Source organism: Nycticebus coucang, chromosome 5 (genome assembly GCF_027406575.1).
Source record: "Nycticebus coucang isolate mNycCou1 chromosome 5, mNycCou1.pri, whole genome shotgun sequence".
Classification (NCBI taxonomy): domain Eukaryota; kingdom Metazoa; phylum Chordata; class Mammalia; order Primates; family Lorisidae; genus Nycticebus; species Nycticebus coucang.
In genome coordinates this window covers 82,489,625-83,338,775 of record NC_069784.1, presented here as the reverse complement: position 1 = coordinate 83,338,775, position 849,151 = coordinate 82,489,625, and the positions used below count along the sequence as shown (strand labels likewise).

Here is an 849,151-nt window from a genome sequence, read left to right as displayed (position 1 = left end):
AAGTCTCTCCTGCCTAACTCTTCCAAGCAGAACTTTTCACTCCACCCCTCCTTTGTGAAACCAGTGACTCAGGAACACATTTTTGTTATCAGATTTTCACATGCATTGAAATTATTTGTTTACATTTCTTTTTTTGTTTGTTTTTTGTTTTTTGAGATAGAGTCTTACTATGTTGCCCTCGGTAGAGTGCCTTGGTCTCACAGCTCACATCAAACTCTTGGGCTTAAGCGATTCTCTTGCCTCAGCCTCCCAAGTAGCTGGGAGTACAGGCACCCGACACACTTCCGGCTATTTGTTTGTTGCGGTTGTCATTGTTGTTTAGCAGGTGCAGGCCGGGCTCGAACCTGCCAGCTTCCTGTGTATGTGGCCAGCGCCCTACTCACTGAGCTATGGGAGCTGAGCCTGTTTGTTTACATTTCTGTGTCTCCTATTAGCCTGAGAAAAACTTAAGAACATTTCTCATTTGTCTTTATATTTTTAAGACACAAATGTCCATTTAATTGAAATAATCAAATGAATGGATATACTAATTCATTGAGACACCTAGAACGTTTCAGGCACAGATCTTTTAAGCTATATACTTCATAAGAACAAAGGTTACATGTATCTTTTTCATGATTATACTCCCAAAGACTAGCACAGTATATGGCACAAAGTAGAAACTTAATAGACATTTGTTATATGACTTTTTCAAGAAATTAAAACTCTGCATAGGCGAATAAAACACAGTACCTGAGATTAATCTAGTGAGGGAGACACTTGAGCAGACACATATAATAAAACTTGGTCAGTGTTCTAACCAAAATGTTTCAGTCATTTTCCAGTCACTGCAAAAACAGATCCATTCAATCTTTCGTAAGTAGTAAATCAATTTATCAAGTGATATCAGGTAGTTTGTAGAGTATCCAAGAGACCCAAAGAGCCAGACTTTGAAGCCCAAGCACTCTCAGCCACCCCAGAAAGCTGATTTGGCAAACACCACTCTTACCATCTCTCAGCACCATGGCTGTATGCCAGCAACTCTGCCACTGGCCACCCCAAGAATCACCCCAAGCAGCCTGTTCACTCTGACCTTACCAGAAGATTAGTCTCCTGCCTCACCCCCCAGAATACATATTGCTCACTTCCGGGGATGAAAAGCAGTTCTATGCAGGTACCTCTGACAGGAAGAGCCCCAGTCATTTAACTGTTTCCTAGCTACAAGGGAAATTTGTGTTTTTTCAGTTCTAGTTCAGAGAGATGGAATTCATGTGGCTAAAGGTTCGGCAGACATAGCATAAATATTCAAAATAGGCCAGGCAGCCAAAAGTGTGAATGATGACCACCACCAAAGGAAAAGACTTAGGGCTACGGGTACACGGAAGAAATGACTAACTCTGCCTGGATGGCTCAAGGAAGTGATCAGCAGGGAGGTGACAGGTTTATGAATTGTAGCTAATGAATAAGACTTTACCAGAGGGAGAAGAGAGGACACACAGTCCAGGAAGAGTAAACAACTTAAGCCAAGGCCCAGGATTGTGAAAGGGCATGAGTTGGTGGAGAATAAATTAGAAGGTCAGTGAAGCTGAAGGAAAGAGGATTGTGGAGGGCAGAGTGGCAGAAGATGACTTTGGTAAAATCAGGTGGGGCTGGATTAATAAGTACTTGGTAAGTCATACATTTTAAGGAGTTTGAACTTAGTTTTGTAGGCAGTACAGACTCAGCTTACATCATTAAGTAGAAGAGTGATGTGAACAAACTTGAGTTTTATGAAGAGTGTCCTGGAAGGAGTAGAGTGGGGAGAAACTAGCAAGTTGAAGCTATTTGAGGGAGGTTAAGCAGGAAGCCAGTTGAGAGGTGATGGGTTAACATAGCAAAGCAGTGGGATGGGGATGAAGAAGAGGGCTTGGAGACAACATACCTGTGGGAGATGGAATCATTAGGACTTACAGAGAATAAGACGAAGGAGTCAGATATAACGATGAGCTGGGGTTTCCAGAAGAGGTAAATAGATATTTCATTAAAAGTATAAATATAGGAGAATTATCAGGATCCCCGGGCATGAAAACTGTAACCTCAATGTGACTTTGAGTGCCACTGACTTATGTTGTTTTCCACTGTCAAGGTCCCGCAAAATTGGTTTTAAATATATTGAGACTTGGAGGCTATGGGGGCAGAGATGTAAAAATCCATTGAAAAATATGGCTATGGAGGTCACAGGGCATGGCTAAATGATTTGGACGTCATCATTGAGTTGGTGAGAGATGACACCATGAAATTAGATGAGATCACCTAGCACACATGTGTACTATAAGGATGGAAGAGGAGCAAAAATAAAACCACAGGTAACACTAGCATTGAGGTGTCTTTCAGGTACCAGAGAAGCTGTAACAGAGGCCAGACAGAGCTGCTGAAAAGGCAGGAAGACTTCTGGGGTGGAGTCCAGTCCTGTGACCACAGTCATATGATTTCTATCATTGAGGTTTTGCTCCGGCTGAGTCCTATCTCTGAAATGCCTTTTTTACTCCCCTTTCTCTACCCAGCCATCTGAGGTCCATTCCAAGGTTCTCTCGTTTTCTAAGAGGTCAACTCTCTCCATCCTATGCCACTTTTTTTCTTTCTCTAATGTTCTGTTAGACTTTTTGTCTGGATTTAATTTAACACTGTGGTACGTTGTAAATATGCCCACAATAATGTTCCCATTAAGAAACAGAGTTTATTTTCTTACTCCTTAAATCTAGGTTAACCATGAGACTTATTTTGGAAAATGAAGCATCAGTAAATGTAATCCAAGCAGAACTTGAGAAGCATTTCCTCTTTGCTTTCCTTGGAATCTTACTGCCATATGAACATGCCTATAGTAGGCTGATGGATGATAAGAGATGCAGGCCAAGTCCCCCTCATCAGCCACAGTCAACAGAGCCCACTGTCAGATAGGAGAGTGAGGCCATCTGGGACCAGCCAGCCCCTAGATGAGCCACAAACTAGTCCTAGACACACAAAAGTACCCGCTGAGACTTTCCTAGGCTAGAACTGCCCAAAAGAATCATAGGTTACAACTACATGGTGCTATTTTAAGGCTCTGGTTTTCTTTGTCTAAACATATTTGTATTTTTTAAAGCAATGCTCTAACATAAAGTTAATAAACAGCCAACTCAATTTTGAACACCTTGTATCATAACCTCAGAGATGTACAATGAATAGAGGCAATGGAGAACTTTGAGTTACCACACAAAAATTCAATTATGTTCAAACCATTGAATAAGAAAATGCTTCTTTGCCCAAATTTGTTATAAAGTGTTTGCCTGGGTTAGGTGAATTAAAAACCCATTTTTAAATCATTTCAATAGATGAAATAGTGAATTTTTGAACTGGTCTTAATGTGATAAGTATTTTTATAGTACTTCTGTGATTTATTAGAAAGATAGTGTTCAAGTGAGCCACTAAACCTTGAGGTGGTTTGTTATGCTGCAATAGACAATAGAAAAGGAATACAGATGCCAGAGGATTAAACTCTGTTCTCTTCTACTGTATCATTAAGGTCAAGTCATAGTACCGAAGTCTCCAAAGTACAAATAAGATGTACTTTGCAAGTCAATTGTTTGAAACATAGAATACAGTGTTTCATAGAAACAGAAGTATGTAGTGGCTCCTTTGACCAGTTCCATGGACTAGTGACTAGTGACTCCATTGACTAGTTCATAGGAGTCTCTTTAACCTATGATGGAGCCCGAACACCTGATGTACAGTGAAAGGCCCTGGAACATAATTTTCTTTTTTTTTTTTTTTGGTTTTTGGCCGGGGCTGGGTTTGAACCCGCCACCTCCAGCATATGGGACCGACGCCCTACTCCTTGAGCCACAGGCGCCGCCCATGGAACATAATTTTCTTATAAATACTACTGACTTGGTGGGTTTGCCTAAAGACATGCCACTGCTGTTTGTAAAACTATTTCTGTGAAATGATATGTCATGTGGTAAGAAAGGAATTCGGTAAGACCAGGAACCCTTTCTCCTTGCTCACTTGCCATCAGTCAGGACCAGAAGAACTGAGGTGCTAGGACCATGGAGGACCCACATTCACATTTAATTCCCTTTTCCTCAACCCGAGGGTCTCTCTTATGATTTAGAACCTCAGAGATGGGGACCAGCCAGACTCTAGATCCCAAGATCACCAGATTTAGAATGTCAGTTAGCTGGATCCTCTTTCATTGACACTTTTCTCCCACAAATGTGCTATTTTGGAAAAATTCAAACATGCAGACAAGGTGCAAAATAGAATAATGAAGGAGATTCTGCTTCTGGTCATAATAAAATAGCTGGAATGGGACTTATCCTTCACCATAAACAACTACAAAAAAATAAGTAAAAGAAAAAGCCCTTTCATATAGGGAGGAAACGGAAAGCATGGGACATTAATCTGAAAAACAAATGAGGCAGGTACAACAATTGCCCTTGCTTTGTGCCTTTCTGAAAAGTATTCTCAGAAGACCAAAGCTGTCTTGTTTAGTTGATTATACAGAGGTTGAATTTTGAGGAGGCTGAACTGGCTGGATTTTGTGGGGCAAAGAATTGTGGAAGGAGCTACATAGAATCCCCCCACCCCCAAATCAGGAAAATGTGCACAAAGGGTCCCTTGAGTCTGTTGCAGAATACCAGTCTCTGCAAGTATGAGAAGAAACCCCTTAAGAAAGGGCAAAAGGCAAATAGCAGCCCATCGGCTGAATAATTCCCAGAGCTCACTCAAGACTGGGAGATGCTCAGATTCTGACCAGAGGAATGAGTCTTTACTGAACACTCAGGAATTCAACGGAGATTGCAGAAGTGTCTCGCATTAGTAAGAAAGGCTAATCTGGGGAGGAGGAGAGCAAGATGGCGGCTGAGTAACAGCTTCCTTGCATCTGGGCACCGTGAGTCTGGGGAGATAAGACTCCAGGCATCTCCGGCTGGTGGGATCTGCCTATCATCACCTCTGTGAGGATACAGGGAGTCAGCGAGAGACTTCTGGACCCCAAGAGGAGGACTAAAACAGTGGAAAACTGGCAAGTGGTCACATGTGTTCAATTGGTCTAAACCCGCCCGCAACTGTAAGTTCAGTAGCAGTGAGACTGCAAACCGGAAAGGCCTTACCTGTGAACTGTTTTGGTGTCTTTGGACTTGACACTCAGTTGAACTGCCTTGGGGAGAGCCTGAACGGGAGTGCGGAGAACTTTGGCCATTGTCTAGGGCCCCAGTCTGAGCCGCTGAGCCAGAGGGAGCTAATAGTGTTTGGCTGTGGGCCACAGGGAGCCATTGTGAGTGATCTGCCCCGGCAAGCTCTGCCCTCAGGGTGGCAGAGCTAGAATCGGGTGGGAACTGGTAACCTGGTGACTGAATAGCTTAAGGATGGGCTCTGAGCCGCCTTGCAGCCCTAACCCTCAGGGGCAGAGTGAGACTGGTTTTGGCACACTGGGTAAGTGGATAGCCACTTCAGCAGTGATTCCAGTGACAAGCACTTTCCTGGGAAAGCTTCTGCTCAGCAAGTTTACAAGTTCAAAGTGCCTTTTAAGTGGGCTGAAGTGAGATTTAGGGTGTCTACCTGCTGGGGTTTGAGAAATCAGCAGCCTCCAATCGTATCAGAACTGTGATTAACATCTCATACCCCAGAAGACCACATGTTGCACAGACAATATTCAACAACATATACATACTGCTTTGTTTTCGGGGCTTTTTTTTGTTTGGTTGTTTTTTTTGTTTATTTTGATGTTGTTGATGTTATTTTGTTTTTTAATTTCAACCTTTTCCATACAGATCTTTTTTCTTTCTCAATTTTTCTACTTTAATGATAATTTCCCATTGCTACCTTTTTCAATAACTAGAACTTCATTTTTGCTAGTGTTTTTACCACTACTATTTGGTTTTTCACCGAATTTTATCCCTTAATGTTTTCTCTTTGCTTGTTTTGGTTTGATTTATAGCATTTTTGTCTTTCCTCTCTACTTGGTGGAGGTGGGGTACTGTGTCTGATCAGGTTAGCGAAGAGCTGCTGACCTCAAGGGAACCACCCAACTGGACAGTCCCAGAAGGTGGAGTTTTTTTGAGGTTGTGTCAAAGTACCCTACTGTACACCTATATTGCTCTGTCTTCCTCTTTCTGTGCCTCTCTTCTTTTTGTCAATATTCCTTTTACCCACCCCCTCTCCTTTCTCTATTTTTTTTTCTTTTCCTTGGTCCTCCTTTCTTTCAGCCCTTTCTTGCTCTTCAACCTTCTCAACTTTCTGGTCCTGTATCAAAAGGACACATTGAACCCTTAGTCCACAGGCATGAGAACTTAAAGAGCAAGAGGAAGTGAAAGGAAAATTAGGGCAAGGAAACAGATAAAAGAAATCACTCATGAGGAAGAATCAGCAGAAAACTCTAGGCAACAGGAAGAACCAGTCCAGAATAACCCTGCCAAGGGACCATGAGGTAGCTACTGCAGAGGATTCCACCTATAAAGAAATGTTAGGAATGACAGAAAGGGAATTTAGAATGCACATGATGAAAACAATGAAAGAAATGATGGAAACAATGAAGGAAACTGCTAATAAAGTGGAAAATAGCCAAAAGGAAATCCAAAAACAGAATCAAATAAGAGATGAACGATATGAAGATTATAAAAAGGATATAGCAGAGCTGAAGGAAATGAAACAGTCAACTAGGGAACTTAAAGATGCAATGGAAAGTATCAGCAACAGGTTAGACCATGCAGAAGAAAGAATTTCAGAGGTAGAAGACAAAGTTCTTGAGATAACTCAGATAGTAAAAGAGGCAGAAAAGAAGAGAGAGAAAGCAGAACGTTCACTGTCAGAATCATGGGACTTCATGAAGCGTTCCAACATACGAGTTATAGGAATCCCAGAAGGGGAAGAAGAATGCCCCAGAGGAATGGAAGCCATACTAGAGAATATTATAAAAGAAAATTTCCCAAATATCACCAAAGATTCTGACACACTGCTTTCAGAGGGATATCGGACCCCAGGTCGCCTCAACTCTAACTGAGCTTCTCCAAGACACATTGTGATGAACCTGTCCAAAGTCAAGACAAAAGAAAAGATTCTGCAAGCTGCCAGGAGTAAGCGCCAGTTGACTTACAGGGGCAAATCCATCAGAGTGACCGCAGACTTCTCTAATGAAACTTTCCAAGCAAGAAGACAATGGTCATCTACCTTTAATCTACTTAAACAGAACAATCTCCAGCCCAGAATAGGGTACCCTGCTAAGCTAAGCTTCAAAATTGACGGAGAAATCAAATCATTTACGGATATACAAACATTGAGGAAATTCGCCACAACAAGACCAGCTCTACAGGAAATACTTCAACCTGTTCTGCACACTGACCACCACAATGGATCAGCAGCAAAGTAAGAACTCAGAAATTAAAGGACAGAACCTAACCTCCACACTGATGCAAAAGATAAAACTAAGCAATGGACTCTCACCAAATAAGACGAACAGAATACTACCACACTTATCAATTATCTCAATAAATGTTAATGGCTTGAATTCCCCACTGAAGAGACATAGATTGGCTGACTGGATTAAAAAACACAAGCCATCCATTTGCTGTCTGCAAGAAACACACCTGGCTTCAAAAGACAAATTAAAGCTCCGAGTCAAGGGTTGGAAGACAATTTTTCAGGCAAATGGAATCCAGAAGAAAAGAGGAGTTGCAATCTTATTTTCAGATTCATGTGGATTTAAAGCAACTAAAGTCAAAAAAGACAAAGATGGTCACTTTATATTGGTCAAGGGAAAAATACAACAAGAAGATGTTTCAATTCTAAATATTTATGCACCCAATTTAAATGCTCCAAGTTTCTTGAAACGGACCTTACTCAGTCTGAGCAATATGATATCTGATAATACCATAATAACAGGGGACTTTAATGCTCCTCTTACAGAGCTGGACAGATCCTCTAAACAGAAATTAAACAAAGATATAAGAGATCTAAATGAGACCCTAGAACAACTGTGCTTGATAGACGCATATAGAACACTCCATCCCAAAGATAAAGAATATACATTCTTCTCATCACCCCATGGAACATTCTCCAAAATTGATTATATCCTGGGACACAAAACAAATATTAACAGAATCAAAAGAATTCAAATTTTACCTTGTATCTTCTCAGACCATAAGGCACTAAAGGTGGAACTCAACTCTAACAAAAACGTTCGACCCCACCCCAAGGCATGGAAATTAAACAATCTTCTGTTGAATAACAGATGGGTGCAGGAAGAAATAAAACAGGAAATCATTAACTTCCTTGAGCATAACAACAATGAAGACACAAGCTACCAAAACCTGTGGGATACTGCAAAAGCAGTTTTGAGAGGGAAATTCATCGCTTTAGATGCCTACATTCGAAAAACAGAAAGAGAGCGCATCAGCAATCTCACAAGCCATCTTATGGAATTGGAAAAAGAAGAGCAATCTAAGCCTAAACTCATTAGAAGAAAAGAAATATCCAAAATCAAATCAGAGATCAATGAAATTGAAAACAAAAGAATCATTCAGAAAATTAATGAAACAAGGAGTTAGTTTTTTTAAAAAATAAATAAAATATATAAACCATTGGCCAGAGTAACTAGAAATAGAAAAGTAAAATCTCTAGTAACCTCAATCAGAAATGACAAAGGGGAAATAACAACTGATCCCACAGAGATACAACAGATCATCTCTGAATACTACCAGAAACTCTATGCCCAGAAATTAGACAATGTGAAGGAAATGGATCAATATTTGGAATCACACCCTCTCCATAGACTTAGCCAGGAAGAAATAGAGCTCCTGAACAGACCAATTTCAAGCACTGAGATCAAAGAAACAATAAAAAATCTTCCAACCAAAAAATGCCCTGGTCCAGATGGCTTCACACCAGAATTCTATCAAACCTTCAAGGAAGAGCTTATTCCTATACTGCAGAAATTATCCCAAAAAATTGAGGAAGAAGGAACCTTCCCCAACACATTCTATGAAGCAAACATCACCCTGATACCAAAATCAGGAAAAGACCCAACCAAAAAGGAGAATTTCAGACCAATCTCACTCATGAATATAGAAGGAAAAATTCTCAACAAAATCCTAGCCAATAGATTACAGCTTATCATCAAAAAAGTCATTCATCATGATCAAGTAGCTTTCATCCCAGGGATGCAAGGCTGGTTTAACATATGCAAGTCCATAAACGTTATCCACTATATTAACAGAGGCAAAAATAGAGATCACATGATCCTCTCAATAGATGTAGAAAAAGCATTTGATAAAATCCAGCATCCTTTTCTAATTAGAACACTGAAGAGTATAGGCATAGGTGGCACATTTCTAAAACTGATTGAAGCTATCTATGACAAACCCACAGCTAATATTTTACTGAATGGAGTAAAACTGAAAGGTTTTCCTCTTAGAACTGGAACCAGACAAGGTTGTCCTCTGTCACCTTTACTATTCAACATAGTGCTGGAAGTTCTAGCCAATACGATTAGGCAAGACAAGGAAATAAAGGGAATCCAAATGGGAGCAGAGGAGGTCAAACTCTCCCTCTTTGCTAACGACATGTTCTTATACTTAGAGAACCTCAAAGACTCAACCACAAGACTCCGAGAAGTCATCAAAAAATACAGTAATGTTTCAGGATATAAAATCAATGTCCACAAGTCAGTAGCCTTTATACACGAATAACAGTCAAGATGAGAAGCTAATTAAGGACACAACTCCCTTCACCATAGTTTCAAAGAAAATGAAATACCTAGGAATACACCTAACGAAGGAGGTGAAGGACCTCTATAAAGAAAACTATGAACTCCTCAGAAAGGAAATAGCAGAGGATATTAACAAATGGAAGAACATACCATGCTCATGGATGGGAAGAATCAACATTGTTAAAATGTCTATACTTCCCAAAGCAATCTACCTATTCAATGCCATTCCTATCAAAATACCAACATCGTACTTTCAAGATTTGGAGAAAATGATTCTGCGTTTTGTATAGAACCGGAAAAAACCCCGTATAGCTAAGGCAGTTCTTAGTAATAAAAATAAAGCTGGGGGCATCAGATTTTAGTCTGTACCACAAAGCCATAGTGGTCAAGACAGCATGGTACTGGCACAAAAACAGAGACATAGACACTTGGAATCGAATTGAAAACCAAGAAATGAAATTAACATCTTACAACCACCTAATCTTTGATAAACCAAACAAGAACATACCTTGGGGGAAAGACTCCCTATTCAATAAATGGTGTTGGGAGAACTGGATGTCTACATGTAAAAGACTGAAACTGGACCCACACCTTTCTCCACTCACAAAACTTGATTCAAAATGGATAAAGGACTTAAATTTAAGGCATGAAACAATAAAAATCCTCAAAGAAAGCATAGGAAAAAACACTGGAAGATATCGGCCTAGGGAAAGACTTCATGAAGAAGACTGCCTTGGCAATTGCAAGAACAACAAAAATAAGCAAATGGGACTTCATTAAACTGAAAAGCTTCTGTACAGCTAAGGAGACAATAACCAAAGCAAAGAGACAACCTACACAACGGGAAAGGATATTTGCATATTTTCAATCAGACAAAAGCTTGATAACTAGGATCTATGGAGATCTCAAATTAATCCACATGAAAAAAGCTAACAATCCCATATATCAATGGGCAAGAGACATGAATAGAACCTCCTCTAAAGATGACAGGTGAATGGCTAATAAACACATGAAAAAATGTTCATCATCTCTATATATTAGAGAAATGCAAATCAAAACAACCCTGAGATATCATCTAACCCTAGTAAGAATGGCCCACATCACAAAATCTCAAAACTGCAGATGCTGGTGTGGATGTGGAGAGAAGGGAACACTTTTACACTGCTGGTGGGACTGCAAACTAGTACAACCTTTCTGGAAGGAAGTATGGAGAAACCTCAAAGCACTCAACCTAGACCTCCCATTTGATCCTGCAGTCCCATTACTGGGCATCTACCCAGAAGGAAAAAAATCCTTTTATCATAAGGACACTTGTACTAGACTGTTTATTGCAGCTCAATTTACAATCGCCAAAATGTGGAAACAGCCTAAATGCCCACCAACCCAGGAATGGATTAACAAGTTGTGGTATATGTATACCATGGAATACTATTCAGTTATTTAAAAAAATGGAGACTTTACATCCTTCGTATTAACCTGGATGGAAGTGGAAGACATTATTCTTAGTAAAGCATCACAAGAATGGAGAAGCATGAATCCTATGTACTCAATTTTGATATGAGGTCAATTAATGACAATTAAGGTTATGGGGGGGAAGCAGAAAGAGGGATGGAGGGTGGGGGGTGGGGCCTTGGTGTGTGTCACACTTTATGGGGGCAAGACGTGATTGCAAGAGGGACTTTACCTAACAATTGCAATCAGTGTAACCTGGCTTATTGTACCTTCAATGAATCCTCAACAATAAAAAAAAAAAAAAGGAAAAAAAAAAACAGTAGTAAGCACATGACCTTTTGACACACACACACAAAAAAATAAAGATACAGATATAAAAGAAAAGAAAAGAAAGAAGAAAGAAAGAGAGGGAAAGAGAGAGATAGAAAAAAATTATAGAAACAATGGCAAAATTTTTCCAAATTTCATAAATAGTATAATACACTGTTTCCCCGAAAATAAGACAGTGTCTTATATTAAGGTGTGCTCCCAAAGATGTGCTAGGTCTTATTTTCAGGGGATGTCTTATCTTTCCTGTGAGTAGGTCTTATTTTCGGAGGGTGTCTTATTTTCAGGGAAACAGGGTAGTATAAATCCACAGAACTGGAAAACACCGTGAATCCTAAGTAAAAAGAATACTAATGGAAATGTCATAATAATTTTTCTGAAAACTAGTGATAAAAAGGAAAATCTTAAAGCCAGTGGTTAAAAGACATGTTGTGGATGGGGGATAAAAGATATGAGTGAATACTGTTGTTTGTTTTTTAGTCACAAGCTAGAAGAAAATGGAATATCTTTAATGTGCTAAAAAAAAAAAAAGGCAACCTAAATCCAGTAAAAATATTCTTTGAAAATGAAGACAAAAACAAAGATGCAATAAGACAAAATCCAAGAGAAAGCACCACCAGTAGACTGCACTACAAGAAATAGAAATGTTAAAGAAAGATCTTCCGCTACAGGAAAGTGGTATCAGGCAGAGACTTGGATCACTGTGAAAGAATGAAAAGTGCTACAAATGGCAAATGCAGACAGTCCCTGACTCAGGATGGTTCAGCTTAATGATTTTCTGACTTAATGATGATGCAGAAGTGATATGCGTTTAGTAGCAATGGTACTTCAAGTACTCATATGACCATTCTGGTTTTCACTTTCAGTACAATATTCCACAAATTGCATGAGATATTTAGCACTTTATTGCACAATAGGCTTTAGATGATTGTCCCTAATTGTAGGCTCATGTAAGCATGCTGAGAATGTTTAAGATAGGCTATGCTGTGCAAGTTAGGTGTATTAAATGCATTTTCAACTTATTATGGCTTATCAGGACATAAACCCATCATAAGTTGAGCCACATGTGTATATGGCTAACTACAAAAGACTTTTTTCTCTTGCTTGTAATCCTAGCACTCTGGGGTCCCAGGTGGGAGGATGACTTAAGGTCAAGAGTTTGAGATCAGCCTGAACAAAGCAAGATCCTATCTCTACTAAAAATAGAAAAACTAGCCAGGTGTGGTAGTGTGTGCATATCATCCCAGCTAGTAAGGAGACTGAGGCAGGAGGATCGCCTGAGCCCAAGAGTTTGAGGTTACTGTGAGCTACGATGATGTCACAGCACTCTACTCAGGGCAACAGAGTCAGGAGACTCTGTCTCAAAAAAAAAAAAAAAAAAGAATGACAGTAGTTTCTCAGCCCCCATGGGAATTAGTTCGAGAACCCCTTGGGATATCAAAATCTGAAGATGCTCAAGTTCTTGATATGAAATGATGTAACATTTGCACATAACCTACACAAACCTTCCTGTATACTTTAGTCTCTAGATTACTTATAATACCTAAAGCAATGTAAGTTCTGTACAAATAGTTGGTGTACTGTAATTGTTTAGGGAATAATCACAAGGAGAAAAAAATCCACGTATGTTCAATACAGACCCAACCATTTATATTTCCCCCTTGACTATTTGTAAGTTATGGTTAGTTGAATCCACAGGTGCAGGACCCAGGAATATGAGGGCTGGCTATGTGTCCATCACCTTCTTATCTGCACAATAAAAGAAAAACTCTTGGCTCGTTCTCATCTCTGTGGAATTTCAGGTCGGCCACTTTTTTGTGTGAACGTTTCCAAGTCAGGTGCCCATTTGTATTTATTTTTACTCTTGATTTTTTTGTGCGTCACACAAAAAGACCACCTTCCCTAGGAGACTGTTTCATAAGGGTATAGATTGCTTTTCCCTAAACCCAAATGTATTCCCAGAACTAAGTAAGTGCTTGATACATATAATAGGTGTTTCATGAATATTTGTGGAATGAATGAATAGAGTATTTTAGTTGGGGGAGTGTCTGCCTCTCTTTCATATCTCTGCATTTCATTGAATTGAGCCCTCAATCAGAGTAAAATAGATCTTCGTTAACCAAAGGAATATTCAGCGCCATAGATGGAAATGGGCTTTGACTGCTCCTTTGGCACTTTCCTTGGACATCTAAGGAGCAGAAGGAACTATAGGGAATATTGGATGTGATCTTCAATTCACTACTCTGATACGCAGGAGTTTGGTAATTGTGGGGACCTTGGTGACAATAGGAGAATTAATTTTTCACACTTTTCACAGACCCACACAGAACTCTAGTTTATTATGTACTAAGGGTCAAACCTGTATTAAATACTTTATGGGCATTTAGACTTTTATTTTTTAAAGTCCGTTTTATTGAGGCATACTTGGCTCAGTAAAATTCATGCTTTTTATGTGAATGTAAATGTACAATTCTGTGCATTTTGGCAAGCTCACAGTCTTGTAACTGCCATAACAATCATGATTAGAACATTTCCATCATTTCCATCATCGCCCCCAAGTCTCTGTATGTCCCCTTGCATGTATTATTTAATTCTCTAAAGTATGTTAGTGAGTATCCCTATTTGTTATTCCCCTTTCTGGAGAAGAAAAATAGAGACTAAGAACAGTTGAGTAACTTATTGAGTGTTACATATTAAAGGGCAGAGCGTGGACTCCAACCAATATCTGCCTGACTCCATATCCCATGAATGAAGTATTTCACCCTGCCAAGCTTATTTTGTATTGCTGTATTCCATCTGTCCAACATTGAACTTCCCATTTTGTTGCATAATGAAATGGCTGGGGAGCTGTAACAATGAGAGAATTTTTTTGTTTTCAAAAATGCTAGGGTAAATGAATTACTAGATAGATTATAGGTCAAATTAGAGGTGTATATTCTCTATATCACACAATAGTAAAAGAAAATAAGTATAGAGGATGCTAACAAAATGTATACACAATTTAAGAAAGGAAAAAACTGTATTAAAATTGTAATATTCGGTATATACTGATAACAGAAGATGACTACAAGTCACATTGAGCACCCCTTGTCATGGCGGAAGTCAATGTAACTTGAGTATTACAAATTTAATACAGTTTTTTCCTTTCTTAAAATGTCTATGCATTTTTTGGCACCCTCTGTATATAGTTCACTGACACGGCAGTAAATATTTCAGTAGCTTGTGAGTTTTAACTTCACTTCACAACCAAGAAACCCATTAGTCTCTTGAAACCAGAAAAATCCTGGATGAAATATGGGAATTGGTGGTTGCCTGACATGTCAGACACAGGTGGTCCCTGTCCTTGGGCTGCATACCACTGAGTTTTAAATATAAAACCACATTATGGCTTTATTTAGAATCTGCCACGATGGTGGCCTTAACTGGCCCCTGGCTCTGTTTTTTTCTCCCTGATTTCCAAAACCATCTCAACCAACTGTTGCTGAAAGAGCCAGCGTAAGCCAGAGGGTCAGCCTTACAGAGCTAACTGATCACAACCTTGCTTGAAAGCCTCTCTGCTGTTTCAGGCTGTAGGAAATAACTAATCATGTTAGTTAACACCCAACACCTAGTCTGTTTTAGAAATATGTGTTAACGATTCTTAAAACATGTATTTTATTAAGGAAGTTGTTAACACGAAGACCAGAAAAACATTTTCATTATACAACTGAAAGTCAAATGTGTTGCTCTGAGCTAATCATGTGTCCATATTTCACACACTTCTTTTTACCTAGATGTTTGTTTGTAGTTGCATAATTTAATTGTCCTCTTGTTTATATTCAATCAAACCTCTATGGCCCCTATTAATGCTATTATTACAAATATAATTGCCATTGACCAACTTGGAGTCCTAGAAAACAGGTGCTAAACCTTTACTCCTTGTTTTTCTTCTCATTTTCTTCATATAATTAATATTAATGCTTTAGCAAACTTAAGAATGCCTAGAGAGAGAGATTCAAGGGTTAAGTATAGACAGTGCTTCCTGCATGAATGAGGCCTATGTACATAGTTTAGGATTTTTCAGTATGCCAACAATGTTTTAGAATGACCCTATGTCATTCTTATTTTAGTATATTATTGCTGCAAATTTATCTTCCAAAGGCAATTTTTTTTTAACGCTGTACGGGTGATCAAAAGCCATGTATGTTGAATAAAGCAGATGATTCAACATATTTTTTTTCCAAAGGCAAGGGAATAATTAGCTATATTTACAAAGTAATGTAAATTGCTTCTCATGTGTGTTTAACTGGCTTCAAAAGCAGTTGACAGAGTTTTGTTGATGTAATTTTGTTTGAGTAATTACATTATTGTTCAACAAGTGAATAGTCTTCCAGAGTTTAAACTCTGAAGAACAACATATTTTATGTTCTATTATGTTAATTTAAAAATAAATCAGCTAACTTTGTAGTGATAGGTTAATTAACTTAATGGTATCACTATAGAGTTAATTTAAGGTTTCCATTCAAGGGATTCATTTTAAGTATAAAGAGAATTTACTGGCAATTGGGAGATAACACTGCAATTTTTAATAAAATACTTCTTTTAGTCGATCAATATGGATTGTTCAGAGTATGGCTAAGTGCTATGTGGGTCCTAAAATATCCTTTCAGAGTTTAAAATTTAGTTGGGCACATAATACTGATAAATACTAATTCGAGGATAAAGTTGTTACTTTTATGTGAATTTTTTCGTTAACATTAGTTTACTAATCTAATACATAAAAATAACAATAAATTTTATTTTTGTCTCTTTTCTTGGCCGTACCTTAGCCCACTGTTCCTCCTCCTCTATTCCTGGCTTGGCCTAAATAGCTAATGAGGACACCACCCAGACCCGATTTACCAACACAAATTGCTTGGATGAGGTCCTGTCATGAAACTAAGACATGATCCATCTGCATACCATACAGGTTGAGCACTGCCAACCCAGAGTCAACTGAGAACATAATTTAATTCTCCCAGGCGTGTGAGCAAAAGAGAGGACATAATTATTATATGAAGAAATGAAATAACTATCTTCCTTCTCATCTGTGATACTTATTAAGTTGAAGGAATTAAATGTGACTGGGTTATGTATTCATATTTTCCCTGTTCTGAAAAAGAATTTGAGGCTGATGAGTGAAATATAAGTAACACACAAGCAATCAATGGGCTGTGGGGGTTGATTTTCCTACTCAGAACAATATAATTATCATGTCATACACTGTAGTAATGGCATAATAAAGGGAGTTTAAGTGTTTAAGCAGCTAGTTTCAAATTCTGCTTTATTTCGTAGTCATGGGTAATTTATACATGGATAATCTAGTCCAGTGGTTCTCAACCTTCCTAATGCTGCAACCCTTGAATACAGTTGAACCGCTGATCAAGTCCATTAGGTACTACATGTATTATGTAGAAGTCCAAAGGGAATTAATCAATTCAATTCAAAACTTGTATAATTTATTTTCTCCTACTGAATTGACATCGGCGATGATGTAGACATCATCTAAATTACGGAATGCTAGATTCAAGCCCATAGTACCGGAGTGTCATTTTTAAAAGTAGAATTAAATGAGGATGTAGCAGACATAGTTTGTCCAGCCAAAATTCATTTCCACTTCTTCAAAATGATGTAGAAAAGTAGACCCCAAAATTGAGAGTCCAGATTTGACAGAATCCTGTCATTCCTAAAAACATTCTGAGCCTTGTTTCAGTCTGAGAAGGCTGGAGTGTCAAGAACAGTGTCTTTCTGTTTCTGTGCCAAGGTTCTTGCTCCTGGGATAGAGCATGTATTACAAATATTTAACCTTTTGAACAGAGATCTGTGCCTTGTGTGTAGGGGGTACTCAATATCCTTGCTCTCCCAGGAAGTTTAGTACGTAGGCAGTGTTTTTGTTGGAATCTTTTCTAGTCAGGCTGGATATTAACAAGACATTCCCCTATTATAGAAGGGATCCTGTGGGTAGCTGTAATTCCCTTAACTTCTTTGCCAATGCAGTCCCAAATACATGGGGGCTATCCATAAAGCCTGGGGGTAAAATAGTCCAGGCAAGTGGGGACATAATATGTGTGCCAGGGTCAGTCGGTTCAAAAGCAAAGATAGGCTCCGTGCCAGCCACATACACTGACAGTGGTGGTTCGAACCTGGCCCTGGCCAGCTAATCAACTGCAACAAAAAATAGCCAGGCGTTGTGGCGGGGGCCTGTAGTCCCAGCTACTTGGGAGGCTGAGGCAAGAGAATTGCTTAAGCCCAAGAGTTGGAGATTACTGGGAGCTGTGACACCATAGCACTCTTCTGAGGGAGACAAAGTGAGACTCTGTCTTAAAAAAAAAAAAAAAGCAAAGGTAAATTAAGAATCTGGGTGTAGGGGTATACCAAAGAAAGCATCCTTTAGGTCTAATACTGTGAACCAATTGGCATGCTCAGGGACTTGGGTCAGTGTGGTATAGGGGTCTATTGGGTAAACTGGGACCACTGCCTCATTGACTGCCCTCAGGTCCTGGACAAATCTATGTTCTGCTCTCAGCTTCTTTATTCCCGATGGGGTTGCCATGTGGCAGGACCACAACAACCCGCCTTTCAAAAATTAGTTGTCAGGGATTTGTCACCCTGTTGGGCCTCAGATCTTAAAAGATATTGTTTCTTCCATGGGTAACTAAGATGAGGTTTTAAAGTAACCTGGAGTGGGGGCACATTGACAGCTCTATCAGGAACTTCTATATCCCAAATACATGGGTCTACTTGAGAAGCAATATCCAATTTACTTTTTAAAAATACTTAATGAAAAATATAACATAATCAAAACTTTTAAAATAAATACAGTCACAATCCACTCCAGTAATTCATTTAAGTCATACTGACTATAGACTATGAAAAATAAATTCAGAAGTGTAATTACTTTAAAATACACTACTTCCACTTATTTATATTTAAATATATAAATATTGACAAAAGTGGAAGTATATACCATATATATGTATATATTCTATACATAAATATAAAATTCTATAGTGGAAGCAGAAATTCTCTCCAAAAACATTATCTCCTTAAAATCTTAAAGTGCATATTAGAGCCAGAGGCAATATTTGACATATAAAATTGCAGCACAGGCCTATCAAATTTGGCATTTCACAGGTACAATTCAACGACTAAGGTAAAGAATAACTGTACAGTGCCTAGACATTTCAGTAAATTATTTTCTTTAATGCAGAATGATTGATACATATTCTACAAGGGGCAGTGAGGTTAGTAATTCTATGTTTGTCCTAACATAATTTTCAAAATTGTGCAATAATACAAACAACTTTGTTAAGGCCATGTTTTATTTGATGATTAATGGACAAAAGGCAATGTAATTTATTTTCAACTATTTTCTTGAAAGTCTGTGCTCATAAAAATCATAAAAAGTTGGAAAGACCATTAAATCACTGAAACTTTAAATATATTTTACACAATCTTGTTTGTACAAAAATGCAAGTTAAATATAAACATAAAGCAATCATGATCATTTATGCAAATCTGTTTTATGCGATCATCAGTAATATATAAAAGTTTTTCAGTTCTGTTATTTGTGAAAAGATCAATACCAGATTGAATTACTATCTATTGGCCAAGGGCCCTAAAAAGCTTACTTTAGCATGAATCTTTTACCTGGTTAAGTGTGTTTCCTAAGTTGAGATCACCTAAACACTGGAAAATAAAGAAAAAAATGAAAGGGCGGTATGTCCATAAACCAACAAATAATTTGGCTGTGACGTATCATAAAACACAAAGCAATCCCACAGATTGTACAATAAACATCACGTCTCACACACACAGTGTATCCATGCATGCATACTCCCGTACACAGACACAGGGTGCACGCCACACACCCAGTCACACAGCCTAATGCAGTGCTGCGTCCAGTTGGCTGCTCAGCTGTGCATTTTTTCTCACCTTATCAAATGAGTAGGTCTTTGTCACCTTCCCGTTCTTGAAGACTGTGTGGAGAAGGTCATGACCATATTCTTCAAGGTCACCTTTTCCTTCCTCATAGTGCTGGTGTCCTATGTAAAGACAATCGGCCCTTTTTGGACCTTTTGTTGGGATCAGCAACTGGGTCCTTGAAGACATTAATCCCAAGGTCATTGGTTACAACCTACTTACACTTGAAGGAATAATTCAAGAGATCTCTTGGAAACTTCCGTAGCAAAGCTCCACCGGAGCCAAAAGAAACATTTTCAATGTTCCACTTTTTCTGCTTCATGCCTCCTACAATCTCTTGTAAGGTATTAATATCTACTCCGTCTCCTTGAATAACTCTAAGATAAGGTGTAGCCCCTTGAGTTTTCAGTAATAGGAAACTTCTTACCTAAAGTATCCAAATTCTTAAATACTGTGTCAAGAGAGTTTCAGAATCAGGTCTGATTATTAGTGGTGTCTCTGTACTTCTTGATACTATTAAATGTCTTAGATCTTCACCCATATTTTCTCACAGGCATTATAAATGTCATAGCTATCGCTGACCACAGATATAGGCACTGATGAAATCTGTGTTACTATATGGTCAGAAACATCTTTTTCATGGTCTTTCCCCCAAGCTGTTATGTACTGTGTTCTGCTGCTGGAATAGAGTAGCCTAGAACAGGATCTTTCGTTCCATCATATTTTTTAATTAGAGCAATTCCTGCTACTATATCTGTTCCTTTGAAGTTAACCAGAGGAGCAGATGCCCCTACGCCAGCAGTCTCTTGGGAAGAGACTCCTCTGTAGCCGAAATCACGTAACTTGTATTCCAGTCCATATAAGTTACCAGAAGTTTCTAACAAATATTTGGCCAATATTTTCTTCTGCTCTCTAGAATTGGTGGCCACTGTAATTGGATACCAGGACTGAACAAGAATAGTCTCTATCCAATTTGTAAGCCAGTAACACTCTGGATCTGTATTTTCCACTGTGAAAAGAACATTTCCTCTGGGAATGACAGAGCCCCCATGAACAGCTTTTATTTCTATTGGAAGATGTCCATGATATTTCTCAAGAATGTAGTTCCATCCCTTTTCATTAAAGACATCATCTTGGGAATGATCTTTGTAGACCTCTTTGGCTTCTTGGATTTTCTCTTTGGTCACTACTTGATCTTTTAAGTACTTATTACGAATGTACTGCAACCCATAAAATACTGTGTCCTTGTATTTCACTTTCCTTAGTTTGGAAATTTCTGCCTTCTTGTCATGGCATTCAAAGTAGGAATAAACCTTGCTTGGGTTGGGTGGGTATTGTTTGTAGTGAGCAACCTTGTAGGAGTAGGTGGCCAGGTGGATGTTGAAATTGGCTTCTGCCACAGCATTCTCTCAGGCTGGAGTGCAGGGGCCACGTGCAGCCAACTCCCCAGCGCGGCTGAGAGGAAGGAGAAAAATTGAGAGGTCTCTTCTTTATCTACACTAAGGCAGGTACAGAGAGCCAGAAGGAGTTTCCTCCCTGGCCTGTTCCTCTTTCAATTTCACCAAATTGAAGTGTGGCCTGTAATTGAGACAATAAATCTCTCCCCGCAAAGACATAAGTAAGAACCAGGGGTAAGTAAGAGCCTCTGGGGAAATGTATGGTTCCCCGTGGTGCAAGCAAGAGGGTAAGTAAATCTCCTGATTTCTGGCTGATTGTGGATCCCCATTACTGTACAGACACAGAAGGACAGTGGCCCTGAGAAATGGGTCAGTACAGAGGAAGTAGCTCCTGTATCCAATAAGGACTCAGTATTCTTGATTCTGCCACATCAAGGCTTACTGGAGGCTTCTGTGGAGATGATAGGTGCCCAGCAGGAGCTAGGGGGCCGCAGGCTCCACCACCCCACCCCACCCCCGCCATCAAGGGTTCAGGCAGCCTACCTTTGGAGCTCCCTTTGGAGCTTGGGGCCACCAATTTTGCAATGGCCCATCTGTGTGTATTAGGCACACCGATTCAGGCCCAAGGATCAAGCGAGTTGGGGGCTAGCCTCTGGGTATCCCAGATGCCACTGACCTGGCAACATTTCTCTGGGAGGTAACACAGAGGGAGCAGGGAACTTAAACAGCTGCCAATAGTTTGGCCTTTGGGACATTCCCCTGCCTCATCTGTCCTTATTATTGTCAATTCCAAAGGCTATGTCTTAAAAGTTGACTCGTGGTGGGGAGGCGGAGCAAGATGGCAGCCGAGTAACAGCTTCCTTGCATCTGAGCACCGTGAGTCTGGGGAGATAGGACTCCAGGCATCTCTGGCTGCTGGGATCTGCCTATCATCACCCCTGAGAGGATACAGGGAGTCAGTGAGAGACTTCTGGACCCCAAGAGGAGGACTAAAACAGTGGAAAACCGGCAAGTGGTTGCGTGTGTTCAATCCGTCTAAACCCGCCTGCAACTGTAAGTTCAGTAGCAGCGAGGCTGCAAACCAGAAAGGCCTTACCTGTGAACTGTTTTGGTGCCTTTGGACTTGGCACTCAGCTGAACTGCCTTGGGGAGAGCCTGAACGGGAGTGCAGAGAACTTTGGCCTTTGTCTAGGGCCCCAGTCTGAGCTGCTGAGCCAGACGGAGCTAATAGTGTTTGGCTCTGGGTCACAGGCAGCCATTGTGAGCGATCTGCCCCGGCAAGCTCCACCCTCAGGGTGGCAGAGCTAGAATCCGGTGGGAGCTGGTAACCCAGCGACCAAGTAGCCTAAGGGCGGGGTCTGAGCCGCTTTGCAGCCCTAACTCTCAGGGGCAGAGGGAGACCAGTTTTGGCACACAGGGTGAGTGGATAGCCACTTCAGCAGTGATTCCAGCAACAAGCACTTCCCTGGGAAAGCTTCTGCTCAGCAAGTGAACAAGCTCAAAGTGCCTTTTAAGTGGGCTGAAGAGAGAATTAGGGTGTCTACCTGCTGGGGATTGAGAAACTAGCAGCCTCCAGTCGTATCAGAACTGTGATTAACATCTCATACCCCAGAAGACCACGTGTTGCCCAGATAATATTCAATAACATATACATACTGTTTTGTTTTTGGTTGTGTTTTTTTTTGTTTTTTTTTTTTGGGTTTGGTTGTTTTTTTTTTGTTTATTTTGATGTTGTTGTTGTTTTGTTTTTTAAGTTCAACCTTTTCCATACAGATCCTTTTACTTTCTCAATTTTTCTAGTTTAATTATAATTTCCCATTGCTGCCTATTTCAATAATTAGAACTTCATTTTTGTTAGTGTTTCTACCGCTATTATTTGGTTTTCCACCCAATTTTATCCCGTAAAGTTTTCTGTTTGCTTGTTTTGGTTTGATTTATAGCATTTTTGTCTTTCCTCTCTACTTGGTGGAGGTGGGGTACTGTGTCTGATCAGGTTAGCAAAGAGCTGCTGACCTCAAGGGAACCACCCAACTGGGCACCCCCAGAAGGTGTTTTTTTTTTTTTTAAGGTTGTATCAAAGTACCCTGCTGTACACCTATATTGCTCTGTCTCCCTCTTTCTGTGCCTCTCTTCTTTTTGTCAATATTCCTTTTACCCACCCCCTCTCCTTTCTCTATTTTTCTTTTTTTTTTTCTTAACACTCAGTCCTCCTTTCTTTCATCCCTTTTTTGCTCTTCAACCTTCTCACCCTTCTGGTCCTGTAACCCTTAGTCCACAGGCACGAGAACTTAAAGGGCAAGAGGAAGTGAAAGGAAAATTAGGGCAAGGAAACAGATAAAAGAAATCACTCATGAGGAAGAATCAGCAGAAAACTCCAGGCAACAGGAAGAACCAGTCCAGAACAACGCCACCAAGGGACAATGAGGTAGGTACTGCAGAGGATTCCACCTATACAGAAATGTTAGGAATGACAGAAAGGGAATTTAGAATACACATGTTGAAAACAATGAAAGAAATGATGGAAACAATGAAGGAAACTGCTAATAAAGTGGAAAATAACAGAAAGGAAATTCAAAAACAGAATCAAATAAGAGATGAACGATATGAAGAATATAAAAAGGGTATAGCAGAGCTGAAGGAAATGAAACAGTCAATTAGGGAACTTAAAGATGCAATGGAAAGTATCAGCAACAGGTTAGACCATGCAGAAGAAAGAATTTCAGAGGTAGAAGACAAAGTTTTTGAGATAACTCAGATAGTAAAAGAGGCAGAAAAGAAGAGAGAGAAAGCAGAACGTTCACTGTCAGAATTATGGGACTTTATGAAGCGTTCCAACATACGAGTTATAGGAATTCCAGAAGGGGAAGAAGAATGCCCCAGAGGAATGGAAGACATACTAGAGAATATTATAAAAGAAAATTTCCCAAATATCACCAAAGATTCTGACACACTGCTTTCAGAGGGATATCGGACCCCAGGTCGCCTCAACTCTAACCGAGCTTCTCCAAGACACATTGTGATGAACCTGTCCAAAGTCAAGACAAAAGAAAAGATTCTGCAAGCTGCCAGGAGTAAGCGCCAGTTGACCTACAGGGGCAAATCCATCAGAGTGACCGCAGACTTCTCTAATGAAACTTTCCAAGCAAGAAGACAATGGTCATCTACCTTTAATCTACTTAAACAGAACAATTTCCAGCCCAGAATTCTGTACCCTGCTAAGCTAAGCTTCAAAATTGACGGAGAAATCAAATCATTTACGGATATACAAACATTGAGGAAATTCGCCACAACAAGACCAGCTCTACAGGAAATACTTCAACCTGTTCTACACACTGACCACCACAATGGATCAGCAGCAAAGTAAGAACTCAGAAATTAAAGGACAGAACCTAACCTCCACACTGATGCAAAAGATAAAACTAAGAAATGGACTCTCACCAAATAAGACGAATAGAATACTACCACACTTATCAATTATCTCCATAAATGTTAATGGCTTGAATTCCCCACTGAAGAGACATAGATTGGCTGACTGGATTAAAAAACACAAGCCATCCATTTGCTGTCTGCAAGAAACACACCTGGCTTCAAAAGACAAATTCAAGCTCCGAGTCAAGGGTTGGAAGATAATTTTTCAGGCAAATGGAATTCAGAAGAAAAGAGGAGTTGCAATCTTATTTTCAGATACATGTGGATTTAAAGCAACTAAAGTCAAAAAAGACAAAGATGGTCACTTTATATTGGTCAAGGGAAAAATACAACAAGAAGACATTTCAATTCTAAATATTTATGCACCCAATTTAAATGCTCCCAGATTCTTGAAACAGACCTTACTCAGTCTGAGCAATATGATATCTGATAATACCATCATAACAGGGGACTTTAACACTCCTCTTACACAGCTGGACAGATCCTCTAAACAGAAATTAAACAAAGATATAAGAGATTTAAATGAGACCCTAGAACAACTGTGCTTGATAGACGCATATAGAACACTCCATCCCAAAGATAAAGAATATACATTCTTCTCATCACTCCATGGAACATTCTCCAAAATTGATCATATCCTGGGACACAAAACAAATATCAACAGAATCAAAAGAATTGAAATTTTACCTTGTATCTTCTCAGACCATAAGTCACTAAAGGTGGAACTCAACTCTAACAAAAATGCTCGACCCCCCCCCCAAAGGCATGGAAATTAAACAATCTTCTGTTGAATAACAGATGGGTGCAGGAAGAAATAAAACAGGAAATCATTAACTTCCTTGAGCATAACAACAATGAAGACACAAGCTACCAAAACCTGTGGGATACTGCAAAAGCAGTTTTGAAAGGGAAATTCATTGCTTTAGATGCCTACATTCGAAAAACAGAAAGAGAGCACATCAACAATCTCACAAGAGATCTTATGGAATTGGAAAAAGAAGAACAATCTAAGCCTAAACTCAGTAGAAGAAAAGAAATATCCAAAATCAAATCAGAGATCAATGAAATTGAAAACAAAAGAATCATTCAGAAAATTAATGAAACAAGAAGTTGGTTTTTTGAAAAAATAAATAAAATATATAAACCATTGGCCAGACTAATGAGGAATAGAAAAGTAAAATCTCTAGTAACCTCAATCAGAAATGATAAAGGGGAAATAACAACTGATCCCACAGAGATACAACAGATCATCTCTGAATACTACCAGAAACTCTATGCCCAGAAATTTGACAATGTGAAAGAAATGGATCAATATTTGGAATCACACCCTCTCCCTAGACTCAGCCAGGAAGAAATAGAGCTTCTGAACAGACCAATTTCAAGCACTGAGATCAAAGAAATAATAAAAAATCTTCCAACTAAAAAATGCCCTGGTCCAGATGGCTTCACACCAGAATTCTATCAAACCTTCAAGGAAGAGCTTATTCCTGTACTGCAGAAATTATTCCAAAAAATTGAGGAAGAAGGAATCTTCCCCAACACATTCTATGAAGCAAACATCACCCTGATACCAAAACCAGGAAAAGACCCAAACAAAAAGGAGAATTTCAGACCAATCTCACTCATGAATATAGATGCAAAAATGCTCAACAAAATCCTAGCCAGTAGATTACAGCTTATCATCAAAAAAGTCATTCATCATGATCAAGTAGGCTTCATCCCAGGGATGCAAGGCTGGTTTAACATACGCAAGTCTATAAACGTTATCCGCCATATTAACAGAGGCAAAGATAAAGATCACATGATCCTCTCAATAGATGTAGAAAAAGCATTTGATAAAATCCAGCATCCTTTTCTAATTAGAACACTGAAGAGTATAGGCATAGGTGGCACATTTCTAAAACTGATTGAAGCTATCTATGACAAACCCACAGCCAATATTTTACTGAATGGAGTAAAACTGAAAGCTTTTCCTCTTAGAACTGGAACCAGACAAGGTTGTCCTCTGTCACCTTTACTATTCAAAATAGTGCTGGAAGTTCTAGCCAATACAATTAGGCAAGACAAGGAAATAAAGGGAATCCAAATGGGAGCAGAGGAGGTCAAACTCTCCCTCTTTGCTGACGACATGATCTTATACTTAGAGAACCCCAAAGACTCAACCACAAGACTCCTAGAAGTCATCAGAAAATACAGTAATGTTTCAGGATATAAAATCAATGTCCACAAGTCAGTAGCGTTTGTGTACACCAATAACAGTCAAGATGAGAAGCTAATTAAGGACACAACTCCCTTCACCATAGTTTCAAAGAAAATGAAATACCTAGGAATATACCTAATGAAGGAGGTGAAGGACCTCTATAAAGAAGAAAATGAAATACCTAGGAATATACCTAACGAAGGAGGTGAAGGACCTCTATAAAGAAAACTATGAAATCCTCAGAAAGGAAATAGCAGAGGATATTAATAAATGGAAGAACATACCATGCTCATGGATGGGAAGAATCAACATTGTTAAAATGTCTATACTTCCCAAAGCAATCTACCTATTCAATGCCATTCCTATCAAAATACCAACATCGTACTTTCAAGATTTGGAAAAAATGATTCTGCGTTTTGTATGGAACCGGAAAAAACCCCGTATAGCTAAGGCAGTACTCTGTAACAAAAATAAAGCTGGGGGCATCAGCATACCAGATTTTAGTCTGTACTACAAAGCCATAGTGCTCAAGACAGCATGGTACTGGCACAAAAACAGATACATAGACACTTGGAATCGAATTGAAAACCAAGAAATGAAACTAACATTTTACAACCACCTAATCTTTGATAAACCAAACAAGAACATATCTTGGGGGAAAGACTCCTTATTCAATAAATGGTGTTGGGAGAACTGGATGTCTACATGTAAAAGACTGAAACTGGACCCACACCTTTCCCACTCACAAAAATTGATTCAAGATGGATAAAGGACTTAAATTTAAGGCATGAAACAATAAAAATCCTCCAAGAAAGCATAGGAAAAATACTGGAAGATATTGGCCTGGGGAAAGACTTCATGAAGAAGACTGCCAAGGCAATTGCAAGAACAACAAAAATAAACAAATGGGACTTCATTAAACTGAAAAGCTTCTGTACAGCTAAGGAGACAATAACCAAAGCAAAGAGACAACCTACACAATGGGAAAGGATATTTGCATATTTTCAATCAGACAAAAGCCTGATAACTAGGATCTATAGAGAACTCAAATTAATCCACATGAAAAAAGCCAACAATCCCATATATCAATGGGCAAGAGACATGAATAGAACTTTCTCTAAAGACGACAGACGAATGGCTAACAAACACATGAAAAAATGTTCATCATCTCTATATATTAGAGAAATGCAAATCAAAACAACCCTGAGATATCATCTAACCCCAGTGAGAATGGCCCACATCACAAAATCTCAAAACTGCAGATGCTGGCGTGGATGTGGACAGAAGGGAACACTTTTACACTGCTGGTGGGACTGCAAACTAGTACAACCTTTCTGGAAGGAAGTATGGAGAAACCTCAAAGCACTCAACCTAGACCTCCCATTTGATCCTGCAATCCCATTACTGGGCATCTACCCAGAAGGAAAAAAATCCTTTTATCATAAGGACACTTGTACTAGACTGTTCATTGCAGCTCAATTTACCATTGCCAAAATGTGGAAACAGCCTAAATGCCCACCAACCCAGGAATGGATTAACAAGCTGTGGTATATGTATACCATGGAATACTATTTAGCCATTAAAAAAATGGAGACTTTACATCCTTCATATTAACCTGGATGGACATGGAAGACTTTATTCTTAGTAAAGCATCACAAGAATGGAGAAGCATGAATCCTATGTACTCAATTTTGATATGAGGACAATTAATGACAATTGTGGTTATGGGGGGGAAGCAGAAAGAGGGAAGGAAGGAGGGGGTGGGGCCTTGTTGTGTGTCACACTTTATGGGGGCAAGACATGATTGCAAGAGGGACTTTACCTAACAATTGCAATCAGTGTAACCTGGCTTATTGTATCCTCAATGAATCCCCAACAATAAAAAAAAAAAAGAAAAAAAAAAAAGTTGACTCGTGGTGGTTTGAGAACCCATAGCTGCCTTTTTTCACTTTTTCCTGATGTCAAGGGCAGACTGGGAAGTAAAATGCACACCCGGATGAGCCCACCCCTCCGGGGAGTCTGGGTCTGTGTTAATACTTGTACATCTCCTGAGTGCCTCTAGCAACCTGCCATGGGACAGAGCGGGATTTTCATCCCTCCTTTGAGTCACTTCCCTCACCTTGTCCTAATTAACTGGCTTACCCACACATTTTTTCATACCTTCTCTCAAACAAGAAGGTATCCAAGAGGGACAATACCTGAGAAAAGTAAGTCTAAAAAACCTGAAAATTTCTCAGAGAAGCCCAAGGACACATCTGCAGGATCCTCCCCATGGTAACCAAGCTCATAAGAATTTGTAGAACTGAGCTTCCTGGGTCCTTAAAGCTAACACTCGCTGCTTGCTCCTGCTTCGGTAAACCCGCACATGATTTGGCTCCTCCAATGAGAAATAATATGCTGAGTCCTTTGTCTGTCTACTTATGAGTCCAATGCAAGGACACGGACAGAACAGATCCGGGAGCTCGGCCATTTTAGATTTTAATCTTCGGTGGCTCTGCCGGCTAAAATAAATTTCCTTCCCCTTTAATCTTTGGTGAGTGTCTATTGGTTTCAATTCCCAACGCCATGTGGTTTCTGTGCTCAGGACCTGTGCAATTCCACTGAGGGTCCAGATCTGGAACAGCATCTCCCCAGCATGATAAATAGCCTGACCCTGCTTTCGAGTGCTCCCCCACCCCCATCGGCATGTTCACCGGCACTGCCTAGAATTCTTTGTTTCTCTTCTACTGTATAGCAGGTGGGCAATAAGATTTATAAGTCATGCCAAGTCAAGTCAAAAGGTAGGGACAGCTTAGCAAATTTCTTAATAAAACTCCCTGGATCCTCTAAAAACCAGCCAAATCTTTCTTTGCATAAAGCAAGATCAGACATAGAAAAAGGCCCAGGTACTTTCCTCTTCCTCCAGCCCCTTCCCACAATGGACACAGGTTTAATTTTAGAGAATGATATGGGGCCTCACTCCCAGTGGAACTAGAAGGGATTGCTTCTTTAGACAGCAGAGGACATAGATTGGGACTGGTTGGATAAGGAAGAGGGTGTCTGATGCCCCCAGAGTGGAGTCCTATCCTGGAAAACTGGCAGAACCAGCCTCAGAGTCAGGAGACTGAAGGCTGGAAAGGTGGGTGACCACAGGTCATCTGGGGGGAGCAGCCAGGAAAGCATCATCATGATGTCTTGTACAGTTTTTTGGTGCCTAGAGTAATATAAGCCAGACACACCCTATAATTATTTCTCAAATGTGGATCTTGGTAGAGGGCCATAAAAGCCTGTTGCTGGGAACTTCTCCCCATTTTCCCTCTCTTTTATAGATAAGTATAATTGTAAAATCGTGTTATATTTCAAAGAACCATTCTTGGGCCACATTTCCTGGTCTCCCCTTTTGTACTGGTTCCAGGCAGTATTGCAATAGAAAATAAGCTTCTTCCTCTTTAGACCTTCTAGCTTCAATTAATCCCAGTTGTTGAAGAGGTACCCTAGAGGGGAATCCCTCAGAATCTCTGCAGATGACCCTATATCTGACCAGGGTATTGAGCTGACATAGGGGTTCTCCAAAGCCAAGCAAAAAAACTGTTGTTTCTCATATTCCCACCTTCCCCTTTTCTCTAAGGAAGTGAATAATGTGATTGTTGCTAACTCCTGCAGAGAGGCACAGGTTGAGTTATAAGGGTATGATGAAGGTGAATTATGATATATATGTGAGCAGAAGAATGGTGACTGTCTCCACTAGTAAAGGGGGTACTACAAAAAAAGGTGTTTAACAAGCAAAGTACAGGTAGGCGACTGTAGCTCAGTGGGTAGGGTGCCAGCCACATATACCCAGGCTGGCGGATTGGAACCCAGCCCAGGCCTGCTACACAACAATGACAACTGCAACCAAAAAAAAAAAAAAAAATTAGCAGGGCATTGTGGAGGACACCTGTAGTTCCAGATACTTGGGAGGCTAAGGCAAGAGAATTGCTTAAGCCTGTGAGTTTGAGGTTACTATGAGCTGTGACGCCACAGTTACTCCACCTAGGGCCACATAGTGAGACACCGTCTCAAAAAAAAAAACCCAAAACAAAAAACAAGCAAAGTATAGAAGGAGAGGTGAAAACAAGATGACCAAAATCAGGATCTTCAGAGCGGATAGAGCAATCAGGCCCAGAGGAGCAACTATACTACTCCAAATTCCATAGAAGGCAAAGAGAAAGTTTCTGGGAATCAACCGACAAGCAGGGCTCCAGTACTAAAAGCCAAAGGACCCAGAAAATCTGGTGGGGGAAAATGATGGCCAACCGTGATTCCCGAAGGCACCCACCCTAAGAGAAATTGGCATCACAGACAACGTGGGGACTGTTTAGCAGGGACTCACCCTCCCATTCAAACCTAGGGCCATTTCTGAGAGTTGACATGACATTTATAAACTGTCCTGGCTCGGAGCAGGAGTTTTTTTTAAGTGCTAATGCACTATAACTGGTTTCAAAGTGCGCAGTGAGGGTAGCCTTAGGTCTGTTTTTTCTTTTTTGTCTCCATCTTGGTTTCAACTGGTTTTGACTGGTTTCTCCATCTTTTGTTTTATCAGAAATCTTGATTCGAGGCTTATGACTATTTCGTAAGGCCTGCCGGTTCCCATCTGAAAATACTTTATTTCCTACTCTGTTTTCCAGATAGAGATAGTCATTTGACACAATTTTCACCAGTGAGAGGTGGGTGGATGTCCTGGGCCAGGGAAGTTGCCTTGTTAAATGAAATAGTAAACCTTTGAGAGGTCAAAAATCTTTGTGAATCCTTCAATAGCTTAGTTGGTAGAATAGAGGACTGTAGTGAAAAAGTCTTTGGCCTCCATCCTTACTGTCTTTTCTTTTTCCCTTCTGACACGTAGATGTTATGCTAAAGGAGACATTTTACGGTTCAGAGGATTATGGGACAGGAAGATAAAAGCATCCTGGGACAATGATATCATCAGGGAGCCACTACCTAAGCCCTAGACTTCTTGTAATGGGAAAAAATACATCTCTGTTTTGGTTGAGTGTTCTGCCAAGTATGGTCAAATTATATAGACTATAAAAGTCTATATATAGACTTTTACCCGAAGTGAGTGCCAGAAAATGGTAGCTATTACATGTAATTTGGTAGATAGAAAATACATTAAGAAACTTTTAATTAATAAATAAATTAACATGAAGACACATGACGGGGTCTAATAGGAGAGAAGTAAAAACAATGATAATATTCATTGTAATTATTGTAAGCAATTTTTTGAGAGCGTACCATACACCAGGCACTGTGCACATAAATATACACATGTAAATTATATGCATATTTATATTATGCATATATATAATGTACAGCACATGTATAAACAATAACATGTTTATGTATGTTACATATAAGATACATATAATTTATTATTATAATAACACAATGGGTAGCAACTATTGTTATCCCTATTTTGCAGGCAAGAAAGGTTAAATCAGCCAGGCACAGGGGCTCATACCTGTAATCCTAGCACTCTGGGAAGCCAAGGTGGGTGGATTGCTTGAGCTCAGGAGTTCAAGACCAGCCTGAACAAGAGTGAGAACCCAACTCTACTAAAAATAGAAAAATTAGCCTGGCATTGTGGTGGACATCTGTAGTCCCAGCGCCTCAGGAGGTTGAGGCAGGAAGATAGCTCAAGCCCAGGAGTTTGAGGTTGCACATGAGCTATGATGATGCCACTGCACTCTAGCCAGGGCAACAAAGCAAGATTCATCACCAAAGGGGAAAAAAAAGGTTAAATAATTTCTCCAAGGTTACATGGTTAATTGATGGGAGGGCAAGGCGTCATAGCATTACACAGTGCTTCTTTAACCTTCTGTCCTGCCACAACCGCTTCATACCCAGTTGAGAAGATCTTGCTCAATGTGAAAAGACAAGATAGGAATTTGTTTTCATCTAGGAATAAATAGGCAAGGAGTAGTAGCCAAGTAGAGTTGCCCAAAGAGGAGTAGAGGAAGAGGAAAGAGCTTTCAAAACAACATCCTGCTTTCTGAATAAAGGATCAAATTAAGATATGTAGGCCAAAAAACAGGCAGGAGCACCTGATGAACAGGTTTATCTATTAATTCCTAAATAGCTAGTATGTGAGTGTCGGTAACTATAGAGAAATCTAGAAAGGAAGAGTGGTGGTCTGAAAAAGGACAGAAGATGCAAAGATCAGATCTTCTTTTCTTTTTTTTTTAATTTTATTTATGTATTTATTTATTATTAAATAATAGCTGTGTACATTAATGCAATCATGGGGCACCATACACTGGTTTTATAGACCGTTTGACACATTATCATCACACTGGTTAACATAGCAGTCCTGGCATTTTCTTAGTTATTGTGTTAAGACATTTATATTCTACATTTACTAAGTTTCACATGTACCCTTGTAAGATGCACTGCAGGTGTAATCCCACCAATTACCCTCCCTCTGCCCATCCTCTCTCCCTCCCTCCCCTCCCTCTCCTCCTCCTATTCTTAGGTTGTAACTGGGTTATAGCTTTCATGTGAAAGCCATAAATTAGTTTCATAGTAGGGCTGAGTACATTGGATACTTTTTCTTCCATTCTTGAGATACTTTACTAAGAAGAATATGTTCCAGCTCCATCCATGTAAACATGACAGAGGTAAAGTCTCCATCTTTCTTTAAGGCTGCATAATATTCCATGGTGTACATATACCACAATTTATTAATCCATTCGTGGATTGAGGGGCACTTGGGCTTTTTCCATGACTTAGCAATTATGAATCGGGCTGCAATAAACATTCTGGTACAAATATCTTTGTTACAATGTGATTTTTGGTCTTCTGGGTATATACCTAGTAGAGGAATTATAGGATTGAATGGCAGATCTAATTTTGATCTCTAAGTGTTCTCCAAACATCTTTCTAAAAGGAATGTATTAATTTGCATTCCCACCAGCAGTGTAGAAGTGTTCTCTTTTCTCCATATCCACGCCAACATCTCTGGTCTTGGGATTTTGTGATATGGGCTAATCTTACTGGAGTTAGATGATATCTCAAAGTAGTTTTGATTTGCATTTCTCTTATGATTAAAGACGATGAGCATTTTTTCATATGTCTGCAGGCCATGTGCCTGTCTTCTTCAGAGAAGTTTTTCTTCAAGTTCCTTGCCCAGCCTGCGATGGGATCACTTGTTCTTTTCTTGCTTATATGTTTGAGTTCTCTGTGGATTCTGGTTATTAAACCTTTGTCGGAGATATAACCTGCAAATATCTTCTCCCATTCTGAGGGCTGTTTGCTTGCTTTACTTACTGTGTTCTTGGCTGTGCAGAAGCTTTTTAGTTTGATCAGGTCCCAGTCGTGTATTTTTGAAGCTGCTTCAATTGCCCCGGGGGTCCTCCTCATAAAATACTCGCCCAGACCGATTTCTTCAAGAGTTTTCCCTGCACTCTCTTCTAGTATTTTTATAGTTTCATGTCTTAAGTTTAAATCTTTAATCCAATGAGAGTCTATCTTAGTTAATGGTGAAAGGTGTGGGTCCAGTTTCAGTCTTCTGCAGGTTGCCAGCCAGTTCACCCAGCACCATTTGTTAAATAGGGAATCTTTTCCCCACTGTATGTTTTTAATTGGCTTGTCAAAGATCAAATGATGGTAAGTAGCTGGGTTCATCTCTTGGTTTTCTTTTCTGTTCCATACATCTACCTCTCTGTTTTGGTGCCAGTACCAGGCTGTTTTGATCACTATCGATTTATAGTATAGTCTGAGGTCCAGTAGCATGATTCCTCCTGCTTTGTTTTTATTTCTGAGTAACATCTTGGCTATTTGAGTTTTTTTCTGATTCCATATAAAACAAAGTATTATTTTTTTCAAGATCTTTAAAGTATGACAGTGGAGCTTTAATAGGGATTGCAATAAAATTGTATATTGCTTTGGGTAGTATGGACATTTTAACAATGTTGATTCTTCCCAGCCATGACCATGGTATGTTTTTCCATTTATTAACATTTTCAGCTATTTCTTTTCTTAGAGTTTCATAGTTCTCTTTATAGAGATCTTTCACGTCTTTTGTTAGATAAACTCCCAAATATTTCATCTTCTTTGGCACTACTGTGAATGGAATAGAGTCCTTAACTGTTTTTTCAGCTTGACTATTGTTGGTATATATAAATGCTACTGATTTATGATGTTGATTTTGTAACCTGAGACGCTGCTGTATTCCTTGATCACTTCTAAAAGTTTTGTAGTAGAGTCCCTAGTGTTTTCCAGATATACTGTCATATCATCTGCGAAGAGTGAAAGTTTGATCTCTTCTGACCCTATGTGGATACCCTTGATCACCTTTTCTTCCCTAATTGCGGTGGCTAAAACTTTCATTACAATATTAAAGAGTAGTGGAGACAATGGGCAGCCTTGTCTGGTTCCTGATCTGAGTGGAAATGATTTCAATTTAATTCCATTCAATACAATATTGGCTGTGGGTTTGCTATAGATGGCCTCTATCAGTTTAAGAAATGTCCCTTCTATACCAATTTTCTTAAGTGTTCTGACCATGAAGGGATGCTGGATATTATCAAAAGCTTTTTCTGCATCAATTGAGAGAATCATATGGTCTTTGTTTTTTAATTTGTTTATGTGCTGAATTATACTTATAGATTTACGTATATTGAACCATCCTTGAGACCCTGGGATAAAACAGACTTGGTCATGGTGTATAATTTGTTTGACATGCTGCTGGATTCTGTTTGTTAGGATCTTGTTGAATATTTTTGCATCTATATTCATTAGTGATATTGGTCTATAATTTTCTTTTCTTGTTGGGTCTTTTCCTGGTTTGGGGATCAGGGTGATGTTTGCTTCATAGAACATGTTGGGTAGTCTTCCTTCTTTTTCTATATTTTGGAACAGGTTGAGTAATATAGGTACTAGTTCCTCTTTAAAGGTTTGGTAGAATTCTGACGTGAAGCCATCTGGTCCCGGGCTTTTCTTTTTAGGGAGATTTTATATGGTTGATGCTATTTCAGAACTTGATATGGGCCTGTTCAACATTTCCACCTGATTCTGGCTAAGTCTTGGAAGGTGATGTGCTTCCAAGTATTGGTCAATTTCCTTCAGATTTTCCTATTTCTGAGAATAAAGTTTCTTGTAATATTCATTAAGGATTTTTTGAATTTCTGAGGAATCTGTTGTTATTTCGTCTTCGTCATTTCTGGTTGATGAGATTAGAGATTTTAGTCTTTTTTCCTGGTTATGTTAGCCAAAGGTTTATCTATTTTATTGACCTTTTCAAAAAATCAACTTTTTGATTTATTGATCTGTTGTATAATTCTTTTGTTTTCAATTTCATTTAATTCTGCTCTAATTTTGGTTATTTATTTTTTTCTACTGGGTTTGGGGTTGGAATGTTCTTCCTTTTCCAGTTGCTTGAGATGTCCCATTAAGTTGTTAACTTCCTCTCATTCCGTTCTCTTGAGGAAGGCTTGCGGTGCTATAAATTTCCCTCTTAGGACTGCCTTTGTGGTATCCCAGAGTTTCTGATAATTCAGGTCTTCATTGTCATTTTGTTCCAAAAATTTGGCAATTTCCTTCTTAATCTCATCTCTGACCCAGCTATCATTCAGCATAAGATTATTTAACTTCCATGTTTTTATATGAGTATGCAGATTCCTGTTGTTACTGAGTTCAACTTTTATTCCATGGTGGTCCGAGAAGATGCAAGGAATAATTTCTACTCCTTTAAATTTACTGAGGTTAGACTTGTGACCTAAGATGTGATTGATTTTGGAGTATGTTCTGTGTGCTGATGAGAAGTATGTGTATTCAGTTTTGTTGGGATGAAATGTTCTGTAGATGTCTGCTAAATCCAAATGTTGGATGGTTAGGTTTAAATCTAAAATTTTTTTGCTCAGCTTCTTCCCCCCCCCCTTTTTTTTATTGTTGGGGATTCATTGAGGGTACAATAAGCCAGTTACACTAATTGCAATTGTTAGGTAAAGTCCCTCTTGCAATCATGTCTTGCCCCCATAAAGTGTGACACACACTAAGGCCCCACCCCCTCCCTCCATCCCTCTTTCTGCTTCCCCCCCCATAACCTTAATTGTCATTAATTGTCCTCATATCAAGATTGAATACATAGGATTCATGCTTCTCCATTCTTGTGATGCTTTACTAAGAATAATGTCTTCCACATCCATCCAGGTTAATACGAAGGATGTAAAGTCTCCATTTTTTTTAATGGCTGAATAGTATTCTATGGTATACATATACCACAGCTTGTTAATCCATTCCTGGGTTGGTGGGCATTTAGGCTGTTTCCACATTTTGGCGATTGTAAATTGAGCTGCAATGAACAGTCTAGTACAAGTGTCCTTATGATAAAAGGATTTTTTTCCTTCTGGGTAGATGCCCAGTAATGGGATTGCAGGATCAAATGGGAGGTCTAGCTTGAGTGCTTTGAGGTTTCTCCATACTTCCTTCCAGAAAGGTTGTACTAGTTTGCAGTCCCACCAGCAGTGTAAAAGTGTTCCCTTCTGTCCACATCCACGCCAGCATCTGCAGTTTTGAGATTTTGTGATGTGGGCCATTCTCACTGGGGTTAGATGATATCTCAGGGTTGTTTTGATTTGCATTTCTCTAATATATAGAGATGATGAACATTTTTTCATGTGTTTGGTAGCCATTCGTCTGTCGTCTTTAGAGAAAGTTCTATTCATGTCTCTTGCCCATTGATATATGGGATTGTTGGCTTTTTTCATGTGGATTAATTTGAGTTCTCTATAGATCCTAATTATCAAGCTTTTGTCTGATTGAAAATATGCAAATATCCTTTCCCATTGTGTAGGTTGTCTCTTTGCTTTGGTTATTGTCTCCTTAGCTGTACAGAAGCTTTTCAGTTTAATGAAGTCCCATTTATTTATTTTTTTTGTTGTTGCAATTGCCATGGCAGTCTTCTTCATGAAGTCTTTCCCTAGGCCAATATCTTCCAGTGTTTTTCCTATGCTATTTCCTTCCAGTGTTTTTCCTATGCTATTTCCTATTTTTATTGTTTCATGCCTTAAATTTAAGTCCTTTATCCATCTTGAATCAATTTTTGTGAGTGGGGAATGGTGTGGGTCCAGTTTCAGTCTTTTACATGTAGACATCCAGTTCTCCCAACACCATTTATTGAATAGGGAGTCTTTCCCCCAAGGTAAGTTCTTGTTTGGTTTATTGAAGATTAGGTGGTTGTAAGATGTTAGTTTCATTTCTTGGTTTTCAATTCGATTCCAAGTGTCTATGTCTCTGTTTTTGTGCCAGTACCATGCTGTCTTGAGCACTATGGCTTTGTAGTACAGACTAAAATCTGGTATGCTGATGCCCCCAGCTTTATTTTTATTGCTAAGAACTGCCTTGGCTATACGGGGTTTTTTCCAGTTCCATACAAAACACAGAATCATTTTTTCCAAATCTTGAAAGTACGATGTAGGTACTTTGATAGGAATGGCATTGAATAGGTAGATTGTTTTTGGAAGTATAGACATTTTAACAATGTTGATTCTTCCCATCCATGAGCATGGTATGTTCTTCCATTTGTTAATATCCTCTGCTATTTCCTTTCTGAGGAGTTCATAGTTTTCTTTATAGAGGTCCTTCACCTCCTTCGTTAGGTATATTCCTAGGTATTTCATTTTCTTTGAAACTATGGTGAAGGGAGTTGTGTCCTTAATTAGCTTCTCATCTTGACTGTTATTGGTGTATACAAAGGCTACTGACTTGTGGACATTGATTTTATATCCTGAAACATTACTGTATTTTTTGATGACTTCTAGGAGTCTTGTGGTTGAGTCTTTGGGGTTCTCTAAGTATAAGATCATGTCGTCAGCAAAGAGGGAGAGTTTAACCTCCTCTGCTCCCATTTGGATTCCCTTTCTTTCCTTGTCTTGCCTAATTGTATTGGCTAGAACTTCTAGCACTATGTTGAATAGTAAAGGTGACAGAGGACAACCTTGTCTGGTTCCAGTTCTAAGAGGAAAAGCTTTCAGTTTTACTCCATTCAGTAAAATATTGTTTGCTCAGCTTCTTATTGGACGATCTATCCAACACTGCCAAAGGAGTGTTGAAATCTCTGACTATTATGGAGCTGGAGGAAATCAAATTGTTCATGTCTGTTAGAGTTTCTCTTATAAATTGAGGCACATTCTGGTTGGGTGCATAAATATTAATAATTGAAATCTCATCATATTCAGTATTACTCTTAACAAATATGAAGTGACCATTCTTATTCTTCCTTACTTTTGTTGGTTTAAGCCTATTGTGTCTGCAAATAGAATATTGCAACACCTGCTTTTTTCTGATTATCATTTGCCCGAAATATGGATGACCATCCTTTCACCCTGAGTCTATATTTGTCTTTTGAGGTAAGATGTGACTCTTGTATGCAGCAAATATCTGGCCTGAGTTTTTGTATCCAGTCAGCTAACCTGTGCCTCTTTAGAGGACAGTTAAGCCGTTCACATTAATGGAGAATATTGATAAGTCTGGTAAAATTTTGGGTATTGAGTTTTTCGAAAGTCCAGTGGACATTTTTAATCCTTTCGCCAAGATCAGATCTTCTTGATCACAAATCCCAGTTTATAATATTGGGCTTTATTTACTCATGTATATGTATTTGTTAATTAAAGTGTGATGGTGGCTGGGAGATCACACTTCACAGACCATGAGCGGGAGTAATCGGCCAGGGACCCAACAGCTGCACTCTGAGATCCGCGCTTCCCAGGAGCCTCTCCTGGCCAACTACTGAGCATAGCAGAGACTTTGGCTTGAGGATTCCTCAAAATTTCTTCCTGCACCTTCCGTAGACTGCGCTGGCTTCCAACCACTCATCCTTTGCCTTCTCATTCACTTCGCTGACTGTTGGCTCTCCCAGTGCCTTCTGGCTCCCTTGCATTTTCTCTTGATAACATCTTTGCAAGTTTAATCCCATCTTGGTTTCTGCTTCTGGGAGGACCCAAGCAATAAAAGAGATAAATAGCTCCTTATGAAAATGCCCCCAGTTCAGATTTCTTTCTCAAATCTAAATCTCTTTAGCTGTTACCATAAAATTCCACGGGAATTCTTCACAGGTAATATCCTCATTCCCCCTTTCAATAAACTTTATATTTAGACTAGTTTTAGGTTTATAGCAAATTTGAACAGAAGGTACAGAAATTTCCCATGTTCTCTGCCCCAACATATGCAAAGTCTCCCACATTAACATTGCCCACCAGAGGGTATGTTGGTTACAATCAATGAACCTACACTTACACATTTTTACCACCCAGTGTCCCTAGTTTACATCAGGGTTCGTTTTTGGTGTGGTACGGTCTATAGGTTTGGATAAATTTGTAATGACATATGTTCACCATGCTAGTGTCATACAGACACCACCCTAAGAATCCTCTGTGCTCTGACTCCCCACTCCTGGCAACCGCTGATCTTTATAGTTTTGCCTTCTCCACAATGTCATGCAGTTGGGATCGCACGGTGTGTAGCCTTTCCAGACTATCTTTCTTCATTTAGTAATATGCACTTTAGTTTCCTTAAATGTCTTTTTATGACTTGAAGGCTAATTGTTCTTTTTAGCACTGAATAACATTTCATCGTCCAAACGTGTCCAAGTTAGTTTATCCATTCACCGATGGAAACATCTCTTGGTTGCTTCCAATTTTGGCATTTATGAATAAAGCTTCAACAAACATTCATATGGATGCAAGTTTTCAACTCCTTGTGTATATACCAAGGAGCATGATTTCTGGGTAATACAGGAAGGCTGTGTTTAGTTCTGTAAGAAACTACCCAGCTGTCCTTCAAAATGGCTTTGGCTCTAGGCAGTGCCTGTGGCACAAAGGAGTAGGGTGCCAGCCCCATATACTGGAGGTGGTGGGTTCAAATCCGGCCCCTGCCAAAAACTGCAAAAACAAAACAACAACAAAAAATAAAATGGCTTTGGCTCCACATTCACACAGGCCTTTCGTGTTGTCGGTGGGTAAGCTCCTTTTCGTGTAACTTGATCTTGCTTAATGGCATGAATACTAAAAACCTCAGTTCCCCTCACAAATCCACTCCCGCAACCCAGTCAGTCAGGGAGGTCCACTGGTTATACCTCTCGGATATTTCTCCTTTCCATCTCACCACCATGCAATTTCTTATTGTTTCCCAGGTGGCTGTAGTAGTTTTTCCAGCTGCTCCCATTGCCTCAAAAGACATTGCTGTCAAAATACCCTTTACACTAAGTTGACAGAAACCTTCCAAACCACACATCGGAACACATCACATCCTTAATTGACACCCTTCAATGTGGGTACAGCAGCAATGTAGAACCATTTTAACATGACCAACTGGAAGAAATCAATTCTACATCAGGACTCCACACACGCATACTTATTCAGGACATGCACGTGTCTGCCTGACATGCATAACTAAAGTAAAAGTTTTATAAAACAAACTTACCCTTGCTATTTATGATGCACTGTAATATTTTCCATTTTATTGTAGTCTATCCTATTCTGTTCTATAAAATTTTATTTCATGCAAGAAATAATTGCAAACTACCAAATTTACCTACAATCCAGTAACAGATAATAATTAATAGTTTGAGAAACCCTAGAGGTCTAGAGGATGAAGGTCAAATTCCTTACCTTGGTTTCCGATCCTTTTGCTCATATAAGCTCAGACAATAATTCTGGCTTCGTTTATCTCACCAGTGTACAGCCACTGACTGCCCATTATGTATCAGGCACCATGTGGGGACTTAAACAGTGAGTAAAGGCTGAGAGCCAACCCGAGAAGAGGGTACAGTATTTTGTGGGACATAGAGAAGTAAAAGTCTATTACCAGGCTCGGCACCTGTACCTCAGTGGTTAGGGTGCTGGCCACATACACCGAGGCTGGCAGATTCAAGCCTGGCCCAGGCCTGCTAAGCAACAATGACAACTGCAACAAAAAATTAGCTGTATTGTGGTGGGTGCCTGTAGCCTCAGCTACTTAGGAGGCTGAGGCAAGAGAATTGCTTAAGCCCGAGATTTTGAGGCTGCTGTGAGCTGTAACGCCACAGCACTCTAGCAAGGGTGACATAGTGAGACTCTGTCTCAAAAAAAAAAAAAAAAGTCTATTATCAAATGAAGGTAAAGACTGTCAAGGCAGCACATGGGCAGGGGGAGCAGGGTGCTATACTTAGGCTATTCTTAGGCAGAGTAGAGAAGTCTTCCCACAGGAAAGGGACCTTTAAACAGACACCTAACAGATAAATAGGAGTTAATCAGGAAAAAGAAATGGTGATATGTAGTATCCCAGGCAAAGGAAATATTTCCTCAGTTGGAGGCAAGGGAGGGCGTGACCTTTCTAAAGAGTGAAAAGTGATTCAGTGTGGCTGGAGGCATGAAGCTCAGGAGGCATAGGGCGGGAGATGAAGAGGGAGGGGTAGAATGCCCTGTGGATGATGCTGAGAGCCACACTTGCTCTTTCAGGCCAGGGGCTTTCTGATTGCATTGCATGGATCCCAGGGGCTCTGCAGAAGAGCCCTGGGGACTGCAGGGAGAGGTAGAGAGGAAGGTTAAGCTGGTCCTGCTCTCCTTAAGGGCCTTCAGCCTGGGGAGCAGCGGCACAATCATCTTGGCATTTTATAGAGAGCATCCTGGGGCAAGTGTGCAAAATAGATTGGAGGAAGACCACACTGACAGTTGTCCCAAGCCAGAAAAGGGGCAGGAAGAGAGGACAGGCATGGACAGAATTTAGAGTCAGGAGAAAGAAAGACAGCACTAGGACTTGAATTCTGAACAGGTCCTCATCCTTTATACTCTTGCCTTTGCATATTCTGTTCCTTGTGGCTAGAGCAGGGGTTCCTGATCTTGTTTATTTATCCCGCTTTGTTTTGTTTTGTTTTGTTTTCCAGTGCACCCCTGATGTCTGGTGAATCTAGGGAGCCTTTCTTAGAATATTGCATTTAAATGCATCCACGTATACATTATTGCATAAAACTCATTATATTAATACAGTCATCAAAATACAGGAAAACAAGTTTGTGTTATATTTTTTATTAATGCACAAAATAATAAGGTGTCACAGTGGGCCTAATAACCACTATAATGTCGAAGTAATGATGAGTGTAAATATTTCAAGGATCTGAATCCACCGAGTTGACTGTATCTGTGTTTCTATCAGTGACAAGTTACAAGTATTGCTCCCACTACTCCAGTTTGTGGCCTGAATTTATAGTGGAAGGAAATGCTCAATTTCAAACTGAAGGTTCATGAAAGTAAAGATGAAATTACTTTCCCATCCAAATTCTTCAAACCCGTGCAGTGGAACTATGGATCCCTTGGTTAGAGCCCCTGGCGTAAAAGCCCTTTCCTTCCTTGTCTATCTGCTGTGATCTATTCACCCCCTAAGGTTTCTCTTCTGTGTTACTGCTACTTATTCTTTAAGGTAGATTCTGATGCAAGTTGCATATAGTTTTATTACAACCTGTTGGGGACTTTTGCAGTAATCTATCTGTCAGTTCTCTCCCCACTGGAATGTGAGTTTCTTGCAGGTAGAAATTATTTCTGATGCATCTTACTGAGTGTCCCAAGTACCTTGCACGATATTACACAGAAAAGCCTATTGAATGAACACAGTGTTCTGTGAGAACATTAGTCATTTTATAATTTTCTGGGGAAGGGAGAGGGGTTTAGGAAATGAGACGTTACGTATCTTTCAGTAATGTATATATTTCAAGTTATGGTTAGTGGATGAAAAAGAATGTTAGAAAAACTCCCTAGAATGAGGCAGTCAACAAAATAAAAGAGCATAACTGGTAGCTGGTATAAACGCAGCAAGCAGAACATGAAAGAAGAATCTTGTTTAAAAAGGATAGATTTAATTTTGCCTTTTCCTCTCATGGCAATTCAACCAAGATTAACTGGTTTGTTTTTTTTACAGTTTTTGGCTGGGGCCAGGTTTAAACCCCCTACCTCCGGTATATGGGGCCGGCAGTCTACTCCTTGAGCCACAGGCACCACCCAAGATGAACGTGTTTTTTATGAAGAAGTTTAGATCAGAGGCCAAGAAGCAGTCTTGGATTCCTAAGAGGTGAAGTCGGGCTGCCTGAAGGCTGGTTTTTTAGTCTCTGAATGGTTAGAAACAGGCGAGTTTAACACAAAGCCCTTCTCTGGCAGGTTCATCTAATTTTATATTTTTGAGTAGGAATGCTTTGTAAGGAGGACCTCCCAAATTGAGCACAGAGGGACTCCAGTTAGAATATTAGCGAAATGTTACAGAATAATGCCTGTCCATACTTTGCATGTGCTTATTAAGTCAATGGTGTATATGCGATGAAGTTTTCTTAACCTCCTGACATAAAGTATCTTACACTTGCAGAATAAAATACAGTCACAGCACCCCAAGAATGAACCTGACAATTGGTTTCATCCCAGCCTTTCATCGTTCTTTATTTCTTTCCCTTAATACCTAAACCCTTCCCTTCTCTCTAGCTGCTTTATCATGCCGGTATCTTACAGCCTATGGTAATAAATGAATCTGAGAACATGATAATGGTTGTAGAGTGTTTCTGTTCTGTAGTTTAGAGAACGTGAAAAGTAAACCATGGCATGTTTGTGGTAGCAATTCCATCAAAGGAGAAAGTTAATGAGGTAAGGGCTGGCGTAACTCAGATCCAGGAGGTCAGAGTATGAAATGATAATGATTATAAAACAGGCTTTTGAAAAATTCCGCAGTATCCCACCCCAGACTTTTTAAAACGTAAACTGAATTTCTCAATTGAAAAAAAAATAGATATTTTAAACCATATTCTTGTCTCAAAGAGAGCCTTTAGGAACATACTATCTTGGCCAATCCTGACAATTAGTGTGGGTGGGTAAATTACTTTACAAAAAGACCCTCAGCATAATAGTTGTTGATAAGGGTCCATTACATTCTAAGTATATTTTAAAGTAAAAAAGAGAAACCATCTAATTATTCTGCTCTGTAATTAAATATAAATTGCATTTTTAAATATTTTATTTTATTTAAAAAACACATCACACCCTGAAAAGATATGGAGGAAACTTAAAATGATACATAGGTGCCAAGTAAAAAAAGTCTATTTGAAAAAGTTACATACAATATGATTCCAATTATGTGACATTCTGGAAAAAGTAAAACTATGGAGACAGTGAAATGATCAGTGGCTGCCAGGGGTTGTTGGGGACAAAGGGATGAACAGATAGAGCACAGAGGATTCTTGGGGTAGGGAAACAATTTTGTATGATACCACATGTAGGTATGTGTCATTGTACATTTGTCAGAAGCTATGGGAGGTGCAAGTCCATGAGTGAACACGAATTGTAATCTATGGACTTTGCTGACGATGTGTTAGTGCAGGTTCATTGATTGTAATAAATATACCACTGTGGTGCAGAATATCAACAGTGGGGATGGTTGTGTGTATGTGGGGAAGGGTGTAGAAGGTATAGGAAACATTATGTACTCCTTGTTCCATTTTTCTGTGAACCTAAAACTGCTCTTAAAAAGGAACATATTGCCCTTTCAAGTTTAGCATATAATAACTTAAAAGTATGAATTATATTTTTGAAAAAGAATCCATGAAACTGTGGGTGTAGACACATATAACTTATAATCCGTGTATAATACGGTTGACCATTAAAAAAAACCATAAGAAATGCTTTGTTAAAGAAAAGTGTCATTTTACTGTGAAAAGTGTAGATGAAAAAAACCCTCCAAAAACTTTAATGAGATATAAAAATGAAATAAATTACTATGATGCTGTAGTTTTCTTTTTTTTAAAAAAGGTGTCATTTTAGTCATGACTTTTGCCTTTCTGGACTTCTGCGACATTTTCCCCTTGACCACTCCCACCTTGCTTTGTTGCTAAACCTCTTGTGTAATGCTCTGTTTCCTGGTCCAGCTTCTAAGGGGAAACTGTGACTTAGACTGCTGTGTATTCCCTACCTCCCCGGGGAGAGGGCATTTCCAGCAGAATGAATAGGCACAGAAGTATAAGACTAAGCTCAGTGAGAGACCAGGGAGCCAGACAGATGATAGGAGGTGAAGCTGGAAAACTAGATTTGAGTTAGTTCTGGATTTTTTATCTGAAAGCAAAGAAAATTTGTTTTTTGTAGACAGAGGATGGGCATAATCAGAACTGCGCTGATTATGATTATTACCAATTGTTCTGGTTGTAGGGTGTAAAATGGATCGGCGTGGAGCAGGAGAGCGACAGAAGCTTAATGAGGGACATAAAAACAACAGCTTCCGTTTGTAGTGAGCTCGCTGTGTGCCAAGCACTGCGATAAGTGTTTTAGGTGCATCATTCTACTTAATCTTCACAAGTCCATGAGGCAGGAGCTATCATTATCTTTAATGTTACCTAGAGGAAAATGGAAAAGGCTTGGAGAAGTTACTTAAGAGCCAGGTTCTTGGGCATGTGACCTGTTCAATTGCGGCAGTCCTGACATTTCTTTAATGCTCTGTTGTTGCTATCTTGAAACTCTTAATTGTTAAATGAAGGGCCCTCGTTTTCATTTTGCACTGGGCATCACAAATTACATAGCCAGTGCTGATCTAATAGTTTGCCTATGGCCTTGCAGGGAATGGATTTTGGAGCAGGGATTTAAGAGTTATGTCCCCAACCACTCAGCTACGCTGCACTAGTCCATGATCCAAGAAGGAGAGGGGTTGGATTAGAAAGAGATTATCAGTCAGTACTAACAATGTTTAGGTTTTGTTTTTCAAATTAAAATAATTTTGTTACTAAAACTTTTTTAGGATTTCACAAGATCTTTTGAAACAGCTAGAGCTTTGCTATTGTGAAACACCTTCTGCTATATCATTAAGAGTTCTGTCAACTGGCCTGCCTGGCTGGGTCGACTCTGACACCTAGTGTCAACAACATGTTATTGCAAGAATTTATTTTGTTTTAGGAATCAAGCTGCTTTTGGTTTATTCGTTTTCTTGTTTGTTTTTTTAACCTACCCTTAAGTTTTATACTTTCCAAATTACTTCTTTCTGTACTCATGGAAAAAACAGATGGAAAAACTGCCTGACTGGTTTGTCCTAATTTTTAATGAGAGATTTTAATAGAAAAAAATTCGTATGAGAACAAATAATCTGATTCAAAGATATTTTTAGAATAATATTGATTTACAGGATGAAAAATTAGAACTCAAATACATAATAGTTATGAATGTATATGTATCTCTAAAGAAAATTTGGCATATTGCTTTAAATGATGCCTATAGAATCCATCTGTGTAGGTAAAGAGTATTCATATCACTTAGAATCACACAGAGTCTTACAACAATATTTTTATAAAATTGCACATTTTATCTTTAGCAGTGATAGAATTACCTATGGTATTCAGAAAATTATTCAAAATTATGAATTTAAAATATATACGGAGCTATTGTAGGTTTGGTTTCAAACCATCACAGTAAAGTAAGTCACACAGATGATTATACTACCCTGCAGTCTAGTAAATGTGTAATAGGTCTATATACAAAATAGTACATATCTCTCTCTCTCTTTTTTTTTTTTTTGGCTGAGTACAGAGAACTTTATTGATGGTACATGACAAGCTGGGACTCCCCAGTCCCCTCCTGTTCTTGAGGGGGTCTGGTGTGGAAACTGTATAGAGGGGAGACTCTCAGTAAGGTGGGGGACTGAGTAGGCAGGGGCACCCCAGCAGCTGAGGGCCTCTCTCTTTCTCTCGTGCTCTGGCTGGGGCTGGTGGTCCAGGAGCTCTTACTCCTTGGAGGTCATGTGGGCCATAAGATCCACCACCCTGTTGCTGTAGCCAAATTCATTGTCATACCAGGCAATGAGTTTGACAAAGTGGTCGTTGAGAGCAATGCCAGCCCCAGCATCAAAGGTGGAAGAATGGGTGTCACTGTTGAAGTCAGAGGAGATGACCTGGTGCTCGGTGTAACCCAGGATGCCCTTAAGGGGCCCTCCAATGCCTGAGTCACCACTTTTTTGATATCATCGTATTTGGTAGCCTTCTCCAGATGGCAGGTGAGATCCACGACTAACATGTTGGCAGTGGGGACATGGAAGGCCATGCCAGTGAGCTTCCCATCCACCTCAGGGCTGACCTTGCTCATAGCCTTTGCTGCACCAGTTGAGACAGGGATGATATTCTGGAGAGCCCCTTGGCTATCACGCCACATCATCCCAGAGGGGCCATCCACAGTCTTCTGGGTGGCAGTGATGGCATGGACTGTGGTCATGAGTCCCTCCACACTGCTGAAGTTGTCATGGATGACCTTGGACAATGGGGCTAAGCAATTGTTGGTTCAGGAGGCATTGCTAACAATGGTGAGGTTGTTTTCATACTTCTTGTGGTTCACATCACAAACATGGGGACATCAGCAGAAGGGGCAGAGATGATGACTCTTTTGGCACCCCCCTGTAGGTGAGCCACAGACTTCTCCATCATGGTAAAGACACCAGTGAACTCCACAACATAGTCAGCACCTGTGTCACCCCATTTGATTTTTGTGGGATCTCGCTCCTGGAAGATGGTTATGAGATTTCCATTGAGGACAAGCTTCCCGTTCTCAGCCTTGACTGTGGAATTTGCCATGGGTGGAATCATACCAGAACATGACCATGTAGTTGGGATCAATGAACAGGTCACTGATGGCGACAATATCCACTTTGCCAGAGTTAAAAGCAGCCCTGATGACCAGGCACCCATTATGGCCAAAGCCATTTATTCCAACCTTCACTTTCACCATAGTGCCTCAGGGATGCAGCTGGCACTGCACGAGAAGATGTGGCTGTCTGATGAACGGGAAGACCAGAGAGCCAATAGTACATAACTCAACTGAAAATACTTTATTGCTAAAAATGCTAATGATCACTTTAGCCTTCGGTGAGTTGTAATCTTTTCCCTGGTGAAAGGTCTTGTCTTGAGGTTAATGGCTGCTGATTATGGCGGTGGTTACTGAAGGCTGGGGTATCTGTGGCAATTTCTTAAAACAAGATAATGAAGTTTGTTACATTGGTTTACTCCTCCTTTCAAGAAAGATTTCTCTATAGCATGAGATGCTGTTTGATAGCATTTTACCTGCTATAGAACTTCTTTCAAAATTGGAGTCAATCCTCTCAACATCTACCGCTGTTTTAGCAACTAAGCTTATGAAATATTCTAAATCCTTTATTGTCATTTCAATAATGTTTACAGCTTTTTCATCAGGATTAGATTACCTCTCAAGAAACCAACTTCCTTTGCTCCATAGGAGGCAACTCCTCATCCATTCAAGTTTTATCATGAGATTCTAGCAATCCAGTTATATCATCAGGCTCCATGTCCAATTCTTGTTCTTTCACTATTTCCCATGATAGCTGCAAGGACTTCCTCTATTGAAGTCTTGAAACCCTCAAAATCATCCATGAGGTTGGAAACCAACTTCTTCCAAACTCCTGTTAATGATATTTGCCATCCTTGTGTGAATTGGATATTCTTAATGGCATCTTGAATGGTGAATCCTTTTCAGAGGTTTTCAATTTACTTAAACCCAGATCCATCAGCAGAATCTCTGACTATGTTAGCCATAGCCTGTGAAATGTATTTCTTAAACATAAGATTCGAAAGTCAAAACTACTTCTAGATCCACAGGCTACAAAATGGATGTTGTGTTAGCAGGCATTAAGATAGCATTTATCTCTTTCTGTATCTCTGTCAGAGCTCTTAGGCAACCAGGAGCATTATCAACAAGCAAGAATCTTTTGAAGGGAATCTTCTTTTTTTCTGAGCAGTAGGTCTCAACAGTAGGCTTAAACTATTCAGTAAACCATATTACAAACAGATGTGCTGTCATCTAGGCTGTGTTGTTCTATCTATAGAACATAGGCATAGTAGATTTAGCATAATTTTTAAGGGCTTTAGGATTTTCAAAATGAACATTGGCTTCAACTTACAATTACCAGCTTCGGGTGGCGCCTGTGGCTCAGTGAGTAGGCGCCAGCCCCATATACTAAGGGTGGCAGGTTCAAACCTGACCCTGGCCAAACTGCAACAACAAAAAAAGCCAGGCGTTGTGGCAGGCACCTGTAGTCCCAGCTACTTAGGAGGCTGAGGCAAGAGAATCACCTAAGCCCAGGAGTTGGAGGTTGCTGTGAACTGTGATGCCATGGCACTCTACTGAGGGCAACAAAGTGAGACTCTGTCTCAAATAAATAAATGAATAAATAAATAAATAAAATTACCAGCTTCCTTAGCCCCTAACAAGAGAGTCAGCCTGTTTTTTTGAAGCTTTGATACCTGGCATTGAATTCTCCTCTTTAGCTATGAAAGTCCTAGATGGATGGCATCTTTGCCCAATAGAAGGCTGTTTCATCTATATTGAAAATGTGTTGCCACCTTGATCACTGATCTTAGCTAGAGCTTCTGGATAAATTGATGCAATTTCTCCATCAGCAATTGCTCCTTTACCTTGCACTTTTTTGTTAGGAGGCAGCTTCTTTCCTTGTATCACATGAACCTACTCCTGCTAGCTTCACACTTTTCTTCAGCAGCTCCCTCATCCCTCTCAGTCTTCACAGAATTCAAGAGACTTAGGGTCTTTCTCTGAGTTAGGCTTTAGTTTAAAGGAATATGGTGGCTTGTTTAATCTTCTATCCAGACCACTCAAACTTTCTCCGTACCAGCAATATGGCTGATTTGCTTTCTTACCATTCGTTTGTTCACTGGAGTAGCACTTTTAATTTTTTTCAAGAACTTTCCCTTTGCATTCAGAACTTGGCTAACCATTTGGCACAAGAGGCCTAGCTATCCACTTAGCTCATCTTTTGACATGCCTTCTTCATTAAGGTTAGTCATTTCTAGCTTTGTGATTTAAAGTGACAGACATGTGACTCTTTCACTTGAATACTCATAGGCCATTGACCTAATATTTCAATATTTTTGTGTCTCAGGCCATAAGAAGCCCTAAGGAGAGGGAGAGAGATGGGGGAATGGCTGTATGGTACAGCAGTCAGAACGCACACATTTGTTCTTGTAATTAAACCTGGAGTCTTATGTAAGCATGGCTGTGGCATCCCCAAACAAATCCAATAGTAACATCAATGGCCAGTGCTTACAGATTGCCATAACAGATATAATAATAATAATGATAAAAGGGTGAAATATTTAGAGAATTACCAAAATGTGACACAGAGACGGTTGGTGCCAATAGACTTTCTGGGCGTAGAGCTGCCACAACCTTTAACTTGTAAAAAACCTATCTGTGAAGCCCAATGAGGTAAAGTGCAATAAAATGTAAGTCCGACCATCTTCATGTGTGTATATAAATTTGGAGATGCCGTCACTGTTGCTTACGAGCTATTTTCACTTTAGGAAGCACATAGTAATGTTAGCTCAAGAAATGCCTCAATGACTGAATGAAGACTTGACATAATCAGTTAAGTAATCATTACCTAGCTGAAAAGAGTCTCTCTGTCCCACTCCTGGACTGATTTTAGAATGCCAATTCAGCAGACACAAATAGGATTCTTGTGATTGTTGAGCATTAAAATTCTCAAAATAATGTTTTGATTCTCCAAATGTTTTCTTACTTTGTAGGAGAAAATACTGTAAAATGATACTTTCCCCAAGCATGTATTCTTATACTTGTTTAAAAGTAATCTCAGAATCAATCACAAATATGATCATAATCACAATCAAATGTATGTTAAATTATTAAGTGAAACACTGGCTGGTTCTTTTGATCTTTCATTCACCAACATTGACATCTATGTGCAGAGAACTGAGGGAGGTAGCACTTTAGAAATACAAAATGCCATATGTGTGTGCTAAGCTTCTATGCCTCTGGTGTTCAGATAGATAAGTGATAGTAAGAATATGGTGTAAATTGGAGAGAGCATGCTGAAAGAGAACACTTGCCACTCTGCTCTAGTTCATGGTTGCCATGTAGGCATGTGAACCCAGGGTTGTTAGATTTGTGGTTAAGCCAGAAACCTTTTGTGTGTGTGTGTGCAATGTTACCATTAAAAAATTTTTTTTGATACCTGTGGAAATGGAAAAGAATACAAAATAATTTTTTTTTAGTTTTGAAAACATTTGAAAGAGTTTATATCTATCACTCTTGCTAACTGACAAAGGCTGAGTATGTGTAACCCTTGTGTTCTTTTTCATAGATAAATTGTGGCCACAAAAGATGTCAAGGTAGGTGAGGGTTAATTACTTCTCAATCATCCGTATATGAGGTCTGAATGAAAATCAGTCTTACACCAAATTCTGATGCACATAGAGATATTTATTAAACAGAACAGTTACTACAACTTGCTCTGTTGATGTATTTGGTGATACTCCAGTTCTCAGCCCTTTCAGGTGCTCTCCCTATCTCCTTGCAAAAAAGATTTACTCAAGGCAGATGTAGCACACTGATAAAGCTAAATTCTATAATCCCATAGAATTACAGTAGAAGACATAAGAAAACTGAGACTTTACAGATTCCTACGCTTTGTTCCTGCGAGAGTGGCAGGAATCTCTAAAATGCTTTAGTCAATCCACATTTTTAAATTTTGCTAATTTCATGAATTAGATTTTACTTTTAATATTTATTATACTTTCTAAAGTTGCTCTGTGCATTTATTATTAGCTATTATTAATGCAGAAAGAGGACAAAAAGCCCACAGACCCTCTACACAGTTGCACAAGATGCATTTCAGGGGGAAAAAGTGACTGAGATGGATCAACGGTGTCCTAGGATCTTGGAGGATGCGTTCCTGGGAGAGGCGGACCTCTAATTTCTAACAGAGAGGGTCTCATTCCTGGAGGGTGCATGTGAGCTGGGGGAAGCACAGTTAGTGGGCCCATGGGAGCCATAATACCTGGAGGTTGTGTTGCTCTGTCTACAAGTGGGAGTGGGGTCCTCAGTCCTGGTGGATACTTGATGGGGGCTCCAGCCATTCTGGCAGCAGCTCTCCAGTGCCTTTTCCTTCTGGGTTCATTACCTGCTGGGATGGTTCCCTAAAACTTCTTGGACCTGGAATGCTAATTAAGCAGGAGCCTGTGGAATTGGGATACAAGTTCCTCTGTCAGCTTCCCTACCAACTCCAAGGCCACCTGCAGCTCCAGCAAGTGGTACCTACGCAATGCCAGTATGTTTTGGGAGGGGTAGGGCCTCCACAGTCATGGATATCAAGTTCTTTCCACGCAGCAACACTGGACCCCAAACCCACTTTTCTTCACACCTTGGCTGCTTCACATTCTTTGGCTTAACCTTCCCAAACTCCTCACAGTCGCAGAGGATCAAGTTCATATGCCCGTCAAAAGCCTTAAAGATTCCAGTGAAGACTGGGGCATTTTGCAGGATACATCTCATTCTATAGTAAATGAGTGGCAGCGTCTTGTTGTTTGTCCCTGCAGTCACAATTGCTGTTCCCCCAAATCTGATGTCTACAGTAAATTTTGTGATCTTTAAGATCTAAGAGAAGTCTATAGATAAAGGTACAATGCAGGTGTGGCCACATGGTGCGGCCTTAGGGCACAGAAGAGCTATAAGATATTTGAAACTATTGGAATTTGAAGCGCAAGGCAAGGAGTATAGGGAAAGGAGGCTAGAAGAAATCAGTCATAACAGGCCTTGTTAAAAAATCTGAAATTGGTCCAGAGAAAAATCACTAAAAAGCATGAATTAGAAGAGTGATGTGGAGTAGATCTCAGAAAATGTACCCCGGTTGAAATAAAATGAAAAATAGATGGTCCCAAGGACAAGTGAACCAAGACTGGAGTCAGGGAGTCCCAGGTAGGAAACTATCCTAAACATTTAGATGAGAAGTGGTGAAGGTTAAGGGAAGGATTTTAGTGTGATAGGAGAACACTAGGCTGAAGGAAGAATTGCGTAGTGAAGAAAATCTAAGAGACAGAATAATTGGTTGGAGCACGTTCAGTGGAGCTTTAATAAAAGAATTAAATTTGGCTTAACTCATCCTCTGAAACCAGCAGAACAGAGACAAAAGAGAGCAGATAGGACCTTGGGTCAGGAAGTAATGGCATGGAAGAGTTCATGGGGATAGAAGAGAGATGTTAGCTTATAGAAAAGCAGATTTAAATAAGTATAGAGTAAAGAAAGTTATGATTCCACTGGTTTGAGTTTTACAAGTTGTGAGGCATACAAAAACAAAAGTCAGACTTTACAATTGTGAACTATTATAATGAAAAGGAAAGAAGAAGAGCTCATATTATTAACAAAGACTTCTCTGGAATCTCTGCTTTGAAACCAGAATTTTGGAGGACTTGTGTATTTGACTTTTGTTGAAATCAAGACATTATAAACAAATTCACACAAGTCAATCAGCTGCTTGAGCATTACCCAAAATGAACAGAGGCTTAGGAGAAAATGGTAAGGCCAACCAAAAAGAACTCTTTAAAAGTTATCTTCATAGGAAAAAAATTTAAAAAGATGCAGTACCACTGACTGAATGAGAAGGCAGACTGTTGATAAATAGATAGGACAGAGAACAAACCTGGAATCCTTCTTATTTCCAAATTTTGCTCAAGAAGCATAACCATCAGATGAGGATGAGTACAAAAGCTATTTAATAGGAACATTGATAACCATATACCCGTGACCATGTCCAGAGGAAAGATATGGGACGTGAGGAAAGGCTGCAAGAACTGACACTGTTTATGCATAAGTGGGTGATAGGGTACAAAATTTCACATCAGAAATGCTGTCTGTTAGAAGAGGAGTTAGATATTTCTTTTTGTAGATTGTACATGGAGGAGGAAAAGGGAGGGACAAGGGGTAAAAGGAAGAAAACATGGTCAAAGCAGAACAGTCGCAGGAAGTTTTAGCTGCTATTGTTCTTCATACATAGCTTCCTGCCCCCCAACACTACACTGAATAAATTTTCCAACATACATGAAAGTTGAAAGAATTTTTTATTGTATGCCTATTTATGGTGAACTCACCACCTAGATTCTACCATTACATTTTATTGTACTTGGTTAACCATTCATTTATCCATCTATCCATCCCTCAATCCATTTTATCTTTTTGGATACATTTTAATGTTAATAACATTTACTATTTTTGTGTACCATCTCAACCCAGAAGCTTTCTTATGAAGGCTAATGGCTATTTTCTGGTGATATTGTAGTTGTGATTTCTGCATTGGGTAAGTAAGGTGCTGGGGCATTTGAACTTTTCTGACTGCTCCCTTACTAAGAAGTGTATTTCTCATTTTTATCTGGTGTACACTACATACATACTGAAATAAAAATTTCAGGAACCAATATTTATCCATGTGAGCTAAAAATAAAATCCTAAGCCTCTAACTGATTGAACACAGCCTCTCCAGGCCAAAGGGACCCTAGAGAAACCTGAAAAACTGACTTCTTAGCCATAATGGGGATGGGAGGTCAGACACTTCTCATTATACCCCCTCCTTTTGAGGTGTAGACACAACTGACCAGCATGATGGTAAAATAGATATCATGAGACTGACCGAACAGACTCTGTGGAAATAAGATACCAAATTATAAATAGGACTTAAGGTCATACCAGACAAGTGTTAAGTCATGCACCCCTACACTTAAAAATAAACAACTTTTTGACTGCTGTAATATTTTTCTTTTTCTCCAGCAGCTAAGCATGCACTGGCCGTGGCCTTGAGATGAGCAATATTAAAACAATATACAGCTCAGCACCAGACTGTAACTCCCTCCATATGGTTTGTGTAATGGGGGGCAGGGAGTTACAGTCTGGTGGTGAGCTGCATATTGTTCAACTTTGTCACAATTGTTAAATTTTGATTAGACAAGAGTGACATCAGTAACTCTTCTCTTGGTAAGACCCCTAACCAGAGACTGGGTCTAGCCACTTTTACACGGCCTTCATACTTGAGCTCCACAGTGTCCTGAAAAGAACTTTGATGTATAGGACCTAATTGTATTACATTTAAATGTTAATTTTCCACCCCAAATTGAAAATAGGTTGCATGTTACATGCATGTTGTTCATGTATGCAGCAGGACCACCTTCATGAATATACTAGGTCCTCCAGTAAATCCATTTAGCATAAATCCTTGCCCCACTCCTTCCTCCTTCCAATTGTCTACCAGAAGCTCCCCTTTTTAGCCTGATAGAACAGCAACCTTCCAGGCTATACCCGTATAGAAGAAATAAAGCTCTTCCAGATTTATAGGTTGTGTGATTTTAAAGTTGACACCCTTTGTATGTGTGAAATATGCTGATATTTTCTATTTTATTTCACTTTAAAAGATGCTAGTCATGATCTACTAACTTGATTTGACCATCCACAGATGAATTGAAATTCATCATTTGAAAATCATTGTACTAGTCAACTTCCAAAAAGATTTTTATTTTAAAAAGAATCCTGTGGCGACTACTAGAGTTTTTCTTATCTTCTCAATTCTCAAGAACCTGTTTTGAGTCTCAGCAGTACTTAGGATATATGGCATCAGGGCATGTATTATTAAAAGAAAAAACATCAAATGGTAAGATTTCTGGATGACCCAGTTTAAACGTTCTTTAGGAGTAAGTTTACCAATTATTTTCACAAGCAGGAAGATATAGATATAAACTCATATACAGTAGTGTTCTGTTAAATTAGGCTGTTGATGTCTGCCATAGTTTCAACAAAGTCAAGAAGAGGATCAAATGAGACAATTGATGTAAAAGCACTTGGGAAACTAATGTTTTATTGATACTGTTATGTGATACCAGGAAGAGGGGGTTGTTGTGATCAAGCTCTAGGGAGGCAGTGTTTCAGTATTTTTAAAACTCTTTGTTCTTATACAACGGTTACATTAACCTCTCAAAGCACCAATCAGTACGCCTTGAAGAGAGACTCCCCTATGACCTCCTTGGGTTCCAGTCCCCACATTCGACCGCTCCGCTCTGTCGGCGCATGCTCAAGAGATGCTCCGGCCTCCTCGCAGGGTTGGGCGGAACGCGGAGGGCGGAGGGCGGAGTTCAGGCCACGTGGGGTCTCGTGACGTCATCTCCGGGCGCCGACGGTGACTGGACTTGTGGTGGGCTTCCAGGGCTCCGCGGCGCTGCGGGTTGCATTCGCTGCATACCGGAGGGCGGAAGTGCAGGAGGGCTCGGCTCCGACCTCCGCGCCGGTGTTTTCTGCGGCTGCGCGGGCTCTTGGGAGTCCTGCTCCCGCGCCTCTGCAGGACAGTGTGTCAGGCAGGCAGCTTGCCCCGCCGCCCCACAGGTCCCGGAGCGGGGGATCTGAGCGTCTCCACTGGTGCAGAAGCCGGAGCGGGTGCCGGCGCTTCGGGTAGGGTGTGTATATATGTGTGTGTGTGTGTTTGTGTGTGTGTGTGTCCCAGTGTGAGGAAGTGCCTGGAGGAGGAGGGTTGGGGAGAGGCCAGGTAGGTGTGGTAAGAAGGAGGGTGAGTAGCTGGCTAGAGCAGCGCCCGCTGGGTTGCGACGGCGGTGAAGGTGGTTCCTCCGGGCAGAGGTGGGTGAGGTGGATGAGGTGGGGTTGGCGAAACGCCTCCCCTGGAGTCCTTGGGTCGGCTGGAGGGTGTGGCCTGTGCGGTCTCTCGGGGAATGTCTGTTCCTTACTAAGATAGGAAACAGAATCGAATCGCAGACTCTAGAGTTCAGTTCAGGACTTGCATTTTTTTGTGCAACAGTTATTTAAGCCACAATTATTATACAGGGCAGTTCGATTCTATCCGAAGTCGGTGGGTATTTCCTCCAATTTATCTTCTTCTGGCATTCCTTGTCATGTTAACAATGATATTTAATGCTAATAATGTCATGTTGTGTTGGCAAAACACTTTCACATACTTTAGCTATACTTCGGATTATTCTTAAATCCTACCTGAACTTGAGGAACCTAGGAAAAAGGGTTGGTTTTAGATTTTTCTGGGGCGTGAGGCGATCCAGCATGTTTTCATTAATCAGAACCTAGAGACTTATCAGACAGCAGCTGAACATCCAAGGCCTTCTAAGAATTCACTTGTTAAATCTCTGAGACCTTGAAACTGTGAGTATTTGGCTCTGAACTGAACTATTTGTAAATTCCATAGAGGGAGTTTTTGGTTGAATTTTTGGTTTTGGTTGAATAACTCTAGTCAGCCAATGGCCATTTGAAAATAAGAAAGTTGGGCTGAGGGTAGTACTTGTGAGGAATTTTACACTAGAGTTAAACATGTGCTTTGATCTTCAAAGATATGCTACTTAAACTTGGGAGAAATGAACAGAATGGGACTATAGATACAGGATTTCAGAATAATGCACACACTTCAAGTGTGGGTTCATTTCGTTAATTTCTAGGCACTGGACAAATAGTATACAAAAGAAGGAACAGTGAACAAAACAATAAAAATCTCTACCATCATGAAGTTCATTGTAGGGTTGGGAGAGAAGACATTAATGCAAAAATTAAAGTACTTTCATCCCTGGCCCTTGGTGTCCTGGGGAATAGATTCTAGGACCTCTTTAGGTTTATAATCCTCAAATACTCAACTCCTTGATATAAAAAGAGGTAGTATTTGCATATAACCTCCATACATTCTTCTGTATACTTTAACTTATCACTAGATTATTTCAACTACCTAACACAGTGTAAACAGCTGTAGTATTATTGTATTGTTTAGGGAATAATGACAAGGGAAGAAGTCTAGTACATGTTTAGTACAGACTTCCTCCTCCCCAGGTATTTTCCATTGTTAACAGAACAGTTGAAAAAGAATCATCACATTAAGAGAGACTTTATTTCTGAGAGCAGTTTGCAAACCAGCCAGATGTGCTCACAGGAGAACACAGGGAGGGGTCATCCATTATAGGAAAAGGTTCCCACTCTGGTTCACTATATAAATGAGGGATGCAAATGTGTTTAGTTCTGATTGGTTGAGGTTAAGATTGATTGTAGGTCTAGGTGATGAAATAGGACTTCCTGTGAGCTCTGGGGCGCAGGAACAGACAAGTTTGAAAGTCCCAAAGTTACGCTTTCTTCAGGAAGCAAAGAGTGCACGTGTGACCTTTAGTCAGCCAGTGGTCACTTGGCTCCATTTTGAATTTAGGCCCAGTTAGCCACACAGGATCCATCCTGAAGGATTGGCTCTTTCAAAGTTCACATCATCCCTGGTTGATTGAATTCAAAGATGCAGAATTCATGGTAATGGAGGGAAGATTGTGTATATAAGGTGGTGAAAAGTTCCAGAGAGAAAAAAGTAAAGCAATGAAGGAGAATGGGCAATGCTGGTGGTGTGGGTAGGAGATGGCAGTGATGGCCATAGAAAAGTTGGTATTCGAGCAGAGACCCAAAGATAATAAAGAAGGATGCCATGCTCTGAGGCAGGAGCATAGCTTCTAGTTTGGCTGGCAAAGAATGAGAAAGGGAGAGAAGTAGTAGATACTTAGGTGGGAGTGGGACCAGGTGATTTAGGGATTTATAGAATTTTATAAGAACTTGAGTTTTTTGAGATGGGATTTGCTTTGAATAAGGTATGGAGAAAATTTACCTAACTCACATTTTGAAAGGATCTGTCCAATTGCCATGTTGACTGTGCAGCAGGGGCAGAAATAATTAGAGCTTTAGTAAGCCATTGCATTTATCTAGGTTAATTTAGGTCAGGTGACTTGGATTAGGGTATTAATAGTGGAGGCGATGTGAAATGACCAGATTTTAGACTTGTTTTCAAGCCAGAGCAGTTAGGTGGAAGAAGAGTCAATCAAGATGACTCCAGGGTTTATGGCCTCAACAACTAAAGAATAGCACTGTCGCTTTGTGAAATGGGAAAGACCACAGAGTAATATAACAGGAGGAGGTAATATCTGCAGTCATTTTTGGTTTTGCACATGTTAAATGTCAATATGTAGTGGTATATAGGAAATCAGTTCAGACGAGAAGACTGGACTGGAGGTAAGAAAGTGGGAGTTATAAATGTATAAATGGTATTTAAAGCCTGGAGAGAGATCTCCAAGGGTGTGGTTCAAGGACTGAGACCTGGGGCATTTCAATGTTTAGAGGGACAGACCTCTTACAAAATTATTACAAAATGCTTCCTTCACCCCCCACTGGCTGGGGCTGTTCAGGAAAACCTGTTGAGAGTCACTGATCCATAGTAACAGGGTAGAAGGAACTAGAAAGCAAGATCTTTAGGCTGAGAGAGGATGAAAGGAGACATGAAAATTTGAGGGAGGAGAGATATGGAATAGTGATGTGGGAAAGTGGATGAATAAATGGGCTAGGGAAATGTAGGAACACGAGACAGTACTTAGGGCCCAGTTTTCAGGTTTGTGTTCATTAATTTAAAGGGAGACCAGCCAGTATAGCTTATTATTTTTAGACATATTTACTCTAGTAAGTATTTGATATTTCTGGGTAGTTGAGGATTGTGTCAACAAAAATACCTTCAGGTAGTAGGTTAGTCTTTCTTGGTATGTAGTGTGAAATATACTGTGCCATTTGCTGAATGACTGATTGGTTAATTGGATGTTGTTGTTTGGCATCTACTCTGCCCTAGGCCCTGAATTAAATGCAGGAAAAAGAACAGTCAAGAATAGCCCCTGCACTCAGGAATTTTACTTCTAGTAGATTGCATCATGGATTGGGATTTCTATGGATTTAAACCATTGCCTTCAAATTGGATGGATGACGGTGATGGTGTCGTGTATATAGGAGAGTGGCATTCTTTCTAAAATAACAAAATTTGCTGAGTTTAACAGCATGACTGTATTGGTATGGAAGAGAGTTTAGGTGGAAAATTTCTTAAGTAGCTGGGTTTATATATTTTCTCCATCATTTAACAAAAATTCCATAGCCTACTATGTGCTAATTATGGTAATACTGGGAATGAGAAGATAAATGTGACTCAGTATCTGCTGTGAAGGAACTCTCAGTTCAATGTGGGGAGAGACAAGAGGCAGATAAGATAAACAGATAACTGTAATACTGGTAGTATGTGTTATTAATTAAAGGAATAATTAGACTGGAGACTGCTTAGGGCAGTGGTTCTCAACCTTCCCAATGCCGTGACCCTTTAATACAGTTCCTCACATTGTGGTGACCCCTGACCATAAAATTATTTTCCGATAGAGGAGCAGTGTCTCGGTTCCTAAGACCATCGGAAATATGTGTTTTCCGATGGTCTTAGGTGACCCCTGTGAAAGGGTCATTCGACCCCCAAAGGGCTCGCAACCCACAGGTTGAGACCCGCTGGCTTAGGGGAAAGCTTCCCAAGGAGCTGCTGATAAGCTAAGTCTTACAAGATTAAGAGTAGCCAAGAGAGAATTAAAGAGTTGGCCAAAAGAGGAAGGAAAAGGTGTTCAAGCAGAGGGACCGTGGAAACTGGTGAAGCCATATATTAAATGCATATACCATTTATTTATAAAACCCCTAACAGCCCTGTGAAAGTTAGAATTGTCTTCATTTCACAAACGTGAGGTTCAGAGAGGATGGGTTTGTTGTCTATGTATACATAACTAATAGGTGGAAGTCAGGTTTAAACCCAGCTCAGTCTGATTTCAAAGCCCCTTGATTACCTTGTATTGCCTGTTGTCAGTGTTTAAATCTACCTTGTCATTATCTTTATCCCTCTATCATTTTTCCTTGGAAATCTCATCTGTCACTCACCAGTTCACTGACTCTGTAGGTCAGGTGCTCATTACTGTATGCCTTAGTTTCTGAAATTCACTTCCTGGTAGCTTCTCTGATTTGAGGCTCTCTTTCAGTGTACTGCTACCAGGAAATTGTTTTTGTTTCACTATTATAAAACTTTATAGGCTCTCTAGGCCTGGTTTATGAAATTGAGAGCCCCCATAGTCTTCTGTTTGGCATGTTTCATGATCCTGTCTCATTTTACATTTACAGATTGACATTAAAGAAATAATAATTGCTTGCCTTTCTTAGCACTTATGCATCCATTACGATATCAAACACTTTATAGATTTTTTTCCTCAGAACAACCTTGTGACTTGGTTATTATCAATTATATTTGTAGGTAAAGAAATTGAGGCCTAGTGATGTAAGCCTAGGCTCACATGTTATATTTAAACATATTGTGATGTCAGCTTTTTCATTATCTGCTACTCCTCCCAACCCCAAATTTCCTAAAAGGTTGGTACATTTGTTGTTCCTGCCCACTTCCTGCCTTTATTGATGCTATTTTGCCCTATCAGAATATTTGCCTATCCATATTTATCCTTTCTTTAAGTTCCACATCTTCTAAAATTCTTCTTTGAACACTGTAGAATATATTAACATTCAGTTCCCACTCTATACCCCCTTTTGAAAACTCTCACAAAGTAATAGTTATACCATAGACATAAGGATGTTTTGGAGTTGGAAGGACATTGACAGTCAGTATGGTATGATGCAAAGTATATGAGATTGGAAATCTGGGTAAGAATGTAACTTCTCATTTTGGCTCTGCCATTTATTAGCTACAAGGTTTTAGAAAAATCATCTTAATATCTTCATCTCAAATTCATCATTTGAAAAATGGGAATATGTAGGCTTGGGTATGTGAAGTATGAGGTAATGTGAAATATGTAATGTTCCTAAAGTTACTTGATTTATATAATCTGCTGTTATCTAATTTTTATTATTTAATCTGATCTGCTCACCTCATTTTTTAGTCAGGATTCTGTTTGGTTCTGTGAATTTGTATCATGTACTGTTTTTCCAACAAATTCAAATTTGGCAAATATTTTTTGAGCATCTGCTATATTCTAGACACTGTTCCAAGTGTCAGAGGTGTAAAGATGAATGAAATATCCTTTCCCCCAGAGAATGCATTACAGTGTACTGGAGGAGACATGCCAGTAACTGTCATTATTATAAATTATAAGTGCTGTAGTAGAGGAAAAGTAAAAGTTCTTGAGGAAAAAGGAGGATTCTGACTCATCATACATAGAAGGTTATTTTCAGCTGTGTCCTAAAAGATTTTGAAGTTTGAAGATGAGATGGAGAAGGTTGCTTTGGGGTAAAGGAACTACCAGCCTGAGTGAAGGCATGAAAATGACACAAAAGGACAGAGTATGTTTAGTAAATTTGGAGATTATTATACCTCTGGGCAATGACTGAGATTTTTTTAAAGACCATTATTATTGTTATTATTTTTTATTCCCCAGCACCTGCCACAGAGCTAGGCATATCAGATGAATAAATATTTGACTCTATTAAATATTATTGGCAGTATTCAATGCAAAATTTCTATCTATTGTTTTCCTTTATTATTCTAATTACTATAAACAGGAATTGTATGTTACAGAACGTTATATAATGCTTTTGATTATTCCTTGTTCTTTTCTTCTTTTTTTTTTTTTTTATTGTTGGGGATTCATTGAGGGTACAATAAGCCAGTTACACTGATTGCAATTGTTAGGTAAAGTCCCTCTTGCAATCATGTCTTGCCCCCATAAAGTGTGACACACACTAAGGCCCCACCCCCCACCCTCCATCCCTTTTTCTGCTTCCCCCCCCATAACCTTAATTAATTATCATTAATTGTCCTCATATCAAGATTGAGTACATAGGATTCATGCTTCTCCATTCTTGTGATGCTTTACTAAGAATAATGTCTTCCACGTCCATCCAGGTTAATACGAAGGATGTAAAGTCTCCATTTTTTTTAATGGCTGAATAGTATTCCATGGTATACATATACCACAGCTTGTTAATCCATTCCTGGGTTGGTGGGCATTTAGGCTCTTTCCACATTTTGGCAATTGTAAATTGAGCTGCAATAAATAGTCTAGTACAAGTGTCCTTATGATAAAAGGATTTTTTTCCTTCTGGGTAGATGCCCAGTAATGCGATTGCAGGATCGAATGGGAGGTCTAGGTTGAGTGCTTTGAGGTTTCTCCATACTTCCTTCCAGAAAGGTTGTACTAGTTTGCAGTCCCACCAGCAGTGTAAAAGTGTTCCCTTCTGTCCACATCCACGCCAGCATCTGCAGTTTTGAGATTTTGTGATGTGGGCCATTCTCACTGGGGTTAGATGATATCTCAGGGTTGTTTTGATTTGCATTTCTCTAATATATAGAGATGATGAACATTTTTTCATGTGTTTGTTAGCCATTCGTCTGTCGTCTTTAGAGAAAGTTCTATTCATGTCTCTTGCCCATTGATATACGGGATTGTTGGCTTTTTTCATGTGGATTAATTTGAGTTCTGTATAGATCCTGGTTATCAAGCTTTTGTCTGATTGAAAATATGCAAATATCCTTTCCTATTGTGTGGGTTGTCTCTTTGCTTTGGTTATTGTGTCCTTAGCTGTACAGAAGCTTTTCAGTTTAATGAAGTCCCATTTGTTTACTTTTGTTGTTGCAATTGCCATGGCAGTCTTCTTCATGAAGTCTTCCCCCAGGCCAATATCTTCCAGTGTTTTTCCTATGCTTTCCTTGAGGATTTTTATTGTTTCATGCCTTAAATTTAAGTCCTTTATCCATCTTGAGTCAATTTTTGTGAGTGGGGAAAGGTGTGGGTCCAGTTTCAGTCTTTTACATGTAGACATCCAGTTCTCCCAACACCATTTATTGAATAGGGAGTCTTTCCCCCACGGTAAGTTCTTGTTTGGTTTATCAAAGATTAGGTGGTTGTAAGATGTTAGTTTCATTTCTTGGTGTTCAATTCGATTCCAAGTGTCTATGTCTCTGTTTTTGTGCCAGTACCATGCTGTCTTGACCACTATGGCTTTGTAGTACAGACTACAATCTGGTATGCTGATGCCCCCAGCTTTATTTTTGTTACTAAGAACTGCCTTAGCTATACGGGGTTTTTTCTGGTTCCATACAAAACGCAGAATCATTTTTTCCAAATCTTGAAAGTACGATGTAGGTACTTGGATAGGAATGGCATTGAATAGGTAGATTGCTTTGGGAAGTATAGACATTTTAACAATGTTGATTCTTCCAATCCATGAGCATGGTATGTTCTTCCATTTGTTAATATCCTCTGCTATTTCCTTTCTGAGGAGTTCATAGTTTTCTTTATAGAGGTCCTTCACCTCCTTCGTTAGGTATATTCCTAGGTATTTCATTTTCTTTGAAACTATGGTGAAGGGAGTTGTGTCCTTAATTAGCTTCTCATCTTGACTGTTATTGGTGTACACAAACGCTACTGACTTGTGGACATTGATTTTATATCCTGAAACATTACTGTATTTTCTGATGACTTCTAGGAGTCTTGTGGTTGAGTCTTTGGGGTTCTCTAAGTATAAGATCATGTCGTCAGCAAAGAGGGAGAGTTTGACCTCCTCTGCTCCCATTTGGATTCCCTTTATTTCCTTGTCTTGCCTAATTGTATTGGCTAGAACTTCCAGCACTATTTTGAATAGTAAAGGTGACAGAGGACAACCTTGTCTGGTTCCAGTTCTAAGAGGAAAAGCTTTCAGTTTTACTCCATTCAGTAAAATATTGGCTGTGGGTTTGTCATAGATAGCTTCAATCAGTTTTAGAAATGTGCCACCTATGCCTATACTCTTCAGTGTTCTAATTAGAAAAGGATGCTGGATTTTATCAAATGCTTTTTCTGCATCTATTGAGAGGATCATGTGATCTTTATTTTTGCCTCTGTTAATATGGTGGATAACGTTTATTGACTTGCGTATGTTAAACCAGGCTTGCATCCCTGGGATGAAGCCTACTTGATCATGATGAATGACTTTTTTGATGATAAGCTGTAATCTATTAGCTAGGATTTTGTTGAGAATTTTTGCATCTATATTCATGAGTGAGATTGGTCTGAAATTCTCCTTTTTGTTTGGGTCTTTTCCTGGTTTTGGTATCAGGGTGATGTTTGCTTCATAGAATGTGTTGGGGAAGATTCCTTCTTCCTCAGTTTTTTGGAATAATTTCTGCAGTACAGGAATAAGCTCTTCCTTGAAGGTTTGATAGAATTCTGGAGTGAAGCCATCTGGACCAGGGCATTTTTTAGTTGGAAGCTTTTTTATTGTTTCTTTGATCTCAGTGCTTGAAATTGGTCTGTTCAGGAGGTCTATTTCTTCCTGGCTAAGTCTAGGGAGAGGGTGTGATTCCAAATATTGATCCATTTCCTTCACTTTGTCAAATTTCTGGGCATAGAGTTTCTGGTAGTATTCAGAGATGATCTCTTGTATCTCTGTGGGATCAGTTCTTATTTCCCCTTTATCGTTTCTGATTGAGGTTACTAGAGATTTTACTTTTCTATTTCTAGTTAGTCTGGCCAATGGTTTATCTATTTTATTTATTTTTTCAAAAAACCAACTCCTTGTTTCATTAATTTTCTGAATGATTCTTTTGTTTTCAATTTCATTGATCTCTGATTTGATTTTGGATATTTCTTTTCTTCTACTGAGTTTAGGCTTAGATTGTTCTTCTTTTTCCAATTCCGTAAGATCTCTTGTGAGATTGTTGATGTGCTCTCTTTCTGTTTTTCGAATGTAGGCATCTAAAGCGATGAATTTTCCTCTCAAAACTGCTTTTGCAGTATCCCAGAGGTTTTGGTAGCTTGTGTCTTCATTGTTGTTATGCTCAAGGAAGTTAATGATTTCCTGTTTGATTTCTTCCTTCACCCATCTGTTATTCAACAGAAGATTGTTTAATTTCCATGCCTTTGTGTGGGGTGGAGCATTTTTGTTATAGTTGAGTTCCACCTTTAGTGCCTTATGGTCTGAGAAGATACAAGGTAAAATTTCAATTCTTTTGAGTCTGTTGATATTTGTTTTGTGTCCCAGGATATGATCAATTTTGGAGAATGTTCCATGGGGTGATGAGAAGAATGTATATTCTTTGTCTTTGGGGTGGAGTGTTCTATATGCGTCTATCAAGCATAGTTGGTCTAAGGTCTCATTTAAATCTCTTATATCTTTGTTTAATTTCTGTTTAGAGGATCTGTCCAGCTCTGTAAGAGGTGTGTTAAAGTCCCCTGTTATGATGGTATTATCAGATATCATATTGCTCAGACTGAGTAAGGTCTGCTTCAAGAATCTGGGAGCATTTCAATTGGGTGCATAAATATTTATAATTGAAATGTCTTCTTGTTGTATTTTTCCCTTGACCAATATAAAGTGACCATCTTTGTCTTTTTTGACTTTAGTTGCTTTAAATCCACATGTATCTGAAAATAAGATTGCAACTCCTCTTTTCTTCTGAATGCCATTTGCCTGAAAAATTGTCTTCCAACCCTTGACTCGGAGCTTTAATTTGTCTTTTGAAGCCAGGTGTGTTTCTTGCAGACAGCAAATGGATGGCTTGTGTTTTTTAATCCAGTCAGCCAATCTATGTCTCTTCAGTGGGGAATTCAAGCCATTAACATTTATGGAGATAATTGATAAGTGTGGTAGTATTCTATTCGTCTTATTTGGTGAGAGTCCATTGCTTAGTTTTATCTTTTGCATCAGTGTGGAGGTTAGGTTCTGTCCTTTGATTTCTGAGTTCTTACTTTGCTGCTGATCCATTGTGGTGGTCAGTGTGCAGAACAGGTTGAAGTATTTCCTGTAGAGCTGGTCTTGTTGTGGCGAATTCCCTCAATGTTTGTATATCCGTAAATGATTTGATTTCTCCGTCAATTTTGAACCTTAGCTTAGCAGGGTACAGAATTCTGGGCTGAAAATTGTTCTGTTTAAGTAGATTAAAGGTAGATGACCATTGTCTTCTTGCTTGGAAAGTTTCATTAGAGAAGTCTGTGGTCACTCTGATGGATTTGCCCCTGTAGGTCAACTGGCACTTACTCCTGGCAGCTTGCAGAATCTTTTCTTTTGTCTTGACTTTGGACAGGTTCATCACAATGTGTCTTGGAGAAGCTCGGTTAGAGTTGAGGCGACCTGGGGTCCGATATCCCTCTGAAAGCAGTGTGTCAGAATCTTTGGTGATGTTTGGGAAATTTTCTTTTATAATATTCTCTAGTATGGCTTCCATTCCTCTGGGGCATTCTTCTTCCCCTTCTGGAATTCCTATAACTCGTATGTTGGAATGCTTCATAAAGTCCCATAATTCTGACAGTGAACGTTCTGCTTTCTCTCTCTTCTTTTCTGCCTCTTTTACTATCTGAGTTATTTCAAAAACTTTGTCTTCTACCTCTGAAATTCTTTCTTCTGCATGGTCTAACCTGTTGCTGATACTTTCCATTGCATCTTTAAGTTCCGTGATTGACTGTTTCGTTTCCTTCAGCTCTGCTATATCCTTTTTATATTCTTCATATCGTTCATCTCTGATTTGATTCTGTTTTTGGATTTCCTTTTGGTTATTTTCCACTTTATTAGCAGTTTCCTTCATTGTTTCCATCATTTCTTTCATTGTTTTCAACATGTGTATTCTAAATTCCCTTTCTGTCATTCCTAACATTTCTGTATAGGTGGAATCCTCTGCAGTAGCTACGTCATGGTCCCTTGGCGGGGTTGTTCTGGACTGGTTCTTCATGTTGCATGGAGTTTTCTGCTGATTCTTCCTCATGAGTGATTTCTTTTATCTGTTTCCTTGCCCTAATTTTCCTTTCACTTCCTCTTGCTCTTTAAGTTCTTGTGCCTGTGGACTAAGGGTTACAGGACCAGAAGGGTGAGAAGGTTGAGGAGCAAAAAAGGGATGAAAGAAAGGAAGACCGAGTGATAAGAAAAAAAAGAAAGATAGAGAAAGGAGAGGGGGTGGGGATAAGGAATATTGACAAAAAGAAGAGAGGTACAGAAAGAGGGAGACAGAGCAATATAGGTGTACAGTAGGGTACTTTGACACAACCTTAAAAAACTCCACCTTCTGGGAGTGCCCAGTTGGGTGGTTCCCTTGAGGTCAGCAGCTCTTTGCTAACCTGATCAGACACAGTACCCCACCTCCACCAAGTAGAGAGGAAAGACAAAAATGCTATAAATCAAAGCAAAACAAGCAAACAGAAAACTTTACGGGGATACAATGGGGTGAAAAACCAAATGATAGCGGTAGAAACACTAGCAAAAATGAAGTTGTAGTTATTAAAAAAGGCAGCAATGGGAAATTATAATTAAACTAGAAAAGTTGAGAAAGAAGAAGGGATCTGTATGGAAAAGATTGAAATTAAAAAACAAAAGAACATCAACAACGTCAAAATAAACAAACAAAAAAACAACAAAACAAAAAAAAAAGAAAAAAATACACAACCAAAAACAAAGCAGTTTGTATATGTTGTTGAATATTGTCTGGGCAACATGTGGTCTTCTGGGGTATGAGCTGTTAGTCACAGTTCTGATACGACTGGAGGCTGCTGATTTCTCAAACCCCAGCAGGTAGACACCCTAAATCTCTCTTCAGCCCACTTAAAAGGCAGTTTGAACTTGTAAACTTGCTGAGCAGAAGCTTTCCCAGCTTTCTCGCTGGAATCACTGCTGAAGTGGCTATCCGCTTACCCAGTGTGCTAAAACCGGTCTCACTCTGCCCCTGAGGGTTAGGGCTGCAAGGCGGCTCAGACCCCACCCTTAGGCTACTTGGTTGCTGGGTTACAAGCTCCCACCGTTTCTAGCTCTGCGACCCTGAGGGCGGAGCTTGCCGGGGCAGATCACTGACAATGGTTCCGTGTGACCCACCGCCAAACACTATTAGCTTCGTCTGGCTCAGCGGCTCAGACTGGGGCCCTAGACAATGGCCAAAGTTCTCCGCACTCCCGCTCAGGCCTTCCCCAGGGCAGTTCAACTCAGTGCCAAGCCCAAGGACATCAAAACAGTTCACAGGTAAGGCCTTTCTGGTTTGCAGTCTCGCTGCTACTGAAGTTACAGTTGTGGGCGGGTTTAGATGGATTGAACACACGCGACCACTTGCCGGTTTTCCACTGTTTTAGTCCTCCTCTTGGGGTCCAGAAGTCTCTCGCTGACTCCCTGTATCCTCATAGGAGTGATGATAGGCAGTTCCCACCAGCCAGAGATGCTGGAATCCTATCTCCCCAGACTCACGGTGCCCAGATGCAAGGAAGCTGTTACTCGGCTGCCATCTTGCTCCGCCTCTCCTTGTTCTTTTCAATGATTATTGAAACATGTTTTTTTTTTGGTTCTATAAATTATAATGGTAGATAACCTTTATAGTACATATTATATAATCACCACTTTTCAAGAGCTTTACATGTATTCATTCATTTAATTCTTACATCTAATGTGGTAAGTGCTTTTTCTTATTTTACAGATGAAAAATCTGAGATACAGAGAATTTAATTGACTTATTTGAGGTCACATAGTAAATGGAGGAGGTAGATTTTAGATTGTGGTAGTCTGGTTCCATATTTTACATTTTTAACCTCTACATAATAGTGCCTCTCAAGAGTTAAATTTTGTTTTCCTGCCTCTTTAAAGAAGGATTATTGCAAACGTAATTTTAATTTTTACCCATTTATTACCAATTTTGCTTACACATTTTTAAGGTTAAGTATATTTACTAGAGATGTGCTTTCTTACAAAAACCACTAGAGGTAAACATTTATTAACATTGAAAGATTAACATTTTAATGTTCTATAAATTTAGGTCTGAATATTTTGAGAGAGCAAAGTAGCCTTATTTGCAGTTTTTATAAATCTGTTTCAGCGTCTGTTTGTTTTATACCTTTAGCACCTTGGCTCTGTTAATGGTAGGGGGGAACAATCTCTGTAAAATAATTTAAAGCAGTTTATTCTGAGCCAGATAAACCACTCTGGCGGTTTTGGAACACAAGACTTCAAAACCAAAGCCTGTAGTTTACAGATTTGAGGTGTTCTCCTTTCCCCGTAAGTCTACATTTGTATCACTTGGGGGGAGGGACTCTCAGAAACAACAAAGAAGAGAGCATTAACTGTATGTTTTTACTCTTTTTATTTTTTGAGACAGTCTCACTTCGTTGCCCTCGGTAGAGTGCTGTGGTGTCATAGCTCACAGCACCCTTAAATCCTTGGGCTTAAGTGATTCTCTTGCCTCAGCCTCCCAAGTAGCTGGGAGTACAGGTGCCTGCCATAATGCCCGGCTATTTTTTCTGTTGCAGTTGTCACTGTTGTTTTAGCTGGCCCAGACCAGGTTTGAACCCTCCAACCTCGGTGTATGTAACAGGTATCCTACCCACTGAGCTATGGGCACTGCCCAGGAATGTTTTTACTCTTAACACATGGAAGGGAGAAGCAGAAGAGAATTCTACAGAAAGAGGATGGTCAAGTGTTCTCATCTAGCAGGCTAGAGGGAAGAGAAGGGAGCCACAGTCAAATGCTTGATATTTTGGTGTATGGTGATCCCGGCCTATTAATAAACACAACTCTAATGGCGTCCTGGAATCTGACCAATCAGATTCTTATTCTTTCTTGAGAGAAGGGCAGGGCTTGGAGAGGAAGTCAGGATGCCTTTCCTTACGTGGCCACACACACCTTAATTTTGAATTGTCTTGGTTATTTTCTTCCTGCTTCTTCTAAGGAGAAAGCCATCCACTGTGGCAATATTGACAATGTCTTTTCAATTTTAAATTTGTAATTAAATTTTCTTTTCTTAAAGTCTCTTCGTTGAAGAGCTCTTTGCCTCAAATTGTTCTCTCTTCATGAGCAAGAGGGCAATCTCAGTTGTAGCTATTGATGAATTGGATGTATGATGGTTATAAAAACCACTGCTTACCACTGTATATCAGATTCAGTTTTAGATTTATTTATTTGTCATAATACAGATTTTATTTATCCCTGTCACTAGTAAATTAATTAATTAATTTTTTGGAGACAGAGTCTCACTTTGTTGCCCCAGGCTGGAGTGCTATGATGTCAGAGCTCACAGCAACCTCAGCCTCCTGGGCTCAAGTGATCCTCTTGCCTTAGCCTCCCGAGTAGCTGGGACTACAGACACCCACCACAATGCCTGGCTAATATTTCTATTTTTAGTGGAGATGGGGTCTCATTCTCACTGAGGCTGGTTTTGAACTCCTAAGCTCAAGCAGTCTGGTCCCTTTGGTCCCCCAGAATGCTAGGATTAGAAGCGTGAGCCACCACACCCGGCCAGTAAATTTATTTTTAAAACAGCTAACTATTAATGTAATCGGGAAGTCATGAAGTCTGTCCTGTTTTTCAGTGAGTTAATTTTGTCTGATTTGTAAACTTGGAGCTTTTCTGCTGAGTGCAGAAACTCATTTGTCATTTAAATTTGAAGGCTATCAGTGTGGAACTGTATGGGGTTTACGTGGTTGTGTCTTTTGCTTAAAATAGTCCCTTTTATGTATATATATTAATAAAAGTTAAAACATTAGAAAGAGCACTGGGCTCAGTTTAAGTATCAGAGTTCTTATCCTGATTTGACTGTTGCCTAGTACTTTTACTTTGGGCAGATGTTTCCCACTTCTTTCTGTTCATTTACTTGTACACCAGGGGTCCTCAAACTATGGCCTGTGGGCCACATGAGGCGGTGTGATTGTATTTGTTCCCATTGTGTTTTTTTACTTCAAAATATGTGTATAGTGTGCGTAGGAATTTGTTCATAGTTTTTTTTTATTAAACTATAATCCGGCCCTCCAACCGTCTGAGGGACAGTGAACTGGCCCCCTGTTTAAAAAGTTTGAGGACCCCTGCATATTGTATCTACCCAGTAGATATCTACATGACATTGCGTTTACATGGTAGATATCTACATGGCATCGTGTCTACATGGTAGATATCTACATGGCATCGCGTCTGCATGGTAGATACCTACATGGCATCGCGTCTGCACGATAGATACCTACATGGCATCGCGTCTGCATGGTAGCTACCTACATGGCATCGCGTCTGCACTGTAGCTACCTACATGGCATCGCGTCTGCACGGTAGATATCTACATGGCATCGCGTCTGCACGGTAGATATCTACATGACATTGTATCTACAGGTAAATAAACAGGAAAAGGTGGGAAACATTCAACTTTTTCTCCCTTGACTAGTTTATGGCAGTACATGGCATTGGTCCGTGAAGAGAAAAGAAATGAAACAAGCTTGAATAATTCAGTGTTAATTGATATTTGGCTAAATTCATATGGTTATTTAGAATGTTTTGACAGGACACATTATGATAAATTATAAATTAGCTGCCTATGAAAGATGGGAAATATTATTTAGATAAGTAAAGTGGCTCTTAGAATCTGGGTGCTGTCTATTGAGTTACTCTAAGCATGTATTGTCAACAGTATTTATTTCAGCATTTACTCAGGTAATATGTTGTGGTGGTATTTAATCATAGAATGTTAGCATTGGAAAACACTTGGATATTACAGATGTTAAAAGCCTTGTCCCAGAATATTTCAGCTTGCAGATTTAGTCCTATATTTGGGATTCAGGGAATATTCTAATAGTTCGGAGTAGAAGCATTTACTATTTCATTGGGGCAGAGGACTGTGAGCTTCTTTTGCAGAGTGGGTAGATTTCAGTAGGCAAGAGAAGAGCATACCAGCCAGGGGGAATGGTAGTCCAGTTCTTTTGAAGTGAATGATCTTTATGGCATTAATTTTTTTCCTATAATCTTTTGTTTTGTGGCAGGCGCATTCATATTTATAAGGATCTGCCTAATGCTCTTTATTTTATTTTCAGTTTGGCTTTGGTTGAAAAGAATTTAGCCTGCATGTACTGTTTTATCTACTGGAAGAATGACAGATGACAAAGATGTGCTTCGAGATGTGTGGTTTGGACGAATTCCAACTTGCTTCACTCTGTATCAGGATGAGATTACTGAAAGGGAAGCAGAACCATACTATGTAAGTATGTTGTTGGATATTAAATTTTGTCCATTTTTGTAAAGTTCTAAGAACTGAGAGATTGTTAGCCAACATTTTATATACAACTAATCCATGCTAATTTTGGGGGGGAAAAAAGAAAGAAAACACAAATAAGCAAAAAAGAGGGAAATAAAAATCATATCTAACCCTACCACCCAGAGGACAGAACCACTGTTGACACATTGACTTCGTTTCTCTTATGCATATATGCACATATAATATATGGTATGAAATTGTAAACTGTTCTGTTTTTTAATAGGAAGCTATCTTGAAAGTAATAGGTTCAGATTGTATTCTTTTGTATTTAGATGGTTCTATGCAACTACATATATGAACAAAATATTTATTTATTTATTTATTTGAGACAGAGTCTCACTTTGTTGCTCTTGGTAGAGTGCCTTGGCATCATAAGTCCCAGCAACCTCCAACTCTTAGGCTCAAGCAATTCTCTTGCCTCAGCTTCTAGAGTAGCTGGGACTGTAGGCATGCACCACAATGTTCGGCTATTTTTAGAGACGGGTCTTGCTCTTGCTCAGGCTGATCTCGAACTCCAGAGCTCAAGCTGTCCACCCGCATTGGCCTCCCAGACTACTGGGATTACAGGTGTGAGCCCCTGCGGCCTGCCCTAAACAGCTGATTTTCTTCTGTTTTTTTTTTTTTTTTTTTTTTGAGACAGAGTCTCACTGTGTTGACCTCAGTAGAATACCTGGCATCACAGCACACAGCAACCTCAAACTCTTGGGCTCAAGTGATTCTCTTATCTCAGCCTCCAGATTAGCTGGGACTATAGGCACCCACCACAATGCTCAGCTTTTTTTTTTTTTAGAGATGGGGTCTTGCTGTTGCTTGGGCTGGTCTCAAACTCCTGAGCTCAGGCAGTCCATCTGCCTCAGCCTCTGAGAGTGCTGGAATTACAGGTCTGAGCCAGCACACCAGGGCTGGAACAAAGTATTTTTATAGCTCAATGAATATATGTACACATGGACGTACACACATATACACACATGCATATGTTCACTGAGCTTAAAATAATATCTATTATAAATAGTTGCACCTAGACTTGTAGGTTTGAGTTAGTGGATTATCTGTTCTAAAAATGAGTTTCATGTATCTTCTGATTTTAGTGTACTTGTTTTCCTTTGCTCAGTGTATCTATAATCAGAGTATTCTTCCTGTTTATTGAATGGCTCCTAATAGGCAAAGATATTCTCAGTTGTTCTAGTTTTTTCTTTTTGTGTCTCAGGTACATACACTATTGTTTACCTGGAGAGGTTATGGAAAAGTGGAAATGTGTTTGTGATGATGGGCTATTTCTTTCACTTTAATGAAGTTTGTCCTTGTTTTCTCCGTTTCTGAGGGCAGCACTGCTCCTCAGCCTGCTCCCGTTATGGGAAGTCATACTTCTGGAGGAAACTACTTGAGCGTGTTAACTCAACTCCCTTTTTGGGTATAGAAACTGTTTTTTTTCCCCCCTCTATGCATCCTCAGCATCTGTCCTAGGCTGTGTATGTAGCGGAGCCTAAGTATATGAAAACCTCCCAGGCTCATGTTGTGATTTTATTGAAATCATCTATTTGGGTTTTCTTACTAGGAATGATAATTTTAGAAAAGTAGAGCAGTCTTGTTAGTAGAACTCAGACTTAGATACGTTTGTGTAATATCACCTTTGCAGATCTCTATAGTTTTCTGTCTTTTGGAAATTTTTCACAGTTAAAAACAGAGTGTGATCATGGTTTATTTTTAGAAGAATTTCATTTGTTAGAGGTATTTTTTTCTGTTCTTCTTTAGCATGGGTTAGGATACCATTTACGTTGTTTCCAAACAAGTTTTTGCTGTTCTAATTAAAACTTTTAACTTTGGCTGGCCTTCTATAATAATAGTATTTAAACAAAAGAATGTTGTGTATAGTTCGTCAAATTTGCAACGACTGAGAAATAAATAATTTAAGTCTATTTTTAAATCAGACTCGGATGTTTGACATACTTCATATAGTTTGAAAAATTTCAAGTAAAGAGTATAGTTATTTTTTCTTTATATGTGAATCTGTCTAAATATGAAAAGACTGTTGTGAGAACTAGGCTGTAAGGACTGTAAGTTGTTTTCTTGTTTCTAATCAAATTGAAAATGGCAAAAGTACTGAGGTAACTATAGGAGGAAGAGAATTGTTTTGTCATATAGGTAATTTTTTTCCCTTGAATTCTTCCTAATTCTTTATCCAAAGAATATCTTACATTGCCATGATTTGTGATTTTGAATATTGGGTGACAAGTATATAATAAATATTAAAGCTGGAGTTTAAAACCTTATAGCACAATCCAAATTTTGCTCTTTAAATACAAACGTACTTCAGTGTAAGTCAGCATATACAGGGAGAAAATATGCTAAAGCCTCAGTGATGATTAGTCTGGTTAGCATTTTAGTGCTAGTGTAGTTATGGTTTAGATATGTCTCAGTTGTCAATTAAGCTTGAAAATATTTTTAATATTAATGTTAAATATATTCATGTTTATTTCTGTATTTTGATTTGATTCCTATTTATAAATCATTTAGTCTATAATCCTGTAAGTATGCCATTGAGAATTGTTTCATTTTGCAGGGAATATTAGGAAGGAAATTTAGAAACTAGGTTACTTGTTCATTTTTATTTCTGTTACATTCATTTAAACTGTTGCTTTTCATTTAGATAATCCAACATAAAAACACACATACTAATTTTCATTAATATCTTCGTGACTTGTCACTAGAGAAAATTACACAATTAGACATCAGTCTTGTTGGACCCTCAATATTATCCCAGCAGTCCTTTTATGTTTTCTTAGTCAGCTGTCTCTGCTCTTTTCCACTCTATTTCTCTTAGCCCTGACTTCATCCTTCACTCTTTTTTTTTTTTTTTTTGAGACAGTCTCACTTTGTCGCCCTTGGTAGAGTGCTGTGGCAGCGCAGCTCACAGCAACCTCACACTCTTGGGCTTAAGCGATTCTCTTGCCTCAGCCTCCCAACTAGCTGGGACTACAGGTGCCCACCACAATGCTGAGCTATTTTTTTGTTGTAGTCATTGTTGTTTGGCAGGCCTGGGCTGGATTTGACCCCACCTGCTCCAGTGTAAGTGGCTGGCACCCTAGCTGCTGAGTTACAGGCACTGAGTTGTTATCCTTCTCAGTGGTGAATTCACTTCTACTTCACAAAGGAAATAGAAACCATCTGATAGGACCTCCCTTAATTTTCTGCCACCAAATCTGCAAAACACATCTTCATTCACACACAGTTACTTCTTCCTTCCTGTTCAAATGAAGAAGTGTTCTTCCTCCTAGGCTTCTCAGGAAGCTGGTTGTATCTGATCTTCTCCCACCTCTAACTCTGCCATCTCTGTTTATTTTACTTTCAACTTCTTATCTATAGGCTCCTTCACAGCATTTATGTTGTCATAAACCCTTCCTATCCTAAAACAGCAGTTCTCTGCCTGTCTCTCAGCTTCTTGCTTTTCCTATACAACCAGACTTTTTAAAAAGGTTTGTACTGCAACCTCGTACCACTTAGTTCTCTGTAATCATATTTTCATAGTATTCCAACAAAACCATTTGTGCCAAAGTCATTCATGATGTCTTTTTTCCAAACTTGTAGTCTGTTTTTGAATTTTCAGTTGTTTGATCTCTCAGCCGTACGCGTTACTTCTGTCCGTTTTCTCCATCTTGTGGCAGTCTCCTGTCTTGCTCTGCAGTGCCTCCTACTCTTGGTTTTGCTTCTGCCTCTCTGTTTTTCTTTTTGGGGTCTCATTTGCTAGTTCTTTAATGTTGACATTTCTTCGGGCTTTGCCTTCTTTTTTAACTTCATGTCCCCCCCGCTGGAGTTCTCATCCATTTTTGTCAAGCATTTATATTTTGACAACTCCCAAGTGTTTTTCTCCTGAACTCCAGACCTGGAGCTGGAAATTCTCAGATGTCTTGAAGGAATTCAAACTGTATGTATTTGAAATTGGACTTTCCCCGCAGAAAATTTAGTCATCTGCCATTATTCCCTGTCTATTTTGCTAAGTAGATCTATCATCCAAATAATTAATTTTATCAGAAACCTGGGACTCATCCTTTGATGCTTCCTTCTCTTGTATCTGTGATATTTGATCAGTCACTTAGTTCAGATGATTTAAATCTCAGTATCTCTGAGACTTCTCTGATTGCCTTTGTCCCCGCTGCTGCTCTGGACCATCGTCTGAAAACTGATCAATTGCATAGTGGTAACTAGTTTCCCCACTTTCATTTTTCTCTTCTCTCCATTTTCTAGTCTTTAGTTGGAGTGATCTTTTCAAAACATGTATCTAATCTTGTCATCTGCTTGTCTGAAATCTTTAATAGATTTTCATCATCTTTAGCATGCTTAATGTGGTTTACAAGGTTCTCCATGAGGTGGCCTGGCTTCCTTAGTACTGTTTTGTCCCAACTCTCCGTGTGTGTCATATTCAGCTTCTTACAGTTTTCTCAAATATGCCAGTCTTTGCCTCTCTGTATTCACTCCATGCCTTTTACCTTGCAGCGTCCTCTGTCTGAAATGGGCAGAAATATGCCCCACACCGACACACACCCAAACATGCATACCCACCCAAGTTTAGTTTGCTCCTTTTTGTCTTTTGACTCTCGCCTTAAAATGAACTTCCTGTGAAGGTGTGGATGAGCATCAGCCATAGGTTAAATTCCTTTCCTACTTGATTTTGCACCATTTTTAATTCCTTCTTGCCTTAGTTACATTTGTGCCTGTGTGTGTGGGTCTTTGTTCTGTCCAAGCTGCAGGCTCTGTGAGGGAGGACTCTAACACAGCCAGCGCTGTGTCCTCACTGCCTCTCTGCTGCCTTCCACATTGGAGTAGATCAGAATTCTAGTATGTTGTGCATCTGGTTTTGTCTTATCATAAGTAAGTCTCTAATATTTTTTCAGATTAATATACGGATACAAACAATTAGGTTACATTGTTTACATCTGTTAGGTAAAGTCTAAGTTGTAGTTGAGGCCTTTACTTGGGGAGGAAGGAGGAAGTTTGATAAGCTCTCACCTTATGGGTACAACGTAAGTAAGTTTATAACTGAAAATTGTTAAACAGGATAAGATATGGTATGAAGAAATAAAAATTATGGGCATCTTCTGTAAGAAACATGAGTATTCCATGTCATTGTATAAAACATGTATCCCTTAGAAGTTATATAGATAAAAATAAATCACTTGTGTCATGCTCACTGAGTATTTTATGTCAGTGCTAAATGAGGAGTAAGCGACAGATAGAATACATTGTAGCTGACAACATCCCCAAACAGGGTTAGTCATAGTCATATTAAAAGAGCTTGAAGAACATTGAAGACATTATGCTAAGAGAAATAACTCAGGCACAAAAAGATAAATATTGTATGGTTCCACTTTACATGAAGTACCTAAAATAGTTAAATTCATAGAGATAGAAAGGAAAATGGTGGCTACCAGTAGCTGGGGAAAGGGGGCAATGGGAAGTAATTGTTTAATGTGTAGAGTTTCCATTTGAGATGACAAAAATGGTCTATCGATGGATAGTTCATAGCACAGTAGAACAACCCAAGGGACCATAACAAACTGGTTAACATACAGAGGTGGTCAACATAAGGTCAACGTAAGGATCTAGCACTACTGTACTGATAAGTACATGTAGTGCCTGTCTGGTCTATGAAAATTAGGTCAACTTCAGAAGGTGATCAATGTAGGGAGGTGGTCAACTATGAAGGTTCTGTTGTATTTGAACACTTAGAAATGGTTAAAATGGTAAATTTTATGCTAGGTATGTTTTATCACTTTTTAAAAAAGAACTTACAAAATTGAGTAAAACAGTTTGGAGGTAAAAGGCAGGATGATGTCTTTTCATTTATCTCCTGGTCGTTTTTACCTTCTTACTTATTTCCTAAATAAATTGCACACATCTGTCTGTACTCTGGAGTAGTCATTCTTAAATCTTAGAGTTATTTCTTAGTGTTACTATGGATGTTATGCTAACTGTAGATTACTCAGACAAGCCAATATGAAACAAGATTGCAAACTACATTTCAATGTGGATTCTGCTTTAAGAATGAGTACTCTTTTTTAATTTTTGTCTCTGCCCATTTAACCTTCGGTATCTCTGATTTACTGAACAACTATTTACTGTGTGCTTTCTGTAAAGCAGGTACTATTTTGGGCAGTGGGAATCTAGCATTGAACAAAATAGGCAAAAATTCCTGTTTAAATGAAGAAGAAATTCCTATCTCTAGCAACTTTGATTGAAACCTAAGTGTGTAATGCAATGCTATACAAAATCAGAGCTGATATCTATACTCGTTCACGGTGTATCTTCCTTCTTACCATCTCCATGGGTTAGTATTATTCTCTACAGAATAGATTACTATATAGTGCCTGATAGTCACTTTAAATTAAAGTGATGGATTTATTCATATAGACCTTATTAGACTAATAGATTATATTTATTTTTCAAAAATGACTAATTTATGGCCCTATTTTGATTTCTTAGAGAATTCCATGTCACATCTGTATTCTGTCATTTCTGAAAGAGTTCACTGAATCTATTCTCTGCCATTTATTTAATAGCATATGATTTTGGCAGGTTATTTAAATAAACTGATTTGGTAATACTTTTTGCAAAAAAACTAACCACTTTTCAGTGCCTTTCCTTATTCATAGTAAGCATTAGTTCCTTTTACTTTTTTCACTAATTACAGTTATTTCTTATAAAAGAAGAACTTACCTTCTGTTCCGCATTGGAGCATGCCAACACCTCTTTTCCCATATGTATCTTGTAGCCCCCAGGACCACTGTCATGTTTTCCTACCTAGTTAGGGGCTGTTGTCTTAGACTTCTATGATTACATATCAGTTCCTTTAACCAGAATTTTTCTCTTTGTGTCTGTCTCCCCCGCCCCCATGTATATATATGTATGCATGTGCCAGGTCGGTAGCTGTACTTGATCTACTGATCAAGGAACATCACCTTGAATAAGCGGCATGAAAGATAGTGCATTTACACTTATAAGAGCAGCCAAAAGACAGTAACAAAGCAGTTTTACCAGCACAAGCTGAAGCTTAGAAAAACAAAGGCTTGGCTAGAGTATCTACTGCAAAGGAGGATAAACATGAGTTTGAGCCAATTGTCTCCTTTTATATACTTGTAGATTCTTTATATAAATTTTAAACAGTTTTCTGAAATGCTTTCCTATATTCTTTCTGGGTACTTTTTCTGGGGAAAAAACATTGACCAGGTCCTTCATGCTTTTTAAGTCAAAGCTTTATCTAGCCCAGCATTCTTTCCTACCCTTTACAACACAATGGGCCAGTTTAGAATCTTGATAGGTAGTCAAAGTGTACATTAGGACTGAGCTGGTTTTCTTCTCAGGACAATTATTAACTCAGGGAAGTCATTTTAATTTTTAAATTGCATTTGAAAGAACTAATAAGTATTCTAACTAATATGACATCTAATTATATCATTTTTTTTAATAAGTGTTATAGAAAGATTGTAGGTAGGCTTGTATTAATTTTCTAGGCGTTTATCTTGTAAGCTGTGCTTAAAGTAATAACCCTTAAGAAATATTAAAACATCTTTATCTTTAGCCTTTGCTTTTCCATAAACAGCATTTGACTTTATGTGAAATATTCAAAGTAATGCAAAGAACATGGCTGTTTTTTCTTAAAATTCAAAAACCTACTTAGTATATGTTTTGGAAAAAACTAGTAAATAAATATGGTTTTACAAATTTTCATTTCAGTTGCTTTTGCCAAGAGTAAGTTATTTGACGTTGGTAACTGACAAAGTGAAAAAGCACTTTCAGAAGGTTATGAGACAAGAAGACGTTAGTGAGATATGGTTTGAATATGAAGGCACACCACTGAAATGGTGAGTGAATTTTTCTGCATTATTAAGCATTAAATATATGCTAGATGCTAGCTCTAAAAAGGTATAGTGCCCTGTAAAACTGTTAAAAAAGTTCTATAAGGAAAGAAATCACTAGTTAAGCTCATATAATAAATGAAGTTTAAACCATTATCAGAATATTTTATTGGAAATATTTCTTCCTTCTGTTTGGATGCATGGATGACTGGATAGATTCATATATTCTCAGCAATATATTTTTATGTGGTACAGTAAGGGTATATTTGGTTATGAGGTTTTTCCAGGATATGTTTTAAACCCCCCTTCTATAAATCATCTCAGTGATACTATTCAATTTTATTTATCTTTCCAAAATGCTTGTAACAGATTATATATACATACGATTACTAAGGTGTCCTTGTTGTTTATGGTATTAGTGGTCAACTAATACCATAAACAAATCTTGACCAGATTTGGTTTAGAATATTTAAAATGTATTGATTTCCTTTTTACGTGAAAAATAATTTTTTTAAAATATTTTAAGCCCAAAATGGATTTATTGGAAGCGTACTGAGGCAGTGCACACAATCAAAGGGAAAAAGGCGAAAATCAAAGGGGCACTGCAGATTTCAGGGATGAGAATTGTGAACACAAGTACAATTGACAAGCATTTTCTCTCCTCTCATTTTTTAAAAATTTTAGCTCTTCATATTTTTCATATTACTAATAAATTTCAAAAATAATTTTGATATGAAAGCATTTTTAAGAAGGGTATTGAAAATAAATCCTAAATCTGGGCTTATCCAAGTATAGGTGATTTTTCTTGTGCTTCCTCTATTGTTGGGATTTTTGTTCATTGTGCTTGCAAAAATATTTAATGAAATCATAGAAGTTAGAGAAGAATATTAAGAAATAATTCAGCATGTGCTGGGATGATGGTGTTGAAATGCTGCTATTTAAATGCAGCTGAATGAAAAGAATGTAGGCTAAGATTAGATTTAAACGAAATGTAAAAAATATAAATAGGTTAAAAATGAACTTGCTCTTTGAATCTGGGAATATTGAAATGGAGAGTTATTTAATGAGACTTAGGGCAAATAAAAGAAAGTGAGTTAAGTGTTTAATAAATGCAGCTGATGTGAATGTAAGGACTGCTTTTTAGCACAGAGGGAACTTTTGGAACTCATTTTATGCTGATGAGATCATAAGAGTGAGTAGATTTTTCTGAGTGGTTTAGAAATATACAAGACTGGCTCAGTCCAGTGGTTATGGCTCCAGCCACATACACCGAGGCTGGTGGGTTTGAACGCAGCCTGGGCCAGCTAAACAAGGATGACAACTGCAACAAAAAATAGCCAGCGTTGTGGTGGGTGCCTGTAGTCCCAGCTACTTAGGAGGCGGAGGCAAGAGAATCGCTTAAGTCCGGGAGTTTGAGGTTGCTGTGAGCTGTGACGCTACAGCACTCTATTGAGGGCGACATAGTAAGACTGTCTCAAAAAAAAGAAAGAAAGAAAGAAATATATAAGATTGTATTTTGTATCGAGTTATGGGTCAAGGTTCTGGGAAGGGATGACAAAGGTGTCTTGTAATGGCACTCTTTATTAAAATCAAACCTGTACTGTGCTTCGTGATTATGTATCAGACTCCTTATAACTCTTTAATAGTTCTAGATCTCAGGCTGTATAGATAAGGCAGTGCTCTCTGTTTCTTCTTATTTCTCAGAAGAATTGAAGGTTTTGGAATGGGAAGATGGCTTAAAAGATGTGTAAAAGGAGCAAAAATCAAGAGATGCGAAGGAAAGGAAGGAGGAAAGATTGGGGGCAATAGCAGTAGGCCGTACACATGCTGTGCATTCAACAGTTCTGTCTGTATTGTGTTATTTACATTGCTTTATGTCTTATAGATTATCATAAGAGTTTGTGCGACTAACAGGGCTTTTCAATTTCATTGTAAAGCAGAGTTTCTTAATAGGGTCACTATTGACATTTTGAATCCAATAATTCTTTGAATCCAGTAATACCAAAGGAAAAGATGCATCAAAAGTCATTAGATAATGAACTTGCAGCATGTTGTAACTATAAAAGTACTGTCACACATAATAAGTTAACACCCCAAACTAAAATGAAGACTCCTGAATGTAATTACCTTCACATAAACTCTCTAAAAGGGTAAAGAAGTTCGCTCTTTAGACAATTCATAAAACGTGGAAGAAAGAACATAAATTGATATTCCTTTTCCCTTTATAATCTTGGGGAAATTTAGCAGCAGCTCTGTTCTGTGCCCGTAAGTACCAGCAGCACTCCCTCTAGTCTTGCTATCAAAAATGTTTCCAAATGTCCCTGAATAGAGGCAGAACTGCCTCCAACAGAGAAACTCTGGAAAATGTGAGAATCTTTAATTTAGCTTGTAGAGGGAGTGCTTGTTAAGTCATCATCTTTTGGTTGCTGTTTTATTCTATCTGGTGTGGTGGTTATGCTTGTACTTGATATGGCTTATAGTTTATAGATTTGTATTCTAGATATGATGTCAGTGAATACTGTTTGGACCCCTTTCTCTTTGTTAGTGTAGAACAATGATTTTGCCTTAAATTTACCATGTTCTTACTTTGCTAGTATTTATCCCTTTGGGAGGTCTTTTATTAAAGAGTGAAATTCTTTTAGAGAGCTTATGTGAAGGTAATTATATTCAAGTGTCTTCATTTTAGTTTTGGGGGTGTTAACTTATTGCGCGTGACAGTACTTTTATAGTTACAACATGCTGCAAGTTCATTATCTAATGACTTTCGATGCATCTTTTCCTTTGGTATTCTTCGGTATTCCATATAAATGAAGAATGAGTAACTTCTAGAAGCATAAATGTAACTGACACTGTCTGGGCTAAGTCTTGATCCTTTCTCTTTTTGTGCTTCTAACATAGCAATTTTCTCCTAAGTTAAAAAAACTTGAAATAGGTTATCAATATAAGAATCTACCTGGCATTTAAGCAGTGGGTTTTGTAGGATGGTATAATCGTATGAACTCCAGACAGTGCAGGAAAGCAGCTACCACTGCAACTTTGGAAGAAGGCATGGACTTCTGAAGCCACGATGCAAGTGTCTTAGGAGTAGAGGAGCATTTATGTGAGTGGATAGATGTATGACAATGTCTTTCTTATATTTGATTCTTTGGAGTTTTAAGTAAATTCAAGCAGGGAAAGAAATCAAATACCAGTTTTGACAATTCATAAAAGATGGAAGAAAACATAAATTGATATTCTTTTTCCCTTTATAATCTTGTTGCTGGCTCTGTCCCATATTAATTAATTAAGCTTGTCTTTATATATGAGGTGACAGTACTCTCAGAGGTAAGAAAAAACAAACTGAAATCCTAGACAAATCATGACCTTTATCATGCTCTGATGATAAAATATGACTCTGCCTTCCTTTTGGGAGGATGTAGAGTAAGAATGTTTGAGCTTTGTCTTTTAAAATAAATGTTGGTTTTAAGGATTTTTACGATAGAGTGTATACAGTCAAATTAGCAGTAGTAGGTAATAGCAGAATGGAATATTCTTAAAATAGGTTGTGTTTTCCCTCTACTGTTAATTCTTTCTTACTATTCTTGTTTTTCTACTTGGTTAAAAGACCCTCTGTGAGAAAGAAAAAAATGATCTCAGACATATAATTTCCATGGAGTAAACTTTATCTTTTTTGGAGTATGGTTTGAGAAAGGCCTTTTTTTTTTTTTTAGTTATTGCCACAGTCAAGATAACAGAATACAGTAGAACCTCTACATCTGACCACCTTCCTACATTGGCCACCTTAAGTTGACCTAATTTTTATGGACTGGACGTGCACCACATGTCCATATCAGTACAGTAGGCCTAGTTCCTTATGTGGACCACCTCCGTATGCTGATCAGTCTTTCACAGTTCCTTGTGGGAGGGGGGGAGTCACCTTACAGAGGTTCTGCACAAGGGTGCCCAGCCTTTTTTCTTTTTTGCCACACTTTGGAAGAATAAGAGTTGTCCGGGGCCACACATTAAATATGCAGACACTGAGGAAAGCCAATTAGCAGAAAAAAGTTCCATGCATGCTTTTTGTGGCATCTGACAACACAGATAAGCAAAAAAAGTCCTCATAAAACCAGCAGGTAGCCTGTGGACCACTGGTTGGACACTCCTCTACTGTATTTCTGTTACCCCACAAATTGCCTGATGCTCCTTTACAGTCAGTCCCCTCATGCTCCCTCTAATTCCTGGCAATTACTGATTGCGTTTCTATCCCTAGTAGTTCTGTTTTTCCAGAATGCCATTTAAATGGAATCGTGTACACAGGTACAGCCTTTTGTGTTTGCGCCTGACACATGTGCTATAGCACCTGTCAGTGTTGTCTTTCTTTTCTTGATGAATTAGTGGCCCATTGTATGTATGTATTTGTTCATTAAATGATGGACATTGGATTGTTTCCATTTTAGGGCTGTTATGAAAAAAGCGCTATAAACATTTGCCTACAGGTCTTTGTGTGCCAAACCATATATATTTTAAAAGAGAAAAATTGTTGCTGTGTGTTCACTGTTAGAATATGGAAATGTGACGATTATTATGTTCTGCAACCTTGTCAAAATCAGTTATTAGTCCTTGGTGTTCTCAGTTTTAGGAGGAATAAATTAGTCGTTCACAGCTACGTGTGCTCTTAGCTGTAGGCTTTTTGTAGATGCTTTTTTATCAAGTTGAGGTCATTTTTCTGCCTAACTTGGTGAGAGTTTCTTCTAAAATCATTAATTAGGTGTTAGATATTGTCAAATGCTTTTTCTGTACTATTATAATTAATGTGATAGTGTTTCCTTCTTTAGTAGCTTGTTGCTATGTGGATTTTTGATGTTGTACCAGTCTTGCCTTTAATTACATTTGGTCATGGTGTGTAATTAATTTTATACATAGTTGGATTCAGTTTGCTAATATTTTGTTGAGGATTTTTGTGTCTTAATTAATGAATGAGGTTGTGGTTTTCTATTTTTGCACCATCTTTGTCTGATTTGGTGTTATGGTAATTCCAGCCTTATAAAATGGGTTGAGAAGTGTTTGTCTTCTAGTATTTTCTGGAAAAGATTGTGTAAAAATGCTATTAATTTTTTAAATGGTAGATATCAACAGCGAAACCACCTGGGCCTGGAGATTTCTTTTTTGGAAGGTTGTTAATTAAAAATTCAATTTTTTTGGTATGTATAGGTCTGTTTGGCTTTTGCATCTTGATTGAGTATTGGTAGTTAAGAGTTTTTGAGGAATTAGTTCATTTCTTCTAGTTGTTGGATTTATGAACATGAAGTTGTTTGCAGTATTTCCTTATTATCTTTGAAGGACTGCAGGGTCTGTAGTAATAGCCCCTATGTCATTCTTGATATTGGCGATTTATACTCTTCTCTGTTTTTTTCCACTTCAGTAGAGATTTGTCAATTTATTTATTTGTTCCTTTATTTCTGAATAATCAACTTTTTATTTAATTGATATTCCTCTATTTTTTTATTTTTTATTTTATTGATTCTATTCATAATTGATTTCCTTCTGCTTGCTTTGGATTTATTTTGCTTTTCCCCCCTAATTTCTTGGAAGTAGGAACTTAGGTTATTTTTTAATTTTATTTTTATTATTTTTTTATTAAATCATAGCGGTATACATTAATCTAATCATGGGGTACAATGTGCTGGTTTTATATAAAATTTGAAATATTTTCATCAAACTGGTTAACATAGCCTTTACGGCATTTTCTTAGTTACTGTGTTAAGACATTTATATTCTACACCTAGTAAATTTCACATGTACCCTTGTAAGATGCACTGTAGGTATGGTCCCACCAATAACCCTCCCTCCACCCATCTTCTTCCCTTCCCTCCCCTCCCTCTCCCCTTTCCCCAAATTTTTGGGCTATAATTGGGTTATAGCTTTCATATGAAAGCTATAAATTGGTTTCATAGTAGGGCTTACAGGCATCCTCAAACTTTTTAAACGGGGGGCCAATTCACTGTCCCTCAGACCTTTGGAGGGCCGGACTATAGTTTAAAAAAAAAAAAAAACAAACTATGAACAAATTCCTATGGACACTACACATATCTTATTTTGAAGTAAAAAAAACAAAAAAAGAACAAGTACAATCACACCACCTCATGTGGCCCACGGGCCGCAGTTTGAGGACCTCGGCTTAGTACATTGAATACTTTTTCTTCCATTCTTGAGACACTTTGCTAAGAATATGTTCCAGCTCCATCCATGTAAACATGGAACTTAGGTTATTGATTTGAGATCTTACCTTTGTAAGATTTTAATGGTGATAAAATATACATAAACATGAAATTTACCATATTAATCATTTTAAGTTACTATTTAGAGGTGTTAATTACATTTACAATATTCCATAACCAATTTCCACAACTCTTTAGACTTCCTTTGTTTTTAAATGTAAGCATTTACTGTCATAATTTCTGTTTTAGCAGTGCTTTAGTACATCCCACAAATTTCGATGTGTTGTGGTTTTGTTTTCATTCAGATCTATGTGTTTGTTTGTTTGTTTGTGGGGGTTTTTTTGGACAGTCTCACTGTCTTGCCCCGGGTGGAATGCCATGGCGTTATAGCTCACAGCAACCTCAAACTCTAGGGCTTAAGCGAGCCTCTTGCCTCACTCAGCCTCCCAAGTAACTGGGACTATAGGCTCCCTGCCATGTTTTTAGGGCCAGGGTCTCATTTTTGCTCAGTCTGGTCTTGAACTCATGAGGTAAAGTCATCCACTCTCCTCCACCTTCCAGATGCTGAGATTACAGGTGTGAGCCAACGTGCCCAGTGGATCTATGTATTTTTTAAAAATTTTCTTTTGAACCCTTGGATTTTTTAGAATCATGTTGTTTAATTTTCACATTTAGAGGTTTTTCTGTTGTCTTTCTGTTACTGATTTCTAGTTTGATTCTATTGTGGTCAAGAACCCACTGTAATTATGAGTCTCTTAAATTTGTTGGTATTTATCTGTCACTTTTGATCTCCTCATCCTCTAGCCTCTAGGTTCTCATCTTGCCTTCTGAACATGACTTACATTTCCTACTTTGAGTTCAGGCCCATCTCATTTCTCACATGAATTATTTCACAGCCTCTCAATCTGTCTACTTTTATTTTCAGTTTACCTTTTCCAGGACATAAGTGATCTTTCTGAAATGCAGATCTAACATTGTTACTCTCCTTCTTAAGAACCATTCCCTCATTTCTAGTCATCTGCAGTACAATAAAGCCAAACGTGTTAGCATGATGTGTACATAAGGTCGTCCATGTGCCCTCTCTTTATATTTATTGTTACCATAACTATTTAAATACCCATGTGGGGTATTTGAGCAGGAGCTTTGTGCCTTCTTCAGCAGGACATAAAAAATGCTAAATAAATGTCTATTCAGTGAATGGATGAATGATTAACCTCTTTTATTTCAAAAACTGAGGCCCAAATCATTGAAATAACTTGTCATAAAAGCAAGTAGGATGGACCCAGGTTCTGAGAGTCTTGCTTCAGACTTCCTTCCACCCACCTAACATTCTATTTTAAAATCATCCCCTCATTCTTTCTGTTCTAATTGCTTATGTTAATTTGTCCAAATTAGAATAGAAAAATATTTAAGAACAGTGGTGTACTCATAATGAATGCTCAGTAAATATGTTGTTGTTTTGTAGACAGCTTCCAAGGAGATAGTATCTGTTTAGAGCTTTATCCTCTGTAGTCCTGTGTGTCTTCAATGTTTAAAAATTTCGTGGGAAAAGGAAAATGCTGATCTAATTTAAAAATGTAAGCATCTCTTTTTTTGACTGATTTTTAGTCAGCAGAGGGTGCTCTAACCTTGCATTTTAAGAGGTGAAGTTTCTTGCTAACTCAAGTGTTCACAGTTGAGTTATCATTTTTATGTTGGAGTTATTTTAAGAGAACAGTTCTTAGTCCTTCTAAAGGATACTTTGTTAGTAAACCCTAATTTTGATTAAAAATCTTTTCTACCTTTTATGCATAAAAGGTAGAAAAAGCTTCTGTTTTGTCAACTATTAAAAAAAACTCTAATGGGAAATTTTTATGTGTGTGAATTGTCTTATTTTTAAGATGAGTTGTGAAAGAAAAAAGTTAAAACTACTTTTTGAATTGGAAAAAATAGTCCCGAGCAGCAGAATGTTGTTTTGGTCTATATGGACCGCATTTATGACAGTGGTTCCTGAGATTATATTCCATATTATTACTGTCTCCGTTTTATGTTTAAATGTGTTTAGGTAACACATAAACTTGTCATTATGTTACAGTTGCCTGCAGTATTCAGTACAATGACATGAACAGATGTGTAGTGTTAGAGCAATGCCATGTAGGCTAGGTGTCCAGTAGGTATACCATCTACATTTCTGTATGTATATTCTGTGGTGTTTGCACAATGAGCGAAATTGCCTCATGACACATTTCTCAGAACATACCCCCATCGTTCAGTGATGCATGGCTGTACCGATGTTGATCTTAAACACAGACATGATAGAATGACTCGGAATTTAATACTGTGCGTGATTTCAAAAGTAATTTTTAACAAAATGCTTTAGCGAAAAATTGTGTACAATTGTTCTTTTAAAAACGTATGATTAACATTTTAATCATAAATACTGCGCAGATTCAGATTCTTCTCTTTTATTTTCAGTCTTGTTCTTTTTTTTTTTTGAGACAGAGCCTCAAGCTGTTGCCCTGGGTAGAGTGCTGTGGCATTGTAGCTCATGGCAACCTCAAACTCCTGGGCTCAAGCGAGTCTCCTGTCTCCGCCTCCCAAATATCTGAGACTACAGGCGCCCGCCACAATGCCCAGCTATTTTTTTTGGTTACAGCTGTCATTGTTGTTTGGCGGGCCCAGGCTGGATTTGAACCCGCCAGCTCAGGTGTATGTGGCTGGTACCTTAGCCGCTTGAGCCACAGATGCTGAGCCTATTTTCAGTCTTGTTTTAAGGTTGTGAATTTCTGGAATTTTATGTATTATTCTGTAAACTAAGTTTTTGAAATGTGGTTTATATGACATTTTATACCTGTCATATCCCTTGGATTATTTTTGTACTTCTCATACATAATAATAGGCTTAGAAAGCTGTGAATCACATTCCTATACTATGTTTGTGTTGTTTGTATCACATACAGAGTGGGACACAATTGATATAATCAAATTACTTTGGTTTGCATTTGTGGTTGGACCCTTTTTTATTCAATGAAATGAAATCCTGTTTCCAGTGAATTATTAAGATTGCAGATTTCTGAATAGGAGCCATTTCTTTCAGGAAAATGAATTTGAGGAATAGTTCTGCAGTGTGGGAAAAATCCTTTCAATGCTAATCTTAGAGTATTTGTACTGGTTTGCTTTGCTATCTGAATGCAGATGTTTAGACTAGAATGATCTCTCTTTTGAGAGTATCCATTATTGATGCACCATGTGCCAAATGTGTAATATGTTAGTAGTAATGATAGGATATAGAAGAAAGAAATTAAGCAAAAAAATATTAAAATACAGTAATTTTGAGAATCGAATCTGGAAAAGACTAGAGCAATGTAAAAAAGAAAAAGAACAAAATGTGAAAGTAGACCAACACTAAGTATTCTGGTGGTCATTTTTGTAGGGCAATAGATCGAGCTTTTAGCTAGTTGGCTCTTACTGTAGGATATACAGTCAGCCCTCTGTATCTGTGTGTTCTGCATCTATGGATTCAACCAACCACTGATCAAAAATGTTGGGGAAAGAAACAATGATGATACAATAAAAATAATACAAATAAAAATCCAGTATAGTATAACAACTATTTACATAGCTTTTACATTGTGTTAGGTATTATTAAGTAATCTAGAGATAATTTAAAGTATATAGGAGGATGTGCATAGGTTATATGCAAACACTGCCATTTTATATCAAGGATTGACTATAGACTTTGATATCCAAAGGAGTCCTGGAACCAGTTCCCCAAGGTTAATGATTGTATTTCAGGTTGAAATCCTTACCACTTCCTTTCTATTAAATTTAGGTTAGATGGCAAGAGTAGCAACGTAATTGCTAAACGGTTACATTTACTTATAGTTATGGCTTATGTGGTTTCTATTTTGTGGGTTAGGAGCCTTCTGACAAAACTATATAGAATTAACTTTTTATTGTCAAGCAAATCAGTATGTTTTAAATCCTTGATGTATGTCAGATTATAGTGTAAGAGAAATTCAGTACCTTTGATTTTTGCCAGTTCTGTTTTCTTTTATATTTTCTTGAATATTAATAGATTCATTAGAAATAAGCAATCTGGGAACCAGCTAATTCAGACAGCATATTTGTTTAGAATTAATATTCTTACATCAAAATAATTCTGACAAATGTCTGCATTGAGCCACACATAATGTATAGAAATAAGTAAATGTTTGTTTTGTCACGAAGTTTTTCTGCTTTAGTTTTATTTTTAAATATCATTACAGGATAATTGTTATGTCATTTAGAATGTTTTCATGTTACTACTTTATATGTATTAAATTTAAATATCATTTAGGGAACCATACATTTACATTTTCTCCTGATCTTTAGTATACCAGGAGAAAAAGTTAATCATCATTTATCATTCAGGACCAATGAACTTTCAAAAAAAAAAAATATATATATATATTTTAAGTCACTTTGTAAATAATGTAGAGAAGTTAAATATAGGAATATTGCATAATCACTTTACTAGAATTTTTAATAAGCATTTAAATACAGCAAATTCAGATTTTCATTCCATATTTTCTTGGTTTTGAAGGTACTAAAATGGGCAACATCCTCTGAATGCAACCAACTGCTGATCTGTTGTCATGCATTCCCATAGGCCCTGGAGAGGTTCTAGTTTATTGTCATTCTAGCACTTCTTGTACCTGATAACTGTACTTGAAGAAAATTTAAAAACCTTTGATAGCTCATGATTCTGTTGCAAAATATTGATTTTACATTAGTATGCACCAATTGGAATGATCAGTTCCAATTTTTTTTTACATCATCTAATTCCTTCCAGTCATCTTTTTATATAAATCTGCCTTTGCCTTTTATAGGTAAATTGTGGTCTGAAAATGGCATAAAAGAATACTGCCATATATCCTTTCAATTAAAATGGACTGGTCTAGGTTTTGTCATAAAATATCGTGTGATGAAGTCCTTTCTTTTGAATGATTAAGCTGATAAGAATACCATCTTTTTGTTCTTAAAAGTATATTATTCTTCTATTCTTGAGTTCTATAAAATTTATCTAGGATATCAGCATCTAAAGATGATGCAATATCTGTACAGTCAATTTCACTGTTGTCCTAAAGCCTAGAGTAAGTACTGCTATCTTTTGTGTTTATCTTCTGATTGGTCTAATAATTGTGAAACATCTTTGTTAATTTTTTTCTCTTTGCCATTGTAGGTAGAAAGTGAAAAATTTAGAATTTTCAACTGTGTTTATTAATGCTAGCTAAAAGCAGGCTCCAAAGATGGGGTCTGCATTCTTACTTTACACTTTTTGAAAGATGTTGCAGTACTTAAGGCAACACAGTAAGAAATGAAAGAAGGATATATTCTTATGTCATCTTTCCAGACATCCCATTATTCTTTAAAATTCTTGTTATTCTAGTCCTTTTTAGTATAATTGGGAATAATTGATGAATAATGATAAAATAATTTCTAGAATGATGAAATAGCAAAATGTTTAAAGATATAAAACACAAAATCACTAAGATACTAAAATAATGTATCTTAAATTTATAAAAGGGTCCTATGCAGCCATATGGCAATTATTAAAATAATTTTCATCTTTTTTTTTTTTCTTTGAGACTAAGTCTTTTGTTCTGTTGCCTGGACTAGAGTCCAGTGGTTGTCATCATAGCTCAGTGCAGCCTCAAAATGCTGGGCTAAAAGGATCCCTAGCTTCTGCCTTCTTAGTAGGTGTGACTAGAGGTACATGCCACCATGCCTGGCTGCTTTTGTAGAGACAGCATCTTGCTGTGTTGCTCAAATTGGTCTCAAAGTTCTGGTCTCAAGCCCTCCTCCCACCTTGGCCTCCCAAAATGCTAGGATTACAGGTGTGAGACAGCACGTCCAATTTAGCATTGAGTACATTGGATACGTTTGTTTCCATTCTTATGATACTTTACTAAGAAGAATCTGTTTCACCTCCATCCAGGTAAACACAAAAGATGTAAAGTCTCCATCTTTTCTATGGCTGAATAACATGGTATATATACACCACAGTTTGTTAATCCATTAATGGGTTGATGGGCTCTTGGGTTGCTTCTACGTGTTGGCAGTTGTGAATTGAGCAGCAATAAACATTCTAGGACAGATGTCCTTGTAGTAAAATGATTTTTTCTTCTGGGTATATACCTGGTAATGGTATTGCTGGATCAAATGGAAGGTCCACTTTTAGTTCTTTGAGAATTCTCCATTCTTCTTTCCATAGAGCAGTGGTTCTCAACCTTCCTAATGCCGTGGCCCATTAATACAGTTCCAGTGGGTTGCGACCCACAGGTTGAGAACCACTGTCATAGAGGTTGTATTAGTTTGCAATGACACCAGCAATGCAAAAGTGTTCCCTTTTCTCCACAACCACACCAGCCATTTGCAGATTTGGGATTTTGTGGTGTGGGCTAATGTCATTGGAGTTAGGAGATATCTCAGAGTGATTTTGATTTGTGTTTCTGTGATGATTAGGGAAGATGAACACATTAAAATAGTTGGAACTGCTCAGAAAAGAAACTCAGAACCTAAAATTGGGTATTTATGTTGTACTGAGGGTTAAATATTCTGTGGATCTTTACTGATTTATGCATTCAACAGCTATTATTTACATTGAGATTCTGTATACTTATAGTTTTCTTTCTCTGCTGATTTATTCTTTTTTAATTATTTTTATTTATTTATCTTTTTTTTATTGTTGGGGATTCATTGAGGGTACAAGAAACAAGGTTACACTGATTGCATTTGTAAAGTCCCTCTTACAATTGTGTCTTGCCCCCAAAAGGTGTGTCACACACCAAGATCCCAACTCCGTCCCTCCTTCCCTCTCTCTGCTGTTCATTTCCCCCACCTCTCCCTCCTTCTCTCTCCCTCTGCTCTCCCCTTTCCACACCCCTACCGTGTCATTGTCATTAATTGTCCTCATACCAAAATTGAGTACATAGGATTCATGCTTTTCCATTCTTGTGATGCTTTACTAGGAATAATGTGTTCCACTTCCATCCAGGTTAATACAAAGGCTGAATAGTATTCCATAGTGTACATATATCACAGCTTGTTAATCCATTCCTGGGTTGGTGGACGTTTAGGCTGTTTCCACATTTTGGCAATTGTAAATTGAGCTGCAATAAACAGTCCAGTTCAAGTGTCCGTGTGATAAAAGGATTTTTTTCCTTTTGGGTAGATAGATGCTTAGTAATGGGATTGCAGGATCAAATGGGATGTCTAGCTTGAGTTCTTTGAGGGTTCTCCATACTTCCTCCCAAAAAGGTTGTATCAGTCCCACCAGCAGTGTAAAAGTGTTCCCTTCTCTCCACATCCATGCCAGCATCTGTAGTTTTGAGATTTTGTGATATGGGCCATTCTCGCTGGGGTTAGATGGTATCTCAGGGTGATTTTGATTTTCATTTCTCTAATAACAAGGGGTCATGAGCATTTTTTTTATGTGTTTGTCAGCCATTTGTCTGTCTTCTTTAGAGAAGGTTCTATTCATGTCTCTTGCCCATTGATATATGAGACTGTTGGCTTTTTTCATGTGGATTAATTTGAGTTCTCTATAGATCCTAGTTATCAAGCTTTTGTCTGATTCAAAGTATGCAAATATCCTTTCCCATTGTGTAGGTTGTCTCTTTGCTTTGGTTGTTGTCTCCTTAGCTGTACGGAAGCTTTTCAGTTTGATGAAGTCCCATTTGTTTATTTTTGTTGTTGTTGCAATTGCCATAGCAGTCTTCTTCATGAAGTCTTTCCCCAGGCCAATATCTTCCAGTGTTTTTCCTATGCTTTCTTTGAGGATTTTTTATTGTTTCATGCCTTAAATTTAAGTCCTTTATCCATCTTGAATCAATTTTTGTGAGTGGAGAAAGGTGTGGGTCCAGTTTCAGTCTTTTACATGTGGATATCCAGTTCTTCCAGCACCATTTGTTGAATAGGGAGACTTTCCCCCACGGTATGTTCTTGTTTGGTTTATGGAAGATTAGGTGGTTGTAAGATGTTAGTTTCATTTCCTGGTTTTCTATTTGATTCCAAATGTCTTTGTCTCTATTTTTGTGCCAGTACCATGCTGTCTTGACCACTATTGCTTTGTAGTACAGCCTAAAATCTGGTATGCTGATGCCCCCAGCTTTGTTTTTATTACTAAGAACTGCCTTAGCTATATGGGTTTTTTTTCTGGTTCCATACAAAACCCAGAATCATATTTTCCAAGTCTTGAAAGTATGATGTTGGTATTTTAATAGGGATGGCATTGAATAGGTAGATTGCTTTGGGAAGTATAGACATTTTAACAACGTTGATTCTTCCCAGCCATGAGCATGGTATGTTCTTTCATTTGTTAATATCCTCTGCTATTTCTTTTCTTAGGATTTCATAGTTTTCTTTATAGAGGTCCTTCACCTCCTTCGTTAGGTATATTCCTAGGTATTTCATTTTCTTTGAAGCTATGGTGCAGGGAGTTGTGTCCTTAATTAACCTCTCATCTTGGCTGTTACTGGTATATACAAAGGCACTGACTTGTGGACATTGAGTTTATATCCTGAGACATTAGGATATGTATTTTTTTTTATGACTTCCAGGAGTCTTGTGGTTGACTCTTTGGGGTTCTCTAAGTATAAGATCATATCGTCAGCAAAGAGGGAGAGTTTAACTCCTCTGCTCCCATTTGGATGCCCTTTATTTCCCTGTCTTGCCTAATTGTGTTGGCTAGAACTTCCAGCACTATGTTGAATAGTAATGGTGACAGAGGACAACCTTGTCTGGTTCCAGTTCTGAGAGGAAAAGCTTTCAGTTTTACTCCATTCAGTAAAATATTAGCTGTGGGCTTGTCATAGATAGCTTCAATCAGTTTCAGAAATGTGCCACCTATCCCTATACTCTTCAGTGTTCTAATTAGAAAAGGATGCTGGATTTCATTGAATGATTTTATGGCATTTGTTGAGAGGATCATACGGTCTTTGTTTTTACTTTTGTTAATTCGGTGAATAATGTTTATGGACTTGCATATGTTAAACCACCCTTGCATCCCTGGCATGAAGCCTACTTGATCATGATGTATGACTTTTTAAATGATAAGCTGGAGTCTATTGGCTAGGATTTTGTTGAGAATTGTTGCATCTATATTCATTAATGAAATTGTTTCGAAATTCTCCTTTTTAGTTGGGTCTTTTCCTGGTTTTGGTATCAGGGTATGTTTCCTTCATAGAACATATTGGGAAAGATTCCTTCCTCCTCAATTTTTTGGAATAATTTCTGCAGTACGGGAATAAGGTCTTCTTTGATGATTTGATAGAATTCTGGTGTGAACCATCCAGACCAGCATTTTTTTGTTGGAAAATTTTTATTGTTTCTTTGATCTCAGTGCTTGAAATTGGTCTATTCAGGAGCTCTATTTCTTCCTGGCTAAGTCTAGGGAGTGGGTGTGATTCCAAATATTGATCCATTTCCTTCACATTGTCAAATTTCTGGGCATAGAGTTTCTGGTAGTATTCAGAGATGATCTCTTGTATCTCTGTGGCATCAGTTGTTATTTCCCCTTTATCATTTCTGATTGAGGTTACTAGAGATTTTACTTTCCTATTTCTAGTTAGTTTGGCCAAAGATTTATCTATTTTATTTTTTCAAAAAACCAACTCCTTGTTTCATTAATTTTCTGAATATTCGTTTGTTTTCAGTTTCATTAATCTCTGATTTAATTTTGGATATTTCTTTTCTTCTGCTGGGTTTAGGCTTAGATTGTTCTTCTTTTTCCAATTCCATAAGATGGCTTGTAAGTTTGTTGATGTGCTCTCTTTCTGTTTTTCGAATGTAGGCATCTAAAGTGATAAATTTTCCTCTCAAAACTACTTTTGCGGGCGGCGCCTGTGGCTCAGTGAGTTGGGCGCCGGCCCCATATGCCGAGGGTGGTGGGTTCAAACCCAGCCCCGGCCAAACTGCAACCAAAAAAATAGCCGGGCGTTGTGGCGGGCGCCTGTAGTCCCAGCTGCTCGGGAGGCTGAGGCAAGAGAATCGTGTAAGCCCAAGAGTTAGAGGTTGCTGTGAGCCGTGTGACGCCACGGCACTCTACCTGAGGGCGGTACAGTGAGACTCTGTCTCTACAAAAAAAAAAAAAAAACTACTTTTGCAGTATCCCACAGGTTTTGGTAGCTTGTGTCTTCATTGTTGTTATGCTAAAGGAAGTTAATGATTTCCTGTTTTATTTCTTCCTGCACCCATCTGTCATTCAACAGAAGGTTGTTTAATTTCCATGCCTTTGTGTGGGGTCGAACGTTTTTGTTAGAGTTGAGTTCCACCTTTAGTGCCTTATGGTCTGAGAAGATACAGGGTAAAATTTCAGTTCTTTTGATTCTGTTGTTATTTGTTTTGTGTCCCAGGATATGATCAATTTTTGAGAATGTTCCATGGGGTGATGAGAAGAATGTATATTCTTTATCTTTGGGATGGAGTGTTCTATATGTGTCTATCAAGCAAAGTTGTTCTAGGGTCTCATTTAAATCTCTTATATCTCTGTTTAATTTCTGTTTAGAGGATCTGTCCAGCTTTGTAAGAGGAGTGTTAAAGTCCCCTGTTATTATGGTATTATCAGATATCATATTGCTCAGACTGAGTAAGGTCTGTTTCAAGAATCTGGGAGCATTTAAGTTGGCTACATAAATATTTAGAATTGAAATGTCTTCTTGTTGTATTTTTCCCTTAACTAATATAAAGTGACCATCTTTGTCTTTTTTGACTTTAGTTGCTTTAAATCCACATGTATGTGAAAATAAGATTGTAACCCCTCTTCTTCTAAATTCCATTTGCCTGAAAAATTGTCTTCCAACCCTTAACTCGGAGTTTTAATTTGTCTTTTGAAGGTAAGTGTTTTTCCTGCAGACAGCAAATGGATGTCTTGTGGTTTTTAATCCAATCAGCCAGTCTGTGCCTCTTCAGTGGGGAATTCAAGCCATTAACATTTATTGAGATAATTGATAAGTGTGATAGTATTCTATTCATCTTAGTTTGTTTGAGTCCCTTGCTTAGTTTTTATCTTTTGCATCATTGTGGAAGTTAGGTTCTGTCCTTTAATTTCTGAGTCTTACTTTGCTGTTGATCCCTTGTGATGGTCAGTGTGTAGAACAGGTTGAAGTATTTCCTGTAGAGCTGGTCTTGTTGTGGCGAATTTCCTCAATGTTTGCATATCAGTAAATGATTTGATTTCTCTGTCAATTTTAAAGCTTAGCTTAGCAGGATATAGAATTCTGGGCTGGAAATTGTTCTGTTTAAGTAGATTGAAGGTAGATGACATTGTCTTCTTGCTTGGAAAGTTTCATTAGAGAAGTCTGCGGTCACTCTGATGGATTTGCCCCTGTAGGTCAACTGGCGCTTACTCCTGGCAGCTTGCAGAATCTTTTCTTTTGTCTTGACTTTGGACAGGTTCATCACAATGTGTCTTGGAGAAGCTCGGTGAGAGTTGAGGCAACCTGGGGTCCGATATCCCTCTGAAAGGAGTGTGTCAGAATCTTTGGTGACATTTGGGAAATTTTCGTTTATAATATTCTCTAGTATGGCTCCATTCCCCTGGGGCATTCTTCTTCCCCTTCTGGGATACCTATAACTCACATGTTGGAATGCTTCATAAAGTCCCATAATTCTGTCAGTGAATGTTCTGCTTTCTCTTTCTTCTTTTCTGCCTCTTTAACTATCTGAGTTATTTCAAGAGCTTTGTCCTCTACTGCTGAGATTCTTTCTTCTGCATGGTCTAATCTGTTGTTGATACTTTCTATTGCATCTTTAAGTTCCCTAATTGACTGCTTCAGTCCCTTCAGCTCTGCTATATCCTTTCTATATTCTTCATATCATTCATCTCTTATTTGATTCTGTTTTTGGATTTCCTTTTGGTTATTTTCCACTTTATCAGCAGTTTCCTTCATTATTTCTATCATTTCCTTTATTGTTTCCATCATCTGCATTCTGAATTCCCTTTCTGTCATTTCTACCATTTCTTTATAGGTGGAATCCTCTGCAGTAGCTACCTCACGGTCCCTTGAGGGGGTTGCTCTGGACTGGTTTTTCTTGTTGCCAGGATTTTTCTGCCGATTCTTCCTCATAAGTGTTTTCTTTTATCCTAATTTTCCTTTCACTTCCTCTTGCTCTTTAAGTTACCGTGCCTCTGGCCTAGGGTTTCGATGAGTCTTTTTGGTACAGGACCAGAAGGACGAGAACATTGAAGAGCAAGAAGGGAAAAACGATTAAAAAAAGAAAAAGAAAGAAAAAAGAGAAAGGAGAGGCCCGTGATTAAAAGGGAATATTGATAAAAAGAAGAGAGGCGACTTCGAGACAAGATGGCGGACTGAAGCCAGCTTTCAACAAAGGCTCCCGTCCAGAAGGAGAGTTAAGGGACAGGAATTTAGTAAGTATCCTGGTGGACTTGAGCCTCACCAAGAGAGAAGGCTGAAGAACGCACATCAACACCGCTGAGGCAAGTTGTGATCACAAGGACGCAAACAAAAGGTACAAAATCCACCACCAAGCGGACGGGAGTCCCCCTCCCCCATGAGACCAGCTCTAGAGCCCCATAATTGAACAAGCGGGCAGAAATTAAAGGACCTCCCACTACACTCCACGGGAGAGACCTTCTAAAAACTGGACCTACCTCCCCTACAGGGGTGCCGTGGCGTCCTCCTGCCGGACATAGGGCTGAATAAAACTTTGGGAATCCTTTGCCGGCAACCCTGAATCCCCGGCGCTCCCCTCCCGCCCACTGAGGTCTGGAGGCCTGTCCCCCAGGACTTCGGATCCTTGGGTGATTTCTCAAGGGGAGTGGACAGTCCCCTTGAGTGCGACTGGTCAGCATTGACTCTGAGGCGCGCCGAGTGAGGAGAGGGCACCGGGCTGAGGGGGAGTCACGCCTCGCAGCACTTCCCTGCGGTGCAGTGCACCAACCCTCCCCGGGCATACGGGGCCCAAGACTGAATCAGACTCTGGCCTCCCCGCTGAGAGCTGAGAACCCCTACTCTCACTCGGGGTCTGAGGGCCTATCCCCCAGGAGTTCGGCTCCTTGGGTGATTTCTCGAGGGGAGTGCACAGTGCCTGAGCTGCGTCAGGTCAGCGCTGACTCTGGGACACGTGAGCGAGGAGAGGGCACTCTGCTGAGGGGAAATCAAGCCTTGGCGGCACTTCCCTGCGGTGCAGTGCAGGAGCCCTCCCCGGACCGTAGTATTGCGTGAAACTGAATGAAACTCTAGCTTCCCCCCGTCCCACTCCCAATCGGGGTCTGGGGGCCCATCCCCCAAGAGTTCTGATTCTTGGGGGATCTCTTAAGGGGTGTGGACCCAGCACAAACTGCGGCCGCTCAGTGCTGACTCTGGGGCGCGGGACAGAGGAGAAAAGGGTCGCCTGAGTGCCCACACCAGAGCAGCAGTTCCCTGGAGGTAGATCAACAGCCGTTTTTTCTTTAACGGCAGAACGCTCACTTCTGGATATTCTGAGGCCACACCCCCTGTCTCCCTGGGCAACCAGAGGAGGCCACCGGTGACACGGCTCACAAACCCGGAAGCCTCCAGGGCGGGGCCGACCCAGAGAGGTGTTCAGACGCAATTCCCCAGCGGCAAAGATGTTTGAACTCAAAACAGCCCGTCTCCTGTAGGCGACGACAGGAACAGAGACTGAACCTCACAAAGTTGTCTGTTCTGTTCTGTTCTGTTAGCAGCATGCATCAGGGACGGGGCTAAGCCTGAGTGAACACCTCCTTCCCATCACCTGCATCAAACACTCAAAGATGTCAGGCCCCATCTCCTCCTGCTAGATAGCGGCAATCTGCGGGGGCCTGGCAGACTTCCTTGCGATTCAGGCAGGTGCAAACCCCTGGAGTGTCTGTTCACTGCAGGCAACTGGGTTAGCCATCTGCAGAGATACCAGTGACTGGGTCCGACGGAGGGGCAAAGTGGGGAAGGAGACGTCAACCTTCCCAGACTGCTCTGTTTGCTGGGTGGCTCCTCCTGACTCCACGCTGCACTGGGGTGAGCTGTGTCAGAGGAGTCACCAGGCCCCTGTGATCCAGTTCCCAGAGACCTCTTGAACCCTTCCACCTGAGACAAGTGCCGATTGAGACAGCTGATTCGGACCTTTTGAACTGGGCTAATAGACTGAGGACTCTTCAGGCGGTGCCCTGGGTGTGCGATTGTAGGAAGGTTTTATTCTCCTTTTCCAACTGGGGCCAGAGGTGGGCAGGCGGGGTGACTTAATTGCTGATTTTTCCACACAGCTGAGACTTCAAGCCAGAGTAGAAGTTGCAATAGGATCGAACAGAAACCAGCTGAAAACAAGACAGAACCACTTTGCTCCACCACACCAGACAGGGCCCCAGTTTCTCAGGCCACAACACTGTACGGGCCCTCGATAAAACCCCAGGGGAAAAACCAAAGGGAGTAAACCATGGGGCGGAATCAGCGGAAAAACTCTGGTAACATGAATAACCAGAATAGATCAACCCCCCCAAGAAAAGATACAGCAGATGTGATTGAAGATCCCATTCATAAACAACTGGCTGAGATGTCAGAAGTCGAATTCAGAATTTGGTTTGCAGACAAGATTAATAAAATGGAATTAGGAATTCGAGGAGAAATTCAAAAATTGTCTCAAGAATTTAACGAATTTAAAGACAAAACCACCAAAGACTTAGACACACTGAAACAAGAACTTACAGCCCTCAAAGATATGAAAAATACAGTAGAATCCCTCAGTAGCAGAATGGAGCAAGCAGAAGAAAGGATTTCTGACATTGAAGATAAAGTCTTCGAACGCTCCCAATCTCTCAAAGAGGAAGAGAAATGGAGAGCAAAAACGGATCACTCACTCAGAGAGCTCTCAGATAATTCGAAAAAAAGCAACATAAGGGTTATAGGAATTTCGGAGAATGATGAAGTAGCTGCCAAGGACACAGAGGCCCTTCTACATGAAATTATGAAAGAAAATTTTCCAGACATGCCTAGAGAATCTGAAATTCAGATAGCAGACAGCTTCAGAACCCCAGCACGATTCAACCCCAATAAGCCATCTCCCAGACATATCATAATTAGCTTCACTAAAGTTAACATGAAAGAGAAGATTCTCAAAGCAGCCCGGTGAAAGAAAACTATAACGTACAAAGGTAAGAATATTAGAATAACTGCAGATCTCTCTGCTGAAACTTTTCAAGCCAGAAGAGGCTGGTCATCAACTTTTAATCAGGAGATTAAGCAAAAAAACTTTCAACCCAGGATCTTGTATCCAGCTAAACTGAGTTTCATCTATGATGGAGAAATTAAATACTTCAATGACATTCATATGTTGAAAAAATTTGCCATAAGTAAACCAGCTCTTCAGGATGTTCTCAGACCTATCCTCCACAATGACCAACCCAATCCTATACCACAAAAGTAAACTCACTCAGAAACTTCGGATCAAACTCCAACTTCCACACTGGCGAAAGGATTAAAAATGTCCACTGGACCTTTGAAAAACTCGATACCCAAAATTCCACCAGACTTATCAATACTCTCCATCAATGTGAATGGCTTAAACTGTCCTCTAAAGAGGCATAGGTTAGCTGACTGGATACAAAAACTCAAGCCAGATATTTGTTGCATACAAGAGTCACATCTCAACTTAAAAGACAAATACAGACTCAGGGTGAAAGGATGGTCATCCATATTTCAGGCAAATGGTAATCAGAAAAAAGCAGGTGTTGCAATTTTATTTGCAGATACAGTAGGCTTTAAACCATCAAAAGTAAGGAAGGACAACAATGGTCACTTCATATTTGTTAAGGGTAATACTCAATATGATGAGATCTCAATTATTAATATCTATGCACCCAACCAGAATGCACCTCAATTTATAAGAGAAACTCTAACAGACATGAGTAACTTGATTTCGTCCAGCTCCATAATCGTTGGAGATTTCAACACTCCCTTGGCAGTGTTGGATCGATCCTCCAGAAAGAAGCTGAGCAAAGAAATCTTAGATTTAAACCTAACCATACAATATTTAGATTTAGCAGACATCTACAGAACATTTCATCCCAACAAAACTGAATACACATACTTCTCATCAGCCCACGGAACTTACTCCAAAATTGATCACATTTTAGGTCACAAGTCTAACCTCAGTAAATTTAAAGGAATAGAAATTATTCCATGCATCTTCTCGGACCATCATGGAATAAAACTTGAATTGAGTAACAACAGGAATCTGCATACCCATACAAAAACATGGAAGTTAAATAACCTTATGCTGAATGATAGCTGGGTCAGAGATGAGATTAAGAAAGAAATCACCAATTTTTTGGAACAAAATGACAATGAAGACACAAGCTATCAGAACCTCTGGGACACTGCAAAGGCAGTTCTAAGAGGGAAATTTATAGCACTGCTAGCCTTCCTCAAGAGAACGGAAAGAGAGGAAGTTAACAACTTAATGGGACATCTCACGCAACTGGAAAAGGAAGAACATTCCAACCCCAAACCCAGTAGAAGAAAAGAAATAACCAAAATTAGAGCAGAATTAAATGAAATTGAAAACAAAAGAATAATACAACAGATCAATAAATCAAAAAGCTGGTTTTTTGAAAAGGTCAATAAAATAGATAAACCTCTGTCCAACCTAATCAGGAAAAAAAGAGTAAAATCTCTAATATCATCAATCAGAAACAACAAAGACGAAATAACCACAGACTCATCAGAAATCCAAAAAATCCTTAATGAATATTACAAGAAACTTTATTCTCAGAAATATGAAAATCTGAAGGAAATAGACCGATACTTGGAAGCACGCCACCTTCCAAGACTTAACCAGAATCAAGTGGAAATGTTGAACAGACCCATATCAAGTTCAGAAATAGCATCAACTATACAAAACCTCCCTAAAAAGAAAAGCCCGGGACCAGATGGTTTCACGTCAGAATTCTACCAAACCTTTAAAGAGGAATTAGTACCTATATTACTCAACCTGTTCCAAAATGTAGAAAAAGAAGGAAGACTACCCAACACGTTCTATGAAGCAAACATCACCCTGATCCCCAAACCAGGAAAAGACCCAACAAGAAAAGAAAATTATAGACCAATATCACTAATGAATATAGATGCAAAAATATTCAACAAGATCCTAACAAACAGAATCCAACAACACATCAAACAAATTATACATCATGACCAAGTTGGTTTTATCCCAGGGTCTCAAGGCTGGTTCAATATACGTAAATCTATAAATGTAATTCAGCACATAAACAAATTAAAAAACAAAGACCATATGATTCTCTCAATTGATGCAGAAAAAGCTTTTGATAATATCCAGCATCCCTTCATGATCAGAACACTCAAGAAAATTGGTCTAGAAGGGACTTTTCTTAAACTGATAGAGGCTATCTACAGCAAACCCACAGCCAATATCATATTGAATGGAGTTAAATTGGAATCATTTCCACTCAGATCAGGAACCAGACAAGGCTGCCCATTGTCTCCATTGCTTTTCAACATTGTAATGGAAGTTTTAGCCACCGCAATTAGGGAAGAAAAGGCCATCAAGGGTATCCATATAGGGTCAGAAGAGATCAAACTCTCACTCTTCGCAGATGATATGATTGTGTATCTGGAAAACACTAGGGACTCTACTACAAAACTCCTAGAAGTGATCAAGGAATACAGCAGCGTCTCAGGTTACAAAATCAACATTCATAAATCGGTAGCCTTTATATACACCAACAACAGTCAAATTGAAAAAGCAGTTAAGGACTCTATCCCATTCACAGTAGTGCCAAAGAAGATGAAATATTTGGGAATTTACCTAACAAAAGACGTGAAAGATCTCTATAAAGAGAACTATGAAACTCTTAAGAAAAGAAATAGCTGAAAATGTTAACAAATGGAAAAACATACCATGCTCATGGCTAGGAAGAATCAACATTATCAAAATGTCCATACTACCCAAAGCAATATATAATTTCAACGCACTCCCTATTAAAGCTCCACTGTCATATTTTAAAGATCTTGAAAAAACATTACTTCGTTTTATATGGAATCAGAAAAAACCTCGAATAGCCAAGACATTACTCAGAAATAAAAACAAAACAGGAGGAATCACACTACCAGACCTCAGACTTTACTACAAATCGATAGTGATCAAAACAGCATGGTATTGGCACAAAAACAGAGAAGTAGATATCTGGAATAGAATAGAGAACCAAGAGATGAATCCAGCTACTTACCGCTATTTGATTTTTGACAAGCCAATTAAAAACATTCAGTGGGGAAAAGATTCCCTATTTAACAAATGGTGCTGGGTGAACTGGCTGGCAACCTGCAGAAGACTGAAATTGGACCCACACCTTTCACCATTAACTAAGATAGACTCTCATTGGATTAAAGATTTAAGCTTAAGACATGAAACTATAAAAATACTAGAGGAGAATGCAGGGAAAACCCTTGAAGAAATTGGTCTGGGTGAGTATTTCATGAGGAGAACCCCCCGGGCAATTGAAGCAGCTTCAAAAATACACTACTGGGACTTGATCAAACTAAAAAGCTTCTGCACAGCTAAGAACACAGTAAGCAGAGCAAGCAGACAGCCCTCAGAATGGGAGAAGATATTTGCAGGGTATAACTCTGACAAAGGTTTAATAACCAGAATCCACAGAGAACTCAAACGCATCAGCAAGAAAAAAACAAGGGATCCCATCGCAGGCTGGGCAAGGGATTTGAAGAGAAACTTCTCTGAAGAAGACAGGCGCACGGCCTTCAGACATATGAAAAAATGCTCATCATCTTTAATCATCAGAGAAATGCAAATCAAAACTACTTTGAGATATCATCTAACTCCAATGAGACTAGCCTATATCACAAAATCTCAAGACCAGAGATGTTGGCGTGGATGCGGAGAAAAGGGAACACTTCTGCACTGCTGGTGGGAATGCAAATTAATACATTCCTTTTGGAAAGATATATGGAGAACACTCAGAGATCTAAAAATAGATCTGCCATTCAATCCTGTAATTCCTCTGCTGGGCATATACCCAGAAGACCAAAAATCACAACATAACAAAGATATTTGTACCAGAATGTTTATTGCAGCCCAATTCATAATAGCTAAGTCATGGAAAAAGCCCAAGTGCCCATCGATCCACGAATGGATTAATAAATTGTGGTATATGTATACCATGGAATACTATGCAGCCTTAAAGAAAGATGGAGACTTTACCTCTTTCATGTTTACATGGATGGAGCTGGAACATATTCTTCTTAGTAAAGTATCCCAAGAATGGAAGAAAAAATACCCAATGTACACAGCCCTACTATGAAACTAATTTGGGACTCTCACATGAAAGCTATAACCCAGCTACAACTTAACAATAGGGGGAAGTGGGAAAGGGGGGGGTGGGTAGAGGGAGGGGAATTGGTGGGATCACACCTGTGGTGCATATTACAGGGGTATTTGCGAAACTTGGTAAATGTAGAATGTAAATGTTTTGGCACAGTAACTGAGATAACGCCGTAAAGGCTATGTTAACCACTGTGATAAAAATGTGTCAAATGGTTTATGAAGTGAGTGTATGATGCCCCATAATCATATCATTGTATACAGTTATGATTTAATAAAAAAATTACAAAAAAAAAAATAAAAAGAAGAGAGGCACAGAAAGAGGGAGACAGGCGCAATATAGGTGTACAGTAGGGTACTTTGACCCAACCTTAAAAACCCCTAATGTCTGGGGGTGTCAGGTTGGGTGGTTCCCTTGAGGTCAGCAACTCTTTGCCAGCCTGTTCAGACACCTCCCACCTCCACCAAGTAGAGAGGAAAGACAAAAATGTTATAAATCAAACCAAAACAAAGAGAAAACTTTACAGGATAAAATTGGGGGAATAACTAAATAATAGAGGTAGAAACACTGGTAAAATGAAGTTCTAATTGTTAAAGAAGGCAACAATGGAAAATTATATTTAAACAAGAAAAATGAAGAAAGAAAAGAAAGAATTAAAGAAAAATCTAGAGGGAAAATGGTGAAATTAAAAAAAAAGTAAAAAGCAGTGGATATATCTTACTGTATATTGTCTGGGCAACAGGTGATCTTCTGGGGTATGAGATGCTAATCACAATGCTGATACAGCTGTATGAGATGGAGACTGGAGGCCTCTGCTGATTTCTCAAATCCCTCAAGGTGATGAACCTAAATCTCTCCTCAGCCTGCTTAAAAGGCTCTTTAAACTGTTAACTTTGGCTACGCAAAAGCTTTCCCAGGAAAGCACTTGTCACTGGGATCGCTCCTGAAGTGGCTCCCCGCTTACTCAGTGTGCCAAAACCCGTCTCACTCTGTGCCCCTGAGGGCCAAGGCTGTAAGGTGTCTCAGTCCCCACCATTAGGCTGCTCAATCACTAGATTACTCGCCCAAGGTCTCCCACCCTCCTTGCTCTGCAACCTTGAGGGTGGAGTTTGCCGGGGCAATTCTCCCACAATGGTTGTGCATGGCCCCCAGCCCTATTAGCTCCGTCCAGCTCAGCTGCGCAGTCCGGGGCCCTAGACAATGCTTAAAGTCCTCCACACTCTCACCCAGGTTCTCCCAAGGTAGTTCAACTGAGTGCCAAGTCCAAAACAAAACAAAACAAAACAGCTCACAGGTAAGGCCTTTCCAGTTTGCAATCTCACTGCTGCTATACTTACACCTGCCAGTGGGATTAGACCAAACGAACACATGCAACCACTTGCCAGTTCTCCACTGCTTTTGTCCTCCTCATGGGGTCCAGAAGTCCCTCGCTGACTGCCTGTGTCCCCAAAGGGATATTTCTGAGCAGAACTCACCAGCCAGAGATGTCTGGAGTCTTTTCTCCCCCGTCTCATGGTGCCCATTTGCAAGGAAGTTATTACTCAGCTGCCATCTTGCTCATCCCCCGAAATCTCTATCTATTTATCTTTTTGTTATTGTTGTTGTAGTTTTCCTTGTTGTTTAGCAGGCCCAGGCTGGGTTCGAACCTGCTAGCCCTGGTGTATTTGCTGGCACCCTAACCACTGAGCTATAGGTACCGAGCCTTTGCTGATTTATTCTTTTTTTTTTTTTTTGAGACAGAGTCTCAAGCTGTCACCCTGGGTAGAGTGCCCTGGGCATCACAGCTCATAGAGCAACCTCAAACTCTTGGGCCCAAGCGATTCTCTTGCCTTAGCCTCCCAAGTAGCTAGGACTACAAGCGCCTGCTGCAACGCCCGGTTATTTTTTTGTTGCTGTTTTCATTATTGTTTGGCAGGCCCAGGCTGGATTCGAACCTGCCAGCTCCCATGTATGTGGCTAGCATCCTAGCTGCTGAGCTACAGGCTCCGAGCCATGATAATTTATTCTTATGTGATATAGTCTTTGTCCTATTCGGTTCCAATTGTGTTTTTAAATTTTATTTTAAAATTTATTTTATGTGACATTATAGATTGCTTTGAGATATGATATTTGATTCAACTTTAGAATTTGCTTGCAATTCCATTTGTGAATGGCAGGGAGTATGTGAAATACTGGATTGCTAGTTATTTTATGTGGTAGCAAGTATATCTTAGAATGTAATAGATCACCTTTTAAATTTGCTTTAAAGGAATTCTGTATAGTTTGCAGTGCTATTTAAAATTTGGAAGGCATGTATGCTCTGTCATTTGATGTTTTGTCTTTATGAATGCCTAGTAGATCAAATCTTGTTTAGTAAGTACCCACATTCCTTCTTAATCTAGTTGCAGATACCTAAGAAAGACATTCTAACCAATAGACTAGAGACTTTAAAATGTCTGTTCTATAAAAGTACAAGACGTTATTTAGCGTGTGTGTAATTTCTGTACTTCAGAAAGATGAGAGTTGGATAGATCTGTAATTTATAGTGCAGTATATATTTAAAACATTTTTATTCTAATTTTTGGCTGAGGCTAGAGTTTTCCTAGTTCTAAAAACTAGGTATTTTCTGGTTATGAAGGATTAATGTTGGATGCTGACTTTTGATTAGAGAGAAATTTAAGGGTTATTAATAAGCGATATAATACATACAAGACTGAAAGTACCCCACTGTTTTATTTTTACTAAGGGTATTCATCTGAGTTCATTCTAACGAAATACATGATCTCTACTAACCTGTGACTTTCCATAATTATATAGAAATAAGCAAACTTAAATAATATTAACCAATATTTGAATCTTGGTCAGAGTTACTCATTCGAGAGAAATTAGATATATTTTCAAATTTTGCCCCTCTAAAATCTAGATGGAGATTATATAGATAAAAATAGAGCTGGGGCGATGCCTGTGGCTCAAAGGAGTGGGGCACCGGCCCCATATGCCAGAGGTGGTGGGTTCAAACCCAGCCCCGGCCAAAAACTGTAAAAAAAAAAGAAAAGAGAAACAGAGCTGTATGTAACACGAAGTAGTCCTCTTTTTGCCTTTGCTGGGATTACAGGTTGAGGCCTCTCAAATCTAAAAATTCACAATTCAAAATGTCCCAAACTTTTTGTATGCCAACACAATACTCAGAGGAAATGCTTGTTGGAGCATTTCAGATTTCTGGATTTAAGGTACTTAAGCAGTAGGTATATAATCAAATATTTCAAAATCTGGAAAAACTCAAAATTTTAAAATATTTCTGGTGCCAAGCATTTTGGATAAGGTATGCTCAACCTGTTATTATTTAATTCTGATTTACTAAATAAAGCTGTCTTACTTTATGTTCTTTAAAAGGATGACTTAAAAAATAAAGTTTGTCCATTGAAATCTCAAGGTTTGAATTAGTCATGTTTGTTGATTACTAAGTAATTTATTTCACTATGAGTAGTGGTTATATTAGGAAATGTTCTCTTATTTAGAAAGTCAAACTTATTTTTAAAAGATTCTTCAGAATTAAGTTTCAGAAGAATATTGAATGGATTGGGAAAACATTGGCGTTATACTATTATTTTAAAAAAGCATGTTATAGTACAGTTAGTAAAGGTTATTCTCATTCTATATTTAGATATGTATGCATAGGAAGAACACCAGAAATTGATATGCTATAGTGTTAGTAGTAACCACAGATTGGGGGATTTGAATGCTTTTTAGGTACTTGTCTTTGTTCTTACAATTTTTAAAAATTTTAACTTGTATTAAAAATCAAACATATTTAGATAAACTGTAAAAAAGTGACTACCCATTATAAATGGGGTGATAATTAGATACTGTAGTACTGTGATATTAAGAGTGCATATAGCTAATGGAGAATGTCTTCGCACAATGTCATTGTATATTTTGAAGAATGAAATGGTTGGAAGAAAACCACCTGAGGCCAGGTGCTGTGGCTCACGCATTACTAATCCCAGCACTCTGGGAGGCCGAGGTGGGTGGATTGCCTGAGCTCACGAGGTCGAGATCAGCCTGAGCTATAGTGAGACCCTGTCTCTAAAAATAGCTAGGCATTGTGGCAGGCTCCTGTAGTCCCAGCTAGTCCCAACTACTTGGGCAAGAGCATCACTTGAGTCCAAGAGTCTGAGGTTGCTGTGAGCTATGACATGACAACTCTACCTGGGGGTGACAAAGTGAGACTCTGTCTCATAAAAAGAAAAAAAGAAAACCACCTGATACCTTCTGACCCCTAATGTATGTCCTTTTAGGCCCAGAGATGTAACTGTATAAAATGTTACTTCCTGTGACTTCTGATTAAAGCCCTGACATTTGGTGTTAAAACATATGCTGGAAATTTATTTTGGATTTGCAGTTATAACTTTACATATTTATTCTCTCTTAAAATATACTCTTTCATTTTTAGGCATTATCCAATTGGTTTGCTATTTGATCTTCTTGCATCAAGTTCACCTCTTCCTTGGAACATCACAGTACATTTTAAGGTATAGTTAAATAGCATTTCCCATTTGTACCAGTTGTGATACTTAACAAATAGACTTAGTATAGAATTTTTTGTTAAAGTAATTTTTTTCCAATGACACTTTTTTAGTTTCTAAGCATCCATTAGTGTTTGTCTATAAAATAACTTTCATTTTATTTCTAATTCTTGGCAGAAACATTTAAACTTTTAATATGTAAACGACTGAATGCACTATATTTAAAATAGTTTTGAAAATTGATGTTAATTTTTATAGGTCGAAATAAAAATCCTGGGTATAGATGTGGGCATGCGAGTACAGAAGGGGGACCACCTAGTACTGATGGGCAACTCTAAGGCTATTTTGATTGAATTAAGGGATAGGAGATGGAAGTCCAAAGATTTGATCTACCTCTGTAAGAAAGACCAGGCAAATTTAGTGTGACCTTATTTTGTCTCAGTGTGTTTTAAAATGCTGGTCCTTTATTTCCCTAGTCACCTTACTTTTATTCTGTCCCTCACTCCCAATTCATAAATACCATTGAGGGATTGAAATGCTTCTATTAGTTGATCACCAGTAGTGAGTCTCAAATAGTAGTTACTAGTGGGAGAGAGGCATGTAGAGTTTGAAAAAGTCACTTAGGTGTCTGATTTTCATTCCCATTAGGTATACCCATTCAGAGTTATTCTCCAAGTTACCGCAGCTCATTCATGATTCATAGGATGCTTTTCCTTCCCGTTTTACTGAAATTGAGTGTGTAGGTTATTAGAGTTTATTTCCAGGTAGATTTGCACTAATGTGCTTTGCTTGTACTATGTTATTATAGATCTTAGTTGCTACAGAAATGTAAAGCTTAAGCGCATGGTTCAGATATTCATGAGTTTTGGTTACCATGGTACACACAAAGCAAGAAATTCTTGTACATATAACAATTTAAGTTTAGAGTGGTGTGAAGATAAAAACTATCGCAAACATCCTAAATGTAGCGGCTTCATATTGCCTAACAAGTCTTTTCTGTTAATTTTGGAAAATAATAAAATACTTCTAATAATTAGATTATTTTTGTGTGAGAGAGAAATATACTGTGAAAGAGTTTGAAATCTTGTTTAAAATATATCATAGCTGTCCATTTATTTATTCAATTCATTTGACAGATATTGAGATCCTTCTGTGTACCAGCCAGGTACTGTCCTGGGATACATGAGTAAATGGCACAAAGACATTCAAATACTCAGAGTCTTTGTCCTACCTACACTACATAATAAGCCCTCTGTAATTATTGATTAAATGTGTAAATGGTCTATAATGATAGGGAAGACTAAGGATTATTTTGGTTGATATCATACTTTGGATCTCAAAGTGATCTGTGGACCACTGAGGGTTCCTAAAACCCTCTCAGTGGATCTATCAGGTCAAATTATTTCCATGATAATACTGAGAAGTTATTTGCCCTTCCCACTGTGTTAATATTTGCATTGATTTACAAAAACAACAGGTTAAAAATTGAACACCTAAGCGTAGTTCAAAGCAGTTGCATTCTTCACAACTATTTTACTAGAACCAGTAAAAAGAATACTGGTTCATTTAAGCCTGTTCTGGTTGAAGCAGTACAAATTATTAATAATCTTGCCTCACAAGCATGTGTCTTTTTAAAATCCTGTGTGATGAAATGGGAAGTACACACAAAGCACTTCTGTTGCATTCAGTAGTATGGTTGTCCTGTGGAAAAGCATTTGTGTTACTATTTTGTTGCCAGCTGACCTAGCCACTTTTTTCGTGGAACATTATTATTTTACTTGAAGGAATGATTGACAAACCGTGGTTGTTCGTATTTAGGTACTTGTCAGATGTTTTCTGAAAATGAGTGTAGTGAATTTCTCACTGCAAGGAAAACAACCCGTAGTATTTGTTGCCACTGATAAAATTTGAACTGTTAAGTGAAAATGAGAATTCTGGATCACGTGTATCTGCCACTGATCTTGATAGCTTTGTTATTCTTAAATAAGTTTCTGATGAGATTGGTGGTCATTTTAACATATAAAAACATTTAACATACAAAACATCAACATTTTGATTGATTATAATGAAAGTAGCTAAACATATGTGATTCTTTAAAAAATGTCATATAATGAAAGGTATTAACATTTGGAGATCTTTGTAACTCAGTGAATAAATGAGCAATGAGGATTTAAAAGTTAATGGTAATTGTCTGTAGAACCAAAAGGTTTTAAGGATGAATCAGAAAATTTATGTTTTTGTAGAGATTTTTTTGTAGTTCTTGGATTCTCGGAGAGAAATACGATGTAATTGTAGAGTGTTAGATGTTTTACAACATGTAGATTTGGATATTTACTTTGCTTTCTTTCTCTATTCACCAAACCAGTGAAAATGGTATCTTTTAAGGCTTTTTCTAATTAGTTTTAAGGGCATTTTTGAGCTTTATACTTGGTTGCCCTATTGAGGAAATTATCTCATTTCTCCCAGTTTTTTTAGATTGAAAAAAAATTCAAGCCTATGTTAGAACGGTCGATTGTGGTCCATATATACCTTTTACCTGGGTTTGCCACTTTTTCTTTTTTTCTGAGGCACAGTCTCACTCTGTTGCCCAGGCTAGAGTGCCATGGCATGAGCCTAGCTCACAGCAACCTCAAACTTCTGGGGTAAAGTGATCCTCCTGCTTCAGCCTCCCATGGAGTAGCTGGACGTGCCTACTTCAATGCCTGGCTAGTTATTCTATTTTTAATAGAGATGGGGGTTTCTGCTCAGCCTGGTCTCAAATTCTTGAGCTCAAGGGATCCTTCTGCCTTGGCCTTCCAGGATGCTAGGATTACAGTACCCTGTGCCTGGCCTGATTTGCCACTTAAAATTTTGCTGCCTTTGTTTTATTTCTCTTTGTGTTTCTTTTATTTTCCTTTGATTTTTTTCGTTAATTCTATAGGTATACTACTTGCAAAAGTACATCATAATCAAAAGGTTGCCTATAATGTGTGGAATTTTTAAAAAGGGAATTAGTAGTTTGATTCAAAAATTTAGTGACATCAGGTGAAAACAGTGGGCAGTTCTATTGCATATCCTAAATAAAAGTTTGTTTCATAGACCAAACAAATCCAGTGATACCTTGGTATTTTTCTTGTTTTCTCTTCTAGTAACCTGGTACTGATTTGTTGCATTTTGGGTTTGATAAGAGCAGGCATTTTAATTTTCAATTTAAACAGCAATTGTCAGGATTAAGAAGAGCTCACATTTGTTGAGCAGCATAGCATTGGCATTAAGATAAGTGTTTATATGCCAAACTCTTGCTGAATGCCAGGAACAAGACAAGTTAGATGTTTGGGTCTAGCCACCATGTCTTTTATACTGTGCCTGAAAAGTCTTGCCATTTGGTCCTGACTATTCTTTGAGTATGCTTGTGTGAATGACCAATCCTCTTTTCTGATAGACAAGTTCATTCTTGCTAGGCCAAGAACCACTATGTTTCTTTGAAGGAATTTATCATATCCCTGTTTCTGTGGGTCAGGAGTCTGGGTGTGGCTTACCTGGATCTTCTACTTAGGACCTCACAAGGCTATAGTCAAGGTGTTGGCCAGGTTGTGTTCTTATCTCGAAGCTTGACTAAGGAAGAATCTACTTCCAGGGTCACTCAGGTTGCTGGCAGAATCCATTTCCTTGTGATTGTAGGATTGAGGACCCTATCATCTGTTGGGTATCGGTGTCAGTAACACTCAGAATCTAAAGACTGCTTGAAGTTCCTTGTCACATGAACTCTCCCAACATGGCTGCTTACTTCAAGTCAATAGAGTCTAGAGGTAGTCTGGTCATAAGACAGAATCTTATATAACATGACTTAATCACATCACCTTTCCCACATTCTTTTGGTTAGAAGCAAGTCACGGGTTCTGCCCACACTCAAATGGGAAGGGATTATAGGAAGATGTGAACAACAGGTGGTAGAGATCATGGACAGTCATACAGACTTAGAACTTTATGAAATAAGGCTTGTTTAGTCGTTCATTTATTCATCAAATATTTATTGAACTGCTTTTAGCTGTGACAGAGTTACTGGTATTAGATTTTTACTCCAGCCATAAACAGCTATAAACAAGAAAAAATACATAAAGCCGGGCAGTTTTCAGCACTGATCATTGGAAAGAAAGGAAAGAAATGAGGGGAGCCCCGTGTTTACCCCTTCTTTGTGCTCTGGGACAATTTCTTGGTTGTGGCATAGGGAGTAGAACTCATGCAGAAAAAACGAAGTTCTGCTCAGTGGAGGCTGTAGATTGGCATTCTGGGCTGCAGAAGTAGCTAGAACCTGCAAGGCTGAAAAGGGGGAGCCAAAGAATATGTGTACGTTCTCCAAGGGTCCTTGGCCGAGGGCCGGGGTGCACGTGCCTGAGGTGTCCTCCACAAGGCCTCCCACAAAGTGGATGTTATGGAGTCAAGAGTAGAAAAGCCACTGGAAGTCTTACTATGCTAAGAATTAGTGTATTCCAGCCCATTCACGGTGGAGAGACATCTAATTAACACACTGGGCAGCTAATCTGCAATCCCAGAAAAGCCATTTTTTGGGGAAAGCAGGAATTATACCTCAGAGTGTGAGATGGCAAACCATGGCCTATGTACCAAATAAATCTGGCCTATTGACTCTTTGCATGGTCCGTGATATAAGGTTAGTTTTTACATTATTAATTGGTTGAAAAAATTTTTTTAATAATATTTTGTGATATATGAAAATCATGTGAAATACAAATTCTGGTGTCTATAAATAAAGTTGCATTGAAATGTAGCCATCTGTGGAAACTCATATATTTAATATATATTGTCTCTGGCTGCTTTTGGGTTGTAACAGCAGAGTTGAGTACATGCAATAGAGACTATACAAACTGCACAGTCTAAAATAATTACTGTCTAATCCTTTACAGAAAGTTTGCCAACCCTTCTTATAGAGTAAAGATTGCTCTGAAGATGCCTTTTTAGGATTAAGGAGAGCTGCCAGTGGCTCGGCGCCTGTAGCTCAAGCGTCTAAGGCACTAGACACATACATCAGAGCTGACGGATTCAAATCCAGCCCGGGCTGCCAAACGACGACAACTACAACCAAAAAATAGCCAGGCGTTATGGCGGGTGCCCGTAGTCCCAGCTACTTGGGAGGCTGAGGCAAGAGAATTGCTTAAGCTCAGGAGTTGGAGGTTGCTGTGAACTGTGATGTCACAGCACTTTATTTAGGACAACAGCTTGAGGCTCTGTCTCCAAAAAAAAAAAAAAAAAAAAATGGAGAGCTGCCAGTAAGTTTAACTTCTGGGCAGAACAAAACTCAGCACCTTAAAGGAAGACAGTATAATCTGGAATCCTTACAACATATTCACAATATGTTGCAATTCCTGGACTTGCGAATATAAACAGGAAAATGTGGTCCATATCAAGTAAAAAAAAAAAAACCTTTTTACTCTCAAAAGAAATTACAATAACTCATATCTTAGTATTAGCAAGAAATGAATTAAAAGCAACTATTACAGATTCAGTGACTTAAAGGGAAAAAAGTCACAGAGTTATAGAACTGCACAGAATAATATCTAGATGAAAAATTTACTACATCGGCATAACAGCAAAATGAAGATCACAGAAGAAAGGTTGTTTGAACTTAAAGACATCTAAAAATTATTCAGTGGCAAACACAGAGACAGAAATTGAGGAAGAGAAAACACAGAGCCTCTGGGTTAATATCAAGTGGTCTAAATACATGTAAATGGCATTCAAGAAGGAAAAGAGAGAATGGGTCAGAAGAAGTATTTTGGAAAAAAAAATGGCTGGACTCCTCAATTTGTAAGTTATAATAATCAAGACTATGGGGTACCTACAGAATAGGAGAAAATATTTGCAAATCTGTAGTATCTAGTAGGAATCTATTTACAGAATAACTCAATACAAGGCAAATAACCCAATTAAAATTGGTCAAATTATTTGAATAAACATTTCTCTGAAAAAGATATTTAAGTGGCCATAAACACATGAAAAGATGCTTAGCATAATTAGTCATTAGGGAAATTAAAAAAAAAAAAAAACAGGAGTTACTCTTTCACGCGCAGTAGATTTATTATAATCAGAAAGAGGGACATTAATGCACATTGAAGAGGGTGTACATTAATTAGAACTTTCATACATTGCAGATAAAAATGTAAAATGGTGCACCCTCTTTAGAATACAATCTAGCATGTCCTCAAATGATTCAACATAAGACTTCTTAAGCGTTCCCCAGTAATTTCACTCCTAGTAATAATGTTCCCAAGACAACTGAAAATGTGTGTCTGCACAAAAACTTCTCCATGAATGTTCGCAGCAGCATTATTGAAAATAGACAAAAATGGCAACAGCCCAAATGCCCATCAATTGATGAACAGGTAAATGAAATACTACACATACACACAAGGGAGTGTAACTCAGTCATGAAAAGGAATGAATCACTGATATATGCTATAACCTTGAAAATATGTTAGGTATAAAAAGGAAAACACAAAAGATTGCATATTGTTTAATTCATTTATATGAATTAAATGAATAACTTATGCCAGTAAATTTGACACATGGGCAAATTATATAAAAACACAATTTACCAAAACTGACTGAAAAAGAAATAACAGAAGTGAACAGCCCCTTAATCTATATGGAAATTGGATTTATAATTTTAAAAACCTTACAAAGTAAAACTCCTTGTACAAATAGTTCATTGGTAAAATCTATAAAATATTTAAGAAATAACAAATGGTAATTTTTACAAATTTTTTTTAGAAAAGAGCAAGGGAGGGAACACTTCACAACTTCTTTTAGAGGTCTGAATAACTCTTATGCTAAAACCTGTTAAAGACATTGAAAGAAAATTGCAACCAGTATCTTTCATGAATATGGATAAAAAAGTTCAACATAATACTAGCAAATTGAATCTGACAATATATTAAAAAAAAACAGTACATACGATGACAGAGTTCAGGTTATCTCGGGAATGTAAGATTGAGTCAAAATTCAAATATCAATCAATGTAATTTACTGCATTGAGAAATAAAAATAGAAAAATCATGTAATAAAATCAGTAGATACAGAAAAAACTATTGACAGAATTCAGAACTGATTTTTCTTCAAAACCCTTGGCAAGCTTAGGAAAAGAAAGAAATTTCCTCAATTTGACAAACGGTATGTATGAAAGGCTCCAGCTCAAGTCATGCTACATGGTGGTTGATTGAATATTCTACCCTGAGATCAGGAAAAGGGCAAGGGTGTCTACTTGTTTAGGCAGTTTTTCTGTGATACAACATATGTGTTCTTAATAAACATTGTGCTGTTAAAAATTGTGCAATAAAACCCCCAGGATGTATGGAGAAAAGGATTACTTTATGGGGAAAAGGGTTAGGAACACAACATCCACAAACTTGCAGTGAGAAATGAAAAGATGGGAAACTAGTAAAAACCACAACAGAGCGGTTGAGGAATACAAAAATACTATAAGTTTGCTTGTGGAAACGGGCATTCATAGAGTTGTAGTTTGTCACTTGTGAAGTGGTTGGAAGGAGGGTTATTTGAAATCAGACAGAAAATTACAAGACCTGATGTGAGTGAGTGTAGCGCATAACATACGACCTGAAGTAGCTGATCTGTTTCTGAGGTGTGTGCATGTATGCATGGTGTGTTTTTCTATGTAAATTGGCTTAGCTGGGTGCAGTTTCTTGTTCACCTGGTGTTTTGTGGGTGGTGTCTTCATATATAAATAAAATTCTCATTGTGCTCAGCTTGTTTCCTTTTGCTCTGGAACAAATGCAAAAGACTTGAACAGTTTTCAGAACATATGTGAATTTACAAATAAGACCATGAAAAGGTACTTAACATCTTCAGTCATCAGGGAAATGTAAATTAAAACCACAATGAGATACTACTTTACACTCGGTAAAATAACTAAAATGAAAAAGACTGACAGTACAAAGTTTAAGGACATGGAGTAACCAGAACTTTCATACATTGCTGATGGGAGTTTAAAATTGTATTACCATTTTGAGAAACAGTTTGGCAGTTATTAAGTAAACATATACTTAACTGACTCTATGACCCAGCATTTTTATTTCCCAGCTTCTTTTTATTTCCAAGAATGATGAAAACATGTCTATAAAGAGATTTATATGTTAGTATTCATAGCAGCTTTTAAAATAATAGCCCATATCTGAAAACAATCCCATGTCTATTAAGTTTTTGGGTAAGCAGATTGTGTTGTATTCATTCAATGGCATACTACTCAGCAACAAAAAACTAAACTACTGGATACCAGCAATAGCATGAGTGAATCTCAAAGTCATTATGCTAAGTGAAAGATACTAGGTTACACAACACTACATACTGTATGATTCTGTTTATATGAGATTTTATTACAGGCAAAATGAATCTCTGGTCTTAGACGTCCTATAAGTGATTGCTTGGGATGGGAACATGGAACCGATTCAAAGAGCTCAAAGGAACCTTGAGAAGTGATGGCAATATTCTGTACCCTATTTGGGCTGACAATGTCAAACTCACCTAACTGTACTCTTCAAATTTCTGCATTTCATTGTATGTGGGTCATAGCTGGATAAATTTGACTTATTAAAACAAGTTTATCGAGAGAGGTGAGGAAAAGTTATGTCCCCATACCATGCTTTTCACATTGCTCTGTTGTCTTAATAGAATACTTTGAGCTTGCAATATTACTAACAGGTTGAAAGAGGTCCCTTCTGCCCCAGCTTGTAAATCGTTTTAGTTTAGTGTTTTCATTTATCTCTAATATGTCTGGACACATTCTAAATAGTCTGGATTAATATTTAATTAAAGGACATAAGTAATAATATTTAAGTGAACCTTTTAAATAGTTTATCAGACATCTTGGAAAAGATTAATGAAAACAAGTAATCGTGGTTATCAAACTTGCCATCCTTATTTGCGAGAATTTGTTTTGACTGAAAGATATATATTTATATGTGACTGTTGATTTAAAATGTGATCAATCAAGCTTCTGTTTGTAAGTTGATTGTGAAATTAAAAAAAAATATTTCCCATTGGCACCCCAAACTAATCATGGAAAGAGGAGTATTTTATGAGTAGAAGCTGAAGGGCTTTGGTCCAGACATCTGTCATTTTCTTTGTTGCACAATTATTTCAATTACTTTGGCTGTCTAAGCAAGTCTCTCCTTTTTCTATTACTGTTCTCTGCTGTTTCCTCTGGGTTTGCATCATTGAGGAGTTTACCTTCTCCTAGACAGGTAGAACATTCTCTGTGCAAGTGTAGGTATATAAAATGTTTTGCACTATCTCAATATACCTCTCTTTTGCTTTAAGGACTAGCTATTAATACTTGTAATTGTCAGTTGTTAGTTCTAGGTTTAAACGTTTGTTCAGCTTAGGAACCTGCAAAGCAGTGACTCCTAGTTACAGGAGTCTTTGAGATTAGTAGCCTAGGCTGAAGTAAAAGCCACACCCAAAAAGATATTTTTCTTCAGACTTCTCAGAGATATCTTAACTCCTTTGTTCGTAATCAGCTTATATACAATTTTTAGAAATTCTGATAGTGCTTACATTTAATAAGCAAAAAATTCAAACTGCTTAAAAAGAATATTTTTTGAAATAATGAATGTTATATTTTCATCTGGTTATTCATAACCAAACTGTAGATAGTCAGTAGCATAGAGATTTATACAATATCTGAAAATCTATCTTAAACTTTATTTTTTTAATTGACAAATAAAAATTATATATATTTATTATTTATATTACAATATGATGTTTTGAAATTGAAAAGCCATTTTAAATTTGTAGATTAGTTATACCAAAGTTAAAATTTTCTAGAAATAGTTGTATTCTATATTTATAAAACCTTGGAGCTTACCTCTTTTTGGGTGGTGGGGAGGAATACAGTGTCTCACTCTGTTGCCCCGGTTGGAGTACAATGGTAAGATCATAGCACATGTAGCCTCCCAACTCCTGGGTTCAAGTGATCCTCCTGCCTCAGTCTTCCTTGTAGCTAGGACCACAGATGTACACTACCATGCCCAGCTTACTTTTGAAAAAAATTGTCTTATAGTAACAGGGTCTTGTTGTGTTGCCAATGCCGTTCTTGAATCCTGGTCTCAAATGATCCTCCTGCCTCAGCCTCTCAGAGTGCTCAGATTACAGGCATGAGCCACTGTGCCCAGCTGAAAACATCTCTTTTTTAATTCAGTGAACTTTTATATTTTAGAGATTGATTTATAGACCTGAAATAAAAAAATAGTTGGATATAGCAATAACCATCATAATACGAATCCCCCTGAACATAATGGGATAGGTGTGTATGCAGTATGTACCTAGAAGTCTCAGTGTGGTACAGGCAAAGCAAATGCAGCTGAGTGGGAAGTTGATCAGGCAGTGACCCTCTCTCTGCAGGCTATATCATTCATCTCCTCTCCCATCTTTCAGTTCTGTCTTTCCCTCTTATATTTTCTCTTTACCATTTTATATTTTACGAAATTTTATATTTTCTCATATTCTATGCCCATGTGCTTGTGTCTGAAAACATCCACCTCAACTCTTACGGATCGCTAGATTAAGAGCATCACAATTTGAATGTGATTGGGTCAGCTTGGATTAGATGTTCACTTCCACTCCAGGCCACTGGCCAGTGGATAGTTATGTAGCTGATCAGTGTTTCCTCAGCAGAAACTATGGGCTTAGATTCTAAGAGAATAGAGGAGGCCTGAGAAATACAGGCAGAGGAAATCTGTCCTCTTGATTATTTGCATTTTAGAAATCTATTTTAGGGAATATTGATAAGTGGCCTGGTGCCCTCTCTTTTGGTAGGAAGGTACCTGCTTTCTTTTCATTCTCTGTATCAAAGCTTTACGACATTGATAACAGAATGTCGTTTATGAATTCTACAGCTTCATTCAGTAAGCTAAATAAATGCTAGAGTTTGCTGTTATTTATTAGCCCTGTTTCTCAGTAAAGGATATATAGAAAATAAATTTGTAAAATGATGAAATACTGAGTATCTGAAATATTTAGGTCTTACGGGGAAAGTGATATCGTACAGTGGTTAAGAGCTTTGTGACAGATACCTTAAATCCTAGTACCTCTACTGCTTGCAATCTGTATGACACTCTAGGCTTCAGCCTTTCCCTAAGCTTTAGGTTTTTTCTTTTGTAAAATAGGAATAATAATGTTTGCCTCCAGGGTTATTGTGAGGATTAAGTTGGATAATCCTATAAAAAGTCTCAGTACAGTGTTCATCACATACTAAGTGTTCAGTGTTAATCTTCCTTTTTTCAGTGAAGGGTACATTAGTCATCTCATTTACGTATCTGCTTATTTGTCCAAATGATCTTTGCTGAAGCTGCCTAAAAGATTTAGTAAAGTTATAGAATATAAATACAGATATTTCACCTTAAAGGCTCCTTTTTAACAGTTTTATTGAGATCTAACTGATTTATAGTACACTGTATATATTCAAAGTATACACTTTTGGAAGTTTATGCTGCAATTTTTATATTCATTTACCTATTGATATTTAACTTGTTTCCTGTTTGAGGCTGTTACAAATAAAACTGTTGTGAACATTCAGGTACTAGTATTTGTATGCTTTCATTTCTTTTAGGCGAATATCTAGTTGTGGGATAACTAGGTAGCTTAGTGTTTACCCTTTTCAGAACTGACCAAACTGTTTTCCAAAGTGGTGGTACCATTTTAGATTTCCATCAGCAGTGTGTGAGTTTCATTCTACATCTTTCCCAACAATTTGTACAGTCTGTTCAAAAGCTATTTTTATAATTATTACCCTTTAATGCCTTTTTTTATGTTTTTAAGTTAATTTAAAAAGTATTTAGAGTTATTGCACTAGTAGAGATGGTTTAATAAAAATATTGGATAAGTATAAAAAATATTGAAAAAATATTTCTCCCTTAAGAAGCTAATTTTGTAATGTGTGTGCCTCTTTTATATGTGTATTTTTTTTTTCCTTTGATAGAGTTTTCCTGAAAAGGACCTTCTGCACTGTCCATCTAAGGATGTAATTGAAGCTCATTTTATGTCCTGTATGAAAGAAGCTGATGCTTTAAAGCATAAAAGTCAAGTAATCAATGAAATGCAGAAGAAAGATCACAAACAGCTCTGGATGGGATTACAAAATGGTAATTATAGCAGGGCTTAATTTTAGAATATCACATTATAAAATATGATACAGCCTAACCCTTGAGTCACTGATACATTTTAGAATAAGTGGCACAAATTTAAATTCTAGTCTCCTCGCCCAGATTTTCACAGGGATGCTGCTTTTAGTCATCCCTTACATTATTCCCATCCAGTGTCCCCCTGTTCATGGATTCCCTAGCATTAGACTGACCACTTAGTCCCTGTATATAACATATGGTATAGAAACGTTGTGTTTAGCTTCTGAAGAAAGTACCGTTAATTCCCGGGTTGGGTCCTTATTCCTCAGCCCTGACCCTTCTGGCTGATAGCCATGTGTATATACCAAGGTACCTCCACTTGGCCAGGGATTAAACACCAGCTTCTGCTTTCTCAAGATGGTAGATGTGCTTTGTGTTTCTGTTCTCTTTCTCTTTGCTGTGGTTTAGTAAATACCCCTGAGGAGAACATAGTGCTCATCTATGTATTCACCATCTTTTGGAGATCATGGCTGCTTAATCTTGCCTGCATTAGTTGCTCTTCAGCACTGTCAGACAGTTTGATACACAGACAGTCCTTGCTTTACATGGTTCCAGCGTGCATGAATTTTACTTACCGTGGTTTAGTTAAAACCAGTCCCTCAACTGTATGGTTTAAATTTCAGTTACCATGATATACACATAGTAAGTGTAAATAATTAACTTGAGGCTGGACACAGTGGCTCATACCTGTAATCCTAGTACTCTGTGAGGCCAAAGCGGGAGGATCACTTGAGGCCAGGCTTTTGACACCAGCTTGAGCAGCAGAGCAAGATCTCCATTTCTACAAAAAGTGGAAATACTAGTTGGGTGTGGTAGTGTGCACCTATGGGTCCAGTTACATAGAAGGCTAAGGCTCAAGAATTGCTTGAGCCAAGGAGTTTGGGGTTGCCATGCAACAGAGTGAGACTGCCTCTAAAAAAAAAAGTGACAAAATAATTACGCAAAATATGAACTTTATCACTAGTTCTTTAGTCTAGGAATCTTTGTATTACAACATGATGTGCTCATGTTCAGTGACAAATTATGTCACTTTTCAGCGTCTGTGAGTGGGTGGTCTCCCTCCATTTCACTCGCAGACAGCGCGTATAAACACGCTGTGTTGTATTGTCTTCCTGCTTCCAGCGATAAGCCCAGGTAAAGGCTTTATAGAAATGGATAATTAAAAAAGGGAATTGGAGAAGAAAGATGAAAATGCAACGAAGAAACAGCAGTAATGTTAGAAGTGGGTGGAGTGATAGAAGAAATAGCTGACTTTGAGATGCTGACATGGTTGCCCTTGGACGGACTAGATAAGCAGCCAGAGGAACTTACTGAGGGTGAATGTTATTGATGTAAGTAAGGAACGTCGTTGTGGCAAAAAAGATGATGATGTCCCAGAGGAAGTGATGCTATTACAAACAACAAAAACAACTCTTCATATTAAAGGAACTTTCAGAGATATTTTATGATATTAAAAGCATAAATAATAAAATGTTAGAAGTTAGTTAAAACATAGAAAGAAGTACTGATTTCACCAAGGTGTGAAAGAAAGATACTTGCCCATACGATATACGTCAAGAAAAAAAGGACTCTTCACACTATACTGAAGTTTTTACAAAGAAATAAGACACTTTAATTCTGTGTCTTAAGTACATTTAAATTACAGTGTACTAAATAATAGTTTTATTTACTTTTTATTTTCCAGTATACATTTATAACCAACAGTAAGAATTTTTAATGTTTTGGCAAAACTTTTGAAAGACTTCAGTCATCATAATTTTCACTATTAATTATTAAGATCATTTTGCAGTTTCAGCTTGCTTGGTCGCTTTTCCATTCCCATGCTACCAAGCAAAACAAGGGCGTGTCCTGTGTTTATGTCTGGGAAGTTAATCTAATAGAAGTTGTTTCATGGCAATGACTAGAATAAACTAAAATACGACTCCCAGCTCCCATAATTTAACAAAAATGTGGTCCAGTTTTAGGCTATATTATTACCACGTCAAAGTGATATTTTGTATATTTCTTTTTATTAAAATTTTTATTGTGCAGAATTCAGGGCATTGTGTCCTCAGTTTTACTGTAATTGCATTTTCTCAGTTTTTTTTTCTTTCTTTCTTTTTTTTTTCTTTTGAGACAGAGTCTCACTGTGTCGCCCTTAGTAGAGTACCCTGTCATCACAGCTCACAGCAACCTCAAACTCTTGGGCTTAAGCGATTCTCTTGCCTCAGCCTCCCAACTAGCTGGGACTATAGGCACCCTCCACAACAGTTGGCTATTTTTGTTTTGTTGTTGTTGTAGTTGTCATTGTTGTTTGGCAGGCCTGGGATGGATTCGAACCTGCCAGCTCCTGTGTATGTGGCTGGCGCCCTAGCTGCTGAGGTATAGGCACCGAGCCTCATTTTTTATTTCTTTGTTTAAAATTTCTTAGAATTGACCTAGGTTACGTTAAATGGAATCTCCTTAGTTTCATGTTTATACACATGGTACACATATTTATCAACTAGATTGTAAGCTTTGCAAAGGCAGGCACTAGGCCTTTTACCTCGTTTATATTTATGAGTATAGAAATTCTTCCTAAATGATTAAAATAATTTACAGCTTCTTAAGGTGTACTGCCTTTCTTCTTGTGGCTATTTGAATATAAAGTATTATTTTAGGAGGTTTGTGAATAAGAAGATAGCTCACATGTAAAAAGATGGAGATCATGTAAAAAGAGAAAGGATTTGAGAATAATTTGATTTCATAAATTGATTTGTAGATATTCTTGAAATCTTGTTAATGGATGAGCCTGCTAAAAAGAACTCAGAGATTCAGCAGAAGAGTCTAAAAATGGTTGAAATGTTTCAGCTGTAGCATTGGAGGATTGAGAATGGAGGATGATGGTTAAGAGTTATGAATAGAACCAAGGCCTGGTTTTTAGTCGCAGCTGTACTAGCTGTCCTTAGGTCAAGTCACTCAACCCCTTGGAACTTCAGTTTCTTGATCTATAAAGCAAGAGATTAAATGTCAGGTTGCTTTATATGTGCCTGTAGAGGCTTTAATGAAACACTGATACAGTTTATATGAAAGAGTTTGGAAGGAAATAGAGCTGTTCAGATGAAACAGAATTATTGAGAAGTCACTTTGAGACTGTAGGACAGGATTGGCAGATATGGTCAACTCGCTCTTTTTGTAAGTAAAGATTTACTGGAACCCAGCCATACTCATTCTTTTATGTGTTGTCTGTGGCTGCCTTCATGCTACAATAACAGAGTTAAATACTTGTGACACACAAGCCTAATATATTTATTAACTGGCCCTTTAATAAAATGCTTGTCAACCCATAAAAGGTTGACCAAGCTTGATGTTTGTCATTGACCTAAATCTTAACTCAAAGTGTCACACATTTGGAACTGGGTATGACTTAATGTATCAGACTTAGTTTAGTAACTCTCTTCATTCCTATTTTTTATGCATAAATTTTCTTTTTTCTATTTTTGCCTTAGCACATAGTCTTTCTTGAGTATGTGACTATAGTAAAGTCATCTTCATTACATTATATTTTACTTTAAAGAGGAGTTTGATTAACTCTAACTTAATGGTGTTTGTATTTCATTTTTATTTTTAGTCCTAAATTTTTCTGTAGTTATTATGCTTGGTTTTATTTGTGATGGCTGTGATAAAGCGTACACTACTAAAAGTCCTATGGGAAGTATGTTATGGATTCTGGAGTCCTCAGTACTTTATGTTTGTTGAAAATTAAAATATTCACTTAGGAGATCTTCACTTGAGTAAATGTTGCTTATAGAAAATATATTTTGGAGTGAAATATCAATGTTAATTAGATTAGGGTAAATTGGTGAAAGATGAGTATTGTCCATTCTGTTCCTTATGTCTGGAATGCTTTTTTTCCTCCTTTTTTGTCTATTTAACTACTAGTAACATTTTATTGCTCATTTCTATTGTTACCTTCTATATGAAGCCAGCCTTTTTATTCTTTTGGTTCAGCAGACATTTACTGAACACTTCTAACACTGACACTAGCTAGGAGCGCTGATGGAGCAAACGTGGCCCCTGTCTTCACAGAGCTCACAGAGAGACAGGGCTATTAATGTTTGTGTGCTGTCACGGCTCCTTGTCCATTTATATGCATTCTTTGCTCTTGATTTTATCCCACGCTGGTAGAGTATATTGTTTGTGTGTTCTGCTAGCATATACATTCTCCTGGTTGGAGTATATCTTTTTGTATCTCCAATGCCTACTGTGGTCTTAGGCAGACAGTAGAAGAGAATAAATATTAACTAGATGTATTTTGTTCCCTTCTAATACTACCAGCAAATAATATTAGCAGCTTTTCACATATAGTTTAAATATTGGTATAAAGTAGAGGAAATGCCTTGTTTGAATTTATTTATGGAAATGGATTTTATGTTTAGGAATTTTTTCTTCTAAAAGAAGTTTCTATCAATTTGTGAAGTCAAAAGTATTTCACCTTTTGTAGACTAATGTTAAATTTGTCTAAGTTGAGACATGGTAAATGTATTTCATTTAGAACCACACCTGTAGATCATAACAGCTCAATAACCATTTAAACAATTTTTGAATACTTTCAAATGCAAATTAAAATTTCCCAGATCTTTGTGAAAGAGAAATAAGAAAAGCTTATGAAACCAAGAAAACTCAAATTAAGACATACTGTGCCTTTCAGTGTCTTTTATGGGTTTTCATTTTAGATATAAAAATATTTAACTGGTCTGTGAAACAAAGTAAGACCACAAAAAAGAAAAAGTAGCATTTTTATTTATGAGACACTTGTCACTACTTGTGCAGTCTGTTTTCTATTTAATGTCAAGCAGTTTAAAGCTAGAGATTTGCAGAAATCTCTAAAAATATTTATAACATGTGACTTAGTTTTCAACTTTGCTTTTCTGAATATATATTAAATTCTAAAAAAAGGCAGGTTTGACTGCTAAATATGTGAAAAATGTGTATTACTTTTGAAGTATAGTTAGGCTTTTTCAGCTAATTAATTATTTAGAGAAATTTATTATTTGCTAATGTGCCATTTTAACTTAAAACTGGTTTCTAAGAGGAATTAATGACTAGCTAATGGTGATTTCATAACAAGTCACAACATTTAGGAAATACTTTTGTCTAGTAGGTAACTTAAAAGATAAATGTAATAGTTCCAGCTTTGGAGGTTTATGTGATAGAAACATGTAGGTTGTAATTGCATTGCCTTGTTTTTATTAGTGGTGTCTAGTAGACTAAGCATTGGACTGAGAGGGAGCGCTCGGCCTGATCTGTTACGGCCCTATCTCTTACCAGTTTTGTGATCGTGGCAGAGCTCATGTGCTTGTAAACTTTACAAGACTCAAATTCAAGGGCTATAAAGCAGTAGTCACATATACTTTAACTCTGTAGTCACATATACTTTAATTCTGTGATAGTATTTTTGGGTTGATTTCAGAATGACTTCCTAGATAAGTAATCATTGTTGTTCAGTCTCCCTCTCCCCTCTCTTCTCTCTTCCTTCTCTTTTTAGGGAAGACTTAGGGAAAAGGTAATAGGTAACTTTCCAGAAATAACTTGGTAACCTAGACTACTGAAACAGAGACAAAGGTTTTTTAGTTTAGTACAGCCACTACTACATATCTATGTATCTTAAAGCTATGATTTTTTCTACAGTGTCAGGTACTGTTTTTATTGAAAATAGCATAGGAGGAGATTCCTAAGTGGAACTGTCAATAGGAAGTATAAGTACTCCTTCCTCTTAAGCCTTTTATCTCAATGAAAGGTTGATATTGGGTAAGCTTCCTTTTTTAAAGTCTTTCTTTAGCAAAATTCGGATTTTACCAGTCTTGAGAATACTAAGATTACATTGCATGACGAAGGGCAGAGAAAATAGTACAGTGAATCGCTATATACCAAGATGAAGGAACGGATCTGTACTAGGCTCAGAAGCAGAGAGTTAACTAAGTTCTGGGAGGTGAAAGAAGGCCATTCTGATTAGAGTGTGGTCATCAATCTTGAGAGTAGCAATAAGGTAAACTGCAAGTTAGACAGAGACTGTTCAGGCTCTACATGTAGACCATTTTAGAGATACTGAACTTAATACCTGAGGAATGGGGTGTGATTATAGGAGGCCAGTGAAAGATTTTAAATAAGACTGTAACAGTGTCAGATTTTCCTTTTGAAGACATTCCTGTGGGTGCAGTATGGATAATGAATTAGAAAGAAGTAAATTAGGATTTAGAAGACCAAGTAGCAGTCTTTGCCAGTAGTCAGATGAGAGGTGGCAATTGTCCAGATTATAATGGTGGCTTAAGTGCACAGATTTGGAAAATATTTGAGGTGGAGAACTGTGGGCACTTAGTATTTGGTTGAAAATGGTGAGTAATAGAATGAGAAGTTGATTCCCAGGTCTTTGAGAAACTATTGAGTGTGCCTACCTGTACTCTCATTCAGCTTATATGTTGTTAAGAAATCTTTTTTATATTGATACATCTAAATTTTTACTAATCACTGGCTTACTTTCTAAATATTCAAAAACATATTCTAAATTTTGCTAGAAATGAAGTCAGGCTTATCAGTTGATAAGATCCATTAGTATTTTTACATGCCTGTCTCCTGACCTTAGGCACCTCTCCCATGTTCCCTTGGTTTAGATGATGGACATTGGTTTTGTAATTCTTTCAGTTCTTTCAGTGTCCTCTAAAGTAATCCCTGTTTATCTGAAGACTTCATTAATTTAAAGCAATATATCTACCAAAGCAGGTATCTCTGCATCTGTGGAAGGATTATTTTTACTTTAATTGTTTATTGTTACCCTTTCCTCTTAGAAGACCATTTTGTTGTTGGAGAAGATGGAAGCTAAAAAGAAGTTGAATAGTTGACTTTTCCATCTTCCCCAGTAATGTGTTCTTTCTTTGCCAGATTATAAAACTCATTTTGTTTTCCTTACTGGTTTTTGCAAGCTTCAGCTCATGCTTAGTGTTGGCCATCTTGCCAGTCTTCTCTGGCATATTCCTGTTATAACTTGGTTCATCTTTCATGGGTGTTCTTTTAATGTTAATTAGTTGAACAGGTGGTTAGTGAATGCTACTGTGTGATTTGTGCTTTAGGTACTAGAGACATAGCAGTGAACAAATCAGGCAGAAATTCCTACCCTTATGCAGCCTAAATTTTAGTGGAGGAAGCATACAATAAGTATGTCTATATACACACACATACATGTAAAATACCTATATGTCCTGTGATGACAAGTGCCATGAGAGAAAAAGCAAGGAAAGATGAGAAAGGACTGTGTTGGGAGAAGGTGTTACCATTTTAAAAAAGTACAGTTGGGGGAGTGCTTGCTGATTAATGACATGAAATGAAGACCTAAAGCAGTTTAAGGGATCATGTGTTTATCTGCCGTTAAGAGCTTCCTACGCAAAGGGAACAGCAAAGCAAAAGCCCTGAGCTGGGAATAGGCCAGCACTTTCAGAGAACGTAATCCTACACATAGCCTTTAAAAATGTAGATAGCATAGGTTTTTCTCTTATGATATCCTTCTCTTCTAATGTACTTGTCATATTTTTCCTCTAGCTGCTGAGGCCAATCCGCAGTATTAGCCAACTGTTTTTTTGTTTTTTTGTTTTTTTTACAAAAAGCATTCTGTGTAGCATAAATGACACTTATCTAGATCTAGTTCTTTTCATAAACCTTGCAGAACATAAAGCATTCTTTTGGCAGTGGTTTTATTCTGTTTTCAATTAGCAATAAAAGGGCAGCACCTGTGGCTCAAAGGAGTAAGGCACTGGCCCCATATGCCAGAGGTGGCAGGTTCAAACCTGGCCTCAGCCAAAAACTGAAAAAAAAAAAAAAAAAGAATCAATTAACAATAAAAGAGACTTGGCTGAACATCACTGGCTATGGTACACCACTGGGCAGAGCTTGTCTTTACACTATTTTGAAATCTTTGGATGAGAGGGAGCTACTTACGTTAGAGATGAGCATGAGAATAGCATCTTTCCAGAACATAAAAGAGTTTGATTTTTTTAGTCCATTCTGACTACTACAACAAAAATAACCTCACCTGGGGGATTTATACAACAAACATTTTTCACAGTTCTAAAAGCTGGGGAGTCAAGATGTGGGCATATTCTGTGCCTGATGAGGGCCCAGCATAAATCTGATATAGTGACCAAGGGTGGGTTGAGATGAGCTTGAAGAGATGGGAAAAAACAAAATTATATAGAGCCATAGGTGAAGGAAAAAGAATTTGGATTTTAAGCTGTTGGAGAATTTTTAGGTAGGGGAATGTCGAGATACAGAGTATCATGTAAGAACACTCTGCCTAATGAATGTAGAAGGAAATAGGAGTTGTGAGTGAAGTAGAGAGGCTCTGGTAGTCCAAGTATAGACATAAGGTGATGTTCAGGGTGGTGATTGTAGAGGCAGAGCAATCAGTAAGCTTGGGGGTTATTTTGGAGGTAGTATTGACAGAACCTGTTGTGAGGCTAGGTCAGGGGTAGGGAACCTGCAGCCTCCAGGCCACACATGGCCCTCCAGATCCCCAAGAGCAGCCCCTCAATTGAATTTTACAGAACAACTCCTTTTAATAAAGGTATTTGTTCTGTGAAGTTTGGATTCAGTCGAAAGGCCACGCTCAAGGATCCAGAAGGCCACATGTGGCTCTGAATCCACAGGTACCTGCTAGAGGTTGCGGTGAAAGAAAGGAAAGAGTTACTCCTAGGTTCTGACTTGGGCAGCTACATAAATAATAGCTTTCGACTGAGCCATGTGATACTAGGTAGAGAAGGTATATGGGGTGGGAGACAAAACCTATCTGAGAGGTCATCTTTAAAGCTGAAGGTCTGAGATGTCTATGAGACATTTATGTGGCCGTGTACCGAGTCAGATATTTCCAGAATTCAATATTACGTGCATGTATAACAGTAGGTGGAAAAGACTTTTAATTTAGCATTTAATGCTACAGCTTCTGATTTCATACTCTGCTTACTTTCACAATTAGTGCCATCTTTTTTGTTTAGTTTCAAGGATGTGACTGTTAATGTGTCCCAATGATACCAGGCAATGAAATGTGGAGCAAATGGAGTTATCTCACTCACTCTGGATGTTTGGCAATTCTGTTTCCATTAACTATGGTGTGCTTCCTTTCTACATAAAGCTAAGCTAATTAAGTCTTTTTTTTTTCCCCCCGCCTGCAATACTTTTTTTGCAGAAAGGTGAGTAAGTTCAGTCTGAAACTATGTGTGTGGCATTAAAGAATCTACAACTCTGAGAAAGTTGCTTGAAGCAAATTTGTAACCTGCTTGAGCATTCAATTAAGTTTTACTGTGGAACAAACAAGCATTTTATTATATATGTTACATGTCTTAAATCAATCTCTCGGTGTTCTACTTTGTGTAATTAAGAATAGGGGTGTGAATTTTTAAAAGTTTATGCATTTGCTTTTAATATAAAGCTATAAAAATAGTTTGCAGAGCTTCTGGAGAAAGATTGTTCATGAAATTACATGATTTAAATGAATTAAATACATTTTGTAATAATTTGGATCATAGCCTCTTGCAGCTCTTTGGGTAGACTTGGCAGTGAACATCATGGATAATAAAACTTGGTGAAAACATTTAGACAGTTATTTCACAATAACACTACAGATTATACTAACATAGGTTTGTTGGCAGGACTCCATTAATAACATTGACTGGTCATATGTCTCAGAGTTCATGAGTGATAGGGAATACATTTCTGCATATGGCGTTCAGTTGATATATGTATAAATCTATACTGTGGTTAGTAATTGAAAATACTTTTACCGAATGTTTAGTTTTACAGGGATACAAAATTTTGATTTATAATGTTCTAAAATAAGATTCGAAATCATCTAGAGTAAAATGATTATTTCATCATGTCTTTTATATTTTTGAAATTCGTGCCTTCTAAGTTACTTTTATTTTTTTTAAGTCATATACACATAGATCATGAATACATTTATGCATATGTGGGGTACAATGTGTTGTTTTTTTAATACAATCTGATGTGCTTACATCAAACCAATCAACATAGCTTTCACCTCATTTACTTGATTATTGTGTTAAGACATTTATGTTCTACACTTGACAGATTTGACTCGTACCCTTGCAATATGCTCCATAGATGTGGTCCCACCTTTTACCCTCCCTCTATCAAACCTCTCCCCTCCCCTCCCTTCCCACTCCACTTCTCTCCTTCATCCTGGGCTATAGTTGTGTTCTACCTTTCATAAGAAAGTGAGAGTAAATATAAGTTGGTTTCATAGAAGTACTGAGTACATTGGATACTTTTTCCTCCATTCTTTCGATACTTTACTCAGTTCCAGGTCCCTCCATGTAAACATAAAAGAGATAAAGGCTCCATCTTTTTTAAGGCTATATACTATTCCATGGCATACATATACTACAATTTATTAATCCATTCATGGGTTGATGGGCACTTGGGCTTCTTCCATGACTTGGCTATTGTGAATTGAGCTGCAATGAGTAATCTGGTGCAAATATCTTTTTTGCAAAGTAAGTTTTCATCTTTTGGATATACTCCTAATAGAGGAATTGCAGGATCCAATGGCAGGTCAATTTTTAGATCCCTGCGTGTTCTCCAAACTTCTTTCCACTTTTATTTATTTATTTTTTATAAGTTTCAGCTAAGGGAAGGTATAAGAAGTCTTTCCCTGATTAATCTTTAACACTGCAGAGAGGAAGTACACACAAATATCTCTCTAATCAGTGGTTCTCACTCTTAGAGTCATGACCTGTCATTACTAAATGATTCCTCTTTCCTCTTAAAAAATTTACACCAGGCTCAGCGCCTGTGGCTCAAGCTGCTAAGGTGCCAGCCACATACACCTGAGCTGGCAGGTTCGAATCCAGCCTGGGCCTGCCAAACAACAATGACGGCTGCAACCAAAAAACAGCTGAGAGTTGTGGTGGGCGCCTGTAGTCCCAGCTACGTGGGAGGTGGAGGCAGGAGAATCACGTGAGCCCAGGAGGTTGAGGTTGCCGTGAGCAGTGATGCTACAGCACTCTACCCAGGGTGACAGCTTGAGGCTCTGTCTCAAAAAAAAAATTACACCAAACAATTCACCCATAGGCATGTACACACAGTTTTATATAGTTTAAACATTTTTCAAGTAAAATTTTTGTTTCAAAACTTTATAGGAACTTACCCTAGATGTACTTTTCTAATGCTCTTTGTTTTGTCCATTAGCTCCTCACTTCTGTCTAGATCATTGTTTCTCAGAAATAGGACAGAATCATTATCATTACCGGGGACTGGGTGAGAAATGGGCCCTGGACTAACTGGGGTAGAAACTCTCGTATCAACAAGCCTTCCAGGGGATGGTCCCGCTAAAGTTTGAGGACCACTGCTATGGAGCAGGTTTCTCACCCTCTGTGCTATAACATTTTGGAACAGATAATTATTTGATCGGGGGAAGGGGGTCTGTACTATACTGTGCATTGTGTGATCTTTAGCAGGCACTCTTGGCCTCTACCCACTAGATGCGAGTAGCACACTGCCCCCTCCACCACACCTCATCTCTAGTCATGACAATGAAAAAATATCTTCAGACATTGCCAAACATCCCCTCAGGAATAGTCATCCCAGTTGAGAACCATGGCTCTAGAGAAAGCTGATATAAAGTTAATGGCTAAAGTTGCTTCTGATTTAAAGTAGCAGTGAGTACTTACTCAATACCTTTAACTCAGTCCAAGTTCTTATGTGAGCACTTTACAGTTTATATAAATTAACACTGTCATCACAACAGCTGTATAAGATGTGTTTTAAAGTCCTAAGCCTGGGCCATCCTACTTAACGAAGTTTCTCATCTGTTCCAGCAGCTGAACTTTTGAGAAGTAGTATGTCCAGTTTTAATGACTCATTTGGCTGTATTTGGAATTGTATCCTTTTTTAAACAAAAGAAATTTGACATGTGAACAAATAAACTGTTACTTTAATCACTTACCGCTTATGTAAACGTATTATAAACTTAATCATAGTTCTAGATGATGGTGACTATTTTAATTTTGCTGAGATGACTATTAAATGACAAATGAATCAGCAGTATGCTGTCGTTGCAGTGAGACTAATTCTACTTACTTTTTTTTTTCTTTTTGAGAGAGAGAGTCTCACTTTATCACCCTTGGTAGAGTGCTGTGACATCACAGCTCACAGCAACCTCAAATTCTTGGGCTTAAAAGTGATTCTCTTGCCTTAGCCTCCCAGGTAGCTGGGACTGCAGGCACCCATCACAATGCCCAGCTATTTTTTTGTTGTAGTTGTCATTGTTGTTTCGAACCCACCAGTCTCGGTGTATGTGGCTGGGGCCGTAACCACTGAGCTATGGGCACTGAGCCTCTACTTACATTTTTGAAGTAACATAAGTTCTATGTATTTTTCTTTTATGTCCTTTCATCTCCTTCTCCAGCTCACTTGATCTAGTTCTACATGTCTTAACACTTATTTCTCTGTTTTTTACTTCTCGTTTAAACTTGCCTGGTCTCTTCCATTTCTTCATTTTCTTTACAGGGCATGGATGGCCAGATACACGTTTTAGCTCAGCAATCAATAATTAATGCTAATAATGTGTTATTCATTCCTAGCCTCATGTGCTTTTACACAAAGGCCTAGAAATTACTTGTATTGAGAATTTCAGAATTTTAAGCTCTAATACCCAACTCCTATGACATTCTGCGTATTTCATCTCTTTCTGTGTAGACCAGTCCTGATTAGTGGCTATGGTGGTAATGAATTCTGACTGTTAAAATTCTGTTCATTAATGATGTTGTTTCCTAAACCAAAGAAATCAATGTAGTTCTATAGCAGTGCTAGTTTCTTGTTACTCATCACATGTATTTTCTCTTCTAATTTGGAAACTATAAAATATTGAGAAATCCTTTTATGTGAAAAACTATCTATGCCAGTATGTTAATTAGCATTTAGAGAATCACAGGATTTTTACCCAAACACTAGAAAAGATAAACAGCCAATAAAAAAAGCACAAAATAAACAAGTTCATCTGAGATGCTGTGTGTTCAGGTCCTGATTATCATCTTCAAAGTGGCTTTCTAGTGAAGAAGCACTTCCTATTATCAAATTTTAATAACTTCATTCTCATTTTATGATTAGGATTCTTGGACATACTGATTGAATTTTTGTGCGTTATAGACATGTTATATATTTCACGTATTGCTCAGAATTACTGACTGTATTTAAAACAATACTGTTTAGTGCAACATAAGCTAATTGTAGAAAATGATAAAGTATCATTTGTAAATTCTGGGTGAGATATATTATTTTTTGAGATATGTATATAGTTTTAAGAACCAACTTCATTTTGCAATGAATGAGCTGTTATAACAAGTAATATTGTAGAAAATGCTACTCAGACAATCCTAGTAGCTAAAAATTGAACAGTGATTGAATTTTTAGTTTTCTCATCATTGTCCTTGCCTTTTTAAAAGGTAGTTCTTGAGTCAGTGTTTTCAGTTGATTGTCACAGTGCATTTCTCCTTATACTCATTGAAAAATTATACCTTAATGAACATGTCGAAACAAGTAATATTTATTTCTGCAGCAACAGCTACTAGTAGTTGTCACATTTTGTCATCTGTAAATACTAGATGAGATTTGTTAGATTACTATACATGATGCTGCCATAAATTTTGAGGCATGGAGTCAAGGAATTTTTGATAATAACATGTTATTTATTAATAGTTTTCCAGATCATAGTAGTTTGGGTTTTTTTTTTGGAGTCAGTCTCATTATGTCGCCCTCAGTAGAGTGCTATGGCATCACAGCTCACAGCAACCTCAAACTCTTGGGCTTAAATGATTCTCTCGCCTCAGCCTCCCAAGTAGCTGGGAGTATAGGCGCCCGCTACAACACCCAGCTATTTTTTGTTGCAGTTGTCATTGTTGTTTAGCAGGCTCGGGCTGGGTTCAAACCCGCCACCCAAGGTGCATCTGGCCGGTGCCCTTAACCACTGAGCTTTGGGCACCGAGCCAGATCATAATAGTTTTAATGATCATAATTCATTATTGAATTGACCAGATAGATATTGAGTTTTAACAAACAAGCAGTGTTTTATTTATAGACATGTAACTGAAAATTTTCTGTGGTACAGTAGCACCCACTAGCAGCTACTGGTCTGATGACTTTTGGGTAAATGTGCTTTGAGCCACAATTTTCACCTGTCTAAAATGAGGAGAGCTATGTCAGTAAGTTGTGTAGGGGGAAAAAATAATATAAAACTACAGTTTTTAAAATGGTGAAATTCTGTGCAGGTGTATAATTTATTAATAAAAGTGACCACTCTGGTCCTATTGTAATGAAAACCCACAGGTTTTCCCTGTTTCTTACTCTAGCATCATTTCCGTGCTATTTTGGAAGGCAGCTATGCTCACCACTACACCACCAGTGCTGTTATTTTAATACCACTTTGACCAGCCTAAACTTCCAATATGCTTTTTACTTAAGCATCTGTTCTTTGATCATCTCTGCCATTTCAGGAGTTGGGGAGGACTTGAGCCAAAGAATTGATAAAGCTTATTGGAAATTGTGACAGTTTTAGGTGTCACTTTGGCCTTCCCCACTTACATATTATGTGAAAAACCTGATGTGTGCTTCTTTGATTTTGCTTTTTGTTTTTTTAATTCTCTGCAGCTCCTAGTATTCAGTTAAGTGCATAATAGGGGAAGAGTTTGGTAGATTTCACCCTACAAAATAAAAACTAGTTTGAACACAGTGTTCCTTCTGTTGTTTGAATTGAACTGCAGATTCATGATATGAATTATTTGCAAATTGGGACAAAACAGGTTTGAAAAAGAACAAAACTTACCTGGAGTTTTTCACATTTATAAAATTCCTGTGATATGCAGGCCTAGGAACTTCTTTATGCATTATCTCATTGATAGAATTATATAAAAATTACACAAATATTACCATCTTTGGAAATGAATTTATAAAACTATTAAGATGTGGGACCAGAATTTGAACCTAGATCTCTGATTCCAAAGTATATGTATAGGCAAATGCAAAATAATGTTTCAGCAATGAGCCACATATACGCTGGTACCATAAAAATATAATGGAATTGAAAAATTCCAATTGCCTAGGAACCTCTTAGCTGTCGTAATGCAATAAATTACTCATGTGTTTGTGTTTGCAGTTCTAAACAAACCTACTGCCTTGCCAGTCATATGAAAGTCCAGCAATACAGTTATTTATGATACATAATACTTGATAACAAAATACTGTGTTACTGGTTTATTTATTTACTGTGCTTTGTTAATTATTAATTTGAGTGTATTCCTTCTGCTTATATGTTTAAAAAAAGTTAACTGTAAAATGGCTTCAGGTAGGTCCTTCAGGAGGTATCCCAGAAGAAGGCACATTAGGCAATGACAGGCCCATTGTATTGTTGCCCATAAAGACCTAGTGCAGTGGTTCTCAACCTGTGGGTCGCGACCCCGTTGTAACAATGAAAATATATTGCACCATTAAGAAGGTTGAGAACCACTAACCTAGTGGGATGAGATGTGGAGGTGGAAGACAATGATATTTGTGATCCTGACCCTGTGTAGGCCTAGGCTAATGTGTGAGTTAGTTTTAAGCAAGAAAGTTTAAAGAGAAAAAAAATACATAAAAAAGAATAAGAATAAGCATATTATAGAATAAGAATGTAAAGAAGGTAAATTGTTTACCTGTGTACAGTAGTGTGGTTTGTGTTTAAAGCTGTGTTATTGTAAGAGTCAAAAAGTTAAAAATTAAAATGTTTATGAAGTAAAAACATTATGAGCTAATGTTAATTTATAATTAAAGAAAGAAAAATAGTTTTTTATAAATTTCGTGTAACCTAAGCATGCAATGTTTACCAAGTCTACAGTAGTGTGCATTCGTGTCCTAGGCCTTCACATTCACTCGCTGACTCACCTGGGCAACTTGCAGTCCTGTTAGCTCCATTCGTGTTAAGGGTCCTATACAAGTGTACCATTTTTTATCTTTTATACTATATTTTTACTGTGCCTTTTCTATGGTTAAATACATAAATATTTACCATTTTGTTACATTTTCCTACATATTCGGTACAGTAACATGCCATACAGGTCTGTAGCCCAGGAACAATAGGCTATATGTACCGTGTAGCCTGAGTGTGTAGTAGGCTATACCATCTAGGTTTGTGTTAGTATGCTCTTTGAGGTTGACACAATGACAAAATTGCCAATGACACATTTCTCAGACTATATCTTAGTTGTTAAGTAATGTGTGACTGTATTTTTCATTACATCTGGAGGTTGTTAACTCTGGCAGAATATTAGAGTCATCTGGGGAGCTTTCAAACCATACAATTGCCATGGAATTCGGGTAATTGATCTGGGGTGGGTCCTGCACAATAGTATTTTTTTTAAAAGCTCCTCAGGTGATCCTGCTGGGCAGCTAAAGTTGAGATGCCTTATAAACTGCATCTCCAGCTTCAGTGTTTTCCAGTTTACATTTTTTCACTAGAAGAATGAAGGATTTGATTTGTATCAGAATAAAGAAAGAATAACCTATATAATAAACATTGCAAAGATTACAGTAAAACTAATCTTTTCTTCTGTAGGGCTTTCAAAAATTAAGATTTTCATTTTTGTCTTATGAATATGGAGTGCTTTCTGAGTGAAGTGAAAATGAACTTGATTACTTGTTTGCTCTCTGAATCCAGGAAAATGATAAACAAATTTAGGCCAAGAGGAAGAACATTTTCTCAGTTTACAGTAGTTTGTAAAAGCAGATTATTGATTATAAATCTATATATGATTTAAACGAGAATACATTTAATTAGTCCTGGCCTACCACTGTGCTAAACTCTATAAATCTCTTTTTTGACAAGCAACCTACTTTAAAGATTTTTTTTTTTTGATCAAGGGAAGATGGAAATATGATTAAAGATAATTCTTTTAAAGTTTTAAACAGGAGCACATAGAACAATAGAATAAGTTGACTTTTTATATTATAAAAGTTTTAAATTTTGGATCTTTGTTATCTAGTTTTAAATAAATTTGAAATAAACTTCTTAAGTGATCAGAATACAGCAATTGAATCTTGCCTGCTTAAAAATAAAGGCATTTATTGGGATTGACTCTTGGAATGCATTTAAAGATGTTGTAACTTGCAGTTATGGTTCATTGGTGGGCGATGTTGAAATTAAAGTTTATAGTATGCTTTTTTTCAATATTTAGTAAGATTAGTTTCCTTAAAATTTCCAGCAATAGGTTTTATCATTTACTGAGTTTTCATAGGTAACTAGCTAGTTTTTACTGGCAGCAATTATAAACCTATGGGTAATAAAGTGTAACAGTTGTGAGCCTTTTACCTTCCCAGATTAACAAGCAACCTTGTTTGTTTCCCTTATCATGCCATTGTGCTGATCTCTTCTTTTCTAACTCTTTTCTCAAGATAATGTCTTGCTATATTGCCCAGCCTGACTTTAAACTTCTGGGCTTACACACACCCCTGCCTCAATTTCCCTAGTAGCTCAGACTATAAACATACCCCATTGTACCCAGCTATTCCCCTTATTTTTTAGAAGTGTTAGAAGGAGTGGGAAAGGAATGATTATCTAGGCCTTAAGAGTAGTAGAGTTAGAGGCTGGATGCCATGGTTCTTGCCTATAATCCTAGCACTTTGGGAGGCCAAGATGGGCAGATTGCTTGAGCTCAGGAGTTCAAGACCAGCCTGAGCAAGAGTGAGACCCCATCTCTAGAACTGCCCGGCATTGTGGCGGGCACCTATAGTCCCAGAGAGTTGGGAGGCTGAGACCAGAGAATCACTTGAGCCTAGGAGTTTGAGGTTGCTGTGAGCTATGACGCCATGGCACTCTACTGAGGGCAACATAGTGAGACTGTGTCTCAAAAAAAAAAAAAGCAGTAGAGATAGAACTCAGGCTGGCCTGCCAAGACTGGAGGACTCTTCAGGTGTTGGCCTGGATGTTCTTGGACCAGCATTCCTGTTCTGACCACTATTTCCAGGCAGAGCTAGAGATGACTGCAGTTGAAATTAATGGACAGTAAATGGCAACTAAATTGTAGCCACAAAGTGAGGCTGTTAGAATTTTATATGGTAGTTGAAAGGGTTGGGGGAAGCAAAAAGGGGCAGGAAAACTGCATTTGATGGTGTAAAGTATTGGAGCTGGGTGGCGTGGTGCTCTTATTCTTCCCACAATGGCTAGCAAAGGCCACTCAATTGCCTGACTCCAGTAGTTAGCGTTCATGTAGAATTTGATGTGAGTGGTGCAGACTCTCTGGCCCTGAGCCAGTGAATACTCTAGCAGTCCTGTGGTGAAGGCCCTTTTCCATATTGGTCCTGACACGTCTTACCTTGTGGAATCTAGCTCAGTGTCTTCTCTCGTTGAATCTGAGGCAGCCTCAAATATAATAGCAAACACTTTAGCACTTAATTTGCTGCAGGCATGGTTTGAGCATTTTGCAGCTTTTAACTCATTATTCCTTTCAATAGCTTTATGAATATGTACTATTATTGTCTTCACTTTATAGATGAAGTTTTTTTTTGTTTGTTTGTTTCTTTGGCTGGGGCTGGGTTTGAACCTGCCACCTCCGGCGTATGGGATCAGCGCCCTACTCCTTGAGCCACAGGCGCCGCCCTATAGATGAAGTTTTAAATGTACCTTGTGCAGACTCACAGTTATTAAATGGCAAAGCAAGGAAACAAATCCATCCAGCATAGCTCCAGTGTTGGCTTTTCCCACTATGTCGTGCTTTATTTGGAATCCTTCTTTTTCTTGTACCCATTTGCCCAAGTTAGCCGTTCATTTAGTTACTTCATCATTGACAAACCTTCATTGAGTATGTACTGTGTGCATTGAACTTTCTAGGGTTAAAGATATAGAAAATAAACTCCTTGCTTTCGTGAAACTTACATTTTAGTTGTAGGAAAGAAATAATACATAAAACTACACATGTAAATGAGGTAGTTTCAAATAATATTAAGTGCTTGGAAGAAAGTTCCCCACAATGTTAGAGGGAATGATTGGAGAGTGGGGCTTCTTCGGCTAGGATGGTGAGGAAATCTCCTCTGAGGAGGCAGCGCTGTGTTGGAGACATGGATGACGAGAAGGAAGCAGCGATGTGAAGGTTAGAAAGGTGGGCATTCCACCTGCTAAAACTATGAGAGGGGAACAAGCTTGGCATTTCCTAGGGACAGGAAAGAGAAATAGTGAGATTTGGAGCTTAATAAGCGAGGTAGTAACTAATCAGATAGTGAGGTAGACAGTGTGATCTCAGGAATGCAGGAGCGGCAACATTCCTATGGAGTGGGAAGACGTGTTTCATTACTGACATAATTTATGGTTGCCTGCGTGCAGTTCGGGCAGAGAGCATTCTGTCTCAGTTGCAGGCAATAACGAGTACAGTGGGTTACATTTTTGTTTATAAAAAATGATTCTAATATTTGAAATAATGATATTGTTAAAATGCATCGCAAAACATTATTCTTTATGGCCTGTTAGAGAAATGTGTGAAAATTTATTCATTACCGATGTTATGTTTAAAAAGAGCATTCTGCCATGGAAGTCTTCTTCATAAGATCTTTCCTCAGGCTGATATCTTCAAGTGTCTTCCCCACACTTTCTTTGAGGATTTTTATTGATTCGTGCCTTAGATTTAGATCTTTTATCCATCTTGAATCAGTTTTAGCGAGTGGAGAAAGGTGCGGGTCCATGTTCAGTCTTTTACACATGGTTATCCAGTTCTCCCAGCACCAATTATTGAATAGGGAGTCTTTGCCCCAGTGAATGTTCTTGTTTGGTTTATCAAAGGTGAGGTGGCTGTAAGATTTTAGTTTCATCTCAGGGTGTTCTATTCAATTCCAGATGTCTATGTCTCTATTTTTGTGCCAATACTGGGCTATTTTGATCACTGTAGCCTTGTAGTACAACCTAAAGTTTGGTAGGCTAATGCCCAGGTTTGTTTTTATTATTAAGAATTTCTTTAGCTATACAGGGTTTTTTCTGTTTCCACATAAAATGTAGATTGCTTTGGGAAGTATACACATTTTAACAATGTTGATTCTTCCCAGCCATGAGCATGGTATGTTCTTCCATTTGTTACTATCTTCTGCTATTTCTTTTCTTAGGATTTTCATAGTTTTCTTTACAGAGGTCCTTCACCTCTTTTGTTATGTATATTCCTGGGTATTTCATTTTCTTTGAAGCTACTGAGAAGCAAATTATGTCCTTGATTAGTTCTCATCTTGGCTGTTATTGGCATATATACAAAGGGATGGCAATTGCAACAACAAAAGTAAACAAATGGAACTTAATTAAACTGAAAGCTTCTGTACAGCTAAGGAGACAGCAACCAAAGCAAATAGACAACCATCAGAATGGGAAAAGATATCTATATACTATGAATCAGACAAAAGCTTGATAACTACAGAAAACTCAAATTATGCAACAAAACAAAAGCCAATAACCCCTTATATAAATGGGCAAATGAGATGAATAGAACTTACTCTAAAGAAGACAGATGAATGGCTGACAAGCATATGAAAAAATACTCATCGTCCCTAATTATCAGAGAAATACAAATAAAGACCACCCTGAGATATCACCTAACCCCAGTGAGAATGGCCCACATCACAAAGACTCAAAGCTGCACATGCTGGCATGGTTATGGAAAGAAGGGAACACTTACATTGCTGGTGGGACTGCAAACTAATACAACTCTTTTGAAAGGAAGTATGGAGAAACCTTAAAGAACTCAAACTAGACCTCCCATTTGATCCTGCAATCCCATTACTGGACATCTACCCAGAAGAAAAATGATCATTTTACTATAAGGACATTTGCACTAGACTGTTTAATTGCAGCTCAGTTTACAATTGCCAAATTGTGGAAACAACCTAAATGCCTACCAACCCAGGAATGGGTTAACAAGCTGTGGTATATGTATACCGTAGAATACTATACGGCCACAAAAGGATGGTGACTTTACATCTTTTATATTAATTTGGATGGAGTTGAAATATATTCTTAAGCATCACAAGAATGGAGAAGCGAGAATCCAGTATACTCAATTCTGATATGAGGACAATTGATGCTAGCACTTGGTAGGGAGAGGGGTATTGGAAGAAGGGAGGGAATGTGGGGCCATGGTATATGACACATCTCTTGGGGGCAGGACACTATTAATAGAGGGACTTCACTCAGCAAACACAAGCAGTATAACCTGGCTCATTGTACCTTCAATGATTCCCCAACAATAAAAAAAAACCCAGAAGTGTAAAAATGGCCATTAAAAAAAAAAAGAGAGCATTCTGGATGCTGTGGAGGAGATAAACATGGAAGGACAATGGCCAAGTGGGAGGTTGTTGCAGTGTTTGAAGTGAGAAAGGATAGTGATTTAGATGAAAATGGTAGCATGAATACAGAGAGAAATAATTGATTGCATTATATATTACTGTTATTTTTTTTTGAGATAGAGTCTCACTTTGTCACCCTCAGTAGAGTGCCATGGTGTCACAGCTCACAGCAACCTCCAACTCGTGCGCTTAAGTGATTCTCTTGCTTCAGCCTCCCAAGTAGCTGGGACTACAGATGCCCACCACAATGTCCAGCTATTTTTTGTTACAGTTGCCACTGCTGTTTTAGCTGGCCAGGGCTGGGTTCAAACTGGCCACCCTCAGTATATGGGGCCAGGGCCCTACCCACTGAGCCACAGGTGCTGCCTATATAACTGTTCTTAAGACCAGTTTTCCAAGACTGTAGCACTTATTTTGTAGGGCAAATGAGTAAATGTCTTCTCTCAGTTTATTTTCAGGCAGTAGTAGTCAAAGTCAAAATTCTCCCAGGTTCCAGGTTTTATTTTTGATTTAAATGACAGATTTCCCGGGTGTACTTCTACTGCCAAGATGCGTGTTCAGGATTTAGGATTAGCCTCCCCTGGACTGGCATCCTCAGCTGCAGAGGCCAGCCTACTGGGCCTGCCTCCTTCAGTGTTCAAGATGAAATCCTTTTAAAGGCTACTTCACTTCAGTGAGGACCTTCCCCATCAGAGGACTTCCCCCTCTCAGTAACTTAAAACCTTAAACTGTAGAGCACAAGTCTTTTCTGTCTCATATATAAATGTTAGGTGTGGTTCTGTTGAGTAGTATCCAAGCACTGATGCATGTGCTGAAGAGAATGCTCCCTGCTTCTAGTCCAGTCCAACTGCCCTATTATGATAGGATTCTCTTTTTTTTTTTTTGCGGTTTTTGGCCGGGGCTGGGTTTGAACCCGCCACCTCTGGCATATGGGGCCGGCTCCCTTAACCCTTTGAGCCACAGGCGCCGCCCATGATAGGATTCTCTTAATTTGACCTGACTGAAATGAGTTTGAATATAAAGGTCACTCAACGCCTGCTTTTGGCAGTCTACCAATAATTGCTACTCTTTCCTCTTTTCCCTCCTATTTTGTCTTACAAAGATGTTTAACATATTATCTGAAGAAATTAATTCAAATAAGTCTATATTTGGATATAAGCCTCTGATTAAAATAGTACATATATTATGTGACCACCTGTAGTACTGATTTGAATAATACTATTGTTACAAAATTTTGTGGAGGGTTTCTTTTTGTACTGATTTTTAGCCATTTTCTTTTTTCTTCAAAGTAAAGCTTAGAGTCTATCTTTTGGTGCTGTCACAGCCTGACATTTATTCGGGGTGCTATGACTCTATTCTGTTTGGCATCGTAAGTGTTAAAGACCAGGAGCTAGATAGCATATACATGTGGAGATCATCTCACCCCTTTCCTGTTGTTGGAAGGTCTCAGCTTCCTGAACTGAGCCTGCTGTCTCTGTACTTGCCCTCCATGTCTTGGACAAGGGGCTTTCAGTGTACCTGTGCAGGTGGATGGTAGTGGTGGTGGAATTTTAGACACATTATCTGTGGCATAAGAATGTAAAATAATTTGCTGGGAGTTCTTACTTCCCATAAAACTTAAGTAGAAGAATAGATAAATCCTTTCTTGCTGTTTTTCCATGTGAGTAACAAAAAATACAAAATTAAGCAACTTTATGTCTTATGTATGTTATTTAGGGAGATATGAAATTTAAAAATAAATTCTGGATGTTTTAAAAATTTCCAGCATGAACATGTAATTCAGTAGAGCGTAAGGAAAATCTGGTGGCTGTCAGGGTTTTGAGGAATTGTTTTTAATCTCTTACTTTTTAGATGGGCTGAATGTTTCTATTGAACCGTTCTTTAATTCTATGATCTTGATTTGGTAGCCTTCTTAAACAAGTGTTAGGTTTTAAAAACCAACTTCATAGTCATATTGCCAACTGTTTTTGCAAGAAGTGTATGTTACCTTCCTTTCTCCCATTGTATGAATAAACTAAGTGACTGCTAGCTTTGATTTATTCCTACTTATTTATTTCTTTTTCTTTTTTTTTTAGAGACAGAGTCTCAATTTGTCACCCTTGGTAGAGTGCCGTGGTGTCACAACTCAGAGCAACCTCCAGCTCTTGGGCTTAGGCGATTCTCCTGCTTCAGCCTCCCAAGTAGCTGGGACTACAGGCACCCGCCACAACGCCTGGCTATTTTGTTGTTGTTGCATTTTGGCCAGGGTGGGGTTCGAACCCACCACCCTCGGTGTATGAGGCTGGCGCCCTACTCACTGAGCCACAGGCACCACCTACTCAGTTCTTTTTGTTTTGTTTTAGCATTAGCACCAAGTAAATTTGAAAGTTGTTTACGTTGACATACATTTATCTACCATTACAGTTTATAAAATAAGGAGCCGGAGACCATTATGCTTTTGTTTCTTATAAGTGCTGTTCTCCATGGCTGATAAATCACTAATTTTATGACTTAATTATTATTAATAGCATAGTTCTAATATTTAGACTAATACTCAGAAACAGGTCAGTATTCATTATTTGATTCATTAGTACTTAGGGAGATAGTAGAGGGTCCTTTCTTTTAATTACTGACTAGAGTATAGAATGAGGTCCTAATATTACAAAATCTAATCTGAAAAAACACTTGGTTTATACATTCAATCCTAGCACTGATTTTCTTATATTTCTGTTTTTTATTGTTCTTGTTAATAATTTTGAAATACAAACATTAGTTTCTTTTTGGCTGGTGTATTTTTACTTACTGCTGAGAAAATTTCCTTTTTGTATTCTTATGAGATTAAAAACTAATGTTAATACAGATCTTTTATTGTGTCTTTTTTTCTTTTAAACATAGTTATATCTGTCTGGGTCCATTCAGGAGATAAAAACCACAGAGTGGTTAAACAGGGTAAGTTTTATAGAGAGAATCATTAAATCTGATAAAGAGTGACTGTAAGACATAAGAAAAACCACATGTGGTACCCTGGGACTGAGGGAGGAAGGCCAAACTTATGAGAGACCCCTTCCCCAAGGCCAGGGTTTAGACCTTGTTGGAGAAGTTCTGTGTTTTGCCCAGCCTGGAGTTGGTCTGCAGACCATGGACAGTCGTGGCAATCTGGAGTGCAGGTGATGGGTAACCTTTGTATGGTGTGGGAAACTGCGGATGAACAGCCTGTGTGGGCCAGCAGAGGAAACTGAGGTGTTGATAAAGACAAGGGGCTTTTGGTGTACCTGTGCAGGCGGGATTCTATACTTTAGAGTGCTGGATTCTGTGTTGAGAGGTCAAGCCAAGGCTGCAAGGTTGCTAAAGAGACTTGCTGTCTGTGTACATGCCTGGGGCAGGATTCCACCTGATACCTTCACCCTCATACCTCTGATCCACCATGCCATAGAAACCTCCAAAGAGCCTTTGTCTTGCAGTCTCCTTTCAGCACCATCTGCTGAGAAATCTTAAAGTGGTTCTCACAGCAGTCCTCACTGCTTAAAGGACTGGGGTCAGTATGGCAGTGCACATTTTGAAGGGTGAATTTGGAACTAGGAGTCATTAAATTGATAACTGGCACAATAATGTTCCTTTTTCCAGTTTACCTTTTTGCTATACAGGTATATAAAAACTTTTTGCTAATTACCTTTCTGTAGTTTGCATTTCTTGTGTTTGTTCTCCTTCCTTGAGCCCTGTTGACATTTTGAGTCAGTTACTTTAGGGAGCTGTCCTATGCATTATAGCATGTTTAAAAGTTATGACAACCAAAATGTCTCTGGAAAGTACCAAATACCTCTGGGGAATAAAATCTACCTGGGCTGAGAACCACCGTTTTAATCCATGTTTTCTTCTCTGTTAGAACCAGTATAAATCTCTTATTTAATAAAGATTTGCTTGTGTTTTTAAACAGGTTTATTTTAATACAGAGGAAATCAATCTTCAAACAATTAAAAAAATTATTTTTAGATGAGGCATTAGAAACTAACTTCTTTTTCATCTATACATGAATTAAGTCTGGATTTTTAATAATTTTTGTTTCTAGGTTTTTTTTGCTATTTAGTTGCAGATAGGATTAGAACTAAAAATGTTTTAATGGATGCTGTTTTCATTGTGTTCTATTACATTCAGTCTTTGACTCAAGAGCTTGTACTATGCATGCACCACACTAGGTGCTTAAGATTTAATGAGGCAGTGAGTAAAATTTTAAGTGTACACAAAGACTCATCTTAGGTAGCTGTCACATTCTTGCTTGATACTTGATGGTAAAAAAATACTTTTTAAATAGAAGAGTAATTGCTTCATGTATAAAAACTATTACTTCTCAGCCTTTTGGCTAAGATCAAGTATGTATAAAAACAATATCAAAGTAGCTACTGTGAGCATTAAGGTAAAATTTTGTTAAGTGCATGTGTTGCAACAGTTGTGGACTTTGAATCTGAAGACCAAGATTCTGCTCTTGGTTCTTGATTAACCACATAACAACTTGGGCCATAGTTAATCATCTGTGAAAGTGTATTAGATTAACTGGATCCAAAATTCCCTGTCCTACCAGTTCTAACATAGTATGAGTCTTCCAAATTGGAGTTGAAGATAGGAGTAAGGAAGGCCAAAAGCTTGTCACAGTCTTCTAGGACTGGGGGTACATAAAGAAACAATTAAATTTTTATTTTTTTTATAGTGTAAGGTTAGGCTGGTTTAAGCAGAATCAGTAGATTACCAGTAAGTTGGATTGGGACAAGTCTAGTAGTAGAGAATGAGCTTTTAATCCCAAAATGAACTGAAATTCTGGATCTACTTACTAGCTTTAATGAGATTTGATTCTGCTAACAATTTCTGAGTATAAAAAATATGAAGGTAGGACTGTAGGTAAGTTAAAAAGGATTTGCTTGCTGGTGTGGTGGCATGCGTTCATTGATAGTCCTACCTACCTGGGAGGGTTGTTGGAACCCACAAGTTTAAGAGCAGCCTGGACCACATAAGAAGACCAGGTTTCAATCAATCAATCAATCAATCAATCAATAAATGGAATTGCTTAATAATGTGGGAGAAAATATTTGTAAATCACATATCAGATAAGGACCTTGTATCCAGAATTTATAAAGAACTCTTAAAACCCAACAATAAAAAAAAACCCAGTTTTGGCTTGATAGATATTTTCTGGAGAAGATGTACAAATGGCCAGAAAGCACGTGAGAAGGTGCTCAGCACGATTAGTCAATGGGGAAATGCAGATTAAAAACACAGTGAGATACCACTCTGTGTCCACTAGGCTGGTTATAATAAAGTGACCGACAGTAACAAGTATCAGCAAGGATGGAAATGTAAAGTAATACAGTCTCTTGAGAAAACAGTTCTGTATTTTCTCGGAATATAGTTACTATATATCAGTTAAACAAAGTTACCTTAAGACCCAGTAATTGCACTAAGTACATACCCAAGAGAATCAAAAACTTACATCCACACAAAAATTTGTGCACATTATTTATTATTTAATTTTTGTACCATTATTTAGAATGTAGAAACAAATCACCTGACAGATAACCAAAATCTGATAACACCATATGAAAGAACTTTATTCAGCCAGAGAAGCAAATTAAGTTCTGATGCGTACTATAGCTTGGATGAATCTTGAAAATATTATGCCAAGTGGAAAAATGAGGCAGATGTAAAAGACAACATATAGTATGATTCCGCTTTCGTGAGATGTTCAGAACAGGCAAACCATAGAGGTAGAAGAGATTTCTGATGATTTCCAGGGGCAGGGGGAAGAGATGAATGGGTGTGGCTATTAATAGTTAAAGGTGTTTGGGGGATAATGAAAATGTTTTGAACTCTGACTATACTAAAAACCGTTGAATTATGTACTTTAAAAAGGTGAATTTTGTGGTGTGCAAATTGTTCTCTCAATAATTTTTAATTAAACTTGAAAAATTTATGAAGGAGTTTATTCAGTCTGAGATTAGTCTTTACTGGCAATTCATAAGTGTCAATTCCATATTTCTTTCAAACCCTTTCCTATAGTTTTATTCCCTTTGTTTCTTTTCACAAGTTCTGGTTAACATTTAGGTTATTTGAAGCTGTGTCTTTATAGGTTAGCAGAAGGTGTAGGATCAGGAGAGTCAAGTCATCCATTCCTTACATGGTGTTTTATGCCTTGATAACACAAGTAGTCATGGGGGGTAGTCAGTTAGGGTTCCCTTATAAGGAAAAACTGTCAATATGAACATCTAGAAAGAGGAAATAATATGTAGAAAAATTAATTTTATTTCGTTGTTTTTTTTTTTTGAGACAGAGTATCACTATGTTGCCCTTGGTACAGTGCTGTGGCATCACAGCTCACAGCAACCTCCAACTCTTGGGCTTAAGCGAGTCTCTTGCCTCAGCCTCCCAAGTAGCTGGGACTACAGGCGCCAGCCACAATGTCCGGCTATTTCTTTGTTGCAGTTGTCATTGTTTAGCTGGCTTGGGCCGGGTTTGAACCCGCCACCTTGGGTGCATGTGGCTAGCACTGTAACCACTGTGCCAAGGGCACTGAGTCTAATTCTATTTCTTGTTTTATGTTTAGTTATGAGAAGATAAGTTTAAGAAAAAAATTGCTATATAAGTGATATCCTTTCAGAAATTGCTGGGAGCATGTTTAAAACTTTCATTTTGTTGTGCGAGTTATTTCATTATGATGTTCTTTTTTAATAACAATTTATGTCATTACAGATAGATTTGACCAGTTTTGGGCCATCAATCGGAAACTCATGGAATATCCTGCAGAAGAAAATGGATTCCGTTATATTCCCTTTAGAATATATCAGGTAGGAAGTAACATCTTAAAAACTGTCCATTTGTGAAAGCCTTCTGTCTTCTTGAAGCATTCGAGTCCAAAACTCTAACCGAGCACTGTTAGGGTTTTTTAGATCTGTGTCTTGGTGGTGGTCAGATCAGAGACTGTACTGAAATATTTAGCTCATGTAGTTGATGCTCATTATTTGTAGAGTTTGTATTGGCAGATTCACTTACTAACTCAAATTTATTTGTAACTCCAGAGTCAGTACTTGGAACACTTTTGTGGTCATGACAGACACATGCAGAGCAGTGAAACATTTGATTCGCCAGCTGTGCATGTTCCCAGCACAGACTAAACAAAACGATGCTCTACCTTGTTTCAGCTGTCGTACTGTAAACAAGTGTTCTCTTCATAGTCTGTTTAGTGCCTTATCTTTCACATTTTTGTACTTTTTGTTAGTGATTATGCTGTTTAAGATGGATCCCAAGCATATGCTGATGTGCTGTTTTTAAACAGAAATGCAAATCAAAGTTAGGTTTTGATTGGTTGGTAGACATGTGATTGATGCTCACAGAAACATGACCCCCTGTTTCCACTAGGAGCAGTGGCTCAGTGTTCATTCAGCATTTGCAGCAACTGTATACAGCATAACTACTGCAAATAACAAGAACCGACTATATTTATTTGTTTCAGGTAGTGAGTCCTCAGTGTTGTACAACAAAGTAGACACAGTACGCTCTCAAGTCTTTCTTACAGCACACTTGTATGAGGTAAAGAAACTTCATGTTCTGTAGAGTCCTTTAAAAACCTATGTGCTTGGCATATGGCAAATATTAAATATTTGTTGAATGAATAATATTTTTGGAAGCAAGTTTCTTATAATCATGAAATGGCATTTAACGACAAGAATTGGAAACATAATTTCACAGGTATAGACTCTAATCTACTAGGATTTCCACTCAAGCTTAAAAGCTTTTGTAGCCATTTTCAGTATCCCACAATCTTTACTAATAGTTACAGCCATAGTTATTTTTAAAGCTTTTATAGAACTATCACATATCTGTGTGTTCAAAGAGGAAAACAAATTATATAATTAAAGATAAGCTAACAAACAAAAATCTCAGTGTACTGAAGGAACAAAGAGTATTTTTTTGATTTAGTGATGCAGGTGTAATTTTCAAGTGGTTCATATTTTTCCTGAAAGGAAGGTTATGTTTATGTTGTGTGTTTGTGGTCTTGAAAAGTGCCTTGCATGTGAATTTTTGTTAATTCCTTAAATCATTTATCATTTATTAATTTTATTTTCATTATATTTTTATTGTGAGCTCCATAGTAACATACTATAAAACATTTCCACAGCCAAGTAAAATATAATATCTTACTTAAAGAATGTAGTTGCATAAAATATACCACAGACTCAGAAGACATTTCCAAAAGAAGAGTTCCCAAGTGGTTTTGCTATGTGTACCTCTCAGCACTTCCCTGGTTACGTTCTGGCAAATGTGTTTAACTAAACTGTGGTTTTTTAATTGTAACACTAAGCTCCTATAGCAAAAGTGTATTATACTTATTGCATAATTATTACAGTCAGAATAATGAATAGTACAGGTAGGTATACAGAGGAAGGGTTTTCTTTTTTTAATTTATCATTCTGTTCCAGCAGGAAACTGTCAGATTATCCTATGCTTCTTTATTGTGGTATCATAATACAGAAGGATTCAGAGAGATAGGGAGGAAGAGAGGGAAAGAAGATAAAAGAGAGAATGGTTTTTATAATAAAGTTCTATAATTAGATAGAAAGTGGTAAGGTAGAGAGTTCTCAAAATTTGGCTGACAAAACCTGGCTGCTACATGGGACTCTTACAAGGGCAGAGCCTCCTGCCTGATCATCCTTGTGTCAGGGGAGTTGGGTGGTTTTTCCTTAAATAGAAAGAGTCAAAGAGCCCGACCGAGGACTTTTTGGTTCTCAGTTTAACTACTTAACTTTCCTTTTGGTTCTTAATTGAATTTGATTATATTAGAAGTGAAATATGTAAGTGAATATAAAAATTAAGGAGTCTTAGTTTTTGCTAATTTGTCATTTCCCGGTTTTTCCCAGTTCCCTATTTTGTATTTTTGAATATTCAGTTCATGCCTTAACCAAAGGAGGCTGTATCTCTACTTTCCATTTTTCTAGTTATATGGTATAAAAGTATCATCAGATTTCTGTTGCTGACTTCTTTAGATCTGATTAGTTTGTATGGTTTTGTTATTCTGTGTAATTATAGTTTTTATTTATGCAGCATTTTAGTTAATTAGCATCTTTTATTTTTTAAACGTATTATTTTTAAATATACTTTTTGAGACTTTAACTTAGTAAGTAAATTTAAAACCTAAAAATCAGAGTTTATTAATAGGTAAATGAATGGCATGATTTTTACTAAAATATTTATTTTATCTTGCAGAATCCTAGAATAGAATAGATTCTCTATATAGCAAGGGGGAGATAAAAGGGTTTTAATCATGCTTGAGTGAAGCCAGTTTTATCTTGTTCAAGCCATCTTAGGGCAAAGGAATCATCTGATTTTACATGTGAGGAATCTGAAGCTCAGGGATTTTAAGTCACTTGCTTGGGATGACACAAATGAAAAATGGAAAAACCAGAATCCAGACCTAGTTCTCATTTATGAAAAAATATGATTTGGGGGCTCTGCACCTATAGCTCAGTGAGTAGGGCTCCGGCCACATAATGAGGCCGACGGGTTTGAGCCCAGCCTGCTAAACACCAATGACAACTGAAACCAAAAAATAGCCAGGCATTGTGGTCGGTGCCTGTAGTCCCAGCTACTTGAGAGGCTGAGGCAAGAGAAGTGCTTAAGCCCAAGAGTTGGAGGTTGCTGTGAGCTGTGACGTCATAGCACTCTACCGAGAGTGACATAGTGAGACTCTGTCTCAAAAAAAAAAAAAAAAATATTTTTGTTTATGAATTTACAGATTTTTCAGAACATAATTGTCACAAAAATGAAGTCCAGCATCACAAAATGAACAGATAGGAACCTAGAAAGCCTGTGATTGATAGTGTTCTTTAAAGACTGACTTTCATAAGAATTGTTATCAGAGTATTTCTTTTTCATCTGTAATTCGTTTATCATGAGCTCAAAATGAGTATAAAAAAACCAAGTGACAGAATTTTAGTGGTAAAAGTTAAATTGGTCCAAATGCTGTCTAGAGAGTCATAGACCAAAATGTGTCATTTCTGTCATTTACATAACAGTTTAGTTTGGTGTGTTGAGTTTCAGGTTTGTGTTCCTGAAATCCAGGTGCTTCATATTAGCTATTGTTCTAGAGATGAGGTTAATGGCAGGAAGTGTTTCAGAAATGTAACCAAAATCTTATTTAGAATAGCACACATAAACAGATGGTGATTGATGAAGGTATTCGTCAAAAAGATTTGGGAAAAAAACGTCTGAGGTTTTTAGGCACTGGTCTTTATATTGTAGAGTAAAAATCAGGAACATCATTTTCTCTTTTTTAAGAAGCAATGGATTTATAAATGTTATCCTGCCATTATTGTACTTTGGGTAAAAAAAAAAAAATTTGTCTCATTCATTCATTCAGCAAGTTCATTTACTCAAATATTCTTGTGCCTTGTCCTCTACTGTGCACAGGATATACAAGTGGTGATCAGTAATTATACAATATCCCTTAGCGAGTTTATAGTCTGAAGGTAGAAAGAAACTAATTGACTAAGTATGCAAACAAATATAAAATTGGAGCCATGATTATGGTGAAGAGGTACATACTGCAATAAAAACATAATGCCAGGCAGCGCCTGTCGCTCAGTGGGTAGGGCGCCAGTCCCATATACCAAGGTTAACGGGTTTGAACCCGGCCCCAGTCAAACTGCGACAAAAAAATAGCCGGGCATTGCGGCAGGTGCCTGTAGTCCCAGCTACTCCGGAGGCTGAGGCAAGAGAATCGCCTAAGCCCAGGAGTTGGAGGTTGTTGTGAGCTGTGACGCCACAGCACTCTACCGAGGGTGATAAAGTGAGACTCTGTCTCTACAAAAAAAAAAAAAAAAGGCCTAATGCCTTTTCCTTGTACAAGTTTGGAAGGTCAGAGAAGGCTGCCCTGAGGAAGTGTTGCATCCCCAAAGATCTAACAGATGGATTTAAGGTAGGCAGAGGGTCATGAGAAGAGCTTTGTGACTGTTGAGGACAGCTTGTTTTGTCTTGAGCACAAAGAGATGACCATGCATTAAGACTGTGAAGGTAAGGGTCAGACCATATTAAGGAGTTTCTTTTTATCCTTAAAAAAATGGGAAGTCCTCAGGGATTTTTAATAATATGAATATTCATTCATATTTATTCAACAAAGATCACTTAATCTCTTGCTTTGTTCTTTGTGTTTTTCTTTCATCCTTTTTTCTTTTTTTTTTTTCTGAGACATTCTCATTCTTTTTGCCCCAGGTTAGAGTCAGTCTAGCTTACAGCAACCTCAAACTCCTAGATTCAAACCGTCTTCCTGCCGCAGCCTACCAAGCAGGGACTACAGGCACCTGCCACAATGCCTGGCTGATTTTTCTATTTTTAGTAGAGATGGGGTCTCGCTCTTGCTCAGGCTGGTCTCAAACTCCTGAGCTCAAGGCATCATTTTGCCTTGGCCTCCCAGAATGCTTGGATTGCAGGTGTGAGCCACCTTGCCCAGCCTTACATGAGGCTAGTTAATTTAAATAAATTTAGAGAATCTTCTTTTAAAAAATCTAAAGATGTTATTTTTAATTTAAATGAAAACATGAAGCTGATAAACAGTGCTAGTTTGCTAATAGAATTAAAATCCTTCCACCAGGTACAGTGGCTCACACCTGTAATCCTAGCACTCTGGAAGGCCCAGATGGGTGGATTGTCTGAACTCATGAGTTTGAGAGCAGCCTGAGCCAGAGTGAGATCTCGCCTCTAAAAATAGCCAAGCGTTGTGGCAGGAGCCTTTAGTCCTAGCTACTGGGAAGGCTGAGGCAAGAGGATCGCTTGAGCCCAAGAGTTTGAGCTTGCTGTGAACTATAATGCCATGCTACTCTACTGGGGGCAATAAAGTGAGAATCTGTCTCAAAAAAAAAAAAAATTAAAATCATTCCTACTTGTCTTTAGAAGAAGTTTGTCAGTTATATGATAGTAAAATAAAGTAGAATTTGAACTTAGTTTTGTTCCCTTCCATAATCCTCAGAACTCTGCTCCCTTTTCCATTTATTTATTTCATTAAAGCTCCATTAGTATTTTAATTCTTCGGGGAGCTTTACTAGCCATTTTACTTAAGCAAATCTGTTTAACTTCTATTGTAATGCGCTAAAAATACTTGAGAATCTAGTGACTTATGAGTTTGTGGGGAGAAAGAATACATTTTTTTTTAAAGTGGAAACTAGGATGTCAGGAATTAACTTGGCACTTCCTAAAACGAAGAAGGAGCCAACTTTTAGACTCTGTTTCCAGATGTGAGTTATGAATTTTGAAAAGTGAGGACAATAGAAATGTGTGGCAAATTATGGCCATGTTTGTTAAGATTTCTCCCTCCAGGGTCGTGGCAATATTGGTGAGAAAATGACAATTCTCCTCTTCTGTCGTCATCGTCCACTTTAGTAGATATCTTGCAATAATATCTTAATATCTAACAGAAAGCCAGGCACCAAGAAGAGGGACTTGTTTAGTTAACTGAATATTACTGCTTTTCACTTAGTCTTTTAGTCATTTCAAAAAGGTACACTGCATAGTTTATAACATTTTGAATTTTGCAGAAATAGTATCTTTAGCAGAACAAACTTTCTACAAATATTCTCTGTTCCGTAGCTAAATATACGTTACTTTATTTTTGTTATTTATGGTGCCTTTTCTTTTTAAACAAATATTTAAAATCTTTGATATGGTAAAATATATATAATATATAATTTACTATTTTAACCATTTTTAAGTGTACAGTTCAACAGCATCATTTACCTTCACATTGTACATTCATTCTCCAAAACTCTTTTTGTCTTGCAAAACTGAAACTCTATACCTATTAAACAGCAATATTGGTGAGAAAATGACAATTCTCCTCTTCTCTTTTTCTCTATTCTAGTTTTTCTCTGTCTGAGTTTGATTACTCTGAGAACATTATAACAGACAAATCATACACTGTCTTTTTGTGATAGGTTTGTTTTATGTAGTGTAATGTCCTCATTGTTCATCTGTGTTGTATCATGTGTCACGATGTCCTTCCTTTTAAAGGCCTAATAATATTCCATTGTATGTATCCAATGTATACACTACATTTTACTTATTCCTACTTGAGTTGCTTCCACATTTTGGCTATTATAAACTGTGAACATAAGTGTATTAATCCATGAATAAGCAGGATGTCTGTGTGTTGGGGGGAAGGAGAGAGAGAGAGAGATTGATTTAAGACATTGACTTACATTTATAGAGGCTTGGTGGGTCAAAGATCTGGTGCGGTAGGTTGGAGGAGACTCAAGGAATATTTGCAGCTGAGGTCAAAGATAGTCTGTTGGCTGAATTCCTTCTTGCTCAAACTGATTAGATAGGCTGACTCATATTACAGAGGGTAATCCACTTTACTCAGAGTTCATCGATTTAAATGTTAATCCTATCCAAAAATCACCTACACAGAAATATTCAGGAAAATTTCAGCCCTGCCAAGTCACGTTTAAAATTAAACATCATAGTACTTGCTTCAGCAGCAGATATACTAAATTTGGAATGGTATAGGAAAGATTAGCAAGGATAACATGCAAATTCATGAACCATTCCACATTTTTTAAAAAGTTAACTGTGATAATGGGCGCACTAATATCTCTTTGAGACCCTGCTTACAGTTCTTTTGAGTATTTGCCCAGAAATGGAATTTCTGCATCGTATGATAATTGTAGCTGCATGACTTTATATTCCCACCCACTCTGCACAAAGGCTTTCTGCTTTTCTACATCTCCATCAACAGTTATTTCCTATTTGTTTTGTGTATTAGCCATCCTAATGGTTGTAGGATATAATCACCAGTGAATAATGGTGCTTAGTATCTTTTCATGTATTTGTTGTATATCTTCTTTGGAGAAATAGCAATCTATTCAAGTCCTTTACCCGTTTTTGAATCAAGTTTGGGGGTTTCATTGTGGAGTTGTAGGACCTAGTTTATTCTCTTTAATGGAGATCACATTCAATCTGTGGATGCACTGTAATGTGTTCATTATTCCCTGAGTTTTCTTTTTGTTTCTGGTTTTTACCATATAAACAGTACAGCAGTAAACAGTATTTCATATATATTCTTTTAGATATGGAATAGGTTCCCCAAAATGGGATTTGGGATCAAAAGGTAGAGATTCAAATAAAATAAATTTGCTAGGTTGCTTTTCAAAAATGTATCAATTTAAATTTCCACCAACAGTATATGAGGGTATGTTTCTCACCTACATCTCTATTAGCAGTAGGGCATTGTAACTCTCACTTTCAGCAGTAGTATCAGTATTAAAGAGATACATCATTTCTACTTCAGTTAATATTTCTCTCATACTCAGTGAGTTTATCTATTTGCCTTATACTCAGTGAGTAATCTATTTGCCTTTTTGGCCATTTGGATTTCTTTTTTTTTGTAAATTGCCTTGTATTTTATTTTGCTTGTTTTTCTTCTGTTATTTTCATTTTATAAAATGTTAATTTTTATAGGTATTAACCTTTTTCTGTCTATCACATTACAACAAAATTATAGCTGTACAATTTATATGCTATCTTTATATGAGAAAAAATTTTAAAGTATTATATACCAGATATGCCTTTCTTTTTCTAATGAGTACGTGAACTCCTTTCGTTGTTAAGAAGACCCTTTCCCACAGTATGTTGTGTGAGATAGGTTCCTGCTTTATTTGCTTCCAGATGATAACTGTCAAAAAGTTGCACAACATTAGATCACCACTCTCTAAATTTTAAAACATTTTCGTCATTCCCCAAAGAAACCCCATATCCCTCAACAGTGACCCTATCCCTCCTCTCCTGACCCCTGGCAGCTACTGTTCTCCTTTGTCTCTGGATTTGCTATAATGGAATTTCATGTAAATAAAATCATATATGTCCTTTCACATCCGCCTTCTTTCACTTGGCGTAATATTTTCAAGATTTGTCCATGTTGTAGCATGTATCAGTATGTCATTCTTCTTATAGCTGAATAGCATTCTGATGAATGGATATACCTTTTGTTTATTCATTCATTAGTAGATGAGCATCAGGTGGTTTCCATTTTTTAGCTATTATGAATGACACTGCTATGAACATTTGTGTACAAGTTTTTGGGTGTTTTTCCAGTTCTCCTTTGTATATACCTCAGAGTGGAATTAGTGGATCATATGGTAACTTTGTATAACCTTTTGAGCAGCTGTCAAACTCTTTTCCTAAGTTGCTGTGTCATCTTACATTCTTATTTTCCTAAGTTGCTGTGTCATCTTACATTCTTACCAGCAGTGCATGTGAATGAGGGCTCCACTTACCCCTACTCCATATCCCTCCCAACGTTTGTTACTGTGCATCATTTTGATTATAGTTATTCTAAGGACGTGTGAAAAGTTATCACACTGTGATTTTGCTGTGCATTTCCTTAATAACTGATGATATATATTGAGCACCTTTTTTAGTTTTCTTTTTTCTTTTTTTTTTTTTATTGTTGGTGATTCATTGAGGGTACAATAAGCCAGGTTACACTGATTGCAATTGTTAGGTAAAGTCCCTCTTGCAATCATGTCTTGCCCCCATAAAGTGTGACACACAGCAAGGCCCCATGATTTTTTTTTTTTTTCTTTTTAAGAGGTGGAGTCTTACTCTGTTACCTAGGACTGATGTGATCATAACTCACTGCAACCTCAGACTCCTGGGCTCAAGTGATCCTCCTGCCTCAGCCTTCCAAATAGCTGGGACTATGGGCATGTGCCATCATGCCTGGCTAATTTTTTTTTTTTTTTTAAGAAATGGGGTCTTGCTGTATTGTCCAGACTAGTTTCAAACTCTCAGTCTCAAGAAATTCTTCTGCCTTGGCCTCCCAAAAGTGCTGGGATTATAGGTGTGAGCCACCACACCTATCTTAAGCATCTTTTTTTCTCTTGCTTACTGGCCATTTATATATTATCTTAGGGGAAACATCTCGTTAAATTTTTCAATTGGGTTGTCTTTTCTTTGTTTATTTGAAAGTATTCTTTATATAATCTGGATACTACATATAGACACATACTAGATATATGCTTTACAATTTTTTTTTACATTCTGTCTTTTCACTTGGTGATGTCCTTTGGAGCACAAAAATTTTTAATTTTTGTAAAATTCGGTTCATTTTTCCTTGGTTATTGATATTCTTGTATTGTCATTTCTGAGAAACTATTACCTAATCTAAGATAATAAAGACTTACGTTTTCTTCTAAAGTTATACGATTTTAGTACTTCCATTTAAGTCGTTAATCTATTTTGGGTTGCTTTTTGTATATGGATAAGGTAGGAATCTGTCTTTATTGCTTTGCATGTGATATTCCAATTCTCATGGCACAATTTGTTAAAAAGCCTTATCTTTCCCTTATAAATTTGCTTGGTACCCTTGTTGAAAATTGCCAGTAAGTATATGGGCTTATATGTAGATTATCTGTTCTATTTAATTGATCTATATGTCTTTGCTTATGTCAAATCCACCTGTCTTGAATCTTTAGGTTTGTAGTAAGTTTTAACATTGAGAAATATGACTCCTTCATCTTTTTCCTTTATAAAGATTATTTTGTCTTTTCCGAATTCCTTGTATTTCCATATGAGTGTTAGGATCAGCTTTTCAGTTTCTGTAAAATAGTAAGCTGACATTTCAATAGTCATTGTATTGAATATGTGGATTAATTGGGGGAATATTGTTATCTTAATGAATATTAAGTTCATCAGTTGTTGAACACATGGTTTCTTTCCATTTATTTCGGTCATCTTTACTTGGGTTCAACAATGTTTTACAGTTTTTAGTATATAAGTCTTAAACTTCTTTTATTAAATTTATTCCTAAGTTTTTTTCTTTTTGATGCTATGAAATGAATTTGGTTTTTATTATGTAGCATTTTTGGATTGTTCATTGCTAGTGTATATAAATAATACTGATTTTTGCATATTGATCACGTGTCCCGCAACTTTGGTGAACTCATTCCTTAGAATACTTAGATCATATTGTTGCAAATACAGTTCTACTTCATTTTCAATCCGAATGCCTTTTTTTTCCCTAATGTCTCTGGCTAGAACTTCTAATACAGCATCAAAATGGAAGTGGCAAAAGCAGATGTTATTGTCATATCCCTGATCTTAGAGAGAATTCTTTTATCATTAAGTATGATGCTAGCTCTAAGTAAGTTTTTGATAGATATGCTTTATCACACTGAGTTCTCTTCCATTCTTAGTTTTTTTCTTTCTTTTTTTTAATCATGAAAGCATATTAAAGTGAATGCTTTTCTGTGTCTGATCAAATGATCATATGGTTTTTTTCCCCCTCTATTCTGTTATTATGGTGCATTGATCCATTTTTCTTTTTTGAACTCATCTTGGATTCTTGAGATAGATCCATTTGGCCATAGAACCCTTTGATATGTTGCTGGGTTTGGTGTGCTCGTTTTGTTTGAGGATTTTCATTCCTTCATGAATATAAGGAATATTGGTCTCCAGTATTCTTTTGTTTTGGTATTTTTGTTTGGTTTTGCCATTAACTGTTGAGCTCCTAAAGCCATTTTTTTATTTCAATTCTTGCACTTTTTAACTCCAGAATTTTTGTTTGGTACTTTTTTGTAAATTGTATTTCTTTATCTCTATAATTTCTACCTCTATTTTATGAAAGGCTTTTCTTATACTTTCCTTTAATTCTTTAGACATGGTTTTCTTTAGTTCTTTGTATATATTTAAAATAGCTCTCTTAAGTCTTTGTATAGTAAGTCTGGCTTCTGGTTGTACTTAGGAATGCTTCGTGTTGCTTTTTTCCTGACTGTATGGCCCATACTTTCTTGTTCCTTTGCATTTCTTACGCTGTTTTCATTGAAAGCTGAACATTTCCTATGATATATAACCCTTCCCAAGGTTGGTTTTTGTGGTTGTTACTGCTGTTGTCTGTTTAGTTCCTTTTCTGAACTAATTCTTTGTTGTGTGTAGTCGCCGAAGTCCCTGCTTGGTTAGTTTAGTGATTATCTACTGATTAGAAGAGATTTTCTTAAATGCCTAAAACCAGTATGTCTCCCAGCCTTTTCTGAGGGGCTGTGTGTGAATGTCGGCCATGCCTTCAATGCTCACACAAGCAATTTACAACTCTATTTTACTTTCTTATACAGAGCCTCGAGGTTTGCAGTAGGTAAGAGTTTTAGGGCCTTCACAGATGTTTTTCTGAGTATGTGCACAACTCTATACATGTGTCTGGGCTTCTAGATTACTAGGAATATCTTGGAACTTTAAAGGGCCCCCTTGGATTTCTTCTCATTTCCCAGGTCTTTCTTTTAATATTTTGGTTAGCTTGTTCTTTGCCTTAGCTGTTATTGCTACCTCAGTGAAGCTATGCTGTTTTCATGGTTGCCACTGATTTTTTTCCATGAACACTCCTGAGAATAAGGTTGTTTGCCCTGAGTGAGCTCTGAGTTGGGTCAAATAAGGTGGGGTGTTCTAGGGAAATGACAGATCAAATATTGACAGTTTTCTGAGAATGGAGCTTTGAAAGAGCTCCAGCCCCATTTTGATCTTTCCAGTGGCTGCTAGGCTGCTGTGATGCAGGCTGTTGACTTTTTTTTCTTTTTTGAGACAGAATCTCACTTTGTCACCCTCAGTAGAATGCCATGGTGTCACAGCTCATAGCAACCTCAAACTCAAGGGCTCAAGCAATTCTCTTGCCTCAGCCTCCTGAGTAGCTGGGACTACAGGTGACCACAACAACCCCTAGCTATTTTTTAGAGACGGGGTCTCACTCTTGTAAGCTCAGGCAATCTACTTGCCTCAGCCTCCCAAGTGTTGAGATGAACTCTGTTTTAAAAAATTTCTTTCTACCTTTTTCTGTGACAAATGTAACTTTGGAAAATTAGAGCATACAAGCTGGAAGAATTTTCCAATTTAAACCCCTAATTATGGGAATCAGACAATTTGCACAAAACTGACTTGCCCAGTATTCAATTGGATATTTAATACCAGAGCCAGGAATAGAACTTGGGTCTTGAATCTTTAGCCTAGTTCTTTTTCTACACCAAATATTGTATCATAATATAATACAGACACATATGTATGAACTACTTTTTTAATAGTGTACCATGGTTCTGTTAAAGTATATGTAGTTTCTCTTAAGTAATAAACTGTGAATTTCTCAGGGACAAGGATTGTTTCATGTCTTTATATTTATAGGTGATTCTCAGAGACTATTTCTCGCTATAATGAGTGAATGAATAATAATAATTTGCTTTAGTATTAATATTTTAATGTAACCTTGAATCGTATTTTCTATTTACACTCATCTTTTAAAAGAAATAGGTAAATCAAGGCCTGTAGGGGGCAGCCCAACACAGCAAGTTTTGGTTGCCCTTTCTAAATAAAATACCTGCTACCCTCTAAGATCTTTAACTTAAATTGCTTCCTATGTGGATTTTTGAAAAATGAAAACAATTATTAATTTTCAGTTCATTTTGGCAAGTACATTTTGAACTTTTTTTTTTGGTGCATACCTGATGACCTGAATGGGAACTATTTAATGCAGATAATTGACCATTTTGATGAAAACAAACATTATTTATTAGAGCTTTTTAAATTTTTGCTTTATTTATTAATTTCAAAATAAGACAGATAATTTTATGGCAAATTTTATTCCTCATTCGTAGCTGGAGAAATACAAAGTTAATGGTGTTATCCCAAACTATAATACTAAAGTTATTAAATAAAGTAAACATTTTCTCATTACTAATTTGTTGTACTAAGCTAGGCCATTGTTTCATTTGATATTTTTGAGATTAAGAAATATTGCTACTAATTAAAGCAAACTGTAGGCAAATAATAATAATAGCCTTAACATTTTTGAGTACTTCACTGAATGTCAGATACTGCTTCCTGCCTTTAACCTATTTTCTTCTACTAGAGAAAAATGCATGAACAGAAAGTAAAAATGTTAATATCCTCCCTTTAGTGTGAAGAGCCTGAAATAGCTAGTATGCTGGGGCTTTTTTCCCTTTTACTTGTGTAAAGTTCTTTTCTCTGATTATCAATAAAGTTTTAGTGATCAGATTAAAGAAGGAACTTTCAAATTTAGTAGAAGAATGAACTCATTCCCTGTGCTTATGCATATAGTAATACGGGATGATTTTAGAAGCCAAAAGAGGTGATACCTCATTTTAAAAGATTGTGAATGGGTTTTAATTATTTCAATAAAAATGTTTTTTTAAGCTCTTTATTCGAAGAAATTCTTGTATACTATAAGATGCTTAGTATTTTTTATGCTAGTGTGGTCTAAGACATGTAAAAATTGACTTTATAGTCTTACTGTTTTCTTATTTTCACCTTTTGATAATTTCACTTCTCCTTAATATGTCTTTGAGAATATGAATAGATATAGTAAAAATGAGTTAGACTTCTATTGGTCAGTTTTGAAATTTGATAACATGTTAAATACAAGAGGACTTCAAATGTTGTAACTGTTGAAAATAGAACTATTCTATAGCTAGTCAATAGTATTTATATCACAGAAGTAAGATCTTAATGTAAAACTCTTAGAAGAAATATTTTAAAATTAAGGTCACTCCCTGGTTTATGTTACTATTTATCTTTTTAATACCTCAGATTATACTTAATATTACAGAGTTTCTTGGAAGAATTGTCACTCTGGTAATACATGCCAGATGTAACCTATACAGTTAGTCAGAGGCTGCTTTAATGATTGACTTCACTTGTTCCATTTCTCACTGACTGAGATGGGGTTTACTTTCTCAGTTTACTGCTGGCCTAATGCCATCTTTGCAGATGAAAACCTAAACTTAGTCCTTGTCCAGAGAATGTTCATTCCTTCATGCTTACTACTCAAAAAGATCTCTAAGGCCCCAGTTGGTTTCTTTGTGTCACTACCATATTTTTCTTTCAGTCACAGAGAATGCCAACATTGAGAATGATGCTACTTAATCTGATCATTCATTCTGCCAACAACTTCATGTAAAAAATTCTGCTTAATCACTTACCTATTCCAATAGTGAAAACTGTCTTCTCATTTTTTTTTTCGTTCTTCTCATAAATGATTTTCATATAACATGCCAGAGCACTCAACACCTGTTAGAACAGGATTACTAGGCTTTGATTCTTAGTAGTGGTTCCTTCTTTGGGTAAATATGAGAGTTGCTTTTTGGTCTAATTACTCATACTTTTAAAATAACTGCTTGCAAATAATTTCAAGTAGGTAATATACAGGGTAATCACTGCAGGAATATTATAAGGAAAAATCAATTTAAAAATACAAAGACTAGTATCCAATTCTTTATTTCTGACTTGAGCTTGAACAGTTTTGTTTGACATTTCATATCAGAGTATCATACCCTGATGAAATATGTGCCTCAGTTCTTGGGTAATACCTGTTTTTTTATTTTACTTTTAATTTTCAAGGTTTCGTAGGATTTTATATAACTTTTGTTTTGTGATCCTTGCGGATTGTTTGTAATAATAAGTACCAAGGAGATGATGTAAGTACAGAGACATTGATAGATAATACTGATGTGAACATTGATTTATTGATATTACATATAGAAACAGGTATTGATAGGTACATACTTGAAACTCCTAAAATATTTAGGTAGGTAAGTTGCTTCTTTTGCATTTGATTATGATATATTAAAATGTTAGTTCTCTGTTAAGAAATATAATCTAGTATATCATTCAATGGTATTATCTGACTTTGATGCCTTATGAGCATTTTAGAAAATATATTCTGTTCTGAACAGTATGTATTTCTCAACAGTCTTCTTTAATAAAAGTTATCAATATAAAGGAGGGTCAATGTTGGTGCAAAGAGCCACTGTTTGAGTGTATTGCGTAGAGGGGATAGAGAGACAGGTCTCTATCAATGAAATGATGAGTTTGATTATAATTAAGTTCAATGAGATTGGAATACATATTTGGAAGCCATGTTTGAGTGGACCATATGTCTACCTTGGGTGTGATCTTTTCATGAAAGTTACCATTTGTATGTTGTAACATAATTATGTGCATAACATAATTTAATTAAAATTGTACTAGTTGTGAAATTATGTGAATTAGTAAGCTCAGAGTTTCAAATGATTATTGAATTCACTGAAGAGTGATTTATATATAGTTGTTCACCAATATCCATCCATGAAGAATTTATTCCAAGATTTCCCTTGGATACCAAAATTCATAGATGCTTGAGTCCTTTATGTAAAATGACAGTTATTTGCCTATAACCTATGCACATGCTCCTGTAATCCTAGATTACATATAATAACCTAGCACAATGTAAATGCTATGTCAATAGTTACAATACTATGTTTAGGGAATAATGACCAAAAAAGTCTACACATGTTCAGTACAGTCACAGAATTTTTTCCAAACATTTTTGATTCATAGTTGGTTGAATCCACAGATGGAGAAACCATGGATATGGAGGGCTGACTGTATTAGATATGTGGCTAAGTTAATAATGTGCATGAAATTTTGAGAAGCTAAACTAATGTATGTTACTGAATTTCATTTAACTGTGCTTTGTGTCATATTAAACTTGTTTTCATAATGTTTGTATATAGAAATTACATAATGAAATGTAGAAAATCAAAATGTATTTTAAGAAATAGCATGTTTTCAATGCTAAAGACCCAGAAATCTTACTACCCAGTAAGTAGTACTTAACTGTTAACATTTTGTCCATATTTGTCAATGTGTAGATAAGAACTGGATTAATTTATATATACAAAGGAAAGAATTTATTCTGCTGTTTAATATATAAAAAAGAAGTAAAATACTTCAACAGGTCTTTCTGTCCTCTTTTTCTTCTTTTTTTCCCCTTCCTTTTTCTTTTTTCTGCATGTTTTTGTCCCACCTTTCCTCCCTCGCAGAATCCTCCTTTTTCTGCCTCACTAATCTGAAAAGTGTTTTTACTACATAGTAAAAGCATTTCCTATTTTAATTAAACTTTTGAAGTTTACTTTTAAAAGCAGAGCTTTACTAAAGGAAAAATGCCTCGATTAGCTTACATTTAAAATCCTTTTTATCGTGATGAGGGTAATTATCTGTTACTTCTAAGAAGTAAGCCATAGCTAATTTCTGACTCTGAGTACATGTTTAAAGTAACTTAGAATCAGCTTGGGACAGTTCTGACGTCTGCTTATGTAATGCAACATCTATACTCTTCACTGGGTGTTCATTTTAGCTACAGATGCTTCATATAAAACAGGGTAGAGTAGCTTTCAAAAGGATCTACACATCAAAGTGTAACTTGAACTCTGGTTTTTACATTGGTTGAGGAGTGCTTAAAGTAGGAGAACTAACAAATTTGCTTTTTCCCCTAACACATTATCATTTTAGAGTTTTTAATACTTTCGACATCTTTTGTAAACCATACCATGTATAATTGAATAGTTTTATTACTTTGGAATGTTTCAACAACATTCACGTTAAATATTATAGTTCATTTTTTGTGTAGTAAGGAAAGTTTTACTTAACTGTGTTAATTCTGAGGAATGATGATGCCACTTTTGAAGCCTTTACAATTATTTTAATAAAGTACCATGTGTAAAGTTGGAACACCATACTCTTCCATTCATCTCTGTAGTTTGATAATTATTCATGAGGCCAATTTTATCATCTTTTAAAGCTTGGTTCCTAAGAGGGCTTTAAAATAAGTGCAGTGATTATAGCTTTCAGCTACGGTGTATATCCTCTTTTGTTAGTGAATTCTTTGAAACAGAGCCTCTTACTCAAACCCTGACCACAGTCTCTTTTCCATTTCTCAGATGGATAAACTCACTTAAATTACACTAGTCTTTGATGTATACTGTCCTCTTAGAACCCTTTTAAAAAATCATCACTTCAGTGTACTAAATAACAAAATGTTTATACTAGTTTTAAAATAAAACGTCCATTTTAGAAAAGAAAGCTATAATTTGACTTGCTTAATTTGTGGCACTGGATTATATTATCTCAAAATAAAAATTAGAATACATCAGTCTACTTTGTGTATAGGCAGTCCCCTCCCTGTTCATATATTGTATCCTCAAAATACGAATGTTTTTGTGGGGATACGTACTTAACTTATAAATAATAGTTAACTTCCCAGGATAGGCCACATAAATAATAGTGAAATCCAAATATGATATCAGTTTTGTAAATCCTAACCTACATTTATAGCTTTGTTCTTTTGTTGTGCCAGATTCTAACTCAAGGATCTGCAAGAGAAAGAATTCTGAGAGTTTCTCCTCCCCATTCCAGTCACAGCAGTACGGTGGGAGTCAGCTAGGAAGGAAGAAGATGGAAGCGTTCTTGGCTACCCCAGAGGTCTCTGGGAGGCTCAGAAACAGTAGACATAGTGAGTCCACAGTCTGGGTAATAGCTTTTCAATAAGGATGTTTATAATGTCCCAGACACTGTATTTGGTATTTCCATTTCATATTACCTTTTAATGATGAAATTAGTATGTATTTTAGTAAAGCCTTTTGTTTTCAAGCATCCAGAAGATGAGTATTAAATGAGTTTTGGTAACCAATTAAGGCAGTTATTTAAATCCCTCAAATAACTTAAAATTGCTATGATGGTGTACAACTTTTTAAAGATAGTAACCTATGATTTTTCTAAATTGATTATGGTAGGAATGTATCTTTGATCCTTTTTATTTGGGGCTCTTGACCCTCCTTTAAATGTTTTTAAAATTTATTTCGGAATGCATTTATTGTTTTTAAAAACTTACACACAAAACAAGCACATGGTATTATACATAGCCGTAAATCTGAGCCGTCACCCCAGCAGGACTCTCCCTTACCACCTATATGAGGAGTTTTTAAAAAATAAGTAACAGCTTTATTAAAGTATAATTCCAATATCATAGAGATACAGGGTGATATAATTCCAATATCATAGAGATAAAGGGTGATATAATTCCAGTATCACCCTTTTATTTATTCATTCTTTTGGAGAGGGGTCTCACTTGTTGCCCAGACTGGGTACAGTGGCTATTCACGGGTACAATCATAGTACAGTATAGCCTGGAGCTCCTGGGCTTAGTGATCCCGCTGCCTCAGCTTCTCAAGGAGATAGAACTACAGGTGAACACCACCACACCCAGCTCAGGTCACCCTTTGACAGCATACTATTCAGTGATTTTTAAAATAGTCACAGAGTTGTGCAACTATTAAACTGTGAAATTCCAGAATATTTTCATTTCTCTCCCTTCCTCCTCCCTCGAGCCCCTGAAAACTATTGATTGATTTTTTTTGTCCCCACATATTTGCCTATTTCAGATATTTTATGTAATTAGGATTATATAATATATGGCCTTTTGTGTCTGGCTTCTTTTACTGCATATTTTCAAGGTTCATTCGATCAGTACATCATTCTTTTTATGGCCCTGTAATATTCCCTTGTGTGCAATATCCTGTTTTGCTTATCCATTCATAAATTGATAGACATTGGGTTGTCTCCACCTTTTGGCTATTATGAAGAAATGCTGCAATAAACATCTATTTATAAATTTTTTGGTGGGTATAATATTTTCAGTTATCTTTTCATGTGTTTAACTAGCCATTTGTGTGTCATCTTAGAGGAAATGAATGTTTTCAAATCCTTTGCTCATTTTTAAATTCTTTTATATATATATATATATATATATATATATATATATAGTTGTAAGAATTCTCTGTCTATTGTGAACACTGGTCCCTCCCTATCAGATATATGGTTTGCAGATATTTTTTCCCATTTTGTGTGGTTTCTTTTCATTTTCTTGATGATGTCTTTGAAAAACAGAAGCTTTAAATTCTGATAAAGTCAGTTTGTCTCTTTTTTCTTTAGTTGCTGTTGCTTTGGAGATGTCGTATCTACAAAACCATTTCCTAATCTAAGGCCACAAAGATTTCCTTTTATGTTTCCTTTGTAGAGTTTTATTGTTTTGCTGCACTGTTTTTTTTTTTTTCATAGTAATCAAGTAGTGTGGTTTTTAAATTTCTCAATCAAAATATATAAGCAGTGATATCTATAAACTGTCACTTGCCTTTATTTGCTACTTCTAAAAACTTCACAAGAATAAACACTCTCAAGTTAAAAGTTTAGTATTCTCTGTAAAACCCCCAGAACATGCACAGAGAGGTGAGGGGAGGCGAGGCTCTGGGTAGTGCTTCACTAATTCCTAGTCAGGTTTAAAATCACTTTTCTCCTGGGTAAGAGACTTGACTGGGCATCAAGAGAACAGAATTTCACTTTTAAAGTATTCACAGCAGCTTTTACCCAGACATTTTTTCTTTTACCCAGACTTTGATTTCTTTATTTGTACTAATTAAAAGTACTTAATTATTTTATAGAAGCATGCCATATAGATAGAACATGTTCACATACAAAAGTACTGTTTGATTCCTTAGAAGAAAATAGTTAATTAATTATATTGGTCTTGTATTAGACTTTTTGTGTGGCTTTGTATAAAATTAGGTAAGATTTTTAAAGCAAAATTTAAACTATAATTCCCTTGGTATGATTTTGAAATCTTTTGGGAAAAATTTTAGAAGAACTAACATAATTATTACTACAAAATGTCAATCCCAGTACTTTTATATGAAATTTTTCTTTGGCCAGTCCACTAGTGATTCCACAAAAAAATTTAAAACCAATATAATTTGTTCTATAAATGAGTTTATAAACAGCATCAATATGATCCTAATCTTTTAAAATTAACATTCATCTTTATTTTTTCCTCACTCAGAGAGAACAGAAATCCAGGAGGTCTCCTACACACCTTTTAGTCCTTCACATCCCACCACATCTTTAAGTTATGCCAGTGCAGCCTCCTGGATTTCATCACAGTTTCTCTCCAATAATCTGCAACCATCTGGGACCAGGCCTTTGGTGTCTCCAGCCTGGATGATTCCTACCTGGTATCCCTTCTCCAGGACTACCTCTCCAATCCACACCCCATCAGATGGATCTATAAATCGATCCCAATCTTCAGGTCGGGAAGTAGTGCTTCCCTATTACACACGTTACTCAGTCACAGGGTGTGAGGAGGACACAGACTGTCGCCTGTCTTGAAGAAAATTTGCCACAACTTTTTATATGACAGGATATATTTGGCATTGTCTAGACAAAATTATAATATAACTATTTAAATAAGACAAAACATAAACTTCAAACCAGATTGTGGCTATAATTCTGATGGATGCTTTCATTTAATCATGGTGTTAATTAAGACACTTCTGCTTTGGGGATTAACTGTCCCTGACTATGATAATGACAGCTTTTCAAATGTTAATTATTATTTTTTAGTGTTGTCAGGAATATTAACAGTGGGCTTCAGACTCTCATAGCATAACTATAGAAGTGCTTATTTTCAGTCTCCTATTTCCCTGCCTAAGGGATAAGAGTGGTGAAGTGGCAGGGACTCCTACCCACCTATCCTCCCCCTGCCCCACTTCACACCACCAAAAGACTGTTTACTGCAAAAGTTTAAAAGCATTCATTTGGAAATTGTCTGTTCTTTTTATTTAATGAGGTATTGTAATGGTGTATATTCTTAAGGTAATTTTAATATGAGACGTCTTTAGAAAAATGTGATATAGAATTTGACATGCATGAATGTATATTAAGCTGAATGTGCCTGTGGCACTTTGATGCATATGTCGTGTGTCCTTGTTGGTAATGTCTGGCAGCATATCCTGTGTAAACCCCTGTTTTCTTTTTATTTGTGGCACATAATATTCATTCTAATTAACAAGACTTCAAAGGAAACCAGAGGTTGAATACCAATTATTTTTCATTCTCTCTGTAATTGGTTCTTTAACAACTATAACTATTACCTTTCTTTGGTTCCACATTTAATGACAGTTTAAAAGAAAAAAATGAAAAGAGCTCATTATTAAGCACTTGTTAATTATCTTATATATCTCATTTAATTATCACAGCAATTGTTCAAAGATACAAATTTCTTCCATTTTTCAAATTCAGAAACAGACTTCCAAAGGTTGATGTTTCTTGCTCTAGATACACAGTTAAGTTAGGTTGGGAGTCCAACCAAGCCTTTGTTAATTCCACTGCATTTGACATCCAAGTTCCCCCCTTGATGGCCCATAGCTCACTTTTCTCTTCTTGTCCACTTATTTCTCACAAATACCATTATATTCCAGTTGCCCTCTGCATACTGAAATGACAGTATCTCTTTCTCTATTTTAAAAAATATTATCTATTTCAAGTTGGAAACTTGAAGGCCTTCTACAGTCCTTCCTTTGTTTTCATCTTCTTTTGAAACTCTGTACGGCATTAATAAAATATTTTACAGTCTGTCGTAATGAGCATATTTTACTTTGTTCCTACTGATACATCTTCAACTCTTAGAAAATGAAATTATATAACCTATTTGACAAAATGTTATAGCATTAAACTTTGGTTCAGATTTTGCCATTTTCTCTCATAGCACTTTGTACCTATTTGTTATCACTTAACACTGTATTAGTTATTTTCTTATGTTCGTTACTCATCTTTGTATCACCAAGCACAATGATATCCTAGTAAATGCACACTAAATCTTTAATGAATGGAGATTTCTGGCATAATTCATCCCTGCCTTCTTGTCATTAGTCAAAGGTCCTGGACCTGGGTACTACTATTAGGGTAACTCCGTCCAAGCTGTTTGTTTGTCTGTTAGTTTTTGTGTTGTTATAATTATGCTGTTGTTGTAAGCATTCTCAAAGATTTTCTTAAACATAGGCAGGGATTAAAAACAATATTCTTTATTGCAATTTACTTGTTTTGTATCATTTACTTATTTAGTGCCTGTTAGCATTACTAATGGGATTTCAGCAGCTACATGATTCTCTACTACTGTATTGTATTGTGGGGTTTTTTACTAAGGATCTATAAGAAAAATTTTAGGTATTCATTGTCACTTTTTCACTAATGAAGTTTTACTACTGTTTAACCTTTTCAAAAATAGTAAATTTGGTTTATTGTTTTAAAATCATTGTCAAGTGAAAATATACTGATTCAGAGGCCCCAATAATTGCCATGGGGGTTTTAATTTTAGAAGGTAGCTTTTGTGTATAGATGATCATACTTAGGGTTATTTGTGTTTTATTGGAGTTGGTCATTGTAAAACCTGCTTTTTTCCTACTGCCTTTCAGTTCAATTTGTGCTGCTTTTTTATATAGTAATTTTTTTGTAAAAAAGAAAACGAGTAATTTTGTATACTTCTTGATATTTCTATAGCCATCCCTTTCCTAGATTTAATTCTTAACATATACTATATAGTACTGTTTACACAGTTAAACAAATCTAATTATTTTCTTTATATAAATAAACACTTACTTCCAATTAATAGTTTTAGTGTGGCTGATTTTTTTTAAACACCTGCAAATCTAATAGGTAAAATCCTGATACACTTAAGCAACCCTTGTAAGTAAAATGTGTTTTACTGAAAATGTAGTAAATCACCATCTTAATTCAAAGGACTTAAAAAGAAAGTGTATCACAGAATAGCTGATGATATCAAAACTTCTTGTTACGCCTTGAACAATATAACATGTATGAACTATCAATGTAATATTTCTTTCGTCAGCCCACCCAAGGAGACTAGAATTTCCATCTGAGGCTCACTGGAACAGAGTATGCTGTGGATTCACTTCACAGTGGTTCAAGTCATTGGGAGATCCTAAACCTGAATACTATTACTAGAATAATTCTGTCTAAGTTCTGTTTTAATAAACTAAGCCCCTTCTCATCATTGGTTTCTGCGTGCTATGTCAGTAGGAGACCCCCCCAAAAAAAACCCTCATTCCTGTTCACCTTTTATTTATGGCATTTTTTTGTTTTACAGTTCAGCACATCATGCATCTGTTAAGTTTCACTCCTGGTTTTCTGTTCTTCTTCTTTATAACTTTTTTATCACTGTTTTAATGAATAAAATCTCCTTTTACTCTAATGGGATTCTTCCTCCTCTTTATGGCCCTTGACTCCATAGATAGTCAGCCAGCTATATATTCTTCTTGCTATAAATTGTCGTTTATAACAAACCAACATTTCCGATTCATATTTTATGTTAATACTGTGTGTGAGGTCTGACGGTGAGGTTTGCAAACTCATCCTAGAAGAAGTGCTACTCACCTCATTGCTGAATGTTAGTATGGTCACCTTTGAAGTACTCCTCTTGGGAAGCTATGCACTGATGCCAGTGCCAGTCCACCCTTCAGAGCACTTTTGGAACTCTTTTTTTCTGGAATGACCATTAGAGCTATTACCCCACGGATCACAAAAACACACAATAACGATAATGAACACCACTCAGCAAGACACTGCCACACATCAACATAAACACAGCTGTGATACACTGATATACCAAGGTTATGAAACCTTACCAAGTTGTTTGTACAGTGCTGTCAGCATTAGTGCACAGTGGCAAGTTTGCAGACTTAGTTGTCACACCTTGTAGGACATGGCTCTGGTGGTTGGTCCAGAAAAAGAGTTCCGGAATTGCTTTGAAGGGTGGACTAGGTGCTGGTATCCTTGATATAGACCTTCCTATATGACCAAAAAAAAGTAGCACTGGTGCAAACATAGAAACAGAGTTGACTTCAAGATTAGTATTATATATGTTTTTATGATAATCCTTGTTTTATGACTCAATACAAAATACATATTAGTATTCAGTAAAGTTCTGTTGAGTGTCAAGTCACATTTATTAAGGAACAATTAGAGCACTTACTTACTGAGCTTTTACTGTGTGCCTCGGCCTTGTTCTAAATGTTTTACCTGAGTTAACTGTATAATCCTTACAAAACACCTTTGAGGTACATACTGTTAACACCTTCCTTTTGCAGATGAAACAACTAAGGCACAAGGAGGTTTAAGGACTCGCCTAGGGTCACACAGGTACTGACTGACAGAGCTGGGATTTTGAACTGTAAATTGAACCTAATCAATCAAAGCCACAGCTAGAACCTGTGTCTTCTGACTGACTTCAAATACCACACTCTTACCCCTGTTTCATGCTTTATATATGATATAAAGATATGATGGGTCTGTTTTGAAAATAGTTAAGTTTGTGACCATGAGATGTCAAATGTAGATTCTAAAGTGGTTTCTCACCGTAACTCCTGTTATCAATAGCAACTTAGACTATATTCATTTACTTGGCGATTTTTAATTCTGATACATTTCTTATAAGATTTTAAAATAGTAATAATTACTTTTGCTCTGTTACAGTATATATTTTCTGTCTTTTAAAGATCTCAGATACTATATACATTCCTTTCCTTTTGAACTTTGGTTGTGTGCTGGCTTTTTCAGCCAGGGTAGAGGAAGCATTTTATCAGAATCACCTAAGGGATGATTTTCCTTCTACCTGAGTCTTCAGTTTTCACCTTTCTCCACTCATTCTTAGTTGAGGATCACTGTCCAGCTGAGCAGTGGTTTTGGTTTCTTTAGATTGTCACTGACATGAAGCTCAAAGAGCAACTGTTCCTGATACGAATTTTTTATGATCTTCTGATGTGCTGGAGTAGGAAAAAGGTTGAAAGTCAGTGCTGTAAATCAGTGCTTCTCAAACTTTCAATGTGACTCTCTTAGAGATCTTGTTGAACTACGGATATTTGTTCAGAAATTTCCAGGTGTGGCCTGAGAATCTGCTTTTTTAATAAGATCCAGGTGAAAATCCAGGATGCTGCAGGACCTCAGAGCACATTTTGATTAGCAAAACTCTAGACTAGTTGTTTGGGGTTATCTTTTAAGTGTACTACAATATCACACCAGGAAATTACCATTGATCTCCAAAAACCTTATCCAGATTTCCTTAGTTTTACATACCCTGTGCGTGTGTTTGCATGTGTGTTTAGTTCTGTACATCTTTATCATATAAGTAAATTCAAATTATAGACCAGTTCTAATGCAGGGATCTCTTAGACTACCTTTTATAGCCATGGCCATCCATCTCACTTCCTTTTCTCCATAACCTTGGGCAACCACTAATTTGTTCTCCATTTCTAAAATGTCATTTCACTAGTATTCTGTCAGTGTAATCATACAGTATATAACTTTTTGAGATTGATGTTTTTCATGCAATATAATTTCCTTAAAATCCACGCATGTTATTGCATGTACCAATAGTTTCTTTCCCTTTTTTGCTGAGTAGTATTCCATGGTATGGTTGTGCCACAGTTAGTTTAAGCATTCACCCGTTTCAACTAGTAACACTGGGATTGCTTTGTTTTTTACTATTAAGCATATGTACATGTAAAAAGGCTGCTATGAACATTTGTGAACAGATTTTTTTGAGAGCATACGTTCTCCTTTCTCTGGGAATGCTCAAGAATACATTGCTAGGGTATATGGTTTAGTTTAGTAAGAAGAAGCCATATTCTTTTCCTTAGGGTCTGTACCATTTTACATTTGACTGGGGCCGGGTTTGAACCCGCCACCTCCAATATATGGGGCTGGCGCCCCGGTACCATTTTACATTTGTACCAGCAATCTATGAGTGACCTAGTTTCTCCACATGCTCACCAGCATTTGGTGTTACCACTGATTTTTATTTTAGATATTTTGGAGGTATGTAGTGATACCACATTATGGTTTTAATTTGCATTATCTTTATGACTAATAATATATGGACTATCTTTTCATGTGATTATTTGTCATCTGTTTATCTTCTTTGATTAAAAAACGATAATATTTTTGTGCCTTTCTGATTAGATTCTTTGTTCTTTTTTTAAAATTTCAACTGTCTATAAAGACAGAAGACTTTTGTTGGAAATGTGGTTTGCAAATAGTTTCTCTCCATCTATGTCTTCTTTCTTTTCACAGGATTTTTTTCCAGAGTAAAAGGTTTTTTTTTTTTTTTCCTTTATTTTGATGAAGTTAATTAGTATTTCCTTTTATGGGTCATGCTTTTGGTGTTAAGGTCTAGCTTAGTTTTGAATGTAGTCCGAAAGTGACTTTGCCTCATTTCTCCTTGCCATATAAACATTTAAACATAAGCGTCTGAATTTCATGATTCTAGACTTTTTTAGCATATAGACAAGTGAACTTAGAGAAAATGAATTGAAACTAAGAGGAAATAAAACCTGAGTCTACTAAATTTGGATAATACTAAGTTAAAATATGTATGACTATGTTATAAAACTGTGTAGTCCTAGTGGTAGTGTGAGTTTTAAGTTACAAATTTCTTTATGCCAGGATTATGCTGTGCATTTTTTTATCTCAAAAACTCTACAGTATAGATACTATCCCCATTTATACACATGCATATGTGTGTACATATGTATGTTATTATTCTGGATTTACAATTGAGGTTCAGAGAAATTAGTTAATTGTCCCCATGGTCCCATAATAAATGACAAAACCACAACTTAACAGCAGTTATTTCTGGCGTCAAATCCTATTCTCCTTTAACAGCTGCCTTGCATGTTTTGTTGCAGTATCTGCCTTGTGCAACTCCGAAGACTCAAACCTGACTTTGGTTTTGACATGGTTGTGCCCTTTACCCTCACAGTCCATACATTATCTGACTTTCAGCTTTTTATAGTAAGCTAGTATTTTTTTTTTATCAACATTAGTGTTAATATTGGTTAACCTACTTGTCTGTAATTGAAATCAGACTTTTTCTTTGCATTTCATTTCTTGAATTTAAATTTGAAATATGATTAGATAGGAATTCAAGATACAGTTCTAACACAAAGCATTTATGAGAATTTAAGTTTTACTCTTCAACTATTTAAGTAAATATATTAAATTCACTAAAATTTCACAAATTTAGCTTATAATTTCTTAAAAATTTGGTTCTCCTGCTTTTGTTCAGTGTATCGTTAAGATAAATCAATATTCTAACTTTTCCATGTAGGAAAAAATTATAGTTGTGTTGGTGCAGGTGTGTGAGTAGAGAAGGGCTGGGAGCAGCCAGCCAATAGCACCTCAATTTTGCATTCCATTTGGTGTATTTAAGAAATGACTAAAATCTGTACTTGTAAAAGTAACAAGGAGAATTTCAAAGATGACTTTACCCAGTCATGTTATTTTTCATGAGAGTAATGCTGTTTCTTGGAAGTTACTGAAATAGTTTGCGTATTATATTTACATACCTATATTTACAAATAGATCAAGTATTTTGCTCTCTTCTCATTGTAGTGGCATTCTTGTCTGTCAGCCTAAGATACAGATTGCCGTGGATATTGTTAGTCTGATTTCATGTTACTAAATCACAGCTTATAGAATTCCTATATGTCTTGGTATAATTTAATCTTTCTGCAGAACTCCTGCCTAAGGTTAATGAAGTCCGTTGAGAAAATTGCAGGAATCTGTCGTCCATTCCTGTTACCCTTAAGTATCTCTGGAGAATATTGAATGCATGATCTGTCTGTGGAGGGCTTTTGTTTTCAGAGTATTGTCTCAGTCCGTTCACGCTGCTATAACAAAATACTTCAGACTGAGTAGTCTGTTAACAACAGAAATGTACTTCTCGCAGTCTGGAGGCCAGGAAGGGAAAGGTCAAGACTCTAGCAGATTGGATGTCTGATGAGGGCTGCTCTCTGCTTCAAAGATGGCGCCTGTTGCTGCATCTTTACTTGATTCAAGCAGAAAAAGCCTTACAAGCTCCCTGGGGCCTGTTTTTCAAGGGCACCAATTCAGATCACGAGGGCTTTGCACTCATGACCTAATTACCTATCAAAGGCCCCATCTCTTAGCAACACCATGAAGGCGATCAGGTTTCAGCATGAATTCTGGAAGGATGCAAACATTCAGACCATGGCAGTAACTAACTAAATTATGCATTTTCTATGATCCCTTACTTAGATACTTAATTGCTATTTGCTATCATACTAAATTTTTAAGAGAAGAACATCAAGTTTTTAAAGGCTCTCCATAATAAACATTAAATAGGAAATGTTCATTAAATTTTTGGTTGGGATATTTTGGGTTTTCGTCTTTAAAATAAGGTTTTTGTTATATGAGAAACAGCAATTTGCTGAGGGGTTTCTTGGTTACCATTTTACAGAATTTAGTTACAAAATGCATTAATAATACTTAGGGGCTTCTCCCTACTAAGCAAATACCACATTATAAAAGTTTATAGAATATGTACCTTTATAAAACTTTCTGAGATTTGGGGAAAAGTGGAAATGAGAGGCACAGAAATAACAGGGCATTTTTCCAATAGTGTGCTTAGACGAGATTTATATTGTTTTAATATGTATTTAACTGTGGTTGGCATTACAATTTTCAGGTAATTATTGCTAAGCCATCTCACAATTCTTTTGCTAATTAACATATAAATGAAATCTCTAACTTGCAAAGATGTCTTTGATTTTGTCACTTTCAGGTCAGACTATGAGAGGTACATAGGAGAGACAGTCTTATCCCCCCTTTTCCACTGCTGCAGTCCCAGTTGTCATCATGTACCCTTGCTTTATTCCTTCGGCCTCTCACTAGTCATCTGATTTTACCTCTTAACCAAGTCATCATACAAGCACTGCCTCCCATTAGCCTTCATCAACATCACTCCCTTTGCTGAAAAGTTTTAAGAGCTTCTTAATGGCCTGGAAGGTAGAAAGCTCTAAGTAGGTGTGGCTATTTTGAATTATTTGTACAGTCCTCTATTCGTTTCTTTCTTCCTCTGAACTCCCCTAACCCTTGTTGTCTTTACGTATTTAATCACTTGACTGTGCATGATACTGTTCTTGGTTTCAACTTGTGTGAAAAAGTATGAGATTCTTAAATGGAACGATATAGATCATATTCTTTTTTAAAATCCTTAAAGCTCACTGATGTTCACAGCTATGAATTAACAATAAAAAATAAAATAACATAAATAATAAAAAATACTAAAATCCCTAAAGCTTTCAATTAATGAAGTGAATTGAATTATATTAATATATATTATTTTGCCAAGATTTTAATTATTTTCTACAGTTTATTTTCATACTTGCCATAGGCACTCAATTATATTATTGGAGTACATTTTAAAAATTTATTATGTATCTGCTGAATACGCAGTATAGAGAAGTAGGAAAGGCAGCTCACAGGCTTGCTTACACTTTCATTATTTTTTTATATTTTAGTTTATGTTAGCATTTAAAACCTGATTTTTTAATTTTTTTTTTTTTTTTTGCCAGGGCTGGGTTTGAACCCACCACCTTTGGCATCTGGGGCCGGTGCCCTACCCTTTGAGCCATAGGCACCACCCCCCTAAAATTTTTTTAACCAAATCTGTAGCAGTTATGTCAAAGATGTTGAAGTGTACACATCTGTGATTTAAAAAAAAAAATTATCCTTAATGGCTGTTTGAAATCATATTCTTATAAAATATAAGACAATATTCTTATAAGTTTTTATGATTTTTCATTTCAGAAAGCTTATAATTAAAACTTAACATTGTGAAATAATACTTAAGAGCGAGAGAGAAGGAAATGTATTTTATTTTCTTTGGTATTTATTTACTTTGTGCTTGGCACAGTTCCTCATATATTGCCACAATGAACTTAAGAGATATCGAATGTCCTAAATTATTATTAAAGGTAAAGGAAATTGGGTGCGAGATCATGCAGCACGTGAACAGTAGTGCTGCTGTCATCATGAAGCCTTCATCATCACTGAGACTGTTCAGGAAAATGAAACAGTATTGAGAGTGGATAAAACAATGGCATTATTAGCAATATATATATATATATATAACAACAGTGGTACTGGTAAAAAAATTTGTAAGAGCAAATGGCTGCATCTACTATTTTGGAAAGTTCCACCCTATAGAAAAGTTAAAATAAGGCTGAGACAGAGGATTGCTTGAGGTCAGGAGTTGGAAGCTACAATAATCTATGCAGCTACCACTACACTCTACCCAGGGCAACAGAATAAGACTCCATCTCAAAAAAAATGTTTTTAAGTTAAAATAATAAAACTAAGATCATATATTCTCTATCTATATCCACCAGTATAACATTTTTCTATATTTGCTCACTCTCTTTCTACACACGCACACACACACACATATGCTTCTTTTTTTTTTTTTTTTTTTAGCATTTGAAGGTAAGTTTCAGACATACTGGCACTTTCATACTTGAGCATAAATTTGTTAAAAAAATAAGGACTGTCCTTATAACCATTATAATACCTAAGAAATTTTAGTTTAACTCAATAACATTATCGCATGTCCATTTCGTATTTCCCTGTTATCGCAAAACTGTCTTTTATGCCTGAATTTTTTATTTACTTTCTCCAATCCAGTATTTAGCTGGGATTTATTTATTTTTTTAATGTCTTTGACTTTTTTTGAAGAATCGTGGCCAGTTTTCTTTAGACTTTCCCCACATTCTGACTTTGTTTGATTGTTCCCTAAGGATTAGAATTACCTGAATTTATCATATTAAACATTTTTCACAGTGATAGCACATCTGTGCTGTTGTGTACTTATAATCACACCATATCAGAAATCATCTAATGCCAACATATAATTTGTGATCTATTTATTTGTAATTGGCAGCCATGACTTAATTGCCTGAATTATTTTTTCATTTTTCAAATAGACAACAACTGAACGTCCTTTCATTCAGAAGCTGTTTCGTCCTGTGGCTGCAGATGGACAGTTGCATACATTAGGAGACCTCCTCAGAGAAGTCTGTCCTTCTGCTGTTGCTCCTGAAGGTAACTAATCCAGCAACCTTAAAACATTCCTTTTATTTCCTGTTCTAAACCCTTTATTACTATGGTAAAGTAAGCATTTTGCATTTATAAATAACATTTTATTTTAGAAAGATATTTTCATTATCTTTGATGGGAAAAATCTTTTGAAAAAGAAATATTGAATATTTAACATATTATTTTATAAACTATTGACCCTGGGTCGTGCCTGTGGCTCAAAGGACTAGGGCACTGGCCCCATATGCCAGAGTTGGTGGGTTCAAACCCAGCCCTGGCCAAAAAAAATAAATAAATAAAACAAAAACTGCATAAACTATTAACCCTAATGAAAGAAGGAATTGACTCTCTTTAGCAAAATAAAACAGTCTTAATTACCCTCTTACCACATCTCTTGTTTCTTGGATTTTTACTCTATAAAATTCATTTCGGGTAAATATTATTTTAATCTTACACTTTGTTTCTTAATCATAAAGAAGTCAGAGATGGTAAAATGATTTTCTTTGATAGTTGAACTTTGAAAATACTAATAGTGGAAAACTATTTTATTTGAATTTTCTGCTGTTTTCTACTTGGATCTTCTTCACTCAACATTGTTCCTTTAGGCTTTGACATTTTATAAGTCCGTTCAAGAACTTGGCCTGTTTGATGGTCCTCTGTTTGTTTCTTAGGTTAAAATTGTTTTCCTGTGGGCAAAGGAAAAGTATAAAAACTGCTGAAGTCAGTTCTGTTTTTCTTCATTGCAACATTCAGAGCACAATAAAAGAAAACATGCTCAGAATATCATAGGTTACAGTTACGACTTTTGACACACACGTGTATATACACTCAGCCCTCTATTCTGTATTAATGGGTTCCACATACACGGATTCAGCTAACTGAAGAGCAAAAATATGGGGGCAAAAGGAATGGTTGTATCTGTACTGGAGATATATATAGACTTTTTTTCCCTTGTCATTAGTCCCTAAACAATACAGCATAACAAGTTACATGCAAATATTGTACCATTTTATGTTAGAAGATTTAACATCCATGGGTGTTAGTATCTGCAGGGTTCCTGGAAGCAGTCCCCCACAGAGGGACAGCTCCATGTGTGGTTGTCTGTGTAAAATGTCCTGCTGCTTCTCCCCTGATCTTTGCCCTGTTATTTAATGACTTGACTCTCAGCCCTATTATTGACTATTAAACTGTAGGGGAAATTTTCAGTGGCATATTACTATGTGCAATAATATATTATATAGACTTCCATTTGTTATACATAGTAAAAAATTTTAGACTTACAACTTTAAATCCTTGATGGAGGTAAGGCATTAATAAATAAGAAAGTAATACTTTAATAGATAATCCTGTTTTTCTTATGAATATATTCAAAGTTGGAGGATTGCAGGATTACTTGCATGATTTGTAATTACACCACACAGTTAGAGAAGCATGCTAGGGCTAAGGAAATGGTTTGCATAAAAAGTAGAATTAGAAGCAGCAGGTCTGGGGTTAATGTTGACATTCCAACCTGGATGACTTAACAAAGACTATGGAGCTCAAAATCTGTCTCATTTGGTCTTGCTATACTGGCATTCCTGTTTGTAAGTAGCACTTTTAGAATGAACAGAGGTTCAATAGGAAGCGAGAAGAGGGGCATCTAAAATGCCTTCAGAAATGCCTTCAGAACAGAAGGAATCGAAGGAACAGACCATTGGCCACTACCCATATTTTTTATTTGTTTGAGGTTGGAAATAAGTTTTTATAAAGTCTTAATATATCATTTATCTTCACTGAACTTTACTAGATTGTATAGCCCAACTTTCTGATGATGTCTTACACGTGTCGTCCTATCTCTAGTGTTGGGGAAATATTTGCTGAACATTCCAATTATTGAGTTCTGTCTCTGAATCATCATTACCCTGAAGCATATTTCTTACAATCATTAAATCATGGAATAATTAACATTAAATCAGTTAACATACTGTCTTAAAATTCTAATTCATTTTTACTGCTGTGTAATTTTAGTTTTCTATAAGAATTTCAGTTAAATAACATTTGACAATCCAGTGATATTTGTAGAGTTTTGTAACCATCACCACAATGGAACATTTCCATCACCTCAGAGTGTTCACTTGTACTTATTTGCAGCTCATCTCTGATCCCACTGCCAGTCGTAAACAACTACTGGTCTGCTTTTGGTATCTGTAATTTCCCTTTTTGGATATTCCACATAAGTAAAATTATGCAACACATTGTCTTTTGCAACTGGTGTTTTCACTTAGCATGATGGTTTTGTGTTTCATCCACATTGTAGTATCCTTAGTTTGTTCCTTTTTAATAGGTGAATAATGTTCCATTGCGTGGATATATCACATTTTGTTTATCCTTTTTCCAATTGGTGGGCATTTGGATTGTTTCCAGCTTTTCACTTATCTGAATAGTACTGGTATGAACATTTGCATGAGTCTTTCTGCGAATATATGGTTTCATTTTTCCTGGCTAGATTCCTAGGAGTAGAAACGTATGTGAAGGAACTCAGTAAAAAGTCTCTCTCCCAACTCCTCCTCTGTAAAGGCATGTATTGCTGTTTTTGTATGTATCTTTTGAGATAGTTAAGTGAACTTTTATTTTTGAACTGAAGTTACCGAAATTTTGGGGAATTCCCAGTAACTTTAATCAGGGAATAATTACCGTTCCAGTTCATTTTCTCTATGTTGTAAGGATGCTTGTTTTTAATCTATTTAATGTTTATTTTCATTGTATTCTTGAGGATTTTGTGATATAATGTAAATTAGACCATTTTTTTCACTTGAAGTGTAATGAAGGGGCTAATAATGTTTGTTGCTGGTAGAGATGAGACCTATAAGCCTCACGCCTGTCCACGGCACATTGACTTTCAATTATTCGTTTCTCTGGGCTTGATTCTTCTTGCTTTTTGTGTACTTTGTAGTAGTAAAGAACACTGGAAAAATATTGTCTTAGTACATTTATGTTTCTATAAAGGAATACCTGAGTCTGGGTAATTTAATAAAGAAAAAAGGTTTCATTGGCTCAGGGTACTGTTGGCTGGAAAAGCCTCAGGCTGCTTCCATTTGTGGCAGAAGGCAAAGGGGAGCTGCTGTGTATAGAGGTTGCCTGTGGGGAGCAGTGGGGGAGTTGCCAAATTCTTGAACAGCCAGCTCTCATGGGGACTAACAGATCAAGAACTCACTCAGTCCCCCTCTCCCTATTAACCTATTCATGAGCCCCCCATGGGCACACACTTCCATTAGGCTTTATCTCTGCCACTGGGAATCAAATTTCTACATAGGGTAGGGGGCAACTACCAGAGCAAAACCATAGCAAATGCTTTTATCAATTAAGAGGAATTGAAATTCAGGCTAAAGTTTAATATTCAACTTTATTACACTTTCCAAGTTATGACATTCTACTTTAAAAAATAGGTTGTTTTAAATTGACTTATTTTTGTAAGATCTTTAATTATTGAAAAAGTGACAATGAAACTGAAAAACTCAAAAGAAAAATCTTCATAATGATCTGCCCGCTAACCAGCAGCGTTTGTCCCATACACGGGTTGATTCATATTTGCTAGTGCCAGCTCTCTCTTTATATACATCGTTAAAGAATTATTTAACTGTAGAATCTTTGAGTTAATTTAGTTCTGTTTCTTAATTTTTAGGTGATTTACCAAAGGTCTCTTAATTACTTAATTGCAGAAGTAGGGATAGAACTCCCGTGTCCTTCTCCTGGTCTGTTGGTTTTTCCACTTTACTACTAGGCTAGCGTTCGTTTCACCTTCTTCTCTTTTTGTTTTTCTTTTCTTGTGTGTAATCACCTACATGTTGTTGTCTCCATATTTCCTGGTATGATTGTAGGAACCTGAGCTTCCACTGTTTTTATTTTGTTCATCTCGTTACTTTGGTGTTCCTGGGTGTAATTCTGGCCCTTCTTGCTGAAGTTGTTGAAATGATGGCTGTGAACATCAAGCTGTAAATGAACAGTGGTCACACACTTTGAGCTGACAGCCTCTATCAGAACAGTACACACAGGATTATCATTTCCATGGGTCTGCTTGAGAGTGGCACCAAACTTGTGAGGCTGTTTATTTTTTAAAGACTCTTTTGTTCTCCTAAATTTATAGTCAGCCCTACCTATATATCCTTTCCTGGAGAACACACAGTGTGATTTCCCTTTTATTTTTTTGAACAGTGGGGCAGTGAGATGGCCATATAATTTTAACCCACAAACCTGCCTCTTAAGTGATGTCACATGGTATAGGTGAGTACTTTTGTGTGACAAACTTCTTCCCCACCCCCCAACTGTCAAATGGGGAGATATACACTTCATTGAAATGACATAAATAAATAGTACCTATGCTTTTGTGGCATTTTTGTTGTTAACCTTTCATACCAAGAAGAGGCTACATCTCTCACTCTCTAACACCAATTATCTTTTCTTATTGTCTTTTTGTTTGTTTGTTTGTTTGTGTTTTAGAGACATGGTCCCACTCTGTCACCCAGGTTGGAGTGTAGTGCCATGATCACAGCTCACTGAAACCTCAAGCTCTGGGACCCAAGCAATCCTCCTACCTAAGCCTCCCAAGTATCTGGGACTTCAGGTGCACAACACCAACCCCAGCTACTTTTAAAATGTTTTGTAGAAACAGGGTCTCACTATGTTGCGCAGCTGATCTTATGCAATCCTCAGCCTTGGCCTGTCAAATTGCTGGGATTGTAGATGTGAGCCACTGTGCCCTGTTACCTTTTCTTTAGAAAAATTTTTATCTTTGCCTCTCCCTTTTGTCACCTTATATCAGGAGATAACTGTCATTCTAAAGTCTGTGGTGAGTACCCAAAACAGCAAGTCACTGTTTCAGTAAACTGTTAATGTCTGGTTAAAGACACCTGTAGGATTGTCCGATGGAAAGCATTTTGACACACCTATTCTCAACTTAAGGTGAAAGCGAAAGAATTTAATATTGGGTGTGTATGGATAAGAACTGGCTGTCATCACATGATAAAAAGAGAAAGTACTTCATAAAAATTACGTGGCACCATTGTCTACTCCCTACAACAAGTGATTCAGGCACAAAGGAATTTTGTCTTATTTCATCATATGAAAGTAGATGTACTGTTTATGAAGACGTGCTTTAGGTCACTGTTCTCATGGAGTAACTAATGATGAGCTGTTTTGTGTGTTTCTTTCTTTCCTTTTTTTTTTTTTTTCTTATTTTTGGTAAGTGGCTGGGGAAGTTAGTCAAGTTAGAGGTAACAGGAAATGACCAAAGGTGAGCTCAGGTAAATTGTTTTTGTGGTTTCAGCTGTAGTTAACGTGACTCAGAGATCTAAGCTTCTGTACCAGACCTGAAGTGAAATACTTTTTACTTTGATACTCTTGCCTTTGCCCAGTCACCTCATTTCCCAGTCTTTGAGAGTGTGTCGATTAGCCCTCTGTAAGAATTGGGCTGTTCCTGTCCCGAATTCATATTGGATAGTGAACAAAAAGAGCGCATGGGTAAAGAAAGGCTTACCTGCTGTTGCAAATCAGTAAAGGTTCTCTGTATCTCTCCCATCACCAAACATTAATACAACCCCATAGCCACTTGCCATTTCCCGATTCCATTTCTGCCCTGCGGCCTGAGAATTTATTTACTTCTTGATATCCCTTCCAACTACCCTTTAAACCCAACTACCCGTCTGGTTTCCACTTCATGTTATAGACTTCGTCATTTATCAGTCACTTTCTTTGCATTCTATTATGTTCTGACATTGAGGAAACTGAAGTATATAAGGCACAGTCCAATAGGTGGGGACAGAAAGGTGTACAGTTGGTTTTATATGGTAACGGACATATGTAAAGAATATTAGGAAACACCTAAAGTTGCTATCTTAGCTACTCTGAAGGAGAGAGTGGAGGCTAAGCTAAGGCTTAAATAAAAAATGAACAGAGATTAGTCGAAAAAAAGCATTCAGGTTACATATGCTACATGTTCACTGTAGAATCCCTCACCAGCTACCCAAGGGCTGGTTGTTCCGGGTACTGTGTGATCTAAGATGTTAATCTGTTTTCTGAGGAAGTAGTTACACTTTTCCATCTTTCCCGTCGCATGAAGTTTTCAGTGAAATCAAGAGTGTTAGAGAGGCACTGAAGAAGTGAGTGCTGATGCTGATTTAGTATTTGCCTTGATGAGTTAGTACATTGAAAGATAATTTTAACAAGTGAGTCTGGGAAATTAGAATACCCCATTTAGATGGTCTAACTTAAAAATTATATTGCTGGCTTGGTGCCCATAGTTGGGTGGTTAGGGCACAAGTCACATACACTGAGGCTGGCAGCTGGCAGGTTCAAACCCGGCCCGGACCTGCTAAACAACAATGACAACTACAACAACAACAACAACAACAAAAATAGCCAGGCATTGTGGCGGACGCCTGTAGTCCCCGCTGCTTGGGAGACTGAGGCAAGAGAATTGCTTAAGCCCAAGAGTTCAAGGTTGCTGTGAGCTGTGACAGCACTGCACTCTACCGAGAGCGACATAGTGAGACACTGTCTCAAAAAAGAAAAATTTTTTTTAAATTATATTGCTTTAACTTGCTTTATGAGAAACCACAGAATAATTGTTACAAGTAAGAAAAGATAATGTAGTCACTTGTTTCTTCTTTGTTTTGTATAGATTGTGTTAATAAAATGAATTAACTAATTGTGACACATTTTTGACATAAAGCAATTAGAAAAAAAGAAACATCTAAATTTCATGCTCTCCATACAAGGCAGATTCAAGTATTTGGACAAAATGAAAACTGGTTGTAATCTCATGATTTGAGGTTTAAACCAGCAATAGTCAGATTTTGTCAACATGATGTTACTGCCTTCAGAAGAGTCAGCATTTCACCTTGCACAGAAATTTATTAAAAACTAGAATCCACCAAGCTTCATCAAATTAGGGGTTTTTGAGTAGGATGATAGAGGTTTTATAATTTCAGTAATTCTTTAGTCAGTCATTTACAATTTGAATTAGAATGAACTAGTATTCATCTGTACCTTCACACTGATTTGGGCAATCATTTAGTTTTTTTTTTGATGGATGCAGGTTTCTTATTTTATAAAATATGGATGTTTTCCTGCTACCACCTCACAAGATGAGTGTAGAGCCAAAAGTGGTTTTGTTTTTGTTTTGTTTTTTGTAGTTTTTGGCCGGGGCCAGGTTTGAACCCGCCACCTCCGGTATATGGTGCCCTACTCCTTTGAGCCACAGGCGCCTCCTACCAAAAGTGTTTTAAAGTGAACCCTCATAGTCTTGTATTTTTCCAGGATTTTACAAGTAACTTTTTGTTTGTTTGTTTGTTTCTTATAGTTCTGTTAATATTTTGCACAACTAAAAGGACTGCACTTAAAAGAAATTTACCAAGTAAAGTTTGTTGTTGATAATCCCCCTAGGCAAAGGCAAGTACTATGATGTTTGACATACTCAGAAATTCTAAGTGTGTGATGCTCTACATGTATTACAGCTGCTTATAAAGATAAAATGCTACAAATTATGATAAGAGTTTTTTATGCCATGTTTACCTTTTTAGAAATTAGCTTCTGGACATGATTAGAAATGCTGGGAGTGTGGTTCTCATAAGGAAGAAATAAACTTACTTCACTAAGGCATCTCCATAGTCACTGCCTCTTCTGCAGCCAGCTTGATTATCATCATATACTTGTGAAAATGTATTAAAACTCTGGAAGGCAAGACGTCCAAAAGTAGATCGCAACAGGTGGTTGCTATGAGTGAAAGTTTTTCATTGAGGAAAAATATAAACAGCAGATTGCACGTTATTTCCTGTTTCATTTCTTCACAAGTAACCCTGGAAGGTCCGTTTATAATTTTATGGGATGCGTGTAGGACGGGGTCACGTGATTGTAGTGGGAGCATCTTTCCTTCTTAGCCCAGCACACTCTGCTCATCATTGTTCTCTATCATGTAAATATCATTAGATATTTACTTTATGGAAGAAATGACAATGTCATTTGCAGTGGGAATTCAAAAGTTCTTCAAATGTAGCCCGTCGGAGCAAAGATCTGCTATATGCATGTTTAAACATAGTAGGATCAGTTTAAACTTGGTAATTACAATATATTTTCCTTTCTTAAATTTATCATTGTACTATCAAATTCTAAGTTTAAATGAGTCAAATTCTTTACTCTGATTGTTTCATTCTCCCCCCACCTCCATATCTTATCACAGCTCATGGGCAGTGGTGACTAATCCTGCTGATACAGAATCTCTTAATGCTTTAGTTTATGAACTTATGTCTTTGCTGAAATCAAACAAAAAGTGCTGATTATTTTCATTCACTGTTATTGGAGATGATGAGATGATTGAACCCAATAGAAGATTACATCTGATTTCCCTTCCTTAATTATTGTTCCCTACCTTAATCTCAAGAATGAATTGAATTAAGCTGACTTTCCCAAAAGTGAGGGAAACATATGCTTGCGCAACTTTCATATATACAGGGTGTCCATAAAGTTCAGGTACGATTTAAAATTAAGTATTTTTATTATATATACTTAAAATAAGTATATTTTTTCATGTATTTCATCTACAACAAGAAAATAAAAATCTCCTACCAAAATAATAACATAATGCAGACAGAAAGCAAGTTGTTTCTTTATTAAGTAATATAAGTTCAGTGGGACTTCGGTCTTACTTTATATATACAACACACACACAGTGTCCTAAAATGTATACATGTTTTAAGGAAAAAACTGTATTAAATTTGTAATACTCAAACCATGTTTGAGTTCTGCAATTACAAGAGGTGCTTAGCCTCTTGTTTCTTTTCTTTTCTTTTTTTCTTTTTTTTTTTTGAGACAGAGTCTTACTTTGTCACCCTCTGTAGAGTACTGTGATGTCACAGCTCACAGCAACCTCAAACTCTTGGGCTTAAGCGATTCTCTTGCCTCAGCCTCCCCATAGCTGGGATTACAGGCGCCCACCGGAAGGCCTGGCTATTTTTTTATTTTGCTATAGCTGTCATTGTTTAGCAGGCCTGGGCCGGTTGTGAACCCACCAGCACCAATGTATGTGGCCAGTGCCCTAACCACTGAGCTACAGGCACCAACCCAGCTTCTTGTTTCTAATCAGCATTTCTAGTCATGTCTAGAAGCTAATTTCTAAAAAGGTAAATATGGCATAAGGGTGACTTGTAGAGTCTCTTGTAGTTGTGCCTATACCTAAAAGGTGTCTGTATTTTAAATTAAACAATTAAGCTTGAACTGTTCTATACTTGATAAATATTAATGGGCCCTATTATACTCATCTATAATTTTTGGATCATAAGCAGATTTACAACATTTGAACCTATAGTTTCAAAGTTTATTAATTAATGAAGTTTAATTTCTAACTTTTACCATGGTTTTTGTTGGGTCAGGAAGCTTTAAAGCAGTTTATTTCAATGGTCTTGGAATCACTTAATATAATTTTCTTTAACTTAAATTTTGGATTATGTCCTCCACTAAGATACAAAGATTATAAGCTAAAGTCAATGAAAAAATTAACGTGGACATGTTTTGAAATTGTTTAGAATGTTGAGAGTCAAGGCTCTGGAAATATTTGAGGCAGAAATAATTAAAATATAGACAATAAAAAATGTATACATGGAAAGAGATATGTGGTATATATTAACTCGGATATTATATGTTCTGCTAAGACCTGTACTGCTAAGTGAGTATAGATCCGGAAGAAGTTAATGTAAGTATTTTTAAATGGGTTTGTATTTCTCTGATAAACAGCACTCTCCTTCTGTTTGTGATCATAGGATAAAAGCCCTGTAAGCTTGTATATGTTCATTTTTACTACTACATCATGTAGTGTGCTCTTAAGATTGAGATCTCATTCCCCAGGAAGCATTTCTGTCTAAGATTAATTGCCCTTTTAAAATCAGCGTTTGATGTATTCCTTTGCCTATATCCTGGCTTGGTTTAACCCTCTGTGACCTGACCTTGCTGACTATTACTGCCGTGGCTGACTCAGAATCCTTCAGCATGATGTATGCACTTCAGATTTCAGCCTGTGGTTTTTCATGTCGATGGATTCAATTAGTTGGCGTTTTACTAATGAACATATCAGAGGTTAAAGAATTTGTCAGGCAGGACAAAATTGTTCAGACTGGCTGTAATCAAAAAGCTTGTCTGTTTGCTTAAAACTTTCCCAGAAGTTTTAAGTGTTTTTCAGAAGTTTTACCTGCAATGTCACACATGCCATGAAAGCAAATCAAGTAGTTTTCTGCTGAATTTTAAATGTAATTGTGAAGCCACAAAGTTAAAGTGGCCATTTAAGCCGACCATTTCACCTTAGATTTCTGTTATTCCATATTTATTTGTAAGTATGAGCTTTTATTTTTTGGTTTTTTGGCCGGGGCTGGGTTTGAACCCACCACCTCTGGCGTATGGGACTGGCGCCCTACTCCTTGAGCCACAGGTGCCGCCCAAGTATGAGCTTTTAAAAATTTACTTACTTAAACTGAAATTTTCTTATTAAAGCAATTATGGATATCCCTTGACAATATACCATCCATTGTGTTAGCCTCCTTTAAATTAAAAGGGTTCAAATATTTAGCGTATTTATTAATAGTAAGAAGGAAACTAAAGCATCTCACTAAAATCTCAAATAACATGTTCAAATTGGCTTAGAAACAGGTACTAAAATCCAGTTTGGGATAGGGAAGGTTATTAGTAACCATTAGTAATAAAAATCTTTAAAAGGCAGATTCATCACATAGTGTGAGTTTTCAAGTAAATATAAATGTATAACATCAATATTTTGAAAGGATTTTTTTTTCCCTATCTGAATGTTTTCATCTTAATAAATTTAAAAAACCCTTACCTAAAGTCTGTTGAACAATATAACTAGTACATTAGGGCCCATTGGACTTATGGGTAATGTGCTCTATTGAATATGTATGTTGAGAGCCCTATTAAATTAATCCAGAGTTTTTTTAATCATACTTGAGGAATTTGATTTTTTTTTTTTTTGAGGTAAGTCTTATTCTTTTACCTAGACTGCATACAGTGGTACAATCATAGCTCGCTACAGCCTAGAATTCCTGAGCTCAAGCAGTTCTGCCTCAGCCTGCTTGAGTAGCTAGGACTATAATCATATTTCACTATGGCCAGCTATTTTTTAATTTTTAGCAAAGTCTTGCTATGTTGCCCAGGCCAGTCTCGAACTCCTGGGCTCAAGGGAACCTTCTACCTCTGCCTCCCAAAGTGCTGGAATTATAGGCAGAAGCCAGTGCTTCCAGCCTCCGAGAATTTTTTTAAATGTTATTTAATTCATATAATTCTTTAGTCTGGGGTTTTGTCTTTTTTTAATATATTCATTGAAGTCATATGCCATGCTGCATAAAAATGGGACTGAATAATTCAGAGAATATTAACATGAGGCCAAACTCTGAAAGCCTTTTGCATGCCAGTCATATAATTGAATCCATAGTTTTTATATATCTTTTGGTATATCTAGTTCTAAAAGAATTGACTTACTCTCTAACTTTGTGTGTGCAAAGAATTGTCCTTTTTATTACTAAATTGTGGCATTCTAAAAACTGGTCTTCTGTCCTCACTTTACTTTAAAGTAGTATTTTGGACAGCTGGTTTTTGTTTTTTGGGTTTTTTTAAAAAGAAGAGGAGGGAGAGTTGGAGGAAAGAATCGCTTATTTTATTGGTACCTACTGTGTCTAAGACCTGTGCTAGTCTCTGCTGGGTGTTGGCTTGGATATCCCATTTAATCCTCCATGCAACCCCAGAGATCAGAATTCTTTGTCCACAATACAAGATGAAGAAATGGAGACTAAGAAGTTTAAGTGATTTAGTAAGAATTCAAAACAAGGAAATGCTGATGATTTGAACTCTGAAGGAAGTATTTTCCTGCTTAGACATAAAAGACTCAAATACTAGACCTAGAAGATGTTGTTAGTATGTTAGTGATCCTGTACGACAGAGCAAGACATTTACAAACTGTGACTAACAGTTAAATCAGAAGCTACCTTTGGTTGTAAATGTAGGACTTGGGAGACAGTCTTGATCTCATATCAATCAAAGCTGCCCTCTCTTTACACATACATAAGTAAAATATAAAACCACATATATATGGTTTCTGCATAAAATTTTGTTTGAAGAAAAATTCTCCATCAGTGTAATCATAAGATTTATTCTAGGAAACATTTAAAAGCATACTTTACAAAAAAAAAATGATTCAGAAAGCTTTTTTTTTAATTTCCCACATGATTCAGATGGTTAGCCAGATTTGCAAACCATGAATCTATATAGACATCTTCATTTTATACAAAAGGAAACAGCCTCAAAAAGATATGAGACCTATCCAGAACCCTTCATTGCTAGAATTAGAGTTCAGGTTACCTCTCAGTTTATCTTTCAGTATTACTTTGTTAACTATCGGTACATGGTTGGCTTTCTCTTCTTCATCTTTTATATTATTGTGTATTGTTACATTCATTAAATACACCCTATATGTAGGCATCATTTTTTTTCATATATACATAACAATTTAGCATTGTTTTGACTTCGTAATTTTCATGAGTAGTTTACGCGGCTAATATAATTTTTCTCTTTATGCCTTCTTTTTTTGCTTCTAAGTGTAATTGCTGTCACTCATATAGCCAAAGTTTGCCGGAATATATATTTTTTTAAATGCAATACAATTCTAAAAATGTTCACTTAATTTTTTAAATTTTTATTTATTTTTTGTGACAAGAGTCTCACTCGGTCACCCTCAGTAGAATGCTGTGACATCATAGCTCACAGCAACCTCAAACTCTTGGGCTCAAGTGTTCCTGTTGCCTCAGGCTCTAGAGTAGCCACGACGCCCAGCTAATTTTTCTATTTTTAGTAGAGACAGGGTCTCACTTTTGCTCAGGCTGGTCTCTAACTCCTGAGCTGAGGCAATCCACCCACCTCAGCCTCCCAGAGTGCCAGGATTACAGGAGTGAGCCACCACCCCTGGCCAAAATGTTCACTTTAAAATAGATGCTAGGTTTTAAAAAGTGCTGTGTGGATATTCTACAAAATAATGAGATGCGCTCTTCAAAATTATCCAGGGTAAAGAGTTGCAGAGAAGGGCTACAAACTGTTGCAGATTAAAAGAGAGGAGAGAGACATGAAAATTATATGCAATGTGTGAATCCTTCCATGTCTGAATGTGTTAGAAACTGAATCCTCAGGGGCGGCGCCTGTGGCTCAGTGAGTAAGGCGCCGGCCCCATATGCCGAGGGTGGCGGGTTCAAACCCAGCCCCGGCCAAACCGCAACAAAAAAATAGCCGGGCGTTGTGGCGGGCGCCTGTAGTCCCAGCTGCTCGGGAGGCTGAGGCAAGAGAATCGCGTAAGCCCAAGAGTTAGAGGTTGCTGTGAGCCGTGTGACGCCACGGCTCTCTACCGAGGGCGGTACAGTGAGACTCTGTCTCTACAAAAAAAAAAAAAAGAAAGAAACTGAATCCTCAATGCAGAAGTGTTGGAAGTTGTGGGGCTTTTGAGAGCTGTCATGAGTGGTTAATGCTGGTATAAAAAGGGCTTGCAGGACTGGGTTCCATCTCCATTGCCCTTCTGCTTTCTGCCATGTAGCAATGCACCAAGAAGGCCCAGGCCAGGTGCCAGCACCTTGATCTTGGATTCCTAGCCCAGAACTGTGAGAAATAAATTGTTGTTCTTTATAAGTTACCGAGTCTCAGGTACTCTGTTTTATCAGTGCAAATGCATCAAGACACACTTGGACTAGGTCCTAGATTGAATTAAAATATATTATTGGGATAGTTGATAAATTTAAATATGCACTATATAATAGTATTATATCAATATTAATTTCAAAGTTTTGGATATCTGTATTGTGGTTATGTAAAAGAATATTTATATGCTATAAATATGAAATTATATCAGAGTCAGAGTTATAGCCTAGCAATTCCTGTTATCTGAGCACTTCAGGAGGCTGAAGTGGGAGGATCGCTTGAGCCCAGGAGTTCAGGGTTGCACTGAGCTGTGATTGATTGCAGCCCTATACCTACCCCAGCCTAGATGACAGAGCAAGACCCTGCCTCTTTAAAAAAAAAACAAAAGTTACCCCCACCCAAATACCCTGTATGAAAGAAGTTTATATAGAATTAGTTCACTTGATTACTGTCTCAATTGTTTGCCCAATTTAAAGCTTCAGACCAACTTTTTCAAAAACCTGAGTGGGAGAGATATGAAATAACATTTTTCTCCTGAGTCATTTTCTTTGTAGTGACATATTTCTCATTCCAAATATTAAGTTCTAGATTTCCATTTTGAAACACAAAGATATATTTACCGAAAACTTGGTTTACTTTAGCAGTATCAAGTATTTCCTTTCTACCGTTAGAGCAAAAAAATCTACTAAGTTTTTACTATTCTCTTTTTTTAGTCTCATTGTTACCAAAATGCCCAGCTATGCTTTGTGGTTATTTATGATAGCATGAATAAGGTCACACCACATACAATTGGCTTATCTGGGAACTTTTTAAAAACTTTTTGTTGTTTTAATAATTGAAGCAATCTTTATTGATAGAGTTCTTCTACATAGTAGGGCTAGCTATCAGAAGCTCTTCCCAAACATTAATTTTTTTTTTTATTTCAAGTTAATGTGAAAGTACAACTACATTACAGTGTTTGCCTTTGTGAGGTAGAGTCCCTCTTGTAGTGCGTCCCGTCACCCACATGGTGTGCCATATACCCTTACGTTATGCCCATCAAATGGGAGCACAGCCATCTCCCCTCCCCTTCCCACCTCCTTTGTTTCCCCTCCCCCCAACTTGAATTGAATGAGTTTTTCTCTTATGTGGGTGTGTATTAGATTGTCTTCGGGCTTCATGTTACTATTGAGCACATTGGATACTTGCTTTTCCATTCTTGAGATACTTTACAAAGAAGAATGTGCTTCAACTCCAGGTTAATACAAAAGATGTATGGCCTAGCATTCCTATTAACCGAGCACTTGATATATCTTTGTGTCTCCATCTTTTTTAATGGCTATATAGTATTCTACGGTATACACATACCACAGTTTGTTAATCCATTCCTAGGTTGGTGGGTATTTAGATTGTTTCCACATCTTGGCAATCATAAATTGTGCTTCAGCCAAACAATCTAGTGCATATGTCTTTATGATTAAATGATATTTTTTCTTCTGAGTAGATGCCCTTACAGTAATGAGACTGCAGGATCAAATGGGAGATCTAATCTGAGTTCTTTGAGGATTCTCCATACCTCTTTTCAAAGAGGCTATATTAGTTTGTAGTCCCACCAACTTTCTTTCCACATCCACGCCAGCATCTGCAACTTTGGGACTTTGTGATGCAAGCTATTCTCACTGGGTTAGGTGATATCTCAGGATGGTTTTGATTTGCATACCTCTGATGATTAAGGACAATGAGCATTTTTTTATTTGTTTGTTAGCCATTTGTCTGTCTTCCTCAGAAAAGGTTCTGTTCATGTCTCTTGCTCAGTAACAGAAGGGGTTGTTTCCAAAACATTAGTCCTCATGGTACATTCTGCCAGGAACAAAACTATCCAAGCTATGAAAATATTTATTGACGAATTAATATATAGAAGGTACTGTACTAGGCACATGGGACATGGTGATGAACAACGGAGAAACTTTAGTTCATATTTCCAAAGGGACCACTGTCCCAGTCTAAGAATCTCTCTGGTTATAATTGTGTTGTTGGTGGAAATCAGAAAACAAACAAACAAAAAATAAATACTAGTGTGTATATTGGGCAAATGTGTAGGCAGTGACAAAATACTATATTTTTTAAACTTTAAACTGTTCTGTTGAGGGATATGACAGCCCTACATTCTCTTGTTTAGTTGTCTAAGTTTAGTTAGTGATAACTTTATGTTGTAGATTAAAAGTGGCCCCAGCTCCTAAACCAGGGAATGAATGCTGCCTAGTCAGAGCTCTGATGAAGTAGTTTATTTGGTTTATTTACATAGTGAATATTGCTTATGTTCTCCAGCTTTTGTTACACAACTCATAAACTCCAACTCTCCTTTTTGTAACAGGGTTGGCTTTTGGATTGTATGCCATATTATATTGGCTCCTCCCCCCGCCACCCCCCACTTTTTTTTCTGCCTGGACATGAATGTTTGTTTGAAATAATTGCTCCCATGTTTAAATATTGTTTGGGACACAGTGTTTTGTATATTGAGCTGTGACTTGTTTCTTCTGCTTCATGGTATGCAAAGGTGATTCTGGCTTAAGGAAAAACCTTACAGATAAGGAACTTTTACTCTTATACCACTACTCTTTCAATTTTTGACTCAGTGCTAAGTAGGAGGAAGATTCTGAGAATATTAAAATATTTCAAAGAAATATATAATAAGAATATGAAGAGAACTATACTGGAAATGTTTTCAAATATTCTAAGAAAGATTTAATACAACACAACCGTGGCATTCTAGAACTTACAAAGAGTGAATCATTCCAGATAGCTGAGGGTTTATCCTTTTGAATACTAACATTTTAAAAAAATCTTCCCAAAGTATTAATACCGTGCTTTCTGTAGTAGTCTGTGTACGGCTTAATCTTCTATTTATGGTTGACTGGTACCATTACTAATTGGTACCAATCGTTGTATTAACACTGTGATCACAACTATGTGAAAAAATATGTATAGATGTAACAAAGATTGACAGAAAACTCAAACCAAGGAAAGCATGTTTCAGGTCAGTAGTGTACTATTAGGAAGTGACAGTATTTTCTGAAATTGTTTTAAACTGTGACACACAGTAGTTTGGATGTCTGTTTGGGACATTTTACTTCATTGTCTTTAGAATTGGTAGTATGTCAGGTTTTTATTTTTGGCGTTCTTCTGCGTGTACCAACTCTCTGTAGTCTTTTTGTGTCCTCTGTTGACTGTCATCTCCCAGGACTGTGCTGCCTCTAACAGGAAGTCTAAATATTTCTTTAAAAGAGTCTCTTGTTTCAGATGCCAGCCACGTCATTATCACCATACATCATCAGCCCATTTTGCCCAGACATCGGAACCTAGGGATTTGAAAGTCATTGGGAACAGAGCAGAAAAGAAGTAGGGTATTTCTCCTTCCTGGAGTTCCATGAAATTCTTGTTTCCTTGTTGTCTTCTGCCTCCAAGGAGCTGAGAGGTTTAGACATTTTGAAGAGATTATAAAGGAGACAAACCAAGAATTATGCCAAAGATTCTGGATCTATTTTTTTTTTCTTTTTATTAGAGGAGTTTAGTTTTGCTCTCTTTGTTTTCCTGTAACAACCAAGGTTATTGATACATCATACTAAAATCATGAAAAACACAAGATGAAGTATAAATTTAATTTGGAATAAAATTTGAATTCAAAAGAAAAATCTGAATTACAGCACCCTTTTAATTAACAGATGGGTATTAATAAATCTCAGTCAGGTTTCATGATTCTAAAACAGGAATCCTTGAATCAGATTCTTAGTTCCTTCTGATTAAAACTCCAAGTAATGTTCTAATAGTAACTTGAACTTTTGATATATACTTAAACTCTTAACTGAAAATCAGCCAAAGCTCTCATTTATTTTATTACACATCTTCTCAAATACTGATCTGATTCTTGATGTTCTGTTTTACACTTTTAAAATATGTTTAGACCTATTTCATATACTTGTCATTTTTAGTAACCATATAGTACAGTTTTTAATGTATAACTAAAATAACTTTTGGTCATTGGGTACAAGTGGGCTGTTTTGCTACCATAGTTTCATTAACGTCAATCTTAGGTGAGCACAGTAATTAAGAAAGAATGAATACTTTCACATAATAGCAACAGAATTTTTATCAGAATTCATTGTAACCCTCAGGTTTCTGTTTTGAATGATACATATTGCAACATTTGAACTTTCTCCATGTCCACATTTCCTGTTCAGGGGCGAAAACAGGTTTAAAATCCATTTAATATCACTAAGGATTCTCAAAAGGCAACAAATTATTTTGTCTTCCACTATTTTGACTCTTAATTGACTATTGTTGGATTTCTTTCTTGGAATAGATGGGGAAAAAAAGAACCAAGTGATGATTCATGGAATCGAGCCAATGTTGGAAACACCTCTGCAGTGGCTCAGTGAACATCTGAGCTACCCGGATAATTTTCTTCATATTAGTATCATCCCACAGCCAACAGATTGAAGGACCAACTGTGTGCCTGAAGGTCATCACCCTTAAACAGGATTCTCCAGAGCACGTCACCCTCCTGCTTCAGCCAGGGTTGGTGGAGGCGCCTGACCAGGAACACTGCACTTGCTGCGAGCAGAGCAGGCACCAGATTCCACGTCAGATAAGGCAACTGGGCTGGTCTGTCTTTGCATCACCGCTGCTTTCCTCCACTGCCGTCGGTAAACCTCAGCTGTGACATGAAAGATCCACAGGACCACTGCAAGTCTTCTGTTTTCTTGTAAAATATAATGAAGCCGAAACCTGTGGCCTATGAAGATGTGCCACTCGGTTTGTATTTCTGATTAACAAATAAACAGAGGTATTTCCTAAGGTGATGATGGTTGAACTTTAGCTTGAGAGAGTGGAAACATTGGTTTAATTTTCAAGAGAATTACACTTAAGAAAGTAAAAAAGAAATTCTGTTATCAATAACTTGCAGTAATTTTTTTTGTAATAGATTGAATTACAGTAAACCCATCTTTCCTTAATGAAAATTTCCTATGTTTACAGTCTGTCTATTGGTATGCAAACAATCTTGTAACTTTGATAATGAATAGTGAGAGATTTTTAAATAAAGCCTCTAAATATGTTTTGTCATTTAATAACATACAGTTTTGTCAGTTTTCAAGTACATTCTGCCTCACATATGGTAGATCACTTTTTACTCTGCTACCATTCTAATGGGTCGTCATTGGCAGGGGGCTGATGGAGGGCATAGGATGACACGTCTCAGGAGCTGTCATAGGATTTCTTGCTGCCAACTTTAAAATCGGTGTTCTTTACACACTAACATATACATAATGTAACTGTTTTTCTTTGTTGTTTATCATTGTAAGCCTGTCAAATCATAGTATGCCGAGCACCTGTGTGAGATAATTTTGCATTTTTGGAAAATCCCATTGTTCCCCAAGCTAGTGTTTTCCATTGGCTCCAGGTTTAATTTTTCACTATTGTCCCCTGGCAGCCAGTCTTTGAAGTCTGAAGATTACCTGTCTTCTGACTGCAGCATCTTTTCCTTAATTTTACCAAAAATAACCAGGGGTAACTGTAGTTCTTGTTCAACATAAGGAAGGTTTGTTGTTTATTACCAAGCTGCTGGGATTTTACCAGTTGAACATGTTTGTGCATTACAGTTGCTTTCTTGTGAGTTAGCTTACTGTCCACCTGTGAGTAATGGTCTTAGATTCCATAAAAAAGGAATGTGAAGGAACATTTTTCTTAAAAAATCATACAAATGTTGAAATGAGGTCCTGCTAGTGCTCACTGCTTCCTTTTCTTTTTCCTGTTGTTATTTTCACTGATGAATAGTATATTATTCGTAGAATGAGATAAAGTTGATCAAATATTCTGGCATAGAAATTATAAGGCTCAGTCAAAAAGAGTAACTCAGGGTACTGAAAAATAGTACCCTGAAAGTCAAAGAAAAATAGAAGCAAGTAGAAAGGAACTGGCCAGTGTGAATAAAATGAAAGAAAACTGCCATCTTAGTGAAAGAGGAAAAAAACTACCAATATTTGAGTTACGTAAGGATAAAAAATCCACTGACTTGTATTTTTGCAAAAGAGGTTGGTCTGAATATGATTGTTCACATTAAAAGTGTTTGTTCCTCTGTTCGCTTTGGGGATTTTCCCCCTGATGTTTTGACAGACTGAAGTGAGCTTCTGTGAGCAAAAGGATCAGAATGCCAAGGAGTGCTAAACTGTGATGAAGAAAGTGCAGTGAGGATGGTAAGCCAGAGTGGTTGCCCACAGACAGGACCAGTGTACGGTCTTTGCAGTGGGCTGAAGTGAGCTCTTGATCTTGACTTCTGGGTTTGAAAGTAAAGTTAATCAAGCCATTGCCCATTTTTACTTATTCATTATTACACCAGCATCATAACTGTATTACTCTGCTCCCAGGTAAGTGAAGTCTATGATACACCAGAAGAGGAATAAAACCAGACATTAGTGCTGGGTTAGATATCTATTTTTGTTTCTTTTTATTTGAATATTTAAATTTTATGGTTTATTAAAAAGTTAAATAAGTGTTGTGTCTGTCTTTATTTCTGAAAGTTGGGGATGAACTTTATTTAAATTTCCTATTGGTGAAATCATTACAATTTCCTGTTTTAAAAGTTTCTCAGAGAAATAAAAAGGATGAGGGATAAAGGAGAGCATGTGCACGAAAATTAGAGAGGGCTTCAACTCTTCATATGCTCATTTAACTTACCCTCGATAGATAGTGACCCTCTAGAAAATTAAAAAGAAAAAAACCTTTTTTGAGACAGAGTCTCACTTGGTCACCGTTGATAGAGTGCTGTGGCATTGTAGCTCACAGCTACTTCAAACTCCAGGGCTCAAGCTATTCTTTTGCCTCAGCCTCCCAAGTAGTTGGGACTACAGGCACCTGCCACAAAGTCCAGCTATTTTTAGAGATGCAGTCTTGCTGTGGCTCAGGCTGGTCTCAAACCTGTGGGCTCAGGCAATCTACCCTCCTCGGCCTCCCAGATTGCTGGGATTATAGGCATGAGCCACCATGCGCAGCCTAAGAAAGTTTTTTTAATTATTGGCATTATATACTAGGAAGGAATATATTCAGACTAGATAAAGTCATTGTTTTTCCTTCATAATGTTGATTTTCATTTGGATGACCTAAGCTTGACCATGGAGAGAGTTAAATTGATAAGTATCATCTAAGTGTCCAAAGCTGTTCATAATTCAACAAAATTGACCCATCCATCTTTATAGGATGATGATGTACACACCACATTCCAGTCTAAGTGTGAGGCACACCATTTAGTGGTCTAGTCTTGTTATGCTTATCCTGCTGACTGGAAACTAGGCAGGAATTGATCATTTTCTAAGAAAACATTATACAAGATGTGACATTGAGTGACAGTAGCTATTAACGGTTATCTTCACAGGGCATATTTATTGTTTTATAGACTATGTAGGGTAACATTCCGTTCCATTTATGTGGGTCATGCCAGAGGATGACAGTCTCACTTTATATTTATCATACTGTTGCTATTTGGGCCTGAGGTAAGTGGAGTTTCCTGATACATGTGCCAAGGTAGTTGAAAGGCAAGTGTAGAATCTCAAAGTCTGCTAGGAAAACCAAGTGTGGCCACAGTTAGGAATGTTTGGACCCATTCATTGTCAATCACTGGGATGGAGCCAATCAAACACTACTTGTCTCTTAAGACTTACATCATCCCCTTAAGTGTTTTCTAAATATTTATCTCCTGCTCTGAAAATATTAAAAATTACAGGGGTGGTAGGGAGGAGCAAAGAGAAAAATGCCTGTTTTCAGATGATTTGAGAGTAAATGACACTTCATAATTATAAAAATCTATCATGTAGCTTCATTTAACGAAAGGCTCTTAAATTCTCTCAAGCATGGATCATAAGTGGTGGTAGCAAAAGTCATACTACTGTGGAATCTCAGTCGGCACAATGTAGGAACCAAAAGAGTAAAAGGCCCAGTTCTTAAGTCCTTTAAGTAGTTCAGGTATATTCAGATTTTTAAACATTTAACCACTTTTATTAACCGTGGTAATGTGTTAGCGTGATAAACAGTGAGATAAGGACAAATCTGATTACAGTGCAGGGATGGCAGTGTGCTTTTGACCTGTCCATGGCGTCCTTTGAATGTGACTTTCTCTCTGTAGCTTCCCCACCTCCAAGCATAAATAAAGTACCACCAAGCTTTTTCCTTTATTTCCCCTAGTTCTTAGTGGAGTGTCTAACCAATGTATATAAATTTTTTTAAAAATTAGGGATTGCTTAATGACACCTTAAAATCAGTCTTCTATTTTTTCAGTAAAAATACCAACTGTAAAAGTAGAAAGAACCTTATCGTTCAGAAATCAGTATACAAAGTGCAGTTGGCTCTGGTGGCATTGGTGATGAGGACGTGCTTACTCAAATCAGCTACTTTCAGTAGGAATCACTGTGGACAGAGCCCCGCATCAGCTCACATTCGTTTTAGCTGCAGTGTTGACCACAGCACATAACTTGTGTTTCAACATCATTCTAATTTAGGCAGCCCTTAAAGCTGGAGCTGTTCTCACCAAGCATCTGGAGGTATTTATTAATTCTGACCTTTCATAAATGAGTAGTTTGTGTCTTCCTTCTGTTTCTAAGACTACTTCTGAAAATGAGAGCTATTTAATCCAGCGTTAGGATAAAGGAGAGCATGTGAAAGAAAATGAGCTGTAGAATCATTTTTCTTTTTTTTTTTTTTTTTTTTGGCAGTTTTTGGCCAGGGCTGGGTTTTTGAACCTGCCACCTCCGGCATATGGGGCCAGTGCCCTACTCCTTTGAGCTACAGGCGCCACCCCTAGAATCATTTTTCTTAAAGTATCACAACACGCTATTGAACTCTAGCTTGGGAAATGCTACATTAATTATCAGATCCTAATGACCCAGACAGTTCATAGTATAAATCTTATTCTTCCATTTCTGACGACTCTGGCTATTTAAAAAGAAATTTGCAAGTGTCTGACTCATCTCCAGACAAAACAGCTCTGGTCTGTTCATCCTTCCTCCAGATAATGTCCTGTTTCTTCAGTGTCACTCTTGAAATTTATTCGAGTCTGTACTGAGTATTTAGTACACGCCAAGTACTGGGCTATGTGCAGGCAGTGCAGTAGTTTAGATTTTCATGATGCCCACCTCGGTGTAGTCTAGCTGCCAAGTGCTGTAATCCGATGGACCACATCCCGAGTAAGATACAGGGTTAGTGAGAGGTCTGGGAATTAACCACAAGTTCTTTTTTATGAAGCATGCACATAAATATAAAAACTAAGGTAAGTGGTGAATGGATTGGAGAAAACCCCTTCTCAGCCCTTAGGTATGACAGTAAGTAGAAATTAAAGGTGAGTGTTTGTTCTTAGGGAGTCACCATGAAGCTAGTCAACCGAGAGAGCCATGGAGCTAAAATACAGCATTCTATGAAAATAATCACCCTGAGCCCCAAATGGAGCGCAGCTTAGGTCAAGCAGAGAGGGCTGACTTCACAGCCACCTGCAGCAGGAACTTACCATCTCTGGCTGGACACTGTACCTGTTTAAGCATGTGATGGCCTTTCTTTTTGTGTGGTCTAGTGTGTATTGTCTGAGTAAGTTATGCTGCTGAAAGTTACATCTGTGAGTTGGGTTTTGATATTCTTATTACTCAAAACTTGGGTTTTCTTTTACAGAGACAGTAACTCATTGGCTTATAAACTGTCTTTGAACCTTATTATTTTGTACAAACCTAGGGAAAAATTGCACCCCACCCCCTCCCCCAACACCAGCCTTTTTCTGAGTATGCCATCTCAGCCTCATCTCCCTGAAGAGTTTGGTCATTTGCAGAGCCTATGTTTCTGTAGCTCCTTTTGTCCTTGTTTTGAAATTCATTATCATGTAGGATGAAACGTCAGCTTATCTTGATCTGTCTGATGTGCTGTAATGATGCTAATATTCAAGTGTGAGAGAGAAAGTTCTTGCTGTTTCACCATGTCCTGACGCCAGCTTTAAAAGGTGAGGGAGCAAATCAGGTAAAAGCTAAGTTATTTTTGGACTGGATAGTGCATGAAACATTGGAGTAAAAAGAATAGAAATGCCGGATGGATTTAATTAGCAATAGTCCAACTCGGATGAATGGTGGACATCTTTCATTCTAGGCAGAACAAAACACACACATTAGTCTTAAAGAGAACGTTTTAAAACATATCTGTAATTCGTAATACATTGTTAGATTCATTTAGATTTTATTGAATTCTACATGATTAATTTGTTCATTCAAACATGTACTGAGCAAACAGGGTAATGGATCTTTTGTGAGGAACAAGACACATTCTCTGACCATAAGGAGGGAGAAGACAAAAATAACTATGCAACCTAAAACTTGGAAATTGTAATGAGAATGGTACAAATAAAGAACTGTGGGAAATAGAGCTGAGAAAACACTTTACTCTGAGCTTAGCGTGTGCCTGGCTTGGCCTCTCAGCAGCATTTGACAGTTGATCACACCCTTGTTTCGCTCTTGAAACACTTTCTTCACTGGACACCACGCCCTCCCGATTTTCCTCCTGCCTCAGCACCTTTCGTAGTTTCCTGTGATTCTTCTCTGCTTTACTCCTAAATGTTGAAGTGTCCCGGGGCTGTCTGGTTCTCTTTCTCTAGTTGCACTCAGTACATAAATTTAGCCCATGGCTTGTTATCTCCAATTTTAACTCTCCTGAGCTCCAGACTTAATACCCAGCCACCTACTTGATGTGGGTTTCCCATGTGTTAAAATGTTTTTTTAAGCAGAACTCTAGTCTTTCCCCCCCAACAACTGTACCCTTCTCCTTCTATCCCATCTCAAGAAATGGTACCCCGTCAGTGAGTCCTGATGACCCTGTCTTAAAATACCCCCAAATGCATCGCCTCACTGCCCTTGTCACTGCTCCCACGTTCACGTCTGGGCTGTCAACCCTGATCTCTCACCTGGTCTTCCCTGGTCTTCCTGCTTCTGTTCTCATTCCCCAAATGATGTCCTGGCAGTTTCTTGGTCAAAACATTTCATTGTTTTTCTATCCCATCCAAGGTGGATCTAAATTCCTCCCAGGTTCTGCTTCATCAGGGCTCGTGTGTCTGCGACTTCGTTAGATCTGCACCGGCCTCCTTGCCAGGCTTCTTGTACCTTGACTATTCAGATCCTTTCCCTCCAGGGAGACCCTGCACTGGAGACCACCTTTCCCTGGGACTTTGCCTGGCTCATTTCCTCACCCCATCCTAGCACCTGCTCACACGTCACCCTGTCCCAGAGGCGTCTCCCGACCACAGGACCTGGAGTCCTGCCCAGGCTCTCAGGTCATCTTGCTCTCTCTACGCCCGTCATCACATTCTTGCTCCTCTTCATAGCACATCTCCCTCAGAAATCATCCTTATTTGTTTATGGTTTTATGGCTAACAGTTACTAAATGTGTACAATGTCCCAGGCACTCGTCTGAATGCTTTTCAAGTGCATTTAATTTCAGACCTATATGAGATGGTTCTATTAAGCAACTTTCCCAGCATCACGAGGTAAGTGACAGAGCCAGGATTTAAACCCAGGCAGAACAAGTCATGTCCACACTCTTACCCACTTTGTACAGTTGCCTCGGCTTATTTTTGGTCTCACAACAGACCGTGAGGACAGGGACATTCTTCTCTTTATTTCTGTGCCTCTGAAAGCACTTCACACATCACAGGAGCTTATTAAATGTTTGTTGAATGAATAAGTTTCCACGATGTCTGAGTAGGTTAGGAAAAGCTTAATTGAAGAAGGGCTTTTGACCTGGAGCTTGAGGAAAGGGGGAAATGGGGGAAAGAGGGAAGAAAAGTGCGTGATGGTGTGAGCTGGATATAGAACCTCATGAACACAAGCGCAGAGGGAACGTCCAGCTGGGCTGGCACCTGAGTCACTTGTAGGGGAGAGGGGAAGATGAGACAGGAGAGGTACATTCTGACAAGATTACGGAAAGCCTTGGGTGTCAGACTAAGGAGATTTTATTTGATGTACAAAAAGAGTCATTGCATATTTTTAGTAGTTAGACCGTATGTTCAGAGCAGACTTTTAAGGTGCTGACTCTGGTGTCAGTGTGGAGACGACAGAGCAGGCTTAGAGTGGGACACTGAAGAGAGAAAGCTACTGTAGTATCGGCTAAGCCAGTAGTTTTCCAGCCTTTTTTTTTAAGCAGCAGAATGCAGGCTTTAGTAAAAGCTTTCTTAAACATCCAGTAAAACAAGTCAAAGAGGAGCTTCTCTGGTTGAAGCAGAGTGACCGGCTGGAAAGCTGGCCTGCCCCTCCTCCTGGTCGCTAGACCCATTGGTCAGGCTCTGCTGGAGGATCTCTGCTCCTCACACGATGACCGGTTGAGCGCCTCTGGCCTGGTCCTGCTGGTAATAAAGTCTGGTGAATTTCAAACCAAAAGCAGTACCCTGTTAAGAGTGAAAGGGACATTGATGAGAAAACAAGAGGAATCAACGGAATAAAGGAATAAAAAGAGGGACCTCCGCAGAAGTCAAAGGTAGTGGAGAATCTGGGAGATTGGTTACCCAGATGAGAATATAGTTGGGAAAAATAGATAGTGTGCTTAGTTGGGAACCAGGAGTAAGAACGCAGACTAGAGGTGTTAAGGTGTCTGCACGTCCTGGTCACCTGTGTGGCTGCTTTTATGATACCATGCTCCAGTCAGGTGGGGCAGACATCAAGATATTCTGAGTTGCGCTACTGAAAGGTCCTCGGTGTAGGACCATCAGCTGGTGATAGAGATCAGGGCAGTCTTCGCCCTGGAAGCGTGAGCTGGAACCAAGAGTTTGGCATGAAATTCAATCAGACATACGAAGAGGTGAATAGGCTTTCACGCCTCTCACCATCCTCTCTCCATTCACCTCTCTCCATCCTCACTACAAATTCTCTCATCCAAGCCACTAACATCTCTTACCTGTACAGCAGCCTCAGAACTGGAGTCCCTGTGTCATCCACTCCTGCACCCTCAATTCCTCTCTCCACCTGGCAGCCAGAAAACATCATTTAAAAGTTCAGGTTAGATTCACTTTTTCCTCTGCTTAAAATCTTCTTTGGTCTCCTATTGCCTTTAGGATAAAACCCTAAATCCTTACCATGATAAAAAGCTTTTCAAGATATGACTTCTTGGTGATAGTTTTTTTTTTTTTGAGACAGAGTCTCACTATGTCGCCTTCCATAGAGTGCTGTGACATCACAGCTCACAGCAACTTCAAACTCTTGGGTTCAAGCGATTCTCTTGTCTCAGCCTCCCAAGACTACAGGTGCCTGTCACAATGCCCGGTTATTTTTTTGTTGTAGTTGTCGTTGTTTAGCAGGCCAGGCTGGGTTCAAACCAGCCCTGGTGTATGTGGCCGGCGTCCTAATCATTGAGCTACAGGCACAATGTAGCTCTTTCAGAGTCTCCGAAGCACAAAGCTGTCTCTTATTACAAACTCTTGCCTCGACTGTATTTTCTCCCTGGAATCTCCCCCTTCTCCCACCAGCCCCTTTAGCTTGCTAATTCCTCCTCATCCTTTCAATGCCTTAGGACCTTGCACCTGGCCAACACATTCTTGATAGGGTTGCCAGATGTAGCAGATAAAACTACAGAAACCTAATTATAATCCAATCTCAGATAACCAAGAAATAATTTTTTAGTATAAGTAAATCCTATGCAATATTCGGGACATACGCAGACTGAAACGAATTTTAGTATGAGTCGTTCATCTCAAATGCAGTTGTAATTGGGTGTTCTGTATTTTATCTGGAAATCCTGCTTCTGAAGTGCATTTGAGTCTACCCTCCCCTAGCTTGTTGTATTAACTGCTCCATGTCTGAGTTTCCTGGTGGGCTGTAAGTTCTATGAAGACAGAATTGGGTCAACTTTATTCACCAATGCCTAACGTGCAATGGCAGGCCATAAGCCCTCGATACATATTTATTAAATGAATGAAGACAGTATGAAACAGTGAGTGTTCTAGAGATTGGCCAGGACTGCAGATACTGCCGGAGACGCTTTCTACATGGAGGTGACCTTTGAAGTGGGAGAAGGAGAGCTCGTGGCAAAGATACAGAGTAGGAGAAGAGAAGCCATTGGACCAACCTGAAGTGACGGCCCACATTTGGGGTGGCAGGAAGTGCAGGAAGGGCAGGTGCTGAAGACAAGTGTGCTAAGGCCAGAGATCACAAACTAGCCAGGGATCTAAGGGAATAACAGACACCGGGCCAGTAACTTGGGAGCGTCAAGAGAGCTAGCTGTTGGAGTCTAATAGCTGACAGGTTGCTGATGACGCTTACGAAATTTAGTCATAGAAAGAAGAAAAAGAGATCCTAGGCCAGCCGTCAGCGTGGTGAAGAGGAAATGAGTGTGCATGTTTGATAGCCGGGGGACCTTGCTCCGTGTGCTGGGGAAGGGAAGGGACTAGTGGAAAGAGAAGGATTACTCTGGGGAAATGGACAATAGAGGGTCAGAAGTAAAGAAGACAAGAAAAGAGGAAGAATATTTTACAAGTGAGGAGGAGGATGTGAATGATGATCATTGCCGTCATTTCTGATAAGTGTGGCCTGGTTTTTTTTTTGTTTTTTTTTTAAAAAGTCACACTGTTCTTATTACTACAGATTATATGCAGAGTTCACTGGACAGTGTCACTTGGATGTAAATAGTTAACGATTTCTTAGCCTAGAGATTCTCAAACTTGAAGAGGCATGGGGATTCACCCCTCGGGGCCCTTGTGTGAATGCAGATTTTGATCAATTGGGTGGAGCAGGGCCTGAGACTCAGCATTTCCAACAAACACCCAGATGATACTGTTGCTGCTGGTCTTGGATCATCCATTATTGCTTCCATGAAGCTTGTTTCCCCTCCTTTTTTAAATGACAGCTGAATGTAAGTGTTTCACATTTGGCTTAATCTTGCAGTGAAATCTATGAGAAAAAATTGAGCACCCTTTCTCCTGAAGTTAGAAGTGTGATTCATCATTGACCAAAATATCATTATGCAGCACGTGACCTTGTAATACAAATATGATTGAAATACATCTCACAAATGCATTCAAGTTTTAAATAACTCAAAATGTTTATGTGAGCCCATTGTGATGGCATGTGCCTGAATCCCAGCTAGTCAGGAAGCTGAGGTGGGAGGATGGCTTGAGCCTCAAAGTTCAAGACCAGCCTGGGCAGCATAAACCCCATCACTAAAGGAAAAATCCAATTACTTTTAAAATGCTTATGTGCATCTCAAGCATTAATTTTGTCAGTACTAAGCAACGAGTTATCTTTGGAATTTGATATATTGCTTTGGAATGTGAGAAAATAGAAAGCTGGGTAAAAGCAAAATGTGATCTTTGTAAAATACTTACCTACTGATAAGTTATTCACTTATCAGAAGACAAGAAATTACTGATCAGTTATTCACTTGAGGGATCTATTTGTTGACTCAAAGGGAATTAAAAAAGAGAGAAATCTTGGTGGCACCCATAGCTCAGTGGGTAGGGCGCTGGCCATACTGTGGCTGGCAGCTTCAAACCCAGCCGGGCCAGCTAAAACAACAATGACAACTACAACAACAAAAAAATAACCGGGCGTTGTGGTGGGTGCCTGTAGTCCCAGCTACTTGGGAGGTTGGGGCAAGAGAATCGCTTAAGCCCACGAGTTAGAGGTTGCTGTGAGCTGTGACGTCACAGCGCTCTACCCAGGGGTGACGAGTGAGACTCTGTTTCAAAAAAAAAGAAAAATATTTTCTTAAAATATTTTGTAGAAATTAGTATGATTCATTATTAATAATTTAGAGATGCCTTTCTAAATGTTTACATTGAACAAAGTAGTGCTTTTAAACAGAAAACCACAGTGCAGGCACACATCATTTACCAATGGGAGTGTGTTCTGAGAAATACGTCTTTAGTTCCATCATGAGATAGGAGTCACAGAGTGCACTTACACAAAAACTAAATGGTCAGCCTGCGATACGCCTGGACTACCAACCTGGACAGCTGCTACTGTACCTAATACTGCAGGCAACTATAACACAATGGCCTTTGTGTCTCTAAACAGACCTAATTGTGGAAAAGGTACAGTAATAATGTGGTATTAAAATCTTAATTGGACCAAGGTCATAAGTGTGGTTCATCATTGACCAAAATATCCTTATGCAGCACTTGACCCTGTAATGCAAATATGCTATGTACAAAATAAATGCAGGATTTATGTTTTAAATTAATTCTTAAGTTAGAATATATAAACCGTGATGGATGTCTTTTCTTTTCAATCTCACCATGTATTCCTGTCCCTTCATCTAAAACCTCACTGAAAGATGATATTAAAGCAAGGACTGCCAGGGTCAGTGGCCCAACCATCTGTCACGCAGCATGTGCCCGATCCCTCAGAAAGCAACAGGCTCAGAAAGAATCCGAGCATATATTTAAAAAGGATTATTATAGCCCATAGCCAAAGTTCAAGTTTTTCTTCCTCTGGAACCATTGTTTCCAATTCGTTTTTTCTAGTTTCAAGTTGGCAGTCCATATAACAAAATTCAAAAGGTTGCGAGAGTGAAGTGTGAACGTCTCTGTCTCTTTTACACCCTGTGGCTCCTTCGGAGAACTCCCCTCCTTAACCAATTTCTCATGTATTTGTCGGAGAGCTCCACGCATGCGCACACACGTACACCCACACGCGGGACAGCCACAGGCTGGCCTCACTGCTCTGTAGCGTCTCTCTTCACTTCATACAGTTGGAGATTATTTCATATTAATACACATGGTCTGCCCTTTCTTGTCAGCTGAGTAACTGGATATGATGGTTCATCATTTTTCCAAAATCTGAATTTTTTTCATGAGCAAAATTGTATGCAGGTGAATATGTCTCGTATTTAGGACCATTAAGGAGGGATGTCTGTGGATGTCCCCTCATGCCATAAGGAAAGTTTTGAAGCAGCCCCTGCTAACTCTCCCACATGAGGCCCTTCTAAACCAGAGCTAGGAGAAGATGCCATTCACTGCTGCTTGTCACCAGACCTACCCATTAATACCATCAGGATAGGCCGGGCACATCCCCAGGTGTGCCTGCCACAGTATGTCCCTGAAACCACAGACTATGAGCTAAAGGATGAAGACGCATTGTTAAAAATGGGACTGGTGGCTGAGAGCAGTGGCTCGCACCTGTAATCCTAGCACTCTGGGAGGCCGAGGCAGGAGGATCACTTGAGCTCAGGAGTTGGAGACCAGCCTGAGGAAGAGTGAGATCCCATTTCTACTAAAACTGGAAAAATTACCTGGGTGTCATGGCAGGCACCTATAGTCCCACCCACTCAGAAGGCTGAGGCAGGAGGATCGTTTTAGCCCAGGAATTTGAGGTTGCCTGTGAGCTAGGCTGACACCATGGTACTCTAGCCTGGGGCAACAGATTGAGACTCTGTCTCAAAAAAAAGATACATCAGAATATGCTTCAAAAAACTAAGTTTATGTCCTAGCACTTCCATGCTTATGGATGAACGTTAGGGCCAATGTGAACAATCTGCATGTTTGCCAGATCTCTAGTGATGCAAATATAATCCCCATGTTCAAAAATGCAAATCCAATAGGCATTTAAGAGACCTCACATAACAGAAATAGCTCTGCGGTGCAAGCAGGGCTCCCAGTAGGTACCCCTTGCCCGCTTAGTCACTCGTCCATCCAACACACATTTTAATCATTTACTAAGCTCTAGGCACAGGTCCTAGAGATATAATGATTAAAAGACAAACAAGGGCCCTGCCCTTCACGGAGCTCACACTCAGTGAGAAATATCAGACTTTCTCATTCTTGTCATCCCTTTGTCTCATACCTCCTCCCTTCCTCTCCCTCCTTCCTTCCCTCTTTTTCTCTCCTCAACCTATAAGCCCCTTGCTTTGCTCACCCTAGTATCTACTCATCTTCCCAGAGTTCTTAATTATCTTTGTGCCAAGCAGGATTGGACCTGCTTGTGAGTGCTCCACAAAACCAGCTCTTGGCAATAGGCAAAATTTTTAAAGGAAATTTTTAATTTTAGGACACTTTTTCATTCACAGAAAAGTTGCGAAGATAGTACAGAGAGTTCCCCTATCTCTCCCCCACCCCCAGCATGGCTAGCATCTCACATTACGATGGTAGATTTTTCACAGTTACTGAATTAATACCGATGCATTATTATTAACTAAAGTCCATATTTATTCTGAATTTTTTTAGTTTTCCACCTATTTCCTTCTTCTGTTCTGCAGTCCCATCTAGGAAACCACGTTGTACGTGTGGCTGTCCTGTCTCCTTAATCACTCTGTCTGTGACAGTTCCTAGTTATTTGTCATGCATTTTAGACAGATTTGAGGAGGAGGAGTCAGGTATTTTATAGACGGTCCCTCTATTTGAGTTCCTGATGCTTGTTTCATGTTACGCTGGATGTGGATTACTGGGAGGAAGACCCCAGAGGTGAAGTGCTCTTCTCGCCACATGACATTGGCAGGTACATGCTATCACGTGACATCATTGGAGGAGTAAACCTCAAAGAGCTGGCCAAGGTACTGTGTGCCAGGTGGAGTTACCTTCCTCCTCTCTCCCTGCTCTATCGTTTGGAAGCATTTACTAAGTGCAGTCCCCCCATCCCCTATAGGGTTGGCATGGGATGGAGAGAATAAAACTCTACAGGACAGGTTGAGTATCTCTAAACCAAAATGCCTGGGACTAGAGGTGTTTCAGGTTTTGGAATTTGTTTTTTTGAATATTCACACATACATAATGAGATGCCTTGGGGATGAGACCCAGGTGTAAACACAAAATTAATTTGTGTTTCATAATGCACCTTATACACGTACCCTGAAGGCCATTTCATATGATATATATATATTTTTTTTTTTTTGTAGAGACAGAGTCTCACCTTATCGCCCTCGGTAGAGTGCCGTGGCCTCACACAGCCCACAGCAACCTCCAAATCCTTGGGCTTGGGCGATTCTCTTGACTCAGCCTCCCAAGTAGCTGGGACTACAGGCGGCCGCCACAACGCCCAGCTATTTTTTTGTTGCAGTTTGGCCGGGGCTGGGTTTGAACCCGCCACCCTTGGCATATGGGGCCGGCACCCTACCCGCTGAGCCACAGGCGCCGCCCTCATATGATATTTTTTAATACTTTTGTCCGTGAAACAAAGTTTTGACTGCATTTTAACTGTGACTCATTATAAGGTCAGGTGTGGAATTTTCCACTTACAGTGACATGTTGGCATTGGCGCTCAAAAAATTTGGGGTTTTGCAATATTTTTATTTTTGGATTGAGGATAATCAACCTTGATCTATAAAAATTATCTGTCATTATTCTGTAAAGAAGATTTATCTCTTCTTCATTCATTTCTGTCAATAAGGACTGCCATGGATATTTCAAGCTTTGAGTCATAATCCGATAGTAAGTTGTGTATTTTAGCTCTGGTCACTGGGAGCTTTCAGGTTGACTCCTGTGTCCCCTTGACATGACACATCGTCTTGTGTTTTGAGTACTTTCTTAACATTCTAGCACTACTTATATATTTCTTGCCCCAGCCCAGAATAAGACATTTCTCCAAGGACCCTGGTTCATCTTATGGGGGAGGCTTTTTTTTTAAGTTCAGGCCTCACCATCACATACCCCCCCAATTGCTTACTCATTTAATGAATATTTAGATTCTAGCTTGATGCTAATCTTTGAAACAGATCCTGGATCAATGGGGAACAAAGCAAATTCTCTGCCTTCAAAAGTTAACCATGTGGTTTGTGAGAAGGACAGTGAGTGAGTCTCAACAAGGAAATATTTAATTACAGCCCTGCTATGTTCTCTGAAGAAAAGGGACGAGAGGCTGAGTTAAAAATAACCAACGCAGGGCTTGGTTTAGATCAGGTAGTTGGAGAAAGCCCCCATGAGAAGCTGACATTGGGTAGAAAGCTGGAAGATAAAAAGGAACCAGCCATGTCAAGAGCAAAGGGAAGAGTATTTTCAAACAGTAGGATAATGGGTCATAAGTAACTTTTTTTTAAAAGAAAGGAATAGAAGATACGAGAAGTATTATCTTACAAAATGTATTCCCTTTATGTCAGCGGTTCTCAACCTGTGGGTCACGACCCCTTTGTAACAATAAAAATACATCCTGCGTATCAGATATTTACATTACGATTCATAACAGTAGCAAAATTACAGCTATGAAGTAGCAACGAAAATAATTTTATGTTGGGGGTCACCACAACATGAGGAACTGTCTTAAAGGGTTGCGGCATTAGGAGGCCTTAGGAAGGTTGAGAACCACTGCTTTATGTATATGTATGTGTTGATGTATTTACTGGTTTATTACATAAAATGCATTTCTTCTTTTTATTTAAGTTCTTTTGAGAGTGTCCCTTTGTTACCCTGGCTAGAGTGCCATGGCATCATCATAGTTCACAGCAACCTGGAACTCTTGGGCTCAAGCAATCCTCTTGCCTTGGCTGGGACTACAGGCAGGCACCAGGATACCCAGTTAGTTTTTCTATGTTTAGTAGAGATGGGATCTCACTCTTGCTCAGGCTGGTCTCAAACTCCTGAGCTCAAACGTTCCACCTGCCTTGGCCTCCCAGAGGGCTAGGATTACAGCTGTGAGTCACTGTACCCGGCCTAAAATGCATTTCTTAATGAGAATTGTGGTATAATAAAGTTTGAAAGCCATTATCTTAGGTGGAAATAAGAGCCGATTAAAAGGTCTAGAAAAAAAATAAAGCTTTAACACGTTTAAGGAGCTGAAAAGAGGCGAGTGCACCTGGAGGAACAATCGTGGGATGTGAGAAGAGGGCAAAGATGGGAGGAGGCGGGCAGCGGCCGGGTGCAGCGGCCGGTGCAGCCCAGGCAGCCTCGCGGTGTCTCATTTAAGGAGGAATGGGAAGCCACTGGGAGGTCTCAAGCTGGGCAGTATTGATGTTTGAGAAGGCCATGGGGCTACTATGTGGCCGTGGAAGAGAGAGCAGTCAGTAGGAGGGCCGTTCCGTGGTCCACGCAGGGACAGTCCCTAGAATGTGCAGTTCACATTCCCTGTCAGTTCTGTCCTCCCACCGCTAGGACAGCGCCTGAGCACAGCAGACCTCCACCGCTAGGACAGCGCCTGAGCGCCCAGAGACCTCCACCACTAGGACGGCGCCTGAGCACAGCAGACCTCCACCGCTAGGACGGCGCCTGAGCACAGCAGACCTCCACCGCTAGGACGGCGCCTGAGCACAGCAGACCTCCACCGCTAGGACGGCGCCTGAGCGCCCAGAGACCTCCACCACTAGGACGGCACCTGAGCACAGCAGACCTCCACCGCTAGGATGGCGCCTGAGCGCCCAGAGACCTCCACCGCTAGGACGGCGCCTGAGCACAGCAGACCTCCACCGCTAGGATGGCGCCTGAGCGCCCAGAGACCTCCACCGCTAGGACGGCGCCTGAGCACAGCAGACCTCCACCGCTAGGACGGCGCCTGAGCACAGCAGACCTCCACCGCTAGGACGGCGCCTGAGCACAGCAGACCTCCACCGCTAGGATGGCGCCTGAGCGCCCAGAGACCTCCACCGCTAGGACGGCGCCTGAGCACAGCAGACCTCCACCGCTAGGACGGCGCCTGAGCACAGCAGACCTCCACCGCTAGGACGGCGCCTGAGCACAGCAGACCTCCACCGCTAGGACGGCGCCTGAGCACAGCAGACCTCCACCGCTAGGACGGCGCCTGAGCACAGCAGACCTCCACCGCTAGGACGGCGCCTGAGCACAGCAGACCTCCACCGCTAGGACGGCGCCTGAGCACAGCAGACCTCCACCGCTAGGACAGCGCCTGAGCGCCCAGAGACCTCCACCGCTAGGATGGCGCCTGAGGGCCGAGAGACCTCCACTTCTAGGACAGCGCCTGAGCACAGCAGACCTCCACCGCTAGGACAGCGCCTGAACACAGCAGACCTCCACCGCTAGGACAGCGCCCGAGCGCCAAGAGACCTCCACCTCTAGGACAGCGCCTGAGCGCCGAGAGACCTCCACCGCTAGGACGGCGCCTGAGCACAGCAGACCTCCACCGCTAGGATGGCGCCTGAGCGCCCAGAGACCTCCACCGCTAGGACGGCGCCTGAGCACAGCAGACTTCCACCGCTAGGACGGCGCCTGAGCACAGCAGACCTCCACCGCTAGGACGGCGCCTGAACACAGCAGACCTCCACCGCTAGGACAGCGCCCGAGCGCCAAGAGACCTCCACCTCTAGGACAGCGCCTGAGCGCCGAGAGACCTCCACCGCTAGGACAGCGCCTGATCATGGCAGACCTCCAACGTACATATTGGCCGAATGACAAAATTATATGATTTTAGCAAAGACAGAAAGAAATGGATGAGTTAAACCATTTGGAAAATGGCAAGCTTGCTGATAGATTGGGTGTGGAGAGAGCAGAGCGGGGAGGGAGCCCGGTGTGCACATCTGACCCCAGCACACTCACTGTGCTTTCTTTCTAGCTGTTGGGCTGCACAGGGGAGCTACAGGGTCCTTTGAACTGTTTAGACTGTGTTTTTACCTCCGTGCTTAGTCATATTGGCCAGAAGTGGAAATAACAGAATTTTTCAAGAGAAACCAAGATTGGGTAAATTGTAAAAACCAGTTTTTATCACAGATTTTCAAACTCATGTGACTTTCTAATCTCTGATGCCAAATCTCTGAACCTCTGGGAGAGTCAACTGCCAGCAAATAAAGACCCTCACGGTGGGCCCAAAACTGTTTGGGGTTCAGCATTCTGCCAGGGAGCTGGTGAGATAATCGTGTGTTTGGCTGTGTGCCCGTGAACTTTCCCTTTTCCATTATATTGCAAGTATAGGCAATAACCTTCTCTTGTCAATGCTGACGCCTGGGATTGCAGTGGCCTGCCTCTTTCCTGCTCATTTCCTCAGCAGCCCTCACTTGTCACTGTGGGGCACTCGGAAGAGGACTGTCCTAGACTGAGCTGAGACGGAGCTGAAACCAAAGATGCAAGATCTCAGAAAGAGAAAAACATCTCTGGAAAGTCAGGTGGGCATCAGGGATGGAAGTGCTCCATAAATGCTGATGAATTTTGAAAGATTGGCCATTTTCATCAAATGAGTTTCGTGCTATTGGTTGAGAAACCAGAGCAATAATCAGATGTTGCTGTGAGTGGCACCAGCGTTCACTCTGGTTAAGAATTTCCATAGATAGAAACTCAAACTCAAACTACCTTATGCAAACCAAGAGATTACATTAGCTCATATCCCCAGAACGCCAGTGCTTGACTCAGGATTTGCACCCTCTTTATGACACCAGCTCTGTGTCTGTTTTGCTCGTGAGCCCTGCCCCTTCTGTGCACTGGCTTCATGCTCAGGTTGGCACTTTTCTTGGTGCCACAAACGGCTGAGGGAAGTTTGGACTTTGTACCCTTTAATATGTCTTGTAGGAACGTCCCCTCAGGTATGGCAACAGAAAACTGAGGAAGCTTTTCCCCAGAAGCTCTGGCAAACACTCACAGTTATCAGCCTGAATCAAGGCATATGCCCACCCTGAGCCAATCACTGGGCCCAGTGATGGGTCCTTTGATTGGCCTAAGCGTAGGAAGGCCCGCCCCCAGGAGCTGGCTATATCCACCTGCAGGAGACAGGGGAAGACAGGGGAAGCAGTGGGAGCAGGGGGCTCCCTCAGAGTATTAATCAAATCTGGGTGCTGGGCGGTACCTGTGGCTCAAAGGAGTAGGGTGCCGGCCCCATATGCTGGAGGTGGCGGGTTCAAACCCAGTCCCGGCCAAAAGTTATAAAAAAAATAAAAAAAATCTGGGTGCTGTGACAGGAGAAGGGGAAGCGGGTGCTAGGAGGCAACCCGTTAATACTTACGACATTAACATCATTATTATTGTGATACAGGCCAAACCGGAAGTGGTGCAGATATAGATTAGAAAATTTTTGTTCAGAACTCCAGTCTGACCCACGTCTAGCTAGTCACTTAGATCTTAAAATCTCGTTTTCTTCATCTGAAAAAATGTGGATGATCATACGTCAGGGAAGGTCAAATTCATGTCCCCAAATATACATCATATAGTCAAAATATAGGGTGGTCATAAAGTTCATGTGCAACTATTTAACTTGCACACAAACTATATAGCTACCCTGTACGTAAGGTTGTATATTTGAAAAACTAAAAAATTAAGTCTGAGGTATTTATTGTTGTATTTTCTTAAAGTTCCAAATACAGTCAGTCCTGCTGAAGTCAAAACAGAGCCCATGTTTCTACCTAGCAGGTGGGAGGAAGCCTCCCCCAGCCGCCATGAGTGCTGTGCAAGTCAGGGCCCATCCCACATCCTCATGACAAGAAAGAAGTTTCACTGGTTCAGAACCAACTTCAACAGCAGGTGTTCAGGGCTGGGGTGGTGAAGTTTCAGCTCTGATTTTTCTATGAAATAGTTCAGGTTATTAAAATGTCGGCCCTATTCTCTTATTTAAAAACTGGTTTCATTTCTAATGACACAGCACCATCATGCCATTCCTTGATTTAGTCACGAGAACCAAAACTAATGTGTGGCTAGTTTCATGTCGTTTTTATAGCAGTTAGTACAGAGAACAACAGGCTCTTGTGAAAACAGATGTATCTGCTATCTATTTCTATATCTGCTGCCTGCCAGATCGAAAACTCCATTTCTGAGATGGCTTCGTCCTCTGGTTTGATCCTTGCAGGAGAATCTCCCTAGCGGACAGGAACCTGGCCAACTATTCTTCACAGTGGGAAGAATAAGAAAAAAAGAGTGCCATCTCCCAAACCTTAAGAGAATTGTAACAGGGTATCAGAAAACTTTCTTCTTTTGAGAGAGGATGGCTTTGGCATTCTTGTCTATTGTGAGCACCAGGGCAGGTCCTTTATTTGACAAAAAATTTCTAATGTCTTAAAGGCCTTGTGTTATTATGTGAGAATGTAAGTATGTATTTATTTGGTATTTCTGGAAAAAAGCATTGCCTTAATAATCATGAAGACTCTCATAATGACAAAACAGTCAATCCCTTTCCAAACGTTTTATCATCTGTAATATCTCTATAAGCAGGTTAGATAACGAATGTTTACAGATAAAGAAACAGAGACGTTGAGATTTCCATAGCTTCAGAGAAAGTTGTAGAATTTAATTAGAGGCTTGGCTAACTTCTGTGTTCAACTGCTTGATTTCTTTGTAGGTGGGTTTCCTTGTGATAAAATTTAAATAATAATCATCATAAATACCTCAGAGTGTGGTAATGAGACTACAATTCGTGTGTGTGAAGTGCGTAGAGCAGCGCCTGGCACAGCCTGCAGTCAGTACATGTGAGTTGTTGTCATTCGCATCATCTTCACCATCCATTTTTGTCAGGTGCGAGTTGAATGCCCTTGCCTCTTTCCACACAACCAGTCTCCACTCCCACCTGCCTCCTGCCAACCTCAGCTACTCACCTGATCTTTGAGCTCAAGCTGTCTTCCCATGTGTGTCTCTGACCAGACCAACAGACGGGGGCAAGCCTTTGTTTCCCGCTAGCAAGCTGGCCTCCTCTAGGACCATTTACCAGTCTTTCTTGCTGCCTTTGAATGCTAATTATGACTTGTAGGGGGCACCAATTTCTTTAAAAGGTGCTGAGTGTCATATCTAGGTAGATCCAACTCTCTCTGAAGACCCGATTTAACAGTTAGGCCTCCTGTCCTTTGCTGTCAAGTCCAGGTGTTGGAGCTTCTCAGTCCAATTTTAAATTTATCATGCAATTTGATCAACAGTCTTTAACTTACTTTCTGCATTAAAAAAAAAATGACACAGGACATTCATTGTTCAGAAAGCCTTTCTGCATTTCATTTCTTTGATTCTCTAATTCATTCTTTCAACCAATATTTCCTTACTGTGCTGATCTGAGCAGTCCCAAGGATATTGCTGCTATTTAGCGCTTTGTGCATGTTCATCTGACCCCCTCTCCGAGGTTGTGAATTTCTTGAGGCCAAAAGCCAGGGCTCCTGTTTCTCTGTATCTCCCACAAGACCACAGGCAGAGTCTGCTTGGGGATCACTCGGCGGAGCTGTGACTGCACATAGGGCCTCTCTGGTCTTTCCCCTCTGCTTAGGCCCCCTTTCTTTTCTTCTAAGAGGAGTCTCACAGGCCCTCGCTGCCTGTCAGCAAGCAGAGACACAGATGTCATGGTCAGAGGCTGCTCTGTCCTGTGTTAGAGGGTCTGAGGACTACGAACTCAGGGGTATTCTTGGACCTGACTGCCAGCACTGTCTGTTGGCAGATTACTGCCATGTCCTCAAACAAATGATTGTGCTTTCTGCCACCTCTCATGTGTCTGCCTTGGTCTAGCATCTTTTCGGCTGCCCACTGAACCTTTCATTTACCCACCTGCTCCCAGTCCCCTCCCAGGCGACCCCTGGCCTGGCCTCTCTCTGTGCCTCGGCTGTTTCTCTGGCTCAGTCCCTCTGTAGTCTCACTTTGGTTTCTGTTCCCCCTTATTCTTTTTCTTTCACTTTCCCCCACCCACCAGTCGTTTTTAACAGTGTCATCATGACTTACAGTGTGGGAACTTGGTACTCGCTGGCTCCCACATTACACAGCCGCCCCTGGATTTCATGTGACCAACATTCCTTCCTGGGCAGGAGAGAAGCTCCCCACTGCCAGATGCCAGCGCTTCCCTCTGCTCTCCGCAGGAGTCCTGCCTCCTGCCCGCTCAAGGAAGCAAGGGCAGGGCAGGAGGTGGAGGCCAGGACACAGAGAATCACCCAGTCCACGTGTCACAGTCTGTGGGGCAGCGTGAGCAGGATGCAAAGCACCTCTCAGAACAACTTGGCTCTGGGAAAGTTGAGAACTGGGAGGGTCCTCTTAAAAGAATGGTCGGGGCTGCGGGGAGGAAGTGGGCTGCCATGTGTGACTGCAAACAGGGAGGTTTCTCCTCTGACATGACTTGGCCTCTTCATCCACAGAACTCAGCTGGAACACGCAAGCCTGATGAATAACAAGGGATCCAGTCATAAACAGAAAAATCTCTTCCCTTTTTCTTCCCTCAACCTCACACACTCTGGCTTGTGCAATCTGTTCTTATGTAAAGGTTTGCAGAATTGTCCAAGTGCAGGATGGGTCTGGGGTTTCTCGGACACACCTCTCTTTCCAGAGGTCCAGCCATCAGCCAGGGCAGTGGGACCTGCAGAGCAGGAGTGGACAGGGGAGAGGGGCTTCCAGCTCAGCTTCAGAGAGCAAGAATTATTATTTCTGGCATCCAAACAAGATTTGGTTGAACACTCTCCCCGTGAGGTGGCTCCCCTTTGAAGCTGTGGACCAGGGTGGAAATTAAGCTCCTGTCTGAGAAAGGACAGGCTTCTTTTTTCCTCTTCCTGCCGACCACTCCATTTCCCGCTGGGTTGCTGCACTGACCCTGGGGCGGCAGCACTGGGGCGCTGGCTGCAGGCGGAGCAGCAGCAGCGGAGGGGGAAAGTGCTCAGCCCGGGTCTGCAGTGAGGCCTGCGGGCGGCGAGAGGGGCGCGTCCGCTGCCTGCTCTCTGCTGTCCTGTGGGAGCCGGGCTCAGGGCCAGGCTGAACCGGCTGGCTGAGGAAAGGATGCGCCGGTCTCCTGGCATCCTCTCAAGTCCCAGAAGGGAAGCCGAGCGCCCGCTTTTCAGGTGCAGGGGCTTGAAGCCCACGTGTCATGGGTTGAACGTATCCCCCCAAAACATGTGTGGAAACTACTCCCCAGTGCAGCGGTGTTGGGAAGTGGGGCCTACGAGAGATGATTAGGCCACCAGGGTTGAGCAGATTAGTGTCGCTGCTGATAGAATCACGTGTACCTGCCCAAATAGGCCGCAGGGCCCAGGAAAGGTCAGACTCACGGCCCTCCCAGGACATAGGAAGCCGTGCAGCGCTGCCCTCCCTGACCCTTTAAATCCCATCCGTCGTAACCCACGTGGGGATTCCTTTCTTGATTTCGCCCGCCCTGCATCCAGGTAAATACAGACCACATGATTTCCGCAGAACCGGGGTTCCTTTATTTCACGCCTTGGAATCATCTTTCTTCCTCGGGTCCAGAACCTTTTGACCGTGTCGCCGTTGGTTCTCATCACAGAAATGGGAGTCCGGCCCCCTGTAGCCCCTTCCTCTTTCTCCCTCTTTCCCTTCCACCGGGGCACGACACAGCACGGGGGCCCTCGCCAGACCCCAGCCTCCTGATGTCTCACTCCCAGCCCCCAGCACGTAGGCCAATACATTTATATTTATTAAAAATTAGCCAATCTGTAGTATTCTGTTGTAACAGCACAAAATGAGCTAAGGCACCGCTCATGGGTGCATCCTACAGGCAGGAAAGCAAATACAGCGATATTTTTATTCACAGATCTTTTGCATTTCCCCACATCGCCTAGTACAGGGTGGCCACAAAGTTTGTGTGCATTTTAAAAGGAACCGTTATTTTAAATTGCACATGAACTTTATGGCCACCCTGTAGATAATGCTGAGAGTGTATTTAATATTTATGGAACTTTTTGTCATTTAAATAAGGCTGACCCAAGTAAAGGGAAAAGATAATGGGAATTTTGCCAAATAGAATAAAGGAATGCAATTTTTTCAAAGAACTATTTTTGTAGAGCCTTAACTTTAGTTGGTATCAGCCAAAGTATGCCAATCTCCTGTTTCTGATTGTCTTATTTTGGAAGTAATTACCTCTTGGATAACTTTTTCAACTGATTTTTTTTTTTTTTTGAGATAGAGTGTCACTATGTCATCCTTAGTAGAGTGCCATGGTGTCACAGCTCACAGCAACCTCGGACTCTTGGACTTAAGCGATTCTCCTGCCTCAGCTTTCCAAGTAGTTGGGACTACAGGCGCACACCGCAACACCCAGCTATTTTTTTGTTGTAGTTGTCATTGTCATTTAGCAGGCCCAGGCTGCGTTTGAACTCACCAGTCCTGGTGTATGTGGCTGACACCCTGACCACTGAGCATGGGCGCCTAGCCTTCAACCAATTTTGAAAGTTCATAGAGTTGAACCTCCTGAGTGCTTTGGCCCTGGGCTTGTGGTTACAGAGATGATCCATTGAAGCACAGGAAAGAAATATTTTAAGTTCTATTTACATGTATGTTTTAATCTAAAAACAAGAAAAAAAAATTAAGCTTTACTATTGCTAATAGTAATAAATATGACCTCTATTTACTATACACATTTCTAAGTGTATATGTATAAAATTTATAAATAAATGTAAATATAATGGAGAGACAGGCTCATCCTTTTGTTTTTATCAGACTATATGACCAAAAATGTTTGGTGGAACTTCTGCTCTGGCCGATGTGGAGTGACGGAGACCAAATGTATCTTCCTGCCTGAAACAATCCTCCCGCCCTCCACCCTCTACCCTCCACACATGCGTACATTTAAAAAAAAAAAACCCAGAAACTACAGTTTTTAAGACACTAGACATCAGGCAATGAACAGAAGTGATCCTTGAGAATCAGGAAACATGAGGTGGCCCCATAATTTCCCCAGCTTACTTCATTGAGTTCACATTGCTTTATACACAGACCTACATGTCTGTGTTTAAAGAAAGTTTGGTGACCTTTTTACTGGAAAGTCAGCTCCTCGAGGTCTCAGTGGCCCCAGCTTGTTCACAGTATATCCCCAAGACCTAGCACAGAAGTTGTCCTGGGAGAGTTGCTGAACAAACGCGTTTTGAGTGAGTAGCTGAAGCTCTCCAGGGAAACCCCCGAATGATAAGATCACAGACAATGGGACACTGGAGCCTGAATGCACCTTAGGGATTAGCAGTCTGGGTTCCTCGTTATAGGAGGGCTGTGTGGAAACCACACAGCCAGGGACGTCTCGATTTTTCATATTACAGTCTTGATACTTTCATATAGTCATATGAAAAAAATGTTATATAGATGAGGACACCAAGGTCCAAAGCAGTATAGTGATTTGTCCAAAGTCACAGCCCATTAGTGGTGGAGTTGGCGGGACTATCCTTCCTTACAAGCCACCCTGGGTGAAAGCAGATCAGCAAAGCTGAACCTCACACGGCATAAGCACCTTCCTTTGAAGGCCTCATAGCTGTTGCTCTCACAAGAGGGAATGATGGAGTTCTAGAGGTGACAGTAGCATCCTCAGGAACAAAAGCACCAGGAATTATCACAAGCAAAGCCACCCAGAATGGAAGCTATGATCAGGCCCTGCTCAGTTCTAGAAGGAGGCTAAAGAACCTTTCAGGCTGACCAGAGAGACCACAGGAGGCTCATGTCGTGAGCCCCGGCCTCCCAGTGACTCCTTGCTGTGGCAGCAGTACTCAGGCTCTGGAGTGAGAAAAGCCTGTCCACTTGGAAACTCCAGAAGCCCCTGACACTGTGTCCCAGATGGCTGGACAAAAGCCCCAGGGTTGGTTCCAACTGCCCACTAGTCCCGGCTCACGTCACTTCTCTGCCAGGGTTTGTCCTGGCTGCTGCTAGGAAGTGGTTCTCCCTGGGTTTCTCCACAGTTCAAACCACTGTCTGCATCTTAAAGTCCCTGATAAATCCACTCACATCTTTCTAAGCACTTAGTTTGGGGTTAGAAGATTCTAGGACATGCCAGTGACTGCCTGATATTGTCTTAGTTTTAAGGCCCAGGGTGGGAAATGGACTTAGGCCTGCCTGAGGATTCCTGGATGTTAATGTTGGCAGCTTGTCACCAAGCCCTCATAGTAGACACACAGTGTGTGAGATGTGGGCTTCACCGGACAAAATGGATGACAAGGCTGAATGTGAATGATGACCGGAATGTGGCTTGTGGACGCTTTTTCACCCAGGAAGCTCCAGGAAAGTTCTTCTAGAAAGGAATCTATCAGGAGATCACATAGCTGAAAGGGAGTCTCCTGAACAGGAATTGTTATTTGATTTACACCTTACTTGGAAGTGAATCTCCTCCCAGCGTGGGAGGGGGTCTCTGAACATCCTGATCCAGGGTGGCCCCAAACAGGCCACCCGCACTTCCCCTGGCACTGAGTTGTTAATTCGAGTTACTGCAGAAGTGCAGAGTCCTGGAGCAGGAAAAGGCACATTCCTGGCAGCCAGGGACTGCAGAGTCTCTTGCACACACTAATTAGACTGAGCAGGGGCGGAGGGATTGTTAATCTCCATTTTATACACCAGGAGAGAAAGGCACAGAGAGGCCAGGCAAGGTGTCCTCAGTCACAGGCTGAGTCAGCAGTAAAACTGGACCGAGACCCAGCCTCGTGCCCCCCGGGCTGGCATTCCGCTCTGGCAGGGGATCTGGGGTCTGCCCAGAAACACCTCCTGCTTTATCCACCACAGCAGTTCTTTGCAGGACATTTATTTGTCTTGGGATCCTTGCCATGACACCGCTGTCTGCTCTGCCCAGACTTCTTCAGTCTCCCTCGACACCACCCCTCAAATGGCCTGCAGGCTGTTGGGCTTTACCCAGCAGAGTCCCCCCACATGCTCCAGTGCAGCCATTGAGGTGAGCCTCCCACCCTTGGCTGTGGCTGTGATGGCACCTTCCCCACACACTCTGGGTCACGTTCCTTCCTCACGCCGTCTGCTGCCCGTGCTATGGTTACCTCCACTTCGGCAGTGCCTCTGTGCACGCCCGTGCCCTGCACTCCTTGCCTGAAAAACCCTCTCCCTCCCAGACCACCCAGCCTCCTTCAGGAATCCCAGTCCCTTTTTAAGAATCCTGAGCTTTCCCTCTCGCAGATGTCTTTTTAGACTCATTGAATCAACACAGCTGCTGTGTGCTCACAAAGGTGACTTGTCCTCACCCCTCACCAAGCCTCAAATTTATATTTTAGGAGATGTGGCAGGCAGAGTTCTCAGATGGATCCGAGACCTCTGCAATCCCATTGTGTGTACCCTCTGTGAATATGATGGGCTTTATTCCCAGGAGTAGGTGACATTTTATGGCATGGTGAACTTATGAAGGAGAGGTGGACCTGACTTAGTCATTAGGACGACTTCAGTCCTGTGCCCACAGGGAACTAAATTCTATGAACAACCAGGAAGTGGATCATTTCCCCAGTGCTTCCAAATAAGAACGCAGTTGGGCCAATGCCTTGATTTCAACCTTGTGATGCCCAGAGCAGAGGACCCGCCACACTGATCTGGACAGAAGACTTACAGAACTGTGAGCCGATAAATGGGCGTTGTTTTAACCACAGAAAATTAATAGGTGAATATTTAATCACATTGCAGTTTGGAATTGTCTGTTTATCCTGGTGTCAGCATCTTGGATGAAGGGTTGCCGTGACACTTGTGTGGCCTTTCAGATTACATACTCCCAGCAAATATAGCACTGGCCACCTGGGTCACTCAGAACATGAGTCAGCAGCAAGCAGGATTTTTGGCTTGAAGGCAAAGATGAACTTGACCTTCTAGCCTGCAGGGGGCGGGGAGGGGGGCTTCTAATTAGCTAGCACACAAAGAGCCTAACATCAAGGAAGGGGAAGATGGGACGGAATGCTAGGTAAAACGTAAGAGAAGGGAAATCATATCCAATCAGTGAAAAAAACACATCACAGAAGGGATGGGTTTGACATGAATTTGGGTCTGAGTAGGGTTTTATTCCAGGGAGGAAGGTCGAGAACTTAAGAGCAAGTCAGAGAGACAGTGTGCCACTCAGCTGACAGGGTGCAGGACACTTGACAGATACACCGGGTACGATGATGTAAGGGGAAACATATCCTGGTCCACACATTAAAGCTCTTGACTGGTAGGCAGCAGTATGCTTGGGTTATTAGGTAAGGAATGAGGGGCAATGGGGAGTTTGGAGGCTGGAGCTGGACAGATCAAGGTGAACTGAGTGTGTAGGGCGGATAAAAGGCAGATAGGAGATGAACTTATGTGCTGACCATGAAGTTAGAAACAGCAGAATTAATCAGGGCCTGCTTGTCGCTCTGGCAGTGGGGACAAAAACAAGGAGACACACCCCGTGGCCAGCGGGGCACTTCAAGTGAGCAACCGACTGAGCCTGGGCATGGGCCTATGATCAGTCCCGGCCAGGCAAACATCCCAGCGTCTGCTTTCCCCGGTCATCTGTGCCAGGTGCACCGAAAAGGCAAGGGGCACTGCATCTGAGGAGGTGCCCGTACCTCCCGGAGGGAGGAGACGAGTGGCACCACGCTGCAGCCACAGGGGCTTTGGGAAAGAATGACTTTAAGTCAGTGTTTTGGTTATAGGTGGCAAATTTTAAAAAGGAAAGGATTCTGTGCATTTCTCCTCTGAACTACCAGTAAAACTTCACACACCAGTATCTGTACATAAACCTGCACGCTCACTCTCCCAGCCTTAGGCTCAGCCTGCTGACTCCAGCCCAGATGCTTCTCACAATGACAAACAGGGAGAAACAGTGATCCCTGCAAATGTTTGTTGGGTTGTTCTTGAAGACAACTTGGTAGCCATAAAGTAGTCCTTTGGGCTTCTCCTTCAGCCGGGGGTCCCCGTGGCTCCCTCCCTGGCAGACTGCAGGAGTCCTGGTTGCCACTCCCTAGCGGCGACCGTATAGGGTGGGCGGCACACAATGTTGCCTTTGTTCAACCACCAGACCAGTCAAGGGCAGACTAGGCCAACAGGGCTGTTCCCCCTGCTCCTTTGGTTCTGGGTAAGCACACATCTTCCACCCTTACTTTAAAGGCAGACAATTTGTTTTTATCATTTGCCAACACAGCTGAGGATGATTATTAATTAATCAAAAACACTGACTTTTAACTTCCCACGCTCTCTCCAGAGATGCTCCACTGACAGCTTGCATCTGGACTTCAGAGCTGTTTAGATAGAAGTGGGCACCGTGCAGCAAAGACTTGTGTTTTTCTGGTTTATTCCTTTTCAAACACAACTCTCGCTTAATCCTATTTAGCCAGTAAACTTGATTTTAAGGTGGTCTCATTTGGTGGGGTTTCTGTTGCTCTTTTTATACAGCTTCCTTTGAAACCAGAAATGCTGCGTCAGGGTTTCACAAAAAGGAAAAATAAGTTCAGAGTACATTTTCTGTTCATCAAAAGCTCAAAGCAAAGCACAGCAGCAGTAGGGCTCCAGGAGCGATGAAAGGCCATTGTCTTCCTTGGCGGCAGTCTCAGGCTCTGAAGTCCCCTCCGCACTGAATACCTAGCGGTTCCCTAGAGCAAGTTTGAAAGGCTACATTTGAAAGATCTCAACAGAGGATTACCTGATTCAGTCATCTGAGGCCGAGGCAACGGCATCCTTTTTTCCCCTTTCTGAATTGGCGCTGCTGGGCAGCCACCCTGACCCTAAGGGGAGGAAGAAGACAGCACACTCCAAGCTGAATGGCCACCCTCTGTAGTGAGACGCATTGTTCCTTGCTGCCTTCACCACTCGACAGAGGCGAGAATCAGAACTCTGACTGCTTTGGGGGCTGCACATGCTGATAAAAGATTTTAAGCAAAACCCGATTTAGGAGGAAAGCATGCTTCACTCCCATTCAGCAAGGGCCATGTCTTCAGAATCTCAAGTACCTGGAAGGGGTACATTGCCTTGTAAATGTAGCATTCCAAACTCTGGGAAAATGTGTTGGGAAGTGTGGAGGGAGCCCACAAGGCATCGGCACGCTTTGCCTCCGGTTCTCCCCCATCTTCTGGTAACACGTGCTCCCGGGATCCCCCCGGCTCTTCCTGGAAGCCCCTATGGCTGCCCAGCTAGCGCTCAAGCCACCGAGCCTTTGCTTCCTGTCTCTGTCCTCCTGCCACCTGCCTTGGCTCCCTGGTCATTAGCATCTCCACTGGAGGAGCGTGAGGGAAATAAAAGGAGACACACACTCCCTGGTCACGGTCCATTTGCCTCTGGTCAGCAGCTCTGGTAAAAAGCAGAAGAGGGACTGTAGCTCAAGCAGCTAAGGCACCAGCCACATACACCAGAGTTGGCGGGTTCGAATCCAGCCCAGGCCTGCTAAACGATGACAACTACAACCAAAAAAAAAAAAATAGCCGGGTGTTGTGGCAGGTGCCTGTAATTCCCAGCTACTTGGGAGGCTGAGGCAAGAGAATCACTTAAGGCCAGGAGTTGGAGATGGTGACAACTTGAGGTTCTATCTCAAGAAAAAAAAAAAAAAGGCAGAAGAGGAAGTGATTGGCCAAGATAAGAGTTTAGATAAGGTTTGGGGATTGTCTATTCAATTCGTTTATTTGTGGGTACCTGCCCAATGGCTTGAGGATAATGGATAGTTATCTTTATTATGTGTTTTTGCAGGAAATTAAACACGAAATTCAGCCATTTCTTTGGTGGGTGTTATGGCGGGTGCTTGTAGGCCCAGTTACTTGGGAGGCTGAGGCAAGAGGATCACCTGTACCCAAGAGTTGGAGGTTGCTGTGAGCTAGGATGCCATGGTTCTCTACCCAGAGTGCGACTGTCTCAAAAAAAAATTCAGGCATTTCTAAGAGCTGGTCAAAACAACTTGATGAGATAAAGGTAGTATAGCTGGCTACCTTATACCTTAGAGACCTAAAACTGGTGAAGCAGCTAGAAACAGTTAAATATCCACTCTGTTGTTTAACTCTCTGACGCCAGCTGTTTCTGGAAATGGAGAATTTCCTATCTCTAGTTAAGCAGGGAAAGAACTTAACCCACTCTGGGGTTAATAAATGTCCCTGGGCAGCTCCACAGTTATTCTGAATGGGTGGGAAGCAGAAAATTGAACAGATAAGTGAGGTCTTTGCTTACAAGTAATAGGAAACAATGTGACTTAATTTAAGTCAAAAAGGTCAATTTATTAGAGACCCAGCAAGTGGATCTCATGGGAACTAAGGGTGGGCAGAGAGTTGGAGGGCCTTTGAGATTCTGCTCCCATCTTCGCCTTAATAAAAAAACTCTCTATCCTCTTCAATCCTCTCATTTAAACACTAGCCCTTCCCCTGGACTCCCCTTCCCCTCTATACTCAGGGTAAAGGGAACACAGCTGACTCAGGGTCCCAAATTTCTACTTTTATAGAGCCAACCACAAAGGAACAGAGATGACGATTCTTTTTTTGGTAGAGTTTAAAATTCTCAAGAGAGCATCTGATTGGCCCCGCTTAAGTCAGGCATCTACCTGTGGCCCAATCAGCTGTGATGGGAGGGCAGGATCACGGGTGTAGACACAGCTGTGGGGTCAGAGGAAAGCCCACTCCAATGTTTATTAACCCAATGAAAGAAAAGAGACTTGGAACCTGCTCCCCTCGTGCTCATAATCTTGAGACAAAACCTACACATGTCGGGAGACGATTAAAATCATGTAGTGCCAATCATTGGAGAGAGAAAATTCTGACTAGGATGAAGTCTTGGGGAAATACCAAATGGCCCGTCTTCAGTAGAATAGATCAGGACATGGAGGATGTGTGTAAAAGGAACCACAACACAGCAGTAAAAATGAATGCGCTGCAGCTACACATTTCAGTATGGTTAAGACTCAAATGTATAATGATGCGTGAAAAAAGCAAGTCACAGAAAAATACATACCAGATGATTTTACTGAAACATGCAAAATCGGACAACATAATATTTAGGCGTGTGCATGTATGTGATACAACCATAAAGAAAAACAAGAGAATGATGGACTAAATTCATTTACGTGTGAGGTAGGGAAGAAAAATTTGGTCAAGAAGAGAGAAACACAGAACTACGCGTGGTGAGATCTGTTTCTTAAGCTGAGTGGTAGATTTGACAACATTTTTTTTATTATTGAATCTATACTTATATACTTTTTTAGCTTATATGATATAGTTTATAATTTTTGGACAAATAAATTAATGCCATTAAGCAAGGGTTCAGTCTCATGAAACCATTTCCCTGTCCTGAGTGCTGGCCAACTGTGTGTGTTCACTGGCTGGGAGGTGATAATAATTCTGTTCATCAAATGATTTCCAAATTGTTCTCAATCTTCCTAATGCTGCAATGTATTTTCATTGTTAAAAAGGGGTCATGACCCACAAGTTGAGAACCGTTGACAGTTGGGTCAGGCAGCTGTCAAGTACCCTGACAAGGAAAGTTGCCAGGGTGGCCTGTTATCACTGTGGGCAGAAGAGAGCCTGAGACATAACCATGCTTGGTGAGGGGAGAGGGTGGGTGGGTCTTCCAGCCTGAAGTCAAATTGTAGCAGTTATCCATTTCCATTCCCAGCTCAAACATCCCAACTAACTCCAGCCAAGAAAGGTAGTGAACTGCTTGGCATTTTCATCAAAACACAATTATGAAATGTTCGGCAGTTTCTTAAAAGGTTAGACATAAAACTATCATAAAACCCAGCAGTTATATCCTTACATATATATCCAAAAGAATTGAAAACAGAGATTTGAACAGATATTTGTAGATCATCATTCATAGCAGCATTATTTGCGACAGTCAAGTTAGATGCGACCCAAGTAATCATCAATAGATGAGCGTATAAACAAAAGTAGTGTATCTATCTTTACAGTGGAATATTATTCATGCATAAAAAGGAGTAAAATTCTGATGCATGCTACAACATGGATAGACCTTGAAAATATTATACTTAGTGAAATAAGACATGCAAAAGAACAGACACTGTATAATTCCACTTATATGAGGTACATAGAATAGGAAAATTCAGAAACAGAGAAAGTAGTTACATGGGTCACCAAGGGATTGGGAAAGGGGGTGTTATCGTTGAATGCATGTGGACTGTTGGGAATGATAAAAAAGTTTGGGGTACAGATAATTTGGGGGAACAGTGTTCTGTAACTACTACAGGGTAAGAATATAGAACACTGAATTGTATTTTTGCAAATGGTAAAAATGATAAGCATTATGTATATTTTAGTACAATTAAAAAGAAACACCATAACAGAGTACTTTGAAGGACACAGCTGGATGGAGGAGAATGGTACTGGGAGGAGGAAGATGAGTGCATGGCATCCTTTTCCTTTCTGAGATTTCTTCCTAAATTATCTTTGCTAATTCCCCCCGAAGTATCAAAATACCAGTTTATTTTCAGTCTGGTTCTGCAGTCTGGGAACATTATTTCCAGCAATATTTTCAGTGCAACAGAATGAGAACGTATGAGTGCCTCGTGGAGTTTAATATCATGGCGTCTCCCTGGTGGCAAGTTGGAAAGGCCCTGGGTGCAGGGCTAAGCATGTGCCTGGCTTTCCTCTGTCCTGGATGGCAGGTGGGGAGGTGGGGCCAGGGCTGACAGCTACTTCAGAGTTGGGTCGGGCGGCTGCAATCTGCATCCCCAGCTAGTGAAGGCTGCCTTCAGGCTGGGCCTGTTGTCTTCCAATGTTTCAGAGGAAGAGGAAGAAAAGGGAAAATGTATTTGATCAGGTACGTTTTCTGTTTTCTTTTACTTTGCTTAGACCAATTGTTCTCAATCTTCCTAATGACTCGATGTATTTTCATTGTTAAAAAGGGGTCGAGACCCACAGGTTGAGAACCGCTGGCTTAGACCAATCAGTTGCTTCTGACATAAAGAATGTCCTGTCTTTGTTTATACTGGCAAAGATTATCCTCAGATCCACAGAATGAGTGAGAGGAAGGTGTCGGGACTGGGTGGGTCAGGAGTTTGGGTCATAACAATGACGGCTGGAGTTGGCCGAAGCCAGAAAGGGACCCCTTATAGATTGAAAGGGACGGAGCAACCCGGCCTCATGCACATCGTGACCTCCCTGGGCACTTGCAGCTATGGCTTCTGTGGGTCCCTCCCACCATACTAATAGTATTATAAAAATCATTTTTAATATAACTTAAAATATGTCAACTTTTTTTCTCCTAGGCCAAAATTTCATTTATTTTTGTGGGCCCTAAAGATTTCTCTTTTCTTGATGTGGAGGAAAAAATTAAATTAGTTTCGTAGGCTTCTGTAAGGATCAAGGGCCCTGGGTACCAGGGTCTGTAATGGGTACATCGGCCATGGGATGTACTGGGACATACCGTTTTAGATCTCCCCCTGTACAGCTCATCCTCCTGGGATAGGAAGACTCCTTGAGGCCATCTTGTGCCCCCTCTCAGGCAAGCAGGACAGGAATCTCACCAAGGCCTCCTTGATACGGGAGGAGGACCCAAGCCGCGCCTGCTGTTTACCCCCACTCTACGTGTGAAAGGAAGTTCTCAGGATCGAGCTTTGGGCTAAAATCTGCATGCCTGTATCTTTCACCAACTGTTTCAAATTCTGCCCAACTGGAACAGCACACAGCAAGGTTTTCATCCTGGTTTTTTTTTTTTTTTTTTTGTAGAGACAGAGTCTTACTTTATGGCCCTTGGTAGAGTGCCGTGACGTCACACAGCTCACAGCAACCTCCAACTTCTGGGCTTAAGGGATTCTCTTGCCTCAGCCTCCCGAGTAGCTGGGACTGCAGGTGCCCACCACAACGCCCAGCTATTTTTTTGGTTTGCAGTTAAGCCGGGGCTGGGTTTGAACCTGCCACCCTCGATATATGGGGGCCGGGTTTGAACCCGCCACCCTCGGTATATGGGGCCGGCGCCTTACCGACTGAGCCACAGGCGCCGCCCCCCCTTTTTTTTTTTTTTTTTAGAGACAGAGTCTTACTTTATCACCCTCGGCAGAGTGCTGTGGCGTCACAGCTCACAGTAACCTCCAACTCCTGGGTTTAGGCGATTCTCTTGCCTCCAGCCTCCCAAGTAGCTGTGACTATAGTCACCTGCCACGACTCCCAGCTATTTTTTTGTTGCAGTTTGGCGGGGCTGGATTTGAACCCACCACCCTTGGTATATGGGGCCGGCGCCCTACTCACTGAGCCACAGGCGCTGCCCAGGGTTTTCATCCTTGAAAGCAACTATTACATGTCATTGTTACCCCTTAGTGCAAGTTTTCTGCTCCAGATTAAGCACCCCAAGATCTTGTGATGGAATTTGTACACCTCTCACCCTGCTGAGGGCCATTCTCCAGACCAAGGCCAGCGTCCCCCTGGATGTGATGTGATCTGACCACAACTGTTACCTCTTTGCAAGATCATCCTTCTACCAGTGTCACTTGGGAGTAGGTAGGTCACATAGCTGGCACACGCTAACCTTGCAATCAGTGAAGCCCTGGAGTTCTTTTTCTTTCTCCTCCCAGACTGAAGGCAAGCCAGTCCCTCTCCATCTCCATCAAGCTGCTGTTTTTTCAGCATAGACACATAGTGTGACTTCTTTGACTCGGCTCATGTCAAGGTCCCTACTCTGTCATCCAGGATAGAGGGGGTCCCTCTGTGCTTGCCCATCTGAGGATTTGATGGACATGCTTTTTTTGTTTTCATCCTGGAGCACCAGGGACCAAAAATTCTACTTTTCAAAGTCATTAGCAGGTTTTTTCCTATTACCAAAAGTTGAGTCTGAACCCTGAAATGGTTGAAACTGAGAAACTTCCATTTGGGGTTTCTAAATGATTTTTGCCTTCTAGGAAGAAGGAAATTAGCCATTGAAGGTTAATTTGTCCTTTTTTTCTGGAAGGAACTCCTTTGCTGACAGTTTCCTGGTTTGTTGATACATCATCAAGTGTAAGGCTAAGAGTTATGGGACAAACTTGCAGGACAGATGACCCATCCTGGCCATGCCGTGAGGGACCACTGCTTTGCTGAGGGGTAGCTAGGAGAAGATGATGATGAGGAAGGCCACTAGCAGCCTGTGGGCGGGCAAGCGCTTACCTCACTTCTTCAGCTCTGCGCCTCCCTTACACTTGGCTAGAGCTCCCAGTAGATGCTGTTGAACTGATGCCTGGCCAGGCGCAGTGGCTCACGCCTATAATCCCAGTACTTTGGGAGGCCTAGGTGGGCAGATCACCTGAGCTCACAAGTTTGAGACCAGCCTGCACTATGGCGTGACCCCATCTCTAAAAATAGCTGGACATTGGGCGGTGCCTATGGCTCAATTGGTAGGGCGCTGGCCCCATATACCGAAGGTGACGGGTTCAAGCCCGGCCCCGGCCAAACTGCAACCAAAAAATAGCCGGGTGTTGTGGCGGGCGCCTGTAGTCCCAGCTACTCGGGAGGCTGAGGCAAGAGAATCGCTTAAGCCCAGGAGTTGGAGGTTGCTGTGAGCTGTGTGAGGCCACGGCACTCTACCAAGGGCCATAAAGTGAGACTCTGTCTCTACAAAAAAAAAAAAAAATAGCTGGACATTGTGGCAGGTGCCTGTAGTTCCAGCTACTTGGGAGGCTGAGGCAAGAGAATCGCTTAAGCCCAAGAGTTAGAGGTTGCTGTGAGCTATGATGGCCTGGCACTCTACCTAGGGTGACAAAGTGATCAAAAAATACATGAATAAATACACAAACAAACTGATGCCTGTGTTTCCTGTGCTTTAAGGAAGCACCTGTTGCCTGTTCTGGAGGCACTGCAAGGAAGGGAAAACCTGGGCCGTCCAGGTTCATGAGCCATTGCTAACCGTGCACTGGCAGGGACAGAGACACTGCTGACCAACTAACATGCTTTGGGTGTGGATTCATCTCTGGGGTATTCAACCAGCCCAACGTCCCTTTACCTACATGGTTATCATCCTACCCATTTGCCTACATCTTTACTTTGCATGGATTTTTGAGGATTTCTTTTTAATTACAAAAGTAATTTGTGTTCCTTATAAGAATATAAATGAAGCAGAAGTACATTGGAAGGATTTTGTGAAATGTGATGTTAAAGTCCCATTTTAGCACATGTGCGTTTTAACTCCAGGCCTGTGTCATTTGCCAGGTCTCTTTGACAGTGAGGCTCTGGAAAGCTTAGGCGCTGACTACCTTGTGTGGGTCCTGGCTCCCAGCCCCAGGGGCTACCGCTGAGGGCCATTGCCACAAGCATCCTGAATTGCTAGAGAGGCTCAAACTAGCAGGAGAATCACATTTGCTTTTAAGTGATATTGTCACTTGGCAGTCGCATTGAGGACCAAACTTGACACTTAAGAGTGGGAATGAAAATAAAATAGCATTTAGAAGAACACTCGGTTAGTATACATGGGAAAATGTTGACTTTTAAATCCCACACATACAGTAGTAGACTCATGTATGCTTTCCCTATTCTTTTGCAAAAAGTATCTTGATTTTTCTTGGGGAACCATCTTCTGCTATTTTTTTTTTTTTTTTGAGACAGAGCCTCAAGCTGTTGCCCTGGGTAGAGTGCTGTGGTATCACGGCTCACAGCAACCTCCAAGTCCTGGGCTCAAATGATTCTCCTGCCTCCGCCTCCCAAGTAGCTGGACTACAGGCGCCCACCACAACGCCCGGCTATTTTTTTGTTGCAGCCGTCATTGTTGTTTAGCGGCCCGGGCTAGATTCAAACCCGCCAGCTCAGGTGTATGTGGCTGGCGCCTTAGCCACTTGAGCCACAGGCGCTGAGCCCATCTTCTGCCATATTAAGCCCAGTGGGCACCCCCATACCCTGCCTCCATGGGCAAGCATGCAACCTTGGCCTGGGTTCACAGTAGCCTCAGAGAAGGGCAGGGAGGCCGGGAGGCAACCACGGTCAGTTCTAGGACTTCATTCTGTGCCGTAAGGAAGGAAGGGCCCTGCACCTGCAGGGGCTGTGCCACTTGGGGAAGTCGGCCTGAGCTCAGATGGCCACGTTCACCCCACCTGCTGCCAGGCAGAGAGATGAAGAGACTCAGGGGCCAAAAACACTGTTTGCCCACAGGAATCTGGTCGTACCTGAAGCTACCTTGGAATTCTCTAAGCCACTCTGGATGGAATCTCTGTCACTGACAACCAAAAGAGGCTAGAATAAGGCTATCCTTTTAACAACTGTACTAAAAATTATGTTCCTGAAAAAACAATAATTGGCAATTGTATTTTGTTTCTTCTATGCTGAAGTTTATCAATTATCAGGCATATGGCAGTACAAGGGAGATATTTCAAATTAGGCTGTTTTGAATTATTATACAGGCAATATTTGGATATTTAAATAATGCAAGGATTTTTGTTTGTTTCTTTTTGACATAGAATCTTACTTTGTCGTCCTCAGCAGAGTCCAATGGCATCACAGCTCACAGCAACCTCAAACTCTTGGGCTCAAGTGATTCTCTTGCCTCAGCCTCCCAAGTAACATGGACTACAGATGCCCTCCACACCTCTGTTTTTACAGACAGTCTCGATCTGCTCAGGCTGGTCTCGAACTCCTGAGGTCAAGCAATCCACCCATGAGGGCCTCCCAGAGTGCTAGGATTACAGGCTTGAGCCACCGCCCAGCTGGTGTTTTTTAATACTCAAGCAAACAATTGGGCAAGGTCAACAGGAGGAAAGCTGATTGCCAGGGAATGGTTAAGGCAAGGGGAAGTTTGTCCTCAGTTCTTAAATAACACATAAGACGTTTGGGCAGTAAACTAACTATCAACTCCTTAGATCAAACAACAAAAATGAAGATGGCAAAGAAAGGAAGTGGGCATGCTGGTCACATTCGTGTGTCCTTCGCAGTTATTTGGCATCTTGTTCCTCCTTGAGTAGGGAGGCCCCAGCACCGCCATTGCTGTCTGGGTGAGAGGCTCCCCACCAGCAGGAGACTGGCTTGCACTGTGCTGCAGTGCCACACTTCACCTATCATTTTTTCTGGAATTCTTAAAGAAATGTCTCTGGGGGCTATGTGAGCAACTTTGTTGTTGTTCTTACGTTTTTGTGGACAGGTGTGACATCCAAGCCTTAAGACAGGAGGCAGGGAAATCCAAATTTTAATTGCAGGTATGATCCTGGGTCCCTGTGGGGCCCTGAAAAAGCCATTTGACCTCCTGGCCTCAGTTTCTCTGTCTGCAAAATAAGGCTCATAATCCAAACTTAGATGCCTCCTTGGGCTGCTGAGTGCATTAATTATTGTTTATGGTGCAAGTGGAAGTGGAGCTGTGTTAATTATTATTATCATTCCTGGGTCTTCCAGCTGAGTCTAAGCCAAGCCCTTCCCTTGCTTTTAGCTCCTGAGATCTGACAAGATACAGCCCAAGGCTAATCAGCAGGTTAGCCAGACCTCATCTGGGTAAGGGATGGGCCTCAAAAGGCCCTGCTCCCTGAGGCCTGGGCCCTGCGGTGTGGAGCAGCCCAGAGACCTACCCGGGGCTTTATGAGAGCCTCATTCTGACAGAGCCAGGTTCTGAAGGTGCTGCCACACTCCGGTCCTCACCTCTGTGTACCTGCCATTTAATTTACTAAGAAGTCTGGAGATCAATAAGAGGGGCTCACCCTGTCATTAGCCACGGCCCTAAATTGCAAGTTACAGGTGGCGAAGCTTCTGAAGTATTGCGATCACTCGTGAAGAAAGATGACTAATCGCTTTCTTCTGGTCACTTATTTGGCTTATGACTTTGGTTTCTACTCTCTAAGTACAATAGTTATCAGATTTCCATGCAGCTAGGGAGTGACAATTGATATATCCAGTTTCATTTAATATATTTGTGGGTTCTACAGACTCACAAGCGGCTGTAGAATTGTCCAAGCGGCTCAGTTGTATTTTTTGGCACCGTTTTAAGGTTCAAGAGACATGTGAAGGAGAGAAGCTCACCCTGCCTCACTGGTCCCTGCCTGCATCCGTGTCCCTGCTCAATGGGAGAGTGAGTTTGAGAGACTGTGTTCACCCCTTGCAGTGAGGCTCATCTCCAGGTACCTGGTGTAAGTTACACGGGCTAGTTCCAGCAGTTGGATCCTGGCTGCATGCAGACCCCTGTAGTTTAGAAAACCAACTCCAGAGTACAGCAACATTCCAGAGAGCAGGGGGAATTCCTCTTCTACCAGGGTGTGACGCCAGCTGCCCTGGCACAGGTGCAGTCGCTCCCCTGTGCTGGCTCACCTGGCAGGGAACAGGGCAGCGAGTCACCATCCTCACCCACTGAGGACAGAAGCCAGTTGTCCTAGGGCAGACTGTGCCCCTGCCTGTGTGCTTCTCCTCATTTTCAGGGAATATGCACACATCTGCTCACACTGACTTGGCGTTAACACCTCCTCCCCTCCCCACATCCCTGCCTCAGTCTGCCCCAGCCCTGCAGCCTTGGGGCAAACAGGCAGCTCCAGCCTTGCTCTTTTGTCTGCTCAGCACAGCAGGCAGACGTCGGGGTGCTGGTGAGTGCTACTTAACTAATTAATGATTGTAAAGCACTTTGAAAACATAAAGAACTAGATAAATGCCAAGTATTATTGTTATTAATGATGAGGAGGCTGTTTAGTCATCCTTGGCCCTGAACTCAGCTCACTGCCCCCACTGTGGCTGCAGGCTGATCTAGAGCTAGGATGAGAACCCTCCTCCTCCCTGCAGGCGCTGTTTCACACTGACTCAGTGACCAAGGTGAAGGGCAGGGGCCTGGAAACCTTCTCTCCGCATCTCCCACCTGCTCTCAGAGCCCTGCCTACTTTGCGGCTGTAAAGCTAACATTTACCGAAAGCCAGGCTCTGAAACTGCCTCTCTATTTCCCATTCACCTGTTTAGTAAGTTCACTGACGTTTATTGAGTTCTTGATGATGGTGATTAGATTGCTGTCCTGTCTGAGGACAGGATGGTACCCAAAGTGCAGCCCCACTTCCCATTTAGTAAAATTCCATAAGGAGGGATTCCCTTATACAGATGGTAATTATCTTTTCCCTGTTTGTAGGGCTTTTTGTTTTTCCTGAATACTTCTTTGTACATTTTACTCCTTCAGTACAGCAACTCTGCTGGCTGGGAAAGGCAGACATTATTCTCCCCATTTTACAGACAGGAAACCTGAGGCTCAGGGACATTACAGACCTTACACAAGGTCCCGGGGCATCCAGAATCTGGTGATGGGGTAGAATTCACCTCATCTTTCCTGAGCCAAGCTGAGTGGTGCCCTCTGACATGTGAGGTGACTGGACACACTGCAGGCAGCCTGCAGGATGTGCAGGGAAGTGATAAACAGCTCCTCAGTATGTTCAAGCAAAGCAAACACTTTCAGGAGTACCCTGCTTTCCGCATAGTCGTCCAACCTGGCTACCATTTAGAAATTCCCCCTGCCCTGCTTAAGGCTGTGATCCTGGACTCTGACTTTCTGTAAGATGCAAGCATCCGAAAGACTTAGAATCCATGACACAACTCCCCCTCCACAGATGACAAAACTGAGGTTGGGAGGAGTCAGCTTACTCGCCAGTGATGGTGGAGCCAGTTAAGGGTGGGTCCTGGTGCGGGGTTCTCCCTCTCTCCCACACGGCTGCTTGCTCAACAGACATCCAGAATTCAGCTTCCAGCTCTCTATCGTTAGATGGTAGGGTTTTGGGGTGGTTTCTTGTTCTTTGTACTTTTACGTATTTTCTAAAATTTCTCCTGCAACAAATTGTAGATGTAATCAGAAAAAAAAAAAAAAAAATGAGCCGGGTGCTGTGGCTCATGACTATAATCCTAGCATTCTGGGAAGTTGAGGCAGGTGGATTGCTTGAGCTCAGGAGCTCCAGACCAACCTGAAGCAAGGGCAAGACCCTGTCTCTTCTTAAAATAGAAAAAAATTAGCAGGGCATGGTGGTAGGCACCTGCCGTCCCAGCTACTTGGGAGGCTGAGGCAGGCGGATCTCTGGAGCCCAAGGTTTGAGGTTGCTGTGAGCTATGACATCACAGCACTCTACCCAAGATGACAGAGTGAGACTCTGAAAATAAATAAATAAATAAAGAAAGAAAAAAGAAAAAACCATCACTGTCATATATATATCTATAATGTGAGTATCTATGCAAGCGTGGACTAGTGCAATTCTCTGCCCTAAACACGGTGCTCTCCCTCTTGGACTGTTGGGAGGCTGTTTCTAAGAGGAAGCTCCCTTAGGGCTCAGACATGGCTGGTCATCGGCACTCATTTTAGGTCCCCAAGAGGAATATTCCAACAGCCGTAGGTCCCTAAGGAGTGGTCAAGCCTGGGAGGTGGGGGGCAGCCTCTGTGGATGGCGGGATGCTGCTGCTACAGTGAAGACAAGACTCAGAAGCCATCTCAAGGACCCTGAGGTCACACGGCGTTTCTGCTAACATCACACTCTTTACACCAAGATCTGTGGCCTAGTGCTGTGGCCTGGGGTGCTGTGAGATTTCTTTTTTTAAGTAGCATGTTTATGATGTGGTTATGTTTATGGAAGTTGCAGCTTCGAAATACATTGAAATTCAAATGTGCATCAGAAGTGCTGCCCGGCCTGGGCAAAGCCCTACAGCAGAGGGCCTCAGGCATGGCCTAGGCTCCGCCCTCTCTGGCTTTTCCCTCCTTCTTGGTTCAGAGCAGCCCCCTCCTCCGCCCCCCGAGCTGGTGGGGCCACGGCTCTGCTCACGGGGCAGAGGAGGTGGCACAGCCAGATTTGATTCTGTCCACTTATCTTTGAGGAGCTGCTTTATCCTGAAGAATTCTGGAGTGTCTGGAGGAAGCAGGGGAGAAACAACACCCAGCAGGGAGAGATGCCACCACCCTGCCGGCCCAGCCGGAGGAGTCGGACCCCCTGGGCAAATGGAGAGTAAGCCAAGCATGGTCCAGAAAAATCATACACTTTGAGATTTTCTGGCATGAGCATAACATAATTCACAGGGGCCAGTCATTAAAAAGGAAAATAAGCTTCCAAAAGTTATACTTGTCACCATCACAGACATGCCTCTCTTCCTTTCCTGACATAGCTGATGCGGATGGAGCACTTCATGTGCCAGGGACTATCACGTACAATCTCTCATTTAACCCTCATAACAACCTAGGATTTCCATTTTACAGAACAGGAAACTGATGCACAGAGAGGTTAAGAGGCTTGCCCAAGGACACACAGCTAGTACACAGCAGAATTGGAAATTGTTCCTGGCTCCTAAGCCCATGTGGTTCACTTCTCGGGTTTTTACAGATCATAATCCCATCAGAATCTTTCTGATCACATCAGCCCGTTCAGTCTGAGGGCTGAATAGAAGTGAAAATTATTCTCGGATCTCCTTTAAGCCTAAAAGAATTGCTCAAGACATGTTTGAAAGGCCAGGTACTGATGCTGCTTTCTCTCTCTTCTTTTCTTTTCCCTTCCCTTCCCTTCCTTTCTCTTCTTTCTTTTTGCATACTGAGTCACACTATCAGGGATTTCTCCCCCACAATGGTGTCCTCAATGCAAGGAAGGAAGCCCTCTAAGGAGCTTTGCTGCAGGAAGAGCAGGATGTGGGTGCGTGTCTGTGTGAGCCTGATGCCCCTGGCTCAGGAGTGAGAGAGCCGGGCTTTCTCAGCAGGTGGACAGAGGGGGTCAGCTGCTGAGAGATCCGGGCTTTCTCAGCAGGTGGACAGAGGGGGTCAGCTGCTCAGTTGCCCACAATTTGAGTACCTCAACACCGTTTCCACTTCCATCCAAATCCACTTACATACACTACTTTAGTCAGTCTGACTTCTTAAGCATAAAGGCAGACATGCTAGAAAAATGGGTTTCTGGAAGGCTTCCCACAGAGCTGAAAGGTTGTAGGTAGGCTGCTGTGCCTTTGCTTAGCTTTACTTGGCTGCACCTCCAAGGACGGACTCCTGCCCAGCCATGCATTGCTCTTGCCTGTGCTATCAGCAGAAAATGCAGCTCTGAATAAGCCACACTAAGCCTTTGGGAGTCAGCCCTGCATATTGGTCCTGTTTCATACCTGCTTTGTTGATGTGGGGCCATTTCTCTCCCCTGAAGGTGGCTCTGGTGGGGGGGGGGCGGTGATGAACAGGGAAGCTTTGAGCTGAAGGGAAGAGTCATGCTCAGAGCAGTACTGACCTGCAGAAGGCCTTTCATCTGGCCACCTCAAAGCACGATGGACAGTAATTAATCCTCACAACTCCTCTGCTTGGTAGGTCAGTATGATTGCTCGTTTTTATAGGTGGGGACACGGAGGCATGGTGCTATTAAATGACTTTCTTCAGGGAGCACAGCCCTCAAAGAGCTGGGATGGATCATGAGGTGATTCTCCTTCTGAAGTGGGGAAGGGCAGAGAGTGACATGGGCTCAGTGAGCAGAATGAAGCCCTTGTACTCTAGCCACACCCCGTCCCCCTCACACATGTTCCCCAGGACACCCTAAGTGTGGCTACTAGCAAGGGGTTTCAAGCAGAGTCTCAAAGATTCAAGAAGTCAAAGTGAGGGTGAGGAGAAGAGAAAGAAAATGAAAAGCAATAAATAGACCAAGCAGAGGTTAGAGGTTCTCTTTGACTTCCTGTAAATATAATCCGGCCCGCCACATGTGAGAGAAACCAAATGTCATGCAAAGCAGTGAAATTGTCACCCCTGGGAGGGGGGCCCTGAATCGAAAGGTCAGAACAATCCCTTCTCTAGCAAAGCTGAAGTCCAATACTATTTTTAGAAACTCCTAGAACTTGCCACCTATTTTTAGAAACTCTTAGAATTTGCCACTTTGCCAGGATCTGAGAAGTGCCAGAGAATTACAGTTCATCACCTAGAGTGCAGAATCCCATGCCCCTCCGCCTTAGCTGATGGGCTTCTCAGAAGTGTGCTCAGAACAGACGTCTGTCAAGTGAGTCACGCCTTAACACGCTGGGGCTCCTGAGAGTTGAAGGATCTGGGTGGAGAATTAAGGCAAACAGCTGGCCACTGCAGCACCTGTGTGGCTGAAGCTCAGTCTAGTGGTTTGAGTGTGAGCGTGGATATCACACAGACCCCGGCTTCCATCCTCACCTCACCTTCCACCATAGCCGCTTACCTGGGCAAGTGGCTTGACTGCTTTGAGCATCAGTTTCCTTGCCTGTTAATTAGGACTTGTCGTGGTTGTCAAGATCATACTAGTTCCCAGTAAGCATTTAGTAAATGGCAGCCACTGCTACATTTTAAGTTTTACAGACTGGTTTTTCTTTATGAAAAGTATTTCTCTTCTATCTGACTAGAACGAGTGATCCGAGCTTGATTTTGTTGGATTCTAAAACATACGGTTCCTCTGTTGGTTTGGAGTGCCTTCTAAAATCAAGTCCATGAAACGCGACTGATTTCTCTTGGTCTAGAAGGCCCTTATTAATCACTTCCCTCGGGACCAGTGCAAACCAACATGGCAACCGGTGTGGTCTCGGGCTGGGCCATGGAGTAATTGAGCCTACTCTCATGGGTTTTTAGGGGAACCAGCTTATTTTTCTTAAAATAGAAGGTCTGAAGCAATGATTGGAACTTTTCCAGTACCCTTGAGAATTTGCTGCACATTACAGCCCTCTTCCTCTCAAACATGTACACAAAGTTTATACCATCGATTCTCATTATTCACGTAGTATTAGTGGGAATACTAATTATGAGAGCAAATACTGATCCATTGCTCCCAGGAGGAACACAGGATTAAGTTCCTGGGTGCCTCAGGTCATATGTTCACCAAATGATCAATATATAACCTTGTTGTGTGTGTTTCTATTTAAAGACTCCTTATTTTATATATATCATTGATGCTTAACACAAACTCACAGCTAACAGCCCAGTATCTCCTGCCTGAATGAAACTTATCTAACCACGTATTTTCTCTGTCAGGCCCTTCGCAGCCTTCTCACACCTAGGAATATTAGACACCACTTTGGCACTGTACTTGGAAGTCACTGTGGACAGTGAAATCACTAACGAAAATCACAAAAAGCCAAAAGCACAGCATTAAATAGACTGTGAAAAGTCACTTGTGTCCAGTGTGAGAGCTGAAGCCAGACAGCCAAGCAGCGCCTTGGTCAGCCCCACCTGGGGGTGACTGGAGTTCCGTAACTTTAATCCTTTGTTGCTCTGTGCATGGTATTGCCAATGGGGGTGGGTGGGTAGGAGGCAAACGGCTGTAAATGCTCATAAATATCGATTTGGGGGTTATATATCAATTTTAGCAAGTAAGTAAATTTGCAAATATGGAATCTGTAAATAATGAGGGTTGACTGTATATGTTCTCAGCATTCAAAACTTCCAGAAGCCACGTCGATGGGAATTAGGACAGAGTGAAGTGGTTTATCTTTGGCAACTCATGGGAACCTATCTGAAACAGCAACAAGTAAAAATTTCTTTTTGTAAAGGTGTGGGTATCCTTTATTAAACATTCCTGTTATTTTTTTCCTTGATATTTTATACCTCTGGATTAGTAATTAAAAACAGTCATTTGAAAAAAATGAGCATACTATTATAAAAGCTAAGAATATTTGGTGCTTTCCTACATTTGTTGTTATCGGCCTTAGCAGTAAAATATTTATCTATCTCAAATTAATCTGATTATAACTATGTGAAAAATATACATTTGCATAAACATATTAGAAGGAAAAATAAAAAAATGAACAGTTATTGGAGGGGCAGAATATGAAATAAATTTTCCTTCACAAAATGGTCTTCAACGCTGATATTATTTGATTATAGATATAAATAAACTTAAGAAAAAATTCAACCAAAAATACATCAGGAAGCAGAAAAATGACTAATGGAAATATATTTCAACACAAGAGAATTAATAATCTTTCAGCATTTCTCCCTTGAAATTTCATCCACATTGGCAAAAAAAAAAAACAAAAAAAGATTGAGCTGCAGGATATTTTGAAGGCCATGTTATTCCTTTCCAGGGTGAATTTTAACATTCTAAGCCCTGAAGATGTTTTCGTTCCTGTAGACACATGAAGCTAAGACAGAAAATGGAAACCCATGATGCTGTAGTCAAGATGTAAACAGCAGTATAACTAGGACATCACCAGGTGGCTCTGAGAACATGTGATTGTATGAGAATTGCCAAGTCCCATGTGATTTCATGAAAATTACAAAGGAGAAGGTCCAGCGACATCACCAGCAGGAATGCAGACAAGATGGCCTGCAATAGGGAAGGGTGGACACAGGTGTGGCCCACAGCCTTTAAGAACCAAATGTGATGCAATTCATGGACCCAAGTACCTTAGTAAGATTCCCCCTGAGGGCCCCATTAAGCAGCCAACACAGGTTTTATTGTGCACCTTCTACAGAGGGAGCCCAAATGTACACAGATTTTAAGAAACATCCCTTTACAGACATTGCTAATCAAACCTTGTGTTCTCTACTGCTAAGCCCAGTCACACCCCTCAACAGGCACTACCAATCAACTGGAGGTAAAGTGTGAGAGGAAGATTATTCGCCATTGTACTATCAACAGTGGGAAGAAGTATTCAAGAGTTTTAACAAGAGACCGTCAAAATAAAACCAGACAGATTAAGAAAGATTCATCTAACCATGGTATGCAAGATAACTTGGAGGGAACTGAAACGAGTGGTCCTGAGGCCACTTAAAAGCAAATATTAATTATAGACATTTATTAGGCACCTACCATCATTTGCATCAACCTCAAAAGGTCAGGCACCGTCGCTCATACCTGTAATCCTAGCACTTTGGGAGGCTCAGGCAAGAGGATTGCTTGAGAGCAGAAATTTAAGAGCAACTTGGGAAACAGCAGAGACCCCCATCTCTGCAAAAAATAAAAAAATTAGCTGGGCATGGTAGTGTGCATCTGGAACCCCAGCAACCTGGGAGTCTAGTGCAGGAGGACTGCTTGAGTCTAGGAGTTCGAGACTGCAGTGAGTGATGATGGTACTACTGCACTCTAGCCCAGGCAACAGTGAGACTCCGAATCAAAAGAAAAAAAAAGAAAAGAAAAAAGACAGATACAATAGCACCCTTTCAGCTTTGAGTGGATAAAGAAACTGAGGCTCAAAGAAGGTATCATTTTCCAAAGGGGAGAAAACAAGAGTTAAGCCTGTCATTGGGTTCCAAATCCCTTGCTCATAAGCAACACTGATACTCCAGGTGGAAGGTGACAAGAATTTGGGGAGGGAATGGAAAGATTGGGCAGACATGAGAAACATAAAAGAAAAATAAATGGGAACTGATGACTGGCTGCATATTGGAAGGAAGGCAAGGGTAGGGTTGAAGATAATAAGGAAACATAATGTTTTGGCTTATGCACAGAAAAAAGTCTTTAAAAGTACACTCCGAACTGTTAACAGTGGTGGCTTCTGAGGAGTGGGACAGAGAGTTGTGGAAAAGGAGGGGAGACATTTTTACTTGTTACTTTATAAGTTTCTTAACTTTTCTCAGTAATTTATTAATCATTTAAAAATTAAATTCATTATTAAATGCTAAGTTTTTGTTTTGTTTTCTTTCTCGTGGACCACTGAGAGATGTCATTAACAGAATTCAGTAGATACCAAGTTTGAGCGTGGGGATAAAGATGATACAAAACTTTACAAAATAGTTACAAAATCTTCTCTCTGTGTTGATCACCTCTTTGTAAAATTTCGTAATGAATATTTTGCAAAGAAAAGTACAGTTGGCTATATTTTCCCATTTTCCTCATGCACGGTAATTTTATGAGTAACTTTTGGGGCACCCTGTACATTTGCTTTTAGACAGAATTGAGTGAGGGGATGGTGGGGAAGCCACACGGCAGTGGCCCAGGGAGTTTTAGTCCCGATTTGAGATTCAGGCATGTTTGTGGTTACAAGCACTGACTCCTTCTTTTGGGATGCAGCCAACCCAGGACGTTCTGTCTGTCACTGGATCGTCCCCACTCAACAGGTCCCTAACACAAAGAGTATCAGTGACACACTGCCAAACTTCAGCACCAGCTCAACCTGGCATGAGAGACCAGAGCAAGCTCAGAGCAAGGTGGGCCCATCCTCACCCTGGGCATATTGCTTCTATTCATTCACTTGCATGCCTCCGGCTGGTCCTAGGATGACGATTGGCAAGGGAAAGCAGAGAAAGCCCTCTATCTCCCACATCCCTCAGCCTTGGACACTCCTTATGGGGGTGCCTGACCTCTCTGTGCCCTATATGGGCATTGTCTCATGTCTGTTTGCCTCAGAGTAATGGGGTTATGAGCAATAGCTAATAAAAGGAGCTATTTGACAACTAGCAGTTTACATAATCACAACCATAACAAAAATAGCAATAATAATAATATGTCCAGGAAAAACAATAGTTCTCTGAAAATTTGAGAGTATATTCCTGAGGCAGGAAAGATGCCCCCATAATCATCTTACTCAAGATGCTGTTTAATAGAAGGTAATAACCAGAAATGAAACCATCAACATAATGTATGCCATGTCATAAAAAATAATTGTTGGATCGACCAGGCTCCCTGGAGCGAGGCTTCCTGGGGCCTGCTCCTTCCCTGCCAGCCACAGACTTTGTTTCTCCCAGTCAGGCACCTGTCTTCAGTGTGTGGCCTTTCAGAATCAGAGCAGAGGGAGACCAGTAAGTGACACGTACCGCCCCAGCTCCCGGAAGCTTTGACCTGCTGGAGTGGGCCTTTCCTCCCCAGATGCACACATGTCCTCCTCTTTGTTTACCACATATGTGGCTTCCAAACAGTCTGGTCTGGGGTGGTCAAGTCACTAACACGGCCTGGGAGGGTGGGCCTCTGTGCAGGACCCTCAGCACTGCAAACTTGAGAGCCTCTATGGGCTCCTAAGAAGTGGGTCATGTGGCCATTTTCTAGCCCCCGTGCTTAGTCAAGTTTGATTTCTTCAGAAATTGGCGTGAAAACAGACAGCTAGCTAAACGCAGCAGCCAAATGAGTCACACCCTGCCAGGCCTGCACCACGTGGCATCTGGACAGTTTACAGCCTGGCATTCGACCTGCAGTTTCTCTGTGCCCCTGGTTAACGCCTCATGACCCTGGAACTTTACTTTCATTTTAAAAGGTGTAGTTCTAAAGCTTCGTTTCACACTTGTGACCTCTGACAGGGAAATTCCTCCTAAGCAGCAGAAAAGGCAAATCCTGTGGTCACTGGGCATGATGCAGCACTTTTACCTGTGTCAGGATCCCTGTGAAATTTGGGGAGATCCCAGTTCCCTGCCCTGCCCTACTCAGAGTCTCCAGGCTGATTCATTTCAGTGACAGAGAGTGGGGATCAGGCAGCCACCCTTGGTTACACATCCCTTTGTCACATTTAATCACTTCAAATCATCTGACACAATTTGGATTGTTCCAGAGTGTTATGTCAAATGTTCTTTACTGAAGCTGAAGGGATGACCGGGTTCCCTGGGGAGGCCTCCCAGCCGGAGAGGGGACCGTGGGGGGCTCTGGCCCCAGGTGGGCTTGCGTCACAGCGCCACCCTCTTCGTTGTGGAGTGGTATTCATTCCCGTCTCTCAGGCAAGTCTGTCTCTGGTGCTGCTGGAGGATCCTTCCTTCCTTGGCAAGCCTGGCAGGGCAAGCGGGATCCCCTGTCAGGCAGCTGTACTCAGCATCCCTCTTACCAGATTCCCGTGTAGCTGGGTCCCTCTCACCTGCTCTTTCCTCTTCCTCCCTGGCCTCTGCCTGAGCTACCACTTCTCTTCCTTGACTACCGAGAGTCCCGAAAGCAAGACTTAGCTTCACCAAATCTCACAGAAACAGAATCTCAGATGCTTTCCCTCTTTTCCTGGTTCTGCTCCAACTCTTCCTTCACTGCTGAGCCTTCTCTACAAGAAGAGCATTTATCCCACGTAGCAGATACCAGGAGCTGCAGGGAGGGGGCGTTTTCCCCTTGCTTCCCCAAACTGAATCCTTGTGGGTATTGCCGGGAAGGGGCCTCCTTGGGTAGCGGGCCCACGGGAGTTCCCAGCTACGTGATACACCAGTGTCTTCCCAGAGGCTCTCACCCTGTACTGTCATCTAGAGCAGCTGGTAGCCACACTTGTCATTCCGCTTCAAACTAAAATCTAAAATATACACTAGATTTCTAAAACTTAGAACAACAACAGAAAGCATCTCAAGTATGTCAATAATTTTTTGGTTTTTTGAGACAGGGTCTTACTCTGTCATCCTGACTGGAGCAGAGTGGCACAATCACAGCTCACTGCAACCTTGGACTCCTGGGCTCGAATTATCCTCTCCTTTTGTCATCCCAAGTAGCTGGTACCGTAGGCATGCACCATCACGCCCAGCTAATTTGTCTTATTTTTTTGTACAGATGGGGGTCTCACTATGTTATCCAGCCTGGTCTCAAACTCCTGGCCTCAAGTAATCCACTCTAACCTCCCAAAAGCACTAGGATAACAGGCATGGCGTCATTAAGTTTTATATTGATTGTATGTTGAAATAATAATATTTGGGATATATTAGGTAAAATAAAATGTATTTTTAAGACTACTTGCCCTATTTCTTTCTTTCTTTCTTTCTTTTTTTTTTGTCACCCTCAGTAGAGTGCTGTGGCACCACAGCTCACAGCAACCTCCAACTCTTGGGCTTAAGCGATTCTGTTGCCTCAGCCTCCCGAGTAGCTGGGACTACAGGCGCCCACCACAATGCCCAGCTATTTTTTCTTGCAGTTACCACTGCTGTTTTAACTGGCTGGGGTCAGGTTTGAACCCACCACCCTCGGTATATGGGGCCCCTACCCACTGAGCCACAGGCGCCGCCCACCCTTTCTTTTTAGTTCTTTTAATGTGACTACTAGAAAACTTGAAGTTCCATCTGTGGCTCTTATTACATTCTGTTGGGCAGCCTGGTCTGGAGTGAGACACCAGCCATTACCTCACAAGGTTCCAGGGTAAAGTGCCATCTCTCAGCCTTTATGAAAGTGCTCTGGAAGGTGGCCTTAAGGCTGATCCCTCAAGCAGTGATTTCTATCCACCCGATGAAGATGGGATTGAAGGAGAAAAGTTTAAAAAACTTCTTCCTACCTGCCTGATTAGCTGGTATGATAGCTCCCTGGGCACTATGTTCTTTTAGGCTTTAATCGCTATCAGTGTGGCAATCCCAAGACATGTATTTATTACTGTTGCTATTATTAGGACCCATGTTAATAATAAACATTACCATTTATAAAGCCAAACCAAGTAAAATATTCCACAAGAAAGAGACGCACATCCATGAACTCGGGCACTGGAGTGTATGTTTCTGGGAATTAAACAGCACGTTGATATCCTGATGGAGTTATGTAACTGTGGGAGGAGGCGGTGTTTTCCTGGGCTCCAAGTGGGTGTGCTGGACACACACGCATGTTGTAAAGATTGCTCTGCCTCTTTGTTACCCCACTTCCTGGCTGTATTGAGAACAGCTCTGGTGATGTTATGACTTCCAGTGATAAAATGGCTGAAAACCCACCTGTGTGGCTCATGACTGTGCCAGCTACTCGAGAGAGTCGGGTGGGAGCTCCAGATCTCAGCCTTTGCTCCTGGAGTCGCCTCCTGCAGGCCCCTCTGTTCTCAGACCACTCTGTCTCCTCTCGCTCAGCCTCACGGCATGTTCCTCTTCCTGAAACGCGGATGGCTCTTGTGACTGCCCTGATTAGAAACTGTCAGTGAATGTCCGTTGTCTGAAGGATAGATCCTAAACTCCCAGGGACTCGAGGACCTTGTTAGGCTGTCCCCTGGTTCCTTCTCTCACTTCATTTCCTGCCCCTGCCCAGAGTCCAGCCTGTTCTTTCCACAGACATAGGTTGGAGGCTGACAACACGTCCTGCACTGGACTGGGCCTTGCAGGTGCACGCAGACACCGATGCCACCCTCTGGAGCCTCTTGTGTAGTGGGGGAGTATGACAGAAATCATGGAAACTGCAGTGGGTACAAAAGCCTTTGGTCTCCACCTAGGGAGATGCTCCTTGATGACAGAGGCATGTCACCTCCTCCCCCAGAGGACCCAGCACACAGCCTGAGGTGGGCGCCCAGGGAATTGCTGGCAGGGATTATTGGTGACAAAGTATTAGATGTGGTGGGATCTTCCAAGCCAACTGGTGCCTAGCAGTTCAGGGCTTAGGGGTGCCAGGCGAGGAAAGGCTGCAGGACCATGCCCAGTCCTCAGCCACTGCAGGCTTCTGCCTTGGACTCTGACTGACACCAACACCATGGAGGACGCAGTGTCCTGCCGGCTCAGGTGCTTACATCACAACATGTAATGTAACTTGGTAGGGGGCTTTGGCTGAGCAGCGGGACCCCCCCCAAACACAGGGAGGGCACTAAAAGGGGCTCATGGCGGCCCCCCAGCCCCCCAATTGTCTGGCTCTGACACCACCAGGAAGGGGCTTGATTGGTAGCACATCCCCAGGCGGAGTGTGGCTGTGGAGAGTCCCGCCCTCTGTGACAGCCCAGGAGCCTGGGAAGCAGGAACCCAGGTGACTCCCTCTGCTTGTCCAACCCAGCATTTTCTGGACACCCAGATCAGCTGAGTTTCCTGCTGGCTGCTGTGACAGATTGCACTGGTTGTGAACATGGATCTTTTGAAGTCATAACTAGAATTTACTTCATTAAGCTGGACTCTCTGGGTCATCGGCAGTTTTTTAGGAGAGGCACCACGCTACCTGCCTGAATCCCCCAGAGATTCCTGTGCCTCCTCCCAAGTCTTTGAGACCAGGTTCTCTCTGGTGAGATGGGGAAATCTGCACCCTGTCTAAGCTTCCCAAGGAACTTCTGTGCAGACTCATGCATGAGAAGCTGATGTGTCCAGCAGGCCCTGCCCTCCCCTCCTCCCTCTTTTTTTTTTTTTTTAATTAAAACATAGCTATGTACATTAATGCGATCATGGGGCACCATACACTGGTTTTATAGACTGTTTGACACATTTTCATCACACTGGTTAGCAGAGCCTTCCTGGCATTTTCTTAGTTATTGTGTTAAGACATTTACATTCTACATTTACTAAGTTTCACATGTACCCTTGTAAGATGCACCGCAGGTGTAATCCCACCAATCACCCTCCCTCTGCCCACCTCCCCCCTCCTTCCCCTCCCTTTCCCCCTTCCCCCCATTCTTAGGTTATAACTGGGTTATAGCTTTCATATGAAAGCCATAAACTAGTTTTATAGCAGGGCTGAGTACATTGGATACTTTTTCTTCCATTCTTGAGATACTTTACTAAGAAGAATATGTTCCAGCTCCATCCATGTAAACATGAAAGAGGTAAAGTCTCCATCTTTCTTTAAGGCTGCATAATATTCCATGGTGTACATATACCACAATTTATTAATCCATTTGTGGATGGATGGGCACTTGGGTTTTTTCCATGACTTAGCAATTGTGAATTGGGCTGCAATAAACATTCTGGTACAAATATCTTTGTTATGATGTGATTTTTGGTCTGCAAATCAAAATACTTTGAGATATCATCTAACTCCAGTAAGATTAGCTCATATCACAAAATCCCAAGACCAGAGATGTTGGTGTGGATATGGAGAAAAGGGAACACTTCTACACTGCTGGTGGGAATGCAAATTAATACATTCCTTTTGGAAAGATGTTTGGAGAACACTTAGAGATCTAAAAATAGATCTGCCATTCAATCCTATAATTCCTCTACTATGCAAATACCCAGAAGACCCTCTTTTTTCTCTCCCTGTCACTCTTGCTTCCCAACTGCCCCGGAGCTGGCGGTTGCCCATCCCTGTTCTTCAGAGCTATTGTCTGCCATCAAAACTGCCCACCCGCTGTCACCCCAAACCTCCAGAGTTGTTGGTGGGAGTCCCACTTCTGGAAAAGACCAATGCTGGGAGAGGTGGATTCAACTGGAGCAGGGTACTTTGGCTTAAAAAACCAAAATTCTTGTTGTCCTTACTTTTCCTAATTAGAAAATGAAACATTTTTAAATTAGAAAAGGTCAACTTAAAATTTTCAAACATGAATAAAAGAGAAAAACAAAAATCTACCCCAAGCTGACAGTATAGATACATAATTAATATATGAATGAACTGCCCTAAAATCTTTCTGCTTTTCATACATTTTGTGACTAGGGTGTCTGTTTTACCAGTATGAGCTACAAAAATGTTCACACTTCTTTTAAGGTTAAAATTATTAAGATTTAGGGCGGCGCCTGTGGCTCAGCTGGTAGGGCACCGGCCCCAAATGCCGAGGGTGGCGGGTTCAAACTCAGCCCTGGCCAAACTGCAACAAAAAAATAGCCGGGCGTTGTGGCGGGCGCCTGTAGTCCCAGCTACTTGGGAGGCTGAGTCAAGAGAATCGCCTAAGCCCAAGTATTTGGAGGTTGCTGTGAGCTGTGTGATGCCACGGCACTCTAACAAGGGCGATAAGGTGAGACTCTGTCTCTACAAAAAAAAAAAAAATTATTAAGATTTGAACCCTCACCCATCCACACATGAATGGATTAATAAACTTGGTATATGTACACCATGGAATTCTACTCAGCCATAAAAAAGATGGAGACTTTACATCTTTTGTATCAACCTGTTTGGAGTTGAAGAACATTCTCCTTAGTAACGTATCACAAGAATGGAAAAGCAAATATCTAGTGTACTCAATATCAATATGAAAACAGTAGATGAATAAATACATGCCCACACAAGAGAAAAACTCAATTTAATTCAAGTTGGGGGGCAGGGAGGAGAAGGGAAAGGGGAGGAGGGAGAGGGATTGGTGAGCTCTCACCTAACAGGGGTGTGTGGCACACCTCCTGGGGGATGGGCACAACTACAACTTGGTCTCCACCAAATGCCAACAATGCAACCTAATCATCTGTACTATATTATTAATTGGAAATAATAAAAAAAAAAGAAGCAAAGATGGATGTACTAACAACCTCAGGGGATTTTGCTTTTTCTCTTTCTTGTAATAAATGTATCGCAGGGTTGATTATCTATACCAGATAAAATCAGAGGAAACATGTTATGATCTTTAAAATGACAGAGGACTCCAAAGACCTTCTGTTTATGTCATATTAATATTTATAATTTTAAAATTAAAACCTAAAACTTTTAGTATTTATAAATTAACTCATTTAAAAATAACACCAATAAGGCATTATGTTATCATCAGTGATATATTTTGTGAAAAATAATAACGTTTTCCAAAATGTAATAAAGAATGCAGTAAAATGGGAAAAAAAAGGTTTGAGCCCTCATCCTCCCTGCGTCTATCCTTTTTCCCCAGGATCTCTTCTCTTGATAATTTTAAGAACCAAGAGGCTTTCTCAGTCCAAACACTGTTGCTGTGGTCTTGGTGCTAGATACAGAGCTACTGGGATGTGTTGTCTCTGTCTGTGGTCCCCTGGGTTTTATTTATGTATTTATTTATTTATTTTAATTAATTAATTAATTAATTAATTAAGAGATAGAGCCTCACTTTGTTGCCTTTGGTAGAGTGCTGGGGCCTCATAGCTCACAGCAACCTCAAACTCCTGCTTAGGCTCAAGCAATCCTCTTACCTCAGCCTCCCAAGTAGCTGGGATTACAAATGGCTGCCACAACGCCCAGCTATTTTTTGGAGATGGGGTCGAGATCTTGCTCAGGCTGGTTTTCAACTCTGGAGCTCAGGAGATTCACCCACCTCTGTCTCTCAAAGTGCTAGGATGGCAGGTGTGAACTACTGCAGCTGGCTGGTCCCATTGATTTTAAAAAGTAACCTCTCTCACTCTTCTGGAACTAAAGCCAGACATGCCCCTGTGAGGGTGGCGGTCCTCACAGCCCACCTCTGGGAAGCCAGTAACTCCACACTAAGTCAAGTGCCTTCAGTGACACATGACTTTCAGATGACACACACAGAGACACCATCACTACCGCCGTCTTTCACCACGAGACTCATGCCAGGGCAAGGTGGATTTCTGAGGCCGGCTACAGTTTGTACAGGTGAACTTTCTCCTAGACAGGGCAGGCCCAAGTCTACATGGCCAGCTCAGACTCCTTGTTCGTGGTGAGTTCTCATGGCCAGAGGTAGGGCAGGAGTGGGGCAGAATTCTAGAATGCTTTTTTATCAGCTGACCTCAGGTTCACATCAGTCCATCAGAGACATTCTTATTATATTGAACCTCAACAAATAATCTTCAAGAGCTCAATCTCTTTCCTCTGGCAATTCTGATAATATATCCACCTCTGGTGTTAGAGCTTCCCCAAAACACATAGAGAGGAACCACCTTTGTCAAGCCAGAAAAGAATGTGTCCTGAGACACTTTTTTGATAGACCATAACTAAGAAATTCCACACAAAGGATTCTGTCTGAGACAACGGGGTGGTTTTCACAGCTGAAGACTATTGAAGGTCACCTTATCTCAACTAAAAAGCAAAAAATAAAGTAAAGCTCTCCTGGTTCCTATAGTCTCTTAATTGAATTCTAGAATATTTTCTCCCTGCTAAAACATGATGTAGATTTAAGCTATTAAAAAAAAAAAAAGGGTAAAAAGGGCTCTCTACCTTATCTCATCTATGACTCTCAAATCCCACTAACTGGTAACAATAATGTTTCAAATATAAAATTTTCCTAAGACAGCCTCTTAAATTAAATACTAACCAGGGCTACTGCAGAACAACCCTGGGAATCTGGCTTTCCCACCTCACATTCCCCTGTTCCCTTTCTCCCTTCAGGGCCCTTCCTGTCCATCCCAGGGTACAGGGGTGCTAGGCTGGCCCTCCCAAATCTTCTGTTCTAGAACAAAATCATTTGATAAAAACCAGCTTACTCTGAGATAAAATCAACTGGTTTTTTTTATTATTATTAAATCATAGCTGTGTACATTAATGCAGTCATGGGGTACAATGTGCTGGTTTTATATACAATTTGACACATTTTCATCACACTGGTTAACATAGCCTTCCTGGCATTTTCTTAGTTATTGTGTTAAGACATTTATATTCTACATTTAGTAAGTTTCACATGTACCCTTGTAAGATGCACCGTAGGTGTGGTCCGTTGTAAAATCAACTGTCAACAAGGTTTTAGGAATTGTAGTAATGCTCCTCAGCAGTAGCATTTGTATTTTAAGAGAGAATGAGAGAGAAAGACAGACAGAGAGAGGGGGAGAGAGAGAGAAGGGTCACGAGTGTGATAGCACCAAGAATTAATCACTAACAATGGGGTTCAGCATCTTTCTAATCAGCCATCATAGTTTGATGCCTGGCTGCTCTGTTCTGCTGGATGCCAGGCCCAGACATTCCCAGCTCACTGGAAAATTAAAGCAGAAGTTTAATGTGGGTGCTAGTACTGTTTAAGAAGGGCAAAATATTGATTATAGTTGAAGCTGGGCAATGGATCTGTGGAAATTCATCATGCTGCTGCTTCTATGTTTGCAAATGCTTGCAGGTGTTCATAACAGGAAGTCGAAAAAGGCTCTTTAACCAAAATTCAGGGTAGTGATTATGTTGGAATTTTAAATTTGTAGAGATTGTTAAGAATGAGTAATAAGACTCAGCTGAATTTGAAATGTGTGGCTTCATTTGGTCAGTTCATAACTGACAGGTTCATTTCCGGATAAAGGAATAAATAAATCATTGCATAAAAATGTGCCACAAATCCAGTTCCTTTCTCTCTAAGAAAATAATATTTTTATACTATAGGAAGTAAAGTACTATTTCTCTCTCTCTCTCATTCTTTCTTAAACTATTGAAGCAAAAAAAGAGGGGGATCTTCGTACACAGTCCAGGCACTTCAAGGAGATTACCAGACTTTCTGTGTAGGCAAAATAACAACAAATATAAAAATTTCCTAAAACAGCCTCTTAAAGGAAATACTTGCAGGCCTGAAATACTCACAGTCCCAGGCTGACTCCAGCTCCTGCCAGAATTAGTGACGACACCTGCACTGGCAGAAATGCAGGGTGGCCTGGGACAGTCACCCATGCCTTACAGACTCACCAAGTTAAGGCTAATTATTGTTTCCTAATCTGAGAACCTGTCACTCGATGATATAAAATTATGGTCATCGGAACCCAGTTTAATAGATGACAGTGTGCCCTATCTCTAGGATAACTTATATGCAAATACACAAAGTAAAACTCAGCCATGCAGAAATCTTAGGGAATGAGTCGTTTTTATTCTTGGTGTTACTGATCCCCTTCCACCATTACATAAAGGAATTATTTTTAAAAACTGTGAACCTGGGCAGCGCCTGTGGCTCAGTGAGTAGGGCGCCGGCCCCATAGGCCAAGGGTGGCGGGTTCAAACCCGGCCCCGGCCAAACTGCAACAAAAAAATAGCCGGGCGTTGTGGCGGGCGCCTGTAGTCCCAGCTGCTCGGGAGGCTGAGGCAAGAGAATAGTGTAAGCCCAAGAGTTAGAGGTTGCTGTGAGCCGTGTGACGCCACGGCACTCTACCCGAGGGTGGTATAGTGAGACTCTGTCTCTACAAAAATAAGTAAATAAATAAAAACCGTGAACCTCTTTACTGCGTTACAGTTGATGGCCTGTCCTTGTCTTGGTGACTTCAGGACATGATGAGGAACAGAGTTACTGTCCTTGACATCGTCTTCTGCACTGAACGGTTGCAGTGAGGCCTTTGCAAAGCTCTTGTTCCAGCTGCTGAGTATCAGCTGCCTCTGCCGCCCACTCAGGGCACTGGTTTCCAGCTTCTTTCCTCTGGCTCTGCCTTTTGATATATTGTTTTTCTAGTCTTCCCTGGACTGGAAAGCCGATTCCTGGCCCTTATGGAATGGTGTATAACGTAATAAAAGGAAACGGTCTAGATGACTCGGAATAAGGGGCCCGGTTAACCAGTGGGTCAGAGGTGAGTGTTCTGACAGGAGAAGTCGCATCATCAAAATTACATATATCACTCTGGTAAGTAGGACATTTCTGTGTTGTGATGTGAACTCTGTGTTGCTTTTCTTATTTATCAGCACTGTCAGACGTCACCACGGTAAACAATGGCCAGACTCAATTAGAGAGTCACATTATTGAAGGATGTTAATATCCATGACACAAATGACATAGATGAATTACTTTTAAATGTAAGGATGTGTGTGTTTATGTTTACTGGTGATGAGACAGCGGAGTGAGAGAGGAGAGCAAGGCGGAGTAGAATTACAGGCCAGGCCATCTCCTCGGTGAAATGGGTCAAGGCAGTGGTTTTGGAGGACCGTAGGAGTCAGTGTTCACAGAGCAACCGGTGAGCGCCAACACTCTCTCCTGGACGACGAGAAGAAAGAGCCAGAACTGAAGATTGATTTTGGATCAGAATAAGAGTTAAATCTCCCCTCTTAGATAATTCCTTCTGTTTCAAAGAAAGAGGGAGAGAAAAAGAAAGAGTACAGTAAATGCAAATAGTTTTACGGTATAATAATTTTTTTACTTATTAGAATTTTTAAAAATGACTAAATAATCATTTACTACTAACAGTTTTACTAAATCATAGAAGAGAGAAGATGGAGAAGGAAGAAGGAAGCCATGGGGATACTTTGTAGCTATTTGTGTCTGTTTATAAAATAACCATGGCCTTAAACCATGGTTTCAGGGCACTGGTTTCCAGCTTCTTTCCTCTGGCTCTGCCTTTTGATATATTGTTTTTCTAGTCTTCCCTGGCCCTTATGGAATGGTGTATAACGTAATCTCGGAATAAGGGGCCCGGTTAACCAGTGGGTCTAATACTGGTGGCAACCATAGTCTGTCCCCATGTAAGTAAAAATACAGAAAAAAATAAAGGAAGAGGGAAAAGATAATGAAAACAGACGTGGGAGTAGAACCAACGAGAAAGGGTTTCAAATGTGACTTAAGTAAGAACTCGGCCCCTTCCGAGGTATTTCTTAACATGTCCAGAGAAGTCCTGGAAAGAAAGCATAAGAAATGAAAGTAATTGTTTTCAGGGCAAAGGCAAGGGCTCTTGGAGGTCTCAGTGAGCTTGGTTGACCTTTTCTTTGGTTTTATGATCTCCTGAAATGCAAACTCACGGCAAAGAAGTGCAGTCTCGAGTTAAGTAAACACCAATTTGATAAATGAAAGGACAAAGCCCGAAGATGTGGCATAATTAATTCAGTGATGCAGTTTCCCCCACCCCAACTGTTGGTTGAGTCATTTCCAAAGACAGACTGCAAAACCCTGGAGCTGTGGCTGGCAATGAATGAGGATGATTAGCTTAGGTGCCAACGCTTTTTATTCATCAAGACCTGGGGCACTGGACAACTTTCGAAGTATTCGCTGAAAACCAGAAACAGTCAAGAAAAGTGAAGAAATAAGAAGGTCCCTCTCTTCTACACAGGGATGGGGCACCTTATCCCTTCTACTAAGCTCCTGGGCTGTCAAAACAGGAACAAACAAGATGGTTGGTTTTCCTTGTAAACATTCCACTCCAGACAAATATCTCAATTGGTTAAGCAGTCGGATGATCCGTTTTGACTCATGCTGCCTTGGTGGCGGAAATCCCACTGAAAACACCAGGAGGAGTGAGAGGAGACTAAATTAGCTCAGGTGTCTGTGGAGATGGGTGGGAAGAGACAGTGACTCATAGCAGGACTAAGATAGGCTGGTTCTTGTCTTTATGAACTCCCAGGATTCCAGAGTCCATTTTAAAAGAGGAAGTTCATTTTATTAAATAGAAAGTGAACTGTGTCCAAGCCGCAGGGACTGGGGAGACTCCGAGCGAGATGCTGGATCTCGGCACCTGGCGGGTGAGGCAGCTGCCAACCAGCCAGTGGGTCCTGATGCCTGGAGACCTCACTTGGTCACACAGACCAGGAGACTCTCATGAATAGCGAAGAGAGAAATGCTATCAACTTGGGGAGAGCTTTGGCCTTTATTACGTTTTCAAAAACATGGTTCAATTACTAAGGGTTTCTTTTCTACATAAAAAGAGACAAAGGTTATTAATTTTTCTTACTTCTTTACTCCTATCATATGGTTTCCAGATCTGAGACTGTAGGGCGGTTTCATGTAACCCCTTAGCAACACAGATTCATATAAGATATATTTTGTTGTGGAGTTTTTTTTTTTTTTTTGAGACAGTTTTACTTCGTCACCCTCCGTAGAGTGCTGTGCCATGACAGCTTACAGCAACCTCCAAATCTTGGGCTTAAGTGAATCTCTTGCCTCACCCTCCCAAGTAGCTGGGACTACAGGCGTCCGCCACAACGCCCGACTATATTTTGGTTGAAGTTGTCATCGTTGTTTGGCAGGCCCAGGCTGGATTCAAACCCACCAGCTCTGGGTGTATGTGGCTGGCGCCCTAGCCACTGAGCTATAGGCGCTGAGCCTGGTGTGGAGGGTTTTGATGCTGAAGCTTCTAGGTCGGACCTGATCCATGGTGGGGAAGTTTGGGTACTGTGAAGGCTCCCTATCCTGGCCGTTTGCTATATGAGCCCCCACCTTCTCTCTAGTAGGAGAGGGAACCACCTGCTTCCCCTACCCCACCCTCAAACCTGTCTCAGCATCCTGGCCTAAGGGAAGCCTAAGCCTGGCTTGTTCAGCTTGCCCTGACAATGTTTAATCAGTTTTGGAAAATCAGTTTTGATGCCCTTAGCATCAGGCCTATGAAAATCCAAGGGGACTATGGATTTTCTATGTGGTGGTGGTGTAAAAAGAGAACTGGATGCAGAGGTAGAAGGCCAAGGGTGTAGTCCCAGCTTCACACCTGCTGTCTGACGGGTCTGTGGCCAGGTCACTTTTCCCTATGAGTCCGACTGTAAGATGAGGAAGTTGGGGAAAATCTCCATGATCTCTCCTACTTCTGAGATTCTGCTGGTCTATGGGGTGCTGTCATCAGTGGTAACAAAAAGCTGCCAGACCCTCTGGGAGAACTTAGAACCCTCCCACACACCTTTTTTTTTGAGACAGATTTTTACTCTGCCATGGATAAAGCGTCACGTTGTCATAGCTCACAGCAACCTCAAACTCTTGGGCTCAAGTGATCCTCTTGCATCAGTCTCCTGAGTAGCTGGGACTACAGGTGCCCAGTTATTTTTTTCTGTTTTTTAGTGGAGATGGGGTCTTGCTTTTGCTCAAGATGGTCTCAAACTCCTAAGCTCAGGTGATCCACCCACTTTGGCTTCCCAGAGAGAGTGCTAGGATTATAGCCACTGTGCCTGGCCTTAGACAGGAGTCAGGGGTACCCAGTCTCCTTCTTGGCCACATGTGTCCAGGTGATAGAGAATACCCATGAGCATGGCAGCCAGCAGAGGTTCTCAGGGAAGGGAGAATGTTCCAGCTGGCGCTCCTGTGTTCCCCGTGTCTCCTCCCTTTTGAATAATCATGTTGAAATGATGACCTAAAACTCCACACCATGTAGTATTAGGTTATCAAAACTCCTGTCCCACTCTACACGTTGGAAACACTGGACTGGAACAAACACAAAGGCAACAGGGCAGCTAGCTGCCACCTCCTCCTCCAGCAGAACTATCTCAAATCCTTTTGCAGAGAATTCGCTCCATTCTTCAGACTTTGCTGAGAAAAGTTCTCTATTTGTGTGATGTTTACAAGCCCTTGATGTTGAGAACCTGCCAGAGGAATAGGACACAGTTGAAATATTATTTTAAAATTGGATTATATATGTACCCGGTGCAAAATTCAAAACACACAAAAGGATATTCAAGGTGAAGTGAGTCTTCCTTCCACTCCACACCCAGCCTGTTGTCCTTTCCCTAGAGGCAGCCACTTTTTGCAGATTGTTGTATAGTTATTCAAAGATATTCAATGCATTCTTTTTTTTATTTATTTTTATTTTTTATTAAATCATAGCTGTGTACATTAATGTGATCATGGGGCACTATACCCTGGTTTCATAGACCATTTATTCAATGCATTCTTAAGACCTTCCATATATGTTCCTATTTTTTTTTCTTTTTACAAATGGTAGCACCATACACACGGCTACACACTTGCGATTTTTTTCTGTTAAAGCTATATTTTGGAGCTCTTTCGTTTTAGTACCTGTGGCACTACCCCATTCTTCTTTAATAGCTGTACCATAGTTCATTATACAGGGTGTCCATAAAGTCTGTGTGTGATTTAAACCCGTGTGCAAAATTGCACATGAACTTTATGGACACCCTATACAGAGGATCATAATCTGTTTAAGCAGTCTTCTGCTAATGGACATTTGGATGTTTTCCAAAATGTTGTTGTCACAAACAATGCTGTAGCAAGTATCCTCGTACAGACAACACTGTCTTCTCATGCCCTGCCTTGAGTGGTTAGTGTTATTTTTGAGTGTGAATGCCTGGCTTCTCAATTAGATGGTAACTGTCCATAGACCAGGCATAGACAGCTGACCCTGTAGGTCCCCTGTGGGGACCAATCCAAAATGTGGCATTATGTACATCGTTTGGGTTTCCTAACCTTTAGATGAATGAATTAAAGCTCCCAACTTTACCAGAGATACTTTAGAGAGAAGCAAATGGTTATTTCAAAGGTTACATGACTTTCCTAAATCACAGAGAACCAGTAAAGAAAACACCAATAAAATAAAGTAAAATAAAATAAAAATAATAAAATAGAAGCAGATAATTGAGATAATATTTCAAATGCGGAGCATTTTCCCCACATTTACCCACAGGTAGAAAAGATAACTCCATGGGCCTGCCCAGCAGGAAGAGTAAACAAGTCCTCTGGAACCTTGGGAGGGACGCAGGTGTCTCTAGCTATTGAGATTCCATTTAGCAAATGTTGACTCCAGTTCACAAAACAATGTCCCAGTGACCTGGAAAAATTAAGCATCACCCAAAGGGCCTGACTGGTCAGTAGGGAGACATTCCCTCCCGTGAAGGAATCTGGTTCAGTTCAGAGGGAGGTAAAAGCAGAGAAGGAAGAGAAGGAGGAGGTGGAGGAAAGACGCCCCCTGACTGCGCGACAGCTCCGGAGGAAACCAGGAAAAGAGGGGACAAGCAGAGGGCTTTCCTTGTCCCTCATCAGCTGTCATCAGTGATACATGAGGAGAATGCCTCTTTGTTAACAAACAAGGAAGGTGTTGTTATCACGAGGCTTAATGGACACTCATTATAACCTGGTAGCACAAAATGTGTGGTCCGATTGGTTGATCTCAAAACAATTATGTCGACATCTCAATACAGCTTTGGAGTTTCGCAATGTATTACCCCTTCAAAACAGGAATGGTTTTCCATACACTGAAGTGCTGTCTTCATCTTTACAAAACTTTTCTAAGGTTTCCAAGACCCCCCACTTGACCACATTTGTTGGAGGTAATCTCCTCTGCCTTCCAGGGACAGGGAAGAGCGCTGGAGCGCTTGCATGCTTTGCTCTTTCTCTTTCTTCTCTAGACCCATTTGGTCTAGAAAGAATATCCCAATTCACCCTTGTACCTACAGCTTACCCGATAAAAGCCTTGTCATTAGGTTTTTACGGGTTGGAAAACAACAAGCCGGCTACACAACACCGGGGAATAGGAAGTGTGGCTGCCACCTGGCTGCAGGAGGAATTTGAAAAGCACAATTATCCAAGGTGGCAGCCTGATGAAGGGATGGAGGTTGACACTCCTAAGCTTGAGTAAAGTGCCCTGGAATCTGAGTGGCTATTGAAATTGTCCACATTTCAAGTTCCTGCCTCACCCCAAAGTGCTGGCAGCTCCCTCATAACAAGGCCCACTTGGGCACCTGCAGCCTGACCCACAGGGCAGAGAGCCACGTGCTGAGTCATCCTTTCCTTCCAAATGTCTGAGCCAATAGCTACAGGGCAACACTACCAGTTTTCCTTTGCCATCATGACAAAAGTAAAATACCAGGCAGTGCTGCAAGGGCATATCCCCAGCTAATCTTTCAACAAGACTTTTTAATGTTAATACACCTTTATTAAAATGAGCAACAAACTTTACATTCATTGGTTTGTAGAAATGGACTCAGAGGTCATCTGGTTTAACGACTACATTTTACAGATGTGGAAACAGATACAGAGAGGTTACATGTCTTCCTAAAGTCACTTAGCAGGCTAAACCAGGTGTAATCCCAGATCTCTTAATCCCCCCACTCCCCCAAGGACAGCACTCTTTTCATTTCATGACACCAACACACCCTCCCCCCACCCCAGTATTGCTATCATTCCAGGAGCGCTTCCTTTGGAAGTAAAATAATAGCAGGCCTAAAATGATTTTGTGCTTCCTTATGAGATGCTAAGATGGTTGAAGCAAAACCTAAGACATCTCAGTAGAGAGTGTTTTATATCATGTTTTTAAAAAGATTTAGAACTTAAATAAATAAATAAAAAGATTTAGAGCTTTATTTGTTCATGTCTTATTCAGAAACTAATGTTTCTGAAGATTTACACAGAAATGATAGTATAGTACTATTTCAAGGAACCAGACACCTCCTAAACTGTCACTAATTTATAACAATCCAAATTTATAACAATCCAAATTTTTGCGGGACATAGCCAGGCTTAACAATGCTTTTTGCCAATATTATGTTCTAGGATTGTCCTGTGGGGGGTTAGTACAAATATAACAAGTGGAATATAGAATTTTCTATTAGATGTCTCAACTCAAATATAGTCAGAATGTACACTGTTCTTACTTAAATAACGTTTTTGGACCAAAGGTGGAAATACGCAAATGATATGAAACCAGCACATTGTACCCCTTGATTGCACTAATGTACACAGCTATGATTCAACAATAAAAAAAAAAAAACAGGCCAGCAATGTTAATCAAATTGCCCATTGTTCTTTCCTTCCTGAGGTAAATAATTCTCTGAGGTCACGGTCCTGGCTTTGTTCATACCTGACGCTCACCACCAGCCCAACCGCATTTAAAGTACAAGAGGCAGGCAACACATGTTCATTGGATGAGTTAATAAAGATGCTGGACTTTCATTATTATGATGACACACCCACAACTTAAGATGCAAAAAATAAATTTAAGAATCTCAGGATTCATGTATTGGATCGAACCTGAGGAAAACATTTTAAAAAAAGAACAGGAGGAAGGATTTTCTAAGCATTTTTTACTTGGGAGAAATGGTCAAAAGAACTGAAGACTGTGGAATTACATTTAGTGAATCCTCCACAAACCCTCAAACTCGACAGCTAGTACATAATAAGGAGAGGTTTCAGAATCTGCTTAAAACTCATCTTTTTTAAGGATCTGTGATTTTGTGGACTAAGGCTGCCCTGCCGAGGTGGAGAAAGCGGTGACCTCCACACAGGGAGGCCGCCGGCCTGGTCCTAGTTACCAATTGTATGAAGTTAAGCAATGTTTGTGGAATATTTTCCACGAGCCTTGGATTAAGTTTTTTTTTTCTGCCTTATCTCACTTTTTTAAGCTCTCAGGGGCCGTGTTTGCTGGTAAAATGAGGATAGTAAATTTACCTCAGAGACTATTTGTGAGGATAAAATGAACTAATGACGGTAGCAGGCCACAGTAACTTACACAGTAGAAATCAAACGTGAAGGATTATTTTCATAATTATTGTTGTATTACAGAAACATCAAAAGCACTATTTAAGGTTCATTTTTACTTTCTATTTCTTCTACTGGAAGGATGCCATTTTCAATGAATACTATAGAGAAAAAATAGACATGACTCATGAATCATATGTTCTTTGGAACCTTAATCTCTTGTTCTCTGCATTTATCTCATGCGGGAAATGAACCAAAGAAGGAAGAATCAAGGCAAGGATGAAAGAACACAAAAAGTCACTCTACGAGCACCCGGCTAGTTTCCAGAAGGCTCGTCTGCAAATAGTATAGTCAGATTCTTTAGTGTGTTTTAAAGGGTCTGTTAGGATTATTGGAACGTGATTTGCAATCTGTTCCTGAATTTTATTTCCCTAGCATTTTTATTCTCTCAGGAGTCTCAGAGTAAGAAGGACATTGTAAAAGCCTGGAAGCTTTGTTTTGGGCGGGTCTCTGGTCTATTGAAAAACAAGCCGACTTCGTTCAGGACCTTGAAGCTTGACAGTGTCATTTACAGAATGACACAGTCGCGCTGTAAATGACCAGGGACATTCCAGAGTTCATGACTGTTGTGTAACAACAACACTTCAAGGGTGGCTGCAGGCAGGAGGCACAACACGCCCAGAGTGTGTGGTGAATGTGGAGGAACCACTCCCCCAGGAATGTGGCATTGCTCAAAGGCAGCCAGCCTTCCTCTCCATCCCACTGGCCTGGACAGACTGGAGAAACCACTCTATTTTGAGAGAATGACAAATTGATTGTGCTGATTGGGTGAGAGTACTTACCTGCCTCCCACTTTGGCTCTAAGGACGACCTGCAGGGAAGATTTGTTTAGCAGCCACTTGTATGAGGAAGTGTCGTGGAACAACAGAGTCCAAACAACTTGTTACCAAAGAAAGAGGGCTTCACCTGAGCCTGGACTAGAAAAAAAGGCAAGGGTCCTTCTCCTCCCCACGCTCCTACATCCACCAAGTTGCTGGCGAGGACATTCCATTCTCCTGAGAGAAAGGAGGAGACAATATGGCAGCTCTAAATTACATGTGCAACAGCCCAGGAGGCTGGTAAACATTTAAGGCCTTGATTGTTATTTTCATTCCTGACTCATTTGGTGGTACAAATAACAACTTCATAAACTGCTGAGGCCCAGCTGGAGTGCTGAGGACATGCATTTGAGACCATGATCCACAGTGAGTGATGAATATTCATAACAGAGTGAACCTGACTTGCTCCCCAAGCAGGTCGGCTGGGGTGTGAACTTAAACCAGGCCTTGGTATGGAAATCAAGTCTCTAGACTTAACTGAAGAAAAGCGCTCATGATTAGTAGCAAGATCAAGAAATGTTGCTACACAGGAGCTGAGGAGGAAGGGCAATAGGGAACTGTTGTTTAATGGGTGTAGAGTTTCAGTTTTGCAAGATGAAAAAGCTCTAGAGACCTGCAGCACAACACTGCATGTAGCTAGCATTACTGTCCAGTATGCTTGAAAATGGCTAAGATGCTAAATTTTATGTTATATTATTCCTACTGCAATAAAACAAGAAAAAGAAAAAAGTGTCAGTACATAGTCTGCTCTAAAACAGCTCAAAATCCTTAGCTGTGTTCACACTTTATATTGACAATCCATGATGAGGTAATTTCTGTGCTGAGGAGGCAGGTATAAGCCTTTCTCAGGCTACACTGTGGCCACCGTTTGGGCTTCCCAGAAGCTATTGAAGTAAATGTTTTCTTCCCTTTGTTTATTGATCCATTCCGCCATCACCCCATTCCGCTATCACCCCAAGATAATCAGGGGACTACCAAAAAGAGATGCTTTGCTGCTCTGAGGATGGGTGAGTCCAGCAGGGTGGGAACATTGTCTAGGCCAGACAGAAGGCTTAATGATCTCTCTTCTCCCTCCTCACCCCTACCTTCTCCTGGCCCCCAACACCCTCTACCCCTACAGGCACCATTGAAAGGGACTTTCCCTCTTTAACCACCAGGGTCTCCAGTGGTGAGCAAAGATGATGACAAAAGACATGATGTGGTTTCTGCTCAGTTAGAAGCACAAGAAAAACTTTCAAACAGCTCTTAGAAGGGAGAAAAACCCAAGTACGGAAGGAAGTCTATGAACCTGCAGCACAGACTTTACCCTGCCCCTTTTTTTCTTTTTTTTTTTATCTTTCAGAAATATATGCCTTTCTTTTGGAAAAGCCCACCAAGTGCTCGGTGGCCCTGAGCAGAACTCAGAAATGGAGTTGAGAGTCCTCACTAGCAAATGTTCATTTTCATCCTCCCACTTTGAAACGCTCATCTCTCTGATGTGAAAAGATTCAGACCTGAACGTAAAAGACACTTCTTTCATTTTTAAGTTATATATGTACAGCTAGTTTTAGAGATTCCTTCCTTCTGCCTTTTTCTTTCTTTTCAGCCAGTCCTTTTAAGAGCACATAATTCTTCAGGCGATAGATGAGCAATAATATATTATGCTATTATATTCAAGTGGGAGGAAGGGTTGAAACAGCTGTAATCTATCTAAGATGAGCTGAATGGTTTGCTTTGGATAATGTAATTTTCAGTCTGGAATCCACGTGTAGGTTAAAACTTGAGGAGACAAAAATGACCAATTTGAAGCAATCTGACTATAAATCTTCCAGGGTTTCTGTTGGTTGCAAAGCTGTATAACAGGTGGGCACACCGAAAGCCTTCAAATAATTCTTAGAGGAACCAGTCGTGCCTTTTGGGATTACACTGGGAACAAAAAGATAGAATGGACTGCTCTTTCTCAACTTTCATCTCTCCCTCCAGGTACGTGGGTTAACTATATTTGGACAATATTTAAAACAGAGAACATACTTCCTTACACTTAGAAACAACATGTTTTTTTAAATGTGCCCTTGAAACATAAAATATGTCCATTTATATATCTCCTTTCCTTTGTAGAAAACACATGACTTTCATACTCTAAAGTGGAATGAACTTTAAAGCCAGTTTATCCAAAATAGCCTCTGAATTTGTGCAATTGCTTGGTGCCTTCTGCGTGGGGATCACTGTGCCCATCAGCTGCAGGAGCCAGGTCTCTGGAGCATGCTCCAATGGGGTGGAGTTGGCTCTGTGCCTCAGTTTCCTCTTCGGGGCCCTGTTGATGAGAGGCTGATACTTGTGTAGAATTGCCTTCAGCAGGCTGACACCCACACTCCTGCTAACACACAGGAAATGCCATCTTACTCTGGCACTTTGCAGGGGGGCTGGCCACCCCTAGAGAAAGGGAAGCCTTTTGGTGAAAGGGGTGGGTGGAAAGAGCCAGCTTCTGAGACACGAATGGTTGTGTGGAGTTAGAAGTGAGATGGATTCAGAATAATGGTGGGACGTAGTAGGCCATAGTTTTCCAAGACTCCAATCTCCTCCTTCCTTACTGAAACATCTGTAGAGCTAGTCAAGCTCCTTACAAGGCACAAGACAGTAATTTAACGCTATAAAACCCTGTTGGTTTGGCAAGCCTTCCTTAGGTACAAACAATACCTGTGATTCCTCTGGGTTCTGCCCAGCTAGGCAATAGGAGCACTGTCTAAACTGTCCAGGGTCAGAAAGTGGGCATTTGGTTCCCAGTTCCAGCACAAACTTGTTAGGGGGGCTTGGGCAGACCTCTTGACCTTCCAAGCCTTGATTTTCCTTTTCCTGGGAAGGGGAAAATCCAACCCTATCTACCTCCTTCATGGAAAAACTCAAGGAGGAAATCCTGTTGCTTTAAACCCTCCCATCAGCACTAGCCCAGGTCCCTCCTGCAGAACAGCAAGAGCAGATGGTCAGGTCTGTTTGGGGTTGTGAGGAGCCCTCAACCCCTTTGGCCAGATGTTTGTTAGAATTGGGTCTCATTCTTTACACACCCAGCTGTGTGCACGGGTCAGCTGCTACATGGGTCATCCTGGGCAGGGCCCCGGGGACTGGTCCCCCCTACCCACCCAGTCCCGGAGCAGTGGAGGGCTACCTGCCTCTCTGAGTCTGTCATGGAGATGAGGGTGTGATCAGGGAGGAGAGTGCATGCCCAGGAAGTGCAAGAAAGCATCCCACACAAATTGTCTTGGGAGTCTCTCCTGCTTTTTGTTAAGCAGATATGAAAACCTCACTGCCCACAGGCGGTTCTGATGGAAAGGTGGGTTCTGCAGTCAGAAGGAGGAGAGCCAGCCTGCAGCTCTGGAACTGGCCTGCGCCATTTGGTACCAGCCATTGTACAGGGAGCTGGACCTGCCTTCCGGAAGGTGACTGAGCTCCTGCGCTCACATCTTCCTGGAGGCCGGGCAGGGCAGGGCCGCACCGGTAGAACCTGTCCACTTCCCAGCGCTCCCCGAGCTTCCTCACGCACGCAGAGGGCGGAGGGAGGCAGCTGTGACCCGCATCTCATTGGCTACACCCAGGCCCTGATGTGTTCTTGGCTCTTAGCACAGAAGACACTTGTCCAAGGGCCACCATGTCCCCGTGGGGGCACACCACCAGGAATGGCAAACAGCACTGGGTTTTCAGATAAAGGCAGAGGCAGGCGGGGGCTGCCCTTTCTGCCCGTGGTTTCTGTGTCCTGTGATATCACTACCTTGTAGTGTCAGCAGGTTGGAGAGAGACGAGGCAGTTTTTTTGGGTTCAAGGCGGTAAGCTGGCTCGCAGGCATCTGTGCTGAGGGTAATCACAGTGAAACTGAACACTCAAGCAGAGAGCAGCGGCCGCCCACGGGCACCCCGCGCCCCAACTGCTGCCGTGCAGGGGGGCGTAGCCGCTGCGCGGTTGGCTCCGGCTTCCACCAGCTCGTGATTCAGTAATAACTGGAAGCACAATGGCTTCTTCACTCACTATTTTTTAACGGTTTATTCATAAAGCAATTTTTCACTTTTCACTTATTTTCAGCCCCTTTCACATCTATCTATTCACAGTTTCTGGGTCTTGGCTTGACTCCTCCCTCTCTCCTTCTCCCCTCTCACTGTAATTTTTCTTCATTCCCTTTTTAAAACTTGGAACCATTAAAGCAGTATCGGGGTGCCTCAATTGCTTTGCTGAGATGTTTCCTTTCAACATCTTCTTGGGTTCTTTTCGCTGGGCTCTGGTGATCTTTTGGAGCTGCCATATTTTTGCCCCCCTTTCCTTTTAGGGGCAATGAACTTAAATCTTAAGCAGTCATCTTACAAATAGGCCTTTGCTTAAAAAAAAAAAGAAAGAAAGAAAAGAGAAAAAAGGATGAAGAAAAAACAAAACCCCCCACTAACCTAAACCTCCTAGAATTCACGGTCCTGAAGTCAAGCAGAGGGTTGATTTAAGTGCAACCCATTATTTCCAATAAAAGACTCTTGATTCCTTTCTGATGAGGGTATTAATTCCTGAGGAAAGTGCTTGGTTCTCACAAATTAACGGGACCTCTGTGAGCCCACTCTCTTTTGCCAGAAGAAGCCACAACAGTTGTTTCTACGCAGGTTCACTCCTATTTCCATTTTCGCTGACATCTGCTCTCTAAATTGCAAATATCTGCCTATAGCGACAGAGTTCCAAGGGAAATGAACCAAAAGGATATAAGAGGAAACAACGGAGTCTTAGCCTATTAGGAGATGTAATACTTCCAAAAAATCAGGAATATAATCCAGGAAATGACCCTTTCATTTTAAGGGTGAGGAAACTGAGGCCCAGGGAGGCTCCAGAACGTCCTTGAGAGCACACAGTTGACCAAGGGCTGGACCAGGACTAGACCTCAACTTCTAAATCCTGCTTCGCTGTGAAGGCGGGAGCTGGAATCTCAATTCCCAGTGTACTTTTCAGACTCTGGCCCTGAGAGGCATGGAAGGTAAAGTGGCCCGGTCAGTGATCTCAGTGGGTTGGCCTCCCAGCAAATCACTATCAGGTTACTCGCACTTGAACTGGAGAGACAAGAAAGGCTTACATGGATGGGGACGAGGGTTTGACTCACTTCCTGTGCCTGTGTGGATGGGAAGTACACTCACGGGAAGTACTGCTGGTGGCTAAGAAAAGGCAGAGGAGGCCCCTTCTCTTCTTGGGTGAAACCTGCACTGAAGGGCTTCTAGCCTGGAGTTGCTCGGCAGAGGGCCAAGTGCAATGCTAGGCCAAAGTGGTGCGTGTCTCCTTCACCACGCCTTTTCAGAATCCCTGGGAACTCAATTATGGAATAGTTCTTACAATACTTCACAAAATAGCACAGGTCGTTTCATGATATCATAGGCTCTTTCTCAGAACTAGACAGGCTCTCTAGACCTGTTTCTATATGGCATTTCCTGGGAGGCCTCAGGAATGTTAAAGAAACTTAAGCTCTCTACCAAGCCTTGTATCTTTCTTGTCTCAGGTACATGATCCTTCCTAAGGTTGACAGAAACCTTTGCATTGTAGGCCCAAGAAGGGCTTGCAGGAGCAGCTTGTGCATCCTGCGTTTTCAAACAAACCGACTCCTCTTTCACCCTGTAAGGAAGGAGTCTATTGTATTACAAACCCTAAGTGCAGGCATCAGTCTTGGTGATTTAAATCTAAGTCCCTTCTGCTGTGGGTTAATTTCATTTCCTTTGTCCTCCTCCTCAGCTGCATTGGAGAATACCTGGCTGCCAGCACCCACAGGCGAGACCTCCAGACATCTAAGGTTGAGGAATTTTGCCACAATTCCATGAGAAGAACCCCCTTTTATTAACGCACTGAGGAATTTCTTACCAAAATAAGCTATTGGTACTTATCTGTCACTTCTCCTTTCTTTCTTGATGGGGGTAGGGAAAAACCACAAGATGACTGTGTTTATTTATGCTGAATAAAACCTTCTATCTTAAATTCAGAGAAAAAGAGGTATGTACACGGCTAACTCTGGTCCCTTGCTTGTCAAACCTGGAAGGAAGAGCAGATCAAGAGAGGGTTGGTTATAGTTACAGTATTCTGTGAAATTGGGCAATGGAGAGTACATATTTGCATAAACCCTTTGTGGAATCTTGTTGCATTTTTGTTTGAATTACACTATTATAGTTATATGGAGATTAAAATCAGTTCTCTCTTATTTAAGGAGATGCTGTCAACAGCACTTTGAGCAAATGAACTTGGAGGTTATGAGGACTTGAAGCTTGAAAAAAAATGTTAGGGAGGCTTATCCATAGGTCCCCAAATATTTCTTTTAGCCACTGTATACCCAGAAGTGGGCTCCAAAGAATTAGCCAGTGCTCATAATGATGTGATTTCTTCTGTCTGGAAGCTGGTGATGAAATTCTAAGTTATGGACAAAGAACTCTATGATCTCTTGAGGGAAATAGAAGTGTCTTCCAGATTGGCTCAGTGACTACATTCTAACTGTTCTCCTATTCATCAATGCTTTTAGCTGACGGTAGTACAACCTTTTTTTCTAGACAAAATTATTCTAGAGGCCTGGTGTATGTGAGAAATCCTCTGCCTTGTGCCTTTAATGACTTTCATTCTCTCAGGCTCTCCTTTTAGAGAAGGCATCAAACCCTTTTCACCCCCCACACACACAGCCCCACAGACATGAAGAAATAATCTCACTTATACCAGTTTACAGACCCTAAGTTGAATTTATTTCTCCTAAGGAAAAAGTATCTACAAATATATTGGTTCTGTATTTCTGTACATTATGTCACAGGAAGGAATTGAATCCATCATTTCTGCACAGAGCTGTTATTTTGTCAAGGAAACACCAGAAAAAAGGTGACTTGTTGTCTTTCTCTGTCAAGACAAACAGCTTCACGAAGCCTCTGTCCAGCAGTCTGGACTCTGGCTGGGTGGACTTGGACTTGGGCTCATTAGAGATTGTTATCTTTGCATGTGATATTTCATTAAGCAGCCAAGTCCACAAGTGTCCCCAACCTATGCAACTCTCAAGAAAAAAAAGACATGACTTGCCAAGGAACTATAATTCATGGTAGTAACTGTTACACTCTAGATCTTACTGAACTTTGTTTTGAAAAATTATTACCGGGTGGTGCCTGTGGCTCAAGGAGTAGGGCGCTGGTCCCATATGCCGGAGGTGGCGGGTTCAAACCTAGCCCCGGCCAAAAAACAAACAAACAAAAAAAAAAAAACAAGAAAGTTAAATTGGGCGGCGCCTGTGGCTCAGTCGGTGGGGCCGAGGGTGAGGGTTCAAACCCAGCCCCAGCCAAACTGCAACCAAAAAATAGCTGGGCGTTGTGGCGGGCGCCTGTAGTCCCAGCTACTCAGGAGGCTGAGGCAAGAGAATTGCTTAAGCCCAGGAGTTGGAGGTTGCTGTGAGCTGTGTGAGGCCATGGCACTCTATCGAGGGCCATAAAGTGAGACTCTGTCTCTACAACAAAAAAAAAAAAAAAAGAAAAATTATTACCACAATGGTTCTGTAGAATTTAGGAGTATAACCAGCACCATTTGGCAAGTTTATGACAAAAGGGTTCTGGTTTTCTTAACTCCACAGTTACATGTTGGTAGCATTTCAAATCCTTGGCACAGATGTTTAAATGAATTTAAAGAACATTAAAAATAAAACATAACATCCAGTAGTTTTGAATGTCCAAATGTAAGGAGAATTATTTTCTTAATATGCAGCTAGGATGGGCATGAAACCATAAACCTAATAATGTATAAAATGGGAAGCATGAAAATCATTTGCAAAGGGTTTTTTTTTTAGATTTTTTATTTTCCACTAAGGGTGCCATCACTTTTCTAGAAGCATCCTCTTACTTATACCTACCCAGTGAGACTCAAATTTCTCTGCTTTTTCTCTGGAGACAGGTTAAGTTTCTAGAGTACCAATGGATAAGCTAGTAGCCTTCTTCTCACCATATGGGGCCGTGTGGCCGTGCCACTGTAATCCCTAGGTTTCACACTAACTGTCCCGGTTCTGGCAAAATAGCTTTCTGGAATTTTTTTTTATATGCACAAGTTAAAGGGAAGGCGGGAAATGGGATATGGGGCATTCCCCATGGCCTCTCAGTGTTAGCTACTGAAGCAAGACTGACATCACCAATGGGCAAAATGTTCTTGCACCCAACTTCCTTGGGCACCTTACCCATAGTGGACAGAGTCTCTTCACACACACACAACTGGGACCAGCTGGGAAGGCATTTCTAGAATTGATCGGAGTCTTCTTTACCCCTTCACCACCCCCATCCGTCAACAAAATAAAACAGTCTAACAAAAGCAAACAAATCTTCCCCCACTTATTTGCTAATGCTTGAAATGCTTTTGTAAAGAGAACACTTTTATAGTTCAAATTAAAGAAAAATCTTATACTGCTGAGTTATGAGAGATAACGTATCAATGATGTTATGTCCCTCACAAGGACAGTCCCTGAGGGAGGTGGGGGAGAGCATGATGTCATGGTGCCTGCTGGCAACACAACACGGGTGGGGATGAGGGTGGAGGGGGAAGAGGTGACTTGTGCCCTGGCACCTTGTAGAGTGGATAAGATGTTTTTTGTTGGCCCTTCACTCAAGACATTAGACAGCATCGGTAAAGCATGAACATTTATATTTAATTTACATTTTGACAATTTGCACATAAATAACAATGTAAACCAGTATGTAAACATAAGATAGTTTGTTGTTCTAGCAAAGTAAAAAGCCAATAACTTTGGTCAGTTTTAACTTTGAGTAGAAGACAAAAATAAAACCACTGTTGATTGTGGGCTCAACATTCACATGTAAGAAGCCAAAAAGGGAAAAATGATGGTGAAAGAAGTCTTCATACAAATTCTCAAACACAGTGTAAGAGAACACAAAAGGAGAAAAACAACAAATGAGTAGTTGGGAATAAACAGTATTTGGTGTCAGTGTTGGTGGGACGCTTTGGTTTCTCTCTCATTAGGAACTGATGATCAAACACTGATACCTAAAAATCTGTCAGTCTCGCTAGTTACAGATCAGTAAGGCTCTCAGGTTTTCCCTGGATGATTCAAATCTGTTCTCTTCTGCAGGTGCATATCAATTGACATGAATAAAATGTCAAGTACAGTTATAACAGATCAGATGGTGATGTATCAGTATTTAGGAAGGAGGGAGAGGAAGAGAGCCAAGTCACAGTGGTAAAGGAATAAGGGAATTTTTCTTTCTGTGACTTGGGTGTGACCACGTAATCATAATGTGGCAGAGCAAAACCATAGCCAGATCTTAGATGGTCCTTAATAATAAAAAACAATGCCTCTCTTTCTCCCTGGTTGTTAATGTGGTCCCCACCTTTGCACCAAGGTTTTAGGGTCTCTTACAATAGGCAAGGAGTACCCAAGCATACCGATGTGATTGTGAAGTCATCAAGTATTACGCAAAGTCTCAGAGAAGTTTGTTTTGTTTTGTTTTCTGGGTATTTTTTTTCTGCCCTTAGGAAAAGTAGGTTCTTTTACATGGCTTGGCTCACAATGTAAGTGGTTATAAATATATTATATATATACATGGCATAGTGGTATAAATAGATTTATAAATATACATCATTCTTTGCTACACCTTAAATGCCAACATGTAATCTTTGGGCTTAGCAGAGTAAAAGACAGAATAACACGCAGTCTATCTTTCCACAGCACACTTACTGGGTTGCTCCTCTAGAGGAGCAAATCATTAGATAAGACATCATTTCCTGCACTACTGCACATACTCAATGAGGTAATTGTTGTTAAACAACTTTGCAATGCCCTTTCAACTTCAATTAAATTAACCATAAAATGTAAAAACACAAATACTGAGAAAATCTGAGTTTTACAGAAAAAAATACAATTGATGTGTTGGGGATAGGAATGTTCATTACCTGCTTTTACCCCAAGATGACCAGAATACCCGTTTTTTAAATTTGCTTTTAAAGTGTGGCCTGAGCCTGTCTACCTCAAATCCTTCTTGGTAGAGCACCAGGTTTGTGCAATTTTGACATTATAAAAACAAAAACCAACAACGAAACAACAGCCAGATTCAAGCCCACAGACCTCACACGTACAGAACCACTGTGCCTCGGGAAGGCTCCCACAGTGGTTGCAAACATGGCATTTTGTCTTCTTCACATTTTCAGCTAACACATTTGGATGCAAAAGTCACGCGGCTACTCTGATGGTCACAGGACTTTGGGGGTTGGTGAGAGGACCCTGCTCTTTTGGAGAAGGACAGGTGGGCAAAGCCTTCCTGTCGCCTTTCTGGTAAAATGGCGGCTGGGGGAAAAATGAACTATCAACAAAAATATTCAAGATTCCCTTTCCTGTTACAATGCTGGTCAAATGATACATATGATCCTATTAATTAACACATCAACTGTCTAACTTTGGCAATACCAAAACCTCATTTTCAAACCATTATTATAGAGAGAGGGTGACTGAAGTCGTGTATTCATTTACCAAAACTTAGGTACTTCGACAGATGTGCGGAAATTATCTACAAAGAATGGCCACAGAATGAAAATACAACAATTTATACTCAAATTACAAGGAATCTTTCCAGTCATTGTAAACTTTTTTAATTATTGCTTTTCGAATGATAAACTGTATAATAAATTAGGAAGGATTACCATTGAAAAAACAATTATGGCTAGGCAACAGTCTTAGTAATGAGAAGGCTATGCAAACATATCCATACAAATATTCAAAATACACAGCTTAAAATATAGACATGGGTGTAAATAAGTATATATAATATGTATATATGTATATATATATATATATAGTCTTTGCCTTGTTCATGCCCTGAGATTTCAGTAACTTTGGAGTTCCTTCTTTAATTCCAGAGAGGTGAGGGGAAACCACGTGTTGTCAGGAGAGCTTTGCAGAACTGGAATTAGGTATGAGCAATTTGCTACAGGCACCCTGACTCGCCAAGTCATAACTTAAGAAACAAAACACTTGTCTGAAAAATCTTAAGGATCCATTGGTTCTACTGTTTCTTGTTTGACCTTTACAGGTACCAGAGGTAGTGGGTTGCTGGAAGGCAGCTTCGTGAAGGACAGGTCTGATGACTCATAAAGGCTGCACCCCGAGGAGAGGAGTCCATTCCCCAGGTTTCTTTGCAAAGATACTTTCAGACCAGTTTCTTCTTTCTCTTTTCTGACCACGGCCAGAATTTCTTTCTCCACCACAGAGGTGACATTGATGTCGTCCTCTACGTCATCCAGCCGGTCGGCATTGTCGCTGATGTCAAACTTCTCGATTTCTTCGTTGATTCGAGTCAGGTCCTCCGAGGTCAGCCCCGTGGCAGGGGCCACAGGGCAGTTCCCCTTCAGGTGGACCTTGAGGCTGCAGAGATGGATGTAGCTCTTGTGGCACTGGGCACACTTGTGGGGCCGTTCCCGGGTGTGTAGACGCTTGTGCAATTTCAGGTGCACAAACTGGGTGAACTTGGCAGGGCACACCTTGCACTGGTAAGGTTTCTCTCCAGAGTGGAGTCGCAGGTGGGTCTTGAGATTGCTGGTGCTGCTAAATCGCTTGTGGCAGACCTACAAGGGAGGGGAGGGACAGGGCAGAGCAGGGAGACAGGAAGACCAGAAGATTAAGAGTTGCTGACGGGAGGGAACAGGCTCACAGGCTGAGGCCCAACAACCTGGGAGGTGAAAAGCCTCCCCGTGGCACCCAAGGTGTGGTATTAAGCAAACCTCAGGGATGTGGGCTGCACCTGAGGAGGTGTTTATTTCCCCATCATTTTTCCACCCACTGGAAACTGGCTGTGTCCAGTTCTGTGTCTCTGCTTGTCAGCAGATAGAGAGCACCGGGAGGTCCACAGTGCCATCAGCCTGTGCCAAGGCTGAATTCCTATCGGTTTAAACTATAGGCTTACAGGCTACGTGACAGGGGAGGGCAGCTCCACGGACACTGAAAGGTCAAAAGTTCTACCCAGAAAATACTGCCCACCTGGCATTCATGTGGCTTTTCTCCCGTGTGTACCAGGTAGTGTTTCTGCAGGTGGGCGAGCTGAGTAAAGCCCTTGTTGCAAGTCTGGCATTTGAAAGGCCGTTCTCCGCTGTGCACTCTCAGGTGGACCTGGGAAGAAGGCACACGGTGTTAGCTCTGCTCTCGAGTCAGCTCTGAGACCTGACGTTTCTGCTCAAAGACTAGGGTGTTGAGGATGCAAACATCTAAAGAGAGGCATCAAGACAAAGTCTTCAACGGAACAAATCAACCCTAGTGTTTTCAGAATGTTTTGTTTTGCTTGATCTCAAAGGACAAAAACCACAGGCTGGCAGGGACATTAAACTGATCTTCTAAACTGCACGTTTTCTTATTCAGAAGAAACTCGAGAGGGAAAGCGACCTATCCAAAGACACCGAGCTAGGCAGTGGCCAAAGCAAAGTAGAATGGGCGCTTAATTCTTCCCACTCGAGTCTCATACCGATGCGAATGCACTTTATAACCTGAGGAAAGGGACCTGAGAGTACCCGCCGGCACGCTGCGCTCTCCCGGTCTCTCTCGGCCTACCCTACCTTCAGATTGGAGAGCTGGCCGAACGTCTTGGCGCAAACGTTGCATTCATACTTGATCTTGCCGTTCTGCTTCTTTAGTGGGTAGGGAAGCGTCTTGTAGCCGGTCATGTTTCTCTTGCTTTTCAGGAGATTCACGGCTTCGTCGCCGCCGGGGGCTGCCATCCCCGCTGAGGTAGCTTTGGGCTGCACCATGTGCTCCGCCGTGGCGGCCGTGCCCGCCGTGGGAGACCCGCTCGTGGGGCTGCAGGCTTTGTCCTTCATGGGGGCGGCGGCCCCGGCGAGGGAGAAGGCGCTGTGCGGCGCGGGGACCAGCACCTCCCGGGGGTGCTCCGGCTGCAGCAGCCTCCGGGCCCCGTCCGAGGGCAGCGAGCTGGGGAGGGAGGCTGGGCTGAGCACGGGGTGCGGCAGGCCGCCCGCGCCCAGGAGGTTACTGTAGACCGGGCACAGCCTCTGGAAGAGGCTGAAGTTGTTGATGCCGTTCACGCTGCTCACCGCGCCCAGGCTGTTACAATTCATGCCGTAGGGGGGCAAGAGGAACTTGGGGTAGTGAGCGTTGTACGAGGGGATGAAAGCTGGCGGGAGGTGGGGCAGGGGCGCGTATCCAGGGTAGGAGCCTAGACCCTCCGGGCCGTAGGGCGCGTTCAAGTAAGCGTAAGCGTCCCGGGGGTCGTGTGCGCCCGGAGCCGCGGGGGACACGGTGTTCCCGGGGCTGCCGTGGGGGCTGGAGCTTTTGAGGCTTTGGTCGGGGCTGCTTCTTGCGGAGGACGGGAGGGAGGCTTGGGTGATGTAGGTTGGTCTCTCCATCCGGTAGGGCAGGGAAGCTTTCAAAAAGTCTTCGGGCAGAGGGGCCCGGATGGGGTAGACAACCCGAGGGTAGAAGGGCATTTCGGGGCTCCCAGTTTTTCTGAAGTCGATCATGTCCTTTTCCGACGTGAGGGGTGAAATGTTGGAAGCATAGAAGTCCTTTCCCTTGGAGGGGTTGGAGTCCAGTTTGAGGATCTCTTTCACGCTATACTCTCTCTTCTGGACAGTCTTTGGGCCAAGTTCATTTTTCTCAGTGCCCTGTAGCTTTGGATTGCTCTGCGTTTGTGCTGAAAAAAAAGAAAAGGAAGGGCGATTACTCAGAGGGCTGGAGCAAAATGCTAAGTTGTTCGCACTTCTTGACAAACTGTGAGCACCAGCTGCAACGCCAGTGCCAACATCTGGCCCAACGCCCTCTCCTTCTGGAGGGCTCTGGGCCACTGGCTCCACAGTGCCTCAGTTCCCCCTCAGCTGCACACAACCACGCAGCATCAACAGAAACAACAGTACCATTTAGATGATTTTGTTTTCATCAGTACAGACTTCATGATGGTGAAGTGCTATTTGCGCTGGAATAAGAGAGCTTGCATTAAAAAGGGGTGGAAAGCTCCTGGGGTGAGGGATTCTCACAGGGTGATAAAGTCAGGGTGATGTTCATGGTTTACCTGAAGGAAATCAGCACGCCCAACGCGTGAGATGTGTGCTAACTCATTTCGAGTAATAAATAGTCATCAGTTTTCACATCGATTAATACGAATTTGATAAAAATCCTGTTCAAACTGCCCAGGCCAAGGAGGTGAGCCATGTGGACGCCAGCCCTGACCCACAAATTTGTAGACAAACAGCAGGAACATTTCACCAAGGCTCTGTTTCTGGTCTAACCAGGCTCCTAGCAGTGCTGGCCCCTGGAATCACAAGGCGTGACAGTCACCTCTGCCAAACCACAATAGGTACTTCCCAAGCCAGTTCAATTACTTAGAGCACCAAAGAAAACAGAGGAAGCTAAGAGGAAAGCATTTATTCCCAAAGACGGCGTATTATTACTTGGAAAATTTACTATTTAAGCACATCAGCAATGAGGTCAGTCCCAGCCTCTCTCTGCTACTGCCAGCCGTCCTTCCCAAAGGCTCAAAATAAATGATGTATTTGGGAAAACGTTGAGTCTGAGCAGGGAAAACCGAAAACTCCCTACTCAGCTTTCCCTGGAAACCAAAAGTAAAACCTGTGATACTCAGTCTGATCTCTGGTTATCGGAGAGCAATCATCTTGCCAGGACATTTGTCCTGGGGTAGGCTGAAGGCATTAGCTGTGGGTGCAGGGAGGGGCCTGCAGAGCTGGTGGAGCGCTTGGCCTCAGCACTAGGAGACCTGGCAGGTTGGGATCACGCTGAAGGCTTTGCACAAGTATCCTTCATCGTCTGCTTGACTTAAAAATGTCCTTGCTTGACTTAATTGAGAAAGAACTCCAGGCTCACTATCTGATAGGTGTAGAAATGAACCCTGTGAAATTCCAGAACTGAACCCTTCAAATCCATTCTCTAGGCTGACAGGCTTGAGGGATTCGATTCCAGGTTGAGAGCCCCTCAGAGAATGTTATCTCCTGTGGCCTGTTATCAGTTACTCTCCGGGGAGCCAGAAGCCCCAGAATAAACACAGGGAACAACACTATCAGGGAGAATGCTGATCAGGGGGCAGTGATGGAAGGCTTGTGGAGAGAGAGGGATTTCTGAAGCCACTAAAGCAAAATAAATATCTCCTTATCAGGCCAATATCGGTCTTTCAGTGAGGCCCAGCAGGCAGGAAGTTCAAATTGTCACTTTTGTTTTTTAGAAGCTGAAATGGTAAAGGAAGAGAGAGAGAACTTAGCTAGAAAAACTGATAGGCAAGGCATCTCACAGCCCTGGGAAGGAATTTTATGGAGATGGAAAAGAGCGATTTGGAACATCCATACAGGCTCAAATTAATAATGATTTTTTTTAAAAAAGAATGCCCACCTAATAAAATAAAAATATAGAAACTTTACTGTCATAACTTTGTGCCCTTTTTATGTGGCAAATGACACCTAAGTCTCACCATTTTCCCAGTGGCTTCAATACTCTCTTGGTTCCAAAACTCAACAAACTAAAGTTGCAAGCATAGCTCTTTAAGTCCAGCCATAGCACCGCCCTCACATTTAGCCAGGTAAACATTCCTCTTAAGCACCCTAATATAATTGATTACTGTACTAATACAAAGGTAATGATTGGGCCAACAGACAATAAGGTCAGAATTTTAAATTTCTAAGCAAAATAACTTAGCATACTGCCCAATATATAGTAAGTAAATCCATAATAAATGTTTGCCATTTCTAATGCCCTCAGAAAAACAGAGTTACATTGTCATCTTCTAAAAGAATGTCCAGAGCAAAACATTAGTCTCCCTGAGATGTTTTACAGGGGGGAAATTATAAAACCTGTATCTAGTACAGGTACATTTTAAAAATCATCCTTCAGCAGCTGAGTAATCAGAGGAGCTGGTGTCATTTCTGACTCTCCACTTCAGCAGCAGCTTGAGTTAACATGAAAAAGAAAATCAAGATCTGTTTTTGTTCTTAAATCTTAAATGGCAGTAGGCGGACAGAGTCATTTCAAGAGTGAACTGCTTCTAAAGCCTCTGAATGGCTTAATTATGCCGACTCACATTTTCGATCTATAATAAGAACCCCAAGACTACAAGAAAGAACCTAGAAGTTCTGCAGTAGGCAAAACAAAGTCTGTTTTCAACTGAAACTGAGAAAGCACATTAACATTTAGAAGTCTATAATTTGGTCAACTGTTTTCTAGATGGGTTAGTTAGATAGATAGGAAAAAAAATACCCCCAAAATGGGGAGGGAAAGGGATTAACTATTAGTTCTTTTACTCTGTTTGTTTGTTTTGTTTTTAGAAAAATGCCAGTTTGTGATTTCTGGCTACTTACTTTTCTTCGGTTTGTTTCAAATCCCTTCTATTCATTGAACCATCACTGCCACTTGAACCCTCACAGAGATGCTGGCAAGGAAACCCACCAGAACTCATTTGGAGACACAATCTACCTCTTAGGCCTGATGAAACAGTAGAAATTTTCCTGATCAGAGTCTCAATCGTCAGCTGCCACACCCAAGGCAACTGGTACTGGTTTCACAATCCGCAGCAAGAGTCTTGTTTCAAAGGGACTGGTTATGTATTGTTAACTCTCCTTTACTATGAATATTGAACAATGAAAGGGTACTGAACATGGTGAACCACCATTTAGAAAACATGCTGCACAAATAAAAGGGGATAGTTGAGGGAAAAGAGGGGATAGTTGAGGGAAAAAAAGGTGTCATTTCGTAGTACACAAGAAAGTTGCTTCTGAACAGAAAAAATAAACACTTGAATCTTAAAAGACTGAGATATGGGGCAAAGTCTTTCCTTGGGGAATGAAAACACCAGGCCTTAAAAACTTTTCTTTGACTGCCACAGAGTAGGGAAAGCACATGAAAAAGTTTCTTCTTGGTTGGTGCAAAGTCACTGGGGTGGGTCACCTCACAGGGACTAAGTTTAAAGAACAACAAAAATCAAAGACTTGCTCCGAGTCTGTGAATGAGTAAACTCAAGTATTGTAAGGAGCCCCTCTAAAGGAAGCTGCTCGCTATGCTGAGGCAGTTAGGACCGAGTATAGCATCTTCCCATGAGAGGCCCAGCTGGAATGGAGGTTCCAGGAAAGTGTGACTGTGCCAAGTGTCTTTCACTACCAGGCTCTAGGCCTGGGGAGTGCACGGATGCCTGTGGGGATGCTGGGCCCTGGGGACACAAAAGAGTCTCAGGGAGGGCCAAAGAAGAGAGAGATCAGGGGAAAGAACTGCGACCTTCGGTCACAACTTGAATATACCCGTATCACACTCAAACTAGAAGCCAGTTTGTCTCCCACGATTCCAAGATCTTTTCCTAAAGTTCACGGGTGCACTGTGAACACAACTCTTAAAATAGGACCCAAAGGGGAGGTCCTGAAACTTTACATGTATAGATGCCCCAGATTTTTTAGCAAACTGCAAATGTAGTCTTGAGATCTTCAGAGAGATCAAGTAAAGTGTGGAACGAATTCCCAACAGCTGTACAGTTAGATTATAAATTACTAAAATACCCTGTTTCCCCGAAAATAAGTTTATTTTAAGGTGTCCTCCCAAAGATGCGCTAGGTCTTATTTTCAGGGGACGTCTTATCTTTCCTGTAAGTAGATCTTATTTTCGGAGGATGTCTTACTTTCGGGAAAACAGGGTAAGTATTTGGTTTGTTAATTGGTCTTAAATTTGAAGTCAAAATTCTAACTTATGTTAAAATTCTTATTTATTCCAAATATCACAAAGGGAGACAATGTGAACTAAAACAATTTAGCTTTCAGTTAAAGAAAATGGACAACATATTACCATTACCAAACAGTGAACATAGGTAAAGGGCACATAGGAATTCTTAAAATGTTTCCTTGAAACTTGAAATGCTATCAAAACAAGTTACAAAAATTTCAGCATTTAGTTTTAAATTTTATTTGAATAAAAAGGAGCTAATTTTAAAAAGCGCTATAAAATTGAGCAGTGTAACTAAGCACACGTAACCACAGTCACAACAGAGGTTAGAATTTCATGGTAATTTTTTTTTTCACAGTAATCCCTAGGGAATGACTAAAATGAAATAGCCCTTTGTAAAAAGAGGTTATGACAGCAGTTTTAACCAAATAAAAAAAGTGAAAGCGTATAAACCTAAGGAACTGAGAATCTGTTAAGATAAAGTGATAGGTGACTACTATAATACTGATCAGGAGATCAGATAATTAGTTTACCATAAGGAAGGAAGCTAAGATAATGAAATCTTTAGGATTATTCATTTAGAGTAATATTTAAGAAATTATAATTTTCTAGCAACAATTACATATTCCACATTACACCATAACTTTATATTCAAATGCACATTCCTACAATATTTCAGTGAGTATTTTAAACACAAAGAAAATGCCACAGACACGGGGGCTATGCCCCGCAGACTCAGCATCTCTGGACCAATCCCTGTTATACTCCCAACCACTCCCTGTTGGATAAATTAGAAGTGGACATATATTTCTTTCTGTAACTTTCTGAATCAAACACTCAAAAGTAGGTCTTAGTATATACATATATATATATAGAGAGAGTGATCAAGTTTCATAATAGAGAATAGAGATTTAAAAAAAATGTTTTTCCTCTTCCTAGTCCCTAGTTTTAGCCTCCTACTTGGGCCAACAGATGATGAAGCCATATAATTAAACAACATGTCATTAGCCCATAGGGGCAGAACTGACATTACTGGCATTTTTAGTTTTTTATTCTGTAATCCACTTACTGAGACTCATCATTGTCAGCTCTCCAGGATAAGGGTAGTGAAGCCTCTCTGCAAAGTCCCGACAATACCACACAAGAAGTTCCTGGTTGGCAGGGATGGGCTTAATGGTGTAGAAGTAGATGTTCATGCCGTTCTGACACGCAGCCAGGTTTTGCTCCCGGGCAGAGTGCGCTGGGTTCACATACCGCATCCAGTTGCTCTTCTCCTCATTAAAGCCATCTATGAAGTGGTGAAGCTCCCCTCTGGAATAGATCTGTCCAAAAGAGAAGACAGACAGGTAAGAGGAAGTCAGCCCCAAAGCCATGAAAAGCTTCCCCGCACTTCTCAGAATAAACACAGCCTGTCCTGTGTGTGATTTCTGATCCCCTATTGCCTAGTTAGCAAGAGAATCCAATCAGTTTCACCGGAGTGGTTTGAAATCAGCAGAAACAGGGGTGGAAACAGGTAAGGCACACTCTGTCAGTTACCTTTTCCATTTCAGCTTTATTGTCTTTTTCCCGTTCGGGAAAGATAACAGAAGAACGAAACACAAATTTTCATTTAAGGAGCTGCCTCAAACCGATTAAACCACCACCGAGTACTACTTTGGCTACAGCAGTGAATGGCAAATGGGCGATGCTACTAACTTTAGTTCCGATGATGATAACTTTTAGTGCTTTGAGTCACTGGGTAGAAGACCAAGGCGACTGACTACGTCAAACTGAAGTCTCTCAACCTTTTCTACGGCCTCTGTACTTGCCATTTCCTACACCCCCGCCCAAGTCTTAAACTATGCAAACATCCTCCACCCCCAACCCTTCAAGTCCTACAGTAACACTTGCTCTTAGGAATACTTGGAACCTTGCCTTTTTGTGGAAACACTGGGTGGGGCAAAGGTGAACTTCACCTGCCATAACAAAGTGAACACCGGGACGGCAGCCAGAATTGACAGTCTACTGAGCAGTCACTTTTCCTTATGATAAAAACATGTTCAGCCTTGTGTTTTTCTTGCAAGCCAGAGGGAGGAGAGAACGCTCTTATCTGTGAGCAGGTTGGCTGAAACACCACACTCACAGCCACAGGCGTGCGCTTTTGGAAAAGAACAGGAAGAAAGCGTGTTCTTCCTTAAAGGCAACGCGTAATGAAGAATTCAGATTTGAAGTCTGTCCTGAGAGTAACACTAATTCTGATTAACAGATGCATTCAGGCCACTTGGTAAAAAAGCAGAGTAAAAGAAAGAATAGGAAAAAATTAAAACATATACTCTTCCTGAAACTACTTAGTAACCAACTCGTTATCCGTTCCATGGAAGTTTCTCTCTCCCTCTTTTAGAAGGCAGCCTCTTTTAAGAGCTTCAGACTTTAAGGATGTCCTTCTACATACAATACCTGGTTATCTGAAACGTGTACTCTCCAGGTAGTAAGGGCACCCTGTTGCTGGCTCAGATTTTGCTCTAAGACGACAGCAAGTCATTGCTTTATTCTAACTCACATACGGACTACGTTAGTCTATACATCCTTTCCATGTATGTTCACACGTTATCAGAAATAAAAAAGGGAACTCTGTCCCTTTAACACGGGCAGTAAACACCAGAATCACTTTCTTTTAAGAGCAACTTCCTGTAAATTGTGAAGGGGGAAATACATGTGGCTTCATCAAAGCAGCTTGTGAGAGCTTTTGCGGTGTGTTTTGTTAAGAGAAAATGGAACAAGGCTGGGTGAATTCTGCTATCAAGAGGGGTTTTCAAGTTTGTTTACTCTGATGTGCAAACTTCCAGGAACACGGGGTTCCATTGCTCTTGCACTCTTTGCCGGGCGGAAACTGCTTTCTAAAGCTACGGGTATGTTGATTCCAGTCAGTCTTCCACGGACTACAGTTTACTGTATCCTCATTTAAAAACAGAAATGTCGATGCCATGAAGTCACACACGCACACCCACAAGAAAATAAAATAATGCATACGTACAATGAACACTGTTCCCTACCACCTCACTGCGCTTCCATATACTATCTAGAAGATTAAAAATGTGCTGACTCACAGTACAGTTACAAGAAATGTCACTGCTTTCTCAACTTGAACACCCCTTCTCTTCTTCGTGTAATTTGCATGAAACTTTTTCTTTCCTCACAACAGATGTTCATATCCCTGCCAGCAAAATCAGGATGCTTTTAACAACACGTGGAGAGTTATCTCCTATAATAATATCCTTTGACTATGAAAGAGTGATTCAAATAAATCCTCCCAAGGAAAGCCTTTCAGTTACTCATGCTGGATCTCAAAAACAAACAGGGAAATGGGGCAGTGAGGGGAGATTCTGAGGTATTTCTTGCCTTTTTACAAAATGTCCATTCAAGATGTATGTTGGACTGTCCTAATTCAGACCTTTGATTCCAAGAATTATACACCTCTGTAGCTTACTTTTGAGAAGGATTTATTGGCAATAAAGGCAAAAATGCATTTATGTTTTCTCTATTGCAAGTCATGTGGTGAATTATATATATTTATTTATTTTATTTTATTTTTTGAGACAGAGCCTCAAGCTGTCCCCCTGGGTAGAGTGCGTGGCATCACAGCTCACAGCAACCTCCAACTCCTGGACTTAAGTGATTCACTTGCCTCAGCCTCCCAAGTAGCTGGGACTATAGGCACCGATCACAACACCCGGCTTTTTTTTTTTTTTTTGGTTGTAGTTGCCATTGTTTGGCAGGCCCGGGTGGATTCGAACCTGTCAGCTCTGGTGTATGTGGCTGGTGCCTTAGCTGCTTGAGCTACAGGTGCTGAGCTGTGGTGAATATATTTTAAACATAGTGGTTAGTAAATAAAAATTTTGAGCACACAATTCTTAGTGAATCTATAACTGCTCTCTGCTTGGGTAATAGTAAAATACATTTTAAGAACACAAAACTTATTGGATTAAAAAAAATATTCCTTCGAAATAGCTTCTGAGTGGTTCACTAAGACAAGTCTTTTATGATACTTGTCCAAAGGATATAACTAGGCAAAAATACCAACCAAAGCAAGCATAATACAGTTTTTGTTGCTGCCAGACAGCAACAAAAAGAATTTAAATAAGTAGGCATTAAAATATTTACTAAATTTAAGTAAGCGTATGATCATTTTCTAATTGAGGAAATTGTATATCCCAGAGACGCCTTTGGGAAGGGGGAAAGCAGTTGACTTTTCTCTGTTCACTGTTTACTCAATGATTCCATCTAATTAGTACACATCTGGGGTCCTCTCTAATGCTGATATTCCAAAGGAAATGGTACTGGACAGACCTTTTGGGTCGCTGTTACAGGAAAGCTTATTATCTCACATGACTGTAAGCATTTCCCTAATACTGTCAAAGGTGCAAGTTTCATGGTGTGGATGCATTTAAACAGGACCGGTCCTCTGGTCCTCACCCATTGCCCAGCCCCCTCTTCCACCCATCCTTCTCTAATGGCACTTACTTTCGAGATAATTCACTTGTGATAACTCTTCCATTCACTTAAAGTTAACTCAGCAAGAAATCAAGAAGAGGTGAAATCTAAGGCTTGGTGACTCATTACTACTTCCTTGCAGAGAAATGCAAATGAATCTACCTACCCTTAAAGCAAGCAGCAAACTGTTTCCTTTCATCACAAAGTTCTAAATCAAGATTCACATGTAATTCATAGCTCCATCACTCACCACCTACATGCTATATTTCCAGGGCCAAGTATTTAACAGGTTCCATACCATTTGCTCAGAATTCCCTGTGTCCATGGGGACCCTGGACACTTTTGTTGATTAAGCCTCAGTATTTCTCAGCACAGGTAGAAAAAGGAAGTGACCCAGCTCTTCTAGCTCCATTTCCCCCCCAATACTTAATGAATCTGGAAAAATTTTCTTACTTACCCGCCAAAAGTATTTCCTGTTGGCATTCTTGGGAACTGTATCATTGGTGTAGATTTCACCTATTAGGGGTCCAAAACGCGTTCCCTTTGGTATATATTCTTTACTCACCACTCCAATAACCTAAGATGGTACAATATAGAGGGAGCAATTACTTTAACTGTAAAATGTTAACCAATCTTTTTATTTCAACAAATTGAACTGTCAGGTGGTAATACAACCAATAATAAAAAAAATTGATATGGAGAACATATATTAATGGTGCCTACATAATTAACAGCCAGTTCTATCTTAGGGGAGGACGACCTTTTAAAGTCTAAGATCATAAGCAAATACTCAACCAAGCATTCAAATATTGAGGGTCCTTTATATTTATAATTAATTTTTATGCTAGAAGAATAGAGGAAAACCATTCTGTTTTAAAATCAGAATAGGGTACTGCAAAGTTAAAGAGTCAGGATTAGACCAGTGGTTCTCAACCTGGTCTAATACAGTTACACTTTACCCTTTAATACAGTTCCTGTGGGTCGCGACCCACAGGTTGAGAACTGCTGGATTAGACCATGTCAGCCTGTTCTCAGTTTCCTGATTCTCCTTCTCCCTCAAACCAAAAACACAGTGTGCCGGAGGGGAGTAAAGCAGTCTTAACCTCAGAAACCAAAATAATGCTCTTTGGTTGTTCCACAGTGGCCTAAGAACCAGAAACCAAATGCATTATGTTTTTTTTATTCCAGGTTTTTTTTTTTTTTTTAATAGCTTGTAAGTTCTCTTCAACAGGAGAAGACCTTTCAAGTGTCCTCATTGTCCTCTAGCATTTCCCCCTCCACAGTGGTCAAAAGTCCTCCTCTGAAGTGGCATTTATACTAAGGAGACCTGTGGGGACGAGGATCTAAGGAAATGTACCTTTTCAGTTGAGCTGCATCACATGTTTTGACTCTGTAGGGCCTTGCTAAAGAAACACTCTAATTATTGCCAATTCCTTTTTAATCAGAATGTCTTTTGTTGAGGGGAGTAAAAAAAAAAAAAAATCACCAACTATGAATCAGGAAATAATTCATCACTATTCAAAAGAATTCCTCTGTGACCTGTCCTGTATAATATTTTGCAGTTGCAATTATGTTTTGATTTTTATTCTCTGGCTTCCCCATTTTTATTTTCTTCTCATTAAAAAAAGCCTACCTACCTGTGGCTCAGTGAGTAGGGCACCGGCCCCATATGCCGAGGGTGGCAGGTTCAGGCCCAGCCCCGGCCAAACTGCAACAAAAAAATAGCCGGGCGTTGTGGCGGGCGCCTGTAGTCCCAGCTGCTTGGGAGGCTGAGGCAAGAGAATCGCGTAAGCCCAAGAGTTAGAGGTTGCTGTGAGCTGTGTGACGCCACGGCACTCTACCCAAGGGCGGTACAGTGAGACTCTGTCTCTACCAAAAAAAAAAAAAAAAAAGCCTACAAATAACTTACTGAATTCCTTACTGCAATGGACCAAGGAGGCCAGGAGAGGTAAGACATATTTCTTTTCCAGGTTTTATAATCCTTGGTGGCTCGTGTGTAATTGTGTACTTGAAACGATAGACCCAAATGTGTGAATCAATCCATGTTTACAGACTGTTCACAGTGGAATCTAAGATTCTGGTGATTACATTAATATATACCAGTTAAATCTCATCAAGAATTGAAGCCTCTGTGTAAATGGATATGGAATAGAAGCACATCTATATGGTTATGATAGACTAATCTTTTCACATGTAAGTTTCTTATCTGCAAATTTTTTTTCTAAAACAATTTAGTATTCAATATACAAGTCCATGGAGCCTACTCAGACTGAAAAGAGAAAAAAAGAAAATTTCCTACACCTAACACAAGTTGAAACAAGAGTGTTATTTTTGGTTCTTTATGAATTTCTGTCAGAGAGCTGAAAAAAGCAGATGTTCATTTCATCCTCCTCCTCTGCCTTCATTTACATCTATCTGCCCTTTTAATAACAGTTCATAATTATTGGTATTGGTTGGCAGCACAACAATTGGGGACAGGGTATCTCAGAGTAGCCTTGAGATAAAAATATATATTTACAGCTTAAGTAGACTTGCTTACTCAGAGGCTTATTGTGAACTTAATTAATTTGGAAAATTCCTGGAATTAACTTGTATGACATGCAAATCATTTGACATTCATATTTGAGTAGTTATTCTATAATATTAAAGTGATAGACAAGAAAAACAAATAATGCCATTTGTTTGTGAGCCAATAATTAGCAGTTGATATTTTCAACATATCCACTTCACAGCAGCAATTTTAAGAAAGGCACTCAACTGGTTCATCAACTTTGTTTTAAATTATAGTCTCTTGCAGACAGTGTCTTGGGAGTCGGAGCTGGATTACCAACATGTAGCATTACATGGAGGTCATGGGTTTTTCTTCCAAATTGCCATTCTTATACAGAATGGGCCTCTTGGTTTTCAGCAATCAATCTTACACTAAGAAAACAACATTTTCTTGTGGCCGAAAAGGAGTCATTAGAATCTTGTTCCTACAAAGGAATTTAGGGAAGGCCTCAGCCACACAACCCCTGCCTATTTGAGCACAACTCTGGACTAGGCAGTGGGAAGTCAGTATTAGAAGTAGTTCTTGGGTGTCTTTATCTTTACAAATGCAATTCAATGAAGAAGAAATGAGAACAACTGAAAACAAGAGGCGGGTTTGTGGTAGAAGAGAGGTCTATGAAAATTCTTAAGTCTCAGGCAAATAAAAGAGCCTTAATATTAGATTATTTTTAGGAATGGGACAGAGCCCTAATATTTTAAATTCCTATTAGATAACACAGCCATAGGGTCCATGTAAATACAAACTTACAGACAATAAAGACACAAAGTCATAGAAATTCAAATTCGGAAGGATTCCTGTAGCTTATACACCTATATTCATTCAAAGTCCAGCACTAAGATACGTAATTAAATCCATGTCAGAGACATTATTCAGAGAGAACATAAAAGCTGAAAACTCTAAGATAATGGTACTTGTGGAGGTAACTTTGGGGGGCGGGGGTGAATAGGCACCAGTGTTGTTTTTAATGGGGAGTGAAAAACCTTGCCAGAATTCTCCCTCTGGTCCTGGAAAGCTGCAGATGTGGGATCTCAGCCAACCTGTCTCCCTGACCCATCCCGTACAACATGCTTAAACATCATTTACAGCAGAGCCAGGCGTATGCCTTAAACTTCACAACACTAAAAGCATTAATAATGTGTTCACCTAATTCAGGAAGGAAACTTCATTGGAACTGACCAGGGTCCTAAAGAATTACCGCTGGGGACAGGCTGCTGTGTGCCTTCCATAAACCTACTAGTTGGAGGTGACTGGGCTTCAGTATGTCCCTGCTTCACCTATACCCACAGGACATCCCTCTGCCGCTGGGGCAGATCTGTCACTGCCTGTGGCCTCAGTTACAGAACACACCTGGATGTCCACAGCTTCCAGACAAAAAACAGGGCTTCTTTTCAATTTTACCAAACAGAGGAGATTTTACAGCTTGGGACAGGTAAAGATGGAGTGTTGAATGAAATTCTGATAGCAAAGATAATATAGGTCTGGGATTTTTTTTGTGTGTGTCTTGTTTTTTATAAAAGCAAATCCCTCCTTTAGAGATTATGTAAACACATAGAATAGTGGGTATTAAGCAGAAAAAATGTGGTCTGCGCAACCCCACCCCACGTTAAACTAAGATCATTTTAATTACCAACTATTTCTTTTCCCTCCTCAAACCCCACCCCATAAAAACAACTCATTTGATTAAAATTCTGCTTTGACTTTAAGAGTATTTGCACTGGGAGGCCTAGAATTCAGCAGTAGACCAAACCTTCAGCCTGTAATTCACCCCATTTTTTAAAAGAGTGAAGTAAATGAAGGCGTTTTTGGAATGTTTTCTCCTTCATTATGTTTATATTAAAGGAAACACGGTAATGCCTTGGTACATCATCTCCCAAATAAAAGGCAGCAGGAAAAGGGAATTGCATGTTATGGTGAGATACTTTTTTACAGATGGCTTCAGTTAATAATGGACTTCAATCAAAGTGGACACTGAGTCGGATGTTTATCAGCACACGACTTTGGGCGGTCACACTGACCGTGCCACAGTGCCTCTGGAGTGCAAGCAACCGCAACTGAGGACAGAAATTCTACAGGCTACTGCGTTTAAAATATAAATGTTTAAATTTATTTTTTTTCTGTAGTCAGGTAGTTATGAAAGATTATTTCAGGAGGACCGGGGGAAAATCCCCATAAAAGAATAACTCATCAGTTTAAAAAATCTTCAAAGTTTTGAATAGTATGTCTCTATCTGATTTTAGTTCTGGAAATAGGAAGTAAGAATCGCCTCATTAAAGGTGCAGAATGATTCTAAACCAAAGCTAAAAATGAAGGTCAAGATCAGAAATATAGTTTGTATGTTTTGTTTTTAAACCAAAAAGGTGCTGACACATAGCACAAATTCATAATGAAAAATGGTCTTGCTAAAAAAAATTCCCCAGTATGTCAGCACGATAGTACATAATGTAACATCTTTTGCTATTTAAATGAAAACATTTAAAGACGGGCAACATAAATCAGTCAGATAAAAACTACATGCAAAAAGGCTTTTTTCTTATTTCAACAGCTCCTGGGACATAAAACTAACTGAATAATGTTAATGATAATGTAAACATTTCATCAGTCCTCAGCCCTAGAACTGGTTTGCAGCTATTATACCCTCAATGATTCAATTCTACCATCTTCCGTCACCACCCAAAGGGAGCTGTCCTTTCCAAAAGTTCAAAAACAAAGGATAGAAAGACAGAAAAATAGGTACAAACTCCAGGGCAAAGCTTAAGATAGGATGACATTCAAATATATTTCCTAGTTGCTTTTATGATTAAAAACTGAACATGTACTAGCCAAGTATTATAGTTCAATGAAGTATAGTTCAATAAAGAAGAGAAGAAAAACCTGACTTTCTAGGTTAATTTTGAAGGCCCTCTTTAGTAACATACACACTGTCTGATTTTTGGTTGCTTAACATATTAAAATAAGGAGTTATTTTTTAGGGGGAGAAAATTGCTTAAAAAAGGATCAGTCTGAAATATGTTAAGACGATAAATAAAACCACAGTGACACCAAGAGGGGCCAGTGTAGCATAATCTACAAGCACTTGTTGGAGAAGTCAGGAAGAACTTTGCTCCAAGTCCGGGTCTGGTTTTACCTAAACGCCTTTGGGTAAGTGACTATCTTTTCTGAACTTTGAACTAACTGATCTAAGAGCATTACTTGACTTAGCTATGATTTTAAGTAGAATGACGGAAATTGAAAAACTTAAGCTAAGAGCTGAACTGAGGACAAGAGGACACTGATTCCAAGGGCCACATTTTCAGGGACTTGCTAGTGAGAAGAGCATTCCTTTCAGAAAGAGTTATAATGAAGGCCAACCTCTGCGGTTAGATTTTTTTGGTATTGTTCAGGCACAACTACAATTTAAATTTTGCTTTTTATACAATCTGCTTCTATTCTCCCAGCTGTGGCAGGAAGAAAAAAGATTGAGGAGAATCGCTCTATTTAATTCTAGACAGCTGTGTCTCCCCCTTACCAAAAACATTGGACTCAGACACACAAACAGGAAAGAGACAAAGTATTTCCCAAACGAGCTCCCAGATTCCTTCAAATACTATTCTCCTTAAGGAGAGGGGAAAGTGAATTGACATGGCTGTAATGAACAGTCCCAGTAGCAAATACTGGATTCCTACAGCAAATGATCGCCTTTTCACTACTTTCCACAGGCAGTAATAGAATTGACAGTGCTCTGTGGCACCAATGGTAGTGGGAATTCCGCCGAGGGGTCAGTTCATTCAACTCAACCCAGCAATAGACTAGTGAGACCAATTGTAGTAGCCAAATTCTCAAAATAAGAGGTGGCTCTGCAAGTTATTTCACAGCTAAACATCATGCCTAGGTATAATCTTCATGTACAAAGGTAAACACAAATCAATTGCTCATTCTAAGTTTGGGTTTTCAGCCCCTTTGAAACAACAAAGAGCGTACCCACTTCAGAGGCCTATGAGGAACTGGCCTACCACCCCAGCCAGAGCCCAGGAGCTGCCACAGATAAACAGTGGTTAGCTCTGAAGTCATCCGGGCAGAGGACACTTTACCGTGACCCTCTTCTCAGTTTATATACCAGCACTTCACTTCATAAACATGTCAAAGTTTTGAGAATAATTTTAGAAACCCAGCTAATAAAGCTGGCTCGTTAAAAAGAATAAAGCTGTCTAATTACCGAAGGGAGACAAAAGAAACATTTAAAAAAATTTTTTTTTCTAAGAAAAAGTTTTCTCCCTACTGTACAACAGCAAGACTAGGGCCAGTCTCAAGGCTCCCTGACAATTTTATCCACCCCATGGTGCCGGCTTTTCCAAGACATGTCAATTTGCCAAAAGATTTAACTGTTTACTAATTAGTATGGAACAGTTGAAGGCAGGAGGAAATGAGAAGCAACTGACTTAGGGAAAGGGAAAGCCGAGAAAGAAAAGAATGGAGGATCAACTATTTACTGATACTTACAGATTCCCAGAGATTCTCAACAGATCCCGGAGGCCTCAAGGGCAAGTAGAGAGATTTGGCACCAGGTGCCAGTCTTCATCAGCAATAAACCAGAGGCTTACCTCTTTGTTGTTCGTGGCATATTTGAAAAGCAGATTCCTTGGTAAGGATGCTTCTGCCTGAACCGAAGTCCCTCCATCAGAGCCAGAATCCCAGGGGTGGTCGTTGACAATGTAGGTACACTTCTCTTCAAACTCAGCCTCTGTCCACAGAGTCATATCCGCATCCTCCATGTCCATTTTCATGGTCCCCTCTGTCCCCTCTGCCAACCCTTGAGACCTCACAGCACTGGAGCTACACTGGGGGGCAGCCTGGAAGAGAAGGGAAAGGCCTTTAATCCCCATTGTCCTGCCTGGTTCCTGCGGCTCCCAGCTCCCTCCGAGAGGCTATGACTAATACAGAGTCGGAAGACTTTAAAAGCAGATGCAGAGTGCTTGGTACAGTTGAGTAACAGCCAAAAGGCCGTATAAAGTAAATTGCCTTGAAGAAGCAAAATTTTTAAATGCTACTCTTAGTAAAAGAAAAAAAAAATAAAAAGAACGTGGCAACTTCAAGGGGTGGGGGGAGCACTTCTGAACAATCCCTGGCTTTACCTCTCACAGCAGAAAAATGTTGTGAGCAAACAGTCCTGTGTCCCAGAACGCCTGGGGTCATGGCCGTCAGACCCTCAGCACTGTGGAAAAGCTGCCTCAGAAAAGTGTCACAAACAAGGAGAGGAAGAGGAAGGAGCTCTGTCTGCCTCTGAATGAAGCTAAAAATGGAAAGCGCGTGTGCTGCAGGAGCGGAACCCAGCCTGCCTTTTCCAAATGGGGAAGACTGAACTTTCCCACCAGCTCCCAACGCAAAACAACTTTCAAAACAACGGCCTCCCCCCTCTGCTGCAGGCTCTTTCATCCTCACATGAAGACTGAAAAGAGCTGCATCCTGCCAGCATCTGAGCTACAGTCCGTCAGAAATCATTTGGACCACAGGAAAGAAGGAAAAATGGGTGAAGGGGGAAAAGACCCTGCAGTTTCTTTTGACTTACGGGCATCTCACACCAAACTGAAAAAGCAAAAATAAAACGTAAAACACTGTTCAATAAAATTCCCTGGAGAGAAATCCTTTAGGAGCCCTCAGCTACAAATAGCACTTTCCATTTAAATCTGAAAGTGTCTGAATTCCCAGAAGTCACTGATGTACTACAATTTACTGTAACTAAAGTTGTAACAGATAGAGAAGACTCAGAGAATAATAAGCTCTGCTTCCACGTGTAACTGATAAGCCTATTCCAGAAAATTCTGCCTCTCATTCAGAAAAACTGTTTTCTAAAGGCAAAAAGGGAAACAGCTTTTGCAGTGCTTCTCAAATAGACATGTTTGATAAAAATTAGGTGTCCAGTATCATTTCCACGTAAAAATGAGTCTTTGTGAAAATGTAAACATAACACTCTCTGGAGGTCCTTCCAGGGAGCTTTCACACTTCCCACTTCTCTAAATGAGATGCTCTTTTGTAAAAAAAGGTCGGATGCAAAGTTGTCTTTCTCTCAGGTGTGATTTAAACAAGCTCGCTTATTTTTATGAAGTTCCAACATGTAGAGTCATGATGCCGTATACAATGTTAAAATAAAATTGAGAACTCAAGCCAGCCCGGTATAGTTACTCTGAAGGGTGTGAGCAGGAACCACCACCGAAATTTCAGTGAATTGACAATTACATCTAGAACTGAAAGAGTTAATGATTCATAAGGAAAAAAGTCTTATAAATGTTTGACAGTGCTAAGTGCACTAAAGCAGAAGCATTTCTCGCTTCTATTGCGACTGTTAAAAAGAAAAAGAAGAGAAGGAAAAGTTTTCAGATCAATTTCAGAATAAAATCAAGTTCCTTACCAAGGTCGTATCCACACGGTTTTCCAAGCAAAAATCCAACATCTGAAATAAGTCTTGCTCATCTCTACCCAGTCCCCATTCCCCCGCGTCCCCGGGCCGGGCTGAGCAGCTCTGGCTGGCGCACCCCCGCGGTCCCCGCTTCTCTGCCGATGTCTCCGGGCGCCGCGTCCCGCGCTCGCGTACAGGTGCCGCGCGCTGCGCTCGCCTCTGCGCAACACTGGAGGGCCGAGTGTCGCGGCGGCACGACCCGACCGCGCTCTTTCCCCTCCCTGCAGATTTCATTAGCCACTCAACCGCCCGAAGTGGGGCGTGGCCACACCTGCCAGCCGGGCCCAGGGCTTTCCCCTAGATCCGAGCCGCCGAGAGCTTCCTCTGTCCCCTGTGAATTTCAACATTTACTTGGAATCTTCTCACTTCCCTTTGAAGCCGCTGAACCCCACGCTGACTCGGGCTGTATTGTATTCTAAATACACCAGAGCGCCCTCCTTCCTGACGCCGCAGAAAGCAGGGGGCGGGCATGCCTTAAATAAATGAAAACTTGAAAACGCGTTGTCGTTCCTCAGCTCAAATCCCTAAATTACAGCACACACAAACCTTACGTGAAAAGAGTAAGTTCAATTGTTTTTGCATCTAACGTGAATACCATGGAGCTGTCTGGTCCTCAAGCTGTAGCCTATGAAATATACGTCCCCCCCCCCCCGCACCCGCCCCTCAAAATGCGTTAAGAGTCCATTTCTCTTGCTGACTGAAAGATACTCAAATTTGGCAGGACTAACTTTCCTCTCTGCACATACGTATTTAGTAAACAGGGAAATAGGAAAAAGTTATAATCCTATAGATTAATTTTTGTTTTTCTTTTTCCTTTCCTACCAAAAGCCACAGGCAAACTTTCCAGGAGCGTAAGTAAAATGTGGAGCATTAATGGCTTCGCAGTTAAGGGGGGCATTGAACTGGTGCCTGCGAGTGGATAGCAGTCGGAGGCAGTAATTAGTGGGCTTGTTCTGAGCCCTGGCCGGCTTTTCCTCCAGCCCCAGTCAGTCCTCTGTTGAAGGAAGGACATCCTGTGATGATGGCATACAATGTCCTGTTTGTTTATTATTAGGAGCGTGGACCTTGCATTCCTGCTTCTCATTACAAAACAAACCAGATGCTTTACTTCCTTCAATGGTCTTGTGCCTTCAGCAAGGAGCCCTTTAACTCGGAGAAACAATGATGCAAAGGGTCCGTTGGTAACAAACACCCCATTTCAATGACTCTTTAGATCCCTGAAATACAAGTCTTCCACTTCGCCTGCTTGCCTCACCACATAGGTCTTTTTTTTTTTTTAAATAATTATCTTTTTCTACCTTATGCTTCAATGTCTTTTCTAACATTTTAAATACACGTGTGCACACACATTCCTCCCCCCCCACGCACACACACACCCACATACACACACCCAGTCTCAACCTAATGATACCAACTTAGTCATACAATGAAGTGGACATTTGAGTATTTGTTTACAGGAAGAAATTAAATAAAGCAAAACAAAAGCTCAACTCCATCCCCAAAATATGTCTGTTTATATTTAAAAATTCTTTTCCTTCTTTTAGAAAGTTTCTAGAATTTTTCGGTGGGGGAGGAGAGGACATAACTTTTATGTATAAAAGGCTTCTACACTCCCTCTAGCACAGATCGATTCCATTCCCACTAGGGGACATAGGTGGCACACACTCCCTGCTCATGGCTGGGTCCACCTGTTGTTGCTATGTTATACCAGAGGGGACGCTAGCGCCTAGAGGAAACGGGACTTTTTTAGGATGCAGCTATGCTGGGGTATAAAACTGAATGAACAATTCCTAGGAGTTCTCAGAAAGATCCAAGATGATAATTAAACAAGAGAAATCCAGCCTCCTTGAGAGGGTTTATTAACTGATGCTGAGTCAGCGCCACAATGGACAGAAAAACAATGTAGTCATACCAAGGCCGGCCTGCTGTTCAAACAGTCTCACTTGCAGATGTTACAGAGTATTTCACTTCCCTTTTAGAATCAGACTCTGCTCTTGGGCCTCATAGACCATCCTGCAAGCACTGGTGAGTCAGCCATGATGAAGTAAGGGAATTGGAAAAGAGTTTGATATTTGAGGTAGGAAGAGGGCTATTTTAAGCCAAATATTTGCTTAAATGACTGGAAGATGCCAGTGAATCAACTCACTGTTAATTAATATCAGCCTGCACTCACCTTCAGAGGTGGTGAAATGGGCTTGAGTCTAAGGAGGACGCAAACTTCAAATACCAGTGTGGGGCTCAGCCAGGCAACCCTAGAATTAGTTCCAGGTGTGCAGCTGAGCTGGACAAGGCCACGGGTGGAACTTCAGGAAAGTAAATGTTGAGATACAGAGTGTTGGAATATGAAGTCCTTCAAATGTTTGTTCTTGTCTCAAAGTGATAAGAGAAGAACCTCCAAACCAACTCTGGTCAAGGGTAGGCAATAATATAGTTTAAAAAGGAAGACACAAAAAAGGAAGGAATAAAAGAAAAGACCTGTTCATATCGTAATATTAGGAAAAGACCTGTTCATATTGTCACATTAGCTATTGTCAGGCACAAAACAGTCAAGGAGGAAGACAAGGGACTGATTTCTGAACTTCACTCTGTCCCCCATGAGGCCCGAGCAGTGCTCACTTTTAATGCTGACTAAAGCTGGCACTGGCAGCAGCACAGCTGTGCAGAGAGCTATCTGAGGCTGCCCCTGTCTGGAATCACTGTCTCAGAAAAATGTTTCTTTCTAAGTAATGACTTGGTGGATTTTTAGTCACTCTATTATAATTTCCCTCCCTGTTATAATGTCAGAAAGAACCTCAGTTATCTTTATTAATCAGCATTTCTCAGGCAGAATTCTCACAATAAGAGTGTTCACACTGCAGCAGAGCATGACTGATCCAAGCAGCTCTGTTCTCAGAAATTCTCATCAGTTCCCTTTGATGGCAACCTCACAGCAGCTCAACAAGCCCATATTAATTTGGTTTCAGCTACTGGGCCAGTTTTTTCTCTACCAGTCTTTGGATGGTTAGAAAACGAAATGATTCTATAAGGGAAAGGACTGCCGTACAACAAAGGGAAATGAAATGCCCAATCTGGTAGACCTGAGTTCCACTTAAGGAAAAAAAAACTTTTTTTCCCCAAGGAAAATAAAAAATGGGATGAAATGTACGCAAGAAGAAGCATGTTTTCATTTTCTAATTCAACTCCTGCTATACCCAAACAAGGTCAATGACAGGCTAACCACATCAAGAGAATGCCCCCCCACCCTCTTCTCCCCACTCCCTACCCACCCACCCACCCTCACGCCCCACACCCATTTCCCACTTCCTGTAAGTTAGGCATCTTGATGCTGGTAAACATTTGGGGACCAACTGTAAGCCTGAGCCTGAAAGAGGGGGCTCTTAGGCTTTGAAGCCCTCCCACATGTCTCAGAGCCAGGCAGAGAATGAGAAGGACACTTGCTTTTTAAACTTTAATAGTCTTTTCAACTCTAATCACTGGGCTTGGCTTTCTGGCTGCCTTCCTTTTATAAAGTCGGACAAGAAGAGCAAGTACGTGTGCATGAGTGAGAGGGAGTCTATGAATGACACATGTGATGTGACAATTCAGCGTGTGTGTCACTGGTAGGAGATGTGTATGATATGTTTCAGTGATGTGTCAAATCAATTTAAAAATAGTATAAGCTTCCTTCTCATGACACAGCTCACCTCCCCAAAACTTTCGACCAACATATTCAGGGCCTAAACTTTGGGATGGTGATCTTCGGGGCTGTTGGATGTTTTGAAATGAGGTCAGTGTTTTGACTTTCTACATAAGGGAAACAAAAATTAAGGAAACTGAAGAACCAAGGCAGAGGTCCCTTCCATCCCTAAGAAGGCAGATATGATAAGTGCCACCCAGAGGACTTTATAAAACCCACATGATGTCTGAGGCCACAGAGTATCTACAGAGTCATTATGCCTACGGATCTTTTATAGCCCACCCTTCAGATAGATAGTTGCATCATTATCTAATCACTTAGAGATTTTTTAATTACTCATTTAATACAATATCCATCAATTAGATAAGTAACAATTGCAATAGTAATCATTTCCATATGATTTGTGGGGAGGTAACCAAAGTGGGTCTCCAATATTTGATTTCCTCCCAATTACATTTTGATAATAGTGAATACTCAGACATGAGAGGGAGTTTAATTTCTGAAAAGTCTGAGGGTAAGGACAGGGGACTGAAGATCATTTCTGAGCCCAGAAGACATTGCCTAACCTTCTATTTGAGGGGAGACAGGAATAAACCTAAACTGACTAACAGAGGGCAAAGCACTAGTTATTTGCAAGGGTGAAAGAGAGCAACAGGAAAGGCATTCGTTCATTCTGAAACTCTTTCTCTTTTCTCTTCTCTTCGTGGGGGGAGAGGAAGAGCGGCTTCCACACACGCGGGAAAGCAAGGTCCTGGGCCTGGTACTTGCTCCTTTCACCTTGCAGTGGTAGGAAAGGTCGAACTGGAGGAGGGGAGGACTTGAGGTGCAAATAGAAAAAAATGGAAGATCAGAGATAGGATGGTTTCCTAGAGGAAGATTAAAGAGGGGCAGTTGGCTTTCAAGTAAAGGAGAAAGGAGGCTGGGAAGGGGCAGCAGAAACCCTAGGGCCAGCACCAGTGTACAGGGAGCAGTTCCCACAGAGCAGGAAAAAAGGCCCCCAGCTATGCCTGCCACAGCACTTCCCTGAAACCTCCAACTATGAGCCAAAGGATGAAGATGCTTTGTTAAAAATGGCACTGATGGCCCAAAGTGGTGGCTCACGCTTGTAATTCTAGCACTCTGGGAGGCTGAGGCAGGAGAAGCACTTGAACCCAAGAGTTTGAGGTTGCTGTGAGCAGCTAGGCTGACGCCATGGCACTCTATCCAGTGAAACTCTGTTTCAAAAACAGAAAAAGTGATTGACAATTTCTAAGGGAAGATTCAAGACTATAAAAGCTTGATTTTTACGGGCCAGGGTGAGTTAGGAGAGAAGAGACAGAATTATAAGGATTAATAATGAAATCATTTGACTCCCTCCCCCATTCTGCTCCAAAGAGGAGTTAGTATTCAAGCTGAGTTGAGGACCACAGCTCCAGTCCAACACTTCATTTTCCTGCTGAGGAAACTGAGGACTAAAAGCCAGGAAGTAGAAATGGCATTTCTCTCAGCCTTCCTTTTGGGAAGGCTGTAAATCTGGAGATGCCAGCCTATAGACAGACCTGCTGCTCCAAAAGTAAACCCTCCCAAGGCCCAGAGTTTGGTACCAGACCCTTAGATATTACTATTATTATTATTATTACTATGTTTGAGTCACAATCTCACTTGGTCACCCTCAGTAGAGTACCATGACATCACAGTTCACAGCAACCTCAAACTCTTGGGCTCAAGGATCCTCTTGCCTCAGCCTCCCAAGTAACTAGGACTACAGGTGCCCAGAGATTGGTATGGGACCCTTAGATATTACTATTATTATTTTTGAGTCACAGTCTCACTTGGTCACCCTCAGTAGAGCACTAGGACATCACAGCTCACAGCAACCTCAAACTCTTGGGCTCAAGGGATACTGTTGCCTCTGCCTCCCAAGTAGCTGGAACTACAGGCACCCTCCACAACATCTGGTTAGTTTTAGAGACAGGGTCTCACTCTTGCTCAAGCTGGTCTTGGAATGCTGAGCTCAAGCAGTCCACCTGCCTCAGCTTCTCAGAGTGCTAGGATTAAAGGCATGAGCCACTGCGCCCTGCCCCCTCAGATATTGTTCAGCACCAACTGGGCCCAAGGTACAGGTGCGCTTGGAAAGGTGGAGGGAGGGGTACACCTATTGTAGAACCTTTTAAATGTTCAACTAGTAGTGATGTCAAAACAAATTTGACCCACCTAATTTAGTGCCTGGGTTTGGAGGAAGGCGACAGCCCCTAAAATGCCTCCTTCTCCACCTGAGGCTTGGAGAGGTAAAGGAGGAAAAGAAAAGGCAGGGGCAATACAATAACAAACCTCATTTTGTAGACACCTTATCTTTTGAAAAACTCTCTAATGTTGACTAGGATAAGCTGGGAGGCCTTTTAACAGGAAGATAGTGTGGAGATTCTGAAGCCATCAGCCCCTGCTTATCTGGTCTCTATCTACAGCCCATTGTTTTCTCTCAAGACACACTGGGGGAAGCAGAGCAGAGAAGTTAATGTTCAATAGACATCTTCCCCCTGAAGGGGTATCTCCGGGGACTGAGGGCAACACTGCATTACCCTAGAATGGGACCAATCATAGAGAAAGCATCTCTGGGTTTTCCAGGCAGACTCCCCAACAGCTCCTTTTAAAAGAACAGGCACTGTCTTTAGGAGAGATAATCCCACAATGGAGGTCCATTAAAAGTATTAGGATGTAGACTGCCACTACGATCCTCGGGAGGAGAGCTCTGTCCTGACAATAGACAATTAAAGCTGATAAATCCAAGCTACTTGTTGCTGTTCTAATTCCTCCTAATTGTATGCTACTTGTCCCCGGCCCCCACATTCAGGGATGAAGCCAGCTACTCTAATCTCCAAAGTAACTGACCTACTTCCTATAGGATCTTTTCAGCATTCTTTTCTCCCCATCTGGACCTTTTTTCCTCTTTTACTTCTCCCTTCTTACTCATAGATTGAGGGGAAGAGAAGGATGTGGGGGGCTGAGGGGTCTGTGGAACAGAAGGCTGCATCCAAATCAATAATTCAGGGGCCTCCGACAGCTCACTAATCTGTAACAGCTAATCACGCTCATGAGTGCGCATCGGCAATTACACTGAAGTTTGCATTAGGCTCAACAAGTGGCACAGGGCACACTTAGGACCCAACTGCTAGATCACTGCTAGCTGCCAAGTCTGCATGTGTTTCTGTGTGCCGAGTACACGCCTCGGTGATTCTATTTGTAGCTGACATCTCACTAATTACAGTGCCACCATCAGCTATGCAGAGGAAAGCCTTCCTTCTACCCAACTCCCCAAAGGATGTAATTCTATCTGAACAGCAGAGCTTTAAATGCCAGTTTGGTGCCTGAGTGCATGTGCGTGCTCTCCTTCCAGAACCTTCTAGAATCCATGAAAGGAGCAAAATCAATTTTGCACTGCAATCTTGGCTCCTGGGGTATATTTCTAATAATGCTAAAATATCTTTATAGAGACACCTCTTCTAACTCTTCCTACTCAGTGGCCTAAACAGTATATAACAATCTGCCCTAAAAAAATACAGCTTTGGAATTAAGAGTTAATTCCAACAATTAAAAATCACATGCTATTGTGTTTTTTTTCCCCCCATGAAATCCTTGCATTTCAGATATACATACTAAAATATTTGCAGATGAAATTATATGCTTTTTGGCATTTGCAATCATCAGGGGTAGGGTTGGGGTGTAGATGAAACAACGCAGGGTCTTAGGTTGGTAAATCTTTAATTGGGTATGGGTACATTATGCTATTCTCTTTAGGTTTTTAATATAATAAGAAGTCTTTAAAATAAAGCTTTACATTCCAGAGACCCCCCCCCCCAATGACCCACTCAAGGCCTTCATGCTGCTTAACTCAAGTTGATCACCTTTTTGTTGAGGTGAATGAATTGAGAAGCACTGATATTACACAAGGAGGGCGCCTGCGGGCTCCCCACTCAACCCCGTCAGAAGCAGCCAACCCGGGGATTGCAATCATTTGGAAGGACATGACTTTTCAGTGCTCTACAAATGTAAGGCACTTTCGGCACCCTTTTAGGACAGTCTCAACCAATAGGTTTAATTTTGCCTTTCTGATAAAATTGAAAATTGTTTCATTTGATTCAATTTTACAGTGATCCTCTCAAGAAATCATCAAGAGTTCATTTGGGGTTGAAAACTTACTTGCCACAAGAGGTAAAACTCCTCATAGCCATTTGCATCCGTCCCTGAGCCCTACACCATCCTCTAGACAGAGGGACAATGGCCAAAAAATCGCAGATAGCTCACTTTTCCTCTACAGTAGTCTGAGCAAGCTGCTGGCAGCACCCAGCAGGGGCTCAGCTGATAAGCTGTGTCAAACTCAAACCATTTGTCAGCTCCAAAGTGAGGAGGACAAGCTGAAAGACAGGCTCAGGAAGTAGATTTATCTGCAGCAACACATTAACAAGTATAAATACCAGTGAAAAAAGTAAACACATTTACTCAGCAGGAAAGAACTTGCCACAGGTACCTCACTGCTTAACGCAGAGTTCTCCCAAAGCTCTCCCCTCATCAGACAAGTGCCACCAATTCATCTTGACTTTCTGCCCGGAATCTATTCAAACAAATCAATGATTTATTTCCTTACTGACCTCCATTTCATTAACAACTAGTTTACATTCATATGAATAGGTTCTGCCGGACTCAAAGAAAATGTTTCTCTGGTGACACGTTCCTCTATTCTTTAGAAGACAAAAGGTTTTCCAAAATGCCATTACAAACCAACACATAGCCTGTGAAATTATTCTTCAAATTATCATGCATTTTAGATTTATACATTCATTTACATAATTGGGGGCATTCTTGGAAACAGCTTAAATTTCAGAAGTCCCAACAAGCAAAGCTACAGTACAGAAGTCTATATATAGTACTGGGTTGTTGAAGTACAGAGTAATACTCTAGAGGTGCTGGTCATGGTAACAGAGCCAGCCATGACCCAGACACCTGGCATCCAGGTCAGGTTGTGCCTTGGGGGCCCTACGCTCCATTCTCTCAAGTAGAACTTTTTTTTTTTTTTTGCGGTTTTTGGCTGGGGCCAGGGCCGGGTTTGAACCCGCCACCTCTGGCATAGGGGGCCGGCGCCCTACTCCTTTGAGCCCCAGGCACCGCCCCACAACTAGAACTTTTGCTTATGCTCTGCCAGTGAACCTACACTACTGAACGGGATGTGTCTCTGTGGCCTTCTATCTACCAGGCTATGAGCAATCATGGGCTTCTCTGAAAACCCAGCCCTTACCACAGTGCCTGGCATGTGTTAGATGATTGATCAGTGTGTGTTCAATGAATGGCTTGAAAAAGGTTCTCAGGTCCCACCTGTGAATGAGACATTGCACTGGGCTCTGAACAAAGAGAATGTATACTAGAAAGAGAAAGTATACTGCTCCTCAGCCCTTGTTTATAGAACTTAAAAATACTCCAGAGCAGAAGCCACAGGCATAAAATGTGCCTGTTTATGGGGGAAGTAAAGAACCTACCTTTGACAACAGCACTTGAAAATAAGTTCATCAAATGTGATAGATTTCCAAGCGAAAGTGACTTACTTCTTGGGTGTGTCTTTGTCTGTCTGCACACTCTGACCCTGGACTTCCTCCTAAAATGTCTTCATGCAGTGTTAGGGCCGTGCTCCCCTTCACAGCCACTCCACCCCACAGTAATTAGGGTTAACTAGAGCAATTAACAAAACAAACTCATTGCTGCTTAGTGGGCTGATAATTCTGATTGCAAAATTGTTCTAGGATGTGCAGCACAGTTTAAAACAAAGATAAATAAGTTATGCAACCTTTTTTGCATATAATCCATTTGTTTGCGTGTGGAAAACAGGAGTTCCATGTCTTAAATAATGCAGTCTAAATTCATATTACATTTTGCTAGGCATTTGCCTCTCTCATATATTAATTCAGGGGGGTGAATGTATGGGGGTGGGGGAACGGCATTTGCCTCTCTCATATATTAATTCAGGGGGGTTAATGTAGGGGGGTGGGGGAACGGTATTCCTACAGCAAAACAAACAGTAGCTTCTGAGAGCCAGGGAAGAGACAGCAGAACCAGGGGCATTTTATGATTAATGAAAGGCTTATGTAAAGAATTGTTTCTCTTTTGGATTTCTCAGGAAGCCATTGCTACTAATTATTAATGTTTTTGTTCTGAATGACACAGATCACTGGAGGTAAAATCAGGTGAAGAGTCAGAGCTCAAACCATGGCTAACGTATTGCTTCAACTCCTAGAAATCTAATTTAGTACAGAAAAATGAGGACTTTTGAAAATTGTTTGCTTTGGCAATGAAGCCACTCATGGTTAATAGTAAGCTGTCCTTGCTTTCAAAATATGACTCAATTTATAAAAATATGGCTTTAGAGAAAATGAGTAAATTTGAACGCTGAGACCAGGCACTGTGGCTCATACCTATAATCCTAGCACTCTGGAAGGCTGAGGCAGGTGGACTGCTTAACAGCCAGAGAACAGCCTGAGCAAGAGCGAGACCCCCATCTCAAAAACAAAACAAAACAAAGCAAAAAAAAAAAAATCTGTTGCTATATTAGAAAATATTTATAATACAAATCAAGTTCTGTTATGGTGGTCAAAAATAACTTTTTTTCCCCAGTTTGGTTGGTAATCAATGTGATTAATACATTTTTATCTGAAGCAATTGGGACCAACAGTTTTTATATAAACAGGTCAATTAGAGACTCCTAAGAATGACAAATATTAACCTTAAAGACTGTACACTATTTGAAACTTGTAATACATTTCAATAAATGTCAATTTGTCTAACTTTGACAAAGGACCAAGGTCCTCTGGCTGAGAATGAACCTCTTCCTATTCACAATCCATAGTTTCTTTACAGCATAAACCCTCCCATAATGCATTGTCTTTTAGTACAAGTAAGCTGAGTGCAAAATTGTCCTGTAGTTATTATCCTACACTCCCCAATAATTTATAGTTGTTTCACCCACACTTACTTAAATGATAGGATTTTCAACCAGGATTTATCAAGTCTTTTCAAAGATTTCTCCTTGGTTATAATGGAAGCCACTCTTAATACTCAAATTTCATTGGTTTATATCACATTTGATCAATTATTAATTACAACTATTATTATCAAATTTTGGAACAAATAAAAATAATTCTTGATAAGTGTGCAATTCAGAAAACATACAAACCCAGGAATATTGTATGAAAACATACAACTCATCATGGCTAGAAAGTCAGTGTGTTAGACAGAGGGCATTAAAAAATACTACGAGTTGGTTACATAGAGGTTGTTGTTTTTTTTTTTTTTGGCTGGGGGAAGGCTTGAACCCACCACCCCAGTATACTAGTCCGGTGCCCTACTCCCTGAGCCACAGGTGCTGCCCAACATAGAGGTTATTTAAGAACATTTCTAGGGGCCAACCTTGGTGGCTCATGCCTGTAATCCTAGCAGGTGTGGAAGGAGGCTGAGGCGGGTGGATTGCTTGAGCTCAGGGGTTTAAGACCAGCCTGAGCAAGAGTAGATCCTGCCTCTGGGCAGCACGAGACCCTGTCTTAAAAAAAGTTAATTAAATTACTCTTTTATAATAAATACACAAGTAGTCAGTGATCATGGTAAAATTTCTATAAATAAGGAAGAAATGAACATTTCCTAAAATATCACGGCCGAGATATAACCCCGGCAGGTAATGGTGGCAGTGGTACTAATAGACAAAGTCTCCCAAGGTAAACTGTGCCCATCAGATTCTTAAGAATTCAATACGAGAAGCAAAGACTACTGGCACACTGTGGTGGTCTTGGAGCTCAGGGGCTCTGATCATAAATGTATCAGGTCTGGTGACCATACTGAGCTGATGAAAAATGAACAGATAGAGAAAACTAACTGAAAGAGATGGGACCAAAAAAACCCCTCAAAACGAATCCCTTGAATGAGGGGGAGAATAATCATGGTTCTTGATTTCTGGCCCCTCACTTAGGACGCCAGGAGGTGACTCTATTGCATTTGCCTTTAGATGTCCATGTGATTATCTGGTGTGCCCTATTCATAAATCCACAACAAAAGGTTTCATGCCTGAGATGGTTTCAGTGGATTTGTTATTCCTTACTTCCAAACGAATTTCAAGAAAACAACCACTGTTTTATTTTTGTTTTGAGACAGATAGAATCTCAATTCCATTGCCCTCAGTAGAGTGCTGTACTGTAATAGCTCACAGCAACCTCAAACCCTTGGGCTTGAACGATCCTCTTGCTCAGTCTCCAGAGTAGCTGGAATTACAGGCATGCGCCACAAGGCAGGACTAGTTTTTCTGTTTTTAGTAGAGGCAGAGTCCTGCTCTTGCTCAGGCTGGTCTCCAACTCCTGAGCTCAAGCAATCTACCTGTCTTGGCCTCCCAGAGTACTAGGATTACAGGCATGAGCCACTGTGCCCGCAGAAAACAACCACTGTTAACCATTCAGTGCAGATTCTTTCATCTTAGGATCATTTTTTAAATGGAATCATACTATAAATAGTGTCTTTTATTTTTTTTTTTGAGACAGAGTTTTAAGCTGTTGTCCTGGGTAGAGTGCCGTTGTGTCATAGCTCACTGCAACCTCAAACTTCTTGGGCTCAAATGATTTTCTTGCCTTAGCCTCTCAATTAGCTGGGACTACAGGCACCTGCCAAAATGCCTGGCTATCATTTTGTTGCAGTTGTCAGTGTTGTTTTAGCTGGCCCGGGCTGGGTTTGAACCCACCAGCCTCGGCGATTGTGGCCGGCGCCCTACCCACTGAGCTACGGGCGCTGCCCATACAAATAGTGTTTTATAACTCACTTTCCCCTTTACTGCTATGAACATCTTCCTATTCTGCATCATTTTTAATAGCTACAGAGTATTACAAAGCTCACATACCATATTCTACTTAATGATCAAACATATGCTATTGATGTATTTTAAAACTATTATAGAGAATGCTGTGAGCAATTGGCAATTTGAGTGGGAAGTTTCTAAGTTTTTAGCCCATGGAAAACTATATTCCCTAGAAATATTATCTGATTTGTTAATTTCACAGAGGGAAAAACTGACTCTCAGATAAAGTAATTTTCTTTTGGTTACCCACTTACAAGTAGAGGCTCACAATATCTTATCTGCAATTCTCACAGCCAAAAGCTCTGGAAATTGAAAGTTGTTTGACTCCGTATTCCCACTTCAACTCTTACCACTAAGATTTGGCAATGGCCTTATAATTACTTTCTTCATTTCAAGTTTTACTCCTTTGTAATTTGCATCACCCCCACTGTCACCAGAATTATCCCTGTGAATCACAGTCCTTCCCCTCTCTAAACCCTACACACTTCCCCATCCAGGCTAGCCTGAGACTGTAGTCTTTGTCCCAAGTAGTGAGAATTTTTATGTTGTTTTCTGCTACAGAAACACTAATCTTTGAATAAGACCATGGCACTGAGGGTATATGCATTAGTATTACTTTCCTAAAATCTGAAAAATTCTGAATCCAAAGTCCCATCTAGCTCCCAAGAGATGCAGGTGGGGACCTGGGACTAGGGCCAGGGCTAGAGCCAGGCCTGCTCCTCAGCTGGACACTGAGCCTGCAATTTCATGTGCAGTGACTGCTCACGGCCCCAGTAAACACACTTCTATTTCAGTTACTAAGTTTATTTACTTATTTCTCCTTTTACTCAAATTAAAAAATACAATTACAAATAGGAAAGGCAAGGCAATTACAAGTCATGCCAGCACTTTGGGAGGTCGACACAGGAGGATCACTTGAGCCCATGAGTTCAAGTCCAACCTAAGCAATGTACCCCGTTTCCCTGAAAATAAGACATCCTCCGAAAATAAGACCCACTTATAGGAAAGATAAGACGTCCCCTGAAAATAAGACCTAGCGCATCTTTGGGAGCACACCTTAAAATAAGACACTGTCTTATTTTGGGGGAAACAGGGTAGTAAGACCCCATCTCTACACACACAAAAAAAATTAGCTGGGCATGGTGGTGCAGAACTGTAGTCTTAGCTACTAGGGAGACTGAGGCAGGAGGATCCTTTTACCCCAGGAATCAGAGGTTACAGTGGGCTTTGATAGTACCACTGTACTCCAGCCAGGGCAACAGAGGAAGACTCTGCCTCCAAAATAAATAAATGAATAAACAAATAAATAAATAAAACAACGTGTAAACAATAAAATACTTAGGAACAAATTATCTAGGGAAAATAATAAATAAAAATAATAGTTCCTTAACACTGTGTAGCTGACTGGACAACATGGACAATATAAAATGGTGTAATCATTTTAAGAATGTTTTTTAAATTGATGAAATAATATAATACACCATGACATAATACTGCCCTTAATACCTGCAATCAAAAGGAAATAGATACTCTGGGTTTAGAAGGGTACATTTACACACAGGCACACAAATTCATTTCTTACTGGGATTTTGCTCATCTTGCTCCTGTCGCCACATGGCGACAAGAACAGCCAGCAGCCGGTTCACACCTCCTCTTCTACTCTTTTCTAACATCGCTACTTCCCCTCCCCCAGCCCACCAGAGTCAAATCTGTACACAACACAAGCCATGTCTTCCGGGGAAGCTCAAAGGCCTGCTGACATAAGGTTCCCTTCAAAGCGCCCCTGGAAGTCTGTGTGGGATGAGAAGTATTGAAACCATCCTCTTTCCAGAGAAGAGCTAAATCCACCCCACCATGTTTCTGTTCTCATTTCCCCAGCTCACAGCACAAATGGTTGGAAGGTTATCCTGCAGCTCCCCCACGCAGGCAGCACCACAGACAGCAGAAGCCACACACACATCTGGGCACAGCCTCCCGTGGGACAGGCCGAAATCCCATTATCCTTGTGTTTTATGAGAGCCGGATCACAGAGAAAAGACCAAGCGTGGGACTAAGTAATCGTAGGAAGGAAGAGCTCTCTTGTTCTCTCTCTTTTCTTTCCTTCTCTTTCTCTCTCTTCTCCACTTTTATAACCAAAAATAGGACAGTGGTGCTGGGACAGTATGTGATACCTTCGCCTCAGGTGAGGACACCCAATCCTGAGCTGAACTTCAGCATACCGAGATGGAGGAAGGTGGCAATCCCAGACATTAACGCATTTATAATCTGGAGTTCTGCTGAAAACTCATGTATTTTCATCTCAAAATAGCCCTGCAGAATAATTTCCAGGTTCAACTACTTGTTGCTTTCTTTTAGAAATATGGACTCACTCCTCACTTCTCTTCTCTTTTCCTGTCCTCAGAGAAATAATTAAGAAGTTGAAGGTTATCTTTTCTCCAGAATGGGTAACGAAGATCAATGACCATGACTTGGTGTGGACAAAAGTACAAAAGCCTGGCTGAGGGCAGCAGATACTAGAACACACTGAGGGTAGGTCATTTAAACATGTCCTCCCAAAGCTTTCAGAAGGCTGCAAACTTTCCTGCACAGTGGAATGGCCTGGGGAGCTTTAAGATACAGGCAGTCCTTGAGATATAAACATCTGACAGATGTGAGCCTTGCACTTACAAACGGAGGCTATTACAGGTAATAGGTAAATGTACCTGTTACACCTTACATAAAAATTCAACTTAAGAACTAGCCTGATGTCCAGCTGGCAACTCAAACCAATTAAATCAGAATGCTGGGGTGGGAGCCCACTACTTTTTAAAGCTTCTCAGGTGATTCCAATGTGCTGCCAAGTTTAGGAACTACTAAATCAGATAATCAGATGCTAAACTTTCAGATAATATCTACACTTAAAATATACCCTAACTCCCCTCCCCCAAAGAAAATGTGCCCAGGTTGTGGAACATCCACAGGAATGGTAGCTGCATATATGGCTTGGATTGATACCACGTAACAGACCATCTGCCACTGAGATTAATAAAGAAATGGGGTAGGGGGCGCCTGTGGCTCAGTGAGCAGGGCGCTGGCCCCATATACCGAGGGTGGTGGGTTCAAACCCGGCCCCGGCCAAACTGCAACAAAATAATAGTCCGGCATTGTGGCGGGCGCCTATAGTCCCAGCTACTCGGGAGGCTGAAGGCAAGAGAATCACCTAGCCCAAGAGCTGGAGGTTGCAGTGTGACACCATGGCACTCCACCGAGGGCAACAAAGTGAGATTCTGTCTCTATTAAAAAAAAGAAAGAAAGAAACAACAGGCCAGGACATTAGTTCTGCGTCTCAGAGAGGTTACACTTAGGCTGGTTTAGGTCTATGGTCACAGATGGTGCCCTTTATTCTGGTTATAGGTGAATACTGTAGCTTGGAAAGGAAAACACTACTCAGAATGTAGATGAGTAAACACCAATGCAATATCCAGGACCAGAACATCAACACAAAATTTTAGGGTCTACTGAATGTGGGTCAGTGTCACCACCTTCATGTATTAATTTTTTATTGGATCTATATACCGTTCTTATCAAAGTGTATTCTGATCATTCTCTGAATTAGAATGAGAATGGATGGCATGACAAGATGTATTCTTAAAGTAGACCATTCAAACATATTATAAATCACGATTGTTCAAAGAACCAGTCTGGAAGATTGCCTTAAGAATAAATATTTGAGGGGCGGTGCCTGTGGCTCAGTCGGTAAGGCGCTGGCCCCATATACTGAGGGTGGCGGGTTCAAACCCGGCCCCGGCTGAACTGCAACCAAAAAATAGCCGGGCGTTGTGGCGGGCGCCTGTAGTCCCAGCTACTCGGGAGGCTGAGGCAAGAGAATCGCTTCAGCCCAGGAGTTGGAGGTTGCTGTGAGCTGTGTGATGCCACGGCACTCTACCGAGGGCCATAAAGTGAGACTCTGTCTCAAAAAAAAAAAAGAATAAATATTTGAAAGTAGCAAATATTTGGTGTAAGGCATGGTGCCTACCATACAGTCAAAACCCAACAAATTTGCCAAGCAAACAAAAGATAGAAGTCTCATGTCATAGAGTAATTATTCACATACTAATAATGACACTAATTTTTTAAATTTTTTTAGAGACATTAGTCTCACTTTGTCACCCTCAGTAGAGTGCTGTGGTGTCACAGCTCACAGCAACCTTCAGCTCTTGGGCTTAGGCAATTCTCTTGCCTCAGCCTCCCGAATAGCTGGGACTACAGGCACCCGCCACAATGCCCGGCTATTTTTTCGTTGTTGTTGCAGTTTGGCCAGGGCGGGGTCCAAACCTACCACCCTCGGTATATGGGGCTGGCACTCTACTCACTGAGCCACAGGCGCTGCCCCATGACACTAATATTTACAACAAAGAAAAGCATAAAAAGATGAAATTTTAAGCTAAATTTTCTATGTATTTATAAACTATATTTTGTTGGAATAACTTTTCTGAAAAGAAATTTAGCCATATATACCAACAGTTTTAAAGATTCATAGTCTTTGTCTGAATAATTATGGTTATGGGAATATATCTAGAGAAAGATAATTTGAGCAAAGGCATATAAGCATACTAATTATAATGTTATGTATATTACAATAAACTGAAAGCAGACTAAATATAGAAATTGCTAAATGGATTATGATATTGAGTATTATTCAGCCATTAAAAAAAGCTTTTAAATAAATGTGATATGAAAGAATGCTATGTTGGCTCGACACCTGTAGCTCAGCGGCTAGGGTGTCAGCCACATACCTTGAAGCTGACGGGTTTGAACCCAGCCAGGGCCTGCCAAACAACCACAATGACAATTACAACCAAAAAATAGCAGGGTGTTGTGGCAGGTGCCTGTAGTCCCAGCTCCTTGGGAGGCTAAGGCAAGAGAATCTCTTGAGCCTAAGAGTTGGAGGTTGCTGTGAGCTGTGACACCACGGCACTCTACTGAGGGTGATATAATGAGACTCTGTCTCAAAAAAAAAAAGAATGCTATGTTAAATCACTGGATAAAAAAAGCAGATGCAAAAATGTACTGTAATTCCATTTGTATTTTTTCTTACAAGTACTAAGATTGTATATCGCCTTTTATATAAGAGAAAAACATCTAAAACAATTGGCAGAGGATAGCTAAATGTTGATTCCCACTTCTATTCCTCTAATTAGTCTTAATGAAGTCAGCAGTTTAGCAGTTGTCATAAATTTCAATTAACTATAATCCCCATCTGACACAAACCCACTGGTCCATATGCTGGGTCTCTCAGTTGACCAAATGTTAACAGCCTTTGAAAATTGATTTAGCTTAAAAAACATGCAACAGACACAAAATGACAGCCACCTAGGAAATCTCAAAAGGTAATCATCAAAAACAAATTGAGGGAGACGAGGCGGATAAGGAAAGGGAAGAATTGCATTAAATCTATTTTCTAATTTTTCTCCTTCCTTCTAGCACAAATTAATCCAATCACAGCCCATAAATAGCTTAGAGAAAAACTTGAAGAGGAAAAAGCCCACATAGGGTGTTGGAGGCCAACTCCTCATTTCCCATTCTCCTTACTGAGGTGACTCCTTTCGGTGAAATCAGGCAACTAGTTACGAGTGTAGCACACAAGAGTTCATTTTTTATCCAGCAGAAATATTTAGCTTGGCGGTCTGCCAGGGAATGCTGGAAGAAAGGACTAAATTAGGGGATTTACCTTCCACGTGTTTGGCACGTGTCATTTAGAGAATCTGAGAAGCTCCCCTCTTTCTCCACGGTATCTGAGCAGTGGAGGAGGCAGCCAGACCACAGCGAAAGTAACGCAACTCCTCCTCGGAGTAAGATACCACGACCTCTGAATTGGCAGAGTATTTTCCTTTCTTCCCATGACTGACACAGCTATGAAAGGCCATTCTAGCTATCTAATACTGTTGGAAGGAGAAAGCCCTTCACATTTCCCCTAAATTCGAAAGATGCTTTCATTTTTAAACTCTTTCTTATTTTTTGAGACAGAGTCTCACTTTGTTGCCGTCACAGCAACCTCCAACTCTTGAGCATAAGCGATTTTCTTGCCTCAGCCTCCCACGTGGCTGGGGTACAGGTGCCTGCAACAACGCCCAGCTAGTTTTTCTATTTTTAGTAGAGGTGGGGTCTTGCTCTTGCTCGGACTAGTCTCCAGCCCCTGAACTCAGGCAATCCACCCACCTCGGCCTCCCAGAGTGCTGGGATTACAGGCATGAGACACTGAGAACTACCCATTTGAATCATTTTTTTAGTGTACAACTCAGTGTATTCATGACATTCACACAGTTATGTAACCATCACCACTATTTCCAAAACTTTTCTTTACTGAACAGAAGCTCTGATTGGATTAAGCAGTGACTGCCACTCTTTTTTCCTTCCCCACCCCTAGCTCTGGTAACCTCTACTTTTGGTCTTTGTGATTCTGCCTTTTCCAGATAACCAAACAAGTGAATCGCGTAGTATTTGAACTTTTGAGTCTTTCTTATTTCACTTAGCTGCATGTTTTCCTCCGCATGTAGCATGTGTAGCACTCCGCTCCTTATTGTGGCTAAGTTTTCATTGTGAAGACTGTATAGCCACACCACATCTTGGGTATCCGTCCTTCTGTTGAGGAACCTTTGGGCTGCGCCCACCTTCGGCTACTGTGAATAGTGCTGCTATGAACATTCAGAGTCCCTGTCATCCATTCTTCTGGATATATATCTAGGAGTTAAGTAGAATTGTTGGGCCCTATGGTAATTCTTTGTTTAGCTTTTTGAGAAAGCAAACTCATACTTTTTTTTTTTGTGACAGAGTCTTACTTTGTCACTCTTTTTTTTGGCCGGAGCTAGGTTTGAACCCGCCACCTCCGGCATATGGGACCGGTGCCCTACTTCTTGAGCCACAGGCGCCGCCCTCATACGTTTTTTAACACAGATACTACATTTATAGGAATTTATTCTAGTGAAGCAACTGGATGCAACTAGAGAATGATCCCCCTGGGCGGTGCCTGTGGCTCAGTCGGTAGGGCTATACCGAGGGTGGCAGGTTCAAACCCGGCCCCGGCTGAACTGCAAACCAAACAATAGCTGGGCGTTGTGGCCGGCGCCTGTGGTCCCAGCTACTCGGGAGGCTGAGGCAAGAGAATCGCTTAAGCCCAGGAGTTGGAGGTTGCTGTGAGCTGTGTGATGCCATGGCACTCTACCGAGGGTGATAAAGTGAGACTCTGTTTCCACAAAAAAAAAAAAAAAAAGAGAATGATCCCGGTCCTTCTGTTGAGGAACCTTTGGGCTGCGTCCACCTTCAGTTACTGTGAATAGTGCTGCTATGAACATTCAGAGTCCCTGTCATCCATTCTTCTGGATATATATCCAGGAGTTAAGTAGAATTGTTGGGCCCTATGGTAATTCTGTGCTTAGCTTTTTGAGAAAGCAAACTCATCCCCTTAAAGCAGCAAACTCATCTCCCTAAAGCAGCGGTTCTCAACCTGTGGGTCGTGACCCCTTTATCACAATGAAAATACATCCTGCATATCGGATATTTACATTACGATTCATAACAGTAGCAAAATTACAGTTATGAAGTAGCAATGAAAATAATTTCATGGTTGCGGGTCACCACAACATGAGGAACTGTATTAAAGGGTCGCGGCCTTAGGAGTCCTTAGGAAGGTTAAGAACCATTGCCCTAAAGTTTTGACCATAGCACTTGTTTATAATATTGAAGAGTTGGAAATAAGCCAAATGATTAATAGTACAGAATCGGTTAAATGTATTATTTACACAAGCAAATTCTATGAGGCCATTTGGAATAGTGGTTGAGGGAACTGGCTCTGAGGTCAGGCTGCCTGGCTCTTCTGTCCACGTGCTGTCTGACTTAGGCAGGTTCATTACCTCCTCTACTTTTCTTGTTCATCAGCAAAATGGATAATAAGAGTACTAAGCTCACTGGGAGGTTGTGAAGACTAAGCTCAACACACACGAAGTGTCTGGAAAAGGGCCTGGCACACAGAATGGGCTTAAAAAATGTCCCCAGACATGGTTCAATAGTTTACAATAAGCATCTTCTAATTTTATAATAAGTGACAATGTGGATATGCAATAATGGAGAAAAATACTTGGATTCATAACTGACATTAATTACTATCTTTGGTAGAAAATGTGTGTGCGTATCCATAGGAAAAAAAGATTAGACATGTACACACAAAATATTAATAATCAATTATAACTAGGTGGTAGAATAACTATTGATTTTTTTCTGTATTTTTTCAAATATTTAAATATGAATATTACTTTTATAATTAGAAAAACAAAAATTAGAAAGGGGAGGAGCAGAAGAATGCTGCTTTTTGAAAACCCACCCATCATCTTTTTAATTTGAATTCCTAAATTTAAACACATTTTCTTGTACTGTCTTCTGATAGGCTGGAGTCTGAAGTCCAGCCCTCTTTGAGGGAGAATCATGAAGCAGAAAATTCTCCTTCACAAAACTGCCTACTTGATTCAAATCTTATTTAAAAAAAAAATCTTCATTAAAATCTGTTAATCGTCTTTGCGTAAAGTTGTAAGTCTGACTTGACCGAGCCCTCCTCACAGGTCCCGCCTGCCTTCTGACAGAATCAGCTCACTCCTGTCCCCCAGCATGATGAATTAAATGTATGACAGTTATGACAGGTGAGGAGGACACGAAGGGGCTTAACCAGCAGGGATAAGATAAAGCCCCCATTTAAGAACAAAGCCCCCACCAAAGCTTGCCCATTAATGACCACGCACAGAATCTCTTTATTTGTCCTGTTTGGAAGGAGCAAGTGGAAAGCACAGACAATGGGTGGTTAGGCAGGACGGCTGTTTCTCCAAGAGCCTCCCAACTAACAAATTGAAAATCTTTGATTTTCTGCTAAACACATCTGAAAGACAGGCTCAGCTTCCATGGACAAGGGCGAGGCTGGCTTTCAATGTTGTATTAATACAATAGACTTAAATTTACAGCTGGACTAAGTGGAATTACTGTATATAAACCATAATATCTATCTGCAGGGATCCAGTTAAGCCCTAGAGAGACAAGTCCAGCAGGACAAATCCAAGGAATTTTGGAAGTCAATCCATTAGGATTATGGGGCAGCCCCCTGATTTTGGAAGTCATAGTCTCAATCTACGAAAGCAGTTGAAGTCTCAATCTTCTTTTATCCTAACCTCTTAACTGAAGGCCTATTGACCCAGTTTTTTATTTCAAATAAACTGATAAATTACAGATGACATTATAATCATTTTCTATATTAATACAACATTATCGGGCAGGCAGCCTAGTCATGTATTAACTTTTGTTCAGTTAATTAAAAACATACCTTTAAAAACTATTTATAGACCCAAAGTGTAGCCTTTTAAATATGTAATTGTAGTAACTTGAACATTACTACTGATATGTGTTAACGATACACATAAGAAAAAGTGAATTGTTGTTTACAATTTCCTCCTTCAAGACTTTTAGCCACTGTTCATTTCAGCTTATTAACAATACAAGGCCTTGTAAAAGAAGTTTAAATTATAAATTAGTCTCTGAAACGTACTGTTGCCTGGGGCCTAGCTCTTATGGATTGGTTTGTGTGGGGTGGGTGCATACAGAGTAGGTACTCAAGAAATAACTTGTTGAATAACTAATACGAGACTGAGCTGGGTACGCTGGTGCTCACCTATAGTCCCAGCTACATGGGAGGCTGAGTCAGGAAGATCACATGAGGCCAAGCCCAGTGGTCTGGCATCTGGGCAATACAGAAAGACCCCGTATCTTAAAAAAATAATAAAGTAAATTGACAAGAAGAAATATATGTTCAATAAATAATACATAAAGTCAACAAAAAACTTTAAGCCACAGACATCTTTCAGCCATCGAGACAACTTCAGGTACCCTGAAGATCAGAATGAACTGGTCAACATGAGTCCTCAGCATTCCAGTTGTGTGCAAGGTTAGGCACCTGGACAACAGCTGTAGCTGTAGCTGGTCCTACTGATGGTTGGGAAGACTAAGCGCAAGGGCTTCATCTCTCTTCTACATATGAGGAAGCAGTAACCTAGTCATGCAACTGTCTCAAGTTCAGGAAACAATTCAGTGAGCAGGGTAAGGACATTACTCAGAGCAGCAAGGCTCTAAAGCAGTGATTTTCAACCAGTTTGTCATGAGAGGATCTTAGGTGTGCTGAGAACATTTTTAAAGATCATCAATTAAATCTGATCCAATGGTAGTGGACCAGTTTAGTGTCACTAAAAGTTGGTATTCAACCCCCCACTGCTAAATTGGACTGGCTTTTTAAATAAATAAATACATAAATAAATAAAGGAATAAAAGAATAAAATGATTTTAAAAATCATCAATTAAATTATTTTTGAAAGAAGTGCAAAGCACAGTAAGTATGTTCTTTTCTTTACTCTTTTTTTTTGAGCAACATAATGAAGGTGTGCTGTGGAAGTTTAACTGTAGGTGCAAGTGTGCCGTGAGATAAAACAGAGATTGAAACACACGGTTCTCCAGGTTCTTTCCAGGGTTCTCTGCTGTTCCTCTGGTCCCACCCCCCAAGGAAAGTCTCCCGATCAATGCTAGTTTTAATTCAGCATCATGAGAACTTTGGCTGAGTATGCACTCTTTCCTTCTTGCTGAGGAGAACCAGCCCTGGAAATGACCCAACTTATGCCTACACTGCCAGGAAAATCAGAGAGGATTTCCCTATTCCTGGAGGTGGAGATAAAGTGAGGCTGCCTGCATGCTTTCAGAAACACACACTTGTTCTTGCACTGCTTTTTCTCCCATTTTGTGCCAGGAGTATATTTAATCTGGCAGTTTTCAAAATATCAGGTTCAAGTCACCTGGCAAATCTTTAAGTCTCTGTACTTGGATCCATTGCAAAAATATCCACCTGTGTTTTAAACAGCCCAACAGTTTCCCTGCTAAGCACTCGCTAAGGATCAGAGCGATCACTGTTGCCGCCCTGTGAACAGGCCTGGATTTTGTCTGTCCACAGCTCAACACCCAGAGAGGATGTTTTGCAGAAGAGCCAAACAGACATTGAGGCAAACTGCTTTTGGGCCTTATCTGAATGACAATACTTAACTTTCACCACCTGGGCCCGGCCTGGCAGAGGAAGCAGTCACACTCAATTACTGTATTTCTCTTAGACAACTACTGTTGAATCCTACCTCCAGCTGAAATGAACCGGTGGAAAACTCTATGCTATTTTTAGAAAGGACAGTAATTTCCCCCTTTCATCTCTGAGAAATGTCATTCCTCTTGCAGTCAGGTCCATCCCAGATGCTGGATTAAAATTTTAATATTAAGGCCTTGTTTTCCCTTCGCAGGATGAGGGAGCTTTGAACTTTCTGAGACAGTTTCAAATTCACAGCTACCCTCTTCTGTGCTCTGTTAAAACATGGACGTAAACAGAATACAGGCTGAATCCCCCACCAGCTGCACTGAAGAAGGGAAATTTACTTTAAATAAGACCAGTACACAAGGGAGAAATGAACCAAAACAACACTGAGGGAGCCTGTTGACACATTTTTCCTTCTGCCCGACTTCTCCACTGTTCTCATCATTCCATCTTTTAAATATCAAGCTACCAAATGATTTGATCATGAATTGATTTGGCATGTGGTAAATTTAAAATGCAATTTCTAGAACTGACTTATAAACATTTTGAGGATTGATCATAATACATTTCTTTCATATTTTTTCAACTTTTTTGAAATTATTTTTCAAAACCAGGAATTACTAAATTGCCTCACTAATAAAAGGAGGTGCCTTAGAGAAAATATGTCTCACACAGGCAGACAGTGGCATCTAATTCTTAAATACCTGAAAATGAGAAGGAAACTCATGCCTGACAGGTCAGTCATTCATGCTTTGGGTTTAAAATATGATTGTTCATTCCTTGGGGTGAGGGGGTGTAAGGGGAAGAAACATTAGACAGGATACAGATTAAGATCATGAAAGCTCTACTTGTGAAACTAACTTTAGATCATACAAGTTGATGCCAGTATCATCTGCTCCGTAGCTAAGCTATGAAAAACTCAGAGTGCAAAGACTTGGTGTCCAAGGCGGGCTTTGAAAACCCAAGCATGTTATTTCCCTTGGTACTTTTTTGCCATTCGAAGACTGATCTGGAAAGGAGGCTTTGGGTTGGTTTACATTGACCTTCGCCTGACCTGGAGGTAGAAGTTTTAAGAGCTGAGCAGTGGTCATAGTCAGGAAGCCCCAAGAAAACAACATGAGGAAAGCAGTGCATTTGCAGGGACCCAAGAATCACCCCACCCTTCTCATTGTAGATAGAGGGCGTCCCCTTCGCCCTTTGAGGGGAAGGGAATTCATCCATCTTCATTTAGACTCTTGGGGAGGGAGGTGGAATGAGAGGGGACTGCTATTTCCTTTGAGTCTTAAAAACAGAAACCAGCAGTAATTATTCATTTCTACCCTCAGTACCCCGCCCCCACCCCCCCACCCCCAAATCCTCCCAGAAGCAACCAGGGAAGAACCAACATTCTCTGAGCATATCAGAGACGCTCCTATTTGGCAGCTAACCATTGCTAGCGAGCAGCAGCAAGATTCAGTCACAAACTAAGATTCAAAAAGGTGTGTGTGTGTTGGGGTGGGGGGTGATTATATTGTAAAATGTTTCGACAACTTTTCAAAACCTTTCCTATACAAGAATAACCCCTGCTACAGCAATCTGTTATGGAAATATTTCACTCTGGGAAAGGGCCAGGTGCAGTCATGTTTTTTAAATATGTTGTCGTCCTGCTACAATTACTTAGTGAGATTCTGCTACCTTCACACTCGCGGCAGTAAACCGCAGAGCCAGCCAGCACACTGGACGTGTATCTCAAATTATTCGGTATAAATCAGTGGAAAAAACAGCTTCAAGACATGAATCTTTATGTTATGTATTAGCCTCTCGAAGGGTTTACCCATTTTCCTACCCTCTGAGAAGAAAAATAAAGATTTTTAGTTTTCTACAGGACAAAGAAATAGAAAATTACTCTTGGTACTCAGATTTTAAGAATAAAAGGCTTTATGTATTGCACGTGATAAAGATGCGTCCCCATTTATATAGTAAAAATATGTTTTCAAGATTGAATAGGCACTTCCAAATTTGAAACCATCAAGAACTTCTATAAATATCCTAAAAGAATTATAAAAACAAGGTGTGTAGACAATGGAGGCTAAGAGAGTTTAAAAATTTCAATAGATACATTCCACTTGCTCCCCAACATAGAAGAAGTGTTCACAACTTCCCTACCAGTCAGTGGTTTCTCCTGGCATTTTTCTGCTATTTTCATCTTTGTCAGTCTAATAGATAAAAACGGACTGGTGTCATTAGCTTTAGATTAGGATAAATCTTCTCTTGACTGTATCTTATAATTGTGCTTTAAAGCCTGTCTACTTTACTTCTAGGCCTCCTACACAGGTCTATATTCTAACTCCATTCTCTAAAGTAGAAACTGATCATGTATGGGCCAAAGTGAAATTTGCTTCTTGGATACCATGAAAGTCTCAAAATGCCTTTAAAACGCATGAAGACCTCTGCCCCTAATTAGCTGAAAGTTTTAAGCTCATCACTCAATGTCTCTGAGCCTCTATTTCCTTATTAAGACTGTCAACTCAAATAGGAAAGGGCTTGTCCTTATTCCACAGTACTTGTTGCTTGGGTATAAGAGCCAAACTTGTTGGGGGTGGTCAAAATGAAGCAGAGGAACTCGGAATCTAAATGCATACTTGAAAACATATTTGAAGTAACACTGAGCCATGAGACATAGTTATCATGCCCTGTTCAGATGAATTCAGCCAGATGGCACGCTAGGGACACTTGGCTGGGGTGGTAGCTGCTGACCCAGGTGTTGAAGGACGAGGTGGATCTGAAGTGGAGATTAGTGAAACTATTTAACTGGTCTGGCTATATCCCAGGACATCGCTTGAAAACCAGAAAGAGAAGCAGGAAATGTGACATTGGAGTTGAAGTTCTCCTTGCTTCTCTGACTGCTGCCAGGTCATTTTTCCCCACTCCAACCCCCGTTCTTTTGGAGGACATGACATCAAGTATTAGCTTCATCCCTGTGCGTGGCCGTCGTTCCCAATGGAAGACTTTCACACCTGGCCCACTGTTTTCCTCTCTACTGGTATTTTTGTTACATTGCCTTCATCGGATTTTTTTGTCTACCCTGTCTTCCCTCCCAGCCACCCACTCCAGTCCATGTAATGGTCATAGCACTGAAGCACACTTCCTCTAAAGCTTCCAGCTCTGCCTCCAGCTCTTCACTGTTCCCAGTGTGCTTTTACCACCCTCGCTCCAAAAATTCTTCAAAATACACATGCGTGGGGTCCTCTAATCAATGACCAACTGCTCTACTTTTTCACTAGTCAATATTTACCACTTGTTCTCACTTCCCTTATCACCCACCTTCAAGTCTATTTTGCCTCCTCCCTGGTACGTAATTTTCTATTACTTGGTTCCTTCTCTTTCATGCTCATCCAGTCCCTGGTAGTCAGTGAGTTGTCTCTATCTACAGCTTCCATTTCCTCTCATCCCCATTTCTCTCCAGCCCACTGCAATCAAGCTTTCTCTCTCACAATTACACTGAAATGCCTCCACATGTTCACCAGTAATTTCCATCTTGCCGGTGAACCGGCAATTCTCTGTTCTCATCTGGCTTATCTCGGAGCAGCTCTCGACACGACTGTGCTCTCCTTGAGAACATTCTTCACTTGACTTCAGACCCCTCCATTCTCCCGTTTTCCTCTTGCTTCGCAGGCCACTGCTTCTAGTCGCCTTTGCTGGATCCTTGTCTTGCTCCTTGAGAAGACAGAGTGATCTGGAGCTCAGCTACCTCCATTAATGCTTAGACTTAAATAACCACCAACATTAAATACTTGCTGGCAACTCCTGACTGGAGACTGATCAATCTCCAGTCTGGAAATTTCCCCTGAGCTAATAGGTCCCCACTTAACACCTTCATTTGGACATTTTATGGACATGTCAGTCTTAACAATCCCATGCAGAATTGATTCTCTCTTCCCAAACCTGGCCTCTCCATGCCTTCCAATCTCAGTGAGTGATACCTCCATTGTCAAGATCAAACTGGAAGCCATCGGTCCAGATGGTTCCCTGTATTTCTTTAGCCCACATCCAACCATTCAGCAATTCCTACTGGCTTTACTGGTCAACTGTATCCCAACTCCTCCAACCATACCTCACCTTCTCTCCCACTGTCATCCTAGCCCAAGACACTATGGCTTCTTGCCTGGAATGCTGGATGAGTGGGTCTGCTAACTGGTCTTCCCCTCCCACTCCTGTGCCCTACTGTCTAATCCTCACCCACCATTCAGAGATCTTGAAAGCATCAAGCAGATGATAAAACTTGCCAAGGGCTTTCCATCATCCTCAGAATGCAATTTAAACTCCCTCCTTACCATGGTGTATAAACAAGACCTTCCATGTTCTCCCACTCCTTTCACTCCCCAGCTGTTTCTCCAGCACCCAGACACACTGGCTTCTGCGTGTTTTTGTTTTATTGTTTTCTATTTCCTTAACAGTCAAGCTCATTTCTACCTTTGAATCTGTACTACTCCTCTACCAGACCTTACACTGCTTATTTACTCCTTTCGTTAGAGACCTTGCTTATCTATCTTGATCTAGGCCATCATGCCCGATCTCTTTACACTGTTTTAATTCCACTATCCTCATCACTATCTCTTATCAATATCTGAAATCATATTAATAAATGTGCTTGTTTATAGATTTATCAGTCTCTCCTACTAGAATGTCATCCCCACTGGGGTTATAAATGTCCAGTGTTGTTTTACTGTGGTATCTTCAGCACTTAGACTCATGCTTGCTTCGTGCAGGCACACAAAAAACATTTGGATAGATGGAGACTTTGAATGATGTAAGTATAAACTTGGTTTATCATTCATGAGTGATGGTGGTACACAGTGATTTCTTGAACCAGGCACTGATGTTAAGGAAGATGAAGTAAAAGAACTATGTTGGCTTCTTGTAAAAGAACACCAAAGTGAAGTCACCTGGAGGCCAGGATCAGTTACTCTGAGGCTGCAATGGACTGCGTGTCTGTGTGCTCCCCCAATTCATAGGTTGAAATCCTAGCTCTCACTGTGACGGTATCTGGGAGGTGATTAGGCAATGAATGTAGAGCCCTCATGAATGGAATCAGTGTGTCCTGTGAAAGAGGCCCTGTTCCTGCCACATGAGGGGGCCACAAGCAGTGGCAGTCTGCAGCCCGGAAGAGAGCCCTCACCAGGACCCAAACATACTGGACACTGACCGTGGATTTCCCTGCCTTCAGAACAATGAGAAATACATTTCTGTTATTTCTAAGCCATACAGCCCCTGGTACTTTGTTACAGCAGCTCAAACTGACTCAGATGAAGGCTGTTCCAAAAGTCACGTGGGAGTTGACAGAAACATTTGCCAAATATTGACGCAGGAGGGTATGTCATGTATGGAAGGGCCAAGGAAGGAAAGAGCCCCAAAGCATTTCAAGACTGTAAACCTACACAACCAAGAGGTGTGCCTTGTCCAGATGGGAAAGTTAGGAGGAAGGGCACAGGGTTGAGAGAGGAAGACTAAAAATTAATTTGCATCGTGTTTTATCTCCCTTTAACAGCAAAGGTTGAACTATGATTTTCAGAATATATCTCTCCTTATTTTCTTTCTTACCTATGCTCGTACAATTAAAAAAATGAATTATATAAAGTTTCTGGCACTTTTTCTTAGAGAACAAAGGGTATAGTTTTATATAGAGAAAGGACAGAGGGATTATTATATCATTTTAAAAGATGATTGGGAGTTCTGCTAGAAATCCTGTCATTCCGAAAGATTTAAAATGGCCCTTTGACATGCTTTCCTTTGGAACCGTGAATTTAACATTCTCTGCATATGTATAAAAGTAATGTTGATTTATTGAAAAGAAGATCAATATTATGCAAAAAACCAATAAATTATTCTACAAATTCAGGAGAAGAAAATATATAACCTCTCAACATGTATATTCCTATCAACTCCATTTACTGTGCATTCCAAACCACCGTTGCATTTCACCAACAAGTACGGTGAAAAATTAAGGCCCTCTGCCTCCTCTCAGGGTGTATATGAGAAAGCTTGATATATGTGAGTACATCGGGCAGGTGTATGAGGCAAAAGCCTTCTTTTCACCTTTCTAAAGAAATACACTCACATTTGAACTTAAACATGCTTTTCCCTAAACCACTTATAAAAATTCTTGAGGTTCTTAACCTTACTGGGAAAGAAAACCTCAGATGACTATAAAGTAAATGTACAGCATATCCTCAATATCACGGCCATCTTCAAGCAATTTCTCACACTTATAATGCATTTATTTTATATGAAGCAGATGCATGTCTTTGGGGCAAACCATACCTTTATACTTATGCGGTGAAAGTCCTTTCTAATTAAGACAGGAAATATATATTTTCATGTCTAGTTCTAAGGATAAAATCCTAGCGAGCACAAGCAGCTGTTGGCAGTTTTTTTCTGATGAACTTTTTTCTGGCTATTCTAAACGTGCCCTGCTGAATTTATATTTCCTGAGTACTTTTAAATCCACCCTCTGAAAGTAAAAGCCACACCCACCATCCCTGCCTTCTCCCCCACTAGGGCCTTGCCTACCTTGGGCACCTTTAAAATAACAAACAAACAGTGCAGCAGCTTCCAAAACTTGTCCAGCACAGAGCAGGCTGAAGGTGATCTGGAGGAGGGTGAAGTGAAAAGCCTCAAATGAGGAGTCGGTCAAAGAGAAGGCTGGGGGTTGAGTGCAGAAGAGAATGTCAGGGAATTTATTTTAAAAAGTCATTCTTCTTTAAGTGCTTTGTATTATAGCTCAAATTGCAATAAAGACAAATATGGTCCCACCCTTTAATTAAAAAGCACAAGTAGTTCCTTTACTGACCACAACAAAGGGCAAATAGACTCACATCTATTTCCTTCATTGGAGCTTTCCTTGCTGTTTCTGAGTGAGCTGATTGTGGCTGATACAACAGGGTTTGGGTCTAAAGGCATTAAAAAGCCCAAGCTAGTTAATACACATCAGGGCAGATTAGATATGGTATTCGATGTGTGGGACAGTTTTTCCACCCTTAGTTAGAATTCATATTCCTACTAATTACATTTTAGAAACTGCCCATTGGTTCAAGTTAAATCACTGGCCCAGGGAGGTGGCGAGAGGTGAGGAGGCCACAAAACCGTCCCAATTTTCTGAGGTCCATAGGTCCCAGTCTAACTCTCTGTGCTTCCTCCATTTCAGCACTGAGGGCTTCTTTATTGTGTAACAGAGAAGGGCCAGTACCCTAAGCCCTGCGGGGCTGTACAACAAAGACTTGGTGATGTCTGTGCTTAAATTATGAAATAAACCGCTTTGTAGCTTCATCTGTTAAGAACTGTAGGATGGAAATTCTTTAATCTTAAATACCTCAATTTCTAACTTTATATCTGAAACAATGTGTTTTCCTTGAATAAAAAAGTTGATATTTGTTCTTTAGAATGAACCTCTCTTCTAATCCCCTCCTATCTGGACTTTTAGCCAAAAGAGTCTTATACTTAATCCACATTTACAAGTTCAGCAAAGGATGGTTGTGCCTTGAAATAGCAACAGGCACATTGGCAAGTAAAGTGTCAATAATGACTCTGAACCCTTTAAAATTCTAGTGTCAGGGACCAGGAGTTGTACACATGATTCTCCATAAACACAGCAAGAAAGTTAGTTAATAAACACCAACTAAATTTTTTCACCTGCAGCAATAAATCGTTCAATTGGTGAAATGTCCACAAGTTCTGCTCAAAACACCTTGTGAATTGTTTAATTAGCAAACTCTTGCGACACTCAACAAACATATTGGCAAGTTAGGGAGACACAAGGTCCCTTAAGTATTAACTGTGCTGATAATCTAATCTGCAAGCTTTTCAAGGGGAGGCATATTCCATTCATTTTTTTTTTTCTTACAGGTCCAGATACTCAAATGACAAACATTTTCCTTTTAAAATGTTCTAATGAGCAAATAAAACATAAGCTATGTATAGACAACTAGTTATAACAGTGATTCAGGGTGCTGATCACACAGCAGACCCCAACCAGATTAATCAAGGCCCATGTCTGTAAGAACTCAGGACACGTATGTACCCTCCTCAAGTAATGATAGCCCTTTGTTCACACAAACATAACTAAAAGGAAAAAAAAAATTCTAAAAGTTAACTCTTCTTTTTTTTTTTCTTTCATTAAACTGCAAAGTAGGGTGTTATTGTATATATATTTAAGTCCCCCCCCCCCAGTTCTACCTGCCAAAATGCTAGGACAGTTCAATTAGCAGTCTTTTTTTTTTTTTTTTTTTTGGTTTTTGGCCGGGGCTGGGTTTGAACCCGCCACCTCTGGCATATGGGACCAGAGCCCTACCCCTTTGAGCCACAGACGCCACCCAGCAGTGATTTTTTTTTTAAAAGACAGAGTCTTACTCTGTCACCCTTAGAAGAGTGCTGTGGCATCATCATATCTCACAGCAACCTCAAACTCTTGGGCTTAAGAAATCCTTTGGTGTGTGTCACAGTTTATGGGGACAAGACATGATTGCAAGAGGGACTTCACCTAACAATTGCAATCAGTGTAACCTGGCTTATTGTACCCTCAATGAATCCCCAACAATAAAAAAAAAAAAAAGAAAGAAAGAAATCCTCTTGCCCCAGCCTCCCGAGTAACTGGGACTGCAGGTACCTGACACCACACTGGCTATTTTTTTTCTGTTTTTAGTAGATATGTGATCTTGCTCTTGATCACATATCTTGAACTCCTTGTCTTGAACTCCTGAGCTGAAGCCATCCACCCACTTTGGCCTCCCACAGTGCTAGGATTATAGGCAAGAGCCATTGTGTCTGGCCAATTAGTGGTGATTTTTTTTTTCTTAATTTTTTTTTTTTGTTTTGTAGAGACAGAGTCTCACTTTACCACCCTTGGTAGAGTGCCATGATGTCACAGGACTCACAGCAACCTCCAGCTCTTGGGCTTTCCCGATTCTCCTGCCTCAGCCTCCTGAGCAGTTGTGACTACAGGCGCCCGCCACAACGCCCGGCTATTTTTTGGTGATTTTTAACTATTGGACAACCTCAGGTTAGAACTCCATGGTATGTTTTGAACCATGAAGTGCTGGGTGGGAAGGCGGTATCCTTCGCGATGACCCTTTTGGCAGAGATGCCAACATCTAGTAGAGAGGAACACTCTAAGTGTGGTGAAACAACTCTTACTCCATAAATTGCTGGGGAAGATGAGACCGAACCAGGCATGCTTTGCAGGAATGATTTCTCCTCTTGGGTCAGATAATTCCAGACAGACTGTACTGAGAAGTGCTAGCTAGCTGATGAGACTCCGGTCACAGGTTCCACAGCAGTGGATCATTTGCAGGTAGTTTGTTCCTGGAGTACACATGAATTGTTAGTATTCACAGTAGTGGTATCCTGAGTCAAATGGTATGTATGGAATGTCAAAACCCTATCCTCATTTCAAATTCAAAATAATGTGCCTGCTCTGTGAAAGGAAGATTAAAAAATTTTTGCTCCTGAAGGAACACATATACACTATCGCCATAAAGATGAAAGAAATTTATAAATTTTCCTGGGATAGAAAAATTTGAAAAACATTAAATTAAGTTCCTTCCTTCTTAGAGAGAACCACTATGGTTCATTACTAGCACCATAAAAATAAGTGACTAAACTGCATGCAGCTATTTTTAGTTCTACCTGAAGAAGTAAAATGCACGTGGATTCTTATCTTCTTAACACTGATCCATTAATCCCGCCTTGATCTTCTTAGGCTGAAATGTCCCCAAGTCTCTCATACATTTGTTAGTAAAGCACACAAGAAAATATATAACATTCACTGTTTAAGTTGACGAGCTACGCTTTTTAGTTCGTCTAAATGGTCTTTTAAACATTTGACATGTCCTTTTTTTTTGGCCGGGGCTGGGTTTGAATCCGCCACCTCCGGCATATGGGACCGGCGCCCTACTCCTTGAGCCACAGGGGCCACCCAACTTGACATATTCTTGAAAGAAAAATCTGGAAGGAAAATCCTATGGTACTGAAGACACTCTCTGCCAACCCCGCCCCATTCAGAATTATTGGTAAGTGAGAGACAGAAAAACAGAAGGGAACAAGTAATGATTTGCTTTTCAATTTTAAATGAAAGTATACCAGGCCTGCACACAAAAGACTTTTAAATACTTTCAAGAAGTAGGAGGCAACTGTATCTTCCTTCGGCGTTTTACACATAACTGTTTCAGTAAACATTTTTAGAGGACCTTCTTCTTTTTTCCCCCAACTAATTTGAAATAATTACAGCTACCTTGTGACACCATCAGTCTTTGGTTAACTACTTAGCTAAGCAGTAGGCAGACTAGTGCTGCAAGCAGATGACCTATGATCCAAGCATTAAGTCTCCAAGAAAGAAAGAAACCAACACAAGGACGGTGCTGTGCCACGAAACCCCAGAGGGGCTTTTCTTCTGTAACTTTTTACAAGTAGTTCATAACCTTTGTACTCTAGACACTCATTCAAACCATCTCGCGTCTCTGTAAATGCGGGGCTGAGGATGCTCTAAGGCATGAACTTTCTACCCAAACAGAGTATTGTAAACATGGGAGGGGCGGGTGGGACTGTGCTACTGCTAAAATAAACCATAAAAAAGGACATTAACCAAGACCAGTCTATTCAGGGAGCCTCTCAATTCAGGGAACTCAATTTCGGCTTCAATCCTTTTTTGTCAAGAACTAGGTCCCAATGACAGCAATCAAACCTCCTTAGACGGTTGGCATTTTAAAGTTTTGTAAGCATCTGTAGGTTCTAATAAGTGTATTTGAAAAAAGTAAAACAATTTGGATAAAATGGAATGGAATATTTATGTATTTAGGAGTCTGGGTCTAGTTTAACTATATTTTCTCTTTTTTATACCATCAATAAAACATAGGGGGAAAAATAACACACAAAGGGGAGAATGTTATTCTCCAAAGATTATTTATTCCTTAACGTTTCTGCTTTATTCTAGATGGGTTGTTGTCATTTTCACCCGAGTTTTAGTTTTCACTAAGAGATATTACTTCCCTCAGATTCAAAAAAGGGTATGACAAGAAATTCTGATTAAGTGATTTGCAACACTCTTGTTCTTCCTTGGGGAGAGGGAGTGAGCTGAGAAGAAAGGAGTGGGTGAGGCCAAGCTCCCTGACCACGCTCCTAGAACTGGTGTAAATAAAATCTTTAGGCAAGGCAGGCCAGGAAGCTGAGTCCAGTTTACCTAAACTGAATGGTAATTTTAAAAAAAGGAACCAATTCATTCTAAAATTAAAATTTTACTCAAAAAAAAAAAAAAAGAATTACTACTTTAAGGAGTGAATGTGTGGATAATAAAAATATTTTATAATTTTTAAGTTTCAGTGACCTCTGAATGTTGACCATGGATTTTTAAAGAGACATATTTTTACACTCCTGGTTGAGAAATATTTGGCTATAAATCTGCCACCCTACTAATTGCTTCATCAAGTAGTAATGTCAAAGAAACAGTCGGTCTTCCAACAAAGGATCCAAAATAACTGTTGAATTGTGCTTGATATTTTACTAGGCCACAGTCTGACGAGGTAAAATATAAATTATTAACATTAAGGAGATATTTTTTAAATTGTTAGCTAAATATAAAATTAGTGAAGCATAAAAAATACTAAAGGCATTGCCAGAAATTCAAGAAGACCATGCCTTTAACACGTGCCTTGCCTTTAATGGGATATGGAAAATCTTCCACAGAGTTCCATAGAGTTAAAAAAAAAAAAAAAACTTACCAAAATATTCTTGTTGTGTCTTCATCATGATAACCTCCTAATGACTAGACCAAATTTTTATAGGTTTCCTTTAGTATATCTTAAAATAAATACTAATATGTCTTTGAATAACATTTGTAATTATTTTTTATTATGGCAAAATATGCATAACTTAAAACTTAACCATTTTAACAACTTTTAAGTGTACAATTCAGTGGCACAAAGTACATTCACACTATTGGGTAACTATCATTATTACCCTTCTCCAGAATTTTTTCAACATTGCCTAACCTATTACACAATAACTCCCTATTCATTCCTCCCTATCCCTAATCCCTGGTAACTTCTGTTAATACTTTCCGTCTCTATGAACTTGATTGTTCCAATTTTCTCATTTAAGTGGAATCACACAATTTTTGTCTTCTCGTGTTTCTTTCTCTTAGCTTCATGTTAATTTTTAAATGTGAGTTATCGTTATCCAACTTACATGTGGAAAAAGAAAGAAAACAAACTTGTCACCCAGAGATCACACAGGCAGCACCATTCCCCAAGTAGGTAAAACCATCACAGGCCATCCACTCACCTTTTCAAAAGTAATTTTGCCTTCTATTAAGAAAATTCAGGTTCAGCATCATTTTACCCTTCAAGGGTTCAGACTTCAGAATCTTCCTAGCCAAGTCATGTTATGGTCTACTTTTGCCCCTCTTTCTTCCAGACGGAAACGAAAGTTATGCCAGCTATCCTGGAAGCAAGCCTTTGCTGCACCACACACCTGTTCAGACAAACGGGTCACTTAAACAAGCAAAATAACAGCTGAGAAAGTCAGGTCAGCTACCCTGTGATCTTAAGGACATTTACAGAAGCGTCCTCCTTCTCTGCCTTCTTTATTTGAAAATAGCAGTTTAAGTAACATGATTCCTTCCCTTCCTGTTTGAAGAGACAGTGAAAGCCCTCCCGCTGTGAGTCCACTCTCTTAGTCTGGGGAAAGAGGCCTCCTCAATCCTCCAGCTTAGTACCTAAGCCTGGGTCTAAGGGGGAAGGAAAACCCATCCCACTGTGGTTATGTTTGCTTAAGGAGCCAGGGCCAGCTCAAACAGTTAACAATTAACCAGGACCATATTACATATCACATATTCTTGTTACCGTGATTTCCTCTCCTAGGTATAACTAGGGAAACATTCTGGCTTTCTGATTCTCATATTTCTCTTCAGTTGGGTCTAATGCTCTGAATGAAAAAAAATACTGAATGGATAATATCATGGACTTACAACAGGTGAAACCTGACTTTTCTAGAAATATATATATTTTTGTAAACTGAGGAAACACTACAGGTATAGCGGCAAAACCAACCAGTCAGGCCTAAAGATTTTGTGGGACTATCTTTTCCAGATATTTTTATAAATTGCTTTCTAAGTGCAACATCACTATATTACAAATAAAAAAGTAAACGATTCTTTAAGGAAATGAATTTTCAAACAATTTTCCTTCACTTGTACCTTCTATATAGTGTTTTTCTCAGTTCCTTAGGCGTGAGGATATTGGTTTGCTTTATTTGACCTCGAGGAAGAAGAAGAATGAATGGCCAAAATCCACCTAAGTGTTGACCGCTACAGAATGTCTTTAGCACACAGAACCAGCAAGTTCACGGAGAACCTTCTGTGGAGAGGGAAATTTTCTTTTGCCAGGTGAGATGGATGAAAGTGGCATGCCCAGAAAACTGACAGTTCAAGAATATATATTCTTTTGACATAATCTCATCTGCTTTTTTTTTTTTTAAAGAGACAGAGTCTCACTTTGTTGCCCTCAGTAGAGTACCATGGCGTCACAGCTCATAGCAACCTTCAACTTCTGGGCTTAGGCAGTTCTCTTGCCTCAGCCTCCTGAGCAGCTAGGACTACAGGCGCCTGCCACAATGCCCAGCTATTTTTTTGTTGCAGTTTGGCTGGGGCCGGGTTTGAACCCTCTACCCTCGGTATATGTGGCCGGCACCCTACTCACTGAGCCACAGGCACTGCCCTCATTTGCTTTTTTTTTTGCAGTTTTTGGCCTGCGCTAGGTTTGAACCTGCCACCTCCAGCTTATGGGGCCAGCACCCTACCCCTTTGAGCCACAGGCACCGCCCCTTCATCTGTTTTTTTTAAAGAATGAAGAAGTAAATGTTAAAATCCTTAACACTTTGCACGCAAAAGTACTACAAACAACTCTGGTTAAAGTCAAAACTAAACAAAAGCCCAGTCCTATGTGTAATCCTTCTGGTTCAGATTTTCATTTTAGTTTTAGTATAGCTCTTCTGATGCTCTCTTCAAACCACACAGTTTCAGAATTCCATAGAGAGCCTTAGAGATAATGCAGAGATACTACAGTAAACAGCCACTGGTTATGTTTTTTCCTGTCTTACACCTACTGAAATCTTAGAGGAACCCTAACAAATAGAATAGATAAAAGCAGAAACCTGGTCGTGGTGGCAGCCTGAGGATCCCATGTCTGAGAACCTCTGTCCAGTGCTCCAACTCCTCATCTCACAGAAGTAGACACAGAGGCCCCGTCAGATTAGATGTCTTCCCCTCATACATATCACACCAGCATCAGACTAGCATTTGAGTTCCTTACCCGGTGCCATCTCCTATACTCCTCTCCACAAAATTTTAAGTTTGAACGTTCAACTAATTTATTTTGTATTTGTAGGAAAACTAAAGGAGTGGTAGACAGATTAGTGTGTGAGGGAACATGTGTATTTGAAATCCTTGACCCAAATTCAGGGTTTCAAGGCCAACAAGACAAGAAATAAAGAGAAGTGAAAAATCAAGAGAACGGGGACCCATTGAATTCAACAATAAAGGCAGCAATCATCCTTCTTTCCTATATTCATTTGCTCAGTGGACCATTATTACAGCCATGGTGCTATGATAAGAGAAATGGACTCAGGTACCTTGTGGCTTTGTTTTGTTTCAGGGCACAAGATTCCGGTATGTCATAGTACAAGCATGTGTGCCTGTGTGCAGTTCAGGGAACAATATGATGGATGACACAGAAGCAGCTCAGGAGAGGCAGGGAGGAGAGGAGAGAGCAGCAGGGCAGGGTGATGGAGAAGGCGTGATCTGAGCTGAGCCTCAGATGGCATCCCACAGCTGCAGCTGGACAAGCAAAGGTGGAAGGGAAGGGAAGAGCAGGTGCCTTCCTCCCATCCACACGGGCCAAACGGAAGGGCTTCCAGAACAGAGGGAAGCAAAGTGACTTTGGAAGTGTTTGTTCACTAAAGGGATGTGTGCAAAGCACATCTATACCGATGGAAGTGTACACAATTAGGTTAGCCACCTGAGGGCTTTTGGTAAAAGGAAGCTACAGTTTTCAACATTTGTTGTCAAGCTCTTCTATTACAGAACTAATGAAGGCGACACAGTGGGCTCTGGGGACTGCAAGTAGCTCTCACACAGTCTTTCTCTCTCTCACGTTCTCTCTTTCTGCCCCACCCCATATTCACCCGCCCTCATTTCTCTGCGGCCTCTAAAAGTGCACATACAAAGTTGCAAAGCATTTTCCTCATATTGCGGGAAATGAGCTGAAAAATACTAAGGAATGGAAAGGTTAAATCTGAAGCAAGACAAAAGTAACAAAAAGGAACACAAAAGAAAAAAAAAAAAGTCTTCCACCTTTGTGAACCTTCGTGTTCCATAAAACACATTTCTCTCCTGATAAGACCCTGCGCTGACCAGGCAACCACACTTTACTGCAGTTTCACTAACTGAACTCAGCTGCCTTTCTCAAGGATATCAATGCAACCAGAAAAGCCATAAAATTGTGAAATTGTGAGAAAAGGGGGCTAAGTCAAACACGGGCAGCCCGATCAGTACAGGTGTGGGCAGAAACAACTTGCTGACTCCATGATAACAAAATGTCGTCAGCTTTGAGCTGCCTGTGTCCAGCCCATCTCCACACACACACACTGCAGCTTCTAGAAATGTTGCTTTTGAGAGGTACAGAGCCTGGGCCATCAGAAGTCCAGAAAAGGGAGAAGAATTTTCCCCAATTCCATTCATTCATACCAAATAAAATAGAAACAAAGGCATAATACTCATTTATCAATTACCGCCAATTTAAACATTGCTGGCACAAGCTGCTTAAAAAGTACTGAATCTGAGTTTCACAGGTAAGAAAAAGACCCTACCTCTGCTTTGAATCTACTCATTAAAATGTCCCAGACTTTGAGGACTGTGCCAGTCTTCTGCATTTTAGCTTTGAGGAAACTGAGGGTCAGAGGATGGGATTTGCTCCCACTTGGCAAACAATAGCAAAAACTGACATCTATCTAGGGTTCTCAACTCCTAGCTCTTAGCTCTTTCATTGACCAGAAGTGGTTTCCTCATTAATCTTCAAAATTTTACTGAAAGCCCTCAGAAATCGTATTGCTTTGGTGCAGCCATTATGAGATATCATAACAAAATATGACTTTGAAGATAAGGATTACAGAAGAGGGCATTGCATGGAGACCCTAACACATGTTTTCTCCTTGTTAAGGCCTATTAACTTTTTTTTTTTTATTCTCTTTTCTTTTTTGGCTGGGGCTGGGTTTGAACTCGCCACCTCTGGCATATGGGACCGGCGCCCTACTCCTTGAGCCACAGGCGCCGCCCAAGGCCTATTAACTTTTTACAAAAAGATTTACCTTTCTACATCCTCCTCTTGTGTGATTAGCTGAGCCACATACAGTGAAAAGGAGATGTGCAGTTTCCAATTTATATTTTTACCAAATATGTACTCATGTGCCTGTCCATGCTTCTGTGCTAAAAAAGCAAAAACAAAAACAAACGAACAAATTAATTATTTATTTCACTGTTATCAAAAATTAAAGACATTCCATAAACTTACTTGCTAAGCTGTGACTTTAAACGAGGGGAACATCACATGTAGCACTTACAATTAAGAAAACAAGCAGAGATTTCAAATTCCTCTCTTAACTTTATAGTTATCTTCTTTTTTCGTTCCTAGCATTTCTGATATAGTATTCGCAGAAAACTTAACATGGGTACAGTACAATATGCTAAAGCATTATGAAGACTCAGGGGACTTAGTTCTGTGTATTCATTTGTTAAGAAACAAGAAAATATCATATAAATCACTTCTTATGGTTATCACCCATCTCTTAAGTAAGCCTTGCTTTTTCAATTTCTAACTCAGTAAAGAAGTGATAAACACCTGCCGTGACCTTCTTAACCCTGAACTTGCTTGTCCTTCACTCCTCTTCAATTTGGTTAGACTAAGACCCCCTCCTATTGGTGATGAAAGACTCACTTTTCCCTTTATGCCGCCTCCTCGGGACCTCTGAAGGAGCTGCTCCTGGGCGAGCCTGGCAGGGCAGAGCCCGAGTGGGACAGAGACCACCATTGCTCTCACACCCTCGAGTGTGGAGCTGCAGAAGAGGCCGTGTCAACAGCCCTGTCAAAAAGATCACATGACACGGCCTTTGTCTCCCTCCTGCTGGTGTGTCAGTGGGCATGGCCAATGACTGTGGTAGGGGATTGCCAGGGGATGAAAAATGCTTCATCTGTGTTCTAGTTGTCAAAGAGGAAGACAAGCCACCTCTTCCTTGCCTTCCGCCACAGCCTAGAAAGGACCTGCCTCTCCCACCTGAATGGGGTACGCCAGAGCAACTAGGGATGCAGGAAACCAGATCTCCAGCCAGGACCCCACCGTCTTATTCCATGAAAATGAAGACAAGTTGCTTTGATCACCTTGGAGACCAACCACCTCCTTCTCTTGAAAGTTAACCCCACCTTAGCAGCTGCCTCCCCTCCCCCCAGGACCCCTTCTCCCTCTACTTGGCTTCAGTATCAGGCTAATCACTTTGATCTGACAGATTTTAATTACATTAATTAGGGCTTTTCAGAACAGGCCCGATTAGCATCCTACCAAGGATTGTTTTCTTTCTTTTTTTCCCCCTTCTTCTAAAGCAGCTCTGCTTGCATCAGGACTAATACTTTTCTTTCCTTTAACAATGGTCAGATATTTGGAGGCAATGAATGTGAAAGTGTATTTTACAATAATCTCCCTCATGAATCTTGGTGGGGAAGAACAGGTGGTGTTTGGAACATTTTTCTTAAAAGAAAAATATAAGAACATTTTTCTAGAGTCCAAACATTGGCTTGTTTAGCCTTTGCCTAGTAAACATTCTACATTTAGTTTAAGTTTTAAAAATTCAAACTCTTCCAAATCTTCCCTCACAGCTTCATCAGACTGGAGCACAAAGCGATTATTACTTCTCTGTATTATTTTGTCCATCTCATTCTATTTTATTAATTAATTAATTAATTAATTATTTGAGACAGTGTCTCGCTCTGTCACCCTGGCTAGAGTTCTGTGCTGTTACAGCTCACAGCAACCTCAAACTCCTAGTCCCAAGGGATCTTCCCACCTCAGCTTCTCCAAGTAGCTGGGACTAACAGGCACCCACCACAACGCCAGGCTAGTTTTTATATTTTTAGTAAAGATGGGGTCTCTTTCTTGCTCGGGCTGGTCTTGAACTCCTAAGCTCAGGCAATCCACCTGCCTCAGCCTCCCAAAGTGCTAGGGTTACAGGCATGAGCCGCAAGCCAGCCTTTCTCCACCTCATTTCAGAAAGAACCAATGGCAGCCACACAAAAGGCAATGGATATATCCTTTGTCCCACCACGGTTTCTTAAAAACATGAGGAGTATCAACAAGGTTTTCACTAAACATTTTTAACCACTTTCAGCCACCAATAAAAGAGAGGAGCACTGATTTCTCAGAACACTGTACAAAGATTAGCATGGCACACACTTGGCTTTGTTGAACATCTGTAACATAATTACTGCTTTATATGCTGTTTTAAATAAGCCACGATAAATGAGGTCATAGTTCCAGACACCAGGAAGAAAATCTATCAAATCAAATAAAGTTTGTTTGCTTTTTTAAACAATCTAATGTGAAACTAATTTTTTAAACCACATATCTTAAGGAAAGCAGTAAAAGTGTGGACTTGAGACCCTTAATTCACATTTTGCATTCACTGACACCCAATCTCTCCTCTGCAACTTGTTCAACAGTCACTTCTCTGGGGATTAACACTGTTATTCCCACTCACTTGAGCAATGCCACAAGGAAGGTGCTATAGGGGGATCGTTCCTGAATTGGTTGGAACTCTGTCAAGATAGCCGAGAAATCACGTTTTCTAGCCACGATAGGTTACCAGAAGGATCAAAGTAAAAATTTGTTTAAAAATCACTTAAAAAGTCTTCTACTGCCATATTTTCCATTTATAATCATCTTATCTTAAAGGGTTGTCTTAGATTTAATGTTTCCAGCCCTCTGGTTTTCTAGTCACTTTAAAGGGAAAGTAAACTTTCTACAGGTGTCTGTATAGCCACCTTTTTTCCATTTTGCAGGAAAACGCCTCAAAGAAAACAATGTCCACTGCCTTTTTCTTATCTCCTAATTCTCACTAGAAATCAAAGTGACTCTTTCCACTTTCCCCTTGCTTATCTAGGTGGATAGGATGCCCTTAGAAGAAACCTGATTTAGTAACTACCATGCCTTATCTGAGCTTAACATTCAAAAGAATAATGACGATCTATTTACCTGCAAGGGAAGTAGCAAGGAGTCTAACCTTTTATAACAGCTCTAAGTCGTTCATCCACAGAAAATTAGAAAATTCCAGGAAGCACTGGTGAAAGACTGAAGGAATTAAAGGACAGAAACAGGTGATTTGATTGGATGTCAGATACTGACCGTATTGCCGCTCCTCTCTCACCTAGATGTTCACCCTGGATACGATCTATCTCACACTTTGCAACAATGATTAACAGTTGGGTTTCCTTGGCAAAAAATACTAAGTGGTTTATTAGACACATAACAACCAAATAAGCAAACCCACATAAAATAACTTAGTGCCAAATTGTACTTAGTATTCAGTTTAATTACTTAGTTACAAAGTCAAAGTCTAAACAGTTCAAGAATGGAAAATGAAGTTAAGAGTCTTGTCAGGCAAACTCAGGGTGCTAGCAACAGAATTTAGCTGGGATAAGGAATAGAAAGAAAAAGAACAACAAAACAGAAAAGAATAAAAAGTGGTTGGTGGGAGAACTTAGAATTTTCTTCAACAGCCTCATTCTGTTCCGGACTAAAAATATTAACCTTTGAGCAATGTGAAAAAATATGATCTTTGGGGATAGAGCCTGGAAGATGCTTTATGTTATCCAGGAATAGATTCTCCAGAAAGAACAATGACAATGGAAAGTAACAGACATATAGTAACATTAATGGTAATGCCAGCCCAAAAGACCTGGGAGGGAGAGTATACAGAATTCAATAGACCAAACACTCCAGCTGGAGATCAAAAAGTTGCTAACCATCCAAACTGCAACAAAAAAAATAGCCAGGCGTTGTGGCGGGCGCCTGCAGTCCCAGCTGCTTGGGAGGCTGAGGCAAGAGTTAGCTAAGCCCAAGAGTTAGAGGTTGCTGTGAGCCGTGTGATGTCATGGCACTCTACCAAGGGGGATAAAGTAAGACTCTGTCTCTATGGAAAAAAAAAAAAAAGTTGTTAAGTGGTACCACAGGAGTCTTATTCAAGCAGACCAACTTCAGAAACTATGTTACTATTAACTCTCCTAAAATGTCATGTTGTATGAGGAGGGCTGGTGGGGGTGGGGGAAGTGAACCAATCAATGCCCATCATTAGCAGGGAGTGGTTGAACACACGGTAGTACACAGTCTACCACTGAGTGTCAGGCACACATTAGCCACAATAAGGTAGACCTGTAACAGTGGCTTTAGAAAGATTTCCGGCATCTTTTTTTTTTGCAGTTTTTGGCTAGGGCTGGGTTTGAACCCGCCACCTCCATCATATGGGGCCCACGCTCTACTCTTTTGAGCCACAGGCACCACCCTCCAGCATCCTTTCATTGATAAAAGTAAGATTTCTAATATCTGATTTTTCAAAAACAAGGGCAGAAATTCAATATATGTTTTTTTTAATTATTCCTCTGCACCTATGTGAGTATGGAAGGTGATAAAGGATATATACCATGTTGTTGACATTGAAAATGGAATGTCTACTGTTAATGCATAACTGCAAATTAATAATAATTCTTGCAACTGTAACAATAAGAAATAGACAACCTTCTGATCAATATAGTCAGGTATGTATTTTGAGAATGCCTGAGCCCACAGGATGCAGGTTTGAACTGGAAAGTAGGCTTTCCAGAAGGAAGTTGTAGGCTGCATCAGGATTCTCAATCACCAAAGTAGAACAGAAACTAGGAGTACAGTCCATCTCTTAAGCAAACTATCTGCAAGGCTTTTCAATCGTTTTACTCGTACTAGGGGCTAAAGACACCCCAGCTCGGGGGTGTGCTTGTACCTGTGTGTGTGAGCACACACCCACGTGTATTTATTCTAGAAGTGCCATGCTCTCCACTGCTCTAGTCCAGCTGGACTGCTCCTAGAAAAGAGGAGACAAATAAAGCAATTCTGCAAGACATTTAGGAAATCAACTGGGTGCTCCGATTTCTTCATTAGTGTGAAGAAAAGAACAATGAGTCCCAGCCATTAAGCCCCTCACAGTTCAAGATAAGAGTTAAGCAGATGATAATCTGTGCCTTTAGCTGGGTTTCAAGTATTTAGCTGCTTAATCATGTCTTCCTCACTGGGCAGGGCCCAAACACACAGAAAATATTTTGAATGCCTTGGTCTCAGTGATGGTAGGGGGAAGAAAGGTTTCTAGAGAGGTGTGGGGATTGTAAAGGGAGCATGGAGACAGAGAATTTACAGGGGTGGACAGGCCAGAAAATTATCTCGGGCAAACCATTTCTTAATTGCCATTCAGAAAATAGGCTAAACGCAATCTCACTAAGCCTCTATGGACTAGCTAAATGATTAAGGCAGAGATAGCAGCAAGAAATACTTACTCACAATATTACACAACAATAAACTTGTGACTAACCTATTTAATATCATTATTTCATAAAGTGTCTATTTTAACTTTTCGAAGCTAACATTTCAATGGTGTTTCATTGAACACACAAGTGGTAAAATTATACACTTGACTTTAATAATGAGGAAGACAGAGGAAGCTAATTCCAGGTGACCTATATTTCAATCCTTACAAAATAAAAATAAGTGGATTTAGAAATAGAGACTTATTTGATAAGTTGACACAATGTTTCAAAAACATTTATGAGTAACCAACATAGTAACTATAGAGGATAACCTATCTTTCCATTATCAGTGTGTTGATGGATTATACAGAAACCTAGGAAAATACATGTATTGATCTATTTCTATCTTAGGTGAAAATAAATTAGGTTTTATGAATACACAAACCAAATATAATTTTATACTTTTAGATTTAATATAATAAAATTCATATACAATAAAGGTTCTCTACTTCCATTTTTAAAGAAATATCTTACTCTTTAACCAAACCTCACTCTTCCAATATAGACTAAAAGGGAAAAAATAACTACAAGAACTCAAAAGGACTGCTTATATCATAGCTATTTATGAATCTAAGTTGTGGTCTAATTATAAAGATTGTGAACAAGAAAAAAGATAAGATATTCAAAATGTTTTAGAAATGCATACTCATACATTCTCATTTGATCTTTTCTAGCAATGGGTAATTAGGATTGACAAGTCCTATTCAAATAAGATTCCTGAAAATACATGTAAAAGAATAAAATTATATGTGTTCAAAATGGCTTTGGGGAGAGAGGTTTCTGCAAAAATGGTGGAGTAGGAAGCACCAGTGATTTGTCTCCCCACCTATATAACAATCACACTGTTAAAATTTCTCTGACAGCCGGGCATGGTGGCTCAGGCCAGTACTCCTAGGGCACTCTGGGAGGATGAAGTGAGAAGAACCATTGAGCTCAGGAGATGAGACTAGCCTGAGCAAGAGCAAAACCCTGTCTCTACTAAAAATAGAAAAATTAATAGGGCGGCACCTGTGGCTCAAAGGAGTAGGGTGCCAGTCCCATATGCCGGAGGTGGCAGGTTCAAGCCCAGCCCTGACCGAAAACCACACACAAAAAAAAAAAGAAGAAAAATTAATAGAAATATTAGCCAGGCATCATGGCAGGCACATACAGTCCCAGCTACTTGGGAGGCTGAGGTAGGAGGATCACTTGACCCCAGGAATTTGAGGTTACTGTGAACTAAGCTGATGCCAAGGCCCTTTAGCTTGGGCAACACAGTGAGTTTCTGTGAAACAAACAACAAAAACGTTTGTCTGATGTCGCTAATTTAGAGCTCTGAAGTTTATTGAAGGCATGCAACTTCTAGGAGAAGGCTTGCAAAGTAAAATGTCCTTAATGTTAGTCAATTTCAGCTCTTAGCTCAGCCATAATTACCCAGTCTCTATCACAGCCCCATGACAGAGAGCGTGTATGTATTCTTGGAGCAGCTTGCCAGGGTGGGTAATAGATTCTGTCCTCCAAATATTGTGATCTACGTTCTGTTACTTGACTGCTGCTTCTGATCATGGAAGTGCAGACCCAGAGGCAGGCGATCTTGAGGCACGCACATTCCCTCATTGTTAGAAGCTTCTCCTCCACTTGCTAAAGCAACTTCCTGGGGTTTTAAAGAACAAACACCCCTTTTCCTCTTCATTTTTTTCCTTTTCCCCTTTTGGAAGACAAACATTAAAAACTTGTACCTGCTAAAACAATTGTCTGTAAGGAATAAATAGACAGTTATCACACAACCCAGCAAAATGTGCAGGGTCAGAAAAGACCTGGCAAGACTTTAAGTTTACATCTCAGGGTAATCCTTGGCACAGAGACACTCTACAACAATAAAATACAAAATAAAACAAACCTCCCAAATAGCAAACTCTGGGGAAGAGGGGAAATTTGATTTCCAGAGTTAATCAGGTTATCTGATTCAATATTCAACTTTCAACAACAAAATCACAAGGCACACAAAGAAACAAGAAAGTATAGTAAAGTATTAAAGTGTTAAAAGAAAAAAAAAAAAGAACCAACCAAGAATCCTACATCCAAAAGAAAAAAAAATGAATCAATAAAAAGTGTTCCTGAGAAAGATGAGATGGCAGACTTACTAGATAAAGATTATAAAACAACTGTCTTAAATATGTCAAAAGAACTAAAGGAAAGCTGGGCACGACAACTCATGCGCATAATCCCAACATAGTCAGAGGCTGAGGCAGGAGGATTATGTGAAGCCGGAAGTTTGAGAACAGCCTGTGCAACAAATTGACACCTCAACTATGCAAAAAAAAAAATTGTTTTAAATAGCCAGGCAGGGTGGTACATGCTTGGGAGGTTGAGGCAGGAAGATTGTTTGAGCCCAGGAGTTCAAGGCATCAGTGAGCTATGATTGCACCATTGCAGTTCAGCTTGGGTGACAGAGTGAGACCCTGTCCAAATAACCAAACAAACAAACACAAAAACTAAAGGAAGATACAGAGAAAGTGAAAAAGGCACAAAAACAATGTATGAACAAAAATGGGAATATCAAATAGATAGAAAATCTAAAAAGAAATCAAGACATTCTATAGCTGAAAAATAGAACTGAAATGAAAAATTCATTAGAGGTATTCTGCCAGATTTGAGGCAACTTGAAGATAGAATAATGTAAGTTATTGAGTCTGAGAAAAAGAAATGAAAAAACAGCTTGAAGAAAAATAAATAAAGCGTAAGTGACCATTGGGAGATCATCAGTGGACCAACAAACTCATCATGGAAGTTCTATAAGGAGAAAAGAGAGAAAGGGGGCAGGAGGACTATTTGAGAAAATAATAGCTAAAAAACTGCCCAAATTTGATGAAAGACATACATATAAATATCTTACAAACTTGATGATTTCAAGTATGATAAACCCACACCTAGACAAATCATCTTGAAAGAAGCTGATCATTACATACAAGAAATCCTCACTAAGATCAACCACACATTTCTCATCAGAAATTTTGGAGGCAAGAAAGCAGTTGGCTAACATATTTGAAATCCTGAAAGAACAACAACAATAACAACAAAAACCCAGTCAAAAATGTATGTCTAATAAATTGTCCTTCAAAAGTGAGGGGAAATTATAACATCCAACATAAACCAAAGTTGAAGAAGTCAATAGACCTACCCTATAAGAAATGCCAAAGGGAGTCCTGAAGATTTAAGTGAAAGGACAGACTAGGTATGATGGCTCACGTGTGTAATCCTAGCACTCTAGGAGGTCAAGGTGGGAGGGTCATTTGCGCTTAGGAGTTTGAGACCAGCCTAAATAAGAATGAGACCCAGTTTCTACTAAAAATAGAAAAAATTATCCTGGTGTGATGGCACACACCTGTGGTCCCTGCTATTCAGGAGGCTGAGGCAAGAAGAACACTTGAGCCCAAGAGTTTGAGGTAGCTGTAAGCTATGATGCCACAGCATTCTACCCAGGGCACAGAGACTCTGTCAAAAAAAAAAAAAAAAAAAAAAAGAAAGAAAGAAAAGAAAGAAAGAGAGAAAAGAAAGAAGATAGAAAAGAAAATGAGAGGACATGAGATAGTAACTCAAAGCTATATGAAGAAATAAAGATCTAAAAAGAAGTAAATTTAAATATTGGGTAATTATACAAGCTAGTATTATTGTAAAATTGTTTTTAACTTCACTTTTTATTTTATACATGATTTAAGAGACTAACACATTAAAAAACAAAATTATTAGTTTGTCATTTTGGGCATGCAATATACAAAAATGTAGTTTTGTGCTATCAGTAACAGAAAGAGGTGAGACTGGAACTATAAATAAGCAGAATTTTGTATACTATTGAGTTAAGTTAGTGTAAATTCAAATGAGTGTTATAACTTTAAGATATTAAATGTGATTCCCATGGTAAATACAAAGATAATAATTCTAGAATATATACACAAGGAAATGAAAAGGAAATTAAAATCTTTCACTACAAAAAAATCAACTAAATAGTACAAGGATAGGAATGCAGGAAATAAGAGAACCCCCGCTCCCCAAAGTGCTTTCCTATCCCATGGGGCATATACAAAACAGAAAAATAATAGAAGTCCATCGTGATCAGTAGTTACCTTGAATGTAAATGGATTAAACCCTCTAATCAAAAGACAGAGATTGGCAAACCAGATTAAAAACAAAAAACAAAAAACATCATTCTAGCATGAGCTACATAGTGAGACCCCACATCTGGAAAAAACAGAACAATTAGCAGAGTGTGGTGGGTGCCCACCTGCCTGGTAGTCCCAGCTACTTGGGAGGCTGAAGCTGGAGGATTACTTAATCTCAGGAACTTCAGGTTGCAGTGAGTTATGATGACAACATTACACTCTAGCCCAGGCAACAAAACATTATGCGACTATATACAAGAAAATCATTTTAGATACAAAGACAAAAATAAGTTGAAAGTAAAAGTATGGAAAAAGATACTCCATATAAACAATAATGAAAAGAGAGCAGAGGTAGTTATACTACATTCAGGTAAAATAGATTTTAAATCTTAAAAGTTTAAGAGACAAAGAAGTGTACTATTTATTAATAGAAGGTTCAATACAACAAAGGATGTAACAGTTACAAACATTTACACACCTAACAACAGACTATCAAAATATATAAAGCAAAAATTAATAAAACTTAGATCGAAGGGAGAAACATAATTCTACAATAATAGTTGAGGACTTCAATACCCAACTCTCAAAAATGAACAGCATACCAGACAGAAGATTAATAAGGAAACAGAAGACTTGAACAACACAATAATCCAAGTAGATCTAATAGACACACACAGGATACTCTACTCAACAAGAGAATGCATTCTTCTTAAGTGTGCATAGGAAATTTTCCAAGATAGACCACATTCTGTGTTACAAATTAAGTTTCAATAGACTTAAAAAGACAGACCTCATACAAAGTATCTTCTCTGACTACAATGGAATGAACCAGGAAATTAGTAAACTTGTATAAATTAAAAACATGCTTTTTTTTTTTTTTTTAAGTTTTTGGCTGACCAGGGTTTGAACCCACCACCTCCGGAATATGGGGCCAGTGCCCTACTCCTTTGAGCCACAGGCAGTGCCCCCTAAAAATATGCTTTTTAAATAATGAATCACAGAAGAAATCAAAAGGGAACTTGGAAAACAGAGGAATGATAACAAAAGTACAACATATCAAAACTTATGGAATATGGTAAAAGCACTGGTAAGGAGGGAATTTTTATACCTATAAAGACTTACATAAAAAGAAAAAAATCTCAAGTCAGCAACCTAACTATACTACTTGAGGACTTAGGGAAAAAAGAACAAACTAAACCTGAAGCTGGAAGAGAAAAGAAGTCTTGTATGGTGAATCCAATGCAGTTCCAGTGGAAGTTGTGGAAGAGTTCATCAAAAAGTTCCCATCCTTCTCTAGAGGTTTTAAAGATGACAACATCTTTAATACTGATAAGTGCAGACTCATTTCCAAGGTGATGCATGACAGGACCCTCCTCATGAAGGGTGACAAATGTAAGAGTGGGAAAACATTCCAAATGTTTCACAGTTTTGCTTTGTGTTAGCTCAACTGGAGAGAAAATAAAGACCTTGGTGATTGGTATATTGGCAAAACCACACACATTCAAGAACCTAAAGCGCAAAGATCCTCCCATCTCTTGAAGATCAAACAAAAATTGGTCATAGGTGACTGGATCCCTACTGGAGGAGTGGGTAAGAGGTATTAACTGAGAAATGCAGAAGAAGAAATGGTCTATTTTACTGGTAATAAACAACTGTCCTGGCCATATTCAAGTGAATCATCTCACAAACATGACACTGAAATTTCTTCCTCTAACCACAACCTCAGAAATCCAACCTCTTGACCAACACATCATCAAAACATTTAAAATGCACTACCTAGCCCAGCTCCTATAGTGGGTCATTACTAAAACACAAACCTGTGATCTTCCTGTGGAAGCAACTTCAGTTGACACTCTAGCTGCTGTCTTCTGGTTCAGTTCTGCTTAGAATATAGTTCAGCTAGAAATGGTACAGAAGTGTTTGAAGAGAATTGCTTTTGTCACAACCCCAAGAGCATGATGTTTTGGCTTCATCCGATACTTCATCTCCCATGGCAAAACTCAGAGGACTAGATTTTGAAAGTTTGGTTGCAATAGATGATGTGTCAACCTATAATGAACCTGACGTAGAAGCAATTTTGCAAGTTATACTGACCAAAGTACAGACTTGCATAAAAGTCCATGAAACAGCTGATGAAGTGGAAGAAGCAAATGAGGATGACACAGAAATTGCAGAGACACCCAAAGAAGAGGATGTCAGGCATCTGACAGTCCAGTTAAAGTCATTTGCTGTGGAAAAATGCCCAGGTATGATGAGTTGTCAGTGCTGAGAGTGCTTGCTCTACTCACTTTTGTAATAATAAGAAGGAACAGAACAACTTTGACTGATTTTTCAGAAAGAATGATTAAACCAGTAAATGTATTGATTTTGTATGCTAACATATGCAGGATTTTACTATGTTTTGATTATGTATGATTTCTTATGATATTCTCTAACAAAAGTTGTGCAAAAAGTATGTAAGTATCAGTATAGTAAGCCTAGTTTCTTATGTTGCTCACCTTCATATGTTGACCAATTTGTTAACGTCCCTTGGGTGGTCAACTTATAGAAGGTCTACTATACTTATGAATTAACTTAATTAAGGAAGCAAAAGACTTGAACAATAAAAAATAATCCTGAAATAAATTAAACCAGGCTGGCTCGGTGCCTGTAGCTCAGTTATTAGGGTGCCAGCCACATATGCCGAAGCTGATGGGTTTGAGCCTGGCCCAAGCCTGCTAAACAACAATGACAACCGCAACAAAAAAAATAGCCGGGCATTGTGGCAGACGCCTGTACTTCCAGGTAATCAGGAGGCTGAGGCAAGAGACTTGCTTAAGCCCAAGAGTTTGAGGTTGCTGTGAGCTGTGATGCCATGGTACTCTACTGAGGGTGACACAGGGAGACTCTGATAGAGCCTCAAGCTGTCACCCTGGGTATTATATATCTGGTAAGGAATTATTACCCAGAATAGAGAACTCCTAAAACCCAAAACAGCAACAAAATCCAACTCAGAATAGGGAAAGTACTTTAATGGACATTTCTCCAAAAAGGATATAAAAAGGTATTGGAATTGCACAGGAGGAGATGCTCAATATCACTAATCGTTAGGGTAATGCATATCAAAACCACAGAGAAATACCACACCACACCTATAAGCATAGCTACTGTTAATCAGGAAATAACAAGTGTTGGTGAGAATGTGGAAAAATCGAAACTTTTGTGCACTGTTGGTAGGAGAGTAAAATGGTACGGCTACTATGTAAAGCAGTATGTCAGGTCTTCAAAAAATTAAAAATAGAATTACCAAATGATCCAGAAATCCCAATTCTAGGTATATACTCAAAAAAAAAATGGAAAGTGAGGTCTCCAAGAGATATGTGTATACCTACGTTCATAGCAGCATTATTCATCATAGCTAAAACATGGAAGTAACCCAAATGCCCACTGACAGATGAATTCCTAAGCAAAATGTGGTATTTAGACACAGTGGAATATTATTCAGCCTTTAATAAGGAAAGAAATTTCAACATATGCTTCCACATGAAAGAACCATGAAGACACTATCCTAAGTGAAATAAGCCAATCAGAAAATGACATATACTGGATAATTGCACTATGTAAGGTCCCAGGAGTGGTCAAAATCATAGAGCTAGAAACTAGAATGGTGGTTGCCAGGGGATAGGGGAGGGAGGAATAGGAAGTTATTGTTTACCGGAAATAGAATTTCAGTTCTATAAGATAAAAAGAGTTATGGAGATGTATGGTAGTGATGGTTGTACAATATTATAAAATATAAATGTTTTTCACAACATTGATTGAATTGCACACTTAAAAATGATGAGATAGTAAATGTTATGTTATACATATTTTATCACAAGTAAAAAATTGGCCCAGATACAGGGGCTTACACATGTTATTATAGCACTTAGGAGGCCAAAGTGGGAGGCTTGCTTAAATCCAGGAGTTAGAAACCAACCTGCGCACGAGCAAGACCCCATCTCTACAAAAAAAAAAAAAAAACAAGAAAAATTATCCAGACATGGTGGTGTGTGCCTGTAGTGCCAACAGCTAGGGAGGCTGAGGCAGGAAGATCGCTGGAGCCCATGAGTTTGAGGTTGCAGTGAGCTGTGAGGCTACTGTGCTCTACCCTGGGTAAGAGAGTAAGACCCTGTCTTGAAAAAACAAACAACGATTTTTAAACTGTAAGAAGAAAGAAAAGAAAAGAAACAACCTACATTTTAGTATCCGGCTCTACCACTCTCCAAGCCTGTCTTTCTGCATGTCTCCAGGAGAGATGATAATACAGCCCATCTCATAGAGCTTTTTGAGGATTAAATGAGAAAATGTTTAAGTCCCTTAGCACAATGCCAGACATCCAATAAATTCTTAATATTGTTACCCATTATTCATATTTACAAGTAACTTTATTGAGTGGAAGAGAACTAGGATAATCAATAATTAATAACAATTAACAAATAATAAAAAAAGGAACAGATTTTACAAGGGTACTCATTTATTCAAATTTTTCTTTAATTGGGGGTTGTCATTTAAATATGGTGTTGTGGTATTGTTTAACACACCTAGCTGCTTTACAACTTAACTTTTTAAATTGATAACGTCATAGGAAAACATGTCCATTTCTTCTCTTTTTAATAAAATCTATTTGTCTGGTTTTGTGAGAATCTATGTGTGGTTTTATGAGACCTTAGGGAAGGCATCATCTTCAACTGAGTGGCAAAATACACTAATTGCAGGGGAAATGCCTAAGGAAAAATAAATAAGATTCCTATGTCTAAGGGACACAACTCTATAGGAGGCTATTATGGTCCAAATACAAAACAAACAAACAAAAACAAAACTGGGATGGGAATCAGCAGACCAGGCTCCAACCTCAATTCTGCCTTTTTGTTTCTTATCTGTAAAATAAGAGAGCTGATCTATTTCTCCCAAAGTCCCTTTCAGCTTTAAATTCCAAAGTTCTGTATTTTTTGTGGTTGCTGCCCTGGCATCTTTCCCCACATACCACAAAAAGCTAAGCTTGGAGATAGCTGGAGCCTTGGTTTCCACCTCCAGGCCACTGCCTGGACATCAATCCCTGTTTCCCAACTGAGATCTCTAACCAATTTTCCATACCTTCAATTCTAAACCTTCATTCTCAAGACTCTGTCCTTCCATCTCAGAAAACTGAAGATCTTTCTGTTTTGCAGAAAAAATATAAACCACTAAATTACTCTCAAGTTTCTATCGCCAAAAGTTAAATTTACGAGCGTCTTCATTTCTTCCCTCTGGCTTCAATGGAAGGAATATTTAAAGGAGGCCCTGATTGGAGGGCACTTCCCCAGAAATCATCCTCACGTCCTCCCAAGTCTGGGCAGATGGTCAGCTGGGTGTTTCTCGAAGATCCTGGGACTCCCACCCTCACTGTATGCAGAAACATGCATTTATTTATCCATTTACTTTTCTGTACATTGAAGGCTGTAAGTTCCATGAGGGAAGAAATAATTTTTCTTATTTACATTTTTTTACTTTCTATGTTTTATAATATAGAAGTTATTTAATACCTACTCTCAAACTTGAAGAACAAACAGTATCCCAATAAAGTTAAACATAGTATCCAAAGTCTTGGCACCACATGGGTGTTGCTTTTAGGTTACTGACAAAGTAAAATTCCTTTTTTTATTACTACAAAGTAAATGTATACTCATTATGAAGGGAGAAAAAAGAGAGAATACAAATAAGAGCAAATCCCAACCCCCAAACTATCATTTTTAACTTAGTTGGGCAATTTTTCCAGGAGCTTTGAAATATATATTCATATTAAAATAGGTTTATTTGAGACATAAAGACCAATGAAACAGAATACAGAGTTCAGAAATAGACTCACAAATTATTTGAGCTACTGATTTTAGACAAAGATGCTAGGGCAATTCAATGGGGGAAATAGAAAGTCTTTTTCATATAAGGTACTGGACCAATTTGCTATTCCTATAGAAAAAAATTAACATTGACCTTTATCTCACACCACACATACAAATTAACTCAACATGAATCTTTGACTTCCTTAAATATAAAACCCCAAACGATGAAACTTCTATTTCAAAAATAGGAAAATAGCTGGGTGAGGTGGCTCACACCTGTAATCCTAGCACTCTGGGAGGCAGAAGCAGGAAAGTTGTTTCAGACCAGCCTGAGCAAGATTGAGACTCCCATCTCTACTAAACATCTAAAAACAGAAGAACTAGTTGGGTATTGTGGTGGGCGCACACAGTCCCAGCTACTTGAGAGGCTGAGGCAAGAGAATCTCTTGAGCACAGGAGTTTGAGGTTGCAGAGAGCTATGATGCCACAGCACTCTACACAGGGAGACAGTGAGGCTCTCAAAAATAAATGGATAAATAATAGGAAAACATTTTACAATCTTGGAAGAGTATAGAAAATGCAATTTAATTTATAGTGACAGGATACAGATCAGTGCTTGCTTGAGGATGAGAAGGGATTATAAAGAGACACAAAAAATATTTGAGGGGGCTGCTGATGGAATGTTTATTATCTTTATTGTGATTTCCCAGGTATCCGCAGATGTCAAAACTTATCAAATTATACACTTTAAATATGTGTAGTTTAGTAGGCTTCAATTATACTTTAAGGTGGAAAACAAAGCAAAAAAAGGATCATACTATTATTTTTTTAATTTAAAATGGTGAGAACACATTTTCATATTAATGCCCATATTTCTGAACCATGTTTTAGTATTCCATCACACAAACAAGCTGTGATTTATTTAACCAAGCTCTTGCTATTGGATATTCAAGTTGCTTTCAACTGTTCAGTATTGAACAGTATTTTCTCTGAGCATCCATGTATAATTTCTTCCATTATAATACCCCAGTTAGTTAATTCTGCCCTCATGAAGCAAAGGTCCAAAGTAAAATTGGGTTCCCCAGCCATGAACTTGGACTTAACTTTAGTCTTGGACTGTTGAGCTAAAAATATACACAATTGGACCAAAAGCCACAGCACCACCTCAGTGTGAGGAAAACTCAGCAGAAATCCAACCCAGAAGAAAACAGCTACGTCATCTCTAAATGCAAAGAATATGCTTAATCAGTCTTATAAGAATCATGAAAGAGGGCGGCGCCTGTGGCTCAGCGGTTAGGGTGCCGGCCCCATATACCGAGGGTGGCGGGTTCAAACCCGGCCCCAGCTGAACTGCAACCAAAAAATAGCCGGGCGTTGTGGCAGGCGCCTGTAGTCCCAGCTACTCGGGAGGCTGAGGCAAGAGAATCGCCTAAGCCCAAGGATTTGGAGGTTGCTGTGAGCTGTGTGACGCCACGGCACTCTACCGAGGGTGATAAGGTGAGACTCTGTCTCTACAAAAAAAAAAAAGGATCATGAAAGAAAAATATTTACTGTAGGTATTCGATGTGTATTTGGGATAGAAAAGGAATGCAGGAGCGCTCGTCCATGAACATCATGTGATGGGATCTCAAGTCACCTTATTGGTGCTGAGAGCTGAACCTTGCAATAAGGAAAGTGATGGAGAAGCTAAATTCACTATTTACAACCCACTCTAGAGGATCAGTTCTAACTGCCAGTAGTATGAATAGGATGAGACCCACCAGTAGGAGTTAGTGAACAGTCAAAGAAAAGCAGCCAAAGGGCCTTCGTGGTAGCTTATGTCTGTAATCCTAGCACTGAGGGAGGCTGAGGCAGGAGGATTGCTTGAACCCAAGAGTTTGAGGTTGCTGTGAGTTATGACACCAGGGCACTCTACCCAGGGCAATGGAGCGAGACTTCGTCTTAAAAAAAAAAAGAGAGAGAGAAGCAGCCTAAGGGCATTTCACCTGGCGGGAGGTCTGGAGAGAATATAAGAGTATTTTCTTTCTTTTCTCTTCTCTCTCCTCCCCCCCTTCTCCCTCCCCCTCCCTCTCCTCTTCTCTCCTCTCCCTCTCCCCAGAGTCTCCCTTTGTAGCCCTGCAACCTTTAACTCCTAGGCTCAAGGGGTCATCCCACCTTAGCCTACCCAGTAGCTGGGACTACAGGCCACCACACCAGGCTAATTTTTTCTATTTTTGGTAGAGATAGGGTCTCACTCTTGCTCAGGCTGGTCTCAAACTCCTGACCTCAAGGGATCTACTTGCCTCAGCCTCTTACAGTGCTAGAATTATAGGCATGAGCCAGGGCGCCTGGACTCTCTTTTTTTCATCTATTTATTTCTCTCTCTCTTTTTTTTTCTCTGCCTCAAAATATAGGTATTCTTTTCATTTTCAAATCTATGAAATCAAAGCCACTTAGAATAGAAGAATATAAGTTGTTCAATACCTAACCTGGTACTTTTAAGGAAAAGCCCTAAACTGCCCCACTCTGGTGCTCTCTCCCCATCCCTCCTGGTCCCCGCCACCTACTTTTCTTCCCCTGCATCTTATACTTTACAACTCTCTCTCTCTGCTGGAGCAGACCTCTCCTTTATGCCAAAACTGCCCTTTGAAGTCCGCCCTCCCATTAGGGCTTTGGTGTAGGTATTCAGACTGATCACACGCGCCCAGCAGAATTCCTGGACCATCCACATTCTGTCGTATACAGTTGTTTCATGTGGCCTGTGATTTACAGTCTTAATTAATGCTCAAAAGAAGAAGAGCACATCTTTGGTGGAGTTTTTCCCCCCTTCTTTCTACAAAACAGGACTCTAGGGGTTTCTGTGGACATTGTGCAGGATGGTTTTGCCAAATGGAATGAAGCACACTTAATACTTTTCCTTTATAACCTTTGCCATAAATCAGCTGGCACTCCGTTTGCACAAGTGCAGCGATTAATGTCGTGCCCCTCCCCCAGCACTTCCCGAATTTTAAACAAAGTAGGAATAAACTGAGGGTGAGCAGAGCCAGCGGGCCCAGTAAATCAGTTTAATGAGAACTGAACGGATCACACAGGACACGTTGTGGAAGAGTAAGGTGGGTGGTGGGGATCCAAATTTCAACAACGTGGGCGCGGTGGGGGCTGAGGGAGAGAAAAGATGGGAGTTGCGGGGGGCATGCTCAAACTCTGACACATGTCTTGGGTAAAAACAGCACATCCTACATTCTCTTTCCCATTTGCTGAAACTTAGGGCTGTGACTCGTTTAGATTTAGCGCTGTTTCCTGTCTGTGGTTTTGCTGTTCCATGTTTTCCCACAGATGGAGACTTTCCTGTCTGCTGCTTCTCAGCCGTGACTGTCTTGATAGGCGTTCATTCTTACTCTATGGCCGCCCAACCACAAACATACATCTCCGCATGCACAAATAACTCTCTAGACAAGATGGAAAAATGAACTAAGTTACAAAGTAAGAAGCTCATTATCAAGTGCCATCCATTCACGTGGGACAGCCAGACACTGCTCAAGACATCCATTCATCTACTGTTACCAACAAGGAGGAAATTCACCTCCTCCCTTCCCTCCACCGCATCAGAGAAAAACTGCACTGTTCAGTTTTCTGCTCTGAATCAAATACACAAATAAGATTCTTCCTGGATTGAAAACTATATTACAATGAAAAAGAAAACAGCCTTCTTTGAAAGAAGTTGTCCTGCGGTGCATCTTACAAGGGTACATGTGAAACTTAGTAAACGTAGAATGTAAATGTCTTAACACAATAACTAAGAAAATGCCAGGAAGGCTATGTTAACCAGTGTGATGAAAATGTGTCAAACGGTCTATAAAACCAGTGTATGGTGCCCCCTGATCGTATTAATGTACACAGCTATGATTTAATAATAAAAAAAAGAAAGAAGTTGTCTGACTACCTATTTCCTTAACATTGCTTACAAAGAAAAGCAGACCATCCTGAGTACCTCTGTTAACAGAACGCTTAGGCATTACAGGAATTGAGGGAAGATTGCTGAAGGAAATGAAGGAAAAAAAGAAATAAAAGAATGCCTTGAGAATGTTTCATTTAATTTACGAAATGCAGAAGGTCTGTTTCAAAACTTCTGAATCCTCCTGTATGCCAGATCACCAACTTTTAGTCATGTTTATTATTCTTATTATTCTCCATGACTAAACACGAGAAAGACACATTTTGTATGTTATAAGGCCAACTGACTTTGTGAGAAAACTCTGTGTAAGCAACTTATTAACTCACCAAGGAGTACCGACTTAATATTATTAGGAAGATGTATAATGATTCCGTGTCATTATAAACTCGAGATTTTAGTTAAGGAAAGATACGGATAATTCATTTTTCTTTCCTTAGGTAAGAAAGGAAAATTACACATACTCTCCTCTCACTTAAGCCTGAACATGCTAAGTAGCCACATCATCTCAGACTAAAAATGTTTCTTCTAAAAAGTAGATCGAAGATTGGAATATTCTAAATCTGCATTTTATCTGAGAAACAGTTGGAAAAGAATTCTAAAGTTGCTACAGTAGGAGAATAAACACCAATTCAATATTTTTAATCTTAAAAAATTGCCAGCATGTTAAACCTGAGTATTGTGAGTGAGTGGAAAGGTAGGGATCTTCTGTGACAGAGTCAGACCCCTTGTGTGTCTGGATTATTCTGTATTAGGGATTATGCCAACCATATGGCATAAAAGTTAATGCATTCAACAACACAAAGGAATAGAGCTCTGGGAGAGCCTAAGTTAACAATTTTGCATTTTAACATGTAGGCCTACACTCCCTTTTTCAAATTTAAGGTCTCCATCTCCATGGCCCCTCCTCTTCTTTTCTCCTTTTAAGTTCGAAAGAAGTTGATGATAAGATATTACAACTTAACCAAACACCTAAGACCTGGTGTGCTTACTTAAAAAGTCTCAATTATATATGGAATTATTTATTTTTAAATCATTAATTTGACATTTTCTTTTCTTAAAGAGGTAAAGGAAACACCCAGCAGAGAAGAGACTGTAGGATTCAGTCCATGTGCTGGATCTCAATGCAAAACTGTTTTCATCTCCATTTTTTGGTTATTGTCCTTTGTAAGCCTGGACATATTACCTAACACATTTTCTAACTGCAGGACTGATGGCTAGAAGAAAGAGGGATTTCACTGCCTCTCCTTCTGGAGCATGGCAAATAATCTCCTGAAAATACGAGCTAAGCACTGAGTCTGGTATATGGTTGTTTATAAAATCGATGTTAAACTCACATGGAAAAACCAATGCTTCCATTTGTACTCGACTGGGTAGAAAAAGACAGATTCACGTTTGGTGAGATTTAAAAAACTCCACATCTTCTTATGTCATGTCTTCTACCAAATAGATGATTGAGACTGCAGAAAATAATAGTTTGGATTTATAGTATAATGATAGCTTCAAATGTCCCATGTCTTGTACAGGAAAATCATTTTCTTTCATAGAAGAGACTTTTGAGACAAGTTTAAATTTCATCTGCAATCTGTTATCATTATCATAATATGCAAATAAGATGAGATCACTTCTCGGCCTTTTGGCTAAGATCAAGTGTAGCAAATAAGATGAGGTGTTTAAAGTATTTTTAATCCTTTGAATAAGACAATAGCAATTAGCTGGGGGGGGGAGGCGATACTACTTGCAGGGTAAAAACAATAATATAATATTGTTTGACAATTTTTTTAAAGTCATTGTTCCCTGAAACTTTGGAGAAAACTATAGGTACAAAAACTCTTGCATTTAGTTCAGGGGCCATCCTGAGATAGCCACAGGACCATGCTCCACAGGAAAAGATGACCCACAGGCACAGAGAAGATCAAACAGGCTTCAAGTATCCTTAAAAGAACATGAAGGAACTGGCTGGATTTTTTTTTTTTTTTTTGAGACAGAATCACAAGCAGTCACCCTGGGTAGAGTGCCCTGGCGTCACAGCTCACAGCAACCTCCAACTCGTGGGCATAAGTGATTCTCTAGTCTCAGCCTCTCAAGTAGCTGGGACTATAGGAGCCCACCACAACACCTGGCTATTTTTTGGTTGTAGTTGTCATTGTTGTTTGGCGGGCCTTGGCTGGATTTGAACCTGCCAGCTCTGGTGTATGTGGCTGGTGCCCTAGCCGCTTGAGCTACAGGCGCCAAGCCTGGAACTGGCTTGATTTTTTCTGGATCTTTCGTCAAGAGAAAAAGTAAAGATTGAGGTCACAGTTGAGATGTGGTAGAAAGTCAACTTAGAGTCAAGTATCAGCCCAGCAGATTTCACCAAGTGCTGGCCCTGCTCAGACATGTGGCCTGCCCAGCCCATTCCATTGTAAAACAGAGAAAGTAGCAGGCAAAGAACATCCAGCCCTGTTCTAAAGGACAGGCTCTTTTACCCAAGACATGTGGTTCCTACCCTAATGAAGACCTGAGAGTCCAGCCCACTCAAAAGAGATGATGAAAGAAGGAATTGAGCAAAATTCCTCTTCAATGAAGACATAGTAGCCACCTCCATGGCCTATTTCAGTGAAACTTCTTAGAGGAGGTGAGGGCTGATCAGACTCACTTCAAATCACTAAAATCGAAGCCACTGTATAGTCTTACTGAAGCGCCAGAATCACACAAACACTATAGAAAATACCCCATAGTAGAGGAAAAAGAAAATAAGAATAATGTCCAATGTATGTAGTAGACCAAATAACTGATGGAGAAGCAACAGAGGCTGTGCCCTCAAATCACAGCACCTCCCCCCCACCCTATCAGTCAAATGCAGATTTCTATTTAAGACAATGCTAGAGAATTTATTACTAGATATCTGAGTGCCAAAGCAGAAAATCAGAAAGGATGAAGGAAACTACTTTAATAGCGCAGGACAGGGCAGCTGGTGGTCTGTCAGTAAGAAAGAAACAGAACACGCGGTTAAGAACGCAAAAAATCACAGCACCCTAAAGCCACTGAGAACAGAGAGCAAAGACCCTGACAGTTTCCAAATCAATGCTCATGGCAATGACCTTGAACCTTTAAGGACCAGTGAAATGACGTTCAGTATTACATGTAGTGCCTGAAAGTGCAAGATCTACATGGAATCTCATATTTCCAATTCTGCCAGAACAGTGTGCTCTTTCCATAGAAATACCACTACTTTTCTGCATAGCCCATGCTTATTAAGGTCTTTTTCGCCCTATTTTATCCTTACAGTCATCTTTGGGGTGGGAGAACAGATACTGCGACTTTCATTTTAGAGATGAGAAAACTGAAACATCAGGCATAAAATGACTTTCTCAGAACCATCCATCTACTTAGTGACGATCTCATGATTGTTGGCACACACTTGAAGAAATAAACACTCCAGTTTGTGGGGGAGAAGGAAAATGGTCCGCTTGCCTTTTAATTAACTGCACAACCATCATTATGTTTTCTTAGGATCCTGCTCAAGAAAGCTTCCTGTTTGCCCCCAAGTAAAGGAGTAAGAGCCGTTAGGTTAATTCAGAGAAAACCAACCCTGTCTGGCGCTCACGAATGCAATCTGGTAAAGGGACAAACTTCAATGAAAGGGAGACTGCCAGTTTCTGCCCTGTTCCTCACCTCTGCACACACACAGTCTTTGCTGGCTTTTTTCTCCATTTTCTGCATCTTTTGCTGAAATTGGAATGGGAAGGGGGGAGGTGGCTGGGAAGGGAAATCACCCAAACATAGAAAACTGGAAGTACTTTAAAAAAAGAAAAAAAAAAAAAAACATACTGAAGAATCGATGTCAGTAACCTGAAGTCCGCTCAGTTTACATTTGGCATCAGATTATACGCTCTTGCCTACTTGATTTAATGCGCACACTTGTGTTGTTCTTTGATTATCAAAAACCAAATAAAACTATCTTTAATAAGTTATTGTTGTAAATGGCTTACTTTTTACTCTACTTACTCATGCTTTTTATAACAGCCCAATTCATACCAACATAACGAAACTCCTCAAAGGAGGTGAAGCTGGGAAAGGACGGGAAGGGGCTGGCACAGGGTGGGCTGCAGGGGGCTGCTGGGAGGTGCTCTCCGGGAACCTGCCCAAAGTCCTCTTTTTACCCATTTGGAAACTGGAATTTAAGTGGTAAGGGACATGCCCAAGTACCTAAAAACCAGCAAGCAATTAAAAAAAAAAAATCACACAGATCGGCCAGGAGCAATGGCTCTTCCTGTAATCCCATCTCCCGGGGAGGCGAAGGCAGTTAGTTTACTTGAGCTCAGGAGTATGAGACCATCCTGAGAAAAAGACCCTGTCTCTAGTAAAAATAGAAAACCTAGCCAGGCTTGTGGCAGGTGTCTGAAGACCCAGCTACTCAGGTCTGAGACAAGGGGATGGCTTGAGCTCAAGAGTTTGAGGTTGCTCTGAGCTATGATGCCACGATACTCTACCCAGGGAAAGAAAAAGAAAATCACATAAATCATAGAAAACTGGTCTGCGTGGGATGCCAAGAACATTACCTTGGAAGGTTTTATAAATTAGGGCATACCCTCCATTCTTCTTCTTCTTTGTCAAATTCACCATGAAGGATAAAAACAAAAAAGATTGTTGATGGAGCGTGCATAGAGTAACGAAGAGCACTCAAGGCCCCAGCGGTGGCTCAGGCCTGTAATCCCAGCACTCTGGGAGGCTGAGGCAGGTGGATTGCCTGAGCCAGAGTGAGATCTTTAGCCCAGTGGGCACCTATAGTCCCAGCTACTTGGGAGGCTGAGGCAAGAGAATCTCTTGAGCCAAAGATGTTGATTTGCTGTGAGCTACGACACTACAGCACTCTACTAAGGGAGAGTGCAAGAAAGTGAGACTCTGTCTCAAAAGAAAGAAAGAAAAGAGCAGTCAGGGTTTTGTAGACCTGAACTGCATCCAGATCAATCTGCATAAAGTTTGGGCAAAACTGCTTATTTAATCTCGCCAAGAGATTCTCTCAGTTTCCTCATCTGTGAAATGGGGAAGTATATTCCACCCCCTCTATCAGCTCTCTTTGTGTCAGGTAATATAAATGTAAACATAAACTTCCTAGCATACCAGAAGTACTAAGTAAAGATTGGTTCCTTCTCCCTAACTTTAATTAAGTAAAATTTTAAACAAAATATAAAAAGAGAGAGAGAGAGAAGAAAAAAAAAAAAAGGAATTAAGTAAGTCAATGATAGGGGCTGAAAAACCAGCCCCTAATATATGCAGAATATTCACATCTGACTTCTTCAACTACCCCATTCTATTTTTAGTTAGCTTCCTTTTGGCACAGAAAAATGAAAATAATTAAACTTTCAGTTCTAATTTTTTAAAAAATTGTAGGGAGAAGAAAAAAGTAATCACTCCGTATTTGTGGTTTGCCTATATTAACATATAAAAACATCCTAAGCTTTTCTTAGAATATAAAACCCCACTAAACCAATAACTTATGAAGATTCTTTGCCCTCAAGGAGGTGGAACATAAAGGGGTGAGGGGGTTCTGTAAGTGTGGGCTGGACATACTGACTTCCTCCCAAAGAGTACAGTACAGAGAGGTGGTAAAAAATTAGTAACTTCACTTGAGGAAACCTGACAAACACTACCCTAGCCATGTGATCAAGGGTCATAACAGCAATAAGTTGTGTTGATTTGTACCCTTGATGTGATGTGATGAAATGGCATTTTACTCGTGCAGTCTTGCTTCCAAAAACTCATAACCCCAGTCTATTAATTTTAAAAAAATCATGCAAATCTCAATTGAGGGACATTCTACAAAATACCTAACTAGTACTCCTCAAAAACTGTTACAGTCATGAAAAACAAGCAAAGTCAGAGAAATCATCGTGGACCAGAGTAGCCTAAGGAGAAGTGGCCTTTAGACATAATTTGGATCCTGGATACAATCTTGGAACAGAAAAGGGATATTATGTAAAAACTAAGGAAATCTAAATAAAGTATGGACTTTAGTTAATAAGAACATACCAGTATTAATGGATTAATGTAAGATGTTAATAACAGAGGAAAGTGGGGGTTACGAGAGGAATAAGGAAACTCAGTATTTCTGTAAATCGAAGCTTGTCTAGAAAGTGTTCTATTCTAAAAGCAGTATAAATCATTATATTTTAATAACTACACATTCCATTACTAGCAAACATATTTTTCCACAGTCAAATGTTTTTCATCCCAACTTTATTAAAACTAAAAAAGATATTCTGTTGAGGGTATGGCCATGATTAGAAAATCAAGTTGTGGCGGCACCTGTGTCTCAGTGAGTAAGGCGCCAGCCCCATATACCAAGGGTGGTGGGTTCGAACCTGGCCCCGGCCAAACTGCAACAAAAAATAGCCAGGCGTTGTGGCGGGCTCCTGTAGTCCCAGCTACTCAGGAGGCTGAGGTAAGAGAATTGCCTAAACCCAAGAGCTGGAGGTTGCTGTGAGCTGTGACGCCACAGAACTGTACCAAGGGTGACAAAGTGAGACTGTCCCTAAAAAAAAAAAAAAAGAAAGAAAGAAAAGAAAAGAAAATCAAGTTGTTTCATATAGACTGAACATTTCAGATGAAAATGTTGTGGTATCTGCCCAACTCTGCCTCCTGGTGATATGGCCACATACAAAACCTTCCAAGAGGTCTCATCTGTTAATTTCCTCACCAATAAATCCAAGAAGCTAGACTAGATAATTAGTACTTTTTTTTTTAACAGCTCCACAGATCCACCATATTCAATATCATTTCTCCAAGAGCCATTTTGATATTTCTAGGTTACACAATTGTTATTTCTATTCAAAATAAGGAAGAGCTTTCTCATACACATTCCCCTCACCTCTTTCCCAGTGCAGGCTTTATTTCTTATTCAAAAAGTGGGCCTGGCCTTTACTCTGCCCCTGCTTCCACCATATGATGACTGACAGAGTCAACCGTGAAGAGAAGTCACTAAATCAACATCCCTTCAGGGGCCCTTTCCAAAAAGGAAAACTCTGGCAGCTGGCCTTGAAGCCAGGGCTGTTCACACTGGTCCAAGCTGCTGCATCATCCATCATTGAGAGATGAGGGGACACTTGCCCAGGGTCAGACTGCCAAGCAACTGCGTGAACTTATCCAAAGTCTCATCACTGCTTCCTTCTGCCTATTTCTGAACTTAGTTTCTTTATTCTTACCATAGTGCCCTCCAGCACGGGTAGGGGGAAAAAGTACAGGTCACCCTCTGTGACCAGTTCACAATGGAGTCACATACACAGCCTCAGACACACATAGGGCAGGAGTGTTTTCTATTAGCCTGTGTTCATTAATATTGCCTTCTGGATGCCATGTTGTGTTTAGAGAATGGCTACATTTCTGCAGTTACTCCTATCATCTAACTATGCTTTAATTTAAAACTAATTCCAAAACAAGACTTTTACTTCAAAGCCGAACAAATACAGTTGAACCTTGAACAAGGAGGACCCCCCCCAGTCAAAAATCCACATATAACTTTTGACTCCCTCCAAACTTGATAGCCTTCTGCCGATTAGCCTTACTGCTAACACAATTAGCACGTAAATTGACTAGTATCTACCTATAGCTTATGCATGCATGGCATAACTGTTTCTCATTATTTTTAGTATTTCTAGGCTACACAATTGATCTATGAGTTTTTTCAAATTGTGGCAAATCTCCAAATTTTTTTGAACATATTTATTGGAAAAAATGTGTGTACATGGACCATTCAAGTTCAAACCATCGTTCAAGTGTCAATTTTTTTGAATTCTGTTTTGTCCTTTATGGAGTAGACTTAAAATTCATTTTCAACCTTGTGCTCAGTCATTTAACAGATATTTATTAAGTGACAAAACTAAACGCCTGCTTGATGCTCCCCGCTCCCCCCCACCCCCGCAGTATCAGGGATATAGAAATGGGTAAGATATTGGACAGGGCCTTCACTTTCAACGCAGATCCCAGTTAAGAAAGATATAAATGCAAACAATCACTGTCATAAGTATACAATGATATTAAGAAAACATTACAAGATTCTCAGACAACAGGCAGAAACAAGCCAAATGTCCATTAACAGATGAATAAACACAATGTGATATATACATACAATGGAATACTATTCAGTCATATGAAGGAATAGAATTCTGATATATGCTACAACATACATGTACCTTGAAAACTAATTCATACATTTTTCTTGAAAACATCATGCTGGGTGGTGCCTGTGGCTCAGTGAGTAGGGCGCCAGCCCCATATACTGACAACGGCGGGTTTGAACCTGGCTCTGACCAAACTGCAACAACAACAAAAGAAAATAATAAAAAAAATTAAAAAATAGCCGGGCGTTGTGGCGGGCACCTGTAGTCCCAGCTACTTGGGCGGCTGAGGTAAGAGAATCGCCTAAGCCCAAGAGCTGGAGGTTGCTGTGAGCTGTGACGCCGAGCACTCTACCAAGGGCGATGAAGTGAGACTCTGTCTCTTAAAAAAAAAAAAAAATCATGCTAAGTGAAATAAGACAGATATAAAAGAACAAATATTACATAATTCTGTTTATATGAGATACCTACAATAGCTAAATTTATCCAGAAAGAAAGTAAAACAGAGGCCCAGCTACACAGAAGGCTGAGGCAAGAGAATCGCTTAAGCCCAAGAGTTGGAGGTTGCTGTGAGTGAGCTGAGATGCCATGGCACTCTACCCAGGGCGACAGTTTGAGACTCCAAAAGGCGAGGGGGGGCGGGGAGGCGAGGGGACAGGGAGGAAGTATAACAGAAGTTACTAGGAGCTGGGGGTGGAGGAGAGTAATTGTTTAATAAATACAGATCTTCTGAGTGGGATTATGAGAAAATTCTGGAAATAGGCAGTTGTACAACATCATCAGTGAACATAAGGCTATTGAATTGCATGCTTAAAAGTGGTTAACACAGTAAACTTTGCTATGAATATTTTACCGTAATTAAAAAAAATAAATAAATCACACTCTACTCTCTCCACAAGAGAAGAAAAACACCAGAACAGGAAGTGCCAAAGATTGAAACAAGATGGCAGTTAAGAATTTGGAAAATATTCATTTTTGTTTTACATTGTTGGATGGGTAATACACACTACACAATTCAAGACAGATATAACAAGATACGCAGGGAGAAGTCACATCTCCAGTCCAGCCCTTCCTACCCACCCACATGCCCACCTGTCCATCAGAGACCACCGTACAGCTTTCTTCTTGATTCTTCCAGCTGCTTCTTTAGCAAACAGAAGCAAGTATGGTCCAATCCCTCTTATACCAAAGGTGGCATACCAGATTCATTGCTAGTCCCTTGCCCTTCATTTAAATCTTGAGGAGTATGAAATCTTTTCAATGCAAATCTCAAAACTGATGATTTTACACATTTGTACAAAGGGACACAGACATATTTTCTTTACCCAAGTATCACTTCTTAACAAATGCAGAGTTCACTTTCTAATTCATGAACAAAAATTTTTTTAAAAAAGAAAAAGAGAAAGAAAGAGAAGAAATTTTAAGAAGCATTCAGGATGGCTGCCTTGCCCTGGGGGAAAAGTTTACAATGTGTAAAGCTCGTCTTTCAAAGCAGCCTTATTTCCATAGGCAGCTAAGAGATTACCACCTTGTAAAAGAAAGGAAGAAACTCAACCTCACCACCTTTGAGTTATCCATTCCAGAAAAGGGAACACTTGGTGGGGGGGAGCCGGCCTCTAGATGACCATTGGCCAGACTTTAAGGGCAAGGCTCTGTTCTTTTAAATTTAAGGAAATTCACTGGACATCCCAGGGGACCGTACCTTGACCTCTATGAACCTATTATGTCTCCTTTTCCCCACAACCCCATCTCACAAAAAGACAAACAAAACAAGTAAAAAACCAACCCATCATCTTTCTAAACTATTTTGGTCACAATAATTTACAGCTTTGGCTATTTAAAAAAAAAGGGTGGGGGGGAGACACCTGTCACTAGAAAACCAACTGCTGCCTTTTAAGGTACTATTAAAAACACACAACACACACACATTCTGTCTTCTCAGGCTAAACACAAAATTTAGAAATCATCATTATATTTATATAGAGATTTATATTGTAGATTAGATTTATGTTATAGATTAAAGGTAGATATATGTTAAAGTAATCTGGTTTTAATTTTTTTTAAATCCTAAACACTTCAGCATTTGCATTCATCCAACTCGTTTGTTCACTATTTTCTATATGAGGACTTTTTTGAACATCTCTTACATCCTGAAACTGTCTAGACACTGGAGACACAACAGTGAACAAGGCAGACAAATGAATTCCTTGTTCTTGTTGAGTTAGCATTCTGGCTGGAGGGACAGACAATAAAAAAGTAAACAAATAGAAAACTGCATTTAGACAGTGGTCTGAGTGTGGTGGCTACTGTCTGTAACCCCAGCACTTTGGAAGGCTGAGAGGAGGATCACGCGAGGCCAGGAGTTGAGACCAGCATGGGCAACACAGTGAGACCCTGTCTCTAAAAAAAATTTAAAAATCAGCTGGGCTGGCTTGGCACCATAGCTCAGTGAGTAGGGCACCAGCCACATACACTGAAGCTGATGGGTCCGAGCCTGGCCCCGGCCTGCTAAACAATAATGACAACTGCAACAAAAAAATAGCCGGGCATTGTGGTGGGCACCTGTAGTTCCAGCTACTCAGGAGGCTGAGGCAAGAGTTTGAGATTGCTGTGAGCTGTGACACTATGGCACTCTACCGAGGGTGACATTGTGAGACTCTGTCTCAAAAACCCCCCCCCAAAACTCTGCTGGGCATGGTGATGTGCACCTTTGGTCCCAGCTGTCTCGGGAGGCTGAGGCAGGAGGATCCCTTGAGCCCATAGTTTGAAGCTGCAGTGGGCTCTGATGATGACACTCCCTCTAGCCAGGAGACAAAGTGAGGCCTCTATGAAGAGGTGACCAAACTCCATAAAGGGAAGGGGACAAAATCACAACAGGGAGGAGAATTCCATGGAGAAAGACCAACAAGTGAACAGAACCTGGAAGGTAATTGCAGAGGACAGTGTGTCTGGACGCTGGTGGGCAAGAGGACAGTGCCAGGGAGCCACTTTAGCATCCAAATCTCTACAAGGACATGTGGGACTCAGAAACTCTTGGCAGCACTAATGAAGATTTAAGAGTATTGGTTCTAGGTGAAAATGACTCTCAAGCAAAAGAGGGAACTTTAAGGAAAGGTCAGAAGGCAGTTTACAGGAAGGAAGAAATGTAAACTCAGCATGGGTAGGTGCCTATAAAATATAGATTTCTATTTTAGAAGGATTAGGGTAGCCCTTAAATAAATTTCAATGACCCCTATATAATTGTTTCTTACCTAACTACTTGATCCTTTTAGTTGTTTTCCAGAAATGTGGGATTTTCTTCAAGGTAAAGAAGCTGAGATTCTGAAGCCCCCATAACATTGCCCAATGCCCCCCAGCCCTGTGTGAGACCTGCCCCAACGCACATGGCCCCTTCCTCTAAAAGCCTACAATCTGTTAGTCTGAGAGACTGGATTTGAGGCTGCTTTTCCCATTCTTCCAATAAAATATGTCATGTTAAAAATTCCTTTCTTTGTTTTTGTGCAACAAGTTAACTAGACCTAGACCCAAACCCCATTGCAGTTTCCATAAGGTTAGGAAGGATGACGGACACACACTGCAATTATCAACAAGCTATGGTTCATGAGTAAGTGGTAAGGGGGGAAAAGAAGGACAGTGACTCCTGTGTATCTAACTTCATATTTGTTCAGTCATGTAACAAAAAAGACAAAAACACAAAAAACAAATTCCAAAACTTAAAAAAAATTATGACTTTTCTAACATACCAAAGAACGAATACTCTTTTCCTTAGAACATATCACCCTTCCGGAGTGAGAGGGCAGGCAAGAATGCCGGCTCTTGCCTGGTGCTCCTGGGGCACTGCCCACTGGGCTCCCCACATGCACACCCTGCCTGCCTCTGCCCAGGAAGGCAGGCTGCTTATAGTCAAGTGGGCAGACCCAAACAAGTTCTGGTATTCTCCCAGGTGGCTGATTGGAGTTAGGTCTCACAAAACACAAGCAAAAAAGAACCAAAGTGCATATGTGGGTTAAGACAACTCTAGTCAACATTAAGAAATTCTCATGTGGTGTCAACTTCCCTTTACACAGACTAGGCCAAAATCGGTCATCAGAGATTGCTCAGATAGTCTCACCTCTGGATCGTCTACTATAAAGAGTGACAAATTTAAGCCTTCTGTATATCATGGGGCGGTATCTATAACAATTTAATTCTTGGGCCTGCACAGTGGTTCCGGCCTTCAATTCTAGCACTCTGGGAGGCTAAGACAGGTAGATCTCCTGAGCTCAGGAGTTTGAGACCAGCCTGAGCAAGAGTGAGAACCTGTCTGTACTAAAAATAGAAAAACTAGCCAGGTGCAGTGTTAGACACCTATAGTCCCAGCTTCTAACTATAGAAGGTGTAGTGTTAGACACCTATAGTCCCTCCTTCTCAGGAGGCTGAGGCTAGAGGATTACTTGAGCCCAAAGTTCCAGCTTGCTGTGAGCTGTGATACCACCAGTACTCTCCCAGGGCAACAGAATAAGACTCTGTCTTAATAACAACAACAACAACAACAACAATAATAATAATTTGATTCTTTAAATGAAAAAGCAAAACAAATAGAACTACTCCATGATGAAAAGATAAAATGGGAGAGAAGACAACAAAGATGAAAAGTTCCACGGTTTGGTGTTAACGATGCTGGGTAGAACACAACAATAGTTTTCAGAACAGGCTCTGCAGGCTATTCCTGCTGTTACCTGTGGCTATGGCTGAAATCCTCAGATACCGGTTATGGATTAGGACATGTGCTTTGCACTGGTCTTTAAAAACTGTAGTCCTGAGCAAGTCCATATGTGTAAAGCCCTGTGAGAGGACTTCAGTACCCATAGGTTGAGCTCTAGGAGGCGCTAGGGGAGGCCTGGGGCATCACCCCACTTATTGGCCAAAATAAGTTGTGCAGTGACAAATGAACCCCCTGGCATGACAGGGCACGTGGTGACAACACAGGTCCCCAGTGTCATGCTGCAGATGGCTCAAGTGTTAGCACTTGTTAGTCTGGGGTACTTTGTGACCTTAAAACAAGAAATTAAAAAAATTTAAAAAGGAAACGTTGATGACAGAGGTAATAAGATTAGTTAATCTTAAAGTGAATTGAACCATACTGGCCAATACTTTCACGAAATGGATTGATTTGATAAAGCAAAACACAAAATGATATATAGAAATGAATTAGATGCCCAGGCTGATAGAAGGCGCCCACAGTCATCCATAGCCGAGTTCACACTGGAGATGCAATGACAGTTGAACCGATTCACTTGCTAATAAATAAATAAAATTTTAAAATGTAAATATGTAAAATAGAATGATTATGCATTTTATAATATTAAGCTATCATTTATATTTTATTTATTGAAATTCTTAGTTAGCTTTTCTTTGAAACTGGGTTCCGTCCTCAAGGGAAGATAAATCCATAAATAAAGGATCAGAAACACCTGTAGAAGAGTGCCCTGCCAGACTCCGGGGTATAATTAAAACAGTTGGCTATTTTAAATTGGACATAAACTTTATGGATACCCTGTATAAGCTAAATCAGCTTTCAGAGGGCCTAAGCTACCCTTAACATAACTTTGCAGAGAGAGAGACTGGGCACATCTTGGGACCCCAGAGCTCTTAGACTGGCCTGTTGGATTCTGCTGAGTCTGACCTGCCAGAGGGTGATTCAAATATTCAGGAGGGGCTCGGCCTCTGTAGCTCAAGTGGCTAAGGCGCCAGCCACATACATGGGAGCTGGCAGGTTCAAATCCAGCCTGGGCCTGCCAAACAATAAGGAAAACTGCAACCAAAAAATGGCTGGGCATTGTGGCAGGCGCCGGTGGTCCCAGTTACCTGGGAGGCTGAGGCAAAACAATAAGCCCAAGAGTATGAAGTTACTGTGAATTGCAATGCCACAGCACTTTACCCAGGGCAACAGCTTGAGACTCTGTCTCAAAAAAACAAAAAATTCAGGAGGAAGAAGATAATCACATCATCAAATGATCACAACACTCCCCTCCAGTTAGCTCTTTCTTTAGTCCTGGACTACATGTACCCCAATTCATTCACTCACTTCTCCTCTCCACCTTGATATAGTTTTATCCCTCTGCATGTTATGTGCAGATACACTTCTTAACCCTCCTCCTCCCTTACTAAAGCTCTGAATAGGCAGAAATTTTTGAAATGAGCAGAGTTCTAGGAAAAAAAATATAACCCTGCAGGAATGAGTTATTGTTGTGCCCAGATCTCGAAATCCCCCACAAAGATCATCAGGGAGCTGAGTCTGATGCAAAAGCAAAAGGGCCGTTTATTGCAAGTTGGAACTTGGGCTCCCGGGGACTCCGCTGCAACAGATCCGAGCCAGGAGCCCTGAGCTCTAGAGCAGGGGGTTCTTCTGGTCCCGTGCAGCGGGTGGGCGTGCACAGCTTGAAACAAAGGGGGCGCTTCTGGATTGGTTACGTGGGGGGTCCCTGATTGGTGGGCGGTTGTCTCATGATTTCAGGGAATTGCCTGGGCTTGTCTGAAAAGTAAACTTACTGAGTGAAATGGGAAACTTAACTCTTAAGATGGCGCTGGTCTGGTTCTTTCATTACCTAAAGAATGCTAAGTAAATTTATAACATTTCTAAATTTTTTCTTTAGCCAAGTGTGCTGGAATTCTCTGGACCAGAAAGAAGACAAAATAATCCTTTAATATCCATGTTAATATTTGCTACACTATAAATTGGAACTGGAATATATCTACTTTGAAGTATATGAGTAGCATTTTAAAACCTGATTGTCACATACATACTTTGAATATATTTCACTCATTTGGAATGTGTCATAGTTCCTTGGTTTAAATATCTTTTATCAAGCCAGGCCCAGTGGCCCATGCCTACAGTCCTAGCACTCTGGGAGGCCAAGGTGCATGGATAACCTGACCTCAAGAGTTCGAGACCAGCCTAAGCAAGAGCAAAACCTCATCTCTACTAAGAAAAAAAAAGAGAGAGAAAATTAAAAAAATTAGTGTCATGGTACACACCTGTATTCCCAGCTGTTCGGGAGGCTGAGGCAAGAGGATCTCTTGAACCCAAGAGGGTGAGGTTGCTATGAGCTATGATGTCACGACACTCTACCCAGGGCAACAGAGTAAGACTCTGACTCAAGAAAAAAAGAAAGAAAGAGATAAATGTCTTTTATCAAAATTAATTTATTCTGAGAAGCAAAACCAAGCCCCTCACAGCCTCTCTGCAGGGGTCTAGGAAGACGACAGCACTAAGGGAGGGGGAGACGAGTGACAGGAAGGCTTGTCACATGGCAGTTATGAACACTGCCATCAGGGACCTGTGTTCAGTCTCTGGGGTTCAGGATGGAATATGGTGTTTGGCTTTGGACCTGCCACATCTGTGTGGAGACAGTAATCTTTCATCTGGAGCTCCTAGGAGAGTGGGATTTCTCCAGCAGAGCTGGAGGAAAAGAGATTCCAGGCAGGATCTAGCAGAGGGTGCGGAAGACAAAGCCATCAGGAAAGGAAAGACAAAAGCAGCACGTGCTTCAGGCACAGCATCAGGCAAAGCCCTGGGGAAACCAGGATGAAGAAAGAGCTGCAGTCTAGTTCCGGCCTTACTTCAGGTTAGGGTCACCACCAGACACCCACAACCTCCCTCTCACTCTCAGATGTCACCTGACGGGGCCTCCTTTTCCTGCCTGCCAATCATGGCACGGAGGGGAATCTAGAAAGCAGGAACTGCTTGACTCATGTCTGTAGCCCCTGGATAGGCACTTAGTAAATATCCCATTAATGTTCATTAATGTTATTTGGGGGCAGAAGAGTGAGTTTTGAAAGATAGGGATCCAGAGCAGTTACTGAGAGGCCTTGGTGGGGGGTACTCTAGCTCTGCACATGGAGAGGATTTCCACAAGTGGGAGTCACATGAGAAATGCTGGAGCCACTTTGTAAAAGGCTTTGAAAAGAATGCAGGGTTAAGATATAAGCCATGAGATTCTAGAGATAAAAACTCAGTATAATCAAAATGGTACATTTTTGGCAGGGTGCCGTGGCTCACACCTGTAATCCCAGCACTCTGGGATGCCATGGTGGGTGGGTTGCCTGAGCTCAGGAATTCAAGACCAGTCTGAGCAAGAAAGAGACCCTGTCTCTAAAAATGGCAGGGCATTGTGGCGGGGGCCTGTAGTCCCAGTTACATGGGAGTCTGAGGCAAGAGGATCACTTGAGCCCAAGAGTTTGAGGTTGTGAGCTATGACGCCATGGCACTCTAGCAAGGGCAAACAAGTACGACTCAGTCTCAAAAAAAAAAAAAGGGAAAAAAAAGGAATGTTTTTCACTGAACCCATGTCCTCAGAGGGTATATTGTTTAATGCAGGAAACTTAGGAGGAGGGAGTGGCCCTGGGAAAGCCTGGAACTGGAGACAGTCTCTAGGAGCTGAGTTTAGGAAATTGTAAGTGTGACCAGTGTCTGAAAAAAGAATAGGTAGGCAGGCAGCCAGGTGAGCCCCAGTCAGCTAACCCTTGAGTGAGGAGGTGTGGTAGGAAGAAAGTCTTAAGGAGTAAAAAGGAAGGCAAAGTCCAAGTACTATGGGAAGCATAATTTATAACTTAGAAGTCTTAAGAAAATAAAAACATTAAAAGTACCAAGAACGTTAGTTGTGAATACAACTGTTAAACAACCGCTCATCTTTTTAGTTGCATGTAATTTAACAGATGCAGTAACTGATAATTTTATATGAATGGGCTGCTCAAATAGTATTTGTAATAAAATTTGACAGTTGCCTTTATCCCAAATGATTTTCTGATTCCACAATTCATAAAGAACATGAAGAATGGTAAAGAAGCAAACGAGAAAAACAAGAGAGAAATCACCCAGAAAGAAGAGAAATGAGGTCAGATCCAACTGTGACCAAGCTCTGGTGAAATATACCAGGACAGTGCAAATATTAAGCATGATTTTAAGTGCAGCATGTTACCATCTCTTAGTGCACCCTTTAAATTATGTGCAAGAGGCATAAACTACCACTGGGCATGAGCATTAGAGGAAAGCTTGGACTTTCTAAATTTACTAGGATACACCTGGCCCCAGGAAACACGACGATGACTCTGTCCTTCTAGTTTCACTGCCTGAGTAAGAAGTGGACCAGCAGCATCTGATGGAGAGTTAGGAGTGGCCGAGGCAGGAGATGGCCTTCACCTTGAAACACTGGAAAGAAGGAAGTAATTTCTCTATTCTGTGGCCCACTCCAACCCTGAGGTTACTTAGGTGCTGGAGTTGGAGATAACTACGGGAGGGTAAAGAGAAGGTGTCTTCTAGGTGCAAACAGATTTTTAAAAATGATGTCTGAAGTTAAATGAAGTTTTGAGAGAACCTCAAGCTTCAGTTTAATCACTTCACAAGACAAATTTATTAATCTTTCCTAATGACAAGTTTATAGGCAGGGGTCCTTTGAGGAAACAGCACTTTCCCGTGACATGTATCTCCCCTTCCTAGGAAAGCAAAGATTATGCCAAAGTCACTCATCAACTATTCCATTGTTGTCTAGAGAAGTGACCCATCCTTACCATCCACACAGGGCAAGAACAAAGAGGAGAGGCAGAAAGACACCCATCAGCCTCTGCCGAGTCTGCTACAGCACACGCCTAACAAGAGCTAGAATATACCCAGGAAGCGTTTACACACAGCAATCTAAATAAGCAGTGTGCAGCGTGCAACAGTGCAGCGTGGAAACACGGCAGCACTGTCCATGCTGGAGGACTCAGACACCTTTATGAGAAGAAAGGGGAAGCGTGAGGAAGTAAGAAGGAGTTTGGATGAGGATTGTTGTGTTTTGAATTTAAGAGGCTAGAAGGGGCTCATCTGGGGTCACAAAACCAGTTTGTGACTTACTTCAAGCCTTACTTCTTTGGATGCCAGAGAAAGAACCTCTCTGGGATTCACGGAATTATAAACCCCAAAGGAACCTCAACCCAGAAAGATATCTAACTCCAAAGTTTTATAGTTTCTAATACTAAAATTATTTAAGAAGACATGGCAAGATCATCAAAATGTAAGCAAGTATGTACTTTAGTAGGGAGGGACAGGTATTTCCTTGTTATACAATTTTTCTTCTTCCCTGTTCAATCTTCCCCCTCAAAAAATGGAGCAGAAAATTTTTCACTTTGATATGTATTTCTAGCTAAGTGTCTTAATGAAAATTCTAGTGCAGTATGTGAAAAATTGAATCTAATAGTCACGCTTCAAACCCGAATTTTCCCCAGGTTAAAATGTTTTTCATATTGACTTTACTCAAAACCAAATGCATACATCTAAGGGGTACCTGTAAACAAACAGAAATTCTACACTTCACTGATTTTGTGAATTAGAAAATTTGAACAAAATAAATTCTCTTGAAATTAAACACCTGGTTTGACGGCTTCATTAATTACAGTCCACTCTATGGAGGAAAGCCAAGGCCCGTGGCCAAGCAGACAGATTAGCCACAGTTACTCAATAAGACTATTTAGTAGAGACAAACCCTGGGAGAGAAACCTAAGAAATCCTGTGCATATCCAAACAGGCTGCCACAGTGTAAAGAAATCCTCTTAAGTCACTTTCGGCTTCATTAGCACATGAAAATAGGGTAATTGAACATTCTTCAGCCTTCCATCAAGTGCCAAAATCAATCATTCATGGAAATTAAGTTTTGATAAGAGGTGTTTAAACACTGTCAAAGACTTCTCCAACGTGTCACTCTTTCAGCCTGAAGAAGATTCCAGCCAGCACTTAACTGTATAAAAGAACTGGAGAATTAAAGGTGTCAGTTCTGTTGTCAACTTATTACATTATTTGAAGTGAACCACCAGAGGAAATTTAGCAGTGTTCATTGTTTCCATGAAAACATTTATTTTGCGGAATCGTTTCCCTTACCACAAAATATGTCATTTTTAATAGTTGTTGCTTATAAGGATACATTTTTAACCAAATACTTAAAAGGTAGTTCAGTGTTGACAATACACTTTTAATCACAATGCCAAAATGTGTATAATGAAAGTGGATATAAATTTGATTGCTATAATATTTTTAAATGCTTTAATATATTCATAATGGCATAATGTATCATACTGTTAACAGCGTCAGCATCTCCCCACTGAAAAAATTGATCTAGATTTTGTGTTTCTAAAAACTTTAAAAGCAATAATAAAAATAATCCTTAAAAGAAAAGAATGAGATGTTGGATAATAGATGACATCACTATAACCAAACCTACTCTTTTTCTTCAGGTAAGTTTTTAAACTGTCGGAAAACCAGAAAGTAAGTCACTACAAAATCACTTGGCTCTTTGGCCAAACTATATTCTTTCAGCTTGTAAATATTTGCAAAGTGTCAAGAAGTTACTCTGGTTATGCTTATCTTTGGTGCCACAAATACCAGTCTTGTAAACAGTATTAGTCAACAGTTACATTCATTATTGCCAAACAAAAGGATTCCAAACCCAAAGTCTCTGATGAAGGGTTAACAATCTGTTTCAATATTTATGTTAGCATACATGTTGCTGTCTTTTTTTCTACTTCTAATAGCTCAAATTTACCATATCCCTGTACAGACACACGGTTTCATCTCACAAGCACCTGGCAAGGTAACCCCAGCATCTGTCTATCTAGATATCAAAAACGTGGTCACAATGTGAGAGTGGAGAGGGCACGCTGCCCAGAGCCCCAAAGCCCCTTTCCCTTTTCAGGTAGGTTAGGCTCCTGGGAATGGAAACCTTTGATCTGATTATCAGCAAACACACACTCCCATATTTTGTACTCTCAGGTATAGATTTCAGAAAAGGGGGGAGCATTACCCACAAAAACAAAATGACTCTGTGCAAAACAGTCCATACGTGCTACCCAAGAAAGGCGACCCTCCACCTGACAGCCCTGAATGGACTGACCACACACCCTGCAATCAAAGCAACAGTGCTGGAATGAATATAGGCACTCCAAATTGTGCTGCTTTGAGAACCAAGTGTCCAAAGATTAGCAAGGTCTGGACCTGGGGGGGTCAAAGAATCTGTGCCTCTTTCAGATGTTTTTACAATCCAGATAAACCACCTACAAAACCTATGACTTGAATGACCGGATAGGAATAAAAAGCGCATGTGTTAGGGCGGCGCCCATAGCTCAGTGGTTAGGGCACCAGCCACATACACTGAGACTGGCGGGTTCAAACCTGGCCCTGGCCAGCTAAAACAACAATGACAACTGCAATAAAAAATAGCTGAGCATTGTGCTGGGCACCTGCAGTCCCAGCTATTTGGGAGGCTGACACAACAGAATCACTTAAGCCCAGGAGTTTGAGGTTGCTGTGAGCTGTGACGCCACAGCCCTCTACCCAGGGTGAAAGCTTGAGACTCTGTCTCAAAAAAAAAGAACCAAAAAACAAAAAAACATATCTGTTAACTGGGAGGCCTTCTTCTCAAGTGGTCAAAAGAAAAGTGAACCTATTTTGCCTAGGAGATGGTCTGGGAGTCCAAATAATCTAACTATAAGAAAAAAGGTAACAAAGATGAGAGCCAGAAGTATGTTACCAGCCCAAAATAAACACAGAAACTAAAGAAAATTTTTTTTAATGTCCAAGGATAATAATGAAGCAAGACAGAGACCAATTCCTACAAATTGGACATGCAAACTAAATGAAACTAGCAGACCTCAGGAGGGCACACTTAGCAGTGAATAAACCTACAGCCTCTGGGTGCTGGTGTTATAGTAGAGGTGTATGCCTAGGCAGAAGCCACCTCTTCTTTTCTGATCAATTCTTTCCCTTCCCTTTCCCATCCTGAGCATATTAACTAAATTATTTAAAACTTCCTGACTGTGGGAAGCATGCCACACAGGAGTCAATGTCTGATGATGGGCTGGGGAAGATCCTGGTTTATGTTTGTTGACCTGATGTAATTGTCCCTAATGCCACTTTTTACTATCAAAAGTGTCCTGCTTTGGACAATAGATTATGTGGTCACTTTATTCATAACATGCATGTCTGTATATATGATGAGTAAATGAATAAATAAATTTCCTTAATTCCAACTATATATCTGTCCTCTACATGTCTGTACAGGTATTCTCTGACTAGAAATATTTGGATCTTTATTAATTTTGACATTAACATAAAAAGAGAAAAAACAAAAATAACCACAAATACCACTGCACTATAATAAAGTAGTAAGTTCCAAACACCATAATGTGTTATCCTGTTGAATGTTTCAAAGGAGAATAGCCACTCTATTCCTTTTCTCCTGGCCATGAACAGTTGAGGGGCTTGTCCAAGTAAGGGTCAGAGCAGAAAAGGATGAGAAACTGAGAAAAATGAACACTATAAACCATATAAACCAACCAATGTACTCTCCATAGTTAGATACAGAAGCACTTAGGGCCAATCCTTGGGGAAGTACAGCATTAAATGAATTGAATACCTTAAACAACATTTCTTCTTCCAGTAGACAAATGCTTTACATAAGAAAAATATCTCAAAATATGTATGAAACAACTATGATCCAGAGTCACTTTTGATGAGGACTATCAATGGTATTTTGAAAGTTTGTATAAAGCAGAATACATTTTAAAAACCCAAGCCCTAGACATCTCTCTATCTTTTAACATTAAAATTCATTTCCAATATTAGATGCCTTAAGCATGAGAGACTCCAGAATGAATTACCACTAAAATAAAACTATGGCAATCCTATTTTAAATCATTTCCCAAATAAACTTGTTATGAAATCCCTTATTGTCACCATTATTAAGCTCCATTGTCTAACCATTTTCCTGCAATGTCAACAAGGTAAATGTTTCTAAACAATTCTCTGAAAGTTAAACATTAAATTAAAAAATTAAAATACCACCAAGAAACTTGCAATGACCTAAAGGCATTTGAAGAGTAGCAAAGGTTAGAAGGGCAGCTCTCAAATAACACCCATTGTTCTATCTCTGCTTAATGACAAAAGAAGAAAAGAAAGTGATTACCTGGCCTTACCTCTACACCTCAATTCAAATGCTACTTTAAGAGAACAAAAACCCTCAGTTTTTGCAACTCAACACGTCAGCTTAATCAAACTCTGATTTTGAGGGAACTAAATTAACTTTTCCAACTTTATTCATGCACCAAAATCCAGGACAGCCCTACTTAACAGCAGATTTGAAGTTAGTTTAGCGTCAACTACTATAATGCATTCCATGAAGATCCAAAAATTAAATAAAGAAAAAAATTAAGTGAAGTATTTCCTATTTAAAATCTATGAAAAGTTATTCATGAATAGTAGCATCCAAAAAAAAAATGTATAATGTTTTCCCAGTTTGTAAAAAGTCTGTCTCCTGACCCTAAAATCCCTGTCAAATTGCAAAACATCAAGAATAACCAAGAGAATTCTGAAGAACACAATCGGGGAACTCACACTACTAGATGCAAAAACATAAAGCAATTTACTCCAGTATAGAGGAACAAGGATAGACAGACCAGGGAAAGGAAAAGGATACAGATAAGTTATATATGAAACTGATAAGATGATGAAAGTGGCATTTTTAAGGTGTAAGGAAAGGATGAAACATTTAATAAATGTTGCCTGGATATTTAGATCTCTACTGGGGAGAAAAAAAATAGCTTGCTATCTCATAACAAACATGAAAATACACTTTAGGTAAATTAAAGACAGAGCAAAATTTTATGAAACTTTTGGAAGAACATATGAGTAAGTATACACATATCTCTGATTTCGGGATGAGGAAGAGTTTCTTAAGCAGGAGACGTGAGCACAAACTCTAAAAAGAAAATTAATACTTTTCACCATATTAAAAACAAAAATTCTGCATTTTAAAATCCGCCATAAACAATGCACAGCTAAGCCAAAGATTAGGAAGATATTTTTAAAGCAAACAAACCAATAAGAATTTGGAATCTAGAATAGACATAGAATGATAAATCAGCAACAAAAATAAATCTCCCCAAATAAAAATGAGCAAAAGATAAAAAGGAGCAATTTCCCGCAGAGGAAAGCTGGATGCCCAACAAATGATAAAAAGATGGTCATTTTCACTAGTAGTCAAAAAATGATAACTTAAAGTGAGTTACCATTTTATACCCATCTGAAGTACATATGTTTTTGAGATAGGGATCTCTCACTCTGTGACCCAGGCTGGAATGCAATTGTCCTGATCACAGCTCACTATAACTTTAAACTCCCTGGCTCAAGCAATCCTCCTGCCTCAGCCTCCCAAAGTGCTGAGAATACAGTGAGTCTCTTGTCCAACCACTAAGTGGGATAATAACTGAGCATCTGAACTGAGTGTTCCTGACCAAAACTTGCAATAGGAACTCCCATATGTAGCTAATAGCAATGTAAATAAGTGTGATCACTTTGAAAAGCAATTTTTGGCCAGGTGCAAAGGGTCATTTCTATAATTCCAGAACTTTGGTAGACCAAGGTGGAAGATGGCTTAAGGCTAGGAGTTCAAGATCAGCCTGGACAACATAATGAGACTCTCTCTACCAAAATTTAAACAAATTAGCCAGGTATGGTGGCACATGCCTATAGCCCCAGCTAACGCTGAGGTGGAGGACTGTTGAGCCCAAGAGTTGGAGGCTGCAGTGAGGCTATGATCATGACGCTATACTCCAATTCTATTTCTGTGTGGCAACTTAGAAAGAAAATTGTATCTGTGCCCGAAAAGACACATATGATAAGTTCATAGCAGGCTCTTTTGAAATAGTGAACGTTATAAAATAGGTAAATCCATAATATTATATCCATTATTGGACAACTAGAATATTGAGAATGGAATGGGCCACAACATGTACCCATGAGGATACATCTCAGAAAAACATAATATTTAGGTAAAAAGAACACATGTACGTGAAATAGTTTGATACTGTTTATGTCAGAGTTTTCATAAGCCAAACAAAAACTATAAATCAATTAAAATACAATAAACATCCAAAAAGGATGCATGGAAATAAGAGAGGGAGGGAGGGAAGAGAGATGGAAAGAGTATACAGGAGGTTTTAACTGAAAACAGGTATGTAGTTTTTTTTTTTAATGTTGTCCAGGCTGGAGTGCAGTGACTATTCACAGGCAAGTTTATTGCCAACTGCAGCCCTGAACTCCTGGCCTCAAAGGATCCTCCTCCCGCAGACTCCCAAGTAGGTGGAACTACAGACATGTGCCTATGCCTAGCTTCAAATATCATTTAATCCTAGCTCTCTGAGAGGCTGAGCCAGGAGCTCAGGAGTTTGATACCAGCCTTAGCAAGAGCAAGACCCCATCACTACTAAAAATAGGGGGAAAAAGGGACCTTGTGGCTGTTGCCTGTAGTCCAAGCTACATGGGAGGCTGAGGCAGGAGGATTGCTTGAGCCTAAGAGTTTGAGTTGCTGTGAGCTATGATGCTACAGCCCTCTACACAAGGTGACAAAGTGTGACTCTATCTCAAAAAAAAATCATTTAATCTCAGCACCCTTTATATAACTCATAAGAATACTGAGGCTCTGCAGTTGAATAACTTCAAAGGTTCCATAAATTATTGGAAAACACTGGGTCTGAGTCTGCTTCTCCCTAAGGCCCTGAGCCAGTGCCGCATCACAGAGGGCAGGGAATCAGAGGCCTGCTTGTGAGAACACAGTGACACTCAAGTCTCAGCGGACTCCGTGCAAGGCAAGTAACCCCAAAGTGCCAACACATGTAACTAAAGTCCACAGGAGGAAAGCCCTGGGCTGCACGAAAGGTTTCCTTGGACACCGAGTTTACAATAGACCGTCTGGAACAGACAGCAATATGAGCAGAGGTCATGAGAAACACCAGAAAAAGGGGACTTCCATGTGAGGAAGTATTTGGAAGCACACAGATCAGCGGTGTACTTGGGGAACCTCCTCTCTGGTTTTGAGGGCCAGTGTTCTACCTAATCACTTCTGAAAGTGCATGTCTTACTTTAGTTCAATGCCAACAAAAGAATTACGCGTCACTTTTGCATACAAACTTTGTTCTAATCAATTACAATGTGTTTTCAAAATTGTAATCAGAAAGTACATTTGTATTAACATTTAAACATCTCAATGCAAAACCATAGCCAGGCTGATTATAATAACCCAATAAAGGAAGATGGATGTTACTACCCTAGCAAAGGTAGTAAGTGATAAAAAGTTTACTTTAAATGGATTTTTTTAGATGAGGTTTCACTCTGTCATGCAGTGACCTCATCATAGCTCCCTGCAACCTCAAACTCCTGGGTTCAAAGGATCCTCCTGCTTCAGCCTCTTCAGTAGCTGGGACTACAGGCGCATACCACCACGCCTGGCTAAGTTTTCTACTTTTTTGTATGGACAAGGAAAAGTTTATTTTTGATGAAAGCTAACAGTCTTTGGGCTGACAAAGATGTCAGAAGAAGAAAGGAAGGACTGAGAAAAACCAGAATCAATGTCATTTTATTTTAAACTAAGTAGACTGGGTTCTCTCAGTCTGGCTCAGAAAGAAATTTTTTGAGACTGGCAATTATATGAGAGGTAAAATTCTAAATAAAGTAAAATTAAAACTGTCAAATGTATAAATGTATAGACAAGAACAAAGCGTATCCATTGGACTTACGGATTTATTTATAATATAAACTATCAACCAAAATGTTGTACCTTTTAGATGAATTTATGTTAGGGTCTGAAAATATTTATTATTAAATACAGAGTGTTCTAAAAAGTTTTCTTTTTTTCTGGTATGTCTCATATTTAAAATATCCTTTTCTTTAAAAAAGATGGATCTATGTTGACCAGGGTAGATTCAGGCGCTAACGATATCCTTCCAGGTAACTGGGACTACAGGTGAGTGTCACCTCATTAATAATTTTTTTCATTAAAAACATTGTTAAAGGGTTAATATTTATCTACAAACTTCTAAAATACAATACACAGGTATTTCAAGTGCGAAATACTGCGAGAGGCAGCAATGTTAATCTATAAGAAGAAACTTGTCGGAAAACCACAACCAGAAGCCAATTAGATTTGTAATACAAATACTTAAAATTCATATATTCAAACCACTTGTACTTTGTTATTGAATACATCAATGTAAAATAGGAACCAACCAATCATACAAAGTTTTCTAATAGAATATTTCTAAACACTAAGAATCAGTTTACATTTGAATTCTGCTTGAGAATACAGTTCCATTTTGCCAAGTGAATTAGTTACAAAACATTGACTCTCAAGTTGTCAGATGGGAATAAACATCACGCACAGTGATCTTTTCTTTCAGGCAATAATCCTCATTGTTAGCAAAGTTTGAAGTATTCCAGTCAAAAGAAACAAAATATTTTTCTTCTGCAATGGTAATGTTTAACACACATGCTTTTGTTCATATATTATCCACAGATTGTATTAGAATTCATAGCACCATGTTTAAAATGTCATTAGGGAAACCTCCACACATATTTTATTCAGAAACCGTTGAGAGACATTCTGCTTAGTGTACAAAGCCTTCCACGGCTTACACAAGCAACTTTGCTTATAGAACTCTTTAAAAGTTACAAGCAAATGTAGTTAAAATCTTGAAGGAAAAATTTCCTTCAAATGAAGATATATATATATTTCTGAAGGGCAAGAAACCGACATATTAAAAATTTAACTGCCAAACAATAAAACACCACTGAGATTGAAAGTATAGATTCTTTTTTTTTTTTTTTTTTGTAGTTTTTGGCCAGGGCTGGGTTTGAACCCACCACCTCGGCATATGGGGCCGACACCCTACTCCTTTGAGCCACAGGCGCCACCCTATAGATTCTTTTTTTCAATATGTCCTCCAGAAGCTGTCATCCAAATACATGTTACCAAGTCTGCAGATCTCACCTTTTATATTGTGGCAATTTCAGCTAGTTTGTAATACTTCTAAAGATTTTATAATTTTCAAGTTTCCAATTTGATCCCTTTTACAAATATGGAGTATATGAATTTTCTGAGGGCAACCTCTCCCACCTGCATCCTTTAAAATAGTTTTTTTTAAAAGAGAATTAGATGGCAGAACTTAGTCCTCAATGAGGCATCATCACCTCTAACCAATTAAAGAGACAAAACCAGACTGATTCCCAAAGATACGTATAATGAGGTTCAATCAAGTACAATTGGAGAATGTCATGAACCTTATTTCTTGTCTCCTGAATTTATCCCAAATAGTACTTCACATCATTAATTTTAAAGAAGAAGAAATGAGCCATTTTTGGGGGAAGGAATAAAATTGTACTATCAATTAAATACCCTACTATTTAAAAAGAGAGAATAAACTGAGAGAAATTATTACTTTAAATTATAATCCTGGACTACACTTTCATGTTTTCCACGATATACGAAAGGGCTCAAGAACAGTTTAGACAGCCAGGAAAAGCTACTTAGTATGAAATAAAAATACTGCTATTAAAACAATCTGCAGGAAAAGTAACATGACCGATCCTAGTACCTTATATTTATTGGTGAGGCCTTTTCTTTTGTGAACACTGAGTTTCCTGTCTTCTACTTTTATACTACCCAAGGTAGTATTTGCTCAATACACAGTTGTCATTTAAATTATATTTGTTAGTCTAGAAGATTTTTACTGCTCACAACTCCAGCCGAGGGTGGGTGGCTAGGTTGAGGCAGATAAGTGAAAATCCTATGGTCATGAAAGAGGAGCAGTAAGCCGCAGCTTTTTCAAGGCCAACTTTTGTTTTCTTATTTACTTAAATGTGGCAAACCAAAATCATGGTGATGTGATTCTGACCCAGGAGACGGTCTAGTTGGCAGAAACAACATTTAATTTGTGTCAGAAACATAAGATTCTACTCCCCCTCCGTCAAAAGAAGATGTAATTATCAGCCCTAACTACCCTCCAGAGATGTCATCACTAGAAAATGTAAAGTACTTATGGGCCTAAAGATTCAAAACATGTTGGGTGTCTTGATAGCGACTCCCAAGAAGATAGATCTCTCTTTGTAATATTTTCTCTTGGTATTTAAAAAAAATTTTTTTTAAAAACAGCCATATCATCTACTAAAGAATGATAGCTTATTCTTGCACAGAGGCTCAAGTGTATTCAAAACCAAATAGATTTCAAAAAATGACATACATTAAAATGTTGTCCAAACCATAAGATGTGTTGGTGAAGGAATGGTTGAATACTACGAAAAACTTGTTAACTTTCTGCCTCTTTCCAATGCATTGGAAACAATTTATACTACAGTGACAATCTTCAACTCTGTGCATAGAGTTTAGAAGGCATGATACCATAACAATTAAGACCTAAATACTATGAACTAAGTGTATGGTGTGCCATGATCATATTAATGTACACAGCTATGATTAAATAAAAAAAAAAAGACCTAAATATATTAGGGCACCCTACCCATTCTTCTTAATGTTGTACAATTTAGAAATAATTGATTGTTGATTAGTTTTTACTACACCAAGCAGAACCAGTGATCATTACATTTATCTGACAATTATTATAGAGAATTTGATCTTTGTGCTTACATTTCCGGGTAGGAGAAGTTTGGCAACTTTAATTCAGATTAAATGATATATGTCTAAAAACAAAAGTTAGATGAATAGCTGTTCAAGCATATTCTTTGTAACACTCAGTTTATGAGAAAAGTATGTGATCTGATCAGGACTATGTTATATTTTAAGGCTTTCACCCTGTCTTGTTGGCTTTTTGAAATCAGGAAATATATTTTAAGCAGAACTTCCTAAGATCAGAAAGAAATCAAGTTTGAAGAAAAAGGTGTTGAGGAGAGAGAGGAGAGGGGCCGTGTTCCACTGAAGGCTTTTGCAACACAGAGCAAGGAGATGATCACTACAAGATTTGGAACAAACGTTTTTCTGCGTTTTTGTACCACAATGTTTAAAAAGCATCATAGTTTAATTTCAGGCCTTATAAACTAAAGAAGTCCTTGAAAATTAATTATACTTATTACTTTCGATCAAAGTTTGTGGCTGACAACATCTGTGAGAAACTTCACTGTGCCTCCTAATGAAACAACAGTCTAGTTGATGAAAACAAAACAAAACAAAACCGTCGAACTTTACATATTCTCCCTAGGAGAAAGAGGCTCGTAGTGTGAGCAGAGGTTCTAAGTCATCTGGATGGTGTGTCTACTGCACATTTTATTATTTTTTCCCACTTACTGTGTCTTTTCTATTACATTACAGCAAAAAAAATTTTGCCTAACCAATTGTCTTCTGAAACTCTCCTCCTCTGTCCCACACGATAGTAGGTAGCTTCAGCAAGGACTCAGTAAAAAGCCTCTAAGTCAGACCTTGTCCTTCTGTCCCTCCCTTCTTGTGAAATTGTGTTATCCGTTTCTGTATACACCAAGATATTTAAAACTGTAAAAGATATTTTCTTAGAAGGCTCCGTTAAAAAAAAAGACAAGGAAAACCTTACGGAACTTCCCCCAGGGTGCCCAGACCGCTGTTTACATTGTCCAGCGGCTTGTGAAAGCGTCAGTCGGTGGTTCACCGACCTCGAAGCGAACGCAGCAACGCGGGGTAGCAGCCCTGGGCTGGCACCTGCCCAGACCCCCATCCGTCCAAGCCTAATCTATACACTTCCTACTAACAACCGAGGACCTAAAGGAAGGGAGAAGGGGAGGAGGACGAGGCTGGCCCAGAGGCTCGGATTGTCACTCGGCAGCTTCTGCGCCTGACTCATCGCTCCGGCTTCCACACTCGGGAAGTGCGCGGCCGCAGAGGATGAGGGGTGTGCTCCGTTGCGAAACGCGCGCTCTAAGCCGCTTTCGTCCCCGCCACCAAAACCAAGCCCTGGGAAAGTGGGGACGCTCGGAAGTCTGCGGAGGCTCCGGCGACACGCGCGCTGCGCTGGAGCTCGGCCCCGACGCGGGTGGCGGCAGCCGGGCGCACCTTCCCAGCGCAGCCCCACCCGCGCGCAAACGCTTTTCGTTTTCTCAACCCAGCCAACCACGGCGCGGAATCTGCTCCACGAGAACTACACTCAGGAAGCTCCTGGGAAAGACTGATGCTTGTGACCTCAGGGGAATCCCGGCAAAGGTTTCCCGGGAAAATTGTCTTTCACAACCCACGTCTCCTGGAGCCCCGCAACACTTGAGACCCAATGAGTCTAAACCCATCTCGAATCCTCCAGACCCGTTGTCCCCTGTTTTCCTCGTCCAAATGAACACAGCATGTGGACAATTCTCATACCCCTCCCGCCTTTTTTGGGTGAGCGACTTGTAAGAAAGAAGCTAGGACTCAGAGAAAAAGATGCGTAATAGAAAAGCTACCTCCGCTCTGTCCCTCGTCCCCACGCGTCTTCGAGCGGAAGCGTCGCTGCTGGGTTGCTGGGGTGTGTTTTTTATTTTAAATTACGCAATTTAGGCTAATGCAGTCCAATCGAGAGCCGCTAGTTGTGTACGTGCTGAGCTCAGTAAGTAGAATTCACTGCGGAATGTGCTTCTGCCACCACGACCCCAGGGGGTGGAGGGTGGAGAGAACCTGTCTGGAGCCCTGTCCCCTTGGGCGACTTCTTACCTCGACCCCTCGCCTCCCCCGGCGGGCTGGGTGGATGCTCTGGTCCTAGCGGCGTCCCTGTAGCTGCAGCCTGCACTGGGTCCCCAGAGCCGCGTCAGCTCTTCACGCCCCCACCCCCACCCGCCACAGTCCCAGCGCTTTTTAAAACTTTGGGCGCAGCTTTTACCGGGACTGACAGGAAATAAATGCTCCTGCTCAGGTTCAGATGACGTTCATTGCCTTGCTCCCCTCCACATTTCACAAGTTCGGAAAAGACCGAAAGCTTACATTCCCAACATAAGGTGTACCGGACTCTGCCTCTCATTGGCCCGTATAAGTTGGTGACACGGAATCCTATTCTTCAAACAAACCGTAATGATCAATCTTAACGTCCCTTCTACTATTCCATTTTAAAAGACTATAGAGTTAATGCCATTGGCAAGGTATCTTGCCAGAGCCCCCAGTCGCCACGCTTTTGCTACCCCTATCGCTGGGAGTGACCCTCTTTTGAATAAAATGCTAGCTCAGATACGTTTTGCACCCGCTACTCCATTCTTTGAAAACGTTATTTCCTAAAACAGCAAAGGTAATGTTTTAAAGACCTTCCCCAGCAGCACAGCAGCGCAGCGCAGCCTACTCCGAAGGCTTCCAGCCCGAAACCCAGCCATGTTCCAGGTGGCACCTTCTCTCCCCGCCTAGATAAACCTGGAAAGCCAGCGACTTCAACGAATGCAAACTAAGCTTTCCGGGAGAGAAGCGTCAGTGCCGCTACAACCAGGGTCTGGTTACACAAACATACCTAGGGGCAGGTTGGAGAGAGGAGGGCTTTGGAGGTGGGGGCTGCCTACCAGGAGGTGGCTTAAACCAGTTCTCTTATTGTTACCGAGTTCAGAAGAGCTCGCTTTTGTTTCCTGGAGGATACTGAGGGGTAAACCCGAGGTGCCACATTTAAGCCTTCCAGAAGTCTTTGAAAGGGCAAACCTAACCTTAAGTTAGGACTGTTGTTCTTTAAAATTAAGATACTGAATGAGACGCAGTTAGCGACTGCAGTAGCGAAAAGACGCAGAGTCGTTTTGAAACATGGTGAAAGGAGGGCTGGCGTCTGCGTGGGTCCTGCCCTGCTCTCCAGGAGCTCAGCTCCGCTCGCCGCCCCCGCAGCCGTACTGGCACAGGTGGCAACAACCCGACCCCTCGGGTCACGACGTGGGACTCAAAGGGTTCAGACTCTATCCAGTCATCTCTCTGCATTTCTGCTTTGGAGGGAGACTACTGCGGGCTCCTCCTCCCGGACCCACCTGGAGACACCCGCCTAATAGCTGCTGTCCCGCCTCTCGAGCGGGCAGCAGTGGGTGAAAGTGACGGCGTCCCCCACGAGCCCTCTGTTTAGAGATGTCCCACTCTAAATGCCCACTCTGTGGACATTTACAGGCAGGGGGACCTGAAGCGGAGGAAGGTGCGAAGTCTCCGTACGTTGAGTTTAGGAAGGTGACAGCTCAAAGGACAACCTTCATTGAAGGGGAAGAGCTGCCCAGGCGGAGGTTGGCGCGCTGCGCAGGGCTCCGCGATTGGACGGTCTGGCGTCACGTGACCAGCCCGGGCCCCGCCCCCGCCCGGCGCGGCTGCAGCCTGGCCCTGCACCCGGGGTTCTAACCTGAGCGGTAACGGCGTCTGGTTCTGAAAGGAGTTTGAGGTGGCCGGCTCAAAAGGGAGGCAGTCTAAAGAAATAAAGAGTTCCGTGTGTTACGGGGGTGGAGGGTGGGGGAACGAGGAGCAGGGGAGGTCGGGTGGGGGGTACATGGGGTCCGTTCCCCAGGAACGACGAGCTGGGGAATCAGGTGTTTCTCCCATTTACTGGATAAACCTGAGCTTGGCGGGACCACAAAATGTTTTGCGAAGTTACAGGGCCTCCAGGATCACAAATCCAGAGGTGAAAATCAGCCAGACTTCTCTCCCAGCGCTGAGGTGGAAATTTGTTTTTCAGAAGGAAGGTTGTCCATAGTTTGTTAGGTTAGCACAAGCTAAGGGCCGCCAAAGCTGGCTAGTTACCCAACCTAGGAAACAGAGCTCGTTTGAAAAACAAACTGATAATGGTTTCCATCTAACTTCTAACCTGTGCGTGACTTGACTAGAATTAGTTCAGCCAAAGTGCAGGGAGAGGGCTGCGCACTAGCTCTGGATAAGCTAGACAGTGAAACCCAGGCCCAGCCAGTGTATGTGCCTGAGCTTCCATTGACACTATCACGACGAGTTATTGTCTGAAACATAGCTCCTACCGTTCTAAGTAACTTCGCCTTAAGAAAATATTCGAGATCACTAACGTTCTTTTACTTTTGTAACGGAGTTATTTTAGATATTACACATTTTCTAGTGCCTGGCCTTGCTGGGTTCTAGGCCTAGAGCCAGCAACCTGTGAACCATGCTGACTTTTTTGCATATGGGGACCTCATAGTGCTCATCTGTAACAGGTCAGGGCAAGTTGTGACAAATAGTTGGATCTTGGAAAGAAAAAATTTGTTTTCTTTTCTAAAAAAAAAAAAAATTCTCCACCACTTGGTAGCAAAGTGACTTCTACCAAGTTGCTCAACTTTCTGAGTCCTTTTGCTGTTTTTGTTGTTCATTTTTCAAATTTGTATACTTGAAGGGTAAGAAGAAACCAGGTAAAGTGTGGATTACTGCCTAGCGTGGTCCCTGGCATAAACTAAATGCCTAATAAATTATTATGATTATTATTATTGAAGTTAGAGGCCAGGCATGGTGGCTCACACTTATTATCCTAGCACTTAGGGAGGCCGAGCTAGGAGAATTGCTTGAGGCCAGGAATCTGAGGCCAGCCTGAGCAAGAGCAAGACTGTCTCTACTAAAAATAGAACAATTAAGGGGCATTATGGTGGGTATCCATAGGCCCAACTACTTGGGAGGAAGGAGGATCATTCAGCCTAGGAGTTTGATGCTGCAGAAATCTAAGGTGACTCCTCTGTACTCTAGTCAGGTGATAGAGTGAGACACCCTGTCTCAAAAACAAAACAAAACAAACAGACAAAAACACCAAAATTAAATAAGTTACACTTCCTCTTGCTTGTAGTTGTAAGTGACATAGTTTTGTCCCTCTGCCAGGCTTTATTTTTATGTGGAGCTTTGATTAGGGAGAAGGGAAAGCTTGTAAAGCAATTTGCTTCAATCTTTTGTTGTAATAGCAACCTCCACTAACTAATTACATGTCATTTTGAAAGTATTTCCTCAAATTTGTTTGGAATATATAATATTGCCTTTGAATTTCCTTAACTTCTTCCTTATACTTTTACAAAATGAGAGGGTATGGTCTTATAACACTAGTTATTTCACAACCAAACATGGTAACTCTTTGGGGGGAAGAGATTATTATTTTCTCTAAGCAGTTAGCTGAAAATTTCCTACCAAAAGTGTAGTAGGAATAAGAATTAAATAATCAAAAATATCACTCTTTTTTGGTTATCTGGGAAAATATTATATATAGCAGATATATAAAATCCTAATTTAAAAAAATACAGGTGCTTTCCGATCCCTGCTTTTGGAAGTAAATTTGGACATTTGAAATGAAAGTTGTCTTTCCTTTAATATTAGTATAATTATTGCTAGTTGGAAAGAATATCTTTTTTTTTTTTAGACAGAGTCTCACGATGTTGCCCTGGGTAGAGGGCTAAGGCGTTACAGCTCACAGCAACCTCAAACTCTTGGGCTTAAGCGATTCTCTTGCCTCAGCCTCCCAAGTAGCTGGGACTACAGGTGCCCACCACAACGCCCGGCTATTTTTTTGTTGCAAGTTGTCATTGTTGTTTATCTGGCCCAAGCTGGGTTCAAACCCGCCAGTCTTGGTGTATGTGGCTGGCGCCATAACCACTGTGCTATGGGCGCCGAGCCTGGAAAGAGTACCTTGAGTTCCAAATTCCATTTTCCACAAATGACACTAGAATTACTTGGATCTATATGGAGCTAAACTCATCACCTCCCCTACTCTTCTCTTGCAGTCTTACTTCATTCCCTGTCCTGATCAGCCATATTACGTACCTATGTCAGTTATCAAGTCCTGTCTGACCGAACTTCTTAATTATGCCTCAGATATGTCCCTTGCATTCCTTTCTTATTTCTGCTGCCCCAGTCCAGCCCTTCCTTGTCTTCTAGCTCACTTGCGGCAGCTTCTTTCTTCATTGGAAGTCTCTGCCATTATAATTTCCTTCATATCCTTTCCTTGAGTGACTTATCTAAAAAGCACATCTGAACAGGCCACCCTTAAAGACTTCCCATGACTTACCAGATAAAAATCTAAGCTCTTCACTATAGCATTCAAAGCCTCTGAACTTCGTTCCTGCTTCACCTTTCTCGGCTTCCTGCCCTGACTTCACATTCCAGATACACTTTATTCATTCATTCTTCACTACCGTGTGCCAGCCTCTGTCCTAGGGACTTGGGATACCCCTGGGAACAAAAGTAGGATTGTTGCTCTCAGAGAACTTATATAGGGGAGAAGGGGGAACCAGTAAACAATAATCAAAATAAGTAAGCATGCTTTATAGAATGGGAGAGGGCATTTTAGATGACAAGGTCAAAATAGGCTATATTGAACAGGTAACTACTGAGCAAATTCAGAAAGGAGGTGAGCAGTGTGCTGTGTAAACAGAGGAAGAGTACCTAGGCCCAGGGAACAGCCAATGCCACGCCCTGAGGTGTGAATGTTTTTAGCACATCAAGGAGAGGAGACAAAAGAGAGCAGGGGGAGTGATAGGAGATAGGGCAGAGAGAAAATAAGCAGTTGATGGTGCTTTGGACAGCCTCTCACTAGCCATTGTAATAAGTTTGGGACTTAACTTTGCATTAAATGGAAAACTGACTACTGTGTTCACACCCTCCCCTGCAAGCCACTATGTTCAGCCCTTGTGTCTTTAATCACATCCTGCCTTCTGTTTGGATTATATCCCTCTCTCGGCCTGAATGGGAGCTCCCATAACTCCTTGTGATTATCTCTGTTACTGTATTTGCCATATTATTCAAGAGACTTAGGTCTTAAGGAAGGGTTTTAGTTTATTTGTCTCTGTATCCCCAGTGCTAAAGCAGGCTCTCAAATACTCAGTGAATAAATTATAATGACATTGGTTTGTAGAGTGACTACATATGTTGGGTGCGAATATTTATTGATTCTTAAAACAGTTCTACAAGGGGTCTTCTATTGTACCTATTTCATAGAAGAAGAAATGAGGTTAAGAGAGGTTAAGTCATTCATTTAAAGTCACACAGATATTAAGTATCTGAGCTGGATTTTAAGCTCAGATGTCTGGCCATTTGGTACCCTGCAGTCTTCTTCACTCATGAAGCTTCCTCAATAAATTGAAAGAGATGGAGGGAATTTATTTTTAGTTTTATTTCTTGCACTTGGATTAGTGCACTTATCATCTTTACTAAGTCTACTAATTTATGAAATATTTAATAAGTACCTACTGTGTGCCCAGTACTTGAAATACAATGCTGAGCAAAACAAATCTAGTCCCTTCCCTGGTGGAATTTATACTAGAATAGCAGGAAAGATCCACAATTGTACATGCAAGGCCAGTAAAGTAGAGCCATTGTTCTGAGGGGGGAAGTACAAAGTGTGGCTGAGGGAACTAGTGGTAATTCCTAACTGCAGCCTGAGAAAGACATTTGGTGAAAGCATCTTTCCTGAGAAAGATGATTTCAAGTGTCCCTAGGATACTGAAATTCAGGAAGTGGAGTTATACATCTACTACGAATGAAAGAATCCTCTATAAATTGTATAATATACTTGGTTATAAATAAAAATCCAAAGAATCTTATTCTATGCTCTTCATTTTTTTCAAGTTTGATTAATGTTAGTGCATTTCCCCCAAATCCAATTACAATCTTTATGTATAAAATAAAAAGCATAAAGTTTTTAACCTTCATTGTAAAAATTTTAGTTGATAAGTTATTTGTCCCATTCATTTGCCTGTTTTAGTAGTTAATAAATTCCCAAACTATGAAATCTGAGGGCTCATTCAAATTATTTTGTTCCATTGGAATTTGGTGGTATAAAATTGCATCATTGGCTGGAGTTTGGTAACTTATTACAGAAAGTAATGTTTTTTTATTATACTGATGGGAATGAAATTTAATGTTTGCTCACTTTTAATTACTATTCAATGGAAGACATAGCCCAGGAAACCATGAAAGCTGGTGTGACTGAGACAGGAAGAAGCCAGACTGGCGAACCAGAGTCCCATATTCAGAAAGTAGCATTTTAGTGTTTTCTAGTTGGTAGAAAATTAATAGGTTGTTCTCTACAGATTTCCCCTGTTTTTCAAGTGGGGAGATTGTATTTGCCACCATAATAACTCTAATATATGACTTGATTTGCAAAATTAAAAATTTAAGGAAATAGTTGCTCAGACAACTTGAAACTGATGGTGGTGGCAAGAGAGCAGTTGTTTTTAATAAGAAAATGATGGGAAAGATCAAAGAAGAGCAGGGATCAGGATGTGGGAGTGAGTTCTCTTTATTGTAAACTGCTTTGGAGAGAGGTGAGAGATTAAAGACGAGGAGGACCTTTACTTTTGGTTTCTCTGATGTAGCCATGGATGTTGATCACCCTTCTGGATGACTGTCAAAAAAAAGACGCGGTTAAATGGGTAATAAAAAAAAATCAATGGCCCATAAATGCTAAGTGTTTTAAGTTAAAAATTTTCTCTCTCTTTCTCTCTCTCTCAAACAAAACAAAACAAAACAAAAAACCCAACAACAAACAAAACTTTAACTATTGCAGTTATCATCTACAGCTTGTAAAACACAAATGTCTCTAATGGGGCAAGTCCACCACCCCTTGGTTGTAGAAAGAGATAGGAATATTGTGAGAATTCAAAGACTCCTGGCAAATATAAGCTTTAAGTTTTAAAAAGTGCCCCAGAGGAGGAGAAAATAAGCTGGAAAAAAATAGTCATAAAGTGCTTTTTTATGTTAAGAACAAAAAGACAGGAAATGTTTTCCCCAAATATTGTTGGATTTTCTCCATCTGGTGAAATAAAATAAGACAGATATGTTGTCCTCCACTATTACACAGACATAGCAGCAGGCCAGGTAGTGAGTAGAGAGCTGCGGCCCCAGTTGCGGTAGGAACAGCAGTATTTCCCCTTCTTCCCCTAAAAAGCAAAAGTGCAGGTGCTGCTGCTTAGAGCCCACCAGCATCCTCAGCTTCTAACACAGAAATGTCTTTGTTAATGCAATAACAGAACACAGAATGGCCATCATTATGTCTAAGGAAACCTTCCATGTTTGCTAACTTCCTTCCAAAACATTTGTGCCCTAATTACATTTTTGATGGTGGTTTGGAGAGGCCAGGACGACCCTAGGGAATTATTTCATTCTAATTCTAATTGCATCTTTCCTTTCCTCGGAGGTCTATGTCCTTTCATAGCCCCCAAACTTACTTGATCCCTTGATTAACTGTTATCCACTTGTTACTGAGAAAAACAAAAGCAAAAACAAACAAACAACAAAGTAGTGTGTGTGTTGGGGACCAAGATCCATAGCTTGCACCCACTTTTGAAGAGATTGTTGACCTCCGAAATGTTAGGAACCACTGCCCATGGTAACCAAACGAATTTCTCCACAGTTGCCAGACGTGGGTTCTTGCTGGGCTTGTGGGGTGCTGAAATGTACTGAAAATTTGGTTTAATACATTTTTACAATGATCTATGATTTCCTCCGTAACTGCCCTCGGATGTCTCCCGCAGGCTCAGGCTTCTCTGTCCAAATTGACGCGTTCTCCAGGAGCAACCTCCCCAGGGCTGACCCCGCGCGGCTGCGACCAGGGCGAGCAGAAGCCACACGCGCTGGCGGTTGGCGCCAGAGCAGGTCTGCGGATCACAGGGACCCTACGCTGTCGTCCTTGCTGACCCGTCTGCAGGAAACGCGGGCTCCATTCTTCTCAGACATCTGAGGGATGCGGTAGAGGGAAAAGGGAGCCGGTCTTGTAGAAAAAGGGCGCCTTTGCCCGGTGCGTGCGTGTAGGTGCGCGTGTGACCGCGACCCGGAGGCTCAGGTCCGGCGGGCGGGCCTTCCTCACCCCAGACTGGAGCCCGGGGGTCCAGGCAGCGGCAGGCACCGCTCCACGTCTTCGCGCCCCTCGGGGCTTGTCCAAGACAGACTGAGGCCCACAGGACTCTGCTGCCCAGGACAGGAAGCGCACGTGCGCGAGGCCTGTCCCTGCTCGGTCTGTGGTTTGGAAAAGGGGCTGGCTGGGGGGCAAGAGGGGATTCCGCGCCCTCCCCGCACACCCCTGGGGCTCTGCACGTGCTAGCGCGTGATCCTCTCCCTTCCAGAAGAGAAGCCGTGGGGTAGTTCCTGTGGCTCAAAGGGTTAGGGCGCCGACCCCATATACTGGAGGTGCTGGGTTCAAAACCAGCCCCGGCCAAAAAAAAAAAACTGAAGAAAAACAAACAGAAGAGAAGCGGTGACCGATGGCCTGGGACTCCACTGCTGTCTTCAGCTTCTTCATTCTTCGTCTAAACACCTATTCCTTACTAGCATGTGCTGGTCATGTCAAGCTTGTATGAAGACAGAACAGTGTGTGGAGGTAGGTGAGACATAAAATGCTGGGGGAGCCTGGTGGCAGGAGGGAGCGAAAGAGCCAGTTCACTGATCTAGATTACAGTTTAGTAAGGGGGTATTGGTATCTCATTTCACAGAAGGGAATACTGACACCCCGAGAGATTAAGGGCCACAGCACCTGAGAATGCAGCTGTCTAATGCCAAACTTGTCACACCAAACTTCTGCTTGCTCCCAGCTGTCTCCAGTGAAAAGGATAAACTCTGCCCAGGAGTGTGGGCAGAGATTTAACAGTGGAAACAACTCTTAACCTGGGTGCCAAGGCTGTGCGCTCTTCTCCCTCTCTTCTAATCCTGGTGAAGGGGGAAAAGTTGGAGCCCACTTCTCTTCCTCAGTCACCAGCACCTTCAACCATTCAAATTTTAAACCATCCTCCAAATTTAAAAAATGCATTCAGCCTCAACTTTTTTCCTAAACTCCATCCTCCACCTGCTTACTGGATATCTTTCTCCACTCGAATGTCTACAAAAATCCTCAAATTTCATTTGTTGGAAGCGTTGCCCCTGAACTTGCTCCATCTTCAGCATTTCCACTTTAAATTAAGATCAACATTTTTTTCCCCTCAGGACTTGATCTGGCCCCACACCCTGCCTCAGTCCTTAACTCCTTGACTCACCCTGCAGTGGAGCCCGTTGATGAATGCTGTGCTTCTGTCTTCCAAATATATCCAGAAGCTGACCATTCAGTCCCTGGCTCATCTAGGTGACTATGACAGCATCTTGATAGGTCTCCAAGATAGGAGGTTTTACCTTGCCCTCTTACAGTGCATTTCAGGCACTGCAGCCAGAGTGATCCTGATGTGTAAGGGAATTCAGAACTCCCCAGTAATCCCCCCACCCCCCAGAGTAAAAGCCCACTTGACCTCCTAGACCCCCCCACTCCATCTCTGACTTCCTCCTTGCCAGTGCCTACCCTGCTCCACCTACACTGGCCTTCCTGTTTTTCCTGCCTCAGGGCCTTTGCCCTTGCTGTCCCCTCTGCCTGGAGCACTATGACTATCCTAGTCATAGTTTGTTTCAGCTCTTTGCTGAAATGCCACCTCCTGCTGGAGGCTTTGCCTGACCACCTACTTGACATTGCCACCAGATCCCCTCGTTCCCTCCCTTTCCCTACTTTTTTCCCGTGGTATTTAATTTCTCTCAAACTAAATTTACTCCTCCCTATTAATTCTTCCCCTCAACAAGAATTTAAGTAATTCAAATGAGGGCAGGGATTTTTCTTTTTAATTGCTGTATCTCGAGTGCCTAGAATAGTGCCTGGCACACGGGAAGTACTCAATAAATATTTATTTTAATAAAATGGGGGGAGGGAATGGCTCCCTATTTACCAGCTCTATGATCCCGGACAAGCTAACTGTTCTAAAGTTCAATTTTCTTATTTGTCAAATGATGGTAGATACTACTTTCTAGGGTTAAGAACACAGAAAGTGGTAGTCATTTTTACTCACGTGTGTCTTTTGTTTATTATTTTTCAGAGACAGTGTCTCTGTCACCCAGGGTAGGATTCAGTGCAGTGGAATCAATGTGCTGCAGCCTCCAACTCTTGGCCTCAAGCAGTCCTCCCACTTCAGCCTCCCACAGTGGTGGGATTACCCAGCACTGATAGATGATCTCAATACTGTGTATGAGGCCAGATTTGTAAGTGTGCATACATGTCTTGTGCCTTACCTTTCTTATCTTTTAGAAGTCACTTGTCTATTTCTAGTGGTGCAATACAATGAAGAAAGTAGCATCCAGTTCAAATTGTTTCTCAGCTTCTGATATTTTGTGTACGCCTCAGGAGTGTGTGGTCACTGTTACTGCTGAGATGAGAGAAAACTTTGTTCCAAAGCAGGACGAAATACCACTTTTTGCTTGATATGCATCTGTATCATCACCTACCCTTCTCATCATCTTCCATGGAAAGGGTGAAGGGGAAGTTAGATTCCTTGAGAGAATGAGTTATCTCCCTTATGACTCTATTAGGAACTTTTTTTTGGTGGGTGGGGGGGTCAGGGGTTAAACTACAGAAATTTATTTTCTTACAGTTCTGGAGGCTGGAAGTCCAAGATGAAGGAGTCGGCAGGTTTGGTTTCTCCAGAGGCCTCTCCTCTGGGCTTAGAGACAGCCACCTCCTTACCATGTCTTCACATGTTTTTTTCTCTGTGTCCCCAAGTCCCTCATACTTCCTTCCAGGGAAATTCTTTTTGAAGACCTGTAAGGATGGGGCTGGAGGTGGGGAGAGGAGGAAGCACTTGGCTTAAACAACCATAGGCTGGAAGTGGTGCTAGAATTGTGCTTTCTTCCAGTTACCCAGCCCAGTTTCCTTAGGCCAGTCTTGGGAGAGAGGACTCACATGATGACAAGTTTGTGTGGGACATGATTTAGCAAGGGGAATTGGACAGTAACTCTACAGCCTCTTCCCTCTGCGTAGACCCTGGCTTCCTTCCTTACCTCTCTGTGCTCAGCTGTCCACTTTGTTTAAAATCACAACTGCCCCACACTGTGCATCCCCACTACACCCACCCCTACCCTACTCAGGTAAGCCCCCAGGACAGCAGTTTTTATTATTATGTCTCTGCTTTCTTCCCAGTTTCGAGGGCACAGACCAGCACTCACCATCCAGGCAAATTCTCATTGAATTACTAATATCAAACGGCCCCGGGCTTTCATCAAGCAATTCTCAAGTGCAAAAACACTTTAAAAGCATCATCTCACATTCTCACAACAGTCCTCTGAGGTAGGTGTTATTATAATTCCACCTTTACAGATAAAGTGAAGACCAGGGAGGTTAAGTAACTGCTTAGGGTTGCATAGAAGCCGATATGTGGCAGAGCTAAGGTCAGACTCTAGACTGTCTGGATCCAGGACCTGAGTCCCAGCCTTCTTTGGGAGGAACCTGAATCAGGCTGATTGCAAGCACAATCTGGTGCAGACCCTGAAAGGTCGAAGGGTTGAGAGGAGGCTGGAGGCTGCAGCCATCTGAACGTCCTTTCATCCCTTCCGCGGCCACTCGGTGTGGCCCCGCTGTAAACAACAGCACTGGCCTTGCTCACGACTGTCAGTCAGCCAGGAGGGTAAGCGGAGGAGCATCTTCTCGAATGCCCTACCCTTAACGTCCCTGCTGGTGCCCAGACAACTCCAATTTTCGGGGTGAGAATAGTAGCGGCCATTGGGGCGTAGGTGAGCCACCAAAAGCCCGGCAGACCGCGCCCCTGCGGGTTTCCCCCGGCCCGGCTCGGCCACCCTTCATGTCCCCGCGGAAGACCCCGACGAAGCCATCGCGTTGATGAGGAAACTCGAAAGCGGGAACTGCGAGTCGGGGAACCGAGCAGCGGGTGGCGGTGGCCGCGGGGCGCGGGGCGAACTCCTCCCGCGCAGTCCGGGGGCAGCGGGGCCGGCTCTGCGCGAGCCCCCCGGGGACGCTGGCGCGGCGCTGTCCCTGTGTCCTCCCGGCCATCGTTGTTGTGCTCAAAAAGAAGAATCAGGAAAACGACTCTGAGTGGTTCACTGGCTGAGCCGGTTTTTCCCAGTCCTTGCGGAGACCGGTCTCCGGGCCAGCCGCTCTACGACCCCGGATTTGGAGTCCCCGCCCCGGGGCCGCCAGCGTCCGGGAACCCATCTGCCGGGGGACAAAGGAGGTAGCAAACAATTTCATTGTGTGGAGTCGCCCCCTTCATAGGAGCGTTGGGTCATTTTGTCGCTTTGTGTTTTACTTTCATTCCAGGGTTACTTAAAGCGTAACAACTCATCCTGTCAGTTTCTGGGAAAATTTGGAGGTTAAAATACCTGAAAATTCTGGTAAATCCTATTCTGATGAGTCAATTAAAAAGACTTCGTTTACTCATCACCACCAGGTAGGAGCCTGCGAAAAATCAATGAAGAAACGCACTCGACCTGGAAAGTCAAAAACAAATCCTTTTGTTTCCAGTTGCAAATTAGAGTTTACATCAGTTGCCTGAAAATGTAGTGATCTGCCTTATGCAGAAGTTTGTTTCTGAGCCCGTTTTTGCTTTAGTTTTCTTTCCCAGACAAGCTGAGTGATTCATATGGAACCAAGACCAACAACAACAACAAAAAAAACAGGTGATCTGTGTTTTCGCTATTTTAGTATGGAATCTTGAATTCCTGGCTCCTTTTTTTTTAAAAGTGTGTTTATTTATTATTGCTGTTATTATTAGTTTTAGAGATAGGATCTCTCTCTGTGCAGTGGTGTGAGGAGATAGCTCCTTACAGCTTCCAGCTCCTAGACTCAGGGGACACTCTTGCCCAGAGGGCACAGGCACCATGACCAGCTAAGTTTTTAATTTTTTTGTATCAAGGTGGTCTCTCTCTGTGATGCCCAGGCTGGTCTACAACTCCTGGCCTGAGTCATTCTCCTGCTTTGGCCTCCCATAAGCCACTGTGCCCAGCCCTATTTTAAAATGGACTTTGGAGTAGAAAGTAATTGAGATGTTTGGCAACTTTGTGGTAAAATATAATACTGCACCAAGGATAAAGGCTAGAATTCAGCTCCATTTCTTGCTTCATTCTTTCCTCACTTGATGTGGCCTCTGACAAGTCCCTTCTCTGTGGGAGCCTCAGGCTCTCTCCATCAGTAATGGGCTCATCTTCACCATCTGCCTTCCTCCTGCGGGGTGTTGTCAGAGCTAATGAGATATGTGGTGAGTACTTAGATTCCCAGAGGTCCTCAAACTTTTTAAACAGGGGGCCAGTTCACTGTCCCTCAGACCGTTGGAGGGCTGGACTATAGTTTAAAAAAAAACAAACAAACTATGAACAAATTCCTATGCACACTGCACATATCTTATTTTGAAGTAAAAAAACAAAACAGGAACAAATACAATCACACTGCCTCATGTGGCCCACGGGCCGCAGTTTGAGGACCCCTGTGACTGAATGACCTTGCACAAATAAAACATGATCTCATCTCACATTCAACTTGGACTCATCTGAATAAATAGGGCTTCCCTTTATTCATTCTTTTAGTATTAAATCTTTAAATGTGGTTGGTTTTACATTTCCATGTTGGGGCATTATATATAGTTTAATACCCTGTGTAAAAGCCCTTGACAAGTTATACTACCATGTTAAGGGAGAACTTTTATTTGTTTATAGATATCAAATAACTTTTTTCATTATTTCATTCAATGTATTTATTCAATGAATGTTTATTGAAAATATACTTTTTCTGGGGACTTTGAGGAGTCCAGGCAGTGCTAACCAAGAACAATCTGTGTGTCTCTGACTTCCAGACACTACGCGAAGCACTTGGTGTGAATTATTTCATTTCACCCTCATATTGACTCTCTTTCCTTACCCTTACAGGAATGTAAGCTGAAGAGTTTCTTTTTTTTTTTTTTAAAGACAGAGTCTCACTTTGTTGCCCTCGGTAGAGTGCCATGGCATCACAGTTCATAGCTCTTGGGCTTAGGCGATTCTCTTGCCTCAGCCTCCCGAGAAGCTGGGACTACAGGCACCTGCCATAGCGCCCGGCTATTTTTTTGTTGCAGTTTGGCCGGGGCCAGGTTTGAACGCCCCACCCTCGGTATATGGGGCTGGCACCCTACTCACTTAGCCACAGGCGCCATCCTGAAGAGTTTCTGTGTGATTCAGTAAGCAAAATACTGAAGACTTTTGGGTCAGTGAAGTGACATCAGCAGAGCACCAGAATTTTGTGAGGTCACTTGCAGCAACAGCAATGAAACTTTTTGAAACCTCTGTTGGAAACTTACGGTCTTTTTTTTTTTTAAATAAGAAAGAAGGTTTTGCCAATACCGCCTTAGCAGGTATGAAATTCAGCTATCTGCAGATTTTAACATCTTAGATCAGGGCATCCTAGAGTTGAGAGGATGGATAAGACAAAATTTATGTGTAAATGAAATAGAGAACTGATTTGAAATTAGTCAAACATTCCAAAGCACAACCCCACCTTAGTCCTTCCCACCTAAACCCTCCCCCCCAAAGAAAAGAAATCCACTTAAGCTTTTACATGGTCACTACCTGGTTTTCAGAAGTTTTATAAAAGATAAAATCTTAAGAAGAATACCAACAGCACTGATTTGAACTTGTCTCAAATATTAAAGTGATGTCTAATCATGCCGAGTGTCAGTGCCTTATTGAGACTCTTTATATGGTGTGTCTGAATTATGCACTTGTGGACTTTAGACAAGAGTAGAGAAGAAGGGCAGACATGGTAGAGTCTAGCTAGTAGATAGTTTATATACACAATTTGAAAATTGGACAAATTTATATTCTTCACATAAGAAAGGGAGTCATATATTCCTATATACCCTTAGAAGGAAAGGCAAACCTTGTGGATTAGGCCTATTTTGTACGAAACATAAAGAAAGTTCTTTCATTCATTCGTGAAAATATGATCCACCAAATGACAGCTCCTAAGGTCGGACAGGAGGAGAAGCAGCAAATTCAATCAGAAAATACTGGGTTTTGTATTCTGTCTGTGGACAGTTAGGCCAGCTGCCACAGACTGCTGAGAAAGTTCGCTATTCGTACTACAGTATTATGGTATTATACATTTGCTGCATGTTGACAATGTGCTAAGTCATCAGCGTGATTAAAGCCAACACCCATATGCCTGGTCGAGAGTGTCCTAGTTTACAGTCTCCGACATACAGCCCGAACACACACACATGTAAGAGGAACAGACGTGGCTATGGAGAGCAGCAAGTGCCGAGTGACTTGGATATACAGGAATTAGTTCTGGTGCTTTCTGTGCATGAGAGAATAGAAAGTGAGGTATGCAAGTCACATAGTCAGAGAAAGTATCTTGGGAGAGTTACAGGAAACTCCTACCTCACTTACAGTTACTTAGCTGAGAAAGGATTCCTGACCAGGAGCCAGAGATGGGGATTTCAGAGTAACAGAATTACAGTACGTTAGAATTGGAAGAGTCTTCAGAAGTCAAAGTCCAATTCTTCATTTCATGAATAAAGAAACTGAGGTCCAGAGCCTCAGAGGGCTAGAGCCTTAGAGGGTTAGTTTGTAGCAGTTGTGGGATGGTAATATAGACTCTGAGGCTACGAGGTCTTCTGTGTCAAGGGATTTTTGTTGTTATATATATATTAAGTGTTTTGTTTTGTTGCACTTGTTATAGAAAATTTAAAATGTTTACAAAAGGAAGATAGTAAACTGAAGATCCATGTATATATTGTCTAGCTTTAGGCCACTCTTATTCAGTCTCTGCTTACATTTTTCCATTTATTTATTTATTTATATATTTTGAGACAGAGACTCTTGTTGTTACCCTCGGTAGAGTGCTATGGCATCACAGCTCACAGCAACCTCAAACTCTTGGGCTTAAGCAATTCTCTTGGCCTCAGCCTCCCAAATAGCTGAGACTACAGGTGCCCACCACAATGCCTGGCTATTTTTTTTGTTACAGTTGTCATTGTTGTTTAGCTGGCCCAGGTCGGGTTCGAACCTGCCGGCCTCGATGCATGTGGCCAGCTCTGTAACCCACTGCGCTAGGGACAACGAGGCTTTACTTTTATTTTTTATTGGAGTATCATCAATACTGTTTCACCAGTAAACGCTTTGGAATGCCATTCTATGTGATAAAGACTTTTTTTTTTTTTTGCAATTTTTGGCCGGGGCTGGGTTTGAACCTGCCACCTCCAGCATATGAGGCCGGCGCCCTACTCCTTTAAGCCACAGGTGCAGCCCATAAAGACTTTTCTTAAAGAACATAACTACCATGCTGAGAGAATACTTAACAAAATGAAGACCAAATCTTAATATCATCTAAAACCCACTCCTTATTCACATTTTCTCTGATAGTCTCAAAGATATCTTTCTACCATCAATTTGTTTGAATTGGCATCCAAATAAAGTCCTAATATTGCATTTGGTTGTTATGGCTTATAAGCCTCCTTTATTCTATTAAATGACCCACTGGTGTTTTTTGTTGTTGTTTAATGGCTTTCTTGGTGAAACCAGGTCATTTGTAGAAGGTGCCACATTCTGTGGCGTTGGCTGATGATGTCCCTTGTGGTGATTTTGACCCTGTTCTCCTATAGCCTGTATGTCCTGCAGCTTGGCAATCAGACCTGGAGGTTTGATTAAATATAGGATCAAAACTACTTTGAGATATCATCTAACTCCAATAAGATTAGCCCATATCACAAAATTCCAAGACCAGAGATGTTGGCGTGGATGTGGAAAAAAGGGAACACTTCTACACTGCTGGTGGGAATGCAAATTAATACATACCTTTTGGAAAGATGTTTGGAGAACACTTAGAGATCTAAAACTAGATCTGCCATTCAATCCTATAAATCCTCTACTAGGCATATACCCAGAAGACCAAAAATCACATCATAACAAAGATATTTGTACCAGAGTGTTTATTGCAGCCCAATTCATAATTGCTAAGTCATGGAAAAAGCCCAAGTGCCCATCCATCCACAAATGGATTAATAAATTGTGGTATATGTACATCATGGAATATTATGCAGCCTTAAAGAAAGATGGAGACTTTACCTCTTTCATGTTTACATGGATGGAGCTGGAACATATTCTTCTTAGTAAAGTATCTCAAGAATGGAAGAAAAAGTATCCAATGTACTCAGCCCTACTATGAAACTAATTTATGGCTTTCACATGAAAGCTATAACCCAGTTATAACCTAAGCATATGGGGAAGGGGGAGAGGGAGGAAAGGGAGGGGGAGATGGGCAGAAGGAGGGTGATTGGTGGGATTACACCTGCGGTGCACCTTACAAGGGTACATGTGAAACTTAGTAAATGTAGAATGTCAATGTCTTAACACAATAACTAAGAAAATGCCAGGACGGCTATGTTAACCAGTGTGATAAAAATGTGTCAAACAGTCTACAAAACCAGTGTATAGTGCCCCATGATCGCATTAATGTACACAGCTGTGATTTAATAAAATAAATAAATAAATAAAAAGAAAATTCTCATTGCAAAAAAAAAAAATATATATATATAGGATCAGTTTATTTAGGCAGGAATACTTCATAGAAGGTACTGTCTACTTGGTGTGGCGCCATTTCTTGAAGCACATAATATGTGGTTATCCTGATTTCATTGATGGTATTAAGATTGATCAATGGTTCAGAGAGTGTCACCTTAATCTATCAACTTCTCATCTAATGATTTCCAGATCCAATGATGAATGTTGTTAAGAAGATCTGTAATTTCCTTAAGGGTTAAAAATGGTGATTGTTTTTTCATTCCACCATTCATCTGCACTGATTAAGTAGAATAATTCATTAAAGAATTTTCTCCCATTTCTTGTCTGATTCTTTGAAGTGCTATTGTATAGGAAAGGCAGGATAAATGCTTGATGCTTTTCCTTTACTTACGAATTTTCAGAGTAATGAGTTAATCAGTGTATGCCCAAGAAACCTCCAGTGATGAGCCATGGACACGCATATATTTCATGTTTAATTCATTGCAGTTTTCCTATTTGAGACTCAGACCATCATATCTTTGTCCAGTTGAAATCCCTTAAAGTTGGCTCCTGTGTTCTTTTGATATGAACAAATTGTTCTTTGATACTTCCCTTTATTTCTGGTACAAAAAGATGTCTTAAGCTCGTCTCCTACGTTTTCTGCCTTAGACCTGGGACAGTCGTTTCTCCATAGTTCTGGATCCTTGGTGGTAAATTCTGTTTTTAGGGCATAACCTGAGCATTAAGGGCACTGCTTGCTGTTAAATTATTACTGCTTACAAGCTTTTGAACGGTAAAAGATGGGAGATATTTTTGAAAAGAAAAATTTGAGTTTCAATTTAAATTTAAAATATAGGATTTTCCCTTAACTGATTTTGTCCTTGTATCTCTTTTTTCTCATACTGAAAATCTTGGGATCCAAGGAATTAGCATAAGTAATTATTGCTTTATCCTGCAATATACCTTAATAGTTTCTAAACACCAGTAATACTATGGACAGTATTTCTAACGAATACAGTTTAACATTTATTTGCAATTCTTTGGTCTTAAATTATAACACTAAGGATTTCTAGTTAAAATGCTATGCTTTAGAATCACTTGAAATAATTTTATTTATCTGTATGGCTATCCCACTGGCTTTATATACAGTATATGCAACTAAGAAATCAAATTATGTTATTTCTATTTATTTTTAAGGACTGTTTTTTTTCTTTCTTATTTAATTTAGATTTTTAATTATGTAAAAACTACATGAAAAGACACACTCAGAGCTACCTCCCTTCCATCTCTGTTCTTTCTCAGTACCGTCTCTGTATTAGCTGTTTTAATTAGTACTCATTTATCCTTTCACCATTTCCCTTTGGGCATCTAAGTATTACATATATATGTGTTCAAAAGTTCTTTCTTACACAAAAATGTAGCATCTAATAATCTTATTTAATAATGTTATATATAATATGTATTATATATAATATTGTTTGACGACATTATCTTTGAATTATGTAGTGTTATACATAGATATTATTTTTGAATGGAAAAGCAAGAATATTATAATAGTATAACATCAAATAGATGTTATAAATATATATAACATGATGTTATAAATTATATATTTTGTTTGTTTGTTTGTTTGTTTTTTTAGAGACAGAGTCTCACTTTATCGCCTGCGGTAGAGTGCTGTGGCATCACAGCTCACAGCAACCTCCAACTCCTGGGCTTAGGTGATTCTCTCGCTTCAGCCTCCCAAGCAGCTGGGACCACAAGCACCTGCCACAACACCCATCCATCTTTGGTTGCAGTTTGGCCAGGGTCAGGTTCGATCCTGCCATTCTTGGTATATGGGGCCGGCGCCCTATCCACTGAGCCACAGGCGTCACCCTGTTTTTTTTTTTTTTTTTTTTTTGAGACAGAGTCTTACTATGTTGCCCTCAGTAGAGTGTTGTGGCGTCACAGCTCATAGCAACCTCAAACTCTTTTGCTCAAGTGATTCTCTTGCCTCAGCTTCCCAAGTAGCTGGGACTACAGGTGCCCATCACAACGCCCGGCTATTTTTTTTGGTTGGTTGTTTGTTTAGCAGGCTGGACCGGTTTGAACCCACCAGCCCTGATGCACGTGGCCAGCGCACTAACCACTGAGCAATGGGTGATGAGCCTATAGATTATATTATTACATGATATATGTGGGCTATTTGTATCATTATATAGAAGTTTTTCTCATTCTTTTTATATCTGCATAGTACACTATTCAACCAGTTTCTATTGAAAGAAATATGATTTCTTTCCATTTCTTTGCTATTACAAATAATGCCATAGTGCATAGCCCGTGAAACATAATTCATTCTTCTCTCCTTCCCTCTTTTCCGTCTTTTCTCCTCTTTCACTTTCTCTTCTTCTCCACCTCCTCCTCTTCCTGTTTCATAATCTATAGCTGAATAGATTCATAAAAAAGAGTCAAAACACAAATATATCTAAATTCTCCTCCTAGATGTCAGACCATGTTTCGTTTCCACCGGCAATGAATGAGAGTACCTGTTTTTCCTTCGGTTAACGATAGAATATGTTGTCCACACGTTGGGATTTTTGTCTGTCTAGTAGGTAGGAGATTGTGTCTCAAGGTAGTTTAAATGAACGTTTTTCTTCTTTCTAGTGTGTTTTCATATGGAGAAAGGTTTTTGAATGTTAGCAAAAGTATTCAAGTAGAGGGTGTAGAGAAAGTTCAGAGATAAAGGGAGGAGAAACACATGAATGGAAGGATGTTGCATATTTTAAATGGACTTAAGCATTGTTTTGCTTTGTGAACCTCTAAAGTGGTTTACATTAGAGTATCAGGTAATACCAGTAGAGGACAAATGCTGTTTAGAGAAATTTGGAGCTGTTCGCGTGAACTTATTTAGTGTTCTCGGTACTTATTAAAATCCTAATGCCCTGATGGATGCTTGTGTCTCCTAACACTTCCGTCCCTGGTGATTTGATTACAGTGCTTTATTCCCACTTTGCGTTTCCTGCCAACATTAGGAACTGCCAACGTCGCTTGTGTGGAGACTTGGGTGTTACCTTTGCTATCCGTTCCATTCTAGTCAACATCATGACCAGACAGGACTCTCAGCTCTCTCCAATTCTTTTCATCACTAGCTCCTGATTCAACCAGAGGAGCTCTGATTAAATATTCATAGGTGAGGCCACCATGCACTCCCTGCAAGGCAGCTGGAGGAGGTGAGTGTCTGGCATTTACAGCTTCTAAAGTAGGAGGTGTGCTCTTCTTACGCCGGGGCTCATAAGACTGGGAATTCTCCAAATACAGGAAAGCTGTAGCTGGGCATTCCAAAATAATGACCAATATCACCTATAGGACAATTCACTGTTCTTGGCACAAAAGAATCAGTGATGAATAAAACACGGCTAATCTGTTTTCAGGCTAGTCAGGGAGATAGAGTCATACAGAAATGATTTGATATGAAGATAAGATGTTCTAGGAAGTGTGATCTAATAGAGGTTTCAGAAATAGGGTAATTGATTCTGGACACGGTGATAAGAAAAGATTTCTTAATAGAAATAGAATTTGAGCTGGGACTGGAGAAAAGTATGATTTTGATGGACAAACAAGGGAGTTGGGTCAGAGCATCATGGTTTGTGGCAGGTTTATGTGGTTTATGTCCAACCTTTTTCTTTCTCTACTGCACATAGGAAGAGTAAAAGTTGTCTCAGGTTACACATTAAATATCCAAACACTAATGAGGCTCAGTGCCCGAAGCTCAGTGGGTAGGGTGCCAGCCACACACACCTAGGCTGGCTGGTTCGAGCCCGGCCTGGGCCTGCTAAACAACAGTGACAACTGCAACCAAAAAATAGCCAGGCATTGTGGCGGGCACCTGTAGTCCCAGCTACTCGGGAGGCTGAGGCAAGAGAATTGCTTCTGCCCAAGAGTTTGAGGTTGCTGTGAGCTGTGGCCCCATGGCACTCTACCGAGGGCAACACAGTTGAGTCTGTCTCAAAAACAAACAAACAAACACTAATGAAAGCTGATTACCAAAAAAAAGATGCTGCATACTTTTCATGATATCCAACGCTACCAATAAGCATGATAAGTCCTCACAAAACCAGTGGGGTCGTAAGTTGGACACCCCTGTGAACAAAGAGGAGGCGGTGTTTGATAAGCTGCTGGTCTGGAGCACAGTTCCTGGGCTGCGTGGGGAGGGTCTGTCTCCCTCCGTGGATGTGGAACTCTTGAAGAGGGGATCTGTGTCTTATTCACCTTTGAAACTCCAGTGCCAAGAGAGTCACTCTACACCCTGAACATTTTCTCAGTCAATATTGTTTACTAAATGAATTAACCCGAACATTCTTCAAGGATAGAATAGATATTTTTGCTGTAACTTGTTTTACCTTCCTAATTAAAGGGAAGAATAACAGGCTGTGTTTCATTTACTTAAAAGGCAAGCAAATCCTTGAGTGAAAAAATACTCTTTTGCTATAAAGCTTTTGGTTTTCCGTAATTGGTGTTCACCTGTAAGAATGGAGCATGTTAGAAGTTTTCCAGCATCAAACTATGTGTAAAATTCCACAGTTATAAATAAATTTCTTTTATGTCAAGAGGAAAGAATGTACTCAGAGGCATTACAGTATACTTGAACAGAGGGAAACAGATCCTCTTCTGTGTATAAGACAACTGAACCTCGTGCAGTTCTAAGTTAATTTATAAATTCTACCTGATCCTGACAAAAATATCCACAATGTTTTCATGTAGCTGCAGAAGTTAATACTAAAATTTCTACCGAAAAATAAAGATGTTAGAAAAAGATGGGAAAAAAGCAACAAGGAGGAACTAGCCCTTTCAGATAGTAAAAATGCCATAAAATCACTGTAACTGAAGTTGTGTGGTAGTAGTGCATAACACACAAACGTAAACACACAAAACAGTGGAAAGTCTAGAAATAGACCCCAGTATACATGGAAATAGTACAGGTGGCATCTCAAATCACTGGAGCAAGGAGGACTATTTTTTTTTTTAGCTTTTGGTCAGGGCTGGGTTTGAACCCGCCACCTCCAGCATATGGGGCCGGCGTCCTACTCCTTTGAGCCACAGGCACCACCCAGGACTTGTTTTTTTTTTTTTTTTTTCTTAAGTTATTGCAACAATTATAGCTACTTAGAAAAAAGAAACAAAACTAGATCCATATCTCACACCATATTCAAGAGTAAAATCCAAATGAATCTGAAATAAAAGATAAAAAATAAATCCTTACAAGTGGTACTTGTGAAATTTACTAAGTGTAGAATATAAATGTCTTAACACAACAACTAAGAAAATGCCACGAAGGCTATGTTGACCAGTTTGGTGAAAATATTTCAAATTGTGTATAGAACCAGCACATTGTACCCCATGATTGCATTAATGTACACAGTTTTTTAATAAAAAAAAGTCCTTACAACTACTTGGAAAAAAAAAAGAGTGAATGTCTTCATACCCTGGGTATAAGGAAGACTCTATAGCTCAAAATCCTGAAACAGTTACAAAATATTTTAAATCTGGCTTTTTTTCTTTTAGTATGGTAGAAAACACAATAAAGTCAAAAGACAAATGATAAATGGAAAGAAAATATTTGCAGCATGCAATGAGGAAGAGTTAATATCTCTGTTTATAAAGAACTCTTCAAAATTGAGAGAACAGGCAGGGTGCAGATCTTTTGATAAATGTGCTGTGATTATATGCAAGAAAGTCTTCATTCCTAGGAAGTCTATGCAAAAGTATTTATTCATAAAGGGGTATGATGCCTGCAATTATTCTCAAATGATTGAAATAAATAAATAAATACCCCGTTTCCCTGAAAATAAGACATCCTCCGAAAATAAGACCTACTTACAGGAAAGATAAGACGTCCCCTGAAAATAAGACCTAGCGCATCTTTGGGAGCACACCTTAAAATAAGACACATCTTATTTTCGGGGAAACAGGGTATATTGAGTGAGGAAATGATAAAGCAAGTAGAACAAAGTGTTGACAATTGGTTAATCTGAGTAAAAGTGTATAGTAGTTCTTTGGACAATTCCTACAATTTTTCTATGTGTGAAATAACAATTAAAAAAAGTGGTGGCAATATAATGCAAAGCCACCCTGGTGTAATTAATTAGGAGAGGTGGTACAATTAACCAAGGGTATCAGGCAAGCCAGTGGCACAGCATGGCCTTGGCTGGGTGACTTTGGAGCTTGATGACTTAGATGTCTCTACTGAGAAATAAGTGAGGATTGACTTCACTAAATACTAATCTGCACTTTCGTGTTGATCCTTGGTACATTAATGACTTGATAACACTGAAAATCCTCCAAACTTGGGAGAAAACCACTAGGCTAAATTCTATTGATGTGCTTTTTGGATGTAAAAATATGTTGTAAGATCAAAGGAAAACAAGCCTTTGATTTCTGGCTTGTATTAGTAAGGGCTTTCGTTTGAAGTGACAGATATTCAACTCAAACTTGCTTTATTCATCAAATATTTATTGAGTGCCTACAGTGTCCCAGCCCATTCTATCTTGGCTTGGGGTATAACAGAGAACAAAACAGGTGAGAAGTCTCCTCTCTTTGAAGCCTCCATTTTGGTTTTAAAAACAAACAAAAATATTAGGTAAAGAAAAGGGTATGTGTGTGTGATGCACGGGCTCACATAACTGGTGAATTGGTTAACTATACATATATCAGTGACATGTGGCAGCAAGCATTTATTTATTTCACGCATCCTTAGGTGGCTGGACCAGCTTGGCTGATCTCAGATTTAGGTTCCAAGGCTGGGTGTGGAATTTTGGGTCTATTCCATGTGTCTCATTTCCCTCCAACCTACAGGTGAGCTGAGGCATGTTCTCCTGGTGATGGCAAGGGCATGTTTGTGTCCCATCTGCTAATGTCCCATTGTCCAGTCAGGGCCAAGCTCCAGGTCAGGGAGTGGGGAAATAGACCCTCCTCATGGAAGTGGAGAAAACTGCCACGTCTCATGGCAAAAGTGTCGGATACAGGGAGTGGTGAAATTTGGGGCTGATGATGCCATCTGTCAGTGGCAACTTGACGGCTTTAGGCCAGCTGGATCTGCCTCTGGATTCCCCCCCTCACCCCCACTAGTCTCTGATTTTGTGTGTGTCATTGCATTGACCACATTTCCCCCCATGGCATCTCCATGGCAGGGCCCAATAAAAGAGGAGTGATATTTATTCTCTTGTTTCTATCTAGCAAGTCTCAGGGACGGACTTTGTTTTCTTTCTTTTTTTTTTTTTTTTGTCTCTGCCTGGGTTGAGGTTAGGTGTCTAACTGTTGGTCTAATATTGTGGTCAGGGGACTAGAGTGCCCTAATTGTCAAACCCTAGGCCACATGTCTACCTCTGTGGTGGGCACTGTGGTTGGTTGGGTGTACCAGAACCACATAGGGATACAGGGTGGTGGGGGTTATGTTTTCTGAAAGAAGGAGATTGCTGGGTAGACAAAACAAGGTGGCTGTCATAAAAACCCAGTATTTTGAAACTTGCTCATGTAAGACAGAGTATTTTCTCAACAAGAAAGTTAGGTAGCCTTTGACTATTTGCTGATACTTTAAGGGACTATTACCTGGAAGAAGGTTTCATATTGTTCCTTTAGAACAAGCTCTGGTCACCTGTATAAATCTGTTTCAGATAGTGTTAGTTTCTACTAACATTTAATTCATGAGGTATTCTTTTTTTTTTTTTTTTTTGGCTGGGGCTGGGTTTGAACCCACCACCTCCGGCATATGGGACCAGCACCCTACTCCTTGAGCCACAGGCGCTGCCCATTCATGAGGTATTCTAAGGGGCAATGTATTAAACCAGAAAAAATTATGGAAATTGCCCATTTTGGCCCCAATAGCAAGTTTTTTATTCTTAGGTTGACTCATGTATTGGCTTAGCAGTACCCTACGTCAGTGGCTTGTCCAAGCCTTGGCTTTGCTCTTGTGTCTGGTCCTGGGACTCAGCTAAACCCTGCCTGGTCTAAGCTGATCCCAGAGGTCTCGTGCTTCTTAACAGGGGATGACTTAAGAATGGGTCAAAATCTAGTTCTGGATAAGGAGATGGGAAGGAGTTTCTGCATGAAGTATCGTAGCTCCTAAAAAGAGGCACAGGCTATAGAGGCTCATACCCATAATCCCAGCACCTTTGGAGGCTGATATAGGCAAATCACTTGAGGCCAGGAGTTCAAGACCAGCCTGGGCAACATCACAAGATCTTGTCTCTACAGAAAATAAAATAAAAAAAAAATCAGCTGAATGTGTGTCTGTAATTCTAGCTACTAGGGAGGGTAAAGCAGGAGAATTGCTTGAGTCCGGTTTTGAGGACTGTGATTACACCACAGCACTCTAGCCTGGGCAATAGAATGAGAGTGTATTTCTAAAAGAAAAAACAGTCTTGTGATTATCATGATCTAGCTAATAGCCTGATGATGAAGTAGGAAGAAGGAAAGATCCTGGATCTGTGACCAGGTTGCTGAGCCACTGAATTTATCACTCTGGAACTGATCCTCCTCTGGACCTCTCTTACATAAGAAAATAAACCCCCTTAGAGAACAGGTTGTCTTTCATGGGGTCTTCAGTTGCTCATTGCTGAAGGCGTTCCCTGGGAACAAAGACTTGCAGTTGTCTGGAGCCTGTTTCATATTTGTATTGAAGTATGTAACAGGAGGTGAACTTAGGCAGTAAAGATGGTAACACTTACCTTTAAGTAGACTCCTACAGACACACAAAGATACGTTCCTTACCACCAAGGGTAGAACCACGCACAGTCTAACAGTACAGTAATAACTCTGACTACCTCTCTGTTCTAAGTACTTGGTTTGCCAAAACTGTCCTACCCTACCAATCTGATAAAGTTGCATGGGAGGAAAGCATTCCATTCGTTCAGAGGTTTCCTCTCTTTCTCTTTCACCCTCTCTGAAGACAAAGAGCAGTGAAGGCTGAACTGTCCGTCCTCCCCATCCCTCGGGAATCCTAAAGTTAAGGGAAGAGCATTTGTGTCTGCAAGGTGAAGTAATCCTACTGAAAAAAAGTGAGAGTTGGTGTTTTTCAGCCTATGTTATTGTTTTACTTTTCTTCAAGTTCATAGCTTTCAGCATGGCGCAGTCTTGAAGGAGTGAGCAGTTTTCTTATTTATGAGGCTGAGCTACTGTAATCACACCCTTTCTTCACTGCTATCTGTGTGGGTGGTGATGGGCCCTGGGTGCTGGCACCCTCTTGAGAGGGATGTTTGATTTGGCCGCCCTATAAAAGCCTCTTCGAATGTAGCGCAGTGGGCTGTGTCCATTTCTCTTTGGGATAAGAAGATGTGCTGGATTTTTACTCAGTGTATTGCCTGTCTCAGCAACACCCTTCAGCTTTAAAAACTAATTTAAAAGAGTTTCTTTTTCTCAAGCCTTGTCCATTTCAATACTGATGAACCACTAATAATGGGGAAGCCCCTGGTGGAGTACTAGGTTGACTTATAGTTTTCAAATGACACATTGTGTCATCATTAACATCAAGACAGCAAATTTGCTTTATTTCAAAAGTAAGGCAATTACCCTCTTTGAGAGCAAGAAGGAATTTTTACACTGCGCTGGTCAATTTCTGAACAAAGAGTGGATAGTGCCCTCAAAAGGGGAGAAGGAAGATCAGCAGAGGAGGTGGGAGGCGATCTTATTCTGGTATGGACAGCTTTTCTTTCCCAGGCATAAGACAGTCCTCACTCTCCATCCAGACCTCCAGGGAAGAAGAAGAGGGAGGGAGCATTTCAGGGTTAATTTCTCTGACTTTTAAGACATCACCAGGTCTTCTCTAATGAAACTTTCCAAGCAAGAAGACAATGGTCATCTACCTTTAATCTACTTAAACAGAAAAATTTTCAGCCCAGAATTCTGTACCCTGCTAAGCTAAGCTTCAAAATTGACGGAGAAATCCAATCATTTACGGATATACAAACATTGAGGAAATTTGCCACAAGACCAGCTCTACAGGAAATACTTCAACCTGTTCTGCACACTGACCACCACAATGGATCAGCAGCAAAGTAAGAACTCAGAAATCAAAGGACAGAAACTAACCTCCACACTGATGCAAAAGATAAAACTAAGCAATGGACTCTCACCAAATAAGACGAATAGAATACTACCACACTTATCAATTATCTCAATAAATGTTAATGGCTTGAATTCCCCACTGAAGAGACATAGATTGGCTGACTGGATTAAAAAACACAAGCCATCCATTTGCTGTCTGCAAAAAACACACCTGGCTTCAAAAGACAAATTCAAGCTCCAAGTCAAGGGTTGGAAGACAATTTTTCAGGCAAATGGAATTCAGAAGAAAAGAGGAGTTGCAATCTTATTTTCAGATACATGTGGATTTAAAGCAACTAAAGTCAAAAAAGACAAAGATGGTCACTTTATATTGGTCAAGGGAAAACTACAACAAGAAGACATTTCAATTCTAAATATTTATGCACCCAATTTAAATGCTCCCAGATTCTTGAAGCAGACCTTACTCAGTCTGAGCAATATGATATCTGATAATACCATCATAACAGGGGACTTTAACACACCTCTTACAGAGCTGGACAGATCCTCTAAACAGAAATTAAACAAAGATGTAAGAGATTTAAATGAGACCCTAGAACAATTATGCTTGATAGACGTATATAGAACACTCCACCCCAAAGATAAAGAATATACATTCTTCTCATCACCCCATGGAACATTCTCCAAAATTAATCATATCCTGGGACACAAAACAAATATCAACAGAATCAAAAGACTTGAAATTTTACCTTGTATCTTTTCAGACCATAAGGCACTAAAGGTGGAACTCAACTCTAACAAAAATGCTCAACCCCACCCAAAGGCATGGAAATTAAACAATCTTCTGTTGAATAACAGATGGGTGAAGGAAGAAATAAAACAGGAAATCATTAACTTCCTTGAGCATAACAACAATGAAGACACAAGCTACCAAAACCTGTGGGATACTGCAAAAGCAGTTTTGAGAGGAAAATTCATCGCTTTAGATGCCTACATTCGAAAAACAGAAAGAGAGCACATCAACAATCTCACAAGAGATCTTATGGAATTGGAAAAAGAAGAACAATCTAAGCCTAAACTCAGTAGAAGAAAAGAAATATCCAAAATCAAATCAGAGATCAATGAAATTGAAAACAAAAGAATCATTCAGAAAATTAATGAAACAAGGAGTTGGTTTTTTGAAAAAATAAATAAAATAGATAAACCATTGGCCAGACTAACGAGGAATAGAAAAGTAAAATCTCTAATAACCTCAATCAGAAACGATAAAGGGGAAATAACAACTGATCCCACAGAGATACAAGAGATCATCTCTGAATACTACCAGAAACTCTATGCCCAGAAATTTGACAATGTGAAGGAAATGGATCAATATTTGGAATCACACCCTCTCCCTAGACTTAGCCAGGAAGAAATAGACCTCCTGAACAGACCAATTTCAAGCACTGAGATCAAAGAAACAATAAAAAAGCTTCCAACTAAAAAATGCCCTGGTCCAGATGGCTTCACTCCAGAATTCTATCAAACCTTCAAGGAAGAGCTTATTCCTGTACTGCAGAAATTATTCCAAAAAATTGAGGAAGAAGGAATCTTTCCCAACACATTCTATGAAGCAAACATCACCCTGATACCAAAACCAGGAAAAGACCCAAGCAAAAAGGAGAATTTCAGACCAATCTCACTCATGAATATAGATGGAAAAATTCTCAACAAAATCCTAGCCAATAGATTACAGCTTATCATCAAAAAAGTCATTCATCATGATCAAGTAGGCTTCATCCCAGGGATGCAAGGCTGGTTTAACATACGCAAGTCCATAAACGTTATCCATCATATTAACAGAGGCAAAAATAAAGATCATATGATCCTCTCAATAGATTCAGAAAAAGCATTTGATAAAATCCAGCATCCTTTTCTAATTAGAACACTGAAGAGTATAGGCATAGGTGGCACATTTCTAAAACTGATTGAAGCTATCTATGACAAACCCACAGCCAATATTTTACTGAATGGAGTAAAACTGAAAGCTTTTCCTCTTAGAACTGGAACCAGACAAGGTTGTCCTCTGTCACCTTTACTATTCAACATAGTGCTGGAAGTTCTAGCCAATACAATTAGGCAAGACAAGGAAATAAAGGGAATCCAAATGGGAGCAGAGGAGGTCAAACTCTCCCTCTTTGCTGACGACATGATCTTATACTTAGAGAACCCCAGAGACTCAACCACAAGACTCCTAGAAGTCATCAAAAAATACAGTAATGTTTCAGGATATAAAATCAATGTCCACAAGTCAGTAGCCTTTGTATACACCAATAACAGTCAAGATGAGAAGCTAATTAAGGACACAACTCCCTTCACCATAGTTTCAAAGAAAATGAAATACCTAGGAATATACCTAACGAAGGAGGTGAAGGACCTCTATAAAGAAAACTATGAAATCCTCAGAAAGGAAATAGCAGAGGATATTAACAAATGGAAGAACATACCATGCTCATGGATGGGAAGAATTAACATTGTTAAAATGTCTATACTTCCCAAAGCAATCTACCTATTCAATGCCATTCCTATCAAAGTACCTACATCGTACTTTCAAGATTTGGAAAAAATGATTCTGCGTTTTGTATGGAACTGGAAAAAACCCCGTATAGCTAAGGCAGTTCTTAGTAACAAAAATAAAGCTGGGGGCATCAGCATACCAGATTTTAGTCTGTACTACAAAGCCATAGTGCTCAAGACAGCATGGTACTGGCACAAAAACAGAGACATAGACACTTGGAATCGAATTGAACACCAAGAAATGAAACTAACATCTTACAACCACCTAATCTTTGATAAACCAAACAAGAACTTACCTTGGGGGAAAGACTCCCTATTCAAGAAATGGTGTTGGGAGAACTGGATGTCTACATGTAAAAGACTGAAACTGGACCCACACCTTTCCCCACTCACAAAAATTGATTCAAGATGGATAAAGGACTTAAACTTAAGGCATGAAACAATAAAAATCCTCAAAGAAAGCATAGGAAAAACACTGGAAGATATTGGCCTGGGGGAAGACTTCATGAAGAAGACTGCCATGGCAATTGCAACAACAACAAAAATAAACAAATGGGACTTCATTAAACTGAAAAGCTTCTGTACAGCTAAGGACACAATAACCAAAGCAAAGAGACAACCTACACAATGGGAAAGGATATTTGCATATTTTCAGTCAGACAAAAGCTTGATAACCAGGATCTATAGAGAACTCAAATTAATCCACATGAAAAAAGCCAACAATCCCTTATATCAATGGGCAAGAGACATGAATAGAACTTTCTCTAAAGACGACAGACGAATGGCTAACAAACACATGAAAAAATGTTCATCATCTCTATATATTAGAGAAATGCAAATCAAAACAACCCTGAGATATCATCTAACCCCAGTGAGAATGGCCCACATCACAAAATCTCAAAACTGCAGATGCTGGCGTGGATGTGGAGAGAAGGGAACACTTTTACACTGCTGGTGGGACTGCAAATTAGTACAACCTTTCTGGAAGGAAGTATGGAGAAACCTCAAAGCACTCAACCTAGACCTCCCATTCGATCCTGCAATCCCATTACTGGCCATCTACCCAGAAGGAAAAAAATCCTTTTATCATAAGGACACTTGTACTAGACTGTTTATTGCAGCTCAATTTACCATTGCCAAAATGTGGAAACAGCCTAAATGCCCACCAACCCAGGAATGGATTAACAAGCTGTGGTATATGTATACCATGGAATACTATTCAGCCATTAAAAAAAATGGAGACTTTACATCTTTCGTATTAACCTGGATGGACGTGGAAGACATTATTCTTAGTAAAGCATCACAAAAATGGAGAAGCATGAATCCTATGTACTCAATCTTGATATGAGGACAATTAATGACAATTATGGTTATGGGGGGGAAGCAGAAAGAGGGATGGAGGGAGGAGGGTGGGGCCTTAGTGTGTGTCACACTTTATGGGGGCAAGACATGATTGCAAGAGGGACTTTACCTAACAATTGCAATCAGTGTAACTGGCTTATTGTACCCTCAATGAATCCCCAACAATAAAAAAAAAAAAAAAAAAAAAGGACATCACCAGGTCAGGGTTGTATCGACAGAAGCTGAACCACTAGGTATGATATAGGATAAGGACTCCATCGTAGGGGTTTGGTTTAAACCAGAGGTTCTCAACCTTCCTAATGCTGCAACCCTTTAATACAATTCCTCATGTTGTGGTGACCCCCAACCATAAAATTATTTTCGTTCCTACTTCATAACTGTAATTTTGCAACTGTTATGAATCGTAATGTAAATATCTGATATGCAGGATGTATTTAGGCGACCCCAGTGAAAGGGGTTGTGACCCACAGGTTGAGAACTGCTGGTTTAAACTGTGGATGTGAGGCCTGCTGTTACTGCATCTATTGCTACAGTGTGAAATCAGCAGGTCAGGGGCGGCGCCTGTGGCTCAGTTGGTAAGGCGCCGGCCCCATATACCAAGGGTGGCGGGTTCAAACCCGGCCCCGGCTGAACTGCAACCAAAAAATAGCTGGACGTTGTGGCGGGCGCCTGTAGTCCCAGCTACTTGGGAAGCTGAGGCATGAGAATCGCTTAAGCCCAGGAGTTGGAGGTTGCTGTGAGCTGTGTGATGCCACGGCACTCTACCGAGGGCCATAAAGTGAGACTCTGTCTCTACAAAAAAAAAAAAAAAAGAAATCAGCAGGTCAGGTAGAAAAAAAAAATCTTGCTTTGTTTATTGAAACAAAAATAAAAGAAACAATTATAAATCTTGACTCAAATTGGACAAAGGTAATGAATGTAACCTAAACATTTGTACGCTTGTAACATTTTGCAATAAAAAAATAAAAATTAAAAAGAAATGGAAGGAGGGACACGGCCCAAATTTTAAGGTATGTCTGTGTATGGGAGAAATGAATGGATTTAGAAATGGGGGGAATTTGGAACTATCTTTAACATACATTTTTTTCTTCCTTTAAAAAACAATATGTACATACATTACTTTTTAAAAAATATGATAAAGCACATGAAATAAAATCTAGCTGTGTCTTTTGTGAGTAAGAAGTCCCCCAGGTGATCCTGTGTATAATATCCTCATGGTAGACCCTCCTGTGCCTACTCTCAGCCCCCAGTGAATGCAGAGGTGCTAGGGGTAAAGCAAAATACTACATCAATGCTCTTAATACTCAAGTTTATATCATCATAGCCAAAAGTGTTGGGTTTTTGTTAACTTGTTATATTGTTTATTTCTTTCAGCTGCGATAGTAAGTAGAATGGCAACAGTCCTCCTGTACAAATGAGGCAGAGCATAGAGAGGGAAGCCGGGATTATCCCACAACTCTCCAGACACCTGCCATCCACTTGGCTTCTGTTGATTGTCTTTATTTTATTTATTTATTTATTTATTTTTTTTTTGAGACAGAGCCTCAAGCTGTCACCCTAGGTAGAGTGCCGTGGCATCACAGCTCATAGCAACCTCCAACTCCTGGGCTCAAGCGTCTCCGCCTCCCCAGTAGCTGGGACTACAGGCACCGGCCACGAAGCCCAGCTATTTTTTGGTTGCAGCCATCATTGTTGTTTGGTGGGCCCGGGCTGGATTCGAACCTGCCAGCTCAGGTGTATGTGGCTGGTGCCTTAGCCACTTGAGCGACGGCACCAAGCCTGTTGATTGTCTTTAATTTGAAAACATGTCTAGAAATCCTGTTGCCGGGTAGTGTGTGTATGTACACGTGCACCACTGTATTTATCTTAGGGACATCTGAAAGAAATAGGTTGGGATTCCTTCCCTCAGCCCAGCAGTCACAGAGAGTAGAATGCAAAGAACTTGTCATCAGGTAAAGCCTTCTAAAAGGCAAGTGAGGGGGGATTTTTAGATTCAAGGAACCCCCTCTCATGAGGAGCTCGCCCAGATCCCCTCTGCCAGAAGCAATTTCCCCTTTTTCTGAACTCTTAGGGACATATTGATATGTGTATTTCCTCTTGTGGTGCTTCCCTACTTGAATTATAGCTCTGTGTGTATAAGCCAGCGCTCCTTGTCGCCTACAAGATTAAAACTTCCTGTGTCCCCAAAAGTCCTCTTTACCATCACATTATCCATAGCACGCTTGCGTAGTGAACACCTGTGTTTAATACCTGCTTAGTATTTGTACAAAGAAAGAGCTTGGAAATAGGTTCTGGTTCTTTAAATAGAATGTTTTCACAGAGTAAGGAAGATCATCTGTACAAAAAAAAAGGAAAGAAAAAGAAAAATTAGCCAGGAGTGGTGGTGCACACATGTAGTCCTGGGGTGGGAGGATTGCTTAAGCCAAGGAGTTTGGTGCTGCAGTGAGCTGTGATGAAGCCACTGCACTCTAGCCTGGGTGACAGAGTGAGACTCTGTCTCAAATAATAATAATAAAAATAGTCTTCAGAGCCTTTCATTGATTTAATTTTAGCTTAGAAGGAAACAAGTAAAAGGCCATGGCTTTTAAAAAAAAAAATTTGGATTAATATGAGGGTACATATGATTAGCTTACATTTTTGCTTTTGTAAGGTGAAGTTCAAGTTGTAGGTCAGTCCTTTACTCAGGAGGTGAGCATTTGCCTCTATACTGTATCACTTAACTCTCCTCCCCACTCTTGAACTTAATTGTGTGTTTTTTTGTTTTTTTGTTTTTTTTTTTTTGTAGAGACAGAGTCTCACTTTACTGCCCTCAGTAGAGTGCCCTGGCGTCTCATACCTCACAGCAACTTCCAGCTCTTGGGCTTATGTGATTCTCTTGCCTCAGCCTCCCAAGCAGCTGAGACTACAGGCACCCGCCACAACACCTGGCTATTTTTTTGTTGCAGTTTGGCCGGAGCTGGGTTTGAACCCACGGCCCTTGGTATGTGGGGCCGGCGCCCTACTCACTGAGCCACAGGCGCCGCCCCAGAACTTAATTGTGTTTTTCTCTCATGTGGGCCTGTACTGGTTAATCTACTAGTTCCAACTTATGTTGAGTATACGGGATGCTTAAGGCGGTGAATTTGGGCTGGTGAGCACTTGATACTGTGCATGAGTGCTCGGAACACAGATGCGTAAAGATGCTGTTTAATGTCAAGAAGTCTGTCCACGTGAAAGCTAAGCAGATTCACACCCTTTAAGAAGCGAGGGTATTCCTACGTGATTTTCTTTTTTCTTTTGTAGAGACCGAGTCTCACTGTACCGCCCTCGGGTAGAGTGCCGTGGCGTCACACGGCTCACAGCAACCTCTAACTCTTGGGTTTACGAGATTCTCTTGCCTCAGCCTCCCGAGCAGCTGGGACTACAGGCACCTGCCACAACGCCCGGTTATTTTTTGGTTGCAGTTTGGCCGGGGCCGGGTTTGAACCCGCCACCCTCGGCATATGGGGCCGGCGCCCTACTCACTGAGCCACAGGCGCCGCCCCCTACGTGATTTTCTTTATGCCCGCATATCTGTGTTTCTTCTACTTCATCTCCTATTTCCTCACTCCCTAAAGTGGTATAATAAAGATAATCGCCATTTTCATTGCCAAGGGGCTTGCTATGTTCCAGAAAGGATGAGGCCTCCCTTCTCTCTTCTGCATTTCACTGCTGTGTACCTTCATTTTGGGCAATAAGGATCTTCACTTTTGTTCTCACGCTCTGCGTGTGTTTCTATTACGAGGCTGCCTCCAGAAAAGCATTACTTTCTGCAAAGTCAAGTCTGTGTCTTTCTTTTCAAAACTTCCTTCCTCCCTTTTTTGTCTCTCTTTTCCCACCCTGCATGTCCCCCTTCTGTCCCTCATATCCTCCCTTTCTTTGTCTCCTAAAAATTATCCTGTCATCATTAATACGTCCAAAAGCCACAAGCCATAAGAGGAAGCTTAGGATTCTTGGACTGCCAGGCAATGTCTTCATCTGGCCATCTGGCCTTCGATCGTTCCTTCCCAACCTGATTAAGTCCAGGTTGGTTTAAAATATGTTACAGGGCTTCAAATACTGGGTTAAGTCTAATCTAGAAATGAAAACGAGCAAGTCATACCTTCAAGGAGAAAGCAGTTATCCTTCTATACCTTGGTCTTACCTAAGACCAGAAACTTTTATGTAGAAATTTAATCAAGATTGTCAAATTATCTCCACTCTTATACCACTTAAAAAGGATAAAACAAAGTAAAAGTCACATGTCTCCGTAGGTCTTAAAATTGGCATCTAAAATTTTTAGTCATGAGCTTAAATTGTTGCAAAGAATATAATTTTATGTCTGTGTCAGTAGACACCTGTCATGGTTTCCCCGGAGAGGTTCTGCCCCAGGCCTATAGAAAGAGTGTAACTGCTTCTTGGTCAGTGCTGAAATTTTCTCCCATCTGGGTTCCTGATACTGGTTTGCTCCAGAGAATGCTTTGTTCTCAGGGTCAGGTGGGGTTGGGAAGGAACCTGAGACTTATGACTCGGGAGGGTCCTCATTCACAATTACCCTCAGTTTTATCATCTGTAGACTGGGACTAATGATGCCTCCTTTAGAGAGTTGTGAGGATGTAATACAATAGCGCGTGTGAAGTGTTCAACCCGGTGGCTGGTACCTGCTGAACACCAAATCTGAGCTGCTGCCGAGTCCTCTGTACCTCGCACTGTCTCGCATGCTCTCTGATTTTCAGGGCCTCTCACCTCTCACAATAGGTCCTTTTCTGGTTATTCACCACCAATCTCTCATGATGAGAAGGGTCACATTCTCTGTCATATCCAAACTCTGTAATTACGGGCTTGAGTGTCTCACGATCAGGCTCTGAGTTCCATGCCATATTTCACAGTGCAGCCTGTCACCCCCATTCACCTTGGTTCCCTGATGCACATGGGGAGGCCCCAGCTACTCAGTAACATGGATCCGAGTACCTACCATACGGTGGGGTGCCAAGTGCTGGGAATGAGGGACGAAAAAATGGTCTTTGGGGGTTAGCATTTCAGCTGGGAAGTGACATCTGTAAAGGGATAACTGTGACACATGTGGTAGCTGCTATGGAGGCAGCTGGATGCTCTCAGGGCCTGAGGGAAGTCATCTCAGAGGAGACACTGGGGTTGTGCCATTTAGCTGGTTTTTCTAGACTCAGGGTCTTGCATGCTGTCACTTTCTCTTGGATACTCTTATTCCTTCCGAGTCTGCCTCTTGTAAACCTTACTCAGTTTTAAGAGCTCTGGCAGACACTCGTCCAACTCCAAGACATGCCCTGCAGCTCTGGTGCTGCTCCTGACCACTCTTTTCACCTTTAATGTAGTAATAACATTACTGTGGTCTCCCTGAGGGCAGAATTTCATCTTGGTGCAAACTTTGCCCTCTGTGGGTTCTGAATGTATTGTTTTTTCCTGGAGGAGCAGGCATCTCTCAGCACCTAACTCCTACACACCCAGCACAACTTTTCTTTTTTTTTTTTTTTTTGTAGAGACAGAGTCTCACTTTATGGCCCTCGGTAGAGTGCCGTGGCCTCACGCAGCTCACAGCAACCTCCAACTCCTGGGCTTAAGTGATTCTCTTGCCTCAGCCTCCCGAGTAGCTGGGACTACAGGCGCCCGCCACAACGCCCGGCTATCAGCACAACTTTTCTAAGGTAGGCAGCAAGAGAAAAACCAACCTCGGCTGCTTGTTATAGAAAGCAGATATGTTGGAGAAAGATGTGGGTGCAACCCTTGCTGACTCTCCCCCAGGATATGGGGCAGTTGGAGGACAAAGCACTCTGCTCTGCAGGCACCTGCCTTAGGCCAGAAAAGCTGCCTTTTAGGGGTTTTGTTTCCCTTGTCTTTATAGACGGCCATTTCCTTTTCATGTAGAATCTCACTGAAGGCTGCAAGTAAATTTATTTCTAGGTACCATCCGTCTCTTTAAACATTCATTCAGAAAGTACCCTAAAAATACATGTATAGCTATATATTTGCTATTTCCCATACAACATACAAACATAAATACAGTTCCATTGCATTTCCGTAGTGTGATATAGACTAACTAGCCAAACTGAAAAAGGAAAATCACATCCAATTATTTCTCTTTAATTTTGGACTCACTTGTGCTTCTGCGTAGAAGAATATTCAACTTATTCTTCCCTTTCTCTTGTTTTACATTGTGTTTTATCTATGTATTTAAAAAATTAGTATATTTAAATCTGCCTCCTAGATTTTCTGTTACTTTGAGGATAGGAAGTGAATGGCATTCCACTGACAGATTAAAAACATTCAGTGGGGAAAAGATTCCCTATTTAACAAATGGTGCTGGGTGAACTGGCTGGCAACCTGCAGAAGACTGAAACTGGACCCACACCTTTCACCATTAACTAAGATAGATTCTCACTGGATTAAAGATTTAAACTTAAGACACGAAACTATAAAAATACTAGAAGAGAGTGCAGGGAAAACCCTTGAAGAAATTGGTCTGGGAGAATATTTATGAGGAGGACCCCCCCTGGGCAATTGAAGCAGCTTCAAAAATACACTACTGGGACCTGATCAAACTAAAAAGCTTCTGCAGAGCCAAGAACATAGTAAGTAAAGCGAGCAAACAGCCCTCAGAATGGGAGAAGATATTTGCAGGTTATGTCTCCGACAAAGGTTTAATAACCAGAATCCATAGAGAACTCAAACGTATAAGCAAGAAAAGAACAAGCGATCCCATCATAGGCTGGGCAAGGGACTTGAAGAGAAACTTCTCTGAAGAAGACAGGCGCGTGGCCTACAGGTATATGAAAAAGTGCTCATCATCTTTAATCATCAGAGAAATGCAAATCAAAACTACTTTGAGATATCATCTAACTCCAGTAAGATTAGCCTATATCACAAAATCCCAAGACCAGAGATGTTGGCATGGATGTGGAGAAAAGGGAACACTTCTACACTGCTGGTGGGAATGCAAGTTAATACATTCCTTTTGGAAAGATGTTTGGAGAACACGTAGAGATCTAAAAATAGATCTGCCATTCAATCCTATAATTCCTCTACCTAGGCATATACCCAGAAGACCAAAAATCACATCATAACAAAGATATTTGTACCAGAATGTTTATTGCAGCCCTATTCATAATTGCTAAGTCATGGAAAAAGCCCAAGTGCCCATCCATCCACAAATGGATTAATAAATTGTGGTATATGTACACCATGGAATATTATGTAGCCTTAAAGAAAGATGGAGACTTTACCTCTTTCATGTTTACATGGATGGAGCTGGAACATATTCTTCTTAGTAAAGTATCTCAAGAATGGAAGAAAAAGTATCCAATGTACTCAGCCCTACTGTGAAACTAATTTATGGCTTTCACATGAAAGCTATAACCCAGTTACAACCTAAGAATAGGGGGAAGGGGGAAAGGGATGGGAGAGAGTGGGGAGGTGGGCAGAGGGAGGGAGATTGGTGGGATTACACCTGCGGTGCATCTTACAAGTGTATATGTGAAACTTAGTAAATGGAATGTAAATGTCTTAGCACAATAACTAAGAAAATGCCAGGAAGGCTATGTTAACCAGTGTGATGAAAATGTGTCAAACTGTCTATGAAACCAGGGTATGGTGCCCCATGATCACATTAATGTACCCAGCTATGATTTAATTAAAAAAAAAAAAAAGACAGTTTGTTTATAGCTACAGATAACATATACTCCGAGATTGTCAGTCCAGGAGGATTAAGATTATAGCAGTGACAATGGGACAGGCTGTTTGCAATCAGGACACACGAAGCTTTCCTCCTGGCTGCTGGCCAGGCCAGTGTCTGGTGTTCACTGTGCCACTCTTCTCCTCTCCAGAGGTGTCACATCTGTCTCTCTTGGTGGCATAGTCATCTCCACTATTGTCCGATCTAATCCTAGGGAATCAGGTTTAGGTTACCTCTTCCCCGCCCTCCATCCACTCTGCCATCAAACAGCAATTTCTTATTTATTTATTTATTAGTTTGTTTAAGAGATGGGGTCTTGCTATGTTGTCCAGGCTGGAGTGCAGTGGCTATTCACAGGCCTGACTCTACTACTGATCAGCATGGGAGTTTAGACCTGCTCAGGTTTTGACCTAGGCCAAGTCACCCCTCCTTAGGCAACCTGGTGGTCCCTTGCTCAGGGAGGTCTCCGTATTGATGCTGAACTTAATGTGCGCACCTTATAGGCACAGTACCTTATAGGCCAGAACTCCTGGGCTCAAGCGATGCTCCCACTTCAGCCTCCTGATTACCTGGAACTACAAGTGTGTATATATCGATTCTGGTAACAATTTCTTTTAATCATTCTCAAATTCCCTCTTTTCTTTCTGTCTTTGTCCGAGTCCACGCTATTTTTTTTTTTTTGGTTGAATTTCTACAGCAGCTTTAAAGTCTTCTCCTCTCTTTATCTCTTAACTCTTTCCTTTCTAAATTTTCATTTCTTCTACTGCCAGAGTGGTTTTCCTAGAAGATACATTGGATAATGTCCCTCTGTCACTTGGGATCCTTCAGTAGTGTTCGACTGTCACCAGGATAAAGATCTTTATTGTCTGGCCCATGTCTGTTTCTCCAGAACCATCACTTGCCACCAGGTGCACGTTTGTCCTGTCCTGTGGTGTTAATTTTCATTCCCCAGATTTTCTGTCTCATGCCCTGGGCCCTTGTGCACGCTGTTCCCTTTTTGGGTGAACCCTCCGCTGCTGCCTCTGTCTCACTAAGGCTCTTTCTCCAAGATCAACTCCAAGAGTCACAGAGATTTCTCTGAAATAGATAGCTTCATGAATGTGAAATGTTTGGTTAAATTAATGGAAAATATATTCATAACTTGGAAAATAATTCCCTCCAAATCCTCCCAGAGTAATCCATTTCCTTGGAAACGACAGGCCTCTCACCCCCAGGTTACATTAGGTACCACTTAGGGGTCTGGGGCAGACGGCGTTAGATCACACTGAAGAGAACATTCTGGTGGACTCATCTGTCTCATCCATTGGTCTGTGAGTTTTTTAAGGGCTAGGGTTTGTCTTGTGTTATTCTCTGTATTCTTAGTACCCAACAAAATACCAGGAAATTTAATATCCTGGAAATATGTGAGTGAGCGCCGAGGTTAAAGGAAACAGCTCGGGCACGGATGGAGCATTCACGCGGAGGTCCTGTATTCCTTCCTCCCTTTCTCCTGCTATTTACAGAGTGAAATATCAGAAAGTTCTCTCTCCATTTTGAATTTCACTATGCTCTATCACAGCAAGAGACAGAAGGGAGTATATTAGTTTTCAGTTGCATATAACCCCAATCTCTAAATCTACTGGTTTAAAAGGTTAGTTGTGTATCGTTTTCTGTTACAGACAGTTCATAAGGAGAGCAGGTTCAAGGCTGGTGAATTCAGTGGTTCCAGCAGTGTCACCAGAGATCCAGGTTTTGTGTTTCTGTCCTGTAGTTTTCATGATGGTGGCCCATCAGGGGCAAGATGACTGCCACAGCTTCACCATCTATTTCAGGGACATGAATAAGTAGAGGCGGAAATGGGACTTTTTTTTGAGACAGACTCTCAGGGGCAAGATGACTGCCACAGCTTCACCATCTATTTCAGGGACATGAATAAGTAGAGGCGGAAATGGGAATTTTTTTTGAGACAGACTCTCACTATGTCACCCTCGGTAGAGTTCTGTGGCGTCACTGCTCACAGCAACCTCAAACTCTTGGGCTTAAGTGATTCTCCTCAGCCTCTGGAGTAGCTGGGACTATAGGCATCCACCATAATGCCTGGCTATTTTTTTTTGTAGTTGTCATTGTTGTTTGGCAGGCATGGGCCAGGTTCGAACTTGCCAGCCCCAGTGTATGTGGCCGGCGTCCTAGCCACTACAGGTGACGAGCCTGGAAATGGGATCTTATTGACAAGATGTGACTCAGTCAAATAATTCATTTCTATGAATGACAGACTACTCAAATCTGGACAGTCATGTCCTTAGGAGGAGTGTGGACACCTACACAAAACCACGGTTCAAGGGAGGAAGGGCCTGATCGGTGGGCAGTAATCTCCCAAGTTGTTTTATTATCTCCCATACATAATAATAAAAAAATTGCTTTCAATTGAGAGGCTGCGTGAAAAGCTGCCTTAATTAAGTAGATTGTTTTCAGCTTGTACCTTTTAGCGGTGAAAAAATAGCAAGAGGAAACTGAAACCAATGTGAATGTGTAGGAAAGAAAACAAATGCTACTCCCTGGAAGGAAAGTTTTGATCTTACAAACCTAGCTGCTTTTCTTCTTTAGCTTCCAAAGTCCATAAAAATGCTTCTAAGCAAAATTAACTTCCAAGTCTATAAAAATGTGATTTATCATTCACAACATGACGTTTATATTATCCTCTTTCAGTCCTGGCAAGGGAAACTGAGAGAAAGGTGTGAAGACCTCCTCGTCTTTGAAGATGACTAATCATGGAATACAGTGTGTTGTTACTCCTATTCCTGAAATCAAAGCATGCAGTTGTATTCATTCACATATAACTATCCAAAGAGCTTAAATACAATTTAAGTTATAGTTGAAATTAAATACTTAAATATGTTGCCTTGTATAATTAAATGAAAACGAATTATGAAATAGGAACTAAAGCTTGAATTTTGTTGTAAGATCGATTCTCAGGGGTGCCCAGGCAGTATCATGGGAGGTATTCTCGTATGAGTGATTATATATGCTTGTAAGAACCTGGATATGAGTTTTGCATTTCCGTATCTTAAATACTTTTTTCAAAGAAGGTGATTATAAATAAATATTATAAACTACATTGTCCTTTTCCCAAACTCATGTGCATACACATGTTCATGTATCCGGGAAGATTTTTTTGTTGTTAAAAACTAATAAAGCCAGGGCGGCACCTGTGGCTCAAAGGGGTAGGGCGCCGATCCCATATGCTGGAGGTGGTGGGTTCAAACCCAGCCCCGGCCAAAAACCATAAATAAATAAATAAGCAAAAAAAAAACTAAAACAGCCAGAGAATCTATGTCTATAGTGGTGAGACTTTAATTAAAGACAAAGCAAAGTTAATGTTTATTAGAGAGCCTGATAATTTGCCTGTAATCTATAAAAATTAAGATGTTTTCATCTTCCCTTGGTAGCCTGCAAAAAAGAAAAGTCATATTTTAAAAGAAAATGAATGGGTAGGTTCAGCACTTGTAGCTCAGTCGTGTTAGGGCACTGGCCACATACGCCAAGGCTGGCTGGTTCAAACCTGGCCCAGGCCAGCTAAACAACAATGACAACTGCAACAACAAAAAAAATAGCCAGGGGTTGTGGTGGGCGCCGGTAGTCCCAGCTACTTGGGAGGCTGAGGCAAGATAATCACTTAAGCCTAAGAGTTTGAGGTTGCTGTGAGCTGTGATGCCACAGCACTCTACCAAGGGTGACAAAGTGAGACTCTGCCTTAAAAAAAAAAAGAAAAGAAAAAAGAAAATGCATGAGTAATCCGTAGTGTGATTGATTATGTTTTGGGACAATATAATACATATAATGAATTGAAAGCCTGTGGTCATATGGAGAGATGCTGGTTACTCTGGTTCTGTGTTTTTGCAAAGCTGTGTGCTATCTTTGGCTGGTTTGAAACACAATGCCCTTTAAGAGGGCTTAGCTACTAACTGTGACTACATGTGGATTCATGGTGGGGGCACCCAATTTGTTGACTTTTGCAAGTTTTGTTGTGGGAGAAAAATGGAGGCTGGAGAGAATGATTGGCTTTTGCTTTAATTTCCTAGGTAGTTAACTCTCATGTACACATAACCTGTATTGATACAGGCTTTATCCACTAGTGAAAGAGTAAAAACCAACTCATGGATTAACCAACAAAGCAGTTAGTTGTGCTGAGAGGCTTAGGGAGGCAGCAGGCACTAGGTATGTGGCTAAAGGCTGGGGGATAGAGAAAAAACTTGAATCATTTCCCTCAAGTGGCCTGATGGGTCAGATAAGCATGTTTCCCATGAAATAATCAGGGCATGATGTAAAACAATTCGTATAAGTCCCATGGGCCTGAACAAGGGCAGTAACGAATGGTAAGAATAGGGAGGAGTAGCTGGGATTGAAAGTTTTTTTGGGATCTGAGCCCAACAGTACACTTGGTTGTAGGAGGAGACTTTTCCAAACTCGATGAAGGATTATTTCATTCTTTCTATTAGCAAAAAGATTTCTGGGAGGGAAATGCAATGATACTAAACCTGGCACTGCCTTGTTTAAAGTGTGTTGTTAAGTAGGGCTTATTTATGCTATACAGTGTACTATGTATAAAAGATCAGCCTAGGAACATAAAAATACAACAAAAGAAAGAAGTAAATCTTTGTGCTTTCATAAAGTATTGAATAAGTTTTTTACAAAAGGATTGGCTGGAGAAAATAGGATAGTTTGGTAGATTATCAAGATATACAGATAAACTATGAAGGTTGGTAGGAGTGAAGGCAAATAGCACTTTGAAAAAGCCATACTGTGTAATCAGTCTTTCCCAGGGACTCAGGAGCATTAGGCAGAAAGAAGACTTAAAAAAAAGTCCTACGGTATCCACAATGCCCAGCAATCGGGAGAAGCCGCCAGACGTGGATTCCTTTTTTTAAAGATGGAAAGCTGAAAGCTGCTGAGGTAGGATGTGCTGTAGATCCTCTCCCCACAACAGGAAGTTCAGTACAAAGAGGGACCAAAATGAAGCAGTAAGTGCCTTTTGAAAAATTAAATAATCTCGACTACTCTGTAAAAAACACTGGCACTTTGAAAGTGAACTGATTAATATTGTAGAGCCACTGAGCATGTAGGCTCGGCACCCATAGCACAGTGGTTATGGCACCAGCCACATACACCGAGGATGGCGGGGTTGAACCCAGACTGAGCCAGCTAAGCAACAATGACAACTGCAACAACAACAACAAAATAATCTGGTCTTGGGGCAGGTGCCTGCGTCCCAGCTACTTGGGAGGCTGAGGCAAAAGAATCACTTAAACCCAAGAGTTTGAGGTTGCTGTGAGCTGTGATGCTACAGCACTCCATAGTGAGACTCTGTCTCAAAAAAAAAAAAAAGTGATTTTTGGTCTTTTGGATATGCTCCTAGTAGAGGAATTGCAGGATCCAATGGCACCCAAATTATTCATTGCAGCTCAATTCGTAATAGCCAAGTCACGGAAGAAGTCCAAGTGCCCATCAACCCATGAATGGATTAATAAATTGTGGTATATGTACACCATGGAATACTATGCAGCCTTAAAAAGATGGAGACTTTACCTCTTTTATGTTTACATGGAGGAACCTGGAACATATTCTCCTGAGTAAAGTATCTCAAGAATGGAGGAAAAAGTATCCAATGTACTCAGTACTTCTTTGAAACCAACTTATATTTACTCTCACTTTCTTATGAAAGGTAGAACACAACTATAGCCCAGGATGAAGGAGAGAAATGGAGTGGGAAGGGAGGGGAGGGGAGAGGTTTGATAGAGGGAGGGTAAAAGGCGGGACCACATCTATGGAGCATATTGCAAGGGTACATCTATCAAGTGTAGAACATTAATGTCTTAACACAATAATCAAGTAAATGAGGCAAAAGCTGTATTAATTAGTTTGATGTAAGCACTCCAAATTGTATAAAAAAACCACATTGTACCCCACATATGTATAAATGTATTCATGATCTATGTGTATATGACTTAATAAAAAAAATAAAACAAAAACAAAAAACTTGTGTGTAATAGAAAAGATCTATAAAATTTAGAAAATGTATGACTCTTACCAGGGTGCTGTTAGGGAAATATTAGCCGTGGAGTTAATCTGCTGGCAGTCTAACGATGTCCTGGGCAGTGGCAGCCTGGTTTTAAATTTGGTCAGATTATCTTATCTCTTACTGTGATAGGATAAGGGATTGGCAGGCAAAAGGAAATGGTGGATTTTATTTACATTGATTTTAGCAAGAATTTTGGTTTTGTCTTTCCACGATGAAATCAAATGCAATTTGTCTGACTTTTTGCATCCATGGGTTCATGGTTCAGGACAAAATATACAATGGGCCACCTTCTTTTTACAACCATTAACGACCGCTTATGAAAATGTGCATATTTGCAGACCCGAGCTGCAAAGAGAGATAAAACCTAGTGCTTGCCCTCTAGGGTGTTTATGGAGACAGGCATGAACAAGTAACAATAAAAGGTAACATACATTGGCTTCCCTTGTGTGATAAACAGTAAAGGGCACCTTGAAGAAAAGACTTTTTTAAGATTAAAATAAAGATGCGTTATCCTTTGATACGTCTAAAAAAGATGTCGAGATAAATTACTAATGTATGCTAGAAACACAGTTGTAAAAGAAAACAATCTGTGTAAGAGTTTAAAACACCAGGCCTTGGAGGCTCCTGGGGGTGATGGCAGGACTCTCATTTTCTACTTCTCTGGAGCAGTGTTGCTCAGACTTCACTGTGTAATGAGTCACCTACGATCTTGTCAAACACAAATTCTGATTCAGCAGTTAAGGTAGCGCCTGAGAAGTCACATTTCTGACCAGGTCCCAAGAGACGCTGGTGTTGCTGGTCTGGGAATCACACTCTGAGTAGTACCAAGAGGCTAGGCCTTTTCTGAGAAACCCCATGAAATTACCAGGCAAACCTGTTACAGAAATCCGTGTTGGTTAGACTATTGAATCTTTGGACCAAAGGACCGAAGAAATTTTAAGCCAGGATACTGTTATGAAAAAGCTGAACTTCCCTGAAAGGATGAAAAAAATTACTCCCATGTTTGCAAAACAAGCAAACACGCAAAGAACCCCTCCCCCCACCCACAGCCCCAAATTGTAACAGACTGTTACAGATTCTTTGATAGCTTTATTAGGTCTGCATGTCATGGGCAGGCATTTTGCCAGAATTGAGTTAGATACAGTATAAAATTATGTCTTATGGCACAAAAAGGGGTATTTGAATTTCACTTTCTTCTCCAGAGGACTTTAAAGTAAGATAGTCACCCAGCAGGGTTGGCTCAAATAAAGCTGTCTCTAAACGCTGAGATGTTTTTAACATTCCTTGTAGGGCTCTAAAGGTAGCATTGAACCTGATTCCCACTGATAGATTCTGAGGAATAACTATTCACAGGAGCAACAGTGGGCATTGTTATTATGTTCATTGTAAATCAGTACATTAGTGCTAGGTGGGAGGATTGCTTGAGGCCAGGAGTTTGAGACCAGCCTGAGCATGAGCAAGATTCCCTTCACCACCTTACAAAGGGAAGGGAAGGGGAGGGGAGGCAACGGGAGGGGAGGGGAGGAAAGGGGAAAATTAGCCAGGTATGGTGGCAGGTACCTACCCTGTTTCCCCGAAAATAAGACAGTGTCTTATTTTAAGGTGTGCTCCCAAAGATGCACTAAGTCTTATTTTCAGGGGACGTCTTATCTTTCCTGTGAGTAGGTCTTACTTTCGGAGGATGTCTTATTTTTGGGAAAACAGGGTACATTCCCAGCTGCTTGGGAGGCTGAGGCAGGAGGATCCCTTGAGCTCAAAGAGGATCTCTGTGAGCTATGATGACACCACTTGCACTCCAGTCTGGGAATAAGACCCTGTTTCAAAAAACAAAAAATTTCAGTATCCTAAATTTTCATACTGCCTTTCTTATTTCCAAATCCATCATATCTTACCTATCTGTAGACCATTACTTCTATAAATCCTCTATAAGTCCTTATTTCTTAAAGAGAACTTATTTGAATTTTCCTTAAATGTGGTGTTCTCAGGTTTCAGCCAGATCTGTAACTATAAAGGACCTAGCAGTTCAGGGAAAGAGATTTTTCTTTTTTCTTCTTCTTTTTTTTTTTTCTCCTATTTGTCTTTGTGATAGACTCCTTTACTCAGGTTAGGAAATCATGTATAATGAAAGTTTTATTTTCCAGCTGTCTGATTAATATTAAGCTTTTATAGCGTTAAAGCTGATATTAAATAGGATTCAGCCAAGTTTTATCAGCTGACCATATGTCCATGTTTTTTTTATGGGTTTCCCCCCCCCCACAAACTTCAAAATCGTTCACAATCTTCGAGGCATTTTTTTATTCTTTTCTTTCCTGTATAGTAAAATACCCAATTAATTAATGTAGGAGTCGTGGTTTTAATCCGAAGTATGAAGGATCTTGATATTTTTGTCTGCTTTGTCCTAGGCACTGGGGATATAGCAGTAAACAAAACAAAGTCCCCATCCTCATACAATTTACATTCTGGCTGTTGGAAGACAGGCAAGCAAGTAAACCTGTGAGCATGTCAGACGGGGAGAAGCACAGCAGATGTACTGCAAAAAATGGGGATGGGAAAGTAGAGCTCTGTGTGTGTGTACTAACTTCAATTGGATGCTTGGAGAAGGTCTCACTAATAAGATGACATTTGAGCTGAGAGAGAGACAGACATTTGAATTTCAGAAAGAAAAGCCTTCTAGGCAGAGAAAAGAGCAAGTTGGCATGGGACTCCTATTGGGCACCACTTCAAACTTCTCTTCCTGTCACTTGTCCCTCCAGCCACGGCCACAGCTATCTGATGCACGGGCTTGGCTCAGCTTCACTGAGATGTAATCTGAGAGCACCTCCAGTGGGGCCTGTGTCACTGACATTCACACTCCTGACCTCAGAATTCCCTGAGGCTTCATCTGTGGGGCCCCAGTAGAAGCCCATTCAACACTCAGGCATGCAGAGCCCAGAAGTGCCAAGGGGTGCACGCCCACGGGGCCACCCCCTCCAGAAGGAAACTGCAGCCTGTAGACAAATTCAGTAGGACAATGTGGAGTTTGCAAGGAGACCTGAGGGAAAGACATTTCCCCCACTCTCCTTTCAGTGATGTTTATTTTCTGTATTCAAGGTGAACAGCGGTGCCTGTGGCTCAAGGAGTAGGGCACCGGTCCCGTATGCCAGAGGTGGCAGGTTCAAACCCAGCCCCCGCCAAAAACCATGAGAAAAAAAAAAAAAAGAATTGCAGATTTTGCAGTGATAATGATAAAAGCAGCAGCAAACTACAGAAAAAGAGGAATAAGTGTTAGTAGCAGGAGCCCTGTTGACACCTTGGTTTTCAATCAATGATTTCAAGATAAAGAGAGTAATTGAAACAATAGTATCAGGAGGTTCTGATCCTGAAGCAATTGCCAAGAATTTATTTTAAAATGTTATTTCCTTTTTAGCAGTTTCTATTCTTACTAACTTTATAAACTGACAATAGGCTAGATCTGTAGAACTGCTCATTTTACCCACTAGACAGAACTTGGGTGGAGGGTGGGGAGAGATAATCTGTTTTTTTTTAAATATGTAAGTGTGGATATTGAAATCCTTATTTAGAATTACCCGTTCCCAAACAGGACTAAGCCGGGCCCAGTCTTAACCAATACCTTCTCTGCAGGTCCACTGCAGTCTGAGGATTTTTCTGCCATCCTTTAGGTTGCTTTTTCCCCGCCTTCTCCATTCTAAGTTTACCACAGGTTAATCTCGGAAACATTTGAATACTTGACTACTTTGCTAAAAATTAGGTCCCAAATTGTCAGTTTGGATCTCATTTTGGTTGAGATGGGTCATTGAAAAACATTGGACTGGATTATCTTAGAACAGAAAGAAATTCTAAGAACATTTAAGGCAGACTTTCTAACCAAAATGCTGACGTAACTATCACATTTCTTTTTTAGTTATTATTTATTTATTTATTTATTTTTGGTTTTTGGCCGGGGCTGGGTTTGAACCCGCCACCTCTGGCATATGGGACCGGCGCCCTACTCCTTGAGCCACAGGCGCCACCCAAACTATCACATTTCTTGATCTTGAAAGTGTGTCTTTTTGGGGTGGTGCCTGTGGCTCAGTTGGTAAGGTGCCGGCCCCATATACCAAGGGTGGCGGGTTCAAACCCGGCCCCGGCTGAACTGCAACCAAAAAATAGCCGGGCGTTGTGGCAGGTGCCTGTAGTCCCAGCTACTCGGGAGGCTGAGGCAAGAGAATCGCTTAAGCTCAGGAGTTGGAGGTTGCTGTGAGCTGTGTGATGCCATGGCACTCTACCGAGGGCCATAAAGTGAGACTCTGTCTCTACAAAAAAAAAAAAAGTGTGTCTTTTTGTAGTGGATTTTTAGACATTTTATTATCTTTGGGATCAACTAAACACCCATATCATTTTCCATGTAAGTTGCCATTAACATTAGGCAGGTCCTTTTCAATTTAGATTCCTTTAACAGATTTTTTAACTGTTTGCCTTAATTTAGATTAATGCATTTTTATTTAATAATTCATTTTATTTTAATAATTAAATTAATGCGATTAATGCGTTTAATCACAATTACTTAATGAGCATTTATGACAAGGCAGGAGACACTGAGCTGTGCTCTGTGGATACAATTCTGACAGGGCAGGTAGTATTGATCCTCAGAGAGCTTATAGTCTTGCAGGAGCTATGGGCACATCAATACCCAATTACGAGACAGTAGGAGACACCCAGTATGGAAATGCTCCTGGGAATGCTTGAGAGACCCAACTAACCCATCTTAAGGGATGTGTTAGGAAAGGTTTCCCAAGGACACTGGTGTCTAAGACCCAAAGCATATGCAGGAGTAAACTTGGCATAGGGTAAGATGGATGAAGAGGGTCTAGGGGGTGCAGAGACTTTGACACTGGAGGAGAGAGTTTGCTGGTCTGAGGGCCTGAAGCTGGTGTGGTGTGTTGGCGTGCATCTTCAAGTGTGCGGGAGAGAGGGGAGCGCTAGGGTGTGTAGAAAACTAACAAAGAGTTCAGGTTTTATCCTCAGTGTCACGGTAGCTCATAAAAGTGTTTGAGAGTGGCAGTCCTGATCAGATTTTCCCTTTAGAAAGGTAACTGTGGGTATTTACCTTTCTACCAAGGAGGTAGTGAGTCTTTCTTCATTTAGTATCTAAAGAACAAACCTCTCTCCAGCCCCATCCCCGTCTCTCCTCATTCCCAGCTGCTCTGTGAACATGTCTTGCGCTCGAATTCTTCATCTGCAGACAGCACCCTCTGTCGCTCACCTGCACAACCCATTCTCCGTTTGGAGTCTTGTGTGAATGCGCCCTGCCCCTCTGACACCTGGATGCGTTCATTTTCTCACATGCTTATTCCTCAGAGTTTGGAGGTGGGCGTCAGGGATCTCCTCTGGCAGGTGCTCAGCCACATATGTCACTGCTGTCGTGGGCCACTTCCCTGCTCCATCTCCTTCATCAAGGATGTGGGCAGCAGGCTCCAGGAATGTCCCAGCACCCCACCTTTTAGCAGGTCAGCGTCCTTGTGGATGCTGCGTCCCACACCCTGGCTGGGATTGTGCCTCCTTACCTCCAACGGGCCTTTATTTCTGCTGCTTGGAGAGCCCACTGTCACTCGCCCTGGACCCTGACTTCATCCCACGCTCTCTTACTCCAAAATTACTGGTTGAAGTTGCCAATTTAACTGCTCCAAAATTACTAATTAAAATTACTAATTCAGAATGCTCAATCTCTGATTGTAGCTCTTATCTTTCCAGTTTACTTAGGGAACTACTTCCCTGCCTGTAGAACTCAAGGCGTGAACAGAATGTATGCTTCCCACAGTCTGGCGTTTTCCCAAAGAGAAGAGCCAGGCCTGAGTACAGCATGCTTATCTGTTCTTTTCAAACTTATCAATCCTGGGGAGACAGCACCAAGGATGTCACTCTAGAACAGTGATTTTCAACAAGTGTGCTATGAGAGGATCCTAGGTGTGCTGTGAACAATTTAAAAAATCCTTAATTAAATTATTTTTCAAAGAGATTCAAAGGACAGTAAGTATCTTCTTTTTTTTTACTCTTTTTTTGTGATCCACATATTTTTTTTTTTTTTTGTAGAGACAGAGTCTCACTTTATGGCCCTCGGTAGAGTGCCGTGGCGTCACACAGCTCACAGCAACCTCCAACTCCTGGGCTTAGGCGATTCTACTGCCTCAGCCTCCCCAGTAGCTGGGACTACAGGCGCCCGCCACAACGTCGGGCTATTTTTTTGTTGCAGTTTGGCCAGGGCTGGGCTTGAACCCGCCACCCTCGGCATATAGGGCCGGCGCCCTGCTCACTGAGCCACAGGCGCCGCCCGTGATCCACATAATTTTAAGTGTATTGCAGAAGTTTATCTGTAGGTTCAACTGTGCTGTGAGATTAAAAAAAAAGGTTGAAAAACACTGCTGTAGAGGTTTCTTCCATGAAAATGTGTACTACCCTTAAACGGTATGCTCAGTTTCCTGGCTTACTCGTTTTGGAATTATTACTCAGCTTTTGATAACCCAGAGAATGCCCTTCAGGAAGGGTGGCTCTCTCAAACCCACCAGGGACTGCTGATATGCAATGTAAGATTTTCCCCCAGACTGGCTCAGCGCCCATAGCATAGTGGTTATGGCACCAGCCACATACCCTGAGGGTGGCAGGTTCAAACCCAGCCCGGCCAGCTAAACTACAGTGACAAATGCAACAAAAAAATAGCTGGGTGTTGTGGTGGGTGCCTGTAGTCCCAGCTACCCCAGAGGCTGGGGCAAGAGAATCTTTTGAACCCAGAGCTTGAGGTTGCTTGCTGTGACACCATGTCACTCTACTAAGGGTGATATAGTGAGACCCTGTCTCCAAAAAAAAAAAAAAAAAAAAAAATCCTCTCCTATTATCTATCTTTTAGGAAGAAATCCAAGTTCAAAGATGAAATTCCCTACTCAGTTTGAGTTGGAACAGGTTAAAGTAGAAAGGAATTAAATCCAAAATCTATCCTCTCCCATTTCTTATTCTGCTCAGATTCAATTCATGTGTTTCTTTTTCCTAAACCAAAGTCTTCATGGCCTTCGAGGTTGTATTAATTCACCAGCAAGGCTCTCATATATCAGCCTTAGTGAAAATAAAAGAGTCCAGAGATTTAATAGGATATACAAGATTGTCACAGCAATAGCCAATACCCATAAAATTTATAAAACAGGCAAATCCTTAGCCTGAGGGCAGTTATTTCAAGCAAAATAGCGTTCCCAGAATTCAGGATCCAGATTTACCAAAGGTCATTGCACAGACTTAGTGGAAAAGTTTTCTTATTTTCAGTTGTGCCGGGATTCCTGTCTTTTAATGCCAGCTATTATTTTATGACCCATGAAATAAGCTTGATTGAGAGAAAACGTCTGTCAAGAGATAAAGTGATTGATTTTCATATGTTGGACCTACTTCACATTCCTGGTATAAATCCAATTTGGTCGTGGTGCATAATCATTTTTATATGTTGCTGGACTTGGTTGCTAGTATTTTGTTGAGGATTTTTTCATTTATAAAGAATTCGGTCTGTAGTTTCCTTTTGTTGCAATGTCCTTTATAGAGGACTAAACATCATACTTACTACAACAGCCACCAATATTATAACTCATCTGAGGAGTTACTGTTGTCTAGTTTTGGTATCAGGTAATATGAGCCTCATAGAATGATTTATAGTGTCCCCTCCTCTTCTCTTTTTGAGAAGAGTTTGTGACCAAATTGTGCTAATTTTTCTTTACACATTGGATAGAATTCACCATTGAAGCCAAATGGTGTTTTTTTGGTGGAAAGTTTTTCGATTACTAGTTCAGTCAAAATAATATGTCATATTGTTAGAATAAAAGACACAAACAGCACGATCATCTCAATAGACACAGAGAAGTATCTGATGAAACCCAACGGCCTCTTATGATAAAAACACTCAGCAGACTAGGAATGGAACGGAACTTCCTAAACCTTCAAAAAGCTCCAGAGAGTATTGTACATGGCAACAGACTCAAAAGTTTTGTCCCAAGATCAGAAACAAGAAAAGAATGTCTGCTGTTGCCATTCATGGTCACTACCCTCACGTGGACCTTCAAACTTACACCTTGTTTCTCCAGTTGGCTTGTTCTCCATTATTTGCAATTATTGTAGCTTTATGTTAAGTCATGATTTCTGGTAAAATTCTCCCTTCAAGATTGGCTTTGGTAATTCTTGATCTTTTACATTTCTCCATAAAGAAATGTATAGAAATGCTTGCCAGTAAATAAAAACAAACAAAACCCCACTAGATTTTGATTAGGATTGCATTGATTGTACAGCTGTATTAGGTGGGACTAACATCTTGAGTTTTTCAATTCTATTTATGACTTTATTTATTTAGGTCTTTAAAAATTTCTCTAAGTTATAGTTTTTCACCTATAGGTTTTATATATCTTTTGATAGATTCATTTTTAGTAATTTATTTCTTAGGTTGCTGTTATAATTACTCATTGCTTATTTAGAAATATAGTTGATTGGGCGGTGCCTGTGGCTCAAAGGGGTAGGGCGCTGGCCCCACAAGCCGGAGGTGGCGGGTTCAAACCCAGCCCTGGCCAAAAACTGCAAAAAAAAGAAATATAGTTGATTTTGTTTACATTTTATCCAATGATCTTGCTAAATTTATTTTTTAATTCTAATCACTTAATGATTCTTTTGGACTTTTAAGTACACGAGTATGTAAGTACATCAACCTTTAAATTTTTTATTTCTTTTTGTTTTCTTTCCTCATTGTGTTATCTAGGACCTCAGATATAATGTTAAATAGAAATAATGATAGCTGACATTTTTGTTTCATTATCAGTTTTAGGGACAAGCATTCAACATTTCAACATGAAGTCCAATGTTTGCTATATAATTTTTGTAGATAACTTTTATGAAATAAAGGCATTCTTTTCATTCTTAATATACTGAGTCTACTTTATTTTATTTTATTTTAAAATGTTGAACGAGTATGAAGTTTTTGAAATGCCTCTTCATCTATCCAAATCCTAATTTTTTCTTATTTTATCCACATTGGATTCAGGTTAGTATTATTTTGTTTAGAATGTCTTGCCTTTATGGTTATAAGAGATTTGACTCTGACTTTCCTTTCTTAATATGTCATTGTTTTATTATTGTATAAAGATTACAAAAGCCTTATAAAATTGATTAAGAAGCATTCTGTCCCTTTCTATTTTCTAGAAGTTTTATGAAAGAATGGTTATTTTCTCCTTAAATGCTTGGAAGAATATATGAGGCTAGAAGGTTGTTAATTGCAGATACTATTTGTTTAATACAAGAAGGACTATTTAGTTTTCCATGTTTTCTTGTGTCAGTTTTAGTTAATTGTCTTTCTCTAGGAAATTTTTTTTATTTATAAATTCACATTAACTGGCACACAATTCTTTGTGCTGTCCTCTTTCTATCTTTTTACTACCTATAAGACATATAGTGCTATCTATCATTTTTCATATGTGACATTAGTAATTTGTGTCTTTCTCTCTCTCTTTTTTACTTGATAGTCTTGCCCTGGGCTTTCAGTTTTAATAACCTTTACCAACCTTCCCAAATTTGTTTTCATTTATCCTATCTATTATATTAATATATTTTCTATCTCATTACTTTCAGCATGTGACTTTATTATTTCTTCCTTCTTCTTTGTTTGGGCTTATTTTGCCATTTTGTTTCTCTTATTTCTTGAAGTGGACACTTAAGTTATTGATGTAGTTTTTTGGGTTTTTTTTTTGAGACAGAGTCTCAAGCTGTTACCCTGGATAGAGTGATGCCACAGCACCCTCAAACTCTTGGGCTTAAGGGATTCTCTTGCTTCAGCCTCCTGAGTAACTGGGAGTACAGGTGCCTGCAGCTATGCCTGGCTATTTTTCTGTTGCAGTTGTCATTGTTGGTTAGCTGGCCTGGGCTGGTTTGAACCCACCAACTTTGGTGTATGTGGCTGGCACAGTAACCACTGTGCTACGGGTGCCCAGCCATGGGAGAGGATTTTTTTTTTTTTAAATATGGAGCATCTCTATGTTGGCTACACTTTATTATTAACATATCTTTATGTGGGAATTTAATCTTATTGTAGACTCTCTATGCTGGATAGATGTATCTGAACATAATTTGGGATGGGAAATATAGTATGAAGTGAATTTTAGCCTCAGGTATTTTAACCAATGTCCATTTTAACCCATTTAAGAGAAGTCTGGGGCTCTGGCCTGGGCCATATTTGAACCACCAGCCTTGGTGTATGTGGCTGGCACTATAACCACTGAACTACGGGCACCATCTGATTTGTAGTTTTTCTTCTTTTCTCATATATTTGTTTATATACATTTTTCTCTAAGCATGATTTTAGCTACATTCTATAGCTTATGACATGTCATCTTTCTATTATCATTAGTTCACAATATTATAAAGTTTCTACTGTGATTTTTTTCTTTGATCTTGGGATATTTTGGATGTGTATTAATACTTTTAAATACTTGCAAAATTCCTAATAATCTTATTATTAGGTTTATAATTTAATTCTAGTATAGTAGGAAGACATGTGCCTTATGATTTCAATCCTTGAAATTTTGGTGAGATGTGCTTTATGAATATCACATGACCAGTTCTGATAAATATTTCATATGCGATTGAAAAGCATTCTGCGTTGTTGTTGCAATACCTTAGATATGTTACTTAGGACAAGTTTTTAATCATGTGACATTTAGTCGTTATGTCTCCCTAGCCACCTGTGTTTTATGACATTTTCTCAAACTGTCCTTGTTTTTGATGACCTTGACATTTTTGAGAAGCATTGGTCAGGTATTTCATAGAATGTCCCTCAGTTTGGGCTTGTCTTCTATTTTTTTCATGGTCATACAGGGGTTATGGGTTTTTATAAAGAAGGGCACAGAGATAAAGTGCGCCATTCTCATCACATTAAATCAAGGATACAGGCTACCAAGATGATTTATCACTGATGATGTTAACCTTAATAATATTACTAAAGTGATGTTTTCCAGCTTTCTCCACTATAAAAGTTATTTCTCTTCCTTTCTATACTCTACTGTTTGGGGCGGCGCCTGTGGCTCAGTCGGTAAGGCGCCGGCCCCATATACCGAGGGTGGCAGGTTCAAACCCGGCCCCGGCTGAACTGCAGCCAAAAAATAGCTGGGCGTTATGGTGGGCGCCTGTAGTCCCAGCGACTCGGGAGGCTGAGGCAAGAGAATCGCTTAAGCCCAGGAGTTGGAGGTTGCTGTGAGCTGTGTGATGCCACGGCACTGTACCGAGGGCCATAAAGTGACTCTACAAAAAAAAAAGAAAAATCACTCTCCAACAACGCTCTACCAACACACAGAGAGGTCTATATATCTATACTCTACTGTTTGGAAGCAAGTCAATAAATGCAGCCTGTATCTTTGAGAGGTCTATAATTTTTAGTGCTTTCTGCCTTTCTGGCTGATTCAGTATTCAATAACCCTTTTGTTCAGGTTCTTCCTTGAGTCTAATACTGCCTCAGTGTACTGCTGTTACATTTATTTCACCAAATTTATTTGCTCTCTAGTAAAGATGAAGACAGGTCCAGATAGCCTTATAGAAGTGAAAGTCGTGAAATAAAACAAGATAGGATTTTTACAAAATATAAAATAGTATTTGAGGATTTCTTTGAATACCCAAATCTAGCTTAAATTTCATTTTAGAAATATAAATTTCTTTTTGACCCCCATAATAATTAAACCGTAAAGAGAGATATAAAAGGTCTGGGTTCCAGTTTCAATCATGCCTCTAGTTAGCCATGTGATCTTAAGAAAAATCAGCTCAACCTTTGGGTGCTCAGTTTCCTTATGTATATAGAGGAGGTATCTTGCTGGATTCTGATAGTTCTAATTTTTCAAAAGGCTCAACTTACTTTACAAAAAAGTCAAAAAAACTCTGTGTGCTAAAGTTTACCATAGCTCTGTGGATCCAATCCCCCTGTTACAAAAGCAGTTTAAGAGTTTTTCTTTTTTTCTTTTTCTGACAGTCTTCCTCTGTTACCCTGGGTAGAATACTGTGGCATCATCACAGCTCACAGCAACCTCAATCTATGGGGCTCAGGCGATCCTCTTGCCTCAGCCTCCCAAGTAGCTGGGATTACAGGCACCCACCACAAGGCCCAGCTAGATTTTCTACTTTTAGTAGAGACACGGTCTCATTCTTGCTCAGGTTGGTCTTGAACTCCTGAGCTCAAGCAATCCACCTACCTCGGCCTCCCCGAATGCCAGGACTATAGATAGGAGCCACCAAGTCTGGCCATGGATTCTTTATTTCAGCAGGCAGATTCCTCTTGTTTGGTACTAGCCAGCAGCTCCTAACTGAAGGGAAATGAGACAAAGAAAAAGCCCCAAATAGTCCCTCAACATTTTGGGAAGAAAATACTAGAAGGAAGACATGTGGGACTCCATATGGCTCTGAATAAGCAGTAATGGTAACACGGCATTCTCTCTCCGGTTTCTTCTCCACTAGAACTGCATGTCATTTGATCATCACTGTTGGAAATGAGAACATACATCTCTTGATAGAACTTATTGTATCAATTCCTCTTTAGAAGAGTCATTCATGTTTGTGGTTTGGTGAACAACAAATGAAATTTCTCACCTCAGATTTCAGAAAGCAAAAGGAATTGTTCCCAAGAAGAGCTGGTCATTTCCTTGGAGTGATTATGAAACCTGTTTGTGGTTATGGAGAATTTTCCTTCTCCAGGGGTAAATTTATGAAAACTCAAAATTTTCCAGACTTGAGAAATAATAATAGATAAATAAGAATATTGGGCATCTTCGTTGTTTTATTATTTCTACTCTTGGATATGATTCAAATTTTGGAGATGCGCCTGTGAGGGGGATGAAGGAGAGAATGAAAACTGAGGTCGGCCTGTGAGTCCAGGTGGGCTGTGTGAACACACCACACGTGGCGGCTCTTTGTAGGTGTTTTGTAGGTAGAGACACGGAGGAGAGGATTAACATCCCACTCATTTGAGATGTGCCCGTGTCTGCACTTTTCAGGTGCTTAAAAATTGAGTGCTTTATTTTATTGATGATAGTAGTCTGTGAGTGAAAACCCGAAGATAATGTGCTAGGAAGAAACCTACATTGAGTGCCTTAAAAGGGTAGTGAAATTCTTCAGCCAGCCCCTGGGAAGCCTCACATTTCAGCTTGAGGGCAGCTTGGAGTACAGGGAAAACAAGTTGAAGGGCCCCATTAGCTTGAAGGATGCCTTCCTTTACACACCCTCAATTTTCGGGCAAGGCTTTTCATGCTGTCAGGAGATTAAAAAACCAAAACAAACCCCCCAAAACTCTTTTTGAAAATGTCCTGAAGGTGACTTTCTGGCTGCTGTAGATCCCAGATTAGTCAAAGCAGCTGTTTGTTTATATTGTTCACTTATTTTGAAAACTGTTAACCTACTGTTTCCAAGATGACAAATAAGTGGATCCGAGGGTCACTTAGAATCAAATGTTAAGATTCCTAATGTCAGCACTAGGACAATTTGGGAAAGAAAAAGAATCTCTCCTCCCCTCACACCCACTACTCACATTCTGTTACTCTATAAAACCTGTTTTAAAAAGAAGCGTGGTTCAGATGGTTCAAGAGAAATACTTCATCTTCTCTCTTCCTGCCCTGTATGATTTTTTTAGGGATAAATATAATAATTTTATTGACAGCGTATAGGCAAATTAACTTTAAAAATAGGTAAACTATTTTAACCTCATTTATTTTCTACCTCCAGTTTCCGATATGGGGACCGGTCAGTCACGGATTCCCCCTTCTTCACCTGTAAACTCCCTCTTTTTCTTTTTTTTGCAGTTTTTGGCCAGGGCTGGGTTTGAACCCGCCACCGCTGGCATATGGGGCCAGTGCCCTACTCCTTTGAGCCACAAGCACCACCCTGTAAGTTCCCCCTTCACTCACCTCAAGGCTCTACACCTTTATCTTGATCTTAAACCCAAAAGCCTCGTCTTTTTCCTATAATACCACTTGGCCTATGTACAAACTAGATGCTTTTAATCTTTTGAAAACTAATTTTTTCATGTAGGTTAAAACGTTTGTTTTTTAGTCTCTTTCCATTTACTTTGTCTTCCTTTTAGCTCTATCAATCAACTGTATGTGTGTCTTGCTATGAGTAAAACTAGTAAGGAGTTAATGTGTGAAAGATTTAATGATTTTTTTTTTTCATTAAATTTTGCTTTTGAGACAGAGTCTTGCTCTGTTGTCCAGAGTGCGTGGTATGATCACAGCTCACGGTGGCCTAGAACTCCTGGGCTGACGCCTCATCCTCTCAATTAGTTGGGAATATAGGTCCCATCACCATGCTTGGCTAATTTTTCTTTCTTTCTTTCTTTTTTTTTTTTTTTAAGAGATGTTGCCCAGATTGATCTTAAAATCCTGGCCTCAAGTGATCCTCCTGCCTCAGCCTCCCAAAATGCTGGGATAGGTCTGAGCCATTGTGCCTGGCCAACAAAACTTTTCATAAAAATTTTAAACTCAGTTATTTAGTGTCTATACAGTTTATTAAAATAGAAGACCCAGAGAGGGCTTCCAGAGGCAGCTGTAGAACCCACTTCTCCTGGTGATGACTCTGGGTCACCAGTCTAGATGTCCCTTCTCTTATGGTGAATTCCCATTTAGGGCGAGATGACACTGTAACAGCCCATCAAAGAAGTACTAGTGATTTCGAACCTCTACGGGAAAAGATTGGGGTCTGGATTCTTTTCCCCCACGAAGTTCCTTATTTTTTCATATGGAGGTTACCTTCATCATCCAGTTATGACAAGACTATGCAGTGTGGGTGAAGACTTTCCCTGCCTGGCTCTGCTTATTTCCCCTGTTATTTTTCAGAGGAGTTACCCCTGAATAAACCACTTGCTCTCCTAACTGTCTCAGCAGCTACTTCCCTGGGAGAACTGACACATATACTTGCTAATTTACCAGTTCTTTTTAACCTCCTGATAACTTTGGGATGCCGATTGAGTATAAAGTCTCTCCCTTTGAAGTCTTAAGAAGCCTAGAAACCCAGTCTAATGACTCCAGTCTGGCACCCCTCCCACCGCTTTAGTCAGGGGGCTTCACAGAAATGACTCTGGCTTTCTTGTTTTTTTTTTTTGTTTGTTTGTTTTTTGAGGCAGAGTCTCACTATGTCGCCCTTGGTAGAATGCCATGGCTTCACAGCTCATAGCAACCTCAAACTCTTGGGTTTAAGCGATTCTCTTGCCTCAGCCTCCCAAGTAGCTGGGGCTACAGGCGCTACACCTGGCTATTTTTTGGTTGTAGTTGTCACTGTTGTTTGGCAGGCCCAGACTGGGTTCGAACCCACCAGCTCCGGTGTATGTGCCGGGAGCCCTAGCCTCTGAGCTATAGGCACCGAGCTTGGCTCTGGCTTTCTTAAACAGAAAAAGAATTAATGGAAAATTCACGAAACTGAGGAATGTTGCAGAGCCATGCTCAAAAAAGAAGGCTACCAGGGCATTTCTGGGGTTCTTAAAAGTAGGAGTGACTGCATGGTTTTGTGAGAGTGCCACTACTGGAATGAAGGAATGCTTCACTCACCCTCATTCTTGTCGCTCTGCTAAGAAGAGAAAGTCTTCTTGCCTTGTATTTGAGTCATGTACATGACTACCCCTTCTCTCAGAGAAGAGGGCTCAGGTCCTTGCAGAAGAATGCCATCAGGCTTGGCACCCATTGCTCAGTGGTTAGGGCCCTGGCCACATGCACCGGGACTGGTGGATGCAAACTTGGCCAGGGCCTGCTAAACAGCAATGGCAATTACAACAACAGAAAATAGCCAGGTGTTGTGGCAGGTGCCTGTAGTCCCCATTACTGGGAATCTGAGGCAAGAGAATCACTTAAACCCAAGAGTTTGAGGTTTCTGTGAGCTGTTGACACCATGGCACTCTACCGAGGTCAACATAGTGAGACTCTGACTAAAAAAAAAAAAAAAAAAGAATCCCATCAAACCTACACATAATGGGGAGGTGCAATTCCCCAAAAGAAAATAAGGTTCCTTTAAAAGAAGCAGGAATGGATGCGGGGAAACAATAAATGGTCTCCACAGTCCCTAAAGCCTCTCTTCTCTGAGTCGTCATTGATGTCCCATGTCCTGCCTGGAAACAGGGGCGCGATATATGTCCTTTCAAAGTGTTTTCTAATAAGGCTGAATGTAGGGACCTGCCCAAATAGAACCGTCTTGCCCAGGAAGGGAATGAGTGCTTATATCCCCACTGTGTCTTAACCCACGTGCTGACTTCTTTTTAGAACTCGGCCCACAGGCACCGGAGAGAATAGAGGCTGCGTTGCCCACACAGAACCTGGCAGTACCTCTCAGAGCCCTAGTTATTGGCTTTCACCATTAGACAAACCCCAGCTACTTCTCGAAACTCCTCTGGACTGTCCAGCTTGAGGAAGTCCTCACTGAAAGTCTGACTGCCCAGGTCCTTCTAAGGATCCGGTTTGTAGTCATTCCCAGGACCTTGTTGAATCCCCCAACATCTTGAGCTTGGCTGCTGAAGAGTGATGGTTTCTGGAGAGTCAGAAGGCCCCTTGGTCAATCACCAGGACTGAGCTCCAGGTAACTTTGCTAGTGGAAGGTAAACCAATCTCTTTTCTTATTGATACTGGGGCCACTTACTACACCTTATCCTATTACAAGGGTCCTTTACAACAGAGATCTCAGTGGTGGATATTGATGGCAATTTGTATCCTCACACTACTCCAGCCTTGTGGTGCTCGCTTTCCGGACACTCTTGCAGATTGTGCAAGACGGGGTTATCTGTTTTAAAAAGGGAAGATAATCGTGGGTGAGAAAGGAGCAGAGAAAAAATGTACAGCAGTAGAGCAGCACGTGACCATATCAGCTCCTGATAAGGCACTCTTATTTGCTTTGGTGTTGAAAAGGTACCTAGAATGCTGCCTGTGAGTAATCTGTTCTTGTTTTTGCTTTAAAAAACCCAGTTCTCACCCAAGGGGCCATAAAACATCCTCTTTTCCCACACATCAGGCCCAGGGCCAAAGCCCCAGACAAGACTGACACATTGACTTCACCCACGTGTCTCCTGTATGAAAATATAAACTTCTTCTAGTTAGGGTGGATACCTTCTTAGGGTGGGTCAAAGCCTTCCCCTAACAGGTGAGAAAACTCATGAAGTTTTCTCCACCCTCCTCCTCCACCACATTATTCCTAGATTCAGCCTCCCAGCTCCATTTTGAGCTTTCATTAGCCAGATCACCTCCCAAACCTCACAAGCCCTAGGAGTCTGGTGGTGCTCACATGTACCTAACAGGCCCCAATCATTAAAGAAAGTAGAACAAATGAACAACATCCTTACACATCTCACCAAATTAGTGCTCCAACACAAACAAGACGGGATCAAGCTCCTTCCATCTCTTTACTCTGCATTTGCTCTACCCTGCACAACCCCCTCTTTTCCAGCCCTTTTGAAATAACGTACAGCAGAACTATTATTCTGGGCCCTGGACCCCTCCAGACTCTATCATAGGAAACTGTTTTCCCATCCTCTAGAAAACCAAGGACGAACTTAGAAAAACAATAAACACTCCTAACCCAGCCCTCAGCAGAGAAAGTCAGAGACCAATTTGTTAGGACAACAAGTTTTCCTCAAATCTCCTTTTGAGGAAAACACAGGACTCTATTCTCTCACTGGACAGGCCCTCACACTGTTCTCTACAGCACCCTCGCCATTTGCCTCTTGGATTCCCCCCGCCCCTCACCCCAGTCTGGCTCCATGATCCCGAATAAAGCTGTGTCCTATAGAACAACTTCCAACACTGGAAATCCCCACTGGCTGCCTTTTCATTGTACTCTTTGAAGGTAGAAAGGAATTCAGTTCTTAGATGGTGGCAAATGTGAGCGGGCACCTAACAGGTGGATACTTGCTGAATGGACTTTCTTAAAGGAACCCAGAGAGCGCTGAGAATTTTCTTGCTCTCATTTGAGTCTGGTTGGTCTGTACTGAAGAGTTTGCCTTCTCCTCTCTCCCCTCCCTAAAGCACTGTACGCTGTACACGACCTCCCCAAGGATGCTAGTCCTCGTCTGGTGGAGACACATTATTTACAAAGGGTAGATGAATGAACAGAATGGCAGCACTCTCTATTTTGTTCTCACATTTTTTGAGTGAGCTGAGAAAGCTTTGCAGCCTATCCACTCATTCATTCATCCCGTAAATATTTAATACCATGGACAAAGCACTGAGGATATGACAGGGAATAAAGCAGATTAAGTCCCTGTCCTCATATAACTTATATTCCTTATGTCAGGTTGGCATGACAGGCCAAGAATAAATATAGAAATGAGATGTTTTCAGATTGATGGAAGCCCCGATGGAAGCTAGGATGGTCAGGGTTGTCTTCGGAAGGCCAGGGTGACTTGCAAAGATCTGAGGAATAGCATCCTAGGTCGGGGATCTCATCCAAGTCTCAGGCTCTGGGATAAGAAGTGCTGGAAGTATAAAAAGGCAAAAAGGAGGGTTGCTTGGCTGGAAGAGAGTAAAGGAGGGCGAGGTGGTGGGGGAGGTGCTGGAGAGGAAGCTGGGGTCAGACAGCAGGTGCCGGCTTCAGTGAGTAGGAGTGACTTGTCTGTTAGGCACAGAAGCCCCAGGGTCTAGAGCCCACGGCACTTTTAGGGATCATGAAAATGTTTTAATTTCTTTTAAAACCATAAGAAAAAAATAGTATAGTGATGATAATGAGCGTATATTATAGGTTTCACCTTAGCCTGAGAAATGTTCCCATGTCCGAAATGCTCCCAAGCCAGAATGGATGAGTGCCGATTGATGTTCAAATATTCACTGGAGCATTTAGGATTTTGCATGTGCAGATTAGGGATGCTGAACTGGTAACTGTATAGTACAAATATTTCAAAATACAAAAAAAAAAATCAGAAATCCAAAATACTTGTGGTTGCTAAGAATTTTGGATAAAGGGATACGTAACCTGCAATTCTGAATCCTGCTTGGATTATTTTCATTTTTATACCAATGTAGTCATAAAAAAGGATTTTTTTTTTTTTTTATTGTTGGGGATTCATTGAGGGTACAATAAGCCAGGTTACACTGATTGCAATTGTTAGGTAAAGTCCCTCTTGCAATCATGTCTTGCCCCCATAAAGTGTGACACACACCAAGGCCCCACCCCCCTCCCTCATTCCCTCTTTCTGTCCCCCCCCATAACCATAATTGTTATTAATTGTCCTCATATCAAAATTGAGTACATAGGATTCATGCTTCTCCATTCTTGTGATGCTTTACTAAGAATAATGTCTTCCACGTCCATCCAGGTTAATACGAAGGATGTAAAGTCTCCATTTTTTTTAATGGCTGAATAGTATTCCATGGTATACATATACCACAGCTTGTTAATCCATTCCTGGGTTGGTGGGTATTTAGGCTGTTTCCACATTTTGGCGATTGTAAATTGAGCTGCAATAAACAGTCTAGTACAAGTGTCCTTATGATAAAAGGATTTCTTTCCTTCTGGGTAGATGCCCAGTAATGGGATTGCGGGATCAAATGGGAGGTCTAGCTTGAGTGCTTTGAGGTTTCTCCATACTTCCTTCCAGAAAGGTTGTATTAGTTTGCAGTCCCACCAGCAGTGTAAAAGTGTTCCCTTCTCTCCACATCCACGCCAGCATCAGCAGTTTTGAGATTTTGTGATGTGGACCATTCTCACTGGGGTTAGATGACATCTCAGGGTTGTTTTGATTTGCATTTCTCTAATATATAGTGATGATGAACATTTTTTCATGTGTTTGTTAGCCATTCGTCTGTCGTCTTTAGAGAAAGTTCTATTCATGTCTCTTGCCCATTGATATAAGGGATTGTCGGCTTTTTTCATGTGGATTAATTTGAGTTCTCTATAGATCCTAGTTATCAAGCTTTTGTCTGAAAATATGCAAATATCCTTTCCCATTGTGTAGACTGTCTCTTTGCTTTGGTTATTGTCTCCTTAGCTGTACAGAAGCTTTTCAGTTTAATGAAGTCCCATTTGTTTATTTTTGTTGTTGTTGCAATTGCCATGGCAGTCTTCTTCATGAAGTCTTTCCCCAGGCCAATATCTTCCAGTGTTTTTCCTATGCTTTCTTGGAGGATTTTTATTGTTTCATGCCTTAAGTTTAAGTCCTTTATCCATCTTGAATCAATTTTTGTGAGTGGGGAAAGGTGTGGGTCCAGTTTCAGTCTTTTACATGTAGACATCCAGTTCTCCCAACACCATTTATTGAATAGGGAGTCTTTCCCCCAAGGTATGTTCTTGTTTGGTTTATCAAAGATTAGGTGGTTGTAAGATGTTAGTTTCATTTCTTGGTTTTCAATTCGATTCCAAGTGTCTATGTATCTGTTTTTGTGCCAGTACCATTCTGTCTTGAGCACTATGGCTTTGTAGTACAGACTAAAATCTGGTATGCTGATGCCCCCAGCTTTATTTTTGTTACAGAGAACTGCCTTAGCTATACGGGGTTTTTTCTGGTTCCATACAAAATGCAGAATCATTTTTTCCAAATCTTGAAAATACGATGTTGGTATTTTGATAGGAATGGCATTGAATAGGTAGATTGCTTTGGGAAGTATAGACATTTTAACAATGTTGATTCTTCCCGTCCATGAGCATGGTATGTTCTTCCATTTGTTAATATCCTCTGCTATTTCCTTTCTGAGGATTTCATAGTTTTCTTTATAGAGGTCCTTCACCTCCTTCATTAGGTATATTCCTAGGTATTTCATTTTCTTTGAGACAATGGTGAAGGGAGTTGTGTCCTTAATTAGCTTCTCATCTTGACTGTTATTGGTGTACACAAAGGCTACTGACTTGTGGACATTGATTTTCTATCCTGAAACATTACTGTATTTTTTGATGACTTCTAGGAGTCTTGTGGTTGAGTCTTTGGGGATAAAAAAGGATTTTTGATAGTTCCTTGAAAAGGAGGAATAGGCTGTGAAGTCAAAAGTGCCTGTGGCTCAAAAGTGCAGGAGTCTTGATGTGGCCTTGATGGTGAGGATGTGCTTTCTGTGTAGCTAATCGCCATTCAAACTGTTTTCATCCAAGTTACAGAGTTCCCTAGCCAGTGCGGGATTTTCAACTGCTGAGTTTTTCTCAGTAATTGGATTCTGTGAATAATGTCATTTAGTAACACAACTGTGGCAGCCACAATAGTATCTATGTTCTGTGCTAGCAAAGACTTTTCAAGGACCAGGACATTGCAAAGCAGTAGAGCAGACCGTGGCCACACGTCCGTCCTCTAAGCCTCAATTCCTCATAAGCCACAGATACTCTTACTTGCTTTGGTGTTGAAAAGGAACCTAGAATGCTGTCTGTGATTAATCTGTTCTTGTTTCTGTTTTGAAAAGATATTGTAAGCAATGTTATGTTCAAATACCAATAGTTTATGTTGAAAACAACTCTTTTAGTACTCACCTGAGGGTAGGAAGGGTAGGTATTATTGTGATTATATGCATTTTATAAATGAAGAAACTGACATGAAAAACTCACAGAGCTACTGACGGGCCGCACTGGGGTCATGTTGAGATCTCTTGCCTTCAAAATATATGCTTTTGATGTTACTAGAATTATTACTAATGGAGCTAAAGGTAGTATCTTGCTCCTAGTAGATGAACACCAAAACTATGCTGAAACTAATAAAATACACTACATAGTAGCTTTTGATAAAGTAAGTTTTTCAGGCTTGTGTTATTTAACAAAAATAGGAAGAAAAAGGTAGTGAGATAAGAAGCATTCACCAGTGCTTATTGAATTGATTTCATTGACCTGAATTCATCAAAATACAGTGGTGGCAGCCTAGCTCACAGCAACCTCAAACTCCTGGGCTCAAGCCATCCTCCTGCCTCAGCCTCCCAAGAAGCTGGGACTACAGGCACCTCCACAACACTCAGCTAATGTTTTCTATTTTTAATAGAGATGGGGCTCTCACTTGTGCTCAGGCTGGTCTTAAACTCCTGAGCTCAAGCAATCCATCTGCCTCGGCCTCCCAGAGTGCTAGGATTATAGGGGTGAGAGCCATGGCACCCGACTTACTACCAAAATTTAAGTAAAATCGAGAAGAATGTATAGATTGTATACTGCTGTATTCATAGCCCAACAGAGGAAAGAAACAAACTGTTTGCAGGATGTGAGTTTCTTGAGGTCTGCAGGATGTGAGATATTGAGGTCTAGTTGCCCTTTATGACTGCAGATTCCAGCATACAGCTTGGGAATGTAGGTATGCTCCATGCATATTTTTTGAATGTATCTTCAATTAAAACAAGCCCTTGAAACCTGGTGAGAAATCTAAGTTCTAGACACACAGGATACTCCCCTCCACTCATTGCTCCTTAACATTCTGTCACCTCCCTTCGCAAGCTCGTTCATCCAAGTCGTGAACTAGCCCTCTGTGATTTTTCTCCTACCCCGAGATGAGGGGAGCCTTTCATCACTGGTGTTGTGTAGGCATACCTCTGTGAAGAGATAGCCTCATTAAAGGCTAGAAAAAAGGCAAGCTGGATCACAACTGTGTACAAGGGGAGAATACCAAATTTGGCCAATTAATCTTCATGTTTCACTCCCTGTAGGCAGACCAGAAATAATGGCATCCTTGACCATCATCCTTCTGTGATGAGCTCACCTTGGCCTAGTGATCAGATTCATAAGGCTGCTCCTCAGTTTGTCAGTTCAGAAATAGTTTCATCCCCGAAAGCTTTCTTGGGGCCAAGGTAGAAGTGATAATCATCTGTAATCATTTATTGATAGACATAATTTGATAATAAGGTCATGCTGTGAAGTCAGACTAACAAGCAGGTTTTGTAGGTTCAGTTGAATTAACATATGCGATTTATGAATCATCCTTGATGGGATTTTTCCACCTCGTCCTGCCCAGTGCTCCCCAGATCTGGGTCCCAGATGCCCTTGGTGGGGCTCCTGCCGTCTTGGCCTCCCAAGTACCTTCCCCGTTGACACCCTGCCCATCTCACGATCTCCCCACTTGCCTCCTTTTGCCTCTGACTTGTCCTTCCCTCTCAGGTGGCACCTGAACACGTGTGATACATGGGACCTTTTTTCAGGGCAAATTGACAAAAATTTGTGTAAATAAAATCACTCTCCCTTCTGGACGGATTCATTGGTGGCATGTAAGCAGGACCGGAGGGAGGAAAAGGATCTCAGAAGGGTGAGTGGGGTACTTATTAGCCTACTGACACTGCAGGTCTGTGGTGGTCTCCAAGTCTCTGTGTGGATGTAACAATGATCTGGAATCAGGACCATTCAGAGGCAGAAAGAACCTCATCAAGGATGATTAATAAGTTGCATACATTAATGGTACGCTGACAAATACACAGTCTGATATTGTGTTATGAAATTTCCGGTTTCAGGAACAGAGTCTGATTATTATTTCACTTCTAAAGATAGCACTGTTATCAGTTAATTTAGCTTGGATGTTTTATGTGGAAAGAATTTCTCTGTGTGATTTTTTTAATTTATAAAATCCATTCTTGTGGGAAAAGGGGAGGACAGGGAGCTATTGTTTAATAAGTATGGAGTTTCACTTTGAGAACATGAAGAAAGTCCTGGAGATGGATGGTGATGATGGTCATATAATAATGTGAATATACTTAGATCGCTGCGCTGACCTGTACACTTAAAAATGGTTAAAATGAAGTTTTATGTCAGGTAAATTTTGCTACAATAAAATATTTTTAAAAGTCATCCTAGCTTGTGATAAGCAATATAAAATAGGGAAGTTTGCCCTTCTTTTATTATCAATTCATATTTTCATTTTTCAGAGGTAACCACAGATGTTATTTTTAAAAAAATTTGTTATACGTACATCAAATATATATGTATATTTATGTAGGACCAAATTATCATTTTAAAAAAATACATATTGTTTGGCACTGTGCCCTTATCCTTAACATATCTTGAACTTATTGTTTTCAGATCAACACCTATAGAATCTCTTCTTTCCTTTTCTAAAGTGCATATTTCTCCTATTGATGGGTATTTAACTTTATTTACAATGTAACACAACCGTATTTCAGTTAAAATGAACATCTACTTTCCTTTTCTGCTGTCTGGCTTCATGGGCCGCCACTGTCGAGTTGTTCCACGTATTCATTCACTGTGAAAGAGTTGATGAGTGTTGGTTTTGGTATTTCCTAGACAATCCTCAGCAGATACTTGTCTTCCAGTACCAGGAGGAGTTATCATTTATCTTGGTAATAAGATTGTACCACTGGTGTTGGCACAGGGGTACTCTGAGCACATAAGGTATCTTAAATTAGGTAAAAAGTAAAAAATAAAGACTGGCCTGCTTGTTTACAGACTTGGCCATTGACCCGTTTAGAGGACCTTGTACATCAACAACTCTCCACAGCAGAAGTGACTGTCCCCAGCCTTCATCAGATCCCTTAGACAAGTGGTTATAATACCTCTTCCCAGACTGGGCGCAGTGGCTCGCCCCTGTAATCCTAGCACTCTGGGAGTCCGAGATGGGTGGATTGCTTGAGCTCAGGAGTTTGAGGCCAGCCTGAGCAAGAGCCAGACCCAGTCTCTACAAAATATAGAAAAAACTTGCTGGGTTTCGTGGCAGACACCTGTAGTCCCAGCTACTTGGGAGGCTGAAACAAGAGGATTTCTTGAGCCCAAGGGTTTGAGGTTGCTGTGAGCTGTGATGGTTCCATGGCACTCTGGCTAGGGTGACAGAGTGAAACTCTTGTTTCAATAGAAAGGAAAAAAAAAAATAAAATAGAAAGAAAATTCATTTGCTGTCGCTGGTTTATGGCAAATATATTGCCCTATTTTGTTCTTTGCAACTAAACCTGCCCACATGGACGTCATGGGAAAGACAAATATAGTAAGGAAAACTCAATTGGGAAAATTCACCCTGGGGAATACATAAAAAGGAAACCATAACAATAAATCTTCTAAAATGTGAAAAATAGTAATTAAAAAAATAGGCAGCCATGGCAGGTAGGCACCCAGAGAGAATCCCAAGTGATAGACTAAGGACATCCAGAAGGTTGTAAGGATTAGATCCAAGGCTCTGTTAGGTGGGATGACTCAGATCCGAGAGTTCTCCATAACCGATTTTGTTTCCTCTTGTTTCTTTTCTTGGGAAATAAAACAAAATAGTTTCTGTAAAGGCCTCAGGTGGTACTTTGGGGATGGGGGTACCTATGGTTTTCGAAACATCGAGAACTTTATCTGTCAAAAACAAACGTGTTATTTTTAGCCGGACATTGTGGTAGGTGCCTGTAGTCCCAGCTGCTTGGGAGGCTGAGGCAAGAGAATTGCTTGAGCCCAAAAGTTTGAGGTTGCTGTGAGCTGTAACACCACAGCACTCAGGGTGACAAAGTGAGACTCTGTCTCAAAATAAATAAATAAATAAATAAAAATAAAAAAAAACCCCCAAACCCCAAATATGCTATTTCAATTTTTCTATATAAAGTATCAAGAGGTTAATACAAAAAGGCCAGTGTATTGACTGTAGGCCAAACACTGATGGCTGAACTGGGCCTCCTTCAAAATACATAGGCTCAAGTTCTAACCCTCAGTGCCTCAGAATGTGATTGTACTTGGAGGCAGCATCTTTCTAGAGGTCATGGGGTGGGCCCTAATCCAACATGACCACTGTCCATATAAGGACATTTAGAGACAGACACACATAGAGGGAAGCTGACATGAGGAGACACAGGGAGAAGGCAGCCATCCACACACCAAGGAGAGAGGCCTGGAGCAGACCCTGCCCTGGCACCCCTGAAGGAACAGCCCTATCGACACCCAGATCTCCAACTTCTGCCTTTAGAGCTGGGAGAAAATAAATTTCTGTTGTTGAAGCCCTTAGTCTGTGGTACCTTGTCAGAGCATCTCTACCTTAGAGGTGAGGAGAAAATGAGAGTTAAAACATAGAAAATGTTTTCTTGGAGAGTTAAAACATAGAAAATGGGAGTAGATAAAATAACATCCCTAAAATGTCAAAAGGCTAGTGTTGCTCTTTCCAAGGAATTTGAAACCTTAAACCCAAATTGGCCACCAAAGGAAGAGGCTGGTGGCCATTGTTTGAAATTCTAATTTGATATACCAGTGTTCCAAGGGCAAGAAAAGTCCCAAGGGAGATCATTAAGCTCATTTTCATCTCAATTCAAATGGAGTTTTATAAAACATCCTTCTGTGAAATAGACTGTTTCCTTCCGCGTCCATGGGAAGAAATTTATAATTAGAATATCCTGGGGAACTTTTGCTATTAATTGTTGCCTACCTGAAATATCAAAAAAAGAGAGTGAAACTAGATATAAAAAAAATTAATTGAAATCATTGTTGTCCCTTTGTCAGTTATAAGAAACTACAGGAATAAATGCTTTATGGCCTTGAGCACTACAAGGCCTTTATCAAACCAGGACAATAGGGGCTTCTGAAAGTATATGAACTTGAGAACTCTGCAGGGTGTGGGGAGAGCAAAGTTTGAGGTCAAGAAGACATTCAGTCCAGAGCACAAAAGTAATATATAGAACAAGACACCCCCCTCCCCCAGCGTTCAGCTCCAGGTGGTAACCTTGAAGATTTAAAAAGTAAAAAGGAACATTTTACAGGAAAATTGAATCTTCTTTTTTCTTCTTTGAAACTGTTCTCCTGAACATCAGATTTTTGAATCTCCAGAAGTCTCTTGACCTTGGTCTGATTCCTTATGCACTGGTTCGGAGGCTGGATTCTAGAAGCCGGGTGGTAGCATTTGAATTCAAACTTGATACTAGCTATGTGAGTTTGGACCAGGAACGTAACCTAGAAGCCCAATTTCTTCATCTGTACATGGAGAATATTACCATCATGTGCTAATATGGTAAAGCTGTTTAAAGTGTCGAATGAGAGATATTCTAGGTGAAGCAATCAGCATAGAACCTGTCCTACAATAAGAACTCAGAAAATATTAGCTTTTATCAATTTGTATGACAATAGTGAGGTGGGCAAGTTTGTCCCTTTGAATGGAGCCTTACGTATTTGACATAAGGAGGTTGGTGTAGTCTCTGTGGCCTGGCTGTTGATCAGCCTTACCCTGATGCTATATAGGAGATGGGGGCTTTGTTTATTTACTTACTTTTTTGGTAACATGTACTTTAATTACAGGAGTTTGATAGGGTGAATACAATAATACCAAAGTCGGGCGGCGCCTGTGGCTCAAGGAGTAAGGCACCGACCCCATATGACAGAGGTGGCAGGTTCAAACCAGGCCCTGGTCAAAAAAAAAAAAAAAACCTGCAAATTAATAATAATACCAAAGTTAGCATTGTCATGTAAATTTGTAAAACTCTGTGGGAGAAATTACATCAGCCCCCCAAAGAAGTTAAACTTAAAATAAGAAGTGGACCACTTTGATCCCCTGGTAGCTAGCACAGGACAAAATATGCAGGATGGTGCTAAGAATGGGATAGGGGCTCAGTGAGTTCTTGTGGGTTATTTGGTAGATGAGTCTAAGAGCATAAGAGTTTTATGTAGCACAGAGGGTGTCAGGGGAAACAACATTTTGTTAGTGTTCAGTGATTTTTCTAGATTTTCCAAAACTTGTATCCATGAGGGTCCCAGCAGAAAATAAATGGTTCATTCAAACTGAATACTCGGAAGAGACAATTATAAAGACAAAAATAAAGGGACAGTTAAATAGTCTTGGCAAGGTTTAGGGCAACCCTGAAGGAATTGAGCCAGCTTAGGAAGGAAAAATGGAAAAGAGCCAGACTGTTTCACTCTAGTATCTGACTAGTTTTTAGTAATGTATCTACCAGCAGACCCAAACAGGGTCCCTGTATTGTTTGTTAGCATCTCTTCTTTTTTTTTATCCTATGTTGTTTAATTCTCTTTCACATCTGAGTGATATTATGCAAGCAAGTCATTTTAATAAGCGTTGATGTAATGTAAAAATAGATCTAGACACTGTGTGGTACAGGTTGTACCAGGGATGACATCTTTCACTTTTCTGTCTCTCTGCTGCCAAGAACATAGGAAATTTAAATTTAGTGGAATTTTTTTGGTTTTGGCGATGGAGTCAGCACAATGGATAACTTGGTCATTTAAACTGATCAAGTGATTAGTAATTGCAGCCTACTCTATTTCCAAAAGGGGATCAATTTCCCTTGGGAAGTAAGGGACAGACGAAGGACTGTATGCTGGACCAGTATGCTGGGAAAACTGTAGCATGAGTAGTGCTTACTAGTTTTTTTGTAGGCAAATATTGACTTGAATTCAGTCAGTAGTATGCCCATAAATGTTCAACACTATCCCTCTGCAGAAAAAGCCTGATTCATAGAATTTGCCAATTACTGTGGTGTAAATACTACTGTCATAGCCCATTTCAAGCTGCCATGCTGAATGTGGAGTTGGGAAAAGATTTGCACAATTGCCTCTTCAGAGCTTGTAGGTGCTGATTCCAGCACATCATCGCAAATAATCCCTTGCGTCCTTCAACAGATGTCCACAGATACAAACACTGTGGGCATGTGGAATTTCTCTCTAGCTGCCCTTAGGGTCTCTGATTATTCCAAATGGTCATTCAATGACTTAAATGATCAGTGACTTCATTCATTGAAGTCTCTGAATTATTCTTAACATTATAGGCCTTGGGAAAGGATTTAGAGTCATTTATTCTGCTTTTGGGCTAGGGGCATATGGTAATTTTTTTTTTTTTTTTTTTTAGAGACAGAGTCTTACTTTGTCACCCTTGGTAGAGTGCCGTGGCATCACAGCTCACAGCAAACTCCAGCTCTTGGGCTTAGGAGATTCTTTTGCCTCAGCCTCCCAAGTAGCTGGGACTATAGGCGCCCACCACAGTGCCTGGCTATTTTTGTGTTGTTATTGTAGTTTGGCCGGGGTGGGGTTTGAACCCACCACCCTCGGTATATGGGGCTGGCGCCCTACTGACTGAGCCACAGGTGCCACCTGATATTTTTTGTTAAGATCACTGATGCTTGGGAGGCACTTGTGGCTCAGTGAGTAGGGCGCTGGCCCCATATGCCGAGGGTGGTGGGTTCAAACCCAGCCCCGGCCAAACTGCAACAAAAAAATAGCCGGGCGTTGTGGTGGGCGCCTGTAGTCCCAGCTACTCGGGAGGCTGAGGCAAGAGAATCACGTAAGCCCAAGAGCTGGAGGTTGCTGTGAGCCGTGTGATGCCACGGCACTCTACTGAGGGCAGTAAAGTAAGACTCTGTCTCTACAAAAAAAAAAAAAAGATCACCGATGCTTGTTAGAGAAGTCCAATTAAGTCATTGAATACTTATGAAAGTAGTCAAAAATGTCAGTTCGTTCTTGCACATAGATGATATGTTTTTCCTTCCTTCTTTTTCCTTTCTTTCTGTTTTACCATTTGCTGCTTTGAATAATCACCTAAAAGCATCAAGGAGATGACTTTTGAAGTCTCCTGAAGTTTTAAATCTTTTTCTCTTTCTATTATAAGGAATACTTCATCAGTGAATTTGGAAAAAAAAATGGAACATCTCATTTCCTAGTATTTAAAAATGGTTGATGTTGATTTGTGTAAATGTAGAAAATAATTTAATCATTTTTCTATAAAAATCCAGGGTAGAATATGAATTTTTTTTCTTAAGAGCATTTGATATGTTGATATTTATATCATCCTATATGGTTTCCATTTTATATACATTTCATATGTCATTATGGGCTACACTATACATTTCCATGTATTTAATAAGTATCAAACATGAGTATAATATTGAATTAGAATAAGGTTACAATAAAGTTAATACTAAAATAAGCAACAAACATCCCATTTGCTTTTAATTTTACTTAATTTGTATTTGTTTTACATTATTCACTAAAATGTGCGGAAAAGTTATAGGCATGCTGAAAATGGATCTGGACAACTTCCTGCTCATTTAGCTGTACACAGCTATTTTATTATATTTACCCAATAAATAGATTCATGCGTCCTTTATTTCCAGTACAATATTCAATTGATAACAGATCCTCAACAAAGTTAAATATGTATGTAGTTATGATGACATAGTTTTACTATGCTTTTATGAGACAGAATAAATAGTATCTCTTATTAAAAGACATACCTGGGCTATTTTTAATTGGGAAAAATTTAACTTATTTTTTAATTGACTTTCTTGTTTTAGTTTTTGACAAACACAGGCTTTAAACTTGACATGACAACTTTCCTACCCATTTGGACTGGGACTTGAGTGACAGCTAAAGTGAGGCCTTAATTGTGAACAAATAGATTAAGAAAATATATTGACTGAGTCTGGGTCTGGTGAGTCTGGTGTAGTATTAGTCTTCTGCCTTTTATGACCTTTAACGGATTCTTTTTAAGCTTTTGCTCTGCCTGGAAACATTAATCTTCTCCTCTTTGTAAACTTTTGGTATGACTGATATAAATTCATATCATCATTCTTGTTCTTTATAAAAGATCATTCTTTTTTTTTTATTAAATCATAGCTGTGTACATCAATCTGATCATGGGGCACCATATACTTGTTTCATAGAATATTTGACACATTTTCATCTCGTTAGTTGACATAGCCCTCCTGGCATTTTCCTAGTTACTTTGCCAAGACATTTACATTCCACATTTGCCAAGGCTCACATGTACCCTTCTAAGATGCACCACAGGTGTGATCCTTTCAATCCCCCTCCCTCTACCCACCTCCCCCCTCCCTCCCCACACTTTCCCCCTTCCCCCTGTTCTTAGGTTATAACTTGGTTATAGCTTTCATGTGAAGGTCCTAAGTTAGTTTCATAGTAGGGGTGAATACGTTGGATATTTTTTCTTCCATTCTTGAAACACTTTACTGAGAAGAATATGTTCCAGCTCCATCCATGTAAACATGAAAGAGGTAAAAAGATCATTCTTTATTGTGGTAGCATTAGTATAACTTTTTACGGGAACACTTTCATCTTTTCTCAGTGTTCCCTAGGCTATCACCAAAGTGGATATTTCATACTTTTTTCTTAATTTCCAATTTTCCAACTAATTCACACTATCTTTGAAGACTGTAGTGGTTTTAAAATATGTTCACAAATTATTTTATGTTCCTTCCTTAAAGAAGTGGAGCCTAATTCCCCTTTCCTGAGAATGAGATGGACATAGTGAGCCCTTTCTAATGAACAGACTATGGTGTAAGTGGCAGTGTGTCACTGCAGAGATGAGGGCATGAAAGACATCGCATTTTCCATTTTGGTCACTTGCTCAGTGTAGAAGCCAGATGTCATGGCATGAGAAAATGTACATGTGACAGGGAACTGAGACCATCAGCTAATAGCTATGAGAGGTAGCCACCTTGGAAGTGAATTCTCCAGCCCCAGTCAAACCTTCAGATGACTGCAGCTTGGGCTGACATCAGACTGCAACCTCATGACAGACACTGAGCTAGAACCAGCAATCTAAGCTGTCCCTTGCCAACTGTGAGAAACAGCAAATATTAGTTGTTTTAAATCATTAAGTTTTGGGTGATTGGTTACATAGCATTAGATAACTTACATAAAAATTTTCTTCCTTTTCAGATCATGTTGTAAAGAGACTCAGTTCTAAGTAAATAGTCCCTATTCTTTCAATTTTTCTTCATAGTACCTATGTAGCATAGTTTTTTGGTTTTCTGACAACCCTCTCCTTAGCACCTCATGTTAAAAAATGTTCTTTCAATTTTGTCTATTTATGCTTTGAATCCCATTCTTACCCAACATCTCTAAATTCTCTTCTCACATTTTCATCTTTAATCGCTTTTTCTCCTTGGCTTCAACGAGCTATAGTCTCTCCCACCATCAAAAAAAACCCTCTTAAAATATCATCTCAGCCTAATTAAAATGACTTTTATCAAAAAGATAAAAAAAAATAACATGTTGGCAAGGATGCGGAGAAAGGGGAACCCTCCTACACTGTGGGGATGTGAAGTAATTTAGCCACTATGGGCAACAGTGTGGCGGTGCCTCACAAAACTAAAAATGGAACTACCGTATGATCCAGCATCCCACTGCTGAGTTTACATCCAAAAGAAAGGAAATCACTGTGTCAAAGAGATGTCTGCACTGCCATGTTTATTGCAGCACTATTCACAATAGCCAAGATACATGTCACATCCCACCGCTGCCACCACTTGTCAGGGCCCGGGACTGACCAGGTCTCAGCCTTGCTTAACTAGGTTCTGGACGTGGACTGCTAAGCTACCTTGCTCAGGAACAACTTCTCTTAGGTACCTGAGGGCTATGTACTTCAGCAGGAGAGAAAGAGAGAGCATTAGAGAGAGTAAAGCAGTCTTAGAATACATAGATCTTAGTCTTTAGCAGAGCTTGGTAATCTTCAGCAGAGAGACGCTGCGCTGGCGTTCTGCAGGCAGGAGAGGAGACCGAGTCAGAGTAAGCGAGTCCGTGACAGAATGCGCATGCTCCTGACTGCCTTCTCCTCCAGCCTAATATAAGGCTGATCTCATGCCTCTCAACACCACAGGTGTGAAGACTGCCAATTCACCCCTGCTCTCATCTCGTGGGCTCTCATGCTTGTTAGGAGAGCTAAATCCCTCTCCATGCCCTTTCCACCAAGGTGTTCCATTATTGAGCTATACAGGTATTTCTTAGAACTGTCACTCCTCCTAGCCATAGGCTATACGGCCTGCTACAGATGTGAATCGGCCATAGCAAGTGTCCATCAGTAGATGACTGGATAAAGAAAATGCAGTACATATACACAATTTAATATCACTCTGCCATAACAGAATGAAATTCTGTCATTTGCAACAGCATGATTGAACCTAAGTGAAATAAGCCAGATACAGAAAGACAAATGTTACACGCTCTCCCTTATAGGTAAGAACTAAAAAAATTGATCTCAAGGAAGTAGAGTGTAGAATGGAGGTTACCAGAGACTGGGAAGGGTAGTGGGGGAAGAGGGAAAAAGAGGAATTTGTTAATGAATCCCAAAGTACAGTTTGACAGCAGGAATAAGATCAAGTATTCAATGGCAGGACAGGATGACTGTAGTTAACAATAATATACTGTATATTTCAAAATAATTGGAGGAGTGGATTTGGAATATTCCTAACATGAAGAAATGCTAAATGTTTGAGATGAGGGATATCCTAGTTACCCTCATTTGATCATTCAACACTGTATACTTGTATAAAAATATCACATATACCCCATACATATGTACAACTATCATATTCTCATAAAATGTTTTAAAAGATAGAAAGAAAACCAAAACTTCCTTTTGCTCCTTCTGCTTTGGGGGCTCTGGTATTTATTTGCAAAGTCCTGAAGTCTTGTCTACTCTTCTTTCGAGTCTTTTCCTGCTCATCTCTACCCCGATGGTGACATTTTCTCTTTAAGATTTACTATAGTTACCACTCTTTTTCTCATTCTATCCTTCTTGATCTTTCCAACTTTAGCCCTCAGGATCTCAAGGATCCTGGGAGTTGGCACAGATCTCAGAGATTGCTTTCAAGTTATGACATGGAGGCCACACAACTCAGCCTAGCTGGTGGCGGAACCCAGGCTCAGGTGCAGCCTGCCTCACCCTCAGCTGTGGGTTCTTCTCACACCACAACAATTTCTTGAGAATTTCTCTACCAAGTCATGCTACTGTGCCTTCGTAGTTCTCTCTTCTCTCTCCGTCTCTCTCTCTCTGTCGTTTACTATTTCTTCCCAGTCCTTCTGCTAGTTCCCTCTCCTACTGCTTCTAAAGCTTTGCTCCCTGTCCCCAGTTTTTCTTTCCTGGTGATCTCACTCACCATTTGCTAGCCATTAGATCTTACCTCAGAATTCCATCTCCAGCCCTGGTTCTGTCCTGGACTGTACCCAACACTGCTGAGTCCCTGAAGGGCAGCTGCACTGGGAGTTCCCACCGTCATCCCACGGCTAGGTGCTGCGTTTCCCCAGTTTGTCATGGGTGCCCCTTTTCCTCCTCCTTTGCAGTGGACGCTTAGAGCCATCCTGCCAGCCCCCAAGCTCCCACCTCCTCTGCTTTGCTCTTGTCCCTTTTCTCTGCCTCCCATCCCTGGGCCATCTCTTCCTCCTCCTCCTCTTTTTTTCTCCTCTTTCCTCCTCTTCTCATTCTTTTCATTTTTTATTCAATCATGACTTGTGCAAGGGACACGAGAGGGCATAGTCTAGTCCGTCTTTCATCTGGTCCTTCCTTGACTTTTCTATGGCTACAACTCTAGCAAGGACCTTGCCACCTAAGCTGGGTTCCCTGACAGTTTATTCAGTTTGTCTTTTTGTTCTCTCTCTCCCATCCATCTACAACAGTCCCCTGTCACCTGTAATTAAATGGAAAATTCCAGACCTAAATAATTCAGAAGTTTTACATTGTGCCTCATTCGAAGTAGCACCATGGAATCTTGCAGCGTCCCACCCATCCCGCCTCGGACATGCATCATTCTCTTTCCAGCTTATCCACACGGTATACACTCCCTGCCCATTAGTCACCGATGTTTTCTGCTCCTGACATCCAGTCATCAACATCTCTGTGGCTTGATGATCCAGGAACACCAGTAGCAGATAATCCTCCTTCTAATGTGTCATCAGGGTAATAGTAGCTTAGTGTTATGTCACAATGCTCACGTCACTCGCCTCCCTTCCTCTCCTCATGGACACAGCATCTCACAGCATGACAAGAAAAGTGAGTACAGTAGGGTGGCGTCTGTGGCTCAAAGGAGTAGGGTGCTGGCCCCATATGCTGGAGGTGGTGGGTTCAAACCCAGCCCTGGCCAAAAACTGCAAAAAAAAAAAAAAAAAGAAAGAATAATGAGTACAGCAAAGTACTTTGAGAGAGACCACAGTCACATAACTTTTATTATAATATATTGTTACAACTGGTCTATTTTATACTTATTGTTGTTAATCTCTTACTGTGCCTAATCTATAAATTAAACTTTATTGTAAGTATGTCCAAGCATATTTAGACAAAAGCATATTGTAGGTTATTTAGTCAGTGATATCTATAGTTTTAGGCTTCCCTTGAGGGTCTTGGATCTATCCCCTGCTTGCTTCATTGTTATTTGGGTAATATTACTCTCTACTATCCCCACATCAAGACCCAAATTCTTTATGCAGTTGGCCCACCACAGGTTTCCTATCCACAGATTTAACCAATAGCAGATTGGAAATATTTGGGAAAAAAACAATAAAAACCAACAATTCAACAATAAAAATAATATAGTATAACAAGAATTTCCACGGAATTTACATCGTCTTAGGTTTTATTAGTAATCTGGAGAGCATTTAAAGTATTCGAGAGGATGTACATAGGTTATATGCAGACACTATACCATCTTATATGGGGACTTGAGCATCTGTGGATTTGGGTCCTGCAGGGGTTCTGGAACCAGTCCCACTCAGATACTGAGAGCCACTGTAACCCATTGTAGTTCTGCCTATCCAGTTGTTTTCCTCAGGGACCCCGAGTTCCTTGCTAGGGTCCCCTATTTCTGCCCTATCTAGATATTCTCCCTGACTTAGCCTGAGTTTGGTTCCGGTTGGCTGCTTTGGGCCGAGTTGTGCCCTCTCTCTGGCCGCGAACAGAGTGGCTCCAGGGCAGTTACTATCAGCTGCTTCTCAGGATTATTGTTAAAACAGGGAACAATAAATGCCGATGGACACAAAAGGCTGCGATAAAAATGACTGACTATCAAATAAATTGTTATTTTGACATGTTTTATCTGTTTATTTGTTTTACATTCAACTGCCAGGAGTCTATCACACAAAACTGTCTTGGGGTGAAGTAGGAAGGGAAACAGGTGATATTAATGAGGAAAATTGATCATAATATTTACGTTTCCCATTACACTCTAATAGACTAACCATTGGTTAGAGTTTTGGGGGTCTTATGACTTGAGCTGAACGAGATTTACCCACATTTCACAACTCTTTTCTTTTCTTTTCCTTTCCTTTCTTTTCCTCTCCATTTCTTTCTTTCTTTTTTGAGACACAATCTTAGAGTGCCGCGGCATCCCAGCTCACAGCAACCTCAAACTCTTGGGCTTAAGTGATTCTCTTGCCTCAGCCTCCCTGTTAGCTGGGACTACAGGCACCCACCACAAGCATGTCTGTTTTCTTGTTGTAGTTGTCATTGATGTTTAGCAGGCTTAGGCCGGGTTTGACCCCACCAGTCTTGGTGTATATGGTGGGCTCCCTAATCACTCATCCACAGGCGCCAAGCCTACAACTGTTTCTTGATTCAGGATACTTGGAAGACAGTAGTTGGTGGGGACATTGGGCTGAAACCAACAAATTGTTCTTCCAGGAGGAAGGTTCCCTTATGGATGTAACAAATCTTGAAACCAAACAGGTTCAGGAGTAAGGAAGTGAGTAATTCCCTCCATGCAATGCCTTTCAACATCTTTTATCTATGATTACATCTCCTATTAGAGTTATAGATTACTGTGGTTACTGTGAAATGTAAACGCATAATAGAAGTGTGAGGATGGCAGAGATTTCTGCACATGCATACGTTGGATACAGACATGGTAACATTTTCTGGATAAATGGCTATTCGTTTTGTTTCATCTAACAGAGATAATATGGTCATTTCTGGCTTACTCATTAATTCATTTATCTAGTAAACCAATTTTTACTCGAGTACCTGCTATATTCCATGTAGGGTGCCGAGTGCTGTGGATACAGTGGTGACAAGGTTTTGACTCTTTTCTCTTAACTCACTGAGCCAACAGGCCACAAACTAAATAGAAAGATGGTATTCTCAGTTCTTTTCACTGTCAGTGGCATTGGTGGTGGCTGCACACCTCTTGTGGTGAAGGTCAGGGGAGTGGAGCTGCAATTCAAGCTGGTTGTGTAGCCTGGTTCATTAACCTGAGACTTCACCTGATGCTTTACTGTTAACATTCTTAATATTCTGCCAGCTCATTCGTTGCTGTTTACCTTAGTGCCTAGTTGTCTTACTCTGTGTCAATAGTTAAAATAATTTTTCCTCTTAATTAATAAAAGTGAATTAAGTTGGACTTCTCTGCAGTACGAGTAGAACATAAAGTGTCTGGCACACAGGAGGTGGGTGTTCAATTAATATTTGAGAGAAACAGACACAGAAAGAGTGGAGGGGAGGCAGAGCACTTGCAATTAATCAGATTTATTATTAAGAGATAAGGACTTGCCAATTCTTTTCTTTTTAATTTACCAGAAGAAATAAAACATTGAGGAAATGAAGGATAAGAAAGTAGGAAAAAAGACATCGCCCAGATTTGATGTGAATGCTTCCTGTTTATAACCACCATAGTAAATACTTGCAAAATATTACCAACTTGTACCTTAGACCAGTCTTTCTCTCTCCCTCCCTCCTTCTCTTCTTTTTTTGCTTACGTTCCTCTCTCTTTCTCTCTCTCTCTGGCTGTTTCATTGGCAAGTATTCTGTGTGGCTTTCAAAGATCACAGTGGTATCAAATCGTGCTTAAAAGACCAGGCTGCTGCAGCAGACAGCCTTGGATCCCAGGGCTGACCTCACTGCTTACTAGCAGGGAACCTTGGCAAAACATTTCTAGGCCTCCAATTCTTCAACTGTAAAATGGGAACAATAACAGTTCTTGTCTCATGGGGTTTTATGAAAGTGATGATACAGGGGCCTAACACTTCCCCTAACACTGATAATGCCTGTATGTCTGGTCTTCTCTAGCCTTTATTTCCCTCCCAGAAGACTATGCTGTAGAACTCTATATACAGTGGGCAATTTTCCACCCAAATTAAATGCATGTATAAAAATTGTATTCATTTTCATCCTTGAATAATTTAAACACAGCTGAGGCTATTTCCCCCAGGCTTTGTTGGAGCATTCTTTTTGAGATGAGATCAAATTTGGAAAATGTTGATTCCGAAGCAGAACTTTTCAGCAACTTAGAAGCAAATGATGCTGCAGGATTATAATGTGAATCCATGTTCTTCATTTAGCTTACTATCTGCTCCTACAGCCCTTCCATAATGATAAATAAATACTGTTGAATGAGTTCAGAGTTAAATTCTCAGGAATTACATTTGCAGCATTTTCTAAAGGCATCTTTGTGCCAGGTAGTAGATTCTTTCGGTGGAGATGATGGTCTACATCAGTTTGGGCATTATTTTAGGGAGCCCTGATTCACATTCTCTTTGCATCTCCAAGAACAGGAACAGACTTTTTCTCCTGTATTGGCAGTGTGCAGCCAACTCTTCTGTGAACCTTAGCATTCTTGTAGTAATTGTTCAGTCGTCTTTTCCAATTTTGTTTTGTGTATGATACATACTCATGGGAAAAAACCCAACATGGCAATTGTTACTCTCTCAATAGAAATGCTTCAAGTTGGTCAGGAGAGCAAACTGAAATGTGATCTATTTAAGTATCCCTGTATTAAAGGCATCTCAACAGGGGGGAAAAATGGTGGTTCTAGTGCTGAATGTAGTTTACTTGAGAAGTGAATATTCTGAGCCTTGTTTTCCTGGTGAAAGTGACTTTTAAATAAGGAACAAGATGCTCACCCCCCCCACCACCCCCGTCTCTCTCTCTCCTTCTCTAACCCAGTGGGATTTGCAGAGAGTCAAACAGTACGTCTATATCAGGAAGTTCTATTCTAGCTTTTACTGTGCTGAAGAAGAAAACAGCTTTCCAGATGGATTTCTGTTTATACAGCCTTTAAAATTTTTTACTTGCACCCAGTTTGTCCCATTGGCAGTACTTCCAGTCCTATTTTTCCAAGACTTGAAGCTCACAATAGTGTTTATAGGAAGAGAAGTGGCCTTTTTAGTGAGAAAAGAGAAGTTATAAAACTCCTCATTATCAAGAATAGTTTTCAAAATATAATAGATAGTACTGATGGCTCGTTAATAGGATTTTCAGCTTTGTATTATGAAAAGTTGAAGGAAATGTATAGTGAATACCCATACGCCCATTGTCTATATTCTGCAATTAGTATTTTGCTATATATACAGGGTGGCCATAAAGTTTGTGTACAATTTAAAATAGTGTGCAATTTACAATCACACACGAACATCATGGCCATCCTATACTTTATAACTGTCTATCTTACATCTAGCAACATCAATCCATATATAAGCCTATCCTATTATAATTTTTGGGGATGCATTTCAAAGTCAATTAAAGGCATCAGAAGTGATGGGCTAATTTTGAATCATGGATGATACCAATGGTATACAGTATCAGGTAGCCTTAGGTTCAGCTGCAGTTAACAACAACAACAAAAAAAACAAAAACGTATCTTAATGTGTTTTAAATGGGTTTTGTTTTTCTCTCATAAAAGGAGGCTGATGGGGAATTCAAGGCTAGTTCTAACAACATAAATGGCTTAAGAACTTTCTGTCTTTCTTGTCCACTACCTTAGCATATGGCTTTCATCTGGAAGGCCTTTCATGGCCCAAGTTGGCTGGTGGACTTCCAGCCATCTATCGTTCTTCCTAGCAGTAGGGAGGAGGAAGGGGAGAAAGGCTTCTTTGGTGACCTATCCCAGAAGAGCAAATACTTTTATAATCAACTTGTCTATCTTCAGGGGAAAAATATGGTTGTAATTTTATGGGGATCATATTATATTTATAGGTGAACTTAGGAAAAATTGACATATTTCTAATGTATGTATGTTATTGGTCAGAACGCAGTCACATTTAAAAGCTGAGAAATATTGATTATTTAAATAGCTTATTTGTTCCAGCTGTTGTCCTTTGCGAGGAGAAAATCAAATGAGCTGAGATTTCTTGACCTAGCACAACTATGTGGGCCATGAATTACTATTACAGACCTTGTAGAGGCATATAGGGTGACTCTGAATAAGTTTTCACATAATTTGAATTCAATAAAACCATAGGCCCAGTAAATTTATTGATTCTTATATTGAAGTAATATCAGGATGGTACTTGTTTATAGGTTAATCATAGTGAACTCATCAAAACACCGTGGTTGAAGGCCCAAGGACCAAATGTTCAGCCTGCACTACTCTTAGGAAACAATCCTCATGGGGAAGTGAGACTCAGGAGGTACTGGTGATGGATAGTGTTATAAAGGTGACACAAAAGAAATGTACAATATCGGGTCAACCACAACTGTGGTGCTTGATCATCCAGGTATGCCTGAGGAGCTAAATAAAATGGTTTTCCATTTTATTTGGTGATGGTAGAGGGAAGAATATGGAAGTATTTATTAATCAGTTCCTATCCCATGGGTTAAAACTTTAGCCAGGCATGGTGGCATGTGGGAGGATCACTTGAGGCCAGGAGTTTGAGGCCAGCCTAGGCAACACAGCAAGACCTCATCTCAAAATCTTCACCCCCTGGGTGTTAATTGCTCCTCTCCTGAGACTCAACGGAGGAGCTCTGGTGTGGGAGGGAAGGAGCTTGCTGAGGAGCCCTTTGGGTTACATTCATGTGAAGCTGGTGGGAGTTTGTGCAAAATCAGTCTCTATAGCAGTAGTTAAATAAATGAAAGGTGAGGCAGAGAGAATCTGATATAGGGCACAAGAGTTGTCAGACACATCCCCCAACCTTACTATTTCCTGGGTACGATAAAGTTACATTTATACATTACCAGAATCTTGCTGTATTCAGTCTTCAGCTGGCTTACTTGGGAACTCCAAGACTTTGCATAGATTTCCCCAAGTATTGAAGGAGTCCCAAAGTGTGCCTAATAAAAGCTCTAATGGTGCTTCTGACTGCAAGATTCCTGGCATCTGCCATGCTGACAGTTCTCCATCTGGCTCCAGAGCTAGAGGTCTTCACACTTTTCTTCAAGAGTTCAGCATCCTCTTGCAAAGAAGGAAGAGTGTTGGGCCTCAGGAGAATTGTGTGGCTCTGTGGAACATTACAGAACTTAGTGAGCCTGTGATTTTGAAGTACTAACCCAGTGGTCCCAGCCACTGTGCCTCCTGGTGTACTCATGGGCCTCTCGCGGAGCTGGGGGAAAGTGGTTCATGTGCCAGTCACCATACATGAAAATTGCTCACTTGTGGGCAATTTAAAATCACACACGAACTTCATGACCATCCTGTACTTTATGACTATCTATCTTACATCTGGCCACGTCAATCCATGTATCAGCCTATCCTATTATAATTTTTAGGATGCATTTCAAAGTCAGAGGCCTGCTCTGCAGGGGAGCTCAGGCTCTGAAAGGCATTCTGGCTGGCATGACTGTCAGATTACTTTATGGTTAATTTTATTTGGTGTGTGTTTGTATGTTGGGGGGTTGGCTTCTGTTTCCCCCTCATTTTGTTTTATTTCCTTTCCTCCACCACCCCACCAAGTCTCATAGATAAGTCTCCAATATCTGATTCTCAGTCAGGGACATGGCATGAAATTTGTTTCAGGATTTTCTTTGGACCCTGTGTAAATTAAGGATATAAACAGATACTTGGGTAGAGTTTGGGTATAGACTAATTCCACACACCAGAGATAAACATATCTTGGCTCTGGCTCAGTTCGGATTTAATCCCCATCACAAGTTATATATCTTATCTCTATAGTCCTAAGGACTGTACTGATCCTTCCACAGATCAAGCTGAAGAAACTCTTTTTTTTTTTTTGCAGTTTTTGGCCAGAGCTGGGTTTGAACCCACCACCTCTGGTATATGGGGCTGGCGCCTTATTCCTATGAGCCACAAGTGCCGCCCAAGAAAATCTTCATGAAATTTTTTTTTTTTTTTTTGAGACAGAGCATCATTTTGTTGCCCCTGGTAGAGGGCTGTGGTGTCAGAGCCCAAATCAACCCTCAAACTCTTAGGTTCACGCAATCTTCTTGCCTCAGCCTCCTGAGTAGCTGGGACTACAGATGCCCACCATAATGCTTGGCTATTTTTTTTTGTGTGTGTGTGTTTTTTTGGCCAGGGCTGGGTTTGAACCCGCCACCTCTGGCATATGGGACCGGCGCCCTATTCCTTGAGCCAAAGGCGCCGCCCAATGCCTGGCTATTTTTAGAGACAAGGTCTCTCTTTAGCTCAGGCTGGTCTCAAACTCCTGAGCTCAAGCAATCCACCTGCCTTGGCCTCCCAGAGTGCTAGGATTACAGGCGTGAACTACCACGCCTGGCCTTCTTTATAAATATATACAGTTGACTCTTGAACAATGTGGGCGCCAACTTCCCACACAATAGAATACCCACCTATAACTTTTGACCTCTCCCAAACTTAACTATTAATAGCCTATTATTGGCTGGAAGCCTTACCAATAACATAAATAGTTGATTAATACATATTTTAAATGTTATATGTGTTATATATTACATTCTTAAAGTAAACAAAGAAAAGAAGTTATTACTAAGAAAATCACAAGCAAGAGGAAATATACTTACTATTCATTAAGTGGAAGTGGATCACTGTAAAGGTCTCCATCCTCATCTTCCTCACCTTGAGAAGGCTGAAGAGGAGGAGGGGTCTGTCTTGCTGTCTCAGGGGAAGAAAATCTGCATGTTAGTGGACTTTTCCTGTGTAGATCCATTTTGTTCAATGGTCATTGTATTTAATTTAGAATCAAATAAGCTTTCCTTCTAAATGCAGATGATCTAAATTCAAAGAAAAAAAAAAGAAAATGTCTTTTAACTTAAAGAGAAACATGCTTACATTAAGTGAACAACCTTAAGTATGTATCAGCTAGCCTTAGTTATCTATCTCCTTGTGAACTGGGGTCTAGAGCAAGACCTCCATATTCCTACTTTGCTGCTGGAGAATTTGAGGCAGCTTCAGACATTTGAGGCAGCTAGTGAATAGTCTAGCTCAGTGGTTCTCTGACGAAATCTTACAACAGAATCTTGTGAGGATTGTTAAAACACAGCTTGCTGGAGCATACTCCTACATATTCTGAATTCTGAGAATTTTAATTTCTAACAAGTTCTCTTGTTATGATGATACTGCTGGCCCAAAGACCATACTTTGAGAACCACTGATCTAGCATATAAAAGTAATTTCAGATTAAAATCAGATGACTATTTTGGTTCTTTCCTCTAGGCCAGAGCTTGATTCATAGCTGTTTTCTCTACTGAAGATGGTGCTTAGAAGACCTGATTATTTTCAACCAGATTTTAATTATATACTTTTTGTAGTAAGTAGATAAAATACCAGAAAGCAGGTAGTGCATTCACATTCAGACTGGAAGAGAGTATTTTTTGAAAAAAATCCTAGTGCTCTGTATCAGGAGTTGGCACACTATGGTCCATGGCCTAAATCTGGCTCACTGTCTGTTTTTGTGAATAAAGTTTTATTGGAGCACAGCCATGAACATTCATTTGTATCATTGATGGCTGTTTTTGTACCACAAGATCAGAGCTAAGTTGTTGCAACATAGACTGTATGACTTGCAAAGTCCAAAACATTTACTACCTGGCTCTTTACAGAAAACATTTGCTGACCCCTGGTCTGTGTGTCTTTCATGAGCAACTCTTGGCTGATTTAGGGAAGCTTTTTTTTTTTGAAACGCAGCAGTAAGCAACATCAGTTTACTTTAGCAGATATGAAACTTGGATTCTAACCCTTTCTTCCACTCTCCCTCAGCCCTTCTCCTTCAACATGGAAAGTGACCCAATAAGTGAAATGAAACTCGGCCTGATCAGCGATATTTAGAAAGTGGAAGGTGAAAGTGTTGATGTCTGCTTGTATTTTGTCAGCCCCAGCTTCTCTGGTGGCATGTGACACGGCGAGAGTGTTCTGGTGCGCTAGCCATCTCACGTTTTCTGGGAGACTGACCTCGGTTGGATTTATGACTGTGAAGAAATGCAGTTTGGTAAAAGCCCTGCACCCTTTCCTGTGCAGCCGTTTCCTGGGGGAACTCTTCCTTCTTTCCACGGTGATAATTTCAGTTGGTTTGAGTGTCTGTTGTATATTCAATATCTGCATGTATACATTAATAAACACATATGTATATTTACAGGCATATGTTCAAAGTTGGTAAAATACACGTAAAATTTACCATCGTACCCATTTTTAAGCATACAGTTTAACCGTGTTAAGTGTACTCTCCTTGTGGTGCGGCAGCGCTCCAGAACTTTTCCATCCTACAAAAGTGAAAATCCATGCCCAGTGAACGGCCCCCTATCTCCTCCAGTCCCTGCTGCCCACCGTTCTACTTTCTGGCTCTGTGACTGTGACTATTCTAGTTACCTCCTTTAAGGGGAATAGACAGAATTGGTTGTTGTTGTTGTATGTGTGTGTGGCTGGAGTGAGGAGCGTATTCACTTACCACATGTTCTCATGGTTTGTTTATATTAAGCATATTTCAGAATTTCCTTCCTTTAAAAGGCTGAATAATGTCCCCAAATATGTATACACCACCATTTGTTTATCCGCTCATCTGCTGACAGACACTTGGGTTGTTTTTACCTTTTGGCTATTATGAATAATACTATTGTACACATGGGTGTACAAATGGCTGCTTAAGTCCCTGCTTTCAATTCTACATACCCAGAAGTGGAATTACTGGATAACCTGGTGATTCTGGTTTGACTTTTTGAGGAAGGGCATCTGTGTATTTTGATTAGACACATCCATTTTAACCTTTTCACCTTTTATCTTTCCTGATCTTATTTGTCCTCTGATGTTGCTTCAGGTGCCCAGGAAAGCTGATGCCAAGACAGGATTAAAAGGGCCAGGTATTTATTAGGGGAAATGCCTGGGAAGGATAAAGATGGGGAGGCAGGGGTGGTGAAGAGAACCTTCACCCTGCAATGCACAGCTGACCGGAGGAAAGAAAGAGGCTTTCATGGGGTGCCTCTGACTTTGGTGTGGCTCTAATAAGGTTGTGGGCAGGTAGATGGGAGGCCTTGAAGCTGCGAGTTAAGGGAGTTCCTTTTCTCTCAGGAGTGAGTCAGTGCTAGTATTGCCATCGTATTGGGGCAGCTGGAAAAAAGTGTCCTCTGCACAAAATCCACTATGGACAGCAGCCGGTGGTCACTCAGTCTGCCCACAGCAGAATAAAGTCCAAATCACCCCTGGTGCACTGCCACCCAACACCTTTTGACTTTATAGACTTTTTTCTTTCTTTCTTTTTTAGTTATTATTTATTTATTTATTTTGCAGTTTGGGGCCGGGGCTGAGTTTGAACCCGCCACCTCTGGCATATGGGGCTGGCACCCTACCCCTTTGAGCCACAGGCGCTGCCCCAATATAGACTTTTTTCTGAACTGCACACATAACATGGCTAGAATGCGCCCTCTACTTCTCTGTCATGGGCACTTTGCCCAGATGGTCCCCTTTGTCTTACATGCCTTCCCTTTTTTAGCCACCCTTTGAAACCCTATTTCCTTGAAAAGTATTTCTCCATAAATGAAATTCACAACCTCTGCCTTTGAGAGTCTAATTTATTTAGGCAACGTTATTTGACGTCAGATGCTGAATGTGAAGAAAAATACAAGGATGAATCAGGTATGGATTCTGCTCTGCAGGATTAACTTTAATAGGAAAAGTGATATTCCATAAACACTATGTTAAAAGGAGAAAGTAAGAAAAGTTATTAGAAAAGATGTGGTGGGAATTCAGAAAAGGAAAGGATGATCTTCAAATCAGAGAAATCTACAATACGACACGAGCCTTAAAAAATCAGTAGGATTTGGGTACACAGAAATGAGGGGAGGAAGGAATTTCAGATTAAAAGAATATGGGGGCACCTGCATCAATAAATATTTTATAATAGCTTCAATGACTGGGGTTTTTTAAACTATACATAGATCCATTATTGAAGTGTGAAATAAATTTAGTGATATCCTCAGCACACAAAAAGAAATAGGACACATATGTAGACTAGGTTGGAGAATGCTTAAAGTGTATGGTATGTTGTAAGAATATTCTTTTGTAAAACGTTTAGTATATATGTATATATTTCCACATATATAATGGGTCACTACGGAAATGTCTTATTTGGGTTTATTCAACAATATATAATCATGGAACGTCTCTTATGTGCTGACCACTGGGCAAAGTCCTATGGGGAAAAGGTGACATAGTCTCTGTCCTCATGGAGATTATGATCCAGTATAGTGATTCCCAAACGTTAGTAGAATCAGAAATACCTGGAAGACTTAATAAAACACAGATTGCCAGGTCTTACCTTCAGTGTTTCTCACTTACAAGGTCCGGGTGAGGTCTGAGAATTTGCATTTCTTGCACATTCCCAAGTGATACCAAAGATGCCTGCGGGGACCCATCAGACGCTGGCCTATGGGGTTGCTTAAATAAATATAAATTAATGTGCGATGGCAAATTGTGATAAGTGGTATGGAAGGGAAGAGCAAAGAACTATGAGAGAGGATAACTGGGAATCTCGTTTTTATACTGTGTCGTCAGGGAAGGTGTCTCAGAGGAAGTGGCTTTTTGGGAGCAGGAAACAGCATGCTCGATGACTCAGACAGCTTAAGGTATGAAGGAAAACAAGGGTTAAATGAGATCAGGCAGTAGGCAGGGACTGGATCACGCAGTGTCTTTAGTCCGTGGTGTTCAAATTAGGACGCACGTATTCTCAGGACACAGGATGACTTGCTGAGGGTGTGCAGCACCTGCCGTTTTGAGAGAATAACCTTTCTTATGGGCTCTCCCTGAGAGGCAGTCTTTCTAGTGGTCATTTAACTTTCCCACCTCTCTGTAAAAGAAAGGCACACTCATTGCCTAGCAAATCTTACTGGGCTATCTTGCCCCAGGATATAAAGTCACTTGGGGGACAAAACCAAGCATAACTCAAAACCTTGACTTTGGTGTTGAACAAAATGACTGACTCTAATTATGGAGTAAAAACAAAATCTGTCCTCAGGTCAACTGGCTTCCAGTTCTTCACTTTCTACAAAATTAAAGGCATCTCTAAGCTGTCAGCAGCATAGGGAATTAAAATAATTTTTGATGGTGACATAACTCTGACATTTTGGTATGTAACTAGAAAGGAGACCCTAATATATGGTACCATTGCTGTAACAAAAGTCTTTTCATTTCCTCTATTTAGGTGAATAAAACAAGGGCTGTCTTAGTACTTCCATAAATATAAACAATTAGTAAAAGAATTGACTCTGAAAACTGCCACAGTTTAGCATTAAGTACTATCAAATAATAAATATAGCAAACCCTCACTTAACATTGTCAAAAGGTTCTTGGGAACAGACTTCAAGTGAAATGATGTATGACAAAACCAGTTTTACTGAGGACCAATTGATAGAAATAAGAGTTAAGTTCTTGTGGCCTATTTCTTAAAAACATCGCCAAACTTCTAAAGACCACAAACACCCTAATATTAAGCGTTAAAGTAAATGTGAGCTCTACCTACATCTAAGAAAGATCAATAAAAACAAGAAAGATAATTATGTACCCACTTACTCCCCAACTTATGAGTTGGAAGAGCTGGTCCCAGCAGCCCAGGGGGCAAGGTGGGAACCCACCTGGACAGGAGGCCATCCCATCTCGGGGTACACTCACACACATACCCACAACTCACCTGGACTGGGACAATGCAGACATGCTGATTAATCTACAGTACACATCTTTGGGATGTGGGAGGAAATCGAATTACTTGGAAAAAACCCCATGTAGATGAAGAGAGAAGAGTGTAAACTTCACACTGACAGTGAGCCCAACTAGGAATTGATTTTTTTTTCTCAACATTATAAAGAAGCAAGGTGGAACAAAATGATATTATTGAGGACCTGCTATACCTAAATTCATTAGAATAAAAACCATGCCACTGAATGCATTAAGAGATTCTTTGTAATACAGTTTATGTCTCTAATAATCATCTCTAAAATTTGCAGTATGTTTATGTTATATTGATCAATTGTATGCTTGTAATGCATGTAATGATAACTCCAACCAGAATATTTTTTTCAACATTTATAACATCATGGCCACAGAAAAATTTTTAGAATTTCTGTCTCCCTCTTTTTATGTAAGTTTATGTGGAAATGAATATTGAATGAATAAATAAATGTAGTAGGGGCATATATACTATATAATTAAATATAAACATATATGTAGCATCTTACATATATATGCCCTGAGATATACAAACAAGATGCCAATAGGTTTCGATACCTTCATGCTGAATGGGTAGGCAGTTGGAAAGGTAGTTAAAAGGTAGTTATAATATGTTCCTTAAGTAGGAACATATTAATATCAACATATATAGCTTATAGAAGTAGCTATATATATGCTATATATATATGGGATTCTACATTTCTATATATACATACATAAATGGGATAAAGTTCTTAGGGATACAGAGGGAAGGGATTGTCTCAAAGACTGGACTAGAGGCTTGAAATGGTGGGGAGGAGGTTTCTTGAGAAGAGGGGATTAGCCTCAGGAAGGGTGGTGGTTTGGGACAAGACAGTGTGACGTCTGGGGTGTGAGGGCTTCATTTTGTTCTTGGCTCTGAGCTACTTCTAAATTTTTCACAGGCATGACTGCCTCCTTCTACTGAACCTCCCCCTCTCTTCTTTTCTCTTCTCTTCCTTCATTTTCCTCCTGTCCCCTGGATGTCAAAATAGCCCAGGTGATTATAGGACGGTGACAAACATCAGAGGATGAGATGGAGAAAGATAATTAGTTGGAGATGGTTAATTTTGTGCAGGGTCTTTCTTAGGTGGGGAGGAGAAGGTGAGGTAGTGACTTCATTGCAAAGGAAGGAAAATTATTTTTTCGCCTTTTGAGTCCTGAGGTGGACAGGGCTGGAGGTCTGGGTGCCTCGTGACAGGAGGGAGCAGCACATGGAGACCACAGTCCTATCCCTTGGATGACGACGGTATCACCATCAAGATGGGATGATTTTCTCTGCAAAGGCGGCAGCTGAAGTCACAGAAAGTGGTTTTGTGCTGAGAATCAGGAGAGGATCCCCTATATGCCCTGCCACTTTTGGTGTGCCCTTAAGAACAGCAACTAGACTCCTGATGCCCAGTTTTTTCATTTATAAAGGAAACTGTTGGCTAAAGCGATTTGTCCATTTTCTCCTTGCTCTAAAATTGGAAATAGTTTATAAATGTCCAGTAACTTTTGATTTTCTTTATCATCCCCAAAGAGAAAAATTGGAGTGAGCTTTCCATTTCATTGTTTAAGAAAGAAAGGAAGGAAAAGAAAAAGACATTTTTTCTCTTCTCTTAGAGAAACATCAAGATTACTCTGCCCTCTAATAGTTGCCTGGGTAGAATTTTCCATCTTAGTACAAAGTGGCTGGCCTCGACCTGGTTTTAACTAATTCCTTCTCTGTATTCCTCTAATTTAACAAGAGGAACTGGAAGAGTCAGGCAGTGTGTGGGAACACTGAAGAAAATAAGGAGAGTATAGAAACCACTAGAGATGGAGATAAGTTAAACATTCTGGCAAATTGTCACGGTGTATTGCTCATGTTGAATGGTTAGGCAGTTGGGAAGGTAGTTAGGAGAATGGTTTTAAATGCTTCATCTAATTGCAAGCAGCTGTCGATTAGTGGCATTTGACCAACTGTTTTTAATTCCACTCAGTAGTGATGAAGAGAATGAGACTTTTAAGGGAAACTGGCAGGGCTGTTGTGCACGCATGAAGTTGCTTACACGTTTTTTTTTAGAGGTCAGAGAGTGCAGTCACTACTAAGAGGTGCTCTCTGAAACCATGGCAGCCTCTCCTGATAATTATTTCCCTACATTTTACCAGCATTTTTTTGAGCATTTGGTGGGAGGTAAACTTCTCCATTATACAAATTCTGGAGTGATTTTGGGGAGTGACTCATTCCCCAATAGTGAGTGCATGGATGTCTCCTGCCAATTCAGAAGCAACTGTTGTTCAGTGTGGGCAGTAAATCTAGAAGGAGGGATGAGAGTGCCATTTAAGAGCATCTTTTTCGTCAGAGCATTTCATTTTTTCGAATTAAAGAACAGGAGAAAGTAAAAACATTTGAACTTGTTTCCTGTAATTGTAAAACCTGTTAGAAATTATCTAAATGGAAGGGTTTTCTGGAAGAGACAGAGTTTGGGGTAGCCCAGTTTACTCAAGCCTGAAACTTAATTTGATATAATTGCTCTTTACGTCTATACTGTATTTTCTTTTTCTTAAAAAGATTAGTAACTTTGCCTAACATTTATTTCATTTGTTTTCATTTTTTGTCATAAATTTTTAGAAATTCTTTTTATGCTTCTGAATTGCAGACTGAGGAAACCATTAACTTGACTGGAAGGGAGCCTCTTCTGAAACTGGCAAGGCCTTGTTCTGATAATAGCAGCTCAACTGGTCTGAAAATTCGTTTTTTTTGTTCTTTGTTTTTTAAAGACAACTGTTAGCAATTCCCTGGGAGAACTGGGCTAGACTTATTCAACATGCTTACTATTTATTTTATATCCTGAATTTCAGTTCCCTGATAAAGTAAATTTCCTGTGTACATGGGCAAAGATTAATTAACAAGGATCTTCTTCACAGCATTGTTGACAATAGCACAAAATTAGAAATATTCTAAATGTTTAGTTTATGGTGTTTATATAGTATATTATGCAGACATAAAAATGACATGTGTGATATAAATGACAGTCATAATGTGATAGGTGAAATATAAGGATCAAAATGAGTCATTCTAACAGAGATATCTATAGTTATCTATCTAGATTCAGATATATTTAAAATAATATGCGCATGAAAAACCAAAGTGTAAAAGAACAAAATGGAAACAGTAGTGGGATTATTCGTGAGCCTCTTACATTTTCTAAATTTCCTCTTAAGAACATATAGTACTTTTCCAATTAGGAAAAAACCCTTGTTTTACAATGTATTTCCCAACATGTCAATTTTTATATCATAAAAGATTTATCCCTGCCAAGATGAAGTCAAGGAGGAGATTCATCTCCAGGAAAGGAAAAAAAAAAAAAAAATCAAGAGGGACGGCGCTCAATAAACACCTAATTTAGTTTCTGATCTTGTGCCTGTTTGAAGCGCTCACACTTGTTTTGACTCAGCTAGATAAGTCAGCTTCTCTAAAACAGTCACAATTTCCACCAGCTGCTTTGGATGTTTGAGGTTATGTTTTTGTTTTAGTGAACTTCACTGCCTACCCCTTGAGCTAGCTTGTGAACAATTGCAAAGGAAGTCTTTGAGGCAGACTCAGAGGAAAGCTGCTAATCTCATGACATCCAGAAGGATTTGAAAAGGCAGCTCCACTGTGCTGTTTCTGTTTTTCTTCTAGGGCAGGTCTCTTGAAGTCAGAAAGATGAGCCACTTCTCAGGTTCAGTTGTTGGACAGAGAGTGTGACCACAGCTGTGCCCAGTGAGTCTCACAAGACGCCTTGGGAGGCAATGGGACGTTTGACACCAGTGATGTGACGGACCTGTGCCGGGCAGAGCTTATGAACTCTTCCTGGGTTCTGTTTCTCACAGAGTGATTCTTTCCCATGAATTCAGGGTTTGTGAGTGCTCTGACAGGAAGCTGTTTATCACTGAAAGCCACCAAAGCCGGGCTGCTGTCTTCTTTGCCCAAGACTTTTGAGACTTTCCTTTGAGTTAGGAGCCAGGGAGTTCTCGCCGCATGATATGGCAGAATTTCTGGAAACCAATTTGGGGAAGAGGAAGCTGACTTATGTGGGAGTCACCAGCTCAGTCGCCATTCTCTGGTGTACCCCCACCCCCATAATGCCTTTTCAAAGAAAACATGTCTAGTGGGAGTTGGGATTTAGTTAGAAATACTTTAGAACTGAGGGAAAATTCACATGGATTTTTGAAGCTTTCCTTTTAGTTGGGGTTAATTCCAGTGGGTTTTGCTCTCTGGCCTCTTTAAAAAAATAAAAATTCCATTCTATTTGGATACAGACTAACCAGGTAACCAGGCTCTCCTTCTCTCTAGATAAAAGTATTCTGGGTCTTTGTCACCCAGGCTGGAGTGCAGTGGGACAATCATAGCTCATTGCAGCCTCAAGCTTCTGGGATCAAGTGATCCTCCTGAGCTGGGATTACATGAGTGAGCCAGCACATGCACCTGGTCTCTTGTTATTTTTCCTTTAAAGGCTGTCTGCAAGCAGTCATTTAATTAGCACTTACTGTAAAGCCAGCTACTGTGCATGGCCACTAAGAAAACTGTTACAAAGATCACAGTTCTTACATGCAGAGAGTGCTCAGAGGAAGGGAAAAAGGCCAAGGAAGTAGTGGTGCTAAGGTGCAAGGTGCTAAGTGCTGGGCTAAACAAGTGAGTTTTTAAGAAAATTCTATTTACTAGAATTCTACAGTGACTGATAAAGCTGTTAACCTGGCAGTTCTGTCCATCTGGAGAGAAACCATTAGACCTCTTGGCTGTGTAGGCATCCAGCATTGCCGAGTGCACGTGACAGAAACTTAGTTCAAGTTATAGCACATTCTAACTTCAGGCTCTGTCAGGGGTCCTCAAACTTTTTAGGACCCCTAAAAAGGGGTCCCTCAGACTGTTGGAGGGCCGGACTATAGTTAAAAAAAACAAACTATAAACAAATTCCTATGCACACTGCACATATGTTATTTTGAAGTAAAAAAGCAAAACGGGAACAAATATAATCGCACCGCCTCATGTGGCCTGCAGGCTGCAGTTTGAGGACCCCTGAAGATGATATCACTGACTTTTCTCCAGCGTTGGTGTCATTTTCTGGCACAGTCTTTCCATCGGTTCGACAAGCCCAGAGGAAAGTAAGGGTTTCTGCCCCAACAGTTTCAACAGTCCTCTGGGACTGGTTCTCCTTAGATCACGTTGGGTCACATACCAGCTCTGTGCCCATCATTGTGGGCTAGGTGGGTGTGGCACACACTTACTGAACAAATCTAAGTTTGGGGCTCTCCCCTTTTCCCAGAGGGTGAAGGCTGCCTTACCTGGATCATAGGGACTAAGAACACAGAACAATAGTTCCTCAAGGGAAAACAAGGAGCTGCTTTCAGAAGAATGACTGCTCAAGCAGGTACTTCCACCACAAGGCCCTTCACATCCTTGTCTTGCAGTTATTTAATCCACACTGTCCTAAGCCATCAGAGGGGTTCGAGTAATCTTCAACCTCAGTACAAAAGGACTTGGATTTCTGATTTCTTATTTCCTAGAGGTTCTTTGATTCCTATGCAAGTTTTCTTACTTCCTGCCCCATAACGGGTAGGGCTTTAAGAGGAGGTTCTTACCCTACAGTGTATTGGGAGCCTATTTGTCTTGTGTTTGTAACAGCAAAAGGGATGACTCAAATTTTTAATTTAGTGGTTCTCGAGGTTGTGGTCTCCAGATCACTGACATCACCATCACCTGGAAACTTGTTAGAAATGCAAATTCTACAGCCTGATCCCAGACCTACTGAATCAGAAACTCTGGTGGAGGGACAGACCCAGACATCTGTTTTTACAGATCCTCCAGATGATTCTGATACATGCTCAAGTTTTGAAACCACTGATTTAGAGTGTAGTACAGTAAATTCTATTCTAGGAAGACTCCGAGTTCCCCCAGACCCTTCTGTTTTATATTCTGCCTCCCTAGGTACCAGGCACTAAAGGAAAGATCCATTAATTCTTGATACCCCTTGCTGGAAATGAAGAGATTACTTTGTGCTTGGAATAAGAGCTTTGCAGTGAGCTACAGCTGGGAATCCCACAGCAGGTGCCTGTTGGCCACACCTCAGGAAATGAATGTCCTGAAGATGCTGCAGCTACCAGGCTCATCCCAGACAATGGAATATTGGAAATCCTTCTGATTCACTGAGGGGATACAGTTTGACTTAGAGCTGGTGAAGTTCTCCCAATCAGTGAGTCTGCAACCCACATAATCATGTAATCATTTAATCATTCGACATATAACATGGCCACCATGGATTGGGTACTGAAATTACCCTTGCCTGTGAAATAGACATGCTTCCTGCCCATATAGAGTCCAAGTTCTAGTGGAAGATAAAGACATCTTAATTGGCATGAACAATAGAGTATGATTTGATGAGGCAAAGCAGGGTACTTGGGGAGTTCACTGTGAGGGTCAGCTAACCCTCACTGGACAGGTCAGAGAAAGTTTTGTCCAGTCTGGGACCTGCAGGATAAAGAGTTATTGTTTGGCAAAGAAAAAGAGATGGGTACGCATTGTAAGCTAAATGCTGTAGCCAAGGGAGAACTTAGTGGGTTTAAGAAACCAGAGAAAACTCAAGATGACTGAATTGTCAAGTTTAAAGGAGGCAAAGGTGAGGGATGGGAAGGTGAGGTGGGGCAAATTATACAAATCATATTAATGAGTTTGGATTTTATCCTAAGAACAAGAGGAACTCACTGAAGAATTTTAGGCAGAGGAGGTGAGATGGTTGGATTTATTTTAGAGTGAGTGCTTGAGAATGGATTGTGGGTGAAGTAGGGCAGAGTCAAGGTCACAGACAGGGAGACCAGTGAGAAGGCTGTTGTGATGGTGAAGACCAGCCATGAAAGAAGGTGGACCCTTGGGATAATGGAAGTGGGGCTGGAGAGCAGTGAATGATTTGGGACACCTCGGAGGTGGGCTGCTTGGGTGACAAGTGAGTGGCATTGCCTTTCACTGACAGGAAGCCTTAGAGGAGGCATCAGTCTAGGAGAAAGTCATGGGTTCAATTTTAGACAAGTTGAGCTTATAAAATGCCTTTAGAGGACATGCCCAGTATGCAGTTGCAATCCAGATCTGAGTGAGAGTATTTTATGGTCATTATCACATGAGTGACACTGAAGCCAGGGAACAGATGAGATCATCCAAGGACAGAGTTCACGAAGAGAGGAGGGCTTGGAGCCCCGAGGAGGTCTGCCATTAAGAAATAGGCAGGGGAAGAGAAAGCCACTGAATGATGACCAGGAGATGTAGGGGCAAAATCAGCGCATGGGCAAAATCAGCTGGGTGCTGTGGAGGGTGAGGAAAACAAGTTTCAGTGCTTTCTGGAGTAGTGATCTCACTTCTGTGCCTGACTGAGACAAGACCTGGTCATCCCTGGGGCAGTCACGCCGCGCACCCCTCCATCTGCCAGCACCCTCTGTCTATTCCAAACAGGCTCATTCACAAAGGCACTCTTCAGGAAACATCACTTTCCTGTAATTACTTTCTTAGATAAAATGGCACTTGCTGAGTCATAATTTACTTCAGGAGACCCCATCCCTGAGACACTCTCCACCTGCTGTCTCTTTCTAAGGGAAGTCAATTAGATTCCTTACATACTTTTCTCTTCTCTTCCACCTTAAGGTCGCTGCATTTCTCTGTGCCTCTGACTCTCAGCACACTTTCAGACAGGTGGTCACACAGATGTGCACCTTGCAACTGCAGGTTACCCAAATGTTGTGGTGGGGGCAGCACCTCTGCTAGTCCCTGGTTGTGTCAGCTCTCTGTGACCAGCTTGTGTCTGCAGCCTCTGTCAACTTCCCTGACTGAATTTCTTTCTTCTTAGTTCTCTCTACAGCTGGGCACTCCGGGGAGTTATTTTGGCCAGAATTAGATATGCACAGCTGATAGTTCCAGCCACACATTCTTTGGTTCACGTTGGTTCTACAAAAGCTCTTGGTGTTCTGACAATTCATTCAAGTGGAGAGCAGTTGGGATGGCGTCCCATCCAAATATTCTTTAAAAGCATTGAAAATGGTGCTATGATTTCTGTGGTCAGTTCTGTCTGTTGAAGTGAGTAGGAGGAATAAATAGTTCATGATAGATTGAGAGCCAAAATGAATATGGTTATTCATATTTTGTTTCTTAATTATCAAATCATCAATAAAATTGCTATGATATAGTAGACCTAATTATATAGCTCACTACAAGAGAAAGATGCAAGATGTCTTCAAAATCTTTCATCCCGAACTATAACATGCCATGAAGGCCAAATATCTGTCTTAGTCTAAGATGGCAAAACACTGGAGTTTATTCATGTCTTGAGGTATTACCTCCAGTCTGATAATTCTACCTCTCGGGACCCATCTTCCCTCCTAAACCTTAATCTAAGGTCTTCATTTATCCATTGGCTTTAAAAAAATCTAAATGTCTTGTTAGCAGTATCCCAAAGTCCCTAGATTTCTACTGCACTTGTTTTTCTTGTCTCCAAACACAATTCTGCTCACATTTTTCTTGTTTCCATAAACTATACTGACCTCTCACTCAGGCCTTCTGAATGTTCCTTGCCTCTGCTGTCATCTGTCCTCCTGACACCCAGCCTGTTGCTCCAGCCTTCCCCATCCTGCCACCAAATCACGCAGCCTGTTTTTCCCCCAATCCACATGTTCATTGTGGTGGGCCTGCAAACATTTCCTAAGTGCTAAGTGTCTTGCCTTCCTTGCTTTGTTGGTCTTTGAATCCCATCACATAAAGAGATATTAAGTCAATCTTAATACCTATCAAACATTATATTTCATCACAATGATTTTCTATTTTAAAACATTTCCTAGCTTCCTGTTATCTTCAGGATGAGTCCAATGTCTCTTCTAAAGGACTTCGAGGTCTTTGCACAATCTCTTTAGCTGCCCTCTGGGATAAGGTTATTCACTTTTATCTTCCTTCACTTTCCCTGCTTGTTGAAATAATTTTGAGTCTTTCTGCCATTGGACCTGTTTATTATCTAGTTTAGTTTTGTGGCAGTTATATATATTGTAGTGTGTTTGGTTGTTGATAAATATTACTAAATATGACAGAACAAGAACATGAGGATGTCCTCTAAAGATTTCTGTGGGACTAAATATTTTGATCTGGAGCTAAGGTTGCCATTGGCCCCGGAAAATGATCCTTTGCCTCATGCTGTTTCCTCACCTAAACATTTCATAGATCTTTGGGTCATTCCTTTATTCCTTCAAACACTGATTGAGCACTCTCTTCCCCAAATAATTTTTTTCTCTCTCTCAGTAGTAAAGATGTTTGAACGCACTATTTTCATGAAACACTGAGTCTAGCTTTTATTTGTTCATTTGTTTGTTTATAGTTGAGGGATTTGTCATAGATAGAAGCTGTTGATGGAGAAAAGTTGGAAATTGGTTTTGGCACCTACAGAATAATCCCTGATTTTCTATATGGTTCAAGTTACTATTGCTACATTCACGAACACCATGCCACACTGAGTTGGGCGAAGCAGTAACTATGTTAGTACACTTTTGGGTGTCAGATTCCAAAGGGGCACAGTGAGGGTGATGTGTTGGAACCTCCTCTCCCCCATGCCTGAAGCCTCAGTTGAGAAGACTAAAAGGCTGGGGGTGGCTCCCAGCTGGGGGCTGGAATTAGGTGAGAACTTGGATGAGGAGAGCTTGAGACTAGGATGGCCACCCAGAGTACTTCATGTGGCCTCTGCATGTGGTTTGGCTTCCTCATAGCAAGGCAGCCTCTAGAGAGTCACACTGACTCCTGGCCCAGGGTTCCCATCTGGGCGATTCCTGTGGATAAGACAGAACTGCCTTGTCGTCTATGACCAAGTCGTGCAGAAGCCCTTCCCATGAGAGGGAGATCCAAGCTACTCAGATTTGTTGTACAGACTCCCCTCCCCCCCCACCTCTCACTAAATCTAAAGTTGTGTTTAAAATTGCTACATATAAGAATTTAGAAATCACCTGTAGCTGCTGCCTCTGGAAACTTGACCTAGTGACCTGGTATTTTGGGAACTTCGATAGCTTACTCAGGGCAGGTAACTCAGTGTAAAACTTACCTGAAGAAGAAATGTATTATAATAATCACCCACTGATAGTTATCAAAATTCAGCCAAGCCTAGATATTTTTGAGGTTTTAAGTTTTAGGTTTTTTTTTTTAATAGAAAGTAATTTGGTAAAAGCACACTTTTGTTTTCTTTTTCTCTTCTTTAATAGGCTAGCATTGGTATTTAAGACTTTTAAAAAGTGCTTCTGGGAATTTCAACTTTGGGCAGCTGGTAGTAAGTGGGAAATGTCATTACATAAACCCCAGTTTGAGTTAAGAGGCAGGAGGTATTTTTGGAGAAGTCAGTGTCAATGTGAGGCTGTAGCCACTGACCGCCTCCAACCCATCTGGAGAGACATTTCTGTCTTCAGCAAGTAAAGCCCCCTCCCTCTGTCTGCTTTGACTGCCTCTCTGAGTTCCCCTTTTTTTTTGACCTTGAGTTTCAACTCGATGAGTTGTCAAAAGAATTGGGCTGCTGGATTCTACCTGGCAAGAGTTTCAGAGGCAGTGGCTATGACAAGGGCTGCTTTCCATGTTGACATTAGTTAAATACTCACTGAGAGCCTTCTATGTCCCCAACAGTGAGCTAGGGATAAAATTACAAAAAGTCAGCCAAACCAGACATAGTTCCTGTCCTCGTGAACCCAACATGTGGGAAGACTGAATTTGTGACTCAGCCAACCATACAGGAGAGGTGTATGAGATACTTAGAGAGCTTATGCTAAATGGGGTTGACACTGGGGGGTCAGCAAAGGTTTCCTGAGGAAGCAACAGTTGAGCTAAGAGCTGAGGGGCGAGTAGGTGTTAATTAGGAAAAGTATCCAGGCAGAATAGCCTGTAGAAGGAGCGGACAGGATGAAGCTGAAAGGACGGAGGATGAAAGCTATAACCCAGTTATAACCTAAGAAAATGGGGAAGGAGGAGAGGGAGTGGAGGGAGGGGGGTGTGTGGGCGGAGGGAGGGTGATTGGTGGGATCACACCTGTGGTGCATCTTACAAGGGTACACGTGAAACTTAGTAAATGTAGAATATAAATGTCTTAATGCAATAACTAAGAAAATGTCAGGAAGGCTATGTTAACCAGTTTGATGAAAATGTGTCAAATGGTTTATAAAACTGGTGTATGGTGCCCCATGATCACATTAATGTACACAGCTATGATTTAATAATAAAATTAAAAAAAAAAAAGAAAGGATGGAGGATGACAGAAGGCCAGAGTGAGTGGAAGGGAGAAGGAGGAGGATTAGGTTAGAATAGCGGTTCTCAACCTGTGGGTTGCGACCCCTTTGTAACAATAAAAATACATCCTGCATATCAGGTATTTACATTACAATTCATAACAGTAGCAAAATTATAGTTATGAAGTAGCAACGAAAATAATTTTATGGTTGGGGGTCACCACAACATGAGGAACTGTATTTAAAGGGTTGTGGCATTAGGAAGGTTGAGAACCACTGGATTAGAAGGTGTGGCTGGTGGGAAGGGTGAACCAGGCTACAGGAAGCCTGGAGACCATGCTATGTGTATCAGGATTCTCCAGAGTAACAGAACCACTAAGAGATATATGTGTGTGTGTGTGATATTATTAATAATGTTAATAAAATATATAATATATAAACCATTTATATGTAAAAAGAGCCAATAAGATGTACAAAATATATTGTACATCCCATATAAATACATAATTAAGAGCAAGTCTGAAGTCTGTGGGGCAGGCAGGAATTGGTGCTACAATCTTGAGGTCAAATTTCTTGTCTTTTCTTTCTTTTTTTTTTTTTAAAAATTTCTTCTTCTCTGGGAAATCTTGGTTCTTGCTCTTCAGACCTTCAGCTGATTGAAAGAGGCCCACCACATTATCAGGGTACTGTCCTTGTTACTTAGAGTTACTCCGGTTACTTAAAGTCAACTAGAAGGGGGGAGGAGGATGAGTTGGAAGGACTGAGGATGAGAGGAGGATTGTAGATATTACATGCATCTACGAAATGTCTTCAAGGTAGCACCTAGATAGCCATAGCCTCGCCAAGTTGAAACATAAAACTAAGTATCACATATGGTAAGGAGTTTTGTCTTCATCCTAAGAGTAAGAGAGAGCTCTTGATGGTTTTCCTGAAGAGATGGCATGATTAAATTTGTATTTTCCAAATGCACTTTGTGCTGTAAGCAGTTTGTTGTTGTAACCACAACCAGTGGTTCTTGTGATGGTCATAGGCGCATTAGAACATGCACGAATTCTTCCAGGAGTACTGCTTCTGTTCTTCACAGGGCCCGGGCACTGAATTGGTCCCCTGATCTTCATGGGTGTGCACCTGCATCTTGAATTACCTCTTAGGTAGCACGTATGCTGTATTTTATTTTGAGCTGACTTCCCTCTCCCTCTCCTCCCACCCCCCATCCAGACTGGAAGTTCTTTGGAGGCAGGAATCATGTGTTGTTCACCAGTGCATCCCTAGTATTAGGATTTGGGCAGTGTCTGGTACATGGTCTATATCCAGGAAGCATTTGTGATGAATAAGGCTGAACAGGGCAGGGGGCAGGGGATTAGTTCCTCCCAAAGTTCCTTATGAAGAATGAAGAAATGAAAGTCCAATCAATAGTTCTGGGCAGGAGAAAGCTAAAAATTATTATCCTTTTACCTGTATTTCTACTTTCCTTCCATTGGCATACTATATAGTTATTCTTTCATTTATTTTGCATAGGTGGCCTCTTTTAGAATATAATAATTTCTTAAATAAACCTTTTGGGGGGAATAATTTTAGATTTAGAAAAGTTGTAGAGGTAGCACAGAGAGTTCCCATCACCCAGTTCTCCTAATGTTAAATCTTATGAGACTGTGGGACATTTATCAAAACAAAGAAATTGATATAGGTACATTACTATTAACTTAACTCCAGATTATATCTGCTCTCATTATTGTCCTCTTTCTGCTCCAGGATCCAATCCCAGCTGCCACAGTGTGTCTAGTCATCATCCCCCTGGTCTCCTCTGGTCTGTGACAGTTTCTCAGTCTTTCCTTGTCTTTAATGACCTTGCCAGTCTCGAGGAGAACTGTCTAGATACCCTATCAAATGTCTTCCAGTCTGCGTTTGTCTAATATTTTCTCCTGATTAGATGGGGTTTTGAAAAAGCAGATCACAGAGGTGGAGTTTCTCATCGCATCATATGACAGGGTGCATGATAACCATTTACTGTCACTGAGGATGTTAACCTTTTCTGGTTAGAGTAGCATTTGCCAGACAACTTTCTCCACTGTAATGGTATTATTTTTCTACTTCCCTCCTGTATTCTTTGGAAGTGAGTCACTAAATTTAGCTCATCCCCACGCAGGGAGGAGAGGGAAGGGATCAGCTTTACTTCCTGGGGTAGAGAGTGTCTATATACGTTATTTAGAGTTATAATGTAAGGAATTTTTGTCTGTTCTCCCCATTTGTTAATTTAACCAGTTATTTACTTACATCAGTATGAACGTATATAGGTTTATTTTATACTTTGAGCAATTATCCAATAAGATGTTATTTATTTTGTTGCTTAAATTGTTCTGGCTTTGGTCATTGATTCCTATAACTCTTTGACACATCCTTTTGTTTTTCAAGAGCTTCCTTATTTTCTGGTACTGTAAGATGCTCCGGGTACATCTTATATTTTTCTTGCCCCAGCCTTAGAATAAGCCATTTCTCCAGGGATCCCTGGGTCCTTGTATTATAAATGATATTTAGAAACCAAGATCTAGGTGGTGGGTGTGCTCATTGCTTCTGGGGTCTCATTGCTTCCAGGCTCTGTCTGCAGACAGAGCTAACGTGTGTGTGTATTAGACATATCAACATATATGTGCAATTATCTCTGTATTTGTCCATCTGTATATATAACAAGCTAAACATGAGCTTATACTGATGTCTCTGACCATAATCCAATTATAACTTTCCTTTCTTATTTATCTGTTACTCCCTCACCAAACAGTAAGAAACCTTGCAACCACCATCCATTTAATTATTTGTTCATCACTGGTTCATAACAAAGCCACTTAAGAATTATTAACCTCTATCTCCATAAGAAACAAATTTAACAACTTGAATACCCAGTGTTTATATGTAGTTCTTTTGTTTTTAGTATAATTGCTTTTTATAAGGAAGTAATATACCAGTTGAAAACATAATCTCTAAAACTAGGTTGTTCAAATTCTGGCTCCATCACTTATTTGCTTCATAATATTGGATGAATTGCTGCCCTCAGTTTCCTCATTTGTACAATGGGGATAATGCTGGTACTTACTTCATAGGTTATTGGAGGATTGAATGAGTTCATATATATAAAGTGCTCAGAACGTTGTGTGACATATAATAAACACTGTTTAAGTGCTGTTATTAGGGAAGAAATAAAGTTTGTTTTAATTGCTACCAGAATAATGCCAGGTATATTGGGGAACTATATATTTTTGAGTACTAATGTAATCTTTAGTTAGCTTCATATAGCACTTCAGTAAAGACATTTTTATACAACATCCTCTCTTCATTTTCTTCTTTACAGCCACCTGTTTTTCTGCCTGGATTTAATTTATCATTTTTTTTTTCCATCAGCTTTTTGTCATTCAGAAAACATGCGAAGATTTAAGTGAATGTGTTAAAGACCTTAACCTCCTTGAGGTCATGAATCATAATCCTAGCTAGCTCTGGATCCCCAGATTCTAGTGCGTTTCTACAACAGTGAATGTAGGATTGAGTGGCAGTAATTGGGAGTTCAGTAGTCGGAGCCATATGTACAATTGCTGTTTTGTTTTTTTTTTTTTTCTTCTTCTATAATTAAGGCTGGTTTCTCTGTGGTTACCACTGCCTGGAAAATTGTAGATTTTTGTAAACCTTGAAATAGAGGTCGGGGGCTTCATTCAAAACATTTGTCATAATGTCCTGCCTATTGTTGTTACTAATATTGCACAGCAAGCCATCCATGGTCTCAGCCCAGTGGTAGTCAGCACTCTGGGCCGGATTGTGTATTACCAGCATGTAAATTAGGCTTCAATGAACCCAGCTGCAACCTTGTCAGCAGAGTCTCTTAAACTATTTTTCACACTTGGGGTTGAATAAAATATAATGCGTATTTCCCCCACCATTTTCCCTTTATGCTAAAAACAACAATAACCAAAAAACAAAAACAAAATACCCACATCTGCTAAAACCAGATACACATAAAGGCTAGGTGCTTTTGAAGGTAAATTAACTTCACATAAGGCTCCTCAATTTTGAATCACAAAAATATAGAATTGAACTCTACTTGATAACCGATACCTCATTCTTCAAATCATTGAAGCTATTTGATAAAATATTTTCTGCTCCTTAAAAACAGAGCAAGGAACACTTCATTTGGCAAAAATATCCAAAAGTAGAAAAATCTGAAAGTTTCCAACTGAGGGCCAAGTGCTTGCTTTCTTATTTTAATTATCTTAAGTCTTGGTATATTTCAGGATTAGCATTTGGAATTACAGCTAGTTATGAGGTGAGATAGTGGCCCAAAGGGACCCTGAGAAAAGCAGGCAACAGCTACAGCTTGCTAAAGTCAGTAGCCAGACAACTGAGGTCAAAGCAGTTGACTATATTATTTAGCAATGACCAATGAGCTACTTTCATCCATTCACTGATGATTCACTCCTTACCTACTAGAGAATCAGGCCCCATTTTCTTTAGCAACTACTGTTGAGGAATTAGCTTCTATCCTCCTCAGTCTTAGTTTATGCTTGTTTATTAGCAAAGGTGGATGATATATTTCCGCGATGTGCATTGCCTCTTAGTTGTCAGTGAAGAAAGTGATCCCAAACTCTCCTGGGCTGTTTTGCTCCCAAGTCTGATAAATCCCTTTTTTTTTCTTTTTTGTTATAGTTGAGGAGGCTGTGAAGCCCAGGGTACAATTGGTTGTTGTAATTTGAGTAAATAAAGAAGAGACCAAGTATAGGTAGCCTTCATTACTGGTTAACACCCAGATCTCCAACTGTATGGAAAACAGATTTAACTGAGCACTGACCTTGGGACGTTTAGGTAGGTGTGAGAGACCGCACGCAGCTGTGCCGCCACAGTGGTTAACCTACCACAGGGGAATTGGTGTGTGGTGGGCAGCGTTACTCACCAGGGGAAATGATTTGGCCATTCAGGGGGAATTTGTCGTAAAATAGAGCTATGTATATCATCACATTCATTGAGTTGTTCAACACACTTCATAGAACAAGAACTTTCCTGCCAAGGAGCAGGTGTCTTCACATTTTATGAGTAGGAAAATAAATTAGGTTTGCTTTAGGACTCAACATCATCTGTAATTTGCAGACCAGGCTTGTTGACCAGGTTGCTATCCGAGCTGGTTTTGAACTGACCAACCTGCTTACTTAACCCAAGAGGCCAGCAGCATCTGTTGCCCATCTAGGCAATTGTCCACAACATCATCTTAATTTCTGGCTCAGATTCTAGACTTTTTCCTGTTTTCAATGTCTATCTCTCAGCAACCTAGAGACCCAGACCTGCCCCCTGCACTCTGTACTTCATCACAGTTATCAGGCTGACCACAGCAGCTTCTGCTATCAGAGGGAGAGGAAAGTGATCTGGGCCTATTTCCCCTAGATGCAATAGTGGGAAGATTTCTCCCTTCTGAAGCCCATAACTAAATCATAGACAAGTAGCTGATAGAGAATGGCCACATCCCAGGATAATCAGAAGTGACCAATCCATAGTCAGGTGTTGGGATTCAGTTTCTCAGGTCAGGGGATAGAAGGACAGGCTTGCTTCTTGGCCAGATGGTGATTAATCAGTCCCATCCTGGCCAGACTTAGACAGCTGGGCAATACGAATCAGGACAGGGCAGAGGAAACCCACAGTCAGAAATGTAAAGTCCTAGTTATTCTCTTCCTGGGATCTGTTTGTGGTGTCTGTCCTTCCTTTCTTTACTCTGGATGTAAAGCTGAAGAGGAAAGTGGTAAGGGGTGCCAGAGAAAGAGGCTTTGGAGTCAGAAGATATGAGTTCAAAAATCACTGTGTGCCCTGGTCAGGTTTCTTAACTCCCCTTCTTTATTTCTGTAAAGATTAGAAATAACCTACGCATTGCCTGGCATGTGATAGCAGTTTGGGTATTAGTAGCTGTCAATAAAGAATGAGAAAACATTGCTTGACTAAGGATGACAGAGTGTTATGGACCACAGACTTTAATTGATCCAGTTCTGTGTCCCTGAAGTCCAGTAAGTAAAAAACAATTTCCTTTAAAATATCTTTCTGCTATTCCTAAAATTAATACACATCCAATATCAAGTCTGTAAAAATCAGAGAATTAATTCTACCATTATTACTTTGTGTATTTCCTTCCCCTATACAGGTACTTAAATAAAATTCATTTTATCCTTTAAATATGGTTTTATATCCATATTAATAGAGACTTAATAAAAAGAAAAGGCTCTTTATTAAGTCTCTTATTTTATGCAACATGAAATTACTGAAAATATTCTGTTCAATAGAACTCTGCCTCATGTGTGTGCATACCCAATACAGAAATAAATTCCTAGAAGAGTGAGAATTCTTTCTTACCCAGAATGCTGAGTTTTATAATCAAAGGAAGCACAAGACCAGAGCATCTGTTTAGTGACTGGTAAGACCAGGGAAATTGTGTGTTACCTTGACTGTCCACACAGAAAATTCCAAAAGTTTACAAAAATAGGATAATACCTGAACCTTGGGCTCAGCTGTCCTCCACTTCAACCATCATGGGTGCATGGCCAGACTTGATTCACCTGTCTCCCCATTCATCTCTCCATCCAGCACCCGAAGTCCCGGGTACCATTTAGTTTCACACCTGGCATTTTTAGGGCTGAGTCTATGTTGGCCATTGGTGTCTGCTCCACACTCACTGGTGCTGTGAGAACAAGCCCCGGTTGTAGGATCAGATATGCAGATAGGTGTTCAAGTCTAAGACCCACCACGAATTAGCTGCAACTTAGGAAAAACCCAGCCTCAGTTATTTTAGCTTGAAAAATAGAGTCAATGCTTCCTACGATGCAAGGTTAAGAGAGATGACACACACACAGCATTTACTGACCCCCCCCCCAGCAAATAGTACATTCCTTCCTTCCTTCTGACCTGTTTCCCACTCCTGAGAGGGCCTCTCTGTGACTGATGTCCTTGCCCTGTGCCCATCAGAGGTTCCGTGTGCCCAGACCTTGCCATCTCACCCCTCACAGCAGTTTCCTAGTCTCTAACTCCCTCTATGCAGGATTTAAGTTGCTCTATTCATGAGCCAAGCTTGACAGGACAGGAGATCCCTCGTCTTGCCAGTCACTAAACAGCTCACCTCTGTTCCCGGAGGTCTAGAATTACTCTTATTGCCCCAAGTCTGGTGTGTGGGATCCAGGGAGGATTCTGGATCCTTATACAATCTGTACCCACTCCCCGCCCTCACAGGATTAAACTAGTGTGGGTTTCTGGAATAGTTTACCTCCTTTTCCTGCATTGGTTTATCTCCATTTTTGAGGGATCTGGAATTGGGTCTCTTGGAGAGCTTTGGTGGTACTCATCCTGGCTTCTGAGTAACTTATAGCTTGAAAGAATCGGCCTTTACTGGGACATAATCTACTGGGGATGGGGATTGTCTACTGAGGTCTTCATGGGTTATTGGAATGAACAAAGTGGGGAGTGCACCAAGACTGAGAGTTACTGGGAGGATAAAGGGAACCAGGGCTGGGGCGGGGGTGGGCCAAGATGCAGCAGCATCAGCATTGCTCTTAGGGTTAATATTCTAGGGAAGGGACAACACGTATGAGGGAGGAGCAGGGAGCTGGGCGATGGGATTGGGGGGTGGGCAGGCACTTTGGTGAGGGCTGAGGTCAGGCCTTGACAGCCCAGGAGGCTGCTGCAGGAGGGCCTAGCTCTTTTTTCTCTCTTTCTCCACTAATCTGGCTCTTCCTTCTTTAGATATGACAAGGGAGGCCTTGCAGGTGCTACTCTGTGTGCCCAGCTCTGCACTTCCCACTAACTCAGCGGTTCTCAACCTGTGGGTCATGATCCACGGGAACTGTATTAAAGGGTTGCAGCATTAGGAAGGCTAAGAACCACTGCACTAACTGGAGCCATTACACAGCTCAGGCCCCGTGCAGCATTTAAGGAAGCATAGCAAAAGCAGGGGTTCCGCCTTTCTTTGAGAACTTTGCGAAGGTTTGAGAGTTTTCCTTACATAGTTTACAACAATTTGTTTGCATTCTCTGTCCTCTTCTCTAGTGCGTCCAAATTTTAGGAAGCCTCTCTCTTCCCTATTTCTCCCCAGATTCTCTATTGCCATTCACTTAGCCGCTGCCGTTTTGTTCCTCCATCCCCTTCCCATCATCCTCCTGCCTCCCAATCTGTTACGTACCCCTGCTCAGGCTCCACCCAGCTCAGTGCTCTTCTCTGATACCATTGACTGTTTGCTGCCAAGGAACGCAGCAGTGTGGCTTTGCTCTTTCTCTCTTCAGATAATGGGGAAGGGGGAAGAAGTCGAACAAGAAGTTTTCCCGGCTCTGTCAGCAGGAGAAGAAGACCCTTTCCGTCTGGCCTTCTGCTCACCTCTGCCCTCCTCACTTTACTTGTCCAGACAAGGAGCTTTGCCATGCCAGTTGCCCTCTCCAGGACTTGCCACCTGGGTCCATCCAGTCCCACAGTGTGGCTCTTGCCTGAGTCAAACCAATTTATGCCAAGGACGTATCCTGAAGCTCTCTGGGAGAACTTGAGGAGTTCTGGGTCCAGTCTTCTTGAGTTTTGCTATCTGGGTGTCTATCTTGATCTTTGTAACCTAAGTCCCTGTCTTTTTTTTTTTTTCATAAATAGAATCTAGTATTTTGTATTTATTTATTTATTTTTTATTGTTGCAGTTGTCATTGCTGTTTTTCAGGTGGCCGGGGCCAGGTTCAAACCCACCACCTTCAGTATAGGGGGCCGGCTCCCTACCCACTGAGCCACAGGTGCCACCATAAGTCCCTGTCTTTGGAATCAGCTTCCCCACAGCCCCTTGCTCTGAGGGTTAGGAGCCCTGCTGCAGAGTCCCAGTGGGGTCACCCAGGCTTGGTCACCACTTCCTTGCCACTACATGTGGTCCTAGGCTCCTCCCCTTAGCTGGGATCAGTCTCCTGTTTTCCTGTTGTGCTTGGATGCCAGGCACGTCCTTCTGACTGAGCTGACTGGTGCCCAGCACCTCCAGCCTGCACCTTGTCCCCTGTGCTGCCCACTGTTGTGCCCAGTTCCTCTTGGTTTGGCTCTTCCTGCTCCTGCACAGAGTTATTCCCATCTGCATTGCTGTTTTATTTTGATACCATTGGTAGCCACCGTATCTGAGGGGCCTACTTTGTGCCAGATGGTTCCCTCATATTACCTCATTTATATGCCACAAAATTCCTAAGGGACAGGCACTAAGGCTCAGAGAGGGTTAGTAACTTCCCCAGTGTATGTCCCCAAGTAATAACAGGACTGGGATTGTATTTAAAAACATATATAAGAAATGCCCAGGAAAGTAAAAGTGTACATATTTCTGGGTTCCACCAAAAGAAGTTCTAATTTTTAGGTTCGGTATAATCCGGGGATATGTATTTTTTAGCAATTGGATTGATTTTCAATCAATTGGTTCATGGATCATCCTTTGGGAACCATGCAACACACCATCCTTTCCTGAGATAAAGCTGATTATAGCCTGTGTGGATGTGATTTCTCTTATTACAATAGTGTAACTCATTTAAAAACACCTGGTTGTGTGGAACACATATGAGATGCATTTTGACTCTGCCTTCATAGACACCTGAGGGGCGTGTGTGTCTATTCAGTCACTTGGGGGAAGTTGCAGGTGTAGAAGGTATGTCCTGATAATTTGGTGACCAGGTGAGGAAACATGTCCTGGGAAAAGAAAGCTGAGGGAGATCAACAGAGAATGAAAGAGATTACTTTAAGGCATCGGTTCTTAGACTGTGGCTTGTGACCTAAAGGAACTGTATTAAAGGCTTGAGGCATTAGGAAGGTTGAGAACCATTGCTTTAAGGGATTGTGTGTTATGATGCTGCCAATGGTCTTAGGATGTTGTCAGCAAAATCCTGGAACATACCATGTTAAGAACATACCTGGAACATACCATGTTACCATACCACAACTCTGCTGTGCTTGCCTCAGCAGAGTTTCAATTTGGGTAGTTGTTGGGCTGCGGTCATGGAAGGGAGTGTTACATATGGGGTCTAGGAAGAGGCAAGCCGTGGAATAAGCTGTATTTTGCCAAGAGTGTGTTCTATTTCAGGGCAGCCAGCCTCTGTCCTTGGTATTGAGATCTGCCTTGGAGCAGATGGGCACTCCCTGGTAGTATCTCTAGCATGAGCTATCCCTAAAAACACACAGCGTCCTGTGATGGGAAGTTGAGCTCCCTAAGCAATTGATCCATAGTGGGTCTACTGGCTGGGAAAGGGAAACCCCCATGGACAAGCAGACTCAGCTCTTAGACCAGGCCAGCTAATGCATTCATTTGCATTCCACTTGCTCAGTTGCTCTCAGAGGGGTTTGGATACCATGAGCTCATGGTCTAGCTCAGCTGACTGACGTTAAGTTTCAGCGACTAAACTCTGAACCCACAGAGACTCTGTCAACTACTGACTTCATGATATTCAATTTGGAACTACAACCCAGGCTGTCTTAGCTGCCAAAAAAGAAAAAAAAAAAGAACAAAGAAAGAAAGAAAAAAAGAAAATCATTTGTCCAGGCCTTACACCGCTAGGTTAGGGACCACTATTAAGCCTCTAATTATAGGTAACCCTATTTCTTGATACTAAGAAGACTGGAGATTTTTTCTCCCATAGAGTACATGTTTGAAAAACGCTGCCACCAAATATAAAACTCAATGCAAATATGTATTTGAATGAATAAAGCAAACAACTTTGTGTATTCTAGATTGGTGGATGAATAATTGAAATTATATAATGGAAGGATTCCAGCGATGGGGAAGTGAAGGGCTGGCCAGCAAGTCAGTGGCAGAAGTGGAGCTGAGATGTTTTTCTGACTTCTCATCCAGTTCTCAGTTCAATTAAATCTCCATGATTCTGGTCGTGTCATTGTTCTGTGTCTATTTCCCCTCCATTTTGTTTCTCCAGACAGTGTCTTTGTACTACCTTGGTTTGGGTTGACTCAGACATTTCTTCATTTCAGAGATCTTGGGATTTTATTTTGCATATGGCAAAAGAGAGATTGTTATGATCTAGTGAGCTAGTGATCTCACCTGGGAGCTATCAGTAATGGACAAGTGAACAATTCCCCTTATCAATAAAAATGTTGACTGGCTTGCTTGAGGCTGATTCTCTACAGAATGGAAGGGGACTTGTGGTAGCAGCAAACCACCTGTGGTCCAACTGAGCTTTTGGAGAAATCTCTGTGGAAACATTGTGGTGATTCTGAAAGACAGTGAAATGGAAGCCCAGGCTGGGCACAGAAAGGATAAAAAGATAAGTGAGGGTCTTGGACATGAATTAGACCAAAAATCCCCTCAAAAGAAAAACCGAGACCTGATAGTTCCTTAACAGAAATTTTCTAACAAATACGTATAAATGACTCAAAATTAATATAACAATTATTCTTTTCGCAACTATTTTTTACAGTATTTATTGTGTTCTTAAAAGTTGTATATCAAATAAGAAGTTTAAATCTTCCTTTCTACAATATTGCCTGCCTGTCGGTTTGCAATGAACACGCCTTCCGAGTACAGACCCTCTCCAACCCCGGCTGCTTTGCTTCCCTTGCCATGGCACCCACCCCCGGGTCCCACCCATGGACTTGCTGGGTAGCTCTTCAAGGAAAGGGTCAACAAAGCCAACATGAATTTTGTCCCACTCTCTCTGAGTGACCTGCTTATAATGTTATATGCATCTGATTGAAAAAGTTTTCTTTTTTTTCTTGAGACAGAATTTCACTCAGTCGCCCTGGGTAGAGTGCCGTAGAGTCATAGCTCACAGCGACCTCAAACTCCCTGGCTTTAAGACTCAACCTGTGGGTCGCGACCCCTTTGTAACAATGAAAATACATCCTGAAAATACATCCTGCAATCGTATTTACATTACGATTCATAACAGTAGCAAAATTACAGTTATGAAGTAGCAATGAAAATGATTTTATGGTTGAGGGTCACCGCAACATGAGGAACTGCATTAAAGGGTTGCGGCATTAGGAAGGTTGAGAACCACAGGTTTAAGTGATCCTCCTGCCTCAGCCTCCTGATCAGCTGGGACTACAGGCGCCCACCACAACACATGGCTATTTTTAGAGATGAGGTCTCACTCTTGTTCAGGGTTCGAACTCCTGAGCTCAAGCAATCCACCCGCCTTGGCCTCCGACAGTGTTAGGATTACAGGCGTGAGCTACCGCACCCAGCCAAGATGAGGTTTTCTGGCTCAGAACACAAATAGAAATTCTGCACTAAACACAGCCCTTTATCTTTGAATTTATCCAAAAGTCTAAAATGTTCTGGCTCAAACAGATATTTACTAGAAAAGCAGTGAATTCTGGGATGTCAGGAATTGCTTTGAAGTTTCTCCTTCTGAGGAAAGGACAACTTTTTATATATCACCATGGCTTCTCCTGGGTACTTGCAGTTTGGAAAATAAGCTTACAAAGGCTTCTGCTAACAAGCCACATGCACCATGGAGTTGAAAGTCTGCATGTCTGCCCTGAAAACGTTTTGTCTGAGCAAACTACTTGGGGGTGGGGGGAGGAGATGAAGAGGTGGTTGGAGAGGAATAAACACAGCTGGTTTCAATATTAGAAGCAAAGATAGGTATTTTGCTCTTTCTTGTGGTACCTGTTTTAGGAATCAGATCAAACACGTGATGGGCAGCAGTAAGTCCCGGGCACGTGTGTGTGTGTGTCCAGCACAGGCTGGGAAGGTGGGGGGAGGCCTAGGCTGCTCTTCATCACGTGCTGTGCTAATATCATCTCCCCCCAGGCGCTCATGTCAGCACTCTTGGTTTTCACTAATTGTGAAAGTTCCTCTTTTTGCAGAAGGATCTACGTCTTCCTTGCCTTGTAAAAGAAAATCATCCAGAATTTAAACTGCAGCCATAAAACCCCCCTAGCAAACAAGAAGCAGCCTTTCTGATCTAAGTTATGGGAAAGTGGACTTTTATTGTCTATTTAAAGAAACGTGAGTCTTTGTAATGTATTAGTAATTCGAGCTTAAAAAAAGTATGATATGGACTTGATTTCATAAAAGGAGGCATTTCATTTCTGCTCCTCCATTTCTGCTCAGAAGCATCACTTCCAGTTTTTATGAAAAGTAAAAATGATTTTGGAATTGGAAATAAAATCATTTTTAGTGCAATAATTTCCACACAAATCTTAAGGGAAAGGGGAAAAAAAAAAAAAAACTAGAAGAGGGTTATCAAGTTCACCAGATAGTAAGAATTTAGTATTTATAATCAAATACAGTAAATTTTGGCCAAAGTGAACCATGCTTATAGTAGGGCAATCTCTCTGTCTTTAGTATTTCTTTATCATTTTCGATCCTATTGTACTTTTCCACTATACTTTAAAACAAAATTTTTTATTGATACTTAAGTTGTACATATTATGGGGTATGTGTGATACAAACATACAGTGTACAATGATCACATCTGGGTAACTAGTCATAAGCTTAAACATTTATCATTTCTTTGTTAGAAAGTGTTAGGAACACTTGACATTGTTTTCTCCTATCTATTTTGAAACATACCATAAATTATTGTTAACTACAGTTGCCCTTTTGCACTACCAAACACTAGATCTTATTTCTTTTTTTCAGACCAAATTTATATTTATTATATATAATATAGTGGATTTTTTTTTTTATTGTTGGGGATTCATTGAGTGTACAGTAAGCCAGGTTACACTGATTGCATTTGTTAGGTAAAGTCCCTCTTGCAATCATGTCTTGCCCCCAGAAGGTGTGGCACACACCAAGGCCCCACCCCCCTCCCTCCTTCCCTCTCTCTGTTTTTCCTTCCCCCCCATGACCTTAATTGTCATTCTTATTTCTTCCATCTAACTGTACTTCTGTCTCCATTGACTAGCGGTTCTTCCCTTCCCGGCCTCCAGTAACCACCATTCTGTTCTGTCTCCATGAGATCAGTTTTTTTCAACAACCACCAATAGTTCCATCCAGATTATTGCAAATGACAGGATTTTATTCTTTTTTGTGGCTGAATAATATTCCACTGTATATTGACCACATAACCATGATTTCTGACCCATCCATCCCTTGATGGGACATTAGGCTGATTCCATATCTTGGCTATGGTGAATGGTGCTGCAGTAAACACGAGGGTGCAGATACCTCTTTAATAGAGTGATTTCTTTGTTTTTGGATTAATGACCAGGTTGCTGGATCATATGGTGGTTCTATTTTTAATTTTTTGAGGAAACTCAATACTGTTTTCTATAATGACTGTACTACTTCATGTCCTCGCCAATAGCATACAAGCATACCCCTTTCTGCACAACCTCGCCAGCATTTGTTATTTGCTGACTTTTTGATAATTGCTATTTTCAATCAGGTGAGATGATATCTCATTATGATTTTTCCACTATACTCTTTCCTAATTAAAAAATATAGCTCCAGTATTTCAAGTGCCAAGGCTTTGCCTGTCACTGAGCCAGCTCTGAGCCTATTCACCTTCCTTCCCATTCCCCGTGTTCTCCCTGGGTAATGCCATTTGTTAAGTTTATTTTAACAATCTGACAATACTAACTATATTTGTTCAGCATCCTCTCTCCTGTACTTTTAACTTGCATGTGCAACAAGAATCTCAATTTACCATCCAACATACCCTCCTCAAAACTTCTCCCCTCGTGTTCTTCTTCTAGCACCCACCTGGGGGTCATTTGAAGTGCAATCCCTCCTCCTTCCTTACATCCTGTCATGAGTCAGCTCATCAGATTGGTGGTCAGCCAATGGACTAGTCGGCCCATCTAGTTCTCTTGTATTCTCCACTGCTACTGCCATGGTCACTGCCATGGTACAAGCCCTGGTGCCATGCTCTGACCTTGGGCAATGGCCTTCTACTTGGTCTCTCTGCTTATAGTCTGGCCTTTCTTGAATCTACTCTCTCCTCCTTAGCCAGAATGATCTTTCTAAGACAGCTTTCCAATTAAGTGACTCTGTTGGCCCCAGCATTTACTTGTCTATCTATTGAATCAGACCAGACTATAAGCAGCATGAGGCCTGGGCTTTGTCTAATCTGTTTTTCATCCAGAGCTCTCACCATAGAGCCTGTTGAACAGTAGCTAAGTATTATATTGGGGGTGTTCACTGAATAAGCCAGTGAATCCTGTGGCTGCCATGCTTCAAAGGTGAGCCCAAACGCTCCTCAACCCAGATGCCTAAAGCATGGAAGCACGTCCCCTCTTTTGTTCTCACTCATTGTGCACTGCCCTTTATAACAGCACCTTCCCCTCAGGGCTCCCCTGATGTTAACCTTACTCTGTGCAAAGCCCAGGCTGGGATGGGATGGGGGTGGGTGGACATGAGGATGTAGACAAATATGTCTTTTCTCTGGACTTTCCCCCCCACATCCCACCTTTTGAGCTGTTCTGGTTGTCCCCAGGTATCTTGGAGCTTTGCCATAAAAGCTACTAAAGCAGAAGGGTCACTGGACCTGGATTTCTAGAGCACATCGCTTATCCTGTGTCAGAGAGACTGTCTTTGGTAGAAGAACCCGAATGGCTTGATTTCCTCCAATTTGTAGCATGAACACCCACTTTGAGGAAATGATACATAAAAATTCAAATTAATGCAATAGAGACATTACAAGTGATGTTTCATGTTATGATAAGATAGTTTTCAAGGATTCTCTGTCTTTTTTAGTTATTGAAACTGTGATGCCCATCTGAAGACTGGTTGCCTCCCACTATTCAGCAGACCATCCACAAGGAGCTACCATTATAATGTGGAGTCATTCACACTGAGAAAGTCTTATGGTCTGAATATTCATGTGTCCCACAAAATTCTTATGTTGAAGTCCTAACCCTTAAGGGTCAGGTATTAGGAGGTAAGGTCTTTGAAAGTGATTACTTCATCAGGGTGGATCCCTCATGAATAGGATTAGCATCCTTATAAAAGAGGCCCACGAGAGACCTTCACCCCTTCCACCATGTGAACCAAGGAAAAGGAAATATCTATGGTCCAGAAAGTGGGCCCTCCCCAGACACAGAAGCTGCTGGCCTAGGTCTTGGACTTCCCAGCCTCTACAGCTGTGAGAAATGCATTTCTGTTGTTTAGAAACCACCAAGTCTGTGGTGTTTTGTTACTGCAGCCTGAATGGAGTAAAACAGAAAGAGTTTTCATCATACATGAATTATTTAACTGGTTCAAATGGAGAACCTACTCCTTTGGAAGTTAATTTATTAGTTTTAGCAATTATTTCTGATCTAAGACTAGGAGCTTCAAAGACTTTTTTCACATATAATGATGACTCACCAAAAGGCCCATGGTCAGAAAGGCATATGCATGGTTTTGCTCAATTTCATCACTATTTCTCCTTAGATTATCTTGAACCAGTGGCTAGGTACCCAGGCATTCACATTGCACCTTCTGGTCACTGGACTCCAGCTTATCTGAATGAAAGAGTATGGCTGGTTTCGTTCCATCTGTCAGTGACCCAGGAAGAGCTGATGCTGAGTGAAAACTGGTGACCCAGACAGCAACCACATTGATGCCTCAAGGGCCAGTACCACCAACCCTTAACCAAGGGAACCAAGTGACCACAGAACTCTGTATGATTAGGGCAAAAACTAGAAGAAAAACAAGGATAGATTAATCAGTTTCCTCTGAGAATGAACTTTGTTCTTTTTGAAAGACTCTTAAGAACTACAATTGAAATTTTGGACAGTCTGCAGTGGAAGTCACATCTGACCACCTCTAGACTTGAGAGACTGTTATTTTTGTGAAAGTCTATTTTAACCAAAGGAAATCCTGTTTCACCAGCAGCACTGGCAACAGCCCTGAGATGCACAGTCTCAGGAGTGTTGTGAGGATACAGGCTCTCTTTAATCTCAGAATAAAAATATTTGATGTTTACAAGGTGTATTAGTGTAATTGGAATGTGTCTGCCTGTCTGCCAGCCTTCCTTCCATTGTGGGACCTTGTAATTAGAGAGCATTGCGTTCATGTGGCTGCCTGTTTATCCTCTCACAGCCTCTCCTGAGCAGTCATGGCCAAGACCGTTACCCTGGGCTATTAGCTCATCCAGGCAGAGGCAGCTGCAGCCAGAACAAAGGCAAGGCCGCACTCCACTTACAATCCTCCTGAGCACTCTGGCTCAAAGTGGGAAATAAGACCAGTCCAACTCAGTGGACAATGCTTGCCTGGCACCCCAAGAAATGACCACTGAGTGCATGGAACTTTTAAAAAAGATATGGAAAATCCAAAAAGTGATTACTCTTTTCTCCCAATGAAAAGCCTGGAAAAAAAAAATACCCACCTTTGTCTCTTTGTATGTACCTAATTCCACCTTAAGTATGCAAATTATATCCCTAATGCCCCAGGACTTTCCTAGTGCCAGGAACCTCTGACAGTCACCTGAGCACGAAGAACTCACATATCCTAAACAGGCTTCTCTGCTTATTCCCACCCTCTCTTCTAACCCCAGAGATTCCAATAGTGTCAGGCTAAGTAAGAGTGGGTGCTCCAAAAATTATGTGTAAAACAAATGAATGAATCTCCCTGCAGAGGTCTCCTCCTTGATTTAGCCTGGAAGTTCCCAGCAGGTGTCTGCATGTGCTCAAGTCGGTCTGTCAAGCACAGCTGCCGTGTGACCAGTGGTCTGTTCTGATTCTCCTGCCCTGGCTCTTCTTGTGTTTTGAGGTGTGAGTTGTATCTGCTGCTGACCTCCATCACCCTTCCGGCTCCCCTTCCAGCCCTGGGGCTGTACTGCCTGCAGCTTTACCTGCTCTCTCTACTTCTCCACCTCACTGCTCTCCTCATGGGAGCCTAAACCAGCTATGGAGCTGGACAAGGAAATGTCTTCACTTCCTCCTTCACTCTCCCACTCAAGATTTAAGGATCTCTGGAACCAAAATATGTCTTTCTTGAGTCTAAAACTAAAAATGTTCTTATCTCAGGGTTTTTCGAACCTGGCTAGATAAATATTGCACACCCAAGCCCCACCTCAGATCCTTTGACCCCATGGATCTGAAGTAGAGTCTGGGCACTTGTATTTTCACAAGATTGGCAGGTGATTTTGGAGCCTGTACAGTGCTAGGAAGTACATTACTATAGTATGTAGATCAACTCATAGGCAGACACTTGGGGGTTACCAGCTTGTGCTCAGCAACGATACTTTGCTAGAAAATATAATCTTCAGGAAGGTAAGGATAGTGCCCTTTCATGTATTTGAACAGTATCCTATTTAGATAAAGATATAGTCAATTCCTCTTCAATCATCATGTCACCCTAAGTGGGGCCCTGTCCCAGGCAGCATTCCAGTGGAGGCTGAAATGGGTACAGAGAACACTGGGTCCTGCGTCTGGCCGAGCTGACTCTGAGGTGCTGGGACTCTGCTCACTGACATGACATACGTTCACTGAGTCTCTGCAGGCGTCCTCAAACTTTTTAAACAGGGGGCCAGTTCACTGTGCCTCAGACTGGACTATAGTTTTTAAAAAAAACTATGAACAAATTCCTATGCACACTGCACATATCCCATTTTGAAGTAAAAAAACAAAACGGGAACAAATACAATCACACTGCCTCATGTGGCCCGCGGGCCACAGTTTGAGGACCCCTGTTCTAGTGTATGTTTTGTGGAGTATGATGAATAATTAGATACGCACTCTTGCCCTCAGAGAGCAGAGACTCTAAGCATGGACCGTGACTCATTCTCCAGTGATGGAGTCAGTCACTGTGGCAGGCAGACAGTGGTGAGCTCTTTACTGAGCACCTGCCGGGTTCACCCCTCACGTGATGGGTGATCAACAAACAGAGCCCCTGCCCTCATGCAGCTTACGTGCTAAGGGAGGAGCAGGACAGTGAACACACAAAACACTCACCTGAAAACAGTTGTCAGGCAGGGGAGAGAAAGTGAACGTCTCATCAGAGTTCTAGATAAAGTGCTCTGGGAGTTTCGAGTAAAGATAATGCCGGTAGCAGTAGGTTTGTTCTTTAAGACAAAAACAGTAAAAATTCGAATGCTGACTAAAACACTTCGCTTAACTGATGGACTTTTTATGCAAGGAAAAAGAAAGGAAGCTGTAGGGTTAAGATCATCAGGCCGGCTGTGTTTCTGCCTCACTGCTGTGGGACATTAACATGATTTTGTGTAGAAGAGAGTCCACTGGGGAGATGGGGAAGTGACTTCGTCTTGTTCATCTTTTTGTCTCATGATTCTGAAGACTTTGTCTTCTTTAGTTTTCATATCACCCCAAGAACAGTGCCTTACACATGGTTTCTGTAACTAAAATGAATTAAAATAACTTGTCACCTGATCTGTACCCTACACCCAACAGAAGACCCAGAGGGACAAGCTACTTGACAATTACACGCATTTTCTGTTTGAAAGTTGTTTTTTTAACAACCACAAATCTGAACCCCATGTCAAAGGAACAATTCTGTGATTCATTTGGGTAACACTATCTTTCCTGGAATGAAAGGATTCCTTTTGATATAGAAATTGAAAAAGAAGAACACTCTTGTTTTGAACTTAACAGTTGACACAGCTTTGTAAACAAGAACAGTTCCAAGTCATGGGGCTAGTTGTCCAGTCTGCTATCTTATGAGAGGGTATAGTTCAGGAAATAAACAGTCTTAAGGATTGGGCAGATAAAATGTTTCCTTGGGGGCATCTCAGCCCTGCCCCAGATCCCCCACTAGTCTGTGCTCACATGTCTTAGGATGCACTTGAGTTGGCCATACCCATTCAACACACACTGGCCTTCCTTGATTTTCTTGACCAATTGCTGTTTAAAGCTTTATTCAGTTATTTTATATACATCTCAGGCTTGTAGCAGATGTTTCTTGAATATATACAAGGTATAGACAAGAGAAAATATATAATTGTCACCTAACTAAATTGTAAATGTTTGAGAGCAAGATTATCTCTTTAGTTTTCTTTAGCTAATCACTTCCCCTATTATATAGCACAAAATCCAACATCTGACATTTATTATTTCTTAGTAAATAATGATTTCTTGTTTGGGGCAAATGGTTCTTAGCAGGTATCTGAATGTTCAGAACCATAATCAGAAAACTCTATGGAAATTAAAATTCCTGGATAGTGTTTGGCATAAGTGAAAATGTTAAAGAAACGGAGAACAAAAGCCTCAAATTACAAGATATTGTGGATGCTTGTGGCTATCTTCTTATTTTTACTTTATTATTATTATTGCATTTTTCCTCCTTGGGGAAATGTGATGGCTTGCTGCTCTTTCCTTGAAAGAGAGTTCTGGATTTTTTGATACTTCCCTTTAGAAGTGAGATTGTTTTTGAATAGTACAGGCCTGAAGAAAAGTTGCAACATACTGCTTTCAACCCATCCACAAGACTGTCTTTGCACGCAAACACCCCATTGACGTCAGCAGAACTTGGGTGAAGTTCTTTTTTTTTTTCCCTCCCTTTATCACTGGGAACTACAGAGGAGAGGTGGTGGGGTGAGGGGCAGGGGCTGTCTGGATGCTTAGGAAGGGCTGACTATGACGAAATTTGGAATGTCACTGTTCTCTAATAAAATTGAGTCTTGTGCTGTTTTGCCATAGGATGAGAAAAAAATATACTCAGAGAGACATTTATTCCAGGAACTTTAAAAATTCTTGCATTATGTTTGTTAGGCTGATGGCTGTTTTATGAAGACTGGTCAGCGTTAAAAGATTAGACATTTGGTTTTGGAAAAATAGAACCGTGAGCTGAATTTATTAGACTCTTCTGAGTCTAGTCTGCATGAAGAGCTCATGTGTCCTCTGAGTCGGAGCTTCGACAGAGAAGATGGTGCATTTGTAAGCATAGCCATTTTAAATAAATGGCCAATGAGTTTCAGAAAAATCTATGGACTCAAACATTTTTGAAATACAAAATAATTCACTATTTATATTTTTTCCACCTTTCTTATTTAGTACTTTAAAACCTTCTTATTAGGCACTTCTAAAACCTCCTTTCCTACTATGCTTGAGCAAATATAATCTTTCTTTAGTAACTAGAACTGTTCTGCTTGATTAGCTATTTTTGTGGTGTATCTATGCACCTCACTCATCAAAAGTTTTTTAATCTAATTGGGGAGATATGACAGAAACACTAAGCATTTATGAGCATAAATACTCTTTGAGGTGGTTCGAAATCTCAGTTTAATCACAGTTTATAGAAGAGAGAGGTGATGGTTTTCCGTAATAGAAGAAAGCTTCATGGATGAGATGGGGCTTTTAGTGAACTTTGAAGATTTAGCGTAAGATTTATAAAATATCAAAAAGAACAGTTGATGGGAAATTTTAAAATAAATGTTGGGCTTTTTGGGGTCAGCCATGGAGTCATGTGTAGACAAAGTTTCAAGTTGAGCTCTGTCTTCTTAGATGATAGACACGTGCTTGTGAATTCTCATTAGGAAATGTTCCTTTTATTTATAGCTCCCATTTGGTTGTGATCATAAGGTTGTTACTAATACTGATAAAATTTGTGGGTACAGAAACACTTTGAAAAGAACATTTTATACATTTTTTTGGTTCTTTAGCTAATTTGAAGGGGGAACTGAACACAAAAAGGGTAACCAAATACTGTGAAACCCCTAAATCTCTTGACCTTAGACCAGGTGCCTGTGTTGAATCTTGTTGATTCTAATCATTTTCAGCTCATTTAAATTAAGTAACATGAAGACTTTTCTTACCCCTCTTCCTTCAAGTATTATAGTTTTACACAGTTAACCAATCAATGGATGAATATTTATTGAGTAGCTATTATGTACTCAGAACTTACATATCTGTGGTTAAATTTCTGCCTTATAGAGCTTAAAATATTAGTAGCAACAAATACAAGGCTGGATGTCTTAAAGTGTCAGTTAATAGTGTGATGCCGTATGGGAGGGTTGGGAGTCCAAGTCCAGGAAAGAGAGAATTTAAAGACACCTGGGGTAATGGGCGATGTGAGGAGAGGAGAAGGCCTTACAGGTGCTGGCAATGTAAGGGAGAAAGTCCTGGGGCAGGAGAACAAGGTCTGAGGTGGTGAAGGGTTTATACCTGGAAAAGTGTTTTCCAAACCATGCTCATTTTCCTCGCCTGTTCAGCACGGAGAGTCTTGAAATAAAGTTTTCTTCCACTATGGAAAACTGCCACCTTTTATTTTTCTGTTTTTGGAGACAGAGTCTCCATGGAAACTGTCCGTGTTTCTCTCTGCCTCCCCACATAGGCATTTGTACAAAGATAAAATTGCTCATTAATTCCCAGGATTACTTTTGTAGCCGATATTAAGGAATACATATCTTTACTATAATAATTGGCAGAGGGAGGGGGGAGGATGGGTGGATGGAGGGTGATTGGTGGGATTACACCTGTGGTGCATCTTACAAGGGTACATGTGAAACTTAGTAAGTGTAGAATATAAATGTCTTAATGCAATAACTAAGAAAATGCCAGGAAGGCTATGTTAACCAGTGTGATGAAAATGTGTCAAACTGTTTATAAAACCAGCCTAGGGTGCCCCATGATTGCATTAATATACACATTTAATAAAAAAAAAATAATTGGCAGAAAACTTTCGTGATGGTTAATTTTAATTTTGGATTATTTCCACTGGGAGGCTTTATTGGTAAATAACCAGACTTGTGGTTATTATTATTTTTTTAAATCTTAATGAACATTCTAAGTGAAATTCCAAAGTTAAAAGTTTCATAACTTTTCGGGAAAAAGTCAAAGTGTTCAAGACTTTTCTCCTCCAACAGACCATTTGGAAGTAAAAGTTAAAAACTAAGTATGAGAAATGCAGAAGTTATAAAGGGAACTTGAGAAGTTATTTTTAGACTATCAACAAGACACACTTTTCTTGACTGGGTCCAAGACTCACTGAAATAGTGCTCATCCAGAGCAACAATAATCAAATATAAATTATCGTTTTCAAATGGTACAGATAAAATATTTCAGATTTATCCTCTTAGGTAAAGCCTATTTTAAAGCATTTGAAGAGAAGAGGTTTTTCAAATGTTGATGTGCGTAAGCAGCACTTGGATAACAGAATGCAGATTCTGGTCTGCAGGTCCAGGGTGTGAACTGGATTCTGCACTTCTCAGAGGCTGCCTGGTGATGCTGTGGGTGCTGCCCAATGAGCTGTTCTTCGAATGGGGAGGTACTAGGGACCATCAAAATAGCCTCTGGTGCTACTGACTTAGGAATACATTGGCATTCATTTTATTATTTTTATTTAAAAAATAAGTGCAAGCCAGATGTGGTGGCTCACGCCTGTAATCCCACTACTCTGGGAGGCTGAGCCAGGGGGATTGCTTGAGCTCAGGATTGCTTGAGCCAGGGGGATTGCTTGCTCCAGCCTGAGCAAGAGTGAGACCCCATCTCTACCAAAAATATAGAGAAACTAGCTAGGCATTGTGGCAGGTGCCCATAGTCCCAGCTACTCTGGAGCCTGAGGCAGGAGGATTGCTTGAGACCAAGAGTTTGAGGTTGCTGTGAGCTATGACACCATGGCACTCTACCCAGGGTGACAGAGTGAGACTCTGTTTAAAAAAAAGTAAAAATAAATAAATAAATAAATAAAAATAAGTGCAGTGCTAGGATAAGGAGGAGCGTTTACACCGGTAGCACAACCCAGCAATGTCATCCATTCCTTAGATTACCAGACTCTGTAGAAAGCGGCAGGTGGGCAGGGACTGAGCCACTGTTCTCTCCTATATCCTGGCACAGAATAAATGCTCAGTCGATGTTTGCTGAGTAAATGAATAAATTTAGTGTTGGCCTTGGAGTGACATTTGCCTATATGCTCTTCCTCATTACACAAGCGGAAGAACCTGAAAAAGTGCACAAGTCTTCTAGTCTCAAAAGTCATCCTGGCCTTAAGGATTCACACTGAGAGATACAACTCAAACCTGGGCATCATTCAATTCACAGCACGACAAAACCACCAAGATGGAAGAGGCTCAGAAGAAAAAAAGAACCAGGTTAAATCCTACTTTCCAGAAGGGCTCTCTTTAAGTCAAAGTTCTTGCCATGTATTTAAGGTCTCCCGAGCACCTTCCCCTCTGGTTGTCATTGCCCATCTGAACTTGAGCTTCCTCGGCCTCTCCTTACTCCAACCTCTGATGCTTTCAGCCATGGCCCACCAGACACCTTGTTGTGTTCACAAACCTTTCCTCCTGCTCGCTTTGCAGGTGTGTCCCCTGTGTTCTCCCCGGGGGCGATTCTGATGCAGGTAGATGGTATGTCTTGTCATGATTCAGGCAGAATACTCACACTGACTGTAGTCTTTAGCATTCCAAGTATTTCTACTCAGCTACTTACATACCTTAGTGTAACCTTAGTACTCCACCTGGAAAATAACTTCTATTGCATCATTTTTCTGTTTTTTTTTTTTTTTTTTTCCTTCCACTCATTAGCCCTTGGCAACAAAGTACTATGGGCTACTCACGTGATTGCAAACTGTAAACAAAAAGAAGACTGGCTTTGCAGGGGCAGGACTGGATTTTGAGGAATTATGGAGATAATCCAAAATATGTTTAATTTTTTAAATATTAAAGTATAAACACAAAATGTAAAAAATCATGTAGAGAATGTGAAGACCCCCTTAAGAATACTTCAGATTGGTGGGGATTTAAAAACCCAACTGGAGAACTTCTCCAGACCTTAGGACACTATTTCTGGGCAAAAAGGGGCCTTGTGGCTTCTCCTGGTCTAGGCAATTTTACCAGGAGAAAACATTAGGGTTCAAGACAGAAGGCTTGTAAACAGTGGCATGTGTCTTGGAGAGTCTCCTCAGAAGGCCCTCTCCTGAGCCGCATGCAGTGGCTGCCGGGTTCAGAATTAGTTCAGCATTTCTGGTCCTCCTGCTATCTCTGTCTGCAAAACTAACACTTACACAAGAGCTGCTGCCTTCCACAGAGGACCAAGTAAGTTCTGCAAAGTGGTTGAAGAGGATTCCCCTAATACCAAACAAGAAACAGTTTTGATTACACCTGAGGGGTTTCTGGGCCAACTTACTAAAGTACAGGGCCTAAGTGTTAGGGCTGACCCCTTCACATGATAACTTTCTCAAGCAGACTTGCTTCTATCAGATTCCATTCTATTAGTTCCACCCTGGGCTCACCTCCCATGGGGAACAGCTCACTCAAATGACTTCCCATTAACACCAATCATTCTGTTCTATCCAATTTTCCCTTTGCTTCCTTGCCAAAAGACTCTATTCTTTAAATTGACCCAGATCTAATTTTCTTCTCCTTAGTCCTCCCCAGACTGTCATCCACCAGTGCCTCTGGTTAACTTCCTTTCAAGTCCTTTTCCTTCTCAGATGACGTGAAACTGGAGTGTAGTATTCCCTCTTTACTGCAGTCAGCCCCCTGATAGTATGAGGAGGGCTGTAATTGTAGATTGACAGCATTCAGAGTCCTAGAAACAGCTGATCCTATTTCTCCTGACTTGGATGTGCTCGCAATCATATACTGCAGAGTGCGATATTGTCTTCTGGAATGGTTGTTTGGAAACCTGGGGTCATCCTGAATGTCTCGTTATTTCCCTCTCCTCTTCCTCTCTTCATTCCTACTGCTTCTCATGTGGCTTATGAAACCATCACCGTGGTTTCCTTGTAGCCTCTGCCCACTACTGTCCCCAGGCCTGCCCCTTGGAAGTGATTTTTAAAACACTTAGAATGCCCATCCCCACCAGTCCCCACCATGAACCTTGTGCAGTGGTTGGCTGGTTCAGATAGATCTGATCTATCACTCCCAGACTTTACGTCCCTCAGGCACTCCCTAGGGACCCCAGGATGAATTCCAAACTGCTGAGCTTGGCTGACAAAGATTTCTCGGTTTGGACTCTGTTGACTTCTCATTATCATGCCTCGCCACCCCCACACCTAGTGCCCTCTGCCAAGATTGAATTGCTTTCAGTTCCCCTTATGAAAGATGCCCTTTCCCACAGCTGGTCCTCGCTTCTTACTGCCCCCTCTGCCTGCGAGGAGTCCTCCTCCCAGACTCCCGTTCCTTCTTCAGGAACTCAGCCTACACATCACTTCTTGGATAAACCTGTGTCCACCCCGTGCCTTGTCCTTGCTTCCTTTATGGCTCTCAGCATTTGGGATTGAATTGGTCTATTTGTCTTTCTCATGAAGGCCAACAACTTGAAGGCAGGCATTGTATCCAACAGTCACCTTTATGTCTCCTGTGATTCCTCGAAATTTTGGGACTTTCCAACTGCCAATTTCATGGCAAAGGAACAAGAAACCGGTCATTTTTATTTTAGTTCACAGCAGGGCACCATCTGTTGAATTACTTGATTCCATATAATAACAACTGAATTCTTCCAGGAACCATCAATTTATTTTACCTTCATCTAGGTAAGGATTAAACTACTGTGTGACACATAATGGATTTTTAATGTAGATTAGCTGGTAGATATTATTGTTAGAACTCTACCCATGGTGAATTATACAACTATCTTCAACCAAGGGACCAGCAAGCCAAGTCATGTATTTAATAATTCACTCATCTTTGGGGGGCGGAGCAAGATGGCAGCCGAGTAACAGCTTCCTTGCATCTGGGCACCGTGACTCTGGGGAGATAGGACTCCAGGCATCTCTGGCTGCTGGGATCTGCCTATCATCACCCCTGAGAGGATACAGGGAGTCAGTGAGAGACTTCTGGACCCCAAGAGGAGGACTAAAACAGTGGAAAACCGGCAAGTGGTTGCGTGTGTTCAATCCGTCTAAATCTGCCCGCAACTGTAAGTTCAGTAGCAGTGAGACTGCAAACCAGAAAGGCCTTACCTGTGAACTGTTTTGGTGTCTTTGGACTTGGCACTCAGCTGAACTGCCTTGGGGAGAGCCTGAGCGGGAGTGCGGAGAACTTTGGCCTTTGTCTAGGGCCCCAGTCTGAGCCGCTGAGCCAGACGGAGCTAATAGTGTTTGGCTCTGGGTCACAGGTGGCAGCCATTGTGAGCGATCTGCCCTGGCAAGCTCCGCCCTCAGGGTCGCAGAGCTAGAATTGGGTGGGAGCTGGTAACCCAGAGACCAAGTAGCCTAAGGGCGGGGTCTGAGCCGCCTTGCACCCTAACCCTCGGGGGCAGAGGGAGACCAGTTTTGACACACAGGGTAAGTGGATAGCCACTTCAGCAGTGATTCCAGCGACAAGCACTTCCCTGGGAAAGCTTCTGCTCAGCAAGTGAACAAGTTCAAAGTGCCTTTTAAGTGGGCTGAAGAGAGATTTAGGGTGTCTACCTGCTGGGGATTGAGAAACTAGCAGCCTCCAGTCGTATCAGAACTGTGATTAACATCTCATACCCCAGAAGACCACGTGTTGCCCAGACAATATTCAATAACATATACACACTGCTTTGTTTTTGGTTGTGCTTTTTTTTTTTTTTTTTTTGGTTTGGTTGTTTTTTTTTGTTTAATTTGATGTTGTAGATTGTTTTGTTTTTTAAGTTCAACCTTTTCCATACAGATCCTTTTTCTTTCTCAATTTTTCTAGTTTAATTATAATTTCCCATTGCTGCCTATTTTAATAATTAGAACTTCATTTTTGTTAGTGTTTCTACCGCTATTATTTGGTTTTCCACCCAATTTTATCCCGTGAAGTTTTCTGTTCGCTTGTTTTGGTTTGGTTTATAGCATTTTTGTCTTTCCTCTCTACTTGGTGGTGGGGTACTGTGTCTGATCAGGTTAGCAAAGAGCTGCTGACCTCAAGGGAACCACCCAACTGGGCACCCACAGAAGGTGGGGTTTCTTTTAAGGTTGTATCAAAGTACCCTACTGTACACCTATATTGCTCCGTCTCCCTCTTTCTGTGCCTCTCTTCTTTTTGTCAATATTCCTTTTACCCACCCCCTCTCCTTTCTCTATTTTTCTTTTTTTTTCTTATCACTCGGTCCTCCTTTCTTTCATCCCTTTTTTGCTCTTCAACCTTCTCACCCTTCTGGTCCTGTAACCCTTAGTCCACAGGCACGAGAACTTAAAGAGCAAGAGGAGGTGAAAGGAAAATTAGGGCAAGGAAACAGATAAAAGAAATCACTCATGAGGAAGAATCAGCAGAAAACTCCAGGCAACATGAAGAACCAGTCTAGAACAACCCCGCCAAGGGACCATGAGGTAGCTACTGCAGAGGATTCTACCTATACAGAAATGTTAGGAATGACAGAAAGGGAATTTAGAATACACATGTTGCAAACAATGAAAGAAATGATGGAAACAATGAAGGAAACTGCTAATAAAGTGGAAAATAACCAAAAGGAAATTCAAAAACAGAATCAAATAAGAGATGAACGATATGAAGAATATAAAAAGGATATAGCAGAGCTGAAGGAACTGAAACAGTCAATTAGGGAACTTAAAGATGCAATGGAAAGTATCAGCAACAGGTTAGACCATGCAGAAGAAAGAATTTCAGAGGTAGAAGACAAAGTTTTTGAGATAACTCAGATAGTAAAAGAGGCAGAAAAGAAGAGAGAGAAAGCAGAACGTTCACTGTCAGAATTATGGGACTTTATGAAGCATTCCAACATACGAGTTATAGGAATTCCAGAAGGGGAAGAAGAATGCCCCCGAGGAATGGAAGCCATACTAGAGAATATTATAAAAGAAAATTTCCCAAACATCACCAAAGATTCTGACACACTGCTTTCAGAGGGCTATTGGACCCCAGGTCGCCTCAACTCTAACCAAGTTTTTCCAAGACACATTGTGATGAACCTGTCCAAAGTCAAGACAAAAGAAAAGATTCTGCAAGCTGCCAGGAGTAAGTACCAGTTGACCTACAGGGGCAAATCCATCAGAGTGACAGCAGACTTCTCTAATGAAACTTTCCAAGCAAGAAGACAACGATCATCTACCTTTAATCTACTTAAACAGAACAATTTCCAGCCCAGAATTCTGTACCCTGCTAAGCTAAGCTTCAAAATTGATGGAGAAATCAAATCATTTACGGATATACAAACATTGAAGAAATTTGCCACAACAAGACCAGCCCTACAGGAAATACTTCAACCTGTTCTGCACACTGACCACCACAATGGATCAGCAGCAAAGTAAGAACTCAGAAATTAAAGGACAGAACCTAACCTCCACACTAATGCAAAAGATAAAACTAAGCAATGGACTCTCACCAAATAAGACGAATAGAATACTACCACACTTCTCAATTATCTCAATAAATGTTAATGGCTTGAATTCCCCACTGAAGAGACATAGATTGGCTGACTGGATTAAAAACCACAAGCCATCCATTTGCTGTCTGCAAGAAACACACCTGGCTTCAAAAGACAAATTAAAGCTCCGAGTCAAGGGTTAGAAGACAAATTTTCAGGCAAATGGAATTCAGAATAAAAGAGGAGTTGCAATCTTATTTTCAGATACATGTGGATTTAAAGCAACCAAAGTCAAAAAAGACAAAGATGGTCACTTTATATTGGTCAAGGGAAAAATACAACAAGAAGATGTTTCAATTCTAAATATTTATGCACCCAATTTAAATGCTCCCAGATTCTTGAAACAGACCTTACTCAGTCTGAGCAATATGATATCTGATAATACGATAATAACAGGGGACATTAACACTCCTCTTACAGAGCTGGACAGATCCTCTAAACAGAAATTAAACAAGGATATAAGAGATTTAAATGAGACCCTAGAACAACTGTGCTTGATAGACGCATATAGAACACTCCATCCCAAAGATAAAGAGTATACATTCTTCTCATCACCCCATGGAACATTCTCCAAAATTGATCATATCCTGGGACACAAAACAAATATCAACAGAATCAAAAGAATTGAAATTTTACCTTCTATCTTCTCAGACCATAAGGCACTAAAGGTGGAACTCAACTCTAACAAAAATGCTCGACCCCACCCAAAGGCATGGAAATTAAACAATCTTCTGTTGAATAACAGATGGGTGCAGGAAGAAATAAAACAGGAAATCATTAACTTCCTTGAGCATAACAACAATGAAGACACAAGCTACCAAAACCTATGGGATACTGCAAAAGCAGTTTTGAGAGGAAAATTCATTGCTTTAGATGCCTACATTCGAAAAACAGAAAGAGAGCACATCAACAATCTCACAAGAGATCTTATGGAATTGGAAAAAGAAGAACAATCTAAGCCTAAACTCAGTAGAAGAAAAGAAATATCCAAAATCAAATCAGAGATCAATGAAATTGAAAACAAAAGAATCATTCAGAACATTAATGAAACAAGGAGTTGGTTTTTTTAAAAAATAAATAAAATAGATAAACCATTGGCCAGACTAACTAGAAATAGAAAAGTAAATCTCTAGTAACCTCAATCAGAAACGATAAAGGGGAAATAACAACTGATCCCACAGAGATACAAGAGATCATCTCTGAATACTACCAGAAACTCTATGCCCAGAAATTTGACAATGTGAAAGAAATGGATCAATATTTGGAATCACACCCTCTCCCTAGACTCAGCCAGGAAGAAATAGAACTCCTGAACAGACCAATTTCAAGCACTGAGATCAAAGAAACAATAAAAAATCTTCCAACCAAAAAATGCCCTGGTCCAGATGGCTTCACTCCAGAATTCTATCAAACCTTCAAGGAAGAGCTTATTCCTGTACTGCAGAAATTATTCCAAAAAATTGAGGAAGAAGGAATCTTCCCCAACACATTCTATGAAGCAAACATCACCCTGATACCAAAACCAGGAAAAGACCCCAACAAAAAGGAGAATTTCAGACCAATCTCACTCATGAACATAGATGCAAAAATTCTCAACAAAATCCTAGCCAATAGATTACAGCTTATCATCAAAAAAGTCATTCATCATGATCAAGTAGGCTTCATCCCAGGGATGCAAGCCTGGTTTAACATACGCAAGTCCATAAACGTTATCCACCATATTAACAGAGGCAAAAATAAAGATCACATGATCCTCTCAATAGATGCAGAAAAAGCATTTGATAAAATCCAGCATCCTTTTCTAATTAGAACACTGAGGAGTATAGGTATAGGTGGCACGTTTCTTAAACTGATTGAAGCTATCTATGACAAACCCACAGCCAATATTTTACTGAATGGAGTAAAACTGAAAGCTTTTCCTCTTAGAACTGGAACCAGACAAGGTTGTCCTCTGTCACCTTTACTATTCAACATAGTGCTGGAAGTTCTAGCCAATACAATTAGGCAAGACAAGGAAATAAAGGGAATCCAAATGGGAGCAGAGGAGGTCAAACTCTCCCTCTTTGCTGACGACATGATCTTATACTTAGAGAACCCCAAAGACTCAACCACAAGACTCTTAGAAGTCATCAAAAAATACAGTAATGTTTCAGGATATAAAATCAATGTCCACAAGTCAGTAGCCTTTGTATACACCAATAACAGTCAAAATGAGAAGCTAATTAAGGACACAACTCCCTTCACCATAGTCTCAAAGAAAATGAAATACCTAGGAATATACCTAAAGAAGGAGGTGAAGGACCTCTATAAAGAAAACTGTGAAATCCTCAGAAAGGAAATAGCAGAGGATATTAACAAATGGAAGAACATACCATGCTCATGGATGGGAAGAATCAACATTGTTAAAATGTCTGTACTTCCCAAAGCAATCTACCTATTCAATGCCATTCCTATCAAAATACCAACATCGTACTTTCAAGATTTGGAGAAAATGATTCTGCGTTTTGTATGGAACCGGAAAAAACCCCGTATAGCTAAGGCAGTTCTCTGTAACAACAATAAAGCTGGGGGCATCAGCATACCAGATTTTAGTCTGTACTACAAAGCCATAGTGCTCAAGACAGCATGGTACTGGCACAAAAACAGAGACATAGACACTTGGAATCAAATTGAAAACCAAGAAATGAAACTAACATCTTACAACCACCTAATCTTCGATAAACCAAACAAGAACATACCTTGGGGGAAAGACTCCCTATTCAATAAATGGTGTTGGGAGAACTGGATGTCTACATGTAAAATACTGAAACTGGACCCACACCTTTCCCCACTCACAAAAATTGATTCAAGATGGATAAAGGACTTAAACTTAAGGCATGAAACAATAAAAATCCTCCAAGAAAGCATAGGAAAAACACTGGAAGATATTGGCCTGGGGAAAGACTTCATGAAGAAGACTGCCATGGCAATTGCAACAACAACAAAAATAAAGAAATGGGACTTCATTAAACTGAAAAGCTTCTGTACAGCTAAGGAGACAATAACCAAAGCAAAGAGACAACCTACACAATGGGAAAGGATATTTGCATATTTTCAATCAGACAAAAGCTTGATAACTAGGATCTATAGAGAACTCAAATTAATCCACATGAAAAAAGCCAACCATCCCATATATCAATGGGCAAGAGACATGAATAGAACTTTCTCTAAAGACGATAGATGAATGGCTAACAAACACATGAAAAAATGTTCATCATCTCTATATATTAGAGAAATGCAAATCAAAACAACCCTGAGATATCATCTAACCCCGGTGAGAATGGCCCACATCTCAAAAATCTCAAAACTGCAGATGCTGGCATGGATGTGGAGAGAAGGGAACACTTTTACACTGCTGGTGGGACTGCAAACTAGTACAACCTTTCTGGAATGAAGTATGGAGAAACCTCAAAGCACTCAAGCTAGACCTCCCATTTGATCCTGCATTCCCATTTCTGGGCATCTACCCAGAGGGAAAGAAATCCTTTTATCCTAAGGACACTTGTACTAGACTGTTTATTGCAGCTCAATTTACAATCGCCAAAATGTGGAAACAGCCTAAATGCCCACCAACCCAGGAATGGATTAACAGGCTGTGGTATATGTATACCATGGAATACTATTCAGCCATTAAAAAAATGGAGACTTTACAACCTTTGTATTAACCTGGATGGACATGGAAGACATTATTCTTAGTAAAGCATCACAAGAATGGAGAAGCGTGAATCCTATGTACTCAATTTTGATATGAGGACAATTAATGACAATTATGGTTATGGGGGGGGAAACAGAAAGAGGGAATGAGGGAGGGGGGTGGGGACTTGGTGTGTGTCACACTTTATGGGGGCAAGACATGATTGCAAGTGGGACTTTACCTAACAATTTCAATCAGTGTAACCTGGCTTATTGTACCCTCAATGAATCCCCGACAATAAAAAAAAAAAAAGTTTAAAAAAAAAATAATAATTGACTCATTTAAGTCTACTCTACAATTAGATTTCATGTCTATTCTTTTTTTTGAGTTTATTCTAGTCTGCTTACACAAAAGCAAAAGATACAATTTAGGAGATAAAGTCCTGAAGGATCTTTTCAAATCACAGGGTTTATTCAGGGTTAAACATGAAGAGTGAGGGTTAAACTCACTCCCCAAGACCTTAGGGACTTCAGAGAACCACTCCTAACAGAGTTGTGGGAAGTTTCTACCTGGAATTGCAAACAAGGTGAAGACAGGTTTGCTTCTTCCTTGCCTAGGAAAAGCAAGCTACCCATTCTACATCTAAATTTGAAAAGATAGCTGAGAGTTAAAACCAATAACAACAGCACTACTTTATGGGGGGAGGGGCAAAATTAGCAAAGTAAAATAGAAATTGATAACCAATTAACACTATTAAATACTGCTAAATCCAACCCCATATACAGTGTATTTCACCAAGTATTTAGATTTTAATAGCTCCAAAATGGGGTCTTACAGGGAGAACAATGACTAAATAATCATCTTTCATTCAGCAGATGTTTATTGAGCTCTTTCTCTGTGTCAGGCATTTTCCTGGGTGCTTGTTGTAAGATGGTAAGAAGATTCACATTGTTCTGCCCTCATGGTGACACCCGAGGGTGTGGAGACCCTCAACACAAGCAAGGAAAACAAGTCAACAGCAGCAGCAGCAACAACCAAACCTTCAGGTGTCATAAGAGCAGGGTTTTGTGATAGACAGGGACTAGGCGGCTCCTTCAGACTGAGCAAACAGAAAGGTCTCTCTGAAGAAGTAACAGCAAAGAGCCCATCATGTGGGGAAGAAGCCTTAGAAGGAGGAGCAGTGAGTGCAGAGGTCCCAAGTTTAGGGCCAGCCTTTTCATATCCCAGGACAGGAAGAAGGCTAGAGGCAAGGTGAAGGGGCTAGATGGGGAGAAATGGGGAGAGAGGAGATGGGGAGAATGGAACCAGATCAAGTAGGACTTTGAAGCAAGGGTTGGATTTTATTCTGAGTACAGAGGAAGCTGCTGAAGCAGAACTGACTTTTGATTTCAGTTTAAAATGGTCACTTGGCTCTCAGGTAGGGAAGGGATTATAGAGGAGTAAGTCTGGAAGGCAGGGAGGGAGCGGGTCGGTGTCCAGGCAGGGGTGTGGTGTGCGGCAATGTAAAGGGGCAGAAAGTGATGTCTGTGGCATAATTTGCAAGTAGAGTTCATAGGGTTTGTTCAGGGTTAAACGTGAAGAGTGAGGAAAAGAGAATAATTGAGGAGAAGGCTCCCAGTTGAGACCAAGGACCCTGTCCTTCTCCTCTGCATTACATAAGCACATGATAACTGAAGCCTAAATCTCCAGGGATGACACCTAGCAGCCCTTGCCCACCTCTCCATGCTGAGGGGGTCCCAGATTGGGACTTAATCTGTAGGTAACTTACTCTGGTGCTCCAACATGACTCAGTCCTTAATTAATTAATTAATTTTGACACTGAATCTCACTCTGTTATCCTTGGTAGAGTGCTGTGGCATCTTCATAGTTCACAGCAACCTGAAACTCCTGGGTTCAAGAAATCATCTTGCCTCAGCCTCCCAAGTAGCTGGGACTACAGGCATTTTCCACCATGCCTGGGTAGTTTTTTCTATTTTTAGTAGAGAGGGGGTCTCACTCTTGCTCAGGCTGAACTTGAACTCCTGAGCTCAAGAAATCTGTCAGCATCAGCCTCCCAGAGTGCTAGGATGAGAGGTGTGAGCCACCACCTTGGGCCTGATTCAGTCCCTTAAATGAAGCTCTCTTCAGGTGTCACACAAGGATTCTCTTAAAGCAGAAAGAAGGTGAAATCTTCTTTCCCATTATGAGACATGTCTAAAGTCTTCCAGTTTCTTGCTCTTCCTATTGATTGTTACGATTGTTATTTACTTTGTTTTTGCTGCAGGATGGGAGAAAAATATCTGCAATACCCATAATTAGAAGAGCTTCTATCTAGAATATATAAAAGCTTCTCTCTCTTTCTGTGTATGTGCACACACGCAAATATCAATGATAAAAGTCTACTCAATAAAAATGGAGAATGGAAGAGTTATTGCACAACAACAACAAAAAGATTATTGATGAATGCATCTAATATTGAAACATCTGGTGAATATATAAAAGGTGTTTAAACTCATTAGTAATCAGAGAATGCAATAAAGCTACCATTATACAACCACCAGAATTTTTTTTTTTTTTAACCTAGGTTTGGGAAGGAGATAAGACCAACTAGAAATCTTATATGCTGTTAGTGGAGGGTGTAAATTGGTATGATGCTTTTGGACTACAGTTTGCTATTATCTACTAAAATTAACACTTAGCACACCCTGTGACCCAGCAATTTCATTTCTATTTCCATCTCCAACAGAAATGCGTCATTTGTGCAGGAAAACGTGTAAAAAAGATGTTTAAAGTATTTTGTAAAAGACTAAAACTGGAAACAACCAAATGATCAGCAATGGAATAAATTGTGACCAATCCTGTAATGGATGAATGAACTGTTGCCACACGGAACAGTGTAACAGTGTAGATACATCTCCCCAACCATGTGGAGTGAAACAAGCCGGAAACATACATGTTGCATGTTGCATGGTTCCATTCATGTACAATTTAAACACAAACTGAACAAATCTATGGTGTTTGCAGTCAGGTTCTTTTGGGGAGGAGACAGGCAACAGTGACTGAAAGGACGTGGCAGGTGCTTCTGATGAGCTAGACTTTTTTGTTTGTTTTTAATCTAGGTGATATGGGGGGATGGTGGTTACTTCGTTATGTCACATTGAGCTCTACACTGATGATCAGTTAATTTTTCTGTACGTTTTTACACTTCAATACCACATTAGAAATTGGGACTACTTATTGAAGATTCTTTTGAAAGCAGCCATCGGTTGGAATCTTTGGTTCCCTGGGGATCTGTTTCTCAAAGGTTTGCTTTGACCCCTCTTTCCTTTATCCTGCTGTTGCACTTTGCTCGTCCCATCCACCTGTTCCGTCCATTCACACTTAGGTTTGAGGACACAGGGTCCGTGTAGAGGCCATCTGGCAGCTATGTGGTTGGGGAATTTGTTTATTTTAGATAGAAAGTGTGGGGACCATGGATGTTTCCCAAATACCAGAATGAGAACTTCACCTTGGCATCTCTGGGTCACCTCAGAAAGATCATTTTATTTCTTTAGCAAAGAATCCTACAGCTTTTCTGTGGGGACAGGGAGGGAAGGGTCTGGAGACGATGTGTGGCTGTTATCCTGAGCCTGGGGACAGCTTTGGGATGTGGGGGCCCAGCAGTTAAGTCTTCCAGATTGCGACCTTCAATTAATCTTCCTGGTGAGCCATTCTTCTCATTCTTGAGCTCTGTCACAACTTTTCACAACAGGATGCCTGCTCTCTCCTCAACTGCACCTTCTTTCCTGCAAATTCTAGATTGAGCTATCTTTTACCATTTTAATTACCACTTTTCCATCCATCTTTCAGAAACTGAAATCTCTCATGTTCGGCTAGCTCCCCTCCTGCTAGTGGTCTGTGACATTGTGGGTTTGTAACTGTCCATTTCCTTTATGTTTTATTGCATTTGGGGGAGGAAAGAGAGGCCTGTTCTCATTTGGCCATTTTGGTTAGGGCAATTCATTACTTTGTTACCTCACATATGCACAATTAAACTTTCTTTCCTGCTTTACCATGCTCTGACGCAGGTTACATCCCTAGGAGGAGTCAAGAGCACTTTGCTGCCTCTCACTTCCCTTTCCTGCTTCAACTTTTGATTTCTATCATTTCTAAATCGTCAAGGCTTATGTCATTTACATTTTTTCCTTTGATAAAATTAAGGTCTACTGTTGGTGCTCTAAAAACTTCTTCTAAAAATTAAAACCCCTAAAACAGAAAGAACTAAGTCATTTTATTGGGCCCATTTGGAAGGAAAGGAAACCCTGTAATAAAAATCTTGTTGCTCAGAATAGATGGTCTCAAGTGTCAAGGTCGGGTGGAGCTTCTCTGAGTTCTTTTCAGCTTCTTGTACTCCTTTTTGGCAATAATCAGATGGTACTGCTTTTTTATTTCCCTGTCATTTTCTTTCTTTCTTATACAAATTCTTTTTTGGGGATTGCTCTTTTACTTTACTAAGACATTCATATCGGATTCTTGGCTGATAGTGTTCTGAGTTCTTAAATGATTAAAATGCCTTTCCTGACCCTTGCTTGGTGATTTGGCAGGGCATAGATGTCTGAGATTCAAACAGACTCCCCTTAGGAAATTGATGGCGTTGCTGCTGCTTCTTTTGGCATCTAGCGAGGTAATGAGAACTCTGACGTCAGTCTGATTCTCATTCCTTGCAGTTAATCTACTCATTTTCTTTGGAAACTACTAGCTGTTTCTCTTCATCCAAAGAATTTTGAAAGTTCCCAACATTGTGTCTAGGTGTGGATCTTTTTTCATTCTTCTCAGCTCTCACAGGAGGGCCCTTGCATTCTTAGGACTTGTGAGTTTTCTCAGCCTTGTGAAACTATATTTTATTATTTCTTTTGATTATTTACTGTTACATAATCTTTCCCTTAAGCTAGAAAGGAAAACTCTAGATCTATCCTCCCATTTTTTTCTCTCATCTTTCTATCTGTTTGCATTTTTGCACTATGATAGTATCTGAATTTAAATCTGAATTACATCTGAAATTGCCCCATGTAATTTACCATCCAGTCTCTATGTGTTTTATTTATCGTATCTTTTGTTTCATGTAGCTTTGTCATGTTCTCTGCTTCTCTTTATATAAGACTTTTCTTTTCCCCCCCCTTAATGGATGTGACATATAATGTCTCTGAGAGTAGCAAATTTCTGTTTTGGTGATTACTTGAACTATCTCTGTTTCTTCTGGGGTCAGTTTTCTGTTTATTTTTATTAGTCCTTCTCTTTCTGCCACTCATTTTTTATAAATATTTGGCAAGTAATGATTGCCAATTCATATTCATAAATTGGTGAATTTACCTTTGATTAGCATAGCTATGAAGTTGGTTAGGGTTTTTTTCTTTGTCTATCTTTGATTAGAATTTTCTTTTTTGTAGAGACAGAGTTTTACTTCATTGCCCTGGTAGAGTGCTGTGCTGTCACAGCTCACAGCAACCTCCAACTCCTGGGCTTAGGCGATTCCCCTGCCTCAACCTCCCAAGTAGCTGGGACTACAGGTGCCCACCACAACGCCCGGCTATTTTTTTGTTGCAGTTTGGCCGGGGCTGGATTTGAACCTGCCACCCTTGGTATGTGGGGCCAGTGCCCTGCCCACTGAGCCACAGGCACCACCCAAGCAATTTTGAATGGAAAAGTTTTTCCCATTATATTTTCTCAATATAAAAATTGTTTAAAGTATATATGCATCTTGACAATTTAAAAAGAAAGTGTTCTCTTGCATCCAGACAATTTCCTAAACTATGTTATTACTTTTATTACATTTTCCATGTTTTTTAAAGTAAGTTTTATCATTTTCAATTCATAGTTTTTATTCTTTCTAGTTGTTTTACCTTTTACTCCTGTTTCATGTCTTATTGTTTTGATAATTAAGTGCCTGGGTTCAAGGTTCTATGCTATGTGCAATATACTTAAGCAATAATACGGAATTATAAATTGTAATAATAATTTTAGACATCGGCTACTATAATGTCAATCTTAGTTATATAATGTCTGACAACAACAGAATAAGAGAGGTGCCAACTCTTTTTCCAGACAAAGTAAAGACTGACAATTCACATTTAGTAACTCTCCACTGAATTGTTAGCTTTTGGATAGAGCTGATGTAAAAATGAGGTCATGAAAGACTTGTTTATTTTTTAAACAACTGCTACCAGAAAATTTTCTCTTGAAACCTAGGAAGATTCTAAAATGGGAATCTGGAGTGATCTTTTCTATTGTTTGCAGTTACTTATTTTCTTGAGTAGCTTCTTACAGTCTTTTCAAAATAAAAAATGTGTATATGTACAATAATTTGCCTCTACTAAATCTTCACCAGAGTTATTGGATAGATTAGATTTGTGAACCCTCTCTGCCAAATAATTATACCAAACAAAACAAAACAAACAAAAAACCCTAGCAGCAATTTAATAGGCTTAGATTTTAATGAGGCAGAATCTGATCTTTTTTATGCATAAGTAACATGTTTGATATTATATACTTAATGTCCAGGCCATGCTTTCTTTGTTCCAAACCACCATGAAGAATATCTACTGCTTATTTTATATGAGTTCTCACTACATTTATTATTATAAAATATGGAACAGATATACTTCTTGTTTGGCAGTTCTACCAACAAATATATATCCAGTCAGTCACAGTTCAAGGATTAGAATTAGTTTCCCACTTTTTCTAGTCCTAACATGAGCAATAAAAAACATGTAATTGGATTTGCTTTTCACTTTGGCTACTAAAGATTTCCAAGAAAAATCTGGAGCTCAGTTTGCATAATTGTGAGGCGCCGAGCCTGCGTGGATATGTTCTAAGTTTACCTATACTCTGCCCCTGAATTTCCAACATCACTTGTGGTTTTAAATTTTGTTCTTTGGATTGCTTTCAAGCTACTTCAAGTCCTTTGGGGGATACCAAAGGAAAAGAGAAAAGAAAAAAAGCAGAAAGAGAAAGGAATGGAAGAGAGATGGAGAAATAGAATTTATATGAAGTTTATTTCCTTTTCCGTTTTCTGAAAATGACTTTGGCCTAATGCTGGTTTGGAACAACCTCTCTCTTCTGCCACTTCCCTCTCTCTTCTTGTTCTCTTCCAACTGTATCCTGAGTCTTGCCAGCAGGGAGGTAGGCAGGCCCAACTTGTGAGTGTTTACTCACTCCAGTAAGTGTCACTGACAGTTACTGCCATGGTATTATCGTCTCCACTTTCTTTGGAGGAGAATCACTGACAGGCCCAAAGACTGGTGCGCTGTTCACACAGTCGTCCACACAGTCTGAGTGATCAAGAGAGCCCTGGTGTGAGGAGAGGAGAAAGGAAACTTGCTGCGTCAGGAACTCTCAGTTCTACTGGTGATGGGAAAGTTTCTTTACTTTTCTTTTTTTGGTTTTAGTTTGTAATTCCTCATCTATCCTCATACCCCCAACCCCCAGGCCAGGTCCACACGCATCTGTGTCACCCAGTTTAGTCTGCCCTGTGCCTTTCCCACGGGAGCCAGCCGAAGTCAGTGCCCTGTTACTCCTGCATTTGTTACTCTGCAGACAGACAGACAGGATTTTCAGACTTGCCCAAGAACCATGACACTTCTCTTCCTGTGTGTGCTTTAACCCAATTTTTTTTTTTTTTTTTTTGAGACAGAGTCTCACTCTATTGCCCTGGGTAGAGTGCCGTGGTGTCATAGCTCACAGCAAACTCAACTCTTGGGCTTGAGCAATGCTCTTGCTTCAGCCTCCTGACTAGCTGGGACTACAGTTACCAACCACAACACCTGGCTAATTTTTCTATTTTTCGTAGACAGGGTCTCCCTCTTGCTCAGGCTGGTCTCAACTCTTGAGCTCAAGCAATCAAACCGCCTCAGCCTCCTAGGGAGCCTATAGGAGGCTTATAGGTGTAAGCCATCATTCTTGGCTTCTTTTTCTTTTTTTTTAAATTATCATAAGACTGCAAAGTCATCTGCTTATTCAATAGTTCAGCAAGTGAAAGCTTTAAAATGTGATGTGAACAAATGATCCCAACATATTAATAGTTGCCTGTTATACAGGCAAACTCATCATATATGATCAATTCCTCTTATGTTTTTGCTAAAGTTTATTTCTGGTGACACTAAATCTGCCTGTGATAAATCTGTTTCTAGAATTGCCTGTAAAATTTAAAAAAAAAAAAAAGAAATGAAAAAAGTTTTGCAATTGCACGTGTGTGAGTCTCAGCTTATTGCCTGCAGGGGGGCCTTAGAGGCAGGGTGGCCTGGGGAATAGGAGACCACCTTTCTTCTCCAACCCTTGCCATGCCTAATTGACCTTATCTACAACATTTGCTGCATGGAACCCCCCTTCTCTCCCATAACTGTCAGAAGAAAAGATTAACATTGTTGTTATCTTAAGCTCATGGGCAGACTAAACCTGGAGTTGCTGTGACCCTCTGGTCTCTATAACCTTGGATGGGACATCATCCTGCAGACTTTCCACCCTGTTGTGCTGACCGGGGTACATGGACGCCAGCACTTCCTCTGGGAACATCAGGCCAAACCAGGTCTGGGCAGGTATAGGTTTGTGCCCTCAGGCAGTGGCTAGACTCACTGGTGTTGTTAGAACTTGCCAGGAGGTCAATCCTTTTAGGATGTCACCTGTTGGAGCCAGTGAGGCTGGAAAGGAAAATGGATCAGAACACTCTCATACTGCTGTCTCCCTTTGATTTTGTGCTTGTTCACAGGGCAGACCTGCCTGGCGGGTCCCAGAGGCCCAGGGGGTTTCTCAGGAAGTTCCCCGCGTGCCCCCATTGCCTTGAGTCAGCACAGTGGCTGCTGCTGACTTCTCATCTGTTTCAAGCTGCAGCTGCTTCTGTTTTCTTTGCTATAGGACTTATCCTTAATGTTAGTTCGTCATTACACAATGCTTTACTTATATTCACAATAATGTAATATCATGTTGTTCTTTTGAATAGAATGCAGATCTGGGGAGTAATGGGCTCAGCAGATGCAGGGAAACCTCTGGGTTCCCAGCAGAGGGAAGTTCAGGGCTGGGGGAGGGGATGGGTGGCCATTCTGCTTCCCCTCCCAGAAGGGGCGTGCGCATGCTCATGGGTGCATCAGGCCCGTCATAATCCTCTTTAAAGATAAGTGATATTGAGAACTTGAAGAAAGTCTGGAAAATATCAACTAGTGAAATCTAAAATGTATTTGATAGTGGTCATGTTAGTAGGGGCTGGTGTGTCACGTGGGGAAGGATCTGTTTTTAAACTTTCTTCGAGTCTGACGGCACTCTTAAGAAAGATTGTTCCACAATCTTTCTGATTAGTAAAACCGTGTTTCTTGAGCACTTGCCTCTGGAATTGTACCATGTATTTTATCAATGCACCATCAATTCGGGGGAGGTTCAAAGCAGCTTTTCCTGCATTTCCTGAGACAGTGTTAAAAAGTCAAGCTTCCCGCTCCCATGTGGCTCTCACTTTTGTCAAAAGGCCTTTTTATAGTCTGTAACTATTGAAGGTGCTGGATGGCATTTGGGTCCTGCTTTTAATCAGTAACACTTCACAATGAGTGTGTAGGACAAATAGGGTAAAGGTGTAGGTGTGGAGTTGAGGTCTGGTGCAGGCCCCCAATGCATAAAGAACTCCAAGGGTAGGGCAGAGCCTGTAGCTCAAAGGAGTAGGGCGCCAGCCCCATATGTTGGAGGTGGTGGGTTCAAACTCAGCCTGGGCCAAAAACTGCAAAAAAAAAAAAAAAAAAAAGAACTCCAAGGGTAGATGGAGGAACTACGGGGCATTCCCCCCTCTCCCCCGCCCCAGGGCCACCATGTGTGAGTAGACCCTGGTCACCAGCCACTTTGTATGTGTTGGAAGTTTGCTGGTTAACCAAGTCTCCACTCTTTTCCATATCATCTCCTTTTGGACAAAATGGCCATTTATTGGGAAGAAGTTGGCTTATGTTTCCACTAAACATAAAGAACCTTTTGAATTAATAATAGTTTCCATAGGGCCGATTACAGGCCAGGCACTGGCTGGGAGCTTTAGATGTATTGTCTCTACTTTCCACAGTGACCCGCAAAGCCAGAGCCTGTCCTCTTATTTCACAGATGGTAGGGCAAAGTCTCAGATATGCCATCAAAAGTGGCCAGTGTCGCAGGACAAGGAACCCAAGTAACAGACTCACAATCGGGGTCTGAAAGCACAGGCTGCCGTCCTCCTGCCCCAGCACCTTCTGTGTCTCCTGCAACCTCTGGCCATGGGTTTGCCGGCTAACCCAAGGAGCAAGAGAGCCTCCCTTCCAATATTTTGAATCAGAAAAGAAGACTTAGTAATATCCTCACATGGGCTAACACAAGGAAGCAATAAACAGGAACCTTGCTAAGTCAGCCAAATAAGTTAGGACTAAAGATGATGGGCTTGCTTTCCCGAAGAAATAAGATCTGGGGAGGGAAGAAAGGGACCTTAGACTAACATAGATGAAGTGGATTTGAGTATCAAACTATAGTGCACCCTGTGGGGTGATATCTTCGAAAAGGCACTTTCAATGTTTGAATTGAATGAACCATCCAGGCAGGCTTGCATAGTAAGTCCCTGCGCCTGCCTTGGGGGTACTGGCTAACACAGCTAGATGCCTGCAGGATACACAGGAAACAGAGGGAGGTGTTGAATCAATATTTGGTGAAAATGGAAAGTGAACATGCCTCACAGTGAAGGGCTGGATGGAGTGCAGAGCGCACCTGGGGAGGGCAGTGGGTGAGCGCACACATATCGCTGGAGCACATTAAGAATTCTCCAGGCCATCTCCCCAATCCAGCTGCTGCCAGTACTTGTGTACACTAATCCATAGGGAAGTGACCTGCCCTGTACACTGGCCATACTTTTGGATTCCTGAATGGGTTTGCTACAGTGGGTGACTTTTCCCGTCATCAGGTTCACCTACTTGATATAAAATCTGACCTTCGAGTTTTTTCCCTGAAGTTTCTTGATTTCTAATTTCTAATCGACTCCCTAGTGCTGGCCCCACCTGTGCTGCCTTGGGGGCAGCCCTCCCAAAGCATCTTTTGGATGCCTCGCACAGCCTTGCAGACAGATGTGGCCAGTAGTGAGGCTGGGGAGCTCACAAGGCGGCACAGCTGGGGATCGTTAGCGACAATCAAGGGGCACCATTGAAAGTCAGCAGGGCGAGAGTCTTGGTTCTGATGCTGGCCTGCCTGAGGAAGCCATCTGGACAGAGGAAATTCGCCTTAAACTTTGGCAAGAGAACTTTGTTCTGTTTGAACTTTGTTTAAAGCCCCAGAGTGGGTGAGCATTTTGTTTAAACTTTCCTTAAAAACAAAGAGTGGGAGATTCCCTGCAATTAACAACAGGAACCTTCTTCCCCTCTTAACAGATTTGATAGGAAAAACGCAAGGACTGCCCTGACACCTATTAGCATGGTTCAGTTAGCAGGATGGGAAGAAAGATAGAAGATGTGGAGTCTGCAGTCTTGGAGTGTCAAGGAAATGTAAGAAAGGTCGATCACGTAAGGCTGAGTCCTGGTTTGGGACATCTCCTATTTGGTGACTGTCCCCAGCAACAGCAGAGGGCTTCAGCCTGCATCTATTTAAATACCAGTGATTTAAAATTTTCAGCATATTTTAGATCTTTGAGGATTCTCCATACTTCCTTCTAAAAAGGTTGTATTAGTTTGCAGTCCCACCAGCAGTGCAGAAGTGTTCCCTTCTCTCCACATCCATGCCAGCATCTGCAGCTTTGGAACTTTGTGATATGGGTTAACCTTACTGGGTTTGGGTGATATCTCAGGGTGGTTTTGATTTGCATCTCTCTAATGATTAGGAATCATGAGCATTTTTTTCAAATGTTTGTTAGCCATTTGTCTGCTCAATGGTAGATGAGATTGTTTGCTCTTTTTTTTATCTTTAATTAATTTGAGTCCTTTGTAGATTCTAGTTATCGACCCTTGTCAGATTCATACCATGCAAATATCTTTTCCCACTCTGAAGGTTGTCTTTTAGACCTTCCATTTGATCCTGCAATCTCATTACTAGGCATCTACCCAGAAGACAAAGTATCATTTATCATAAGGACATTTGAACTACACTGTTTATTGTAGCTCAATTTACAATTGCCAAAATGTGGAAACAACCTAAATGCCCACCAACCAAGGAGTGGATTAACAAGCTGTCATATGTGTATACCATGGAATACTATTCAGCCGCAAAAAAGATGGAGACTTTGCATCTTTTCTATTAACCTGGATGGAGTTGAAACACATTCTTAGTAAAGTATCACAAGAATGGAAAAACAGGAATCTAATGTACTTAATACTAATATAAAGCCAGGCAGAGGTCCTCAAACTTTTTAAACAAGGGGCCAGTTCACTGTCCCTCAGATCGTTGGAGGGCTGGACTATAGTTTAAAAAAACAAACAAACTGTGAACAAATTCCTATGCACACTGCACATATCTTATTTTGAAGTAAAAAAACAAAACGGGAACAAATGTAATCACACTGCCTCATGGCCCGCGGGCCATAATTTGAGGACCCCTGATACACACCCACATAAGGGAAAAACTCAAATCAATTCAAGGTGGGGGGTGGGGGAACAAAATAGTGGGGAGAGGGGAGGACGGTGGAAGGGTGTGCTCCCACTTAATGGGCACAATGTTATGGTGTGTGGCACACCTCTTGGGGGTGAGACACAATTATAAGAGGGACTCTACTTAACAAATGCAGGCTTTGTAACCTACTTCTCTGTACGCTCAAATTAACCTGAAATAATAAAAAAAGATAAAATTTTCATCACGATTTCCTGCACTCATGATTCATCTTTGCACATGTGTTCACACAATGCTCACTGATAATTAGAACGCCACTCTGTCTGCAGGTGAGTCTCAGCTACTGCTTTTAGCCCTGGCTGTTTATTTAATGCAGTTCAAATACTGGGGATTCATAGAGGGATACTAATGAAATCACGTATTTTCTCTCTGGTAACAAAGGTTACCATTATCCCTGTGTCTGAATTACTACTATCTAGAACACACATATTTATGTTCACAGGAATATGCACCCATGGAGCCCTTATGGGAAAGGTACCTGAGAAAAACTCCAGCACCTGGAGTCCTGTACACTCAGGAGTACAGCCTGTGGCAGAAGCCTGTGGATCCACCTTGCACAAAATCAACCCCCACTGGGATCTCGGGCAACCCCTTTCCCATTCTGGGCCCCACTTCCTGTCCTTGTCCAATGTCCTGCTCCCGTGCTCAGCGGCTTCCTGGTTGTGAATAGGAGCTGGGGCAAACTGAGCCTGGTCTTCCAGGCAGTTGCACACACGGGTGCCCCCTCCCTGCCTCGGCTCCCCTGCAGCCCTTCTCTTCTGCCTGGGTAATTTCTGTTCTGGGTGAGCCATCAGGCCTCTGCTTCGTGCACCCTGTCACGGGCCTGCTTGTCCTCTGTGCTGCCATTGCTCCTTTCATTCCCTGCCTCTGTGATTAGCCCATAGGCAGGGCAGTCATCAAGTCTACCGCTGAGTCCTCTGTGCCTCATATAGTAGCTACTGTGTGGTGGTAGAGAGGATCCGGCAACTGTTTTCTGAATAAAAGAACCAACTGAGAAACAAATGCCTAATAAAAGAAAGGAGTGAACAAATGTTCCCTCATTCATAAACATTCCTAGGAGACACGTTTAGGACACTCCTATGGAAAGAAGTGCTGCCTCGTTGAAGGCCTGACAAATCTGCTAACCTGACCAGATCCACCTGATTGCCACCTGATTGCTTGCTCATGTGTTAAATGCAAAAGGTGGGAGTTCTGTGGACAGAGGTGGGTGCTGCGCAGGGTTCCTTAGCGAGCGCTGTGGGGACTGCAGATGAGAAGCACCTTCTCTCTTTTAACAGAAAAGGGGCTGAGAATAGGAGGGGTTTTCTGGAAGGCATGGAGGCCCATGGGTGGAAGACCCGGCCATGCTTCCTGGCCTAGTAGCCCTCTATCAGGAGATAGGAAGTTGGTGTTCTCCCTCCTGCCCAGTCAACACATCCTACACCTCAGGGCTGGGTGAGTGGGTACCGTTTCAGTGGGTGGTGCAGATGCCAAAATGCTTTCTAGGGATGATACAATTGGGGCTCCTGCTTCCCTCTTGACTGTTCCCCACCTAAATCTGATCTGCTTCATCCCTTAATCCTACTTTGGTGCCCAGATTGATAATTAGGTAGATCCCTAGTTAAAAAACCTTATCCATTAAATATATAAGTAATTAGTCTTTGCTGAAGAAATACATAAAAATTGATACTTATGTACTTAAAGTCCCATTTCATATGGGACTAAAACTTCATTTCAACCGTATGATTTCTTTCTTTGCTAAAAGAGTAAATTTAATTTAATTTTATTATTATTTCTTAAATTTCAGATTATTATGAGGGTACAATGTTTAGGTTACATTGTTTTCATTTCTAAGGTAACATTCAAGTTGTAGCTGAGCCCTTCGCTCAGGGGGTGTGCTGAGCACCCTCTCCTTGTGCACATGAGGTGAGACCCCACCAATTGCCTTCTCTCCTCCCTCCTCCCCTTTGCCTCCTCCCTTCTTCCCCTCGCTGGAGTGTTAAGACCAGCCAAAGCTAATTTGTCAACTTAAGAGTAAGTAAGACAAGTGTGAGCCTGTATGTGTATTCTATATGAGAAACATTTGTAAAATATTCAAATGTTCTGCTTAATAATTTGGCATCTGGAAGTCCACGCTAATAGTTTAAAATGCCAACAGCAATGTATGCATAAGGATATCCAACCCAGCACTGCTTCTGAGAGCAGAGAGCCTGGAATGATCCTATATGGACAACTTTAAAAGAAGGCCTTCTGAAAAGGAATAAAGCTAAAGAAATCTTCACAGATGTTATAAATGATCATTAGCACTGATCTGATAATTTTGCGTAAAGAGGAGTAAAAAAGGTGTGTATGCAGCATGTTTTAACTATTCCAGTCAGCATGCAGTGACAGAGGCAAATACACCCAAATGTTAACCGCGATTGGCTGAGGGGTGGGACTGTGGGTTTTCAGGCTTTTTGTCACCTTCTCCAAAATTTATGCAATAGACCCGCATTACCTTTTAATTGGTTACTTTTATCCTTAGGAGTAAATGATTACAAAACATCCTAACAGATGCTATGTTGTCAGGTTGAGCACTATGACCTTTTTTTGAAGCTGCCAGCAGCACTGAAAATTACAAATAAGATTTTTATAAACTAATATAATAAAACATCTACTTTTCAAAGTAAAGGCATTATTGCCCTGAATAATGAGTGCATGATGCTCTCGGAGCAAGCTCTTCCTCGGGATGTGTGTTTACAAAATACTATCCGAGTGGCAGTAAGCAGGGTCGGGGGCTGGTTGATAGGATGTCTTAGAGAAAGGCTGCAGTCCTCATCAATGAAAGTTTACTTCACAGTCTACATCACAAGCCCATAGGGTGGAAATAAGGTGACTTCTGTCTAGGTTTAGTTTTTCAGGGGCATTAAATGGCATAGACCTTGGTCATTATGGCCCGATCTGGGATTGCTCTGTTCTCTCGCAAACATTACTTGTGCAGAGAATAGCCAGACAATTTTAAATGAGTGGCGGCCTCCTTTGGGATGGTGAAGCTCTATAATTAAAGGTCTAGGTCCCAGCAGATTCAGTTTGATGCAATATGCTTTTTTCCTCTGAAGAGGCTGGGTCAAATGGAGGCTTTGGGTCGTGTGTGGACATGACTGTGGTCTCTGCATCCCATTGCACTCGCATTTCAGAACTACCCGTGATGCACCACACTGGCAGCCTCTTTGTGAGAGGCGGAAGATTGCCGTAAAGAAGGGAAAAGAACTCCGTGAGGGTTGGACTGTAAAATCCCCGAGTCTTCCTGTCTAGGTCAAATCCACTTATGTTTGCTTCTTTTATTTGCTTCTCTGAATTTCAAAACAGTATAGTTCTCCCACTAATCTCAACGGAATGACCAAATTTTAAGAGCAGGCAATGTGAGATGAGAAGGCGGGGCATGAGTTAAGAAAGAGTTAGGAGTAGAGGGAATAAGGAAGGAAAAAACCCTGGTGGCTCACACCTATAATCCCAGCACTCTGGGAGGCCCAGGTGGTAGATTGCTTGAACCCAGGAGTTTGAGCCCAGCCTGAGCAAAGTGAAACCCCATCTCTAAAACTAGCTGGGCATTGTGGTGGGCACTTGTAGTCCCAGCTAGTTAGGAGGCTGAGGCAAGAGGATCATTTGAGTTCAAAGGGTTTGAGGTTCGGGTGGAACCTGTGGCTCAAGGAGGAGGGTGCCAGCCCCATATACCAGGAGTGGCGGGTTCAAGCCTAGCCCTGGCGCAAACTGCAAAACAAAACAAACAAACAACAATAAAACAAAGGGTTTGAGGTTGCTGTGAGCTATGATGCCACAGCACTCTACCCAGGACAACTGAGTGAGACTTTGTCTCAAAAGAGAAAAAAAAAAAAAAGAAAACACCCTGTCTTTCCCATAATCCCTGTACTATATCCTGCAGTTCAGGAATATTCTGTCTCAACTACGATAGAGGAGATGGTATTTATTAAGCCCTGCATTAGTGCCTTATAGCATTATCTCATTGAATCCCCAGAGCCACCATTCAAATTAGGTGTTATTTTTTATACCTAATTCATAGATGAGGGAAAGGAAGTGTAGAGGGGCTAAAGTAGAGAGCAATCTCTCCCCGACCCCCAGGTCAGGATAGCAAATTATGAACCTTCTACAAAAGATCAGGTATTTCTAAGGATCATTTGAGGACCACCATACTGTACATTTGATCATAAGCATCGAAGTTCCCACTGTGTGGGATTGGAGCCTGCCCTAATCCCCAGGGTGTCTGGGCCCCAGGCATCTTCCATGCTCAGACAGTCCCGAGGCACCTGTCTTTACTTCATGATGACGTAAGCCATGCTCCAGAATGAACAAGGAAGCAAGACTACAGTTTTGCTGGGGTAGGGTAATACCCTCTGCGTGGGTCTCCTCTCCATGTTTCCAAGAATCAGTGGTAAATAATAGGAAGTTCTAGGTAAGGGGTGTCTGACTTGCACACCCACAGGCCTTATGCTGACTTTATGAGGACTTTTTTGCTTATCTATGGTGTCAGATATCAGGAAAAGTATGCACGAACCTTTTATTCATTAATCAGCTTTTGTAAGTGTTTGTGTATCTGCTGTGTGGCTCAAGACAACTCTTACTCTTCCAATGTGCTTAAAAAAAAAAAAAAAAAAGTTGAACACCCCTGACTGATGGAAGCTTTGCTTGTCACCAGCTGTGCTAGCCTCTGCAGCCTCTTGTCATTCGACTCCCACCTCTGCACATGTGGACTTCATGCGCTAGACGGAGTCTCTAGTTTCAGTGGATCCCATAGGCTTTTGGTCAAGAACAAAGTGTGGTAAGAGGATGCAGGGAATCTTCAGGAACAGAAACACCTGTTGCAGAAAGGCACCAAGGAGTTTATGGTACAGAAACGTAAAGATCTGAGAAATAATGAAGCAATGGAGAAACATCAACTCATTCAACCAAGTCAAGTTACGATTAGAAGCAACATTTTTTTTAGCATGTGATTTGGAGAGGAAATAGTTTTATTGCGCTTGGATACATTTCATCAGCATTTTTTTTCAATTGAAATGTCTCTTTAGCCAAGGAAAAGCTGGTAATGACTATTGGTAATTTATCCATTAAGGCACCTGCCTGGAAATGCAGCTTGGCTCCAGGATGGGAAACACAGACCTCTCTGGCAAACTATTCCTAAGAAAATACAGGTGGCTTATTTCATACTCTCAGTTATATTTTCTAGATTCTTCACTGATTCTCTAGCTAGTTCATAATTTAACTCACAATGATGCTTATACAGTCTTTCAGATCCTCTGCATGCTCACCAATATCCTGTTTTCCTCTTTTTGGGAGAAAACATTCCCCAGCCACTCCTGACCAATGGACCATAGCAGAATAGATGTTTCCCAATTTGGGGATGGAAGCCCTCATGATAAACCCTTCTGCCACCTCCAGGCTCTCTCTTCCCTTGCCTATGTGGCCTGGAAATGTTGAGTTAACATCATGGTGCCACAAGAAGGAAGCAGCCTGGTTCCTCTCTCACTGGTTGGAAGGGAGCTGCCCTGGAGAGCTGCAGGGCTCACCACTGACTCCACATCAGGTAGCAGCAGAGCGGATGTTTCTTCGCTCCTCCATCATCCATTTTGGAATGATTTCCTATTTTCCAAACCTACTTGGAATCTGGCCTAGTGGAGAAATTGCTGAAAACAAGAGTTTCCCTGGCATGTGGAGCTGTTTTCTAGATCCATCCAGGTTGCCTGGTGTTTGGATTTCACCCACATGGTCCTCATAATGGTCTTGTGTTTTCCTGAACACAGGGTCTTATGCCCTGGACTCTGTACCCTGCCATGAAGTAAATGATGGATGAGAGCCCCTTTGGGTGACTCCATTCCAACTGTCCAACCTAAGAGTGACTTCCCTGTATAGCTTTCTAGGACAACAACCACCTTCATGATGTTTGCTACATCTCCACACCCCTTTTATTACTTTTTACTTACTATGTAGAATTTTTCCTATAAGGTCATTCACTTTTTGCCTTAAAAATATTTAGAAGTAATGTTTTTATCACTGTTATAAATGGAAATACACTATTCCTTGCCAGAAATAGAAGGTAAAAATAAAAGTAACTATAGTTGACCTTTGAATAACATGGGTTTGAACTTTGCTGCCCTTGAGACAGCAAAGCTAACCTCTTCTCCTTGTCTCCTTCTTATCAGCCTACCCAAAGTGAAGACAATGAAGATGAAGACTTTATGATGATCTACCTCCATTTAATGAGTAGTAATATCTTTTCTCTAGCTTAATTTTTTTTTGAAACAGAGTCTTTCTCTGTCATCTTGGCTAGAGTGCAGTGGCATTATCATAGTTCACTGTAGCCTTAAACTCTTGGGCTTCAAGTAATCCTCCTGCCTCAGCCTCCCAAGCAGCTGGGACGATAGACACACACCACCATACCTGGCTAATTTTTCCGTCTTTTTTTTTTTTTTTTTATAGGGATAGAGTCTCACACCTGTTCAGGCTGGTCTTGAACTACTGGCTTCAAGTAATCCTCCTGCCTCAGCCTCCCAAAGTGCTAGGATTACAGGCATGAGCCACCACACCCAGATCTATCTTACTTTATTATAAGAATGCATTACATAAACATAAAACATACAAAAAACATAAGCATATAAGCATAAAACATACCAAATGGGGGTTCTTTATGCTATTGATAAAGCTTCCAATCAATAGTAGGCTATTAGTAACTAAGTTTGGGGGAAGTCGAAAGATAAACGCAGATTTTTGACTGTGCAAGGGATGGGCACCCCTACCCCCAACATGTTGTTCAAGAATTCTTTGTGTAGTGGAAAAAAGGGAAAGTTTATTAAACCAAACTTGTAAATCTTGACTGCTAAATGTTCTGAGGGTGAGAGCTACCTTTTCTTTGTTAACAAAAAAGGGAGAAGATCAATTGTTAGATGTTAAGGCCACCAGAGACCAAGTTGACTTTCTAATTGCTACAATCAGAAGAATGAAGAAGAATTAAGTGGGGCACCTCCAGTGGAATCTGTCTCACACGTGAGTATTAGTGACTGAGGGAGGAGAGAATCAGAGCTGTGCATCTAGACCCTCAGCTGGCCCACGAGCAGCTCCTGATGCACATACATTTAGCTTTTTCATTTCACTCTTGTCGAAACCATTGTGAAATATTATACAAAAATTGGGGGGGGGGGAATCAAGCTATCTTCTTTTTTTTTTTTTGCAGTTTTTAGCCGGGGCTGGGTTTGAACCCACCACCTGCAGCATATAGGGCCAGCGCCCTACTCCTTTGAGCCACAGGCACCACCCCAATCAAGCTATCTTTTATGTAAGATCTAAATAGTTTCTCCATGTCATACACATTTAATTTGATAGATCTTACAATAAATGAGCAGCTTTTATTATTGGAGAAAAGTTTAGGCAAAATAAAACAGTCTTCTCACTATCTTTAACTTAGTTCTCACACAAGTTTAACATAAAATAATTAGAAAACGGAGCTCTGTGGTATAATTTTTAAGAGACAGTAGTTATAATCTCTTGCTTGCTTATCCTTAATTCCTCTAGGAATTTAAAGATTGTAATGGTGATTGGTGTGTCAACTCACTACAGAAGTCCCTCAGTAAAGATTATTCTGCAAGTAATATACAAACTTATTTCCAAACCTAACTTGCCTGTTTTTTTCCAGATTTAAAGTAGAATGTTGTATTTGTTCCAAGAATTGCAGTTGATGACAAAAGGAATAGCTTTTTTTCTTCTCCAAAGTAGGAGAATTAGCTAATGTGCCTGCTCCCAGCAAGATGTAGGGGACACCAGGGGCCCAACCAACTGTGCTTGCTACCACTTGTACCCTGTGTTATTCAAAGGACGGTTCTCCCGCTGGTGGCCTTAAATGTTCACGATTGCTTAGTATTCTTTTTCTTCATTTTTGTGCTGACTGTCCCACGGACTATGAGCTCAACCATCTGGCAGCCTCAAGGTCCCTGTGGTGAGTGAAAGACTTGCAGCTTGGGAAATGATATCAGAAGGGTAAGGAGAGACCCTTGGCCTAGATGCCAGAAGGTGTGAGGACTTCTCCTCGCTCCTAGACAGGCTGGTTTCCTTCTGGGGGGCAGGTGAGCAGGGACTCAGTTTTATCATCTCAGAAAAGGAGGAATCAGGCCCAGCATGGCTGGAGATTGCTTTCTTCTATTGAGTCACATGAGTAAAATTTGATTCTACCACGTAGCATAGTTCTGCTTGATTTATTCCCATCTTTTCTCCTCAGCCCCAATATCTTCATCATCCCTTGTTAATTGTTTTATTTTGTCCTTTTTTACTGTGCATGTGGAGTGTTTCCTGACTCATCTGCTCAACAACATCCCTTCTTCCTATTTTTCCTGCTCCCTTTTCTCATCCTCTGGGTGGTATTTCCTTTCTTTTCTCCTCCATAAACACATCCACTTTCCTTCTCACCCTTCCTTAGACTGGCTCCCCACTAGCCTAATGCAAAAAGTGCCCTAACTCATTGAGGAGAGGGGAACATGGGGGCGTTTGAGGGAGCAACAACATCATTCTCTTCCCTCGTTGATTCCCTATGCCCCCGATTTCCTGGCAGCCCTCACTCCTGTGTGCCTGGTTATGTGGGCTTATAACTCATACCATGCCATCGAGTTTTAACTAAACTAGCCTTTCCTCAACAGTCAGGTGGTGCAGAAAGTTTCTTTTGCAGAAATTTTTCAGACGGCTGTACCCGCTTGTCCGGCTGGATCCTGAGCACTGCCCCTCCCTGGCCTGCATTCTTTTCTGCTATTAAGCATGTCATTAATTGTTCAGTCTGAAACAGAGAACCCTGGCACGCAGGGCGCTTCCTTCCCTGTTTTCACTTGCTAGAACAGCAGCCCATTCCATTCTCCATCTCGGCCCTCCACTGAGTCATCTTATTACACCGCCCCTTGTGTTCTTATCTCCAGATCCCATCTTGTTACATTCCCCGAGTCTGATTGCTCCAGTTGAAAGGTTTCCCCTTCCTATACAAAAAGCCAAATCCCATTTTTCTTTCAACGTCCTCCTCGCAACCTTCCGCACACTGCACTTGACATTCTCCATGAGTAGAGTGTGAAGGACAGGGCCATCCACGTTCACAGGGTTAGCGGCTCACCGCTGGGCCGGTCTTCCCCCTGGGCCCACTCCCGGCTGCTGACCGTGTGGTTGTTTCCCTGGGATGTAAACCCAACAGGTCTGGGGCGCCTGCCAGCAAGGATTTTGTTCCATGGCCTGACTGTTGGTGGTCTCCAGGAACTCAGACAGAACTTGGCGCACACAGCCTCGTACTTGGAGGGCTCTGCTCATTGCAACCAGGTGATTTCTTGCAGCTTGTACATGTACAAACTACTTTATAGGGCAGGGTCTCCTAACTCATGGAGGGAAGTCCCGTAAGTAAAAACTTATGAACACGTGCCTCCAGCGTATGTCTATTTATTTATGCATAAAATATATACATGTTCTGCTGCGCAGAAATATGATCCATTTTATAAAGCATACAGAATATATAACTTTTCATGACATGAGCTAAGACTGCAGTAAATAATGTTTCAAGCATAAGTCTTATTTAATTCAATGGTACAAAAGACCTTTTTGCTCTTACTGAGATAAATACTGTTACTAATATTTTTAATGAGAGCCGTGTGATTTAAAATGTTAATGCTGATGAGACCACCGTAGTCTTTATCTCATGGTGAATGACGAAGAGCTCTTAAAGTAGACGAGGCATTGGATTTGTTAGTTCCTTACTGTTTGTTGATCCTTATATTATTCTTTTCAATCCAAGAATAGAAAGGAAATGGAAATGTTTCAAAGGAAACATTTTGGGCCACCTGACTGTTCTGAAAAGACTAGCTTAGTTAAAACTACACTGAATGAGCTGTTAGCCCACTTAACCAGGCACACGCGAGCTGCAATACATTGAAAGCCCCTGGCTTACTGCCTACTAAGGGAATTCTACCTTGGGTACCCCTCCTGAGTTGTCACAGAGGCCATGACCTTCTGACGGATGGATAGGTTGAGGATAGGTTAAAAATAGTTGTCTATTTTTAATTGCTATTTTAAATTGCACATGAACTTTATGGCCACCCTGTATAGTAAACACTGGTGAAGTTTAGTTTGTAAAAGATTTTCTTTTATACTGAAAAACTATAAATAAAGAATTTAATGCTTTTTCCCATACCCCAGTGGGTCACTTTGGAGACTACTGATCTTGTTACTACTCTTTGACAAATCCTGGGCCTAACAACCTTCTAGGACAAATGTTCACTTCTCTGGCTGCCTTTCAGTCGTTTCCCTGGACACAAGTTTTAGGCATAGCTGTTCTCAAGGAAATGCTGACGATGGTTTTCTCAAGACCCCCAGCATCTTCTGCCCTTCCCAACCCTCCTGTTAGAAGCTCTCAGGTACAATTTAATTATACATGTTGGTTATATTTTCCCTAGCTCAATTGACTTGAATTTACCTTAGAAAATTGACGAGTGGAGAGTATTTAGTATGTGCCTGGTGCTTTATGGAGCCCATCACATGCCATCCTCAATGACCTGATTGAGGTCTGATCTGAGGCTCAGCAATGTCAAGTCATTTGTCAAAGTCCTGGTCTCTTTTACGGCAAAGTCCTCTCATGTTGATGTCTGTCAGGGATTTAGTGATGGGATAAATCTGGCTGGGCCATCATATCAGGGGCTGGCATGGGAGAATTAGTGCCCGAAAGAACAGAAGCCTCAGGTCAAGAATTTTTCCAGGGAAGCTCATCCATGCATCCATTCATCCAACAGAAAGTTTTGCCTGCTGTGATGCAGGCTTTGGGGCAGGCACTGGGGATGTAAAGGTGAAGGACACACCTAGTTAGTTGAGATGAAGACTGCTGGTGAGAGAATGGGGTATCCACTGGGGGGTATGGGTGGAGTTGAAGCCACAGAGAGAACCGTTCAAGGAGGGAGACGAAGGTCAGAAGGTCAGCGCTCGGAACAGCAGGTTGCTGGGTTGGGGTGTGTAATTTAAGATGGAAGCTATGGACAATTTTGCAGTTGGAGATCTCCCTGAATGTCCTACTGGTTCATGGTACATATCCGGGCCAGGGTCTCTAAGTGCTGGGGCAATACTTGAAGCTGTGCCTCAGGACCTGTGGTCTCCCCCATTCCCTATAACATCTCTCTTGAGCTGGAAATACATAAAATGAGTTCATGCCCTGTTGATTCACATTTGGTTGAAGTTTTATGTTCTCTAAGGTATAACAGTATCATATCAATCAGCATTATAGCTGATTAAGATGAAACCCTTGAAAACAACCATAGCTTTTTTTTTCATAATATCATTTGCTTTCTGAAAATCAGATCAATTTACATCATTTTTATACAGCATCTTTGCTAGAAAGCTAGGTTTGAGGCCTGCCCATTATAACATCTGCTTGGGGCTCCCTGGGGCCTTTTATTCCTCCCTCTTCCCCTGATGTGCAGTAGAGTCTGTAAGTTAATCATCGAAATGTCTATGTCCAAGTTTTGACAATAGCTAAAGAATTTCTGGCCTGGCGCCCATAGCTCAGGTAGTAACCAGCCACATACACAGAGGCTGGTGGGTTCAAGCCTGGCCCGGACCTGCTGAACAGCAGTGACAAATGCAACCAAAAATAGCCAGGTGTTGTGGTGGGCGCCTGTAGTACCAGCTGCTCAGGAGGCTGAGGCAAGAGAATCACTTAAGCCCAAGAGTTTGAGCTTGCTGTGAGCTGTGATGCCACCACACTCCATCAAGGGTGACATAGTGACACTCTGTCTCAAAAAAAAAAAGAAAGAAAGAATTTCTTTACAACATTAATATGACAGAGAAGTTTTCTTGTCATGACAAACTCCACACAGAGCTTCATCTGTCACATTCACCTTTGATAACTTGAGTCCAGAATAGTGCCTGGTACCTAGTAAAGGCTCAAAAAAATATTTTTTTTAAAGAATGAATAAATGTGTTTTTAAGATAGAGAAAATGTGATATGTTTTATTTTGTGCACTGTGGTTGATGTCCATTACATTTTATTCTTTAAAGAAAATATTAAGCAATTAAGGAACTGTTCACCATTTTAAGTTGAATAAAACTATGTGACTTTGGGCTTACATTTGTTTTGGTCATTGGAGATGAGTCCCTGAAGGTAAATATAATGGGCTGGAGACAGCAGAGATGCATGCCCCGGCTCTCAGACCAGGCTTAGGCAAATCCCTTTTTTGTCTACTACAAGTGTTGGATTATTTTCTTTCAAATGCTGATGGGCAGTATACGAGATGTATTGTATTAGGGACATCTTTTTCTTCATTTCTTTTTAAAATCTCTGTTTATATAAGTCTTAAATTTATATATTTATATAAGCCATAAATTTCCAGTTCATTTACATGTTAACTCATTGAAATGTGCTTTTGTGAGCATTTTTTGTTATCTAACAATCCTAACCCTTTTTACTATACCATTCCAGCATTTTCCCTTCTTTGAAACAGGAAGTTACATTTGGCCAAGGATAGATATATAAAATCAGGCAGCAAAATATTGTACTTATGCTGGATCCAAACTCCAATATTTGAGGAGGTTTTAAATTTGAGAAAATGTTGCCAAAGCTCAATATGTTACCCCTCCCCCACCCACCTACCCCCTCAGCCAACGGATGTCACAGAACCCAAAGATGATGAGGGAACAAGGACTTGGGAAGCTGTCTAGTTCTTTCTTTTGTGAGACTTCCTGGAAACTCTTTTTAAGGGAAGTGAATATATGTGCCTTCCAATGGATTTAAACTACAGATAAGACCATCAAATACTCTCAAGAATGGAAGAAAAAGTATCCAATGTACACAGCCCTACTATGAAACTAATTTATGGCTTTCACATGAAAGCTATAACCCAGTTAGAACCTAAGAATATGGGGAAGGGGAGAGGGAGGGGAGGAAGGGGGGAGGATGGGCAGAGGGAGGGTGATTGGTGGGATTACACCTGCAGTGCATCTTACAAGGGTACATGTGAAACTTAGTAAATCTAGAATATAAATGTCTTAACACAATAACTAAGAAAATGCCAGGAAGGCTATGTTAACCAGTGTGATGAAAATATGTCAAATGGTCTATGAAACCAGTGTATGGTGCCCCATGATTGCATTAATGTACACAGCTATGATTTAATTAAAAAAAAAAAAGACCATCAAATACCAGCTTTTTCCCTTTGTACTTGAATATTAGTAACTTTTTTCAACTGAGGGAAAATAGTAATATGCTATATGTGGGCTGAGCACTTGCAAGATTTTAATATTTAAAGAAATGAACACAATATATGTATTCTTTTTTTCTGGGCAGCAGCTTTCAGTCCTTAAAGTAAGGACGGTGTGATTGATAAACTATCTGTACATCTGTAAATCTCATGGTTACTATAGATACAGAATACAAATATTTTAAAAGAATACTTATATGTGGCTAATATAAACATTATATTTCTTCTCAGGGAGTTTTTTTATAAGAAAAGATAAATTATCATCTGACTATTTTTTCATCCTATTTTCTAGCAACCAAATCAGACCAAAACAAGACAACAAATGGGAGAAACTGAGACACATCTAGAAATAAATGTTCTGAACGCCAATATTCTAATTTTACAACACGCATGGCTGATTTGAAAGTATCATACACCTTGTTCAGTTGCATACAAATGTACTTAGGTCTCATACTATTCTTTGGACCTTGGTAAACACATATTTACTCCATTTGCTGTAACAAATTAGTCTAAATGCTGACCTGGCAAACAGCTGCCCTGGGTTGCATGAGAAAAATAACTCAAGAAATAAAAAAAAAATGTTATTGGTTCCTTAAATACTGGAGGTCAGGACTTTGAGAAGACAGGAAACAAAAGTCTTTGGCTTTGGGGTCTTGCCAGGAGGCCTCATCAGTTTCAGCTGTGGATAAAAGCCTCATCTAACTCCAGGTTTTTTTCTGCCTCTATGGAAGAGATCATGGATGGATTTGTTCTAAGGAAATCACTGGAAAGACTTAAGAAGATGATATTAACTCACTTCAAATGTCCTGGCTCATGTCATTCTGAGTGCATTTTGTTCTTGGTCACCTGTCGTGAACTGGGTTTCCCTCGCCTGTCATCCATTAGCTGACAAGGGTCAGATTTTCAGACTCAGACCCACAGGAAGATGAAAGGAGACTATGTTTCCAAGTCCATTTTCATGACAGAAAGTGCACTTTAGTTCCGGAACTTTTCTTGTTTGCACAGGAAGATATGGAATGGCTGTACCCCAAAATATTCAGAACTATAAACTCTCTTTTGATAATGCCAATACTTGAATAAACTAAGGTTTTGAGGCCGAGTCAGGCGGTTTTGCACTTCACCACATTTTTCTCTTCTTAGTTGGTTCAACTGAGATTCATACTCCGTTTTTGAAAGTAAAGGTGGGTCAAACATCTTAACCAAGCCTTGTCATATAGACCATGCCAAGGATGGGGCATCTCCCCCTGTGTTCAGGAAAGAGCTTTTTCTGGCTACTTTTTTCTACTGTTTCCAGAGGATGACAAAATATCTCTAATGCTGCAGCATATTTATTATGATGCAGTCAACTAGTCAGATGAATTGGTGCATAATTTCTAGAAATTTGAGTAAGTCGCTAGTTTTATTTGCCTTCCCTTGACTGGTGGCTTTTCTATCTTAGGCCCTTGATACAGAGAAATCTTGGCTCCAAGTGAAATGTAAGTGTTCCTATAGATGAGACCATTTCAGAAATGCAGTGCAGGGCACCTGGGGGCTCAAAAAAGATAATGATGGATTAATATGGCAAAAAGATGAGAGATTATTCGTGTTAGGTACAAATTAAGAAATTGCAATTTCACAAATGATGAGAGTTTCAGAAGAAATAGAACTTTCCAAATGGTGAAATTCATCCCATTCCAGGCCTCTTTCTGTTTCCCTACCCTCATCCCTACCACCAAATCACCAGAACTCCAACAGAATGTGGAAAAAGGAGCCCATGTCTGAGGCCAACTTGGTCTTGCTCAGCTTTCTCCTATATGGAACGTGGTGATTCATCGCTTTCTCTGCTGTCACACTGTCAGCATCCTCTAATCATAGCGCCATGATCACAGGACTTGTGCACATAAACAATTTCCAGGAGGTACAGAACAGCCCAGGCACTCTAAGGCATAAACACCAGTTACTCTGTAATTCATTACACTCCATCTTTTTGACATGTGCCTGAAATAATAGCTTTCTTTAAAATGTTTGAATGTGTCAGTAGAGTAGGTCCTTTCGCTGTTTTTGGTACATACATTTTTGTTTCACTAGGTCCCCTTCATTTCAGACGAAAGTCTTTGGCTGTTCTAATGAAGCCCAGTGGGTTTGCTTCTTGAAGAATATTAAGAGGATACAGTGATGAGATTTCAAATACATGCTACGTCCTCTTGTACTTTGTATTTATATATGTTTTGGAGGACTCGGGTCATTAGAGTGAGACCCTTGAAGCTGACTATACACCATTTGGCACTTAAATTTGTGCTCTTGGTTTTTTTTTACACTAGTAAATTAGGTCACTTAACTCCCACTCTCACAGGTGTCTTCAACAAACTAAGTTCTTCTAGTCAGCCTCTTTATCTACAGTCAGGAGTCAATAACTTGTAGTTGCTCTGATAAAATCAGTTTCTTTTTTTTTTTTTTGTTTTGTTTTTGGCCGGGGCTAGGTTTGAACCCGCCACCTCCAGCATATGGGACCGGCGCCCTACTTCTTGAGCCACAGGCGCTGCCCAAAATCAGTTTCTTTATTCAGTCAGTATCTATTTATTGAGTGCCTACTGTGCCAGGCATTAGAATAGGGATTGGAGAGTCATCGGTGGAGGCAACAGTTTCTTCTCTCCTGGGAGTCTCAAATCAAAAAGAAACATTTAAAACCACCCATGTCTAGTGCCTGAAGTCTCTTTCGGGTTGTTACAATAAGGGTTGACAGATTTTTACAAACTCACAGTAATACCAAACTTCAAACACAGAACAATGATCTTATTCTTTAAATGTCTGAGCTGTGTCCTCGGTGACTAAGAAATGAGAAGGCCGTATCTATGGCACACCAGTAGGCAGGTGCTGTGTTCTATGGATTCTTAGTGCTTTGAGTTGTGTTTCAAAACTAAACCAAAGTTGATAATTTCTTATACATTAATACATATTTTCAAACCTGCCTCCACGATCCCTCTAACAGTTTTGGGTAGGGATTAGTGTTGTTTCTTTTTATAAATGAAGATCCAGGCTCAGCATGTTATGTTTACTTGATTGACGCAAAATAAGTTAATTCCGTTGGTATGTAGGGTCGGGTCTAATCCTGTGATATGGCATCTTTACCCTTTTTGTGCTAATTAATGAGCATAGCAGCCGAGTGTAAGGACAGGAACGTGTTTTCATTTAGGATGACTTACAGACACTGATGTGATTTTAACTGTGCTTCCTGAATACAATGGGCATGAATCAACCTCTGATACCTTCCAGGGGAGGAGCACCCGGACGAAGAACTTTCATGTCTTTAAATATGGCTTTAAAAGTCACCCTTTTTGTAGGGAGTGTTTTCCTTGCATGCTCTGAAAATTAAAACTTGTTTTAACTATTCAGTGAAACTGTACTGTCAAAGTCTAGTTGCCCTGGGCAGATCATTCACAATGAATAATATATAAAAATGAAGAAAATGTTGACATTTACTAATAGTCAGCAACATATAAATTAAAATAATAAAATAATAATCAATAAAATAGAAAAAGTTAAAGATCAATAGTGGTCCTAATGAAATGGATCTCATTTTTTTTTTTTGGTGGAGGTTTAAATGAAGACAAACCAGTCAGGCATGGTGGCTCATGCCTATAATCCCAGAACTTTAGGAGGCTGTGGTGGGTAGATCACCTGAGCTCACAGGTTCAAGATTAGCCTGAGCCAGAGCGAGACCCCATTGTCTAAAAATAGCCAGGCACTGTGGTGGGCACCTGTAGTCTCAGCTACTTGGGAGGCTGAGGCAAGAGAATCGCTTCAGCTGCGAGTTAGAGGTTACTGTGAGCTATGATATTGGGGCACTCTACTGGGGGTGACAAAGTGAGACTCTGTCTCAAAAAAAAAAAAAAGGCAAACCCTTAGAAAAGGTTGACATTCTCAAGAGCCAGAAAACTGTCCTGCTATTTGACCCCAAAAGTCTACTTTTGGGAATCTATCCTAGGAAGTAATCCAAAATGTGGAGAAAACTACACACATGAAAAAGCGGAAATAGCATAAGTGTCCAACAATCGGGTTGTGGTAACGTATTAATATTTTATCCACTTGACAGAGTCAATGACTGTTAAAAGTGGTGATGAGGTAAAAGGATACAATGTCAGCTAAAAATGTAAAGCTAAAGTGTGTGATTACAAAGAGAACAGCAGATTCACAGGAGGAGAAGAGCTACAGGAAGCATGGCCTGATGCTAACAGGGGTTGAGGTCATGGGACTTCTTGGTGGTTTTTTTTTTTTTTCTTTTTCTATTTTCCAAAATTTCAGTCTCATTATTTATATTACCTCTATTCAAATGATCAATAAAAATAGATCTAATTGAATTGTTCTCCACAGCTGTGTAGAGGCTGACGGTGGGTTTGGGAGTGAGTGGGAGGGAAGGGTGGAGTCAGAGCTCAACCAGGTTGCAAGTGCCCCGTGAAGCTGCCACCACCACTCATGGTTAACAAAGGGGGATGTTGAGCAAAGAACTTTGTAGAAATAGTTGTTAGCATGAAGCCTAGTAAAGGTGGCCTTTATTTATCGCTTTCATCATCTGAAATAATGGGATAGTTATTTGTCTTACTTTCTTGTGGCATCGCTGTCAGTGAATTGAGGTTATTGGACATGAAGGCACTTTGTATACTCAACCCCTATACGGTATCACTTACTATTGTTTTATCAATAATAAACATTGATTTGAATCTTGGTTGGTTTCCTTATTGGAAAAATAGCAATAATAATTTCTGTCCTGCTTAACAACACAGGATTATTGTTAGAATCAAATAAAGTATGTAAATGAGGTTTGTTGACTCTTAAGTGTTACAGAAATAAAAGCCGTTATTTTTGACTACACACCTGGTTCCCGAGGCCTTGTGAATTTTGGGGTAAATGCTAAGGCTTAGCTTTACCATAATGGTGCCCATCTCAAGCTTCTGGGTTCGCACTTTGTTTGGAGAATGACAAATTTTGAAAAGGCCTTTTTTCTAGCTACTGTTGTGCCTGGATAAGAAGATCCTGTTTCTATCAGTGAAATAAGTTGTTTAAGCCAGAGATTTCATAGCCAGGGAAAGGACTTGTAATCAAGATGAGCTGCCAGAGTGTGAACGATCCCTCTGAGGACAATTGAGTTGATGGTGCAGGCTGATGAGGGAACATGATGCGACTACACTCATCTTCTGGAAACAGGGAACAACAGTTGTCACAATGTGCTAGAAAATATGGGGAACATCGCAAGCTAACCCCCATGCCAACTTTTGGATTTCCAAGATACTGCTTAATCAGAAATCCAGAGTATTCAATAGGAAAAAAAAATTAGTTTAAAATTTTTTTAATTTTAAACTAATTTTTAAAATTAGTATCCAAACGTATCACATTTTTCTAATTTCTTCCTTGAAAGACAAGTCTATAAAATAAAGCTCTCAGAAGTTCCTTTAACTACAGGAGTGGTAGGTTAGAAAGAAAAAAATGAGCATAAAAAAAAGAAAGAAAAGGTGGCCTTAAAGCTTTGGCACCAAATGCCATCGGTTCTCAAGACACAGCTCCAGTGCAGGAGTTAGTTATGCACGCAAAAATATTGATATTTGAAAACAACAGTCATAACATTGTACACAAACTAAAGAGTCCAGTGTGGAGATGTACCACAACTCACATGTGTATGTAAAGGAATCCCTTCTCAGGACTTACTAAAGTGGGCCACTTCCCCTCCTCCACAGCTCCCCGCCCGCAAACATGACCTGCAGATTCCCGGTAGGAAACTCTTTGACTCTCCAGTTTTACACGAACACAAGTTTCCTAAGAAGTCTGTTTAAAATCAAACCCAGCCACGAAAGGGAAAAAAACCTATTAACATTGACAGGAATTGGGGGAGGGAATGGAGGAAGAAGGAACTTAAACCAAAAATCTACTGTAAGGGAAGGGATATACTTGAACAGATCTCTTTTTGTGACAAAATAAGGACTCACTAGAACCAATTGTATAAAGCACAAAGTTAGCACGAATGCCTGTATCAGACAGACTCAAGCGGGGTTCAGAGCTGGGCACCAGCTCACTCTCCATGTGACTTTAACCAGCAGTCACCCAGTCAACACCGCATTTTCTTATCTGTAAATACCAAGTTAACTGATGACAAAATTGGATAACATCTCTGAGAAGCCCAGACATCACTGCATCTGATAGATTTTAATGTATTGATCAATGTGTGTATTAAAGGCATCATAGTCAAGCAGTTTGAGGGCCCCAGAGTGGTTACATTCACAAATATTTGTAAACTAAATCAATTTTGTGACTTGGATTACACTTTAGAGATTTCTACATGAGTTGGCTGTGCTGAAGGCAGCTTCTGTGTAAATTGCCATATAGCATTTGTTTTTACCTCCTATTGCGTACGCTTGTAAATTAGAATTTTTTTTGTCTTAGTTGAATACGTCTTATGTCTAATTTTAGTATTAAAAACATTTGTCGGGTGGCACCTGTGGCTCAAAGGAGTAGGGCGCTGGCCCATATGCCAGAGGTGGTGGGTCCAAACCCAGCCCCGGCCAAAAACTGCAATAAAAAAAGAAATTGTCATTCTATGTTTATTCTCATAGTTAATTTATTTCATGATAGAAGGATATCAATACCTACAGAGGTTAAATGGCTAGGACAGGTAGTAGCAGATCTCCAAATCCATTTTATTGAGACAATTTTCTTATTATTGTTGTTGTCAAAATGTCTTAACAATTCCCACACAGATGATCTCCTGTCTCTTTGTAGATGTTCACAGCATGTATCTAAGGGTAGAATTTTTGCTCTATGAGAACTCCACCATTGGATTCATATAATTTTCCAAGAAAACTCCCTTTCACTAATGTTCTACAGCAAGTAATCAAAAAACGACTTTTTTTTTCTGCAAAGAAAATTCCCTTTAGAAAAGAAGGAAGTGCACCAGGACGAAGGCAGCCCCCGAGGTCAGTGACTCAGTCTGTTCCATAAACTGTAGCTCTGAAGTCAGTTTGAAGGAGCGCCCACATTTCCAAAAAACAGATTGTAATGGCACCTAGGTGCATAGAGATCGCAACCAAGGCAATTTCCTTTAAAAAGAGAATTATGAAGTGCATGAACCCTATGGTACATGCAGGCCCAGAATACATATTTAAATGGGGAATTGCAGACCATGCTCCCCTCATCAGTGGTGAACGTCTAATCCGTGGTATGGGAGTAACTTGTGTACAGGTGCTTTTGTGATCTAGCTTGGTGAGGGAAGTGGAGACTGTGGAATGGCTGGGTGCTGTTTCCTGATCTGTAAGAGCCTCCTCGGCCCAAATGGTCTGGGTCTATGGGAGCCTTTCCTTGGACCTTTTTTCAAGACCACAGACCATAATCCATTTGGAAGCTCTGACTTAAGTGGGTTCTCTTGACGATAAGGAAGATGGGGTGAGAAGTCAAGAACTGACCTGGACAAATCCACAGCTATTACACAAAGAGCATAGTTAACAACGGGAAGATGTGTTCCCCGGGCACATCCAATCTCTCTCTCTCTCTCACACGCTCGCACACACTCTCTCTCTTTCTTTTTAATCACTATTCCTTAAACTTGCCTCTTGGTAACTTGGCCATAACACAACGTGGATGTTAGAACACTCTGTTCGAAGTTCTTGGCCAATTCTGTGGGTGTATTTTCAGAGAAGTCTTGTCAGTTTCAATTTCGCTTAGGCTGTGCTGTTTCCTGTGAATCTCCCTGCTCAGCTCACCTCTGTCGCCGCCACAGCTGTGTGCGTCTTCCCTGTGCTCAGCCTTCCAAGAGGCCGTTGTCCTGGGGCTTGGAGTCCATAGGTTCAGCCACTGCCCTAGGCACAGAACAGACAGCTGGAGGAACTGCCTAGCCACTGCCCTAGGCACAGTCTCTTCAGTTATCTTTTCAGCAGGTGAGACAAACAGTAACAAGGATGCTCCATTCTCTACCCCAAAGAAGCTGCACTTTATGGAGCAGAGCTGTTTGGCCTTGTTAGCAAAAGCAACTGAGAAAATCTTCTAGGAAAATTACATTTGGGTCTCCTTGAACTCCTGAAACAATTTCAGCATGTGTTTTTTTTTCCCCTCTCATATTTTCCATAATAGTTTCATTTGGAAATGCTCATTAGAGTGAAGAATTGTCTTGCTTTGCCAGCAAGCATGCGACCCCTTGAGAGCTAAAGCCTGCCCCTCCATGGTCATGGATTACATGGGTCCTGCTTAATGAAAGGGGCGTGTTCAGAGCATATTTTGTGGCTGGTTAGAGAATTCCGAGACCGTGATAAACTATTCCCTCTGGAGTCTAACTAAGGTCCTCCCCCACTTGACCATTTATTACCATTGTTATTTATCTGAGAAAAATAATTGATTTTATTAATTTTTATAAATTTTATAGACCCAGTGGATATATAAAAACTACCTATAAAATAGAATCTGATAATGAACTCCTCCAGTTGGCCTGTCTGTTCCTCCAGCTGCCTCTGCTGAGAAACACCCTGGGATTGGTGGATGGTGGTTTATGTCACCAACCTCTAAACATTTCAGGGTGCTGCTTTGGAAATGGCAGTCCTGTTCTGCAAAGCATTTAGGTCTCCAATCAGGTCAAATGAAATTTCCGGTCATCGTGGCTGCCACTGTACATTCTAGAGTCATCTCTTTAGTAACTTCCCATTCTTTAACCACTCCCCACCCCCCAATACCCCTACCCTGCCAATAAATCAGAAAAGATTTAAAAACTGTTTACAAATAGATATTTAAGTATCTCTTTGTAGTCTTTTAGGCAACTCTTTGAGAGGGAAATTTAGCTGAAAAACATTTGCAGTTACATGAAATAGATTTCTTTTATATGGCAAAAGAAACCATTAATGGGTCAGACTGACTTGTCTTTACGAATCTAAAAGGAAAGATATCATCTTTTTTTAAAATTTATTATTAAATCATAGCTATGTACATTAATACAATTATGGGGCACCATACACTGGTTTTATATACCATTTGACATATTTTCATCACATGGTTAACATAGCCTTCCTGGCATTTTCTTAGTTATTGTGTTATGACATTTATATTCTACGTTTAGTAAGTTTCACATGTACCCTTGTAAGATGCACCACAGGTGTGATCCCACCAATTACTCTTCCTCTACCCACCTTTCTCCTCCCTTCCCCTCCTTCTCTCCCTTCCCCCTATTCTTAGATTGTAACTGGGTTATAGCTTTCATGTGAAAGCCATAAATTAGTTTCATAGTAGGGCTGAGTACATTGGGTTCTTTTTCTTCCATTCCTGAGATACTTTACTAAGAAGAATATGTTCCAGCTCCATCCATGTAACATGAAAGAGGTAAAGTCTCCATCTTTCTTTAAGGCCACATAATATTCCACGGTGTACATATACCACAATTTATTAATCCATTAGTGGATCGAAGGGCACTTGGACTTTTTCCATGACTTAGCAATTATGAATTGGTCTGCAATAAACATTCTGGTACAAATACCTTTGTTATAATGTGATTTTTGTTCTTCTGGGTATATACCTAGTAGAGGAATTATAGGATTGAGTGGCAGGTCTATTTTTAGATCTCTAAGTGTTCTCCAAACATCTTTCCAAAAGGAATGTATTGATTTTCATTCCCACCAGAAGTGCAGAAGTGTTCCCCTTTCTCCACATCCACACCAACATCCCTGGTCTTGGGATTTTGTGATATGGGCTAATCTTACTGGAGTTAGATGGTATCTCAAGGTAGTTTTGATTTGCATTTCTCTGATGATTAAAGATGATGAGCATTTTTTCATATGTCTGTAGGCTGTGCACCTGTCTTCTTCAGAGAAGTTTCTCTTCAAGTCCCTTGCCCAGTCTGAGATGGGATCACTTGTTCTTTTCTTGCTAATACGTTTGAATTCTCTGTGGATTCTGGTTATTAAACCTTTGTTGGAGACATAACCTGCAAATATCTTCTCCCATTCTGAGGGCTGTTTGCTTGCTTTACTTACCGTGTTCTTGGCTGTGCAGAAGCTTTTTAGTTTGATCAGGTCCCAGTAGTATATTTTTGAAGCTGCTTCAATTGCCTGGGGGGTCCTTCTCATCTGCCCAGACAGATTTCTTCAAGAGTTTTCCCTGCACTTTCTTCTAGTATTTTTATAGTTTCATGCCTTAAGTTTAAATCTTTAATCCAGTGAGAATCTATCTTAGTTAATGGTGAAAGGTGTGGGTCCAGTTTCAGTCTTCTACAGGTTGCCAGCCAGTTCACCCAGCACCATTTGTTAAATAGGGAATCTTTCCTCCATTGAATGTTTTTAATTGGCTTGTCAAAGATCAAATAACGATAAGTAGCTGGGTTCATCTCTTGGTTCTCTATTCTGTTCCATACATCTACCTCTCTGTTTTTGTGCCAATATCATGCTGTTTTGATCACTATCGAGTTATAGTATAGTCTGAGGTCTGGTAGCGTGATTCCTCCTGGTTTGTTTTTATTTCTAAGTAATGTCTTGGCTATTGGAGGTTTTTTCTGATTCCATATAAAATGAAGTATTATTTTTTTAAGATCTTTAAAGTATGACAGTGGAGCTTTAATAGGGATTGCATTAAAATTGTATGTTGCTTTGGGTAGTATGGACATTTTAACAATGTTGATTCTTCCCAGCCATGAGCATGGTATGTTTTTCCATTTATTAACATTTTCAGCTATTTCTTTTCTTAGAGTTTCATGGTTTTCTTTATAGAGATCTTTCCCGTCCTTTGTTAGATAAACTCCCAAATATTTCATCTTCTTTGGCACTACTGTGAACGGAGTAGAGTCCGTAACTGTTTTTTCAGCTTGACTATTGTTAGTATACGACTGAGTTTCTTTGAGTGCTTCTCTGTTGGTGCTTCTTGGTAACATTTTTTGCTTGCTTGTTTCTATCAGACTGTTAACTTTAAGTTAAATCTAGGGAGTACCAAAGACTCAGAGAGCATGTTGCTTAGCCCAAAATCAAGGCACGTGTTCTCTGATCACGGATTTTTGTCTCTTCTAGATGCAGGAGGAAGAAATCTGGAGATATTGCTTGAAAACTTAAATTTTGGCATTGCTTAAACATTAGAATATTCTGTGTGGACAACATGGTGGGATATGGAATAAGAATTGTCCTACAAAATCCAGCATAATGGTTGTTTTTGTCCTTTTAACGATACTGCATTTATGTCCTTCTAAGTACATTATGAAATATGAAGTTCTCAAATTGTAGCATGGTGAGGATCAGACATGAGTGTAAGGGTTAGTGTACTTTTTCCACAGAAGTCCAGAGAGTAAATATTTTAGGCATTGCAGGTCACCTGCTCCCTGTCAGAACTACTGAAGGTGGCCATTGTAGCATAAAATCAGCTACAGGCAATCAGAAAATGAATGAATATAGCTGATTTCTAATAAAACTTTAAGACTGCTAAAATTTGAATTTTATATAATTTGTGTAGCCAACGTATGTGTTATAAAAATATTTTTATTCTGATTTTTTTTGTTGTTGTTCATTTAAAAATGTGAAGCCATTTTTAGCTCATGGGGTGTACCAAAACAGACCATTGGGTAGATTTGGCCTGTATACCATGGTTTGCTGACTCCTAGTATAGTGAATCCGTAAGTTGAGTATCTGATCCAAGGAGAAGACAGAAATAAGATGTCAGACACATTTCTTGGACTGACTTTCTCCCTTCAGTTATTAAATCTTATGAATATCATACTTGGTTGTGGTTTGAGTGTTTGTTCTTAGTGGGAGTAAATGAGATTCTTAGGGAGGAGATGTAAGGGAATTTATAAACAAAAATTTACTCCTAATGGTGAAACTTTAAATCTGTGAAGAGCTCAGCTCCACTGGCCATAATATGCATGTTTATGAATCATAAAAATTCAGTGTGCTATGAAAACACTTAAATCTATTCTCTTAGCAGTTTTCAAGTATACATTACTGTTAACTAAAGTCATCACATTGTATAAAAGATCTCTTGAACATACTCCTCCTCACTGAAATTCCCTATCTTTTGACCAATATCTGCCCAGTCTCCTTCCCCTCTCCCCTTTTCCCCTGCCAACCACCATAATCCTATTCGTTAAAAGGACAAAAACAACCATTATACTGGATTTTGTAGGACAATTCTTATTCTATATGTCCCACCATGTTTTGTCCACACAGAATATTCTAATGTTTAAGCAATGCCAAAATTTAAGTTTTCAACCATTCTACTCTCTGTTTCTGTGAGTTTGACCTTTTCAGATTTCACGTGTACGTGACATCATGTTGTATTTGTCTTTTTGTGCCTGGCTTATGTCGCTTAACATAATGTCTTGCAGGTTCCTCCATGTGGCTGTGACAAGACTTCTTTCCTCCTTTTTTGAGGCTGATGGGTATTTCACTGTGTATATATGCAACATTTTCATTGTCCATTCATCTGGAAGTGAATGCAGGTTGATTCCGTACACTGGCTAATGTGAATCATGCTGCCCTGAACATCAGCATCCTGATCAGCCTGATTTAGAAGTGGGATTGCTGGATCACATGGTAATTCTATTTTTTAATGGAGATAAATGATCAGTTTGTAAAGTTAAAAAAAATAACAACAGTGCTATTAGCTTCTTGATATTACTTTGGCATATGAATTTGTTATTTTAAAAGTAGATAGTAAGCCAGGCATAGTGGCTCACGCCTGTAATACCAGCACTTTGGGAAGCTGAGGCAGGAGGATTGCTTGAGCTCATGAATTCGAGAGCAGCCTGAGCTACAGCGAGACCCCATCTCTAAAAATAGTTGGGTGTTATCGTGGGCACCTGTAGTCCCAGCTACTTGGGAGGCTGAGGCAAGAGGATCATTTGAGCCCAAGAGTTTGAAGTCGCTGTGAGCTATGACTCCACAGCACTCTACCCAGGGTAACTGAGTGAGACTCTGTCTAAATAAATAAATAAATAAATGTAGATATTCACTTTTCTAATTCACTAGGATTCTGATTTTATCATTATAGGATTATAGTTTTGAAAGTTTAATTTCAGAAGCATACACGTATTTTCATAATGATAGTCAAATATACTGTCCTAAGGCGTTATTTTAAGTATCCATCAAATAGATTCAAATACAATGTTTTTCCCCAAATAAAATGAACCTGAATGGCCCATACTAGAGTGTTTATAGCACTGTCATTTGTAAGAGTCAAAACTAGAAATGATGTAAATGCTTATAAGCAATGTAATTAAAAATTAAAATGTGATATATACACAAAATAGAAAGCAATACAGCAATAAACAGGAGGGAGCTACAGCCACACACACACACAACATTGTGTGAAACAAGTCAGATAAAACAGCTCAGACTTGAAGTTTTTGAAGGATATAATCAGATTATGCTGTTAGAGGTTGAAATAATGGCTACCTTTCGGTTATTTAGGGCTGCTATTAATTTTCTGTTTCTTCATCTGGGTGCTAGTTAGAAGGGAGGTGTTCATTTTGCAACAATCCTTCCGACTGTACATTATGAAATCTGCACTTTTCTATGTGCATATTTTAGTTTCATAAGAAATTAAGAAAAACAATTAAAAAGTTTATCCTCCTGATGCTTTATCTTTGAAAATTCCCTAAGATGGGGAAATAGTGGGGACAGAGGGAAGTCTGCATTTTTCTTCAAATGGTAATCTTTGAAAACATTTTGGCTGTGACTATTTCTATAAAGGCAAAATCGTGACTCAAAAAGAAATTGCTGCTAGTGAGAATCTGGCAGGGACACAAGCTTGTCTTAGAGAGTGACTCTTCAGGAATCCCCATTTCACTGTGTCTTCACCACGTGTATATGGAGCAACCGCCTCGCGCTCTCCATCAAGTAATTCAAAGAAGCTGACAGCAGTGGTCTCTATGGATTTTTTCTTTTTTTAATCCAATGCTTCATTTGTTCCTCTTATTATTCTAACATTCCTGGTCTCCGAGGCATAGGTTGATTTTTCTTTCCTTTTTCTTTACACTCAACCTAAGATGGCAAAAACTGGCCTCTGCTCTAAGTGGCGTTCCGTTTCTAACTTCCTTCTTGGAGTCTGACTGCCCACCCTCGTTGAGATGCTGGGGAAGGAGCAGCACAGCAGGCCCCCCAGGACTCGAGGGGCGGGAGGGTGGCACAGTAATACGCTGCCCCCAGCCACGTGCAGCGGAAGACATACAGGAATCATCACAGCAATGCCACGCAATCGTGATTTTCAGAAACAGAATGTCTTTTTAGTTTTTAATATTGGCGTCTGCGTATCTGTGACTTCTGATTCATCAGAGGCACAACTTTCCGAGGAGAGCCCAGTGTCACTGGCAATCAGATTCTGCTTGGTGTTACCTCTGTAACTTCCTGGATGTTACAGTTTCTATGCACGTGCTAAGAAAATCACTTACTAAGGGTATTTTTATTTTAAAAAAATCACATTGTACTTATGCCCATTGTCTTCATGTATATGTAAATATTTTGAATATTTAAAATGTGTTAGTATCAACTGATAAAAGTTATGAAAGAGTTTCTTTCTGTTCTTTGGTCTCTCCATATGCTGCGAGACAGCGATTCTTTTCCAGGCTAAAGCATTTGCCACTCTCTGGGTTCTGCCAAAGGAGAGATTTTAAGGGATGGGAGGTTGGAAGAAGTGTCCGGTGATTAAAGGCTCTGGCTTCAGTGGGGAAGATGTTGCTGATTTTCCAAATCCTTTCATAGGGTGGTCGCGTTGATTCTAGGCGGCAGGAAAGTACTCAGTATCAGCAACCTACCCGAAAGAAAAAGGTTGAAAACAATTGATGTTAATTCCTAAGGCGAGTTTCATAATACAGGAAACATCTCTTTAGTTGTCAGGTCTCTTTTTCAGTCGACTAATTTAAATAAATGACAAACTCTGGTCCCTGTGAAAATGCCTTCTGACCTCTGCACATGGCAATGAAAAGACAAATCAGTGCCCAGATCCTGTGTCTGAGGGCAGGGACTGGCCTTGGTCCCTGACGCACAGACTGTGCAGCTCATGAGTGCCTCCAGCTCCTACCCTGACTGCGCCACTCTAAAAGGGGAGCATCTGCCCTTCTGCTTGGGTGGTGAGGGTGTGTGTATGCCTGTGTTCACCCTCCCCCTCACCTGGGCCCTGGGGACTCCTTGCATTCAGGTGTTTCAAGTCTCCAGCTAAGAAGTTAGAGACCTTCATTTCCCATGGCTAAAGAAAAAGGAGGAGAAACTTAGTTCACCGTTTTCAATATTTTCCTGCAAGGTACAGTAAGAGAAAAGAAAGAGGAGAAACATAAGAGAGGTTGCAGTCTAGGGAAGGAGAATGCAAAGGTAAAATTAGAAGCTTTCCTCCTCCAGAAAAGCATAACTTTTATCACTATTAATGTCCAACATTAAACGAGAAGGTCTAGCCGATCAGTGAAGAAACATAAATAAATTAGAGGCATCAAGATGGGAAGGAAGGAGGCAAAATTGTTCTTATTTGTGGATGATATGATCATCTAACTAAAAATGAAAGATAATCAATTATTAGAACTAATGAGAGTTCAGCAATTGGCCAAACCCAAAGAAGCACATTTACAAAAGGTGAACAAAAACCCAAATTAGTGACACGACACAGTCATTTCAAAATAATTGTATAATAATTAAGTGAAACAGCTGGAGAAAAATCATCTGGAAATAAGGTACACTTGCATTTGGCTGTTTTCTTCAGGGTCAGCATGACTAAAACTTCTGCTGACATAATTTTTAAACAGTTCAAATTCTCTTTCTGTGTCTTCTCTCCACTCTTTACTATTCCAGAAATGTCCTACGCGGAGCAGGTTTTGCTAAGCCTCCCACACATACACGAGTTTGGTTTCCACAGTCTGGGCCCTTTCCCCTTTTCAGCCTTCCTCCCTGACAAGCCATTCTTTTGTCCCTGACTTTGGATACTGATAGAGCTTGCCACTTGGTCATATTTCTTCCCAGGCAAAGTTTCTTCAGTGTGTGGTGGGTTTATTGAAAAGATTACTGGTTCTGGGGGCATGGCACAGTGACTCACGGCTGTAATCCTAGCACTCTGGGAGGTCAAGGCAGGTGGATTGCCTGAGCTCACAGGTTCGAGACCAGCTGAGCCAGAGCAAGACCCCCATCTCTAAAAAAATAGCCAGGCTCCTGTAGTCTCAGTTACTTGGGAGGCTGAGGCAGGAGGATAGCTTGAGCCCAGGAGTTTGAGGTTGCAGTCAGCTATGATGCCATGGCACTCTACTAAGGGTGACAAAGTGAGCCTCTGTCTCAAAAAAAAAAAAAAAAAAAAAAAAGATTACTGGCTCTGCACTCAGATACATATAGTAAGTTATTGAACCTCTTTGTCTCTCAGTTTTTGCATCTGTGAAATGAGAATGATTATGAGTAGGCTCAATATGATATATCTTAAGTGCCTAGTGTAGAGAACCACACCCAGTCACTCCATTCTGGCTAAGGATCATGCATAAAAAGTTTAAGTTAAGGATTTGGTTTAACTTTTCTAATGAAGATAGACTAATGGACGACAAACACATGAAAAAATGCTCAACACTTCTAATCATCAGGGAAATACAAATCAAAACCACATTGAGGTATCACCTAATCCCAGTGAGGATGGCTCCTAAAGTCTCAAAGCAACAGATGCTGGCATGGACGTGGAGAGAAAGGAACACTGTTAGTTGGACTAAAAACTAGTTCAACCTTTATAAAAACTAGCACAGAGATTCTTCAAAGAAATTAAAGTAGCCCTACCATTTGATCCTACGTATTAACCCAAAGGAAATAAAGACATTTTGTAAAACAACACTTGTTCTCAAATGTTCATAGCAGCATAATTCACAATTGCAAAGATGTGGAAACAACCTAACTGCCCATCAATTCATGTATGGTACTGTCCTACTATTCAAGCCATAAAAGATGGTGATCTAGTATCTTCTGCAACAATCTTGATGGAATTGGAAACCATTCTCCTAAGTGACGTATCACAAGAATGGAAAAGCAAATATCACAGGTACTCAGTACTAAATTGAACTAGTTGATCAGCACTTTTGTGCTTATATGGAAGCAAAACTCAGTGAACTTCAAATGGCTGGAAAAGGGAAAAAGGAGGTGGGTAAATGCCCACCCCATGGGGACACTGCACACTTTCTGGGTGAGGGGCACAATGATAACTTTGACTTAAAATATACAAAAGCAAACTGTATAACCAAAATGAATGTGCCTGCATAACATTCTGAAATTTAAAAAAAGTTAAAATGAAGTGAATGGTGTGATATAATGGTGTGATATAACAGGTCAGGCAAGTCAGAGCAAACATTTTGAAATCAAACAGTATTTATGTTCATGTTTATCTATTTTGGTGAAGTATGATACATGTAAGTAAGGTATATGAACCCTAGGCATACTGCTCAATTACTCCTTATACATATGCACTGCTCTGTCATATCATTTCTCAGTCAATTGGACCTCCAGATGCTTACGTTGTAACTTTGTATTGGAGGATAACACAGAGAAGAACACCATTCATGAACAGGCCTTGCCCTGGCACATGGCCTCTGCCCTCAAGACAGACTTGTCCTATCTTGGCCGAGTCATTATACCTGTCTCTGTCAATCCTCTGGGTAAGACTAGATCTGACATGAGATAATGTCAACAGACCAGCCGAGAAGTTCTAGAAATTGTTGTTGAAAGAAATTTTGTCAATCCAAAGCTCCAACTCAGCTACTGTGCCAGCTACTACTTTTATATGGTTTCCATTACCTGCAGGCGTCCAGTGCCGTGTTATGCTTTATCTAAGGAGGTTGAGGCTGAGTCATACTGGAAATCATTTGATGCTCTTCTCCTACGGCATGGTTTTAGAACCAAGACATTTGTATTCATTCTCTTAGCCAGCACCAAGAAAGGAGCTTTCCATTGCTGTCCAAAATTCCAGTTCTTCCCCCATAGGCCTTCGGGAGTTTCCTTTTTGGGAAAACTTAGGAGATAGAGGCTTTTGCATGTTACTTGCTATACAGAGAAATATTTGGTCAAATATCTCTCTCTTTGATTGAATTTTTAAAACCACTTATTCAGGTGGTGCCTGTAGCTCAGTGGGTAGGGCACCAGCTGCATACACTGAGGATGACGGGTTTGAACCCAGCCCGGGCCAGCTAAAACAACCATGACAACTGCAACAACAACAAAAAAAATAGCCAGGTGTTGTGGTGGGCACCTGTAGTCTCCGCTATGGGAGGCTGAAGCAAAAGAATCACTTAAGCCCAAGAGTTGGAGGTTGCTGTGAGCTGTGACACCCCAGCACTCTACCAAGGGCGACAAAATGAGACTCTGGCTCAAAAAGAAAAACAAAACAAAAACAACCTATTCATGAGGAAGTGAAAGGCTGCCTCAATCCTCAGAAAAGATTCTTATCTCCAAAATTCAGAGATAAGGTTTAATAGGGCAGAATCATTGTTTTCTGAAAAAAATTCAAATGGTCTTTCCAGCTTCAGCGCACTCCTGGTGGACGCTCTTTCATCACCACATTTCATACACAACAAAAACTCTCCTTGGATTTCTATCCTTGGAGAAGGGAACTTGAACAACTTAATTTTCAGGAAAAATTTTCTTCCACAGGTTTCGTAATGCCTCGAAATGTCCTTATTTCCAGCCTTCTTTTAGGACACACCTCCTCGTGTTCGTCACTACATGTGTTTCCTGCAGAGTTTGTCTCAGGCCTTCTTTTCTCATTCTGTACACTCTCTGAATAAGCAGTATTTATTTTTGGAGTTTTATTGATGTATAATTGATGTATATAGTTTCAATGTACACATGATAACATTTAATACATCCATATAATTTGTAAAGATCAAATTAGTACATGTAGGAAATCTATTATCTTACATATTTGTCTTTTCTTTGTCCTAGAATCATTTGAATTCTTTTCTTCTGGCTATTTTGAAGTATATAATAGATTATTGTAAACTATAGTTACGCCCTATGGATCTGTCTAATGGTAGGTCTTATTTCTTGTATCAAACTGTATATTTGTGCCCATGAATCAATCAATATGCCTGTGAATATCAATGTTATACATCCAGCTTAGATCTTTCTTCCATACCCAGAGCAACTATTATTGTTGTTGCCTCCTTGAACTTTCCATTTGTAAATTCCAAGGAACCCTAAACATGCCCATTGGGAACAGACCTCGCAGACTTTCCACACTTCTACCCCCCCCAGGCTGCTCCCCTTTCAGTGCTGTCTGTGTCTGTGAGCAGGTACTGAGTTCCCTGCCTCAGACAGTAAGGGTTCGTCCTTGACCTCGTCTGCCTTACACTTCACATCACCAAGACTTCTACATTGCCATTGCTTAAATAGCTCCTGAAATCTATCTACTTCTCCCTGGTCTAACCTACCCTCACGTCTGGCCTGCAAAACTACAATGGTCACTTTTGTCTAGCTTCCCTCCAGTTTACCACAGCAGCCAGAGTGATCTCACTGTTAACAGCAATCAACAGAATCTTTAATGTGGGTGCCTCTCACTTTCCCCGCCGCCTCCTCTGCCACGTTCATCCTGAGCCGTGAGCCCCACTGTTCTGCTTTCAACTCTTCAAAGGATCATTCTCCGTGTGCTGCAGAGGGTTTTGTACATACTTTCCTAAGTAGAGGAGGCTTTCTCTCTTTTTATTTTTAATTTTTACCCTGTCCTGCAGATGGATGAGCCCAATGTCACTTCCTTAGGGAAGTGCACCCACCTCTCCCATCTAGGTCAAGTTTCTCCATGACACATCTGTAAAGCAACTTGTTCCTTTGCTTCAAAGCACATGATTAGGATTCTCATAATATTTGTTCGTGTATGATTTTGTAGCTGAAAGTTTATCCTCTTCATCAGACTGTAAAGTCCGTAGTATTGGATGAATAGTCACTGAGCTAGATGTACAGAGGCCACTTTTACAGTGAGTGTTGTATTCAGTAGGTTTTTGATAAGCAGTTTTAAAACTGCAGTGAGTCAGCAGTGCATAATGACCCTAATTGAGGTATGGTACTGTGGTCACTGGGCAAGCTGGACTTTCTTTTTTCTTTCTTATATTTACTGCTCTGTTGAAGACAGGGAAGTGTGTCTCCCCCGAAGCTCTATCAAACAGAAACGCACAGTGAATTCTGGCAGGACAGAGACTTCAGGGAGGGGTGGCACTGGGAGAGGAGGTCATTTGCTCCTAGCTCCTGGTCTTCGATTGTGATGCCAAATTGCTTACATCCCTGCTTTTCAAGCTTTTGCAAGCATCCAAATCAGCAGGAGGGCTTGTTAAAATTCAGGATTCTGTGGCCTACCCCCAGAGTTTCTGATTCAGTAGTTGGGGGGTGCTGAGAATTTGAATTTCTAACAAGTTCCCAGGTGACGCTAAGGGTGCTGGGGTGGGGTCACACTTGGACAACCACTGTGCTAGGTCACTCTACTAATTCTCCTTGCTGGGCAGGGCCTCCCGGGCCAGCTTGTTTTAGTGACGCTCACCGTCAAGTACTCACAGAGGTGGACGCTGGGTAGGGCAGAGTGTGATTCTGTGATGACTTCATTGTCAGAGAGTTTTGAATGATGTTCATTATTTTACCAGAATCAACCCCACTGTTGGATGCTCCATATAATTAAACATGTTATTGCTCACTGCATTTCCAGGTGATTCAGGAAGCACAGTATGGGCAGCGCCTGTGGCTCGAAAAGAGTAGGGTGCCGGCCCCATATACCAGAGGTGACAGGTTCAAACCCAGCCCTGGCCAAAAACTGAAAAAAAAGAAGAAGAAGAAGAAGAAGTACAGCATGTAAGTCGAGTGTGTAAGAAAAGAAAAAGCCCAGGTGATCTGTTTGGGCCAGACAGCAGATGAGTGATGTGACAGCATCTCTCAGCAGGGGCAGGCCACCCCTTGTGGCTACAGGAAACTCCTGCAGAGACAGCCCAGCCTCTGGGAGTGAGGCCTGGGGGAAAGCTGAGTGATGAGCTCAGGTCCAAGCAGCCCTTTGCAGGGCTGGATGCCAAAAGACTTAAGAGAACACGAAGTCTGAGGTTGACGGTGTGATACCGTGCAGAGACCATTGGCTGAAGAAGGCTTTGAAGAAGACCCAGGGCTTCAGTTCTACTTTACCAATTTACTCAACATCTCTAGACTTTAATTGCTTCACCCATAAAAATGGGGTTAGTCTAGATCAAGAGTCAGCGAATTTTTTCTGTACAGGAGCAGATGATAAATATTTTAGACTTGTGGGCCGTACTGTCTCTGAGGCAACAAATAAGCTCTGCCGTTATAGTGTGAAAACACCCAAAGATACTATGTAAATGAATGGGTACAGCTACATCCCAATAAAACTTGATTTACAAATATAGATGGTTACAGAACTTGGTTTGGGGGGACTAGATGATTAGTGTTTCAACTTGTTTTTTGATCATAGACTCCTAGAACAAAAAATTACAGCATGCATGCTTCAATAGAGGTATACTAATTTGTAAATAATATGCACCATAAGGTTCTAATGTATTATGCCCATTATAAACATATCCCTAAAATAGAAGTTTAAAAAGAAATATGATAAAATAAATAAACAGATGATCTAATATTTTTTGCATAGTCTAACGGATCTTCTTGTATATTCCCTTGAGACTTTGGATACCACTCATATGTAGTTTTGAGGGCTCTTTGATGTTTTCATGTCCTCTTGTTATGTATGGCAAACCACCCAGGATATACATCTGCCAGGTGATTTTTGGCTGAATCAACTACAGAGTTAATACTAGATGATCTGTATTAACAGAGAGGAGATGCAGGCAATTAAAAATATAAGAGACTGTTAATGTGAGTTTGGAACACAGCAAGTCCCAAATCTCAGAGGCTGAAAGCCCCTCTGGCCTGGACACTCAGCTGAGTTGTGGCTGCGGTGGGGAAAGTCAGTTTGAATAGCTGTGGACAATTGCATGTTCATATGAAGAAAAGTGGTTGTGAACTTTGAGTTGTAAAAAGAACCTAAGAAATCTGTTCATTCATTCTCTGCTTGTTTCAGATCTTTGCTAGTTAGAGGCAAAGTTGGGCTTGGAACTCGCCTAAGTGCTCCAGAGGATTTTTTGTTTGTTTGTATTTCTACAGTGCCTTTTATTTTAGAACAACTCCTTTTTCAGATCATTATGAAATTTTGCTATACAGCAAAAGGTGTTCATCTCCATGGGTAGGTAAACATTTAGTTGATTGTATAGCCCAAACACATGAGCATTCCTGGAACTGGGGAAGAAATATATGTTTTGTGGTTTATTTTCTAGTATCTCTACTTTCCCTTGAACTTGAAGCAAATGGGCATCTGGGATCAGAAGGAAACACATCACTGAATCTTCAGGATGTTCTAAGAGGACACTCACTTGTCGACCTGTGGCGAATGTGATGGTGTTTGCCAAGGGAGAGGAAGGGATATTGCATTCAATATTTCCTTGTGTTCTTGTGCAAATGCTTTTATGAATTCTCCTCTTTGGAGGAAAAGGAATAGGGAGTCATTGTGTGTGGGTCAAGTTCATGAGCCATCTTCCAAGGCTTCCCATCCAACTGTGGCTGTTTCAAGACACTTGAGAAAGTTGGAGATTTAGAGTGTGGTGAAGGATTTGGCTTCAGAGTAATGCGGGGCCCTAAGTGGGTCCAGTGCCTGGGTTCCCATCCTCCCCATGGATGCAAAGAGGATTTTAAATATGGCAACTAAAGGATGCTGCAGGGAGTTTATGAGTTTTGTGTAGGGATGGGGACAGTAGTGTAGTAATTCAATAGGCAGTGGGCTCTGCCAAGGGCTTGACAAGTGGGTCGTGGGCTGAGAGTGGCTAGGATGGCTGTGGTGTGCTGGGTGGTGAGAAAGTGGTCTGGCCCACTCCCTGGCCAGTGAGTTCAGCTCGTGCCGACATAGCTGGTGTCCTGATTGTCCTAGTGTTTCTATACACATCCATATGCCAGTCTCTTCCATTTTGGATGTGCTTCTGGGCATTACCCTTTCAGAAAGGCTTTGGGGTGGAAGTCCCCAAGGGTCTGTTCCCTTCCTCTAAGTTAATATTTCCATGGTAAGAAGTACAAAAATTTTCTGTGTGGGTGGATGCCAGAAGGGCTTGTCTTTCTTCTCTCTCCACCTCCTAAAAGCTCCCCCAGCACTCCCTTATGAATAAAGATAAACATTTCCTCTCTACAAGGTCTTTTGGCACAAAAACCACCTGTGCTGTCTGATCCCACAGTCTATCTCATTGGTTCTGTCTTTGCAAAGCCCATTGTAGCAGTCACTAGCCAGCCTAACACAGGACACTCAATCTAAAGGTGAAGTTTGAAAACTGCTCATCTCCCACTCCCTTTCTTTTATATCATCTAGAGATTTTTTTTTTTTTTCACTCAGTGGTTCTTTCATACATCTCTGTGGCTAGTTTTGCTTTGAGTGCAAATTAGAGTATCTTTCCCTTCTGTCTTCCATTCTAAATCACTTAAGAAATATTCAATTTTTGAACTTTACCCAGAAGTAGTGATTTGGGATGCATGTAAAAAAAGAGAAAAAAAGTGGGAATAATCAGAAGATTCTTTACAAGGTGAGAATCTGATTAGGTATAGTTCTGCCCTTAATTTCCCTTGGAAAGGCTAAAATGTCGTAGCAATTCTAAGCTTATTCACCCTTTCTTGTTTTTTTCTTTAACATCTAGACTAAAATTTCTCCTTGCTTTTATATTTGAATATGAATTTCTGCCCAAGAAAAATCAGAGCTGACAAAATTGTCTCAAGTGGCGTGAGAATCTGGTTCTTTGCAATTTTCCAAATGTATAATTTAGCAGGGGAATTGCATCCAGGAGAGTCCCGCGTCCTCTTAGAAGAGTGTGGCTTTGTATGTTCAGGGTGGTAAAAGGGTGCCCAGATTTGAACCTTGATGGTGTCAGAGGTAAACATTTTCCAGCAGCCAAACTAAAGAAGCTTTCTGGGCTGGGGGCAGGGTACGATTTTCTAGGAAGTGCCCAACAAAGAGCTGACAGCATTTTCCAGGACAGAAAGTAAATAGAGGTTTTGTGTTGGTCATTGAATACAGAACTGGTAAAAGCCCCAAACAGAAAAACAAAAATCTCCCAGATGTAGGTTCTAATAAAAGAAATCATGTTATCTACCGCCATCCGAAAAAGAAAAAACAAAAAACCCAACGAGAGTAAACAGCACCTTCAATGCTCTTCAAATGCTTCATTGCACACCTGAGTTGGTTGGTTGAGTTTCCTCTACAGGTCTGAGGGCCATTGTTCCCATTCTCAGGGGATGACCTGAGACCCACAAGGTAATTGGGGGAATTGTCTGCTCCTGAATGGAAGCCTTCCTGTCCATGAAAGTTGCCCAAAAGCTAATCACAGGTGATGTATGGGGACCACATTCCTTCCAAATGCACCTTTCTTTTTAACAGAGTATTTGTACCTTGTTGGAAAAGAATGCCGCCTCCTCCCCCACTCCTAGGCTATTGTCTAAGGCTCAAAGAAACTCTTTCTCTCTTTATGTCCTCAACCAGACTGAAGGGGACTTGTCACCTTTCTGTGCAAAGATGAATTTTTGTCATATTCATTCAAGGACCTTAGGTATAACTGGACGTCTTTCAAAACAGAGGTGCAACTTGGACATTTAATTCTTACATTTAATGTTGTAGAGGATTGAGGATGTGGCTAACTGGCCAGGGGCCTCACTCACCTTTTCTGTTTCAGGTTTATCATTGATCTGATGGGATTCCTTTCTGTTTGGAAGGAGTCCACTTCCATCATGTTATGTGAATCCCTAAGCAAGAGATACACTATATTGCTTATGATTTTTCAAAGTCTTTGGCATTTCTGCCAGCAGAAGCCCCTTATCTTCTAGGTTCATTCAAGTGCACCCTCCTCTACAGTAGGTTTGGAAAACCACTTGCATGATCTGGGGTCTGTAATTCTTGTCTCAGTTGTCCTATTTTTTCTTAAGCATCTTTCCTCTCCTCTAATAGACTCCAGAATCTTGGAATGCCAGGGTCAAGGCTTTTCATGTTTTCTTGGGCTCAGCCCTTCCTATCTGCACTCTAGATAAGAGAATAGTACATAATCAGTGCTTAGGAACAACTTATATTTACAAAACACCTTACCTATGACAAAGTGCTTGCACAGGACATCCTCCGACCTAATAATGCAAGTTGAATTTAAATGAAATGAAGCACACCTATAATCCCAGCACTTTGGGAGGCTGAGGTGGGTGGATCATCTGAGCTCAGGTGTTCCAGACCAGCATGAGCAAGAGCGAGACCCCCTCTCTGAAAAATAGCCAGGTGCTGTGGCAGGCACCTGTAGTCCCAGCTACTGGAGGGGCTGAGGCAAGAGAATCACTTGAGCTCAAATTTTGAGGTTGCTGTGAGTTGTGATGTCACAGCACTCTACTGAGGGTGACACAGTGAGACTCTTGCCTCAAAAAAAAAAAAAAAGAAAGAAAGAAATTAACTGGAGTAATGAAATTGAACAGTCTCTTTAGTGGGTAAATACCTAGGTGCAAGAGGAGAAAAAGAAATGGGACTAGGGAAGGTGAGATAAATGTAATTAAAGCAGCCTAAGGAGGGGCAGAACGCTAATACCGTAGCTGTTTCTGGGCCATTCAGGCTCCATCCACACCACATGTATTTATTCTCAGTTCCATAGAGAGCAGCCTGATAGGCACAGATAGCTTCTGCAAACCTGGAAAAATGGATTGCAGAAGAGAGCTTCCTCCTCTCTCTCTCTTTTATTTTATTATTTTTTTTAAGAACAATGCTACCAGGAAGAACTCACATCATGGTTACAAACTCATGGTTTGCCTTAGCTGTTGTTTTTCTTCTGCTGCTGGGAGAGTGAGCAGGAGAGGGGTTCAGCTAAGCCACATAAAAGGGAAGAGACTTTCCTTTCCCCTAAGGAGACACAGGAGGGGCAGCAGAGCAAGAGACTGGAAAGTCCCAGGTGTTCTTGAGGTCCAAACACATTAGGCAGCCCTGGACCAGGAGTTGAAGTAGAAAATTGTAGCAGTGACCAGAAAGAACTTTGTGACCTCAAATGAAGGAAAACCAGACTTCAGTTCAGTAGTGATTAGTTAAGGAGTACAAGGTAATTTTCTTCTGATTAAGTTTTACTAGATCTTCCTATATCCACTCTGAATCATAATTTGAGCCCCTAACAATGTTTTTTGTTATTTTAATAAGTTATATTTTAATATTAAACATGGAAATATGTGTTTTATATTTCTATAGGAAAAGGGTAATTAAATGGGTCTTTTTTTGTTTGTTTGTTTGTTTGTTTTTGGCCCAGTTCAGGGAACTTTATTGATGGTACATGACAAGGTAGGTCTTCCTAGGCCCCTCCTGTTCTTCAAGGGGTCTGGTGTGGAAACTGTGCTGAGGGGAAGTTCTCAGTGAGTTGGGGAACTGAGCAGGCAGGGATGCCCCTGCAGCTGAGGACGTGTCTCTTCCGTTTGTGCTCTGGCTGGGGCTGGTGGTCTGAGGGCTTTTATTCCTTGGAGGCCATGTGGTCCATAAAGTCCACCAGCAACCCTGTTGCTATAGCCAAATTCATCGCTGTACCAAGCAATGAACTTGGCAAAGTGGTCGTTGAAGGCGATGACAGCCCCTGCATCAAAGATGGAAGAATAGGAGTCACTGTTGAAGTCGGAGGAGACGATCTGGTGCTCATTGTGGCCCAGGATGCCTTGAGGGGGCCCTGTGACACCTGCTTCACCATTTTCTTGATGTCATTTTATTTGGCAGACTTCTGCAGACGGCACGTGAGATCCACGACTGACACATTGGCAGTGGGGATGCCAAAGGCCATGCCAGTGAACTTCCCTTTCAACTCAGGGACGACTTTGCCCACAACCTTAGTTACACGAGTCAAGGCAGGGATGATGTTCTGGAAAGCCCTGCAGCCATCACTCCACAACTTCTTAGAGGGGCCATTCATAGTCTTCTGGGTAGTGTGACAGCATGGACTGTGGTCATGGGTCCTTCCATGATGCCAAAGTTGTTATAGATGACCTTGGCCAGGGGGGATAAGCAGTTGATGGTGAAGGAGACATTGCCGACAATGGTGAAGTTGTTTTTGTACTTCTCAGGGTTCACACCCATCCCAAACAGGGAATGTCAGCAGAGGGGGGCAGAGATGATGACTCTTTGGCACCCCTTTCTAGGTGAGCCCTAGCCTTCTCCATGGTGGTAAAGGTGCCAATACCCCAAATGTAATCAGCATCTGCTTCACCCCTATTTGATTTTGGTGGGATCTCACTCCTGGAAAATGGTTATGATGTCCATAGGTGACAAGCTTGCTGTTCTCAGCCTTGAGCTTGCCATAGGTGGACTCACACTGGAACACAGACCACATAGTTGAGGTCAATGAAGGGGTCATTGATGGTGATAAGATCCCCTTTTCCAGAGTTAAAAGCAGTCCCGGTGACCAGGTGACACCCAAAGCTGCTCATTCCAGCTTTCCTGTTCATTGTGTTGTCTCTAGGATGTGATTGACACTGAGCGAGAAGATGATCTGTCTCTTCCATGGGAGGACCAGAGAGCCAAAGAGATATTTTCTTATCTCTGTTTCTCTCTTGTTTCTACAGTTGAAGAGTTTCACTGATTAATCGACTTACCACACACTAGATGCTACATTGCTGAGTAGGGTTCTCAGGAAGAAGCAGGTAGACTACCCTTGCCCAAAGCAAACTATGTGAGATAACACAAATGTGTCATCACCGCACATCCAAAGCCGCTTTCTCCACAGGGTCTACCTTATCCATTTGAAGTGTATAACATTAAAAGGCAGGAACTATGTCTGTTTACTTTCTCCACCCTTCTGTTACAGAACTTGGAGGAGGAGAGATGCTATAGATACTATTTGACCATAGTGATAAACTGATAAAGAGTGTGGTGGCTCACCACCTGCAATCCCAGCACTCTGGGACGCCAAGGCCAGAGGATTGCTTGAGATCTGGAGTTCAAGACCAGCCTGAACAAGAGCAAGACCTCATCCATCTTTATAAAAAATAGGAAAAAATAACCAGGTGTGGTGTTGCATACCTAGAGTCACAGCTACTCTCTAGGAGGCTGAGCTGGGAGGATAGATTGAGCCCACGAGTTTGAGGTTGCAATGAGCTGTGATGATGCCACTGCACTGTAACCCAGGGAACAGAGTGGGGAACCTGTCTCAAAAAAAAAAAAAAAAAAATCCTAGCCATTTCCTCCAAGGCATCTGGCTCTTCCTAAGCGAAGCCAGCCAAGCATGTTGTCTCTCTCTCTCTCTCTCCACACACACACACACACACACACACACACACACACACACACACACACACACACCCTAAGAGTAGGGATCATTCCTGAAATATTTAACAGAGAGGCCAGCTCTAGCACTCACAAATTAAAATGGGCATTCTCATGGGAGAGCTAGCACAGGGTCTGGAAGATTCCAGCCATGTTACCCTCTTAGGTGCTGAACTGTAGGAAAGGTTTTAGAAGTAGACCTGGGAGTGGTGGCTGGGGGGCGTTTCAGAGTCTCTGCCTATCCAGCTGAACATTTGAGACTGTTAGTGTATTCTGACCAAATGCCAGCCCTGAGAGCATCTTCGGTTTGGGGATTGGGGAGGCCTTGGGCTATGTGATTAAATGTTCACTGTGTGCCAATAACTGAGCTGGACATAGGGGGTATGAAGACGTGAGGGCCCATCTCAGCCTTTTCACCAGCGGAATTGATCCTTTTTTCCTTTACACAGCTGACTCCAGCTCATCCCTCAGTTCTATCCTTGTATCTATTTATTTCTTATACAAAAAACACCCACCACAATCTGTGATTTAAATACACACATTTGTGTGTGACATATATGAATGTAGGTGCTTATTCTCAGACTCCCTAATAGATAAAAGTTCCTATTAAGGGTCCTGGAACTTTGTAAGCAAGGAATAGTTATGGAACAAATGAACCGGCAGTCAAAATTGATTATCTGATTCAGGAAAACCACCCCCAAATCAGAATCAGTTCTGTGGAAGACATTGTGTACATGAGAAATGTAACATAAAATGCTGGGTTTAACCCTGTTTTGGGTAGGTGGAGATATATTGGTTGCTGGGCCACCATAGATGACTTTCCCGACAGAGGAACTTTGGTGTCACTGGAGACAATGATAGTGTGTGTGAGCCTGCCCTGAATCCTCAGATAAACAACACTACCAGACTGCTGATGAGTTCAGAGATTAAGCTACTCCAAGTCCGGGTGTATGGCCAGCTGCGTGAATGACCCCGACTTTGGGGAACCCACCTAAGGCACGGAGGAAATGGCACCTTTAGGTCTCAGCAAAGATCCCTTCTGGATCACCCCAAGTTATGGGGGATTTTTATTTGTTTGTTTTGGTTTGTTTTCCTTAATTTATTTTTGACTCATTTCATCCATCCTTGCAAACAAGACAAAAATAGCCTTTTGATATTTTCCCTCCCCTTTATTAACTGTGTAGGTCCCAAAGGTCTCAAAGGAAAACAAGGGAAGATATGGGGGAAAGACCAAGAAAGGGCCATGTGGGAGCTCAGACTTCCCAGTCTGGTCTCAGAAGTGGAGGAAGTGGGGAGGCTTATGTTCAGAGAGGGGGGCTTCCAGGGTCCTGTGTCTCCTTCTCTCTCTCTCTGCTCCCCACCAGCCAACCTCTGGGCAGCTCCTACCCAGTCCCCAACCCCGATCCTCCAGCTCCACCCTTCCTTTCCGTTGCCCTGGAGGGCAGGACATGAGTCAGCATTAAGACTTGAAAGTGTGAGTTGCCTCTGAGTCCTCAGAATGTAATCATTTCAGAAAATCTAGGACACACAACTACAGAGAAAGTCGCCCTCCCCACCTCCTTCTGCTCTGTGGCCAGACATTGACTCCCACTCTCTAAATGCAGCTTTAGCTGAGGCTGAACTTTAACCTTAAAACATACCCACACACAACAACAACAACAACAATAACAACAATAACAAACAGGGTTACTGTGGGGAGGGGGGAGGCAGGAGAACAGCAGCAACCAGCACCCAAGGGCAATTGGATGAATAGATTTTGCAGAGAACTCCAGCTGTTCACCACTTTGAACATCTGGTGCTTGGCAGTATTCAGCCTGAAACTAAAAAAGAGAGACAGTGAGAGAGAGAATGAGAGAGAACTAAAAAGCAAAAAGTTATGTTCTGATCAGAGTCTCAGTTCTGATCGTGGAAGCCGGAGTTAATTTTCTCCTTTATTTGTCCAAAGAAGGAAGTGTGTTGCAATTCCCACCAGGTATCTTGTTACAACTTCCAAGCACACCTTTACACCTTTAAAGCCATGCTTTTAGGTAGGGAACCAATTTAACGGATTTTTTTTTTTCAGTCCACGTTTTATCAGAATCCCCACATTCAGGATTTTACTTTGCACTGGAAAAATAAACTTTAGTAAGTGTGTCTTACCTACCCAGAGTGACTGCCTTTGTCTCAGCCATGGAGAAAAGGCAAACTCTCTCTCACGTGGGGCTGCTGCACACTTCGATATGGATCAGACAGTTCTAAGGAGAAAATCTGCTTAGACTTCCTAAGATCCAACCTGTTTGGGATTAGGAGAAAGCCAGGACCTCAGCTGCTCTCTCATGCAATAACCTGGTCAAAAGTAATTTAGGAGCTTATGGTCTCCAGTTATACAAAGGGGAAGAATCGCCAAACTCTCTATGAAACTCTTTACCTGCGGGGTTTCTACTGCAAAATTTCTTGCTCTTATTTGAAGGGTCTCCTTTCCCTCACCTGATTATCAGAGTAGGCTCAGTTTGAAAGGGGAGAGTGAGAGTCAAATGCTGAAAGTCCAGTCATTGAGTTCCTATTTCCCAGTGTCTTGTTACCAAAACAGACAGGAAGTAGTCCCACCACACTTTTATTTAATAAGCTGATCTTGGATATTACCCGAGAAAGGGGCAGCCTTATAAAAATTACCAAAATAATAGGAAAATGCCTAATCCTACAATTTGCTAGCACCAGTCCTATAAATTCTCTTGCTGGACACCCTGTGGCTTTCTATTTTCACAAACCATTGAGGAGCTCAGCAGACCAAAAGGAAATCTAAATTTTCTTTACAATCGCTAGACCTATTGACTAAATCTGCCTTTTAGAATTTGTTCCCATAGCCTTCAGGGGTTCCTAAAAATCCCCTGGACAGACAATGGGATGTAAACACTTGTAAATGGGGTCAGAAACACCTGAAAAAAAGTATGTCTTCAAATTGGCCAGAGACAGCATTCACATTGACAATACCTTATGAAATTCTCTGCAATCACCATTTTCTCTTCCTCCCCTTTAAATTCAGCTCCCCACTGACCTCAGAGCACAAGTTCCTCCTTTCTTTCCTTGGAATGCCCCATCATCTCCCTGCTCTCCTTTCTCTTTTTCCCAACTTGCTTTCCATCAGACACTTCCTCTCTCCTTCTAATCAATAAAATAAACGTAAACGTCCGTGTCCTAATCTTGGTCTAGAGAAATTCCTTTGTCCTCTCATGCAGAGCGCCTACTGAGCTTTCCACCCTAACATCAGCAACTTGCACTCTGAGGAAACAGAGAATCAGAGCTTACTCTGGCTTTGGCAGGGCCTGGTAGAAACTGGGAGATGAACAAGGGAAGCTCTTCCTTCTGAGGAGTTAGGAAGGCGCACGCACCTTTGTGCAACACTGTTGAAGGGAATTAAGAGATCACCTCCTGCATGAGAAAATGAGGCTCAAAAGGCAGGGGTTGCACAGCCAGTTAGCGGCCCAGAAGGAGAGAATGCTCTGCTCCTTCTGCTGGTCTTCGCATTTGCCCTGCGCTACTTCCAGACATGCTTTCATTCTTAATGGGTGAAGCTAGCCGGGTGCTGATTACTGAGGGACAGGAGAGTGATTCCCCACTGTTTATGCATACCTTGTAAGAGAGGGGAATGGGAGAGGAGGGAGGCGTGTGTGGTGTTGGGAGGGGGAAGTGTCCAGAATGGTCGGCACATGGATCTAAATGGCTCTACACTGTAGAAAACAGAACCCACCATGCTCAGTAGAAACCAGAGTCAGCCTGGAGGTCCTTCCAATTCAGTAAGTTTTCTTCAGCATTACTCTGCAAAGTGCTTGTGACTCTGGCTAACTCAAAAGAATGAGTAAGACCTGGGTTCTACCCTTCTGGATTCCACAACCTTTTTAGGGCAATGCACAGGTACACCAAGGCTTTGACACCAGGGCAGACTGCCCAGATCATGGTAGGAATGAAAGCAGCTTGGCCTGGGAGGATTGAAGAGCCCTGTTTGCTCAAAGATCTGGACTTTTTCTGAACTTTTGGAGCTCAAGGAGACAGAGCTACAGTGACATGCAAGGCTTTTTAAGGGACTGGCTTTGGAACTAGTTGCAAAGACACTCTGAGGAGTGTCTACACTGGGTGTGTAACCAGCAAAGAACTAGGAATCAGGTCTTTTTGTTCCTTTTCCCTTAGTCTCTTCCCCTAAATGTTTTGGGGGACTTTTTGAGGAGTCGTGCATGGTTAATTCAAGTGATATCTATGAAGATTACAAGTATTTCGGGGGCATTCCCAGCAGCCATGATCAAAACCAAGCAATATTCAACAGGTTGGAGAGATATTCTGTCTGGAATATATCTTGTGTATGTCAATATTTTACTTTGGCTATTTTAATTTTTGTCTATAGTTTACCTGTATAGAAATATGTCAGAACGAACATGTGCGTGCGCGCGTGTGTGTGTGTCTGTTTGTGTGTGTTCTGTGTTCACTCATTCATTCATTTTTTGCAGGGTTATTCCCCAAGAATAATATACTTGCAAAGAAATTAAAGTCAGTCAGGATTTTCCTATAGAATTCTCTCTCTCTCTTTTGTTTTTTGAGACAGAGTCTCACTATGTCCCCCTCAGTAGAGTGCTGTGCCATCATAGCTCACAGCAACCTCAAACTCTCGGGCTTAAGTGATTCTCTTGCCTCAGCCTCCTGAGTAGCTGGGACTACAGGCGCCCAGCTATTTTTTGCTGTAGTTGTCATTGTTGTTTAGCAGGCCCTGGCCGATTTGAACCCAGCCAGGGGTTCAAAGTATTATGTGGCCCATGTCCTAGCCACTGAGCTATGGGCGCCCAGCTGTCTCTTTCCTTTTTTTAAAGAGACCACTTTGCCTTCCCTCTTCCCTCTCTGCTCCCCTCCTCCTTTCCTTCTCCTTCCTTTCCTCCCTTCTTCTTTCCTCCCATCTTTTATTTTTTAAAACATTTAACAGTAGAGTTGAGGACTCTAGTACTTCAGTTGCTCTTTATAAACTGTATAACTTTTAAACTAAAGACTCAGTAAAATCCTTATTCAATGTGAATACAAGGTAAGTTTTCTTTTTTTTATTAATATTAAATCATAGTTGTGTACATTAATGTGATCATGGGGTACCATACACTGGTTTTATAAACAGTTTGACACATTTTCATCACACTGGTTAACATAGCCTTCCTGGCATTTTCTTAGTTATTGTGTTAAGACAATTATATTCTACATTTACTAAGTTTCACATGTACTCTTGTAAGATGCACCGCAGGTGTAATCCCACCTATCACCCTCCCTCTGCCCATCCTCCCCCCTCTCTCCACTCCCTCCCCCCTTTCCCCCTATTTTTAGGTTATAACTGGGTTATAGCTTTCATGTGAAAGTCATAAATTAGTTTCATAGTAGGGCTGAGTACATTGGAGACTTTTTCTTCCAATCTTGAGATACTTTACTAAGAAGAATTATGTTCCAGCTCCATCCATGCAGCCTTAAAGAAAGATAGAGACTTTACCTCGTTCATGTTTACTTGGATGGAGCTGGAACAAAGTAAGTTTTAGATAAGAGTAAAGATAATTTTCATAATTGTAAATTCATAAAATGGGGAGCTCTCAATATTAGTAATGTTTGTTTCCATTAAGAATGACGGTGCCATTATTCCTTATACTGTGGTCTCTCTGCAGAGACTTAAAAAAAAAAAGCCCAAACCCATTAGAAGGGCCAAAAGAAAACAAACAAAACCCCTCACAACTCCTGACAATACCAAGTCCTGGTGATGATACGGAGCAATCAGAACTCACACACATTTCGGTGGGAGGCTAAATAGGCACCACATTTTGGAAAACTGTTTGGCACCATCTCCTGAAGGTGGGTCTGTGGCCCAGAATGTGACCTTTGACATTAATGCCCTAGAGAAATGAACTCACGCAGACATCAACAGTACATAGGAGAATGTTCCCAGTGGCACTATTTGCAATAGCCCCAAACTGGAAACAACTCAAATATCCATCAACAGAGGAATGGATAAATAAATTGTAGATATTTATACAATGAACAAACTATGACAAACGACAACAACGTAGATAAATCTAAGTCTCACATGAGCAGAATGTTGGGAGAAGTAAGCCAGACATAAAATCATATATATGTACATTACAATTCTATTTTTAGAAAACTTAAAAAATGGCCAAAACTAAGACATAATTTTAGAAGTCAGGGTAATGATTTCTTTTGCCGGGAGGTAGCGACTGGATAGGGCTGTGATCATGTCTGATTTCCTGATTTGGGTGCTGGCTACAAGGCAATATTCATTTTGTGGAAATTCATTAAGACCTAAATTTATCATTTATGTACTTCTCTCAAATTATACTAGAATTATAATTACTAGTTTTTATTTTAACTCCTGAAATTGAAATTGTGAGTACCTTCTATTTCTTTCTTTATCTGAAGGTATCCACTTTCACTATTCTTGCAATTAGGGAAAATTGTTTTTATTTTCTTCACTACACTTACGGAAGTTTATATCTTATATTCAAATCTAAATCTGGCTTTGTGTCAAGCTGTATTGTGGGGACCACACTTGAAATGATATTTAGTACTTACAGAATGCATTCATGATCTAGGTTCACATGCCATAGTGTGCTTCACCTTGGGAATGCCTAGGGTGCTTCTGTATGGGGACAAGGAGAAAGTGGGGTGACAGGCCACAGGACAGCCTTTGGACAAATGACGGTCATGTGAACCGTAGAGGCCTGAGGCAGCCCGTTCTCCCTGTTTCTTGGCATGGCCTTTGCAGTTTGCTCTCTACGCTGTCAGTCTCCTCCAGGCCTGTGTTGAAATCACTGTAGGAATGAACACTCAAGAACGACGGAATTAGTCATTTTTTTTAAAGTCCCTAATATGGTTAGGCTAAAGAATAAACATTAACATTGAACATGTAGTTCAATGTTTTACACAAAACAAACACTGTTGGATTGCACAAAAGGTGGATTGCAAACGCCACAGTGGTTGAGATGAAATGCCCAAATAAGAGCAAGCTCGCAAAGGGCCCGCAGCTCCGGGCAGCTCCTGATGTCATTAGAAGCTCAAATTATCTATTTGAGGCAAGTTTCTGACTGAATTTATCTTGAAGTTCAAATTCTGGGAAGTACAGTCCTTGAGACATGGGATGGGGTCTGTGAGGTTCAAAAAACATACATGCTTGTGTGTGTTTGTGTCTGTGCCTGTGTTAGGAAGAGGTGGGTGTGTGGTGACGCTCCACTTCAAGGATGATAAAAGCCCATCTGAACATGCACTTGCTGTGTCAGCAAGAGCTGTAGGAACGAAATGCCTCATTTAACAAATATTATGAAACATTTTCTAAAAACTTCCCTGCACATAGTTAAGTATACCTTTTGTCTTCTCTAGCTGTGCTTCTATTTAATTTTCACTATAATTTTGTTGTATGTATGGTTTATATTCTCTGTTGCATTTCCTCTCCCTCGAATGCCTCTAACTCTAATCTAATCTCCATCCCCACCTCCTTACCTGAGTGGCTCCTTCATGTCACCAGTTCCCACTATAACCTCCAATGTCCTTTCTTTCAATCACTGTTTCTTCTGTGGCCTTCATTACTCTTTCCACTCCCTTCTTCATGAAAATCGCACACCTTCTTGCATTTCTGGCACCATACCCTTCTTGTTTTCTTGCTAACTTTCCAATTCATCTGAAGCCGCCCATGTGTTTCTTGATCCCCTTCTCTCATACCCTCATACTCATGGTCCTCCAGGCTCTTGCAGGCTCCGCCATGTGTAGACATCAACTCGGTTCTTGTGGCTGAAGACTTACAGGCTGATGACTCACGACTGACAGCTCACGTCCTATCCCTTGTTCAAGGTTTATTCCCATATCTCTTGACTGCCCACTGAGCATTTTCACTTGAAAGTCTTCCCATTGCCTCAACTGCAACAGTGTCTAACTGAGCTCATCATCTCCCCCACAAAACCAGTTCCTCTTCCCAGTTCCTTGTTTCTTCCGTGGTGCCCTTATCTCATGGTCATTGATGCTCAGAACTTTGAAGTCATCTCTAATGTTTCTCTTGCCTTCAGTCTTGTTTGCTCCATAACTTTCCTATCATGCCCAATGATCTTAAAGTTCTACTGATTTTTCCCCAAACATCTCTTTAATTCTCAAGTATCTTTCCATTTCCTAATGTGCGTTATCGTGATCTTAGGACTAGGTCCTTTATAGCCCCTTCCTGGCTAACCTACCTGACTGCAGCCTCCAGCCTCTAATCTCTTACTCTCGACTGGTACATTTTCCTTAAACACTATTTTCCCATCATTCCTCTGCACCCACATTGTGAGGCCTCCATATTGTTCATTGCTCTTTCTTGATTTCAGATTTGAAAGCAAATAGTTGCTTTTTGAGTTCCAACATGTCCTGGGTGCCATGTCTAATTCTAGTTGTTGGTGGATACAATTATCTAGCGATCAAAGTAAGGCCTCACAAAACCACCTCCTCCCTATACCCCAAGAAGGAAAGATAGACCAGTATCCAAATAACTTAAAGAAAGAAAGTTTAGAGAGACACTGGGGCATGATAAGTGCTGCTCATGTGCTGGGAATAGAATAGTAAGCCCCAAGAAGCCAAATTCTTACAGTCATATGGGGACATGTGCTGATTTTAAAGCTCTGCCTATCTTAAGGCTCAACAATGTTAAATTCTTCCAAGAACAGGGGACAAATACCTAACATGGTGAAGGAGACAAAGAGAGTTTCATGTTTCCACTTCTAAGTTATAAGCTTTCTGAAGAATGGGCTGGCTGTTATTCTTCTATAAATCTTACAGTACTGAAATAACTATTGAACTCCTAGGAGTTTTTAGCCCATTCCTATTCACTCATTTTTTTTCTCCCCTGCTTTTGTTTTCTTTCTTTCTTTCTTTTTTTTTAATTAATTTTAAATCATAGCTGTGTACATTAATGGGATCATGGGGCACCATGGTTTTAGAAACAGTTTGACACATTTTCATCACACTAGTTAATATAGCCTTCCTGGCATTTTCTTAGTTATTGTGTTAAGACAGTTATATTTTACATTTACTAAGTTTCACATGTACCCTTGTAAGATGCACTGCAGGTGTAATCCCACCTATCACCCATCCCTCCGCCCATCCTATTCACTCATTTTTTGACTGACTATCATTAATGCTACTGAATCTCTTTCTGACCTCCACCAATAGCCAACCACTGAAGCCCAAGCTCAAGTTACCCGAGGGTAAATTTTTATAATGCAACAATGCAGTTGATATAGCAGGCGCTATGCCTCTTTTTCAGACTGTCCTAGAAGGTGTCTACATGCACCTTCTTCAGAAAAAGGAACAAGGAAAGAATTTTTCAATTCAGTTACACCATATGTTGGGAAAGAGGTATTGGAAGAAGATAAAATAACCAAGCAAATTAGCTTAAGAGAAAAAAAAATCTAAGAAGAGTATTGAGTTTTCAAAAAATCTATTCTTTTGGCTGACACCTATACTCCTAGCTCTTGGGAGGCTGAATCAGGAGGATTGCTTGAGGCCAAAAGTTCAGCCTGGAAAATACAGTGAGACCTCATCTCCATAAAAAAAATAAAATTAAAAGCAAAAAAAATTAAAAATTAGCTGGATATAGCAATGGCACTAGTCCTAGCTGCTTAGGAGGCTGAAGTGGGAGAATCTCTTGAGCTTTGATGTTCAAGCTATGATCACACCACTGTACTCCAGCCTGAGTGATGGATTAAGACCCAAATGTAAAGAAGAGTCTATACATTTCCCTCAAAGCACCACTTTCATTTCATTTTATTGCTCTAATGAGTATGTGGGCAGCTCTACCAAGAGACAGAGCAAAAAAGGGCAATGTTTGCAATTTTGTTTACAAATTTTTGCTGAAGGACATAATGTGTGCTGTACATGACAACAACAGAGACTGAGGAGGTGGGGCAGTTCCCGTATACATCTGACTATGAATGTTGACACATTTCCCTGGGATTAGTGGTCCGAGGTAAAAATGCAAAATGAAACCAAAGTATATACTTTCAAGACCGCAGTCAAATCTCAAAAACTCAGGGCGTAGTGGAGAGAGGGCAAGACAAGTCTAGTGTTAATGCTAACTCTGGTCTTTAGTTCCAGTCAATTGCTTTATCACATTTCTTAGGCAACTAACAAGTTCATACACTGGATTAACCCTCACATTAATCTATGTGGATAAAACATCTGACTCTACGTCCATGAAGTCTTTTCTACCCAAAATATAGTTCATGACGTGGTCTCTGTGTTATCTTTGGTTGGGGTGATTGTGGGCAATAAGAGGATAAAAAACAAAAACAAAAAAAAGGATGTGAATTGTGTTGGCCAATACAATTGACCATTGAATAATCAGAAGGTTGTTCCAATTTTTTTGTTTGCTTGAAAAACCAGAGAGTTCCCAGGCTGAGCTTTGTAAATAAATGTTTGATTCAATAGCTGATAAGAATATTCCCTTACTCCCTACTTTAAGTACTATAATAACTATATAGTTCAAAAAACAAACCAGAAGAAAACAACTCTCTTTGTTTGTTTGTTTTTGAGACAGTTTCACTATATTGCCCTCGGTAGAGTACCGTGGCATCCCGTCTCACAGCAACCTCAAACTCTTGAGCTTAAGCAATTCTCTTGCTTCAGCCTCCTGAGTAGCTGGGACTATAGGCACCCACCACAATGCCTGGCAAATTTTTGGTTACAGTTCTCAGTGTTGTTTAGCAAGCCTGGGCCGGGCTTGAACCCACCAGCCTCAGTGTATGTGGCTCATGCCCTAACCACTTAGCTGTGGGCCCCCAAGCCAAGAAAACAACTCTTAAGCAGCTTTTTATGTTTCAGGGTCAAGAGAATACTTTTGATGTTGAGGAAATAAATAGAACCAGATTAGTTGAGGTTTTCCTTGAGGGCATTTTAAAGGGTGAGTGTTACTTCAAATAGTTGGGATGTTAATGAAAGAAATGAATTAGGAGTGTGAAGCAATCTGGATTATTTAAGAAGACCACATGTCCTTCTCCATAAGAATAGCAGGAGCTTCCATCCCACCTCTCTTGGGTTTCCTAGCTCCCTGCCCTCACAGCTCCCAGGGCTGCTGCTGTCAACAAGAGCCTGCTCCTAAGTTGAGGGAACTTCCAGAAGGAGGGAGTGCACCACTAGGCCAATGCAATGAAAAAGCCTAGTAAGACAAGAATAGAAAAATGCCCAATGGACCTGGCAACCTAGAGGCCACCTGTGACCTGGTAAGAACAGTTTCACTGTGGCACATTGTGGGTAGAAGCCAGGTAAGAGTGAGAACAGAGACTTGGGAAGTGAGGGAATGGCTACAGCACATCCATACAACTCTCTAGGGAGGAGTAGCTATGAAATGCAGCAGAGAGGGAGACTGGTGATTTAGGGAATGTAGGAGCAGGAATGGAGGGTCTTTCAAGGTGGTCGATAGTAGAGTCTGTTTATAGACTTACAGGGATGACATAGGAGGCAGGAGAGACTGGCGAGGCAGAGAAGTGATGCCAACCCGAGGAATGGGATCCCTGAAAGAGTGGAAGGAGGTGGGGGCCTATACCACACTGAAGGAATTGGCCTTTGATGGAAGGGACACTCTTTTCACTGTATCAAGAGAGTAGGAAGAACATAGATGCTGATCTAGGTGGGTTTAGAAGGGCAGTGTTGGAAAGACTAGGGAGGGAGTAGCCAGAACCCTTTAGTTGAAAGCAACAGAAGACAATGATGGTTAATTTAAGCAAAAATAAATGTCTTAGATGAATTCGGGGTAGATTAAAAACTAGTCAAATATTAATAACCAGTGATGATAATCCACAGAGGAAATTGGATCCTTTTTAGGTCTCTGGACAAAAGCAGGTAAGCACAGCTCTTTACACAGAGATCTAATACACCTCACAGAGCAGAGATTTCCTAACCCTTCTACTACTCTAGGGTAAGAAGCCTTCAAAAAGTAGGTATCAAAAATCTCCTGCTCTCTTCAATGCCTCCTCTTGGCCCTCTCTCCACCCATTGTTTTCCTTCTCAAGGCTCCCAGGTCTAGGTGCTAGCCTCCTCTCCATCTGCCCCTGGGTCCCTTGGCACCCTATTGCCATCAGCATGTGTCAGATGCTACTGGAGGCTCTTCCTCTAGTTTTCACAGCTTGGGCGGGTCAGAGTGGACTCTGAGTACACAGTCAGGGTTGCTCCACTTTCTGTTCCGTCTTTCAAGCAGTGAACAAAACAGCATGGCTGAGTTTTGAGGAGTAATATCTCCACTCAAAGAAAGCATTCATTGTCTGCAGGGGCAGCACAACTTCATCTACTATGGGAGAAACACATTCTGACCTTCCTCTGTGCAACAGCTCTCCTGATGCTCCTCTGTTAAGGAGCACTGTAGTGCACAGCCTATTTTACTGCCAAAGTTGCAGCTATTGGCTATAAGTGGCACTTTCTCTGCCATCCAGAATGGCCAGTGCCAGCTCTCACTGAATTTTTCCTAATCCTCCAGAAGAAATGCTTCCCACTGTGAAGAAGTTGCAAAGCTAAATAGAGGTCAAAATGAGAGACTAGGTGACAATTTTATGTAAAATCGCACAGATAATCATCATGGTCCAAGGTCTGCTTTTTAGTTTTGTTGGTTAAAAAACACTTAACTTTATTAGTTCTCTGAAAGGTTTTCAGATTCTTGAGAACTCATTCACAGTTGCAAAATTCCAAGGGACTTTCAGACGTGTTGTTAAAAGTAAATACTCTTGAAGGCCAGGTGCGTTGGCTCACGCCTATAACCCAACACTCTGGAAAGCCCAGGTAGGTGGAAAGCTTGAGCTCAGGAGTTCAAGACCAGTATGAGCAAGAGTGAGACCCCCATCTCTACTAAAAATGGAAAAACTTGCCGCGTATTGTGGTGGACGCCTGTAGTCCCAGCTACTTAGGAAGTTGAGGCAAGAGGATTGCTTGAGCCCAGGAGTTTGAGCTTGCTGTGGGCTGTAATGACAACATGATATTCTATGCAAGGCAACAGAGTGAAATTCTGTTAAAAAGAAAAAAAAAAGGTAAAAGGTAAAAACTCTTCCAACTCTTCCAACTGGATCTTTGTTTCCAAAGCCCACAGGATACTTTGTCTTTCTCTTTCTTCCAATTTATTAACTTCTCATATTAGTTGTTCATGCCCATGACTTTTCTTCTTTTCACTGAACTCTTTTGCGTAGGAACAATATTGTGTACATCTTTGTATTGCTACATCTTCTTCCCAGAGGCCAGGGGAGGTTTTGCCTATGGTCCATGTTGGAGACTTGTTTGTTGTTTCGTTACCACCGTCTTCCCACATTGACCCTCAACAGGCTGGGTGATGTATGGGGCAAGTAGCAGATTCATAGTCAAAAGGTTTAAGTCTGGTTCCTGGTTCCATCACTCACTAGCTAGGCTTGGGGTGAAATCAGCACTTCTAAACCTCAGTTTCTTCATCTACAAGATGAACAATCCTTATTCAACAAGGCTGTGGTGAAGATCAAATGAGAACAGGATGTCAACGTGTTTTAATGCCCATATAAAACTAAGAGTTTAGTAATGATCATGGAATCAGAACAGAGGAACTAGGATGACCTTCGGACTATTGTTAACACCCACCACCACTTTAGTCTCCCTGCCTTTTCATCTGTGTCCTAAGCACCTAGCACAGTGCTTTGGAGAGTGATTCTCAATAGATTTTTTTTCCTTGTTGGCGAATGCCAATGTTGTTCAAAGCAGTTTCTGTCCTGCTTAGGTGCTTGCTGGGGGAGTCGAAGTTAAATGGTTCCAGAACATTTCACGTGGATGTGAATGAGGATGGCAGGTATAGAGAAGGATAATGTGCCCCTCCTGGAAGAATGGTTCCAGAAGGCCCTGAGGTTTTGGGTCTCTTGCAGGAGTGTCCAGCCTTTTCTTCTCTGCTACATCTTGGAAAAATAAAAGTTGTCATAGGCCTCACATTAAATAACACAAACACTAAGAAAGTCTGTGCATACTCTTTGTGATATCTGACACCACAGATAAGGAAAAATGTCCTCAGAAAATCATTCTGTGGCCCACAGGTTGCAGGTTGGACACCTCTGGGCTAGATGTGTCTAGCTAGGTGTGTCTACCAAGATCAGCCTGTGTTATCTATTCCCCACCCCCCACCCCGAAGCAGAGAATCCTGATGTGATCTCTTGGTTGTGGCTGTGATATTAGGACACTGATGCTCAGACCCTACACAACAAGCTTAGGAGCAGGAATGAGAACGTAAAATAAATGATGCTCTGGGAGTACTCTTTCAGCTGTATCCACCAAGTAATAAAACACCAGCCTTATTATGTGTTCCTGCAGCAATCTTTTCGCTGAAACTATCCTTTTGAAAATTAGAATAGTAATTTAATCAAATCTCTTTTGTTTGTACCACCTCATTAAGAAATTTACTAATGTAAATGGATTTTTAACATTTTACAGAATAAATAAGGTTTTAATTTTATTACAATATGTTTCCTTCCTTCCACATATACTTTCCCTTTGTTCTACACATGTATTGCAACTTGTGGAAAAACTCACAGGCTGGTTCTCCAAGAGGACCAGGTTTTTTCATACTTTAATCAATCTGCTATAGAAGTCGCTACAGAGGGAGTGAAGGCCTGCAACTTGCTCTGCTTCTCAGGCTCTGGGCAGACGTAGGGAAAGCTGCCAGGTCAAGAAGGGGGAGTCCTTCTCAGCCCTGGTTCTCAGGACTGCAGGGAGCCTAGAGAGACTATAAGTGCTGTGCTCTGGGGCGACTGTCCTCCACCAGCCAGCCTCATCTCCAGCTCTTCAGCTCTGCTGTCACCTACCACGTAGCCTGGCCTTGGTCTTCCCAGGGTCAGTATTGTGTTGTGGACACACTGGACTTCTTCCTCCCAGTGAGCCCGTCTCCACAGCAGAATGAGACTCCCTTCTGTGGGAGGACGTGGGATGGGCTGAGGCTGGGTTGACAGTGTAACCTGGAACACCGCAGGGAACACAAACAAGGGTATCATGACGTGGAGACAAACTTGGCAGGAGCAGCGCGGATCCAACTCCTTGCCTTGGAACAGGAACAAGGAGTCCAATTATAGTTCACTTTGTGGAGAGAGTAAAAAAAGTGCTCTTGTTTTGCTTTAATCCCATAGAAGTAAAGGAAAGAATAAGAACCAGATTGAGAGCGAGTCTTTGGTTCAAGCTTTTCCTTTAGACGGTGTGGAGATACAAAACATCTTTTCAAGCTTGAAGAATGCTCTAATTTGTAAAACAACTAATTAAAGCTTCTTATGACCTGAATGACATACTGTAGTGCTCCGAGAGCTCAGCAAAGAATTCACTCCGTATAGACTGAAGCACCTTTACCCCAGATATACCACGTGCTCTGAGTGCTATCCACGTTGACGTGGGGAGTACCAGTTGGACTTACTCTCCTATAAGTTATGAGAGTATAACAGAGCAAAAGCCTGTCACCCACAACTTGAGGCTTATATTGTTGTCACTTTAGTCGTATATAATCTATTTGTAAGTATCTATTTGTAGGTATAAACATCACATATAAGTATATATTTGTATGTAAATATATAAATATCCTATATGACAAGCCAGTTTTCATTTTGTGATGAGACTTGTTGTCAAAAGGAGCCCAATTATTTCAAACCAAAGGGGCTTAAATCAGAACATCACAATGACTTTTGTTATTATATATAGGTTTGACATCAATTGTGAAGCATCGTTTTGTTTTAATTGTTACAACTGTCTAGTGTAGCCCCTACCCTATGATCTGATCCTGGGGCTTGCAATTAAGTGAGTAATGATCTTGGAAGGTTAAGTAGGTAATATGATTGTGAAAACCTATTAAATCAAATTATTATTTTTTTTCCGTGACCATGAATCTCTAAAAGCTGAAGTTGTGCAACTCCCTGGAAGGCTCATGGCTCAGCTCCGCGTTGCTTCTAATGAAAACAAAACCAAAAATAAAACACCAGTGATCCATGAGGCTGGCTCTTTGAGCCTCATTGCCTGTAATTGTAAACATCTGAACTTCAGGATTTTGAGGAAAAGTTCTGCCCTGCAAAACACACGGAAAGTCAAGAGCAGCCCAGCCCGATCGTTGTTTTTGACCGGTAACTCTTCATGTGACTTGCCATGAGTATTCCAGGAATTCCTTTCTGGGTGGAAAAGCTCCTCTCTGGGCTGGAAGGGCACATGGCTGTTGAAGTTCAGCTCTCGTGGAGCTCTCCTTGGCCCACCACGATCCTTGGGTCAAGATTTCACAGCGACGTTAAGGCCCCTATCCTAGGATTGCTCTTGATGAGGAGGTGAGATGTTGACTGATGTTGGTGCAGTTATGACCTAGGCATGGGTGTTGTTCTTGGTGGCAGCTGTGCCCGATACTAAGAAAGGGTGAGTTATGCCACTATCACCGGTGTTGCTTCAGAGGAGGTGGGAGATGCCCCAGTTGCCTGGTTACCTGTGTTGTCACAAAGTTTCAAAAATCTTTCTAAGGCAGGGCTCCCTCTGAGGAGTTTCCCTCAGAGCAGCACTGAATTGCCTTTGTCCTCTCCATTATGGTAATACAAATAATGCTTTCTTCTCTAAAGGTATGAAGACTTGTGTTTATAACATGTTTAAGCTATTACTGTGCTTATAGATGCCTCTTCCTCTAATCACAAGAGCAATGGCTCCCAGTCAAAAATATGCCCCTTCCATTTGTAGCTAGGTTTCACGAAGCACTTTTGCACTGTCTCCTCCAGACAAACCTGAGAGCTAGACACGGAAGGCATTCTTCTTTTTTCCCATCTCCTATTTTTTATTTTTTTTGTAGAGACAGAGTCTCACTTTACCGCCTTCAGCAGAGTGCCTTGATGTCACAGGACTCACAGCAACCTCTAGCTCTTGGGCTTCCGCGATTCTCCTGCCTCAGCCTCCTGGGCAGCTGGGACTACAGGCGCCCGCCACAACGCCGGGCTATTTTTTGGTTTCAGTTCAGCCGGGGCTGGGTTTGAACCCGCCACCCTCGGTATATGGGGCCGGCGCCCTACTCACTGAGCCACAGGCACCACCCCCCATCTCCTATTTTTATGATAAAAAGATTTTTTTCCTTCTGGGTAGATGCCCAGTAATGGGATTGCAGGATCAAATGGGAGGTCTTGGTTGAGTGCTTTGAGGTTTCTCCATACTTCCTTCCAGAAAGGTTGTACTAGTTTGCAGTCCCACCAGCAGTGTAAAAGTGTTCCCTTCTCTCCACATCCACGCCAGCATCTGCAGTTTTGAGATTTTGTGATGTGGGCCATTCTCACTGGGGTTAGATGATATCTCAGGGTTGTTTTGATTTGCATTTCTCTAATATATAGAGATGATGAACATTTTTTCATGTGTTTGGTAGCCATTCGTCTGTCGTCTTTAGAGAAAGTTCTATTCATGTCTCTTGCCCATTGATATAAGGGATTGTTGGCTTTTTTCATGTGGATTAATTTGAGTTCTCTGTAGATCCTGGTTATCAAGCTTTTGTCTGATTGAAAATATGCAAATATCCTTTCCCATTGTGTAGGTTGTCTCTTTGCTTTGGTTATTGTCTCCTTAGCTGTACAGAAGCTTTTCAGTTTAATGAAGTCCCATTTGTTTATTTTTGTTGTTGTTGCAATTGCCATGGCAGTCTTCTTCATGAAGTCTCCCCAGGCCAATATCTGCCAGTGTTTTTCCTATGCTTTCTTGGAGGATTTTTATTGTTTCATGCCTTAAATTTAAGTCCTTTATCCATCTTGAATCAATTTTTGTGAGTGGGGAAAGGTGTGGGTCCAGTTTCAGTCTTTTACATGTAGACATCCAGTTCTCCCAACACCATTTATTGAATAGGGAGTCTTTCCCCCAAGGTAAGTTCTTGTTTGGTTTATCAAAGACTAGGTGGTTGTAAGATGTTAGTTTCATTTCTTGGTGTTCAATTTGATTCCAAGTGTCTATGTCTCTGTTTTTGTGCCAGTACCATGCTGTCTTGAGCACTATGGCTTTGTAGTACAGACTAAAATCTGGTATGCTGATGCCCACAGCTTTATTTTTGTTACTAAGAACTGCCTTAGCTATACGGGTTTTTTTCCGGTTCCATACAAAACGCAGAATCATTTTTTCCAAATCTTGAGAGTACGATGTAGGTACTTTGATAGGAATGGCATTGAATAGGTAGATTGCTTTGGGAAGTATAGACATTTTAACAATGTTGATTCTTCCCATCCATGAGCATGGTATGTTCTTCCATTTGTTAATATCCTCTGCTATTTCCTTTCTGAGGAGTTCATAGTTTTCTTTACAGAGGTCCTTCACCTCCTTCGTTAGGTATATTCCTAGGTATTTCATTTTCTTTGAAACTATGGTGAAGGGAGTTGTGTCCTTAATTAGCTTCTCATCTTGACTGTTATTGGTGTATACAAAGGCTACTGACTTGTGGACATTGATTTTATATCCTGAAACATTACTGTATTTTTTGATGACTTCTAGGAGTCTTGTGGTTGAGTCTTTGGGGTTCTCTAAGTATAAGATCATGTCATCAGCAAAGAGGGAGAGTTTGACCTCCTCTGCTCCCATTTGGATTCCCTTTATTTCCTTGTCTTGCCTAATTGTATTGGCTAGAACTTCCAGCACTATGTTGAATAGTAAAGGTGACAGAGGACAACCTTGTCTGGTTCCAGTTCTAAGAGGAAAAGCTTTCAGTTTTACTCCATTCAGTAAAATATTGGCTGTGGGTTTGTCATAGATAGCTTCAATCAGTTTTAGAAATGTGCCACCTATGCCTATACTCTTCAGTGTTCTAATTAGAAAAGGATGCTGGATTTTATCAAATGCTTTTTCTGCATCTATTGAGAGGATCATGTGATCTTTATTTTTGCCTCTGTTAATATGGTGGATAACGTTTATGGACTTGCGTATGTTAAACCAGCCTTGCATCCCTGGGATGAAGCCTACTTGATCATGATGAATGACTTTTTTGATGATAAGCTGTAATCTATTGGCTAGGATTTTGTTGAGAATTTTTCCATCTATATTCATGAGTGAGATTGGTCTGAAATTCTGCTTTTTGTTTGGGTCTTTTCCTGGTTTTGGTATCAGGGTGATGTTTGCTTCATAGAATGTGTTGGGGAAGATTCCTTCTTCCTCAATTTTTTGGAATAATTTCTGCAGTACAGGAATAAGCTCTTCCTTGAAGGTTTGATAGAATTCTGGTGTGAAGCCATCTGGACCAGGGCATTTTTTAGTTGGAAGATTTTTTATTGTTTCTTTGATCTCGGTGCTTGAAATTGGTCTGTTCAGGAGCTCTATTTCTTCCTGGCTGAGTCTAGGGAGAGGGTGTGATTCCAAATATTGATCCATTTCCTTCACATTGTCAAATTTCTGGGCATAGAGTTTCTGGTAGTATTCAGAGATGATCTCTTGTATCTCTGTGGGATCAGTTGTTATTTCCCCTTTATCGTTTCTGATTGAGGTTATTAGAGATTTTACTTTTCTATTTCTAGTTAGTCTGGCCAATGGTTTATCTATTTTATTTATTTTTTCAAAAAACCAACTCCTTGTTTCATTAATTTTCTGAATGATTCTTTTGTTTTCAATTTCATTGATCTCTGATTTGATTTTGGATATTTCTTTTCTTCTACTGAGTTTAGGCTTAGATTGTTCTTCTTTTTCCAATTCCATAAGATCTCTTGTGAGATTGTTGATGTGCTCTCTTTCTGTTTTTCGAATGTAGGCATCTAAAGCGATGAATTTTCCTCTCAAAACTGCTTTTGCAGTATCCCACAGGTTTTGGTAGCTTGTGTCTTCATTGTTGTTATGCTCAAGGAAGTTAATGATTTCCTGTTTTATTTCTTCCTGCACCCATCTGTTATTCAACAGAAGATTGTTTAATTTCCATGCCTTTGGGTGGGGTTGAGCATTTTTGTTAGAGTTGAGTTCCACCTTTAGTGCTTTATGGTCTGAAAAGATACAAGATAAAATTTCAATTCTTTTGATTCTGTTGATATTTGTTTTGTGTCCCAGGATATGATTAATTTTGGAGAATGTTCCATGGGGTGATGAGAAGAATGTATATTCTTTATCTTTGGGGTGGAGTGTTCTATATGCGTCTATCAAGCATAGTTGTTCTAGGGTCTCATTTAAATCTCTTATATCTTTGTTTAATTTCTGTTTAGAGGATCTGTCCAGCTCTGTAAGAGGTGTGTTAAAGTCCCCTGTTATGATGGTATTATCAGATATCATATTGCTCAGACTGAGTAAGGTCTGCTTCAAGGATCTGGGAGCATTTAAATTGGGTGCATAAATATTTAGAATTGAAATGTCTTCTTGTTGTATTTTTCCGTTGACCAATATAAAGTGACCATCTTTGTCTTTTTTGACTTTAGTTGCTTTAAATCCACATGTATCTGAAAATAAGATTGCAACTCCTCTTTTCTTCTGAATTCCATTTGCCTGAAAAATTGTCTTCCAACCCTTGACTCGGAGCTTTAATTTGTCTTTTGAAGCCAGGTGTGTTTCTTGCAGACAGCAAATGGATGGCTTGTGTTTTTTAATCCAGTCAACCAATCTATGTCTCTTCAGTGGGGAATTCAAGCCATTAACATTTATTGAGATAATTGATAAGTGTGGTAGTATTCTATTCGTCTTATTTGGTGAGAGTCCATTGCTTAGTTTTATGTTTTGCATCAGTGTGGAGGTTAGGTTCTGTCCTTTGATTTCTGAGTTCTTACTTTGCTGCTGATCCATTGTGGTGGTCAGTGTGCAGAACAGATTGCAGTATTTCCTGTAGAGCTGGTCTTATTGTGGCGAATTTCCTCAATGTTTGTATATCTGTAAATGATTTGATTTCTCTGTCAATTTTGAAGCTTAGCTTAGCAGGGTACAGAATTCTGGGCTGAAAATTGTTCTGTTTAAGTAGATTAAAGGTAGATGACCATTGTCTTCTTGCTTGGAAAGTTTCATTAGAGAAGTCTGTGGTCACTCTGATGGATTTGCCCCTGTAGGTCAACTCGCGCTTACTCCTGGCAGCTTGCAGAATCTTTTCTTTTGTCTTGACTTTGGACAGGTTCATCACAATGTGTCTTGGAGAAGCTCGGTTAGAGTTGAGGCGACCCGGGGTCCGATATCCCTCTGAAAGCAGTGTGTCAGACTCTTTGGTGATGTTTGGGAAATTTTCTTTTATAATATTCTCTAGTATGGCTTCCATTCCTCTGGGGCATTCTTCTTCCCCTTCTGGAATTCCTATAACTCGTATGTTGGAACGCTTCATAAAGTCCCATAATTCTGACAGTGAACGTTCTGCTTTCTCTCTCTTCTTTTCTGCCTCTTTTACTATCTGAGTTATCTCAAGAACTTTGTCTTCTACCTCTGAAATTCTTTCTTCGGCATGGTCTAACCTGTTGCTGATACTTTCCATTGCATCTTTAAGTTCCCTGATTGACTGTTTCAGTTCCTTCAGGTCTGCTATATCCTTTTTATATTATTCATATCGTTCATCTCTTATTTGATTCTGTTTTTGGATTTCCTTTTGGTTATTTTCCACTTTATTAGCAATTTTCTTCATTGTTTCCATCATTTCTTTCATTGTTTTCAACATGTGTATTCTAAATTCCCTTTCTGTCATTCCTAACATTTCTATACTGGTGGAATCATCTGCAGCAGCTACCTCATGGTCCCTTGGTGGGGTTGTTCTAGACTGGTTCTTCATGTTGCCTGGAGTTTTCTGCTGATTCTTCCTCATGAGTGATTTCTTTTATCTGTTTCCTTGCCCTAATTTTCCTTTCACTTCCTCTTGCTCTTTAAGTTCTTGTGCCTGTGGAAGTTGTGGGTGGGTTTAGACAGATTGAACACACGCCACCACTTGCCGGTTTTCCACTGTTTTAGTCCTCCTCTTGGGGTCCAGAAGTCTCTCGCTGACTCCCTGTATCCTCATAGGAGTGATGATAGGCAGTTCCCACCAGCCAGAGATGCCTGGAGTCCTATCTCCCCAGACTCACGGTGCCCAGATGCAAGGAAGCTGTTACTCAGCTGCCATCTTGCTCCGCCTCCCCTCCCATCTCCTATTTTTAAATAGTGAGGCTTTTGAGGTCCTGAGTATTTAGAATTAAAGGTCACCCAAGTAATCCGTCAGTGGACTTGACACCTTCTAGTTTGGGCGTCTTTCTTTTCATCACATGGACTCGCTTTCGGTTTTCTTCTTCTTTTTTTTTGTTTTTTTTTTTTTTTGGTCAATGCTTTGAATATTTAGTTGCAGTATTACTTAATGATTTTTTTTAGGACAAATATAACTTGATATTACCTCAGGAGGACAAATTCTACTAAAAATAGCGTCTTCAAACCTTCAGGCCCATTGACTGCCCTCCGTTACAGGGAAGGAGATAGCAGCTGATGCTCCTTTCCTGGTTACTCAGAATTATCTGGGACCTGGTCCTCTCCACGAGCAACCCGCAGGCCCTTCCGTGTGGTTTGCTACTTCAGGGATACACAGAGATCCGAGTCACGACTCTCCACACTGTAAAGGAAGCACAGCAACTGGTCTTCCTTCTGTGAGCATGATACTCAGGAGAAAATTGAGGCCAAAAATACTAAGTAATTTACTCAAGGTTACAAGTTTGTCCAGTAGGAGATAAGCCCTATCTTTTAAAACTCTGTCCATCTCAAATCTTGAAAACTACCTTTCCTCCAAGGAAGAATGCCATTTTAAATGTCAAGTTACGTACGTCCTCGTCTCCCCTGCGGGAATTATGCAGTGTGACTTGGATCAATGTTTTGCAATATTTTTACTTGGATATGACAAACCCACTCCACAAGCTCTTATTATTTTCTTAAAGATACCTTGTCGCAGGTGCATTGTGTATTGGATCTGTGTTGGTCAATTCCCCCGAGTGAAGTGCTGAGCAAAATGTGGGGGTGTAGATCAAAGAGGCCCGGTTCCGCAGCTGTGGTGACAGGCCTGTGGTGGCCTAGACCATTTGTGGTAAATGGGCCACGGCCTGGTGCCAGCGCTCAGGGGTCTGTGTTCACGCGTTTGGTCTTTAGACTTCTGCTTGTCTAGGTTGTTGATAGTAAACACTGAGGCAGAGACTGTTTCCTGACTAAGAAATCCCTTTGACATTCTAGCAATGACTCACAGAGTCACTTCATGCCCACAGAGTGGCCAGTGTCACCTTCTGGGGCTCTTGGCCTTTTGCACGCAAACCACGCACGTAAAACACAGGAATCCAGTTTCTCCAGTCAGCCTGCGCCCGTGGGAGGGACACTTTCTTCTGTCCCCTAAGCAGGACCTCACCCAGCTCTGGGTTCCAGGGCCCCTCACGCACAGGTCCTTCCCTGGCTCACGGCTTTCCAGGCCTCTCAACCTCCCACATGAGAGTCCGTCTCACATGGTTCTATTCCCTAGTTGAACCATTCTTCTTAGTTTTTTGCTTTATTGTATCTTTCCTCAAGTGGGACCCCGACGGACATTTCTCTAGATGCTAGCAGAGTACAGAGCACGTATGAAGTGGTGAAAACACACAGGGACTGGTAGTTGCTGTGATAGAGAAGATGACTTTTCTAAGGTTTCCCTCTTTTTTCCTTCCTCTTTCTCTTTTCCCTCCCTCCCTTCCTTCTTTGTATCTTCTATCCACCCTTCCTTCCTTCCTTTCACAAACATCTATTGCAATCACAGACTGGCTCTGTACATGGTTTGGGAACACAGTATGAGGATGGAAGATGTTACCATCACAGACTTAGGATTCACCAGAAATCCAGTGCAGAGGAAGATCTTGTTTGGGAAAAGGGGATAAAGATACTTTGTCTCATAATTAAGGATAATCTAGTACTAGATTAGAGTACTAGCTGGAGAAAACCTGACTCCCTTCATTACTGGGGAAGCAGGGTTGGGGATATAGGAGCGTTAGAGTCCGAGGCAGATTCAGGGTCTGACAGGAGCATTTTAGAAGCTATTGGCAAGTTACTTAACATCCTAAGACTCAGGTGCTTCATCTTACATAATCAGAGTGCCTGGGAGTATCACATTGTAGGAAAGTGCTTCTTATTTTAAACATATATTTTACTTTAGTTAATGTTAAGTAAATGCTTTTTTTTTTTTTTTGAGACAGAGCCTCAAGCTATCACCCTGGGTAGGGTGGTAGGGTGCCGTGGCATCATAGCTCATGGCAACCTCCAACTCCTGGGCTTAAGCGAATTCTCTTGCCTTAGCCTCCCAAGTAGCTGGGACTACAGGCGCCTGCCACAACGCCTGGCTATTTTTTGGTTGTAGTTGTCATTGTTGTTTGGCAGGCCCCAGCCAGATTCGAACCCACCAACTCTGGTGTATGTGGCTGGTACCCTAGCTGCCTGAGCTACAGGTGCTGAGCCAGTAAATGTTTTTTTTTTATTATTTATTTATTTATTTTTTTTATTGTTGGGGATTCATTGAGGGTACAATAAGCCAGTTTACACTGATCGCAATTGTTAGGCAAAGTCCCTCTTGCAATCATGTCTTGCCCCCATAAAGTGTGACACACACCAAGGCCCCACCCACCTCCCTCCTTCCCTCTTTCTGTTCCCCCCCATAGCCATAGTTGTCATTAATTGTCCTCGTATCAAAATTGAGTACATAGGATTCATGCTTCTCCATTCTTGTGATGCTTTACTAAGAATAATGTCTTCCACGTCCATCCAGGTTAATACGAAGGATGTAAAGTCTCCATTTTTTTTAATAGCTGAATAGTATTCCATGGTATACATATACCACAGCTTGTTAATCCATTCCTGGGTTGGTGGGCATTTAGGCTGTTTCCACATTTTGGCGATTGTAAATTGAGCTGCAATAAACAGTCTAGTACCAGTGTCCTTATGATAAAAGGATTTTTTTCCTTCTGGGTAGATGCCCAGTAATGGGATTGCAGGATCGAATGGGAGGTCTAGGTTGAGTGCTTTGAGGTTTCTCCATACTTCCTTCCAGAAAGGTTGTACTAGTTTGCAGTCCCACCAGCAGTGTAAAAGTGTTCCCTTCTCTCCACATCCACGCCAGCATCTGCAGTTTTGAGATTTTGTGATGTGGGCCATTCTCACTGGGGTTAGATGTAAATGTTTTTTTAATGTTGTGCCTGGTATTATGTTTGTGCTACATGAGAATGCTTTTTAAATATCTATTATACATAAGTGAAGAATTTTATTTTACAGGGCTTTTACCACACTTTTTTCCCCCTCTTTGCAAAACTTGATCTGAATAATCCAACGATTCTTTTGAGCCTATGATGGGCCAATTCTTTTTTTTTTTTATTGTTGGGGATTCATTGAGGGTACAATAAGCCAGTTACACTGATTGCAATTGTTAGGTAAAGTCCCTCTTGCAATCATGTCTTGCCCCCATAAAGTGTGACACACACTAAGGCCCCACCCCCCTCCCTCCATCCCTCTTTCTGCTTGATGGGCCGATTCTTTGTGGTTGGAATTGAGAACTCCTGGGCATGTTAGACGCAGAGATCCCTGAAAGCACATTTCTCTCCTACGCTGAAGCAGCATTTTTTTAAGGGACACAGATCATGCTTGAATGAGCTAATTAAGTTTCCAGTTAAAATCACGTTCGGAAATTGTTCATAATGTAGAATACAGTCCCATGATAATATTTTTTAAATGCCAAACTATTCTGGGATGACACAATTTAAGGTCAAAATCTACATTTCTGAAATAGTAGAGACCACCCCCCTCTTCCTTCCTAGCACGCACACATACACACACACACACTAACCAATTAACTCCAAAAGATAAATTTCTTCCAGATCTGAAGTGTCTCTGTCACTTGTTACATTTCACCACAATTTAAGGGGCCATTACTGTGGCCAGGGCCTGGGCTGCGACATTCTAGGTGGGAGGCTTTAAGGTGACTTACCTCAGAATGGGGCTAAAAAGGGCAAATGCTCACCCTGGATTCTCCACTGGTTAAATGGCAGGATTGGTATTGACCTGAGGAATATTTTTTTTCCTGGAATAATAATGAAACATCTACAGAGCAGCTCTTGTCCTGAAGCATGGTGCCAGCACTGCAGGAGTGACTGCTCACCCAGTGCCTGTGGGAGACTGTCACCACAGAACACGCATCCCTTTCACTGGGGCCACTCGGGGTGCCCTGTGTCGCAAGCCTGCTTCCTATTACTTAAGAAGAGTGGCTTCTTCCGCAGCTGTGGCAGAATGGCCAGACAGATCTCACCAACTGGCCTGTGAACTTCAGACCTTGCTCTCTCCGTGGCTGTGGACAAATGGGGTCTCTATAGGGAAAGCCTGCTGTGGCCTTCTTCCAGACTGGGAGAGTTCCCATTTGCAACTCACAGGCTCACTGATTTCAAAGGTGATTTCTGTAAGGTAATTAAATCAAATCCAACTGAGTCATTTTTGGGTTTTCAAAAGTCATGAACAGCAGAGCGAAGGTTTCCAGAGACCTCTTGAGTAACAAGAGCACCTTTGCCACACCCAACCAGTTTCCAGGTTGAAACGGAGACAATTATTAGAATGTTCGTATTATATTGAGCAATAGAGTAACATATTGACCACTGACGACATCCTGGGCCATCCCTGTATCTGAGAAGTGCCTGGCAGGACGCACACACAGCATCCAGCAAAGTCTGCACTTATGTGGAGCAGACCGGGCAGCAGAAAACCTATTTCCCAATGCCCAGTGTCTCGGACAGTAAGCAGAGCAGGTGGTATCGATGAATTTTAAAGACTCTCTGGTCATTAATCTCCCTATCTGAAAAATGGAGAGGCAGGTGGATGATGTACAAGTCCTTCTAAGGTAAAGAGGATTCTCTGAACTGCTGACAGACTTTGGGTTAACTGGAAATCATGAACTCTTCTCTGATTTCTATCTTTGCTAACAACTCACCAAGTGACCTTTGTCTTTCTCATCTGGGCACTGGGCTTGTGTGTTGACTTCCTGCCCTCTGGTGAGTGTTCTTCTCCCTTCACCCAGAGACTCTTGATGACCAGGGCACTCAGGAGAGGAGAGCGCCCCCCCGGGGCAGCAAGGTGGTGTCCGCTGCAGCTGAAGTTCAGAAGGACATTGGAGTTAACTGAATTTGCCAGTAGAGCAGATGAGGGAGAGCCAGGAGGACCCAGTTTCAATAGTCCTTCCTCTTCTGTGCCTCAGGTCACTTTCCCACCAATCTAGTCTGAAATACTCCCCATAACCAGATCCTTCTGGTCACAACAAAGAAAACTCAAGCATCTGTGATGCACTTATGGGAACCGTCAGAGCAAGGACAGCTCTCTGTGCACACAGGGACGGGTCTCCCTCTAGTAATTCTGAAAACAGAGGTGACAAATGGCTACCTTTTGGCTCAGTATGGTCTGTAACTCTGTTTTGTTTTGCCTACTTACAGTTTAAAACAAACACATTTTTATTTATTATTTTTTTGAGACAGTCTCACTCTGTCACCCTGGGTAGAGTGCTGTGGCATCATCCTTGCTTACAGGAACCTCAAACTGTTGGGTTCAAGCGATCTTCTTGCCTCAGCCTCCCAGAGTCGCTGAGACTATAGGTACCTGCCACAATGCCCAGCTAATTTTTCTGTTTTTAGTAGAAGCAGGGTGTTTCTCTTGCTCGTGCTGATCTCAAATTCCTGAGCTCAATCAGTCCACTCACCTTGGCCTCCCAGGTGCCAGGATTATAGGCATGAGCCACTGCACCTGGTCTCTAAAACAAACACATTTTTAAAAAACACGACAGACCCCACCTTGCCTATTCTACCCAGTTGGTGTAGTCCTTTGAGTGTGAGACCCTTACATTCCATCAATCAGTTGACTGTCATTCGTATGAGGTGCAGGAAATCTGTGTCCAGATGCAGTAATTTCACAGATGTTGAGAGACCTTTTGGGAGAGAAGGGACATCTGAAGTGTGCATTGAGAATGGAGAGAGACCTTGGGGCGGGGGTCCCACCTCAGGCCCTGGACATCACAAAGGGACCAGGCCAGGGCACTGAGGTAGCCCAGCAGCACAGAGGGGTGGTGCCCAGGGAGGAGGACCTGCTTTCCTTCTCACCTGTGATTGCATCAAAGTCCAGGTCTCAGCATGACCTTCTAACACTGGCAGGGAAGTCTAGATGGTAGATCCATCAATAAGGCAATATTTCTATCCATTTTGTCGAAACGATCCTTGCCCTGCTAGGCTATCAGGACCCATGAATGAAGGAGAGTGCCTCATGACTTTTTAGATTTTCATGGTCTTTATATTTCACAACACAGATCTTGGCTGTGCCAATATTTTCATGCTCTAATAACTGTAATCAAAGCTTGGGTTGGTCATATGGTAATAAACAGTCACCCATCTGGGACAAGGCCCTATAAAACACAGAACAGGAAACTCCACATCATATGGAAAGTTGTACTTTTAGTTTCACAACCCGACTTTTGCCTAACCAAGATAGCTCTTATCGAAACTGAGCCCTACAGCATAAGAAATGTGCTTAAATATTTGTGAAGATTACGTCTTTGTACAAAATATTTTTCTGTATGTCATCCTTTTGGGATATCACCCAGATCCTCTGAGGCAGGTAGAGATATTACTATAACCTATTCCTAAGAAAGGAAATTTGGGTTCAGGAAAAATAAGTAACTTTGCTCATGTCTTACAGTTAGGTAAACAGCACTACAACAACTCCCGGGGTTTCTGCCTCTCTGTGAATGGATCTGTCCGTCTGCCCTCTGCTGCTAGCTCATCCTGGTGTGTGTGTGTGTGTGTGTGTGTACGCGCACACCCATATATATGCACACCCACTGAAACAGGTGGATACTAGTGCAGAGAGACAAAGTTTTTTGTTTTTTAATCTAAGAAACACTGTCAAAGTATTTGGTTTGGAGAATGGAGTATTTGTTTATAGAGTATGTATAGTACTAAGGAAAAATGAAAAAGAAGTGCTTTGTGAAAACTTAGAGGAAAGATTCTATTCTAAAGACCCTGAGGGGACTCACAGTGCAAATAACCTTATAAGCTCATTTTTCTTTATGGATTCAGGGCCTCTGCTAAAATGATGTTCTGATGAACTGCTTATAAGAAAATGTCCTTAATAGATGACACAGTATAGGAAAATGTTTTCTCCAAATGGTAAATATGTAATGGCTCTTCTCTATATCTAAAATAGGCTAGAAAAAGTCTACAATTTAACAACTTTATTCTTTAGCTATTGGTTGCAAATAGTCATGTATTTCCACTAGGCTTTGTATTTCACCTACACAATCCACTGCCCATTTGGTGTTGTTACATTATTTTTAAAACATGCGCACACACACACACACCGAATACAACCCACTACATGGATCAGTTGCTTGGATAGTGGGTCCTGTGAGGAGTGACAGGCTCATGCCCACCCCTTCCTTCCTCACACTGACACCAGGGCTCTGCCTCTTTAACTTCTGAATCCATTCCAGGGAGCTTGAGTGTCAGAATTCTTATTTTCTGGGTTTTTTGTTTTTATTTGTTTGTTTTATCTTGCCTTTTTTTTTTTTTTTTTGGTCAACTGGTAATGTACTAGAAATATACTAAAAGCAAATGACATTTTAATCAAACTTGACTGCCCTATGGAAGTGATTTTATAGTTTTAAATAGTTGACCAGTTTTAAGTATTTTGTATTTTCAAAGCAAAAACGTCTGTAAAACTTTGTATAGGGATGGAAACTCGGAAAATATTATTCTGGTTTATGAAGAAGAGGTACTTGCTTAGTTAAAAAAAAAAAATTACTTTGAAATGCCTGAAGTGTTTTTTTCCAATACTTATTTTGTAGGGATGGGTTAAAAAAATAAACAATTAGATGTCATTTTTATGAGACCTTATTTTAATCAAGTTTTTACAAAATTAAAATATGATTTTTTAAAAAAACTAATAATACTATCAGGAAAGTGTGTTTCGTATGTGACAGCTAAACTTTGAATCTTTTAACAGAAAACCAGGGTTGGCTTCTGCTAAGTAGAAAATGGCCTTCATTTACTAAGCCCTTGCACTGAATTCTGGCTTAGTTTTACCTTTCATGCTGAGGAGTTTTCATGTGGAGAAGTGAGATATAGGATGTAAATGCCTCTCTGTTCCTAATCTTCAGGAAAGCAGCAGGCTTCATATGATCACGTCCAAGGTTCTGTCTTTATCTGCTCCCTTACACTTGTATGAATCGCACCAAGGACAGTTGTAGTATTGATCCTCCTATTGTTTTTTTGAGTACACTTTGAGAATCCTTAATCCTGTGCCTTTCATTATGTTATTGCCCCATTCCACTTTTATTTCACTAGTGGAAGCCCTGAGCCCTCCCTTGTCTATAAGATCTACCACAAACCTCTCTTTTTTCATCCAATTTCCTCAGAATAGGCATTTCCCTTAAACTCCTGTATAGTTTATGCCTACATCACTATTTTGGCATTAGGCATTCTTTCATTCATGTATCTATTTTTAGGACGTAAAAATAAAGTAGGTACAGATCTTTCAAGGAATTTGATAGGGGTGATGGCCTACATTTTAAAAACAATACTGCAAAGTTAAAATGTGCCATGAGAAACAAGGCAGTGAGAGGTCACGTGGAGAGAGGTGACATCTAATATGTGTGAAATCCCCCAGGATAGGCCGTGGCACACGCAGGTGCCTGAGTAATTACTAGTCTCTTTCTGTGTAGCTAAGAGAAGAAAAAAGGAGGATCAGAGAGTGCTTTGTGAAGGAAATGAACTTTAGTCTTTGTTTTTGTTTTGTGTTTTTGGTAAATTCAGGGTCTCGCTGTGTTACCCAGGATGGTCTCAAAGAGTCCTCCCAGCTGGGCCTCCCAAAGTGTTAGGATGGCAGGTGTGAGCCACCACACCTGGACAAGTCTTGATCAAGTAGGGAAAACGTAGGTAAGAGAAGAGCAGGGTAAGAAGAGCATTCTAAACAAAGGATTTAGGCTAGCAGGTCTGAAATTTTTGACCTCAGGACCTTTTGCATTCTTACGTATATTAAGGATTCCCCCAAATCTTCTGTTTTGTGGATTGTATCTATGAATATTTATCCTTTTAGAAATTAAAACTGAGAAACTGAAATTTTTATTAATTCATTTGAAAATAATAGGCTCATTACATGTTAACACTACCAACATTTTTAATGAAAAATATTTTCAAACCAACATATTTAGTGAGAAGAGAGGCACTTCTTTTTTTTCATTTTTGCAAATCTCTTTTAATTTCTAGCTTCATCAGAGAAAGCTGGATTCTTTGTCTGATTCTACCTTCAATCTGTGGCAGTGTCACAATCTTGTGGCCTCTGGAAACTGATGAGAAATGTAAATTAAAAAAACAAGTATCACTATTATGTATTATTAAGTATTATTATAAAAGTAGCTTGTTGGACTCCCTGAGAGGCTCAGGGTCCCACCAAGGTCTCTGAACCACCTTTTGAGAATTGTCAGCGTATGCTCTGCAAAGCCACCTGAGTCTTTTCATAGATATTCTGCTGTTCTGAATTCTCTCTTTCTGTCTCTTTCTCATTACACTGCAGGTCCTTGATGCAGAGATTACAGTAGGTGCTCATAAAATGAATATCTGGTGTCAATCTTGAAGACGATGGTGTGTGTTCACACTTAAAACTCTGCATGTACGTAACACACACATATGCATATCACCATCTATCTATCATGAGCGTTTCAGGGAGTAAAAGTTCAAGTGCTGCATATACTGTTAAGTGACACAGCTGCCCATTTATAATTTGCCCCAAGGTAGTAATAGAAGTAATGTTAGTAATAAAGCTAATTACTCCTTCTACAAAAGAAATTAGTCAGAAAAGGAAATCCATGTGCACAGACAGGGTGGCAAGCTGCCAGATTCACTAGTACAAATTTTAAATTCCTAGGGCTTTTGGTACCCTTCATCACGTCCCTTTCCTGCCTGGTGACAGGTGGCAGGTGTGGGCAGATCTACATGTGAATCAAGCATACCTGGGAGCCCCAGCCTTGAAGTCTGCCATAGGAAGTTCATGTTCTTCAGCAATCTCTCAAAAGAACTCTATCAGGAAGAGCTGAGCAGGCTCTTTCAGGAACAGTATTAATGTACCATATTCCGGGATCAAAGAGAAAGATGAAATGTGCCCCGGCCACATGCCCCTTCCTCAGAACACGCCGTTCTTTGGTACATCAAAGCAGGGCTGGTAATCTCACGTTACCTTTCTCCGGGGTAAACCCTGACCAGGTTGATTTGCTTCAACTCATACATTCAAGGTGAAATTAGGCTACAAAGAGAACTGTAAAATTCTTTGGCATTTAAAACCAAGGTACTGGCACATCAGACCCCTGGAGGTGATATGTTTCATGTCTATTTTGTAGATGGAAAGAACAAGTTCATACAGATTGAAACGGTCGGATGCATTGGGTAAAACACCATAACCTTACACACTGTTAAAGCCGGAAGGAGATCAGAGATTTTCCAGCAAGTCCAACATTCTAGTTTGCCACTGAGGCTGTTGAGACCAAAGAGGGTAAGCCCCTGGCCTGGGGTCTGTAGGGCTTTCTCTCCGGGTCTCTGAGGGAGAGGTCTTTTGTGTTCCATTTTGTGCACCAGGCCAGTGGGTGTTTATTTGGGATTCTCGACAATACAGGCCCCTCGTCCTTAAGAACTGCACAACTTCCTGTTTTGAGAACTTGGGCATAATGTGAGGCGTTGGGGACCTGGTGTCTACCACCAAACGAGTGAAAGGGGCCCTTTAGTTTTGCTCTCAGAGGGGCCACTGTGCTTCTGAGCGAAGCTTCGGAGATATATCCAACACCGCGCGTAGGTCTCAGCCCGGGGCCTGCCGCTCCCACCAGCTGGGTTTGCTTTACACTATCCTGAGCCTCTGGCCCCAATCTGGGTCAGTGAAGTCAAGGAGGACGGGTGATAATGTGAGCATCACACTAGGTAGTTCTCAATTTTTGTGCACACGGGAGCCAAACTCTACTTTTGGACCCTTGCTCTCTTCTTCCGCCAACTAAATTAAGCTGCCTACTTTGCCCTACAGGAGAGGCTGCACCCCTCAGAGACAGGCCTTGCTTCAGATTTTTAAGGTGACTGTTGATTTTGTTGGGCGGAGAGAGAGTACCGCATAGCAAAGCAAGTGACCACGCACCTCCGGCTTGGCGAGGGACAAGTAATTTTGTGACATTGCAGCTTCCTGCTGTCTGCATGCTGCCTGCCATACTACACGTCTGGCCTTCCGTGAGCAAAAGTTTCACTACTGAAATCAGTGGGTGACCTTTCTCATTTTTCATACACCCAGAGGAAGAGACAGTTTGCTATCGAGTAGCTTTGCAATCAAGTTCAGTATTTCTGCAAGACGGGGGAGGACCTAGCAATGGAGGTCTCATTGGGGATGGGGATGGGAGGGGGGGAGCATTTCCCAGTGCCAGCCCAGAGGCCTTTGCTTTTTGACTATTTGTTGTAAGAAAAAGTGGTTGTTTTCAATCAAACATTCAATTGCAAATGTTTTCAATCTCTTTGTAACTCACTAAAGAGATGTACCCGCACAATGACCAAACGCTCCAGTGGCCAGGCAACTGTTATTTTCTCTCCATTTCTATTCCAAAGGTGTTGGCATCATGGAAAGTAGGTAGGCGATTCCAGGCTGTAGAGGGATGGGCTGGGACTTGAGGACAGTCACAGCGCCCTGCTCTCTCTTCCCAAACTGTATAAAACCATCATCTGGAGTAAATCTATGGGGAAAAAAGAGAGGGAAGACAGCCAGCAGAGAGCAAATAAGAACTTGGCCAGAAGGGGAACAGTGTGGGAGGACCTGTGGTCTTCTGGCAGCCTGCTCTGGCCTCCTCTCCCCACCTGGCCTCCTCTGGGGGGTCTCCTGTCACCCTGGGCAGATACTCTCCTAGCAGCACAGAGGATGATGCTTGAACACCCTGGGCACCCAGGACAGGTGCTCTGACCCAAACTGCCCAAGGCTGACCTTGCATTTGAATTATTCTAAAGAGGAAGCAGAAAACTCAAGTAACCCTCTCCCAGCCTCCAGTCTTTATAGGGAATTCAGTCCAGTGTTTCTGATGTGAAAATCGTTAAATTAAATATGGATGCAATAAATTCCATTGTAGGAAGCAGTCATTTTACCAGCAGAAACTGTCATTTTATTATAAACGTATATTTCCAAAATTGTTTTTAGAAAAGTCCATCAAATAATTAAAGCTATATTTATAAATTTCTGATAACATTTTGTTGTGAATTATTGTTTTCAGATAAGAAGTGGAAGATATTTTTAAAGTTTAAAAAATATTATGAAACAAATAAAAGTGAGAAAGTATACTTGTTATCTTCCTCCGCTCCCCACTCCCCAAGTAAATTAGAATACCACCATTATCTTATTTTAGTAAAATATCATCTCAGCTCTACTTTTGAAGCAAAGTTTGAGAACTTCTGATGTAATGAATAAACTGCTTGACTCTAAGAAAAACCATCCCCTGTCGTACGCTGAGATTCTGGTTACTGTTCTGTTGCTGACAAGCCTTGGGGCTTTTGATAAAGTCTCAGCCCTGTTCTTGAGAGAAGAATGTTGTCCACACTGCTGATCACACCAACTCCGGCACTGCAGTATGATTGAAGCTAAGTTGTCATGGCCTGGGAGGGAAAGTAGAGACTTAACTGCAATTAAAATTGCCCAGCAAATATTATTTGATGATAGCAGCATAGAAACCAGCTGGCAAGAAGGTGGTGCTGATCAAGAACTGTCGGCCTCCAGTTGCTGAGTTTTCACTGAAGTTACCTGAGGAAAGAGTGCAAATTTCAGCCTGAAGGGGAAGAGGCAGGCTTGGGATAACCTCATCCGTGCAAAAAACAAAACAACTCGAGCCAGGGCAGAGAGGGAAGTTGCCAGTCCTCTGTCACTTTGAATGACTTCCTCCAGAGAGATATAAGGAGGAGAGGGGGTTGGAGCCAGCAGAGGGAAGGAGAGCCTTGTGGTGTGTGGAGCACACACAGGAGGGCGTGGCACCCGAGGGAGCAGCCTAGTGGGAACAGGGGCCGCTGAGAGATAGGGAAGCAGCTCCCCATATTGAATTGGATCAGTTCCTAGATCCAATCAATTTCAGAACCTTCCTAGAAGGTTCTCCTGGGACAATGCCTGAAGTGAGAAGGAATTCTAATATAACACCAGGCCAGAGGCACAGATGCTGTGATGGGAAGAGCGTGGCCTGTTGCTGCCCACAACAGGCCTGGGTTTCAGTCCTAAGGTGGCATCTTATAACCACAAGGACAAATTTCTTAAAACAGATCAGCTTTCTCATCTGCGAAGTGGGGATAAACTAGCACTTCTGACAGGTGTCTTACGAAGTTTGCGATCATATATGCAAAGGTCCTGTCGAGATACCTGCTTCAGAGTGAGCGTTCAAGAAGGAGTGGTTGTTATCATGTTGCTTTGGTGGAGTGGTGGTGGCAGAAACTGAACGCCCTGTAGGGAAGGAGCCCCCGTAGCTGAGGGTGGATCTGTCTGGAGCACTGAGGGAGGGGTGTGGGGAGTGGGTACTGAGACAGATCACGTAGTTATTCTGTGTGGGTGCTGGGGGCTGGCCCAGTAGATGCAGAAAGCACCTTCTTGGATTTTACAGGCCACCAGCAGGGACCCCAGGAGGGCACACAGCCCTCCCGCCAACCTGGTGGACAATGGGAAGCGGGGCTGGGATCAGACCCCCAAAGGCAGGCCCTGAAAAGCTGGCCGTGCAAAGCAAGTGCCTTGGATACCGCTCCGGCCCCGATCCCATGGGCAGTCTCAGGAGCTGATTGTGAACAAATACGGAGGGAAATGGAGAGGACGGGAAAGGAAGAGCAGAGGCGGAGACTCGGTGTCTAGGTGGGGGAGCCGCAGGAAAACAAAATAGGAAGAAGTGTGAGGTGGCCGGTGAGGCCAGTGACTTCATCTTCTAGCTGCTCCAAGGTGACTTAGTGAGAGAGTGGGGGCTGAGGGCAGAGTTCTGCAAAACACTCAATGACCACGGTCTGTGGAAGGGTGGAGAGAAGCCTCAGCAGAGCCCACGAAGGCTGAGCACCCGGTGCTTCCCTTCCGCAGAGGGGCTCGGCTGGGGCAAGAGGTCTGCTCCGAGTTCACCATCTGCCTTTCACCAGCGCTGAGGCCCCCTCTGTGGCCTCAGCCTCCCAGCTACACAGAGAAAGGGTTGAATCAGAATGTCAATCGTGAATCATTAAAAAAAAAAAAAAAGAAAAATCTACACCCCTTGGAACAATGTGAGAATCTCCTGATGTGCTCCCTTTCCCAGCCTGGGCTGGAAACCCCTAACTGGATCATCGCTCAGGCCCCTTCCGAGGAGGCCACCTTTGGTTGTCCTGGGATGTGAGAAGGACAACAGCTATTCCCAGGACAGCACAAACAAGAAAGATAGGTAAACTGAGAAGCAGAGGGCTCCTCATGCTCCCCTGATGTGGGTGCTGCTCAGGGTGGAAATAGCCAAGCTCAAGATTGTTCGCCTCACCAGCTGAAGGAGTGCGACTTAGGGAGCCTGGGGGTCCCCCAGGGAAATGCCATGTTGCTCTCTGGACCAAGGAAGGATGATCTCAGAAACTTTGCCTCGAGGCTGCTTCCTGACTATTTGAGTGGGAAGTCCTGGACATCTGGAACCAGCCCCTCAGCCCTTTGATTGTGGTCTTTCTAACCTTAGCTGCTTCCTATTTTAACTTCCTTGGAATATCCCTGCTCAGTTTCCCGTCATCCTACTATGCATACATACGCCACTCAATAATTTCTTGTGCAATAGACATTAAACTCAATAGACCAATACTGTCTGATGCTTTAAAAAATCAAAACAAAACAAACAGCAACAACAGATTCTGGAACCACACTGCCTGGGTTCGAACACAAGCTTACTAGCTGTGTGCCCTGGGTAAGTTACTGGACTTCTGTGCCTCATTTTCTTATGAGGAACTGAAATGTGATAAATCATCCTCCCAGCCTCATAGGGTTGTGAGAAATAGATGAGTTAATAAGTGTAGAATGCTTAGAATAACAGAGTAAGCACTTCATAATGTATTGACTACTATTATTTTCCTGAATCTCACATTTCCCCCCAAATGTCTTTTCTCAGTATTCTGGAGCGTCCCGAATAAGGCCCTTGTACAGGGTCAGTAGGAACGAACCTGAGGTGTTCCTCTGCTTCTACCCCAATTTGGAAAGGACCGTTAGTCACTAATTTTTCAATCACTTCTATAGATAATTTCATTACCTGTAACTGGTTTTTACTGGCAGAGAGAGGAGTGCTGGTGAACTCAATAGCAACAGAACTGGGGTGGGGATTCTCTCCTCCCTGCCCCCATCTCTGTCTTCTTCCCACCCCACCTCTACTTCTGGAGAGAACTTAAGACCACAAATATTCCCCCTCTGTATCTTCAAGTTCAGGTCTAATATTGAAAGCTCATTTTTTTCAGATCACATTTTTTAATTAATCTAATACAATCTGAGGAAGAAGGAAGTGTGAGTTTTTCATCATTCTGGCAAAAAGAGAAACTACAGCAAAGAAAACCAATTTGCAGGGTTCAAAAACTCTCTATATAGAGGAAGTTCTGGATGGCAAAAGCTCAAAAGGAGATTAAAAGGAGAATTTCTGTATTCCCTCAGCTTTGTTTCACAGCGGAGTGCTCTGGGCTGGAAAGGAGGGAAGAGAGAATTGTGTTTTGCACGATATCTGCTAATGAGAAAGTATTAGGAAAAGCTGAGATAATCACGAGATTTAAAATTCAAGCCAATGAGCTAAAAAATGTTTTCACCCAGGTTTGGGAGGGGGGGTGTTACTTTATTTTATAACATCAAGGGAATTTTTTTCCCCCCTATCAAATAGCAATTATTTTCTGGCTGGGTCCTTTTACCTTCGTAACTGCATTTGACCTTATGTAGTCAGACCCAAAAGTCCCTTTACCAAGGGAAAGTCGACCTAACCACACCCAGGACAGGAAAAATAGAAGATGCATTATTGTGTGAGCCACTTTCATTTAGGCAATGTCTGTGGAGATCAATTATTTCATTTATTCATCATGAGCTGGAGATAGTCATGGTACCTTGTTTACAGGAAGTTCTTTCAGAAATGGGCTTTACCAGCTTAACTGAACTTGCCCCAAATCGTATCACTCAGGACCCCGCCTATCATTGTTTTCTTTCCTTCTTACCTGACCAGGTCAAGGGGAGTAGGGTGGGGGCCTCTGAGGACAACGTGCTGTTGTCAAGGATTTCTGCCAGTCCCAAACCAGGCAGAAGTGGCGCAAACATATTTAGCATTGCAGGCGATGTCTTGTGGCTTCTACCTAGTCCATTGCTGTCTGTGGTGCTGTGTTAGCTGCCTGCCCATGAGCCTCCTGAAAGCTGGGGCCACATCTTCGTCACCTTTCATACCCTCAGTGCCCAGCACTTTGTTAGAGCTTACTAAGTTAGGATATTATTACTTTTTTATATCCCATTTCACTTTGCCAGAGAGCTTAAAGAGATTCTTAATAGACCTTGTTGAATTAAATATTTTTGAATCACAGGTACTTTGATATTGAGAAGGCAAAAAGCAGTGCAGGCACACCTTGGTGATGTGGCAGAGACGATTAATCACCCGAGTGGGGGCAGGCGTGGGTGGGGAGAGAGTATTTGTGGAGTCATAGGATGATAGAGGCCGCCCCAGCAGGAGGGTTTACCGAGATTCCCTGTTATCCCTGTCTGTGTAATTCCCCCTCTGACTGAACCCAGACAGTTGTCTGGCACCATCTGTGTCTGTTACACAACCAAAATGTGTTTTCTTGCAAGCTTTTTCATTTCCCTTAGCAAACAGATTTTGGCTTCCATACCTTGGGGGAAAAAAAAGCAGCAGTAGTAGCAGCCTCATGGAAGGGCTACACACATGTGTATGGTGACGGTCACCACCAAAGATGAAGAGGTGGGAGCCCTGAGGGTGTTGGAGAATTGGATCTGCCATGTCGGCTTTACTAGCTGTCAGCCTGGCCTGTTGCTTCTCTGCGTTCTTTGGAGAGCTCTTTTCTATTGAACAGAAGCTGTGGAATCCCCATCAGAAGGAACAGCTCACCATGAATCAATTTATCCCATCACTTTGGCCCACAGAGAGGATGCCACAGTTGCACGGTGGAGTCTCAGTATCTTTTACAACAAAGGATGAATTGAAGAGTGCCCACAGGAGAACAAGACTTCCTTTGTTGTGGAAAATCTCTTCTAATTTTTCTCTTGGTTGTGGTTGCTACTAGGGCTGTTTGTGCACACAAGTGTTTATAGCATGCCTTTGTCCTTTGTCAGGGGAAACTGGCCTTCCATCCTGCCATTTTGCAACATCTGACTGTATCTCATTGATCCGAATAATAGACACTGTGGCAACCCCCTGTATTTAAGGTCATTGCCTCATGGGTTTCACTCTAATGCTATCCTTCCTGGTGTCATAGTCACAGCTCTGGATGGGCACACCCCTTCCTAACTACATGAAAAAATGTGTCATTAAAACAAAAACAAAACAACTGGCTTCTCTATGAAAAGCTCGTGACCCGCGGTCTGTGAAGCATAATGTGGACAGACCTGTTGCTCATCTCCCTTAAGCGTGAGCTTGGTAGATGTCCACTACCTGAATCACCAGGCAACCTGAAGAAAGTATGTTTTACTGTTATTAAGCTACGTGTGAAATGTGCAGTGAGTTCATGCTTACATCGCACCAACTGGATACAGTCGCATGGGCTGTGATTGGGGCAATCTGGCCCCACAGGGAATTGGTGCAGGTCTCTTTCAGGTATGATCCCTGCTAACACATCTGATACCTGACTTGTCACACACTCTGTATTTTTGAATAATAGCAATGACGATGGGGAAGGCCCCAAGCAATATGGCATCAAGGACTCTCTGGGGTAGTTGGGCTTGGTCTCTATATTCCCCCACCCTTTATAAGTGACATGATCCAAGTTGCCTTTATCTCTTTTGGTTGAGGTGGTTCATCCATAGAATGGGGGCTAATAATAATGCATTAGCTACCTTAAGACAGCCTGCTTGACTGATGATATATATATATATTTTTAATTAAATCATAGCTGTGTACATTAATGGAATCATGGGGCACCATACACTGGTTTTATATACAATGTGACATAGTTTCAGACTGATGATATTTTAAGATTCCTTATAATCACATTCTGGATCATATTTTTATATCAACAGAACAGAATTTCCCTGCAGGTTTTCTGAACTGGTTCAAATGAGTGGACCTTTCATTGACCCTGCCCATGACCAGGTGAGGATGAATGTAATGAGCCTTCACTCTCATTACCCCACTGTCCTGTGCCTAGGATAGGCCAGCTATCTTTGGTTGTTTATATATCACAAATACATACATACATGTGATAAATATATATATACTTGTGATATATATGTTATGTCAAGATTATTGGGTTGAAACTGTTACCCAATAACTTAAGTTCTATGAGCAGAACCAATTCAGAATGATCTTATCATGGCCCAAATTGTTTGTGCAGGCACCCTTTTTGTGCTGGATTCCAACAGGGAAGAATGGAAATCTTCAACTCATACCATCCTCTGTCCTTATGCCCATTTAGGGTTAAATAATTGCCTGATTGTAACTTGCTTTCAGCCCAGCCCAGCAAGTGGTTTTAAGAGATTTTAGAGATGAAACTTTGAGAACAATAACACAAAAGCAATGACTGCTGGGGATATGTTTTAATGATCATCTGCAAATAGTTACTACACAGAACGTGTCGTTAATAAACTGAATTACCCAACCATCTTCCTTGCTAGATGTGGTCTGTTTCCTGCATGTGCATCTGTTTTTATCACAGTTTTTGGCATCATTTTTAAAACATCTGGGTCCTGAAAAGGGGGATTTGAGTACAAAAGAATTCTACATAAGGTAAAACAACAACTTTCTCCCCTCTTTATGTTCTCTTCCCCTATCTTGCTCTCTTTCCAGACTTCAGGAGAGACTTAAACCCAGACCCCCACACCCTGTGCTTCCTACCCTAGGACACCCCGCCCCCCACACACAGTCTTTTTGCTTAGCTGTGTCCTGTCTCCTGGAGTTCTGTTTGTCTTACCTCTTACAGCTTTGAGTTTTTTCAAGCTTTTATCATAACCTAATTCACTCATACACACACACTCACTTTGCATATTATATTTAGGAAATACCTATGGTGTCTAGTATAACCCAGGCACTGTGTTAAGTACCTTAGAAATACTAACCCACTAAATCAGTGATTTTCAAATGATGTGCCATGAGAGGATCTTAAGTATCCTGCAAAAATTTTTAAAGATCTTTAATTATTTTCTAAAGAAGTTAAAAACACAATAAATCTATATCTATATATATATATTTTTTTTGTAGAGACAGAGTCTCACTTTCCCGCCCTTGGTAGAGTGTCACGACGTCACGGGACTCACAGCAACCTCCAGCTCTTGGGCTTAGGTGATTCTCTTGCCTCAGCCTCCCGAGCAGCTGGGACTACAGGCACCAACCACAATGCCTGGCTAATTTTTTGTTGCAGTTTGGCCACGGCTGGGTTTGAACCCGCCACCCTTGGTATATGGGGCCGGCGCCCTGCTCACTGAGCCACAGGTGCCACACAGTAAGTACATTTTTTTAAAAACTCTTTTTTTTTGATCAACATAATTTAAGTGTGCCATGGAAGTTTAATTATAGGTTCATGTGTGTCCTAAGATAAAAAGGGTTGAAACACTACTCACAGTCTTGTGTGGCAGAAACTATTATCTCCACTTTACAGATGAGGACACTGAACAGCCAAAAGTTTAATTCCCTAAAGTCAGTGCTAGTACATAGCAGAGCCCATGTTGAACCCAGATATTAATTGTACTGCGAACTAGTCTACTCTTCTATTCTACTAAACTCGATTTCTTTACGTTAATGTTGGTTCAAATACACTAAGTGCTTTTAATGTCATAAGAAACACAAATATCACTCTATCCTTCCCATCACTATCATGTGACAGCACAGAGGAAATAGCCGCTAATGGGGCCCTTGTCAATGCTGTTGTTATTTGTCCTTGTGTACATTTAACAATGTGGTAAACTCTGTGTAACTCAGACGTGGGGTAATATTTTGAGATGGATCGTTAAGTGAATCCCTTCTGCAGGCTTCAGCGTCAGATCACACCCTTGTGGGTGGGAGTGATAGGAGGGGGAGTGGCTGTGTCCACTGTCAGTCATTCTGAGGCAGGCATGATGCTGAGGCAGAGGAGGAAGACTCAGAGAAGAAGGTTCTAGGTTGGCATAAAGGTATGGATACTTCCTCTTTCTGACCTGGGTTGAATTTGATCATGAAGAAGCTTGGAGTGGGTCCTGTGGTGGAGAGGAGCTCTCTCTGGCTATGTGGTAGTCATTTGGGGGTGAAACAAGGAATCAGACAGCGAGAGACTCGGGCGTGGAGCTGGGCTTTGGACTAGTTAAGTAGGCCTAGGCCTCCACGCTTAGGGAGAAGAGCAATGTAAGGGATTGCCCAGAGTCCTCTCTCCTGAGAGCACAGTGAGTACATTTCTGCAGTAGAGACCTCAGGACAGTCTCTGACATAATCCCTGATGAGTGTTCTAGGCTGGCATAGGGCTGTGTTCTACTCAGCCATCCAGGGACCTGGGTTTCTTCCTGGAGATGACTTTATCGCTATCCCTTAGCAGGGGTCCTCAAACTTTTTAAACAGGGGGCCAGTTCGCTGTCATTCAGACTATTGGAGGGCCGGAGTATAGTTTAAAAAAAAAAACTATGAACAAATTCCTATGCACACTGCACATATCTTATTTTGAAGTAAAAAAACAAAACTGGAACAAACACAATTCACACTGCTGTATGTGGCCCGCGGGCAGTAGTTTGAGGACCGCTGCCTTAGGGCAATGGTTCTCAAAATTCATGATTCCACAAAGTTAAACCTGTTTTATAACAACACTAACAAATTATTAGCTTTTTGTGACATTCATTCTCCCCTTGAATGTATAGCAGAGGTTTCCAGAGGATAAGCTATTATAGGTGATCTTGCAAAGGATTGAACAAAAAAGTGGATATGAGAATTTTGCTGTCTTCCATTAAGCTAGACTTTAAAGAGATTTGCAAAAAAAGTGAAACAATGCCCCTGTCCTCACCAAGTTTATTTTTTTGGAAATACAGGTTTAACATGTAAAATGTTAAAATAGTAACGAAATGTTATTGACATGTAATGGTTTAAAAATCATGTTTAGTGAATTAATGAATCCATACATTTTTAAAAATTCTCAGTTTTAGTTTCAAATATAGTAAACATCACTAGATATACTTTATAGAAGCAAAACAATCAAACAAAAATCATTGGCATCTTGAGTAGGTTTTAAGAATGGAAAGGGGTCTTGAGACCATGAAGCTTCAGTATTACTGGGTTAGGGCACGGTTGTCTGAATGGTCCACCTGCCTCACTACCATGATGGAAGTGGCAGGAATGGAAGAGAGAGGGTTCTTTTCTACTTATGTCTTTTTATGTGGCTTTCTGACATCATGGTGGCTGGGTTGCAAAAGAAACAAATAAAAGGAAGAAGAGTCCCCAAATGGAGCATTCCAAAAAGACAAGGCCCAGTGTGCGAAGCACCTGTCAGGCTTGCGCTGCTCACATGACTGGGCCCAGAGTCCATGTGGGAGGGAAATGCATAGGGCTTGAGTCCTGGGAGGAGTGGTTCACTGGGTGTCACCAAGTGATAATCTACCCCAAATGCATTTAGAAAGAGAACTATAACTTTACGTTTATAAGAAAAGACTGGAGTATTCACATCTATTGGGATCATAACAGCATATATTACATAATGCATATATATATTACATAACAGCATATATTCTGTATTTTTCTTATGAAAAATTGGACATGTGATTAAACATAACGGTGTTTCCCTAGAATCCCAATTGATTCATATGAAATATTATTAAAATAATAGCAATTAAGGAGAGAGGGGTTTTGGTAAGCTCTCACCTAATAGGTGAGTATAGGAGGATATGGCACACCTCCTGGGTGAAGGACTCTACCACATCTTTGATTTCCCCTAACAAATGCCAACAATGTAACCTAATCATATACACCCCTCTATTAACCCCCCCAAAAAAACAGTGACTAAAGGATTGTGTTAACTTTGTGTTAACTCATAATAAAAAATGTAAACAAATGCGTGTCGTTGTATTCTTATAAAACTCTATTTATAAAAACAAACAAATAAAAACAAAAAATAAAGCAATTAAATTATTGAATCAACTAATTTTATTACAGAGAATAAAATGACCTAAAATTGAGTTCTTCAAGAAAATTTATGAATTTCTTCTCCGATTAGACAGTAGCAGGGACTCTGTCTCATGCTTTTCCCTCAACATTTAGGGTTCAGGTAAGACTCCATCAAAATTAGAAGACACATCTGAGATAAACTCACCTTCTGAACTAGAAACTGGCAAAAATCAGCACCTAAAGGACGCCATCAGCCACACGGGGTGGGATCTGTGAATGTGTTACTGATGACTCAGGTGTATCTGCTGAATTCCACAATGGAGACTAGAACATTTATCAGATATGATTCAGGTGACTAGCCTACTTGTTTCATTCAAATAAGACAGAATACAGGTGATCATAAAGATGCAAGTTGCAATCTACTTAACAGTATGACGACAGATACAATGGCAGCAATGATGCTTTAAGAGACTGATTCCAAGGGAAATAAAGGATAGAAATATTATCTGTGGTTTCAGGCAACCACATGGGAGTCTTGGAACATACACCCCGTGGATAAGGGGTGACTACTGGACCCTAATTTGTCCTAAAACATGCATGCACCTGCTGGAATAGTTTGTGTGTGTGAGTGTATGTGTGTGTAGATTCATATACTGTAAAAAATACTTTGGGCCAGGTGCGGCGGCTCATGCCTATAATCCTAGCATTTGGGGAGGCCAAGGCAAGTGGATTGCTTAAACTCAGGAGTTTGAGGCCAGCCTGAGCAAGAGCAAGACCCTATCTCTACTAAAATTATAGAAAAATTAGGGTGTCATGGCACATGCCTGTTGTCCCAGCTAAGTGGGAGGCTGGGACAAGAGGATCGCTTGAGTCCAAAAGACTGAGGTTGCTATGAGCAGTGATGACGCCATGACACTCTACCCAGGGTAACAAAGTGAGACTCCATCTAAAAAAAAAAAAAAAAGAAAAGAAAGAACGAAAGAAAGAAAATTAGAGTAACTATTTGTCTAGTCAAAGAATTGAAATACAAATCTAAAAAGAAACATTTTCACATGGAAATATTTCTTGCATATCTCATTTTCTTAAGGTTTGTGGGGAGTAATATTAAGAAACAATGAAGATTAATAAAAGATGCCATTGACGTTCTGAGTAGAAGAAGAAACAGCAAACAGAACAGGAGGAAGACTCTGGAGTCAGATCCCAGTAAACTTGTGTCTTGACTTGCCACTTCTTAGCACACAACCTTGAACACACCCAGGCAGTTGTGGCCACAGTTCTCTCATTTACAAAGTGTCTCACCATAGCGGCAGTGCCAATAAGTGAGCCAGGAGGTGTGAAAGTGCTTTGTAAAGTGTAAAATGCTAAAACCGCAGTTCCCAAACTGTGTGCTGAGGTGACCTAGAGTACTGCAAGGAAGCCGCAGGGACGTCATGGGATAGTTTACATTTTGTTTAAAAAAACACAATAATTCTGTTGGACACTTCATCAATTACTATCCATACATTGTCTGGCTATAGCTACTTAATACGCAAGAATGTTCGGTCTGTTTTCTGGTTGAGGGCCCTGTGAAAAAAATTCCCGAGCCATTGATGGTATTGTGAGTAAGAAAGCTTAGGGTGCTCCACGCTAAACACTTACTTCATGAAAGCCATACGGTGTCTGACATAAATACGAGTTCTTTGTTATTTTTTGTGGTTTTGTTACTTCATAATCTTTAATTGTGCATTTTTGGTGTCAAAGATCTTAGAATCCATCTCAGGAGATTTCATTACCAGAAGTATTGGAACAGACTTCAGACGGGTATTAATAGCACCATCAGATAGATAAGTGGCTTGGCAGACAGCAGACAGCTGCCTCATTCCTCCTGCCTCCTCAACAAATAGAGTGGCCTTATATGCTAAGCACTCTACATGGAAAAGCTGAGTTCAGATTTATCACATCTCCAGAGAGGCCGTTTCAACACTATGTTATAGATGAAGAAACAGCCTGAAGAGGTTAAGGGACCCCAGTCCTTTGTACTCCCATGTGCCCACATGGTCTACTAAGAAGCCCAAGAATTGCAGGAGAGGGGAATCAAAAATTACCATCATCATCCTTTATATTTTTAATTGTATCTATATAATTTTAAAAGTATCATTGTGATCCTTTTATAATTATTTGAGAAATAATGCTTGGTGGGGTTGAATTGAACTTACCCCAAATCATTCTAGAATTCTTAACAGTGTGATCGTGGTTTCCTACAGCCAAAACTTGGCTCTACCAAAAGCCGTGTACTGTAGAACCAAGAAACTTGTTTCTAAAAACCCAGTTTTTGTAAGTGTGAAATGTTACACAGATTTTTCTTAACATATAAAGATAAAAAGAGGGGTAAGATGCCCAAATAAAAAATTTAATCTCTTTTTTTCAAAGAGAAATAATGAATCCATGATGTGGTAAGTTGCCTTTGCTTCCATTAGACGTATGGTATAAATACAATTGGTGAACCCGGCACGCTTGTTCAAACGATTCAGCCATGCAGCTTCTCAGTGCTGTAATGACTGGTTGATAATGAGAGGCAGAACTTGCCAAGACTTGAATCCTCCTGAATTTTGTGATATCAGCCAAGGCAGTTGCTGGCCAGCCTGGGGTGGGCCCTGCCTCGCCTTGTTGCCTGCCATCCTCCCCGGCGAGGTCTGCTGTCTTCCAGCTGTGCCTACCCACCTGCAGTTGTTCCATCTCTGTGCCTTTGCTGTTTTTTTTTGTTGTTGTTGTTGGAGATCAGTGCTGTCCAATAGAATTTCCTGTGCTGATGGAAATGTTCCATATTTGCACAGTCCAGTTACTATAAACCAGCCACTATGGAGTATTTGCAAATTTCTACAGTGGCTAGCAGCCATGATATGGAACAGCATAGCTCAGATGCTCCTTGGCCTTCCTCTCCTGCTTCTGGGTCCTTATTCTTGGACCACGTCCTGCACATTCTTCAAGATTGGAGTCAATCTCCTGACCTGGATGTACCTTTTCCCTCTAAAGCCATGTGCAGTGTTCTGTAACCCCATCTTCACACCTGTAATAATGTTTTTCCTTGATCCTAGCAGCACTATTATCAATGAGGCTTTGTCCTCCAGACCGGGAGCTTTGTGAGGTTTGGGGGGCAGTCTTTGAATCTCCAAGTACCCAACATGCTACATTATAGCTATTCAATTCTTCCTTGTGATTTCTTTTCCTTTGGGTAAAGAAAATGTGGCATATATACACAATGGAATACTATGCAGCCATAAAAAAGAATGAAATCATGTCTTCCAGCAACAAGAGTGGAATTTGAGTTATTATTTTAAGTGAAACAACTCAGACACCGTAAGACAAACACTGCATCTTCTCACCTGTAAGTGGGAGCTAAATAATGTGGGCACGTGGACATAGAGTGTGCAATGATGGACCATGGGGACTCACAGACGTGGGAAGCAGGAGGGGGTTGGATGACAGGAGGAGCTTGGCAGGTACAATGTGGGGTGCTCCAGTGACGGCTGCACCGAAGGCTTCACCACAGTGCAATGTATCAATGGAGCAAAATTGCACTTATACCCCATGAATATATACAAATAAAAAACAAATGGAGTGTGGCGGGGGGGAAGAAAACGGAAAGAAAACTCCTTGTGGAATGAATAGGGCTGAAGTTGGTGAGCCTTTCAGTTGTAAGAGTCTAAGACAAAGTAGGAGAGAGGTTGTGGAATGTTACACTGATATGATTAATAAATCAAAAAGTCAACAACTTTACTCAAGGGCAACTTCCGACTTGCCCAGAGAATTGAGTATCATGAAATGTTACCCCTTAATGTGTCGTAATGGAGGCTGCAATGTCTCTTAATATTGTGGAGGAACTGGCTGTCTGCATTACTGTGTTCAGTTTGCTCATTGTTGCCAGTTTTTGTCTAATTTTTATATGTAAAAGTGAATGTTCAGGAAGTGGCAAACCAGTATTTCATGTAGGGAGAAATTGAAGAAACCACTTGAAGTTATACTGCCTTTGGAAGTTTTCCTGGGTTCTGAAGCTCTTCACCTCCAGTCCTTCTGTCTGGAAGTGAGGAGTGAACAGCTGAACATCTTCACTAGGCAAAACCAAAAACTTAGACAAAAGAATAGTTTGCGTAGGATTTTATACCATCTCCTGTGGTGATCAGATCTTTTTTTTTTGTTTTTTTACTTGATCATGGCAATGTAGACCATTTTATGTTATTTTATTTTTTGTTTCCCTGGGAATATTTAGAAATACTAAGTGTTTGGCCCTTTTATCTGAAAGATTTACTTATGTTTGGATACTTAGTACTAATATAGATTTTAAAATCCATTGTGGAGATAGGGATGAAGCCCATTAAAATATCAGAACAAAAATGTTTTTCCAAAGCAAGTAATTGTGTTGATAATAACTTACTACTAATTATAATCATAATAAAACTCTTAACCTTCTTTATCAGGTTGGACACTTGTATTCATCTCCCTTTATGTGGGTGCAGGGGGAGGAGAGGAAATTTTCATGCCTTAGAAGTTTAGCACGTGGTCTATCAGTATGTTGGGCACAGATTCAAACAGCATGCCACAATACTTAGCATTTGGTAAGATGTGCTTATGCTAAAATAATAGGTTTGGACTCCTGACACTCAATTAAAATCATGTATATTTAGTTTATAATTAGCAAGTCTTCAGTTGCCTTTTTTTTCCCTGAGAAATATCATATGCAGACATTTTGAAAGTCACTTCAAATGGTTTTGTTTAGTAACAAAGAGTTTTCACTTAAAAATGTTAACATTCAAATTAGTCACACAGCAAGTGGATGACAAAAGATAAAACAGCAATCTTGCTCAAGGAATGAACAGTTTCGAGTTAACCTAGTTGAGCAAGACACACTTGAATGAAGTTGGCAATTGATTCTGAACTTCCGTAGTGGAGTTCCAGGGACATACAACCATCACTGTCATTGGCACTTTGAGTCATCCAGGCACACGGGAGAAAAACTGGCTCAGCAGCATGTCCCATGTGACTCAGCCTGGTGGTAGGTTTTAGTCAATAAGGGGAGTGATTCCTCAAGTGGACGTGTCAACAATGGAAAAACCAGCTTCTAGTGGCAACAACTGAACAATTAACTAATTTCATTGAATTGTTACTGTATTTTTTCTATCTCATCCAAGTCTGCTCTATTCCTTTAATATTTTAAAAAAACTTTTCGTTTCCTGCTACCGATTACGCATTGAGGGAAAGATCAATTCATTCATTCATTCATTCGGCAAATATTTGCTGAGTATCTACTGTCAGCCAGGTACTATTTCAGGCCCTGGGCTACACCAATAATTAAAATGAAGTCCCTGCCTTCATGGAGTTTGCATTTCAGTAGGGCAAATGGACAATACACAAATGAAAAGTAGACACAGCATCTCTAATGTGGATCTTTGCTCAGGAAAAAAGTAAAGTGAGGGAAGAGGATAGAAAATGGTTGGCGTGGGGAACGGTTTTTATTTAGGTGGTCAGGGAGAGTTTTTCTGATTAGGTGACTGGGCAGAGACCCAAGAAAAAGAGAGGTACGATGTACGAGTCCAGTGGATTATTTAAGGGAAAATTTTCCTACGTAAATGCAAAAAGCCTATAGGGGAGGGTGGATTTAGAGAACTGGAGGAACAGACAGGAGGCCAGAGAGATCAGTGCAGGATGGGGGGTGGGGGGTAGACTGGAAGTGGAGAAACAGGAGGCTGTTGGCACAGCGGAGACAACAACAGGGGCAAGGGGGTGATGGTGAGAGACTGATCTTTTTGGAGGTGTCCATGTCCAGATCATTTGCTCTGAGGGCAATGGAAAGCCCCATGGAAGTTTCTGAACAGAGCCTTGATCTGATCTGCTTTAACACATCCCTGTGGCTGATGGGAGAGAAGAGGCTATTGGGCAGGAATGAGAGAGAAGTTGGGAGACTGCGGGAGTGACCAGGGAATTTGGTGGCTCGGACAAAGGTTACAGTGGTGAGAGGTGAGAGGGGGTTAGAATTTGGATTTATTTTGAAGTTCTGGGACCTTCAGAATTTGCTGAAGGATTCTATGAAGGGTACTAGGAAATAGTGAAGTCAAGGAGCAACTTGAAGGCTTTGCCTGAGCAATTGGAAAGATAGAGAGTTGCCACTTACTGAGATGGATGAGGCTGACAGAGGAGGAGCCTTTGCCTCATTTGGGGGAAGAGTAGAGATTCAGATGTTCTGCTGTGAACATTTAAAGACTGTGGCTTCTGTGAGATGAGTTGACAGAGCTATCTAGTTGGAAGGCAGACACAGGAATCTGCATCATAATGGCATAGTCAATACTGGAGGTATAAATTGGAAGCCTTAAGTTACAGAGAGTGTATAAAGCTGGGGGACTGGATGATGTCCCCGGGTGGGGGGTGGGGGTGGGGGAATATGCATGGAAGACAAGGGGTCTGAGGCTGAAGTCTGAGAAGAAGCAGAGTAGTTTGAGGACTGCCCAGTCCAAAGAGAGGGTGCTCAAGTGAAGAGACCTTTGTATGTTACTTTTACACTATCTGTCCATATTATTATGCTCATTCGGTGGTTACCGTTCCCAACGCTGCCTCTCCTCCTTGCTGGCTTGCTCAGGGCTTATGCTGTCTGATTTATCTCAAGGGGAAAAGGGAATAAGCTCAGGGCAGTAACATGTGCTTCAAAAGCTCCCAATAATCCCTGAGAAACATGGACTATTCAAAACTTGATTACAGAAATAAAATAATATAATAGGGGAAAAAGACTTCATGTCTTCTGGGAAAAAGTAAAAGAAAAAACATGCAGTGAATGGTCTTCTCTATGTGCCAGTGAAATAAGAAATAGAAGAAAAATAAAGTAAGCATGTAAGAAAATGGGCCATAGGACGGTGCCTGTGGCTCAGTCGGTAAGGCGCCAGCCCCATATGCCGAGGGTGGCGGGTTCAAACCCGGCCCCGGCTGAACTGCAACCAAAAAATAGCCGGGCGTTGTGGTGGGCGCCTGTAGTCCCAGCTACTCGGGAGGCTGAGGCAAGAGAATCGCTGAAGCCCAGGAGTTGGAGGTTGCTGTGAGCTGTGTGATGCCATGGCATCTACCGAGGGCTATAAAGTGAGACTGTCTCTACAAAAAAAAATAAAAAAAGAAAAAAAGAAAATGGGCCATAATAAATTAAAACATGATTGGGGTTAGTGTTAAAAATGTCATGCTTATAGGAAAAAGGCGAGAGCCCTTTATTTTATTTCATAGGTAAAATGTGTCTAAGGTAAATAGCCCTTTATTTCATTTCATAGGTAAAAAGATAGAGTAAAGTAAAGAGAATGGTTCACTTAAACTCAGCTATTCCTTTGGGTTCACCAAACGCAGGTGGCAATAGAAACAGACAAAACCCCATCACTTTACTGCTGGGAGTCCTGCGAAGTAGCTGGTCCTTAGAACTTCACCTTGGCTGCTAATTAGCCGAGTCTCGCTGGCAGGGGTGATTGATCCTAACGACAAGTCTGTGTACGTTTCATTTACAAGTTCAAAAGCCCCAAAGGGAGGATATTATACTTACCTTGATTTGTTTTTGGTCCCTGGCTTGTGAGATTATGGAAGGCTAAGTAAAAGTGCTAGTGTAAACACATCTCCAGATTATAGCAGATAACAGTTTGAGTTTGTTGATTGAGAGGCATCAGAGGAGAGCACTATGATTTAGAATCTGATTAGAGAGAAAGTGTCTTACCTCTGTCTGCTCAGATGTTTCAGGACTGGGCTGTTGAGCAGTTTCTCAAATACTTACAGGTTAACCATTAAATTAGATACCCTGTCCTTGTCCCAGAAACTCTTCAAGTCTCATTTCAACTATGATACTGTTTCTCTCTCTAAATATATATATATATATACAAATATATTTTTTGACACTTGGCAGTTAATAATCTGTAGATTCTAAAACTACAATATCTCACTCCTTTGAAACCCCCAGCATTCATGGGCAGTCTCTTCCCCTCATCATTAGGATAGAAGCAGGCATAGGGTATTTAAGTTCTTATTCCTAATGGTTAGCACCCCGCAGCCATCCACCCCTGCAGCCATCCGCCCCCAAACACATAGACTTTCATTTTGGGAACAACTACTGTTTCCTCAATATCCTTTTCCTTTATAGTTGAGGATGACCTGCATCAACATATTTTATTTGGCGGAGGCAGTAAAAGATTCATGTGAGTATTTCTTAAGCACTTATGTAATGATATATAAAACCAAGCTCCTAAATCCTGTGAAATTTCATGACTAAATAGTGTTGCTACACATGCTGGGGACGGTGTTATGCTGCAAGTGGGATTATACGGGCTAGATTCTTTCTTACTTTCCATATTGCTTTTCAAAAATAAATGCACAAATCAAAATGTGAGGAAATGGCAAATGGGGACTTTGCTGCAAGGGAGATACCTATAAATTTACATAGCCAATAGTGGAAGTGTGGCTATGTAACACATATGGGAGGGGCGTCCCCCTGAGAATATGATTCTGGCTTAAGCGCACAAATATCTTAGTATAGCAATTCATCTGACCTTTTTTTTTTTTTAGAGACATAGTCTCACTTTGTCGCCCTCAGTAGAGTGCTGTGGCATCACAGCTCACAGCAACCTCTAGCTCTTGGGCTTAGGTGATTCTCTTGCCTCAGCCTCCCGAGTAGCTGGGACTACAGGTGCCTGCCACAACGCCTGGCTATTTGTTATTGTTGTTGTTGTTGTTGCAGGATGGCCAGGGCAGGGTTCGATCCCACCACACTCAGTAAATGGGGCCAGTGCCCTACTGGCTGAGCCACAGGCGCTTCCCCATCTGACCCTTTGTTTGCAATTATTTTTCTGGAGTAAGTAATGTTTGAGATCAGTTTTGCATGACTAGAAATGTTTTGTTTTGGTAAATAAGAATTAGGAGCCTGTGTCAGGAATCAGTGGACCTCACAAGAGAAGGACACAGGACATATAACCATCACTGCCTGTCAATCATAAGACGTGGATGCAGAAGGCAGTGTGCAAGTGGACCACAGATCAAAGCTTTTTGTCAAAGGTGATAGAAAGCCAGTGAAGAGGAGGCAGATTTGGGGAGAGCTATTTTGTGTTACCAGAACATAATTGATTGTTTTTCTGCTACTCAAATAGAACAGATTAGCATCGCTAAATTTCTATGCCTTTCTTAAAAGGGCTGCTCAAGCAGATCTCCTGAGCAACACAGACGTCCTTTCCTTCTGTACCAATAAGATTCTGGGATTGATGCCTCGTAACTGAAATCCAGAGAATGTCTTTAGTCTCAGGTGGATAATATCAGGGCAGCCATATCTGACCTAAGCTGTGTGTATGTGGAGATGCTGGGCAGAAAATGCCAGCTGAGATGAGAAAAAGAGGGAGAGAGAGAGGTGACAGCAAGAGCGAATAGAAATGAGGAGCACAGAAACCTGGCCCAGCCTGAGAAGGAACCATACTCCTCTATGAACAATAAAAAATAATGGGTAAAATGAAGTGGCAGATAATGAAGGCTTTCACCTATAGTCCATCATAAAATTGGGAAATTCAGAATGGATCCTTCCTGCATCAGAGCAAGCAGGATGTGGCTTTGTAAACACAGATCTCTTTTTGAAGAGTACAGTGTGCTGATCCATCACAATTTGTATTTAAAGATTTACAGTTTTTTGAACAATTTGCAACTTGTCTACAAATCCTTTGACCCTCCTCTCCTAGGGAAGGGAGGCTTGGATTCCATCTGCTGAGATCGGGGTATGCTTGGGACTGCTTTTACCAGCAGAGCATGGTGGATGTGACTCCCAAGGCTTGCGTACAAAAGGTCAGGCCTCTTCAGCCTAGTCCTTCTGGGACACTTGCCCTGGGGAGGACAGCTGCCGTGAAGGAAGGCTGACTGTTCTGAGACCGCCATGCTGAAGAGGCCATGTACAGGGTCTCTAGTCGATGGTTCCAGCTGAATGCTCATTCTACAGCCAACATTGATTCCAGCCACACGAATGAGCTGGCTTGGGTGTCCAGTCCTCAGATATTGGCAGCCCCAGCCACCATCTGGCTACAACCACATGAGAAACCCCCAGCAAGAACTTTTCAGCTGCCCTTCTCAGATTTCTGAGACCCACAAATCATGAGTAAGAAACAAGAGAGGCCATGACTATGGACCATGCAACCAGTCTGCCTGAATAAGGAAAGTACCTCCTTGCTCTCACCAGAGATGGTCCAGCAGGAACAGTTCTCCTTGGTGCTGGACACCACTCTGCTCGACAGGGTATATTGGCTAAGGTCAAGGATACATTTTTAATGTTCACTATGTGTGTGAGCTGACGCATCTCGGTTCTGTGCCACCCGTTGGACTCTGAATTCCCATCTGTCTTTCCACAAGTTTCTAGCGTGAATCATCATGTGTGAGGGGGGACAGGGTGGGAAAAGTGATGAGAGTGCATACGGGCCAGTGCAAAGTCATCACCACTACTGGAAAGACTCAGACTAATGCCCCATGACAGTGCTGGGAACCAGCAGAACCACTGGGCCCAAGGAAGGAGGAGAGGAGAAATGGAGGGGGGAGGCAGTGTTTGCCCGATTGTGTGACAACTCCTGTGGCCTTCAGGGGAAGTGGGAACACATGACTTCTTTAAGAGAATCTCTTTGTTGGTGCGTGACAGATCACAGCTCCAGGAACATTATTTCATAAACTTTTTCTGATTCAAGGAATCAATCATGTTGCCTTGTAATGTACCGTCTGAGAGCTCAATGCCAAATTGACTACTGTCCAGATTTAGTCAAAATGAAACAATTTATATTCAAAAGACACCACCCAGAAGGTGGGCTATCAGCTCATTCTTCTAGATCTAGGTACAAGTCTCCTGGGGTAGGAAGCCTCATAACTAAGACCATTAGTACAAATGACCCACGTAAGAGTTAGTCACTGCTCAAGTCCAGCCAACACTTATAAAGAAAGTGATTTCAGGGCAGCGCCTGTGGCTCAGTGAGTAGGGCACTGGCCCCATATAATGAGTGTGGTGGGTTCGAACCTGACTGTGGCCAAACTGCAACAAAAAGATAGCCGGGCGTTGTGGCGGGTGCCTGTGGTCCCAGCTACTTGGAAGGCTGAGGCAAGAGAATTGCCTAAGCCCAAGAGCTGGAGGTTGCTGTGAGGTGTGATGCCATGGCACTCTACTGAGGGTGACAAAGTTAGACTCTGTCTCTAAAAAAAAGAAAGAAAGTGATTTCATTTTGCTACATTCTGCATTCTTTTTTTTGTGTGTGTGTGTGTGGTTTTTGGCTGGGGCTGGGTTTGAACCCACCACCTCCGGCATATGGGACAGGCGCTCTACTCCTTGAGCCACAGGCACCACCCACATTCTGCATTCTTTTAAGTGAAACTCGAGAGCTAGATTCTTATGTCAAATCAGAGGTTTTCATATTGATAATGAATTAAAATGTTTATGAAATACTCTGAGTGCCAAATTCAGCCTGTGGCAGGCTGTAGCCAGGGTGAATCCTTTTTGGTTTCTTTAAATGGTATTCCTGCATGAAGGGAGCTCACGGGAAAACAACATACCAGGCTGTATAGCTTGACTCCTTGCTCCTTGAACTTCGTTTTAATTTCATGTCCTTGAATTCCATCAAAGGTCAATGTCCATGTAGCTAAGCAATATTCTTTTTTTTTTTTTTTAATTTGGCCGGGGCTGGGTTTGAACCCGCCACCTCCGGCATATCGGACCGGCGCCCTACCCGCTGAGCCACAGGCACTGCCCGCTAAGCAATATTCTTATATAAAGATATATATGGTAACTTTTAGTCGAAGTTAGTAAGAAAAAGAAGTCTTTTTCCAGATAAACCTGTGTGCGTCCTTTAGTCAGTTACTTAGACCTGTGTCATGTTTCCTCATTTGGCTGAACTTCTAAGAAGCTCTGAGTTAAATGTAGTGCTCAAACAAACATATTCCATGTTTCAGGGACTATAGACTTTTATTTTTCGCTAATCCCAAATAGTTTCTAATTTTCCTGTCATATATATGTAAATTAGAATCTTCTGATACATCTTCGTATTATTAAAGGGTTGAAATTGGGGGGCGTGTGTGATGAGATGCACATATCACATACACAAACACATCACGTAATAGACCATTTGTTATATAACCCGTAACGTATTTATGAGTCCAATACTCTTTTTACATTAATATTTCACGGTACTTCTCTATCTTGTATTAAAAAAATTGATGCAATAAATATTAAAGAGCAAATTTTTTGTCCTATTATATCTGGCTGACTGGCTATTTATCCTAGAAATATTTTCTAGAACATCTAAGGTATGCTATTTTCCCCCATCATGTTCCCATGCTTCAAATATTATGAAATTACTGATAATTTGAAAATACACATATATGTCAAAATAATTTATAGTTTCATCATCCAGTGATGACCTACCATGAACACATTTTATTTTCTTTTAATAATAAAATAAAATAATAATATTTCTTCTTTTATAAAAGAAATAAAATACATATATATCTATGTATATATGTTTATTGTATATAATATTTATGTTTCTATTATATGTAATATCCATGAGTGAATTTTATATAAATGATATATGATACCATTTTTTTTTTTTTGAGACGGAGATTTACTATGTCACCCTCGGTAGAGTGCCGTGGTGTCACAGCTCCCAGTAACCTCAAACTCTTGGGCTCAAGTGATTCTCTTGCCTCAGCCTCCCAAGTAGCTGGACTACAGGTGCCCACCACAATGCCTGGATATTTACTTGTTGCAGTTGTCATTGTTGTTTAGCTGGCCTGGGCTGGGTTCCAACCTGCCAGTCTGGGTGTATGTGGCTGGTGCTGTAACCACTGTGCCACAGGTGCTGCGCCTATGATATCATATTTTAAATATAATTTGGAATCAAATTTTTTTCTTGCTAATACACTGTGTGTTTTCTCATGAAAGTTAACTTTATTGAAAAAATTCTTTTATACAATTTTATAATATTGAGTTATATGAGGAAACTTGAATTAATTTAGCCCTTCTCCTACTGTTAGACATTGGAGTATTTCCAATTTTTGAGCATTTAAACAGTGCTGCAATAAACATAAACATTTGTGTGTCTGTCATAATTGTCCTTAGGATAAATTCCTAGCAGTAGGCTTGTTGGAGTCTAAGTGCACGTCTTTAAAAAAATATTGGCAAATTACATTCTGCAATGCGAGTGTTAATTAAATTGGTACATGTGTACCTGTCTCCTGACACCTGTCAAAGATGAGATTGTCACACAAAAATATTTTGTTCATTTACTAAAAATAGGTCTTTATTATTTTATATTGTACCTTTTTGATCATAAATGAGGTTGTGGTTTTGTTTTGAGTCCTGGCATTTGTGTTTCTTCTTTTAGAAACTATATTTGCACATCTTTTGCCCTACTTTTTTTTTTTTTTGTGACAGAGTCTCGCTATGTCTCCCTGGGTAGAGTGCCATGGCATCACAGCTCACAGCAACCTCAAATTCTCAGGCTCAAGCGATTCCCTTGCCTCAGCCTCCCAAGTAGCTGGGACCACAGGCACCCATCACAATGCCTGGCTATTTTCTTATTGCAGTTGTCATTGTTGTTTAGCAAGCCCAGGCCGGGCTTGAACCTGCCAGCCTTGGTGCATGTGGCTGGTGCAGTAATTTCTTTGCTACGGGCCCCAAGCCTTTCTGCCCATTTTTATAACAGTGATAGTTTTTTTAAATGCCTTAAAAAACAAAAAAAAGACGTGTGGACTAGACATTCTTCCGTGACTGTTATAATTTTTTTGAATATCTGAAAAAGCTCAAACTTCACACCAAATGTTTCCAGACTAAACTCTACCACCCATTCCATCCCATTATATACAAATCCGGAGCTTACAGAAAGGGAAATCCGACTGCACTGTGACTCTCACTGTTGTTTGCCAAAGTTTAGTTCCACAAATTGGCAGACACTGACATGACAACCACACTTTTTTTTCACCCCCTGTGAGACAATGAGAACTTTTATTTCCCCACCAAGCAGAGCTGAATGCTGCTGCTTTATGCAAGAAATCTCATTGGCCATCAGTTCAGTTTTCCAAGTGGGACTTTCCTGACGGGGCTTTCTTGATTCTTACTCATTCTTTTCTTTCCTGGCCACCCCACCCCCTTCCTCTAATAATTTAAAGTTCTCTTTCCAGAAATATCAACCAGGCGGCATAAATTTTCAGTGCTTCCTACTTCAGTGACGTAAAACACCCACAGACCTTTTCTGCTAATCCCGAGTAAAACAAACGCCAGCTTGTCAGCAATGCTCTTGAGGCCAGATCATGCAAGTTGAAATGCACATCGGCCTGTGTAACAAGACCGCAGTTGTGACATGCGTGTTCTTGAGGGGCAATGAGACAACTTTTTCTCTTTTTTGGAATGGGCTTAAGCATTACATAGCCTCATATATGCTATTATTTCTTTTAATCAAAGTTTTTTCTTTTTCTTTTTTTTTTGGGTTGGGGGGCTGGAATTAGTATCCCAAAATAGCTGCCGTTTTCTCTGAATATATCATTGCCAAAAAAGCAATTTATAAACTGTAGTAGTGACACAGGGTACCATTTTTTCAACTTCATTATGTGCATATTAGGGTTTGTTATTGTACTTACAGAAAGCGTTTCTTTGTAAATCACTGTTTGGTAGTAATAGGAAAAGCAAAACACTGAGGTCCCCTTGCCATCTCTGTTTATCTCCGAGGGAGACACGCGGGGGCACCGAGTTTGTCCTAGCCTTTTCTGGGCGGGCCTTCTCGCTAGAGGAACGTGAAGCTCTGGGTGAAAGTTCCCTGACAGGCAAATTCTCCTGGGCCTTCCTGACCTCACGGAGGTCTTGTGAAAGACTCTGCTTTATTAATTTGGCATCCTGAAAGAGTGCAACAGAGCAAGATGAACGGAATCCACCTGCGCCCCCCAGTTCCGTGAACACGATCCACCTGAGCCCTACTATACACTTTCCTTCCTTGTCCCAGAGCCCAGGGGCTCCAAGAACACACATCCCACACCATCCTAGACATGCTTTCTGAGAATTCAAGACGGACGAAGGAAGAAATCCTTCTCTTCATGGTGGTTAAGGATGGGTCAGATCCCTGAAATAACCCCAGCTTGTGGGCTGCTCACAGAGTGGGTGAGCTCTCATGGCGTGTGGGCCCCAGCACGGCAAGGGAGTGCAGGGAACCAGACAGCACCTTTAGGGCTTCTCTGAGCCACATCTGTTGAGGTTTGTTATTTCTGTTGGGCATCTGCTGGTCTAGACTCTGGGCTGAAAGTGACCAAACCAAAAATTAAAGCAAAACACTCAAATGAGCTTAAGCAGTAATTTATTAGTTAATATAACTGAACAGTCCTAGGGCAGGACTGGTTTCTTCTATAGCGGGAATCAAAGGCTTACACTTGATCCGTCTCTGGCCCCATCTCGTCAGAGGTCTTTCTCCCTGGGTGAGTATAATGACTACAAGCTGTTACCAGCCCTACAGCTTCACTGTCAGGAGGAAGAGAGGGTGCTGCTTTCTCCAATGAAAGATGGGGAGAACTCCACGAATGGGTTAATAAATTGTGGTATATGTACACCGTGGAATATTATGCAGCCTTAAAGAAAGATGGAGACTTTACCTCTTACATGTTTACATGGATGGAGCTGGAACATAGTCTTCTTAGCAAAGTATCTCAAGAATGGAAGAAAAAGTATCCAATGTACTCAGTCTTACTATGAAACCAATTTATAGCTTTCTTACGAAAGTTAAAACCTGACTATAGCCCAAGAAAAAGGGGAAAGGAGAGAGGGAGGGGAGAGGAGAGGATGAGTGGAGGGAGAGTGATTGGTGGGACCACACCTACGGTACATCTTACAAGGGTACATGTGAAATTTACTAGGTGTAGAGTATCAATGTCTGAACACAATAACTAGGAAAATGCCGTGAAGGCTGTGTTAACCAGTGTGATGAAAACATTTCAAATTGTGTGTGGAACCAGCACATTGTACTCCATGATTGCATTAATGTACACAGCTATGATTTAATTTAAAAAAAAAAAAAAACAGGATGGGGAGAACTGAGGCTGGCCCAACTTGGATCAGCTGTCTGTCTATCCTTTAACCAAACAGAAGAGATGAATATCCTAGACATTCTGTCCATTCCTAAACAGGAAGGATGGGTCCCCGCAGGAATGAGAGATTCCTGTTGTCAGGAAGAGAGCATTCTGTTGCTAGAAGAACTAAAGGCATCCCAGTCCAGTTCACAGTACGGTAGCAGAGGCACTGGGCTGTGGTCAGAAGACCTGTCTTCACTCCGCCTCCATCTTGCTGTTACCTTAGGCAAGAGAGCTAAGCACAGACTTCTTAGCTTTTCAGTGAAGACAATAATATGCACAGAATTATTTCAGTGAGGCCGCTGTGTGATGGAGACTGAAATAATACAAATGCAAGGGATTATTTATTATTCTCTCTTACGAGCCTGTTTACTTGTACCTAGGACACAATTTAATTTGCAAGGTTCTAAAAGGGAAGGTGATTGCTTAACATTCAAACTAAAGAGCTGCCTTCAACCTACCAGGTGTGCAGGCAGAACATCTGCCTCCCACCTGCTGCTCCCGAGTGATGCAAAGAAGAGTGTGTTGGTTTCGGCTTCGTAATCATGACCGTCAGGACACCGAGAGGTGTCTCTCACACAGCTTCACTCTCAGGTTCTGGGCTTCTATTTATGGACTCTCTTGGAAGCTGCCTTTGACACCTGGAAATCCAAGCATTTGAGACATTCATCTTTTTATCCCTAAAAATAGAATTGGAGGCTGGACATCTCTCCTAAAGCCCCCACCACACCTGCTGTTTATCCTGCACTCACGCAGTGGTGACTCTCCCCCTAGAGTTCATGACACTTCCTTTGACACATCAAAGTGAAACTCCTAGAAGACAGAAGCAACACGTCTATTGTTGAAGAGTAAATACCCCATTTCAAGGTGAAAGCTACAACAACAGGTTGAAATTTTTTGAAGTCCTAATCCCCTGAGTTGTCTAGATTTGGGGTCTCGGAAAAAAAAACAAAAAACTAAATGGATGTTGGTGAAAGTACGAGCTGTCATTCTGGCAAAGCCATCCCTTCGGAAAAGAGGACAATGTTACAGAAATGTGTCAACGAGGAAAAGAGACTAATTGAATTCGCAAAACATTTTTCCCCCCCGAGAGGGGTAACTTGTCTCCTACCCAAATGGGCACCAGGTTTCCTGAACTCTCGATTCCCCACTTCAGGGCGCCCTCTTCCTTGCCTGCCCTTGCTGCCTTAGTTCTGGCACCTTTGTCTCCTGTCTGGGTATTCCCTCCTAACTCATTTCTAAGGCCTTCTCTTTTCAAATCTGTCTTCTCTCCAAACTTCCTTCTCTCATTCAGCCTTATCCATCTTCCTACACATCTAAGTAGGATATGTTCTTGGGAACATTCATTAGCTAGTACCTAGTTCAAAGGATTCTGTGAAGATTAAGTGAGTTACTATGTGTAAAGCGCCTCGCACAGTGCCTGGCCCATAGGAAGCCCTAAGCAGCTGCTGGCTGCCTGTGTGTTAGCTGTCATGACCTGATCCTGTGGGCTCTAGCTAAAACTTCCTGCCAACTCTGGTCAAGGAGGACGCACCTCATGCACATGGCAGCCCCTCTCACCTCTGTCCCTCAGGCCCTCTGTCCCCTGTGCTCCAGCCACATGCAGGCATCAGACATGCTTCACCTGCGTGGCTGCTTCTTCCTCCCCTCCACGACCGGTGGGTGGGGTAGGGCTGTGTAACTCCTTTCTATTCTTCCTGGCTGTGCCTCAGTGATTCCTCCTTGGACTTCCCCAGGAAAGACGTAATAATGTCTGATTGGCTCTTTTTCTATTGCAGTCCTTATCCTATTACCCTTAACAACAATGGAAATGCCTTAGTGAATGCCCTTAACAACAATACCCTTAACAACAATGGCTTAGTGAATGCCTACAATATACTGAGGACTTTATATACTGCATTTCATTTAATCCTCGCAAGGAAAACATCATCCCTGTTGTCAGATGCAGTTCACAGAGCTGGAGTCCAAGGGAGCTTCCTCCTGAGCTGACAGGTGAGCAGGTGTGGGAGGTGTTCCCGTTGGTGTCTTTTTGTCTCTGATCACTAACTGCAGTACCGGTTTGGTTCTGGGCTCCAGGGGCATCTGAGTACAGGCCATGCTCCTTCTCAGTGTGGCACTTGGTTTCCGTGTCCTCTCTTCTCCCCTGAAGCTCTGAGCTCTTCAATGTCTCGAGCGGCAATCTTGAGAGCACCCTTCCTGCCCAAGGAGGGATCTGGGCCCCGGTCAGAGGGCCTGAGCGCTGTGCTGTCTGTCTCGGGAAGTCCTCTGTGTCCTCCTCTGCCCTGAAAGGTAAGCAGGTGCAGGAGGTGTTCTCATTTGCTTCTTTCCATTTCTGATCACTAACTGCATTTTCCTCTATGTCAAAGACTCCCCTACCTGCCTCTGACGTTGGTTCTCCAGAACTCGTCTTTCGGTTCCTGTGTGGGAGTAGAGAGTCACCACTGGCTCCACTTGGTGAAGTACCGAGAACAGGCACCACCCTGCAGCTCTGGCCCTCGAGCCTCCCTCCTGCTTCCTGGGGAGAAGGGTCTTGACGGCCGACTTTTTGAGGGCAGGCTTTGTATCAGAGACACAGAATGTGCGGTCCAGTACCGAGCACATAGCACACACTCACTGAATAAATAACGGCTGAAAAATGAACAATTGGAAGAAGCAATGATAACCAGTGAACAGCATACGTTAGGGAAACTGATGTTAAGGAATTGACTCCTTAGAAAGGCAAAAAGATGACTGATTCTCCATTCGGCTTCGAGGACAGACTCATTCTTAGAGGCACACAGAGTGGGAGTGGATACAGAGCATCTGGATAACTATTGTTTGAAGAATGGATTGAAACCCGCATATGACGTCATCTGCCCACACACTAATCAAGGCTGCGGGAATTCCTCCACCCAGCCACACTGGGGCCCAAGGGCCTTCCCTCTGATAAGCCTTTTATCCATTTATTCTTCAGTTCTCTGAAGTATAATAACTTTTTGACTTGTATCAGTTCCAAAATTAGCAAAAAATATCTTTCTTGTTCAGAAGAGTGAGACAATGAATGTGAAACTTTCTTAACAGAGAACTTGGCCCAGAGAGAATGCTCAATACACTTGCTTTGCTTTTCCATTCCTTTCTTTACTAAAAAATAAAAGGTTAATGCCAGTTAAGTATGAGCCTTGCAAATCCTTTTTGGGAAAATAAATTCCTCTCGAAAGCTTGTCATTCTTCTTAGTAATAAAACAGAACAAAAAGAAGGAGGTAGTCACATGCTATTTAACTATTTTTTTCCTGGAGAAATCAACATGGAAATTTTATTTTATTAATTTTCTTATTTTCATGTTTTTATTTTTTTTAATTTAAGAATATTACGGGGCACAAGCATTTTGATTACATGTATTGCCTTTGTGCAGTCTGAATCAAAGTTAGCATGCATTGTACCCATTAGGTATGGATTTTAAGGAACTGCATATAAACTCTAAGTATAATCAAACCTTCGGGAAAGGAAGGTAATGTATTGTTCTCACTACAATGATGTATGAAACCTTGACATCCTCCAGCTTTGCTGAGGAAAATAGACCCCTGGATCGATTTCTCTGAGCTCTTTGGACCTTTCGTGTGGTCTGGAAGAGGTGGCCCATTGCAGGTGAAGATTTGCATCTGTTCCCTGGTCCTACAGGGGCAATTCCCCCATCCCATGTCTTGGTGGTCTTGCAGACTATTCTAACCCTCTCTGGTCTCACCTAGAACTTTGCCCAAAGCTGGCATCTTTGGGGCTGAATTGTTTCTTCACAAAAAGGAGCCCCTCCCAGGTCTTGCTGTGTTTCCCTTCTGGTCCGTGAGAGAACAAGTATTTACTGCCGTCCCCAGCAGCTGCCTTCTTGGCTTAGTGGTTGCAGGCCGTTCCAGGCTTAGGGGAACTTGGCAGGAATGTTTGGCAGCTTCCTAAGCTTACTAGAAATACTAGAAGCCCACAGTTTGCATAATGCTAATTAAGTTTTCAGCTTAGTCTCCAAACTCTTATAGTATTTAGAGGATCGAGTAGTGTAGGAAATATTCTATACCTAGATGGGGCAGAGAACCCAAGCCCAACCTACCAGTTAAATAGGGTCACCCTGGAAGGTGCGTGCCACACCTTCAAGGAAAAAGTAGTCTTTTTATTTCTTTCTGGTTTTGTTCCCCTTGTGGTGAAAATCCTGCTCCATCACATTGTTTTCTAGTGTCACTTCCTGCGGTACCTGTGCTAATTCTCTCCCTGGCCTCTGGGAGTGTTGGGTTTCCACTCAGCCGTTGCACTCACTGGGTGTGGTAGTCTGGTGCTCTGCCACGCCGCAGGGGTGTGTCCAGCAGGGCGCCCGTGCCAAGTGGCTTCCTCCACCCAAGGTGTGGCGATATCACCTGTTCTTACCACATCTTGGAGTGTTTTATTAGTATCTCCCTGTAAGTCATCCAAGATGAAAACATGTGGTCTTGTGCTTTAAACCTGCCTTTCACAAGTTTCAAAATACTAAGTATTGTTATAGGGCTCAGATCATATATCAAGGACCAGGCTTTTAATGTTCTAATTTTTTTTTTTTTAATAGTTGGGGATTCATTGATGGTACAAAGAACCAGGTTACACTGATTGCATTTGATAGATAAAGACCCTCTTATAATTGTGTCCCACCCCCAAAAGGTGGACCACACCCTGTGATCCCACATCCCCTCCCTCCTTCCCTTTCTCTGCTCTCCCGATCTCCCCCCCACCACTGTATACTAGGTCATTAATTGTCCTCATATCAGAATTGAGTAAATAGGATTCTTGTTTCTCCATTCTTATGAAGCTTTACTGAGAATAATGTGCTCCACTTCCATCCAGGTTAATACAAAAAATGTAAAGTCTCCATCTTTTTTAGTGGAATAATATTCCATGGTATACATATACCACAGCTTGTTAATCCATTCCTGGGTTGGTGGGCATTTAGGCTATTTCCACATTTTGGGGATTGTAAATTGAGCTTCAATAAATAGTCCAGAGCAAGAGTCCTTATGGTAAAAAGAATTTTTCTTTTTTTCTTCTGGGTAGATGCCAAGTAATGGGATTGCAGGATCAAATGGGAGGTCTAGCTTGAGTTCTCTGAAGATTCTCCATACTTCCTTCCAAAAAGGCTGCATTAGTTTGCAACCTTCCCACCAGCAGTGTAAAAGTGTTCCCTTCTCTCCGCATCCACACCAGCATTTGCAGTTTTGAGATTTTGTGATGTGGCCAGTTTCACTGGAGTTAGATCAAAGAAAGTATGGGTAAAACAATGGCAGCTATCAGCCTGGGGAAGGACTTCATGAGGAAGACTTCCATGGCAATTGCAACATCAACAAAAATAAACAAATAGGACTTAATTAAACTGAAAAGCTTCTATACCACTAAGGAGACAACAACCAAAACAAATAGACAACCTACACTTTGGGAAAGGATATTTGCATATTTTAAATCAGACAAAAGCTTGATAACTAGGGTCTATGGAGAACTCAAATTAATCAACATAAAAAGTGCCAACAATCCCTTAGATCACTGGGCAAGAGAGATGAATAGAACCTTCTCTAAAGAAGACAAATGAATGACTAGCAAGCATATGAAAAAATGCTCATCGTCCCTAATTATTAGAGAAATGCAAATCAAAACCACCCTGAGATACCATCTAATGTTCCAATTTTTATATGAATTACTACAATATATTCTAAGAAAAGCAAATGCCAAAAGAGGGGACTGCAGTAGACTAGTAGTAGCCGGCCTTTCCTTTCCTTTAGAAATTCAGGTATTTCAAGGGTACACGTTAGGGAATACATGTGGACAGTGTTCCCTAAAATTCTGTGCTTAAGGAAATCTTTCAGTAATTAATAATTTTTCTAACTTGTCAAATTTGAGGTAGGTTCTGATTGCTGGCATGCAGCAGTGGCTAGATTGTGGGGCACTGGTCCCACCTATCCGTGCCCACATGGGTGGCAATCACTGTAGGTTCAGTGTGGTTAGGCCTTGGCAGAAGGCTCAGGGCCAGAGAGGTGGGTGGACGGCACCAGCCTGATTGCTAAAGGAGCAGTGGGAATAGGCTAGGCCTCCCCAGGGGAACCGGAAGCCTCAGAGTGCCCCTACCGTGGGAGTTAATTAGCTTCCAAGGGAAGGAAAAGTAAAGATAACACCAGATCCTCTCTTGGAGTGGTTTTGTAGGTGAAGAGTCAAAACTTATGAGAGAATTCATCGTGGGTTATTCAAGTGGTCAATTGTGTGTCATGGGTGCTGAGTTCAATGTGGGAAACAGAGAAGGTGACAGGTGACACGGGGATGGAGTAGCTAGAGGGGACTTTCTGAAGGGAGGATCGATCATGGGCTGGCAGGAGCCTCAAAACAATGGGTACAGTCTGAGAACTTCCCACATGATGGCTTTTTAAAGGTTTGATTTGTACAAACCTCTCTACAAACAAACATTGCTTTAGACATTAGGAGATATTGTAGAGGAAACAACCTCAGTTTAGGAGCAAACTGCATGTATCTTACGAATAAGATAACATTTATCAATTATGGGGTGGGGAGATCAATGGAAACTAAGATGAAGAAATTATCTTGGTTAAGTAGGAAGAAATGGGATATGGATTAATTTTCTTCCCAAATGAAGAATTCTTTGCAACAGGAATTGGCAAACTACAGTCCTGGGATCCAGTCAAGCTCCTTGCTTGTTTTTATACAGCTTTCAAGCTCAGAATGGTTGAATGGTTTTTATATTTTTACGTGGTTTGAAAAAAATCCAGAGAATACTATTTCACAACAAATGAAAATCGTAGGAAATTCAGCTGTCAGTGTCCGTAAGTAAAGTTTTATTTAAAGCCATGGATTTACGTGTCAGCATGGCTCCCCTCCTGCTCTCAACGGCCACACTACGTGGCTGTGACAGAAGCCACGTGTGGCACTCTCTTCACTTTGCAGCACCACTGAAGGCTGCAGTGACGTGGTTATAAACTGGCAGTGTCTGGGTGCCCATGCAATACCTATCTGCGTGAAGACATTTTCAAAGACAAGATACATAAACTTATTGCAGACCAACATTTGTAACACAGGAGCACTTACAGCCAACTTCGATGACAGGAAACACTAAGCCCCCATTAAGGAAAATGTTAGCCACTCCCCCAAAGAAGTTCACTTTTCCATTTGTAGAACTGTATTACAAAAAAATTGCCCTCAACTATTATTACATTTTTATCAAAAAACTGAGGACATTAGTTTTCTCCCTTGTTATATATAAGCATGTAATAGTCTCACTTTTGCCTTATGGCCTATGAAGCCTAAAATATTTATTATCTGGTCCGCAAAGAAAGTTTGTCAACTCCTGCTCTATAACAAAGGTTTTATACCTGATTTATTAAGTGATGTGTGTGTGTGTTTCTACCATCTCATATGGTCTTCATAATAAATTTGTGGGTGTAAAACAGATATTATGTAGAAATTTTTACAGTTGATAGAAGCTGCAGATATGTTTTGCCCCTTGAGTAACCTTCTTAGTTTTGGAAACACACATTGAATAACCACAGCCATGCTTGCGAGTGAAATATGGTGATCCCAGCAAGATAACAGAGACTCCTGATACAAACCTAGGAAACAGAGTCTTATGTGAGAGGAAGAATCAGGTCCATAACTCCTGCCTCTAGAGCTCTGGCAGACCTGACTGGGGGTGTGGGAGGCAGTTGTAATGCGGAGTCTCCAGCACTTGGCTTGACTGAATCTGAATGCACTGAATGATGTCTCCTGGAAAGACATTCAAGTCCTAACCCACAGTACCTGGGTAGGTGACCTTATTGGAAATAGGGACTTTAAAGAGGTAATCAGGTTAAAATGAGGTTATAAGGGTGGGCTGTAATCCAATCTGAACTAAGTCCTTAGAAAAAGGGAAGATTTGGAGACAGACACGTAGAGGAAACTGTGATGTGAAGACACAGGGAAAATGCCATCTGATGGGCAAGGAATGCCTGAGGCCTCTAGAAACCAGGAGGGAAGTTTGGCCTGGATCCTGTCTTACAGCCCTCAGAAAGGACCAAACCTTCCGACCTTCATCTAGACTTCCAGCCTCCAGAACTGTGAGATAATAACGGTTGTTTAAGCTCTCCAGTTTGTGGTGTTTGTAACAGCAGCCCCTCCTCCCCCCCACCCCCTCCACCCCCACCAACTCACACCTCCCATAACCCCCCCCGGGGGGCAGTAAACCAGTAATTTATTGACAGTAAACTTTACTGAAGTCCTGCACAAGTCCTTCCCTGAGCTGGGTAGTCCTGACTTTGGGGGCAGCTGGGCCCAGTGAGAGTGTGCAGGAGCAGTGTCACACAGAGCCTCCGGGAACCCCGAGTGACAGCAGTGGTCACGGCCTGGTCAGGCTGCAGTTCTCTGCATGGTTTGAGTCCCTGGACTTCCTGATATTATAATTTGCAGAATATTGCCCAAGAGGGAGTTAGCAGATGGCTGGTTAACAGGCAGGTTAAATTTAAAAATAAATAAGAAAACAGAAACGTTACCGTCTTTGTATTTCTAGTTTGAGAAATAACTCGTCTGGTTAAATTTACAAGTGAGAAATTGCCACCCACAGATTCTGAGATTGTGCAAACAATATAGCCCATGAGAAGCCGTAACAAACAAACCCCCAAACCTAGAAGTTCGGACTCCAGCCCAGCCCAGGCTCGTTGAGCGCACCATGGGTTAGTTGCAGGCTTTCAGCTGACTTATGCATACTCACAAAGGCGGTCCGCACCAAAGACAGTTCTATTGCATTTTGCTGAGAATTGCAATATTATTTACAGTAATGTATTCATTTGGGACAGCATTTCAAAGCCTATTTATATAATTCATACCATTTATGCACTAATTTAGTTCATTTATTAAATTTCTCTTGAGCATTTTTGGTGTTGACAAGCAATAAATATGGCTTTTATTGTTTCTCTTCATTTTATTCTCAAACTTGAGCTTCTTAGCATTGCATGGAAAGACACTTTTTGGTGAGCCTGCTACAAATATGAGGGAATGGACCTGCCTCAATTTCTCCACCCTGTCTGTTTAGGCGAGGACAGTGTCCACCTCCTATTTGGAATGAGTTTTCTTTATTTTTATTTTGTTTATTTATTTATTTTATTTATTTTTTTGAGACAGAGTCATATTTGTCACCCTGGGTACAGTGCCGTGGCATCACAGCTCACAGCAACCTCAAACTCTTGGGCTTAAGGGATTCTCTTGCCTCAGCCTCCCAAGTAGCTGGGATTACAGGTGCCCGCCACAACGCCCAGCTATTTTATTGTTGTTGTTGCCATTGTCATTGTTGTTTTAGCTGGCCAGGGCCAGGTTTGAACCCGCCACCCTCGGTGTATGTGGCCAGCGCCCTACCCACTGAGCTATGGGTGCCGCCTGGAATGAGTTTTAAAATACCAAAATGATAGTTCACTTGAACTTTATCTTAGAAACGCAAACAACATAGTCTAATCATATGTACTCTCATATTAATCTGAAATAAAAATAAAAGAATAAACAATACAAATATTTTCAAAATTCTGGTAGAATTAGCATTAAATCTATACTTGATATGTAGATTTAATATGTTTATCAAGTATTTCTGAATACATTTTAATTTCAGCCACTCTTTAAAGTCACTCTGGGTTAACAACTCAGCCATGAATGGGTTTTCCAATTTCTTCTGCATGTTTAGGCATATTTTGGGAAGCCTACCTGTTTGAAGCACTAAAAATAGCAAGACATAATCACAGTATCCTTGAAGACACAAAGCTGAGATTGGAGTGAGCGTGGCCCGGAATGTGTTGCTGGTTAGGTGGGGCCTTCTATATTTAGGAGAATTAGCAACCCTGGGGACAACACTAGCTCTAATTTCATTATGCCTGTTGTCATCACAAAACACAGGGAGTGAGAGTCTATTTGTTTCTTCCGGGCCAAGGTGGGGCGGTGACCTACCTGGGGTTAGGCAAGAGCTTAGCTGAGTGTGTCACTGATAAATGTTTCCTTTTCTGATTTTCCCCATCCTCCTCCCTCCTCCCTGGCCATTATGACTTGCTGAAGTGAAACCTGGGAGAAAGGGAGCAGAGACCGAGAGGGCCCTCAGTAAAGGTGACACATGGCAGAATCACATATGAGTCTCACGGCATCAGCAATCCATGATGCAAAGGTTAAGGTGCGTGCCCTAGGTGGGTTGTGAAGCAACAGCTTTCAATTACTGAGACGAGAAATACCCAGCTCCTAGGCGGGAGGTACGACTGCAGCGGGCAGCCGGTCTCCAGGTGGTAGAGAAGAGCTTCTTGCCTTGGTTTCAACATTGCTCAAGAAGCTCTTGAATAAACCTTTCCCCAGCTTGGGCTTCTACTTCTTGTGCATGACTGAATGGCCTGGGCTCAATGTTCTTGGGGGAGGGGTGTGTGAGAGAGAGAAAAGGGAGTTAGAGAGAGTGTTGGTTGCCTGGGGAGAGGGATGAGAGTGGTGTGACTTCAAGCTTACTTTCCAAAAAATAATAGTTTTTTGAACAATGCATGTTTAGGCATATTTTGGGAAGCCTACCTGTTTGAAGCACTAAAAATAGCAAGGCATTTGAAAATTTATGAACTATAGACCATTTGCCTGGCACTGGGCTAGGCACTTCGCATGGGTTATTTCATTTAATCTGTACTATAAGCTCACCAAGGAAGCAGTGTTGTCACTGTTTTACAGATGAGGAAACTGAGGCTTGGAGAAGGTGCTGGTCAGGGTTCTTTGAGGAAACAGAACCAAGAGTGTGCACACATCCTCTCTCTCTGCCTCTCCTCTTGAGAGATTTCTAAGGAACTGGCTCAGAGGACTGTGGGAGCTGGCAAGTCTGCCACCTGCAGCGCCGCCAGCAGTAAGACCCAGGGCGGAGCTGATGTGGCAGCTGGAGTCTGAAGGCAGCCTGGATGCAGAGCTCCCCTGTCCTTGGGTCTCCCACTGATGCTGTGAAGCCCACCCACACCATGGATGGTTGGTCGTCTGCTTTACTCAAAGTCTAATCACGCCTAAAATCTGCCTTCAGAGAAGTATCTTGATGGGTGATTTGACCAAATATAACCATGTTATGGCCTAGTCATCCCATAAAATTAATCGTCATAGAGAAGTGAAGCCCACGTGTGGGTTTGAACTCAGTTCCACACCAGAGCCCGTGGCTTCTCCTCTCCCCCTCTCCCCTGGGCCAGTCCAGGGTGGCTGTGCGCAAACAGCCCGACCTCTCTATCCCAACATCTAGCAGGAAAACGTCCGCACAATTTCTGCTCTGTCTCCCTTTTAGGAAGGTGGTGGAGACCCAGAAGGTAAGCGTATGTGAAAGCTCTTAGCATGGTGTGGCTAAATGTCATTCAGGTCATGTCTTCCCTTTGTTCTCGTGTAAAATAAATTTAGGAAAGTAAATTAGTACACCACCTTTTATAGGGCAATCTGAAAAAAAATTTCTTTTAATAAAAATGTGAACCCTCTAAGATCCTACAATCCAGCTTCTAGGAATCTCATTTCACAAATGGATAAAGATATAATTATAAAGATGCTATTGCAGCATTGCTTAAAAAGCAAAATGAAAAAATAGAAACATCAATTGTCCAATAATGAGACCATATAACAAAATGATGATAAAATCATAAATGAGACAGACCACAGTGGAAAGAGGTTCGTGATGTAATTAATATTAAGTGGTGAGAACGACATGCCAAATATCTTGGAATAATTCTACTTTTATAAGAAAAAACAATCTGTGTAAATCTTGATAAACAGAAAAACACAGCCAATGTACACCTATGACAGGGGCGCTCCCAGAGAGTGAGATTAGAAAACAGGAAGGAAATGTTCTTTACTTTGTGTGTGCTCTGTATACACATTTTAAGCGATGTTACCTATGTATTACCTTTTGAAGTTGAATTGGAGGTACCGTTCCTGGTCAACTGTGCCTACACATACTTCATACATATATTTTACCTGCAATTCATACATCTTTTGAGAATGATCAATTTTACTTCCAACAAGAGGGCTTACAGTGTACACATTTTTTGGCACCTCCGATATTCTGCATTCTCTGAATTTTTTTTCCATTTTTTAAAAAATGCTTTTAATTTGTTACTAAATTGCTTTTTACAAAACTTTACTTAGTTAAGTTGACAAAAACTCCATGTTTATTGCGTACAACACATTTTGAACTGTATGTAGGTTTGGAATGGCTGAACTGAAGTAATTAGGCTAAGTATGACCCCAGATACCAGTGTGATAAGAACACTGAAATCTACCCTCTTAGCAGTTTTCAGAATACAATGCATTGCTATTAACCAGAGTCATCATTTCGTCCCTTAGAGCTCTTGAACTTGTACCTCCTAATCTAACTGAAGTTTTGTATCCTTTGACCAACATCTCCCAATCCCCCAACCTCTAGTTAGTGAATTATTTTTGAAATAGGTTAAATAGGTCAGGCATGGTGGCTCATGTCTATAATCCTAGCATTCTGAGAGGCCGTGGCAGGTGGATCGCCTGAGCTCATGGGATGGAGACCAGCCTGAGCTAGAGCGAGATCTCACCTCTAAAAATACCAGGGCATTACTGCAGGCACCTGTAGTCCCAGCTGCTTGGGAGGCTGAGGCAAAAGAATTGCTTGAGCCGAAGAGTTTGAGGTTGCTATGAGTTGTGACGCCAGAGCACTCTACCCAGGCTGACAAAATGAGACTCTATCTCAAAAGAAAAAAAGAAAAATAGGTCAACTAAACAGAATACTTTGACCTTGGCCTATTTTCTTTCATGGTAGGTAGACTGGTTCTTCGTCTAGTCCCCAACTGTGGGTCTGTGCTAATTTACACATCTCTGATAAAACTTTAGGGTAAGTCTCACGTAGCTTGCGAGAAGATGAAACTACCTTGACTTCATAAGGACATTTTAGGAAGACATCCCCTAACCTGTTTCCTTGGTTCTCAGACAGGATGCACCCGACAGACAGGAAGCCTTTCCTGGCAGTTTTGTCCTATGCGTCTGGCAACACCCAGACTGACAGACGGGGTGGCCTTTAGGTGATAACCTGGGGCAGAAGTGTGTGTCAGTGACGGCTCACTGAGAAAGACAACCCTCCCAGGAAGGCTGTGGCTTTCTGTATTTGGGAAGTGCTTTATGCAGACCTGGAGGGCAGGGATTTAGATAGAAATGCTGAGCTTTCAGAACAAAAAAAAAAAAACAAAAACAACTTTCAACCATAAAAGTTTTCATTCATTTTCCCTTTGTAACACAGAGCTACTGGGCTGATAATTCTGTCTGCTATATAAAGAGATAACAATGGATTTCCAGCAGAGGTTCTTTCTCTGCTCCTATTACTATTGCTCTGAAGGACTTTTAGAACTTAATATTGTAAGGATCACGGGAAACATGCCCTTTTTCCCTTGAAAATTTGCTGAAAGATCAACTCACAACTAAGGAAGATTAATATGGGAAATGTTTATTACCAGATACCATGTGCACGGGAGAATCAGGGGAGTGATCTCCCAGTGTCTCCATGATGGTCAGATACCTTTGTTGAACATGGAGTATGGGTGCAGCAGAGGGCTGCGGGGGAGCATGAAGGGGAGAGGGAAACAGCCCCACTTGTAAATTAACCTGAGAGATGGGTATTGTGTTTTAAATAATTTGGGCCAGGTCTGCTAGCATTCAGGCAGAGGAAAGGAAATCTGTTGTCTCCCTTTGATTCCCTGATCAGGTCAGTCTGGTTTTATGGAGATGGAATGAAAGCCCCCGGGAATGCTTTTTGATTGTGAAAGGCCTTTAGCTCCAAATATTTTTTATGCCAAGTAGTCATATTTCAGAGTGAAATTTCCTTAGCTCCTTTACTACCCCAACAGAGCAGCTCTTTCAGTACTGAATGAATATTTAGGAGGTGGCATCGCTATGGACTAAAGCTTCTGGAGGGCATGGGCCGCAGTCTCTGCTCTTCACCTTAGTACCCCCGCCAGCCCTTTGCATCTCAGGGTGCTGACGAGTAAACCGAACTTCTTCATCTTCTGCAGATTAGTCTCTCTGGGGAACATCTACACCTCCTATTTGATTCTGCTACTCCCTTCCTGAAAACTCTTCAGCGCCTTTTTCTTGCTCTATCAAGTCCAGAGCTCAAAACATGTCCTACGAGACCTTTCCTGATGGTCAGCCAATTGTTCTAGTTCCACCATGCAGGTTATTGACAGCCAGCCTCCTTCTGATTGGCCAGGTCTGTATCTCTCTAACTTGCTAAGAATTTTGAATACCATCCCTCTGGTGTGACTGGCCCCTACCCACCTCTCAGGCTCATCTCTGGCTCACCATTCCTGGAGTCACTCTGACTTCTATGTGGCTTCCTTGAATGTGCCGGGCCTCAGGACACCTTGGTCCACACCCACTCTGCATCTTTTATTGGGGAATCTTCCTGGTTTTTCTTCACCTGGAAGTTAACTCTCATTCTTTTAATCTCTGTTGTAATCTGAAGTGTGCGGTGGCTTTCCTGACCCTAGACAAAGTTAGGGATCCCTTTAGCGCAGTCCCAAAGCACACCGCAGTTTCCTTTAAGCATTGATCATAACTTTGTTAAAATGATTACTTGGGTAATTTTTATGGCAGGCTCCATGAGGCTAGGAAACTCATCTTGTTCTTACAGCCCAAATGTTTGCCACACAGAAGATTCTTAATAAATATTTGATGAAGTGAAAGAAAAAAGGTAGGCTAAAACAATGTGAATAATCAGTATTATTTTTCTAAAACTACACGGATTTCATGAATAACACTACTGAATAAGGACTCTGATTAAGCTGCTGCTTGCAAATGAGTTTCATCTAGATTTCAAACAAGGCTGGAGTTTCTTAGCTCTAGTGTAGGCAGATATATCTACTTGAACAGAATTTTAGGGCCTCTGCTTTACCTCTTTCCTTCTTTTGGCATTTCTTTGCCACTCTCTCCTGATTAAATTTCTAATCTCTGGGATTATGGTTCAGTAATGGTCAAGTTGCACCCACAAATTCTGTGAAAGCCACCCCCAAAACATGAATGAAATGTATAGCTCATCAGATTTCTTTTAGACTCTGTAGCCTGACTGGTTTTAGACCCGAGGATTTGGGCATGTGCTAATTTTCCTGTTTTGTTTGTCTAGAGCAATTATACTTTTCTGTTTTTATTTGAAGTAAAAATATTTTCCTACATGAAGGGGTCATTTTGAGTAATATTATAAAAAACCAAAGTTGGCCACGCACATCCTGAATGCAATCGCCAGTATTTCTTCTTTTTTTAAACTAAATTTGGTTTTAATTAGCTTTATGACCCGTCAAATAGCCATTTCCGTGAACGAACCCTAAGCTACACATCTTTACCAACTGCCAGCCTGTTTATTCACCCTTAATAGTCAAGAAAAATCTCTGCATTAAGCCTTACAACACAGCTCCAAACACCCAACTAAAACTCCCCATATCGAACAAGCAACACATAGTAATTCTTTTTTTTTTCCCAGAACAGAAAACACATTTTTTTCTTTTGGTTAATATCAATGTTCACTTCTAAACAGCATATTCATTTTCTAAGGCTCTTCTCAAACTGAAATGACTTTCTCCAAAGCTCATAACTCTGAATCACCAGATAACATCAAATCCCCTTCCCAGATTTTCCTGTAGCCATATGGGGAATAAAAAATGATGATGAGCAAGAGAGAGAGAGAAAAAAAATTCTTCTTAGAGGCCAAAAAAAAAAGAGGATATAAAAATAATTAAAATAGCAGAAAATATCTCAAATGCTATAATTTAGGTTTTAGTGAAAGTTAACTTGGGCTACCTGGGAGCCAAGGCAGCAGTGGAGGAGACAGTGCCAGGTTAGCGTGAGGAAGGAGCTGCTGCGGCTGATCCCCAGGCAGGACCCCACCCCTACTCCTGGTTCCTTCTCCCTAGAGAGCACAGGATGCCCCTACCCCCATAAGACTCTGACTGTTTCTGAGATTTATGTGTGTGACGACACAATGACTACAGATATCTGGTCAATGTGGCCACAGTTGGGAAGGAAAAAATCTCCTCATGGCCTTAACCCAAGGCTTTCTCCCACCATTTCTCTGCGCAGATGGACTGAGAGTGATTAAGAGACATCTACTCTGCCTGAAAAAGAAATTCTACAAAAACTGCCAGAACTTGGGGCTTTTCCCAGCTCAGCTGTAAAACCGTGCTTAAGGTTGACTCTCTGTTTAATTCCCTTAAAAACTCAAAAATGTTCACAAGGAACTTACTGGAGTTCTCATATCACTAGGCTGCTGGTGTGAAAAGCCACATTCAAGCTTTCTTTTGCCATAGGGAGCAAGTAGTTTTGTTTTCTAGCTATCCCAGGCAATGGTAATAGCTTGACTTTTGTTGTTTCTGGTCTGACTTGTTGAAGAGGTGATGTAGAGGTGAGATTTGATCAGTTTTGTGTTTAAATGATATCTTCAAGGTCCCATACTCTCCCCACCTGCTCTCTTATAAGATGGCTTATCTTTTAGCTGAATTTCCTCATGGCCCTAAGATGGCTGCTATTATTCCAGTCCTCAAAAGCATGTACAACATCTAGAGGCAGCAGAGAGTTTGTTCCCTTTTTTGTGTCTCTTGTCATCAGTAATGAACACTTCTGCTGTGCCCCCACCATACTGTACATGTGCTGTATGGAAGGAGGCGTGGGGAAGGGTGCACAACAAAAATCATTTGATGCAAAATTAGAGCCTTATACATCTCACTCTTCCCAGGAGAGAATAGTATTCTGATGTGCTTGATTATATATAATATTTTGGCTTTAACAGTTTCACACTTTCACAAAAACATGAAGCAATTTCTTTGTGGAACACGAAAGCCAGGGAGAAGTTGGGTGTTGACAGACCATGGGCTTTAGGTGTTACCTTGGGATTCCCAAATGGAGGCACCGTCAGAGTCTCCTTCCTAAGGGCATTGCTCTTGATTCCTTTTACCTTTTGTAAGGAGAGCTCAGTGAATTAGAGATGTGGAGAAAATACCTACTGTATCTTTTCCCTCTTAAACTTACTGAATAATACAGATTGGAATCCAAGATCTACTCTCTAGGCACTGACCTCTTTCCAAAGGAAAATATAGAAAAACATTCAAGATGTTTATCAAAGACTACAAGTCCCTAGAAGACTACAGGGAAGTTAACTTCAGAGGGGTCATGCCTAATGACAGGGAGGAGTGCAGACCCTCAACCTTCCTAATACGTGGCCATTTAATACAGTTCCTGTGGGTCGTGACCCACAGGTTGAGAACTGCTGCTCTAGAATCTGGAAACGAGGCAGCTGCAGACCCCTTAGGTGACCTGTGTCAGGGTGCACCCATTCCCACCATCCCCTCACACTGCAAATCTGCCAGGTCCCTCTGGTTTTGCCTTCCAAGGGGCAAAATCGATTTCTATTTGCCATGTAATGATCCTGATTCATGAAAAATGACTACATGGAAAGAAAAGTCACTGTGAGAAAATCCAAAAGGGATAGGGAGAAACAGGAGGAAGCAAAGAAACCCGAAATGACTTGGGTGTTTCAGAGTCAGACAAGAAGAGAATGGTAAGCAAAGGAAAATTGGGGAATGAATTAAAACGTCTATTTCTCTGTTTTATTTATAAGTAAGAGAAAATGTTATTTGTGATTCTGGGGTAAAAGCTAAATGGTTAAAGAGAGGAAATAGAACAGAATATGCTTTATTTTCTAGGTTTCAATTTGAAAAAAATATTCAGATATTCAGTACTCAAGTGTTAAGTATGTTAAAATCATTTAATTTTGTACAGTTTTTCTTTTCAGCCTGGATTCCCTAATTCCCCACTCAGTTTTATTTTTAAAGCCTTTGTACAAGACGAAATGACCAGAGAAGAGCTGGATTTTTTTTTTGAGGGTTTGAAGTTTGTTTGCTTAACAAAGAGTTTGCAGTCATAATTAGGCTGCATATTAAAGTTCAAAACCAACTCATGTTGGAAGTGACTGAAAATTGTTACCATCTGATGGCTTTGTGGGCAGAGCTTTCACAGACGACACTGCCTGCGCTCAGGAAAAAGGCCCCATTTCTGGGCATTGCCCCGGGAGACTTCCAGGGTCTGGGCAACACTCAGACTGCAGATTTCCCATAGTGGCATCATGGGTTTTAAATCCGTCATAATCTTAGGCTTTGATCTGTGGGAGTCATCCCAATTTGATTTGCTCTCTTTTTTTGATTCTCATCTCTTTAAAATTCTGACGCCTTATCTCAAGTCCACACATCTAACTGCGGAACTACGGAAGTCATGGGCCCAGTTCAGTAACTCTCAGTGTGGAAAATCCATCTCAAAGCCAAGTTTTCTGAGTGATAGAGACAGAGAGACCCTGATTAGGGTGTCCAGTTGGATCAGCTGCTCATCTGTTGCGTTGAAAGGCAAAACTGTCTTTAATTTTAAAATGCTCCACTTCCATCCTCACTGGCATATGAAGCCTATTTGGGAATAGAAAGAGTAGTTTTATATGGTACATTTCAAACATCTTGCCTTAGGCAAGAACCTCCCTGTTTTCAAGAGGGAAATCTCTTTATTGGCCTCTACACCTGAGTCTTTCATTTCACTTAGGAGAAAATAGAACAATGGAAGCTTGTGAGCAGGAGGGAAGAATTAGGCCTAATAACGTCCAAAAGGGGGCATAATTATGCAGGCGTTAGTACAAATAATTATGCTGTTTGGAGCCATCACAGGCGTTATCTTGCTGAATGCTATCTGATGAGTCTGTTCAGTCTAAATCTGAAAACACAGGTTTATATCAAAGAAGAACAGATTTTTTTTTCTCTCTTTAAGTTTTAGAGAGCATAATTGAAGGTGAATTTTGGTTATTAATTCGTCTTCCTGAATATTGTTCCTCATTTATTCCTAAGAGGAGATGTTTGCCAATATAGCCTTCTGCTTAACAAAATAAACAAACAAAAAAAGAAAAGGCGGAGTCAGAATTCAGAAGAAAGCCAGCCTAATGACAAAAGAAGCAACCAAGTCTTCAGTTTTGTGATTAAAAACAGACAAGGAGTTTAAAACAAAATAGAAAGAACCACAGGATACAGGATTGACTTTACCATGGGCAAACTTTTTTTCTTCTTTCTTTCTTTCTTTTTTTTTTTTTGGTAGGGGTAGGCTGCATTCAGAGGTAGGACAGAGCTAAACAGATTTACTTTAAAAACTTTTCTAACAGCTAATTTAGGAATATTTATTTTAAATCTTCATTAAAACCAGGTGCTTTCTGCTCTTCTTAACAAATGAACATTGTCCCTCTCTCTTCCCCTGTAACAGCAGTGATTAGAAAACAGCCTTGAAGAGCTATTGTTCATTATGATGCTGTCTGTGCACGGACCCCCCACAATGAAGATAGAGGTGCATACTTTTAATCAGAGAATACAATCAATTTGGGCCAATGACATTTCGGTACACACTAGTTTTGTAAAACGACTCATTATCCGAGGGCACCCCCAAACCACTGAGATTTAGTAGTTCTAGCACCATAATAGCACAGCTGTAGGGAGAACCCTCAAACCCAGTATCTGTGCTGAGATAATGTTCCTTAATTCAGTGAATGTTTAAATGAGAAATGGTATTGGCCATGTTCTAAAGCACATTTAATTATGTTGCTTAATAAATTTGAAGCTTTTGAGAGTTTGTTGCTTTTTAATATACTGGTGCGTGATCCTTACTTGTAAAATAAGTATAATACATGAAAGCAATAAAAAAAAAGTCCTGGAAGTTTCAAAAGGAATGATCTTTCGTGATATTTTACGAAGGGATTAATGTCAATGTCAGGATCAACAGAATGGATGTAAGTACAAGTTGTTACCTTTAGAAGTATGTGCGTGGGACCCATTGAAATCCCAAATGCTTATAAAACCCTGATCTTAGAACCCTCCATAATTCCCCTCTAAGTTACAGTTCTCTCATCAAAAAGAGAATATTAGGATAGAAACCCCCAGAGAAGCTCCTGTTGAGTCTGTCACACATTTGGAATGACTGAAAGGGAAATATATCTATGCTAGATAAATCCAGAGAAGGTACTCAGACCGTCAGACCCAACTGTTTTTTTTTTTTTTTTTTTGAGACAGAGTCTCATTCTTTATGCCTGTACTAGAGTGCCGTGCCTTCATCATAGCTCATAGCAATCTCAAACTCCTATGATTAAGTGATCCTCCTGCTTCAGCCTCCCGAGTGTCTGAACGACAGGCACGTGCCACCACACCTGGCTAATTTTTCTATTTTTTTAGTACAGACAGGGTCTTGCTCTTGCTCAGACTGGTCTCCAACTCTTGAGCTCAAGCAATCCACCCACCTCCCAACTTGCTAGGATTACAGGTGTAAACTGTCGTACCCAGCCCAGACGCAACTTTCTAAAGTCAGAATTAAGAAGGAAGAATCCGTCACCCCTTTGTTAAATTCAAGGCATGACTACTACAGAGCAATAAAAGGATTATCAGCAATAAAAGAATTAAGTGAAAAGTCTATTGCAACCAGTTAGTAGAAGGAGCCGAGCATAGTATGGTACAAGCCGAAGACATTATACTTTTCCTGCATCTAACTTTCACCGGCGTTCTGGTAGGTTTCCTTCTCCTTCCTCTGAACAGTATATTTGAAACATCCCTCACCAGTTCCAGGTGCTTTCAGACCAGGCCGGTGTGCAGCCTGGACGGCGCCAGGGCCTCTGGCTAGTGTGCATTCTGAGTGGGTAGTGCCTGTGCTGTCCTAGCTGGGGAGCACATTAAATATTCCTCCTGCCTTCTGATATTAAAGACCTGTCTTGTTTTTAGCAAATAAAAAGTCTAGCTTTGTCCAAAAGCAAAACTCTAACCTCATATCAAATCCAAGCTTTTCCTCTCCCAGCACACAGGCCCAACCAGTCTCAGCAACCCGCCGGGCAAGAAATAACCACAGCCTCTTTGCTGTTTCCCCACCGATTTTGTGTACTCTGTGTAGCCCGGTCTTCCAGCGTGGAGAGACAAGGGGAGCGAAACGAGGTGAGATAGAAAAGGAACAATGTCCGGCTTGGCCACTGCCGCTGTAATCTGGCCCCGAGGCTCTCGGTGCACCAGGAGCCCCAGGGTGGGTCTTCACTCCATGGTTACTGTCTCGGGCGCCCCACATGGCCACTAAACCTCCTTTTACCTTGCTTCTAGAAGAAGAGGTTTGACAGGTGGAACCATGCTTCCCAGGCTTTCTGGCAGCTGGATTTCTGGATGCAAATTTGTTTTTGTCCATCAGATTCACTCACCAGGAGGTTTACAAGACAAGATGGAGGTGGGGTCGTCTTCCTGAGGCTCCAGCTGTGGTTTCTCACAGGCAGGATGGTGGAGACACGACGCCTTCATGCAACAGTGTCACTGCGCTCATCTCCACGTTTCTGTCTGGGGAGTTATGGTGGGGTAGCTGGTTCTAACCTCCAAGGGGCGAGCTCTCCCAGTGGATCAGTTCTGGGTCACAGAGGGAGTGATTCTGGGCTGCTTGCTTTTCCAGCTCTTCCTAAGATTTTGCAAGCACCTGTATTAACTGATGCAGGCGCAATGGTGGGTTCAGGATGAGACCACCGCTTCCCTTGCCCCACGCGGAGATGATCTCCAGCACTGCTGTTCTCTAGGGCAGGGTATGTTCTCCCAACTGATGGCTTGTCATGCCAACTCAGCTCCTGCAACTGATGGAACACCCACCCAGATGTTTTCTCATCTTTAGACTCTTCCACGTCAGAAGTAGATATTAGTCTCCACGCTCCAGGTAATCTAGGCCAACTTCTCTAAAGAATTCTGTGATCATAGAGATTCTGCCCTGGATCTCTATTTAGAGAGGGTGGAGGGAAAGGATGGATGTGTGTGAGTGGGGTGCTACGTCAGTCTCCTCTCCTAGCTGGATCCACACTCTCCACACATGGTTCTCATGAAGGCCCTCTTCATTTATTTTGAATCAGGGGAAACACCATCCTCTCCTCCAGACAGAGCCCTTCTGAGAAGCCCTTCATGCTTACCTTCTTCTGATCAGGGTGCAGTAAGGGCCAACTCCTTGGCAATGGACCATCTCCTTGGCAAGCTTTACAGAGATGATTTAACATCATTCTTTGGAAGGTGGGAATAGTTGCTACCTACGGTTCTCAGCTTTGAGACCTCAGCTGAAAGGGAGGTAACAAGAGAGGTCTTATTTTAGCATCCAGTTACACCACTCTGGCTGATTTTCCAGACTGGAAGCCAGTACCCTGCTTCAAGGGTTGTTTGGGGCAGAGGAGGCTGGTGGGCAATCAGCAAGATGAGAGTTATCTGCAGCAGTACTGAGTTCAAACCACCAAATCAGGACAACTTTTTAACCCAAACTATGATTTTAAAGCAGTATTTCTTCTCTGTGCCCCTTCCTGTTCCAAGCTTTGCATTTTTAAAATTACTTGTTGTATTTCTTCATGTTTATATGATTCACATCAAAAAGCTAACGATAAAATCCAAGATTGAGCTCAATGGGAAAGAGATCTTTAAAATTTATTAGTCGTTAGAAAACTAATGTGTATATATATATATATATAAAACCTGCTCAAAGCAAAACAAAAAACAAAATCCAAGAAGACTTGACTTTTAAAAAAGATCAAACGACTAGTTTGAGTGTATGAGCCTCAGTTTCCTAAGGCACAGAATGAGTGGTTGGATCAGGCCACCAAATCCCTTCCAGTTTTAATGCCACATAGCTCTCTCTGAGTCAACAGAACCAAAGTCAATATCCTAAGGAAATATTGTTCCTGTCCTTCCAAGACCTCAAATAGGCTAACAGCAAGACAAACGCCCAAATGAACTGAAAACTCACATCCACACAAAAACCTTCACAAGCATGTTTATAGGATTTTATTCATCATTGCCAAGATGTCCTTCAGTAGGTAAATGTAAACAAACTGCGGTATATCTAGACAATGAAATATTATTCAGCACCAAAAAGAAATGAGCTGTCAGGCCAGGAAAAGACATAGCAGAAACAAATGCATGTTACTAAGTATAGAAGCCAATCAGAAGAGGCTGTTATACTGTACGATTGCAACTATATGACATTGTAGAAGAAGCAAAACTATGAGGACAGTAAAAAAAAAAAGGTGTGAGTAGGGTGCTAGTCAGTATCTTTATTTCCATGGTTTACATCAAAAAACTAATGGTTGCCAGGGGTTCCTGGGGAGAGAGAGAGATGAATGGGTGGAATATAGAGGATTTTTACCATAGTGAAACTATTCTGTACTGGTGGTAGACACACATCACTAGACATTTGTCAAAATTCATGGTTTCAGCAAGAGTGAAACCCAAGGTAAACTATGAACTTTGGGTGATAACGATGCCATAATATACACTTATTGGTTACAACAAATGCTCCACTCTGCTGCAGGATGTCAACAAGTGGGGGAGGTTGTGGTAGGAGTGTGGGGATGGTGGGGGGAGGAGACTGGGGATGTATGGGAACTCTATATTCTGTTCAATTTTGCTGTGAACTTTAAAAGATAAAGTTTACCAAAACAACAACAACAACAACACACACACAACAATAGTTGAACCAATATTAGGCCAGGTTTCTTGAGAAATTGCATTTTAGGTCAAATAATCTATTGCAGCCCATGTTGAAGCATCGCAAAACACAACATGGCCTGGCTATCTTTTGCCAAATGTTTTCATGAAAGTCATCAAGGATCACACAGGCCATCATGTTAGAGGTGGAACATCAGCTGAAATCCGGAGGTCTTGTAACAAGAAGTGGTCATCACCCTGTTATATTTTTTCAGAAATGCAATTTGAGCTTTGAACATGCTATCTCTAGAGTGGCAATAGTTGAATAGTTAGTTCTTGGTTCCAAATGTTTGTGATGAAAAAAATGATTGAACAAGAAGTACATTTCTTTTTCTTTCTTTTTCCTTTTTATTTATTTATTTATTTATTTTTGGGCTGAATTCAGGGAACTTTATTGATGTTACATGACAAGGTGGGACTCCCCAGGCCCCTCCCATTCTTCAGGGGGTCTGGTGTGGAAACTGTGTCCAGGGGAGATTCTCAGTGAGGTGGGGGACTGAGGAGGGAGGGGCACCCCAGCAACTAAGGGCTTCTCTCTTCCTTTTGTGCTCTGGCTGAGGCTGGTGGTCTGAGGGTTCTTACTCCTTGGAGGCCACATGGGCCATAAGATCCACCACCCTATTTCTGTAGCCAAATTCATTATCCTATCAGGCAATCAGTTTGACAAAGTGGTCATTGAGGCCAATGCCAGCCCCAGCATCAAAGGGAAAGAATAGGTATCATTGTTGAAGTCAGAGATGACCTGGTGCTCGGTGTAACCCAGGATGCCCTTTAGGGGGCCCTCTGATGCCTGCTTCACCACCTTCTTGATGTCATCATATTTGGCAGTCTTCTCCAGATGGCAGGTGAGATCCATGACCAATACCTTGGCAGTGGGGACACGGAAGGCCATGCCAGTGAGCTTCCCATTCAGCTCAGGAATGACCTTGCCCACAACCTTGGCTGCACCAGTTGAGGCAGGGATGATGTTCTGGAGAGCACCATAACAATCACGCCACAACTTCCCAGAGGGGCCATCCACAGTCTTCTGGGTGGCAGTGATGGCATGGACTGTGGTCATGGGTCCCTCCACAATGCCGAAGTTGTCATAGATGACCTTAGCCAAGGGGGCTAAGCAGTTGGTGGTGCAGGAGGCATTGCTGATAATACTGAGGCTGTTTTCGCACTTCTCATTGTTTACACCCATCACAAACATGGGGATATCAACAGAAGGGGCAGAGATGATGACTCTTTTGGCACCCCCCTGTAGGTGAGCCCCAGCCTTCTCCATGGTGGTGAAGATGCCAGTGAACTCCACAACCGTACTCAGTGCCTGCCTCGCCCCATTTGATTTAGGTGGGATCTCACTGCCAGAAGATGGTTCTGGGATTTCCATTGATGACAAGCTTCCTGTTCTCAGCCTTGACTGTGCCATGGGATTTGCCATGGGGGGAGTCATGCTGGAACATGTAGACCAGGTAGTTGAGGTCAATGAAGGGGGTCATTGATATCGATAATATCCACTTTGCCAGAGTTAAAAGCAGCCCTGGTGACCAGGAGCCCAATACGACCAAAGCCATTTATTCCAACCTTTACTTTCACCATAGTGCCTCGGGGATGCGGCTGGCCTGCACGAGAGGATGCGGCTGGCGCTGCACGAGAGGAAGCTGCTGTCTGACAAACGGGGGGACCAGACAGCCAAGGAATACATTTCTGAGACATTTACTTACCTTCCAGAATCATACCGAATCATCTCCGTTTTGTGTCAGCAGCATCCACGCATCTCTTAGATGAATCCTTTCCGTGTGGGATCCAGTGAACCTACCTAGTAACGTGGGATTTTAGTTTTCTCTCCCTACTCTGAAAGTGGAACAAAGGCAATTTTTGTACCCCGTTTCTTTCATTTAAATGAGATTTGTTAGCATGAAGAACAGTGTTTTAAGAGTAATTATTCAAGGGTAATCAATACTTAAGGTATTTTTTAAAGTGTATGGCATCATGATGCCCTCTAGTGGCTAAGGCACAAGGAAAGTACTTCCAAAGTCCCACAGAAAATAGAAATTCTCTTTCTACAGATGAAATAGTCTACTTATTAAAATACGCTGCTGTCTTTTATTTCTTTAATGAAAGCAGTGGGGTTCTATGTTCAGTTGCTATTGCCTTATTACCTTAGTACCTCAATGATAAAGATACATAAAATTTAAAATAATGTTTCAAAAGCATAACCATTGAGTAAGGCCAATGGGTAGATGGGCCTACTACAACTGGGTTTATCAATTCAAAGTAAAAGAATACATCCCCTGGAGGTGATGAGAAAATTCTCCTGAGAGTGATTAATCCATGAACATTAATCCTTTTCCATTGTTGAAATGGCTGTCTTCGGAAGTGAACTACCATTCTTGGATAGATAGCAGCACTATTCAAGAAAGTAAAAAACAAATAACAGACCCTATATGTATATATAAGGTGTTTAATGAAATTGGCCAAGTCTTAAGATTATTTTTTTCTTCTAACTATTAGATAGTTTCAAGAAATTAGAGACTTTAAAATACCTATCAATTATTGAATTGGGCATTTTCTTTCATTCTATTGAAACCAATTTTATTATTTAAACACATTAAAGACATATCTTTAATAATTTCTTCTAGTCACAAGCTTCACATTCATATTCTTCACTAATAAATCTATGATTTTTTTCAGATATTTAAAGTTCCATGACAATAAATCCCTTTGAAAGAAAACATTCTTTATAGCAGAGCTTTTTATATGACCTGACAGACACTGGTCTATGATAACAGTGTTTTTGGAAAGTAGTTGAATCATTTTCTCTATAATAAACTCAACAAATATTTTTATTAGTCTCCTTCCATGTGCCTGCTAGTCTGTATTATAAAGTTAACTAATTGTAGGCAGTTGGCACTGGAGAGAAAGACTGAAAAGTTATTGCAACATAGAACTTAGACATTACATCCTGCTGTTAAGCAGTAAGAATTTTTCAACTTTCTTTCCCTTTTCCCACATCAAATATTCTAACCGTCCTCATAAGGAAATAATAATAACTAATAATAATAATGATAAAATCCCCAAACAATCCACCAAAACACAGTAGGGCATACACATACACAAAAAGGGGGTAGAGCTAGAACTAGAAAAATAAAAGGGAGAGAGTTGTCTGACGATTAAGCCTTCTTTTATTCCTGGTATAATTTTATTTGCCCCAAACTGGTCGAGTTGGGGCCTCCAATTGTGAAAATGTAACTTATACACAGAAACCAATTTTCTAACTATGTTGACCTTTAAGTGTCTATGGTTTTAGTTACAGTGGATCACATTTTAAAGTGTTTAAAATGATTGTAGGTTTTACTCATTAAGGAGAGTCAAGCAAAGTACAGAAGCAAGCATCAATATTAGAATAAAATAAGGAAGCAATCGTCTCATCTTACTATCCCCTATAGAGTCAAATTGATACTTATTTTCAGAAAAGATGAGAAGTAAAATGTAGTGGGGAGAAAACATTCCGTATATATTTATTCAGCATCTCTTTTGTGTCCTGAGTTTTTTTAATAGATGCCATTAAAATTTTCTTTGTTATTGTTTGCCCTTTTAAATGTCAATGTACTGTTATAGACCTTGCTTCTGAAATATTATCAGGTTGGAATTTTTGTCTGTATTCATTAAGAATTTATGTTTCTTCTTCTTTTTTTTAATTACTGGAGTATAAACTTAAAAAAATTGAGATGGTAATTTTCTCGCTGATTTAAAAAAAAATCTATGTATTAATTCTGTTAACCTCTGATATTTATAGTACAAATATTTCCCCTAGTTTTATTGTCTTTCAGTTTTGTGGATAGTGTTTCAAGTATTTAAAAAAAGATTTTTTTGAGTCATATATACCAATCTTTTTATTCATACTTTTGTCTTTGGTGTCACACATTGACAAGATTTTCTCTCCTTAGACTATGTTGTTACTTATATTTTATTCTTGAATAATTATGAGTTTTTTCTTTTGTTTTGTTTTTTAATCTTTTATCTAGGATTCATTTTGGTACCTTGTATATTGTGGTAATTTAATTTTCTATTTTCCCATAGATTTAGATCATAGTTTTGATAAATAGTTGAATAATTAATTTTTCTTTTAATTATTTAAGATGCTAGCTTATCATTTATTAGTATTTTCTATCTTTTAAAAACTGTTTATGTAAAACAGTTGTCTCTGTACAAAATAAAAAATGTAGCATCCTTTGATTTTCTTTCTCCCCCTTAGCTGGCTTACTGCCCTTACTTTTATTATATTCTAACGATCTTTTTATATTATTTACATTCTCTTTTAAAGATCGTTCTTGACATTTGCATAAGGTTTAATAACTACTTTTTTGAGTTCATTCTTTCCATTAATTTCTAAGTCAGCTGGTATGTATTTTCAATTCAAAATAGAAAGGATAAATGATCTCCAGTCCTTCTTTATCCTTATATATTCAAGAGTAGGTATTTCTGTTGTTTATATACATTAGAAACAATAGGAATGAGGATAAGATTTGGGGACATTCTGCTATAGGGGATGAAGGGAATGATAACTGGAAAATTTTCCTTTCCTAGGAAACGGGTTTTGTTTATTTCTCTACATGTGGCTTGTAGGATTTTTCTTTCCTCTTGAAATTCAAAATATTAACCAAGTTAAGTCATTTTATTGATTTTTGCCTCCTACTTTGTAAACTTTCAAAGGAGGGATCTAAATCTCCCCTTTGCTTGGTCAAAGGTCGTCTGAAAGTTTTTTATGTTGGCTTTTTGTACATTTCCTTTATTCTGGAATTTTTAATCTATAGTTTCATGGAACTGTTCTTCACATCTTTTATCTTATTAATTTGTGCATAATTCAATTATAAGAGACCCTTTTTGCGTGTACCTTATGATGTTTTGACTTTTGCTGCTGTTTGCAGTGTGTTGTTACTTTAGTCTCCAAGCGACTTCAGGCAAGGCTGTAGTTCAGATCTTTGTACTTCCAGTTCCTCATCTGGGACTTGGCGCAGATAGCATGAAAAATAAAAGTTTATTGAATTATATCATAATAAAGTTGTCCAAATATAAAAAGTGAAAAATTATTAGGAAATAAATTTCAGTGACAATAAGTATATTGTTATAAAAGGACTGATATAAATCTTATTAGCTGTGAAGTTTTTTCAGAAATTACGATATCCCATATGTAAGAATTTTAGCCTAAAGCCTCTAATATTATCTGCTAACTTTAAAATCAAGGAACGGCCAGCCCCAGTTCCCAGACTTAACAATTGTCGTGGTGGGTAAAAAGACGTATAACAAAGTACTGAAATAACAACTAACGTTTGCTGAGACTTACCGAAGGGGAGGACTCAGCCAAGGGCTCTCCATATATAATCTCATTTAATCTTCTCTACAAATTTGTTAGGCCTGAAATGTAGTGAATAATTTGCAAAAGGTCATATAGCTAGTAAGTAGCTGAGCTGGGATTTGAGCCCAGTTTTGCTTAATTCCAAAGTCTGTGATTTAACTATTAAATTGGATTGGATGACTTTTTCTTTCCCGTGTCCTCCCAATGAAGAGGTTTAGTGGCACTGTAATGTTTATTGACTCCATATACATAATATTTTTTCTTATTTCTTCTTTTTCACTTTCAGAACTCCATAGAATATGAATCTTTAAGATTATAGACCATGAAAATGGGAGATTTACCTTAGATCTAAAACTGGTCAAGCCAAAGTCATCACTCTTATTCTTACTATACCTGCTTTCATCCATCTGATTAAATGGCTGTCGTTTATAGTGGTTATGAAGAGGGAGAAGTAGGGCATGGTCGCTATCCACAGAAGTCTACAGTATGGTTCCTAGGACAGCATATATACATAGAAACGGACAATTTACTTACATTGCTTCTTTTTAAACTATTCATCTGTATGATAGCTTGGTGTGGTATTGTAAGTTGCTCTTAAAGAGTCTTAGGAAGCTAAGGAGGTTCTGATGCCAAAATGAGTGTTTCCAACTTTTACACTATTACCCTTAAACCCCACAACCTTGTCCATTGCAAAGAAATTTAGACCCCTAGGCTGCTCATCTCAGGTCCTCCAAATCTGGGGCTTATATGGGAATGATACAGCGAAGGCAAAGACCATGAGCTGTCGACCTTGTGTTGGATCATAGTGCCATGGTGGAAGAGGATCATGGCGACTCTTTTCTGGCCTCTGCCTCATGTGTTTTGGTGACTGGGGTTGAAGCTTCATTGAGGAGTGGCAGTGATAGCAGAGGTTATGGAAAGGATATGCAGGGAGAAGGATGGTATATTAATTAAGAAATTAATTCAGAAAGCTTGGGCTCTGATTCCTTCTTCAGCAAGGGTTGGACATACAGCTAGACCTAAGCCAACCAGACTCTTTTGGGACTGTGAATCTTGAATTAATAGACACTCTGATAAGACTGTCCATAGATTCTTGCCACCTGGACTTCTAATGTAGTGCCCAAGAGTTCCACAAAGACCACACTGCCAAACAAGCCAAATTTACAGCACGGTCCTTTTATCGAAGAGCCAGCTGGCGACTGCCTCAGTGTCCCAACATGGGGTTTCTGAGAGCAGCCCCTAGTGCTTAAGGACTCAGGTTTTTAAGGCTTGGTCTGCATGCTGGTTGGCACGCAGGCTGTCCAGGTGCATTTTGGGGTCAGGGGTGGGGGGAAGTAAGTAAGCATTGTACAGAAGCAGAATTTTGTGGTTAGTTAGCCATACGTCATACATTCTTTGTTTTAATATTTTCCCATACATCTTAGTTCCAGTACTTTTCCTCCATACATCTTTGTCTCAGTATTCTCTCCACCTGGCATGGTTTAAAGGTCAGTCAGTTCGTTTCCCAGGTCCAGGATTTAGTCAAGCAAGAAGTTAGTGAGTACTTTCCCATCTATCTTGGGAGTGAACCAGACTTACTCCATTTTGTTGATGGCTTGCAGCCCAAGAATTTGTCAGAAGTTAACAGGTATTTTTCTACTTTAGCCTAAACCTAACACTGAAGATGACTTAATTACTATCTTCTTTTAAACTTAGTACTTGAATTATCTCATAATTATCTCATGCCCTTCTACTAACATCTTCATCTGCAAAACATTGGCCAGAGCAGGCATTGTTTACAACCAAATAAACCCATTTGTTCTATATGATCAACCTTTTCCATTCTCAGGTGGTTGATCTCTTTATCCTGGATTTACTATCAAAAACGTATTCAATCATTTGCTCTGGTCCTAAACCTTCCTCTTGAAAGTCATTTAGTAGTCATTCTAACCATCTCCTTTACTGTCTAACTTTTCATTGTGAAGAGTATCCATTGTATCCAAAGTATTTCTGAGCAAATCCAAAGCCTGAATCATCTGTGGTGGCCTTGTTTACTCCTGAAAATAAAGACTCCGTCTTCTCCAGGACATGGTATCTCTCTGCTGCTGCTCTGTTTCTAGATGGAACAAGCCCATCTGTTCTCTTAGGCTTTCATTTCCAAACCTTTTATTATGTGGGTTACCCTCCTCTGAACTCTTTCCAGGGAGCTAGAAAGCATACTCTATCCCATAATATCATGTTATGGAGAGCATAGGGGTCACATCCTGTCCAGAGGTAACAGGGAAGCCCCACAGACACACATATTTTTCTTCATGCCTGAGGTAGTGTGCATAATCTGGTTCCTTTGCTCAGGCATAACCCAAGTGTGCAACAAGGAGAAAAGGGTTCACAGACAGGTATCCACGTGCTCTGGGGAAGAATCATTGCTTATTCTCAACAGCACTAATCAGTTCAATTTCTCTTTGTGGCTCCTTTGAACTGCAGCCTTCTTCTCAACCCTAGACACCTAAATTGAGTGATAACTAACAATTATTGAGTGCCTATGATGTTGTAGGCACTGTGCCAAATGCTTAACATTTATGGACTCATGTAGTTCTTACAAATTCCCCTTTACATTAGGTTATTATCTTCACTTTATTGATGAAGAAATGAACAGTTATACTTGTTCCAACCTATATGGTTAGGAAATGAGGCAGCAGGAATTTGAACCTCTGTCCTTACTATGACATTAAATTGTTTTGCTCAAGCGGAACAGGCAGAAAATATTGGACAAAAAATTAGGAAGGGCATGTGCTTTTAACAGAAAACAAGGTAGAACTTTGCAATTCATGTAGCATAGCAATATGGTTTTCTGGTTTTAAAAAAGAGAGAAATAATTCATGCTTATTTTCCTTCCTGGATATTAGAAACATTGTTTATTAAAGGCTCTAAGAAAGCCTGATGTGGAGAAACCTGTTGAAGCCCATATTCTCTACATTTATTTTAACATAGTTCTTCACTAGGAGAGTACAAAAACACATGAAATACAGCTTTGCCAATATAATCCTGAAGGAAAGTGCAACCAGGCCAGTGGCTACCATAAGGGGGGCAGGGTCCAGTCAAAGCAAAAGTGGACTGATCAGAGCAGAGGTCATGGCAACGGTTTGTTTGGATGCTCAAGGCATTATGCTTGTTGACTTTCTAGAGAGCCAAAGAATGATAATGTCATGCTTATCATGAGAGTGTTTTGAGAGAGTTAGCCATAGCTTTAGCAGAAAAACACCTGAGCAAGATCCACCAGAGACTCCTTTTCTACCACAACACTCCTGCTCATTCCTCTCAACAAACAAGGGCAATTTCCCAAGAGTTTTGGCATTCACCTTATAGTCCTAATTTGTCTTCTTTTGACTTCTTTTTGTTTCCTAATGTTAAAAAAATAAATCTGTAAAGGATGCCCAATTTTCTTAGTTAATAATATTAAAAAAGAATACACTGACATGGTTGAATTCCCAGGACCCTCAGGTCTTTTAGGATGGACTCAATGGTTGGTATCATTGTTTATAAATGTGTCTTGATCTTTTTTTTTTTTTTGTAGAGACAGAGTCTCACTTTATGGCCCTCAGTAGAGTGCCGTGGCCTCACACAGCTCAGAGCAACCTCCAACTCCTGGGCTTAAGCGATTCTCTTGCCTCAGCCTCCCGAGTAGCTGGGACTACAGGCGCCCGCCACAACGCCCGGCTATTTTTTGGTTGCAGTTTGGCCAGGGCCGGGTCTGAACCCGCCACCCTCAGTATATGGGGCTGGCGCCCCACCGACTGAGCCACAGGTGCCGCCCACGTGTCTTGATCTTGATGGAGCTTATGTAGAGAAATTAAGAACTTTTTGAAGTCCCCCTGTGTTATCTTTCCTATGAGCAGCTTGTTCTCCATTTTCTGTTCCTCAGGTTATGTATTCAACTCCATGTAGTATGTTCTTTATCATAGTATGTTAATATCAGAGACTAATTGAGTCTCTCATATTAAACTGTCCTTGATATCTCAGGGTGGTTTTGATTTGCTTTCTCTGATGATCAGAGAGAATAGCACACATCACAAAGTTTTAAAGCTACAGATGCTGGTGTGGATGTGGAGAGAAGGGAACACTTTTACACTGGTGGTGGGACCACAAACTAATACAACCTTTTTGTAAGGAAGTATGGAGAATCCTCAAAGAACTCAAATTAGACCTCCCATTTGATTCTACAATCCCATTACTAGGCATCTATCTAGAAGAAAAAATAATTTTATCATAAGGACAATTGCACTAGATTATTTATCACAGCTCAGTTTACAATTGCCAAAATGTGGAAACAATCTAAATGCCCACCAAACAGGGAATGGATTAACAAACCATGGTATATGTATAACATGGAACTATAACTATTCAGCCATTTAAAAAGATGGAGACTTTACATCTTTTGTATTAATCTGGATGGAGGTGGAACACATTCTTCTTAGTAAAATGTCACAAGAATGGGGAAGCAAGAATCCATTGTACTCAATTCTAATATGAAGCCAGTAAACGATCTAATACATACCCACATAAGTGAAAAACTCAAATCAGTTCGCGTGGGTATGGGTGGGAGAATGAAGAAATAGGGAGAGGGGAGGAGGAATGGCGCTAAGGGGCTATGGTATACAGCACATTTTTTGAGGGCAGGACACAACTATAAGAGGGACTTTACCTAACCTAATTCTTTGCACCCTCAATGAATCTGAAACAATTAAATAAATAAACTATTCTTGAATTCCTGTAATAAATAATACTTGATCATGACTCATTATCTTAATAATTGTATAGTTTTCTTTTCTTATAATAATATTTTGCCTGGTATTTGTATTAGAGTAATACTGGATTTATGGGATGAGTTGGAAGGAACTCTATGCTCTTCTACTTTATGGAATAATTAGTATTTTTCCTTATTAAATGTTTAGTTGAATTAATTATTGAAATTGGGCATGAAATTGCCTTCATGGCAGTATTATTTAGATGTTTTATTTTTTTTTGAGTCACCTGTAATGTTATAGTTTTTGATTTTTAATGAATTTTTTTACTTATTCTAAATTATTGAATGTGTTGGCATCAAATGTTCTTAATATTTCTAATAATATAGTTAATGTCTGTAGGGTCTGTAGTGATATCCTCCACTCTATTCCTGGTATTGGCAATTTGTGTCTTCTCTTTTTTTCCTAATCTGACTAGGTAAGGCATTGGCAAACTTTCTATAACAGTGGTTCTCAACCTTCCTAATGCCGTGACCCTTTAATACAGTTCCACATGTTGTGGTGACCCCCAACCATAAAATTATTTTCATTGCTACTTCATAACTGTAATTTTGCTACTGTTATGAATCGTAATGTAAATTCTGTTATGCAGGAGACCCCCAAAGGAGTTGTGACCCACAAGTTGAGAACTGCTACTCTATAAGGTATTAGGTAATAACTATTTTAGGCTTTGTGGCCCATAGATGGTCTTTGTCCCTTATTTTTTCTTCCTCTCTCCCTTTTCCTTCAATATCATTTAAAATGTAAAAAACTATTTATGGCTGCAGAGTATACACAAACAGGTGACAGACTTTAATTATTCTATGGGCTATAGTTTACCAATACCTGGGATTTTTATCAGCTTTACAACTAAAATCAGCTGATTTTTATTTAGTTATTTATTTATTTTTATTTATTTATTTATTTAGTTGATAAAGTTTTATCAGCTTTAGTTGTAATTTTTTTGTAGTAATTTTTTTTTTTTTTTGCAGTTTTGGCCAGGGCTGGGTTTGAACCTGCCACCTCCGGCATGTGAGGCTGGTGCCCTACTCCTTTGAGCCACAGGAGCCACCCCCTTAGTAGTAATTTTTAAATTACTAAAAAGCCACCTTTGTTTTCATTTTTCTGTTGTTTTTCTGTTTTCTATATCATTGATGTCCAATCTAATATTTCTCTTTTGTTTCCATGGGGCTTCATTTATTTCTCTTTTTTTGGGGGGGGGGACAGTGTCTCATTTTGTCACCCTTTGTTGAGTGCTGTGGTGTCATAGCTCACAGCAACCACAAACTCTTGAGCTCAAGCAATTCTCTCTCAGCCTCCTGAGTAGCTTAGACTACAGGCACCTAGTGACATCACAGATCTGGTAACATTTCCTTTTTTTTTTTTTACACTTACTTTTAAAAATATAAATGTAGTGTAGCCTAAGTGTACAATGTTGATAAAGTCTGTAGGAATGCCCCAGGCTTTCTCCTTCACTCAGCAGTCACTCACTAACTCACCTGTAGTAGCTTCCAGTCGTGTAAGTTCCATTCATGTAAGCATCTATAGAGGTGTACCTTCTTAAAAGATCTTTTCATACTGTCTTTTTACTGTCCTTTTTCTGAAGATATCTGTGTTTAGATATGTTACACCAATACTGTTGTGTTCCAGTTGCCTACAGTATTCAGTACAGTAGCATGCTGTGCAGCTTTATACCCTAAGAGCAACAGACGTCACCATATCGCTAGTTGTGCAGTGGGCTATGCCATCCACATTGGTGTAAGTGCACTCTCTGACGTTTGCACAATCATGAAATAACCTAAAAATGCATTTCTTAGAATGTATTCCTGTCATTAAGTGATACACAACTGTATTATGGTGTTTGTGTATTTTGAAGTTCTGTTATTAGGTACATAAACTTTAGTATTTTATGTCCTCTTGGTGCATTGACCCCTTTTTCATTACAAAATTACCTTTTTTTATCCATGGTATAATTTATTGCTGTAAAACTTTCTTCATACAGTATTAATACAGCTACTCCAGCTTCCTATTGATGCAGGGGTGTCCAACCTGCTGCCTACGGGCCTCATGCAGATTATTTGAGGATTGTTTTGTTTATCTGTGGTGCTGGGTGCCATGAAAAGTTATGCACAGACTTTCTTTATTTCTCATCAGCTTTTATTAGTGTTCATGAATTTAATGTGTGGCTCAAGACAACTCTTCCTCTTCTTCCCATTTGAGACAGAGAAGAAAAAAGGTTGGACACCCCTAGCAGTATTTTCATAGTGTATCTTTTTCTATCCACAAATTTTTGGCTTATCTATGTTTTAATATTTATGTCTTATAAAGGGCATATATTTGAGTTTTGCTTTTTTTATCTAATCTGGTAATGTAATCCCTTTAATAGAGTATTTAAAATATAATTAATTTAATTATTAATATATTTGGGTTAAATTCAGCACACTGCTATTTCTTTTCTATTTGTTCTATCTGGTTTTTGTAACTATTTTTTTCTGTTTTTCCATGATTTCTTTTGGGTTAATTCAGTTTTTTATTTAAATTCTACTTTTTTTCCTCTGCTATTGTCTTGTTAGCTGCTATACCACTTTGTTTTATTATTTTAGTGGTAACTCCGGGGATTACAATATACATTTTAATCTCATTACTGTCTACTTTTAATCCATGTATAGGGTAAGACACTTATAACAGAATATTTCTATTTCCCCACCTTTGTGCTATTGTTGTCATACATTTTATTGTTACCTATACTATAAACATGATGATTCATTGTAATTATTTCTGCTTTAATAGTTAATTATTTTTAAAGTAGCCAAATTGAAAACCCATTTTTTAATATTTTCAATATTTCTAGAGCTCTTCATTTGCATTGATCCAAATTACCATCTGATATAATTTCTTTTGGCCTAAAGAATTTCTGAAATTCAGGTAGAGTGGTTCAATAGTAATATCCTCTCTGGACTTTCACTTTGAAAAAGTGAGTTTCCGTCTTATTTTCTTTCCTTACAGAAGATTGTTTTTTGGAGGGGGGATACAGAATTCTAGGTTGATCTGTTTTGTTTTTATTTTCCATGCAGTGAGATGTCTTTCCATTGAGTAAGGCTTACATAGCTTCTAGAGAAGCCTGCTGTATTCCTTATTTTTGTTTCTTTACTTGTAGGGTGTCTTCCCAACACCTTCTAACTCCAAACTCTTTTAGTATTTTTCTCTTTATCACTGGATTGCTCTGTTTTTAAAAATTATTATGTGCTTTGGGTGTTATACTGTCAAGGAGGCTATCAATGAATTACCTGTGTAAAGCTGCTCCCCCTCCCCTGATTTTTTTCATACCCATTACCATATCTGTACTCTAGCTATTTACTTAAAGTTGTATTTATGTATTGTCTGTCTCCCTCCATTACAACCAAAGTGTCATGTAGAGAATCTCCTTTTTCACTTGCATATCTCAGGGCCTACAGATGTAGAAACAGACATAGTAAACACAAGCCTTCCCTGTATATTTGTTGAGTGAATGAATGAATGAGATAACACATCTCTTTACATCATTCTCTTTTTACTGAACTTGTAGTTAAAATTTCAATTTCTACATTCAGAAAGGCCAGTTAATTATATAGGCTCAAAAATGTCTATCTATTTCAATACAGATGAAGTGATTACATTAGGAGTCATTCATGGTCAGATTTAATTATTTATTTAAGAAATAGTTTCTGGCCAGAAACCATGGTTCACGCTCATTTTACATAGGGAATTCAGGGATAGTCTCTTTGACAAAGTGACATTTGAGCAGGCCTTGAATGACTAAAAAAGGGGAACAGCAAAGATAAAGACCCTGAAGTAGAATGAGCTTAGAGTGTTTAAGAAATAATAAGCAAACTAAGGCAGGAAGAGCATAGGGAATAAAAAGAGTGGAAGGTGATGAGGGATGGGAGAGACAGATAGGGGCCAGAGCACCTAAAACCCAGGCTAGGGCAAGGAGTTTGCATTTTAATCTAAGTGTGATGCTATTGGAGGGTCTGGAGCAAAAGAGGGATGTAATCAGATTTACATTTTAAGAAAATTACTATTGCAATTGGCTATTGGATGACCAATAGACAATAGAATGGGGAAGATGGAAGGAGAGAAACTGCTTAGAGGCTTTAGAATAGATCAGTCCAGAAAATTAAAATTATTTATGTGTAAAGTCAACAGGCATTTGAAAGAGAGACAGTGGAGAAGATGAGTCAAAGACGGGAGGGCTGAGCAATTAGTCAGGAGGCTGGAACTCATGAGAAAAATATTTAGTGAGAAATAGTAACAAGAGAGATTCCCGGGGTCAGCATGTCTGAGAAACATTGAAAAACAAGCCTGTCTACCATTGCATTTTAAGTTATTTGTGGATCTGGGATGTAAGCTCCCTCTACTATCCCAAGCCACAATAGAAATTTTCTGTATGTACTGTCCTGAGGTCCTTTGAGGGCAGAAAGAAATCAGGCTGGTGTCTAATGAGGTATTAGCAGCATAGGAAAAGGAGAGAATGAAGAATGTGGCAGGATAGGTGAACTAATCTAGAGAATTTGAGAGTATAAAACCATCAGTGATGAGCAAAAATCAAAATTCCTCCAAGAATATCATGAGAGATTGAGATAAACATTGGATTTCCCAGCCCATAGGTGACAGTGATTTGAGCCAACCCATTTGAATCTTAAGGGCAAGGTGACCTGGTGGATCACTGGTCACACAAGTAACTGAAGAACAAAGAGAAGTTTGATGGTGTGTGGCTATGTCCATAGCATAAATATTTAGATTTGTCTTTCCAAGCCAGATGTTTTTCCCAGAAGTTACTTACTAATAATTAATTTATGGACTCACTTGACAAATATGCACTAAGTACTTACTACATGCCAGGTCTTGTGTTAAGGATTGAAGCTACTGAGCTAAACAGCACAGCAAACACTATAGGGTCTACCCAAGTCAGTAACATGACCCCATTCAACACTTCAGAATGGGTAGGCATTTGGCTCAATTCAGAGCTGGGCATTTTGACCCAATGGGATACAAGGACACCTAAGCTGGGCATTTGGGAAAAGAAGCTTCCTTCACTTCTGCAGGATCTCTACTGCTGTCCTTCATGGGGGGATCTTATGGCTGCTCATAACAAACAAACCCCAACTTTAGCTACTATCATTATCACCGTATATTATTTCTTAGGTTTCTGATTTCCCTTTATGTTTTATGTAAACTAAATTTCTAAAATAGTTTCCTTAAGTAGTCATTTTTTATAACTTTCTTTAATACATATTTTATAATAACAATTTTTTTGGTGTGTGATCAAATTATTTCCTGAAAATCCAAGTCAGTTCTAGAACAGGGTATTTTCTAAATATTTAACCAGAAAATATTATCTATATATCTTATAAGAATATTCATAGCATTGGTAACCATATATAGCTAAAAACTAGGAATAACACAAATGTCTATCAATAGTAAAATAGGTAAACGAATTGTGATATATTCAAACAATTGAAATATATAACATACAGAAATAAAAACGAGTGGAGTATATGCAATAACATGGCTAAGGCTCACGAACATAATACTGAGTGAAGAAATCTAAGTACAGAGAGTACTACTAGTATGATACTTCTTTTTTTCTCTTTGAGACAGAGTCTCACTATTTCACCCTTTGTAGAGTGCTGTGGCATCACAGTTCACAGCAACCTCAAACTCCTGGGTTAAGCAATTCTCTAGTCTCAGCCTCCCAAGTAGCTGGGACTACAGGCAGCCACCACAATGCCGGGCTGTGTTTTGCTACAGTTGTCATTGTGGTTTAGTAGTCCCAGGCTGGGTTCAAACTCGCCACCCTCAGAGTATGTGGCTGGCGCCGTAACCACTGTGCTATGGGCATCAAACCAATACTTCTTCTTCTTTTTTTTTTGATGTAACGTTCAAAACAGGTAAAACTGTTCCATGGTGATGGAAGTAAGGAGAGTGACTACTTTAGTGGGTGTAGTGGCTAGAAGGAAACTAGAAGAACTTTCTAGAAGGTTGGTCCGGTTATTTTTCTTAATTTGAGTGCTGGTTACACAGATACCTTTACTTTGAGAAAATTCACTGAGGTGCATACTTTTAATTGTGTACTTATCTATATGGATAGTATACTTGAATAAAATGTTTACTAAAAAAAAGTAGAGTTAAAAAGCATTTTATTATATTCCCTAAAATTTATAGTTCATATTTTTGAAATGCCGTGGATTCTCAGTGAATATTTGGTGATGATGAGTCCTGTCATCTTGATTTAAACTTTCCTTTTGTCATATTCTTTGGGGGATAATTTTCAACAAATATATGTTGGAAAGTCTTTTTAAAAAAACAAAGCAAATATTTATAGTAAGTAACCAGTACTATTTAAACATGAGATCTAGCCAAGCAAAATGATTCTAAGACAGTGTTACATTTAGCTATTACAAAAGAAATAGATGTGTATCACTGAATTCCTAAGCAGACAGAATTTACAAATTCTACTGCACGAGAGATTTGTTTTGATTTTTTTCCAAATTTAAATTTCAAACTTATCTTTCTCAACATGACTCCTTTTTGCTAGAGTTATAAAATAGAGTTATTTATAAATAGAAAATATGCTTTAGTTACCTCTCATAACTATTTCTTGATTCTGTTTTATCATCTACATCTCAGCCATCTTTGCTTTGGCATAGATTTGAATTCTTTCTTTCCTGAAATATTAAAATAGCCTTGTAATCTGTCCCAACCTGACCCCCGCCTTATTCTCTTGAACGACTTTCACCAAGCCTGAATTGTGGCCTACCTAAACAACAAATTTGGTCCTTATATTACCTGCTTTTAAACCATTTCAATTCTTGGAAACTCCATTCTTAGAGTTCTCTGGCCAAATACTTCCACTGCATTCCTGATTCCTTTTTTTTTTTTTTTGTATCTGTCAGAAGAATCCAACTAATTCAAAACTTAATCAGAATCTGACCATTTAATGTCACTCGTTACTACTACCACCTTAGTCACCATCATTTCTTGCCTTGACTATCACAAAAGCCTCCTAACTAATCTCCTTGCTGCCACTTTTATCTCCTATGGTCTATACTCAGTAGAGTGCCAGAGTGAATTTTTTAAAAACATAAGGCAAACTATGGTACTTTTATACCTCAAACCCTTCAGTGGCTTCTACTTCACTTAGGGAAAGAGCCAAATCCTCTGTGTGGCCTATTAAGATATCTCTCCCATTATCTCTGACTTTTTCACACTGGCTGCTCCCTTTGCCTACAATGCTTTCCCCCAGGTACTCACAAACCTCATGTCATTGCTTCTGTCTAGGGTGTTGGTCAAATGCCCTCATCTCTGTAAAATACACCTTGAACATCAGCCTGACTTATTCTGAAACCCATTGGATGATGAAGGTAGGAAAACTGGAAGGACAGAACGAAGCTACAGTTCCTGTCTTCAGGTAATTGGAATCTACTGACCATCGCGGACATGTAAATAGAAAATTACAAAGTGGTATTATAAATCCTGTGATGGAATTGAAAAATATGATAGAAATGCAGAAGAAGGTAGAAGTAAGACATATAGAATTGAGAGCGAATTGCATGTACGTGAGAATTTAGGAGAATGGGAAGGATGGGGAGAGGACTGACACAGGGAGCAGTCAGAGATGGAGGCCGTGGAAACTGACAAGTGACGTGACTGGTTTCTTCTGTCTTTCTCCATGACTTTATATAGTGCCTCATCTTGATTTATAAGCAAAACCAAGAAAAGCTACAAAAGTTAAGTGCTTTGTAGTTTATTGAGAAATAATATGGAAAATATTGCTGTTATTTTTCATGAAGAATATCAATTTTGTGTAGTTCATTTCATTCTAAATAAAGCATGAATTTTGGTTATATATATAAAAAAAGAATCAGGCAAGAACCTTCTCATGGAAGCCCTTATATATAGAACCTCAAGCATAAAGGAGATGGTGTGAATACAGGGTATTAGAGTTGGTGACTGAGTCACTAACGTGCTTGATATGTGCAATTTCAAGAGAATCTTGAAGAAATAAACCATTTGGCAGTTGTTCTGGTCCATTTGGGCTCCTATAACGAATTACCGCACACTGAATATTTTATAACCTCTTTATAATTAATAGAAAATTATTACTCACAATTCTGGAGGCTAGAAGGCCCACGATCAAGGTGCCAGCAGGTGTGGTGTCCAGTGAGGGCCACCTTCTGGTTCATAGATGGCACCTTCTTGCTGTGTCCTCTGATATTAGGGTATCTCTAGGGCCTCTTATAAAAGGCACTAATCATATTCATGAGGGCTCTTACCCCCCTGACCCAATCACCTCCTGAAGACCCCATCTCCTAATACCATCATGTAGACTGTTAGGATTTCAATATGTGAATTTGGGGGAGGGGGGGACATGAACACTTAGACCACAGAAGCAGTAGACTGGGGCCTAAATGACAGTTGTAGAAATGAATTGGTGAATATAAACTATATAAATTATTCTTCTAAGAAATTTCTCAAGAAGGGAAAAAGGAAGCTGCATTTATAAGGGAAATTTAATTTTGCACAAGGCAATGATGGAAAAGAGGACAGACATAAAGTTTGAGAATGCATATTGAGGGAGAAGTTGCCATTCTTAAAGGAAGTACCTCAAAGTAGGGTTATAGGGTGGAAAGATAGCTGGAGAAAAATTGGTGAATGGTAAGGTAGAGAAATGTGGCTTAGCCTGGCTGAGAAAAAGCATTTAGAGATGGATGATTATTTAACTGCCATCTCAAATTATGTAAGGAAAAAAAGATAATAAGGAAAATCTGTACGGTTGGCCCTTGGACAGTCAAAAATCCATCTATAACTTTTGACTTCCCCAAAACATTACTACTAATAGCCTACTGTTGACAGAAGCCTTACTGAGAATATAAACAGTTGATTAACCATATTTTGCATGTTATGTATATTAAATGCTACATTGTTATGATAAAATAAGAGAGGAGGAAAATGTTATTAACAAAATCGTAAGGAAGAGATAATATATTTACTACTCCTGACGTGGGAGTGGATCACCCTAAAGGTCTTCACCCTGGTCCTCTTCACGTTGAGTAGGCTGATGAGGAGGAGGAAGAAGACAGGCTGGTCTTTCCCTCAAGGTGGCAGAGGCAGAAGAGGAGGAGGAAGTGGAAGGGGAGGAAGGAGGGGCAGGCACGCTCTGTATGCCTTTCATTGAAAAACAAACCCACGTATAAGTGGACCTGCCTAGAGACTTGTGCTGTCCAAGAGATATTTTCCGAATCAGTCTAATGAGCAATGTAACATTAATAACTATGAATAACATTCTTTTGGACATGATCAGTATTTATTTTGGCAGGGCCTAACGTTCTACTTTGCAGAATGGTCACATTTACTAGCTGTTCACAGTTTCAGAGATCTTGATTGTGTTTCATTTTATCTGCCAAATCTGAGATTTCTAATATTTTACTAATTTGGAAACCACTCTAGCTCCATAATAATTTAAACATCACTTCTTTGGGTTGTCTCTCATTCAGTTTCCTTTGTGTTGAGGGATGATGACTATAGACAATGATTATATTTTCTCTTCTATCTGAATGCACCACTAAGGATGCCCAGCATTTGGGGAGGTTCTTTTGACCACATGAACTCTAATGCCTCTAAGGATAGCTGACAAGGCCTCTGGACCTCTCTCCCAGGTAGAAATTTACATCAAGGCCATTGCTGCAGTGATAAAGTGATCCTTAAATTCAATGGATTCCAGATACGTTCTTCACCCCACTCACTTCCTGCCTTTTAAGACTTGTATTAACTTGGTTTGAACTAGGGGCAAAATTTGGTTTAATTTGCAGAGCTCGCCAAATAGGTGTTCAAAGTATGTCTAATAATATTATTGGGACAGAGGGCAAGCAAATTACACTCAAACTTCCTTTTGAGTTTTCCAGCCATGACCTTAGAAATTCATGGAGAAAACCCTAACACTGAATATTACTTGTCATTATATATTATTACATGTTATTATAGGGCAGTTATGATTTTATATGATGTGTGATGATTAGTGAGATTTTCCCCTATAAAATTAGAAAGCAGACCTGCATTTTTGGTAATTCTATCCTTATGCTTGTTACTGTTCATACTTTTAACTTAGAATACATTGAAAATTTGGAATCAGGTAGGAATCAGAAGGCAGCCTGTCAAACTTTTTCTTTAACCCTTAACTATTAAAGCTCGGCACAGAACCATGAAAAGAAAATTGGCATAGGCAAAGATTGTATAATAAAAATATGCCAGTATGGGTACAGTGGTTCATGCCCATAATCCTAGCCCTCTGAGAGGCTGAGGTGGGTGCATCACTAGAGCTCAGAAGTTCGAGACCAGCCTGAGCAAGAGTGAGACCCTTCAGTACCAAAAATAAAAATAAAAATAAAGCTGAGGATTGTGACAGGTGCCTGTACTACTCCCAGCTACTTGGGAGGCTGAGGCAGGATGATCAATTAAGCTGAGGAGTTTGAGGTTTCTATGAGCAATGAAGCCATGGCACTTTAGCCTGAGCAACAGAATGAGACTCCATCTCAAAAAACAGAAAAATGTCCACCTTGCACATTACATAATCCAGGGATGGATTTTAATGCTGCTCCCCACGCCCAAGATAGTATTCTGTGGTTCCACTACAGTAGCAAGTGAAGGACTTCGCTTTTACAGCGCCACCATAATGCCACACAACAGGGCCCTACTGACCCGATGTGTGGGCTGAATCTGTTGTGGATTGACACGAGAGAATTCTCTACCCAGAGAAGCTAGGGGAGGCAGTGCCAACTGTCAGGGCACAGATGAGCATGATTCCCATGGCCATCAATGGTCCATTGGACAAAGGAAACTGTCACCAGATGATATGAGTGACAGATTCTGTGGTCCTGAGGAGGGTGTGACAGGAGGTGAGCTGTCTTAGGAGGCTGGCTCAGCTCCCATGTGGCTTTAGGGATGTGGTGATGGGGGGTTCCTCAGGTAAGTAGGGCATTATTGTGATGTAAATACATAGAATTCATGGGTCAAATTGTTTCTCTCCCTCCCCCTGGCTCCCAGGGCTTCAACATGTAAATTTAGATTTATTATACCAATTCAGCCTCCCAGAGGGCCAGGATTATGGGCATGAACCACTGTACTCATCTCGTGATGTGACTATGTGGAGATAGTGTCTTTACAGAGCTAGACAAGGTGAGGTGAGGTCATTAGGGTGGGGGGCCCTAATCCGTTATGGCCAGTATCCTTATAAGAAGGGGAAATCGGAGCACAGATAAACATGTGGGTGGAAGAAAGATGATATAGAGAGAGGCAGAGAGAAGATGGCCATCTCCCAGCCAAGGAAAATGGGCTGGTTCTTCCCACATAGCTGTCAGAAGGGACTATCTTGCTGATGCTTGGATTTCAAATCTCTAGCCTCCAGAACAGTGAGACAATAAACTTCTGTTGCTGGAGCTGCCCACTTTGGAATGCTTTGTATGGTCACCCTAGCAAAGTAACAGGTGGCACTCCTGATGGCTCTGTTTCTTCAACCCCCCGCCCCACGGGCTCACACTTTCCCTGGTTTGTCCACTACCCTGCTTCCCCTTCACAGGTCATTTCTTGCTCTCTGCTTCGTGGAGGTCTAGTCCTTCTTCTCAAGGTCTCCTCCCACATCTGTTCTGTACTAGGAATCCACCCTTCATCTGTACTTCTGCATTCATTACCCAGCAAGTGGATTCCTTTTCCTGTGCTTTCTATGCTTAGGACATGGGCCAACCTAAGTGACCATAGGAGGGACAGCAGACCAAGGATATAAAAGAAAATACCAGAATAAATACCAGGTAAAGGATCTTCTGTAATTTATACTCACTGACATTTTTCAACACACAGCCAAGCCATGTCAGGTGTGTGGGTCTACCAGTGAATGTTTACAAAATAGAATAGGAATAGCTAAGATGGGCCCCTTGTTATCTCCTGGCAGAATGGGCACATTTGGAAACAAAATCAAGAAAGCCAGGAATCATGCTCAGTTGTAAAACGTTTAATACAGTGGCTCCTGGTAAGTAATCAAAAATGTTATCTGTTATTATTACTATACTCCATTAACTCTGAGATGTACTTTTTAATGTTTTTTGGAGCACATTAAAGCAATAGGAGTCATCATGTAATCTCAACTGAAAATACTTCAGTATACATTTCTAAGTGTGTGTGTGTTTTAAACTTAATGTCAGTGGTGAATAGGCCATACTCGCTAAAATAATCTAAAGAGGTCTAGCAATGATTAGTGAAGGGCATGGAAAACTCGTAGCTGATTCTTCTGCAGGCCTTGGTATGGGTTTTGGAAGCTCCACTGGAGCCATACTGGTTCAAGGAATAGGCTCTGGAATCCTGGTGAACAGAAGAAATGGCTGAAAAAGCAGGTGAAAATGTTTTCTGTTGTTTTAACACTCCCCCCCCCCCACACCTTTTCTGAGAACTGAAACCTGCGTCCTAGCCTTAGGCCAGTGGTTGGGAGGGGCAGGGGAGCATCCTCTGTTCTTTGCACCTCTGGAGGTGGTTCCAGGGAATTGTCTGGGTGGGAGGTCTGGGAGAAGATGGGGTCAATCGGAGCAGCAATAGTAGTTAAGATAGCCTGAAGGTAAAAACTCCCCTTGAAAAGCTCTCTACTTGTGCTAAGACTGGGAAAACTTTGAGATGGGAGTCTTCTTTTCCCTCATTTGCCAGCAAATTAATAAATCCTTCTCTTGAACCACTTGTCCTCATTCTTCTGCTGCAGACTGGGAGTCAAGTGTAAACTTTCACAGTAGGTTCAAATCCTGGTTCTTCCAGTTGTTAGCTATGGATTGCTGGGCAAAAAAAAAAAAGTAAGTCTTTAAGCCTCAGTTTATTCAACTATAAAACAGGGAAATAATACAATGACTTAAGAAATCATTTGGTTATGAGAATTAAGTCAGATAATACATACTATTTGATAGTGATTAGCAAAGGGCCTGGGACATGATACTCCGTAGAAAGCACTATTATCATCATCACCATCCTCCTCATCACCATCGTCATACTAAATCATCCTATGTGCACATGTAAACACAGGTACCACGAGTAATGTTGGGCCCCATAAGAATGAATATGTAAAGAATTTTATTCATGTTATTTAATAAGTAGGGCAACATTTTTTTCTTTGGCCCGTCTTCTTCTTTTGGTGAAAATACCTGCCATTCATTGAGCTGTGACATAATCAGAGCATTCACCTCGTAAGGAACACCGGGACACCAGAATACCATAAAAGGCCAAGTGTGTGTGTGTTTTTAATATGGTCTTCAGCAATCTATTGAAAATTAAAATGTAATTAGTGTGACAAAACAATAGTTCACATTTTTTAATTACTGTTCTATTTTTTGACAGAATGTTTTAATTATTGTTTTCTTTCCTCTTCTCTTCTGTTTCTATTGATTTGTTGCCAGTTTAATTGAGTCACTAGGACCTCCTGGTTCTCAATGAGTTACCCTCGGGGGCTTCTGTCTGCTTCATTGTTTTAAAGTAAACCAGATCTCCAAATACCTACAAAACAAAATCAGAAGTTGAAGGGATTTTTTTTTAAATGAGAAAAAAGTAGGACAAATGAAAAACAAGACACACAAAGTATAAAGGGAATTTTAAAGAGCCAGAGTCTCTAACCTTAGATCTAAAAGAATAATTATTGATAAATATGATATAGACATTTATTTAAAGCACTAAAGCAGAGCAACAATAAAATACAGTAACAGATTTTAAAAACCTTTTTGTTTGTCTTCTCAAACTAAATTTATTTTTCCCAGTTGTATTATGTTGGGAGAGCTGCATTCAGATGTGTGTGTGTCCCCACAGATGATCACTGTGCTGGACATTAGCTGGGTCCTTCCATCAGTGAACCCATAGTCTCTGCTGATAGTTTATTCAAATTTTCCAGTTGCCTTTGGGGTGCAAATTTAACAGGAATAATTTTAAAACAGAGGTAAAAGATGAAGAAGACACTGACTACCATTTACTTTTATGATCAGTTTGTGCAGTAAGCAAAGAAAAAGGAAGTAAGTGTTCAAGGTGTGAGCAGCCTTTTCTACAGGAACAATGCCATGAATGACAAGGCATTGTGTCAGGTTTGGATTGGAGTCTTGGCTCCACTACTGTGTGGACCTTGAACAAATTATTTGACCTTCTGCATCTACGGTCAAATTTTTTGTTTTGTTAACCAGGCCTAGGTGAGATTGGAATCCATCCCCCCACACACTCCCAACCCCTATGCTGGGCCTGCACTCTAACCACTGAGTGTGCTGCCCAGCTTGAGTCTCAGTTTTGCCCTCTGAAAATGGGAATAATGTTGGAACCTATCTTAGAAGGTTGATGTGAAAAATTAAGTGAGATAGGGTGGCACCTGTGGCTCAAAGGGGTAGGGCACTGGCCCCATTTGCCGGAGGTGGTGAGTTCAAACCCAGCCCCCGCCAAAAACTGCAAAAAAAAAAAAATTAAGTGAGGTAATACATATTAATATCTATTTATTTTTTTATTTTTATGTTTTATTATTAAATCATAGATGTGTACATTAATGCAAACATGGGGCACCATACACTGGTTTTATAGACCATTTGACACATTTTCTTTCTTTCTTTTTTTTATTATTATTAAATCATAGCTGTGTACATTAATGTGATCATGGGGCACCATACACTGGTTTTATAGACCATCTGACACATTTTCATCACACTGGTTAACATAGCCTTCCTGGCATTTTCTTAGTTATTGTGTTAAGACATTTATATTCTACATTTACTAAGTTTCATACATACCCTTGTCAGATGCACCACAGGCGTAATCCCACCAATCACCCTCCCTCTGCCCATCCTCCCTCCCCTCCCTCTGCCCCTTCCCCCTATTCTTAGATTATAACTGGGTTATAGCTTTCATGTGAAAGCCATAAATTAGTTTCATAGTAGGGCTGAGTACATTGGATACATTTTCTTCCATTCTTGAGATACTTTACTACGAAGAACATGTTCCAGCTCCATCCATGTAAACATGAAAGAGGTAAAGTCTCCATCTTTCTTTAAGGCTGCATAATATTCCATGATGTACATATACTACAATTTATTAATCCATTCGTGGATCAATGGGCACTTGGGCTTTTTCCATGACTTAGCAATTATGAATTGGGCTGCAATAAACATTCTGGTACGTTATCTTTGTTATCATGTGATTTTTGGTCTTCTGGGAATATACCTAGTAGTGGAATTATAGGATTGAATGGCAGATCTATTTTTAGATCTCTACGTGTTCTCCAAATGTCTTTCCAAAAGGTATGTATTAATTTGCATTCCCACCAGCAGTGTAGAAGTGTTCCCTTTTCTCCACATCCACGCCAACATCTCTGGTCTTGGAATTTTGTAATAGGGACTAATCTTACTGGAGTTACATGATATCTCAAAGTAGTTTTGATTTGCATTTCTCTGATGATTAAGGATGATGAGCATTTTTTCATATGTCTGTAGGCCATGTGCCTGTCTTCTTCAGAGAAGTTCCTCTTCAAGTCCCTTGCCCAGCCTGCGATGGGATCACTTCTTCTTTTCTTGCTTATACATTTCAGTTCTCTGTGGATTCTGGTTATTAAACCTTTGTCGGAGACATAACCTGCAAATATCTTCTCCCATTCTGAGGGCTGTTTGCTTGCTTTACTTACTGTGTTCTTGGCTGTGCAGAAGCTTTTTAGTTTGATCAGGTCGCAGTAGTGTATTTTTGAAGCTGCTTCAATTGCCTGGGGAGTCCTCCTCATAAAATACTCACCCAGACCAATTTCTTAAGGGTTTTCCCCACACTCTCTTCTAGTATTTTTATAGTTTCATGTCTTAAGTTGAAATCTTTAATCCAGTGAGAGTCTGAGTTAATGGTGAAAGGTGTGGGTCCAGTTTCAGTCTTCTACAGGTTTTCAGCCAATTCACCTAGCACCATTTGTTAAATAGGGAATCTTTTCCCCACTGAATGTTTTTAATTGGCTTGTCAAAGATAAAATAACGGTAAGTAGCTGGATTCAACTCTTGGTTCTCTATTCTGTTCCATACATCTACTTCTCTGTTTTTGTGCTAGTACCATACTGTTTTGATCACTATCTATTTATAGTATAGTCTGAGGTCTGGTAGCGTGATTCCACCTGCTTTGTTTTTATTTCTAAGTAATGTCTTGGTGATTCGAGGTTTTTTCTGATTCCATATAAAATGAAGTATTATTTTTTCAAGATCTTTAAAGAATGACAGTGGAGCTTTAATAGGGATTGCATTAAAATTATATATCGCTTTGTGTACTATAGACATTTTAACAATGTTGATTCTTCCCAGCCATGAGCATGGTATGTTTTTCCATTCGTTAACATTTTCAGCTACTTCTTTTCTTAGAGTTTCATAGTTCTCTTTATAGAGATCTTTCACGTCCTTTGTTAGATAAACTACCAAACATTTCATCTTCTTTGGCACTACTGTGAATGGAATAGAGTCCTTAACTGTTTTTTCAGCTTGAATATTGTCGGTATATATAAAGGCTACTGATTTATGAATGTTGATTTTGTACCCTGAGACATTGCTATATTCCTTGATCAGTTCTAAGAGTTTTGTAGTAGAATCCCTGGTGTTTTCCAGATATACAATCATATCATCTGTGAAGAGCGGAAGTTTGAACTCTTCTGACCCTATATGGATACCCTTGATCGCCTTTTCTTCCCTAATTGCGATGGCTAAAACTTCTATTACATTGTTAAAGAGCAGTGGCGACAATGGACAGCCTTGTCTGGTTCCTGATCTGAGTGGAAATGATTTCAATTTAACTCCATTCAATACGATCTTGGCTGTGGGTTTGCTGTAGATGGTCTCTATCAGTTTAAGAAATGTCCCTTCTATACCAATTTTCTTAAGTGTTCTGACCACGAAGGGATGCTAGATATTATCAAAAGCTTTTTCTGCATCAATTGAGAGAATCATATGGTCTTTGTTTTTTGATTTGTTTATGTGCTGAATTATACTTATAGATTTACGTATATTGAACCAGCCTGGAGACCCTGGGATAAAACCAACTTGGTCATGATGTATGATTTGTTTGATGTGTTGCTGGATTCTGTTTGTTAGGATCTTGTTGAATATTTTTGCATCTATATTCAGTAGTGATATTGGTCTATAATTTTCTTTTCTTGTTGGGTCTTTTCCCGGTTTGGGGATCAGGGTGATGTTTGCTTCATAGAATGTGTTGGGTAGTCTTCCTTTTTTTTCTACATTTTGGAACAGGTTGAGTAATATAGGTACTAGTTCCTCTTTAAAGGTTCGGCAGAATTCTGACATGAAGCCATCTGGTCCCGAGCTTTTCTTTTTAGGGAGATTTTGTATGGTTGATGCTATTTCAGAACTGGATATTGGCCTGGTCAATGTTTCCACTTGATTCTGGCTAAGTCTTGGAAGGTGACATGCTTCCAAGTATTGGTCAATTTCCTTCAGATTTTCATATTTCTGAGAATAAAGTTTCTTGTAATATTCATTAAGGATTTTTTGAATTTCTGAGGAGTCTGTTGTTATTTTGTCTTTGTGTTTCTGATTGATGAGATTACAGATTTTACTCTTTTTTTTCCTTGTTAGGTTAGACAAAAGGTTTATCTATTTTATTGACCTTTTCAAAAAACCAACTTTTTTGATTTATTGATCTGTTGTATAATTCTTTTGCTTTCAATTTCATTTAATTCTGCTCTAATTTTGGTTATTTCTTTTCTTCTACTGAGTTTGGGGTTGGAATGTTCTTCCTTTTCCAGTTACTTGACATGTCCCATTAAGTGTTAACTTCCTCTCTTTCCGTTCTCTTGAGGAAGGCTTGCAGTGCTCTAAATTTCCCTCTGAGGACTGCCTTTGCGGTATCCCAGAGATTCTGATAATTCGTGTCTTCATTGTCATTTTGTTCCAAAAATTTGGCAATTTCCTTCTTAATCTCATCTCTGATCCAGGTATTATTCAGCGTAAGGTTATTTAACTTCCATGTTTTTGTACGAATAGGTAGATTCCTGTTGTTACTGAGTTCAACTTTTATTCCATGGTGGTCCGAGAAGATGCAAGGAACAATTTCTATTCCTTTAAATTTACTGAGGTAGACTTGTGACCTAAGATGTGATCGATTTTGGAGTATGTTCTGGGGGCTGGTGAGAAGTATGTGTATTCAGTTTTGTTGGGATGAAATTTTCTATAGATGTCTGCTAAATCCAAATGTTAGATGGTTAGGTTTAAATCTAAAATTTCTTTTCTCAGCTTCTTATTGGAGGATCTATCCAACACTGCAAAAGGAGTATTGAAATCTACGACTACTATGGAGCTGGAGGAAATCAAGTTGCTCATGTCTGTTAGAGTTTCTCTTATAAATTGAGGTGCATTCTGGTTGGGTGCATAAATATTAATAATTGAAATATCATATTGAGTATTACTCTTAACAAATATGAAGTGACCATTCTTATCCTTCCTTACTTTTGTTGGTTTAAAGCCTATTGTGTCTGCAAATAGAATTGCAACACCTGCTTTTTTCTGATTACCATTTGCCTGAAATATGAACGACCATCCTTTCACCCTGAGTCTGTATTTATCTTTTAAGGTAAGATGTGACTCTTGTATGCAGCAAATATCTGGCCTGAGTTTTTGTATACAGTCAGCTAACCTGTGCCTCTTTAGAGGACAGTTTAAGACATTCACATTAATGGAGAATATTGATAAGTCTGGTAAAATTTTGGGTATTGAGTTTTTCAAAAGTCCAGTGGACCTTTTTAATCCTTTCGCCACTGTGGAAGTTTGAGTTTGATCAAAAGTTTCTGAGTGAGTTTACTTTTGTGGTAGAGGATTGGGCTGGTCATTATAAAGGATAGGTCTGAGAATATCCTGACGAGCTGGTTTGGTTATGGCAAATTTCTTCAACATATGAATGTCATTAAAGCATTTAATTTCTCCATCATAAATGAAACTCAGTTTAGCTGGATACAGGATCCAGGGTTGGAAGTTATTTTGCTTTAGGAGATTAAAAGTCGATGACCACCGTCTTATGGCTTGAAAAGTTTCAGCAGAGAGATCTGCAGTCATTCTAATATTCTTCCCTTTGTAGGTAATGGATTTCTTACGTCTGGCTGCTTTCAGAATTTTCTCCTTCATATTAACTTTAGTAAAGTTAATTATGATATGCCTAGGGAATGTCTTATTTGGATTGAGTCATGCTGGAGTTCCGAAACTGTCTGCTATCTGAATTTCAGAATCTCTTGGCATGTCTGGAAAATTCTCTTTCATAATTTCATGGAGAAGGGCCTCTGTGCCTTGTGAGGCCACTTCATCACTTTAAGGCATTCCAGTGAGGTGGATGAGCCTTCTTTGAATTATCCTAGAGCTCTCTGAGAGAATGATCTGTTTTTGTTCTCCATTTCTCTTCCTCTTTGAGAGTTCGGGAGTGTTCAAAAGCTTTGTCTTCAAGGTCAGAAATCCTTTCTTCTGCTTGTTCCACTCTGTTATTGAGGGATTCTCCTGTATTTTTCAGATCTTTGAGGGCTGCAAATTTTTGCCTTGGTGCATCAAAATCTTTGGTGGTTTTGTCTTTAAATTCGTTAAATTCTTGAGACAACTTTTGAATTTCTCATTGAAATTCTAATTCCGACTTTTGAATTGGTCCTCAAATTTCTAATTCAAAATTTTCCTCCATTCTATTAATCTTGTTTGCAATCCAAATTCTGAATTCGATTTCTGACATCTTGGCCAGCTGTTTATGAATGGGATCTTCAGTTACATCTGCCATAGCTTTCCTTGGGGTGGGGAGGTTGATCTATTCTGGTTATTCATATTACCAGAGTTTTTCTGCTGATTCTGCCCCATGATTATTTTACACCATTTGATTTTTCCCCTGGAGCTTTGTTGAGGACGCATACAATACTACGGCCTGAGAAACTAGGGACCTGTTTGGTGTGGTGGGGCTAAGTGGTTCTGTCTCGTTTTTAGCTGGTCTCTGTCCAACTCTAGTGAAACAGTTACTCTGGGTTGAAGTCTCAGCTGTGGAGAAATACCAGCAATTCAGTCACTCCACCACCCATAGGCAATAATTGGAAAAGGAAAATCAAACCTTCCTACAACCGCAGACCCAGGGCACCACTTGAATAGTCCTTGGGTGATTGGCTCAGTTCAAAAGGTCCAAATCAATTATCTCAGTCAGCACCTGTCTCAGGTGGGAGAGAGTTTAACAGGTCTCTGGCAACTGAATCACAGGGGTCTTGGACAACTCAGATATGACTTGGTCTGGTGCTCCGTGAAGTCAGGAGGACCCACCCAGCAAATAAATTAGTCTGGGAAGGTTGATGCCTCCTTACCCACCTTGCACCTCTGTCACACCTAGTCACTGATAGCCCTGCAGGGCTGTGACCCAGTTGCCTCCAATGAGCAGATACTCCAGGGGTTTGCACCTGCCTGAATCACAAGGAAATCTATATTTGCTCAGCCAGGCTGCTATCCAGCCTCTATGCCTCTATCCAGCAGTGGGAGGTGAGGCCTGACAACCTTGGGTGCTTGATGGAGGCTGGGGGGTGTTCACTCAGTTCCAGCCCCACCCCTGATTGATGTTACTGACAGAACAGAACAACTTTGCAGGGATTTGTTTCTGTCCCTGCTAAATTCCCCTGCAGAAGAGAAGCTGTTTTGAGTTCTCAGAACCTGTGCCTCAGGCCCTGTCTTTTCTCCTGAAGGGTTGTATTTGGTTAGTTGTCAGTTCTAGCCTCCTGTCTTCCTTTGTCTACAGGTCGATGATCCCCTGAGGGCCAGGTGCGTCTTAGGCTCAGTAAAGCAGTCTTGTGGGTCAGCCCTGCCCTGGGAATTTCCCGGTTCTACGGGTGTGTTTTCTAGTCCCCGCGCTCCACCCAGGCCGGTACCATCTTAGGCAAACCCTTTACTCAAAGGGCCTGCATTTCTGTCCCAGAACTGTTCCGCGGTGGTTGCCACCTGAGAAGATGCCCGGCTTCCTCTGGTTGCCCAGGAAGACAGGGTGTGTGGCTTCAGAATATCCGGGAGCCAGCCCTATTATTGCCAAAAACGGCTGCTGCTTTGTGCCTCAGGGCACCGCTGCTCCGGTGGCATGGTTCCCTCTCAGCCAACCGTCCTCTCCTCATTCCCGTGCCGCAGAATCAGCACTAACCAGCTGCAGTCTAGGCCCTGTCCACACCCCTCAAGAAATCACCCAAGAATCTGGACTCCTGGGGGACAGGCCTCCAGACCTCAGAGTGAGAGTGAGTGTAGTGCTGGGAGAATTGCAGAGTGGATGGGAGTGCTGAACTTAGAATTGCAGGTAGAGAATGTATACAGTTTTATACTGTTTTATGCCTGGCAGGAGAACGCCATGGCACCCTAGTAGGAGAGGTAGGTCCAGTTTTTGGAGGGTCTCTCCCGTGGAGTGTAGTGGGAGGACCTTTGAAGTCTGCTCATTTGTTTGTGGGGCACTCCAAGCTGTTCTCATGGGGGAGAGGACTCCCATCCGCTTGGTGATGGATTTCGTACCTTTTGTTTGTATCCTTGTGGTCACAGGTCACCTCAGCGGGGTTGATATGTGTTCTTCAAACTTCTCTCTTGGTGCAGCTCTAATCCACCAGGTTACTTGCCAAATTTCTGTCCTTTAACTCTCCTTCTGGACGGGAGCCTCTGTGGAAAGCTGGCTTCAGTTAGCCATCTTGTCCCTGGCTCACATATAAATTATTTAGAACAGAGCTTCTTCAATGGGCAGATACTTAAATACCCTTCCTCTAAAGCTGCAGTTCTCAACCTGTGGGTAGCGACCCACAGGAACTGTATTGAAGGGCTGCGGCATTAGGAAAGTTGATAACCACTGCTCTAAAGGAAGTGAAAACAAATGTCAGAATATTATGGAGGGAGCTGGCTGGAGTGTTAGCTAAGAGTTAGCATCTCCTTGTCTCACCATGTTCTTGTCCCATTCCATGTAATAAATGGCATGGCTTGGAGTTGAGATCTGACCATGGTGCAGATGCAAGTATCAAAACAACAGGGGCTTGTTTTTTGTTTGTTTTAAAGAAATTTAGGTTGACAATGGGTCTTGAGGCAATAGTATAATATAGTGATTTTTCAAATGTTTTCACCAAGACCCATAGTAAGAAATCCATTTGACATTGTGATTCACACATACACACACACATGCACAACTGAAACAAAACTTTTACAAGATAATACTTACTCCTATGAGATATTGTGTGATATTTTCTCTTTTGTTAAGTTTCATTTTGTTATTTTTAAGTGTTCAGTTGCATCTAGTTCATTTCACCTTCACTTAAAAACATGCTGCAGTTAACACTATTCTCTACTAGTTTCCTAAAATCATCTTTTCTTTCTTTATTCATTTTTTCAGCATCTTTGTAATTTTATCTCTATTCAAAGAGATGCTATTACATAATAGGAGAATTTCTCCAACAATAAGTTTCTAAGCTGGGCAAAAAAATTTGGGTGGAGGCTTTTAGGGGCATTGAGATATCACCTCAGAAGCATAGAATTGAAAGCAGTGAAGCTTCTTTGAGAGTTAAGGGTCAGGACAGAACACCTTGCCATTTCCTCAGAGAGTTTTGAAATATCTGGGATGCCTACTTGTACTTCCATTCCTTGGCATTGACCTGGGCATGAAACACCTTTAGATGACTGGCTGGGGCTTTTCATTGACTCCGTCAGCCCCTTTGAGTCTGGATAGCTTCCATTACTGCTCCTTGTGGGGCTCTATAAAGGTTACTTGATGGTGAGGAGGAGGGATTGGAATCTGCTCATTATCAGCAGCACCTCGTGGTCAGAGCTGCTGAAACATGCAAGGCAAACAAGTCCGGATGTGCTCCAAAGCCAAGATGAGGAGTCCCAATAGGACCAGACGGGGAACTGGCATCAGGGCATGCATCTGGGTGCACATTAGGTGTGAAGATGCCCAGGACACAGACAAGCACCTGCTGCTTCTGACTAGTCACTCTTGGCAGAGGAAATTAAATGTCATAATGTTATGTGACATCTTTGTATATCTGTTTCATTAGATCATAAGCTTCTGAAAGTAGGAGTGATATAATATGTTTAACTTTTGTATTCCTCTAGAGGGGCATTTGTACATGGTTCACAGTCAGTCTGGATTGAAGGAACAGCATGCTGGGGTTGTGTTTTCTAGATTTGCTATTTAATTTTAGTTTTTTGTGTAACAGAAAAATGCTCCTTTTTCGTCATTGTAGTCTGGGTGATTAAACTAGATTTGAAAAATTTCACAGAGAAATGGAGAACAGCTGACTGCTTACAAACATGCACCATTAGTTTGTCATCCATAGTATGGGGATGTCCAAAGTCTTTCTGACACCATGTACATAATGTGTGAAACTCAGAAGAATTCAAATACTTTATAAATTCTCTAAATATCTTGGCAATTTTATTTTCAACATGATGGAAGCAATGAGAGAAACTTATGAAGACTTGAGAAAATTTCTGGCCAGAGCATTTGTCCCTTTTCTTAATGGTACTGAAGTGACTGAGCAGAATGTGTTAGGAAGCAAGTTGTCAATTTTGTCTCCCTTAATATTTGAATGGTTTTCAAAAGGGGCCAGTTTGCAAATGGAGTCCAGGGAGAGGAAGAAGACTTGCCCCTGAGCTGAAACTTTTTATGGAAAGTTGCAATAAAGATCATGTTTCATGATAGAGTTAACATAAATACATGAGCCGCAGGGGCTCCTGTCAAAGCACCAGGGAATGAAGAGGTGACTGCTGGAATAGGTCTTCATGTTTTATTTTCCTCATTTGGTTGAGCCCATTTATCTCTAATGATTCTTTAAATAAAAGGGAAGTGCCTCTTTCGTTTAAGAGAAACCATTAAAGCTTTGAAAGGGGCCTCTAGTCTATAGGCTTCATTAAAAGCAAAATAAAAGCAGACGCCAGGATTATAAGGTTCAGCTGTCATTTCATTTGGGGAACAGTAGCTGCAACCACCCAGTGAATCAGTGACCTCACCAGTCACGTAGATACAACGCACACTGGGAAAGGTAGATCAGGGAGGGCCAACTGCAGGCCTAGGGCAGGATCTTATTTACAACACAAATAACTGTCCAGTGCCTTGTGGTTGGAAGAGCAGGTTCAGAAGAGCTAAGATGAAAGACTGAGGGCCATTAGAATCCTGGCAAACCAGAAGCCTGAGTTCCTTGGGAACGTGAGTCTTCCCAGGTGGTTGACTGTGGAATTTTAGTGGGTATGTGAGAGCCTGTGTGTGAGGTGTGTGACATGTTCATCCATCCAACATAGACTGAGGACCTATGATGGGGATTACATTGATTTTAGGGAAAAATACATTCCAAATCCCAGGCCTTTAGCTGGATCCTTAAAGCTCCTTAAGTGGGAGCTTTCTCCCTCCCCAACTCACGTCCTCTAGGTTCTCCCCCCCTCATATACACCCCTAACTCCAGCTCACCATTCAGTTTTTGCTAAAATGTGACTTCCTCAGGAAAGCCTCCTGCCCACCCCTCACCCCAATTTGGCTGGATTCTTATTGTTCTTTTCTTTTCCAGCACTTACCACCACACTGAATAAATAACTACCTATATGCTTACCTGTTTAAAGTCTGCTTTCCCGGCTGGGCAGCAAGCTTCATGCAGGTCTGTCCTCCACTGCATCCTAAGGGTCTAAACAGTGCAGTCAGAGGGCAAGATAAGACATTTAGAGGTCCTGCCAGGCCCAGATTGTATAACTAATGCTCAAATAAAATACACGTATGTAGGAATTAAATAACTACTCGTGGATTTAAAGATTTTCTGACTGCCAAATTCTAGATACCCCGCTGTTGTTCTGATGGAGATCTAGGCAGGAACTAGTCTGCCTACCAAGTAACCCAACACTCACGGGTCACCTGTCACATGGGAATCTGTCCAAATTCACGTAACTAGTCAGGGGGCGAGCTGTCTAATGCAATACTGTAATGCATACCACCACTTCTTCTTGGGTAATTGTTCTTTTATCTATTCAGTCACATGTTTGATACTTGTTAAATGTCTATTGTGTGACAGGCATTGGAAATACACAGGCACATAAACTCCAGCCTGTATCCTTAAACACCTCAGGATCCAGTGGGGATGACATGCAAGACCCCAGACAAATGGCAATACAACATGGTCAGTGCTGTGAGAAGCAAGAACAGGTCCTGGAGGACCATGCTTCTGGCAGTGCAGATCTCCACAGGTGAGGACACGAATTTTAAAGCTTGTCTATAAAAAAAGAAAAATAACTTGTAGCATTGTTGAGACATCCTTGAAATGTACTCAAACCAAGAAATGTTTACATTCACAGGCATGTCTACATGGAGATTCTTGTATTAGGAAAAACATTCTTTATAAAAATTCCATCCTTTAGCGCCAAGGGGAAGGATTTCCATAGATTCTGCATTAAGATAAAGCTTTTTTCCCCCTCTCTTATGCAATATTTTGCCACTGCTTTGATTTAAAGCATAATGACACACAAAAGTATACACTTTCTCCTGCCTCTTACTTGCCAAGGAATGATTTAAAATGCGTGCTCTGATCCACCCTCCCAATCTGCTCTCTCTACTACAATTCTCAGCACTTCCGGCTTCCAGTGGCAAAGGGATCTTTAACTCCTCTCTTTCTCCAGCCTTCTTTCCTATGGGAGGAAACCCCACTTGTTAAGCTAAGAATCTGTCCCACATAGATCCCTTCTCTCACCCTTGGTAGGTGCCGCTATCACCCCTGTTAGGGAGTGGAGGAGCCTGCAAACTGTTTCTCCCTGTCTCTCCCTTTTCCCATTCATTCCCCTCAGCTGGTTCTTTAAAAAACCTTCCAATGATCTCCCATTTCATTCAGAGTAAAAGAGAAAGGATCTACAAAGTCCTCACCCCTCAAAGCTCTACCTTCCCTGTCTCCTGGTCCACTCCAGCCTGTATATCTTAGCTCTACTAGGTGGGTTTCAACTGCCTCCAACCAGACCAGTGGTTCTCCATTGAGATTTACTTTCCCACAGGAGACTTTTGGCAATGTCTGGAGACATTTTAGGTCATCACGGGGGTGGGTGTGATGTGCTGCTGGCATCTGGTGGGTAGAGGCCAGGAATGCTGCTAAAATTCTGCAATGCCCTGGACAGTCTCCACTGGAGAAATTCGTCTGGCCCATGATGTTGATGGAGTGCTCAGGTTGAGAAACCTTGGCTTATGGCTGTCTAACTCCCTCACCTCCATCAGACCTGTGCTCAAATGTTACTTTTTCAGCAAGGCTTTCCTTGCCCACCCTAATTAGTCATACTCCCAACACAACCTCCTGAACTCCCTTATCTTGCTCTATTTTTCCTCTTTTCCAAACACCATCATCTGACATACCATATGCTTTATTTATATGTCATGTTTACTGTCATTTATATGTCATCTTTTCTGCCTGTTTTATTTACTTCTGCTCCCCAGCAGAGTGCCTGCCAACAGTAGGCCCTTGGTATATTTTGTTGCATGAACAAATTTAACGTTCTTGTGTGAAGACTTGTAGTGGAGCTTTGGTAGGGTATGAACTTTTCCATCCTCACCTGCAACATAGTCTCCTCCTTAGGGGTTCTTTTGAAAAGGAAATAATCATCTTATCAAAATCATCAGTTTGCATCAACTACAGAGGAGCAGTTGGAAATTCTGGGCTTGGGGCTTCGGTGACTTTTGCTTTTGTATTTTATGACCTGGTCTTCAAGCACTATTGAAAAAAACTTCTGGTCTATGGCCATACCACCCTGAACATGCCCGATCTCGTCTGATCTCCGAAAAAACTTCTGAAAGAATAAAAATAATTTCATCAAGAAGCTCTATGTCATTTTTCTCCAGGTGTAAATAAAAGATATTGTGAATCTAGGCTGTTTATACCTTTATGATTACTGTCGATGATCAGGAAACATTTTTTAGTGGTTTCATAACTTGTCAGCTTTCTTGAACTGAAGGATGTTCAAAAATGACCAATATAAAGTATTTACTAAAATCTACCAAAATAAAGAGAAAGAACCTTGTCTTACCAATGCTATTTTTAGTTATTAATATGTGCAGTGTCTGACAATTAAGTTCACCAGCTCATCATAGAAAATGTGCTACTTACCTCATTGCTGAATATCATTGTAATTGCCTTTGAAGTCCTCCCCTTGGGAAACTGTGCACTGATGCTAGCACCTAGTTCACCCTTCAAAGCAATTTTGGAACTCCTTCCTGATGACGATCAAAGTCTTTGTTGTATACTTGTGTTGTCCTGAATGTCATTAAAATGTCTTTCTTTCAATATTTCCTTTATCTTTGGGTAAAGAGAAAAGTCATTGGGGGCCAGATCAGGTGAGTAGGGAGGGTATTTCAATATAGTTATTTGTTTACTGGCTAAAACATCCCTTATAGGCAGTGCTATATGAACTGGTACACTGTCATGATACAAAAGCCATGAGTTGTTGGCCAAGATTTTCAGATAAGAATTTCCTAGCTGTTTCTCTCGATGTTTACTTTGTCTGTTATACTTCTCAGAGTCAGCTGATGATTTCGAGGCACAGTCAACACATTTTTGCAATGGTTTCGTCAGTTCTGGTTATTACTGGCTGCCCTAACCTCACTTCATCAGTGAAAAAAGTTTAATCCACTTGTATACATTGCAGTTTTCTTCATGGCAATATCCCCATAAACTTGGACTAACATGTCCCTGATTTCATCTCCACTCTTGCCAGGTTCAGTGAGAAAGTTACAAATCTTTTTTTGTTGCTGTAATTCAAGCTCCAACATTCTCATGACAGCATACAAAAATGAATGCCACTCAGCAAGACACTGCCATACATCAGAGGAACACAGCTATAAGATATAACAAGGTTATGAAACCTCGTTGAGTTGTTTGCACAGTGCTGCCAATGTAATTGCACAGAGGCAAGTTCACGAACTTAATTGTCAGAGGTTGTATTTTAATGTTTTATCCTCCTCTGCTTGAAATGTCCCCAGGGATAATGAGTTGGTTATTTCCTCTGAAAGTTCAATAGCCATAATTCCCAGTAGGTCTTTGTAATTGTTTACATGTCAATTTTCCTTATATTCACTCCACAATGCTTTTGCTCTTATTGGAGGATGATTTTTATTAAATAAGATCAGCTGAATATAATTTTTGTTAGTTGGCATGGAGGTGGGGGCCTCTCTGGAGCTCCTTCTTCAAGAGCAAAATTTATTTCTCTCAAGGGGACAAGAAGATCTAATTTGACAAGGTTTAAAGGATATTGCTTGTTCTCCTAGTTTTGCCTTCAGATCTCCTCATTTCCTCCTCCCCACCCCCAACCTGTTTCCATTCTCACTTAAGGTGCTCATTACACGAGGAGCCTGGAAGTCCAGTTCAAGGAAACCACACATTCTCAAGGAAATTACAGGTTTTGAGATTATAGAAATGTGTCGTCTGGGCATACACTCTGGTTCTTTTCCTTTCTTCCAAACATGTACTATTGATTTGCTGTTTAGTTGTTTAAAGGATGTTCTTTCTCTATGTGTCTTTCTTAAACCCAATGAAACAAAAATATGGGAATCATTGTTTTCTTTGTTTTGATGGCACAGTAAGGGTGGTTGCGACACAAGCCAGGGAAACTGGGAAGCGGCTTTTTACTTTCAAGCACAGCTTTAAAAATAAATCTCCAGACTAATGCTCTGGAGACATCTTAACAAAATGCCCTGTGATCTTCAGCTCAACTGTCAAGTTATTTTTTCCCTCCTCCTCCCCACCCCACCCCTTTGACATCAGTAGCTTTACTGCTTTTCCATAAAACAGACACAGGCAATTTGGGGGGAATTAGTAATTACAGATGATTTCCATTATGATTTCTCTTTTTTGTATTAAACAAAAAGACAGGCACCAAGGCAAAAACCTCTTCTTACTTTCATAACATTCGAATGTCTAAATGAATTGTTAATAGCCCTACAAGGTGCCCCCCAAAAGTTCCAGAAGATGACCGTGGTCAATTTTATTATTATGATTTTGCCTTTATTTCTGTACTTTTACCCCCATTCATGTATAAAGTGGTTTTCCTTGACTGAGATTGCTAAGGATACAGGTGCTTTCAAATATTGAAAATGATAAAAAATTGTGCTACACTAAAATCATAGGTCTAGGGAGGAAGTCTGAGACTTCTTAGGGTTGACTTTCTTTGCAGAATAAATATAGCTAGAGTGAAGAAGGGAATTATTAGAATGTACATGCACTGCGGAGACTTGAATCTATCTCTTCCTTGATCTGATGATAACCAGTATTTTGTCAGGTCGTCTTTGGGAGGATAAACTATTCATTTGGTACAAGCACTAAAATATTTTTCCATCTTTTATACAATAGAATGAGATGAACATACTATTAGTATCAGAGGGCACCAAAAATATATACATGTTTTAAGAAAGGAGAAAACTGCATTAAAATGGTAATACTCAGTATACACAGATAACGTTTGTTATCTTGCACATCGTATCTTGTATCTCTTGTAATTGCGGAACTCAAATGCGACTGGAGTATTATAATTTTAATACTGTTTTTTCCTTTCTTAATGTGTGTATACGTTTTTTAGCACCCCCTGCATTTATAACCTCTTGCCCTGTACACGTGTAATGTGTAAGTTCTTGCGAGTTCCTGCGTGTTTCATCTTTCCTAAAATAAAGTAGAAATTGTATCATGAAAATTGACATTGGACAGTAGCACAGAGGCATAGATCATACCAAATCATCTTCCTGCAAAGACTCTAGCACACTAATAGACCTGCCAGTCAGAGAGCAGCACGCGGTGGCAGTTGTACAATGAAGAGTAGAGAAGTTAAGGAACTCTGAACACGGACTTTGTGAGGCCTAAGAAGATGAGACCAAGTGGCAGACACTCAACTCGGTGTCATAGCAGTGACCTTAAGGGAAAAAAATGTGACTAGATTTATTTCCCCAAATGATACACTGTCTTGATGATTCAGAGCGGGGAAGTACAAGTTTTGAAAATGACTTATGCTCAGGAACCAAAATCGGTCTCTTTCTGTTCGGATAGTGCTTTGTGCCAGAAAACAAGAGCCGGTCCGCAGCAGTCTGATATGGGGACGGATGCGTGTTTTCTTTCTTTCACCAGCTGTAGCTAATTGCATGAGGGCCGCCTCTTTTGCTGAACATGAAAAGGAAACCTGTAATTTATCGCAACAGACCATACCATTTCTGCTGTACAACTGCCTTTTCTGTCATATCAATGAGTGGATTTCTCACGGTACATTGGCAGCTCAGGGACTGGAAAACAGTATTAGCTGGAGAGAGAGAGACAGGAAGGGAGAAAGAGGAAGAAAGAGAGAGATTGGTTTTTGAATCTCTTCACGTATTTTATACAGAGCTCAATTAAAGAATAAACTGGAAACAGAATTTCCCTTTGCAGTCTGCCAGGGGCAACTTTTTTCTATTGTTTACACACAGTTCTTTGAATCGGCTCCAGCGACTTCCTAAGATGCAAGCGCATGTTACGTGGGACATGCAGCAGAGGATTCGTTTCACTGAGCAATCTCATGCCCAAGGAAGTGGTCCAGGAAGATCTCCCGCTGAAAATAGAGCAGAGACCCCCCTCCCCCATCTTTTCCACCGGTCTTTCACAACCTTGAGAGTCTCAAGAGTTCATCTATATATGAAATAGGCACAAAATAACGATCTGCCCACAGAGGTGTTTACTACAAATTTAGTTCCTAATGAACCGCTCTCCTCCCTGCCTTAAGGCCCACTTGTAAATGCTTGTCAATGTTTGTCAATGTGATCCCTTTCTTTTGCTGAGTGGAAATCAAAATTAAAAGACATTCTATTTTGCAGCAATGGAAAGAAACAAGTTGAGAAAGTGCCGTGTATGTTTTCCAGTTGACTCACGGCCCCCTTCAATAGTCCTTTTGTGCGAGGGTGGTTAAGTTTTCCCGGGCTGTTCTGATGAGCTTGAAGAAGGGGGCCCCGGGACACTAATTCCCAGCCAGCAGGCTGGAAACTCCACAGGGGTCTAATGATGTTGGGTGCCCGCAGTATATGGAGCCACACAAGCTGGATAACATTTTATACCCACATTTATGCCCCACACCCAGCCCAAACTACCCTACCCAGTTAAGTGTAGGGTTCCTAACGAAGGCCACCCATCAGCCTATGACTATTTAACTTAGTGCTGGGGATACTACCCGAGGTCGTTTCTAATCTGGTCATTTTTCCATCCCAGTGCAATTTGAATCAACTAACAATAGCCCCGATTTGCTTGTATGAAGTCAAGAAGCAAATCCTGCTACATTTTTTTGTTTCTGTACATTGTTAGAAAAACATTATCACTGAAAGAATTGGTAAATGATGCCCATCTAAGTAATTAAAAATAACTGAACTGGCCAGGGGCAGTGGCTCATACCTGTAGTCCTAACACTTTGGGAGGTTGAGGTGGGTGAATTGCTTGAGCTCAGGAGTTCAAGACCAGCCTAAGCAAGAGTGAGACGTTTCTCTATTAAAAATAAAAAGATTAGACGGGTGTAGTGGGGCAAGAGGACGACTTCACCCCAAGAGTTTGAGGTTGCCGTGAGCTATGATGACACCACAGCACTCTAGCCAGGGCAAAAGCCTGAGACTCTGTCTCAAACAAAATAATAATAAAAATAAAAATAACTGAACAATATATTAATGTATGTTAAAGGAAAAAATGCTAGTTGATCTATACAATTTACTATATACTGGGTGGACCTAAAGATCGTGTGCAATTTAAATTGTGTGTGTGTGTATACATATCCACGCATTACATTTCTGGAGTCAGTCATGTCTAATCAGACTAATATTTGCTAACTGGAAAAATGTGGTATGATTCTGCACATTTAAATTCACATGATTTTATCCTTTATGGAAATAAGGCATACAAGAAGGGACTTTTCAAAATCTCAAAAAATAAATAGTGACCAGTTTTCCGACCACAACCCTCACAAATAATCTTCTATTTTTGGATGACTTATAGTACTTTTCTCTTAGGGAAGTAGTCTCTCAGCTCCCAGCACAAGGCATATTGCTCTTAAAAAAGAGGATGCATAATGCTAAATCACACCATCATCTATGTCTGTCACTATATATGTGTGTGTGTGTGTGTGTGTGTGTGTACCTTTGGGTCATAGAAAGTCTGGAATTGTTATAATTTTACTAAATCCTAACTATTTTGGCAAGAAATTCAATATTTTTGCATTAGAAAAGTTAAAACAGAGAACGAATGCAGTATATGACATTGTTGTTAAAATTTACCCCACAAGTAATATTGGAATAAATCAGACTAAGAGCTTTAATTCCCAGAAAAAGTTCTTTCTTAAATTACTTTTCATATAAAAATACGTAAGATGTTTGATTTTTATCAACTCTGAAAAATTATCATCATGCACTTTACTTTCTTTTTTTTTTTTTTATTGTTGGGGATTCATTGAGGGTACAATAAGCCAGGTTACACTGATTGCAATTGTTAGGTAAAGTCCCTCTTGCAATCATGTCTTGCCCCCCTAAAGTGTGACACACACCAAGGCCCCACCCACCTCCCTCCTTCCCTCTTTCTGTTTTCCCCCCGCATAACCATAATTCTCAGGAAAGCTTTTCAAAAACGGAATTTAACTTAAAATTTTTTTTCTTTTTAATAGAGACAGATTTCAGAAATTTGAATTATATCCTATTAAATTGTATTTAACTCAAGAATGTATTTAATTTTTCCAGGTTACAAAAGAATGTGTTAGTTTGGGGGATTTGTGGGAATACTCCACATTATTATTTCTGTTGGTGCTTGAGTTTTTGAAATGATTGTGTAGTTCGTGACTAAATATGGTTCTTCTTAGGCAGATTAATTAGCATCTATTTATTCTCAAAGCAGAAACAAGAAAACATTATTCCTTGATGTTAGGAAACTTCTATTTTATTCAGAAGCTCAGACTAATCAGTCCAAATACCAGAGAGCAGAGGATAGTATGCTATGCTGTGAGAGACCAGATTTGAGTGTTGAGGGTCCTCAGCAGAACAGGGGGTTAATGAGGGCTGCTTTAATCAAGGAAAGATTCATGGAAGAAATGAGTGTCATTCTTCTTGTTGGCTGAAATATTAGAGTCCTTATAGCTACCTGTAGGTCAAGAGACCTTTGGGTCATGTTGGTTTTCCTAAAGCAATAATTCATACATATCCAAACAACCATAGCCTTGTAAAATCTTATGAAAGGGCTAATGACTTTATATAATTGGCAGAGATTAAAAGAAAAATAAAGACAAGCAGGAGAATGAAAGGGACATTTGTTGAGTCCTTCTATTCCAGACACTGAGCTGAGAGCTTTACTTATATATTTTACACCCTTAATATTAACAATGACCCAGTAAGTCAGTTGATCATCCCCATTCCACAGATGAAGACACCAAGTCTCAGGGGAATTAATTCTCTTGCTCATGGTCACACAACTAATAACAATTGAAGCTGAGATTTGAGCCTAAATAGATCTTGTTCCCAGTCCCACAGTTGCTTCCTACAGAGTACTGCTTTCAGCAATACTTTTGGAAAAACTTTATCCTTTACAATAGAGAAGAATTGCTAACTATACAGTTAGATGTATTTAATTTAAATCTTATGGCTTGGTCCAAGTTTATACATAAATTGATACATAAAATCCTTAGACCAAAATTCTTCTTAGATCTTAGAATCTTCCTAGATTCTATTTTGATGGCTAAAAATTTGATCTCTTTCCTATTTTTTCAAAGGAAGTTTTTTAATTTGTATTAAACAGGAAGTAATGAAAGTGCATAAGAAAAAGGAGATTGAATAATAGAAACTCAGGGAGAGGTCATCCTGCAGAGAGGTGATTCAGCGTCCAGGCTCAGCCTGGCCCCTCTACACCCAGGTGAGCCAGGTCCTGTGTCCTCCCCAGCTCTCTGTCTTCTCACCCCTCTTTGTCCCAACCACAACTCTTACTTCTTTTACCCAGGCTGCTTACACTAGAGAAGTCTCCAGACGGGAGTCATCTACCAAAATATTCATGAGGAGCACTTACAGAGTAGGAATAGATTAGTTTAGTTTCCAACTTGAAAAAAGTATTTCTTTAAGAGATGCTGACTTCAGTCAAAACTATGATTTTAATAAGTTTCATTTCAATTACAGAGTTTGGTTTGAATTGTAATGTCAACCCATCAGTTTTTCTGCCTTTTAGTTTATGGGACAAAACTAAATATTCTCTGAACTTTCTTTGGATGGAGATGCCATGGTGGCTTCAGGAGAGGATGCCACACAGCGTACTGGTGCATTATGTGAATGCCACACAGTCTAGAAACCACCCACCTGGTCTCTTCTCAGGCGGACACTTGAAGGCAAAGAGTTCTATTCTTTGATGTGGAAATAAAACATCAGGCAAATGTGTAGCTTGAATTGAACGCATCAGGTTGGGTGAGGTACAAGCATTGAACTTCTTCTAGAATTATTTATTTTGGGGTGATTGGGGGTGGGGTTCAGGCACAGCAAAGATGAACATGGACATACACATTTTCAGCTGGACCTGATTACCTCAGACCTGCAAGTGAAGCAACCTGGACAGATAAGGATCAGTGGCCACAGTACTCACAGGCACCAGCCAACCCTGCCCACATCAAAGTCACGAGGGCACTTTGGTTTCATAGCCCTTTTCATTGCCCTTTTATGTTGTTATGACAGAGGTTTCTGTGGTTAAAATCAGATGGTGCATCTGCCGCTCATCCATTTAGGATAAGGTGCCCAGAACTTTACAGTACGAAGAACATTACAATCCCAGAGATCTGCTTCTGTTCTTCGGGGGTTGGTACCAATGACTTTCACAAAGATAACACTGCGTGTAACAGCTTTTCAGAACTGATACAGATTTTAGGTTTGAGATAAGCCATTGTCACCTTTCAAGGAAAAAGCATATTTGTTCCCTTGCATATAACCACTGTCTCTCTTTGCTTCGTCTCTCCCACACCCTTTGCAATGCTGTTTTTTCCTTTGTGCTGCTGTGATGTGCACCTGTGGCGTGCTGGCATGTACTTTAATGTGGTACAGGAAACTCCCAGATTTCAAGCTGGCCCTTCCTTTCAATTCAGTCCCCGTTATGAAATGTGTTGTTCTTGAGGGAGTTAAAACAAAGCAATGCCAGGAGCAGAAGAACATGGGCACCGAGTCAGTGTAAACTAACACGTGGTGATCCAGCCTCTGTTTTTTCCACGCATGTTCTGTGTGTCTAGCTGGTATACTAACCCAGCCCTGGACCCACCAGTGCCCCCAAGAAGAAGGCAAAGCTCATTGGCTCCGGTGGAGAGTCTTTGCCATTGTTCTTGTGGTGGGGAATAAAACAACAACCATGTGACATTTTAATCATAATAAATCCAGAAAAGAAATCTTCTAGCTCCGTGGAAGATTCATGCCTAGTCCTGTGATTCTCGGCTTTTTAAATATTTCTTTCACTTCACCACATGTTGTAAAAGCTCCTGGGTTTCTACTACGATGAAAACAAAAAGCTCACTTTTCCCAGAAGGATATTTATCATACAAGGAGTTTCTAAGGACCTCAAAAATAATAGAAGTTTGGAGAAAGAGGTTTTTTTTTTTGTTACAGCAAATCTTTTCATCAAGAAAAGTAGAAAATTATAAGAAATAGCTGATGTTCAAGGTTATGTGTACCATTTCAGTTCTAGTGAATCTACGTAGGGTCAATTCTCTGCCATTGTTACCTACTTCACCTAGACCGTGTGTGTAGGTCTCATGCGGCTGCAGACCTTCAGCTGGACACCAGCCAGTGCACGTGCCGTCCAGTTAGAAGCAGGCTGTGGACTCCTCATGTCACGCTTACCTAGACTTTGGTATTCTGGAGATGCTGGATTGTGGAGTAGGGAAAAATGACCCGAAGAGGATCTTTCCAAGCTCAGTTAGGCAGGCACCAGGCTGTCTCTTCAACTCAGAGACCCTAGGACATGTAGGAGTGAGCATGTGCTGCGGTTGGGAGTGGGAGGGGGGGAGACATAGGGAAGTGTGGAAGGTGGTGGCCATAGAGTTGGCATAAAGGAAAAGCCTAGGTTAAATCTCACACACACGCACACACTCTATTATCTTGGCTTCTCCTAATTCTCTCTCTTTTGGCATTGGACTTTTGAAAATTAGGTCATTTGATACTCTGGACTGATCAAGATGCGAGGCAAGATTGCAAATTTTCAAAAGATTTGAAGGAAACTGGGAGGAAAAACAATACCTTATCAAGCAAAGAAACAATTACAGATAATTATGATTTTGATCATCAGTTTTTTCCAAGTAATTATAAAAGTCAAACGCCCATGCTGTCTGTTAAGTTTTCATCACATCTGACCACAAAATGATGTCCTTTCCAAATAATGGCTCTATTAGAATGTGCATACAGCAGAAGCTAGGCCTGTCTCTGTGCAACGACTCTGGTTGCGTTCTGCAATGATGAACTCCATCAATAGTTCTCTAGCGGAAGGCAGAGGTACTTTGCAGGGCTGGCTAATCAGGATATCCTGGAGAGACTCTGTAATAGAGATGTGTAGGTCGCTCTTAATCAGAGGACTCTGTGTTGAACGTGTTTAGTAAGAGTTCTGCACAAAGTTAATCATCTTTATGTGTACTGTCTCCTTTTTACTGGTACAAGTCCAGAGAAGGAAACTTTCTTAGATAACCAATTTTAGAGGAGTTCCTTTGAGCAGACTTCCAAGGAATATTAGTTATATTTAATGATGTTTTGAGATGTGACCATGTTTTATTTTATTTTACTTTTTTATTATAAGCTTCCTTACACTCAACAGCAGGCCTCAGAGACTAAGTTACGGGACATTTGCTGACATGGCAGCTGCCTCTCAGCTTCCTCTGATACTTAGGCCGCTGCAGTTCTGCAGACAACTGCTTAGCAACTGCTACTAAAGATGTCCAATTTTTTTATTCTGGGGGCTGTTACCCATTCATGTTGCCATGTGAAAAACTCTAGAAAGTTTGATTATATAGTGACTTCATCTAAAGGCAACTAAAATTAACCCTAAATTTCAAAAATTGAAACAACAAAAAACAAATATTTCTCTGTGTGAGGAAACATTCTTCTTTCACCTGGTCCTTTTGATCAATTTCTCTAGCTGCCTGGACTGAACCATTTTGTCACATGTCACTTTACAGTTTGCTTATTTGTTACTCCACTCATCTCCATTAGAATAAGGACAGTGATCTGCTCTCTACTCTATGAAAATGATGCCTGGTATATGCTTAGTGCTTAATAAGTAGTTGTTGAATATTTGAACAATTCAACAAAGCAAAAATAAATATATCAATTATTTTTTTGCCTTCTCTGGCAAAAAATATCAGCTCTGGTGGCACGTCTGTTGTGAGAGTATTAATTTTGTCTTTCTAATAATTTTCGAGGACTTTTTGCAGTATGTGGCTATATTGGAATAAGTCTGATTTTTTTTTTAACCAAAATAACCAGATTTATACACCCAAATACCTATTACCTTTCAAGGTGGTATTCTTGAGAGAACATGTATCTCTTTAAATAAAGTTCAGAATATTTTGCAAATGTGTCTTTAAAAATCACCTTCCTGGCTGTTTGTTAGCTGTGTAATTGGCCTAACTGCTCAAAAAGTTCTTATATTTAATTAATTTTTGAGTAGGCAATACACTTGCATAAAAATTTTATTTAGTTTCAAATATTTGAGAATATTTTAGATATCTTTCTTTTTATTGATTTCTAACTCAACTCCATATTACTCAGAGAACATAATTTGAATATATTCAATATAATTGTAAGCTTTTTAAATTAAGAAAGACTTGTTTTATGGCCCAAAATATAGTCTATCTTACACCTAAAGGGGAAAAATGTGTATTCTGCTGTTGTTAGGTTCTACAAATGTTTCTTGAGTCTTTTTGGTAGACAGCATTGCTCACCCCTTCTATATCCTTACTGATTCTCTACCACCTTGTTCTGCTGGTTATCAAAAGATGGTCTGGAGAAATTTCTGATTATAATTGTAGATTTGTGTTTTTCTTGCAATAAGAAAAGACTTGCAATAATTCTAACAGGTTTTGCTTTGTTTATTTTAAATCTGCTTTTAGGTGCAGAAACATTTAAATTATGTTATGTTATAAACCCTTCAATACATTGTCATTATTTTTCTTTAAATAATTATTTTCCAAAAAATATTTAAATAGAGAACAAATGTCGTATATTTAGCCACATGAATACCATTTTCAGTACTTATTATTCTTTCTGGTAGACTCAGATTTCCATCTTTTCTCATTTTCTTTTTGCCTGAATGACTTTCTTTTAACATTTTTTATAGCACAAGTCTGCTGGGAATTAGCTATTTCTGCTTCTGTCGATCTGAAAAAGTATATTTTTCACATTTGTTTTTGAAAATTCTTCACTGGATTTAGAATTCTAGGTTAATTTTTTTTTTCCTTTTGCTATTTTAAAAATGTTGCTCTACTATCTTCTGCCATGGAATGTTTCTTATGAGAAAAGTGCTTGGTTTTTTTGTTTGTTTTTTTTCTCTCCTTCTAAGATTTTTTTTATTTATCACTGGTCTTAAGCAATTTGATTGTGATATCTTGTGTAGCTTTAGTCATGTTTCTTGTATGCAAAGATTCTTAGATCTTTGGGTTTATAGTTTTATCAAAGTTTGAAAATTTCAACCATTATTTATTCAAATTCTTTTTCTACCCTCTTCCTCACCTCTTTCTGGGACTCCAATTATATGGATTTTTGGTTGATTTTTTTTTATCTCTAGAGTTTTTCTCCTTGTGTTTCATTTTGGATAATTTCTATTGTTATTTCTTCAAGTTCACTAATCTATTCCTTCTGCAGTGTCTACTCTAAGGTTAATCCCATCCAGTATATTTTTTTTTTTCTTTTTTTTTTATTGTTGGGGATTCATTGAGGGTACCCATCCAGTATATTTTTTATCTCAGAAATACATTTTTCATTTCTATAATTTTGCTTTAGGTTTTTTTCCCCATGTTTTCCATTCTCAATCTTTTCTCTAACATCTTGAATAAAAAGAATATGTTTGTAATAACTGTTTTAATCTCCTTGTTAACTAATTTTATTATCAGTTATGAGTTATTTTTAGTTGATTTATTTTTCTCCTCATCATGAGTCATATTGTCCTGTTTCTTTGTATGCCCGGTAATTCTTGATCATGTGTTAGACATTGTCAATGTTACATTGTTATGTGGTGGATATTTTTGTATGTCTGTAAATATCCTTAAGCTTTCTTCTGGGACAGAACTAAGTTACCTGAAAAGAGTTTGAATATTTTAGGACCTTATTTTTCAGTTTTCTTAGTGTGTGTGTGGGGGGACCAGAGTAGCATTTATTTGAGTCTCATTCTTAACCAAAATTAAGGCAATGGATTTCTGAGTACTCTACCTTCTGCTCCTTAAATTATGAGGTTTTTCACTCTGGATAATAGAAGAGAAACTATTCCTTATCTTGTGTAAGTTTCAAGGAATGTTCTTTTCAATCCTTTGGATAGTTCTTTCTCTAGCCTTAAATAGTACTCTCATATGCTGTGCTGATTATTACCCAGGTAAAGCTTTAAGAGGGAACCTTTACAGATCTCCATAGCATTGTCTGCGTAATACAGCAATGGCCACAAACCAGACTTACTGGTTAGACTGTAGTTGCGTCTCCTCTCTGCGCTCCTGCCCTGGTTCCCCAGTTGACTTTAGCATTCAACTCCACAAGTTAGCATTTCCTGTTCTTGTTTTCGGCTTGATGTTACTGCAGTCTTTCAAATCATTAACGTCTCTATTTTGATTATAAGATTTTGATTCCTGTAAGAAAACATTTCTCATATTTTTTCTTAACAAATTTTCTTGTGATTTAGGAAAACATAAATTTTCTAAGAAAGGCCAAGATGGAATTCCTACCATCTTCATGGTTTCACCATTTCTCTTGCAGTGAACCTTGGCCACATGACAAAGTATATGAGTAGAAAGAAATTGTGCAACTTTATTTTTAAAGGTGAAGCCACTTTCTCTGGCCTTCCTTTGTCCTCCTTCCGACAGGTGTGGGGCTATTGAGCCAGCACAGATAATACTGATGAGAACAACACACTACTCATATCCAGGCCACAAGGTAGACAGAACCAGAGTCCTCATGGCCTGGATGGCCTCATGAAGTGGAGTTTCCCTGCAGTCCTGGAATGCTCACTTCTGGGGACTTTTATAAGAAAGATAAAGTTTTACTTTTTTAAGCCACTATGTTTCAAGGTCTTTCTGATAGACTAGCTTAGACCCTAACTAATGTAACAGGTAAGTCAGTCTATCTATAGTTACCATTAAGAGAAATTTGATGTTAGTTCTGGCATACTATTTTACACTTTTTTTTATCATTAAAAGTTTTTAACTATGTAGTCTAATTTCTTTGCTTTATGTGTATGTGTATACAATTTTTCAGTAAGGTTTATATTTTTGTTTTTACTGATTACCTATATAATAATTCCCCTCTTTCTTTTTCCCCTTAGAACAGTTTTGGCATTTGTATTATTTCCATTTTGTCAAAATGTTTACATTATATTTTATTCCAATTAAATATGTTAAATATTGGCTTCCTATCTAACTGTCATAGTTTTCTCAGTTTTCCCTTTGGGGCTATAGCTCATCCTCTAATAGTCTCCTCCAAAAATGCTCAGTGGAAATATTCTTGAGTTTTTCCCTGTTGAAAGCTGTTTATCTGCATCCATCCTTCATTCATACTGCCTTTGAGGTCATAGGATCACATTTTCCTTTTTCTCAAGCATCTTTAAGAGTTATTAATTGTTATCTTCTGCATAGAATATTGAATTAGCCCATTTTTGCTACCTTATAAGTGACTTTTTTCTGCCTGACTGAGCAAAGAATTCTTTCTTTATTTGAAGGCAAATGAGTTTGTCATGATATGTTATGATGTGATCTCTCTGGATCAGTTATTTCTGATGCATTATTTAATTACAGAACAAGTCTCCTCAATTATATCTTCAGTTTTTTGTTTTATTCCATTGTTTTATTTTTTTTTCCCTTTCGGGACTCTCTCTGATTTTGAGTATGTTGGATGTCCTTCTAAATTTCTCGTTTCTCCTTTGTCTTTTAGAAATGTGTATTTAATTTTGCTGACTATGATCTATGTACCTTACTGTGTTTTCCATAAGTTTACTTCTCCTATGCCTTGAATGGAATGAAAAGAAAGACATGTGTATTGCTAGAAGTGAGGCTCAATGAAGGAGCAAAGGCAATCAGCTCAGAAGCAGTGAGAGGAGGCTAAGGGCAAGATAATGGAGCTTGGGGATGCAGCAGGACCGGGGGAATTCCAACTCTCAGTGTTAGACTCCTGCCCAGTTGTAATATCCTCAGGAGTAGCTCTGGCAGCTTGCACAGGGGCCTACAAGCAAGACTGAAGTCTCAGGGGTTATTTCTTTACAGAGAATATTCATTAGGTAAGGAACTATACAAGCTGAGGTATTTGCCAAAAGAAATACCATTATAATTTAGACTTACTTTCTCAGAGGCTGTAACATAATATACCAATTTAAAAAGTGAAAATGAAAAAGGATAGGGAGATTATGTTTTGTTTTTTATATATATGGGTCATTGATTTTTATCTTTAGGGATTATATAAGAATAGAACACTGCCTCAGGCACAATGAAAAAGACAAATAAAAGAATGGAGTCTCTGCATGCCACTCATGTGCACATATCTTCCTTAGAGATAAAAGAAGAAAATATTCATAGCATAATTAAGCTATACCAAGGATATAATTTAAAAACCTCACACATTTATTGCTCAAGTGAGCCTATTTATTATTAGAGCAGTGACCCAGGAAAGAGGCCATGTGGACAGAGATTAAAACATATGCCACATTTTTTTCACATAGTGAGAAACAAGTGGACTTCGTACATCAAGTTACCTGCAAATCATTTGAGCTAAACCCATGAAAAGAGTTTTATATTTAAAACATTCAGTGTTGATATATTTATATAATAGTTACCCATAGATAATTCAGGGTGTTTATAGCACAGTAAGACTGAGATGGCCCAAAAGAAAGCCATTTCATCCTGAGTGACAGAAATTTCAACTCATCTCTGTAGAAGTCTTATATTTTTAACCTGGATTTCAAACTTCATTGTTACACATCTAAGCATGTTCTTTGAGAATATTTCTTTTTTCTTTTTCTTTTTGTTTTTGTTGACACAGTCTCACTCCATTGCTCTGGGTAGAGTGCCCTGGCATCATAGCTCAGCTCACAGCAACCTCAAATTCCTGGGTTCAGTGATGCTCTTGCCTCAGCCTCCCAAGTAGCCGGGACTACTGGCACCCACCCCAATGCCCAGCTATGACAACCTTTCTACAGAGTCTTTAATTGCTGTGTCATTTCTTTGTTCAAAAAATATTTACTGAGTATCTACTGTATGCCATGCTGAAGATCAGCAGTGACCCCAAGTCAGATGAAGTCCTGGTTCTTATGGAGCTTATATTCTATTGTGGGTGATAGACAACTAGATAAACAAGCAATAAAGCAAGCAACCATCTAGCCAGCCAGTCATGTGATGTTAGAGTCTTATTAAGAATAGCAAGCCTGGATAGGGATAGAGCTATGGGAGGGTGGGTATTGCCTCAGATAAGAGCGTCAGAGAAGGCGTATCTGTGGGAATGAGCAGAGTCTGGAATGGGAATAGCTGGGAAACTGTGTTCCTGACAGAGGGACCCTATGTGCATATGCCCACCTGAGGGAACAAATGAGGGATTGTGGCATAGCCAGGAGGCTGCACACGCTAAGGAGGCAACACAGTGGAGAATCGGAGAGGTGGGAGGAGACAGCATGGATCATATAGGATCTCACCAGCCGTGACAAGTGCCTGGATTTTATCCTCTGGAGGTAATGGATTTTTATCTGTGGGAAGATAGTGATAGGTTCTGAGTAGAAGAGTGACATGAAATAATTCAAATTTTAAAAGACTCTCTCATTGCCACGTATAGAATAAGCTTGAGAGGGCATGGGGAAGTCTGGAGGCCACTTAGGAAGAAAGAGGTAAAGGTGGTTTGGCTTAGGATGATAGAGAGAGAAAGTGGTGAGTAGTGGTCACATTTTGAAGGTTAGAGCCAATAGGATCTGCTGTTAGATTGAGTGTAGTTGTATGAGAGAAAGAGGATAGTCCAGGATGACTCCAGTTTTCAGCCTAAGTGCGTAATCGAATGATGGAACCATCATGAGAAGGGGGTGATAGATGAAGGCATTGGATGACAAGGCTCAAATGAGATATGACCTGTTACAGTGAGATACCTAGTAGATACCTAGGGGGTGAGGTTGGGTAGGCAGTTTGATATGCAAACCAGGGATTCAGTGGAGGGTTCTCAGATAATCATCTGAGAATTTCTTCATATACATGTTATCTAAAGTTATGGGACTTGGCGAGGTCATATGTGAGATGCAAATTTAAATGAAAAAGGTAGTGCAAGGTCTGAGACCCCAGACATGCCAACATTTCAAGACAGGGAAGAATGGAAGAACTCGTTTCACATAGGAGATAGAAAGGAAAATCAGAAGTTGGGGGGAACAACAGGAACCAATGGAAGAAATGAGTTTTAAGAAGGCAAGGCTTCAGTTTTTCAAAGTCTGAAAAGTTTAAAAGTGCATGATTGGACTCTGGTTATGAAAGATGCCATTATTAGAGGAAGCCAGGTGAAAGGAACATGGGAACTCTGAACTATTTTTGCAACATCTGTAAGTCTAAAAGAATTCCAAAATAGATATTTAAAAAACGGTTAAGAACAATTTTAAGAAGAGAAGCAAACAAATGCTGCTGAGAAGTCGGTTAGGAGGAGGCCATGGAGTTGAGTGTTTAATTTGGCAACGTGGAGCTCATGAACGACCTTGCTGAGAGCAATTTCATGGAGACATGAAAACGAAAGTCTGATGTGATTGTGTTTCAAGAGATGGGTAGTGAAGATGTCAAGACAGTGAGTATAGACAATTCTTTAAAGGATTTTTACTGTAAGGGCGAGAATGTAGCAGACGGAGGTGCAGATGGGGCCAGGGGAACATTTCAAAGCACAGTTAAAATTAAACTTCCATTTGCTTACATCTGTACATTTCATTAACCACTACTTCTTATTGTAATCTTTTAAATCATATAATTCTATATCAGCTGATAATTTTGAATTTTGTCTTGCCACTCATGAATTTGCTTTTTGTCCTCTAAATTGTAATTTAATTTGTTTCTTTAAAATTAGTTGCTGGGGATTTGCACTCTCATCTCCCACTTTTGCAGCAGTTTGCAACAAAGTAAAATAGAGACTGTTTCCGCGGTCTGTTTTCTGTCCAAGGAAATGTATAACTAACTCTTCTCAACAATTTTAGCACTCTAAGAACATTATATCCTTTACACCAGGGGTTCTCAAACTATGGCCCACGGGCCACACGTGGCCCACCAAGGACATTTATCCGGCCCACCAGGTGTTTTTGCCGCCCTTCCTGTCATGCTTAGCAGTTGACTCGTCCCGAGCCGCAGTGCACATGTGTGGAATGTGTGCTAACTCTCCGACTCTGCTCCTTCTCTCTGTCTCTCCCCACCCCTCCTTCTCTCTGTCTCTCCCCACTGGGTGTTTATGCTGTCCTTCTTAGCAGCCCACTCATCCAGGCCCGCAGTGTGCATGTGTGGAATGTGCACCAACTCTCTGACTCCCCTCCTTCTCTCTGTCTCTTGACTCTTCCTCTCAGTCTCTGGTGTAATTAGAGGAGTCACCAGGTTGCCTATGCAGAGCCTGCTGCTGCCTAAGGACTGAGGTAAGAACAAGTTAGGATTTATTATTATTTTTTTTTTTGAAGTTAGGATGTCTATTTTTTTTTTTTATTTTGCAGTTAGTAGGGCCTTTTTTTGCAATTAAGGGGAGGCCTTTTTTTTTTGAAGTTAGGAGGTCTTTTTTTTTTTTGCAGATGGGGGTGCCTTTTTTTTGAAGTTAGAAGAGCCTTTATTTTTTTTGAAGTTAGGAGAGCCTCTTTTTTTTTAAGTTGGTTAGTTGGTTGGGGGTAGTTTCTAGGGGGATTGCATCACAGTGATAATGCAAATAGTCAGAGCTCAGTGCTAATGCAAATTGTCAGTGCTCAGAGGTAATGCAAATGGTCAGAGCTCAGAGGTAATGCAAATAGTGCTCAGTGGTAATGATAATTGTAAGTGCTTAGTGGTAATGTAAATTGTTAGCTCTCAGTATTAATGCAGATTGTCAGCAGTCAGTGTTATTGAAAATGGTCAGCGGTCAGTGTTAATGCAAATGGTCAGTGCTCAGTGTTATCACATGGGGGCCCCAAACTGGTAATCTGCCTAGGGCCCCATGGGAACTTAATCCGGCTCTGCAGACAGCCGAGGAGTAGGAAACCCAATTTAATTGACATTAAGTGCATTTATATTCTGATTGCTATTCATTTGTATATGATGTTGTATGTTGTATGCTGTGTAAGCCCCGATTCACACTATTGTGATCTCTGAGCAGTGCAAGTTCAGCCATATGCTCGTATGACTGAATTTGCATTAGATTCGGAAGAAAAAAGGCATACGTGCCTTCTTTTTTCCTCCAGTGGAATCTGATCACATGGGTAATATATGTATTTTACTAATAGCAATTTGGAATCCCTAGGAAACAACGATATAAAGAAAGAGAAAAAATGACTCTGAGTGTAGGATATTCAAAGAACAGTGGACTTATGATTACTTTTTCATGCAGTACAAGGAAAGAGCTGTGTGTTTGATATGCCACAATATAGTGTCTGTGTTCAAAGAATACAATTTGTGTCAACACTATCAAACTCAACATAAAAATAAATATGATTATTTGGTTGGAGAAGTGAGAAAAGATAAAATATTAAAACTGAAATATACATTGACAACTCAGCAAAATACTTTTGTGAAGCAGAAACAGCTAAATACTTCATCACTGCAAGAAAGTTTTCAAATTGCCAAGCTAATAGTGGACACTGGCAGACCATTCATGGAGGGAGAATTTGTTAAAGAATGCTTTCTTTCTTTTGCCAAAGAGATGTGTCCAGAGAAGGCTGATTTATTTAGTACAGTGAGTCTTTTGGGACCCTCAATTACACAAAAGATTGAAGAAATGGGAGAATTTGCATCAGCATTTGCAAAACTCTGCAAAAACACTTTCCTAATTTTCCTTGGCACACGATGAAAGTAATGATGTTCATGATTCTGCACAACTTCTGTTTTTATTCGTGGAACAAATGACTATTTCAAAGTCACAGAAGAGCTTGCTATACTGCAAAGCATCAAAGGAACAACTACAGGAGAGGATATCTATGAAAAGGTTTGCCAAACTGTGAATAGTTTGGAGCTGGACTGGGAAAAACTAGCCAGTGTGACAACTGATGGTGCTCCTAGCATGGTGGGGTCTAAGAAAAGAGTGATTGCTCGCATTAACCAAGAGATGGACAAACATAACCATTCTCATCCAATAGCCATACATTGCCTCATCCACCAACAAGTGCTGTGTAGTAAATCACTGAAGTGGGACTCTGTTATGAAAACTGTGGCATCTTGTGTTAACTTCATTAGAGGTAATGCACAAAACCACAGACAATTTCAGGAATTTCTGTCTGAGCTAAATTTTGCCTGTGAAGATGTTCCGTACCACACTGAAGTCCGTTGGCTGAGTTGAGGGAGAGGTTTGAAACATTTCTATGACTTACTTCCACAAACTACAACTTTTCTGCTTTCAAAAAACAAAGAAGTACCAGAGCTCAATGATGCAGAATGTAAATGGCACCTTGCCTTTCTGACAGATGTAACAGAGCTACTCAACAGTTTCAATGTGCAACTTCAAGGAAAGGGGAAGCTCATCTGTGATATGCAATCACATGTGAAAGCATTTGAAGTAAAATTAGGCCTCCTCATCAAACAAGTGTAGGAGGAAAATTTCTACCATCTCCCCACAACTCAAAATCTGTTAGCGGAAAATCCATTGGTTGCATTCCCAAATAAAACATGTGTGGATTCACTGGAAAAGTTGCAAAAGGAGTTCCAAGTTAGATTTAAAGCGCTTCATCTCCATGAACAGGACATACAGTTTTTCCATAACCCATTTTCTATTGACATTGAACACATGGCTATGATTTACCAAATGGAACTGGCTGAACTGCAGAATTGTGACACTCTGAAAGATGCATTTAAGTCAAGCAGCCTTCCTAATTTCTATGCATCTCTTCCCTCTGAGACATATCCTAATCTCAGGAACCATGCACTCAAAATGGCAACCATCTTTGGCAGCACTTATGTCTGTGAACCAACATTTTCTAGAATGAAATGAGATTTCTAGATCTGAAATCTGCAACCAGATCTAGACTAACTGATGCACACTTGCATCACTTGTTATGAATAGCAGTGACAAATATGGAACCGGACATTGACCATCTCATTAGTCAAAAGCAGGCCCATAGTTCCCATTGAAATACTGGTAAGTTTGTTGATTTAACTTTACTTGTTCTTCATTTTAAATATTGTATTTGTTCCCTTCTTTTTTTTTTTTTTACTACAAAATAGGATATGTGCATTGTGCATAGGAATTTGTTCATAGTTTTTTTTTTTTTAAACTATAGTCCAGCGCTCCAGTGGTCTGAGGGATAGTGAACTAGACCCCTGTTTAAAAAGTTTGAGGACCCCTGCTTTACACAGACTGGGCATTCAGACTTGTGTGCTGGAGCATGTGCTTAGCAGTTAGTCAACAAAATTCATTTCAGAACTGTTGTGGAAAGAATATGGCTTCGGGTGCTATGAGGATGCAGAGGGATGGAGCATTTTAGGGCCCTGTGCATCATATCTTGTGACTAAGGAAGCAGGAGCACTCCAGCCTGCCGTGGTTATGGCCCAACTTAATAGGCTGACTCATTTCTGTGGCTGCTTTATAATTTGGTATCTCAAAGGACCACAGATCCTAAATACTTCTTGTCTTCTTAAGCATCTCCTGCCAACACTTGTAACTAAAGTAAAATAGACACGGCAGGGCCATGCCCTTGACCTGGCAGTGAACACACAATTGCCTCAGTGCAGTGCAGGAAAATACATGGAGACTCCACCCATCCCCCATTGCTTGTTGGAAATATCCAGCAACAACAAAAGGCAAGCGCCCTGTTTCACAAAGCGTATTAAACAGAGCAAACAGGCCTCTAACCCAATAGTTTAATTATAGCATAGGGCATTGTGGCAAACCATGCTCAGTATTTCAAACCACTCGTGTGTTTCTCAATAAAAAGGAAAGCTCACCCAAAACCCCCACAAAGCTTCCCACACTCTGCAAAACCATGGTGTCGTAGGAGAGTGTTCTGTGTGTTTTCTTAACAAGAATGAACTCATATTTTCAGGGACTCTTAGACTTTATTCCCCTGTCTTTTAGCCACTCTGACTGTCCTCCTGCCTGCCCCTCACCCTGCCTTGATTTAGGGCTCATTGGGGGAGCTGTAGCTGCAGATTTCCTCAGTTCAAGCTGCATTATCATTGTCGGTCCAGCCGACAATGAATCATAGTTCATTTCTTTATTTTCCTGTCCACAAGAAGTCACTCCAAAGTACTTAATATGGGTCTTTAAATGCATACAAACTTCAAGAATATTTTGAATATGTATTTTTTTTGTATGCATGGTGCTTTGCTATTGATTTTATTCTTTAATTTATTCTTTATTTTTAAAATTCACCATTAGAGGCTGGGCATAGTGGGTCACACCTGTAATCCTAGCACTCTGGGAGGCTGAGACAGGTGGATCACCTGAACTCAAGAGTTTATGACCAGCCTGAGCAAGAGTGAGACCCCTCTCTAAACAAATAGCCAAACATTGTGGTGGGCACCTGTAGTCCCAGCTATTTGGGAGGCAAGAGGATTGCTTAAGCCCAAGACTTTAGGTTTGCTGTGAGCGATAACACCATAGCATTCTATTCTACAGGGTGACAAAGTGAGACTGTCTCCAAAAAAAAAAAAGCAAAAATTAAAAAACTAAAAAAAATAAAATTCACATTAGGATTTCAAGATCTTCCCTCATATGCACTGTCATCTAATAAGACTCCTGCATCTAACTGCTTCGTGGTTTTCCACGGGGTGCAGCCACCATGTTCGATTTCTCCATTCCCTTAGTAGTGAGGACTCAGGTGGTCCCCAACCCTCACTGCAGTGACATTTCCCCATACACAGCCCTGACCACAAAGTGAAATGGTATGCCTCATTTCATTGCCCTTCACCTTCTTGCTCTTTCCAAGTATTGCGTTTTTCACGCATGGAAGATTTGTGGCATCCTGTGCTAAGCAAGCCTATCAGAACCATTTTTTCCAACGGCATGTGCTCACTTCAGTCTGTGTCACATTTTTATAATTCTCACAATATCTCCAACTTCTTCAATTGTTATGCCTGTTTATGGTGGTCTGTGATCAGTAATAGTTGATGTTACTATTGTGACTGTGTTCGGGTGCAGTGAACTGCACCTATGTAAGATGGCGAACTTAAGGGACTAATGTTATAGGTGTTCTGATGGCTCTATCACCAGGGTGTTCCCTCAACTCTTTCCTTCTTTTCAGAGCTTCTCATTCCCTGAGATGTGACAATATTGAAATTAGGCCAATAATAACCCTCTGATGGCCTCTAAGTGTTCAAGTCAAAGGAAGAGTTATGTGCCTCTCACTTTTCATCAAAGCTAGAAATGATTAAGCTCAGTGTGGAAAGCCGAGATAGTCCACAAGCGAGGCTTCCTGCACCAGTTAGCAAATTGTGAATCCAAAGGAAAAATTCTTGAAAGAAAGGAAAGGTGCGTGCTACTCCAGTGAACACATGAATGATAAGAGATAGTTGATTTCTTCATTTTCTTCTCCACAAGAAGTCACTTCAAAGTACTTAATGTATGCCAGAATGAACCAGTTCTCATGCTCATATGGAGATGTTTGAATGGTGTAGATAGAAAATCAAACCAGCCACAATATTCTTGTAAACCAAAGCTGAATCCAGAGCAAGGCCCTAACCCTATTCAATTCTGCAAAGGCTGAGAGAGATGAAGAAGTTGCAGAAGAAAATTGTGAAGCTACCAGAGTTTGGTTCATGAGATTTAAGGAAAAAAGCCACCCCCACAACATAAAAATGTGAGGTGAAACAGCAAGGGCTGATATAGAAGCTGTAACAAGTTATCCAGAAGATCCAACTAAAATTATGATGAAAATAGCTACACTAAACAGAAGAATTTCCATGTGGATGAAACAGCTTCATAGTATTGGAAGAAGATGCCATCTAGGATGTTTAGAGCCAGAGAGACAAAATCAATTCCTGATTTTAAAGCTTCAAATAACAGGTTGACTCTGTGTTCGGAGCTAATGCAGCTGATGATGTTCAAGCCAGTGCCTCTCACTGGCTCCAGGACACTTGAGATTTATGCTAAATCTTTCCTGCCTGTGCTCTACAAATAGAGCAACAAAGCCTAGATGACAGCACATCTGTTTCTATCATGGTTTACAGAATATTTTAAGCCTGTTAAAGATGTAGTGCTCAGAAAAAAAGATTTAAAAAAAAAATATTTCTGCTCATTGACAATATACCTGGTCACCCAAGAGGATTGATGGAGGTGTAGAAGGGGATAAAATGTTTTTTTTTTTCATGCCAACTAATACAACATTCATTTTGCAGCCCATGGATCCAGGAGTGATTCCAATTTTCAAGTCTTATTATATAAGAAACAAATTTTTAAGGGGATAGCTGCCATAGGTAGTCATTCCTCTGATGCATCTGGCCAAAGTAAATTGAAAACCTTTTGGAAAGGATTCATGATTCTAGATGCCACTAAGAACACTTGCAATTTGTGGGAGGATGTCAAACTATCCATATTAATATGAGTTTGGAAGAATTGATTCCAACCCTCATGGATGACTGAGGTGTTCAGACTTGGAGAGGGAAAGTCACTGCAGATGTGGTGGGAAACTGAAGTGGAACCTGAATATGTGACTGGATTGCTGCAATCTCATGATAAAACTTGAAGGAATAAGGGTTGATTCGTAGGATAAACAAGGGAAGTGGCTTCCTAAGATGGAATCTACTCACGGTGAACATGCTGTGAACATTGTTGAAACAACAACAACAAGGTACTTAGAATATCACATCAACTTGGTTGATAAAGCAGTCATAGGGTTGGAGAGACTTGACACCAAGTTTGAAGGAAGTCTTACTGTGTGTCAGTTGTTATTAATAGCATCACATGCTACAGAGAAATCCTTCCTGAAAGGAAGAGTCAATTCAGGCAGGCAACTTCATAAGTGTCTTATTTTTTTTAATGTTCACAACCACCCCAGTCTTTAGCAATTACCACTCTGATCAGTCAGCAGCTATCAACGTGGAGGCAAGATCCTCCACCAGTAAAAAGATTACAACTTGCTAAAGGCCCAGATAATCATTAGCATTTGTTAGCAGTAAAGTATTTTTTAATGAAGATATGTACATTGTTTTTTAGACATAATGCTATTGCACACTTAATAGACTACAGTATAGCATAAGCATAACTTTTATATGTACTAGGAAGCAAAAAAAATGTGTGCAACTCACTTTATTGTGATGTTCATTTTACTGCGGTGGTTTGGAGCAGAAACTACAGTATCTATGAAGTGTGCCATAAACCCAGAAATGGGAGTACTAGGTCATATGGTAAATGCATACTTAATTTCATGAAGCACTGCCCTGTTGCTCTTCTGAATGGCCTTACCAGTGAATACACCCACCAGAAGTGTATGGGGGTCATCATTTCCTTCCAACCTAATGAAAACTTGGTATTACTTGAATTTCTCACTTTTGCAGACCTGATGGGTGCAAAGTATTCTCTCTTCTGCACTTATCAAATTACTATTTCTGTTGAATAGCTCATTTTATACTCAGTACTCTATCAGTTTTCCTCTCCCTTCTTTCCTGTTGGGTTTCTTGTATACTCTTATTGGTTATGTGGATATTTCAGTCATTAATACTTCATTGGTTTTAGATAAGGTAACCATATGTCATATTTTTGCCCATTGTCCTAGCCTAAGCATGAAAACAACCTTCTTTTACTACCACATATGTCCTCAAGTTCAGATACTGCAAAAATCTTCTCCCAGTCGATGACTCTTCTCTTATTGTTGTCATTGGTGTCTTCATGCCATTAAGTCTACTAAGTTTACATATTGTAGTTTGTGCTTTTGAGGTCTTAGAAATCTGTTTTTAATCCAGACAGACTTATTATTAGGTACTTAGGTTTTTCAGGCCATTTGTACTTTCAGATAATGCTTTATTGAATATCCTTTCATATATCTTTGTTTATATGTGTGAGATTTTCTCTAAGATATGTTTCTATGTGACCAAGATGCTGTGTGCTAATTAGTTCCTGTCTCCTTTTCTTCAGTGCACACAACAGCTGGAATACATTCCACAGCCTTTCTTACAATTGTTAACTGGGTGCCGTGGGACTGGCTTCTGGCGAATAGAATGTGGCAGAAGTGATATGTGCTGCTTTCATCCGGGCTCATGAAAACTTTCCAGAGGGGATTCTCTAATGTTCTCTCTTCTCCTGCTTCTGGACAGATGTGGAGGATACAACAGAGGGCTCAGAAACCCAGGGTGACGGTGGTGACACCAGATGGAAATACCTTGCCGTGTGAGATCATGAGGTGTATCTCAGAATACTAGATTGGGATTTATTTGTTCAGCTACTAATATTTTGGTATTGTTTGGTATTGTTAGTATATTAGTTTATAAACACATGCACACTTTGAAAACTCTAAAATATTGCTCAGGAAAAACTAAATGCAAGAGAATTTTATACAATAGAACCTCTGTAAGCTGATCACCCAAGGGACTATAACAAACTTCAACATATGAAGGTGGTCAACATAAGGAACTTCCATTCAGTACATGTGGTGCGTGTCCATTCTGTGAAAGTGAGGTAAATGTAAGGAGGTGGTCAATGTGCAGAGGTGATCAACTATGGAGGTTCTGCTGTATTGTGTTTCTGAAATGAAAAACAATATTATTAAGATGCCATTTCTCCTGAAATTCCTCTACAGATTCAATGTAATCTCAATCAAAATCCAATCAAAACCTCTTTCTAGAAATTACAAATTGAATCTAAAACCTATTTAGAAATATGAAGTACTTAGAATCACCAAAACAATTTTGAAAAAGAGGAACAATGTTGGAAGACATATCCTAGATAGTTTTAAGGCTTATTATAAATCTATAGTAGTCAAAAGAGTATGGTATTGGCACAAAAGAGACATATTTATCAAAGAAACAAAACAGAGACTCCAGAAATAAATCTACACATATATGAATATGATCAATTAATTTTTGACAAAGATAAAAAGACAATTCAATGTAGAAGAGTAATCTTTTCAATAAAGATACTGCAACAATTTGGTCACATTAAAAAAAAAAAAACAACTCTATCCTTAACTCATACCTTATACAAAAAAGAACTCAAAATGAATGCTAAGTGTAAACCCCAAATTGTAAAACTTCTGTAAGAAAACAGGAGAAAATTTTCGTGTTCCTCAAGATTGGCAAAAATTTCTTACCTACACCAAAAGCAAGAGGTATAAAAACTTCTCAGTAGAGTGTGATGGCGTCATAGCTCACAGCAACTTCAAACCTTTGAGCTCAAGTGATTCTCTTGCCTCAGTCTCCCAGGTACCTGGGACTACAGGTGTCCACCACAATGCCCGGCTATGTTTTTTAGAGACGAGGTCTCACTCTGACTCAGGCTGGTCTCAAACCTGTGAGATCAGGCAATCCACCTGCCTCAGCCTCCTGGAGTGCTAGGATTATAGGCATGAACCACCACACCTGGCCAAGAATTATAAAAACTTAATATATAAATGGAACTTAAATTTTTTTTTGGAAAAAGTTTACTCGTTTATTCTTCAAAAAACATTGTTACACAAATAAAAAGGCAAGACACTGATTGAGAGAAAAGATCACAAAATATATATCAAAGACCCTATATCTAAAATGCATAATGAATCTTTACAATGTAATAAAAAGCCCAATTTTTAAAATAAGCAAAATATTTGAAAGAATAGGTCATCAAAGAAGATATATAGATAAGAAATAAGCACATAAAAAGATGCTCAACTTCACCAATCACTGGGAAAATACCAATTAAACCCACACAGGTATAACTGTAGGCACCCACTAGAGTGAATAAAATTCAAAAATCGAAGTTTTGGTGAGGATACAGAGACACTGAGGCTCTCATACACTGCTGGCGGGAATGTAAAATGGTACAGTCATCCTAAAAATCAGTTTGAAAACTTTTTAAAAATGCAAACATATACCTATGATATATGCATCTATGATACTCTGTTTTACTTCCTTCTCCGCTGCTATAATAGAATACCACAGACTGGGTAATTTATCAAGAAAGGAATTTCATTTGGTTCACGGTTCTGAAGGCCAGAAAATTCAAGAACAGGGTGTTGGCATCTGGTGAGAGCCTTCATGCTGCATCATAACATGACCGAAGGAATCGCATAATGAGAAAGATGGAAGACAGAGAGAGAAAGGAGAGCCAAATTTTATCCTTTTATTAGGAGCCCACTCCCACAATAACTAACCCACTCCTGAGATAGTAACATTAACCAATTCGTGAGGCAGAGTCTCATGACCTAATCACCTGTTAAAGGTCTACCTCCTAATATTGGCAATTAAATTTCAACATTAATTTTGGAAGGGATATTCAAACTATAGCATCCTGCCCCAGGTTCCCCCCAACCCCCAAACTCATGTCATTCTCACATACAAGATACATTCATTCTATTCCAATAGCCCCCCCACAATTCTCAACTTGTTCTGCAATAACTAAAAAATCTGAAGTCTAGAGTCTCACCTAAATCAGATACGGATAAAACTCAAGGCACAATTTATCCTGAGGCAAATTCCCTTTAGCTGTGAGCTTGTGAAATTAAAACAAATTATCTATTTCCTCAATGCCATGGTGGGACAGGCATAGAATAGGTACGGATGACTGAAAATATAGAATATCTGATAATTCTGTAAATCCATTTATGTTAAGCAATGTATTACTTTTTTTTTTCTCATGATACAGACACAAAAATGGCAAAGAGGCAATATAACTTGTCAGTAACTGAGAAAAAACTGATAATGTCAGATGTGGAAGGAAATGATGAGGATATTTTCAATTGTTCAGACAGTAAACAAGATGAATTCTTAGAGGTGGAAAGTGAAATTATTATTATTATTTTTAGAGTATCACTCTGTTAGCCAGGCTAGAGTGCTGTGGTATTGGCCTAGCTCAAAGCAACCTCAAACTCCTGGGTTCAAGTGATCTTCCTGCCTCAGCCTCCCTTGTAGGTGGGACTACAGGCACCTGCCATGATTCCCAGCTAACTTTTCTATTTTTTTTTTTTTTTTTAGTGGAGATGGGGGTGTCACTCTTGTTCAGGCTGGTCTTGGACTTCTGAGCTCAAAGGATCCTCCTGCCTTGGCCTCCCAGAATGCTAGGATCACAGGCATGAGCCACCTCGCCCAGCATGAAATGTGAAATTATTCATTCTGAGGTAGAGAGTGAAGAGGAAGAAGAAGAGGATGATGATGGAGAAGAGGAAATGCAAAATACGAAGCCCAAGATAAGACCATGCACCGTGGTAATAATAGAGCAGCCTATGGCTCAGGTGATGGCACCATTAGGAATGATGTGGAACTCACAGCCAATAAAGGATCAGGGAAGAAGACAATCAGCTAATATTAGGAAAATTCAACCAGGAGTGCAATCGGGAAGAGAACCCAAAACTCCATTAGATGCTTTCCAACTATTTATTGATAGTGAAACTATGGATGTAATTATCAAGTTTATAAACCAGAAACTACATCCAGTCAGAGTTATGTAAGGATATATTCATCCAAAATTCTGGTGATTTTGTAAAAGAAGAAATATTAAAACTAATTGGAATTCTTCTAAATCGTGGTGAATACCAGCAGAATAAAGACAGTATCTGAGACCTTTTTAGTAAGAAGAATTTTCCAGTTTACCATTTTATGTTTTCAGAAAATAGAATGTGACTCCTACTGAAATGTCTACATTTTCATGATGCCGCAACATGTGAAGCTCACAGACAGTATAAGTTTGCTCCAGTTCAAGAGCTCTGGAATAAAGTTATAAATAAGCTCTCACTTTACTGTCAATGAGGAATTAGTATCTTTTCATGGATGTTATCTATTCAAACTTTATATACCAACTAACCCTGGGAAGTACGGAATTGCAGTAATCTTTTGTGTGATTCTGCTGTTTTGTAGCAGAGCCATATACAAGGAAATTCAAGAAACTTCTAAGAAATTATAATTGTAGCTCCAAGATTGTAAAAAGTCTGGTTCACAACGTTCATTTGGATCAGTCTAGAAGAAATATTACCATGGACAGAAATTTTACCTCCACATCCCTAGGTTTTGACTTGCTTCAAAAGAATATGATCACAGTTGGTATGTTCTTATAATAAAAGGGATTTGCCTGTAGAACTCAGATCAGCATCAATGAAAAACTCTCCATCTGATACAGTAAGATTTGCCTTCTCTGTGTGTCTGACATTAGTAGGGACAGGGAGGTAGTTACAGTACTTTCCATACAGCACAAAGACATGATGGTGATGGATAACAAGCCTGATGTAATCCACTTTCGTAATGCTACTAAAGCAGGTGTTGACATGCTTGGTAAATGTGTGAGAACTGGATTCCTATCACCAAGGAACTCGGTGTTGGCCCCTGGCAATTTTTTTCAACATCATTGACATTGCAGCATACAACTCCTATGTTATTTTTCGGGAAACAAATAGCTCTTGGTCACAACTTCACTGAAGAAACAATAAGGAAGAAAATACTTTTTGAAACATTTGTCAGGACAGCTCTGTGAAGAAAACAAAAGAAGGTGCATCAAAAATGTGCATGGCCTCCACAAAAAATATACGTTGGCAATCAGTCTTGTGGACATGAGTGCAATCAAGGACAAGGCGTGGTAACAAGAGGAACAGTTCATACCAAGTCAACAGGAAGAGTCGTTAGACAAGCAGAGAAAAGCTTATCAAAAACAAGGTCGCTGCTACCTTCGTTCCCCTGGAAGAGACTAGAAATATATGAAGGCATGCAGTGAATACAGCAAATACATCTGTCCCAGTCACACATCACAAGAAGAAAACATAATGAAAAGAACATACAGAGAATGTGATTAAAATGTTATTGGTTACTTGTATCATTATATGTAGAACATATAGATTTCTTGCAAAATTATAGTCATTCTGGAATCAGTTACTAACCCCCACTGGTCTTCATTTGGTACCAAATTGGCATTGGTACGTGACTGCTATACCACACTTAATCTCCAAATAAGAAAAATAATAAGGTCATAATTCTAATTAAACTTATACAACTATCCTACATATAATTGAAAACACAATAACCCCTTCTCCAAAAGAAGAGGTAAAACCCTTGAGGGATGTTTATGCTTCTCCTTAGTATCTCGTAACTTAAATAGCAGAATCTAAAATTAGCAATACTTTAGCACTAATATAAGTCAATACATCTTATGATGCACAATAAAGAAATAAGAAAGAAAATTAAATATTGATATATACACAAATAAACTAATAACAAAACAAGGAAGAAATATACATGATAATTATAGTCCTTCTTTCTATAACTGGCTGTGTAGTCATAACTGGCATTTATAACAACTTTCTTCCATAACTCATTCTGTATTCTTTTTTACTTCAGAAAGTACCTCATCTGGTCCTGCTATTTACCTGTTAGTTGACCCAAATCTTCATTGGTGAAGGGTCTGGGTCATTAGTAGTCTCATTTGAATTAGGTTATTTGTCGTAGTCTACTGATTTAAAGGACAGAATATTGTAATATTAAGAGAACCTCTAAGAGATCTCTTGTATTACAGACACTCTCTTCTTTACCTCTACTGTGGAGTAGTAGCCCAATTTACCCTTGGTAATTGGAATCAATAACCCCAGCCAGCACATAACTCCCCTTTGATTGTTGATTCAGAGGCATGAAGAACCCAGTGTGGGCAGACTTCCAGTACAATGGTATCACTGTTGTGTCTCCTGGTGGAAACATTCCTTCCTTTAGATCTAGGATCTCTAAGCTAGCAAAACACATGGCCATAGGAACAGGAAGCAAAACTTTTGCTAGTGGATCACTGGAAATAATAATGAGTGATACCCCGCCTTTTCCATTCCTTGATTTCTAAACCTGTAAAACTTGGCTGGGGAGAAACACCACATATTGGAAGTGGATTCAGATTACATAGAACGTTCTGGAGACCACTTCCTGAGATCTATAAGATATTGCCACCTCACTGGCACTGTAACTTAGTCTCCAAAAGGCCATTGCACTGTTCTATCAGGCTAGCTGGTTCAGGATAGTGATGAATATAGTTAGACCTGTAAATTCTGTGAGCCGGGCTCATTGTTCCATGTCTCTTGCTGTGAAATGAGTTTCTTGATCAAAAGCAATGCTGTGTGGAACACACTATTCTGGTGGATAAGGCATTCTCTAAGTCCATGGGGAGTAGTTTTGACAGAAGCCTTTTGTACAGGGAAGCAAATTCCAAGTAAAAGTGTCTATTCCAATAAGGACAAAATGCTGCCCTTTTGGTAATGGATATAGTCCAATGTAGTCAACCTGCACCAGGTAGCTGGCTGATTACCCAAGAGAACCATGCCATGTTGGGAGCACAGTGTTGGTCTCTGTTGCTGGCCAACAGGGCATTCAGCAGGGGTCATGGTTAGGTCAGCCTTAGTGAGTAGAAGTCCATACCACTAAGCTCATGCACAACTCCCATTCCTGCCAGATGATCAGTTCATTCATGAACCTGTTGGGTGATGAGAAGGGTGGCTGGGTAAAGATGTTGACTAGTATGCACAGGACAGATCATCCTATCCACTTGATGATTAAAGTCCTCCTCTGCTGAAGCTACCCTTTGGTGAGTATTCACATGGGACGTAAATATTTTCACATTTATTTTTGCCCATTCAGATAGGTCTATCCACATACTTCTTACCCAAATTCATTTATCTCCACTTTTCCAATCATCTTCCTTCTAAGGCCATGATCATCTAACCAAGCCATTGGCCACTTCCTGTGAATTGATATATAATCACATTTCTGGTCGCTTTCTTTCCATACAAAGCAAACAACCAGATGCACTTCTAGGAGATTTACTTTCATCACTTCCTTTCAGGGACATCCCAAAAAGGGCTGTGTGCTTCAGCTGTCCACATTCAGGTGGTGCTTGTACATCATGCATGACTATCTGTCCACCAGACCCAAGTCTTCTCTTTCTCTGTCAACTGATTGCAGGGTACTCCTTACGAGGCCATGAGTATGAGCTGGGAAAGAGAAGGCAGTGGAACAGGAGTGGAAACCATAAGGACTTGGGCCACTTCTTCATGTAATTTGCTTGTGCCTTCAGGGTCTTCTCAAGTCTGATCTTCTATATACCACTTCCATTTGATGATGCAGAGCTTAAATAATACGCAGTTGATAATGAGTTCAAGTGGCATGGTAACTTGATAGCCTATTGTTAAGCCTTAAGTTTCTATTAAGGCCCAGTGGGAGGTCAATAGCCACTTTATCTTGAAAAAGAAAAGGAAATGTTACCACTCAAAACTGGTCTTCCAGTTTGAAAGTCTTCAGGGCTGTGAAAAAATAAATTTCTATGGTTTAAGCCACCAAGTCTACAGTATACTGTTATGGTAGGCTGAGGCAACTAAGACAATGACCAACTGAAATCCATCCTGGGGGGGAGAGATTAAAGATGGTGGCCGAGTAACAGCTTCCCTGCAACTGGGAACAGCGAGTCTGGGGAGACAAGACTACAGGCATCTCTGGCCGGTGGGATCTGCCTATAATCATCCCTTTGAGGATACAGGGAGCCAGCAAGGGACTTCTGGACCCCAAGAGGAGGACAAACACAGTGGAAAACTGGCAAGGGGTTGCGTGTGTTCAATCGACCTAATCATGCCGGCAACTGTAAGTACAAACAGCAGTGAGACTGCAAACCGGAAAGGCCTTACCTGTGAACTGTTTCGGTGTTCTTGGACTTGGCACTCAGTTGAACTGCCTTGGGGAGAGCTTGAGCAGGAGTGTGGAGAACTTTGGGCATTGTCTGGGGCCCTAGACTGAGCCACTGAGCTGGGCGCAGGAAGCCATTGTGAAAGAACTGCCCCGGCAAGCTCTGTTCTCAGGGTCTCAGAGCAAGGATTGGGAGGGTCCAAGTAACCTACTGACTGAGCAGCCTAACGGCGGGGATTGAGCTGCCTTACAGCCTTAATCCTTAGGGGCAAAGTGAGACGGTTTTGGCACACTGGAGCCTTGGGCTGTTGCCCTGGGTAGAGTGCCATGATGTCACAGCTCATAGCAACCTCAAACTCCTGGGCTTGGTGCCGCCCAGACCTCCATAAGAGCTGTGCAGCGACCCCCGACCGGTGACCCACACCCACCAGGCCTCCGCATTCCCTGATCAGGAACTGCAGGAGCCACGCACCCTTGTGTCCTCCTTCCTGTGTCCTCCCATGTTCCACACTAGCCCATTCATCTGGACAGGGACTCTGGTAGCTACATGGCCTTTGGAGCCCTCCCTGCTCTGCTCAGAGCTCTTCTCCTAGCCAGAGACTGCCGGAGCCTTGGGCTTTCTGTGCCAAAGTCACTGGGTGCCTGGCACTCCCAGAACCGTGCACACCACCCCCAGCCCTGTTGCTGGATCTGGGTGTGTCACAAACCAGCGCTGCTTCCACAACCAGAACTCCCTAGCTAGAGCAGCCCGAGAGGAACTACACAGGGTCACTCCCTACAAAGATCTAGCAACAATAGAGTGATCCCACTGGGGTCTAATCTTGCAGAGACACCTCCCCAACTCTGAGGACAGCCAGAGGCAATGGTGAAAAACAATCATGAGGCAAAATCCACAGAAAAACTCTGGCAATATGAATAATCAGAGTAGATCAACTCCCCCAAGGATCAATGGGGCAGAAACAGCACAAGACCCCATGCACAAACAAATAGCTGAGATGTCAGAAATTGAATTCAGGATCTGGATAGCAAATAAGATCAAATTAGAATTCCAAAAGTTATCTCAAGAATTCAATGGATTCAAAGACCAAATGACCAAAGATTTCAACACATCGAGACAAGAAGTTGCATCCCTCAAAGATCTGAGAAACACAGTAGAATCCCTCAGTAACAGAATGGAGCAAGCAGAAGAAAGGATTTCTGACATTGAAGACAAAGCTTTCAAACATTCCCAAACCCTCAAAGAAGAAGAGAAATGGAGAGCAAAAACAGATCACTCTCTCAGAGAGCTCTCGGATAATTTGAAGAAAACCAATATTCATCTTATAGAGATCCCCAAAAGTGATGAAGTGGCTTCACAAGGCACAGAGTCTCTTCTCCATGAGATTATGAAGGAGAACTTTCCAGACATGCCAAGAGATTCCGAAATTCAGAGAGCAGACAGTTTCAGAACTCCAGCACGACTCAACCCAAATAAGACATCCCCCAAACACATCATAATCAATTTCACTAAAGTTAATATGAAGGAGAAAATTCTGAAAGCTGCCAGACAAAAGAAAACCATTACCGACAAGGAGAAGAACATCAGAATAACTGCAGATCTCTCTGCTGAAACCTTTCAAGCTAGAAGAGGATGGTCATCGGCTTTTAATCTCCTAAAACAAAAGAACTTTCAACCCAGGATCCTGTACCCAGCTAAACTGAGCTTCATTTATGACGAAGAAATTAAATACTTCAACGACATTCACATGTTGAAGAAATTTGCCACAACTAATCCAGCTCTCTAGGACATTCTTAGACCTATCCTCCATAAAGACCAGCGTAATTCTCCACCACAAAAGTAAACCCACCCCAAAAATTTTTGATCCAATTCCAACTTCCACAGTCGCAAAAGGATTAAAAATGTCCACTGGTCTCTCAAAAGGCTTATCAATACTCTCAATTAATGTGAATGGTTTAAATTGTCCTCTAAAGACTGGATACAAAAACTCAAGCCAGATATCTGCTACATCCGAGAATCACATCTTACATTAAAAGACAGATATAAACTCAAGGTGAAGAGATGGTCATCTATATTCCAGGCAAATGGAAAGCTGAAAAAAGCAGGCATTGCAACCCTGTTTGCAGACACAATAGGCTTTAAATCAACCAAAATAATTAAGGATAAGGATGGACCCTTCATATTTGTTAAAGGTAATACTCAATATGATGAGATCTCAATTATTAATATTTATGCACCCAACCACAAGGCAACTCAATTTATAAGAGAAACTCTAACAGACATGAGCAACTCTATTTCCTCCACTTCCATAGTAGTTGGAGATTTTAACACCCCTTTAGCAGTCCTGGATAGATCCTCCAAAAAGAAGCTAAGCAAAGAAATTTTAGATTTAAACTCAACCACTCAACATCTGGACTTAACAGACATCTACAGAACATTTCATCCCCAAAAAACTGAATACACATTCTTCTCGTCAGCCCATGGAACATACTCCAAAATTGGCCACATCGTAGGCCACAAATCTAACCTCAGCAAATTTAAAAAAATAGAAATTATTCCTTGCATTTTCTCAGACCATCATGGAATAAAAGTTGAACTAAATAACAACAGGAACCTGCATACCCATACAAAAACATGGAAGCTAAACAACCTCATGCTGAAGGATACATGGGTTATGGACAAGATTAAGAAGGAAATGACCATATTTTTGGAACAAAACAAGAATTAAGACATGAATTACCAGAACCTCTGGGATACTGCAAAGGCAGTCCTAAGAGGGAAATTTATAGCACTGCAAGCCTTCCTCAAGAAAACGGAAAGAGAGGAAGTCAAAAACTTAATGGAACATCTCAAGCAACTGGAGAAAGAAGAACACTTCAACCCCAAACGCAGCAGAAGAAAAGAAATAACCAAAATCAGAGCAGAATTAAATGAAATTGAAAACAAAAGAATTATACAACAGATCAATAAATCCAAAAGCTGGTTTTTTGAAAAGATCAACAAAATAGATAAACCTTTGGCCAACCTAACCAGGAAAAAAAAGAGTAAAATCTCTAATTTCATCAATCAGAAATGGTAATGATGAAATAACAACAGACCCCTCAGAAATTCAAAAAATCCTTAACGAATACTACAAGAAATTCTACTCTCACAAATATGAAAATCTGAAAGAAATCGACCAATACCTGGAAGCACGCCACCTACCAAGACTTAGCCAGAACAAAGTGGAAATGTTGAACAGGCCTATATCAAGTTCTGAAATAGCATCAATTATACAAAATCTCCCTAAAAAGAAAAGCCCAGGACCAGAGGGCTTTACGTCAGAATTGTACCAAACATTTAAAGAAGAACTAGTACCTATACTACTAAACCTCTTCCAAAATATAGAAAAAGAAGGAATATTACCCAACACATTCTACGAAGCAAACATCACCTTGATCCCCAAACCAGGGAAAGACCCAACAAGAAAAGAAAATTATAGACCAATATCACTAATGAATATAGATGGTAAAATACTCAATAAGATCCTAACAAACAGAATCCAACAACACATCAAAAAAAATTATACACCATGACCAAGTGGGATTTATCCCAGGGTCTCAAGGCTGGTTCAATATACGTAAATCTATAAATGTAATTCAACACATAAACAAACTTAAAAATAAAGACCATGTGATTCTTTCAATTGATGCAGAAAAAGCTTTTGATAATATCCAGCATCCCTTCATGATCAGAACACTTAAGAAAATTGGTATAGAAGGGACATTTCCTAAACTAATAGAGGCCATCTACAGCAAACCCACAGCCAATATCGTATTGAATGGAGTTAAATTGAAATCATTTCCACTTAGATCAGGAACCAGGCAAGGTTGCCCATTGTCTCCATTGCTCTTTAACATTGTAATCGAAGTTTTAGCCATTGCAATTATGGAAGAAAAGGCGATCAAGGGTATCCACATAGGGTCAGAAGAGATCAAACTTTCACTCTTCACAGATGATATGATCGTATATCTGGAAAACACTACGGATTCTACTACAAAACTTTTAGAAGTGATCAAGGAATATAGCAATGTCTCAGGCTACAAAATCAACACCCATAAATCTGTAGCCTTTATATATACCAACAATAACCAAGCTGAACAAACAGTTAAAGACTATTCCTTTCACAGTAGTGCCAAAGAAGATGAAATATTTGGGAGTATACCTAACAAAGGAGGTGAAAGATCTCTACAAAGAGAACTATGAAACTCTAAGAAAAGAAATAGCTGAACATGTTAACAGATGGAAAAACATACCATGCTCATGGCTGGGAAGAATCAACATTGTTAAAATGTCCATACTGCCCAAAGCAATATATAATTTTAATGCAATTCCTATTAAACTCCATTGTCATACTTTAAAGATCTTGAAAAAATAATACTTCGTTTTATATGGAATCAGAAAAACCCTTGAATAGCCAAAACATTACTCAGTAATAAAAACAAAGCAGGAGGAATCACACTACCAGACCTGAGACTGTACCATAAATCCATAGTGATCAAAACAGCATGGTACTGGCACAAAAACAGAGAAGTAGATGTCTGGAACAGAATAGAGAACCAAGAGATGGATCCAGCTACTTACCGTTATTTGATCTTTGACAAGCCAATTAAAAACATTCAGTGGGGAAAAGATTCCCTATTTAACAAATGGTGCTGGGTAAACTGGCTGGCAACCTGTAGAAGATTGAAACTGGACCCACACCTTTCACCATTAACTAAGATAGACTCTCACTGGATAAAAGATTTAAACTTAAGACATGAAACTATAAAAATACTTGAAGAAAGTGCAGTGAAAACTCTTGAAGGAATCGGCCTGGGTGAATATTTTATGAGGAGGACTCCCCAGGCAATTGAAGCAGTATCAAAAATACACTACTGGGACCTGGTCAAACTAAAAAGCTTCTGCACAGCCAAGAACATAGTGAGTAAAACAAGCAGACAGCCCTCAGAATGGGAGAAAATATTTGTAGGTTATACCTCCGATAAAGGTCTAATAACCAGAATCCACAGAGAACTCAAATTTATCAGCAAGAAAAGAACACATGACCCCATTTCAGGGTGGGCAAGGGACTTAAAGAGAAACTTCTCTAAAGAAGACCGACGCAAAATCTACAAACACATGAAAAAAAGCTCATCATCCTTAATCATCACAGAAATGCAAATCAAAACTACTCTGAGATATCAGCTAACCCCAGTAAGGGTAGCCCACATAACAAAATCCCAAAGCCAGAAATGTTGGCGTGGATGTGGAGGAAAGGGCACACTTCTACACTGCTGGTGGGAATGCACAGTAACATGTTCCTTCTGGAAGGATGTTTGGAGAGTACTTAGAGACCTAAAAATAGACTGCCATTCAATCCTATAATTCCTTTACTAGGTTTATACCCAGAAGACCAAAAGTCACAATATAACAAAGACATCTGTACCAGAATGTTTATTGCAGCCCAATTCATAATTGCTAAGTCATGGAAGAAGCCCAAGTGCCCATTGACCCACGAATGGACTAGCAAATGGTGGTACATGTATACCATGGAATACTATGCAGCCTTAAAGAGAGATGGAGACTTTACCTCTTTCATGTTTACATGTTTCATGTTTATGGGGTTGGAACATATTCTTCTTAGCAAAGTATCTCAGGAATGGAAGAAAAAGTATCCAATGTACTCAGCCCTACTATGAAGCTAAATTATAGCTTTCACATGAAGACTATAACCCAACTATAGCACAAGACTATGGGGAAAGGGCCAAGGAAAGGGAAGGGAGGGGGGAGGTTTTGGTGGCGGGAAGGTAATGGGTGGGGCCACATCTATGGTGCATCTTAGAATGGGTACAGGTGATTGCACTAATGTACACAGCTATGATTTAACAATAAAATAAAATAAAAAAAAAAGAGAAATCCATCCTGGGAATGCAAGGTTAGTTTAACATCCAAAAATCAAATAATGTATTATACTATATCAATAAACTAAGGGACAAAACCCACACAATCATTATAGGAGATGAGGATAAAAGCACTTTACAAAATTCATTACACCTTCATGATAAGGACATTCACTAGAAGGGAATTTCTTGAACCTGATAACATCTATGAGAAACTGACAGCTAACTTACATTTAATGATGAAAAACAGCATGCTTTCTCTCTAACACCTAAGAGAAGGGTTTTCACTCTGCCACTGTATTCAACATTGTACTGAAATTTCTAGCCAGGGCAATTGAGCAAGAAAATAAAATTAAAAGCATACAGATTAGAAATAAGTAAAATGATTCCTATTTGTAAATGACATGGTCATGTATATAGGATTGTGTATATAGGAAGTTTTCAGAATCCACTGAAAAACAACAGTAGGCCAGATGTGGTGGCTCATGCCTGTAATCCCAACACTCTGGGAGGCTGAAGTAGGTGGATTGCTTGAGCTCAGGAGTTTGAGACCAGCCTGAGAAAGAGCGAGACCTTGTGTCTAAAAATAGCTGGGCATTGTGGTGGGTGCCTGTAGTCCCATCTACTGTGGAAACTGAGGCAAGAGGATCACTTGAGCCCAAGAGTTTGAGCTTGCTATGAGCTATGATGCTATGGCACTCTACTCAGGGTGACAAAATGAGACTCTACCTCCACAAGAAAAGAAAACTATTAAAACAAATAAACGAGTTTAACAAGGCTGTAGGATACAAGACTAATCCAAACATATACTATATTTTTATACAGTAGCAATGAGTAAACTAAAAATGTAATCTATTTACAATCATCAAAACAGATTAAATACTTAGGAATGAACTTAACAAAAACAGTCCAAAACTTAACTGAAAACCAGAACATATTACTGAAATAAATTAAATAATACCTAAATAAATGGAAAGACATCCATGTTTGTGAATTTGAAGACGTAATATTGTTAAGATTAAATCAATCTCTAACAAAATATCAACTGCTTCTTTTTAAAAAAAATTGACAAGTTAATCCCAAAATTGAAATGAAAATATAGAAACCAAGAATAGCCAAAAAAATCTTAAAAAGAAAAACGAAGTTGAAGAACTAACACCCACTACACTGCTACAGTAATTAAGACAGCATGCTTCTGGCATAAAGGTAACTATATAGATGAGTGGAAGAGAGTCAAGAGTCCAAAAATCAATTGACCTTCAGTGGATTGCTAAGACCATTCAATGGTGGAAAATGATTTTTTTTTTCGTGCAAATGGCATGGGAAAAGCAGGATATTCACATGCAAAAGAATGAAGATGAATCCCTACCTCATGCCATAAGTGAATCAAAGACCAAAATATAAGTACTAGAACTCTAAAATCTTAAAGAAAGCATAGGTATATATTTTTTGTGATCTTGGATTTGGCAATTGTTCCTTAGATGTAATACCAAAAGCACAAGCAATCAAAGAAAAAGATTGATAAATTGTGCTTCATCAAAATTAAAAAGTTTTGTGTTTTAAGGGATGTTTCCAAGTAAGTAAAAAGACAGCTTACACAGATGGAGAAAATATTTATAAATCATGTATCTAATAAGTATTATCCAGAAAGAAATGGATAAAGAAGTCTTATAAATTCAACAATAACAAGACAACATAATTTAGAAAATGGGTAAAGCATTGGAGTTGAGACATTTCTCCAAAGAAGATACACAAATGACCCCAGAGTACATGAAAAGATACTCAGCACCATTAGTCATTAGGAAAATGCAAGTCAAAACCATGACGAGATACCACTTCACACCCACTAAAACAGCTATAATCAAAGAAATGGAAAATAAATTTGGGGTGGCTGTGGAGAAATTGGAACCATTATTTATTGCTGATGAAAATCTAAATCTGGTGTGGCTATTTTGAAAAAGAGTTTGGCATTTCCTCAAATAGTTAAACACATGACCCACTCTTAGGTATATACTTAAGAGAATTGACATAGAAACACATTAACATTCACAAAGAAGCTTATTCACCAATCTTCATAGCAGCACTATTCATAATATACCTAAAATACATACATAAAATTAAAATTCGTTTACGATATGTGGATTATATCTCGATTTTTAAAATCCAGTAGTCTCTGTACTGATGTAACCTACACTACGAGTTAAATACATCCTGGGAAACGGGCAGAGGCTGGCTTTGTGATGCTCTTTCTTGGTGCTTCTGTTATTAATGGGTTGGGTTAAGCTGTTCCTAGCATGTTTAGGCAGTGTCCTCCACTCCACCCAAGTTGTTATTACCTCCTCCCCTGCCACTCTCTGAGAGAGGCCTTAAGGCTCACCCTTTGCCACTGTGGCTAGGAGTGTGGTCAGCCTCTCCTGTGTCAACTCTTTTGCCCTTCTGCTGCCAGCACCTTGTGAGTGTACCCGCAGGGGTGAGAGCAGAAAGAGAGGCTATTCTTGAAGTGATGAGTTGATTTCCTCTCTCTAGTGGAGCAGGATGGGGCCTCCTCTGAGCCTGGCCAGTTGACTGCTCTGAGAAAACTAAGTGAAGGCTATATTCTCCCCTGGAGGTACCATTGGCCTAAATGCTGCCATTCACTTCAGAGTCTCTACTCTGAATCAGGGCAACAGAAAACCTCTGCTACTGGGGGAAATGCTTACTACAGGTGCTTATCATATGTTTTGGCTTCTAGAAAAAGCAATGAAAGGAATCTTTGCAATGAATAATCTTGCATATAGAAAATCTCTTTATATTTGGGAAATCATAGCTGTAGTAATATCCTGAATTCTTCTAAAAGTTTTCCCATCAGAAATTACCCTAAATCAGCCGGGCACTGTGGCTCATGCCTGAAATCCCAGCACTCCGGGAGGCCGCAGAGGGTGGATTGCCTGAGCTCACAGTCAGAGAGCAGCCTGAGCAAGTGAGAGACCCTGTTTCTAAAACAAATAGCCATGCATAGTGGTGGGCGCCCAGCTACTCAGGAGAATGAGGCAAGAGAATCGCTTCAGCCCAAGAGTTTGAGGTTGCTGTGAGCTGTGATGCCACAGCACTTACCACGGGTGACAAAGTGAGACTCTGTCTCAAAAAAAAGTAAAGAAATACCCTAAATTACAAAACAGATTCAAAAGCTCCAGAATGCCATCAGAACTTACAGGTTTTCTCACTTACAGAAATTGATTTATTAATTCTCAATTTTCTGTGTTTTGTAAATCCTGTCTTAACTAGACTTTTATCTTTTCTACATTTGTTCTATTCAAATGTTTTCTTCTTTCCCATCTCTAACAAAGAAGAACCAAATAGTCTTAAATAATTTACTTGCTACTGTTGTTGACGTTTGGTTTCTTCAATTGTTTGGCATTTTCTTTCTAAAGGGTGAATTGATGAAGCTAACTTTCGCCTTAATGACTAATAACACTTACCCTCCCCTCAAAGATAATGTTAGAATCAACACCTAAATGAGTAATGCTCACAGGAAGAAAAACAAGCTACCTAGATGTTAAATGATCATTTAGGTAATATGTGGGTACTCAAAATACTCTCCTATATATTGAAATATTTATCTAGATGTCATTATACTGTTCCAGAAAGAACACTTTATCTTGAGGTGCTGCAAATATTTGTAAGGCAAAGCTTTTCAAAATATCTACCTTAGCTCTACTAAAACTCTTTTATGAAAGATAATTAGAAAAATGTTGAGGTGGTAACATGCTACTCTTGGGAATTCAAGGATGGCTATTTTACTAAACTGACATAGCAGTAGAGATGAGGGGAAATGAGAGCAGTGACTTCAGTCACAATGTCCTGCCTCCTCCAATTTTGTTTCTCCAATATAAAGACCCTCTCTGTTTCTGAACCCTAACATTACCATTTTTTTCACTTATTTTGCAATTTTGAACACAATAGTAGGAGTTCATGTATGGCTGAAAACTACTTAAGTCAAAGTTTTTCTCCTATAAGAATCAGGATAATAATACAGAAGAAAAGTATGAGATGTGTTTATAATGTTTCTTGACATCTGCAGATGAAAGGTAGGTGGTGATATTATAATACAGTAATACAAATTGTTACTGAGAGCTCCTGTGTTCTCAGAGTCAGGTTTAAAGGGGTCTCAATCTCTTTCTTTTGGGCCCAGTATGCTTAAAAAAATTCTCAAAAGTAAACTGGTTCCTTAGTTACTTAAAAATGTGAAAAATAAGAATGCCTGAACATTTATCCAGAAGTAGGTCAAGAAAGAGCTGGGGACATTTTTCAATCTTATTTTGCAGACGATTAGAAAAAAAATAAAAAGAAAAAAATGGAATTCAAACTACAAAGAAGAAATTTTTCAATATTCCAGAACAGAATAGTTATATTTAAAGAGTAGACTTGAGAAATGGCAGAAAATTCAGAAGGACTAACAGGAAAATTAGACAAAAATAATAGTATAATGTCAAATTTATACTTATTTAGAGCTTTGAAGTTTATAAAGTATTTGTATATATTAACTCAGTCCATCCTCACAACATCCCTCTAGGGTAATTGGAGCAAAACCTGTGTTTTACCTTTAAGGAAACTGGTATCTGAGAGGCTAATCAACTGGGCCAAGATTGCATGCTGGTATGTTGTTGATGTGGGATTTGAACTCATCTTCTGACTCTAGGGCAGTGATTGTTCTGTCCTTTAGAAAGGAAGACAGAACTGCTGCATTGCCATTGGCTGATCTCAGAGATATCAGAGAATAAAAAATGAAAGACAATAATGTCTGACAGTTTGCTTTATGATGGTCAGTGAAAGGGCATTGGTCCACATTATTCCAGTCGCCTGCTTCTTCTGGGTTAGTTTTCTCCAAAAGAAGACCTATCTCCAGAGGGATCTGCTTTTAAACTTTCATTGATTTGTGTTAAGTCACTTACAGGGTATCATTCCTGTCATTTCTTACCCAGAACTTTCCCCTTTTCTGGGGATAATTCTGTGTTTACACCTCATTCTCCACGCATGTCAGTAAACAAGAACAGAAGGGGTGTGGGACAGGCAGTGGATGGCAAGTGTGAGCAGAAGCTGGGAAATAGTAAGCTCAGCCACAGCTCACCTGCACAGGAAGGTGATGGGCTACCTATCCTTTCCCAAAACTCAACATCTCAAATTGTTGACATTGAGGACAAAGAACTGATGAACTGGAAATGGAGAGAGGGTCACAGGATGGCAGAGCCTAGACAGGTTTGGATGTTTACTTACTGGTTTACTTGTTCCCGGAATTAACACTGACACAGCCAGTTGAGTGGGCGCCCTGGCGCAGGGCCACACTGACTGTCTTACGGCTCACCTCAAGAGTAGTAAACTTAACAGTTTGAATGAAAATAGGTGGCAGAATTCTGAGGTTGGTAAAAGTTCTTTCACTTAGGTCAGGTCACCGAAGGATGGGCTCTAAATAGGAAATGGAAGGATTAATGAAGCAGAGTGTATTAAAAACAAAAAGCAATTCAAAAGTTTCCCCAGAGGAGGTACCCCTTTCTGGGGCATACTAAACTCTCTGGGGTGCCATATGTTGTCTGAAAAAAACAATATACCAAACATTTTCATAATACAGACTACAGAAGATGAAGTTATAGCAAATCTTTTTGGCTAAAGAGGATTTTCAGAAAACAGTGAGAAATCATCTGACTGGGGCTGGGGGGAGGGAGGTGTTGTTACAAAAGTCTGAAAATCCTAAATAAAGGAAGTCAGCAATTCCTAGAAGGAAAGCAATTTGCAGGTAGCAGGGATTAGCCCAATGAAAAGGCAAATGAAAACTGATCGCTCCAGTGACTTGTGTTTGACAAGGAGTTTGTCACTGTTGACAGCGATGACTGGCAGGGTGGAAAAATGAGGGAGATAAAGCTTCACAGAAAGGCTTCTGAGGAAATATGACACCTCCAAAACCACAGGTGTGAAGGTAAGTGAAACTATTAAGTAAAAGTTGGTGTTGTTTTTGAGGATCTGACATTCTACATGCCTCAAGTTTGAAATGTAGGAGTTTAAGTAGACCATGGGAGAGAAGCTGAAACATGGAAGGCCAGGGATGGAGGACTATTTTCTACTTCTAAGTGACCCAGTAAGCTTTATTTTTAAATGTATTCTACAGTGCTCTCTAGAGCTCGAAGAGAGGCTCGCTTCTTTCCCTTTCAACCCAGCCTATTTCAGATCACAGGCTGTGAGGGGCTTGCTAACCCAGCTTCCAGTGGTCATTTACTGAGTGCCTGTTTCACCCAAGATACTGAACTTGGTGTGTGTGAATACATAAAAGGTCCTTGCCTTCCGGGAATTCATAATCAACGAAAAAAGAGAACATAATGATTTCAGCCTGAAGATGAATTATTCTCAAATAGAGAATAAATTATTTAAAGTTATTCTCAAATTCAGAGAATTTGGTTTTTCAGAGGATATAAACAATCCTATGTTTTAAAGGGGGAGGGTCGACCTGAAGTGGGTAATAGATCGGGCTTGGACGGACACCGGATCTAGGGGTGCACCCTGGCTCTGCCATCTGTTAGTGGCATGATCTCTAATAAATTCACTTCTTCATGCCTCAGTCTCTTGATTTTTAACTGGGGATAATATTAGTATAGGACTCATAAGGTAGCTGTGAAGTTTAAGAGATAAAGTATTTAACATGCCTATCACAGTGCCGGGCACGTAGAAAGAACCCAGTACATCTTTATTTTTATATTGTAAATAAATTGTAAATAACATTAAGAACATCTCAAAGCCAAGTAACCATCAAGAAGTTTTTCACGCACACATGTGCACAGGGCAGACCATAAGAACATACTATCTTTTGATCTCTAAGAAAGATGGAGAAAAGAAAGCAATAGCTTTTTTTTTTTTCTGACGCTCCCCCAGGTCCAGAAGTGACCTGTGCTGGAGTCCCAGTTGCCTTCCCTTTCACTCAGGGGACAGTCACGGTTCTCCCAAGAAGTGGGGTTCCTGGCTCAAACAGGGACAGGGCAGAATACTTTCCTCTCCCTCATTCTAGGAGCAGGTCCACCACCTGGTACCCTCTATTTATAATTAACGTTAGGCTGTTTATTTCTTGCTTCTCCTTTTAGCAGGGTAAGCAAGTCAGGGCAGGCCACTTTCTAGTAGATTGTGAGAAGATAGACCTCAGCATGAGCCTGCCTGTGGGTCTGATGTGGAGAGAAGAGAGTCAAAAGGAAACGTTCTGTGGCTTTCTGTATGACTAGAAGGCAGCAAGGCTGTTGTTTGCTGTAACAGCCAATGAAAAAGAGTGACATTCTGGCCACCGAATGTTAACAGGTCCATGTGGAAGTGTGTGTGGTGACCAAAGTTGAGTCATAACTTGAGAGGAAACCAGTCTTACCCATGTTTTTTTGTTCTTTAGTGGAGACCCTTAGTAAGCTCTTCGAAGACGGTGGCTTTCTACACAAGGAGAGCGGTAGAACCGTTGGCCGCAGCGAGCGGCCCTCCTCGCTGTGTGCTGGAACAAGAACCAGTTGTGAGAAGCCTGGGTTTGACTCCTTTTGGTGTGGTTAACGTTGGTGGGAAAGGTTTCTATAGGTCTTTTCATCTGTTAACTCATTTGGCCTTACTTGGCCTTCAGGATTCTCAGAGGCCGTGAATGTGTCCATCTGACCAGCTTTGTCCAGGCCAGCAGAATAGAACGCCCCTGCACCCCTGGGAGAGGGTTTCCCAAAGCCCCTCTCTGTCTGGTCTGTGGCTTGTGAGAGACCCTTCGGCAGCTCGTAGAACATGAAGATTTGGTGGCCTGGGCCATACCTAAAGAGCGACCTAAGACTTGGGGTGTTTTTGTGATTTCTCCAGGGCACCTCACCAGGCAGCAAGAATACAGAGGCCCTCTGTCTCAGGGCTTGAATCTGCAGCCTGGTCCCAGGTTTATTTTTCAGGGTCTGACTGGTAATCTGAACTCTTAAAATTCTGAGGAGGGCCCAGTGTCTATGCAAGAGTAAATATTCAATTTGGACTGACTCCACAGCAGAGGAAATTGGCTTTTGTGGGAACTGAAATAGACAATCCGTAACATATCTCTATCCCAAAGTATTAATTAATAAAATAGAGCTTATATTTTCAGGTTAGAACAAGCCTGACCACATTTTTTTGCTGTTGTTGATGTTATTTATCTAATTTTCAGATATTTTCAGATCAGAACTCTCCATGCCTACTTATCTTTCTTAGGCAAAAGTATCTTGCCCAGTGTTCTCTTTCAATTAGTTTACTGAGAGAAGCATTATTCGCAATACCTGCTGCCACTTTCCTCCTAGGCACTTCATTAAAAATCAGATTCAGGGTGTGGAATGAGACCTAAGTAACTCTTCCCAAGCTCTTTTGAGGAGCTCCCTGCTAGAACTCTTGCAGCCCAGAAAATAACATCTGCTCTTCACAAAGGGGCCTCCCTCCAGTGTGGACGTCTAGTAGGTACACCAGTAGAGTGTTACATTGAGGGATACCGTCCTTGCACACATCTTTTGCCAGGCAGCAAACTAATTTCTCAAAGAGAAATACTCATGTTTTCTGCTATGAGAGGCTGTTACCCGAGCCAGCCTGCAGAGAGCTGCTGAGCGCTGTCCTTAAACAAAGTGGCAGCTGATTGATCATCCTGGAGGTAAAACAGACACTGTGTCAGCAACTGAAATTCCAAATCCCACTGGTGTTCTCCTTTCCGATTTGAGCACACTTGCAGATATCGTAAGAAGAAAAATCGATGTGAATAATCGGTTAGGTTCCACAGTTTTAAAAAGGAAAAATAAGTGAACTTTCTCAATATCTCTATTTCTCATTATCTAAATCAACTCAGAACTGGCGAGAAGGTCAACAGAGAAGCCTGGAGGCTTCAAAAGGGGCAATCGTGAGTGTTACAGGTTCTGTCCCACGCTCAGGAGGGATGGCTGGGAGTCCCCCCAACCAGGTATTTCACAAGTCCAAGGCATGATGAGTACAGTTTTATAGCTGCCTCTGCTCATAAATAACCCTTCATGGTAAATCATTTCCCAGGTAGACTTTGCTTTTCTTTCTTAAGTAAAAATAGACTTAAAAAAAAAAATCCTTTCTCAGGGTGGTAAATAACTCCCTAAGGTAAAAGCCATCAAGATAACCTCTATAAAAGACCTTCCCTACTTGATTCCACATTGGCTCTAACTTAAAAATGCATGCAGCAAAGTTAGAAAAAAAAACTGGACTCAGGTTTTACCAGAAAATATTCTTAGCCAGAGGAGCTGATATGGGGGTGACTAGAGAGGAAGTAGAGAGTCAAGTGCAAGACTAATCATAAGAATGGCACTTAGAGATTTTGCTTTTCTCTCAGTCCTAGCCATTTTTTTTTTTAAACGTATACATGGGTTGGGCCTGTTATTTAACTATTGTGTGTCCAGAGCAAATCCATCCTTCTACATTTTGCTTTGTGACTCTGGGTAATGCAAAACACATTTATTCCTCTGTGGCTGCTAGTGCTAGTTCCCTGTTAGGCCCTGCCCATAGGGTGTGCTGGAGGAAGGCTGCAAGCCTGGATCAGGAGATAGTTCATTTTACTCTCTGCTGCCTCTGATTCGTTGTGCTGGTTGCTCCTTTCAGTGTCACCAAGCGACACTTCTTTACCTAACCAGTGACAGTTCATTTCAGTAACAATAGTTGATGCCAATTTGCAGTTTTATAAAACTTACAGAACCAGTCTCATGGCATCCCCTCAGAGACACTGTGTTAGTTGCCAGCATCCCTGCTGAGCAGCCCGGGCCAAACTCGGGGGCCCCACCACTGGCCGTAGGTACACCAGCACCAGCCAGCTGCCACCTCTCCTGGGACGTCTGAATCTACCCCACCAGGCCAGTGCTCCGGTGTTGGAGACACCAGCCCTCTCAGGGTGGTGATCCCTCCTTAGACATCTGAATACTGGATCTATTGAGACCCCTTCTCTAAACTTCTAATTTTCACCATTCCCATCTCTTCCTTTTGTTTCTGTTTCCATAATAACATGGTATTCTCTTTTTGCATGTTCAGTAAATAATTCTTTGTACTCATTACATTAAATTCCATCATGCCATTGGTATAATTTGTTTCTTGACTGGATCTTGGTTGATAAAATAGGAGTCCTTTTTTTGACCTTGTAGCTATCTCAGTTGGACAATGACTGGATCTTTTAAGATGTAGCTGAAGTCCACCTGAGAATGGAGTCATTGGAATGGGAATTTCTTATTGCTATTTATTCCCTGGGCGTAAAAGACCAGGGTTGATTGTGAATTCTTACCCTGGTGAGAATTGTTGGAGATCTAAATAGCTGAGTTAGCTGTTGCATAAGATGGGAACAGGAAACATTTTTCTTCATTTTTAATTGATAAGAAAAATTTAGGCTTCATTTTCTCATTTTAAGTCTCTATAGAAAACTAAAATGTCAGAGGGGTTCTTTTCACTCCAGGCTTCAGATATTATAAAAATAACAAATGCAAAAGATTTATAGCAATGGGCAAGGAAAAAGGGTTGATGGGTTTAAGTGACATAATTGAAGTTCTCGATGTTAGAAACCCCTTTTGTAAACTGGGCCACCAAAAGGATTGGCAAATATCCCTGCCCGTTAGTCATCTGCATCATGACTGATTGTGTATATGTATTGAAGGATTTAATGAATCATAGACATATGATCAGTGCATGGAAAAAAAATGTATTGTGCCCAGCACACTCTTTTCCACAAAGAAAGCATCATTGAGTAATGCAAACATGTGGAAACAGGCTGCAAAAATGCAGCAAATTAGTCCTTATTATCCACTCATCCACATAGGAAAGTTTTAAAAGGTAATAAAATTCTACATTCTTAAAATTGGCACTTTACCCTCACTGTTTTAAGAGTAAACCATATAGTGTTGGATAACCCCCCTGCGTCTAAACATTTAGTTTAGCTTTTAACTACCTTTCAATTCAAGAGGCATTTCAAGTCATGCTGTCACCTGTTCCCAAGTTTTCCACTGCAGGTTACCATCCCAAATTACCTCATTAAAATAAATGAAAACAAATAGGATTATCCAAAGGAAATGTCGCTAATGCTATTATAAAGTCGGAATGTTTTGGCACCATTCAATAAAGCTGCAATTCTAAGTCATAATTGTAATCCATGGAAATTCAGATGACATCTCATTAGTTCTTCTGTTCCATATTTGTGCTTATGCTTGGACTAGATGATAACGTACTTTTGTACAGTCACAGCATCATAAGGGGCATTGTTTTGTAATGAACAATGATGCAACTCTATGATTCCATTATTCATGTTTGTCAAGTATCCTGCTTATTGTAATTTCTGAGCATAGTGGATATCCCTAAAATTTAAATGTGGGTATACCCACACCAAAAAGTCAAGCCTACATACCTTTTAAAACATTTTTTATGAAGTTGCTTCCTAATTTTTCAGTATTTGTTGAAGAGGGGGACTGTGCTAAAAACCTAGGCAAACCCTTGCGTATTCTTGTCTACCTTTTTTAACCATAAGCCTATTAGAAGTTTAGGGATGTTTTTATGAGATCTGTCCTACGAGAGAGAGAGAGAGAGGAGAAGACAAAGAGCAAAAGCAGAGATGAACTATCAGAAGCACAGATGGTCTACCAGAAGTAGAGGTGATGTATTGTCAGAAAAAGAAAAAAGGCACAGAAACTTATTTGCTAGACTCAGGGTCACCTCAGATCCAACACAGGTGAGCTGATGGTGGATGTATAGTAACCCTTAGAGTGAAGTTTACAAGCTTGGTAAATAACCCAGCATGCTACGACCCCTGTGTGCTACGACATGGAGCACAACTGTACCCCCGCAACTCCCCAGCCCGCCATTCTTCAGCCAGATGTACAGGAAACTGAGAATCAAAGCAGCCAGTGTGGTCATATGTAAACAGCACATCTGACGTGGGGGAAGCAACAGCTTTTTCAGCTCAGGACCCACCACCAGAGTGACAGAGACCCTAAGGAGTGAACAGAAAAATGATGGTTTCTGACAACTGAGAACATATGTTTAGCCATCGATGGGAAAATTTTGTTGTTAGTTTGGAAAACTCCTGTTTAAGTCTGGATGAAGTCTGAGAAATAAAGTTAAATGTATAAGTCTTTCTTGAAGTTGTTGATTTCTTTTAAATGACCATCTGACAGTGTTGAGAGATGGCACGCCTTCCTCTCCATTAGATGTGCTTTCTTCATTGTGTCTTAAAGTTTGCATCATTTTCACTTGTAACACTGAGTTAATTCTCCACCCCTGCCCTTTGCTTTTTTATTTGAAACATCTTGGCCTGAAAATGATAGAGCAAGGTAACATATGTAAAAAATATAGTTTATAGCTATCTTGTGATCAGGTTAGCTCAAGTCATGGTAGAATGGGTTGGTCCTGGAAACTGTTGGCTTTCCAGCCACTTCAGGAAGGCTAACAAGGGGATCAGGAGTGCATCTCTCTACCTGACAAATCCATTCCAGTTCCTCAGATCAGAACCCCAATGAAAAGAATTTAAAGATGGTGGAGCATAGCACGAAGGAAAAGAATGATGTAATTCTAGAAAAAACAGGTCTATACTCTCTGGACCAAAACAGAAGGTAGAATCACCCTAAGCCAGGTCTGAATCTCTGGGGGCAACTTTGGAAATTATACTTCTCCTAAGGTCTTTAGAATTAATACAAAGTCTCAGGGTAACTATATGTACTGATTTCCCCAGGATGATCCAGAATTATGTGCATAGTCTCAACATAAGTATTAAAAATGCCTCTTTTGTCCTCCAAAGTGCCACAATTTGAATGGCACATTATATGGTTTTTAACACCACTGAATACTTGGAAGGTTCTAAGCCTCCAAGCATAAGTCACTATTTGAAATAATCTATATTGGTCCGGTATTCTGCTACTATTATCAGTGCTTCTGATAGCATTTTTAATAAACATACACTTTCAGGAAGCTCATCCTTAAACAATATTGAGCATACAGTAAAGAATTGTTGGGGACAGCTACATCAGTGAAAAATTTTGTTTTTGATAATCCATTCCTTTTGGGACCATAATTTACATATCTGACTCATTCATTTTCTCGCTTTCCCTCAAATTTCATATTTTTTCCCATATACTTCAGAGCTCTCCATTCAACTGATTTATCTTTTTATCTTTGAGTGCTTACACATATTTATTTACCATAGCCTTCTAAAGTCATGCTATCTGATAGGATGTGTTTTCTCCTCAAGGATAGAATGTGCTTATCCCTCGTTTGGTGTTATTATTACTTGTTAAAAATTGATTCACCATACTTGTAAATTTATATATAATCTGTCCCTTATTGGAATGTCAAGTGACAGGCTCTTATTTATACTTCACAAAGGAGGAATATCAAAGCCCTACACAATTTCCCTCCACCAGTTTAACCTGTTCCATCTTGGGATCTCAGGTTTAATTGTACACCTGTATTTGATTTTTCGTATGTTTATACATGTTATGGATGGGTGATGAATGTGCTTGACTCTGGTGACAAGTGTTATGAAATAAAATTTCCTCTTAATTCAGAGCAGACTATTAACATGATGGTACAATCAAGACATTCATGGAAACTTAATGACAAAAACATTCCAGGAACTGCAGAAGGGCACTTCCTTCATCTTTTCATTCCACACCCATTAGAATGAAATCTCTTTTTGGCACAAGCTGGAAGAATGAAGGTAGAATGATGAGTTTAATTGTACCAGCCTAGAAAGAGCTTTTCCTTTTTTAAATTAGCCCAAACTGAGCTATTAAATATATGTGAACATTAACAATATTTGCAGCCATTGTTATGGTCATGATGTTTATACAAAGATGTTTCCCAACATGTTTGAAATGCTTCACAAATTGGGAGAACTTAAAAATTGCTTAAGTATCAGGGATAAGTAAAAAATGGGACTGTTGGGGTGCCGAGTCATGCCCAGAATCAGATCTTCTCCTCAGTCCCTAGAAGTTTTCATGCCAAGCTTCCCAAGTTGGATTGATTTGGTATGGTAGTACTCTTTAAGAACAGAGCCACAAACCAAACCTATGGATTTGTCTACGAAATCTCCTGATTTGAATATAAATAAATGGGCTTGGAAGGACTACAGATGTGGTTGCAGATGCAAGTTGAGTGTACATATGATGTTAATCGAAACACATCTGTAAATATGCCTTCCTTTATCACCGTGGGCACAATGCTAGCTAGGATATAGATTTTGTTTTAGGTCAGAGATAGATGTTCCTATTTGGGTTATGTGCTCAAAATAAAAAATACTCATTATCTATCTTGAGCTGCTCTGAATCTCTAAACATGATTTCCGCCAAAACAGAAATCTTATCACTCTACTCACTGACCATGAACCCCAACCTCTTATTAAAAAAAAAAAAACCCTCAAACTGGAATTGAATAACTTTTCCTGTAGTCCTTGATTTCATCTCCAGAAGGTAGAATAAGATAGCCTACACCTATCAATTGACCCAGCAGGACAATTAATACACAAAGCCCTCATCTTTGTATGATTTTCACTACCCTATTCTGGTGTTTATCTCCAGAGAAGCTCTACCTGCCCTGGCTGTGGAACCCTCAGTGATTCCTTCCCTCCAATCAGTGCTCTGCTGAAAGAGAGCTGGGAGGTCCGGCTTGGCTTTCATGTCCTCACCTATGTTTCATTTACGGTGCATATTTAAAAAGTTAACCACAATGTATTGAGTCCCTCCTGTGTGCTGGGCTCTGCTTTTGATACTTGAGGCCATATTACCAAACAACATGAGAATCTTTACAACTGTGAAGCTGACCTTCTGTTGGCTTCCCAGGGATCTCTGCCGTTCCATAGGGAGCAAGTGGAAGAAAGCTAAGCGCCAGCTCAGTGCTCTCCTGACAAAAGCAGGTGTCATTTCTTAGTTCAAAATCTCAACTGAGGAGCAGTTAGAATTCAAGTGTATTGATATATTAACTAAAATTACATTCTCTTGCATCTTAAAAAAATTATGTCCAGAATAACATGAGTTTTCAGCTTTTATTATTATTATATTTATCTATGCTATTTTTTGTTGGTGTTTTAGACATTAGTCATCATTGTGGGAACCATGTTTTCTATGCTTTACATCAGCAATTGATGATAGCTGTTATAAAACTTGAATGTTAATCCTTCTGCAAGACCTATGGTAGGACAGAAACTGTTAGATTACATCACAGACTTATCAGATGTAAAAAAAAATAAAAAAATGAAAAACCCTAAATTTAATCCCCTTATCCTCTTAATTTTTACCTTAATTTTTGGAGAGGAAAATTTATTTGATTAAAAATACCTTTATTTCACCCTCTCCCTGGAAGGATCGTTTAATTATGTACACAATGCCAGGTAGACAGTTATTTTCCTTGGCCCTTTCTTTTTCTTTCTCAATCAACTTGTCATATTCATTTTTAAAATACAGAAGAACCTCTGTAAGTTGACAACCAAAGGGACTGTAACAAACTGGTCAGCATTTAGAGGTGGTCAATGTAAGGAACTTTCCATTGAGTGCATGTGGAAGTGGGACGTGTCCAGTCTATGAAAATTAGGTCAACATAAAGAGGTGGTCAATGTAGGGAGATGGCCAATTGTGGAGGTTCTACTGTATAGATCAAATTCTCACTTGATATTCAGATTTCTTAAATTACTTCAAAATGTCTTGGTGTTGGTTTATTTGAATCAGGCTATAAACAAGGTCTATACATTTCATTTGCTTGTTAACTCTCATAAGTTCCTTTCAAACTCTAACGTAATTCTCCTCTTTTTTTTGCCATTTGTTTTTTCTGTCAAAGAAACCTGACCTCTTCTCTCCCATATTCTGAATTTGATAGATTGCTTCCTAGTATTGTCTTTTAACTTGTTCCTCTAATTCTTGTATTTGCTATAAGGTAGCAGTTAGATCTTGAGGACCGAAGTTTTCTTTTAGGCAGGAGGGCAGGCAGCAGAGCATTACTAGGTATGAACTGCTTCTGATTCTTTATACAGTGTTGGCGAAGATACTGTCAACAAGACACTCAATGTAGGGCTCTACTTGAACATTTTCTTTCTGGGTTGAGAACCAGGATAAACCAAAAGACTTTTCTTAAGAAACTGAAAGACTCTCTCCTTTCTAATAAGAAGAGCATGTTAGCAGCAGAAGCTGCTATAACTAAGATATCTCAAAATATAGTGGCTTAAACAGGATGCAAGTTTATTGTTATTTTGTGTAAAATCGGAACATAGGTGGTCAGGAACTGATAGGAAGCTCTTCCATCTTAAACACTCAGCTTCTGTCTATGGGTTCGAAGTGATTACTCCAAAGCCAGGGGCCAAGGAAACTCAGGAGTAGCTTATATTACTTCCACTCCCCTCCCACTGGCCAGACATTGGTCTCATGGCCTTTCCTAGCTATTGGGGAAGACCAGGAGAACTTAACTATTAAATGAGAAAAGAAGAATAAATACTGGTGGACAAAGAAAGTCCCTGCTGGAATTTTCCCTTGTAGCCACCCAGATATCCCTATTCACCCTTCTTCTCACCTGTAGGACATTCTCCGTCAGGTTTAATGGCCAGAGCCTGCATGGCATGCAATTCTCTCCATCAAGTCTAGATCTAGCTTCTGTGATCTGGCAACCCAGAAATTAAGAGAAAAGTTATCATCAGCCCCACTTTTCACCCAGAATACCACAATAAACAAAGCTTTATGACCATTTTATTGTGGATAACCACAATAAAAACTCTCATTCAGAAAAGTGAAAAATGTGAGCATATGGCAGCTGCTGGTCCAGAGCCATTGTCACACCCCACCGGGCAGGAGCTGCAGTCTCCCTGCTTGGGCAGTACAGAGGCAGATCTACTTAATTCTGGATGCTGGAAGCAACTCGCTTGGGTGTCGACCTCCTTAGCCCTTTGGGAGGACTTACCTTGTCTTTTATCCTTCATGGCCACATGTGAAGTAGGCATAACCCATTCCCTGCTGGTGAAGGTTTAGGAAGCTGGAAATTACTTTAGGGTTCAGAGAGCCACAAGCTTTTGGAGGCCAGGCTTGTGGTTTCTTTGGCAATATGATTCCCTTAAAACCTAATAGACTTATGATCTACTTGCTTTCTGTCAGTTCCAGATGCGAGTTACCACTGCCAAAGTTCCCATCTATCCATAAATCTTAAGCCACAAGATTCTGTTCTTTCATTTCCTGGTCTTCATGCTCCACATACCTCTTTCTCTCCTATTGCAGGAGACTCCCTGGAAGAAACAGGAAATAGATCTAAGTGAGAAGGCAGCACCCTTAATCTTTACCTTAGTAGTGGCTCCATTGTCCTACCAATGGAGTATAGTATAGACACTTAGCATAGGCCCGGAGCCCCAAGGAAGGATTGAGGTTACAGTTTCATCTGTCATGTATTTAGTGATACAAAGCAGTTTTCTGTTGCTTGTTTGTTTTTTGACACAGAATCTCACTCCTTAACCCTGGGGAGAGTGCCATGGAGTCATAGCTCACAGAAACCTCAAACTCTTGGGCTCAACTGATTCTCTTTGCTCAGCTTCCCTAGCAGCTGGGACTATAGGTGTCTGCAAAGACACCTGGCTAGTTTTTCTATTTTTTTTTTTTTTTATTGTTGGGGATTCATTGAGGGTACAATAAGCCAGGTTACACTGATTGCAATTGTTAGATAAAGTCCCTCTTGCAATCATGTCTTGCCCCCATAAAGTGTGACACACACCAAGGCCCCACCCACCTCCCTCCTTCCCTCTTTCTGTTTCCCCCCCATAACCATAATTGTCATTAAGTGTCCTCATATCAAAATTGAGTACATAGGATTCATGCTTCTCCATTCTTGTGATGCTTTACTAAGAATAATGTCTTCCACGTCCATCCAGGTTAATACAAAGGATATAAAGTCTCCATTTTTTTTAATGGCTGAATAGTATTCCATGGTATACATATACCACAGCTTGTTAATCCATTCCTGGGTTGGTGGGCATTTAGGCTGTTTCCACATTTTGGCGATTGTAAATTGAGCTGCAATAAACAGTCTAGTACAAGTGTCCTTACGATAAAAGGATTTCTTTCCTTCTGGGTAGATGACCAGTAATGGGATTGCAGGATCAAATGGGAGGTCTAGCTTGAGTGCTTTGAGTTTTCTCCATACTTCCTTCCAGAAAGGTTGTACTAGTTTGCAGTCCCACCAGCAGTGCAAAAGTGTTCCCTTCTCTCCACATCCACGCCAGCATCTGCAGTTTTGAGATATTGTGATGTGGGCCATTCTCACTGGGGTTAGATGATATCTCAGGGTTGTTTTGATTTGCATTTCTCTAATATATAGAGATGATGAACATTTTTTCATGTGTTTGGTAGCCATTCATCTGTCTTTCTTTAGAGAAAGTTCTATTCATGTCTCTTGTCCATTGATATAAGGGATTGTTGGCTTTTTTCATGTGGATTAATTTGAGTTCTCTATAGATCCTAGTTATCAAGCTTTTGTCTGATTGAAAATATGCAAATATCCTTTCCCATTGTGTAGGTTGTCTCTTTGCTTTGGTTATTGTGTCCTTAGCTGTACAGAAGCTTTTCAGTTTAATGAAGTTCCATTTGTTTATTTTTGTTGTTGTTGCAATTGCCATGGCAGTCTTCTTCATGAAGTCTTTCCCCAGGCCAATATCTTCCAGTGTTTTTCCTATGCTTTCTTGGAGGATTTTTATTGTTTCATGCCTTAAGTTTAAGTCCTTTATCCATCTTGAATCAATTTTTGTGAGTGGGGAAAGGTGTGGGTCCAGTTTCAGTCTTTTACATGTAGACATCCAGTTCTCCCAACACCATTTATTGAATAGGGAGTCTTTCCCCGAAGGTATATTCTTGTTTGGTTTATCAAAGATTAGGTGGTTGTAAGATGTTAGTTTCATTTCTTGGTTTTCAATTTGATTAGAAGTGTCTATGTCTCTGTTTTTGTGCCAGTACCATGCTGTCTTGAGCACTATGGCTTTGTAGTACAGACTAAAATCTGGTATGCTGATGCCCCCAGTTTTATTTTTGTTACAGAGATTTGCCTTAGCTATACGGGGTTTTTTCCGGTTCCATACAAAGTGCAGAATCATTTTTTCCAAATCTTGAAAGTATGATGTTGGTATTTTGATAGGAATGGCATTGAATAGGTAGATTGTTTTGGGAAGTATAGACATTTTAACAATGTTGATTCTTCCCATCCATGAGCATGGTATGTTCTTCCATTTGTTAATATCCTCTGCTATTTCCTTACCGAGGATTCCATAGTTTTCTTTATAGAGGTCCTTCACCTCCTTCGTTAGGTATACTCCTAGGTATTTCATTTTCTTTGCCACTATGGTGAAGGGAGTTGTGTCCTTAATTAGCTTCTCATCTTGACTGTTATTGGTGTATACAAAGGCTACTGACTTGTGGACACTGATTTTATATCCTGAAACATTACTGTATTTTTTGATGATTTCTGGGAGTCTTGTGGTTGAGTCTTTGGGGTTCTCTAAGTATAAGATCATGTCATCAGCAAAGAGGGAGAGTTTGACCTCCTCTGCTCCCATTTGGATTCCCTTTATTTCCTTGTCTTGCCTAATTGTATTGGCTAGAACTTCTAGCACTACGTTGAATAGTAAAGGTGACAGAGGACAACCTTGTCTTGTTCCAGGTCTAAGAGGAAAAGCTTTCAGTTTTACTCGATTCAGTAAAATATTAGCTGTGGGTTTGTCATAGATAGCTTCAATCAGTTTTAGAAATGTGCCACCTATGCCTATACTCTTCAGTGTTCTAATTAGAAAAGGATGCTGGATTTTATCAAATGCTTTCTCTGCATCTATTGAGAGGATCATGTGATCTTTACTTTTGCCTCTGTTAATATGGTGGATAACGTTTATAGACTTGCGTATGTTAAACCAGCCTTGCATCCCTGGGATGAAGCCTACTTGATCATGATGAATGACTTTTTTGATGATAAGCCGTAATCTATTGGCTAGGATTTTGTTGAGAATTTTTGCGTTTATGTTCATGAGTGAGATTGGTCTGAAATTCTCCTTTTTGTTTGGGTCTTTTCCCGGTTTTGGTATCAGGGTGATGTTTGCTTCATAGAATGTGTTGGGGAAGATTCCTTCTTCCTCAATTCTTTGGAATAATTTCTGCAGTACAGGAATAAGCTCTTCCTTGAAGGTTTGATAGAATTCTGGAGTGAAGCCATATGGACCAGGGCATTTTTTGGTTGGAAGATTTTTTATTGTTTCTTTGATCTCAGTGCTTGAAATTGGTCTGTTCAGGAGCTCTATTTCTTCCTGGCTGAGTCTAGGGAGAGGGTGTGATTCCAAATATTGATCCATTTCTTTCACATTGTCAAATTTCTGGGCATAGAGTTTCTGGTAGTATTCAGAGGTGATCTCTTGTATCTCTGTGGGATCAGTTGTTATTTCCCCTTTATCATTTCTGATTGAGGTTACTAGAGATTTTACTTTTCTATTCCTCGTTAGTCTGGCCAATGGTTTATCTATTTTATTTATTTTTTCAAAAAACCAACTCCTTATTTCATTAATGTTCTGAATGATTCTTTTGTTTTCAATTTCATTGATCTCTGATTTGATTTTGGATATTTCTTTTCTTCTACTGAGTTTAGGCTTAGATTGTTCTTCTTTTTCCAATTCCATAAGATCTCTTGTGAGATTGTTGATGTGCTCTCTTTCTGTTTTTCGAATGTAGGCATCTAAGGCGATGAATTTTCCTCTCAAAACTGCTTTTGCAGTATCCCACAGGTTTTGGTAGCTTGTGTCTTCATTGTTGTTATGCTCAAGGAAGTTAACGATTTCCTGTTTTATTTCTTCCTGCACCCATCTGTTATTCAACAGAAGATTGTTTAATTTCCATGCCTTTGGGTGGGGTCGAGCATTTTTGTTAGAGTTGAGTTCCACCTTTAGTGCCTTATGGTCTGAGAAGATACAAGGTAAAATTTCAATTCTTTTGATTCTGTTGATATTTGTTTTGTGTCCCAGGATATGATCAATTTTGGAGAATGTTCCATGGGGTGATGAGAAGAATGTATATTCTTTATCTTGGGATGGAGTGTTCTATATGCGTCTATAAAGCACAGTTGTTCTGGGGTCTCATTTAAGTCTCTTATATCCTTGTTTAATTTCTGTTTAGAGGATCTGTCCAGCTCAGTAAGAGAAGTGTTACGTCCCCTGTTATTATGGTATTATCAGATATCATATTGCTCAGACTGAGTAAGGTCTGTTTCAAGAATCTGGGAGCATTTAAATTGGGTGCATAGATATTTAGAATTGAAATGTCTTCTTGTTGTATTTTTCCCTTGACCAATATAAAGTGACCATCTTTGTCTTTTTTGACTTTAGTTGCTTTAAATCCACATGTATCTGAAAATAAGATCGCAACTCCTCTTTTCTTCTGAATTCCATTTGCCTGAAAAATTGTCTTCCAACCCTTGACTCGGAGCTTTAATTTGTCTTTTGAAGCCAGGTGTGTTTCTTGCAGACAGCAAATGTATGGCTTGTGTTTTTTAATCCAGTCAACCAATCTATGTCTCTTCAGTGGGGAATTCAAGCCATTAACATTTATTGAGATAATTGATAAGTGTGGTAGTATTCTATTTGTCTTATTTTGTGAGAGTCCATTGCTTAGTTTTATCTTTTGCATCAGTGTGGAGGTTAGGTTCTGTCCTTTAATATCTGAGTTCTTACTTTGCTGCTGATCCATTGTGGTGGTTAGTGTGCAGAACAGGTTGAAGTATTTCCTGTAGAGCTGGTCTTGTTGTGGCGAATTTCCTCAATGTTTGTATATCCATAAATGATTTTATTTCTCCATCAATTTTGAAGCTTAGCTTAGCAGGGTACCAAATTCTGGGCTGGAAATTGTTCTGTTTAAGTAGATTAAAGGTAGATGACCATTGTCTTCTTGCTTGGAAAGTTTCATTAGAGAGGTCTGCGGTCACTCTGATGGATTTGCCCCTGTAGGTCAACTGGCGCTTACTCCTGGCAGCTTGCAGAATCTTTTCTTTTGTCTTGACTTTGGACAGGTTCTTCACAATGTTTCTTGGAGAAGCTCGGTTAGAGTTGAGGCGACCTGGGGTCCGATATCCCTCTGAAAGCAGTGTGTCAGAATCTTTGGTGATATTTGGGAAATTTTCTTTTATAATATTCTCTAGTATGGCTTCCATTCCTCTGGGGCATTCTTCTCCCCCTTCTGGAATTCCTATAACTCGTATGTTGGAACGCTTCATGAAGTCCCATAATTCTGACAGTGAACGTTCTGCTTTCTCTGTCTTCTTTTCTGCCTCTTTTACTATCTGAGTTATCTCAAGAACTTTGTCTTCTACCTCTGAAATTCTTTCTTGTGCATGGTCTAACCTGTTGCTGATACTTTCCATTGCATCCTTAAGTTCCCTGATTGACTGTTTCATTTCCTTCAGCTCTGCTATATCCTTTTTATATTCTTCATATCGTTCATCTCTTATTTGATTCTGTTTTTGAATTTCCTTTTGGTTATTTTCCACTTTATTAGTAGTTTCCTTCATTGTTTCCATCATTTCTTTCATTGTTTTCAACATGTGTATTCTAAATTCCCTTTCTGTCATTCCTAACATTTCTGTATAGGTGGAATCCTCTGCAGTAGCTACCTCATGGTCCCTTGGCGGGGTTGTTCTGGACTGGTTCTTCCTGTTGCCTGGAGTTTTCTGCTGATTCTTCCTCATGAGTGATTTCTTTTATCTGTTTCCTTGCCCTAGTTTTCCTTTCACGTCCTCTTGCTCTTTAAGTTCTCGTGCCTGTGGACTAAGGGTTACAGGACCAGAAGGGTGAGAAGGTTGAAGAGCCAAAAAGGAATGAAAGAAAGGAGGACCGAGTGATAAGAAAAAAAAAAAGAAAAATAGAAAAAGGAGAAGGAGTGGGTAAAAAGAATATTGACAAAAAGAAGAGAGGCACAGAAAGAGGGAGACAGAGCAATATAGGTGTACAGTAGGGTACTTTGATACAACCTTAAAAAAACAAAAAACCTCCTTCTGGGGGTGCCCAGTTGGGTGGTTCCCTTGAGGTCAGCAGCTCTTTGCTAACCTGATCAGACACAGTACCCCACCTCCACCAAGTAGAGAGGAAAGACAAAAATGCTATAAATCAAACCAAAACAAGCAAACAGAAAACTTTAAAATAAAATTGGCTGGAAAAATCAAATAATAGCAGTAGAAACACTAACAGAAATGAAGTTCTAATTATTGAAATAGGCAGCAATGGGAAATTATAATTAAACTAGAAAAATTGAGAAAGAAAAAGGATCTGTATGGAAAAGGTTGAACTTAAAAAACAAAACAACAATCCACAATATCAAAATAAACAAAAAAAACCAAACAAACAAACAAAAAAACAAAAAACCACAACCAAAAACAAAGCAGTATGTATATGTTATTGAATATTGTCTGGGCAACACGTGGTCTTCTGGGGTATGAGATGTTAATCACAGTTCTGATACGACTGGAGGCTGCTAGTTTCTCAATCCCCAGCAGGTAGACACCCTAAATCTCTCTTCAGCCCACTTAAAAGTCACTTTGAACTTGTTCACTTACTGAGCAGATGCTTTCTCAGGGAAGTGCTTGTCGCTGGAATCACTGCTGAAGTGGCTGTCCACTTACCCTGTGTGTCAAAACTGGTCTCCCTCTGCCCCCCGAGGGTTAGGGCTGCAAGGCGGCTCAGACCACGCCCTTAGGCTACTTGGTCGCTGGGTTACCAGCTCCCACCCAATTCCAGCTCTGCGACCCTGAGGGCGGAGCTTTCTGGGGCAGATCGCTCACAATGGCTGCCTGTGACCCAGAGCCAAACACTATTAGCTCCGTCTGGCTCAGCGGCTCAGACTGGGGCCCTAGACAAAGGCCAAAGTTCTCCGCAAGGCAGTTCAGCTGAGTGCCAAGTCCAAAGACACCAAAACAGTTCACAGGTAAGGCCTTTCTGGTTTGCAGTCTTGCTGCTACTGAACTTACAGTTGCAGGCGGGTTTAGACGGATTGAACACACGCGACCACTTGCCAGTTTTCCACTGTTTTAGTCCTCCTCTTGGGGTCCAGAAGTCTCTCGCTGACTCCCTGTATCCTCTCAGGGGTGATGATAGGCAGATCCCAGCAGCCAGAGATGCCTGGAGTCCTATCTCCCCAGACTCACGGCGCCCAGATGCAAGGAAGCTGTTACTCGGCTGCCATCTTGCTCCACCTCCTAGTTTTTCTATTTTTAGTAGAGATGGGGTCTCACTCTTGCTCAGGCTAGTCTTGAACTACTGAGCTCAGGCATCCATTCGGCCTCCCAGAGTGCTAGTTTTATAGGCATGAGCCATGGCGCCTGGCCACAAAGCAGTATGTTTTTTCAAAACCTATGAAGTACCAGATTTTTATTCAATTTAGACCTAGGCTTCATGTAAGAGAAAGCCTCCTTGACCAGAGATCTGCTAGCAAATTTAATAGCTATCACCTGAGGTAACCACTGTTCTATCATTGGTGGTAGTTTTACCAAATATTTACCATGACATGACAAGCATCAGCACCTCTACAGATGTCAACATCTTTGTCCTCAATGCCTGTTGCCTGGCCATTAAGATGCCGCCATCTGTTTTAGGCTCTCTGTTTTAGTATAGGATCCCACTTCTAGATACCAACTTTTATACTGGTAGAGCACAGTATAGGCTGATAAAACAAAAAGATCCCAAACTATGGCAGCTTTGGCAAAACAACAGCCTAAAGGTCTGCAGTCAGGGCTAGGATGGCCCTTCTGCCTTCCATGACACACAAGGCCGTCTGGAATCTCAGTGCCTGCCCGGCTCCTGCCGCCCCACAGTGTCTCAGCACAGCCCTTGCACTAAAGGGTGTGAGGGCTGCACTTGGCAATCCCACTCATCTCTCCTTGCTCAGAAGTTAACCACATGTCTAGGCTTAGCTGTAAGGAAAATGTGAAACATCATTTTTCAGAAAGGAATAGACATTGCTGAGCAGCTACACTTCCTACTACAGAATTAATTATCTTGTTTTTCTTTTTTCCTGAGAAATCCAGAAGCTCAAAGTCAAATCTGTAGCATTAGCTCGTGAGAATAATGCTGCACAGAATGCAGGAGTGAGGATATCTTTATGGATCTTGATTTCAATTCTTTTGGATATTTACCCCAAAATGGGATTGCTGGGTCATGTGCAAGTTCAATTTTTAGTTTTTTAAAGCAACTCTATCCCATTTTCTATAGTAGCTACACCAATTTAAATTCCTAACAACAATGCACAAAGGTTCCCATTTCTTCACATCCTCAAAAACACTTTTGTTATGTCTCATTTTTATTATTTTTTTAACGATAGCGATCTTGACAGGTATGAGGTGATCTCTCATTGTGGTTTTGATTTGCATTTCCCTGATGATTAGTGACATTGAGCATCTTTTCACATACCTGTTGGCTATTTGTATGTCTTCATTGGAGAAATGCCTATTTAGGTCCTTTGCCCATTTTCTAAATGGAATATCAGGGGGTTTTTCCTATTGGTTGCAGCCAGTCCTTGCATACTTTGGATATCAAAATGAGAAATGAGATACATGGTTTGTAAATATTTTCTCCCATTCCACAGACTGCCTTTTCACTCCGTTGTTCTCTTTACTACGCAGAAGCTTTTTAGTTTGATGTTGTTCCACTTGTCTATCTTTGCTTATGCTTTGTTACTTGTGCTTTTGATGTCATATCCAAGAAATTATTGCCAACACAAATGTCATGAAGATTTTCGCATGTATTTTCTTATAGGAGTTTTATAGTTTCAAGTTTTATGTTTAAATCTTTAATCCATCTTGGGTTGATTTTCATGTATGGCATGAAATAAGGGTCCAGTTATATTCTTTTCCATGTGGATATCCAGTTTTCCCAGCACTCATAATTGAAAAGACTATCTTTTCCTTATTATGTATTCTTAGCACACTTGCTTAAGATCAGTTGACCATATATGCATGGGTATATTTCTGGGCTCTCTCTTCTGTTCCATTGGTCTATGTGTCTGTTTTATGCCAGTATCACACTGTTTGAATTACTGTAGCTTTATAATATAGTTTGAAATCAGGACGTCTGATACCTTCAGCTTTGTTCTTTCTTCGGATTGCTTTGGCTTTTTTGTTTTTGTTTTTTTGAGACAGACTCTCAACTTTGTTGCCCTCAGTAGAGTGCTGAGGCATCACAGCTCACAGCAACCTCAAACTCTTGAGTGATTCTCTTACACTTAAGAGATTCTCTTGCCTCAGCCTCCCAAGTAGCTGGGAGGTGCCCACCACAATGTCCAGTCATTTTTTGTCACAGTTGTCATTGTTAGTTAGCTGGCCCAGGCTGGGTTTGAACCCACCAACTTCTGTGTATGTGGCTGGTGCCGTAACCACTGTGCAACAGGCACCAAGCTGGCTTCTTGGGGTCTTTAATGGTTTCATATGAATTTTAGGGTTTTTAAAATGCTTTTGCTTTTGAAACATTTTCTATATATTTTTTCCCTTCCCATGATCATGATTTCTACTTTTATTTTATTAACGTAATTATATACATGTACTTCATTGTAAGATGACTCAAGTCCCTTTTCAGGAAGGCTGTGGCATAAACAAACAGTGAATTTGAATATGAACAAAAAAATTCTAACATAGGACACACCAAGGAACATTCAGCTTCAGTTTCCTATCTATGATGGAAAATGTTAGTCATCTCAAATACTGTATACCAAGCTTGAGTTCCATTTAATTTGTACAATAATGACTTGTCTAACATATTACCTAGCACTTTATCATTAGCAGGTTCCTGCTTTGGCACCATTCTCAACTGTAAACATTGTTGGGGGAGTAAGCATTGAAATTATTGTCAGTCACCCCTGCTGGAGTGAGAATTAGCTGCACAGATGGGTTTCATAGTGACGTCTGCTAAGAAGGGGTGGCTTTGAAGAAATATGACACAAGGCCAAAGAGTGCTCATTCTGGGCAGGGTGAGAAGCTCCAGAAAGAGTATCAAGTGGACACTGCAGGAGGCATCATGGAGTCTGGATGGCTTCTGAGGCATGGTGGAGATGGGAGAGGGGGTTGACGATTGTCAGTTTTATCGCACACTTCTCTGGGCCAAGCATTGTTCAAGGGCTTTATGTGAATGCATTACCTCTTTTAAAACAAAGGGGTCCCAACGCTAAGACGGGAGACCAACTGGGAGACAGGAAACAGAATGTAACTGTCTTGTACTGGTTTACTAAGACCTTGTCTCAACCAAGCTTCCTGGAACCCCACTGGGTAGTTGGATAAGAACTGAAACACTGAGAGGCCAGATAATATGGAGGTAACAGAGCAGCAACTCCGGCCAGGATCTTCCTCCAGGCTCATTTCACTGTACCATGTGACCATCCCTCTTAAGTACACATCATTTCACAAAGAGCTGTCCTTCTGTCTAAAAACAAACTTTGAGGATGTTTTTAAGTTGGGAGATGAGAAGAAGTTTAGATGAATAATGGGATAAAATGTTTCAGCATGAAAATACCATCAAGGCTTTACTCTAAGCTAAGAAGCTCGAGGGTAGCTGAGTAGGGGCCTCTCCCTTGCATATTCTTCTCAGAGGCATTGTGTTTACTGTGTCCTTTTCAAAAGGTTTTCAACCTCTAGCCTTTAAAATTTCAAGTTGTGCCCATTCTCCATGAAATGAAAGCCCTCTAAGTTCTGCTCTCCTCTCTTCAGCCCTCCTTTCTACTATTCTCAAGCTTCTCAACAACAGACACAAAGACAAGGTTCACTCCTTAAAGCTATTCTCTCAGTTCTCTAAAATGTAAACATCTTTGTAGAGTCATTGATTGCCTCCCAATACCAAATTCAGTAGACTCTCCTAAGTCACCTCCCCCTTTGACCTTTCTAGGGCATTTGACATAACTGGCCACTCCTTCCCTTTGCCTTTATCTCCCTTGGCAGCATCATTTTTCTTTGTTTGCCTTCCATCTCTCTGAATATTCTTTCTAGAAATTCTTGCTGAATAATTTTCTCTGTTCCCCTCTCAAATGTTGGGATCCCTGAGTGTTTTCCTCCTTCATTCCTATTCTCCTCTCACTCTATGTGCTCTACCCCATACCTATCTTCATCTAAGGCTATAATACAGCGGTTCTCAACCTGTGGGTCAAGACCCACAGGAACTGTATTAAAGGACCACAGCACTAGGAAGGTTGAGAACCACTGCTCTAATCTCATCTTATATCTGATACAGGGTTCCCCCATTCAGCAATGGACAAGGACCCCCATTTTCTAGGCCTAAATGGATTACTTTTTCTCCAAACTGCACTCTTTGAATACAAGCAAAACAGGAGAAAAGCAATTTTGCCAGTATTTCATGTAAGCCAGGCCTTAGCTAGAGTGGACTCCCTGCCTCTTTGCCCTGATCTAGAAGAATTGCATTCATTTATTAATACACTCATTCATTAATCAACATTGAAAAGGACTCTTCTGTCAAGTCCTGGCTAAAGGTAATTCTCAAGACCTCCCTATTTACAAATGTGTATAACCCCCTGGATAAAAGACCCACTCAGGACTTCCCATTGGGTCTCCCATCTCTGCCAGAGGCTCTGGTGCCTTTCATTCCTTCTATATTCCTTTCTATCTATTAAGTCCTACCTTATTACTGATCTGTGTGGTCCAGTGGGTTCCTTCTTCAAATCTCTGAGACCCAGGACCTACTGCAGAAAGAAATTCCATCAATATACCTATATCTCAGTTCCCCAAGTTCCTAAATAAATATCTCTTTTCTTATTGGACAATGGACATTTTCTTCCAGAATGTTATTATTTCTGAGATTGAACTTCTTACATCGCCCCTCACACACACTAAATACTGCAATTCCTCCCACATTGCCTGTGTTGACTGGTAACACCACCATTCCTGAAGTTGCCCAAAGGAGAAACTTCTTCTTTTCTTCTTCAATACCCTCCCCCTGCATCCAGTCTTCTTCTCTTCTTCAATACCCTCCCCCTGCATCCAGTCATTCCTCAAATCTCATCAACTTTGTCCTCTAGTGAAGGATCTCCTTGGTCCTCCTTCTGTTCTCCATCCTTCCTACTACTGCTTAAGATGAATTTATTCTTGGCTTCTTCCTAGAAAGTATCTGTAGGTTCCTAATTGGTGTCACCACCTCCAGACTCATTTCTCCCCATCCATGTAGCCCACCAAACTGGTCTTGCTAAAACACAGGTTAATTCTTCTTAAAAGCCTCAATAAATAACCATAGACTACTAAATAAAATCCAAGCTTTTCTACAATAAAATCCTTAAGAGCCACACCCTATTTTTCTACTTCCCCAACCTCATCCCCTGCCATTCTTCTATCCATTGGCCCTTCCTTCCAATCCCATCTCTCCATTCCTTTGTTTGGTATACTCTTCTCTCCAAACTCTATCTGTAACCCTGTATGATCTCTATTATCCCTTTACCAAGTTTTCTTGATTGCCCTTCAGGGAGGTCTATTCCCAGTGCACTGGGACTAAAGAAAAAGGAAGATTTATGTCTGCCCAGATAAATCTGGACAGAAGAGGGGAATGCTTGTGCTAAGGGTTGAAAGATGAGGAAAAGCCTGTTCCATGAAGACCTCATTGACCTCTAAAGGTTGGTAAGCCTGCCTTCTTCCTATATTGCAATGCAACCCTTGTATATCTACTTGTTTATTTCTACTGGTAGACTATGAATTCCTTTAGAGTATGGACCATATCGTAGCCCTTGCAGTAGCCCAGTGAAGAGTACAGGGCCAGCACCTTTTAGGCCTCCATCAGCTTGTTAGATTGGACTGAATCAGAGTAGTCCAAGGCCACTGAATTCCAATGGCAAATGATTGGTTTAAGAGAAGTGGTACTCCACACTCAGGTCTGAAATCTTGACCCCATTAGCACTCTGTTCCAACCTAACCTGCCAACTGGCTCTAACTTTCCAAATGTTAATACTACACATCAGCACGTGTGAGATAAGTGTGTGCACACCAAGTACCAGCATGGCAGATCAACATGTAGTATATGGAAACTAACCTCGTTTCACTCACCAAATTTATGGTCCTTTTAAACCTCCTGGGTTAGTTTTGAATCAAATCCAGATTTTCAAGTGTTTGAGTTCATTTTCTTTTGGCAAACTCATCTTCCTGTTGTTAAGAAGAAAGCCTTTACAAAGATTATTTAAAAGTTTAACTGGTTTCTTGAACATCAGCTAGTTCTTATAATACAAGATTTTAATGGTACGAGTGTAAATGAATCAAAAACACATGGATTAATATCCCCTAAGAATCTTCAGGCTGTTTAAAAATTTACAGGACACATTTGAGGAAAACATAGTTCATCAGATTCCAAAGGCAGAATGTTTTAAGGTATTCTATGATCCTAAAGTATGATTTTGCAAGTCTATCCAAGAATCACTTTATTAATATTTGTGTAAGTAAACTATCTGGTAACTAGAGTTATCACGAATAGAATGAAACTGCTTAAGCTATAAGGTCACATTTAAGCAAAATGGCTGTCGCCAAAAGGCAAGATAGGCCTCTGACTCAGAGTCTATCTAAATCTGATCCAAATGGTAACAAAGGGAGGCTTTCTTTCAAGTTCAGTATAGCAGCCCTTCAAAGGTTGATGCCCTTGTTCTGTTTCTTTTTCATGGACAGTTGAGTATTAAATATGGGAGGTGTGGAATATGTGAGTGAAAGGAAAGTAAGCAGGGTCCTACCTGCTCCTGCCATGGAAACTCTTTCTCATTATGAAACTACTGCCTCGTTTGGCACAAGTCAAGTAGAGGCTGGGAATAGCAGGGTAACTGCAGGCCATGATGACCTCATAGGATTAGTTAGTTTGTATAAACCTATTCCAAGTCCAACTATGTTTCAGTTAAGCTGCACACAGAGAAATAGCCCTGGTTCAGTGTAACAGACTGTTTGTACAAGAGATCCCTACAAGTCCACTAATTCAGGAGACAGCCATCTTGGAACCCTCATTAGAGTGGTTATTTTAAAACTAGATTAAAAGCAGTCTAGAGAATGATCCCATATTGAATCTTGATGTGAAGCCAGACTGTGATTCTTTTGAAAGAACTTTCCTGTCACAAATGCCTATTGATTTTGTTTGTCTTACAGAGATGTGAACCATTAAGTGGACTGGGTGTGACGTACACATTTAGGTAATAATGATCGTATGCACGATACTCCTGTACCTAACATACTCTTCTTCTTGCCTATGGAGAAACAGATGTAGCCTTCCCGGGGTTCAAGTAAGCATTCAAAAAGCTTCTTTTGTATTTTAATATATCTAATAGAACCCACATGGAAGCTTCCCTGGACATTGCCCAATAAACATTTATTGAGCACTTCCTGTGGGTCAGTGAGTAGACTGGTGACTGGTTATGCAGACAGTAGGCACAGACAACAGGAAAAATAATGTTAGCTCTTAAGAAACTGATAGTGTGGATCTTCAGGGGAAGGGGAGAGTAGAGACAGATATGTAAACAAGCTATAAACATATAATAAGCACAGCAATGAAGGTAAGGACAAAGTGCTCTCTGTAGGTACAAACTTCACTGAGAAAGAACTTGCTTTGTCTTGGGAGATCAAGAAAGTCTTCCCATGGGAGGTGATTTTGAGGTAGGTCGAAGGATGGTTTGGGGTTTCCATAGTCACTCAAGCTCAATGGTACCAATGGAAGAACAGGTGCATAGAGAGATCAATAGGAAAAGGAATTTGTTCAAAGGCCACCAGTGGATTTTGTTTGGTCCCCTTTGTGCCTCCTATTTAAAGAGTATTTTGGTTTATGTCTTCCTTATGTCTCCAGTACTCTGCTTCTCACATGTTCCTTGGATTTTTCTCTTGTATTTCCTCTCCTTTGGCAATCTCAATCCAATCCAATTCAGCATTTATTGACATCTTACATTTTCCAGCACTGTATGAGCCCTATGAGAGATTCCAGCAGAGGAAATTCCTGTCCTGGCCCTCTGAGGACATGTTCTTCAAGGCTCAAGTTGGCATAGTCTGTGTGTCCTCATCATGATGCCTTGGAAACAGGTTGATGAAGATCATCTTCTAGTCTCTCAAAGACATCCAAATTGATAGTCACTCAGCCTTGTCTCTATTAGGACGTTAGTGAAGATGTCACCAAATATGCTAGGCATGGAAACTAAAGTTTCCGATGTAAACTGTAACTAAAGCTGAAGATGGTGCAATACAAATCATTTCTTAAGACAAACATGATCCCAGGATTGGGACCACAAGCTGATTCATTTATCTTTCACTAGCACAATTTTTCCAAAACCTGAAATTGTGTATTATAGGAATGTATGCCTCAGAGCATCCTAAGTGTGGACTTTCCTGGCACCAACATCTTTTGTGCTCTAAAGATAAGGGTCTCTAAGACATAACTTTAAAAATCTACTCTGTTTATGAATTTTCTCCATACCTTTTACTGCTTAATTACTTTTATTCCATTGGCTGCTCAAGGAAGAAAAATGTTAACCTAGTTATTAATTTGACTCAACAGGCTGTCTGTCTAAGAAAAAAAGTAATGTGAACAGGAAGAACCCCCAAATAAATTCATGTTGGCACTCACTGCACCCCTCTCTCTTAAGAAATGAAAATTAGATTTAGGAGAGTACTTGTACTTTGTATACCTAAAAAAAATATATATATATATCTGAAAGATTGTGCCATGGCATTCAAGGCAGGAGAGATTACATTGGGTCTGCAGGGACCAGGATGGGAGCAAGGATAAGACCGAGGACCTCTAATCCCTGCTAAAGACACCAAATTCAATCCTTCTTGCCTTAAACACATGAAAAAAACAAGAAGGCTTTCAAGGCATACATGCCATTTCAATAGTTCCAAATAACTTCCAGAATGCTCAGCAATATTGGGAGAAAGGGTGCTACCCAACAAACTTCCACCTAACTGCTCTATTGAATCTCAATTTTTTTCTCCCTTCCCTAATTCCAGGAATCAAACTGAATCAACAAGCAGATGTTAAACTATCTAGCTAAACTAAAGGTCGATGCTGACTGTAAAGCCCCCTAATCTCTTGGATTCTTGGGTTTGTTTTTTGTCTTCATTTTGTTTTGTTTGGGGTTTTTTGATTTTTGGTTTTATTTTCATTCTTGTAATTTTGGCATTTACCAAATGACCAATACTCTTTGGTAATATGGGTTCATACTGAGCCCAATACTTTTCATTCAAGGTAAGTATGTTCATGAATACTCAAGTATTGCTGCAAGGTTAGCTGGTTCAATCACTTAAAGTTTTGGGCGATCTTTAAAATATACTCTCATTCATTATCTCATTTGATTGTCAAAATTGACCTGTGAGGTAGACTGAAAGATTTGATTATTTGGAGTTCCCAGAGAAGGGAAGCAGACCCAGAGAGGCTGATTTAGATTCAGTTACCGTGATTTAAACCTTAGTTAGTAGCAGAACTGAGATGTACAACTAAGTTTGCCTTCCCCAGGTTCAGAATTAATCCCACACTACAGGAGGTAGTGTGTGGTCAGGGAGGTCATGGGCCGGGTATGAGCACCGGCCCCCAATGCCAGTACGACTGCCCACCTGCCCAGCTGGGTTATTTCATCATAGATAAGACCTGACAGAGGCCTCAGTGCCTCAGGCAGGATGATAACTGACTGCCCCTTCAAATTGATAGTCTTTAGATACTTTATGTAGTGGATGTAGAGAAACAGATTTTATAATCACAAAAATTCAATATTTCTTTGTTTAAAACAATATATCCACCCCCTTGATCTATGACTTGAGCTAATCCAGGACAAAAGCATTAAGGACCTTGTAGACTTTATCTTTGATAAATCCACTGCTTCCGAGATGTGTCAGGAGGAGGGTCACACTGCAGACTGAACTGCATGCAACTTGAAAAAGACCCTCTGGATATATTACTTGCCCCAATCTCCCTCTCCCTCTGCCTCTCTGCCCCTTTCTCCTTCAGGCCTCAACCTTCCCAACTCCGGCACTCTTATACCTCCTGAAATTTCTCTCCTGTCTTGGAGGAGCACCTCACCTCTACCTCAGTTTCTATCGCTAAACTCGCAACCTCCTTCCATAGAATGATAATAATCTTCAGTTAGGTCAAAGACCATTTCACTGAGAATAATGATTTTGTTGAACTCAACAAATCAGAGAACCAGGGCTCAGTAGTACATTCTATCTTCCTTTGAAGGCAGTAAGGAAATTATTAAAATCTATGACTTTTTCCCTGTCATGTGATTAAATTCAAGTGAGAGATTAATACACATGCTAAGCAGAAGTGGGACCAATTTACACGTCAGCATTTATGCAAGAAATCCTGCTGTAAAATTATTCTCTGTTAACAGATGCCATATTCCTGATTAATTACAAAATGTTGTAAGTCCCTTTTAAATGGTTCTTCTGGCAGCTGCTCAATGGGATTGCTCTTTCCCTGGGCTGTTCTTCTAATCCTCAGTTTCCTCATCTGGAAAATGAAGGCAATATTTGCATGCACTGATCTGTTAAGAATTAAATGAGGTACCCTAATATTACACATCTAAATGCAGGGTGTGTTCATGGTTGGCAGCTGGCAAATCTGAGCCACCTCCCACTTCACCCCACCAACATATGCCCATAGAGCTTCTCCCTTCACTCAGACAGACCCAACTCCCATCAAATACTGTAAACTTTCTTAGGGACAGGACATCGTCTTTTTACTCCCTGTGCTTAGGATAATGTGACAAATGCCAGGTATAGGTAAGTCATGGAATAGTATTTCTTGGTTGACTTTCCAGATTAAATATCTATTTATGTATCTCTATCTCTACTAATATTTTTCCTTGAGTCTCTATTTTTCTGCACATATATGCACACACATACAAGCACATGCATAGATATATTTTAACCAGAATTTTTTTTTTTGCAATACAAATGTATGTGACAATGAAAATAGTATCTTTGCAGAAGAGGTAAGAGATAAGAAGTCTTGGTTACTCAACATGTTGAGCCACTGATTCTTACACCTAAAAAAAGTTAAATGTCCATGCCCATTGAACAGTGATAAAGAGAACATTCATTCTCAAGGTTCTATCAGGTAGATGAAGTCTCCTCCTGTTTGCAGTAATGATCTTAGCTGTCTGTAAAGGATAGAGGGGTCACTTGAAGTAGCACAGACCTAAAATAGTGGTTCCAAAACCTTTTGCTGCTAGTTTTTATTAATTCTTCTTCTTAGGATGGAAGAATAATGAGTAATTGAGTTCACTGTCTGACTCATGCGTTGTTTGACTTCATTTTTATTCATCTATGGAGTACTTTATAGGTGAGTGTTGTGGTTTGGAAAAACAAAGAATGCTGGAAAATTCAAATGAGGCTCTAAACAAATTGTTATCTACTTTGGTAATATCATTACAACTAACGTCCTCTATTATCTTCTCTTCCACGAATGTCACAGAGCTCGTTCCCTCAAGTAATAATTTCATCCCTAGATTGTAGATGACAAAGAACAGAGTGGTTGGAGATGCAGTTGAAGGAGCAAGCTGTTGTCATACTGTGACAAGCTTTGAGCTTGGACTCTATTTGGCTAACAAAGGGGAGTGTGTAGTAGAGAATAGTGTGAGGGAGAGCTGAAGAGAAAAGCAGGATGATGTTGGGAGTAGGGACTTCAGGGCAAAATAGAAACCTCTGAAGCATTTTAAACCAACAATTTCCTTAAATATATTTGTGTTTTAAAACAGAGATGATGGCTGCAGTGTGGAGAGGGTTGAGGTGGGAGTGTGGACAGAGGAGGTGAGTCAAGACAGATACTAGCCGGAATTGGGCTCAGGGGATGGGGAGGGAGAAGGTCACTTTCAAGAGACAAAAATATCTCTTGTCTAGAAAGTAGGTTTCATTGTGATTATGGGCATGAGGACAAAGAGGAAGCACCACAAGATAATGCCCAACTGAAGAGCATAGTTACTTAGAAACTGGTTATCACTGATTTAAAATGTGATTGTGGAACTGGGCCTTCGGTTAATTTCCCTCATCATGTCTCACACACACACACACACACACACACCAGGCTGTGCACACAGGAGCCACCTACAGGTGAAATGAATGGCCTGTTGGGATGTCAAAAGGTGCTGAGTTATCCCTGAATATTTTCATGTTGAAAACATGCAAACTTAATCTAGCTGATTCTATAATACTCCATAAAGGGCTTATCTGGCCTATAAGTCCAGGCCCCTCAGCTTCTCTTCCTTTATATGAATTATCTATGGGATATTCCGAAAAACAGTGACATCTGAGAAAAACCAGCATTTAGAATATACAGTAGGAGGTTTCATTGAAGATGTGTTTATTACAACTATAGAGGTCTTTAAAAATGCACTTTTACTTTTCTAGGTCATTTCTGTCCTTTATTTTTATTAGTAAGAAAGAGTCAACTGTAACTGATTTCATAAACAATTCTTAGGTTTAATCTCCCTCCTTTTTTCTCCTTTTCTCCATCCCAGAAATGAGAAACCATTATAGTTCAGTTCAATTCCTGTTAAATGTATAAAGATTTTTTTTCTTGCTGATAACATTTCATGTCTAATGAAGAAATATTGGGGCACACACTTCTCCGACAATCTAGGAAACAAATCAGTTGAAAAACCATGCCCTGAATACCGCAGCTGTTCTCAAGATTGGGTCAAACTACAGGAAACTCTTGTTCAAATTCTTGCCCTGCTTAGCAAAATCTTAGTTTGGAGGCAGCATGTTCGGGTAAGCCCTCTGACTCTGATTGTATTCCTCCCGGCACATCTTGAGAGATCAGCTACATTGCTTAATTTTTTAGTATGAGCTCCCCTGTCTGCACAAGAGGCATCTGATAGTGATCATCCCAGCAATAAACATTTATTAAGCATCTATTTTCGTGTATCACTGTACTAGGGACTATACCAAGATGCCTGTCCAACAGAGATATGGTAAAAATCTCTGAGATAAGGAAAGTAAAATGTTTTAATGTCCTCAGTGTAATGAAACTGTGCCAAGCCAAGAGATTATGATTTTAAAGTGTAAGAATGGCCATCACAGTTTGTACAATTTCAAAATGTATTTATTTGTTACAGAGATCAGGACTAATCCCTGCAGAGAAGAGTTATCCTTGTGCAGAGAGAAACTCTGGGGCTGGAATACATGTACAGATCACAGAGTGGCAGAGGAGGTTTGGATAAAGAGAGATCCTGGATGATGCAAATTTATCATAAGCACTGGCCAAAAAACAAACAAAAAAAATTGAACAAGATTACTGCATACAAAGAACATTATACTAACAAGATTAATATTCTGCCCTTCTCCAGCCTGCGCTATCCAGGGAAACTGAACCCTATGAAGTGTATAACCCAGGCCCCCTTGCCACTGGCTTCCAGTTGAGTCTGGGCAATGAGCATCACCAGCAGGAGATCAGGAGTTAGAAGGAGAGAGCAGTCAGAGAATTTCTTTAGGGTCCCTGCCTTCTTTAAGTAGGTCTTTGGCAGTGGCTGGAGCCTCCACTAGGATCACTGGATTCCAGGAGCGCTGTTTCCTCCCCCTTGTAATAACAACAGCTTTCCTCTGTTGCTAGTCTCTGGGTGCCTCAATATCCCTTGCTGGTTCCTTTAACCTGCTCACACCTCTGTAAGCAGTAATTTATCAAACCGTCTTCACTGGAAACTCCTAGGTGAATTTTGTTCTTGCTAGGATCCTAAATAATATATATTATTAAAAATGAAAGACCCTTATGGAAACTCTAAGATAGTTTTTTTACATGAAAAACAAAAATAGCCAAGTTTTCAAATCAACTACCCTGTAAGATGTCCCTGAGATGTTTGGATTTTCTTTATTTGAAGTTCCAGAAGAGAACATGGGGACATCAAAATCCTCTGATGAAACAATTTTTAAGTTGAAAACTCATTATGAAAATATCTTGGAAGGGGTGAGAAACCCCAGAGAATACTTCGTGTGCTGTTCTTTTCCTCTACATGGTGGATGACGTGCATTTTAAGTCAGAAGAAAGAAAAACAGTAATTCTGGCTTTTCTTAGGCAATAATGGGTTTTGCAGGTCTGGGGACAGGATTTTATCTGAGCGGTTAGAGTATACGGGGATGAGAGTTTTGTTTGTGTCACAGAGGAGAACACAAGGGGGTGTCAGCAATCTGCCGTCTGGAAGGATGCTTGCTCTACACTGAGCTCACATTTCTGTGACTCACTTTACCTCCTCTCTGCGCTAGTAACAAACATACTACCGAGTGGGGAGCTATAAATGAGTCCATTTCCTGCAAATAAGATTTTAACGAGATTCTTTAGCTGGTTACACACCAACACGAGATGATAAAATATCGATTGATCTATCTCCTCCCTTCCAGGGTTAGTGCTGTAAGCCCTGCTACATGTGCTTAAAACAAACCAAATTTAACAGCTTACAAAATTGTAATTCAACAAAAAATTAGATCAAAATACGTCTGTCTCTGGTGGCGGTGACAGGGACTTTTGCATACAGCCAAGTAATCTCCTGCAGAACCTTGTCGCTATTTGATCCATTATTACGGATACACAGAATTTTCTCAACATTGTGCTTCATTTGGCACCCTTGGGCTAACTCACTCTTCCCGGGATTAAAAATAGGGCACTGAGGTACATTAGAGAAAAGGGAAGTAGCACTCCAACCCACTCTTTGTGGGAATTAGGTCTACATGGGAAAACATGTGTTTCCTCTCCACAATTTTGTCTCTGTTCTTTATTTTTAGATATTGATGGGTATGAGACTCACAAGGGATGTGGGCATGACCAAGAACCAGCAGGGAGAAGTAAACAGAGGAGGGAGAAATGGGAAGGCAAGCTTCTCTTCCCCCTTGCTTTGTCTACTGTCTTCAAGACAAATAATCCAGGTTCCATTGGCCATAGGCATAGGGACAACTTTAAGATTCCAAACAGTCTCACTTATTTGGAACTTAGCTTGAACAATCAACTTTGTTGCTCCCAAAGTTGAAGAAAATGGAGGGAGATGAGAATAAAATATGGAAAAGATAGTTGAACAGTAATATGAACCATGCTACTTTTTTTGTTGTTAAATCAATTTGACATACACTAGGAGCTTACTGTGTGCCAGGTAGTAATATGGGCACTGTGGATCTAAGGGTGGAACAACACTACACCCCCCACTTCAGGGAGTTTAATTTGAGCTGGGGACTCCAACAGGAAACTAGAAGACAAGTCAATCCATAACACGATGCCTGGCATCCGAAGGGGGAAGGAATATGCGTGAGACTCTGTGCCAACAATTACTGACGCTCTTATTGACTCCTCACAACTTAAAAGCCTGGGCTCATTATCTCTCCTTTCTTCTGAGAAGACACACTCAGAGTGGAAAGGACCTTTTCCCAGGTCAAGCTGGGTGGTGCTGAGCTCAGGTCTGCCTGACCCCCCAGTTTGCAGAGAACAGGGGGGATGTGTTTTGCCTCTGTCTCGGCCAACCTATGAATACATTCTGCCTGTCCTGAAGATGCCTTCCCAAGCTTGCCCTCTCTGAGGACTGAGAGCTTCCTGCTCACACAGTCATTTGGCAGTTGACCACGGACAAGTTCCTTTCCACTCTGACTTTGCTTTCTCAGGAGAAAGTAGAGATAATAAACCCAGCCCTTTGAGTTCTTATGAGAAGTTTATGAGAACTATGCAAGTGAATTTTTGGCACAGAGTCTCACACGTGTCCACGTTTACAATGCTGTGTATCATGTTATGTATTGATTAGTCTGTTAGTTTATTGTTGATTTTCCCAACTCAGAAGTAAACTCTTTGAGGGCAGGGATTTGGTATTATTCCACCCTCATGAGATCTGCCATCTCTTTTTATTTAGATTTGTTCTTGAAGTAGATTCTTTTTATGTAGGTTGATTAAAAGCTTAATTGAGATTCCAATTTTTTGTCCCTAACTTTGCTATTTAACTCCTGAGATTAGAAACATTGTAAAGATTTCTGCTCCTATGGCTCTCAAGGCACTCACATCATACCTTGCACATCATAGACAGTTGACATGGAGTTTATTCAATTGAACCTGCAGAAGAGGCAGCCCTAGGAATCAACCAAAGAATCTCATCACTATCTCAAGCCATAGATGAGATCTTTGTTCTTGATTTCTCACCTTGGGGCATGTAAGGTTAAAACTTGGAGACTTTCTTCTTTGAAATGTGAATTCTGCCTTATAACATTTCTTGGGAAGGCAAAATGAAATGGTCTAAAGTATTTCAGTACCACTGGGACATCAGGGAACTCTATACCCTTAAACATCCCTATTCACAAAAAAGAAGAGAAAATTGTTAGAGTTAATATTTCAGCTGGGCATTTTTTTTAAAGAAAAACAAAGCAAAACAGGACCTGGGAATAAAATGACTTTCCATTACAAAACCATGGTGCAGGAGGAATAATCCTCCAAACAATGGATTCAAACACCGTCCACTGCAAATCAAAGCCCAGGTCATCCTTAGTCTGTTTGCATCAAGACAAGGCTGCCCGGCTCGGTGCACATAGCTCAGCAGCTAGGGCGCCGGCCACATACACTGAGGTTGGTAGGTTCAAGCGGAGCCCAGGCCTGCTATATAACAATGACAACTGCAACCAAAATAGCCAGGAGTTGTGGTGAGCACCTGTAGTCCCACAGGGAGTGGGACTGAGGAGGCTGGGGCAAGAGAATCACTTAAGCCCAAGAGTTTGAGGTTGCTGTGAGCTGCGACGCCAAGGCAATCTACCAAGGGGGACATATTGAGACTATGCCTCAAAAAAAAAAAAAAGACAAGGCTGCCCTTTTCCAAGAGGACTCACTCCACACCCTTACATAAAAAGTCACTCCATTTCAACATAATGTTTCTTAAAAAAGAATGGCAGAATCAGGCAAAGAGTAAGGATATATAAAAACTAATATAGCCTTTATTGATGTGTAAATACTCAGTCCAGGGATCTTCTTTACTCAGAATTCACTGGTACCCAAGCGATTTCAACAAAGAGTGATGCTGAAAGGAAATGCTTTTGAGGTATATAATCAAGTTTTATTCACATAAAAGTGATCTAAGTTGTTTTTTGTAGGTATCCCCTAATTTAGGAAAAAAGAAAATCTGGATGTAAGAGGGTTTTATTAGAGTAATGACTTCAGGATGTGAGGCCACTCCCCACTCTCTGCAGAGCTGACTTCTCACTCTTTTTGACATTTACTTGGTTGACATAGGAGCTGCTGCTTCTTTCATTTTGATCACCTACTTGAGAACTAGCAGTTTAAGAGTCTCTTCTTAGAAACAGTTTCAGTTTCCTTGAGGTTGAGCCTGGCTCTAGCAGAGGGACGTATATACCATGGTTTTGCTGATTGTACTCATGTAAGTTGGAATCTGTTGGGCAGCCCACACTGCCTGGTGGGCAGGCCTCTCTCTGCTGGCCTCTGTCTCGGCCCTGTCCAGCTCACAACCCTACATTTCTATGGTTGTATTCCTTCACTAAACTTCACACTTGGCCTCTATCCTAATGTTAGCTGAGAACATGGCCATGATGTGAAATCACAAAGCCCAACTTCTGTATGTATGTCCACCACAGGGGAGTGGTTCCAGATACCAGAGATGTCCTGTATGACACCTCTGAAGGCTGGGAATAAACCTGATAGCATGAAGAGCTTAGGTGTGAGAAAAAGACAAGTGTTCAGACCATGAATATTAGGATGTTAGAGGATAGATACACAGAGGAGGGAAATAAAGGAGCAAGTGATTATATCATCAGTCAGGAAGATCCTTTCCCCCTTTATTCATTCAACAAACATTTGACATTTTACAAGCACTCTGCAAGGTTTTGTGAATAGATGAAAAGAGATGGATAAGGCACTTGTAGGATCGTACTTGAGTTTGTCTGGCTGCCTAAACGAAATACCCCAGGTTGGATGGTTTAAGTAGTAGACATTTTCTTACACATTCTTATATGTGCCGAGGTGAGAAATCAAGCCAGAAGCCCAAGACCAAGGTGTCAGTGGGTTTGGGATTCAGCTTCTCCTGAGGCCTCTCTCCTTAGCTTGCAGATCGTTGCCTTCTCACTGTGTCCTCAACGTCTTGCCTCTGTGAAGGTGCATCTTTGGCATCTCTCTTCTTCTAAGGACATCGGTCCTACTGGATTAGGACCTCACCTTAATCCCCTCATCTCAATTTAATCACTTCTTTAATGACCTCAACTTAAATACACTCTGAGGTATTGAGGGGTGGACATCAACATATGAATTTGAGGGAGGAGAGACACAACTTAGCCCACATCAGCCTACTGAATGTTATGATAGAGGTTTCCCAGGATGCTGGAGAAGCACAGAGGAAAGGACGGTCACAGCGGCAAGACTGCACAGGGCATTTGGGGCAGAACCGAGTCTCATAGGACAGGCAGCAATCGGCCTGGTGCTATGGTTATCCCTGTAGCTGGAACAGGTCGCTAATCAAGGACCCATGAGTACCTGGTGACATTATGTACATTTAGGGACACATCTTATTTTCAATCTAAAAATTCTATAATGTTATATGTCCTTCTGAATGAGAGATATGAAATAGTGATGTGTGCAGGTAGGAAAGCCAGGAAACCCAGGTACTCTGCAGGTGGGCAGAGTAAAGGATTTGGCATTAGGATGGAGGCCAAGTGTGAAGTTGAGAGAAGGAATACAACCATAGAAATGTAGGGTTGTGAGCTGGACAGCGCCGAGACAGAGACCAGCAGAGAGAGGCCTGCCCAGCAGGCAGTGTGGGCTGCCCACTCCCGGACACCGCCTCAGTGCCAGTTCCAGGCAGTCTCTTCTCTGAGGCACAAACCAGCAGGACCCACACTCTATGTCCTCTCTGTGGTCTTCATTGTTTAGCAGGCAGGGATTTTTCTCCTTTGGAGGAGGCTTCTAGAAGCCAAAAATTTCATTTGCAAAATCCACAGAACCATGTTGACGCTATTGAATTAACAACATTGTAGACAATAGAGAATGAAAGGAATGAGAAATTTTCAGGTTTGTATTTGTATCAAATAGTCATGATGCTTCATTAAAAGTCTTCCATTTCCCCAGCTTGGAATCAATGAGAATAACAATGATTCGCGTTTCAAACTAAAGTAGGATAATTTGGAGGTTATGGAATATAAGGAAACTACGAATTGAATCAGAGTTGCATTCTTCACAAGAAGTTGCAGGTGGGTAAAACAATTCATTTTGAGGATTAAAAGGGGGAAATTTCATTTTCTGAGGCATTGAAAAATGTAAGCAGTATGTGATGCAAAGATGTCCACCATATGGATTGGAATGGATCAGCTTTCAGAGAACAGTGACATCAGAGAGCAATTCTCAACTTCTGAAGCCCTGTGAGCCCAGGAAGCAGGAGAGGCAGAAAATACTCTGAAATTAATTTTCCTGCTTTTACGATTTCAGCCAGTATTTTCATTATAGTATTGATACCCAGAACAGTTCCTTAAAAAACTCATTTTTTAAAAATAAAATCATAACAAATAATCAAGTGACACTATTCATTTACTCAAATAACTGGAATACAAATTTCAAAACTTGCCAAATCACATCAAGTTCAAAATACCAAGATCCAATATGCATATGCTCAAGTCGACAGAGGCTTTACTCAAAATGATTATAACTTTGAAATGTGCATTGAAATAAGCTTTGAGAGCAAACAGTGGTAAAACCTTGAATTGAAGGTATGTAAATGTTTACCTTTTTTTAAAGCACTTTGCCACTGAATTGCTTTGAGATTTTGATAATTCTCTAAGTTAGACTTGGTTTATCCCACTATTAGTATTATTAAAAGCTTAAGCTCTTTCCACATAGTATCACAACACTGCAAAGTTTAATTAATATTTACTTAACCTGTGAGTTTCAATCACAACACCAGTAGGACATTTATGTTCTCTAGCCCATTTATCTAAGTTGACAAGAAGAAACCTTGAACATGAGGCTGGAAAAAGCTTTCATTTCCCAAGGATACAAAGTGATGATAGTGGTAAGATCAGCCTCAACTACAATCCCTGAGCCCTCCATTCCAGCACCTTCTCCCACCTCTTTTCTTTTCCCAGGGGATTATCCTCTCTGGGTGTCTGGAACCTTTTCCTGGGTCCTCGTCCCAGCTGGGTCTTGACCAACCAGACAGACATTTGAGTTAAGGATGGGCAGAAAACGATCATAAGCATTATCTAGATGTGCAGTTCACCACCAATCAAACCCAAGTTCAGATGAGTTTTGTTTGAGTTGTTTTTCAATTATTCCTATTCCTTCTTCCCTCACAGAATACAAAAGGAACAAGATAAAGCCCAGGCATCATTCTAGATCCTCACACTGGAACAAGGACGGTCCTCTCTCATTACTTCCCTGTCATGTGCACAAATGTCATTGGCCTTTGCTCGGCCAAAGTTCTATATGGAAAGGCTTTAATTTGGGGTGGCAAATTTCTTCGTTTTAAAGAGTCACTGTTTATCTCTAATTACCAATATATGCATAAAGAATCCCAGGAGTTCTGGGGATAGAAAGATAGATGGTATGGCCTCGTGCCCTTATAAAACTTACAGCAGTAGTATAGAAATTTTAAGATTTAAAAAAAAAAATGTAGCTTTTCAATTTTAAAAAACTCCTAGGCTGTCAGTCAAAAATGGTTGCATGTTCTTCTTTTACACTTACTGGAAAGCGAAATCTTAATAGTTTAGCAGGAAAAGGCATGGTTGCGGTTTTCCACTGGCATGCCAGAAGGAAGCCTGCACTATTTCAGACAATACAATAAAGTTCCTCCAGCAAGAAGAAACTAGTTAGGTGCCTAAAAACGGTTCAAGGCAAAAGTTCCTGAGAGAAAGTAATTTGGGTGAGCCTACAATGGAATCCTGAGGGGTGAGCTTCCTTAGCTGTTTCATAATTCCGGAGGAAAGAAAAACAGTAGCATTTCCCCTCCAACTCTTCTCCCGACTTACGTGGCAGGGGTGCCTGTGACTGGCAACTCGAGGCATCATCGCAGCCACTGCCAGACTCGGCGTCTGTTACTGGGGCGAGGGTGGGGATGGCAAAATGACTCTTGCTTCCAGGATCCCTCTAAGGATCATGAAATTATTTACTGAAAGTTTTACTTTCACAATGGCAAATGAAATTTGTATTCATAAGTCTAAAGCTTTTACTATTGAGCATATAGTAGGCCATTTTCCATCAATGGCTGTGGACATCCATTGCTGGTCCCACCATTTCCGTAGGAGGTTATGCGCTTTTGCCTCTGTCAGCCAAATCATGCCCCAAAGAGCCCAGGCTCCTCAGAAGTCAGCAACCCCCAGTTTCAGCTTGGCAGAGCAGGCCCCGGTCTTGAAGCCCCCTCAGTGTATTATACAGGAATAGAAGCAATTGGTGCAGGAGCGCTAAAGACTTGCTGTTCCATTTATTAACACAGAAGATTGAGGGCATGAGACGTGAAGACAAGATCGGGGACATGCCACAGGAGGGTGGCTTTGAAGAGGGCTGAAGGGTATAAGTATGTAAGTTAAACTTTGTGACAACTCTGCGCGAAGCTGAAGCTGTTGCAGACCTGGGATTTTAGTTTGGTAAAGGCTAGCTGCGGTTGTTTTAAAAGGAAACGGTTGGTTGGAATTCTCTGGCTCCCTCCTCATGGTGATTTAGCAAGGCTGTCTCTTCTAGAAAGAAAAGTTTAAATGTGTTCACCAAAAAGGAACCTTTTTTTCACACACATAAAATAGAAATAGAACCGCCTAAATGCAATGTAGAAGTGATCCAGCCTTACAAGGTTTTTTTGAGTTTCCAAGTGCTGGGTCACTACTCCGGAAGGTGAGGCTTCCTGGAAGCTAGGTGGTGTCCAGAGCTGGCCCAGGGCTGGTCTCGTCCACTCCCCACTCCGAGGATCTGGGCTCACCCTGTGTCCTCACTGTCACCCTCCTCTCAGGACAGCAACAGAAAGCCCCTTCCGTGCCCCGTCTGGAGGACCCGTCCTGAGAAGCAGCGCGGGTGGGGTCGGAGGCAGACTCTGGCGTGTGTCTTCCCCTTCCTTTCCAGGCTCCATCCCTCATGTTTAAAGTAAGCGACTCTCAAAGTCAGGAAACTGGTCAGACGTCCAAACTCTGCAGTGACGCGGAGGCCCCTGTGAACCGGAAACAGACATTCACTGTCTCACTTTGCAGCTCGGCCGCTTCCAGATTTCTACCTCTGCTGCTGAGGATGGGTTGGCTGTTGGCCCAAAGTCCAACAGACTGGGCAGAGGCAACGGACAGTTCACAAGGGTCACCTTTATTTTTTGTTTTTGCTGTTTAAAGAGAGAGTTGGGTGTATAATTCTGGCATATTTACAAGTGGCTGGTAAAGTGAGAGGAAAGAGGAAAAAGTAAGACTTTTTAATTCATCAAACTGATGCTGATTTAGGAATAATAAACACAAGTCTGTTTCCTTGATTATTTTATAAATAGCAAATATTTGGGTAAGGAATTTGATAAGTGCGCAGACTATAGGAATTGTTTACCAAAATGATGCATCAGAAAAAAAAGGAAAGAAAACAAACAATCCCCAAAAAACCCTTGAGTATGTCTGTGAGAGTCTTCAGTCTGGCTCCCAAAGTCCTTAGTCATCATTCCCCTCATCTTTTTGAACTTGATCAAAGCAACACGGGGGCCTCTGAGGGGAAAGATTGGTTCCATTATGCAAAAGGCAATAAGGTAGTGCCCTTCCCAGCAGTTAATAGGCAGGAATGTTGTAAAATACCATGTGGTTTTCAAATACCAAGGCGGAAGTTTTCTGGTTTATAATCTTTCTAGTCATCTCGACTGGCCTCTTGGCTTTCTCAGGCATTGCTGACTGTTTCCAGGCTAAACCAAACTAGTTAGGCTGGGGATCTGTTGCCCCTATGCCGGACCACTGCCGGCTGCTGAACTCGCGTGGCCTTCAGAGCCACCAGCCCTGGGCGTCCCCTGCTGACCCCGGCCAAAGTTCCAGGATTTCCACAGCACCAAGTTACTGAAAGAGCCTCCTAAGTTAAGCCACTGGCCCAAACACACAGCAAATTGCACGTAAATGAGCAACACAGGCCCTGAGGAGAATAGGAGGGAAAATATAAACTGTGGTCACCGCATTCTTCTGATATTTAAAAATTAAAATGGAAATATTTTGTCCATTTGGATTTCTGGGAACTCTAGGATGGGAAAATTCTTCTGAAATTCTTGTAAGTGGGGTATCAATTTTTTAACAGAATGGTGGCCAATAGAAGTGTAACGAAGTAATGCTTTATTTGTTTCTTGTTATTTGACAAATATTTTTTGAGCATCTATCATGGCCGAGCCAAGACAAATTCTGAGGTGATAACGGTGAATAGGAAGAGTTCGTCTCAGGGAGCTAATAAAAGCAGAAAATACCTACCCTGTGAACCATAGTTCTAGTCAAGATGAAGAACCTCTTTACTGTGGAAGAAGGAAACAGCAGTGAACCTTCCTCCCCACAGGCAGCGAGTCTCCCACTCCTTGTGATTAGTTTCCTGCCTAGAACCTCGGAAAGTTAGTGTTCATCAAAGCTCATCCCCAGCCATGCCCTGTCCAATGGTTCCCAAGTTCTTGAGTGCCCCAGGACCGGCTCAGCCCTGTTTGTTTTTGTGCCTGACATGCAAAATTCTCTGTGAGGGAATTTTGTGCCTGAGTCAGAGGGGTACCGTGGCCCTTTGAAACAAGATTAGACTGTTTTAATGTGGTCAACCTTCTTAGAATATCCCCTTAAGAAAGCTTGTGAAGTTGGTCCCTAGTTCTAAATCAAGAAAATATTTAGACTGCTTTTAATCCCATTCACCTCAGGGTCTTTGAATTTCTTGGTACATCCTAAATTCAAATCCCAGGTTTTTCTAGGAGACTCAAGAACTCAGAACAGCTTCAATGAAGCACTAGAGGGCAAAAGACTGTTGGGCAGGTTTGTGACCCGTCGCGGTAGCCCAGAAGAGGACAGACACCTTGCTGGGGACAGACGGGTTGGAAACAGAACGGAAGTGGCTCTCGGCCAACATTCTTGTTTCCACAATGAAGTCTTTTAACATGATAGGTACGTGCTGCACACAAACTCAATTCATGTTCTTACGAAAATAGATTGGATTTATAAAACACCTTTCTTTGGAGCAGCTAAAAGAAAACACACAACTGCACTAAGACTAGTTATGCTGGAGACCCTCTCAGAGAGAGCCTAACAAACATCACGCTAACTGTAAGTGGAGGTCAGAACAGCTTTTAAACTTTGTAAAGCCATGTTACACTTGTACAATACCTTCCATTGAAACCTTTATTCTCCCAGCACTTTTGCAAGGGTGTAGATAATTTATGGCTTATTTTATGGGTAAAGAAACTGAAATGGCTAACCATTAACAGGTTGTGTTTTCCCAAAGTTACCCAGTAAGTAATTAATAGATTTAAGAAAACAAGCCAGGATTGCAAATTCCCACTTGCTTGACCTTTCCACTTAGACCTTTACACCTTACCTGATCCTAGATGCAATGTCATAAGAATATAAGAAGTCTGTACTGGGGACCCCAGTGAACTATCACCTCATTATAAAGTCTCAGATAATACCATCCGAGGACATTGGATGGGGAACTTAATATGCTGTATATGAATTTTGTTCAAAATCAGTGCAGCTTACAGAATGAAGCATGTGGGACTCTTGCCCTGGGCCCTTGGCTTTGCAGGACACCACGTATCACAAACACATACATTTACTAACCAACACAGGCATGCTCAGTGCCGGCACGACACGGCCCATCCCCCTAAACAGCTGGCTGGTGATTGACACTGTTCAGGCCCCAAGGAAATACTGCTGCACTGGCCTTGCTCTATGTGCCGGGACAAAAGGACTGTGACCAAATGCCAGGTAGTCATGCAATGCCCCTGCAGACATCAGAGGTGGGCACTACTTAGGATGTGGAGAGTGTTAGGTAGCAGGATGACTTCAGTAAAGAAAAAGACAAATTCATTACCCTGCTAAGTCCTTTCAGCTACCATTTCCCAGTAGTGCTGGGCATGCATTTTTTTGTTTCTCTTCAAGTTCTAAGTGGTGGTTCCAGAGACACTTAGGCATTAGTGTGGCATTTGCCTTAGGAACATTTTACAAAACAAGGTACTTTTTATTACTCTCTAATTGGTGCATATTTATGGTTAACTGTGCCATGTGGGGATCATTGATTTCTTGACTTGAACCTAAATGTAAAAGCATACGTAGTGAAGTCGCAAGTACACAGGCTTCAATTCATACGGTAGGCCCTGCGAATACTTTACGTGGATCTGTTCAGAGGTTAAAGGATTACCCTACTATGGGGCCTTGGACAGGTCATAACTTCTCTGGGCCTCTGTTTCCCCAGTTGTAAAAGAACAATGTTGAACTAGGAGCACAGGTAGGAAGCCCGCAGCACTTAGGTATCTAGAGGGCCACAGGTTCCCCATCCCTCATACTAAACACTCTCTAAAGTGTCTTTCAGCTCCAGAAATTATTTTTAATTATTCTACTTATTTACAACTTATGAGCCTTCGATAAATTTATACATATAAAACCTACTACAAACCTTATGTGAAACTGCTAAAAGGCTTATAAACCCAGTTTAAAAATATGAACCCTTCCTATACCTCATGATGCCTACCCAGCCTCGATTAGTCATTCATCAGGCATTATTTGGTACCAACTATACTTAAGACAGGGTGCTATATTTTAGGTGTAAACGCAACAACGAGTAAGTCATAGTTTATGTACTTAAACATGTCACAGATCAGTAGAGACATAATTAGGTTACTGCCATAGTCTGTTTAGGTTACTATAGCAAAATACCTTAGATTGGGTAATTTATAAACAACAGAAATTTATTGCTCATAGTTCTGGAGGCTGGGAATTCCAAGAGTAAGACGCCAGCATATTCAGTGTCTGGTGAGAGCTGCTTTCTGCCTCAGAGGTGGCACCTTCTTGCTGCATCTCCAGATGGTAGAAGGGATGACAGGCTATATTGTGCCTCTCTTACAGGGCACTAATCCTATGCACAGGGTTGGAGCCCTCCTGACATAATCACCTCTCAAAGGCTCCACCTCCTAACACCAGCACTATGGGGTTTACATTTCAACATATAAATTTGGGGAGAATACAAACATTCAGACCATTGCAGTTACTGTGCCACAATATTCAAGCTCAGAACCAGGGGACACATGTAAACCGTGGTACCTTACTTGTCCTGAGGGAAAGCAGGCTGGGGAAGGCTGTTTGGTAAATGCAGTGTATTACTCAAATCTAAATGGATAAGCAGTAGCTAGACTAGCTGAGAGTAGGGGGACAGCTTCTAAGGTGGAGAGGGCTGCAGCAGCCAAGGCATGCAGGTGAGAAAGCAATCAGAGGAGGAATCGTGTACGGTGTGAGGCATAGAAGCACTCCTGTGAGCCTGCAGCAACAGGCAGAGAGGAAACTGAGAGCCTTGGGTGGGCTTCTCTGGAGGTGATGAGAAAACTCTGAAAGGTAAGGACCAGAGGAATGACATAATAGATGCAGGGTGGGTGGATCACAATTTGACCCTAGTCTGGATAAGCATAAATTAATGGCAGCCAATTAGAATCAGACGTTATCCACGTGAGAGACCCTGAAGATCCAAGGTGAGGCAGCAGTTCACAAATAGAGAAGTGGGAGAGGATTGGAGATACATTTTGAAGAGTGACATGGGTCTGTTTCAGTAATGACCAAATTCAAAGTGTCCATTCCTACTTTGGGCTGATTTTCCCAACATGAACAGTGGAAAGGAAACTTTACCTGCTCTGTGTGCACTGATTTTCATCTTTCAGATTGTGCTTGTCTATAATTCTGTACAAATACAATCTATTATTCTTACATTATGGTGTGCAGTTTGAAAGAGGAACATGGAGAGACCACTTTCCCAGAGGATCACTCACCCATCCTCCTCGGCTTTGGAAGCTGTGAGCAAATGATGCCCAGTTCTCACTTTGCCAGCCTTCATCCATCCTAAAAATGTCTTTGTGGAGGGGAGGTTTGTGGCATTCAACAGAACTCATGCCATCCTCAATGTAGGTTTTTCATTTTCAGCAGAGATGGCCTGGCCTATTCACAGCCAGGAACAGCAAACAGTCCCTTCAATCTAGGCATCTGCAAATCTCTGTGCAAATGATAATTTTCATCAGAAAATGGGTTTTCTTATGAAATGCAGATGCTTTTAAAATTCAATGAGCAAGTTCTCAACGCAGAAAATGGGGTGACATTGCCCCCACATTCTCTGGAAGGGTATTGGCAAGCCTTGGCCATCTTCAGAAAGGTAAGAGTTCCACCAGGGAATCAGCATCTGCCTTCAGGAAGCTCCAGAGGGAAGTCAGGCTGTTGTCCCAGCTAGCTTATTGCTGTCCAAATGGCATTTAAAGGGGTCTGTGATTTACACAGATTTATATAAGATTGAAGGCACTTTATGAAAATTGTTCCTACAATTACATTTCCTAGGAATTACTAGGGATTAGGATGTCACTATTCTCAGACACTTTGCCACATAGTTTTCTGTAAACAGTTTATACAGAAATAAAGGGGAAGGAATGATCAGTTGCCAATTTGTGTTAGCTTTTCCATCCAGAGGCTCACTATGGCCAATTCCTTCTGATTTATGTACCAGCTCCCTGTAGCCAGCTGGACAGCAGTCATCTGACTCCTTAGTACTTTAGAGCATTTTAGAAGTAAGCTCTAATAAAAGGCTTCCTTTCTATTATTCCTGTCCTGTGGGATGAGGAAAATTCCCCACAGAAATTGTACACATTTTGCAGAAACCATAAATTTTGAGAGTGACATTTTAATGTACCCAAGTCAGCACATGATTAATGTCACTTATAAGTTAGAGCCTTTCTGGGATACATTAACCTTTGTATTCTCTCTAATACATAGGTTTTTCTTTCTCACTCAAGGCTACTGTATAATGGTTTTAATTTCTATTAACCCAAAATTATGATCAAAATTGTTCTGAAATATTGAGTTTTTTTTCTTCATGACCTAAGAGGATGCTCAAATTCAGTGTCATGAATCATCCTATTTTACTAGCACTGAAGAATGAAAAACCAAGTATCACATTAGAAAGTGTTGCAGTGTGGATATCTTACATAAATTGCAATTTGATGCACTCAAATATACATTATTTAATATTGCTATTTATCTGTCTCAGCCTACACACATGCACACAAATAATCTTGTAATTACTGAAAGAAGCCACTAAGAATTAAGATTCTTTATTAATAATCTTGCTAATCACCAAGAAGACTCTTTCTGCTATCAAAGTTGGATTTTTTGCTTCAAAGAAGATTGGACATATTTTATGCTTGCTTGACACTGGGGACAATTTCAGCAGTACCAAGCTCTCATGACCTGTTTTGCCTCCTTTCTTCCTTTGTAACTAGGTGCACATACCCTATTATAGACTTCAGAGCCCCAAATGGGTCCCACCCTGAAAAATGGGGCTCATTGCAGCCTGGCACCCATAAGAGGAAGTTCACACGGAAACCCTACGTCCATCCAAGAAAGTTTCCTATGGGTCTGCTGAGCGGTTGGGGTCTAGGGATAACTTTTCTCACAGAGGTTTTCTGACTTGAGAAGATCCTTAAGACTTCCATGTAACGCATGCTCAGGACACACCAGGCAAAATGCGCACTGTGATGTGTAAGACAGACGTTGTCTCGCCCTCCTCGAGTGGGGCTGTGCTACCTTTGGTTCTAATTGAATGCCCTTTGGTTCTAATTGAAAGAACATTCTTGTACTAACTTTTAAAACTGAGGTGTAGAACCAGATGGTGCAATTCAATTTGTGTGGGGAAAAATGAACAGACATAAAACAAATACATATGCTTACACTGTATGTGCTTTAAAAAGATTCCAAAGGCTGGAGTATCACTGTGGGGTGTAAGAAAGAGTGGAAATACTTCCATTTTCATATAGATCTCTCTGTGTTTGCTCTTATTCTGTGTAAAACTTACAATTTTCTTGTCTTAAGACCTGAATAAGATATCTTTATAAACAAACACAGAAAGGTATATTGTTGAGTGAAATTTATTGATGTATCAAGGAAGAACCCATTCTTTTTTCTTTCTTTCTTTTTTTTTTTTTAGAGACAAAGTCTTACTTTGTCACCCTCAGTAGAGTGCTATGATGTCACAGCTCACAGCAACCTCCAGGTCTTAGGCCTAAGCAATTCTCTTGCCTCAGCCTCCCAAGTAGCTGAGACTACAGGCGTCCACCATAACACCCGGCTACTTTTGTTGTTGTTCTTGTTGCAGTTTTGGCTGGGGCTGGGTTCGAACTCTCCACCCTCTGTATATGAGACCAGCGCTCTACTCACTGAGCCACAGGCACCATCTGAAGATCCCATTCTTACAAAAAATCATTAGATAGATAATCTGAGGGAGAAAATTGAGGACATAAAATAAATTGCTAATGAAAGTTAACCCTAGGATGTTCAATGAAGTCGAAGACTTGTTGTGTTACATGTTCTTATAATATTTGACTTTTTTTCAATGAGCATGAATTGATAATCAGAAAAAAATAAAATTTTTTTCACAGGAAAAACATGATTTATACCAAAAACCTCAGCTAATTCATCTTCATTTAAGTGATAAAAATATCCTGGGGAATACTGTTATTATCATTTTGAGACAGTCTTAGTCTGTTCTCCTGGGTACAGTACCCTGACGTCATCATAGCTTGTTGCAACCTCAAACTCTTGGCCTCAACCGATCCTCTTGCCTCAGCCTCCTGAGCAGCTGGGACTACATATGCCTGCCATGATGCTCTGACTACATAGGTCTCACTCTTGCTCAGGCTGATCTTGATCTCCTGAGCTCAGGCAGTCCTGCTTCCGCCTTACAGAGTGCTAGTATTGCAAATGTGGCAGCCTCTTAGAGAATATTAGAAGTGAAATATATATGCAAAATCTGTCCAGAAACCATCCAGCCACGTATGTCTTTATTTTTCATAGTACACATCTGAATACTTTCTGGACAATTCTCATATATGTATTTGTTGGCAAAGTACCATAGGCATAAGCATTCACCCAGTCTTGGTTTTTGCAAAGCTTCATAATTCTTTTATGCTTTCAACTCCTCTCAACTCTCAAATGACAGGGATTTTCACATAATTCTCCAGATTCAGTTTGGAACCAGTCCCTTTATTGGAGTGTTCATTGAGGCAAGAGCCTGGCTGAAATGGGGCCCAGAGGTGGCCATGCAGATCCTGATGGGTCATTTGTCCTTCCGCTGTGCCCTCTCTCTACTGGCACACCACTGGGAAAAGATATTTATTTAGGATAAGGGGCAAAGGGCCTTTCTCTCTTTAACTCTTCAGCTTGACCTTGCACCCCAAAACCTTTGCTGTCTTTGGGGCCTCCTCTAGATGTAGCAAATAGATTCAGTTTTCATTTTACTCTTCGAGCACTCATTTGAAGGTTTTCATTTTGAATTGGCCTGAATCCTGGTCTCAGACCCGCACACGACAGCAAGCCCCGGCATGGCGGAGTCTGCCTTGGCGGGCTCATCTGTACTTTCACTTCCCACCCGGATTCCTGAGTACAGACCAGGGGAGATTGCATCAGATTCATCAAGGCAGACCAATTAGACAATCCTGAAATCCCCTTGGTGACACAGCAGCGTGAAACCTCTTTGTACCATACCGCATTACTAAATTTAGATGTAGTCTGAAAAGAGGCAAAGAGAATGCAAGGAGACCAATCCAAGAACACAGAAAACTTGCCTGGGCCAGTCAGTCTGCACCTATTTTGTAATGCAGACAGAGGAGGAGTTAATTCCAACCTTAGCCCATTGCAACAGAGTCCTTGTTTCCATGAAGTTGCTCTGGAGAAGGAAGTGCCTTCTAGGTGCTAGAAGCTTGTACCTGCCAAGCCCACACAAGATGTGAGCTGGGAAGGGTAATTGGTACCCTGAAAAACAAGTCAGTTATCCATCTTTAGGTACTGAGAATATCACGTGAGTGCTTGTGTGGGGGAAAATAACAAGCATAGGAAAGAAACCAAGAATCCCTAAAAGGGGCAAGTATCAATCACCACAGTATTGTTAATGATACTGAAGACATCGTTCCTTAATGAAGCATTTAGAATTAATGAGCAATTTAGAGCACAGGCATCAAAGGGATCTTTCAATTTATGTTTAAAAAAATCAGACTCTTGGGATATATTGTGATCTTATAGATCACTGCGAAGTTTTAAATGGCTTTAATAGTCACAACCAACGAAGTGCAACATCATCCATTGAGGACCACTTGGTATTTTGGAGGATGTCACAGAGCCTCTTTCCCAAATAAAGATGTGAAAAACTCTCAGGACATATCAGCCTTTATCTACTTTTAGAAGAACCAGTCTTCTCTAGAGTCTTTGCAGACAGATATTTTATTTGCAGAACAGAGTCTCTTCACTTCTGAACTCAGGTTCAAGAGCTATGATCTAAGAAGTTCTTCAGGCTTTTCACAGGTTGACTTGTTGCATTGCTTCAGCTGAAAATGAGTTTTTTGAGACCACCTCAAAAAGGCAGAAAGCCACACAGATAAGGAGAAGGATACTCATGAGTGTAGAACAAGAATGGAATTCCCAAAAGCTTTGGAAGACATGGAAATCCAAGTTGCCCTACTGGCAGACTGATGAAAAGAAATGTATACAAGAATAAAAGCATCAGCCAGAAAAAGTACCCAAATGCTTTAGTAAGAATGTCAGCTACTGGATTGCACCTAGCCAGCTATCCTTGAGAAGGTACTAGCCCCAAATAAACACATATGCACTGTAATGGAGGACTTCACACTCCAGAGCCCATAATATTCATCTCTGATTTGATCTCAAAGCTTTGAAATGAATTACAGAAACAGGAAAAAAGTGGAGTCCAAATAAAAGATAAAGAAATAAGAAGAAATGAAAGTTACATGAGGAAGTAAAAAGGAATCATACAAAAATTATCATGATAAATTAGATACAATTTCCTACCTGTACGTATGTATATTTTATGTTAATAATAAAATATAGAAATCATAGCAATTTCATCAATATCCCTTAATTTTCTGCATAGGATTCTTTAAAATACCAATTTTTCCTAGAGTCCAGATTTCCAGCAATATCTCTTGTGCATTATTCTGATTTGTCTTTCATACCCCCAAGCCCCTCACAAAGGCTGGGGTTTCATTGGTAGTTCCGTTATTTCAGCTATGTGTTTAAAATGAGAAGAAACCAGTGAATGGGTGGGAGCAATTTCAAAAAATGCCATAAATTTAAATAGAAATCAAAAGAAGGCATTGCCCAGAAAGAAAACACACACACAAACACTGAAAAGAAAACTATATCATTAGGCAAGTTGGTTCACTTTCCAACAATAAGTGAGTCATTAATCAGTTCCTATGCCACGTATATTATAGGACTTGAGTATAAAAAAAAAAGGTATTTACCTTTCAACAGCAACAAAAATCCCCTTGGGTTTCACATTCCCTCAGTTTTCCTCTAAGTTTCTCAACATGCTAAACCAGCTGAACCCTTCAGAACAGCTGATCTGAGGAACTTGAAGAGACAAAGAAAAACCACCAATTATTGTTCTACTTTGCACAGATAATAGCTACAGCTTCTTCTGTTGCACAAGGCCCTTTCTGCTTTCCCTTTCACTGAGAGCTAATAAATAAATAAATAAACAAGCAAATAAATAAATGTCGAGTAATAATTGCTCAAAGACTCTGAAGAGCTGGGTATGGGCCAAGGTGATGCCTAAAACTCTAGAAGAAAGGTTCTAGAAAAACACAGCAAGTAGTGACTCAACAGTTACCTCAGGAAAAGACCAAGACTAGCAGCATTACATTTGGGGTTTGCTGGTTTTGTTTTACTTGGGGAAGGAACTTGTTGGTCAGGTGAACTTTTTCTTTGTGCTTTTCCCATAGGACTGGCGAGGAGTTTTCTGTTGCCTGCCCCTCATGGTTGGTGTGACCTCACATGTTCTGACATCTGGACCAAGAAATCTGGAATTTATGTTATAAAGTACACAAAAGATGAATTCTTAAAGAGACATGTCAGCTTCATATTTATATATAAAGCAAAAATTGAACATGTCTATATTGGTCAACTGCATGGGCTATACGTTTATATTTGTTATATTATTTATTAACCTTTATATATGTTTTTTACTTTTAAACCAAAGACAAATAGATCAATAAAATGAATTTCATATTTCTGTAGGAAAGATATTGCCCTTTATGGATCCATGAAATATCATTCTAACATTTTTTCATAAGGAAAAGTTTAGCACAAGTATTTCATTCCTAGAAATCCAGCAGAAGTTTTTCATGTGGCGTGTCTATCAAATATTTGATGTTTGAGATCAGGAAATATTAAGTACCTGAAGAAAATTGTGCAGTAGGATTAAAAACTCAAAAACTAGTAAAATGTAAAAGAAATCTAGATTTTAGTCTAAGTTCTGATGCTAACTTACTATTTGACATCAAGCAAATGTTTTATCTTTGTATGAGTGTCAGTTTCTTTATTTTCAAACTGGGGCTGATAATGTCTTTTGCTCTAATGCATTCCATTTTTGTGAGGGAAAAATGAGATGTGTAAAACTACTTTCAAAGGACAAAGTGCTGTTTGAATGTTAGGTAGCTTCATGAAAAAATATGGCACCTTCCTCTGACTTTCTTCTCTAACAAATATCATCAATAAAAATTAGAGTGAGACTGACATTGAAAGTACATTCATAAGAAGACATGAAAATGGCCCATGGGCATCTGAAAAAGTGCTCAACATCACTAATCATCAGGAAAATGCAAATCAGTATCACAGAGATATCACCTCATACCAGCTAGGAATGGCTTTTATCAAAAAGACAAGAAATGAGAATCCATTCCAAAGATGGAGGCCGAGTAACAGCTTCCTTGCATCTGGGCACCGTGAGTCCGGGGAGATAAGACTCCAGGCATCTCTGGCTGGTGGGATCTGCCTATAATCAACCCTTTGAGAATACAGGGAGTCAGCAAGAGACTTCTGGACCCCAAGAGGAGGACTAAAACAGTGGAAAACTGGAAGTGGTTGTGTGTGCTCAATCAGCCTAATCCCGCCGACAGCTGTAAGTACAGTAGCAGCGAGACTGCAAACCTGAAAGGCCTTACCTGTGAATTGTTTTGGTGTTTTTGGACTTGGCACTCAGTTGAACTGCCTTGGGGAGAGCTTGAGCAGGAGTGCGGAGAACTTTGGGTGTTGTCTAGGGCGCCAGGCTGAGCCACTGAGCCTGACAGAGCTAATAGTGTTTGGCAGTGGGCTGCAGGGAGCCACTGGGAGAGAACTGCCCCAGCAAGGTCGACCCTTAGGGTTGCAGAGCAAGAATTGGGTGGGAGCTAGTAACCTAGTGACTGAGCAGCCTAAAGACAGGGACTGAGCCGCCTTACAGCCCTAACCCTCAGGGGCAGAATGAGACTGGTTTTGGCACACTGGGTAAGTGGATAGCCACTGCAGCAGTGATTCCAGGAACAAGCACTTTCCTGGCAAAGCTTCTGCGTAGCAAGTTTAGAAGTTTAAAGTGCCTTTTAAGAGGGCTGAAGAGAGATTTAGGGTGTCTACCCTATGGGGTTTGAGAAATCAGCGGAGGCCTCCAATCGTATCAGCATTGTGATTAAAATCTCATACCCCAGAAGACCACCTGTTGCCCAGACAATATTCAACAAGATATATATACTGCTTTGTTTTTGGTTGTTTTTTTTCTTTTTGCTTGTTGTTTTTTGTTTATTTTCATGTTGTTGTTGTTTTGTTTATTAATTTCACCCTTTTCTGTACAGATTTTTTTCATTCACAATTTTTCTAGTTTAAATACAATTTCCCATTGCTGCCTTTTTCAATAACTAGAACTTCATTTTTGCTAGTGTTTCTATCCCTATCATTTGTTTTTTTCACCCAATTTTATCCTGTAAAGTTTTCTATTTCCTTGTTCTGGTTTGATTTATAGCACTTTTGTCTTTCCTCTCTACTTGGTGGAGGTGGGGTACTGTGTCTGCTCAGGTTAGCAAATCCATCAGAGTAACTGCAGACTTCTCTAATGAAACTTTCCAAGCAAGAAGACAATGGTCATCTACCTTTAATCTAATTAAACAGAAAAATTTCTATTCCAGAATTTTATATCCTGCTAAGATAAGCTGTAAAATTAATGGAGAAATCAAATCATTTACTGATATACAAACATTGAGGAAATTCGCCATAACAAGACCAGCTCTACAGAAAATACTTCAACCTGTTCTACATACTGACCATCACAATGGATTAGCAGCAAAGTAAGAACTCAGAAATTAAAGGACAACCAACCTCCACAATGATGCAAAAGATAAAACTAAGCAATGGACTCTCACAAAATAAGATGAATAGAATACTACCACACTTATCAATTACCTCAATAAATGTTAATGGCTTGAATTCCCCACTGAAGAGACATAGATTGGCTGACTGGATTAAAAAACACAAGCCATCCATTTGCTGTCTGCAAGAAACACACCTGGCTTCAAAAGACAAATTAAAGCTCTGAGTCAAGGGTTGGAGATAATTTTTCAGGCAAATGGCATTCAGAAGAAAAGAGGAGTTGCAATCTTATTTTCAGATTCATGTGGATTTAAAGCAACCAAAGTCAAAAAAGACAAAGATGGTCACTTTATGTTGGTCAAGGGAAAAATACAACAAGAAGATGTTTTGATTCTAAATATTTATGCACCCAATTTAAATGCTCCCAGATTCTTGAAACAGACCTTACTCAGTCTGAGCAATATGATATCTGACAATACCATAATAACAGGGGACTTTAACACTCCTCTAACAGAGCTGGATAGATCCTCTAAACAGAAATTAAACAAAGATATAAGAGATTTACATGAGACCCTAGAACAACTGTGCTTGATAGACATATATAGAACACTCCATCCCAAAGATAAAGAATACACATTCTTCTCATCACCCCATGGAACATTCTCCAAAATTGATCATATCCTGGGACACAAAATAATTATCAACAGAATAAAAAGAATTGAAATTTTACCTTGCATCTTCTCAGACCATAAGGCACTAAAGGTGGAACTCAACTCTAACAAAAACGTTCAACCCCACCCAAAGGCATGGAAATTAAACAATCTTCTGTTGAATAACAGATGGGTGCAGGAAGAAATAAAACAGGAAATCATCAACTTCCTTGAGCATAACAACAATGAAGACACAAGCTACCAAAACCTGTGAGATACTGCAAAAGCAGTTTTGAGAGGAAAATTTATTGCTTTAGATACCTACATTTGAAAAACAGAAAGAGAGCGCATCAACAAACTCACAGCCATCTTATGGACTTGGAAAAAGAAGAACAATCTAAGCCTAAACTCAGTAGAAGAAAAGAAATATCCAAAATCAAATCAGAGATCAATGAAATTCAAAACAAAAGAATCATTCAGAAAATTAATGAAACAAGGAGTTGGTTTTTTTAAAAAATAAATGAAATAGATAAACCATTGGCCAGACTAATGAGAAATAGAAATGTAAAATCTCTAGTAACCTCAATCAGAAATGATAAAGGGGAAATAACAACTGATCCCACAGAGATACAAGAGATCATCTCTGAATACTACCAGAAACTCTAATTTGACAATGTGAAGGAAATGGATAAATATTTGGAATCACACACTCTCCCTAGATTTAGCCAGGAAGACATAGAGCTTCTCAACAGATCAATTTCAAGCACTGAGATAAAAGAAACAATAAAAAATCTTCCAACCAAAAAATGCCCTGGTCCAGATGGCTTCACTCCAGAATTCTATCAAACCTTCAAGGAAGAGCTTATTCCTGTACTGCAGAAATTATTCCAAAAAAATGAGGAAGAAGGAATCTTCCCCAACACATTCTATGAAGCAAACATCACCCTGATACCAAAACCAGGAAAAGACTCAACCAAAAAGGAGAATTTCAGACCAATCTCACTCAAGAATATTGCAAAAATTCTCAATAAAATCCTAGCCAATAGATTACAGCTTATTATCAAAAAAGTCATACATCATGATCAAGTAGGCTTCATCCCAGGGATGCAAGGCTGGTTTAACATACACAAGTCCATAAACGTTATCCACCATATTAACAGAGGCAAAAATAAAGATCATATGATCCTCTAAATAGATGCAGAAAAAGCATTTGATAAAATCCAGCATCCTTTTCTAATTAGAACACTGAAGAGTACAGGCATAGGTAGCATATTTCTAAAACTGATTGAAGCTATCTATGACAAACCCACAGCTAATATTTTACTAAATGTAGTAAAACTGAAAGCTTTTCCTCTTAGAACTGGAACCAGACAAGGTTGTCCTCTGTCACCTTTACTATTCAACATAGTGCTGGAAGTTCTAGCCAATACAATTAGGCAAGACAAGGAAATAAAGGGAATCCAAATGGGAGCAGAGGAGGTCAAACTCTCCCTCTTTGCTGACGACATTATCCCATACTTAGAGAACCCCAAAGACTCAACCACAAGACTCCTAGAAGTCATCAAAAAATACAGTAATGTTTCAGGATATAAAATCAGTGTCCACAAGTCGGTAGCCTTTGTATACACTAATAATAGTGAAGATGAGAAGCTAATTAAGGAACAACTCCCTTCACCATAGTTTCAAAGGAAATGAAATACCTAGGAATATACCTAACGAAGGATGTGAAGGACCTCTATAAAGAAAACTATGAAATCCTCAGAAAGGAAATAGCAGAGGTTATTAACAAATAGAAGAACATACCATGCTCATGGATGGGAAGAATCAACATTGTTAAAATGTCTATACTTCCCAAAGCAATCTACATATTCAATGCCATTCCTAACAAAATACCAACATCGTACTTTCAAGATTTGGAAAAAATGATTCTGCATTTTGTATGGAACCGGAAAAAACCCCATATAGCTAAGGCAGTTCTCTGTAAAAAAAATAAAGCTGGGGGCATCAGCATACCAGATTTTAGTCTGTACTACAAAGCCATAGTGGTCAAGACAGCATGGTACTGGCACAAAAAATAGAGACATAGACACTTGGAATAGAATAGAAAACCAGGAAATGAAACTGACATCTTACAACCACCTAATCTTCGACAAACCAAACAAGAACATACCTTGGGCGAAAGACTCCCTATTCAATAAATGGTGTTGGGAGAACTGGCTATCTACATGTAAAAAACTGAAACTGGACCCACACCTTTCCCCACTTGCAAAAATTGATTCAAGATGGATAAAGGACTTAAACTTAAGGCATGAAACAATAAAAATCCTCCAAGAAAGCATAGGAAAAACACTGGAAGATATTGGCCCGGGGAAAGACTTCATGAAGAAGACTGCCATGGCAATTGCTACAACAACAAAAATAAACAAATGGGACTGCATTAAACTGAAAAGCTTCTGTACAGCTAAGGAGACAACAACCAAAGCAAAGAGACAATCTACACAATGGGAAAGGATATTTGCATATTTTCAATCAGACAAAAGCTTGATAACTAGGATCTATACAGAACTCAAATTAATCCATATGAAAAAAGCCAACAATCCCATATATCAATGGGCAAGAAACATGAATAGAACTTTCTCTAAAGAAGACAGATGAATGGCTAACAAACATATGAAAAAATGTTCATCATCCCTATATATTAGAGAAATGCAAATCAAAACCACCCTGAGATACCATCTAACCCCAGGGAAAAGGGCCCACATAACAAAATTTCAAAACTGCAAATGCTGGCGTCGATGTGGAGAGAAGGGAACACTTTTACACTGCTAGTGGGACTGAAAACTAATACAACCTTTCTGGAAGGAAGTATGGAGAAACCTCAAAGCACTCAAGCTAGACCTCCCATTTGATCCAGCAATCCCATTACTGGGCATCTACCCAGAAGGAAAAAAATCCTCTTATCATAAGGACACTTGTACTAGACTGTTTATTGCAGCTCAATTTACAATCGCCAAAATGTGGAAACAGCCTAAATGCCCACCAACCCAGGAATGGATTAACAAGCTGTGGTATATGTATACCATGGAATACTATTCAGCTATTAAAAAAAATGGAGACTTTACATCCTTTGTATTAACCTGGATGGAAGTGGAAGACATTATTCTTAGTGAAGCATCACAAGAATGGAGAAGCATGAACCCTATGTACTCAATTTTGATATGAGGACAATTAGTGACAATTAAGGTTATGGGGGGGAAGGAAAAGCAGAGAGTGGGAAGGAGGGAGGGGGCGGGGCCTTGGTACGTGCCACCCCTTCTGGGGGCAAGACATGAATGCAAGAGGGACTTTACCTAACGAATGCAATCAGTGTAACCTGGCTTATTATGCCCTCAATGAATCCCCAACAATAAAAAAAAAAAAAAAAGACAAGAGATAACAAGTGTTGGCAAAGAGGTGGAGGGAAGAAAACCCTTGTATGCTGTTGGTAGGAATATAGATTGGTGCCACCACTGTGGAAACCAGTATGGAGGCTCCTCAAAGGATTAAAAATAGTGCTACTGTGTGACCCAGGAATCCTTCTTCTGGGTATTTACCCAAAGCACTTCACAGAGGTATCTCTGTTCGCAGGTTTATTGCAGAATTATTCAAAATAGACAAGATACATACACAACCCAAGTGTCTATTGACAAATGAATAAAGAAATTACACAGGGTGGCCATAAAGTTTAAATTGCACACGAACTCTATGGCTGCACTGTGTGTGCATGCATGCACACACACAGAGGAATGTTAATCTGCCTTAAGAAAGCAGATCATTCCATTTGCAACAACATGAATGAAACTGGAGGGTGTGATATTAAGTGAAATAAGCCAGACACTGAAAGAAAAATATTGTATGATCTCCTGTATATGTGGAATCTAAAAAGAAAGTCAAATAAATAGAAAAGAGAATAGAATAGTGGTTGCCAGAGGTGGCAGGTAGTGCAGGGAAATGGGTGGCATGGGGAGATGGAGATCAAAGGGTAGTAATGTAGGATGAATAAGTCTAGAAATCAAATGGACAGCATGAGAACTATAGCTAATAATATTTTGTACTTTTTACGCACACATGCACAGAGTTAACTATGGGAGACGATGGGTATGTTAACTGGCTTCACTGTAATCATCATTTCCCTAAATACTTATATATTAAAACATCATGTTGTTCACCTTAAATACACAATAAAATTGCGTTTAACAAAGTATGTTCCTGATCTATGCCCTGCCAATTACAGTGTCATGGGTATCTGGGGCACTTAATGAGTCTTTATTTTTTTATTGTTGGGGATTCATTGAGGGTACAATAAGCCAGGTTACACTGACTGCAATTGTTAGGTAAAGTCCCTCTTGCAATCATGTCTTGCCCCCATAAAGTGTGACACACACCAAGGCCCCACCCACCTCCCTCCTTCCCTCTTTCTGTTTCCCCCCCCATAACCATAATTGTCATTAATTGTCCTCATATCAAAATTGAGTACATAGGATTCATGCTTCTCCATTCTTGTGATGCTTTACTAAGAATAATGTCTTCCACGTCCATCCAGGTTAATACGAAGGATGTAAAGTCTCCATTTTTTTAATGGCTGAATAGTATTCCATGGTATACATGTACCACAGCTTGTTAATCCATTCCTGGGTTGGTGGGCATTTAGGCTGTTTCCACATTTTGGCAATTGAAAATTGAGCTGAAATAAACAGTGGTACAAGTGTCCTTATGATAAAAGGATTTCTTTCCTTCTGGGTAGATGCCCAGTAATGGGATTGCAGGATCAAATGGGAGGTCTAGCTTGAGTGCTTTGAGGTTTCTCCATACTTCCTTCCAGAAAGGTTGTACTAGTCTGCAGTCCCACCAGCAGTGTAAAAGTGTTCCCTTCTCTCCACATCCACGCCAGCATCTGCAGTTTTGAGATTTTGCGATGTGGGCCATTCTCACTGGGGTTAGATGATATCTCAGGGTTGTTTTGATTTACATTTCTCTAATATATAGAGATGATGAACATTTTTTCATGTGTTTGTTAGCCATTCGTCTGTCGTCTTTACAGAAAGTTCTATTCATGTCTCTTGCCCATTGATATAAGGGATTGTTGGCTTTTTTCATGTGGATTAATTTGAGTTCTCTATAGATCCTAGTTATCAAGCTTTTGTCTGATTGAAAATATGCAAATATCCTTTCCCATTGTGTAGGTTGTCTCTTTGCTTTGGTTATTGTCTCCTTAGCTGTACAGAAGCTTTTCAGTTTAATGAAGTCCCATTTGTTTATTTTTGTTGTTGTTGCAATTGCCATGGCAGTCTTCTTCATGAAGTCTTTCCCCAGGCCAATACCTTCCAGTGTTTTTCCTATGCTTTCTTGGAGGATTTTTATTGTTTCGTGCCTTAAGTTTAAGTCCTTTATCCATCTTGAATCAATTTTTGTGAATGGGGAAAGGTGTGGGTCCAGTTTCAGTCTTTTACATGTAGACATCCAGTTCTCCCAACACCATTTATTGAATAGGGAGTCTTTCGCCCAAGGTATGTTCTTGTTTGGTTTATCGAAGATTAGGTGGTTGTAAAATGTTAGTTTCATTTCTTGGTTTTCAATTCGATTCCAAGTGTCTATGTCTCTGTTTTTGTGCCAGTACCATGCTGTCTTGACCACTATGGCTTTGTAGTACAGACTAAAATCTGGTATGCTGATGCCCCCAGCTTTATTTTTTTTACAGAGAACTGCCTTAGCTATACGGGGTTTTTTCCGGTTCCATACAAAATGCAGAATCATTTTTTCCAAATCTTGAAAGTACGATGTTGGTATTTTGTTAGGAATGGCATTGAATATGTAGATTGCTTTGGGAAGTATAGACATTTTAACAATGTTGATTCTTCCCATCCATGAGCATGGTATGTTCTTCCATTTGTTAATATCCTCTGCTATTTCCTTTCTGAGGATTTCATAGTTTTCTTTATAGAGGTCCTTCACCTCCTTCATTAGGTATATTCCCAGGTATTTCATTTTCTTTGAAACTATGGTGAAGGGAGTTGTGTCCTTAATTAGCTTCTCATCTTGACTGTTATTGGTGTATACAAAGGCTACTGACTTGTGGACATTGATTTTATATCCTGAAACATTACTGTATTTTTTGATGACTTCTAAGAGTCTTGTGGTTGAGTCTTTGGGGTTCTCTAAGTATAAGATCATGTCGTCAGCAAAGAGGGAGAGTTTGACCTCCTCTGCTCCCATTTGGATTCCCTTTATTTCCTTGTCTTGCCTAATTGTATTGGCTAGAACTTCCAGCACTATGTTGAATAGTAAAGGTGACAGAGGACAACCTTGTCTGGTTCCAGTTCTAAGAGGAAAAGCTTTCAGTTGTACTCCATTCAGTAAAATATTGGCTGTGGGTTTGTCATAGATAGCTTCAATCAGTTTTAGAAATGTGCCACCTATGCCTATACTCTTCAGTGTTCTAATTAGAAAAGGATGCTGGATTTTATCAAATGCTTTTTCTGCATCTATTGAGAGGATCATGTGATCTTTATTTTTTCCTCTGTTACTATGGTGGATAATGTGTATGGACTTGCGTATGTTAAACCAGCCTTGCATCCCTGGGATGAAGCCTACTTCATCATGATGAATGATTTTTTGATGATAAGCTGTAATCTATTGGCTAGGATTTTGTTGAGAATTTTCCATCTATATTCATGAGTGAGATTGGTCTGAAATTCTCCTTTTTGGTTGGGTCTTTTCCTGGTTTTGGTATCAGGGTGATGTTTGCTTCATAGAATGTGTTGGGGAAGATTCCTTCTTCCTCAGTTTTTTGGAATAATTTCTGCAGTACAGGAATAAGCTATTCCTTGAAGGGTTGATAGAATTCTGGAGTGAAGCCATTTGGACCAGGGCATTTTTTGGTTGGAAGACTTTTTATTGTTTCTTTGATTCAGTGCTTGAAATTGATCTGTTCAGGAGCTCTATTTCTTCTTGGCAGTTTCTGGTAGTATTCAGAGATGATCTCTTGTATCTCTGTGGGATCAGTTGTTATTTCCCCTTTATCGTTTCTGATTGAGGTTACTAGAGATTTTACTTTTCTATTCCTCGTTAGTCTGGCCAATGGTTTATCTATTTTATTTATTTTTTTAAAAAACCAACTCCTTGTTTCATTAATTTTCTGAATGATTCTTTTGTTTTGAATTTCATTGATCTCTGATTTGATTTTGGATATTTCTTTCCTTCTACTGAGTTTAGGCTTAGATTGTTCTTCTTTTTCCAATTCCATAAGATCTCTTGTGAGATTGTTGATGTGCTCTCTTTCTGTTTTTCGAATGTAGGTATCTAAAGCGATGAATTTTCCTCTCAAAACTGCTTTTGCAGTATCCCACAGGTTTTGGTAGCTTGTGTCTTCATTGTTGTTATGCTCAAGGAAGTTAATGATTTCCTGTTTTATTTCTTCCTGCACCCATCTGTTATTCAACAGAAGATTGTTTAATTTCCATGCCTTTGGGTGGGGTCGAGCATTTTTGTTAGAGTTGAGTTCCACCTTTAGTGCCTTATGGTCTGAGAAGATACAAGGTAAAATTTCAAGTCTTTTGATTCTGTTGATGTTTGTTTTGTGTCCCAGGATATGATCAATTTTGGAGAATGTTCCATGGGGTGATGAGAAGAATATATATTCTTTATCTTTGGGATGGAGTGTTCTATATGCGTCTATCAAGCACAGTTGTTCTAGGGTCTCATTTAAGTCTCTTATATCCTTGTTTAATTTCTGTTTAGAGGATCTGTCCAGCTCTGTAAGAGGAGTGTTAAGGTCCCCTGTTATTATGGTATTATCAGATATCATATTGCTCAGACTGAGTTAGGTCTGTTTCAAGAATCTGGGAGCATTTAAATTGGGTGCATAGATATTTAGAATTGAAATGTCTTCTTGTTGTATTTTTCCCTTGACCAATATAAAGTGACCATCTTTGTCTTTTTTGACTTTAGTTGCTTTAAATCCACATGTATCTGAAAATAAGATTGCAACTCCTCTTTTCTTCTGAATTCCATTTGCCTGAAAAATTGTCTCCAACCCTTGAGTCGGAGCTTGAATTTGTCTTTTGAAGCCAGGTGTGTTTCTTGCAGACAGCAAATGGATGGCTTGTGTTTTTTAATCCAGTCAACCAATCTATGTCTCTTCAGTGGGGAATTCAAGCCATTAACATTTATTGAGATAATTTATAAGTTTGGTAGTATTCTATTCGTCTTATTTTGTGAGAGTACATTGCTTAGTTTTATCTTTTGCATCAGTGTGGAGGTTTGGTTCCGTCTTTTAATTTCTGAGTTCTTACTTTGCTGCTGATCCATTGTGGTGGTCAGTGTGCAGAACAGGTTGTAGTATTTCATCAAGAGCTTGTCTTGTTGTGGCGAATTTCCTCAATGTTTGTATATCCGTAAATGATTTGATTTCTCCATCAATTTTGAAGCTTAGCTTATCAGGATACCGAATTCTGGGCTGGAAATTGTTCTGTTTAAGTAGATTAAAGGTAGATGACCATTGTCTTCTTGCTTGGAAAGTTTCATTAGAGAAGTCTGTGGTCACTCTGATGGATTTGCCCCTGTAGGTCAACTGGCGCTTACTCCTGTCAGCTTGCAGAATCTTTTCTTTTGTCTTGACTTTGGACAGGTTCATCACAATGTGTCTTGGAGAAGCTCGGTTAGAGTTGAGGCAACCTGGGGTGCGATAGCCCTCTGAAAGCAGTGTGTTAGAATCTTTGGTGATATTTGGGAAATTTTCTTTTATAATATTCTCTAGTATGGCTTCCATTCCTCTGGGGCATTCTTTTTCCCCTTCTGGAATTCCTATAACTTGTATGTTGGAACGCTTCATGAAGTCCCATAATTCTGACAGTGTACGTTCTGCTTTCTCTCTCTTCTTTTCTGCCTCTTTTACTATCTGAGTTATCTCAAAAAGTTTGTCTTCTACCTCTGAAATTCTTTCTTCTGCATGGTCTAACCTGTTGCTGATACTTTCCATTGCATCTTTAAGTTCCCTGACTGTTTCATTTCCTTCAGCTTTGCTATATCCTTTTTATATTCTTCATATCGTTCATCTCTGATTTGATTCTGTTTTTGGATTTCCTTTTGGTTATTTTCCACTTTATTAGCAGTTTCCTTCATTGTTTCCATCATTTCTTTCATTGTTTTCAACATGTGTATTCTAAATTCCCTTTCTGTCATTACTAACATTTCTGTATAGGTGGAATCCTCTGCAGTAGCTACCTCATTGTCCCTTGGCGGGGTTGTTCTGGACTGGTTTTTCATGTTGCCTGGAGTTTTCTGCTGATTCTTCCTCATGGGTGATTTCTTTTATCTGTTTCCTTGCCCTAATTTTCCTTTCACTTCCTCTTGCTCTTTAAGTTCTCGTGCCTGTGGACTAAGGGTTACAGGACCAGAGGGGTGAGAAGGTTTAAGAGCCAAAAAAGGATGAAAGAAAGGAGGACCGAGTGATAAGAAAAAAAAAAGTAAAATAGAGAAAGGAGAGGGGGTGGGTAAAAGGAATATTGACAAAAAGAAGAGAGGCACAGAAAGAGGGAGACAGAGCAATATAGGTGTACAGTAGGGTACTTTGATACAACCTTAAAAAAAACCACCTTCTGGGGTTGCCCAGTTGGGTGGTTCCCTTGAGGTCAGCAGCTCTTTGCTAACCTGATCAGACACAGTACCCCACCTCCACCAAGTAGAGAGGAAAGACAAAAATTCTATAGATCAAACCAAAACAAGCAAACAGAAAACTTTACGGGATAATATTGGCTGGAAAAACCAAATAATAGCAGTAGAAACACTAACAAAAATGAAGTTCTAATTATTGAAATAGGCAGCAATGGGAAATTATAATTAAACTAGAAAAATTGAGAAAGAAAAAGGATCTGTATGGAAAAGGTTGAACTTAAAAAACAAGACAACAATCCACAACATCAAAATAAACAAAAAAAAAACCAAACCAAAAAAAAAAACACAACCAAAAACAAAGCAGTATGTATATGTTATTGAATATTGTCTGGGCAACACGTGGTATTCTGGGGTATGAGATGTTAATCACAGTTCTGATACAACTGGAGGCTGCTAGTTTCTCAAACCCCAGCAGGTAGACACCCTAAATCTCTCTTCAGCCCACTTAAAAGGCACTTTGAACTTGTTCACTTACTGAGCAGAAGCTTTCTCAGGGAAGTGCTTGTCGCTGGAATCACTGCTGAAGTGGCTGTCCACTTACCCTGTGTGTCAAAACTGGTCTCCCTCTGCCCCCCGAGGGTTAGGGCTGCAAGGCGGCTCAGACCCCGCCCTTAGGCTACTTGGTCGCTGGGTTACCAGCTCCCACCGAATTCCAGCTCTGCGACCCTGAGGGCGAACTTGCCGGGGCAGATCACTCACTATGTCTGCCTGTGACCCAGAGCCAAACACTATTAGCTCCGTCTGGCTCAGAGGCTCAGACTGGGGACCTAGACAAAGGCCAAAGTTCTCCGCACTCCCACTCAGGCTCTCCCCAAGGCAGTTCAGCTGAGTGCCAAGTCCAAAGACAGCAAAACAGTTCACAGGTAAGGCCTTTCTGGTTTGCAGTCTCGCTGCTACTGAACTTACAGTTGCGGGCGGGTTTAGATGGATTGAACACACGCGACCACTTGCCGGTTTTCCACTGTTTTAGTCCTCCTCTTGGGGTCCAGAAGTCTCTCGCTGACTCCCTATATCCTCTCAGGGGTGATGATAGGCAGATCCCACTAGCCAGAGATGCCTGGAGTCCTATATCCCCAGACTCACGGTGCCCAGATGCAAGGAAGCTGTTACTCGGCTGCCATCTTGCTCCGCCTCCCACTTAATGAGTCTTATGTGATGGTCATAATCCACTTTCCTACCAAAGAGATTCATTCTCACAAAGCTTGATTCTAGAATGACTTCCTCTTTTATGTTGGAATTTTACTTGAGCCTGTCATCCAGAAGGCAAAATGTTCGAGAAGTGTTTCATGGATATACTTTGAATGTAATTTAAGTGTGTGGTGTCCAGCTTCCCCATCCAATTCCACTCCATCTAATTCATACTCTATGTAGTGGAAGTTGCCCCAACCACATTCTATGAGTTCCCGTCACTTACAACAAACTTATACTAAATCCAGTTCGATGAACTTTTTTGTTCCGTGGATTTCTCAATTGTAGACGTAGTAAAGCATCCTAGTTCTCAGCTGAGTACAGCAGTCAGTTATAACATTCTGGGAAAACAGTCAATTTAGTCTGTGATTCATGTTGGAATAATGCATTGCTTTCTAGTAAGAGATTCCTTGGAGTTGTGTCTACAGTTTATTAGCAGAGAACTTTTACAAGAACATTTTTCTGAACAAAAATTCCCTTCATAACTTTTGGAAATTGACTTTGCACAAGAATCTTTGAATAGCGTAGACATCGCTGAAAGGTGGCCAAGTTCAGTGCAGTCATTTCACATGATTTTCCAATTCTTGAACAACAATATTCCAAGCTGAGTTGAGATGCCATTGCTTTCAAATGTGGTTTTTTGTTCTGGGTTGGTTTATTTTCCTCCCTGCAGCCTATCACATTTTATATCCTGAGAGTGAACAACTGATTCCCCCTAAGAGAGCATTTTTAATGATTTTGGTAGTCTTGGGATGCTTTATACCTTATGATTCAGTAACAGATTTTAAAAACAGGCATTATGGACTAGCTTCCCAGATCATCCCCTAAGATGCTATAAAAGTTTCAGGAAAGCGTATGCTGCACCCATACCTCAACCCTCTCATCTGTAAAATAGGAGAACAGTACTGATCTATAACACAGGACTATTCTCATTCTCTACAGAGAGAATGTTTACCAGTGGAAAGTGCTACTAAATTATTAAATCAAAATATTTTATTTGGGGGGACGTTTTTGTGGGGTAAGTCCTAGCATTTTGGCACTTTCATCTAGGAGAAACATCTATATCATAAAATATGAAAATGTATCATTTAAAATTTCATAGAAAAGAGAAGCAAGATTTTTATTGTGCTGAGGTGACAAGTATCCATCAGAATTAGGAATCTGTCTATCTACGGGAAGTGGCTAACTTTGGAGACATTTCCAAGAGTGTTTCTTCTTCACATCATTCACCCCATGTTACATTATACCAATAACTCTGGTGACATGTGTTACCTGCAAAACTAAGGAATGTGGAGTTTAGGGCTTTGCCTTAATAGATGATATATATGTAGGAGATAGAACCAGGAACAAATTCCATTTTCCTGTGTCCCATACTTGTATACAAATCTCCTCACTTGGTATTTCATATCAGATCTCCAAACTGTATCTTTCATGGACCCCAGAAAGAAAGTGTGGCTGTTCCCTTAGACACAGTTAATATGCCCCATCTCTGTCACTTCACTCCATCACTGCATAAGGTGGTTGAATTTCTATCATGTGATATAAAACATGGAATCATCATATCTTATGTTACATAAAATTTTGGTCTTGAAATATTAATATATTGGTAAGTGATCACTGTATATCAGGCAGTCAAAGCCATTGGCCAAAAGACACAGAACTAATAGGAGATGTTAAGTCATGAATTCCTCTTGAGTTCTCCTCTGTCGTAAGACTGAGTCGGGCACCTTTCCCCTGCACACCAGAGTTCCCAGAACATCCCTCTGCAATTTGCATACACTGTGCTGTTTGGTCACTTCACACGTAAGTATTAGTTTCCCTTATTAAACAGAGAACATATTGCCACAGAGCCAGTACACTGTGGATACACAAAAACTATATGTCTCTTTTTTCTTCTTTGGCCACCTCTTTTCATTAATTTATTGATTCATTCATTCTTTTATCCAACAAATGTTTTTTTTGAGCACCTACTATGTGCCAGCCATTCAAATATATTATCTCATTTAATCTTTACAACTCCACCATCACTCACATTTTAAAGATGAAGAAATAAGTTACGTCATTTGCCTAAGTAAAAAAAAAAAAAAGAAAGATTAAACCAGGACTTAAAATTTTTAAATTAGACCTCTCTGACAACAAAGTCAATACTTTCCCCCTCCATCTTGCTATTTCTTAGGCCCAGATTGTTACATAAAATGTAATGGAAATAAAAATGATGTTTAAGGAAGACTATGTGTGGACTTTTAATCTGGGAGGACCTGGATGGCATTCCAGGACACTGTAGGAAATTTAAGCCTATCTGCTAGCTGACAACAGCATGTACTGAATGTGCTTTTGCAAACCTTTAAATAATTAGCATGGCAGGTCAGTTTTGTTAAGTGAACATCACTTTGGAAAGATTGGAAACTAATCAAGTTTCCAAACAAAGGGCCTCAACGAAAGAACCCCAAAATACAGAGTCTGGGGAGAGGGCTCAGATCAATGCTGGGAACCAGGGCCTGCTTTCAGGGGAAAAGTTTAAAAGTAAAAAAAAAACAACCCTAAAGGCTGATCTCTGCAGCTGGAAAAGGAGAATTCAAGAATTACAGGAACAGGTACCAATTAACATTTGGCAGGAAGGCAAAAAAGCCTCAGGAAAATGCCAAGGATTTCATCAGGATAAACTTGTATAAGAATGTTAAGTTCAAGAGCACCAGATGGCATTTTTTGAGGTACTTGGTATTATAAACAGAGATTTCTGATACAGGCATTTCCTCTGAGACAGAGAGAAAGTCATCTGCAGATTTCTATTTGAGGACTGATAAGTGGCACCAAAGAAAGCTACACACGAATGACCATATCCTTACAGAGCCGTGGTGAAATGAACCAGGAAAAGAATCCAATTCCCTCCTTCCATCTGAATTTGTTTTCTTTGGTCTACTTGAAACTTATTGGTAATACACAAGCTCAAAAAAAAAAAAAAACAATAAAATTTCGGTATCTCTAAGGAAACCCACTTTTCGTGTCTTTTTCCGGAAGCCATCTCTTTATGAGACTGGAAACTTTTTCTTCTATCTTTTGCCTATCAAAGAAGAGAAGATTAAGAGTTTCTCCTGGCTAATGTACAGCGTAAGCAGAAAGCTTCTGAAGCCCTCCAAGTTATTTAGAAGAAAGCACTAGCAGAAGTTTATTTTCATTCATGTTTACTCATCTTTTCAAGAAGCTAAAAGTAAGGCATTTGTGTCTCTGCTTTGTACACAAAGGTCTCCTGTCCTTGTGTCCTTCCTCGCTGGCTGGTTTCCTGAGCCCGGCTTCCCTCCCTCGGCCCCAGACTGCCCCTTTCCCCGCATCTTATTTGTTCCCTTCCTCACTTCCACCTCTGCGGATTCTTCCCTATGGCTTCATGGGCTTCAAATAAAAGCCCATTGTCCATCTGACAAGTCACTTTTCTCCTCTTTTGTATTTCTCCCCATGAGTCACATCCCTTGGAAGTCCATCTTCCTTTTGGAGTGTCTTTCTTTCTGAAGGGCTTCAGATCCTGAGATGATGAAGGGAATCACACCACCACCATATTTTCCTGACTTCTTTGTCACATAAACACTCTCAGAAAACTTCCTCTCAGAAGTTTTCCATTCTTTTCCTTTCATGATGTTTTTGACGGACTGTTGTGATGAACAAAAGCACATTTATTTATAAAATGCATTGAAGAGTCAGAAAGAGCCCATAATATTTCAGAACACAGACGGCAGTGAGAACGACCCGCACTAGCCCTGCCGGCCGCACAGAGCCGGCGGCGCCACTGCAGACGTCCACGTGGGGAAGGGGTCTCTCCGGCAGAGCTGGTAGGAGCGCCACCTCTGGAGCAAAACCGATCTGGGTTTGAATTCCACCTTCAACACTTCCCAGCAAGTTAATTGTGCAAAGCCTCAGATTCCACTTTTGTAAAATGGGGGTGATGATGTGATGCACCACCTTGTCGGGAGATTGAATTGTGAAGAGTTCAGCGTGTTGCCGGCTATACACTCAATGTTCAATAAAAGGAAATTATGATTGTTAGATGCTACAAGGGCCTCCAGAGGGTAGGTAGAGGATTAGGGAAGAGATTAGGTAGATGATTAGGGAAGCAGACAGCAGAACACCCTTTAACACACAACAGCGGGCATTAGAAAGAGATGGGGGTGTTTCTACACTCATGGGAAGGCAATCAACTGGCCCAGAGGAGCTGGGAGGACAGGCAAATTACCAGGAGGGACTTGGGCTCAGCATCGAGTCAGGTAGGGGCCAGGTTTCACGAGTCAGAAACCCATAAACCATAACAAGGAGTCAAGATCTTGGCCAGACAAGTTTTGGGGATGCTTTGAGGAACAGAGTTCCTCCTTAGGTCCCTTCTACCTCAGACCACCAAAGTGGTTTCAAAACTAGGATGGACAGGTGGGTCCCAGTATTCACTGAGAGGTGCTTTTCCTTAGGAGAGAACTATTTCTTTTTATTCAAATGGTAAACATACAAAGATAAAATTATCCTAAAAGGAATCACTGAGAGAGGGAAGTTTGAATTTTATTCAAGATAGCTGTGTTTGAAAAGGCGCTATCCTCAGACCTTATAATACATTAGGTTTTTAATGTTCTATTCTATCCAACAACCTCCAGGACGGTCTTTCCTTTGTCTTGTTTGCCTGACCAACGCTCTGCAAATCTTCCTGTGGGATCTGCTTGCTGCTTTCACTCTCAGTCCAAAAGTTTTAGGCTGCGTCCTTATATTACCTTTAGATTTAATTCATTAACTCTTTTTTCTGATTCAGAAACATTGAGATAGCAAACTAATATAATCTCTGCCCCCTTGATTATAATTATTTTTATTAAAGTGACAGAGAAGCATCATATTCTTAAAATACATATAATTACTATACCAAGTTGTTAAGAGCTTAGTTTGGTGATACTTAAATGAACATGGAGTCTCAATGGGTTTATTTTTCTTTTTATGTTGACTTGTATATAGGTAAATCAAAAGAACATTTGACTGGACTGTTTATATCTCGGAATGTAAACTTACTTGTGGTAAGTTAATACATTAATATGAGGTATTTTAAAGAAGATTTCTTTTTGTCATATTGACAATGTTGAATTAGATGATGATTTTCTGAAACCTACACAAATATTCTATTCCTAAGTTTCCTAAATCTTGCAACAGGCCCCTAATCCGTTGGTTGTTGTTATTTTATAAACTCCAAAAAATACCTTTTACGAGGCTCCCCATGCATGCATTCATCACTCAATAGATACTGTAGACAGTCAATTGACAAAACTTGAATCGTATATCCATAATGACTCACTTTTTCTTTTGCACTTACTGGCAATGTTGGGGGGGGGTTGTTTATCGACTTTTTCCTGTAAAGAAGAATTATCTGTTCTTTTTTTTTAATCTGTTATTTGTAAATCAGGGGAAATGCTGAAAAATCCATGAAACAGGCAGGAGCTAGGTTAGAGCAGGGAAAGAGTGAAGGATTATGCTGGCCAGAGGGGCTTAGGAGTTTCTCCATGACTGTGCTCATTGGAACAAAGAAGTTGTCAGAGCATACTTTAGCTGTGATCTACAGGCTTAGAGTAGAAAGTTTGTTTTCAGGAAGTAGCTAGTGGGATTTACCAACTGCAGACAGATAGACTAGAATATGGGGTAAGTGGAGAGTTGCTAATAGCCTCTGGTTATGACAGGGAGTGTCTATAAATCAGACCATTCTTTAGAAGGTGGGCGGAAAAGTCCCAGATATCCTCTCAGTCTTGCTGGAGGATTCAGCTTCCTGGGTAAGGCCAGAGGGAGCCCAGCCATACCTCCAAAAGAAACTTTAATCCTTCTAACCCGCAGTTGTTTACTGCTGGTATAAAAGAAGAAAGAAACGACCTCAAAGACAAAAAGAGTACAATTCAAGAACAGGTTACCAGCATCTATAAGAATGGAAAGAAGAAATTCCTCCTTCTAACATCTCTTTATTGTCATTTTTTTTTTTATACCTCCCCTATTCATGCTTGGTAGACATTTTAAACACCTGTTACACATTATTTGTTGAGTGGGAATTGAGTTAGGCTTTATTTTTCAGTTTCCTGGGCTGGGAGAAGGGGCTGTATGTGGAGAGCTTGCTGCTGGTGCTCCTCCCCCTAGTTTCCTGAGCACCAGCTGAGGAACTCTTCAGTGTCTTTGCATGTGGTACCAGCACCAGGAACCAGGAGAGCCCTCTCGTTAGAAGAAAGCCCTCATGGTACTGGCCAGAAGAGGAATTAAAATACTGAAATGCTGAAGTAGACAAAATCAAAAGAGGTACTTCTCAAGGAACAAAGAAAAATAAAATCGGGCAAAGAAAAAAGAAAAGAATCTTTTCCTTTTCTCCTCCAAATGAAACTGTCATTAAATTGTTATTGAGGCATCAAGGTTTCATTTGATTGCTCTTTTTCCCCATTCTATATTATTTGTACAAGTCAAGGAAGGAAGAATTTTACCCATAGGACAAGCTTCTCAAAATGAAAAGATGTGTTAGGATTCCACCACCAGGTAAAACTCCCCCCACAGGCTCCTAAATCTGCATATTTGGACCTTAAATGGTATTGGAATGGAGAGATCTTTGAATATTAATCCCTAGCTCCAAAGGGTATCCAAACAATTCCTCCCAGTTTAATCATATTAGTAGACCAAGTTCTGCCCCGGTATTGAATTTTCTACCGATCCTTTTCCCCCATAGATATAAACCCATTGAAGGAGGAATTAACTACTACTCTGTAAGTAGACCACTATAAGGGACTGTAACAAACTGGTCAACATATGGAGATGATCAACATAAGGAACTAGACCTACTGATGCATGCATGTGGTATATGTCCTATCTATGAAAATTAGGTCAACTTATGGAGATGGTCCATGCAAGGAGGTGGTCAGCTATGGAGGTTCTACTGTATTTTATTCTAGAGAAGAGGCCAAAATAAATAAAACTTTCCTGGGAAACCTATTTGTGTGGCTAGGAAGTCTCCTAGGACCCTGACTCTTTCTTTGGTTTTAAAGTTCCTCTCTTGGCATTTTCCAGGTAGGCTTCCTGGCTGTCCTTTTGAACTCAGTGAAGTCTGACCAGGGTGTGTTTCATAGAAACTTCTTACTTTCCCTACTGACTGGCCCAACATAAACTACTATTTCATGCATTAGTTTACCTTAATTTCTTTTTTCTTCCTTCTGTATCCTCAGATCTCATAACCTTTACTCTTGATGGCCCAGCCTCTCCACCTCTCCCCCTGTAACCACTCCTGGCCCCTTTCCCTGACTTCAGTAAATCTTTCTATGGAGAAAAGTGTTAATGAATCACCTAACCCTTCCTCCTTCCTTCTCCCCACGAGACTACTGAACCAAAGAACATCATAGGCTTTCCCTTTACAGGAACCAGAACTTCCAAACCTACCTAACTGAAAAATGTTAACACTAGATTGAACTCTCTCCAACTGAACTTCTTCCTCATTGAAGAGATTAAATACATCTTCTTTTTAAAAACTTTCAGCTATCTGACCTCATGGTTCACTAATCTTTTAAAAGACATATGAGAACCAATATATCCTCAACATTCATTAACGTTTTTACCATATAGAAAATCCTCAATGTCTCCCAAGTTAAACCAAAAAGAGCTGAGTTTATTTGATCTTCCTCTGCTCTTCTTATCTGTTCAATCAAGTTCATCCTTGTGCTATTATATAGACCAAAGGGAATTGTATTGTCCACCAAATCCCTTCTAGTTCCTTCTATTTACCAATGCATTCCACCTCATGTAAACACAATATTTTTGCTTCAATTATGACCCTTGATTTGAAACTTTCTATCCTCTGGATAGGATGGAGAAATAATTGGACAGATCTTGGGCCCATATTATAGAAATCCACAGATGCTGCTTTGAATAGAACCATTCATAATGGTTTCAAAGAGGCTTTCTGCTCTAACTTTCATCTCAACATATGAGGTGGGTGGTGGGGGAAGGAGGAAGTGGATCAATGGCCAAAACCAAGTTTTGATCCAAGCTCTAACCCAAGCCCCACCTACAAACACTATCTAAAGCAAGACTATTTGTCAGCACTTCATTCCTGAGCATCATTATCAAAATTCTACTTTTAATGGAAATAATTCCCATGGCTTCTTCTCTGTAAAGAATAAGGAAGATCGGTTTGGAGCTTTGACTTTGAACACTGTGGTCTGAATGAAGTTATATGCTGCAGAGTCAAAAGCCTGCTGCAGCCCACACTGAAATGGATGCTACAGATGTCACCCAGAGCCCAGTGAAATGAAGAACTTCAGCAAGTTAGGAAAGAAAGTGAAGAGAAATGTTTTTCCCTTCTGACATTTCTCTAACAACTGTGTCTAACCTGAAAATGTGGCTCCAATCCTTTTCAGAACTATTATTTTCTTTACAGCAAAGTTCTAAAAACTTGGTTTCTTTTGATTTCTCCCCCCTGGCAGGAAAATGACACATTTGGGGCCAAGGCATTAAAGCGTGGCCTCTTGGGAGAAGGAGGAGGGCTATTGCTTTCGAGCCCACAAACAGTTGCAGGTGCAAAAAATGTGCACACAAAAGGGGAGGTCTGGTAGAGGCCCCTTTTAAAATGTGGCCTTTTAAGTTCAATAAATCTCTTTGCTCTTCCCTTTGTGAGCCCTGTGCTTTCCTCCCACGCTCTAATGCACATCCTGGTCTTCAATGTGGCCTCCAGAAGGAATCTTCATGTTTGTTGTGAAGTTTTCCGTAATTACATAATCGTTGAAGTCTGTGAGTTCGTGTTGAGGTGGCTGAAAAATGCAAGCCTGAGGATTACAGTAACATAATTAGATCGCTTCCTGTAAGAACCAAGCGACTTTTCCCTGGGTCAGACTTTGATTGGCTGCCCTCCGAGGCCTTCCTCTTCCCCAGTGAATCACAGCTACATGGGCATTTCTGCCAGCCACCAGCTCCAAGGTGTTTCATGGCATTTGTTTGTGTTGTGGGTGAGCACTACGTACACACTCCATATTGATTTGATTAGAAAGGCGGGGGCACGACAGCCAGAGGGCTGTGGTTTCTTCAATATCTTTGTGTCTATGTGGTGACAGAGCCCGTGCTTAGCTTGTCTGGGCCGCAATACCTTGACTCATCTGGTGGTGTCTAGAAGCCTTGATTCCTTGCCCCAGGGTGTTAGGGGAAAGAAGAAAGAGAAGAAAGGAAAGAACACAGCTGAGTTTTAGGTGTGTAATAGAATGGTATCTGATATGCATCACTTCTTATGAATTTTTCTAAGTGGAAATTATCCAGCTGGATATTGAAGATTATATATTATTCTAAAAACCAAAATGGACCCAGAAATAGCTTTTTATTACCTGCAGTATCATCCCCTTAGAATCTGCTTTCCCACTACGAGTAACCCTTTGAAATGATTATTCATGTGCTCTCTAAACTCTTTCTCTCCCTTCTGTGTTCAGTTCTCCAGGTGTGTTTGTTGCTTCAGTTTAATCCTGGCTCATGCACAAACCCTGGACATTTTTTTAAAGCCTGAGTGAAGATGCATGGCACCTGGCTGTCTTCTAATCACAGGCGACCAACTACAGCTACAGGCTGCACACAGATTATTTGAGGACTGTTCTACTTATCTGTGGTGTTGGATATCATGAAAAGTATGCACGGAACTTTTCTTTTGCTCATCAGCTTTCATTAGTGTTTGTGTATTTAATGTGTGGCCCAAGATAACTTCTATTTTTCCACTGTGTGGCAGAAAACAGGTTGGACACCCTGGGATAACTTCATCTTATAGAAAACCTTTACACAATTATCTTGTTATTTCGATGTTTTCTATGAAATTTCTGTGGAAACTGTCCATTGTCCATTGACAGTCCCAAGCCAAGGGAGTAGCGATGAAATAAGAATTTCTTCATAGTCACAGGAGAGAAAACTCCCCCACTTTATTTTGGTTAGTAATAAAGAGCTAGAATCTGGGATTATATAACTGATACCAGAATATAACACTTGACACTAAAAAATGTGAGAAGACAGGTGTTTCAACTGAAAAGAGTATAGATTTTATTTTCAAGAGCATCAAGACTAATGTGAATGCCAGTTACTACATTCAGCCAGCACAAAATCCTTCTCTGGAGCAGACAGTTAATTAGAGTTTGTGGATCTCAAATAAAAATGTCTGGAAGTCCCTTGTCGTCACCCTTGCCCTGCTCTCTGGAATCCCTCATTTCTGCTGGTATCAAGCCATCTGTCCATCCATCCTGTGGAGTTTGCTCTCAGAGTTATTCTAGCATCATAAATACTGTATATGTAAAGAAGTGTGCACTCTCTTTTACCATGCTCCCAAAAAGTTTAAATAACATAACTCTTATTTCATAGATACTAGAAAGAATCCCTTGAAAAGCAAACTGAGCTCTGTACCTTATAGAAAGGTCACTTTAATAACACATCTTCTTATTTATTTAATACACTCTCCTTGATTATTTCTTTGTCCATTTTCAGCTTCAGATAATAAAAGTATTAATGATGTCTTTTCCTTCTAAACTAGCGCTAGGTTTTCCAAATGACCGTAAGGTAAAATAAAAAATGTATTTCTTTGCTTTATAAGTTGAAAGCTAATATCGAAAATTTGATTTGTGTGGAATTCTCCAAATTTGAATTGCCTTAAAATTATTTCAATAGTTCCCTTATTAATCAAACGTATGATAAAAGAAACAAAAACTTGACCACTTGAACAAGAAGTTCAGTTTTGTTTAAGTAAAATGTATTACTATAAATATGTTCAGGTTAAAAAGAAACATATTCATGCTAACACAAAAAGAATAGTGTGATGATTATCAATAGAATAGCGAGGGGGAAAGACTTTCTATAGATTTTAATGTCCTTGTCAACTGATGGCATTTATAATACCTTTTATGAGTAAATTAATGATTTGTCACTGTTCTCAATGTCAATAACATATCCCTACCCCCAGTATAATAAGTGATTAAATCCTTATTGATTATGTATAAAATCTTCATAGAAGAGATAACTCACATTCTAATATTGTTATATTGTGTACTTTAATAATATAATAAAAATTATTATCATACAAGTTAACCAGAACAATTTAATCTTATTTTATCTGTCACACAGTTACCTGTGGCTATGTAACAGATCACCCCCAAACTTAAATTATAGATGACACAAAAATGAAAAACATCCCATGCCCATGGATTGGAAAAATTAATATAGTTAAAATGACTATACCGCCCACATTTGTATATAGATTCAATGTAATCCCTACCAAAAAATCAACAAAATTTTTCACAAAATTAGAAAAAACAATCTTACAATTTATATGGGACAAAAAAAGACCCCAAATACCAAAAGTAATTCTGAACAAAAGGAACAAAGATTGGAGGGAGGCGGAGCAAGATGGCGGCCGAGTAACAGCTTCCTTGCATCTGGGCACCGTGAGTCTGGGGAGATAGGACTCCAGGCATCTCTGGCTGGTGGGATCTGCCTATCATCACTCCTATGAGGATACAGGGAGTCAGCAAGAGACTTCTGGACCCCAAGAGGAGGACTAAAACAGTGGAAAACTGGCAAGTGGTCGAGTGTGTTCAATCCGTCTAAACCCGCCCACAACTATAAGTTCAGTAGCAGCGAGACTGCAAACCAGAAAGGCCTTACCTGTGAACTTTTTTGGTGTCTTTGGACTTGGCACTGAGTTGAACTGCCTTGGGGAAAGCCTGAGCGGGAGTGCGGAGAACTTTGGCCGTTGTCTAGGGTCCCAGTCTGAGCCACTGAGCCAGACGGAGCTAATAGTGTTTGGCGGTGGGTCACACGGAACCATTGTCAGTGATCTGCCCCCGCAAGCTCTGCCCTCAGGGTCACAGAGCTAGAAACGGGTGGGAGCTGGTAACCCAGCAACCAAGTAGCCTAAGGGTGGGGTCTGAGCCGCCTTAAAGCCCTAACCCTCAGGGGCAGAGGGAGACCGGTTTTGGCACACAGGGTAAGTGGATAGCCACCTCAGCAGTGATTCTAGCAAGAGAGCTGGGAAAGCTTCTGCTCAGCAAGTTTACAAGTTCAAAGTGCCTTTTAAGTGGGCTGAAAAGAGATTTAGGATGTCTACCTGCTGGGGTTTGAGAAATCAGCAGCCTCCAGTCGTATCAGAACTGTGACTAACATCTCATACCCCATAAGACCATGTGTTGCCCAGACAATATTCAATAACATATACAAACTGCTTTGTTTTTGGTTGTGTATTTTTTTCTTTTTTTTTTTTTGTTTGGTTGTTTTTTTTGTTTATTTTGACGTTGTTGATGTTCCTTTGTTTTTTAATTTCAATCTTTTCCATACAGATCCCTTTTTCTTTCTCAATTTTCCTAGTTTAATTATACTTTCCCATTGCTGCCTTTTTTAATAACTAGAACTTCATTTTTGCTAGTGTTTCTACCACTATCATTTGGTTTTTCACCCAATTTTATCCCTGTAAAGTTTTCTGTTTGCTTGTTTTGGTTTGATTTATAGCATTTTTGTCTTTCCTCTCTACTTGGTGGAGGTGGGGTACTGTGTCTGATCAGGTTAGCAAAGAGCTGCTGACCTCAAGGGAACCACCCAACTGGGCACCCCCAGAAGGTGGGGTTTTTTTAAGGTTGTGTCAAAATACCCTACTGTACACCTATATTGCCCTGTCTCCCTCTTTCTGTGTCTCTCTTCTTTTTTCAGTATTCCTTATCCCACCCCCTCTCCTTTCTCTATCTTTCTTTTTTTTCTTATCACTCGGTCCTCCTTTCTTTCATCCCTTTTTTGCTCTTCAACCTTCTCACCCTTCTGGTCCTGTAACCCTTAGTCCACAGGCACAAGAACTTAAAGAGCAAGAGGAAGTGAAAGGAAAATAAGGGCAAGGAAACAGATAAAAGAAATCACCCATGAGGAAGAATCAGCAGAAAACTCCAGGCAACATGAAGAACCAGTCTAGAACAACCCCACCAAGGGAACATGAGGTGGCTACTGCAGATCATTCCACCTGTAAAGAAATGTTAGAAAGTTAGGAATGACAGAAAGGGAATTTAGAATACACATGTTGAAAACAATGAAAGAAAGGATGGAAACAATGAAGGAAACTGCTAATAAAGTGGAAAATAACCAAAAGGAAATCCAAAAACAGAATCAAATCAGAGATGAACGATATGAAGAATATAAAAAGGATATAGCAGACCTGAAGGAACTGAAACAGTCAATTAGGGAACTTAAAGATGCAATGGAAAGTATCAGCAACAGGTTAGACCATGCAGAAGAAAGAATTTCAGAGGTAGAAGACAAAGTTCTTGAGATAACTCAGACAGTAAAAGAGGCAGAAAAGAAGAGAGAGAAAGCAGAACGTTCACAGTCAGAATTATGGGAATTTATGAAGCGTTCCAACATACGAGTTATAGGAATTCCAGAAGGGGAAGAAGAATGCCCCAGAGGAATGGAAGCCATACTAGAGAATATTATAAAAGAAAATTTCCCAAATATCAGCAAAGATTCTGACACACTGCTTTCAGAGGGATATCGGACCCCAGGTTGCCTCAACTCTAACCGAGCTTCTCCAAGACACATTGTGATGAACCTGAACAAAGTCAAGACAAAAGAAAAGATTCTGCAAGCTGCCAGGAGTAAGCGCCAGTTGACCTACAGGGGCAAATCCATCAGAGTGACCACAGACTTCTCTAATGAAACTATCTAAGCAAGAAGACAATGGTCATCTACCTTTAATCTACTTAAACAGAACAATTTCCAGCCCAGAATTTGGTACCCTGCTAAGCTAAGCTTCAAAATTGACGGAGAAATCAGATCATTTACGGATATACAAACATTGAGGAAATTCGCCACAACAAGACCAGCTCTACAGGAAATACTTCAACCTGTTCTGCACACTGACCACCACAATGGATCAGCAGCAAAGTAAGAACTCAGAAATCAAAGGACAGAACCTAACCTCCACACTAATGCAAAAGATAAAACTAAGCAATGCACTCTCACCAAATAAGACGAATAGAATACTACCACACTTATCAATTATCTCAATAAATGATAATGGCTTGAATTCCCCACTGAAGAGACATAGATTGGCTGACTGGATTAAAAACCACAAGCCATCCATTTGCTGTCTGCAAGAAACACACCTGGCTTTAAAAGACAAATTCAAGCTCCAAGTCAAGGGTTGGAAGACAACTTTTCAGGCAAATGGAATTCAGAAGAAAAGAGGAGTTGCAATCTTATTTTCAGATACATGTGGATTTAAAGCAACTAAAGTCAAAAAACACAAAGATGGTCATTTTATATTGGTCAAGGGAAAAATACAACAAGAAGACATTTCAATTCTAAATATTTATGCACCCAATTTAAATGCTCCCAGATTCTTGAAACAGACCTTACTCAGTCTGAGCAATATGATATCTGATAATACCATCATAATAGGGGACTTCAACACTCCTCTAACAGAGCTGGACAGATCCTCTAAACAGAAATTAAACAAAGATATAAGAGATTTAAATGAGACCCTAGAACAACTATGCTCAATGGACGCATATAGAACACTCCACCCCAAAGATAAAGAATATACATTCTTCTCATCACCCCATGGAACATTCTCCAAAATTGATCATATCCTGGGACACAAAACAAATATCAACAGAATCAAAAGAATTGAAATTTTACCTTGTATCTTCTCACACCATAAGGCACTAAAGGTGGAACTCAACTCTAACAAAAATGCTCGACCCACCCAAAGGCATGGAAATGAAACAATCTTCTGTTGAATAACAGATGGGTGAAGGAAGAAATCAAACAGGAAATCATTAACTTCCTTGAGCATAACAACAATGAAGACACAAGCTACCAAAACCTGTGGGATACTGCAAAAGCAGTTTTGAGAGGAAAATTCATCGCTTTAGATGCCTACATTCGAAAAACAGAAAGAGAGCACATCAACAATCTCACAAGAGATCTTATGGAATTGGAAAAAGAAGAACAATCTAAGCCTAAACTCAGTAGAAGAAAAGAAATATCCAAAATCAAATCAGAGATCAATGAAATTGAAAACAAAAGAATCATTCAGAAAATTAATGAAACAAGGAGTTGATTTTTTGAAAAAATAAATAAAATAGATGAACCATTGGCCAGACTAACTAGAAATAGAAAAGTAAAATCTCTAATAACCTCAATCAGAAACGATAAAGGGGAAATAACAACTGATCCCACAGAGATACAAGAGATCATCTCTGAATACTACCAGAAACTCTATGCCCAGAAATTTGACAATGTGAAGCAAATGGATCAATATTTGGAATCACACCCTCTCCCTAGACTTAGCCAGGAAGAAATAGACCTCCTGAGCAGACCAATTTCAAGCACTGAGATCAAACAAACAAGAAAAAAGCTTCCAACCAAAAAATGCCCTGGTCCAGATGGCTTCACTCCAGAATTCTATCAAACCTTCAAGGAAGAGCTTATTCCTGTATTGCAGAAATTATTCCAAAAAATTGAGGAAGAAGGAATCTTCCCCAACACATTCTATGAAGCAAACATCACCCTGATACCAAAACCAGGAAAGGACCCAAACAAAAAGGAGAATTTCAGACCAATCTCACTCATGAACATAGACACAAATATTCTCAACAAAATCCTAGCCAATAGATTACAGCTTATCATCAAAAAGTCATTCATCATGATCAAGTAGGCTTCATCCCAGGGATGCAAGGCTGGTTTAACATACGCAAGTCCATAAACGTTATCCACCATATTAACAGAGGCAAAAATAAAGATCACATGTTCCTCTCAATAGATGCAGAAAACCATTTGATAAAATCCAGCATCCTTTTCTAATTAGAACACTGAAGAGTTAGGCATAGGTGGCACATTTCTAAAACTGATTGAAGCTATCTATGACAAACCCACAGCCAATATTTTACTGAATGGAGTACAACTGAAAGCTTTTCCTCTAAGAACTGGAACCAGACAAGGTTGTCCTCTGTCACCTTTACTTTTCAACATAGTGCTGGAAGTTCTAGCCAATATAATTAGGCAAGACAAGGAAATAAAGGGAATCCAAATGGGAGCAGAGGAGGTCAAACTCTCCCTCTTTGCTGATGACATGATCTTATACTTAGAGAACCCCAAAGACTCAACCACAAGACTCCTAGAAGTCATCAGAAAATACAGTAATGTTTCAGGATATAAAATCAATGTCCACAAGTCAGTAGCCTTTGTGTACACCAATAACAGTCAAGATGAGAAGCTAATTAAGGACACAACTCCCTTCTCCCTTCACCATAGTCTCAAAGAAAATGAAATACCTAGGAATATACCTAACGAAGGAGGTGAAGGACCTCTATAAAGAAAACTATGAAATCCTCAGAAAGGAAATAGCAGAGGATATTAACAAATGGAAGAACATACCATGCTCATGGATGGGAAGAATCAACATTGTTAAAATGTCTATACTTCCCAAAGCAATCTACCTATTCAATGCCATTCCTATCAAAATACCAACATCGTACTTTCAAGATTTGGAAAAAATGATTCTGCGTTTTGTATGGACCCTGAAAAAACCCCGTATAGCTAAGGCAGTTCTTAGTAATAAAAATAAAGCTGGGGGCATCAGCATACCAGATTGTAGTCTGTACTACAAAGCCATAGTGGTCAAGACAGCATGGTACTGGCACAAAAACAGAGACATAGACACTTGGAATCGAATTGAAAACCAAGAAATGAAACTAACATCTTACAACCACCTAATCTTCGATAAACCAAACAAGAACTTACCTTGGGGGATAGACTCCCTATTCAATAAATGGTGTTGGGAGAACTGGATGTCTACATGTAAAAGACTGAAACTGGACCCACATCTTTCCCCACTCGCAAAAATTGATTCAAGATGGATAAAAGACTTAAATTTAAGGCATGAAACAATAAAAATCCTCCAAGAAAGCATAGGAAAAACACTGGAAGATATTGGCCTGGGGGAAGACTTCATGAAGAAGACTGCCATGGCAATTGCAACAACAACAAAAATAAACAAATGGGACTTCATTAAACTGAAAAGCTTCTGTACAGCTAAGGAGACAATAACCAAAGCAAAGAGAGAGTGTACACAATGGGAAAGGATATTTGCATATTTTCAATCAGACAAAAGCTTGATAACTAGGATCTATAGAGAACTCAAATTAATCCACATGAAAAAAGCCAACAATCCCATATATCAATGGGCAAGAGACATGAATAGAACTTTCTCTAAAGATGACCGACGAATGGCTAACAAACACATGAAAAAATGTTCATCATCTCTATATATTAGAGAAATGCAAATCAAAACAACCCTGAGATATCATCTAACCCCAGTGAGAATGGCCCACATCACAAAATCTCAAAACTGCAGATGCTGGCGTGGATGTGGAGAGAAGGGAACACTTTTACACTGCTGGTATGACTGCAAACTAGTACAACCTTTCTGGAAGGAAGTATGGAGAAACCTCAAAGCACTCAAGCTAGACCTTCCATTGATCCTGCAATCCCATTACTGGGCATCTACCCAGAAGGAAAAAAATCCTTTTATCATAAGGACACTTGTACTAGACTGTTTATTGCAGCCCAATTTACAATCGCCAAAATGTGGAAACAGCCTAAATGCCCACCAACCCAGGAATGGATTAACAAGCTGTGGTATATGTATACCATGGAATACTATTCAGCCATTAAAAAAAATGGAGACTTTACATCCTTCGTATTAACCTGGATGGACTTGGAAGACATTATTCTTAGTAAAGCATCACAAGAATGGAGAAGCATGAATCCTATGTACTCAATCTTGATATGAGGACAATTAATGACAATTAAGGTTATGGGGGGGAAGCAGAAAGAGGCACAGAGGGAGGGGGTGGGGCCTTAGTGTGTGTCACACTTTATGGGGGCAAGACATGATTGCAAGAGGGACTTTACCTAACAATTGCAATCAGTGTAACCTGGCTTACTGTACCCTCAATGAATCCCCAACAATAAAAAAAAAAAAAGATGAATAAGAGATCCAATGTATAGCCTGAGGACTATAGCAAATTATGCTAAATTACTTGAAATATGATAAGAGAACAAAATTTTAACTGTCCTTACCATACACACAAATAATAACTGTGGATGATGATGGACATGTTAATTAATTTGATTATGGTAATCATGAGACAATGTATATGTATATAAAATCAGGTTGTATACCTTGGATAGGTAAAATATTTTTCAATCGTGCCTCAGTGTACCTGAGGAAAAAAAAATCTAACAGTTTTGCTGCTTGACACATAAAAATAAGTTGCTAACTATCCAACTTGGATTGTCAACCAAGCTACTTGTGCATGCACATGTATATTGGTATATATTTGCATCACAATTTTGTAAGTTCCTAAAGGGAGGTGTTAGTCTAATCAATACACGAACTACTTACCACTTGAAAATTTAAATTCTGGGCAGTGCCTGTGGCTCAAGGAGTAGGGTGCTGGCTCCCTATACTGGGGGCGGCAGATTCAAGCCCAGCCCTGGCCAAAACTGCCAAAAATAAATAAATAAAGAAGAAAATTAAAATTCCAAAAAAAAAAAAAGGAACAAAGATTAAGACATCACATTACCAGACTTCAAATTATATTATAAGGATATAGTAACCAAAACAGCATGGTACTGCATAAAAATAAACACATACGTCAATAGAACAGAATAGAAACCCAGAAACATAGCCACATATTTACAGCAACTGATATTTGACAAATCCAACAAGAACATACCTTGAGTAAAGGACATTCTTTTCAATAAAATGGTGCTGGGAAAAATTGGATTGCCATATGCAGAGGAATGAAACTAAACCCCTATCTCTCACCATACACAAAAATCAACTCCAAATGGATTAAACACTTAAACATAAGACTCAAAACTATAAAAATACTAGAAGGGGCCCCAAGGAAAAGTCTTCTGGAGTTTGGTCTAGGCAAAGAATTTATTACTAGGATCTCAAAAGTACAGGCAAAAAACTGCAAAACTAGCCAAATAGGACTTCATTAAACTAAACAAGCTTCTACATGGCAAAAGAAATAATCAGCAGAAAGAAGGGACAATCTGTAGAATGGGAGAGAGTATTTGCAAACTATTTATCCAAAAGGGGACAAATATCCAGAATATACAAAGAACTCAAACAACTCAACAACAACAAAACCAAATAATCCCATTAAAAAGTGGAAAAGAGCTTGCTGTGGTGGCTCATGCCTATAATCCTAACACTTTGCGGGGCCAACACAAGATGATCACTTGAGGCCAGGAGTTCAAGACCAGCCTGAGAAACATAGTAAAAAACAAAAACAAATTTTTTAAAAAGTGGGCAAAGGACATGGAATAGAAACTTTTTAAAAGAAGACATACAAATGATAATGTGTATATGAAAAAAGGCTTAGCATCACTAATCATCAGAGAAATGCAAATCAAAACCATAATGACATATTATCTTACCCCAGTCATAATGGTTATTATAAAAAAGAAAGAAAATAACTGATGTTGGTGAGGATGTAGAAGAAAGGGAACTCTTACATGCTGTTAATCAGAATAAAAATTACTACAGCCTCAAAGGAAAACAATATGGAGATTTCTCAAAATACTAAAAATAGAACTACCATTTGATCCAGAAATCCTACTATCAGATGTCTACCCAAAGGAAAATATATCTTATTACATGCAAAGGACACCTGCACTTAGATGTCCATCACAGCACTATTCACAATAGCAAACATATGGAATCAACCTAAGTGTCCACCCATGGATAAATGGATATAGAAAATGAAGTATATGTACACAGTGGAATACTATTCAGCCACAAGAAATAATGATATTACATTTTTTGCAGCAATGTGGATGAAATCATGTCATTATCTTCAGTGAAACAAGTTAGGCACAAAAGACAAATTCTACATATTCTCATTCATATGTAGGTGCTAAAAAATGTGTTCACATGAATGTAAGAGATGATAGGTAATGGAAACTCAGAAGTGTGAGAGAGTGAAAGGGAAGAGGATAGTGAGAAATTAGTCAATGGATACAATGTGTGCTATTCAGGTGATGGGTACCCTAAAAGCTCTGATTTGATCACCGCACAATCTATGCCTGTAAGAAAATTGCACACCTACTCATATATTTGTATGTATAATTTTTTAAAAAATTTACTATTTCATAGTTTTTGTTGTTCTGGAATCTGGGCATGACTTAACTGGGTGCCTCTGCTTAGGGTCTTTCACAAGGCTATAATCAAATATGTTGGCTGGAGCTCAACTGGAAGAGGATCACTTTCTGATCTTACTTATTGGCAGGACTCAGCTCCTTGCTGGCTGGAGATATTATTTTCTTGCCAAGTGGGTCTCTATAGGACAGGTTACAACATAGCAACAGGCTTCTTTCAGAGTAGGCCAGAGAGAGAGTGAGAGGACAAACAAGATGGAAGCCATAGGCTTTTTATATCCTCATCTTGAAAGTGATACCCATCCCTTTCTTCATATTTAACTAGTTAGAAGCAAGTTGCTACACATCATCTATACTCAAAGGGAGAGAATTACACAAAGAGATGAATACCAGCAGTTGAGGGATCATTAGGAGCTGTCTTAGATGCAAACTATCACAATTATCATCCCTAGGCTCCCGCTTCTTCCTTATGATTACATAGGTTCCCTCTGTAATTAGAAATGGAGACTCTGGAACAAACAGTATAATGCCTCAGAAAAGGGCAGTACTTTATCTTTCTGCTGGTTCAAGACTCTACATAATTAGTAGATGTTCCTATCCAATAATTGTAGTGCTTCCCAAACCATTACCTCAATGATCAGCAGATACTGGTAAAGATAATTCATCTATGTCCAAGTTAAATGATGTTATTTATCTATTGTATTAGCAATATGTCTTGGCATTATTTACTTAGTGTATTATCTATTGCTATGTAACAAATCATGAAAATTTAGTGGCTTAAAGCAAATGAACATTTATTTTCATATATCAAGTTCCGTGGATCAGAAATTGAGGAGTGGCTTAGCTAGGCTGTTCGGGTGGGTGTCTCTTGGGAGGCTATGGTCAAGATGTTGGCTGAAGCTGCAGTCCTCTAATGGGTTGACTGAGCCTGGAGGATTACTTCCAAGGTGGCCACCCACAGAGCTGGCAAGTTCATGCTGGTTGTTGGCAGGAGGCTCCTCACCACATGGGCCTCTTCACGGGGTTATTTGAGTGCCCTCATAACATGGTAGCTGACTTTCACCTGCGTAGAAATTTAAATTGATTAAAGGACATACAGGAAATGTTTCAAACTTCAATAATGACCCTTATTTTAGTGTTTGGCCATGTTGCAGGCACAACATGTATGATTTCCAGACTACTAAATTCTACTCTTATGTGCTAACATGTCAAATGATTCAACAAACATTCATTCCCCCTCCAAAAGGGCCAAAAGGCCTGTTGCTTATAGATGTCCACACACAGACAGCAGATGGAAAGAGTAGTGGAAAATTAATACTGTGGCATAATTTCAGGGGAATGAGTACAGCTATGATCAAGTAACCAAAAAATCTTAGGAGATTTTACCCATAAGACAAACAAAATAAAACCAATGCTGGAGTTCACATGGGGAGCGAGACTTGGCTTCAAGTGGCCTCAAAGAAGTGGATTCTGAGGTGTAGATATCAGCAAAAGTTCTGGGCCACAGTAGCAAGGGTCTCAAACAGAGCTTGATAGGACCTCATTTGTGAAAATCTTCTGTCCAGAGACCATCAGGAAGTAAAAGCAAGGGTAGGGTACTTATAAGGTCTGGGGGCTTAAATTTATTGTAAGATGGTTTTAGCATGGATTGTTTAAAATTTTTAAATGAGTTGAGTTGTTGGAACATTCAATGTTCTCATCTTTAAAACATGTAACTCTTTAGCCAGGCATGGTGGCTCACACCTGTAATACTAGCATTTTGGGAGGCTGAGGCAGATGGATTATTTGAGCTCAGGAGTTTGAGACCAGCCTGAGCAAGAGTGAGATCCCAACTCTACTAAAAATAGAAAAATTAGCTGGGCATTGTGGGGGATGCCTATAGCTACTTGGGAGGCTGAGGCAAGAAGCAATAGGATTCCTGGAGCCCAAGAGTTTGAGGTTGCTGTGAGCTATGATAATCCCATGGCACTCTACCCAGAGTGACAGAGTAAAACTCTGTCTCAAAAAAAATTTTTTAAATAAAAAATATATATAGCTCTTTGCAAAATTAACTGTCTCATTGTTTCATCAATTCAACCATAGTCCTAACTTGGAACATATGGATCTGAACAAACAGGTATTATACAATTTTGACTTTAAGTCATTTGTCTGCTTTTCTAGTCATACTTCATATTATTTTGTAAGCTATGGTTTTCATTTCTAGTCTCATTCTCAAGAGAATCTGGACTAACCCCTTTTCATGCCTTAAGAAGAGATGTCTAACCAAGGTGCATCTGAAGGAAATAACCATTCCACTGCCACTGGAATGGCACTGTTTCACTGCCATTTCACTGCCACTGTTTAATTTTACTAACAAGGTTCACTCCTAATCTTTGTGGGAAAGGAAGACCTTGAAACTGGATCAATTCTATCATTGCCTTTGCACAATGTTTTCTCTAACATAATTCTGCTGCAAAATTCTACCCTTTCTTTCAGACCCAGTTCACAATTGCAACCTTTAAAATGCATTTTCCGATGCCTTTTCCTCTTCTCCTCATCTCTATTCCTGCCATCACCCTTCTGCTTTAGAGTAAAATTATGCCCCCTCTTCACATCCCTGGTGCTTATTAGAGTGTTTGGTAGGTAATAGATGCTCAGTAACTATTTTTGAATTGTGTTGGTAATAGCCAGTGGCTAATTAACTTGGCAGTAGGTATTATTAAAATACTTTAATATTCTCCTGATCTCAGCTCTTTATAATTCCCCTCACAGAATTTCTGTTGCAAAGTTTGACATTGTTGTTCCCTGAAAGTTTCTTTGATCCCAGCTATTAACAGACTGTGAGCTCCTGGAAATAGGGACTTCTTTTATTTACTTGAACCCTGTACCCTACTCCCCTGCCCCTTCAAACTTAAGACAATTCTTTTATTTTCTAAATACATGTGAGATTTGAATATCTTTTGAGATATTCACTTATATTGGCTCCTATATTTCCCTTGCCCCTCATTTTCTTCCATTAAGAAGGCAGTTGGCTCCAGACAGCATGGCCTCAGGAAAGGGCTGAGGCCAGGTGAGATGCATTGTGGTTTTGTTCTCCAAAGCCCTGAGCACTTAAGTGAAGGCAGAAGGCTTTGGTGGGAATATGAAGAATGGGGTTTCTAGTATAAACAGAGCAACTAGAGAGGTGGGGAGAGCAGGTGGTGGCCAGCTCCCCCTTTCACTGGCTCCAGCTAACAGAGATGAGACGAGGGATGTGAAGAAAAGAGGCCATGGTCTGCATGGCCAGGAGCAGTGTGAACATGAGCCTTGCGTTCAAGGCAGCAATTCGGAGAAGGTGGCAAACCCCAAAGAGACTCAAAGTCAGTAGGCTGACTGGCCAGGGACAGTGTTACAACAGCCCCTCATGTGCCCTGATGGCACTGTCCTAAATTCTCACCTAGTGTGCAATACATTCTTGAGTGTTGGAGGAGGGAGGTAAGGATGCTAGAAGAATTGAGAATAATAACATTTGGAATGTAAAATTAAGTTGCTATAATTCATAGAGAACATATTGTTCTTCTACACCTGAATACGCAGGAATTTATATCTGCTACATTTGTCTAATAGATTAATTTGCCAAAATAATTGCCTTTTGTATCCTAGAAGGGGAAAAAAGCTCACATCTCAGGTTAAAAGGGAAGGTGTTATATAACTTTGGATCCCAGTTCTGTCACTAATTGGTTGTATAACTTCAAGGAAATTATTTCATTCATTTTATCTCACATGTATCTATACAGTCTGTAAGTTGACCACCCAAGAGACTATATCAAACTGGTCAACATACAGACATGGTCAACGTAAGGAATTAGCCCTGTTGTACACTGAGCACATGCAGTATACATTCAATCTATGAAAATTAGGTCAAGAGGTGGTCAATGGAGGGAGGTGGTCAACTATGGAGGTTCTACTGTATTTTAAAAATAGGTAAAACAGTACAGAGTGTCCATAAAGTTCATGTGCAATTTAAATTAGTTATATATTTCAAATACACATGAACTTTACAGACACCCTGTATTATCTACCTTGCTGGGTAGAGATGACGGTAACTTGAGATACTACCTGTGAAGTGCTTAGCAAGGATAGCTACTATATACTAATAGGGTAAAATTTGGGGGGTACTGAGGAACCTTAATGTTTATGTTGACCAATCAATATTATACTTATAATCTTACAGTAATAAAAATATTATTTTTCTACTGTATTCAAAATAAATCTTTCAAAAAGTAGTACTTCTAAGTAAAATTCAGCACTATTTATAGAACAAATTGACAAAAATTTTTCAGTTTTAAAAGCTTTCAACTAAAAAATATAAAATTGGAAGAAAGCCATGCATCTAGAGACTTTGAACACTGAAAACAGTATAGATAAGATGAAAACATGAATAAGTTGTGAGACACTGCGTGTTTTAATGCCAAATCATATTGCATATATTCATAGATTATATACACATGCCAGAAAAGGAGTCTTTTTTCCCCAAGATAAATTTACAACCTACATGTCCATGAAATCCAATTTTGGGATGATCGATGAGATGCCATATATAATGATGACAAATTCACTAAAAGCAAGAGCAGTAAATGGCAGTCTTCTGACTTACTGTATGTGTCACTGGGAAGAGTGATTATTTCTCACTAGTAGAGGTGAAGTCAGGCACTGTTATCGTCCATATTTAAGTGGTTTTTCTTTTTTCTTCCACATCTACCAACATGATTAAATAATGATTTGGCTCACAAGAGACTTGAGCTTAGTGGCTACAAGTTCATTCCCAGTGAAGTTTGTAAATGTGTCTGGTGTTTAGTTTTAGAAAAGTAAAGAGATAAGGAAAGGCACCAGGAGTCAGAACCAGACAAGGTCAAGGTGGGAGAGGGTATAAGCAATTGCAAGAAGAGGTAGCAAGTCCCTAGATAGAGTGATGATGGCAAGTTTGCCTGGAAGAGGAGGTTTCACAGCCTCAGGTAAGTCTTTGCCTTGGCGGGGAGGGGCTACTGTGGAAGCCACGCCTTAAGGAAGTCTGCTTTGAAGCCCTCTTGTCCTACTGAGGAAAATCCAGGACTTGATAGAAGATCCCAGTAGTCTCACAAAATAACCAAGGGAGACAGCTCTCATGTGGTGGTTGATCAGGGCTTGAGCAAGAGCCAGGCAGAAAGCACTAGAGTTACATTTCTCTTTCACCATTTCAGTGCAGAAACCCCAGGGAGTTTGTGTTCTAACACCTGTGATCTCAACTGGCCTTGTAATTGGTACTTCACTTTCAGTGGGTAGGAAGCTGAAAGATCTTTCTTCTCATCAAGAAGAGCAAAAAGTCTTAGCATGGGCTAACACTGGAGAACTTCAGAAAAGGTGATTAGATTTTTCTTCTTCTATTAATTTATACTGTAAGTCACAGTTGCTGAACTTGTACTGCATTCAGAGTTAGGTGTAAGGTTCAGAATATTCAGTGTTAGTTAGATATTTGTTCAGAATTATGGCCTAAATTCCTCTTGCTTCTAAATAAACCAATCTCAGAAGAAAACAGATGAAACAGATAAAAGAGTGTTATGGGAAATCAGCATTTTCTTTGTTTTCCCTTTGTTTCTTTTTCTTTTTTCTCTCTTTTTTTTAAATACTATCTACCAAATTAGAGCAGTTTTTGTAATTCTTGTTTTAATATACTATCTAATTTAATTATTGTAAGCAAGAATCCAATGTACTCAATTCTAATATGAATGCAGTAAATGATCTAATACAAGGTGGGGGTTGGGGAATGAGGGAGCCGGGAGGAAAGGGGGGATGAGGGGTCATGGTGTATGGCACACCTCTTGGGGTCAGGACACAATTATAAGAGGGACTGTGACTGTACCTAACAAATGCAATCAGCGTAACCTAATTCTTTGTACCTTCAATGAATCCAAAACAATAAAAAAAAAAAAAGAAACTGAAATAAAAAGAAGTTAAATAACTTGCCCAGACTCCCACAGTCTAGTACATGGAAGGAAGATGAAACTAGATTTCTAATTACCAAAATCATCTCACCCCTCCTCAATTGCTCCCTCCCATAAAAAACAGAAATATAGGTCTTTATGTTAACGAAGAATATTATTTTACCATTTGCAAAATAATCTTATATATTTATATCTACTTTTCTTTATATATATATAGTTTGTTTGTTTGTTTGTTTTGAGACAAGTTTTTCTCTGTCACTCTGGATAGAGTGCTGTGAGATCCTAGCTCACTGCAACCTCAAACTCTTGGGCTTGAGCAATGCTCTTGCCTCAGCACACTGAGTAGCTGGGACTACAGGTGTGCTATAACATCTGGCTAGTTTTTCTATTTTTTCAGTAGAGAGGGCGCTCTTACTCTTGCTCAGGCTAATGACGAACCCCTGAGCTCAGTGGATCCTCCCTCCAGCCCATTTCCCAGAGTGCTGGGATTACAGGTTTAAGCTGCTGCGCCCAGCCTATTATATCTTAATTAATACATAAACATGCAAAAAACTTTTTCTTATCATGACAACATGGTGGTTTGACAAGATAATGAGTTAGTTTCAGCTTATAACCCATTCCTCACAGTAGGCTACTTATTTCTAGAAGATGAATTCTTAGATTTCATTACTTTATTACTTGCTCACAAAGGTTTACCGTCTATCTCCATGTTTTTTTGTATTCCTTTCAATTTGATAGAGTAGATTCTAAAATGCACTTAGGAAATAACTCTTGATATTAGAGCTGTCCTTTCATCTTGGACATTCTGATTCACTGATAAGAAGGGTGGGGTATAGGTTTACAAAGAAGTCAAGACATTACAAAATATGTAAAAATTATACTTTGTTAAGCATGTTTCCAAATATTTGACTCATCTTCTGTTTGATGATAAATTTGTTATTTTTTCTATCTTAAATTTCATTTTTTATTTATTTATTTTTTATTAAATCATAGCTATGTACATTAATGTGATCAAGGGGGAAACTTACACTGGTTTTATAGACCATTTGACACACTTTCATCACACTGGTTAACATAGCGGTCCTGGCATTTTCTTAGTTATTGTGTTAAGACATTTATATTCTACATTTACTAAGTTTCACATGTGCCCTTATAAGATGCACTGCAGGTGTAATCCCACCAATCACCCTCCCTTTGCCCATCCTCCTCTCTCCCACCCCCTTCCCCATATTCTTAGGTTATAACTGGGTTATAGCTTTCATGTAAAAGCCATAAATTAGTTTCATAGTAGGGCTGAGTACATTGGATACTTTTTCTTCCATTCTCGAGATACTTTACTGAGAAGAATATGTTCCAGCTCCATCCATGTAAACATGAAAGAGGTAAAGTCTCCATCTTTCTTTAAGGCTGCATAATATTCCATGGTGTACATATACCACAATTTATTAATCCATTCATGGATCCATGGGCACTTGGGCTTTTTCCATGACTTAGCAATTATGAATTGGGCTGCAATAAACATTCTGTTACAATATCTTTGTTATAATGTGATTTTTGGTCTTCTGGGTAGAGGAAGACCTAATAGAGGAATTATAGGATTGAATGGTGGATCTATTTTTAGATCTCTAAGGGTTCTCCAAACATCTTTCCAAAAGGAATATTAATTTGCATTCCCACCAGCAGTGTAGAAGTGTTCCCTTTTCTTCACATCCATGCCAACATCTCTGGTCTTGGGATTTTGTGATATGGGCTAATCTTACTGGAGTTAGATGATATCTCAAAGTAGTTTTTAATTTGCATTTCTCTGATGATTAAGGATGATGAGCATTTTTTCATATGTCTGTAGGCCGTGTGCCTGTCTTCTTCAGAGAAGTTTCTACTTCAAGTCCCTTGCCCAGTCTGAGATGGGATCACTTGTTCTTTTCTTGCTTATACATTTGAGTTCTCTGTGGATTCTGGTTATTAAACCTTTGTCGGAGACATAACCTGCAAATATCTTCTCCCATTCTGAGGGCTATTTGCTTGCTTTACTTACTGTGTTCTTGGCTGTGCAGAAGCTTTTTAGTTTGATCAGGTCCCAGTAGTGTATTTTTGAAGCTGCTTCAATTGCCCCAGGAGTCCTCCTCATAAAATACTTGCCCAGACTGATTTCTTCAAGGGTTTTCCCTGCACTCTCTTCTAGTATTTTTATAGTTTCATGTCTTAAGTTTAAATCTTTAATCCAGTGAGAGTCTATCTTAGTTAATGGTGAAAGGTGTGTGTCCAGTTTCAGTCTTCTACAGGTTGTCAGCCAATTCACCTAGCACCATCTGTTAAATAGGGAATCTTTTCCCCACTGAATGTTTTTAATTGGCTTGTCAAAGATCAAATAATGGTGAGTAGCTGGGTTCATCTCTTGGTTCTCTATTCTTTTCCATACATCTACCTCACTGTTTTTGTGCCAGTAACATGCTGTTTTGATCACTATCGATTTATAGCATAGTCTTAGGTCTGGTAGCGTGATTCCTCCTGCTTTGTTTTTATTTCTGAGTAATGTCTTGGCTATTCGAAGTTTTTTCTGATTCCATATAAAACGAAGTATTATTTTTTCAAGATCTTTAAAGTGTGACAGTGGAGCTTTAATAGCGATTGCATTAAAATTGTATATTGCTTTGTGCACTATGGACATTTTAACAATGTTGATTCTTCCCAGCCATGAGCATGGTATGTTTTTCCATTTGTTAACATTTTCAGCTATTTCTTTTCTTAGAGTTTCATAGTTCTCTTTATAGAGATCTTTCATGTCCTTCGTTAGATAAACTCCCAAATATTTCATCTTCTTTGCACTACTGTGAATGGAATAGAGTCCTTAACTGTTTTTTCAGCTTGACTATTGTTGGTATATATAAAGGCTACCGATTTATGAATGTTGATTTTGTAACCTGAGATGCTGGCTATATTCCTTGATCACTTCTAAGAGTTTTATAGTAGAATCCCTGGTGTTTTCCAGATATACAATCATATCATCTGTGAAGAGCGGAAGTTTGATCTCTTCTGACCCTATATGGATACCCTTGATCGCCTTTTCTTCCCTAATTGCGAGGGCTAAAACTTCCATTCCAATGTTAAAGAGCAATGGAGACAATGGGCAGCCTTTTCTGATTCCTGATCTGAGTGGAAATGATTTCAACTCCATTCGATACAATATTGGCTGTGGGTTTGCTGTAGATGGCCTCTATCAGTTTAAGAAATGTCCCTTCTATACCAATTTTCTTAAGTGTTCTGACCATGAAGGGATGCTGGATATTATCAAAAGCTTTTTCTGCATAAATTGAGAGTATCATATGGTCTTTGTTTTTTAATTGTTTATGTGCTGAATTATACTTATAGATTTACGTATATTGAACCAGCCTTGAGACCCTGGGATAAAACCAACTTGGTCATGATGTATAATTTGTTTGATGTGTTGCTGGATTCTGTTTGTTAGGATCTTGTTGAATATTTTTGCATCTATATTCATTAGTGATATTGGTCTATAATTTTCTTTTCTTGTTGGGTCTTTTCCTGGTTTGGGGATCAGGGTGATATTTGCTTCATAGAACGTGTTGGGTAGTCTTCCTTCTTTTTCTATATTTTGGAACAGGTTGAGTAATATAGGTACTAGTTCCTCTTTAAAGGTTTGGTAGAATTCTGACGTGAAGCCATCTGGTCCCAGGCTTTTCTTTTTAGGGAGATTTTGTATGATTGATGATATTTCAGAAATTGATATTGGCCTGTTCAACATTTCCGCTTGATTCTGGCTAAGTCTTGGAAGGTGATGTGCTTCCAAGTATTGGTCAATTTCCTTCAGATTTTCATATTTCTGAGAATAAAGTTTCTTGTAATATTCATTAAGGATTTTTTGAATTTCTGAGGAGTCTACTGTTATTTCATCTTTTTCATTTCTGATTGATGTGATTAGAGAGTTTTACCATTTTTTTCCTGGATAGTTAGCCAAAGGTTTATCTATTTTATTGGCCTTTTCAAAAAACCAACTTTTTGATTTATTGATTTATTGCATAATTCTTTTGTTTTCAATTTAATTCAATTTCATTCTGCTCTAATTTTGTTTATTTCTTTTCTTCTACTGGGTTTGGGGTTGGAATGTTCTTCCTTTTCCAGTAACTTGACATGTCCCATTAAGTTGTTAACTTGCTCTCATCTCTTGAGGAAGGCTTCCAGTGCTAAAATTTCCCTCTTAGGACTGCCTTTGCAGTATCGGAGAAGTTCTGATAATTCGTGTCTTTATTGTTGTTTTTTTCCAAAAATTTGGCAATTTCCTTCTTAATCTCATCTATGACCCAGCTATCATTCAGCATAAGGTTATTTAACTTCCATGTTTTTGTATGAGTATGCAGATTCCTGTTGTTACTGAGTTCAACTTTTATTCCATGGTGGTCCGAGAAGATGCAAGGAATAATTTCTATTCCTTTAAATTTACTGAGGTTAGATTTGTGACCTAAGATGTGATCGATTTTGGAGTATGTTCCATATTCAGTTTTGTTGGGATGAAATGTTCTATAGATGTCTGCTAAATCCAAGTGTTGGATAGTTAGATTTAAATCTAAAATTTCTTTGCTCAGCTTCTTATTGGAGGATCTATCCAACACTGCCAAAGGAGTGTTGAAATCTCCAACTATTATGGAGCTGGAGGAAATCAAGTTGCTCATGTCTGTTAGAGTTTCTCTTATAAATTGAGGCACATTCTGGTTGGGTGCATAAATATTAATAATTGAAATATCATATTGAGTATTACTCTTAACAAAGATGAAGTGACCATTCTTATCCTTCATTACTTTTGTTGGTTTAAAGCCTATTGTGTCTGCAAATAGAATTGCAATACCTGCTTTGCTCTGATTACCATTTGCCTGAAATATGGATGACCATCCTTTCACTCTGAGTCTATATTTATCTTTTAAGATAAGATGTGATTCTTGTGTGCAGCAAATATTTGGCCTGAGTTTTTGTATCCAGTCAGCCAACCTGTGCCTCTTTAGAGGACAGTTTAAGCCATTCACATTAATGGAGAATATTGATAACTCTGGTCAAATTTTGGGTATCAAGCTTTTCGAAAGTCCAGTGGACATTTTTAATCCTTTCACCACTGTAGAAGTTGGAGTTTGATCAAAAGTTTCTGAGTGAGTTTACTTTTGTGGTAGAGGATTGGGCTGGTCATTATAAAGAATAGGTCTGAGAATATCCTAAAGAGCTGGTTTGTTTATGGCAAATTTCTTCAACATATGAATGTCATTAAAGTATTTAATTTCTCCATCATAAATGAAACTCAGTTTAGCTGGATACAGGTCCGGGGTTGAAAGTTATTTTGTTTTAGGAGATTAAAAGTCGATGACCACCGTCTTCTGGCTTGAAAAGTTTCAGCAGAGAGATCTGCAGTCATTCTAATATTCTTCCCTTTGTAGGTAATGGATTTCTTATATCTGGCTCCTTTCAGAAATTTCTGTTTCATATACTTTAGTGAAGTTAATTATGATATGCCTGGGGGATGTCTTATTTGAGTGAGTCATGCTGGGGTTCAGAAACTGTCTGCTATCTGAATTTCAGAATCTCTTGACATGTCTGGAAAATTCTCTTTCATGATTTCATGGAGAAGGGCTTCTGTGCCTTGTGAAGCCACTTCATCACTTTCAGGAACTCCAGTGAAGCAGATATCAGCCTTCTTCAAATTATCCTAGAGCTCTCTGAGAGAATGATCCATTTTTGCTCTCCATTTCTCTTCGTCTTTGAGAGTTTCAGAGCATTCAAAAGCTTTGTATTCAATGTCAGAAATCCTTTCTTCTGCTTGCTCCACTCTGTTACTGAGGGATTCTACTGTATTTTTTCAGATCTTTGAGGGCTGCAAATTTTTGCTTCAGTGTGTCAAAATCTTTTATTTTTTTTCTTTAAATTTGTTGAATTCTTGAGACAACTTTGAATTTCTCCTTGAATTTCTAATTCCGACTTTTGAATTGCTCCTCGAATTTCTAATTCCAAATTTTCCTCCATTCTATTAATCTTGTTTGCAATCTAAATTCTGTTTTCGATTTCTGACATCTCGGCCAGCTGTTTATGAATGGGATCTTCAGTTACATCTGCCATATCTTTCCTTGGGGGCGGGGGGGTTGATCTATTCTGGTTATTCATGTTACCAGAGTTTTTCCACTGATTCTGCCCCATGATTATTTTACACCATTTGATTTTTCCCCTGGAGCTTTGTCGAGGACTCGTATAGTGCTACGGCCTGATTGTCTGGGGACCTGTTTGGTGTGGTGGGGCTAAGTGGCTCTGTCTTGTTTTCAGCTGGTCTCTGTCTTACCCTAGTGAAACAGTTACTCTGGGTTGAAGTCTCAGCTGTGGAGAAATACCAGCAATTAAGTCACCCCACACCCCACAGGTAACAATTGGAAAAGGAAAATCAAACCTTTCTACAACCACACACCCAGGGCACCACTTGGATAGTCCTCAGGTGATTGGCTCAGTTCTAAAGGTCCAAATCAATTGTCTCAGTAGGCACCTGTCTCAGGTGGGAGAGTTTAGAAGGTCTCTGGCAACTAGATCGCAGGGGTCTTGTGACAACTCAGATATGACTTGGTCTGCTGCTTCATGAAGTCAGGAGGACCCAGCTAGCAAATAGATTAGTCTGGGAAGGTTTATGACTTTTTACCCACTTTGCACCTCTGTCACACTCAGTCGCTGATAACCCCGCAGGGCTGTGACCCAGTTGCCTCCAATGAGCAGGTACTCCAGGGGTTTGCACCTGCCTGAATCACAAGGAAATCTATGTCTGCTCAGCCAGGCCGCTGCTCTCTGCCTGTATCCAGCAGGGGTAGGTGAGGCCCAAAAACCTTGGGCGCTTGATGGAGGCTGGGGGGTGTTCACTCAGTTCCAACCCTGCCCCTGATTGATGTTACTGACAGAACAGAACAACTTTGCAGGAATTTGTTTCTGTCCCTGCTAAATTCCCCTGCAGAAGAGAAGCTGTTTTGAGTTCCCAGAACCTGTGCCTTAGGCCCTCTCTGTTCTGCTGTCTGGTCTCAGCTGTTTGTATTCACAGCACAGTTACCTATCAGAAACAGCCTCTGCCTGACCTCCTTTGTTTAAGGTGATGGTCCCCTGGGGGCTGGGTGCATCTTTGGCTCAGTAAAGTGGTCTTCTGGATCAACCCTTCCCTGGGAATCTCCCGGCTCTGCATGTACATTTTCTAGTCCCTGTGCTCCACCCAGGCCGGTACCGCCTCAGGCAAACCCTTTACTCACAGATCTGTCCCATATCTGTTCTGCAGTGGTTGCCACCTGAGAAGATGCCTGGTCTCCTCTGGTTGCCCAGAGAGACAGGGGGTGTGACTTCGGAATATCCAGGGGTGAGCCCTATTGTTGCCAAAAACAGCTGCTGTTCTGTGCCTCGGTTCACCGCCACTCCGGTGTGGTTCCCTCTCAGCCAACCATCTTCTCCTCACTCCCGTGCTGCAGAATCAGCACTGACCAGCCGCACTCCAGGCCCTGTCCACAACCCTCAAGAAATCGCCCAAGAATCTGAACTCCTGGGGGAAAGGCCTCCAGACCTCAGAGTGAGAGTGGAGGGAGTGCTGGGAGCTCAGAATTGCAAGTAGAGAATATATACAGTTTTGTACAGTTTTATGCCTGGCAGGAGAGTGCCTGGCACCCTAGTAGGGGAGGTAGGTCCAGTTTTTAGAGGGTCTCTCCTGTGGAGTATAGTGGGAGGACCTTTGAACTCTGCTCATTTGTTTGTGGGGCACTCTGAGCCATTCTCGTGGGGGAGGGGACTTCCATCTGCTTGTTGATGGATTTTGTACCTTTTGTTTCTATCCTTGGGGTCATAGCTCACCTCAGCGGGATTGATGTGCGTTCTCAACCTTCTCTCTTGGTGCAGCTCTAATCCACCAGGTTACTTGCTAAATTTCTGTCCTTTAACTCTCCTTCTGGATGGGACCCTCTGTGGAAAGCTGGCTTCAGTCAGCCATCTTGTCTCCAGCACCCCCCATCTAAAATTTCTTAATGATCTTACTAAGTTTGAATTCAGTTTATACATGCTTTCTATTATGAAAAAAAAAAAACTATTTTTTCTTACCTTAAAGTGGATTATTGCTATATATATGGAGCTTATTTTGGTATTTTTATCTTCCAGGTAAATATTACTGGATATTCATTTGATTAATTTTAACTGTTAATGCACTATAATTGTTTTATGTAGGTATTCGTATGGTTTCCAAATAATAATTGTCTTGAGAAAAACAAAAGTAGCCCCGACATCCAGTAATGGGTGTGTGTTGTTAGCCAGCGTTGGTGTTCTCCTGTTAAATGTAAACAATTTCATAGAATTTCAACACCAAATGAAGCTGCTCTGTAAAGATCATGGGTCCAGGAAAAAACAAGACCACTCTGCAATCATGTCTGAATACAGACAATATATGAACAACATCCAAGCCACAAAATATCAAATATATCCCCATCTTAGCTGCTATATGTGAGTGCTGCATTATTTTTTACCAGTTGCAACTTTAGCCTGTATATAGTCAGCCATCCTCTTAGTTAAGATTTACTAAGACACCCCTTTCATGACAGCACCCTCTCCCTACATAAACTCTACTTCCTTAAACCTTCCCCACAAATTACCTACCTCAAGCCCAAATTATACAAGCTCTTTCTAATACCTTGTCCCTAAGACACTCAATTCTCCATTTGCTTCATTCTCTAAGCAGCTTTTCTCTCATGCAGCAAAGAGTTATTTGCACCAGCTGTTTAACCACAGATGTGTTCTTGGTGGTCTTTGTCTGGAGGACACTGACAACCTCTTCACATCGAGCCTTTTTCCCTAATTTCTTTTTCACATGACATTGGTCATATTCTAAAGTAACATACAAAAATAATAGTGATAGCAAACAAAGAAGTGACTGGTGTTTTATGTAGAATTAATAACTGCTTCTCTTTTAAAGCAGATCTTTGTATTGCATTGAGCAAGAATATTTCATTCTTTGAAAAAATGTTTCTTTTGAAAATAATCACAAAATTTTAATAATGGCTTGTTTAACATTAACTGTTCTTTTTTAAAAATACTGCAGTGTGGCATTGTTTTAATAGATTTTTCTCCCATAAGAAAATCTCTTCATGATTGGGGCAAAGTTCACATGGGTATTCAACCTGTGGACCACAGGCCTCATGCAGATTATTTGAGGGGTTTTGCTTATCTTGAGACAAGTCTCTCTCTGTCACCCTGGGTACAGTGCCATGGTGTCCTAGCTCACAGCAACCTCAAACTCTTGGGCTTGAGCCAAGATATCACAAAAGTAGGCAGGAACATTTTTCTTTGCTCATTGGCTTTCATTAGCATTTGTGAATTTAATGTGTGACTCAAGACAATTCTTTTTCCAGGGTGCCACAGAAAAAAGGCTAGACAGCCCTGTATGAATTTCAGCTTTAATAAATTATATCACTTATTGATTTATTACTTAAATATCCATGATATATTCAGCTCTGCCTTAAGCTGTAGAGATATTGCAATTGAAAAAATTATAGGCAGGGAGATGACTACGGCTACAGAAGGACAGCCTCCGAGGTCCTGTGATGGACCTGTTCTGCACCCTGATAGTGGTGGTGCTATAGTTAGGAGTTTGGTTCTCTTAGGGAAGGAGGACAAGTGTGGAGTTGGGAGTGGGGGGGGCCCATCTCAGTGCCACCCACCTTGATTCATCTCAAGTGATTGTTTGTACCTGGGGAGGAGAGACCACTCTACCAATCTACCAATTAGAACTTTGCATATCAACTGCAAGAGGATGCAGAAGACTCTCTACCCTACCAATAGGTATAATAGAATCTTGAAGGTGGCCTAGAACAGCCCTAAGACTAATTATCATGTGGTCTACCCACCACCATGGATTCTCAGAGAGGCTCATGGGAGGTCCTCATGCACAGTAAGACTCTGGTTCCAAGGTGACCTCTGAACCTCAAGGTAGGCTTGACCCAGGTGGTATAAAAGAGAACTGCCAGCCATAACCCTTGACTCTTTGCCTACTTGCCCTGGCAATGGAGGCCCGTTAGATGTCTATTGCAAATGTACAGCATTGTAAACTTTCTTACTCTGTAAACCTATCTGTCTGTTCTTCAATAAATTTTGTTTCATGCTTTCTTTACTTTGGTGTCTGGTCATTTTTCTCCCAAGAGTGCTTCAAGAACCAAGGACCCAGGCAGCTGTCTGAAATGCCAACATTTTAGGACCCAGGAGCTGCCTTGAAACCCAATGGTGGTTACACCTGTCTACATTGTGTAGAACTAAGCATGCATACATACCTACACACACAAAGTTGAGCACAAATAAAACTGATGAAATCTGAGTCAAGTTGGTGGATTTTATCAATGGCAATTTTCTGGTTGTGAAATTACACTACATATGGTTATTCAAGATGCAGTCATTGCGTAAAGTGTCCAAAGGGTCTCTCTCTACTATTTCTTACAACTGCACATGACTCTATAATTATAATATATAAATATTACAAAGTCACTGACATCATGTAGGATATAATCCAATAAGAGACAATAAATAAACACACAGAGAACTGTATAATAACTGCTATAATGCAGTTTGAGAAAAAGTATTGGGTGCCATTGATACTTATAACAAGGGAACCTAATCTGTACCCAAGTATCAAGAAAGGCTCCCCTGGGATGTAACATTTAAAGTGGAGCCTAGTGATGAGTAGGAATCAGCCAACAAAAAGAGAGGCGAAAGCTAGAACCTCTTTGAGGGAGTGATGTCTGATCATGGAAAAGACTGATCATAAGGAAGTCTGACAGAGAAATAGTTTAGTGGCAGACCAATACTGGACCTTGTGAATTATAGTGATTTTATTATCCAAATAATGGGAAACCACTGAAATACTTTAAGGAAGGAAGCAGTAATGTTAAATTTATGTTTTTAATTATTAATTAGATTTTTAGGTGGAGAAATGCTTGCTGGAGTAGAATGTCCTAAATGTGCAGAAAAAAGACTACACAGGGGCCCAGGTTAATGGTGGGGGGTCCCTGGAATTGGATGGAGTTGTGAAGATAAAGATAAGTGAATGGATTCAAAAGACACTGGGCAGATGTTGGTATCAAAGATTATACCAAATTGTATGGAGTTGTGAAGATGAAGATGAGTGAATGGGTTCAAAAGATATTGGGAAGATGTTGGTATCAAAGATGATATGAAAATTTTGGCATGGAAAGTGGAGTAAATTAAAAAGTTATGTTGGGGACAGGTTGGAGGAGGAGCAGTTCTGAAGTTAGGTAGGAGATGGTTTGGTTCAATTTTAATCTCAGATAAGATCCAGTGGGACTTCCAAGTAGACAAGGAGATATATCCACTAGAACATAGAAAGAGAGATATGGGTCATGGGCAGAGTGTTAAGCCTTTGGCACATGGATGATATTGACAGTCAAAGAGGTAGTGTGGCCATGACAGGTAGGAAGAGAAAAGAAGCCACCTGGAGTATTTGAACACTTAAAATTCAAGGAGAGGGAAGAAGCTGACAACAAGATTGGTAAGGAGCAGTCAGACAGAGAGAGGAAATCTCAGAGACATTTGGAGAAGAAGAGGGAAGTATTTCAAAAAGGAAATAGTAAAGGTTGTTAAATGCTCTACCAAGAGGTCAAGTCTGATAAGGCATGGAAATGACCAGGAGATTTAGCAACATGAGTATCATTTATGAAAGGTGAAAAAGAGAAGGAAGGCAAATGGAGACAGGCTTATACAGGTGGAGGTGGAAGTGGAAGGAGTCATAGTCAGGTGATCTCTATTTTCTCAACAAAACAAACAATGGGAAAAGAAGATTTGAGGAGGACAGGAAGGTAAGAGATAGTTGTTGTAAGAGGGAAGGAAAAGCATTTCAACTACTGAGATAGATTTTCTTAAAAGTTCAAATATATGGAAATTGTCTAAATTTTCTCTTGGATAGGAAGACTCAATATTGTAAAGATATTAATCCTCTTCCTATCTGTCATGATATTTGATGTAATAACTATAATTATTATTTAAATTATAAGTGTATTTCA

At 40.4% G+C, this 849,151-nt stretch overlaps 2 protein-coding genes and 5 pseudogenes across 7 annotated transcripts; 3 read left to right on the top strand and 4 right to left on the bottom strand.

The window, feature by feature from the left end:
- Positions 1-19,381: 19,381 nt before the first annotated feature.
- Positions 19,382-39,374, bottom strand: LOC128585530 (nicotinamide phosphoribosyltransferase-like; annotated as a pseudogene).
- Positions 39,375-46,948: 7,574 nt separating this feature from the next.
- On the bottom strand, positions 46,949-665,188 carry LOC128585843 (glyceraldehyde-3-phosphate dehydrogenase-like; annotated as a pseudogene). Its single transcript, XR_008380125.1, has 2 exons — positions 664,891-665,188; positions 46,949-47,688 (listed from the first exon to the last, which is right to left on the bottom strand). The product of XR_008380125.1 is annotated as a glyceraldehyde-3-phosphate dehydrogenase-like (transcript).
- Positions 52,134-56,309, bottom strand: LOC128586432 (small nuclear ribonucleoprotein-associated protein N-like; annotated as a pseudogene).
- On the top strand, positions 56,187-200,941 carry ATG5 (autophagy related 5). Of its 4 annotated transcripts, none has more exons than XM_053591179.1 (8): positions 56,191-56,690; positions 72,849-73,012; positions 80,798-80,925; positions 110,881-110,959; positions 122,940-123,102; positions 151,219-151,313; positions 182,013-182,130; positions 200,171-200,941. In XM_053591179.1, exons 2-8 carry the CDS (start codon positions 72,905-72,907, stop codon positions 200,305-200,307), a joined length of 828 nt encoding a protein of 275 aa, XP_053447154.1. In that variant the 5' UTR covers positions 56,191-56,690; positions 72,849-72,904; the 3' UTR covers positions 200,308-200,941. The 4 variants fall into 4 exon arrangements, with proteins under 4 accessions (XP_053447157.1, XP_053447154.1, XP_053447155.1 ...); XM_053591180.1 differs by having other exon boundaries at positions 56,195-56,685; XM_053591182.1 differs by lacking the exon at positions 80,798-80,925 and having other exon boundaries at positions 56,187-56,690.
- LOC128586993 (uncharacterized) lies at positions 157,983-158,072 on the top strand (annotated as a pseudogene).
- Positions 277,893-299,821, bottom strand: PRDM1 (PR/SET domain 1). 2 transcript variants are annotated; one of them, XM_053591176.1, is made up of 7 exons: positions 299,469-299,821; positions 297,664-297,912; positions 290,993-291,112; positions 287,135-287,387; positions 280,965-282,055; positions 280,396-280,524; positions 277,893-279,983 (listed from the first exon to the last, which is right to left on the bottom strand). In XM_053591176.1, exons 1-7 carry the CDS (start codon positions 299,748-299,750, stop codon positions 279,408-279,410), a joined length of 2,700 nt encoding a protein of 899 aa, XP_053447151.1. In that variant the 5' UTR covers positions 299,751-299,821; the 3' UTR covers positions 277,893-279,407. The 2 variants fall into 2 exon arrangements, with proteins under 2 accessions (XP_053447151.1, XP_053447152.1); XM_053591177.1 differs by lacking the exons at positions 290,993-291,112; positions 297,664-297,912; positions 299,469-299,821 and adding an exon at positions 287,602-287,855.
- On the top strand, positions 360,387-360,460 carry LOC128586843 (uncharacterized; annotated as a pseudogene).
- Positions 665,189-849,151: the final 183,963 nt, after the last annotated feature.

Bases quoted from the DNA above. Each gene is read 5' to 3' on its own strand.
- ATG5 (XM_053591179.1), top strand. From the start codon at position 72,905: ATGACAGATGACAAAGATGTGCTTCGAGATGTGTGGTTTGGACGAATT. The intron at 110,960-122,939 runs GTATAGTTAAAT...TTCCTTTGATAG, and splicing joins ACATCACAGTACATTTTAAG to AGTTTTCCTGAAAAGGACCT. The intron at 151,314-182,012 runs GTAGGAAGTAAC...TTTTTCAAATAG, and splicing joins TTCCCTTTAGAATATATCAG to ACAACAACTGAACGTCCTTT.
- PRDM1 (XM_053591176.1), bottom strand. From the start codon at position 299,750: ATGAAATCTGCAGGGAGGGGAAAGAGCGCGGTCGGGTCGTGCCGCCGC. The intron at 291,113-297,663 runs GTAAGCCTCTGG...GTACCATCTTAG, and splicing joins ATGCCACGAACAACAAAGAG to GTTATTGGAGTGGTGAGTAA. The intron at 279,984-280,395 runs GTGGGCAGTATT...CCTCCCTTGTAG, and splicing joins AAAAGCCACATGAATGCCAG to GTCTGCCACAAGCGATTTAG.